General features: G+C 40.1%; 4 protein-coding genes and 1 long non-coding RNA gene across 12 annotated transcripts; 2 read left to right on the plus strand and 3 right to left on the minus strand.

Annotated features, from left to right (window-relative positions):
- The first annotated feature begins 116907 nt into the window (after positions 1 to 116907).
- ADCY2 (adenylate cyclase 2) lies at positions 116908 to 557946 on the plus strand. Of its 2 annotated transcripts, XM_081233724.1 has the most exons (25): positions 116908 to 117172; positions 136183 to 136380; positions 224874 to 225035; positions 331337 to 331486; positions 410381 to 410529; positions 418169 to 418280; positions 422730 to 422857; positions 428148 to 428306; positions 429110 to 429242; positions 430785 to 430961; positions 434407 to 434450; positions 438219 to 438299; positions 446847 to 446916; positions 449529 to 449626; positions 465440 to 465524; positions 485566 to 485703; positions 493601 to 493720; positions 502351 to 502520; positions 518984 to 519068; positions 523536 to 523694; positions 534516 to 534662; positions 536403 to 536510; positions 549255 to 549369; positions 552589 to 552713; positions 557122 to 557946. In XM_081233724.1, exons 1-25 carry the CDS (start codon positions 116951 to 116953, stop codon positions 557272 to 557274), a joined length of 3288 nt encoding a protein of 1095 aa, XP_081089850.1. In that variant the 5' UTR covers positions 116908 to 116950; the 3' UTR covers positions 557275 to 557946. The 2 variants fall into 2 exon arrangements, with proteins under 2 accessions (XP_081089850.1, XP_081089851.1); XM_081233725.1 differs by lacking the exons at positions 534516 to 534662; positions 536403 to 536510; positions 549255 to 549369; positions 552589 to 552713; positions 557122 to 557946 and adding an exon at positions 528702 to 529074.
- On the minus strand, positions 385467 to 391258 carry LOC308617063. Of its 3 annotated transcripts, none has more exons than XR_014015811.1 (5): positions 391170 to 391258; positions 389487 to 389584; positions 387465 to 387538; positions 386676 to 386823; positions 385467 to 385799 (listed from the first exon to the last, which is right to left on the minus strand). It is a non-coding gene; the product is annotated as an uncharacterized lncRNA (long non-coding RNA). The 3 variants fall into 3 exon arrangements; XR_014015812.1 differs by having other exon boundaries at positions 385467 to 385839; XR_014015810.1 differs by lacking the exon at positions 387465 to 387538.
- A 4314-nt stretch (positions 557947 to 562260) lies between the features above and the next one.
- On the minus strand, positions 562261 to 577722 carry CFAP90 (cilia and flagella associated protein 90). Of its 2 annotated transcripts, XM_081233132.1 has the most exons (4): positions 577674 to 577722; positions 577238 to 577472; positions 564902 to 565018; positions 562261 to 562459 (listed from the first exon to the last, which is right to left on the minus strand). In XM_081233132.1, exons 2-4 carry the CDS (start codon positions 577382 to 577384, stop codon positions 562280 to 562282), a joined length of 444 nt encoding a protein of 147 aa, XP_081089258.1. In that variant the 5' UTR covers positions 577385 to 577472; positions 577674 to 577722; the 3' UTR covers positions 562261 to 562279. The 2 variants fall into 2 exon arrangements, with proteins under 2 accessions (XP_081089258.1, XP_081089259.1); XM_081233133.1 differs by lacking the exon at positions 577674 to 577722 and having other exon boundaries at positions 577238 to 577480.
- Positions 577723 to 586860: 9138 nt separating this feature from the next.
- Positions 586861 to 596307, minus strand: FASTKD3 (FAST kinase domains 3). 3 transcript variants are annotated; one of them, XM_081231014.1, is made up of 7 exons: positions 596162 to 596307; positions 593002 to 594469; positions 592245 to 592330; positions 590076 to 590250; positions 588923 to 588992; positions 588472 to 588586; positions 586863 to 587348 (listed from the first exon to the last, which is right to left on the minus strand). In XM_081231014.1, the coding sequence occupies exons 2-7, from the start codon at positions 594434 to 594436 to the stop codon at positions 587250 to 587252; spliced, it is 1980 nt and encodes a 659-aa protein (XP_081087140.1). In that variant the 5' UTR covers positions 594437 to 594469; positions 596162 to 596307; the 3' UTR covers positions 586863 to 587249. The 3 variants fall into 3 exon arrangements, with proteins under 3 accessions (XP_081087141.1, XP_081087140.1, XP_081087139.1); XM_081231013.1 differs by lacking the exon at positions 596162 to 596307 and adding an exon at positions 595350 to 595436; XM_081231015.1 differs by lacking the exons at positions 588472 to 588586; positions 596162 to 596307 and adding an exon at positions 595350 to 595436 and having other exon boundaries at positions 586861 to 587348.
- Positions 595560 to 626443, plus strand: MTRR (5-methyltetrahydrofolate-homocysteine methyltransferase reductase). Of its 2 annotated transcripts, none has more exons than XM_081231011.1 (15): positions 595560 to 595609; positions 596628 to 596792; positions 598504 to 598702; positions 600396 to 600513; positions 603482 to 603860; positions 609284 to 609406; positions 610902 to 611055; positions 612128 to 612216; positions 615986 to 616166; positions 618134 to 618176; positions 618741 to 618927; positions 621662 to 621780; positions 623187 to 623279; positions 623394 to 623576; positions 625806 to 626443. In XM_081231011.1, the coding sequence occupies exons 2-15, from the start codon at positions 596664 to 596666 to the stop codon at positions 625945 to 625947; spliced, it is 2139 nt and encodes a 712-aa protein (XP_081087137.1). In that variant the 5' UTR covers positions 595560 to 595609; positions 596628 to 596663; the 3' UTR covers positions 625948 to 626443. The 2 variants fall into 2 exon arrangements, with proteins under 2 accessions (XP_081087137.1, XP_081087138.1); XM_081231012.1 differs by having other exon boundaries at positions 598504 to 598657.
- Positions 626444 to 1153433: the final 526990 nt, after the last annotated feature.

Here is a 1153433-nt window from a genome sequence, read left to right on the forward strand (position 1 = left end):
TCCACACAAAAACCAGAAAAATCATTGTCAAATGCAAATAAGAAGATGTTATCTCTCTGTTTGAAACAGACAGATATTCTACCCGTTTCTCCCGCAGAATAACCAAAACTCTCAGTGTGTGTCATATTTTAGATTCCACATGCAAGTGATATCATATGGAATTTGTCTTTCACTTTATGACTTACTTCACTTAGTATGATAATCTCTAGATCTATCCATGTTGCTGCAAATGGCATTATTTCAAACAGACACACAGACATAGAGAACAGACTTGTGGTTGCCAAGGGGGAGGGGGGTGGAGGAGGGGTGGACTGGGAGTTTGGGGTCAGCAGATGCAAACAATTATATATAGAATGGATGAACAACAAGGTCCTACTGTAGAGCACAGGGAACTATATTCAACATCCTTTGATAAACCTTAATGGAAAAGAATATTTAAAAGAATGTATATATATGTATAACTGAATCACTTTGCTGTACAGCAGAAATTAACACAAATTGTAAATCAACTACACTTCAATAACAAAAAAAATCTCAATGTGGCTTGCAAGTCCCTGCTGATCTGCTCTCTGCATGCTTCTACAGTATCATATCCTATTACCTTTCCTCTGGGCTTCTGCCAGACAGGTCCTCACCCAGCTCCTAACAAAAAATGTCACTCGTTTCTGCCACCAGACATTCACACACATTATTGGTCCCCATACGCTTAGTTTGTTACTCACTTAACTCCTATATTTCATTCTTCAGACAAACCATCCCTGACATGCTGTCCCACCCGGTTATGGTACTTAGTTATACACACTTATAAAACAGACTTCATTTCTGCACATCAGATAGCTATTTTGTAATATGCATTTATCAGAATGATGAGAAGTGTTTATGTAATTTATAAAGCTAATTCCTCTGACTGGTAACAGTTGACCATAAAGTTTCTAGAGAAAATTATCTCTCCATGCTGCAAAATCCTGGAATGTCTACCAAGAATTTATCTGCATTCTTAGTATGCTGAAGTGTTTCATTTTGAATGAGCATTTTGTAGCTTTTTTTAAAAAATACTTTTCACAAAAGTGCAACTAAGTAATTAGGGACTATCTAGGAGAATTCTGAAATATCCGTACCCTTTGACTGTTAGCCTTTATTCTATATTGGTTAAGAGAATCAGAAAATAATATACCTGGAATTCATTAAAATACCATCTTAGTAACAACATTTAATGAGTAATGCTTTAGTATTGTCCCTGTGACTTTTTGAGTTTAGCATCAAAGGGCTTTTGGGCTAAATGTCCCAGTCTGCTATGAAGACCTAAACCAAAATATAAAGGCCTTCTTTAGCTCATTTATTTAAAAGGAAGCTCTATAAATATGTCCTTTCCCTTTTTTCCCTCTACTTTAAAAGACAGAAAATTATATATTAGTAATTATAATAATGTACTGTCAAGTTTATAATACCTATAAAAGTAATATACATATACAATACTAATAGCACTTAAAATGAGGAAAGAACATCTATGTATATAGATATATATTTAATTCTTTAATGATTTTTTTTACTATATTGTTTGAGTTAGTTTAGTGATTGCTTGAGGGTTTACTTATCAGAATATACCTCAGATTTTTACAAACTTAATTCCAGAAATATCTATATAGAATTAAGTTTGTAAAAATCTGAATTACATTCTGATAAGTAAACCCTTGAGCAATCACTAAGATAACTCAAAGAATATAATTAAAAAATCATTAAAGGGGGCTTCCCTGGTGGTGCAGTGGTTGAGAGTCCGCCTGCCGATGCAGGGGACACAGGTTCGTGCCCTGGTCCGGGAAGATCCCACATGCTGTGGAGTGGCTGGGCCCATGAGCCATGGCCACTGAGCCTGCACGTCCGGAGCCTGTGCTCCACAGTAGGAGAGGCCACAACAGTGAGAGGCCCGTGTACCGCTAAAACAAAACAAAACAAAAAACCATTGAAGGAATTAAATTATTGCCTTAAAAATAATCCTCTTAATTTGAAAGAAAGCAGTAAATGAGGCATAGAGGAGAAGAAAAAGCACCTGACATATACAAAACAAAAAGTAAAATGGCAAACATAATTTGAACTATATCAATAATAACATTAAATGTGAATGAATGAAAAAATCAAATCAAAAAACAGGAATTTTACTCTCATACTGGATTAAAATATGAGGTCCAAGTATATGCTATCTATAGGAGGTACACTTTAATTCAAAGATACAAGTAAGCTGAAAGCAAAAGGATAGAAGAAGAATATTCCATGCAAACAGAAACCATAAGAAAGCTGAAGTGTCAGAGAAAATAGACATTAAAACAAACAAAAAATGTTGCTAGAGATAAAAGACTTTTTGTAGTGATAAAAGAGTCAAATTCATCAGGAAGCTATAACCTTGTTAATCATATGTGCACATAACAATGAACTGCCAAAACACATGAAGCAAAATCTGACACAAGTGAAGGGAGAAATAGGAAATCCCACAGTAGTAGCTGGAAACTTTACTATCTCACTTTTAATGATGGGTGGAAAAAAGCAGAAGGTCACAAGGAAATAGAAGAACCCTGTAAACCAAATAGATCCAACATACTTGCATAGAACATTCCACCTAAGCACTGCAAAATACACATTTTTTTCAAGATCGTATGGAAAATTCTCCAGGCTAGACCATTTTAAGCCATAAAACAAGCTAAATAAATGTATAAGATCAAAGTCAGACAAACTATAATATCCAACCACAATTAAATGATATTACAAATCAGTAACAGAAAAATATATTGAAAATTCAGTTATGTGAAAATTTAAACAACACACAACTAAATAACCAATGGATCAAAAAAGAAATCACAAGATAAGTTAGAAAATACTTTAACCTGAATGAAATTAAATAAAGACACAACATACCAAAATATATGAAGTGCCATGAGAGTGGTGCTTAGGGAGAAATTTCTTGCTAGAAACCTCTATATTTTTTTTAAAAAGTGAAAAATCTTAAATCAGTAACAAATATTCTACCCTATAACACTAGAAAAAGAGCAGAAACTGTACCTAGAGTCAAGGAGAGGAAGAAAATATTGAAGATTACAGTGGAGGGGCTTCCCTGGTGGCACAGTGGTTAAGAATCCACCTGCCAATGCAGGGGACACGGGTTCGAGCCCTGGTCCAGGAAGATCCCACATGCCATGGAGCAACTAAGCCCGTGTGCTACAACTACTGAGCCTGTGCTCTAGAGCCAACGAGACACAACTACTGAGCTCACGTGCTGCAACCACAGAAGCTCGCATGCCTAGAGCCCATGCTCCACAACAAGAGAAGCCACCACAATGAGAAGCCTGCACACCACAACGAAGAGTAGCCCCTGCTCATCACAACTAGAGAAAGCCTGTGCACAGCAACGAAGACCTAACACAGTCAAAATAAATAAATTAATTAAAAAAAGACTACAGTGGAAAGTAGTGAAATAGAGAGTATAAAAACAAAATTAATGAAAGAAAGATCTGGTTCCTTGAAAAACATCAGCAAATTGACAAGCCTTTAGTTAGATTGACCAGGAAAAAAAAGAGAGAAGATTCAAATACTAAAATTGGGGATGAAAGAGAAATCATTACCAACCTAACAGAAATAAAGATTTCTAAGGGAAAACTATGATGAACTGAAGGCTAGCAAATTAGATTAACTAGAAGAAATGGACCAATTACTAGAAAGACACAAACTACTGAAACTGACTTAAGAAAGATTTTTAAATGTGAATAGACCTACAAAAAGATTGAATTAATAATTGTCTCATACAGTGTTGTCCAAAGTTAGGTCACACTGGCTATGTCTCTTATTTACTTCACAGTCTTGTTTTTAAATCAACTTTCTTGCTTTAATAAATGTATGTTCCAATGAAATATTGTCACTACCCAAAACAGGAAGCCAATATTATCTGTTATATCAATACAGTAAATGTAAAACTAAGTAAAACAGTGTGATTAAATTCTCTCCACTCGTTCCATCACAACACAAAAGCAGCCAGACTAACCCAGTTCCCTGGACAATCCATTCCAGCCCATTTCTGGGGCCTGCATGCCAGGGTCTGCAAAGCTCATGTGGCTGCTCCCTTCTTGACCACATGGCTTGAAGAAAAAGAAGTCAGATCAGAAGGGGCTCTTCCCTGAGAAGTTAGGCATGATGAGAAGGCAAATCTGCTGACATCCACCGGGAAAACTAAATACTCTGCAGATAAAATCTGCAGCTGTGATAATTTCTCCTATGGCTGCCGCTCAGGTTCCCGGTGGTGCCTCCTCCCATAAACTCTGAACCCAGGGGTGGTTCGGTCCCCACAGCTGATGTTTGACTTGGCAGATTTAGAGACCAAGGCCGCCGTTGCTGGGGTAGCAGAGAAGAGAATTGAAAGGTCATGGCTGAATCAAAAGCTGAAGATCTTGTCTGTCTCCTAGTGATGTAGGAAGAGTAATGAAGGAAGAAGCAAGTTCCTAGGAGAAAAGAGATTGCGCTTTGTATGTTCTCCCCATAAAATCACACTTACTGATAATGCAGACTAGTAAGTTAGTGAGACCCTGAAAGAATACGAGGCCAATCTGATGGCAAACTTGGAGATAAAACCAAGACAGCCGGTCCTATCAGACTAATGGAAGCAGAGCTCCTCTGGTGCAGCTTTAGTTTCTGTTCAGGTAATGGATTCTAGGTCACTAGTTGGTACCCATGCAAGGTGAAAGGTTTCAGGTACATCCCCTGCAGTGTAGCACGGTGAAAGCAGAGTTCCCTTTGTTGGTGCTCTGACAGGGGTTAGACTGCATGTCCCCCAAGGATATGCTGAAGTCCTAATCTCCAGTACCTATGGAGATGACCTTATTTGGAAATAGGATCTTTGTAGATATAATCAAGTTAAGATGAGGCCATTAGAGTGGACTCCAAACCAGTATGATGGATGGCCTTATAAGAAGAGGGAAATTTGAACACACACATACACACACACACACACACACTCTCACAGGAGAACACCACGTGGAGACACAGACACATGGGATGACAACCATGTGAAGATGGCAGGAGAGGTCGTGTGATGTTGCCACAGGCCAAGGAATGCCTGGGCTTCCAGAACCAGAACAAGCAAGGAAGTATCCTCCCCTGGCGCCTCCAGAGCAAGTCTGCCCCTTGCTATACCTCGATTTTGGATTTCTTGCCTCCAGCACTGTAGGAGAATACTTTTTTTTTTTAGAGTAGATTTTTTAAATTGTATATTAGAGTATAGTTGATTTATAATGTTGTGTTAGTCTCAAGTGCACAGCAAAGCGATTCAGTTATACATATACATATATCTATTCTTTTTAAAATTCTTTTCTCATTTAGGTTTTTACAGAATATTGAGTAGAGTTCCCTGTGCTATACAGTAGGACTTTGTTGGTTATTAGAATAGATTTTTTAAAATGTTTAAGCTACCCAGTTTGTGGCACATTATTATGGCAACAATAGGAAACTAATACAGACTCCCATGTTCAGTTCCTCATTATCTTAGACTTGCCTGAGGTCCCAGTGGCTTCAAGGAGAGAATTTCTTTGGCAAAATTGGCATAGTCTTAAAGGTGAGAGCCAACTTTATTTCCTCCTAGGTCCAATCAATTTCTTCTGCATGACACTGTTGTCTAACAAAGTTCAGCTCATCCTTGAGGACAAACTTATTACATAGTTCAAAGAACCTGTGTTGTTCTCTTTTCTGGAGTTACATCTCCCAGCCTCCCTCACAGTTGGGTTTGGCCTGACAGCAGGGTTCTAGACAACTGAGCTGGAAGAGAAGTGATGTGTGCTACTTCCATCCTGGCCACTAGTGCTTCCCACATAATGCTGGTCATTCTCGTTACCTTTCTAGCTGATTGGGATGGAGACAATGACACCACACGTAGAAGCCATGTATGCAATACAGCAGGGCTCCGCCAACTGAGATCCTGATATGACCCCAGGGGAGAGCCAGCCTCGCTGACCAACAGTACCTGCTTTAGACCTCATGTGAGCAACAAATAAACTTATTGGGATTGAGCATTATACATGTTTGAGGCTATTTGTTAGAGCAACTGGCAGCACCCCAGCAAAGCAATAGTTGCTGTCTTGAAGTGGGGTCCTGAAACAATGAAAATTTGAACTGTATGGCATTGGTTTAATGACTTGGCTGATGGTGGCAAGGGAACAAATATAGGAGTGGGGGGTGCTAAAGGGCCCCACCATACAGCAAAAGATTTCTAGAAGAGTAGAGAATGATAACTTGATAGGCAGACAGAGTGGTCATTGGGCTTAATGCTCTGGGAGAAGAGGTTGGAAAAAGCCAGAACGTTAGTGTGTGTTGTTTGCTACTTGCTGTTTTAGCAAGTCATTTCAAGAAGAACAAAGAAACAATCAGCAAAGAATTGGTTGGTTTGGAAGAAGAAACAAAAAGTCTTGGAGTCTAGAAATTTGAACCTTTAGAGAGACTAAAGGGCCAACTGCTTCTCGACCCCAACTAGTAGAAAATAAGTCTGAAAAAGATTTTGAAAGACAGAGATGCAAATAATAAATTGAGTGTAATCTTTCCCCCAAGCTTAGTTGTTGTCAAAGGAACAGGCACTGAGTGCAGAGAGACAGAAATTAAACACAATTTAGATTTAAAAAAAAATACGTCTTGGAAGGATTTTGGGAGTGTGTTTACTGACATATGACATGAACTGTAAGTTCAAAATTTTATTCTTATTTAGAGAATTATGTTGGCTAAAACATCTCTAGCATGTCTTGAAAGAGCCAATGACTGACACACTGCTCAGGACCCCAAATTTGCACCAACAGGAGGCAGCCTGTGAAAGCTAGCATCTGCCAAGGAGGGATGCTCCCTTCACCCAGGTCAGAGTGTAATATAAAACAAAATCACATCCCAGCCTGGTGGAAAGGAATGAGTATAACCCAGAGTTCCCGTGGTTTGATATGAATTCAGTGACAACATGAAATTTGGGGTGTGTCTCACTAGGGAGTTCACAAAAGAAGAAGGTACGGACTGATGTTTGGTAGCCTTCAGAGTAAACTCTGGTACAGAAAGCCAGCTGCTCATCACCATCCAGTCCCCCCTTCATGTGAGCACACAGCTAGACACCGGCATCTCTCAGCATCCCTGGCATTCATTTAGATGTGACCATGTGATTGAGTTCTGGATGATGGAACCTGAGAGGTGCTGGGTAACCCATTCATCCCAGCCCATTAGGACCCCTCACTCATGCTCTTTCCACCTTCTGAAGGTCTGGGTGGAAATGACCATGACAGACTTAGAGGCCATGAATTGAAAACTGCAGTGTTTGTCAGCCTACATTCTTGGTTAACAACGTTTAGATAGGTGGTCTCTGTAGCCCAGAAATAAGAGCTTTGGGCTATTATATGTGAACAGAGAGAGGGGAAAAAATACCCTTCTCAAACATTTAAGCCATTACACAGCTCACTCCCTACTTGTTATAGCTGAGTCAGCGTGCTATGCACATTTGAATATTGGGTGAATGTGTGCTGATGGGTTGTCAGCTCAGATGGGGGAGATGGAGCTGGTTTCTCCCTGACCATGTCACTGGTTCTTCTCTGGCAGCTGAAATTGTACTGTCCCTGAATACTCTTCTTGTCCTAAATGTTCTAATTATTTGAGATATCAAACCTTTAATCTTCTTTGGCCAATCTTAGACTTCTCTTTTTACGTAAATAATATTTATGTCCCCAGAGTCAAAATATCTAAATATAAGTAAGGTCAAAGCATGCACTCCTCAAATTTCTCTTCTTTGTCACTTTGCTCTTTTACTTGTTAAAGTTCTTTCCCTTTAAAAGATGCAGAGACAGGGGATTCTCCACACCGAGGTGGAGCTTCTCAGACTCCAAAGTTCTAAAAATGGTTGCAAATTTTTAAAAATTCTGAAACAATGTTGGAAAACAAGAAAGCATATATTGTCTCTAAATGCTCTGATAAATCCTTGAAAGGCATAAAAGCAGATATGAATGTTTTTGAAATAGAAAACCTCAACCCCAAACTCATGAAACTGTGAAAAAAAAACACCAGATATACGCTGATAAGAGGAGATGGTTGTGAGGGTCCATGGAAGCAGGGAGGTGACTGAACACTGGGGGGGTGGGCAGGGCGATCCAGGTGGCCCTGCCCCTGCTTAAACAGCCTGACTCATATCTTGGCCAGACAGCTAAAGGGACCATCTGGATAGTGTTGAAGCTTGGGTCCAAAAACTGGAAAGTGTCTTGCATGGTTAGTGGGACCGAGGATGACGGGGTAAAAGGCAGGCTGCCAAGATGGCACAGCCGGCTGCATCAGAGCCCTCTGTACCCTTACAGAAAATCTGGGATGACAGGAACCAGCAGGATCCTTCTCGTCCCTTAAGGAGTCCACAACTAGGAACAACAGGGCTTTTCAAATACAGAGGTGAGAGTGAAATTCTGAATTGCTGGGCAAATGGGGAACTAACAAACCTAACTAAGGGAAAGATGTTTACCCAATGAAATGCTGTTAACTGAGTTTGCAGCTTGTAAGAAACTGGTATGTTGAATCTTTAAAGATAAGAGGCTGTTGCAAGAATTAAAAGAGCATGAAAACTAAAAACTTGTTCACACAAATAAAAATTTCAACAGATTAGCTGAGTAAAGTGATGCACACAATTAAAGAACACCAGAAGATTAGGACAAGGAATTCTTTCAGAAGGTAACACAATAGGATAAAGAAAATTAAAGTAAGAAAGAAAAGTTAAGAAATGTAGTGAATAGACACAGATATTCTAATAGATACAGAGATTCCAATCTATTATGACTTTCAGAAGGATAGGATAGAAGGAATATAAAGGAAGCAGAATCAGGAGAATCAGTAGGGAAGGATCTCCCAGCTGTGAAGATCAGAGAATTTTCAAAGGACTCCCAGAGTTTACTGAGAAGTACCTTAAAAGAAATTAACACCTAGACACATGTAATGAAATTTCAGAAAACAAAGTACAGAATCCAAATCCTTTCAACTACAAGACAAAAATGTTAAAATACAATAATATAAAAGGTATCAAATCAGCATTAAAGTTCTGATAGGATAAGAATTTTCCTACAATTAACAAATAACAGAAGACAATGAAAAATGTCCTGAAATCCCTGAGAGGAATAACTAGGATTAGAATTCTATGTCCAAAATGTAATTTAATGTCAGGGCAGAATATAGAATTTTTCAGATATCCGACCATTCAAAGCTTATAGTCACTGATATGATATGGGCATGTTTACTGACCATAATAACTTCCAGGGAAATGATATTGTAGGTGCTATATTAACTGACTAAAGTACAATGAAATTAGAAATTAAAAACAAATATATATGTATACACATATAAATCTCCCAGAAATTACCTAGGGAAAATAGACTTCTAAATACGTTTTGACTTAAAAAAGAAAATGAACAAAATGGATAAAGGTGGTCAAAGGTACAAATTTCCAGTTATAAAATAAATTTCATAGAGATATAATGGATAGTGTGGTGACTATAGTTAATAACACTGTGTTGTATGTTTGAAAGTTGCTAAGAGAGCAGATCTTAAAAGTTCTCGTCACAAGAAAAAAAATGTAATTATGTGAGTTGATGTAGGTTAACTAAACTTACTGTGGTGATCATTTCACTATGTATACATACAAAATAGTAAATCATTATGTTGTATACCTAAAACTAATACAGTATTACATGTCAATTATATCTCAAAAAAAAAAAACAGAATAAAGAAGTGCCCTGACCCAGATAAACCAAGACTCCTTTGCATTATTAATAACCATTCCTCACTCCCCCAGTATCTGGTCATAATATTTATATCACTAAAGTATCTAACTTTCCATGGGTCACAGGACTGTTATTATTTCAAACAGTTGCCAAAGTAATCTTCAAGATATTTTCTAGACTTTAAAGAACACTTCAAAATGTATGCAAGGCCCATTTTTTCACTACATTTTTTTTGTGTATAGAAGCACAAATCTGCTTAAAACATCAAACACACACATACACAGAAATAATAATGAAAACTGAAAACTATTTAGAACTGAGTGACAGTAACCTGCTGAAACAATGAGATGATATTAAAGTGTATTCAAAGGAAGATTCATAGCTGTGAACACATTTATAAAAAAATTAAGTATGAGAATATATGGAATGTTTTCAAACCAAGAAATTGAAAAAGAGCAATAAAATAATCACTAAGAAAGCTAACAGAAGGAATTACTGAAAACAAAAGCAGAAATTAATAAAATGAAAACCAATTAAAATAACAGTATATTTCATCAATAAAGGAAAGCTTTTGTTTGAGACTAATAAAATAGAAAACCTCTGTTACATATGATCAAGGGGAAAGATAAAAAAGTAGGAAGGTCAAGAAGTCTTAAATTTAATATGACTTTGACAGTTTTAATATTAGATCGGCTTTGTATTTTAAACACCATTATCAAAGAGGCCGTTTGTTAGTGCCTGAAATTTGTGACTCAGACTTGAAAGCTCTGTAAACCTGAAAGGAACCTTCCAGTATGAGAATGGAAAATAAGATGCTCTAGAGACAGGTAAGAAAAACACTATGGGGTTTTTGTTTATTTGTTTGTTTACACTGCACTGATTCCACTTCATTCAATGAACTAGTTCTGTAGTTTATGGAGCATTACACACCAGTTAAAATATAATCAGAGTCTCCAATGGTGGAAACAGCTCAATATCCATCAGAATCCCTCAGTCCCTTTTCAATAGTAAATAGAGTTGTAGATTGGCCATGCTGCCCCACATTCCCAAATTTCCCCTGCAGTGAGAAGTGACCATGGCCCTGAGCTGATTCAAGGGCAGGTGAGCATAAAGCACGCATGCCCCTCCTAGGACAGTCATGAAGCTCAGGCCATGACTCCTCCATTCGTACCAGATGGAGGGCTATAACTGCAAAGTTTGAGCAAATTTGGAAAAGTCATGTTGAAAGACAAGGTCTTCATCAGCATGGATCCCTGAAAGACTCTACAGAGCCAGGCCCCTGAAAACCTGGGGTTCCACCTTTGGATGGTCTGTGAGACTGAAATAAAGTTCTTTCTCTTCAAGACTCTAGGGGGCCTATTTATTATAGCAACTTATCATATCTTAATTAATTCAAGGGTCATAAAAATATGGCATATTTAGGAACAGAAAAAAGACTTGGTATTGGGATCATGGTGACCAAATATATTAGAAGGGGTCTTTTGGTGATGTATTTATAGGTGATTATTTATTTTTGTATGATTAATTCTTCTTTGTATTTTGGGGGGTTTTTTCCCCCATAATATCTAAAATTAACATGAGCTACTCTTAATCAGAAAAAAATTCCTTTTTTGAAGTATAGATATGCAGCATACATAACATTATGAGAAAACTGGACAGCTACATGTAAAAGAATGAAATTAGAACACTCCCTAACACCATACAAAAAATAAACTCAGAGTGGATTAAAGACCTAAATGTAAGGTCAGACATTATCAAACTCTTAGAGGAAAACATAGGCAGAACACTCTATGGCATACATCACAGCAAGATCCTTTTTGACCCACCTCTTAGAGAAATGGAAATAAAAACAAAAATAAACAAATAGGACCTAATGAAACTTCAACGCTTTTGCACAGCAAAGGAAACCATAAACAAGACCAAAAGACAACCCTCAGAATGGGAGAAAATATTTGCAAATGAAGCAACTGACAAAGGATTAACCTCCAAAATTTACAAGCAGCTCATGCAGCTCAATAACAAAAAAACAAACAAGCCAATCCATAAATGGGCAGAAGACCTAAATAGACATTTCTCCAAAGAAGATATACAGATTGCCAACAAATGCATGAAAGAATGCTCAACATCATTAATAATTAGAGAAATGCAAATCAAAACTACAATGAGGTATCACCTCACACCAGTCAGAATGGCCATGATCAAAAAATTTACAAACAATAAATGTTAGAGAGGGTGTGGAGAAAAGGGAACCCTCTTGCACTGTTGGTGGGAATGTAAATTGCTACAACCTCTATGGAGAACAGTATGGAGATTGCTTAAAAACCTAAAAATAGTACTACCATACAACACAGTAATCCCACTACTGGGCATATACCCTGAGAAAACCATAATTCAAAAAGAATCATGTACCACAATGTTCATTGCAGCTCTATTTCCAATAGCCAGGACATGGAAACAACCTAAGTGTCCATCAACAGATGAATGGATAACGAAGATGTGGCACATATATATACAATGGAATATTACTCAGCCATAAAAAGAACTGAAATTGAGTTATTTGTAGTGAGGTGGATGGACCTAGAATCTGTCATATGGAGTGGAGTCAGAAAGAGAAAAACAAATACCATGTACTATCACATATATATGGAATCTAGAAAAAAAAAAAAAAGGTCGTGAAGAACCTAGGGGCAGGACAGGAATAAAGATGCAGACCTAATAGAGAATGGACTTGAGTACACAGGGAGGAGGAAGGGTAAACTGGGATGAAGTGAGAGAATGGCATGGACATATATACACTACCAAATGTAAAATAGATAGCTAGTGGGAAGCAGCCACATAGCACAGGGAGATCAGCACGGTGCTTTTAGTCTACCTAGAGGGGTGGGATACGGAGGGTGGGAGGGAGATGCAAGAGAGAGGGGATATGGGAATATATGTACACATATAGCTGATTTACTTTGTTATACAGCAGAAACTACCATACCATTGTAAAGCAATTATACTCCAATAAAGATGTTAAAAAATCATAATAAAATAACATTAAGAATCTTAGCAAGGGAATTCCCTGGTGGTTCAACGCTTAGGACTCTGGACTTCCACTGCTGGGGATCCGGGTTCAATCCCTGGTCAGGGAACTAAGATCCCGTAAGCCGCATGGCGCAGCAAAAAATTAAAAGCTTTTTTTTTTTTTTTTAGAATCTTAGCAAGAAGAACTACAGAAGAAATGGACTGTCTGAATGAAGGAGTGTATACAAGATGACTCCTAAATGTTAGTACATAGAGATGATGATATGATAGAACTTCTTAAATAAAAGTACTTCTTGCAAAATGTCATTAATAAGTTTAATGACTAATATAAGGATATTTTATAATTTCCAAAGGATATATATATATATATATAGTATTATATTATAGAATATATGTTGTTGATACTTATGCAATTCCAATTTATAAACATATGAGATTCTTCATGTTACTAAAAATTTTGCCAACTATGAATTGAACCATTCACCTTGGTTCTTGCCCAATAAGCTCTAAATTATTAAAATTCTCCTAAGTTATTAAAAGTTCTACATTGCTGAAGTGGAATAAGGTTTTATGGTTTCTGGAGATTATACTGGAATTTCCATTTAAATAAATTAGAAATTACAAACCTTAATTTAATCTATTGCTGGAAAATACACACTCGAAGGGAAACACTGTGGTATATGGAAGAAAGTTCCCCAGGCTGAGAGTGTGAAAGGTCTGGGTCTAAATCCTGATTCTGCCTGTCCTGAGAGGTGACCTCAAGTATAAATCATGCTACATCTCAGATGTCTCATCTGTCAAGTGGGAGTAATAACACTCCCCTTCAGAAATGTCATGAGTATTACCCATAAATAAAGAATGAATGTAAATGGTCTTAGTAGTCATGGGAGAAGAGTTACTGAAACATGATAGATTTTAAGTTATTTTAATAACACTTTCTTCAAACAAAGTCTATCTCCTGGTTCTGTAGCCTCTGTTTTGCACTACCCCAGTGTTTTTCTCTTGAATAGAACTAGGATGGTTTGACTCTGCACTAACTGTAGATACTGGAGATTTTTCCTGCACCTTTGCATCTACTATCTCACCAACACTCTACAGAAAGAAGTACTCAGTGTAACCTTCAACTTTCTCCCCTAAGGTTGGTCAGATGTTTTAAACTCATCCTTCATTGATGTCAACTTTCCTTATCTAAGAAACCAAGTCATTCTCTACATGTTATTGGATCCTGAGGCTGGCCTTTCACCAAGTAGGACGTATGTGGACAGTACTGCTTTCTCTGTTGGGCACCAGACGCAATAGTCACATTATCTTGTCTCTCACCATCCACTGCTCGGAGATCCAGATGAAGGACAAACAACAGGCTTTAGCACGTTAGCAAACTCTAATGAGCATTCCCACCAGCTTCAGGGCAAAGTCGGCTCTTCCAGACTCAAATTTTTCAAAGCAATAAACAGGGTAGAGGAAATGTCTAAAGAGAAAAAATAAAACTCCAATCTTTAATGAAGAGAAAACAAAACTTATATTCATTGCTTTCTCTGGTATTAATGATTTTGGAAAAAATCCTGTTTTATAGATAAGAATTTTTCTTAATTGAACAAGAGTGTCTAATAGCTATTGATTTTGTGAAGAGCTAAAAAAAAAACAGTTCATCATCTAATGTAAGGGGAAACCACATAAAATAGAATCTTGGTAAGACCAAAATACGACAATTAAAAAGTTCTCAGAAAAAAAAATGAATTGTTTATATTCCTAATTTTATATTCCTGTAGTTAAGTTTATGGTATACCTATAATTCATTGTTACCTGAAAGATTTTTTCCCCCTAGTGATGTGCATTTTCACTTTTATCTCAAGTGTTGATATATATTCTTTTTTCTTGATTAGACAATTCTCAAAGAGGTGAAAATTGAAGCTTGAAATCTGTGCATCATTAGTAATTTCACATCCCATAGAATTGTTCTTTCAACCAATATACAGATAAGTGGTTCGACACATTTTAGTTGTAAGAAGGCTGCTAAAAGTGCCCAGTAAAATCAGGGAGTTTTCTGGACAAGATAGGAAAGTAGGTTATCTGCTGTGGATAAACAGTTACCTGGCAATAACTTGGTGGGTGTACCAGGCTATAATAATGTACTGCAAAGACTAAGGTGTCCTGCTTGTTATGGAAAAATGGCAAAACAGATGTCATAGGGCACCAGTGCTTTCCCCAGAGCATGATGTAATCACAAAGTAGTCACCAATCTGCCATATGTTTGTAGAACGCACGTGTAATTAATTGGCAGGGCAGATTTAGGCAGCAGTGGTATAAAGAGTGTAAATTTTAGAGGCAGAAACAGGTATGTCCCTATACACAGTATCATTCATTCTCTGTGCCTTAATCTCTCATGTTCTGATAAGAATACTCTCCTTGCACTGGCACAGGAAATAGACCTGTACATGCTTGATAAAGACAGGGAACTGACTCCACTAATGAGATTTTTATTTTCCTTCTCCCTCTGACCCTGGGAAAGTGATATCTGTGTGCCTCCATGTTGGGAGTAATGGGGAAAATGCAATCCTCTGTCACATACCAAACCATCAGGCCTTGAGGATGTTTCCAAATGCTTACATCAGAGAAGCTATTTTTCTCCTACAATTAGTTGAGGTGTTTTGCACTAGTCAAAAGACCATTCTTCTTGATATTGATTTTTTTTTTTAATTTTGAAAAAGGAACTAAGAAGTATGTTGGGTTTGCTGTTATATTTCCCAATTTAACCAAAGTAGGCAGGGGAAAGCTTGCTTTCGTTGATGGACAACTTTATTGACCTGTTTTTAAAAAAAGGAATATATAACCAAAGAAGTATAGGTTCAGAGAAAGAGAAAGAGTGTTAAAGGGTCATCCTTGCCATTCTGTAGTCTCAGAATACACAGGACAATAAATAAAAGTCTGTATCAGACAAATAGGAATTTGTCCTATTTTTAAAGACAGATGGAAAGGAAGAGATTCTACCATTTCTCACTTGAATGTATTAATATAATGTATTAATGTATAATATAATTTGGTCATTCTCAAACTAGGAATTTTTGCCCCCCTAACCTTGATATATGTAGATCTGTATATAATATAAATAAAATGAAAATATAAATATGTATAGTGTATGACAGACTAATATAGATAGATAATTGATAGATACAGACAGAGACATAATGTACGAAGTGTACCTTACTATTTCCTCAGCCTATTTTTCTTAAGGCTAAATTATCTATTTTCTCCTTCAGGAAATCTGCCCATTTTTCCCCTGAATACATGACTAATTTTTAGATCTCTCCATCAAAATCTTTGAAGTTCTTCTTGTCATTCTTAAGCTGCAGAACCCTGATTCCCTCCCATATCTCAAAAATCTAAGTACAGAGATCTGATCACATTACTGGACAATAGTAATGCAAGAATAACACCATCATTTGAAATACATTCTCTTATCACGAGGTTAGCTTCCTGTTACATGAGATACCAGTTTTCATATCCCAAGGCCCTATCTGTGGCTTGCCTGATCTTGACCTCTGTCTTTAAAAGCACTATCTCATTCCTAGGCACTTTTCTTTGCACAAAATCATTTCTTTCTGCGCTTAAGAGTCAATGCCTATGAAGTACTTGTGAGAGAGACAGGCTCATGAGAAGTGGATGTGAATTCTATCACAGTTGTCACTGTGCTTGTATACAGTGATCCTTCCAAATTTTGACTTGCGGTTTTCATTCCTGTTTTATCCTTCAATTATTTACTCCTTGATCATCAGCCCCCTCTATCTCCCCAACATACAAAGAAACTCACAAAATAGATAACTTATTTATATTATTTATATTCTATTTCGAGATGAATCCAAGTTAGAACACTTAAGAATTCATATTAAAGTACTTCCACACCTCATCAGCCAACTATACATTTATCCAATTTGCTGCTGTTGTATTAGATTTTAGAAGATTCTGTATGGTGAGAATAGAGGCATTGATTCCAAACTACAGATGATTATTTTTAGATAACAGCATATATTATTCAAAAATATTTTTCTTGAAATTATAGACACCTAAAAGCAGATAAAATTAGTATTGAATAATTTAGTTGATTTTCAAATAAACACTGTACATTTGTGACATTTTATTTGACAATTTTTCAAATTTTGAAAATTTGAGCTATCAATTGTAGGAGACTTAACTGCTAATGTTACTCTTGGTTACTCAATCACTTTTATTTTATAATTGAGTATTTTTAATATCATTTATGCAAGAATGAGCACTTAATATACCTTTACTCACCAGGCAGCCTTTGAATGTACTATTGATATTTTGGAAGACTTTTTTTTCTTAGGAATAAAATATCCTTTTATAAATACTCAATTTATAATGTTTTTAGAGTTCCAGACATGATTTTCTGAAGTATTTTTAGCTAATGAACACCAGTTGTTTTAAGAGTCATTAATACAATTTTGGTTGCTTCTGAAGACATTTGTCACTTCAATTTACATGTGGCTCATGCACTAACATGTTCAGTTCTACAGGTGGGGGAAACGTCTACCAAGATTAATATCATTCTGCAAGCCTTGTTTGGATTCACATCATAACACTGTACTGATTATAACAAGATCATTATGGCAAGTTGATGAAATTAAGGGTATTTTCCTAGCCACAGTAAGATCAAGGTAAGCCCTACTCTTCACTTATATTACAGCTCCCAAACGTGGGGTCTCCAAGGTCATGTAATTGCAGCTCCCATGTATATAGCCTGGGAGAATCTGACAGTGCAGCAGCGTTTCTTGTAAATGGCTCAGAACAGTGAGGGACGTTCTTGTTAAAGATACTCAGACTCAGAACTTTTTTCTCTACTAGATCAAAATTGGCTAATTACAAAGTGACAATTCGGAACAGAACTAGCTTGCACAGTTGGCATTAACTACTTATTTTAAGTCTGAAAAGAACATACATGTTAGACCTGACAGCTAAGAATGGGCTTCAGTTACTATATTAGTTTTATCACATGGGTATGGCCATCCTGGCACAATATAGTATGGAACACTTGTTGGCGGAGAAGCTCAGATGGAGAAATGGTTAACCAGGATCCTGGAACAAGAGGAACACTGAGAACTTCGGGGAAGTCTGCTCTGTGACGGGTGACATATGCTCAGTGTTGGCAGAGCATCTCAGCAGAGGCACAGGACCAAGGTCAAGCAAACTCAAAGTTTGGTCAGGGCTATCGGGTGGGAAGTAGCAGTCACAGTCCAAGGTCATCACAGTCCAAGGTATAGACAGTGGCATCATAGGTGATATTTATGAGTCACAAATCGTCAGACAGAAATTGGCTAACTGCCATTCATGGCACCAGGGCCAGCTTTGTGGAAGCTGAAACACTAGCAGGGACTCCTATGTGGACCATCTGAGAAGCCTCCAATTAGCAATTTTCCACCAACTGAAAGGCTGCTTCATGGTCCCAGAATGCTGCTGCCTTCTGAAAATCATGCTGAACAGGTTCTGTGGCCCCAACCATAACCCCGGATTAGCAAGAGTAAACATGGCCCTGAGTGGCCCCACGTACAATATAACACATCTCTTCCTCACAATATATATGTGAAACAGGAAACAGTATCACCCATAGTTCACAGGTGGGGAAACTGAGGCACCAGGTGCACAAAGAACTCACCTGAATTTACACACACAGCTGAACACAAGAGCCTATGAGTATTCAGAGGTCACCCTCATAACCAGTAAGAGCACTGGCTTTCCCAGCAAGTGAAGTGGGATTCAACCATTTGGCAATAGTTACTCAGCCCCTACTATCTGCCATGCAGAGACACAGTGATCAGCAAGACCATCTCGGTCCTGCCCTCACTAGGCTTTCATTCTGATAGAACAATCGGGTAAATGCCGCTCTGTTGTTATGGCTGGATATTTATATATGCCCTTAAGGATACAGTCATTCAATCACTATTAGCTATTCTATGTTATACATTCAGTGGCTCTAATGTAATTCTTTATGTTGTCATTCTTATGCATGCTCAAGAGCCGCTAAGGAGTTGTTAAGGAGAAGCTCCTGAACAAAAAAGCTCAATTAGTTGCAGTTAAGACTGTGGTACTGGGCTTCCCTGGTGGCGCAGTGGTTGAAAATCTGCCTGCCAATGCAGGGGACACGGGTTCGAGCCCTGGCCTGGGAGGATCCCACATGCCGCGGAGTAACTAGGCCCGTGAGCCACAACTACTGAGCCTGCGCGTCTGTAGCTTGTGCTCTGCAACAAGAGAGGCCGCGACAGTGAGAGGCCCGCGCACTGCGATGAAGAGTGGTCCCCACTTGCCACAACTAGAGAAAGCCCTCACACAGAAGCGAAGACTCAACACAGCAAAAATAAATAAATTAATTTAAAAAAGAAAGCTGTTGTATGTAGAAAACTTAAAAAAAAAAAAAAAAGACTGTGGTACTGAGACCTGGCAATGCAGGTAAGTAAGTAAGAGTCAGTCACTACCCAAATGCTGTACACTGTGGGGTAAAAATCAATCCACATGGCATGAGTTACATGTTACTGAAGCTTGCCCAAGGTGGGCGGATGAAAAGGAAGCCAAATATGGTAATACTGGAATCTATGCACGCTCAAGTGTTCAGATGCGAAAAAAATTAGACACTGTAGATATGATGCAAATTAGAATGGGCCTTGTCAGCATGATACATTATGTAAGCAAGGGAGGGTGAATGAGTGATGCGTTGCTAGCGAGACAGCAGCTAATGAGACAGAGAGGTCATCAGAATTTGAAAGGAGACGTTTCTGATGATGTTCACATTCAGCTCCAAAAAAGGTTGTGTCTCTGAGAAAATGCCATACATGTGCCTGGCACTGATCAAGCATCCTGCACATAAGAAAAGATCCCTTTGTCCTAGCAGGTGGAAGCTGAGAGTAAATAATGCACCTGATAAACAAATTAATATTGTGTTTAGATGATTAGTGCTCTGGGGGAAAAATAGCAAATTCAGAGCAGGAGACCTGGGAGTACACAGGATGGTTTCAGCTGCCCTTTCAAAGAGAGTGGGAGAGAGAGCGTTTTGAGAAGGCGACATTTGAGCAAAGCCCTGAAGGAGGTGAGGGAGGGAGCCAGGTGGATAACTGGGGAAGAGAATTCAGGGCGAGGGGACAATCTGTGCCCAGGGCTTAGACAGGATGTGTGCCTGGTATGTGAGAAGATCAGTAAGGAGGCCAAGGAGGCTGGTGCCAAGGGAGGGGAGGTATAGTGGATGAAATCTGAGAAGTACAGGGCGTTCCATCCTGCGAGGCCCAGGGGCCACTGTAAGGACTGTAGCTGTTGCTCCCTGGCATAGGAAAGCAAAGCCATTGGAGGATTTGAGGGGGGAGTGATGTCCGACTCATCTTTTACAAGGATCACAGGGCACTGTGTTGGAAGTTGAATGGGGCTAGGAAGGCTGGTTAGGAGATAGTTTCAACTGGAAATTTCCCCATCACTGTAAAACTTACCATTTTTATTAAATATTCTCATAGAATTTGGTGTTCCAAATGTATGTATTCAAATACGAAGCAAAACCTAATATTGCACTAATTAGAGTTACTTGGTGATGTCAGAACTGTGTGGACACAACCAGAGTCTACCCCCTACACAGAACCTCCCCTGACCTCCCTGGAATTGGTCCTTGAGTCCCAGCACAGGTGGGTTCCAATAGCATCTCTCACCCATGGTGACCTCCTGCTCTTGCTTTCCTCTTGGGGGTTTCCAGTCTCTCCCTCCCCACACCTTCTGGTCTGATACAAGTTCTTTCCCTTGTTTTGATCCCTGTCCCCCTGCCAACCTGTTGCTTTGATACTGACCAGGGTTCTTGGCCTTCCCTAATCAACAGAAATTGACTAGAGGCCAGACAAGAAATTCAGGCAAGGCTCTACTGGGGTCCCTGCTGCAGCAGTGGGGGAGTGAGAACAAGTGACAGGTTCCCTTGCTCGCTTGCTCCCTGGGGGGATGGGGGCGAGCTTGTTCCTTATATGGGGTGAGGGTAGGGGTGTGTTCAGGGGTCAGGCCGGAGGGGTGGCTTAGGTGTTTTGCCCACCCCTTTGGTGGTGTTGTGTGCAGGGGGCATGCGCGGTACCCTGCTTTTGCTCCCAGCACCCTGCTTTTGCTCCCAACACCCTGTTTTTACTCCCAGCTCTTCAGAAGTGTCAGTTCAGTGTTTTTTTGGTCTTTTTGTATCTTTTGGTCCAGAATTTGCCCCAACTGTGCATGCACGCAATTATTTTTAGTCCCATATAGTTTCTTTGTATTTTGTTGCTCATGGAGAGACGGAGAGACGTTTGTCCAGGTGCAAGAATTGCAGCATTGCAGCAAAGGGTCCCAAGTCCCAGGTTCAGGGCTGTCTCAGCTTGTGATTCCACTGAGAGCCCACCAAGAATTTGAAGAGCTTTTAGTAGAGGGAGGAAGGCTTCTCTCTAGTGTTTTGACTGTCATAGAATTTAACTCAGATGCTGTACAGGGGTGGATGGGGGCTGCAGTAATATTCCCTGAGAACTACGACCACCAGTGAACTAGGACTAGTGGAGGCCAATAAAACCCACACATCTCCACCCACTCATTTTGCAAAACACCAATTTTGAATGTGACTTTAGAAATCTAGTCCATCTCCAAGGACTAAAGACTTAAAAGTAGGTTCTCATTGAAAAATTAATAAGGTATTTAAAAACCTACTAGTCTTGTTCAATCCTGCATTCATCTTTCTTTTCCTTCAAAGGAATTTACACACTTGTGTTTCCTGTGCTCTACTGAATGTATACTACAGTGAGCTTAACCTCAAATCTCTTACAATCTGACTAAACTGTGACTTCTCCATTATGGATGACTATTCATAATGTTTACCTACTCTTCTGAGATTGTAAGCATGGCACTTGTACACAATTCTCCTTTTTGCCATTAAGAAACATTTCAAATGAGTTCAAATAATTCATCTGGTCAGAGGCTTGGAAAGTCAAAGTGATGAATAATTAAATCTCTCTAAGTCTTCCCTGGATATGAAAATACAGATTGTTTGGTATCAAACCTTCTCAGTGGCTGAGCTACTTCTGGAAAAAAAGGACATTAAACTGAATTCAAGTGTTGGTCTGCTAATCTGAGTGATTCTCCATTGGGGGTGGTTCCCTCGCCCTGCAGGACATTTGGAAGCGTGCCAGGGCAGCGACTGTGATGGGTTTGTTGCTGGCTTTTGATGTTCTGGATCATAAGATGCTAATCTCCTTGCACCCCAAACCCTCTCCCTCAGAATGCACTGAGTGCCTTTGTTATGTTGAGCCCTAGATTCTGCTGCAGGAGTCAGTCTGCTTTAGGGTGGGATATTGGATTTGTCCTATGATTACTAGGGGAAAAATGTCATTACTTGTCCAATTATGGAAAATTTTCATGTAAGTTTATCCTCATTATTGATTATGAGCAATAATTTAGGAACAAATTCCCAAACTCCAAAGAAAACGGCTATTATTCTATTTCAGTCTGATGTTCCTTCGTACTTTTATTGCTACAACATCTGTGTCCATTCTTACTCTCTCAATCCATCTGGTATACTTCCTAATGTTCTTTGAATTCTGTGATTTTTATAACACTCTCTAGTTCAAAGACCTTAATGTCTCCCTATGTCAGAGCCAAATTTCTCTGCCTGGCTTTCAAAATAATCAGTTCTCCCCACCAACCTCACATTCATACTTTTCCCAAAGATGGCTCAGACACTCAGCCAGGGTAGTCTCCTCACTAGCTCATAAATATCTCCTTCTTCCTGCTAACTTGCCTTGATGATGCCTCTTTCCCTAATATAGAAACATCCTGTCTTTCTCTCTGCTTTTTCAAATTCTACCAATCTTTCAAGAACTAATTTTATTCTTCCTCTTCTTTAACACAGTACGTGAAACGTTTAAGAGCCTGAGCTTTGAAAGCAGACAATCTAAAATCAAATCTAAGCCTTACCTCTCACTGAAAAGTACTTAATCTTTTTCAAGCTCAGTTTCCTCATCTATAAAATGGGGATAATAATTCTATCTCAGAGTATCATTAAATTTTTTAAATAAAATACATATAAATTATTTAGTGTAGTACCTGGTATAGAGTAAGTTCCGAAACAAGGAACTGAGATAGGTGAGCATCCATCAAGGATAATTAATATTTCACTGAATACATCTGCCCTCCCTGATTTTCTTGTCTGCTGGTCTCATTTAGAATTTAGAGTTTCAATCTAATACATTAGTACCTAGTGTTTACTACTGATAGCATTGTATAATCTACCAGTGGGGTATCCCAATTAGACTGAAAACCCTTTGAGGGTAAAGAAAGTGTTTATACCCCTTCTGCATCTCCACAGTACCTGGTACAATGGTGAGCACATTTACTGGATGCTAAACAGAGATTTGTCCATTCATCATTCAGCCAGCCCAATGTACCAACCACTTTGTTACTACTGGGAATAGACTGGGGAGTAAATGGATACACTACCTGCAAGAAGTTCAGAGATGAATAGAGGAGACAGACACATAAGTGCACAGGTGTGAGGAGAATGGGAGGGTTTAGTGATAGAGATAGCCACTTATTCAGTATTGCTCTACATAAGTTTGTCTTATAAGCATATTTTATTCATATTAGAACCAGAGGAATGATTCCTTATCTAAGCAATGTACTGGTAAATGATTAACAGTTGGCTTTTAGGGGAAACCAGAAGTCCCTGGTTTGTAGTGTTGGCCAATTTCCATGGTGTAAATATTCCCAACATGGCCAATTTCAAGCAACCAAAATGATATTGCTTAACATAGAGTTGCTTAACATGAAATGTACTACACTACACACCCTTATATAGCATTGCCACCACCCACACATACAATAGATGTAAATAACCATAGGGGCATAGAAAATGGAAAATACTGTCAAATAACTGAGTTAATGAGTTTTGAATATTTATTATATTTTAATATATGTAGAATTAAGTTGTAACTTTATATAATTTAATTTTAGTAATGGCTGTGTTTAACAACTAAAAAATGTAATAATTCTCGTAGCTTGTATGAGCTGGCTCCAAATAGCACTCTTTATATTCAATTTCCAACGCTTAAAGCTAGGTGGAAAGTTAGTATTTTATTATTGGTTATAAAGTTGAATTTTTATAAAGTTTTAGATTACACTTAGATGCCAAAAAACTTCAATTTTCAGTTGCTTTCATAAATACAGAACAGATTTGAGGATAGAACAATTTTTTCAATTACTGGTATTTACTTATTTTTAAACTATTTTTTGTGAAAAATTCCAAACATTTACACAAGAACAGTGTAATAAACCTCCCTGTTTCTGTTAACTATTATCAACTATTTCACCTTCTGGTCATTTTAGGTTAATTTATCCCCCCTCACACCACCAATTTTACTCCTCTGCCAACACATCAGACCATTTCTGCATCTACTTTTCCCCTGTATTACCCTCCACATTATTTTGAATAAAATGTTTCATTTCATCTATAAATACGTCAGTGTATCTAAAATATACAGGCTGCTTTTCCTTAACATAACTACAATATCATTACCACATTTAAAAAATATATAATTTCTTAACATCATCAAGTATCTCCAGTCAGTATTCAAAAGTCTAATTGTCTCATTAAAGCCACAAATGCTCTTCTTTGTATTTTTTATAGCTTGTTTGAATTTGGATGCAATCCACACATTTTGATGGATTGATCAATTTCTTCCGTCTCTTAATCAGTAGTGTTTTCTCTCTGTATCATTTTTTTCATTAGAATACATTTGCAGAATGAATACGATCAATTTTTCTGTAGAGTCATCCACAGATTGGATTTTGCTGTTTGCCTCCACACGTTGTTATATATGGGTTGCGTGTATAACAACTTATATCCTTTATATAGATAATTGGATCTAGATGAGCTCGATCAGTTTCAGGTTCAGTTTTCACGGCAAGACTCCTTCCCTGGTGGTGGTGTGGTTCTCTGTGGGAAGGCTGACAGGGTCTGACTGTCTCTCTTCTTATGATGTTGGCTTCTGTTAATCCTCAATGACTGTATCCACTAATCATTGGGGTCATACGATGGCCATATTCTAATTTCTATCATACTTTCTTCACATATTAGCTGGAACACATCTATAAATGAAATCTTCTCTTCAAAATAGAGCTAACATATGATAATCCCACTCTTGGGCATATATCTAGAGAAAAAACATACTTCAAAAACTTACAGGCACCCCAATGTTCATAGCAGCACTATTTACAATAGCCAAGACTTGGAAGCAACCTAAATGTCCATAAACAGAGGAATGGATAAAGAAAATGTGGTATATATATACAATGGAATATTAGCCATAAAAAGAATGAAGTAATGTCATTTGCAGCAACATAGATGGATCTAGAGATTATCATACTAAGTGAAGTAAGTCAGACAGAGAAAGACAAATATCATATGATATTACTTATATGTGGAATCTTAAAAAACTGATACAAATCAACTTATTTACAAAACAGAAACAGGCTCCCAGACTTATAAAACAAACTTATGGTTACCAAAGAGGAAACATGGCTGGGGGGAGGGATAAATTAGGAAACTGGGATTAACATGTACACACTACTATATATAAAATAAATAATCAACAAGGACCTACTATATAGCATATGGAACTCTACTCAATACTCTGTAATAACCTATATGGTGAAAGAATCTGAAAAAGAATAGATATATGTATATGTATAACTAAAAAAAATGAATGAGAAAAAAAACTTCTCTTCATTCACTGTTTGGTTAGCCAGTGGTACAATTCATTTAGGAAAAAGCAAATAAATGTTTGTTTCTTCTCCTTTACTTAGCTGTGTTCAAAGTAAGGTGGTCACTAGCATTGTTCCACAGTTACTGATTTCTACTAAAGAAGGACTTTCTACAACTTTTGATTTGGATTTTCAGGGAGTGTCAAAAATCATACCATTCAATACATTTTTATATACCTGCCTCAGCAAATAAACTAGCAATCCTTTCTAAATGAAATAAAAAGTTATGGGTGTGTTTTAGAAAATCTTTTTTTTTTTTTTTTTTTTTTTTTTTGCTTTCTTGGATGATTTTCCCCATGACATTAGTGTTTAAAACAAGATGAATAGTATAGAATTTTATCAGATGTGGCCTCGGAAATTACCTCATCCATATGCCTCATTCAATGTAAATTTAGGGAAATGAGGCTAGTCAAAATCAAGCCACCCATCCAGAATGGCCCCAACAATTGGTATGAGGCCTGATTCCAGAATTCTTGTTTCTTATTCCAGGAATCTTTTCTGCACTCTGACTAAGAGGGTGGTTCTACCAGGAATTCTAGTTAAAGTCATTAGTAAGTATAAGGAAGAAAATCTCACTCTCACAGACTATGCTCAAATTAAAATAAGCTATCAAGCAGAAATAGGGACACAGACGTAGAGAACCAATGTATGTACACCAATGGGGGAAGGGGAGATGGGATGAATTGGGAGATTGGGTTTGACATATATACACTACTACGTATAAAATAGATAGCTAAGAACCTACTGTATAGCACAAGGAACACTACTCAGTGCTCTGTGGTGACCTAAATGAGAAGGAAGTCCAAAGAGGAGGGGGTATATATATATATATATATATAACTGATTCAGTTTGCAGCACAGCAGAAACTAACACAACATTGTAAAGCGACTATACTCCATTAAAAAAAAAAAAAGTATCATTCAAAAGTTCATTCCAAGTCAGACATTTTGGAACTCAAAATATTTTCCTAAAGTGACTCAAATTTCACTGCTGGTTAAAACCCAGATGGCACTAATAAACTATTCTTAGTCATCATTTAACACAGATACAGAGCCCTACATGTGAAGCACTGTTAACAACTGCCCTCTTATAGAAGTTGATGAGCATATGAAAACTTTCATTGAAAATATTCTACCATGTCCAGGGAACTTTCTATGTGCTTCTTCATTTCATTTCCACAGCAATCCTGAGAGGTAGGTAGTACCAGGTCCACCCTACCAAGAGAAATTTGAGGTCAAAAGAAGGAGCTCAGAAAGGCACAGTACGAGGTGGAGCTTGGAGTGGAAACTAGAAGGCCAGTGGCAGGATGATTCAGGGGGTTCATTGGAAGAGTTGAGTGTGGGATGTTGGCCCTCAGAAGGAGTGCTGATTCAACTGAGAAAAGGGTCCCACGTTATGGAATTGTATCAGGAAAGCAAAAGAGGACTCTGATCCTCACTTCACAAGGAAGCTGTGCTTATATGAAGGAGACTGTGGTAGGCAACCTCTCTGATAGCTCCCAAGGGTCTCTACTCCTGATGATCCCATCCAGTAAGGGAACATCATACTAATCCACTGCAAATCAAGAGAATATGGCAGGAGTGATGGGATTTTACTCCTGAAATCAGATCACAAGTAGCACGTGGCTTCCTTTGGCTCTCAGATCACCCATGCTGAAGGAAGTCAGCTACCATGTTGATGGAGCAGCCTTGTGGAGAAGCCAACATGGTGAAGGGCTGAAGGCTTTGTCCATAGCCTTGAAGGAGTTTACCCACACCCACGGGACTGTTTTGGAAGAGAATCCTTGAGCCCCAGTTGACCCTTGAGCTGACTGGATCCCTGGCTGATATCTTGACCTACAATCTCATGACAGACTTAAGGGCCAGAACTACCCATCCAGCTTGAATTCCTGATTCACAGAAACTGGGATAATGTTTGTTGTTTAAGTTGCTAAAAGTTTTAGGGTAATTTGTTAAACAACAGACAGCTAACTCAGTGTCATTCCTAAATCAAGGAATGTCTGTTCTTTATTAATGTACTTTTACATGTAAGTAGTCATTTATTTAGGAATGCTATTTTTTATGTTAATTAAGATAACAGTCTTTTTTTTCCCAGTTACAATCTTTTATCTCTGAAGAATAACAAAAGTCAAATAAAGCATATATATATATAAAATATGTATGTATTATATATTAGTGGTTGTCAACTGGAGGAGATTCAATCCCCCAAGAAACATTTGACAATGGCAATATCTGAGGACATTTTTGGAGCTTGCTACTGGAACCTAGTGGGTGGAAGCAAGGATGCTGTAAAACATCCTACAGTGCACAGGGCAGCCTCCCACAGCAAAGAATTATCCAGTCTAAAATGTCAATAGTTGTTGAGAAATCTTAATACATAACCACTGAAATATATCTATCTGGAAAATAACTGTATTTACAAAGTTGAAGCTTTAAGATATTACACTGAAACCATAAGAGATAAATATGTATTTCTACACTATTTTTCATTTCTCTTCTTCCTAGTAACATTTTTTTTTGCCAAATTGAAATGAAAATCTTTTAATTATATAAAAGCAATTTTCTTTCCATTAATGCAAATAGCATTTATTTTAATGTGTGAAACAGTGGGTAATACAGTGGTGTATTCAAGTTGTTGATTGTTCTTGTTGTTATCAGGAACATGTAGATTGATAGTTTGGAAAAGTAACTGTTTGACGTTAAATGTGGTGCATCATGTTTCACAAAATTCAACACCGACTGATGAAAATAACAGTATCCCAGTGTGTGGGTGACTCTAAATAAGTAAATTGAGAACAGATATTTATAGAGCACCTACAAATGAGACACATTTATTATAGGCAAGTGACTCCCGTCATCCTTTTCTAAATGATGGATTGCCGTCGAGGTTCAGAACGTAATGAAGATGGAGAAATCAAACACTTTCTCACAACTCTTACAAATATGAAACAGATCAATCACAAATTTGGAATGAATGACGTTGTTCGGATGAGCCATGTAAAATCCACGATATAGAGTTTACCCCCTTAGAAAGGCTTTCAGAGATCTTAGCAAAGAGTATATAGAGAACAGATTATCTTAGAAAAATTAGTAAATATAGTAGAATTTACTTTATTTATTATCAGAATAAGTAGAGACATCTCAGATTCAGAAGGGGCTGCAAGTACAGTAATTAAAAACGATATTGCTCGCGGAGGTGTGATTACCTAGAAATCAGGCTGAATTTTTCCTTTGAAGTAATAGCAACATCACACAGTCTGTAAGGTTCCAAATTAGGACTTTGAAGAGAACTGTGGTGATTAACAGTCAAGAAATGGTAGCACAGTGCAGTGGTTAAAACCTTGAGTTGACAAATCACAGATCTGAGCTCAAGTCTTGGCTCTGACACATCTAGCTGGCAAAAATAGTTTTAAATGAAGATTAAGTTAGATACAGCATAAAAGGTTAGCACTCAAGCATAGAAAAAGGTTCAAAATCTTGTTAGCTATCATCATTGTGAATAAAAGTCTGATATGTGATGTCATTGCTGTTCCTTATATGATATCCTTTTTCACTGAAACAGACACTACCCACCATGTAGCCCATGGCAACTCCGTGGTTCCCTTTCTGTATGTGAACTGACGTCAGCCATGAGGCAGGTGGAAACCATGACAAGCTTCCACCCAGTGATGGAAGTTTTCTGAAAGCCCTGGGTCTATTCACTGAATGTAAAGTGATAACTCCATCAGAATCCTTACATGCCCACGCACAAAGTCATTCTCACTTCTTCCATAACAAGATCTTTACAAGATGAAGCTTTTTGAATTTATAAACTTGTACCTGTGACATCACACCTACACCTTTGGTACTTGTGATTGGATTTAAAAGGCATGTGTTTTACTCTAAGGGTCTGGTACAGATCATTTATTTTACATTTCGCCGGATTCCCCACACTTTAATTTCTTAATCTAGTTGCTTTCACACTTACTGTTTAGGCACCAGATGGTAACATCAATGAGCTTGGATTATTTTGCCAAACAATGATAGGACATTTTCTGTAACAAAAAGTGTCTTGAAAATCTGAATTCAAATCTAAATCATCTTCACATCAATGCTCTAGATTTTCTCCAGAAATAAGATGGATTTAGCAAAGAAAGAGGAGCTCTTAGATTTTAATTCTGCCCTCAGATATTTTACATGGTTTTTTGGCGCTCTTTTCTTTTGAGGCATAGTTCTTTCATTTTAAAAACTTGCACAGAAACCAGTATTCTTGTACATGGCTTATTTTGTGTCATAAAACAAATCCGTGTTCTAGATGAATGAGGGACAAAACATTAGGGATGTTTTCTCTGCTGCTATTTTCCTCTTCGAAGCTCTATCAGAATACTAGGAGAAATAATTGAATAATAAATCCTAAGGAAAGAGTAGAGATCTGTCCATGATAGGGCTCTAGCATTAGCAGGGTTGAGTGGAACATAACCTCCCACTACAGGAAGCAGTTACTTTTCTATACAAAGGAAGACTGTTAAAAAAAAAAAAAAAAAAGAAAAGGGTTATGTTGGAAGTTTTTACAATACATCAAGATGTCTTAGAAGAAATCTATCATTCTTTCATGGAGTAAGCATAAAATATTGTAGGCATTTAGTCAACCTTTATGGAGTAAATGCATTCTTCTTTTATGTCAAGATTGATAGGGCTGAACTTTGCAGCCTTTTAATTTCAGGGACAGATTTAACTTCAACATTCTCTTTACCACACTTGTTGCAGGTAACCCAATGAAAAAAATGTAGTTAGGGTTAATGCATATTTACACAAGGGTAGATCATGTATCTACACATAAATTAATCTGACATCATTCAGTTCTGGGATTGGAGAAACTGAGCTGGCTCTGTGGCGGGAACCATGGTGGCTGCATATCCGAAGCACAAGTCATCATATTATCTCTGTCACTGAGCTGAGCTTGGCTGAGGGTGGTCCTGGACCATGTCTCCCAAGTTTTCTGTTTTTTTCTCATTTTTTATTCTCTGTGGAACCCTTACTTTCTTGCCAACTCTGTGATTCACTCTAAAATACTTGTTGTAGACTGCCCAGACCAATTTGGGAACAGATTGGAGAAGACTCATGTCTCAGCTTCCAGAGCCCGAGGGAGGGAGGGACTTTTGGAGTCCCCTTGATACTCAAGATAATGTTCAAGCAAAAATCATGTGGGGCTAGTGCTGAGGAAGCCTCAAAATTTCTTGGGTGACCAAGGGCTGTGTAGGGATTGTTATATGCATTGGCCACATATGACCCCTCTATACGGGCTCTGCATTACTTCTTCACAGCAGGCTATGACCATTAGCTCAAAGCCTGCTGGCACCAAACTCAAATTTTTTGCACATGAATTTCTTTCAATAGAACCCAAAATATGTAGATTTTAGACTTTTAGAGCTTCCTTGCTTTGCATATCGATGAAATTGCACCCAACATCTACCAGCCATAGATAAGTCAAAAAACTGTGTGGCTATAAAAACCCAAACTTCTGCTGCTCTTCCGAGCAATCTGACCCAGAGACTTCCCACCTAGGTGCTGAACAGCATCATCTAGACACATAAATCCCCTCCATGTGCCGCTGTCCTCAGAACTCCTCTTGTCCTCTTTATTTTCTGGCCGGTGTCCCCGTGCAGCTGTCTCTGAAAAGTTCTCTTGCTGGAGGGACTTCTCGCATGCAATCCTGTCCAAGTGCCACTCAGTAGAACTTGTTGTGCTCACCGTCATCTCACGGCCCTGTCTTTTCCTTGGTCAGCTCTGAAATCCTCAAAGTTGCCACAGGGACCCATAAAACATGTAGCCAACAGAGGAGCAGAGATTAATCTGGGAAGGCAGCACATGCAGCAGTACCTTGCCACTGGACCAAGGACTGACAACCAGGGAACAGGCAAGGAAGCAGATCCTTCCAAGGGATGCTGGGGTGGAAGGAGGGCAGTCCTTGAAGTGCATCCAGGGAAAGCTGGTGCTGAGAGTTGATGACTCATGACCAAGGGTCAGCACCTCCACCCAACCTTGGCTCTTTATTAACAGCCCCCCAACCACGCTGGGACTTAGACAGGATCCTATGGAGGGCTGGGGAGGAAACTGTGCAATGCCAGCAACTGTGCACAATTAGCTAAGATTAAGTTGTGGTCATTGGTGGTAGAGGAGGCTGGAGATAAAAATAAAGTCAGCTATAATAAAATTAAAGTATAGAAAAGTGTTACATTGTTCACTCAGCTGAGTTGGTGACCTGGTAAAATTTTACCTACTAGATCTGTTTTGTATTCTGATCCAACTAAAATTAGAACATTTTTGGCCTTCCCACATGCTGCAGATCAATTCAATTTCCAACTGGCTTCAATCTGTTGGGTCTGATAGACCACTCCATACTGTTCACATTTTCTTGTTCAGAGAAAAGTGTTAAAAAAACATCAAAGCCATAATAAGAAAAAGTTGACTCTATTGAATTAATCTACTGAAGTTTTCTCAAAATGTTTACTGGTGTTGTTCAAAGAAAAATAAGTACAAACAGCACAAGAGATGAATTTATTGTGAAACTAATGAAACTTTAGTTACATAGCTGTCATTTACAAAGGCCTCTCCCAGGGGCCTTGAATGGGCCCTAGAAATTTCATATTAATAATTGCATGGTCTTCATCTCAAGGAAAAAAGCCTTTATCCCCCCAAACTTGAATATTCCCCCAAATAGCATATTCCAACCAATGTTAAGATGTTATCAGGCAGAGCTGTGATTCTGTGTCATGTGAACTTGACTACAGTGTAACCACTTCTGTGTCTGGAGTCCTGAAGGCTCAGAAGGGTTGGATCCTGAGACCACACTTGACTTTCAGGACCCAGAGACCAGATGTCGTCCAGGATTCTTTCAAGCTCAGATAAAACAATGACTGGAAATCCATACTCTTTTGGTAAGTTAGCATACCTACATGGGTTCATTTGAGGTAACATATTAGTTGTATATGCTGTAAGATGGTCTTCCAAATCTACTCAACATTTAGGTGAATGTGGACAATCACTTAACCTTCCAGCTTCAAGTTTTCATCTATGAAATGGAGGTGATAAGTGTCTACATCATAAGGAAAGAATGAGGACTAAAGGAGAGAACATGTGCATAGCCTATGTCTGTCTTGAAATAAATGTTTCCAATTCACATGCCCCTGACTCTTAACTGTTCATTGGATAAAGGTCTAGGTAGAAGACAAAAGGTGAGAGCTTATTCCCTGACATTATATGCAAGTCCCCAGCTGAAGGAATGATGGTAGTTAGCCTCTAACTGGCCAAAGGTCCGTTTCCAAATGCCCATCAAGTGGTGGATGGATAAGCAAACTGTGGTATTTCCATACAGTGAATGTAACTCAGCAATAAAAAGAAATAACCTACTAACACATGCAACCACATGGATGAATCTCAAATGCATTACCTTAGTTGAAAGAAGCCACATTTAAAAGACTATGTACTATATGATTCCACCTGTACAACGTGCTGGAAAAGGCAAATCTATAGAGGGAGAAAGTAGATCAGTTGCTGACCACAGAGGGGCACAAGGGACCTTTGGGGGGTGATACAACTCTTCTGTATCTTGACCATGGTGGTGGTTACATGATTGTAAGCTTTTATCAAAAATGTATAGAATTTCTTTCTTTCTTTTTTTTTTTTTTTTAGTTGTAGCATGAGGATCTTTTAGTTGTGGCATGGGGGATCTTTCTTTTAGTTGCAGCATGTCACAGCCAAATAAATAAATAAATATTTTTAAAATGTATAGAATTGTACACTTAAAAGAGTGAATTTTACTGTATGTTCACAATGGGTATAATGATGCAAACTATACCTCAGTGAACCTGACCCAAACAAAAAACACAGACAAAAAGAAACATTGTGATGAAGTGCAGAGAAACCCATGCTGGTTGCACAGGGCTCTGTTCCCGGTAGCACTCCTGGATCTTGCCACCTCCCTGCCTGGAAGACCTGCTTAGGGACCACAAACACTGCTTAACCTGCTTCTGTGGAATGGGGTCTAAGAGAAGTTCATCCATGTATCATCATCTTCCCAATGGAAACGTGGGGCTGGAGAGTATAAACTTGTCTCACGTCCAGTTCATGCTGCCCTCCCGACCAAGAGTTTCAAGACTGCTTCCTACAGTGTATACTCTCGAGGTGAGATCCCCTCACTCTACCATAAGCCACACTGGAAAGAGAGCATTTCTTGGGTCCTACTGTGCTATGTCTAGCTGGAGGCACAAAGTCTACATTCAAACAATTGTTAAAGTAAAGCATTATATGAGATCCATTGTCCTAAGGATCAACAGTGGTAAGGGGACCACAGGGGAGGGGCACCACTTAGTGCGAATGGGGTATCCCCGAACCAGCTGTTGATCTGGGATAAGTGCTAATGGGGTCTGACTCAAATAGTGCACGAATCTCCAAATCACATTGGAAGGAGAGGGCTTTTAATTCTAAGAGAGGTTAAAATGAGGTTGTGCACTTAGGTAAACTGTGAACTTGAGGGCATGATGATGTGTTAACATAGGTTCATCCTTGGTATAAAAAAAAAAAAAATGTGCCCATCTGGTGAGTGATGCTGATGCTGAGGGAGGGCACGTGGGGGGTAAGGGGTGTATGGGAAAAATCTCTGTATCTCCTTCTCAACCTTGTTGTAAACCTAAAACTGCTCTAAGCAATTCTTAAGAAAAAGTAAGGAAGTGGTGATCCAAGTCTCTGAAAGAAGTTCGTTCTCATCTACTTCCTGTCCACTCACAAGTCAGATTTTAAGAGAAGGTCCTTCCTCATCCAAAACTAGCTGCAGGAACCCCTGTCTGGTCTGTATTTGTGTCTAAAGCCTTGGAGTGTGTAGAACCTTATAAAGAGCCTCAGACCTTGGATACTTAGGCAGCAGTTCTCAAGGACTGATCTTACTGAAATGAAGTCATATGAATGGAGAGAAAATATACTTCAGCAAAAGAGAGAGGAAGCCATTGGCAAAACTGAACTTCCCCTGTTTGGCAGAATTGTGGATGTGTCTGAAGCTGTCATAGTTTCATGGTGGGTGGCAATCATAGTAACATCAAACACCTGATATGGGGCGGGTGATGTAAAGGCTACATGTGAATTTCCTTCTTTTGGACTCCAGGTGCAAGAATTGGATTAATCATAACTTTCGCCTCATGACACACTCTCATCATTGGCCCATACGTGGTTTGCTTTATTTTTTATTTACTTAGTTAGTTGTTTTAACAATGCTGTAAACATCTACAATCCCACCTCCCCCCAAAACCTCAGATCTTAACAATAAACTTTATCTAACATCCACGGGCCCCCAGTTCCCCCATCAAGAACAATCACACCCTGATTCCTATGTTTGATCTTCCCTTGATTATCTTTTAGTAGTTTTATTACAATTTTATGTATTCTTAATGTTTATATATATATATATATATATATTTTCATTTTAGCTGTTTTTGCCTTATAAGAAAAGTATGTTTTATGTAAATTTTGGGTACTTACTTTTTTAACTTAGCTAACATCCTTTGATATTGTTGTGTGCAATTGTAGCTCATTCATTGTGACCGCTGTTCCACTGTGGATAGTTGATTTGCCCATTCTTTTGTTGATGTCTCCAGTCTTTGGTGAATGAGGCAGCCGTGAACATTTCTGTACACGCCTCTCTCATCCATGTGCCAGGGGTCCCCGTGGACCTTACACTTTCAGTGGGTAAGAAGTCCTATATTTCTACATTCCCTTCAGCACTTGGTATTTTCAGATTTTTAAAAGTATTGCCATCCAAACAGATGCAAAATGATATCCCATCATGGTCTTGAATTGCATTTTCCTGGTCACTCATGTTTAATATCTCTCCATCTCTTTCTTCCTCAGTCAGTCTCTCTCTCTCTCTCTCTGTTTTATATATTTTGAGCATGATTGCTTTGTCAGTTGTACTGTGCACATTTTCTCCCCCAGTGTGTAATTTGTATTTCCCCTTTCTTTAATGTGTTTTCTCAACTTTATTAATGTCAACACTGTCAATTCATGGTATATTTACTCAGCACAATGACTGCAGGAAACAGATAAAATAATTATTACTTTTAAAAAGAGCCTTGAAGAATTCATTAAGCTGCCTAGGGGCACAAAATCAGGTCATTCAGGACCTAAGTTTTGCAGTCAAGTTTTACTCCAGTGCCAATTCTCTTTTCACTACAAGATTAACTTTTTCATACTCGATGGAGTTATGTTTTTTCCACCCAATGGATGAGAAAACTCTTAGAAGCATATTTAAAAAACAAAGACTTTTCAAATGGATACATGTAACAAATCTTAGAGCTTTTTTTTTTTTGAAAGGAGTCTTGTCACTTTAGTACATCACAAAGTTTACAAATAAAACGGCTGGGACTTATAGAGGTGAATGGCTCTCCCAAGACCATATAGCTAATTAGATTATTCAGAACCACAGCTAGAAGTCTGGCACCCTCACCCACAATGCAACTCCCCCTATTTCACAATACATGAGGTAATTGGTACAAGCCCTAGATACTCAACATTTCTGCATGCTTTGAAATTGATCTCCATGCAAGAAAATATATTAAACAATAATTTCTATAATACTGCTTCGTCTAGTTGCAATCACCATCATTAATGAGTCTCATGTGTGGAAAATTGGCCCCTACCATAAATACTCTGACTTTCTAAAAGTTAGAAAGTGCATTTTGTCAAAAGAGCTCTCATGATCCCTGATTTGGGCAGCCCTTGGAGTGAGAACAATTAAATTGACCATGACTTTAATTATGAAGCATATCCTACTAACTCCATATACAATTTCTAGCCAAAGACCCCAGCCTTGTTAAACCAGCCTCTTGTAATGTGCATGAGTCCCAAAGTCATGACATTGACAGGAATATTTCCTGTATGGAGTCCTGCTGGGTCTGCAGCAAACCTGAAGAAAGGTTGGCGGCTTCATCCCAACCAAGCTATTCATGGAGAAGCCTGGAGATCCCTATCCTCACTCAGGTGTGCCAATAACTACTTATGTCTCACCAGGGTTGTATGAGTCGAAGTGCCCTAGTCCCTTTAAACCAGGTCTGTGCTTCTCATGATCTGCCTTCTTTGCACAAAGGAATATGTGTATATACCTAGAAGGATGTAACTTTCAGTCTTTTGGAGTTCATTTCTGGCCAGCTCTTCACTTAGGCCCTGGTTAGAGTCTAGTTTCTGGCAACATCATCCACTCTCGTAGGTTTCAGTAAAAAGGAGCTTAATACCAGGAAGCATATGTTCACAAAATGTCAGGAAGGCTGGGGAAGCAGGCTCCAGTGACTTTTCCAGGAGCAATGCCCAGTTGACAAACTGTTCTCTTTCACAGTAAATCAAGGGATTGTTTGCACTGCTGCTGAGTTCAGAACTGCACCACTTCTGCCAAAATCAGAGAAGTCCCACCACTGCTGCTGAAGCATCAGGCAGCCTTCGGAAGCTACCTACTGAATTCAGAAGCTGCAGCCATGTTTTCAGGCTACAGATTTGTGCCATTTCTGTCAGCATCTGACACCAACAAAAGGCGACTTAGCACCTTGCCTTCCCTCATGTAACTCAGTTCCAATTCAGGAGGGCATCAAGTGGCAGAACTGGGAACCAAGAAGCCAAGGAAACAGAGTTCTTGGTTGAGAGTCCAACCTCTGGACTCTAGAAGTGGGTTGAAAACCCATCCTGAGGGTCCACCATAGCTGTGAACCACATGTTTTGAAAACACCCCCAGATGTATTGAGAGTTACTTTTCCTCTTCTCTCAGGGAAAGAGATCCAAGGGGTTAAAGGCATAATCATGTCTTCTGACCGGTTGGCAATTGCCTCTTCTGAAGCCATCCTGCTCATGCAAATTCAAATGAAGCCAAAATTCCACTAAATCACCACATGGCTGAAATTTAGAACCCACTGTAAAATGAATTGATAGAGGAAAATCTCTAACTTATTCACTCTTCACTGAATTTTCATAGCAGAAAGCACCCTAATTTTCTACATGTGTATTTTACTTGCATATTGTCCATAAAAGTGAAAACTATAAACATGTGACTTGTCTCTTTTCCAGTTTTCCAGAGTGGAAAATGTCTTCTACTCTTATGTTTCTTAAATGCTTTCTTTATTCTTTCTTCAACTGCCTTTCAAAAAACTTTAAAGATCCTTACCAGGCTAATTATTGTGATTCTAGGTCTTACCATACAAAAATTCTTGTTATTTTAATACAGAAAATATTTTTCAGACTTCCGTGCTCCTGAAAGTTTAGCATTTAGTTTGAATCTCAGAATTGATAACATTACATTTTGTCCCCTATAAAGCCAGAATACAGGCTCAGTGTTGACTTTTTTTTAGTGGGAGAAACAAGAGGCAATTTGTTAAATATCTGAAGTCATTTTTCTTCATTTCCACAGAAGTCACAGTGTATGTAGCGTGCCCTCTCTGTCTTTGTTGGGCTGAAGTGTTCCAAGAAGCTTTGCAGTGTTCTCTGTGGGCCCCCGCCTTGAACTCAGGCTGTCCTGGAATGAGTTACTGCTGGTGGAGAAAAAGCATCTTCAGATTACTGTTCTGATGAGTCTTGCTGGCCTTGTTAGGAAGCGTAATGTGGGCTCATCTTCAAAGTTATTATGCTTGGTTTCATGGGGTCTTTTTTTTTCTTTTTTGTGGTACGTGGGCCTCTCACTGTTGTGGCCTCTCGCACTGCGGAGCACAGGCTCCGGACGCGCAGGCTCAGTGGCCATGGCTCACGGGCCCAGCCACTCCGTGGCATGTGGGATCTTCCTGGACCCGGGCATGAACCCGTGTCCCCTGCATCGGCAGATGGACTCTCAACCACTGTGCCACTAAGGAAGCCCTCATGGGGGCTTTATCACAATGCTTCCTCCAAAGATGGAGAGAGAACAGAGCCGTGACACAAGTATTGTGGGTGCTTATTTCAGAAGATATTCCCCGCCTTAGGTGCGTAACCTAAAAGATTGGTTAAAGTAAGGCAGCCCAGTGCGAAACAGGCCTGAGAAACTAGAATGTGGAGTTGCATAATTCTTGCTACCACTGATTGTGTAGGACTCGGCGTGAATGGCTCTCAACTGAGGAAAAATAACAAACAAACTTCTGATGTGTGTTCACAATAAGGCTAAATTTATAAAATACAACATCCAAACAAAGTTTTGTGAACCAATTTATATTTTATTAACTCTATGTTATCTCAAGTCTGTTCCTTTCTTTCACCCCCGCCCCTTCTCTCTCCTCACCGTATTTTACTTTGTGAGTCACATCATTTTTTTTTTTTTTTTTAATTTTCTTGGCCGTGTCGTGCAGCATGTAGGATCTTAGTTCCCCCACCAGGGATCAAACCTGTGCCCCTTGCAGTGGAAGTGAGGAGTCTTAACCACTGGACTGCCAGGGAAGTCCCCATGTCATATTTAATCAGATACTGATTTCATTTCCCTACATACCTGGAAGAAGAAGGGGACTCATACAAGCATATTCCAAGTGGCCATAACCCTCTGGATTCAGCTGGATCAAATGCATTCTGCTGGATGAGCCATCCTATCTGGTACATCTGCCATTGAAAATCTTTCTTGGCAAAGTTGAGTTTGTGTGTTTCAACTTGTTTCTTTGGGTCAGTTTTTTTTCTTACCTTTCTCGACCTACCTGCAAACATCTTCAAGGAAGTGGCATGTTTCCTTCCTTAATGAGAACTTTAGCAGGACCCAGTGCTTCGTAGACATGAGGCACTTAATGGAACACTGGTGGGGTGAATCCTTGTGGAACTGGGAAAGGAGGAGTTCTAAGTGCCGACCCTGGAGTGTGGTGAGCAGCAGCAGGATGGGGCGGGACATCACTCGCCCTCATTGTTACATAAAAGGAAATCAGCTCTACCCCCAGCCTGGAGCTTTAGGGTCTCTCTAGAAAAATCATCGGATATGAGTTGCATCAGCTACAGATTCAGATTCCAGCTCCTGACTTAGCAAGCCCGTTGCCAAAAAAGTCACTTCTTGCCCCCAACATTGATAAAGTTACCCATGGAAGATTCTAACTGGCCCAGCTGGGGTCCTTTGCCCCTCTGGTTGATTCATTCTTGTCAAGGGGCTGTGTTGCAAAGACTGGCTTCCCTGCAGCCCCGGGATCAAAGCATGACAAACCGTTCTTCAACTGGCCCCCCAGCAGCTGGAAGACAGGAGGTCCTCCAAAGAAACAGAGTTGGGGGCAAACAAACCTCAGAGACAATCCCACTCCTCGTTCCAGAATTCCAGTCTCTGTGATCTGAAATCCCCTCTTCCCCAGAGCCCCTGACCTGAGCTGTCTGTTCCCATCAGAACAGCCTCTTCCCAGGACTCCTTCCTCATTATAGCCCCTTGCTCACTTCAGGACCCCCCAACCCCGTGCTTTTGCTTATTTGCCCCCCACTCGGCTCTGATGCCCTAGTATCCAACCCTTGCCTGGACCCAAGGCCCAAGTCAAAACTCATCCCTGTCAGGACACCTTGAGAAGAGTAAACTCTGCTTTAAATGATGGGTGTCACCAAATGACCTCTTATGTGACAACTTGCTTGGTCACAGTAGAACATGTGCTCCTGGAGCCTGTGCTATCCCAGTCAACTGAGCACCTGACTGTGTACTTTGAGTCCACTTCCCAGGCCCTAAGATAATATTTATAACCACTTGTGTTGTCAGAAGTATCCAAATTACTCATTTTAATTTTCCTTCTTTTTTTTTAAAGAATTTTTATTTGACAATTCATTCTTTTCTTCATTTACTTTTTTTCACTGCTTAGTAAGTGTCCACTGGGTAAGTAGCACTGAGACAGGGACTCTGGCTACAAATCAGAGAAGAGAAAGTCACTGCTTCAATCCTTGAAGCTTTAAATTAAGGAAGGGCTGATTAAAATAGCCTAAATAATTCTAAAATCATTTTTTTAAAGTTCTACTTTGTACTGAAGCTGAACAAAGCAAGAAACTAGTACTCTGGTATGTAAAATTATAAGTAGAACTAAGGAATGATGTAAGCAGAAATAAAGTCCTGCAAATCGACACTGGTTCAGTGGTCTGACACCATGCAAAAGAGCCCCCTGCTCACTGAAGGTGGAGTTGTCCCTGGCCATGAATTCAGTGCAGGGCACAGAAGGACCGCCAATGGCCCTGGGCAACTCTGCTGCATCTGCAAAAAGCGAAAACACCTTTTATCTTAGCCTCTCACCTACGGGGCCCTTGTCAGATTGATAGTTCCTCACGATGAATTACTGCTTTGGAGTAGGGATAATAAGCTTTGGATTCAACGATGTAAGTGTTTTTGGAACATCACTTGTGTGTGACATAAGCTTGTCCTGAATGTAAAATCCAGATGAGCTTCCCTGTCCTCCCGGAGCTCACAGGCCGGTACCGGCAGATGACCATAGGTCTTAAAAGACTGAAAGAGCTGGGGGTGTGTGGCAGAATGCATGATGGCCCCCAAAGAGATCCAACTGCTAATTTCTGGATCCAATGAATGTTACCTTACATGGCAAAGTGGACAGTGCAAGTGTGATTAAGGATGTTGACATAAGATTATCCCGGGCTCTCCAGGTGAGCCTGAAATGCCATCACAAGTGTCTTTGTAAAAGGAAGGCATAAGGAGAGTTGACTACAGAACAGAAGAAAGTGAGGTGGTGACGTGGGAAGCAGGGGAAGAAAGGCATGTGACGCAGGGCCATAAGCCAAGGAATGAGCATGACCATCTTTAATTAGAAAACACCAGGGATGAATTCTCCCTTAGAGCCTCCAGAAGGAATCAGCCAGCTGACATGCTCACTTTAGCCCCCATCAGACTCATTTTGGACTTCTGACCTCCAGAACTTTAAGAGGATAAATGTGTGTTGTTTTAAGTCACCAACTTTATGGTAATTTGTTACAGCAGCCATAGGAAGCTATTATAATACAAGGTAGTTCACCTAAAAGGCAGCCCCTGCCCCCAGGGAGGAGGGGTCAGAAAATATTATTGGGGAATGAATTTCAATTCATAACAAGGTTGTGGTGGGCAGAGAAGTAATTTACATTTAAGAATCTGCCATCAGAAGACCTAAATCAACATTTCTCCAAAGAAGATATACAGATTGTCATACACATGAAAGGATGCTCAACATCACTAATCATCAGAGAAATGCAAATCAAAACTACAATGAGGGACTTCCCTGGTGGCACAGTGGTTGACAGTCTGCCTGCCGATGCAGGGGACATGGGTTCTTGCTCCAGTCCGGGAAGATTCCACATGCAGTGGAGCGGCTAGGCCTGTGAGCCATGGCCGCTGAGCTTGAGTGTCTGGAGCCTGTGCTCCGCAATGGGACAGGCCACAACAGTGAGAGCCCCGCGTACTGCAAAAAAAAAAAGACAAAAAAACAAACAAAAGAACCAAACTACAATGAGGTATATCCTCACACCAGTGAGAATGCCCATGATCAAAAAATCTACAAACAATAAATGCTGGAGAGTGTGTGGAGAAAAGGGAACCCTCTCACGCTGTTGGGGGGAATGTAAATTGATACAGCCACTATGGAGAACGGTATGGAGGTTCCTTAAAAAACTAAAAATAGAACTACCATATGACCCAGTAATCCCACTACTGGGCGTATACCCTGAGAAAACCGTAATTCAAAAAGAGTCATGTACCACAATGTTCATTGCAGTACTGTTTATGATAGCCAGGACATGGAAGCAACCTAAGTGTCCTTTGATAGATGAATGGATAAAGAAGATGTGGCACATATATACAATGGAATATTACTCAGCCACTAAAAGAAATGAAATTGAGTTATTCGTAGTGAGGTGGATGGACCTAGAGTCTGTCATACAGAGTGAACTAAGTCAGAAAGAGAAAAACAAATACCATATGCTAACACATATATATGGAATCTAAATAAAAAGGTTCTGATGAACCTGGGCAGGACAGGAATAAAGATGCAGACGTAGAGAATGGACTTGAGGACACAGGGAGGGGGAAGGGTAAGCTGGGATGAAGTGAGAGAGTGGCATGGACATATATACACTACCAAATGTAAAATAGATAGTTAGTGGGAACCAGCTGCATAGCACAGGGAGATCAGCTTGGTGCTTTGTGACCACCTAGAGGGGTGGGATAGGGAGGGTGGGAGGGAGAGGCAAGAGGGAGGGGATATGGGGATATATGTATACGTATAACTGATTCACTTTGTTATACAGCAGAAAGTGACACAACATTGTAAAGCAATTATACTCCAATAAAGATGTTAAAAAAAAAAAAGAAGAATCTTCCCTCATAAGGAGAGAGTTTGTAGGATCTACGCCTGGTTGGAGCCTTCTTTAAACCATGATGTCTGCTCTTTCGTCTTTCAGAGTCAATATTGAGGAAGAATTCTGCACTTACTGAGCTAAACATTTCATGAGTATTCTGTCATTTAAGGTCCCCTTTTACCATTCTATGAGGTAGGTGTTTTATAATCATAAATTGTATGATTCTATAAAGACACCGAGACCATTAGTGGGCATGGAACTTCCCAATGCCACATGGTTTAGTGGATGCTGTCAAGTGCCATCCAGACTCTCTTTGGCAATGAGGAGTCCCCAGGTCCTGGGCTTAGTGCCCAACAGGCAGCTCTCCACTGTCAGTCTTTTTGGGTGACTGCCTGGGCCAAAAACTTGCCTCTTTCCAAATGCAGCCACATCCCATGAGTGATCAACATGGGGGAATAAAGCCACGGCCCCCTCTCCCCAACTTGGGACACCTTGAAGAACCACCCTGTCTTTAGAGCATCCTAGAAGGTCTGCCAAGGACCTTGTCAGGCCTGCGTCCCAGGTCAGCTTCTCTCTCTGTCCAGTCCTTCCTCCTTCCCCTCCCTCACGTAGGTGTCAATCCTCCAAACAGTCCCTAATAAAGGTCCCAATGCACGAATCTCCATCTCAGAGTCCACATCTGAGAACCAACCTGCAACACAGAGCCAAGAAATGTTCAGCACGTGAATAAGGCATTTGGGATTCTGCTCCAACACCTGTACACTTCCTGTTCCATCTAGTCCTCCCTGATGCCACATACACTTAGAAGATAGAATCTTTATCTTTTCCATGGATTGGGGAGAGAGGTGCTAGTGACAGAGCCCCTGCCCTAGAGGAGAAATCTGCAAATCAAAGCCTCTGTAGAAAATGGATAACACAGCTTCCAACTCCCTTCTCTGCTGATGAATATTTGTTGCTTGGAGCCTGGCTCTATGTCTATGTTGACATTATGCTGAATAGACAGCACATGGTGTCAGGAAAGGAACGCTCCTCTCTCCCAATAACTCCTCTCTTTGCTGGCTGGTGAAGGGAGGGGAGAGGCTGCCACAGCTCACTTACTGTGGCAGCAAATGACCCCAAGCATTATCCATCAGGAGAAAGTGGCTTCTTGGAGCTGACCGCACAGAGCCATTTGCATTTAAAGAAGTGTCATTTCTAATTCTGGGCTTCTTCATCAGGGTGACTCCAGTGCGGCGAAGGACTGGTTTCAAGGATATAAAACCTTACCCAGTACTTACTAGACCTGATCGATGATTAGCAATTCATTACAACATTATTCCCCCCAAAGCTGTGGCAGGTCTTTCTTTTATCCCACTAAGGATGATTAGCTCTCGAAGGACAAGAAGGACCTCATTACAAAACTGTCTCAACGTGGGTGACTGTCCCATTGTATACATGACAGCTGTATGATCAAGGCACCTCCCCTTGGCTTAGCCATAGGAAACAAAATACGTTATACATTTTTCAAAACACTAGAGGGCCTATATCTTATCTTACTAGAATGCCGAGACATGCTTTATATTTTGAAATGGAGTTTGATATGTTTCTGCCTAGCAATCCTCTCTAAACTTTTTTTTTTTCCCCAAACACCTTTAGAGACACCAGAAAACTAATAAGATGAAAAACCTCACAATACTGATAATGCAGATAGACAGGCTAATGGCTAAATCTTTGGGGATATCACATTAACTTGAAGGCCTCATGCCACTGCAGCCCCGGCTCCTGACCCCATGACACAGAGAATGTCTAGAAAAGCTTAGAGCCAATTCCTGCCACTGCCTCTGCACCCACCCACCTCACAGGACCCACTCTTTGCAAGGGACCAGAGTGGACAACCTGGCAGAGAGTGAGGAAGAATAGCCCAGAGTCAAGGGCAGTGGGCAGGTGTGGTGAAAAGAGTGGCACTGGTGAGGTGACCAGACACTCAGCCTAGGAGAGACACTGCCTTGGCCACAGAGATCAGGAGGCAGGTGACAGCCCTGAGTTGGGAACTGTAATGTCTCTCACGTAGACAAAAAGCAGGGCCCTGTGTTTCCTGTCTGTTAGCAAATAACTAAATCTTGCCTTCAGAATTAAGTGAGGCCCATGAAAAAGTGCCCCATGGAAAAACCTCCTCCTGCAAATGGTGCACTACAGTGTCCAGAAGAAGATCTCAAGTAATATCACCATCCTAAGTAGAAGATTGAGGTGCAGATAGCTAGTGATCCCAAAGACAACAACAGAACAAGTGAAATACAGGTAGTACTTTTAAAAAGATAATATGGATCACAAAAAAGATAAATAGCTCAATTTTTAAAAAAGGCAATGAACTTGAAGGGACATTTTATATACAAATGACCAATAAGCACATGAAAGGATTCTCAACATGTTTAGTCATTAGGGAAATGGAAATCAAAACCACTATGAGATACCACTACATACCCATTAGGATGGCTGTACTCAAAAAAAAAAAAAAGGTAATAACAAGTGTTGATGAGGATGTGGAAAAATCAGAACCCTCGTGTATTGCTGGTGGAAATTTTAAATGGTCCAGTTGCTGTAGAAAACAGTGTGGCAGTTCCTCAAAATGTTAAAAATAGAGTTAATACCTGACCCAGGATTTCACTCCTACCTATATATCCAGGAGAAATGAAAACATATGTCCACATGAAGACTGTACACAAATGTTCATAGCAGTATTATTCATAATAGCTAAAACACAGAAACTATCCAATGTCCCTCAACTGATGAATGGATAAACAAAACAGTATATCTGTAAATAAAATATTATTTGGCAATATAAAGGAATGAAGTGCTGATAAATGCTACAACATGGATGAACCTTGAAAACATTATGGTAATCAAAATGACCAGACATAGAAGTAAAAAAGAAAGACCATACATATTATACAATTCCATTTATATGAAATGCAAATCTACAGAGACAGAAAGTAGATGAGTGATTGTCTAGGGCTGGGGGAAAGGGTTAGGTGCAACTGAGGGAAAGAATAGGTGTGACTGCTAATGGGTACAAGGTTTCTTTTGTGGTGATAAAATGTGTTAAAATTAGCTTGTGGTGGTGGTTACACAACTCTCTGAATATAATAAACCATGGAATTGTACACTACAAATGGGTGAATTGTGTGGGATGTGACTTACATCTCAACAGTTTGTTAAATGCGAGTGTGTGTGTGTGTGTGTGTGTGTGTGTGTGAATAGAGAAGAGATCCTTGAATGAAGAAAGATCTATGTTTGTATAGTTAGAGGGGATCACAGCAGTCCAGCCAAAAAATAAAGATACATGTCTAGACAGATATTGTGTAATTTTTTTTAATTTTAAAGGTGAAGGAAATATCTTAAAAGGAATTTTTCAGGGAAATGAACACCAGAATGACTTAGAACTCAGGCCTTGCTTCTAAAAATTATAATATATAATAACTGTGTAATGTACAGTATGTAACTAGAGAAAGGGGATTATAAACATATATTTTTCAACCTCCCTTTTTTTTTACTAAAATTACATTTTTGAATGTTTTCAAGTCAAAAAGTATTTATCTATTAAGCATAAATCTTTGTAAATAAAAACAACTTCCTTTCGATTTAGGTTCATCAGAGATCAGAAAGCAAAGGTAAGACAACAGGAGTGAGGCCATCTCTCAAGGATGGAATCATATCTGACCCTGAGGGCCCCCCAAGGCCAGCAGAGTACCTGACACCTGTCCAGGACCTGTTTCATCATTTGCAAGGCCCAGTGCAGAATGAAAATGAAGGCCCCCTTATTCAAAATTACTAAGAATTTAAGACAGTGACAGTAGAGTATTAAATCAAGCATGGGCCCCTTCAAAGTACAGGGCCCTGTGGGCTGCACAGTTCACCAAGTAAGCACTTAATAAATATTTGCATAATGAATTAATGATGGCTAAGTTCTAAGAGAACTTAATTCACACATTCTTTTTTCCTACTGAAGTTGAAAGTTAACAATCACTAAAATAAAAATATGTTCTATTTCACCACTTCCTTCCAGTGTCCTCTGTTTAAAAACAAAACAAAACACTCATTTAATTAGAATGAATGATGTTCAAATTCATCTCCAGTCAAATGTCTTTCCTAAATACAGTAAGTCCCCTACATACGAACGAGTTCCATTCCGAGAGCACATTTGTAAGTCCAATTTGTTTGTAAGTCCAACAAAGTTAGCCTAGGAACTCAACTAACACAATCAGCTATATAGTACTGTACTGTAATAGGTTTATAATACTTTTCACACAAATAATACAGAAAAAACAAAAAAAATAAAGAAAACATTTTTAATATTATAGTATAGTACCTTGAAAAATACAGTAGTACAACAGCTGGCATCCAGGGACTGGCATTGAGTGAACAGGCAAGAAGAGTTACTGACTGGAGAAGGGAGAGGAGGTGGGAGATGGGAGAGCTGAAGGGTCGTCAGCAATAGGAGATGGAGGGCAAGCTGCAATCTCACTCACGCCTGACGTTGATGGCACAGGTTCTGGTTCCTTGCTGGATTCAATTCTATCTACCCTCTTGAAAATATGATCCAGTGATGTCTGGGTAGCAGCTCTTTTTTTCTCATCATAGATGACACAGTAGCGCTGGATTGCATTCTGAATGGCTGCTGCAACCTTCGTGTACTGTTCTACGTTCGGGTCCTGTGCCTCAAAAACTAACAGTGCCTCCACAAATAAAGAAGATTCCCTTGCTATTTCCTGCATCGTGAATCTCTTCAGTTCTTCAGTTACTTCTTCCTCTTGTCTCTCTTTGTCCTTTCTCTGGGCCTCCAGTTCCTTCAGGTCTTCATTAGTAAGCTCTTCGTGTTGCACAAAAAGGAGTTCAATGAAGTCATCCTCTTGCAGATGTAGCTGGAAATAAAGATACTGAGCTACTGTACTCTATACAGTCCTGTACAGTAAAGTACACAAAAGTGCAACCACTTGTAGAGGATGCATGCAAGTGACAATGTATGCCAGACACGTGAACTAACTTACGTGATCGGGCATGCAAACACACGTTTGCATGGTTGAAAGTTCGCAACTTGAAGGTTCGTATGTAGGGGACTTACTGTATTCCTTTATGAGGATTTTGACACACCCAGGATGGCCCAGCAGACCTGAGGTGGGGGAATCACTGGGCTATATTGAACATTATGTGCATTGCATCCTTCCTAGAACTTAGACTATTTTGGGGAACACCCGTCTCCATCTCCTACGTCAGGGTGTCTCAGGGACCAGTGGAGAGCCTGGCTTATGAAGAAGCTCAGTAAGACTTAGCCAATGAAACATAATTCATCAGGCAAAACATATAAATAGTAAAGGTAAACTGCAATGTTTTATATCACCACCTGCCACTTGGAAAACACTAGTTGGGAGATGAGAATACAACATGAATAGTGGGAATAACCCTGGTGGAAAAAGGTCTCAAATAATCATTCATTCATCATTTATGCCATGTATATGATATATCTATAATCACCAGATCTGTAGAGACAGAAAGCAATTGACTGCTTGCCTTGGGTTGAGGGAAAGTGAGGTTGATGAAGGGTCTGGGGTTTTCAGCTATCAGGACTTGACTTCAGACCTATCTTCACTCAAGCTCTCTGATTGGACTTTAGTTTTCCTATGAGTAAACTGAATATTTGGGGTGATCTTTGACCCACCTGTGTTTCCAGGGGGAAAGAATCCCACCCTGCCAGCAGCAGTGATCACTCTGATCTCACCCCTTCTTGTGGTTTTGCAGTAAAAGCTGGAGGAGATGGATGCCCACTCAAAACAGAATCGCTTGGAAGATGCAGCCCTGCCAAGAGGTTGCACTGGCCATCTGTCAAGTATACAGAACTTGGTCCCACTATTTGCCTCCTAGATGTGAACAACGATGTTCCACAATACTGTCAACATAAAAAAGTAAGGGAGGAAAGGCTTTCAGCACTGAATTTTTTAAGCAATTTCTTTGGACTAATTATACAAATTCCAGTAAGGATCAAAATGGTTCAATGACTTAATTTTTCTCTCCTCTGCGGATGTAGATAGATACTCATGTTAATTGCATCCAGGTGTTCTAAACACCACAGTGAAGTGCTGCCTTGTAGGTAGGCAAAGAACAAATAGGAACACATCAAAACGTGAAGGTTGGTTGGGGTAGAATCAATAGAACATTTGCCATTGTTATTGGCTGAGTGTTCTTTAATGTTCATAAATGAACAATGTTTTCTTTTCTCAATGTAATCTTGAGATTTCCAAAAATTACTTTGTGATTTTGCAGCTCTTGAGAAAGAACACATTTGAATCAGAAAAAAAAAATAAACTAAGCAAGAACTGGCAAACAGTCACCCCAAACTGGTGTTTTCTTTCTACAGAGTTAATAGGAAATGGTTTCCTTTGTAGATGTATATACCCATCCTCATCAGTGACAGGTCTGTTAGCCAAATCTTCAGGGAACCTGCTAGGAGTTGAACTGTGTCCCTCAAAAAGATAAGTTCAAGTCCCAATCCCGGTTCCTGTGAATATCATACTATTAGAAGTAAAGACTTTGCAGAGTAATCAAATTAAGAAGAGGTCATTAGAGTGGCTCAAATCCATTCATTTTAAGTGGTAGAGAAGAGCCACAGACACACACAGGAGGAGGCAGTGGTCCTCAACCTTTTTGGTGCCATGGACCAGGGTCGGGGGATGATTCAGGCAGTAATGCAAGGGATGGGGAGCGGCAGATGAAGCTTCACTCACTAGCCAGCCGCTCACCTCCTGCTGTGAGGCCTGGTCCCTAACAGGCCCAGGGGTTGGGGACTCCTGCTTTAGAGGGAGCGTGACCCTGCCAGCACCTTGATTTCAGACTTTCAGTCTCCAGAACTGTGAGAGGATAAATTCCTGTTGTTACAAGCCACCCAGTTTGTGGTACTTGTTGGGGAGGACCTAGGAGATTAATACAGTACCTGTCCCTGGTTTTATCATCAAAAGCTGCTCCGAGAAAAAAATAGGGTTTTAGGTAAAATTTAAATAACTCTCTTAGCTGGATCATTTTTTAGGACATTCCAGAAAATAACAATGCCTCTCATGTATTGGCCACCTTGTGCCAGGAACTGTGAGCACAATCCCTGCATTGTTTCGTGTAACCCATGCACAATCCCAGGGACTGTCAGCACTGCCCTTTGTCGGGGCAGGAGAGGAAGCTGAGCATCAGAGGCTTGAGCTGGTTTGCCCATGTTCATCCTACTAGTCAATGGTGACATTCAGACCTACACCAAAGCCAAATGGCCACGAAGTGTTCTGCTTTGGGTAAAACGGGGATAACTTAGAATTCTATAAGTTTACCAGATAATAATAAGATGGGGGTATGAAACAGACCTCCTTCCTAGGGCCACATTGAATGAGTTTCTGCACGTTAAGGGCAGACAACAGGCTCGATGCAATGAGCACCATGTGAGGAGTGACTATTGATGTTACTTGTGTTGCTTTATTTTTACTATAGTTGTCTTCGTGTCGCTTCCCTATGCTCCTGAAATTACAGTTAAGTGGCTCCCATAGGCTCTGCTTTAGCCCAAAGCCCACCCCTCTGGCTCTGCCTATGGGTGGTATCAGTGGAATGCTCTGTGGTTAGGCTTTTACAACCTAAGAAACAATTAATGAAAGTACTAGACTTTTCTTTGTGGCACAACATGATTAACTTCACTGGGATTTATCTGCCATTGAACAAATAGCTGAAAAATCATCACCACCAATAAAACTAACTGAAAGGTTATTTCACTTGAAATAAAATCAACAAGGCTTCCTACACCTGAATTTCAAATGAAGTCATAACTGCTTTTGGCTGAGGTTATTTAATACCCTTCACCAACACTGAACAAACAAACCTAAGGGTTTAAACTTGGGATTAGGAAAGGGCTTTTCTCTGAGCAAGAAAATTGTACAAATGATCCATGGGTTATCAATCAATGAAGCAAATTAACATTCAAGAGCCCAGACTCAGGAGCAGTTCTGCCTTCGATCCTGATCTTTGCCATTGGCTCTGGGATCTTGAATAATCCACTGACTCTCTCTTGGGTCCGAGTTTCCAAATCCTTAAAATGAGGATAATAACAGTACCTCCTTCGCTGGGTTGTTGGGCAGATGTTGTAAGTTAAAACATATAATGAGCCTAGAGAGAGTAGGGCCCGTCTCGTAAATGTTGATGTTATTATTATAATGCAGATATTTTTCAAATTGCTAATTTTGTTTTTCAAATGCCTATCCTTATAAACACATTTTTTCTGTATACTCTTTAAAGAATTTTTTTTATTGAAGTATAATCGATTTACAAAGTTGTGTCAATTTCTTTTGTACAGCAAAGTGATTCAGTTATATATATATACACATTCTTTTTTATACTCTTTTCCAATATGGTTTATCATAGGATATTGAATATAGTTCTCTGTGCTACACAGCAGGACCCTGTTGTGTATCCATTCTACATATAATAGCTTACATCCACTGACCCCAACCTCCCACTCCAACCCTCCCCCAACCCCCTCCCCCTTGGCAACCACCAGTCTGTGAGTCTGTTTCTGCTTTATAGATAGGTTCATCTGTGTCATATTTTAGATCCCACATATAAGGGATATCATATGGTATCTGTCTTTCTCTTTCTCAGTGGAATACTACTCAGTCATTAAAAAGAATGAAATAATGCTATTTGCAGCAACAAGGATGCAACTAGAGATTATTATACTAAGTGAAATAAGTCAGAAAGAGAAAGACAAATACCATATGTACACTCCTGAATAGAGAGAATCCAGGTGTGAACTGGGTAAGTCTCTACAGGAAGCCCAGTTACATCATCAAATTTGTTCATGCCTCCCTGCTCATGGCCCCATCTCCCAGCAGCTCTACTGTATTTGGGGCAGCTCCACGGATGTTAAAGCTAAGTTTCAACATCTTTCTCCTACTGTGCAATCAAAATTCTCTGCACACGTTGTAAGCATGTTAGTCTTCTCAGTGGAGCCTATAGAGATGGGAAACTAGTGGATAAAACCATATGTGAGTTGAGTTGGCTTTTTTCTAAAGCAGTAGGAGGATTAACTCAACTCTTCCATTTACCCCCCATTTAAATTTTGCTTTGCTTTTTAAAATTTTAGACGACAAGCAGCTAACACTACATGTTTTCTTTTTTGGACCAGGATGTTTTTAGATCCACTCCCTCCCCCACCAAAGTAGTCAGATTTCATTTCCCCCTGTGCTGTCTCCTTCTAAATCTTGGAGGGCAAGCAGGGCTGCTTTTTGTGGGATGCTGAAATCTGCTCAGCTGTATCGTGTTTGAAAGCTTCATTATTCCTTTTTGGCATAATAAGGGCCTTAGATTGAAACAGAATAGCTTATTACATTGGAAGGGGAAATATCACCATTCATTTATAAAATATCTTCCTGGTAGCTTCATATACACACATTCTGTCTGATGAACTCTTAGAGAGTGCACAGATTCAATCCCATCATTGCAGAAACTGTAAAGATAAGATATTGGGGCCAACAGAGTTGGGAAGCTGGGTTAGGCAGCCTTTTTGTTCTAGTTTCCTAACATTCTTGGGTTATGTTAGAATGAAAAAGTCTTTGAGGGCTCACCCTGGCTACGGCAGAGGCCAGCTCCAGTGAACGCACGCTGGAAGTTTCATTAGAGAGCCAGTGAGGGCCAGAGCAGAACTTCGCTAAGTAATTGCAAGGCTCTAAAGATATTTGCAATTTCTTTTCTTTTCCCAAGTTTCAGCATCGAAGCAGAGGCATCAGGACTTCAGGAGAAAAGTCAAAGCAGGGCCCAGTTGAGGGAGAAAGAAGATTCCAGATGATCATCAGAGGCAAGAAAGGTCTGAGCAGTGAATGGTGGGGTTGCCTTAACTCTCCCCACTGGAGTTTGTGGTAAATCAGGAGCTGTGGGCACCTCCTTTCATGTAATCTTCAGCCTGCCCTATTGAGGACAGTTCGCTCAACACTATGTAACAGCAACTCTCAAAGGAAAGCTTTGCCTTGCTGCTAACTTAATCAATAACCTTGAAGCCCTGGAGGGACCTCTGCTCCAAAGGGGAAGGCTAGAACATTACTTAGGGGACTATTATTTTTCATCTTTCTTCATGAGTTAAGAGAAAAGAGAGAAATGTTGAGGGCTGTGGAATGGAAGAAATATGTGTAACTAAGCCCTTTACAGAGTGCAGGCTTGACCTGCAGTTGTATTTATTACTGCATGAAATGTTTTTCTATACATTTCAGAGCCTATATTGATAGGCTCAAAGCGAAGGAATTTTTATTATTATAATCATGAGGTCTTGATCATATCCATGACCTTCTTGTGGTAGTAAAAGTACAAAAGTGGGAATTCCCTGGCAGTCCACTAGTTAGGACTCTGTGCTTCCACTGCAGGGGGCCTGGGTTCCATCCTTGGTCAGGATACTATGATCCCACAAGCCTCATGGTGTGCACAAAAGTACACTCTGATCTCTGATTCTGGGTGAAATTAATGGACCTGAGCACTCATTGTGGGCTCTTGAAAAGACACTCAAACTTCCACATACTTAAAAAAAAAAACTTGTTGATTCAGAGAATGCACTGCTAGAATGCACCACGAGGTAATCAAACCAAAAGCATGGGCTTAGTGAGACACCCAGAGCTTTGGGCATGGCCTCAGGTGAGAGAGAGAAGGTTCTTCATAGGATCTATCTTAAGAAAATGTAGCAGAAAAACAATTGTAAAAGCATCTGTTTACTTCACTTGAATGGTTAGCTTTGAGACTATGATGTCATCAAATCTGGGCTTTGTTAAGTGGACAGGTTACAGTTCACACAAGACCCACAGCCCATGTAAAAACTGACCAAAGAATTAGAATCAACCTTGACCAAGGGCAACCTTTGTCTTCTACAATGGTACATCTCCAATAAATCAATGAAAAAAAAAGCATTTTTTCCGCTTTAGTTGAAATATTTGTTAAGATAATTATGTATTCAGAGCATTTGTAAGTAATAAAACAGAGATCCTGTGTACCCTTTACCCAGTTTCCCCTAATGGTAACATCTTAGAAAACTATAGTGCAATATCACAATCAGGATACTGACACTGATACAATTCACCAGTCTTAGGGTGATTTCTCCAGTTTTACTCATTAGTCCTTGTGTGTGTTTAGTTCTACACAGGTTTATCACATGTGTATAGTTCTGTACCTCTCTTCTTTCTCTTTGGAAACCACTCCCACTTTTTTGCCAACCCCACCCAAACCTTCTCTCCTCCCACCCCCTCTAACTGCTAATATATTCTGCATTTCTAAATATTTGTTATTTCAAAAATGTGGTATAAACGGAATCATAAAGTATGTAACTTTTTTTGATTGGCTTTTTTCACTCAGTATAATTCCTTGAAGATTAATCCAAGTTGTTGGGTGAATAACAATAGTTTATTCCTTTCTGTTGCTGAGCAGCATTCCATGGCATGGCTATACCAAAGTTTGTTCAACATTCGTCTATGGAAGGATATCTGGGCTGTTTCCAGCTTGGGGCTATTATGAATGAAGCTATGATGAACATTTGTGTATAGTTTTGGCATAAACATAAGTTTTTATTGCTTTGGAATAAATGCCCACAGATACAATTGCTGGATTGTATTGTATGTGTATGTTTAGCTTTATAAGAAACTTCATAAGTGTTTTCCAGAATGGCTGTACCACTTACATCCCCACCAGCAACATGTGAGTGATCCAGTTTCTCCCCATCCTTGCCAGCATTTGATGTTGTCTCTATTTTTACTTTAGCCATTCTAATAGGTGTGCAGGGATAACTCATTGTGGTTTTAATTTGCATTTCTTCAATGGCTAATGATGGTGAGCATCTTTCCAGGTGTCCATTTGCCATCTGTATATCCTCTTTGCCAACATGCCTGTGAGTGTCTTACTCATTTTATTTGGATTTTTTTTCTTAATGTTGAGTTTGAGAGTTCTTCATTCTAGCTTTGAGTCTTTGTTGAATATGTGGTTTGTATTTTCCATGAGTCTGTTGCTTATCATTCACCATATTCATATGGTCCTTCCCAGAGAACAAGTTTTTAACTTTGATAAAGTCTAATTAAGCAATTTTTCTTTTTATGAATTGTGTTTTGGCAACAAGTCTATAAATTATTTACCTATATCCCAAAGTTTTTCCCCTAGGATGTTTTTAAAGTTTTATAGGTTTAGGGTTCACATTTAAATTTCATTTTGAGGTAATACTTGAAAGAGGCATAAGGGTTAGTTGTTTCCATTTTTGGCCCATGGATGTTCAATTTCTCTAGCAACATTTGCTGAAAAATCTTTCCCTCATCTCCACTCCATTGAATGGTTTTGCATTTTTTAACATCTTTATTGGAGTATAATTGCTCTAAATGTTGTGTTAGTTTCTGCTGTATAACAAAGTGAATCAGCTATACTATACTTATATCCCTATAACCACGCCCTCTTGCATCTCCCTTCCATCCTCTCTATCCCATGTCTCTAGGTGGTCAAAAAGCACTGAGCTGAACTCCCTGTGTTATGTGGCTGCTTCACACTAGCTATCTATTTTACATTTGATAGTGTATATATGTCCATGCCACTCTCTCACTTCGTCCCAGCTTACCCTTCCCCCTCCCAGTGTCCTCAAGTCCATTCTCTACCTCTGCATCTTTATTCTTGTCCTCCCCTTGGGTTCTTCAGAGCCATTTTTTTAATTCCATATATATGTGTTAGCATACGGTGTTTGTTTTTCTCTTTCTGACTCACTTCACTCTGTATGACAGACTCTAAGTCCATCCACCTCATTACAAATAACTCAGTTTCATTTCTTTTTATGGTTGAATAATATTCCATTGTATATATGTGCCACATCTTTATCCATTAATCTCTCAATGGCCACTTAGGTTGCTTCCATGTCCTGGCTATTGTAAAGAGTGTTGCAGTGAACATTGTGGTACATGTCTCTTTTTGAATTATGGTTTTCTCAGAGAATATGCCCAGTAGTGGGATTGCTGGGTCATATGGTAGTTCTATTTTAGTGTTTTAAGGAACCTCCATACTGTTCTCCATAGTAGCTGTATCAATTTACATTCCCACCAACAGTGCAAGAGAGATCCCTTTTCTCCACACCCTCTCCAGCATTTATTGTTTGTAGATTTTTTGATCATGGGCATTCTGACTGGTGTGAGGTGATACCTCATTGTGGTTTTGATTTGCATTTCTCTAATGATTGGTGATGTTGAGCATCCTTTCAGGCTTTTTTTGACAATCTGTATATCTTCTTTGGAGAAATGTCTATTTAGGTCTTCTGCTCATTTTTGGATTCATTGTTTATTTTTTTGATATTGAACTGCATGAGCTGCTTGTATATTTTGGAGCTGAATCCTTGGTCAGTTGCTTTGTTTGCAAATATTTTCTCCCATTCTGAGGGTTGTCTCTTCATCTTGTTGATGGTTTCCTTTGCTGTGTAAAATATTTTGTCTCATTAGGTCCCATTTGTTTATTTTTGTTTTTATTTCCATTCCTCTAGAAGGTGGGTCAAAAAGGATCTTGCCTTATTTATGTCATAGAGTGTTCTGCCTATGTTTTCCACTAAGAGTTTTATAGTGTCTGGCCTTAGTTTTAGGTCTGTAGTCCATTTGGAGTTTATTTTTGTGTATGGTGTTAGGGAGTGTTCTACTTTCATTCTTTTACATGTAGCTGTCCAGTTAACCCAGTACCACTTATTGAAGAGGCTGTCTTTTCTCCATTGTATATTCTTGCCTCCTTTATCAAAGATAAGGCGAGAACATGTGTGTGGATTTATCTCTGGGCTTTCTATCATGTTCCATTGATCTATATTTCTGTTTTTGTTCCAGTACCATACTCTGTTGCTTACTGTAGCTTTACAGTATAGGCTGAAGTCAGGGAGCATGATTCCACCAGCATTCTTTTTCTTTCTCAAGATTGCTTAGGTTATTTGGGGTCTTTTGTGTTTCCATAAAAATTGTGAATTTTTTTTCATATAGTTCTGTGAAAAATGCCATTAGTAATTTGATAAGGATTGCATTGAATCTGTAGATTGCTTTGGGTAGTAGAGTCATTTTCACAGTATTGATTCTTCCAATCCAAGAGCATGGTATATTTCTCCATCTGTTTATGTCATCTTTGATTTATTTCATCAGTGTTTTATGATTTTCTGAGTACAGGTTTTTTACCTCCTTAGTCAGGTTAATTCCTAGATATTTTATTCTTTGTGTTACAATGGTAAATGGGAGTGTTTCCTTAATTTCTCTTTCAGATTTTTCATCATTAGTGTATATGAATGCCAGAGATTTCTGTGCATTAATTTGTATCCTGCTACTTTACTAAGTTCATTGATTAGCTCCAGTAGTTTTCTGGTAGCATCTTTAGGATTCTCTGTGTAGAGTATCATGTCATCTGCAAACAGTGACAGCTTTGCTTCTTCTTTTACAATTTGGATTCCTTTATATCTTATTCTTCTCTGATTGCTGTGGCTACAACTTCCAATGCTATGTTTAATAATAGCAATGAGAGTGGGCAACCTTGTCTCCTTCCTGATATCAGGGAAATGGTTTCAATTTTTCATCACTGAGAGCGATCTTGGCTGTGGGTTTTTCATATATGGCCTTTATTATGTTGAGGAAAGTTCCCTCTATGCCTACTTTCTGGAGGGTTTTTATCATAAATGGGTGTTGAATTTTGTCAAAAGCTTTTTCTGCATCTATTGAGATGATCATATGCTTTTTCTCCTTCAATTTTTTAATATGGTTTATCATGTTGATTGATTTGCATATATTGAAGAATCCTTGCATTTCTGGGATAAACCCCAGTTGATCATGTTGTATGATCCTTTTAATGTGCCATTGGATTCTGTTTGCTAGTATTTTGTTGAGGATTTTTGCTCCTTTGTTCATCAGTGATATTGGCCTGTAGTTTTCTTTTTTTGTGACCTCTTTGTCTGGTTTTGGTATCAGGGTGATGGTGACCTCCTAGAATGAGTTTGAGAGCGTTCCTCCCTCTGCTATATTTTGGAAGAGTTTGAGAAGGATAGGTGTTAGTTCTTCTCTAAATGTTTGATAGAATTTGCCTGTGAAGCCATCTGGTCCTGGGCTTTTGTTTGTTGGAAGATTTTAAATCACAGTCTCCATTTCAGTGCTTGTGATTGGTCTGTTATATTTTCTATTTCTTTCTAGGTCTGTCTCAGAATGTTGTGCTTTTCTAAGAATGTAACCATTTATTCCACGTTGTCCATTTTATTGGTGTATAGTTGCTTGTAGTAATCTCTCATGATCCTTTGTATTTCTTCAGTGTCAGTTGTTACTTCTCCTTTTTCATTTCTAATTCTATTGATCTGAGTCTTCTCCCTTTTTTTCCTGATGAGTGTGGTTAATGGTTTATCAATTTTGTTTATCTTCTCAAGGAACCAGCTTTTAGTTTTACTAATCTTTGTTATTGTGTCCTTCATTTCTTTTTCATTTATTTTTGATCTGATTTTTATGGTTTATTTCCTTCTGACTTTGGCGTTTTTAGTTCTTCTTTCTCTAATAGCTTTAAGTGTAAGGTTAGGTTGTTTATTTGAGGTGTTTCTTGTTTCTTAAGGTAGGATTGTATTGCTCTAAACATCTCTCTTAAAACAGCTTTTGCTCCATCCCATAGGTTTTGGGTCATCATGTTTTCATTGTCATTTTCTTCTAGGTATTTTTTGATTTCCTCTTTGATTTCTTCAGTGACCTCTTGGTTATTTAGTAGTGTACTGTTCAGCTTCCATGTGTTTGTATTTTTTACCATTTTTTTTTCCTGTAAGTGATATCTAGTCTCATAGCATTGTGGTCGGAAAAGATACTTGATACAATTTCAATTTTCTTAAATTTACCAATGCTTCATTTGTGACCCAAGATGTGATCTATCCTGGAGAATATTCCATGAGCACTTGAGAGAAAAGTGTATTCTCTTGTTTTTGGATGGAATGTCCTATAAATATCAGTGAAGTCCATCTTGTTTAATGTGTCACTTAAAGCTTGTGTTTCCTTATCTATTTTCATTTTGGGTGATCTGTCCATTGGTGAAAGTGGGGTGTTAAAGTCCCCTACTATGAGTGTGTTACTGTCGATTTCCCCTTTTATGGCTCTTAGCATTTGCCTTATGTATTGAGGTGCTCCTATGTTGGGTGCATAAATATTTACAATTGTTATATCTTTTTCTTGGATTGATCCCTTGATCATTATGTAGTGTCCTTCATCTATTGTAATAGTCTTCATTTTAAAGTCTATTTTGTCTGATATGAGAATTGCTACTCCACCATTCTTTTGATTTCCATTTGCATGGAATATCTTTTTCCATCCCCCCACTTTCAGTCTTTGTGTGTCCCTAGGTCCGAAGTGGGTCTCTTATAGACAGCATATATACAGGTCTTCTTTACCTATTCATTCAGCCAGTCTATGTCTTTTGGTTGGAGCATTTAAACCACTTACATTTAAGGTAATTACCAATATGTACGTTCCTATTCCCATTTTCTTAATTGTTTTGGGTTTGTGATTGTAGGTCTTTTCCTTCTCCTGTGTTTCCTGCCTAAAGAAGTTCCTTTAGCATTTGTTGTAAAGCTAGTTTGGTGGTGCTGCATTCTCCTAGCTTTTGCTTATCTGTAAGGGTTTTAATTTCTCCATCAAATCTGAATGAGATCCTTGCTGGGTAGAGTAATCTTGATTGTAGGTTTTTCCTTTTCATCACTTTAAATATCTCTTTCAACTGCTTCTGGCTTGCAGAGTTTCTGCTGAAAGATCAGCTGTTAACTTTATGCAGATTCCCTTGTATGTTGTTTGTTGCTTTTTCCTTGCTGCTTTTAATATATTTTCTTTGTATTTAATTTTTGATAGTTTTACTAATATGTGTCTTGGTTTGCTTCTCCTTGGATTTATTCTGTTTGGGACTCTCTGCTCTTGCTGGATTTGACTGACTATTTCCTTTCCCATGTTAGGGAACTTTTCAACTATAATCTCTGCAAATATTTTCTCAGTCCCTTTCTTTTTCTCTTCTTCTTCTGGGACCCCTGTAATTCGAATGTTGGTGCATTTAATGTTGTCCCAGAAGTCTCTGAGACTGTCCTCAATTCTTTTCATTCTTTTTTCTTTATTCCACTCTGCAGTAGTTATTTCCACTATTTTACCTTCCAGGTCACTTTCCATTCTGCCTCAGTTATTCTATTGATTCCTTCTAGAGAATTTTTAATTTCATTTATTGTGCTGTTCATCATTGTTTGTTTGCTCATTAGTTCTCTAGGTCCTTGTTAATCGTTTCTTGTATTTTCTCCTTTCTATTTCCAAGATTTTGGATCATCTTTACTATCATTACTCTGAATTCTTTTTAAGGTAGACTGCCTATTTCCTCTTCATTTTTTTGGTCTTGTGGGTTTTTACTTTCCTCCTTGATCTGCTGTGTATTCCTCTGTCTTCTCATTTTACTTAACTTACTGTGTTTGGAGTTTCCTTTTCGCAGGCTGCATGTTTGTGGCTGCCGTTGCTTTGGGTGTCTGCCTCCAGTGGGTAAGGTTTTTTTAGTGGGTTGTGTAGGCTTTCTGGTGGAGGGGACTGATGCTTCTGTTCTGGTGGGTGGAGCTGGATCTTGTCTTTCTGGTAGGCAGGACCCTATCTGGTGATGTGTTTTGTGATGTCTGTGAAGTAACTATGATTTTAGGCAGCCTCTCTGCTAATGGGTGGAGTTGTGTTCCTGTCTTGCTAGTTGTGTGGCATAGGGTGTCCAGCACTGGAGCTTGCTGGTTGTTGAGTGGATCTGGGTCTTAGCACTGAGATAGAGATGTCTGGGAAAGTTCTCATCAACTGATACTTTGTGGGTCTGGGAGGTCTCTGGTGGTCCAATATCCTGATCTGGCTATCCCACCTCAGAGGCTCAGGTCTATCAGCCGGCTGGAGCACCAAGACCCTGTCCACCACACAGCTTTTGGGAAGTGTGAAGTCTTTTGCCAGCATTCAGTAGGTGTTCTGTAGGGGTTGTTCCACATGTAGATGTATTTTTGATGTATTTGTTGGGAAGAAGGTGATCTTCACATCTTGCTCCTCCACCATCTTGAAAGCCCTCTGGTTTTGCATCTTTATCAAAAGTCAGTTGAGAAGGGAACTCCACGGGGGTGATCTTAGCAACAAATGCAGTAACAGCATTGACTTCTGCTAAGTCGACACATTGCCCTGGCCTTGCACAGGTGACCTAAGTCTCAGATCTCATCCATGATGTGCAGAGATACTAATATGAGCTAATGGGGTTGGCCTTGAGAACTGGAATGGACAAGTGAAGAGCTTTGAACACTGTTAAGGGCCGATGTTAAGGAAAGGGCTGGGGGCCCTAATGCAGTTAACCTGTGAGCCTTGCCAGCCCCCAGAGAGGCCAGTGCCGTGGAAGTGCCTGCACAGGTCAGAAGGATGGCGAGACTTCAAGGTGCCAGTCCATACACTAAATTAAGAAGTCATCTCTGATTCTCTGCAGGACCAGTGAGTATAAGGAGGATGCTCACAATCCTCTGGTGGTGGTTTTCAGAGATAAAACTGTCCATGAATCATCTTTGGAGAGGATTTGCAGATGCCAGTGTCTATTGGTGCTGGTGACTACAGCAAGAAGAGTTCCAGAATCTCCCTCAGTTCCTGACTTAAAAGGGCTTAGAATCACAGAAGTGTTCCCGAGGAGACGGAGGAAGATGGCGGAAGAGTAAGACGTGGAGATCACCTTCCTCCCCACAGATACATCAGAAATTCATCTACATGTGGAACTGCTCCTATAGAACACCTACTGAATGCTGGCAGAAGACCTCAGACCCCCCCAAAAGGCAAGAAACTCCCCACATACCTGGGTAGGGCAAAAGAAAAAAGAATAAACAGAGACAAAAGGATAGGGACGGGACCTGCACCAGTGGGAGGGAGCCGTGAAGGAGGAAAGGTTTCCACACACTAGAAGCCCCTTCGCGGGCGGAGACTGCGGGTGGGGGAGGGGGAAAGCTTCGGAGTAGCCCAGGAGAGCACAGCAACAGGGGCGTGGAGGGCAAAGCGGAGAGATTCCGGCAGAGAGGATCGGTGCCCTCAGGCACACACCAGCCCGAGAGGCTTGTCTGAGAGGTTTGTCTGCTCGGCCGCCAGGGCGGGCGGGGCTGGGAGCTGAGGCTTGGGTATCGGCTTTCGGTCGGAGCGCAGGGAGAGGACTGGGGCTGGCGGCAGGAAGAGAGCCTGAAGGGGTTAGTGCACCACGGCTAGCCCGGAGGGAGTCTGGGGAAAAAGTCTGGAGCTGCCGAAGAGGCAAGAGACTTTTTCTTCCCTTTTGTTTCCTGGTGCGCGAGGAGAGGGCATTAAGAGCACTGCTTAAAGAAGCTCCAGAGATGGGGGCGAGCCACGACTAAAGGCGCAGACCCCGGAGACGGGTGCGGGACACTGGGGCTGCTGCCGCCCCCACCACAAGGCCTGTGTGCGAGCGCAGGTCACTGTCCACTCCCCCTTCCGGGAGCCTGTGCAGCCCGCCACTGCCGGGGTCCAGGGACACAGGGACGGCTTCCCCGGGAAAGTGCACGGAGCGCCTCGGGCTGGTGCAACGTCATGCCGGCCTCTGCCGCCGCAGGCCCGCCCCACACTGCGCGCCCCTCCCTTCCCTCTGCCTGAGTGAGCCAGAGCCCCCGAATCAGCGGCTCCTTTAAACCCGTCCTGTCTGAGCGAAGAACGGACGCCCTCCAGCGACCTACGCGCAGAGGCAGGGCCAGGCCCAAGGATGAGACCCGGGAGCTGTGAGAGCAGAGACAGGGAAATCTCTCTGTGCAGCCTCAGAGGCAGAGGATTAAAGCTCCACGGTCCGCTTGATGTGCCCTGCATCTGTGGAGTGCATGAATGGACAGCGAATCATCCCAAATTGAGGAGGTGGACTTTGAGGACAAGATTTAAGACTTTCCCCCCTTTTCCTCTTTTTACAACGAATTATGCCAAATTGAGGAGGTGGACTTTGAGAGCAAGAGTTTCGATTTTTTCCCCCCTGTTATCTTTTTGTGAATGTGTATGTGTATGCTTCTGTGTGAGATTTTATCTGTATAGCTTTGCTTAAACCATATGTCCCAGGGTTCTATATGTCCATTTTTTTCAATAATTACTTTTTAATTTTAATAATGCTACTATATTTTATAATTCATTCTATTTTACTTTATCTGCTCTCTTTCTTTTTTTCCTAACTTCCCTTCCTCCCTCCCTCCCTCCGCCCCTCCTTTCTTTCTTTCTTTCCTTCCTCCCTCTCTCCCTTCTTCCTTTCACTCTTTCTTTTTCTTTCCTTCCTCCCTCCCTCCCTCCTTTCTTCCTTTCACTCTTTCTTTTTCTTTCCTTCCTCCCTCCCTCCCTCCTTTCTTTCTTTCTTTTTCTTTCCGTCCTTCCACCCTCCCTCCCTCCTTTCTCCCTCCTTCCCTCCCTCCTTTCTTTCTTTCTTCCTTGCTTCCTTCCTTTCTTTCCTTCTTCCTTTCTTTCTCTCTCTCTTTCTTTCTTCTACTAATTCTTTCTTTCTATTTTTCTCCCTTTTATTCTGAGCCGGGTAGATTAAAGGCTCTTGGTGCTGCAGCCAGGAGTCAGTGCTGTGCCTCTGAAGTTGGAGAGCCAACTTCAGGACACGGGTCCACAAGAGACCTCCCAGCTCCACATAATATCAAGCGGTGAAAATTTCCCAGAGATCTCCATCTCAGCACCAGCACCCAGCTTCAGTCAACGACCAGCAAGCTACAGTGCTGGTCACCCTATGCCAAGCAACTAGCAAGGCAGGAACACAACCCCACCCATTAGCAGAGAGGCTGCCTAAAAACATATTAAGGCCAGAGGCACCCCAAAACACACCACCAGACGTAGACATGTCCACGAGAAAGACAAGATCGAGACTCAACCACCAGAACACAGGCACTAGTCCCCCCGAACAGGAAACCAACACAACCTACTGAAACAACCTTAGCCACTGGGGACAGACACCAAAAACAACGGGAACTACGAATCTGCAGCCTGCAAAAAGGAGACCCCAAACACAGAAAGATAAGCAAAATGAGAAGACAGAAAAACACACAGCAGGTGAAGGAGCAAGATAAAAAGCTACCAGACCTAACAAATGAAGAGGTAATAGGCAGTCTACCTGAAAAGAATTCAGAATAATGATAGTAAAGATGATCCAAGATTCTATTTCCAAGATCCAAAATCTTGGAAATAGAATAGACAAAATGTAAGAAACAGTTAACAAGGACCTAGAAGAACTAAAGATGAATCAAGGATCAATTAAAAACACAATAAATGAAATAAAAAATACTCTAGATGGGATCAATAGCAGAATAACTGAGGCAGAAGAACGGACAAGTGAGGTGGAAGATAAAATAGTGGAAATAAGTGATGCAGAGCAAAATAAAGAAAAAAGAATGAAAAGAACAGAGGACAGTCTCAGAGACATCTGGGACAACAATAAACACACCAACATTCGAATTATAGGGGTTCCAGAAGAAGAAGAGAAAAAGAAAGGGACTGAGAAAATATTTGAAGAGATTATAGTTGAAAACTTCCCTAATATGGGAAAGGAAATAGTTAATCAAGTCCAGGAGGCACAGAGAGTCCCATACAGAATAAATCCAAGGAGAAATACGCCAAAACACATATTAATCAAACTGTCAAAAATTAAACACAAAGAAATCATAATAAAAGCAGCAAGGGAGAAACAACAAATAACACACAAGGGAATCCCCATCAGGTTAAAAGCTGAGCTCTCAGCAGAATCTCTACAAGCCAGAAGGGAGTGGCAGGACATAATTAAAGTGATGAAGGAGAGAAACCTGCAACCAAGATTACTCTACCCAGCAAGGATCTCATTCAGATTTGATGGAGAAATTAAAACCTTTACAGACAAGCAAAAGCTGAGAGTTCAGCACGACCAAACCAGCTTTACAAAAAATGCTAAAGGAACATCTCTAGACAAGAAACACAACAGAAGGAAAAGACCTAAAATAACGAACCCAAAACAGTTAAGGAAATGGGAATAGGAACATACATATCAATAATTACCTTAAATGTAAATGGACTAAATGCTCCCACCAAAAGACACAGATTGGCTGAATGGATACAAAAACAAGACCCATATATATGCTGTCTACAAGAGACCCACTTCAGACCTAGAGACACATACAGATTGAAACTAAGGGGATGGAAAAAGATATTCCATGCAAATGGAAATCAAAAGAAAGCTGGTGTAGCAATTCTTATATCAGACAAAATAGACTTTAAAATAAAGACTATTAGAAGAGACAAAGAAGAACACTACATAATGATAAAGGGATCGATCCAAGAGGAAGATACAACAATTGTAAATATTTATGCACCCAACATAGGAGCACGTCAATACATAAGGCAAATACTAACAGCCATAAAAGGGGAAATCGACAGTAACACACTCATAGTAGGGGACTTTAACACCCCACTTTCACCAATGGACAGATCATCCAAAATGAAAATAAATAAGGAAACACAAGCTTTAAATGATACATTAAACAAGATGGGCTTAATTGATATTTATAGGACATTCCATCCAAAAACAACAGAATACACATTTTTCTCAAGTGCTCATGGAACATTCTCCAGGATAGATCATATCTTGGGTCACAAATCAAGCCTTGATAAATTTAAGAACATTGAAATTGTATCAAGTATCTTTTCCAACCACAGTGCTATGAGCCTACACATCAATTACAGGAAAAGATCTGTAAAAAATACAAACACATGGAGGCTAAACAGTACACTACTCAATAACGAAGTGATCACTGAAGAAATCAAAGAGGAAATAAAAAAATACCTAGAAACAAATGACAATGGAGACACGACGACTCAAAACCTAGGGGCACAGCAAAAGCAGTTCTAAGGGGGAAGTTTACAGCAATATGATCCCACCTTAAGAAACAGGAAACATCTCGAGTAAACAACCTGACCCTGCACCTAAAGCCATTAGAGAAAGAAGAACAAAAAAAACACAAAGTTTGCAGAAGGAAAGAAATGATAAAGATCAGATCAGAAATAAATGAAAAAGAAATGAAGGAGACAATAGCAAAGATCAATAAAACTAAAAGCTGGTTCTTTGAGAAGATAAACAAAATTGATAAACCATTAGCCAGACTCATGAAGAAAAAAAGGGAGAAGACTCAAATCAATAGAATTAGAAATGAAAAAGGAGAAGTAACAACTGACACTGCAGAAATACAAAAGATCATGAGAGATTACTACAAGAAACTCTATGCCAATAAAATGGACAACCTGGAAGAAATGGACAAATTCTTAGAAATGCACAACCTGCCATGACTGAATCAGGAAGAAATAGAAAATATGAATAGACCAATCACAAACACTGAAATTGAAACTGTGATTAAAAATCTTCCAACAAACAAAAGCCCAGGACCAGAAGGCTTCACAGGGGAATTCTATCAAACATTTGGAGAAGAGCTAACACCTATCCTTCTCAAACTCTTCCAAAATATAGCAGAGGGAGGAACACTTCCAAACTCATTCTACGAGGCCACCATCATCTTGATACCAAAACCAGGCAAGGATGTCCCAAAGAAAGAAAACTACAGGCCAATATCACTGATGAACATAGATGCAAAAATCCTCAACAAAATACTAGCAAACAGAATCCAACAGCACATTAAAAGGATCATACACCATGATCAAGTGGGGTTTATTCCAGGAATGCAAGGATTCTTCAATATATGCAAATCAATCAACGTGATACACCATATTAACAAATTGAAGAAGAAAAACCATATGATCATCTCTATAGATGCAGAGAAAGCTTTTGACAAAATTCAACACCCATTTATGATAAAAACCCTCCAGAAAGTAGGCACAGAGGGAACTTTCCTCAACATAATGAAGGCCATATATGACAAACCCACAGCCAGCATCGTCCTCAATGGTGAAAAATTGAAAGCATTTCCACTAAGATCAGGAACAAGGCAAGGCTGCCCACTCTCACCACTCTTATTCAACTTAGTTTTGGAAGTTTTAGCCACAGCAATCAGAGAAGAAAAGGAAATAAAAGGAATCCAAATTGGAAAAGAAGAAGTAAAGCTGTCACTGTTTGCAGATGACATGATACTATACATAGAGAATCCTAAAGATGCTACCAGAAAACTACTAGAGCTAATCAATGAATTTGGTAAAGTAGCAGGATACAAAATTAATGCACAGAAATCTCTGGCATTCCTGTACACTAATGATGAAAAATCTGAAAGTGAAATCAAAAAACACTCACATTTACCACTGCAACAAAAAGAATAAAATATCTAGGAATAAACCTACCTAAGGAGACAAAAGACCTGTATGCCGAAAATTATAAGACACTGATGAAAGAAATTAAAGATGATACAAATAGATGGAGAGATATACCATGCTCCTGGATTGGAAGAATCAATATTGTGAAAATGACTCTACTACCCAAAGCAATCTACAGATTCAATGCAATCCCTATCAAACTACCACTTGCATTTTTCACAGAACTAGAACAAAAAATTTCAAAATTTGTTTGGAAAAACAAAAGACCCAGAATAGCCAAAGCAATCTTGAGAACGAAAAATGGAGCTGGAGGAATCAGGCTCCCTGACTTCAGACTATACTACAAAGCTACAGTAATCAAGACAGTGTGGTACTGGCACAAAATCAGAAAGGTAGATCAATGGAACAGGATAGAAAGCCCAGAGATAAACCCACACACATATGGTCAACTTATCTTTGATAAAAGAGGCAGGAATGTACAGTGGAGAAAGGACAGCCTCTTCAATAAGTGGTGCTGGGAAAACTGGACAGGGACATGTAAAAGGATGAGATTAGATCATTCCCTAACACCATACACAAAAATAAGCTCAAAATGGATTAAAGACCTAAATGTAAGGCCAGAAACTATCAAACTCTTAGAGGAAAACATAGGCAGAACACTCTATGACATAAATCACAGCAAGGTCCTTTTGGGCCCACCTCCTAGAGAAATGGAAATAAAAACAAAAATAAACAAATGGGACCTAATGAAACTTCAAAGCTTTTGCACAGCAAAGGAAACCATAAACAAGACCAAAATCAACCCTCAGAATGGGAGAAAATATTTGCAAATGAAGCAACTGACAAAGGATTAATTTCCAAAATTTATAAGCAGCTCATGTAGCTGAATAGCAAAAAAACAAACAACCCAATCCAAAAATGGGCAGAAGACTTAAATAGGCATTTCTCCAAAGAAGATATACAGACTGCCAACAAACACATGAGAGAATGCTCAACATCATTAATCATTAGAGAAATGCAAATCAAAACTACAATGAGATATCATCTCACACCAGTCAGAATGGCCATCATCAAGAAATCTAGAAACAATAAATGCTGGAGAGGGTGTGGAGAAAAGGGTACACTCTTGCACTGCTGGTGGGAATGTGAATTGGTACAGCCACTATGGAGAACAGTATGGAGGCTCCTTAAAAAACTACAAATAGAACTACCATATGACCCAGCAATCCCACTACTAGGCATATACCCTGAGAAAACCATAATTCAAAAAGAGACATGTACCAAAATGTTCATTGCAGCTCTATTCACAATAGCCCGGAGCTGGAAACAACCTAAGTGTCCATCATCGGATGAATGGATAAAGAAGATGTGGCACATATATACAATGGAATATTACTCAGCCATAAAAAGAAACGAAACTGAGCTATTTGTAATGAGGTGGATAGACCTAGAGTCTGTCATACAGAGTGAAGTAAGTCAGAAAGAGAAAGACAAATACCGTATACTAACACTTATATATGGAATGTAAGAAAAAAAAGTGTCCTGAAGAACCTAGGGGTAAAACGGGAATAAAGACACAGACCTACTTGAGAATGGACTTGAGGATATGGCGAGGGGGAAGGGTAAGCTGTGACAAAGCGAAAGAGAGGCATGGACATATATACAGTACCAAACGTAAGGTAGATAGATAGTGGGAAGCAGCCGCATAGCACAGGGAGATCAGCCCTGTGCTTTGTGACAGCCTGGAGGGGTGGGATAGGTAGGGTGGGAGGGAGGGAGACGCAAGAGGGAAGGGATGTGGGAACAGATGTATATGTATGACTGATTCACTTTGTTATAAAGCAGAAACTAATAAAAAAAATAAAATAAATTTTAAAAAAGTCAGTTGAACATGTTTGTGAGTGTCTGTCTCTGGGTTCTGTTTTCTGTTCCCCTGATCTATGAAAGGAGAATTTCAAAAATTATTTTATGATTAAAAAAATCCTTTCAGTTTTGTTGTCTGTGTAGGGCCTTTGAATAAGCATACTCTGCATTTTTAGTTTCTCATATATATTAATTGTTGTATGAGTTTGGAAAATAAAGACACACATGCATACGTCTCTCTATATATAAACACATACATGTAAACACATATTCAGGCATGTGGTATATACATATAGACATACATTGTGTGTGTCTATATATATTATAATACAATAAAACTCTGTAGTATAGGTTAATTAGAGTAAAAACTTATTACATTATAAGTTATTAATTAAAGGTTTATGATTTGCTATAGTTAGAAATAAATTTTCCTACATTATACTAAGTGTAACAAAATCTAAGTTAGATGTAATTTACACTGTGTGTACACAACCTCAGTGTTATAAATTTACTCTGTTACTATTTCCTTATTTTTTATCATCCTAATATTAATGGTTAACCATTGGGATATAAGAGTTTTCTTAAATACATAATTATAATATATATAAGAAACTAAAGCTTAGCACCTATTAATCATATTTTATGTCACAGGAATGGAATTTCTCTTTCTATTTTCAAAAGCAATTTGAACTGTACAACTTGGAAGCAAGTTGACTAAGAGCAGTGAGAAAAAAATGCATATTTTTTGCTGAAAATGATATTAATGTCATAGGACATAAGGGACTAGATACACATAGAGATGAATGCATTCCTTTAAGGAAAAAAACTGGTGCATAATACCAACCCTTTTGAACCCTGCAAAGAACTTGAGAACAATATTATCTTCTGAGAGTTTAATTAGTGAAATCTGTACTTACAGAGATTGTCTCATTGCACAATTCCCTTAAATGACAGAATATCTTTCAAGTCAAAGTAGAATGCTTAGTAAATTTTTCACTAAATATGAAAATTGAGAGAGAGATTTAATTGCATCACATCCTTGATTACACTGGCCATTAATGTCATCCAAATAACATTCTGTTTCCTGATGTTCTAATATCACGCTCTTGAAATACCTTCCAATTTCTGTTAATTTCCCCTACAGCATCTCCATCAGGGAGAACATGCATTCCCCTGCCGACATAAATGTAACAGTTTATTGGCCATTTCTGTTCCGATGTTAGTTAAACACCTTGCCTTCTGGTCTACACATTAGTCCCTTCTGACTGCTGTCTAGGTGTTGGTTCCCTCCAACCCCAGCTACACTCACAAAAAAAGATTTTTGCACGAGCAAAGCTGAGGATCAGACCCTGGGCACTGACCACCCTCCAAGACGGCTACCCTGGGAGACCTGCCCTGACTTCAGCTCCTTCTGTCCGCTCGTTATCATCTTCTCTCCTGCCCCTCAGTCGCTGCCACAGCGTGTGTGCTAAGAAGTGGAGAAGAAAAGGAAGGGCTGTTGAAAGTCAGAGCCCATACCATCCACTAGCCATCAAGGGAGGTTTAGAGTTCTGCACTCGTACACCTGACTTCCTACCTCCCACTGACTGGTCAGTTACATCTGCTCTATGGATCTGTCCTCTGGCAAAACAACTTTTCCCCGGAAAAGTTGGCTGACTTTCCTGGACTTCCTGGCCTGTTTCCTTTTGCATGGGTAGCATTGATCAGAGTGAATTGAATCAGCTGCCTAGGACATTTTGCCTTGATTGTTGCTAAGTAACTGTCCTTTACAGTGTCCCAACCAGTCCACTTTCAGCTACAAATACTTATATTTTTATTCAAATATTCAAAAGTATTCCTTTTTTCAACTTGTCAGAAAATATAACAGGTCTCTTTCTGGTGTGATTCTTTTGTTCTAGCGAATCCATGCCTCTGCTATTCAAAGGGTGGTCCACCAGTTGCTGGCATCCATGAAGCATTTGTTACCCCCCACGAGATAAGTCCAGAAAGTGGAAGTAAGTATTTGTAAAGTTTTATAGCAATTTAACATGACTGTGGCATCCATGAACATGATTTTGTATTTTACAAAGACATCAGTCCATGATCAATGGGAAATAAAAATTTTGGTCTTTGCCCACAGTGAGTTGAGCCATGGCCATAAGATACTATCTTTAATTATTATGAGACTTTCTCAGGAGGTTTGTATTTCCTTTGTGCTAAGGCCTAAAAATACAAACTAAATGTTATTTTAACTTTTACAATTTTTTTATCCAGTAAAATCTCCTTTGATTTGAACTATCTACCAATATGTAGATGTTTGGATCAAAATAATAATTAAGATAACAGATGCTTAAAATAAAAAGTCCTCCTTGTCCCAGTCATAGTTAAACATTTCTATTCAACACATTCTTTTTTCTTCATCAGTACTGCTGAGTAATTGTATTTAGATAAGGATTTTGCTTTACCTTCTAGATATTGGTTCTCCCTACTGACTAACTGTAAGAGAGGGAAATGTATCTAGTATCTAATACTAAGTAGTTTCCTAGAAACTGTACGTTTTATGTCATCTTTATTATTTTGCTTATTTTCAGATTAGTATAAAAATTCAGTAGAAAGTGATGTTTGGGAGACTCTAAAGGGTTAATAAAACATCATTCACTGGACAATATTTTTTCATTGTATAATGAAAATCAATTCAATGAGCATGCAGTGAACTCCTAGTATACCAAAGATTCATACAAGGTGCTGTGAGAGATTCAGAAGAAATGGATGAGATTAACCTCCCTTGGAGAAACAAGTGCACATGTCAAAGGATCCAGATACAAATTAAGAAGCCAACTCAACAATGCAGAGGGAAGAAACAAGCTATGCAGTGTGTGTGTCAATGTTGAAAGAATTCAGAGTAAGGGAAAGGTGCTTCTGAAACAAGGTTAAGCAGTCTGCTTATATGGTCAGAGTGTTCAGCCTGGCTTTGGAACCACCTGCAGAATGTGAATCGGCAGAGGGAGAGCAGTTGATAGCCATCCAAAGTGAATTTCAGAAGCAGTAGATGAGCTGACACTGGGGTTTGGAGATGTGAAAGGCACCTAATGGAATGAGAGACTGGTTTGATTAGAACTAGAGGTGGGTTGAGGGACATCTACAGAGGAGATGGGATAGTTGTCAGATGTGTTTAATGATAACCTGGATGTCAGGACTGGAGGTTTTTAGCTTTGAGCCAAAAAAGCAAATGGGAAACCTTTTTTAGCAGGAGAGCTGCTTAATGCAGGTAGGAAGTAATACACACCCTGTGTGTGCTTCTCACTCAGATCTTCAGATGTAGATAGTAGTTACCGCAGACTTAAACTCTAAAGCTCTTGGGCATGAGTCAAGCATCACTGTCAAAGACCCATTTTTAAAGTTAAATTACCCTGGGGCAGAGTATGAGAAAGATCATCAGAACTCTTGAGAGGTATATTTGTTCGCTAGCAAAAGCAGTCAACTACATAATTATTGCCAAGTTGCTTAATTTAGAGTTAATGGTATGTATATTTGCCATTACTACTGAAAAAAAAACTTTAAAAAGATAAAAGAAAGAAAAAAAAGAAAAAAGAAAGAAAATTGTCCATAATTTGGAAGTGAAAAGATATTGCTAAAGATATCTAATGGAGATCTCCCTGCCCCGTTCCAAACCTGAATGGCTTGACAAAGAACATAAGCACAGGCTTATTGAAAACTACTCAGAATTCCACTGCTCAGGTAAGATACTGTCCAGTGCATGAATTACATCTTTTTTTTTAAATAAGAAAGGATGGAAAAGCCCTTGCATTGCTCTAGGAATGATATCTCAACAATCTCTGTGATATTTTGTTGCATATGTTGCTATCATTAATTTCATGTATGAAATTTTTCAGCATGCTGGCTTTTTCTATCATATAAATTTTATCATGAATAGAAGACTGGAATTAGTTCAACCTTATAGGAAATAGGAAATAAATTAACATGACAAATATGTGCAACTTTTAAAATAGACATTCTTAGACTCAGACATAAGTATTAAGGCATTCCGTCTTGGTTCTTAGCAGTATACTAAAATGTTGCCAGTATACACCCAATCCTCCAAAATTTTAGCAGATTTCCCAACACCCATGGAGAAACAGCAACTGTAGAATACTACATTAGTTTATAGATGTAGAAGTTATTCTCAAGAGTAAGAGGTTATCTGTGTCATCTATACTGAAGCCAAAAGTGTTCTGAGAACTGAGATTCTCTGCTCACAAATAACCAGTTCTTTGAAAGTTCAGGCTTAGGTATCTGGGGAAGAGTGGGATAATGGTGGCAGAATTACTAGCTGCTGAATGACACAAGAGGTCAAGGTCTATCCACGATGCCAGCCACCCGTGCAGGAAGGGAGGGCTGTGGGTAGAGGGTGGGGCAGTCACCATCATATCTGAAATATTAAGAACCCCTGTTCCAACTGCTGATCCATTACAATGTTGCATTAAATAAATATTTGAGCCACCCCAGGTCAATTATTGCTTCTTAAACCATTTTCATCAGTATCAGCATGTGTCTATATTTTATTGCATCCTAAAATGTATCCGCCCTTAGAGGCAGAATTTTATGTCTCTTGTGCAAACCTTGGTTCTCTGCAGATCTCCCTGAGTCTGACCACAAGCTTGCCCACATTAGAATACTGCTCTATAAATTCAGCTCCTCTGCAGAAACTCTCTTCTCTGTGCAACTAAAAAGGGGCTTTAATATCTCAAAGCATCTGTTGGGTGTTTTCTCTAAAAAAAAAGAAAAAAGAAAGAAAATCTTTACACTTCCTCCTTAAATCACAAAATTTGTCTGTAGAGTGCTACATAATCCTTGCTGACTCTTCTTATACCTGCTTTTAGCTGAAGCTATTTTTAACGCACCACTTTTGTGCTTGTAGATCACATTAACTAAGCAGTTTGGGAGGAATTTATAAGAAAAGAGGTGGCAATGGTTACATGTGTTTATTTCTCTTTTAATGTTTTTCCTTCTGGTGGCAAAGATGCTGTACGCTTCAGTTAAGGAAAATACTTTAAATAAGATAAATCACTGAAAGATGAACAAGTAGAAAGCTAACACCATAGAAAGTCTTGTAATTTCCAATCATGTTTTAAATATTGTTTACTATAGTTTAAAGCATGATAGGAGATTGCAAGACTTACCTAACTTGCTATACTATAGCGACTATATTTTCTATGTATTATCTATATTTTACTATATTTTCTCACCAGATAGAGGTTCAAATAAATTATCCATTGATTAATTAAGTCACTATTGGGCCAGTTCTGCTCTTCTGCCTCATGGCAATTGCCATGCAATTCAAGATGACCTAGTTTATCATCTAGGTGTGCAGTGGGCACAGTCTTTCTCATCTCTTCCTGAGCTCTTCTAACCTTGGAATCCATGGAAGCTTCAGCACTAGCATTTTCTAAGGCACTTGAAGATTTTCCTCATAAAATAAAGAGGAAACAGTCATGTGTGTCTTTCATCTCTATAGAGGTAGGTAGTTTGCTTGGTTTTATTTTATAACACAGACATGTCACTCTTATTTTATTTGTAAATGTTCAAAAGGCATTGTACTAAGTAAGAAATCAAGGATAAGCATCCAATCCAAATGAATTTCCTGAAAGAGATCCTAAAAAAGCTTCTAAAATCAAGAACAAAAAAAGCATGGAAAGAAACATCATTTGATAGATGTGACACATTAGTTATTGGGAAATAAACATGAGAAAACTTCAGCCTATCATTTCAAAGTCCAGGGTAAAGTCTGTGGCTAATAAATCATAAAAATCCATAACCAAGTTCTTTTTGGCAGCAAAAAGTATTGTCAAGTGAGAGGGATAGATTACAAGATGAAACAAGACAGAGGAAAGGCCATGGACCAAGGCACGCAGGTGCCTTCTAGAAGCTAGAATAGACAAGGGAATGGACTGTCCCCCAGAGACTCCAGGAGGAATGCAGGCTGCCAACACCTTGGTTTTAACCCAGTGAGACCCGCATTAGATTTCTAACCTCTGAACTGTGGGGTAATACATCTGTGTTGTTTAAAGCTACTAAGTTTGTGGTCATTTGTTACAGCAGCCATAGGAAACTAATACATCAATCAAGATCAAAACATGCAAAGTGTGAAAACCAAATTGCTGCTTGACTATGTTCATTGAAGAAATGTGCTTTCCATTGAACAACTAGAGGAAGGAACTCCTTGAGAAATTCCTACATGAGATTATCTCTTGATCACAAGTCCCAAGCTTCATTTCAGATGGAGGGGAGAATGATGGAGCATCGTGGGATGAGGGCAGGAAAGCCACCATGGTGCTGCTGATAGAGTACACACAGGGCCTCAGTGGTCGTCAACATCAGCCGGGTCATCAATGTGGAACAAGACAGCAGTGAACCTCAGGGAAATATGTTCTCAGAACTCTTCTGGTGATAGCACCCTGGCCTTCTTGAGACCTACTCAGGCTCCTCTTACTGTCCATGTGACTCAGATGTGAGACAAGTGGCATGGCCCTAATCAGAGTGCATGGTGGACCCAAGCCAGTAAGACATAATTGCCATGCTTTTATTTGTGCCATCAGGAAGGAGACCTTTTTTGTTGTTGTTGCATAGCTGATAAAATAATGCAATAGACTGAATGTTTGTGTCTCCCCAAAATTAAAATCTTTTTTTTAGTTTAATTCTTTAAGCAGTATAGTCGATTTACAATATTGTGTTAGTTTCAGGTATCCAGCACAGTGATTCAGTTATATATTCAGTCATATATATATATTCCTCTTCAGATTCTTTTCTTTTGAGTTTATTACAAACCAAAATTCAAATCTTGAAACCCTAATTCCAATGTAATGGTATTAGGAGGCAGGGCCTTTGGGAGGTGATTAGGTCATGAGGGTGGAGCCCTATGATTGGGATTTGGCCTGTGTCATAAAAGAGATCCAGAGAGCCAGCTAGCCCCGTCTGCCATGTGAGGACACAAGGAGACGTTTGTGACCAGGAAGAGGGCTCTCACCCAATCATGCTGGCACCTTGATCTTGGACTTCCAGCCTCCAGAACTATGAAAAATAAATTTCTGTTGTTTGTAAGTCACTCAGTCTGCGGTACTTTGTTATAGCAGCCTGAACTAAGATAGCTGGATGGTAAACCTGGAGCTGGGAGCAGCCATTCTGAGACCGTTAGGGAACAGTCTGAGTTCTTCTGAGAATGAAGACAATGCCAAAGAAAACAGCTGAAAAAGGTAGAGAGAGAGACTGAGATGAACCTGGTTACATCATTAGAGCCCCAGCGTCGGTCACACAGACCCTTAGACTCTCAGCTTCCTGGACTAAGGCCTCTCCTCTTCAGGTTCACTTGTGACTAAGTCCTTGGTGAGAAGGAAAAGATATGTGTTTTCTCTTTTCAGTTATACACATACAGATGCACATGCCATGCCTGCCATTCATACATACAAATGGGACATTCCAAAGGATGAAATAGAATAAAACTGCCTAAAAGAGCAAAGGTTCTTTCGCTCTGTAAACAAATTCAAAATGAGAAGGCTCTGGTTTTTAAGACGATGAAAAAAAGCCAAGTGATGAGCCCAAAAGAAGTTCAGACTTATGACCAACCTCAAAGGAAGGTTCAGAAACAGTGGCAAATAGCCATGGCAACCACAACGTTAGGTGGACATAACTCTTTAAGCTTCAAAAAGTGTTTTTTGCTTATTTTCCAAATCTCTGGAAGGTTCCCTGGATTATAGATAGGACAGGATATTATTGTCCACATTTTACAGATGAGGAAGCTGATGTTTAGAGCTATGGGTCTGGGGCTGCCCAAGATTTCATGACCCCTTACCATTTCCATGACTCAAATTTGTATTCTAAACTGATGACAGTTTTTAGCATCACATCTTGTACCATCTAAATGACTGCTTTTTTTCCTGTAATGTAGATGGGCACTACATTCCTCTGAAAATATTTGGATACTAAAGTTACTCTGCATAGGAGATCTCTTTGCAATCATCACTTAGAATGATGCAGTTCAGAATCAAATAAAATGTCTTCTGTACAGTGTTTCCTTAACCCAAGAAGTCCTGGATTGCAAATCAATGGAAGAGGTGGCCTTTCTTGAAATGGGAAGAAAGGACATTTGGTTTGCTTTATACCTACCTCACCCTGGCACAGCACGTGGACTAGGCTATAAGCAGGACCCAACACATCATATCCTGTATTCCCCCTGGGCTCTTCCACCTTGATCTCCCACCTGCCTCCTGCCCAGGATTCCTGTGATAGAAGGAGGATTTCAATTCAGAGAGTCCTCACTGCCTCAAATACTGAGAATGTGGACTGTGAACGTTTTGTGAGAAGTAAGGAAAGCTCAATTTAGAAAAAGCTTCAGAAGACAAATTTTAGTTGTGTCTACAACAGACCTAAAGAATGACCCACATTCATTAAAATGTAATTATGAATGAGCTTAAATGTCATACACTTCCATTTTTTTCCTCTATTGAATGGGGACAATGATGCCTTTCCTATTATATTCTTCCCAGATGTTCACTTTGAGTGCACAATATTTTATGAACTGATAAGAATTATATAAAGTTAGTAGCATCAATGGTGTTGATATTTTTATGAGAGGATCTATAGAAACATTGGAGAGAGCCAGATGAGTTTACACCATCTTCCTTGGCATAGCTGACCCTCTTTGAACAGGAATGTCATCTGTCCTCTGCACTGCGGACATGGTCCTATTGACGGGAGCACTTAATCAGGACTGCCTCTTCCAGGTAGAGGGCCTGTCAGTTAAGTATGAATGTAAAGAAAACTTCCTAACAAGAAGAATAAAATGTGCAGAAGTTGATTAAACTCTTGGATTCTTTTCCTGGCAGAAGTTAGAATAATTTATGCAGTTTCCATCTAAAGTTTCCCGTCTGATTACACTGAGGAGAACAAAGTCATTAAAGGCAATTACCATGTTAATTGACAAGAGATTGAAAAGTGAAAACACTGAAGGATGGGCAAGTCTATCTTCCTGTCACACATGGTAGTGTTCGCTTCTGCCTCTAGGTTTCCAAATGAATATGAATTGGTAATCAGCATGTTTCATATTCATAGTGCAATCAACATGCATCTTTGATTGAATACCTCATTTAATAAACCAAGAAAATATTCATAACAGTTGTGCTGATAATTAGCGTATGCATGTTTAACATTTCTATTGAGGTATAATGACATATAGTAAACTGTGCACATTTTTTTTTTTTTTTTTTTTGTGGTACGCTGGCCTCTCACTGCTGTGGCCTCTCCCGTTGCGGAGCACAAGCTCCGGACATGCAGGCTCAATGGCCATGGCTCACGGGCCCAGCTGCTCCGCGGCATCTGGGATCCTCCCGGACTGGGGCATGAACCCGTGTCCCCTGCATTGGCAGGCGGACTCTCAACTACTGCGCCACCAGGGAAGCCCAACTGTGCACATCTTAAGTGCACTTCCTGGCAAGTGTTGCAAATATATGTACCCTCGGAACCAACATCCAATCAAGATGCAGGGCTTTGCCTTCACCTTTCATCTCTCTTAAGAGTACGGTTCCCTCCCCATACCCAGAGCAACAACCATATACAGTTATAGTCCCACAAATTAGTTACTGAACTTCATACAAATGGGAACATATAGAACATACACATGTCTGGCTTTATTCACTCAACATAATACTTTTGATATTCATCCACATATGTGTGTCGGTAGTCATTTCTTTCTACTGCTGAGTAATATTGGATGAAGAGACTAGAATTTGTTTATTCATCTTCCTGTTGGTGGACATTTGAATGGTTTGAATTTGTTGCTGTCATGAATAAAGCTGCACTAAACATTATTGAACAAATATTTGTGTGGGCATTTATTTTCATTTCTGCTGGAATTAATACCTTATAGTAGAATTGCTGGATCATAGGTAGGTGCGAGTTTAATTTTATAAGAAAGTACCAGTTTTCCACACTGGTTGTACCACTTTACATCTTACCATCATGAGATACCAAGGCACTCTGCATCCTCTTAAGCACTTGGTATTGAAGTCATTTAAATTTAAACCACTCCTTTGGCTGCACAGGTGTATCTCATTCTGGATTTAATTTGCATTTCTCTGCAAATTAAAAGACCCTTTACCTGTATTTTATGAGCAATTCTTACATCTTCCTTTATGAAGTATCTATCCAAGTCTTTTGACAATTTTTAATTGGATTGCTTGTCTTTTGTTTTTGATATGTAGAAATTCTTTATAAAATTTGGATTCAAGTCTTTTTCATATATATAAATAGATAGATTGTGAATATTTCTCCTAGACTATGATTGGTCTTTTTATTTTTTTTCTTTAAGTTTTGAAGAATAGAAATTTTTTTTTTCTGATACAGTCTAATTTACATTTTTTTTCTTCTCCTGTTAAGGTTAAGTGCTTTTGCAATCTCTCTAAGAAATATTTGAGTACACAGGCCACAAAGATATTCCCTTATTTTATTTTATTTTTTTTAGAAACTTTATAATTTTAACTTTGAAATTTTGTCTGGAATCATCGGTGTTTGTCAATTTTCATGTTATGTATTTATCAAGTTTCATTTTTTTTTTTTGCATACAGATATCCAGTTGTTCTAGTATCATTTGTTAAAAAGACTTTCCTTTCCCCATTGTGTTGCACTGGCACATCTGTCTAAATTAATTTTGCTGCATGTATGCAGATCTATTTATGGTCTCTATTCAGTTTCCTAGATCTGTCTGTCCTTAGGCCTGAATCACACTGTCTGAATTATAGAGTAGCTTTATAGTAAGTCTTAAAATAAGGAGTGCATGTTTTCAAACTCTGTTCTTCTTTCTCAAGGCTGCCTTGGTGATTTTGAGTCCTTTACCTTTCCATGTCAATTCTGGTGTCAGTTTTGGCATTTGTTATGATCTTCAAAAAAAGTCTGCTGGAATTGTTGACCTATGTATGTTAAAAATTCCTCTTTTTTATACATACTTTTCAAGCAGCTACATCAAAATGGTAGGTTCAAACAACAGTTCTCAAAGGGTGGTATGGGGAAAACTGGTGTTCCCAAAAGCCTTCTGGGAGGTCTGCAAGGTCAAAACATTTCCTAATCCAAAATTGGAGGGTGATGTCATCAAGATGGCAACATAGGATGTTCACAGCCCCCTCACAAGAAGACCAACTGGCATCAATCTACAGATAAGACATCAGTGAGATAATTCCAGAACCCCGGGTGAGGCTGAAGCACCCCTGGGTCACAGAGATGAGGAGGACCACTTGGGAAGGGTAAGAGGAGCAGATGCACTGGGACCACATTGTTCCCCACCCCCAGGCCAGCACAGCAAGGCACTAGCAGGGCCCTTCTAGGCCTATGGTTTCTCCAGAAAAACAAATACTGTATGATCTCATTTATATCTGAAATCTAAAATAACCGAACTCAGGGTCCTTGCATGTGGCTCACTGTGGTCATCGACCCCGAATTGCAATTCTCTGCTGATCCCCAATAAAACCATCTTTGCTGGAGAAATACCTGGCAGTCTATTTGTTTCAGGCCTACACATTCTAATTCTTAAAAACAAACAAACAAACAAATAAATATAAACCTAACTCATAGCAACAGAGAGTAAATTGATGGTTTCCGGAGCAGGGGGGCAGGGGAACAGGACAGGTGAAGGTGGTCAAAAGTTACAAACTTCCAGTTATAAGATGAATAAGTTCTGGGATTGTAATGTACAGCATGGTTACTGTAGTTAACAATACTGTATTGTATATTTGAAAGTTGCACAGAAAGTTCATTGTTACGGTTTCAGATCACATTGTAATTAACCGTCAAGTAAATACTACTTTTTGAGTTTTATTGCAGTAACGAAGAAGACTATTATCACAATGATCAGAGAAGGCTATTAAAATTTTCCTCCTTTTTCAGGCTATACATCTGTATTAAGCCAGATTTTCTTTATATATTTCAATCAAAGTCACATATCATAACAGCTTGAACATAGAAGTAGATATGAGAATCCAGCTGTTGTTCATTAAACCAGACATTGAACAGATCTACAAAAATGTGAAACAAAGGCACTTATCTCACTAATTTTTGTTTGGTTTGGGAAAATATACTTTTTGGAAAATATGTTATTTTATACATATGCAATGAAATCACTGTTAAGTTTAAATAAATAAGTATGCATTTGAAAAATTCCTAAGTTTTCATTTCTTATGTGGTAAAATTGATATAATTCACATCAACCAACATGCTCATGTTGTTTTAAACATATTTTGACAATTTTCTAGAAAATTCTAAATTTAACTGGCCCAGAAACCAATTTTTATATCTTTTATTTTGAAGAGGAGTGCCACTTCAAGTTTGATGGCAACATTTTCTTCCCCTTTAGTTACCAGAATCATCCTCTATTCATTTATTTAACATATAGTTCACGTTCACATAATCTGCCTTCTAGAATGTGTGCCTTATTCCATGGAAAGTAAGCATAATTGAAAAATTTTTAATTCAGTTCAATATAACATAGTAACATAGATAAAACCAGACAAGTCTGAGTGTTTCTTCTTTTTAAAGTGATTGTACTCAGAAGATAACAGTTTTATCTTCCTTTCATTTTCTTCTCTAAAAATTCTTTTTGGGAAGAAAAGACTAAATGATATTTAATTTAATTCATAGATTCTAAAATAGTTTGAGTATTTTTAAAAATTTATTTATTTTATTTTATTTATTTTATTATTGGCTGGTTTGGGTCATCATTGCTGCCTGCGGGCTTTCTCTAGTTGCAGTGAAGGGGGGCTACTCTTCTTTGTGGTGCACGGGCTTCTCATTGCGGTGGCTTTTTTGTTGTGGAGCATGGGCTCTAGGCAAGTGGGCTTCAGTAGTTGTGGGTCGCAGGCTCTAGAGCACAGGCACAGTATTTGTGGTGCATGGGCTTAGTTGTTCCGCAGCACGTGGGATCTTCCCAGACCAGGGCTTGAACCTGTGTCCCCTACACTGGCAGGCAGATTCTTAACCACTGTGCCACCAGGGAAACCCGAGTTTGAGTATTTTAAGGAAAATTTGTGGACTCATACCAATCATCCATCCATCTTTCCCATTCTCCAAAAATTTAATAATTGACATAGATTTTCTTGTTGTGAATTCATTTATTTAACAAACATTTATTGAGTGATTATTATGGAATTTGCCTATAAAATGCATCTGTAGTCAATGAAATAACTATATTACAATTATTTCTAAAGAAACCTTTATTTTTTAATGCATAGAAAACTTGAAAACAGTAAACCAGCTAGCATACACGTGGGTTTCTGTGAAGTAATCTTCACTCCCACATAAAATAAGAACACTATCTTTTAGCCTGAAATTACCATCTGCATTAAATTATATGTTTCTTCCAGACTCACATGGTTAAAGTCATATTCTTCAAACATCAGAAAATCTTAAAAATGCTCTTAACATTTTGTGTAATCCGACTTCAACTTTATTCTGGAAAGAAAAATCTAAGATGTACTAATTATTTCTGTACAAAAATGGTAGTGATCCCTCTGGTATGTAAGTATATTGTAAGCTCTTGTTTTCATGGACCTTGAAGGGCTAATATTTTTCAAAATACATAGCCATTTTCTTCACCAGGACTAAGATGGACTGGTACATTCTCATATAATCTTGACAAAGAAAGTCTAGAACTATGAACCCAAGGTATCAATAAAAACCAATGACACATCTGATGCGTCAAATTAAAGATACAGTACTGAGAAGAGGGAGGACCACTTCATGAAGGTTCACCTTGGAGACCTACACCTGCCAGGTGATGGCCTCTATTAGGATGAAGACAATGAATGGCTTCAGAGCTTAGAACCCAGAAGGGGAGGGAGCTCAGAATCCCAGTCTCTGCTCTATGGAAACCCCTGACATGGCTCTTTCAGATGGAAATGGTGATCTGGTCCTCAGGTAGATACCTTTGGTGATGAATTTTCCCCTCTCTGGGAGGCAACCCCTTCCTTAGGTTACAGCTTTCATCGGCTAAATCAACTTCCTTTAACTAACTTTAAATCTGCCTTTGTGCAACTTACATTAGTCATTCCTTTATGTGAAAAGAAAGTAAAGCCAGTAGCATGTCCATGAATCTACTTCTCTAGGAGCTTGCCTGCCAGAAAAGCTGGCTTAGGAGGATGAATGATCAGCCTTGGATCAGAAGCACTCAAAACAGGAAATAAACCATTAACCTATTTTCCATGATAATGGACTCAGAATAGTCCTCTTTTCTTTGGAAGAGTAGAAATGTAATGTGTCCTTCTGAATTAGAGCCTCTGGTTTTCAACAGTGCTAATCGCTCACACCATCCTCACTTAGATCCCTCTTTAGTTTGGTTGAGGGAGATTTTGGAATAAAATCAACAATTTAGTCATGCCTAGATCAGGCATGTTGCCAGCTGCCAATAGTTTGGCCTCAAAAGAAGCATTCCTCTGAAAAAGGATGGAGAGGATGCTTGGGTGTCACTGGATTTCATTCTTGAGTAAAGATGTTCCCACTCATAGCCTTGCGTTCCCCTTACTTACTTATGTAATGTTTAGAGATTGCCAGACACATAAATAAATGTATATTGGCCCAGACAGCCTTTAGCAATGTGGAGAAGCAGTAAGAATGAAAGATTTACTGGTAGAAAAGCACCCCTAAAAATTCCTCTGGCACTTACCAAAAAAGAAGTTCCAAATCCCCACAAGCCATGTTCCCTCACTTAGAAGTATATGTAAGATGGCTTATATCACAAGGTCCTTGCTGTTTATTCAACTGATAATTGTTGAGATCTAGGGTGTGCTAGACACTATGATAGACATTGAAGGTACAGTAGTAAATAAAAATACATGACTATAGATAATTACAATGCTGCATAACACACATACATTGCTTCCAAGGACGCCAGGCATTCTTCCAAGAACTTACAAATATTAACTCATTTGATCCTCCAAGTTACTCTGTAAGGTAGGTAATGTGGCAGAGAGAGCCAAGGATTGTGCCCACCCAATGAAATATCAAAAATACCTCTTTTTTTTTTTACATCTTTATTGGAGTATAATTGCTTTACAATGGTGTGTTAGTTTAATCTGTATAACAAAGTGAATCACACACACACACATATATATATATATTATATATATATGATTACATGATTCATGAATCATATATATATGAATATATATGATTATATATATATATATATATATATATATATATATATATATATATCCATATCCCCTCCCTCTTATGTCTCCCTCCCACCCTCCCTATCCCACCCCTCTATGTGGTCACAAAGCACGAATCTGATCTCCCTGTGCTATGCAGCTCCTTCCCACTAGCTATCTATCTTACATTTGGTAGTGTATGTATGTCTATGCTACTCTCTCACTTCGCCCCAGCTTACCCTTCCCCCTCTCGTGTTCTCAATTCCATTCTCTACTTCTGTGTCTTTACTCATGTCCTGACCCTAGGTTCATCAGAACAATTAAAAAAATTTTTTAGATTACATACTATGTGTTAACATACGGTATTTGTTTTTCTTTTTCTGACTTACTTCACTGTGTATGACTGACTCTAGGTCCATCCACCTCACCACAAAAAGTTCAATTTCATTTCTTTTTTATGGCTGAGTAATATTCCATTGTATGTATGTGCCACACCTTCCTTATCCATTCATCTTTTGATGGCCGAGTAGGTTGCAACCATGTCCTAGCTATTGTAAATAGTGCTGCGATGAACACTGTGGTACATGTCTCTTTTTGAATTATGGTTTTCTCAGAGAATATGCTCAGCAGTTAGAGCATTGGGTCTTATGGTAGTTCTATTTTTACTTTTTTAAGGAATCTCCATACTGTTCTCCATAGTGGCTGTATTAATTTACATTCCAAGCAACAGTGCAAGAGGGTTCCCTTTTCTCCACACCCTCTCCAGCATTTATTGTTTCTAGGTTTTTGGATGATGGCCATTCTGACTGGTGTGAGGTGATACCTCATTGTGGTTTTGATTTGAATTTCTCTAATGATTAGTGATGTTGAGCATCCTTTCAGGTGTTTTTTGGCAATCTGTATATCTTCTTTGGAGAAATGTCTATTTAGGTCTTCTGATCATTTTTGGATTCATTGTTTGTTTTTTTTGATATTGAGCTGCATGAACTGCTTGTATATTTTGGAGATTAATCCTTTGTCAAGTTGCTTCAGTTGTAAATATTTTCTCCCATTTTGAGGGTTGTCTTTTCATCTTGTTTATGGTTTCCTTTGTTGTGCAAAAGATTTTAAGTCTCATTAGGTCCCATTTGCTTATTTTTGTTTTTATTTCCATATCTCTAGGAGGTGGGTCAAAAAAGATCTTGCTGTGATTCATGTCATAAAGTGTTCAGCCTATGTTTTCCACTAAGAGTTTTATAGTGTCTGGCCTTACATTTAGGTCTGTAGTCCACTTTGAGTTTATTTTTGTGTATGGTGTTAAGGAGTGTTCTAATTACATTCTTTAACATGTAGCTGTCCAGTTTTCCCAGCACCACTTATTGAAGAGACTTTTTCTACATTGTATATTCTTGCCTCCTTTACCAAAGATAAGGTGAGAACATGTGCGTGGGTTTACCTCTGGGCTTTCTATTCTGTTCCATTGATCTATATTTCTGTTTTTGTGCCAGTACCATACTGTTTTGCTTACTGTAGCTTTGCAGTATAGTCTGAAGTCAGGGAGCCTGATTCCTCCAGCTCTGTTTTTCTTTCTCAAGATTGCTTAGGCTATTCGGGGTTTTTTGTGTTTCCATACAAATTGTGAAATATTTTGTTCTTGTTCTGTGAAAAATGCCAGTGGTAGTTTGATGTGGATTGCACTGAATCTGTAGATTGCTTTTGGTAGTATAGTCATTTTCGTAATGTTGATTCTTCCAATAAAAGAACATGGTATATCTCTCCATCTATTTATATCATCTTTCATTTCTTTCATCAGTGTCTTATAATTTTCTGTATACAGGTCTTTTGTCTTCTTAGGTAGGTTTATTCCTAGATACTTTATTTTTTTTTGTTGCAATGGTAAATGGGAGTGATTTCTTAATTTCACTTTCAGATTTTTCATCATTAGTGTATAGGAATTAAAGAGATTTCTGTGCATTAATTTCATATCCTGCTACTCTACCAAATTCATTGATTAGCTCCAGTAGTTTTCCAGTAGCATCTTTAGGATTCTTTGTGTAGAGTATCATGTTATCTGCAAACAGTCACAGATTTACTTCTTCTTGTCCAGTTTGGATTCCTTTATATCTTTTTCTTCTCTGATTGCTGAGGCTAAAACTTCCAATACTATGTTTAATAATAGTGGTGAGAGTGGGAAACCTTGTCTTCTTCTTAATCTTCAGGGAAATGGTTTCAGTTTTTCATCATTGAGAGTGATCTTGGCTGTGGGTTTGTCATATATGGCCTTTATTGTGTTGAGGGAAATTCCCTCTATGCCTACTTTTTGAAGGGTTTTTATCATAAATGGGTGTTGAATTATGTCAAAAGCTATTTCTGCATCTATTGAGATGATTATATGCTTTTTCTCCTTCAATTTGTTAATATGGCATATCAAATTGATTGATTTGCATACCTTGAAGAATCCTTGCATTTCTGGGATAAACTCCACTTGATCATGTTCTATGATCCTTTTAATGTGCCATTGGATTCTGTTTGCTAGTATTTTGTTGAGGACTTTTGCATCTATGTTCATCAGTGATATTGGCCTGTAGCTTTCTTTCTTTGTGACATGTTTGTCTGGTTTTCGTATCAGGGTGATGGTGGCCTTGTAGAATAAGTTTGAGAGTGTTCCTCCCTCTGCTATAATTTGGAAGAGTTTGAGAAGGATAGGTGTTACCTCTTCTTTAAATGTTTGATAGAACTCGCCTGTGAAGCCATCTCGTCCTGCACTTTTGTTTGTTGAAAGATTTTTAATCACAGTCTCCATTGCAGTGCTTGTGATTGGTCTGCTTATATTTTCTCTTTCTTCCTGGTTCAGTCTTGGAATGCTATGCTTTTCTAAGAATTTGTCCATTTCTTCCAGATTGTCCATTTTATTGGCATATACTTGCTTGTAGTAATCTCTCATGATCCTTTGTATTTCTTCAGTGTCAGTTGTTACTTCTTCTTTTTCATTTCTAATTCTATTGATTTGAGTCTTCTCCCTTTTTTTCTTGATGAGTCTGGCTAATGGTTTATCAATTTTGTTTATCTTCTGAAAGAACCAGCTTTTAGTTTTATTGATCTTTGCTATTGTTTCCCTCATTTACCTTTCTTTATTTCTAATCTGATCTTTATGATTTCTTTCCTTCTGCTAACTTTGTGGGTTTTTTGTTCTTCTTTCTCTAATTACTTTAGGTGTAAGGCTAGGTTGTTTATTTGAGATGTTTCTTGTTTTTTGATGAAGGATTGTATTGCTATAAAATTCCCTCTTAAAACTGCTTTTTCTGCATCCTATACGTTTTCCATTGTCATGTTTTCATTGTCATTTTTTCTAGGTAGTTTCTGACTTCCTCTTTTATTTCTTCAGTGATCTCTTGGTTATTAAGTAGTGTACTGTTTAACCTTCATGTGTTTGTATTTTTTACAGTTATTTTTCCTGTAGTTGATATCTAGTCTCACAGCTTTGTAGTAGGAAAAGATACTTAATATGATTTCAATTTTCTTAAATTTACCAAGACTTGATTTGTGACCCAAGATATGATCTATCCTGGAGAGTTTTCCATGGGCACTTGAGAAGAAACTGTATTCTTTTGTTTTTGCATGGAATGTCCTATAAATATCAATTAAGTCCATCTTGTTTAATGTATCATTTAAAACTTGTGTTTACTTATTTATTTTCATTTTGGATGATCTGTCCATTGGTGAAAGTGGGGAGTTAAAGTCCCCTACTCTGATTGTGTTGCTGTTGATTTCCCCTTTTATGGCTGTTAGCATTAGCCTTATGTATTGAGGTGCTCCTATGTTGGGTGCATAAATATTTACAATTGTTTTATCTTCTTCTTGGACAGTTCCCTTGATCATTATATAGTGTCCTTCTTTGTCTCTTGTAATAGTCTTTATTTAAAGTCTATATTGTCTGACATGAGAATTGCTACTCCAGATTTCTTTTGATTTCCATTTGCATGGGATATCTTTTTCCATCCCCCCACTTTCAGTCTGTATGTGTCCTTAGGTCTGAAGTAGGTCTCTTGTAGACAGCATATGTGCAGGTCTTGCTTTTGTATTCATTCAGCCAGTCTATGTCTTTTGGTTGTAGCATTTAATCCATTTTAATTTAAGGTAATTATCAATATGTATTTTCCTATTACCATTTTCTTAATTATTATGCATTTGTTTTTGTAGGTCTTTTCCCTTTCTTGTGTTTCCTGACTAGAGAAGTTCCTTTAGCATTTGTTGTAGAGCTAGTTTGGTAGTGCTGGATTCTCTTACCTTTTGCTTGTCTGAAAAGGATTTAAAATCTCCTTCAAATCTGAATGAGATCCTTGCTGGATAGAGTAATCTTGGTTGTAGGTTTTTCCCTTTCATCACTTTAAATATGTCCTGCCACTCTCTTCTGGCTTGCACAGTTTCTGCTGAAAGATCACTGTTAATCTTATGGGGATTCCCTTGTATGTTAATTGTTGTTTTTCCCTTGCTGGTTTTAATATTTTTCTTCCCATTTAATTTTTGGTAGTTTGATTAGTATGTGTCTTGGGGTGTTTCTCCTTGGATTTATCCTGTATGGGACTCTCTGTGCTTCTTGGACTGATTGACTATATCCTTTCCCATATTAGGGAAATTTTCAACTATAATCTCTTTTTTTTTTTTTTTTTCTTTTTGCGGTATGCGGGCCTCTCACTGTTGTGGCCTCTCCCGTTGCGGAGCACAGGCTCCGGATGCGCAGGCCCAGCGGCCATGGCTCACGGGCCCAGCCGCTCCGCGGCATATGGGATCCTCCCAGACCGGGGCACGAACCCGTATCCCCTGCATCGGCAGGCGGACTCTCAACCACTGCGCCACCAGGGAGGCCCCAACTATAATCTCTTTAAATAATTTTTTAGTCCCCTTCTTTTTCTCTTCTTCTTTTGGGTCCCTGATAATTTGAATGTTGGTAAGTTTAATGTTTTCCCAGAGGTCTGAAACTCTCCTCAGTTATTTTCATTCTTTTTTCTTTATTCTGCTCTGCAGTATTTATTTCCACTATTTTATCTTCTTGGTCACTTTTCCGTTATTCTGCCTCAGTTATTCTGCTGTTGATTCCTTCTAGAGAATTTTTAATTGCATTTATTGTGTTGTTCATCATTGTTTATTTGCTCTATAGTGCTTCTAGGTCCTTGTTAAATGTTTCTTGTATTTTTTCCATTCTATTTCCAAGGTTTGGGGTCACCTTTACTATCATTACTCTGAATTCTTTTTCAGGTAGACTGCCTATTTCCTCTTCATTTGTTTGGTCTTGTGGGTGTTAACCTTGCTCCTTCATCTGCTGTGTTTCTGTGACTTCTCATTTTGCTTAATTTAGTGTGTTTGGGGTCTCCTTTTCGCAGGCTGCAGGTTCATGTTTCCTGTTGTTTTTGGTGTCTGCACGCAGTGACTAAGGTTGGTTCAGTGGGTTGTGTAGGCTTCCTGGTGGATGGGGCTGGTGTTTTTGTTCTGGTAGGTGGGGCTGGATCTTGCCTTTCTGCTGGGCAGAACCGAGTCCATTGGTGTGTTTTGGGGTGTCTGTGAACTTACTATGTTTTTAGTAGCCTCTCTGCTAATGGGTGGGGTTGTGTTCCTGTCTTGCTAGTTAATTGGCATAGGGCATCCAACACTGAAGTTTGCTGGTCTTTGACTAGAGCTGGGTTTTAACGTTGAGATGGAGATCTCTGGGAGACCTCTCACGTATATATGGGGCTGGGAGTTATCTGGTGGTCCAATGTCCTGAACTTGGCTGTCCCACCACAGAAGCTCAGGCCTGATAGCTGGCCAGAGTGCCAAGATCCTGTCAGCCACATGGCTCAAAAGAAAACAGAAAAAAAAAGAAAGAAAAAAATTTAATAAAAACATAATTCAAATTTTAAAATTAAAAAAAATAAATAATAAAGAGAGCAACCAAGCCAATATACAAATCCACCAATGATAAAAAGAACTAAAAACTATACTAAGATAAACATAAAAATCAGAAACAAATCCGTCACAGACAGCAAACTCCAAGTATCTGGTTGCTCCCATCGTCCACGGCCTCAGTTTTGGGATGATTCATCGTCTATTCAGGTATTCCACAGATGCAGGGTACATCAAGTTGACTGTGGGGATTTAATCTGCTGCTCCTGAGGCTGCTGGGAGAGACTTCCCTTTCTCTTGTTTGTTCGCACAACTCCTGGGGTTCAGCTTTGGATTTGGCCCCACCTCTGCGTGTAAGTCACCTTCGGGCACCTGTTCCCGCCCAGACAGGATGGGGCTAAAGCAGCGGCTGATTAAGGGGCTCTGGCTCACTCAGGCCGTGGGGGAGGAAGGGGTACCGTACTTATAATTGGAATGCCGGGCAAGCCTGTGGTGGCAGAGGCCAGCATGTAGTTGCAACAGCCTGAGGTGCACTGTGTGTTCTCCAGGGGAACTTGTCCCTGGATCACAGGACCCTGGCAGTGTCATATTGCACAGGCTCCCTGCGGGGTATGGATAGTGACTGGTGCTTGCACACAGGATTCTTGGTGGCTGCAGCAGCAGCATTAGCATTTCATTCCCATCTCTGGGATCCGAGCTGAAAGCCGTGGCTTGGCCCCGTCTCCAGAGCTCATTTAGGCGGTGTTCTGCCCTCTGTGGGCACGTGGGGTAGGAATCCCCTCTCCTCATAAACCCTGAAACAATGGTCTATTTCTTCTTCGGCATCTCCAGACTTTTTTCCAGACTCCCTCCTGCCTAGCTGTGGTGCACTAGCCCCCTTCAGGCTGTGTTCACACAGGCAACCCCAGTCCTCTCCCTGGGATCTGACCTCTGAAGCCCGAGCCTCAGCTCCCAGCCCCCACCCACCCTAGTGGGTGAACAGACAAGCCTCTCAAGCTGGTGAGTGCTGGTTGGCACCGATCCTCTGTGCAGGAATCTCTCCACTTTGCCCTCCGCACCCTTGTGGCTGCACTCTCCTCCGTGGCTCTGAAGCTTCCCCCCTCCACCACCCACAGAGTCCACCCTCAAAGGGGCTTCTAGTGTGTGGAAACCTTTCCTCCTTCACAGCTCTCTCCCAGAGGGGCAGGTCCCATCCCTATTCTTTTGTCTCTGTTTTCTCTTTTTTCTTTTGCCTTACCCAGGTAGGTGAGGAGTTTCTTGCCTTTTGGGAAGTCTGAGGTCTTCTGCCGGTGTTCAGTAGGTGTTCTGTAGAAGTTGCTCCACATGTAGATGTATTTTTGATGTATTTGTGGGGAGTAAGGTGTTCTCCACATCTTACTCCTCTGCCATCTTCAAGGTCCCCCTAATTGTGTAATTCTCAACAAGGCCGATTTGAATCCTTCTCTGGGATGGATAAGGTTGCTGAAGAAGAGATGTTTTTTGTCTCTTTCTGTGAGATCATATTATTTGAGGACCAGCTAATTCTGTAGCTTCCAGGAGCCACTGACACCACATGGAGACAGTCTTTTTTTTTTTCCCCCTTTGTGTTTAGTCTAGTTTCACTTGCTCACAGGATGCTGTGTGCAGAAGCCTCGAACCCGGCACTTCAGACCAGAGTTCCTCGTAGAAATCGGGACACCACAACACCTCAACTCAAGATGGTGGCAGTGGACTGTACACCCAGAAATACATTTTACATCACAACTTGGCACACGCTTATGCGTGCACACACACTTACATATATAGAACTGGAATTAAAGTTCTACCAAAAAATACCTGTTTTTACTAACTTTACTACACTCTTGTTCTTTCTATTCCCTTCCAGTATATTATAATTGTGTTAATAGTGTCCATCACCATTCACTAAACTGATTTAATGAGTCCCTCCTTAATGGGTCATATGCCTACAGTTTAAAAATCACTGGTTTTGTGGCAAGATATTAGAGGAGTTATTGCATAATAACTGTAAGATTTCCAGTGTGATATGAAAGATATAAGGATGAAGGTGGAAGTAGGCTCAGGAGAGACACCCTCAGTACTGAGGACTACTAGGCAGGAGGTACCAACTTTCTAGGTAGTGAGCATAGCTGGGTCGCAGGTTCTGGGGCAGGAAGGCTCAGCATAGTGAAGAAATAGAAGGCTTGTGTGACTGGGGAGCACAGAGAGTGGTGGTGGGTGTGGAATGAGGCAGGAGATGTTGGCATCCACTAGATTGCAGGAGGTTTTGAGGTTATGGTAAGGATGAGGTTGATATGGAGGACACAGAGAAATATGTTGCCATCAGTGCAGAGGTCACTGTAGCTCTGGTTCTGGTATGGCCTGCATGATGAACTGGTGAGATGTCATCTGGTTTGGTAAACACTTGAGAAGTGGGAAGGCAAGGGCTTGATGGGCTGATTGGCTGAGGGAGGTATGGAAGGAAGTGGTATCTCAGACACTCCAAGATGTGGCCTGAGTCAAATAGAAGGACCATTTCTGGAGAAGAGAAATCTGGAAGACAGCTACATTTGGAAGAAAGATGAAGAGTTAGGTAGTGTAGACATGTTAACTCTCTAAGATACATATAAGACACTCAAGTGAAAATGAAAATTATTCTCTGGATATACAGAGCTGGAGCCTGGAAGAGTGACCTAGCTTGAGATACACATCTGAGACCACATTTAGGGCCATGAACTTATTGAAATTTCTAGGTAGATGTACCCAAGTGGGAAGAGAAAGGAACTCTGACTTTTAGAGCTGGTTGTGAAAAATACATGATAAACATGTTAACAACACATCCTTGGAGCTCAGTGAATTTCAGTTTTAGCTTTTCCTTTTCTTTTGCCTTGGCTTTCTCCTCATCTGTCCTTCCTTCCATCAGAGAACACCACCACAAGGAAAAGCATAGATGGCCATCATTATTATTAAGCATGGGTTGGGTTATTGATTTTAGATAACCATAGTCTAAATATGTTTAGCACCAAGTCTCTTATATAGAAGCACCCATCAATTTTATAATTGCATGAATCAATACATGTAAGTAGCAGATTGATTTTTCCTAAAGTGATTGCACCAATATATATACAATCCTTCATGCTTTTCTTAAAATGCAGTGTCAACATGCTTCCATTGAGAATGGAACTCTGAATGCTCCCTTCTTTTGAACCCAGATGGCCCTTTGTAACAGTCACAACCAATAGAATGTGACAGAAGTAACACTGTGCATCTTTCAAATTCAGGTCATGAAAGGTAATATTGTGGACCAGAAAGAAGCCATCTTATTGTCCACTGTCTAAACTCCTGACCCACAGGGACAACGAGAGATTATAAGTGGTCATTGTTTTAAACCACTTATGTTGGGGTAATTTTACCCATTCACAGTAACTTGAACAACATATTCTCTGGGGATGTACCTCTAATCTTCACCCATGAACGTATTGGTTCATTGAATTATTAGATTGGTACAAAAATTGAGTCTGTGGCCAAAAATAAATGGATGAGGGGACCAAGCTGAGATCAGTCTTCAGGGGTGAGCTACAGAAGCCAATCACCAGAAAAGGATGTACAGGAAGGTGAGGATTAGGAAATTGAAATAATCTAACTTGACATTGACTTTCATTTTGCGTTGCCTTAACCAAGTTTGGAAACTCCTGCAGTCCCGAATGTTGGGGTGGATGCTGTTGGCACCCCTCCCCAGATGCTGAATTTGGCAGCCAACAGCACACAGTTACCCCCTTCACTGGTGTGTTGCCTCTGTAGGACAGGAGCTGCCTTGCCCTGAGGTCACATGTCCCCCTCCTCCTAGCAGGTAGGAGTTGTCAGCAGACAAGGGCAACTGCCAAGGTGTATCAAAGGCTCGCCTCCTTGCCTAATAGGGAATGACTCTGTGGTGAAACTGATGAACCCAGTTGAATTGACTCTCCAACCTGGATCACTTATTTGCTTACCTTTCTTTCCCTGTTTTATGCTGCTGTCCCTCACCCCGTCACGCCCTCACTCCCTCACCCAAGAGCTCTTTCATTAAATCACTCTTCCAAGAATCCTCCTCCCATACTCTGCTTCTAGAAAACCTGGCTTAAACATGCATAATACCTTAATATGCAGACATGACTAGTAAAGCCAGACAGGAACTTGGCCTAATGTTATGGATAGATACCATTTTGAATTTAATTAATATGCAATTTATTTACCTGAATATAACATTGTGGCCAGTACTGACTTTTGAATTATTACAGACATAGGAAATTATTACTGTTCTAGAGATACCAGAAATACCTTCCCTGCTTCCATATGCCTTCTTAATGAACTCATTCCACAGTCCCCACCCCCATCCCCAAATCAGCAATTCTCCACACCATAAGGTCTTCTCCAACACCAGCATCTACCTAGTTGGTCTCATTTCAACCTGAGTCATGCTGAATTTCTCTCAAAACCTCACATTAAGAGACTCAGGGCCTGAACCATGATATGATATCATTCCAGGGCTGGTTGTTTAAGTCTGAACTAACTGCAAGTGGGTCAGAGAAGGTCAAGTTCTCTGCAGAAAGAGAAGTGGTCACATAGACACAGGGAGAGAAGCAGAGACTTGTGATGGCAATGACCCCAGAAAGAAGAAGGATGCGGTGGTTCTTGGCTCCTGACATTCTGGGGCTTTACAGATATGTCTACATCAAATCTGCTTGTGCTATAACTGGCTGAAAGATGAGAGCCTTCTCTTTTCTTAACAAATTCTTAAATAAGAGTGACAATGGAGAATCAAAATAATCATAGCCCTTCATTACTAAAGGCATTATAAAAATATATAGTCAAATATCAAATTTATTTACTATCTCAGTTCATGTAGAAACATTTACATGGACGTCAACATTGCTTCCTGTATCCAAACTGGAACATTCATGGAGTTGACAATCAAAATATATCACTTAAATCTCCACATATTCTCTTTGGATGAGGAATTAAGAAAGAATAATCCTATTACTCCCTCTATTAACTCACTCAGAGTATATTGAATGCTCAACACATTTGATTCTTGGGTCAATAAAGAATGAATGAGATCCAGCCATTTTATTAGTTACCCTAATCCTAAAATGAATAGTGTATTTATCAAGATTCAGGTTGCTGATATAGCGCAAATATACTCAGTATGTCTTTACTGGGGCCACAGCTAAATTTATTGGGAAGAAATTGTCAGTGATCACAGGCAAAATATTTCTTCCTGCTTAAAAAGAACAGAGAAAGGAGGAAAACTGTGAAAGCAGCAAGATCATAATCATGCACTATCAAATCAAATTTCAAAGGCTCAGCCCCTGCTCCTGGGGAGCTCAGAATGAAGAAGTTATTTGCATCTTATTTCTCACTGGTTCTTTTTTCCGATATCAAGTGGAGATGTTTGCCCCAGGAGAGAGTCCAGTCATTCATCTTGATAGGTTTCAGATCACAGAGGGCTTCTCTGAATTTTTATTTAAAAGAAGTTTTTGAGAACTAAAAGAGCATTATTCCTCTTTCTTTTATTCCCTCCTCACTGATAGAGAACAAGTTTAATTTCTGTTAGACAGCTGGGTATGGATTACATTTGGATTTTAGTGAGTTAAGCAGTAAAATCCCTTATCTTTCAGACCTAGAGATTTCACCAACAGAATCTCAAAGCTCTGCTTACAAGGCAATGTATATTTTGCAGTTAATTACTGAACTATATCTTGCAAAAGTGCTTATTAGATGTTTTGTGAGCTATGTCAAAAATGACCTATTTCTCATTAATTCACATTGAACACTTGAAGCAATACCTTAATGTGTTTAAGTGGAATGGCTATCTTTTTGGAAGTAATGAGAATAATTCTTGTTACTGTTTCTAGTCCTTGGCTTAATTTCAGAATGTTGTCGTTATTTTTAGGATTTTAAAAAATATTATAAAAGGAAAACATAGTCTTTTTAGAAAATATGGAAAATCAAAAAAATGCAAGAATAAGAGAATAGAAAGTCTATAATTCCACCATCCAGAGTTTATCACTGATAATGTATTTGCTTGTGCTTTTATTTTAAATATTGAAATAATAATGAGTAATATTCTGATTATTTATTCAAATTAATTTCCCAATGTTACATTTTTATTAAAAACATGATCATTAAGAGTAGTATACCTTTTGAGTACTTAATCTCATGTTATCCTTATAGATATTGAGTAACCTCTAAATGTGTCTTGCCCTCTGTCATTCTACCTATCTATCTATGTATCTATCTATCTATCTATCATCTATCTAAAGTGTATTGTCTTAGTCTATTTGGGCTGCTATAATAAAATAGCACGGGCTCAGTGGCTTATAAACAGCAGAAACCTATTTTTTACAGTTCTGGATGCTGGGACTTCCAAGGTCAATGTGCCTGCAGATTCAGTGCCTGATGAGGGCCCAATTTCTAGTTCATAAACAGCTGTCTTTTTGTTGCATCCTCACATGGTGGAATGGGTGTGGGATCTCTGTGGGGCTTCTTTTATAAGGGCACTAATTCCATTCATGAGGGCTCCACCCTCATGATCTATTTCCCCTTGTATTCAACTGCCCCAAGCTTCCAATACCCATTCTGCAAAACTAACTCTACTCAACAGTTTTCTCTGTATCCTCCTAAGATTTTCTTTGAATGTACAAACTTTCTAAATCCAATTTTTCATCCACTTTGGTTCAGGATGAGTTCTTTTCAAGCTTGGGACTACAATGATTTGTGTGGCTTATGTATTGGGGCAGGCACATCCAATGCTGTGTCTATATCAGGAAATACACAAAACGTATATATTCCCCACCTTGTAGACATAGCTTGAATATTTTTCCTTATGATTTTGTTTTGTAGCATGTTACTATTACCTTTTAGCAGGAAAGGACCATATACTTTTAAAATGACTTTTATGTGTTAAGAGGATTTGGGTTGCCTTATATGGCTAAGAGCACTTAAAATTAGAAAGGAATCAATACACTTTGCAAACATTATGTGCTAAATTCTATCTTTAGATTCTAGCCTAAAAGACCCAAGTCCTTATCATGGGCATTCACTTTTTCAGTTCCAAGATGATGCCTTTCCATCTTGCTGGCTTTGGAATGCAGGTTCCATCAACTTTAGAGACAGGGTCCCATGTGGCAGTTGGTTCTAAATATTCATGCCAATGACCATTCAAGACCAGGAAGGACTGGCCTGGTTCCTCCTCACTCTGCAGAGCATGTGGCTGGGTGCATCAGAATGATGACTTCAAAGTTGTCTGCATGCCTCATTCATTCTCTATGTTCCTCTGATATAAAGGGCCAGGAGAGGAAGTCAAATAAACAAACAACCTACTGTTGCCATATTATCCGCTTCTGTTGGATGGTTCTGGTGCACATTCACCTATTTAATCATCGGGACCCTAAGAGGTGGTGCGATCAATTATACCATTTACAACAGAGGTCCACAGAGGTTAAGGCACTGCTCAAGGCTGAACAAAGAGTCAAGCAGTCACTATTGAGTCTATGTTTGCTTAACTCCAGAGCCCATGAGCTTCCATGACTCCATCCTTCCTCTCCAAGGTAACAGTACCCACCCTCTGCAGGCCCACCCTGCTCTGTCCAGAGCCTCCTTCAGATCTCCTGGGTTACGGCACATAAATTCTTCTTCCCTTGAGCTGTTCACTTCAGCTCTGCTGCTTGGACCACCTCTTCTTCACAGGAACACACATTCTCAAAACATCTTCACCTATACTTTTGTCACCTTGTCTTTCAGTCTTGCTCAGCCCTCTCAGAATATCTCATCTCCCTCTACCTCTCCCTTTCTATGTTCCATTCTTTCTTCACAGCACTACTTTTCTGAAAGAGCAAAATCAGCCCCAGCAGTGACAGAATGTAAGGACAGTGTTAATGAGAGCACTATTACGTTAAAAATAATTCCTAAAAGTCAGTTTGACATGTGACTCCCCCTCTAGCTGTCTCTGGAGGGCTCTTGACCAGGCTTTGGGGTAGGGCACATTACAAGAATTTTTTGGGGGGCAGAGAAACAAGGAAAGGAGGAAGGAGGGAAAATAAATGCAGCTGTGAACTTCATTTCCCTTGAGCACTTTCTCTGCCACACTTCTACTTTTTTCCTCACTATCTCCCCATCTTCTGCCATCTTCTGACTACGCTTATCCCCCACGGATACCAAAATCACGGATGCTCAAATCCTTTATGTAAAATGGCCTAATACAGTCAGCTTTCCATATCCACAGGTTCTGTGTGCACAGATTCAGGAGGTCGACTGTACAGTCATCACCCTGCATTCTTGCAAAATTTCCCTCTTTCCCTAGTTGTCAATGGTTTTATGGAAGCTCTTTTCAGGAAATAATGGTTATATAAACTTCAGACACAAAAATGCTGGTGCAGTCGTAGTCAGACAAGAAGCTCAGAGTTTAGCCCCGTTGGGAAGGGACGCTATTCAAATAGATTGCAGAAAGTTTGTGAGCAAACTTTCCTTGATGGTCATTTTTTTAAAACATCTTTATTAGAGTCTGATTGCTTTACAATACTGTGTTAGCTTCTTCTGTATAACAAAATGAATCAGCTATATGTATATACATATATCCCCATATCCCCTCCCTCTTGCACTTCCCTCCCACACTCCCTATCCCCCACCTCTAGGTGGTCACAAAACACTGAGCTGATCTCCCTGTGCTATGTGGCTGCTTCCCACTAGCTATCTATTTTACATTTGGTAGTGTATATATGTCCATGCCACTCTGTCACTTTGTCCCAGCTTACCCTTCCCCCCTACTCCCATGTCCTCAAGTCCATTCTGTAGTAGGTCTGAGTCTTTATTCCTGTCCTGCCACTAGGTTCATCAGAACCCTTTTTTTTTAGATTCCATATGTATGTGTTAGCATATGGTATTTGTTTTTCTCTTTCTGGCTTACTTCACTCTGTATGACAGACTCTAGGTCCATCCACCTCACTACAAATAGTTCAATTTCGTTTCTTTTTATGGCTAAGTAATATTCCATTGTATATATGTGCCACATCTTCTTTATCCATTCATCTGTCGATGGCCACTTCAGTTGCTTCCATGTCCTGGCTACTGTAAATAGAGCTGCAATGAACACTATGGTACATGACTCTTTTTGAATTATGGTTTTCTCAGGGTATATGTCCAGTAGTGAGAGTGCCGGGTCATATGGTAGTTCTATTTGTAGTTTTTTAAGGAACCTCCATATTGTTCTCCATAGTGGCTGTATCAATTTACCTTCCCACCAACAGTGCAAGAGTGTTCCCTTTCTCCACACCCTCTCCAGTATTTATTGTTTGTAGATTTTTTGATGATGACCATTCTGACTGGTGTAAGGTGATACCTCATTGTAGTTTTGATTTGCATTTCTTTAATGATTACTGATGTTGAGCATCCTTTCATGTGTTTTTTAGCAATCTGTATATCTTCTTTGGAGACATGTCTATTTAGGTCTTATGCCCATATTTGCATTGGGTTTTTTTGTTTTTTTGACATTGAGCTGCATGAGCTGCTTGTATATTTTGGAGATTAATCCTTTGTCAGTTGCTTCATTTGCGAACAGTTCCTCCCATTCTGAGGGTTGTCTTTTCATCTTGTTTATGGTTTCCTTTGTTGTGCAAAAGCTTTTAAGTTTCATTAGGTCCCATGTGTTTATTTTTGTTTCCATTTCTCTAGGAGGTGGGTCAAAAAGGATCTTGCTGTGATTTATGTCATAGAGTGTTCTGCCTATGTTTTCCTCTAAGAGTTTTATAGTGTCTGACCTTACATTTAGGTCTTTAATCCATTTTGAGTTTATTTTTGTGTATGGTGTTATGGACTGGAATGACTGGTGAGCCGAATGCCATATCTGCCTCATTCACCTTCGTGTCTCACTCAGTTACATAGTGTCTCCCTGTTCCTCATTGGCAACATTCAATAAGCATGTAATGAATCATTTTCTTTTCCATCATTCCAGGGCCGATGTTAGTCAACAAATAATTAAGCAAAAGCAGAGCTCTACCATTGCAGTACCAACTTCACTAAAGTGGGGAGAATTCATCATGACCCACAATTTGAATTATATCTGATGGGTGACCCCTTTATTTAGAGCAAAGTGCTAATAAGGCAAGTTTAGTTTTGATTCATTCCATTTTCATGTCTTCATAGCTTTATAGCAAACTAACTTCACACAACTTTCTCAAATATGTATTATTTTGTCATAACAGGGACATTGAAAAGTGTTATTGAATTTGATATACAAAGGATAAACTCATGGAATTGCACAATCAATGGTGATTTACATATAAAGAGAGAGACTGTAATTTTCCAATATGCAGTGATTTTTATTGTCTTATTTGGACACTACCTAAGTTCTTTGTATTTTTTTCCAAGTCCACCCATTCAGGATGATGAATTAGGATCATTTTTCTGGTAGGAGGGTATACACTGAACTTGGAGTTCTCTAAATAACTTGAGGTGAACTGAGTGATTATATACTCAGGTGAGTTTGAGTATGATGTTAAAGAACTCATACTAGAGCTGTTATAAGATCAATTGCTTGGTTCTTCAGATTTCAAACTTCTGTTAAATTAACAAATCATATTCTTTGAAGACAAAAGTCACGAATATTTTTCAGGTATGATTTCAGTTGGCATTATCAGATGCATGAGCACATAGGCCCAAGATATGTGGTGATGAGTACATGAACCCACAGAGTAATTAAACCTCTAGTTTCACACTTGCCTTTCTGGAGCAACCACTATTTTCATTTGTGTCATCAAGAGTTTACTTCAATTTTCATGCAGGGTGGACTATTTTTTTTGTGTCTGGTTTCTTTTTGCTTGTGGTTCTTGAGATTCATTCATGCTGTGGTTTGTATCAATAATTCATTTTTTTTAAATTGGTGAATACTATTCCATTCTCTAAATATACCATGACTTTTTAATTACTTCTTCAGTTGATGGACAGGTGGGTCTTTTCCAGCTTTTGCGAGTTATAAGGAAGCTTATTAAAACGAGACTTTGGGGGGGTATTACTTTTCTCATTGCTAAACACCTAAGAGTGGGATATCTGGGCCACAGAGTTGGTATAAGTTTAAATTTATCTGAAACTCCAAACTTTTCCAAAATAACATTTTACTCATATGAGAGTTTCAATTGCTTCATGACCACTCAATATTTCGTGTTAGACACTTTGATTTTAGCCACTGGAGAGATGTGAAATGCTATTTTATTGCAGATATAATTTTGATTTACCTCATGACTAATGATAATGAACATCTTTTCATGTGCTTATTGGCCATTCATATATCTTATTTGTGAAGCATGTGTTCAAGTCTTTTGCCCATTTTTCATTGTTTTATTTTCTTCTTTTTAATGAACTGTAAGAATTCTTTATACATTCTGGATATAAGACGTTTTTCAAATATGCATATTCTGTATATTTTCTCCCATCCTGTAGTTTGCTTTATTATTTTTTTTACTAGTGACTTTTGGAACAGAATTTGAAAAAATAACATCCAATTATCAATATTTTCCTTTTACACTGACTACTTTTGTGGCCTAAAAATTGTTGCCTACACCGAAGATATGCTCCGATATTTTCTTCTACCAGTTCTATAGTTTTAAGTTTTACATTTAGGGCTGTGATATCTTAAATGAATTTTAGTGTGACATTTATTATGTGTTCCTGTTTAATATTAAAAAGTATCCTTTACTATCTCTAGTAATTACTCTTAATCTTGAATTGTACTTTGTCTGATATTAATATAAAAACACCAGCTTCCTTTTTCTGATTATTGCATGGTATATATTTTTTCTATCTTTATATGTTTCTTCATTTGTGCCTATATTTAAAGTGATTTTTTGTTCAGTGTATATCGGCATCTTGCTTTTTTATCTGACCTTCAAATCTCTACCTTTTTTATCTGGTCTTCCAATCTCCACTTTTAGTCTATTTATATTTAAGACAATCATTGATATAGTTAGCTATAATTCTACCACTTTGTAATCTTCTTTCTTTTTATCTCATCTGGTTTTCATTCCTGTATTCCTCTCTTCCAGGCTTCTTTGGCTGTTAGAATTAGTCTATTGCTATAGGAATTTCCATTCAATACACCTATTGGCTTATTAGTTATACCTTGTAATTTTTTTTAGTGGCTACTTTAGAAATCAAAATATGCATTTTTTAATTTATCACTGTTTATTTAAACCTAATAGCATTTTTCCATAAAATTTAAAAGGTTGCAAAGTGTACTTTAACCTATCCAGCTATTTTTTGCTACAGTCATAATTTAATTTACCCACCTATTTTTTACTATTGTTAAACATTTTATAAAATATATGTTATAAACCACACATTGTAATATAATCACTTTTGCTTTAAATATTTAGTTTTCTTTTGGATAAATTAAGATCTGCATTTCCATCTGATATAATTTTTCTCCAGCTTGAAAAGCTTCCATTAACATTTCTCATGTTACAGGCCTGCTGGCATTTAATTTTTTCAGATTTTATCTATCTTAGAAGTCTTTATTTCAAATTAGTATTTTGCTTTATATAGAATTTTCAGTTCATGCGTGTGTGTGTGTGTTTTCCTTCTGTCTAAAGGTATCATCCTATTATCTTCTGATCTCCACTGTTTCTTATGAGAAATCAGCCATAATTCATGATTCCCTGGGTTTAGCATGTGTGTGAGTGTGTGTGTGCATGTGTGTATGCATATGTTCAGAGGTGTTCATTATTATCTGCAGAAGTTTGTCCAATATAGACTTTCTTCTTTTGCATAAATCAGAAATTTTAGATCATTATTTTAAAATGTAATTCAAGACAGTGTCAAAGAACATTTACCATTTCCCAAGTTCATGTACAATGTATACTAAGTACATAGTAAAAACAGATTTAAATATAATTTTAAAGTAAAAATACATTTAAAAAATCATTAAATAGATTCAATTATAATCACAATAATTTCCTAAAAGATTGTGTTAATTATCCCTTATGCTAAAATTGATATCCAAGTAATAATAATTTTTGTCAGTAATGATATTGGTTTAAATTATTTTTACCCTTGGAAAATAAAATTATAGTATTCTAAAAGCAATCCTTGCTTGGGTAGATTGGGAAGGCTGCCAATAGAGAAAATCTAATTCATAAATACAAACAAATTATTATTAAGCATCTCATAATATCATTGATTTGGTTAGAATTGAAACAAATGATTTACCCCAAGTCGTTTTGTGTAAAAGAAAAATTTTAAATTATGATAATACAAAATATATAAGATCATTAATATTTATTTATTTTCTTAGTACCATTTGTGTCTTGATTCTATTATCTAAACTCTAAGGTTAAAAGAGATGCTTCACACTCCTCCCCCCAAAAAAAGAAAAGAAAAAAATAATTAAGGTTGAAAAGTACTTACTTTTAAAACAGTTCCATGATGTTATATACATTATGTTTGTATAAGGGAATGATCCCATGAAAATATGTCAAGTTTTGCTGGTAGGCTAAAATATATGGTGAGGTTTAGATTTTTACCAGTTTCTAAGAATAAATGGTAACAAAACTAGATCTGTTGACAGTTGACTGTTCTAGATTCTAAATGATAAGAATGCGTTAAATTTTATACTATTATAATCATAATTTTAACACAAATAGCACTTCCATAGAATAGCATGAATACTAATTAGTGCCTATTTGTGGTATTCATGCTTACTAGGGTTTGGTCTAAGTTTATTGATATATTGGAATCAGAGAATTAGAAGTCATCTTGTTCAATTCATAACAATCCATCACAGATCGTGTGCTTCAAAATTACCAACTCACTAGATAATATGTTATATTTTAAGTAACTTTCATATGAGAAAAGTTCTGCTTTATACTGAGCCAAAATGTATCTTACATTAATCTAAATTTATTTTTTAAAAATTGTATCCCATCAAAGTTTATCAGACCAGTTGCTTTTACATATTAGTCCAGAGTTCAGGTTCAGTTCCTAATATATATCTGTTATTTGAATAAATCAGAAGCCTGAAAATATTTCAAAATAGCTCTTTAATGTTACAAATAATAAACCAAGAAGTTTTTATTTTCCCCTAAACCATGTGCCATAGCAGTCCTGGATGAATGAGGACATATACTGCTAAGAACAAGAGGGACATCAATTGTGTTTTACTCTTAAGGTTGACCTTCCGGACTTCTTTAGCAAGGCTTTGACTGTAAAAAGGCATTGTCAAGAGAGCAAAGAGCATTGTGAGTTTCACTACAGCCCCTGGCATGGGCACTGTAGCTTGCCAACACCAACAATACTTCCTCTTCTTCCTTGATAACTCAACCAACACTGATTTTGTTTGGGCATCTGATTGGCACACACTCTGGGAAGGTAGGCTCCTGGGTGAATCACCATGATCTCACTTCCCTTCCTGTGATTGGTTTTAAGATAAGCCTACAAGCCCGTTCTGGCTGATGGATGTAGGGAGAATTCTACTGTATATGCAGGGGATAGAGTTCCCAACTTAATGAAAGAGAAAGATGTTCCAGGAGAAAATCCACTTATGCCCATTCCCTTCCTACTCAGCACCCTGACCTGTGACAGTATGACATCTATAGCTGCAGTGGCTAACTTGTACCCAAGAGTTAACAAAGCAAGGAAAAATAGTCAGGATGCTGAGGATGGTACAGCAAAGAAATAGGTGGCTCTGGGAAGCCTGAGGACTTCATGGAGCCACTGTCTGTCTCCGACTTCTTGTTGGGTGAGGTACATACCTTGATTTTTGAGTCATGGATGGTCAGGAATCCTCTTTCTTGCATCCAAAAGCAATCCTAATTGCTAACTACTGCACTTTCGCACCAAAACATAGGCCTGGTGGTCCAGACCCGAGATTTCCATTTTATACCAAGGACAGAGAAAAGGAGCATATGAATCTAGGAAATAGAAAGACCCAAACTGAATAGTAAGAAGGAAGAAAGAGAGAAAACCAGAGAGGACCAAGGAGGAAGGTATGTATTCTGACAACCCCTCCACAACAGGAAGCAGATGTTGAAAATGATTAGAACATGTGTGATAGTCAACTGTTCAAGAATCAGTATGGCATGGGTACCACCCATCAGAGTGTGTACTCATTACCTTGTGCTCACCAAGGGTTGGCTGTATCAGGGTAATATCAATAGTTCCAGGCTGGTAGGAAAGGGGAGAGTAGATTCAGCTTGTAAACACCTCCCCATCCCCCAGGTGATGTGACATGGGAGTCATTTAGAATTCCCTGCATGCCTCTGAATTTCAGGGGACCCAAAGGCAGCTGAGGTGAGAGCTACCCATCATCAATTGGTCTACCAGAGTCCCAGGCACAGTTGCCTAGTCAGGGGACATAACAAAGACTCAGTGAGAGACGAGGAAAGTTCTGGTCAGTCTGGAGTACCACAGGACCCTGACCAGGCTGACCACAAGTTACGCTCTCCATCAGCAAATGCCAGTGGAGTTCCCAGGGTTGGTATACTTCAGAAGTTGCTGGTACAGCGATCAGGATAACATAAGCCTTGACATGGATCCACCAACTCGGAGCTCAGGTTACATAAAGGAGCTCTTCAGTTAAAAAATCTGACTAGTCTCTACGTCTGTGTCTATATTCCTGTCCTGCCCCTAGACGTAGAGAATGGACTTAAGGACACGGGGAGGGGGAAGTGTAAACTGGGATAAAGTGAGAGAGTGGCATGGACATATACACTACCAAATGTAAAATAGATAGCTAGTGGGAAGCAGCTGCATAGCACAGGGAGATCAGCTCAGTGCTTTTTGACCACCTAGAGAGGTGGGGTAGGGAGGGTGTGAGGGAAATGCAAGAGGGAGGGGATATGGAGATATAAGTATGCATATAGCTGATTCACTTTGTGATACAGCAGAAACTAACTCAACAATGTAAAGCAATTAAACTCCAATAAAGATGTCAAAAGAAAAAAAAAGTCCGACTAGTGACTGCATTGCACTTAGATGACTTTCTCTCCTCTCTGCCCAGTAGGGATGAGACTTGTGGAAAAGCTCAAGGCACTTAATAGGAAAACAACAAAGCGAGATTCTCTGCACATCTGAGTGTCACAGGAGAAACTGTTGATGATTCTGTGCCCTAGTGAAACATCTGTTCTCCAGGTTAAGCTCTCCCTAGAAGGCTTTACACACAAACTGTGTCATGGGGGTTCTGACTTCCAGGTTCTGCAGTGGGTACCGTCTTTGATATAATCTTAGTTTCTCAATGTTATTTCTAAAATTTAGTTCAAAAACTAAATGTAGACTTTCCATAATCGTCTAGATTTCCTGTATGCTCATAAATAATTTAAAGTTAGCTGTATTATTTTTTTTTATTTTATTTTTTATTTTTTTGCGGTACACGGGCCTCTCACTGTTGTGGCCTCTTTCGTTGCAGAGCACAGGCTCCGGACGCGCAGGCTCAGCCGCCATGGCTCACAGGCCCAGCCGCTCCGCGGCATGTGGGATCTTCCCAGACCGGGGCATGAACCCGTGTCCTCTTGCATCGGCAGGCAGACTCTCAACCACTGCGCCACCTGGGAAGCCCTAGCTGTATTATCTTGAGTTTCTGTCTCCTACTAACTAATATTAAATTGAAATTTATATCCCACCTATTTCCAGAATAGTTGGAATTAACTTTTAAATTAAGCATTACTTAAAATAGAACAATCAGAGGACTGCAACTAATCCAGTAATCCTTCTTGGGGAGGTGGGGCAGGGTTCAATCAATTATCAGTCATTTAAGAAACAGAAAAGCTTCCAACTGGTTAAGAGAAACAGGGCAACTCAAGGGATTATAGGATTACACATGTATTAGGGTAAAAATGATAATAATAAATAAAACAAGATTATGTGACTATGGATCATCCAGCTGTCCGAACAGCTTAAGCAGATGTGGTCCTTTCCCTAAAGGTCTTAGATTATAAAGTGTGATTGGATGAGAATTTATTTATGAATCCTGAGCCAATGATCTAAAGAAGATAAACAAGCACAAGTAATCATGCTTTAAATGCTTAATAAAAATCGTTAAACATCCCTACAGTTTATTCCCCCAACAATCAGTAGGTTAAAAGATTGGGTGGAGCCAGTACCCACTCCTGTTTTTGGTTGTATCAATGTTTGATAAGAAATACACCCACACAGAGTTTCAGCGTTTCTTCATGCAAATCATGCCTATGTTTATTTTCTTTTTAGTACCCAGAGCCCATTCTTAAACTCGGGGCTCTGAAAGGATTCTAAGTACCATCCTAAATACAAAACTCATTACATAAATTCCACGTTGCACTTTTGTTTAGATGTAATTCACTGAAATGCTGAATAGACTGCAAAGAAGAAAAGAGCTGAATATTGTTTGGGTCAAGAATACTTTACTCACAGGAAGGGAAAATCTTCTGGAAGAATCCATTGTCCAGTAGACAATGTGGGAATCATTGGAATAATCTGATTTTGTTACTTGCTCACATTTGTGATTCCTAATACCACGCTTCGTGACTCCGTTAGCTCTTAAATTTTCCTACAATATACCATTGAAAGAATGGGAACAAGGCTGGTGGATAGTTTTCTATACCACAAATATAGGGTTAGCAAAAAGGATCTATAGCTCAGACTTGTAAAATTCTGTCCAGAACAGACTTAATTGCATTCAGTGTTTGCAAATTTAAAAAGACTAAATATAATTACATATTTTGGTCTCCATATAAGAAAAGCATATGTATCACTGTAACTGGATACATAATTGCAAACTGTGTGTCTTAAGAAGAGTAGATTCTTTGTGCTCTAATGAAATGTGATATAAATTTGAATCAACATTGAGCAAACTCCAAGCTTAATATCTATTCTCTATATTTTAGTCCAGATAATTTAATATTAATTAACGCCTTTAAGATTTTTCGGCATTTTTTTAAGAGGAGCCCTCTACTTGTTGACTTTGGGGAAAAATATGTTTAGAAGTGAAGAGCAACTCTACCACAGCAGGAAAGACAGATTTCTTTTTCATATATTAGTTATTAGACTGTAATGCAATGATGAGAGTCTAGGTTTAAGATTACCTTTTTATTTCTGAGCCTACTGAGTGTAAAAAAGTCTTCAATATTTCCCAGTAACAATGTAAATGCAGCCTGCCTAGACAGAGTGACACATTCACCACATCTGGCCACTTAGCGGTTATTCAGTCTAAGGCAGTTGGCTCCATGAACCCAGTGACCTTCCCCCACCATTGCCCCAGACACCACCTGGTGCTGAAGTGGGAGCTGAGAAAAGTGCATCTCAGGGGCTCTTGCAAGAAAAAGCAGATTCTGACCACAAGGTCAATTGATTCTTCATTTGAAATATCATTTATTTTTTTATTTAACTGATGTTAAAATTTAGTCACTATTTATCTATGTATTTAAAGTTCTGTTTTTGTTTTTTTTAAGCCCATGTTTAGAAATCCTTGTCCATATTGTTATAAATTATCATGCTTTTATAATAATGAACTACAAAATAAGCCTGGATGCTAGTCATTCATTACAATGGATTACTAAAAAAAAAAAAAAAAAAAAAAGAAAAAAAATCCTTCAAAGTGTCTTTTATTTAACCTCCTAATACCAAAAGTATTGTTTGATAATAATGCCTTTCTATTTTAGGAAAGTAATCAGGGTTGATGTAACCTTATAGCCATCTCATGGAGAATGGTTGGCCCAGGCACATCGAGGAGATTCCCAGGTGAGATGATGAGTATCAGTTTTCCAGGTAAGGGAATTGGAGGGTGGGTGGATGGGTGCGTATGTACGTGCTGTAAAAAAGTAAGCTGAGGCTCATTAAATTTTTTTTAAACATTTAAACTTTTTATTTTATATTGGAGTATAGCCGATTAACAATGTTGTGATAGTTTCAGGTGCACAGCAAAGCGACTCAGCCTATATAAACATGTATCCATTCTCCCCCAAACTCCCCTCCCATTCAGGCGGCCACATAACACTGAGAAGAGTTCCCTGTGCTACATAGCAGGTCCCTGTTGGTTATCCATTTTAAACACAGCAGCGAGGCCCATTAAAAATTCTGAAGAGTTCTTTTGAGCACACACGGATTCTAATCAGGCAGCGCCAAACAGGAGCTAGGGGTGAGGATTTTACAGACAGGACACAGAAGCGAAGCAAAGCAATGATTTGATTGGCTAGAGCTTCAGCGGGTTTCTTATTTGGGAAAGTCTGATTGGCTGCGTGTGATTGGCTGTTCTCAAGTTTCACTCCCTCAGTTTCCAGTGCATTGGCTTAGGTTTGGATTTGCTTAGGTAGGCAACTCAGGCATTAGAGCCACCTCCGTCCAATGGTCTCCCTGTTTAAATAGTGCATAGAGGAGCGGTGCCCTTCAAGGAAGGAAGAAGCAGGCGGGTAAGTTCAGAAAAGAGGATGGGGGTGGGGACCTCTAGGCTTCGTGCAGCTCACTTTATCTAAAGCCTAAATCAGAAGGTGTGAAGGCATTACAGACTGAGCAGGGCTGCTTCAAGAGCCCTGGCCTTTCACAGCAGGATGTAGTTTTCTTGCGTAGGCAATGGGGCAGAGCTGGGCCAGATTTCTGTTCCAGGTAGAACACTGAGGGTTGGCTTTGAGCAGGCAGCAAGGCAGGTGAGCAATTCTGAAGACCTGACTAAGGCAAAAGAGTGGGGCTATGGAGAATGGGGAGGCTTGAGAAGAGACGGGTGATAAAGTTGGGGGAACGATGGTTATCTGGATGTGGGCAGGTGATGGCACAAAAGGAGTGGAAGAGAAGTCCTTGTCCCTGGCTCAGTCATGTTATAGACAGTCACGGAGGGACAGGAAGGCTTGGTAGGCATGGTTTTGAGTTCAGTTTTGGACTTGTCACCTGTGATTGGGGGACTATTTAAAAGGAAATTGCCGCATAACTTAGGCATGAAGATATTTATATCTATCACACACAGCAACACTCAACATGCTACTCAAATATTTCACTTGGGGTTCTTTTTGAAATCTTCCGTTTAAAAGCAAAGTTTCCTGAATTTGTACTAAGGAACTCAGTTCATGAGGATCATAATATTTGGAATTAAATTTAGAAGTGTATTACTTTTGTCAAAAGTGCCCGCAATAACAAACAAAATCCAAAAACCCAGACAAGCCTATTCCAAGCTGTTGTCTTCATCTTACATCCCTTAGTTTGGGTATTGATGCTTGGTCATTAGAATGACACCCATGCAGGTGACTCACTTCACTCCATCCTACCTCTGTTTCCTTGTTGTCAAGGTCTCAACCATGGTCAAGCTGCAGAAAGGGTGAGATTTTAAGTGTACACTTCATAAACCCTGAGAGCCTTCCTTGCCTGGAATTGTTTTGCCTCTGATATGTTACTGGGAGCTACAGCATCCTATTTCATTTTCTCTTGAGAAAACCAACCCCAGTGGTACTTTCTCCACACACTTTTTTCTCCTGGACATATTTATTTTATGGTTAGCTCTTTTGCTCTATTGGGTGAGTAGAACTAGTCCAATATTGTATGAAAATCTAGCCATTTTAGGATTTTAAAACATTGTGAGATTTTTAAAAAATATGAGGGTAGTTCCAATAGCAAACATTTATATATATATAACCTCTTCAGGACCTGGGCAACATTTCTATCAAATCAAGTTCTAAGTAAAGTAATCTAGTAACATTATTTGCCATTTTTTTAAGAATAAAATCACCTTATGTCTTCATTCTTTCATTCATTCACTGAGCACAAACTTATTAAGCACTTACTATGTGTTTTGCAAATGTAAAATAATAGAGATATAACAGTGAACAAAAGAAACAAAATATCCTGCCCTTAATTAATTGACCTTCTAGTGAGGGAAGAAAGGCCACATTAAGACAAAAATAAGATTTGCGTGTCTACTAACTGCCATGGCACACCACTGAAACATTCTCACTCTTGCATTTACACCTAAGGAAACAGTGCTTGTTATCAAATGCCTACATACAACCCAACAAACTTTTTTTGTGTACAGTTCCCTTATTTGTATTGAATGTGATTTCCCCCACCCCCGATCTAAAAAAGTTGATTAAAATCCATCCCTTTACCCAGCCCAGGGTAGTATAAACATGTTAGAAAAATCCTTAGAATATTTGGTTTATTCTTCTCACTTTACAGATAAACAGAAGCTCGGAGATGTTTATGACTTCTTTGAGGATCTACAGTTGGTATCAGAGTTGAGGCAAAAATCCAGCACTTTAAGAAGGTTATTATGATAATATTAACTATTATAGCAGTGTGAATACAAGCAGTGAGTTTATTTTCAAATTCAAATATAAAACCATGACTCAAACATGGGAGAGTGGCTTATAATTTTAAACTAAGTTACCTGAATTGAATGAATTCAGAATTGGGCAAAAATAGTCATGAACTATGTCACAGTATTGTTTACCATAGAGACCATTTCTTGTCCCTAAAGGTACATTATTGATCAATGTTAGAGTGTAATTAAATTATTCTCTTGTTGATTCTTTTAAGGAACACCTAAAAGGATATAAAAATAAAAGTCGAAGGGTAAGCTGTGACAAAGTGAGAGTGGCATGGACATATATACACTACCAAATGTAAAATAGCTAGTGAGAAGCAGCCGCATAGCACAGGGAGATCAGGTCGGTGCTTTGTGACCACCTAGAGGGGTGGGACAGGGAGGGTGGGAGGGAGACATAAGAGGGAGGGGATATGGGGATATATATATATATATATATATATATATATATATATATTATAGATATAATATATATATATGTGTATATACATATATATATATATATCTCATTCACTTTGTTGTACAGCTGAAACTAACACACCATTGTAAAACAATTATACTCCAATAAAAATGAAAAAAAAAAACCACTACAATAAAAATGAGAATAAGAGCCTGATTGAATATATGTATACTAATAAGAATATAACATTTAAAAGTAAAAAATAAAAAAAAATAAAAGCAAGGTATCTGAATCATCCAAGCTTGGTAAACAATCCCCCTCTTCCGGTACCTCCCTAGGAAGCAAACCCTGAGCACACAACTCCACTCTATGAGTCATTAGTTTTTAGATCACATTCTCTGGACAGGAGCTGAGAAATCGATACCTCCTTCAAGGTTGTAGACATGCTGGTGCTGGGACCGATTAGTCATTAACCTATTCTCACTCCTCCCAGCACTCACAGAAGGAATTCCAGTGTCTCGGTGGATCTTGAAACAAGTCCTAGTAACACACTTTGGAATGGCAGCGGGATTTTGTGAAAGGTCTGTTGCAAAATACTTGTACCATCTTCTCACATATTCAGGACCATAAATCCCAATAAGTCACCCGAACTCAGATTTTAAAGATGAGTCTCTGAACTATTTATTCCAATTTTGTCCCCTGAGAAATAATTTATCAAATAAACCAAGCAAGTAAGGTTTTTCAAAATATGTGTCAGGATCATCCCACAGGGAAGGGGAAAGAAAATGAATATATTAATGGTCCATTCAGCAACTTTTAATCTGATGCTCTAAAAACTGAACTGCAGAAGAGTTCCTTAGTGAGCTCAAAGGGTTAATGAGGCTTCCCGGAGCTAGAAGCTGGCTTTGGTTGTGTGGTTTCTGTATCCACAGACTCCGGTTCAATCAAAATGTAAATGTTACCTGGGTACACAAAACATATTTCATGGTGATAATGAATCTGTTGACATACTGTTCATACTTTATTGTATAAATTTTAGTGATGTATTTGCCAGAGAGAAAAACGAATATACAGGGAAACGCTCCACGCTCAGCTCTACAATATGCTCCGAGGTGACACGTGTCTGTGTCTGTCCTTGCCTTTAATCAATCAGAGCACTGTGACATTGGGAAGAGCCCAACAGCGTCCTTATTGAGTGAGCTAATCTAACTGGATTTGGAATAGGAACTAGAAGATGGGTTATTTTTAAAGGAAAAGCCACTGATTCCAAAACCTGTCCTGCAGCATAGTTACTTAACAGATGTATAAGCACTCAGGTGTGTGATCGTGTGTGTGAAAGATGATCAGATTAGGAGGGGAGAGGTGGCCTGCAGTCACTGGGTGGACGTGTCTGTCTGCTTGAACTCAAGCTTGCACCCCCTAGGCTCTGCACGCAGGCAGAGATGCCAGGACTGTTTGGTGTCTCTAGCTGGCAGGCCCAGGTCTCTAATTTGCAGGGCTCAGGGCAAAATAAAAATGGGTATCAAGAATTTCAACATGGCGACAGCAGGACCTTAAACCAAGCAAGGGGCCCTGTGCAACAGCACTAATCATGCTCCCAGGAGGCCTGCCCTGCCTTCTGGGTTCTGAGGATGGAGGGCTGCCCTCTAGCGTCGCAGGAAAAATGAATTCTCCTTTCTCATGCTTATTCTTCCTTCCCCCCCCCACCCCGCCCCGCAAGTCTCTCAGGCCTGTTAGAGCTTCCATAGTAAGTTTCTTTGTGCATTTTGTCGCAAGGACATTGATATGGAGTATATTTGTGGGAAAACCCCTTTGCTCTTCGTGGCTTACCCTCGGCATAGCAGCCTTGCTACCCAAAGGCATGGAAATGGACTCCTTGGGGTCCCTTTAATTGCATGAGTCTAGATTTCATGCTCCTGGCTTTGTACTAAAGGGCATTTTTCATTCCACTTCATGCTGCTTGGGGGTTATTATTTTGTTGTGGGTTTTTTTGCCTTCAAAATAGAAACTGTTGTGAACTTTTAAAAAGGTATATTGGTGCAATTGATTCTAAAATGCTGATAGAATAACTATAATGATTATATTGGTTCATATTTTGTATTAAACATAAAGAGGTCCTCATAAAAATAAGCCCCCAAACTGAAACAAATGAAAAACCCAATATAATCTCGGGAAGCCTGACATATCTTGATTATTCTGCTATATTCATTCCACGACCTTTGTCCACGATGGTGAAATTTAAATCATATGGGGGACTTAGGGATGGATGTTGATTTTTGCTCATGTTTTGCTTTTTGTAGCCCTACTTTTCAAAGTACATTGGAAATTCCTAGAAGCGTCCTAGGCTTGGTCCTTTTCTTCCCCCTTGAACATCTGGCATATGATAGGCACAAAATAAATATTTATTGAACGAATTAATGAAAGAATGATAAAAAATGTCATAAGGGTCAAGGACAAAAGTCCCTTCATGCAGAGTCTCTTTAAATTATATTCTGCCATTGTGTTTAACAAAATCTCCTAGAAATCTTACAGTCACACCCCTTTACCATGTGGAGGATATATATAGGGTATAGTTACTGGTTGTTACTTCCCCACTGGAGAGAAGGAGAAAATACTTAAACACGTACTGTTCTCTTACGAGTCTCTCAATACTTTTAACCATAAACCTGAATTACAGATTATTTACTTTTTCTTCCTTTTTGAGTGGGTAAAGGCAGCCGTTTATCAATACAAAGGGTGAAGAGGCACCAAGAATTGGAGAGGGGAAGTTGCTCCAAAAGGAAAAGACTGGAAATGCGCAGCTCTGCGCAACCTAGACAGACCATGGGCAGAGCGGGAGGAAGGGGAGAATCCTCACGACAGCAGCTGCGCAACTGCCCACTCACCCGGGCTTCCTTAGGAGACGCTGGTCTCGGGATATTCATAGAGCCGATTCATCAGCGCTGTCTTGCAGCTTGTTCTCAGAACCACCAAAACCCTAACATCCCCCAGTCCAAAAGAGAGAACTGAGCCCGATGGGTGAGCCTGGACCCGCGGGTAAAGCTGAGATTTGAATTACCCCGGGGGGGGGGGGCGGTTACGTCTACCGCCAGGGGTGGGCAGGCAAAGCGGGGTGAGGGCGCAGACCAGGAACTCGACAAAGAAGAGTTCCATCTCCTGCGAGGGCAGGAGGCCGTGGGACCCCCAGGACACGTTCGGGGTAGGGGGCTTATCCCATGCGTTGCCTCCTTCCATTTCTTCTCCACTGCAGGTCTAGGGCAGGAGGGAAGGCCCAGGACCAGGTGGAGTCTGGCCGGCAGGGTCCCTGGCCAAGGATCCAGTGTCCGGGACACGCTTCCTTTTTACTCCCCCATCCTTACCCACCGGCCAAGGTCTCGGGTAGCCGGTGGCAGAGCTGTGCCCTTTTCTGGTCTACACCCCCTGAGCAGAGCAGGCATTAACTGCGGCTAAAAATAAAGTCACTAGAAGGCTCCGGGCCCCTCTCCCCTCGTGGCCTGGGTCCTGCCGTCACTGGGCACGCAGCTACCCAGCTCACATGCCTCTGTCCCGCAGGGGGACAGGAGGGCCAAGAGCGGGCAGCGGGACAGTTCGGGAAGGTTTCCCAAGTGTTAGGCGGTGCCAGGGCTCAGAGACCCCTGCGCTGGTCTGGTACTGGAACAGACAAGTGCAGAGGAACAAGCCCCGGCCGTGTGCTGGTGCCCGAGAGGGGTGGATCGCGGTGCCTCGGACTCCTTAGGCTTCGGGTGGAGGTGGGATTTGCGGGGCTTGGGTACAGACAACTCTCGACTAGGAGGGACCCTCCAAAAGGGTGGAGCACCAAGGAGCTCCCCTACCGCCCAGGGAGAGGGCCAGCGGGCTCAACCCCCAGGCGTGTCGGGAGGGGACGCTGCCCCTGCAGACATCGGCCCCCGCGCCCAGTCCCCCGAGGTGGCGTGGAGAAAGCGAATCCCAGAGCCGACCCTGCCCGCACCAGCGCCCAGCCACTCTCCCCGGTCGCGCCCTCGCTGCCATCCCTGCCGGACAGCAGGGGCTCGGCGGGGGCCGTGGACCGACCAGAGGGTTCCCTCTAAACTCCGATACGGAAAACCTTGCCCTATCGGGTACCTCCAAAGTGTGACTTAAGCTGAAACTGCAGGGCGCAAGTAAGGCGGCCTACCCGAGGACGTGGCGGGGTGCAGCGTTCAATCACAAGGGCGGGTGTCCGCCTTGCCTCTCCATTGCGCATTTGGAGCTGTTCTCGGCCAAGGGGTCTCCCCGCGTCCCAGCGTCTTCCCGCCCCCCGCAGGGAAGCCCCCTGCCCTCTGAGAGAGTGGGGAGGTCCGTGAGATCCCCCAAGCCCGCTGTGCTGAGTTGAAGAAGAGGAGGATGGGAACCCCCTACCCATTAAGGGATGCGGAGCGGAGGGGAATCCCTCCTGCGAGCGCACAGAGGGTGAAGAAGAGGAAGTCCCCGCGGTCCTCCGAGCAGGGGATAGCAAAGGATGGGAGGTCTCCTCCCAGCTACGCTCTGAGAAAGTGGGGAGGAGCAAGGGAGCACCCCGTCCAACCCACCCCCCGCACACTACTCAGAGCCTGGGGGGACTGGAGGGTGGGACGGCCCCTCCCCGCCGCACTTGGAGCGGGTGGAGAGGAGTTAGGAGCGTCCGCAGTCTTCTGAGCTAGGTCGGAGGTGAGAGCGGCAGGAAGCGGGAACCCCCAGACCGCGCTCGGGGACCGCGCAGGGCACGGTGGGAGCCCCCGCCCGACCCCAGGCTGAGACCGCGGAGGGGAGGTGGACCTTGCCCGCGCTGATCGTGGGAGGGTCTAAGAGGGGGACCCCCGGGGCTGGGCCGCGGGCCCCGCCTCTCCCCGCCCAGCACGCGGCTGGGCGCGCCGGCCCCCCGCCGTGCCCGGCTCGCGACCTGGCCGTCGGGGGGCGGCGGTGGGTGGAGGCCCGGCTGCGGCGCGCAGGGTGCGGGCAGAGGCGGGTCGAGCGCCCCCTGTCGCACCCGCCCCCTCCCGCGCGGTGGCGGTAGCGGCGCCGCCGGGAGCTGCCCCCGAGGCCGCCGCCCGGCCCCCGCCCGCGCGTCAGCGCGCCCAGCCCGGGGCTCCGAGCTCCGCCCGCGCCGGAGGCCCCTGCGCGCAGCTCGGAGCGCCGGCAGCGCGGCCGGCCGAGGCAGCGCGGGGCTGGGACGCGGGCAGCGGCGGCCGAGCGGGCGGCGCGGCCCCGGCCGGGCGCGCTCGGCGGGCGCCCCGTGAACCTCCCCGATGTGGCAGGAGGCGATGCGGCGGCGCCGCTACCTGCGGGACCGCGCCGAGGCGGCGGCGGCGGGCGGCGGCGGCGACGGCGACGGGCTGCAGCGGTCCCGGGACTGGCTCTACGAGTCGTACTACCGCATGAGCCAGCAGCACCCGCTCATCGTCTTCCTGCTTCTCATCGTCATGGGCGCCTGCCTCGCCCTGCTCGCCGTCTTCTTCGCGCTCCGGCTGGTGAGTGGCCTCCCTGTGGGACCTGCCCGCGCGCCCCGGGGCCCCGAGAGGACAGGGAGGTACCCGCCGAGCCGCGTCCCGCCCGGGGCTACCCCTCGGCCCGCGGCGCCCTGCCCCTCCTGCCTGCCCGCGGCCGACCTGGGTTGGGCGAGAACTGGGGGCGAGAGAAAAGTTTCCTAGGAAGGTTCTGCCCAAAATAAAGTTGCCGGGTGTGCAGCGGGTGGACGGCCCGGGTGTGCGTTTCCCACCTCTGCGCACCCGCTGGCAAACTCGCCGTGCTTTTCACTCGGCGCCGCTGGCCGCAACAGCCGCTCCACTAGGTCTGTGTCCCTCGGAATCAGCCTCGCGCCTCTTCGCGAGGCCGCTGCCCAGCCCCTGAACTGGCGTTTTAGTTATTTAACTCTCTAAAAAGCCTGCCTCGGGAAAGTGGTGAATGGAGAGGAGAAATGAAAACAAGTATATTATTCTACGTATTTGCCTTTAAATCTGTATGGTTTAGTCCCATAGACAGGGCGAGATGGGGTGTTGACCTGTTGTGAGTCTTCAGCCTCCAAGTGTGTAAGTAACAAGCATCCGTGGACCGTTGCTTTCCTATTTCTAGAGAGGTAGTTAGTCGTGTTTACTGTTTTGCACAGGTTATTAAACTGGATTTCATCACTGGGAGCGTAATGCAACTCCACAGCTGATGTCAATTTTGCCAATTTATATTTTTCGAGTAGAAATCCATGGCTCACTCCCGTGAGCAGTGAGGGGAAATCTGTAGATGGCGGTAAGCTTCCTGTTACTGATCTTTCTGTTGGTGTGGTTCAAACTTTTGCACCGCCTATGATATGTGTGTGCAGATTGAGTGCCAGGCATTGATTAATCAGTGAGATATTTTTGGTCAGTGGTTGATCTGGGGATGTCTGCATCGAATGATGTCTTTTTAGCTTAGAATATAGGCATACACCTACATTCATGTCCTCGGAGCAAAGGCGTGGGTGTTTGCTTTATTTCAACACGTGTGCAAAATAGCTGTCCTTGGTTTTTGGCAATTTATTCTTCATATCCTGAGCCAGATGGTGCTCAAATATTATGCATGGGAAAACTTATCATCTGGGTTCTTTAAAAAATGAAGTTTTCTTTTTCCCCACACTAGTCAAGAGGTGTTGTCTTCTGCTGGAATTCAATGAGATAAGAATAAAAATTAGAAAGTAAATAGAACATCACGATGCCACCGATTACAACTGGGTCTTTTATTATACAACATAGAGCAGAGAGCACCTTAATTCTGTATTCTGGGTGTGAGTTCACGGCAGTCTTCACACCCTTGTTACCAGCCTGGAATGCTCCCTGGAATGGCATCTTTGTCTCTTCTCACCACTTCTTAGGGCCAAAGAGGACATGACGAGAGACTTCTGCTCAGTCTCATTGGCAAGCAGGGTCTCTAAAAGCATCTCCTTCTCATTTCCATCCTTGCAGGGAAGAAAACACATCCCTTTTCCTCTGGAAAAGCAGCTAGAACATTGCTACTTGTGATTCTGTTGAATCTGTAATTCAAACCCGTTCTGGCTGGTTCTCTTCCAAATGGAAAAGAAGGAGCAGGTGATGGCCTATTTATAGCACCATTAATATATTTAAAGACAAATGTGAAGTTCATGCTCCCCTACACACACCACTTTGTTTGCTATCATACAGATCTCTAACTTCTTAAACCTTGATCTACGTAGATGTTCTTGAATGGGCCATCAGGGATTCAGCACAGTCAGCTGAAAGCTCCCTTCTCTAATTTGTCTTTGATCATTGTGTTTCTTTACCCAGTTCCTTTATGTTCCATTTCACGTGGTGCAGATGCTGGAGTGGTATCTTTTTTAAAAGCTTATTCAGGCATCTTTACTTTTCTTGATAAATCAGTCATTCCCACACTCTCCTGGCATTCAGCTAAATCACTTTAAGTACAAAGCAGGCACTTCCCATGACATGGCTGTAGCCCAGGGTGAGGTCCAGAGATGGTGGAACGGATCCTGTCCTTGGCTCTCTACCTAAACCATGCTCTGACTACTTTCTAAATCCTTCTAGGTGATGAGCTGTGCAGGAATGTTCCAGAATCAGGAAGGGTGACGTCGTCTGGTGGAAAGGCTACCTTCAAGTGGGCACTGGGGCTACTGGGCATGGCATTGGGAAATGCATGGGAGGACTGGGCACTGTCCTCTGGTACTTGACCTTAGGAAGTACTGGCACAGTTCTGAGATCTGGACAGCTCATTTCTATTTTGCTTTTAGTAATAGCATAAACAGCAGTTCCACTTTACGAAAAATGTTCTCCATCCATGTAGTCAAAGTGGCTAGGTTAAGAGCATTGGAAGCTGGGACAGAGTTGACATGGAGTCACGTGCACACAGAGTGGGGTGAATTCATTTCTCAGACTGACCAGAGCTTGGCTTCCCAGAGATCTACACTGGGAGACAGAAATAGCTGCCTGGGCCCCACCCAGATTTCCACCTTCGAGCGCTTTACTAGAATCGCTAGGCTCTGATGTAGTTCGGGAGCTCGGAAGATCTGTTTTTGCTGCCTGAAATCTTGGACAGATTCTTCTTCCCATGAATCTGCCTGATTTTGATTTCCACTAGACTTCCATCAGTTCTTGTAGTAGAAAAGGTCTGGTAACTTTCTTAATGCATATCCATAGTTTTCTAGAACATTTGGATCACAAGAGGATTCTGATAGTATCCAAGTCCATAGTGATTTTTTTTGTATGTGTAATCGCCTTTGTGTGAAGTGACTTGAAATATCTCTTAAAAAGAAAAAAAGTAAGCTTCGTCTTGACCTACTATTTCCCTAATTGGCATTATTCACAATCTGCTTTCACTTAATTTCAATCTATGGTCAATCTATGCGTCTGCATCACTGATCATGAAGATAAGGTAATCTGCAAAGTATTTTTATTATATTTTAATAAGTAAATTCTGAATTGAAACTTTACTATCTTGCTTAACTATTTTCTACATAAAAAGTGATTAAATAGGTTTAATCCCATATTTGTTAAGAAATATCAAGACAAAACAAATAGCACATATGATGGCATGTCTTGAATTTTAATATCTTGTTTAATAATATGAAAAATATTTTCTGTTGCTTATGATGGAAGTTTTTGATGATAGTACTGGGCATGGTGAACAAAATTAAATTACCCTCTGGCATGAGAAAACTTGGAACTAATAAGACCAAACTTTAAGTTCTAAGTCTTATGAGGTAGCTTCATTTTCCAGGACTGGTTCTTATTACTAAATGCATGAAAACCTCTTCTTAGAATCAAATCCTCTCTCATTTATTATGTCCAAAATCAGCCAACTTTTCTCAAAATTTGCCCATCGTGGTTAGGAAAGGCTGACATAAATTTTTCAGTTTCTCAAATACCAGCTAGCTCCAGCCAGATTTGTTTTGGTTAAAATTTTTCATTAGGGATGGTCAATATTTCAACTGGAATGGAAAAGTTTCATTCTCATAAATTTTAAATAGTCAGATATTGCTATAAAATACTTTTTTTCTGTTTTTTTGCCTGTTTTTTTTAGTTTGCTAATAATATCCAAATGAGTATATACTTTTATCAATATTAAATATGTAATATGTATGATTTTGACAGAATATGATCTACCTTCTTGCTTTTACTGTGATTCGGTGTGCTAGATCTTTCAAACAATGACCGTAAGTACTTCATTACAAATCAGTTTTCCAGCATCAGGTGTTTTTTCTACGGGCATATATATGAGTGTTTCTTTTCTCTATACATGGAGAAAGAATCCTAATTTTTCCAAAATGAATAAGTGAATCCAGTCATTGTAGAGGCAAATTGGCTTTATTATTCCAGACATTATTTCAGCGCCCCTAGTGGGTGGAAGGATCAATGGGGAGAAGTCTTTTCTTGGGGAGTGGAAGGCTGGAGAAGGCAGATAAATATGTCTGACATCTCCTCTAAGGAGCAGGCAATTCTCTGCATACTTTCTCTAGTCTCTTAATTCTGGGGGTGGAGGGCTAGTGCATGCTTTTAGGAACTGGAGTGGAGGTAGCTAAAGATCCGTCTTTCTGTGAATTTCTCTATACATGCAGGAGAATCTTACTTGGCAGGTGTTTGTGATTTGCAACCAGTAATTCAATAAGTCACTTTAATTATGATTTAACTGTGGTATAAACAAACGACAACAAAAAACTGTAGTTTTCTGCAGGAAAGATGGTTGCAGTTTAGAGGCCTAGCAAGAAAGGATTTGGAAGCATCCTTTGGATATTAAAGTGCATAATTAAATATATGCATGGTACCTTGCCTTCTCCATTTGAAAAAGGCAGAGTGTAATGGTTAAGAGCATCTATGTGTGTTGGCATTTTGACTTTGTCCCTTTCCACCTCTGTGACCTTGGGCAAATTGTTCAAGTTCTCTATGCCCCAGTTTTCTTGTTTGTAAAATGAAATGGTACCTGCCTTCTAAGGTGATGGTCCCAGTCAGTACCCGTGAAGCACTTAGAAGAATGCCTGGCACAGAGTATGCCCTCAGGAACTGTTGTCATTACTGGGTCTTCTGTAGTTGCATTTTCATTGTTGCTGTGAAAAACACGTAGTCACATAGTATTAGAGCTGGAAGGGCGCTCATGCTACAGAGGAGGAAACCGAAACCCAAAGGCGGTGGCTTTTGTCTTTAAGGGTACAGTTGTGGTGCTGGATGTCTGACTCTGCCTGGGTGAACTAGGCTGGTGATCACTGCAGATCTAGAATCCCCAGCTCTGGTCCTAGCACAGCAGCAGTTTTCTTGTTGAAATTTCATGCTGATAGGAAAGTCCTCAAGCTTCATTCTGTGGATGGGGTTCCATTTCCATTTTTTTCTCTTTTAATGTTAAAGAATTGTAGGGATGCTTCCCCACGATTAACTCATTGGGGTAGACTTCATTTATTTCCTTTATGCTGAATATTCCCAGGGTTTCCCGTTAAGCAGCAGGTGCATTTGTAACTTTGCTTCCATTGGCCAAGTCCCCAGCATGAATACCGTGGCCTGTAAAATCCATTCCTGTTGAGCTCTGTGTGAAACTTACTGGTATTTTTTAACTTAAACATTCTATTTAAAAGATAATCGTGCCGTTAGAGCTGATCTGTTACTTTGGTAAAGGCGTCTTATGGTTCTATTAATTACTTCGATCTGTTTGTTCAGGAATTGCTAGTGATGGGACACTCAGGGCTAGGAGCTTGTGCAAAATCCACGGGTACCCTAGTTCCTTCTATAACTCGATGTCGACATCAGTACGATCCACTGGACTTCACTCAGTCTTCCCTCACTGATATTCACGGAGTGCCTACTGGGGCCCGCGCTGGGATGGGCATCCCTCTGGGTGACATTCCTTCCAGAAACAGCTCATCTTTGACACACTGCCATTTACCTGTCCATACTAGGGTGGTCTGTTAGCCTGGATGCCGTGAGATCAGAGTGTCTGCATCTGATCCCTTCTAGCTTTGCTGTTTCCTCCAGTGCTTCCCCTCTCCTCGAAGCCTGCCCCTCCCCACGCTGCTTATCCAAGTTCAAGCTCTCCTTCCTGAGCTTAAACAGGCCAGCCTGTGCTGTGCATTCCTATCTGTATTGGTTGCTGCCTCTGATGCCTACAAAGCTCATTTGTTACATGAAATAATTTACCCACTCCATGACTGTCATCTGACGTGCAGAATAGTTTTGTCAGTTCGTCTTGTCTCCTCAACTAATTGTTAGTTCTTTCAGGGAAGAAACTTAGCACCCCCATATTTAATACAGCGCTAACCAGATCACAGGTGCTTAACTAACATGGATAGTTTAGGGGGTAGATGCATTTTTCCTTAGCTGCTGTCATTCCCATTGTGTAGCCTCTTGTTAAGAGCATAAAACTGTCACTAGACCTGGATCTGGTCTCAATGTTGCCATTTAGTTTTCCTGACAAATTAGTTTATCTGCTGTGGACTAAAATGAATAACACAACTAGGCTCGGGGAGATCTTTTGGGAACTAAGTAAGATGGATCCTGTGGACATTTAGCACAGAGCTGGGCACATGTCATACCCAAAACAAATGTAGGTCATTTTTATTATTACACTTGCAGCACACAGGGTTTTCCTTGTCAAGGTCCCCTGTAGATGTATTTCAGGCTGACAACTAAATGAGTACTAGAACTTTTAAACCTGGGTATGAAAGAACAGGGGATGTTTTTCTATTTATGTGATAAGTATGAATATAGCTTTGGGTTACTTATAAAAAAGATGGAGAAGCATAGATAGTTTAATTAAAGTCATATTTTGACACAAGTTACCATTCTCTAGCACTAAAATTCTGCCAAATGGACAGTGCTATTGGCCTTCATATTTTTTTCAATTTTGTTAGCTTTAGATAATGTTATATAATGTAAAATGAACAAGAGTGATAAGATACTATTTACCAGGCAATTCCCTGGTGTCAAACTAGGAAATAGATACACATCTGGCAATGCTGGTTTGCAGCCACCCAGTGCGTTTGGGAGGAGAGAAAAGGATTGTTGAGTCAGCTTGTGTGTTTGATCCATTTGACCAAATTAAGACTTTGCTAATGTTGCTTCATTGCCCTATTTGTATAAAGATACAATAGAGATCACAAGGAAGGGAACCAGGAGAGGTTTGGAGGAAGACTTCATTAGTTCATCTGTTGCTGGCAACATTACAAATAATCATTTTCACTCCCTCTTTTCACTTAGGCTTATGCTTCCATCCCCAGGTGCCACCTTCAGGTGAGGGAGAGTGATGGGCAGAGTTATGAGATACTCAGCCTAAAAATCCCCATGAGCAGCTCTGCCAACTAGTTTTCTGACTCTGCCCAGGGCTGTAGAACGACAGTTCCCAGACAGAAAGAACGAGAATACAGACCTGGGTCACCACCATTAGGAACGCATAAGGCCAATTGTACCTGAGAGTCGAACCAAGTCACTTTTTGCCTGAAATGGAAAATTTCAATATTAGCACAATTAAAATCTATTGAATGAATAATTTATTGCATTCAAAACATACAAATATAAAGTACAATAGCTTCTTTTTAGAACGTTGAAGTTCTTGAGAAGACTTCTCAAGATGATGATTATTGTCTGAGAGAATCTTATGAATAAATCCAGTGTCTAGGGTAACCACCCTACAGAAGGTTCCTGGTGGAGATGATGGCAGACCAGCACCATGGTGATGGGAGCCCTGACTGCAGGGTTTTGGGATTAGAATTTCTACCCAATTTCCACCAGTGTCCTTTATCATCCCTCAGATGTAATGATGCTGGGATATTACAGCCAGGACATGCCAGAGCTCATAGGTGCTGGCTTCCATTCCATGCTTACCCCAAATGCTGAATTACTGCATGTGTTTTAAATGTACTGTATTATTTTTTAAGCTCTATAAAAAAAGGGAAAATAATTAAGATTTCTAGCTGCTAGTGAGCTGTGGATATGATGAAAGAAAGGAAGTTTTAGACTGGTGCATTAGTAGAACTAATAAAAGCTATGTGATGTTAAAAATTCAGAGGATAAGGAGATCAGATGAATAAAAATGAAAGAAATAATGAAGAAATGTTAACATAGTTCACACATATGGTTGATCTAACATCTAATCCCTTCCCATTATTGACTTGCAGTTAATTCAAACATATAACATCCATATTCTTCAGAATTGGACTTTAGGTGCACAGAATGGGATTTATCATTTGATTAATTTGATTAATCTTTGATTCTTGAGCTCAATACTCATTTATATCTATTTGGCTTGCTTGTTTATTTACACTAAAATTAAACATCCATGAACCCAGTCCAAACTAGAATATCCCCAATAATGTATTTCAGTCTACACTGCGCCTCTCCCATTCCCCTACCTACCCTCAGAAGTAAACTTAATTTGCACTTCTTGTTTGTCATTCTCTTGCTTTTCTTTTTGTTCATTTTATCATACATACCCTATATATATCATGTGATATATGTGTGGTATAAAGTGGTGATCGAGGTCCATTTACATATATTTTTTCTTGTGGAGAATCAATTTTTACTGGTTCATTTTAGTTACTTCTTTCCCCAAATCTGTTATAAATCAAAATTGCATATATGAGTCATTTGTTACGGGCTATCTTTTCTCTTCCATTGGTTAAGTTTTGTTCTTTTTTAATACACACACACAGAGTATAATTACTAAGCTTTATAATACGTATATATATTGGGCAAGGGAAGTAACATTCAACTCTTTGAAAAGTTTCTTGGTTATTATCGAATTTTTGTTCTTCCATATAAATTTTACAATCAACTTATTTTAACCTCAATATGAAAAAAAACTCAAGTGGGATTTTGTTAGTGTTATATTTAATCTATTGATTCATTGCTGATAATTGATATTTTATGATATTAAATTTTTCTATCCATGAACATGGGCCATCTCTCCATTTATGTGCTTCAGTAATGTTTTACAATTTTCTATAGGCTGTTCTTACTGTTCTCCTGAGTACCAAAAGATATTTTGTGTTTTATTGCTTACTGTAAATGATGTTTTAAAAATTATGAATTTTGGGCTTCCCTCGTGGTGCAGTGGTTGAGAATCTGCCTGCTAATGCAGGGGACATGGGTTCGAGCCCTGGTCTGGGAGGATCCCACATGCTGCGGAGCAACTGGGCCTGTGAGCCACAACTGCTGAGCCTGTGCGTCTGGAGCCTGTGCTCCGCAACAAGAGAGGCCGCAATAGTGGGAGGCCCACCCACTGCAATGAAGAGTGGCCCCCACTTGCCACAACTAGAGAAAGCCCTTGCACAGAAACGAAGACCCAACATAGCAAAAATAAATAAATTAATTAATAAAATCCTACCCCCCCCCCAAAATTATGAATTTTTACTCTTTTGTTGATGATGTAAAAGAATATAATTTTGGATATTATTTTATAGCTATACAACTTATCATATCCTTTTTATTACTGGTAACTGAAATGCAGATTCTTTCAGGTTCTCTACATAGACAGTTCATATCATCTGCAAATAATGAGAGTTTTATTTCCTTTTGTCCAATCCTAAGGCATTTCATTTCTTTTTCTTGTATTATTGTACTGGCTAGAAACTCTAATGTGTTATTGACAGAGCTCGTGATTGAGGGTATCCTTACACATTTTCCTAACTTTAAATAGAATTCCTTCATAGTTTATCCACTTAGGATGATGTTGGTTACAGATTTTTATAGATATCCTTTGAGATTCCCTTTTGTTCTAATTTATAAAAAAAGTTTAAACATGACTGGGTGTTGAGTTTTACCAAATTGAGATAATTATAGGATTTTTTTGTTGTTTTTTAATGTTAAAGTAATGGATAATAATTTTCTATTATTGAACAATTTTTATATTCCTGATACAAACACAGTTTTTATGATATCCCTTATAAAATATTGCATATGAAGTACTCACATTTTGTTTAAGATTTTTGCAAGCATATTCTTTGGTGAAATGAGTTTGGATTTTTTCTTTATCAAATTGTCATTTTTCTTTTATAAGTTTTTCTGGTCTTATAAAATAAATCATGGAATATGCCTTCATTTTTAGTTTTCTAAAAGTTTTCATTATGTTAGAGTTGATAGTATTTGCTTAGAAAACCACATGGGTTTGTTGCTTTCTTTGTAGAGAGATTTTTAAAATTTCTGCTTCAGTATCTTTGATAGTAATAGGATTATAGTATTTCTAACTTTACTTCTCAAGTCAGTTTCAATAAGACTTTTCTAGGAATCTTTGCATTTTGTCCCAATTCTCAAGTTTAATGGCATATATGTGATAATACTGTTCTCATTTTTACACTTTACATATACTATATCTTTGGGTTTTATTTATAGTGTTATTTTTAGGTGCTTTCTTTTTTTACTTAGTCTCATCAGATGTATGTTTTGTCTTAACATACATTAAGACAAAAATTTGCATTTTTGCTTTCTATCTTTATTTCCTCTTGTGTCAATCAGAACATACTAGAATATGCTATGAAAACAAACAACTCCAAAATCTTAATAGCTTAACACAGTAAAGGTTTATATTTTGTTCAGGCTGCACAGTAAATTTGAGTCAGCAGAGGAATTCTCTCACACAAGTCACTCAGAGATTTAGAATGAAGGAAGTTGCATCCCACAGTATCCTTCCTTCCTTGATTGCTATACTAGGGAGGAAAAGAGTGCTTCACTCTCTGGCAATTGACATCTTCCACATGGAAATGACACATCACTTTTATTCATTTTTCATTGACCAAAGTAAGTATCCTAGTTATCTTTTGCTGCATAAAAACCCCCAGAAAACTTAGCGGTTGAAAATATCAACATCATTTATTTACCTCCTGAATCAGCAACTTGGACAGGTTTGGCAATGGCAGCTCATCCCTGCTCCATATGTCAATTGGGATGGCTTAAAGGCTGAGAACTGGAGTCCTTGGAGGCTTGCTCACTTACATGTCTAGTCGTCATTGCTGGCTGGTAGCTGAAACTCAACTGGGACTGTTGGCTGGAACACCTTCACATGCCTCTCCACATGGTTACTTGACTTCTTCACAGTGTAGTTGCTGGGTTCCAAGAATGATCATCCTCTAAGACTCAAGTGGAAGTGCATGGCATCCTTATAATCCTGTCTCTGAAGTCAGATAACACCACTTCCATCATGGTCACAAAGAACTGCCCAGGTTCAATTGAGGAGGACATAGAACCTCACTCAATGAGAGGAGTGCCAGTCACATATGGGATGGGATGTATTATGGCCCCCATTCGTGGGAAATACAGTCTAACACAGTACCTTATATTGCACGTCAGATTCCCGTATGCCTACAAGGAGGATGCATCAGTTAGCTTGTTCTGTGTAACAAACCACCTCCAGAATTAACAGATTGGTATAACTATTTTGTTTAGCTCACAATTCTGTGGGTCATCTCTTGGTTCTAGCTATTCAATTGATCTCTGCTGGTCTATCTCTTGTTTGTGTGGTCAGCTGGCAGCTGGTGGGTCATTTGGTAGCTGGATCATCTAAGGAGTCCTTATTGACATATGAGGCCAGTTGGCAGGCTGTCAGCCAGGGCTGCTAGATAGGGTGAGAGAGTCACTGGGCTCATTTAGCAAGCTAGCCTGAGCTACTTTGCATGTAGGGTTCTAAAGATCAATGAGGAAGAGGGCAAGCCCCAATACCTAACTGTTTTCACGTCTTTGTTTCATGAAACTGTTGTCAAATTGTCCAAAGAGAGTCACATGGCCAGGGCCAGAGTCAGTGTAGGAGAGAATTACAGAAGGGCTTGGATATAGGTTAGGAAATTAGTGCAGCCAGTTTTGCTGACAAAACCATAACAGAGAGGTGAACTAGAATGTTTAACAGCGCTATTACTACCACAGTGCACATACCTGGTCACCAGACATTTAGTTTACTCCTTCCTTAAGAAAATACATACATCCCTTTCTCAAGGGAGACCACTCCAAAGTTCCATCCACCAATGGCAAGAAGCTCAGAGTCTAGGATCTGTGAATGAAAGGCACTAGTTTGTTCAAAGGGAATGCTGAGCAGTCATTTCACATGAAGCCTGAATGTGGCTTCTTTTTTTAAATTTTAATTTTGTTGGAGTATAGCTGATTTATAATATTGTGTTAGTTTCAGGTACACAACAAAGTAATTCAATCCCTGGGCAGACAGTTTGAGGGTCCCTGGCCCTGGGGATGGGGATTGCTTCTTCATTAGATCCAGACTCTTGTCCTGGAAATAGACCCTTGTCTATTACTTCCTGTGACATCTGAACCCTCCGCTGGGGAGGTTCTTCCTTATTGGCCATCGTTTTGACCACAGCTGGATTGATTTTTGGGGAATATTTCCTTCTTGGGGACTGAGCAATTTTCTCAACCTCTTTCTTGCCGTAGATAGAGAACTCCAAATTTCCTTTGTCTAGAACAGCAAAAGTTCACATTGTCATTTGTTTTGGAAATACAGATCTTTCAAAACTTCTTTGAATTCTTCTCTGTTTAATTTCACTCATTTCCCGTTGTCAAAGGTCATGTTCTTTTCAAGACATACTTCTGTGATTTGCTATATTTCTCTGCCTTTTCACTCCATCTAGCTCTCAGTCTTTCTCTCACTCCCTCTCTCTATCAGTCTGTGCATGCTTTGAGCCTGTTTGGGAAACACAATTTCTGGTTCTCTTTTCCCTGCGCCTCTTTGTTCAGTTGAAAGAATTTGCTGGCACCATACTTTTAGTTGGGCTTTAGTCTGAAGCACTTTAATCCATTCCGTCTTCAATAGTAGGTTTGATTTTTTTTTCTGCACATGGCTGGGTTTTAATCACTCTAGGACCCAAGTTCTATCATTTACTGGTTGAGACTGAGAAGCATTTTCCTCTTCCTCTGACAAATCCATAGAATTCTGCTTCCCTTTCATCCCTACTTACAACCAATCAGTTTTCTTAGCTTGTATTTTTCTTGTACCTTAACAAATGCAGTCAGCAGCAACACACCCACACTTGTAACATTGTGTTTGATGGCCCTTTCTAGAATAGGGGTCAAGCAAACTCTAGCCTGGGACCAAATCTGACCCACTGCCTATTTTTTTCAAATAAAGTTTTATTGGAATATAGCCTGACCATTCATTTGCCTATGATCTATGACTGTGTTTAAGGTACAGCAGGCTGTGTTTAGTGTGACAGAGACCTTATAGCCAGTGAAGCCTAAAACATTTATGATCTAGCTCTTACAAAAGAAACTTGCTGAGCCCTGCTGTAGACTTACAATTCTATTAGAGCACATTTTGCCTTCCAGGACAGGAATATATTTTGACCAAATGTTGGATCACTGCGTAGCTTGGGTTGCTACTTTTCAGTCTCTGATAATTGTTTCCTTGCTGCTCCTGCCACCTAGCAGCTATCAATGCTGTATATTTTAGGTTGTGGGCAGCACTCTATTTCAGGTGCCAATTTTTATATCAGCAAAGATGTTATAGGTTGTGATGGGTTAATAAACAAACCTCATATTTGGCCTCCCATATCAGAGGTTTACTTCTTGCATACACATCCTGGCCAGTGTGGGCCAGGAGGGAGCTTCTGCTCATCTGGGCTGGGCTGTAGGTGTCCTCCTCATGACAGATGCTTCTGTAATCATTGTACCATGGAGAGAAAGTGCTGTGAGACCTCTCACTGGCATTTACATGCCTCTGCCCAGGAGAGAAACACCTCACTTCTGCCTACATTTTTTTTTTGGCCAAAGCATGGCTACTTGGAACTTAAAAGGAGCTCAGAAAGTACACCCAGAAGGAACTCAGAAGAAGGAAATAGGGAATATTTTGGAAAGTCCCTGACCACCGCATCTTCTTTCTACTTTCTTTGGGTTTCGTTCTTTTCCACATTTCTGAAGTGGGATCTTTAATTCACCAGTTTTCAGCCTCCTTTCTTAGTATGGAGCTTGGCAGCAACAGGGAGCATTGAGATCAGCGGAGTGTCACTAGGCCAATCAGGACGTGCGGGGATGTGCACCCGCCGAAGGGAGCCCTTTCAGGAAGGAAGGTAGTGGGGAGCCTGGTCTGGCTGCTTTGGTCAGAGTGCTGCACGTGGAGCAGGGCAGAGCCGGGCAGGCTGGGCCCCTCCAGGCTTCTTCACACGTGTCTCATCCACATCTGACTCTGCACATCGCCCTTCCTGGGGCTGCTTGGCTTCCACCTCCCAAATCTTGTGCAGGCACCTGCGAGGGCCAGCTCTCACCTGGGAGCATTCCAGGAAGGGGATTCTGGTGAGGACTTGCTCCACTTTCCCCTCCCAATTCTGGCACAAATTCCTCTTCTGTTCAACTCTAACCAAGAGCCATGGAGGGAAAGGGGCTCTAAGAAATGTGACTCCCAGAAAAGCCAAATTGATAGTAGGACAAGTCAGCTCAACTTTTAAGATGAACAATTCCCCTCTGAGCACCACATTTACTGCACAATACACGTTTGCTCATGGGAAGACTTTCAAAATTTTTCACAATTATTTTGCATTTTACATTTAGATCTATGATCCATTTTGAGTTGATTTTTGTGAAAGGTGTAAAGTATGTATCTAGATTCATATTTTCATGTGGGTATCTATTTAGTTGTTCTATCCTTTCTCCATTTAATTGTCTTTGCGCCTTTGTCAACATCAGTTGACTACATTAATGTGGATCTTTCCAGTCCGTTGATCTATTTGTCTATTCTGCATTACCACTCTGTCTTGATTAAGGTTGCTTTGTACTAAGTCTTGAAATCAGGCAGTGTTGGTCCTCCAACTTTGTTCTTCTCCTTCAACATCGTGTTGGCTATTCTACGGCTTTTGCCTCTTCATTTAAACTTTAGAATCAGTGCGTTGATATCTACAAAATTAACTTGCTGTGATTTCGATTGTCATTGCATTGAATCTATAGATTAATTTGGAAAGAACTGACATCTTGACAATATTGTCTTCCTATTTATGTACATGGAATATCTTCCTGTTTATTTACATGGAATATTTATTGAGATCATCTTTGATTTATTTCATCATAGTTTTACAGAATATTTTAGTTAGAATTTTTATTTATTCCTTTCACACGTCATGGTAAAATAGAGTATGACTATGTATGTGGGAAAGAATGAAAAAATATATATTCTATTACGTATCACACACACACAACACACACATATATATTATATGACACATATACTTAAAGGCAAATGTGTATCATAGCTAAAGGCTGATTTCTTTTTGCCCAGTGACAACCCTTCAGATTAATTTGTGGTAATCAAATATATAATCATTTAGAATGGAAAATTGACATCATTTCAATAAGGAATAGTCAGACTAGCATTGGTGGAAAGTACTCAGATTTGCAGGCAAGAGGGAGTGATGGTCGCCATCATAATAATCTCATTTATGGTGCACCAGTGATGTATTCAACCCCGCCAGCCATGCAGTGTCTGTAGTTCTGTTCATGTGAAGAAACAGGGACTTAGGGAGGCCCAGTGCTCACTCCGAATTATAGTTAGTGATGGAAATTGGTTTCTACCTTCAGTCTGTTGGACTTCAAAGCACTTCACTAAAATATCCCTTTTATAGAAAAGTATTTTACATTAGTCTGTCCTTTACCATCTAAAAGAAGAACAGTACTGTTTAACAAAAAATGAAAAATACACGTGGAAAAAATGAACATACAGATAATCTGTTGCTCTGTGGAAAAGCCTCCACAAAACAAAGCAGTTGTCACATAATAAATAAAAACGATGTGTGTTTAATAGGCTTGGCAATTAGAAGCGATCCCAAATTACCCCAAAATGCATTGAACAGGAAAGGATGAAACGGTCCAGGAGAGATAGGAATCCATTATCATGATAGTAGGTCATGCCAGGCATTAAAGGCATTTTAGCACATTTTATTTAGTTTGCATTGTATGGTAAATTAAAAAAAAATCTTTTTAAAGACATGTCTTAAAGGCACTTTCACACATTTTAGTACTAATAAAGACATTTTAGTACATTTCATTTAGTTTACATAACATGGTAAATTTTTTTTTCCACGAAGGGAGGAGGGGTGAGGATATATAACCATATTTAATTTAGATTGACAATGTTTTCACTGTTTTTGTTCACTTTATTTTGAGCTACTCTATTTGTTTTATACTCTGAATTTTGAAAACTCAACTAGCTCCTAAGGAAACAGCCATGGGGGAGCTGTAGTGGCTTCATTCATCTTCCTGTCCACTGGGGCTGGAATAAAGGATGGGGGAGGCCCATGTAATTCAAGGCCTGAGGGCGTTTTACTGTTTCATTTACTTATTAGCCTTAAGAAAAACACATGATTCAGATGCGGGGCTAGGAAAGAATGTGGTTTATAAGCTTATACATTCTTAATGAATACTGTTCTGTTGTTTTTCCTTGACAACCTTATTTAGTGGAGAAGTCCATATTAAGATGTTTGGAGTTAGACTTCAAAAGGCAAATGCAGAATAAATTGGTGGCTGTTCTCTTTCTGGAAGAGCCCAGATTCTTCAGTGGGCTCAGGTTTTGCAATGGTCAGGGCCACTGTCCTCATGAGCAGTGGCTGACCATCTTAAGCCGTTGGCCATCTGGGAATCTGGTCCCCCCAACCGAGACTGGGGACACTGCTTGAAGCTGGGGGTCCTTCTCTGGTGTGTGGGATGGACCAGGGAATGCCGCGCATCTGGAGAGCAGGGGTGCCAGCCCTTCGGATCAGATTACAAGAGAGGAACTGAGGGCCTTTGTCCGTCCCCTCTTCCCTAAAAGTATATTCACAACCATAGTTTATGCTGGGTTAGCATGGAGATGTATGTAACCTTTGAGCTTAGAATCTTAGGTGTTTTGGTTGTTATTGTTCTGATTTTGAAAGAAATTAAAACATTTCTGTGGGCTCTGTGTCCTCTGTGCCCAGTGAAGAGGTCACCTGAGGCCCAGACTAGTCACTTCTCAGTGATCAAGACGCTGATAGTTAAAAAAAAAAAAGAAAAGAAAAAATGTGACATAGAGACTCCAATATTTAAAACCAAAACCCGTGTATCAAGTCTTATTACATAATGTACCCAGCTCAATAAGGCATTGGGTCTTCGACTGATTACAGCTGGATCTTTTAAAAAGAGAAGCACAGGAAAAGCTCCTACAGGTAGTGTATTTTGTCTCCCTCTTCCTGGAAGGACTCACAGTCACAGACTTTCTGTTCCTTTAGCTACTAATTTTCACTAGACAGTCACGCATATTTTCACACCATTTTCAGTCTTTCTGGAGAAATCCGAGCCAATAAAGTCAATGATTGTTTCTCCCCTACTGGGTTAATGAAGTAAGTGAAAAGCCACACCAGGAAAACAGCTGTCCTGGTTATTTACTGGTTAGCTTTCTGTCCGCAGCTCAGTTAACTTCATTTGGGAAGGTTTAAAGTAAAATCGGTTTTCACGGCTCCATGTGTGTAGCGATCGTGGTCTCAAATTTGATGTCTTCAGAAGACAGGCTGACGGGTCCCTGTGTACCTCGACCCGTGGTGCCTAAGTGCTGGGGAGCACTGGTGGATACCTGTCACCTTTTTGCAATGATTAGAACATGTGTCTGAGGGTAAGAGTACAATTAGGCACTTAATCGTGGCCAAAAATAACAATGGCGGGAGATTATAAGAACATCCCTTTGTATCCTTCTGTTTTCTGGCTGTTGTGGAAACAGATTCTTTTGGCCCCTCAAGGACTGGCCGCACCTGGTCTAGTGTATCATCTCTGCACAAGCAGGGTGCAGAGCTCTGCTGCAGGGGTCTGCAAGAACAGACCGCCCCCAGCTCCCTGGGCTGGAGCCCTGGCTCTCTCCCCATCAGCTCCACAACCCTGACACCTTCTTTCCGTTCAGGGCCATGCGTTTTCTCAGCTGTAGAACAGTGCAGACACCAGTGCCCACCACCCCCATAGGGCTGTTGTGTTAAAGGGCTTAATGTACCTGAGTGCTTAGCACAAAAATATAGACATGAGTATTTGCTATGATTGCCTTTTTTTCCAGGTATCACTTGACGCAAATAATTGGGGGAGAGAGGAAAGGGAAATGAAGACATTGAGGGTGAGCAGGGTCCCTTTTCTTTCTGCTGGGTGTCAGCCTGGGCCTTGTATGGTGGTTTGGCTGATCTGCTTTGCTTCCCCGCTCTCCCTGTGGTTATGGCCTGATATCTGAAGGGCGCACGGGGGGCATCTCCAGGGTGAAGTTAGAGATGCTCGTGGCACGGAGTGAACCCTGTACCAACCAGAAAAGATGAAGCCTTCCCCAGGCTCTGGTATTTGAAAGACCCGCCCCAAACATGCCAGATTGTACTGTAACTTTTGATATGCTAAAACCTCAGTGGAAGTTCTTAGGGCTGCGGCCATATGGGTTTGTTGTTGTTGTTGTTATTGTTGTTGTTTTGTGGTACGCGGGCCTCTCACCACTGTGGCCTCTCCCGTTGCGGAGCACAGGCTCCAGACGCGCAGGCTCAGTGGCCATGGCTCACGGGCCCAGCCACTCCGCGGCATGTGGGATCTTCCCAGACCGGGGTACGAACCCGTGTCCCCTGCATTGGCAGGTAGACTCTCAACCACTGCGCCACCAGGGAAGCCCAGCCATATGGGTTTTTGATTGAAACTCCTTTGAGTATTTCACCAACTAAATATATTGGGTGAGGATTAAAGATCTTAAGCTGTGTTCCATTTCGTAGTGTGTGCTGTTCAGAGCAAGGTTCCAGCATGTTTGGAGAAGTTAAAGCCTAAATCTAGGCTTGGATAATCAAAGGAAGTATGATGTCTATTACATTGTGTGAAATTGTATAGAATTGTAATGGTGTGCCTTTTAGGGGATGTCTGACTAGAAAGAGATAAATAGAAAATGAGTATTAGTGTGCAAATGTGGATTTTTAAAAAATACATTAATAAGAGGCCAATAATAAATGTCCATTTTCTTTTTGCTACTGGAGCCCAAGAGAGGTGGGCAAGGAAACTAGAAAACTGACACATTCTTCTAAGTATTTCCTGCTCTCTCATCTTCTAGACCCTTTTCTATTAACCTATGTTCCCATTAAAACATTAATTGCTGTGCATTAAAAGAAAAACTTCTCCCTTGAGAGCCTGAGATAGTTTTTAGGTTTTATTTAAATAAAACATTTCAAATCCATTTGGAGGACTTAATTTCCTACAGTTGGGGTATTTCTGATCCTCTGGTGCAGGCAGTGAAGTTGGTTGTCTTATTTTATCCGTACCTTCTGTGTTCTTGCATTCACTTTTGAATGAAATCCATTTCTCCATTTACCAGGGAAAATTTGAATTTGATGGCATGGCTGTTTTGCATTATTCAAATATCCAATACTGGGTTATTTATATAGAAAAAACATGGTTACTTAATAAGAAACTTAAATTTTCAAAAGTTCAAACTGTTTTCCCTCTGAAATCACTTTTAAAACCTGTTATATTTCAACACTGAATAACGTTGATAACATTTTGATAACAAGTCATGGGTACCACGGGTTTTCTAAATTGTACCTTTGCAATATTCTTTTTTCTCTCCTTAGGAAGTTGAAGACCACGTGGCATTTTTAATAACAGTTCCAACTGCCCTGGCGATTTTCTTTGCTATCTTCATCCTCGTCTGCATCGAGTCAGTGTTTAAGAAGCTGCTCCGCCTTTTCTCTTTGGTGATATGGATTTGTCTCGTGGCCATGGGCTACTTGTTCATGTGTTTTGGAGGCACCGTCTCTCCCTGGGACCAGGTAAGGTGTTGAAATGCTCTTTGTGTTTGTTTTTCTGTGCTTTGATCTGTAACATACCAAGTTCTGTCAACTTGGCCCTAAACTGTAAACAGGAGACCAATAGCTGAGAAGGAAGTCTTCTGAAACAGCTGTCTCAGGGATGTCCCCATGATGAAGTCACTCAGCACCCGTCTTAACTCCTCAGACCTGCTGGCCATTGGGGTGCTGCCTGGGCTCACCTGGTCACATGTTTCTTCTGATGGCTAAGTCTTTGTTTATACCTCTCACCACTTGGTCTTGGTAGCTCCATTCTCCTCTAACCCCTGAGTTTCCCATTATTCTGGAATCCCTCTGGGACTGGAGCCTCACTTTGTGCCTCTAAGTCTCAAAGACTGGTCATGGCCCTTGAACTCTTTCTCAGTGACTGGATCTCCCTTCTTACAGACAGATGGCTGTGCTACTGACTTTGTATCAACGTGATAACATCGTAGCAATAGGGAGACCCATAGTTCTTCGTGTTGAACCTGGGGAGGCTCTTGACTTAGAAAATGGCTCTGTCTGGAGGACGTTAGGTCTTTAGGAGAATGTGGTCTAATGGGCTCTTCCCTGCGTACTGCTGCTACAGGGCTGCAGCCTGCTGACTGCTTGGTCAAGTGCTGGGTTGTCCAGGGCGCAGGTGTGGGCTGCAGATGGGGATGTGCTGGTTACCAGCTTCAAGTTTGTGATGGAAGCAAGGGGTCCTGGCGCCTTCCAGGGAGAGATGAAACTGAGCACCCAGAGGGCTGTCCTGAGTTGGTGGGGACTCAAGAGCCTGGGGCAGGAGAGGAACAGGAAACACAGATGGATAGAGAAGTCATTAGGAGGTGAGGCCCAGGGAGGGTGCATTGCTGTGGAGGCCAACGGAGAAGAGAGATTCAAGATGGGAACGCACGAAAGGGTTGACGTGCCTGAACTGAGAGAGCGCTGGGTGAGCCCAAGGATGAGGTTTCCAGAGAATTCTGTCCCGTGACCTCAGCCAAACCATCATCCTCTTTGGGCCTCGGTTTCTTCTGCAAAGGAAGAGGCTGGACGAAGTGAACTCAGGTTGGTCCCTCTGGCTCTAAAGGATGCTGTGATGGTGAGCACAGGTGGAAACAGTGCCTTTCCTCTCCTGCAGCTCCCCGAAGAGGCCCCAGTGCTCAGGGAAGCTCCCCTGGCCGTCTCCTCCTCACGCCCCCGTTCAAGCCTCTTGCAGGGCTGGGCACCCCCCCACCCCTGCCTCCACGCTCCGGCCAGCTCCTTCCCCCCCCTCTGCTCCCCACTTGGTCCTTCACACTCCCTCACCCAGCTGCCATCGACGGCACGCGTGGCCCAAGGTCCCTCCGCCTTCACACCAGTGCACGTGGACAGAAACAGAAAACCGGTTAAAAGCGTCATTTGCTTTCTGTGGCGTGGACCCAGTGGCCTCTCCTAGCACCAGTGCCACCTTGTTTTAACAAAATAGTTTTAGAAGAAGCCTTACTATCTGGAACGGCAGTTTCCTTTTGTTCAGAATTCTCTGAGCTTACTTTTCCGTGTGAATTACGGAATCAGTTTGTCACGTTCAGTGAAAGCTCTAGTGTTACTTTCATTAACCTCATTGGGCCCCTTCCCAGAGCAGCCTCCCCAGATGTCCAGCTGCCACCCCACCGGGCCACCCCCCAACTTTCTTGTTTTTCTGTAGCGCTCATGATGATCTACAGCACCTCAGAGCACGTGACATACCCCTTTCTTTGTTAATCAACTGTCTCCCCTGCAAGAATATAAACTCCATCCGGGGTTGGGGGGTGGATTTGACCGTCATCGGCTGTTGTGTCTTCGCACCTCTGAGCATTCTCTGCCAGTAGGAGCACCCGGAGTTGCTTGTGCAGTGCTTTCCTTAGTGGATGACTGTAGTTTTTCACTTTCAGATTTGTTGTTGTTGGATTTGTGTGTGTGTGTGTGTACCACTTGTTTTGTTTTCACTTGTCTGCTGGTTTTATAACGTACACTTTGGTTTTATTGCTGCTATCTGCCCGCTTGTACAAGATCTCTCTAAGCATCTTAAACATATCTATCTCACAGTCATTTTACTTCCATGTTTCCCAGATTGATTCCCCAGGTGTTGAGTTGGTTGGCTCAGTTCCTTGGCATCAGCTTTGACGTTGTTGTTTCCGACTTTAAGTTGAACTGGGAGTCTTCACCCCCTGACCCGTGTCCCACCCTAACCCTCATGCCGCCAGGGCCCTGGGCAGAGAGAGCTCCTGCGTGGAGCCTCAGCCCCATCGATGTGGCAGGTGGCGTTGGCAGGCTCCTAGGAGCACAGCTGTGTGTGCCTGGTGCCCAGAAAAGGCCACAGCCGGGCTCGGCGGTGGTGGCTATTTCTGGCCACTGTTTCTAAGTGGGGGGCTTGGCCAGGGTGCATGCCTCATGCTGGAGGGCTGCTCACACCTCTTTTTGCTGGAAGAGGGGTGCTTTGGGCCCTGAGCCTCCACTGGAACTTGAAATCCTGCCCAGCACTCCCGGCTATGCCAGCCCCTTCAGCAGGGGACTTGAAATGTAGTTATTCTGCCAGATTGACCCCAGGTTTCCTCTCTGGCGTCTTTTGGTATCAGCACCACAGATGCAGGCCCCTCACTGAATGCTGACCTTCCAGAAGTGTTAGAATAGGCTCAGTGCACTTGAGGAAGTGAGCTCAAGGAATGGTTCCCACTAGAAGGTGTTTCCGTGAACAGTATTGCTGTGAGGGGATGCAGGAGACCACCTGCTGCACTGACGGGGATGGTCCACACAGGACCCCTCACCGCTGATGCCAAGGGCAAGTTCAGGGGTCCCAAGGCCATCCTGAGACTTAATCGCGTGCTAGCAGGACTCACAGAGCTCACTGAAAGCTGTAACACTCAAGGTTATGGTGTCTTACAAAGAAAGAATACAGATTAGCATCGGCCAAGGGAAGTGCTCAGGAGAGCTGCCAGGTCTAGAACCTGCATTGTTCCCTCTGTGGGGAGTCACGACAGCCCTGCCCTCCTGGCGACAGCATGTAGCGCTGTGCATGGGGAATACCGCCTGCCTGCGAGGCTCAGCAGAGCCTTGTGTGTCCGGGGTTTTGACTGGGACTCCTCACGTGCTGCCTGTATGGCTGACAGTCAGTCTCAGCCTCTCTGTAGACAGAGCTGACACTGCGTGGCCCTGAGCATCCTGCGTGAATCGCATTTGGACGGTCTGCTGGCCAAGGCCCCCAGGCAAACAGAGTCCTACCAGGCGGGGCATTCCCAGGGCCTGGAGCTCCCCTCCCAGGAGCCCAGGGCAAAGGCAGAGCTGACTCTGGGTGAGGCTGGTTCTTCCTTGCACAGGTGGGTCGAGTGTAGATCTCGGCCGTCCACAGCTCCAGTGTAGAACCCAGAATAGAAACAGCCGGCATGGGCGTCATCTGGACGTTGCCACCCCTGTTCTGGGTGCTTCCCTTACACAAACCCATCCAATCTTTGCGTAGCTCCATGGGGTGGGCGCCATTGTACCCAGGCTCCCCAAGGGCCCAAGCTTCCACACCACGGCCGGGCTGCAGGTGAGCAGGACGGGACACTTGAACTCATGGGTCTGATTCCAGAGGCCACTCTGATCCATGATACGATGGTTCTCAAGAGGGAGCGATTTCACCCCCAGGGGACATTCGTCCCTGTCTGGAAACGTCTTTGATTGTCACAGCCTGGTTGGGGGTCATCTAGTGAGTAGACACATAGATGCTGCTCAACATGCTACAAACACCCTACAAGGCACAGGTCTGCAGCATCACCAAGAATTACCCATCCCCAGATGTCTGGGGTGCTGAGTCTGAGAAACTCTGTGTTTTAAGATGTTACCCCTCAATGGTGTCTTTTAAATTTAGACCCAGTGCTCAAAGCCTCAATAAGTGGAACTGTAGAGTTGCCAGGGCACAACTTAAGAGTGATGGTTCCGTTTTGATCAGGCAAAGATGAGTGATGTCACAGCATGTATCCTGGAGAAAGTACCCTCAGGGGAAAGGGTGGCAGCTTTGAGATTGGTCACCAGCGTGGTTTGGAAGGGGTCCCTGGGGAAATAAGGAAAACACGGAAGACGAACCTTCAGTGCCTTTGCCCTCACAGCCCTGACTGCGTGTGGAGGGCTCTCATCTTAATTCAGCTCAAGACGCCCCCAGCTCGGAGTCCCTCCTACCCTGTGCTGCCAGCATCCCAACCCAGCTGACACTTGTTCCCCACAGCTGCCTCCTGGACAAAAAGTATTTAAAAATGATATTTTGTTGATGGTTCCAAACGTTGAGAGGGAAGCCGGGTGGTAAATTGTAGAGTTTGGGGCTCCAGCTGTTACAGTGGCAGCGTCTGCATTTTGCAGGGAAATTCTCTGCCTGCTTCTGGCTCAGACTGATTTGCTGAAACGCCCGCCATGTGCTGTGAAGAGCTCCCCATTGATCAAATGGAAGAGGGGCTGTTGACACACCTTCTCTTCTTTTTCTGAATGTTTGAAAATACTTGAACAATTTTGAACTCAGCAGAGGAGGATTCAAGGTGTCTGTTTCCTCTGTTCTGTTAGGTAAAGGAAATGGGGTAATTTTTATTTTGTTTTTTTAAAGACACCAGCGGCACTGTGTCCGGGGCCCACAGACCCCTCTTCTGCACGTGCCCGGGCCACCACGTGACATGACAGTGCTTCCTGTCTGAGGGCCTCTGGAACACAGGGCCTTCCTGATAGGTAAGTCCTGTTGAAGGAGGCTTAATGGAGGTTGACGAATAGTATCTCCCAGCTCTGGAGCCTGACGTCTGAAATCAAGATGTGGGCAGGGCCACTATCCCCCTGAAGGCTCCAGGGCAGGATCCTTCCCTGCGTCTTCCAGCCTCATGTGGCTGCTGGTAACCTTGTGTTCCATGGATTGTAGACACACCTCTGCAACGTCCGTCATCACGTGGCATTTTTCTCCCTGTCTCTTTGCTTCTTATAAGGACACCCATCAGACTGGGCTTAGGGAACCCCAATGATTTCTTCTTAACTTGACCATGTTTGCAAAGGCCCTGGTTTTAAATAAGGTCACATCGCACATACTGGGAGTTAGGATTTGAACCCGTCTTTGGGGCGGGACACCATTCAACTCATGACAGCTGTTATTTCATGGGAAGACACTGTCCCCTAGGAGGATGCTCTCCTGTTGCAGGAAGCCAGTCCCATCTCGGGTCCTCTGTGACTCTAATATTTACTTCCCCCTCTTAGATATCTGACAGCTGCTCTTGATGTCGGCCTTCACTTAAACCACAAACCCACCTTGGGATTAAATGTGTGCTGTGGAGATTTTTGACCCATTTTCAAACCAGTGTCTGGGAATTAGAAACATTCTTGTGTATGAATAGCCTGATGAAAGGAACAGAACAGAAAGAGAAAATAACCTGGTGATCGATCACATTGCCTTGTAAACAAGCAGAGCATCATAAACGAATGTTTGCGCATTTGGTTGGTTTACTCTGCCAGTCAGAATAATGAAGGTGCTTCTTTGGGGTTTCTACCTGAGTGGCATGATGACACTTTTCTTGCCTGATACATTTTTGTAATGTCTTTGGTTCACTTAGTGCAGCCTAAACATTTAGGTGATGTTTTAATTTATGACTTTCTATCAAGACAAATCCATTCCATCTCAGCTGAAAACCCCTGACTTAGGTCCTTCCCTCTGAGATGAGAAGACATTGAGAAAGTGGCAGGGCAGGAAGGCAGTCGCCTACGATGGCTGATGTTAGCCTATAGCCACTGGGTTGGCCAAGTGAGGACCTAGAGAGTGAGTTGTATTTGCATTTGATTCCAGAGTTCTGCTTCCCTTGTACTGAGAGCCCATTGACTAGAGTTAAATAAAAACTTCCATTTCTGACAACCCCATTTCCGCCTTGGCAGGGAGACCAGGCTGCAGTTGCTGTATAGATCTGTTAAATTACCAATGTGGAAGGCTAACGTTTTGCTCCAGGAAGAAGAAAGTTTCTTTGCCCTATTACCTGAAAGGATGCCAGACATTCACCATGTACCTATGTGTGTTTTCCTACAAAAATAGGACGTCAGTGTTCAAACATCTTTTTTTAATTTAAAATGGGTGAGAATGAAAGAAAAGCAAGGGCTCTCATAGGTTTTGAAATGGCACAGAGTCAGTTTTCAAGAGCAGTCACTTGGAGAGCTATTAAAGAATGTATTTACCCCTGGAAGAATCTAGTAGTATATGAATGAGAGGAGAAATCCAGCCTGTTCCTAAGTATCCAAGAAAGACATCTCTGTATGCTTTTGTGTACCAAGGTTGATCTCTTAGGGGACATTTTGGACTTAATATGAAGAAGAACATATCTGAGAAAAGTTAAAAGTAATATAAAAATTATTTCATTTAACAGCAAAGATGTAGGGATTTTCCAACCCCCCCCCTTTTTTTAATAATGGCAAGGAATGTACTGATGAAATGTGAATTTTAAGGAAGTGCAGTACAGCTGGACACAGCCCCAAGTGAAGTTATTTTGAGATCCCCACATATTTCTGGCTGTTGAGCATGGAGGTGGCATTGCTGTATTCTCTCTACTGTTCCTTCCCAGCTGGAGTGTTGTGAAAACCACACAGGCTGTGCAGTGAACTGGGGATTTATCACCACCCTCACGGGGGCTTCCCAGCCCTGACCTTGCTTGAAGAGACAAGTCTGCTGCTGTTTCTGGAACAATCTCCATGTTTCCTCTTCTTTTCTCTCCTCCCGTGCTTTTCTTTAGAGGAGCATAAGCCCTGGTACTTAAGATTGGCATCTTCATTAAACTGTTATCTGGCAATGGAAGGGATGCTGCTGTTCTCACCTCTGAGCTTCTGCGGTCCTCCCTCCACCCCACGCCCACATCAACATACGTTTTAAAGGTTGGGTGGCCTCGGAGGCATTTTTTTTTTTTTTTTTTTTTTTTGCGGTACGCGGGCCTCTCACTGTTGTGGCCTCTCCCGTTGTGGAGCACAGGCTCCGGACGTGCAGGCTCAGCGGCCATAGCTCACGGGCTACTATTATTACGTGCAATTTGAAGATGAGAAAACTGAAACCCAGAGAGGTTAAGCAACTTTTCCAAAGTCACACAGTTAGGAAGAGAGCCAGAATTTGAACATGACATTCTGGCACCATGCGTGATCATCACACATCATCTTCCTCTGCGCCTCGTCATTGGTGACTGTGGGGTGTTTCTTGTGGTGCCTCAGCAAATGACAGATTATTATGTGATGAGGAAGGGGGCACACTGGAGAATTCTGTATTGTTCTATCTGTTACATGTTATTTGGAAAAACTTCATGGGGTGGGAGCTGTTGCTTCAGAGATGCAAAAAAATTGATCACATCACTGTTCTGAATTGCTAGTGATATTCCCAGTTGGAGGTATTTTCATTCATCAGACGAGTCAGTAAGAGAAGCGGGACATTTCGGCCCAAGGAACAAATGTCTGTGTGTCCATATTAGTCAGCATAATTGTTTGGAAGTCAATGACTGCTTTCATACTGAAATGAACATAACTCCCTTATTAACAGATTCCCTGTAATTACATTTCTTTCTGCTGGTTTTCTCATCTGGGTCTGTCTTAGCATCTGTGTACTAGTAATCAGTTCCTTTCTTCCCTGTAAGAAAACCCCGTCAGGCTCAGAGGACCATTTGCTGGGATACTGGCTCTTCCAGTAAGGCACTCGTGTCCTAGGGGGTGGCCACCATCGTAAGGAAGCCGGTCCTGTGTGTGCAGCAATCAGGGCCTCTGGGGAAGTCAGTGTGCGGTCAGAAGAAGGAATCATGACAGTAGTTTGGAGTTTGTAGTGTTTTCCTGAAAGAGCTGGAACTTTACAAGGGAGGAAAAATGTTCTGTACACTTCCAAAACATCTGTTACTGACTCTGTTTAAATGGAGACATTTTTGATGGTGATTATCTTAGGGCTTCCTGCATCATGTCCCTTGTATTTGCTAAATGATTTTATAAAACACTGTGTTTGTCATAGAATTCCAGCTGCTTTGGCCTTGAATCTTGGATGCTGTTGTTATATCCAAAGAAACATACTTATGGGAACTGGTGAATAATATAACCTGTGATTGTCCTGTTTGGACTGTGTGTGTGAGTGCAGGGGAGCTGCTGACGTGAAGGGGAGTGAATTCTAGACTCCAGGCTGGAGCAGCAAGTTCTGGGGAAAGAAATACATCCCGAGTTTAAATTATTTCCTATTAAGAGTTGCTAAGCAACGCCTCACTTAGCTTCCCCAGTATTTGGTACTTCAGATTTCCTTTTCTCAGCAGCCACTAACATCACCCTCGCCCAGCAATTTCACAGAGTTGAAAACCCAGAAGCTAGAGTTTGGAAAGGCAAAGGTGCTGAAATTCTCAGGACAGAAAACCTAGGAAGAGAGAGGAGAGAACTAGAGAGAGAGAAGGAGTTCCGGAGGTTTGTAGAAAGTACCTTGAGTTTCCGCCTGAGCACCGATTCACACACACAGGGGAGAAACCTACCACAGGCCCGAGGAAGGACCTCTGGGAAAGAGCAGATGGATTAATTCCTGGCACAAGGTCTGGAGAGCAAGCACCAGTGACAAAGAGTTCCTAATGCAAAGGGAATCAGTTCATCAAGAAGCCCTAACAGTTCTAAATACTTATACGCCTAATAAGAGAGAGGCAAAATAGATGATGCGAAAACCCATATCTAACTCAGAGATTGAAACACCCTATCTCAAAAACAGGTGGGACAATCAGAAAGAAAATCAATAAGGATATAAGAGATTCACAAAGTATTACCAAACAAATTGATCTAATTGATGTTTATATAACTCTCCAGCCAACAATGCAGAATATGTGTTCTTTTAAATGCACGTGGAACATTTATCAAGAGGGACCATATTCTTTCATTGTTTTTTTTTCTTTTTAATATCTGTTTTGGAGTATAATTGCCCGACAAAGTTGTGTTAGTTTCTGTTGTACAACAAGTGAATCAGCCAAATGCATACATATATCCCTCTCCCCTCCCACCTATCCTATCCCACCCCTCTACGTGGGCACAAAGCATCGAGATGATCTCCCTTTGCTATGCAGCAGCTTCCCACTAGCCATCCATTTTACATTTGGTAGTGTATATATCAGTGCTACTCTCTCACCTCGCCCCAGCTTCCCATTCCCCCTCCCCATGTCCTCAAGTCCATTCTCTACGTCTGCATCTTTATTCCTGTCCTGCCCCTAGGTTCTTCAGAACCATTTTCTTTTTTTCTTTTTTTAGATTCCATATATATGTGTTAGCATACGGTATTTGTTTTTCTCTTTCTGACTTACTTCACTCTGCATGACAGACTCTAGGTCCACCCACTTCATTACAAATAACTCACTTTCATTCCTTTTTATGGCTGAGTAATATTCCATTATATATATGTGCCACATCTTCTTTATCCATTCATCTGTTGATGGACATTTAGGTTGGGTCCATGTCCTGGCTATTGTAAATAGAGCTGCAATGAACATTGTGGTACATGACTCTTTTTGAATTATGGTTTTCTCAAGGAGATTGCTGGGTCGTATGGTAGTTCTATTTTTAGTTTTTTAAGGAACCTTCATTCTGTGTTCCATAGTGGCTGTATAAATTTACATTTCCACCAACAGTGCAGGAGGGTAGGGGCCACATTCTTGATCCTAAAAGTCTCGCTAAGTTTAAAAAGATTACTTTCATACAAAATGTGCTCTCTGGCCATAATGGACTTCAACTTGAAATCAATAATGTAAAGAAGTTTGGAATATCAATCAATATTTGGAAACTAAACAACCCATTTCTAAATAACTCTAAAGGCCAAGAAGAAATTACAAGGGGAATTGGAAAGTATGTTGAACTGAATGAAATGAAAACATGATGGATCACAGTTTGCAGGGTGCACCTAAAATGGCACTTAGAAATTTGTAGCCTCAAATGCATATAGTACAAAAGAGGAAAGGGCTCAAATCAACAACGTAAGCTTCCAACTTAAGAAACTAGAAAAAGGAGTACAAATTAGAAAAAAAGAAATAAAAAGGAGCAAAAAACAATGAAATTGTAAACAGAAAAACAATAAAGATAATCAATGAACCCAAAACTGGTCCTTTGAGAAGATCCATAAAATTGGTAAATCTCTAGCCAGACTGATCAGAAATAAAGATAAAAGACAAAATTACCAGTATTAGAAATGTGAGAGGGGCTGTCCTTATAGATCCTACAGACTTTAAAAGGATAAGGAAATATTATGAACAGCTTTATGCCAATAAATTCCACAATCTAGATGAAATGGACAAATTCATTGGAAAGCAAACTAGCAAAGCTCATTCAAGAAGAAATAGATAACTTGAATTGCCCTATATGCATGAAATGATCTGAATATGTTGTTAAATATCTTCCTACAAAGAAAATTCCAGGCCCAAACGCCTTCTCTGGTGAGTTCTACCAAAATTTAAGGAGGAAATAATCCCAATACTATTCAAGTTCTGCAAAATAGAAGAAGGAACATATTTCCCAATTTATGTCATGAGGCCAGGATTACTCTGATACCAAAGCCAAAGACGTTACAAGGAAAGAAAACTACAGATCAATCTCTCTCGAACATAGATGCAAAAATTCTTTAAAAATTTTTAGTAAATTTAATCCAACAAAACAATGGAATTTATATCAAGAATGCAAAGTTGGTTTAACATTCAAAAATCAATTCATGTGATTTACCACATTAACAGATCATTTCAGTAATTGCAGTGCCTGCCATCATTTTGGTAGATAAAGGGGAGACATTTGACAAAATTCAACATCTACTCATGATAGCATCTGTCAGCAATCTGGGAATAGAAAGGAACTTCCTCAAACCAATAAAGGGCAATTGAATAAAAAGTATAGCATTGGGACTTCCCTGGTGATGCAGTGGTTAAGAATCCGCCTGCCAATGCAGGGGTCACGGGTTCAAGTCCCAGTCCGGGAAGATCCCAAATGCCATGGAGCAACTAAGCCCATGCGCCACAACTACTGAGCCTGCACTCTAGAGCCCACGAGCCACAGCTACTGAAGCCCGCGTGCCTAGACCCCATGCTCCGCAACAGGAGAAGCCACCACAATGGGAAACCCCTGCACCACAACGAAGAGTAGCCCCTGCTCACTGCAGCTAGAGAAAGCCCGCGTGCAGCAATGCAGCCCAAAATAAATAAATAAATTTATGAAAAAAAAGAAAAGAAACCAGTGTAACATCATACTTAATTGGGAAGGACTGAATGATGTTACCTGTGATCTGGGTAGGGTAAGGAGAAGAATCAAAAGACATAGAGACTAGAACATAAGAAGTTAGGCTGGCTTTATCTGTCTGTGTGTGCACTGTCCATTGTATTAAAAATCCTATGGAACCTAAAAAATGCTGCTAGGACTAGTAAGTGGGTTTAGTGATGATGCAGTTTACAAGGCTGAGATAAACTGTATTCCTATATATTAGAGTCTTCCAACCATAAATTGAAAAAAATATCACTTAATATAGCATCAAAATGTAAAATACTTAGGAGTATATTTGAATAAACATGTATAATTCTTCTACACAGAAAACTATAAGACACTGTTGACAGAAATTGATGAAATGAGTAACTGGAGAGATAGACTCTGTTCATGGATCCAAAGACTCAATGTTGTTAAGCTGTGAGTTCTCCCCCAGTTTGTTCTGTACAGGCAATGCACTCTCAACAAGCTGTTTATAGAGAGTAGCAAGCAGATTCTAAGATATGTATGGACATGCAAAATACTGAGAAGAGCTAAAACAAATTTGAAAAAGCAGAACATAGAGATTTTACTCTACTGGATTTCAGGATTTATTATAAAGCTCCATAATCAACCTAGTATATAGTATTGGTGTAAAAATAGACATTTAGGCTAATGGAATACAGTAGATTGTCCAGAAATAGTCCCACATATATATGGTCAATTTAGTTTTGACTATGTTCCAAGCTAATTTAATGGGCGAAAGTATAAGCTTTTCAACAATAGCTGCTGAAAAAATTAGTCTTGTTCAAAAAATATACTTCCATTCATATATATGTGTATATATATAATGTATATACAAAAATGAACTCAAAATGTATCATAGATTTAAAAGTTAGTCCTCAAACTATTAAACTTCCAGAAGAAAACATGAGAACCATGAGAAAAGATCTTGATACCCTTGGCTTAGAAAGCTGTTTCTTAAATAGAATATGCCACAAATTGTCAACTATTAAAGAAAAAGCCCTGATCCATAGGATTTGATCAAAATGTAAAAACTCTTCCTACTCAAAGGCACTTTTATGAAAGTGAAAATGCAAGCCACAGACTGGGAACAATAGTTAAAAAATATATATCTGGCAGGCACTTTTATGAAAGTGAAAATGCAAGCCACAGACTGGGAACAATAGTTAAAAAATATATATCTGGCAAAGCACTTGTACTTAGGATGTAGAACTGACTCTTACAACTGAATTATACCTCAGTACAGGTGTATAATTAGTGAATGAGGTTTTGTAGTGCACAAAGAATTTTCATACTCCATTCCAAATTATTGATACAATATCCTCAAATGGGAGGTAGGATTCCCATTTTAAACATGACCCCCCCCCAAAAAAAAAAAAAACCCTGAGATACAAAAAGAGGCTTTGTGACTCTCTAAAAACATGCAGCAGGTGGAAGCCTGGAACCCACTATGTCTTTCTTCTTTCCATTCAGGTGAGCTGACTCACCCACTCTTGGCTGTGTCCCCCTGATGCCTTTATAGTCAATGAAAGAAAAGAGGAGTCTTTAAGGAGAACAAAGATACCGAGATGTTCTAAGAGAATGGCAAGATTTCCATTTTTATCATGTCTAAAAAGGAGATGTTTCCTTGAGCAAAGATTTCTTACCTATTCAATTTTTTTAAAGATTGGGAAATCAGTTGCTGAATCGTGTGATATTCAATCTCTGCTCAGCCTGTTTTTTAAAAGAATTTTTTTTCATTGAACATGATACACACATAAAGTGTGTAAGTCACCAATCTGTATTCTCTTTAATGCTCTTAATATGAAAAAAATACTCGTATTACTGTATTACCTCCTGCTGGGGGATGTAACTGAAGAACCAAATATTCTAAGATGTGTAACACAGATGCGTTAGGCTAAAAATTGTGAAGCAAAGAAATAACTTTTTTTGGTAGACAGTTGAACCAAAGTTCTTAAAGAAGGAAATAAATAGGGAATTATTATAATAAAATAAAAAATTAACTTTATCATATTGGCCCAGATACAGATAAATACACCAAGGGAAAGGAAGGGAGAGCTTAGAAAGAGACCTGTCTTTTATGGCAGAGATGGAATTAAAACTAGCAGGGGTGGGATGGACTATTCAGTAAGTGAAAAAAGAAATACATGAAATAAATGAACAAAAGAAAGAAATAGATTTTTCTTATGGAAAGAATCAAATTTCTACTTTATTCCATATAAAAATATGAATTCTAGCTGGATTAAAATCTAAATGAGGAAAGCAAACCATTAAGGTTTTCACAGAAATGTAGCGGGAAATCTCTTTATAACATCAGTGTAGGGAAGGGATTCTTAAATAAGGCATGAAGAGAAAAAACTTTTTCTTAATTATGAAAGAAAATTGATGGAGAAATATAAAAGGAAAGACCCATCCCATTTATTTTTATTTCTTTGTAGATACTCAAGAAGCAGACTTACATGTATGACCAAGGAGGCATGTAGGTGAATTGGTTGGGAACTGGATAAATCAATTACAGTACTTTATTCAATAAAATACTAAATAAGACTCAAATGAATACATAGATCTACATGTATCAATACTGAGAAATCTTGGAAGCATAGTGCTCAGTAGAAAAGTTGCAGAATGATGCTAATTTTATATATAGTTATACTTCGAATACTTACATATGCAAGTATTCAGAAAATAAAAAAACATGAATGAGAAGAATAATGTACTGATTTCCCCCTCTTGGTTTTTTGTGGGGAAGGAGAGAAGATAATGTGAAGAGGAGACTTTAGCTGTAACTTCCTCTGTGTGTGTGTGTGTGTGTGTGTGTGTGTATGTGTGTGTTAAATATACATATACATATATATGAAAAAATAGGATTGAAGGCTACTATGGCATAATGTTCAGTGTATGAGGTGTGTTTACAGGAGGCTGTCATATGACTTGTATTTTTAAGAATTCTGGTTTTAGTGTTTCACATTTTAGAGTAAAATTAAAAAGATAAAAAAAAAATCCGTTGTACTGAATATGCCTTTGCCTTTGACATGCATTTGCCATTCTGGATCATGGGTCCCAGCCCAGCTTTTAGAACCTGACTCCGTTCGTTATCAGCCTGTGAGCCACTGCTGAGGGCGGCTGTCTCTTCTGCTGCTTCCTGTCCCTCAGCCTCTGGGGTGTGATTGTTGTTCACCATGGTGAACATAAAAACGCTCCTTTTTTACCTAAATGTGTGTTATTACTAGTTTTAATAAAGCACGTTCTATTTTTCAAACTTAAAAAATATTGTTTAGCACTGTACCAATGACAGGGAATGTAATACTGAATGATGGTAAGATATGGTCACTGGGATCCGTATTTAAAAATTAATGAAAATCCAATCAAAATGTTCAAAGAACATAACCACTTAAAAGAAATAGCTAAATGGTGATATCATCACATTTTCATGGAATAAATACTTGGGGGATTAATTAATGGCCATAATCCTTAAATCCTATAAAGTAATTGTTATTACAATTAAATGTTAATTGTTTTCTTTGGTGTCCAACTATTCCAAAAAGAAAAAAGAAAAGAAAAATCCCAAAACTGTTGACAAAATATTTGAGAATGAAGGATTGAAATTAAGACATCTTTGTCTTTGAACTTTACATATGTGTGCTGTTGAGTATGACATGGTTGTATTTTTGACACTTTTTTTCTGTTGACCCATGATGATAACAATTAACACATTAGCATGGAAGAATCATATGAAATAATTGTAGTAGATTGATTCAAATCCTGCCACTCTCTTCCTTCAGTTACCTTCTGCGTGTCTTCTTTTTTGTATGATTTGAAACTGTGTATTTAAGGAAAAACACTAATTTTCCAACAAAATGCTAATACTTTTAAACTATGGCACTTAACTTTATTCATAGTCATCAGAAAACTTTAGAATTTCTAGAGATATAAAACAAAAACCTGGGGCTTCCCTGGTGGGGCAGTGGTTGAGAGTCCGCCTGCCGATGCAGGGGACACGCATTCGTGCCCCTGTCCGGGAAGATCCCACATGCTGCGGAGCGGCTGGGCCCATGAGCCGTGGCCGCTGAGCCTGCGCGTCCGGAGCCTGTGCTCCGCAATGGGAGAGGCCACAACAGGGAGAGGCCACAACATTGAGAGGCCTGCGTACCGCAAAACAAGCAAACAAGCAAAACAAAACAAACAAACAAACAAAACCCTGACAGCTTCATTAAATATGCTAGGAAAAACATGTACCCAAGTCATCCAATGGACTCTTCTTTCTCAAGTTCTGGGGGTCAGTGCATATGGATTTTGGATTCATGTTTCCTACTACTTTGTAGATGGTACTAGCTTATTTTTAAGCATAAACACTGGACAGAACAGAGAAGAGGGGAACATGAAAGAGGTAAAGACCCAGCAGCATTAGCAATCCATAAAGAAAAAGGAACGGACAATTTTTGTAACACATACGGATTAAATGGGTAGTGGCAGGAGGTTAAGGAATGGTGCTGGGGATTGACAGAGGCTTACGATAAAGGGAAGAATACATTCTATAAATTATCAGCATAGTATGCAATATATTTTATCAAGCTCTGAATTTGAGATATTTTAAAGTTCTGATTTTTCTTTATCAAAGTTCCACTTAGCAGGATACGTTTTCCCCTCTCAAAAACTAGTTTTCTCATTTGCTAAATGCTATAGTCCTTTAGAACTCTGTACAGAGACTTGTTTCATGCAACAAGGGAGGGAGATGCCTTAATATTCTTTAGTGGTTGCTGCTGCTCCTAACACTACCTTTTTTTCTACCTTTGACTTTTTTTTTTTTTTTTTGCATGTCTTCTTTTAAGGTATGTGCTAGGGCTTAACTGCAGACACACTCAGTGTGCTGATCACAAAAACTCGATCGACATCTAATGCTTTGCATTCTAAGTCAACTTCTTGCTCCATACATCTTTGAAGAAGATGAAACTCAGCATCTAGATACTTCTTTTTTATTGGAAATGCAAAGACACCAAGGCTAAGTAGGCGACATATGGATGCTCCGTACTCTTAGCATGTGGGCACAAACCCCAAGAGCTGTCTTAGAAACTGAAAGCAGAAACAGGTCTTTACAGTTTGGAGGGAATCTTTCTGTTGGCCTCTGGTGTGGCCTCTATCTAAGCCATCGTCTGGGTATTTGTGAGTGTCACAGGGTGGAGAGCACAGAGACTCTAGACCTCACAGGATGGAGGTTAGGGGTCCTACAAAACTGTGTCCCACATACTGTAATTATAGGCAGCCATCTGTTTCAGCCAAGATTTCTTTGGTGTCTGTCCTGTTCAAGGACTGCTTGGGGCCAGGATCTCTTTTGTATATCCTTTATAGGGTGCTCCTATAAAGCATGCATCCTATAGCTTCACAGGATGATCTGATTGTGGGGAATTAATCCACATTCACCCAGAATGCCAACTTATAGTTTTATTGCTGTTTAGAGAGTGCTCCTGTCTGCTAACCAAAAAATACCTTCTTTCTGATGTTAGGTTACCTGGGAAACCTATTCAGTTGGGTGTGTGTTGAAGATCAGATCAGAACAAAGTGGGTCATGAGCTTTCCTTGGGTATTTTATTCAGACTGAGACAGTCTGAGTAGGAGCACGGTTGCACAATGAAGTCATTGCTTTTGGCAGGTGACATTGGGCAGAAGTCTTGGGCTGTGTTGCATGGAGCTCCTCCAGGATCAGTCTCAACGTCCTGCAAATACTCTCAAGTGAACCGACTTAAGGTCTCCTATAGATAGAAAGTGTGGCCCAGGGAAGATGATGAATATTTTTGGAATATGAGCATTATTTTCCTCCACTGGAGGTAAACCTAGGTTTGGTTTTGGCTTATGGCTCCTGTTCTGGATTCTGCTTCACTCATCATTTAACCAACATCCTAATGTGGGAACCTGTCCTTTTGCTGTCTGACATCATGGGAATCTCCAGGAGGACCTGGAGTCTGTGTTCATCAGGGCATAAGACCAACCATTTCTAAGCTCTGGAAACACTATTATTGCATATAAGCTGTTACTTAACTAAATAAATACACTTCTCCTTAAGAGTTCAGAAAGATTTCTAATTAATTCCAATTGAAAAAAAGTGGCCCTAGGAGTAGCTAGAGTCTGTGTTGACAGCTGAGAGAACAGCTAAGGTCTCTGTCTCACTTTGGGTATTGGCTGTTGTGCCTGTGTGGTCAGCAGTGGGGCCCCTGGTGGGCCCCAAAATGTGGCTCTGGCCTCACTGGTAACCCTGAGATGTTTCTACCTAACAGCACCCAACAGCAGAGACTCCAGTACTTACCACTGTTAGAAATGGATACTCTCCTCAGGTTGGCAGGTATTTTTTCCCCCAGCAATAATGAAGTGGCTTAGTAATGATGGATTTCTATAGATAAAGGCCAGTGTTAAAATTTTAGAAGCCCTTGGAAATCTCAACATTGTTACCTTGGTTTCTGAGCAGAGTCAGCATGGAATAGAAATGCAGATGATCCCCATTATTTGCAGCATCCAGTTTTGCAAATTTGCCTACTTGCTAAAATGTATTTATAACCCCAGAGTCGATAGTTGAGGCCATTTGTGGACATGTGCAGAGCAATAAACAATCTGAGTTGCCCCATGTGAATGTTCTCAGCTGAGCTGGAACAAGGCATCACTCTGCCTTGTGGTTTCAGCTCACACCGTAAGCAAGCGTCCGTTTTGTGATTTATTTAGTGCCATATATATATATATATATATATATATATATATATATATATGTATTTTTGTGCTTTGTGTTGATGATTTTGCTGCTTAAATGGCCTCCAAGCATCTTGCTGAAGTTTTCTCTGGTGTTCCTGAATGCAAGAAGGTTGTGATGTGCCTTCTGGAGAAAATATGTGTTAGATAAGCCAGAGATGCTAGCTGTGAGTTAAGTGTTAACAACTCAACAGTGTATAGAAAATAAGGTGCCTTTAACAAAAACACAATACAACAAGGTTATATATTGATTGGTTAAGGAAAATGCTGTGACCAGGGGCCCACAGGAGCCTCGCCCCATATTTAATGGTTCAGTACTCACTAATTCAGTGTTCATGGTGATGGTATAGCCATAACTATGGAGATTAAGGAGAATGGACCACCTTACCTTGGGAGGGCAAACCACAATACTGTCAGTGTAATAGCCCACGGAGATAGCAATGGAACTACTGGTTTCAAATTTCTGTACTTCCCATCACCTTTTCCATTTTCATACGTGATGTATTGAAATAATGTGCCTTGGCCTTGATATTTCTGTGAGTTGTATTTTGGCCTCACTCAGTTTCAGCTCATTGTTGAAATATTGTGAAGTGATGATAGCTTTAGAAAACCAGAAAAACATGTTCATGTGAAGGGTTGAGGGGTTCCTGGATTAACATTTGGGAACGAAGTTCCTTCAGTCAGAGTGTCCTTGATGAGTGATCCCTGCTGTCGGCGGTGACACCTTCAGCAGCTGGAGTGTTTGGCAACCGATTTGACTGCAGGTACTTGATGGGGTGAGGCTCCAGCCCAGAGCTCTCCTGGGCTCCTGAGAGACAGCCGTGTGATGAAGCATAAGGGCAGTGTGCTGGGCATGCTCCTGTGATGGGGAGGGCTCTGCATCCAGATCAAACATTGCCACTTCCTCAGCGAGTGTCCTGGGACATCCTTTGGCATCAAGCTATTTGTTATTTCACAGCCTGTCTGCCTTTGTGAGGGTCTGTTCCTGTCCCTTGAGTGTCATTTAGTCAGGAAAGAGACAAACTAAAGGCCATTAGGATCAGGCACAGCCCCACTTCGTAGGTACCAGCAGTGGGACTGGTGCTGACTTCCACCCCACAGACGGCTGCAAGGATTCAGGCCAAGAGCATCAGAACAATGTATTAGGACAGGATTTTTAAGAAATGCTGATGTTCCATAGCAGTCTGTGGCAGGTCCTGAGGGACTGGCTTAGGGGTGCTCAGACATCCCCAGAATCTCCATCAAGCCCCTCAAGCCACCATGGCACTTAGTAAAGGGATGCAGTTGCTGTGGAAACCCAGCTTCATGACTTGTCCTCCAGCCTTCCTTCTGCGGAGGACAGATGGGGTTCCATGGACCCAGGTGTTAATGCACGCTGCAGTGAGGGCTGTGGAGTGATGGGCAGGAGACTGAGCCTGCCAATCACATGATAGAGTTACTTTCAGTGTCATTTGGTACAAGTTATGAGCTCTTGATCAAGGGAATTAACTTGTCCAGGCCTCAGTTTCTCCATCTGTCAAATCACAATCGTATTAGCAGCAGCTCAGAGGGCCATGGGAAAGGGTAGCAAGGATAATTCTTAGCACGGTGCCTGACATATAGTAATAGGTGCTCAGTAAATGCTAGTTAATGTGATAAGCCTTCCCATACTCTGGGGTATCTTTTAATGACTCTGCATGTGACATAGCCCCTTTATTCACCTGGCAAGTAATAGAAATGCTGACACCATATGGGAATTTGGAGCCCAAGAGAAAGGTTAGTTTCAAAGTAGAGGTGAGAATTTAGTTTCTAAAAAAACTAAAATTAGAACTACCATATAATCCAGCAAATCCACTCCTGGGTATATATCTGAAAAAAACAAAAACACTAATTTAAAAAGATACTTGCACCCCAATGTTCATAGTAGCATTATTTACAGTTGCCAGTTATGGAAGCAACCTATGTGTCCACCAACAGTTGAATGGATAAAGAAGATATGGTACCTATATACAACGGAATATTACTAAACCATAAAAAAGAACAAAAGTTTGCCATTTGTACCAACATGGATGGACGTGGAGGGCATTATCCTAAGTGGAATAAGTCATACAGAGAAAGACAAATACTGTATGATATCACTTATATGTGGAATCTAAAACATACAATAAACTAGTGAATATAACAAAAAAGAAGCAGACTCACAGATGTAGAGAACAAACTAGTGGTTACCAGTGGGGAGGGGGGAGGGGCAATATAGGGGTTATATTTTATAGCTATAGAATTATAGTTAAATCTAGGGGTTGGGAGGCATAAACTATTAGGGGTAAGACAGGCTCAAGGATGTATTATACAATACAGGGAATATAGTCAATATTTTGTAGTAACTGTAAATGGACCTTTAAAAATTGTATAAAAGGAAAAAGTTAAAAACAAAGTAGAGATGAGAGCGTGACTGTGGCAGAACTCAGAGCTGTGTGACAGGACAGGTGAGAGATAAAAAGAGCATCACAGAAGGTGACCACATCACAGGAGTGGCCAGAGAAGTGAGAGAAGTCTCAGACGACCATGATGTTGTCGTGCCCTGCAGGTCACAGATGGAGAGGCTGTGGACAGATAGCAACAAATGTAGGGACTGAAACTTTGCTGAACAACCCCCCAGTAATGCAGGATGGTTAAGTTCCTGAGACCCTCTATACAATACGGTGCCTACAGATAACAACACTGTGCGATGCACTTCAAAGTGTATAAAGAGAGTGTTTCTGGGGTTAAGTGTTCTGACCACAAAAGAAGGGGTGCAGGAGGAAACGCTTAGAGGTGAGGAAGATGTGTATTACCTTGATCGTGGGGATGGTTTCATGGGTGTATGCATCTCCCCAAACTCACTAAATTGTATACCTTAAATATTCATATCCAGCAGTGTGCTGGCAAACCAGCTGTCAGGAACTGTTTTTTCATAGTTTCACCCATTTCGATATTAGAATGTTCTCTATCTTGAGGAGTCCTTTGCTTATTGGGGATATTAGTGATTTGCCTTTGATATAAGTTGCAAATGTTTTCCCCATTTTGTCCTTTGTCTTGAGTTTTCTTGTGATGTTTTGCATGCAAATGTTTTATTTCAAATTTTGTGTAGTTGGATTAGTCAATCTTTTAGTTTATTCTTCTCAATTTTGAGGCATGTTTAGGAAGTTCCCCCTCAAAACTCCTAGGTTATGAGGGAGTAAGCCTTTTTGAGCTAATCTCTACATTTAGATTACTGATCAATGAATGGGACATCTATCTCCATGAAGGTGAGACATGCTTTATCTTTTTCTGAGTGACTATGCAGTTGGCCCAATGCTATTTATTGAAAGGATGCTACTGTTTTCCTAGGCTAAATCTCCCTTCATGTGGGTCTAGTTTTCCACTCTCTTCTCTGCTATTAGGCTGTTTGTGTGCCAGGACCACTCTTTTAATTTTGGAGGTTTTATAGTAAGTTTTAGTATCTGGTGGATCTTTTATAATTCTCTGTACTTTATAATTCATTTTTCCAGCTCCAGGGAAAAAAACCCCAAACATGTAGATATGGTTATTGGGATTGCATTAAAATTGTGGCTAAACCTAGACATAATTGATGGCTTTGTGATTCAAGAACATGGCATGGTTTCCATTCATTGATGTCTACATTTCTGTTTTTTTTTTCTTCCAGGAGTATATAAAGTTTCTTATATAGGTTTGGCACCTATGTCATTTCCATACCTCGGTACTATATATATATATATATATATATATATATATATATATATATATATATATATATATATATATATATATATATATATATGTATATATATATATATATATATATATATATATATATGTATATATATGTATATATATATATATATATATATATATATATATATATATATATATATATATATATATATATATATATATATATATATATATATACATACATATATATATATATATATATATATATATATATATATATATATATATATATATATATATATATATATATATATATATATATATATATATATATATATGTATTTGTCATTCATTTAATTATTTTCCCTTATAAATTGGATATTTTTTCCATTGTGTGTTTTTTTTAGATATTTGTGTTATAAATGAGATTTATTGACTTTTCTCCATTTAATTTATATCTTAAAATTTGACTAAATTATTTTCTTTATAAAAGTCTTTAATGCACTTTTGAATTTTCAGATAGGCAGTTTTATCTACATAGAAAGATTGTTTTATGTCTTTCTCCCCTGGATTCTTATGCCTCTAATTGCTTTCTCTTTTCTCATTGTATTGTCTACATCCATTACCATATTTATTAGTGGTGGTGACAGTTGGCATGTGTCGTTTTTCTCACTTTAGTAGAAATATCTCCAATGTTTCCTCATTAAGTAGGATCCTGGCATTTGGACTAAGATTCTTATGTATATAATCACATTCAATGTTCAGTAAGCACCTAAGAGTTCCATTTTATTGGGTGCTTTGATAAAGAACTGTTGTTGAATTTTGTTAAGTGCCTTTTTGACATCTTTAGAAATGAATTCTATTGATCTTTAATATAATCACTTATATATAAGGATTTTGATTGTTCTTTGTAGTCTCTAGCATTATAAAGTGCCTGCTTTTAAGTATTTTTTGCCCTGAATTCCACCATGTCTGATACCAAATTGTAACCCCAGATTGCATTTTACTGCTTTGTCTGTCTTTCTGTATATTCTTTCATCCTTTTATTTTTAATATTTCTGGGCTAATTTAAGAGTCTCTTCTTGTTTATAGAAACAGTTATTGTTTTGTAGCATGAAAATATTTTTTGATAGATAGGTTAGGGCCATTTGCATTTATTGACATATTCTACGTTCTTGGTCTCAGCTCTGCCATATGTAATCACACATGTGGACACATCTCCCAGGGAGAGCCTGGAGAGGGAGACGTGTCAGGAGTAGGACCTCCTGGGGCTTCAGATGCTTTTCCAGGGGGGTCTGGGGCTTCCCACAGAAGGGAGGTGGGCTAGCTATACTGAGACTCTGCAGACGTGAAGATCAGAGGGGACCTCTCAGCCCCGCCGTGGGCACAGACACCCTCCAGAAGCCGCCTGCTCACACCGCCCTGTCTCCCGTAAACCCTGAGCCCTGCCTAGGAATATCTGGAACTGTGGTTTCCACTGAGGCCTCGTGACCCTGAGGTAGGGATGAGGGCTTTCTGATCATTGTTTCCAACAGCTGCAGATCTTACTTTCCATAAGATTTAAACTCTGTCCCACCTCCTCAAAGGCCTTGTCAGGAGAATAAACTAAAGATGCAGAAGAATGCCACCCACAAGGCCAGGATTAGGTGATGGTGTCTGCCTCTTCCTCCATCAGGGTTACTAGTGCAAGACGACCATCGGCCCAGTGGCTCCTGGGCTGGGCCTACTCCTGCTGTTACCAGATGTCTCTGCCTGAGTGTCGTCCCAGGCCTCTGACAGTCAAAGGTCTTGGTGTTGAGCAGATTCACTCATTGATTGTCAGCTTCTCAAGGTCAGAAACTCATGGAAACGAATCCACTAATTCACACTTTCTATCCCCAAACAGCTGAACCTGCTTTCATTTTAAAACGTTGACCCTCAAAATAGGCTGAAAACAAAACCATCTTTCTTTTCAAACAGAGTACTTCAAATGTGTTTTCAGTGTATTTGATACCTGTTTTAATACTTGGGTAACCAAAAGAGCCCTCTGTCCTAGCTTTCTACATGCGGGACTTGATCGGTATGATGTTAAAAAACTAAACAAAACAAGAACAATCAGCAGATGCCAACTCCACTCTCAGGCTGTGGTTGTGAACACAAATAGCAAAAAAAAGCAAATAAAAATGGGAAATCTTTACTCCCCTGTTGAGATACATAATAACTGACTACAGAAACTGGGAGGAATAGGTAATTGACTTTCCACTTTGAAAGTATCCAACTTGATGTAGAATATTTAGTTCTCAATTGCCGATAAAGAAAACAATTTTCAGATATTTCAGAACTGCAGTATAAATTTCCCCTTGAGCCCTACTTTGCTGCCTTGTCCCTGAAGGTTTTCATTTACCATTTCCGGACATTGGGCAATGTTTCTGTTCTTACACAATCCTGCAGAAGACTTAGAAAGGAGAGGGACTGGGTCATGCTACCTTGTAAAATAACGTTTTGTTACAAAAATGTTATAAAATAAAAAAAATATGTATAATAAAAGGTCATTCACATGCAAAGAACATGAAATCCACAGATAAATCCAAATTGCAGAGCTGACACTGCCCGTTTTAGAAGGTCTTATGGGTTGTTTTCCTCTGCATTGACATGTCCTTGATGTACATATTCTATCGTCAATTTACTAGCTTGCCTTTTCCACAGGTGTTTAAACTCCCTCATAGGCATTCATTTAATTTCCGGCACAATTTACCTAAACTCTTGTTGTCAGATATTTAGCTTATTCTAAATGTTCTCATCACTGTAATCGAGCTGTGACAAGCTCCCCTGACCCACAGAGCATTTTTTGTGCTTTTTATAGTCATTTCTTAGTATAGACTACAAAAAGTGAAATTCCTGGTCCCAAAGAGTATCTGTAAGGTTCCAGAGAATACTTCCAAACAGCTTTGCAAGGAAGTTTTAATATTTTATACCCCACCTGTGAAAGAGGGTTTCGTTCTTTTTTTTTAACCATGAGGAATTTCATCACATTTGCCATCTCTCCTAGGCTCTGCTTGTGCGATGATAATGTAATGAATATTCATTTGAGAGTAATTCAGAACATGATTGGTTGTTACAGGTATGTTTACATTGTTGTCAGGTTGATATTTTGCCCCTGAAGAGAGGCTAAACTTACTCTGCAGTGTGTAAGGGATGGATTCAGATCTAAATGTCTGTCTGAAATGAGAGAACCATGATTATATGTTGTCCCACTAAAGTTTGTATCACAGCTGATGAAAAGGTTCTTAAAACTATGGATATTTTAGTGAAAAGGCTCCAGTAAATGTGATGATAGCACTCATTACATAGGATTGAAATAATATAAATACCTATTTAATTAAAAATATGGTCACAAATTTATATAATACATATGTTTTATAAATTACTATATGTTATCTGTGATATTATATGCAATATATTATATATAGAACTTATAAAACATATTTATATAGTATATATTTTATATAACATATATTATATTTAAAACAATATTATTTATAATGCTTATAATAACATTGTAATTAATTATATACTAGTATATAATTATAGAATGTAATAATAATATGTAAAATCACACATATAATATATATTACATAAGTGATTAGGTAGTAGAAACAAAATTTAAGATATAACAATTCTATCTGCTGTTCCCATCTTGAACAAATGAGGTCTTGAGATCAATTACTTTATAGTCTCTCTGAGAGGGAGAGGAATCGCATTATACAAACATAGCATTTGCTCTGAACTTATTCTTTAGATACATTTATAGTGTGTACAATAATGAAGTTTATACTTGCCTTAAATAAAGCAGATGTAGTATAGATATACAATGGAATACTACTCAGCCATAAAAAGAATTAAATTTTGCCATTTACAGCAACATGGATGGATTTGGAAGGCATCATGCTAAGTGAAATAAGTCAGATAGAAGAAATAAATATTGTATGATATCACATATCTGAAATCTAAAAAAATACAACAACAAACTAATGAATATAACATAAGAGAAGCAGACACACAGATATAGGGAACAAACTAGAGGTTCCCAGTAGGGAGGGGGAGGGACAGCATAGGGGTTGGGGGGGTAAAAACTACTGGGTGTAAGACAGACTCAAGGATGTATTGTGCAACATGGAGAATCGAGCCAATATTTTGTAATAACTATAAGTGGAAAGTAACCTTTAAAAACTGTATAAAAAGAAAAACATTTTTAAAAATAGAAAAAAAGAGAAATGCAAAAAAAAAAAAAAAACCCTTCCCTTAAACTGGAGTATTAATCATTAGTTTGAAATGAAAACAGAATTCAAAAAATGTTTATTTTTAAGTCAGTCCGTTTTCTAAATTATAAATTGTGTTATTGATTGAACAAAATGTATTTTCCTTGAAGAGTTGTTATGTCTTTAGGAATTCAGTGTACACTAATGATCTTTAAACTGCAGAGATTAAAGGAGACTGGATGGAAATAGTTTTATGTGCCTGAAAAAAAAAGTCAGGAATTTCTGCGAATAAAGCTCAGAGCTTCAGAGAATGCAAACACATTCAACTTACTGAATGAAGTAAGACATCCGAAATGAAAGTGTGTACACTCCATAAACCATGCATGGCATCGGCAACATAAATAATATCTGAAATATTATTGTGATCACACTCAAAGAAATAAACCTTCTGCTTGCTGTGATTTTCAGATTTTAAGTATTAATAGTATATAGAAACACTTTCTTCCTGCTGTAATTTTAAATGTAACTCATAGTCTTTACACTATAAAAGGAAAAACTCTTAGTTTTAAGTATAGCCATAAATTGTTGCATTGGGTGTAATTCATGAAGTATTGGTGGTGACCCTAGGTGATTTTTGTCCAGCAGGTCTGAATAGTAAGTATAATTCCTTTTTCTTTATGTTGGAATCTGATTGGACTCCCTAGTTTAATTGGATTTTTAAAGAGATATTTTTATTCTGTTAATTTAGTAAGATGTGTACTCTGTAAGGGAACCTTTTAGTTGCAGTATACTTGGTCATGTTGAGGAAGGATCTCAGTGTGTGGTACCCATGACAATAATATTAGCGAAAGCTAGGAAACAGCTGGAAATGCAGATTCTCAGGCCCCAGCCCAGAACAACTGAATCAGGAATCCTAAGTGTGGCCCCAGCAATCTGTGTTTTAACAGTCTCTCCAGGTGATTCCATTGCTGCTATGGATGTTGACTTTTTTTTTTCAAAGAATATTCCCACTTGAATTTCACCTTCCTTATCTTCTGCACTGATGCTTCAGGATGTTAAGAAATAGACTGTGTTTGATGTTTTGGATGAAGACCTCACATATCAGTAAGCTTTGGTAGACAAACCACCCAGAATTGAGTGGTTTAAAACAACCCTATGGGCTCAACTGGTCAGTTCTTCTGGTCTTGGCTGGGCACCCTTGTGTGTCTATGGTCAGCTGCAGGTCCACTGGGGGCTGGATGGTTTGGGATGCCCTCAGCTGTTGGGCCTTTTCTGTCCCCTTCATGCTCATCCTTCCTCTACAGGCTGCTCCAGGTGCTTTCACAGGATTCCTAGAAAACAGGCAGGAGCAAGACCTCAGAATCAGCCCAGCTCCCCTTCTCCATTTTCTCTTGACCAACTCAAGACTCAAGGCTAGCCCAGCTTCATGGGCTGGGGGAAGGACTCCACTCCTTCATGGGAGGAGATGTAAAATCAAACCCTCAAGGAGAGATGGTATAGGGAGAAGATAACAATCTGCAAATGGTCTACCCCCAACCCCAGGGCACAAGATCCAGAAGGGCCACTTCTTGGCTTAGGAATTCTGTCGCTCCTTTCTGTAGTTCATTCATATGAAAAGCTTCCTAGTTTTTCTCTGAAGCTGGGAAGTACAGCACAACTGATAAAAGAGAACACCATTTGTTCATGGTCTCTGAGCCATCACTGTACCAGCGAGACCATGTTTGCAAAAGTCAAATGAACCTGAACATTTGACTAATAAAAACATATAAAACAAGCTAAGTAGAAACAGGTAAAAATATTTTATTCCAAAAGTTGCATCCTTACTTTCAGCCCTAGATTTCCTATGCAGTGTCTAGAATGTGCTCTTCTATGTGATGACCTGCATGAAGGCTCTGGTTTTCACACACAGCTGATTGTGTCCTCAGGGATGCTAGTGTGACGGTAATTGTAGTATGGATAGACTTCATTACCGTAGAGTACTCTGGTACTGTTTTGCTGCTGCTTACGTTATTAGAGTGTTTGTGATAAGTAGGAGTAGAAAAAGAGCAGGAAAAAAAGAGTATGTTCTTGATTAATGAGCTTTGGAACAAAAAATAATATGGTCCTTAATCTTATTTATAATAAGCATAGTGGTTTTGAATAGCTCATGTTAGACTTTAAATTATTAATGGTGGTAATAAACTGTTTTGCACAGTAATATTATATAAAGAGGAAGAAATACTTGCATTTTCAGATAATTTGCTAATGTGGAAGAGTTGGATCAGATGTATTCACCTAACACATCTCTATTTTTAGAGATACACTTTTGGTTTTTTTCCCACATGTTTAGAAAAAATAAGACATATATTCTGTGACATTCAATCTTCTTGGGACTTTCTCTCTCTGGATCACAAGGTCTTATTTTCCAGCCAGCATGTGTTAAAAGACTTTTCTGTCTCAAATTCTTGCTCTCTAAAGAAATACAGGGAAAATTCCTGATACTCCCTGAAGAGTATAAATAATTCCATTTTAAAGCAATCATAAAACAATCACAGAAGGCTAGATAATACAGCAGAAACTTTTACCTAAGACTTGCTGGTACACAAAGCAAAGAAATTATAGGTCACTTGGGAAAGTTTGGTGGAATTGACTTTGAGGTAGCCTGAAAGCAAATGTTCAGATTGAAGAAATTAGACTTAATGCCAGAACTGCTGACTGAAGGCAGGGCCACAGTGAAGCTGGTGTTGTTGGACATGGACAGTCACTCCAGAGGCTGACCAAAATGGCTTTGAGCCATGTGTCAGTCAGCCATGGCCACAATGATGCTGAAAAACAAATCACCCCAAACGCAATGGCTTAAATCATAAAGAATATGTTTCTGATGGAACTAGAGATGATTATACTAAGTGGATTAAGTCAGAAAGAGAAAAACAGATATTATGATATCACTTATATGTGGAATCTAAAATATGACACAGATGAACTTATCTATGAAACAGAAACAGACTCACAGACATAGAGAACAGACTTGTGGTTGTCAAGGTTGGGGGGAGGGGAGGGATGGAGTGGGAGTTTGGGGTTTAATAAAAAACAGAATGCTTCTCACTGAGCCCTGCGGTTTGGCTAGTGTTGACTTATCTCGGCTGTCCCTAACTCCAGGCTGCAAGGGGGTTGAGACCTGCCTCATATATGTCTGCATTCTTCATGGATCAGGAGCTGCTGGAGACATTTTCTTGTGATGGATGGTCAGAGCACAAGGACCAAGCCAAAGGAGCAAGCACACTTAATGCCACTACTCCCATCATGTTCTTTTACAGTTCATTGGCCAAAGCAAGTCATAGGGCCAAGTCCAACAACAATGAGGTGGGAAGTATTTTCTGCCCCCAGGGGTGATGGAGCACAATGAACATTTGCTGAGCCCTAGTCCAAGCTATTCCAAGTAAGACAGGAAAAGTGGGCTTGTATGAGGCTGATGTTTATTTTCGTAGATGTATATATGGTAAAGCAAAATGTTATTTCTCATTCCAGTTGTTCACTTTAATCCCCTAACTTATATTTTGGAGAGACCTTGAGATTTATCTTTTCTAATATAATTAACATCCAAGCAGGTGACCTTTTTATTGGCAGTAATTTTGAAATGGCTACATTTTTTTTCTAAGAATAGAATTGGAAATTCCTAGTTGAGATCAGCATATGTTCGTGATTTGACCTCAGAATAGGATGGGCTGTAGTTCTTATTGTGTTATTTTGAGAATATAAATGAAAAATAAATCTAAAACTGTAGACATGACATATAACAATAACAACATGTAACATTAACAAACTAAATAACTTGAATGCACTGTCCATAGCAATTTAAGAAGTAATTTTTCTTTGCAGAAATGAAGGTATAATTCCATTCCATCTAGAGGGCTATCTTTGAAAATTATAATTAACACAGTTGATAAGCAAGGACCCTTTACATACAGTATGAAGAACGCTGTAAACATTTACTTGGCTCTTTTGCTCTAAAATAAAAGTATATGAAACATAAAATTATAAATGTTTTGTTCTCCTTTTAGCTTAAAATATAAACACAAATATTCAGCATTTTCAAAATTAGAACTCTTGAGTTGTAATCTTACAAGCTTATACTTAATAATGTCCCAGGAACATGGTGTTTAATTAGTTATAGTGATTAGCCTGTTTCTTAAGAACATCTTCAAAATGAAGGTGTCAAGGACAGCAATCTAAATTCGGGTTCACTTGGGGATGGTTTTTTCCTTTATGTACATTAAATGTCTTACTCTTACTCGGGACATGCACACATACAGACGCGTATGTATTTCCTGTGGGATGACGTAGCACTTATTATAATAAGTGCTTTTTCTTTGGAAGAGGGCGGGGAGGAGGCACCAGCTTGATAGAAGGAGTGGGACCTGATGATGGGAGGGGTCTAGAAAGGCAATGGGCATTTTCAGTTCTTTCTTCATGTACTGCCTCAATCATTTAAAATTAGGTTCCACTGCATTTAAGAGAAGAAATGACCTCAAACCACAGTTGCTATACAGGAGGAAAGTTTGTCTCTATTACACTGCAGAGAAATCCAGAAACTCATACAACTCAGTAGCAAAAAACTCCAAAACAGTCCCATTAGAAAATGAGCAGATGATCTGAATAGACGTGTTACCAAAGAAGACATACAGATGGCCAACAGGTATGTGAAATGGTGCTCAGCATCACTAATTGTCAGAGAAATGCGCATCAAAACCACAATGAGATATCACTCCACACCTGTTAGAATGGTTATTATCAGAAAGACAAGAGATACCAAGTCTTGGCAAGGATGTGGACAAAAGGGAAAACTTGTGCACCGTTGGTAGGAATGTAAGTTAGTACAGACACTATGAAAAACAATATGGAGGTTCCTCAAAAATTTAAAAATAGGGCTTCCCTGGTGGCTCAGTGGTTGAGAGTCTGCCTGCCGATGCAGGGGACACGGGTTCGTGCCCTGGTCTGGGAAGATCCCACATGCCGCGGAGTGGCTGGGCCTGTGAGCCATGGCCACTGAACCTGTGCCTCCAGAGCCTGTGCTCCGCAACGGGAGAGGCCACAACAGTGAGAGGCCCGTGTACCCCAAAAAAAATAAAAAATAAAAAAAAATTAAAAATAGAACCACCAGACAATCCAGTAATTCCACTTCTGGGTGTTTACTTGAAGAAAACAGGAACACTAATTTGAAAAGATATATACACCCCTATGTTCATTGCAGCATTATTTGCAATAGCCAAGATAGAAGGCAACCTAAATGTCTACTGATAGATGAATGGATAAATAAGATATGAGTTTTCTATATATGTGTGTGCACGCACACACACACACACACGCACAATGGAATATTATCAGCCATGAGAAAGAAGGAAATCCTTCCATTTTCAACATGGATGGACCTTGAGGGTATTATGCTGAGTGAGATAAGCCAGACAGAGAAAGACAAATACTGCATGGTAACATATGCGGAGTCTAAAAAAAAAGTCAAACTCATAGAAACAGTAGAAAAGTGGTTGCCAGGGGCTGAGGGGGATACAAGAAATAGGGAGAGGTTTGTAAAAGAGTACAGACTTTCAGCTATAAAATAAATAAGGCCTGGGGATCTAATGTAAACGTGCTGATAACACTGTATTATATAATTGAAATTTGCTAAAAAATAGACCTTAATTGTTCTCCTAAAAAAGATAAATTTGTGAGGTGATGGAAGTGTTAATTACATGTGGGGAATCCTTTTACAATGTATACATATATCAAATCACCATGACGTACGCTTTAAATATCTTTCAATTTTATGTCCATTATACCTCAATAAACCTGGGGTGGAAAACAAATAAGTCAAAGATGCTTGTTGGGCGAAACCTTAACAGTACTTCCGCCTGCCTCTCATTGGCCAAATGACCACATTTACGTGGAAGGGAGGTGGACTATGTAGTTATTTTGGTGTAGCAAAGAATTGAGGTTCTTTTCCCTTTCCTAGAAATTGAAGGATTGATCCTGGGGGCAATCAGCAAGCTCTGCCTTAATGCACATCACCCAGTTTGTCTTTGGAGGACATTCTGAATGTTTTTAGGGAAATTCATTGTGGCATATCAAATACCAACCTTTTGGTTACATTCGTAGCATAATAATTCAGTATAATATTTTGCCTTCCATAGCTTTTATTTATTTTATCAGCTGCCTTGACACTATGATTATGTTTCCACATATGTGCCTTTGGCACATCTTAGAATTAGAGGTAGCTTCCAAGCTAATCAAACCATGTTTTCAAAAAGAGCTGGGAATTTAATTGAGCTATTCCTTTGTGTGTGGCTCTTTATGGAAAAAATTAAACTTGCATTTTTAGAAAAATATCCTCCCAGTTTTGGAGCGGGGATTTATTAGGTAAATCTTTGAGTGTATTTTTGTAATGAATTTATTTATATAATGAATGCTGGTCATCCTGCCCAGGCAATTTAAAGAATGTTTTAGTGTTATTTCTAAATTCACATTTGAAACGTTAGTTGATTGCTAATAAGAGAAATGATTTCTATTAAGGTCTCATACTTTAGTATCTGTTTCACGGAGATCATCATTCTTGATATTTGGAACGTTGTCAAAATCTCCCAGGTCGCTTTCTTGTGTATGATTTGAACTATTAATGAGAAGGAAGGATGGATAGTTTCGGTAAAGATGCTTTTCCCTCCCGTCAGTTGGTTTATGACATGCGCATATTTTGATGGCAGTTTGTTGACATTAGCTGTTTCTCCTTTAAGTAGAGCAAGTTGTCTAATAGATAGAGCAGCAGGATTGTCTATAAAATGGTGCCCGAGGATTCGATTAGGCCTAATGTGTTTTAATTAACAACAGCATAAGGACCCAAACGCTGCATCTTAGTCTGCCTAACCTTATTATTTTCAAGTAGCAGTTGAATAACACTTAGAAGAGTCATAAATCTCTCAGACTAATTAATGGAAATATTAAAAAAATACTGGCAGATGAAATTAACAAACATGTCAGCCCCCAAATTCGTTTTTCAGCTACTGATTGATAATACTAAGTCAGTTGCCAAATTTTAATTTCTTGATTAAATGGCTTTCCCAATATTGCTGTTTTATTCACACTTACTGAAGTTAATAACTAATGTATTTGACACTTCCTATCTCTCTTGGGAAATATTTTCCCTCATTATTAAGAAAAAATGCAGATTGTCAAACGTAGCTACAAAAAAATCAAATTATTTGATATTTTATTAGCGAGAGTTTAAAACTATGGTAGTAGATGGTGGCAGTTCTTACCGAAAATACCTAAACATTCTGAAGTGCCTTTTGAATCATTAAATTGGTGAAATTATATTCAGTATATTTTGAATATTTGCTTCGCTTCATTCTAATTCTTTTCAGCATCAGTTGGGCATTCGTGGTATAAATGGCAGTCCTCTATTAAGTGGGATTCTCTATGTGATCCTGTGTGAGGGTTGGATTAGAAGATAGACATTAAATATTTTCTTGTACCTGTAGCTCATTTCATTTGCAGAGTGGGTGTCAGCTGAGAGGCTGCTACAGGTGGTCCAGGTGATGGAGGGGATAGTGAACAGCAGTGTGCAGTGAATCTGGGAGAAGATGGGATGGATTCCAGAGATATGTCAGAGGGGAACAGAGCAGAATGCTTTGTGATATTGGATGCGGCTGGGATGTCCATGAATTTGAGATCTAACTCAATCTTCTTCTGAGTTGGCTTCTGTTTCCCTAAGAGTCAATAAAAAGAGGGTTTTTTTTAACCACAAATTATTTGAATAAACATACTTTTGAAACAAAGTACAGTACTAACATTTATACCTATTCTGTGACAGTTTTTCCTTCCCCCATTGTATGGACTGCCAAAATCCTTTTTCGTCTTGATGCTATATCATCACATCCTTTCCAGTACTGCCCCTCAGTCTTGTGAGGATTTGTTCAGTGTCCACAGCATTGTAATGAAGACAGTGAAGAGGGTGATCCTCCCGTGATGCATATGCTGGGGTGGGCACCATTCTGTGTGTCTTTGCCCTTTGAAGTGATTATTACCACAACACCCGTTTTACTGTTGAGGGGAGTATGGCTCAAAGAGGTGTGTAACGTTCCCAAGGACACAAAGCTCCTTGTTGGTGGGATCTGTGTATAGACCCGGACCTGTAACTGAGTCCAGTTCCAGGGCTCAGGCATTGCAACTTGGAGCCGTCCTGTCACACCCCATCCATCACGTGGGTGACCTTCTGCTGGGAGCACGAGCGGATAGGCACAAAAACGAGACGTGGCCTGTGAAAGGGATGAGCTGAGTGTGTATGTAGTTCTGTTTTAACACAATAGATGACATTCTTTACCCAACCCCCCCCCACCAAAAAAAAATCCAAAGGAGGAAGGAATTGTGTTAGGTTGAGAGACTAAGACTGTTTCATGAAGACAGTGCTTCAAAGGCAGGACAGGTTTACAAGAAAGAAGGGCCCATCGTGGAGGAAGGAACAGCAACAGCGGCAAAGCTACGCCTACAGGCAAACTTAGCGAACACGGGGGAGGAGTGAACATGAGGGAGGGGCCCTTAACTCTCCATTTTGGCTGCTATATTTTGGTGTGTCTTAGGTAACACCAAAATTAATTTGCGTTTCATTTAGTAGACACAGGAAAGCCACTGGAGATTTGGGGTAGAGAAATGACATGCTTAGTCATATAGGAAGTTTATTCTATAAACTGTCCCCTGATTTTGTTTTATTTTCCTACCTGCTACTGATTACTTCCTGGAAACACCCTATGTATTTTGTTGTCCTGTTCTGTCTTCCCTCCCATAATATAAGCTGTTTGAGGGCCGAGGCTGGGTTACATCAGACATGCAGCTTCCTTTGCTCTTCAGAACTATCTCTCTGGGAGCCGTGAGCTGCTGTCACTTGTCTGGCTACCCCGAGACCACACTGCTGAAGAGCCACTTGTAGGCGCTCTGGTCCAGGGTCCCAGCTGAGCCCATCCTTCCTGCCCTCCCTGTAAGGTGTCAAATGTGTGCAAATCTGTCTTGGACCCTCCAGACCAGTCCAACCTCCATCTGAGTGTTGTTGCCTGACCTCCAGCAATGCCACATGGAGCAGAAGAACCTCCCAGCTGGTCCCTGCCCAAATTTCTCACCCACAAACCTGATCTAAAATAAGCCATTGCTGTTTGGAATTCAGGGCTGGTTTGTTCAGCAGTGGTAGTAACTGGAACAGATCAGATCGGGTCAGCTCACTTCAGAGGGGTGGGGGGGTAGGGAGGTGGGGTGAGGTGCTCTCTGTCACACCTGATATGCTGTAATTGAAGTCACTGGTTTTACATCCCCCCCCATGACTGAGTCCCAGTGACCATATCAAATGACGAGAGTGCTTGGTGTGAGGTGCTGGGTGCAAGAAGTGGGTGGAATATTGAGTTGACAACACCAATTAGATCTAGCATCCTGGATCTCCCTTGGGACATCCAAGAAATATCCCCAAATTGAATCTCTACTTTTTCTTCCAAAAGGCACCTTCTTTTAGAGTTTTCATCTCATATAATGTTGCTCAGGTGAGGCACCTTGGAGTCCTATGTGGTCGGTCTTTGCTCTCATACCCCACATGGCTGCTTCTTCAAGTCCAGTGAGCTCCTCCTGAAAGCATATTTAGAACCCAACTACTTTCTTGTCCAAAGACAGTCACCTTCTTCCGGCCACCAGCTTCACTCTCTCTAGCCCTAGAGGCCCTCCCTGAGGTCATTCTCTAAGTGTCTATGCTTCCTTGTCTAACGGCCAGTGCACAGGCAGCCCAAGGTAGAGGCACTGCAGACACCACCAAAACTATATTGAGGACAAAGTCTATGAGACACCTATGGTTTTTCGTATGGAAGCTACACTGATCCTTTTTTTATTAACATATGTTTCTTTTTATTGAGGTGCATCTTACATGGGCAAAGTGCATGAATGTTAGGATAACAGCTTAATGAAATTTTACAGCTGTGTATATGTAGATAGATGTAGAATACACCAATTCTAAATTATTTTAGGAAAAATCCTCTTCCTCTTAGCTTGAAACATGTATGATAAGACTGGCTGACTTCTGGCCTTAACCGAGGAGTTTCCTTAAAGAGAGGATGTTATGTCTGCATGGTTTTTATCTCATGTTTATTGAAAGGACTGCCTGATTTTAAGTGAGAAAGTCCTGGGTACCTAGAGAGACCTTACTGTACCTCACTGGAGAAAATCCTAGCAAATAAAAATCTATTTTCTAGGCTTGCGAATCACTCCAAATATATGCGTCCCTGCCTTTTAAAAAATAACCTTTCCTCCCCTGAGAACTGAGAACCCCTAAGCCCCTATTATGTACAATGAATAAAAGTAAAACATTTTCAGATGAAATTCTTTATTATTAATAAATTATTAGAAATATTCAACAAGTGAATATCTGTGACTACTTTGAATGTTCACTTTAGCCTGATTTTATTTTTTCTGAGTAAAGTCATTAACCTATGCTTCCAAGTTTTCCTTCAGATGTAACCTCAGGCAGTGGCCAATGTGAGGTCATTTGAATATTTCTTAATATAGTCCTAGACTTGTTTGTACTTAGCAACTAATATCTATGGAGCATTTTCTACATGCCCCACTGCCTCCTGAATCCCTTATGTACATTAAGTATTCACTTGATTCCACAGACCTAAAAGAAAGGCTAGGTCATCATCCTCTTTTTACAGGTGAATCTGAGGCACAGAGCATTAAATTACTTGCCAAGGTCACAGGGCCAGCACGTGGCAGAGCCTGCATTTCAACCCTGTCTGGCAGGTGCCAGAGTCTATGTCCCTAACCACTGTAATCTACTACCTCTGGATGCCCAGGGAAAACACCAAAGTTGGGGAAAGTCACCGACTGGCTGCTAGAGCACATCAATTAAGGAGGCTGATGGAGTTTCTCTTAATTGTGTTTCCTTGGGAAAGATGTACATAATAGAGTTGACATCATTGGAGTTGAATCAGGGCCACCATGTTTAAGGAATGGAAAGTAATAATAACAGGCCCAGCCGAGCATCTTTATTCCCTCACTCCCTTTAACCACCCCATGGGGCAGGGACTGGTTTGGATGTGAGGACACTCAGGCAGAGAGAGATTAAGGGCAGGGACTGGTTTGGATGTGAGGACACTCAGACAGAGAGAGATTAAAAATTGATCAAAGGCAGCTAGTTAGTGGTAGAACCAGGTTGCTAACCCAAATAGTGGCTTCAAGCTTGTTCTCTTAACCACTGAGCTATATTACCTCTCAAAAAAGAACAAAACACAGCAACACACAGGTTTGTAAGTTTCAGGGAAACAGAATTCTTGGGTCCAAATAACCCTTGAAATGTCAGCCAACCTATATTTTGTCCTAGCCCCCTTTTCTTCTACATGTCCAGGCAATCACCCTCTCCCTACATCACAAATTTAACCTGAGAACTGTTGAGTGTCCAGGAAACCCTGATTGTTATACCCGCTATTGATTGCCATGGAGAAGGGTCATCACGTTGCCATGGCCTGGTGAGCCATTTTGTGTGTAAGTGAAACACATGCTAATTTGCCTTCAAAAGACTGGTTATGTGGGCTTTTTCAGCCTTGAATCCTCAGATTTGTGCCCTCAGGAAAGAATTCTATGATTTGAGAGCGTCTCCTGAAAAATGAGTTTTGTTTCCACTGGAGAAGAAAAAAAAATCATTTATGGGATCTTTCTAACAAAAATATGTTGAATTTCCAAAAGAACAGTTGTATTTTTATATCCCATTAAATTAAAAACTCCTCGAGACAACTGGTCTTATTCATCTTTCTCTATAATCACTCAGGGAACTTATGATTAAATAAATCATTACATTTCAGTTACTTATGCCTTCTTTATAATTTGACTCCATTATCATTATGTAATGTCCTTCTCTATTCTTGGTAATATTCCTTATTCTGAAGTATACTTTGCCTGATAAAATATAGCCACTCTAGTTTATTTTAGTTAGAGTCATATGGTATATCGTTTTCAATTTTTTTTCACTTTTATTCTATCTGTATCTTTATATTTAAATTGGGTTTCTTGTAGACAAAACAATGTTGGGTATTACCTTTTTATCCAAGATGACCGTCTCTGTGTTTTAATTGGTATGCTTATGTGTTTACCTTTGATATACTTATGGATAAGGTTGGATTGTCATTTAAAATCTTTATCTGCCTGCTTTTTGCCATGGTATTCTTTATGCTTCTGTTTTTATCTCTGACATTGGCTTATTATCTATACCTCTTAAAAATTTTTAGTGGATACCCTTAATCGCAGTCTACTTTCAAATAATATACTACTTCACAAGAATTGAAGGTGACTGTAACGGCATACCCTCCAAATCCCTCCCATTTTTTCCTCTCTATTGTTTTTGTTTATCTTATTTTTCCATATGCTACAAATACACAGTATATTGCTACTATTTTTCCTCGATTATAAATTGTATTTTAGAGTGATTTTTTTAACAAAGGAAAAATATGTTTTACATTTAGCTTTATTTTCATCATTCCTGGAGATTTTCATTTGTTTGTGTAGACCCAAGTTTCTATAGTATAGCCCTGCTGATAATAAATCCTCTAAGTTCTCATTTGTCTGAAGAAAAGATGTCTTTATTTTTTCTTCACTTTGAGAGACATTTTCTCTGGATATAGTTGCTGGTTTGACCGTTTTTCTTTCTTTCTTTCTTTCTTTTTTTTTCTTTGAACAGTTTGAATATGCCATCTCTTGCTTCCTATCTTGCATAGTTTCTAACGAGGAGTTGGCTGTAATTCTTCACTCTGCCCCTCATATGTGATGTGTTTTCACTTTCCCTGAAGAGCTTCATGATTATCTCTGTTTCTAGATTTCAGCGGTTTGAAAATGATGTGTCTAGATTTTGGTTTTTGCATTCATGTTGAAGTCCTTGGATCTATTGTTTGATATATTTCATTATTTGTGGAAAATTTCTCAGCTATGATTTCTTCTGTCTCAATCTCTCTTCTCTTTGTAGGATTCTGATCATACATATGTTATAGGTTGTTTGCTATTATTTCACAATGCTGAGATGCACTATTCTTTTTTTTCCTCTTCTCTTTTTGTTCACATTTGGTTAATTTCTGTCAAACCAGCTTCAATTTCACTGATTCCTGCCTAAGCTTTGTTGAGTCTGCTGATGAATTTGTCAAACGCTTCCTTCATTTCTGCTTCCATATTTTTATTTATCACATTTCCATTTTATGCCTCCTTATGAAATTCTATATATGATCATGCATGTTGCTTACCTTCTCCACTGGAGTATTTTAATATATTAATTACAGATATTTTCAGTTCCCTTTCTGGGTCATATATGTATCTGGATTTCTAGCTTGCTTTGTGTATTGTTGGTGCATTTTCCCTTGCATTTTTGTTGTATAACTATAATCTTTTATTAAATGTTGGACTTTATGAGTAGAACAGTAGAGACTGAGATAGATAGAATTTATGCTTAGAAAAGGGCATGCCTCTCCTTCAGCAAGACCAGTAGTGAGAAGGGTTGAGTTGGGCTTGTCAGAAGCTGTGCCAGGTTTGGGATTTGTCTTGTATTTAGTTTCATGGTACCACTAGTTTCTAGTTCTTTAGCTTGTCCTTAGGATGTGTTCTGATTTTTTGATGTTTTTTTCCCCAATGTTTTTGCTCCACCCTCAGCTTTGGGTCTTTCTTTTGTGCCCTGTCCACCAGAGAGGGTCACTCTTTTCACTCCCACCCCTCCCCCAGTAGTATACTTGTCTTACTTATTACTCATTCTCACAGGCCTGATAATGGGGATCAGAAGAGGGGGGTTCTCTGCTGCACCAGAGCTTCCTCATTATTAGGCAGGCTCTGCATCCACGGCTGTCAGGGATGGGGTTTCTCAGTGGTCCTTCACCTCCCCAGCATGAGGAGAGTTCTTATGATCTGGACCCAGTTGGTTTCCTGCCCACACTTCCCAGAGATAGAGGACCCTTTTTAAAAAAGTTATTTACCCTACTCCCAGGTGTAGCGGATCTTCACTTGTGCTCTGTGGATGGCCAGGTATGCTATCTTTTCTCAGAGTCTTGAGACTTTGGATCTCAGGGGGGAAAAGGTTGGGCTGGGCTTTTTGCCCTTTCTGCAGTAGTGGCCACTCTCTCCTTCTAAGCATGGACCATCGAAGAAGGATCCTCCCACTCCCAGTCTTCCACCTTGCTCCCAATCTTTTAAAAGAGCACTTGGTGGAGGTGTGTGGAGAAGAGCCTGGGGAGGTGTAGATAGTCTCCTTGTATCTCAGCCCCCAGTGTCTGTCTTCTCACACTAGCCCACACTCAGCCTTAGCAATTCATTCAAAGTTTTAGCTGACAGCTTCTTACCTGCCCAGGTAGGGGTCCTGTCTTCCATCTATTCTACCACAGGGGAGTTAGAGCTCACATCCATCCACCCCTCAGGGGCACCCATCTTTCCTGAGATTTCAGGCTAGTTCATTGTTCTGTGACATCAGCTCTCTAATGAGTTCAAGAAAAGTTATGTTTTAGGTTATCCTGCTTTTTTATAGTGATAGGCTGGAAACAATATCCTTTACAGGTTACTGCATTCTAGGCAGAAGCCAGAAGCTCTTATTTACTTGTGTTTACAGTCTGTGAATTCATTCATTCATTAACCAAAGCTTTATGGAGTGTGCACTGGGCCAGGCACAGAGCTATGTGGTGAAGATAATACAGACAACCAGGATAGACTCAGTTGTGCCACCGTTGTCCTCACAACCTTGTAAGAGGGCAGACCATACATATAAAAAATAGAGAAATAATTAAATGAAGGAAAACACTGGTAGCCCTTGCTGTGGAGGAGATTAACAGGGTGCTATAGTAGGGGCCACAGACAAGTGTCTGATATGGTGGGTGGGTAGGGGTTGGTGGCCTCCTTGAAAAGGTAAAATGGAAGCTGAAACCCAAAGGCTGAAAATAAGCCAGACTTATTAAGAGCTGTTGTGGCAGTTTTGGGCAGGGATTTGGGGAAAACTTTCTGGGCAGAGATAATGTCAAAGGAACCTGGGGTGAGGGCTGCCACAGAGACTGACAGAAGGGCGTTGAACCTAGAGAGGGAGACCTCCTGAGTCAGGCGGGAGGCGTGGGCAGTGCCAGATCCTGCAGGCTGCCAGGGAAAGAAGCTTGGCCTCTCTTCTAAGTGCATTGGGAGGTGGCTGGTGGTGAAAAGTATCAGCCAAGGTCCTAGCAGAAAACAGATGGCATGCTCAGAGGGGGTGACTGAGAGGCAATTAAGGAAGCTGGTGTTCACAAGGTCTAGACAAGTTTAAGAGAAACCAAGCTGGGATGGTGAAGGCCCAAGGCCAGACACAGCAGGGAGCTGTTACCACCTGAGCCTGAAGTGGGAAGGAGGGGCCAATGGTCCCGGACTCAGGAAAGATGGGTTCCAGGAGCCGTGGCTTTTGCTGGAAGGAGGCTGGCTTGTGGTGAGTCAGTAGGGGAAGCCCTCCCATCTCTTGCCTGAGCATCCAACTGGTACACCTCACTGGAAGCCCAAATGGAAAGGAGCCTGTTAACCCAGTTCTCGGACGTCAGCCTCTCAGGCACATGGCAGAGTGGAGGATAGACAGGACATGGAAGAGGAAACAAAGTCTGCAGCACTGAGAAGAAGAGGAACTGAATTCCCCTTTGGAGAGGTCACTCCACCTGTGGTACGGGCAGTGGATGGAAGGGATGAACGTGGCAATGAGCAATGGGTACAATGAGAGGCTCCTCCCAGCAGCTGGGAGGAGAAGAGAGATGTCGGGTGTCTGGGCAGTGACCGTGGGAAAAAGTGGTGGACATGGGATGCATTTTTAACCTAGAACAGGCAGGACTTGTTGGGTAAGATTGAGGGGGGGAGGCAAAGTCAAGGATAACTCTCAGGCTTTTGTAACTGGATGAAGCCAGCACTCTTTTCTGAAAGGGGAGGGTGCTTTGGCAGGACCAAGTTGGAGGGAGGAATCGGACTCAAGAGTGATGTTTGGAGATCTTAAGTCTGAGGCACCTTTGGGGCTGCCAAGAGGAGAGGTCAAGCAGGAAGTCATACATCTTCTTCTAATATATCCATCCTTCTCATTGAAAAAGTCTGCAGATATATAAATAATGTGTCTAATGAGAACATGTTTTTGAAGTTCACTGTCTTTAGTTTTTATAACCAAGTAGTAACATCAGAGAGGAATAGAAAGACTGTGGATCAGCATGCAAAGATTTGCAAATCATATATCTGATAAGGGGTTAATATTCAAGACATACAAGGAACTCATACAACTCAATAGTGAAAGAAAAATTCAATTTAAAAAATAAGGGAAAGAACTGAATATGCATTTTTCCAAAGACATACAAATAGCCAATAGGTACATTAAAAGATGTTCAACATTACTGATCAGGCAAATGCAAATCAAATGATCAGGCAAATGCAAATCAAAGCCACAGTGAGATATCTCCTCACACCTGTTAGAATGGCTATTATCAAAAAGACAAGAGATAAAAAGGCTTTTGAGAAGGATGTGGAGAGAAGAGAACCCTGGTGCACTGTTGGTGGGAATGTACAATAAGTTGGTATAGCCGCTATGGGAAACAGTATGGTGGTTTCTCAAAATATTAAAAGTAGAACTACCATATGATCCAGCAATCCTGCTTCTGGGTATTTATCCAAAGGAAATGAATTCAGGATCTCAAAGAGATATCTGCACTCTCATATTCATTGTAACATTATTCACTATTGCCAAGATGTGGAAATAACCTAAATGTCTGACTATACAGATGAATGGATAAAGAAGATATGGTTTATATAATGGAATATTATCAGCTATGAGAAAGAAGGAAATACCGTCATTTATGACAACATGAATGGGCCTTGAGGGCATTATGCTGAGTGAGATAAGTCAGAAAAAATATATATAAACACTGTGATATCACTGACATGTGGAATCTGAAAAAGCCAAACTCCTAGAAACAGATGGTAGAATGATGGTTGCCAGGGGTTGGGGGAGGAGGGGAAAATGGGGAGAAGTTAGTCAAAGTGTATTAACTCCCAGTTATAAGATGAGTGAGTTCTGGGGATCTAATGTACAGCCTGGTGACTATAGTTAACAATCCTGGAAAGTTGCTAAAAGAGTAGATCTTAAATATTCTTACCCCAAAAAAGAAATGGTAATTTTGTGAGTGATGGGGGTGTTAACTAACGCTATCATGGTCATCATTCTACAAATTTAAGTGATCAATACATTGTACACCTTACAATTATGCAATGTTATATGTCAGTTATATCTCAATAAAGCAAGAAAAAAAAACATGTCTTTCTTTTCTCCGATACTTATAGTCTCACTGTCAGACCAGGAAATTAAAAGAAAATACTTCTTGAAAACCATAAAATTTTAGCTCTGCTAATATTTCTCCAGATTCAGTTTATGTGGTAAACCTTGTTCCACATTTAACAGGAGAGATCTGGTTGGAGATAAAAATGTACAAATGTTTGGCCAGAAGAACTGGCCCACAGCCAAGCCATATGGATCCCTCACGTCTAGACGTTGGGAAAGGAGCAGGCAGTGACTGGGTGAGAAACGGGGGGACAGTGCAAGGGGAGAGCAGAGTGCCAGGATGCAGGATTCTCAACAGGATCAGAGGCTCCTCGGGTACCCAGGATAAACAGGATGAAAATGTCATCCTATTTTGTTCCCTAAAAGCCAGGGACTGGCTTCTTCTAGGCCCCCTTTCCTTTGGTGCCAGCAGGAACTTTCTCAGCCTGAAGTTACCAGTGTGCTGGTGGATGGAGTTACTCAGTGACCTACAGATCACGCAGACCCCTGCAGAAGATCCCAGACCCCCTGAAGCTCTTTCCCAGCGCCGGTTCTCTGGCTTGTCGAGTCCAGATAAGGAATGTACCAGATGGACATCCAATGAGCCAGCTCTAGAAGTCTCTCATTCCAAAATTTTATTCAAGTAAATCTCTTTATTCCAAAATTTTAGACATTCCCTTGGATCACGTTGATCCCCTATGTAAAAGTCAATGTCTTGTCTTCTAATATGTAAACTATGTGTCCAGTGAGAACCGTTTTTGAAGTTGGCTGTCTTTACTCTTCCCAAGTCAGTGGTAATATCACAGAGGAGGAGACAAACTGCAGAGTAGCATGAAAAGAAACACCACGTCTTTCTTTTTTTCAACACCTACAGTGTCACCTGAGTCCAGGAAATTGAAAAGTACTTCTTGAAAACCATAAAATTTCAGCTCTGCAAATCCTTCTGCTGACTTTATTTATCTGCCAAAGCTTGTTTCTCATTGAACATAACCTCTCCCATTCTTATATTTATCCTCCCCTCCTTCTCTGTCCCCTTTAGTAGGATAATGGGGAGTAAAAGCAATAGGGTCTTTCCCCATCAAGACTTGGTGTTTCCTCCACAGAAGACCCCGTGAAAAGACACGGGTCAAGTCAAGAGGCATTGGATGTTGAATTTTTTTTTTAATACAGAAAAGTGATTTAGTCTCTTTAATCCCAGCCTAATTTCTTGTATGACTTCACCATATGTGTCAGGGTATTTTCTGCATGATTCTGGAACTTTCAATTTTAACGACTATATAAATATATGTAATGGTGCATTTGTTTATATTCTACTTGCAGAATTTTTGAGATTGAATCAGGGTAATCTAGATTTAGAGGCTCTCTTGGGTGGTTCTCTGTCAGTTACCCTATGCGGATGGTGGAAAGCTCTGTACCTGATGGCAGATCTGTCACCTTTGCGTCACTCTTGTGTCAGAGACAGCGCAGGCTGCTTGTAAAGGCATTGGCATTTTTTTCTTTATAGAGAGCTTCTAAAGATCTATTCTTATCTGATCTTCATGTTTATATGAATTTCTGTATTTTAGATTGAATACCTTTGCCTAAACCATGGTTTGCAGCCTAATCAGAGCTATGGACACAGTCTGCAAACCTCAAACCTGTCTCTTTGTGAAATTCACTGACCTGTTCAGGGACTAAACTCTTCATCTTCACCATGTTATTGATCTACTCTGAACATCCAGGGATTTAAATAAAGCACCAAAAATATCTATATAGTTAAATCAATTACTTGCATCTACTCTAGCTGAGAGCAATTACTTTTTTGAATAGACACAGCTGTTAATTTTAAGGACATTTAGTTTGCTTTTTTCAGTCTTTTACTCTACATGGTGCCTGAGAGATTAGAGATGATGAGAAAGAATTTCGTGACTAACTGAACAAATGAATGAGAATATAAAGTGTTGGCTATTGTCAGTGATGGTGGCGTGGTGTTTCTGTAACTTTATGCGTTTGCTTTATCAGTATCACAAGCCCAGGACCTGTTCATCTTCTCCTGGTGCAGTGACAACCTACTAAGTAGTAACCTCTAAACCAGCAGTCCCCAACCTCGTTGGCACCAAGGACAGGTTTCGTGGAAGACAATTTTTCCACAGACCAGGGTGGAGGGAATGGCTTTGGGATGATTCAAGTGCATTACATTTATTGTGCACTTTGTTTCTATTATTATTACATTGTAATATATAATGAAATAATCATACAACTCACCATAATGCTGACGGGAGGCAGAGCTCAGGCAGTGATGTGAGCGATGGGGAGTGGCTGCAAATGCAGATGGAGCTTCGCTCCCTCGCCCGCCGCTCACCTCCTGCTGTGCAGCCCAGTTCCTAACAGGCCACAGACCGGTACCAGTCCCTGGCCTGGTGGTTGGGGACCCCTGCTCTAAACAGTTATAACTTCTCACTTCCAGGTGAGCAAGATTGTCTGGATGATGGATTCACCATCTGAGCAGTTGGGCTTGGTACAGGGTTAATTTACTGTCAATACATTGATTAACAAAATTCCTATTTCTACCAAAGTAGAAGGCTTTCAACAAACATATAAACTAATATTAGCATGGCCCTTAACCAGCATACACAATCTGAGTAGATCATGGAAGTATGAATCCACATAAAAATATTGCTATTCTTTCCATTAGTTTCTTACATATGTACTTATTTGCACATGTGTTTATGCATATATGAGTGTGTCTATATAATCTTTTTTTCTGGCCCATTTTCAAATTACTTATTATTAAATTTTGAGAGTTCTTTATATATTGATACAAGTACATAATCAAATATATGGCAAATACACACACACACACACACACACACATATAGTATTTTATCCCAGTCTGTCTCTCTTTTTGTTTTCTTAACTTTTTAAATTTATTTTTATTTATTTATTTTTTTTTTGCGGTACGCGGGCCTCTCCCTGTTGTGGCCTCTCCCGTTGCGGAGCACAGGCTCCGGATACACAGGCTCAGCAGCCATGGCTCACGGGCCTAGCCGCTCCATGGCATGTGGGATCTTCCCAGACCGGGGCACGAACCCGTGTCCCCTGCATCGGCAGGCGGACTCTCAACCACTGCGCCACCAGGGAAGCCCTGTCTTTTTTTAAATATGTATTTATTGGAGTATAATTGCTTCACAATACTGTGTTAGTTTCTGTTGTACAACAAAGTGAATCAGCCATATGCATACCCATGTCCCCATATCCCCTCCCTCTTGAGCCTCCCTCCCACCCTCCCTATCCCAGCCCTCTAGGTCATCGCAAAGCACCGAGCTGGTCTCCCTGTGCTATGCGGCTGCTTCCCACCAGCCGTCTATTTAACACTCGGTCGTGTATCTATGTCGATGCTACACTCACTTCGCCCCAGGTTCCCCCTCCCCACTCCGTGGCCTCAAGTCCATTCTCTATGTCTACGCCTTTATTCCTGATCTGCAACTAGGTTCATCAGTACCATTTTTTTTTTTAGATTCCATATATATGCGTTAGCATACGGAATTTGTTTTCCTCTTTCTGACTTCACTCTGTGTGACAGACTCTAGGTCCATTCACCTCGCTACAAATAACTCAATTTCATTTCTTTTATGGCTGACTAATATTCCATTGTATGTATGTGCCACATCTTCTTTATGCATTCATCTGTTAATGGACATTTAGGTGGCTTCCATATCCTGGCTATTGTAAATCGCGCTGCAATAATCATAGAATGTACTTGAACATATTAAGTGCTCAAATATATGTGGAATGAATGGTGTGTCTTTGCTGTTCTATGAATGTCGAACAGTTTGGAAGAAAATGGGAGCACATTTGATAGGGTACAATTATCCTGTCGTCTAATATTTCATGTAAGGCCAATCTTTGAGGCAAACAAAGGCACCTCTATTTGTACAGGATGATTAGACACCACACACTCTGATGTTTTTTTTAAAGCGAGAGTCCCTGGCCTGAAACAAATTTCACTGCAAATGTATGTTTATTTTTCACTGATGACACATTAAATGAAAGGGATGACAGATATTATATTATGTATTAGGAGTTGTAGGAAAACACTGAGCCTGCTATACGACCACAGCTGCATGCGAGGCATTCAGTAACAGTTTGCCATCTACCAAGAGTGCAGATGTTTTACATTGTAACTTGATATTTTAGGGTGTTATTTATACTAGTAAAATGCTTGCCCCAATTTATAATGAAAAAGGTCTTATGGAGTCCAATATTTATCTTTTATTTTGTAAATTCACTTTTTTGCATATTACATAATTTTCAGGGTTTGGATGGTTAAACTTCGCAGAAACCATGATTAAATTTATGAGGTATCATAGGTGACATCCTTGGAATCTCAAATAGGTTAATGTATTATACACTTGATTTATGAATGTGTTTTATGCATTGGTGCTTTTATTCAGCATGAGGGCATACAGAACAAAAGTATCACTTTTTAAAAAGGGACACATTTGAAAGGGTGATGAGATTTATCAATAAAGCCTGATGTCTCAGATATATTGTATTGGCCCATTCTTTTTAGTTTATGTGCTGGGGTCATGAGGTCATTTACTCATGCAATAAGAAAAGTCCAACTTCGACCACAAGAGGTGTCTGATTTTAGCTACAATCTCACAGCTTAAGAAACTGCCCAATCAGTAAGATTCAGCTTGTTTATTTCTCAGGTGTTCACTCACTCTAGGAAACTAGTTTTAAGTCACGTTTTTAAGAGTCATGATTTAAGGTGAATGATTATGCCTCTCAGCCTGCCGCTATGTGTATTTTCCCCCTTCTGATTCAGAAGTGGTCCAAGACTTGAACTTTCAAAAAGGACTAATGTATTGGAGGACTCTGATTGAAGAATGTACAGGTTTGTCTAGCTTCTCCGTGATTGAAAACTGCAATACATTTCAATACATCTTAGAAAGACAAGTTGCATTTTGTTTTAAGTTATTATTAACCAGAATGATGAAAGCATGCAAAATGTAATAGGGTCTCCCACTCCTTAAGGTAATAGGGTTGATTTGAAAGCTCCTTTACCTGAGTACATGGAGCCCAGAGAGGCGACACGGCATGAGGTGTCTCTGTTGGGTGCACCTGCTGCCTTCTGCACATCCGCCCAGGACCCACCCTCACCTGGTTCCTTCTCTCCCTCCTCCTGCTTCATCTCTTCCACTCCAAATCCTGATCCACATTCAAGGTGCACTTCCGTTGATTTTTTTCCTTTTTTTTTCTTTTTTTTTCTTTTTTTTTTTTTTTGTCGTACGCAGGCCTCTCACTGTTGTGGCCTCTCCCGTTGCGGAGCACAGGCTCCGGACGCGCAGGCTCAGTGGCCATGGCTCACGGGCCCAGCCGCTCAGAGGCACGTGGGATCTTCCCGGACCGGGGCACGAACCCATGTCCCCTGCATCGGCAGGTGGACTCTCAATCAGTGTGCCACCAGGGAAGCCCTCAGTTGATTTTTATTCTATGGAGCCTTGCTGATCTGCAGTGTTCTCTCTCTTTTTTGTAATAACACTTGCCATTTATATATAACTGGATAGTTTACAAATATTTTTACACAGACTCATATCGTTGACATCAAAACATTGATAGAAGATATTTTATCCTTTATAGGTGAGGAAACCCGGGTTCTAACAAGTTGAATGATATTCCTGTAGTGCACTGATGTCCACCTTTCACCCATCTGTTCATGAAATACTCTTCCTCTTGAAAAATTATCATTTTAAATCAATTACAATTTCCCCAATTTTTATTCCATGCTTATGCTACTGAACTGAAAACATGACAGTTAATGCTTTGAGAAGCCTTCTAAGTGACCAGTTAAAAAATAAATAAATAACAGCTTTCAAGGTTTCTTTCTAATCTAATAACACCCATTTAGAAAATATCCTGGGGAGAAATAATCCAGTTTATGAGATCTGCAAAATCACAGAGGTTTTACGAGTTAACTCTGTAACAGATGGGCACAGGATTTATGAAGAAAGTGGTGAAGTTGTTTTGGGGAATGGACCGAAGCTGGAATAAATGAGGCACTGCAGCATCCTGCTCAGGGAGACCCCAGCCCGGCCCACCTCCCTTCAACTTCCCAGAAAGTAACTGCTCTCAGATGCCTACTCCAAGCCTCTCTCCTCTCCCACCCACCCTCACTCTCAGATGATAACCTTGCATCCTCTCCCGTTTCACTGGAAAGTTTTGAGCAATCTGACCCCCCGTCCCACCATGTCACCCCTCTACACGTCTAACCTGAGCCTTCCTGCCTGTCATGGCCTTGGACTGCCTGTGGATCCCCTTATTTTGGGCTGACTCTTCCTCTTGGCCAGTTTTCAGGTATCTCCAGTTACCCAAGGGTATGATCTTCTCCTTTCTCTCTTCATCCTAAAATTCTCCCTCTCCACTAGATCTCCTTCAGTACACTAGCATGCTATTCTTTTTATTTTTTTGGCTTTAAAAAAATTATTGAAGTATGGTTGATTTACAATGTTGTGTTCATTTCTGCTGTACGGCAAATGACTCAGTTATACATATATATATATTCTTTTTCATATTCGTTTCCATTTTGGCTTATCACAGGATATTGAATATAGTGCCCTGTGCTATACAGTAGGACCTTGTTGTTTTTCCATCCTGTATATAATAGATTGCGCCTGCTAATCCCAACTCCCAATCTTTCCCTCCCCCACTCCCCTCCCCCTTGGCAACCACAGTCTCTTCTCTGTGTCTGTGAGTCTGTTTCTGTTTCATAGACATGTTCATTGTGTTGTATTTTAGATTCCACATATAAGTGATATCATATGATATTTGTCTTTCTCTGTCTGACTTACTTTGCTTTGTATGATAATCTCTAGGTCCATCCATGTTGCTGCAGACAGCATTATTTCACTCTTTTTAATGGCTGAGTAATATTCCATTGAATATATGTACCACAACTTCTTTATCCATTCATCTGTTGATGGACATTTAGGTTGTTTCTATGTTTTGGCTATTGTAAATAGTACTGCAGTGAACATTGGGGTACATAGCATGCTATTCTTACATCTTACAAAACAACACTCTTGACCCATTTCACATGAACTACCATCCCATTCTTCTCTTTCCATTTATAACAAAACTCCTTGAAAGAGTTCAGTCTGTTCAGTCTAATCACAATTGTCCCTGGATCCCACACAATTCTGGAGTGGATGAGATCAATAAAGATGGAAGGGATCAGTAAAGCCTATTTGGAGGAAACTGCTCTTATTAAGGTCACCTCATCAAGGTCTCCAGTAATTTCCATGTTGCTAAATCCAGTGGTCAGTTCTCAGCCTGACTTTTACCTGTTCCACACAATGCATTTCTTTCTCCCTCTGGAACTTGGACAGACATGGCTACACACAGATTTAAAACTTTTTTAAGTCTAAAAAGAGAGCACAGACACACAATAAACAATTCTAAAAATAAACTGTCAGTTGGGGAAAATACTCAAATGCTCAAAATATAGAGAGCTTTTCAGATTAATAAAAAATGATCAAACCCCTCAAAAGGAGTAGATAAAGACATTAGTGCAAAATTTACAGAATGAATATAAATGAAAAAAATTTAAGTTCAGTCTCACCAATAATAAATAAATTCAAACTAACGTGTCAAGGATATGACATTTTCGAAACAGAAAGAATAATAATGCAAAACAAAACAGGCATGTTTATATCCTGCCCTGGAGTGTAGATTGCTACACAGCCATGGAAGGGTTTTTGGCAGATTTTTCCTTAATTCTTAAAATGTGTCTCTCTTTCAACCTATTAGTTCCACATCTGGTAAGCTATCCTAAGAACATAATTACTCAGATATGCAAAAGATGTTATTGAATCTTCATAGGGGTGTAGAGAAATGGTATGTTACAAATTATCTATAGGTACGCTAGTAAAATTATAATATGAAGGTTTATTAGTATTCTAGTTGTGATATATCACTACAAAGTATGGTGTATCATACACTCCTAATTTTGTTTTTGAATTTATCTTAGAAAAAAAGATAAAAGGATAAATATCCAGATAATAAAATGATTGATCTGGGTATTAGAGATATTGATTTACCCTCTTATTTGAATCTTCTTTGTCTTCTTTAATGAATATCTATTGCAATGAATATAAAAGAATAACACTGAAGAAATACAGAATTTTATTTATTTATTTATTTATTTATTTATTTATTTATTTATTTTTTTGCGCTACGCAGGCCTCTCACTGTTGTGGCCTCTCCCATTGTGGAGCACAGGCTCTGGATGCGCAGGCTCAGCGACCATGGCTCACAGGACCAGCCGCTCCGTGCCCCGGACCGGGGCACGAACCCGTGTCCCCTGCATTGGCAGGCAGACTCTCAACCCCTGCGCCACAAGGGAAGCCCCAGAATTTTTATTTATGAAGGGAATTATATAATTAAAGTTCTAAATTCAAATCCAAGGAGATTTTATTTATTAAGAACACACAAGACTGAGAGAGACCTGATGAATTCCTAGGGACACGTTGTCTCTAGGGGCAGCTGAGAGCATTCAAAGTGTACATCACCAGTCTCTATTCCTTCATAAGGGTGCTTTTATAAATTTTAAAGGTTATTAAATTTAAAAAATGGCTATTACAGTATATATAGATACAAATACACACACGCCCACATATGGCCACGCACACCTTTGCATATGCCCTGGCTCCACAACCTCAACTTGGAGTGGGACATTTGGGTTTTAAATAACTCAGGATTCTCCCAGGATGGAAAACTTGGGGTATCTTAAATATGGTGCCCTCTTGACTTGCCTTTGCACTTTCTCTCTGCCCAAGTGTGTGTGGGGGGAATGTTCATTCTTTGAGACCCAGGTCAACAGGCATGCTCTGTTGCTGATGACTTAGGATGGGCAGGTGACCGATGTGGAGATGAGACACCTGTGGCTGGAGAGTGAGATTGCGCCTCTCTTAGTCTTGATTTCTGTGGTCTTCGATTGAATACTGGAGGCAAATTTAACATTTTACTTAATGCAGAAGTAAAGACTTTGAGGACTGGAGGGGTAAAATTTATCATTCTGAGTGGGAAAGGATATTACTTCCGAAAGAAGGAAATTTGATATGTGATTGGAGGTTCATTATTACTGTGAGAGTAAGTAGACATTTTCATAGACTAAAATATATATAATTGATGTTCACCTTTTTTCCTTACAACTGGTAGGAGTCGTATAATATAAATAGTTTCCATAAGAGTTTATTCTGTTAATATCATTGTTTAGGCCTTTCAGAAGTTCTTTTCTCCATTATTAAATGGCATTATTTTCAAATGGAAATATTAAACTGTCCACAGTTCACTTCAAGCTGACTTCAGTCTGCTCCATTCACACCCCACTTGCAGGGTGAATAGGAACAAGTGCATGTGCAGAACTCTGCCTCTTGCTCAGAGGTAAAGTGGCCTTGATTAGGGGAATTTAGGATTAGACTACAGAAGCAGTGGGGCATGTATATATATATATACACACACACACACACACACACACACAAACACACACACAATAAAATTATTCTCTGCTGACTTTATTGCCTTGATCTGAAAAAAAATGGAATAAATAGAAATGTACCTTGTAGGGAGTTATCACATACCATTCAAAGGCTCTAGCCAGCCTTTTAAAGTGATGCTTAAAACTAAACAGAAACAGATTCAAGGACTTAGAAAACAAACTTATGGATGCTAAAGGGGAAAGGTAGGAGGAGGGGGAGGGATAAATTAGGAGGTTGGGATTAACATATGTACACACTACTATATATAAAATAGATAATAAAAAGGGCCTACTGTATAGCACAGGGAACTCTTCTCAGTACTCTATAATAACCTATATGGGAAAAGAATCTGAAAAAGAACAGTTATACATATATGTAAAACTGAATCACTTTGCTGTATACCTGAAACTAACACAACATTGTAAATCAACTATATTCCAATGTAAAATAATTTATATATATGTATATATATATATATTTAAGCATTACTTTGAGGATGGAATTGCTTGATAAATGCCTAAGTATCTTAAATCTGTGTGGTCTAAGGTACGTCAAGTAACCTTTCTAAAGGCTGACCTGAACAGATATGCCACCTCAGCAGGAGTTTGAGAAGGCACATTAATAATGCTATAAATCATAATCACACCAAGTCAGATGTCTGTGAGATAACAGGACCATTAAATATGATGCAAGTAAGAAATAGAAACTTTTTAAATGAGATATGTGTGATTGAGGACATGGACTTGAAATGCTATTGCATTTAAAAAATAAATATGCCCTTTACATTTGAAAAGCTAGTAATAAAATCACAAAATGAGATTAATAATGTTAAGCAGAAGCCCAATTAAATAAAGAGAAATGCCTTACTGTGGCTTGACAAAGGGCCGCTGGAGGTTTTACTTGATTCATCAACAAATTATAATTCTATCTCTTTAATAACAAGAACTGTAAAATAGTCAAGATATAGTCTCACATATCTGTGCTTGGCTACAAAGAGAATTCAATTTGAAATGATTTTTGTATCACATTACTTACTTTCTTTCATTTACCATTCTGCTTGTAAGAGGCCCTAGAAACTAATAAAAGTGGTAATCACATAAAACTGGTTTTTGGTGACTCTCATAAGGCAGCAAGTTAACTCAATATTATTTTTACTTTATCATTGTGTTTCTTTTGCATTTTGTGCATTAAATGCAGAAGAATGTTTTCCAATAATTTTGGTGTGCATAGTTTAAAATAGGCCATTGATATCTAGATCTAAAATAGATGTGAAAAACAGTACTTTATATAACAAAGTAGCTGTAGCCCCTAACAGTGCTGTTGTCATCATACTTTTAACTAAAACTAACTTTCCATATTATTAATTTCTATCTGCCTTTAATGGTTACTAATTTCCACTTGGGGTAATTATAATGTGCTTTTTATAAGCACAAACATAGCTGAATAAGTCATTCTGTTTTCTTCGTCCATCCATTTAGCACATCCTGTTTCCATGTTCCACACCGCAGTCATTTATCAAATTTTAAAAAGGACTAATGGAGCTTCTTGAGTGCGCCAGGATTTCTGCTAGACGCAGGGTACACACGCTGAGGAGGAAGCGGGCTCTGCCTTGAAGGAGCATAGGTGTCACGGGGGAGGTGACACGTCACACAGAATGGCAGGTCCTGTGGAGGGGAAGGTGGAACGTGGGAAAGTCCCCAGTTCAAGGAGCTGCCTGCTCCTTGGCAGCCCTGTTCAAGTTCTGACGCTTGGACCTGGGTTTTGGGACTGGTAGGAAATCTTAGACCAGGGTGAAAAGGCATAAATAAGGGACATAGGGAGGGACAGTTCCAAGCCTGGGGATGAGAAAAACAGAGCAACATGTTGTGTTGTGGGAATTCTACCAAACATTTAATGAAGAAATAATGTTAAACTTCTTAAAACTTTGTTCAGAAAACAGATGAAGATGGAACAACAGCAGACATTTTTTGAGGCTAGCGTAACTGACACCAAAACCTGACAATACATTAAAAAAATAGAGAGGGACCGGTACCTCTTCAGGTATGTAGATGCAGATGTAGGGACACAGGTGCAGAAATCTTTAAGAAAAAAAAAAAAAAAAAAGGATGATATGCCAGAGGAGTTTAAAACTTCCTAGTGGTCGTTTGAGTGAGATGTCCCCTGCCAACCTGGCTGATTACGAAGGCAGACAAGCCTCTGCTCAGTTTCAGTACTGAGTGTGTTTCTCTAGGGAGGCCTGCCAGACAGAGACCCCATTTTTCTATCACACACAAGGCTGTTTTCCCCTGGTTCTCTGAGACATTCTCAGATCTCTGTGTGTGGAATTTTTTTCAAGGGCTCTGTCAGTTACAGTCTCCAAACCAATTCCTCTAATGTCAGGTTCCGCAAATTCCAGAGACAGAAGTTCAGTGCCATCTCCTGGTTCCCCGGTCTTATCCTGATGACAGTGACGACACGTTTCCTTTTTGCTGAGGGGTGGGCTTTGTGGGAGAGTCAGAGAAGCAGGTGGATTGCTCCTTAGCTCATTCTCCACACTAGCATACATTTTGTTGCTTGAAACGGAAGGCTGTGGAGGACAGTCCTAGAGGCCAGCACTGAGGAGGCAGAGAGAATGGGATGGTTTCACCATCTATTTCTCCCAGCATTGTTCAGACCCCAGTAAGACGTGTCTCAGCATCCTTCTAGAACATGAAGTATCCCATTCCTATTACTTGTTTAGATGCAGCCCATCCTATCAAATGGATGTATACATCTAATCACTCCTTCCTGAATGGCTAAACCTTTCCTTTTGTTTCTGTTTCTTTTTGTTTTTTTCCCATAAAATTCCTATTTTTCTAATATGCACTTTGTGCGTATCAGTGGAATTGTGGCTTCATTATTGAATGCCACCTTGTCTCTTGATAAATTTTTCCGATTTGTTTCTCATACTGTATTAATTATATTACCTATAATATATTTGACATCATATTAATATAACTCAAAAGAGATACTGATTTTTCAGAAGTAAATGTTTGTTTCTGGTTACCTGTCAAGAACTGTTACCACCCCCTGCACCTGGCTTCCAGGCCATACTGTGATTGTCTAGTGCTCAGAGGTGTCCTCGTACAAGCAGTGTCATCCGTTTTCACTGATGCTGTGCAGGTTGGCCTCTGGGGGTCAAGATGAACATGGGGGAAGTTTAGTGGGTGGGATCCTGAGATCGACACCAGTGGGGGAGGGGGGGAGCAGGCTGGGCTGAGGGAGAAGTGGGACTGGGCTGCGGTCCCAGCATGGACTCAGCACGCCCTGCAGGGAGCTCAGAAGCTTGGGAGTCGCCCTCCGGAGCTGGGGTGGGAGGGCTGGGCCTTCTACCCAGTGACCACCAGTCATTGAGCTGATCTGCTGCACCAGGGCAGGGCAAGCCCTGGGCAGGGGGGTCTGTTCGGGTGACGCAGGTACAGGAGGGGTGATGTTTCCTCAGTCCTTAAGGGGATTCGGTTTGCTGCACAGAAACCCCCAGGAATGGGAATCCGCCCTGTGCTCACAAATCACGGTGTTTTCTGCGATCCTGCCCGCCTGCCCAAGATGGATGCCAAGCGTCAAGTCTGTACTTTCGTCCCTCTCTGTTCTGTCACTGCCTTAGTGCGGGTCCTATTTATTTCTCACCCTGAAATATCAGTACTCTCAGACTCCCAGGTGCCTTCCTCTCAGGCGTCCACAGTTCAGTTTTTCCAGGGCAGGGTGACTTTTCTAAAGTCAACGTGTGATCAAGTCCCCCCACTGCTGGGAGCCATCTGCAACTCCCCGTCCCCCCCGATCACGTCTAGACCTCCTGCGCCTTGTGAATCTGTACGTGCTTTGACTTGTCCTTGTCTCTCTGCCTCACCTCCATGCTGTCCATCCTCCACACTCGTCTCTGTGGCTTGGCTCTTCTTGTCATGTTTTCCCGGCTGTTCAAAACAGAGAGCAGAGCCCCTCACCCGGGCTCAGACTGCACCATCATCACCCCGTCCTGCGGAGCACGGCTGGTCCCTTGTCCAAGGAACCCTCCAGGCCCCCCAGATGGCATGACTCGGAGGACAAAGGGGGTCGGACAGTTTTAATATCGGATCAGTAATTGCCTGAGCGCAGAGATGCTCTGAGCCTCTAAAGTAATAATAAGCACTTGGGAGCCTCTCCTATGTTTCCAGCAAATTGTGATTTACGTGGAGAGCTATCAAGGCGTCAGTAACAGGACTCCACGGTGTTAACAACAGCAACAAAGAAACACTTCATTTCGATTAGTTGTCCTGGTATCTTTGGCTAAATTTTAGATGGTGAGAAAAGGTAATGGGTGGAAATGTGGACTCTGTCCTTCTAAACCTGGGTGTTCTGAGAGAACACTGGCCCCAAGGCTGTACTGCTGTGCACAGGAGTCCGTGCTAAGAACCCACGGTGCCATCCTCGCCCCTGGGCCAGCGGTCCCACCTGCCACCCACCGGCACTCCCCTTGGGGAGATGTCCAGCTGTTTCTCATCCCTGCTGTCCCTTCTGCTCACTGTTTATCACTCAGCCCTTCCCTACCCCCGAGATAGAGCCAAACTCAGGCAAACCCCTGTTTTATTTCCTGGTGGCCATTTTTAGTTTGGTGTAGTCTGTGAGCCATATTTAGGCACATACACGTATAGGATGGTCCCACTTGCTCCTGGCATCTCGCCTGCATCGTGTGAGATGATTATGCTCTAAATACATTGACTTGGTGGGAACTTGTACCTCTCATTCATTATGTGCCAGGAAGCTCATATATCTGTGTGTCAAGAATCTCAAATTCATTTGTTTAGAAGAATCTAGTGTATTCCCATGAACTCTTAAGATAGGGTGCATTAATTATTTTTGGAAATTAATACTACAACAGCCTGAAATTCTTTCTTGTTCCCAGGAATTTAACTAAATACCGAAAGAGGATAGTTACTTTTAAGTGAAATGAGCTAAATTGAATATATGGATATTTATGAATTATTTTCATCTTGAGAGGGATATTGTACTTCATCTGTTGGGAATAAAAAGGTTCTTGAATAGTATTTTGTTTCCAGTGCAGTTAGTTCCATTTTATGTAAACCTGGAAAAGGTCATCCTGTACCCTTTCAGTTTCTCTGGAACTTTACGTGAGTGTTCTAAATCTGAAGATTTTGGCATCCTTTTCTAAAAATACTTCATGAAATAGTTATCATTTATTCAATTTAGGAATAGATTTGGAGGCTGTTTCAATGAATTATTTAGCCAATCAGTGGAAAGTTTTAATTCATTTCAGCAAGAGAAGTTAGAATGTAAAAGATGACTGAATTTATCAAAATGATTTTCTCTCATGACCACCAAAATATGTGTCCATTCTCTGTAGAGTAACCCGTGGTAAACGCTGGGTGCCCTGTGAAAACAGTACAGGATTGTTATTCTTGTTGCTTAAAGGCAGAGTCCAAAGTTAAAACAAGGATGAGATGTTTAAATGTTTTACACGAAACATTAGAACTACCAGTTTTGTCTCACTAGACGTTCCTGATTTTTCATTAAATTTATGATTTTGAGTGCAAAAAATGCAGAAATTCATGCTCTTAAGAGAGAAGAAACAAACTCACTAATATATAGATGATGACTTAACCTAAAAGTTATTTTCTCAGTGCATTCTCACATTGATGCACTGAAACATCAATGCATAGATGCGATAGATAGATGATAGATTATAGATAGATAGGTTATAGATAGATAGATAGATAGGTTAGTTAATCTGTTCAGTTGATTGCTATTACAACATTGCAGGCAGCACACAAATATAATTTCCACCCCAGATCATCAGAGCACATGAGGAGACCGAGGAGTGACTATAGAGACCATGTAGTCACACCCTTTTTACTTTATTGGTTTTCTTTCCATATTTGTGTTTCATCCATATAATTTGACTTAAATTGAGATAGTCTGCTTAAAATGGTGTGTGCTATCTGCATACTTCTGATGATTCACTTATATTTACTCGGTTTCAAAATTCGCCTTGGCGGAGATGGGGGAGGAGATAGAAAGGCTCTTTATTTTCCCTACTTGTCCTCTCTATGGTCCTTTTAAATATCTCCTTCACTGCTTAGCAATATGCAAATATTAGGAAATTGCAGAGTAGAACCATGTACCAGTCTATGCTGGTAAATACTAAAATCTAATGAAGTAGATGGATTTTAAATAAAACATATATTACCTAAAGAGAATTAAGGCAACTTCAGAAAGAACTTATTTTTTATAAAGGCTCTAGTATCAGAAAGGTTTAGTCTAGGACCTGATGGATCCTGTAAATGTTTAACCTATTGCAAAATAGGAAAAGGAAAGTTTTCCAATACATTTTTATGACTCTGGCATCATCCTAATATTCTAACCTGATAAAGATAACACTGTTGGAAAATTTTATGGCTGTAGATGCAAATTCTTAAGAAAAGTATTGGCAAATTTAGCCCAATAGTGTATTAAAACTATAATATTAATAGTGGCTAATACCTACACGTATGATGTTGATACTATGTTCCAGGAACTATTCTAAGTTCTTATTACTCACTTATTAACTAGAATGTAAGCTCAAAAAGTCATCTTCTGTTTTTCTCATAGGTATAATAACAGAACCCAGAATTGTGCAGGGCACAAAACAGAAAGTCAATAAATTTATTGAATAAATGAATTAATAATTTTCATAACAACATTAGATTGATACTATTAATATTGCCATTCTCTATAAAAATGGTATAACAGATCCATAGAGATGAAGGAGTTTGCCCAAGGGCACACATACCTTGTGCAACTATGTAGTTTTTTGGGAGGAGTGCAAGGAAGGTTTGACTTTAGAAAATGTAATAATATTGCTTAATATTTTAATCTATCAAAAGGACAAATTACAAGGTCATTTTGATATATACTCAAAAACAGTTAAGATAATTCAATTCCAATTCTCAGGTGGCGAAAATTCCCAGTAAAATAAAAATCAAAAGGAAATTTCCTTGATATTTTATAAAGGTAACTCAAGCTCAGCCTCCAAATTCTTACAGATATAACACCAGAGGAATTCCCATTAGATTGAAGACTAAAGAAGGATCTATGCTATCAATTCTGTTGGATAACATTGTACTGAAAATAATCTTTAGTTCAACAGGGGGAAAAAATTAGAGTATACATATAGGAAAGGATAAGGAAACTTATCATTAATGTGGCTATTATACATTGACCTCGATGTATAACAGCTGGGTGACTATGGCAAAGGTTATTTAACCTCTCTAAGCTTTAATATTGAATATCACCACTGAGACTATTAAGATGACATACTTCACAAATTTGTTGTTTAAAAAAATTGGATAATGCATGTAAGGTGTCCCTCTTATGGTAGTGGGAAGATAGTAAGTACACTCAGTAAATGTTATTTGTTTTTATTATTACCTCCTGAGAAGTCAGAGGTACACAATTGAAAACCATTAGCATTAATGGAAAGATTCCATAAGTCATTGTGTTATTAAGTTCATGTATAAAGCTTAAGTGCTTTTTAATATACGAGTTTAAAAAGTTAACAAATATGATGGGACAATAACCCGATTTACCTTAACACTAGTATATCTAGGAATATGTTATCATTTTAACATATTAATAATATGTCTAGAGATAAACAAAGAGTTAAAAGTCCTGGAATAAAACTATAAAACTTTAAGGAGTGCCATAAGAAAAGATATTAATTAATCCAGAGGTAGCATAGTCTTACATATGAAGATTCAGTGTTCTAAAACAACAACACCAAAGTTTTTAACCCAGTCTTTTATCTCAGCCAAAATGCACATATAACTATGGGGAAATTAATCACATGTCATTAATTTTAATATGGAAGAGTAATACACAAACAAAAATAACCAGGGAAGCTGTATAAAGAAGATCCAAGAGATGGTTACTTGTATTTTTGTGGTATTAGAACATGTGAAAGTTATAATAATTAAAAGACGGCTACTGAAATAAAAATAGACATATGGAACAGAAATAGTCACAAGTACATATGTGTCATTTCAAATCAGTGGGAAAGGAATTGAGCCTTCAAAAAAAAGTGTTAGCTAACCATTTGGGGATAAAAGCAGGAAATTACAATTTCTGGTGTCAGTATTCCTATTTAGATGGCCACATAATCTAAATTTCTCCTAAAACATTCACATCAATCAGGAGAGCAAATGAGGTCATTGATAACCCATCTCAAAAGCATAACTTGGAGACAAAAATTAACAAATACTTATGTGATTTGTCTAATGGGAAATACACTTTCATTTACCAGCTACCAGCAGAGCCAGATACGGAGACCGTGCCTGATCAGAGCCAGAAAGAAATTGCACTGAAAACAAGAGTGGAAGGTGGCAGCCCAGGGGTAGAAAAAATAAAAATTAAAATAAAATAAAATCATTTCCAGAGAGAAAAAGACCCTCATACCTGGTCTGAACCTTGGTGGATCAAAACACTGACTAATGCCGAAGGTAAAGAGACAAATTGAAAGTGCACCAGAGCAGGGGTGGCAGTCTTGGAAAGGAACTACTTTTGTGGGGAGAAGGAATTCCTGGGATGCATAGTGATGGAAAGAAAGAAAATTGAAAGTGGAAATTAAAGTCCAGATCTGCTCTCTTAGCAACTTTCAAGTATACAATACAGTGTTATTAGCCATAGTCATCATGCTGTGCATTAGATCCCTACAACTTATCTTCTGAATGGAAGTTTTTACCCTTTGGCCAACATCTCCCCATTTACCCTGTCCCCTTCCCTCCCCAGCCCTGGTAACCACCATTCTACTCTCTGTTTCTATGAATTCGGCTTTGGCTTTTTTAACTTCCACATATAAGTGATATCATACAGTGTTTGTCTTCTCTGTCTGACTTATTTCACTTAGCATAATACCCTTATGTCGAAAATTGCAGGATTTTCTTGTTTCTCCTGGCTGAATATATGCATGTCTTTCCATTGTGTGTGTGTGTGTGTGTGTGTGTGTGTGTGTACACACATATATATGACAACTTCTTTCTCCATTCATCTACTGACGGACACTTAGGTTGTTTCCATATTGTGGCTATAATGCTGAAATGAACTTGGGAATGCAGATATCTCTTTGAAATCCTGATTTCATTTCCTTTGGGTATATACTCAGAAGTAGAATTGCTGGATGACATGGTAGTTCTGTCCTTAATTTTCTTGATGAACCTTAATTCTGTTTTCCATAGTGGCTGAACCAATTTACATTTCTATTCACAGTGCACAAGGGTTGGAGGTGTCAGCTAAAACTATAGTGGTAACATTTTACAGTATATAAGTACATCAAATCAATTCCTTGTGCATTTTAACCTTATAAAATATTATATGTCAATTACATCTCAAAGAGGAAAGAAAAAATAAAATATTTTTGGAATTAACAAAAAATCAGAACATATTCTGATCCCTTCCAAGGAGCAATTGATTGAAGAAAACATATTTCATTATAACAAAATAAGATGGAACCCTTCAATCAAATATATGTATATGTGTGTGTGTGTGTATATATCAATATAAATTAAAAAAAAAAAAATATATATATATATATATATATATACATATGACATATAATATTGTTTGTTCAGGAAAATAACAGACATTTCTAATGAACAGAACATGGAAGACAACATCTATACTAAGTTTCTCTAAGAAAAAAATCAGCAAATGAGAATGGAAAACCCCAAGAAACAAACCACAAAACCAAAAAAGGAAAAACGTAACACACCACTCCAAGCTAATTTATATTCTTAAAGCATTTTCAAATAAGTTTTAAAACTGCACATTAGAAATTCAAAAATTCAGAGCAAAAATGGATAAAAAACGGGGGATACAGAAGAAGAATTGGCCAATCTCAGGGAAAAAAATAAAATAAAGAAAAAGACACATAGGACAGAATAGATTTAATGAAAGTATAATAAAGGATTTTGAGGAGTGACGTTAGCCAAGAGAACCAAGATGAAATAAAAAAGTAAAAAGGTTAGTGGGGAAGGGATAGGTATAAAAGATCGGCAAAAAAAAAAAAAAAAAGTTTTAACATTCATTTAACTGCAGTCGCTGGAGACAAAAGCAATGTAATGAAACAGACCTAATGTTTAAAAACTAAAATAGAAGAATTTGGGGGAAAATTAATGAAGACCTGAACTTATACGTTAGAGAGTCCACTATGTACCTAAGAAAACTGACCTAAAATGGTCAATGCTGCCATGTTTCTGAGAAGTCTGCTAGATTTTACAAAGAAGAACACATCTGCAGGGTGTCCTTAGAAAAAGATGCATCACTTAGAGAAAAGAAAATCAGAGGTACATCAGCATTCTCTATGTTGACAGAGCAAGCAAGACAGCAATGAAGCAATAATTTAAGAAACTCAAGGATATATTGTGTGTGAACTGGTAATTTTATATCCAGCCAAATTGCCTGTCAAGAATCAGAAACCCAAGTAATAATGTACTTATGAATCCTTCCTGAGCAATCTAGGAGAGCAATTCCCCTCAAACTGTTGTTTCATGAGGAAGAGAAAAGGAGCTTGTTCCAGAAAGTTACTCAATGTATCACTTGCTTTTGTGAATTAAACATGCAAAAAAAAAAAAAAAAAAGTCTGCTGAACTGAACAATGTCATTTAATTCCAGCATAAGTTTCTTAAATTCTATTGCCAGTTTGTAGACCATACTTTGAGTGATACCATAAAAAAGGACAAGATGTATCCAAGAAAAGATGACTGGAACACTTAGACAATAGGACTGATGATGTCTATTGAATATACTGAATTTTACAAGGTATTTAGGAAGCCTGGAAGCATAGGTGAAAATTCACAGTGTTTTCTAGGACATCTGCATTCTATAAAACAATAATAATAAAGATGACCATTAGGTGTTTCTAAACTTTATGGATACTATGTAGATCTAAGAGTAAAAGGAAAGTGGGGACAAATTGGAGATAGCAGTATATGTAAATATTATATGTTCTGAAAAGACAAAAGTGACACAATTTTAAAATGGGAGGAGTATTGACAGAAATTGAGCAGGTGAAATTCTTATATGCTGCTTTTGGTGGTGTAAATTAATTCAACTACTTAGAAAACTTTAAATTAGTGTCTACTACAGTTCAACACATGCATAGCCTACTACGGAGCAACTGCATTCAGTTTATCTTCAACCTCAGTGTATAAACATATTCATCAAAAGATATGTATAAGAACAGTCATAGCAACCCTTGGTAGTAATATCATAAATCTAGAAACTACCCACATGTCCATTAGCAGAAAAACAATTAAACAGATGGTGTTATATTCACACAATGGGATGGTAGACAACAAGGAGGAAGAAGGAACCACAATGATTATACTCAGTGACATGGATGAATCCCACAAATATAATGTTGATGAGAAAAATCCAAACATAACAGGATATATGTGGTAGGATTCCATTCATATAAAAAAAAGACAAAATTAATCTCCTGTATTTGACGTCAGGATAGTGGTTACTTTTTTGGTGCTGTTGCTGGTGGGTGGGGGCCACCCTAAGGACAGGTTTCTGGAATCCTTGAAATATTCTTTTTTTCTTTTTCTGGCTGCGCTATGCAGCTTGTGGGATCTTAGTTCCCCGACCAGGGATCGAACCCGGGCCCTTGACAGTGAAAGTGCGGAATTCTGTTTTCTTGTTCTGGGTTCTGATTATACCACATTGTTTGCTTTGTGAAATCCATTGTGCTGTGCAGTTAAAAATTTTGCACTTTTGTGTGGATGTCACACTTAAATGAAAGGTTCAGAATGGGGAGCAAAGAGAACAGAGGAAAAATAAAATGAGCTCCTTGATTGTTGCTTAGGTAGTAAATGAGAGTCAAAGGATAGAATTTAAAGCTGACAAAGCAAATAGCACACATCTGGTAGGGAAAAGAAGGACTAAGGGTACTAACATGTATTGTGTAGTAGTTATCACTAAAACAAAAATGCAAACCTTTCTAAATACTAATACAAAGATACATAATGGGGCTTCCCTGGTGGTGCAGTGGTTGAGAGTCCACCTGCCAATGCAGGGGACACGGGTTCGTGACCCAGCCTGGGAAGATCCCACATGCCGCAGAGTGGCTGGGCCCGTGAGCCATGGCCACTGAGCCTGCGTGTCCGGAGCCTGTGCTCCACAGCAGGAGAGGCCACAACAGTGAGAGGCCCATGTACCGCAAAAAAAAAAAAAAAAGATACAGAATGAAATAAACAAAGGAAAGTGTATATATAAAGAACCATAGTAAACATAACATAATATACACAGTAAAATTAATATAAACTGTTTGACGAAGTTATAATGTTGCAGTCATATCAATGAATACAAATGGACTTAACCTACTTAAAAGAAGAAAAAAAATACTCATATTGGCTCACAAAGTAAAACCTGACTCTGTGCTTTTTACAAGAGACTTACTTCCAGCAATTCAGAAAGGCTAAAAATGTGGGAGCCCTTTCACTGTCTCCTGTGCTGTGTCCCTTTACATACCCCATCACTGTGGCATTTTGTTGTTCATATGCATTTATTTGCACTACAAGAGGCTCAAAGCTGATTGTGTATGTTTCCTGCCCCAGTGCTAGAATCAGCCATTTCTCAAGGAACATCAAAGCCGGAAAAATTTGAACACCAAAGTAAATATGGTAGTATTGGATTATAATCCACAGTCTAAAATGAATATTCATAAATCCACACCAGTATAAATAAATGATTCAATGCATAATTAAATGGGTAGAATAATCAGATCTCCCAAGCAGGAGAATTCCACATGATTTATATAGATGTTCTGCCTTCAAGTAAAGAGAGTGTAGTTCCTCACCCTGCAAGTATGGGTGGCACATAGTAAATTCTTGACAGAGGGCATTATGGATGGGTCAGGGGGTGGTAACTTTAGAGTGGAGAAGCCTGATGAACGTGACCTTAGCCACGTGATCAAGATGAACATCAACAGTTATAAGTCGTGTGGATAGTACCTGCCCGTGATATGGTGTGATGAGAAAGGCACTTGATCTCTGTAGTCTTTCTCCCCCAAACACTTGTTTCCAGGAAAATCATGAGAAAAACATCAGAAATTCAGTCAAGGGACAGTCTATAAAATATCGTATTAGTACTCCTCAAAATTGTCAAGGTCATCAAAAGCAAGGAAAACTCAGAGAAATTGTCACTGTATGGGGGCATGAGAATGTAATGAGGTATTCTGGATGGTATCTCAGAACAAACAGAATAAGGACATTAGGTGAAAACTAAGGAAGTCTGAGTAAATGATGGCATACTAATGTAAGATGTTAATAATAATGTAATATGTTAATAAAGAGAAGTTGCATGCAAAGTATATGGAGATGCTGTATTATCTTTGCAGTTTTTCAGTAAATATAAAACTGTCCTAAGAAAATAGTTGATTAATAATTTTAACAAGGGGAGGATGCAAAGTTATACCAGTTAAATGCAAACAGTGAAAAAAGAGGAGATATAATGATATTGGACCAGGCAGAGTAATAGTATAACCACCTTCATGAGTCAGAAGCTAGAGGAAATGCAAGGAGACATAGACAGATAAAGACTTAGAATAAGATCTAAACCAATAACCAGTGAAGTAGCTCTTAGGGTTCTAAATTAAATGTGGGTGCCAAGAATAGAAAACTTATCTTCATCTGAAGTGGGTCAGCAATAGAAATTCCCTGGATATTTCTTTATCTGTTGTTTGATTGTTGTTCCTAAAAGTACATATTCAAAAATAAGACTAATTGGAACTATCAGAAAGAGAAATTAACAAAACAGTCCCATTTACAGTTGCATCATAAAGAATAAAATACCTAGGAATAAGTCTAAGGGGATATAAGGCCTGCATTTGGAGAACTATAAGACACTGATGAAAGAGATTGAAGACAACAAAAACAGAAAGATATATTGTGTTCATGAGGTGGAAGAATTAGTACTGCTAAAATGACCATACTACCCAAGGCAATCTACAGATTCAGTGCAATCTCTATGAAAATATCAATGCATTTTTCATGGAACTAGAACAAAAAATTCTAAAATTTGTATGGAAACACAGAAGACCCTGAATAGCAAAAACAATCTTGAGAAAGAACAAAGCTGGAAGTATTGTGTGCCCTGATTTCAAACTATACTACAAAGAGACAGTCATCAAAACAGTATAGTACTGGCACAAAAATAGACACATAGATCAGTGGAACAGAATAGAGAGCCAAGAAATGAACCCACACTTATATGGGCAATTAATCTATGACAAAGGAGTCAAGAATATACAATGGAGAAAAGACAGCCTCTTTAAAAATGGTGTTGGGAAAACTGGACAGCTACATGCAAAAGAATGAAACTAGACTACTCTCTCACACCATAAGCAAATACAAAATCAAAATGGATTAAAGACTTGAATTTAAGACCTGAAACCATAAAATTTCTAGAAGAAAACATAGGCTGTAAGCTCTTTGACATCAGTCTTAGTAGTATTATTTTGGATCTGTCTCCTAAGTCAAAGGAAACAAAAGCAAAAGTAAACAAATAGAACTACATTGAACCAAAAAGATTTGCATAGCAAAGGAAACTATTAACAAAAAATCCACCTACAGAATGGGAGAAGATATCTGCAAATGATATGTCTGATATTGGATTAATATGCAAAACATACAAATAATTCATACAACTCAACATCAAATCAAACAAACAACCTGATTAAAAAAAATGGGCAGAGGATCTGAATAGACACTTTTCCATAGAAGACATAGAGATGACTAAAAGACATATGAAAAGATGCTCAACATCACTAACCATCAGGGAAATGCAAATGAAAATTGCAATGAGATAACACCTCACACCTGTGAGAACGACAAGTATCAAAAAGACAGCAAATATCAAGTGTTGGCAAGGATGTGGAGAAAGGGGAACCTGCGTGCACTGTTGCTGGGAATGTAAATTCGTGCAGCCACTATGGCAAATAGTAGGGAGGTTCTTCAAAAATTTAAAAATAGAACTACCATATGATCCAGCAATTCCACTTCTGGGTATTTTTCTGAAGAAAACAAAAACACTAATTCAAAAAGACATATGCACCCCTGTGTTCATTGCAGCATTATATGCAATAGCCAAAACATGAAAGCAACTTAAGTGTCTATTGATAAATGAATGGACAAAGAAGATGTGTGTATATATGTATATATGTGTATATACATATATATATGAATGCTACTCGGCCATAAAAAAAATGAAATCTTGACATTTGTAACAACATGGATGGATCTAGAGGGTATTAACGCTAAGTGAAATAAGTCAGACAGAGAAACTCAAGTACTGTATTATTTCACTTATATATGGAATCTAAAAAAACAAAACAAACGAACAAACATAACAAAACATAAAGAGTCATAAATACAAAGAACAAACAGTTGGTGGCCAGAGAGGAGGAGTGTGGAGGGGATAAGTGAAATAGGTGAGGGAGATTAAAAGATACAAATTTAACAGTTTCAAAATAAATGAGTCATGGGTATGAAAGATACAGTGAGGAGAATATAGTCAATAACTCGGTCATATCTTTGTATAGTGACATATTGTAACTAGATTTATCCTGGTGATCATTTTGAAATGTATTAAAGTATCCAATCACAATGCTGTGTAACAGGAACTGTCATAGTGTGGTAGGTCAGTTATACTTCAAAAGGAAACAAACAATTTCACTCACAGAAAAAGAGATCAAATTTGTGGTTACCAGAAGTGAAGCAGTTGGGGTGGGGTGCTGAATGAAGGCAGTTTGATAGAATTCACCTGTGAAGCCATCAGGTCCTGGACCTCAGTTCACTGGGAGTTTTTAAATCATGGTTTCAATTTCATTACTTGTGATTAGTCTGTTCATGTTTTCTGTTTCTTCCTGGTTCAGTCTTGGAAAGTCATACCTTCTAAGAATTTGTCCATTTCTTCTAGGTTGTCCACTTTATTGGCATAGAGTTTCTTGTAGTAGTCTCTTAACGTTCCTTTGTATTTCTGTGGTGAAAGTTGTAACTTCTCCTTTTTCATTTCTAATTTTACTGAACTGAATCTTCTCCCTTTTTTTTTTTTTTTGGTGTGTCTGGCTAAAGGTTTATCAATTTTGTTTACCTTCTCAAAGAACCAGCGTTTAGATTCCTTAATCTTTGCTATCGTTTTCTTTGTCTCTATTTCATTTGTTTCTGCTTTTATCTTTATGATTGCTTTCCTTCTACCAACTTTGGGTTTTGTTTGTTCATGTTTCTCTAGTTGATTTAGATGTAAGGTTAGGTTGTTTATTTGAGATTTTTCTTGTTTCCTGAGGTAGGATTGTATTGCTATAAACTTCCCTCTTAGAACTGCTTTTGCTGCATCCCATAGGTTTTGGGTTATTGTGTTTTCATTGTCATTTGTCTCCAGGTATTTTATGATTTCCTCTTTGATTTCTTCAGTGATCCATTGGTTGTCTAGTAACATATTGTTTAGCCTCCATGTGTTTGTGTTTTTTACAGTTTTATTCCTGTAATTGATTTCTAATCTCATAGCATTGTGGTCGGAATGAAGGCAGTCAAAAGATACCAACTTCCAGTTATAAGATAAATAATTATTGGGGGTGTAATGTACAACATGATAAATATAATTAACACTGCTTTATGTTACATGTGAAAGTTGAGTAAATTCTAAGAGTTCTCATCACAAGAAAAGCATACTCTTTCTTTCTTTAATTTTGTATCTGTATGCAATGAGGGATGTTCATTAAACTTATTGTGATAATCATTTCATGATGTATGTAAGTCATATCATTATGCTGTACACCTTAAACTTATACAGTGCTTCATGTCAATTATGTCTCAATAAAACTGGAAGAAAAAAGATAGAAATAAATAGGTAAATAGATAACTAACTAAACAAATAAATAAATTGGAAAGGCAGAAAAAAAATCAAACCCTCAGATTAACCTAAACACATATCATACTGATAACTACACAGAAAGATAAATCGATACAGATAGCTTTTGAACACAGTAGCCTGGCTGTATAATCTTTGTGGAAAATTTATAAGAACAGAAGGATCTGAAACACATTTTGGACTTTACTTGGCTTTTTTTTTTTGGCCATTGTATTGATATAGTAATTCTAAAAATATCATTAAGAGTGGGTATTGAAAGATAGAATAAACTTATTGATGATGTCAGGAACCAGGGTTATCACTGGGGAAGAGAAATATACATATGATTTGAACAAGATGAAGAAGAATAATGTAGTATGTGTTAGGTTTAAATTAGAAGCACTATGTACTCATGACACATATTTATGTATGTATTTCTTAGCTGTGCCCACAGAAAGTGACCAGAAAAAAGTGGTCACAGCTAGTGCCCAATTCCTGGTTTCTAAATAGCCTTCCTCTTAAAGAGATCAGGATCCTTGGAGAAATTCTTGATTCTAGGTCTGAGGTGGAAAAGTATTGTTTGAAAATTATCGACGTGTGCTTAATTAATTAGTAGAGGTGTTTTTCTGAAGTGTATAGTCTAAGTCAAGAGATTTAACAGTTGAAATGATGGTGCCAGGTTTAAGAAATTTTATGTTTATGTATGTTCTTACAGAAAACTTTCAACATCTTTTTTATTTTTGATTCATGAGTAATAGTTACATTTTAACTAAAATCTTTTTTAAAATACGTGTTTCCATTTTCTTCCCTCCTTGGACATCCTGCTTGGGATCTTGACATGATGTTTCATTTAGTGCTGGTTCTAGTATCCATTTGCATATGAAGAAGGAGGAATGTACAAACTAATGTGAAACTTGGCTGGCTCCTTACAGGTCCTGTCTATCCTTATAGGAAGCAAACTCACCAGAAACACTTAAATGTGCCGAAGAATTTCAAGAAATCAATAGCCCTAGACCTAAACTGATGTTACTATTCAACAGAAATTATTTCATGAAGATATTGATTTTTTTTTTTTTTTTGCGGTACTTGGGTCTCTCACTGTTGTGGCCTCTCCCGTTTCAGAGCACAGGCTCCGGACGTGCAGGCTCAGCGGCCATGGCTCACGGGCCCAGCCGATCGGCAGCATGTGGGATCTTCCCGGACCGGGGCATGAACCCGCATCCCCTGCATCAGTAGGCAGACCCTCAACCACTGTGCCACCAGGGAAGCCTGATATTGATGGTTTTTGAACAGAATCATGGATCTTTTAAAATGTAAACTCAAGTTATATGCTTTTAAATAATATGATCTGGCTTGAGAAGAAATTCGGTAGTTTTGGGGTACAATAAAATTGAGAAATAATTTTTAGGAAATGCTGTAGCTGGTGAGAGACTTAGAGAAACCGTCATGATATAAGTGCAGATGTTTATACTCCTCGAACCCAAAGAGAATGTTTTTCTTCTTTCCAATAACAAAACGGCTTGAAATTCTCTTCCAAAGGAAAACCAGATGGTGCAGGGGAAGGCAGAGGTAGACTGTTGGAGAGACTGGACCCACTCTGCTTTGAGCCCACTGTCAACCTTGCTTGTCCTGGCAGTACAGAGCATGCGGGCCCCGTGGCCTCTGGAATTGTAGTCCCAGCTCTCAGGTTGGGTCTCCTGGTGGGAAGATTCATGGAGCAGGGGAGAGACACACGACCAGCCAGTCACAGCACTGAGACACTTGCCTAATGCCACGTGATATGAAGTCATTTAGACACACAGAGTCACCTCCTATGCTGTGGCTGATTCCGGTGGTGAAAAGAAGGACCTTGCTTCTTGTCTTCTTTGAAGAAAGAACTCAGCAATGAGACCAAGATCGTGAAAAAGATAAAAGTGTTTATTAGAAGCAAAGTGCATGTGAGAAAAACAAAAGACGTGTGAAAGAGCACACAGGTGAGCTCGGAGTGAGTCGCACACAATGGGGGCGACTTAAGTTGCTTATATAAGAGCCGTATTTTGTTTTATTTTCTGGCCAGTCAACTCCATATTTGGTCCTGGTATGGGTACTCATCTCTCAACCAAGATGGATTCTAGCTGGCATCTTCTCCCTCCTTTTGTCCTTCCCTTAGACTGAGGTCTTCTCTGTGCATGTGTAGGTCCAGGAAATCCACAAGAATGCACCCAGTCAGCGCCCTATGCTCCCACCGGTATCCCACCTCAAAGCAACAGCAGGAGACCACCTGTAGCTGCTCAGCCTGGGGCCTATTTATCTCCTACCTTAGGGGCACCCTCAAGAGATGGGGTATTGCTTCAATGTGGGGGGGTGCACCCAGGGGAGGAAGGCGGGGCCAGCCACACTGACTGTACCCTGGAGACGGGTCCAGGCTGGAGGATGAACAAAGAGCTCCCCCCAGCCCCCTGCCCGCCCAGTTCCTGGTTCTGATGCCTACGTGGCATTGCAGAATAGAGTTTAAATCCACATTTCTGGAAAGCCAGCAACAATAATTAGAAAAAAAAAAAATGTCAGAAACTGTCATCCAGAGACTTCCCTGGTGGCACAGTGGTTAAGAATACACCTGCCAATGCAGGGGACACGGGTTCGACCCCTGGTCTTGAAGATCCCACATGCCGCGGAGCAGCTAAGCCCGTGTGCCACCAACTACTGAGCCTGCGCTCTAGAGCTTGCGAGCCACAACTGCTGAGTCTGTGTGCCACAACTACTGAAGCCCGGGCACCTAGAGCCTGTGCTCCACAACAAGAGAAGCCACTGCAATGAGAAACCCACCCACAACAATGAAGAGTAGCCCCCACTCACCGCAACTAGAGAAAGCCTGCATGCAGCAATGAAGACCCAATGCAGCCAAAAATAAATAAATAAAATAAATTTTTAAAATTATGGGAAAAAAAGAAAAAGAAATTGTCATCCATGTTCAAGGTCACCCATAGCACCTCGGAGTCGAACCCCTGCCCCCCTCACAGGGCAGCGTTAGAGCCAGTCTCCTGCCAGTGCCCCAAGTGTGAGGCCAGGCAGAAGCCCCTGCTTTGGACATTCTCATCCGCTAGGAATGGTCAAGCTTCCCCCAGGACAGAGCGGAGGATGGACCTACTGTTTCAGGCTACCTTTCCCACCTAGAAGTCACCTCTGTTCCCACAGTTTCCCAGCCAGTGGGGCAGGCTGGGGGCTGCCTGCTTTCCTAGCATCGCTCGCCTTCTGATTCCAGCCTGGGAGTGTGGCCTCCTTGGCCGATGGGTCCAGGAGAAAGAGGTAGGACGTCTAGGGACAGAGGAAACTGCGTCTGAAGATGATTCAGATGCAGACTTGTTAGGGACCACTGAGCGGAATGCTCATGGTCTACGGAGCAGCCACGCTTCCTGTATGACCCACTCATTCACGTGCCTGGCAGCTTCGCAGAAGGCTTTTAGTACAAGAATAAATGACCCTGGTCTAAATAGGCTTTCACTGGTACCAATAATGTATTTTACACTTGGCACAATTAAAATGATCCAGTGCAGTGCTTGGAAGCCAGGAGAGCAAAATCATTTCCTATGACTAGAATGCGTCACCTCCATGCTTTGCCCACATGGTCCCCTCACCCTGGAATGTTATTCTCTGAGATAAAGCTGTCCCCTGTCTGGTTTTTTTGTGGCACTCCCTGAGTCTACAAGTGCCTGTCCCCCATGTCAGAGCTGCCTGTTTCTCTGGTCCCTGAGGAGCACCAGTTCCATAAGAGCCAAATTAAGTGTTGTTTGCCCCCTGATGTATCTGTGTGGATTGTGGAGCTGGGTACACAGTAGGTGCTTAATGAAGGAATCAAGGAAATGACATCTGACCTCATTGGACCCCATCTTTGCCCAGAGTAGTTGTTTCTTGATTTCCCCTGGATTCATGACATTGTCCTAGGTGCCTTTCCTTGCTCTTAAAAATCTCCTCCCGAGATATTAAAAGTGTCTGAGAAGTGTGCCATTAATTATGTAATATAATAAAATACTTAGTAACTAAAGTGCACACAAAAAAGTTGGTAAGTAGGGAGACGGTAAGAAACCAATCATATGTTTTCTTATACCTCTAGTACTCTAAGATGGGCTTAGTCCTCAAGTCACATCAGTCAGTAGCTGCGTGCTGGTTTGGGGCTGAGCTCGGAGGCAAGCGAGGGGGGTATTGGGGTGTAGACACTGGCACTAGACCCCCAGGGTTTCAACCCAAGTGCTGCCCCCTGCTGTTAGAGTGGCCCTGGGCACGGTGCTTCCTGTCTCTGAGTCAGTTGCCTTATCTCATCAGAGAACCCTTTCTCCTAGGCTTGTCACAAGGGTGTGTTGGCTGCATGATTGCTATGAACATCAGGAGGAAGGCAGCACTGTCCCATGATGAGTACCCATACCCAGGGAAGGCTCTTGGAATTGAAGAGAGGGCCAGTGTGCACATGGGCACCCTGATGGGACGCATCAGCCTAGCAGTGGAATAAAGACGGATCCTTAAGAACAAGATTTAACCCCCTTTTGTTTTTTAAAGACAGGGATGGTATTTCAAGAAGAGAGAACAGCATGATGAAGACATGAGTTTATTAAGAGCAGAATGACCTCATACTTGCTTTCCCCAGGTTTGCCCTTCGTGGGTGTTTACAAGCCATGAAACAAAAAATCAACAAGAGGCAAGTTTAGCAAAAGTCTTGGCTGTGCCCTTGATATAGATGTGCTTTCATGTGAAGCTCTGTCTCAGTTTCCTTGACTTCTGGGATTGAGAGAATCACCTAGTAGGCTTCTGGAAACAGTATCAGCCTACACCATTATGGTTCAGTGCCCTTTGAGTCCATCTAGCTGGTGTTCTCCCTCTTAGATCAAGGAACACACTTATTAAAGGACAGAGCCCAAGTCAGCTATGAACCAGGAAAAAAAAAAACTGAAATAGACCCAAACACAGATCCAAATATCAAATTTTACAGAATCTAGAATGGAATGTTCTTTTAAATAAAACCTATTGAGTCTATTTTAACATAAGCATTTTCAAAGTAATAGAATTATGAAAATATCCAGAGTGTAAAACTTTTCCAATTCTGATTAGTTAGCGTTGCTCTCAGGAACATAGTGCCTATGTAAACGGGGATTTACATACAGTAACTAATGTTTAGGTAGTAATAGGGGAATTATCACTTCAAAAAATAAATATTGTTCAGCCAGAAATATGTATGGTGCTTTTTTTGTTTTTGCTGTGACTTTAAAGTGAGGCCAAGGGGCTTCCCCGGCGGTCCAGTGGTTAAGATTCCTCACTGCCACTGCAGGCGGTGCAGGTTCGATCCCTGGTTGAGGAACTAAGATCCTACATCCCGCGAGGTGCAGCCAAAATTTTTTTTTAAAAGTGAGGCAAAGCCTGTTACAGCATGCAGTTTACTGCTGGTTTTCATGATACTGGTGATGGAATCACGTTTCTTTAAATACCATGAAGCATGTCATAAAAGTGTGACATAAGCCCAAAACTTAATAATCCTGAGACTTTAAAATAATACTTAGAAAGACCAGATCCTGTGCAAACCATGATGCCCCATGTAAACTTGAGAGGACTGCTGACAGGACAGGTGGTGACGGTTTGGACCCTTCTGTGAAAAAAATAGGTAAATAAAAAAGCCAAATAAAGCAGCTCTGGTGTTCCAGAATGAAATTATTGCTGTAGAACAGACCTGCTCTGAAGACCGTCCGATTTTCACTGACATATAGGAGGGAGCATAAGGAATTAATAACGGGCAGCCGCCGTGAGACGGTTGGAGTTGAGAGCTGTTTCAGGAAGTTGTGTAATTCAAGAATGGAAAGCCTCACAGAGCCAACACGGACACAGAAATAATTCATCTTTACAGCTCAGGCATATGCATTCTCCCTTTTGATATTTTCCTCTTTCAGAATGAGAGAAGAAGCAAACAAAGGCATTTAGAACTTGGTGGGTCTTTTTGTGGTAAGACCCCCATTGTACAAACACACTGCTTCACCCGGATGCTGATTTATGTAGATGTTGAACACACAAGTAGAAAATGGAGTATTTGTTTTTAGATGAATAATTCACTCATTTTCCCAGCATGAGTTTTTCTCATCTGAAGCACTGTCCTTTCAAATTAAATAAATATAATGTTTCAAAAGAATATGGGCATGAATATTCATAAAGACCAAAACAGTGAATATAAATAAAAGCCCTTTTACATAACATTTTTTTATGAGGACCTTACTGTTTTTTTTTTTTTTTTTTTTGCTGTTGTTCTTCTAAAATTATATTATTCAAAGTGATTTTCCAGGACACCATTTCTTCTACGAAAGCTACCTGTTATGGAAGTAGTGATACTGCTTTTCCAAACTGTTTCATGCAACACTATTTTCCTTTACCGAGTAGAATTGAGGTAGTAGTTGCTTATGGCACAACATTTTAGCCATAGAATCAGCCTAGCATGGTGCCACCTCCTCAGTAAAGTGCTTGTCTAAACAACTGGAGGAACGTAAAAAAAGAAAACAATTTTTAAAAAGATTATGTACCCTGAAAATGTGGCCAGTTCATACACATAAAGGATGGCAGATCAGTTTTTGGTGTTTCTATAGATAAGCAGATGATTTAAAGCTTCAAAATATACATACCTGCAAAATTTAGGTTATCATAAACTGTGAATACAAATAGTGAGGCTCTTATCCCAGTTCCTTAAAAGCTGGAGGTAAAGGTAGAATGAAACAGCTGACATTTGACTAGGAAGAGAAAGATAAACAAATTAAGACTGCGGTTATTTTTACCCAAACAACTCGTTTAAAAGGAGCCAGTATATCATGATATTTGATTGATTAATTCTGTTAATGGAATTGTCCGGATAGTCTTACTATAAGTAATCCCTGAGATTACTTAGAGTAGAAGTGCACTACTGTCTATTTTATAACATTAGCTACTCAAGGCTGTGACTGTCTTTGAACACATGACCTTATAATCAATGCTGATTTAATGGCAGCATACTGTATAAGTTAAATCTGGATGTTAATGAAAGTAAAGTTGATATAACTGCAGCAGGAAAGATGAATTTGAGATATGTTGTTCTTGACTGTCTGATATCCACTTGCCAGACTAGAAGGATGGGAAATTCTTCACTTGAAGGGTGGGCTCCTGGTCCATTCTGTTACACACAAAAAGGGGGCCATGGAGAGAGGAAAATATTCAGTCACTTTTGTAAAAATATAAGCTCAGAAAGTAGAAATCTATTTACTACCTTCTGAAAAAGAATGATTTAAAAAATCATCAAAGAGCACATTATTATTTTTTTTAACATCTTTATTAGAGTATAATTGCTTTACAATGGTATGTTAATTTCTGCTGTATAAGAAAGTGGATCAGCTATACATAAAAATAGATCCCCATATCTCCTCCCTCTTGCGTCTCCCTCCCTCCCACCCTCCCTATCCCACCCCTCTAGGTGGTCACAGAGCACCAAGCTAATCTCCCTGTGCTATGCAGCTGCTTCCCACTAGCTATCTATTTTACATTTGGTGGTATATATGTCCATGCCACTCTCTCACTTCGTCCCAGCTTACCCTTCACATTCCCCGTGTCCTCAAGTCCATCCTCTATGTCTGCATCTTTATTCCTGTCCTGTCCCTAGGTTCTTCAGAACCATTTTCTTATTCTTTTTTTTTTTTCGATTCCCTATGTATGTGTTAGCATACGGTATTTGTTTTTCTCTTTCTGACTTACTTCACTCTGTATGACAGACTCTAGGTCCATCCACCTCACTACAAATAACTCAATTTCGTTTCTTTTTAATATTCCATTGTATATATGTGCCACTTCTTCTTTATCCATTCATCTGTCGATGGACACTTAGGGTGCTTCCATGTCCTGGCTATTGTAAATAGAGCTGCAATGAACATTGTGGTACATGACTCTTTGAATTATGGTTTTCTCAGGGCATATGCCCAGTAGTGGGATTGCTGAGTCATATAGTGGTTCTATTTTAGTTTTTTAAGGAACCTCCATACTGTTCTCCATAGTGGCTGTATCAGTGTACATTCCCACCAACAGTGCAAGAGGGTTCCCTTTTCTCCACACCTTCTCCAGCATTTGTTGTTTGTAGATTTTTTGATGATGACCATTCTGACTAGTGTGAGGTGATACCTCATTGTAGTTTTGATTTGCATTTCTCTAATGATTAGTGATGTTGAGCGTCCTTTCATGTGTTTGTTGGCAATCTGTATATCTTCTTTGGAGAAATGTCTATTTAGGTCTTCTGCCCATTTTTGGATTGGGTTGTTTGTTTTTTGATATTGAGCTGCATGAGCTGCTTGTATGTTTTGGAGATTAATCCTTTGTCAGTTGCTTCATTTGCAAATATTTTCTCCCATTCTGAGGGTTGTCTTTTCGTCTTGTAGGCAAGAATATACAAGAAAAGACTGCCTCTTCAATAAGTGGTGCTGGGAAAACTGGACAGCTACATGTAAAAGAATGAAATTACAACACTCCCTAACACCATACACAAAAATAAACTCAAAATGGATTAAAGACCTAAATGTAAGGCCAGACACTATCAAACTCTTAGAGGAAAACATAGGCAGAACACTCTATGACATAAATCACAGCAAGATCCTTTTTGACCCACCTCCTAGAGAAATGGAAATAAAAAGGAAAACAAACAAATGGGACCTAATGAAACTTAAAATCTTTTGCACAAAAAAGGAAAACGTGAACAAGAGCACATTATTTTTTCCTAACCATGTACTAGAAAAAATATTATGTGGACAATTTCTAATAGACATCATTTTACCTGATTGCTTCCAAATGAACTTGCTATTTTCTTTCTTTGCATTTGATGAGGAAAATAATTTTTAAGGAGAAGGACTTCCTGGTGTTGGAGCAAGCTGTTTTGGTAGAGCAGATGGATTCTCAAGGTTCTTTTTATTTTGAATAACATGAATACTCTGGACAATGCTCACCTTATGTTGTCCTGTTAACCTTCAGAAATTATGGTGAAATAATGTTTTAGCTTCAGCAGAAGATCATGGCTTGTTTTTATGCTGCCTTATGACTCTGGACAAAATACTTAACCCTTCAGCACCTTGATCTTCCCAGTTGTAAAATAAGAAAATACTTGTCAATAGATCCTGTTTGTAATGTATTTTGAGATTGTCAAAAAATCAATTTTAGGTTGGATGATGTTCTTTCTACATACTAACAGCTATTTCTGGGAACTTTCTACCTTTTCTCAGTTCTTTTTTTTCTGTTGTTTCTAAAGACTTTTTCATGCAATTCCAAGACAGTATGAAGCCTGGACATTTTGGTAAATGGCTTTCTTAGAAGCCATGCTTACCAATTATTTTGCCAATGGGTTAACATAAAAAATTTTTGGAAGTCCTAAAGACAATGACCTATATTTTAAGTTTTCATTAAAGTAGAACATCACTTCTGATACCAACTGCTGTTTTAGTCAGGTTTCTTCTCTGATAATTCTGAATAATAAGCAACCCCCAAATCCAAGTGTCTCGTAGCAGTAATAACGTATTTTCTCTTTCATACTCACTAGTCTGCAGGTTGGCTAGATTTGTCTGATCTCTGTTGGCCCTACCCAGGCTAAGCAGGTAAGGTATATTCCAGACTTTGTTTTGGGTCCAGATCTACTCTACTGTTTTTAATCCAGACCCAGTTTTAAGAGATGTGTCTTTCTGGGCCATGTCCTTCTCATTGTGGAAGACCAGACATCCAAGAGGGCAGGCAGAAACATGAATTGAAACCCCTGAAAGCCTCAGTTCTGAACTGGTTGCTGTCAATTCAGCCCATATCCCATTACTGAAAGTAAGTTTCATGACCAAGTCCAAAGTCGATGCCATAGAGATGAATACTGCATCTCCTGATCTCCATGGCAAGGGCAAGGTGAGTAGAAAGAACTGTGACCACATCTTCTACATTAGGAAACTGTGCCTAACTGAGCAAAGTTCAAGAATGCCTTCTGTTCTCTTTTTTATCTTGACCAAGTGACCACCATCCAAAAAAAATCTTTAAAAAACTGGAGAGATACTCTGGGAAACAGGAGGATAATGTGGGAACACTATATTACTTTTCCAGACCCAAGGAACACAGGTTACATGCTTTAACAATGAGGATGGTAGTTCATATTCAGACAAAGTAGTTTGCTAATTACTGGTGGAAAGTTTACATATTTTTAACTCTAAGAAAGTCAGACTTGCAGACAGACCCTGCCATCTTTATGTGAGTATGAGGGGGGAAAGAAGGTACAGGAAACAAATGGACAAGTTTGGAAATTGGCCTTCACTCCAAGGAATTTCAAGTGTCTTACGACCAGGGACCCTGTATTATCCATGATAGGTAACAAAATGCTCCATATATTGTAGAGTTAAATACTGGTGAATAAATGAATGCATGAAAGATGAAGAAAGGAATATGAAACATATAAGTAGTTGGATACCCAGGCCCAAACAAGGAAACAGGAGGAAGAGAAGGGACCGTGGAAAAGAAATCAGGAAACTGAATTAGTCATCACCGTCTCAAAGTAGGGGCTGAGGGTTTGGACAGACAGAACTGTCCAAATTCACTGGCGAAGACAGCATGCTGCCTTTGTGCTAAGATATTAGTTTTTTTTTATTTTTTTTACCTCCTACTATTCTCTTTTTTTCAAGCTTTTTAAAATTTATGATATACCTCCCACCTATTTTAAATTAAAAAAAGGCACAGTGAAAGTTATTGTTTTACCTCTGATTCCAACATCAATCTCCCTTAACTCTGAAAAACATTTTCAGGAGAAGAATGAAAACTACCCAGTGATTCATGATTTCATCATTACTCTTTTGGAGCCCAGGCTTTCCATCAAAGAACATAATATGTATTCTTTCCCTTAATAATATAACATTTAAATATATGTTTTCATATTCTGTAAAAATAGAGTCGATATTCAGAAAATATTCTTGTCCAAAAATACCTGCAGAAGAAAAATAGAATCTTTTTTATCACTGAGTCTTCAAGGTGTCCCTGCATTTTATCCTGAATTACGGTCATTAAAGATGTTTTTGTATAATATAGAGTTAATTTCCAAGAATTTCTAAGTATATCTTTCATAGTAAGAAAGATGGAGTTCTACTTAACTATTCAGAGTCGAATGAGAGATACTATTTGATGACTCAAATGGACAATTCATTTCCTTCCTCTGAAACGAGTGCTCCCGTCAGGAAAATGGAAACAACAGGTTGGAGCAGTGACAACATGGAGGAAGGTGTGTCGAATGACCCAGACATCACATGTCATTAGTAACTGTTGGTCTGGTCCCTTTTGCTTATTTAGTAGAAATGGAGCTGGAAAGAAATAATTATTTAGATTGGTCTCTATTTTAAAATCAAATTGGCCTGGAGACTTCAAGAAATAAGATCTAATAACGATTTCTTTCATCAGTATCTTATAGTTTTCTAAGTACAATTCTTTTGCCTCCTTAGGTAGGTTTATTCCTAGGTATTTTATTCTTTTTGATGCGATCATAAATGAGATTGTTTCCTTAACTTCTCTTTCTGATCTTTCATTTTAAGTGTATAGGAATGCAAGATATTTCTGTGTATTAATTTCATATCCTGCAACTTTACCAAATTAACTGATAAGCTCTAGTAGTTTTCTGGTAGCATCTTTAGAATACTCTATGTGCAGTGTCATGTCATATTGCTTATGTGGAATCTAAAAAAATGGTACAGATGAACTTATTCACAAAACAGAAATAGAGTTACAGATGTAGAAAACAATCTTATGGTTAATGGCTGGGGGGAGAGGGATAAATGGCAATTGGGATTGACATATACACTCTATTATATATAGAATAGGTGACTAATAAGGACATGCTGCATAGCACAGGAAAATCTACTCAATACTCTGTAATAGGCTATATGGGAAAATACTCTAAAAAAGAGTGGATATATGTATAACTGATTCACTTTGTTGTACACCTGAAACTAACACAATATTTTAAATCAACTATACTCCAAAATTTTTTTAAAAAGAGAGGAAAAAAGATCTAATAAAGTCAAAGATGAATAATTACTCATAGTTCACTGATTCGTTGATTAACTCAGTGTCTGCTTTGGGCCAGACTTTGATTAGAGCAGTGTGGCAGAGGTGAACACATCTCCCTTGTCCTGTGCATCCATCTGGTTGGCATATTGGAAACTCTCTGCAGTCTTTGCCACACAAGCGAGACTAACACTGACCACTGAACCCACCCAGAGCCCATCAGATCCGTGTGGGTCCCGGGCAACCACCTGGGAACAGGGTAAGAATACAAAGTTGGATTCAGTAAACTTTGGGTGGAGCCCAAGAGCACACATATCTGACAAGCTCCCAGGTGAGGCTGAGATCGGGTGCAAGGCCCACAGTTGGTGTAACAAGGATCTGAGCTCCACAGAGCAAGAGACAATTCAGGGTTGTTACTGGTACGGAGCATAATGGATGTGCTGAGGAAGCTTGTACCTCCCATACCCTGAAGGACCATCAGCCAAGACCAGCCATGAACTGGGGAGAGGTGGGAAGACTGCACATACACCCAGGCAGAAGTCATCAGACACTCACAGGTTAGCAGAGGCACAGAACACACTGTGGACACTAGGACCTGGCTTAGTTTTCGTTACTAGGGTCTTTCAGTGAAGAACGTGTAGCTGTGATGCTCTATTGCTCTTAGTTATATCCTTGTTACTGATGAGAGGTTAAGATGAGCTGGGATAAAAATAAGTGTCATCCATCATGCTGCCTGGACTCATGGGAATGAATGCAGGTCTGCAGAGCCAGGCTCGCACCCCTGAGCTACACACCATGGAGCACAAGCCTCTAATCAATCAGCTCCCTCTGCTTCCCTGCTCGGAACTTGCGTGTGCAGTTACACCTGAAATGTTTCATCCCTTCTTTCCTTCAGCACGTATGTGTTGAGATCTTTATGTGTCAGGTACTATTCTCAGGTCCGTACAGGGTCCTTGTCCCCATGGAGCCTACATTTGTATGGCTAAAGACAGAAAATAAAAATGAGAAAAATATAAAAATAAGCATTCAGATTCCAATAATGATAGGAAGACATTCAGCAGGGTGATTAGCTAGAGGATGAATGGGGGTGATATTTTACATAGAGAGTTAGTGGGATTCTCTCTGGGAGGTGATATTTGAGCTTCTGTCCTGGATGACAGAAGCCAGTCAAGGGAAGATCCAAGGAAGAATATTTGAGGCAGAAGAACAGAAAGTTCAAAGGCCCTGAGGTTGTTGGAGGAACATGAATAAGGCCAGTATGGAGGGAGTATGAACGTGGGGTGATGAGAGTTGGTGAGACATGAGATTAGAGACATCAGACAGACCAGATCATGAGGAACCCATATTGGCATGCCGAGGACTTTGAACTTTTTTTTTTTTAATTTTTATTTATTTATTTATTTATTTTGCGACATGCGGGCCTCTCACTGTTGTGGCCTCTCCCGTTGCGGAGCACAGGCTCCGGACGCGCAGGCTCAGCGGCCATGGTTCACAGGCCCAGCCACTCCGCAGCACGTGGGATCTTCCCGGACCGGGGCACGAACCCATGTCCCCTGCATCGGCAGGCGGACTCTCAACCACTGCGCCACCAGGGAAGCCCCAAAGAGGAAATTTTTATTTTGAATTTAGAACTTACTTTCCAAAATGCTCAATTAGATCAATATATTCAAAAATTCTATCTTTTCCTTGGGCAGTTTATACTAAAACCTCACATTTCTATTTGTATGCTAAAACAATAAGATACGTATTTTTTCCTAGGGCTCAAGGACTCCTGGAGGGTAAACTAGGAGATGCCCTGAGAACAGGGGCCATTTCCTATTCGATGCAGTGTCTGTTGTTGCCTGTCATATACATCAGACAGATATCTATTCATTTAAGTTTTTTTGATCAGTAGAGAAATAATCATTCAGAATTTAATATGGCTGTAGTTAATGGTGAGGCCGATTGGATCAAGGGAGATGGTGAGATATTTTTAGAGATGCATTTAGTGAGAAGATGCTAATAACATGGATGTAGTTTAGGTCATATTGGGATGTATAATAGAGTTTTTCATGCAGACAGCAAATATTTGTGGAACACCTACCATGTGTTAATCATTGTGGGCCTTGGCGTTGGGGTCTTGGCTATGAGTGAAACAAGTTCCTGCCCTTACAATGTCATTTCAGCTCCACTGTACAGAGGGAGAAGATTAACAAACCCAGAACAATAAATAAATGCTATGAATAAGGTAAAGCAGGTGACGAGGACTCGGGTGTGGAAGGGAGGTTTGCTGTTTTGTGCAGGGCAGTCCATTAAGTCTGTTAGGTAAAGTAATACTTGATCAGAGACCTGAGTGGAAAGAGGGAGCCTGATAGGGGTGCCACATGGATGAGCACCTGGGCAGGAGCACCCCTGGCAGGCCCCAGAAACAGCCAGGAGGCCAAAGATACTTGATCACGGCAAGGGAAGGAGGGAGCTGGCAGAGTGGAGGGCAGTGTGGCCACAGGAGACCACGTCCTAGGACTGGTGGGATGTCGCCCGGTCTTGAGAGTTGACTCTGAGTGAGATGGGGAGCATCTGGAGAGTGCTGGAGAAATGATAAGAATGTGTATATGAACTGGGTCTAGAAAGAGGTAAGATTTCAACAGGCCAAGAAGAGAAGGGAGGACATTCTGAGAATGAGCAATGGCAGACCTAGAGGTGAGCACCCCGTGCCTACAACATGGGGATGACCAGGGTTGGCTGGAATACAGGCTGCTTCCAGAGCATAGTGGGGGTGAGGATGGAAAGGTCAGTTTGGGGACAGTCTGGACCTCCAGGCCATGTGGTTTCTGCTTTACTCTGTGATCACAAGAAGCCTTGGAGAGAAGTGTTCAGAGCACAGGGCTAAGCCAGAGGAAGTATTCATCTAAGGAAAAACTAACTAGATCTTTGCACTCAAGATCACAAATCCAGCAGTTGCATGTTGGCTGGATTAAAGAAAGGAGACTGCTGGAGAAAAGGAGATCAGTGAGAGTATTATTGTATCAGTTGGATACGGGGTTCCTATAATGCCACAGTGATCGTCAGTGAGGAAATTCTGGAGTCGTGTGGTGCACCCATTTCTATGGGATATTTTGCAGCTGGTAAAAAGTAAATAATACCTTCACATCTATAGACTTGGAAGATGGCTGTGATGTATATATAGTTCAGTGATAAAAGCACATTGCAGAGGAATGCATATAAAAGCATCCTCTTTAACCCATCAATTAAACCTCCCAGGTGTGTGCATGTGTGTGTGTTTGTATGAGCTTGGTATCAGCCAGGACCATCCAGGCTGTGCTTACGGACCCAGATTTTACCATCACAAAGGGTTAAGGCTCATTCATATGCTCACAGGTCCATGTGGGTCAGCCAAGGACCTCTGCCCCTCCCTTGAAACCAAGACTGGGAGAAGCTCCATCATCGATTCCATGATTGCCAGGGAGGGAGGGGACTTGGCAAGTTGTGCACTAGCTTTTAAAGTTTCCACCCAGAAAGGACACATATCACTTCTGCTTATGCTCCATTTGTCAGAGCGAGTCACAGGTCTCACCTAACTTAAAAGAAATGCTCAATGCATTTGTACCATGCACCCAGAAGGAGAAAAGCTAGAAATGTTTAGTAAAGTGTCCTGATGATTGCCAGGAGCATGGAGGATGGGGTGGAATGGGCCAAAGTGAGAAAGGATGCTCACTCCAGTGTCCTTGTTATGGGGGAGGAGGGAGAGAAAGGGTGGAAGCATATTTCTTACCAAATGGAAAGGTACTGAGCCCACCTAGTGGCTGTGAAAGCAGAAAGGAGCAGTCAGATGCCGGAGCCTGGAGTTCTGAAGGCAGAAGACTTCTTTTTTTTTTTGAGTGTGTATGTGAAGAATTGTCAGAAGAAGTGATTCTCAAATGTTTATGCCTGGGTTGTTTGGAGAAAGTGAGGCATCATGAGCGGAATTGAGTTATCGAGCAAGAGGAATAAGTTTAAGAACATAAAGGAGAATCTCTTAGTTGGTTTGAAACTTGTGGAGCTTGAAGGTCAAGTAGACTTTCAAAGAGAAGATATGCATGTCTTGAAAAAGGCCGATGCTGGGCCAGAATTAAGAGAAACATTTGAAACCGTCCTATTGGGATGAGGGCCGCCACTTCTGATCCCATGGTCATCTGGGTTTCCATGCAGCGTCCAGAACCAAATCAATCCTCCTGTCTCTTCAGGCTCTGGACAGAGACATATCCAAGGGGAATCCAGTGGCGAAACGTCCCCATGTTAACATGGAACCCAAGTGCCTGTGTTTAATGTTTTGGACCTTTTTACTCACACATTCTTTTAGATATGGCAAATCCATTTTGGTTTTACATATAGCCCTATTTGAAGTTGCTTTGGAAAGCAGGCTAAAAATAATAGAGCCCTCTGGGAGTAATAAAAAGTGCAGACTGTCCCCCCCTGGGCCTTGAAACTGCACTAGATTCTCTTTCCATCCAGCCTGTGGAATGCAGCCCAGGCACCACTCGCTGAGCTCCTGAAATGTTGCTTCTGTGACGCTACCACTAAAATCCAAAACTTGATTGAATATGACTTGCTTATCTGACCTTTAACAATTTCCTTTTGTCATCCAAAAGTGAATAACGGGAGCCACAGTATTCGGAAAACCTGCCGCCTCTGTTCTCCATTTGGTTACTGCAGATAAGCTTTCCACATGCTTCCATTTCAAAGCTCAGAATGTTTGCAGAGCGTGTATTAATTGAAATCATGTTAGCGTTTTAAAGCTGTCCAAAAGTTTTGTTAATTTCAAAGAAATACTAAAGGATTTTGCATTAGAAGAAAAACATGTAGTTGGCAAAGAGGTTTTCTTTTGTAATTGATTGTCAGTTCTGATACCTGAAAATATTCGTTTAATGCCTTTGCAGGATATAATGGTTTGGCATGAATTCTACATGTAGAAATAATAATTGAAAGTGTTTCCTGTAAATTTGCTGGATATCAGGGATTCCAAAGTAAATTTAATTTTCTCAGTGAGCTGTGACTACGTAACAATTGTTTTTCTCATTCTTAAAAGAGACTTTTCCCATAGCTTAGTGGTTCTCCACCAGAGGTGGTATTACTCCCTGGAAGACATTTGACAATGGCTGGAGACATTTTCAATTGTCACAGCTTTGAAGGGGGGATGCTGTTGGCATCCAGTGGGTGGAGGCCAGGAATGCTGCCACCCATCCTGCAGTGCACAGACAGCATCCACCACAAAGAATTATCCAGCCTCAGAGGTCAGTAGTGCTGAGGCTGAGACAACCTGATGAAGAGAATCTGCACCGTTACTTTTTGATGGTAATATGCGGTACAGATTCCTGTGACTATGCAGGAGGGGAAATGAGCCTGGCATCCACCCAAGCTTCCCTCTCTTTAAATCCCGAGCAGAGCCTTTTGTCCGCATCCTTCCGGTGAATTTACACCCGGACACGAGCAGAACAGCTGGTGCCCTGTCTCTTGTGTCCTTCCTGCTATTCTGGGCTTTAGGATTCCTTAAAGTAACATGGGTCACCCTGTAAACGTGGGGCAAGCTCTTTCCTTAGCCTCACTTATTTTTTGAGTGAAGAGCTGTGTGGTGAATGAAGCTACCAAATCCCCACGTTCCCTATTTTTCTGTCCTTGGTCTGGTCTTTTCTCCATTTGATTTATCACCTTATTATCCCTTTTGATGTTCTGCTTTTATAATGACAATGGCCTGTTTTATTACCTACTGAACCATTTTCTGTTCCATTCTGAACTTTTCTCTAACCTGTTTCAAAATGATTTCTTTTATTGAGGTGACATTCACATAACATAGATTAGCCACTTTAGAGGGAAGAATTCAGTGGTTTTTAGTATATTCACAGTGTGTGCCATATCCAGCTTCATCTAGTTCTGGAACATTCTCATCACCCCAAAGGAAACTCTTTCCCTATTGAGCAGTTACTTCCCATTCCTCCTTGCCCCAGGCCCTAAAAACCACCAGTCTGCTTTCTGTCTCCATAAATTTACTTATTATGGATATTTCATATTAATGGGATCATACAATATGGGGTCTTTTGCCATAGCTGTGTTCACTTAGCGTAATGTTTTTGAGGTTCACCCACATGGTAGCCTGGATCAGTATTCCCTTCCTTTTCAGGGTTGAATAGTATTCCATTGTATGGATGGACCACATGCTGTTTATCCATTCATCCATGGATGGACATTTGTGTTGATTCCACCTTTTGAATATTGTGAATAATGCTGTCATGAACATGTGTGTACATGTATTTGTTTGAGTACTTGTTTTCAATTATCTAGAGTATATATTTAGGATCACATAGTAATTGTATGTTTAACCTTTGGGGAACTGTCAAACTGTTTTCACTGCAGGGGAATCAACTCTAAGCTGCTTTATTTTGTTAATTCCATGCCCCTGCTCGTTGCATCTGCTTCTACCAACTCCCCGCAGGTGGCAGCCATCCATTCTCCCTGAGTTTCCCAAAACAGTTTGACAGAAAACTTAAAGAATCCAGATGTGCGTTCTAAAGCACAGATACAAAACTCTGAGAGTTTAAGACCAGCTTTGCATCCATACCCATGAAGTGCTCAGATTCACCTAATGTCTGCAATGGCTTGGATACCGAAACTGAAAATCCCCAAATTTTGAAAAAGAACCTTTTTTTCCCCTCCATCACAATAGTTAGTCCTTTTTTGTAACGCAGTGGATTTGTTTGAACGTGCCCTCTTTTTGTCATAATATTATTTCTTGAATGGCTGCGGTTCCTGGGGATCTGTGCGGCCTTTAATGGGAAGGAGAGGGGGAGCATTTGGGAGCAGGCATTCCCTGTGACTCTCCCTGTGCTTCTTCCCCACCTGTAGGTGTCATTCTTCCTCTTCATCATCTTCGTGGTGTACACCATGCTGCCCTTCAACATGAGAGACGCCATCATCGCCAGTGTCCTCACCTCCTCCTCCCACACCGTCGTGCTGAGCGTCTGCCTGTCTGCAATGCCGGGGGCCAAGGAGCACCTGGTCTGGCAGGTAGGTGCACCTCCACCTCTGCAGGGTGACCACACCTGCTCAAGGTGTGACTGTTGGCTGGTACCTGGCAGGTGCTCCAAGTCTGCTCTCTGATGTTGACCCTGAGTGTCGCTAATGGGTAGCCAGCCACTCCCCACTCTCTGCAGTGGAATCAGCAGCCACTTAGCCATTAGCAACAGTGAGAATTGGAAACGGCACTTCCATTTTGCTGATTGATGGTTAAAAGCTGTTATTATACATTGTAATTTAGTACTCTTATTTTTAAGAGTTAGAGTGAAACAACTTATATAATTAAATTCATAATTCTCCCCCATCTCTCCCTGAGAGATTTCCAAAACCCTGTCTTTACAGAGGACAGAAGAGCTCTCTATTTCTTAATCCTCTGGCAAGTCCAAGGACATAAAAAATAGTTCTTTAAAATGCTTCAACAGCAAATTTAGCTTTACTGCTAAGTGGCATTCCAACGAAGCCTTCCTATTTAATTAGTTAAAAACACTTAAAAAGCCATTTAATTTCCTGTTACTACATCCGTAGACGTGAGGGGCAGTGGTCTGCACTTATTCTTAACAGTCTCTTTTTCACCTGTAAAAAGTATGCTTTATTTTTCTGGGTTGGAATCAAATGTAACAAATGCAGCCAGTGTGCAGAATGCAGCAGGGCTGAGAGGAGTAGTTATGAACGCCACTGTCGTTGAAAAGGATTTTAGACGTGGGTCACTTGAGCCCTGTGGGTCTCAAAAACCAGTTTGTCCTTCACGTGAAAGAATGTTTTATTTGGAACCTTGAGATGGAAATGGAGGCTTACTCTTGGGTCTGTAGTAATTGCTCTTAGTTGGAAAGCATTCTAGGGACCCCTTTTCTCAATACTCGTCTCTGAGTGCTCATAACAAACATTCATTAAGCATAGCCTGAGCACTTGTGAAATGTCCTCTGTGGGCACTGAGTGAGGGTAAAGCTCCTGATCTGGCACAGTGGTGCCCATTTCCCGCTGACTTGTTTGGACGTTACTAAGAAGCATCCCCTCCAGGAAGTGGAGGGAACCATGTCTTTCCGTGACGGAGCAGAGTAGTCATCAGTAACCTGCATCGCCAGAGACACACATGGTGGCTGGTCAGTAACTAATCAAATGAAAGAGAGAAGGTGGGTGTTTTATTAAAAGATGAAACAATCCAGCTGTGCCCAGGATGAGGTGGAAGAAGTGTTCCTTTTTACACGAGTTCTGCCCCAGCTTTTACTTGCTTTTTCTACATTTCACAGCTTCCCATGAGGATATTCATGGGACATTTCTCCTTTCTCCCATAAGTTCCATTCTTCCACCCTCCCTTTAGTGGGGCCATTAAGCTCAACCTTAGGTAGTCACATTCAGGTCAGGGTGAAGGGTATGTTTTTCATAGGAATGAATACATAATAATTTATGTAAGAATATTATGTAACAATAATAACTTGCTCTGCCAATTTACACTATGGAAATCACTACAGGAAAGTCCTGGTCACACAGGCAACAGGGCACTCATACATATTTCACTGCCCATGGCATCTTGCTGGTTGTGGGTTACCGTGGAGCACATACCTTGAACATTTTGTACCTATCTTTTCTGCCCCTTCATGAATAAAGAAAGTGTCTGCTGGTGCAGATGCAATAGAAAAAACATCTGGGAAATGAGGATTATGATACCTGCCTGTAAAGATCAAATGGGGTTAAAAAAAAAGGAAAAAAATAAGTGATTTACAAAGAACAGGGCATATTTTAGATATCAAGTACTATACTGAGGTTTTTTTTTTTTAGCACTGTTATTTTCTTGTATTGGTTTTAAAAAAAAGTGGAAAGAATGTAATCTTAAATTTTTATTTGCTCAATTTCCAAAACCAACGAAGAAAAATACTTCTTATCAGTGGACAGGCAGAGATAGGGTAACGATAGGATAATTCTAGAATAGCAAAAGAATAAACATTCTTTATTCCATAAGAATAACGTTGAAAGGAACAGAAGAATATAAGGTCAAGTTTCCATCCCTTCAGAAGTAATTTCACAGGGATTTCAAGAACTGGGAAAGGCAAAATCTGCCAACAGCTTTAAAATGGAAGGTTCATAGGTAAACATCAAAGTAATGAACTAGAAGAGCTTTAAGTACCTTTGGCCAGTGCTGGAAATATAAACTCAAAATAATACTGGCTTGTGATGTGAGGAAAACATTTTATGGGATTCTTTTTATGAAAAGTGTATAAAAGACAGAATGCTACAGATTAGGTAGTTATATTGCTCTGGAGTAATTGTTTAAAGCAAAACTATTTGAAATAAAGAATATTGCTCTGATATAAAGAATGAGCTGCCCATCAATAATCAGTATCACCCCGCCTTCTAAACCCCCAAAGCAAGAGTGCATTTTATTTAACATGGGTCCATACTAATCATTTTTGTTTCCTTTTATTTTCTGATCATTGTCAATCCATTGATAGCATGTAGTAACTTATCTGTTTACCAAAATATTGACTTAATAGGAAACCTTATTCCCATCCCATCTTGTGCTCAGGAAATTAATTTCACCAGTATTTGTCTTGAGGTAGAATTCATTCTCAGTCTATGACCTATCATCTACTTGAGGAAATTTATTTAATACCTGAAAATTGTGGGTGATGTCTCCCAGCACATATAAACACAAAGTATAATTCCTAATACATTTTTTTTTTAGATGTTGGGGGTAGGAGTTTATTAATTAATTTATTTATTTTTGGCTGTGCCGGGTCTTCGTTTCTGTGCGAGGGCTTTCTCTAGTTGTGGCAAGCGGGGGCCACTCTTCATCGCGGTGCACGGGCCTCTCACTGTCGCGGCCTCTCCCGTTGCGGAGCACAGGCTCCAGACGTGCAGGCTCAGTAGTCGTGGCTCACGGGCCCAGTTGCTCCGCGGCATGTGGGATCCTCCCAGACCAGGGCTCGAACCTGTGTCCCCTGCATTAGCAGGCAGACTCTCAAACACTGTGCCACCAGGGAAGCCCCTAATACATTTTTTATAGACTTACCAGTACATTGCAAGTCCAGTATGGATAATATTTTCCCCTAAGCCTTTCAAAGATAGGTTGCCCCCAGATGTGATGCTCCGTTGCCTCCAGCTGCTTTGGTGTGGACTTCCTACAATACCATGCTCCTACATAACCATAATGCAGCTATCAAAACTGGAAATGTGCATTGTTTAACTCCTGACATTCCGGTTCCTCCAGCTTTCCCAGTAATGTCCGTTATAGAACAAGGGCCCATGCATTGCACTGTGTTCTTAAGTCTCTTTGGTCTCCTTCTGGATGGAACAGTTCCTTTGGCTTTTATTAACGCTTTTGAAGGTTGCAGGCCAGTTATTTTCTAAGATGCCCTTTAACGTGGGGGGTCCAGTGTTTCCTCATGAATAGATTGAAGTTATGCATTTTGGCAGGAATCTCAGAAGGGATGGTGTGTCCTCATCACGTTCTATCAGGGGCGTGTACGTCTACTTTGTCCCATTATTGTTAGTGGTCATTACTATCAGGGTGCTGTCCAACAGCCTTTTCCACCTTGAAATTACTATTTTCCTCTTTGTCATTAGTACATATTTTGTGGAGAGGTGCTTTGAAACTATGCAAATATTCTGTTTCTCATCAAACTTTTAATATATTTATTTGCTTGTTTGTATCTACATGGTCTGATGTTCAGTAGATTATAAACCACTGCTGTCACTGTTTATTTTGATGTCCATAGGGTCTCAGATTTGTCCAGCGGGTGCCTCTCCAAGCTTACCTTTGACTTGTCCCTGTGATTCTTTGAGCATTTCCTCAATTTCTGGCACAAGCTATTTTGGGTTCCTCTTGTGCCCTCGCTGACCTAACCCTAAAATCAGCCATCTCTCCAAGGAGCCCTAGTTCTTTTGGGTGAAGAATGACATTTAGTGGCAAGATCTGGGCTTCAGGCCTTTCCGTTGCCATTGGGATGTCAGTCCTCCATTTATTTTTATATCTGCCTACATCTTAAACAGCATGACTTCACACCGATATTTCCATTTCCATTCCAGCATAAGCTTCATGCCAGTTTTCTCTCTTTCCATTGTGGCTCCCTTGACCAACAGTGAAAAATATTTAGCTCTCATGGTCCTAAATATATTTATTTATTTGATGAAACCCTGCATGTAACCAGTCTCCTGTTGCAACTGTCAGCCCGTCCCCCTGCCCTCTCACTTGAGACAGTTTCCTTCCCTCCCCACCATGTCCCGTTCCCCCAGCTGGGTCTCTGACATCCAGTCCACGAGAGGGTGTCCCCTCCCCCAGCTGGGTCTCTGACACCCAGTCCACGAGAGGGTGTCCCTTCCCGCAGCTGGGGCTCTGACACCCAGTCCATGTAAGGGTGTCCCCTCCCACAGCTCAGGCTCTGTACTTGACTTTGCCCAGTGTAGGAACTCCACACACCCAGCCCAGCTTTGTCATCTTGGGTGAGTTTCGCTTCCCCTGTCCCCTGTTGGTTCAGACGCTTCTTCTCTGCCTCACCTGCGGGCTGGGCACTCAGTTATTCAGGAGGGAAGGAAAAGGACAAGAAGAGAAGGGGTAAAGGATGGGCCTGGAAGAGGAAGACAGCGAACACATTGTGAACGGACTTTATTTGTGGAAGAGGAAGAGATTCTTCTCAGTTACTTTGTGTGATTCCCTTTGTACCGGTCTTGGCACCTTTTCTTCTAACCCTTTTCTGTCTTTGTTTCCTAACTGGATTTCAAAGAAAAGTTTTTCTGGAATCTGAGATGATTCTGGGGAATCTGGAATCCTTAATAACCAAGGGAATAAATTATTTTGATATTAGGAAACTTAAAGAAGAGCAATTTTGCACTGTCTATGTAAGAAGGATACTTTGTTTGCCTATCATAAATTTATCAGAGGTAGCAAAGCCCTTAACAATTTATGGTTAACAAGAAAATAAGAATTTTGCCTGTATCAGTAGGATAGCATGCATTTGACGGAAAGTTCCACCAAAGCAGCAAGGAGTCTTTTTGCCTATGATTATATCACGGCAGAGGGAGACTGAGGCTAGGAAAGCATGATGAAACTTCCCACCTCATGCCATGGTGCCTGCCTCCTGCTTGGGCCCTGGGAGGAAGGGTGGCAGTTATGCAGCCATTAGACAAGGTTAGGGATCTGGGTAGGTGTCTTGCCTCCCAGACTGGGGCATCTGGTCCATCAGTCAGGAGCCCAGTCCATCCTGCAGCCTGTGTTTGTGTAGCACTTACTCCATTTTAAATATGCACCTTGTCTGTTCTTCATTTGCTAAACTTTGTAGGTCAGCTACACTGTCAGCAGGGTACTGAACCATCCTCAAGGAATTTCCAAATATTCCTATTCACATATTACATTTGCATTTTGTATTTGAAATTTACTTACTTTTTAAATGTGTTTATTTCCTTGGTATTCCTAGCAAGGAAGGTCTGAATTTTCATTTTCTGTATGTTTTATTTTCCCGTGAGAGAGAGAGGAATTTGAATATAGATTTCTTTCACAAGCAGGTTATATGAGAATCCATATTTATTAAAGAAGATAAGCCAAACAGTGCATATTGATTTTCTAACAGGATTACTCATATTTCAGAAAATTTTATAGGATTCCTTTATGCAGTGGATACTTTAATATATTTAAGTTGTGATACAATTTGAACAATTTTAATTTGGACTTAAAATAGAAAATATAGCCTGTCATCTATAGCAAGTGTGCAATCGTAGTAACGCAGATTTGTTACATAACTGATTCTTTTTCAGTATAATTCGGGAACTGTATATTGGAGTCTGGAATTAAATTGCATTTAGGATCTAATCTGAGAAGCTCAAAGGAGAAACAGCACGTTACCAGCTGCCCAGTTTCTGGCTGTGGAAGAGACGAATTGTTAGGAATTTGGATCTCTGTTCCTGCGGTTTTTTCTTTAGAGAAGCTCAGGATATTAATATTTTCCAAAGAGGGGAAAAGAGACTGTATCACTGTTCACTCTGTGTAGTATCCAGCTATTGATTATGATCTGTATCCTATTTGAACAAGGTATCATTTATCTGTTCTAAAGACATTATAATTTGGAAGGAGTGGGGTAAGCATAGAGAAGAGGTTAAAAACAGGAAGTACCTAATGTGACTGTGTCCTAAAGCAAATCGAAATGCACTTCACAGTTCTCCTTTTGCCTTCCTTACCCTTCCCCCAGCAGGACAGATAAACCTCATTCTCTTCTAAATGACAGGAACTTCGCACCATCATGGCATCAGAGAGAGTTTGGTAGGGCAAGTGAACAACAAAACGAAAATTAGCACTTCACTGCAGGATGCCAAATCATTTAAAAATGCTCTGGCAATTTTAAGAATATTTGAGGGAACCCTCCTACACTCTTAGTGGGAATGTAAATTGGTGCAGTCACTATGGAGAACAGTATGGAGGTTCCTTAAAAAACTAAAAATAAAACTACCATATGATCCTGCAGTCCCACTCCTGGGCATATATCCAGAGAAAACTATAATTCAAAAAGATACATGCACCCCAATGTTCATAGCAGCACTACTTACAATAGCCAGGACATGGAAGCAACCTAAATGTCCATCGACAGATGAATGGGTAAAGCAGATGTTGTGTATATATAATGGCATATTACTCAGCCATAAAAAAGAATGAAATAATACCATTTGCAGCAACATGGAAGGACCCAGAGATTATCATACTGAATGAAGTCAGAGAAAGACAAATATCATACGATGTCTCCATGTATGTGGAATCTGAAAAAACAATACAAGTGAACTTATTTACAAAACAGAAATAGACCCACAGACATGGAAAATAAACTTATGGTTATCAAAGGGGAAAGGAGGAGAGGGAGGGATACATTAGGAGTTTGGGATTAACAGAAACACACTCCTATATGTAAAATAGATAACTGATAACTGATAATATACCTACTGTATAGCATAGGGAACCATATTCAATATCTTGCAATAATCCTATAATGAAAAATAATCTGAAAAAGAATAGATATATGTATATTCATATACATAAAACTGAATCAATTTGCTGAATACCTGAAACTAACCCAACATTGTAAATCAACTATACTTCAATAAAAAAAAGTGTCTGAGACAGAGAAGCTTCATGTTGGTAGTTAACTATTTGACTCTGATGATGGAATGAGACCTAGGTTTATTTTCCAACATTTGTGAACCTGTTTTGGGTAGGAGATAGAAGGAACAGAGGAAAAGGGAAGCCCTATCAGACTATGAGTTTTGTCTTGGAGATTTGATCAAAGGAGCATGAAAAGAAGGATTTCTCTAAAAATGAAAAATGCCATCGATCACCCAACAGCTATCTCTGTCCTCTTCTTGAACCTGTCATCTGAATTCTGTACTTTCTGTTCATTCAAAGCAGTGGATTCATGTCAGATGACTTACATCATTACAGATTGATTAAATGTCAGCTGAATGGCATGTTCCACTGGCTGACATCTTGACAGGTGGTTTTCCTAGTACTTTCACCAATCCATGCATTTTTGTTACAGTATATACAAAGATCTGAGGCTCTGTCCTTTCCAAATGTTTATGAGGATAGTTTGTGAAAGATACTGATTTCTAGTCATTTATTAAGCCATCCATGATGCTTTTTATTTTTTAATTATGTTTTGAAGCAAACAGGCCACTTTATATTTTTTAACATCTTTATTGGAGTATAATTGCTTTACAGTGTTGTGCTAGTAATGATTCTTTTTAAAACCCTTAGTGGACAATAAGAAAGTCAGCAACCCCTATAGGGAGTCACATGAGACAGACTCCTTCTAGGTACTTGCAGGTCAAATGATGAATCTGCTAAGTTGTGTGAACTTGAGAGAGTAATATGTCTGCAGCTTGACTTTAGCGAGAACTTTGCTCTGGTTCTAAGGTATCTCTTTAAAGAGTAGAGAGAAACCCAATGAAACTCCATTGGTGCAATGGAGAGAGGATGTACAGATACTCACTAGGAGACATTCTAAGGACAGACAGAGCTGGGGATGCTCCTAGTTACCTGTAAAGTGGAAATAATAATAATAATGCCTCCTTCCTAGGACAGTAGAGATGATTAGATGAGATGATAAATGAAAAGGACTTAACTGGGCCAGGTGCACAGTTAATGCATCAGTTAGTAAACATCAAGTGTTGATAACAATAACTACATAGTGATAGAATTACAACATCCTTATTTTGTTTGTGGAATGCAATGGCCTGGACAGGCTAAGGGAGGGGACGTACTTTCTATCCATTTTTGCAGCAATAATCACAGTGCCCTCTCTGAGAATGATGTACATCAAATTTGCCTTCCCTGAGAGATGTGAGTTCCTGCTGGCAGACTCTGGGTTCATCATGTTTGCTGTCCTTCTCAGCAGCTCATGAGTGTCTTGGCATGTCAGAGAGTATGAGATGGTGGACACAGCAAGCACTTTGGTCTCAGATAGAATCTGGGCTTGGATTCAGTTTCTCCCACTTTATAGCTGTGCATCGTGAACATGAAGGTGGACCACCCGGAGCCCCCTCAAAGAAAGACTGATTGTCCAGCTGTTCAGGCTGTTGGTAACAGCTGGCTTTCCACCCTTAGTCCCTTCCAGGCTGCCTCAGCTGCACAGAGCTGCCAGCCCAAGGTCATACCTTTCCAAGGGCGGCCCACATCCATGACTGATCGAGGTGGGGGGCCCAATGCAAGACAATTCTGATTGGCCATTTCAGCGCCACAGCTTCTGTGAGTCTGTCTGAAGTTGTCAGGCCTGCATCCCAGCCCAACTTCTCCCTCTGCCAAGTCCCGAGTCCTTCCCTCTGCTTGGGCATTGATCCGAAGGGCACTCCCTACTAAACACCCAGCTCTGTTTCATATGTGCTTCCTGGAGAACCAGACTGCAGCATCGCGTAAACTTGGCCTAAGTCTTTAGTTTACTCAGTTTTCTCATCTCTAAAATGGCAGCAGTAACACCAACCTCCCTAGAACATTGCTGGCCTTGGTGCTGATTAGATGACCTGGTGTATAGGAAGAACCTGTTGTCAGGCTGGCCTCGTCCTTAGTCCTCAGTAAACAGTAGACAGAAGCAGCGGCGGTAACATATTTTGCTAAGTCTAAATGACTTTTATAGAAGCTGAGGTAAATGGAACATGAAAATGCTTTGAGGATATACGTTAATAATCAAAGTCCAAATGACCTATGGAACTGAGTAGGGCCAAAAGTTGCATCATACATACGTAAGACCCTCAGAGCCCAGGTCTGGACTGGTTGACCATCCTGTGGAATGTCCTCTGGGGACTCAAGGCAGTGAGATTCATCTTGGTGAGATGCTAGAAGCCCACACTACACTGATGAGTGAAGTTCGGAAGTCCAGCCAATACCTGGGGACCTGTGCTTCTGTAGGTTAGTAAGATACCAGCTTTTGGAGACCCAAGAGATGGCTCACCCCTTGTCACGAGTGAGAAGGAGGTGTTTCTAGGATCACTTGCCAGTTGGACATCTTGAGCTCTTTCCCTGGAGTGTTTGTTCCCTGGAGAAGCCCACTCCTGTTCCCCAGCCAACCTTGGGCATTGCTCATTTGGACCAGCCAATGGTACCGTGATACATTGGGTCAGACCATCCTGCACCTCAGCTTTGTGGTCCTGGCCACCTGCATGTATACATCTCCGTCTCTTTGCATCACTCCTTCCACCCCCTCAGCTGAGATACTGTATTGGTTTCCTAATGCTGCTGAGAAAATCACCACAAACTTGGGTGCTTTAAACAACAGCAATTGCTAAATTCTGGAGTTCATCATTTCACAAAAATCAAAACCAAGCTGTGGCAGAGTTGGGTCCCCTGGAGGCTCTGAGGGAGAAGGTTTTCATACCTCTTTCCTAGCTTCTGGTGGTTGCCAGAAATCCTCGGTGTACCTTGGCTTTTGGGGCTTCAAAACTCCCATCTCTTCCTCCATCTTTACGAGGCCTTCTCTTCGTGTCTGTGCATCTTGTCACCTTCTTATAGGGACACTGGCCATTGTCTTTAGGGCACACTCTGATGATCTTAAAGCAACATCCTTAATTTAATTACATCTGCAAAGACCCTTATGCCAAAAAAAAAAAAAGGTAGTATTCTGAGCTTCCTAGTGGACCTAACTTGGGGGATTGTATTCAACCCGCTACCAATACCAACCTCCACAGATGGACAGCAGTCCCACTCCTCTCCTGCATGGCTTGCTACAGACCCTCCATGTATTCTCCAAGACCAGAGAGTCCGTGGGGCTCCCCTTCACTTGACTACTCAGGTATTACTAAGCTCTATGGTGTGCAACATACGAAGATACCTCCTTGGAAGATATTTATGGTAACACATAGGAAAATAAAGCAAAACTAGAAGAATTTAGAGTGAGGAAACATATGGGAATTCCACTCTTGCTTAAACAAAACTCTCATCCATAAGGCAATCATCAAGGATTCCTGAGGAACGGTTGCAGACAGGAGAACTAAACATCTGCCATTGGCTTTTTGCTCCATTTTTAAAAATAGGTGATGGGGTCACTTTAAAAAAAAAAGTTGAGATAAAGGTTTCAAAAGGTTTTCAGTGAATATACTTCTTCCAACCACTCTAAATTTTCTCATTGTTCGTAGTAGTTTTGCATTTGACCCTTTTAGGATTTCGAGGTATATAATCATATCATTTTCAAGTAAATCTTTACTTTCTGATTTTTATAGCCCCCTTTTCTTTCCAATTGCTTTGCCTAGTACCTCTAGAAAAAAGTTGACAGTAACATGGTGATAGTGGACACACTTGTCTGTTTTTTTATTTAGTAGGGTTGACGTTTGTCCTTTAAACAACATGCTGGCTTTGGGGTTAAGTTAAATAAATGTTATAATTTGAAGGAAGTAACCATGTATTCCTACTTACAGACATTTTCTTTTTTCTTTTTCTTTTTCTTTTCTTTAAAGATTGATCTTGAACTTTATCAAAAGAGTTTCTAAAAAGAATCACCCGTGGGCAAGACTGTATGATTTATTCCCTTTTATAATATTGAACGATTCTTGAATCTGGAATTAGCTCAGTAGGTCATGTTGTGTTTTTATCTAATTTTCTGCTTGATTCTTTTGACTAATAAATTATGAGGGGGTTTGGATCTGTTTTGACAATAATAAGAGCAAACACAGGCAGCACTGGCCATGGGCCAGGGATGATTCTGAGTGCTTCACTCATGGGTGACCATCTTCCATCTCAAATGTTTATTTAGATTAAAGATCATCCCCTTTTTTTCTGTGCAGATTCTTCTGTTTAGATTTACTTTCTTTTCTGGGGTGTTTTTCTCAAAGATATACTCTTATAAATACAGTCTCTTTCATTGAAGGTTGCAACTGTATTTTATAGAGTAGAGTGATCTCTTTTCATGGTTTCAATTACTTCTGTTCTGATGTTTACTTTTCCCTCGTTGTCCTTTCTCTATTAACTCCTGAGTCATCTAGTACTTTTTAAAATTTATTTCTCCAAGGAATGAGTTTTGAATATATTTATTATTTTTATTGAATTTCTGTTTTTTTTTTAATTTCAGTTTTTTCTTTGTTAATTCCTTACATTAATTTTCTTTGGTTTTGTTTTGGTTTTGAACTTCTTGTGTTAGATGCTTAATCAATTTATTTTTCTCTCATATTTATGTAAGTACTGAAGGCTATGCATTTTCCTCTGGAGCCAGCTTTAGCTCTATGCTTTATATGTGCTCATCATCATTATTTTCTAGATATTTTGCTGATTTGGTTTGAATTTCTTTTGTTACACAAGAAAAACTTTTGCTGTTGTTTTGATGATTATGGATTTTTCTCTTCTGTTTTTGTTATTAATTTTAGCCTTTTTTGCATTAAGATTAGAGAACTGTCTATGTTATTTCTACTTTTTAGAATTTATTAAGGCCATTGTTTAGTAATCTAAGGCCAGCCTGAATTTCTTTTTTCTCTTACAACAAAATTGATCTTTCTGCCTGGTTGCCCAATGGACTTCTTTATTTTTGAAGTCCAGCAACTTTACTGAAATTTGATGTTTTATTATTACTTTGCATTTACTCTACTATTTTTCAGAGTGCCCTTTTAATATGAACTACATACTACTACTGCTACTGACAGTCATTCTCATCATTAGCACTAGAACTCTCTGAGCACTTGTGGGGGTGAATCACTGTGTTAATTGACATTCAAGTCATTGTGTTCTTATAGCCACTGGAGATGCTAACTGACAGAATTTCCTGCCTCAGAGTGGGACTGCTTCCGGCCATACACCTAGGGATGCCATTCCTTCTGGAGCCTAGCCTCCTGAACATCCTGAATCCAAGAGGGCTCCCCACAATATTCCTACAATTGCAAAACAGGGACCTGGCTTTTACAGGACCCTCACCTTGAGGTACATCTCTGCTTCCTTTCTGAATCTACAGACTCCTTTATGGGGGTTCTCTTAGAGTGTCTTTTCTTGGTTTCCCACCTCTGGGTCCTGCTTACATTTAGTAGCCCTCACACCCACTTTGGAGTCTGGAGTTTCTACTGATCTTCTAATTTTGTCAAAAATATAAATTATGTATGCATTTCCTGTGCTCTTTGGTGTTCTGGATAATTTTTAGGATAAGAAGAAGAATTGTAACCTTTGTGGGTCAAACAGGAAATATTTAGTTTTTAACCTTTTCTTTAGTTTCTTAAAAATTCACCTTCTATGTCATAACGAAATGGCATAGACTGGGTGGCTTAAACAACAGAAGTTTATTTTCTCACAGTTCTGGATGTTGGCAGTCTGAGATTAGGGTACCAGAATGGGTTCTAGTGATGGCTCTCTTCCTGACTGGCAGATAGCTACCTTCTCACTGTGCTCTCACATAGCAGGGAGAGAGGAAGAGGGAAAGAGAAAGAGGGAGAGGCAGACAGAGAGAGAAAGGGAGAGGAACAGGGAGGGAGCAAGCTCTGTTGTCTTTTCTTATAAGGACACTAAAATCAGACCAGATCAGGGCTCCACTCTTAGGTCTCCATTTAATCTGAATTCCCTCGGCACTCTCAGTGCAGTCACACTGGGAGTTAGAGCCTCGACCTGTGAATTCACGTGGGGTGGGGGGACATGGTTCCAATAATTGGTTTGTCTGGTTTACTAAAAGTTTAGCAGGTCTGAGTCTCAGTGTTGTTTAAAACACTCATGATGCTACCGAGCCTTCTATTCTAATCCTGCTCTCCTTTCGTCCTTTGACCTGTTCTGCCAGGAGAGAGACCCAAGTAGACCAGAAGTAGAGTTGAGGTGGTGAAGGGACCCGTGTCCTCAGCTTCTCACCGACCAGTGGGGAATCACTGATCTGGAGATGAAGGCTGAGGTGGTGGGAACTTTCCCCATGGTCCCATCCTCTCCTGCTCTGTGTTATTATTATGACTTTCTACAGGAATCCTCACATCGTATTTCATGATGCTTATTTGTCTGTATGTCCTTCTGTCACACGTTCCCTGGGCCTTGAGATGAGCTTTTGAGACTTGTGGCAGGAACCAGAGCTTTTAAATATTTTTATTTGTCCCAGCACCGGGGGTACATAATGTTAAATGGATGCCTGCATGAATAGACACATGAGGGATGGAATGAATAGGCACACACATGCATGACCGGGTGTAGCAGCATTGTAAGCATCCGTGTGCCTTGGACAGCACCCAGCGAGGGGGACAGTGAGTAGTCCTTTCTCTTTACACTGTCTCTGAGCATGACTGCTGGGTCAAGTAGTGGTGCCCTTTAAAGAGAATCGGGAAGAGTGAAAACAGCTCCGACGTCCTCAAACTTTTATTTTATCCTTTTGTTTTCTTCAAGATAAGTCAGATCCTCACATGAACTTTAAATAAGTTTTAAATCAAGCTTACCATATTATAGAGGAATCAGAGGAAAGATACAAAGATGATTGAAGAATTAGGAAACTGGATATACAAAGGGAAGTTCAAGATTGGGATTACTCATCACTGACAGAAAAATGAGATGAAACTGAACTGGCTCCAGGGATATTAACATGATCCATAGGAACAGTAGGCTGGATGGTTGAGTCCAGCAACCCCTGTGTGCTTGGTCACTGGACCCATAGAGATCATCATATTTTAGCTAGTTAATGAGGCAGAGAAGGTCACTGATTTGGGTTCCTATTAATGGAGAAATAAAGACATTTTCAAAATCCTGAAGACACTGAGGGCGTTAATCTGAAGTAAACTGCCTTACACATACCTCTGGAAGTTTGGTCAAGGAAGTACTTAGTGCTTTAAGCTACAGGTTATACTGTGATCTAGACTTCCTGTTTAAGGTTTCTTCTGAAGTGGTCTTTTAAAAAAATACTTAATTATTTATTATTTATTTTGGCTCCATCGTGTCTTCGTTGCAACACTCGGGATCTTCGTTGCAGCATGCAGACTCTTTAGTTGTGGCATGCCTGTGGGGATCCAATTCCCCGACCTGGGATCGAATCCAGGCCCCCTGCATTGAGAGCATGGAGTCTTACCCACTGAATTATCAGGGAAGTCCCTAAGGTTTCTTAACAGGTCGAAGACTGCTTCTCTTGACTGAGCACCAAGGAAGTTCTGTAGGCAGAGCTAGGCTTTCATTTGGAAGGTCTTCTAGTCTTTCCCTGCCAAAGAGTATCTGGAGTCTTAGCAAACTCTTCTTATTATGGGTTGGAAATCTTGTGTCCCAGACACAGTGGTTCTCGGGTGGACCAGTCACTGTGGACACATTTGGTGGTTGTGAGATTGGAGGTGACAGTTTTTGAGACAGAGGTGGGTGGATCCCAGCAGAGATTAGGAGGTGGTGAATTGAAGAACCTCACCTGTGCAGGTGGGATGCACTGTCATTCCTATCGTCTCCTGGCAAATCCTGAAGCGTTGGTTCATTAGTAGTTGGTTCACTTGATTATCATTTTAATTACCTCTCTTAGAGGACCTTCTCAGATGACTCTAGGAATTGGGATCTTCTGACTGTAAACATCAATATTTCATGGCAAATCAATTTCCCCACATTTTTAGTTCTTTTTGTTGCATGATCTTCTGTGTATCAAAACCCATTCTGGATATTTCCCTCTACTGTGGTTTACCTTTACTACTCATCTAACAGCTTTTTGGACTTTTGAGGAGTTTTGGTCTGTTTTTTTCTTATAAATAAGTCTTCACGACCTAGTTTTCAGAGTAAAAACTGTCATTTCTAAACAAAATGTAAAAGTCAGTGTACAAACTACACAGTTCTTTCCTTTCCTTTCCTTAACTCTATCTCATAAGGAATTTAAATAATTTTTTGGATTTGGATAAAAAGACGAGGAAGGTGTGTAGAAATTTTACCCTGGTGTTGCATTCTTATGGAAAATCTTAAGAACTGTTTTGAGCTTATCTTTTGGATGAGTTTAAGATTCTCATTTCTTATTTAACATGTTTTAAAATCTAATATTTATAACATCCACAAAGTAGAAACGTATTTCCGTTTCTTCCTGGCCTTTTGAGTTGCATATAATGTAAGAGTCATTTTGATGATCTCTGGCTCCAGGTCTCAGTAAATGTTTGTCTTCAGTAGTAGTCAAGAGTCCCTTTCCTAAGCTTTTCATCCTACTGTCCCTGCCCTGGATGCATCACTTACTCCTGGGGGTGCTGCAGGAGATGCTGGCTTGGCTCTGGGCCTGACCCACAGCTCTCCAAGGCATCATTCTAAAACTCAAGTCTGCCTTCATAATCCTTCAGTGGTTCTCGTTCCCTGCAGAACAAATAACCCAGATCTCTTGGGATAGTGCGCTAGGCCCTGTAGCACCCGCAGCCTCGCCCCACCCCTTCCCACCTGCCTCAGCTCTGCAGAGGCTGAGCCACTTGCGGGTACCTGATTGTGCTTTGCCTCCTCTCATGTCATTGCTGTTACATCTGTTTTATTCTCTGTCTAGAGTATCCTCCTGTTATCACCTGTCCAGTGCTTGAGAATGAGCCAGGTGTCCCCCACAGAAAGTCCTCCGTGGCCCATGAACTTGTCCCAGGAGCCCAAGTTTGGGGTCTTGGAGCCCAGCCATCATGCACCTCTCATCTCAAGTTCACTGGATCTCTTTTCTGACTCCTGTACTACCTGGATGCTCCTTGTAGAAGGGACTTTTTCGTTGATCTCTCCAGGCATGCAGATGTTTCCCAGATATATAGAATGCTTCTGTTCACCGTATCTGATCTTAAGAACCTCAAGCTTACTAGGAAAGCTTACTTGTATGCTGCACTAGCAAAAGCAGTTAAATTCTTTTGCTGAGTCCCCCAGAACGAAAAGATATGTTTCCCCTTTTCAAAGACAGCATGATGCATAACGGAAAGAGCTTTAATTTTGGAGCCAGAAAGACTTGAGCTCAAATCCCAGTTGTACATAAATTGGTTGTACAAATTTTAGCAAGTAACTTAGCTTCTCTGAGCATCTGTTTACTTATCTGTAAAGAGGGCCAAGGACAGAACTGGACCGAGGATTAGAAACCATGTGTCAATAATTCCTGGTGAGTGCTTGGCCTATGTTAAGTGTTCAATAAATGGCAGCCATTATGGCTATGATTATGGCTTTCTGCATTTTCTCTCTCTCTCTCTCTCTCTCTGGCTTACTTTTTTATTATTTTTCAGTAACACACACATAATCAACCTTTAAAGTTAGCAGAGAACTTCTTCCTGAAGTATTTAAATGGGTGAAAACATTCAACGTCCAGAAAGATATTACATGATGGTATTTTAGAACAGTTAATGGAAGAATCATATAAACCTTAAGGGGAACCCGTATAACCCTCTACCAATTAGATCAGCAGTGAAATGTCCAAAACTGTAGAAAACCATTATGCAGTAGGAGAAGTGATTTAAGAGGTAGCTTTCAAAACTAATTTCTTTAATAACAATAACTTTAATTAAATTGTAGTGTTACAATTGTAGTATTACAGGGCTTCCCTGGTGGCGCAGTGGTTGAGAGTCCACCTGCTGATGCAGGGGACACGGGTTCGTGCCCCGGTCCGAGAAGATCCCACATGCCATGGAGCGGCTGGGCCCGTGAGCCATGGCCGCTGAGCCTGCGCGTCCGGAGCCTGTGCCCCGCAACGGGAGAGGCCACAACAGTGAGAGGCCCGCGTACTGCAAAATAAATAAATAAATAAGTAAATAAATAGATAAATGTAGTATTACAAATTAATTAAATTGTAGTATTTTTACTAATCAGATTATAATTTTAGTAAATCTATTTCTTGTAAATTTAGAGAACTTATTAATGCCAATTGCAAGTTCATCAATCTATCCAGGAGATGTATTTTGTGTAACTGCTGCATTCCAGTCCTTTTCTAAGTGCTTCCAAGATGAGCATGATGTAAAACAACAAAATCTCAGGCACCTTAATATCTACTAGGAGACCTGTAAGTAACATTGAGAAACAGAAATGCAGGTTAATAGCAGTTTAAAAAGGGTGGTCGGGCTTCCCTGGTGGCGCAGTTGTTGAGAGTCCGCCTGCCGATGCAGGGGACACGGGTTCGTGCCCCGGTCTGGGAAGATCCCACATGCCATGCCGTGGAGCAGCTGGGCCCGTGAGCCATGGCCGCTGAGCCTGCGCATCTGGAGCCTGTGCTTCGCAACGGGAGAGGCCACAACAGTGAGAGGCCCGTGTACCGCACAAAAAAAAAAGAAAAGGGTGGTGATTGTGTCCTCTGTAATAGAATTCTTCACCAGCAATTTACCATAGTCAAGACATCTGCAGTCCTGGATTCTGCATTTAGAACTTAGAAGGTGATTTAAGGTGATACCAAGTGTCTCCTGTCACTCAACTGTGAGATGGTCAGTTGGATTTACGAGTACGACCATGAGCAACAAAGAAAGGCCTGTGTATGTTCTAGAACAGGAGTTCGCAGTCTTTCTATGGGAAGGACCACAGAGTAAATATTTTCGAATTTTCCAGCCATCTGGTCTCATTGGCAACTGCTCAACTTTGCTCGCTGTAGCCTGCAAACACCTATGAATAACATGCAAGCAAATAGACGTGGCAGTGAGCCAATACAACTTTATTTACAAAATCAGACTCGGCATATTGACTCATTGTAGAATAATAACTAGAAATCTTATTTTCACTCTAACTATAATAATTTATCACCCCACAAAATGCTGCTCCATTCACTTAAACATAGTTTGTTATTTTTCAGAAATTTGTAATATGCAACTTCCAAAGCCACCCTTTCTCAGAAATAGACCTCCATCTTGCTATTCTGTGAATCTTGTAAGAGGCCTCACTTGTGTCACATCTCTAGTGAACATGAGGTTAATTTTTATTTCATTGGTCTCAACAACTCCACTACTGATGTAAGACTCAGGATTTTTCTCCTTTTCCCATCACTTATTTCTGTGGTGCCCTGGATGTGTCTCAACATCCTCTGCTGGATTTTGAGCAGATGCTGCAGAGTTCATATAACACAGTTAATATTTTTCAACAATGTGTCACTGACTGGGAAATTCAGGCATACATGCCATTCATTTTTCAGCTTGCAGGGTCCTGCTAAAAATTTCCCCCAAAGAGTCTTCCAAAAGAGTAGAATAAAAATGTCCCAGGGTATACCGGTGAGCACTTCTTACATCTCGTATCCTGGCTGGGTCTCTGTTTTACAAAGACAGCTGCTGGTGAAACAAGACTGCGCATACTGCTGAAGGAATGTTGATTCTTAATGTTTCTGCACATTTCTACCTCTGCTTCTCTCTCTCTCTCTCTCTCTCTCTCTTTATTAACGCAAATTGACGGAAGGCTCAAGGGAAGATAAGAACCTTCTTAGGAGAAAAGACGCTTAAGGATTTTCATTCCGTCCTTTGGGGTCTTCCCAGCAATCTGCTTATTTAGCTGTCAGGTTTCACTCTCTGGGCTGAGAATTTCCCCTAGTGCTGTGTTTCACATATGATTGCCTGTTTATAGTCAAGTCTCCGGACTAGTGTGCAGGATTCAGTTACATAAGCATCAGTTATTTAATCCCTTTCCACTTGCAGCTGTTTGCATTTCTCTTTTCTTGAAAGAACCACAAGTGATTCTCAGTGATTTCGGCTTCTGACCCCATCCATTCTCACGGGGTCTTAAAAGATTGTTGAGACATTTTGTTTAGAACGTCTGAAAATTTAGCCTGCAGAATTTTCCTGGTCTGCCCAAAGCTGGCATCTAAAAATAAAATTTAAGCTGACTGGCAGCATGAGAAGTGCCCACATCAGCAGATGGTGTGAAATGCAAGGCTTGTAAAATGAAAATATATGCGGGAAAATACAAAACTCCTTCCCATTTATTAAAGGTCTGATGGGAACACAGGCTCTTCGTAGATGCAGTGGGCTGTTAGATTGGGGGGTATTGGAGACAGAAGAAGTCTGTATTTTAGCAAGACACTTAATGAGATCATGCCTGAGGTCTTTAGGATAAGACAGAGAAACAGGGTCGGGGAACGCAGTACCACCCAGAGGGTTCGTCTCTGACAGAGCAGGCAGACCCAGTGTGCCCAGCAGTGTGAAAGGAAGTATTCAGGTGTACTCTGCAGGGTCATCCCTGCCTCTGCCTGTCCCACATTTTAAATCAAAGGCTTGTTTGGTGATAGAGGTGATGCCGAGAGCAGCCCTAGAGCAATGTTGATGACATGAGTCTGGAGGAGATACTGGATAGAATGCAAGTAGAATAAAGAGCCAAAAGCAATTTTGTCTAATTAGAACATGTGACAGATCACTTAAGATTAGATTTATGAATGGATGAGGGTCAAAAGGTGATCTGCATAAACAAAAAAGGGAAGAAGCATAAAGTAATGGAATTTCTCATGACAAAGAATGTTAAGGATCTTAGCTGTCTGCAAGTTGTATGTGATTTGTTTAAGTTGAAGCAGAACAATAAATTCTCCCGAGCAAGAGCATGTGATGTGTGTCCACATCAAACAAAAGAAAATAATAATATCAACAGAAATAGCTCTGTCTTCATGTCTTTTACTGAGAAATGCATTTCCAGAAAATGGGTTGATAATCACTAATGGATGAACATTTACTATTTCATTGACTTGAGTTAACTAATATCTACTTTCCCAAGCGTCTTGACTCAGTCAACCTCTCCCTACTGCTGAGAGGAACCTGAGAATGGGAGTGGCAGCAGGGGACTCAGAGTTGCCCAGCTTGCAAATGGCAAGTGTGGATGGGATTCAGGCCCAGGCCTCTAACCACTGTGGAATTCTCTGAACATGTTCTCCCACCCCCGCGGTTATGAACCATGAAATAGAAGACTCAGCTTTCCCAGAGGTCACATAATGAAAGGAGAATTGTAGGCGATTTTCTTGACTTTCATGGCAGACTGAGGAGGAAATAAAATTTTGACACAGGGTCCATGATCATTTAAATGAAAGACGGTGAAAGCATCACCAAAAGAATGGGTCTTTTCAAAGCCTAAGACTGAACCATCCCCACTGTTGATGGTCGATTATATCTGGGAAGCAGGCATATGTGTACATAATCACCTTCTGTGACAGTGACATTGAGAAGACACAGACAGGGACGGAGGAGAGAACGCTGACCCAGGAACATGGGAACGTGGGCTCCAGGCCCAGCTCCACCACTAAGGAAGTAGTCTTGTGACTCAAGCCCTTGGACCCACCCAAGGGCCCTAATCTGTGAAATGAGCGGCTTGGAGAAAATGATCCGGATGGCTCTTCCAGCTCTATTCTTTCATGATTGTGGAAACAAAATGCAGAGCATCTGTGTAAAAACTGTTCTGTAAAATAATGAAAGGGAAAAGAGCTGGCCTACTGAGAAGTAAAAGGTTTCTGGTGATGGTGTGGTTGTGAATTGGCGCTCAGGTGTTTGTTATGAGGCAGTGAGGCGAAAATTCAGTTAGAAGAAGTACTGATTGTGGGGTTCCGACTGGAAAGACTTCAATACACATTCTTTTTCCAGATGCAGACACCAAGTTACTTGGAGCTCTCTTTCTTCTTGCTTTCTGTATTTGTTTTTTAATGAAAAAGAAACAAACAAACAAAAAACTCAAGAAGAACTACAATCAGTTTACCCTGAACGACCCTTGGAAAATCAGAAACCTGTATGTGAAACGAGTGTGGCTCGATAGATCAGAGAACAGATGTGCAGGCAGCAAAGTGATGCCACACAGGCTCCTAATCTTAAGGACCACTTCCTTGGTCCCTCCATGGAATTCTCCAGAGCTTTTCACCCAGTGGCAATTGCCAAAACTGTAGGCTTAGTGACCACCTGGCCTTTATCAATTTGTTTGTTATCACCGCACTGGTTTAGACTCTGATTCAATAATCCAACTGGGAAGTAGATACAGCATAATTCTTGTAAATGAAAAGATACTGCACCATATAAAACAAATACATTATAAATCCCTCCAGGTATTCTAAATTGTTGGTTAACCAGATAGAAGTCTATCAATTTTATTGGTCTTTTCAAACATCCATATTTGATTTTTATGGATTTTCTCTATCATTACCTGATTTTAATTCCATTAATTTCTGCTCTAATTTTATCTCCTTCCTTCTACTTGCTTTGTGTCTAATTTTCTCATCTTTCTCTAATTTCCCAGATGAAAGCTTATGTCATATATAATAAATCTTTTCTAACATTCGAATTTAATACTATAAATTTCCCTCTAAGTACTGCTCTTGCTGCATCCCACAAATTTTGACAGGTGGAATTTTTGTTTTCATTTTGTTCAGGTTGGTTTTATCACCGGGGATGTGGTCTATTGTGGTGAATTTTCCATGTGTTTCTGAGAAGAACTTGTTTCCTGCTGTTGTACGATGGTGTGTTCTATAAATGTCAACAAGGTCAAATCGATTGATCCTGTGGTTCAGGTCCTTTTTACTGTTACTGATTTTCTTGCTGGCTTGGTGTATCAATTACTGAGAGAGGGATATGAAGTCATCAGCTATATCAACTGCGCCACCAAGGAAGTCTGGTTTTACTCCTTAACAGGTATGAATGTTCTCTGTGTGTGTGTGTGTGTGTATATATATATATATATATATATGTGTGTGTGTGTGTGTGTGTGTGTATATGTATATATATATGTATATATGTATATATATATATGTATATATATATGTATATATATATGTATATATATATGTATATGTATATAGTGGAGTTGTCTCTTCTTTCAGTTCTATCAGTTTTTGCCTCATATGTTTTGACTCTCTGTTGTTTTTGGATATGCATTTAGGATTATTATTTATTCTTGGGGAATTCACTCTTTTCCATTATGTATGGTTCCTCTTTGTCTTTGATAATCTTCCTTGTCCTGAAGTCTGTTTTATCGAAGTTGCTATGACTATGGCAGCTTTCTTTTGGTTAGTGTCTGTGTTTCAGACAATGTTCTCCATGAAAACAGAACCATTAGAAGATACACACACACACACACACACACACACACACAGTTTATACCAAGAAAGTTACCGATTCCCCTCACGCACATGAAGCTGACTGGGGTTCAGGAACACATATCATATTAGATTCCCCTTCTTTCAAAACCAGCTGAGAGATACACTCAGGATGCAGAGACACAGGGGTAAACATAGCTCCATTAGGACCACAGAGCAAATGAGCTTGCTAGCACTTCACCTCATCCTTTTCCACTCCCCACCTGGGTTTGACCACTTCCCCTGGAGGAAGAGCCCACCCACCAGAACCTGTGCTCCCTTTCATAGGAAGGTCCCACAGAGCCAGGGAAGATTGCTGAGGTGAGCAGACAGTATTTGTTCCCTAGAGCTGCTGTAAAAAATTACCACAAATTTGGTGGCTTAAAGCACATAATTTTATTCTCCCCCAGTGCCGGAGGTCTTAAAAGGATGCAATCCATTCCACTGGGGATGAAGTCAAGGTTCAGCAGGTCGGCTCCTTCTCAAGGCTCTAGAGGAGAATCGTCCCCTTGCCTTTTCCAGCTTCTGGAAGCTTCCCACATTCCTGCATCATTTCGACTTCTTGCTTCCATCACCACATCTCCTGTTTCTTCTCTGATCTTTCTACCCCTCCTCTTATAAAAATCCCTGTTTTCTTGGACCATCCAGGATACTCTCCTCCTCTCAAGACCCTTACCTTAATCTCATCTGCAAAGTCCCTCTTTCCCCGTAAGGTTGCATCCACGGGTTCTGAGGATTGGGACGTAGATGTCTTGGGGGAAGGCATTGTTCAGCTCACCACACAAGCCGCTCCCCTCTCCAGTCTCACCCATCACATCGCTCTCATCTGCAAGGAGGGTGAGTAAAACAAGGAAGAGTGATGGGAAGCATTTCCAGGCAACTCCCCCCATATTGAACCACAAATAAACGAAAACCAGGTTAAACCTGGGAGTCCGACCTGAGACGGATTCCCAAGGAGAGAGCACGAGTAATCCAGGATGTTTGATGGGGGTGCTCCTGGTGCAGGGCCTGGTCCTGTTTGGCCCAGCCTACCCCTTGTACTTCTCCTCTCTGCTCTGCATCGCAGGGGCTGACCCGGCAGAGGGTGCTTCAGGCTCTGCACCAGCACCAGCAGGAGTCTGGGGGACACAGGAAGGGAAAACCAACAACACTTCTTTCTTTCTTTCCTCAGAGTTGCTTCTCCTCTGTGGTGCCAGCTCCTGATGGACTGGACCAGTTTGGTTCTGTCCAATAACTTCTAGGTTCTGCTAACATCATTTCCATCCCTTTCCCTCCAGCCTGGGGTCTGGGTTAGAGGCCTGTGGGCTTCCTCTGTCTCTATTCTTTGGGTTGCCTTACCCCTGCTCCTCTAACTTGGCCTCTCAGTTCCTTCATTTCTGGGTAACTGTACTCTGTGTGTGTGTAGTAGTCATCTCTAGCTGCATAACAAATCCCCCCCACCCCGGGTTTAGTGGCTCAAAACAACATTTATTATCTGTCTCACAGTTTCTGTGGGTCAGTGATCCAGTCACAGCCTTGCTGGACACTCTGACTCTGGGGTCTGTCTCAAGGCTGTTGGCTGGGACAGAGACATCCTAAGATCTGCTGGGGACGGACCCGAGCTCATTGACCTAGTTGTCGGCAGGATTCAGTTTCTCGTCGACTGTTGGTCTGATGGCCTCAGTTTCTCATGAGCTATTGGCTGGTGGCCTTAGCTTCTTGCTCCTGGGCCCTCTCCATAAGGCAGCTCACAACATGGCCGCTAGCTTCTTCAGAGCAAGCAAGGGATAGGGCAACAGCGCATCAGCAAGAGAGAAATTAAGAGCAAGACAGAGTCACAGTCTTTGTCACCTCATCTTGGAAGTGACATCTGACCCATCACCTTTGCATGGTCTGGTTATTGGAGCAGGTCACTGGGTCCAGCCCACACCCAAGGGGAGGGAGTAACACAGGTGTGAACAGCAGCAGGAGCAGAATATTGGGGGCTGTCTAGGCAGCTGGTGACCGCAGATGCACACCTCACCCTTAGGTATCCTTCCTTATCCCATTATACAGTGTTTCTGTGAGCCATCCTGATTTAGCTATCAAGTTCAGTGTCCATGAACAGATGCCTTTCTGCCTTTTTCGTCTTTACATGGAAAAGAAAAGTAGCTTATTAGAGAGCTGGCTCCCTCCTGGTGAATTGCGGTGCTGGCTACTTACAAATCAGGGGGAAGTTTCTCCTCCCTGTCAAAGAAAGAACCATCTGTGGGAGGATGAGTGTGCCTGTGAAGCAGAAAAATAAATGCCTGTTGCATCCCGGAGGCTCACAGAAGTTTCTAGGGTAAGGAATAGACACCTGTCCAGATCCACCCTACCTAACCCTAACGGTCACAGAAGTCCGAGCTTAGAAAAGTGATGCATTTCCACTGTATTTATTTTAAATGTGCCAAAGTTTTTGTACTTGGAGAACTTGGCCTGTCTGTTAGAAGGTGATTTTGAAGGTGACAGAGCATCATAATCCTTTAGGGAGCCATCAGTGGGTCCCACTCCTGCTGATAAGCAACCCTTTTGCACGTTTGTTCTTCTCTGCAATTGCAATTCCCCAGTAATCCCCACCTGACCTACAGCTCAGCCACAGTCCCTGAAGGCTTGGCAATTGGATGTGTTATCGGAGCCACCACAGCTGTTTCGAGTGAGGTCTGAGCACTCGGTCTTTGCAGATGGATCATTGCAGAAGCGGGAGGAAATTTCTACCTCCAAATGATCATTTCCAGAACCATTGGCAACAATTCATTTCTTCTGTCTTTGGAAGCTATTCAGCAAGGATAAGCTTCCTCCCTGCTCTCACCATTCCCTTTCATCTGTACAACAATGCACCATAAAGCCCCTCGCATCAGTACATGTGAAATGCCTTGGACATACACTAACGGAGCTTACATTTTCCTGTACTGATCCTCGTGGTCTCCCCCATACAAGACAGAAATCCAGTTCATGTAACATTTTCTCACAGTGCCCTGCCCAGAGCAGGCATTGAATGAATGATGATGCATAAGGAATACAATGACCATCATAGAATGATTGCCAACAGAATTTATTTGCGCTAACCGTGTTTAACATATTTCATTTTATTTAATCCCAAGCATTTAACATGTTTCCTCATACTTAACCCAGGTAATAAAATTCCTCCCACCCTTTTCTGGATGTGAAAACAGAGGCTTGGGGAGAATAAGGGACTTGCCCACGGCTACGCAGCATGTAGGTGACGGAGCTGGGATTCCAATCCAGGCGCCTGTGCCCGCAGCCAGTGCGGCCCTTCCCTCAGCCCCCTGCAATCAGGCTCCACCTCCAGGTTACTCCAGAAAGTTCTGCCCTTGCTTCCTTCCCTCCGTCCCTTCTCCTCCCTCAGGTCTCAGCTTCAGTTGTCACCTTCTTAGAGAAACTGACTCTTCCAGACCCAAGTAGGGCTCCATTCCTTCTCCTAAACCTTTATGCTTTCGCCATAAAGGACTTTGAATCCTTTCTAGTGCCTGTTTCCCTATGTATTTGTTCAGTGTCTATTACTACTCAACCTCAAGTTCCACGAGCTTGTGGGGCTGGGGTCTGTTTTGAGAACGTTCTATTTCTGCACACCCCCAAAGAGTCAACACCCCGCATTGCTGTTACCTGGCAAGAAGCTGCTCCTGTGTAGGATGTCTCCTCAAGGGGAGGGCTGTCTGTGTCACCGCTGGAAGTGGGCAAATTCAAGACCTAGAGCTGGGGCCCCTGGCATCCTCATCTTATTCATTCTCTCATCCAGTGGCCCTTTGGTAGAGACTCGGGTTAGGAACTGTTCTGTGCCCTCCCTGAACTCGTAATCTAGTGGACAAGACAGATACTCAGAGAGTTAGGGTAGTGAGATTTCTGTGCTGCTGGAGTTGAGTATGGGGGCTGGGTGGCATGAGCGGGGAACCCCTAACTCAGCCAGGGAGGTCCTGGAAGTTTTACTGGAGCAGATCCTGGTTCGGGTCTTGCGTGATGTCTCTTCTGGGTGAGGGCACACATGGGCAGGTGGACGTACCTGGGGAGCCAGAGCCAGCAGGTGCCCTGGTTCTACAGCATAAGTACAATGGGGCGCTTTTGGCATTTCTAACAAGCCTCCAAAACTAGACAGCTTCTGAGCTCGCCAGCCTTCTTGTTCCTCATTAGCAATGGCACACCTGGCGTCCTTCCTCCTGAGCAAGTGGATCTTAGGCTGCCCGCACTGAGAGCTGACACACGGCAGTTTGCACTGAGCAGGGCCTTCAAGTGGTGCTGACCTGCTTTCTACTTTCACTTGCTTTAGTTTTTTCAAGTACAGAGGCTCGGCCCCTTCCCTCACCACTTCCAACCTCCTGCTGGGCACCATGGCAGCTGTTCTTCTGTGAAGGGCTTTTCTCGGGGCTCACTGTTTCACTGGTGAAGCTCAAGGGCAATGTCACACAATCTCCTGCTCCCCACCAGCTGTTCCATCTTCCTAAATTCAATGGAAGGAAGTTTCTTTTTTTCTTCAATTTTTATTGGAGTATAGTTGCTTTACATTGCTGTGTTAGTTTCTGCTTTACAGCAAAGTGAATCAGTTATATACTTACATATATCCACTCTTTTTTTTTTGCATTTCCTTCCCACTTAGGTCACCACAGAGCATTGAGTAGAGTTCCCTGTGCTATACAGTAGGTTCTCATTAGTTATCTATTTTATACATAGTAGTGTATATATGTCAATCCCAACCTCCCAATTCATCCCACCCTCTTCCCACCTTGGTGTCCATAAGTTTGTTTTCTACATCTGTGACTCTATTTTTGTTTTGCCAACAAGTTCTTCTGTATCATTTTTCTAGATTCCACATATAAGCGATATTATATGACATTTGTTTTTCTCTTTCTGACATACTTTACTCTGTATGACGATCTCTAGGTCCGTCCACATCTCTGCAAATGGCACTATTTCGTTCCTTATTATGGTGCAGTAATATTCCTTTGTATATATGTACCACATCTTCTTTATCCATTCCTCTGTTGATGGACATTTAGGTTGCTTCCATGTCCTGGCTATTGCAAATAGTGCTGCTATGAACATAGGGGTGCATATGTCTTTTCGAATTATGGTTTTCTCTGTATATGTGCCCAGGAGTGGGATTGCTGGGTCATTTGGTAGTTCTATTTTTAGATTTTTAAGGACCTTCCATACTGTTCTGCATAGTGTCTGCACCAGTTTACATTCCCACCAGCAGTGTAGGAAGGCCCCTTTCATAGAAGGAAGTTTCTTAAAGTCTCGGATCCTCCTTCTGGGATCCATGCACAGCTGAAATGAAACCATCGCTGGTTAGATTGACACATGCCCATCTCAAGGCTGAACCTGGCAGCAAGAAATAGCATTTGTGAAACTGCTTTTATTTTTTCATAAGGCCAAATTAAACACATTAAACCAAATAATATTTCTAAATTAGATAATTTTGCCCAGAAAATTCAAATATTAGCAACTCAAGTGTGTCTAAATCCATGATTTCTTTATAAAAAAATTGATTTTTCTCTTCAGTATAAAAAGAGAAAAAAATGGCATTACCTACTTAAAGTAATCATAATGAATCTACTTCATAAAATATATTTATATAATATATATACACATATATATCTCAAAATATAAAAGTCAATAATTAAAAATGGGTGAGAAAATAAAATCCTGCAGAGAGAAAAAATTGTGCATAAGAATGAACAGCTGGGGCTTCCCTGGTGGTGCAGTGGTTGAGAGTCTGCCTGCTGATGCAGGGGACACGGGTTTGTGCCCCGATCAGGGAAGATCCCACATGCCGCGGAGCGGCTGGGCCCGTGAGCCATGGCCGCTGAGCCTGCGCATCTGGAGTCTGTGCTCCGAAACGGGAGAGGCCACAGCAGTGAGAGGCCCACGTACCGCAAAAAAAAAAAAAAAAAAAAAAAAGAATGAACAGCTTGTAGAGTTTCGACGTCAGGAACCTATATGCCACTTGTGCTCTATGTCTCTTTGCTTAAACTGTTTCTATTTCAGTCCTGCACAGTGGCTCCCAATTATTCTATCCCTTTAGAGCAAGCTATTAGAGCCTCTGCTTTTGCCCGGAGCTTGAATACCTCTTCTTAATAACAGTGGATCTGAAATCTGTCTTCAGGCTCAAGCACTTTAATCGTTGAAATATGCTGCAACTGCAGGCAAGTCAAGACTGTATGCCCAGACTTTAAGACCTAAAGAATCTTTCTGGCAACTTGCCTAGAACCCCAAAGCCATCTGTAATCTGCATACAAATGAACTTTTAAAAATTAAAGATAAACATGCAGCCATAATATTTACTTGTCCGCCTTCCTCGCTTGCCCTAGGAGGAGAGGGAGCAGGCTGAGTGCATTCATTTGAAGTCAGAGCCTATGGTTGAGCAGTTTCTGCTGCATCTGCAGTCAGCAGCACATAATTACAGGTGGTGTTCTGTAGGCGGGGACAACAATACTGAAAAAGAAAGTTAGAAAGGCATTTATAAAGTCAGCAGTGTTACATAACAGCTATGGGCTCTGTCCTGCTGGAATTATTTTATAATCACTACCAAGGACCGTGGATGCTATGAACGAGGCAGAGTAGTCAGGGTAGGTGATGTTATGCTGCCATAACAAATGATCCTGGGTCTCAGTGACTTCCCACAGAGTTCTGTTTCTTGCTCACATTATGTTCTCATCACAGATAATTACTGTAGTCCTCACTACATCCGTTTCCCCCCCAGATCCCAGGTAGAGGGACTGTTCCCATCTAGAACATTACTGGGCTCACAACAACAGGATATGAGAGGGCAGAGTCATGTTTTGGCACTTAAAGCTTCTGCTCAGAAGTGGTTCATGTCGCTTTCCCTGATAAGTCTTTGTTCAAACCTCATGTTAGTTGAAAAGAGAAATACAGTTCCCTTAACAGGAAGGGCATCACAAGTCATATGACGAAGTTTGAAAATGATGGAACTGAATGAAATGGAGTTTTCCCTCAGGATGGTGCAGAGACTGTCTAGAAACAACACTAGAGTTTACCAAACCGGGGTCTCTCATACCCATAGGTTTCTGCAATTTGCTTTCTAAAGACAAAGCATTTCATAAGCAAATACTCATTTGCTGCTGGATGTTTCCTCCATCACTTCTGAAATTTAAATGGCTCTTTCCGTGTGATTATGACTCTTTTGGCCAAATTGTGATGGTCTGATTTTTAAGTGACCAACATTCATTTTAGGGCCCTACAAAGTCACCTGGCTGTCTTACTTTCAAATTTCTCATTGTGCGTTAGCTGTAGTCCCTGCACAGGAGACTGGGGAGCATGTGAGCTGTGTGGGGAGCATGTAGGGTGCACATACACATCTCTCTCCAGCTAATATCTACAGCGTCCTGGACAGACCCAAACTTTCAGTCAGTTCCTGCTTCACAAAATCTACCTGGAGCACCTCTACATTCTCCTTTAATTCATGGCTTCCCTCTTGGGGAGTCAGAATCCCCTCATTGAGTGGTCAGACCATTGGCTGCTGTTCTTCTCTACTTTGTTTTCCTGGGATTCTAGAAATTCTTTGCAAATAAAACACTTGAAGTCCTGCGTTGACATTCCAGCATTCCGAAAGTGAGGACGTAGATTAAGCCCTACTCACAGTGGTAAATTCTAATTCTAAAATTCTCTCTATTGACCTAAGTGGATCACCTTTTCCTTAAATGACATTTAAGAACTTTCTGACAATTGACACTGTAACCCAAACCTTCTCAGTTTCTGTGAAGTTGACCAAGAAATGATTTTTCAAAGCTCAGAAGCAGTATGTCCCAATTTTATTATAACTTACACTTACCATAGAGAAAGTTAACCATTAACAGTGTACTGGATCCAAAAATCTCTGTCCCCAGGAGTATCGTTCAATAAGAAATGTGTTGCCAGTATGAGCATGGCTGGGAGAAATTAGACTTTGACCCTTGTTCTGCAGAGGATCTCGATGGCAGTGATCCAATCCATGTTTGTGACACTGAATTGAAAATTGCATTTATATGAACTACTTGGAATTAACATTATTTCTTCAGACATCCTCTGACAACTCATTGATGACTAAGCCAGTTGATAAGACCCTACCATATGTCTATTTCACTCTTAGCCGTGAACTCTGCTTCCTGATCCTCTACTATCCTGGAGGAATGCTCTCACCCCATACCTGGCATCCCTGTGTCTTGTCTCCCTGCACCCAGGCTCAATCCACTCCTCTACATAACACCTTCGTGGCCCCTTATCACCTACCTGAGACAGCACAGGCTCCTGGGTACCATCACAGGCCCACCATCTTCACCCAGAATTCCATTCACACCCAACATCTCAGCCATACTAATCCTCTTAAAAATTCCCCACATCTTGGGCTTCCCTGGTGGTGCAGTGGTTGAGAGTCCGCCTGCCGATGCAGGGGACACGGGTTCGTGCCCTGGTCTGGGAAGATCCCACATGCCGTGGAGCAGCTGGGCCCGTGAGCCATGGCCGCTGAGCCTGGGCGTCCTGAGCCTGTGCTCCGCAATGGGAAAAATTCCCCAGATCTGCTGCCCCCTGAGGTCCCTGGAACTTTACTGTTGATACTCCATGACATCCTCTCTTTTCTCTACCCCATCTTTTCTCTCTGACCACAGAATTCCTATTCATCTTCTTAAAATCAGGTCTAGAGACACCTACTTTAAGAAATATTTCCTGACCTCTCACAGACAGAATTAGGTGTTTCTTTATTCATTTCTTAACCTATACATACTATCATATTCAAAACCTTCTGCAAAGTTTGTCTTCAAGGATAAGTCCTCATTGTATGACATTTCACTCTATCAGTGGCTCTAAAAATATTGTTTGAGAAAGGAGGAAATGAAGGAAAATTAGTCTGAGTTCATGATGGCTACGATTCAGGGACTTAGTAATTTACATTCACAGTTATTTTAACCCTCCTGAAAGTCATAAAAATAATATTATTATCCCGATTTAAAAAATGGCAATTTGAGACTCAGAGTTAAATGACTTGACCGAGTTTCCACTGACAGGACGTGTCCATGTTTGAGTTCTTACTTTGCTTCATACTGTCTCTCAGTAAGTCCAGACTTCCATCTAGAGACCCACAAACCATGGGTTTAGAAATAATAATGTCTGTGGTTTTCTTTTAGGGATACATGGATACTAGAATAGATTATATGTATATGTATAACTGAATCACTTTGCTGTACACCTGAAACTAACACAACATCGTAAATCAACTATATTCCAATATAAAATAAAATTTTTTAAAAGACAACATGGATACTTATTCATCGTTATTCATGTATTCTTTTACTATTCAAAATATTTAAGAAAACTCACTGTGTGCCAAACACTAGTAAACCCCCAAAGGTTCAGTGATCGATCAGTCGCCAGCACTGATACCTGGACACGAGTAGTGTCAGTCTGCTGGTCAATTCTGGAAAATCCTATTTTTGGAGGGAGCTTATTTAAGAGTTGGTGACTATGTTTTCCATTGCATAATACTGTGTATCTACCTTTGAGTGTCCAGTATGTAATTATTAAGTAACTAGTTGAAAAAGAGTTGGAGAGTCCTACAGAGGTCTCAGATCCCTTTGAAAGATACTCCATGACTACACTTTGTCTAGAATTATGCCTGTTACCTTTTGTTATTTTTCTAGCTTATGTCTTTGAGAGCTTTGTTATATATGTTTCTGTATATACTTAATTTTATTACCTGAACAGTATGTTAGCAGAAATAATGAAATCAGTACAAAGTTGTACCATTTACTTAAAATGTTACTATCCATTGCTTAATAAGAATCTTGTAATATGTGGAGGTAGAGTTGAACAGAATTAATGATTGGAAGGAACAATACATTTGTCATAATTTCTCCCATGAATACAGACTCCTGATAAACTTAGAAGAGGCCCTTTCTCATGAAACCAGCTGTAGTACTGGTATAAATCTCTTCAGATAAACTGACTTGTTAAGAAAAGGAAAAAGCAATCTTTTCTTCTTGATCCACATTTTAACTGCATTGTTTTTAAGTAGCCCTCTGGAAATGAGAGTCTGTATTCCAAATCTTTCATCAGTGAAAAGCAGTATTTTGATGGTTGACAGACTCTCTTCCAAAGCTTTGGGTGCCAAGACTAATGAGTGTGAACCTTTATTGCAAAACCTTGCTTTTTTCTTTCTAAGAGAGTAAAGTCACCCAAATATCATTTTTAAGAATGTTAGCAGAAGTCGGACCTGCTGTGCCTCACATGCTTGGAAGCCTCAGAATATAATATAATTTATTCTCCTAAGAAATATTTCTTGAACATCACACATTTTATAAAAGTTCTGTGGTCTCTCCTTCCCACCCTTTTTGGTCTGGTCACTCAAAACAGATGGTAGAAAGATGTGCTCTTATATAAGTTCTTCTTTTTATAATATTTCATCATTTATCATTTTCAACCATAAATGTGCCAGAATAGATTGTCCTTCTTATTAATTTTCAGGAGATCTCAGAAGTTAAAAAATTTTTTAAAGAAAGTTATATATTTTTTTCCTTTTAGTAGTCTACTCATACTAAAGGTTTAGAACCATATAGTATTTTTAAATGCTTAAATTAAAATACATTCTTTATTGTTATTCTTTTTTGATGTGATGAAATTTTATGGCCCACCTTTCATCTTACTCCTGAAGGAAAGGTCCAGTGCTGTGCTGGTCAGTTGTCAAGGTCTTTAATTGGTCACTCCTGAGGGTGGTTGTTTCTTGGGACCCAGTTAGAAGGCCAAGGAAGAACATTCCAAATGGGGCTTTGGAACTGGAGGCCCAATTCCAAATCATCCCCCATAACCTGTGCTCCCGTAAAGACTTCAGGTGAACTTTATTGAGGTAAAACTTACATACAATAAGACTCAACATTTTAAGTATACATTTTCATGAGTTTGGACAAATCTCCGATCCTATGTAGATACTAGAACAGTCAAGACATAGGACATTATCCCTTAATGAGTTTCAGAGATCATAGATCATCACTGAAATGCATTAGGGTTCTCTCATCATTTCTTTTAATGGCATGTTCCTTGGGCTTAGGCATCTTGTGTTGAGAAAGCTCTATATCTTACTGTTACACTTTTCAGAAAAGAAAAAGAAAAGGAAGGAAAAAGTGGTCCAACTGTAAAACAGGAGCACATCTTATCTCCATCTGTTCTTAAAGTACAATTTAACTCAGTTGGGCCTGGAGGCATCATTTCAAGAAGCATTGTAAGGACAAGCAGTTCATCCCTTCACATAGTGGAGGGGAGTATGGTGAGCAAGACCCCAGCACCAGAGGGTGCACAGGGGCCACAGAATGTGCGTGGAGCAGGGCTTGTCAGGCAGGACCCTCTACTGCACAAGAATGCATCTGTTAGGAGGACTAACGGGTGCCCTTGGACTTCAGAGCACTGTTACCATAATATTCACCCTCGGTGCACAGACACAGGGGCACGAGTGTGACCCACCCCCTTTGCTTTCTCAAAATATAAGAGAAAATGTGGGGAAATAGTAAGCATGGCAAAGCATGACAAATGATGAGTCATCACTACTGTTACCGTGAAAATTCCACTATGGCATGAACTATTTAAGAAACATGGAGGGCTTAGAATTCAGCAAGTAAAAACAAGCCATTCAGGCTTCCCTGGTGGCGCAGTGGTTGAGAGTCTGCCTGTTGATGCAGGGGACACAGGTTCGTGCCCCGGTCCGGGAAGATCCCACATGCCGCGGAGTGGCTGGGCCCGTGAGCCATAACCACTGAGCCTGTGCGTCCGGAGCCTGTGCTCTGCAACGGGAGAGGCCACAGCAGTGAGAGGCCCGCGTACTGCAAAAACAAAAACAAACAACAACAACAACAACAAAAAGCCATTCAAGCATCCTTGTAACAGGGAAGAGCCAAATCTGAGTACATGTTGGAGCTGTTTCATTTACTTTAACCTTTGCTTCCGCTGCTTTTGTTCACTGAAAGGATAGTGTCTATACAGAATGGCCTGCCTCGGGGAACCCTGCCTCTCTGCCTGAATGTTAAACCAAAGTGCCTTTGTTCAGGGAAGCATCCGGACCCTGTCCGCCTGTGGACGGCTGCAAAAAAGAAGGAAGTAACGCATCCCCTCCGAGGCTGGCCGTTCCAGGGGACATTTGCAAAACTTACGGCCTTTTTACTTTACTTCCTCATCTCCTCCCCCTCTCTGTGCTATAAATGAAACTGGCATCCAAACCCCAATGAGACGGTGTTTCCGAGACACTCGTCTGCCATCTTCTCGGTCTGCCGGCTTTCCGAATAGTCGTACCCCTTGCCTCAACTCCTCGTCTCAGCTTCATTGGCCTGTCGTGCAGCGAGCAGAGCCAGCTTGGACTCGGTAACACCCTGAGTCTGTAAAAAGAGCATTACATTAAAAAGTCAGGTTTAAATAAAGAAACAAATAAATGTGAATTCATTAGTTTCTTCGGTGCTGAAGCTAGCTATGCCGAGGCTATCTATAGAAAAGAAAATGATTAGTCACATTTCGAATATGCTTAAACTTACATTTATCACCTTTTAAATTAAAAATAAACAAATAAATAAAGGGATTTGCCTTGATTTTTCAGCAAAAGCGTTAATTCATCTGAGCACTTTTGTCCTGCGTGAGAGAACTTGAGAGTTCTCATGGCACTGTGGAGACTGAACATATTTTTGTATTTTGACTGTGATGAAGACAATATGCTATTCTTAATAAAGAAGTGGTTATTTGGGGACAGGAAGTACACATTTGATTATAATTACAGTCACCAAATGTTTACTTTCTGTAAATAAGGATCTGGGTGGGGTTTGATGAACACATGTGCATTTCCATCGTGTGGTTCTTTTGAGACAATATATGTATAAAGCTCTTAGTAAGCCCGCAGAGACTTCCAATGGGATTCCTTAAGGCCTAAAAGTATGTCACTGGGTAGCCAGACCAACTTCTTTAATTACAGAGTTTCTACAAGTCCCAGCAAAGAGGGTCCTGGGTCAAACCCACCTTTGTTTTGTCATTCACAACTTTCATCAGGTATCAGACTCTGGCTGGACATTCGAGCCCAGAGCAGGGGTTTATGACAGATTTCCTGGGTTTTCAGGAATCATCTTGAATTCTATGAAATATTTTTGTATATACTGAGATGTTTCAGCAGTTTTCACTAGATATTCAAAGGGGTCAGTGACTGTCCCCAAAATGTGAAGAGACGGGGACTATGGCTGAAAACCATCCTGCTGTTTCTTCCCAGCCTGGTCCTCCCTCCGCTTCCCATGTGTCATCCCAGTTACATCCTCCTCCAAGATTTGGTGATGGAAAAAATTGGTGTTTTTATAATCAATTCAGCCTCAGATGGCAAGGCAGCCTTCTTCGTAGGTACGTGGGTGTGCATTGTATTCACCTGTGTGACTTTCTGTACTTGACTGTTTTACAAATACATCTTTGAATTCACGTGTCCAGATCATTGTTATGTGATGGCCCTGTTGAGGCCTCCTGTAGCCTGGGGGTGTTCTTCCTTGAACATTTGTTGTACAGACGAGGGACCAGGCGAGGGAGTTGCCCTCACTAACAGCCATTCATCAATCGACAAATATTTGTTGAATGCCTGCTACATATATTTTTGACATCTTTATTGGAGTATAATTGCTTTATAATGCTGTGTTAGTTTCTGCTGTATAACAAAGTGAATCAGGTATACATATACATGTATCCCCATATCCCCTCCCTCTTGCATCTCCCTCCCACCCTCCCTATCCCACCCCTCTAGGTGGTCACAAAGCACCTAGCTGATCTCCCTGTGCTATGCGGCTGCTTCCCACTAGCTATCTATTTCACATTTGGTAGTGTATATATGTCCATGCCACTCTCTCACTTCATCCCAGCTTACCCTTCCCCCTCCCCGTGTCCTCAAGTGCATTCTCTACGTCTGAGTCTTTATTCCTGTCCTGCCCCTAGGTTCATCAGAACCACTTTTTTTTTTTTTTAGATTCCATATATATGTGTTAGCATACGGTATTTGTTTTTCTCTTTCTGACTTACTTCACTCTGTACAACAGTCTCTAGGTCCATCCACCTCACTACAAATATCTCAATTTCATTTCCTTTTATGGCTGAGTAATATTCCATTGTATATATGTGTCACATCTTCTTTATCCATTCATCTGTCAATGGACACTTAGGTTGCTTCCATGTTCTGGTTATTGTAAATAGTGCTGCAATGAACACTGTGGTACATGACTCTTTTTGAATTATGGTTTTCTCAGGGTATATACCCAGTAGTGGGATTGCTGTGTCATATGGTAGCTCTATTTTTAGTTTTTTAAGGAACCTCCATACTATTCTCCATAGTGGCTGTATCAGTTTACATTCCCACCAAGAGTGCAAGAGGGTTCCCTTTTCTCCACATCCTCTCCAGCATTTATTGTTTGTCCTGCTACATATTTGAATGGTTGCCTTCAAGTACCAATTCTATTAAAAGTTATGAAAATTTAAGAAGCACTTGATACTCAGTTTGTTTGAGTTTTGGGGTAGGAGTGCATTTTGGGCAAATTGTTCAGACCTTTTTGATTTAAAATTGTTAATAGTTGGTCAGTTATGTAGTTTCAATTGCTTAAATTCAAATAGGAAACATGCACTTTATTGGGTACTTGGTTTGTTTGCTGTGGATATTTATTTAAATATAATTTTATATGCTCATGGACAAAAAGAATTACAAATTTAAATATATAGGAAGTTAATTTTTAAAATGTTCTTAAAATAAGAGTATTACACATACTTTTCAAGCATGTGTAATTTATTTCAGGAATATTGCATTCCTATCATTTTGGCCAGCATTTGCATCATATACATATATATATGAGTATGTGTGCACGCGTGTGTGGGTGTACAATTTTCATCTATCTTTTTATAGTGGGACTTGGTTTTAAATACTAATTCAATTTAGAATAATAAAAGATCTCCATACTTTTACACACACACACACACACACACACACACATTTTTCAGATAATAAAATTGGCAACAAATTTCAAGTGAATGCAACCAGCACTTTGGATTCTGTTAGTCTCATGGTTTAGATCTGCACTGTCCAATATTGTAGCCACAAACCACATGTGGCTATTCAAAATTAAATTTAAGTTAAATATGATAAAATTTTAGTTCTCTCCCTGCCACATTTCATGTGCTTACCTGTCATTTGTGGATAGTGGCTACCATCCTGGACATCTCAGATAAAGAACATCATTTACTTAACCAACTTCCTAAAGCTGTTCATTTAGATAACTTTCAATGTTCCAGTGGTATACATAATGCTGTAGTGAGCAACTTTATCTATAAATTTTGCACACATCTCCCGTATCTCCTTAAAGTAAAGTAATTCATTCATCATTCAGCTAAATACTGTTTAGTAGATTGTTTTTCTTGCCTTCTCAATGACTTGTAACAGGCATATTAAAATACAAGATAAAATGTGAAATTTTAAAATGTGAAGGCAAATACTCAATTCATAGACAAGTTATTATGTTCCTAAAACTGTTCTATAGAAATAAATAGAATATTTAAAAATTCCTAACATTGTGGAACTTATGTTCTAGAAAACGAACAATTAACAAAAATAAAAATGAATGAATGAATGATTGAATAATAATATGATAATGATTGAATAAATTATTGAAAAAGAACATTTTTTAAATTAACTTCCTATATATTTAAATTTGTAATTCCTTTTGTCCATGCACATATAAAATTATATTTAAATAAATATCCACAACAAACAAACCAATAATGATTGAATAAATAATAAATATGTGAATACATTTGCATCAAAATAGTCTTTAATGGGTGAACATTATCTGAGCCATTATTATGGTCATTACCATTTGTTCCAGGGTATCATAGACTTAATTTTAGCCTGTGATAACTTTTATGGTATAGAAAGTTTTAACATTCTGTGCTTCGGTTTTAAAGCCTTTCCTTTATGGCTCATCCTTTTTTGAGAACTTTAGACCCAAAAAGCACTAACTAAAAAAGGAAGATTGGTAATTTTAGAACATTAAAAATTTAAATTTCATTTGTGCAAAGACACCACTAAAAAAAGTGAAGAAACAGGACTGGGAGAAGATGTTTGCCACCAATACCTCTGATAAAAGTTTTCTCTCCTATAAATCGTGAAGCCAAAAATGCATATATATAGAAAGTATATGAAATACATTTTTCAGTGACAGTATCTAAATTACAAAAAAACAGAGGAATTGATACTCAACCTCCCTCATAGTCAGAGGAAAGCAAATTACTAACAGGGAGTTTCAGTTACACAACCATCAGACTGGTAACATTTGAAGAGCCTGAAAATCCCTTGGTAGGATTGCATATGAAGGATTGAGAGCTGGTACATGGCTGTTGATAGTGAAAATTAAAATAATTACTTTAGGGCTTCCCTGGTGGCGCAGTGGTTGAGAGTCTGCCTGCCGATGCAGGGGACATGGGTTCGTGCCCCAGTCTGGGAGGATCCCACATGCCACAGAGCAGCTGGGCCCATGAGCCATGGCCACTGAGCCTGCACATCCGGTGCCCGTGCTCCACAGTGGGAGAGGCCACAACACTGAGAGGCCCATGTACCGCAATAAATAAATAAATAAATAAATAAATAAATATAATATAATAATAATAATTACTTTAGAAGAATAAAATTAGGCATACCTTTGAACAGAAATGCTACTTGTTTGATATTCTTTGAGAGACTTCAGTGAGTATCCCCAAGAAGACAGTTCCCAAAATATCCATTTCAGTGTCATCTATCATAATACACAATGGAAAGCAAATGATGTGTACATCAGTAGGAAAATGAAAAAAATAGCTTATGGTATAGAGACAAGAATATTAATCAAATGTTAATAAAACAAACTAGGTTTATATGTTCTAGGAGAGATGGTCATCCAGAACGTCAAAATGAGTGAAAAATAGCAAATTGCTGAATACTGGGTATATATATAGAATGCCGTTTGGTATGATTAAAACATACAGAACAACACTGTGTTTTGTTTCTGGTACTATTCAGATATGATAAAAGTCTAGGAAAAGACAGGATGCCAGTGCTCCCTGTGAAAAGAAAAAGGAAAGGGTGTTTCTCAGTAATTATTTACATCGATTTTATAAATGTGGATGGTAGCTTCACCGGTGTTTGTTATATTATTTTTTTGTGTACTTTCCTGCCTTTTAAATGTTTTCATTTTTCGAAAGCAGTTACAAATGAAAAACAAAAATGTTCTAGTGTAAGTGGAAAAATGCCACTTTAAAAAATCTTCGGGCTTCCCTGGTGGTGCAGTGGTTGAGAGTCCGCCTGCCAATGCAGGGGACACGGGTTCATGCCCCAGTCCGGGAAGATCCCACATGCCGCAGAGCGGCTGAGCCTGTGAGCCATGGCCGCTGAGCCTGCGCGTCCGGAGCCTGTGCTCCACAACGAGAGAGACCACAACAGTGAGAGGCCCGCGTACCAAACAAACAAACAAACAAACAAAAATCTTCATGTCTCTTCCACCCCAAAGTCACTGCCTGAGTTTCTTTTTGTGGTGTTCATCCTCTTTGCACTAGTGGGACATCCAGATGTCATCTTGAGCATTATCTTTTGAAATTTATGGCCTTGAAACCTCTGAATGAGCCTGAATTGAAGGTATTCAAGCATGATTCTTATGGAGAACAATGATGGGAAAAAGTCTGCCTGAATTCCACTAACAATTTTCTAATATTTAACTTTTATCATTTGTTTCATTCTTTGTTTTCAAAAATATAGGAGCATTTTGTGCCATTATTGATTTTTTTTTGTTCCCATTGATTTTTAACAGTGCTTGGGGAAAGGTCAAGATTATGATTAAGTGTGGCCTAAAAACACATACTTGGCCTCCTTCTGCAGCTAGCCACTGTTTAATAAAAACATGTTTTTTGCCTTCTCAATGACTTGTAACAAGCAAATTAAAATATAAGATAAAATGTGAATTTTTTAAATGTGAAGGCCGATAATCTCTCTTTGAAGACCTATTAGAATGTACAGACAATTTAATGCCTAGATTTACATAGTCTTTAAACACGGTTATTGTAACATAATGGGGAATATCCATAGGTCAGAAAGTACATGTGCTCTGTACATTTGGCAGCCAGCAGAGCACCTGGTGCCCCTGGAGTGGGGTGCTTGCTCCTTTCTTGGGAGAAACTACATATTGTTGCCATGATCCCATAACAGCCACCTCTGTGTCTTGCTAGCTTCCCTTAACCCACTGAATTATTCAGTTTCTCCAAGGTACTAATTTTGGTTCTCTATAATACCAAGCCTTCACACCCAAGAATACTGTATTGCACATTTAGTAGTGTATTTGTGTGGTATTTTCCTTGAATATCAGCAAAATCCTATCCCTTTGATTATATAGCCCTTGTATATTTTTTATTAATTTAGAGTATTTTATATCTTCTTTAACTCTGTGAATGGGTTTTTATTTTTTTAATGATATCATAACTATTTGATACATAGGAAAAACTATCAATTTGAATATTTGTAGCTTCTAACAGGCCAGCTAATTGAACACTCTTAATAATCCTATTTTTTGTTCTATTTTCTTTGCCATATGAATGATTGTGAATAATAATTTATAATTATATTATAATTTATAATAATTTCAATATTTATATCTCTTATTTGTTTTCATTCGATCCTGGAAAGTCATTCAGTAAAGCGGGGGGGAAATAGACATTCTTGTGTCATCGGATTTTAGTGGAAAGGCTTGTCTGGCTTAACTTCAGTGTGATCCTTGCAGAGTTTCATTCGCTGAGGTAATTCACTGTGCTTGATGCTGAACAGGAAATATGTCAGTCTTTTATATTTTACTTAAATAGTTTATAAAAGTAATTCCTTTGGATCATCCCTGTCCAGAACACACACACACACCCACCCACCCCCCCACACACACAAAAGGAAGGAGAGAAGGAGGGGGCTTTAAATAGTAGATAAACAATCTGATGACACTGATGAAAACATGTTTCAAAAAGAAAAGCCTGTTAGTTAAAAATCTAAGAACTTCAAGGCTTTAAATTTTTTATAAAAGAGTTCCCTTTTCTTACATTTTCAGTGTATTTATGAACTATTTTCTGTACTCATCCTAGGAATTCACTCATAAGTCATTAGGTCTTCTTTTTTGTGTTTTCCAAAACTGCCCCTATAGACCAATATAAGATTTTCAGTCCATCTGAGAAAAATGTTGAAACATCCTCCTGCATGGCGGAGTGTACTTGTATTTTTATTTTTTCATTTTAAATTCTGGGTCTCAGATTTAATCAGCATATTTTGCTGTCCTGCAGACTGTTTTAAATGCATCGTATCGGTCTTGTTCTCTTTCCTGACATTTTGGGAGTCAGATTTAATCTTTGATCTCACCACATTTGGAATCTATTCACAAAATTTGCAATCTGTGACATTTGCTTTTTAAAAAGTAAAGTTAAAAGGAATTAGCCAATCACACCACTTAAACAGGAGCCAATATAATCTAGCTAAATATGTATGAATGTCCTTCCATAAATGTCATCTGCATTTATGACTGACGGAAATCCTCCACTCTCCATAGTTTTCCAGGGTCCAGTGACATAGACTCCATAAAAGGTAAATAAAAAATAAAACATGCAGGTGAGACATAGGATGAGTACACCCCAGGGAAGAGAGCCCAGCTTTTACCCCGAGCATCCCTGAGCCCAGAGGAAAGGCTGCCTGTGTGCCCCTTAGGCTTGGGACATTTTCCCACGTACACCTACTCCAAAGTTACAACCCACTTTTTTGAAATCTCCTGTTTGATTCTTAAAATCAAAATCTGCCGACTGCCCTCTTGATGGTTGCAGTCCTCTTGATGGTATATTCATAGCTGGCTTAATATATGGAGGCTTTGAAAAGCCATACATATAAAATAGAATGACTCATATAATTTTATATAACCTAGACAAAAATAGGATCTTCCAGAGTTGATAAGAAGACCACACTACTTGTGTCTGGTGAGGATGCATCTCAGGTCAGCATGAAAAGCACAAGGCAAGGATGCTGTAAATGAGAGCCAGGAGCTTTACAGCTTTACAACCCAGTGCTGTCTTGGGTAGTGCTTGGTTTTCAGTTTTACATTATATCTTAAAATTCATTGCACATGACCATTTCCATGTTCTAAGGTTTTGGGGAGTGAGGACCCTAGTGTTTTCAACTTTGTATCTCCACAGCACCCTCCCTGTTGTTTATGGTCAATGAATGTTGGTTGGTTGATAGGCTGGGTGTTACAATTGAGTTAAGCAAGGACTCCTCCTGCTTTTATCCCAAGTACCATCCCAAGCACAGCCCATAGAGAAAGAAGGGTTTTTTTTTAATTGCACATTCAGACGTATCTTGATTATGTGTGATGCTTATGGCCATATTCCTATTTGATTTTTAAATGAATTTATTTAAATAAATTATTTTTAAAAGGTTAATTCTATAGAAGACAGTTTTTGTGAGCATAGTTAAGATATTCTTTCTCTCCCTGAACATGGTAGCTTTAATTACTCAATGCATTTTTCCACAGTTTAGTAAGGTTATCTGTTGATCTGGTGCCATTGCTGAGTCAAGAACTATCCTAGCAATTCGGCATAAGGACACATTTACAGACTAGGTTCAGAGGATAAAAGATTTAAGATTCACTTCTTATTATAACAAGAGAGGTGTTGTAATATGAGTAACATACCTATAGAGAAAGTCAAGGAATTCATTGTAATTTAAGTGGAGTCAGACAGCACACCCACAGAGTTGCCAGCATGCTGTACATTAACCCATATGCTTCTCATAGCAGCCCTGGAGGCACAAAGAAGGTGACTAATTTGCCCCAGGCCACCCAGCTGGCTGGTGGTAGAGATGGGAGTCCACCCCGTGTGGGGTGTTCAGAACCTGTGGTCTTCATGGTGGCATCAGGGGAGCTGCCCTTTGATCTCGGTCACTGTTTCTCTGCAGTGATGGCCTGCTTTCCTGCACCTGAAATGGTCACCGAGTCTTGGTGCCTGCTAAGAGCCCTGGGCTTGGCAGGAAGGCACGTTATAAGTCATTTAGTTAGGCTGCCACCCAACAAAGCTCAAATAAACCACAGTGAAAATCACCCCAAAGAAAATGGAAGGTTTCATTCTGTTCTTGAAGATGCACAAAAACAAAACCTAAAGCCCGAAATGCAGGACTATTACCAAGAGACATTCAATAAGCATTAACTGATACAAATGATGGAGACTTCAAGAGAGTACAATATTGAATAAAGGTCTCTCTGTTTTCTACAGGGTGAATTTTCTAGTGGGAACATTTATGTGTGAAAATTTTCACTTCATTGATCTTCTTCCAAAGGGAAGTGCTGGAGCAGGTGGAGGTGAACTTGCTCTTAATAAGGCCAAACCCTCAGAGACCAGAATAGCACACACGTACATGTGCAAACATACACACACACACACACACACACACACACATGGCTGTATCAACCCACACGCCAGCAGGTGTGCTGACTCCTTGGCTCACTTGCTGGAGTAAGAGGAAAAGTTATGCCTTTCCTCTTGCCTCATTCCTTTAGGGCTGGTCTATTGACATTCACAAGTTAATTGTGAATTCACTTGGTATTATTCAAGAGTCTTTCAAAGCACACATAAATGAAATGCTGGGCAACTCATTAAGACATTCATCAAAAGTGCTTTCCGTTTCTTTTCAAAGCTAGAGAAATAAATGCAGAATTGAGGAGTTTTCATCAGGCTTATCTTTTTTATGTGCTGAAATAACTTATGGACTGCCTTCATTATGATCAATTCTTTATGGCACCCACTTTAGTTCATATCAATAGGAAGATGAATAATGCCTGTGTAAGATCTATTTTAAGCCACTTATTTTCTCCAACATCAGTTTGCTTCACAAGTTTTGAAAAAAGAAACATCTTCTCTTCCAAAAAATATGTCATGCTCATACAGTTGATCGAACTACAAAGTAAATTTGATTTACAGGGGCCACCTGGATACATAACACATAGGCTAGCATCTCCCAAATGTCTTCACACACCCAAGTCTCCATGATGCTCCCCATAGAAGAAGGGTCTTGTGTCCAAATGGATGGCCCTGTACTGTCTGCTCTCCTGTGAAATCCCATTACCAATTGAAGATTAACAGCTCTCTGAGCCGGTCTGTCCAGCTTTCCTGGATGTACTTAATCATGGAAACATGTTTCCATTTAACACTTAGTAACACCCCCAGTTCTCAGAAAAAAGAAAAAAAAGCTTTGAGAAACCCAACTTAGCTTTTCTTCTAGATAAAAAATAAATCTAGAATGTTCTTATGTTTCTAATAATGAGCAAAAAGTATTCTGCAAAGGGGATTTTCCTCCTGGAGTAAAGGAAGCACTGGTACAAGCGTACATGAGGGAAGGAGAATTTGGGTTCAGCGAGAATGTCAGCCGAGGTGGGTCAGAGCATCCTGAGGGCAGCTGTAAATAGTCATCTATAATGCAAGTCCCCAGCATCATAAGAGGCTATAAGAGGAGAGGATACTGTTCTTAGGAGACACAGAACACCTCCAAATCTATTTTCTTCCTACACTATGATTCTGCAGACATGAACTCCACTTTGCAAACCAATCTGTAGCACCCCGGAGCCTCCGTGAGGCCTGGGAAGGTGCTGGATGGAGGGACCGTTCTCCCTCCTCGGGGGCTAGAGTGTCACACTGTGGACCTCAGATTCCTCAATGGCAGAACGAGGGAATTGGTCACTGCATGACCTTGTCTGGTATTCTAGGATTTTGCCAGTGAAGTTACAAAGTAACACTATTTGGAAGTTTCCAAGTATATAATATTTTTGGCCTTGGAAATAATAAAGTGGCTAAGTCTACAATATTTTTTCATTAGAGTTTATGATTTCGATAATATGTTGATCAGTCTTACTAATTTTTGGTAAAATTTATTTTAAAATAATTTTAAATAGATTACAAGAACAACTCTATCACATAGCCAGTATTTAAATTTGGGAGATTCTTTTCAGTCTAGATCCATCTGTTGCCATAGTGCTTTTTTAGGGCTAATCATGGTATACAGATAATTTTTTCTCTACTTTTTAGATGATAATTTAGATAAAATTTTGCTCATGTGTAAAGGGTTTACACTCATCTTTTTTATTGCTGCAGCCTTTGATTCTTAAAAGTTTTGCTATGGTACCGTCTTTGGATGGTTAGTCTTTTAGCAGTTAGTTTTGTTATTTGTGTTCCTCTGAATTATTGCCTTAGAACAAATAGGATTGTCTCACAAAACTCTTCATAGTTTCTTCTGTTTCAAGTACAGCAAATTTGCTTGCAATCGATTTTGGCATTTCTTTAATTTTTTTCCTAAGATGATAAGTAATAACTTATATCTTAGGAATTTGTGTCCTTTTTACTTTAATTACTAATGAAACTGACTTTTTATTCAAGGATCATTTACTTCTTTATAGTTCATGTTGTGTAAACCTGGAACTTCTTGCCTTTTAGGGACGTGGTTTTGTTAATAAGTCCAGTTCTTTATGCAGTTTAGATATTCAATCTCACCTGTCATATTTATCTCTGCTGTTTCCTAATTCTTCCTTTAATCTTAGTTTTGTTGGGTTCCATTGTACTGAAGTACCTAATATTTATATAATTATTTCATCTCTGTATTCACTCAATCCACATTTCCTTCTTTGGTGAATACCTATCTATATAATTCACTATATCAAACCACAGAAACAAAAATAAAAATCTGACCTGGACCCACCTTTCAGAAAACCTCGGATGTGTAAATCTCTGTCACAGGCAGAACTGCCTTCTCTCCCTTTTCCCACATTTTCCATTTTAATTAATTCTGTTCCTTTAAGAGAACAACATTCTAGATTTTGTTTTTAATATTTTGTGGTCTGATTTTTACAAATATTTCACTTCTTGTCCATTTGGCACTTAATGTAGTCTGTGAAGAGAGCTCAAAATCCAAGTAAAGTTTTCCTTTTATTAATACGTGTTCTCCCAGCACCGTTGATTTCGTAACTGATTCATCTCCACATCATCACGGCAATCTTACTTTATAAAATATAGCTGTTTTCTATAACTCAGGCTCTGAACTTTGACTCTTCAGCCTCTCAGTTTAATCACAGTCATAACTCTTTATTAAGTCTCTAGTAAGATAATTTAGAAGAAAGTTAAATTACTGTAAGTGGTGTTATCCTTAGGGCTGTTACTGTAATTAGCATGTTGACAGCCCTTTGCTTTTTTTTTTTTTTTTTTTTTTTTTTTGCAGTAAGCGGGCCTCTCACTGCTGTGGCCTCTCACGTTGCGGAGCACAGGCTCCGGATGTGTAGGCTCAGCGGCCATGGCTCACAGGCCCAGTCGCTCCGCAGCATGTGGGATCTTCCCGGACCGGGGCACAAACCCGTGTCCCCTGCATCGGCAGGCAGACTCCCAACCACTGCACCACCAGGGAAGCCCAGCCCTTTGCTTTTTTAAGTCGTTTTTCCTAGGTTATGGAAATTATGTCACCTGAGTGCCTCGTCTCACTTCCAGAAGTGTACTATGGCTTTATGGTGAATTTCTCATTGGGAATGAAAACAGATTCCAAGGTCAGTGGTGGTGATGCATGACCTTGCTTTTTGCTCCTGCCACGGGTGAGAATTCCTCACCAGAAAGTCCTGTGTTTGATGCTGCTGCCAGAGCTGAAATGTCTTCCTCCTTGGAGATGAAATACGGGACTTTAGAGTTTTCTAATTACTTCAGAAACTATTCACCAGCTCTCTTCACGGCCCAGTTCATGAGCTAGGTGAAGTTTTACTTAATTCTATTCAACTGACAACTGTTCTAGCAAATGTCATATTTTTTGTAGCTGTGTAGCTTCCTTTTATGTGTGAGGGATATATTTTTTCTTATTTCTTCAGCCATGATTTAATAGACCAAGAGTGACACTAAGTTAACACCTGTAGACTTCTCAATCTTTCAAGTTAAATTGGGGTAATAAAACCTGTAATGTCTATTCATTGGCTGATTGTCAAATAAACAGATGGTTATGATAGAGCTTTGACTGTAATGTGCTACTAAAACATAAGTTATTTTTCATTAAGAGGCTGTCCCTCCTTAATAGTTATAGACCAAAGTGCATTACACTGGGGCCATATGCTCTAGTGGAGGCATAGACATGGGAACAGGCAATCCCAGTTCAATGTGGTGAGTGCCAGGTAGCACCAGAGAGAGAGCTCCTCAAAGCCTAGGGTGGGTGGGGAAAACTCCAGAGAAGAGAGCACCACAGAACTGAGTCTGGAAGGCCGAGGTTACTACACATACAAGCACTGAGATCTAAGAGTAAAGATATATTCCTTGAACCTACACCTGCTGTAAGTGGTTTGACCTGCCTTGGGGGTGTGGGTGAGATTTTACAGATAGATGATGCTTAAAAAAGTCTCAGGCCATATCATTAAAGACATACATAGTCTATGACAAATAATTTGGCCTTCAAAAGATAGGCACTAAAGACACAATTAATTGAAACAATGCAAGGACATGACCCAAGAGTCCTGGAAAACATACATAAATGTGTAACATCCAAACACTCCACAGCTCCCGCCCAGGTGTGTAGTGAAGTTTCTTCAGTTACCAGTTGAGTTTGCTTAGCTGACTCCCCAATATTCCTGCTTTACTTCATCACCAAGTTACATGGCATAAAAAATATTTGAAGCTTGGTTCTCATATCCCATTATTCTATGTGACTTCTGGCCCAGTCGTTACTGAACCACTCTCTCTAAGTTGGCTTTGGTTCCCCAGGTAACAAGCTCATAGTTGAAATGGTGAGCTGTTCGGGTTTAAGAAGAAAAGAAAGATTGGTTGTCTGCCTTTGGAGAAACAAAGAAGACTGATGCTAATGACCAAAACAAGGCTATTGAGAATTAAATCTCAATCTAATTTAGCCTTTCTGTTTTAGTCTTCCATTCACAGAAGTTCAGGAACGTTCATTCTGGTTTGAAGATGAAACATTTTCAGTAGGCGAAGATTAATAGTACCATTAATAATCTTGGAAATATAAGGAGCCCTGGATATCTTATGAAGCAATCTCATCGATTTTATAAAAGAGGAAACTAATTAAGTGACTTGCTTAAGGTCACACAACCTTTTCATTCCTGTAGATATAACCATCTGTCTTCTGCTTAAATATTTCATTTAAGCTTTTCCTTAAAGGTCAAATTCCAAACCAGAGTGAATTCGTGATTCATCGAGAATCTGTGACCACAATGTCTGGCAGTCATACACTTTTGGAGACAAAATGAAAGCACAGAGAAACATGGATCAAAACTGGTTGGTTCCTTGACTTTTTGACTAGAACCACTGAACTGTGGGTTACATATCATCATAAGAAACTTAAATGGACCAGCTAAAATATTTCAGTGTTCTGTAATATTGTTGTAATAAATATAGTTTAACACAACATGTCTTTGCTGTAACATTTGATGTAGCCATCGCAATTGAGACTTCTGTAAGACTAGAAAACATAGATTGGATATTCCCTCCTAATTCAGTATGTCATGAGTGGGGGAATCAGTGCTTTGAAACATGAGTAGAAGCCATTAAATGGGGGCCAAAAATGAGGATGAGATGAAAAAGAAATGCAGAAGAAAAAGACAATAGATAATTAATAGATATGTAAGATAAGGAGGACCCAAGGCATTAAAAAAAGAACAAAAAGAAAACCAAAAGCTTGTATTTAGCAGTAGAAAATAAAACCACACAGGAATAAATAAATATTTTAAGCCCCCATGCTACAGAATTTCACCCTTTCTCCTAGACTATGGCTTTTTGAAACTTTCTTTTAAATCTCAATATATCAGTAATAATTCAAATATTATATTATTTCAACTTAGTTTCATGGTAATAAGAGTGTGGTGTTATTTATTTTGTGTTAAAAAAAATGGTGACACAGGGCAGCAGACATCTGTCCTTGACTGTTGTAAATGTTCTTTCATTATTAGGCCCTGAGCCTTCAGTCTTACAGGGTCCCAGAAACACTCTTTTTGTTCATTCATTGATTGTTGATTCTACCAGAAATATTCTTAGCTGATATGTCACTAATTGCAAAACTCAGAAGCAATAACTTGTACTTTGGAACATATGTACTATGTGAATCATTTTCTTTTATGGAATCTAAAGCTTAGGTTCCATCTATGGAAAGTAATATTGCTCAGCATTTTCTTCACTACATTTAAAAGGATGACTCTTTCTTATTGTTGGCTTTTTAAGCAAAAGACAGCAAGACCCCATTTTTTATTGATTTCTAAATTTTCTGTGAAACACTGGTGCCACAGGAGCTGTGTGAAATGGCCATTTGACTTATGAACCATTGGTTCCCAGCTAACTCAACAGCACAAGATATGAAGTATTTTTCATAATTAGTAAACGTGAACATTACAACTTTTTTAGGTTTTTATCACTACCAGTCTTTCCCTTTAAAAGTCTGTCCACAGGGAGGGGATATGGGGATATATGTACACATATAGCTGATTCACTTTGCTATACAGCAGAAACTAACACAACATTGTAAGGCAATTATACTCCAATAAAGATGTAAAAAAAAAAAAAAAAGTCCATCCACAAAAGTTGTCCTGGAACTTCTCCTGGAAACTGTGGCTCAGTGCCAGTATCCATGACATCAGTGTCAGAGGTGAGCCCTGGGAGAAGATTCAAAGGAGATACCCCTTTCAGAGAAAAATTTAGGATGGCTCTCTTTTAAACAAGAAAACAAGCAAATTGAGATTATTAGATGAAAAACAAAGCAAGATTTGGAGCATTTTTGACAGTTAAAAAAATACAAGTATATTAGCAATTAGAAAAATACCATTAACCTGAAATCATAAATGTAATTCTCAAATGAGATATTAGTAGTAGTTTAAACTTCAAATTAAAAAGTTATTGTATTATTCAGTTATAAAACCTCCATTTCATTCTGCCATGTGTCATCTATTTCTTTCCTAAGACTGTCCATTATTGTATTGATTTCCAAAGTGTTTGCCCTTACTTCTTGGAGGTTGGTTATAATAGCTCTTTTAAAGTCTTTGATAATTTTAACATCTGTAATATATCAGGATTAGTATCTGTTGATTTTCCTTTTACTTGTGAGTTGAGATTTTCTTAGACCTTAGGAATTTGGCATTGATTCTTGGACATTTGGAGTATTATGTTACAGGATTGGGGGTCTGTTTAATTCCTAAGGAGAATGTTGTTTGTTTGTTTTAACAATTGACCAGGTTAGTTACAGGCTGCAGGGTTTTTTTTTTTTAATTTTATTTAACGTACTCTTTTGTATTAAGAATTGTATTAATTAGTGTTATGGGCTGAATTGTGTTGCTCCCTGCCACCAAATTCATATTTTGAAATCTTAACCCCCAGTGCCTCAGAAGGTGACTCTATCTGGAGATAGGGTATTTAAAGGAGTATTTAAGGTTAAGTGAGGTCATTAAGGTGGGCTCTAATCTAATATAACTGGTGTCCTTATAAGAGGCTATTAGGGCAGAGACACACAGAGGGGAAAAAAGAGCATGAAGACAGAAGAAGAAGTCCATGTACAAGCTAAGGAGAGAGGTCTCAAAAGAAACCAAACCTGCCCACACCTTGATCTCAGACTTCCAGCCTCAAGAGTTGTGAGAAAACAAATTTCTGTTGTGTAAATCACCTGGTATGTAGTCGTTATTATGGAAGCCTGAGCCGAGTAATGTATTTAGATTTGATATTATTTGGTCATTAGTTGAAGAAATTTGAGGCTTGGTTTCTTTAAAATCCACCTTATTAAGCTAGTGATGTGACATTATAATAAAGGCATATAAAAACATGAAAACTCGTGTTCACATAAGGTACAAGAAATTACCGAATGTATTTTCTGGAGAAGGTAACTGGGGGTGGTGGTGTCATGAGAGTCGTTCTTAGAATAGTGACAAATAATCACCCCTTTTCCATGTTGCTGGGGAAATGGATGTACGGTTCTAAAAAGAGTAACACGTGGGAAAATACTTTCTTATTTAACTACATGAGTTTTTAATTTCTTTGCATGGAAATTATTCTAAACAATAATATAATTATATAAAAAGCTGGGAAAACATTTGCAGCATCTGCAGTACAGAGTTGATTTCCTTAATGGATAAAGGAATGTTTTCAAATGAATTAAAAAAAAAAAACAGTTATAGGCCGGGGGTGAGAAGACACACAAGCTATGGATATGGAGAAATTCTCTCTCTCTCTCTCTCTCTCTCTCTCTCTCTCTCTCTCTCTCTCAGACACACACACACACCAACAAGTGTGAATATAATATTCACAATGTTTAAATTAAAGCATTTGCAAAGTGGCAAGGCTTTCAGATATATGTAAAACCCAGGGTTGGTGAGAATGTATGCAAATGGACCCGTGACCTTTAAATTGGATCCCATATTTGTAGGGCAATCTGTTACCATATAGCAATGACCTTCACAGTAGAATGCACTTTGACCCACCAGTGACGCTTGTCATCCTGTATCCGAAGGAAATACCAATGAATTTGTGTAAAAATTTAGCTTCCAAGAATGTTTATCACAGTATATTTTATAATGGCAAAAAGTGGAAAGAATGAAATATCTGACTGTAGGGGTTGGGTTAAATAAAGTTTGTTACATTTGCATATAATATAAAGTCTTTGCAGATTAATAATAGGGGGAATATTTATTTACATTATTATGTGAAAAAGCAAGATTCTGACTCATGGGACTATTACCATTCTTTTTTTTGAAAGAAAAATAGCTGGATATGAATACCAACTATTGGAAGGATATTCATGAAAATACTGAAATGGATTATGTTGAATTACAGGTATTTGGATCATAAGTAACTTTTAATATTTTCTTTTGGATTATCTGTTTTCTATGCTTTAAAATAAGCATATAAGATATATAGTGCTATTTTAGAAAGCTCATTATGGTTTATTTAATATAAAAATATGTTCCAGAAACAATTGTGCTACAGTTGATTTGATTTCATAAAGGTAATGTAGAATTTCTGAAATGCAAAGTGTCTTTACAGTCACTTTTTGTAGTTCCTGCTCTTATTTTGTTGATTTAACTGAAGCTTAGCTCTTATCTTAAATATTCCTAAACCTTAGGACTTCCAGAGTCAGAATAATAGATATTTTGTTCCTGTGCATACCTTTGATAAAGCCATTCGTTTTATATTGACTCTTTTAGAATGGGACTAAGTCTACATAGCCAATTATAGGTCAGTTAAGAAAATTAAATTTCAATCGTATTTTTACAATCAAATATGTATCATGGACTATCTTTACCAAAATGTTCTATTTTCAAATCAAGGCTTAAAAAACGTCTAATGTATTATAAATAATCAGATCTATTGAAAAACACAACTGATATTTTTAAAATGAATTACCTTTAACATGACATTGTTGTTTTTCAAGAATTAAGAAATAATGACCTGTTCCTGAGAGTGTGTGTGTGTGTCTGTCTGTTTTTGGCAAGTGGGTCTATTCTTTTTCTATTTACTCAAGCAACAAGGAAGTATTATGTCGTGTGGAATATGCTAGAATGGATCCTCTGGGTATGGTGTTCTGGGTTGAGATTTATCCACCGGAAGTCTGCGAGTCTGAGCACCCTCTGCTTCCCTCCTCCAGCCCCCATTGAAGTGGAGCCAAAAATGCTTCTTTTCTGGCTCATTCGCTGCACACAGGCCCTCCCAGGCGGGGGGTGGCAGTAACAGAGCTGCCACAGGGCTGCCACAGGTGGTTCTGTGCTAAATCTGTAGCTCAGAGTGTGCCTCCCTGGGGGAGGGGTAAGGCGGCTGGAAACTGTGCTCATGTCACTCCAGAGACACTCCCTGTGGGTCGGTGGGCAGAGGCCACTTGTTAATTACAGCTGGTGGAGGCTCCCCGCACCTCCTTCTTGCATCTGCATCTCCAGGTTTGCATTTGGAATCCACAGGACAGTTATGTGCTAGAGGGTTTGGGTGAAACAGGGTTACAAAACGTCAGGAATCCTCTCATGATAGCTGGCATAAGAGCTTGTAATACCATCCAAGAATTCCGAGGTTTCTTGGGTAAATAAAAATCATAGCTACTATTTTATAATGGTTGCTGTGTGTAGACACTGTACAAAGCCATAGTACGTAACACATAATTGTGTTTTAAATGCACAAAATGGCAGTATTCCTACTATACAGGATATGAAAGTGAGACAGGTAATTTAAGTAATTTGCTAGTTGTCACACAGCTTGTAAATGAAGATAGAAATTGAACCATTTTATTCACCATGCCCCCCCCCATAGACCTCATTGTTAAGGGCTCTCTTAACTAGGGGATTTATTCTAAGCACATTCCCAAATATTAAACATATTTTGTCTAACAAGTAGAGCCAGCAAACCTATCTAAAGTTGTCACACTATTTGGGGGAAAAGTTCTGTGTGAGTGTGGTTTACCTGCATAGATTTATCTTTACCGAAGATACAAATTTTTAACATCACGTCACCTTTCAGTGTGTATCTTCATTAAGAAGTTTCAATATTTCAGGATGCTCAATTCCTTTCTAGTTAATTTATATTGAAATTTATTCTTTTTTCCTTGAGTTAATGATAGAGATGCCGTTAATCTCTCAATTTTTTAGAGTATCTCATATTCCAAGCATTAGTTGGTCTCTGCTAGGCAGAGAAATGAGACCGTTGAAGTATGTCAGGGTGGCCAAGGAAAGCTAGTCGGAATAGGTCAAGTTTTAGGGCAGACCTGTGGGATGAGAATGATTATATTACATTAAAGTAAATAAGCATTTCAATTTTAATCGAATATCAGATATATGACTGAAGAAAGCAAGATAGTCTTTAAAGCATGTGTGTGAAGCTGCTTTGTGTTCTGTAGAAGACATTAAAATAGATTCATCCTATATTTCGAATATTTCAGAAAAATTTTACCTTCCATCAAATTGGCAGTTAACACACATATATGTGATTTTGACATCCAGGTAGCTGGCATAGAGGCTTTTTCTAAAAGAAAAAAGGTGTCTGTTATTTGCATTCCAGGAAAAAAGTAAGATGCTGATGAATTTATGAATCTGGCACAGTGGGGATGGAGTCAACAGCCGTGAAAAGTATTAATTCTGGCCTCAGTCCTGTCACAGAAGATAACTGGAGAAACTTCTCAGAAGACCATCTCCTTGTATTGTGAATTCCCTCTAGGCGTGCTGTTTGTCCCTTGATTTATACTTTCTTATAACTACCAGTATAAGATAATATTAAAGTGATAATAATAAATGAAAACCAAAGTTAGAAAATTTAAGGGACTTAGTTTGCCTCTGGAACAGGAGAAAAGGAGAAGCTTCTGACAATTTGCTACCGGACTCCAGTGGACCAGAGAAAAGAAAAGCTGCTTGGGTTAAAGCACTTTAGTGTTGATTGCTGACAAGTGTGAGAGGAAATTGAAATTCTGGGGCCCATGCATAGAGGAAAAGGGTAGGAGAGAAGTAGCTGTTTTGCCCAGGGCAGAGCGGCCAGCAGAACACACTTGAAAGAGTCCTAGTTCTCAGAAAAGACATCATGCTCTTAGCAGTGCTCACTCCAGCTTTCTCAAAAACAAACAAACAAACAGACAAACAAAAAACACTGGAATGAGCTGCAGGCCCCTGGCTGTGTTATCTCCTGGAAAGTTTGTATCAACATAATATGCATTGATCAAAGATCTGTGAAGTGAGAATGCATCAGCTGTGGATCATTGGTATTTTGCTTCTTGGCACTTAATTACCTGAGAGCACTTTGAGAATTTTCTGGAGAGGCGTCCTTCTGAAGCATTAACTTGTGCACTGAGATGGTGCCAGTGGTCAAATTGAAAGAGAAGTCTTGAAGGAGCTCCCAGTGCTTTTTTATTTAGAAAGTTATGTAAACACAGCACCGAGGTTTCCCCAGCATCAACACTTAGCTCTTTCTACTCGCCTTCCCATATGCTGAAATATCTTTCTCATGTTCCTACTTGCTGCCCACATATTTTTAAAAGAGAAATCATTTGCTTTAGCAAGTTTTTTTTTTTTTTTTGGTTTTGTTGTTGTTGTTTTGGGTATTTTTGCAATAAATCTTGTTGTGTGTTTATCTGATGTCTTTGTAGTAACTAAATGTTTTAGAATTGTGGTCATATTATTTTCAGAGCTTGCCTTTTACCTGACTCTACAGTGTGAGCTGTCGCAATGCCAGGGGACAGTGCTTCACTTACAGGTTTTATATTTGAATAGTCAATGTGCCAGCCCTCCCCACCCTTCCGCACGCCTTGTGCTCCTCTCAGGGTGCTGCCAACAGGGTGGACCTCCTTGGGAACTTATGGTGGGAGGTGGAGAGGTACAAAGACAATCTGAGCCCACGTATGATCTTTCCTAGTGGGCTGGTTGTGGTGGTGGGAATAAAGGCAGACAGTTGCAACTAAGGGCTCTTCATAGCGGCCCAGACGTATTTCCTGCCAACTGAGGAATTCATTGTCTTTTGCTATAATAATATCCTGCTGAAAGTAAGCCTTAGGAAAGTTACTTAAACTCTGTGCCTCAGTTTTTCCCATCTTTACAATAGGGTAATAGATTTTCACTTCCACTGATGGTAGAGTAGTGCCTATTAAACCAAACTCTAGATAAAATATAAAACAAAACTTCCTGCAGGTACTGGGGAGTGACTGAAAAGAAGCAGGATCAGATAGGATTCAACACTTGGGAGTAAAGGAACAGTCCCTGGAGGGATTTTCTGTTTTTATGGATTTGGGGGGTTAGAGAAGACTCCAGGCAGCCCCAGGAGGAATGGGTAAAATGCAGGAGGAATAGGTAAAATGCAGGAAGAATGCTGCAGTTTCCCTGGACTGTACCAGGAGTAAAGGAATTCATTGACAGGACAGTCACTAGAACAGGAGGAGGGGAAAAGCTAGGAAGGACTGAGCCACAGAAGGAGAGACCCTGGTCCTGAATATAAACTCCATGCAAACCTCAGGCTGACTCTCGAAATAACCATGAACAGGACAGAACCCTAGGATGCAGCTGAGGATACAGGAGCTGAACAGAGCCTGCACCTGCGGCCCACAGCAGGGGCACCGGGTTCTCATGTTACATTAGGTGGAAAAGTCAGGGCTGTATCTTGTCCTCACTACAGCAGTCTCCCAAATAGCAACACAAAGAGAGAGAGCTCAGAAGCCAATAGACTAATTGAAGTGGAATCTAAAAAATTCAATTGACCAAAAGGAAAGAGGAGAGGAGGAAAAGAACATGAAACATATAGGACAAACAAAACCACAAGTAAAATAGTAGACCTATACCCAACTCTCTTAATAATTATGTTAAAATGAATGGACTAAGTACACTTGTAAGAGGATGATATAATCAGAACAGGTAAAAAGCAAAACCCAGTTATATGCTGTTTATAAGAGAGGCACTTTAAATAGAAAGACATACAGGCTAAAGGATTTGACAGATACACCATAAAAGCAAGCACTGTAAGATTGGAGTAGTCATATTAGCATCACATGAAATACCCAGAGAATTACCAGACAATTCACAATAAGGTGATTTACTGCCTTTACTAGGAAAACATGACAGTCATGAATATGTACGTGATACAGATGGTTGAAATTAGAACTGATAGAATTTAAAAGAGCAATAAGCCCTTTTAGAATGATTTGGTGATAAGTAAGAGGGAAATAGCATCAATCTTACACAAACCATTACAAGGAATAGAAACATAAGGAACACCTCTCAACTCATTTTATGAGGCCAGCATAATCCAGATACCAAAATCTAATAAAAATATTCAAAATAAGGAAAATGACCCATATTCTTAATGAATTTATATGCAAAATCCTTACTAAAATCTCAGCAGATCAAATCTCTCAGTATATATAAAAGATACCTTGACCATGTTAGGTTTGTTCCAAGAATGTGGAGTAGGTTTAATGTGAAAATTTAATCAATTTATTCCACCACATTTACAGAATAAAAGAGAACAACTATATGAAGATTGCAATAAATGGAAATGGCATTTGGCAAAATTCAGTATCTTCTATGATATAAACTCTCAGCAATTTAGAAAAGAAGGGAACACTTTCAAACTGATAAAGGGCGTATGTGAAAAACACATACAGCTAACATCTTAATAGTCAAATATTAAACACTTTTCTTTTAAGATCTGGAACAAGGCACTTGTATTCAATGTTTTACTGCAGGTCATACAAGTGAAACAAGGCAAGAAAAAGAAGAGGAAACATGGAAGGTAACAAGTAAAGCAGTCTCTTTTCACAGGACAAATTAATTGCACAGAAAATCCTAAGGAATCTATTAAACAACCGTAGAACTAATATGTGAATATAGCAAAGTTGAGAGATACTGTACAAAGCCATTATACAAAAATCAATTGTATTTTTATATACTGGCAGGAAAAATTGAAAAAGAAACATAAAAATATAATTCCCTTTACAGTTATGTTAACAAGTATTTAATAAGAAATTTAAAAAAAAAGACAAGTGAGATCTCTACATGTAAAATTACACAGTTGCTGAAAGACATTTTTATTTATTTTTCTTTCTTTTCTTTAAATTGAAGTATAGTTGATTTACAGTGTTGTGTTTGTTAGTTTCTTGTGTACAGTGGCGTGATCCAGTTATACCTATTCTTTTTCATATTCTTTTCTGTTATGGTTCATTACAGGATATTATGACTATAGTTCCCTGTGCTATACAGTAGGACCTTGTTGTTTATCCATTCTATATATAATAGTTTGCATCTGCTAACACCAGACTCCCAATCCCTCCCTCTTCCACCCCTTGGCAACCACAAGTCTGTTCTCTATGTCTGTGACCCTGTTTCTGTTTCGTAGATAAGTTCATTAGTGTCATATTTTAGATTCCACATATAAGTGATATCATATGGTATTTGTCTTTTTCTGAAAGACAGTTTTAAAAGACCAAAGTAAGGGGAGAAATATGCTGTGTTTGTGGCTTGGAAGCCTCAAAATTATTAAAGTGTAAATTATCTGAAGATCATCGTATATAGTCAATCATTCCCAATTGTAAGTCCAACAAGGTTTTTATAGAAATTTATCAACTGATTATAAAATTTATGTTGAAATTTGGGACTTAGGAGAGTCAAAGTAATCTTGTAAAAGTGGAGCAGAGTTAAAGTACTTACCTTGGTTGACTTTAGCCATGGTGATGCCACCATGAAGGTCAACTGATAGGTCAGCATAAGGAGTTCATAAACAGACCAGCTTATACAATCATCAGATTTTGGGCAGAGGTGCAAAAGTCATCTCATGGGTAAATGAAAGTCTTTTCAAAATGGTGCTGAATTAACTGGATATACATGCAAAAAACAGAAACAAAAAACTCTCTATCTCTACCTCTCACCATAAAAAGAAATTAAATCAGATGAATCATCTAATTGTAGCTAAATGTAAAAATTAAAACTATAAAGCTTCTAAATGAAAACATTAAAGAACATCTTTGTTGGGGGTAAAATCGACACTGAGTTTCTTATGCAGGAAACAGAAAATAATAACCTTTAAAGAATAAAATTTTCTCATCAAAAACACCATTTAGAACATGACTAGGTAAGCCAAAGATAAGAAAACATAATGAAAAATATAGGTCTGACAAAAAACTTTTTATCCAGAATATATAAAGAACTTCTGCAATTCAATAATATGAAGACAAACAACCTAATTAAAAATCAGACAAAAGATCTGAACAGACATTGCACAAAGGATGACACATAAAAAGCCACATAAGCACAGGAACAAGGCCTCAAACAGGGCTTCAGATTTATTAGTCAATAGGGAAATGCAAATTAAAATCACAATGAAAATAACACTAGCCACAAGCCAAAATGACTTAATGTAAAAGAATGACAACACCAATTACTGGCAAGTTTGTCATAGGTGTCTGGCACCAACTTACTGCTTACTATCATGAGGTCTTCCAACTCTGGTTCTCGTGGAGTGAAAATATACTATCCATCTTATTGTTTTCTAAACACCCACCTTCTATTCTAGTAGCTATAGGACAGAGAAATAAATATAAAGCCAGTCCTCATATGTTAAGTGAGGAAATGCAGACCTCATTATCAAAGAAAAATACTGGACTTGCTTCTGTATTAGGCAAGATTGAGCTTGCCCCCAAATTCTACCACCTTAGTTTATTTTTTTCCCTGTCTCAACTCTGATAGGATTATGACTATATTTGGGAGGACAATAATGCACTGATTTTATTTACCTTATTTTCTTTTTTGTGCCAAAACAGCATTGTAAATTTGGACTAATCCATGACCAGTTGATGGAGGCAGCTTAGAGTTTGAGAAAATAATTCCACTTAATAATTGATGTGGAAATTCAAACTGGAAATGTACTTTTAAAAAGCAACCAGTTTAAGGTCTCCAAGGAGTTTACAGGCCTACCCGTTTTATCAGCTTCTGTAACACTCATCCCTACTCACCCTCCCCATCTTTCTTCCCAGGGTCTCCTCCACGCAGGCAAACGTCTGTACCAGGTGATTCTGAGTTAACTCATGAATTCTGACAAATGTGGCAGAAAGGAAATGTACAGTTAATTAAATTTCATTATGTCTGCTACCAGGCTTCATTTCGGCATAGGAGACAAGCTAATCTAATAAGCAGCTGACCAGGACCTTGATTGTTGTGCTTCCCAGGGGACGTGTTCAGATAGCTAACTGGCTGTCTCTGGTTTGCCCAGACATGTCCGTGATAATCTACAGACTGTTGGAGAGAGGCCTGCAGCCAGGTAGCCTTGTAAGTCTGCTGACACTACGGTAGGGGTAGGTGGTCTGTTATCACACCACACATGAGAATGAAGAGTAATCTTGAAATGATGACAGTAAGCAGGTGAAGACAAGATGAATTGAGCTTGTAATGTGGATGGATATGGAGAATCTACCTATGTCTGTGTCCATATCCATATCCATATCTACCTCTATCTATCTATAGAGATAGATAGATAGATAGATAGATAGATAGATATGTAGTTAGATAGAAATAAAAACAGAGATAGACAGAGATCACTTAATCCCCAGGTTTACAGGGGAAGAGTTGGAGGCCCAGATGTGAAGGAACTACCCAGAATTATATTATCAATGGCAGGTGGAGTCAGGATCCAAACCCTTGCCTGCCAAGGCCTAGAGCCTTTGCTTTCAGTCACAATATGACATCATTCACATGACTAACCATCTCATCCCTTGGGACTCAACTCACCTGATCCAGGAAGTCCCTGCTCACCCTCCTTCCTGCCCAAGCTTGGGGTGCCTGCTTCCCCGTGATTGTCTAGTAATTTGCTTGTAACTCATCTTTGAGCACTGGGCAGTATCGTGAATCTGATCTCTTCATTTGGCTTCCTATCTTCCTTGTTGGGAGGTACTTAAATGATGTATGATGTTTTCTTTTTTAATTTAAGAATTTTAGTCTCAATTTGATCCTTAACTTTCCTTTAAGTCAAAAGCATTGACATTTATTATAACTGTGAGGTACACAGTAAAAAAATAAAAGTCAAAGCACAGGAAAAAGAGAAGTCTCTCTCTCTGGAGCCCAGTGTCCTTCACCAGAGTTCCACCAAAAGTGGGTTCCCTGTACCTTCCAGGGAATGGGTGGAATTCAGCTTAGAATTCCCTGAGTCTCACCTGGGGCCCAGTGCAATATGGTAGCTGACAAAAAAACTGCCTAGATGACTTCATGGATTAGGCCTCTTCTTTTAAATTAAAAATAGAAATAGAATCAGTGTTTAGAATGACAATAATTTAAAAATATGATTCCATTATATGTTATAGACAAGTAAGGGAGAGATACAGAGAAGAAAAAGCAAATAAAAAGGAATATAAGTACAAGAATGTAGAGAAGGATATAAACACACTTAGAGGGAGGATCAGTCAGGGGTCGAGCTGCCAGGAATCTAGAACTACTCTTACTCCTTCCGTCCCTCCACTAAAGTGGCCATGAGAGCACAGCAGTTTTATTAAATTACCATGGCAATACTAGTCAATGCAATTAGTCAAGGAAAGAAAAAAAGCTATAAAAATTAGAGAAAAATTGGATATTTTTTATTATTATTATTGCAGATAATATATTGTTACAGAAAAACCCAAGAGAATCACGAAAAGTGATTAGATGCAAGGCAAGAAACACAGAGGGTTTTCCTTGTTTCAATAACACTCGGAAAATTGTAATAGAAGAAAGGACTCTATTAGAAATATGAAAAAAATGTACAATGTTCCAGAATAAATTAATAATAAAAATAAGAGACATGTAGAAGACAACTAAAATGCTTTTCTGAGAGATAAAAAAATTCCAAATACATGAGGAGTGGGGACATGGCATGATATTTGGTGAAAATAGTAAATATTATAACAAGGTCATTCCTTACCAAATTCATTTATAATGTTAACATGCAATTAACATCTCAATGAAAATTTTTTATAATTATGTTAGTCTGCTCAGCAACTTAAAATGCCATTAACTGTGTGGTTTAAATGGCAGAAATTTATTTTCTCTCTGTTCTAGAGTCTAGAAGTTTGAGATCGAGGTGCCAGCATGGTCCAAAGATGGTGTTTCTTACTATGTCATCACAAGGCCTTTTCTTGGGGGCTGGTAGAAAGTAAGATCAAGAGCTCTGGCCTCTCTTCTTACAAGGGCACTAATCCCATCAAACCAGGACTCAGCCTGCTTGACCTCATCCAATCCTAATTACCTGCCAAAGGTTTCATCTTCCAGTGCCATCCCATTGAGGGTAGGGCATTACCATAGAAATTAAGGGGGATGGGGACACAAACACTCAGTCCATAATAGTAATATGATTAGATATTTATGTATTGAATTTGGAAAAATAAACAAGAACTAATTTCTAATGAAATTTGTCTTCTCATTTATGGGTTTAGAGTCAGTACACAGATCAATGAAATGTTATCATGGTTGGCAAATGTTTTTTGTAAAGGACCAGGCAATTTTATTTTTGTCTTTGTCAGCCAAAACTATCCATCTCTGTTGTAGCACAAAAGTGACCATAGATAAAATACAAACAAATGAGCATGCTGTGCTCCAATAAAACTTTGGGTACACTGAAATTTGAAATTTATATAATTTTCATGTGTCATGAAATACTGGATTTCCCCCTTCCCCTACACACACACACACACACACAACACACACACACACAATCGTTTAAAACTCCACAAGTCATTCTTAGCTAAAGAGGTAGCTCTCCAAACTGCAGACCTGATTTGGCCTCGGGGCCATAGTTTCCAAACCCTGGAATAAAGAACAAAGAAACAGATACTGAGGCACATAGGAATTAAGATGTTATAAAGGAGGCATCACTACCCAGTGAGAAAGACAAAGATTATTCAGCAAATAGTGTGAGAAACTGGCTACATAACTGAGGGGAAAAAAGCTTGTTAAACCTTTACCATCCAGCAACAACCAAAATAAAGTCCAAGTGAAGAGATAGTGTAAACAAATAAATAATTAAGGAAAACATAGTGAATATCTAATTTTGTAGTGAAGGAGTCCTTTCTAAGTCTAAAAGGGACTCCCTCTGGGCCCTAAATTCTGCACTATTTTCTTTGGTGTTTCTTCTCATTTGTCCGCTGGAAGCTGGAGCACCTGAGAAAGGTTTCCATCTCATTTCTCCAGGGGGATTGTCATATGATACAGAACCACCTGATGCTACAGGCACTTATTCCTTGCACCTACAGGAAGCACCTTGGAAGTCTTTCTTCCCCCTAATATGTTAAAACCATCAAAGGAAGTAAAGCAGGAACCAAGCAAGGTTAAATGGGTCCTTTCACTACTGATTCCAATGGCCCCTTGGTCATAGAACTCTTCCCTCCTACCTGCATGTACGGGTGTCAGACACAGTTGGCTCATAGACTTTGTGGGTGACATTGATGGGCCTGGCTGCTTGGGATGCTAAAATCCCATGTCCAAGTGAATATTTAGACTCTAGTAAAACCAAAATCAAAGCTGACAAGAGCTGCTGGAAATGAGATGAAAGGAAATGAGTCATTTTGGGAGTCATTATACTTCAACTAAGTGCAAAGGACAAAAAAGCGTAATGATGTAAAAAGAGGTAGAAGAAAACTAAATAGGGGGCCCTTGCAAAAGGTGCTAGAATAGTAGAGATTATTAACCGATACTGGAAATCTTTTAGTTCTGCCCTTTACTTTCCTTGACTCAGAAAATGCCAGAAGCTGTTCTTGACAGATGTACCAGAGAACAGTGTAAACTGAAGACATTCTGCAGCAAAATTAGATTGTATTTAAACTTTGGCTATCCTTTAAAAACTCTATTTTTAAAAACAGTTGCATAGTCATTCTAGAATCCCTTATGTTCCATTTATTCAAAGGCATATTTTAAAATTTGGGGGTTTTGTGTTTGGTTGCGTTTGGGAAAAAATAAATTGTCCATTTGGGACCACAGAAAGGAAGCAAGATATTTCTCTCTGAAGGTAGTTTAATAGTTCAAGAAAGTGTTGCCGGCCTTTCATCATCAGAAAAGGTGAAATATTGGACAAAACATTTGACAGGGCCATGATATAGTTCAGTAATGATACCAAAAGTAATGAACATTATGGTGTGGATGAAATTGGCCCACAGAAACCTGCAGTATAAAGGTGGTTATGTTTAACACATATGAAAAATAGCTCAGTGTGTTTTTGCTTCAGGGCATTTAAAAGGTTGGTTATTAATTTATAGCAACAATTTATGTATTACATATGTATTTATATATTCAGTACTATTAACAGGTTTATTTATTACTATAAACTGTATTTCAGCTTTTTTCTATTTTAACATTGGTAGCACAAATAATATTCAAACTGAAGAAAAAAGTGGTTACAGTTTGAATCTGTGGTCCTTTTTTAAAGGGAATCCAGTTTTAATGTAGTTTCATTACCGTTTTCAAAATAAATGTAGGAGATAAATTTTGGAATGATCATCTTTTCAGCTTTTGAAGATGCTTGTGCTTCCCGGCCATTTGAATTTCTTCATCTTTGAAGTAGCTTTTAAAATCTTTTTCTCTACAGGGTTATTTTTTTTTTTCTTTTCAATTTGTAAAAGTTATATTTATAACAGTAATATTAATCCATTTGATTTTTAGTATGTGTTGCAAGTATATCCACCCAAGCCTATCATTTGTCTTTGTTTATAGTGGCTTTTACTATGCAATTTAAATTTTTAGGTCCTCCCTGGAGGATATTTTGCTTAGTGAAATAAGTAAGACAGAGAAAGACAGACACTGTATATTATCACTTATATGTAGAATCTAAAAAGTAAAACAAACAAATGAATATTAAAAAATAGAAACAGACTCACAGATACAGAGAACAAACTAGTGGTTACCACTGGGTTGAGGGAAGGGGGTCAGGGTGAGATAGGAGCAGGGGGTTAAGAGATACAAACAATTATTGTGTATAAAATAAACAAAAACAAGGACATATTGTACAACACAGGGAATATAGCCAATATTTTATAACTTTAAATGGAGTAAAATCTATAAAAATACTGAATCATCCTTTGTACACCTAAACTAATATAATATTGTAAATCAGCTATACTTCAATTTAATATTTTAGTTAAATCCTCAAAGATGACCCCTTTCCTTTATTGCCACTAGGTTTGTCCCCATTCCCAATATTAGGGCATCCTAAATATTTATTAATATATTTTTTTTGTTTTTTAATTCAAATATAATCCATCTGGAAATCATTTTTAAATATTATGAGAAAAGACCCTGGAAATGTTTTCTTCGAAATGGAAGTTGATATCCTTGAATCAATTAAAAATAATATTCTAAAGTAAAAACTATTTGTTTCTGATAATTGGTAAAGTCACTGAAGAGTAGGGTCAAATAGAATGTTTCAGCACCTGTATGAAAATAAAGTACAATTTTATTGCAAGACAGAAAATGGAACCTGAAGGAATGGCAGAGGATCCTGTGCTCCCAATGGGAACACTCTGAGATCCAGCTGCATCCATCCTTCCCGCACTGAACATGAAATTCCAGCCCCATATTCATCTTGTTCTGGAACTGGAAAAAATAATTTATATGTTAAATTTAAAGAAAATTTTAAAATCTTAAGAACCTGTATAAAATTTATAAAATAAGTAAAAGAGTAAAGGAGAATTTGCTTACCTGTTTGTATAACTTTCTGTAAATTCAGAGTTGGAATTGCACAGAGACCAACAGATCAGTAAACAGAATAGTGATACATACACACACACACACACACACACACACACAAAACAAAAAATAAAGGAACTGAGAGGAGCTCCAAGATGGTGGAAGAGTAAGACGTGGAGATCACCTTCCTCCCCACAAATACAGCAGAAATACATATACATGTGGAACAACTCCTACACAACACCTACTGAATGCTGGCAGAAGACTTCAGACTGCCCAAAACAGCTGTGTGGAGGACAGGCTCTTGGTGCTCCAGCCAGGCATCAGGGCTGTGCCACTGAGGTGGGAGAGCCAAGTTGAGGACACTGGTCCACAAGAGACCTCCCAGCTCCATGTAATATCAAACAGTGAAAAAATCCCAGAGATCTCCATCTCAATGCGAAAACCCAGCTCCACTCAAGGACCAGCAAGCTACAGTGCAGGATACCCTATTCCAAACAACTAGCAAGACAGGAACACAACCCCATCCATTAGCACAGAGACTGCCTAAAATCATAATAAGGCCACAGACACCCCAAAACACACCACCAGATGTGGACCTGCCCATCAGAAAGACAAGATCCAGCCTCATCCACCAGAACACAAGCACTAGTCCCCTCCACCCGGAAGCCTAAACAACCCACTGAACCAACCTTAGCCACTGGGGTCAGACCAAAAAAAACAACAGGAACTAAGAACCTGCAGCTTGTGAAAAGGAGACCCCAAACACAGTACGTTAAGCAAAATGAGAGGACAGAGAAACACACAGCAGATGAAGGAGCAAAGCAAAAACCCACCAGACCTAACAAATGAAGAAGAAACAGGCAGTCTACCTGAAAAAGAATTCAGAATAATGATAGTAAAGATGATCCAAAATCTTGGAAATAGGATGGAGAAAATACAAGAAATGTTTAACAAGGACCTAGAAGAACTAAAGAGCAAACAAACCATGAGGAACAACATAATAAATGAAATAAAAATTCTCTAGAAGGAATCAATAGCAGAATAACTGAGGCAGGAAAACAGATAAGTGACCTGGAAGATAAAATAGTGGAAATAAGTACTGCAGAGCAAAATAAAGGAAAAAAGAATGAAAAGAATTGAGGAAAGTCTCAGAGACCTCTGGGACAATGTTAAATGCACCAACATTCGAATTATAGGGGTCCCAGAAGAAGAAGAGAATAAGAAAGGGACTGAGAAAATATTTGAAGAGATTATAGTTGAAAACTTTGCTAATATGGGAAAGGAAATAGTTAATCAAGTCCAGGAAGCACAGAGAGTCCCATACAGGATAAATCCAAGCAGAAACATGCCAAGACACATAGTAATCAAACTAGCAAAAATTAAATACAAAGAACAAATATTAAAAGCAGCAAGGGAAAAACAACAAATAACACACAAGGGAATCCCCATAAGGTTAACAGCTGATCTTTCAGCAGAAACTCTGCAAGCCAGAAGGGAGTGGCAGGACATATTTAAAGTGATGAAGGAGAAACACCTACAACCAAGATTACTCTACCCAGCAAGGATCTCATTCAGATTTGATGGAGAAATTAAATGCTTTACAGACTAACAAAAGCTAAGAGAATTCAGCACCAACAAACCAGCTTTACAACAAATGCTAAAGGAACTACTCTAGGAAGGAAACACAAGAGAAGGAAAAGACCTACAATAATAAACCCAAAACAATTGAGAAAATGGTAATAGGAACATACATATCAATAATTACCTTAAATGTAACTGAATTAAATGCTCCCACCAGAAGACATAGACTGGCTGAATGGATACAAAAATAAGACCCATATATATGCTGTCTACAAGAGACTCACCTCAGACCTAGGGACACATACAGACTGAAAGTGAGGGGATGGAAAAAGATATTCCATTCAAATGGAATTCAAAAGAAGGCTGGAGGAACAATTTTCATATCAGACAAAATAGACTTTAAAACAAAGACTATTACAGAATACAAAGAAGGACACTACATAATGATCAAGGGATCAATCCAAGAAGAAGATATAACAATTGTAAATATTTATGCACCCAACATAGGAGCACCTCAATACATAACTCAAATACTAACAGTCATAAAAGGGGAAATTGACAGTAACACAATCATAGTAGGGGATTTTAACATCCCACTTTCACCAATGGACAGATCATCCAAAATGAAAATAAATAAGGAAACACAAGCTTTAAATGATACATTAAACAAGATGGAGTTAATTGATATTTATATGGCATTCCATCCATAAAAAACAGAATACACATTCTTGTCAAGTGCTCATGGAACATTCTCCAGGAGAGATCATATCTTGGGTCACAAATCAAGCCTCGGTAAATTTAAGAAAATTGAAATAGTATCAAGTATCTTTTCCGACCACAATGCTATGAGACTAGCTATCAATCACAGGAAAAATCTGTAAGAAATACAAACACATGGAGGCTAAACAACACAGCACGTAATAACCAAGAGATCACTGAAGAAATCAAAGAGGAAATCAAAAAATACCTAGAAACAAATGATAATGCAAACACAACGACCCAAAACCTATGAGATGCAGCAAAAGCAGTTGTAAGAGGGAATTTATAGCTATACAAGCCTACCTTAAGAAACAAGAAACAGCTCAAATAAACAACCTAACCTTACACCTAAAGCAGTTAGAGAAAGAACAAAAAAAGAAACAAACAAAAAAAATTAGCAGAAGGAAAGAAATCATAAAGATCAGATCAGAAATAAATGAAAAAGAAATGAAGGAAACGATAGCAAAGATCAATAAAACTAAAAGCTGGTTCTTTGAGAAGATAAACAAAATTGATAAACCATTAGCCAGACTTATCAAGAGAAAAAGGGAGAAGACTGAATAGAATTAGAAATGAAAAAGGAGAAGTAACAACTGACACTGCAGAAATGCAAAGGATCATGAGAGATTACTACAAGCAACTCTATGCCAATAAAATGGACAACCTGGAAGAAATGGACAAATTCTTAGAAATGCACTACTTTACGAGAGTGAACCAGGAAGAAATAGAAAATATGAACAGACCAATCACAAGCACTGAAATTGAAACTGTGATTAAAAATCTTCCAACAAACAAAAGCCCAGGACCAGATGGCTTCACAGGAGAATTCTATCAAACATTTAGAGAAGAGCTAACACCTATCATTCTCAAACTCTTCCAAAATATAGCAGAGGCGGGAACACTCCCAAGCTCATTCTACAAGGACACCATCAATCTGATACCAAAACCAGACAAAGATGTCACAAGGAAAGAAAACTACAGGCCAATATCAATGAGGAACATAGATGCAAAAATTCTCAACAAAACGCTAGCAAACAGAATCCAACAGCACATTAAAAGGATCATACATGGGCTTCCCTGGTGGTGCAGTGGTTGAGAGTCTGCCTGCCGATGCAGGGGACACGGGTTTGTGTCCCCGTCCGGGAAGATCCCACATGCCATGGAGTGGCTGGGCCCGTGAGCCATGGCTGTTGAGCCTGCGTGTCCAGAGCATGTGCTCCGCAATGGGAGAGGCCACAATGGTGGGAGGCCTGCGTACTGCAAAAAAAAAACAAAAACAAAAACAAAAGATCATACACTATGATCAACGGGTTTATCCCAGGAATGCAAGGAATCTTCAATATACACAAATCAATCGAGGTGATACACCATATTAACAAATTGAAGGAGAAAAACAATATGACCATCTCAATACATGCAGAGAAAGCTTTCAACAAAACTCAAAACCCATTTATGATAAAAACGTTCCAGAAAGTAGGCATAGAGGGAACTTTCCTCAACATAATAAAGGCCATATATGACAAACCCACAGCCAACATCATCCTCAATGCTGTAAAACTGAAACCATTTCTATTAATATCAGGAACAAGACAAGGCTGCCCACTCTCACCACTATTATTCAACATAGTTTTGGAAGTTGTAGCCACAGAAATCAGAGAAGAAAAGGAAATAAAAGGAATCCAAATCGGAAAAGAAGTAAAGCTGACATTGTTTGCAGGTGACATGATGCTATACATAGAGAATCCTAAAGATGCTACCAGAAAACTACTAGAGCTAATCAATGAGTTTGGTAAACTAGCAGGATACAAAATTAATGCACAGAAATCTCTTGCATTCCTACACACTAATGATGAAAAATCTGAAAGTGAAATAAAGAAAACACTCCCATTTACCACTGCAACAAAAATAATAAAATATCTAGGAGTAAACCTACCTAAGGAGACAAAAGACCTGTATTTGGAAAATTATAAGACACTGATGAAAGAAATTAAAGATGATACAAATAGATGGAGAGATATACCATGTTCTTGGATTGGTAGAATCAACATTGTGAAAATGACTCTACTACCCAAAGCAATCTACAGATTCAATGCAACCCCTATCAAACTACCAATGGCATTTGTCACAGAACTAAAACAAAAAATTTCACAATTTGTATGGAAACAAAAAAGACCCTGAATAGCCAAAGCAATCTTGAGAAAGAAAAATGGAGCTTGAGGAATCAGGCTTCCTGACTTCAGACTATACTACAAAGCTATAGTAATCAAGGCAGTATGGTACTGGCACAAAAACAGAAATATAGATCAATGGAACAGGATAGAAAGCCCAGAGATAAACCCATGGGCATATGGTCACCCTATGTCTGATAAAGGAGGCAAGAATATACAGTGGAGAAAAGACAGCCTCTTCAATAAATGGTGCTGGGAAAACTGGACAGCTACATTCAAAAGAATGAAATTAGAACACTCCCTAACACCATACACAAAAATAAACTAAAAATGGATTAAATACCTAAATGTAAGGCCAGACACCATCAAACTCTTAGAGGAATATCTAGCAGAACACTCTATGACATAAATTACAGCAAGACCCTTTTTGATCCACCTCCTAGAGAAATGGAAATAAAAACAAAAGTAAATAAATGGGATCTAATGAAACTTAAAAGCTTTTGCACAGCAAAGGAAACCATAAACAAGATGAAAAGACAACCCTCAGAATGGGAGAAAATATTTGCAAATGAAGCAACTGACAAAGGATTAATCTCCAAAACATACAAGCAACTCATGCAGCTCAATATCAAAAAAACAAACAACCCAATCCAAAAATGGGCAGAAGACCTAAATAAACATTTCTCCAAAGAAGATATACAGATTGCCAACAAACACATGAACGAATGCTCAACATCATTAATCATTATAGAAATGCAAATCAAAACTACAGTGAGGTATCATCTCACACCGGTCAGAGTGGCCATCATCAAAAAATCTACAAACAATAAATGCTGGAGAGGGTGTGGAGAAAAGGGAACCCTCTCACACTGTTAATGGGAATGTAAATTGATACAGACACTATGGAGAACAGTATGGAGGTTCCTTAAGACACTGAAAATAGAACTGTCATACGATGCAGCAATCCCACTACTGGGCATATACCCTGAGAAAACCATAATTGAAAGTGTCGTGTGCCAAAATTTTAATTGCAGCTCTATTTACAATAGCCAGGACATGGAAGCAACCTAAGTGTCCATCAACAGATGAATGGATAAAGAAGATGTGGCATATATGTACAATGGAATATTACTCAGCCATTAAAAGGAATGAAATGGAGTTATATGTAGTGAGGTGGATGGACTTAGAGACTGTCATACAGAGTGAAGCAAGTTAGAAAAACAAATACTGTACACTAACACATATATATATATATATATATGGTATCTAAACAAACAAAAAATATTGGTCAGAAGAACCTAGTGGCAAGATGGGAATAAAGATTCAGACCTACTAGACAATGGGCTTGAGGATACGTGGAAGGGGAAGGGTAAACTGGGATGAAGTGAGAGAGTGGCATGGACCTATATACACTACCAAACGTAAAATAGATAGCTAGTGGGAAGCAGCCACATAGCACAGGGAGATCAGCTTCATGCTTTGTGACCACCTAGAGGGGTGGGATAGGGAACGTGGGAGGGACCGAGATGCAAGAGGGAAGAGAAATGGGGACATATGTATATATATAACTGATTCACTTTGTTATGAAGCAGAAAGTAACAAACCATTGTAAAGCAATTATAGTCTAATAAAGATGTTAAAAAAGAAAAGAAAAGAAAAGTGAGACCTAGAAATACAGATTTAAATGTATTCGTTTTTAACTTAAGGAGAAAGTCAATGTTAAAAACTGTAGTCTGTACTGTGGCTATGTAAGAGAATATTCTTATCTTCAGGCATATACAACTTATTCTTAAAAATACAGAAAAATATGTATATACATATATATGTATCTCCTTATATACATATATGTATACATATATGAAAAGGGAGAGAAGGAGGGAAACAGAGAGAATCTGGGTAAAGAGTATACATGTGTTCCTTGTACTATTCATAGAGCATTTCTGTAATAAAATTATTTCCAAATAAAAAGTTCAAAAAATAAAAAAAAATAAAGGAACATCCTGAACGAGGGAAGTCTTGGAATGAAATAAATTGGAGCAAAAATTCTGGGCTTCATCTGGGAACAGGCAGTTGCAAGAATATCCTGTTGTAATTATGTAGAACACTAAACACACCTCCACTCAATAAAATAGTAGCAAAGTATAACTTATTTCCTTTAGAAAGTTGAACTTAATGGAAGAGAGAAGTCCTCTTGGTAAGTTTTGATTTATCATGTTATGTGAGGTAGAATACATAGCTTGAGGTTTTATCTTACTTATGTTTCATAGTTAGATATTACTAGCACTAAGCCTTTTTTCTATCTGTAAGATAAAGTGCAGGCTGATTAGAATTCGTGTGGGGTAGGTTTGGGGACCCGCAGCAGCTCCCCTTGGGGATAAGCATTCTTGCTCATTTATTACATTCGAGGGCAGCATTCATCTTGACCCTGACTGTTATTAATAAAATCAAAGAGTTGTTATTCATACACAAAAGAGGGTCGGTCTTATCAGCAATGTCTACCTACTGTTAAAGTAAAGCCTTTCTTTCCATAAAGTGTGGGAATCATCTGACTACATGCTGAGGGGTGTAGGGCTGGGATTGAATTGCATGGACCATGAACCTAATAATCCTGGAGCACCAAGACCAAGAGGTGGTACTGGGAACCTCAAGGCAGAGAGTTGCTCTAGGACAGAATGGTTAAAACCTCCTGGTGTCCAGAAGCCTGCCTGCTATCAGAGGAGGACTTCCTGATTTTTATTGCTCTGAAGAAGGTGCAAAATTTGCATAAAAAACCACGAGGTGCATCTGTGAAATATGTGCTTGAAGGTCCAAAAGCACTCATTGAGAGGTATTAGGTCCATCCATAAGTTGATGTTTTGGATATAAAAATTCCAGTGTAAGAGTTATTTTCTCCAGTGATATACTGTGACAAATATTCCACAGATAATGCTTTCCCATCAACCGTCTTTTCCAGGCACTTTTGGAATCTTACCAAAAGTTACTTTTCATGTGTAAAATTTTCCAATATTGAACAGTTAAGTATTCAGCCCAAAGAACTTCCTTGTCTCATGAGCTCAATGAAAATTATTTTATCATAACATGTGAAACTATCCAATGAATTGGGGCTGCTTCTCAAGAAAGTGAAATTGTCTTGCAGGGGGTTTAATAAAATAAGGTGTTTGGTTGACCTTGGCCAGGGTCACCTGCACATGGAGAAGGCAGAGTGTGGCGTTGTGTCTTTCTCCACTAACCCTGATGAGTAAAGTCACTCCTCTCTTCCTCCCCAGGACTATGTGTTGCCAAGGAGGAAGGAGTGGATGAGAAAGAAAGAAGAGATGGGATGAGTAAAGTGAAAAAAAAAAAAAAAGCTGTTAAAACTCACTTCAAAAGAGGAGAGTGGAATTGTTCTACTTATGGCAAACCGACCCAAACAGATGCACATCTATTCAAGACATCCATTCAACATGGATTAATTAGTCACAGGCACCTTTCCTAGAAGCTGGGGAAAGCAGTGAACACAAATAATAAAAACCCTGACTACATGACATTTGCATTCTAGTTAGGGGAAGATGAGACAATAAGCAAACCTGTAAAAATATATACATATAATACGGCAGAGTGTGATAATTGAATGGATAAAAATAAAGCAGAAAAAGGCTTTCCAGTGCTGGGGGAGGGAGGTATTGTTACTTGGAATAAGCTGGTCAGAGAAGGCTTCACTGATGAAATGTCATTTGAGAGAGATCAAAGGATGTAGACGTGTGGGTTAAGAGAGTTCTAGATTCAGAGAAGCCAGTGTGTGGAGCAAAGCACAAAAGCAGTGAGATTGGACAGGCGGTATGGGTGGACCACATAGGCTCGGGAGAAAATGTCAAGGGCACTGACTTTGCTCTCAGGTGATTTGAGAAGACACAAGAGCAACATGAGTAAATGAATGATTGATCTAACTTTCATTCAGAGTTAGTGGCTGCTGTGCTGAGAGGCGACAGATGGAGAGGAGGGCAGAGTCGTGAGACTGGTTTAGAGGCCCGTGCAGAGGTGAGAGGGGCGGAGGCGTGGGGACCTGGGCACTAGCCATGAAAGTGGTATGAGGTGGCCAGCGTGGGATACTTGCCAGTGGTTGACCAGTCCAGATAACCCATCAGTCAGATGTGGAGAATGAGACGATCTGCGGCAGCATGTTGGACTTCAAGGACTGGAGAATGTTGGGCCAGAGGAATGCCTGGCCCGCCTTTGGAAGTAAAGCAAAAGTAAAAACTCAAATAACATGAGAGTGAGCCTTGTGGGGGGAGGAGCCTCATGAGGGTGGAGCCTCCTGGGGAAGAGCCTCATGAGGGTGGAGCCTTCTGGGTAGGAGCCTCATGAGGGCAGAGCCTCCTGGGGAGGAGCCTCATGAGGGAGGAGCCTCCTGGGGGAGGAGTCTTGGGTGGAGCCTCGTGAGGGCAGAGCCTCCTGGGGGAGGAGCGCCAGACCCTTTCTAGTTTTTAGAATGATAATCATTATTTTCCTCCAATGTCCCTTACCTTTCTCTGTAAGCAGCCAGGAGCTCTTGTGTGGTCCTGTCACAGCACTTCCCTACTTTGCACTCTGCAACTTGTAATTAACTATTGACAATTAATGAGTTTACACAGTTGCTGTCCTTGTCCCCAGGCAGAATGTAAGTGTGTCGGAGGGCATTTGTCTGTCTTGTTTTCAGTAAAATGTTTGATGAATAAGTGACCCGGTGAACAAAACTGCACCAAGAGGATGGATTTTCTATATTTGTGAAACCTTCAGTTCAAAGAAACTACCTAAAGTTATTAAAGAAAACAATCCAAAACTCTTATAAAAAGAGAAGCCCCTTGACTCTCTGTGGTCAACGTCACGAGCCTGGTTTCACAGCAGGAAGGAAGACTGTCTGAGGAAGAGGGCGCCTCAAGGCCACTTTCTATGGACAGAATCCAGAGCCTGCTAAACGCTATCTGTTGGTGCCCTGACTGCTTCTCTTAACCAATTATTGGAGACTTTGGTAGATCATTCTAAATTGGTTTGCCTTTTTTCCCCTCCCTTTTAATCTATTTTCTTTGTCCTTCAAGGCAAAGTGGTTTACAAGGGATAGTGGTTTTGTTCATTATCTAATTATTATCGTCTCCTTATAATGAGCACATTGCAGGAAGCACCCGAACCCCTGCTCATACCCTAGTGCAAGCTCTCAAAAAGAAATTAGGAGTCAATTGAAAAACCACAGTGCTGTTCTTAAAGAGTGGAGAATATTACCTTGACTTTTTTAGTGAGCAGCACATTCCTTATTGACCATTGTCATTGCTAATTTTCAAGCATTTATTATTTTAATAATTGTACTTTATTATTTTAGAGAACCATTTCCCATAACTCTTTATTTAAGTTCTTTACGTCAATCTCCTAAACCTCAGAAATATTTAGGGGCATTTAAATTGGCTTTTTCCAAACATGCATGAAATGTTTTCAGTTCCTGGCTTTGTAAATAACAGCGTGAACCCCAAGGAAAGAGCAGTCTGTTACTGTCCTCCCACATATCCTCCTGTTGGAGGTGAAGGTACCTGTCTAATGTTCACAAACAAAAGTGTAAGTGTTTGGCCTCTCCTGAGCTCTGGGTGTCTCTAAGTTACAAATGACTTCATTTCTGTTTCAGAAGTATTCTTTCTTTTAAATTCCTAATGAAGGACATTTGCCATGAGCAGTATCTGTGAAGACTATGCATATCCAAACAGTTAGGTGGGTTTTGTTTTGCTTTTTATTTAAAAATGTGTTTTAATTGAAGTATAGTTGATTTACAGTATTGTGTTAGTTTCAGGTGTCCGGCATCATGATTGAGTATTTTTGCAGATTATATTCATTATAGGCTATGACAAGATAAAGGGCATAATTCCCTGTGCTATGCAGTCAATCCTGGTTGCTTATCTATTTTATATATAATAGTTTATATCTGTTAATCCTATACCCCTAATTTGTCCTCTACCCCTTCTCTTTTGTCTTTGGTAACCACAAGTTTATTTTCTATGTCTGTGAGTCTGGCGAGTGACTTAATTTTTAAATACTAGCAAATTATGTAGACATACCAGAAATTTTATATGGTGATGTTTTAGAAATAGTCCTTTCGTAGTGTTCTCAGAGTCTGGGGGCCACACTCTCTCCAGAGGCCTTCCCAGGAAGATGCCCCTGCGAGGGTCCCAGCCCTGCTTGGCGGTGGGGGGGTCCCCTCCTCTTCAGGCTAAGGGAGCGGGGGAGTGAAAGGGTGACCCTTATGTCTACCAGCACTGTCAGACTTGGTAGACCCCCTTTGCTTTCTCCACAGGGGGAAAAATTATATATATGATATATATCTGGAGATATGTATGTATCCAGAAAATTCTCAGTAGGTGTTATTCTGCAGCCATATATTCCTTTACTTGCTTCTCAATGTATTTATATGTAAAATATATTTATATTACATACGTTTGTATATTTTACATCCCTCGCATGCTTTCATGTTTGGTAACCTGTATCTCATAGTTCCTTTTGCAGGAAGCGGACTGTAAGTTTTTAAATGTCTCTTTCTCTGATAACCTGAGGCACACAACAGCAGCCTTGCCAGTGGATACATTTCCATGATAATCAAATGCCCTACCATTTGATTTAGCCCATGTGTGGGGCATAGGAACCCAAGTCAACACGGAGCTCCAAGTTCATGCTAATAAATAGCCCCTCGTTCCCTCACTAACAGCATGATTGGTAAGTGATCCACTTACCTGATGATTAGTTGACTGAAACTGACCAAAGGAACTGTCTTCTGGCTACTTGAGAGCATGTGAGCAACAACAACAAATCTAAAATGTTATCATAAAAATGAATTCTGTTAAATTGGTGCAGCTGCTATGGAGAACAATATGGAAGTTCCTCACAAAACTAAAAATAGAGTTGCCATATGATCCAGCAATCCCACTCCTGGGCATATATCTGGACAAAGCTATAATTCAAAAAGATACATGCACCCCAGTGTTCATAGCGGCACTATTCACAAGGGCCAAGACATGGAAACAACCCAAATGTCCATTGACAGATGAATGGGTAAAGAAGATGTGGTACATATACACAATGGAATATTGCTCAGCCATCAGAAAGAATGAAATAATGCCATTTGTAGCAACATGGATGCACCTAGAGATGCTCATACTAAGCAAAGTAAGCCAGAAAGAGAAAAACAAATACCATATGATATCACTTAAATGTGAAATCTAAAATATGACACACATGAATTTATGTATGAAACAGAAACAGACTCACAGAAATAGAGAACAGACTTGTGGTTGCCAAGGGGGAGGGGTGTGGGAGGGATGGACTGGGAGTTTGGGATTAGCAGATGTAAACTATTATATATAGAATGGATAAACAACAGGTCCTACTGTAGAGCACAGGGAACTACTTTCATTATCCTGTAATAAACCATAATGGAAAAGAATATGAAAAAGAATATATATGTATATATATGTATGTGTGTATGTGTGTGTGTATGAAAAAAACTGTGTGTGTGTGTGTGTATATATATATATATATAAAACTGAGTCACTCTGCTGTACACCAGAAACGAACACAAGTATAGTTGATTGCAAATCAACTATACTTCAACTAAAAATATAAATAAATTAAAAAAATAAATTCTGTGACTTGTGCATCTGAGGCAAATGAGTGCACTGGCTGGGCTGGCAGGCTCTGTGCTCAGGCCACTGGGTTTTCAGGGGATCGGGGTAAGTCTCCTCCCCTCTCTTATCACTGCATCTCCATCTATTAAATAGGGAGTTAAAGCCATTAAATGAATTCATAACTAGGTTCTGCTTGAAACAGTGCCCAGCCCACAGTAGGTGCTGGGTATACCTCAGCTCGTGTTGCAGCCACACTTGTTATTGTTATTATTATTATTATCATTAACTAGTACTCACAGAATTCAGTGTCAGAGACAATGTATCCCTGATGTTATGGCCTCTACCGAGTCAGTGAATTGGAGTCATGCTTTTTTTTTTTTTTAAACAGTCCTCATTGTGTTTCAAAGACGCATGAAGATGGGCTACATAGAAATAATACACCAAGTTACACAAATTTCACATAAGCAAGGAAAGTGAATTCAAGGAAAAACAAGTGAATGGAGCAAGCTGCTCTGGGAGCTAGTTTTTGAGCTCCTCCAAGAGCCAAGCCCAGAAGACTTGTCTCAGGCCAGAGCTGTACGGGGAGTGCAATCCAGAATCTCTATTTATCTTGATCTTTTATTTAACTGTCTGAAGGGCAAGGAAACAATATTAGGCTTTCTCTGGTTCCTCCCTTCCTCCGTCAGTTGCTATTTCTGGTGTCTGCCTGAAGGCAAGGAGAAGGAGGCAGGGGCTAGGGGGAGGCTAGGGCTGTGGCTTGGGCCGGATTCAAAGCAAACATTCGGGCAGCTTCTGCGGCTCCTGCACAGAGCCCCCTTTGTGAAGCCCATGCCCTCGGGCTGCGCACTGGGACCCCCTTAGCAATCCAGAGGTTTCAAAGCCATGGTGAGCAGCGCACGAACCACCAGGGGTCCCAGTCCTGGCCCTTCAGCCTCCTGCCCTCAACCTTCCCAAGTCAAAACTTGTTTTCCCTTGGGAGCAATGGAACAGGAATGAGATATGCAATAGAAACATGGCGCTGGAATAGACCGTCCATCCATCCATCCATCCATCTGTTCTTTATTCTCATTGACACATCCAACCATCATGAGTGGAACACCCTGTCTGCCTTGCATTCTACTGGGTGGTGGAATAGTCATTGCTCTTAGTTGCAAAGTCTAATGAAAGAATATCCTCAGAAGTAGGTAATCCTGCCCAAGTTGCTTCAGCACAAGATAAGCAACACACACGGGGTGGTCAAGTACAGGAGAGGCCGCCTGACCCGGCCAGGGCTGAGACGGGAGCTGAAAAGGCTTCCTCTTCCAGTGCCACCAGGGCTGGTTCCTGGGGTCACTGAGGAGTTGACCAGGCCAAACACTAGGAAGGAGAATGTGAGCATGGAGCAGAGACAGCGAGCAAAGACTAGTGGCCAGAATCTTGGGGTGAGGTGGCCTCACCTCGAGAAGCAAGGTGGCTCCAATGTGGGGCAGGAGCGTCAGTGGGCTTCCAGAGACAGCCTGAGTCCCAGCATCAAGGACATCTTATGCTATTTTAAGAAGCTTACACTTGATCTTGTAAGACAGTGTTTAAAGCATTGCACATGGACCACAGCAAAATAATCACCTTGGAAGTCTGTTAAAATGTAGATTCCTGGGCCACATTCCAAACTCATCAGAATTTTCTGGAGGTGGGTCCTGGAATTTCGTATTTTAAATGTGCATACTTGATCTTCTTTATGCATAGTGAAGTTTGCAGACAAAGCTCTAGGTCGTGGAGAGGTTTGGGCAGAGGCCTGCCCAGTGCTGGTGGTGGGGATTTGAGTTGTGCACTCCCAGAGGCACATGATAAGCTTGAACTTTCCTTCTCCTTGAGCTCAGGTGACTTGCTGAAGTGCGTAGCAGAGATTTATGACATCTCCCAGAGGAGCCTCTGTGCCATTGTCTTCTCTCTGCCACGGTAATTGTGGACGCCCACAGTGAGGTGAAGCCTGTGTTAGCCTGGGTCCTCATCCGTCTGCTGACCCCTGGTGGCCTTCAAGCTTGAGGCAGAAATGGACATTTAGGGTGTGAACTACTGAGACCTGGGAGGTGCCCATTGCCCCAGCATCACCCACCTGTGATGGCTGGAGCAGGCAACTAGACTTCATCTGTATCACTTTTAAGTGGTTTCTGCCAGCTACATTTGAATAGGGACAGCCCAACGGCAGAGAGGCCAACTGAAGTTTGTGGCAAGAGTCCAGACTTGATAGAGGAACAGAACACAAGGGAGAATGGAAATGGGGAAGGCACAGATTCAAGAGATATTTAACAAATAATATCATCAGAGATTAATGAACGTCAGATGTGTGGGGAAAGTACACAGCAAGGAATGGTGTCCTGTTGCTGGTCTGGGTGATCAGGTTGTGGGCAGTGACACCAAATGGATAGAGAAGGTGGAGGGTGGATGACTTTAGGGATGGAATATGGGGAATTCCTTTTGGCCAGATCTTGGAATGTGCTTGAGGGTCCATCAGGTGGAGGTGTGTGCCAGGCAGCTGGCTGTGACGGGCTGAATCCTGCAAGGGGAGTCGGGCTGGAGACCCAGGTCGATCAGAGAGATGCCGCACTGCAGGGGAGTGTGTCAACCCTGGGAGCCGACGTGGTCACTTAGTTTGAATCTTGTGAGTGTGAACTGAGACCATGGAGAGGGAGAGCACCAAGGTATAGAGAATTGGGGGAGCAGAGGCCAGAGAGGATCATCAAAAAAGGAGAGAATAGAAAGACGTTTGCAAATAGGTTCTTGCGGCATTCTCCTAAAGATGCTGATTCGCTGGTCTGTGTGGGATGCACCCAAGGGATCCATAAAAGCTTCTCGAGGAATCTTCAATGCCTACCCAAGTTGGGGACTCACTTATCTTCCAAGAAGCTTGGTAGAGCTAAAAAGAGAAAGGATGGGCAGGACCTAGAGAAATACAAGCATTCCCTTTAGTGACAGAGTCAGTGGGAGGAGATGGAAGGTCTGGTAGCTGCAGTGAGGCCCCAGAGGAGAGTTTGGGGTCGAGGTGGAGAGGTTGTCCTTGAACTGAAGGGACATCTCTGACTGGAGAAACCCATGTAAACATGGGTGTGGGTGTAAACTGGGGTCATACGATGGGGGAGTGAAGGAGGACCTCCGTTTTCTTTTGAAATAGAGAGCAGACTGGCTTTTGGAGCATGAAGGCAAGGGCTCAGTGGGAAGGAGATAAAGAGAGTGTCAAAGTTTGGAAATGGTCCTGGAGAAAGATGGAAGTGATAGCTAAGTTGTATTGAGGTGACCTTTTGGTAGTGCCCCAAGATTGGAGACCACAAGTGTATAGCTCTCTCAATCTTACATCTATGGGGAATTCTCTGGAATTGTGCACTTTGGCATCAGGGTGGGAAAGACAGACGGTGTCAATCCGTGCTTCATGACTGGCTAGGCACAGCAGATGTGGTTATAAGGAGGCCGGCAAGAGGAAAGCTCAGATCATCTGTGGTAAATTCCCAGCTCTCCAGAGAAGGAAGCAATGCCAGCAAGTAAACCAAGAGATGAGCAGAAAAGGCAGGGCCAGGACTGAGGGCCAAGTGATGGTCAAGGTGAGGCTGTAGGAAGCTGGCAGGGAAGAAGGGATGGGCAGTGAGTTTGATATTTCTGGGATGGAATGGTTCATGTGATCAGAAAGTTCAAGGTCATGGGCATGGTGATTGGAGTGAAGGCCGCTGGCCCAACATCAAATGTCCAAGTATTGTCGGATAGGTCCTGTCCATGAGTATTGAAATATCAGAGTCACAAATAAAGTTGGTGCCATGGAAGCCTCTAGACCAGGTTCCAAAGGCTTTAGTGAGTAATGAGGGAATTGAGATCCAGGACAGCTGGCACGACCCCACCTTTCCCAAGGTGAAGGACAGAGCCACGTGGTCAAAGCCTTTGCTCAGAACCTAACATCAGAAGCCCCTTCACTGTCCTCTCAGCTCCTGATCCAGTTTATTTTTCTTTTTGTTTTTTTTCTTTTAATTCTGCTATAGTGTCTTTTATATATATATACCTCTTATTGGAGTATAATTGCTTCACAATGCTATTAGTTTCTGTTGTACAACAAATTGAATCACCTGTACGTATACATATATCCCCATATTCCCTTCCTCTTGAGCCTCCCTACCACCCTCCCTGTCCCACCCCTTTAGGTTGTCGCAAAGCGCCAAGCTGGTCTCCCTGTGCTATGCAGCTGCTTCCCACTAGCTATCTGTAGTACATTTGGTAGTGTATATATGTCCATGCCACTCTCTCACTTTGTCCCAGCTTCCCCCTCCCCTCCCGGTGTCCTCAAGTCCATTCTCTATGTCTGCATATTTATTCCTGCCCTGCCACTAGGTTCATCAGTACCGTTTTTTTTTTAATTCCATATATATGCGTTAGCATATGGTACTTGTTTTACTCTTTCTGACTTACTTCACTTTGTATGACAGACTCTAGGTCCAAACACGTCACTACAAATAACTCAGTTTCATTTCTTTATATATCTGAGTAATATTCCATTGTATATATGTGCCACACCTTCTTTATCCATTCCTCAGTTGATGGACACTTAGGTTGCTTCCATGTCTTAGCTATTGTAAATAGTGTTTCAGTAAACATTGTGGTACATGTCTCTTTTTGAATTATGGTTTTCTCTGGGTATATGCCCAGTAGTGGGATTCCTGTGTCATATGGTAGTTCTATTTTTAGTTTTTTAAGGAACCTCCATACTGTTTTCTATAGTGGTTGTATGAATTTACATTCCCACCAACAGTGCAGGAGGGTTCCCTATTCACCACACCCTCTCCAGCATTTACTGTTTCTAGATTTTTTGACAATGGCCATTCTGACTGGTGTGAGGTGATACCTCAATGTAGTTTTGATTTGCATTTCTCTAATAACTAGTGATGTTGAGCAGCTTTTCATGTGCCTCTTGGCCATCTGTATGTCTTCTTTGGTGGAATGTCTATTTACATCTTCCACCCATTTTTTAATTGGATTGTTTGTTTTTTTGGTCTTGAGTTCCATGAGCTGTTTGTATATTTTAAAGATTAATCCTTTGTCCGTTGTTTCATTTGCAAATATTTTCTCCCATTCTGAGGGTTGTCTTTTCATCTTGTTTATGTTTCCTTTGCTGTGCAAAAGCTTTTTAAGTTTTATTAGGTCCCATTTGTATATTTTTGTTTTTATTTCATTACTCTAGGAGGTGGGTCAAAAAAGGTCTTTCTGTGGTTTATGTCAAAGAGTGTTTTTCCTATGTTTTCCTCTAAAAGTTTTATAGTGTCCAGTCTTACATTTATGCCTTTAATCCATTTGGAGTTTATTTTTAAGTATGGTGTTAGGGAGTGTTCTGATTTCATTCTTTTACATGCAGCTGCCCAGTTTTCCCAGCAAAACTTATTGAAGAGGCTGTCTTCTCCATTGTATGTTTTTCCCTCCTTTGTCATAAATTAGTTGACCATATGTGCATGGGTTTACCTCTGGACTTTCTATCCTGTACCAATGATCTATATTTCTGTTTTTGTGCCAGTACCATACTGTCTTGATTACTGTAGGTTTGTAGTATAGTTTGAAGTCAGGGAGCCTGATTCCTCCAGCTCCGTTTTTCTTTCTCGATTGCTTTGACTATTCAGGGTCTTTTGTGTTTCCATACGAATTGTAAAATTTTTTGTTCTAATTCTATGAAGAATGCCATTGGTAGTTTGATAGGGGTTGCATTGAATCTGTAGATTTCTTTGGGTAGTATAGTCATTTTCACAATACTGATTCTTCCAATCCAAGAACATGGTATATTTCTCCATCTGTTTATGTCATCTTTGATTTCTTTCATCAGTGTTTTATAGTTTTCTGAGTATAAGTCTTTCACCTCCTTAGGTAGGTTTATTCCTAAGTATTTTATTCTTTTTGTTGGGATGGTAAATGGGATTGTTTCCTTAATTTCTCTTTCAGATTTTCCATCATTAGTGTGTAGGAATGCAAGAGATTTCTGTGCATTAATTTTGTATCCTGCAACCTTACCAAATTCATTGATTAGTTCTAGTAGTTTTCTGGGGACATCTTTAGGATTTTCTATGTGTAGTATCATGTCATCTGCAAACAGTGACAGTTTTACTTCTTCTTTTCCAATTTGGATTCCTTTTATTTCTTTTTCTTCTCTGATTGCTGTGGCTAGGACTTCCAAAACTATGTTAAATAAAAATGGCAAGAGTGGACATCCTTATCTTTTTCCTGATCTTAGAGGAAATGCTTTCATTGTTTCACCATTGAGTATGATGTTTGCTGTGGGTTTGTCATATATGACCTTTATTATGTTTAGGTAGGTTCCCTCTATGCCCACTTTCTGAGGACTTTTTATCATAAATGGGATGAATTGAATTTTGTCAAAAGCTTTTCTGCATCTATTGAGATGATCATATAGTTTTTATTCCTTAATTTGTTAATATGGTGTATCACATTGATTGATTTGTGTATATTGAAGAATCCCTGCATTCCTGGGATAAACCCCACTTGATCATGGTGTATGGTCCTTTTAATATGTTGTTGGATTCTGTTTGCTAGTATTTTGTTCAGGATTTTTGCATCTATGTGCATCAGTGATGTTGGTATATAATTTTCTTTTTTTGTCATATCTTTTTCTGTTTTGGTATCATGGTGGTGGTGGCTTCATAGAATGAATTTAGGAGTGTTCCTCCCTCTGCAGTTTTTTGGAAGAGTTTGAGAAGGATTGGTGTTAGCTCTTCTCTAAATGTTTGATAGAATTTGCCTGTGAAGTGATCTGGCCCTGGACTTTATTTGTTGGAAAATTTTTAATTACAGTTTCAATTTCATTGCTTCTGCTAGGTCTGTTTATATTTTCTAATTCTTACGGGTTCAGTCATGAAAATTGTACCTTTCTAAGAATTTGTCCCTTTCTTCATGCTTGTCCATTTTATTGGCATATACTTGTTTTTAGTAGTCTCTTATAATCCTTTTTATTTCTGCAGTGTCAGTTGTGATTTCTCCTGTTTCAATTTTATTGATTTGCGTCCTCTCCCCTTTTTTTTTTTTTTTTTTGATGAGTCTGGCTAAGCGTTTATCAATTTTCTTTATCTTCTCAAAGAACGAACTTTTAGTTTTATTGATCTTTGCTATTGTTTTCTTCATTTCTATTTCATTTATTTCTGCTCTGATCTTTATGATCTCTTTCCTTCTACTGATTTTAGGTTTTCTTTGTTCTTCTTTCTCTAGTTGCTTTAGGTGTAGGGTTAGATTGTTTATTTGAGATTTTTCTTGTTCCTTGAGGTGAGATTGCTATAAATGCTATAAACTTCATTCTTAGAGCTGCTTTTGTTGTGTCCCATAGGTTTTGAGTCATTGTGTTTTCGTTGTCATTTGCTTCTATGTATTTTTAAAATTTCTTCTTTGCTTTCTTCAGTGATCTCTTGGTTATTTAGTAGCACACTGTTTAGCCTCCATGGATTTGTGTTTTTTACACTTTTTTTTTCCTGTAATTGATTTCTAGTCTCCTAGCATTGTGGTCAAAACTGATGCTTGATATGAATTCAGTTTTCTTAATTTTTCAGTGCTTGATTTGTGACCCAAGATGTGATCTATCCTGGAGAATGTTCTCTGTGCACTTGAGAAGAAAATGTATTCTCCCACTTCTGCATGGAATCTTCTACAAATATCAATTAAATCTATCTGGTCTATTGTGTCATTTAAAGCTTCTGTTTCATTATTTATTTTCTGTTTGGATGATCTGTCCATTGGTGTAAGTCGGGTGCTAAAGTCCCTCCTGTTATTGTGTTACTATCTATTTCCCCTTTCATGGTTCTTAGCATTTACCTTATGTATTGAGGTGCTCCTATGTTGGGTGCATAAACATTTATAATTGTTATATCTTCTTCTTAGATTGCTCCCTTGATCATTGTATAGTGTCCTTCCCTATATCTTCTAACGGTCTTTATTTTAAAGTCTATTTTATCTGATATTAGTATTGCTACTCCAGCGTTCTTTTGATTTCCATTTGCATGGAATATCTTTTTCCATCCCCTCACTTTCAGTCTGTATGTGTCCCTAGGTCTGAAGTGGGTCTCTTGTTGACAGCATATATATGGATCTTGTTATTTTATCCATTCAGCCAGTCTGTGTTTTTTGGTTGGGGCATTTAATCCATTTACATTCAAGGTTATTATCAATATGTATGTTCCTATTACCATTTTCTTAATTGTTTTGGGTTTGCTTTTGTCGGTCTTTTTCTTCTCTTGCATTTCCCACCTAGAGAAGTTTCTTTAGCATTTATTGTAAAGCTGGTTTAGTGATGCTGAATTCTCATAGCTTTTGCTTTTCTGAAAAGCTTTTGATTACTCCATCGAATCTGAATGAGATCCTTGCTGGGTAGAGTAATCTTGGTTAAAGGTTTTACTCTTTCATCACTTTAAGTATATCCTGACAATCCCTTCTGGCCTGCAGAGTTTCTGCTGCAAAATAAGCTGATAACCTTTGGGGATTCCTTTGTATGTTATTTTTTGCTTTTCTCTTGTTGCTTTAATATTTTTTTCTTTGAATTTAATTTTTGTTAGTTTGGTTAATATGTGTCTTGATGTGTTTCTCCTAGAGTTTATCCTGTATGGGACTCTCTACGCTTCCTGGACTTGAGTGACTATTTCCTTTCCCATGTTAGGGAAGTTTTCCACTATAATCTCTTCAAAGATTTTCTCAGACCCTTTCTTTTTCTCTTCTTCTTCTGGGACCCCTATAATTCAAATGGTGGTGCATTTAGTGTTGTCCCAGAGGTCTCTGAGATTGTCTTCAATTCTTTTCTTTCTTTTTTCTTTATTCTGCTCCTCGGCAGTTATTTCCACCATTTTGTCTTCCAGCTCACTTATTCGTTCTTCTGTCTCAGTTATTCCATTATTGATTTCTAGTGTATTTTTTACTTCAGTTATTGTGTTGTTCATCTCTGTTTGTTTGTTCTTTAGTTCTTCTAGATCTTTGTTAAACAATTCTTGTATTTTCTCCATCTGTGCCTCCATTCTATTTCAAGATTCTGGATCATCTTTACTATCATTACTCTGAATTCTTTTTCAGGTAGGTTACCTATTTCCTCTTCATTTATTTCATCTTGTAGGTTTTTACGTTGCTCCTTCAACTCTGACATGTTTTTGCTGTCTCATTTTTTAAATTTTTTGATGGGTGGGATTGTGTTCCTGTCTCACTGGTTGTTTTGCCTGAGGCTTCCAACACTGGAGTTTCTAGGCTGTTGGGTAGAGCTTGGTCTTAGTGCTGAGATGAGGACCTCCAGGAGACTTCACTCTGATGAATATTCCCTGGGGTCTGAGGTTCTCTGTGAGTCTAGTGGTTCGGACATGGAGCTCCCACTGCAGGAGCTTCAGCCCAACCCCCGGCTTGTGAATCAAAATCCTGCAAGCAGCGTGGGATGGCAAAAAAAAAAAAAAGAAAAGAAAAAGAAAAAAAGGAGAGCAATAACAAAGAGTAAAAAATAAAATTAGACTAGGAAACTAAAAGCCATGTTAGAAAGAATATAAACATAAAAATAGAGATGAAACAACAACTGGAAGGTAAAACAGTACCATGATAGTAATAAAGAGGAGAAGAAAGAAAGAAAAGGTAGAAAAGGCCTTGCCTCTGGAGGGTGGGGCTTAGGCAGGGGTGGGGTTTAGGCAGTGAGTGAGGCCTATGCTTAGGCCTCATAGGGCTGGAAAATGCCCTGTGGGAGTGGTGTGGGCTGGGACTTAGGCTCAATGGAATAGAAGGGGCCCAGGCATGCCTCTGCTCTTAGAGGGCAGGGGAACTGGCCTGGGAGCTCAGCAGCCTTCCCAGGCTCCAGTGGGTGGGCAGACGCCCTCTGCTCCTCTCCTGCTCCTCTGGTCCTGGAGAGCCCGTCCTGCCTATTTTTCTTTGGACAGTGTTTTTTAAGACCAGTATAATATTAAGTTATTAATAGTTTAATTTTAAACTATTACAATGGTGAATAAAGAAATGGAAAAAGAATTGTGGAGGCAATTCACAAAGGCCAAATCCATCACCCTTAACTATATCTTAGGCCTCTGTGCTGAGCAAAACTCAGTTAGAGGGTCAGTCAAAATGTCTGGGCTCTCAGCTTTATGTAGGAAGGTGACATGAGCACAGACTCTGAAGGCTCACCTGTCCCAGACCCTTAACTTCTGTCCCATAATGTTCAAAACAAAGTCCCATAAGATAGGCTCAGCTTTGGGTTTGAGAATAAAAATAACACAGCTTTCTGCTGAGGGAGAAAGATTCATCTAACAAGCGGACAATCAGCACCAGGACCTAAAGAGAAACCTCAGTTTTCATCGTTCCTCCCTTACCCTGTTCCAAGAATCCTGCTCTCTCTTTCTCTTCCTTCTTTAGGTTTTTTTTTTTTTTTTTTGCCTTAAGTGCATTTCCCTCATCTTTCCTCGACAGTAAAGTATATAGTGTGCTTCAGAGTATAAGTTTCCTAGGGCTGCTGTAACAAATTACTACAAACTCAGTGACTTAAAACAAATACGATTTATTCTCTCAAAGTCTGGGAGAACTGAAGTCCAAACTCAAGTTGTCAAAAGAGCCACACTCTCTCCGGAAGCTCTGGGGGGATCCTTCCTTTCCTCCTTCAGCTTCTGGTGGCCCATGTGTTCCTTGACCATGACTGCATCCCTCCAATCCCTGCCCCTGTCTTCACACGGCCATCTTCCCTCATCTTCCGTGTTTCTTCCTGTTCTTGTAGGATACATGTCAATGGATTTATGGCTCAGTCGAATCCAGGATGAACTTATCTCTGATCCTAAACTTAGTTACATCTGCAAAGATTTCATTTTTTCCAGGTAGTCATATTCACAGGTTCTATGTGAACATGCCTTTTTTTTTTTAAGTAGGGGGTTCCATTCAACCCACTGTAATCAAAAAATGGTAGCTTAAAAAAATCTGCTTTGATGTTTTCTTTTTGTGAGTTTATTCCACCATTATAACTCTATTCCTTGAGGGAAAGGATTTGTCTTCTGTTTCCACTGCTCTTTCTTAGTCCCTCCAGCTGGTACACACCAGGATGTCTTCCCAGTTTGGCCAGCCTTGCCTCCTCTCAACTTGCAGACCTTCAAAGTGGAGCAAACTCATCCCTAACTTTTAATAATTATCTTCAAGAAGTCTCCATTAGGTCATCCCATATGTCACCATGAAGAGGTTAATTTTCTCAGATCCATCTGAATTCCTTCTCTTACTGGTTTGTCATCCTGTTTACAGTACATTCCATACGTGGCTTTTATGTATGGTCTCAACTTACTCATTTGCTTTACACCAAACATACTCGGAAAACTACATGTGACAGAAGCTTATGCTACAACACAGGAAAGGCTGTGTTTGCTGACCCAGTTGGCTGTCCCAACCAAATGAGTCAGCCTTACATTTGGCTACAAGAAAGAGAAAATCAGACTATAAAGGCTTAAATAAATGGGAATTTATTTGCCTCAAAATAATAACACATCCAAAGGTAGTGGGCTACAGACCTTAGTCCAGCAGATTAAGGAAATCAGGACTGATGTTTTCAGGAGTGCATTGACTTTTCTCTCACAGTCATATGGAGGCTGCTGCAGATCCAGCCATTCCATCTACCTTCAAAGCAAGTAGATGGGATAGGAAAGTGGAAGTTTCTCATGAATGCATCTGCTCCTTTTTATTAAGAAATTGAAAGCTGACATGGAGGCCCTTTCTCTTCTGAAGGCTACTTCACTCACATCTGGTTCCTTGGCCTCTTCCAGTTACACGAGAACTGGGGAAAATAATTGTATAGATTTCTAGCTTCTGTATTGGGAGGTACCTGGAGAAAAGGTGGTGGGAAAGGTCTTGACTAGCTGATCAGTAGAGTTTGCTGCTCCCTCAAAGTGCTTGCATAACCCAGCCTGTCTGGGTTCCGATGCATCGTCACACAACATCTAATACTGTAATCTTGTCTGAGGCCAGGATTGATGAGAACAGCTGTTAAGTCAGTAGGCAATAATTAATTTCAATGTACATAAATTACCAGGCTGCAGGATTTTTTCTCTTTAAGTATACAGGTGAATGCTCTTTTGAACGTGGAGTTGTGGTCACCTCCGCTGACAGAAAGCTCCAACGCAGTCATTGTGGGGCTGCTTTGAAACCTGGGCGAGACTGCTGGCTAGGTGGAGAATATGCCGCGTTTATGAGTGAACCTGTGGATGTTTTATTACTGGTGTTAATAAAGTGTGTAAAAGAGAACTTCATAGGTTCTGATGCAGCCTCTGCTTTTATTGTGGAAAAATTCACTCAGAATCATATCCTCTTAGGCTACAGTGTTCTCCTGGGGGCCTGCATCTAGCCATGATGTGGGGTTAAAATGAGGGAGAAACCTGGAGAAAAAAAGGCTTATGCAGGTAATATGTATCTGTGTTAATTTATCATCCATTAATGCAAAATTTAGTAAGATTTATTACCATTATTTATGAAGGAGACAATTTTACATTTAAATCTAAATTTGATCAATGATCACTTAATACAACATTTTTTATTAGCAAAGACTCCACCTGGGAGCATTTTTATAGCTCTGAAGTTTGATCCCCTTGTTAAGCCAACTTTATCAGATTTGCTAATCTGAACACTATTGGACCTGGGATGCTGACTTGCTCTAAGAAAGGTACAAGAGAATGACATGTAACTTTCGAATGCTAATTTATTAACTAGTTCTAACTAGATGATTTCTGTTTTCCATTTCTCTTAGAAACTACTGAGTGTTTGCTATTTGCTTTCAGAACAAAACGTATATGCCCACGATAGTAGCAACTCTATAGTCTGGAAAGGGTGCATTTAAAAATATTTCTCCAGAAGTTACTGGGAAGCCTAACCTCCCTAAAATATTTCTTTGATGTCATGTTGTGTACATATTGTCTTCCATCCCTACCCCTGGTCCTCGTTCTGCTGTTACTGCAGGTCCTTTGAAATCCCACTGTCTGTTCAGATTTGAGTGTCTGAGGTTAGCCTGGGCCCATCTCTTATTCGGCTGTTTCCTCTTCCCCACACCCCATACCCCACCACTCAACCTCAGCTTTATCCAAGTTAATTTTCTAGTCCTCTTACTGCAGTGTTCACCTTCCTCCTCTAATCAGTACAGGAGCCCTCCTGAATGAGTGGAAGGGTGTCTTCGATTTGGTTTAAATAATTACACCACACTTCCCATCTTTAGTTTGAATAGCAAAGCCCTGCTTCCTCTGGAGAAGCTCATCCTCATTAGCATTAGCCATCATTCAATCCATTATTAAATTCTCAGCTCTTCTCTCCACTTGAATTGTTTCTTTGTTCTGGCAATATTCGGGTTTAGCTATCTACTTTTTTATTGATATTAGTTTCTCCAGTTGTGGTGTACAACATATGCACTTGGGGAGACTTAGGTTAAAAAAATAATAACCTACTGAGTCTCCAGGAGTGGGCTCTGGTCACTTAGGCATCTTTTTAAAGTGCCAGGTGATTCTAATGCACAGCCAGTTTCAGAAGTTTGGTGCAGTGAGCTCTGGTGAGGTAAGGACCTTACTGAAGTTTATCTTGCTTTTCTGATTACTAACAACAAAATCAGAAGACGTATTTGTATCGTACTTAGAATCGAAAGCACGCTTTAAAATATAAGTTTCTGGTTCTCTAAATAGAGCACAGTTTGTGCATGAAATTTGCATTTGTATGTTATGGTGATGTTTTAATTAGATTCACTGTAGTTGTAAGAGATGACAAAAGACTGGTACAGAATTGGGTGTGGTTTATGTACATTACCAAATGGGAAAGATACAAAGGTTAAGCAGGGTGGATTTTAATCTGTGGCTGATGGGGTCATAAATGAGCTGGTCTTGCTTCAAAGAATGATGTAATCAGACAGATGTGTCTCCTGGGGAAGGCTGTCTACACAGGTAGCATCTGGCTGCCTGGGGACATTGGCTCCTCTACAGGGAGTGGCCCGTGGTCTGGAGAGCTCTGAAGTGTTACCTTGTTAGTAATCCAAACTCTACCAAATGTGGCAGGCTGACTTGCTCTAACAAAAGTGGCAAATAATGATATTTAAACCCAGGATGCCAATGTATTAATTTATCATGTGGAATATGCCTATCGGGTAGACCAGTTAGCTGTTTATATAAAATCATCTCTTATCTTCTTTCTCTATAGCAAGAAGCCACCTTGTCCAAAGGTCACCCATGAGCCTGGTTATAACACAGGTGGAGTGGGGATTTGTATGTTTAAGGCAATGTTTCTCGACCTTTCTCCATTACTACTCTCTTAAGAAGCCTCTTTAAATGTTTTTTTTTCTAACCAACCCCCCATGAAATTTTAGTACCACAGGTATATTGCATATCTATTTATGTGATGTATGCATATCTGTGTATCATGCATTAAAAGATGAATTTTTTGGCTTTCCCCGAGAACCAGTGTTTGCCCTCTTGGGGCCCCTGCTGAGAATGTATGGCCTAAGAAATCCATTTCCTAAAGCCTAAACTATGAGCCTCCACTTAGAGGGATACACCAGCCAGGTGAGCCAGGTACTGGAATCCACTGACAAGACGACTTCTCTTCCAGACAGCGTTGTTTTCCTCAGAGACTAGCCTCTTTCTCTGCTTCCAAAATTAAAATCTTTACCACCCACTCACCTCCCTCCTTTTTTGCATATATCTTTCTTCAGATGTTTTTGTTCACCCAACAGATCAGAATCAAATCTGGCCAGAATTGCATTGTCTTTCAGGTGATGAAACATGTATCTGCATCCTTTTCAGGTTAAATCTGATGGGACAATTTTGGGTCCAAATTCTTCATGTCTGTCCCAGGTGTTATTTGCATGGATTTACTGAAGGGACATCAGGTATATGTCAAAGCATAACCCTGCTCTTAAGGATGACATCTGACAAAGCAATTACGAAGCTTTCTCCCCAAATATGAAAGGCAGAAAAATGGAGTGGATTGATCCAAAGCCAAAAATCATATTTAAATTTAAGCTCCACCAAGACAAGGATTTTTGTCTTTTTTGTTTACTTAAAATTATAGTCCCTGTACCATGAACAGCTTCTGTCACATAGTGGGCCCTCAATAATATTTGTTGAATGAAAAAAATATATTTTTATTCAGTCTATGAATTAGGATCTCTCCAATTCTTGTGTAGTGAGTCATGTGGATATGAGGGATTATATTCATTCATTCAAAGAATATTTACCAGGGACTTCCCTGGTGGTGCAGTGGTTAAGACTCCACCTTCCAACGCAGAGGACACGGGTTCAATCCCTGATCCAGGAAGATCCCACATGTCACGGAGCAATTAAGCCTGTGCGTCACAACTATTGAGCCTGCACTCTAGAGCCCATGAGCCACAACTACTGATCCCACGTGCTACAACTACTGAAGCCCATGTGCCTAGAGCCCCTGTTCCACAACAAGAGAAGCCACTGCTATGAGAAGCCCATGCACCGCAACGAAGAGTAGCTCCCACTTGCCACAGCTAGAGAAAGCCCGTGCACAGCAATGAAGACCCAATGGAGACAAAAAACAAAATAAAACAAACAAACAAAAACAAAAAAAGAAACAGAGTATTTACCACGAACACATTATGACAGACCCTATACAAATTACCCAATGTATCCGTAAGGGAATAAAACAGGTGGAATCCCTGCCCTCATGGACCATAGAGCAAAACAGGAGAGACAGGCATTAAGCTAACGGGTAAATACAAGCTATCACCTTTTGGGAAGCAAAGTGATATTGGAAGAAATAGCAGGGTGCAGCTGGTGGATTACCAGGTGGCCCTCATGGAACACGCTCAGGGCAGGCCTGTCATGGAAGCCAGGTGTGAGCAGGCCCCACACAGGAAGAGGGGCAGGAAGGAGCTTCTCAGGAAGAGAGAACTGTGTGTGCAAAGGCCTTGAGACTGGAGAGATGGACAAACTGGAAGACCCCCAAGGAGGGCACGGTACCCCGAGTGGAACTGAGGGTTAGGGCATGAATAGAAACCAAAGATGCAGACCGGGGCAGGATGTGTGAAGAGTTCAGTGTAGACATTAAAATGGGCAGACCAACTCTTCTGGGTCTAGACTTCAGAAGGAAGGTCTGGGCTGGAGATCCACCTTTGGGAGTTGGTGCTATTTAGATGGTGTTGAAGAAGGCGCCAGGTATATGGATGTCCCTGCAAGGGGAAAATGGGGGAATTTAAAGAGAAAGGGACCTAGACCGAGCCCCAGTGAGGGCAGTATTTGAGTCAGAGCATGTGGAGTCAGCGGAATGGCCAGACCCCAGGGAGCATGGGGCCAAGGAAGCTGAGAGAGACCAGGATTCTTGGCAGGACAAAGGGACCATCTCTGCTGAGGACGCTGCTCGGGAGTCACGGTAAGGGGAGCATGGAAAGGAGTGGATGGGATTGACGAAGTTGTAGGTAACCAGTGAGCTTGACAAGAGTAGTTTTTGAGGCTTCTTGGGATTGTTACATAGTTTGAAATGGGATATGGAGAATCAGAGGCCAAAGAAGTAGGAAGGGCTTCAGTAGACAAGCCTTTGAGGTTCAGCTGTAAAGGGAAATGAGAAATAAAGAAGAAGGCGGGGTTGTGTTGTGTTTAGGGAAGGCACTGCTCTGTTGGGAGCAGACTTGCTTAGTGCTGGGAATGGTTCAAAGAGGGAGAGATTGATGACAGAAGTAGTCGGGAATGAACTGGAGCCTGAAATCCCTGTTACCTGGAGACAATTGATAATCAAGGTGATGGTCCAGGCTGTGTGGTTTTCTTCTGCATCAAGGTTAAAAAGTATTTTTCTTGCAAGTGGTGGAATTTGGTTGCCAAATTTCATCCCAACAAAGAAATTTCTAAATGCATATTCTAAAATCAAACCGTTTCCTCCATTCCAATTCTACTCCCATGTAGTTTTTATGCCAGGCACGGTTTTTTCTCATCAGAGTCTTTCAGTGTGTGATTGCCTATAGAAATCCTTAAGGTGTGAAAACCATTTCCTGTAGCAAGCACAACATTTCAGTTTCTCTGATGGGGAAAGAACAACCTCCAGGACCACCTGATCATGGGAAGCTCTGCATCTCCTGCCTCTTCTTTCCAGTACAGAGATAATTTCTCAGTGTAGAGATAATTCCTCTTTGTCTTTTAAACCTATGGCAATAAACTTCTTTGTTGTTTCTATTTAATTTCACATTCCAAATATCCTTGCAAAATCATTCTAAAAAGGCATCAAACTGTTTCTCAAATAGTTAAATTGTGAGATAGTAAATATTACCCTAATTGGTTAATGACTGATTTACATATGATGCAAAATAAAGGGAACTTCATTAGCTGTGAACTAAGAATTCTACTCTTTCTTATTGTCCTTAAAAAATTAGTACCCCTGGACTGCTCATCTAATAATTTTACTCTGGAATTTTAGTGGACAGGTTTATTACATAATATGTCCACTGGAAAATAGAAATGAGTATTTTTAACTTTTTATACTCATTCTTTGGAATTCTAGTAGCCTTGGATAGATTTCTGTTTCATTCCTGGCTTGAAATGCTTCTTCACACCATCAGGAAGCACGTTAGTTCATCACAGAAATGTATTTAGACTTGGAAAACGCTGGAGATTTTAAAAATATGATCATTATGGTCCCAAATGAGGGTTGGGGCTTTAACTCATTTTATTGATAGGCTGAGACAGTGTATGTGAAGCCCACCATCTGGAAACCGTTGTAAATTGTCATTTCATGAGACTTTGCCTCTTTTGCATACGCCATCTTTTTTGGGTGAGCCCTTGACTGAAACTGAACTCATGGGGTATATTTAATTGCGGCTTCTTGTCCCCAAGGAAGACTAGTTGGCTTGGGGAGGAAGTAGTTGCTATCACTAATGACACAGAGAAGACCTGAACCCAGAAGCTTAAACCCATTGCTACTCCAGGCTGCAGCTTCCAACAATCTGCACAATAATACTTTCAGCTCGGGTTTACTTGGGATAAACAGACACCTCTGTGTAAGCTGCCAGCAAGTCATATATATATATATATATATATATATATATATATATATATATATATACACACACTCAATTTTATTGGAGTGTAGATGACTTACAATGCTGTGTTAGTTAGTTTCAGGTGTACGGCAAAGTGACTCAGTTATGCATATACATGTATTCATTATTTTTCAGATTCTTTTCTCATATAGGTTATCACAGATTATCAAGTGGAGTTTCCTGTGCTATACAGTAGGTCTTTGCTGATTATCTGTCTCATATATAATAGTGTGTGTATATTAATCCCAAGCTCCTGATTTATCCCTTCCCCCCATGTTTCCCCTTTGGTAACCATAGGTTTGTTTTCCATATCTGTTTTTGTAAATACGTTCATTAGTATCATTTTTTTTAAAAAAATTAGATTCCACATATGAAGTCTCATATAGTTTTTGTTGAATCAAGTGTGTCTTCTCAGAGTCGATTAAGGAGAAAATAGGTAGCAGACCCATCATGATTTTAATAACCCTTTTTATTCTACCTAATTAGTTAATATATTTTTGTTATTGATGTTGAAATTGTATGTCATTAGTGATGTGCTTTCCAAACCATGTGCTAAGGCACCCCCAGGGCATCCCAGGATATTTTAAAATTTCAAGGGGAACCTAGCAACACTGGACATCTGTCACTGTGGAAATCAACTCAAGGTAGTTGATGGTTTCAACATTAGGTGGCATTGCATTCCTTTTGTTGTCAAGCTGGGTTTTTGTCATATGTGACCGGGAAAAAGAACAGTGGCCTGGGGAAATCAAGGCAGAATAGGAAATTCTGCCTTCTGAGTGGTGGTGTTGAATCCAAGTCTAGTGTTTGTGCAGATGCAATGCTCAACAGACACACTGACTACTGAGGGGCCCATAGTAAGTCACATAGTAAGTGGCTACTTAAGAATGAAATAAAATTATAATATTTTATTTCAATATATATGTTGGATTTCTCTTCCAACAACTCCTAAGCTGTTAGGGCATAATACTTAAGCAGTTCAGACCTTACTATTTAATAAACAAGACTGTTAGATATCTCCTTTGGCCTAGGAATGCTATGAAAACATTAATAACACACTACAGATATTGTGAAACAAGAAAATTTGGGAACCTCTGCATTAGTGGTTTTACTTTTTGCAAGTAAAAGTTTATAATAATGTTGGAGGATGGATGCGATGGATGCTCAGTTTATCAGCAGTTTTCCTTCAAGCACAGGCATCCATAAGTCTCATATAGATGGCTAGCTAATGGGGAACCCTAATGGTAGGATGATCACGGTCATCACTCTGAAATCTCACCTGTGCAGCTCATAAAAGCCTGCTTTGCATCACCTACCTTTGTTTGCTTGCTTTGTTGACATTTATTATTGCTTTGTTTTATTACATTTTTGTCAGTGAGGTTGATTTCTTGGGTGGGGAGAATATAACATTTAGTTGATTATAAATAAATGCTCAATAAATGTTTTTGAACAAATGAAGTGATTTAATGAATGTCTTAGTTCGTATTAAGCCATCAGCAGTATGTGGCATTTCTGCAAAAGAGTTACCAGCCCCAAATGTCTAAGGAATGCAGGGTTAACCTTTAACTGAATTTTCTGGTAATTTATAAATAATCTGTCTTTAAAACTCAATAGTTTTAAAGACACAGGGAAGTATATCCAATCTCCTGGGATAAACCATAATGGAAAAGAATATAAAAAAAGGATGTATATATGTGTATAACTGAATCCTTTGTACAGCAGAAATTAGTACAACATCGTAACTCAAGAATACTTCAATTAAAAAAATAGAAAAAAACCCTCAGTAGTATGTTGGAGGTGGGGGAATTGAGTGAGGGGCAGTCAAAAGGTACAAACTTCCAGTTATAAAGTAAATAAGTATTGGGGATGCAGTGTATAACATGATAAATATAATTAACACTGCTCTGTGTTATATATGAAAGTTAAGAGAGTAAATCTTAAGAGTTCTCATTACAAGAAAAAAAATTCTGTTTCTTTTATTTTTTACCTATATGAGATGATGGATGGTCAATAAACTTATTGTGATAATCACTTCCTAATATGTGTAAATCAAATCATTATACTCCACACCTTAAATTTACACAGTGCTGTATGTCAGTTATATGTCAATAATACTGGAAGAAAAAAATAAATGAAATGATGTCTACAAAGTGCCAGAAAAACACGTCAATGGCATGTTATTACGGGCTGAGTTGTGACCCCCAAAATGCATATGTTGAAGCCAAACCTTGTGTACCACAGAATGTGACTGTATTTAGAGACAGGGCATTTGGAGAGGTGTCTGAGCTAAGATGAGGCCATTAGGGTGGTGTCCTTATAAGAAAAAGAGATTAGGATGCACAGAGAGACCCCAGGGACACACAGGCTTGCATAGAGAAAAGGCCATGTGAGGAAACAGCTGAAAGGTGGTCATCTACAAGCCAGGTGAGAAGTCGTAGGAGAAAATAACCCTGCTGACACCTTGATCTTGGACGTCCAGCTTCCACAACTGTAAACAAAGAAACAAACAAAAATTTCTATTGTTTAAACCACTGAGTCTGTGGTATTTTGTTCCTACCGTCCAAGGAGATTAGTGCACACACGGGTTTAACAAAACCCATCCCTTTGATTAGGGTCCTGGAATGGTGCTGACTGGGAAGAGCTGCTTGGTAGTGGCCCTATGAGAGAGCACCAGATGCCTCTTGGTGATTTGAGTGGAACTAATGTACTGCATTGGCCCGAAAGTTCGTTCGGGTTTTTCTGTAGCAGCGTACAAAAACCCGAACGAACTTTTTGGCCAGACCAATATATTCTCTGGTTGAAATTGCTCAGAAGTCAGAGTCTGGTGTCAACGGTATAAATCGTCTTTGCTTCCTCCAAGACCCACTCCTCAGGAAAACCCTCAGTAGGAGAGGAAAGAAGGTGGTGAGGAAACCCAGGAGCACCCTCCAGGGAGACACTACTTTTAAGTGCATGTCAGCATTTTATCCTGTTAAAAGGAAAGCTGCTGCCAGCCATCACCTCCCCTAATTAGTATCATTAATGAAACATCTAGTTTAGTTTGTAATAGGAAATTTCTTTGTTTTCCAGTTTGCAGAAGGTTTCAGTTATGCAGCCAAGCAGTTATTTATCTCTTTTAATCACAGCATGACTTTATGGAATATCTTTTGGTCTGATTAAAAAGGGCAATTCCAGGGTAGAGCTTGAGAATCACAGTATTCATTGTTTTTTCTCCAGTATTTAGAGCCTGTGACTGCACAGGACTTTGCAATCTATCACTTCCATGTGAATGCACTTAGTAATGTCATGTTCAAGTTCATACCCAGGATTGGCTGTGCTACCCCTGTGGTGTTATTGCCCTCAGCAAACTTGTCCCTCTGTTATCACATTACATTTGATACCTACATTTAGTTCCATTCAACTTCATAAGGTGTCCTCTTCTTCAGTCATAATTGGCAGGGTATATTGTGCTTGGTTTGCTTAATTCTAATTTATCTACTATTGTGTAGGTTATAAATGGGGTCACAAGTAGGTCATAATGCAAGTCGCCAATGGGGTAGCCATGTAAATGTACCCCGAGTACCCATAAAAGATGTGTGTCCCTTCTTGTGCACTGCTGGTTGAAGAGACATATTTATCTCACATGACGTGGTGTATCATTTCATCTTAAACTAAGCTGCACAGGTTGGAGTGTCTGATAGCCTTTGTCATGTTTGTTGACTGAATCTGAACACCTGTTGCCTCTTAACTTTTTAAATGTGGATCAAATATGTCACCTATATAGCGGTGATAAGTGAAGATAATTATGTATAGTGTTTAAACGAAGCTAAATTTCATTGATCCAGATTAGAGAGATTATCTGTCTAAATTAAAGTCTAAAGTGTGCTCAAATATATTTTTGTTCACTTGTACATCCACCGAAATCACCAGAATTAGGCAAATTTTGTATTGCTTAGTGCAGATCCTTAGGTGAGCTGATTCAAGGTGAATAAAATTTGAGTTTTAATTAGTATATAATTATATGTTTCTAAAGTTTTTGAAACGCACTGAGACAGCACTTAGAAGTGTTCTCCTATTGAGCATATGTCATTGTATATGGGAGAGAAGGTTCAGGAAGACCCAGACACCAGCATTTATTAAGCCCATTGGACAATACAGGACCACTTCATCCCCTGGGTTTCTGAAAGAGTGTAACCTCTTTGGAATAATTAACTTTCATTCAACTATGTGGACTCACAAAGACCAAGGAGACAGTGGCTTCTGTTGGGTATTAGTAACGATGTAAATTTCAGTTAATCATCGATTGGTTGACAGAATGTCAGATGTAATCATTCAGACGTCACTGTGCCAGCAGGAGGGCAGGAGACAGTTTGGACCAGACGGACACTAACTCTAATAAAAGTCCTTTGTAATCACAGGTAAACTCCCAATTGGGCTTGGAGCTCTGTGAAACAAAGAGAGTGGGGAGAAGAATGTCTGCAGGTGTTGTTTTACAGAAATGGCCTGCAGAGTAAGTTAACAACAAAAAAGGAAATGACTGGTCCCATTTTGGCTACAGGAGAAGTGGGCTATGAGTTCTGGAGTTAGCAGCTCTCTCCTTTCCGTACAGCGTATTTGTTTGCTCTTCTCTCTCCCGTGGTGGAGAGGAACTAAACCCTGAAAGCTAAGATTCTTTCATGTGCTTGAAATCAGAGAGAACCTGGATGAGAGAACAAACGTGTGACGGTGCACTCCTCTGTGGAAAGCAGGGTGACCTACGGATCTCGATGGAGGGAGGCTTGTGCCTTCTTCTTCCACTGAGTTCTGAATATTGGAAACTCCATGTTTTGTCTCCTTTTTGTTATTCTAAACTATTAATCAAGCTAGCTTTCTCCCCATCAGTTTCAAATTTGCAATCCCTGAGCTGAGAAGTACAAGTCTGGGTTTCTGCAGGGTGAAGCCAGCTTTCCCTTCTAGGGAAGGTGTGTTCTCAATGACTTAGTTTGTGAGAAGAACTTTCTATCAAGATCTTGAGTCTCTTCTAGGCCCATCTCTTCCCACTGGCCTGTAATGAGCTGGTGGAACACTCCTGAGAGAAGCAAATGACTCTCAAACTCCTCCCTGAAATTTTATCTAGCTGTGATACCAAACTTGAAGCCTAAGTGTAAGATTCTTTAGCCCTTTAGCCCAAATATAGCTGGAAAAATAGCATAATGTATGCTATTCAAAAAGACCTAATAATAACAGCTCTAAATTATATAAGAGAATAATGAAAATAACCATCACAACCAACAGTACTATTTCTAGTGGTCATTTCCATAGGAAATCAATTTGCATTTGACTCCCAATTTTCAATTCCAGTCTAACCAACCAAAACACTAATAACACCCATTGTTGAGGTGGTTGGTTTTTCAATTTTCTTCATAACTTTCTGTCTTAGCTCACGCTGCCATAAAAAAACAATGCAGGCTGGGTGGTGCAAACAGGAGATACTTATTTCTCGCATCCCTGGAGGCTGGGAAGGCTAAGATCAAGGTGCTGATGATTCTGTTCTGGTGAGGGCCCTCTTCCTGGTAGACACCCCTTCTCACATGGCAGAGAGAGGAAGAGAGACAGACAGACAGATACAGAGAGACAGAGAGACAGAGAGAGTCTCTTCCTTTCCTTATAAGGATGCTAATTTCATCACGGGGACCGGACCTTCATGACCTCATATAAACCTAATTACCCCCCAAGGGTCCCACCCCTAATACCATCATATTGGGAGTTAAGGCTTCAGTATATGCATCTGGGAAGGACATGACATTCAGCCCATAATATTTTCTGACTCCACTCCTCATCTGGAGGGATTTTAAATTAGAAGAAGATTCCAGCGAGTGACCTGAGGATCATTTGATGTTATAGCCAAAGCACAGTGTTTCTGGTCTATACTAAAAGGCTGATAAAAACCAGAAATCCTGAGGCCAGGGCATATAGCAAATTTAATTCTTTGGGGGTTGCAGGAAATGCTGAGGAGATGGAATTGGGATTCTCTGTAGCCATGTTTGAGAGCTCAGTTAAGGAAAATTCTACCTGATCATTTTCTCTCCCAAGCAAGAACATTGTTTTATTTAAGCCAAATTTGATGCTTATGAGATGCAGTGAGCTTGCTGAATATTCATTTGCAGCTCAGTTCATCAAGTTCTTATAATCCCTTTTATTTTCCTTTGACTTATAATTGGTGTTTTTGCATATTTATGATCTGCTTTGTTTTAAGCTGAGGACCTGTTTTAAAGGCTGTACTATCCTTTCTCCTGCAGCCCTGTGCAGTGAGCTCATAGGGAAACCATGGTATTGAGTGATGGGGTTTCATCTGGTACCAGGAACCTCACCCGACCCTCAGCTTGCATGTGTGCTGCCTGCTGACCTCTGTGGACACTGTAGTCAGCAGCCCCTAACTTAAGATTAAGAGTGGGAGTGTTGAACAATTTTAAAACTCTTTAAAAGAGTCACAGATGACTTGAGTGCTGACCTAATCCTCGTGATACTTTCTCAAATGTTTGAAGACAGTGAGCTCACATCCTTAAATGTCCTTTTCCCGGGTGAAATAACCCTGCTTGGGTCATTTGCCCTTGGTCACATGATCCACTTAGAAACAGCCTCACTTCCTGTTACTTTCCTCTGAATGTACGTTGATGTACCAGCATCATAGTTAAATGCTCCATGGACGTGTGGTCTCCAAACTGCAGCCACTTAAAAGAACTTTAAATGATGAAGGCACTTTATAGCATCAAATACAAATGCTTTGTAAAGGAAAATGATGTTAGCTGCTTCAAAACTTACACATGTCTCTTTAGAAATTCTTCAGAAATACTTTCCCCACACCCAAGTAGAGGGTTGGATTGTGCTAGACCAACCTGCCCTGGCCCATGTGAATCAGGGTCATGTGGGTTGGTATGGGGTAATCCTGAGAGCCTGGTGAAGCCCTGCCCTCCAGTCTCTTAATTTTGTAGACTTCTGTTTCTTTGCCTATAAAATGAAATAACAAAATTGTCCATCTTCCTGGCTGTTTTACTTTCTGGACTCTTGCAAGGATGAAACAAGGTGTGTTTGGAAAGGCAAGGTAATGGCTGTGAAAGAAGCAGAGTCAGAGTTTGCTGGTGGGTACCGGCCTTCCCACCAGCACAGGACTGATTATTTATGCATCTCCTGAGAATTACTGACAAGTGTTGACCAATCTTCCCACCCTCACATCAAGTGAAGATGGGGAAGTGGAAAGTGGTGGAGACAACCAGGCTTCTGTGACAACTGGGCAGAGTCCGGTTTGCACAGATTCTGGATCGTGGGTCAAGCTTGATCTCAAGGCCTAATTTGAAACTTCATGGTGAACCTTGGCTGCTATTATTACCTTAAACAATTTATTTTCTTCCAAGACATCTCTTGGGAAGCTAAGTTTCTCCTCCTATTTTCTGACAGATGTGAGAGTAGCTAAATGAAGCAACGAGATAAAAGAAAACATCAAGACACTATGATGTTATAAAATAAATCCAACATTGTGAAAATAGAATTTTTTATTGTGTGTTTTGTTAAACAGTCTTCTAGGAAGTAAAATGCTGTGATATTATTTTTGAAAAGAAAACCTTAACCGCATCACTTCCTTGTGCCCTACGTTTTATAGAGTCATTATATGAATGCAACCTTTGGATGGAAAAATGCTTTAGGACATCAATCACATATGTAAATGAGCGTAGTTATTAAAATACCAGGACTAATTCTATTAACCTTAGAATATGGTATTTTAGGATGAAAGCAGGGATCAGAAAAATGCTTGTAATTTGATTAAATTTTCCACTAGAAGAGAAAGGCCATAACTACTTGGCATTAAAACTCTTAGCTGTTTGTTTCTTAAGCATTTCCTTTACATATCCAAATAAAAATCCATAAATACATTCTTTCTAATTATCTATAGTCAGGGAGGGCTTGAATTACATGTTGTTTGAAGCAATGCAGCATCCATTGACCAAATGGATGAATGGATGAATGAGTAAGCGAAAGAAGGCTTTTCCTTCCATCCCATGACATTGCAAAGTTGCCAGGGCACTGGGTCAGGCAGACAGTGTTATAATCGAGGTGCCCCTTTTGTACTCCCTGATGAGGGAGGCCAGGGGACAGGGGATGGCTTCATTTAGTTCCCTTGCTTACATTTCGTTATTATTTTGGAGGAAGTGAGTTCCTAAAATGTTTGCGTCTTTGTTTGAAGGCATTTTTAAGGAGAAAAAGAAGAAGCTCTCTTAGATAATCACAGTTATTTTTAGTATTATTTCAGCTGCACCTAATAAGGAAAGAGTCGGTGCTTTCTAATTCCAGGCAGTCTGGTTTGTGTTGGCCCTTCTGGTTCCTACATCCTTTGGGTCACTGTTCTTCAAAGCAAACCCAGCAATGTCAAGGTCTGAAGAATCTTCAGTGAAGCAGATGGTCATTTTGCAGAAGCAAAGTTGACAGGACTAAATTAACAGTGCACACCTGGGCCCGGCTCTGAAATGACCTGTACTCAGGCAGGAAGCCAGGAAGTTCACGAGCTTTCCCACATCCTCGAAGGACTGACGTCCACGGGGGTGATGTGGGAAAGGATGGCAGTGGGAAGGAACGGAGCCTGTGCAGCTAGACATGCTTGGGAGCAACACCGAAGACGAGCACACTGCTCCCCTGTTCTGTGCTGAGGCACACACAGAGCACATGCACGTGTCACGTGTGCACATGACATACACACACCACACACACTACCCCAAACCACACGTTTATCCCATATATAAATTACATATGACATGCACACATCCATTACACATATCATTCACATAACACATACCAGGTATACATGTGTACCACATACATACATCATGCATGAATCACTCAGAGAGAGACACATGTCACATGGATATATCACATATACAAATCACACACACCATACACATCACAGAAATCTTACATGCATATTATGTACACATATATCATGCATGTATCATATGCAAATCACACACAGATGCATGTCACACACACACGCACGCACGCACGCACGCACTCAGCAATGCACAGAGCTAATATTTTAATCATCGGGGGTACTACACCGTGCAGAGGGAGGATGGCATGATTCTCTGCGAAGTCCTGTCATGGGAACCTTGAAGGCTTAGGAATAAAAATTCCCCCAAGAGTGTTTGAGTCCTGGCATGCATGCTCCCCGCGTCAGTTGACTGATGTGTTAAGCTGACCTGTGTCAGTGGGAGACCCTTAGCAAGGAGCACAGGGCTTTTGAACACAGATGCTCTGCCTTTGTTGTTGAAGGGATGAGTGCCCGTTTGGTGAGAGGAAAGGTCATGTGGAGGGGGGTGAGGACGGAGGGACATTTTCTGCAGGTGTGACCGTGCATGCCCTGCCAGACCTGCACAGGTCTAGCCCTGAACACATGATCGTCAGTTTTATTTATTATTACAACTTGCTCTGTGTTAATAGTGGGCCTTGAAAAGACCATGGTCATACACTGGTGGTGAGAATATCAATGGAACATTTTTTTCAGAGCAATTTTGCCATATGTATCAAGAACTTTAAAATATTCAGGGCTTTCAACTCAGTGTATTTTACTAATTGAGCCTGAGAAATGATTAAATATGAGGCCAAAGCTTTAGACACGAGGTTGACCACTGTAGCATGAAGCAAATGCAAAGAATATTAATAAAGAAAGTAATAAAGTATTCTTTATTAATAAATAAAGAATTTTAATAAAGATAGTATAGACATAACTAAGTTATGATATAGTCATAGAACTGAATATTATATAAGCATTCAAAATCCTGTTTCTACAGAATTTTCATGATCTGAAAAAAATCAGATTAAATGTTAAATTAAAAAAGCAAAGCAAAACACTGCATTCAGAATGAACTTGGTTCCTTTGGAACAAGGTAACGGTCTTGACAAAAGAAAATATGGCAACGAGTTCTTCGTGGGCAAGGCAGTTATGGGTTCTTTGTAGTTTTTCTTTATATATTTTTCTCTTCCCTTCCATCACAAATTTTTGTGAACATGAATGGTTTTTATCATGAATAGAGCAACAAGTTATATGGTTTGAAAGGTTCCTATATTCCTATATAAACATTAAGTAATGGGGAATATAACTTCTCAAGGCTCAGTGAATACAGGTTCGATGTGAGGGCAACCTGTATCATCTAGTATCACAGTAATGCTGTATGACAACCATGAAATCTCAGTGGCCTTGATAGTGGATTATGGGTTGGCTGAGTGTCTCTGTTCCATGAGTTTCTCATTTTCCCAGGACCAGTGGGCTAGTCTTTTCCTGATGAGACACAAGATTGTCACCCAAAACACACCAGGCCTTCTAAACCTGGGCTGGATCTGGCACTCGATTACTCCCACCCACATTGCATTAGCTGTAGCAAATCACATGGCTGAGCCCAGAGACAAGGGAGGGACAACAAAGTGACCTGTCAGAGGGCACGGATCCAAGAAGGGGATGGCATCCTTTTCTGTTAAGTAAATAAAAATGTTAGTTCGGGCACAGAAATAAATTTAACCTCAGGCAGAGTCATGTCCTTGAAGACTGCTGCTCATGTGCACTGTGTGGTTGTTCCGTTCTTGAATGATAAACGGGCGCTCTGTTGAGTGGCTCTTTGTGTCCTCAGATCCTGGCCAATGTGATCATCTTCATCTGCGGGAACCTGGCCGGGGCATACCATAAGCACCTCATGGAACTCGCGCTGCAGCAGACGTATCAGGACACTTGCAACTGCATCAAGTCCCGGATCAAGTTGGAATTTGAAAAGCGTCAGCAGGTAAAATGCATGTTCAATCCTGTGTCCACGTTATTTGAGACATTGTTGAAATGATGTTGTCACTGCTCATGTCGAGTGTGCAGTTCATCCGCTCACGGGCATCAGAAGGAAACCAGAGTAGCCATCTGATGGCCCTGCCCGCCCAGCCTCAGGCAGTGTGCTGGGAAGATTGAATCATGAACCAACAAGCAGAGATGACATCTTCAGATTGAGACCCAGCAACCCCCAGGATCACCCACGTGCTGACAGCCACATCAACCACCATTCAGATAATAATGATAATGATTATTATTACAGTGACACTTTATTAAGACACTCATTTGGGGTTCAAGCATATTTCTCTGTGGCAAGAGTGTGCCCCACCTGAAATCTGCCTGTGTTGTCAATAGCACTTCCTATAGGGCCTGCTTTCCACCTGTAGTGGGATGGGATGAAATGAAGTGGGATGGGGTGACTGAGCTCATCCTTGAGGGAGGTGATTGGAGTTGGGAGGGAAGGTCTGGTGGGGAACTAGTTGTTATAGTGTCGAGGGCTGTCCTACAGTGACTGATGTGGGTGATGCATGGAAACATACATGAGGGAAATACATAGGCTCTGACGAAGCACTGAAAAAAGAGGAAATGCAGATAGTAGGAGATGTGGGAAGCAAAGCCATCTAGGATCCATGTGGTCTCATCCAGGATGGTGGTGAGCAGGTGAAGCAGATATGCTTTGGAGGGGAAACCAGGAATGGGTCCTGAACTTGACATGCTTAACTTCAGGTCATGGTGGAATATCCATATGAATAGGGTTTTTTTTTGTTTTTTGTGTTTTTTTACTTGGGTTTGTGTATTTCCGCAGGAACCCAGTTTCCATCTATAAAGGTGATGGTTGGCATGACTCTCTGTGAACCCCTCTCTGAGCACATTCATCAGTATTTGGCACATAAAAGATGTGTTATTATTATCTGTTAAGTTGTATCGAGTTAGTCCATTTTATATAATTTCATCAAAATGTATTATAGTGGTGAGCAAAAAAAAATCCTTTAAATATTGACACTAGACTTTTATTTGTGTATGGACTGATGAATAGTAATTGGATTCCTTTTTGAAAACAGGGAGGTCTGTTTGTCATTCAACAAATATTGACTGAGCGTCTAGTTTGTGGCAGGCATGATTCTAGGTACTGGAATGTGGCTGTCAATATTGCTTTCCCACTGGTATGAGCAAATCTCCCAGTTTGATTTTAAAAAAGAATTTTGTGTTACAACATGTGTAGCAAAAGTATTCAGATATTAATGTTTAATTCTTTGGTCCCTATGTATATCAAACTCTGTATTCTACATTAAGAGAAATAGACAGTTGTTGACATGGGTCTGTTAACTGGTATATCTTCATATACTGGACATTTATCCATGTTCAGTAGCAGTTCAAATCTGTGTTCTAGAAAATCCCATAGATTCAACACCCAGCACTTAGTGTTCACGATTGTTCCCTCTACAGGGTTCAGATGTTTTGGGAGAGATGGTATCCTTTTTCAAACAGCAGTGACTAGATCAGGTTGGTCCTGTCAGTCATATTTAACTTTCTTTTCCATCACTTGCACCAAGGTTATAGAAAGAACTGAAATTCCAAGTCGAGGGTTTATATAACCTAATGTTTATAGTACGGACTTGACAGAGTGGTAAGTCAGACTGCTGATCTGGTCTGCACTGCTTCCTGCCCTGAAGAGACCTTGAACAACCAGGACCAGGTGTCATCCAAGTGGTCAAGAAGGGCCATGCTTTGACCCTACGTGGCTCCAGAACTAGACCAGTGAGGCATACCTCGAGCTACAGACTTTGTGGGACCATCGTGGGAGGTATTATAAGGGCGTCTACTTACAAGTTTATGAAAAGTATCCAATGATCCTTTTTAAAATAAGGAAAGAGAAGAGGGACACTTTGAAGACAAAGAACTTATACTAAAGATATTTAATAAAATATTATTGGACACCACACATGTATTTTGCTACCAAACTTGGTAGTCAGCTCTCAGGATCTTGGGCCCAGAATATAGTAGTTTTCTTGTTAGGGTTTTGGAAAATATGTTTCTAGAATAGAATAAATGTTTATATATATATATATTTTTTTTTCAGACCAGCATGTAATTGAATGGGAATGAAAAATTTCCATAGTTAATAAAATCAGTAAAGTGTGATCGTACAGATTTAAGGAAACAAATAAAAATTGGCCAGTGGCAATCTAGGTATCCTTCATACAGAGGAGCAGTCTCAGAGACCATAAGGCCTGGTGTGGCCACAAACCAAATTAAGGTGCAAGGATTCCACGTGCCACTTCCTCTCCACCCATTACCAAAAACCAGTTTTAACAAAAATTATTGAAGTATAAGTTGATTTACAATGTTGTGTTAGTTTCTGATGTACAGAAAAGTGGTTCAGATATTTATGGCTATATATATAGATACATAGACACCTATATATGTTTTATGTATGTTATATATATTCTATGCATGTTCTCTCTATATATCCATATCTATATATATCTATATAGATATAGATATAGGTGTTTCAGATGTACAGCAAAGTGATTCATATATATATATATATATAAAATACTTTTCCAGATTCTTTTCCATTGTAGGTTATTACAAGATATTGAATATACCACAAACCATTTTTGCTTTATCCACAGTCACTAGGACAAACAATAGTGTCCTTCAAAGGGCTTCATTCAGGGTAGGGGTGTGTGCTGAGCAGCTACAAGATGATTTGTTTTGGCCACCATTTGGTTAAAATCTATACCATCCGTTTTAGTGTTATATCTGCAGTTGCCGCAGAGTGAGTTGACACTCCCAGAGGCTGAGGGCTGCCGTCTTTCATAGTTACTGGGCCTCTTTCACTGCTTCAGCCCCCTGTCGTCCTTAATCCTTGGGGAGGAAGGCAAATGTCCTGTGAGCCCAGGAAGCTGTCCCTTCTGCAACCACCCTGGGGTCTACAAATTGTTGATATTACTGGGAAGTGGCTAGGGATTCTGAAATCTTTTCAAAATTGCTCAACTCTGTACTTTCTTTTCTTCAAATTTTGTGCTATTTTTCCTAGACGCAAATGAGATGAATTTCTTGAGATTAAAAATCATGTTTCAATAAAGTAGTATTTGTGCTATAAGATTTGGAGAGAGAAGGGAATGAAAAATGTTAGCAGAGATTTTCTCAGAGTTGTATTCTTGCCCTAAAAGTGCCTTCATGGATAAACACTAAAAACAATATTTAGTTTTTTACTAACTGGGAAAACTAATGCATCGCATTAGCCTTGAGGCCACCTTTGGGGCCTGAAAGTGGTGACTTTTGAATTTTGTCTTAAGTTTCACATCGTGCAGTAAAAGCCATTTCTTGTGCACCATGTCAGTGCCATAGAGCCTCTTTATCAAGCAGGTGTTTCTCCCTGGAGTGTGTAATAGACTCTCAAGAATTGATGAGAGCTGGATTCAGAGCAAAAGAGGAACCCTCTCTCTTAACTGCCTGGGCAGTTGAAATAAATATTGCCTCTGTAGGACTGCAAACTGAATTTGCTTTTTCTTATAGAAAGAAAATAAACACTCTTCAATTTATATGTTGTCTTTGTTTGAAAGTAATGTAATCCAAAGAATCTTTATATGGCCTACCTTCCTCTGGAGCCATCCTGTGGATTGAATATGACACAATATGTGTTTCAGTGGAGGGAGAATACTAGTCAAGTGAGGTGTGGACCCCATGTTATTCCTGGATCTGTAGTCCACCATGGGGGCCATTAGTGAACCAGTAGGCTTCTGGTCTCTCGGACAAAAGTGTTTCTTCTCTTCAGATTTCAATGGAGCAAGTAAGTGGTCCTTTTGTGTCCATGGTTGGGTAGATAATAAATGTACCCATCTTTATCCTAATATGATAGCAGGTAATATTAGGGCACTACCGAATGTATTGCATAAATCATTTATGATGCGAGGTAAAGTGTACATGGAGTTGCTGTAGATTTGGGATGCTAAAATTTGGCCCCTTTTCATGAGGGAAAAGGAGAAAGAAGGAACTGATATTTCTTTGAGTCCTCATAACGTGCCAGGTTGTCTATCCAGTTCTTTAACATATACTGTTGTATCAGTTTCCTGTTGCTGTTGTAGCAGATGACCACAAATGCAGTGGCTTAAAACAGAACAAATTCACTATTGTACAGTTCTAGAGACCAGAAGTCCAAAATCAGTCTTGTGAGTTTGGCCAGGGTATTGGCAGGGTGGGGTCCTTCTGGGAGCTTTGAGGGGAGAATCTGTTTAGTTCCCTTTTCAAGCTTCTAGAACCTGCCTGCATTCCTTGGGTCCTAGCCCCTTCTCTCATCCTCAAATTCAGCAGCATAGAATTTTTCTCTCTGTCTGTCTCTCCAACCCTCCTGTTTAATCGCTGATTCTGCCCTTGCATCTTCTTGCTTCTCTCTCACTAACCCTCCTGCCTCCCATAAGGATAATCCAGGAAAATTTGCCCATCTTGAGGTCCTTAATTTAATTACATCTGCAGAGTTCTGGGTTTGCCATGTAAGGTAACATACAGGTTCCAGGGATTAGAACAGGGTCATCTTTGCAGGTTCATTATTCAGCCTACTACCCTGTCTTCTTAACTTATTTATCAACTCTATGACTTAAGTCCTTTTTCTCACTTAAAACAAACAAAGTAATTGTCAAGTTACTTGTCCAAGATCACTCAGCTAGTAAGTGTTGTTATTTCTGCCTCTCATGTTTGTTCTGTCTAGGTTGTTTGGAGTGATCTCCAAGGATAGAGATTTTTCCCATCCATAAAGGACTTTTTTTTAGTTAACTGTGTTACTATTACTAGATGCATAAGAAAGCATAAGACAATAGCAAACATTTACCTGGCTTATCCTTAGGTAATGTGTTGCCCTGATAAGAACATATTGTCCATGAGAATGTTAGGAAGTTACATGAAAGATCATTTCCTCAAGAAGCTGCAGTGTTAAATCTGTCTGTGGCTTGATTTCCATTCTGTAGTGGACTCTGGAGGCCACCTGAGCTGAATCCTAGTTATGTACGTCATCTTTTAGTGTGACCTTGGTCAAATTTCCTAACTTCTCTACCTCTGATGGAAGTTCTTCTACTTGATCTTTTGCCACATTTAAGAAACAGTCTTTTCAGCGTCCAGAATGGTATCCTGTTAAGAAAGTAATCAGTAGCTGGTCTTGCATTGAACTCTCATGACTTAACGCACTAACTTAAGCGACAGAAATCAGCTGCCACCCTGGCCAAGCCGTTGACTGTGCTGAGGCAGAGCGGGGGGGGGGGGGGCAGGTAGTGATTGATGCCGGCTATGCCATCTCCTGAATGCCCTCCATAATAAGTTCCCTTCTTCCTTGAAGCAAACAGATTGAACCGAGAAATGTTCTGCTTTGTCTGATAGAACAGATGGGGAGTCTTGCTAACACTCTTAGCAGTTCCATCTCACCACGTTCAGAAGTCTACTTTTCACGAGCAGAATGGACATTGCTGCACACAGGGCACAACACTGCATTTCCCCCAGTTGTCTGTCTGCATCTGAGTTGGTACATGGAGTCCAGGGTGAAGCATCTCACAGCAATGCCTCTTTTTTTTTTAACATCTTTTTTGGAGTATAATTGCTTTACAATGGTGTGTTAGTTTCTGCTTTATAACAAAGTGAGTCAGTTATACATGTACATATGTCCCCATATCTCTTCCTTCTTGCATCTCCCTCCCTCCCACCCTCCCTATCTCAGCCCTCTAGGTGGTCACAAAGCCCTGAGCTGATCTCCCTGTGCTATGTGGCTGCTTCCCACTAGCTCTCTATTTTACATTTGGTAGTGTATATATGTCCATGCCACTCTCTCACTTTGTCCCAGCTTACCCTTCCCCCTCCCCGTATCCTCAATTCCATTCTCTACATCTGCATCTTTATTCCTGTCTTGCCCCTAGGTTCTTCTAACCAATTTTTTTTTAGATTCCATATATATGTGTTAGCATATAGTATTTGTTTTTCTCTTTCTGACTTACTTCACTCTGTATGACAGTCTCTAGGTCCATCCACCTCACTACAAATAACTCAGTTTCGTTCCTTTTTATGGCTGAGTAATATTCCATTGTATATACGTGCCACTTCTTCTTTATCCATTCATCTGTCAATGGACACTTAGGTTGCTCCCATGTCCTGGCTATTGTAAATAGATCTTCAACGAACATTTTGATACATGACTCTTTTTGAATTATGGTTTTCTCAGGGTACATGCCCAGCAGTGGGATTGCTTGGTGGTATGGTAGTTCTAGTTTTAGTTTTTTAAGGAAATTCCATACTGTTCTCCATAGTGGCTGTATCAATTTACATTCCTACCAACAGGCAAGAGGGTCCCCTTTTCTCCACAACCTCTCCAGAATTTATTGTTTGTAGATTTTTTTGATAATGGCCATTCTGACCAGTGTGAGATGATATCTCATTGTAGTTTTGATTTGCATTTCTCTAATGATCAACGCCCATTTATGATAAAAACCCTCCAGAAAGTAGGCATACAGGGAACTTTCCTCAACATAATAAAGGCCATATATGACAAACCCACAGCCAACATCGTCCTCAATGCTGACAAACTGAAACCATTTCCACTAATATCAAGAACAAGACAAGGTTGCCCACTCTCACCACTATTATTCAACATAGTTTTGTAACTATTGGCCACAGCAATCAGAGAAGAAAAAGAAATAAAAGGAAACCAAATCAAGACAGTATGGTACTGGCCCAAAAACAGAAATATAGATCAATGGAACAGGATAGAAAGCCCAGAGATTAACCCACACACATATGGTCACCTTATCTTTGATAAAGGAGGCAAGAATATACAGTGGAGGTAAGACAGCCTCTTCAATAAGTGGTGCTGGGAAAACTGGACAGGTACATGTAAAAGAATGAAATTAGAACACTCCCTAACACCATACACAAAAATAAACTCAGAACGGATTAAAGACCTAAATGTAAGGCCAGACACCATCAAACTCTTAGAGGAAAACATAGGCAGAACACTCTATGACATAAATCACAGCAAGATCCTTTTGGACCCACCTCCTAGAGAAATGGAAATAAAAACAAAGATAAACAAATGGGACCTAATGAAACTTCAAAGCTTTTGCACAACAAAGGAAACCATAAAGAAGACCAAAAGACGACCCTCAGAATGGGAGAAAATATTTGCAAATGAAGCAACCGACAAAGAATTAATCTCCAAAACATACAAGGAGCTCATGCAGCTCAATATTAAAAAAAACAAATAACCCAATCGAAAAGTGGGCAGAAGACCTAAATAGACATTTCTCCAAAGAAGATATACAGATTTCCAACAAACACATGAAAGAATGCTCAATATCATTAATCATTAGAGAAATGCAAATCAAGTAATGCCTCTTGATAAAAACCTAATTGGACATCGAGAGCCCAAGAAGAGTTCAAGCGAGCAAGACTTTCTCACTGCAGTTCCTGAAGAATGAAAGCAGCAAGTTTCAGTATAAATGTTATTCCATGATCTTTGGGTAGGATTGTGCACCCAGCGGAGACAGCAGAAGATGAGAAACACAAAACATCACACGGTACATACAGTTTAGTTCAGATAGGCTAACCCCAACTTGCATCCTCAAAGATTACGAGTTAAACTTTTTTCCACCCCATCCACTTTTTTTCTGTTTTATTTAATAGTCACTTGTGTCGTTTTTTTTCTTTGGTATCTCTTCCTTGATGGAGTCATAACTTGTATCATTCTTAGTGGCCACTTGTTTCCATTTCATTAAGTGATGAATTACAAATTTTTCTCTTGGTATCAGTCCCTCGATGGAAAGGACATAGTTTATGTGAGTCATCACTTTTTCTTACCACTCACTAGTGAAAGATCGAATGATGTAGAAGATGACACTTATGTTTTGCTTGGAAGTTGAAAAAATGAAGAGTTGAGATTTCATAAGAGTTCTCTTCCCAGTGTTTGCCATTCGAATGCATCAGAATGAAGTTAAAGAATTGCTTTAACAGTTTGCATGGCATTGTATCCTATTGATTGCTTAAATTCTCTCAAAAATCAGGTATTATGTTTCATTGAGAAATACCAGGGCAAGATATTTTGGGATGTTACAGGTTATGCCATGATGCTTATAGGAGCTTATAAATGGGAAATGGAAATCAATTCCAGAAAAAAAAAAAAAAGTAACCCTCAAATCATCAAGGCTGCAATATTTTCTGATGAGTTCTTTAGTTAGAATGGATGAGAACACTACATATTTTCAAAGACTACAAGGAAGGCCATTCTGTGAATGTGTACTCTGGCTCCTTTAAGGAGGAATCAACAGCTGTAGATCAAAGGTCAAGGGGAAATAGGAGGAAGACCATTGGAAACAATGTCAAATCTTGATGCCTAATGAAGAGCATCATTTCAGGAGGTTAGTAATAGGAGCTCAAAATAGCATCAGTGTTCATTCTTTAAAAAGTTAGACATCCTGTTCTAAAGGAAAAAAATAAAGTATGGTTACAATAATTAATCAAGCAATGTATGCAAATGCCTATTTATATCATGACAGTAGAAAAGCTAAATGGTAAAATAAAACCTCCAGAAGTTTCCTCCCTGTAAGATCCTTGAGCAAAACCCCAATCTAATGTCCATTGTGAGGAAGCCACTCACCTGTCTTATTGGAGAAACAGCTGGGGAACATTTATATTGCTCCAGATTATCACAAGCTAATGTTTGTTTTTAATACTAGAGAAGCACACACACACACACACACACACAGAAAAAAACAACAAAAACAAACAAACAAACAAAAAACCAGAAGGTGCACCCTCAGGAGAGCATCTGGTTTTGATATTTTTGGCTTCTGAAAGTTTTGAGTTTTTCTTGGAGACCACTTATTTTTTATAGCCTGTGACACAGTAGTTGGATGCTTGTAAGATTGTATAATAGGAAAAGGATAATGTAATGGAAAGACTCAAGTAAGTTCAACATCATTTGATATGAGTAAAACAAACCCAATAAAAAAGAGTCCCAGAATCAGTCCTTCTGGCTGCAGTAACCATTCTTCCGGTATTTGTCACACACAGGAGAAAATGTGTGTCCTACTCAAAACTCAAAGTCAAATGTCAGATCTTCTGTGATTGCAATCATAGTTTTCTTCCTGAAAACGGAGTCAAAGATAGTCCAGTATACCTGTTAATGGGGAAAAAAGGCATTTTGGGCTCACCAGCATGGGGCTGATTTCAAAATGTTAAAGTTATTGAATTTGTGTTTAAGAGTCTATCATCATAAGCATAGTCACAGATAAAACACCTCCCATTGCATTAGGGCTGTGCTTGCTGAATCAAGTCACTCCCCAATGTTTATAACACATTGAAAACTACGAGTTAGGAGCTTTAGAATTTTGTTAATGCATGTATGTTTTCAGAAGGTGTTATTCTTTGGAGTTTTCCCTTTTTAAGTTGTCTGCGTATCCTCAGAGTTTTAGGAAATTTTGTTCTTGTGCTTCTCAAGAAGAATCCTTTGGCCTATTATTGGCCATTTAATATATGTACGTTATTGGATGTGAACATTCTTCCCCCAAACCTATGTTTTCCATAAATGTGAAAGAATGTAGGACTATATGATACACTCAGGAATAAAATAGGAGGAATATTAAAGGTAATGGCATGCATATAAACCTGTGCATAAACTACTAAATTAAAATAGGGTTTTTACATATATTCTTCCATTAAATACAGGATTATGAAGGTTATGGAAGTCCCTCTTATGGAGCTAAACTTCTATTTCAGAGTTTTTTCTTCGATTATCTGTTATGTGCCAGGGGATTAACCCAAGGAATAGAGTAGTGTCTTAGTAGCAGGCTAAAGGCCCCTGTTGTCTTTGGGCTTACCTCTGAATGGCAGGAGACAGACCATAACTGTCGGAAGGCGGAATTTTCATGAGAAGATACAAAACGATAATGTGACTAAGCTTAGCGGGGTAGGTAGGGTGGTGCATTGGAGAGGCCAGTCAGGGGGGCCTCTCTGCAGATGTGACAGTTGTGTCGCAACATGAATCACAGGAATGTGCAGCCCTATGACGATGTGATGAGAAATGCTCTCATCAGAAGGCGTGGGCCTACAAAGGTCTAGACTTAGGGAACTGATGGGCCTGTTTGAGGAGCATAAAGGTCAGTGGGATCATTGGAAACGAGGAGAGAAGAGGGAAGGAGACAGCAACCAGATACCAGACCACACACTGGGCCTCACAAGGTGTGTGAAGGACTGGTGAGTTTCTTATACATGGAGTGGGAAGTCACCGAAGGTTTTTAAATAAGGCAGTGACGTGAACTGGCTAACATTCTTTTTACTTTTTAGTTTTGAAATATAGTTGACGTACAACATTGTGTTAATTTCTGCTGTACAGCAAAGGGATTCAGTTATACATATATATATATATATATATATACATATATATACATTCTTTTTCTATATTCGTTCCCACGATGGTTTATCACAGGATATTGAACATAGTTCCCTGTGCTCTACAGTAGGACCTTGTATATCCATTCTATATGTAATAGTTTGCATCTGCTAATCCCAAACTCCCAGTCCATCCCTCCCCCCCCACCCCCTCCCCCTTGGCAACCACAAGTCTGTTTTCTATCTGTGAGTCTGTTTCTGTTCTTTAAATAAGTTCATTTGGATCATTTTCTAGATTCCACATATAAGCGATAGCATATATTTGTCTTTCTCTGTCTGACTTATGTCACTTAGTTTGATAATTGCTAGGTCCATCCGTGTTGCTGCAAATGGCATTATTTCATTCTTTTTTATGGCTGAGTAGTATTCCACTGTATACATGTACCACATCTTCTTTATCTATTCATCTGTCCATGGGCATTTAGGTTGCTTCCATGTCTTAGCCATTGTGAATAGTGCTGCTGTGAACATAAGGGTGCATATATTTCTGATGGATTAGAGGAGGAAGGAGGGTTAGCAGGGTGACCCATTACAAGCTACGGCAGTAGTCCAGACCTGAGCTAAGAGCAGCTTGCATCAGAGTGGACAGATTCAGGACCTATTTTGAAATGAAACCAGTAGGGATTACTGTAGGATTAAATGTTGGGTGAGAAGAAAAGAAAATAATCAAAAGAGATCCCTAAGTTTGAATTCCAGCAACTGGATCATGGTTGGTGTGCCACTTCTTAGATATCAGAGTCTTTGGGAACAATACTTATCAGGGGGTGGAGTAGAAATCACGAGTTGTGTTTTGAACAGTTGAGTTTGAGATACCTATTTTATGTCCCAGAGGAGACGCCTAGCTGGCAGTTGTAAATGAAATCAGGAGCTGAAAATGTAAATTTGGAAGACATCAGCGTATAGTTGGTATTCAAAGGATGTAATGAGAACCCCTAGGGAGAGATTAGGTTTAGAAAAGACAAGAATGACCTAGGCCAAACCCCCAAAGCGTACTAATATTTGAAAAGAGATAGAGGGTAAGGAGTTAGCCATTCACTGAGAAAGGTCACCCATTACATGGGAGAAAAGCCAGAAAGTGTGGTTCAGTAGAAGCCAAAAAAGGAAGTTTAGGGGGATAGCAGTCAACTTAGTCAAATGGTGAGTCACAGAGGGCAGTGTGTGAAGAAGTGACCATTGGTCTTGGCAGCATGGTGGTCGCCGGGCAGAGGGGTTAAATTGAACGGGAGGTGAGGAAGGGCATGCTACGAGTTTTGATGGCTCCTTTGACGTGTGTAGCAGGAAAGGGAAGCTAAAAATGCGGAGCAGTTTGTTTGGTCAAGACTTTCTTTACACAAGATGGAAAACAATGTTGTCTTACATACTTACTGTGGCATCTCTGGCAGTACATTTTAAGCTATTAATAGTTTCTACTGTATTATATTACATAGTTTTCCCAACGTGTCTTTCTTTTATTCTGAATCATTGAATCATTCTCAGGAAGGGATGGGCAGAGGGATTGATTGATTTTTCTAGAAAGGCAACTCAGTTCCTGGATTACAGTTACTAAATAATCACAGCTGGCTCGTGTGTATGCTGGCTCATGTTCTGGTAATAGCTACTAGAAAGTTTTGAACCCAAATAGAAACAATGAAAAAGAGTTTTTTGTAAATAGGCAAATAGTAACAACGTGGAAACCATGAAAGGGAACAAAAAAGTTGGGAGGCCAATGGGTAAAGTAAAGAGAACGAATTAAGACAAAAACTCAAGCCTCAACTTGGGTTAACTATGTTTTAGAAACCCATTAAATTGAAACCATAAGCCTAAATGTTAAAGGAAAAATACTTCATCCTCTTCGCAAAAAAAAAAAAAAAGATTACATATTAATGAATGTGCCATTATAACCGTATTCCTGGGAGGATCACTACCCAGAGTGTAAAAGTTTCAAGGTTGCACAGTTTTACTAAAAGCGTAATTCTCATTATGGAAAAGCAAGGCTAGGCATTTCACCTGAAGATAAAAGTCCATCAGCAAGCCACAGAATTATTTGAATTGAAAAGCACAAACAAAGAACAGTAGATGGCAGCTTCAGCCACCTCCTTAAGATTCAGCATGAAAAGGCAGCAGCAGATACATTGAGACTTTCTTACTATTGTCCACGGACCCCTGCACATCTTGATTAGCCAGATTCCAAGTGACAATAGTCCAGGGAATAATGTTTGGCCTCAGAATGGAATTTTCTTTGTTGTTGTTTCCAGTCCTGTTGTAGGCTCCTTTCTGGTGCGTTGTGTGCCAGATGACTTCATTTTCTAGAGGAGTAGTGTAGAATAAGAACAGGAATATTTTTTTCATTGACTCAGACCAATCTGATGAAATCTAAGGCCCGCAGGCCATGCAACCCTCTCAGCCCTGAAAGAAATGGCCATTCCTTGGACAAGCTTTGTCGTGAGAAATCTTTGTCACTCAGGGACAAGATCCAAAGGTTGGAGGAAGAAAAGTGCATTAAAACAAAACACAAAACCCACTCACATAATGCAAAAGGTGCCACAAGTGAAGGTATCCTTGCCCAGGCTCCTACTAATGGCCTTTCCCATCCACAGGTCACTAGGTGTCAAAATGTGGCCGCCATCTTGGCAGCTGCCCCAGAGTTTACCACCAGACGAAGTGACTCTGGGGTTCATTTCCAGAGGCCTACCTGGGGCCCGCTCCTGCCATCCTGGAACCTGACTGTGGATCCTTTGGTGGCAGGGCTGTCTATTATTTCATTATTTTTCTTTGTATCCTTATACCCTGGTACAGTTGCCTACATGGAGTAGGCAAGGACACGTACTATGACACTCCAGATGTGTCAAGATACATCCGTGTATCCTGTGCTGTCTTTCTCCCCCCACCCTTCTCTTTCTACATTCAACCTTTATAATGCATTCAACCTTTATAATGCAATTAATTAATTAATTAATTAATTTTTGAGGTATGCGAGCCTCTCACTGTTGTGGCCTCTCCCGTTGTGGAGCACAGGCTCTGGACGCGCAGGCTCAGCGGCCATGGCTCACGGGCCCAGCTGCTCCGTGGCATGTGGGATCTTCCCAGACCGGGGCACAAACCCGTGTCCCCTGAATCGGCAGGCGGACTCTCAACCACTGCGCCACCAGGGAAGCCCTATAATGCCATTATTAATTATATAGCTATGTGGAAGTAATTAGCTTAACTTTTTTATTATCAATGGTCCCAAAACAGGATCTTCTGATACTTTGGACTCCGAATGATTTATAGCAACCCCTGGACTCCTCAGAGCTCCTATGCCATTTTGATCCACCATTCATAAATCTCTCCTTTTGTCTCTTCTGAATTCTCTGCAGGTTAAATGTCATCTCTGAACTGTTCTTACACGGCAGCTCTGAATGAACCCAGGTGTTATCAGCTACATCTTTCCATTAGGAGGCTCAGTTACGTGGTTATTCATGACTTCCATAAGTAATATTTGGTCATGTTAAATCCTCAAAAAGAATAAAGAAAAACAGCAAAACTTTGCAATCTCCTGTTCTCTCAGGCCCATATGCCTCTCCCCAGAAGTTTCTAGTGTAATTTTAGCTAAAATATTTCTATGAATGTGTGTTATTTAAGCCTCATTGTCATGGAAGTGAGCAATATCCTTACAGTAGGGAGCACACACACAGAATTGTGTGTGTGTGTGTGTTATGAATGATGCAATTTTTATGTCAAAGGTAAAATACAAGCATGAAATCACCCACCCTGTTAAGTTGCTCCAGATCTGCTGGAGGACGTGCATTTAAACTAGCCTGTATTGAAATACTGGGCTCATGGATACAGTTGTGAGACTAGCTTACACTAGTGGGAAGCATAGCACAGGGAGATCAGCTCGGTGTTTTGTGACCAACTAGAGGGGTGGGATAGGGAGGATGGGAGGGAGGGAGACGCAAGAGGGAAGGGATATGGGAAGAGATGTATATGTATAACTGATTCACTTTGTTATAAAGCAGAAACTAACACACTATTGTGAAGCAATTATACTCCAATAAAGTTGTAAAAAAAAAAACAGCGTTAGATTTTGATGTAGATGAATACAGAGCTTAATTACTATTTCAGCTCTTTCCTGGGGAATGTTATTATCAGGCTGAGAAAAAAATGTTTAGGGGGTATACTTAGGATTGGGTGTTCCAAAGGATGGGTCAGCACAGAGAGACAAATGTCAAGGACAGAGTCTACTCTTTAAAAGGGGCAGAGAGATGGAGCTCAAAACTTGGGCTCTGAAGGTGTAACCCTTTCAAATGAGTGAGATTCCTGAAAAGCTCTGAGTGGGATTTTGAATGCTTACTGAAAAACAGAGGGGAATCCTTCCATTAAAGAGCAATGTACTGATACTTCATCAGCTGATATACATGAATATAAAATGTAACAACTTCTATACCAGAGAGAATTGAAAGATCTCTCAGAGTTGCTGATGAATAATGGAAAAAAAAATTAAACTTGCTTTTAAATAAAGTTTGCTTTTTATATGCTTTCCGGAAAAATGTTCCCATAGTTTGCCATGTAGATTAGCATTTATAGCAACTGTCTTTTGCCTTTGCTGACATCATGGTTTGATTTTATTTCATTGGGAAATGAACAATATGAGATTGAAGGCTAGAGAGGACAAATCAAGAATACTATAATGCCAAAAAAGAGAAATACCAATTTTAAGATATTTTGCGGGTATTTTCTCTAGAGAATGATGAGTTTAATCATTTCATGTCTTACTATCTTTTCTGGTGAAATAGAGAGTCATGGGCTGAATTGTCTTCTATATCTAAAGAAGTAATGGCTAATACCATCCTCCAGCTGGGAGGGGGTTTGGAAAAGTTACTTTTCTGATGCTTCAGAGAAAGTTCTGTACCTGTTCAGCCTTTCTTCACCAGACACCCCTTGAGTAGAGAGACGAGAAATTTGAAAATCAAATGCTAGCATGTATGTCCCCAGTGTCACCTATGCCCTCCAGGGAGGACCCAGGTCTGATGTTCCCTTCACACCCCCTCTCCCTGGGCAGTGCTCCAGCTCCTGGGAAGCAGGGAACCTACATGCTCCTTCACAGGTGCTCAGGAGACGGGTTCATCACCTGTCAGGGATGTGCTTAAAGTGTTTGTGCATCGTGAGGGACCCGAACTGCCCATTCCATCTGCCCCAGGATTCTCAGACTCTGTGAAGCTCTGTGTACAGTGCTTTGTAATCAACTTGGAGTTGTAAAAAAAAAAAATGCAGATCAAAAGCACGGAGATTACCCAACACCCCAAACTTAAAGAATAACAATCACAGTGTAAGATGTGAATCTGTATTTTTCTCCTTCTGCTGAGTTATCCTTCTGTGTTCTACTATATGATGATGTTTATTTTATCATATATCAACTCTTTAAGTTTTTAGGCCAAATCTATTTTATTCAGGAGTTTGTTTCTGTGCCCATGTCTTAGTAATTTCACGTTGTAATTGTTGTATTTGAGGTATTTCCTGTAACTCGCAAGATTACCACCACCCTTCCTTTTTTTATATATTTTAATTAGAATTTTCTTTGATTTATTTTTCGTCTTTTATTTTTCTGCATAGACTGGGATGTATCATTTTTTCAGGTTCTTAAATATATTCCTATAACTTTCCCATTCGGAAATGTTGGATTTCTCTATTTACAAACTGTATCATTAACTCAATCGGCAAAGCTTTTAATATTTTCTCTGCAAAGATCCCACTCAGTCTTAATAAGTTCATTCTGAAATTTTTATAGGTTCCTGTGAAGAGGTTATTTTCTTTTCACCATGACTTTTGTCTGTCTATGAACAGTATGCTGTATATTGTAACAGTATATTGTTGGGATGTGTGTTTATCTTGTAACCAGACCCTCAGGAAATTCTCTGTTTACTCTAATAGTGCTTTCTTCCTGATATGATAATCACTTTCAAACTACACTTTATGTTTTTATATGTTTAATTTTTTTACATTTTCTGGTATCAAGAGCTTCCAATACTACACTGAATGACATTGTTCTATGGGGTAGTTTTCTAGGTGCCTGTGCTTACAGGAAATGTCCATCATTTTGTCTTTCACAGTTAAATACACAAACTTTTAAAAAGTATTTTTATTTTTTCTACTTCCTTAGACATTTCTTTTTTAAGCCATGGCATTTTGATTTTGCTTTTAAATCTAAACTTACCTTTGACTTTAGAGAGATAAATATAAACCATTTGCATTTGTCATCATAATGGTTACACCATATCTAGCTTCTCTCATTCTGTCTCCTGATACTGAATGCTGTTTCCTAATCTTTTTTTTATAGTAACGTCATCCTATTTTGTATGTCCTTTCCTTTTTATTACGATTTGTAAGGTGTCTGCTCTATTTCTAATGTATTTTGTGAACATTTTAGAATATACACCAACATTTTAACATTGTACTTACTTTTTATCTAAGTTGTCCCAATAACACATATCTATGTTCTTCTTTGCTAATAAACGTTCCAGTTTCTCTTATTTTGAAATTAATACATAAACTAAGAAAAAGTTATATTTGCTTAGATATCTCACGAGTGTCTTCATTCTTGTTCCATTTCACTCACCACTAAACTTCTTGAGAAAGTAGGGACCACTCTTTGTTTCTCTTTCCTTTTTACCCACTTCCTAAGTTCACTACCCAACTGCTATCAAAACTCACTGTTCAGCTGAAAACACTTGCTAAATGTAAAGATATTTGCATCCTAAGTTTCTGTAGTGTTGACTTTTGTTGCCAATATTTTTTTGGAAATAAATATTCTTGGAGGGAAAAACAAAAACCTTCTCTCTTGGTTCCCATTACCTGGTACCACTTGGGATCCCTAACTTTTTTCTCTCTCTCCATATTTTTGGTAGACACTCTTTCCCACCAAGCACACACACATGTTCGTAAGGACTCCGCACAGAGCCATCTTTTCTCCATATTTGTCTTGGTCAGTTTTCAGCTCATCACACATTTTCAGTCATTCTGTCTGGATTGATGGCTTCAATGCACTTATTCTGCCTCCATCTTTTCCTGGGTTCTAGATGCATTTTTCATTAATACCACATACTCAGAATGTCCAAACCCCATTTTAACCCAGACCATACACTTTGTCTGTGCTTTCTCCTTTGAATATCCCAAAAAACCAATTGCTCTGCTGTGTCATTTATATTTGACATCCCCACTGCCACCTCTTTCGGTTTTTCCTGCACCCTGTCCTCATCAGATTCATGTCATATTAATCCTTGAAAGGCACGGTTAGTATCAAGGCAAAGCTGAACATGTAAACACACTGATCTGGTTAATAATGCAGTGTCCTTAACAGCTGTTCTTTGAACTGTTTGCTGAGAGGCAGTATTGTGTAATTGTTGTAAGCGTGGTTCTGTTTCCTCATTGTTGATTTTGAATCCTTTGACACCCCTTGATACCTGCATACTCAGGGAAAGTTGTGTAACCTTTCTGGTGTTTGGTTTCCTCATCTGTAAAATGGGTGAGTTCGTTAGTCTAGTCAGGTTGCTGTAACGAAATACCATGAACTGAGTGGCTTGTAAACAGCAGAAATTTATTGCTCGTCGTTCTGGAGACTGGAAGTCCAAGGTCAGGGAGCCAGCATGATGGGGTTGTGGTGAAGACCCTCTTGAAGAAGTTGTAGACAGCAGACTTCTCCTTGTTTCCTCCCATGGAGGAAGGGAGCTTCCTGGAGTCTCTCCTATAAGGACACTCATCCCAACTGTGAGGGCTCTGCTTTCATGACCTGATCACCCCCAATGAACCATCACACTGGAGGCTAGGATTTCAACATATGAATACCAGGGGGACACAGACATTCAGACCAAAGCAATGGAGTAATGACATTACCTACCTCAGTAGAACTGTGGGTGTCTTATATATTTTTATTATCACTGAGCCAGGGGCATGTTCCCAATACATATGCGTGTATGCGCACACATGCTCCCCCCATGTGCACAAGTACACATATATAATATATATATTTACTATATATATAAATATATTCATATATGTGATCCCTAAGTTTATATATTTATTTATACATATTTATAAATACGTGTATTTTGAATGTATATATTTAGAGTATGTTTATATGCATTCTGAATTCCAGATGGCCTAAAGAGAGCCCACAGGAGGTAGCTGACACTTTATATCAGGACTGAAAGACAACTGAGGCTCATGTGATAGGGTACTGGCTTCACTGGGGAGTTTTGAAGAGTGATAATAAAAACACAACCAGCATATGCATCTTCAAAGTCCTGTGGGAAAAAAGAGCCAGTGCAACCCATAGAAGCCAGGAGATATTTTTTCAGCTGACAGACTATGAAGAAGGAAGTGTCGAAAACTGGGGAGATTAAAGGATGTCCCCACCTTGTCACCAGTGAGAGAGGGTCCAGTTTGTACAAGAGCTTTGGGAGGGGAGATGACTCATGTATCAAAAGGTCACCAGTGAACAAATTCCCAATCACATACACTATTTTCTTTCTAGTAATATCTTTATCCTCGTCTTCTTTTAAGCCATCATTTAAAGATATTTCTTTATACTGAAAAAATATATATGCAGAAACTATAAGATACTTGAGTTATGAGCCTGATTCTTTGTTTATTCAATGACAGGCCGTCCAGATATCCATGTTAGACTCATGTCTATGCTGCTAACATGTCAGTACTAAGCAGAAGGAGAGAAATTCTAAAAGCTTCTGGAAAGAAGGAAACAAGGATAATTGCTGTGGGACAAGAGTCAGATTTGCATTCCTCATAATCAATGCCAGTAGTAGAGCAAAATCTTAAAAATACTTAAGAAAAGTAGTTTGCACTTCAATTTGTTCACCAAGTCAAACTACCATTCATAAATGGGCAGTTTGATTTTCAGGCACACGTAGGCTCAGAAAACGCAACCCCCTACAGGTATAATGACATGGAAATTTGAGGTTTTCCTCCAGTGAAACAAATAAAAATAAGTTCAAACAAAAGAGGGGATAAGAGAAACTTCGTGAGCCAAGAAACTGGTAAAACTTGAGAATTCATACTAAGTAATAAAACTAAATAATTATAGCTGCCTAGTGTAAAAATAACACTATTAATTTGAACAGCAAGAGGAACACAATTCTAACACTTTAGAAATCAGATGATTTCAGCTTGGGAGTTATTGGGTTGAGGCTGTCTTATCTTGTCTAGAAAAAATGATTTCTTCTAGAGCATAACATTTAAAAATAAGAAGCGGTTTACCCCATTGCTTTCAGTCATAGTGAATTTTTTTTTTTTTTTTTTTTTTTTTTTGCGGTACGCAGGCCTCTCACTGTTGTGGCCTCTCCCGTTGCAGAGCACAGGCTCCGGACGCACAGGCTCAACGGCCATGTCTCACGGGCCCAGCCGCTCCGCGGCATGTGGGATCTTCCCAGACCGGGGCACGAACCCGTGTCCCCTACATCGGCAGGCGGACTCTCAACCACTGCACCACCAGGGAAGCCCCATAGTGAATATTTTTAATTTCAAACAGCATTAAAGGGGAGAATTAGATTTTTATATTCATCAAAGCAGGTCCTGTGTTAAATTTGAAAAACTCTTTAAGTGGTAATTCAAATTTCATTGCAAAGGAAAAAGACATTGCTTATGTAAGGAAAAGCCATCCTGAATGATGCAGTTTCATACACTGAGGCTTTAATATCTTTCTTCCATCCATGTGCCATAAAATCTCAGTTTAAGGACCAGGTAGAAAGAGCTTATTACATTTAAGCTGTGAAAGTCAGAATCCCCTGAAGCATGTTATTCATTTCAGCGTTATTGGTACCTGCATATACATAACATCTTTCATCTAAGGGAACCGAATTCTTTATAAATATCATAAATATCACATTACGTAGAGTCGATTTATGCTGTGGTGTTTTTGCCATACATACATATGGCAGGGAATTACTGAGGTTTTAGCAAAAGTTTGTGCAGATGGGCGATTTCACCCAAATTCCTGAAGACAAGACTCAGGAATAGGCTTCATTTGGGAGTAATTTGCTCTTGGGAGCATTTTTCTTTACTTCCACATGTCCCAGTGTCATCCTCCTGAGGCGTTCAGCCTGAAGCTTGCCTCCTGTAAAAAGCTACTGCAAGAAAGCTCGGTGCTCTCAGGAAAGGTTGAGGACCTCCATTCTAACCAGAACCCCCTCACTGAACAGACCCTTCTGTCCTTCCTTGGAGTGTACGTGTGCCTTTCAACTTCTAACGTGGAGCCCTGTCTGACTGTGTGACCGACCCTGGACATGTGTTTTTTGCTTGACTTGGTTGTTGATTTTTAACCTCCCTGCACCTGGATTTCCCAGTCTGTCGAATGCGAATAGTGGTAGTAATCTGCCCCACCCGATGGGGCTATTCTAGGTATGAAGCATGTATGTCAGGGTTCTGGAGTATCACTGAATGGCAGCCAGCATACAGTGCACCTGGGCCCTTAGTCACTAGGTGGAGGTTGTGTGGATCTTAAACCTCGCAGGCTTCTGGTCTCTGTGAGCTGTGAATTGATGGTTTTGCACAGGGATTCACCTACTGAATGAACACTGAGAAGTACCCCTGAATATTATGCAGAAAAGTAGCCTCAATCTAAACTTTTGAAAACCTGCAATGCTTTTGACACTTCTTAAAAATTAAGAAAGTAACAACCATAAGAAGATACAAAGGGACAAAGAATGAAAGCTGTAAACCAGCTAGTATGTTGCTGGACCTTTGGCCTCTTAATTGTGCCTTCTATTCTCTCTCCACCAGCATTTGGCAACATTTTAGAAGTACATAAAGTTCTACAAAGAATCATCACTTCTAATTGCTGCAGTTCAAAGTGTCCTTGACTTTTATTCACATTTTTATTGGAATGTAATTGCTTTGCAATGGTGTGTTAGTTTCTTCTGTATAACAAAGTGAATCAGCTATACATACACATGTATCCCCATATCCCCTCCCTCTTGTGTCTCCCTCCCACCCTCCCTATCCCACCCCTCTAGGTGGTCACAAAGCACCGAGCTGATCTCCCTGTGCTATGCAGCAGCATCCCACTAGCTATCTATCTTACATTTAGAATGGACTTGAGGACACAGTGGCGGGAAGAGGAAGCTGGGATGAAGTGAGAGAGTAGCATTGTCCTTGACTTTTGATGTTTCCTGATGTTGTTCTCTTTTTCTCTCTGCATCGAAATATTTCAAACTTAAAGTGCAAAGCAAAGGGACAAATAATCAGACCCTCTGCCTTACTCTTGCTTCCCCTTGGAGGGGCCCAGGGGAAAGGCACACCTCTGAGTGATTTCAGTGCTCACTGGGCTTCATTTTCCTCATGTGTAAAATGAGGGTTCTGAGCCTCAATAGACTTCCTACCTGCCTAGTGGCCCGTGATTTTACATTTTACCTATCTTATTTTAAATATCCCAGAAACCTTCAAAGAAAATTCTATGACTGGTTTCCTTTCTTTCATTTTCACTGCATCTCAAGTTCTGGTTATGATTTTTAGTTGTTGCCACTAAGCTTTTAACTCCTTCCTATCTGTGGACATTCATTTCTATCCTGTGGGCATGGCATTCATTTCTCATGGCACATTACTCCTATCTTATTAGCTAATTACTTTTGGGAATTTTAGAAATTCGCGTATGCTCCTTACGAGAAGCTCTTCAGAGCAAAGCATCCACTTAAAATAGTTTCTTAGGTTCACAGTTATCTTTGTATTTACAAGGGTGAGTACTACAATGACATAATGGAAAAAAAATACTATTTAGACTAGAAGTATATTCTACCACAAATATCATCAACTGGTGACCCAAGAATGTCAGTATTCTTCATTCTAGTCATTTCAGATAATGTACACCCTCACCAAAGCACATTTCCTGACAATAGAAAAAGACAGAGTTTCTTAATAATTGAAGAAAATCTTTGTCAAGTAAAATGCCTAGGGACAGAAAAACAGGCTTATTGTGAGAACTGAAATATATAAAATAAACTAATCTTGAGTCATAAAACGTAGACATTTTTAAATATAGATAAAATGAATTAAAATCATTTTATGTTATTTAGTAGAATTTTGATGAGCAAGAAGGTATTATTTTAGATTCGTGAAGCAAGCCATTTCCACCATTGCAGAATAAATATGCTGTCAAGTTCTGATAAACAATAGAATTGGATAAATTCTTTTGCTCTTAGCTATGGGTTACACAAACAATAATGGCTCAGAAGTTAAGCTGCTAATGCTACTGGACATAAAACCATCTAATAAATCACTCCTCTGGCTAAGAAAATGCCTATCATCTTTACATTCTCAGAGTCACACAAGTGTGATCTTCTTAAATTTAGAGATACACTCACTGAAGGAATTGCCTTGTTCTTTTCTCAAACAATATGATAACTTTGAAAGCAGAAGTAATATTATTTTCCTGTTCTGTTCCTCACTTAGAATAACAACTGAGTAAAATGTTATTGAACTACAAATATTGTGTTGATTTGGAATGGAGAATTGATATCAAAATTATTTTTGTTTACATTCTGATTTCATATAGGATTCAGCACAGAAATTTGAGTTCTCTGGATGCTATTTCTCTCCGGATGCATAGTCAGTTTATAAGAAACACAGCTGAAATCTCAGTGTTCTTCATCAAGCACCATAAATGTAACAGGTTCTGAGAGTCTGGAATATCTAAATGTAACCTTCCCTAATCTGCATACCATTATATGCATTTGTAGGCAGAGAGTGAGGGAAAGAGGAAGGAAACTACAGTTGACCATTAAACAACTTGGGTTTGAACTGTGTAGGTCCACTTATACATAGATTTTTTCAATAAACACTAAAGTACTACACAGTCTGCGGTTGGTTGAACCCATTGATGTGGAACCATGGATATAGAGGGCCAACTACGGGACTTGAGCATCTGTGGATTTTGGTAACTGCTTTCGGACTGTGCTTTTTTCCTCTTTGGCTGGGTGCATTTTGCAAAAGGACTCTTGACACTCGCTGTTCCCTTTGCTCTCTGCCTTCATACCATTAAGTCTCTGCTCCAGTGCCAGCCCCTAGTGGTGACCCTGAGACTATGCTGATAATAGTACCACCATGATCCTTTGCTGACCCAATAGTATTGTTTAGTAGCACTTACCAATGCATTACATAATTTCCCTTTTTTCCTTTTTTATTCTTTTATTTTTCACTTTTTTTTAATCTCTTGTCTGTATCAGAAGTTAGTAAACTTTTTCTGTAAAGGACCAGATAATAAACATTTTAAGTTTTGTGGGCCAAGAGGTAAAATCAAACCACTGGTCTCATCAAAGGCATATTGTTACATATACACACACACACTTTACATTTTAAAATGTAAAAGCCATTCTTAGCTTATAAGCCACCGAGAAATGGGTGGGAAACAAGATTTAGCCAGTGGGCCATAGATTGATGACACCTGATTTTATTACTCAGTTAAAAAGTAAACATCATTACAGAATGAACTTTGAAAATTTGGTTTATCACTATGTCCCTGGAACATAGAAATTCAAAGCAGCCACAATAAATATGCTCAAATTTTTCTAAAAAATTATGCTAAAAGAAGTAAAGGAAGGTGTGATGACAATGTCTCATCAAATAGAGAATATTAATAGAGTGATAGAAATTCTAAAAGAGCCAAGTGGTAATTATAGAATTAAAAGTACAATAACTGAAATGAAAAATTCACTAAAAGGGGTCAACAATAGTAGATTTGAATTGGCAAGAGAAAGAATTGGTAAACTTGAAGATAGATCAATAAATATTATGCAGACTGAACAACGGAGAGAAAAAGAATGGAGAGAGATGAACACAGTTTCAGAAAAATGCAGGAAACCATTAAGTGCACCAACATGAACATAGTGGGGGTCCAGAAGGAGAGAGCAGAGAGAAGGTAGAAAAAAGTATTCAAAGAAATAATTGTGAGCATTTCCCCAAAACTGATATAGCCAAGAATCTAAAAGTATGATAAATACAAAGAGATCCACACCCAGATGCATCATACTGAAAATGCTAAAAGTCAACCACAGGGAGAAAATCTTGAAAGCCGCAAGAGAAAAATGTCTCATCACTTACAAGGGAACTTTAATGAGGATAACAGCTAACTTATGAGAAACCATCGTGGCCAGAGGCAGTGGGATGGCATATTCAAAGCACTGAAAGGGAAAAAATTACCCTCCAACCAAAAAATTCATGTTAAAAAGATAAATATAACAAACTCTATGAATATATACTTGTTTTTCTTTCTTCTCTCCTTTAAAAAACATAAAATTGTGTACAATAATAATGATACCAAGGTGTTTTTTGAGGTTGTGACTATATAGATGTAATATGTATACTATACCACACTATAAAAGCAATGATTGTGTGCAATAATTATTGTTGTATGCAACAGTAATAGCACACAAATGGAGAAGAATAAATAGAAATTGAGAATGTGATCTTAAGTTTCATGTGGAAATGCAAGTGACCCAGAACAACCAAAATAATACTGAAAAAGAAAAACAAATGTGAAGGACTCATTCTTGATGATTTTGAAACTCCTACAAATCTATAGTAATCAACAAAGTATGATATTGGCATAAATACAGACCAGTGTAATGGAATGGAAAGTCCACAAATAAAGCATCACATTTGTAATCAATTATTTTTGACTAGGGTGCCAAGATAATTCAATAAAGAAGGAATAATGTTTTCAACAAATGATGCTGTGATAATTGGACACGCACATGCAAAAGAATGCAGTCGGACCCCTTCCTCACACCATCTACAAAAAGTTAACTCAAAATAGTTCAAAGACTTAAATGTAAGAATTGAAACTATAAAACGCTTAGAAGAAAATATAGCCATAAATTTTCATGATGTAAGATTAAGCAAAGTTTCTTAGATGCAATATTAAAAGTACAATAGAAAAAAATCAGTAAATTGGACTTCACCAAAATTTAAAACTTGCACTTCAAGGGACACCATCCAGAAAATGAAAAGACAGCTCACAGAATGGGAGAAAATATTTGCAAATCCTGTATCTGAGAAGGGACTTGTATTAAGAATATATATATAGAACTCTTACAATCCAGTGACAAAAAAATTCCAAAATACTCCAACTGAAAAGAGCTGAAGGATCTCAATATGCATTTCTCCAAAGAAGATACACAAATGGCCGATATGCACATAAAAAGATTCTCATCATTAGCAATCTGGAAAATGCAAATCAAAACCACTGAGATATCACTTTACACTCACTAAAATGACTACAATAAAAAAGACAGAAAGTAACAAGTTTGGGGGAGAATTTGGATAAGTTGGAATCCCTGTACGCTGGTGATCGAATTGTAAAATGATGTCACTGCTTTGGAAAACATCCTGGCAGTTCCTCAAAAAGTTAAACATAGAGTTACCATATGAACCAGCAATTATACTCCTAGGTACATACTCAAGAGAAATGAAAACATATGTCCACACAAAAACTTGTACATGAGTGTTTATTGGATCACTACATATTATTCATAATAGCCAAAAAGTGGTAACATCCCAAATTTCCAAATTCATCCCCAAGGAATCTCCTATCTGCTTATTTCATCTCATTGGCAGTGATTTTCCCATCTGTGACAGGGAAGTTGACAGCACATGGTATCAGAGAAGTGAAACCTTTCTGACCTCATGTAGGAACTCCTATTTATGGAGATTTATGCCTTATTATTTATTGAAAGATGTCAATAAATATTAACATCATCAATAACCATCATCATCATCACCATCATCATCAACATCATCATCATCATCATCATCATCATCATCATCATTATCAAACCACTGCCCTCAGAAACCACTCTTCCATTGCAGGACTCTCTGCAGTACTTGGGTACTGTATAATTGTCATTTTTCTTCTTTTGTCTCTACCTAAACAATGGCAGTTTCTGCTTTCTGAGAGTGTTGTTTCTGTGACTGAGCCCCTGCTATTTCACTGGAATTGTTTGCAAGCAGTGTTTTCACTACCCCATGGATGAGATGCAACCTTCCCTGGTCTGCGTGTGCACAGGCACACACACACTCCTCCTCACCACCCTTCACTTCTCTGTCCCTGAGTGAGCACACTCAGAAATGATAAATACATGGCCTCTAGAATACTGGCCACCACACAGAGAGCCCTGTATGACACATGCCTTTTTATTTTCTGTATTATCTCATGTTTTGATGTCTGGCCTGGCTCTTCCTGGAGACTGCCCCCTCGAGATAATCCATGGAGGGAGAAAAGGACTTGTCTGCTTGGACACCTTTCATATGTAAACCAACCAATCCAGGGCCAATACCCCAACCACCTTCTCTGTCAGGCTCTCACACTCCAGACCATGGTCCGCCTGCCCAATCACTTCAAGGCCAGGTACCAGACAACAAGCCACGGCCCCAGAGCCTACTGTGATTATGCAAACTAGCCAGTCTGCTTGCCCTCCCTTGCCTCCCCTTTCCCATGGAAACCACAGAAAAACTCACCCACGTTTTCTCCCTCACTCCCTCTCCTCCAGTTGGCCCCATGGCCCTTCATGGCATGCCATGCCTCCTGTTCCAAGGGATCTGTAAGTCTAGAAACTTCTTCCATTACCGTCATTCCTGTGTATCCATGTCTTACCATCCCCGATTAAGACAAATCACAGGTACATTACAAATGAGGCATCAAGTAAGAAAGAATGAAGTTACACAGAGCACCTCAAGATCAGGGATAGTAGTAATGCTGGAAAAAAATGTTTCACAACACTAACTATGTAAGTGAAAAAATAGATGAGAGGAGCACAAGTGCACCTCCAGAAATGCAAATCCTGAAGATTTTCCTCAATTGTGAGGCCACTGAGTGAGGGCATGTCCTGGCCTTCCTCCCTACCCTCTCGCACCTTGTACACATTCCGGTATTGCTGCTGTTGCTCTAAATGAAATGATGCTTAGAGACTGTGCAGAAGTTCTCTCTCAAAAAAATTCAGTGCTTTAGAGCCTTATGGAATAAGGAGCAATAAAAAAGAAAATAAGGCAGAAGGAAGAGCTGTTTTCCCACATTTTAATAAAAAGGAATTGAGTGAGGCATCTTGGTTCTGGGAAATCCTCCCCGGGAACAGAAATTATTCCTCTCTGTTTGTAGGACAGTTGCCCAGGGAGTACTGTCAGCATATAAAGATGCTGATGGGACAAATTGCTGACGAGACCTTGCTCAGTGGCTAGTGTTCCATTCCTTGGAGGTTTGGCAGAGAGGAGGCCTGTAAAGGTCTGCAGATGGTGCATGGGGCTCGTCCAGCAGTTTAGCAGCTTCCTCTTCTTTCTGGGTCATGTAACTGCCGGGGTGAACAGCAGCTGTCTTGAGCCTAGGGTCCGGGGGTCCTGATTTGAAACCCAGCATCAAAGGATTCTTCTTTAAAACCATTTGTTGGGCAAGACTACAGAGGGGCTGATGTAAAAAGTGCAATTTGCTTAATGATTGCCTCTTCTAGTAAATAAATTTCATGTCTATTAATAACAATATCCTCCCACCTCCACCTCTTCAAATTTATTTCACCCTGCTGAGGTTTCCAGCCCTAAGCAGATTTATAAACATTTATCACAGACATAAAAACGGATCAATAGAACTATAAAAGGTAAGAGTTTTAAATCATTCTCTGATTATAGCTATGGGCACTTCCATTACCTTTTCCATTAAGCAGTAACATGTATAAAAATATTGAGCCATTTACATTACAGGAGAGAAAGGGAGAGACTGATGGGAAAGACTGATTAAAATTGCTATTTCTCTCTTTTTCTTTTTTTAAAAATAAATGTATTTATTTTGGCTGTGTTGGGTCTTCGTTTTTCTGTGCGAGGGCCTTCGCTAGTTGCTGCGAGTGGGGGCCACTCTTCATCGCGGTGCATGGGCCTCTCACTATCGCGGTCTCTCTTGTTGTGGAGCACAGGCTCCAGACGCGCAGGCTCAGTAGTTGTGGCTCACGGGCCCAGTTGCTCTGCAGCATGTGGGATCTTCCCAGACCAGGCCTCGAACCCGTGTCCCCTACATTGGCAGGAGGATTCTCAACCACTGCACCACCAGGGAAGTCCATAAAATTGCTATTTCTCTTGCTGAAGGAAAACCCAGCTTTCAAGTTTTAACCATAAAAAATTTTTGCCCTTGATCTTTTTTAGTGTGGAAATATTGTAAACATAACAACAACAAAAACAAATATTTCTTTTATCTACCCCTGAAGGTAGGATACATTTTGGATATGCTATAAAAAAATTGTCATTACATTTTCTGTGTAATTGTTACCAGTGCTAATGATAAGAGGAAACATTTGTATACCACTCTGAAAATTTCATCCATCCTTTATAATTCCTTTTATCAGATGGAGCCCATGGTCCCTGTGAGGACCTCAAAGAGGTTGTGTGTCTGGGTCTCAGTGTCCGATGTGAAAGTGGCTCTTTTGACATTCATTTTATTTTGTTAAACATGCACATATTAAATCAAGAGGGCAAAGCTTGGGTTACTTATGAATATCTTGGAATTACTGCTTCACTTCATTTCTAGGAAAAGATCTTCTCTCCCCCTGGGACTTGCCCTAAGCATGACATGCTAACTTTCGTCATTACATAAGTTCTGCAGTGAAGTTTGTAGAAAAACCAATGAAATATTATCCAGAGGGAAACTATAGTGTAAAAAAAAAAAAAAAAAAAAGCGGGGAAAAGGGAATGAGATTTTGGAATAGACAGAAAATGTAACTTCCACAATTCTGGGTTTTATCCATGTTACACTATGTTGGAACTGATAATGTTTCAATTCGCTTGACTCTACTGGGATTGCAGGTGTAGACAGGGGAGGGCTTGGATTTAAATGCAATGTACTAGTAGGTCTGTTAACAGTTGGTTTTTTTTTTTTTTTTAGCACTAAGTACAATTACTAAGAAATTTGGATTTCAGAATATTTCCTCTGTTCCTTTCCTTTTCCCAGAACAACTCCCATAACCCTCCCCTGGAGTGTGGACAGTGGATTCAGCCAGCCTGGGTTTGGGTTTGGCTCACTTGTGAAATGTCATGCAAAACCCTCTCTTGAGATGTTCAAACTTCCAAGATGTAATAATGGGGATGGTAATCATCCCTATCCCATGTTGCAGCATTTAGTGAGGATTAAATGAATACAAGATGTAAGGAGTTTACTCTTTTCCTGGCACATATAGCTAAAGAGATAGTAGGTAGCTTATTATTCTTTAGATCATCTGTAATTACTTATTATTGAGAACACTGAAGGTGCCATAAGGATTATTTACTTATTGATTCAAGCTAAAATTACCTTAGATAATCTTCTGCAATTGAGACCATTTATTTTCATGTGTTTAATGAGGGTGAAAAATTACCACTTGCTTTTCCCTCTCACGAGAAACATGAGGTTTCAAAAATTATACACTTTTACCATCACTCGGAATGAGTAAATCTTGGCTCCTGGGACATGAGGCAGTTTGTGGGGCAAATTAGGAGTTCAGTTTAGAAATCCAAGGAGAAGTGTTGAGAAGACAATTAGAGCTGTAAGTCTGGAGTCCAGGGCCGTGGGCTGGGCTGTGGATGCACCCTGAGGGTAGCCAGTAGATTGATTCAAGGCTCTGAGACTGGACTCATACACCAAGGGGCCCTGACATCCAAAGCCCCAGGAGAAAAGGAGATGTCAGCAAAGGGCTGTAAGAAGAGGTGACTCCTGTAGCAGGTGGGGAGCTGGGCCAGGGTGGTGCTCAGAAAGCCAAGTAAATAAAGCGTTTCAGAAGGAAGGCAAACAATCAGCTGTGTCCTCAAGGAGAGCAGTTCCAGCAGGTTCTAACAGGGCAGCAGGGGAGAAAGCCTCCTGGCTGCAGGTCCAGCAGAGAGAAGAGAAGCATTAAAGAAAGGTGCAAAGTCTACTCTTTGTGGGAGTCTGGAAAACGTGATCACCCACATATTGACATCAGTAGTCTGGATAAATAACCTATGACGTCCTAAAATACTAAAAAGTGAGGCCGAACCTTGAGACAAGGAAACATTCATTTAGGAAAAGAAATACGTACATGAGTATTGCTTCCTAGCCATAGTACCTTTCTGAAATATGTGCTTCGGAGATATTAGTGGCCAGAACATAAATGTTTCCATCAAGTTTTAGAATCACTTCTAGATCCTTGTTAGGTTTTAGATACTAAGGTATCTAGAGACACGTGTCTGGGCTTGGGATTGACACATCCCACAGAAGGCCTCTTGGCTGTTGTGTCAGGAGGATTCAGGGTGCCTCTTTCCTCTGCCTCAAGGCTGGAGCCAAGTGATCCCACGGTAGCTGCAAATTGATGGCATCAGGGAGGAATTCTACTTTCTGGCTTTTTATTGGGTTGTGTTTCTTTGTTGCCTTTCTTGTTATTCTTGAATGTTTTCAGGACCCATTACTGGAACTGTGAGAAAACCCAAACTTTAGTTCTCTGAAGTCACTACATAATTTTTATAACTTTGTTTATGATGGCTTAGGAATTGTGGGAAAAGCAAGCAAAGCCCCCTCCCACTTGTGTCTGATCGCCACGTGGGAGACACCCCCAGAGCTGCATATGCTGGGTTCAGATGCTTCCTGGTTGCCCAGGAGCTGCATCTTATAAAAGAAGGATGGAAGGCACTTAGCACAGCTCTGACCCGTAGAATGCTCTCCACAGACGTAAGCTACTGTTTTCTGAAACACTTCCTTAAATGGTTTGCATTGATTATATACTGATGCTACGCTTTAAAATTTTTCAGGATTCTTTAAAACAAGATTAACCAACGGATTCAGAGTAATCAGCATGCTGAGAGAACTAATTGGGGAATATAGATTCATTCACTAGATAATATCGAGCAGAAGCACTGTATGTGCTTACCAATATTTTTAGTATCTCATGTCAAAGTGAACCTGGGGCCCTCACTGTCAAGGTAGCCCTGTGGCCAAACATCCTTTCCCACCTCACAGTGCTGGGAGGACTGGATGCTGACCTCCAGATAGCAGTGTTCTCTCACTTCAGGACAAAAGCAAGATGGCGAGACATGGGATTCAGCTCAGCCCACTCAGGTAGATGTGAGACAGGAATCCTTGGGAAGGAGGAACAACAGAGCTCACCGGGTTCAGATATAGTGGGGAGGAGGAACCCCTGGGCGTGCAGTCTTCTATGAGGGAGCCATCATATTCCGAACAGGTGATACTAACATACACTGCCCAGCGAAGTGGCATGGAAAGTGCTGGCTCACAGTGGGACTGGATGGGCGTGAGTAGTGGGTCGTTGAAAAATCAGTGAGACTAAGTGAGTATCTGCCCCCCTCATCATGGGTACTTTGCTGTAGATGTGTAGGTGAGGGTGAGGTCTTCTGGGAAGACGGGACGAGAGTCGCGTGCTGTGGGGCGGTCTGCCTCTGGCACAGGTAACCAGGAGGATTGAGCAGTGTTCCGTATGTCACAGGACGCTGCCCGTGGTTCTCCATCCCCAGGCCGTCTATGCCTTCCGTCTCTGTCTGTGCTCTGCTGCCACCCCTCACACACACGTACACACAAGCGTGCCTTTTTGAGTTTTAACCCATAAGCAAAGTGCTCACCAGAACTATTCTCTTTTATTCTTTCCTCCTAAGGGTTTAACTAGTGTAGAGGGTTAATGACCTATGTTTTTGAATCGAGGACCAACCAATGCCCACCCCATGCCTCTGAAATGACCCCTCACATCAAAGCCTCTGGCAGGGGACACAGTATCCCATCAGATGGACACAATCCAGACCTTTGCTTTTCTCTCTGCTGAAAATCAGATGTTGGAATTCCCAGCAAATAATTTTCCTGCAGAGTCATAAGACCCTGCAAGGGGACAGCTGTGACATCGTGACATGGTGTGATGCAGCTGTCCAGCTGTCCAGGCTGATAGAAGGAACCACATGATGGACATGAGTGTCCCTGGCCTCAGGGCTCTGACCTACAGGTGCAGGGACAACCCTACCTTCTTCAGACTTTTCTGAATATGGGGATTTCCGGTCAAATGCACTGAACCGGGGATTGCTTGGCAACCCGGAAGCTGGGCGGAGGGTACCACTGCCTCTCCTGGACACAAGTTTCCATTCCATATGGGCCCTCTCACTGTCCCCAGAGTTTTCTTGTGAACTGATGGATTACCATAACCCCGCTTCTTGAGATTTCTTTCACTCTTGGGCTATGCTGTTCTTTGATATGTTCACTGTATTTTTGCAGCAAGTTTCTGTTTTCCCTTCTCATTAGCGAGGAAATTTGTATTCACTGCAGCACTTCTGTTGAGAACATGAAGCTAAGGAAACAGAATCATTAGTTTTTATTAATCCTGAATCTATTAGTCAAGCTTCTCCAGAGAAACAGAACCAAAATGATGTGTGTTTACATAGAAAGAGATTTGTTTTAAGAGATTGGCTTACAGAGTTATGGAGGCTGGCAAGTCCAAAATCTTCAGGGTGGGTGGCAGCTCGAGATCAGAGAACAACCAGTGCAGCTCAAGTCCAAGGGCCATCTGTGGCAGAATTCCTTCTTGCTTTGGGAGGACAGTCTTTTGTTCTATTCAGGCCTTCAACTGATTGGATGAGACCCACCATGCTATGAAAGGTACTCTCCTTAACTCAAAGTCCACCAATTTGAATATAAATCTGATCCCAAAACACTCTCACAGAAGCACCTAGAATCATGTTTGACCACATATCTGAGCACCGTGGCTCAGCCAACTTGACCCATAAAATTAGCCACCATACTGAGTTTTCTCAGTGCTTGCATTTAAAGCACTAAGATGTATTTCATGCCAAGAATCTTTTGAAAACCAGATATTTCAACAGGCTCATCACTCAGATTCTGAGATGAAAGAAACAAGAAGTATCATCGGCTTTAACTTTGCAAGGGTTTGTTTTTCAGTATAGGTACAGTTTTTCTTATTCTGCAGCTGTTCCCTCTATTCAATGCAATACCACTTAAACAATGTGTAAGTATTTAGCTCTTTCCAACATGGTGTACTTTAAGATGAGGCTTGGCATAAACCAACGTGTCTCCTTTGTGTGCAGGAGTGTGTGTGTGTGTGTGTGTGTTTGTGTTCTATTCAAGAACTTCATAATACCCTGGTTACTGTACTGTGTAGGCTATGGCATTGCTTGCCACCAACTTTGGAAAGAAAATGAAAGCAGTCTGGTAAAACTGATACCAAAATCTTTGTTGTTTCTCTGCAAATGTGCTGAAAACCTCTAGCATTTGGTGTTGAAATCCACAACTCTGTGGTTTCTAAGAGTTACACTTGCCAGTTAGTCCTCAAATATCCATGGCTTGTAACAGGACACTTGTGGGACTGGGACATGCAGTTACTAGAGATAAATAATGCCTCTGCTATGAGCCATCTCTACCAGAGTGGTGCAACTTACAGGAAACAGTTTCATTTGTCTAATCAATTTGCACAGAAGTGGAACTTCCTAAGAGCACTTCAGAAGGTCTCCTTTATATTTAGACTTGTGGCCCAGCTACACACAACTGTTCAGGTACCCATGGAGAGCCTTCATTTACAAACTACCAGCTTTCCAAACTGATGTGTGAAATTAATTGCCTATGACGGGAGGATAAGCCAGGCCTGAGTAAACGCAGTGATTCAATATGGAACTAGGCATATAATTGTGGACATTTAACTTTCATGTCTCTTCACTATAATTCTTTGCTTTTGTGCTCCTAAATCTAGACTTTTCAACTGCGACTCAAGCAGCTATGGCAACACAGGAGCAGGTTACGGGGAGAATGGGGGTAGAATCAGGCCCTCTTCAGAAGGTTGACCTCAGCCGTTAGGATGCCACTATTGCCCACCGACCTGCAGCCCCCCAGACATGCAAAGCCCTCTCTCCCCTTCTGCCTGTCATCTCTTCCTCCTTCCCTCTACTCTCCCTGACTTCCCATCAGCCTGGCTGATGCCTCAGCTGAGCCCAGGGAGGCAACCCAAAGAGCGATAGCCATCAGCAGCTCTGCAGAGCTAGCTGCTTACACTCTGCACTCACAGCCTTGCCCATGTATCCCCACGCTGACCTGTAACACCCAACATCAACCGTTGGCTTGTAAGCTGTGCGCCGTGGCCCATGTGCTCTGTGGGCTATGAGGTGCCCAATACACTTTCCCCTCATTGCCCAGTGTGAGAGCAGAGTGAACTGAAGGATAAACAGAAGTCAGACAGATGGAGACCTTCATCTATTACTGATGAAGCTGTCTTGGAGAGCTTGGCTTGGATCTGGCCTCAAGTAGCATAGGTAGGTCACTTAGCCCCAGTCCCTGGTGGAGTTAAACAGCTGCAGGAGCCCCCACTGGACACTTAACCTGGAAAATGGAAGGCAACAAGGAGCAGATAAGAAAACCAGGGTGCTGCCAGAAAGGAAAAGAGGGCAGGAGCTGCCCTCAATCCTTGTCCTCCGAGGAGGAGCGAGAGGCACGGCCGGGACAAGCTGGTGGACTCTAGCTTGGCTCCCTTCCTTGTGGACCAGTCAGGGTTCCCATAGGAGATGTGCGGATACACACAGAGAAATCTGTTGTAAGGAATTATCTCATGCATTGGTGGCGGCTTGAAAATTCACGATTTGTAGGGCAGGCCCGCAGTCTGGAGGTTCAGTTAAGAGGTGATGTTTCGGTCTTGAAGCTGATGGCTGGAAACTCATCTACTTAAAATCAGAGGACTATGAATGTTAATAACGTCTAAAAAAAAAACCTTTCTAGCATCACATAGACTTGTTTGGCCAAACAGCTGGTCACCATAATGACACATAAAGCTAACCATCACGGCACGGAAACAGGAGAGAGCGGCAGTGAGGCAAGGTGGGCTACATCCTTCCACATGCTCTTAGAGGCAGTCTCCCCAACACCAAGCTCCATGGATCCTCAATACGTTTGCCCTGCATGGATGACTTTGCCCACATGTTTATTTCTTTCCACTACTTTGGAGCCAGTGAAAGGTGATTTGGGCAGGGAGGCATAGCTCTAAGGCAGAGGGCATGAAACTGGTTTTTATGGTGCAGACAGGGTTAAAAAATATTAACTATGCACCTTGGTATGCATATTTGTTTATTCATAAGATATATATGTTCATATTTTAAGTACATTTTAAAACAGGTTAGCATTAAGAGTAGACAAGAATGAAAATAAACTTTTAGTAATTTTTTATAGTTTGAAAATACACTAGATGCTTTTATTTAGTATTATTTTAATATTGAATACTTTTAGTAAGAGCATTATGATGGAATATGCTTCACTGATCAAGAATTATTTGGTTAACACTTTGCAGTAGAATGCTTTTCTGTACTTAAGTTCAGTTATTTCTGACACTTTGTTTAATGATCAAATGATCCAACCGAGGAAAGGCTTGGACACTGGGTCTTTAAATCATGATACTCATTTTCCAATCATGTCCGCACTTAGGCAGAGATTTTTTGATGAAATTCAGCTCTAAATGCTCCATTGTTTCCTGATGTCAGTCAGTCCTTGCAAATCAACCAGAAGGTATTGCATTTTTATTTTTTAGCAAATGTACTGAATTTGCTCAAGATGTCCTGAATCTTCATTTGGGAGATTTTTAACTGAATTTTAAAATTCTATTTGTAAGGAATACAAATGTACAATTATGAGAGTTTTTATACTGTTTTTGGCAAGAAAATCATATAAAGAAGTAGTATTTCTAAGTGCCTGCCTTTCATGTGATTTCTCCATAGCATGTGTTCTTATTGAAAGAGCAATTTGTCCCTCATGGTTAAAATGACGATCTTACTTTGAAAGAACAGGTTAATTGTACGTGTATGTATGTGTGTGTGTGTGTCTAAAACTACTTCCGAGATAGTATATTAGAAGTTTTGTCATGACAGGAGAGATCAACAAATTTGGACTGCTGTAATTTTGGCCAAAAAAAAAAAAACCCACACTAAAAAAATAAGAGAAATTAACACAACATTGTAAATCAACTATACATCAATAAAAAATAAATTAATTAAAAACACCACAAAATACCTATTTCAGTTTAATGTCTATGCACAAGGTAACCAGGAAAGTACTGTGTGGTATGAAAGTCCATCATATTAGGAGGTTTTATACAGATTTTACTGTCTATAGAATTAACCACGCAGAACACTCTAGAGCAGGTGCATCACCACACACTGTGAGCTAACACATCGGAGAGGCGCCAGCTCCAGCACTCTGCCCGGGAAGTACTGTCTTCCTGCTCGTGCCCCCTCTGTTGTAGGTGACACCTGTGTGTCTGGCCATCACCTAGAGAGGGTGCCACTGTCAATCAAGGTATTAAGTACCAGGATGTCTCTCACTTTTAATTTTAAAAGATATGCATATGTAGAAGTTCCAGTGTTTGCTTCACACACTCCATGAATCCCTGTTCTAGAGAAAGCCTTCTTTCCACGCCAACCCATAAATCACCAGAGTACCCTCATCATGGGGAGCATAGTATGTCCCTCTTTTATCTATTTTGGTCAATTTTATTAGTTGATCATATTAAATAAGTGTTAGCGAAGGCAACACGACTAGAAGATGTCAAGTGCAGAACATCCCTCGGAAACTTTCCCTGGGCCTCAAGTCCATGTTTGTAACACGAGTCATGTCTCAATGCTGCAGCCCCGTGACAAAGCACTGCAGGCTGGACAAACCCACCCACGTGCTCACAGCTGCACTGTAAGCTGTGACCCAACTCTGCCCTCCAACCCTGCCACCCAAACCCACCACAGTGCACAGTTCACATCTGCACCCACCCACCGGTTTCCTTTCCAGGACACCCTGGTCCACTGGTCTGGTAGCCTCATCCTTATACGTAGGTAGTACTTTTTCCTATTTCTGCTGTGACAAATCACTACAAATCATGGCTCAAAATAACACAACTGTATTCGCTTCCCCTTTTGAGGGTCAGAAGTCTAAGATGGGCTGGCAGGGCTTGTTCCTTCTGGAAACTCTAAGGAAGAATTTGTTTCCTTGCCTTTCCTAGCATTAAAAAACGATAAAAGAAGACAATTCAGGTGATACAAACAAACTTCATTTAATGCTTCCTGAAGCAGTCTCCATTCGGAGGACTGCAAAATGAGGCAGAAGGCAGGAGGCTTTTGCAGGATAAAGAATAAAGAAGGGGCTTCCCTGGAGGCGCACTGGTTGAGAGTCCGCCTGCCGATGCAGGGGACACGGGTCCATGCCCCGGTCCAGGAGGATCCTGCATGCCGTGGAGAGGCTGCACCCGTGAGCCATGGCCGCTGAGCCTGCGCGTCCAGAGCCTGTGTTCTGCAACAGGAGAGGCTGCAACAGTGAGAGGCCCGCATACCGCAAAAAAAAAAAAAAAAAAAAAAAGAATAAGAAAGAGAAAACCTAGAAAACATCTGATTGGCTGAGGTCACATAGTCAACCTTGTTTAGGGTGAGAAGGAACAGAGAAGTAAGTAGAGTAAGTCCCCTACCTCCGAACCTTCAAGTTGCTAACTTTCACAGCTGCGAATGTGCATTTGCATGTCCAATCATGTCCAATGCATGTCCAATGTGCATTTGCATGTCTAGTTCACGTGCCTGACGTACATTGTCAGGTGCGTGCATCCTCTACAAATTTTTGTGCTTTTGTATACTTCACTGTACAGTACTGTATAGAGTACAGTGGTACAGTATCTTTATTTCAAGCCCAAGATGTCTGGAAGCAAGCGTAAAAGCAGCGGATGGTGTTAGGTGGGTACCTAGACTAACTTTGTTGGACTTATGAACACATTGGACTTACGAACAAATTGGACTTTGAACACACTCTCAGAACAGAGCTCATTCATATGTAGGGGACACACTTCAAAACTAGCTTCTACAGGCTGCCCCCAACCTTGGCTCACGACCCCTCCTCCATCTTCAAAACCACAGGGAACCATGTGCCATCTTCTGGTCTCTCCCTCTGCTTCTGTTCATACGTCACCTTTTCTCTGTCTATGACCATCTGTCCCCCTCTTAAAAGAGTCCTTGTGACTATACCAGGCCCGACTGGATAATCAAGGATAATCTCCTCATCCCAAATCTTTATCTGAGTCACATCTGCAAAGTCTCTTTTGCCTTGTAAGGTAAACTGTCCGCAGCTTCTGGGATTAGGATGTGGATGTCTTAGGGAGACCATTATTCAGTCGAATACACGTAGCCTCATCACTTGTATGATAACCGTCACTCAAGTGGTAGTATAAAAGTTGCTGGTCCAGCACACACATACACCAAAAAGAAAAAAAACAAAGATTGCAGATTTTAGGGAGGCAATGATGGGGTCAAAAGAATAATAGAACTCCTTAGGTTGGCATATAATCATTTTGCAATCAAGCAAATGTTCAAAATTTGGCATCAATTAGTATTCTGGAAGAAAAAGGCAAAAATATGTTTCTCCCATTCCAAGGGCAGAGGCAGAAACACAGCTGAGACTCCTTCCTCCAGCTGCTGCAAGTGCAGAAACAGCTGCCGCCCTCCCCAGGGCTGAGCTGCTGCCAGAAGAAGCAGCCCGGTTTTCCCTCCCCAGCCATCCCAGTCAACAGACGCCCTCCTGCTTCTTGGTGCCCAGAGACCGGCTGGCAGCACCACACCGCAGCTATAGTGCTTTCTGTTCTATTTTTAATTTACAGTGCTGGGACCAGGGTTGTTTCACTAGCATTTCACATGGTCTGGAGCACATTTTGTGTTCAATCTAGAAGAGCTTTGCTCAGAAAGCTATCCCTTCTCTCCCAAAGCCACTCGGGTTGGAACTTCTTCCACGGCCCCCACTTGCCTGGATGGCATCATTCATGGATACCCTAATGGACGTTGTTCCCTGGGTGTCAGCTCTGAGTAAAGAGCCTCCAGGGAGAGAAGAGTTTTATTTAAGGGTTTCTTTGAAGACAACGAGAGCTCAGAAAAGTTCTGAGTACTCTTTCCATACTCAGAAACATGCACAGAAAGTCAGAAAGAGCCAGGTAATCGGGAGAGTGAACAGAGTTTGCCCAAACCTGCATCTGTTTGAAGAACAGTGTGAGGTCTTTATCTCTCTTGCTTCTTTAGGTCAGCAGTGGACTTCGGGGCAGCATCTTATCACATCCCCGCATTCAGTTTGAATGAGAAAAAGATAAGCAAATGTTCTCTAGTGTATTAATATATTAAACTGGGTTAGGTAGGTGTTAGAGCCCTAACCAGTGGTCCAGAAGAGTTAGAGTCTATGAATATGTCCATCGGTTAATCTCTTGTTTCTTCTTTTTTTTTACATCTTTATTGGAGTATAAATGCTTTACAATGGTGTGTTAGTTTCTGCTTTATAACAAAGTGAATCAGCTGTACATAAACATATATCCCCATATCTCCTCCCTCTTGCCTCTCCCTCCCACCCTCCCTATCCCACTAGGTGGTCACAAAGCACTGAGCTGATCTCCCTGTGCTATGCGGCTGCTTCCCACTAGCTATCTGCCTTACGTTTGGTAGCGTATATATGTCCATGCGACTCTCTCACTTTGTCACAGCTTACCCTTCCCCCTCCCCATGTCCTCAAGTCCATTCTCTGGTAGGTCTGTGTCTTTATTCCCATCTTACCCGTAGGTTCTTCATGACCATTTTTTTTCTTATATTCCATATATATGTATTAGCATATGGTATTTGTCTTTCTCTTTCTGACTTACTTCACTCTGTATGACAGACTCCAGATCCATCCACCTCACTACAAATAACTCAATTTCATTTCTTTTTATGGCTGAGTAATATTCCATTGTATATATGTACCACATCTTCTTTATCCATTCATCTGATGATGGACAATTAGGTTGTTTCCATCTCCTGGCTATTGTAAATAGCCCTGCAATGAACATTGTGGTACATGACTCTTTTTGAATTATGGTTTTCTCAGGGTGTATGCCCAGGAGTGGGATTGCTGGGTCATATGGTAGTTCTATTTTTAGTTTTTTAAGGAACCTCCATACTGTTCTCCATAGTGGCTGTACCAATTCACATTCCCACCAGCAGTGCAAGAGTGTTCCCTTTTCTCCACACCCTCTCCAGCATTTCTTTTTTTTTTTTAATGTTGTTTTTTATTGTGGTAAAAGTCACATAATATAAAACATACTATTGTAACCATATTTAACTGTACGGTTCAGTGGCACTAAGTACATTCACACTGTTGTGCAACTCTCACCGTCATCCATCTCCCCAGTGTTTCACCTTCCTAAACTGAAACTCTGTCCCCATTAACCACTAACTCCCCATTCCCCCCTCCTCCATCCCCCATACCCCAGCCCCTGGCATCGACCAATGTACTCTGTGATGCTATGAATTCGATTCTTCTGGGTACCTCATAAATGGAATCAAGCAGTATTTGCACCACATGTATATTGGAATGGATTTTTAAGGTTAACTTAATATATGTCCTACAAGCCTATTAAAAACAGAGGGAAGGTATAATCTCTTTTTTTTACATCACTGGCAGAATTATTAATCCTACTACTAATAGGCATGTATTAAATGGCTCCAGTGGACCGAGTATGTACATAACTTCTAGATTGATACATATTTAGACACACACAAAATAAGACAGTAAATCCTAGACCAGCATCAGCTCATTGTCTGGGCATTTCACATGGTGGAAAACATAACCGGGCCTATGAAAAATGCTTTCCTCAGAGGCCCCCGGCACTGTCACCATTCACTCTGATGTGAGAGTTAGCTCGTGTCCTTGGATGCTCTCCCTGTATTTGATATCCTGCCCTTGTAACACCTCGCTTTGGAGCCTCCGGCCTGGTACCCGGAACCCCAGAGCTCAGAACTGTAGCTTTTAACTGGGAGACCCTGAAGACATCATGGCTTCTTCATTGGTGGGCCAATGGAATCCCGTGTCAGGGGAACAAATTAAGGGTGTTTCTGCGGGATCCTTAAGAAAGGCCTGGGGCGGGGCTCATTGAGGTCTGGCCCCTTTAGGGATCCTGATCCTTGAACACTGCTTCATCTGGAAGACCGTTGGGAGCCCTCCACTACCTGAGGTTGGCAGAGAAACACATTTGGGGTAGGCCAAATGCTCTGGGTGAAAATTCTGGCACTAGGGACCCAGGAACACCCTCCATGGAGTTTTACATGTCCCAGAACTCTCTGGGAAGGAGGTAGGTGGTCTGTGCTATCCAGGAATTCTTTCTTGAACTAGGAATTGCAGGGGATCTGAAGGAACTCAGCAACTTGGGCTGGAAGGTGGTTTCCAAAGAATGACTCTTTGGAGAGGCATCTGTGTGGATCTCCAATGCCTAAAATAGCCCGTCCTTTCCATTGAGTGCAAGCTGGAAGCATCCAGGTTTAGTGCCCCAAAGCCTTGTCAAGTAGAAATGGTTTTTCAAGGTAACACTGACAGTTTCTGTTTATGGAAAACATCAAAACTGAGGTTATATGAACATTTCAAAAGAATCTCTTCATAAAGCATCTAATAAAGAACATTTAATGGCAAAAGATGGGGCAAAATGGCCTAAGGGACAGAACCACAAATTGTTCAATCTGAAAAACGTGAGTTTTTTTTTTCTCCCACTGCTGAATGGAAAACTCATTTTAAAAATTGGACTTCAATTGTGAAGAACTGTTTCTACTCTCCAATAAGATTTCCAGTTTAAAGAGGGATGATAAGAAAGGCTCTCTTTTTAGGCAATTGAAATGAGAAGCTGGTGCTCAGGCTACCACTTGGCCATCTGTCCTGCTCTCTTCTTTTGTTGCACTGAAAGGTACTGTGTGATCACAGGTGTCCCCTACCTGTCCTGGGTATCCACCTAGGGGCTGGTGTTTCACTTAGGAAGCTCAGCAGCTCAATTTGTCGGCATCCCAAGCATGTGTTGCACTCTGGGAGCAGCCTCATATACACCAGCATCACAAGGGGAACACAGACCATTCATGTATTTACACTGAGAAGTCCCACTGCTGCCTAAACAAGATGCTCATGTTTGCAGGTCAGTCTATGCTGTGTGTATTGAAGGTTCAGTTATATTTGTAATTATGTCCCAGGAGCAGGAATCAGAATGAGTGGGCCTAGAGGTACTGTTGTAATGGCTGGGCCACTGGTGTCCCCAAAGTACCTCCATCTCCCCATAGAGGCCCACAAAGGTCACACCCTGGACAATGTGGTCCTGAGCCTGTCTGGCCTCTCCCTGGACCACATCATCCTTTGCCTCTCTTACATCCTTTTTCTTGTGTGTCATCACTGCCCATTTGTATTGCTCTCTGTTGGGTTCTGACATGCCATTCTGCAGCGTATTCCTCTTTAAGATGTCTGTTCTGGGTTTATTTATGTTTGGTTTTTGGTGTAATTCTTTTTTTTTTCTTTTAATTAATTAATTAATTTATTTATTTATTTATGGTTGCATTGGGTCTTCGTTGCTGCTTGCGGGCTTTCTCTAGTTGAGGAGAGCGGGAGCTACTCTTCATTGCAGTGCGTGGGCTTCTCATTGCAGTGGCTTCTCTTGTTGCAGAGCACGGGCTCTAGGCGCACGGGCCTCAGTAGTTGTGGCTCGTGGGCTCTAGAGCACAGGCTCAGTAATTGTGGCACATGGGCTTAGTTGCTCCGCAGCTGTGGTATCTTCCTGGACCAGGGCTCAAACCCGTGTCCCCTGCACTGGCAGGCAGATTCTTAAGCACTGCGCCACCAGGGATGCCCTTGGTATAATTCTTAGAGGAAAATTTTGTATGACTCTTTCCAAGTTCCAGGAAGGAGAGGAACCACCTCCCCGTGTGCCCACGTTCCGCCCACATGTTAAAGATGTCTTTCGGCTTCCTGGGAGGTAGGAAACTAGCATTTACTAGGTGCCCACATCACGCCAGAAATGTTTCATGTTATTATTAGGAACTTCGATGAAAACATGCAGGGTAGGTGGAACTTTCTTATACTGTCGACGATAAAGCTAAGATTCCAATCTCCGAAGTCCAGAATCACACAGCAGTAGATAATGTCTGAATGGGGACCTTTGCCCTGGTGGTCTAGGTCTAAATGCCCTGCCGTTTGCCCCACACCACGGACCTGAGAGCTTGGGCTCAGCTGTGCCCTTCTGGCTTCCTGCTCCATCCACTCCCACTGTGGGTCCTGCTCGCTGATTCCTTTCCCTGGACTGGTCTTCCATCCTATCTCATCCATACCTCGAAATGTAGCTCTAGTAAAACAGCCAACAGAGTCCATTGCTGGGATCTGTTTCATACCCGAGGTCCTCTATGCAGACTAAGAACTCCTGAGGTCAGGGTTTGTGTCATGGGTGTTCTAGCACAGTCCTGGCATTTGCTGGGATAATCAGGTGTCTATCAGGAGACGTATGGAAGAAGGAGGTAAAGACTAAGGCTAGGATAAATAAAAGAACTCTTCAACACACATGGGCAACTAAACTGCCTTGTAAATTGTCAAAAGGGGAGGAGTTTACTTCTCTGACTCCTAGGCTTTTGTATTTCCCTACTGAGGAAAAGTGTAAATGTAAACAAAATACGGTATATTGGCAGGGATGATTGACATGGCTGGAAAGGAAGAACATTGTTCCTCTCCATTTGGTGTCCCACCTTCAGGTTCCTATATCTAGAAGATGTTTTGGCAAGGACTGTGTGATCCACTGTCACTGGGAAATATCAGTCCTAAGGAGATATTGGGGCAGGAGAACCAGTATTTTTGATAACTGTTCATCTGCTTCCAAATTCCAAAAGATACTTCTTTTTCTGAGTAACTATTTCTCAATATTCACTATGGCCTTCACTCATTTTTCTTAATACTGTCAACATAATATTATTTTCTTCTAAAATAATAAAACAACATACCAAACTCTTGTTCAGGAGGGGAGAAACCATTCCCTTGATTGGAAGGAATACATTCTGTACTGATGTGTGTAGAGCAATAAAATCACCATCTTAGATATAGAATAATTTTGTGTATTATTACTTTCACTAAAGTTAACTAAAATTTTATTGCCTTTAACTAACCAAACTAATTAAAACTAAAGCATTTCATGAATGTAAAGGACATTAAAAGTGAAACGATTGCTTACTTAACCTCCCGCCCTCTACTGAAAATAAGATGTTCTAAAGTGTTGAACAGGTAGATATGAGGTGAGTCAACTACAGATGGTACCAGGGATGCAGGATGACGTGCTGGTAATGGGTTTGAGCTCTCAAGATTGATGCTTACCTCTTCGCTTCTGCCCACTTGTGCCATTTCTCAGTGACTCTGCTACTCCTTTGGAGAAAAAGAGAGGAAAAATTAACATATAATCCTCCTAGATTTCTACACAAACAGCTCTAGTGAAAATCTCATGAGGATGAGATTAAATACTTTTCCTATCACATATGTATTTCATTACTGAAGCTATGGAAAACCACGGTGTGATAGTTAACTTTCTGTGTAAACTTGACTAGGCCATGGTACTCAGATGTTTGGTCAACCACCTGTCTAGATATTGCCATGAAGGTATTTTTTAGATGAGATCAACATCTAAATCAGTAGGCTCTGAGTAAAGCAGATGACCCTCCATAAAGTGGGTGAGTTTCATGCATCAGTTGAAGGTCTTAAGAAAAAAACTGAGGTTCCCTGAGAAAGAGGGACTTTTGTCAGCAGATTGCTTTTGGACTCAAGTCAGAAGAACATCAATTCCAGCCTGCTTGCCTGCCCTGCACAGTTCAGACTTATCAGCCCCCAGAATCACGTGATCCAATTCTTTAAATTAAATATGATAGATAGATACATACATACATACATAGATGATAGATAGATGACAGATAGATAGATGATAGGTAGATAGATGTACACACATTCTCTGGGTTCTGTTTTTTTCTGGACAAACTTGACTAAGACACGTGAATAGGTGAGAAATCACTAGAAATCAAGAGAACACCATGGATAAATCAAAAACAATAAGCACACATTGGAAAATGATGATCTAGAAAACAAAGGTATTTTTTAATTGTAGAAAGAAAAGAATATGACATTGTGTTATCAATGGGAATTTCATCAATCATAGCCTTTCTTGTCATTTTATTTCTTAGGCATCTGAGATCAGCTTGGCACTGGAAGAAGCCAAGCGCTCTGAGATTCTGACACAAAGATGTGAACTGTGATGAGAGATGTGATGTTTATTCATGGCTTGCTCAGTCTTTACTAATTTGGGAGTAGCCCAGAATCTATCACGGCTCTACTCATTTCCTAAAACATATGTTGAACTGTATCTGGATCTAACCGCAGCCTGGTTTAAGAGGTAGAGTAAGTAGATTTCGTGGGTCTGGTGGTAGGATTTAGTGTGACTCATGATTTTTTGTGAGAGTCACCCAAACTACTGGTATTTCTTAAAAGGAGGCAATGCAAAACAATTAGAGGGAATAAACACAGAAAGAGCCAAAGGAGTAAACGGTGTAGATGAGTGAACCCCGAGCAGGATGAAAGCACTGTCACCTCCAGGCAGTGTGAGCGTGGGTCATTTTCCTTAATAACATTCATAATGCACGGGCTTCCCGTCAGAGTTAATGGTTCGTGTATAGTGCCTGGCACATAGCAACCACCCAAGACAGATGAGTTGTTATTAATAATGTATTGTGTTTTTCATTAACTGAATGTTTGTTTTTTAATGTATTTATTTTCATTCAGAGTCTAGTATGTGAAAAACACTGCACAGGTAACCTAAAGATAGACGGTGTAAACTATGAGACGTGTAGTAAAGAAAGGTCCCACAGCACTGGGAGAGCTGTTGGCCTCCATCCCAGGGTTGCGAGCATCTGAGTGATGGAAGGTCTGCCGGTTGTGAAGGATGTGGTCCTCTATCCCACCCTCCCTGTGCACGCTGCTTCTTCCTAACTAATTTGTTCTATGTTTATCCAATTTAAGAGGCTGCTGTAACCCAATGGAACTTAGATGGTGTCTCAAAATAGTCGTCATTCAGCATTTACTGAGTGCATATTATATGCAAGACATTTGATAATATTTTAAAAGAATAATTTTTATATTCATTTCTGTGACAAAATATGCACAGACTGAAAGGCTTTATTGAAGACCTTAGGAGTTATTTAACTCCTAAATAGAAAATGCAAACCTGTTTTATATACCAAGAGTATATTTCTCTTCTAGGAGTTTTATGGTGTCAGGTCTTATGTTTAAGTCTTTAAGCCATTTTGAGTTTATTTTTGTGCATGGTGTGAGGGTGTGTTCTAACTTCATTGATATACTCTCCAACTTTCCCAGCACCACTTGCTGAAGAGACTGTCTTTTCTCAATTTTATATTCTTGCCTACTTTGTCGAAGATTAAGTGACCATAGGTGTGTGGGCTTATTTCTGGGCTCTCTATTCTGTTGCATTAATATGGCACAAATAAATCTATCTACAAAACAGAAACAGACTCATACACATAGAGAACAGACTTGCAGTTGCCAAGGGAGGTGGGGAGGGAGAAGGATGGACTTGGAGCTTGGGGTTGGTAGATGCAAACTATTACATTTAGAATAGATAAACAACAAGATCCTACTGTATAGCACAGGGGACTGTATTCAATATCCTGTGATAAACCATAATGGAAAAGACTATAGAAAAGGAATGTATACAGCACTATTTACAATAGCCAGGACATGGAACCAACCTAAATGTCCATCGACAGATGAATGGATAAAGAAGATGTGGCACATATATACAATGGAATATTACTCAGCCATAAAAAGAAATGAAATTGAGTCATTTGCAGTGAGGTGGATGGACCTAGATTCTGTCATACAGAGTGAAGTAAGTCAGAAAGAGAAAAACAAATACCGTATACTAACACACATATATGGAATCTAAAAATAAATAAATAAATAAAATGGTACTGATGAACTTAGTGGCAGGGCAGGAATAAAGACGTAGACATAGAGAATGGACTTAAGGCCACAGGGAAGGAGGGAGAAGCTGGGGCAAAGTGAGAGTAGCATCGACATATATACACTACCAAATGTAAAATAGATAGCTAGTGGGAAGCAGCTGCATTACACAGGGAGATCAGCTCTGTGCTTTGTGATGACCTAGGGGGTGGGAGGGATGCTCAAGAAGGAGGGAATATGGAGATATATGTACATATATGGCTGATTCACTTTGTTGTACAACAGAAACTAACACAGTATTGTGAAACAATTATACTCCAATAAGGATCTATTTTTTAAAAAAAGAATGTATATATATGTATAACTGAGTCACTTTGCTGTACAGCTGAGATTGACACAATTTTGTAAATCAACTATGCTTCAATATAAAAGAGTATATTTCTCAATGGTATGTGAAGTGTGTATACACACGAACATATTCTAAAAAACATAGCATTTATCCCATATCCACTATCCTATATCCCCTATAATAACTTCTCTAAGATTTAATTGGTGGGTAGTTCTTTATTTCTTCCTGATGAAATCAGTCCCTGTGTGATTTTATTTAACTTTCAAGTCAGACAGATAGAAGACATGGGAGGGAGGAATTTTGCAACTAGAAATGAAGTGATCATTAACACTTCGATTCTTCAATTATCAATGTCATACTCATTCCTTATTTTAAACCCAGTCTTATATCTCCTTGATTTCTAAATCAAACATGGGAAAACACTTTGATTCCTCTGGTTTTTGATAGAATGAGATTAATTGAAAATTTGCTACATGTTAAGATACAGGTGAAAATGGGAGAAAAGTTGAGACATTTTTTGTTGGTGCTGGTTATTTTGCAAGTTTCACTGCTATGTACTTATTCTGGCAATTTCCCAAAGGTTGAATGCTTGGAGCAAAACTCACTAAAAGTGAGCCTATCCTGTGGTTTTTCTCCTTAGTGTCCCACTCATAGGAGATGATGCTTTGGTGGGCACGGGATGTTCAAGAGGAAAATGGAGGAGGATTTATGTTTAGTATTAATTACACAACTGAGAAATAGTTCTCTCTATCAAAGAGCTGCCTGAAAAACGTTGTATTGTTCACTGTGCGTGTGGTGGAGACATCCATGACAGCATATGAATCAAACTAATTGTAACTCTCACTTGGTTATGAGAAAAAATGACATTTGCATTCTTCTGAATTAAGTCTTTCTCACACAAATCACTGGTTGCCACTGTAAATCAAGCAACATGTGTTCTGAATTCTGACTGCTGGAGAATTAGCTATTGAGTGGGGAAATGAGATACTTTTGTTTGCAGCTAAACTGAAGTTGACTTTTTTTTTTTTTTGCTTTATCTAAAAATAAGCGTTATAGAACTATTGCTTCACCAACTTCTATAGCGAGAAGGATTTGGGAATTGTTTCGTCCAAACTCTCCATTTTAGGGTGAGGAAAACGAGGCCCAGGGAGGTAAGAGGGTGGCCTGAAGTCTCACCCAAAGGAACGGTCAGCTCAGACACGAACTTCCCTCATCTGGTTTTATGCAATGAACGACTCGCTGCCCCACCATCATCCCAATGATGTGGTGAGATGGCCACCTGTAGGGCAACCAGCCACTTAAATCCAGGATGTGGATTTAAATCCAGATCCCTGCATAAGTCAATGCCATCAGAACACGAGGACATGGGGGAGCTGGGATTTGCTTCCAGACCTGAAAACACCCAAGCATGTGCTTGGAATCCCTGCCCTTTCCTTCTCAGCTGAGAGCTCAGTAAGAACTTGGGCATTAAGTTTCCAAGAAGATCTATTTTATGGATTTTACCACTAAGTTGAGCAACATATGGGAGAGAGATTATGGAAATAATAGTGATAATGCCCTTTGGTTGAAGGATATACCCTTTATTCTCACTCCTTCACTTGTCGGTGACAGTTCTGATGTGTCTGCCCTGTCATTAAGTGTGATTTTCAAGAGAACTTTCTCTACCTCAGGAGACATCAAGCCGCAGCTCAAGGGTCAGATCTGGCCACCACCTGCTTCTGTAATGGCCTCATGAGCTAAGAAAGTATTTTACATTGTTAGATGATTTTTTTAAAAATCAGAAAAAAAATCAGAAGAACAATAATGCTCCATGGCACATGAAAATGACATGCAATTAAGGTTTCCATTTCTATAAATAAAGTATTGGCTCACCACACATTCAGTCATTTTCTCCCTGTCTGTGGCTGCTTTCCTGCTACAATGGCAGAGCTGAGCAGTTGTGACAGAAGTGACTTGGCACATAAAGCCTGAACTATTCATTTCCTGGCCCTTTACAGAAAGTTCGCCAATCCCTGCTCTAGCCTGTATGGGTGGAATCTCTGTGCCAGGCGCCGTTTCCTCCCAGTGTTAGAATTCCGCTTCTCTCCCGAGAAGCTATGAGACTCTAGTATCCCACCCCTCCAGAGAGGAAATGGCTCCTTGCCAAATGGCGAGCCTTGGGAGCCACCCAGCGGCCCCTCCTGTTGCTTAGGAGTGTAGGTGCAGCTGGGTGACAGGGGTCAAGAGAAGGCGGCAGTGTGAGGGCCAGGACAGTTAGAGAAGAGATTGGAGAATGTTTAAGGACACTTGAGAATATTTACACAAGTAGCAGGTGAGGCACTGGAGATGAAAAGGCAGCAGGTAGCAAGACCGAGCAGGGAGTGTCTGTCCGCCCATGGATCCCAGCAGCCATTGAGAATCCTGTGTCCTGACAACCTCCTTCTCTGTCCTGCTGATGAAGGACTCTGTTAGGGGCTGAATTGTGTCCCCCTCAATATTCATACTTTGAATCCCTAAATCCTGGGGGCTCAGAATGTGACTGTATGTAGTTACAGGGTCTTTAAAGAGGGAATTACATTAAAATGAGGTCATTAGAGTAATCCTAATCCAATCTGACTGGTGTCTTTATAAGAAGAGGAGATCGGGACACAGACACACACAGAGAAAAGACCATGTGAACAAACAAGTGGAAGGCAGCCATCTGCAAGCCAAGGAGAAAGGCCTTGGGAGAAACCAGCAAAAGTGCCGACACTTTGATCCTGGACTTCCAGCCCCCAGAACTGTAAGGAAGTACATCTCTGTGGTTTAAGAACCCAGACTGTGACACCGTTTTACGACAGCCCTAGAAAACTAATACAGTGGCATGTAGCCACCTTGACACCCTCAACATGGAAGCAGGCTTGCTCAGCATAAAATAGCCCACATATATTTGTAACAATAACATGGGGTGATTCTCCAAGGTCCGTGAGTTCCACTGCTTCCCAGAGGACAAGAATTATGACATGATTTTACTGACCCAATTATTTCATCACATTCTTAAGCAAAGCCAAATTTTAAGCACATTCAATGAACCCGACAGGTGATGAAACGGATGCCTAGAGCAGATATTCTCAACCTCAGCACTGTTGACACATAGAGCTGGATCCTGCTCTGTTGTGAGGCTGCCCTGTGCATTGTAGGATGTTGAGCAACATCCCTTCCCTCTAGCCACTCTGTGCCAGTAGCATCCTCCAGGTGTGACAACCAACGTCTCCAGGAACTGCCTGATGCTCCCTAGGGAGGTACAGAATTGTCCCCAGTTGCAACCACTGGTGTAGACTGAGACCCGTACCACTCTTCTCTTCCTCCCCCCCTTGTCAGTTGTAGTAGTGATGGGTTTTTTTCTAATTTATTTGGGATCCAGCAGGAGCACTTTTAAAGTAGCTAGTGTTCCAGAGTGTTTCCGTCATGCAGTGATCTGCATTCTCCCTCAGTCAGAAATGGAGAATGCCTTTTGGTTTGCCTCTCTCTGGGTTTGTAGGGATTAGTAAGAATTATCTGGCCTTTGTTTACTCAGGGAGACAGCTTGAGAGGGTGGGCCATGCTAAGAGCCACGTATAGCCATAGCCCATCTCGTGCTCAGCGCTGGAATCTTCTCTTTCTCTTCTTGGCCCTTGGGTCCTGGAGTCTATGTTACTGGGTCATGCTCTTTTGTGTTCTGTTGCTGCAGTTGGTGAATTTTCCTTGTTGCTTTTTTTTTTTTTTTTTTTGCGGTACGCGAGCCTCTCACCGTGTGGCCTCTCCCGTTGTGGAGCACAGGCTCCGGACGCACAGGCTCAGCAGTCATGGCTCACGGGCCCAGCTGCTCCACAGCACGTGGGATCCTCCCAGACCGGGGCACGAACCCGCGCCCCCTGCATCGGCAGGTGGACTCCCAACCACCGCACCACCAGGGAAGCTCTCCTTGTTGCTTTTTATAAGTATTGGCCTGTTATCTTTGGTATCGTGAGCAGGAAACTCTGCCCTATAGTTTTAGTATGACACGTACATTTGGTTGTCAATTTTATTTATATACTTATAGTCATCAACAAACACAACCATAATTACTGATCACTTAATAAGTGTAAAAAACATCTAGAATTGCAAAGGATGTGTAAATAAAGTGCATTATCTCTGCACACTTCTCCCTCCCCCCAAAGTAATTTTGACTGCACCTGGGGAACCAATGTAAGTGAAAGAGTTAGAGAATAATTAAATGACAAGTGGGCATTCGGAGAACAGCACCATGCACGTGGGCTTGAACTAGTCTAAGGAGATGTCTGATCATCCAGGCTAACGTACAGGACTTCCTGTGTGCCAGGCATGTTCTAAGCCCTTTCTGAGCATTAATCCTTTTAACCCCACAGCAATCTCATTGCAGAGGGCTCTTCTCATCCCCTTTAAGATGAGGGGCAAGAGCAAATCTTAGAGGAAAAGGAAGAATGAAACAAAACGCAAAATACAACAGGAGAGAGCGTTCAAGGAGAAATTAGCAGATGCAGCTCTGGAATGTTATGAATGAAATGGTGGAAAGTTGCATAGGTGAGACTGGGTCAGATGGTGACCGCTGTGGAAACGTTTAGACCAGAAGTTTTTTTTTTCACTGTGGCGGAAGGGATTGGTGAGTTCACTAGACCAGTGATGTCACTGATATTGTTGTTGATAATGTATTGCTATTGTAAGCAGATTACAGTCAGCAAGTGCATCCTTGTACTGACAAAAGCATTCAGCTACGGTAGAAGATTTGTAAATATAAGTATCTACAGTCGTGATTGTTTTTGAAATAATTATTTTGGAAGTTAATAGATAATTCTATTTCACTTTTGAAATGTATGGTACTTTAAAACGTGATTTTTTATTCTGTAGCTTTGCAGTATTGACTAAAGGATGACTGTGAGCCAGACATCTCGTTTTATGTGAGTTTCATGATTTTGAATGCAAGTTGAGTAAGAAGTTTGAGGTCCATCAATTGAATTAAATATTTTAGGTGCTTCTGCTCTATTAAGTTGCCTATTCCATATGCAAGAGCATCTTGCTTTGGGTAGTATGGTATGGTATGCTTTTATCAGCTACCAGAAAAGCAGTTTAGTCAAACCACCAACAAATAACAGAACATTCCCAGATATTTCAATGGATCACTTAAGAGTGAATTATGAAACATATCTTAATCCCATTTCATTAATTTTCCCCTTCCCTTTCAAGATGGTTTATTTTAAGAAATCTCTTCAATCCTATCTAATTTTTATTACATTTATTTTCTTGACAAAAAAGTCAACATTAGTTTTTTAAAGAACCCATTTTTACTGAGCCAATTCATATGAATTTATGTCTAAAACAATCTTAAAATAAATTGAAAGTGACTCATAGCATTTGTAGACAGCTGCTAAATTTCCATTGTCTATCTTGTTTGCTTTAAGGCATTTCTAAGAATTATTTGCCAAGTTTTAAGTTGAGGTAGAAGCCAAAATGTGAACATCATAGAGAGAATAAAGTAGCATTCTCCTCAGTTCCTCACCAAGAGCCAGTCCTCCTGCATCTCATCCTATGTAGTGTCAGCCCAGCCTGGAGCAAGTGTTTGGATGAGAATGAGAAGAGAGAGAAGTTGTGTGCAGAGCTGGAGACAAGGTAGATTCACAGAAAGTCAAGGTGAGACTTGACTTGAACTGGGCTCCTGGGGTCCGCATGGAGAGGCCCTGGGCCTCTAGGGCCTGTAGAAATTATTTAACCCTTGGATCCACCATGCCTTTGGAACCAGGAATGCTGGAAACGTCTGTCATCCAGTCTGTATCTGATGGAAACACCGCCATTTTTCCCCATCCTTTGAATCTGGGTGTGCGTGATTCTCTGTTTGCCTAATAGAATATGGGAAACTAATGCCGTAGGAAGTCTGTGCCAAGGCCTTACAAGACCCCGAGATCCCTTCTTGCTTTCTGGAATCACCACCAGGAAACCAGTCCAGCCTGATGGAGGATGGGTGGCCACAGGGAGAAGAACCAAGGCCCAGCTCCTGGCCAGCAGCAACTGCCAAACCAACAAAAGGCCTGTGTTGGGCCTTCCAGCCAGGCCAGCCCTCCCCAGTTGAAAGCAGTCATGTGACTGGCCCGCAGCAAAACCAGCAAAGGAAGCACCCAGTTGATCCACAGAATCAGGAGGGGGGAAAAAAGAAACATCATTGTTCTAAGCCACTAGTCTTGGGGCAGTTTGTTTTGCAGCAGCAGATAACTGAAATACATGCCTAATCCAAAGCAGGCCTGAGCTCGGGTCAGCAGGGACCCAGGAGCTGCTTAGAATAAGATACTATTTTCCTTAGAAGTCATTGCATAGGCTTCAATATTGTATCAGACACCAGCCTTTCACACTTTCAACTTAGTGCTCCTAAAAATATGTTTACTGTTTGACAAATATTTTTATTGGCATGACAAAGTTGAGAATTCCCAAGTTTATATATGCTGATGTAGGTATTAATCGATAAGTGTATATATATATATATATATATATATATATATATATATATTAAGTTTAACATAACATCTTCTCATGAGCCATAGCTTTCATTCCCATGCTGATCTCGGTTTTTGTTTCCTGGCAGAAAACTTGCCCCCTTTGCACTGTGGCAGGACTGCAGTTCATCAGTTATTTGCTCCTCTTCACCTCCTCCACACTGTGCTCTGGGCTGTGCGTCTTTCATCACTGAGTCAGAGACAGGAGAAGCCTTCCCGATGTAATTTACATGAGCACTTGAATTTGTACCTGCAGAATAACAAAAAGGAGAGTGCCCACTTCCTCAGCTCTAGAAAGATGAAATATTAGAACAACTTTAAGAAAAATACATGAAAAAATGTAAATGCACACATGCCAACTAATATGTATGGTGACAAGATTAAAATACATCTATAAATCTATAGGTATATAGATATGGATATATAGGCACATGTATTACATACTTATATAATACATATACATATATTTGTTATGTACATGCTCCCATCATTTCTTCTAATGGAGAAAATCACAGGTTTTTCAAAATTACCCCCAAATTTTCAAAATATATTTCTTTTTTGCTGCTGCACTCAAGTATGTCTTCCCATTTCCCCCTGACACCTTACAGAGTGGGAAAAAGCTCAAAGTGGAAGAGACAGCAGAAACATACTCAAACAACTCTCAGGCTACTAGGAGGGCACTGGTAGCCAAAGAAGTTACACATCATCCAACTTTGTTACCCACCATCCACTTAATGAGAGCTGAGGCCAGAATGTTCTCCTGACTTCCATCATTGAAAAAACAGACTATTTAATGAGCTGCCCACTTATACAAAGTGTAGTGAGGCCTTAGTCACACATCCATGCCTTCCTTCCTGGGTCCATCTGACAAATGTTTATGGAGTGTCTACTGTGTTCCCAGCTCTGTGTTCCACGCCAAGGACACAATATTGAAGAAGGCACAGTTTGGGCACAGTGCCATCTACAGCATCGGGCAGGAAAGTAAACAGATGATTAGAGTTTGAGGGTACACATTGGATGCCAAAACAGCACACAACACCTAACCAGACAGCTCTCAGAGAGGAGGTGATGGAAGAGGTGGCGGGTGTGGGATTAGAAGCTTGACTGAAGAGTTAGCCGGGCTGACGTTAGTGAATGCCGGTGGTATGGGTGGGAACGGAGTGCTGGAGCCTGGGGTCCAAGTCCCAGGGGAGCATGCTGTCCAGGGAAGAGGTGAGTGCAGCGCCAGGCTGGGGCTGCACATGACTCAGAAGAGCTGGACCACAGGCTCGAGGCTGAGGAGGAAGAAATGAAGGAGGTGGGGTTCACCTCTGGTGAACACAAGATACAAGATACACTACACCAGAGGTGACATCCTGGAGGGCTTAGGATTTGTCAGTAGACATTCGGAGCTGGGACTGACCTGATTTGCCTGCTTCACATTTAAGAAAGACCTCTGCTGCAGGAGAGAAAGGGGGAGGGGAAGACAGGAGGTGGGAAGCCCAGTTAGGAGATGATACACTCATCAGATGGGTGGCAGGGGTGACGGTGAACTGGGGAGTTCAAGTAGGTCAAGGGGAAGGGGCAAGTTCCACAGTGTGAAGGACAGGAATCGCTGCTTCACTGGATGTGGGGTGGTAAGAGGGAAGAGTAATCGAGGATGAGAGGGGTTTCTGCTTGGGCAGCTGGGCAGATGGTCAACCTTTAACTTAACTAAAGTTACAAAGGAAGGAAGAGCTCTGGAAAGGAAAGTGATAGTTTCCATCTTGGAAGTGCAGCATTGGAGTTCCCTGCATGTGACAGAGACCACTGTATTTTTCTCTCAATATCCATTCTCTCCTTCTATTCTAAGAGGATCTTTTTACCTGGGCACATGTCATCCTGAACAAAGACATGTCCCATCATCCGTTAGACGTGATTATAACATTATGATTACCTCTGGCCAATGGCGTGTGTGCAGAAGTCATGATATCTTCCAAGGAATGCCCTAAGGAGGTGTCCTCTTCCATTCTGGAAGGATGGAGGCAAGAAAGCGATTGGATTGATGGACCTCGGAGTACAGGGAGGAAAGGAATGAAGTAGAGAAAGGGAAGGAGCAACAGGGGGACAAGTAGTCGGGCTAGAGGTCCAAAGGAGGAGCCTCATGTGTAGAGCAATGATTCTCAACCAGGGGAGACTTTGACTGTCACCACCCCACCAGGGGGCATTTGGCAATGCTTGGAGGTGATTCCAGATATCACGGCTGGGGACGGGATTTCTACTAGTATCCAGTGGGTAGGAACTCTTGAAGTCAAGTTTAGGTTTAGGTCTGTAGGATAGAAGCTGCTAAGCATCCTGCAATGCACAGGGCAGTCTCCCAAAACAAAGAACTATCCAGTCCCAAATGCCCGTAGTGCTGAAGGCGAGAAGTCAGATTCAGAGGACTGGCCGACAAGGTGAATGTGTACAATGAAATTACATGTCCTACGTAATAGCATTCAAATTCTTTCCACCTGCACACACACAAACATGCATGTGTGCTCCCTGCAAGCGAGTCAGAGCTCATCTGCCTGGCAAGGCTCAGCCCACGGGCTGCCAGTTTGCTTTCTCCCGGCTTAAAATTTTGATGAATTCTTAAGAATGTATATGTTTAGAAAAAATAAATGAGTTAGCAAACACACCAAATCAAGGTTTCCTGCTACATTACCTGCATGATTTAAACTTGAGTTATCATCATATGTAACTAACAATAAACTCTCTTACGAGATATTTTTCTTAAATTATAGAAGCTTCAAGCCACAGTTTATTTTTCTTTGTCAGGTAGCCGTGTGTTGGGGAGGAGGAAATTTCCCCCCTACCCTTCTTAGGTTCTTTTGGCTGGTCCAATAATGAAATTGACACAAGACAGATGAACAGGAGAAAAAATACAAATTTAGTTCATACCTTTGGAGATCTCATAGAAATAGAACATTAGAAGGGGCCAAAGCAGGCAGTTTTTATATTTTTAGACAAAGAAACAATACATTTGCGAGAAACTGACAAGACAAAGAAATTTAAGCTTGGGTGCTTAATTAGTGAAGAATCAAAACTGAGTTTGGGCTTGGGTGGTAAATTAAAGGAGTAACGAGGTTTGTTTATAGGAGCTTCTCGGCCCTGAATTCCCTCTCTCTGACCATAAGGGTGTGTCTACCTCCTGGCACTGGGAGTGTACCTTTCACTGGGGAGATTTATTTGTTGCTTTCAGGGGGGCAGAGAGGGCAGGTCAGAGTATCCCTTTTGCACTGGCTGTTTCTCAAGTAACTGTAATTCAGAATAACCAGGATGTCACTGTGGTTGGGAGTGTGGTAGGGGGCTGCCCTGAGCCCCAGCAGTTGCATCTGAGATCCTGAACCAGAGTCACTGTTTTTAGCTAATATTTGATGTCGTTCTCTCCAAAGACAGAACTCTTAGTGAAATCTAGGTGGGAGAATCCTTGAAAGAAAACCTGCAGTCTGATTACAGAGAACATATTTTTTAAAGACAAAGATAAAGCTTAAAAATCATGTGCCAACAGTATTCGTTCAGAGATCGGGTGCGTAACAAGTTAACAGTCCAGCAAACTGCAGCCAAAGAGCACCTTCATTCCTGCGTTCGAACCACAGTCCTTTCATCTGAGTTACTTTAGTACAGTTCTAGCAACAGGACTGCCCTTCTACTTTTGGCCATGGTGATTTTGCAGTCCAATTTGCTGACTGAATCTTTCATTTGTACCTGAGGAACATTAGGACATTGCTTAATGAGCAGAATGAGAATTAGTGCAATTCCGCTCTCTCTTTTTTCTCATTCATTGGTATCAGCAGTATCAGTGCCCAAGGGGACAATTAGTGTTTAAGGGTAGGCACCATGTTTAAAGGGTATTATCTGCAAGGTTTTGACTTTAGAGGCTTTCCTCTGGAGGCTTTAGTTTTCAGGACAAATAAGCAGAAATGTGAACAACTACCTCCGTGCTGGAGAGTCCTTGGATCACGCCTCCAAGCCAGCTCCTCAGCTTTGCATTCACAGCAGAGAAAAAGCAAATGCCCACTTCAGGATTCGGTCCTATGTTCGTGAGAGAAATGGCAAGCAGTTTCTTCCAGAAATCTCCTCGGTTCCCTCCCTGCTCAAAGAAAGCCTTCTGATATTTGCTGGCATTTGCTCTGTGCCCCAGTGTGACTGGGGGCACACCTCTGGCAGGGGTCTGGATTGAGGGGTGGGAAGAGGTTGAGGGCTTTTAACACCACAGGAGACTGAGAATTACCCCCAGACCAAGTTTGCATTGGGGTTCAGGTCTCCAAGTTCAGCACAATTAGGAAAAAGGATCATTCTCCCCACCAAAAAAAAAAAGGAGTGGGGAGGGGAATCAACCACACCCAGAGACACTAACATGTGGGACAATAGCTATCCCCATCACTGGCTGGAGCTGTCATTTCTTCTTGTGCCTCTTTGTATGTTGCCTCTTTTTCTGGATGGTAAGAAGAGCTCTACCCACTGACTGCCTCCATGGGCTCAAATACTGACTCCACCACCTGCTTGATGTGGGATACTTAGCAAGTCTCCAAACCTCTTTTCCTTCAGTTTCCTCTTCGTAACAATGAGGAAAGTAAAAATACCTACTTCATTGGATTGGGGAAGAATTAAGCAAGACAATGATTACAAATCACTTAGAACTGGAATTGGTACATGGAAAGTAGTCAACTAATATCTGTTGAATGGAAAAAAAAATATTGAATTAAGAGCATAGCAACTGCATGGAAACAACCTAAATGTCCATCGACAGATGAATGGATAAAGATAAAGTTGTACATATACACAGTAGAATATTACTCAGCCATAAAAAGAATGAAATAATGCCATTTACAGCAGCATGGATGGACCTAGAGATTATCATGCTAAGTGAAGTGAGCCAGACAGAGAAGACAAATATCATATATATGGAATCTAAAATATGACACAAATGAACTTATGTATGAAACAGAAATAGACTCACAGACATAGAGAACAGACTTGTGGTTGCCAAAGGGGAAGGAGTGAAGGAGGGAAGGATTGGGAGTTTGGGGTCAGCAAATGCAAACTATTATATTCAATATATAGAATGCATAAACAATAAGGTCCTACTGTAGAGCACAGGGAACTATTTTCAATATCCTGTGAGAAAGCATAATGGAAAAGAATATGAAAAAGCATGTACATACATGTATTGATATAACTGAGTCACTTTGCTGTACACCGAGAAACTAACACAACATTATAAAATCAACTATACTTCAATAAAATAATTTTTTAAAACAGAGCACAGCAACGGCATTCAAGTAGAGTAGTTCTATAATTTCCTGGGAAGAATAGGAGAAAGTTCATTTCCATGTAAGATAGAGGTCTGTTCTTTGAGCAACAATTCTGAATGTTCCAAACATGAATGTATAGACCTTTTTTGAGGCCAAACTTAGTAGCAGTATTAAAGGGACTGGTCTCCCCTCCAAAGCTGCATAGCCTCTGGCACCCACCCTCACCCCTCCCCACATCTCTTATACTCATCATGGTTTCATAACATGAAACACCCAAACATCCAGCCTTAGACTGAGCAGTCCAGTCCAGACTAGAATCCCAAGCTGCTGAGGGATTAAACAGAGTGAACCCACAGTCTCACCACCATAAAGGATCTGCCCGTGCAGACAAACTCCTGGGCTCTTTCTCAGTACTTTTCATGGTTGATGGTACAAACATCACTGTGTGACACGGCACTGCCAACATTCTTAAGTATGAGAGCACTTGGCTGGCTGATGAAAGCCCGTTGCTTGGCAACCAATGAGAACAAACACCTTCATTGGAGAACAGAGACAACAGGAATTTGTATATAGGATGACAGCTACAGTCAAGCAGAATGGGTAAATTCTCAAGACTTCAGCCTTTCCTTAGAACAAATCTTTTAGAGAAGTGATCCCTGTTTTTTATAGCTGAAGAGAAACGTTTGATCCTGGGTGGGGAAATTCCTGCCCTATATAATTCCTACACCCCTCAAAGCAACCCAAAGTGCCTGAATGAGTAAGTGAAATTTCACCAAGTCAGAACAGCTGTGAAGATCACATGCACACAAGGATTGAGCACATGGGGTGGTGTACACACCCTTCACAGTGTTGCATCTGTCCGAATAGCTAAGGTGTGCAGTGGCAAAAAGTGCCCCCAAACTGAAGGGGTTGCCAACGATAATGGAAGGGAGACCTTGTATTTGTCCAGTATAGATGGGCTGCCACGCTGCATCCTACACTGGTCTCAGGCTCAGAGTAGCTTCTACCTGGGACATTACTGGTCCCCAAAGCAGAGGGAAACGAAAGCTTGGTGAGCCTCACACTGCTCTTAAAACTTCTGCTCAGAAGAAGCACACATCATGCCTCTCACATTTCGTTGGTCAGACCAAACCACGAGACCAAGCTTATGATCAGTGGGGCAAGGAAAGGAAGGGCCAACACATATTTCAGAACAACTATTCAGTTACAGTGTTGTGTGTATATAACTACATTGTTATCCTCTCGTCTATGGCATACAGTTTCATTGAGGGATTGCGTTTGAATGTTAAAATATTCCATTTTACTCCTTGCAATATTTAGTACAATTGATCCCACATATTACGTCTATACCTTATCATTTCCTTCTGTCGACGGTACTGTCAGCATCTCCACCTTCTTCTCAGAAGAAATTACCTGGCCACCTGTACGTCATGAGTTTTTTCTTTTCTCTGAAATCCAGCAGTGTGGTCAGTTTTCACACATTCTCTCTGCCATCTTCTTCAACTGGCTTTACCTATTTCAGGCTGGAGGGTGTTCCTTATGACTTTTGAGAGGCAAATCGGACCAGAATCAGTGTTACTCTGGAGTATTTTACTTTTATACTTTATAGCATGTGAGTGAGAAGGTCTGTTTGCATGGTGAGATCCCCTTTGGGTGATATAACAGAACTGGTGTTGAGTTGTGTTGTCTCAGAACACGTGGGAGCAGTGGCCAGGGAGATGCGTGTGATGCCCATGGACCCTTCCACCATCTTGCTCTGGGCACCTGTACAGCCATGTGCCCTGCTGCCCAGTCCAGGGAACAGAGCTGTGCCTCTTATCCTAGGACATCCATAGTCTCCCACCCAAGGATTGAATGCTTTTTACCTTATGAGTGATGTTTTTTCCACTAGAGGCTCTATTATAAAGAAAGAGTTGGATTGATGGTAAACAGTTCAAGTTTAGAAGTATCAATTTTCTGTCACCTGTGACTAGAGACATAATTTGTAATTTGACTTGATTAGGTTTTTGTTCTCTAACTTCTCCGAACTGGAGAGTAATCACATGTAAAGGACTGTTTCTTTTTTCCCAGCTTCTATTAAAGATGTGCTCTCTAAAAGTGTCTCAGCCATCTCAATCCTCTCATTGACCTTGCAAATCAGAGCAAGTGAGACAAGCAGTCAGGGGCTATAAAGTTGGAAGACACAAAATTCCTCTGGTCTTGACTCCCTAGTGAATACCACCTCCCTATACCCTCTCTGAGCCACATCTATACCTATTTTTCCCCTTTTTTTTTGGTCAAAAATGCTTAAATTTAAATAAAATTGAATGTGACCCAGGTTTATAAGATGAGACAACGATACATGAATGCAACCAAAGGACTTACTGTTTTGTAAAAGGGAACAGTGATTTGTTGATGTGCATATTGATTTTAATTTGCACAAAACATTTCAGTTTTCCTAGAAAACTGACTTCCCCTCCACAAACAGTGGTCATTAACATGGCACACCTGAGCTGTTGGGTTTTTTTTTTTCCCTAATTTTATTATTTGAGTCCTCTCTGTCTTTTTCTTGATGAGTCTGGCTAAAGGTTTATCAATTTTGTTTATCTTCTCAAAGAACCAACTTTTAGTTTTATTGATCTTTGCTATTGTTTTCTTTGTTTCTATTTCATTTATTTCTGCTCTGATCTTTATGATTTCTTTCCTTCTACTAACTTTGGGTTCTGTTTGTTCTTCTTTCTCTAGTTCCTCTGGGTGTAAGGTTAGATTGTTTATTTGAGATTTTTCTTGTTTCTTGAGGTGCAATTGTATTGCTATAAACTTCCTTCGTAGAACTGCTTTTGCTGCATCCCATAGGTTTTGGATCATCGTGTTTTCATTATCATTTGTCTCTAGGTATTGTTTTCTATTTCCTCTTTGATTTCTTCAGTGATCTCTTGGTTATTTAGTAAGGTTTTGTTTATCCTCCATGTGTTTGTGTTTTTTACATTTTTTCCCTGTAATTTATTTCTAATCTTATAGCATTGTGGTCAGAAAAGATCTTGATATGATATCAACTTTCTTAAATTTACTGAGGCTTGATTTGTGACCCAAGATGTGATCTATCCTGGAGAATGTTCCATGTGTACTTGAGAAGAAAGTGTAATCTGCTGTTTTTGCATGGAATGTCCTATAAATATCAGTTAAATCTATCTGGTCTATTGTGTCATTTAAAGCTTGTGTTTCCTTATTAATTTTCTGCCTGGATGATCTGTCCATTGGAGTGAGACGTTGAAGTACCCCACTATTATTATATTACTGTCGATTTCCTCTTTTATAGCTGTTAGAATTTGTCTTATGCATTGAGGTGCTCCTATGTTGGATGCATATATATTTATAATTGTTATATCTTCTTCTTGGTTTGATCCCTTGATCATTGTGTAGTGTCCTTCCTTGTCTCTTGTAACATACTTTATTTTAAGGTCTATATTATCTGATATTAGTATTGCTACTCCAGCTTTCTTTTGATTTCCATTTGCATGGAATATCTTTTTCCATCCCCTCACTTTCAGTCTGTATGTGTCCCTAGATCTGAAGTGGGTCTCTTGTAGACAGCATATATATGGGTCTTGTTTTTGTATCCATTCAGTGAGCCTATCTGTGTCTTTTGGTTGGAGCATTTAATCCATTTACATTTAAGGTAATTATCGATATGTACATTCCTATTACCATTTTCTTAATTGTTTTGCGTTTGTTTTCTGTAGGTCTTTTTCTTCTCTTGTGTTTCCCACTTAGAGAAGTTCCTTTAGCGTTTGTTGTGGAGCTGGTTTGGTGGTGCTGAATTCTCTTAGTTTTTGCTTGTCTATAAAGCTTTTGATTTCTCTGTCAAATCTGAATGAGATCCTTGCCAGGTAGAGTAATCTTGGTGGTAGGTTCTTCCCTTTCATCACTTTAAATATTTTGCTCTCTTTTGGCTTGTAGAGTTTCTGCTGAGAAATCAGCTGTTAACCTTATGGGAGTTCCCTTGTATGTTATTTGTCATTTTTCCCTTGTTGCTTTTAATAATTTTCATTTGTCTTTAATTTTTGTCAGTCTGATTACTATGTGTCTTGGTGTGTTCCTTCTTGGGTTTATCCTGCCTGGGACTCTCTGTGCTTCCTAGACTTGGGTGGCTATTTCCTTTCCCATGTTAGGGAAGTTTTTGACTATAATATCTTCAAATATTTTGGGGGGCCCTTTCTCTCTCTCTTCCTTCTGGAAACCCTTTAAGGAGAATGTGGGTGCATTTACCATTGTCCCAGAGGTTTCTTAGGCTGTCTTCATTTCTTTTCATTCTTTTTTCTTTATTCTGCTTTGCCACAGTGAATTCCACCATTCTGTCTTCCAGGTCACTTATCCATTCTTCTGCCTCAGTTATTCTGCTATGCATTCCTTCTAGTGTATTTTTGATTTCAGTTACTGTATTGTTCATCTGTGTTTGTCCTTTAATTCTTCTAGATGTTTGTTCTTTAATTCTTGTAAGTCTTTGTTCAACATTTCTTGCATCTTCTCAATCTTTGTTTCCATTTTTTTTTTTCTGAGGTCCTGGATCATCTTCACTATCATTATTCTGAATTCTTTTTCTGGAAGGTTGCCTAACTCCACTTCATTTTAGTTGTTTTTTGGTGTTTTATCTTATTCCTTCATGTAGTACATAGTCCTCTGCCTTTTCATTTTGTCTGTCTTTCTGTGAATGTGGTTTTCCTTCCACAGGCTGCAGGATTGTAGTTCTTCTTGCTTCTGTTGTCTGCCCTCTGGTGGATGAGGCTATCCCACACCCACACTCTTGACCCTTCTTCATCCTCCTCCAATTCATTGAAGTCACTCTTCAAGAACCAGCACAGACCCAACTTCCTCCTTGTCTTCTTGGTCAAGATCTCAAGTGGTCTCTCCTTTCCCACAGTCCTTCTTATAGCCTTGGCCATGGTCTTCAGTTGTGAGCACTTGGGTCCTTTCCTCTGTGTCACTAATTGTTCGACATTGAAACAATGAGAGGTAAATTCCAGAAAGAACCTCTTGTAGTTCCATAAAATTCTAGGAACTTACAGGGGCATGGAGACCTTCAACTCACTGAATCCAACAGACATATTTCTTAGACAACGAAACTAGGTCTCAAAGGCTGGAGTGATTTAATTGAGGTCTTCTACGTAGTGACAGAGAAAGGGCAGGACTCACATATACTCTTACCTAGGTGCTGTTTCTACTCTAAAGTACTTCTGCTTTCTATCATACATAAATATGACTACTGACTTTTTTGTAAAAGTCAAAGAAAGATAAAGCAAGGCCTCTCAAATAGTAAGGGTATTAAATGTGTTCTGATTTGATTGATGTAAAGCAAGATTTCTAAGTATGGACCTAAGAGAAACAAACTAAATTTTATAACAAGAAACAGTGGCAACAGCAGTTGTTACTAGACCTTAACTTCAGAGATTTGCAAGTGATAGAGTTTGGTGCCAGTGGAGGATGCTTCTTCTCAGAGACCTGCAAGCATGAAGCTGGCTACAAGACAAGATACAGCTGAGGGAAGATACTGACATATATTCACATCCCTGGCAGGTATTTTCCAAGTACAGAGTTTTCAGCATTTGACTCTGAGTGGATACCTGGTCCTTTTATACTGCAGGAAAATATTGAATAACATCATCTGTCTCCTCAGCACCACATGTAACACAGTGGCTGCTTAGGGATCTGGTGTCTGTTTCTTCTGGTAGCTACTTTCTATTGGGAGAAGAAAAATATATAACAATATCCCTTCTATTTATTGAATTGGTTTAGCATCCTGATGTAATTGAATTGCACTTAAAATAAGAACTAAATAGAAGTAAGAATTTTGAAAGAGAAAAAATATTATTTCCTATAAAAAAGCATGGCCCTTTCATCCTCCCTTTTGAAAAATACAGCAGGTTTAAATATTTATTACATGCATGGTTTAATGCAGGAACATGATATAATGTACATCTCTATATCTTAGCTCAAAATTTAAGTACAAGTTATCTTTGCTTAAATTGGATTTTCCTGTCATCAACCAAAATAATGTCAAAAGTAGCATAAATATAAAGTTAAATATCTGCTTTGTTTCATTATATTAGAAATTCTTTGGAGTGCAGAGTGTCCTGAATTTTGAACAGTAGTACGTTGAAATTTACAAACTCTGTAGCTTTTCTCAGAGGCACAATTTAAAAGAACAAGTTCTGGTAAAAAAAAAAGGATGTGTTAAAATGGAACTCTCAAGCCAAGGTCAAGCTGTTCACTGGATAACCTTTGAATAGGCTGGAATTATCCAGATTCTCTGTAGGTAGACAATCTTTTCTAGCAAGAGAAAGAAATAACAGTGGTGTGTATCAATAAGTTTTGTGACAACTTGATTTTCCAAAAGTCCCCTTAAGAAATTTCTCCAATGCATTTTGAGGTAATGTAGGTAAGTCATATCCAGTATATTAAACACTGAAGTTTGTGTGTTGCTTTCAGATAACTTGGCAGGGCACACAGCTATATTAGCAAAAAGCTGAAATATTAATGGAAATATTAACCTTGTCAGATTATGAACTGAGTTGAAATTTATCATGTGTGCCATAATATTGGGCTTTTCTTTCAGAGCAAAGCATTTTATAATGGAAGAAAGACATTTAAAAGTGACTTGATTTACCACACTTGAGTACAGGCCTTTATTTAAGGCTTACCCCAATACCCAATGCTGTGAACACCAAGAAGAGATGTGCAGACCCCAGAGCACGGATCCTGTCCGTGGACTCTGATCACAGGTCTTGCTATCCACCAGTGGTACCAGAATCACATGATAGTGGAGAAGCCATGGGTCTTTTCCTTTGGCTGGTTGGCTGTTACCAAAATCTTTATTCCATTCTACCTTCACACAAATTCTTAACACACACACAAAAAGAAAAAATTTGGTTTACACAACATATGGAGTTGATTTCCTGTACTTTTCAAACTACCTATAAAAAGCCAGTCATCTGTCTACATGTGGTGCTAAAATGAAGATCATGGTTTACATTTGATCATTAAATGAAGTTATGGGCATGAAAGAGAATTGCTATATTTGATTCATCTTTTTTGTTCATAAAATCTGTTTTTCAGGAAAGGCTGGCTCTGTGTGCTTTGGGGTTTAGTGTATTCTTATTATAGAATGTAGGCAGAAGAGAGAAGATGTTTAGAAATGTCTCAGTTAGGTTTGCCCCAAGCAGCCCTAAGACAAGGATGTGGGTGTGGACATTTAGTTGGGAAGTGATTCCAGGTGGCAGAGTGAGTGGACAAGGGAGGGTCCCACTCCAGCTCCTGAAAGAGGCAACTGGCAACAGGGGCTCAGTCCATCTGGAGGCCCTCCAAGGGAAGTGTGGAAGATTCTCAGACCTGCCCACTGAGGGGTGTGGGTGCAGAAACTGGGGTACTTATCTATCATTTTATAAATGATTTTTTTAATATCCACCAATTACTTTCTCATTGGTTGAGGCACAGGAAACTGTAGATTTAGAAAGGAACAGGCTGCAGGTGACCTCCAAGGAAGGCAGAGGGAATATGGTTAGGACACCAACAACAGCAGCTCCAGAAAGCATAACTAGAAATGAATATAAACATTGGGAGAGTCGACTGACTGTACCAAATACACGTGGACCCTTAGGTTATCATCATATGGTAATAATGCAGAACGATGTCAACTACGCACTGTGACCTTGTGCGTTTTGTTTTTTCTTAGCCCTTGACTCTTCCATCACCCATCAGAAGGTACAAAAAATTGGTTTTAATCTACTTAAGCTATTCATCAGACATCTCTGTAGACACAGATTCCATTGAAATTTCTAAACAGATAGCCTAGGCCAGATTCATAATCTGTTATTCCTACATGCCAACACTTCTTGTCACTGTTTTCGAAGTTAACAAATTTGTATTCAGTATCTACTTGCTTTATGACAGAGATTTGATGGCACTCTCAGTGACATGCCTGCTTTTGCTCCCATCTGCGACTGCTTTGATCATGTCTGAGAGGGTGACCAGACAGGTCTTCTGATTTTGTTGACAGCAGTTTCATACTTTCCTCAATAGGTTTCCTCTATTTGTTTAAATAGATTTTGAACATTATGAGCCCTTTATAATATTTTGACCTCACATCCAGTGATGCAATACACTGATCAATAAACAGAAAGAGAAGCAGAGATCATTCCATACAGGATTACTCAATACATACAGTGTGTTCAATAGCTACCAGAATGGAATTAAGTGAATGCAACATTAGCATAACTCAGTTCCAAACTTTAAGGGACAAAGTCTGTTGTCTTGTTGTCTAAGTACTTCCTTGGATGTATCACATGTTTTATGACCTTCAGACTTCCCAAATGTCTAACCATCTGGTTGGTCATGGAAGCCAAAACACAGAAAAATGACAATAAGTGGCAAATAGATGTATTTGACAGGTGGGTAGCAAAAGATGAGTAGATGTTGGAACAGCTCTTTGTATTAAGATTACAAAAGGTAGAAAAGTGCCATTTATTTTAAAAAATAAATCCCACTGTCTTTCCATGTGGGTTCTGAGATAAGAGAGGGAGCAGAATTGTATAGACACTAGATCAACAATCAAATGTATTGAACTCTCAATTTGTGTGTAACAAGGACACAGCTTTTCTTCTAAGTTTTAAAATATGGACATCTATTTTTCACGTCATTAGTAATTTCTTGGTAATCTGAGTTCCAAGTGGCTCCATTTTTCTGGGGTCATCTGTTCTGTTGACAAACCAAAACATTACTTGATTTCTTACTCTATTTTTGACCTCAGTTATTTTCCATCCTTCTACTTTTGCTTATCTTGGCCCTGTCTGCATGCAGAGATGTCTAACACATTTTGCTCTAGTCCAAAATTTGAACTCGCTTTGTCACCTTTGAGCTAATATGATGCTGCTATATTGTTAGATCATTAATGAAATTTGGAGAATAACAGAAGGGAATTCGAGCTCAGAATACAAATCAAATCAAAATTCAATTTCAAGTGGTTGCTAATGTTTACCAACCCTTTTCCAACCAGGAGGCACTTTAAATGTTCTCTTTTTCCTTGGATGAAACCTGCTGATGTGAAGCTGGGTTCTCCCCTCCCCCTGAATGAGTCTTTCACTCCTCTCCCATACCCACAGCATCATTGTCTGCCAGAGAGAAAAACCCCACAGTAATCACTGCGTTATTTTGAAGAGTAGTAAAATTTCCCTTTGTATGAACATCACCAATCCAGATTTTGCCCAGGCCTGGTATTTATGACCAAGAAGGTAATTAGGGTTGAGCTTCAAGATGGCAGAAGAGTAAGACGTGGAGATCATGTTCCTCCCCACAAATACATCAGAAATACAACTACACGTAGAACAACACCTACAGAACACCTACTGAATGCTGGCAGAAGACCTCATACCCCCGAAAAGGCAAGAAACTCCCCACGTACCTGGGTAGGGAAAAAGAAAAAAAGAAAAAGCAGAGACAAAAGAATAGGGACGGGACCTGCACCAGTGGGAGAGAGCCATGAAGGAGGAAAGGTGTCCACACACTAGGAAGGCCCTTCGCAGGCAGAGACTGCAGGTGGCGGAGGGGGAAAGCTTTGGAGCCGCAGAGGAGAGCACAGCCACAGGGGTGCGGAGGGCAAAGCAGAGAGATTCCAGCACAGAGGATCGGTGCCAACTGTCACTCACCAGCCTGAGAGGCTTGTCTGCTCACCCACAAGGGCAGGTAGGGCTGGGAACCGAGGCTCGGGCTTTGGTCAGAGCACAGGGAGAGGACTGGGTTTGGCGGCGTGAACACAGCCTGCAGGGGGTTAGTGTGCCACGGCTGGCCGGGAGGGAGTCTGGGAAAAAGTCTGGACCTGGTGAAGAGGCAGGAGACTTTTTCTTCCCTCTTTGTTTCCTGGTGCGTGAGGAGAGAGGATTAAGAGCACCGCTTAAAGGAGCTCCAGAGACGGGAGCGAGCCACGGCTAACAGCACGAACCCCAGAGACGTGTGTGGGACGATGGGGCTGCTGCTGCCGCCACCAAGAAGCCTGTGTTCGAGCACAGGTCACTCTCCACACCTCCCTTCCAGGGAGCCTGTGCGGCCCGCCACTGCCAGGGTTCTGGGTTCCAGGGACAACTTCCCCGGGAGAACTCACGGTGCACCTCAGGCTGGTGTAACATCACGCTGGCCTCTGCCGCTGAAGGCTCACCCCACATTCGTACCCCTCCCTCCCCCCGGCCTGAGTGAGCCAGAGTCCCCGAATCAGCTGCTCCTTTAACCCCGTCCTGTCTGAGAGAAGAACAGATGCCCTCCAGCAACCTACACACAGAGGCGGGGCCAAATCCAAAGCTGAGACCCGGGAGCTGTGCGAACAAAGAAGAGAAAGGGAACTCTCTCCCAGCAGCCTCAGGAGCAGCGGATTAAATCTCCACAATCAACTTGATGTACCCTGCCTCTGTGGAATACCTGAATAGACAACGAATCATCCCAAACTGAGGAGATGGACATTGGGAGCAAAGATATATACCTATTTTTCATTTTTCTCTTTTTGTAAGTGTGTATGTGGATGCTTCTGTATGTGATTTTGTCTGTATGGCATTGCTTTTGTCATTTGTCCTAGGGTTCTGTCTGTCCGTTTTTTTGTTTTACTTTTTAGTACAGATTTAAACACTTGTTATCATTGGTGGATTTGTTTTTTGGTTTCGCAGCTTTCTTCTTTCTTTCTTTCCTTTTCAAAAATTTTTTTTGTTAAAAACATTTCTTAATAATTACTTTTTATTTTAATAACTTTATTTTATTTTACTTTATTATATTTTATTTTATCTTCTTCTTTCTTTCTTTCTTTCTTTCTTTCTTTTCTCCCTTTTATTCTGAGCCGTGTGGATGACAGGCTCTTGGTGCTCCAGCCAGGCATCAGGGCTGTGCCTCTGAGGTGGGAGAGCCAAGTTCAGGACACTGGTCCACAAGAGGCCTCCCAGCTCCATGTAACATCAAACAGTGAAAATCTCCCAGAGATCCCCATCTCAATGCCAAGACCCATATCCACCGAATGACCAGCAAGCTACAGTGCAGGACATCCTATACCAAACAACTAGCAAGACAGAAACACAATACCATCCATTAGAGCACAGACTGCCTTAACCCATGATAAGGCCACAAACATGCCAAAACACACCACCACACGTGGACCTACCCACCAAAAAGACAAGATCGAGCCTCATCCACCAGAACACAGGCACTAGTCCCCTCCACCCAGAAGCCTACACAACACACTGAACCAAACTTAGCCACTGGGGACAGACAGCAAAAACAACGGGAACTACGAACCTGCAGCCTGCAAAAAGGAGATCCCAAACACAGTAAGATAAGCAAAATGAGAAGACAGAGAAACACACAGCAGATGAAGAAGCAAGGCAAAAACCCACCAGAGCTAACAAATGAAGAACAAGTAGGCAGTCTACCTGAAAAAGAATTCAGAGCTATGATAGTAAAGATGATCCAAAATCTTGGAAATAGGATGGAGAAAATGCAAGAAATGTTTAACAAGGAACTAGAAGAACTAAAGAGCAAACAAACAGTGAGGAAAAACACAGCATATGAAATTCAAAATTCTCTAGAAGGGATCAATAGCAGAAAGACTGAGGGAGAAGGACGCATAAGTGACGTGGAAGGTAAAAGAGTGGAAATAACTACTGCAGAGCTGAATAAAGAAAAAAGAATGAAAATAATTAAGGACAGTATCAGAGACCTCAGGGACAACATTATACACACCAACATTCGAATTAGAGGGGTCCCAGGTAAAGAACAGAAAAAGAAAGGGACTGAGAAAATATTTGAAGACATTATAGTTGAAAACTTCCCTAATATGGGAAAGGAAATAGTTAATCAAGTCCAGGAAGCACAGAGAGTCCCATACAGGATGAATCCAAGGAGAAACACACCAAGACACATATTAATCAAACTTTCAAAAATTAAATGCAAAGAAAAAACATTAAAAGCAGCAAGGGAAAAACAACAAATAGCACACAAGGGACTCTCCATAAGTTTAACAGCTATCATTCAGCAGAAATTCTGCAAGCCAGAAGGGAGTGGCAGGACATATTTAAAGTGATGAAGGAGAAAAACCTACACCCAAGATTACTCTACCAGCAAGGATCTTATTCAGATGTGATGGAGAAGTTAAAACCTTTACAGACAAGCAAAAGATAAAAGAATTCAGCACCACGAAACCAGCTTTACAACACATGCTAAAGGAACTTCTCTAGTCAGGAAACACAAGAGAAGGAAAAGACCTACAATAAAAAACCCAAAACAATTAAGAAAATAGTAAGAGGAACATACATATCGATAATTACCTTAAATGTAAATGGATTAAATGCTCCCACCAAAAGACATAGACTGGCTGAATGGATACAAAAACAAGACCCATATATATGCTGTCTACAAGAGACCCACTTCCGACCTAGGGACACATACAGACTGAAAGTGAGGGTAGGGAAAAAGATATTCCATGCAAATGGAAATCAAAAGAAAGCTGGAGTAGCAATTCTCATATCAGACAAAATAGACTTTAAAACAAAGACTATTCAAGAGACAAAGAAGAACACTACATAATGATCAAGGGGTCAATCCTAGAAGAAAATATAACAATTGTAAACATCTATGCACCCAGCATAGGAGCAACTCAATAGATAAGGCAAATACTAACAGCCATAAAAGGGGAAATCGACAGTAACACAATCAAAGTAGGGGACTTTAACACCCCAGTTTCAACAATGGACAGATAATCCGAAATGAAAATAAATAAGGAAACACAAGCTTTAAATGATTCATTAAACAAGATGGACTTAATTGATATTTATAGAACATTCCATCCAAAAACAACAGAATACACATTCTTCTCAAGTGCTCATGGAATATTTTCCAGGGTAGACCATATCTTGGGTCACAAATCAAGCCTTGGTAAATTTAAGAAAATTGAGATCATATCAAATGTATTTTCCGACCACAATGCTGTGATACTAGATATCAATTATATGAATACATCTGTAAAAAATACAAACATATGGAGGCTAAACAATACACTACTTAATAACGAAGAGATCACGGAAGAAATCAAAGAGGAAATCAAAAAATACCAAGAAACAAATGACAATGAAAACACGATGACCCAAAACCTGTAGGATGCAGCAAAAGCATTTCTAACAGGGAAGTTTATAGCAATACAATCCTACCTCAAGAAACAAGAAAAATCTCAAATAGACAACCTAACCTTACACCTAAAGCAATCAGAGAAAGAAGAACAAAAAACCCCAAAGTTGACAGAAAGAAAGAAATCATAAAGATCAGATCAGAAATAAATGAAAAAGAAATGAAGGAAACAATAAAAAAAAGATCAATAAAACTAAAAGCTTGTTCTTTGAGGAAATAAACAAAATTGATAAACCACTAGCCAGACTCATCAAGAAAAAAAGGGAGAAGACTCAAATCAATAGAACTAGAAATGAAAAAGGAGAAGTAACAACTGACACTGCAGAAATACAAAGGACCATGAGAGATTACTACAAGCAACTATATGCCAATAAAATGGACAACCTGGAAGAAATGGACAAATTCTTAGAAATGCACAACCTTCTGGGGCTGAACCAGGAAGATATAGAAAATATGAATAGACCAATCACAAGCACTGAAATTGAAACTGTGATTCAAAATCTTCCAACAAACAAAAGCCCAGGACCATATGGCTTCACAGGCGAATTCTATCAAACATTTAGAGAAGAGCTAACACCTATATTTCTCAAACTCTTCTAAAATATAGCAGAGGGAGGAACACTCCCAAACCCATTCTACAAGGCCACCATAACCCTGATACCAAAACCAGACAAAGATGTCACAAAGAAAGAAAACTACAGGCCAATATCACTGATGAACATAGATGCAAAAATCTTCAACAAAATACTAGCAAACAGAATCCAACAGCACATTAAAAGGATCATACACCATGATCAACTGGGGTTTATCCCAGGAATGCAAGGATCCTTCAATATATGCAAATCAATCAATGTGATACACCATATTAACAAATTGAAGGAGAAAAAGCATATGATCAACTCAATAGATGCAGAGAAAGCTTTCGACAAAATTCAACACCCATTTATGATAAAAACCCTGTAGAAAGTAGGCATAGAGGGAACTTTCCTCAACATAATAAAGGCCACATATGACAAACCCACAGCCAACATCATCCTCAGTGGTGAAAAACTGAAACCATTTCCACTAAGATCAGGAAAAAGACAAGGTTGCCCACTCTCACCACTATTATTCAACATAGATTTGGACGTTGTAGCCCCAGCAATCAGAGAAGAAAAAGAAATAAAAGGAATCCAAATCGGAAAAGAAGAATTAAAGCTGTCACTTTTTACAGATGACATGATATTATACATAGAGAATCCTAAAGATGCTACTTGAAAACTACTAGATATAATCAATGAATTTGGTAAAGTAGCAAGATACAAAATTAATGCACAGAAATCTTTACTTTCCTATACACTGATGATGAAAAGTCTGAAAGTGAAATAAAGAAAACACTTCCATTTTCCACTGCAACAAAAAGAATAACATATCTAGGAATAAACCTACCTAAGGAGAAAAAAGACCTGTATGCAGAAAATTATAAGACATTGATGAAAGAAATTAAAGATGATACAAATAGATGGAGAGATATATCATGCTCCTGGATTGGAAGAATCAATATTGTGAAAATGACTCTACTACCCAAAGCAATCTACAGATTCAATGCAATCCCTATCAAACTATCACTGGTATTTTTCACAGAACTAGAACAAAAAAGTTCAAAATTTGTTTGGAGAAACAAAAGACCCCGAATAGCCAAAGCAATCTTGAGAACGAAAAATGGAGCTGGAGGAATCAGGCTCCCTGACTTCAGACTATACTACAAAGCTACAGTAATCAAGACAGTGTGGTACTGGCACAAAAACAGAAAGATAGATCAATGGAACAGGATAGAAAGCCCAGAGATAAACCCACACACATATGGTCACCTTACCTTTGATAAAGGAGGCAGGAATGTACAGTGGAGAAAGGACAGCTTCTTCAATAAGTGGTGCTGGGAAAACTGGACAGGGACATGTAAAAATATGAGATTAGATCATTCCCTAACACCATACACAAAAATAAGCTCAAAATGGATTAAAGACCTAATTGTAATGCCAGACACTATCAAACTCTTAGAGGAAAAACATAGGCAGAACACTCTATGACATAAATAAGGCAAGATCCTTTTGGACCCACCTCCTAGAGAAATGGAAATAAAAACAAAAATAAACAAATGGGACATAATGAAACTTAAAAGCTTTTACACAGCAAAGGAAACCATAAAAAAGATGAGAAGACAACCCTCAGAATGGGAGACAATATTTGCAAATGAAGCAACGGACAAAGATTAATCTCCAAAATTTGCAAGCAGCTCATGTAGCTCAATATCAAATAAACACACAACCCAATCCAAAAATGGGCAGAAGACCTAAATAGACATTTCTCCAAAGAAGATATGCAGATTGCCAACAAACACATGAAAGAATCATCAACATCATTAATTATTAGAGAAATGCAAATCAAAACTACAATGAGATATCACCTCAGACCAGTCAGAATGGCCATCATCAAAAAATCTACAAACGATAAATGCTGGAGAGGGTTTGGAGAAAAGGGAACCCTCTTGCACTGTTGGTGGGAATGTACAATGATACAGCCACTGTGGAGTACAGTATGGAGGTCCCTTAAAAAACTAAAATAGAACTATTGTATGACCCAGCAATCCCACTACTGGACATATACCCTGAGAAAACTGTAGTTCAAAAAGAGTCATGTACCACAATGTTCATTGCAGCACTATTTACAATAGCCAGGACATGGAAGCAACCTAAGTGTCCATCGACAGATGAATGGGTAAAGAAGTTGTGGCACATATATACAATGGAATATTACTCAGCCATAAAAAGAAACGAAATTTAGTTATTTGTAGTGAGGTGGATGGACGTAGAGTCTGTCATGCAGAGTGAAGTCAGAAAGAGAAAAACAAATACCATATGCTAACACATATATAAGAAATATAAAAAAAAGTGGTCATGAAGAACCTAGGAGCAAGATGGGAATAAAGACACAGACCTACTAGAGAATGGACTTGAGGATACAGGGAGTGGGAAGGGTAAGCTGGGACAAAGTAAGAGATTGGCATGGGCATATATACACTACCAAATGTAAAATAGATAGCTAATGGGAAGCAGCCGCATAGCACAGGGAGATCAGCTCGGTGCTTTGTGACCACGTCGAAGGGTGAGATAGGGAGGGTGGTAGGGAGGCAGACACAAGAGGAAAGACATATAGGGATATATGTATATGTATACCTGATTCACTTTGTTATAAAGCAGAAACCAACACTCCATTTTAAAGAAATTATATTCCAATAAAGATGTTTAAAAAAAAAAGGTCATTAATCTGATTTTAAATCAGGGCTTTCCTGGTGGCGCAGTGGCTGAGAGTCCACCTGCCAATGCAGGGGACACAGGTTCGTGTCCTGGTCCGGGAAGATCCCACATGCCATGGAGACGCTGGGCCCGTGAGCCATGGCTGCCGAGGCTGCGCGTCCGGAGCCTGTGCTCCATAATGGGAGAGGCCACAACAGTGAGAGGCCCGCATACCACACACACACACACACAAAATCATAAGCACTGTCTACCCGGGTCTCCACTTATGTAGTACCAACAAAGAACAGAGGCTTTGAAATTAGATTTTTCTTTATTGTGCCCCAGATAAAATGCACAGCAGATTATTCATTCCTTGAAAAAATAACTACAGCGAAAATGCTACTTTCCAGGAACTCCTGCAGTAATTGAGAAATAAAGCAATAGACAAGCTCCCCACTTCACTGCCCTTCATACCACCAGCCTCTTTGAGTGGAAGGAACCACATAAGGGGTTATATTGCCAATGTCCACAATAAAATCTAGTGGTATATCCCCCACAAAAAAAAAGTTCTAAAAAGTTTGTGGACTTGTCAATCTTTTCCCCTAAGACTGGAATATCTACAGTATTTTTCTGATATTGTTATAGGTATACTGCTTTTTTTTTATTAAGGTTTTTATAATTCATCTCTTTTTGGTGTATCTTTTTTTATTTCTGATAGTTCTGTATTCTTAATTTAAGATGTATTTATTGTTAGTGGTTTAGAGTTACATTTTGTCTTTTTTCAGTCCAATCTGACAGTATTAGTCAATTAATTGGAATATTTAGTCCATTTACATTTAATATAATTTCTGGCACAACAGGCTAATAACTGTCATTTTATGATTTATTTTCTATTTGCCCTACCTGTTTTTAGTTTTCTTTGACTTTTCCTTATTGACTTATTTTGGATTAATCAAGGATTTCTTTCCCATTTTCTCTGTTAGCCTGTTAGTCATACATTTTTTCAAGCTTTTTGTTGCTGATGTGGAAATTGCATCCATTCTTGACTTACTACAGTCTATTATAAATTGCTTTCTTTTGCCACTTCTCACACAATTCTAAGACCTCAGAACATTTTTATTCCATTGACTCCCATTTCATCTTCTGTGTTATTGTCATTGTGCATTTCATTCTGTTAAATTTTAGACCACACCAGACATTAACCTCATTATTTTGTACAGTTAATGTTAATTTATATTTCCCCAGATGTATATATGGACATTTACCTTATTAAAATGTTTTATTTCTGCATTTCATTTCTTAATTTAGATGGAAACATCAAGGGGAATTTAACAAAAAAGTGAAAAGATGATTATTAAATAAAAAGTGTTCTCTTACTTTCTTAAGTACGAATAAAATTACCTTTGGTGTGTGACAAGTGTTATGACAAGTGTCAGCTCCCTGCCCTTTACAAAACTGCTTCGTTTTGCCTCTGTTGCAAGGAGGTTGGTAACAATACCAGTCAGATGATGCTGTTGTTTTGATTCAATTGGTTCACATGAAGATGGCTCCTGGGAGCATGTGGTGCATAGCAGGTGCTCCTCGTCTATTAGCTCCCCCTGTTTTCCCAGATCCCAGGCACGTGGCTTCTTCCAAACACCAGCCTGTCTTTCTAACCTCATCTAACAGCTATGTACTGTGGGTGTGCCTCTTCCTGGATCATGAACAACATGATATTAGGGACACCATCCCTTTCATCTTTGCATTTACCATTAGTGCTTATCAAGGGCTCTGGCAATTAATGGGCAGTGATGGATGTTTTCTGATTGGGTTAATGAAGGACGGAAGGAATGAACAAACAATCAACACTCAGTTATGCCTGTTCATAGAGAAACGCTCCCTACCATGCACTGAGACCTTATACCAGCACACACTGAGTCTCCTCTTGACTTTGCACCTGTCTTTTCCTGGGTCAGGCTGGGGATGGGCTGTGGTGAGGGTCATTTCATCTTCATTAAGTTGCACTCCTGACCTACCCTCTGCTCCCTTGGTGAAAGTTCCCAACAGCCCCAAAGCGATATGCACTGTGGGTGGGCCCAGGGTACAGACACCAGGACCAGTGAATCTGTGAGCAAAGCCCAGCTTCCCCACCCCTGCTTCTACTCTCTCGCCACTTTGTCCACCAAAAAGAATTTTTTTAAAGAAAAAAAGAGACAATGTGGAAGAAGAAGAAAACTTGGCATTCAACAAATGTTTGTTTATACACACTGAATACCACTAGCTAAATCTACAATGCCTGAAGAATATGATGTTTTCTGTAATAGATTAATGTTTAAAACACTCAAGGATGAATATCAACTTGCAAAGATTGCCATCTATGATACTTTTTCTCAAAAAAATTACATAGTTTTCTTGAAGAGAATGGAAAAGTTGCCACTCTAATAAATACAGATTAAAGTATGTGTAATATTGCATGCTATTGTGTACCAGTTATACTGAATTTAAAGACTAAAAATACAAGAAAACCTCATATGTTATCATTTATTTGTGTCCCACCTATAGTTTCTCATAGGTGATGTCTTTTTCAGAAACTAATATTTCTGACTCTGTCTTTATAATAGTTTAGAAGCATTAAAGAAGATTGGATGGTCACCACAGAGGAAATGAAATATTTGAAAATATGTGACTCTTACTTAGGAAATGTGGAATATTGGCTGACTTTCAAAAGTGCGATAAAGCTTGTACTTTATCTCTCAAATGAACAAGCAGGTGAAAATGAGTGTTTTCTATCTTAGACTGACCACTGGTTTCTGGCATTTTAATATTATTTCTGCTTCACTACTCTAAGATCAAAATAGATAAATAATATCCTCAGGGAAATAACTATGCCTTCGTTTATTCTCCATACTGAAAAAGACATGCTTAGAAGTCAATAAATAATAAATAATATAACAACACACTCTGACCTTAGAAAATTTTATATTTTTTCAATATGTATTTATAGAATCTGTATTTTAACTTGAAAAGAGTTCTCAAATTAGCCCCACTACAAATCAGTATTGATTTCAGATGATACTTGGCTGTGACCTTGGTTGTGTGACATCTCTTGGTCTTCCTTCCACACCTGGTTTCAGGAGCGGCTTCTGCTGTCCCTGCTGCCAGCACACATAGCCATGGAGATGAAAGCTGAGATCATCCAGAGGCTGCAAGGCCCCAAAGCCGGCCAAATGGAAAACACCAACAACTTTCACAACCTGTACGTCAAGCGGCACACTAACGTCAGGTACGCTGCTGCTCTGTTCCCCTTCCGCAGCAAGTCTGGGGAGCCTGTCTGCCAGGTGGGGGACCTATTGAACGGGGAGCCCATAATCTGACAGTTTCATGTGTCCCTTGGAACTGTTTATCTGTGAGTGTAGAGTAATTATCACTCCACCTACCCATGTGCTGCCTCTCAGGCCTTCACATTAAGATAAGAAAATGGGTTCCTCTACTTACAGCATTTTGTGACCATCAATTACAAAGGGGAGAGAAGTGGACAATGGGGCCCTTATTCTGGGAACTCCTTGGTCAGATCTCACTTTGCCCCTGAAACCCAGGACTCAGTATCAGTAAGATTAAAGAGTCATGGGCTCTAGGCACAAGGACTGGTCCCTCAAGGTGGACTTGGCAAGGGCAGGGCCTTGGGAAGCCAGCACTTTCCAGGGAAGCTGGATGTTCTGCTGTCAATCAGGAATGATGGGTTTCTGGGTTATGGCTGGTACCCAGCATCATAGGGGACCAACATGCACCTTAATTAAGTTATAATGAAAGGTACTGCTTCTCCAAGAGTGGTACGGCCATGCATGCTTCCCAGGGAGCCATTCCTGGATTCCCAGTAACTGGAAAACTAACATGGGATTGTGGTCAGGAAGGAGGATGGTATAGGACCTCTTCTCCCCTGAGCTCTAGAGAGGAGCTGTGCATGTCCTCACTTCAGTCTGGAGAGGGTGCTCCCTCCTGTGCTCCCCTCCATCTCTGGCTACAGTGGTGTGGGACCTCTCCACATACGGGTGCCCTGGTCCTCACTGTTGTCCATGCCCACCCATTCCTGATACCACTTCTCTGGGGATTGTCCTTTCATCCATTCGATTACATTGCAGTGGTGCTTGCTATTCTGGCTGGCTTATCTCAATCAGTAACCTGTGCATGCCTCACTCATTATGTTACTCCTTTAGTTGTCAGGGTTACTCACCCTCCCCCATCTCATTCAAAATTTAATAACAACAACCACAAACACAAACTAAAGTGTGTTTAGAATCGTCTAGAATTGTAATAAGGCTGTTTGCCTTCAAGTCCAGACCTTTTCCATTGCATGATGCAGCCTTCTCTCTGGTTACTTCAGGTCAAGGATTTTTGAAATTTATTAAGAAACAATATTAACTGTAGCTTAATTTGTGCATTGCTAAGACAAATCACATTTTAACACATGATTTTAGAAAAAGGTATGGCCCAAGCACACAAAAAGCTAATATACAATGAGAAATGCACATTGAAAAGGAGACAACAGAGAAAAAAAGTTGCATATCAAGTAGGAACTAAGGAAAAAAACATTGAATAAATGAGGAATCAGGAGTAAATTTTTTTATAGTCCTCACCTTTTTTTTTCTTGGAATAATAGGAAAGAACTATGTGTGTATAGATACATATATATACGTATGTATGTATATGTGCATATATTTATGTGTTTGTGTGTGTGTATATATATATGTATATATATATATATATATATATATACATATACATATATATATGTATATGTATATATATACATACACAGAGACAGAGAACATTCATACATGTTAAGGAGTAAAACTGGACTTCCTTGGTGGCACAGTGGTTAAGAATCCTCCTGCCAATGCAGGGACACAAGTTCGAGTCCAAGTCCGGGAAGATCCCACTTGCTGGGGAGCAACTAAGCCCATGCACCACAACTACTGAGCCTGTGCTCTAGAGCACGTGAGCCACAACTACTGAGCCCATGCACAACTACTGAAGCCCATGCATCCTAGAGCCCGCATGCCACAATTACTGAGCCCACGTGCCACAACTACTGAAGCCCATGCACTCTAGGGCCCCCATGCGGCAACTACTGAGCCCACGTGCTGCAATTACCAAAGCCCGCGTGCCTAGAGCCCATGCTTTGCAACAAGAGAAGCCATCACAATGAGAAGCCTGCACATCACAGCAAAGAGTAGCCCCCACTCACTGCAACTAGAGAAAGCCTTCACACAGCAACAAAGACCCAGTGCAGCCAAAAAAAAAGGAATAAAATTATTTAAAACACTAGACTGCATTTAGGTTTTTAAGCATTTTACCTACATAATTAAAGAAAAAACATTTTTGGTGTCTGACAAGATATACTATAGTAGAAATTGCTCTTTCCAGCCTTAACTATATGAAAATCAGCAATGCCCCTTCCATCTCCAGAAATATTTTTATGTCACTTAATGGTATTCAAAATGTGTAAGGATAAATGTGTCTGTATCTAAATAGGATCACAGACTATATTTAAGTAGCTGTGATATAATCCAGGAACAATAGACCTGTAAAAATGACTGAAGACACAACCAATCTCAAGCAGTTGATAATGGTCTGCATAATATCTGTATTAGTTATCAGTTTCTGTGTAACAAATTACCCCAAAACTTAGTGGCTTTAAAGAACAATAAACACACCAATCAGAATGGTCATCATCAAAAAGTCTATAAATAACAAATGCTGGAGAGGATGTGGAGAAAAGGGAGCCCTCTTACATTGTTGGTAGGAATGTAAATTGTTGCAGCCACTATGGAAAACAGTATGGACGTTCCTCAAAAAACTAAAAATAAAGCTACCATATAATCCAGCAATCCAACTCCTGGGCATATATCTGGAAAAAAACACAATTCAAAAAGATACATGCAGGGCTTCCCTGGTGGCGTAGTGGTTGAGAGTCCGCCTGCTGATGCAGGGGACACAGGTTTGTGCCCCAGTCTGGGAAGATCCCACATGCTGCAGAGTGGCTGGGCCCATGAGCCATGGTCACTGAGCCTGTGCGTCTGGAGCCTGTGCTCTGCAAAGAGAGAGGACACAACAGTGAGAGAGTGAGAGGCCCACGTACTGCAAAAAATAAAAAATAAAAATAAATAAATAAACACTCTCTTTAAAAAAAAAAAAAAAAAGATACATGCACCCCAATGTTCACTGCAGCACCATTTACAACAGCCAAGGCATGGAAGCAATCTAAATGTCCATTGACAGATGAATGGATAAAGAAGATGTGGTACATATATACAATGGAATATTACTTAGCCATAAAAAATGTAATAATGCCATTTGCAGCAACATGGATGGACCTAGAGATTATCATTAAGTGAAGTAAGTCAGAGAAAGACAACTGTCATATAATGTCACTTCCATGTAGAATCTAAAATACAATACAAATCAACTTATCTATGAAACAAAAACAGACTCACAGACATAGAAAACAGACTTGTGATTGCTAAGGGGAAGGGGCTTGGCAGAGGGAAGGACTGAGAGTTTGGGATTAGTAGAGGCAAGCTATTATACATAGAATGGATAAACAACAAGGTCCTACTGTATAGCACAGGGAACTATATTCAATATCCTATGACAAACCATATGGAAAGAAATATGAAATATATATATATATATATATATATATATATATATATGTATAACTGAATCATTTTGCTGTATAGAAGAAACTAACACAACATTGTAAATCAGCTATACTTCAAAAAAAAAAGAATGATAAAAAAAACATAGAATGGGAGAAAATATTTGCAATAATATATCTGATAAGGGACTTGAATCCAGAATATATAAAGAACTTTTACAGCTCAACAATAAAAATACAAATAACCTAATTAAAAAAAAGAACAATAAACATCTCACAACATTTGTGGGTTTGAGTTTGGGAGCAGCTTACCCAGGTGGTTTTGGCATAGACTTTCCCATGAGGCTTCAGGCTGCTGGGCAATCTGTTCCCAATGTGACTTCCCACCTGGTGGACAGGTTAACTTCCTGTTGGCTGGAGGCCTCAGTTCCTCATCATTGGGCCTCTTCACAGGTTGCTTGAGTATCATCACAACATGGCTGCTTGCTTCCCCAGAGGGAGGGTTCCAGGTGGAAGCTGCAATAGCTTTTATGATCTAACCTTGGAAGGTCACTTCTGGTCATTTCTGCAGTATCCTATTGGTTACACAATTCAGCCCTACCCATTATGGGAAGAGACAATACAAGAGTGTGAGTACTGGGAGGTGAGGATCACTGGGGTCATCTTGGAAGCTGATTAACACACTTATCTAAGGCAAAGGATTGGTGAAGCAGCTTCAACTGTCTTCAGAGATTGTGTAGAATATGTTTGCAGCGTTAAATTAAATTTAAATTCATAAAACATATTTGGGATCCTAAAGTAACTTAAATTCTTAAAACTTAAAAATGCAAAAGCTTCAATGGCATGGAGTACCAATTAATTTTAAAGGAAATATGAAAACATATGGCCTTTTCCTCCTGAAACAGGACAGGTATAATAAACAAACAAGCAGATAAAATACCTGGTTAATGCAGGTAGTTCAGTCAACACCTGAGGGTGCTTTTTAATGAGAATTATTAGGTTTATAGACCAAAAAGATCTGTGGGTAACTTTTAGTTTTGCTTTGATGATTCAGTCAATGAAATATTTATTCTCCATTAATAACATTGATTAGCTCTTTACTAACTGATATAATAACAATAATAATAATAGGAATAAGTAGAATGAGGAGGAAGTGGAGAAGAAAAAGAATTTATAGATTTGAAGGTAGCAACTACCAGTTGCCATCTGAATCATTGTCTTCCTCTGAATCCCTCCCTCTAGCGCTGAAACATTCACAAACCCATCATGTCTTTGAAAACAAACATAAATCCCTGAATCGAGTGCCACCCTCCAACTCTGAAATTACCTCCATGAATTTCATAGCCCATATTCCAGAACAATTTTCACTCTCTAACTAGACTTCCTTATTTTCTCTCCCTCCTCAAATCACCACCCTCTGGCTTTAACCTCCCCAATGTCACAGAATTCATTCTTCCTACATTCACCACCAGATGTCTTGTTCCCAAATCTGAATATGACTTCCTCTGCATCCTATCTCATTGACCACATGGTTATGCTTGATCCCATTCACCTTGTCTTTGCACTTAAGTAATTCTACATCCTTGGGTTTCCATGCCATTGTTTCTCCTTTGTTTTCTCCCTGCAGTCTTCTTTATTGTTTTCTCATCCCTAAATCTAGGCTGTTCTTTAAATGAAAGCATTTCCAGGGCTCTCCTGACTCCTCTGTTCTCTCCAGCTCACGCCCAGGACTTAATGACCATGTATATGATGCTAAGACACAGAACTCAACCATAGTTTTCCATAAGCATCTACCTAATGGTTTTCTTCTTGGGTCTCCCACTGACACCACCCTCAGACTCAACCCAACCAAAGTGGAGCTAGTCAACTTCTCCTGCAAGCTTGATTTGATTTGTACACTAGGTACAGCCCCAGTACTCAGCCATAAACCAGTCTTTATCTCAGCACTTCCTTTTCCTAGACACTTCCCACAACATCTAATCCCTAACAAAACCTGATTCATTCTTCTTCCTACAAATCTCCCCTCTCTGTCCAGTTCTCCCCATTTCCCCCACTTATAGACCTTCCACAGGGCTCCCCAGGATGTACCAGAAATGATTCTAACTGATCTGCCCTGCTCCAGGTTGCTGCCGCCATAGTGGTCTTTCTCAAGTGGTGATGTGATCGGAGTCTAGGTCGGGTTTCCTTCCTGTAGGACCCCCGCAGTGCTCTGCGTCTCTTCTTCCATAACTCTTTGTACATTGTGTCCCAGTTACTCATATACAGTCTGCATCTTCCTGCCCAGTAACCACAGGGCCAGCTTCAGACCTGTACATTCAGCCCATCTTGGGCTCCTTCACCCACTACATGTCTTGACACAGGAAACACTGTGGAGGTTGTCAAGAAGAAGTAGAGTCAACTACTCATTCTCACGTTCTCCCTCCCATGCTGCCTGGATTGGGCATCTTCCTCTGAGTGACAGTAATGCCTCCTGTTGGACCATGGCTCAGCATCTGTGGGTCCCTGCCTCTGCAGGAGAGCACAGGAGAAGTAGGGATGATTTTATGGCACCATCTGAATGGAGAGCACAAAAGCCCCAACAGTCCTGATTTCCCTGGACCAGAGGTCTCCCCCTGCTTCTGTCCATCATCAGAGGAGCAAGTCTTTCCTCCAAGGTGAAGCCACAAGCCTTGTACTTTGCCTGAGGAGCAGAGTGTTGCCAGCAGCAGAGGTCAAGCCATGTTCTGCCTGGGACCAGGCTGACGGCTGCCACACTTTTTTTTTTTAATTGAGGAAAAATATACATAGCATTTACAATTTTATCTATTTTAAATTGTACAGTGCAGTGTCATTAAATACATCCATGTTGTTCTGCAACCATCACCAACATCCATGTCCAGAACATTTTTTCATCCCAAGCTGAAGCTCCATACCCACTGAACAACAATGCCCCATCCCCAGACTCTGGCAGCCACCATGCTACTCTCTGTCTCTATGGTTGGGCTAGTCTAAGTACTTCATATAAGTGAAATCATATAATATTTGTCCTTTTGAGTCTGGCTTATTTCACTCAATTTAATGTCTTCAAGGTTCATCCAAGTTGTGGTACGTGTCAGAATTTCATTTCTTTTAAAGACTGAATAATATTCCACTGTATTATACACCACAGTTTCATCCATCCATTTCTTTAAATGTCAATAAACATTTGCTTCATTTTATGAATAATACTGCTGTGAACATGGGTATACGATTATCTGTTTGAGTTCCTGCTTTCAGCTCTTTTGGGCATATACCTAAGAGTGGAATTGCTGGATCCTATATATGGTAATTTTATGTTTCATAAAATTTTGTGAATTGGCAGTTATTTTTGTTTCATGGCCCATCTTAAACCATACCGTATTCACTACCAGAACCCAGAATTTTAGGCTTAATTATTAGTCCTTTACACAAAACATAAACACGTTATTGTGTAGGTTAAGTTGTAATGTACACAGTGGTACTGTAGTTTCTCTATCCTGACCCATCAAGGTTAGTTAAACAGGTACACTACTCTAAGGAATCTCACATTTGCCCTCCCAGCCTGTACATCCCATAAAGGGAAGCTGTACTGTCATTTCCTAAGTGACTTTCCCTGACTCTTCGCTACCTCCACTGTTCTGTCTTACAGCACTCTTCTGTTTTCTTTTATAGCACTTATTATCACTGTAATTGGACGTTGGTTGGTGTCCTTATTTGTTTCATGCATCCTCCAAACCAAACTCTGAGCTTTAGAAAGATGCTCTGTATCTGCTCCCCTGGCAGGTAGTAAGGAAGCCAGAATTTTTTCTTTGAATCAATAAAAACAGGATTTGACTTTTATTATTTTGCTTCTTCTACATAGGAATCCTTACACTATAAAATCATGTAATGATTCAAATAGAAGCACACTCCTTTGATATCAGAATTATGACACTGTAATGTATTGTCAGGTTGAAGACCACATAAATGAGAGAGGCGGGGAGGGGCTGGCCCTGAGAGAAGAAAGGTGAACAGTAAAAACAGACTAGAATAGAGAAAGTGCATCACATGAATTTTTCTTCAACGATTTAATTATAAAAAATTAACATCAAAAAAAAATTTAATGGGAAAGTTTAGCAAAATGTTTACATATTCCATACCCAGGGAAATGACATTTTGTAAAAATACAAAATGTAAAAACTTATACTCTTTTAATGGGAAAAACTACCATTACTTTCTTAACGAATATCAACTTGCAAATATGGCACCCACTGGTTTGTTCCCACAGTATCCTCTATGCGGACATTGTTGGGTTCACCCGTCTGGCCAGTGACTGCTCCCCAGGAGAACTGGTCCACATGCTGAATGAACTCTTTGGAAAATTTGATCAAATTGCAAAGGTGAGTATTAGTGATTGCCTTCTATTTTGAGGATATATAAAATTTGGGCTTACTTTTTCTCTGGTCCTTATCAATTTTTTACCTCTTCATAAAAGCATCCTTTAGGAATGTTGTTTGTAGATTTGTTGGATTTATTTGTCATCAAGCCCTGATAAATCTCAAAGCTACACTGGGAATGAGAGATGTCATAGCATATAATTAGCATATGTTTTCATCTAATTTTAAAACTTCTGCTTAAATATAGCTCAGCACACATACAGTGAATACATTCAAGATGATGAGATTTGATTTGCACATCTCTCTCTACTGTGCTGCTCTAAGATTCTCTTTTTAGGCATTTCGATGTCAAGGAGTTGGAAACATGATTTCCTCTCCCGTTGTAACTATTACATATTCACAGTGTTAAGTGGCATCCTGGGAAAATCCCTAAAATAGGATGCATCCCTTCTTCCTAAGCCCTTTATTGACTGTTGTCCCCTTTTTATCTACTGACCCTTTTGCCACTTGCAGAGATGTAAGTTCAGTATTTGTCATTCATATGCTCATTTGTGGGAAGTTTCACAGAGAAGAAATGATGACAACTGATCTAAAACCATACTAGACTTTATTCTAGACTTATTTATTGGAACTATTAAGGTTTCTGGTAGGAATATTGATATTTTTTTTTCTTTCCTGCTAGCCCTCTACTTCTGTCTCATAAAATGTTTCTGGTCAGCTTAATTTTGTCTCTGAATTGTTCCCCCAAAAAACTACATTATTATGCTTATTAAAAGGCATTATTTACATAAGGAAGTTTAGTTCATGGTGAGATTTTGAAAACAATAGGTGAGATTTTGCTCACTTTTAAACAATAAAGAAAATTCCAGCCAGGCCTCCTAGGCATAAATCTGGCTTGCAGATGTTCACAGGGTCACTCTTGGGTCAAGCTTTCCATGAGGTGTCTTATGTTGCCCAACTGACCATGACAGATCTCATTGGGAATTCTAAAAAATCACTAAGATTATAGCTCTGTTTCCTTCCTTTACCAAACCAAAGGAAGAGGTTGAGTTTGGGGTAGAGGGGGCCTCATCTTTAGAAAACGTCTTGAAAGTTTGAGTCAGTAAAAGGTCATTTTTGTTGCACTACCTGGTCACAGTAGGAAGAAATATCCTAATCTTGGCTGATAAAAACAAAGCTCCAGTGTTTACATGGCATTTTCCCCGCACGCAAGGCTCTGTGTCCAACTTACTTCTCTCTATATGGACACCAGTCAAACTGATTAGGGGCCCACCCTACTCCTGTATGGCCTCATCTTAACTAATTACATCTACAATGACCCTATGGCCAAATAATGTCACGTTCACAGGTACCAGGGATTAGGATTTCAACATGTGAATCTGAGGAGGACACAATTTATAACTCATAAGGGAGGTACTTGGTGTGACTTCCTGCTCCTCTCCGATCACTGTAACAAAGGAATGTCCAGATAATATCAGAGACTGGCCTAGGATAGCTTGGTCCATCCATTGCTGGTCACAAGGGCAGCATGCTTTGGATATCAGTTCATGGCTCATAGTTCAAAACATGGAGTTGGTGAGCATTATAAGCAAATAGATAGTTCAGCCCATTGAGGGAATACTACATAAAGCACATTAAGTTAAGGAACTCAATGTCACTGCTCATTCACTCTTAGTTTTTATCCACTTTAATGAGGTATAATTGGCATACAGAAAGCTATACATATTTCACATGCATACAACTTACTGAGCTTAGGGGTACACCCTTGAAACCATCACTACAATCTATGCCATAAACATCTATCACCTACAAAAGTTTCCTCTCACCCTTTTAATTTATCATTATCATCATCATTATTATTTTGTGATTAAAACACTTAACATAAGATCTACCTTCTTAGCCAATGTTTAGGTATACAATATAATATTATTAACTATAGACACTATGCTGTACAGTAGGTCTCTAGGACTTATTCATCATGCACAACTGAAATTTTGTGCTCTTTGACCAACACCTCCCCATTTTCCCCTCTTCCAGGCCTGGAAACCACCATTCTATACTCTGCTTCTGTGTTTGACCAATTTAGATTCCTCATATAAGTGGTATCATGTAGTATTTGTCATTCTGTATCCGGTTTATTTCATTAACAAGTCAAATTCAACAGCACTTTAAAAAGATCATATACCATGACCAACTGGGAGTTATCCTCGGGATGCAAGTTGGATAGCATCATAGATCAATTGATGGGATATACCACATTAACAGAATGAAGGGTAAAAATCATATGATCATCTCAATCAATTGTTGCAGAAAAAAGCATTGGACAAAATTCAACACGCTTTTATGATTAAAAACTCTCAACTAATAAGAAGGAACTTACTCAACACAATAAAGCCGTATATGAAAAACCCACAGTGAATATCATACTCAACAGTGACAAACTGAAAGCTTTTCTTCTAAGATTGGGCATAAGACAAGGATACCTACTCTCACCAGTTCTGTTCAACATAGTGCTGGAAGTTCCTGACGCAGCAGTTAGGCAAGAAAAAGAAATAAAAGACATCCAACTCAAAAGAGAAGTAAAATTATCTCTGTTTGCAGACGATATGACCTTATATGTAGAAAACCCTAAAGAGTCCACAAAAATCTGTTAGAACTAATAAATAAACTCAGTAAAGTTGCAGGATAAAAAGTCAGTGTACAGTAATCAGCTGTATTTCTATACAATGAAGTATCTCAAAAGGATATCAAGAAAACACATTTACATTATCATTAAAAATAATAAAATACTTAGGAAATAGACTTAACTAAGTGAATGACTTATACACCAAAAACTATAAAATACTGATAAAAGAAATATAAAGGGAAACAAATAAGTAGAAAGACATTCCATGTTCATGGGTTGAAAGAATTAATATTGTTAAAATAGTACCCAAAACCATCTACAGATTCAATGCAATCTCTATCAAAATCCCAATGGTAGTTTTTACAGAAATAGAAAAAAAATCCTAAAATTCATATAGAACCACAAGAGACACCAAATATCCAAAGCAATTTTGAGCAAGAAAAACAAAGCTGGAGGCATCGTGCTTCCTGATTTCAAAATATATTGCAAAACTACAGCAATCAAAACAGTCTGATACTGGTATTAAAGATAGACATACAGACCAATGGAGCAGAATAGAGAGACTAGAAATAAACCCATGCATATACAGTCAGCTGATCATTGATAAGAGTGCCAAGAATTCACTATTCTTAATCTTACTGTTTTCTAGACTCAGGATACATATTTAGGAAGTATAGAAGAGAAACCTTATTAATAAGCAATGTTTTGCCTTTTTAGTATTTAAAATATTGTTATTAGGAATTACTAACACATCATCTATAATGTTATAGATAAGCATGAAAGTACACAGCTCTCTATGAGACAGGGAAAGAAATCTGCAAAATCTTCAGTAAACTTAACACATACTTAAGAACAAAAAGATCTTATGTTCATTTTATTATTTCAAATTTGTTCATTTTATACATAAACCTGTGCGAGTGTTAAGAAGAAAAAAAAATCTGGGATTCCCCTGGTGGTCCAGTGGTTAAGACTCCAGGCTCCCAATGCACAGGTTTGATCCCTGATTGGGGAGCTAGGATCCCACATGCCATGCAGCGTGGCCAAAAAAATAAAAATCTGTGTTTGGTACATCTTTGTTTATTTATGTATTTATTATAAATTTGAGTGAAGAGTCTATAAACTAGTTGAAAAGGTTAGAAATGGATGTAGGATTAATGCATATGAATGAAGTTAATCTCAATATTATGATATAAATACAACCCAGCCAAGAAAAATAATGAGTTTGTCTAACTTTATATTAAAACGGTTTAACCTCAGATCAGAATTAAGTTTTAAATTACTTGGCAATGTTGAATGGTGGCTTATTATGTTGTAGAGATGTTTATCGGAAGCTACATGTCTGCAGGTAAGAATCTGCTTCAGCTTTAAAAGAAATGAGGAAAATCATGAGCACAGTAGGAAATGACAAAAATTCTGATTCCAGTTGAGTTCTGCTTACCATTTTCTATCCTGAAAGATTCTGTTTTGCATAGAATGTTTCATTTCACTGTCAATGTTTGGATTTGTTCAGACTAAAGAGAATGGTCCTATCTTTACCCTCCTCTGCTGTGTTAAGTGTAAATCATTCCAGAACTTTCTCTCAGCTTTCCCTTCTACCCCTTACCCTGATTCTTCCTGCTTTGGTAAAGGGACACGCAGGTGAGGGTGGCTCAATCTTGATAGGTAATTAAGGGAAACTCAAACTCAAGAAGTTCTCATTTCTTTCTCCCCACAAAACCTATTCACTGTGAAAATGCCAGTAGAACTAGCACTTGGTGATATTTGGTAAATCAAAATCATTATATATGTGCTTAATGCAGCTGAACTTCTGTGATTTCTTCTTTCAGGAGAATGAATGCATGAGAATAAAAATTCTAGGAGACTGCTACTACTGTGTTTCCGGACTCCCTATCTCTCTCCCTAACCATGCCAAGAATTGTGTGAAAATGGGACTGGATATGTGTGAAGCCATAAAGTAAGTGTAATGCTTAGTAAGAGCTTTCTTAACTGTTTGATAAGTTTTAGTTGTAGTTCTTACAACTATTCCTATTTTTCTGTCTACTGAAACTAAATACATGATTGTACATTTAAATATAAATGGGCAGAGGCTCATTTATTGGCGTGTGAGAACTAAGTCCAAAGTAAGCCTTCTGTGTTTTGTATTGCTATTATTAGTCTTAGATTACAGCAACACTGAGTTAGAATCTATGAGAAGGGACCTTTGTGTTTGTTTCAAAAGTGCTTTTCTTAAAAAAATGTAAAGTTCTCCTCCAATCTTCAGGAAAAAGTCTGTACTCTTAGCATCTCTTGATTTCTGACACGTACATGTAAATTGTAAGAGAGAAAGTAGTTTTTACCACCAGACTGACATGAATATAAAACTCCAGCCCAGAATTACTCCATCTAAGTCACGCTCAGCTCTGTGAATGTAGTTTCAGTTTATATCCATAATAGTTTTCTGCCTTGTATCTATAGGTTCTTTCATGGTAATTCTAGAGAAGATTTGCTTACATGGAATAATGTTATCATTACAGTTGACAAGTACAGGGTAAAAATGTGAGGTTAAAAAGTGAATTTTCACTGCCCGTACCATAATGCATACTTCTTTATAAGTACCTTCATAGAAGCCAGGGTATTCTTATAAATGATAAAAGCTCTTGTTTTCTGATTGTGTGATTGAAGGATTTCGGTTTGGGTTTTTTTTTTTTGGGGGGGGGAGGAATTGCCTAGTTTTGGTCACGTGATTTTCCCCTATCCTCCACATATTTTTCGTCTAAACAGGATGGGAACCATGTGCTTGATGGTCCAATTCCTTGCCTCGGGGTCAGAGTAAATAGGACCTTAAGTGAGAAAGCAGCAAGTCAAGTTATCACTGTGTTTAGCCCACCGTGGTGTTAGTTGTGCGCCAAAGTGGACTGAGAGGTTCGTCGGTGGGTTTCCAGTGCTGGCCAGGGAAGAATAGTGAAGCCCTAGCCGCAGCAGAGTCCGCAGACCTAAGTGTCCAGATCCACTAGTTCAGCCTTCATCAGGGGTCACTGTGGGACAGTCAGGGATTGAGAGACAAAGGAATCGAGAGGAATTGAAGGAAGATTCAAGATGGGAGGGGTGGGCAGTGTCACCTCAGCTTCCCACCTGAAATACATTGTGTGGGAAAAAACTGTCCCTCTTCTTCTCCCCATAAGTAAATCATTTGTCTTCTTGGAGACATAGAAGAAAAAAAAGTTTTTCAGCTTTATTTCAAGAGTCATTAACTATTCACGCCACTGTGGGTCTAGAGGGAAGTAAATTTAATCAATGTAGACCTAACAGATTTTCTCAAATGTATAACCCACCCCTGGAGGTCACCTCAATGTTGGTTTCAAACATGAGGGGAAATGGATTCTATAAACGGGATTTGTGAAGGATGATATTATGTGAATCAATAGCACATTGGATTCAACAATCCACCCTTTTACTAAAGCTTACTTTCTGCTTTGGAATCAACTGTTTTCCAGTTCTGTTAAGTTTATGTAATTCCAGTATTTTGAAGAGCCTTTAGAAAAAAGATTCCCCCCCAAAAAAAATTTACAAAAAAGAAAAGAAAAAAGATTCCCTACATTCTGTCCACTGGCATGTCGTCAGGTCATCAGCAATACCTTCTTTTGTTGTTACATTTATTTATTGGGGTTAAATATACATACATAAATCTTGCCCTTTGAACCATTTTTACGTGTACAATTCAGCGGCATTAAATACATTCAAAATGTCATACAACCATCACCACTATCTACTTCCAGAACCTTTTCATTGTCCCAAACAGAAAGTCTGTACCCACTAAGCAATAACTCCCCATTCCCTTCCTCCCAGCCCCTGGTAACCTCTGTTCTACTTTCTGTCTCTATAAATTTGCCTGTTCTAGATATTTCATGCAACTGGAATTGTACAATACTTGTTCTTTTGCATGTGACTTATTTCACTTTATATAATGTTTTCAAGGTTTATTCATATTGTGGTATGTATCAGTACTTCATTCCTTTTAATGATGGAATAACATTCCATTGTATGTATGTATTGCATTTTATCCATTCATCATAGATGCCTCAGTGATATCTTATGCGTCCAGCATTTCAGTAATGTCAACAGATTTGAGTGAACTTCCAGAGCACTTCCTTATACTTAAACTTAAGTTTCATATCCTAATGGCCATGTGTCCCCATGATCTGCTACTCCTTGACCAAGGGCTTCTGAATTCTTCCCCTGCTATGTATCAACAGTTCGGCTCATGTACAGTTGACAAAGTGATCAGTTATAGGTTGTTTTAGCCCAATCGAAAAATGGGCAGAAGACCTAAACAGACATTTCTCCAAAGAAGACATACAGATGGCCAACAGGCACATGAAAAGATGCTCAACATCGCTAATTATTAGAGAAATGCAAATCAAAACTAACATGATGTATCACCTCACACCGGTCAGAATGGCCATCATTAAAAAGTCTACAAATAACAAATGCTGGATGGAGAGGGTGTGGAGAAAAGGGAACCCTCCTACATTGTTGGTGGGAATGTAAATTGGTGCAACCACTGTGTGAAACAGTATGGAAGTTCTTCAAAAAACTAAAAATAGAATTGCCAGAAGATACAGCAATCCCACTCCTGGGCATATATCCAGACAAAGCTACAATTCAAAAAGATACATACACCCGTGTGTTCGTAGCAGCACTATTCACAATAGCCAAGACATGGAAACAACCTAAATGTTCATTGACAGATGAATGGATAAAGAAGATATGGTACATACATACAATGGAATATTAGCAGTAAAAATGAATGAAATAATGCCATTTGCAACAACATAGATGGACTTAAGAGATTACCATACAAAGTGAAATAAGCCAGAAAGAGAAATACAAATATCACATGATATCACTTACATGTGGAATCTAAAATGTGGCACAAATGAACCTATCTATGAAACAGAAACAGACTCACAGACATAGAGAACAGATTTGTGGTTGCCAAGGGGGAGGGAGAGTGGGGGAGGGATGTATTGGGAGTTTGGGATTAGCAGATGCAAACCATTATATACAGGATTGATAAACAAGGTTCTACTGTATAGCACAGGGAACTACATTCAATATCCTGTGATAAACCATAAAGAAAAGAATATAAAAATGAATATATATATATGAATCATTTTGCTGTACAGCAGAAATTAACACAACATTGTAAATCAACCATACTTCAATAAAAAATTAATAATAGGTTGTCTTTCTACACCCCCAATATAAGCCAGGAAAAGAGCGAACACCTCAGCACATTTCCGAAATTCTTTGTTCTCTCTAACATACAAAGACAAGCATTTCCATTCCCATTTCTTAAGCCAAAAGATGAGAAGGAATTTTAGTTTTTTAAGGTGCTGAGGAGAAAGCACACACTTGGCACTTGGAATTTTGCCAGATTACCTCCAGTTTTGGTGGGAACCAGTAACATGGGTCCAGGAACGTTTGCCTGTGTTTTTCCTTCCAAGTTTGGACCTCCACATTTATCCCAAGCCTTGTTCCCCATTAGCTAAGTCACCACTGCAGAAGCACTTCAGCTGAAGTTTTGGAATATTCCCAACACTTAAAGAGACTTTTTTTTTCCCTGTCATGAAAATGTAACCTGTTCTTAATCAAGGCAGTGATATTCAAGACCCTGGTTGTGTAAGTGATTAAGGCTCCTCTTAAATTAGAAAGATTGTCTATTATTATTGCAAGCTCTAAGGGATTATTTCAACACTTTTCTATAGATCACACAGATTTCATCTACATGTATTAAAACATTTGGTCAGTCAGGCCATCTGAACCCTTGAACAACTCATTTCTCTAAAAAAGACATGAAGCATGTGGAGATTGTTAAAGAGTCGAATCATTAACCAGTCACTTCTATCACGGACTGGCCTTGTGACCCCCGGGCCCTGTCAGGAAGGGGACACTCAGGGGAGTGGGAAGCAGAGAGGAACCATAGTGAGCAAAGGCCCGGAGACGAGGACAAGGCAGGGCCCGGGCAGCTGTCCACACTCAGTGCTGATAGGGACAGAGTGGTAGGACAAGCCTCCCAAGTCATGTAGATGCTCCTCGTGGGAGCAGGAATGAAGGGTTTGGGTGACTTGCAGAGTACCCCAAATAGATTGTCTTTTTTATTAAAAAAAAAAAAAATGAGAGCAGGTAAGGAAGGTAGAGAGGAAGGGAGGGGAAAGAGACAGGCTTCTATATCCTTTTTTCAGGACGTCATTTATTTTTACATCATGGACCCATTTCTTTTTATCAATAGTATGCTCAGATGATGTCACTCCATCATTTAAGCATGCTTGTGTCATTTTGAGATGGTTCAGGTTTATTTTACTGCATCCCACACCTGGTAACCCTTCCGACTTGCTGTGTTGAAATCAGTGTCATTGCTTCCCTCCACGTTTCCTCTTGGGGTGATTCTTTCCATTAACTAGGGATATCTTCCTGCATTCTTCTTTTACAATAAAATTTTAATTGATAAATGTGTCTAACTGGCAGAAACAAATAAGCATCGCCAAGCATTGCTATTTTCCCTTAAAGGAAGTTCTTCATTTGTCTCTTTCAGTGAGTTGGCAACAGAGTCCTAAAGTATTTTTTAAATGATTTTTTAAATGAGTTTCTTTTTAATGATACCTTATGCATTATTAAAGCTTCTTAAAGAGTATTCTTTTCTCTCTTCTGTTAAAGAATGTGCACAATTGAAAAGCTTTCATCTCATGGTTAATTTTTTTAAAATTCCTATTCAGGCTAAAGTCATTATTAAGCTCACAAATAAGCCGTATTGTCTCATCAGCAGAAAATATTCCTTGGGGACATACATTATGCTAAGCACTAGAATTGCAAATGACATCTAAGATTGTTTCTGATGGTACAAGGCAATGTCACACGAGTCTAGTAGGAAAATTCTGAGGAGGTGTCAGCACATGTTATGTGCTTGATACATATTGGTTGAAAAAGTAGAAACTACAACCAAAATGCTGCATCACAACCCCTGCCATCCTGATGCTTTACCGGCCAGAGCATTGGCTTGGCACTGGTGGTTTAGTCTGGTAGTAACCGAAGAAAAATCCCTTTCTCTTGCCTCGGAGCAGCAATCTTCTGCCACAGGAAGAATTCATGACAGTATTTCCAACGATCTGAGACATTCTGAATGATAAAATGTCCAGAAAATTGGCCAGGAATTAAAGGAAGAACAGGCTGGTCCTGGAAGGTGATGTGACTTTCCTTCCCTTTAGGAAAGTGAGGGACGCCACTGGAGTGGACATCAACATGCGCGTGGGAGTGCATTCTGGGAACGTCCTCTGTGGCGTGATCGGGCTGCAGAAGTGGCAGTATGACGTATGGTCCCATGACGTTACCCTGGCCAACCACATGGAAGCTGGAGGGGTCCCCGGGTAAGGCGGCACATTGGCTTTCTCTCGTCCAGCAGGTTATAGGGCTAGGAATAATAGGTCGACAGGCTAATAACTGACTGCTCAGTGATTTCTGTTGCCTTGGTTAGTATCACGTTACTCACGCCCAGTGGCCTTTTCCATTAACCAGATGGACATGAACTCTCAAGCCCCAATTCAACCACCCCTGGGACCCGTGGACAAAGACTGTGGATGTCAGATCCTAAATTACAGACTTCTACTTATTTGCATATTTATGAATAGAGACCTAAGTTAAAGATGGTTTATAAGTCAGTGGAGATATATGACGTTTCTCTATTATTGGTAACTTCTGAAATTAGTACTTTTGAAATAAGCAAACGGTACCATCTGGATAGATGACATGAGAATCTCAATGCAAGTGCTGTAATTTGGAGAAGCATGAGAACAAGCATTGAGAAAGAAAGCCCATACTTTTATACAGATAAGCACACTTCCTAAAATGACTTTGGCATGCATTTCAAAAAAATAAACTTCATACCCCCAAATTCGATATGATTGAGTTTTAATTGCTGTAATTCACCATGCAGGTTTCTGTGAGTGCAGAGAAGCTCCAAATATTAGTAGCTCATGACATCTGGGAGCATCTTTCCAAAGCAGTGGTTAACAGACTACGAACCTTAATTACAGTCAATTTTACTAAGAACATATAGCCTTTCCTTCACTTGGGGCAGAAGAGATTCTCTCTGAAATCCCAAATAAATAGAAAGTCTTCTTGCACGTTCCTCCTTATATATCCTGATTGTGGTTTTAAAATGGAATTTCAGACGTGTTCACATTTCTTCCGTCACACTGGAACACTTGAATGGGGCTTATAAAGTGGAGGAAGGAGATGGTGACATCAGAGACCCATATTTAAAGCAGCACTTGGTGAAGACCTACTTTGTAATCAACCCCAAGGTCAGTATTGTAAAGAGTCTATAATTAGCCTATGACTTCTATGATTAAAAGTGTAAAGGGCAAAGTACTGATATGGAAAGTGTTTTTAGTCAAGAACTAGTGTAATTCTTCGCTAGTCTTTGACTCTAAAACTACTTTAAATGCGTATGTGTTTTGTAACAATGGATTCAAATATTTATTAAAGAAACAGTTGAAATGAATCGCTTGTTTATATGACAAGGGTATTGTCTGCATCACAAGGTTGTATAGGTTAGTCAATGTTGATCAATGTGTGTGTTAGTCCATGATGGACCCCGCCTGGCAGTTAGAAAATTAAATAAAGATAAGGATTTTGCTCAGGGCTTTGGATGATAAAAATCTAATGAGAGAAAGTAGGATGAAGATATAAGAAAAAGGGAAAGAAGAAGCTTCTGGAAGATTGGCAAGTAAATGTCATGTATACACTTGTGTGAGTACATTATGTGCAGACATAGTAACTTTGATACAGTAGTAAACACCATTCATCGCATGCAGACAGCTGCTGGCTCTAACTCTCTTCACACCACGTGTCAGGCCAGAGCAGGGGCTTAGAGTTCTCATCTCTTTTAACCATTCCCAAGTTCCTGCCAAATGGGTACTACTGCTATTTACAGATTAAGAAACTGAAGCTCTGAGGGTTTCTGTAAACTCCCTCCAAATTGCAGGCTGGTAAATAGCACAGAGAGCAGCAAGACACACCTCTGAATTGTCATAACCAATATCATAAAATCAAGGGGATCAAGTTTATTAACGTTTACTTACAATAACCCTAAAACCCCAGTTTCACCTTCAGAGACAAACTTCCATCTGACTAGAGGGTTGATCTGGAGACAGATGTATGATAAGCGGGACAAACTGTGCAGTGATGGGACAAGGACGGCACAGGGAAGAGGTTAAAAAAATGTGTAAAAAGAACACTGAGGTCAGCTCTGTGCTCTGTGGTGACCTAGATGGGCAGGATGGGGAGTGGGGTGGGAGGGAGCCCCGAGAGGGAGGGGATAGATGTATACTTATAGATGTTTCATTTCGTTGTACAGCAGAAACTAACACCACACTGTAAAGCAACTATACCCCCAATTAAAAAAGAAAAAAAAAAAGAAAAGAAAGAACATCGTGTTCAGGCAAAGAACACCAAAACACCAATATTAGGGGCCATTTAGCATCAGAAAACCCCCAATCGCTTTAGGAAATAAACACAACCATCAAGAACACATTGAAACAGATCAGCATATTCTGTCTAAGAATCAGCTTTATAAAAACATCCCTTAAAATAGCTATTATTTTTCCCTAAGTTTCAATTACAGTAAGTTTTGTTGTCTGAAAAAAAAGTCATTTGGCTCCAACAGCTCATGGCACTGAATACCAGTCACTGAAGATGAATGAGAGCAGGAACCAGGAAAGTGAAGGGCATGATGTTAGAGGAATCTGCTTACTCAAGGGAAGCTTCTTGGTGGGCAGAGCAGGAAGGCGGGAGGCTGTGCACCTGTGCCCCGCCAGGCGTCATGCTTTATTTCTCACCCCAAGGGAGAACGACGGAGTCCCCAGCACCTCTTCAGACCTCGATCCACCCTCGATGGAGCCAAGATGAGGGCTTCCGTCCGCATGACCCGGTACCTGGAGTCCTGGGGGGCGGCCAAGCCCTTTGCACACCTGCATCACAGAGACAGCATGACCACGGAGAACGGCAAGATCAGCACCACGGTATGCCCTCCCCGTGCCCTAGCGCTGGGCAAAAGCTAGTTCCCCCAAAGGCATCTCCTGCCAAAGTAACTTTTGTCTGTAATGAGGCAAGCTTACCATCTCCGACTTCTCAGATTGGCATTCTCAGATATTCCTTACAGATATCAGGTTATCGTGAGCACCAACCCCGCATTGCTAAGGGTTTTAACCTAGAGTGATTTTGCATTATAACTTTATTACCCAAGACTGTAATTTACAACTGACAGTAGCAACTGAATACAGCGGAACTCTTTTTAAATCCAGGTTTGTGTTTTGCTTCTGCTATCATGAAGTACAATAGAAAGCCCGAGCATCTTAATAAGAGAACAAATGAAGGCATGATGTCCTTGGAATTTGAGTGGCATCAATAAAACTGTCTCTTCATCACCCAGAGGTTCAGGCTGTGTCAGAAACAATGTACACTCTATTGTTGGATATCCTTATTTACATCATCTTTACTTCCAACAGAGAATAAAGTCCCAGTGCTCCTTGCAGCAGGGACATTCTCAATAAGATAGCTGAAGTGCAGATAGACAATAGAAAAACTCATGAGAGGAGAGAAAAGTAAACCAAGTTGAGCACTTAGAATAATCCCAATGGTATAGTTAGATTTTAAGAGTCTCTGAGTAAAATATCATGCAGAATAGCACTAATTGTATTAGGGATGCATTTGAGGTAAAGAAAGAAAATGGGATGTTACATAATTCTTATTAGCTGATGAGAAAAAGAAACACACCAGGCTGTCAGGTGAAAGTGGACATTTCACAATCACACACCCAAGCCCAAAAGGCAGGGGCTCAGCATTCCTGTGTTGTCTCAGTTATATCTCCTCTCAACTTCCTTTGTTCTCTTTCAACTGAAAAATAAATGATCTGACAGAAGGTCATGATCCATCAGGCAGTCAACAAGGGAGACCACCAAGGCAAGTCCTAGAGGAGTTTGCATTCTATTGGAAAGAGAGAGACCCTAAGTCGGCCTCAAATGAACAAAAAAGATCACTCCATGTGCCTGCTCAGGGTCGTGATGAAGAGAAAATGGAGTATCGTCTTTGGGAGTGAATGGTGTGGCCACTCTGGATGGGGCGGCTGGGGACATCTCGGAGAAGGGGAGAAGTCAGTGGCAAATCAAATTTTGTGGCCCTGAGATGGAAATGAATTGGCATCTTTGAGGGCAGAGAGGAGACTGGTGTGGCTGTAGCATCATCAGCAGTAAAGCAAAGGGAGGTCATCAGGGTGAGAGGCTCTAAGTAATCATGTATAATTTATTCTGATTGTGATGGGAAGTCGTTAGAGGGTTTTATGCAAGGGGAGGACATAGTATAATTAATGCTCTGGGTAATGGAGCAAGAATGCAGTGTCCCAAGGGAGGGGGATGGTGCCCTCTTATGCTAAGATTTTAGTAGGGGAAACAGTGAGAAGCAAACTCAGGTTATAATTTGAAAGTGGAACGTATAAGACTTGGTGATGGAGTGGATATGTGTGAAAAGGAGGATCAAGGATGAATCCACACTTTTTTGGCTGCACCCCTAGAAGAATGATGATGCTATGAACTGAGATGACAAATACTCGGGGAAAGTCAGGGGATTTCAGATGGAAACATCCAGGTTTTGCTAATGGACATCTTCAAATCAGTATGCCTTTTAGACACCGAAGTGCAGCTAGGAAGTTGGCAGTTGGGTGTGTGAGTCTGGAACTCAGGGAAGAGGCCCCAGATGGAGATGTGGATGTGAGAAGCATCAGGATTTAGATGATATTTGAAGCCATGGAGCTGGATGAGATCATAAGAAGAGAAAAGATCCAAGGAGGCAGGACTGGGGCAACTGGAACCTTCCAGCAACTAGACCCTGTTAGAGGAAAGGTATCCTAAGACCCTAGGCTCTAGTAGTCAGGGAAAGTCGATGCTTCTATCACTCTTATGAAAAAAGTTGGATAATTTCATCTCAACACTGCATTTATTATTAGTACTAATGGCTAATATCTCTCATCAACATTTGTTATAAACCAAGAGTTGATCGGTCGGTCGGTCAGTTGGTTGGTTGGTTTTCAAGAAATAAGAATCAGATCTAAATATTAAAACATGATTTTCTGTGCTGTTTCATATGTGTACCTGTGAAAATAAGGCCTTGCTTTTCTGGGTGTGTGATTGATGTTGTTGTGGTTGCTAATTTCTTATCAGTCTTTATTGTCTCAGGACTTAAGAGCAACTGTCTGCCTTACTATCTCAGCAAAACACTGAAGGAGAGATTTCAGGCTGACTTTAATCTGCTATTATGTGTTAGTGAAGATGCCTCTTTCAAGAGAGTTGTAACTGGCTAGAGATTGAACTTCAGGAAATTGTGTATAAAAATCAGAGGGCCTGTGGAACAAACTCAGTTTTCTTGACCAGCTGGCCTCCAGTCACAGACATGGAGCCTAGGGACTGCCTGAGTAGAGACAGAGGACATCTGAGGCTTTGGTTATTAGCACATGAAACCCATAGGACTGTGTCCCTTACTCAGTTCCAGAAAGATCCCATTGCCATTCTTATTAATACATCCCGGGTTTGAAAAATTGTCATTGCCAAAAGTTATTTCTTTTATCTAATCCCCTATGCAGAACTTCATTGACTCTTGATTTAACATTGATAGAGCTGGTAAATAATGCATTATTTTAGTTTATATAATAAAACTTGGAGTTCAGTTATTTTTTTAAGGCTCACCTTTCCCTACGCTAAATACATTTCCTGATCTAACCTTGGAGATCAAAGCAACAAAGAACAGTTTATTTGGAGCCACTTTGTTACAAGTTTTATTTTAATTATTTTATTTTATTTAAATGTATGAAAGTGAATCTTGTGGTTTTTTAAGTCTATTATTGAACATTTGGCAGTGGAGACCCCCACTGATTAAATCTGACCAATGTCTCTCTCTGTCATTGACCTTTTTCAGGAACTACCAGCACTCATATGTACATTTCTTCTTTTTGATCAATGATTCTCACTTTCACACACTTAACCAATAGTCCCATTTCTTAACAGCCCAGTCAGTGATAAGGATTGACTATAGATTTTATGATCATGTTTGAGTTTTAAAGCATTTTATAAATTTCAGTCTGATGCCAAACTACATTTTCACATCATTTGTCCACAGTAACTTTAATAACAGTCCTCTGCAGGCATTGTTTGAAATCATATCTGCAAATATCAGGATGGAAATTTTAAAAATTCAGACCACAATCCTGACACCAGAGTTTATAGATTACAAAAACATTCTAAATATAAACTGAATTTTTAATCATGTTTCACATTTATAATTAAGCTCTTTTTCTCCTCATGGGTAGTTATTTTTACCTAAATGATATTTTCCATGATGGAAGAAGAAATATACATCGTTATCACTGAAAGATTCTTAAAGTATGTTTTTGGCAACTAATACTCTTTTTTTTAATAGGATGTACCAATGGGTCAGCATAATTTTCAAAGTCGCACCTTAAGGTATAGTATATGTGTATACATTCTGCTTTCTAATTTTTAAAGGCTTAATTGCTTTTTATTTATTCCTAAAAGTAATTATCATCAATTATAGTATTTTGAAGTCTACTTCTTCCGAAAAAAGAGCAGCTACTTGTGAAAACCCCTACTAAATTGCTTTCAGCTTCTAAAACTAGGATTATTGGTGTCATTTTATTAGAGTTAAAAGAGGGAAAAGGTAAACACTGCCTAGTAAACACTTTAGAACTTTAAATTGTTTTCTTAAAATGATTCTTCTTCATATTAATCTGTAGTAAAAAATTGAACTTTCTTAAAATGAGTAACTTACTTAAAATGATGTTTGTGGGGTTGAATCCCAGAAAGAAAAGCAAGGTAGGTCCAGCCTTTCTATAGTGAAAAGAAATGCAGCCCACACTGCTCAAAAAAAGAAAAATCGGGGCTTCCCTGGTGGCACAGTGGTTGAGAGTCTGCCTGCTGATGCAGGGGACACGGGTTCGTGCCCCGGTCCAGGAAGATCCCACATGCCACGGAGCGGCTGGGCCCATGAGCCATGGCCACTGGGCCTGCGCGTCCGGAGCCTGTGCTCTGCAACGGGAGAGACCACAACAGTGAGAGGCCCACATATTGAAAAAAAAAAAAAAAAAAAAAAAAGAAAAATTGCTTCCACAAAGGCCTGCAGGTCCCTGTTGTCATCTTCACAAGATCACAGACAGACACAAACCCTTTTCCTTGTCTGTGTTCCTCTAGCTTTGGGGCTCAGAGTCTTACTTTTGCATTGGTTTGGGAGCTACGTACTTCTTATTGAAGATGTTAGGGTAATTAATGAAAGACCCAAAACTTGAGTCAACTTTTCTTTCCCCACAGAGACGTGAGTTTATCCCTGTAGAAAACGCATTGCCTGAAAGTAGTTAGATCATTCCCTGCCAGATCTTTAGGGCACACTGTTTCTGACCCCTCTATGTTACTTTATTTTTGTTGTAATGAGCTCTAATTTGTATTTTGTGTAAAATTTGAAATTTTAACATTGACATATAACACTTATAGCCCTATGTTATAAGGAAAATTGGGTTCTTGGGCTTTTGAAATGTTATTTTTTAAGTGGCAAATACCAAATTAAAGAGAGCTTAAGGTAATTTAAGAAATATTTTGGGCCTGTCACATATCTTGAGAAGGCTTGACTCTTCAGGCCAATAAGAGACTAACGCATCTGCAAACAACTGTCTACAGAATTTCATGGACATCCTTTCACCTTATATGTTCTATGTCCTCTCATCTGTCTAGTGGGAAATACCTCATGCAGTGCCAGTATGATGTGGGCAATGTATTTGGGGATGAGCACTGTCTGAAAGACAGTGATCAGAAGCTGTCACTTTTAGCTGTACCAGGCATATGGGAAGTCTAATTTCATCCCTACAGGGTTACTCCAAGGTAGATGAAATTGTCATTATCATTTTAAGAGGGAAGAAACCAAGGTGCTGGGTTAAGAGATGACCAGAGTCACGTGACTGTGGAGGCAAGGCCATGGTCATGCCCAGGGTCTGTGACACCAAAACCTGTCTTTGTACCTGCTCTCCTGTCCTGTCTGCCCTCCTAAGAGCTTCCTCCACATCTACTCTACTTTCCTCCGTGGTGGTTGATCTTTGGTGGCCCCAAGCCTCACAGAGAGAGCTTGTCTTTCAAATCAGCCTCACCTGGGACTTCCTTTGTACGTCCTCCCTATATAACATGGCCAAGGTCCTAAAACTTCTCTGAGCCCACAGCCTGGCACTGAGTGAGCATTACAGGACAGTGAAGCATCATCTGAGGTAAAGCAGGACCTCTTTCACACCTCTTTAGATATAGCAGCCCAGGCCTGGGGGTGGAACAGGTCCGGAAAGGAGCTCAGGAGAAAGAATGGAGAGGAATTGGAAAGAGGGTTTGGAGACACTGAGTACTGGGGAAGCCAATGGTAGGGCAAGAACAAGGACAGGAATGTCAAAAATGCTGAAACATTGAAAGTCTGAGGAACAATGCCCTGCTTGGTGAATTAAGAACTTCTCGTGGGGAGATGATCAGCCCCAAGTTTATCCTATCACTTCTGTAGCGGAGGTCACAAAACTATGGAGACAAGGAAACTGTCTACATGTTAAGAGCTGTTAGCCAGAAAATTACTGAATACAAAGGGTGCATAATATGCATTTATTGGTTACTTCATGTGCCACATTTACTGCGTTGAGCACCACACAGGCATTATCTAAGCTAATCCTAAAACAGACTCACAACGACAATGCCATTGTTAGCACCCTGGACATATGATTGAAGGGTTGAATTTTCTTGTGAGCTCAAGGCACCTACACTGTTCCTTTTCACACTTGGAGGCACTTTTTGAAAGAGAAAGCCACCAAACTGAAGTCAGGAATCTCAACATGTGGCATAGGGCTGATAAAAAGAAAAAGAAGAGTCTAAAATGAAGGTAACACCTTAGCCATAAATGAGAATGAACCATCTTAGATGATTGCTAAGATACCATGCTTTTTTTTAAAAGAAGGATCAAAATTAATTTGCCTTCCAATTTAGCTTGGAATTTGGCATGTTAAAACCTCTCAATTCCATTGGCTTGGTGTCTACAGGTGGATCACTTAATATCGTTCTGTTTTTGAACCAAAACTGCCCTTGGCCTGTTTAAAGAAAGCAGGACCTGAAAGTGTGAACCCACAAACAATGATATAATGTAGGTAGATTACCCATCCATCTCATTAATGATAATTCCATGAGATTTAATCACATCCATCTCATTAATGATAATTCCATGAGACTTAATTACAGATAAATATGACATTGCACACTTAATACTATTCTTATCTATATAGAGAGGCAGTTCTAAACTCAGAAAAGTATTATTTTTATTCCAGAGTAGGAGGTCTATTCAGTGAGTAATTTAACCAACCACAAGACAAAGAAGCCTCCTGCTCACTCCCATGGGCCTAGGTGACTCGGACACCCAGACTCAGGTGCAGGCTCTTTCAGGCCAGTTTGAGAAGGGCCAGATGTGCTTAGACTCTTTGCAGTAGATGTTTAACTTTTAAAAACAAGTATTATTTTGATTTTCTCCTTTACATCACTCTCATGCTAATTGTCAAATTAACCTTGGAGAACTCATTCTTATCTTGGCACAATTTATTTGCAAAACATTTTATATTATGATTGAAGATTATTTACTTCCAAGATCAAGTGAGCGGTCTGCACATATAAGTGGGGTTTTCTGTGAATAGCGCTTACCAAAACTGAGGAACATTTAAATACATGCAATGAAGCTTTGACGTGTCTCAAGTAAGATTTTAGTTCTGAAAATTCTTGAAAATTGACCAAGGAAAACACAAAACAGGAATGATTATTTTGTCAACCACACCAAATTTTTACAAGGGAATTTCCAAAGCCAGTATGTTCTGTCATAAAATAAAGTTTATAAAGGCAACAATTCAAGGGCTAGTGCATCTCTTGGGACAGAAAGTTCTTTTATCTCAGACACCAAGGACATATCTTTCAGTGTTGCTTTTTAATTTCACTCTGAGTAGTAAGGCAACATTTTACTGCACCAAAAGCTCTAGCCAATTCATTCAATCCACAAAGTGGCTATATGTTAATAGAGAAAAGGCTGCACATAGACTGTTTCCTTTTTTAAAAAAATTCAGTTAACAGAATCAGACAGAGGTTTTGGCATCACAGACACACAGGCTTACTGTTTAGTTTAGTAATCATATTCTTACCCAAAATATTTCCTCCTTCATATAGAACCAAGTCACAAAAGAAAAGATTTGAAGAGGAATTAAATGAAAGGATGATTCAAGCAATTGATGGAATCAATGCACAAAAGTGAGTACTTTTAAATTATCATTCCTCTCTTATTTCAATCCTATTATTTGAAAATAATGACATATTTTCCAAAAGAATTTCCCCCCAAACTCTGTCATACTTATCATGACAAAGCCAAGTTTTCTGAGACAGTTCATTCATTTCACCTCAAGCGTCCTTAATAATAGCTTTTGTTAGTAGTATTTCATCTTTAAAAGTTTTTTTAACTCCGCCTAATCCTCCCCAAGTAAATTACTGATAAACAACATGATACATAATTATAGAGAGAAAATTAGAGCATAGTGTGTTCAGTAGCATATTTTTTAAAGATCAGTAGATTCCACATGGGAAAATCATTAAGTTGTAATGTGTGACACTATTCAAAATGCATTCATCTCCCCACCCCGAAAAATCAGAGAATGTGGAGGCACCTGTGCTCTAAATCCTGGAAGAGGGTCTTGAGCATTAGAATCTGAATTCATGGGGGCAGCAGGAGGAAGACCAATTCTTTGGAGGCCAAAATATTCAGTCTATAAAGCCGATAATTGCTACTGTAGTTTTAAATGGTCCAAAAAGGCAGGAGACAAGATTTAAAGAAGGTGGTGGCTTTCATGGCTTGCACGGAATGGTTACATTCACCGGCCTTGGAATTCTCCTTAGGTGTGTGTGCCATGGCTCACCTCATGAAGGGCAGGAGGTAAACAACTCAGTGTGGTTCCTGGTACTCATTAGATGCTCCAAAAATGTTTATTGAATTAAACTGCGGTGAAAACCTTAGTAGATCCAAATGAAAAGGTTTTATGTGAAAGTTTTCATCTTTATGGAAACCTATTGAATTTTTATCATGAAAGTTGACTCATGGAAAGTGTAAATGATTTTCACCTGGACTGTGCCTCCAAAATTAAGTTACACAGCTTTGCAAAATGCATACCTCTTCTAGACTGTGCCTTGCAAGGGTGCATTTCAGAATATTTACAGTACTTATGGAGGAATCGCATGTGTATGTATGTATGTAGGTGGCGTGTGTGTGTGTGGAGTTCCATACATATACAATAATGTCTCTAGGGCTGGCTAGAGCTGTAATTCAGATATGCCAGCACATTGAATGCACACCTGCCTAATCCCCGCTGTATACTCCAAATAGATAAAGCCTTCCACCTGCCCTGGAGCACTCAGGGCACACCAGCAGTGCCGAGATAGGTGTTCTGCTTTGCCTGATACCAGGATCAAAGTAAAAAACAGTCTCAACTCTGCGCTGATTGAAACCTCAACACCTCACAACTGAGAAACAATGATTCCCTGTAATGTACTGGCACCTAAAACCCAGGGAGGTCTGATTTCACACAATGTAGATTCATTCGACCAGAGGAAATAGCAGTTACTACTTGTAACCCACTGGAATAAAATACAGCAGAAGAGAGAAGAAATATTGTTCCTTGACAAAGTTTAGCCAATTACAATGATAATAGTAATAATAAAAAACGAATGTATAAAATCAGCCTCAGCATGTCTTCATGCAGGACGCCTACCTTGTTAAACTACTTTTATGCCCACTTTTCAGAATGTTCTTACTAAAGGAATCATTAGAAAGTACAATCATTGGCTTTGCTTTATTTCTGTCAAGGTTGTTTGTGAATCGTCTGTCAGTATGGTATCATTTTGTACTCAAATACATGTTTGGTTACCACCTTTGTGTTTTAGCATAGTTTTATGCTAAAGTCGTGGTTAACGTTGGTGTAACTGCTTATGCTGTAATTTTCCCAACACATTCAGAAATCAAGTGGAGGAAAATGTCATGCTGTACTCAAAAATCAAAAGGGGAATTTTTAAAATGGAAGCTATCATGCACCTATTTTTTTAATTAGCTTCACTCCCATTCTGTTATGCCCTACTCATTAACCTCTCTTGTTCTTCGATAAGATGTTCTTCTGATCTTATTTGATTTTCCCACTGAGGATTCAGTAGGGACTCCAGGCTTGATGTACCATTCAGTCGTTTTCTGCTATTGCCATAAAACAGTGATTTATATGCAGATTTTCATGTATTCATTCATTTACTCATTTAGCAAGCATTTGTTAAAGGGTGAACAATGTCGTCATTTGCTCAGCATCAGACATGCATAGCAAGACCCCAGGCCTAGTGTTACCCCTCAAAGCCCTGAGTGAGGGGAAGAAAGATCACTGCACAGATGCCCTACAGTTGTGACAGGTAAAGAGGAGCAGGACAGCACAGATGAAAAGTCTCAAGTTTTCTGGAGGAGGTGACACCTGGGCCAAACCTTGAAGGAAACTAAGAGGGAGAAAGGGAAGCCTTCATGGTGTGATAACAGGACGCGCCAGGGTCAGAGATGTGCTTCCCAGTCTTTAGCACAATCAGGACACACCACGCCCCTGCAGGAGTCTCTCAGGGTAAAGAGGCTTGAGTGGGAAGTTGGATGCCCTGAGAAGCAACTTGGAGTCCGCCTGAGGGGGTGGGGCGTGAGCACTTTGAATGGTTCTAATCAATGACTGTGTGATCACCACCATCCTGCTGGTGGGCAGAGGATTCCTTAAGACAGGAAACCCCTAAAGTGAATGCTGCAGAGCCAAACCAGAGGTGGCCAGGCCCCCCTGAGGACGGAGCTCAGAACAGAGGTTTTGACTTAGTCTGGGTGGGTGATGTCAGCTGAAAAACAATGCACAACCTGAGAGTTGTGAATTAAGTTTTACTGGGGGCAAAATGAGGACTGTAGGCCAGGAGACAGCCTCTCAGGTAGCTCTAAGGAACTGTCCAAAGAGGTGGGGAGGAGGTCAGTATATACGTGATCTTGGTGAAGGGGGCACGTGCAACCCAGCACATGTTTAAGCAGAAGATGGCCCCTTCTCGAGGAGCAGATGTGTCCATTAATAATTTTAGTGCCTTTCTAGATGTGAGAAGAGGCAAGAAATTGGGCTCATAAAATCTCCTGAAAATATCTTAACTATCTGAAGGCCTTTTCTGCCAGTTTTCCCAGAGCACAGATGCCTCATTTATGATCTCCACCCTGAACCCCCTTGAAAGTGTGTTGAAGGTCAGTGACAGCAATGGCCAGTGACAAAATCCTTGTAGAGGCAGATGGCAAGTGGCAATTTTTAGTTGGCCGTGAGGCGAGAGGGAAGAAAGTGTGTACCAGAGGTCTGCCCCGAGGAGCATTACCAGAAGCTTCTCCTCTCTGGAGGTGCAGAGCGGGGAAGGGGATGCCCTGTGGGTGGACAGACCAGACCATCCCCTCCACGGCAGTATTTTTCTCTTGAGGAACTGGGCACTCCTGTAAGATTCATCTCAATAGAGGGGTGCACTGTACAGTTAATATTCAGAATGAGATTGCCATGTCAGGTTCTTCCAGATTGGTTAAAAAAAAAAAGAAAAACAATAGGAAAGAGGTAATGTGAAAAGTTCAAAAGGGGAGAAACAGGGGCTTCTGGGGTGCAGGAAAGGAGCTGGTGAGTTAATGAAGGACATGGGACCCAGGTTTAATTATGTCTGAGTGGAGTGGAGTGCATGTATGGGTGGATGACCGACCGACCCCAGGGCTGGGGAAGGATCAGGTTTCCACACTGAGAGACTACCTATCCAGCATCATTTATTTCAGCTGCAGGTCCATGGACCACCTTTCCCAAATGCCACAGGTCACCCATGGCCTTAGTGCACAACTGAGGCCACTTGGACCTTTGGATTCAAGGCTGCATAGATAGGTGGTGTGTTAGTCAGCTGGGACTGCCATACAAAATGCCATGGGCTGAGTGGCTTAAACAACAAAAATTTATTTTCTCACAACTCTGAAGGCTAGAAGTCCGAGTCAGGGTGCCAGCATGGTTGGTTTCTGGTGAGAACTCTCTCCTTGACTTGCAAAAGACAGTCCCCTTGCTGTGTGCTCCCGTGGCCTTTCCTCTGGGCTACGCAGAAAAAGAGAAAGAGCGAGCTCTCTGGTGCCACTTCTTATAAGTACACTCATTCTCTTGAGTCAGGTCCCCACCCTTGGGACTTCATTCAACTCTAATTATTTCCTTGGAGGCCCCATCTCCAGATACGCACACTGCAGGTTAGGCCTTCAACGTATGAAGTGGGAGATACGAACGGTCAGTCCATAATGAAAGGAAAATGGTCTTCTCTCTATTTTAGCATCCCCTTCTCAATAACATTCCAGAATAATTCTGCATGAGGATGTGGATCTCAGCTCAAGTCAAAATCTTGTTTAGAATTTCCTTTATTGGCCTCAGCCTAGCACAAAAGCAACTTAGTATAAATTAATAATCATTTGTGTGTGTGTGTGAAGTGCAGGGGCAGGGTTGACTTTCTTTGTGCCAGAGACCACTTGGGTCAGGAACAGTCAGGAGACCGGGAATATTACACACATTCTCCATTCTCTTCTCTGTTTGTAGTTCCAATTCCCCAAAATATTTGACCTTATTTTCCCACACAAATCTTTCTTACTCCAAATATCCATATGACATTTATAAATCTCTGAGTTTCCTATGAATCAGTAATGGGAACTGAGGCCACCTCAGAGAACCCACAGAGACGTGAGACCTGTGGGGAGGATGTGCTCTCCTTAACTCTGAGGACAAAAGAGGAAGAATTGGGCCCATCACTTATGGCTTCAAGGAAGAAGCCTTTGGCCAAACCTGACCTGCTGTGGGAAAAGGAAGGCACAGGGAAGGTGTGGGTCCGGTAGTCTCACCAAAAATATCTTTGCTGCAAGGGGATTCACCTCAGGAATAATTGGATAAGACAGTTTTACCATAAAAGATAAAATAAAGAAAATAAAAGAGGAACATTGAAATGGACATCATGAAACATTAACAACAAAATTTTGAAAGATTCGATTGCAAAAAATAAGAATGCAAAAAATACTTAGATGCACTTAAAATGTGTGTAGATACATGGTTATAGTTGTATTTGGGTGTATCTTAGAGAAAGCAATGATACTTTCTTTCTCAAGGTCGATCACTAAACGTTCAGTATCTAATGTCAGACATACATTCTTTACAATATAAAAAAAGTCTGCTCTAAGCCTCTGCAGATTCCCCTGGGAGTAAAATGAACAGAGGAGGGACTCTGCTATTTCTTATCAATATGTGTAATGTATATCACTGGTGATACATATCCAGACTATACTGAAATGTCCCATCAAATGCCCAGTCCTTATATTTCACCAAATCATCTAAGCCAAATTCTGTGCCAAATACACAATTCTGTCTATTTCATGATCTTCACTGTCAAATGGCAAAAAAAATCACCATGTCCATCGACAGATAAATGGATAAAGAAGATGTGGCACATATATACAATGGAATATTACTCAGCCATAAAAAGAAATGAAATTGAGTTATTTGTAGTGAGGTGGATGGACCTAGAGTCTGTCATACAAAGTGAAGTAAGTCAGAAAGAGAAAAACAAATACCGTACGCTAACACATATATATGGAATCTAAAAAAAAAAAAGGTTCTGAAGAACCTAGTGGCAGGACAGGAATAAAGATGCAGACATAGAGAATGGACTTGAGGACACGGGGAGGGCGAAGGTTAAGCTGGGACAAAGTGAGAGAGTGGCGTGGACTTATATGTACACTACCAAATCTAGAACAGATAGCTAGTGGGAAGTAGCTGCATAGCACAGGGAGATCAGCTCAGTGCTTTGTGACCACCTAGAGGGGTGGGATAGGGAGGGTGGGAGGGAGACACAAGAGGGAGGAGATATGGGGTATATGTATATGTATAGCTGATTCACTTTGTTATAAAGCAGAAACTAACACACCATTGTAAAGCAATTATACTCCAATAAAGATGTTAAGAAAAATAAAATAAAATAAATTTAAAACTTTTTAAAAAGAAATGTATACTCATCAAGAATTATACAACCATTTCTTTTTGGGGGGATAGGACCTGGATTCTTCTTTTGCCTCCAGCTTCTACTATTGCATGATAAATTTGGTAGAGACGGCAGGAGAGAACAAGCTGTTGTATCTAGATCAGCCAAAGAGCAAATGATTAATGCTCTCGAAGACTATTGTCAATTACTAGCTGCCTTTTATATATTTGTCATAGCTTGGTAAACTGTTGGTTTTGGTGGGTGGGAGAGATAACTGCTCACTGAAGGATGTGCAAAGATTGATATATTATCATTTTCTAGTGTAACGAATCCAAAACTGTGAATCAACAGTTATTTTACCTATTATGGCAAAACGGCCTTATGGCTAATTAGTTGTACAGCAACTCTGCTTGCAGCCAAGATTCTTATGAGCAAATACCTTGAACCAACAACTGGAATTCAATCATTTCCCCAAGCATCCATCCAGAGATCAAGTCTTATGAACCTGTGTTAGGTGTTGGGGACACAACAAAAGGCAGAGTTTGTCTTGAGTGCTTCCTGTCCACCTGCAGGACAGACAGGTAACTAAAACCTAGAAAGATGGGGGCCCCACTAACCAATGAGGAGCTGGTTTTATCTCCACTTTATAAATTTTGCTCGTATTTTATTTCCAAGCTTATATTATCCAGGAGCATTTTTTAAATAGAAATTTCATCTGTAATAAAGAAAAAAAACTTTTAAATAAGTTACTGGCATACATTATTCATAAGATATCCATAATGAATATAATGAATAAAAAATGAGTATAGTTAAAATTTATCTTAAATTTTATTTTCTGCTCTTTCTAATATTAACCAACCTTTGATTCCTCCAACTAGTGCCATAAAACAGAACAATAACCTATCTCTGCAGCTGGGGCAGTCACAATATAAAAAAAAAATTACTTTCCTGATACCTAAAGCTTATAACTTTGAATCCAAAAGTATTTTTAAAGTTCTCACTTTTAATGGCAGTCATTCTAGAATACATGACTGACTTCTGGACCACAGTTGAAATTGCACTGTCTGTGGTTTAGTCTCCTGGGAAACTCAAGTTCATCGTGGTACATGTGCTGTGAGCGTCTTCAGAACTGTCCAGATGTTCCAGGCACACGGCTGTCCAGGTAGCCCTGGAGATGTTCCTCCTCAAATGTGCCAGTCTCCTGGGTTAACTGGGTCAACCCTAATGTGAAACCTCAGTGTACATTTGACCTGAGTCTGAAATCAGGAGGTGACTGTCCCTGTTGATTATGGGATAACGTGTGACAGTTCACTTGGCCTTTATTCCTGGATCGTCAAAGGCCTTCCCCATTTGTCTTTATCTCCCAAATATGTTGCAGATAGTCAAAATCCATAGAGATATGACCAATAGGTTGGAAAAGTGCTATATTTAGGAATTCTTGGGAATTGATTGCTGTTTTCACAGGTATAATATTTTATCTCTAGAAGTATATATATATATATATATATACACTCTGCCTATATATAGATATATAAGTATAGATATAAATGTAGATATAGATATATAGTTATATACACTTGGAAATTTATACATAAATATGCAGGTATTCATGCATAAATACTACATGCATATACATATGCAATTTAGGTAATTATATATTTTAATTATAAAAGTCTTTATTTTAAAAAAATCAGAAAGTAGAAATAAAAATTCCTCAGTGTAGTGACTTAACCTAGATGGTAATTTATTTTGTTTGTATTTATTTCTAGGTATTTTTCTTGATGCATAGATTTCAATTTTTTCTTACATTTCTGTACTCATGACTATAAGAATGTGATATCTCTCTGTTTGCTTAGCTTTATTTCATAAACTGTGTGTTTATTTTACTGCAAAATGTGTGACTGTACCGGGCATCATATGCCCAGCTTGCTGGGTCATACACCCAGGGTGGCCGTTTAACCTGAGATTATACACAATGTTCTAGTGAAGAAGGGTTTTGTCTTTAAGGTCTTTCTCTAACTCAACTGATTTCCCAAAACAGATTTCTGAAAGTCAATCAATGTGTAAGAATGTTACTTCCATATGCCTTTTATTTTTCAACATCTGAGAGATATATATGTATTATGTATGTGTGTGTTTATGTTGGCATCAACGTACTATGTTAGTGGTCTGACCTGATTGCTTCTTATATTAGTATTTGTACCCATTTTTTGAAATCTGTATTCAAGCATGACTTTTTTTTTTACTTTATAGAAATGAAAAACGTGACAATGAAAGTATTTTTAGTAAGTGTGAAAGGAGTAAAATCTTCTTGCCTACATCTGGAAGCCACTCTAAATATTTCTGATGCTCTGTGATGTGTTGCTTGCTATAACCTAAGAAAAATGGTGCTTCTCTCTGAACCAGATCCTTTAGGAGATGAAAGTAACATGTGGTTTCAGTAAGACATCAGGGAATAAATTTATTGACGTACTTGAGTCCTTTTGATGACTTATCTCCCTAATTATTTAAGTTGGATAACTTGAGTTTCAATTTGGTTTGACAGTTGGTTTGTAATGTAGAATTTTCAAGACGAGCAGTGTGTGAATAAGCATGTTATATTTGCATAGCCTGTTAACAAACCTAGATTCCATATTTGGCATTATGAAGAAAGAAGAATGCAAGTCATTTTAAAAAAATAGTTCCAGATGTTTGGTTGGAGGCTTGGTTTTATAATGTGTCTGTCCTTTTTATTTCCAGGCAATGGCTCAAGTCTGAAGACATTCAGAGAATCTCATTGCTTTTCTACAATAAAATACTAGAAAAAGAAGTAAGCTATTTTTTTCTTCAAAATCAATCATTTTTCCAAAATATTAGTTTTTTAAAAATTCCATCATGATGAAATTGTATTCATATCATTTTACATGCAACATTTAAACTGCCTCTAACCATATCCAATTTCTTTCTAGCTTTTCCTGTGGTTCTTCCAGGCATATATTGTTTTACCACATTTCTGGTTACCAGGTTTCTGTCTTTGGCTAGTCACCTCTTTCAACACTCCTGTTAGTAAATGGTATCTGTGTGATGTGGAGCTAAGGGAAAGGAAAGAAGTTAATATCTTGCTTTCTCAGTGAGAAATTTTCTTAGAAAAGTTTTTAAAAGAAAGCAAAATCCTTTCTGACAAATTTACAGTGTCTTTACACAAATTATTTTAACTTTTTGATAAAAATATGAGATTTACATTCAACCCCTGTTTGGGAGAATTAGACACTTTTAAGTTTTGTTGCATCTAAGTACTTTCACATTTTAACTCCCAAAGTAGAGCTATTTCAGGCACGAATAAATAACCAGACATTTAATTTGTACATGTCAAGCTTAACCAGGATTTGCTAAGGTGAATTAAGTAATTATTGCAGAAAGGACAACTGTTCTAGGTTGGCCTTATTCATTTGCCTTTTTTTGTGTGTTGGTCTAGAAAAAGAGCAGGTTAGAGGTAATTTGCACCATCTAACCATATAATTATAGTCTTAGTTTGAACAGAAGCTACTATGTTAATGGCAACAGTCACAGCACTGGTATTAAAACTCTGTTGAGAAAATTCAGTTCATTGTTTTATGGATATTGAATGGACATAGAAAATATCAAAATTCTTTCCAAAGCTCATCAAGGTTGGATTTTACAATTACACCAAAGCTTTCTTTTGTACTAGTTGGTGATCAAGAAGGTCAACTTTCTGCTTCTGAGTCAGGGACTTTTACTGCAGAGAGTTTACCAAATCGATGTTTGATACAATTTATTATTATTATTATTATTGAACAATTTAGACACTAATGACTACTTACTGTTTAAATGTTAAATTATTTCCTTCCTGATAGAAGTCCTTTTCCTTGATTAATACCACAAGGAAATTCCAAGTCATGTCTCTGCAAAAAGCATAGAAAATAAGGACATAACTGAGTGCATAAAATATAATCACATTTCAGCAATTACGCTAGCAGGGCTTCTTCATCAGCATTGTAAATTATCCTGGCTATGAAGTCACAAAAGTCACCAAAGAAATATTCTAGTAAACAGAAAATGATCATTATTAAAACATGTAGCTTTTGCTGACATTCCCCATGTGTACATATCTACAGAGGCCGACTTTGAGGCAGACTTTAGACAGCATTGAGATTTAAGCTCACTTTTTGTCCTCCTATTCCCAACCTGCTCTTCAGGCCAGCAGGAGGGGTAAAAGGCAGCAAGACACAGAGGAAGAGAAGCCAGACCACCCAGAGGTCCGTCATCTGCACCAAAATCCCAGAGGCTAAACCCAAGAAATACATACCTAACTTCCCATAACTTGGGACACAGTTTGTGCAGATACACTAATGCAACCTGCCAGCACTGTCAGGAGGCTTCAATAGCATTGCCACAAAAACTTTATTTCCTTTAATTTTATCATGGAACCCTTGTCCGAGAGGCAATAGTGCCTCGTGGTTGGAAGCCTGGGTTCGGGAGCCAGTCCAGTGGGGTGAAGATTCTGGTTGCACTATGTGCTGTGTGTTTCTAAGAATGTTAATCAGTTGTTCTGGTCCAAAGTTTTTTCATACAAAACTAGAGACAGCCATAGCTCCTGCCTCATACAGTTGTTGTGAGGATTAAATGAGTTAGTCTGCAGAAAGCCTTGAGAGTGCCCGGCACACCATCACCAGAGTCAAGGGGACATGTGGCAGACCGTTATCATCATGAGTGCAGCGTTGACTGGCTTTTCGTGCGTAAGCCAAGGAGGGCAGCCCCAGGCGGGCAGCCACACTGGTCAGTTTATGATCCTGGATGTTATGGAAAGCCATATGAAACTGCTGATTATGCTGGGCAAGTAGAAAGAGTCCAACAGCCAGATCCAGACAGGCAAACAGATGCTCCAACAGAGCCTGCTCGTCTTCTGTCTTATAATTTCACTCACCACCTCTCAATGATAAAATAAAATGTTAAAACAAATAAATAAAATGAGACCATTGCATTTCCTCAGTACTCTTCAAAAGCAAAACATGGCTATGTGAAAAGTCAGCTGCTTTCCACAAGCAATCTCGGACCTCAGACCCACAAGGGAAGCAGGACACCTGCACACTGAATTGGTCCATTCAGTTCACTCCCTCGTCTTTCTGGCCAGGCGCTCTGTGTCTCCTTGCTGGAGGGATGCGATTGCCTCTACGTGGGTTTCTGAACAGGTCGACTCGCAAAAGTCATGGTCTTTGAAGTCACCCTTTCACAGCTCATTTGGAGGGAGGAAGCTTTCGTTGCCAGAGGTGAACAGCCATTGTCCTTAGGTTGTTTTTTTCCACAGTCCGCAGGTGACGAGTGTGATGTATGAACCAGGTGCAGTTAGATGTACCTGCTGGATGACTGTTTCAGCCCTTCTCTCAGACAGTTTGTCATTCCTGGTTTCTTTTCTCCCCTCAGTACCGAGCCACTGCTCTGCCAGCCTTCAAGTACTATGTGACCTGCGCCTGCCTCATATTCTTCTGCATCTTCATCGTGCAGATCCTGGTCTTGCCCAAGTAAGTACCTACGGTTCTACTTTGTGATTCTCACTGGCTGTGTATTTCTGCTGGACTCAGTCATACTAAGGGTTACGAGGGGATGCACAGTTTCCAACGGAGTGCTTATGTAACATGGGCGGACGGCAGGCAGGGTGGGGAGAGGACGGCGGGCAGGGGAGGTGATTTCAGGCTCTGTGAAGCTAAGTGGCCCCCGTGTCTTACTCAGTTTTAGTAATTTTGAATTTTCAAAGTGGACATGTTGATTGACCTTCTAGGGATTTTTAAAAAAATTAATTTAACCATTTTACTTTGATTTCCATATTATTCTGATGCTCATGTCTAGGAAATATAACCCAATAAGTTGACCCAGAAAGAGCAAAATCACCAGATGCTGTTTCAAATAAACAAACAACATTATTATGTATTGAAAAGACAAAACCTGCTCTGGGCTTACTTTGCCCACCCCTCCATTCTGATTTCATGTTCTTCTCCCTGAAGCCCACCCTCTCTGCCATCTCTGAGTGTTATGAGTCACTGTCCAGCTTGCCCCTCCCAGAGGAGACCTGGGTACAGAGAACTGGGTAACCAGATTTCACACTTTCACATTTTTCCTCCTACTGGTGAAAACCCAATCACTCCATGATTCCTAGGTAGATGTTCTCTTATACCTTATTAAGGAGTGGAATGTAAGTCAACTGTCTTTTTTTAAATAAACTGTTTTTTTTCTCATCATACAATCTAAAAGAAAATACTTGTCCTTCTTTTAATAATTGGGGATAAGAAAGAAATTTAAGAAAAATTTTCTTTCCACTCATCATCACCTCTTTTGTGAAGGCCACAGCGACCATTTTCAATCTAGTTGGAGTTAGTTGTATGATTGCATTTAACTTCAGCGGTGCAGCCAGCATTTGTGGGCAACCTGAATTGCTGAGGCTGGGTTACAATTTGTCTCATGAAGATGCTGAGCAAACTAGAAAGAAATGGTCTGCCTTTCCCTCCATACCCCAAAGGATGTTCTTCTGGACAACTAGCCAATACCAAGGCATTTAAAGATTAATAACAAGTGATCATCTTATTCGTACATGTACAATCCCAAAGCTATCTGCCCCCTTTTAGAAGACCTTCCCACTGGCCACCCCCTTCCTCCCCTTTCCCCTCATAAATGAGCATTGAAATACATTTGCCAGATGAGTTCTTCCTCTAGACTTACACAGTCTTCAGTGAAATTTGCCAAGGTCAACCTGTCAGTTTTCCAATGAAAAAAAAATGTTAACAATTAAGCTTCTTCTAAGTTCCAGGCCTCTGCCACATGGTGCAGGAGAGAAACAGCTGTTCCTGTACAGACAAGGCTTATTGAATAGTAAAGCCAAAGGGCATGTAAAAAGTGATGTAGTTGAAACAAGTGTTACCAAGGGGAATGAGCCCTTATTTATACTCTAAAGTAGAGACATTCATTCATTTTTCTACATCTTCCTATTGGATGAGTATTTTCATATTTTCTGCATCACAATTAAGACAGGGTTTATCACCTACTGTTTGGGAGGGGAGAAAGTGACCAGAGCATTATAAAAGACGATGCCAAAGAAGACAAAAGGACTTCTGGGGACCAGGAAAAACATTCCATGGAGTTATACTTTAAAAAGAAATCAAACTGGTGTCTTTTCTGTCTTCGTTTTTATTTTTTTGTCTCTTTTCTGTTGTGTTGTTTTATGAGAACCCATCGCAGTTCGTTCCCTCAGGCATCATTACCAATTATTGTGTTTCTCTTGAGCAACAAGTTGGATTTTGAGCATGAGGGTTGTGAAATAGGTACGGGTCACATTTCCCTCTCTGTGCTGGCAGTTAGAAGGCGCAGAGTAAGGTCTGCAGACGCCTTTCATGGAGACTTTAGACCTGCACTTTCTATACCGGCCTCACAGTATAGTATAGTATCGTATAGTATAGTATAGTATAGTACAGTATAGTATAGTCTTTTTCCTCCATTTTTCTTTCATGTTAATGTCCTAATTTTTCTTTTTTTCTTTTTAAAAATTCTTACTCTGAAATATTTCAAAGATACAGAAAAGTACAGAGCATAATATAATAAATATGCATTTGCACACAATCCAGATTTCACAAATGTTGAGCCTGTGTCATACTGACTATATATAAGTTTCTGTGCTCTTGGAGACATTATTGGTTGGTATGCCTCCTGTAAACAGTATCTATTATTATGGGGTTTTTTGTTTATTCAATCTGATATCTTTTTGTATATTAATGTGACTTTATTCCATTTGTATTTTGATTCTTTTATTGATGCGTGTGGGCCCACTTCTACTCTCTTATTTTATATTTCATTTACTTTGCTTTTCTTTGGTTTTCCCCATGCCCCAAATCTCCCATCTTCTTAACCTCTAAAGGATTGATCACGTTTTCTTTATTCTTATTCTTCCTTTACTACATAGGGAGAGCAGAGGGGAGAGAAGGGGGAACCTATATATTTTCTTTCAATGATTACCATTGAAATTTTAACACATATTCTTAATTTAATAAATTATAAGTTAATCATTATGTCTCTTCTATGTAATTATTTCTTAGGATTTTAGTTCCAGATGGTAATTACAGTCAATATTTATTTAGACTTACTCACATTCTTTATCATTTTATTTGTTCATCAGTGCTTTGTAAAAATTATTTCTTCCTACAAGTTTATTCTCCTTCTTGCTGATGTGTATCATTTATTAGTTCTTTTAGTTAGTACCTGTGAGTCGCAATAGCTCCTTTTTTTGTTTGTATTAAAATATCTTTAGCTGCTTTATTTCAGTTTACCCTTGAATAATAGTTTGGGTGTAAAATTCTTATTTTCCCTTAGTATTTTGATGATATTATTACAATGAATTTCAGCTTCTGTTGTTGCTAAGGAAATGTCTTCTTTCAATCCCATTATGTTCCTTTGTAAGTAATTGGTCTTTCCTATTTGTATGCTTTTCAGCTTTTTTTTGCAGGGGGCAGGATTTTTACTATATTGTTTCTAGATATGCACTTCTTCTTATTTCCCTGTGTGACTAGTTGTGATTTTTGTTCAGTCTGAGGATTCTTGTCTTTGCTTAGTTCTTAGCAATTGACTGCCTGTTTCACCTCACATATTGCTTCTCTCTTTTTCTCTGTCCTTTCCTCCTAGAACTCTTATCAATTGTACATTGTGCTGTTCATTCTGTGCTCCAGGTCCTGTAACTTTTCCTCAAGGTTTCCACCTCTTTAGTTCTTTGTGCTGCATTCTGGTGAATTCCTCATCCACAATGAGTTTATAATTTCAAAGATCACTTTTTCATATCTAAGAAGTCTACTTTTTATCTGAGCTTTTCTTATAATTCTCTATTTTGCCTATGCTTTTTATTTTTTTCCATTTATTTTCAGATTTTAAACAAGTTGTATGAAAATATCATTTGTTTCCTTCTGTTATTTATGGTTCATAAGTGCATGAATTCTGTTATTTACTCTCACTATTGTTTCTTCTGTGGTCATGTGTATCCTTGTGTTATCTGTAATTTCAACTGTGAGTTCATCAAAGCCAGGGTTTAGGTCCATGGTGATCTCATGTGTTCTGAGTTCTGAAGACATCACTATGATATAGTTTTCACTGTATCCCTGCCAGGACCTCTGGGGTTCACCAGTTCAAGCCACAGTATTTTAAAAAAATACTTAGGCCATGTGAGTTTGATTAGCCCCTTAACATGGATCAGGATTGGGGATCTCAGTTGTCAAAGATTATTCCTTTTCCACTTATGACCCTACATAGGTACTTGGCATCCCTGAAAATTACCAGGCTGTTGGGCATAGTTTTTATGTTTCCTGATAGGACAGGCCTTTATGCCTTCTGACTTTATTCAAGAGCTCAGTTCTAGTTTTCCATTGAAAAAGTCCTGTGAGCATCACCAACCTTGTAGTGACATTGAATCTCACATTCACTCCATGGCATGTATCAGCCCCTGGTCCCTCCTGGGCCATTTAGCATCAGTGCCTCTTGGCATTCTACTTTGAATACCCTCTGTGTGTCTAGTGTGTTCTCTTCCTTGCTCTGAGGGCATCCATTTAAAAATAATAATTGTTATATTTTATGAAGCATATTTATTGAGATAATGGTGCTTCTCACTTTTTCTAATATGCCCTAGCTTGTTTTTAAATATGCTGAATTACAGTTTTACTTTGTTTGTTCTTTTGGTAAACTGCTTCATGTTTTGAGGGGGTGGGGAAAGAGAGAAATGATTAAATGAGTGAGTAAATGAATAAATAGTGAGTGAATGAATAACTAAGTAGGAACTTAGAACCTTGAAAGGACCAGAAAGGGGAAGTGTTTCCCTGAAAGGGGGCCTTACATCATCCCTTTTGGGCCCATAATTTTCAAATCTGGTTCTAGTTTCAGGATTTGAGATGTAATTAAATTATTAGTTGGACCCTCTTTTTGGAGTTGTTCTCTCACTTCTGTCAGCTTTGTACTATAACTTTATCAGAAATGTGAGCTACCTTCAAAGACCAGAAATGAGCGAGCATGAATTTTTACATTTTTTAGTAGTTTCATTCATATTGTCTGCCAAACTAAATAGATTATGTTAAACCATTCATGGCAGTTATTAAAATAAGAATAATTTTTTCTAATAAAGTTCAGTGAGATATCATATGTTTCATTACCCAAGCAAAATTAAGAATAATAACATTTTCCTTAAGGAAAATTAATAGCAAATTACAATATTAAATGTCTTAGAACTATTATTTCCACTGAGATTCTTTAATATACATTCTATTACTCATGTTAATAATCAATGCTCATTAATGATTTAATAATAATTTCAAAAGAGTTGCTTTTATTTTGTTATCTTCAAAAAGGGAAAAAAAATAGGAGAAAGTTTAATGGTAGAATCGTTCATGTCCATAGAAAGAAGGCTTGGTTTTCTAAACAGAAATGATGGAGAACAACTTTTTGTGAAGGCAGTTTGCTTTGGTGGGCAACCAAATTGGTTGGACCCCATATTGGATACCATGAAGGTAATTTGCTCCCTGCATACCTGATGCAGTGGATGTGAATCTTTGGGCAAAGCAAAAAATAAAGAAGGAAGAGAAGAGAAGGGAAGTGAAGGGAAGCAAAATATGAAGCAAGATAATTCTCACTGTCCAAGATAAATGAACCAGGTACCTTTTACTGAGATGAACAATATTCAACTCTGGATTCAGGTCACCTGAAAGTAAGGAAATGCCTCACAATTAGTAACTTGAATATAAGTTAGAAGTTTTGTTCCTCCATAATCAAAAGCCCGAGGTCCCTCAGATTCCTTGGGAGTCCTGGGTCCCTCCAGAACACAGCTCTGCTTTCCCTAGAGTTTGGTCCTCCTCTTCATTTCTAAGATGGCAGCATTCACATTCTGAGCAACATGGAGGAACAGACCCAGAAGCAGAAGGCAAAAGCATTTATAACTGAGTCTCTGCGGACGCCTCCAAGAAACTACCTCAGGACACTTTGGTCTATAACTCAAGACTGAGATCTTAATCACATGTGCAAACCTAGCTGCAAGGGAGGCTGGAATGTGTAGCCTTTAGTCTGTGTAACAGGGTGCCCATCTGAAAATTCTATTATCAGGAAAAAATGGATTTCATGAAAACCAGTAATCTCTCCAGGAATGAAAGGTAATTTTAGTTGTGGTTACCTATATGTCACTGATACAGTAAGATTTGAAGGACAATAACAATAAAAAGGGATCTGAATGTGTTTTTACTCAATGAAACAGGCCATTATACTTTTACTTTGTATCTGGGCAATATTCTGAACATTTGTAATAAAAATAGAAATCCATAAGAGAAATTCATACATACATTCTGTCCATCATTTGTGGAATCACTCTACAGCTGTTTATCAAGCTACCATATACCAAGCGTAGTTCGAGATGCTGGGAAAGCAGCAGTAAGTAACCCCCCAAAAGTCCTTTCTCTCATACAGCTTACATTCTATTAGGAGGCACAACACTAATGTAATAAACAAATACATATTAATTCAGTTGTAATAAGCTTTAAGAAAAATGAAAAGAGTAGGCTACTATAGAGGAGGGAAGGTGGTAATTCAGATGAGGGCTGTCAGGGAAGACATCACTGATTGACTGATATTGAAGAGAAGTCTGAATGAACTGAAATGAGAATTACATGGATATCTGGCAGAAGAACATTCTAGATGATGGAAGTCACAGGTGTGTTCAAGGGCCAGCAAGGAGGCAGGATGGCAGGAGCAGAGTAAGCCCTGAGAGAGTATGGAGATGGGATCACAGGAGCAGTGAGATGGGCAGGTCATGGTGACCTTCACAGGCTACTGGAGAGCTTTGGATTGAATGCTGAGTGTGATGAGAAGCCCTGGAAAGTTCTCAGCTGAGGACATGCTGTTGCTGTGCTTGGGGTATTGTTCTTGCTGTTCCAGAAGAGGGAGAGGGTGGGAATAGGAAGACCAAGGAAGATGATGGTTTGCACTTGGGTGGCAGTGGAGGGGTAAAAAGTGATCAAATTCTGAGATGTGTTATGAAGAGCGATGAGGAAAGTCTTGCTATTAGACTGGAGATGAAGAATAAGAGAAAGCTACGTTCTGTGGAGTATTTTTTTGTTTGTTTTTCGTTTTTGGCCTGAGCAAATGGAAAAATTGGGCAGCCATTTACAGAGAGGGAGACTACAGGGGAAGGAACAATTCAGAGAGGAGCATGGAATGAAAGGCTCAGCTCTGAGCATCAAAGGCATGTGTGTGCATATTAAGTGTCCAGGTGGTGGGGCTTCACGGTGGGGAGGGGAGGGTGTATGTAAGCCAGCGGTTCATGGAAGGAGTCATGGCTGGAGTCATAATTTGGAAGAATCAGAGCATAGGTAGTACTTATATCCCTGGGAGGTGATGAGCTCACCTAAGGAGTAAGTGTAGAAAGAGAACACCGCGGACCTTTGGAAAATTCAGGTCTTCAGCCCTTATTGTTGGCATGAAGTGGAAGCTCTTAACTCTGCCAAATGTGACTCCTTTTCCCTTTCCAGCCTCACAGGACTTTCAAGTGGGTGGAACACCTCAAAGCTGCTAAGTCCTATTATCCGAGAAAGGCTGCAATAACTTGTAATGGTGATGAATATTTAAATGCCTTTTCTCCTTTTCATTCTTTGATTCTTTCTTTTAACAAAGAACCTTTCATTTTGAGGTTCTATCACCTATCACTTAAAGAGGGGGAGATTTTTATTATTTCATGCTAACGTATAGTTAAAGTTTTTTTTTTCCCCCCTTTGGTTCTTATTATCGTTGCTAAATACCATGTAACAGACGTGAACAGAGCTTTGATGAGAGAATCCAAATCATTCTCAGGGGGAGAAAGCTGAGGGCACAGAGGGAGAAGGGATATGAAAGTCATCACATTAAACAGAATTCCAGAGAAAGACACCATTATTTACCCATAGAAATGGTTTATAATTAATATAACTCTTACACTTTGGGGGAAGGATGTATCTCTCTGCTGCATTTTTCCTGTCAGCAAAAGTGCATCCGCATCTCCATCAGGACCACCTGTAAGCAATAAACTAACTGGCAAAAAACCAAAAGGAGCAAAGACCTTGTCTCAAATCAGCCTTTTCCATATACTGTGACAATACACTATATTAAAGTGTCCAAGTCAAAAATTATCACTAAGAAGTGTAATTTTTCTTGCCTCCTGACAGGGGAGAGTCAAGTTTGCTTTGCAGTGAGTATATAAATCAATTATGCCTGTTTGTTTTTTTTTTTTTTAAAAAAAGCTTTGCAACCAGAATGTTAATTAAAATTGATTGCATTACACAAACAACCAGATATTGTTCACTGTATCCATGCTTAATGAGCCTGAACACGCTTTTGATAGAACAAGCAAGATAAATGGTTATATTTAAGAGCTTTTGACCAACCATGAATTTGCCTTAGGGCAGTTCTTGTTCTCTGGGATGAAAGTTACATTCAGCCAGACAAGAGTGTCAATGTCTGGACTGGAACAGTGGATAGCCTACCCTGGTGGAGCAGGTCACCCAGAATGTGAGCTACTCTGGGTCTGGATCTCAGGTTGTGACATCACGTTCTGCATACAAGATCATATCAGCTACACAGAGAGATAGTTGTACTTCTTCCTCTCCAATCTAATGCCTTTTATTTCATTTTCCTGCCTAATTTCCCTGACTAGAACCTCCAGTATAACATTCCATAGAAGTAGCTGTGGCACACATATGATCTTGGGAGGAAAGCATCCAGTCTTTCATTGTTAAGTATGATGTTACCTGTGTGTTTTTCAAAGATGCCTTTTATCAAGATAAAGGAAATCCCTTTGATTATAGTCTGTTGAGTGTTTTTATAATAAAAGGGTGTTGGACTTTGTTATACTGAGCTATTGAGATGATCATGTAGGTTATCTTTCCTTTATTCTATTAATACTGTGTATCACATTAATTGATTTTCAAATATTAAACCAACCTTGCCTTTCTCAGATAAATCCCACCTGGTCATGGCATATAATCCTTTTTATATGTGACTAGATTCAGTTTGCTAATATTTTGACAAGGATTTTTGTATCTATATTCATAAGAGATATTGGTCTCTAGTTTCATTTTCTTGTGCTGTCCTCGTCTGGTATTAGTATCAAAGTGACACTGGCCTCATAGAACCACTTAGTAACTGTTCTGTCCCCTTTATTATCTGGAAGAGTTTGTGAAAAAGTGGTATTAATCCTTCCTTAAGTGTTTTGTTGAACTCACCAATGAAGCCATCTGTGCATGAGCTTTTCTTTGTGAGTAGTTTTTATTTTTGTTTTGTGTTTTAATTACTAATTCAGTTTCTTTAATTTTATAGGCCTATTCAGATTTTCTATTTCTTATTGATTCACGTTTGATAGTTTGTGTCATAACATACTTTTAAGAATACTCATTCCTGCTTTAATGAGCATTTGTCATCCATTCCACCAAAACACAGATAGTTCATCGTATCAGGACCACTGTTTTCCCTTATCTACCTCTCATCCCCCTTTAATGGATTCTGACATTTGAGAAGAAGCAAAGTAGGGGTCATCAGATACATTAAGGAAAATATATCACCAGATACTGTTCACTGTATCCAGTGGATTATTATAAACTGTGGGAGTCAAATTTTAACACCCTTATTGTTTTCTTGGGCTCTAATATAGCTGTTTGACCCAATTCCAGAATGTTCAGGATTTCTATCAAGCATCTTCATGGTGGAATAATTATTCCTAACAACAAACATTGAAATTCACTTTAGAAAACAAGAGCCTATGAAACTCACTATAGTACATGAATCTTTTATTTAAATTCTGATTCACAAAATAAGTCATGTGATTTGAACATAGATTAAACCATGATAATTGTCACTAAATCTGTTGAGATTTGAGTAATTAAAGGCCAGTATAATCCATTATCACATCCATTCATAAGGAAATTCAGCTATGGCATATCCTATGGAATATGTAGATATTGTCTCCATACTTCTAATTAAAACTGAATGGTTGGCTCTTTTTCAAAGGGAAAAGGAAGAAAGTTGAAGTAACTGATTTTAATTATTCCTAAGTTTCCATCTAACCACTAATGCTATCATAGTACCTAGAAAAAAACCTTGAGTTAATGGATTAGAGTCCTGTAAAGAGAATAGAAATGGCCTCAGGTATTTCACCATGGGAATTTAATAAAGTGAAGTGCTTACAGAATGAGGGGAAAGCTGAGAAACCAAACAGGAAGGCAACCAAGAGGTGAGCAAGGGAGGAATATGCTACCACCCTACGTTTGAAGGGACACAGGAGGGACATGGTATCACCAGAAATGCAGGATCCTGGACTTGCCTGCAGAGGCTAGAACCATGACCAGGCAGGATTTTTCCCCAACAGGGATCTGGAACCTCAGAGACAGCAGGAGTTGCAGCCCGTTCAGAGAATGACTGCTACATAGAGAGTGAGGAGAGATACCCATGCTTCCTCCTTCCCCCTTCCAGTCATTCCCCGCTACTTCCCATTGGCCAAACCTTGTTAGAACCAGTTGGCAAAGAGTCTGGAAAATGGAGTTTGTAGGAGATGGAATGGAAAAGTGTTTGAAAACAAACAGGAAATTACCAGCACACTTAGTGATGAATTTTCCCAAATTTGTTGAAATACATTAGCCTCCAAAGGCAAGAACCTCTGTGAACAGCAAGGGGAATAAATATAAATAACACTACATGTGGTGTATTATACTCAAACTGTTGAAGCCAAAGAAAAAAAGAAGGAAAAAAAAAACTGTAAATGAAGCCAGAGGAAAAAAGACATTTCATACAAGGCATCAGTGATGGAAATATTGGCTGACTTCTTATCAGAACCACTGATATAAGCATAGTCAATCCTGAATTAAATATTCAGTAAAAATATTCCTTTTTTTAAAAATGAGATGAAAGACATTTTGCAAATGAAAGAAAGCTAGAGGAATTCATCACCAGCAAACCTATAGTATAAGAAGTGCTAATGGAAGTTCTTCAAGCTGAACTGAGACGATACCAGAGGCAAACCTGAATCTACAGGAGGGCATGAAGAGCAGAACATGCTTAATATGTAAGAGTATAAAAGACTCTACCCTTATATTGTATTATTTTTTCTAAAAGACTGCTGATCATTTAATGCAAAAATAAGAACTACACTAAGAATTAAGATGCAGAGAAGAGCGGGATTATATTGTTGTCAGGACCTTATGTATTTTCAAAGTGATACAATATTAATGCTAAGTAACTTCTGATAAATTAATCATGTATATTTTATTTCTTGAACAATCACTACAAAGTACAAAAAGGTATAGATAAAAAATCAATAGAAGAAATTAAAAGTCCTATGAAAATATTAGATTAATGAAAAACAGCAATAAGGGAGAAACAGAACCAAAAAGACATGAGACAAATAGAAAACAAATAATAAAATGGCAGATTTAAAATAAAGAATATCGACAAATATAATGGACCACACCATACAAACCAAGCAGTAGGACAATAGACAAGAGATGGTAATATGGTAGGTTTATTATTAAATGTATAAGGACTAAACACTCCAAATAAAAGCATGACAAAGCCACATACTGTCTACAAGAGATGCTCGTTAAATACAGAAGGAAGTTAGGTTAGAGTTAAAAGAATGGAAAATAGAGATCATATAAACAGTAAGCATACGAAAGTTACTGTACATATGTTGATATCAGACAAAGTAGACATGAAGGCAAGAAGTGTTAACAGAGATAAAGAGCAACACTGAAAATTGATGAAAAGTTCAGTTTGTCAGAAAACGTAAACTCATTAAATGGCAAATACTTAAAACACAGCTATAAAATACTTGAAAGGAAAAAAAACTGAAAAAAAAGAGAGAGAATTAGACAAATCAATAATCAGATTTAGATATTTAGTATCCCTTTTATATCTTACTATATATAAGGATATTGAAAAGCTGAGCAAGATTGTCAACCTATGAATTGGCATTCATAGAACACTAAGTCCAACAGTAAAATACATGTTATTTTAAACTGTACATGGAACACTGACCAAGATATAAAATAAAATCATCTCAACAAATTTGAAAAGATTGAACTAAATATGAAAAGATGAAAAACTTACAGACATACCTAACTACACCAATGCCAACTTAGAAACTGAAAACAATAGAATATCTAAAAATAATCCCAACTATTTCAATGTTAAACTATATACTTCTGAATAACCTATGAGTCAAATAAAAAATTCAAGACAAAGTAGAAAATGTTTGGTATATCAAAGTAAAATGTGTGGAATGTATCTATAACACTAATTTAGAGAGGATTTAGAGAGCTTTAAAACACTTATATTTGAAAAAAAACAAAGTTAAAATCAGTTGTTTACATTTCCAACATAGGAAGCCAGAAAAAGATGAGCAAATCCAGTGAATAGAAGGGAATTTATACTAAAGAAGAAATCAGTAAAACAGAAAACAACCAACAGAAAAAACAACCAACTTTTGGCTAAAAGTTAGTTCTTTAAATTTTTTTAAATGCCTAACCACTAGCAAGACTGATCAAGAATAAAAGAGCAGTAATCACAAACCACCCAAACTAATAATATAAGGAATAAAGTGGGATTTACTACAGATCCTACAGGTTTTAACAGGATAAATATGGAATGTTATGAACTACTCAAGGCCAAAAATATCTACAATTTAGATAAAATGGGAAAATTCATTGAATATACAACTCATCAAAACTGATGTGTATGTAATCAAAATTTAAATGGGTATTTATCTACTAACTGTATTAAATGTTTTTTTTTTTTTTACTCAAGTGATTTCTGTATGAATTTTACCAAACATTTTAAGAAAATAAGATAGAAAGAACTGGTCAAATACTAACAAATTTCATAATTTTGGATGGATGAAAGTGTCCTATTCTTGGAAAGACACTCAAAGATTGAGGCTACAAACCAAAGGCCACTTCTGTGCCATCTTTAAAAGATGTAGCTAAAATTAAAAGATAGAGAAATGTTGGAAATAAAGGATGGAAAAGGATTATTTCAGGAAACAGCTTACAGAAATAGGAAAGCTGCAATAATATAAATTTCTTACAATGTAGAGTTCAAATGAAAGGCATTTAGCATGAAAAAAGAGACATATTACAGTACAACCACCAAGAAAAGTTAAGAATCATAAATCTTTATGCACTCCAGCATCTCTCTGAAATAAACAGACATTATTAAAATGTTCAGATGTATTTACAAACCCACAATCTTAGTTGGAAGTATTAATACATTCTAAAATTGACAAACCAAATTGAGACAATAAGTCAGCCCACTGGGGATCTAACTAACTCATCAGGCTCTGACAATAGATATATTGAAAGAACATGCTTTGTTTCCAGCAAAAAGAGAATATAAATATATATCATTTTTAGATATTCATAAGACATAATAGAAATAGAACGTATTTATCACATCACAGAAGAAAAAGAAATTGTCAAAGTAGAAATAACAGAGACCACAATCTCTGATCAAACCTAATGAAATTAGAAATAACAAGGACAGACCAAAAATAATCTCCTTGTGGAATTACTCTTGTATTAAAAGGAAATGGAAATTGAAATTATAGGCTTTTTAGAAAATAATGACAATGAGTAGCTATAAATCAAGAACAGTGGGATTTGGCTAAAGCAGTAATCACAGGAATATTTATGTCCTTAAATGCATTTATTAGAAAATACAAAATATTGGCAGTAAATGACAATCAAGAAAAAGAACAATGAAAGTTTAAATAAAGAAGGAGGAAGGGATTATTTTAAGTTAAATCAGAAACCAATAACATAGAAAATGATCAGAAAGCATAGATCTTAATTATAAACCAAAAGTTCATTCTTTGAGAAGTTCAACAAACATGCAAAGCTTCAAAAGTTTGATCTAGAGAGAATAAGAAAAATAACATTAAGGACAAGAAGAAATCGCTTCAAATATTGCTACTTCTAAAATTATAAGAGAATATTAAGGAGATTATTTCATATTCAAAAATCTAATGAAATGGATAATTTTCCAGGAAACTTGAACCAGTAAACATGACAGAAATGTGACATGTCTACTCCTAAAAACAGAGAGGGGGTCAGGAATACAACTGTGTGGATTAGAAAACTAATCAACTGTGTGCACCCTGACCGTACCACTTGGTAGGGGTGTATTTTAGGCAAGTTTCTCAACTTCTCTGGGTGTCAGTTTCTCTTTGATAAAATGAGGTAATAACAATAACTGCTGCCCAGGATTACACATATATATAAAGCCTTTAAAACAGTGCTTGACACATACATAGTCAATATTCTGTCATCATATTATCATGTCATCACCCCACCACCATCACCCTCACTATCACCAGGTGGTTTTATAGCTGAGACTTACCAAACCTTCAAGAAGAGATCAGTCGTATTTAAGCAGTTTCAGACCTGAATTCCCTGGCGGTCCAGTGGTTAGGACTCCACGCTTTCACTGCAGGGGGCACAGGTTTGAACTAAGATCCTGCAAGTCGCAAGGTGTGTCCAAAAAATAAAAAAAACAAACAGTTTCAGACCTAAGAGAAAGCTATAATGTTTCTGAAGTCAACCTTATGCAGCTGATATCACCTTGACACCAATAAGGAACCAAGAGAGCACAGAGTCAAAGAAAACCCATCAGAGCTCTCTTATAAAGATGCATGAGAAAGACGGCAAGTGGAAGTTTAGCAGATGAGTTCCTATGTCTCTCCTGGGTCACAGGAGTAACGAGAGCCCTCCATACACTCCCCTCCCTCCACACTGCCTGGCTAATAGGAAGCTCTGAGGGTCTGTGATGGGGAGATGCTGAGATTTTGGTTTCTGACCAAGGACTAAGGAGTGATGTCTGAAAAAAAGGGGTGTTTGGGATAGGAAAATAAGGGGGCATATGGTGCTTCCCTTTCCTAGGCTGTGAACCACTCAAAACAGGGATGACATTGTACTCATCTTTGCACCATTCCAGCCCAGCATGGGCCTGGCCATGAAACTAGTCAACAAACAGGTGTATCTGATATATATACACCTTCCTAGCAGACACTTATTGTTACTCATAAGATGTGAACAAATGTCATTATCAGGCCAGGTATTTGAAAGCATGGTGCACCACATCTAGGAGCTAACTCAGTACCCCATAAATATATCATTAGGTCAGGTTCAAGTGCGTAGTGGTTTGAAGTCCAGGTTTTGTAGATCTTGCTTGGTGTGTAATCATCTCTCAAGATAGAGTAGGTATCTGAGTGTGAGCCGAGTGGACCCTTCCCATCCTGATGGCATGAGAGGATTACTCAGTTCACTGATTACTTGCCTCTTTTCCCTCCCCGAGGGGCTCACAGCTGTGCACTCACTGGGCATTTCAGCTTGTTGCTGGTTTGCATCTGAGTCTTCCTTTGAGTGGACTGACTTTCAGGGTTCCCGTACCCTTCTCAGTGCCAGTTCTTCTGTCTCTTTGGTATCTCTAGCCGACCTCATTAGCAAGGGCTTCCATGTGGTTTCAGGTATCACTGACCTCCCTTTGGATGCTGCATCTGAATTTCATCCAATTATTCATTATGGCTCATCTTTTTTAATATGCCAAACACTGCTTCCTTTGGATTACATGACGTTTTAAGAGGCCTTGAATTTTTTTATTATTTAAAGGACCTCTCAGTAATGCATACAATTCTTATGACCACATTTATCTACCTGTAACCTGTCAGTGGCAGAACCTGTAACTCAGTGGGCACACTTTTCACATGATCACAGGAAGCTTGTGTGTTCATTGGCTCATGCAAGATTGTAAAGGCCACGGCCTGTGAAATCTTTGGGGAACCTCAGTAAACATTTAGCTGCATCAGTCTTGAAGGAAATTGTATCTGGTTAGATTGTCCTGGGGAGGGTGAGGACTCCGTGTTTCCAATCAAACCAGATGAGGCTGCCCTGGAGGTAGCAGCTGCCAGGACATCAACAGAAGGGAAAAGGGCACCGAGATGGACATGATCAGGTGTGGGCATGAGAGTGCTCTTTGCAGAGGCAAGTCATATAAAGATGTTTTTTCCTTAATGAAGAACTGATGATTGTAGGGCAGTTTTAATGGGTCATAGCAAGTTGATCAGACAAAGACATAGATATTTTTCTATGGACGTATCTTTGGTTTGTTTTTAGCTCCATTTTCATTTCTCAAGAAATTAGTGAGATTTGAAGTCCTCATTTAATGAAACCCTAATTAATCCAAAAGTATTCATGATGGCTTTCCAGAAAAGTCGAAGCTATCCCCACACTAACCTGTTCCTTTTTGTTTCCTGGTAGAACGTCCATTCTCGGAATTTCCTTTGGAGCTGCATTTCTCTCGCTTGCCTTTATCCTTTTCGTCTGCTTTGCTGGACAGCTTTTGGTAAGTACTTCAAATATGGAACTTCTTTGAAAAGTGTGCTTATTGAATGAAAACTGATTTCTTCCTCAAGACAGGGAGCTTGTTGATTTACTGTTTCAGGAGATACACATCCAAGTAGAGAAATATGAACTCTTCATGTCAACAGCCCAGAGTATAAACTGAGGCAGCCCATGCACAACCAGGACACTAATCTGAAGGTTACTTGAAATGTTGGATATCATGCTGTAAAATTGTATTTATGTTTATTTGTTTCTGTCAACATTTTTTATCTCCTTTAAGTTTTCAGAGTATTTATAGGAGCAAATACTAGCATAATAGGAGGCTTTTAATGACCGGGAGAATTAAAATGTAAACCAAATGTATCTTTAATGTCAACTTTTAAGGTATAAAGTTTTGGAAAATATGAAAATAGCAAATGTAAAAATATCTCTTATTGGTGTTTTAATTTAAAACTAATCATTGTCAGCACTTACGGTTTAAATGCTAGTTCAGGATATAAGAATTAAATCTCACTGTATTCTTGAGTCTAAAGCAAGTGTTGCTGGGAGGCCCTAGCTCCATGAGAGCATCCCGAGAAAGCCAACAATGAGATAGGAGTGCCAAAAGACAGTCAAGGTTTCATTTTGTTCATCCGAGGTGAGTTGAAACAGGAGAGGCCACTATGAACCAGATTCCAAGCATTAGGTGCATTCTAGTTGGATATGTGAAATCACTTGGCCAAAAAGGGTTAAGATTCCAAAACATGTCCCTACCTCTGGACAGTAGACACTGCCTCCTCTGCCTTGTACCTTTGCAAACATTTGTGGGCTTTGTTTGCTATATCATAGTTTAGATGTTTCCAATTGGATTGGAAACTCTTCCAAAAGTGAAACTGTTGTTTCTGATTTCCTTGAATGCACACATGGCATCTTGAGTCTCTTAAAAATCCCCTGAAGACCTTGTAGGTTGTAGTGAAGATTGAGTAACTGTTGACCACAGGAATCCTTGTCAAGTTCTAAGATACAAGGAATTCTTAACATACAAGGGAGCCTGACTTTCTATGTTCAGATTTTCCTTGGGTGGAAAAGCACACAGACTCCACCCTTTCTCTTCCTGGCTCCCAAAAGACTTCTGCAGCCATTTCTCAGGTTTTCAGAAGAGGAACGGTCATTTGTGGTCCCATTGGAAATACAAACCCTGTTCTAATTAAAGCAGATTCTACCACTGCATCTAAGTAGCCATCCTTCTCTTTTTCTATTCCAAGGAATCCAGTCTTGGGGGTGGTGGGAATAGAGTGTATATTTAGGGTTTCAAACTGACATTTCTTTCCACTATCTAAGTTGCTATAGGAAAGAAACAGAGAGCCAGAGGAGGGAGAAAGAATCTCCTGAGCAACTTTGTTGCTTTGGTGGGAATGCTTTGCTCTTATATAAAGTCTCCCCTCTCAGCCTTGGTATAATCTGACCTCACTGTTGAAACTTTCGTGGCTTTTGGTCCCTCCTGTACCTGCCAGTGGGGCCTCAGGGTGTTCAAGATCCAACATTCCTGGCTCCTGGTTCCTCCCACTCCCCGAGGGCTTCACAAGACTCTGACACCCACACACCAGATGCTAGGAAGTTCTTAACTCTGTGTTGTCTCAAAGAGAAAAGTTCAAGGCTGCAAATGAGCTAGTGTTTAACCTCCTCCTCACAGGAAGCCTGTACTTTGCCAAAGTGGTCACGAAGACCAAACTTGAAGACATCTGGTCTTTCTAAACTTGAATCAATAGGATCTGTGAATGAGTCTGCCCCCAGAGGCCAGCTGTGATGCTTGGTCCAGATGTAATCCTGGTAAAATTCAAAGAGGAATTCTTCTCATTCCAATAAGAGGTTCTTTTCACTCTTTAAAACATTCTGTAAGGATTTTTTTTTTTTTATCTTTCAACATCAACCATAGTCATGCAGAAGGTTTTAAGTGTGCTTTCTAGTCTACCCTCCAAATTCAGTCAAAAACTACATATATCACCTTTGAGACTTTGGTGAAGTCTTTTCCAAGCCACAGTGTCCTCACATGGAAATTGGACATCAACCATCCTCATAGCTTCTCGGGATGATTGGAGATATTAAATGTTAAGGACCTAGCAGGATACCAACAGATTTTCAACAAACAGCAGCTACCATTATTTTCCATTACTGCATATTTTAGAGTGCCTATTCTTAGAGCACTTTAGACAAACCGTTTTTTAGGCAACAAACAACAGCATTAACTTTTTAAAACTTAATATGAGTTCTCATAGTGTTTTGAACAAAGACCAAAATGATAAATGCTTGCTTCTGTCTCTTTAAAAAAAAATTACAGTTCTTACATGTGACATTTAATGTAATACTTGTGTCACTCTACAAACAACAAATTTAAATTGAAGAAGAAAAAAAAAAACCTATGTCTATCACAAATATTCCACAGTGGTCATAGAGAAGTATGGGGTTTTATTGTGATTTGCACTTATTTATGGATTAAATACTGAGTTTATGAAAGAATGCTGAATATCCCAGACTCATCTTCTATTAACTGATGTTCACCTTTTGAAAACTTAAATGCCAAAGGCAGTATCAATGCTAATATCGTATTAAATTCTCCGTATGAAGAAAGCAATTAAAATACATCTATGAAGGAGGTTGAGAAAAGGTAGGCCTGACAGATATTTTTCCTCCAAGACCTTTACCTTTATTATCCTCTGTTGCACAAAAAGTGCAACACAGTAAGTACAATCGATAGGTCATTGTTCAGCTGGGTGTGATAAAAAGGTAGAGAAACATCAAAGTGGGCAGAAAATAAGAGTGATAAGGAAATGCAATTTTTTTCCCATTGATTAAAAAGATATGTGTTCAGTGACACATTCAGAGAAAACTGCCAGGGAATCTGTTTGTTATAATCATGATTGCTGTGGGAAGCCCGGCCTCTCCTCTCCCTCCGGTCACCCTAGCCCACACCTTCCCCGAGGCTTTCCCAGCAATGCTGGCCCTCCCTTCCCCCCCATTTCCCACTTCTTAGTTCTTGCCCATGGGGGTGGGCTCCGCACCTACTCGCCTTCCTAGAAACTTTCTCAGGAGCATCAACAGCCCTTGTGATGGGTCCTTCTTTGAGCACCATGGGACTCAGGATCTGCACCATGTAATTTAACACTCAATTGTATAACATCTCTCTGACCCCCAATTTTTTTATTTTTTGGTTAGTGTGACTGCTGTTTCTCCTTGTATGTAGTAGGTTCCTTAAGGCCAGGGTTGTTTCCTACACTTGCTTTCTATCTCCCAGGGAATCCAGCAGAATGCTAACCTCATAAATGAGTTTGTAATGAGCATATGCTAAGTAAGCGCTACTGGACTTCTCTGATTTCCATGAGGTTCTTTTTCCTTTCTCCACTCATCGGGCTCCATGTAGCACCTCCCTTGTCTCACCAACCCTCCCCCATTCATCCTCAGGCAGAGTTATGTGCCCTGAGAGCCTGTGTTCATCCTTCTTTCTCCAGATGCTCTGGCGTGGGGATGGGCTCTGTGTGTAAATGAATGTACAAAGGACTGAATGGTGGTCCATGGCCCTCATCTCGCTGCACTGAAATTCCTTCTCACGCACCATGATTCCTTGACTCTGACGTGCTTCAGGCTGACTTCTCCTTTGGAAATAATCTCCTAACCTTCATAAACTAATTCTGAAGAGTCCTCCTTTTCCACCACTGGCTTCCCTAGTGCCTGCTGTTTGGGCTTCCTATTTTCTATTCTGATTTGTATTCTTTTAGGTGAAAAAAATCATCGGTGAGTTCACCTCAGCCCTGTTTTTTTCATTGAGTATTTCAGGCACCTGAAACACAAGATAAATATTTAATGTCGGTTACCTTAAAGGCAACGTCCTGGCACCACTGCTCAGAGAACATCCCACACCCACCCTTGCCCAGACTTGACTTCCCCCAAGCTCGCAGCTCTGAATTCAGCTCACAGTCACCACATCCCTGCTCCCAGTTCTGGCAAGCTCCTGGCTTGCCTGCATCCTGGACCATCATCCCGTGTTCTCAGTTGTCAGACATCCTTCCCTGCCTGTGCATCGTTCCCCTTATGAGGTGCTTAGTTTTCTACAACAGACACTGGTTAGCATTTCACAATTGTAAACTTGGGAGCTGAAAGGGACCTAAGAGATAACCTTGGTCAGCCCCGCATTTTGTGGATGAGGAACCCAGGACTCAAGATGCCATTCACTTCAATGAGTTCCCATTTCTACATACTTAAAAGAAAAGTTTTCCTCCATGAAAAATAATGCAGGAGTTGTAAGCAGATCTCTTGAGGTTGGAGACGGAGACTTTGGATCAGGATCAGGGATGTGATCTCTATAAGATCTGCAAAGATTTCCTGTCCTTGGATGAGAACCTTCAGAACCAACGTAAACTGCTTATGACGGGCAAGATCCCGTGAATAGTTCTGTATCTGACCTCATTGCAGTTTAGAAATAATAAATGTTATATTATATTAAAATTACTCTGCTAAGCTTGTTATATAGGCTGGCTCATTTAACCACACAAGAGTCCTTGGAGGGAATGCTTATACTCAATTAATGAAACAAACAGAAGCTCACAGAGGCCACATAATTTGCCCTGTAGTGTAGAGCAAGTAGGTTTTGGAGCCATTGGAAACAAGCCTTAGAACCCTTATAATTATTTGGAGGCAGGTTCCAGAGGGTGCTAGGCCGTGTGTGGAGAGTCACTGGCAGACAGGTGCTCAGAACGAAGCAGGGATGACCACATTCATGGTCATGGGCCATCATGGCACTGAGGTTGTCTCTGGTGACTGCTCAGCATCAGTTGGTCAGAATCACATAAGTCAGTCAAGATAACCTTAAATAGAACATAATTCATAGTCTAGTTTTCCAATATGTGCAGCTGTTGACCCAGTTTCCATAAAACTGGATTCTGGGCAAGGTATAACTCCATCTTAAGAGTCATTCAGTAAAATGGAGGAAAAATGTTAATTTATAAGTTGATTTAAACTCCAAAATATTCTAGTAGGAAAGCATCCTTAATAATAATACTTTGCAAAAATGTTTTTACATATGTGAGAGCCCTTTAAAGTGCATCCAATGTATATTATTTTATTTGATAATCCAAAGAATCCATTTTATCTAAGTAGAAACTAAGATGTAGAATGAGAGATTGTATTTTCATGACACTCAGAAATAAAAAGTAATAATAGCTGTCATCATCACAGTAGTAATAATAATAAGTGCGTATTTACTGCCAAATTTAACCTTCTAAACTCCCTGAAGTAGACTTACATCTCTGGAAGAAATACAAGAGATATAACTATAAATAACACACACACCACAAAGAAAAAAAAAAAAAAACCTCCTTGATGAAATGTATTTTAGAAGGAGTATGCCAGATTCAGCAAATGAAAATGTTAGAAAATGTCAGGAGAATTTTCTTCTCTCAATGTGGTTTTCTTGTGCTTTGTATAGCAGAGATACTATGACATCAGCCCACCAACGTTGTTCCAGGCAGAGATGCAAGCACAAACATAGAGATTGTCCTGGGGAAGGAAAGTAGGTCACACACCAGCTAATAAAACAGCTTTCTACCCACAGGAGTGTTTTTTTCTTGAAGTCTATTTTCTCTAATGTCAACATAATCAGCTTTCTCATGGTTAGTATTTTCCCAGTGTCCCTTTTCCCATCTTCTTATTCAGCTTTTCCTTGCTATATAGGTGTGTCTCTTGTAAACAACATCTAAGTGTATGTTACGTTCTCTGATCCAAGAGTCTCTTTCTTTTACCTGACAAGTGTAACACATTTATGTGTATTATAATTACTGCTAGTCTTATTTTGCTTTTTTTATACATCATGTATGTTCTTTGCTTCTGCTTATTTTTCCTCCTCTCCTGCCTTCTCTTGGATGAATGGAGTTTATTCCCCTTTATTCCCTCTAGTGACTTGGCAGTTGCTTTATCCAAGTCTTTTCTTTTAGCAATTAATGTAAAATATGTAACATGCACATGATTAACAGGGTCCATTATTATCTCCATCTTCTTGTGAAGAGTACAAGGACCATGCTCTAAATCTCTAAATCTGATCATCCTTTTCCATCTTCCATGCTAGTGCTGTTTAGATTTTTAAAATTTAAACTATTTTTATTGTTCATTTTTATCACTATTCTTGTTTAACAATCTCTTTGTTCACCATTCTTCTGAATGCCATTCCTTCCTCCAGATGCAGTGTCCTTATTTCCATAGGATTATTCCTTTTGTAATCCCTTCCATGACAGCCTGTGCATAATATACCCAATCAGCTTTTATATTAAAAAATAGCCTTTTTTCCTCACTGACTAATAATTTAGTCAATAATTTTTCTAACATTTTGAAGACATGAGTCCATATTTTCCTGGATTTTAATGTACTGAGGAGAAATCTACTCTAATTGTTCTTCCTTGGTAGATGTCTTTTCTGATTGTTTTTGTAGGATTTGTTCTTTGTCTGTCTTGGTCAACTGACTCCTTGTGTTAAGGAATAGGTTTACGTTCATTTTTCCTGGTTGTGACTCAGTGCACTGTCTCAGCCACAGCGTTCATATTGTGCTCCAGGTCCACAAAGTTGTCATCCCATATGTTCTTGTATTTTGCCTCTTTCCCTGTCTTTCTGTTCTATTTTTCTCAAACTTTCATTCCAAGTATGTTGAACCTTTTTATTGTACCTTCTGTGCCTCAACATCATACTTTTTATCGCTTTATATTTCTGTGCTGTTTTACAGGTTGTTTCCTTAGAGCTATCTTACCCTCTTCAGCCTAACTATTGAGTGTTTAATCTCAATATCTACATGTTTGTCTCTAGAGAGTCTATGGAGCTCATTTTTAAAATATGCCTGTTGCTTTCTCTTAACTGATTATTCATTATGAACTCTAATCCATCTTTTATTAATTTAATCTTGTTTTACAGACTATTTCAGATTGATATAATAATTGCAGATATCATGATACTAATTCTACTATCTGTTATTTCTGTTTATTCTTCCTTGTAAGGTCTTCTTATGTAGTTTATAATTTTTGTTTATTATGAGATCATTCAGTAGGGACTGCCCCCTTCCCAACTGGGATGTGCCCTGCACCCTGTGATGTGAACTATTTTTCATAAGCAGTGTTGTTCTTGCTGCAGCTGGAGCCCCAAGGTCTTTCTCTGGTTTTTGGTCTGATTGATAACCACTCACCTTGGAATTCTCATTATGAAGCAGATAATGTGATTTCAAAACCAACACCCATATTTAGAGTTTGAATTATCTTTGCAAGTTTATTGGTACTTCCTTGATCTAGTGTATGGAGTTCTTCTAGACTTCTCCACATGGAGACAATAGCCTTCTGAGGCTTCTGGTTTTATTCAGGGGTCTTGGTCCCAGCTGCCCACCTTTTGCAGACCCAAGGCAACATCTTTTCCCTGTGGGCATTAAAAGCTCAGCCCTAGGTAATGTCCAGTTTCAGGACACTCCTAGGCCAATCCCACAGCCTCAGTCCTGCTAGCAGTGATCTCCTTCTTTGTTCCCAGCCCATAGGAATTTCTCTTTGGGTCCATCGTTAAGACAGGGAGCTTATTGAGCAAGCATCTATTACGTTCTGACTGTTTGCCAAACACCATGCTGCCTCTGGGAATACAAAGATGGGTTATGGGAGTTCCCTGGAGGTCCAGTGGTAAGGACTCGGCACTTTCACTGCCATGGGCCCAGGTTTGATCCCTGGTCAGGGAACTAAGGTCCCGCAAACTGCACAGCGTGGCCAAAAACATAAAAAGAAAAGAAAACACAGATGGGCGTGAGGAGGCCAGTGTCCCTCACCAGGTCTCCACATGACCAGAGACAAGCGTGTTGGCAAAGATGACACAATGTGGGCGGTTATGAAGACCACACAGTGGATAAATGACAGAGGAATATTGCTTGGCCAAGGCGTACCAAACAAACAGGTTGATTTGGTAAAATATGATTGGTTGAAATAAAAGTCTGTGGGAAATCCAAGGACAATTAAATAATTAAAGTAGACACATCAGTCTCTGTGACATTAAATGTTTTAAGTAATTATTGCTGCAACTTGTTGCTGCCATTCAAAAAGATAGTCCCTGCCCAATTAAAATGACAAAGTAGGAAAGGCAAAGTGTTCCTTTAGACAACTACGCAAAAGTGTATGTTTATATGATAAACTTCACCATAGCTTTCAGGCAAGATTTTAGGATGAGTTCTAATAATAAAAATTTGTTACTCAGCCACTGTGATATAGTTATAACTTTCTGAAATGTTTCTCATTGTATTAAACTTCACCTATATAAGGATCTACTTCTTTTCAGGTATATCGGTTTATTTTAAAAAGGAACACTAATGAGACTGCAAACACAATCTGCTTTAATAATTATAATATTAAATTATGAGGAACTTTAGAAAGAGAGACTACCAGTCGTTTCCAGTGCAAAAGTTTCAAAAAGAAGAAAAGGAAGGGAGGAAGGAAGAAATGGAATATATTTTTAGTGGAGATAGTTTTTTCTTTTTTTAAATCCAAAACACAGATTAAGAGCATTTTATTTTTACATGGAGAATCTCTGCATCTTCTGGATGAAGAATATTAACATTCATCCACACCCTTTCTAGCAACTCACACTGCTCACTGTCCCAAGCACTAACTCCACCATAGGTTTTTTTGTTTTGCTTTTTTTTTCTGGCTGCGTTGAGTCTTCATTGCAGTGTGTGAGCTTCTCATTGCAGTGGCTTCTCTTTGTTGCGGAGCACAGGCTCTAGACGCTCAGGCTTCAGTAGTTGTGGCATATGGGCTCAGTAGTTGTGGCTCGTGGGCTCTAGAGCACAGGCTCAGTAGTTGTGACTCACGGGCTTAGGTGCTCCACAGCATGTGAGATCTTCCCGGACCAGGGATGGAACCCATGTCCCCTGCATTAGCAGGTGGATTATTAGCCACTGTGCAATCAGGGAAGTCCCCACCATAGGGTTTTCATATAAGTTTATATTCTTTCTCCTTTTACATCTCCCACTACAGTTAGTACCAATTCCATATTTATCAGTGGATGCATGTGGCATTACCAGCCAAGAGCATTTCTAGAAGGATTTCTAACATTTCTTACTTACAGTGAGCTCACTGTAAGTAAGAAGAGGCAATCATAGAACACAGTGAGCCTCACTGATGATCACGGCAGGGAGGAAACAGATTTGGCTGAGACGATGCCAGTGATTAAAGCAAAGATCAGATAGAATGACTACCCTGAGTACAGAGCAGGCATGCTTTCATTTTCATATGCATGGCATCTTCTGAATAAACACCACAATATTCTTTGAGATGTTATCATTTATAATGTCTCATTAGGATGGTGTAAATTTTGATAAACTTTATTTTTCCATCAGGGACTCTATTTGAATACTTAACCCAAAACAGAATAAACTGAACTAAATTATCATGTTAAGATCCAAGTTGTAATTTTTATTCAGAGCTACAAATGGAATCAATGTTCCCATTTTTCCTTAATCGGATTCCTTCTATCTTAAGTTCTTAGTCTTTTTTCTCCTTTCCTCCCATTATTGGTTTCTTCTCTTCCCCCTAAGGTCTGTATCTTCCTCCTTTTCTTCCTGCACTGTCTTTGTAGTTCAGGGTCCCCATCTCCATCATCATCTATTTCCTCATCCTTGCAACCAGCAGTGTTACCAGTTTTCATATTTCAGAACAGCTGTATTTACTTTGCCTCTACTTGGTGACAGGATGCAAAGACAGGGGAGGCTGCCTGTCTCCATGAGCTGGAGAACAATGAGTATTTGGCTTGATAGGTTTAAAAACAATTTCACGGGGGGGGACTTGGAGTCACATAGGAAGACTAAACGGAGAAGGAATTGAACCTACTGCATCCTGAATCTGGCGTCCTGAGCCCAACGCATGCCAACCCCATGCGTCTTTAGTGAGCAGTTCCAAGAAGAGTGCTCTTTGCAGGGCTGAGTAGGAACATGACAGATTTCCAGGACATTCTGCCACATATACAGTAGGCACACAGAGGCAGTAGTTTCTAGGGCCACCAGTTTGTAATTTTGCCCAGCGTGTCACGGTAGCAGAAAAAACTCACGTGTGTCTGCCCAAATCTGCTTCAGCAAATGACTAGTTTGTAAGCAGAATATAACATATTCCTATTAGATGGCATATCTGGCAATATTATCACCATGAATTATTCTAAAAATTCAAACAGTAATTTTTTAAATTTCATAATTTCAATAGTATGTCTGTGTAATAACCAGATAATATTTTACCTAATTGACTGTGACATGGAATCTGTAATGTAATATTTAGATTTAAATATTCTCCTAAAATAGCAGTTTTGTGTTTTCTGCTCTCAAAATGTTTATCATATCTATTGACAATGTCTGTGTACAGACACAAAAGCATCCATTTTAATAATTTTCTTTTCAATAAAAACACTAATCCTAGTCACTTAGGATGCAAATACATAAATATTGCCTTAATTTGCCAGAATCCAGCCAAATGTCATCATCTCCTACTGGAATAAGAGCTGGATGACTATGATATTCTATTTGAATCTCTGCTCTTTACTCTTATAGCTTCTCTTCCAGAATGCAGATCTGACTGTGGTATGTGGTATTAATATTATTCCAAGTAGCATGCATTGAACAATAGTGGTACACTTTCAGGTGGGTGTCCTCTAGCCGTGTGACCCTGAAAGATACTGCATGTTCACAGCATTACAAGGCATCTCATTGGAAAACAGACTTAACGCCACCACCAACCCCCATCCGCACGCTGCTTTGGGGAAGAAGCTTACGGCATAAATCTGGCTCCCCCTGAATTGCTGGTGGGAAGATGCTCTGCAGAGCCTGGTTGCCAGCCAGTGATTCAGCTCCTGGCAGTCCCCAGAATCCAGGGCAGCACTGCCCCATTCTCCCAGACAGGATGTAGGAGAAACCAGAGAAAGACCCAAGAGAATCTGCCCAAGGACTGAGCCCTAAACGCTGTCCTGGAATTCTACATCAGTGAGGGATGTATGCTGTAGACAAATGTTCTGCATCTCTTTATATCAGGAGCTGAAGGGGAAAAAAAAAGACTATAGTGGAATGGAAGGGAAAAAATGTTTTTTTGTTCATCTAGATGTAGAGTAAATAAATTTTTAGTCACTAAAATGTTTCTGAGAAATATTATGTTTTCTTCACAAATATAAGAAGAGTTAACATATGTCCTGTTCTGGGCACCTTACGTACCTCATTTAAACCTCGAGGCAGGCACTATTATTCTCATTTTAGAGATGAAGAAACTGAGGCCAAAGAGGGTAATTAACTTGCGGAAAGTTTAACAGCTATAGGGACTTGATGCGGAGCCACAGGGCCGGTTACCTTTCTCACTACCTCTCATCCAGTATCACACAGTCTCATTTAATTGTTGTATCAACAGTTAACAAATTGCAGTGCTTACGTCAACAATACTTTAAAGAATAAAGCAGAAAGAAAATGTGAAATAGGTTGAGAAATAAAAGCACTGTTTATTAGTGCTATTAAGGAATATTCTCTATTTGAATTTTATTGCTGCCGCAACAGTTTTCTCATTATATTAACTTATTAGTGCAAGTCAAAAGTGTATAGGTGTATATTTATTCCTCCTTCTGATTTTTTTCGAAATGATACCTTTTTTTTAATGGTTCCAGGACACATGGCCTCGGATCCACAGTCCCTTTTGCGTGAAGTTAAAATTGAGATCCCTAGAGAACTCTTAAGAATGCCTGTCAGATCAGATAACATATGTAAATACCCACTCCAGTGGGTACCGGGATACTTGGCACTGGCCAGGTTTGTGTTACCCACAGGTTAGGATTCTCCCTACTCTGCTCTCTCACCGCCAGGACAAAGGTGAACATCACGATTCTGCTTCCCCAGGAAGCCTTGAGGCCTCAGTGAGGTTAGCCCATCACTGAGTTCCCACAGAGCAGAGTCTGGCCCACAGAAGATGATGAGGGAAAGCTGGCTGTCATTCTATAAAGACCTCAGTTCCTTCCACATGAAAAGAGCTTCTTAGAAACTATAATGCTGATCAGTGCAGCATTATTCACTGTAGCCAATGCCAGTGTCCAACAAGAGATGAATGGATAAACAAAATGTGGCCTCTACATAGAAGGTTATTCAGCCTTATAAAAAGAAAGAAGTCCTGTCACAGGCTACAGCGTGGATGAACCCAGAGGACATTATGCCAACGGAAGTAAACCAGGCACAGAAAGACAAATACTGCATGATTCCACTTACATGAGTACTTAGACTGCACAGAAGCTTAGAGACAGAAAGTAGCATAGTGTTGCTGGGGGAAAGGGGAGTTGTTTCGTGGGTGTGGAGTCTCAGTTGTGCAAGATAACAGCTCTAGAGATCTGTAACACAGCAGTGTGGATGCAGTAACACTACTGAACTGTGCACTTAAAAATAGTTTAGAGACTTCCGGGTAAGATGGCGGAAGAGTAAGACGCGGAGATCACCTTCCTCCCCAAGGATACACCAGAAATACAGCTACACGTGGAACAACTCCTACAGAACACCTACTGAATGCTGGCAGAAGACCCCAGACCTCCCAAAAGGCAAGAAACTCCCCACATACCTGGGTAGGGCAAAGCGGAGAGATTCCCGCACAGAGGATCGGTGCCGAGCGGCACTCACCAGGCCGAGAGGCTTGTCTGCTCGCCCGCCAGGGCGGGCGGCGCTGGAAGCTCAGGCTCGGGCTTCGGTCAGAGCGCAGGGAAAGAACTGGGGCTGGCGGCGAGAACTCAGCCTGAAGGGGGCTAATGTGCCACAGCTAGCCGGCAGGGAGTCCGGGAAAACTCTGGAGCTGCCGAAGAGGCAAGAGACTTTTTCTTCCCTCTTGGTTTCCTGGTGCGCGAGGAGAGGGGATTAAGAGCGCTGCTTAAAGGGGCTCCACAGACGGGCGCGAGTCACGACTGAAAGCGCGGAGCCCAGTGACGGGCGTGGGACGCTGGGGCTGCTGCTGCCGCCGCCAAGAAGCCTGTGTGCGAGCGCAGGTCACTGTCCACACCGCCCTTCCGGGAGCCTGTGCAGCCCGCCACTGCCGGGGTCCCGGGATCCAGGGGCGGCTTCCCTGGGAGAACGCACGGCGCGCCTCGGGCTGGTGCAACGTCACGCTGAACTCTGCCGCTGCAGGCTCGCCCCGCACTCCGTGCCCCTCCCTCCCGCCCGGCCTGAGTGAACCAGAGTCCCCGAAGAGGCTGCTCCTTTAACCCTGTCCTGTCTGAGCGAAGAACAGACGCCCTCCGGCGACCTACACACAGAGGCGGGGCCAAATCCAAAGCTGAGACCCAGGAGCTGTGAGAACAAAGAAGAGAAAGGGAAACCTCTCCCAGCAGCCTCAGAAGCAGCGGATTAAAGCTCCACAATCAACTTGATGTACCCTGCATCTGTGGAATACATGAATAGACAACACATCATCCCAAATTGAGGAGCCAGGAGTCAGTGCTGTGCCTCTGAGGTGCGAGAGCCAACTTCAGGACACTGGTCCACAAGAGACCTCCCAGCTCCACATAATATCAAACGGCGAAAATCTTCCAGAGATCTCCATCTCAACACCAGCACCCAGCTTCACTCAACGACCAGCAAGCTACAGTGCTGGACACCCTATGCCAAACAACTAGCAAGACAGAAACACAACGCCACCCATTAGCAGAGAGGTGGCCTAAAATCATAAAAAGTCCGCAGACACCCCAAAACAAACCACCAGACGTGGACTTGCCCACCAGAAAGACAAGATCCAGCCTCATTCACCAGAACACAGGCACTAGTACCTTCCACCAGGAAGCCTACACAACCCACTAAACCAACCCTAGCCACTGGGGACAGACACCAAAAACAACGGGAACTACGAACCTGCAGCCTGCAAAAAGGAGACCCCAAACACAGTAACATAAGCAAAATGAGAAGACAGAAAAACACACAGCAGGAGAAGGAACAAGATAAAAACCCACCAGATCTAACAAATGAAGAGGTAATAGGCAGTCTACCTGAAAAAGAATTCAGAATAATGATGGTAAAGATGATCCAAGATTCTATTTCCCAGATCCAAAATCTTGGAAATAGAATAGACAAAATGCAAGAAACAGTTAACAAGGACCTAGAAGAACTAAAGATGAATCAAGCATCGATTAAAAACACAATACATGAAATAAAAAATACTCTAGATGGGATCAATAGCAGAATAACTGAGGCAGAAGAACGGATAAGTGAGGTGGAAGATAAAATAGTGGAAATAACTACTGCAGAGCAAAATAAAGAAAAAAGAATGAAAAGAACAGAGGACAGTCTCAGAGACCTCTGGGACAACATTAAACGCACCAACATTCGAATTATAGGGGTTCCAGAAGAAGAAGAGAAAAAGAAAGGGACTGAGAAAATATTTGAAGAGATTATAGTTGAAAACTTCCCTAATATGGGAAAGGAAATAGTTAATCAAGTCCAGGAAGCACAGAGAGTCCCATACAGAATAAATCCAAGGAGAAATACGCCAAGACACATATTAATCAAACTGTCAAAAATTAAACACAAAGAAATCATATTAAAAGCAGCAAGGCAAAAACAACAAATAACACACAAGGGAATCCCCATCAGGATAACAGCTGATCTATCAGCAGAAACTCTACAAGCCAGAAGGGAGTGGCAGGACATAATTAAAGTGATGAAGGAGAAAAACCTGCAACCAAGATTACTCTACCCAGCAAGGATCTCAATCAGATTTGATGGAGAAATTAAAACGTTTACAGACAAGCAAAAGCTGAGAGAGTTCAGCACCACCAAACCAGCTTTACAACAAATGCTAAAGGAACTTCTCTAGGCAAGAAACACAACAGAAGGAAAAGACCTACAATAACGAACCCAAAACAATTAAGAAAATGGGAATAGGAACATACATATCGATAATTACTTTAAATGTAAATGGACTAAATGCTCCCACCAAAAGACACAGATTGGCTGAATGGATACAAAAACAAGACCCATATATATGCTGTCTACAAGAGACCCACTTCAGACCTAGAGACACATACAGACTGAAAGTAAGGGGATGGAAAAAGATATTCCATGCAAGTGGAAACCAAAAGAAAGCTGGAGTAGCAATTCTCATATCAGACAAAATAGACTTTAAAATAAAGACTACTAGAAGAGACAAAGAAGGACACTACATAATGATCAAGGGATCGATCCAAGAAGAAGATATAACAATTGTAAATATTTATGCACCAAACATAGGAGCACCTCAATACATAAGGCAAATACTAACAGCCATAAAAGGAGAAATCGACAGTAACACAATCATAGTAGGGGACTTTAACACCCCACTTTCACCAATGGACAGCTCTTCCAAAATGAAAATAAATAAGGAAACACAAGCTTTAAATGATACATTAAACAAGATGGACTTAATTGATATTTATAGGACATTCCATCCAAAAACAACAGAATACACATTTTTCTCAAGTGCTCATGGAACATTCTCCAGGATAGATCATATCTTGGGTCACAAATCAAGCCTTGGTAAATTTAAGAAAATTGAAATTGTATCAAGTGTCTTTTCTGACCACAATGCTATGAGACTAGATATCAATTACAGGAAAAGATCTGTAAAAAATACAAACACAGGGAGGCTAAACAATACACTACTTAATAACGAAGTGATCACTGAAGAAATCAAAGAGGAAATTAAAAAATACCTAGAAACAAATGACAATGGAGACACGACGACCCAAAACCTATGGGACGCAGCAAAAGCAGTTCTAACGGGGAAGTTTATAGCAATACAATCCCACCTTAAGAAACAGGAAACATCTCGAATAAACAACCTAACCTTGCAACTAAAGCAAATAGAGAAAGAAGAACAAAAACACCCCAAAGTTAGCAGAAGGAAAGAAATCATAAAAATCAGATCAGAAATACATGAAAAAGAAATGAAGGAAACGATAGCAAAGATCAATAAAACTAAAAGCTGGTTCTTTGAGAAGATAAACAAAATTGATAAACCATTAGCCAGACTCATCAAGAAAAGAAGGGAGAAGACTCAAATCAATAGAATTAGAAATGAAAAAGGAGAAGTAACAACTGACACTGCAGAAATACAAAAGATCATGAGAGATTACTACAAGCAACTCTATGCCCATAAAATGGACAACCTGGGAGAGATGGACACATTCTTAGAAATGCACAACCTGCCAAGACTGACTCAGGAAGAAATAGAAAATATGAATAGACCAATCACAAGCACTGAAATTGAAACTGTGATTAAAAATCTTCCATCAGGGGCTTCCCTGGTGGCGCAGTGGTTGAGAGTCCGCCTGCCGATGCAGGGGACACGGGTTCGTGCCCCGGTCTGGGAAGATCCCACATGCCGCGGAGCGGCTGGGCCCGTGAGCCGTGGCCGCTGAGCCTGCGTGTCCGGAGCCTGTGCTCCGCAACGGGAGAGGCCACAACAGTGAGAGGCCCGCGTACAGCAAAAAAAAAAAAAAAAAAAAGAAAAAAAAAAAAGAAAAAAATCTTCCATCAAACAGAAGCCCAGGACCAGATGGCTTCACAGGCGAATTCTATCAAACATTTAGAGAAGAGCTAACACCCATCCTTCTCAAACTCTTCCAAACAATATCAGAGGAAGGAACACTCCCAAACTCATTCTACAAGGCCACCATCACCTTGATACCAAAACCAGGCAAGGATGTGACAAAGAAAGAAAACTACAGGCCAATATCACTGATGAACATAGATGCAAAAATCCTCAACAAAATATTAGCAAACAGAATCCAACAGCACATTAAAAGGATCATACACCATGATCAAGTGGGGTTTATTCCAGGAATGCAAGGATTCTTCAATATACGCAAATCAATCAATGTGATACACCATATTAACAAGTTGAAGGAGAAAAACCATATGATCATCTCAATAGATGCAGAGAAAGCTTTCGACAAAATTCAACACCCATTTATGATAAAAACCCTGCAGAAAGTAGGCATAGAGGGAACTTTCCTCAACATCATAAAGGCCATATATGACAAACCCACAGCCAACATTGTCCTCAATGGTGAAAAACTGAAACCATTTCCACTAAGATCAGGAACAAGACAAGGCTGCCCACTCTCACCACTCTTATTCAACATAGTTTTGGAAGTTTTAGCCACAGCAATCAGAGAAGAAAAGGAATCCAAATTGGAAAAGAAGAAGTAAAGCTGTCACTGTTTGCAGATGACATGATACTATACATAGAGAATCCTAAAGATGCTACCGAAAAACTACTAGAACTAATCAATGAATTTGGTAAAGTAGCAGGATACAAAATTAATGTACAGAAATCTCTGGCATTCCTGTACACTAATGATGAAAAATCTGAAAATGAAATCAAGAAAACACTCCCATTTACCATTGCAACAAAAAGAATAAAATATCTAGGAATAAACCTACCTAAGGAGACAAAAGACCTGTATGCAGAAAATTATAAGACACTGTTGAAAGAAATTAAAGATGATACAAATAGATGGAGAGATATACCATGCTCCTGGATTGGAAGAATCAATATTGTGAAAATGACTCTACTACCCAAAGCAATCTACAGATTCAATGCAATCCCTATCAAACTACCCCTGGCATTTTTCACAGAACTAGAACAAAAAATTTCAAAATTTGTTTGGAAAAACAAAAGACCCCGAATAGCCAAAGCAATCTTGAGAACGAAAAACGGAGCTGGAGGAATCAGGCTCCCTGACTTCAGACTATACTACAAAGCTACAGTAATCAAGACAGTGTGGTACTGGCATAAAAACAGAAAGATAGATCAGTGGATCAGGATAGAAAGCCCAGAGATAAACCCACGCACATATGGCCAACTTATCTTTGATAAAGGAGGCAGGAATGTACAGTGGAGAAAGGACAGCCTCTTCAATAAGTGGTGCTGGGAAAACTGGCCAGGGACATGTAAAAGTTTGAGATTAGATCATTCCCTAACACCATACACAAAAATAAGCTCAAAATGGATTAAAGACTTAAATGTAACGCCAGAAACTATCAAACTCTTAGAGGAAAACATAGGTAGAACACTCTATGACATAAATCACAGCAAGATCCTTTTGGACCCACCTCCTAGAGAAATGGAAATAAAAACAAAGATAAACAAATGGGACCTAATGAAACTTCAAAGCTTTTGCACAGCAAAGGAAACCATAAACAAGACCAAAAGACAACCCTCAGAATGGGAGAAAATATTTGCAAATGAAGCAACTGACAAAGGATTAATCTCCAAAATTTATAAACAGCTCATGCAGCTCAATAGCAAAAAAACAAACAACCCAATCCAAAAATGGGCAGAAGACTTAAATAGGCATTTCTCCAAAGAAGATATACAGACTCCCAACAAACACATGAAAGAATGCTCAACATCATTAATCATTAGAGAAATGCAAATCAAAACTACAATGAGATATCATCTCACACCAGTCAGAATGGCCATCATCAAGAAATCTAGAAACAATAAATGCTGGAGAGGGTGTGGAAAAAAGGGAACACTCTTGCACTGCTGGTGGGAATGTGAATTGGTACAGCCACTATGGAGAACAGTATGGAGGTTCCTTAAAAAACTAAAAATAGAACTACCATATGACCCAGCAATCCCACTACTAGGCATATACCCTGAGAAAACCATAATTCCAAAAGAGACATGTACCAAAATGTTCATTGCAGCTCTATTCACAATAGCCCGGAGCTGGAAACAACCTAAGTGTCCATCATCGGATGAATGGATAAAGAAGATGTGGCACATATATACAATGGAATATTACTCAGCCATAAAAAGAAACGAAACTGAGCTATTTGTAATGAGGTGGATAGACCTAGAGTCTGTCATACAGAGTGAAGTAAGTCAGAAAGAGAAAGACAAATACCGTATGCTAACACATATATACGGAATTTAAAAAAAAAAAAAAAGTCATGAAGGACCTAGGGGCAAAACGGGAATAAAGACACAGACCTACTTGAGAATGGACTTGAGGATATGGGGAGGGGGAAGGGTAAGCTGTGACAAAGCGAAAGAGAGGCATGGACATATATACACTACCAAACGTAAGGTAGATAGATAGTGGGAAGCAGCCACAGAGCACAGGGAGATCAGCTCGGTGCTTTGTGACCGCCTGGAGGGGAGGGATGGGGAGGGTGGGAGGGAGGGAGATGCATGAGGGAAGGGATGTGGGAACAGATGTATATGTATGACTGATTCACTTTGTTATAAAGCAGAAACTAATTAAAAAATTTTAAAAAAATAATAAAAAATAAAAAAAATTAAAAAAGAAAAAAAGAAAAAAAAAGAAAACATTCAAAAAAAAAAAAAAAAAGAAACCTGAAGGTAATATCAGAAGAAAGAGCTGGAAAAGTTAAAAGTAGTTGCCTGTATGGAGAGATAACCTTGGGTAGGGAGTAAAAAAAAAAAAAAAAAAAAAAAAATAGTTTAGAGGGTCCATTTTACATTTTTTAACACAATCAAAAATAAAAATGTTTATAACAAAAAGTAGAGCTTCTCCATTTGGATGAGGCCCTCGCAGGACAGGATGAGGTCAAGCCATCACCAGAAGCCTCAGCTGAGAAAGCTGGGTGTTGTCTTCACAGGTACAGGCACCAAACTATTTTATGGTCCGGTTGTATTCTTAGGATTAGCGGTATGTTGATCGCTTTCTACGTAAATCACCTGAATTTATGAAACCTGCCTCCTCACAGCTGTGATCTGAGACCCAACACATCACCCAGAGTGGTTTAATTACCTGGCGTATTTTTCCTTTACCAGAAGAATTTTTAAACATAATTTCAGGACTCTTTTAAAGGACATACAAGCACATCCTAATTTGTCATAGAAACGTAATTAATTTGTTCCTAATTTGTAACAATGATGCCAACATAGGCTACTTCTTCAATCTGTGAAGAGTATCGATGCATCCTGTGGTTTTAAACATCCTTGAGAAACTTGAGAAAATACGTAAAATAACAACGCATTTCTTTTCCTTTGTCCTCCCAGCAATGCAGCAAAAAAGCGTCTGCCTCTCTCCTGTGGCTTTTAAAGTCGTCGGGCATCATCGCCAACCGCCCCTGGCCTCGGATCTCCCTGACGGTCATCACCACGGCCATCATATTAACCATGGCCGTGTTCAACATGGTAAGTCAGGGCCTCGCCGGGCGATGCCTGTCTCATGGGATTTGGAAACCTTTCCCACAGCTCCTTCAGTGACACCAATTGCTGCCTGTTCAATTCAGCCCTCAACCGCTGCAGCAGCGGCTTCGCTAAGGGAAAAGGATGCAGACTGGGGAAACCACCGCGAGGGAGGGAGGCTCCTTCCAGCAGTTTTCTACCTCATAGCTTGTCTTGGCTCCGGCTAAAGAAATGCCACCAAATGTCAGCAGGGTGATCAGCCAGGGGTAACAGGACCAGCAAATTAAGGAGAGTGCAGTGGGAAAGGTGTCCTGCTCTGGGGTTTAAAGGGCCTGATTTCAAACATCAGCTCCCACCTTACCAGCTGTTCGATTTTGGAGAATTTTTATTACAAACTTCCACAGCCTCCACTTCACTTCTCATGAGAAAACTGAGAACTTCTTTTAGTTCTCAGTGAGAACTCACACTTCTCTTCCAAGGTGGATTTTTAAGGTATGGACCAATGCTCTGAGCACACTTAAGACAACATGAGGTATTTGGTAAATATTGAATCAGTGGTCACTCTTACTGTATCAATATTACTATTGGTATGGCCTTAAAAATAGACACTTAGGTAATCAGTGCACATTGAGACACAACTTTATGATTATCCTGACATCATCACCATCAACCATAGGTGTTAATTTCCTTCATATGTTGGGTGCTTTACTAGTGTTGGAACTGCAGTGTCATGAGTATACTCCTTGCCTTCCGGAAACACAAAACCAGGTTGTGGAGAAGAGGCGTGTGTGTTACATAATAAAGACATAGTTTTCATAGGTGAGACTAATGAGCATTCATTCAGCAAAAAATATATCTATTTATTGAGCATAAATATACACCTGGTACATCACTAGATCCTCAGAACCCAAAGACAGTTTGCCTCCCAGGGGTTCCCGGTGGAGTTTAGGAGACCGACAGCTGGGTAAACTTATAAAAGCATCTGCGAGCCAACCATGGAAGTGTGTAGGGGGCAAGGACAGGGGAGCCAGGCTGCGGGACAGGATTCTAAAGGATGGGCAGATGGACTTCCACCAGATGGTGGATGAAAGATGAGAAGGAAGGGGGGCATTTGGCATCTAGTACAAAGAAGAGAGAGAAATGTGTACCAAGTAGCAGCAAAAAAAAAAAAAAAATAAGGCTGAAAGAGTAAGTAAGGACCTTGAATATTTGCTTGGGATTTGTCCTCAGTGTTGTACTATGGGTCATATAGTTTCTCCAGACACACCTGGAGATTCAGGTGAGGGTGATGCCAGCTGGAAGGCAGATGGGCTGGGGTGCCAGCTGCAGAGGTGGGAGGGCCCCTTCCTCCACTTCACTTTGCCTTGAAGTCCATCTTAAGGGCACCTGGAAAGAAGGTGGCAGAGAAGCCTTAGCTTGCCCTCCTTCCTCCCACTTCCTGCCCATCAGGAGGTTGGGTATGGATTCCTGGGTGTCCTCCCGTGTGCTTAACTGGAGGACAAGTGAGCTGGCTTCTCCCACCTCACTTAACTACATGCCCCAGCTCGCTGTAGGAACTCCCCTGAAAAAGGACATGAGGTCGGGCCCCACTGTAGGTCCTCCCAGGCACAGACCAGTGAGAGGTGTCACCATGACTTCGCCTTCCTCTACCCACCTGCTCAGCCTCAGAGGTCAGCTCAGGAAAGGGCTGCTCCCACTTGCTCCTGTGCAGTTAGAACTAATGGTGTCTGTTGGGGGGAGAGGGCTCGGCTGTCAAGCCCATGCAGCCAGCAGGCTTCCCCAGGACCAGCCTGTGTTCCTATGTGGAGCTCTCTTGCTGTGTCAAGTTCACCATGACAACTCCACCATCCTGGCCCTCCTCCCGGACTTCTCCCCAGGCTCATCACCCTCCTCCTGGACATTCACAGCATCTGAGTCTGTCTTTCTGCTCCAGGGATGATAAGACCTTCCCTCCAGGGATGGAGGCCTCCTCTTCTAGGTCTCAGGCATACCTAGACCGTGACATCATTTATTTCCAACAAGGGCTTCGTCAGGACTGACTGGGGAAGAGCTGGGACATGGTGCCCTGTCTGGACAGGTAGTTCCCTCAAGAATACCCTGCTCAGGAGGGACTTCAGATTGCAAGGGCTCCAGGGGAGGTTGGTAGCAGTCAGCCTGAGGCACGTGCTCACCAGGGCCCCAGACGGTGGGCCAAGGGCTCTCTGCGTGATGACCCAAGGATATTGTGACTGTGGCCCCAGAGCTGTCACCAGAGCAGGGGAGCCCTCAGGGCGAGGAATGTGACATGAGGGACTGAAGACTAGACAAGAGGGCCTTTCCTGGAAGAGCCTTTCAGCAAGTACATCACTAGCCGTTAGGACCCCTAGGTTTCCTGCACAGGCAGTATCATGTCTATTGCATGAGCATATGAATCTATCACCACAGAGGAAGATGGACAGAGACACAAAGGACAGTGGTGAGAGACTGGAGAAACATGAGCATTTCCTGAAATGGTTTCCTCATGCTGGAATTTGTAACAGGCATGTGTGTGTTAGTCCTGTTGCTCTGAGATCCAGCTGTCCGGGAGAAAGTGCCAGCAAGCTCCAAGAAGAGATTGGTAAATCAAGCTGCAGGAGACAGCTGGGACAGAAGTGAGCTCCACCATGAAGGAGGAGAGGGTGGGGCTGGAAGAAACAGAACACACTTGAAGGACAACACTAGCTAGAGTTCTGAGCGGTTCTAACAGACACCGAGTGTGTTCCATTGCCCTGACGAGTGTTGGCCCCCTGTGCCCTTATAATCAAGTCTCCTCATCCCTCAAGAGTGTGTTCACTCACCTGTGTACTCATTTACCTGTGCACTCACCTGTGCACTCATTTACCTGTGCACTCACCTGTGTACCCATTTACCTGTGCACTCACATGTGCACTCATTTACCTGTGCACTCACCTGTGCACATGTCCTGAATGGTAACACATGTAACACAACATCCACACACCTAAGAGCGAGGGGTGTTTTACTTGTTTATTTTTTCATGTGTCCTAGGAAAGCACCCTCTATGTAAGGAGGGGCCGTTCCGTAATTACTAAATGAGAGAATGAATGAATGAATGTGTAAGCAGGCAACCCTTTAAGAAAGAAAGCATATTTCATGAAATCCAATTTGACCTTATAAAACCAGGATTTATTACCTAGTTTTTAAAAGATAGACTCGAAGTGCGAAACAAATCTTATTCGAAGCTGGTTGTGTTTCTCCTAGGATAATTAGTGATTGATGGGCAGTTCAATCACTGTCTATAAATGTTGCATGAGCTCAGCATTTAGGAGTAGATATTTTTACAGTAACTGCAATCCCTTTGGAAAGAAGAAATATATCTTCTGTACCAGAAACACATCTTCCAGTGTCATTTTCCTTCCTCAGAAAGAAGGAAGTGCATTGCCAAGTGAGGTCGAGAAGTCTATGGGACACACATTAAAAGTATGATGGATGAGTTTTGAGAAAGAATGAAATAAGGCTCCACTCACTGAGCTGCCCCTTGGTATCAGAGGCTGCAGGACAAGGAACAAGCTAAATTAATTTGTTTCTTTCCATTATTTTTCTTGATACCCGGTGAAATTAGTGGTTCCCTCCCATACAGATGTTCTCCTTGTATTTATTTCAAAGAAACATCACAAAACAGTATGAAATGCAACATTAGGTAGACAAAAGAAATCACTTTCCCTAGATCTTGAGCTTTCTTGTCATTTCTTATTCACCACAGAAGGGGAAGGACTGGTCCATCAGGGTGCCATCTTTGAACGCATCTGATGATTTACAGAGAAATGCTCTCCAGCTATTTGGATCCCCGACCTCTTGCATTTTGACTGCATAAGGTAGACACAAGGTCCTGCATCCCCAGCCACACTGCATGGTGCTGTGACATCCCTTAGGTCACACACATCACCAGGGGGTGCCAGAGCAGCACTGAGACCTGGGCTGGTAGAATTGACCATCTTTGGGGTGCCACGCCAGGGAAGTGGGCTCCAGGTCCCTCTCTCACATTCTGGGAAGATGGCCCCTCCTGCTGTGGAGGCGGGTAGTCTTTACCTGCACACAGTCAAATGCTCCTAGTGGTGTTTCTGTGCCTTTTCTCCTAGCCCCACTTCAAACCTCCATCCAGGAGAGGTTTCTATTTAATGTAGTAACTGTATAGCTTTTAAACTTATCTTGGTACTTCTTCTAAGAATACAGTTCCTAGACTGACTGAGCCCTATCCCCACGTTGTAGTTTTGCTCTTTCTTAGCAGTGATTAACCCATGAGGCTAATCCAAGTGCTGGATTCACATTCCAGGGAAGAGCAGCTCTTTTATGTGGGAGTTAGGCGAGGGGCTGCCTTCATGAGCAAGCTTTGCTTAAGTCACTGGGAGGATGATTCTCTGTCAGGAAACTTCATCTTTTTAAAGTCACAGCACATTCACATCCTCTTCTGTAGCTCCTGTGATTTTGAAGCATTCTTTTAGGGACAAGGAAAAAATGTTTTCTTCCTTTTTTTTTTTCTTTTTCTGTTTTCAATGTTTGTTATTTTTCCTTTGGGGAAAATATATATAACATAAAGTTTATCGTTTTAACCATTTTTAAGTGTACAATTCAGGGGCATTCAGTACCTTTGCAGTATTATGCAAACCATCACCACTATCTATTTCCAGAACTTGTTCATTATCTCAGAGTCTGTACCCATGAACAATAACTCCCCACTTCCCTGGCCTCTGGTAACCTCTACTCTGCCTTCTGTTATGATAAACTTACCTATTCTAGAATACCTCACATATATGAGATTACATGATATTTGTCTTTTTGTGTCTGGTTTATTTCACTTCCAATAATGTTTTTAAAGTTCTCATTTTCGCTTTGATGCCCAGTCTCTCCACAGCGGGGGGACGTCTCAGTTTGCCCTGGATTTTTCCAGCCAGTGGCAAACAGCCCTTATTAACTACTTTTCTATCATCACCACCATCACTCTCTTTACCTCAGAGAGGAGAGAAGCCTTAGGGATGATGTGAGGGCTGAGGCCACCCGCGAGCTCCCTCTGCCACTGACTGTGTGGATGGACCCTTCCACACTGAGCCTCCACATGGATTTTTAGTCCCTAATGTTTATCCTGAGGCTGAATTTTCACAGCCCTTACAAGAGCTGGGGTCAACAGGGATGGTGTTCCTTTAACTCTTGTTACACACTAATATAAATGATGAAATGTCCAGGTCAGGTTTATTTAAAATGAATTGTGAGATTTTACCAGGACATTTAAAATACCCGGTGTTCACTAAACTCCCCAATAAAAAGTGGAAAAAAACAACCAGTTATCCAGACTTTTTTTTCAAATAGAGGGTTTCGGGTAGCAAATTGCAAAAAGCCTGCGTGTTTTGTTCCATTTTAGTTTCCAACTGACTGTTTAGAACCATGTCTGAGAAACTCAAATCCTCTGCCTTTTTTTTCCTGACATTTTGACAATGTCGTCATGTGATGCCTCACACCATTTTGCAACTTTTCCGAGAAACTTCCCAGAGAATATTATAAATAGCCCAGCTTTGTGAGCCACATAGACAAGGAGTTAGCCGTGGTTAACTAGTAGTTAATTGGTAATCTAATTCTAATTAGTTAACTACTTCGATTTCCAACCAAATGACAAGCAATGATCTTATCAGTCTATTAACACGGTATTAAATCACATGTTCACAATTTAATATTATTTGAAAAACTTAATTCTGAGATGTTTCACATTGCCTGGGAAATGTAAAATTTGGAACTAGGGCTAAAAATAGGCACTTAGTTAGGATATCTTGTCCAGGATGAGGGTATCGTTTTCCCAATTATGACAAAGTTTGTAGAATATTAAAATAGATAGAGAGGCGTTCCCTCAAATAATTATGTTACTAGGAAATCATTCTGTGCAGAAGATTGTGGCACTTTAATATGGAAGGGACAGGGATGTGGATTGATAACCCTCGAGCTTGGACTGGCTGTAATTAGGAGTTTGTTATTTTAAAGTGACTAAGAGGACAGAAGAGGAAAATTGATTCCAAACTGCAGTGTGATGCCACACAGACAGAATGAAGAGGTTCTTGATTTTAGGGGTAGTTAATTAAACACTAGAAAAAAGTAGCAGAAGGGGGTTAATGAAGCATTCCTGATGTATTGCTTAAAGTTCTCCACTGTTTTTCAAGTTCAAACCATCTTATTATTGCAGCGCGGCCTTGCAAGGTAAAACTTTCAGAGGATATATTTCTACTCTTTGTACAGCAAGAATTTAGTTTCTTCTTTATATGCTGATATAATCAAGAAGGTTTTTAAAAATTATTTTAAGATCTCAGGTGCCTGAGACTAGTAACCTATCAAGCTAAACAGTCTCTTATTTGTCGTATCTTGATTCTTCAATATTTAAATAATTGTATGTTGGGTCTGTCAAATCTAAATTTTTAACATTTTGGAACCTTATGTTTGCCAAGCAATTACTTCATTTCTTTTCCTGATATATTTTTTTCCAAATAATTAGCACATTGATATTTCAGCCAGGGGTTGTGACATTTTTGATAAATTCTTTAGTAGTAAATAAAGAAATCTACTACATTTATTTGACTTTTCAATCAGCATTTTATCAAATGATATAATGGGCAAAAACACTGTACCTAGTATCATTCTTGGAATCTCAGAGGAAATGTTCTCAAGAATATATTATTTAGTATATTTAAATATATCTATATATTTATTTAAATGCCTTCTTATTTACCTAAGTAAATTACTGTAGGTATTTGACAAGAACTCTGCCATCAAAGGAAACAAACCAAAGAAAGGAAGGGAACAAAAGCAACCATTGAAACTCTACAGGGAAGTTTTACTTTTTAGACCTGGAATATGGACGGTTAGCCCTGTGCCGAAGACCTAGCCTAGTTTCATGGATGGGATGAATCTCTTTCTTAAGGGAACCTGGCCTGAGTGATTCTCTAGTTTATCTTCACTGAGCACTTCTCTGACCTGCAGCCGTGGTATGGAAAGTAACTGATCCTTGGTTACCTAAACAGTTTGTGCTGCAGCTCGTCTAGGAAAGAGACAGAAAGAGAGAGAAACAGAGACAGAGACAGAGAAGGAGAGCGAGCGAGCGAGCGAGCGAGAGAGAGAGAGGGAGAGAGGGAGAGAGAGGGAGAGAGAAACAGAGAGATTGAATTTTTCCTACCTTGGAACTGGCTGACACTTTCCTTCTGGGTGCTGGTATTGGTGACCATTACATAAGAGCTAATCATTTTTATTTTCTCAGGATTACTTCTTTTCTTTTTAAATCAGGATCCCCTTTCCAATAGTCCTAAGAGCATCCTTCCTTTCCAAATTCAGTCCCTCATGATTCTGAGATACCAAGCACTCACAAATAATAGAGACAACTGTTGATGCCAGTTACTGCATTTTTCCCATAAAATTATTTTCTTAATATAAAAAAAAAACTCATATAACTGCATTGACTCATTTAACGTTTGAGCCATGATGGTGAAGATCCTGCAAAAACACATTGTGAAGACTCCGATCTCCTGCTGCAGAATTGAAAGTGTGAGGGTTGTGATGTCAGGTCGTAATTCTAACCAAACCTTCTGCCGTGTCCTTGGTTCATTTTAAAATTTATATTTAACAAGGTGCTTCTGTTGTCTTTAACATCACCTCGGAAGTTCTGGAGTTCACTATGAAGTGCAGAGTACAGCAGGAGTTATTTACTTATTCAATAGAAATTCTGAAAGCCTCAAAGAGAAGATGAAGGGATTCGCACTGGAAGTAAAGATGCTGAGTTGCCCACACAATCCTGCTCACGGAGGTGACAAAACACATCATTAATAAACTTAGCACCCACCTGCTCACTCTTTACTCTCCTTTGCACTAATTCATTGTAAAAACGCTTTCTTTGCAGTTTTTCCTGAGCGAGTCAGAGGAGACAGTTCTTCCAACTGCCAATGCGTCGAACACAAGTCTTCCTGCCTTATATAGTCAGGTAGCAATGCTGCGTGCGCAAAATTTGTTTTTCCTGCCGGTAAGAACATCTCCCTCGTTATTATTGCTTTTGTTGTTTTCCTGTATGCTGTTATGTATTGAATGCCGTGGCCTGCACCTCATCTGTTGTAGACTTGACTTTTCTTCTTCAGATTCCATATCTGAGTATGTCCTGACTGGGTAAAAATTACCAGCCTTCAGCAGAAAGTCCCAGCCAACGGGCACCGATTAGACCACATGTGGAAACTTTCAATGGAATTTTGAGGCTCTCACAGATGACTCGTGCCTTAATTCTCTTAATGCGACATTTTAATTTATTTTTTATTGAAGTATAGCTGATTTACAATGTTGTGTTAATTTCTGCTTTATAGCAAAGTGATTCAGTTATACATATATATATATATATATATATATATATATATATATATATATATATATTCTTTTTCATATTCTTTTCCATCATGGTTTATCACAGGATATTGAATATAGTTCCCTATGCTATGCCATAGGACCTTGTTGTATAACCCTTCTGTATATACTCGTTTGCATCTGCTGACCCCAAACTCCCACTCCATCCCTCCTCCCACCTTGGCAACCACAAGTCTGTTCTCTATGTCTGTAAGTATGTTTCTTTTTCATAGATAATTTCATTTGTGTCATATTTTAGATTCCACATATAAGTGGTATCATATGATATTTGTCTTTCTCTGTCTGACTTACTTCACTTAGTATGATAATCTCTAGTTGCATCTATGTTGCTGCAAATGACATTATTTCGTTCTTCTTTATGGCTGAGTAATATTCCACTGTGTATATGTACCACATCTTCTTTATCTATTCATCTGTCAATGGACATTTAGGTTGCTTCCATGTCTTGGATATTGAGAATAGTGCTGTGATAGGGGTACATGTATCTTTTTGAATTATAGTTTTCTCTGGGTGTATGTCCAGGAGTGGGATTGCAGGATCATATAGTAACTCTATTTTTAGTTTTCTGAGGCGCCTCCATACTATTTTCCATAGTGGCTGCACCAATTTATCTTAATGCTACATTTTATAGGATGTATCCCAGCATGTAGCATTCGATTGTATGTCACTGAATTGTTGCTTACAGATTTTGCTAATTGTTCTGGTGAATTAACGTTAGCTTCCTGACTCTGTGATGACAGGGACCGCAGCTCAAATTTCTCCCTCTCCTTTGGCTGCAAATGCTGTCCAGTAATTGTATCTTCAAATGCTCCTTACTAACTAGCCCTTACTAAGGGCCTAGATTGAAATTTCAAAACTTACTAACACATCAGTCATTTAAGTGAAAGGAGTTAAATCAATTATTTACTGCTTAATAACTTCTTTCTTCCATGAATTGTTTGTGCAAAAAAACAATAATTTTGATACTCTCCTTTCCATTTTCTGAATAATCATCTAAAGGTAACATAGATTCTTCCCATTTCATTTGTCTCACATATTCCAGGCACTGAAATTGGTCATTTAATATGTATATTTTAAAATTTTTCTACCAATTTTTTAAAAACTCCATTAGCTCTGGTGATAAAGGAAACTTCCTTTCTTTCTCCCTTTGATATTAGGCTTTGATCCTTTCCCCCGTGTCATCATTTCAATTTCCTGGGATACTCACAGCTCTGTGTACAGAGAGCAGGGGCATGTGGTGTTCCTTTAAGCCATGACAGCTAACCGGAGTCCATAGCAATGTCCCCACAGACTCAGGAACAGAGGATGGCATAAGCTTCGTCCTGTATCCACAGGGTCCTGGCCTTCATGTTAGGCATTATTGTGAACCCCAGGGAGGACTGGACACCGTCTTTTCTATTTCAGTTATGTGAAAAGTGAGGGATGGGATTCATGATGAGGGTTTACTGGCTGTGACCTCACTGTGGGCAGTTTGGAACCCCATTCTTTAGAGAATGATTCAAACTACCTGTGTGGTCTGGCTTTTCCTCCTTGGATGGATGGTATTAGCACACACATGGTCCATCGGCCCCTGGAGGGAGGACGAGCCTCCAAACCATCCCCGTGCTGCATTCATAAGGCACTTGAACAACTTACAGTAAATATGCATCTTCACAGGAAAGGAAAGTATAGCTGGCAGATCATCTTTTTAAGAAAATCTCTCCGTCCAATATTTTTGGGTTGAACAACTCACCGTCCTTGGCCCCCCTAACAGGAATAAGGTCATCATCCTGAATTTCATTTAAGTACATCTATTCATGATATCTTATTTTCAGAAGAAGAAAATCATTAGAAACCCAAAAATGGCAAAAAAAGAACATTTCCTCAACCTTCAACGATTCTGAAAAAGCACACAGTAGACTTTTCAAAATCTAGGTCAGACTTAGTCAATAGGCTACTATTGTTCCAATAATAAGTCCTCAGAAAGAGGATTATGATGGGCTTTGCCAAGGAAGCCCCTCGTGCTCATGTACTATCTGTACATAAACGACATTATTAACTCATGAGTTTAGGGGTCCCAGAGGAGCCTGGAGACATCCTGGCTTCCCTCTTAATAGATTGGAAGGAACATTGGGAAAGCCGTTTGTGGATGTGCATGATGTCTGCATTATTACTCTCGAACCTCATTGTATATGATGCCTGAGGTTGACAGTGGATGCGAAGGAGCATCCACAGGCGCTGATGCAGGAGGTAAAAAGTGATACAGCGCTTCCTAATGGCTATTTATAACAGTCATCAAAAAGCATAGAAGCAGACATAGGTTGCACCCTGCAATACTGACTTTAATGGCCATTTATAACAGTCATCAAGAAGCATAGAAACAGACATAGTTTACACCCTGCAATACTGACTTTAATAGCTATTTATAATAGTCATCAAAAAACATAGAAACAGACATAGTTTGCACCCTGCAATACTGACTTTAATGGCCACTTATAACAGTCGTCAAGAAGCATAGAAACAGACAGTTTGCACCCTGCAATACTGACTTTAATGGCCATTTATAATAGTCATCAAAAAGAATAGAAACAGACATAGTTTGCACCCTGCAATACTAACTTTAATGGGCATTCATAATAGTCATCAAAAAGCATAGAGAGCTTCCCTGGTGGCGCAGTGGATAAGAATCTGCCTGCTAATGCAGGGGACATGGGTTCGAGCCCTGGTCTGGGAGGATCCCACATGCTGTGGAGCAACTAGGTCCGTGAGCCACAACTACTGAGCCTGGAGGTCTGGAGCCTGTGCTCCGCAACAAGAGAGACTGCGATAGTGAGAGGCCCGCACACGACGATGAAGAGTGGCCCCCGCTTGCCACAACTAGAGAAAGCCCTCGCACAGAAACGAAGATGCAACACAGCAAAAATTAATTAATTATTTAATTAACTCCTACCCCCAACATCTTAAAAAAAAAAAAAAACAAGCATAGAAACAGCCATAGTTTTCACTCTGCAATACTAACTTTAGAAAGTAATTTTAAAGGTGCAAAGATTTAGCTACCACGGTGTTTGTCGAAAGGTTTATGTAACAATAACAACAAAGAAAGGAAAAGAAAGCAAACAACCTAAAAGTTAGAATAAATTTAACTGTTTAAACAAATTTTGTTATGAACATGCAATAAGATTATATCCAGCCACTACAAAAGATGTTGTAGAAAACTATTTAATGACATAGAAATATATACTTATAAGCTATTAAGTGAGAAGTATCATTTAAAAACATTCCAAGAAATCCATTCCCAATTTTCTAAAATAATAATACCAATAACAAGTAGCACACATACCAAAAATAAAAGCTGGAAAGATATTCAAAACAATTAATTAATCATGGGTCAAGTTGGATGTTGGGAATTTTAAGAGATGCTTACTTTTTATATGTGTCCTTTGTATATTTCCTAATTTTTAACATCAGATGTATTATTTCTGTAGCAGGAGAAAAAGTCATTTAAAAATGTCCAACAGAATCAACCAGAAAGAATATTTTCCATGTAGGCAGTTTACACTATATCAGGCATTTATATCATTTCATCCACAAAACTACCCTGTGAGTTAGATATTGGAATAATTGTTTTCCAGGTGAGGAAACTGAAAACAAATGGTACTTAAGTAAATTGCCAAAGATGACAGTGGCTTCTCCCTTGGTGTCAAACTGCAAGTTCATTTCATCGATTAATATATGAAAATTATTATTAACTATATGAACCAATTTTAACTTAGTTACCTAATATTAAGTAATAGTAATATATGATATTTAAATAATATTAACAAATAATACTTAATAAAAATATTAACTAATAGGGCTCCCCTGGGGGCGCAGTGGTTGAGACTCTGCCTGCCGATGCAGGGGACACAAGTTCATGCCCTGGTCCGGGAAGAGCCCACATGCCGCAGAGCGGCTGGGCCCGTGAGCCATGGCCACTGAGCCTGCATGTCCGGAGCCTGTGCTCCGCAACGGGAGAGGACACAACAGTGAGAGGCCCGTGTACCGCAAAAAAAAAAAAAAAAAAAAAAAAATTAACTAGTAATTATATTAACTATTAAAACTATATAAAAATAAGGTTCTTAGTAATAGTGTCCTAATAGAACTCAGCTCAGGAGCCTACAGCCAGAGCTCTTGACATCCAGCGACCTCCCTGTAGGGCTACCTTATGTAGTAGAGGCAGCTGCTCTTCAGAGCTCCCAGCCTTGCCTTCTCCTGTTATTCTTCCTTATTCACACATTCCCTCTGTTGCTACCTTCAGGGTCCCAACCTACCTTTAATGAATTCCTACATCACCTTGCACATGGCCTCCAAGCCTTCTAGAAAGGCTTATTTAATAGAAATGGACTAAAAGGCTACTTACATAACATATGTATTTTAGTAACCCTAACCCTGAAATCTGTAACCCTAACCCTTTAAAAGCCTAAGAATGAATTTTAAAATGTGAAATCATAGACATATTTTATAGGTATTGGCACATATTTCAAACTAGGGGTGTTTCAGAAAACTTTTAGAATCCTACTGCCCCCAATCCCCGGAAATGCACGTGCACACATTGACACACACACACACACACACTCATGTAAAGGGCTCCTTATTCTGCTACTCATTCACTTAGGCTGAACTGTTGATAATGTACATTCCAATGATGATTTTCAGCAGAATTTTAGCAGCAGAATCCTTTTTAAAATCATGTTTTAGGGTGGAGTGGAGGGATAGATTGGGAGTTTGGGACTGACGTGTACACCTGCTGTATTTAAAATCGATAACCAACAAGGACCTACTGTATAGCACAGGGAACTCTGCTCAATACTCTGTAATAACCTAAATGGGAAAAGAATTTGAAAAAGAATAGATACATGTATATGTATAACTGAGTCACTTTGCTGCACACCTGAAACTAACACAACATTGTTAATCAACTATACTCCAATATAAAATAATTTAAAAAAAAAGAAGAAAAATAAAATAAAAAGTCTTACAAAGAGCTCCAGTTTATAACAATAATAGCAGAATTTATATGGCTTCCCATGGGCCAGGCACTGTTCTGTACGTTTTACTTTTATTATCTTCTTTAATCTTCACAAGAATTCGTCAAGGTGGGCTTTATCATCCTCCTTACCTTGGGTCACCTGTGCAGGGGACAGGCATGTCTTTATCTGTACCAGTGAGCTGCTTTGTGAGTAGAAGGGTGAGACGCTGAGCGGGAACCTTGCCTGCTGCGCGTTCCCAAGGTGATTTCGTGGCTTTTACGGAGCAGTTGTGTAAGACAGTGACTGCTGACTAAAGACCAGGTTAAAAACCAGGGATTCTCAGACTCTTGGTGGGGATGGATACTTGTGAAAAATCTAATAGTGAATGAGCCCCAAAATGAACTAAAGAAAGAAGACATACAAAGTGCAAGCCCGTGTTTTATTCGATCCACCAGAAAGAAGCCTGCCCTGTCAGGTTGCTGTGCACATGCCCACAGGAATGCAGAGACCCCCAGACAGTTTGCGGGGCTCCCTGGGCTGCTTTCAGAAGCTGTCCCAGCACCGATGTCCACTGAATCACTGAGCCTCACACCTGTCCTCTGAGGGCAATACTTAGTCATTAAGTATTTAAGTAATTAATTTAATTCATTAAGGTAATAATGCAAAGTCCCCTATACGTGAGGGCTGGTTTCAAAGCACAGGTTATCTCTCCCTCACCCTCCACTTTAGGGAGACTGAGTCGGTGGTGCCCATCCACTCTCTCCCAGACCTCTTGATTCTGTTCTTCCTCTCCGCCAGCCAGATGGTCCCATCAGGACACATTTCCTCTCATCCTTTCCTCTTCCTATTCTCTGTCATGGGATTATCAGTGGTCAGAATAGTAGAGAACTGACCTCAGGGAATTTTGGCCAAAGAAGTTGCACTTACAAACTCTCAGCATTCCCTAAGCCGCCACCACCCATCATGCTCCTTGCCTAGGGATGCTTTACTTCCCGAGGACTGACCCAATGCTTGTCGGACCCAAGGGAGTTAATTGCTGGTCTTCCTTCTGAAGCTGAGATGCCAGGTCGCAGTCCTCACTGGTGAGGATCTGCATTGATCCCTGCATGGGTGCCTCTCACAGGGAAGGAGGTGTCCGCTAGGACCACCGCGGCTCATCTTCCGACTTTCCTTTCTCCCCCAAGAACAGGACTGATGCACTAATATTAGTAGTCCTCCCCATGGCTGACTGTAGATGACCTTAGCTGGGGAAATAAAAGGAAGAGCTAGAATAACAAAAATAAGCAGTTTATACATGGCTTATCCCATATAATGTAACTAAAATGGAATAGCTTACACACTGAGCTTTTTTTTTTTTTTTTTTTGTGGTACGCGGGCCTCTCACTGTTGTGGCCTCTCCCGTTGCGGAGCACAGGCTCCGGACGCACAGGCTCAGCGGCCATGGCTCACGGGCCCAGCCGCTCCGCGGCATGTGGGATCTTCCCAGACCGGGGCACGAACCCGTGTCCCCTTCATCGGCAGGCGGACTCTCAACTGCTGCACCACCAGGGAAGCCCCACTGAGCTATTTTTTAAAGGCAGGATTTATCAAACATCAGTGGGATCTATGTTTTATTAAAGTGATTAAACTTTACCGACTGCTGTTTCTGCTGCAGACACGCCAAGATAGTAGTTAACCCTTGTTATTAAAACCCCATTATCCAGCAAACAAACACTGTGAGAATGACAACTGTTTCCACTTAGTGGGCACCTCCTGGTCTGCAGGGCCGTGGACTCCAAGCTCTTCTCAGTGACCTAGAAGGAGGACATTATTACCCTCATTTTACAGATGAGGCCACTGTGACACATGCAAGTTAGGGCACTGACCTAAAGTAAATCCGCTAACGAGTGATTGGAGCAGAACTGAATCCAGGGCTATCCTGTCTTGATGATGTCCATTGTGGTAAATGGAAAAGTGCTAACATAGGGCAGGCCTGCCAGCTGCTTCCCATGGACCACAAAGGATGGACCGTGCCAGCCTTCTTCCTCACACTGGGGTCTTTGATTTCTTTGGTGCCTGTCTACTTCCAGGGCAGTCATGACTCACCCAGGTCAAAGCTTTTAGTGTTTTTTGTTGTTTTTGTTTTGTTTTGTTTTGATTTTCAATTTCAAAATTTACTATCAAACGGCAGTATCCAAGACAATGTGGAACTAGCATAAGTAAAAACATATAGACCAATGGAACAGGATTAATAGTTCAGAAGTAAACCCTCACACTTATGGCCAATTGATTTTCAACCAGTGTTAAATCTTGCTGTTTTTCTTCTTCTTCTTTTTCTTTTTTTTTTTAACTTTGTACGGTGCTACAGTTTATTTTCAATCATATTCTTGTTGCTGATGTTGAAGACTCACCGCTGAATTCCTCTCATGTCCTCCAGTTTTCTTAATTGATTTTTTATCTGGGATAAAGACCCTTTAGTAGTCTGGTGAAGCCTGTGAACCCTTAGAATGTTGGGGTTTTTTTTTAAGTTTATTGGAGTATAGCTGATTTACAGTGTTGTGTTAGTTTCAGGAGTACAGCAAAGTGATTCAGTTATACATATACATATATTCATTCTTTTTTAGATTCTTTTCTTATATAGGTTATCACAGAATATTGGGTAGAGTTCCCTGTGCTATACAGTAGGTCCTTGTTGGTTATCTATCTTAAATATAGTTCAAAGCTTTTAGGGTTTTTTTTTTAAATCCTTTCTGTTCTAGATAATCCCTCTGACACACATCTGCTTTTTAAATAAAATGTCTAGGATTTCTTATACCTTTAATAGAACTACCTGTAATGATTTGTATCCTCTTAATGAATTAAATCATTGAAAGCCCATAAAAGATTCTGTGTACTGTCATTTTGTTTTAATCTGTAAATATGTAGGGAGCCATATTGTTTTCATTTTCAAGAAGCAAAGGACATTTACTAATAATGACATAGCTTCAATATAGATTTCTAAAAATTATTTCTGAAGAGTATTTGGCCATATGCACGATGATTTTTTTAAACATGCTACACTGGGTGAGCAAGCCATGTCAAGAGTAATTCTTTTCTAAATCCAGTGTGTTTAGTCATGTATCACTGGATCAAAGAGCAGACAAATGCATCTGCTTTCACAGTCAGTTTGGGAGTTGACCAAGTGAGCTTGATGGTGGTCCCCAATTTTAATTCTCATTTTGGCATTCCTCAGAAGAGATCCCAAGTATTCATCTGACGTATTTCCCCGTTCCAGTACTTTATATACAGCTGCATCCTGGGATTGATATCCTGTTCGGTTTTCCTGCGTGTGAATTATGAGCTAAAGATGCTGATCATGATGGTGGCATTGGTGGGCTACAACATCATCTTTCTCCACACTCATGCCCACATCCTGGATGACTACAGCCAGGTCTTATTTGAGAGGTAACCTGCTTCCTCTTCCTTCTATTTAGTTCTTTCATGGGATGTTGGTAACACAAGTATGCATGGAGTACATGCAAATTAGCAATAACACTGTCATTGGGAATCACTGTGTGAATGTTTCTTTGAAGTGATGATTGGGGAAGAGAATGTGTGTCTTTTATTACAGATTACACAGAATAGGTATTATCACACATGATCAGCAGATATGAAATGGTTTAGAGAGAGGATTTGTGTTATACTGTGTACTATATTGATAAGAATAATCTTTTCTTTCACATTCAGCTTTATTGATATTTTGGACTGAAGGATTTTCAGGGCGTTGTCCTGTGCATTAAAGATTATTGAGCAGCATCCCTGGCCTCTACCACTAGATGCCACAAAATCCGCCCCCCCCAAGTCATGACAATTGAAAATGCCTCCGGACATTGAGGAATGTGCCCTGCAGGGCACTGCGGCCCCCAGGTCAGAACAACTGAATCCATATACACAAAAGTACAGGGACAGTGAGTGGTTCCATTCACAAGTTATAGTGAATGGAACTATAACTTGTTGGAGATAAGATAAAATTTCTTATTGGAGATTTCCTAAAACATCCTGGTGTGGAGGGAATCCTATTGGTTGTGTTTACTCTGCCAGCCTTAGGACTAGATGCTTCAAGAATGATCCTCCCAGGTCCACTCCCTTGGACTTATGAAATGTTTCCTGTTATCAAATTACTTCTATAAGCTAAGCATAAATATTTATTCCCTGCTTGAAAAAAGAAGTTTTCATCATGATATTCTCCATCTCACATCTTAACAGCAAAAACACATTTTGTATCAAGTGTTAGGTTTATTTCTGGACACACCAGACTTCAAGTTTTTCTATGAGTGCTTTGCATAATCCCCCATAATATTTCTATATTTCTTTTAACATAAAATAAATGCCTTAAATACTTGCATAGATTTGTTGCTCCGGAAAGATGGTTTGTGTTGACAGCTTATGGCTGCTTGACCAATAGAAGCTCAGTGTCAGGAACGTGGGCACCTCACTGTGTAAACGATTCTTCCCAATAAGAATGCTTTTAGAAACACAACTGCACCACATTCTCTTCACCAAATTTAATTTTCGTCATCCTCCACGCCATGAAACCCTAACAATCTGTAGTCAGGCTGAGGATAGTGGAGTTGCAAAAGTACATAATTGTATTAAGGAAATTATATGATTCCTTAGCCAAGAGGAAAATGAAATCGAAGTTAATATTCCAATAAATTCTCAAAATTGCCAACCAAATACACTTTAACATTTCCCTACCATATCCAGAGAGCACGTATTGAATCCCTAAGTAAATGTAGCATCACCGATTTGGACACACAGCTGAGAACACTACTCAATTTCTCTTTATTAAATCTAAATCTCTTGCATACGGTACACATCCGAAGCAAAAGTAGAAATTAGATTAACAAGTTTCTGATGGGGAGGGAATTACTTTGTGGATCTGAGGGAGACACGCCACCTCTTCTTTGAACCCCAGCAGCAGGAAAGTAGCTATTTGGTTAAAGAAAAGGAGTTTTACTTTCAGAGCCCTTTTGTTTCATTCAGGGTCTTTTTTGTGTGTTCTCTTGGCTTTGTCTTTATAATCACCTTAAAGCTAGGTAAGGCTGACGTGACAAGCCTCAGGCACCTGCCTTCACTGCCAGTGGTAAGCCAGCATCCTCTCTAGGATGGTTGCAACTGCCGAACCATGTTTAAGTCCTGCAAACTTCCGCAGAAATATTAACAGGAATTAACTTCCTTATGTATTGAAATGTAAATTCAGTGAACTTTAATCTTAAGGGTGAAGTCTTAACTCTCCCCTAATTAAGAAACTTTTGCATATATTGACCTGCTATATATACTTCTAGTTTTTTGTTCTTAAAGAGATAGCATTATGTCCTTCAAATATTATTAATGACTCCTTGACTAATCACAGAAAGAATAAGCAACGCTTTTGGTTACCTTCCTTATCATTCTATCTATTTCCCATTTCATTATTAATAGAACAGTTCCCAGAATATGAGCAGAAAAAAAGGAAAGGAAATTAAACATAATTATAGGACTTTTACGAAGGAGTTTGACTAAGGTTTCTGCATGAGCTGCCACAATACTCCCGGAAGCATTCCTCTGCCAGAAGATGAATATTACTGACATAATAGCATAATAATAATAGCATAAAACATAATAATAGCATAAAACATTAACAAGTGTTCTCTAATAGCAGTTTAAAATGAACCCCAAATGAGAGACCTTTGAGTGGCAGCTTGGAATCCCCTCTGATTTCCCCAACCTCGGTGTGTGTATGATTTAACCATGTGACTCGTGCTAGTGCTAAAACCCATTGAGGTCAATGTTTCCTTTCCCTTTTCTGAGATTCAAGATATTCCACCATGAAGGAACTGATAAAGGTTTCTTCCTCCTCTATCTGGTTTGTTATTGCTGACACAACCCTTTCAGATATGATACTAGGATCCTTAAAAAAAAAAAAAAACTAGTCTGAGATGTTGCTTTGACAATGTACGTCCCTCCCTCCCAAAGCCATAGATGTCCTTCAAGAAAAATGCTGACTTAACACAAGGCCAGGCAGCACCTCCTTTCCTGATCGAGTTGGTCTGTGCCATCAAAGTCACATGCTTGGTGCCATCCCTTTTCTGACCTGTTTTTGGTCACTGTTGATGCCGAAAACTCGGCCTCTGTGCACCGATGTCAAATCAAATCTCGGGGACAGAGTTTTAAGTGAAGTAGAAAAGAATAGCTTTATTGCTTTGCCAGGCAGAGGGGGACACACCGGGCTCCTGTGAGTCCCAACCGGGGATGATTTGGGGAGGAGTCTTATAGCAATAGTTCAAGGGCTGGGTTACTAATAAGGATCAGGGGTGTGCAGGGTCTACAGTCCTTCTTTGATCTGCTCTCAGGTGGTCTCCTCCCTTGTCTCTGCATCCCCTCCCTTCCTGGATTAGCAACTGTTCGAATCTGCCCTTTGGAACCCAGGGAAGTTCATAGAGGCTGGAGTCTATTCCCTACAAACAAGAAATGGAGGACAAAGAAAAGCTCCCATGCCCAGGAGCCCCACAGGGTCCTGCTCGGTTTCAGTATCTCTCTTTACAGGGCACTGCTGGGGCATCTTCTGAATACACAGTTTGGACTGTGTTGTTGTCCTATATGTGAGTTCACCATGTTTCAGGGGGCTTTTCCAAGCCAAATTTGACATTGATCATGGACAAGCCAACAGGGAGTTTTTTGCCAGCAGGGTCAGCAAAGAAAACAAAAGTATGCACTAGAAAAACTCCAGATCAATGGATAATTCAGAAAAAGCTACCAAAGATAATCTGTAAGATTCATGAGTGCGGAAAGCCAACTTTACAGGAGAAAAAAAAAGTCTACTTGAGAGGGTGTGCCATTAAAAATCCATACGAATGGAGGACAGCAAGGTCCCAGTACTTCACCTGCCATCATGTGATTGTGATCTGTCACCTCTTGGTGAAGAAAGCTCAGAAGTGTCTGATATTTAGGAGGTCCAGGAAAATCCACGTCCTAATCCTTTGGCATTTACAACAGTCTTCCATATCATCTGTGAGTACAAGATGCTTTGCTGAATCAATCAATCAACAATCCTGATTCCGGTCCATGACACCATCTCCCAAAGCCCTCAGCCAGCACCACTGAGGATGTTTTATAGGTGATGGTGACGGTGACGGTGATCGTGATAAACCACTGATATTGCTGGAAGCTGTTTTTGTTTCAAGGACACGTTCCCTTCCCTTGGCAAAGGCTCATTACAGAGTCTGCAAGGTGTTGTTAGATCTTTCCTGTGTGTTTTATCCTTGCAGAACTGAAGAGTATCAAAGGATGAATATTATCATTTCATGCGGACCCAGCCATTATGTTAATTCACCTGAAAGCTAGAAATATGCTTTCTATTCTGAAGATGTGTGGAGGATGGAGAGCTTGAACAGAGGGGTTAACCAGGGGTCCAGCACATTAACCAGCTCTGTGTGGGCACTTAGCCTAATAAAATAAATACTTTGTGGGCAGCATATAAAGTGTATAAGTAAGCAGCAGTTATATCGAGTACCCAGCATCATTCAGAAGCTCTGAATTATTGCTGGTAGAAATGTCTGCATGATTTTAACTTCCTGACCTTAGCAACAGCTCCATACCAAGGACAGCCATGGAGATGCTCCATAGCGATGGAGCCATGAGTCAAGCACCTTCAACATGGTTCTGCATTCTGTGTTTTTCCTGTGTCTCATGGAAAACCCAGTGGCTAGAATTCGGCATATTGTAACATTTTGACAGTGTCCCAACTAGGGATCAGCTGATGAGGAGCTCACTGAAAGCCTGGAGGAAGGACTGCAGCATTAATCATGCTCAGGAAGAAGGCAGGAGCAGTGTGCATCCACCTCTGGGAGAGAAGGTCCAGAGGTATTCCAAACACCTGACATTTCTTTAAAGTCTCCTCTTTTAAATGAAAACCGTATTCCAAATCTGTACTCAAACCCATAATATATCCAAGTTCGTACTGAAAAGATTTTAAATTACTTTCAAATTTAATATCTCAGTTTCTCTTCCTCTTCCTAATTCCCCTCCTCTCCCGCCAGTGCCATCTCCAGAAAGTATGGAATACACACGTTTGTTTCTCTGTAGCTGACACCACTAGTAGCAGAGCTGGGAGGTACAGTAAGGAGGTCAGTAATCTGAATTGCTTAAGTTAACAAGACCAACAAAAAAAAGGTGTCCTAGCGCTGCTCGAATTCTACCAATCTTTCTTTTCTTCTATAAAAAGCAACCATTAGTGAGCTCCTTTGTTATCTAACCTAAAAAAGAAAATGCCCTGTGATTTGGATCCTCTTGTAGGAAGATACTCAATTTTTAGGCTGTTTTTTTTGTTTTGTTTGATTTTAGAAAGAGGGGAAGAAGGAGACTTCAGAGAGCCTGGGCCCCCAGACTAAATAGGATACGTACTTCTTATCATCAGCTCTCCAATGTATGAGGCTAAAGCCCAGTGCACAGACCCACGATATCAGATGCACCAACTGCTTCCCATTTAAAATCACTCTTCTCCAAAGGATGAAACCATGACTACATTAATCAGGGTGCATCTCTTCTCCATAGCAAAAGGCCAGCACTACCTCTCCAGCCCCACTTTTATCATTTCTCCCGACCTGCAGCTGCCTCCAGGGCTCTTTCTTAAGTATGAGCTTATCCCTTATTATGTTAGTCGTTTGCAGTCCCAGAATTTGTTTGCAGTCCTCAGCATTTGTGAATAACTCGGAAAAAGCGTGAGACTTTGATCCATCTGTCCTTGGATGACACTGGGTCACCTTCTTTGGAAGATTGCAGAGGATTTCAGTGCATCTGTGTCCAGCCAGAGGAGGAAACGTGTCTATAAATGAAATCCCTTAGATTTCAAACCAACACAGTTATTTGTCCACTTATTCCTTTGTCTTCACAGCACAGTTTTATTGAATACCCTGTATATTCCAGGCCTGATTGCTGGAGTCCAAGCACATAGAGGTGAATAAAATATAGTCTGTGCTCTCAAGAATTTACAAAATCTCTCTATTAGAAAATTGTTTCTCACCAGAAGCCCAAAAGGAGACTTGCAGGTTAAGTTCATATAGCGTACCTAGGGAGTGAGTGAACCTATTGGCTGGAAGCTGGTTAAGTGACCCAGAGTTGACTGTGATATTGGAAAGACCTTGAAGAACTGTAGAGATCCAAAAAGATAGGGGAGGAGTGTTGTCAACAACATGGCAGAATAAGACATCCCTTTTGTTTGTCCCCAACAATAATTTGTAATCTATCCTTGGAGAAAAGTGCCTTTGTAGGAGCTGTGGGACCCAGCACCATATGGGATCCAGGAGGAGTCTCGTCCACCTATGTGTTGGACAGTATGCATACAGACCTTGATCCTGGCTGTGGACCCTGCAGTGACATGTAATCCAGATTCAGCAGCTCTTGGCCATGGAGCCCCCTGGAAAACAGTCTTAGCCAGTGACCCATGGAAGAGAGAGACTTTGCAGAAGTCCAGGTTTTCAGAGGAGAAATTCTAGCACACCATTGGAGGAAAAAACATGAGTTTGGACACGCTGAAGTGGGTAAGAGAAACAGTCTGACTCTGTCCACACCACCCTTCCCCCAAGATGGCACAGCTTAAGTCCAGGAGAGATGTTCTCACTCTATGACTTCTCCTGTAAGCACCCAGCTTCCCAGTTGTGCAGTATGCTACCAAGCTGGGAGAGGAGCAGATAGGGTTCTCAGAGGGCTTTAAGAGAACACAGATATTACTAACTGCATTACTGCCTTTGTCAGGAAGCCCACCCACAAGCCGCTGAGAACAGTTCACCCACAGATCTCCCCAGCTGGCTCACGGGCACCCTCATTGTTCCACATGCCTCATGCACACCCCTACCCTGTGGCCAGCTCCTGTGCATATTCCCTCCCAATGGCAGCATCGAGAGGGAGCTTGGACCAACAGATAGTGGGCATGCACAGAAAGCTGACTGAAATCTGAGGGCCAGAGAGAGACCACAAACTTGAGCTTTAGCAAGTTTTGTTTGGGAAAACAAAAGGAAGACTGTCAGCAGTCGGTCTGGTGCATTGCAGGATGGAGAGGAGGCATATAAGCTTAGAATTCTGCCACAAGAGGGAGCAAGAAAGGTGGGGAGATGTATCCACAGAAGGTCCAGAAAGCCCCAGAAGCATTAGCAGGGCTGGAGGAAGATATTTATGCCCTGCAGACAGTTAGTAAAGGGTGCAGGAAGTGAGTGCTATTTCACACATGAAGACAGCAATGCAAAACTTTAAGGAACATGAAATCAAGGAAGAAAGGAACAAAGGAACTAAAAAAAACAGCTAGAAAACAATTCATTATTAAGCCCTTACCTATCAATTTTACTCTAAGTGTAACTTCATTGAATTGTCCATTTAAAAAGCATAGAGTGGCTATACAGATAAAAAAACAAGATCCAACTATATGCTGCCTACAAGGAACTCACCTCAGCTTTAAGGACACACATAGGATCGAAGTAAAGGAATGGAAAAAGATATTCCATGCCAGTGGAAACAAAAAGAGAGTAGGGGTAGCTATACTTATATCCGATAAATACACTTTCATCCAAAAACAGTAACAAAAACCAAAGAAAGTCATTATGTATTGACCAAGGGGTCAATTCATCTAGAAGATATAAAAATCATAAATATATATGCATCCAACATCAGATCACCTAAATAAATTAAGCAAATACTAGTAGATATGATAGGAAAAATAGATGACAATGGAATAATAGTAGAGAACATCAATACATCACATTCAACAATAGATCATCCAGACAGAAAGTCAAATAAGAAACATTGGACTTGAACTAAACTTTAGGTCAAATGGACCTAACAGACATATATGGAACACTCCATCTAACAGCAACAGAATACATTCTTCACAAGCACACATGGAACATTCCAGAATAGATCATATGTTAGGTCATAAAACATGTCTTAGCAAAATTAAGGTTGAAATTATACCATATATCTTTTCCAATCACAATGGTATGAAACTAGAAATCAGTAACAGTAGGAAAACTGGGAATTTCACAAATATATAGAAATTAAACCATGTACTCCTAAACAATCAATGGTCAAAGAAGAATACAAAAGGAAAAACAAAATATAACTTGAAACGAATGAAAATGGGAAAACAAGGTACCAGAACCTATAGTATGCTGCAAAAGCAGTTTTTAAAGGGAAGTTTATAATTACAAATGCCTATATTAAGAAAAAGAAAGGTCTCAAATAAAAACCCTAACATTACACCTCAAAGAAATAGAAGAAGAACAAACTAAGCCCAAAGTTAGCAGAAGGAAGGAAATAACAAAGATCAGAGCAGAAATTAATGAAATACAAACTAAGAAGACAATGGAAAAGATCAGTGAAGCTAAGAGCTGCTTTTTGAAAAGATAAGCAAAATAAACAAACCTTTAGGTAGACTAGCCATAGGCAAAAAAGAGAGATGAGTGGAATAAATAAAATTAGAAATGAAATAGAAGACATTACAGTTGATACTACCCAAATACAAAGGATCATAAGAGACTACTATGAAAATTATACACCAACAAATTGGACAGCAGAGAAGAAATGGATAAATTCTTGGAAACATACAACCTACCAACACTGAATGATGAAGAAATAGAAAGTCCTAACAGACCAATAATGAGGAAGGAGATTGAATTAGTAATCAAAATCTCCAACAAAGAGAAGCTCAGGACCAGATGATTTCACTAGTGAATTCTACCAAACATTTAAAGAAAAATTAATCCCAATATTTCTCAAACTTTTCCCAAAATTGAAAAGGAGGGAACACTTCCAAACTCACTTTATGAGGCCAGCATTACCCTGATATCAAAGCCTGATAGGGACACTAAAAGAAAAAAACAACAAACAACAACAACAAAAAAAACACAGACTAATATTTCTGATAAATATAGATGCAAAAATTCTGAACAAAATATTAGCAAGCCAAATTGAACAGCATATTAAAAGGATCATGCACCATGATCAAACGAGATCTATCCCTGAGATACAAGGATGTTTAACACATGCGAACTAATAAGTGTGATACACCACATTAATAGAATGAAAGATAAAAATCAGATGATCTCTTATCTCAATAAATGCAGGAAAAGCATTTGATGAAATACATCTTCTCATGATAAAAATTTTCAACAAATTGGGTATAGAAGGAACACACCTCAGCATGATAAAGTTGGCATATAACAAGTGCATAGCTAATATCATGCTCAATGATAAAAGGCTGAAACCTTTTCCTCTAAAATCAAGACAAGAAACGGGTGCCTCTCTTGCCACTTTTATTCAACATAGTACTGAAAATCTTACCCAGAGAAATCAGGCAAGAAAAAGAAATGAAAGGCATACAATTAGAAGGAAGATGAAAACTTGTCTTTGTTTGCAGATGATATGATCTTATACATAGAGAACCCTAAAGGCTCCACCAAAAAAAAAAAAAATTGCTAGAACTAATCAAAAAATTCAATTAAGTTACAGCATACAGAATCAACATACAGAAATCAGTTGTGTTTCTATACACTAACAATGAATTATCTGATAAAGAAATAAAGAAAAAAATCCCATTCACAGTGGCATCAAAAACAAGAAAATATTTAGGAATAAATTACACCAAGGAGGTGAAAGATCTGTACACTGAAAACCATAAGACTTTGATGAAAGTAACTGAAGAAGACACAAGCAAATGGAAAGAAATCCCATGTTCATGGATCAGAAGAATATTGTTAAAATGTTCATACTACCTAAAGCCATCTATAGATTCAATGCAATTCCCATCAAAATTCCATTAGCAGTTTTCACAGAAATAGAAGAAACAATTCTAAAATTTGTATAGAACCACAAAAGACCCTGAATAACCAAAGTAATCCTGAGAAAGAAGCATAAAGCTGGAGGCATCACACTCCTGATTTCAAACTGCACTGCAGAGCTACAGTAATTAAAACCATATGGTACTGGCAAAAAAAATCGACACATAGACCAGTGGAATGGGATACAGAGCCCAGGTAACCCCCTGCATATGTGGTAAACTAATATTTGACAAGGGAGCCAATAATACTCAATACGTAAAAGATAGTCTCTTCAATAAATGGTATTGGGAAAATTAAATACCACATGCAGAAGAATGAGATTGGACCCCTATGTTACACCACTAAAAAACATAGGGGAAAAAACTCCTTGACATTGACCTTAGCAATTATTTTTTTTTGGATATGTCACCAAAAGTACAAACAACAAAAGCAAAAATAAGTGAGTGGAACTACATCAAGCTAAAAAAACTTCTGAATGGCAAGAGAAACCATCAACGAAATGAAAAAGCAACCTACAGAATGGGAGAAACTACTTGCCAATAATATATCTGATAATGGGCTAATATCCAAAATACATAAAGAACTCATACAACTCAACATAAAAAAATCAATTTAAAAGTAGGCAGAGGAACTGAATAGACATTTTCCAAAGAAGACATGCAAATGGTCAACAGGACATGAAAAAATGTTCAATTTTATTAATAATTGGGGAAGTGTGTATCAAGACCACAATAAAATGTTGCACCCTCCTTAGAATGGCTATCATCAAAAAGACAAGAGATGACTAGTTTTGGCAAGGATGTGGAGAAAAAGGAATAACGGGATATTATTTTCTCAGCCATGAGAAAAAAGGAAATCCTGCCACTTGCAACAACATGAATGGACCCTGAGGGCATCATGCTGAGTGAAATAAGCCAGCCAGAGACAGACAAATACTGTATGATGTCACTTATATGTGAAATCTAAAAAAGCTGAACTCACAGAAACAGAGAGTAGAACGGTGGTTACCCAGGGCTGGGGAAAGGTGGGAGAAGTGGGGAGATGTTGGTCAAAAGGCACAAGCTTCCTGTTATAAGATGAAAATGTTTTGGGGATCTAAGGTACAACGTAGTGATTATAGCTAACAATACTGTATTACATACTTGAAAGTTGCTAAAAGAGTAGATCTTAAATGTTCTCACCACAAAAAGGAGATGGTAATTATGTGACGTGATGAGGATGTTAGCTAATGCTATAGTGATCATCATTTCCCAACATATAAGTGTATCAAATCAACACACTGTACACCTTAAACTTAAACAGTTTATAAGTCAATTATGTCTAAATAGAACTGGAAAGAAAATAACTGAAAAATATGTCAAAAGACACAAACACAAACTGTCTGCAGAGGTCATTCCCACCCTGACTCAGTTGGTCAAGAAAACTTATTAATGATGCATCTCCAATCAGCAGAAAGGAATGGTGTATTTTTTAAACGACTGAGCTGTTTTAGAACTCTCCTGTCTGACTACAGCTCTGGTGGTCATTGCAAACAACCAGATCAGCCATCAGAAAATAGGTGTTTTTGATGGCTGCTGAGTCTGAGCAGTGGAATACAGGAATTTTGGCTGAGCTGTTATCCTCACGCTTCATCACCAGCCAGCATCACCTGGCCAGGACCCAGCCACTGCACTGGTGACATGGAGGGGAGGAGAGCTTGGAAGCAGAGGTCAGCAGGATGCTGTATGCCACTCAACTGAAAGGCCAGGAGGGAATATCAGGAAAGTGGTACTAAGACATGCATCTCAGCAATTCCTTGCCCTTTCTCCAGCCAGACTTAAAGAAAGATTTCCCGACAGGGCAGTTGGCTGTCTTTATTTTGCCCTTTGCATTTTAACCCCAGCGTTTCCTTTCTGGGGTATTTTTGTTTCGTCTTCTGACATTGTAGTTGAGGTCTTGGTCCTGTGCTGAGCAAGGTACAGCAGATTCATCTAGCAGCAGCATCAAGTCGGCCAAAACTTGAGCTTTTTGCATCGCTTGACATTGAAGATGGCTGAGGATTCAGAGGTTCCTTGTCGGCAAAGCCAGGCGTTTCCTAACTTACTCACAGGGACAGCCAGAAGTAAACAGATTCCTCAGCGGCAGAGCAACAGGGTCTCACGTTAAGAGGGTGGGCAGTAGCCATTGTCTCTTTGTGGGACTTTTCTTTATGAAACGTGGGCCTCAGGGGGTCAGGGTCCCAGAGGTCCAACTACTTTTGATCCCAGTGAATGGCCTGGGAAGATCTGATTTTACTCAGTTCGTATATTGTTACCAACACAACAGAAACTATGTTTCTTTAGGTACTTTTCTTCTTAGTAAATGTAGGCTTATGTCACCTAGAAAATAGAACGTTTTGAAATGTAATTATGTTTGTGTATACATGCCTGGACTGCATCCTCTCCTGAAAGCAATGAAAATGTCATTTTTATGTCACGGAGCTGTTAGCCTTTAGGTTAGAGACTGGTTCACCAGGCAATTCCATATCCTTTGCCTAATTTGTTAGGTTTCTTTGTTCTCTTGGACTCTGGAAACTTGAGGGCCAGAATGATTGCTCCATTAACAGCCTCAGGGTGAGGGTCAGCTGTAAATTTTTAGTGTGTGGCTACAGGCACATTTGGGTGTCTGTGACTCCAGAACCCATTTTTTGTTTGGTTTTTTGTTTTGTTTTATCAGTACACGGGCCTCTCACTGTTGTGGCCTCTCCCGCTGCGGAGCACAGGCTCTGGATGCTCAGGCTCAGCGGCCATGGCTCACGGGCCCAGCTGCTCCACGGCCTGTGGGATCTTCCCGGACCGGGGTACGAACCCATGTCCCCTGCATCGGCAGGTGGACTCTCAACCAGTGCGCCACCAGGGAAGCCCGCAGAACCCATTTTTAAGTATGAAAAATAGCCTACCTGGTCACATTTTGGCTAAAACTGTCAAGTTAAAAATCATAGAGTTAGAAAGCTTCTCAGTGATATTAGTTCTGTCTTCTGTACTTCATAACAGAGTGAGAGCACAGCCCTAACATGTGAAAGTCCAAAGTGGATTTCATCCCTGAAACTTAACGGGAAGGGAGAGAGAGAGAGACCTCAGACTAAGTTGCTGTCATTTTTATATAAATGGCCGATACAATTGTTAATGTGTCAATTGTGTCACTTAAAAGAAGACATGCTTAGGTCCTAAGCCCCAGTAGCGGAGAATGTGACCTTATTTGGAAATAGGGTCATTGCACATGTAATTAGTTAAGATCAAGTCCTGCTGGAGTGGGGTGGGCCCTGATCCAACATGACTGGTGTCCTTGTAAGAAGATGGCCATGTGGAGACAGAGACACATGCGGGGAGGGGAGCAGGTACCACGTGATGATGAAGACAGACACTGGAGTGATACAGTGGCCAGCCGACCACCAAAGCCAGGACGGGGCAAGGAAAGATTTCTCTGCAGGTTTCAGAGGGAGCACAGCCCTGCCGGCACCTTGATTTCAGACTTCTGGCCTCCAGAACTATGAGATGATAAATTTCTGTTGTTTTAAGCTACCCAGTTTGTGGCACTTTGTTTCAGCAGTCCTGGGAGTTAGGAGTTTGGAATTAGCAGATACAAACTACTGTATATAAAATAAACAACAAGGTCCTACTATATAGCAAAGTATCTTGTATAACATATAATGGAAAAGATTGAGAAAGAATATATATATATGTATAATTGAATCATTTTACTGTGCACCTGAAACCAACACAGCATTGCAAATCAACTACACTTCAAAAAAAAAAAAAAAAAAAGAAAGAAAGAAAAGTCCTGGGAAACTGATATGATCAATAGAACTGACTAGACTCTGCCAGAAGACATCTTGGAATTTTATTCTCTCTGTCCCGATGTCCCCTCCATACTACCCACTCCTTTTCCTCCCAGCCTCTCTTGCATACACACAAAGAGTAAGGAACCCAGGAATGGATCTGTGGATGGAGAAATTCATCCTTCAAGCTTCACGAACCCATCAGCCGTGACCTTTGAGGGGCCCATGTGGGAGGGATGGACTCCAATTGGAATCAGCAGTTCTTTGGGGCTGGATGAATGAAAGAAGTTTTTGAGAAATCTAAATGAAAACGAAGACAGCATGTTACAGTCCTCCCTAGGTGACGGAGAACATCAGAAGGAAAAAAGGCATCTGTGGACGGGTACCCAAGTCTATCCTACAGGCTGTGTTGTGCGTCATTATTTCTGAGGTCCATTTAGTTCTGTACTTTGCAGTGCACTGCCCGGTCCAGCAATGAGAGCCGTTCCTAGTCTTGCTTCCCCCAAGTCCCCACCTCCACCCACCACTATTCCTCACTAAGGCTCAAGAACTAGGAGATAAGTAGAGGTCATTTCCACCCCTAAACCTATGTTTAAATGCGTTAGCGTGAGGAGTCCCAGAAAAGGATTTTTCCCTCTAGGTTGCTTGCATGTATTTTCTGTGTGATTATCTGAAAACCCAGCCAGCCCCTGAACTGCATAAAGAGGGTCTTACCTCCCACTCTCCATCAGTGAGAGGGATGGGAGACGGCTTTGTATATTGACGGCATCTGGTCCCTTACCTGGGGATGCACGTGGGACCTGAGTTCTGATTTGGTTGCATTGATGAAGCTACTGTAAGATCCTGACCTTGGAGTTAACATTTTACTCTCAGTTTAGGTTTATAGGGTGATGGGTAAAAGGGAGGGATGTCATAGCAGTTTTCTAGGATTCCTGGAATGGTAAAGTGATAGGATGTCCATGAAGCAACATGAAAATTAAAAACAGCCTGCACCAGCTTCTTACGCGCTGTTGTCTATGTTGTACCACTTTTTTTTTTTTTTTTTTTTTTTTTAGCCATGCCGTGCAGCTTGTGGGATCTTAGTTCCCCAACCAAGGATTGAACCCGGGCCCTGTCAGGGAAGGCTTGGAGTCTTAACCGCTGGACTGCCAGAGAATTCCCTGTACCAGTTTTATTAACTGGTCAATATCCTGTCAGTGTAGTCAATATGGGGGGAAATGAGTTTAAAAGTCACTGGGGACTTCCCCGGAGGTCCAGTGGTTAAGACTCCGTGCTTCCACTGCAGGGGGCATGGGTTTGATCCCTAGTCGGGGAACTAAGATCCTACATGCCGCACATGGTGTGGCCAAAAAATATCCCTAAAAGTCACTGGAGTTTGCACTGCTTATAAACATCTGCTCCCTGCAGTAACTTCAACTGTACTATTAGACACAGCTACCATGGGCTCAAAAAGGAACTTCATTTCTTAAAAACACTACTACTGAGACAGGAAAGTGACACTTGTCAGCTCACTTCATTCCCAGAGAGAAACTGATAACCTCCTTGTGGCTGTTGAGCTCAGATTTTTTCCAGCCACAGTTGGCTTGGTAGGAGGAAAGAGCCCTGAGCACAAGCATAGCCTTTCCGGAGAGTTCTCTGAGGTCCTAAGCCCTTCAGCCACTGGGACTGGAGATTCTGTCTCCTCATTTCTGCAGGAATCTGCCTTTCTTTTGCACGTGGATCTGTCATTCTGTTAATGAAATCCACCAACCTGCATTTTCTTATCTTTTTCTCTAGCTTCCTCCCTCCATCCTCTTGTTTATCACTGTGTAGTTAATACTAAAAAATATGAGTACCATTTATGAAGTGCTTCCTGTATGTCAGGCTCTATGCCAGGTACATAAATATTTGACCTAGTGACTGAGACAGCCAGTGAGATGGGCACTGGTACCCCCTTTGCCTGAAGGGGAGAGTGAGGTTTGGAGGGGTTTATCCCAGGTCCCAAGCTCATCAGAGCAGGGCAGTCATGATTCCAACTGGGTTTACTTACTTCAAAGCCCACCTGCACTCTTTAGTTCTTTTTTTTTTTTTTTTTTTTTTTTTTGCGGTATGCGGGCCTCTCACTGTTGTGGCCTCTCCCGTTGCGGAGCACAGGCTCCGGACGCGCAGGCTCAGCGGCCATGGCTCACGGGCCAGCCGCTCTGTGGCATGTGGGATCTTCCCGGACCAGGGCACGAACCCGTGTCCCCTGAATCGGCAGGCAGACTCTCAACCACTGCGCCACCAGGGAAGCCCGCTCTTTAGTTCTTTATCCATTTCTCTTATTATCTCATCAGTCCTCGAACCTTCTATGGAGAAACAGGAAAATCTCAAAGCATATTCAAGTCCCAAGCAGAAACTGATGACTTGATATTTATACTTGATTAAATACAAGCTATCCTGCTTATGTGACATGGCAACCATACATAATCAACTTCTCAAGTCTCATTTAGTTATATGTGTGGAATAATCATTTGTCAGCTATGCAGGATTACCCTGGAGAATCAAGTCGATTTCTCCTTGTATGCTGTACAAGAACCGAAAACAGAACCTTTAAGTTGACACATAAAATTGACCACCACACATGCCAACTAGGATGTGTGGGTGGTCATTGCCTAGAAGGTCATAGTGAGGATGGAGGGCCCAGCCAGCACAGTAAGAGCTTGGTGGGGCAGTGGGCCAAGGATTTCCATCTGTCTTATGCCTTTGTGATACAAAACCCCATGAAAGGAGGAATAAGAAGGAACGCCTGCCAGAAAGTTATATGAAAGTGTATTATTCATATGTCAGAGTAGCTTATAGAAATAAAGTTCCCTCCTTCATTTTTATATCTCCCACGATTATTAATTTCTAGCATACTGTCTCATTCTGCAAATAATTACTAAAAAATACATCATATATCCAATTATCCACATTGATCCCAGAAATATAAAGAAAATATTATTAATATTCTGCTATTCATTTTATATTTGCTAGAGTTTGGTATAAAGTAAGAAATCTATATTCATTTGGAATATTTTTTTTCTTTTACTGAGCTCTTGAAATAAGGATTATTTTGCTTTCTTTTGATGCAATCTGGGCTTGCAAATATATTTGAAGTGTGTGTGTGTGTGTGTGTGTGTTTGGTTGGTGTAGAATGTAGACAAGCACTAGAGATTCTGAAATTTGTTCATGCACGAATTCTACGTCCTGTGTGTATGTTGTTTTGTTGTATTGTTTTCATCTGTTTGTTTGTTTTTTAATAGACCAGGCATTTGGAAAGACCTAAAGACCATGGGCTCAGTGTCTCTCTTTATATTTTTCATCACACTGCTTGTTCTGGGCAGACAGGTAAGAAGTCTGTTACTTCTATAACTTCTCTAAAGTGCTGTATTAATAATACTTTGCTGACGTGCATTGCCATTGCTTTCATGCAAACAAATGTTGAAGCATCAGAATCATCTTATCACTTAAGAGAAAAGTAGGTAGCACAAGGTGTGTATGCTTGGGTATAGACACAAGAAAAAGGCTTCTCATTTTTTTTTTCCCTAAGAGGCAAATTTTTTGAACAGTAGAAGTGTGAATCAATGAATTTCCTGTTAAGTCTCAAAATAAATATGTAGGTTTCTCTAAGCCTACAATGTATTCCCTCAATAGCTGACACTAATTGGAAAAAAATGTCCCCTTGCCTGGGGTTTTCATCTGCATTTCAAAAGGTATGGCTTCTTTTTCTTTGAAGTGGGCATTAAATATCCCTGCTGTCACTTGCAATTATCCCTAGAACTATGGTTCCTTGTTCAAAAATTTTACTTTGTGATGCAAATGAAACGTCCTCCTTGGGCTCTGTGCCCACTTCTGGCCTCCCCGTGGAGCCTGTAGGTGCAGGACTTTTAAGAGCAGTATTCTTTCTCTCCCTGCAAACAAGGACAATCACCCAAAGACTAAAGACTCATCCCATACCAGGTAGCTCCGCCTCAACCAAAGTTCGTTTTAAGTTCTTTGATGGATAGCATGAAACAAAGAAGTGATTTATTTGGAGAGAAGCAGGGAAAAGGCAATGCCAATTAAATTATATACACATCTCTAAACAGTTATCTGAGAGGCAAACTATCAACTGGGGAGTTTGGGTCTGGCTTCCATTTCTCAGCAGGAGGAAGCTGCTAATAATCGCACAGTTGGAGCAGAGAGACCAGATCTGTGACAGTCAGTCCAGCACCCGGGAATGCCATCCATCCTCTTCCGTCTTCCCGGGGAAGTGCAAGGGGCATCCTTCCATGGAGCGCAGAGTGCAGCTCTCCCCAATCTCCCTAGAGCTACGCTGTGGTCCTGATGCAGAGCTTAGAAGACCCCGGTCCCCCCATCACCCTCCCCACCTCTGTCCCCGGCAGATGCTAGGTTCTGCATTCTTAGGCATTTCCTCCTACTAGAATGATCACTCAGATGGCTTCACAGCAATATATTTTAATTACCTAGAATCAAATTGAATTCTTCCAACTTTTTTTATTGATCACTGAGATAATATACAGGCAATACCACTACACAAATGTTGTCGAATCCCATGGCTGCCCACTGATCAGTTACTCCCTAAATGATTTAAATAAATAATCAAAAACCTGCAGTATTATGGCCAGGCATTCATTTAACATGATAGTGCTGATACCAGTTTCCTTTTTTGTCACTAGTGTAATGATAAGTGATATGTACACCTAGAGGCCTAAAGAATAGTAATCCCTGCAGGCTTAATTGTGTTCACAGTTACTCTTTAACTAGAACCAAGTATATACCAGGGTGAGCCAGAAGGCTGACCTTCAGTCCAAAATCATTAAGTGAATGATTTACTGAGGTCCCAAGTCTTCTGTGAAGTCTGTGATACAGCGCCTCTGCACAGCCTTCCAGAAACACAACTGTATTATAAACAAATGTCTGATATTTGAAATGAGGTTGTCAAGTGCTGTAAGGATCCATGGCCTCAGAGTTACCTCTTTTCTGAATATGTTTTAAATAATAGCACAGGCTTTTTGCAACTTATTTTTGTTATCATCTGTCCTAATGGCGTCCCTGACCCATGACCATCATTTTTGAAACGATGGCAATGTACTTGCTTTCTAAGAAAATGACTATAGTAAATATTGTTCTAAGCATCTCAGAAACCTTAGTGAAAACATAGCACATCCTAGACAAGAGCGGCAGTACAGTACCACTCTCTGTACTGAAATCTAGTTTGTGACAGAAATGCAAGCCAACTCAAGGGCCTCTTTTGAAAAAGAAAGATCCCCTGTATTTCACCCAGGTTTAAAGGGCAGCCTCCTGCCATCAAGGGTCTGCATTCTAGGTGGGCTCATTCAGAGTATGGAACCAGGCAGTGGCAACCTAGTGCCTGAGAGTGAGGCCGAGGTCCTTGCGCGCGAGAGTTGAGGATCCCAGAGAAAGTGGAATCACATGCTGCCTGCGTCCCTGCCCAGAGACCACTTCTATCCATGCAGAAAGGTGTAAGCCCAGTTCCTCAGGTACTTTTCAGAACTAGACAGAGCACGGGACGCCCTCGAGGCTGTGGTAGGACGTGAAACACAGCAGACAGGGTCACTGGGCTCCCAGACGCAGTCTGGACGCCCTCTCAAGACTCTTCCTGTTCTCTCCCCCATCACGCCAGAGCTCATGAAGACAAATTCCACGTCTGAGTGGGATCTGGGCCCCTAGGCATTTGGGGAGTAGCCCCAGATGGAATCTGAGAGATGGGAGGTGATGTGAGCACTGGAGGTCATGGAGCAGGGCTGCTGTTTTAGTTGAAGTGTCACAAAGTCCTTAGAGTGCTTTCCCGCCCTGAGTCAGGGTCACGGAGGAAGCAGCTCTCCCCGCCCCGGCTGGATCTCCTCACGCAGCCTCCCCGGGTCTCTGTGTCAAATCTCCCTCTCTTTTCTCCTGTAAGGACATCAGTCATTGGACTTACAGCCCACCCTAAATCCGGGATGATCTCATCCTGAGATCCTTAAGTTCGTTACATCTGCCGAGACCCTATTTCCAGAGAAGTCACAGGCACAGATACCGGGGTTCGGACTTGGAACGATCTTTTTGGTGACATGATTAAGTCCATTACAACTGGTTTGGGATAAAAACATTTGTCTTCCTTTGGGGGACTGCACATGAGTTTTTAAGGTCCTTGTGCTTCAAGGCAAGGGTTCTGCAGCAGACTGCACTGGTTGGGGAGGTGAGGGGGAAAGGTTTGTCAGCAGGTCACTCGCAGTCCAATGTAGCTGGTCCCAAAGTGCTCTGATTCCTTTAGTAGGAGACTTAAAGGATGCTTGCACGTGGTGCAGTAGCAGTCCCTCATAAACCTAAGCGACTCTTCACGAGCTTTACGAAAACCTTTCAAACTTACACGAATTGGGCTTGCTGCCTGCCTTAACTGGCTCCATGGCTTCACCTCATGTTTCATTTTTATCTGATCTTCAGTGTATACCTGTGTCTTCTCGATGCCACCACCGTAGATTGCTTCTGTTATTTTAGTTTAATACCAGCCACACCACTAGTTTAACCCCCCCGAAATATCTAAATAAATAAACTGTTCTCCGAGGGAGGGGCCTTTTCCAGTACATGCATAGCATGATTTCTATAAATACAGAATGTGGAAAATGTGTCAGTAATGTAAAAATTTAATATAAGCAAACTTTTAAAATATCTCTTTTGTAATCTTTTTAAAAAATGTCTTGTTATATGAGCTAAAAATAAGTGTCTCCCCAGAGGAGGAGGAGTAACTTTTGAACATATCATACATAGTTTGAAGCAAACCTAATTTCAGTGAATGATCATTGTTCTTTCAGGTGTCAAATTGTGAATTTTTTTTTGAAATTGCCATCTGTGCGTGAGAGGCCATTTATGTGTGTTTTATTTTGCTTTGTGCTGTCATTGGTAGAGCTAAGCAAACCAATAAAACTCCCTCCATTTAGTTCTTCTTTGCATTTATTTGTCAATAATTACTATCTGTGCTGAAATACACTCTCTCTATTAGGCCCTTCTGTTACAGGAAGATTCATTCAAGTCTATTTCATTATATTAAATTATATACATCAGAGCAGATACAAAATGATGACAAACCAAAGAGACCCTGTGACAGTAAACGGGCCTCTCTATTTCTACAATGTTAATAACAGCTGACTTTTAAAAACATTGAATTTTAATACATTATAAAGCATGAACACATATGTTTTTACTAGCAGGCACCATCTTAATTACATTATATCAAAATGAACTTTTGTCTAAATATAATGTCATTCTCTCAGTACAGTGCAATCCCAAATGACAAAACACATACTTTTGAATGTACACTTAATTACATAATTTGTGGTAGAGGAAAACTGATTTTCAGCTGTTAAAGGCAAACTGCTACAAGGGAACACTATTCTTTTTTAAATGCAAATCATGAAACAGGGCACTCTCTCTACTAATATATTTTCCATTTTTCTTTTATTCATTATTTATATTCTATCACAGCTCTTTTCAAAAAATAATTCAAGCCACCATTTATTAACATGACTATGTAAGAAGCTTTCATGTCATTTTTGTCTTTCAAGCCTTCAGTATAGCTATTCCTCTGTTTCTGAGGCTGGTTCTTTCCCAAATTTGCATTTTGGAAATCCATGTGAGAGGGTGAAATGAGAGACATTTCGGGGCAACTGAGGGCTTGGTAGGGAGGGTGACAATCCCGTTTGGGGGGGTCTTTTGTAGGTTTGTTTCATTCTTTTTATTTTCTCTTTAAAGCCTCCGCTCTCTGGCAGGACAAGATGCCTATTGTTTCTTTACCTCTGTGTCCTCTTGTAACAGAATGAATATTACTGTAGGTTAGACTTCTTATGGAAGAACAAGTTCAAAAAAGAGCGAGAGGAGATAGAAACCATGGAGAACTTGAACCGTGTGCTGCTGGAGAACGTGCTCCCTGCACACGTGGCTGAGCACTTCCTGGCCAGGAGCCTGAAGAATGAGGTCAGAGAGGCTGGGCTGATGGGGAGAGGCGGGGTGATGGGGAGAGGCGGGGTGATGGGGAGAGGCGGGGCTGATGGGGAGAGGTGCGGCTGGTGGGGAGAGGCGGGGCTGGTGGGGAGAGGCGGGGCTGATGGAGAGAGGTGGGGCCGATGGGGAGAGGCGGGGCCGATGGGGAGAGGCGGGACTTGTGGAGAGAGGCAGGGCTGATGGGGAGAGGCGGGGCTAGTGGAGAGGCGGGGCCGATGGGGAGAGGCGGGGCTGCTGGCCAGGAAAGGGCGTGCACTGGCGAGGGCCAAAAGCTTCTGGCAGTGATCTAGAGGCCTGTGGCACTTCAAACATGTCAGTGTTCAAAATACTCGACATTGGCCTGAACGTGTCCATTTTCAAGAGTATATTGACTGGCCATATAGAGATCAACTGAGAATAGTGAGTTAGACTCGCCTGTGAGCATTTTAGCATGGAGTTGATTCCTTCTTCCTAGTTTTTCTTCCCCAATCATGTAAAGTTTTGAACGTGCAATATGAGACACTGGGGTTCCAAATATGTCACGAAAGAGGTCATCACCCTCTGCCTAGTGTGGGAGGATGCTTCCTCACCAGCGTGTGATCAAGGCCAAATCAAGAAGCAAAATCACACCGTGCATCCCACACTCCACTGTTTCACGGCTCATGACTTCCCTGAGAGCCTTTTAAGGGTCTTAGAATTTCAAAGCTATGATAGAATTTAGGAGTTAGCCACACAAGGACAGATCAAAGACTTGAGACCATCCATTTGAATGGATAGAAATGGGAATTTCGTGGAGCGTCTAAAGGAATGGATATTTAACTAGAGTTGGAGAGATTGGCATGTTGTTTCAATGCTGAAATGGCTTATGAAATGAAATGTCATGAATTTTCTTTAATGTAATGAAATTACAAGAGTCAGCAGATGTATCTACAGTGGGACTCTGTTAATTTAAGAAGCATGCATTTGAGCACCCACTGAGTGAATGACCTGTGTTTGGTGCTGTGGAGTTTCAGAGATGTATGAGGTGCAATCCCCGTTCTTAGGAAATGTTCAGTGAGGATTGGGCATGGATGAGGGTTCTGGAAACCTGTAGACGGATGAACTCGTTAGTAGATAAGCTGAACTTAGATGATGCTGATGCACAGAGCAGCAGAGTGAGAAGGCTTGGAACCGTATGTATCTGTAACATATTTAAAGTTGACATTGAGAAGAAAGTGCCAGGTGGTGGGCAGGGACCGGACCTTCTCACTCTGGTCTTTCTGGAAGCATGCTAGGCATGGTGAGCCAGTCCAGGGGCCCCAGCAGGTCCCACCATTCACTTCTCTATTTCTTCTGGTGTTTTCTGCTTTCAGTAGGTTATTCAGCAACTTATTTACCTCTTGGTCATAGACAGTGAAATCATTGCATCTATTAAAAAGGAACCGTCTGTTTTCATTAGCAGTTTAAGAGCTTGTTTGTGTCTATATGTCTAGCTATCAATTCAGGTTATAAATTCATCTGTTGCCCCCTGCCCTGGGTCAGGCTGGTGCTGGGCCTGGTTACAGAGATGAACAGGACAAGGCTGCCTCATCTCCAAGAGGGGACATAATCCTATTGTCTCCAAAGGTGCTAACTGCGTAAATGCAGGAGTCCAGAGAGTCCACCACTGTGAGCAAGTGACTTCTGAACCAGAAAAGAAAGTGCTAGAAACTGGCAGAGAGATGCAGGCTGCAGAGGGGGAGAAAAAGACCATTCCAGGCTTCAAGGGGCTACTTCTGCCCAGAGGACAGGACAGTGCTTCATTCAAGACCTTAAAAGGCCCCGGGTTCGGCCCTACAGCACTTGGTGACCTCTTCTGCCCGCTCCTGACGTCTCCCTAGGCCAGACCAGGGGCATCGTGGGTTCTCTCTATTCGTTCCTGTTTGCTTGACTTATTCTAAGCAGGCCTCTGAACACAGTTGCCCCTTTGGAAATCATAAGGAAAAGCAGATGGGGATGGAGAGTGAAACCCACAGGTGGACAACATGGGCTCGAACCTTTGTCCCAACATTTTCTGTCATGGGAATGTGAGCTACTTCCCCGGCCTGAGCCCCGTCTCCCCATGAGTCATAGGGGAATTGTGCTTTACTTTACACAATTCTTAGGTACAGAGTGGGATGTTACATGTAGCGCTGAGCATCCGTCCCTCCAGCTGAGGTGGACATTTGATAGAGCAGGACCCGGAGTCCCACATCCATGCAGGTGGGACATGCCTGGTGGGCAGGCAGCATCAAAGCACCAATGGACTCATCCACTTACCGAGTGGCCCTACTGTGTGCCAGGCCAGTGACCCTTCTGTGACTACCACGTCATGGGTGCTCCCAAGATGGAGGTGACGTTTCCCTCCAAGTTTCCTCATCAGTGCTGCGAGTTTAATAATTAAGAACAGCATCTTCTACAGCCTTCACCGCCCACGTGGGGTCCGTGGGGAAGGCTGCAGCATCAGGGCAGCACCGCGCGGTGGGCTTGAACCCTGGAACAGGCACCACCTCACTGCGCTGGCAGTTTGGGAGCTTTTCCAAGACAAAGTAGGAATCAGCGCATTTCGATGAAACCAGCTCTGGACTCTGTTGCCTCATTTGTCAGAGCAAGAAGGTGAATTCCTTGGGGGCCTCGTCCATGGCCGCATCATGCCTGTGTGTGCACGTGAATCTGACTTAGGTGCTAAAATGATTTCCCCCGCAGACAGTCAGCACCCATTCACCAAGCTCCCAGCTTATTCTTTCATTCAGGAAACACACCCCTGACCCAGGCAGCCTCATTTTCCCATAGGAAAATGAACAGGAGCTCAGTTCCAAAGCTTTTCAAATGCTTATTGCCACAAACAGCTCCAAGTTCCCTTATTGCATATTAGGGGTCTCCGGTTTTTGCTTAGGAACACCGATACCCTGGACATCATTAGATTTGCACTTTCTAGCTGCTGACCTCACATTGCTCAGGAGGGTAGAGTGACACACACTGAATCTTAAATCGGGGGCACCAGACCGATGAGACTGTCCTTGAAATGATCTCTTCATTCTGCACAACTGTGGGCAAAAGTCTCTGTATTTCATCAGACAACACAGAACTCCCCTGTGACTTTCCAGATTTTACTGCCAGATTTTGCTGGTTGGGTTAAATATTTGGGGAGGGGAGGGAGCTACTCAAGCAGCCACTGTAACTGTTGGGGATTAAAAAATTAGAGCGGGGGCTTCCCTGGTGGCGCAGTGGTTGAGAGTCCGCCTGCCGATGCAGGGGACACGGGTTCGTGCCCCGGTCCGGGAAGATCCCACATGCTGCGGAGCGGCTGGGCGTGTGAGCCATGGCCGCTGAGCCTGCGCGTCCGGAGCCTGTGCTCCGCAACGGGAGAGGCCACAACAGTGAGAGGCCCGCGTACCGCAAAAAAAAAAAAAAAAAAAAAAAAAAAAAAAAAAAAAAATTAGAGCGGGCCCCATCGGGCAGCCTGCGGTCAGGGCAGCCTGACGTCTGCTCAGCGGGACAGAGATGCCCTCCAGTCGCTGCTCAAGATCAGACCGGTAGTGAAGGAGAGTCTGTTGCTCCAGTCCTCACAGGGAATCCCTAATGCAGAAGAGAAGCCCCATAAAGGGTCTGAAGGAGAAGGAGAGCCCCTAGACCCCTGCCTAAAGGCTCTGAGGGCTCCCACCATGAGCCTCAGAAAGGACGGTTTTGTTTTTTGGGTTTTTTTCCAAAATGTTTATAACCAGGTTATCACCAAGAGACTCCTCTGAGTGCATGGCAGACCTCCGCCCCATCCCTCTGACTTCCCGACAGGCCGGGTGCCTAACTTCAGTCACAGTCAGCCCTTCGTGTCCTCAATCGACTTCATCCCTGGGCAAAAGAACCCACTTCCCTGACCTGGGGATGTGTCATCCTAAGCTTGTGATCCCAGGCCAGGCAGCCTGAGGTGTTTGACCTCCTGCAGCCAAACGGTGATGGGGCCTGTGCTGTTTGATAGCGTGGACATGGTCCAGGCTGCTGACCCCCCTCACTGTCAGGGCCGTATAGATGCGCCCTGCATGCACGCCCTCTCTCTCTCTCTCTTTCTCTCTCTCTCTCTCTCCCTACCCCTGTCTCCTTCCCTAATGCTTCTGCGAGGAAAAGTTCTGCCCATTGTCGAACACGCAGATCCTAGAGGAGGATCATTTCTGGAGGATTCCAGACCCAAACTGGGCGTGACAGAGCATAGCCAATTCTGGGACAAGAGAGGTTCCTGGGCCCCGGCCAGCTTTCCTTACCTGCTGGGCCCTGCTTGGCCGTTGAGAGCAAAGCTCTTATCCCGGGCCTGGCACGTCTTTGTTGTGGGACCTCGGGCTCCATCCTCACAGAGGCTATAACTAATTTCAAAAGCAATAATTCATGCGAAACTTTTAGAGCAGTGCCTGGCATGCAGGAAACACTCAATTTTAGTCATCTTTGAAGCAAATATCCCAAACGTATGCAAAACTTGAGAACACTGCCTCCTGGAACTTATCAATATCTGTCAAGGGAGGCGCCTCCCCACAGCTTTTCAGCGCCCGACCAGCGTGGACAGCAAAACGCACCGAATCGCTTTGCGCCGCATCCTCATCTGATGGCATCGCCTCCTTGGCTCCTCCGTGGTGTGGGCTGAGCACTCACAGCTTCTGAAGGCAGAGGCTGGACCAGGGTTATTTTTAGAGCATGTGGTAGACAGGAGTGTGGCTTTCGGTCCCACAGTAACGGTTAATGTTCCATGGTTTTCTGGAACATTCCTTGGAAACATGACCTATGACCTTGGCCAGGACCCATATTCACAAAGAGCCTTTTGATTCTCCTACCCGCCGCATGCACATACAGAGGAAACTCGTTTTCCTTCAGAAATACAAAGTAAAGAACGATTTAATCACAATAATTCTAAAAAGATCTTTATTTTGATTTAAAATTGTTCACTGAACCTGTGTCCCGGGCCTGTGGGCAGAGAGCTGCTGTGTCCACCTTTGCAAGCTCCTCCTCTTCCTCCCCCAGGGCACTGGTTTTACTCAAAACATCCTCAAGCTTCTCCACCAGCTGCTGACTGTCCTGACCAGGTCCAGGCCCTCAAGCCATTCAGACCCTGGTACAGAGTTCTGTGGCCCAGACAGAGCCCGCTGGTTTACAAAGCCTGCTCTCCAGATGGCTGTGTTTTGGCAGGAACATGTCAGAAAGGTCCCTTGAGCAGATGTCCCAGCCAGCTTTGGTCACTTGTTGAAAAGACTGCATTTTTTCGACCCTTTGACGAGTCCCTGGTGGTCAGGGTTATGTGTGATTCTGAGCCACGCAGCCTCACTATGGGAGAGCTGAGACTTGATCAAAATAAGACACATATACAACTACCATATGACCCAGCAATCCCACTACTGGGCATATACCCTGCGAAAACCATAATTCAAAAAAAATCATGTACCAAAATGTTCATTGCAGCTCTATTTACAATAGCCAGGAGATGGAAACAACCTAAGTGTCCATCATCAGATGAATGGATAAAGAAGATGTGGCACATGTATACAATGGAATATTACTCAGCCATGAAAAAGAAACTAAATTGAGTTATTTGTAGTGAGGTGGATGGACCTAGAGTCTGTCATACGGAGTGAAGTAAGTCAGAAAGAGAAAGACAAATACTGTATGCTAACACATATATATGGAATTTAAGAAAAAAATATGTCATGAAGGACCTAGGGGTAAGACAGGAATAAAGACACAGACCTACTAGAGAATGGACTTGAGGATATGGGGAGGGGGAAGGGTAAGCTGGGACGAAGTGAGAGAGTGGCATGGACATATATACACTACCAAACGTAAAATAGATAGCTAGTGGGAAGCAGCCGCATAGCACAGGGAGATCAGCTCGGTGCTTTGTAACCACCTAGAGGAGTGGGATAGGGAGGGTGGGAGGGAGGGAGACGCAAGAGGGAGGGGATATGGCGATATATGTATATGCATAAATGATTCACTTTGTTATACAGCAGAAACTAACACACCATTGTAAAGCAATTATACTCCAATAAAGATGTAAAAAACAAAACAAAAACAAGACACAGATGTCAATGCGGGTACAGGGGAATTCGCCAGGCACACAGACGCTCCCCCTTCTCAGCTAACCTCCCAACACCCAGGCAGCTCCTTCAACACATTCCTTACAGAGTCAGGCTAGAAAGCCACAGGTTTTCAGAGATGCTTTTGTGCTTTCTTATGATCTGACTCCCCTGAATAAATTAGGTGTTAGCTGACAACTGCGGACTGAGGGGGGATGTGAAAGGTGGGCGCTTCTCCTCCTCACTATGGCCTGAGTCAGCAGGAGAAAGTGCTGGTTCCGGAGTTTGGAACCCCAAGATAGTGGCAAGTTCTGGCAACTTCCTAGGGCACACCAAGCAGACGTCTCCACACCTGGGTCCAAGCAGCACCAATCACACTTTGTTTTCCTGTCCTTGTATTTGCCCTCCCTCTCCAGCTAGACTCTAAGCTCCTTAGAGCAGGGCTTGTGTTGTCCGTCTCTGTGACCCCATTACCTGCTATGAAGCCTGGCACATGGCAGGCCCTCATGGGGGGCTGTGTGTGCCTGTGTGTCTATGTAACAGCACGCTACAGTGAATGTCTGCCCATGACACCAAGAGACAGTAGGTGTCATATTCCAAAGGGGTGCTAAACAGTGTGCAGAATTTACAAATGCAAGAGCTACACAACTCTCGACCCTTCACTCTCAGGGACACGAGGGCTGGGAGAGTAGAGGTCGGAAGAGGGATTTGGGACAGAAAATAGTGAGAAGCGAGCCCCCTCCTAAAGGGACTTGGGGAATCCTCCCTTTATGTCTTGCCTCATACATAGACCATAACCACTCAGCTTGGGATGTGTACCTACGACTTGGGCCCCTACGTGGTCCTGGGGCAGCAACTCCATCTGGGGGACACAGATGACATGTAGGTTCCTGAATGCAGAAGGCAGGGGCTTATTGGAGTGTCTGGTCCAGGAGAGCTGGGGGCTGCAGGTGGGGATGTAATGGGACTATGAGGCTTTGGGAGGGCAAAGCCTGCTGAATGTTTCCAGGGACCAAGCCAGAGAAGAACAGTTGGCATGGGGTCATTTTAGATCCTGTTTTGAAAAGCTGCCTGGAGGGGGAAATGGGCCCCAGCAAAGAAGCTAGAAGACTAACCAGAAAGCCCGGGGCAGAGAGAGTAGTCACAAGTAGGAGAGCAGTGTGTGGTCCACATCAAGAGAACCTTGGCCGGAAGTCCTGTGTTGGGGGGAAGTGAGGGAGAGTCTTCAAATAACCCATGAACATGTCCACCAGGTTTAAGTTCCTTGGGAGCGTGATGTAGTTAATGGAATGCATCCCTCTTCCAACAGACCCTTCTTTCTTCCCCTGTTCTCCACCCCTGGGTGCTTTGGAAAACCTGGCTAGGCAGCTGGGGAGGGTCAGACCAGAAACATGAGGAGGAGAGAGAGAGTAGAAGCCAACCGTGCCCCCTTCTCACCCTGCAGACGCTCCTCCACCGCCCAGCAGGCCCACACTGGGGAAGAAGAAAAGCCACACATTCCACTGGGGTCTGAGTTCTGACTTCTCGTTAGATTGGACACTTAAATTATTGATGAGAGGACTCCTGTTACCTGAGAATGACTAAAAGAGTCATGAGGTCATCCCAAGTTTTCATCCAGAGTTGGGAAAGAACTGAAGTCCCGCTCAGTAAACTGAAAAGGACGGTGCACAAAGAAATGCAGCTGCTTTGTGATGATTTTGCCATAACTTGAGCTTGTTTTGCAGAATGGCTACATGTGAGTGAATGTTGAAATGGCATCTAAGCTTCCACTTTTAAAGCTCAGCGAGATTCTTGTTGGCAGCTATGTTCTGGACAAGGGTCACCCGTGCTAGACCCTGAATTTCAAAATCTCCTCCAAGGCTTCCTACCTGCCCTACCCTCACCCCAGATCCTCTGGAAGTATAAGATAAGCTCGGGTCATCAGCCAATCACCTTGTGGTTCTCTCTGGCCCCAAGCGCAACCCAAAATCCTGAGGGAACCTCTCATGAGTTTAGGGTATGGCTCTAAGCCCTGCACGTTTCATTAGCTCTAGTGAATTTGTAAAGCTTCCCATTTGTCAAGTTTCCCTGATTCTCAAGCGTAGCCCTGTGGAATCCCTGAGCCAGGAACTAGGGGCTCAGAAATCCCCACTCACACTTGGTGTTTCCTCAAAGCTCCAAGTGACCCATTTGTCAAAGAGGGTGGGTGAGCAGTTTGCAGTCCAAGGCCCCAGTAGCACTCAAGGCCTGTGGAGTGCCAGACCAGGACTCTAGAGATTAGTCCTGGGCCCTAAGTCAGTGGGAGCTTTGGTGTGTCACCAAACCCCCCTGACTTAGCAATCCCTCATTTGTTCTGTGATTCTTAATCAAGGCTGCACAGCAGGAAAACCCATGGAGTTTTACAAAAAGATGCACATGCTTGGAGCCCACCCCAGGGGCAAGGTTCAGTGGGCCATTGGGCGGCCCAGGTGTTGCCTTCTTGAAAGCCCCATTGGTGACTCTCCCAGGCATTCCTATTTGAAGACCATGGAATTAAATGACCCATCAGACTTCTTCCAGCTCCAACAACCTAGATGTTCTGGGGCAAGAGTTCAAAGGGCAATTTTGAGAGTGTCAACCTGAAGATGTTTTATTAGACTCCAAACCAGTGTGGTTAAAATCAGCCCTCATATCCAAACTGTCAGTCAGTTCAGTCTTGCATTTCCTTATCTCCATCACCAGATACCCTTAAAGACCCTAGGGGAAGGGAGAAAGGCAAAGTGACGTGACCTACAAGTGAATCAAGACCCCATGCTGCCCCAAGTCCAGGCAGCACACTCTGTGGTCCTCCAGGAAATGCAGGGTAAAGTATAAAGTGCAGCATTTATAAGGGTGACCTATGCATCAGACTTGGTAACTGTGACCTTGGGAAAGTAATGTAACTGTTCTGTGCCTCAGTTTCCTCATCTGTAGATTGAGAATAAAAATACCAGCTTCCTAGGATTGTAGTCAGGGACAAGTTAATGCTGGTGGAGAGTTCAGAGGGGTGGGCATCCTGGCATGCAGTGGGCACTCAGTCAGTGCTGGTGATTATTGTGTGTATTCTTGTCATCATCATCATTCCCCAGATGGTCATTCTGGCTGATGTCAGCAGATAGTGGGGAAATGCAGGGTACAAAAAATATATCCTTGCCTTGCTAGATGTACCCCTTTTCCTGAAGAGTAGAGAAGTCAGTGGAGTTTATACTACTTTTATGAAACTGCCCTTTTTAAATAGAAGAGGCTTCTAGGGGCTTTTCTCTCCCCTGTTACCCTGACACCCTGGCTTGGTCAGCATTACTGGAACCTAAGCTTGGCAATCACACATGCCACGGGTCATCTTCCGAGCATATGAGTGTTCACAAAAACAACTTTTCAGAGAGAGGAAGTACAGGTCTGCACGAAGAGCCAAGTCAACCATATTGAGAGCAGAATAGAAAAGAAAAACCTTGATTCTATTGTAAATGTATTTTATAGAGATTGTAAGGCAGTAGCAGAAGGCATTACCAGGTGGTTGGCCCTGAGAACAGGAAGACGACACAAGTCTATCTTTCCCAAGAAGTGGTTGTGACCTGCCGTGGGTTGCCATTGCCCTGATGTGTGTGTCATGAGATGTTAGCGGAGGAAGAATGGTTTTTCTGAGAGGCCACCAAACCTTGGAGTTATGGTGCTGTTGAAGTGCTCACTCCCTGCTAAGGGATTCATCTGAGTGCCCCAGACAGCAGAGCACACTGGTAACATCCATGCAGGGTAGATTCTCTCCCTCTGCCAGGCACACAGGAAACATCAGCCGCTAGCTTTCTTTCCTCCACTCAGAGGTTGCCATCTTGTGTAACAGAACTCTCCTCACATTTTCTGGTGGAGGGAGTGCTTCCCATGATGCAGTGTGCCCACATTGGTGCCTGGCCGCTCTGCCCGGGACAAGCCATCCAAGGGCCCTGAAGCAACAGCACCAGTGAGAGAGCAGATCCTCCCACCCAGGACCAGCCCCCATGCCCACATAATAACGCTTCCTTTAAGAAATCTCCACTGAACTTGAAGGTTTCACTATATGCTGGGGAAAATTATGTGTGGAAACACCTTGAAATTGTATTTACAAGACATTGTAGTTTTCCTCATGTCTATGGGTGAAACAATGAGCTATAGTTTAGACTTTTAGTTTAGACTTTAGTCTATTTAAAAACAAAAGGAAATCCCGAACAAATGTTTCTGGTGTCTAATACAATAGAATAAGTAGTCTGAGGAATTTCATTCGTTCTCTCTGGTGTAATTAAGAAGTAACATGCTGAGTTTCATCAGCCCCTTTCAGGGTATGCTGAAGAGGAAAATTCATGAAGCCTCCAATCCAAAGAATGTAGCCGTAATGAGTCACTTTAGGACAATATAGTAGCTTGGGAAATCGTTTTGTTTCCCTTTAGTTGTTAAAAGAATGTTGTTGTTGTTTTTTCCTAAGTGAGAAGTCTATGGTCTCTTGTAATTGTCTAAGATAGAGACGGCAGAGAGGGGTAACTGGAAGGGCACCTCATACTAACTGGTAGTGACAGTGGGGGTGCGGTGTTGACGATTCTGAGCCTGCATCCAGCTCACGAGAAGCCTTCACCTGTGATCAATGGCCAGTGCCTAAAATGGGCCTGGGACCAGGGTGGAGCAGGTGGAGTGGACACTGGGCGATTTCTTTACCAGTCTTAACGTAAAGAAACGCTTCCATTAGGAGTATGTTTGCTTAAAAGGTTTCCTAGTGCTCAGCTCTTCCTTTTCTCCTGGGCAGGATTTATACCACCAGTCCTATGACTGTGTCTGTGTCATGTTTGCCTCCATTCCGGATTTCAAAGAATTCTATACAGAATCGGATGTGAACAAGGAGGGCTTGGAATGCCTTCGGCTCCTGAACGAGATCATTGCCGACTTTGATGACGTATGTACTTACCCTTGATGGGCAGGGGTGGCCCCAGTCCCATACTTTGGTGTTCCTCTGGACTGGCACATTTGAAGTTAGTCCAACATCATGGCATATCTTAAAACTTGTCCTTTGACAAAATTTCTGGTGGTTAGCATTAAGCTTTTTTGCTCTATTTAGGTCACTGACTAATTTTGGTGAGGCAAACACATATTATTTTTAAAGCTAATATGATTTCTATAAACAACTAGCAAAATCTGTTCAATAAAATATCTCTTCAGCATGCCCATGAATTTTCTTGAAAGGCTTGAACTCCAAGGAAAATACTTGCCCATCTCTTTATACATAAAAAAGATAATAGATTATTTGCATGTGTGTCTGTGCAAACTCCAAGGTCTATGTCAGATATCAATTTGTAGTGTACATGGATGGCATGCTTTATTATTGAAAAAGCAATATGAATGTGGTAGAATATATTTTAGAAGGGACAAATTATACATCTTAGATATTGGAATAGGTGTCATTTTTCAATTTTCAATTTTCTGCCTACAAAGGAAACAATGCACTTTGTTTTCTAGTAAGAACAAACAGACCTCTGGTTTGAAAGATATTGTTGTTACACCATTTTTAACAGTATTTTGCAAATATAGGAAAATTGACATCAGTGAACATAGGTTCATCATGACTGATGGAATTTTGAAATACAGTGATGAAAATATATAATATGTTGGTTTCAGGCCAACCTTCTAAATGTCTTGTGGGACCTGTGCATTTCTCTGCTATCACCACTGTCACCATGAGGTTGACTCAAGACTCATGGTGAAGTAATGACAAGTAGAGATTTTCTCTGTTATGCAGGGTTCATAGTGAAAAATGTTGGCACATTTCCTCCAGCTGCCCCTTGGTAAAATAAATGCTTTCTAGCACTAGTGACCATTCTTTCAGGTTGGATTGCTCATGGAGATGTGATCATGGGATTTGCTCACTTATCTTAGATTCTCTGACATGTGATCTTGAGCGAATCTCCTCTGAAAGCAGGAGTACCAAGGAAGGGTCTAGAAGATGTTCCCAGTCTTCTGTTCGTACCTTTGTCCTGCTGAGCAGATACAGAACCTTCCAGAGTTTCCTTCATTTGCTCTCTCCATCCAGTCTTTCTCTTTCCTACAGCTTCTTATCTTATTTTTACCTTTCCTCCATCCCACCCCAAGGTCTAATGTAGTAGATGAGGAGGACTCCAGTAGGAAACTGATTACTGGTGCCAGAAACTGGGACAAAAGATATTAGGGTCAGGGCTGATGAGAGGGGCCATTCTAGATCTTTATTCCCTCCACTCCAGGTTTTCAGAGGGCAAAAGTCAATCCTCAGCACTACAATTGGTCATAAATCACCCTCACCATGCAGGGAAGACCTCACTCTCTGAATCATGATTTTGTGTTTAGGCCTTTCTAACACAGAGTGGGGAAATTTATTTGAGGCCATTATCGCTCGCATCATAATTTATCCTGTTTCCTTCACTAGCAAATTCTGAAAGGTTATTCATGTTAACTGGAAGTAAATCATTATACTGCATATCTTTCCAAGGACACACCCTTTGTGAGATGCATGAAGTGTTCTTTCCCCACGATGCCCAAGGTCGAAGGGTGAATGAGCAGTATCATGTTCCTGTGACTGAACTAGGATTTGAGAATGTCTCTAGAAAATGCTTGGCCTTGGGTCAGCACCCGCCTGAGTAACTGTGTGGTTGTCATTGCTCCCCAGCTGCTGTCCAAGCCCAAGTTCAGTGGAGTTGAAAAGATCAAGACCATCGGCAGCACATACATGGCGGCGACAGGTCTGAGCGCCGTGCCCAGCCAGGAGCACGCCCAGGTACACACGTGCCAGCCGCACCCAGCACATGTGAGCCTTGGCTCTGCCCACAGGTCATCCTATGACCAAAACAGTCATGCAGTGACCCATACACTGAATTTCAGGCACAACCCAGACCTCAGTGATTAAGGTCTCATGAGAAAAGATGAGAATTCTGGAGGCTTCTGAGGGTCTGTTCACAGAACTTCTTTCTCTGGCAGACAAGGTAAAAGAAAACACAATCAGTCTGGTGGCTGCTTGATACCAGATAAATATACAAGAAAGTTGATGAAAGCTGTTTATTTAAAGGTGACTCATTATGGGAGGGCTCCTGGTCTTTTGATTTAAAACAACGTGGTCAAAAACATGCTGAGCACCCAGAAATTTGGTTGAAAAGGTGATTTGGTCAAAATTGAGTATCTTCAATCAACTAGGGTTTTTGAGGGGGTTTTTCTGTTAGGTTGTGTTTTGTTTCTCTGTGTGTGTGTGTGTGTGTGTATGTGTATGTGTAGATATGCTTTGTTTTTGTTTCTCTTTGGGCCATGCCATGTGGCACGTGGGATCTTAGTTCCCCGACCAGGGATCGAACCCGTGCCCCCTGAATTGGGAGCACAGAGTCTTAACCACTGGACCACCAGGGAAGTCCCTAGATATGGTTTGTTAACTTGTGGGTCAATAACAAGACCCCTTTCCCCTCGGGATAGTGGGCTCCCTGACAGGCACTGGCTTGTTTGCCGCAGGGCAGAGGTGGTGGGTGCAGCACAGAGGGATGAAACATACCAGAGCACAGCTTGCTGGAGGTGGTTGGATTCCCCCAAGGAGAGGAAGAGCTCAGCCATTCCCCGACCCCCGTGTGTCTAGCTTCCCCCCAACCCCACCACCTCCCACAGGCAACCAAGAGAGGGACAGAGGGGCAGCAGCTTGCTCAGACAGGGCCCCCCCACCCGGAGCATCAGGAGAGGGTCCTCTTCTCTCTTAACATTCGTGGGAAGAGACGAGAACATGAAACGTCGGACTCAAGATTAATCCAAGCATTTTTCTGAGTGAGTGGGGTAATGTATGTCCCTTCTACTCAGATGTTGCTTCCAGATTATTATTTTTTTCATGGGTATGAATTACTTTAGTAATAAGGAAAAGTAAAACAAACAAGCAATAAAAGAAAACTTAGAAGAATGGTAAGTTTTGAGCAGTACCATTCCAAGCAATCTTGACGCCTGACACAAAAGGAAAAATGGGCACCCCTGTTTACATGGTGTTGTGTATCTTTCGGGGTTGGGTTTTTATTGCCAGAACATTCAAGTGTTGAAAAACTATTGGAAAATTGGACAATAAAGCTATTAAAATGTACAACATTGTTTTAAATCTAAATATCTTATTTTTATGCAAGACAGAACTAATTAGATTTTTACTGTCCTGGCTTTAATGGAAGAAAACGTAATCCTTTGCAGCATTTTTAATGTTCTGAAAAAAAATAACCATTGAAAATAACATAAAATTATGTACACAGGGACAGACATTTTTCCTGTTGCCTCGGGCTCTAAGATGCCCAGCACAGCACTGTCAGAAACTGTCTGATTAGTGATCTCAGCTGCCATAATGAAGGCTGGGCAGCTTCAACAAGAGAGAATCATTTTCTCACAGCTCTGGAGGCTGGAAGTCCCAGATCAAGGTCCTGCAGGACGCGGTTCATGTGAGGGCTGTCTTCCTGGCTTGTTGCTGGCTGCCCTTTTGCTATGTCCTCACAAAGCAGAGAGAGAGAGATCTTGTGGGTATGGCTTCAACATGTGAATTTGAGGGGGATCTGTGCAGTCCACAGCCCCTATCTTTCTTTAAATTTCAATGTTTTATTTTTTCTGGATTTTTCTGCATTAATTTTGATTTTCTAAACATCGCACTAGGATATTATTTCTCATGATTGCTGAGTTTTTCAGTGCCCCCTTAAGTTTTGCAGCTGAGGTGAGTGCCTCACTCTTCTCACCCTAATCCCAGCCCCAATTCTGAGACCTCTCAGCTGACTTCCTCTTGTGACCCTTTTAGGGCACTTGACAAAATCACACCTGGTCCAGAACTTAGCTAGCAACAGCCACTTACGGAACCCTTGGCAGGGATGCTCAGAGGCACATGAAGACCCACTCAGCATTCAGCGTCTGTGCTGGGCCCATCCTCCATCACCCCTCCATCATCATTCCTCCATCATACCTTGACCATTCCTCCTTCATCCCTCCATCATCCCTCCATGACTCCTCCATCATCCTACCATCATCCCTCCATCACTGCTCCAATACTCTTCCATCATTCATCCATCATCCCTCCTTCATCCCTCCGTCACCCAACATCACTCCTCCATCATTCCTACATCATCCCTCCATCATCCCTCCTTCATCCTTCCATCATCCCTCCATCATCCCGTCTTCATCCCTCCTTCATCCCTCCATCACCCCTCCATCACTCCTCCATCATTCCTCCAATATCCCTTCTCATCCCTCCATCAGCCCTCCATCACTCCTCTATCATTCCCCCATCATCCTTCCTTCATCCCTCCATCCTCCCTCCTTCATCCTTCCATCATCCCTCCATCACTCCTCTATCATTCTTCCTTCATCCTTCCATCATCCCTCCATCATCCCTCCATCACCCCTCCATGATCCTTCCTCCATCCCAAAATCACCCTCCATCATCCCTCCATCATCCCTACAGCCGGGCTCCCTGGTCCCGACTCTGTCACCACCAGACCCTGGTCTCCTGGATCTTCACCAAATGTCTCCAGGCCTCTCCTCCCCCTTCCCATAGGCACAGTTTTTGGATGGCTTGTCCTTATCCACTGCCTTTATTTTACACCTTCTCCTTCTGTGCTAACCCTCACCAATGCGGATGTCAGAAATTCCACTCCTAGAGATCAGGAAGTACTTCCAAATTCCAAACTCCAAGTCGGATTTGCATTCCCCCAGCGGTCATCCTCTGTGTCCTGTCTGTGGCCTCTGATACAGCCACAGCCGTCACCTTCGCCCAGAAGTCCTCGTCTCCCTCTGCTTCTGGCTTTTTCTCTTTAGTGAATCCTGCCTGAGGTCTTCCTCTGTGGACATTTCCATGTTCTTTCCCAACCCCTCCCCTCCATCAGGGATCTCAGCTAAGACTTGCTCCACCAGCCTGTGTATCCGACTGCTGACAAAACCATCGTCCACCTTCCTGACCATTAGGCCAAGCTTGAGCTCACGTTTCCAGCTTTCCACAGTCACCCAGCTTGCTCACAGTGCCTTCACCTTCCTCTTGCCCTCCCTACTCCCAGAACAGGGCCTCCACCATCTGCCTCCACGCCCCTGCTCTGACCCATCCCCTACCTCTCCCTACAGCTCCCTCATCAGCCCTCAGACGTGCACTGTGCGTCTGTGCAGACAAGCACCAAGTGCTACTCATACACCCTCCAGGAGGGGTGCACCCACCAGCTGCATCAGAGGCCCTGTGGTGGGTGCTACACATGGTCTCCAGACACCCGAGGGAGGGGCTGGAAATCTCCATTTCCACAGGTAATTTTGATGCACAGGAAGACACCCTGTGTTCAGATCTCACCCATCAGCCGTGCCAAGGCTCCCACTTTCATAGGAGCCTCTCCTGCACGCTGACCTGAGGCTCTTTGGCCTCACCTGACCCCCTGTGTCTAGATCCTATTTCCTTTCCTCCCACGTGCTGCATATCATTTCCTGCTTTTGTTTAGACGTGTGTTTCTTACCCAGCATCCAAATTATAGCAGGCGCCGTGTCTTATGTGGTGTTCCCCAAAGTCCCAGCAGGGGGCGCTGAACAGAGCGATTGCCGATGTCTGTTCAATGAATGATAGAGCAGCGCGCGGCCACCCTGCTTCCCAGCCCAGCCTCTCGCTTCCTTCCCGCCTTTTTACAATCCTGCTCCTCCGCGTGCAAACGTTCTTTTTTTTCTGCTACCATTTTCGAAAACTTAATAAATGCCTCCTGAGTCTTTACTTTTAACAAGCCTAGGAGGCACCCCAACCCGAGCCCATTTTACAGATGGAGAAACTGAGGCACAGCAGTGCAGTAACTTGCCCAAGGTCATAGAACAAGGAGCCATAGAACAGGGCTATAGAGCAGGGCTGCAGACCCAGGCACTCTGGGTGCAGGGCTCACCTCCCTCCACCCGCAGCTCTCGTGCTGCTTCACCCCCTCCTCTTCTTCCCCAGCCCCCCACCATGTTGCCTTCTGCACCCACACGTTTGTACACACACTATTCACCCAAGCACTCCTTCCACGGGTGCCCCATCCCTCCTGCCCTCATCACTGGCAGCCACAAAATCTGCCTTCTCAGCTACCCTTGAGCTGCATCCTGACTCCTGACAGCCACCACTGTTAATACATGAGTATTTACCTTCATGGTAGAGTGGAAAGAGCATGGCTTTCACGTGAGACCGCTCATTCCTTACCATGGTAGCTAAGCTTTCTGCACATTAGTGTCCTTTTATATATAGTGGGGATCCCACTCATTTCCTGAGGCTGTGGGGAAGACATTAATATGCAAAATGCTCCATGGGCAGAGTGGGTAATAAAAATGCTAATAGTGGTAATAATACAGTTATGGTTTGTACACTGTTTCACGTATGGATACCATTGCTTCCTCCCGCAGAATAGGTAAAAGGGTTTGGGGACATAAATGAAATATGGCATCAGGTCCATGCAGGGAGTTTTTACTCAATACGAGCTATTTTTATTTAGACCATTTAATTAGAATCTTGGTAGGATCATCCTAGAAATATTTTGAAATTCAGTGAAAATCTGAAAGGAAAGTTCATTATGTTTGATTGGGGGTATAGCATGCTTGAGAAATAATAATATGGATATAGTCTTTATGAAAAAATGAACGTCCCTTTTGCCTTTTGTAGCCTACCTACTTATCTCTCTAGTTAAAACCAAAAAACTTTCCATTTGTTGTTTACAAAGAAAAAAATTTATATTTATTATTTAGCCAAATATTTAGTTTGGCAACAAACATACTCAACACAGCCAGATATTTAGTTTGGCAAAATATATTGGGTTTCTCAAGGATTCATGTGTTTTTCTTAAATCCAAAAAAAGGCAGAGGTGTCTGGATAGAAGCCTTTTGAAAGTCAGCTTTTATTTGTAATTACCTCCACATTTCCTACATGCCGGCACAGGCTACTTACCCACTGGGAAAACGAATGCACAGGGGTCTATCAGCACCTAGTCAGAGCAGGGCTTTCTATCTGCCTTTGTTTTGCTTCATTTGTGTTATCTTAAGTGAAACAACACATTCTGATTTTAAGTTTAAAGACAACATGACTAGATGGTTGGTTGTATTATGTGTAACAACTGATTGTTGTTGTTGAAAGAAGCAGGCATTTGTCAAAAAATGAAACATTACATGGAGAACAGGCTTGCATTCTGACCCCGCTCTCGTAATCCCCGGAGCATGCACCTGAAAAGTACATGTTCCGCGATGGAATTCAGGGTTGATAGAAATGGGGAGCTTACGCACCCCAGAGGCGCTTCATTTTAACGTCAGGACTTCAACAATTCCCAGAACCATAGCAGCCCCCTGCTCCTTCCCAGCCATGGCCTTTAGACCTCAAGCCACGATAGCACACTTGTGGTTACAGGTATGTTTTTCTTGAATTATGTAGACTTCTTGTAAAAGGACATCTCAGTAAAAAATAATCATCTCCAGTTTCTCCTGCAAATTGGTAGATCTCCTGATCTTCATTTCTGATGACAACAATCACCAGCTGAGAAGTAGCTGCCCCATCTTGGCACGTTCTCCCCAGTTTGCCACACTCCTCACCCCTCCCTATTGCCTCATTCCCTCTGCTGCACTCTGGAGCCTCCCCTACTCGACCTCTGAAGGGACTTTGCCTGCCCTATCATTAAGGAAGTCCATCCTTCATGCCAGAATCAATGACTAGAGTCATCTCTGGTCTTATTATGTAAATTGGTTTTGATCTTTTTAATACAAATTTTACTGAGAACTTAAATATGTCAAAGCCAAAGTACAGAGATGAAAACTTTCATGTAAACCCATACTTTGATTACACTATTGCTGTGATGAGCCATACCTTTAGCTTTTAGTCACAATTTCAAATACAGTGATGCCCGTTACCAGTGACACTTTGGAAGAAGTGACTTGTGGTGCCAGAAAAACAGGGGGAGGGGAGAGGCAGAGAAGCAAGAGGTAACAGGGAGCTTGTATACCTATCGAGGTATGAGAGTGCTGGTGCTTGTTAAAAATTTTTTAAGCTTTGTATCATTGCTCTCTTTTTAATTAGTTTTATTTAAAAATTTTAAATTATTTATTTTAAATGAGTTTTTTAATTTTATTTATTTATTCTATCAGAACAAATTTGACAGCAGGTCGTGGGCTGAGGGTAGTTACTAGTTTGTAAGCACTACCTCTCTGTTTCTTGCTGAGTTGGCCCCATAGACATACCGCTGTGGCTAGCACTTGGATTTCTCCATCATTCTTCTCCCTCCATCCCCCAAATAAGATCCCAGGCTCCAAGTGACGCATCTATGAGATTCCTACACTTACTCAGTTTATTAGCAAAACCGAGCTGACTGACAAAACAATGAGCAATAAACATTGCCCATCCACATTCACTGAGTCAGGCTAACGGTTCTGTCTCTGCCTGAGTTAGGAGCTGCCTGGTTTGACTGTTTAGAATTTTACTTAGCTAGTAGGTCACCCAGCATAGATTTTCTTTACCCATTGGGGCAAGTGCCAATTACTTGTTAATGACTACCCCTCTGTAATTGCCCTCCAGAGTTTATAGTCTGGAAATAGTCATGTGTGCAAACAGCAACTCCAATGCTAGGTAAGCCTGGGGATATTAGAGGTGTCTCAGCTGGGCTGCTATAAGAAATTACCATAGATTGGGTCACAAGCAACATTTATTTCTCACAGTTCTGGAAGCTGGGGAGTCTGAGATCAAGTCTGCAGATTTGGCATCTGGTGAGGGCCCTCTTTCTGATTTGCAGACGGCCATCTTCTCTCTGTGTCCTCATTCGGTGCAGATGGAGAGCAGAGAGAGAGGAAGCAGCTCTCTCCTGTCTCTTCTTATAAGGGCACAAATCCCATTCGTGAGGGCTCCACCCATGTGACCTAATTACTTCCCCAAAGCTCCACCTCCTAATACCACCACACTGGGGATTAGGCTTCCTCATATGAATTTTGGTGAAACTTTAGGACACTCCATCAAGTTGATCAGGGAAGAAGTAAGGAATCATTCTCAGATCTTCTGCTGCCAGTTTCTTAGTAACTAAAGCATATGTTGAAACTCATAACCATAGTTTCCTTTACTGGCAAAAGTAGAAAATAGTTTTGGTCTCTGCTGAAATGAAAAGCAATATCTCAGTGCTGTGTATTTTTTCACAAACACCAAAGCTATTGTGATGTAGGGTAAGTGGAGAGAGAAATGCCCTCCTACTTTAATGCAACTAATAGGAAAAAAACACTGAAGGAAGAGCCATCACTCTTCGCTATACACACTGAGAATCTCAAAGATACTTAACATTTCAAACACTTAGGTTGTTGTTGAAGCCATACATCAATGTAGGTTGCTCAGTGTGTGCAAAGGGGGGGAAGTACTAAACTAGGGCATAAAGCAATTCTTGCTGACATTTTCCTCCTAGAAGCTTTTCATGTCAAGCAGAATGATGTGCTTCTCTAACCTATCATGAAGGAAACTAAATAAATCCTGAGCCTCAGGGATGCAGGCTGAATGTGTTGCCCATATGAATTCATTTCATCTTAACCAAAACCCTATGAGACTGGTAGTTACTGTTTCAATTCACAGATGAGGAAATTGAGCCCCAGAGAAGTTAAGTGACTCAGCCAAGGCCATGCAGCTGATGATTGTGGAACCTGGAGCTGGACCCAACTTTGTCTGAGTCAAAAGTCCTGGCAATTATTTAGTGAACTTCCTACTTTCAGACAAGTAGTGGTCACTGTATAAACAATGAAAATAAAGAAACAAAGAAAATAAAGAAAGAGGTGAATGGGAGAAGCATGTCCATGGGAGATGGACTTGGGAGCTGAGGAAGCAGGATGGAGGGGGCTGTCTGAATCTCAGGTTTCCAGTTTAGGGATCTGAAATTGATGACACCATTAGCAAAAGTAGAAGAGTCAAGAATAAGGGCTGTTAATGGGAGATTAAATAGAAATAATAGTTTCAGACTTACAAGTTTGAGTTTTCAATAAGGCACCCAAGTAGAATTCCAGTCATCCACATGGGTGGTGGCCAGTTCCAGAGCCGTTAATGAGCAATGCTTGGATATAGTTTTCCATCAGCTGAATATCTCTTAGACACATCATCCAACACAGCTGTCACCATTTTAGCAGCAAGACTATCAAGGAAAAATGCTTACCTACTTGTCTACATGTATGTGCCTATTTTATTTAAATCTCTCCCTTAAGAAGCTTACAAAAATGGACGCAGTTCAAAAATATTTTTAACTTAATAAACTAACATGCAAGGAATGTGAAAGATAAGATAGAAACAAAAATGAGGATGATGCAATAAAATGAAAATCAAATAGCAAAAGTTCTGACCACATTCAAGATGCACACAGGAAAGGAGGCAAGATGGTGAAGTTTATTTGTCTGATGTTAACTATTGATACCTCAACTTTCTTTTTGTTTCCATTTGCATGGAATACCGTTTTCCATGAAGTGAGTCTCTTGTAGGCAGCATATAAATGGATTTTTTGGTAACCTCTCAGCTACTCTGTGTCTTTTGATTGGAGTATTTAATCCATTTACATTTAGAGTAAATGAAGATTGAGGACCCTTCAGTCAGATTGCCCACCTGCAAAGCCTGGTTATTCCACTTACACAAGTTATTAACCTCTCTGGGTTTCCCTTTCCCATCTGCATCATGGGGATAAAGACAGGCATTCTTTCATGGGAATCGTTGTGAGGATTAAGTACATGCATACATACACTATTGCTATTAATTGTTCCGAAATTTCCAGCAGCCAACACAAGTGCAGTGCTTTAGTGTTCATAAGGTGAGATCAAATCACTCATTCATTAATATATTTGAAACCAAGCCACATCAGGCTGCAGCTGGATGCTCCACTGGGTCCCTGACCCAAGCTCTAACAAACATGCCCTCATAACCATTAGGATGGGTCTGTAGTGAACAGTGTGCTCGGTAACTTCCTTATGGAAAACGTTTTAACACATTGAGGGGGGAGGTTGTTAGCTAGAACATCTCTTGATGCATATTTTAATCAAATACATTCTTTGGTAGAGTGAGATCAGGTGGCGAACATTGCATCCAGTTTAATCCAAGTTCACTGGATACAGAGGAAATCCACAGATGACCCAGGAATCAGGCCATTTTCCATAAATATTATTTCATGCCTCTGAGGTTTGATAAACACTGGGAAGCTGTGAGTTCCAGTCCTGCTCTCCAAAAGGTGCCTGAAACTCAGATGCCCTGAGCTCCCAGGTGAGGGCCGACCTCCATGCTGGGACACGCAGCTCACCTGGTTGGGGTGACTCTCCTTCAGAGAACTGTGAGGTCTGATCCGTTCTCCCAGGAGCCCCAGGCAGCAGAACTAAGTGCTTCTTAGACAGCAGTTCTGAATCTTCAGAATCAGATGAGCACCAACACAGCAGGAACGCAGAGGACGTTTGATGGATGGAGGAAGGCGAGGAGGAAAGAGAGGAGAAGCCGGGAGCAGAGGCTTGTATTAATTTCACCTCGGTCAATACCAGTCACTTGGGTTATAAAATAACCTCAATAAACATGCATTTACTTTATGCCACATTCCCTGCAGGTGAAACTTGCAAAACAAACAGCTTGCCAAGCCTGTTCCAGGAAACTGAATGAGTGGTCTCGCTGTGTAGCTAGAAGTCAGTTAAATATTTGGAGATGGGAGAAATTATTTGGATCATGGAAGAAAGAGCTGTTTCAGGCTGTCATCAAACATTTATCAAAAGTTCAGTTATAAGGACTTCTTGAAGTGAACTGAGCTCTTCTAGACACTGAGCATAATTTTCTCTAGGCTTTACTAAGCCCAAATGAGTCCTTGACGTTGGATTTAAACCCCACTCGCAGAGCTCAGTCTCTTCATTTATCACTGAGGTCACATCAAACCCGCAGCTGAAGCCTGCTGCCTGGAAACAGATTGGGCAGTCATCTATCAGGGAGAGAAGCTCGTTTGCTGCACCTTGGTTCCGTGAAAAGCAAACGATTTCTCCCACGGCCGGTCTGTTCTCCTTGCCAGGACAGTTGTAATTTTTACGGCACAGGATCCTGCCTGTTGATTTAACAGCTCATGCCTCCTGTCAAGGAGCAAGATGTTTTCCAGCTGACTGCCTCTACCTCCAAATCATGTCTTCCCCCTAAGTCATGAGACAAGAGATATTAGCAAGCTCTGATGGAAAAATGTAACTGTTCTTAAGAAATGACTCTGCATTTCCACCAAAGTTAGCTGACAGTCTGCTTCGTGGTTCTAATATTTTAAATTGTTTGGTTTTGCTCCCACACTTTTAAGTTGCAGATTTATGGCAACAGTAGTATTTCATCCATCTTTTTCTAGAATGATACAATTCACTCGAGGAAAGGAAGGAAGAAATCTTTCTCTCTGAGCCAGAACTTTAATTCCTCTTCCCCCTTCATATATATATATATATATATATATATATATATATATATATATATATATATATATATATATATATATGTATGTATGTATATATATGTATGTATATATGTATATATGTATATATACGTATATATATGTATATATATGTGTATGTATATATATGTGTGTGTGTGTATAAAGTTTAGTGCAGTGATCTCAGTCGGGAGCAGTTTTGTTCCCCAGGGGACATTTAGCAATGTCTTGAGACCTTTTTGGTTGTCACTGGAAGGAGAGATGCTCTTGGCAACTAGTGCGCAGAGGCAGAGATGCTGCTCAACGCCCCTGCTGTGTGCAGGACACCCCCCAACAAAGAATGATCCCACCCAAATGTCAGCAGTGCCCAGGTTGGGAGACCTGCTTTAGTGCTATCCCCTTTCACTGGCATTATTAGAAGGCCGTGGGGGTCACTGGACCGCCCTCTTGCCGTGGTCCTGTTTCCCTGAGCTGTTACCGTGGTTTCTCCGTCTTCCTGGCGTCTTGAATGGGCGGGTTCTGTCCGCTTTGCTTCTCAGTCATCCCCACCGAAACCCTCAGAGTTGGTTTTCATCTTCACCCTCCGTGGAGTACGCCCCCCACCGGTCACCGGGTGCCTGCTCTTCAAACGCCCCCGAGAGATTTCTCCACCTCTGATTGAACTCCCGTGGGACCCAGGGGGCTGAACACCCGTCCCAGAAATCCCAGCGCGAGACCCGCGATGGCCCCGTGTTCTGTCCTCTCAATTGTTTCCAGGGTCCTTTACTGACCCCCGCCCCGTCCCAGCTGAGGGCCTCCCCCAGGTCACCCCTCTGATATTTTGTTTCCGTTTCTTCCCTCGGAGCCCTCGCCCACTGCAGTGGACACGTGAGTGATCCCTCTGGGCGTGTGCTCCCCAGGGGAGCATCCCTCGGCTCTGACCTTCCACCACAGCTGAGGACTCTCCCTCTGCTCCTCGCAGACTTCATGCCCCGCCCGGCTACCCGACGGTCAACCGAAGTGTAGTCTCTCAATAGACATTTACTAAGTGCTTCTTCTGCACCAGGCACTTTGCTGTTGTGTGTGTCTACAGGTTAACAGGACATAGTCTCCGCCCTTGTGGAGCTCGCAGACCAGGCAGGGAGACCAAAGAAAGAAGGAGAGGACGTCCATACCAAGAGCCTGACGGCAGCTCTGGGGCTGCATTTCAGTTCAGCCTTCCGAAGCTGTGTTCCAAACTACCCCGTGCACCTAACCACTCCAATAAAAATTAATTTAAAAAAATAAATAAATAAGCAAGCAAGCCAATAAATAAATAATAAAATAAAACTATGCCCCCCCAAACTGGGGGACCTTCAGGACATGTAAATGAATACATTTTTATAGGTTATATACAAATACTAATAAAGAATCTATTTTAAAAATATAACCAAAAATAGAATTTTCCAAAGGATGAACTTCAAAAGTAAATACAAACAGAATAGGTGTTACAAATTAATGGTAAATGTGAATTAGTAACAGGAATCATAAATACAAATTAATAGTAAAAAGAAGTAGAAACTTCCACTTACCTTCATTGGAAATCTTGGACTTTTCCTTCAGCTCCATGTGGGTGATAACTCTATATTCCTCAAGGGATGATAAACCACCCGGGGACCAGTAAAGGCAGAAGATGGTTAGCCCCTGTGTAAGTCTGCTCAGGCTTCCATAACAAAGTAACACACACTGGGCAGCTAAAACAACAGACATTTATGTGCTCACAGTTCTGGAGGCCGGAAGTCTGAGATCAAGGTGCCGACAGGGAAGGCTTCTTCTGAGGCTTGTCTCCTGGGCCTGTAGAATGCCACCTTCTCACTGTGTCTTCACGTGGTCTCTCTGGGTGTGTCTGGGTCCTAATCTCCTCTTGCTATAAGGACACCAGTCGTACCAGATTGGTCATACTAATGACCTAATTTAACCTTAATTCCCTCTTTAAAGACCCTGTCTTCCAATACAGTCACATATATTCATTCAATATATGAATTTGGGGGTACACAATTCAGCCACAACGCCCCCTCCCCCAAGGAGGCCAGAGGGAAGAGTGTGCATCCTGTGACGGAAGGAGCCTTTCACCCCCGCCTGCTGGGTCCCTTTTCTTTCAGGAGCCCGAGAGGCAGTACATGCACATCGGCACCATGGTGGAGTTTGCATTCGCCCTGGTGGGGAAACTGGACGCCATCAACAAGCACTCCTTCAACGACTTCAAGTTACGAGTAGGTATGTCGTGCAGATTGGGGGTGGGCTGTGGAGAAGGCCTGCGTCAGGAACAGATTCAAGGAAAGGTCGCGATCCTTGCAATGTTGGAGCAGTACCATGACAAATGCGTCGTTAGAGCAGCATGACTGGACGGCAGGTGGAAGGGCCCAGGTCAGCTATGAGCTCCTGAGGCACTTTTGTGCAAATTAGAAAAATAAAAATAAAAATAAAATGCCTGCTTTGGTTGCACCCAGGCTGCAAACACTTGGTTTCAGAAGTGGACCCTGAGCTGGGTTTCAGTCCCTCCAGCCACGGTCATTTCTGCAGGTCCTGGTAGGCTCAGCCTTCAGCCATGCCAGGAGCTGATGCAAGCCTGACTGTCAAACCCTCCATCATTTTATGATAGTAGGACCCACTTTGGGCTATAAGATGCATCCAGACTTCAAAGATGTAAGACTGTGTTCTAAAAACGCATCTTGGAATTGTTGGAATAGTCCCGTACTCCTGGGGTCACAACCTATAAGAACCCCAACTGTGTCCTAAATTCTAACAGAGCTGGAGCTTTTCAGATTGAACGTTCCAATCCCAGAGAAAAAGCCAACTTTCTTCCAAAAAAAAAATTCATGTAAGTTCTTCCCTTGCTTTAAGTTGATTCTTGAGCATGTTTCATGCTCCCTTGCCTTTTACAAATGTCTATCCAAAGGAAGTGTGTTTTAAACCCTCATGTCTGCACACACTGCCTTGCGACGTTTGCATGGTCACTTGCAGCCATTTGTGATTTGTAAGAGCTTCTTTGACCATTTTATGCTGTTCTTGGCAACATATTTTGCTGCTTCGAAAGCAAGTCCATATAAGAGTAGTCCTTTTAACAAATTCCATCTGAGTGGCTTTTCACCTCTCTTGCATACAGATTTCAACTTAAAAAAAATCCCAATATTTGGGACTATTTTCTTCCTTTGGTGTTCACATGTTCTGAATTGTAAAACCCAGAAATATTACACATTTCTTGAGCAAATGGGATTCTCTTCACTGCATGTATGTCCTATTGTGAGCATCTGAACACATTTTTATTTAGACCTTCTCATCTGTGTACCCAGGGGACCTTTATCTGGCTCCGCCCATACAAAGATGAGAAGGGCCAGGTGGGCAGGAAGCTGCCCCCATGAAACGTGGAGGCGGCCCTTTCACCTGGAGCTTTTTATTGCTTTAACAGCTTGGAAAATGGGCTCCTCAAGCTTTCATAGTATGCTCCTTAAAAAAAGAAATCAATTGCATGGCAGAATGACCCCTGTCAAATAGTCTTTTTTTTTTAAATTGAAGTACAGTTGATTTACAATGTTGTGTTAATTTCTGCTGTACAGCAAAGTGATGCAGTTATACGCATATATACATTCTTTTTTTAATATTCTTTTCCATTAAGGTTTATCATAGGATATCGAATATAGTGCTCTGTGCTATACAGTAGGACCTTGTGGTGTATCCATTCTACATAGAAAAGCTGCTGACCCCAACCTCCCACTCCATCTGTTGTCAAATATGTATGGACCAAAACAATATTGCCCTTCACTGCGAGGGGGAATGGGACAATTCTTTGCTAGTCATATCTGCCACATCAAAAGCCCAGGGTTCTTGGTCTGGACCATAACAATATTTTCCAAATTATTGTGAACAAATCAATGGACTTCCTTCAGCAGGTACTTATTGAGTGCTTACTTTACACGGATTATTGAATAACTATTCGTACCTATACACTCACCCCACACACCAACTCTTTTAGATGTCTGCGGAAGCCCTGCTCCGTGTGTCCCTGGTCTCCGAGCTTGCCTTTTCCCAAACCCTCCGTGTCTCCCAAGGGCAGCTTCCCAGCCCCATCTTTGGACATAGTGCCATCCAGTGGCAGTTCACGGTAGGAACTCAGAAGGGTAACATTAGCCCCTACAAAATCATGATACATAGTAAGAGCTAAACTTGCTCCTAATGTCCTTTTCCGCGTGTCAAGCTGTAGAGTCAGTCAGTGAGTGGGAAGCACAAATCAAGCACGCTCCTGCGCTTCGGCAGAGATCGCTCCACTGCCAGCAATATCAGCCCAGGCTCTCTGCCCTGGCCCAGAGCCACTGACCAAGCAGGGCTCAGAGCAGCCAGAAGGACAGCTGAGGGCAGTGGCGTCTGAGATCACCGGCCAGCAGCAGGAATAAATTATTCAGGATGTCTGAAACAGAGATTTGAGTTTTACTGAATAGTCCACAAAAGCAAAGGAGAACTTCTTTCTCACTCTTGCGTACCTTCAGGGATTTTGTGGAACAATGTTTGTGCTGTGTTGCCTGCCCCCCTTTCCATTGCAAAGGGGAGGCTTTGCCTCTGATCTATAACTGGGCTTGTACACAAAGAAGTTCAGTAGTGGGAAATGAAATCTCTCAGAAACACCCTCATTAATCCATAGGATTTGATTACTGCAGTAAGCCTGGGGAGGAGGGGGTCTTAGATCCAGGAGAAAATATAGGGGAGGAAAAATCACCCAGTGTCAATACCTCTGTTTCTCTTTCTGTGGCCAACCTCCCTGCGACGCCCATAACAACTGTGGGTCCCTGTGTTTGAACTGAGTTCTTGGGACAAGGAATCGTCCTACTTGCTACACTGGGGGTGGGGGAAGACCCCAGGCAGGGGTCTGTGAGAATTAGAAGCTCGTACATGTCAAGCTCACAGAATAGTACACAGCAGGTAGAAAATGCAGCACACATGTCAAGGGGCTGGTGGTGGTTTAAGCAAAACATTAGATGGAACCCAGAAGTCCACCAGCAGCAGGACGGCCAATAAATAGAGTTCACAGACTCGCTGTGGCCAGTTAAAATTAAAATAGGTGCATTTCAGAAGTAAATAACCACAAAACTATCGGAAAACAAGATAATCATCTCTTGCCTAAGATTACGTGGCATCATAGAGAAACAGTTATAATGTTGAGTTTTATAAAGTATGCCAATTTTACGCTATTACGGAATAATGATAAATAGACATATGAGCGCGAATCAAGAAGAGGAAGAAAGACAAACATTTTACTGTTTTTGAGATGATGAAGTTAGACGAATTATGGTTCTTTGTTTTAGAGTTCCATGAGTTGGGCGAATGTTTGCTGCGTAATGATGGTTCAGGAATGGTCTTGTAAAACTTTCCTGTTTGAGACGGTTGCTTACACTCCCAAGTTCATGATTCGAATCGTGCTCAGCTGGTTCTGGTGTGTCACAGGTATTAACCATGGCCCTGTAATAGCTGGTGTGATTGGAGCTCAGAAGCCACAGTACGATATCTGGGGCAACACCGTAAATGTGGCCAGTAGGATGGACAGCACCGGCGTCCTGGACAAAATCCAGGTAATTTAGTCTGCTCTGTCGTTATCCACCATGTCTGTCCTCTTGGGAACCATGAATAAGTATATAATAAGGATAATATATTAAAACAGAGGGAAGAAAGTAAACTTTGTAATTTAGTTAAACTTTTTATTGGGGAAATACTAATTCATTTCTGCCTTAACTGTGAACCATAAAAATTGTGAAATAGTATGAAGGTTATTGCATTTGGGAAAATCGGTGATCACAGCGACCAACAGGGCAGTGTGGCCACCTGATGGGAGGGGCGGCAGGGGTGCCCTTCTCCTTGGTATAACCCAGACCAGACGTGACCAACTGCCTTCCTCTCCCCGGGGGCTGAACTTGGAGGATGAGTGAAGGGGCCAGCTGTGGAGAGAAAGAGGTGACATGGAGTGAGGTGAAATGACGGTACTAGCTCAGACTAGCATGGGTTTGGATATCTGGAAGTGACTGGAAGGCTCTGGAACCCACCCAAGGGGGAGAATTCCAAGATCTGACAAGTTAAAAGCAGTGGTGACTGCGCACACCTGCTTGGGTCACAGCACCAGCACCTAGAACGAGAGACTCACTCTCCGAACGAGAAGGATGTGTGTGTGCGTATGTGTGTGTGTGCGCGTGCCTGTGTGTCTATGTGGAACTTTCTGTTTTCCTCGCCCTCAGAAAGCAATGGTTCCACATTTCACCCCAGCTTTGTTGTCTTCTGGAAGATAAATTCCTGCCAAATGGCAAGTGTGTATGAAAATCCCTGGACACAACTAACAGGCTTTATCAGTTTTTTGTCCTCTTCAGAGAATTCCCTGAGCCCCTGTTCTGTGCCTCAGCTTCGCGGAAATCCTCAAATAACCCTGCCTCCCAAAAGTACGATGGACACTGGAGTCCATTTTTAACCTCTGCAGGAAGCTGTCAGCTCCAGCAGCACCTAGAAGGGGCTTTTTGTGAAACCCCTGCGTAGCTCGCTTGCTTTCAGTGCGACTCTACCACATTCCTCCGACAGGATCCTGTCTCTGTGGCCTTTATCAGGCAGAGCTTGACCTTTAGATGGAAGGTGACACACGTGACTTCTACGTGTTCGCCTTGCAGTCAGAATATGAGTCAGCGGTTGCTGAAAAGTTAGCAACCATCCAACAAAGAGAAGAGAGAGAGAAGAAAAGAGGAGTGTGGAGAAGCAGAGGAAGTATCCCAGGCTTTACCGGCCAAATTGGCCACTGCCAAGGAAAAAGAGAGCTGGCTGTTCTCACGGGATCCGCCCCAGACCAAGCTCTCAGCAAAAATGGGGCTCCTCTGACTACGGCTTTCTCTCTGTACATGGCTGGCCACTCCCCGTGCCCAGGGATGCTCCAGCGATCCTGGGCAGCCCATGTCTTCTGCCTGGTGGGGAGAAAGGCAGGCTCCTATCGGGAACACATTTGCCCACCCGTGGGCCAACCTAGGCCTCCACCACACACCAGGAACGTTCGGAAGATGGACGGTAGTTCCGCATGCTTCACGACTCTCCAAGCAGTTTTCAAGCACTTAGGATAAGTATCCAAAGCAATCTGACAGAGGCCAGTCAGGGAAACGTGCCCTTCCGGAGACCGTAAATCCCCTACAGGTCAATGTTGACAATGATCACGTGTGTCAATAAGAGGAAACTGGGCCTCATAAAAGTCCGTGTGACTTAGTGCCGTGCAGCCACCTGGACCGTCTCTGTACGCTTTCTCTGAGCCCGGGGAGGGAACAAGACAGGTTTCAACCCGTGCAGAGTGAGGGATGTCTTCCGCAGGCCTGCGTGTTCACTCAGCTCAGAGGCTGGAGGGTCCGCATCTGGGTAGGTTTTCTTCTCCGGAGGGCAAAGCTCACCCCAGCTCCGCTAGCCTCTCATTTCCATTTATGTGTGAAAAAAACAGTAGTGAGTTGCCAGGAAAAATTAAAAATGATGCTGAGAATATTTAAAGCTTCCCCTGGGCCTGAAGAACAAGTTCTTTTTATTAAAGCGGATTACACTCCCACAATGCTTCCTGTGCCCCAAGAACAGCAGAGGAAGCCCCTCGTCCCCCAGCCAGGCTTGCCCTGGACTTGGAGGAATCGTAGCTGGAGTTCATTAGGCTGATGGCTCCCTCTGAATGCCACGATAATTGTGTGGCTGGTGATACAGATTCCAATGGCCAACAGATCAAAAATGCCAAGGGCGTGCTGCTCAGCACCAGCCTCAACTGCAAAATTAACCTGCAAGGCTCCAAACGATGTGTTTGCTCACTGCGTATAGACCGGAAGCCAAATGTCTGTAGCAATCTCTAATTCGGATTGCCCCTAAGAACTCTAATCAGGAGAATAGATTTGTCATCTGATTTTCTTGACTATGTCCATATTTTTTCAGTTCTTACCTAATGTTCCCGAGCTACAACCTGTCCTCCTCCTCTGGGACCTGGGCCCAGCCAGGGGAGGGCAGGACATGAGCATCTGGGCTTGGCATCCCCCTTTTCCTTCCTGCTCTGCTCAGAAAGACCCACACTTTGGCCCCTTTGCTAGGGGCCAGCCACTGGGTCACACTGCAGAAGACAGATTGATTTTTCTAGCTCTTTCCCACAGCCTGCCCTTGAGATCGTCACAACACACACTTCAGCCTTACTTCTGGGGCCCCCTGGATGCTGTCCTGGGTTCTAGAAGCCCAGCCCTCCCGTGGTTTTGAGGTGCTGCCACCTCTGCACCATGGCCGTGTTCATCCTCCAGGCCTCTCTCAGCCACCAAGGGGCTGGCTCATTGCCACTGCTGCTGCTCCAACACCACACGGTCCCCCGACGGTGTCCACGCCAGAACCAAAATTGTGGTGTGGCATGCCCAGCACACGTGTGTCACCCACATACCCAAGGTGGCCGGGTCCTACAGGTGGCATGGCCGTTTCCTCTGATGAAATGGGATGAAATCCCTCCTCCTCGCCTGCTGTTTCACATGGTTCCAGAGCAGTGTTACCAGGCATTTCTGGGAAAATAGCTCCCTCCCTCTCTGCTCAGGTCCCAGATACCTCCTGGGGGGCCTGGCTGGGGGACCACATTCCTGATGGGTGGTCCCTCACCTCAGAAGCTGAGGTCTTATTTGTAGCCCAGTCTGTGCACCTCACACGTTCTCTGCTTGAGAGGATGCCTTTTGCAGGAGGTTCCTCTGACACGCAAGCATCAGACCCCTGCCCTTGGTCCTAGGTGTGGTCTCTCTCTCGAGAGCACGGCGCATGCTCAAGCTGAAGACAATACAACTCACCTCCCCTCCCCTCAGAGAGAGGATCCGTCCTACCCAGCAGGTTTCCCTGCCCACTGACCCAGCAGGACCAGGACGTAGTGCAGAGATGGGGTCCTCACCTCGTGGTGCAGTGGCAGGAAATCAGGAGTCCTGTCACATTGACAGACTTCCCCGGAGGGGTTACTCCTTTCAGCATCCAGAGTCAATCCAATGAGGTGGGGAAACTTTCCAGATCTGACTCAGAGCATCCTGTCCGTCCTTAGGCTGGTGCGAATTCCTAATGTTCTTTCAGTTTTAGGTCATTTTATTCATGTGTATTAAACCTGAAACACGTGGCCATTTGCAGAGTCGACTGTGCTTCTTCTCATGTGTTTTCTCTTATCTATGTTAAAATCTATCATTAATATTTATTATTTTATGAAATGACATTTATAATTTATAAACATCATCCAAAAGCCCACCACTTCAACATAGGTTTACTTCCTTTTTTCCAGGTCTCTTACATGTGAAAGCATAATATTCATGTGGTTAAAATCATGGCATGGATCCAGGCTTAATTCTTTTTGGGGGGATGAAATCGTTCGACATGATTTCATCGTCTGATCCGTGACATTGATCATGATAGCGTCGTAGTTTTTTTTTTTGTCTTTGTTTTCTTCAGGACACCGTAAATTTGAATTTTATTTTAAAATCATTGTAATTAAACATGTCATTATTTTTCAGTTCTATAAATTGTAACTGATGTCTGTAAATAATAACAGTAGTCAATAGTCATTTTTAAATAAATGCTTACTGCATGTCTGGCCCAAGTTTAACTCTCAAAAATATGGAACGTTTCACTAATTTGCGTGTCATCCTTGCACGGGGGCCATGCTAATCTTCTCTGTATCGTTCCAATTTTAGTAGTATATGTGCTGCCAAAGCAAGCACAATAGCATCGTAGTTTACTTAACCCTGGAGATTACTTGAATCTTAGCTTGTTTCCAGTTTTTCACTTTCACAGCACTGAATTAAACATTGTCCTTAGAAAACTCTTCCTCTCATGGATTATTCTCTCATCTGATTTCTCAGGAGTAGGATGAATGGGTCAAAGAGCATGAACATTTGGGGGCTCTTAATTCTTGTAGTCAAATGCCCTTTGAAAGGGTTGTGTCCGCATCGGCACTAAGCACTTCTTCATCTGTCACTGTGCTTCCAGGTTACTGAGGAGACGAGCCTCATTCTGCAGACCCTGGGATACACATGCACATGTCGAGGAATAATCAACGTGAAAGGAAAGGGGGACCTGAAGACGTACTTTGTGAACACAGAGATGTCACGGTCCCTTTCCCAGAGCAACCTGGCATCCTGAAGCGTCGCCTCGGTTTTGGCAAGAAGACTGTATTTTCAGGAAGATAACAATGCACTTTCTGACTGCCACTTTTGTCCCTCGTTTGTGATGTGTGTGCTCTGTTCTGTCCTCTGGAGCCTCTGTAGACTCATTCCTGTGACCCGGTGGCCTGCCGTTTGGTGTCTGATGTGTGCCAAGATCGCCCTGCCACTTGCACCGTGCTTACGCCTGAGCAGAAGGAAAAGGAGTGCTCATTACAGCGGAAAAGCCTTCAGAGAAGCTGACAGAGCTGAGAGAGGCGAAACAGACAAAAATTCTTAAGGCAATAAAACTAGGGGGTGTATATTATCTTCCGGTGCATGTTCTTTTCTGGAAAAATATGGTAGCTCGCCAACCGCATCCGCTAGTCTGATACTAAAACACACAGTATGTGTGACTAAGTTGATTTTGTCACCCCCCATGGAATCCGACTGTGTTCACCCACGTGTCTCATTGCAGTGACTGTCCACGGGCCCAGCTGGGATCCGTGGCTCCGTCACCTTGCTCTGTCGTGTCTCGTTCCAGCAGCACGTCACCATCCATCACCAGAATTAGTTCTTACAACCTAGGACTAGTTTTGTACCAAGCACGTCTGATGTTTTGATGCCATTGTCTTTTGTAAGGTTAATTCATTAAAAGTTTTATGTACTTTGATTGATAGTCTGTATCTTCCCTGCCCCACCCCTGCCCTCTTCTTTCTCCTGCGGTTTGCTCCAGAACTGAGTTGGTTTTCCACTGATTCTCCCATGGGCAGCTGTTTCAGAAGCAGAGATTGAACTCTCCTTGGGTAAATCAGATCGGGACAAAGTCTGTGATGTCAATCATTGATTACACAACTCCCTGGAAAGAGAGACAGTATGCTTCACTGTGTCACGTGGTCTGTTTTCATTTTGGCATCTCTAGGGAATATTTGCAGGGAAAAATATTTTACTAGTAAAAAGATTCTCTACTAGCAGCGGCACGCACTCCGTCCACATACTCTGATCTACTGTAATACGTCGGTAGAGCTATGAGGCACCGAATAATTTGGAACTAGGTACATCAGCTTCACAATAGTCTGAACTAAGGAGAGAAGCCACCAAAGCCCCACGAGCTGCCTGTTGTGTCTGAGGAGACTTAAGAAGGCACAGGGACTTCCCTGGTGGTCCAGGGATTAGAACTTCGCCTTCCAATGCAGGGGGTGCGGGTTCAACCCCTGGTCGGAGAACTAAGACCTCGTGGCCAAAAAACCAAAACATAAAACAGAAGCAATATTGTAACAAATTCAATAAAGACTTTAAAATTGGTCCACATCAAAAAAAAAAAAATCTTAAAAAAAAAAAAAAAAAAAGAGGGCCCAAAGCCAACCTCGATGCATTTTTGAAGAGAGAAGACCTGGAAAACTGTGTTCTTGCAAATCCAACTCGAGTTTTGGTTTCTTTCTTCCCCTAAAGAAATCATAGTTTGCCAAAGTGTGAAAAATAGGTCATGCATAATCAAATGTTTAAAAGCAAAGCCACAAATGCCAGCCTGGTTGGGCACACCATAGCTCAGGGCAGGCATCTGTAAGAAGTCGAGGACCCCAGTGATGCATTAGGAAGCGGCTGGGAACTCGGATTTGAAGCAGGAGCCCTCCGTTTAATCCCTGACTCTGTTATTTTTTACTAGCTGTGAGACTTTGAACACATTTTTCAGTTTCTCTTAGGACTCTTTTCCTAATTGGTAGCTCATGGGATCAGATCTGATTAAAAGAGCTAATGACCGTGAGAGAGGCTGGCAGGTACCCAGGCCTTGCTCCAGCTTATTGGACCCAGCGCACTGCAGGATCAACATGGCCACCCTGCCAGGGCTTTGGCTTATACTCGGTAAAAAGAGCTTATCGAAATTAATAACTGGCCTTTATCATCAAAGTGGGAACACAGCATGACTTGTCCAATTGTCTGCCCCAGTCAGAAAGTTTTCGATCCTATAATTGCCACTCAGCATTGACCTTTATACATCTAATTCTCCAAAAAGGTGACTGAGAGAAGAAAAATAGTATAAGAGCATTCCTCTTCACTGTAACCGAAATCCGGACTAGGGTGCCCTAGGTTTCAGGGACTTCGAACTGCTCCTGTGGGTTCTTCTTCCCTTGGAGCCTACAGCGTCCATCCTGGGGCTCTTTTTGTCACCTGCCCTTAAAGGTAGACACCTGCAGATGGGTGATTCACCCAGTGCCCTTAACTGTGCCCCTCAGCCCCTGCCCCAGATGCAGAAGGAGAACTGTTTTTCCTCAAAGTTGTGTCTCCAGCCTTATCAAACAATAGGTTTTTTAAAGCAAGCAGAGTCATTATCAGAGTCCACCTCGCAAAGGGCTGTGCATACATGGGTCTCTCAAAGTGAGGTTGCCATCCAGCAGTATCAGCATCACCTGGGAACCTGTTAGAAATGCACATTTTTCAGGTCCCAGTGCAGACATGCCAACTCAGAAATCCCGGTGGGGGGCCCAGCACGCTCCCTGTGCTTTGCAGAGCAAGTCCTCCATGTGATTCTGATTCCCAATCAAGCCTGAGACCCCCTGCACTTTACAACAGAGGAACCAGGTGCAGAGAGGTTCAGGGGCTTGTCCAAAGTTTCCCAGTCGATCAGTGACTAAGACGAGACTAGAAGGGAAAACTGCCTGTTTCCTGAATCTGAACGTGTGTGACTTGTGGTCAAGTCTCCTTAAGTTCAGGCAACTACGGACATGGCTGTGAGCAAATCATGCAAATGAGAGGACTCGCCAGCCATGTCCATCATGGCTGCAGCATTGATAACACGTAACAATCTCGCCTCAAAACCCTCCTTAACCTCTCAGTCTTGTAGGAAGCCTCCCTTTCATGAAAAACACTGTGAGTCCAGTCCCCTTAACACTGCAGTATTTTTACTACATCTGTTTAGAAAAGTCTCTGTTGTCATGACTCTTCCATGTTATTCTTTTTCCCAGCTCAGTGTGCTTTCCTAAAGACAGCAACGCTCTGCTTTTGAAAAAACACTGACAAATGGAAATTTAATATATCAAAACAAATTCTTTTAATGTATGTTTTTCTTTGATAAGATGACTAATGGGCATTCAATGATTGGCTTTAAGGTGTAAAAGTCAAGATGCTGAAAGAGATATAATTTTCCTTTGCTGCCTAATAAACATGAGTGCTTTTGAAAGCTTGCTCAATTAAAGCCCTGCTTTTTAAAAGTAGTAAGTAGAATCTGACTTAAAGTAACTGAAAATAATCTGACATTAATTTATCGCAACTACTTTCAGATGAAGGCATTTCTTATTTATTTATTTATTTATTTTTGTCTGTGTTGGGTCTTCATTGCTGCACACCGGCTTTCTCTAGTTGTGGTGAGCAGGGGCTTCTCACTGTGGTGGCTTCTCTTGTTGCAGAGCACAGGCCTAGACACATGGACTTCAGTAGTTGCAGCACACAGGCTCAGTAGTTGTGGCTTGCGGGCTCTAGAGTGCAGGCTCAGTAGTTGCGGTGCACGGGCTTAGTTGCTCCGTGGCATTTGGGATCTTCCCAGGCCAGGGTTCGAACCCGTATCCCCTGCACTGGCAGACAGATTCTTAACCCCTGGGCCACCAGGGAAGCCCCAAAGGCATTTCTTAGAGATGGCTTGTCTTTCTTGGTAATCAAGACTGAAGAAAGAATAATTTATAAAAATTTCCATCACCCAAACTTTATATATTTTCTATCATGTTACTATAAACATGCTTAATGCACCCAAAGTCATTCCAAATAAACTGCTATTTGTTTGAAAAAACATAAGAGACACCGACAGTGAAAATACATTTTCAAAAGTATAAGGAAATATTTAAGAATCATTCAGCCTTGAAATTGCCAGGAACGCAGTGTCATAAGTCCTTAGAGAATCAAGACAATAAAGCCAGCAATGGAGGAATCAGCATTGAAATTAATTAGATCACCTGCCCATTAACTGCTAAGCTGTGGAAAATTTAATCATGATAGGTGAGGGATGATTTCTTGCAAGAGATCCATTCATTAAAAACATAGCCAATATCTTAATGCTTGAATAAGTTTCAAATGACCTCCAAAGTAAACATTCCTAACTTTGGTTAAAGGCAGCAGCTGCTTCCTAAAAGAAAACCGTTCAAAGTGACAGTCACAGCCCCTATCGTGCAGGTGAAGACTACACTCCAGTGGCTTATGGATTGCCACACAAACTCAAGGTTTAGAACTCCCACGTTAAAGCTGAGGAAATGTGGGCTCAAGTAGGTGAGTCAATTTCCCCTACCCCATGCACCCAGAAGACGCAGGAGTCACAGTGTTCCCCAAGTCTGTCGAGCGCCAAAGCCCGCTCTCTTCCTGTGACCTCGGGCTGCTTCTCCACCGAGGGGTGACACCAGCATTGCTGGCCACCGAGGCCACCCAGCCTACTAGGGGCTTTTGTCCTCGGCTGTCCAAAATTCCGTTATTTGTGGCTCAGGCCTGTGGCGGGGTGGGGGGAGGAATGTCGTAGACGCTAGAGTTCAGCTGTGCCGAAAGGCAGTTTCATTATATCCCCATTAAGTATTGTACCGGCTTCCATAACCGGTAAGAAAAGTACCTGTGCACCATTGCCACGAGTGCCTCCGCCAGGAAGACTCGCAGACGTGGAGAGGAGCGAACAAAGATCAGCCCAACTGCTGTCAAGGGGCAGCAAGGTTTTCATTTTATTCAGATGCTCATATGGATCAGTCTCCAACATCATTTCATCTGAAATCGGTTCGCGTGAAAACCGTCATACCAGGTAGGTGCCCATCCTCAGGCTCGCAGGCCTTTGGCCAGGCTGGTCGCCAAAGAAACGTGCGGGAAGCAGGCCTGCGCGGTCCTTCCCGCGGCCCCAGCGCATCGGGGGCACATCAGGGGCGCCCGCTGGCCCGGGAGGTCCACACAGGGGCCCTGAGGCCGGCGCCACATCGCGTCCCCCCACCCCCACCCCCCAGTGCCATCCCTCTCGCCCGCGCCCTTCGGGCCATGCGAGGGCGTCAGGCCGGAGAAATGTGCCCGAAGCCGGGCGCCTTGATGCTGGGGATGTCGTTCTTCCGGTAGAAGTCAGCCTTCACGTGGCCGGCGCGTCTGTGATCCCGGTTCGGGGGCTCCACAGGCTGGTGGATGCGCCGCCCGTAGACGGAAGACGTCAGCACCCACGCTGGCCTCTCGCGCTCCTGTTGGGGGTGAGGGTCGGGGAGCAGGGCGCTCTTACCTGTCCAGCCCGCGTGCCGCGCGCCTGCGCCCCACCTCCACCTGGCTTCTTAGGACCCCTCCACGCTGACGCCAGGTGGGGGGGACCTCTTTAACCAATTCACACCCTGTCCCCTCTGCTCAGGCCCTGCCGCTGTCCTCAAGTCTTTTAGAGGAAAGACCAAGGTCTCACACGGGGCAACAGGTACCCACTGACTTCAGGGTCCTGTTCCTCCCCCTCTCCTCCCTTCTCCCCGAGCTCCTCCTGCCTGTCTTCTGTCCACCTTCTTCCTTCTCCCAGATACACATCTCCCCAGATCTCCCATCTCCCCAGACCTCTCATCTCCCCAGATCTCCCATCTCCCCAGACCTCCCATCTCCCCAGACCTCTCACCTCCCCAGATCTCCCATCTCCCCAGACCTCCCATCTCCCCAGACCTCCCATCTCCCCAGACCTCTCATCTCCCCAGACCTCTCACCTCCCCAGATCTCCCATCTCCCCAGACCTCTCACCTCCCCAGACCTCTCATCTCCCCAGACCTCCCATCGACCCAGACCTCTCACCTCCCCAGACCTCTCACCTCCCCAGATCTCCCATGTCTCCAGACCTCCCATCTCCCCAGACCTCTCACCTCCCCAGATCTCCCATCTCCCAAGACCTCCCATCTCCCCAGACCTCCCATCTCCCCAGATCTCCCATCTCCCCAGATCTCCCATCTCCCCAGACCTCTCACCTCCCCAGACCTCTCACCTCCCCAGACCTCTCACCTCCCCAGACCTCCCATCTCCCCAGACCTCCCATCTCCCCAGACCTCTCACCTCCCCAGACCTCTCATCTCCCCAGACCTCCCATCTCCCCAGACCTCTCATCTCCCCAGATCTCCCATCTCCCCAGACCTCTCACCTCCCCAGACCTCCCATCTCCCCAGACCTCTCACCTCCCCAGATCTCCCATCTCCCAAGACCTCCCATCTCCCCAGACCCCCCCATCTCCCCAGATCTCCCATCTCCCCAGATCTCCCATCTCCCCAGACCTCTCATCTCCCCAGACCTCTCATCTCCCCAGATCTCCCATCTCCCCAGACCTCCCATCTCCCCAGACCTCTCATCTCCCCTATCCCCCATCTCCCCATGCTCCATCCCCCAGATACCCTCATCTCCCCAGGCCCCCCATCATGCCCCCAGCCCCCTTCATCCCTTTCATTTTCTCCATCCCCTTAAAAGGCTGTATTTCTCTGCATACCACTTATCACTACCTGGCATCCAGGTCATTATTTATTTGGCTTTTATTTTTCTGTCTCCTCGTGGGAATGTCAGCTCTAGGAGGACAGACAGTTCTGTTTTCTTCCCTTTATACTCAGTGGCACATGGGAGGTGCTCAGAAACTCTGACTGGATCTAAGTCATGCCAGGCGTGTGCTTATGAGAGAAAAGCACTAACTTCACTACCAACTTGGAATGAATGAACACAAACCATAACAACAGAAAAACAAAGTTAGTGTCCGTGACTTAAGTGGTGCTACTTCATAGCACCTCCATCACTTAATTTCACAGCAGTTAAAAGTTTCTTTGAAAGTGACACGGTGGCATTCTTAAACATTAACTGCCACAGGCAAAAATCCTCTGATCCAAAAAGAAATCCCTCCAGAAGCTTTTTCATCCAGATTTCTGTGTATTGTATAAAGATTATGATATTAATACAGAATCCAGATTTTAATAAACATACTGTCCTCGGATCAGATTTACAGAGACAATGTCCTAGTGTGGAAGAGGGTCTAACCCAGCGGCAGGTGGGCTCGACCATGCCAAGGGGATGCACAACCTCCCTCCCCCACCCCCATCCCTATCAACCCCCCTCTCTACGCCCACACCTCCAACCCACCACCCAACCCCCTGTACCTGCTGTGAGCCTGACCTTCTCACCCTGTGAGTTTGGTTCCCTCTGTTGGTCACCACCCACCCTGTGCAGCTGACAAGAAGCAAAGCCCTTCCTCTCAGAAAACCACGCAGAGATAAAAGAAGAACGGAGCCGTATGTGGTACATACAGTGGCCTGGTAACTAGGGAGCAATACTCTTTCTTGCATGTGTGGTTTCATCCCTGGAAGGCCAGTGTTCTTAGAACTATGATAGCCAGGCCTGGGAGGTTAAGCAAAGACCTATTTATCTATTGAAAAGAACTCCTGAGTTTTGCTGTCATGGAACGGTAACATTCTAGAGGACTAAACAGCAGTCACAGAAATTAACACGCAGTTTAACAGGCAGAATGGAGTGAGCTGTGGCAGTAGCTTAGTCGTCACTTCCTGTCACAGTGAGACAGAGGAGAGCCTCACAAAGGTGGGTTACGTGCAGCCAACTGCACGCAGTGCTAAAGAAACACACACACAGTGAATCTGTTCACACCCAGAGATACCCTGCCTTACTATTACCTCCTCGTTAACGTGAAGTCCCAGGCTTTTGGCGTGTTCTCTGTCGTCTCGGTGCAATTTCTGATTATAACCTGGGTTCCTCTTAAAAACACAGTCATAGAGGGAAATGATTCCGGTCTGGGAATAAAAAGAGAAAGAAAGCCATGGTTTATTCAAGGGCTGAGCTGTGGAAGCTTCGTGTGGCTTGAGAGCCCAAACTCTCCCTGATGAAGAGTGGAGATGTATAGAGATTCCTGACTGCACCGAAAGTGTATGGGGAAGGTCACCACACCTCGGGCGGTGACCACAGCAGGGACGCCAGGCCCCAAGTTCCTGAGAGGCCCGACAGGGTGGAGATGTTTCCAGGGACACTTTTCCTAGACTGTTACAGACCCCTCCTTCCCAGAGGAGGCTCCTTGCTCTCCCTGACTCCACCCTAGGGCTCAAGTCTTAAAATTATGATAATCCACTCAATATATGTGTTTTCTCCTCCATTTTTTTTTTTTTTTTTTTGGCCGTGCCACACGGCACGTGGGGTCTTAGCTCCCTGACCAGGGATCGAACCCACGCCCCCTGCAGTGGAAGCTTGGAGTCTTAACCACTGGACCGCCAGGGAAGTCCCTCTCCTTCATTTCTACTTTTCTTGAATTTCTCAAATTTTCTATAATAGGCTTGTACTGCTTTGAAAAACTAACAATATCTGAATACTAGGACAATATACCCAAATAGAAGTTCTCCCTCTCTAGAGAGAAATATTTTCTTTAATCATATGCGGCAGCTATAAAAACTGTAATTCATATATATATGAACACATATATTTGGTATGTGTTATATATGTGCATATATACATATGTATAATATACACATATATAGCAAACATATGTATAAAATACTCACACACACAGCTCTAATGTGTTAAAAAATGATCCCATTAACAGAGCTGCCATCTGTAACATCTCCATTTTTTTATCCCCAATTTTTCTTATACAAAAATAAAACTGCCTCATTTGGTACCTAGTAAAAGGAAAAGAAACCCACGTGTTAGCTGATCTTTAATCTTCACCTTGTAAGTCAGGCCTGTCATTTCTGTTCCTCCAGCCAAGTGCCAGCTGCCTTGAATCCTCCAGCAGCAAAAGCAGATGCTCCATCTCGCTGGGATTTGGGATCATGGGGTCTCTAACCTCTGCTTGCTTGTCTTTTTTTTTTTTTTTTTTTGCAGTACGCAGGCCTTTCACTGCTGTGGCCTCTCCCGCTGCGGAGCACAGGCTCCGGACGCGCAGGCTCAGCAGCCTTGGCTCACAGGCCCAGCCGCTCCGTGGCACGTGGGATCCTCCCGGACCGGGGCACAAACCCGTGTCCCCTGCATCAGCAGGCGGACTCCCAACCACTGCGCCACCAGGGAAGCCCTGCTTGTTTGTTTTTATCCTGAATAGTAATGCTAGAAGAGTCCCCTCCGACTGAAGGACACAGAGGTAGAAGGTAATGGTGCAAAGGAGGCACGTTGTGTGCAGTCTGCTGGAAAACACATCCCGCCCATCCTCAGTGTGGGAACTCAAGAGCTGCTGACAGCAGCGGATATGGCTGGAGTGTGATGTAGCTTCAGCCCAGCCGTGAAAACTCCTTCACAGTTCATCTATCCTGTGCAAGACGTGCCACCCCTGCTCGGGAAGGTTTGGAGATAACTCAGACGTGGCTGCTGTCCTGGTGCCATGAACCATCTAGTCAGGAAAACAACGCCATCTTTTAGAAACATTATTTTCAAGTTCTTCAGAATTTCAGTGGCACCATGTTCAAGGCACTTATTCAGTGATGCTGGAATTCTGGTTTGCCTACGTTCCGAGTCACTCCAAGTGGCTAGAGACAGGAGTCATGGCTTCTGAATCCGTGCCCTGATGGTCATTGAATGAGGTCACCATGCAGGAGCTTCTTCTTGGCTTCGTCTTCCCTCTCCCACTCAGCTGCTGGGCCTGTGCGTGCATTGGTTTGGCCGGCCCTGACTTCCATGCCTCCTGAAGGCCACCTACACCCTACAACCTCCTGAAGGTAACCTTGTACTCGTGGGATTAAAAAGCAAAAGACCCAAATCAGTGGAGAGGTGATACATTATTCAGCTTTTGGTATTGTGAACATTGGCTAGCTTGTTTGGGAAAAAAAAGAAAAAGAAAGATGGGTCTTCACATCACACTATGGACAAAAGTAAACTCTGGATGGATTAGAAAAGTAACTGAAAGGAAAACCCACAAGGGACCTCCTAGGCAAGAAAGCAATGGGGAAATATCACAAAGAAAATATCCATCACTTTGACCATGTAAAAATCAGACATTTGCTTATCAAATAAAATTCAAACTTAAAAAATCTTTAGGAAATGAAGAAGAAATCTCAGTGTCTGTAACATCAGTGTGTAGGATGTCCACAGAAGCAGAAGCTGGTGGAGTTGGCTGGGTGCTCACTTCTAGCCTAGAGAGATTAAGCAAACCTCACAGCAAACCTTTTTTTGGGTAAGCTACCAGGCCAGTGGGTCCGGCAGAGACACAGCAGAAGCTCAAGGATGCCACCCACTCTGCTGGGATGGGGGGACGCAAATTCTCCAAAGGAGCATGTTCGCCTTCTGTAAAGGGGGTATTGCAATGCAGACCCTTCCCTTTGGGGTTCAGAGCTACTGGCCAGGCCCGGCAGAGGCAGACACGAACAGTAACTTGAAACCCCATCACCCTTACATCTCCTGCATTTACACGGTAATGTAGGCTGGGCTCTTGGTCATAATATAGATGTTCCACTGTCACTGGAATCCCTCCTGGCCCGACTGACCCGTGAAATGGGTGTGTTTCGGGAAAGAGTTGCCGTGGGCAACAGAATGACCTGGTTTCCTAGGACCGAGCACCTGTGTGGGAGCTGTACCTGCAGCCAGAGGTGCCCCCTTCTGCACCCTGAGAACCTTGGGCCAGAAAGGAGGAGGCCAGCGGCCAGTCTCTGTTCCCTGCAGTGACTGGCTGCTCCCGGGTGTGCGGCTCAGCCCCACCACAAGGGGGCAGCCCTGACAGCAGGGGAATAAGGGATCCCCCTTGTGCTGGCTACCTGTGCAGGTGGCCCATCCCTGCCTGCCCCTCCTGAACTGAGTAAGCCCCTGGGGTCCTTGGACTTGTCCTGGGAAAAAGACTAAAGAGGGAGGAACGAACTCAAGAACAGAATGAGAATGCCATTGCTGTTACCTGAACGAGGAAGGTATTCTTGCTTCATTCTGTCTCCTGTGATGGAGAAACCCACTGCAATATGCAGCTTTACAGAATAATGCCTATTTCTTCTCATTCTAATTGGGTCTCCTAAAATACTCTATAAAAGTAAGATCCATGAGCAGCAATGCCAGGCTCCCATCCCAGGATTAGGTACCAACAGCCTACTATATCTTAGAAGGGTCTTTATTAGAAATCTCACTGCTGATGGATGTGATCAGAATCTTTAAGTCTTCCGTGTGGGGATTTTGCCTACTCAGGACTTTCCAGAGTAAAAATGAGTTTTTTTTCTATCACTGAAAAATAAGAAAAAATTAATCCATCACCAGGCAGGCAGCCTTACTTAGTAATGTGACTGTCCATTTCCAATACCTAATCAAACCAAAAATCTGGGTTTTCCTGGATTTTAATTATTAATCTTTCTTCTTTCAGTCGTTTTTATTCCTTTATGATTTGAAGCAAAATGATATTAAGAAAAGCCAAACTGGATTTAGATGCTGCCACAAAACAGAGCTTCTGGGCTCCTGATATTTTGCTATTAAAATCTCTCAAGGGATTTCCTCTATTTCACAGATGACTTTTTTTTTAAAAAGGCAAAGCAGAGCCCCTTTATTTTTCTCTCATGATTTCCTTAGCTCCTTTGTGTTTTGAGTATCATTATAATGTATCCTGGTCTTATTCTGGTCGTGGTGTCTGATCACCCACCATCAGTTTCCCTATGGTGACCCCTACTGCTAACACTGAAAAATCACTCCAGTCTGTAGCCCTGGGCTGATGCCATAAGACAAGTGGGGGCCTTCAGTTTTCAGCCTCCAAAGCACGTTGGGTCTACTTTGTGCCAGGCACTCTCCTAGACTCTGGCACAGAAATAAGGAGACCCTACTTTAAAGCAGACCACCTAAAGGCTGAGAATGGAAATAAACCCACTAATTAAAATATCTCAACATAACACCCAGGGAGGAACAGAGGTATGTACAAAGTACAGTAGCACCAAAGAAGGAAGGATCAGCTTTTGTCTGGCCTGGGGGTAACAAGTGGATGCAAACGAAGTTGACAGAAGGGACCACACCACTGTAGCCAAGGCCACTGGGAAGTAAGCTCCCTGTGTTTAATCCATATGTTGAAGTCCTCACCCCTACTACCTCAGAACATGACCTTGTTTGGAAATAAGATTACTGAAGGTGTAATTAGTTGAGGTCAGACTGGGATAGGGTGGGTCCCTAATCCAATAAGACTGGTGCCCTCATGAAAAGAATTTGCACACAGACACAAATAGGCAGAAAGTGAAGATGATATGAAGAGACACAGGGAGAAGACGGCTAAGCTAAGGAGAGAGGCGGGGGACAGCTTCTCCCTCACAGCCTCAGAAGGGACCAACTCTGCCAGCACCTTGATTTCAGGTGTCTAGCTTCCAGAAACTGTGAGACAATACACTTCAGTTGTTTAAGCAGCCAGGTCTGTGGTACTTTGTTACAGCGGCTCTAACAATATACACGATAAGGAGAAGTAGCCATCTTTTGAATGATGGAAAGTAAGGATAGAGATAGTACAAAGGTTATTGCAGTGGAACCAGAGACCCAACCATGGAACACTCCGCTCAGGTAGACCTACTGGCTTGGTAGACATCACCAATGTTCAGTGCTCCTCTACTGCCTACACAGAGGATTAATCTTCCCTCTCCTTCATGTTAGTGAAGCCATGAGCCCAGTTCTAACCAATGAATGGTGCGTAGAGGTGACATGTGACTCTCCGATCAGAAGTATTTAAGAGCCGGTGCCAGGGACTCCTGAAGCTTCAGGCTGAGGTGTTAGCAGCTTCCACGGTGGCCACTGAGGGACGGTACTGGGCGGAGTCACCCTTCTGATCCCTGTTGGATGCTTAGCATGAGAAATAAGCTTTGTTTCAGGCCACTGAGACTTCGGGGGTTGTTCGTTACTGCAGCATAACCTAGCTTATCATGACTAATGCAAGTTCATAAACAAGGAAGAAGTCCTGGCCTACCACCTCCAGCCCACAGGGGGCCTGGGAGCTCTCTCTTCTGGGGTTGTGGGCTTTATTATATCCAGCCCCTCCTCCCAAACCTGGAAGCTCTCTTCCTTCCAGAAGTTACACAAACTCTCACACAAATAGTTGGGGGAAGATTTTGAGCAAACTGAGATTCAAGTCCTTTATTTTCTCCTCCCTTTCAGACCATTTTGAATATAAATGCACTCTTCATTGTAAGTTTCCATCACAATTAGGCCAGGGCCAAGTGACCAGCTCTGGCCAGGGAATGTGGGTGAAACCAGTGGATGCCATCTTCTAGGCCTGGTCCCTAAAAAACTCACAGCAGGCCTCCACACTCTCTCTCCTTGCTCACTGACCAGCAATTTAAAGGAACCATGGAAAGACCCAAAGTCCCAAAGATTCCCAGGCCCTGGCAATAATGGAGTCACTAAAACAGAGAAGCTCAGTTTCCCAAGTAACTGCATTAAGAAGACCTGCCCAGGAGAAACATACATATTGAGCTGTATTTCATTACGTTATGTTTATATGCTTAAGGCCACTGGCGCACTTATGTTAACAACCTGCTCTCTGGAGAAAAAAGACCTGATTTGTAGTGTTTGCTCATTTCTGTGGTGTAAATACTCCCATCATGGCCAAATTCAGGCTTCCAATTGAATGCAGAGTTCAGAAGAGGTGCTAAAAATCCCCTCTTTGTCAGTATGATCAGGCTCTGACACACCACTAGTTAAGACTCTCAGGGTTTGGGGTCCATTTGTTTGCATAGCACATCCTAGCCCACCTTTATTAATAAGGTTATGGCCGAGCCACTCTCATCTCCTCTCCTCAGGGGTCATAGTACTGCTACCTCTCACCTGGAGGCTTTCAGGTACTGTTTGCCTACCCAGAGCTTTGTGACCTACTTTTAAAACTGAAAATTCCCAAGGTGACTGAAAATGGTTTTCTTTGATTCATAAGGGCCTCATTTTACTTCTGATAAATTCAGTGCTTCTCCTTGGGAGTCAAGCAGTGTATGAAGCTTAAGGAGTATGTTTTCATTAATTTTAATATTGTTCAAAATTCTATCTCTCAGAAGAAATGTAGCTTGTCAAGGACGTAATGATAACTTTTTAAAAAGGACAATACTCAACTATTCTCTTTGGTTTGTGGCAAAGATTGTGTTTCCTCTCTGGTGTGTTAAGATCACAAGTTTGGGAAATTTTCATAACTTTCCAAATAATCTGAATAGTTTTATCAATTTAATAAGAATGAAGCCAGTTGCCCTCTCTCTTCCATTGACACCAGCTCCCCATTCGCCCCCTCTTCCGCCCCCTGCCCCCCAGCAATTCACATCAAGGAAGAAAGGGCCATCCACGGGGGCTGAAACCTAAATCTAGTCTTACATGTTGTCACTTGGTCAAATATATTGGAGAAAATGCTGTTTGTTTTCATGTATCATTTGCTTGTTGTACTTCTTAAAAGGGGATGATTTTGAAAAAAAGTCTGAGATACACTATTAAATGAAAAGAGCATGCTGCAAATATATACACGTAGATGTGTGATCGTGTGTGAACACGTTCTTATATTTAAAAATTCGACACACATGACCGCATGCATAAACGCACGTGGAAAGGCATGCACCATGTGCTCACATGGGTGGTCATGACTGGGAGGAACCAGCTGGTAGGAAATTCCCTATTCCTGGTGTTTCCTTCCAGAGGAATCACTTCCACTAGAAGGGCACCCATGACCTCTCCTCTCACTCCTTTCTCCCTCTTGGGTGACCTGCCCCCCTTCCACCTGCCCTGGAGGAAGACACTCAGACCCACCCTCCAGGCCTTAAGTTCCCAGGGGCAAGTCACTGAACAGTACAAGCGCAGCCAGCCCAGACAGAGAGAGGCAACCAGAGTCCACTCCCAAGTTTGGTCCCCCGAGGAGAAGAGCAGGTCAAGGATAACCCAAACAGCAGATAATCCAAAAGGAAACCTCTGTTTAGTCTAAGAAGCTAAGCTCATCCATCGGTGACTTGTCTCTTTGTTTAAAAAATCCGCATCCAGTTATTCATCCTCATTGGTTCATCAGCAGCTATTGATGATGCACCAACTATGAGACCGTGGGCACTCTTTCAATTGCTGAGGATAGAGGAGTCACACAAATAAATCCCTGCCCTCATGGAGCTCATATTTTCATAGGAGAGAAAAAAACAACAAGATAACCAAGTAAAGTATTTAGTAGGTTAGACACTAATACATGAAAAGAAGATCAGGCAGGATGGGGAGTGTGTCTTGGTGGGCAGGGGGCGGGGCAGGCATACTTGCATTCGGCTAGTACACATTGGGACTGGAGGGTATGTGGGTGCAAGATGGATAAAGAGAGAGAAACTTGCCTAGATTTTCACAGGTGGCCCAGCAACAGAACCGGAGCTCACGTGTCCTCCACAGCCCCTAGGAGTGGCCAAGCCTGTATGGCAGACGTACTTGATGCCTAAAGGAGAAGAGGGTCCAGGAAGGGCTCGGGGAGCTGGTATTGAACGCTTCCTGTATCCTGGACGTGGGCATAGGCCCTTCAGGGGCGCCCCTTTGCACCTCTGTGCAGTCAACACCCATCATTATGTTTACCAAGTGCTTGGCTGCACGAGGCAAAAGGAAATTCAGTATCAGGAGGGTAGAGAGTCAGCCCCTTGCCTCTTCCTCTCCACCACACACCATCATGGAGAGTCGGCTAATCCCACCAAAGCTAAAGTTGGATTTTCTGAGCAAAGCTTCACTCAAGACACAGCTACCCACAATTCACATTAGCACGAAGGAAAGCATATTGTAAAACTGCCTAAGATTTTTTTTGTTAATGTAGCTTTTAGACTTTGAGAAATAGAATCAAAATTGTCATAAAAGGGCATTCTCCTTTGACTTAGCCTTTCCATTTCAGTAGCAGAAATGGTGCACGAGGCAGAAGAAGAAAAAAGTAATTTTAAAACACCATTGAACTGAATCTATGGAACACTATTTTGTAGAAAAAGCCCACACTGCTAGAGGCTCCCTGGGGAGCAGGACAGGAGGTGATACCATTTTCGCTGGCAGCTTTAGAGGACAAATTTGTCTTAAGATCCAGGGTATTACTGGGGCTTTAAATAAGTGTGCTGCTGCAAGAGCTTTGACTTTGGGCTCCTGCGGGGGAGATGCCTTATAGAACATCAGGAACCACCAGATTGACACGCAGACTACCTGCCTCACCTGTGTTAATTTCCAACAGTGAACAAGATGGAGGAAAAAAGGCCCCAGACCGGACCCTCAATGAAAGGAAACTTTAATCATCACTAAGAAGAAAAAATAATAAGAAGAAGAGCTCTTCTTACATTGGGCTTACAATGTGCCACTTTCCACCCATTAATTAAATTAATTCTCATAAGAGTTCCATGCGTTTGGTGCTGTTCTATCCCTGATCCTGAGACAGGCAAGGTGAGACGGAGTGTTTGGTCTGTGACTTGAACTAATAACGCAGAGGACTAATAACGCAGGACTCCTGGGCCTGTGCTACTAACGAACTAACCGGTGAGTGTGACACACAGCAACTGGCTTAAGAGCTACTTTTGCAATGTTTCTTCCCAGCTTTGAGTGGGGCCTGGAATTATTTACAGAGAATTTAGGGGCAGCTGAGACCCCAGCAAACCTGTGATACAGAGTTCATCCTTTTTAGTCCAAATGATCTCAAGGTCAGAGAATCAGCTTCTGGAATCCTGTAGCTGATTGAATACCAGCACATACAAGGTCATTATTACCATTGGTAGCTGGCTTGCAAATGGACTTTGAAATGTCTTTTGTTGTTCTTGCTGCTTTGAAGGCTTTTTTATTTAGGTGTTAACCTTTCTCCTGCATCATTTTTTTCCCTGTGACGCGAAACGCCTCAGGATTTGAATTTGCCTGTGACCCCAGCTATCAACAGTACTGAATTTTTTTTCTTAAAATCTACTTTGCATTAATTTGTCTAAGGCCCATCCTTCCATTGGCAGTAAGACATCAGAGCAGATGTTGGCAAGCGTTTTCTGTAAAGGGACAGATAGTCACTGTTTTAGGCTTTGCAGTTGCCATGGTCACTGTGGCAACTATTCAACTCTGTGTGGTTGCCATTGACAATACTATACACGTGGACATGTGACTGTGTTTTAATAAAACTTTCTTAATACAGGTGGCAGGGCAGATTTGGCCCAGGTGGCTTCCTGTGCATGGCCCCTGCACCAGAGGGGCACACTTCTTGCCCACTTCTGATCTGCTTCCAAGTACGGAGCCCTGGTCACCTCATACCTTGGGCGTCTCTCTGCCCCTTGGTAGATTTGGCCCCAGAAAGGTGGAGCCGTGTGTCAGATTGGTGAATTTAGGAAGAATAAACTGAGTCTGCCAAACTCCACTGTGTCCCTTTTCCCTTGGTAGTGTCTGGCCCACAGCGGGTAGAGGGGTCTTCTCTGATTTTTCCAGGGCCCACAGCTCTAGTGGCTGGATGGGTAAATCCATCTGATTCAGAGCTTCAGTCTCCCCAAGCCCAAACCCATTTGCCCAGAGTCCTTAGCGGGATCCAGCACCCTGGCTTTTATCTCTGACAAATATGTATCTTGGCCCCCACCTGCTTAATCCTTTATCTTATTTCCCTATAGCCTCAAAGTGGTTATCAATAAGACCCCTCAAAGATACACATAAAATGGTGTACTGTGAATTTTTTCATTATGTCAAGAAGCTGGATAATATTTATATACTTTCAATAAAACAGCATGGACCAACTTAAAACATCAAGACTCCTTGACTTTGGGCTGGTTCTCTCATGCTGTGCATTAATGCTATGCGTGACTCATAAATTCACTGGCAATAAGTTCCTTCAAAATATATTGCTCATGGGAGGAAAAGATATGAGGTCCATGGTGGCTGTGAGGTTGGGAACCACTGATCTCAATCCCATTCCTGTCCTTATGGTCAGCAGAGATATTCAAGCCCGGGCCAGTCAGGAAACAGGGAGGCAAGGACAGATGAGCTACAGGCATCCCCTTTCTTCCTCCTGTCCTTTTGTCCTTCCATATCGTCAAAGCCAAGCAGAGAGGCGCTACCAGATACAAGAGATCCTCCTGGCTGAGGTTTATGTGTTGGTTTGCTGGGGCTGCCAAAACACGCAGTACCCAGAACCAGGGGCTAAGCAACAGACATATACTGTCTCACAGTTCTGGTGGCCAAAGTCGGAGATCAAGGTGTCAGCAGAGCTGGTTCCTTCTGAGGGCCCTGAGGGAAGGATCTGTTCCCAGCCTCTGTCCTTGGCTTACAGACAGCTGTCTTCTCCCTGTCCATTCACATCATTTCCCCTCTACGCAGGTCTTTCTCTGTAGCCAAACTGCCTCTTTTCCTAGACAGCAGTCATTTTGGATGAGGGCCCCCCACTAATGACCTCACTTTGATGACCTCTGTAAAGACCCTGTCACCAAATAAAGTCACATTCTGAGGTGCAGGGGATTAGGACTCTAACATAAGAATAATAGGGGGACACGGTTCAACCGCTTACAGTTGTCTAAACTAGAAACTACTGCTTCTGTTTGCACGGCTAAGCTCCATGGTATCCTTTCACATGTGGCAAGTACTCAAATGTGTGCTGACCTGATCTAAATGGGGATTCACTTGGGCTCTGTAGATTGTGGGGAGGGAGAAGAAAAGGATGTGTCTGGTGGGAACACCTCACACATCAGGAGGGAAAGATCTCCTTCATCCCAGGCACTTGGTTCATCTATAGATCCCTCTTCAAGCCACCCCTCATCCCTGCAGGCTGGGCATCTCCAATCAATGCGCCTTTTCATAATGATGCCCCTGCTTCCCCAGCTGCAAGACAGGCTGCAGCAATGTACAGTACAAGACACTGGATGGAGACTTTTAGGAAAAACATGGAGAAGAAAGGAATAAACGACCCCCGCAAATTCTGAATGTTTCTTTTCCTTTCGCTTTTCTTCCTGCTTTGGCTGCAGGGTGGCCTTCGCAGACTCTCAGACTTTTCCCACGACTCGTGTGTGCCTGGTGAGGCCCGGCCACAATCCTGGGACGCTCCCAGCCGCGCTCTCCCTGCCAGCGGCAGTTCAGCCCTGCCTCGAGGTTTCCTTGTTCGCAGGCGGGCTTCTAGGAGGGTTTCCGCGCCTTCGGCGGTCCGGGCGCAGTCACTGCGGCGAAAGCCTCCAGGTAGTGGCTGTTTTCGGGCCGGTCCAGGCCTGCGGCAGGCAGACCCCAGAAGCAGCGGTGCCCCTGCCGGCTGGGTGGCCCCGCGCTCTTGCGACCCTCCTCCAGATCCTGGGCACCAGGCTCACCTTGCTGCTCCCGGCAGAAGGAGCAGAAGCCCAGGGGCTCTCCCTCACTTCCCGGGGGAAAACTCGGCCCTAACCCACCCCTAAAAGGCTCCGAACACCCGCTGAGCAATCCCGGCCGCCCAGCCCGCACGCCCGACCTCGCAGCCCCCTTCCAGGTGAGCGTTTTTCCCCTACCCCCATCCCCACACTCGGCTCCGCGCCTGCCCATGCTCTCGTGGGGGGCGCGGGGGTCCACCTTACGCCGGTGGTCGCAGTCGCGGTACTCTGGGGTCTAGGAGCCCCAGAGGGAGGCCACTCCCCCACCCTCCCACCCCCCTTTGCCCCGGACGCCCCCTGACTCCCTGCGCCCCGCCCCGAACCCCGAACAGGCGGTGCCGCTCAAGCCCGTCCCAGCTATTCTGTGCAGCCCCGCCCCCGGAGTCCTAACCCGAATCTGCAGCCCCACCTCCCCGGCCTTCCACACTCCGCGGGGCGGCCCCGGCCTGCAGCCCCGCCCCCAGAAGCCCTTGCCGGCAGTGTAACCCCGCCCCCAGCATCATCCCGGGCAGTGTAGCCCCGCCCCATTCATTCTCCCTCTAACGCCCTCCCCGGCGGTGCCCCATTCCCCCTCCCTCAGGCCCCTCCGGGATAGTGCGGCCGCGCCCCCAGGACCCCTTCCTGGCAATGAAACCCCGTCCCCAGCACCCTCCCCGCGTCCCCTCCCAGGCAGTGTGACCCCGCCCGTATTCTCCCTCCTCCCCCGCAGTGTAGCGCTGCCCTCAAAGCCCCCACAGCTCCGGTCCCTGCTCTCCAGCCCCGCCCGCCCCGCCCCGGGCCGCTCACCCTGCCCTGGCGGTAGTAGTAGCTGTGCTCCTTGGGGTCCTGGCGCCGCGGCGGGACATAGCTGAAGGCGGACAGCGCGGAAATGGGCGGTGGCCGGGGCTTGCCCCGCAGTGTGGCGGCGGTGATCTCCTCCTCGTCGTCCTCCATCCGGCCGCCGTGCTCGGTCCCGCCCGCCGAGGGGCCCGGTCCCAGTCCGCCCGCCGCAGGCTGCCCGGCGCCCGCGTTCGGCCGTTGCCTGGAAACCAAGGGGGCGCAACGCTAGGTTGGACTGCGGGGCGGGGAGGGGGTGGGGCCGACCCTCCCCCGCCCCCCGGCACTTCTGTGCACACCCGGGTCTTTCCTTCTTGGGGCGTCGCGGGAGCCTCACCTGCTAAAGCCGCTGCGGGGTTCCCGGGTGGGAGGCACCTCTGGGATCCGCACTTTCCGCCCTGCTTACCCTTCTCCACGCAGTGTCGGTTCGTTCACTCAGAGACCATTGTTCGCTGGGCAGTTAATGACCTTGCACCTACTGACTGCCGGCGCTGGGGATGTAGCCTTGAAACAAGCAGCCCTTGTCCACCGGGATCTGTCAGTCTGGTGACGAAGAAGACAGGTGATAGGTGTGAAAACGCAAGTAACTTGAAGAGGGTCTGGGACAGTGCTGCCCAGTAAGAAGACAGAGAGGGCCGCGTGTGTAATGCAAAACTTTCTGGCAACCATGCTCTCATCCTCCCCTGGGCAGAGGTCCTCATAAAAGCACCAGCAAAGGAAAACAAAAACAAAAACAAAAACAAAAAAACTCTCATAGTCTACTACCTCTTTCAACCTCTCCAATCTCTTTTAAAGACCGGATATAGGTCTCAGCTAATGGTCAGGGGTCTTCACAAGCCTTGCACAGGTGATCTGATCTCACACTTTGCAAAATGGGAGCAGTCGACACCAATTATCTTGAGACCTCAGCTAAAAGTGAGACCGAAGTCGTTTCATTGAAAAATCCTTTTCCACAGCTGTGTGGACGTGCTTCTGTTCGCTTCGATTTCAATTTCAATTTGTTCTGCACCAGACTGACAGCTGTACAGGGCATGGTTGCACACATACACTCTGATGGCTCAAGTCTGGCACACAGTAGGTACTGGACAGATAGTTGGTGACTCAGTAAGAAATACAGTTGCCATAATGGCTTGGGTACCTTCTAAAGGTGAGCCTGAGACAAGGGCTTGGATGCTCTTGCTTTATTTGGGAGGTCATTCCAAGGAGCAGGCGGAAGGGACCAGAGGAGTGAGCGCAGCAGGGAAGTCTGTATAAGGCTGAATTCTCAAGGTCACCCCTGAGGCAGCTGGAGCTCGACCTTGCCCAAGACTTTCTGAGGAGCCTGGAGCAGCCTCTCAGAACCACCTGCAGTTCAACATGACGGCGCTTTTTATTTCTTGTTCCCAGTCCTCCTGGGGTGAGACTGCCTTCTGGATTGTTCACTCCTGACTTTGTAGGACCCCTGCGCAGTGCTGCCTAGGCCCCCAGTGGGTCTCCTCGCTGCCACAGAAGCCCTGGGACTGACAGTGACAGGTACGAGGAGGCATCAACTTGAGGCGGCATGCTGCTGTCCGGAGGGGGGCGCAGCCCCATGGAATGGCCACCACCCCGGGGGTGGATTCAGATGTGAGGCTGAGAAGCTGCAGGGCGGGAAGCAGAGGTGGAGGAAACAATAGGTAAGACCAACTTTGCCAGTTTCAATTATCAAGAGATTTTAGTTCCTTTTTAAAAAAACATTTCTCCTCTATGATCCTATTATGTATTCTGGGGACATGAGTGGAATACAAGGTCAAAGAGTTTAATGTGTTTAAGTCCCTTGTGTCAGTGACTTGTACTTGCAAAGTTCTGCGTGGGGGGAGGGAAGGATAAAAGAATGAAAACCCTGTTCTTAAAATAAGTGGGTTAATAGTACAAGAAGGCACGCTGAGTACAAGTTCACTCTGCAGGAGATCAGATCAGCTTTGTTTCACATGTGTCAGGTCTACAGTCCTCCGTTCTACCAGCTGAGCTATTGAAGGGTGCACAGATCAGCTTTGTTTCAAAGGCCAACCTCAGTAGTCTGGGACGTCTACCCCCCTAATCCCATGCCAGCCTCATGGATATACACCGGCGCCCGCAGCTGATGCTGGGTGATGACGTTGCACTGGTCTGGCTTAGGCTGACATGGGCGTGCTGACCGCTGACTGTTCATGCAGCCTGCTCTGCAGGTCCTCCGGGGCCTCGGCTGCGTGCAGCTCCCCGCTGGATGACACACTGGAGGGCGGCCTCCACTGCAGAAACTCAGGCAGTTCATGGGAGCATCGGAGGTGCCTAGTCCAAACTGCAGCTGGGACTTGTCCCATTTCTCTTGACACCTGGGCAGAATGTAAGCAGGGGGAGACCTGGTAGGAAGAATTTCTGTTAATCTGAGGCAGGGAAGGAGAAAGCTAATGTTGTGCACCATTAGCATGTCACATGTCACATTAGCGGTGGTTTCAGCACATCTTGGGCGGTGTGTGTGTTATATTTATCATGAGTCTTCATGAGCCCACAGACTTGTTAAGTTCAGAAGAACCCTCTGGTTGTTTATGCTGATGAGAAAACTGAGATGCAGGTAGGATAAGTGACTTGATGCAGGTGACAGGGCAGTGGGTGCCCCTCCTGAAAGGTGTATGGAATATCTGGAAAGCGGCAGGGGGGGTGCTGGTCTGAGGGAATGGTTTTCTCCTTTGGAGCCCTCAGACCACTCAGAGATGGGGCCACAGCCTGGACAAAGCACAAAGCTTTAGCCAGCGATTCTCAGCCAGCGCACTGACGCAGCCAAGGAACAAAGTGTCCAGATAGCCTCCTCTCCACCTTGTAAACCTTTGTTAACTGAGGTGGAGAGAGGGGGGAAAATCACCTATGAATACATGAAAATGCCATCATCTTTCTAAAAAATCTTCTGTTGAAAATGCAGAAATTTTAAAACAAAGTTGATATCTCCATTTTAAATTTGAAAGCTTTTACAATCATGTTATTTGTAAATGTCACTGTAAACTCATTTAAGTGGCCCAACATAATTGGACTTTAATTCACAGGCTTTAAAACAGCTTAAAGGGCTTCGCTGGTGGCGCAGTGGTTGAGAGTCCGCCTCCCGATGCAGGGAACTCGAGTTCGTGCCCCGGTCCGGGAAGATCCCACATGCCGCGGAGCGGCTGGGCCCGTGGGCCATGGCCGCTAAGCCTGCACGTTCGGAGCCTGTGCTCCGCAGTGGGAGAGGCCACAACAGTGAAAGGCCCGCGTACCGCAAAAACAAACAAACAAACAAAAAAAAACAGCTTAAAATCCCTTGGATTAAGTACTCCTTTGCTTTTATGATGGTTCAGAGTTAAGAGGGGTGGATGGACAAACACACATACCCATCACCAGCTGGGAGAACTGCCCGTCTGTGTACCCAGCAAACCTAAAGGTCATTATCAACTCCAGCGGTATGAAAGGGTGCTTCTGCTGCACCTTTTCCGGATCCCCCATCAGTGCTGTTTGACAGAGTTACTGCATGACCCTGGCTCCTGCAACAGGGGAGCCACTGCCCGTCCTGCAAAGCATCTCCACAGGCTCTGGGGCACGGGCAGTGGTCCGTGATGGGGTAACACGCCTTTACCTCACTTGACACCTCCTCCCTGGTAAAGAGGCGTGAGTACTGCTGGTAGTCTTAGAAAGCATGTTTGTCATCAGGTTTTTCCTGTAGGCTGGGTCACTCACTTGATGGAGTCCCTTGGAGTCATATTAAGCATCAAACTTACGAATCAAGACATATAAGTGCAAATTTAATTTTGGCTTGCTCACCTTGTCGATTTTGAAATCAAAATGAATGTGATTTTATAGATGCCCCAAATGAAAAACCCCCAATACCGATGGCTCTAGCAGTGAGCAAGACCACCTGCCAGAACCAGTGCTCCTTACAGAGGGTGGACCCCAGGGCTGAGACAGGAGATGGTAAGTGAGCCTGGGACGTCCTCTTCTGCCAAGAAATTTTCAAAATCGAATGTGTCAAAGTCAAAAGGACAAAGAGGCCATCCTAAAGGGTATCCCACCGGTCTAAAACAGGACAAGTTATGAATCCAAAAGATGACTGTAATGGACTGAAGCACATCAAGTATATAAAATGTCATGAATTCATAAATATCCTAAACAAACAAACAGACAAATAAAATATTGACCAGATAACCACCTCTGTATTCTAAACCTTGATACAAGGAAAGACACATTTATCTCGTTTTTTTTTTCTGTGTAAACCTTATTTTATTTTCATTGGAGTATAGTTAAGATGTGTTAGTTTCTGCTGTACAGCAAAGTGAATGTTATATATATACATATACCCACTCTTTTTAAGATTCTTTTCCCATGTAGGCCATTACAGAGTATTGAGTAGAGTTCCCTGTGCTATACAGTAGGTCCTTATTAGTTATCTATTCTACATATAGCAGTGTGCGTGTGTCAATCCCAATCTCCCAATTTATCCCTCCCCTGCCTTTTCCCCTGGGTAACCATAAGTTTGTGTATAAACCTTATTTTAGAGTTCAAAAATAGTTGATGGGAGAAATTTCTTCTTTATAGATGAATACAAGTAAAGGAATAAAATAAAAGGATAATAAAAATAATAAAAGTAAAGGAATGATAGCGTTAGGAAATCTTTTTTTTTTTTTAAACACCTGTTGGAATAATGAATCTAGGCAACCGTCATCAACAGACGCTGAAGCCGTTAGGTGACAGGCTGATGGGGACGATATGGTGGATGGATCAGGCTGGTGCTGATCCAGGAACCCACTATCAACCTTAATGAGTATCACTAAGAGGGTAACGAGACGTTACGGTATGATGTAAAACAAATACACAGAATCTCCTCTGAAGCATCCTTGCTGAAAACATTAAGCTGAATCTAAGCAAGCCTCTGGATGTAACTTTTAGTTTAACAGGAAATATAGCAAAGGAACCAGTTAGAAAATGTCAAATCAATACTGTGGGATATTTTACAAGGCAATTGATCTAACTTCTCCAATAAATTAATAACATGGAAACCAGGTGAGGGAAGGGGGCAGTTACAGACGTGAAACTTAAGACTTAGGGATATAACATCTAAAAGTAGTATGTGGCCTTTGTTCAGATCCTGCTTCAAACAAATCAACAGTTAAAAAATATTTCTGAGAGAAAGACAAATACCATATGATACCACATATGTGGAATCTAAAATATTGCACAAATGAATCCATCTACGAAACAGGAACAGACTCACAGACATAGAGAACAGACTTGTGGTTGCCAAGGGGGAGTCTGGGGTTAGTAGATGCAAACAATTACATATAGAATGGATAAACAACAAGGTCCTACTGTATAGCATAGGGAACTATATTCAATATCCTGGGATAAACCATAATGGAAAAGAATATAAAAAAAGAATGTATATATATGTATAACTGAGTCACTTGGCTGTACTGCAGAAATTAACACAACATTGTAAATCAACTATACTTCAATAAAAAAAAAAATTAAAAAAATATTCCTGAGACAGTATAGAAAACCTGGAATATAGACCAGGTATTAAATGATCACAGGTAATAATTATTAGTTTTGTTCATTGTAATAATGGCAGAATAGTTAAATAAAAAAGAAAAAAGTTTATTGGCTATGGATTCATACTGAAGTATTTAGGATAAAAGTATATGATAGCTTGGATTTTTAAAGAAACATTCCAATAAAAAAGGAAAAGAAAAAAAAAGAATATGGGAGTAAATAGATGAAACAGAATTGGAAAATTTGGGTATTTTGTCATGCTGAATAAAGGGACTCATGTGAATTCATTATACTATTCTTTCTCACTTATGTGTTCAGTGTTTTCCATAATAAAATTTACAGTAGAATTACTGAGATATTGTTTATTGCAAACATTAGAACCCAGAATATCAGTTCAAGACACAAATAGTGTGCCCTATATACCAGAGACTGTGGGAGGAGATGGGGACAGAGATGTTCAGTTTTTTTCTGAGATGGGATTTCAAGTATATTAAGGCAAAATTTCTTATGATGGAGCCAAAAGCCAAAGAACACCAACAAAAGGTAAGGCTTATTGACTACACAGGCAAGGGAGCCGGCACACCAGAGGAACCAGGCAGAGGGATGACAGGATGAGTAGAGGATGTGGGTGAAATTGAACAAAGCTGGGCTGAAGATGCAGAGAGCAAGCTTGTGTATAAGAGAACTAACATGAGGCCTGGCCTGAGAAGACGACCAGGATGCTCAGAGATAAGAAAAAGGTAAGGGGGTTTGTGTCCCAAACCCTCTATCTGAAGCTCCGCATCGTCTTGGAAATCAAGGCTGCTTCTCTGCACCAGAATGACCCACGAGGCTAAGATCCTGCAGGCAATAGAGGCATGTTCCATTCTTATTACAGCAAAGGTTTTACAGAATGAGGTTTCTCAGCAGGGTGTCTGTGATGCTAATTAGCAAAAGGAGTGGCCACGGGTTCAAGCTGCTGCCCCAGGAGTCTTAACCATCAAGGCAACGGTGCTCCTCCTTATAGAGCATCCCTGATGGGCTCCCTCTCCAGGAGCTGTAACAGTGAAGTTTGACTGCAACGTAACTCTTGTACCAATGACAACAAGAGCCCTCATGGCTCGCTGAGCACTTACTGTTTTCCAGGTACTGGCCATACAGCTGACAAGGAACGACTTATTTCATGATCCTGAAACAGAGCAGGACCCTAAGGGGCCTTTCAGGGACAGTCCCCTCTCCCATGTCCTCTGCTGTAGTTCCTCTCTGAAGTACCCAGATAATTGACAATGGTAGCTGATGCACATTTCCTGAGTTGTTTTACAGATGCTAAAACCACCACTAAATGGAAGAAATTAACTACCTGATGACCATAAGCACGTAGCCCCCAGAGCCTAAGGACTGACAACATTAACCCCTGCGACACCACCCTGTTACCTCACCATCAACCAATCAGAGAATTGTGCACTAGCTGATCACATACCCGGGGACGCCCCCTCCCTCACTTGGCCTTTAAAAATGCTTTGCTGACGCCCATCGGGGGGTTCAGGCTTTCTGAGCACCAGCTGCCTGGACTCCTTGCCTGGTGCCTGCCATACATGCTGCACTTTCCTTCACCACAGCCCCGTGTCAGGAGATTGGCTTTGCTGCACGTGGGTGGGCGGACCCGAGTTTGGTTTGGTAACAATCCTTCACTATGTATTTAGACTCCAGGTAGGTCTGGATATGCTTCCAGTTTGGGGAAATCTCAGCTTTTGGAGGCTTATTCACCACCATGGAGCCAAGACCCCCTCCCTGAATTTGTGTACAAATTCAGGGAAGGGTCCAGCTTTTTTAGAGGGAACTTTTTACCCCCCAGAATTCTATCAAATAGGCTCAGTTCTGCTCCTTCCTATTCTTTCTTCTACCTAATGAATATTTACCAAGTCTCCAAATGCACCCAGGTGTACAGAGTCGGCAGGTAGAATCCTGGTCAAAGAACCAACCAGCATCTCTTCATCCCAAGATACCATCTACCCTCCCTGTCTAGGCTTGGTTCAGCCAAACAGCATTCCTTCTTTAGGTCAAGGTATGGAAAATTGCCTGTTTTGTTCAGGCAGAACTGTCACCGCACCATTCCACAGCTCCAGCCTGCCGCCCCCCCACCTTGCCCCCCGCCAACACGCGCGCAGGATACACTCTCTCCTCCTGGGAGCAGGGATCATCTCGGTTCCACTGCTGAAGCCCAATAAATGTCCTAACCTTTGCTGCCCTCTCGCGGCCGGTCTGAAGATGATCCCTGTTGCTTCAGGGGTTATGCTCGCAAGTTAAACTTTTTTCACCTCTTTTTCTTTCTTTGCTTTTTTTCCCTTGCTTTGCTTTTACTTTTAAAAAACAACAGCAAGAGTATGTCTTATTTAAAAACATTATTAATATATGGTACCAGGAGTTATCATACTGTATATGTAATTTCAACAAGAAAATTCACATCATATTTACTTACATAGGAAGACATTAAAATATTAGTGGCCTGAGGATTCAGTTTATAAGGACATATGGCTTTATAATCTTACGGAACTTGCCAAATCTACTCCAACTGGTGAAATCAGCAGTCTCGTATCTGTTTATTAGCCTAAACTATTTTCATAGCATATCCATGCACATTTTCAGGATTAAAATTTGCTTTAAAACAAACAGTGCCAGTCAGTTCTGGCCTCACTCTCCATGGCGACCGTCTGCTTTGTGCTGGGTGCTCTGGCCATGGCGAAATGCTCTCCCACCAGAGACCTGCCTCCCTTTCTTTGAATTCAGCTCACAGATCACTCCAAGAAGCCTCCTCCCGCACCCCAGGCAGGCCTGACATCTTCTGCCTTCCAGGGTCCTGCTCACGCATCGGGACTGCCAGCTGGCTCATCACTATAATCACCCATAGCCCCTCCGGGCAGGAGCTCTTTTCTGCTTCCCTCTGCAGCTCTAACAGTCAGTGGGTGCCCAGCATGATCACAGCTCTTTAATAAATGTTTAATGAATGAATGAATGAAGAGGGTAAGGGAGAGCTAAATGAGACAAAGGCTCAGGAGAGGATGTAACTAAAGGTGCAGAAGAAGGAGCATCTCATTCCAGTTAGGGCAACCAGGAACAAAGGTCCCGATGGAGAAGGATTTAGATAAATGGAAAAGGCGGAGGAAGAAGGTTTTAGGCTATACTGTTTTTTTTCATAGCATTTATAACAGACTGCTCTTACCTCTTTGTGTGGCTATTTAAGTCTATGTAATCAAGTCTCCATAAAAACCCCAAAGGACCAGATTCAGAGCTTCCACGTTGGTGAACAGGTGGAGTTTAGGGGAGCGCGCTGCCTGGAGAGGGCACGGAAACCCCACACCCTTCCCCATACCTGCCCCTAAGAGTGTCTTTCATCTGGCTTTCCTGAGTTATATCCTTTTGTAATAAACTAGTAATCTGGTAAGTAAAATGTTTCTCTGAGTTCCATGAGCTGCTCTAACAATTAACGGAGCCCAAGGAGGGGGTCATTGGACCCCCCAGTCTATAGCCAGTTGGTCAGAAGCACAGGTCATGTGACAACCTGGACTTGTGACTGGCATCTGAAAGGGGCGTGGTGGGAAGCCGGCAGTCCTGTGGGACTGAGCCCTCAACCTGTGGGAGCTGGTGCTGCCTCCAGGTAGATGGTGTCAGAATGGAGTTGAATTGCGGGCCCCCAGCTGGTGTTGGAGCACTGCTGAGTGCTGTGTGGGACACCCACACCCCACCCCCTTGGCCAACACATACACTGTAGTTGGGTGCAGAACGCTTTTAGCCCGAAACTTTAACTTGACCGTAATGGGACAATGAAGCATCTGCAATGAACTAAAGAATTTTAATCCATGCTTAATTTAAAATTTAGAAGTTTCTCCCTCCAAACACCCCCGCAAAACCCTACTTAAGTTGCTTTTTTTACATCTCTATTCCTTTATGTAAAAAATTATAATATATATGTGTATGTGTATATATATATATAATAAAGCTCCGATACCGATACAAAATATTATTAACTAAAGAATTATTTTTGCATAAGTCTACAATATATATGTTTACATCCAAAGTACTCGTCTATTTTTCACTGCTCCTTTTCCTTACCATATATTACTTCCTCTAACAAAATACAAAAGAAAAAACCGGGAGATAAAATTTCTTCCTTACACTTGTTAGAAGAGGAAACAAAGGTCTCTCAAGAATACATTTTCAGTTAGCAGATAACTGTCACAAAACACAAGACTTAAAATTATGACACTTACTCATTACATTCCTTTATTGTACTTGATTGATTCTGTTTCATGTATAAAAGTATCTGATACCAGTATTAAATGAAGGTTAAAATTAATTTTAAATTTGCTACTGATAAGTGTATACATGGCATAAGGAAACTAGAGACCCCTTTCAGATCACCACAGTCCATAAATAAATGGCTAATTTGCAAGTTCTTTCACTATTTGAGTTCTGAAGTCAGTATTCATTCTTGTTACCAGTGACCACCAGAGTTTTGAGAAAATAGTTTTCTTTGTAAATATTCCACTAATTCAAGTCTTGATTTTAGCATCTCAATCTCGTAATAGGGAATCTGTAAAGAGAGGAAAATAAATTCGTCCTCATCCTTCATAATCTGAAATTACCTTGGGTTTGGTTAGCCTGTCCGCCTATCACACCCTCCCCACAGCAGCGAGGAGGCTCCCAGCAGGCAGAGGTCCCAGCGGTGCCTGTAACGGTGCTGCCAGGTAGCCGAGGCTCAACAATAGGTGAAACGTCTAAATAAGAATCAGACATGACCCCTGCCCTCAAGGAACTTACAAGTTAGGTGGTAACTTAAAATATACAAAAAGTAGGCAGTAATACTAAGCAGAACATGCAAAAAAAAAATTGGTGCTCTAGTGCTGAGAGGGAGTTGACACTTTAGATTAGGGTGAAAGGTCAACCTGAGCTGGGAGTTGATGAACAGCCAGAATTTAGACACTCAGAGAGTTGGGGGACCACCTGACTCGCACTGGCAAAGGAGAAAGCCCAGACAGAAGAGACCACTGAGCTGGGAGCAGAGGGCCTGGCTGCGGGCAGACCTCGAAGGGTCTAGAATGTTGAGATGTAGACGTAGTCTTTATTGCATAAGCAATAAAGAAACAATGAAGGTTTCTAGGCACACACTGGCACAATTCACTTTAGGAAAATTAATCTGGGTATGTACAAGACGGAAAGGAAAAAAGTAACCAGACAGGAAAGCAGAGAGCAGATTGGTAGACAGCTTAGAGAATGGAAAGCTCCATGGACATTCATCGCGACTTGTCACCTAAGACCTTGCTAAGTGATCTACGACGTAAATACAAATAAGAGTCTTAAACATTAAAAACTGAAGAAGATCCTGCTTTTAATGGGTCATCTTGTACATTCTAGGCATTAAATCAAAGGAAAATTAAAACAAAACGATATTCCAATAATTTAGTAATTCTAAAAGCAAAGTAAAGCACAGCTTATACAGAATTTAGGTATGTCTCACTTTTGGAAAAGAGAAAATTTGAAAATTGTGATTTCAAATTACAAATCAAGAGACTTAAGCCTAATGAACAAAGCTGGCATTTAAACCAGACTTAAGAGCCTTGGTCCACTGGGCTGGCATACTACTTAGTATCCTGCAGAAAGCAAATCTGAACTAGAAATGGCTTTTAGGAAAAAAAAAAAAAAAGGCAAAACCATACCTGGACAACTTGATAACCAAGTAAGTACAGATGTCTTTGTTTAGTAGCTTCCTTTCCCAGTAAGTGTTTGCTATTCAAACAAAATCTTTTTGGACCATCAATACACAGTGCTACCCTAAAAAACCAAAGAGGAGAGGGAAACTTAATTTTTAAAACAATCCGAAGTATTTATATGGTTTGAGCTGCCAGAGTTTATTTGGGATTTGGCTATTCCTTTGTGCCAATACTATTTTCAAATGAATCATGACTGTTATCCATTAATCTGTTGAAAAGCACTCAACTTAATTAAATTAAGGTTCACAAGATATTACATGGAATTTCCAAAACTGGTATGCCATAGTGTTTTAATTTTCAGAACCATGTCTACTTTTTTCACTTTCTTAAGAAAACAATCCCTGTGTATTAACCTCAACAAGTCTTATAACATATAAACCACAACAGTTTTCTTTACCTTTTATGTATATCTTCATCAACTGTAAATGGTAATACAAATCCGTCTTCATCTAATTTAATTTCAACATCTGGTAAGAGAAGAAAGGAAAAATTCTTCGTGTGATACCCTCACAAACACTAGCTTCCTTTTCTCCTTGTTGTTTTGATTTCTTCCATACTGCATTTATCAACTGGGCAGAAGGCTGCAAAGTAATGACCACACCACACAATGGTGAGAATTTTAATTTAATCAGAGCTTTGCCCAACCAAGTCAGCTTTAAACTAAGAGGGCCTCCACTGCACTAAAACAAGGAAGGGGCCCTGAAGGTATCTGGGGCACGATGTGAATCACACACACTTTTACTCTCCTTAGAACAACTGGTGGGAATAGTGAAGAAAATCCTTTGCGTAAAGTCAGACACCTGTGCAGCTGGCACCTTGCATCCCTGGAGCTCCAGTGCCCAGGAAAGGTGAAGCAGCCGGCAGCCCAGCACATGGGCCCTGGGCGCCGGCAGGCTCCCCCTTCCTTCCTTGTCAAAGGAGCCCATAAGGGGGGGAGTGAGATGTGACCACCTGAAGCCTAGAAGCACTGTCCTCCCTGAGCTCACTGTCCTTTACTCATTAATTTGAAAGGAGAAGGACTTTGTAGTCGGCACCGTCCGCGATAATGCAAACGCTTATACCTGCTACCGAGCACTTCAAGTGCAGCTAGTGCGACTGGGGACCTGAACTGTGAATTTTCAAAACTGGAATTAATTTAAATTTAAGTAGCTACTGGTATGTGTGGCTATTACATTGGACAGCACTGGCCAAGAGGATGAGAGCAGCTAACAATTACTGAGCACTTACTGTCTCCCAGGTGTTAGTCTGAGTTACCTCATTTTGTCCTTAAACAAATCTTTGAGGTCACTACCCCTCTTACTCTCATCTTGCAGATGAGAACAAGCAAATGAATGCCCCGAAAGGATGCCCAAAGCCATCCGGCTACTATGTGGCTAACGTGGAGTCCTGACTCTTCAGCCCTACCGCCCACCCCTGTTCCAATTTGCCTTCAGGGAAGGGCCAACTTCATTTTGTTTCCAGACCTTTGGTGGCTACTAAGCCCCACATGTTCCCTCAGAGGACAGCATGCTGAGGTCTAGTTAACAACAACAAAACTCCCTACTACTTACCTATCGTGTAACAATAGGGTGTTAACACTTTTGAAGCAAAGTACAGTCTTGCTCCTAAAAGGTCAATCAGTCCAATCATCACAGATTTATAAAGCTGAAAATCCATGGGGGTCTCCAGGGAAGAGCACGGAGTAAGAAATGATTTCACTTGATATTTAGGAAGAAGTTTTGGACCCTAAAAATGTATGTGCAAACACGAGAAAGAAAAATAAGATACAAAATCAGAGAATAAAATGAAGGTTGCCTGAGTATAAAAGTCTGATCCAATATTACTTTATAGGCATGATGCTTCTCCAGGACTCAGGACAAATACCTTTCTCAAAATGACAATGCCAAATATTCTTGTTATAGTTCAAGCCCAATAGTCCAAAATATCTTTTAAATGTGTTTTAAATGTAGCCAATGGTCACCGAAAGAAAGAAAGAAAGAAAGAAAGAAAGGAAGAAAGAAAGCTCAAGAAACACCTTTGGAACTCTCAGAATTGCTTTAAGGGCCCTGAGGAAACACAGCTGAAGTTTTTAATAGTGGAAATTGTGATAAAGCTGACATTTCAATTTAGAAAGAAAAGGACAGCTATGTAATAATGGTGCTAGCAATTGGTTATCCATCTGGAAAAGAACTAAGAGTTCTGTCACACATTACAGACTATAATCTATTTCAAGTAAATTAAAGATCTAAATATAGTATGGAAAATAATATTTTTAAATTTAGTAAAATATTTATATTACTTTAGGAGTCATAAAATATTCCTAAACAATATAGGAAACCCAGCAGCCATAAAAAATGAATAATTTGACTACAGAAAACTTAAAAATTTCTGTATAGCAAAAAGGTATCATAAACAATATTAAATTAAAACTAAAAACATTTAAAACCACAAACCAGGAAGAAATATGTACAACGTACTTAACAGTTAATATGTTTTACAATGTTTTCTAGGACAAAAAACAAATACAAAAGAGAAAGACAAACAACTCTATACAAATAGGAATTAAGGTGTAACAAGGCAATTCATAACAAATGTAAATGACCAGTAAACATTTGAAAATATGCTCAACTTCATTATCGCTCGTTAAAGTGTAACTGAAGCATGTGACATGACATTTCACTGAGTCAAATGACAAAATTAAAGGGACTAAGAACACACTGCAACACAAATGGGGAGACGTGGTCACCTTCATTCACTGCTGGTGAAATATGACATCTACAACTATACGGGAAAAAAAAAAATCTGTCAGTCTCTATTGAAAATTAATCCAGTAATCCCACATTCAGGAATCTAGTCTTTAGATTAAAACAACAAAAAGGTTCCAGTATGACAGGATATGTAAGTATGTTTATGACAGCATGGCTGATCAAGACAAACGTTGGAAAAAGCCTGAAAATCCATCAATGGTGGGACAGCAGAATAAATACCGTGAAATATCAGACCATTCTTTAAAAGTATACATTTGATCTTTACCTATTACCCCTGAAGAATGTCCATGATATACTGGGAATAAAAGCAAACTGTAGTGTGAATAGTCCCATTCCATGAAAAGAGAGAAACTAGATGGTGTTTATGAGCTACTCATAAACATGGTTCAGTCAAGCACGGAGAACCAGGCAGGAATGAGCAGGCCTGGAGGTACCATTTCTGATCCTAAACAACGTGCCTGATTAAGTTAGGAGAATGGATCCTTAGAAAGCTTTATACAAAGCTCGAACTCCATGTAAACTGAATTCTATCACGTAAGAGTGAAACCTCTGCTTGGTTTAAGAACATACTCAGGAATGGTTCAGGATTTGTTCAGTGCATAAATTCACACTTCTATATCCAACAGCCATGCGGAATGCTAAAACCCTTTAAAATCCCTAGAGTAAGTCTAGGAGCACTAAGACTCATAAGCCTGCCATACTTGATGAAACCTTCTAAGAATCTTACACTGTAGGAAGTGGTTCTTTCAAGGACAAGAGCACAGGAATAGGGTCAATTTATTAGAGAAAAGGCTATCTGGTGGCAACTACTCCAAGTGAATGAAAATTCTGCTTTCTAATGAGGTTACTGAGACAGCTCAAAAGAGAAGGAACTTAAAAGATTCGGGAGTAGGGGAGGTGTGGGAGAGGAAGACGGAGGCAAAAGAATACCATCCCCGTAGGGAAATAAAGCAATGCAGCTCATGCTTTTACCTTATAGAACGGGCATTCTAGAATCGCGGTTAAGAAAAGCTGGGTCAGTTGTGCTAGGCTCAGTCTGTCCAAATAGGACTCTTCACCTGAAATAAAAAGCACCCCAGTCATAGTTAAGCTTGAACTTTGGTGTGTGTAATAAGAGAAAAGAATATCCAGAATGCACATTAATTAATTCACTCCAGTAAGGTACTTTTAAATGACACTAGGAAAAGAACTTGTTAGAATTAATTATACCTTCTTGCCTCCCATCTCAATGAAATCTCATTTTGGCTTCCAAGAACGCATGCTCCTAACTAGAGAATATAATTAAAAGTGACAAATGTATGTTAGTAGAATTTGTGGGAATTTCCTTTACCTACGGAGATCTAGATTCCGGCATATTTGGGTGGCTTTGAATTAAGATGAACATCTTCTCAAAAAAAAGGAGTGATACAGTTGTTCTCATCAAAGACGCTAACATATAACTGTGACACTGCCACAGCCATCACCAGATCCCTGCAAGAAGACTCAGTTTCTCAGCTAGGGCAGCAGAGTCTGTTTACCCGAAACTGTTTTCTCTCTCCATGCCATGTTCTAGCATTGTTTAATTCTGTGTTTATATTAGCATCTGCAGCTTCAGATTTCTTCGTTAGATCGTTATGGAAGAAAAAATAAAGGCAAAGCACTGTTCAATAAAAAAGGTACATATGTGACTTGAGAACATCACAAGTTCAAACGCTAAGTTTTCTACTCTCAGAAGTAATAAGCAACTCACCTTGCAGCTGCTGAAGAAAATACGGGCTGAATATTTTGGCCATAAAGTTGACTGGATGGCATTCAATAAGTGAACATGAATGGAGAAGTTTCAATAGTGTTTTGGGTGGAAAATAATTGCAACGAGTTAACAGTATGTTTTCTAGCTTCCTAAATAAAGCAGAGGCATTTGGTGGTAAATAATTGAGTTTTCCAAATGGTTCAATTAACTCAGCAATTTGATTAGGTGAAAATTTTTCTGACTGACAAACAAAAGTTTCTGCCACTGCATTGAGGATGGGTTTTGAAAAAATCAGCTTTCTACTGCAATACTCCATGACTTTGCTGACAACCTCGGGATACAGAGTGAGAGAGAGTGAAGCGACATGTTGCTCCAGGGCTTCTGTAAAAAATCTGTCATTGTGCCCAAAGTAGATGAATGCTTCTAAGACTTCTTTGAGCTCTTCACTAGTGAAACGAGGGATATGCCTCACAACATATTTACCCAATTTTATAACCAGCGGAAGTGCCTGAGTTTGATCAAGGACCACCAGGGCAGTGAGCATTTGGCTCAGTAACTTAGGACTCAGGTTGGAAACTACTGACAGAGAAAAGTTATTTATCTTATTTAAAAACGTCTGTTGTTGGTCAACTTTTTCAGGACATGCCTGCAGTATTCTGTAAAGGGTCACAATATCCTCGGGGGTAAATTCTTCCAAATTTTCACCTTGCAGTTGATATATAATCAGGTCTAGTGTCGAACAACCTGGACCTTGCAGTTTAATCAGACATTCCCCCAGGATACAAAGACTGTGAATGTCCAGGCTACCCATTTCGAGACGATGCTGGCACTCTGCAAGGAGGCTCAGCAGCAAGCGACTTTGGGGATCCACATACAGGGTCAGGGCTTGCAAAGCAGTCACCAAACCCGTGTTTGACAGATTTGAGGGGTTCTGTGCAAACTGATTACACAAAGCTTGAAAGGCGCTATTCTCCAGTATTTCTTTTGGCAACCTTTGACCATCATCTTTTTTTTCCATTTCACAAATCCGATGTAAGGCTCCTGCTGCCATAGTATCAGGCAAAGTCTTCAGTGTGCTTATGTAATGTAAGAGTTCTTCCGATGAAGCGAAGCTCTTTAGTCTCCTGTAAAATATCTGTTCATCCACATTTTTAACACTGTGTTCAGACCTGTCCCAAGCGTGTACTTGAGAGAACACTGGCTCACCAACTGGATGAAGGCCATTTCCGTTTTCTGAATGGAACTTTTTAGAATGGGCATGATGGAACGTGACCCTAACAGGCTCAAGTTGCAGTGACCAGAACCATGGACACAGATGCTCCTTGACTGTCTTGTGATCACAAATGACACGTTGAGTTTTCAGACCAGCCACAGCTCCATGTATCCGAAAATCAGATAAATGACAAAGGTTCCTCCGCAAGGTAATTAAAGCCATGCCACCAGACTCTCAACTCCTCTTGATTTATAACTATGTTAAAAGAATTAAAAAAACACGGTCAAATATACTAGAACACAGTTTATTCAACATCAATGCTTATGGAAGTAAGGATGAGTACCCCAAAAGGAATGATTCCCACTAAACATTTCCCACTCAAACAGAAGTACCAGAAGAGCAGCGTCTGCACCCTAGCTTAGAACAGCGGCTGGATCTCGTAATAATCGCTCTCATTTGCCAGGCAATGCTGTACTTAATTCTCCCAACACAACGAACTAACTACTTCGATGTCATTTTAGAAACGAGGAAACTGAAGTACAAAAATGTCACGTGGTCCAGTTTACACAGCTATTAAGGGGCAGAGCTAGGCTTCAACTCAGGTAGTCTGGATCCTAAGTACGCCTCCTTTGTGTTGGTTGATGGAAGGAATTGCGTTTGGTGCAACTCCCCCAAAAGAGGCAACGGGTAAAGTGGCCATTAATTCGGATGGGTCAAAGCAAGGGTGAAAAAAGCGCTTAAAGGGCCTTGAGGTGTTGGGTTTCCCCTCATTTAGGATCTTGTTCCAGGACCGAGGAACAAGAAGGTCTAGCTTGGCAGATGGGAAGAAAGAAATGTCAGTAGAATAAAAAAAGACGCTGGTCAACGACGGGGTACGGTGGGTGGCGCGCCCACACCTGAACATCCCCGCTGTGGAACCTGGGAACACGAGTGCGCAGGACGGGGAGGACGGGGGGCCCCGGGGACCGCATCCTCCCTGCAGGGAAAGGACCCCACGGGCCGGGAGCCCCCCCAAACCGGCTGGAGCGGCGCCCGAAGAGAGGGGCGAGCCAGGGAGCGCGGGCGCCTTAGCGAAGCCGCGGGCCACGGCCACCGGGCCGGAACAACCGAGCCCAAACCCGGCGTGGACACCTACCGGACTCGGCGCGCCGGGGCACCCAGCAAACCCTGAAGGGACAGCAGCCTCGTGGGCCCCCGTACGCGCGCACCGCGCCGGGGCCCAGCGCTTCGGCGCCTGCGCCTGGAGGGGAGCCGCCCCACGTGCGGCGCGCCGTGATTGGCCCAGCTCCTTTCCCGAGCTTCCTATTGGTCTCGGGCGCCGACTGTGTGCGCAGGCGCGGGAGCAGGGGTCGCGGTACCTGCGCTTTCCCCGGCGTCCCCGCCGGACCCCCGCAGGTGAGCGCACAGGGGCCACAGCTTCCAGATCTGGGCGCCCGCCCAGCACGGGCCCGAGGGTGGGCGGCTCGGGGTCGGCGAGGACACCGGCTTCTGCGTCCCTCCCTCAGCCGGGCTGGGCGCGTGCGGGTCGGTCAGGACCCCGGCCCCTCGGGGCTGAGGGCGGCGCGCGCGGAGGGCGGCGCGCGCGGAGGGCGGGCTGCGCCAGGGACTCGGCCTTGAGGCCTCCCCGCTGCCTCTGGGAGCGGGTTCCCGGTGACGCCGCGGCGTTTGCACAGCGGAGCCGGTCCCGCAGGTCCCTGTGGGCCCTTCCTCCGTCGGCACTTTTCTAGACGGGGTCAAAGGGCACATCGGGGCGCAGGGTCAGGCGAGGGCGCCCGGACGGGGCGCCGGAGGGTCAGGAATGTTGGGAGCGCGGACCCGACCGGACGCAGGGTCATGCTCCGCTGTTTCTCCGCCCGACCTTGCCGTGCGGGTGCCGGCGAGCCGCCCCCGAGAAATGCGGGGTGCAATAGCGGCTCTACGAGGTCGTTACGGGGCTGAAGGGCTCACGCTCTGAAGCTCCTAGGACCGTGCGTGGCTCCTGGGAAGTGCTCCGGGTCCTTAGCTATGATAATAAGCGGTGCCATTTCCATCAACCGTTGTTTTCGTCGGGTGGCTGTGGTCATCGTCCTCGCTCTGAAGATGCGGGAGCTGAGTCACCGGTCAGTTGAGAAGCTGGCCTAAAGTTCTGCCCTTGGGAGTGATCCATCGTGGCTGGATTCAAGCCCCAGTAGTCTGGCCCCAGAATGTGATTTATGAGCCGCGCAATTCGAGCTTCATACCTTGTATCCTCCTTGGTTTACTGAGTTCTCTCTCTTCAACCTTTAGAATTAATGCTAACAAACAAACTTAGAAGTATATTTCGTATTATCTGTGGATATTGTTGCAGTTATTTTAAATTAAGAGAATTCATACCTCCAGGTTGATTACTACTTCATTAAAAAGGAAATCCCTTTTTCCCTTTTCTGTTTTTCAGTGTAACTGTTACAGCTGTAGCAGATGCTTTGAAGTGATGAGGAGGTTTTTGTTACTCTATGCTACGCAGCAAGGACAGGCAAAGGCTATAGCCGAAGAAATAAGTGAAAAAGCAGTTGCATATGGTTTTTCTGCAGATCTTCACTGTATTAGTGAGTCTCATAAGGTAAGTCATGGTTTTTACGGTGTTTCATACTTTGAAGTATTCTGGTTGGGAAGCGACGTTCAACAACAAAGTGGGACGCTGAATGCCACCATGATCCTTTTTTTTTTTTTTAACACTTAGAAATTTATTTTATCAACTGTGTTGCAAGATTGCTGCCAGTTTTTTTCCTACGTGTGTGTGTGTGTGTGTGTTTTGAATTAAACTACATAGTCTTAAAAACTAAGACGAGTAACTGCTCTCAACTGTAAATGGAAATAGTAGTATTCGCCTTGCTTTTCTCACGGGGTGCCTGGGAACAAATGAGGTGTGCGTGTTCACAGGAACATGGGAGCTTTCCACCTCATGAATCCCGCTGCCCCGTTTGTAACTTCCCTGAAATTCATGCCAGAGTTCCTCCAAGTGAAGAACCGTTGAGTTCTTTGGTGAAATAGAATTTAAAGTGGAGGTGCAAGGATCTGCAGTAGACTTGGCACTGCTTGTTTTTATCACGTTCAGTCTCTGCAGAAGTTCCCACCTTAGGATACATGAGATCGTAACAGATCTGTGCCCAGACTTACTGGTTTGATTGAGACCCGTCAGCTTATAGTTTCATACAGTTCAGGCCCTAGCAACGAGCAGGGGCGATTCCTAATACCACACAGTGATGTGCCAGCCACTGAGCCCTCAAAGTCAGCTCGGTACTTGAAAACCCACCCCTGCAGTGCACTCTCAAGTTCACAGCCTCCTCTGGTCTTTCCCGCATCTCTAGTTGTAAAGACTAGCCTGTCAGCAGCAGAGGTGAATTATGAACTCGGTGCATAGCAGGGAAACCATCAAGTTCCTTGATGCAGCAGGGCTAGGGTGGCCCCGATAGAGTCAGTCACCCAGCAGGGAGGGTCCTGGGGGACACCAGCAATCGCAGGCTCCGTGATTCTACAGCACCTTCAGAGTGAATTCAAATTGCTGCCGCCACAGGGTAGAGTACAGTCTGAATCTGTTACTACAAACAAAGTCATCAGCATCATATAGCCAGCCCTGGTTTGGCCCCCTCACCTGTGAGCCCAATGGGGTCAGCAGCTATTTGAAAGTTAGGTGAGTAGTGAATTTTTTTTGCTGCCACCGGAGTCATGTTGTTTGCTCTTCCCAGCTGAGTGATTTCTCCAGTTGTTCCTGATCCAAGTTTAAATTGATAGCTCTCTGCTTCCTAGATCATGGTAGTCTTTTTCAAAGTAAAGTGACTTTAAACTGCACAGAGCTGTGTTGTGTCCTATAAGCCCGGTAAAATGTTAGCTCAAATCTTTACCTGGTACATCAGCATGAAAAATAAAGTGATGTATTCCTTTGTGCCATGTTAGATGATATTCTTGAGCTCACGGAGTCGATACGAATAGAGACCGGGAAGTGCTTTATTGGAAACACCTCGCTTTAGTAGAGAATTAGAATAAGGAAACCTGGTTTGTAAGACTCAGAAACACTGATGATCTCAGTTTACCACTGACGATATTCTCGGCTCTCTGGAACCCTGAGGGAGTCGGGCCCTTCCTGACAGCCAGGTTTCCTGATTTCTGAGGAGTAACACTTTTCCTTGCCAACTTTTAAATGCTCTGTATACCTCTCTGCCATTACGCGATACAGACAACAAGACGGAAAATTAACCTGATTGCTTTGCTGATGTGTTACGTCAAAAATACATACAGCAATAGATCTCTGACATGACACCCTTATTTTATAGTACGATCTGAAAACTGAAACAGCGCCTCTTGTGGTGGTGGTTTCTACCACGGGCAACGGAGACCTGCCAGACACAGCCCGCAAGTTTGCTAAAGCCATACAGGACAAGACGCTGCCGGGTGACTTCTTTGCTCACCTGTGGTATGGGTTACTAGGTGTGGACTGTATTTTGTGCACTTACTGTACTGTTGCTGCTGGATGTAACTCTAGTATCTAAATGTATCTTTCAAAGCCATGGTGTGTAATTGCCTGGGTTTTGTCCTTTTGGGGTTCTTATATAAATACCTTATGTATGTATAGTATTTGAATGTAAATAAGGTGCTGTTTCCCCAGTCTTCACCCCACAGCAGCTCCTCTGCAGAGCCCCTGAGTAGCACCTTAACCCCGGGCACACAGCAGATTCAACCAGGAAATGTTTTCACGATGTTAGTGGCCAGGCCCCACCCTAAACCTGCCAGAACAGAATCCCTGAAGGAGCGACCTGGCATGCTGGTGCTCTTTGGCGTTGTTGTTGTTGTTTTAAAGCCCTCAGGTAGGTGTGATAGTTTCCCTAGGGGGAGACCCATTCCCCTAGGGTGTGGTTCTCAAGCCTGGCCCTGCACTGGGATCCGCTGGGGAGTTTTCCTTCCAATCCCATTATTTTGAGCCCCCCTCCAGTGATTCTGACTTAATTGTTCTGAGGTAGGGTCCTGGTATTAGTATTTTTTAAAGCTCCCAGGTGACTCTAATACGTATCCCAGCTTAAGAAGCACTGGCCTAGGGCTCTGTGAAGTATAGGTTTAAAATATTAAAGGATCAGAAGGACCAGCTCAGCAAGATAGGACACCAGAGAGGGAATTCAGGGTCCACTCGCCTGGCTTGTGATCTGTATTCACCTTTGAGAACTGTTTTGGGGAAGGTATCTAGGAAGAATGGAATGTGCTATGATAAATAATTGGTTAGAGATTTGAGGTTGTGACCCTGGCCGAGATCTGTCGTGTAATGTATTCAAGAGAGCATTTTAGAGTGTTCACATCTTTTGAATTTGTTTTTTTCCAGTTTCTTTATTTTCAAGAGCGGACATGTACATATTGCTTTAAAAATTCCTCAAAAAATTATTTAAAAGGAAACACTGAAGCTTATCCAACCATTTTAGTCAGTCTTAGGCCCATATATGGACGCACCAATTGCTCACCTCATTCTTGTAGGAAAAATCCAGGAAGACAATTAAACAACCAAGAAATTTAAGCTTTTAATTTTCAACTAAGTATGAAAATACTAGTCCATTACCAGGAAACATAAAAGCAATTCTTAATTTATCCAACACAGAAACAGCAAATAAATGGTTGTTTGTGTTTCAGATGTAACCTCTTCATGTTCTAGATTAGGAGTCAGTAAATGGTAAAGGACAAGATAGTAAATACTTTAGGCTTTGCAGGCCACTGGTCTCTATACCATCTACTTATCTCTGTTGCTGTCGCTTGTACCTGCCATAACAAGGTGTGAACCAGTGGACCTGGCTGTGTTCCAATAAAACTTTACTTACAAAGACAGTGGGTGGTAATTGGCTCACAGGCTATAGTTTGCAGACCCTGCAGTAGATTGGAAAAGTCTGCAAATACAGATATTACATGTTTTTAATCCTTGTTTACAGATTACCGTATTTTTACACAGATGCATGGAAACAAAAATGTGAGATCTGTTTCTGTTAATAGTGGTCCAAAGTATTTATTTGTTTCTATTTGTATACTTAGTATTTCTCAGGGAAAAAATACGAAAATGTGAAGGTATACATTATTTCTTGTTCCATCAACAGCAGCATGGAATGGTATTGTTTTAAGTGTTTTGTTTCTCTTCTGTATGTGGTTAAATTTAAACCTTATTTCATACTAATAACCTATTTGGGCTCTTTAGGTCTGGGTGATTCAGAATACACGTACTTCTGTAATGGGGGGAAGATAATTGATAAACGGTTTCAAGAGCTTGGTGCCCAGCGTTTCTATGACACTGGCCACGCGGATGACTGTGTAGGGTAAGAGCAACGTATTTTCTGTCATTTCCAGTAAACCTTGTTTGTACGTGATGAAAGTTAGTGTGTTTATAAAAGGGGTTCACTTTTGATCTAGCACTAAACTTCGATCTTGAAAGTCTTATTTGAGTTTTGATAGCTGTTTTTAATTCTAGCACCAAAGAAGACCATCCAGAGTTTCACTTATCTGTTTTGCTGATTTTTTTTATGTGCCTTATCCATCTCAGTATCTGTTAATGGAAGAAGCTAGGAAAGGTGCCCCAGTACAGTTACCTTAGTCTTAACAGTGTGTAGGTGTTTGCAAAAAGTCAGCATTTTCTTTAGGCACTTGGGTAGCGCGTGCCCACAGGAGCGACTGGACTCGGGACCTCCCACGTGGAGGGTGCCCAGCAGGCCACGAGTTACGGTTGGAGGACGCGCGTCAGAGGCCTTCCCGGCACACTGGCTCCTTGGTGTTCTCCCTCCTGTTGGCCATTTGCCACCATGCCAACCGGAAATATAATTTCTATTTCATTAATTTTTTCTTGTTTTTACAATTCAGCATCTCACTCTATGTGCCACCTTTCAAATGTTCTTAATGTCTTAATTCAGAAACCTTACAGGTACTGTGCTACAACTTATGCTGTCGTTTATCTTTGAACTGCTTTAGCCAGATAACAGCACACACACGCATTTGATTTTTTTTCTACTAGGCGTATGTACTAAGTAAATCTCACCCACTAGATCTGTGTTTATGCATCATGACAAGTTCAGCAAAGGTGGTGCTTTTCTACGTATATCACCTTGCCCAGGCGTGTTGGAGACACTTCTGTTTCCCCATAACTCAGCCTTTGAGTCCACTACATCCGTCGTTTTCTGCAGCTGTGATACTGTGGGTTTGTTCCATCTCCCCAGGGCATATGTCCTTTCTGGTGACAAAGCTCTACTACATTTTCTTGCACGTTATCTTTTAGTTTTGTCCCTTTGTATTGGGCTTCCCCCCAACCCCGAACCTTGTTGGCATTAAATGTTTATTGTCCTGTATGAGCTATTTAATTGCTAAACCCTTATAAATCCATTAGTCCTATTGCTCAGTTCATATTTTACTTCAAAGGCTTTCAGTTTCCCTGCTCATTTACTGGATCGAGCATTAAAATTCTTGAATGTATATTTCAGCAGCCTGCATCTCTTAAGTTGTCAACCTAAGTACTCTTTTCTAAAATTAAAATATTTTCAAGGAGACATCTTGGCTTAAAGTACCACCACATTGAAGGGGTTAAGAATGTAGACTGGAGTCCATACATCTGGGTTCAAATTCTTGATTTTCCCCACTTACTGACTGAAACCTTGGTCAGATTACTTAAACTTTTTGTGCCTTGGTTTCTCCCTTGTAAAATAGATAATAATAGTACATATTGTGTAAGGTTCTTTGGAGCATCAAATGAATTAATACAAGTTGTTATTTTAGAACAGTGCCTGCCTTGCAGTAAGCACGCAGCAAGCATGAGCTTTCTGATTTATGGGTGTTATCATCTTACTATTTCTGAGTTGTGAGGATGGGGTTTTAAATATAGCTGTCATTATTGAACTGCGGATTTTATATGCTTGCTCTTCCAAAGGCTCCTGAGGGATAGATGTACTGTGTGACCAAATTTGGAACTATGTACTGTGTGAGCACCAAATGAATATGATGAAATTATCGTCAAAGTTGCAATGACATGGACATCTAAAATGTGTCTCCTCTTAACTGTCATTTAGCTTTATGAATTGGAATTTAATTGAGAACTTGTTTGAGTGTGATTGAAAATGACAAAGATGTTATTCCCAAGGTCCTGATGCAGTCTTTCTTAGCAATTCTGTACACTCTGTGTACAGTTTCTGTCCAGGGAGTGTAGGGACTGTGATTGTTGAGCCCTCCCTCATACTTTGCTAGTAGTAAGTAGACTAATGTATTTTAAAATGTACTTATGATTTTTTAAAATTTAATTATTTCTTTTTGGCTGCGTTGGGTCTTCATTGCTGTGCACGGGCTTTCTCTAGTTGCGGCGAGTGGAGGCTACTCTTCGTTGTGGTGCGCGGGCTTCTCACTGCGGTGGCTTCTCTTGTTGCGGAGCAGGGGCTCTAGGCGCGCGGGCTTCAGTAGCTGTGGCTCGCGGGCTCTAGAGTGTAGGCTCAGTTGTTGTGGCACGTGGGCTCAGTAGTTGTGGCTCACGGGCTCTAGAGTGCAGACTCAGTAGTGGTGGCGCACGGGCTTAGTTGCTTCACATCATGTGGGATCTTCCCGGACCAGGGCTTGAACCCATGTCCCCTGCATTGGCAGGTGGATTCTTAACCACTGCGCCACCAGGGAAGTCCCCTGTATTTATGATTAATTCAGCTCTCCTAAAGGATGATTGCTTTTTTCCCCGGTGGTCAGCCTGCCTGGAAATTTTAGCAGAATAATTGCTCAGAACTGATCGAAGGTTTGAACTATTAGTCAAAAGAGCGTTAATCTGGAGTGGTTTCTTGCTGATATTTTAATCTGTGGGAAATAAAGATCAGTAAATTGTCTAGGCAAAAAAAAAAAAAGGTGGTGCAATCGATTGATGTAATTATCATTTGTGATATTAGAGTAGACTTGGATTTTGGGTAAGTACTGTTAGCCTCATCAGAATTTAGCATGCCTGTTTAAAATAACAGCTTCTTAAATTACCAACTCTATTTTAAGAAGTTAAGAGGAACCACACTCCTATTACCTTTTACTAAATTATCTTCATGTTTGCTCTCTGAATTGTTTACAGTGCAGTGCTAATGAGCACAATAATGTTCTGCTTTTTAGCTTAATCATTCATAAGTATTTTTTGTGTTCTGAATAGCCTCCATATTTAGTGTTTTTGGCAGTTGCACAGCATTCTGTCAAATGGACAGATTATGCCATTATCCAATTGTTATGTATTTAAATGGAGAACTTAGGCATTTGTTTCTTTTTTCCTTTTTTATTACAACAATCCAGTTTAGAACTTGTGGTTGAGCCATGGATTAACGGACTCTGGGCCGCCCTGGCGAAGCATTTTCTGTTGTGTAGAAGAAAAGAGGAGATGAGTGGAACTCTCACAATGGCATCTAATGCCTCCCAGAGGACAGACCCCGTGACACCGGAATTATTACACATTGAATCACAGGTTGGACTTCTGAGATTAGATGATTCCAGACAAAAGGATGCTGAAGTTTTAGAGCAAAATGCAGTGAACAGAGGTCAATCGAATACATCGATTGCAGACTTTGAGCCCTCGCTTACCCGTTCAATACCCCCGCTTTCACAGGCCTCTCTGAATATTCCCGCTTTACCACCAGAATATTTACAGGTGCATCTGGAGGAGTCCTTTGGCCAGGTAAGCAGTTTTACTTTATGCGCCGTGGGTGGTGGTGGTGGTGGTGTTTTTTAAATGACATTATGATGGAGGCCAGCAGACTGATGCATGCAGGGAGAATGTGGTCTCCCACCTGTCTTTTGTAAATAAAGTTTTATTGGAACCCAGGCGAGCCTGTCCATTCACGCGGTGCCTGTGGCTGCTTCTGCACTGCAGTGGCGGAGCTGAGCAGTCACTGGGGAGGCGCTGCCTCCACACATTGCACGCCTGCTTGTGTTGTTACGTTCCCTTTCTTTGAAGAAGGAAATGGTCAACGCTCAGTTTCTCCATTATTTTGGAGAATTAACTTCTTGGTTTCTCACTTTATGTGTCGGCCAGATGAGGGCAGTCAGGAAATTATCTCAGCAGCTAAACTCAGAGGACTTATTGATAGGAAAATCGTTTTCCAGTGTGGATTTTTGGTATTCTGGGTTACTCCACTTTGTGGGTTTTTCTTTTTCTTGATAATATCTTACACGTATATTTTTGTCTATATTAAGTATTTTTCTCTTTGCCTAGAGTATTTTTCCTATCAATAAATAAATGACTTTAAAGTGGTCTGTCAATTTTGGAGCATCAAGTTGAATAATAGCTAATATTACCCCATGATTGCCAGTATATGGTACCCTGAACTTTCTTCTGGCATGCTTAGAATACATTTCCAGTGCAGCCAGTCTTGTAACGCAGAGCCAAGCCCTCTCTTTTAGAGTGGCTGATGGGAGTCCCACGGGGGCTTTCTCACATAAACCACACCTTTAGTGCAGCCATCATGTTTTCTTGTTTCTTTGTTTCTTTTTATTAAATGATGAACCATTTAGACATTTTAGAAACAATATAAGTACAGCTTTCTAGTTTACTAGAACTGTTTGCATGTATCTGAGATGATTCCAGTGTTTTTAGCATCATATTTTTATAGTGTTTTTCTAATGCATTCAGATAAACAGGTATGGTTTTATATGAACAGCCATGGGTTATTGCTTTTGCATTTATACTTCATTATTTATTAAGTGGGGTAAATCACAATAAGTACATTGTAGTCAGGGCTGGGAACAGGCATGGGTGGCTCTAGTAAACATGCCGGGCTGGTGGGAGCAGGGTGCATGGACTTGTGGAGAGCCAGCCCCCGTGTGCTCGCTGCAAGGACGGGTGCATGTAGCAGAGGCGGTGAGCGCTGACTGATCTGACAAGGTGCTTCACTGAGCATCTGTTGAGAGTTTCTTTTATGGTAGGTATCATTACATAGGCTTGAGTTGTTGGTAATGTGGTTAAAAGATTTTTTAAAATCTCAACTATTTAAGGGAAACTTGTGTAAAGCTGTTCGAAGGATATACCTAGAGGGTAAGGGGTTGGGGGAAAAGTTTCCTTTTTTAGGGCATCCTCTTGGGATAATCCCCTTGTGGGCAGGGTGGGTGTGAGAGGGGAGGGTGGAAGCAGGATTGGCTGAGTGGGAAGCTGAGCTTGAGTGCAGCCATAAGAAAGCCTTCAGCTGGACCCACTCACGCCACACAGCGTCGTCTCCCCATCCCTTCTGCCTCTAATGCCGTGGGATCTCCTGGACTGTGTAGTACAAGCAGCACGGCCTCCGGTGAGCGTGTCACGGGGTCCTGCTGCAGGGCTCCTTCCTGCTCTGGGCCCCCCTCAAAGCTGGCCACTTTTGTGTCACCTGGTGTTTGGGTTGGAGCAGTATCTCAGTATCCCAGAGCCTGAAGAGAGGCCTACCAGGTGCAATGCATCTCTCTAGGTGAAGTAAAGTGCAAGATGAGATAGTGTATCCTTTACTTGGGAGGGGATGTCCTGAGACGCACCAAACATTGGAATCCTAAAAATTGTACTTACGCCACAGGCCCTCAATATACATAAGGCACAGAAGACTCCAGCATCATCTGATTAGCATAATGGTGTTGATACTGTGGACTAGTGTGATGTTTTGCTGAGCGTCCAGACGTTCCACATTTATTCGCACTGTCTTGTACCAGCAAGCAGGAACTACTATGTCATGGTCTTGGGGCAAAATTGTAAATGTTCAAGTGAAAGTGAACATGTCTGGTCCTCTTTATGGATGGAAATGGAAAAGAGCACCTTGGCTAAACCTTTGCCCACATGCCATGTGCCTGAGGCCATGTTAACTGCTCTGTCAAAGAAAACCAACCATCCGCAGTTGGAGCTACTGCTTGTTTGAGTTTCTGGCATTCATTATCATCCCCCAGGATCCGTCTGGTTTTTGCAGGGGCCAGGCTGGTGAATTACATGGAGCTGTGATGGAGACCCTCCTGTATCCTTTAGGTTTTTAAGGATTATATTGCTATCTGCCTTTCCTCCTAGGATGCTATATTATTTTTAGTTCTATACCTTGATGAGGAGAGAGGCTGGTGTCAAATTCAGAGGCCTCCTCTTGGCCTTCCCCACTATGACAACTCTCAGACCACGGGCTGGGAATCCAGTGTGGGGTTATGCTCACTGCCAAGTGATCCAGTGGACCCACTGAGCCAGACTTGGGCCAGGACTCCATTTACTGCCTGGCCTCATAGACCTCACTCTGTTACTGGGCCGTGATGACACTTGGGGTAACAGCATCAACTTGGACCCTCGTCCATCAGTCCCTGAAGCAATGGGACATTCCCCTTGGCCCAGTGCCTGTTTACTCCTTGGGGGAGGCGTTACCGAGTGCAGTTTCTGTGCCCTGCAGAGTCCCACCTGGAAGCCTGCCGGCTTCTGCAGTCAGAGGGCTCCAGGTCTCACAGCTGGCTCAGGTCCACAAACTGGACGAGGGGTCTTGAACTGGGAGCAGCTTCCTGCTCGTGACTTCTTCTTTGCCTTGTAAGGGTTGATCCAGTGCCCTTGTGGGCTGCCTGTTCATTTGGGCCCTCCGGGAGCCATGTTTTCAGTCATTTCCACTGATTCTGAGAGGCCCCCTGGCAACCCCCAGCTTTCCTATCCACTGTGATAATTGTGCCCCCTGGCTTTCCTGGCTCAGTGCTCCCCCCTCCCTCTGTTCTCTGTGGGTTGGTGGGCGGAGTCCTGGTTTTCCTGTTGCTGTGCACCCAGTCTGTGAGCTCTGGCCAGCAGGGGGGGCAGCCTTGAAGTCATTGGTGCTGGTGCCCCTCTCACCAGCACAGTCCTGTTGGCCTCGGCAGCGCTGTATTCTCTGGGTGCTTCAGGGAACATCGTCGTCTGGTGGGGTTTGGCTTTACCTGGTTTTATCCACTCTAGAAGGCCCTCTTCTCTGAGCTTTTAATCCTGTCTTCAAATGCTGGCCCTGGTCTTGGCATTTCTGCCCCACGTAGTGCAGGCCCTTGCTTTTTCTTTGCTCTCGTAACCCTGCTGTCAGCATGTTCGCATCATCTCTGGGGCTCGTGCCAAGGTGTGTAAAGCCCGTATCCTAGGAGAGTGTCCCAGCTAGAAAAACTCCTTTCTCCAAATGTATGTTCTGCCCTGCCTGACCCAGGACCTCAGTGTTCTATCTTGTGTGCACGTATTCTCTCGGTGTATATTGCTGTCCTGCATTTTCTTTGGAGGTGGCCCAACACACAAGCAGCCAGGTTTGTTGCCACCTAGTTACTGGTCCAGCAGCCAGAAGGAGAGATGGGGTGCCCGGGTAGAGTCCCCGCATTGTCTTAATTCAAGAAGGGAGTTCTTGCTCTTAATGGGAACGAGTGGCCACTTCTGCAGGCTCCAAGGGCTCGAGGGACCTAGGGGTTCAGGCTATTCACCCGGATGTCCCTCTCCCATTCTTTCCCTACCTGAGTCAGTCCTTGGCTTTCTCCGCCCTCAGGCTGCAGGAGATGAGCGCTTCTTTGTAAACTACAGAGAATGCCCTCTGGCTTTCACACTTAGAATTTAGCTGTTGGTTTTCTCGGCTTTCTGCACTGCTTCCGGTTTAATTCCACCGGCTGAATCAGTACTGCTTCCTCCTAGTTCCCTAGCCCTTGGACCCACAGCAGCTAGTGCCTTCCCTTCCGGGGTAACACAGCTGGTGCACTGCTGCCTTCTGCTGTCCTGTCACCAATGTGGGGTCCTTACTGCCAGCCAGCAGTCCAACTCCACACTCCCATTTTAGCAACTTTGTTGGTGACTGTCCCGGGCTGGGTTCCTGGGGATCGCTGTGAGACGGTTTTTTAGGGTGTCCTCGTCACCCTGGGATATGAGGGACAGAAGCAGGGTTGGGCACCAGGAGAAGCCGAGCTGTGGTGCGGTCTCAGCAAAGGGCCCAGCGGCGCTCACGGGGTGCTCTGAAGCTGGGATGGCTCTTCGGAGTTGTCCTCAGTAGTGCAAAGGGGCTGGGCCTTTAGAGTCACTGATCAGTCGTTGGATATGGTCTGCCTCTGAAAGGAGGTGGGACCTGAGAGTGCTCAGGTGACCCTCAAAGGTGACTGCGAGCTGGCCGAGGGCCACCTGTGAGCACTCCCAGCAGCCTTGCTGGAGGCCGTGCCCCGCTTCCTTCGACTCCCAGGCTCTCAGCCCTGACCCTCTTTCTAGCTTTCCCATGCAGCCACTTATCCAAAATTAACTGACTAGCACTAAGATGTAAGTTTTTATTTTTAATAGGACTTGGGAACATCAAGTTATGAAAGGAGGGGGTTGTACAAAGATTTGCGTTTCTTAATATTTTCCCACGTGTGGCTGCTTAAATTTAAATTAATGAAAGTTAAATAAAATTAAGAATTCAGTTCCTTAGTCACACAAGCATATTTCCAAGTGCTCAGTGGGCACATGTGGCTAGTGACTTCTGTATCAGCCAGTGAAATGGAACATTCCCATCGTCGAGAAAGCTCTGTTAGACAGCACCGACCCACCACTCGGAGGGTTCCTGTGACCATCTGTGCAGACAACTTCCATCTGTCATTTCCTTTAGAATCTCTTTCTGAAGTATGCATGCATGCTATTTCTTTTTGCATAGTTCATTAGGAAGACTATTAGACCTTTACATGAAAAATGGTAGTATCGGGGCTTCCCTGGTGGCGCAGTGGTTGAGAGTCCACCTGCCGATGCAGGGGACACGGGTTTGTGCCCCGGTCCGGGAAGATCCCACATGCCGCGGAGCGGCTGGGCCCGTGAGCCATGGCCTCTGAGCCTGCACGTCCGGAGCCTGTGCTCCGCAATGGGAGAGGCCACAACAGTGAGAGGCCCGCGTATCGCAAAAAAAAAAAAAAAAAAAAAGGTAGTATCTGGTATTTTCCGTATATCTCAGAAATTCTGAAGCCTAATAGGCAAGTTTAAGGTGTTGATGAGCTTCTCTTCTGGAAGACTGAGAGGCGCACGTCTGTAGCCATTTACCTTAGAGAAGAACACTTAAATAGCAGGGCATTTAAAAGATCCTGTAGCTCTCACCTTGCCACTAAGTGAAGCGGTGGTAAGTGTAATTGAAAACTGCATTTAGTAATATTTTATCACGTTTGTTTCCCAAGGAGGAAAGCCGAGCACCTGTGACCTCAGTGGATCCAGTTTTTCACGTTCCAGTTTCAAAGGCAGTTCAGCTGACTATGAATGATGCCATAAAAACCACTCTTCTGATAGAATTGGACATTTCAGTAAGTTACAGAACGTGTTTCCGAGCCCAGGGATGTTGTCAGCAGGTGCAGAGACTTGTGCTGTGTCCTCACCTACACACTCAGGAAGAGGGAGGTCTGCGGCTGGACAGCGGCCTTCTTATTCTTGACCCGTCATTTTTTCTCTCCGCCTCATACCTTTCCTTTTCACTTCAAGGAGGGGCTAAAATGAGTGACTGGGGGTGATCCTACTTGAGAGCATAGTGTTGCTGCCTAACTCATTAAGCCGTGAAAGAATAATGGAATCAGAGCAGTATTTCCGTATAAGAGCCCCCTGGAAAGGAAGCTGTTTCCTGAGGCCAGCGGCTAGTTGGAAGTAGAGCCAGACTAGACAGTCGTGTGACATTCACTTCTCAGAGTGGTGGTCCTTGTTCCTTTGAGGATCTGGAAGAAATCACGGACCCCCTCTCCAGAAGAATGATTATATATAAACACTTTGCACACAGTTTTCGGGCATTTATGTGCTCCCTCTCTGAACCCCATCCACGAGGCTTCCCCAGCCGCTGCCTCATTGGCCTCAGGTTAAGAAACTGTGGTTGTACGTCCTCACAGCCATGTAGCTCAGCCCTTGACGAGGGCCCTGCGCGGTTCTGTGGGCTGGGCTCTCAGAAGAGGGTGCACCAGGGCCGTCGATGTGGGTTTAATTGAGTTTCTCGTAGAAAGAAAGAAATGTGACGGGCGTCAGAACTAGACGGTTTTGCTTACGTAGTATTGAGTGCTTCCATTTTCCTCTTGAACATTTTAATCCATATGGCTAGATATCATATGTACACCAAACCATTTCACTCTTGTTGTGTACTTTGGTCATAAAGAGGCGAGGTTTGGCCGCCTGGTAGGGACAGCCTGTGTCCCTCCCAGGCTAGAGGTGTGAGCATGTGTGGCCAGCGGCCCCTCTCCAGAGCGTTCCACACTCCACACCGCTCTTAGGAGACCTGCTGTGGGAGGTGGCTCCACCTGGAGCCCGGGCTTGTGCACGATCAGTACCGAGCCAGGTGGTTGGACGTCGTGTGTCATTAAGGAAAAAGAAATTGCTCTCCCCGACCCCTATTCCTCCCCAGAGAGAAGGAGTAAAGAAAGGAAATTGAAAACCAGTGCAGACGGCCTGAAGTAGTTTCTTTTGCTCCTAATGTGTGGGTGTGTATGTTTTCATGAGAGGATTTTCACATGGATTATTAGAACACTACTTACCAGAGCACCTTAATTTTTAGAAGAGGCAGAGTGTCTTGATTTCTAGTCTGTGAACGCTCGGTACAAAGCAGAACATTGGAGAACTACAGAGTTTCTTTCAAAAAAGAACTCCTAAGAAAAGCATGTTTGTTTGGTTACTTGGGCTTATTTGTTAGAAACAAAATAATTCTAATTGCAGTAAACTAATTCATTTATTCAAATGGTCATATATTTAAAACTCTGTTACCCCACAGCTAAAACTCTTTAACTCACGTGGAATTTTTTGTATTTCATGTTGCTTCTTCTCTAGAAAACAGACTTTTCCTACCAGCCCGGAGATGCCTTTAACGTGATCTGTCCCAACAGTGACTCTGAGGTACAGCACCTACTCCAAAGACTGCAGCTCACAGACAGGAGAGAACATTGTGTCATCGTGAACATTAAGGCAGACACGAAGAAGAAAGGTACAGCCCTGGTCTCTTATTTCCCAGGATGTCATTGGGCCAAGGGATTGGAGGTGACCAGGGCGAGTCTGCACAGATGCCCGGGGGTCGGCTGTGGATCAGCAGGCAGAACACTTGCTGGTCTTGGAGGTTTTTAGTACCCTGAATGAGTCAGTTACACTGAATGAGATGGTAATAGAGTTTATGCTTATTGGACACTTACAGACATTCAAAGTGAAGTTGAAGAATCAGCTTTTTCAAAAGTCTGGAAATCAGCAAGCTTGCAGCAAACTGGGGAACGCTTAAAAAAATGAACATAACTGGTGTTGGAGAAGCAGGTTGGTTAGTTGGGCTGATTTGTTAGGCTGTTTTTTGCAATCAGCATTATTTTGTTCCTAGGTTAGCATATTGTCATGCAAAAAAAACTGTATTATATGAATCTTTTTTAAAAGTCTTTTGTTCGGAGTTCCCTGGTGGCCTAGTTGTTAGGACTCCAGGCTTTCACTGCCCGGGCTGAAGTTTAATCCCTGGTTGGGGGAACATCCTGCAAGCCACATGGCGCGGCCAAAAAAAAAAAAAAAAATTTTTTTTCATGTTTGTTTCTCATAGCATATTTGTTTTTGCTTATTTAATATATGAAAATAATTGCTTGCTCCATAATTATAGGAAATTATTTTTTAGTTATTTACTTAGAATCTTGAACTGGAATTCAGTCAGTTCTGAAATTCTTTTTGAGGATGATAGGCAGTGTTATTGGACCACTGCCATCTTTTGGCTTTTTGTTCCTTTCTTTTGTTCAGTGGTTTTGGATAATTTCCCTTTCTTTTATTTGGTGTACCTAGATTTGGTAGGTATGGCTGGTACAGTAATGCTGTTGAATTTATAACCATTGTTTCTGTAAAGTAGGTTTTTTCTTCTGTATTCCTTTTGAGGAAATTTTTTGACTGAATAAACATTGCCACAAGTCATATTGCCACAAGTACTTTGATAGCACTATAATGTAAAATATTACAGCTATTAGTGTTTTTAGGGATGGAAAACATTGTCTTCTCTCTTTTCCGTGTCATTGACTCTTTCCCGTCTGCCTGAAAAGGAGCAGCCTTGCCCCAGCATATACCTGAGAAGTGTTCTCTCCAGTTCCTTCTTACCTGGTGCCTTGAAATACGAGCGGTTCCTAAGAAGGTATTTTTCTTTCTTCTTTGGGTGACTATTTAAAAATATGTTCACCTCTTTGAAGAGTTTATTAAATCTGCTATTTGCCCTTTGAAGGCTTAGAAAATATGGTCTTCACAGCATGTGTTCAAAATAGTTCCCAAGGTGTACAGTGTCTTTGTAATTGTCATGGACAAATATTTTTATGTTGTGCTTATACTGAAATTTTTTGTTTTCTACTGAAATGAGATTTTTAAAGTAGGGCTTTTTCTTAATCTTATTTTTCTAGACATTAACTTGATGTAGCACGGTAACTAGTGATGAACGTGGCCCTAGGTAGCATGTGTTTTCCAGCTGTACGTGGACACTTTTTCTCTCTAATTGGTGGCGGGAAGCTTGGCGTGTAGGGCCTTTCCATTGCTTGCCACCTGTTTAATATTGTGAAGACCCCCTTTTGTGTAAAAACCTGTACTTATTTATTATGTCAGAATTCTGCAGGGAACATTGAAGGGTTTTGGTAGGTTATATTGATGTTTAGATGAATTTGGAGACAGAAAGATCCACTAGATGTCAGTGTTATGCCGGGAACTACTGATTTTGTTATAACCATGTTACTCAAGTGGATATTCATGGGTAAACTTTCTAAGCTGTGCTTTACCAAACTTGTATTGCCAATGAGCATAAATAGTACCATTACTCGGCTACCCTGTCCACAGTGCAGTGTTTATTCTCTATTTTATTATTGTGTTTACTGCATTTGTAGTCTTTGGGAAGTGAACTACTTTGTGGAGAGGCTTAGTCCTAGATACAGTTTGAGTAAATCTACAGTTCACTGTGATGAGAACTTCTTGATTAATTAAATAGTTTCACAATTTTAGTTTAACTCTACCGTTTCTGAAAATTTCATGAAGTACATATTTAAAAATATATCTTTCCTTACTGCAAAAGTATATGCTTATAAAAAGTCTGGGCACAGAAGTAAGTAACTCAGGAAGCGAAAGTGTTTCATAATCAAACCCCTGCAATTAACACTTGGATTTTGTTTTGCTAAGGAAAAATGAGGTCATGTAGTATATGTGCTGGTCTGCAACATGCCTTTTTTTACTTAAAAGGAAATGAGTTTGGATATGCCAGCATGGAAAGGTACTGAAGATACTTTTAAAAGATGCTATGGGTGCAACACAGTTGTTGATTTGAGGACTTCCCTGGTGGCGCAGTGGTTAAGAATCCGCCTGCCAATGCAGGGGACACGGGTTCGATCCCTGGTCCAGGAAAATCCCACATGCCACAGAGCAACAAAGCCCGTGCGCCACAACTACTGAGCCTGTGCTCTAGAGCCCGAGAGCCACAACTACTGAGCCCATGCGCCACAACTGCTGAAGCCCTCGCACCTATAGCCCATGCTCTGCAACAAGAGAAGCCACTGCAATGACAAGCCCGCGCACCACAACGAAGAGTAGCCCCTGCTCGCTGCAACTAGAGAAAGCCTGCACACAGCAACGAAGACCCAGTGCAGCCAAAAATAAATAAATAAAATAAATAAATTTTTAAAAATGTTTTTTTAAGAAAAAAACAATTGTTGATTTGATTATGGACAGTTGGTTATTTCCACTTTTCCACTATTTAAAAAACCTACATAGGTGAACGTTCTGATTCATCTTTGCACACTTGTTTGAAGTCTTTTTTATGTTTTTATTTATTTTTATTTATTTATTATTTGGTTGCACTGGGCGACGTGTGGGATCTTAGTTCCCTGACCAGGGAATGAACCCATGCCCCCAGCTTTGGAGGCATGGAGTCTTAACCACTGGACCACCAGGGAAGTACCTGAAGTCATTTTTATTTTTATTAAAAAAAATTTTTTAAACTTTTTTTTTTTTAGATTTATTTAGGCTCTGCCAGGTCTTAGTTGCAGCATGTGAATTCTTAGTTGCGGCATGCATGCAGACTTCTTAGTTCCCCAACCAGGGTTCGAACCCTGGGCCCCCTGCATTGGGAGGGTAGACTCTTTCTTACCCACTGGACCACCAGGGAAGCCCCCTGAAGTCTTTTTTAAAAAATAAATTCCTTGGAGTAAAACTACTGTGTTAAAAATATTTCTAGGGCTTCCCTGGTGGCGCAGTGGTTGAGAGTCCGCCTGCCGATGCAGGGGACACGGGTTCGTGCCCCGGTCCGGGAAGATCCCACATGCCGCAGAGCGGCTAGGCCCGTGAGCCATGGCCGCTGAGCCTGTGCGTCCGGAGCCTGCGCTCCGCAAGGGGAGAGGCCACAACAGTGAGAGGCCCGCATAACGCAAAAAAAAAAAAAAAAAAAAAAAAAAAAAAAAAAAAAAATATTTCTAACTTAACGTTTTAGTAACGTTTGTCAGTTTGTTCTCTTCACAGTGCTGTATTTCCTATTTTAGTACCATGAAGTTTCTGTAAATGTAAAGTGAAAATACTGTAAAGGATTTACAATTGCTACTGTTTTAGCCTGTAATTTAGGGAATTTTATTGACTTGAGAAAGCGTGGTGTGAAGTGTTCTTGGTAAACTCCTGTCTTACCAGAGATCCATTCAGAGACCTGGGGCTTTACACCACGACGTTTCCCAGGTGCTTGTTCTGTGTCCGGCACTTTGGAGAAGCCATGTAATTTGTTGGTATCTGGATAGTTTAAGCAGGGATTCTTGGCTGGGCCAGTGGAAACCCGTGACCCTCACAGGAACATGGATCTCATTTTCCCTGTTAATGGCATCCAGCCCTCTGGGATGTGGGAGCCATGGAATAAAAGTCGTGGTGCCCACTCGCGTTTCAGGTAGCTTTGATGCAGGTGACTTGCCGAAGTTCTTTGCTTCCCGTGAGTAATGAGAGCTTTATGTGTCCCATGATGGATGTGCTTGGAATTGCATTAGAACCAGAAGTTGTCATTAGCAAGTTTGGTCTTTTGCCCAAGAGTTTGGACTTGGTTCAGTCTCTGAGACTAGGGATCTGGGACTTCCTTGTTTTGCTTTATTTATATTCTTCTCCTCCTCTTTCCACGACGGGTCTGAGGTGACTCAGAGGCCCTGTGCAGGGGTCTGGATGCTGTGGCCCTCACTGTTTGTCAGCCTCTGCCCACGTCCGCGTTTCCTTGCATTTGTGTTGAAGCGCACGTGCTCCCCAGGAGCCGCACTTTTGCCTGCCTCCCGGGCCCTCCTGTGGCTCTGCCATCTCTTTGGCTGCCCGTCACTTCCGTTCTTCCGTGCAGCCCGCCTTCAGCTCAAGCCTGCCTTCTGGGGAGCCTCTGGCCTCAGAAGTCCTGAACGTCCGTGTGCCCTGGTGGACAGGCAGCCTGTCGCACACTGGTTGCTTCTTGACTTCTGTTGCTCTCACTCGCCTGTGAAGCCTTTTGGGCAAGTGAGGTGTCCTCTTTGCCCAGTGCTTTACCTGCCCAGTGCCTGTCATAACAGTGGTCAAATAAATGTAGAAATCTGGGTTGCAATCATCAGCTAAGGCGAGAAAAGGTACTGTGTCCCGAGATAAAAACGTTAAGTTGTGAGACTTTCTGATTACTCACATATACCTGCCATGTAATTTGAGATTGGGTTGGTTTAAGGTATAGGGAAGGTGACCAAAAATGGAACATACCAGTGGGGTTTGCCTAACAGGCTGCCATTAAAACTCATAACAAATGAAATGCTCTTGTCCTGACCACACTCCTCGTGACCACACTCACTTTTTCTTGGATAACTGGGCACATCCCCAGGTGGGTACTCACCCAGCGTTCTAACGGCTGTAACCACAGAGCGCGTGGTGACTTAAGTCGGCTTCCTCGGCCACAGGCGTTCTTGCGAGCCCTCGTGGACCACACTGACGATGGCGTGGAGAAGCGACGTCTGCAGGAGCTGTGCAGCAGGCAGGGGGTGGCCGACTACAACCGCTTCGTCAGAGACTCCCGTGCCTGCCTTTTAGACCTCCTGCTGGCCTTTCCGTCCTGCCAGCCTCCGCTCGGCCTCCTGCTTGGTGAGTGGTCGCTGTCACAGTCACCCCGGCCCCGAGGGGCAGCCTCTCCGTGGTAAGAACACCTCTGAGTTCTCTGCAGGCCTGTGGGAGTGCACCTCGATCACTGTGATCCGTAAGTAAGCGTCTTACAGCTGCTCTTCACGCTGCCTTGACAGCTGAACTGCCTTCTTGAAGTCAAAGAATCTCTCTTCCAAGCTTAACTTTTTATTTTTTAATTTTTCTTTCCTACCGTTGTCACTGTCACTTGCTCTCTTAATACAGCCAGCCTTAATTCTCTTTTTTTGCTCAGCCTTCAGCCTCTACTCTGTTTTTCAGAAAGCTCTTAGCCAAATTTTATCTAAAAATGAGGTTTCCAAGAGAAGGATCTTTTTCAAAGATAGTGATAATTGATGGAGTCTGATGAAGCGTGCGCTCTGTGTGCAGGGTACAGAAATGTCCCCACCTGGGCAAGTCCACCAGTACAAACAAGTGGCCTTACTCACGGTGCCCCGGGGCATTAGCCTTGGGAGAGACAAAATATCCAGATGTAAAAAGATCACATGCTGTTTTTTTGCCCAGATTGTGTCTTCTGGTCCTCATACTCCAACAGAAGAGAGTTTAAGATCTTCCCTGGGGAACTGGCTTCAGGAATTGGAGACGTTTACTAGGGACAGTGACTATAAAAATCTTATAGGATTTTAAAACCTTTGTTACTTTCCTATGCTTGTAATTTTGTCATCTCCTCTCTGTTTTCCTTGGTGATAAATAGTAAAATGTTTAAAATTTGCATTTGTGTTTGGTGACAGGAAAACGTGTACTTTTTACCCAAGGTCCCTTTTGATGCTGAGTACGGTTAAGGACACTCTGCCTTACAAGCCAGGCCCTGCCCTCTTTCCCTTTTTATTTCTTAGTATTCTCTTTCCTCCTCCTCAGAGTGGTGAGGTGGCCCTTCCTGCTTTCCTGTTTGAAGGAACACTCTTACCCTCCTCAGTTGAGTCTTTTGAGCTAATAGAGGTGTTGGGATAACATCCAGAACACCCATTAGGGAAGTTATAAGAAGTCTTGTAAAGCTGTTGATCATGGAAAAATTGTTCCAATTCTTTTTATAGATTTTCTGTTACCTTTTTAAGCTTATATGTATCACTTATTATATAGTTATGTAAAAAAATTAAAGGCATTGAGACATAAAAGTTTTAATTATTTTCTAATTTCTGTAAGAAAACAATATAACTAAAGTATTAAGGTGAGCCCTCTATTAAACCTTATCCTGATATTACAACTGTAAGACATTTTAGAAAGATCTTGTTAAATTTTTGCTAAATAACCACCAGAAATATAACATACGGAACACAAAAAATTATCAGGGTTTGATAGTGGACAATCAGATATTCAAATACTGACTTCTTAATCTCCTTTTAAAAGAGTACCTGTGTTTCTTAAAACCACTAGGTTTCTGGATAACTTGATTGAAAAATGTCCACCATTACACTCCTATTTGTTTGTTATTATCATATAAATATTATGATGGAAAAATATTTCAAGCCTAAGTATTTTCCATAGTCCATAATCTTTTTTGGGTCATGATCTTTTTTCAAATCTGGAAACTCTGGACACACTCCAGAAAACAGTGTAATTGGTTCCTTGACTGAGGCCGATTCATGGACCCTACTCTTACTACCCTTTGATGTTTAAAAAAAAAAACAAAACAGCTTTTAGGTAGAAATACTGAGTTCAGATTGAGGAAATGTGATATGTCTGGTCTTTAAGAATTGGAAAAAAGTATTTAGTGATATTTTACTTAGATACAGTGAATTTATGTGTGCTCTAAAATATGATTTAAAATTAAAACAAGTTATTTAGAAATTCTAAATAAGAAAATAGGAAAAATAGGAATCAAATTCAGATCTTTACATACAATTTACATATATATATATAATTTATTTTCAGTAGGAATGAATTAATAATTGCTTATTTTAATTTTTTTCTAGAACATCTTCCTAAGCTCCAACCCAGACCATATTCATGTGCAAGGTACTGATGTTTATTAACGTAATACTTAGCCTCTTTCTCCTAAAATGTAATGAAACTCTGACTTCCAAATGCTTAGTAGTTACAAATCCATTTACTGAAAACTTACCAGATTTGTGCAAGACAGTAGCAGACGTGATGAGGAGTGAAGAAGACCAGGCTTGGACTGTGTCCTCCCGGAGTTCATAGGGTGTGGCTCTTCAGTGTCTCCCGTGGTCCAGAGCCGTGTCCCCACTTAACGAGTCTGCAGGTCCTCCACCTGCGGCCTTTACTGGTGTGCCCGGCCGCCTTCCCTGGGTGGACGTAGGGAAGAGGGAGGAAAGCTGGTATAAATCTCATTCAGTCTTGGCGGCAAACAGGTAACCAGAAACTCTCCTGAATGACATCACGAAACTAGGTCGGGGCGGGGGGGGCCTTGAAGTAAACAACAGAGCTGTTTTCTGAAGAGGAAGAAGGTAGGTTTAGAGCCCATTAGGAAATACCCTCATGCAGTAAAAAAGGCCTAGCTTGGCCTGTATGTGTTAGTCCTGGGGCGGAGTTTACAAACTTATCTCTGTGTCTTTGCAGCTCGAGTCTGTTTCACCCAGGGAAGCTTCATTTCATTTTTAACATCGTGGAGTTTTGGTCTGACACCACGGCGGTGGCTGTGCGGAAGGGCGTGTGCACAGGCTGGCTGGCCACGTTGGTTGAATCGATTCTTCAGCCGAACACACATGCCTCCCGGGCAGACGATGAGAAGGTCCTGGCGCCCGAGGTACTAGGGGTGGGCAGTTTGGGCATCCTTAGAAGTGTGCTCTTTGCCCGATTAGAAAAAACAATGTAGGGTCCCCTGCATTGTCCATTCCCATCACATTATTCAAAGGAAAGTTTATGCCCTCCTTGAATTTTAATGTCTCTTTTGGAAAGTCAGGAGAACCTTACTTTCACTCATTGTAGTCCATGTGTTTCCTAAATGTGTAAAGCATGAGTTTTATATAATACACACACTCTTTGCTTCTCGCTTGTCACATTTCATCAAGGAGAAGACCTTTGCGTTAATGTTCGTGGTAGCTTTTGGCACAGGGGGAGTCCGGTGCACAGTGAAGCCTGGCGGTGAGGAACAGCCTCGTTTTATGCTCAGTCGGTGTCCTGTGCTCCAAAGAAGTCATCTTAAAATGGCAGTTGACAACCAGAGATTAATTTTATGTCCTTCAGTTTGGGATAGTAGGATTTTCCCCTGCCCCTGTTTCTTCCCCTTTTGTTGGAGCCATGGTGTTATTTTATATTTTGATCCACACTTGGCAAAGTCTCACTCGAGGCCGTGTGCATAGGGAGCAATTACGTTCTCCCTCCTCAGCCACAAGGATGGTTGAAATTTAAAAGAAATTTCAGTCTTTGTCATGAAGTCTTCTCCGTGGTATTGAAGAATGAACATGTCAGTTGTAATGTTATCTTATTACTGGTTTGGTTGCTCTAAGTTAATGAAGTTAAAAAGTTGACAGCACTTAGGGGGAATTAAGACTTCTGATATACACTTGAGTGAGCTTAAGGGAAGAGTAGGGCTTAAAATTGCCCTTTAACTTGGTATTTTCCCAATCTGCTGCCTGGAACAGGTGCTTTACCGTGTGTGTCCCTCATGTCAACAAAATATTGAGGACATGAGAAACTTCTTTTTTGTAAAGAAATATTGTAGTACTGACAAGAAAGTATTGTGTCACTTCATGATCTCATAAAAATAGCAGATGGTCTCCAGAAAGCTAAAAAAAAAAAACGTATATTGATGCTGTATTACAAACACCGAGCATGGGTCCCTTTCACGTATTCTTTCTTTCCTCCCTCCTGCCCTTTTCTTCTTCTTTCCACATTTTAACAGATTTTTGTTGACTACCCAGTGTTGAGGCACCAGAGGTACAGATGGAAAGGATATAATTTAAAGCTACTTAAATTTCGCTGTACCATGTAGTCCCATATTTTATTCAGGATCCATCCACCGCATGCCCTCCCCCGACTGGTAGATAGTACTGTTGTTCACAGATGCCCCTGCCCCCTGAGGAGGAGTAGACTTGCCCTCCCATTCATGTGTAGCCTGGCCATGTGACCAGCCTTGGCCAGTGAAAGGTGAGCAGACAGGATTATGCCACATCTCAGCAGGCGCTCTGGACCTGATAGGACGCTGTGGCTTGCCTCTCTTGCTCTTTTGCTCTGACATCAGGTGGAATGATTCAGGTCAGGGATGCTCCTTGGGTTTGGATCCAAGTGAAGGAGATCGTGGTGCAGAGCTGCAGCCATTGAGCAGAGCCAGAAGTAAGCGTTTGCTCTTGTAAGCCATCGGAGCTGACTAGTATTCTGGTCTCTTTGCCGTCCCTGGAACATAGGAAGTGTGGTCTCTTTAGCAGTTTCCTGCCATACCCATCCTATCCTGTTTTATTTTGCTCCCTGGGGCTCATCATTACCTGTCATTCTATAAATATATGTTTGTTTATTGTCTTTTCCACCCACTAGAATATAAGTCCCATGAAGACAGATTTGGTTTTGCTCATTTCTCTGTCCTAGTGTTTGTCATATTGCGTACCTTCAGTAACATTGTTAAGTGGATGAATCAAGTGAATAAGGCTAATGTAATATTAATTACAGGTTCACTCCAAAATGAGAACAATCATTTGATACAGCTCTGCCAGTTCTCCATTTAAAAAGTACTGTGTTCATCCTGTTGATGAACTTCAGACAATTTTCCTTGAACTAGAGGTTAAAATATATACAATTATACCAGCAGGGAATGGAGGGAAGATTCCTGTCATTCTTAACTATTAGTATCACTCTGTGTAACTAAAGCATATGGCAAAGTGAAACTGAAAGATGAGTATATTTACAAATTGATTCCCTTAAGTATCCCTGGCACATGATTTAGAAGAAAACCCTTTTGAAATTATAGCAAAAAGATTTTGTTTATCTATATATCACTTATTCTAGTTTTGCAACAAACACAGGTAACATGGGACCTAGAGTAGCAAATGTAGCGCAGTGCTCTAGTATCTTTGGGGCAGCCCCTTAATTTCTCTTTCGCTTGCCCAATTTTCACTTAAAACCTTCACCCCATCTTGATGTTAATCTTCATTGCCCCTTTATGTCCTGACATGAAGAAGAATGTCTTCATTTTTCTGTGAATTTCTCCATGACACCTATAATGGGTTGCCTACTAGGAAGCAGATCTTTTTCCTGGGCCTAGAAAAAGAACTCAATTATTATTTATTCAGTGTTCTATCTCAGAAATATCATGCCTGTCATTTTTAAAATATCTTTGATTTGGATAGAAAAGAAAAATTGACAAGACTTGTTTATTTCTCTGCACTGACAAATGTGTTTGTGGTTTCAGTAAGATTTAATGCTGCTATTTAATTTTATGATGCTTCTTTGAGGGGAAGCTGCACTTTCTTTAGCAGGCATCACCTTGGTTATATGCTTTTGTCTGTTTTTTTCCCGAACTTATGAGCATTGGTTTAATATTCCAGATATCCATATCTCCTCGGGCAACAAATTTTTTCCATTTACCAAATGACCCCTCAGTCCCCATCATAATGGTGGGTCCAGGAACCGGCATAGCACCTTTCATTGGCTTCCTGCAACATAGGTATGTGTTTTCTTTGGCTGGTGAGAAAATGTGTCCCTTGCGGTCCTGGGTGGAAGTATGTCATAGAGAGCTTTTTTGTTTCTTCAGTGGTTTTTAGGATACTGGACTTTGGTTGTAAAATTTTTATTTTAAAAACTTATTATCAAATGTGTGGTAGCATAGCATAATTTGTCACCATGGGAAAAGTAAATATATCTTCTAGAAATTGTGCTTTGTACTGGAACTTCCACTTTTACTCTAGTACATTCTTTTTCTTTTTCCCCTGCTGAACCATAGTTTATGGTGCATGTATTAGGGGACAAATTTCAAGCACACCTTTATGCTGTGGTGATGTGCAGCTGTCCATCTATTCCTTAGCTAGATAAAATTGGTAGTCACAAAGACCCAAGTACGTCAACAGTTTCAAAGTTAAACCCTTAACATCAGTAATTTTCAACAGAATGATATTAATACATGTATATTTGTATCAGAGCACAACTATTTTTTATAAAATAAATAAATAAAATTGTGCTTCTCTCCCTGTTGGTGAAATAACAATTCTTAGGTAATATTCCCCAGATAGTGGAATAATATCCTTTGGACAAAGTCTTTTTGTTCTTTTCTTTTCTTTTCTTTTTTCTTAAGAAATCAAAAAAGTAGGGCGTGTCCATCATTTCTGAAACATTTCACAGCAGACCATTCTACCTTTTAAAACCCGGTGCCAGGACCTGGTGGCGCAGTGGTTGAGGGACCACCTGCCAATGCAGGGGACACGGGTTCGATCCCTGGTCTGGGAGGATCCCACATGCTTTAGAGCAACTGGACCCGTGCGCTGAGGCTGCTGAGCCTGTGCTCTAGAGCCTGCAAGCCACAACTACTAGGCCCATGCACCACAACTGCTGAGGCCCGTGCACCTAGAGCCCATGCATGCTCTGCAACAGGAGAGGCCGCAGCAATGAGAGGCCCGTGCACTGTGGCGAAGAGTGGCCCCCGCTCGCTGCAACTGGAGAGGGCCCGCATGCAGCGAAGACTCAACATAGCCAAAAATAAAGAAAATGAATGAATTTATTTTAAAAAAAAATCTCTGTGCCACTTTTCTATTATGTTGAGAGTTAATTTTTATTCATAAAATTGTTATGAATATTTAATGTAGAAATTAGTCTGGGTTTCACAATGTGATAATTTGAATTATCCTCACTACAGAGATGTCATATAAAGCTCATAGATGTCTGCAGCTCATAGGTAAACTTACTTTTTGTAGTGTCTGCTGGAGTGGCCCAAGTACCCTGCGGGTAGTGAAATGTTAATTCAGTACATGGACTTTGAGTGACTGGGAAGGTGGATTTTACAGACCTAGCTGTAGAGGTAAAAGGAAAATGATTGCTTTTACCTATTCTTTATATCAAACATCTTTCTTTTTCACTTAGAGAGAAACTCCAAGAACATCACCCAGATGGACACTTTGGAGCGATGTGGTTGTTTTTTGGCTGCAGACATAAGGATAGGGATTATTTATTCAGGTACTTCACAATTCTAGCATTGTAAGACTCAGCCATGCCATACAATGCTAATTTCAGACTTTTTCAACTTTAAATTACAAACCTTCCAGTGACCTATTAGATATTTTATTTCAGAGAGGAGCTCAGACATTTCCTTAAGTGTGGAATTCTCACTCACTTGAAAGTTTCCTTCTCAAGAGATGCTCCTGTGGGAGAGGAGGAAGCCCCAGCAAAGTATGTGCAAGACAATATCCAGCGTCACAGCAAGCAGGTGGCAAGGGTCCTTCTTCAGGAGAACGGTCATGTTTACGTGTGTGGGTAAGTGGCCGTCATGCTCAAGTGCCGGGGAGAGGGCAGGGCAGTCAGTAATGTTTATTAAAGAGACCAGGGACCGATTGGTTAATGATCTGGATGTGTATGGATGAGAGATTTGATTTTTAAATACAGGAATAGAAATACAAGCTCTAAAATGATTTTTAACATACACTTAATGGCCAAGAAGTTGGCCAGCGTGCCCCCCCCCCAAAAAAAAGAAAATTAACTCATGCATTGGGGATTGCTTTGTGCTGTTTTAAATACATGTTTTTAGCCTCTGAACGTTACATTCTGTCTCAGGATTGATTTTGTTGTATCAGTAAATAGTGAATATGTGATTTGTGCAGTCGACCTAGCCAAGGAAAACAGTTTTGGTTTTGACTCTGAGAATGTGGGTCTAGGATCCTTTTTCTTTAAGGCATAATTAATGACGTCAAAGTTGACATAAGCCAGGAGTCATTCTTACGTTTCATCTACTTTTTGACATAAGATCCATTATAGAAACCCAAGATTGCCATAGAAAATAAAAATTTTAGGAACTTAGCTACTTGTTTTAATGGAACTCAAACATGTTTGCCAGTTAAAAAGGAGTTCTGAAATAAGAAATTACTCTTTTTTTTAATCCTAACACATCCCTGGCATTTAAAACATTCCATAAGTCATCAGGTCAGTTTTTTTTGTTTGTTTAATTTTTTTAAACTATGATACAGAAAAATAAATACTGGCATAGTGACCTAGAATACATATAATTGAAAAGGTTCATAAAACAAAACTTCCTTTTTCTACTTACTTTTTATGACACATTCTGATAACTTTTATTTCGTTTGTTCTGTCATTTTACAAAAAGCTGACTTTGGCTACGAAGTTGATTTCATGACCCATTAACGACTCCTCAGCTAGAAAACGCTGCTCTAGGTCAGAAAGGGCAGAGCTTCTGGACGCTGTGTTGGTTTACATTTTCATTTACTTTTAGTGAAGCATTTGATCTTTTGTTTGCAGAGGACAGTGCTGTCAGTGTCAGATACAGGCTGAAGGCTTAGATGCAGCTCTGAGTAATGGAGGTGAAGTCCGTTGCGCAAACATACGTACAAATATATGAGTAACTGGTAATTGAGAACTTGGAGGGGTTCTTAAACATCTTAAAAAACTCCTAAAACATTAACCCAGAAATAACTCTGACCCGTCCCTGGTGCTTCATTTTTCCCATCCGTGGAGTGAAGCTGATGGCGTTCATGGCCGGTCAGAGGTGAGGGCTCAGGGTGCCCCCCAACGGCGCGCTGACATGGACCGGACCCAGGAGACGGAGGAGGGAGCGAACTTGTCCCTCAGCCCAGGGGACGCCGACTCAAAGGGGAGCCTTTGCTGCTGATAGTCAAGTGGGAAGCAGACAGAGGGGCACCTGCAGCCGCGGGACATGGGGAAGGGCCGTGGGGATAGAAGTGATCTCAGAGTGCTTGAGGGGAGAGCGTGACAGCCGATAAAACTTTCTCAGGAAATCTTACTGTGGGGGCAGGGCACGTTCAATTCCTGAGATGTTGGAATCCCGTCAGACACTTGCATTCAATAAACATTCGAGTGCCTACTAAGTACTTGGCACTGTGCAGATGTCGAGAGATAAATGGCAAATGAGATGCACTCCTGTCCCAAGCCACCTGCTCCCTGTGGGAAGGCCAGGTCTGCAGATGCTCACGGTATTCCGGGTGCTGTGCGGGGGCCACAGGAGCGCACAGGAGGAGCCCCTTGCCCAACCTGCAAACGAAAGCGCTGGGACGTGGAAACACACTTAATAGAGGGCCAGCCCTTGGCGCGTTCTCAGTGAACGTGTCTGTTAATAACTCAGCGTGTGCACGCGTGCCTGTGAAGGCTTAGACGTGTCCGGGAGCTTGTTGCCCTCAGGAATGCCTTGAGAATAGAGGGAAGACAGGTGAGGAGGGGCCCGCTTGTGAGGTCCTCAGACATGTAAAGATTTCGGCTGCTCCCAGAGCTCGGACGCCTTTGAAGGGTTCAAAGCTGTGAATGGGGTGGTCAGCATTGCATGTGACAGTGGTCCTGGGCGAAGGCCTGTCCCTGGGGGAGTGGTAGGTGCCTGGACACCTGAGGGACACTTTCCAGAGAAGTGGAGGGAGGACTAAGGTGTAGCGACAGAGTCTCGGTGGTGAGGTTCGTGAATTAAGGAGGATTTGGTAAAAATCCCTGTTTCTTACACAGTAATGCCGTTATTCTTTTTTTTAGAGATGCTAAGAATATGGCCAAGGATGTAAATGATGTCCTTGTGGAGATAATAAGCAAAGAGGTTGGAGTTGAAAAACTAGAAGCAATGAAAACATTGGCTACTTTAAAAGAAGAAAAACGGTATCTTCAGGATATTTGGTGATAAAATTGGAAAATAAAGGAAGAGAATTAAGCTTTTTGGCTGAAAGTACTAAAAGACAACTTTACTGAAGCTTGAGACTTCCGATTTTTAAAATTAAAAAATTTTTTCAACATTTCTTGGAGGAGGTCGGGGGCTGGCATGGGGAGTGAACCATTTAACAGTGTAATAAGCTTTCAATTCAGGTTCCAATATCTGCCCCCCCCACCCTCCCTAAACCGCCCTGAGCTGAAAAAGGCAGCCCGCGCTCCTCCGCCAGCACCTCCCGGGGCGCCTCTCCCTCCTGGAGAGCTTCTCCAGGGACCGCGACCAGATCACAGGGCATCTCTAGCAGTACCTGTGAAGGCTTCTCAGTACGGGATACGGGCACGAGCGTCACCTGGGTAGATAGTTAAATCTTGTGAGCTAGTCACCGTTTCTTTTTTAAATAATCTAAAAATAATTTATATTCTTATGTAAAATATACAATAAAAATATTCATATTAGTGCATTAAAATTACATATGTATAGCATATCTGATTACATGTTTATATAATTTTATCAAATGGTTTATTACCAAAACTGTATTTCTGATAAAAAAATATTTTAAGGTAATGCTTATAGGGGTTTTTTTATGCTACAAATCTGAAATATATTTTGAAATTCCACTCTGGCATGTGATTTATTTACCACAGTTACTTCTTTTTAATATCACAGTGTCAGAATTTAGGGAATTTGCATTCACTTTACAGATGCAAGCAAGTGCATATTTAAATAAAGGTACCACCCTTTTCTCCTCCTCTGTCCAGCCCCCAGCCCACCCCCATTCCCCACCTTTTCATTTCTGCTCCTTTCGACATATTTTTTAGTTTTTCCACGTAATTTATTTTACCTCCATGATATCACACAAGTTGTAACCTGGGCTTAAAATACCTACTTAATATCCTTGTATTTTTAAAATTGCTACTATTGTCTGACTATTTTGTGTCTTCCAAATTCATATATTCAAATCCTGACTCCAGCATGATGGTGGTAGGAGCTGGGGCCTTTGCGGAATGGTTAGGTCATGACGCTGGAGCCCTCAGGAATGGGGTCAGCGCCCTTGTTACAAGAGGCGCCGCAGAGCTCCCCGCTCCTTCCCCCTGTGAGGACATCGTGGAAGTCGGCTGTCTGCAACCCTGAGGCCTTCACCAGAACCCGACAACACTGGCACCCGGTCTTTCCAGCTTCCAGAACTGTGAGAAATTCTATTGTCTGTTAGCCACCCAGTGGTATTTTGTTACAGCAGCTCGAATGGACTAAGACAATTCCCGGTGACACGTTCTCTTTTTTTTGTCAAAACGGAAATCAAAATGTAAAAAGGGTATGAAAACTTTTCTCCTACTCTCAGGTATATATTGTTTTTTTATGAAAGAGATTGGCATTTAAAAAACAAATCCTCACCTGTCAGAGGTTTCTGGTCATTTTGAAAAATGAAGATCTGAAGGAAATATTATATAATCTTAAGATTTGTTAAGGCTTCGTGCCTGTTTAATATAATCTCTAATCTCAAATATTTTACAATAGAAATATTTCCAAAAAAACAAAAGGCATAAGAAAACATAGCAAGCAAAATTGTATGCATGTGTTATATATATCAGCCAAAATAGACTCAAAGTGAAAACATGAAAAGGGACAAAAAACAATATTCCTTATTGATAACTCTAACAAGAATATATGACAATTAAGAACTTGTGTCCATCTTTTTGAATTATGGTTTTCTCAAGGTATATGCCCAGTAGTGGGATTGCTGGGTCGTATGGTAGTTCTGTTTTTAGTTTTTTAAGGAACCTCCATACCGTTCTCCATAGTTGGCTGTATCAATTTACATTGCCACCAATGGTGCAAGAGTGTTCCCTTTTCTCCACACCCTGTCCAGCGTTTGTTTTTTGTAGATTTTCTGATGATGCTTATTCTAACTGGTGTGAGGTGATACCGCACTATAGTTCTGATTTGCATTTCTCTAATAATTAGTGATGTTGAGCATCTTTTCATGTGCCTCTCGGCCATCTGTATGTCTTCTTTGGAGAAACGTCTATTTAGGTCTTCCACCCATTTTTGGATTGGGTTGTTTTGTTTTTTTGATATTGAGCTGCATGAGCTGTTTGTATATTTTGGAGATTAATTCTTTGTCAGTTGCTTCATTTGCAAATATTTTCTCCCATTCTGAAGGTTGTCTTCCCGTCTTGTTTATGGTTTCCTTTGCTATGCAAAAGCTTTTAAGTTTGATTAAGTCCCATTTGTTTATTTTTGTTTATATTTTCATTACTCGAGAAGGTGGGTCAACAAAAGATCCCCCCGACCAGTGTTCATTGCAGCACTGTTTACAGTAGCCAGGTCATGGAAGTGACCGAAATGTCCATCAACAGATGAATGGATAAAGAAGATGTGGTACATATATACAGTGGAATATTACTCAGCTATAAAAAGGAATGAAATTGGGTCATTTGTAGAGATATGGATGGACCTAGAGTCTGTCAGACAAAGTGAAACAAGTCAGAAAGAAAAACAAATATTGTATATTAACACATGTATGTGGAATCTAGAAAAATAGTACAGACGAACCTATTTCCAGGGCAGGAATAGTGATGCAGACGTAGAGAACGGAAGTGTGGACACCGGGGAAAGGGGAGGGTGGGATGAATTGGGAGATTAGATTTGACATAAATACACTACCATGTGTAAAACAGATAGCTAGTGGGAACATGCAGTGTAGAACAGAGAGCTCAGCTTGGTGGTCTGTGATGACCTAGATGGGCAGGATGGGAGGGAGGTCCAAGAGGGAGGGGATATATGTATACATACAGCTGATTCGCTTCCTTGTACAGCAGAAACTAATACAACATTGTAAAGCAGCTATACTCCAATAAAAAAGTTTTGTTCATTTTGTTGTCTGTCCATGCGTGACCCCAAAACTGATAGGTCCCTAAAGACAGACTGAGGAGTGTCTGTAGTGGCCCCAGAACCTGACCCGGGCCATCTGAGTTATGCACAACATCCGGGTTATTTCTGTTAGTTTGTTGGATACCAAGTTTAGGTGAGTATTGGTCAGCTGTTCCCTCTCAGTGTGCCAGCAGATGATGGTGAAACTAGATCCCAGGCCAGATTCTGCAGCACATGCAGATATTTAATAGTTCACTAGCAGTCAGGCATAAAACATCTTACAGCCTGTCCTGTAAGCGTAACGAAGTTCCAGCCCTGTCTCTCTAGCTGGGCCAGCTCCATCTTGCATAAAAAGTTTCACATCTTGTGTCAGTTTATTCAAGGTGGTTGTGAGTACTCCAGGAGCAGGGTTTTGTTTCTCCTAGCAGCATTGTGAGCTGCCCTCCAACCCGTTGGCTGGACACAGTGCTATTTTATGCCTCAGGCGCTACCCCAAGGGTCTTGCTAGAGAAAGTCTTTGACCTTGTTTATGCTGCGGTGAAGAGTACCTCTGAGTTAATGTGTTCAAACTTCATCATATCTTAATAGTGCTACGTATTCAGTAAGAGCCCCTTCTTTCTAACCTCAGTTTTTCTAAGAATCTACTATTGGACACATTATTTTCAGTAACAATGTTGATCAGTGATGAAATCTATTAATAGAAGAGCTTGGGGTAGCTGTCTGCATTAAAGTTTTCTTCATTATGATGCTAACTGCACCCTGAGGGTTCCTTACTCTCTAACACACCTATGTATCTGAAGTATTCTAGACTGAATTCCAGACACCGTAACACTGGGACACTAATCTATTTAGTCATAAACTATCAGATAAAAAACTCGGAGAATTTGGCCTTTGCAGTTAGCAAACTAGATGATGTACATGCTGCATCCAACAAACTAGGTATCCATATTGGTTTCAGATATACTTGAAACATTTTAAAAATTGACCATGAACTAGGCCATAAAGGAAGACTCAACAGATGCATGAAATCATGGTTTGCTGATCCTAATAGAATTAAAAACCATAAAAAGCAGCCCACAAAGGCCACATTGAAGAATATTTAAACACATGCAAATGATTCATGATGGCATAGGAAATAAAACTAGATGACACAAGATTTAGGACTGGTTTCTTCTAAAGTGCTCACTGGACACACAGTTGCAGCCAAAGCAACACCCGGAGGGAAATTTCACTCATCCACTTCACAGATATTTTGAGGGCCTACTTTGCCAGGTACTGAAGTGCTGCTGATACAGTAGTGAACAAAGTAGGTAAAATGCCTCTGTTCTCAGAGCTTACATTTCTATTTGAGGAGAGCCATAAATTAATGAATAAATACCAATTACGGTGTCTGAGAAGGTGATAAGCATGGAGAAGGGCAAACCAGGCAAAAGGGGCTTTGGTATGCAGTGTTGGAAGGGCCGTGCAACCAGACAGAGCAGTCAGGGAAGGGCTCACTGAGAAAGGAAAGATCTGGAAGAGAGCAGGCAGCCAGCTGCTGTGGCCAGGGGCAGTCCGTGCAAAGGTCTGGAGGTAGGACGGTGTCTGGTAAGTTGGAGGGAGAGAAAAGGAATGGGGAAATCCGATGATGTGTTGCCTTGAGGTCATTGTAGATTTTGGTTTTTACTCCGAGTGACTAGAAAGCCATTGGATCGGAGGAATTACATGATCTAATGATAGTTTACATTCTGCAGGACTTAACTCTGGCTATTGTGGTTGAGACTGAACTGAAAGAGCCAGGGATTGAACCACTGAAATCACTTAGAGAGCTGACATAATACAAAGGGTCAGGTCATCGAATCAGACTCACGAGAGTCAGAAATCTTAACCTTCTCCAGCTTTACTAATGTCAAGTCAGGTAAATGTAGGACACGTGGAGAAGAGAGAAACCTAGCACTGCCTCTACCACTCCCTAGGATCTTCCTGCTGCATTAGGCCCTTGCAGACCGAAATTATTATAAAACGCATACATTGCAAATAGGGCATCACGTACACAAAAGGGACTATTTAGGTCATGGAGTATCTCTTTTATATGCCCAAAATTACATAGCTAATGCAACACTTTCTGGGGCGCCAAGCCCTATAAATCTGTGCATCCTAGGTTTATCTAGGTGAGCACTGTAGACAAACCAAGGACGTCCTGCCAAAAGTATTCAGTAATTATATTAACTGTAATTGAACTAACAATCCAAATAGAGGCAAGATTATTAAGCAAACCAACCCATATGTTATTTAGAAGAGGTAGACTTTAAGTTGGAAAGTTCGGAAAAGAATATACCATGCAAACAAAAGAAAAGCAAGTGTAGTTAAATTCATATAAAAAGGAGGCTTAAAGCAAGAAATATCACAAGAGATATTTTCATGGTGATGAGAGTCAATTGATGAGAAAGACATGAAAATCCTAAATATGCATGCACTCAATAAAAAAGCTGCAAAATATATAAAGCAAAAATTGTCAGAACTAAAAGGAGGAAAAGCCAAATCCAAAATCACATTTGGAAAGTTATACCATAGAAAGAACAAGCAAATGAGAGTAAGCATTTAAAAGATTTTTAACAACACAATAGGATCTAATTGACATATATAAAACACTAACACCAACAACTTCAGAATAGAACTTGTCTTCTAGTTTACATTGTATATTTACCAGAATAGACCAACTTTTAAAGAGATAGAAACTGTACAATAGGTTTTCTGAGAATTAAACTAAAAGTCAATAACTAAATGAAACCAGAATAACCTCCAAATATTTTGAAAAGAAGCAACACGAAGTAACCTATGAGTCAAGAAAAATCACAAGGAAATTAGAAAATATTTTGAGGAAGACGAAAAAAGACTCCAAAATTTGTAGTATGCAGCTAAATCAGTGCTCTGGGGGAAGTTTGTGCATCTAAATTCTTTTTTTTTTTTTTTTTTTTTTTTTTGTGGTACGCAGCCTCTCACTGTTGTGGCCTTTCCCGCTGCGGAGCACAGGCTCTGGACACGCAGGCCCAGCGGTCATGGTTCACGGGCCCAGCTGCTCTGCGGCACATGGGATCTTCGCAGACTGGGGCATGAACCCGTGTCCCCTGCATTGACAGGTGGACTCTCAACCACTGCACCACCAGGGAAGCCCAAAATTCTTATAAAATTTAAAAAGCTCAGAAGTCAATGATCTACGCTTTAATACTAGGAAGTTAGAAAAGGATCAGTACGTTAACTACCAAGAATATGAAAGAAGGTAGTAAAGATAAAAGAAAATGAAATAGAAAAAACAATGTATAATAGAGAAAACCAGCAAAGCAAAAATTAATTGTTTAAGATTTTTTCCATCTTTATTGAGGTATAATTAACAAATACAATTGTATAGAATTATAATGTACAATGTGATGATTTGATCTATTCATACTTTGTGAAATGATGACATCAGGTTAATTACCACATTCATTGCCTCACATAGTTATGGTATTTGAGTGTGTGTGATGAGAATGCTTAAGATCTACTCTCTTAGCACATTTCAAGTATACGATACTGTATTATTAACTATGGTGACTATGCTGTACATTAGATTCCCAGATCTTACTCATCTTATAACCAAAGGCTTATACCCTTTGACTGGCATCTCCCCGTTTCCCCAGCCTCCAGCCTGGGGTAACCAGCATTCTACTATTTCTGTGACTTTGACTTTGTTCTTTTTAGATTCCACATATAAGTGAGACCGTACAATATTTGCCGTTCTCTGGCTTATTTCACTTAGCATAAATGTCCTCTGTGTTCATTCATGTTGCACATGGCAGGATTGCTTTCTCGGCTGAGTAATATTCCGTTGTGTATATTGTTACAGATAAACTGAGGCACATTAAACATTTTAAGATTTTATTTGAGCAAAAATCAGTTCAAACCAGGCAGCACCAAACAGGAAGTTTTCAGGAGTGCTCCACCTGTGGAAACTAGGGAAAAGACTAATGAGGAAGATGAGGAAGCAAAACAAGGGAATTGTTTGCTTGGCTATGGCTTAAGCAGATACGTTATTTGGGAAATCCTATTTGGCTGTTTGTGATTGTCTGTCCTTAGGTTTTGATTTCTTAACCTTGAGGCACTACAGGCTTAGGTTTTGGTGGCTTACGTAGGCTGCCAAGGCATTGAAGCCACTTCAGGGCTTCCCTGGTGGCGCAGTGGTTGCGAACCTGCCTGCCAATGCAGGGGACACGTGTTCGAGCCCTGGTGCAGGAAGATCCCACATGCCGCAGAGCAACGAAGCCTGTGAGCCACAACTACTGAGCCTGCGTGTCTGGAGCCTGTGCTCCACAACAAGAGAGGCCGCGATAGTGAGGGGCCTGTGCACCGCAATGAAGCGTGGACCCCACTTGCCGCAACTAGAGAAAGCCCTCGCACCGAAACGAAGACCCAACACAGCCAAAAATAAATAAACAAAAATATTGTTAAGTATTTAAGAAAAAAAAAAAGCCACCTCAGCCTACCGACCTCCTTATTTAGTTAATGTAACGATATATACCACATCGTCTTTATGCATTCATCTGTTGACAGACACTGAGGTTGTTTCCATACCTTGGCTCTTGTGAATAAAGCTGTAACAAATATGGGAGTGCAGGTATCTCTTCGAGATACTGATTTCATTTCCTTTGGATGTATATCAAGCAGTGGAATTACTGACTCATATGGTAGTTCTATTTTTAAGTTTTTGAGGAACCTCCATAGTGGCCATGCCAATTTACATATCCACCAAAAGTGCGCAAGTGTCCCCTTTTCTCCACATTCTCACCAGTACTTATTATCTCGTCTTTCTGATAAAAGCCATCCTAGCAGGTGTGAGATGACAGCTCATTGTGGGTTTGATTTGCATTTCCCGATGGTTAGTGATATTGAACACCTTTCCATGTACCTGTTGACTATTTGTGTCTTCTTTGGAAAAATGTCTGTTGTCTTTTGCAATTTTTTTTCCCACTGAGTTGTATGTTATATTTATATATATATATATATATATATATATGATATTATTAAGCCCTTATCAGATATATTATTTATAAATATTTTCTCCCATTCCATAGGCTGCTTTTTCATTTTGTTGATGGTTCCCTTTGCTGTGCAGAAGCTTTTTAGTTTGATGTAGTACCATTTATTTATTTTTGCTTATGTTGCTTGTGCTTTTGGTTTCACAACAAAAAATCATTGCCAACCAATGTCAAGGATCTTTTATCCTATGTTTTATTCTAGGAGTTTTATGATTTCAGGTCTTACATTTAAGTTTTTAATTCATTTTGAGTTAATTTTTGTGAGTGGTATAAGATAGGGAACCCGTTTCTTTCTTTTGCATGTGAATATCCAGTTTTCCCAACACCATTTATTGAAGAGACTGTCCTTTTGCCATTGTGTGTTCTTTGTGACTTTGTCAAAGATTAGTTGACTGGCTATGTGTGGGTTTATTTCTGGGATCTAGATTCTGTTCCATTGATCTGTGTGCCTGTTTTTATGCCAGTAACATACTATTTCGATTACTGTAGCTTTGTGATATAGCTTGAAATCAGGGTGTGTGATGTCTCCAGTTTTGTTCCTCTTTCTCAAGATTGCTTTGGCTATTTGGGATATCTTGTGGTTTCATACAAATTTTAGGATTGTTTTTTCAATTTCTGTGAAAAGTGCCAATGGAATTTTGGTAGCAATTTCACTGAATTTATAGATCACTAAAGATAGTAGGACATTTAATAGTGTTATTTTTTTCCAATCCATGAACATGGACTATCTTTTCATTTATTTGTGTCTTCCTCAATTTCTTTCATCTATGTCTTATAGTTTTTCAAAATTCAACATCTTTTTATGATAAAAACTCTCAACAAATTGGGTACAGAAGGAACGTACCTCAACATAATAAGAAAAAATGTGCACATTTGATGTCAGAAGTATTGTGAGTGAAAACAGTTTGGTTACCAAGCCTGAATTAAGAGATTTATGAACAAGCTATGATCACTTAGGAAAAATTAAGGATATTGTATTTCTGTACATCCAGATTGCTACTATAAATTTAAAACTTGCTACATGAAAAATAAACAGTTACCTTAAGTAAGTTTAAGTAAGTCTTAAACCTGGACTTTCTGATTAAACTTTAGTGCATTCTTCTGATCTCCCACTGCTCCCAAGTACCTAAACTATTATACCTTGGCTTTAAAATCCCCATGGCAATAAGACGATTTCCAATAACCTGGGGCTTCTAAGATGTGTTGTTTTCTTGCCTATTCAGGAGTATTTCTTCACTCCGTGGATTTTTTTTCACTGGACATGACTTGGCTTTATTTGAATTTTCCTAAAATGTTATCACCGAGTGGATTGTACTTCAATTTCATCTTTAATCAGTCAGATTAATAAAATACTGGAAAGAATAGCCACATTAATAAATTTAAGCTTTAAGTTCTTTAATCACAGCACTAATTATATTTTAAAATTATCTCAACTGGATTTGTATTTTGCCATGATTGGGGACTTAAATTTTTATCAATTTATTTATTTTCTTTTAATTGAAGTGCTTAGCTTATCTGGTTTACACAGAGATTTCCATGATTTTCTTTTTTCATGTTTGGTGATGGAAAGTTTCATTCAGCTTCAGTATGTGCTTGAGGGGCACTGTGGTGGGGATGGGGGGAAAGTTCATAGTCTGGAATCAGAAACTTAAGAGCTGCAGCTCCTTGGAGAGACAGAGAGCACAGTAGTTAATAACATAAATACCTGTTTGAAACTCAGCTCTCATGCATGGTTGATGTCTTTGAACAGGTTATTTAACCTCTCTTTGCCTCAGTCTGTTAAATGAGGATTATGAGTTAATTTATATAAAGAACTTAGAATAGCTCCTGGCATTCAGTGAGTCCTTTATAAGTGGAACTGCTATTAATGATAACAACTTCAGATACAGTTTTTGTTTTCTCTGTGATATATATTTCCATTTTTTTCTATAAAATGCTGAGGTATAAACCACGATCATTTCTGGTCCTGTAAGATTCTCAATTTATTTTGCTTCTGAGGTATTAATGATAAATATTTAAAGGTTCAAACATGAAAGTAAGCATTCATGAATATGGAGAATTTCAAATAGCTCTACACAGACCCAGAGCTGCCTGAATTACAATTTTTGGTGAGATGAATGAATACCCTGCATCACATGCTGACTGCCGTGAGGAATGTCCCATGTGACAAGATCTGGTCAGTTCTGGTTTCCCTCCTGCTCTGTGAGCCACAAGATTAGTCCTTTTAGTCACTCAGGTGATGCAGTTTACCTAATGTGTGTGGACATACACGTCAAGGTGGCTTATTTTCATCAAAGTTGAAAAATGAGATAATTTAAATATTTTTGCAATATTTGAATGGATATGATAAGTTTTCCCACTCAGGAAGGAACTTTTTTTTTTAACATCTTTATTGGAGTATAATTGTTTTACAATGATGTGTTAGTTTCTTCTTTATAACAAAGTGAATCAGTTATACATATACATATGTCCTCACATCTCTTCCCTCTTGCATCTCCCTCCCTTCCACCCTCCCTATCCCACCCCTCTAGGTGGTCACAAAGCACCGAGCTGATCTTCCTGTGCTATGCGGCTGCTTCCCACTAGCTATCTATTTTACGTTTGGTAGTGTGTATATAAGTCCATGCCACTCTCTCACTTCATCCCAGCTTACCTTTCCCCCTCCCTGTGTCCTCAAGTTAAACACTGTTAAAAGCAGTGTTACTCACAGTGTTGTTAAATCAATTCTTCCAGGCTTTCATCTATGCTTTGTTTAATGCTAACATTTTTCTTTTTAAATGGGGTTGATTGACATTTCATGGAGATCCAAATAGCACTTTTGACATCCATTAAATTTTCATGACTTGAGGTTCACTGTGTTTTTTTAAGTTAGGACAACTTTTGCTTTTAGAAGTATTCTTTTAGGGTAAGAATATTAAACTAGAGTTGGCTGAAGTATGTTGAATGCATTTTATTATCTGATCAGTCTCTCTTCAGCATTTATTATGTTCAGTGTACATGTGTGCACAACCCACCATTGTAAGCAGTGGGTGGCATGATATGAGAAGAAACCCAGTTCAGAACCTAGGGTTCCCTGGTCTGCCCACTTCTGCCATGTGTCTCATGCCAGGGTTAACAGAGTTTATCCATCCCTGTGTGTCAACCCTGTGGGCCTCAGGGAGTCATCACTGAGATTCTGTGAGATATGCGTTATTATTCTTAGTCTGCAAATGAGGTTTGGCTAAGAAGATTTAACTGCTCCATAAACTCACACAACCTTATTTTTCTTCTAAATGAGCGTCTTGGTTATTCTCAGGTCTTTGTTATTCTTCGTAAGTTTTAGAATCAGCTTTTCAAGTTCATCAAAACATCCTGATGAGATTTTTTTTTTTCTTTTTTGCGGTACGCGGGCCTCTCACTGCTGTGGCCTCTCCTGTTGCGGAGCACAGGCTCCGGACGTGCAGGCTCAGCAGCCATGGCTCACAGGCCCAGCCGCTCCGCGGCATGTGGGATCTTCCCGGACCGGGGCACAAACCCGTGTCACCTGCATCGGCAGGTGGACTCTCAACCACCGTGCCACCATGGAAGCCCCTGATTAGATTTTTAAATTGGAATTGCCTTGAGTACATGTTGGAAGGACTGAAATCTCTGCCATATTGTTGCTTGCTATCATGAAAATGGTTCTGCTCTCCATTTGATTAAATCTTTTGTAATGTCCTTCAGTAAAGTTTTGTAATTTTTTTCACACAGCGTTTATACATCTTTTGTTCATTTTATTCTTAGGAACACTGGATATTCTGTGATTCTTATTTTTTAAAAACTTTAAATGACTTTCTAGAATTTGAAAAAAACTAGTTTGAAAATAGGATATAGATAATATTAATCATAGGAATTTAGTAGATTTATCAAATAATATTAAATAGCTTTACTAAACCACACAATAATAATATTATTGTAGAATTAATTCTGATCGGCTTAGAAAAATTAAACTCCAGGCTTTATTATGATTTTGTCGCTTTTCTCACTAACATCTTTCTGTTCCAGAGCCCCACGCAGGACACCACATTACATTTAATGTTCTTACCTCCTCAGTCTCCTCCAGCTGTGACAGTTTTTCAGTTTTTCATTGTTTTTCATGACACTGAAGTTTTGAAAAGCACTTGTCAAGTATTTTGTAGGAGGTTCCTTGTTTGGGGTTTGTCTGATAGTTACTCATGGTTACACTGGGATCGTGGTTTTTAGAGAATACACCAGAGGTGAGATGTCACCTTATTTCTGGGAGCACGTGGCATAACATGATTAACAACTGGTGAGGTTAACCCTGTCACTTGGTTAAGGTGGAACCTGCTAGCTTTCTCCACTGGGAAGTTCCTATTTTTCCTTTTCAGTCTATTTGGAAATGAGTCACTAAGTCCAGCCCATATTAAAAGGGAGGGAAATTAAGCTTGACCTCCTGGAGGAGTATCTATCTATATATATTATTTTTATGCTTTGTAAGGAAATTTGTCCCTTCTCCAAGTTATGTATTTTATTTTATCATCTGTTTCTATCAGATCGACTCATGGGTATTTATTTAAATACTATGGGTTATAATATTATGGATTTTTTTGCTCAAATTTTTCATCTTTGACTACTACAAGGTCTTTCAGGTTGACTCTTGTGTTCCTGCAATACGCCCCTTTGTTTTATTTTCTAAGTATTTCCTTATTTTCTGGCACTCTGAGATGTTCCAGGATCATCTTGTATTCTCTCTGACCCAGTGTTACAATCAAACATTTTCCCAAAGAGCCCTGATTCCTTCTATTAGAGAATCCCTGACGACCACTGATCTCTTTTCTATCTCTCTAATTTTGCCTTTTCCAGACTGTGACTTGATTAGAATTATACAACAGGCTGCTTTTTGGGTGGGTCTTCCTTCATTTAGCAAAATATCTCTAAGATTCATCCATGTGATTGTGTGAATTGACATCTAGCTCCTTTTTATTGCTAAGTAATATTTCGTTGCATGGATATACAAAAGCTTATTCATTCACCAATGGAAAGAAATCTTCTGCCCGAACATAAGTTTTCAATTCACTTGGATAAGTATGTGGGAGTGGGATTTCTGGGTCAGATGTTAAGCTTTTCTTTTATTTTCCTTTTAAAAAATAAAATTTCTAAGAAATTGCCAAACTGTCTTCCAAAGCAGCTGTCTTGTTTTGCATTCCCACCAGTGATGGCTGAGAGCTCATGCACTTACTTTGAGAGTAAATTAGTAGGAGCTCAGCCTTGTTAGAGCTTCAGAACTGTCCCGTCTGCGGTCTCCATGCCATCATGTGTTACCGCATTCAAACAGGAGGGTCAAAATTTCAAAAGATGGCATGGAGATGATAGAAACAAAGAGACAGAACTTGAGTTACTTGAATTTTGTTATTCTGTATGACCGCTTGAAGCTTTTTCATGGTGACTTATTTTAACATTGGAAAACAATCACTTACTTGCTTCAGTCTTACTTTATAGGTGAAAAATGCTTTGAAATATAGGTGTAGCCATGATCATATGATGTGCTCATTAAGAAGCTCTACGTGGACTACAGACCAATGCTGGGATATCCACCTCAACCTGTGAAGTGTGTTGCCATCTGAAAATTAACGTGGACATGACAGGTGCTTCTCAGGTTTTGTTCTCTACTGTATGTGATTTTTTTTCCCTGAGCCATCTTCTTTTCTGGTGTAAACTTTTAAATCAAGTAAATCAGATATAAAAATGTTTATAAACAGCCAGAATCAACCCTAAAAATGATATAGTGAAACCCACACTTTAAAACTGTTCCTTGAAGATCAGCACCAGAAACTGTGGAGAAAACCATTAACCAAGCAACAATAAAACTTAAGTAAATGGACATTTGTACAGAAAAAAAAATCCAATTTAAGGCAGAACGTCAGGAGAAAGGACAAAAGGGGCTGGCCTTGTGTTGCCAGAAGGAACTGCAGGGCACATTTGAGTATTTTATTAATTTCACCAAGAACTGGACAGTTTTTCTGAAGCAATGGGTTAAATATTCTCAATGTTTCTTAACATCCAGCCCTTTTCTCAGACCCTTTTGGACATTTTCACTTAATAGAAATTTATGGTGAAGGTATGTTAGAGGAAATTCTTCCACGCAGAGACATTTGAAAGCCATTAGAATCAGTCCTGAAGGAACAAAGACAATAACAGTATTTCAATTTCTGGAATTTATTGTGAAATGTGATTTTTTTTTCTTTATGGATCTCTGACAAACTTACATTTAAGACTTCCTAACAATTCATATATCTGTTTCTTTACATGAAAAAACTTTCCAAACTTAACATTTTTAAGGTTTTTAAAATAACATTTATTTCTTAAAAGTTAACATGTGCATAATAGGAAACCAAAGAACACAAGAAGCAAAAAGAAAGTCATCCATCATCACAAGCAGTTTACCATTTGATATGTCCTTCTAGGTCTCGTTTGTGTATTTAAACACAACTAAGCATCCATTTTTATGTAATTAAGATCATACAGTTATGTATCATGCTTTTTCACACATCATGAATATTTACCATTTCAAAGTCCCAAAGCTATGAGTAGTTTGATTACCAAAAATACACTACAGCAACTCAATCTGGAAGGAAAAAAAATGTAATCCTTTCTTGGTGACAAAAACTTCAGAAAAGACAAAAATGGCAACAGGCCTCTAGATAAAGATATTGGCAAAGTTATGATTAAAATACTACATTCCCTTAACGTTCAATTAAAAATGAGACATAAAGTAACAGAGTACCCAAAGTATAATGCTTTTAAGAGGATTCATTATCTGATCTGAACTATTAAAGTATTAGCAAGGAGGTATGTTTCCACTGAATTACTTAACAATGTATTCCTATAGTACAGCTAAGAGATGCACACACATCAATGGTTATCATCAAAATATAAAAAGGAACACATCCACATACTTCCCTCCCTTTTATACTTCCTTCTGCGCCTCTGCTGCCAACCTAATGAACAAGTCCTGGTGTACATTTCTCAGATGATTTAACAATTCCATGTCCAAGATGCTACTTTTTTATCAATTATAACAAAGATATTTACAAGTTGGTTAATTCACTAGCTTTACTTTTTATCCTACAATGTCACCTCAGGACTCCTAAAAAGCCTAGATGTTGCAAAATAATGAATGAACCTTGTCCATAATAAGCATTGGTACTTTACAAAAATGCACATTTAGACCTATGTTTATAACCTAAAACTGTCTTCTAGATATGGAGATATTAGCCAAGAGCCCTTCCCTTCACCCTTCCTCTTACCCCTCCTCCAGCATATCAGTGACTAAGTACAGGACTATATCTAGCTCCAAGAGGTGGATTAACATAGACGCTCCCAGAAGACACAGCCCGTCCTAAAAACCAACAAAAGGGCATTTATTAAGGGGTTATTTTACTACCTCTACTTTTAATATACTTTGGGCATTAGGACCTGCTTATTCTTTAATACACAGCAATATTAACTAAAACACACAAATAGAACAATGGTTAGACAATCTGAACTTGTCTAAAGACTCATGGGCACAGATCCCTTCTCTGTACTTCCTTCCCTGTCCGCTCCCCGCCTCCCCACCACCCCGTGAATGACTACTAGTTTACTCTCCGAGACTCAAGTTTAACAATTTCCACTCCCCCAATACAACCATTCCTATGAATTAACAGAAAAAAAATACTTAAAAGGTGTTACTTTTAACTCTACTTTCAACATGTGTTGTGCACTTTTACACATCTAGAAAGATTAGATGTTTCAAATATGGATTTAAGTTTGTCCACTATATATATATGAAGTAGCACTGAAGAAACTGCACACAAAGGCTATAGTCACAAAGTGTCTCCTAAACAGGAACACTCTGGCCTAGAACGATTCTCCTTCTCATCTCTATCAACCCAGTGGACAAGAATAATGTAATGCTTAGAGGGGATTTTAACAATTTCACTTCCTCCAGTTGTTTTCAGAAGTCTTTCCTATGAATTTTAACACAAAGTGTACACAATGTAGTTATCGGCTACTTTTGTCATACGCTGGCAACCGCTTTAACACCTGGGAAGACTAGATGTTGTAAATTTGGACCCACTGTCCTTTGTGTACACTATGTACACAGCCAAGTAAAACAAAACGCAGAGACACACTGGACAATGGTTAGTCTTGGTATAAAGCCCTTTACACTTTCTTCTTTCTCCCTGAACCAGCACAAATAAAATAATGTGTACTGCTCAGAGAGGTGGTTTGATCATTTCGATCACTCCATTTCCAAAAGACAGCATTTCACATGAATTTTAACAAAAGGATATATCTACAAAAGATGTTACTTCACTACCTCTACTTTTAACATACTTTGTGCACTTCTAAACATCGAGAAAGACGAGATTTCAAATAAGGACTTAAGTTTCTCCACTATGTACAAAGTAGTGTTGAATAAACTACACACATGTAACAATGGTTAGATCTGAAAGTGTCTTCTACATAGGAACATTCTAATCTAGAACAACACTTCATTTCTCCCAGTACCTCCTTTCTGCCATCCATGCAACATTGGGCAAGTACAGGCACAGGTGTCACTTAGATGTGATTTACAATTTCACTTCCAAAGGTCCTTTTCAGAAGATGGCCTTTCAATTAATTTTAACACAAAGTGTACAAAATGTGTTAGTTTACTAACTCTACTTTTGTCATACATTGGCAACCTCTTTAATATCTACAGACAAGATATTATAAAATTGGGACCCATTGGTCCAGTATATACAAAACATATACAGTAAAGTTAAACAAAATGCACGTAACATAGAGCAATGGATAAGTTGAAATGTTCTAGTACCTGCTAGCAAAACATCTTCTGCTATCTTCCCTCCCACCTCCCTAAACCCAATGAACAAGCACAGAGTATACTCTTCAGAGAGGAGGTTTAACAATTCCATTTCCAAAGATAGTATTTCCCATCAGTTTTTAAAAGCTATTTACAAGAAGCATTATTCTACTGCTTCTACTTTTAAATACATCAAGCACTTCTAAACATCTAGAAAGAATAGATATTTCATGTAAGCACTTACTTGTCCACTATGTACACAGCACTGTTAAATAAAATTGCACACATGTAACAATGGTTATAATCTGAGGTATCTTCTAAATATGACCATTTTGGCCTGAACCATTTCCTCCCTCACTTCCTTCTCTCCACCGCCAATCCAGTGGACAAGTACATGCATGTGTAATGCTTAGAGGTGGTTGAACAAATTCATATCCAAAAGTCATTTACAGAAGTCAAGCTTTCCTATGAATTTCAATAAAGTGTACAAAATGTGCTAATTTTTCTAACTACTTTGTCATACACTGGCAACCCCTTTAACATCTAGAGACTAGATGTTGCAAAATCAAGACTCAATTTGTCCATTATATACACTATATACACAGCAAAACAAAATGAGCATACAAAAAAAGGTTTTGTCTGAAAATGCCAGGTTTGAACACACTAGCATATTACCTTTTGCAATTCTTTCCCTCCCTCCTCCAAACCACTGAACAAGTATAGACAATAGTATACTGCTCAGAGAGGTGGTTTAACATATAACATTCCCAAAGACAGTACTTCCTGTGAATTTTAGCAAAAAGGTATTTACAAAGTGATAGTTTACTACCTCTACATTTAACATACGTTGGGCACTTCTAAACATCTAGATGGACTAGATGTTTCAAATAAGGACTTAATTTGTCCACTATATACAGAGCAGTATTGAACGAACTGCATATATGTAGCAGTTATAATCTGAAAGTGTCTTCAAAATACCAGTATTCTAGCCATTCTAAGACCAACCCCCTTCTATCTCTACCCCCTCCACCAACCCAGAGGGCTATAATGCTCAAATTTTCAGAAGACAATCTTTCCTAGAAATTTTAACACAAAATGTACAAAATGTATTATTTACTAACTCTATTTTTGTCATACACTGGTAACCTCTTTAACATCTAGAAAGACTAGGTGTTGTAAACTAGGACTCATTTGTCCATTATATACACTATATACACAGCAATGTGAAACAAAATGCAGGAACATAAAAAAGACAATGGTTAATCTTGCCTCACTATAAACACACTGGCACAGAGCTCTCTGCACTTCCTTCTCCTCCCCCCGACCTTGAACCAGTGCACAAACAAACACAGTGCATACTGTGTACTGTTCAAAAAGGTGGTTTGGCCACCCCTCCCCCCCAAAACAACATTTCATACAAATTTTAACAAAAAGATATTTACAAAATGTCTTTTTACTACCTCTACTTTGAACATATATCAGGCACTTTAGAACATCTAGAAAGACCAGATATTTCAAAAAAGTACTTATTGTCAACTACATATACGGTAGTAAGGAGTAAAACGCACACACAAAACAATGGTTCTAATACGCACATGTCTTCTAACTGTGACCAGTCTGGCACAGAACCTTCTTTTCTTCCTCCTCAACGTCTTCCATCCTATGTCCTCTAACCCACTGAACAAACGTGCACCTCTGTGGCTCCTGATGTCGCCTCTAGAGGTGGTCAAACAACTCCATTTGGAAAAGTCATTTCCAGAAGACATTATTTTCTACGGTCTTTTTAAAGAAACAAATGGCATTTACAAGACATGTGACTTTCTAACTCTGTCATACGTCGTTTTCTTTCGAAAGGTTGGGGGGAAAGTTGAGAGCAGCTTTTTCCTATTATATACACAGGCCTTCTATAAACGGCCAGTAAATCTTCCCAAAGGGTGGCGGGTACTTCCTATTGGCTGCACGTGGTACGTGATTCTACCATTTCTATCTTCCGACATCGAGGTCTTGGTAGAACGACGACCAACTGCCCGATGACCTGCTAACGTTCCACCTGTCGTCGACCGGGGCTCCGCTCACCTTCCGGGCCCGTTAAGGCCTTTGTCCGTCGTTGTCTGGACGAGGTGAGGTCTCGTCCCACTGGGACAGAGAGGTCCCCTCAGGTCCCAGATCCCATGGGCTCCAAGGCCTAAGGGTGGCTGAGCTGGCGTCCACGTAGACACCCCTTCCCAGGCCCTCGAGGCTCTCCAATGGCCGCCATGCTTCTCGCCCTGCCACTCCTGACGCCGAAAGAGGCCACGTCCTCGGTGGCCTGCTGGAGGCTTTGCCTAACCCCTGCAGCGTGGAGTCAAGAGACCTGGTGGTGGGCAGGATCTGGGTTCTGAGGGGCCGCCGCCGTTAGGTCGTGGAGGTGGGGTGGGGGAGCAGTTCATTGCTGCTTCCAGGCTCGGGCCTTGCCAGTGGGTGGCTGCGGCGAGGGCTCTGGGGCTTGGCAAGACACAGCCTGAGCCTGTCCCAGGGGCCTCTCAGTTCACCTGCCGACCAGAGGCCGGAGGGGGAGGGCCTGGAGGGCCCCGCGCTAGAAAGCTGCGATCCGCTTCTCACCGCACTCTCTGCCAGAACTCCAAACTTAACATTTAAGAAGTGTTTTTCGATTAACTATGGGGAAAGGGACATGACAAATCTTGCTATTTGTCCATTGAACATGAATATGCAAAGAATATTAATTTTGACAAATATACAGTAGTTACAGATTGAAGCAGATGCTGTACTGTAATTTATTAAGGCATTAGGCTCATATGTAGGTATAAATTTTCCCCTTTTTTAAAAAGTGCATTAGTGCAATTAAAAGAAGCAATTCATTGCTATTTGTCTTTTTATTGTATTTCATTTTAATTTTTATAATTAAAAATGGTTATACGTATATCAAGTTCAATAAGAGGAAATTCTTACTGTGTTTCTTTCTTGCCATTATTATTATGTGTTTCACTACATAACTACTACTGAAAATAATTGTCACAAAGAGGAGGTGATGGTAAACCATGACCTACCAGGTGTCTGATATGTTAATTAGGCCACTGCTGACCTGAAGTTTGGCTTCAGAAAAGAGGAGCATTGTGGGGTCATAATAATAAAGAACACAGCTTCGTGGGGGAGGTGCTTTCTGTTGGGAAGGAAGAAGTCTTTCATTAAAAAAAAAAGAAAAAAAACTAATGAAAGAAAAAGAAAAAGATTTAAAATTTTTACCATTTTCTTGTTTTTATTTTATTTATTTATTTTTGCAATACACGGGCCTCTCACCATTGTGGCCTCTCCCGTTGCAGAGCACAGGCTCCGGACGCGCAGGCTCAGCAGCCATGGCTCACGGGCCCAGCCGCTCCACGGCATGTGGGATCCTCCCGGACCGGGGCACAAACCCGTGTCCCCTGCATGGGCAGGCGGACTCTCAACCACTGTGCCACCAGGGAAGCCCCTACCATTTTCTTAACATGCGATAAATTGTTTTACTATGTTAGGATAAAGAAATTGGAATATAGAACGTCTAGCACATGACCATCATTCCTTTGCTTTCATTATTTCTGTCATTTAAAAAAAAATCACTTTCTTCATCGTTTAGCATCTTACACGGCCTCTGAATGACCCCTGGTGGGTGTGAGGTTGCTGAAGTGGAATTTCATGTCTGCTGTAATATATTAGCAGAATACGAAGCGGAATTTGGTCAGGATTGTTTTGTTCCCTTGGGCTTGTAATTCAGCCATAATGGTCGCACAGGCTCTGATGGAGCAACATGGCAGCCATGAAGGTCGAGGGGAAAATGGACGGTCACAGTCACACACGCATCCTTTTGAAGGCCTGTGTGGCTGGTGTGAGCTTGGATGGGCTTTGGCAACGGTAAGACACTCAGCTCCACAGTGACCAGTGACCACCACCCCAGCCCTTTATCCAAAGCTTGCAAAGCAGTCTGCCCGGATCTTTTTGTTTTTTTAATTGCATCAAATTGAGAAAATGTATGACAGTGTTTCTGTATGTACTGATTACATTCTAGTTTCGGAATATTCACTTTTTTTTTTTTTTTTTTTTTTTGCAGTATGCGGACCTCTCACTGTTGTGGCCTCTCCCGTTGCGGAGCACAGGCTCCGGACTCGCAGGCTCAGTGGCCATGGCTCACGGGCCCAGCCGCTCCATGGCATGTGGGATCTTCTGGGACCGGGGCACGAACCCGTGTCCCCTGCATCGACAGGCAGACTCCCAACCACTGTGCCACCAGGGAGGCCCACATTCACCTTTTTTTAACTTTAGTTTTCAAATACATATAAGAAAAGCTGATTTTTTAAATAAGTATTAGACTATAAGCCAAGGACAAGTGCAATATTAATTATAAAAGACAACTTTCATTTCCTCTAATAGCGTAAGACAAATATGGCTTAAAATGGCCTGAAACTTAGCTGGTCTTTATGGCTTCAAGTTCTCCTCACAACTTCATTCTCACTTTTTTTTTTTTCCTTTTTTGCAGTACGTGGGCCTCTCACTGTTGTGGCCTCTCCCGTTGCAGAGCACAGGCTCTGGACGCGCAGGCTCAGCGGCCATGGCTCACGGGCCCAGCCGCTCCGCGGCAAGTGGGATCCTCCCGGACCGGGGCATGAACCCATGACCCCTGCATTGGCAGGCGGACTCTCAACCACTGCACCACCAGGGAAGCCCCATCCACACTTTTGATACAGGTTTTCTGAAAAGGCAACAGGACACTCTTACTCTGTGCAGGATGAGACTTAATTGCGTAGTATTTCTTTAGTGGTTAATCATAAATTCAGTGATGTGCACGGAGTGATACCTCACATCTTTTTCTCTGCAAAGAATGCTGACGGTATTTTGAGCTGGCAGCTCTGGGTAAAGGGCAGCGGGGTGCAGCTTAATGGCACATACATCTCTCGGTCTGTTTGCCTTCACGTGATCTAGAATTCTGCCTGGCAGACTTGGTGTGAAAGCCTGTGTCACACTACCTTCTGCGAAAATTATTAAATCGTTATCAATATTGGTGACTGGGTAGAAAGTTTAACCTAAGTGAACAGGAGTCTTGATGATGGTCCATGAGATGAGTTAACAGATTTCAAGTCCTTAGAGCTATGCCAGATACAAAGTAAGGATTTACAGTGTGCTGCTATTTATTGCTGATACTAGTCCTGTTGCTACTATGCTCCCGCCCCTAGAACTTCTACATTTATTCTTGCAACACCCCTTTGTGGCTGGCCGTGCTCTGAATTCCAGAAGTGTGTTTGATGTATGGCAAGGTCACTTTGATATGTTTCTCATTTCCCTGGCAAGCGCCCACCCCATTGCCTGGTTCCAGAGCACACATCTGTCTCCCTGGCCCTCGATTCAATAGCACCTCTCACCAGCTTTAATTCATGGTCCAAAGGTTAACGGGTAAAGGAACAGGTTTGGAAAAGGTCTAAATCATGTTTCCGTTTTTCCAGATGGATGACTTTAACAAAAAAGCATGACTCCATTGTGTCTAAGAGCAGTTAAATTCTGCCTTTATTTCAGAATGTATCTGTAGGTTATTAAGATTTTTTTCCTTCAGTATTTTCAAGGGGAAGTGAGAAAGCTGTGTTTTCTTTGTAAGAAGTTTCTCAGGAAGATATGTGAACTACTGTCACGAGACCTACTGCAGCGAGGAGACTTAGCCACATGCACAGATTATTTTCCCATTTGAACACGATTTAATGGCCATTACGGATGAATAAGCTAGGCTTGTAGCAGGTTATCGCTCACCTGCATTTTTGCTTAATTATTAGTCAAGAGGGATAAACTGGGGAGGGTTTCATTTGGAGTTGGACTAGAAAAACCCAGAGGATGAGTGTGATTTGCTCCAATAAGATTTGGGACCATACTGGCTAACCAGGCAGCTGTGTGGGGATGCACTTAGGGATGCACTGATGCACTTTAATAATTTCAGACCCAGTGCCCAGCACGTGTCGCAATTCTGGGAGATGACATAGTTGACTGTGAAATCTAAAGGTCAAGAGAAAAGTGAAGGGAGATACTTCTTGCCCATCTTCTCCCTAGAATATCAGATCTGCTGTTCCTCTTGCTGGATAAATGAAGTAATAGTAGCCAAAATTCAAAATAGTTCCCCATCGAGCAGTAAATGCCCTGGTTTTCTTAGAGGGACTCAAACATGCCTAAGTGGGGCTCAATTCCTCCTTCCAACCTGCCGAAGCTGACCTGAGCCGAGTCCCCAAGTCGACAGGTATTAGAACTCCGTGTCTCTCAGTTTTCCTTCTATGATGAAGCAAGTGCGTCAGCCTATGTTTAGTTAGTTTCTGGAATAGGTGGTCGAAGATGGTTCTCAGAAGAAAGGAATTTTTCTGGAGTTTATCAGCCTTTGAGGCTTAGCTATTCAGGTTTAGCAAGAGGGGGTGGGAAGGAACAGCTGTGGGACCCAGATATTAAGGCTAAAACAGTAAAAACAGCCAGCAGATCATGTTAACAGGGTGTCTCTGAGGTGAGTGCTGTCCCTGGCAGCACCCAAGCATCTGCTGATGACAGCGAGGAATCGTGTCTGGAGCCTGAGGTGGCGAGGGTGAGATTCTGACAAGTTTACAGCATGGACCCTAATCGAGTGATGTCACTTCACAGGCTCCCTCCCAGCTGCAGGGGAGGAATCCTCCCACTCTCCATGCTGGGGCTGTGGGAAAGAATGGGCTCTGTGACCTTTTCAGCCCCTCAGAATCACTTGGCTGGGAAAGCTGGGTGGTCAGACGGAGAGTCTCCTGAGGCTGGAGAAACTCAGGCAGAGACAGCAGAGGAGGACTGGAGCAGCTAGAGGAGCAGGAACATTACTGAGTGACCCAGCTACAAAGCTGGGAACTGTATTTTCAGTTTAATGTACATGTTGATTCGTCCATCCATCCCTCCATCATCCACTTATCTATCCATTACCCATCCACCCATCCACTCCTCCGTCCATCCATCATCCATCCACCTATCCATCCCTCCATCATCCACACATCCATCCATCATCCACTCATCCATCCATCATCCACTCATCCATCCATTATCCATCCACCCATCCACTCATCCATCCATCTATCCATCCATCCATCTACTCATTCCACTCATCCAACAAATGCTCATTGATCAACTGCTACAACCCTGCTTTTTTCTACCATTATTTAATTTTTAAAATTTTAAAAATTTGTATTGGAGTATAGTTGCTTTACAATACTGTGTTAGTTTATACTGTGCAGCAAAATGAATCAGCTATATGTATACATATATCCCTTCTTTTTTGGATTTCCTTCTCACTTAGGTCACCACAGAGCACTGAGTAGAATTCCTTGTGCTATACAGTAGGTTCTCATTAGTTATCTGTTTTATACAAAGTATCAATAGTGTATATATGTCAATCCCGATCCCCCAATTCACTCCCCCCTCCCTCTCCCCCTTGGTATCCATACGTTTGTTCTCTATGTCTGTATCTCTATTTCTGCTTTGTAAAGAAGATCATCTATACCAATTTTTTCAGATTCCACATATATACATTAATATATGATATTTGTTTTTCTCTTTCTGAATTACTTCACTCTGTGTGACAGTCTCTAGGTCCATCCATGTCTCTACAAATGACCCAATTTCATTCCTTTTATGGCTGAGTAATATTCCATTGTATATATGTACCACCTCTTTTTATCCATTCCTCTGTTTTTTTTTTAACATCTTTATTGGAGTATAATTGCTTTACAATGGTGTGTTAGTTTCTGCTTTAGAACAAAGTGAATCAGCTATACATAAACACATACTCCCATTTCTCCTCCCTCTTGCCTCTCCCTCCCGTCCTCCCTATCCCACCCCTCTAGGTGGTCACAGAGCACCATGCTGATCTCCCTGTGCTATGCGGCTGCTTCCAACTAGCTATCTATGTTATGTTTGGTAGTGTATACATGTCCATGCCAGTCTCTCACTTCATCCCAGTTTACACTTCCCCCTTCCTGTGTCCTCAAGTCCATTATCTACATCTGCGACTTTATTCCTGTCCTGCCCCTGTGTTCTTCAGAATCTTTTTTTTTTTTAGATTCCATATATGTGTGTTAGAATAGGGTATTTGTTTTCCTCTTTCTGACTTACTTCACTCTGTATGACAGTCTCTAGGTCCATCCACCTCACTACAAATAACTCAATTTCGTTTCTTTTTATGGCTGAGTAATATTCCATTGTATATATATGACACATCTTCTTTATCCATTCATCTGTTTATGGACACTTAGGTTGCTTCCATGTCCTGGCTATTGTAAATAGAGCTGCAATGAACGTTGTGGTACATGACTCTTTGAATTAAGGTTTTCTCAGGGTATATGCCCAGTAGTGGGATTGCTGGGTTGTATGGTAGTTCTATTTTTAGTTTTTTAAGGAAGCTCCATACTGTTCTCCATAGTGGTTGTATCAATTTACATTCCCACATTCTCTTACAGTGCAAGAGAGTTCCCTTTTCTCCACACCCTCTCCAGCATTTATTATTTGTAGATTTTTTGATGATGGCCATTCTGACCAGGGTGAGTTGATATCTCATTGTAGTTTTGATTTGCATTTCTCTAATGATTAGTGATGTTGAGCATCCTTTCATGAGTTTGTTGGCAATCTGTATATCTTCTTTGGAGAAATGTCTATTTAGGTCTTCTGCCCATTTTTAGATTGGCGTGTTTGCTTTTTTAATATTGAGCTGCTTGTATATTTTGGAGATTAATTCTTTGTCAGCTGCTTCATTTGCGAATATTTTCTCCCATTCTGAGGATTGTCTTTTTGTCCTGTTTATGGTTTCTTTTGCTGTGCAAAAGCTTTTAAGTTTCATTCGGTCCCATTTGTTTATTTCTTGTTTTTATTTCCATTTCTCTAGGAGATGGGTCAAAAAGGATCTTGCTGTGATTTATGTCATAGAGTGATCTGCCTATGTTTTCCTGTAAGAGTTTAATAGTGTCTGATCTTACATTTAGGTCTTTAATCCATTTTGAGTTTATTTTTGTATATGGTGTTAAGGAGTGCTCTAATTTCATTCTTTTACATGTAGCTGTCCAGTTTTCCCATCACCACTTATTGAAGAGGCTGTCTTTTCTCTACTGTATATTCTTGCCTCCTTTATCAAAAATAAGGTGACCATATGTGCATGGGTTTATCTCTGGGCTTTCTATCCTGTTCCATTGATCTATATTTCTGTTTTTGTTCCAGTACCATACTGTCTTGATTACTGTAGCTTTGTAGTATAGTCTGAAGTCAGGGAGCCTGATTCCTCCAGCTCTGTTTTTCTTTCTCAGGATTGCTTTGGTAATTCAGGGTCTTTTGTGTTTCCATACAAATTGTGGAATTCTTTGTTCTAGTTCTGTAAAAAATGCCATTGGTAGTTTGATAGGAATTACATTGAATCTGTAGATTGCTTTGGGTAGTATAGTCATTTTCACAATGTTGATTCTTCCAATCCAAGAACATGGTATATCTCTTTATCTGTTTGGATCATCTTTAATTTCTTTCATCAGTGTCTTATAGTTTCCTGCATACAGGTCTTTTGTCTCCTTAGGTAGGTTTATTCCTAGGTATTTTATTCTTTGTTTACAATTGTAAATGGGAGTGTTTCCTTAATTTCTTTTTCAGATTTTTCCTCATTAGTGTATAGGAATGCAAGAGATTTCTGTGCATTAATTTTGTATCCTGCTACTTTACCAAATTCATTTATTAGCTCTAGTAGTTTTCTGGTAGAGTCTTTGGGATACTCTATTTATAGTATCATGTTATCTGCAAACAGTGACAGCTTTCCTTCTTCTTTTCTGATTTGGATTCCTTGTATATCTTTTTCTTCTCTGATTGTTGTGGCTAAAACTTCCATAACTATGTTGAATATTAGTGGTGGCAGTGGGAAACCTTGTCTTGTTCCTGATCTTAGTGGAAATGGTTTCAGTTTTTCACCATTAAGAGCTATGTTGGCTGTGGGTTTGTCAAATATGGCCTTTACTATGTTGAGGTAAGTTCCCTCTATGCCTACTTTCTGGAAGTTTTTTTTTATCATAAATGGGTGTTGAGTTTTGTCAAAAGCCTTTTCTGCTTCTCTTGAGATGATCATTTGGTTTTTCTGCTTCAATTTGTTAATATGGTGTATCACATTGATTGATTTGTGTATATTGAAGAATCCTCTCATTCCTGGGATAAACCCCATTTGATCATAGTGTATGATCCTTTTAATGTGCTGTTGGATTCTGTTTGCTAGTATTTTGTTGAGGATTTTTTCAGCAACGTTCATCAGTGATATTGGCCTGTAGATTTCTTTGTTTTTGACATCTTTGTCCGGTTTTGGTATCAGGGTGATGGTGGTCTCGTAGAATGAGTTTGGGTGTGTTCTTACCTCTGCTATATTTTGGAAGAGTTTGAGAAGGATAGGTGTTAGCTCTTCTCTAAATGTGTGGTAGAATTTGCCTGTGAAGCCATCTGGTCCTGGGCTATTTTTGTTGGAAGATTTTTAATCACAGTCTCAATATCAATGCTTGTGATTTGTCTGTTTATATTTTCTATTTCTTCCTGGTTCAGTCTTGCAAGGTTGTGCTTTCTAAGAATGTGTCCATTTCTTCCAGGTTGTCCATTTTATTGGCATAGAGTTTCTTGTAGTAATCTCTCATGATCCTTTGTATTTCTGCAGTGTCAGTTGTTACTTCTCCTTTTTCATTTCTAATTCTATTGATTTGAGTCTTCTCCCTTTTTTTCTTGATGGTCTGGCTAATGGTTTATCAATTTTGTTTACCTTCTCAAAGAACCAGCTTTTAGTTTTATTGATCTTTGCTATTGTTTCCTTCATTTCTTTTTCATTTATTTCTGGTCTGATCTTTATGATTTCTTTCTTTCTGTCAACTTTGGGGTTTTTTGTTCTTCTTTTCTCTGATTGCTTTAGGTGTAAGGTTATGTTGTCTATTTGAGATTTTTCTTGTTTCTTGAGGTAGGACTGTATTGCTATAAACTTCCCTGTTAGAACTGCTTTTGCTGCATCCCACAGGTTTTGGGTCATCGTGTTTTCACTGTCAGTTGTTTCTAGGTATTTTTTGATTTCCTCAGTGACCTCTTGGATATTAAGTAGTGTATTGTTTAGCCTCCATGTGTCTGGATTTTTTACAGATTTTTTCCTTTAATTTATATCTAGTCTCATAGTGCTCTGGTTGGAAAAGATACTTGATATGATTTCAATTTTCCTAAATTTACCAGGGCTTGATTTGTGACCCAAGATATGATCTATCTTGGATAATGTTCCATGAGCACTTGAGAAGAAAGTGTATTCTGTTGTTTTTGGATGGAATGCCCTATAAATATCAATTAAGTCCATCTTGTTTAATGTATCATTTAAAGCTTGTGTTTCTATACTTATTTTTGCTTTGGATGATCTGTCCATTGATGAAAGTGGGTTGTTAAAGTCCGCTACTATTATTGTGTTACTGTCAATTTTCCCTTTTATGGCTGTTAGTATTTGCCTTATGTATTGAGGTGCTCCAATGTTGGTTGCATAAATATTTACAGTTGTTATATCTGCTGCTTGGATTGATCCTTTCATCATTATGTAATGTCCTTCTTTGTCTGTTGTAATAGTCTTTATTTGAAAGTCTATTTTTTCTGATATGAGAATTGCTACTCCAGCTTTCTTTTGATTTCCATTTGCATAGAATATCTTTTTCCATCCCCTCACTTTCAATCTGTATGTGTCCCTAGGTCTGAAGTGGGTCTCTTGTAGACAGCATATATATGGGTCTTGTTTTTGTATCCATTCAGCCAGTCTATGTCTTTTGGTTGGAGCATTTAATCTATTTACATTTAAGGTAATTATCGATATGTATGTTCCTATTACCATTTCCTTAATTGTTTTGGGTTTGTTATTGTAGGTCTTTTCTTTCTCTTGTGCTTCCTGCCTAGAGAAGTTCCTTTAGCATTTGTTGTAAAGCTGGTTTGGTGGTGTTGAATTCTCTTAGCTTTTGCTTGTCTGTAAAGGTTTTAATTTCTCCATTGAATCTGAATGAGATCCTTCCTGGGTAGAGTAATCTTGGTTGTAGGTTTTCCCCTTTCAGCACCTTAAATATGTCCTGCCAGTCCCTTTTGGCTTGCAGAGTTTCTGCTGAAAGATCAGCTGTTATCCTTATGCAGATTCCCTTGTATGTTAATTGTTGTTTTTCCCTTGCTGTTTTTAATATTTTTTCTTTGTATTTAATTTTTGATAGTTTGATTAATATGTGTCTTGGCATGTTTCTCCTTGGACTTATCCTATATGGGACTCTCTGCACTTCCTGGACTTGATTAACTATTTCCTTTCTCATATTAGGGAAGTTTTCAACTATAACCTCTTCAAATATTTTCTCAATCACTTCCTGTTTCTCTTCTTCTTCTGGGAGTTCTATCATTCAAATGTTGGTGCATTTAATGTTGTGCCAGAGGTCTCTGAGACTGTCCTCAATCCTTTTCATTCTTTTTTCTTTATTCCACTCTGCAATAGTTATCTTCCAGGTCACTTATCCGTTCTTCTGCCTCAGTTATTCTGCTATTGATTCCTTCTAGAGAATTTTAAACTTCATTTATTGTGTTGTTCATCATTGTTTGTTTGCTCTTTAATTCTTCTAAGTATTTGTTAAATGTTTCTTGTATTTTCTCCATTTTATTTCCAAGATTTTGGATCATCTTTACTATCATTACTCTGAATTCTTTTTCAGGTAGACTGCCTATTTCTTCTTTAATTGTTTGGTCTGGTGGTTTTTACCTTGCTCCTTCATCTGCTGTGTGTTTTTCTGTCTTCTCATTTTGCTTAACTTACTGTGTTTGGGGTGTCCTTTTCACAGGAGGCAGGTTCATAGTTCCCCTTGTTTTTGGTGTCTACCCCCAGTGGGTAAAGTTGGTTCAGTGGGTTGTATAGGCTTCCTGGTGGAGGGGACTGGTGCCTGTGTTCTGGTGGGTGAGGCTGGATCTTGTCTTTCTGGTGGGCAGGACCATGTACGTTTGTGTGTTTTGGGGTATCTGTGACCTTATTATGATTTTAGGCAGCCTCTCTGCTAATGGGTGGTGTTGTGTTCCTGTCTTGCTAGTTGTTTGGCATAGGGTGCCCCGCATTGTAGCTTGCTGGTCATTGAATGGAACTGGATCTTAGCGTTGAGAAGGAGATCTCTGGGAGAGCTTTCACTGTTTGATATTACATGGAGCTGGGAGGTCTCTGCTGGACTAATGTCCTGAGCTCAGCTCTCCCACCTCAGAGGCTTAGGCCTGACACCCGGCCGGAGCACTAAGACCTTGTCATCTACACAGCTCAGAAGAAAAGTGAGAAAGAAAGAAAGGAAGGAGGGAAGGAAGGAAGGAAGGAAGGAAGAAAGAAAGAAATAAAGAAAGAGAGAAAATAAGGTAAAATAAAGTTATTAAAATAAAAAAATAATTATTAGGGGGCTTCCCTGGTCGCACAGTGGTTGAGAGTCTGCCTGCCGATGCAGGGGACACGGGTTCGTGCCCCGGTCCGGGAGGATCCCACATGCCAACATGCCACGGAGCAGCTGGGCCTGTGAGCCATGGCCGCTGACCCTGCAGTCCAGAGCCTGTGCTCCACAATGGGAGAGGTCACAACAGTGAGAGGCCCGCGTACTGAAAAAAGAAAAAAAAAGATTATTAAAAATAAAAAAGTTAAAGTAATTTAAAAAATAAAAAGAAAGAAAGAAGAGAACAACTAAACCAAAAAACAAATCTACCAATGATAACAAGAGCTAAAAACTATACAACCCCCCCCCCAAAAAAAAAACGAAAAAAAGCAAACAACAAAAACGGACAGACAGAGCCCTAGGACAAATGGTAAAAGCAAAGCTATACAGACCAAATCACACAAAGAAGCATACACATACACACTCACAAAAAGAGAAAAAGGAAATATATATCATTGCTCCCAAATTCCACCTCCTCAGTTTGGGATGGTTCGTTGTCTATTCAGGTATTCCACAGATGCAGGGTACATCACGTTGACTGTGGAGATTTAATACGCTGCTTCTGAGGCTGCTAGGAGAGATTTCCCTTTCTCTTCTTTGTTCGCATAGCTCCCTTAGTTCAGCTTTGGATTTGGACCCGCCTCTGTGTGTAGGTCGCCTGAGGGCGTCTGTTCTCGCCCAGACAGGACGGGGTTAAAGGAGCAGCTGATTTGTGGGCTCTGGCTCCCTCAGGCCGCGGGGGAGGGAGGGGCACGGAGGCGGGGCGAGCCTGCGGCGGCAGAGGGCAGTGTGACATTGCACCGGCCTGAGGCACGCCGTGTGTTCTCCTGGGGAAGTTGTCCCTGGACCACGGGACCCTGGCAGTGGCGGGCTGCACAGTCTCCCGGGAGGGGAGGTGTGGGTAGTGACCTGGGCTTGTACATAGGTTTCTTGGTGGCGGCAGCATCAGCCTTAGCATTTCATGCCTGTCTCTGGGGTCCGCACTGATAGCTGCAGCTCATGCCCAACTCTGGAGCTCATTTAGGCAGTGCTCTGAATCCCTTCTCCTTGAGCAACCCCAAACAGTGGTCTCTTGCCTCTTAGGTCCAGACTTTTCCCAGACTCCCTCTTGGCTAGCTGTGGTGCAGTCTTCCCCTTCCAGCTGTGTTCACGCTGCCAACCCCAGTCCTCTCCCTGGGGTCGGACTTCTGAAGCCCGAGCCTCAGCTCCCAGCCCCCGCCTGCCCTGGTGGGTGAGCAGACAAGCCTCTTGGGCTGGTGACTGCCAGTCAGCACCGATGCTCTGTGCGGGAATCTCTCTGCTTTGCCCTCCGCACCCCTGTGACTGCGCTCTCCTCCGCGGCTCCGAAGCTTCCCCCCTCCTCCACCCGCAGTCTCCACCCGCAAAGGGGCTTCCTAGTGTGTGGAAACCTTTCCTCCTTCAGAGCTCCCTCCCAGAGGTGCAGGTCCCATCCTTATTCTTTTTTCTCTGTGTTTCCTTTTTTCTTTTGCCCTGCCCAGGTACGTGGGGAGTGTCTTGCCTTTTGAGAAGTCTGAGGTCTTCTGCCAGCGTTCAGTAGGTGTTCTGTAGGGGTTGTTCCACATGTAGATGTATTTCTGATGTATTTGTGGGGAGGAAGGTGATCTCCATGTCTTACTCTTCTGCCCTCTTGAAGGTTCAACCTCATTTCTTTTTAACACTGAATAATATTCCATTGTCCAGATGTACCACAGTTTATTTATTTCTTCACCCACTGAAAGACATCTTGGTTGCTTCCACGTTTTGGCAATTGTGAAGAAAGCTGTTATAAAGATCCATGTGCAAATTTTTTGTGGATATAAGTTTTAAAATCCTTTGGGTAAATACCAACAAGCAGGATTTCTGGATCATATATATGGTCAGAGTATGTTTAGTTTTGTAAGACACTGCCAGACAGTCTTCCAAGGTGGCTGTACCATTCTGCATTCCCACCAGCCATAAATGAGATTTCCTGTTGCTCCACATCCTTGTCAACATTTGCTGTTGTCAGTGTTCTGGATTTTGGCCACTATAATGGGTGTGTAGGGGTATCTCATTGTTGTTTTAATTTGCATTTCTCTGATGGTACGTGATGTGGAGCATAATTTCATATACTTATTTGCCATCTGCATCTTCTCTGGTGGGGTATCTGTTAAGGTCTTTGGACCATTTTTTAATCAACTTGGATTTTTTTATTGTTGAGTTTTAAAAGTTCTTTGTATATTTTGGATAACAGTTCTTTATCAGATGTATCTTTTGCAAATATCTTCTTCTAGCCTGTGGCTTGTCTTTTAATTCACTTGATACTGTTTTTTTTGTAGAGCAGAAGTTTTCAATTTCCATGAAGTCCCAGATATCAATGATTTCTTTCATGGATCATGTCTTTGGTGTTGCATCTAAAGAGTCATTGCCGTACCCAAGGTCATTTAAGTTTCTCCTATGTTTTCTTCTAGGAGTTTTATAGTTTTATGTTTTACATTTAAGTCTATGATCCATTTTGAGTTAATTTCTGTGAAGGGTGTAAGGTCTCTGACTAGATTCATTTTCTCATTGTGCTTTTAATTTGTATTTGTCTAATGACTAGTGGTGGTCTGCTGATTTCCAGGTGCATGTGGACAAGCTCATGGATTGATACCCCTCTCCAGGGAATGGGACAGCACTGGCTTTGATGAAACAAAAGAGCTGAGGCAGGAACACTATGGACCACAAGCAAGCCCTGTCCAGGGTTCCATAGCTGGAAGCACGCATTTTACCAGAAATTGAGTACAAGATTTGGGGGTTTGGCTGAGACTGGTGCCATGGCTTCAGCACAAGGTGCAGCACTAGGCAACTTCCTCCCCCTCCTCCAAAAACAACTGTGTAGACAAACAAATATAAAACCGTATGTAGAAAACATCAGCACCTACAGATTGCAACTTTATCATAAAACAAGCTTCTAGAACCGCCAGTCATGTAAAAATAAAAATAGGTCTGTTTACAGAGAAGCTTTAAAATCATCATTGTTCTATAAACTTTGTTCTTCCAGGGGTATCTGTAGCAAGATCCAGTATGTAGAAAAGGTAGGTCAGTTTTTTCTTCAACTGTCTACTTACTTTCTGTTTTGTCTGATCATTTCTCCTCCCCTCTTTTTATAAACTATTTCTTCTTCCGGTGGTCGAGATTAACAGACTGAAGACTGCATGGATCGCCCAACACCTTGAACATTAATTATACATATTCCAGTATTAAATAATTGATACCTAGATAGCACCTAGATTTAAATTTCCCAAGAGTAAAATGGGGTTGAAGCATTTATGTACATTTGCTTTGCAGATCCATGGCAATCAATATAAGCCTCCAGCCTTTGGGGTGACTCAATTATAATGAGGTATAAGGTTTCACTTGCATCCTTTAAACGTTCTACAATACTGGATGATAAAAAAAAAACACACATTCTCAGGTTCGCATCAACTACAAATTTGAACTTTTCTGTCTGTGCCATCCATAAGCCTCTAAAGTACTTGTCTGCGTCACAAACACACCTGGATAGGAGGGCAGCAGATATTCCCCCAGCTGGCCCTCTTGGGTTAGGATACAGGAGTCCTTTAAGGGCACTGAGCACCCAGGACAACATGGGGCAAAGCTCATGCCTGTACTGAAATGCTGCTTCCTCGTGTCTGAGCCAAACTTACCAACTGGCGATAGAGCCCAGAAGCATGCCTCGTGGGGATATGGATTGGACGTACAGAAACTTTAATTACTCTATAATCCTCAGAAATGATGTTTTAACTCTTTAGGCTGCTTATGTTAACACATCAGCAAGGAGACAGGTACGAGTTTGGATGGATCTCATTTTAGGACTGGCAGGTAAACACAAGCAGTTATCCAACAGCAATGCTATAGGATGCTTAGGGAGACAATATAGACTTCTTTCTTTTGTTTGCTGAGAAATCAGTTAGACTTTGCACAGAAAATCAGCCACTTAACTAACCGGGGGGTTTCCAGGCCAGCTTACTGACCAATAACAGCATAAAGCATATTTAAAGCAAAGAGCCACACTAAGCAGGTTCGAAAGACTTAATAGGCACATTTTTCACTTATGCAGAAAAAATGTAGGCCTATGGAAATGTTCCAACTTAGCTATTTTTAGTTGCATGAGGCACAAAGATTATATAATCATCATAAAGATGTCAGCTGGCCCCAGACTTCCCCAAGCACCTGCAGGAATGATTCATTTGACTAATGACAAAATATCTGCATATGGAGAGAGTCATACATCTTCCACGTGTTATAATATGTTATCAGTGCAGCAGAAGCACTTTTATCTGTACGTGGCATTAACCCTGGGGAGTCCAAACGGCTAAAGTACCGAGAAATGACAACAGGTGTGAAATCACTCTTGCTTAACTTGAGGGCAACTTCAGGGTTAGAGTAGAAGCTTCTAGCGGTTGCTGGTGGAATGACCCCTGGATACTTTATCCAACCGTCCCAGGTTAGGAGCTGTCCAGCCCTGGAGGCTTCAGACAAAATCAGGAAAGGCCAAAGATTCATGGATTCCTTTCACTTTCTTACGCCAGTGACCAAATAATAGAGAGGTGAAAAGTTGAGGTGGATGTCAGGAAGTGGGCGATATTGGTGGAACGTTCTAGTAACGTCCTCCTGGATTATCCAGCTGCCGGTGCTGAAGAGGAGCCTGTCTGTTTGGAGTCTCCGTGCAGGTTACAGATGCAGAGAACCAAAGGGTGTCCGTCCACCTCGGGGAGCGAATCCACCTCTCAGACAGGACCTCGGGTTCCAGGAGCATCGAAGAGGCTCAGCTTAGAGGGAGAAGCCCCGGGTTTAGGGCCAGATGAGAAATATTTCTCCTGTGCTGCAGATAACAGGTGAGGCGAAGGTGGCTCAGAGAGTGCTTGGGAGGAACCCGGGTGATGAGGGTGCAAACACCCTGGGGCCTGAGCGCAGGGGACAAACCTGCAGGCTCTCCCCGGGGGCCTCGCTCTGCGCCCGGCGACGCCGCCCCGAGTCCACGGTGTGCGCAGCAGGGCCCACCTCCCGAGCGGGGCCGCCCCCCCTGTGGATGGCATCCTCCCTCCCCCCCGCCCAGGCCGGGATGCCGGCCACCTGCTGGGTCCCACCGCGCCTTGATACCATCTCACGCGCCTACCTGGCTCTGCACTGAGGACTGCATTGTTCAGGAAAGGAAGGGAGGGCGCAGGGGAAAAGGAAAACGTCGGGAAGAGGAAGATGAGAAGGAAGAGGAACGGACGTTGCTTTGAACCTGTGGTCCACGTGATGGCCGCCCATTCTCGGGCCAAGCCTACTGCCAGAGAAACCGCCGGCGCCCCAACTGCTAGGCCAGCCCGTCGCAACCTCCATTTGCAGCGCCACAAAACTAACCACGTCAGCAAGCTGGACACGTGTGACTCGGTGGACGCCATCAAGGCAAGGGATCAAGCAGCCCCCGCTGCAGCCAGGTGAGCAGAGAAGCCAGGTGGACCCTGGGGGCTGTCGGCAAAGCTCAGTGGTGGTGACGCAGGTGACAGGGTGAGGGGCAAGGTAAAGGACCCCCCTGATGATGAACTGCCTTGTTAACTTTGCTTGTGAAACCATGGCACGTCGCCTTGGGTACACAGATTCCAAAGGAACACGGGAAAAGCAAGAACTGAAGACCTGCCGTCTTCATCTGAGGAAAAGGGTGTCACTTCACTAATTGTCCCCTAGATGGCGCCCCGAGACAAAGTTTGCATTGTTTACAGATCCGCCTTCGAATCCTTTTCAAGTGCAGCGAAGGTCCTCTGCACCCTGTAAGGCAATTGAGGTGGCGCATTTTGTTATTTTTTCTTCTGCAGTAGACTATGAAGCCACTAGTGTTGAAACCAGACATTCTGTGTAGTAGGCTAGTCTCCTTCTAGCCCCCAGGAATAAGGGGGCAAGGGACATTAACGCTGGGCCCAAGTGACCCGTGTAACCTTGAGAAAGTTGCTCATACCCTCTGAGTCTCCATTTCTCCATCTATAAATAGGAGACAATAACGTCTTAGGAAATGATTTGCTCTCTCCCTCCCCCATTCTACCTAGTCATTTCCCTTTGTAATTAAAGTTCCTTCCGACCAGTTTGCTTTTTACCCCGTTGGTCCTCTCTGATTAAACCAGGATCCGGTAGGTTTGTAAAATCTGCTAAACTGTCTTCTGAAGTGGCTGGATGGCTGCACCCGCTAGCAAAGAGTGAGAGTTCCTCTTGCTCTACATTCTCGCTGGTAGTTGGTATTGCCGAGTTTCTGGAGTTTAGCCGTCCCTGTGGGTGCGTGGTGGTCTGTGGTTGTTATCATTTTGAATTATTACACAACAGAAGAACTATTGGTTTAGAATAGTGTTAGCTGTAGTCCAAGCATTTGAGCCTCCCGTGGACTCTCTCTGCTTTCCCATCACTGTTCGGCTGTTGCTCACATGTCTATGCCTCCCCTCCACAACCCCCTATGAAACCCCCATGTGGTGGGCTTTCATGGTGGTGTCTACGGTTCTTCTGGGACCTCCTCCACACAGCAGCTCTTCCTTAGGCTGCGATGGTAGGGACTCCTGCCAACACTGGTCACATCTTCAATTTCTGTGTGACCTTTTCACTCTTTTTTCTTTTTCCACCATAAGAAGCACAATTAGAGCTGAATACTTTAAGCTGCACCAAGCAACTTAGTCATGCTAAAGGAACTAGACGGATACATTAATCACAGTTTAATTTCTAGGGTTATTTCTGGATACAGTTGAAGTTTGGCTTGTTTTCATTAGGAAACTGGCGTAAGTCTCACACTGAAATTCTTCGGAAGTGATTCTCAGTGTTCGGTGCTTTCTCTAATATCCAAAATCAACCCTGCAGTGCCACAGAGTCCCTGCTCGCTGCACAGCAGGTGGCCTTCCCCAAATAGCTCTGTAGATGATGGCTTTGATGACACTGAGGGCTTTGTCACCCTGAATGAGATGGACTCCTGTGAATTCTGAGGTGCTCTGAGGGTTGCAGGATTAGCCTCTGTTGCGTGAAGACCCAGCATCCCCAGACTTGGGTGTTTCCTTACCCCGTTGTCTGACTCGCTTTAGGCATGTTTCTGTGCTGCTGCCCCGGAAGCTTATGGGAGGTTCTGAACTCCCCCGCTTCTTCAGAGACATTTCACTAAGCCTATAGATTCTGACTAGAATCGGCATTAATGCTGGGAAAAAAGAGGGTTCCCTGTGTGCGTCAAGGGTGGGCAGAGATTTTAAAGGAACTGAGGGGAGTAGAGGGCGAGCGGACGTGAGGGCTCCCTGCCGTGGAGAACCCTCTGTCCCCAGGAGGGTTCAGCCCATGGGAACGGCGTGAGCCACGGGTCTGGCCCCATTGACTCACCAGTGATGCAAAGAGAAAGGAAGCGAATGTGGGAGAAGGTGACCTTGAAAAGAAGGGACCCTGGCCCCTCCCAGACAGATGTCATGGACGGTCCCAGGTGGGGACCCACGATCCGCTGGCACAGTCCTGTGGGTTGATCCCTGGATCTTCCGGGATCAACTGCCCAGAGTGCAGGCGACGGCACCTCTATTGCCTTATTTATTTGCAAAAGGGTGAAATTAATGGGAATCAAAGCCTGTGTGGTGAGAGTTCCCACTGGAGACTTTGGTAGAGTTCAAGTTATGGACAAAGTCTCAGCAGGGGAATCCCAGGGGCTACCTGAAGGGATGCTGTTTGTGTAACCACAGATCAAGGGAGATTTTATTAAAAAATATATCAGGTCTGCGTTCAGCTAGTCATTTTGTGTAAACATGTCCTTAATGCACATTGGAGGTGCAGCCTCCTTAGTGTCTGAATTTACAAATATCCCAGGGCCCATTTATGAGATTTCCCTCACTTTTAGAATCAGTCATGTCCATTACCCCAACACTGTCAAACCACTTTCAGCATTGACTTTGCTCTGTGGGCATTAACTTTCTTTATGCCTAGGGTGTCTTCGCTGTTTTTTTTTTTTTGTTGTTTTTTTTTTTCTCATGTGTGCGGTATTTGAAGTACCTCCATTGCTTATATCCGAATTCAGCCTTTGTCTATCAAAAGATGGCTACATAACAGGAGACAACAGCTATCATGAGCAGATACAATGAACTCAACTATGTTGGCCTCAGAAATAACCATTCTGCACGTGGGGGGCTCCTGCTCAAGTACCACTGCCCCAATAGTAAATTTCCACAGAAATAGAGTATTCAAATGATGCTCTTAAATCAACTCATATGCAGATTCTTATCTTTTTAAGGTGATTGCATCAATCATGTCCAGGGCATCCATTCATCCATGGTGTATGTGGAGATTCTGTTGACACAGCGTAGCTAATATTGATTAATATTTGTTTACCCACCTGTGAATTATCTATAGCAGACGCCAGAAAGCCATTCTGACTCCCTGGCTTCTCTGGTCAGTGATTGTGAAATGAGAGAACATACAGTAATATTTACTTTGACCTGAGAAATGCACAAAAGGGAATACCAAATATTGCACAGTGCATTACCATGTAGGATAAAATATTTGCAGCCTGGGCACTAGTTTGGAATTTATTTCTGCTGTTCTCCCCTATTGAGATCACTCATAATAATTGATTGATAATTGACTTAAGGATGTTTTGTAACTCAATAAAGACAGAACCAAGGCATTCATTATTTGTTTTGAAATTACAAATCCAAAGAAAATATATTGCTCTAATCTTTGCTTCTTTTCTCTTTTGGATATTGAAAAACAATGAATGAGATATATTATCCCTGCCTGATTGTCTCTCTGCAATGCTGAAGTGTCGGCAGTGATTTTTTTTTAATGACTGTATTCCATGCTATTTTAAATTTTTTTCACTAGTTCCCTGACCAGGGATTGATTGAACCCAGACCCTCGGCAGTGAAAGTGCAAAGTCCTAATCACTGGACCACCAGGGAATTCCCTCCATGCTCCTTTTATTTTTTATTTATTTATTTTTATTTTTTAATTTTTTTTTTGCGGTACGCGGGCCTCTCACTGTTGTGGCCTCTCCCCTTGCGGAGCACAGGCTCCGGACACGCAGGCTCAGTGGCCAAGGCTCACGGGCCCAGCCACTCCGCGGCACGTGGGATCCTCCCGGACCAGGGCACGAACCCGTGTCCCCTGCATCGGCAGGCGGACTCTCAACCACTGTGCCACCAGGGAAGCCCCCTCCATGCTCTTTTTAAAATGGACTTACATTAAAGGTGAATTATACATTTTTTTAGCAGATGGAACAAGGTTTGATTCAACTTTAATATAGTTTATTATCAAATATTTGGTATCAGAATCAACTGGAATAGAGACCTGTTCTCTTCTTGAAAATAGTTCCCATAACAAAGTGACTTAGAGCCCCATTAAACCTAATTCAGAACCTGACACCAATTGTACAGTTCCTAGCAAAAATCACCTCATATACAGCCTTTTCTAAAGATCATATTAGCTCTGCCATTGAAAAAAATCAAGCTTATTACCCATGAAAAAAGTTGATATCAGATCTAATTCAGATAAGCCTATTTTACTGCACAGACAAGATGAAGTTAGCCAGTCAAGAGCACTCTCAGACCAGAAAGGAGAAAAGCAGTGTCAAATTTACTGCACAGTCCTGGTGGTAGAAAATCAGTCTATAGTATTTCTTAAACTGAAGTGTAAGTCAGGTAAGAGGCTGTATGCCAGGGGTCCCCAACCCCCGGGCCGAGGACTAGTACCAGTCTGCGGCCTGTTAGGAACCGGGCCACACAGCAGGAGGTGAGTCATGGGCGAGCGAGTAAAGCTTCATCTGCAGCTCCCCATCGCTCCCTATTGCTCTCTATGGCCCCCCATGGCCCCGCATGGCTACCCATCACTCACATTACCTCCTGAACCATCCCCCCTATCCCGCCGCTGGTCCGTGGAAAAATTGTCTTCCACGAAACTGGTCCCTGGTGCCAAAAAGGTGGACTGCTGCTGTATGCCACTTCTCCTAATTTTTTTTTTTTTTTTTTTGCAGTACACGGGCCTCTCACTGTTGTGGCCTCTCCCGTTGTGGAGCACAAGCTCCGGATGCGCAGGCTCAGCGGCCATGGCTCACGGGCCCAGCTGCTCCGCGACATGTGGGATCTTCCCGGACAAGGACACGAACCCGTGTCCCCTGCATCGGCAAGCAGACTCTCAACCACTGCGGCACCAGGGAAGCCCCACTTCTCCTAATTTAATCAACAATCAGAGGCCATTTGATCCTCACTTACATGAACAATTTTAATGGCTCAGTGTTAAAGACTCACAAGCTCGGAGGGACATCTGGATTCCGAAAAATCCAAACTATCCTTCTACCTGGTAGCTTCCCTCTCTTAAGTGTAAATAATATATAACATGTAAGTATATATTATTTTTCTTTTGGCCGAGCTGTGCATCTTGTTGGCTCGGTTTTCAGGATCTTAGTTCCCGGACCAGGGATTGAACCCAGGCCCTCGGCAGTGAAAGGGCAGATTCCTAACAACTGGACCTCCAGGGAATTCCCTAAATAGTTTAATTTCTTATAATAAGTTGGCAGTGCCTTGTTTAAGATGATGATTAATCATTTCACTTGGATATTACTGGTTCCAGTTAGAAACAAAGGACTGGTTGGATATACTTTAAGTAAATTTGTTCTTATAACTCTCTTTGAACTCAGGAACAGAAAAGAACAAACACAGCCCATCCCCACGAGGGATGTGGTGCCAGAAAAGGCATGTTCAGAATTTAGGGTAACCCAGACTCAGTCTTCCAGAATCTGAAATCCCTCTAACTTTTATATATTCCAAAACAAACAAACAAACCCCTCACACCACTGTAGTGTCTGTTCTGTAGTAGGGATGTCAGTGTGATGCATATAGAAATTAGAAGTTTTATTACTATTCCTCTTCAGGCAAATCCATAGATAGAGGAAAGTCAGAGACAGGCTGGTGAAAACAGCTACAGATATGATGATTGGACAAATGAGAACCACCTAGAACATTACCTGACTTTTTATTTCTTTGAAGTCGATTTCAAATTGCTTCACAAGTTTCCAAAAGGTGTCATCCTTAGCTTTGACTAAAAAAATTCTTGTTTTGATTTTTTTGCTAAATTGATTGCTTTTCCCCTATACAATGATTGTTGACCAACATTGGAGTTGAACTTCTGCACTTTGAAGAAAAATGCAGTATAACCCTTCAGTTGGAGCATCTAGATTCACTACTGAAATTCTACATCATCCTCAGAGAAAATGCATGAATTTGGTCCAATACAGAATTCTTATAAAGTAAGTGACGATAACTGCATGTTTTACCATTTGATGTGACTTCTGAAGACATGAATTGTTAAATGCCTCATTCTGTGTTAAATACTGTTGCCTGTTTTGTGATACACAGTAAACCTATTTGGATTTGTTTTACTTTGTCATTGGACATTTTCTAAAGCCAACTTCAGGCCTTGGTGAAAAGTGCAGGAAGTTACTGACCTCCCTATTCTCAAAACTTACATTTTAAAAAAAGCAGTCTATATTAATTACAGTGGAGCTTTTGTAGAATGAAATAGCATTGGCTTTCCCTTCATCTGAAGGAGAAAATGGAATTTTGGTTGTCCTGTTGGAATGCTCCTGTTTTGCCCGGTATTTCCTCACTGGGTCATTGGACGCACCGTTCAGTTTCTCAGTTCTTACGATCTTAATTATTACAGTCATTGGAAACTTGGTGGTTAGAAATGTGTAATACAGATTTCCAGTGTTCTTCACTTTTATCTTTTCTGCTCATCAACCTACTGGTCTTAAATGCTCGCTTGAGAGCTGTCCAGGTCTATATCTAAGAAAGTTGTCTAATGACACCAGACAGATACGTTGTTTTCAAAATCAATTTAAGACACCAGTTGTAGCAGTGCAGGCAGGGAGCCCATTGCCTGCTGCCCTGGATCAATGCCAGAAGTTCAGGGAAAGGGCTGGCGGGTGTCTCCCAAACAGTCAGCGGAAACCAACTCTCACCGGCCCCCAGCCTCAACTCAGAAGAAAACAAACACATTTATAAGGTAAAATGAGGTGGTATCCCAGAAATGAAAGTGTCCTGCTCACTCACTGCTCTTGGCGAATTGCCAGATTCTATAACCCAAACCTCTGCATCTTTTATAAACAATAAATTCATGAAGGATGATCCCGAGGATTGCCGACAGTCCCCCAAGCTTCCTTCCATACCACCCCCCCCTTCATCTCTATCTGCCAACCTTTTGGGGACAAAATAAGAAAATCCTGATTATGTACAGTAAAAATTGTATTATACTTTTTGTACTTAAGCTTTATGTAAATGGTTTGTCTCATTCCATTGTAAGTTAGCATTGAAATAAATCCTACCATTTAGGAAACAATTTAGCGGCATTTTTCTTTGGGTAGCCTCAGTGGCCTCTGTCTCCCCAGATGTGTTTGCTACTTAAAGATCCTTGTAAACCTTTAAGAAGCACATTCATCAGAGCGAAGCTGCAGACGACCTCGTGGGTAAACCCCATAACACGCTCCTGTGTGAACAGATCCTAAGGACTCTTGGGTGAGGCCTGGATGGGACCAACAAGCTTTGTGATGATTCTGTGATGTCACAAACAACTTTCACAAATATTTCCAGAGGAGATGTGAGGTAAGGAAAGTCAACCAGGTTTTTAATTTACAAGGGGTTAGTACCTGGTCATGTTGATGATTGATTTATTAAGTCCTATTATACTGACCCTCTGCCCAGCACACCGTATTTTCTTCTTCCTTGCATAAAAAAGGTTTTTCTCTTTGTTTTTTAACAGCTTTAATTGAGGCATAATGTATATACCAAAAAACTGTACATATTTAATGTATACAGTTTGATGAGTTTGGACATATGTACACACTGTGAAATCATCACCACAATGAAGGTAGTAAATACATCCATTGAAACAAACCTTGTGTGGAAATCTTCAGTTGATCAAAAAGACAAAATAAGTCTCAATATAAAGGCCCCACAAAACACCCAAAACTCCAAGTAATGAAACGTTGAACTTTTGAAGAATTCCAGTAATTGTTTACATCTTTTTCTCAGTTCAGAAGATGAGTGGGATGAAGAAATTTGCTTTCTTGCTTCTTGTTTTTCTGAAACTTCCTTTGCAGTTATAGAGGTCTATATTCTGGAACCTGGATGGTTTCACATGATGCTCGTGTATCTAAATCCTCTACTTAGAATCTGCTTCATTTGTTCTAAATAAAATAAAATTTGAAATGTAACTTAAAATTTCTATCTGGACCTATTTGAAATATATAGTGTAATTTTCCACTTAAAGTATTTCCTTGAGCCCAGAGTGTGTGAAGAATAACAGAAATGATTGCTTGCACCCACTGCCTCTCCATAAATGTTTAATACAAGCAGAAATTGTTCTTAAAATAATATCTGAACCAGTTTCGTTTAGGGAGGATATACTTGATTTATTTTTTCATAGTAGATATGAAAATAAAATCTGAAATTGCTTTTCTCTCAATGTGTTTTACATAAATTTCATCGTGGAAAGATTTGAAGTTCTCACCTCACCTTTGCAAATCACAGTGAGAACGAGAACACGATAAACACCATTTTGGGAATTCAAAGCTCTTAAGATTGCAGTTATTGAAAGAATCACAAAGGAAATAAAATTCAAAGATAATCCTCTGTAAAATTGTTCTATGTACAATATACAGGAACAGTAAGTGCTCACCTCTATTACAGTTTTTAGCTAGGGGTGATTTTGTCTCCCAGGGTACATTTTGCAATGTCTCCAGGCATTTTTGGTTGTCACACCTGGAGGGTGGGTTGTTACTGGGATCTACTAGGCAAAACATCTTCCAGTTCACAGGAGAGTGCCCAGTGCACAATATAGAACTATCTAGCCCCAAATATCAGTAGAGCTGCTATTGATAAATCCTAATTTATATTTTGAAAAACTGCTGCTGGTATTATGAAAATAAGTCTTGTTAGAGAACAGAGAGAAAACTTTGCTGTAATATGATTTAAAAAATCTTAGTGGGTGTGGGCTTGATTATATTCATCAGTAATTTGTGATGGGACAAATGATTCTGACCGTGTCACAAAGTTATTTATAAGCAGACATGTGTTCTTTCCTTTTATGGTAATTCAGCCATACAAGCATTGCAGGAGCAGGAAAAGACAGCCCTGATGTGGTGACTCTTCATCTAAGATTTTATAAAGAGATGAGTGGAGAGTAGATACCTCAAGATGGCAGGGGGAAGGTGGGAACAAACTGGTAAATGGGTGCATAAGAAGAAACAGGTGGCACAGCATCTAGTCAAATATGTTTTAATTTAAATCAGATTGGTTAGCAGCAAGTTGCTCTATGTGGCAATTTGGTCAAAGCAATGATAGGACCAGAAATAAATCCTCCCAGTCATAGTTTATTCTTTGTCTTAGTACTAATAATTATAATTGCAACAGAAAATAATCTTCAAAAATTATATGCATCTTTAATAATTTTTCATGAAATTAACTTAAATGTACAATGAGAGGTATGATAACGTAAGACTCCACAACACTCACAACTGAGTCCGCAAACTCAGATGTACAAGAAATAGCTCACTTTTATATATTTGAATTAGTTAACTAATCTTCAACCTCAGTTAATCTGGGGACCTTTCCCACCCAATCTCTCTCCTCCAAATGGTGCAAATCTTCCATGATCCAAAGAAGAAAATTCCATAGAACCAGAAAACTGGAGGATGGAGGATACCACTCATGCTTTAGCACCTAATAATGTTGACTAAAACCAAGACACCCATAGGCTACGTGGTCCACTCAATGTCACAAATTGTGACTAGAGAGTGGGGGGGGGGTCTCTAGTGAGACTAGGGTCCATTGAAGTGGGTCACTTCTCCCAAGGTGCATATGCAACCACAACTTGAAGCTGGCTCCCTCCCCAGGAAACCAACACAAAATGATGTACAGCTCTCTGCTGCTCATGAGGATCCAGGCACACATCCCTGATCTCTACCTGAATGTCATTTAATAAGTACAAGAGAAGGAAATGTGATTGTTGAAGAATTTTAAATTACTGAAGGTGATCTATGTCTTTTATTCCTTGTACTTCCCAATCAAACATAAAAATATTACTATATAGGCAGAGGGGTCATCATTGGCTTTAAATATTTTATTTAATAAGTTAGAGAGAAAAATACAAACTTTTGAAAAGTGACAGATTTTATCTCTGTTATATTTTTATATTTACCTTTTTTTGTTACAAATGCATCATCATAGAATACCCAAAATATATAGAGCTAAAAATATATATCCATAATTCTATCTATCCAAGGACAATTAATGTTAACACTGTTATATATGTCCCTCCACATTTGATTCTGTTCATAATTGTAACAGCTTATATTGAGTGAATACTTATATGTTCCTGGAATACTCTGCATGCTTTTATATTTTTCACATACTTATAATCTTATGAAGTAAGCATTGTTATTATCCCCATACATCAACAATAAAACCAGCATCACAACAACAAACAGTGACTATAATAATCCTTGGGGGAGTGTGTGTCTGATTTCCAGAGTTGCCGCATTATATAATTAAAAATGTCTAGTTTTCAACAAAACAATTCCGATACATTCAAGGAAACATGAAAGCATAACTTTAATGCTCTATATACGAAAAAAATAATTGACAGAAATTGTCTTTGAGCAAGCCCAGGCATTGGATTTACTAGACAAAGACTTTAAATCACCTGTTGCAAATATGTTTAGAAAACTAAAAAAAGAAATAAAAAAGCCATCTAAACAATTAAAGGAAAGTATGAGAAGGGTGTCTCACCACATAGAGAATATAAATAAAGAGACAGAAATTATAAAAAGGAGCAAAATGGAAACTTGCTCATTGGCACCACTCAGGCAATGCTGAACTGGGATAGAAGCACAACTATTGGTTACTGGAGCCCACGATTTTTAGCCACTGTCTGTATATTCACCCACACTATGCACACATACATACCCACACATATATACATAGAAATATAATTTGTTTATTTCTAAGAAATCTTATAAAAGTTTGGAAACCTGATTTGATTTATTAGTTAAATCTGGTAATTGCTAGATATTCCTTTTATTGCATCTTTTTCCTATATAGGTGTATATATCCTTACATTTGCTCTAACACAATATAGAACAGGAATAATTGACTAAAACTGATTTGAAAAGTAAAGGTGAAAACTTACATTAAAATGTTACCACTTTAAGTTCAGGAAAAGGTGACAAAACCACAATATGGTTTCCTCTGTGTATGAAAGCCAATGAATATGTAGTTTAACCTTTCTATCAAATTGTTTTGATAGCCAACATATATTTGAAAGAAATTTTATTTCCATAAATAGTTTTTGACCAAATTTTCTAGGATCCAGATCACTTATAAACAAACATATTAGATAACTGAAGGAAACACTGAAGAAAGTCCATTCTTTGTGCTTTTTCTTTTCTTTATGGAAATTACTGATTCAGAAGTTGTAAGGGATCTAGAGGCTGGGCAAAAAGCAGCAGCTCAAAGCTTTTATCAGTTTCATAGGACTTAGAGAAACAGGTTTGGAGTTAAGGACAACCAAAACCAAACCAAACCAAACCAAAAACAAACAAAATGCAGGACTTCACCTCACACAATTCTGCAGAAAACAAAATTGCAAAGAAGTGAGCAAAACTTCTTGCACTATTTTTCACCTTGAAACTTTCATGATTCTGAAACCACATGGAATGCTTTGTCTTTGCCTTTTAGCTGTTTAATTAGGATGTGCCTAAGTGTGGCTGTTTTTGTATTTATGCTGCATAGTAGTCACAAGTTTTCCTGATTTCAATGGGGTAAGCCCTGGAAACAAGAGTCCTTCCTCTAACTTAGGAAGGATAAGGAAAAAGGAAAATAAAGTCAGAATTTGATGAAAAGCCTATCAACACTAAAGCAGTTCATAGCTAATGACGTCTTATTTTCAATGAGGTGCTCAGGAAGAACATCTACAGTGAAAAGGTGTTAGTGGAGGTATAAGTCCTTGGAGAAAAGTATAACATCGTGAGGAATTAAAAATGCACTGACCAGGGATGAGTGAGAGGACCCCACAGCTGCGCTGAAGGTTCAGATGATGGGAGAACCTGAGTCTGGAATGGCTCTGACAGCAGCTCTTCACTTCTCTCCAGCGTGACTCAGCATCCCAGGAATGGGTACCGCAGTGGGGAAAGTGCAAGGCAGGGAGGGAGATTCTACAGGGAGGTGGATTATAAAGCCTTCATGAGAATGAAGTTGAAGAGGTGAGGCGAGAGGCAGGTGGTTAATGGGAGAAGTACAGCCCAGAGAGGATGAAGGCCTAGAGAATGTAATGAATCAATTTCAGCAGCTTAAGAGTGGGTTATGGTACATAGTGCAAGGACAAAGAAAGGGGGTTGTTATCATGGCAGGTTTTATGCGTTTTATTTATTTTTATGAGTTTTAAAAGGGGGTTTTATCATGATAAAATAGAGGCATCCAAAGAATTCCCATGGTTGTTATCATCTGTTTCTTTCAAGGTGGAGCCATTCTGGGTAATGGCATCATCTGCGGTGTGGCCATGCCATTTGAAGACAATAGACATCAGGGAGAACTTATCACTGGAGCTGATATCATGTCATTAATGAGGCATGAATGTGGAGGCCCTAGTAACTCGGGTGCTGGCAAGGGATGAGGTGGAGGCAAGAAAGCTGAAGCAGGGTGGCATCCCCAAACAAGAGAGGAGGAGTGAATTGAGGAGTAAGCCATGGCACCGCTGGAGAATAAAGAGGGTATCATCACGTGATATGGGATTCTCAAGAGAGAAGTGGGAAAGACGATGATGCAATATGCTGACTCTCTTCGCTGGCAGCCAGGAGGAAGAAACTTTCCCTCCTTCCTCCAAAGTGGGGGAAGAAGCCAGGTGTAGAAGCAGCCTCCAGCAAACCTTGGGGTTTCTGTAAAAGTGTGATGGCTGAGGGAGCAGCTTAGAGAGGGTTAGGGGTTTCAGGAGATTTCCGTAAAATAGAGTGCTGGGCTTGAGGAGATGGTGGGGTCTGAGAAACAGGTGACCTGGATAGGGGAGAGGACTGGAAAAGGTGGATGTCAGGATTCCAACTGAGGTGGGCATCTTTTGTTCCTGATCCTAAGGGAGACAAGTGGGAAACAAACACGAAGGATTGAAATCAACCCCCGGATCATTATTTTATCTCATTAACCGCACACAGATTTTTAGTTCTGTTTTTCATTCTGAAAAAATGTAGTATCTACTTCTGGACTCCTTTCAAGAAACTAATAAATTGTTCTGTTTTTCTAATTTACGGTGATGGTCCAAAATCTTCTCCAGATATAAGACAACACATGGAAATGTCCTCCTGAGCACTGGAGATTGTACCTGTGTTTCCAAAGAAAGATTCGGGCTTTCTGTATAATTTTCTTCTAAAGAGTTAAAAGTATTAAATTGATCTATCAAAGTGCTAAAAAATAAGTTGAGAGATTTAGAGCTGTTTTACACAACAAGACACATAAAAAGTGGGAAACGTTTCCATATTTAACTCAAGGTAAAATAGTATGCAGGTCTAGGTTGCCATTATGAGACATTTGTGAGAGATTATCATTACTTTTGCCTTTAAGTGAAGTAGTTGGTCTTTAAGACTATATCATAAATGTTGTAAACCCTAATGGTTGATATAAGTAAAAATCTCAATTCAGAAATTATAAGATACTGTGTACTTGGCACTGTCGATTCAATAAATCAAAACAACCAAGCCCATACATTGGAATTTAAATATCTTACCTTTTTCCATCTTAATGATTGAGTCAAGCTATGGAAAACACAGTCTCATTGTTTTCATTTAACATTTGAAATATCACGAACCCCTGGTAGAAATCTGCTAAGCAAATTAGTCTGCCAGTTCTAGAGATATGCTAAAACAGATGTTGGCATTTTCTTGTTATATAAACAGTAATTCTACTGTGTTTATATCAATAGATTTTCTCTTTCCTTTTTTTCTTTCTTTCTTTTCTTTCTAACTTGCAGATTGTCTTTTATGGAATTTAAGAGTGCTTGATGTTAAATTATCCATCTCTGGGGCTTTGACCAGATGGAAGGGAAGGACAGTAAGGCAAGATGGTGCTGATCTTGGTAGCTAGCGGGAGGGATGGTCAGGGACTCTGAGATTAAAACAGGTGGACACTGATGGGGATAAAATAGAGGCATCCAAAGAATTCCCAGGACCCAGGGCGTCTAGACACCAAGTACGTTTGGCTCTACAGTGCTCCCCACCCGGCATTTAAGAATCGTCTATTCCTTAAACCTCACGGTTCATGGTCTTTCCCAAGCTACTCACCCCCAGCCCCAGCATCCTTGCCTTCTCTCTCTTTCCTCTTCTCTTTGCTGTGCCTCTTGACACTTGCATTCTGTGTTTAAGTGAACAAATGAATTCGTAGTAGGTCAGTTCAGTCTAAGAGTTATCTTATGGTCATCAGATATGGGACAAAACATGAGGTTGCCCCACCCACTTTGGAAGGCTCTCCTGATCTTTCGGAGTCATGAGATCCAGTCTAAGTTAGACCTGGTCCTCTCTGGGTGCCCCTCCCAGAAACCTCTCAGGCAGAACAGCTTCCTTCTGTCTTTTCTTGATTTGCTCTCCTGGTCATCCTTAAGCTGAGACCGGCACTATGGACCCTCATAATGCTGATGCACTAGAAATCTGACCTGGGAGGAGGGGAGAAGGATGCCTGATGGAGGATTTGCCTCTGCCATTCAGGACTTGTGAGACCTGTGGGCCTTCAGGGTGGGGGCAGCCACCCCTTCCGGGACACTAAAAATCCACTCTGATGAGAACATCAACCTGAGCCTCCCCCTCCCGAAGCTTCAGTCATGGTCCCTGGCTCTTTCTAGGGCAATCCAGTATATGCATATATGTCTCTCCTTTCCTGGGTCTTCTCCAGCTGTCATAGCACAGTGTAGAATCCCTTACACTAACCCTGTCGTGGTCCGATGGTCTTCCTTGATCTGCATCCCACATCTGTCCTCAGAGCAGCTCCACAAGGGACTCACTGGTTGTTGGACACGTCTGCATGACACATAAGCCATAAGAGAGGTAATCGGAACATTTCTTGATAGACATTTCCTAATTGAATAGCTCCCAGGACTTAAGTTTCTAGAGTGAAATGTGAACGTCATGTCTTTGGATAAGAAATTGAATGGGGTTTGAATTTCACCCCAGGATGGATCCTCATTACTGCAGATGTAATCAGGCTTAAGGGCAGAGGTCTGAAATGTCAGATCTTATGCTGGGGTGACCAGATGGCCAACTAGAGTACAGACGTTCTTTTATGAACAAACTCTAAAGACCAACACAGATGTCCTGGTAATTACTCTACAGACACTGACAAAAGGCATCCAAAGATGTCACTGACTGGTTGTGTATGAGAATGCAAATTCAATGAGGAATGAAATCCTTAAAAGAAAAGAGAAAAAGAATGTGAAGTGAGCATGAGTCCAGTGGATATGGTTAGAATTGGCCTCTAAATGTCAGGAGAAACAAGAGAAAAGGAACAAAGAAAACAAAGTAAATCCTTAGGCAATAGAGATTTAATAAAAATAGGAAAAGTAGAGAATGCCAATTTTTACAAAATTAATATATCACACAACTTTTGAGGTTGACATAGTCGTGGGTAAAGGATGCTCAGGAGACATAATTTATTTAGACGTGCAACATTTCCTAGATCTGAAGGCCTTTTGCTAACTCGCTCACAAGAGACTAAGGAAGATGCAGTTCATAGAGATCTAGGCAGGAGCAGCTGCCTGTGAGGGGGAGAAGAGTCTGATTGAACAGCCAGTTCCTAGAGTACGAAGGTGAGGAGTGAGAAGTCACTGGGGTTGTCATGATGGATGGTGTCAATGCACTTTCTAACGACCTGGGGGAGGGGACAGGCTTCAGGGTGGCCAAGCCTGCTAGGTGCAGAGCTGTGTTTCAGAGAGAAGGGACCACGGGGAAGAACAGAGGGGATGCCTAGATTCCAGTACATCGTAAGGGAACGCATAGGTGATTGCAAAATAACCAAGCATGTATTGACGCACGTGGGAAGGCACCCTCTAAGCTGTGGTCCAGGCTGGGGCATCTCCATCAGTTCAACCTGCCAGGAGAAACTCCTGGCCTCAGTGAGATCAGCATTTGGCACCACCTGGGAAAAGTGTGTCCGTGGTTAGAAACAGCAAGAGGACTGTGGTTCTATTAAGAAAAGAAGAATCTAGAAAAAAAGCCAAATGCTCAGAGCAAGACCAGCCTCCATAAGTTAATGAGGTCCATGTCTGGCTTTGCTTCTGAGTGGCTTTTTGACCTGAATAAATCTGAGGGAATCTGAAAACCAACTTGTGCCAGCAAAGTGCCTGGAGCAGTAGAAATGAAGACATCCCTGCAAGTCTCAGCTTGAAGTGAAAATACACTTTGTGCCTGAATCTGCCAACCTCACTATGCTAATAGACATCAGAAAGCTCTGTGCTCCTAGCTTGGGAAGTGCCAATGAGAGAACACGGAGTCAGTTCAAATCCACAAACTTTTATTACTTCTGGAGACACAGCACTGATACAAAGAAGTAAAGGATTCAATTTCCTGCTCTCAAGAGGGTCACAGAGCAGCTAGGAAAAATAGACCCTAGGAATGAACTATCCCTCCGTGGTCAGAGTTACGCCCTGTTAGCGTGAGCCATGCAAGATAGGAAGCCTGGGGAGTGGGTAACTGGGAGCTTCAGTGTAATTTCCTACACTATTTGGTCTTTGGGGTGAATTCAGGTCTAGGGGAAATTTCACATTTTCATAGTTTGAGAGATTATGATCACATAGTCTGAAACAATTTTTCCAAACTTTTGTTACATTATATTCAGTATTTTTTCAAAATTATTTAACTTATCATTTACCATACAAACATTAGAGAAGAAAAAATGTAAAAGCCCTCAACTGTACAAAATATCAGAGTACTATACTGCATATGTATATTGGCTTTTAAATCTTCCAAAGTGTACTTTGGCCCCTTAAAAAATAATACCCTCAAAATAATCTGGCAAGTTGTGAAAGGGAACTATGATTGTCAACTCGTGGGAATGAAGATTGTTCAGCTGAGTGGGTGGGCACAAGCGGGACTGCCTGGGCTCAACCTCTCCCTCTGCCACTTACTGGGACCTTAGGATGTTAATTGACCTCTCCATGCCTTAGTTTTCCCTCTGCAAAATGGGGATAATTATAACACCTATAGGGACATGCTAATGATTCATTGAGTTGAGGTATATATATCTATATATCTATATATCTATATCTATATCTATAGCACTTAGAAAAATTCCTGGCCAGATAGGAATGTAATTTCAACAAAAGTAAGTTATTATTACTATCATTAGATTGAGCATAAATGTAAATAATATTTCAAGGAGTAATATTTTATCAATATGTCCTTGTGGCAGCTGGGAGCTTGTACAATTAAAAAGAAAAAAAAATACACAGCTTTGAAGAGTGGAAGGATACTAGAAAAGCAGGAACAAACACATGTCAATAAAATTTGGGCAATGATATAACCTTGGGAGTCTTTAAGGACTCTACAAAATCATAAACAAGTTACAATTCTCTATGGCAGAGTTGTCAATATCAAGGAAACCATTTAGATTCTTCATTGTTCTGTGAAATACAGATGTCAGAGCAAAGCCATTTCCTGCCCTCCAGTGATGGAAGGACTTGTTCAAACACATAATATTCATATAGCTCTTAGGAAGGAAGGCTTTCTCTACAACTAAGAGAACACTGTCGTAATTAGTGGGTATTCCTCAAAAGAACAGTGTGAAATACTTTAATTCATTGAGAAATTATGGATAAGATAGCTGTGATCAATGAGTCAAGATTGCTAATTATCTTAGACTCTGCCCTTGAGATCATCAGAAATACATGAGTGCTTAAGGCCAGGTAGATTTGATTTGATTTGATTTGATTTGATTTTAGTTTAGTTTGGCTTTTCTTTTGTCTTTTTTTTTTTTTTTTTTGACAAAAGAGATGATGGAAGTTGAGAGTTTAGCAGCTATTGGGTAAATAAATGACCTTTATATAGATCTATTTTACATGTTTATGTGCTTTTTCTGGTTTTGAGGAGGAAGGCAGGTACTGTGGGGGAATCTGGGCAGCCCTCGGGTGCTGAGGATGGGAATTCCGGCAAGGAGCTCTGACGCAGTGATGGGTCTGTTTCCCGCTCAACCCTGGAAGCGAGAGCCCAGCTGATGTGACGCTTTGGGGCCGGCTCTGGAATGAACTCTCTCCCATGAGAGACCTGTGACTCTTTGGGGAAATTAAAACCAGTTTAGCTATCGCAGTGAAGAGCGGTGGGGAGAATACTGTCTCCCCCGCTGTGTGCGGGCCCAGAGCTCTCCGTCCCCTGAGCCCTGGGTCTTGGGAACGAGAGCAGTGCCCTGGGCGAGACCCCCGGCTTTCCCCCGGGGGGGTGTCGAACGGCGGCAACCGCAAGCAGAGGCAGCAGCGGAGGTGCTGGTCTCAGGGAGGGCAGTGGGCCCAGGGGAGGAGAACGGGGCTCCTTCCCGCGGTGTGGCCACGGGGGCGCGTCCTGCCCTTGGACACGGCCCGGGGCTCCCGAGGTCCTGGGGTGCAGGTGACCGCGGACCGAGCACCTGCGGAGCACCTGAGGGGCAGGCGAGGCCGAAGCGCGGAGCCCGCGGGTGTCCCTCAGCTGCGGGAGCACATCTGCTGCAGCCCACCTGCCGCGCGTCACCTCCCAAAGGCACCCGGGCCGGAGCGCGCTCACGGCTAAACCAGACGTGAGCATGCGCGGGAGAACGGCCTCGCGTCGCCGTGCGCAGCTGGCGGCAGGAGTGTGGGACGCTGTGTGCGTGATCACGACGGCACGGCCGCCGCGCGTGCAGTGCGAGGGCCTGGAGACCCCTTCAGAAACGCCCGCGCCACGTGGGAAAGGCCTGGCTCGAGGACGGCCCGCAGGACGGCGGCGTCAGGCATCTCAGTAAGTCCCACAGCTGCCCGCACCCAGATGTGATCGGCCTTCATCGGGAGAGGCCCAGATCCGGTGCCTTTCTCTTTCCTTCTTCCTCCTCCCATTCATCCGTAGGTCCCTGTGCTCACAAGAGGGAGACCGCGTGCCGAATCAGGTCGACCGACTGCATCCAAACGCCTCATCCCTGGGGAGGGACCGGCACCTGCTCGGCGGATAACCGTCATTCAGCAAAATCATCCCTTTGACGGCCGCCGAGTTTAAATACAAACCTTCTCCTTCACAGGAGCAATCTCATGGGAAGACGCCTTCCTGAAAACGCAAACCTTGGTCTAAAGTTATGCAAAACTGGAATTCCTGAAGCTGGGGTGACTGCTGGCTCCCGGCCTGCAGGCCACTCTGCGGGTGCCGTGGGCACAGGAGCGGTGAGGGGCTGTCAGGTGCGGAGCAGCCGGGCCTCTGCTCGCAGCCCCGGGCGCCTGGAAGGAGGAGGGGCGTCAGGCTCCGGTGTGAGGTCGCCGGGACCCGGGAGGAGGAGCCTCCTGAGAGATGGGGCCCTGCGGCCGCTTTCCCGGGAGGCGGGGACGGAGCAGAGGAAGGGCAGGTGTCACCATCAGCAGCCGTTCGTCCAGGCAAAGCAGAGAGTATTCGCTGGTGAAAGCAGGAGAGGCTGCTCGGGGCACTTTGCGGCGAGGCCGGGAGGAAGCAGAGTTGGAGGGGCCAGAGCGTTTCTGTGGAGCCAGGTGAGAGGAGAGAGAAGCTAGAAAGGTCAGGAGGGGCCACCTCAGACGGCGCTGGGAGCCTTTGTCAAAAACACAAACAACGCAAAATGAGTGGGCTTATTGTTTTGTTTGTTTTAAACTGTGCAGCTCCTTTCTTTTTAAAATAAAATTTATGTGAAGCACAATTAGAACAGTTAAGAGTGGAACTGGTACGGTGAGGCATAGAGAGACCTTCTGAGCTCTCACCCATGGCCAGGGCCCCAGGTACCGTCCAAATCCCCAACCACACGGCTGCCCTGGGAAGAATCGGCGCCCGGAAGACATCACCGGGAAGGGATGGTCCTTTCATAGACCCGGAGGCAACAAACACAGCACAGCTAGGGGAAAACGGCTTTGTGATCTAGAGGGAGAGAAAGAAGGAGGGAAGATAGGTGTGCTGAGAACACGGAAGGCCCCTTGGGCAGAGGCTGAGCTTGTGTTGGGCCCTCGGTCCTTGGCCATCAGCAAATGTCAGGTTGCCAGGCCTGGAGGCCAGGACGCTCACCAGGGTGAGCTCTCAGTGCTTAGAGAATAGCCAGCCGTCCTGTTTATCTTAAAGGCCATCACTGTGAGCTTTGCAATGTGGTCAGGTTATTTTCTGGAAGCTTTTCAGGAAACAAGTTTCAGCAGTGTAATAAAATGAAAATGGGTCCTGGGTAACAGCAGGTCCTCTTGTGGGACTGCATGAGATGCTGCAGCCTGTGGAAGTGGTCCTTTGTGAGGGAAGGCCACATCATTTGGAGCCAATAATGAGTTGTTATCCAACCAAGGAGGACACAGAGTTTTACCCACTTGGCCCAAGTTTAATCCCACTAATATATATATATATATATATATATATATATATATATATATATATATATATAAGATTAGATGTTGGGAAACAAAGGAGAGGAACGGATTAAGGGCAAAAATCCAGAGCCCGTCTCAATCCTACATTCATCCTTCCAGAATTGGACACTGATGTTTACAAAACTTTGACAGCCTGAAGCAGCAAACCAAGTTAATGTGTCTGTCTCAAATGCATACATTAGAAAGAAGGTTGCGATTTTTGTCTCTTTTGAGAAGTTTATTGTGTCTTCTAAATGACATTGGATTTTCTTCTTTGTGATAGGTTGGGTTGTGAGGAGAGAAACTATTTGCTGTGGGAAAGCTGCCTACATTGCTTTTGTATCACCCCCAAAGTACTCTGACCAGTGTGTCCTAGACCTAAGCCTCCCATTTTCCCGCAGCTCACTCTACTAAGACTCAAAGAATAGCTTTAAGAAAATAAAAATAAAAACAAATTCAGAAAAAGTTTGGCTACCTAACACTTTACACCCAAAATGTTTGTGAAAAAATGTCTAACGCCCCTTCAACTAAGTTGTATTAAAACGGAAGATTTTGCTAATTAGCATTAAGGCAGACAGTACTGAGCTTATATTGATGAAAGCTTCTTGCTTTCCATGTATAAATTACTGGTGTTTCATTGACTCACATAGTTGAAGTGAAGAGTTAGCAAAGTCTCAGGAGAGTGACCTCAGGTAGATTACTAATTCACATTTAGGTATATGAAACTTTTGAATTTCCTATGTATTCTTTCTGTAACACAGCAGATACCAACTTTTGCTGTAAAGAGTTGTTCCATTTATTTTGGACACTCGGAAAAACCAAGACATTTTTCAATAGATTCACATGAAAGCTCATTTAGACCCAAATTCTGTTGTCAATAGCTCTTCCAGCACCCATGGTAGCCGTGAGTCTCTGGGACAATCTCCCTAAGACAGACAGCACCGTGAGAATTCTAGTCCAGGGGAGACTGTGCTGACCTGGAATATATTTCTCTTCAACCTTCCACCAATAAACACATGTCAAAAACTGGCCCATGCTGAATAAATATAGTCAATGTAAAATTAAAATGCAGAGTTGAGATTGCAAGGGAAAAAATACCACCACAGGTGCCTAAAATGAGGGGGGATTTAAATGCAGAGCCTGACTTGGCATTGAGTATATTGTACATGGGATATCAGAAACAGATATTGTCTCAATACTAGGTGTTCAGTGTCCCTGCAGGGACAATATTCTCTTGATCTGGGTGGAACTGGAAATAAACTTTTTATAAAAGGCCAGAATATAAGGAGAAAAACCTCTGCTCACTCTTTAGGGATCCAGTGCCCATGTGGAGCTCTAGTTGTAAGCTATGTTTAGAAAATAGAAACCCATGAGAAAACAGAAAATCCAGCCTGTAATATGCATTGGTTTGGGGTTCTTAATTCATACTACATGTAATCAAAGAGATTAGTACAGAAATTATTGTTAAAAACTAGTCTATATAAAGTCTGCCATGGACCTACCAAAACATGGCTTAAAAGCAAGCCTCAAAATAATCAGATTGATCTAAAGTAACTTAACTGAATGCCAGAATGGAAGTCCAACACTCTATAAAGGAATATTAAAAGATAAAAAACCGAATCAGCATCATAAAATAACAAAATAAAATAAAACTCATAATTTCTAAGACTCATTCAAAACTACTAAGCCTGCAAATCAGCCAGAAAATATGACCTCAAACCAGGAAAAAGAGCAATAATTTGAAATGAGAGAGATGCTGGAATTAATTACCAGACAATGTTAAAGCCCTATTATAAATATTCTTCATAGGCTCTAGAACATAAAGGAGAACATGAATACAATGAAGAAAGAAATGTAAAAAAATTAAAAAGACCTACATGGAATTTTCAGATTTGAAAAATGCAATACCTGTGGGGACTTCCCTGGTGGCACAGTGGTTGCGAATCCGCCTGCCAATGCAGGAGACACAGGTTTGAGCCCTGGTCCGGGAAGATCTCACATGCCATGGAGCAACTAAGCCCGTACGTACCACAACTACGGAGCCTGTGCTCTAGAGCCTGTGAACCACAACTACTGAGCCCGTGTGCTGCAACTACTGAAACCCGCACGCCTAGAGTCCACGCTCCGCAACAAGAGAAGCCCGCACACCACAACGAAGACCCAACACAGCCAAGAATAAATAAATAAAATGAATAAATTAAAAAAGAAAAATGCAATACCTGAAATTCAAAATTTATAAGCCAATTACCTACTGCAGAAGAAAAAAACATACTAATAAAAATTATCCCAAATGAAACAGAGAGAAGAGGCTGTAAAAGAAATAACAGAACCCTGGTGGCTGGTACGAAGTGGTTGTTTATAATTGCAGTCTCAGAGGAGAGGAAAGGAAGGGGAGAAAAAAGTATTTGAAGAAATAAGTGGCCAAAATGTTTCCAAATTTAGTATAAATGATAAACCTACAGATTCAAGAAGGTTAGCAGAACCCAAGCAGAGGAAAAATGAAGACAATCACACCAAGGGACATCATAATCAAATTTTTAAGAGACTATCTTAAAGCAGCTAGAGAAACAGACACATTACATACAGAGAAACAAAGGTAAGATAGCAGAATTCTTCCCAGAAACTATGTAAAGCAGAAGAATATGGAACACCATTTTTAAAGTACTGGAGGAAAAAAGCTATCAAGATAGAATTCTAACTTTAGCAAAGATATCTTTTATAAATAAAGGATTAAAAAATTTTATTGGCGTATTTTTGATTTGGAATGTGTTAGTTTCAGGTGCACAGCAAAGTGATTCAGTTATACATATACATATATTCATTCTTTTTCAGATTCTTTTCCTGTATAGGTTATTACAGAATACTGTATTGAGTAGAGTTCCCTGTGCTACACAGTAGGTCCTTGTTGGTTATCTGTTTTATATATAGTAGTGTATGTATGATATCACTCATATGTCAGAATCTAATTTTAAAAATGATATAAATGAACTTATTTACAAAACAGAAACAGACTCACAGATTTCAAAAACAAACTTATGGTTACCAAAGGGGAAACATGGAGGTGGGGAGGAGGAATAAATTAGGAGCTTGGGATTAACATACACACACTACTATATATAAAGGAATTTTTTTCAGACAAAAGCTGAGAGAATTAATTACCAGTAGACTTGCATTAAAAGAAATGTTGAAGTCTTCAGGAAGAAAAAAATAACACTAGATGGAAATACGGATCTACATAAAATGAGGAGGCATGCTGGAAATAGTATGTGGGTAAAAAATAAAAGACATTCTCATTTTTTAAACTCATCAAAAGAAACTGAGTGTTTAAGTCATAACATACTGAAGGGTTTTAACATGGGTAGAATAAAGAGGGATGACAATGGCACATAGGAAATGAAGGTAGGAAATTCAAGTTACTGTTGTAGGTCTAGAAATAGGTCCACACATATGTGCTCACACATGACACAAAATTGTTGGTGATAAAACAAAATGGTATATAACCACTTTAAGAACAAATGGATAGTTTTTTATAAATCTAAACATACACTCATCATGCAACCCAGTCATCCCTCTTAGCTACTCAGTCAAAGAGAAATGAAAACATATGTCCAACCAAAGACTTTACATGAATGTTGATAGCAGATTTGTTAATAATCGCCCCAAACTGGAAATAACCCAAATGTCGGTCCACTAGTGGGTGGATTTACAAATTGTTGTACATTCATACAATTGAACACTACTCAGTATGAAAAAGAAATAAACTACATGTACACACAACAACATGAGTGAATTTCAACAGCATTACATGACATGAAAGAAACCACACACACACAAATTACATGATGTATAATTCCATTTTTACAAAGTTCTAGAAAGGGCAAAACTATGGTGACAGAAAGCAGAATAGTGTTTGCTGGAGGGTAGAAGGGGTGGTAAAGAAGATACTGATTGTAAGAAGCTCAAGGAAAATTTTTTGGATGACGTAAATATTCTATATCTTGTGATGGTAGCTACATAAATACAGATAAACATATTGAATTGTATGCTTAAAGCTGTTGAATTTTATTTTATGTAATTTATAGCTCAAAAATTGATTAAAATATCTAGTCTAGAATTAATATTAGGTGTCAAGGCAGAGGCAAATATCTCACAGTGAAGCCAGGGAGCAAAAGTGTCTCTAACTGAAAATGGGCAGAGCTGGAGTGTGGACAAGGGCAGAAACCCTCCAATCTAGGTTTTCAAATGACTGCAGAGCAGAGAACTCTGTGTCCTCCCCTCCTGACTTGGAAGGATTTATCTGAGCAAAAATACAAAAAAACAGAAACAAACATAAATAAGAAAATATAACTTCAGTGGTGCTTGAACCATGGATTTATACAGATAGACAGATATAAACAGCTTTATGGACATGTAATTTATATAAAAATACCTGTACGTATTTAATGTGTATTTAATGTACTATTTGATGACTTCTGACATATACAAGTACCTGAGACACCATCATCATAACCATGGTAATAGACATAACCAACACCTTCCAGAGTTTCCTTGTGTCTCATTTTTTTTAAATTATTTATTTATTTCTTTATGTAATAATGCGTAACATGCGATTTAGTCTCTTAAATTTTGCAGTGCACAGTACTGTACTGTTATTTGTAGGCACTGTGGTGTACAGCAGATCTCTAAAACTTATTCATTTAGCCAAACAGAAACTTTATAACAATTAAACATCTTCCCATTCACCCCCAGACCCAGCCCCTGGCAATGACTATTGTATTCTCTGCTCTGTAAGACTGACTATTATTGATACCTCATAGAAGTGGAATCATGCAGTATTTTTTCCCCTGTGATTGCCTTATTTCACTTAGTGTAATGTCCTCCAGGTTTACCCATGCTGTTACAAATGGCAGGATTTCTATATCTTGAGGCTTCTTTTTTGAGGCTGAATAATATTCCATTGTATGAATATACCACAGTTTCTTTATCCATTCATCTGTCTATGGATGCTTTAGCTGTCTCTGTATCTGGGCTAATGTGAATAGTACTGTGATGAACACAGAAGTGCAGATACCTCATTGAGATCACTATTTCAATTTTCTTGGATATATACACCTAGAAGTGGTGTTGCTGGAGCATATAGTAGTTCTATTTTTAATTGTTTGAAGAACCTCCATACTATTTTCTATAGCTGCTACACCATTTTAAATACTCACAAACAGTTGGTGTATTAGAACCCACAACGATTCCAATTTCTCCACATCCTTGACAACTCTTGTTACCCTTTTCTCTCTCTTTTTTTTTTAAACCTTGTAACCATCCTAATAGGAATGAAGTGGTATCTCACTTTAGTTTTAATTTACATTTTCCTGACAATGAGGTTGAGCATCTTTTTGTATACCTATTGGCCATTTGTGTGCTTTCTTTGGAGAAAAGTCTGAGTCCTTTGTTTATTTTTAATTTGGTTATTATTACTATTATTTTTTGCTGTGGAGTCATAGTAGTTTGTCCCTTGTCATAAACCTATGCATGTATGGTCAACTGATCTTTGACAAGGGTGCTAAGAATACGCAATGGGGAAGGGATACTCTCTTCAACAAATGGTGTTGGAGAAACTGGATATCCACATGCCAAAAAATGAATCTGGACTCCTACCTTACACCATACAAAATGGACTAGAAACTTAAACATAAAACCTGAAACTGTAAAACACCTAGAAGAAAACATAGGGGAAAAAGTTCTTCACATTCATCTAAATAATGATTTCATGGATATGACACCAAAAGCACAGGCAGCAGAAGCAAAAATAGACAAGTGGGACTACATCAAACTAAAAATCTTCTGCACAGCAAAGGAAATGATCAACAACATGAAAAGGCAACCTACAGAACAGGAGAGAATATTTGAAAAACATATATTGGAACCATTTCTTAAAGCAGATAGTTTATCTTAACTCTCACTGAAACATCATTTAAAAATTTTCTGTAGTTCTACACAACATGCATACTAAGAATTTGGATACTGATTTCTTTTAAAAGAAAACTAGTGTTTTTCAATATTATTGTTTATTCAGTAAGTGCCATTTTTTAATCTATAGTGACAAATAATGTTAAAAATAGCTGACCTTTATAAGAGGAGTTTGGCCTTACAGAACATATATATTTCTAAATGCTTGCCAATAAGAATGAAAGTTATTTACAAAAAATGCATATTATTATTATTATTTTTTTTGTGTGTGTGGTATGCAGGCCTCTCACTGCTGCAGCCTCTCCCGTCATGGAGCACAGGCTCTGGATGAGCAGGCCCAGCAGCCACAGCCCACGGGCCTAGCCGCTCTGCGGCATGCGGGATCTTCCCAGACCGGGGCACAAACCCATGTCCCCTGCATCGGCAAGCGGACTCCCAACAACTGCGCCACCAGTGAAGCCCTGAAAAATGCATATTATTTTTTTATAGAGAGACATTCTATGTCATTGTTTCAAACTCTTCAAGGTTACAGAGTCTATCAAGAATTACAGTACTTTTAATGTCAAGCCCTTGTGAAAATCACTCTTGGCTTCATAGGAATTATGATTTGATGGGTTCATAGAAATTATACATTGATGAGAAATGAAATATGTAAGTCCGCAGAATTCTCTGAGAATGACATTTCTTAAATACCACTAAGGAAAAAATCTTTTGAATATTTAAGCCGTGATTTGAAGATTTAGAAATACCAATTAGTAAACCGTTCAGAGGCAAATATATCACACCAGGTTTGCACTCACCAGTGGCTCTGGTGACTTCACAGCATCCAGCTTAGATAAAACAGAACTGAAGTTAAGTCACAACTTCAGGGGGGAAGCACTGGTACCCACATGTGGAAATTTACTAAAATCATACCAAATGTTAGAATCATTCTGACATTCATTTAGTAAAGTTATATTAAAACATCAAAATTTAAAAAGTGGAAATAATGGTAGGTAAAGTTGGGAAAGCAATTTTGAATAAAGATCTCTGGACCAGAAATTAGTAGATCCAGCTCTATCCCTAGAGCAACCATCGTGAGATCCTGGACAAATACCTTAGTGTCAGTTTTTAATTTTTGCAAGTTCTTTGTATTTTTCTTTCAGAATATTCCTTCTCTTTTTGTTTTATGGTGTGCTTTCTTTATTTCTCAGATGCAGTTATTTATTTTTTACATAATTCCATTTTGCTCCCTGAATTGTCTCTGTAGTTCTTATTTTCTATTTGTTGCTTTCCATACCACCTTTCCTGCTAGAGGTTTTCTTCAAATCTTGGGTCTTTATTGATTGTCTACTCATAGTCACTAGTGAGTCATAAATAGCTACTGGGAAGTTCTTTGGGTAGGGACAGGGCTTATTGAGTGGTGGGCTTCACCACAGGATAATCATGCAAGAGCCCAACTCTTTCGCTGTGCACACAGCAGCAGACCTAATATTTACATGGCGGATTTTCAGTTGGGCAGGTGTTCTCCAAAAGAAGAACTCTCCCAGCTCCTGCTTAGGCCATAAGGTCTTTCCCCTGTGCTTTCAGAGTTAAACCATAAAGGGACAGGGATGACTCAGCATTATATAGGAGACTTTCATTCAATTCTCCTGTTTTCATAATGACACTCATTCCTGCAGCCACCTCTTGTCAGGAATTCAACACCTCTCCTGTTCAACTACTTAGGGAATTGAAATGTCAATATTCTGCTGGTTTGGGATCTTGGTGTTTGTTTGACTGTGTACTATGAGAAAGGCAATCTGGGGTTTAACTATTTCTTGTACAGACTTCTAACCAGTCCCTCTGTTTCAGCCCCACTCATACCTATTCTTGATTCCTGGACCTTCCTGGGGCTCTGTGGTGTGAATTCATTTGTTCTTTGCATCCTTCACCGCAGGTACCTGGCTATCAGCATCTTGAGTCTTTTAGGTCAGTTATGATTTAATCCATCTGCCTTCCACCTTCCAACTTTTGTTGATGCCTTCCAGGTATATCCTCTCTGGCTTTTGTTTTTACAGCTTAACTGTCATCTTAAGGGCATTTGGAAGGCAGTGGAGACAAATGCATGTGATCAATCTCAATATCTAACTGGCATCTTGAAACTCAATATGATAACTCAAAGATCCATATAACAATTTTAGAGAATAATAGTCTGTATCCCTGTTTGTTGGAATGGGATGGTGAATTTATTTGAAAAACATTTATGACATTTGAATCTCTTTGAAGACATGTCCTTAATTTCCCCTTATGTCCTGCGAGTTCTATTCAAGTTGTGGGATGGAACCATATATTGCTGTCTGTAGTAGGCTGAATGGAGTCATCCACAAATTATGTCCATCCAGAATCTTAGAATTGATCCTATTCATAAATAAAGTCTTTCAGATGTAATTAGATCAGGATCTAGTGGTCAGTTCATCCTGGATTAGGGTGCACTTTAAACCTAATCACTGGTGTCTGTATAAAAAGAGAAGACACAGAGAAACGGAGGGAAGGAGACCTTGTGAAGATGAAGGGGGAGACTGGAGTGATGCTGCCAAAGAACACGTGGAGCCACCAAAACCTGGAAGAGGCAAGGAAGGATTCAGTCCTAGAACTTTCAGAGGGAGCATGGCCCTGCTGACACTGTGGTTTCAGATTTTTGGCCTCCAGAACTGGGGTGAGAATAAATGTCTGTTGTTTTAAATGATTAAGTTTGTGGTAATCTATTACAAAAGCCTTAGGAAATGAAATACGTTCCTTCAGATGTTGTTGTTTCCAACTCATTTTTAATTATTCAATTAAAATACTTGACTTAGTTGTCAGAAATGTAAACACTATAAGATTTGAGACAATATGCAAAGGTGAGAGTTCCTGTTCCTGGAATAGATTCTGGAAGCTCCTAATCAAGGCAAAGTCAGAGATCCAGGATCAAGTGACCAAATCAGACTGTGTTGAAACTGTGGCACATCCTATTTTAGGCTGTGAATCTGAGCCATGTGTGTAAGCTGGGTTCCATCAAGGATCCAAGAGAACAGGAAATCAAAGTCCTAAAAGACAGGAGCAACAGGACTCCAAGAAGGCAGAATGAAAAATCTCAGGGGGCTCAGAAATCAGGTCTTCAAGAATTGATGGGTGAGGGCCACTGAGAGCCAGAAAAGTGATGCAAAACAACCACCCTGAAATTCCTTGCTTACCTGAGAGCTAGACCATCGTTTTGACCATGGGTAGAACAGGTCTGAGGAAGAGGTAGCTGAGAGAATCTTACTAGAGTATCTAGCACAAGCTAAGGAAAGCAGGAGGCTTTGGCAAACAGATGCTGTCAACTAGTTCAAGGATCTAAAACTAGTAAGGTAATTTAATAATATCGTATTATAATCTGTTGTATAATTACATGTATATGAGTGTACATGTGCTTGAAAAAGCTTTGGAAAGGTAGGTTAAATATTTAACATTTTTCTATGTAACTTATTTCTGTGACTGCCCATTAATTTTATAATAAGAAAAATAATGCCATTTCCATTTTGAAAGAAAAGCAACAAATGAGAAAAAAAATCAACCTAATTACAGAAAATAAATGCATGATCTGCAGAAAGGTACTAAACAAACATTAAAAAGAGGAAAATAGAAGTTTTAATGAGCTGTGTAGGATATGAAAACATAATAACTCTCTGTGGGAAGGTTTAATAGACTACTTTAGGGATTTATAATACTTGGATTTTTTAGTCTTACTGAGCAAACCACAGCCATTCAAGTGAAATTTCATAAGATGTTTGAAATGTCTTAGAGGTATAACTGCAGAACCTGGTGAAATGCATGGCTTAGATGTTTATGAACCATTGGTTCACAATACATATTGGTCCACAATATGCACACAAATCTCATCAGTCATGGTCAATTACCAAATCCAAAATAACTAGTATCAAATTTACATTCTGTCATTACAGCCTCCTTCTTAATGGCCCAGGACCAGTAGCCAACTGGAGCAGTAGACAGACTGCCAAGTGAAAAGGTGGGATTCCTGGGCAAACTGTGTCCTAAGTACATAGACATCCATATGTAAGACCTGGAAAAAATTCTATGGAATTTCTTTTGTTTGTTTCTCTTGCCCACAAAGCAGGAACAGGTTTGGTGCCCTTTCTTCCATATCTTGGATTTGTGGCTGGGAGCTAAAAGTCATCAGGGAATACAAATGGAGCCACATTACTGCCCTTGGAATCTGGGAGGACCTCTCTGGGCACATTCTCCATTTATTGGTTGACACACACTTGGCAGTAGTAGCTGGGAAGCCAAGGCAAAGCAATTTCACTACAAATTTCCTCTCTAGGGCCATTTAGATGGTCCTGATTTTTATGACTCTGAACTTCATCATTTTCCCAACCACATTTTTAAATGGTCTTGAATGCAGCATTCTATTTGGCATTTGGGGAATTTTTCATACATATTTTTAGAATGAATTTAGGAAGTAACCTATTAAATTTTGGTGGCTTAAGTATTATAACCTATCATTTTACTAATAACAACCTCTAAAAAGAATACATTTATTTTAAAAATTGGTGGTGTCTTAAAATGCATGTTAGATAGAGATCTTTTGTTGCAAGTTCAAGGGCCCCCATCTCAGACCTGTGAGAGCAGAAATTTGTCAGTTCCAAATTTCTAGAGCCTGGTGTTGCTGCCCCAATACACACATGCCTACATGACACTCTTGTCATCTTTCTTGTAGTGTCCCTGGCAGCTATACCATCTGCAGGGCCACACCCTCCTCTTCCTTATCAACTGGAGAAAGCCTTGCCTATTTCACCATGGAGTTCTGGAGTTGAACCCCATTGATTCTAAGTTTTCTGCCCCTGGACCAGTCCATGGATATCTTGACAGCACCAACCAAAAGAAATGGGGAAAGCCTGATTGGCTAGTCGGCAAAGGCAAATGCCCAGGTAAAGGCAATGGAAGGTTTGACTTTCATAAATACTTTCTAATTCATGAAAATGTAACACCAGTACCTTTAATTTAAAAATTCTCTCTGTGTTTTCTTATCCCCAAACATACCTGTGAATCTACATTTGTATGTCAGACATAAAGTGCAAACATTTGACAACTAAGTGCAAAGGGGATGATAATAGCCATATCTCACATGCACTTAATGCTTTACATTTTGTAATATTCCTTCTTCACCATTTCCTGTTAGCTTCAAAATAACCTCCTGATCAGATATGATAGTAGATAATATTTTCCTCTTCCCTATTTTACAAAGAAAAAAAAATCACACTGATTTCTTCCTATCCCAGACCCTCAGTTACAAAGTGACCAGAACTAAAATCATCTGGCACTTAATACAGAGATATTTCCATCAGCTGAACTCAAATTGCTAATAGACTTTGGAATTTTCACAATCCTTGAAATGTCCTTACAATTTTGGTGATTTCTTTGGTCTACATGACTTCAAACTGAAAACATTTCACTTAGCTATATTGGAAAGTTCATAGAAATAATTTATATTTAAACAATTGAGTCTGATTACTAATTTCAGATTGTTTATATACATAAATACTTGCCTCTCACTTGTTCATAAGTGTTTGAGGAATATATATGCAGCAGGGTATGCAGAATGCCAGAAGTGAAGGAAGGAAAGGGTTAATTAATACTAGTCCTAAATGTTGAGAAATGGGTGAGGTCACCCATTTAATTGTGACAATTAATCATGCCTAGAGGTATATTACTGAATTTTCAAGAATATTAATAGAGCAACAGTCCCTCCCATCAGGAAACTTGCACAAGCTTCTTAGATAGCCTCATCCACCAGAAAGCAGACAGCAGAAGAAAGAAGAACTACAATCCTGCAGCCTGTGGAACAAAAACCACATTCACAGAAACATAGACAAGATGAAAAGACAGAGGGCTATGTACCAGATGAAGGAACAAGATAAAACCCCAGAAAAACAACTAAATGAAGTGGAGATAGGCAACCTTCCAGAAAAAGAATTCAGAATAATCATAGTGAAGATGATCCAGGACCTCGGAGGAAGCATGGAGGCAAAGATCGAGAAGATGCAAGAAACATTTAACAAAGACCTAGAAGAATGAAAGAACAAACAAACAGAGATAAACAATACAATAACTGAAATGGAAACTACACTAGAAGGAATCAATAGCAGAATAACTGAGGCAGAAGAACGGATAAGTGAACTGGAAGACAGAATGATGGAACTCACTGCTGCAGAACAGAATAAAGAAAAAAGAATGAAAAGAAATGAAGACAGCCTAAGAGACCTCTGGGACAACATTAAATGCACCAACATTCACATTTAAGGCTCTCAGAAGGAGAAGAGAGAAAGGACCTGAGAAAATATTTGAAGAGATTATAGTTGAAAACCTCCCTATGGGAAAGGAAATAGCCACCCAAGTCCAGGAAGCGCAGAGAGTCCCATACAGGATAAACCTAAGGAGAAACACGCTGAGATACATAGTAATCAAACTGGCAAAAATTAAAGATGAAGAAAAATTATTGAAAGCAGCAAGGGAAAAATGACAAATAATATACAAGGGAACACCCATACGGTTAACAGCTGATTTCTCAGCAGAAACTCTACAAGCCAGAAGGGAGTGGCACGATATACTTAAAGTGAAAGGGAAGAACCTACAACAAAGATTACTCTACCCGGCAAGGATCTCATTCAGATTCAATGGAGAAATCAAAAGCTTTACAGACAAGCAAAATCTAAGAGAATTCAGCACCACCTAACCAGCTCTACAACAAATGCTAAAGGAACTTCTCTAAGTGGGAAACACAAGAAAAGAAAAGGACCTACAAAAACAAACCCAAAACAATTAAGAAAATGGTCATATGAACATACATATTGATAATTACCTTAAATGTGAATGGATTAAATGCTCCAACCAAAAGGCACAGTCTTGCTGAATGGATACAAAAACAAGACTCACATAGATGCTGTCTACAAGTGACCCACTTCAGACCTAGGGACACATACAGACTGAAAGTGAGGGGATGGAAAGATATTCCATGCTAATGGAAATCAAAAGAAAGCTGGAGTAGCAATACTCATATCAGATAAAATAGACTTTAAAATAAAGAATGTTACAAGAGACAAGGAAGGACACTACATAATGATCAAGGGATCAATCCAAGAAGAAGATATAACAATTATAAATATATATGCACCCAACATAGGAGCACCTCAATACATAAGGCAACTGCTAACAGCTATAAAAGAGGAAATCGACAGTAACACAATAATAGTGGGAGACTTTAATACCTTACTTACACCAATGGACAGATCATCCAAAATGAAAATAAATAAGGAAACACAGGCTTTAAATGACACAGTAGACCAGATAGATTTAATTGATATTTATAGGACATTCCATCCAAAAACAACAGATTACACTTTCTTCTCAAGTGCCCACAGAACATTCTCCAGGATAGATCACATCTTGGGTCACAAATCAAGCCTCAGTAAATTTACACTCCCTAACACCATACACAAAAATAAACTTAAAATGGATTAGAGACCTAAATGTAAGGCCAGACACTGTAAAACTCTTAGAGGAAAACATAGGAAGAACACTCTTTGACATAAATCACAGCAAAACCTTTTTGGATCCACCTCCTAGAGTGGATCCATTCCTAGAGTAATGGAAATAAAAACAAAAATAAACAAATGGGACCTAATGAAACTTCAAAGCTTTTGCACAGCAAAGGAAACCATAAATAAGACGAAAAGTCAACCCTCAGAATGGGAGAAAATATTTTCAAACAAAGCAATGGACAAAGGATTAATCTCCAAAATATATAAATAGCTCACGCAGCTCAATATTAAAAAAACAAACAACCTAATCCAAAAATGGGCAGAAGACCTAAATAGACATTTCTCCAAAGAAGACATACAGATGGCCAACAAACACATGAAAGGATGCTCAACATCACTAATTATTAGAGAAATTCAACTCAAAACTACAATGAGGTATCACCTTACACCAGTTAGAATGGGCATCATCAGAAAATCTACAAACAACAAATGCTGGAGAGGGTGTGAAGAAAAGGGAACCCTCTTGCACTGTTGGTGGGAACGTAATTTGATACACTATGGAGAACAGTATGGAGGTTTCTTAAAAAACTAAAAATAGAATTACCATATGATCCAGCAATCTCACTACTGGGCATATACCCAGAGAAAACCATAATTCAAAAAGACACATGCACCCCAATGTTCATTGCAGCACTGTTTACAATAGCCAGGTCATGGAAGCCACCTAAATGCCCATCGACAGATGAATGGATAAAGAAGATGTGGTGCATATATACAGTGGAATATTTTTCAGCCATAAAAAGGAACGAAACTGGGTCATTTGTTGAGATGTGGATGGATCTAGAGACTGTCATATAGAGCGAAGTAAGTCAGAAAGAGAAAAACAAGTATTGTATATTAACGCATATATGTGGAACCTAGAAAATTGGCACAGACGAACCGGTTTTCAGGGCAGAAATTGAGAAGCAGATGTAGAGAACAATCGTACGGGGGAACCAGGGGGTGAAAAGCAGCGGGGGGTGGGGTGGGGATGGTGGTGTGATGAATTGGCTATTAGGATTGACATGTATACAGTGATGTGTATAAAATGGATGACTAATAAAAACCTGCTGTATAAAAAAATAAAATAAAATTCAAAAATTTAAAAAAATATTTGCTTTTCAAAGAAAAAAAAAAGCAAAATTGATGGATTCATGTGTTAAAATTATGAACTATTTTGTTGAGGTAATGTTTCTAAGGGAAATTATTTGGAATCTATATATTTAAATTTTCTTGAGTAATCAATTTCCTATGGGTCTTTGGGAAATGTGGAAAAAAATTCCCTAAGCATACTTATAAATGTTTATAAAACATTCTTGGGCTCCAGGTTTAAGGAACACACATGTGACTGTTTCTTGTTGAGCTGCTAACCCCCTTCCAATATTCCCAGGGGCCAGCTCCTCTCTTGTTTCACTTCCTTTATCTTAAAGAGACTAAAGCCCCTGAGAACCCACCTTAAACCGTGCAAAGGCTGTGATCTGAGGATTGGGAGTGGACGCTCACAAGCCCCACCCTACTTTCTCAGCATGTGGTGCTAAAGCCCTAAGCAGTGTGCTGGGATTACCCTGCTTTGCTGGGTGGGAATGTGACTGGTGGTTATACAAGGTAGATTTGTCTACTTACAGAAAAGTGTCCTGGATAGAAACTGTACATCTGTACATTTTTGCCTTTTGATATGACAACTGCTCAGACTTTTTCATTTTTAATTTGCAGTGACATTTAATAGACAGTTTTTATCAGAAGGAATATATTTAGGTCACAGTTACGTGGAAAAACACAGACTATGTGAAATCCCAGGCTTTCTCCTAGAATATTCAAAATGCTCATCAAAAGTTAGTTAGTACAGGGACTTCCGTGGCGGTCCAGTAGTTAAGACTCCGCGCTTCCAATGCAGGGGGCGAGGGTTTGATCCCTAGTCAGGGAACTAACATACCACTTGCTGGGTGGCATGGCCAAAAAAAAAAAAGAAAAAAGTTAATTAGTACAATAAAGATGGCCAGCAGCTGACTGAATAAACAGAATGTCATTTAGTAGTTTAAGAACACAGATTCTGGGAGTAGAAGCTACCAACAAAATATCCAGAAATCTGAGTAAACAGATCTACTTTGCATACTTGATACTAATACATATTTACCCATTCCTCCTTCTTCCCGGACAGAGGGAAGTGGCTGCTGATTGTTAAGGGGACAAAGGGAGATGGACGAGGGAAAGTGAAAGGTACGGTGGGGGGGCTGGGAGACATCGCTGTGAGGGCCGCAGTACTTTCAGTTCTTAAACCCTCTTCCGGTTTTGGATTTAAGGAGCCCAGAAGTTTGGAGATGTGCTGACATCAAAGATAAATGACCGGGGCTTCCCTGGTGGCGCAGTGGTTGGGAGTCCGCCTGCCGATGCAGGGGACGCGGGTTCGTGCCCCAGTCTGGGAAGATCCCACGTGCCGCGGAGCGGCTGGGCCCGTGAGCCATGGCCGCTGAGCCTGCGCGTCCGGAGCCTGTGCTCCGCAACGGGAGAGGCCACAACAGTGAGAGGCCCGTGTACCCCAAATAAAAAAAAAAAAAAAAAAAAAGATAGATGACCTGCTTTCAGCCTGAAGGCAGTCCCGTGGGGCTTTGTCCTAGTTGCGTGGTTTGCAGCTCCGTAGACAGAATAAACGCTGAAGAAACCAACACTTAAAAGTGTTTGTGACAGGGCGCTAAAGGCATAGATACATTTTATTTGTTTTGAACCCAGACAAAGTGTTTTCTAGCTTTTTATAGGGAATTCTGTAGCATTGTTGACGTGGTGCTTGTACATTTCAGCAGCTCCAAAGCCTTGTGCTAAAATAGCTCTATCTTCCCAGGACAAGTAATTAAGCTGTACAGAGAGGGTTGTCATTGCTTTCCAACTACTGGACAGCTAAAATGCCTGGAAACGGCAAATATCACAATTCATGTGCTAACAGAAAAGCCTGTTTTTATTTCCAAACATCACACGCTGTTAATATGAGGTGCTTACACATCGGTGAAATTTGTTGAGAAGTATATTTAGGAAAATAATATATTTTAACGTTATTATAAAAATATTTTCAGTAAACTATTTGGAAGGCCTTTCCATATATATTCTCTCTCTATATATGAAATATTCTCTTATTGCTTCTGTAATTTTATACCATTTAAATACATTTTAATGCATACACTTTATTAAAAACCTTTTAAACTGACTCGGTATTTAACATTTTATCAATTTTTATGAGCTCAAAATGTGAGTCAGTAACAGAAACCTAAGAAATGGTGGCTTAATGTCCTGCGGGGTTTTAGTTCTCATATAATTAGTCCAGGGCTGGTGCAGTAGCTTAGCGATGCCTTCAAGAACCAGGGCTCCTTTAGCCTCCTGCCCCTGGAGGTTTTCTCTCCTGTAGACAAAAGACAGCTGCTCCAACTCCAAGTATTATATTGGTATTTTAGAAAGGAAGAGAATGAGGGATGGGAATGAAAAGAAATCAAGGAGAAAAGGGGGCCCTTCACCAAAGCAGGACTTTCTCAAAAATCTGCAACAGGGCTTCCCTGGTGGTGCAGTGGTTGAGAGTCTGCCTGCCGATGCAGGGGACACGGGTTCGTGCCCCGGTCCGGGAAGATCCCACATGCCGCAGAGCGGCTGGGCCCGTGAGCCATGGCCGCTGAGCTTGCACGTCCGGAGCCTGTGCTCCGCAACGGGAGAGGCCACAACAGTGAGAGGCCCATGTACCGCAAAAAAAAAAAAAAAAAAAATCTGCAACAGCCTTCTGCTTCATCTAATTGACTAGCATCAGGGAGGTTTGGGAAATGCAGCTTTGTACAGCTGCACGCTGTGATGCAAACACACTGTTAGTGAGGAAGAAGGTGGGAAAGGAGAGCCAAGCTTACCAAGCGGTGCTGCCCCCTGGAGGTGGATGATGGTCAGCCTTCTGACTGGATTTCTTAGGATAAGGAGGCCATGTTACTGAAAATGGTGTCTCACAGCTTTAAAACCAATACTCAAGAGGCAAGGTTGGTGGAAAGGAAAGTTTGCTTTATTTCAGAGGCTGGCAACCGGGGCAGAGGGGAGAGGGGGAAGGGCAGACTTTTGTCCAAAGGCCGCCTCCCTCCCCCCACTGCCAATCAGTGGGCAAGAGCCTTGAAAGGGGAGTTTCAGGGGTTTATGGGTAGAGGGAGGGGGCTACATGCAGAAACAGCACAGTCAGCTCTGAGGGTCGTCTTGAAATTGGTCCTGTGGTGATCTGATCAGTGTCCTCTTGATTGTTTTAAGTACAGTTCATCTTCAGTTCCAGGGTCAGTTTATTCCCATTTCTTTGAGGCCGGTTCTCGGAATTGTGGCAGCTTATGTCGTGGCTACAGCCTGATTGTCATGTAGTTAAATTCTTCCACCTGGTGAGGGTCTCAGTATCTATAAGACAGCTCACAGGATGGGGCTCAGAATGTTATCTATAGCCCTTGAGGAGGAACTAAAGGTCCCTGGCTTTGCTTAATGACTAAATTATTATTATTTAGTCTTGACCGTTTTCCTTTGTTTCTGCATTTTCTCACTTCTCTGATGAAACTTGTTCTTTGGCTAAAGTTTTTATACAGACAAAAGTCAGGCTGAGGACATGCGGGGAAGGACCATAGGGTCCTGTTCTGTTCCGGCTCTCCATATGGGGTCAAAGTGCTGCCTGACAGGTACTTTCCTTCCTGACGTTAGAGCAGGCATATTTTCCCATTTAAGTGCCTATAGATATTCTTCGAATCACTTTCAGTGTCTATATTAATTTCCATTACACCAATACCCGATCCCCGTTTTGGAAATTTGGGTGGTTTCCAACAGTCACTTTTTTTTTTTTTTTTTTTAGGTTGCCATATTGGGTTTTTTTTTTTAACATCCTTATTGGAGTATAATTGCTTTACAGTGGTGTGTTAGTTTCTGCTGTATAACAAAGTGAATCAGCTATACATATACATATATCCCCATATCCCCTCCCTCTTGCATCTCCCTCCCACCCTCCCTATCCCACCCCCTAGGTGGTCACAAAGCACTGAGCTGATCTCCCTGTGCTAGGCGGCTGCTTCTCACTAGCTATCTATTTTACATTTGGTAGTGTATATATGTCCATGCCTCTCTCTCACTTCATCCCAACTTACCCTTTCCCCTCCCCGTGTCCTCAAGTCCATTCTCTACGTCTGTGTCTTTATACCTGTCCTGCCCCTAGGTTCTTCAACAGTCACTTTTTTTTTTTTTTTTTTTGTAGTACACGGGCCTCTCACTGTTGTGGCCTCTCCCGTTGCGGAGCACAGGCTCCAGACGCACAGGCTCAGTGGCCATGGCTCACGGGCCCAGCCTCTCCGTGGCATGTGGGATCTTCCCGGACCGGGGCACGAACCCGTGTCCCCTGCATCGGCAGGCAGACTCTCAATCACTGTGCCACCAGGGAAGCCCCGGGGATTATGATTTTAATGTTTGCCAGTTTCACTGGTGAAAACCACCTAGAATTCTGAATGACTCTAAGAAGATGACTGTATACAGTGTGCACAAGGTGAGGCCCATGTAGATGGGCGGTGTAAACCTCTCAACTGAAGGATCATAGGAGCCAGTGGGGGCAGTGGCATGATTGTGCCAGAGCAAGTAGTGGGTCCTTCCCCGGTGCAAGTCCCCACTGTGTTAGTGGTGGAGCATCAGTCCTTTCCCCCCAAGGACACCCCAGTGATTTTTGGAAGTCCTTAGAGTGCTCCATGTGTCCCCACAAATAAGCCTGCCTCCTGGTGGGCCAATCATCACTGGCCCACGAGCTCTTCCTGCAAAGCCCCTGGAGGACCCTCCTGCTTCCCCAGACTCACAAGGACACTGTAGACCCCTGGGAGTTCTCAGAGCTACCGGACCTCCAGGCTGCAGGCTGGCACTGGGCAGAGGCCAAGAGAGAAGGCACTTTTCCTCTCACTCAGAGGTGGCCTTAAAGTATAGAATTTTTAAGGAAAATTCTCTACATGAGCCTGTGCAGCTCAAAGTGGAGAGGCAGGGGTGTTGGGGCTGGAAGCTTTATTCTTGCACATGTGTGACTGTCACATGGAACCTGGGCTGTCGCCTTAAACGTCTACATGTGACCTTTCCATGTGACCTGAGCTTCTTCACAATGTTCTAAGGGTGAGCATCCTGATGGAGAGAGAGCCAGGCCCAGAAGTGCCACTTCCACCACACCCTGTTCATAGGGATGGTTACTACAGCAGCCCAAGTTCAAGGGAAGGAGAACTATGCTCCAGCTGTGTGTGGGGTGCAGCAAAGTCCTGGAAAAGACATGTGAGACCAGAAGCATGACCGCAGCCTCATCTGGAAAAGAGCATCGACAACACTGAGGAGTCATCAGTATTACCTGCGGGTTGTCACCAAGCTGCCCCATTTCAGGGGACTCTTTTCCTGCTCTTCTGATCAGCAATTTTCCTCTAAATATAGCATCTAGAATTTGAGTCACTTATGGGGTAATTGAGGGCAAATAATGGCAGCACAATGAGTTCCAGCGAAGCATGAATAAAGCTTTCACATGAACACATTTTCAGAATCTCTCACACAGCTTCTGCGGGAATGTTGAGATCTTACAAATGTAAAATCACAAGCTTCTTATTTCAAAGTCCAACGTGATTCCTGGGAAATTCTTTCTGATGTTGCCATATAAGTCTACTCCGGCTGCCATAGCAAGAAACTACAGACCCGGCAGTTGACAGAACAGACATTTATTTTCTCACTCTTCTGGAAGCTGGACATCTGAGATCAAGGTGTCACAAGGTTGGTTTCTTCTGAGGGCTTCTTTCCTTGGCACAGAGATGATCGTCTTCTGGTGTCTTCACGTGATCTTCCCTCTGTGTGTGTCTGTGTCCTAACTTCCTCTTCTTATAAGGACACCAGTCGTATTGAATCAGGGCTCACCTTGGTGACTTCGTTTTACCTTAATCACCTCTTTAATGACTCCACCTCCAAATACAGTCACATTCTGAGGTCCTGGGGCGAGGATTTCAGTGTATGAATTTTTTTTTTAAGCTGTTCATTTTATTTTTGAAATATTTTCTTGGCCACGCCGTGAAGCATGTGGGATCGAACTCATGCCCCTTTCATTGGAAGCACAGTGTGTTAACCACTGGACCACCAAGCATGTCCCTCAGTGTATGAATTTTGAGGGGACACAATTCAGCTCATAAGAGTCTCCACTGTAGAAAGTCTTATGACAGTGACCTCGTAGGATACTCTGGGGTCACGTTTCCATCTGCCTTCTGGACATTTTGAGTTTGATAATCTTCCTTTACTGACTCTCTCCTTATCCTGATTTTTTCTGTTTCTATTTATATTACTTTGGTCTCTCCAGGCACCAGGACAAAAATGAATAAATAAAAAGCAAACAATAACAACAAAAGCCTAGACCCTCAGTGTTAAGTGTGCTTTCTTTTTCTACCCCGTCTCTCACTAAGTCCTAATATTATTCCTCTGAAGTCATTCTCACCTTGCCCCTTCCACTTCCTCACCCCACTTCAGGCCTTTCTCTGTCTCACCCTCTGGCAGGATTACTTCTTTCCTCCTAACTGTAATTCAGTGATGTTCCCAGTGCAGAGCTTGACTTAATACTGCCCCATTCTTTCCTTTCCGAAGTGTGCTCTGAGCATCCTGTGATTCTGGGGCACCATGTGGGGTCACTGTTGCTTTTCACAGACCATTTCCTGGCTCCTTCTGGAAACATGATAAGATGGCAATTTCTGCCTCTTTGAACATGAATGTCATAATTGGCTTTGACCAATGGAATGTGAGAGGAAGTAACCAAAGTTACTTCCCAGTGGAAGTCTTAAGACCCAGTGTGTCACTTGCCATGCTTCTCTCTTCCTCTGCCCCAGTGTCTGGTAACAATCCCGAGGATGTCTGCTGCATTGGCTTGGGTCCAGGGCAGAGCCCCTCCATGAATGGCGGGTGTAGCCTGGGCCATGAATAAGCCTTTACTGTTTTAAGTCACCATCATTAGGGGATGGTTTGTTAGGTCTGCATATCCCAGCCCCACCCACTAGCAACAGGCTGTCCGTCATCGGTCCTCACCTCTCCACCACAGGGGTGCATCTATGGCCCAGGCTGACTAATCAATTACCCTTCTCCTCCAGGGCTCAGTAAGACCTGGCACCCTAAAGGGACCAATCTGAGATGGATGGGAAGTGATACTGGAGAGAGAATATATCTTCCCTTCTGAGCTCCTAGGTGGTAAATATCACATAAGCTTAGAGTGACAGCACCTCCTTGCCTGCCACGTGCAGAGAATGTGCCTGAGAGAAAAACCAACACAGAGGAAAGCAGAACCAAGAGATGCGGGGCAAAATCTCTCACGGATTCCTGGTGATGTGGCTTTAGTCTTTGGACTCAGAAATGAGCACAACCTCTGGACTTTGTGTGGTAGGGACAGACCTTGCTTTGTGTTTAGAAGTGAGAGCTGAGTTTCTTATTCTCAGACCCCCATGAATTCTCATTTCCCTCCATCCCCCACCAATAAGATAAGTCTGTAAGATTACGTGTAAGTCTACAGATCAGGTGTATGACTCTTCTAGATTACTCTTTCTAAACTATCCGTTTCATCTATGACTGTCTTTTACTTAAGTATTTCCAATGTTTCTAGCTTTTTGCAGAGTGAACTGCTTAGTCCAAGCTCCACCTTGGACACTGCAGACCCTGACCTGCTGCCGTCCTCTCCGTGCTCATAGTCCCTGTTGTTCTGCAGGAACCTCATCCTTTGGTCAGAGCACTTTGCTCGTAGGTCACTTGAGCATCCCTTACACTGCATTGTGTCCATCCTTCTGCCCATCTTTTTCCTTCTCTGAAACATCCTCAACTCCATTCAGAGAACTTACACCTCTTCTTCCTGACTCAGATCAAAAGCCTAACTTTCAATGAGGCTTCTTTGGTTTCTAATCTTGACCTTGGGAAATAACGTGTATCTCCCATCGGTTGTAAGAACAGCTTGATGTATTAGGAGGAAGCAAAAACCTGCATTTCTCAATTGCTGGCCATGGTCTTGGTGACTTGAGTTTGTGCCTTTGTTGGTTAATTTGGAGCAATATTACCCATCTTCTTCTATTCTGCAGACTTGCTGAGAAAACCAGTAAGAGTTTATGTTTAAGAACAGACTGTGTAGACTGAGAATTTTCAGCAGTGCTTCTCTGTCACTGTGTGGTTTGGTGGTTATTTGTGTGTGTATCATCTCTCACTGACTGTAACTTTTCCAAGGAAAGATCAAGGTGGCCGCGTCCTTAAAGTACTCCATAGATCAGTGTCTTGAGCACAAAAGGGCCTTAATATACTCCACTCCTTCAAAAAAGAAATCATAGAAGAATATGGTTGAAAGACAGCTGTATCTAACTGCACTTATACACTCTAGATTTTAGAAATTTGTACCATTAAAGAAAAATTAATTCCAATGAAAGGCTTACAAAAGTTTTATAATCTTTAGGAAAATGATATCTTTGGCAAAATCAACGTAGAATATCCCTGTGCTTTACAGTGACCGCTTTGAAATATGTTTCGGTAATGTCACTTTGATTTCTGTCATCTTATAATTTTCTCCTGGATTTGAGATAATACAATTGATATGAACTAAAAAATATGTATCTTCCTAAAATAAAAAACAGACAAAAGTTGCATTCACAACTTAATTCCAATAGCTAGTTGGAATCTCAGATTGTACTGCACTGGGGAACACCCCTCCCCTTTGTCACTGTCAGGAATAAAATCTATGGGTCTTGGCTTCTGTGCTCTGGAGACCAATAGAAATCTTGGGATGGCTTGTGCTTTGTGCTTCCTCAGTCATACAGTCATTTATGATCGTCTATGAGCTCTTCAATCATAACAAACTTCTGACTGCAGCTGCAAACTTCTCATTTTAATTGTTTTTCCAGACTGAGACACAACCTTTACAATATTATGAAACTCTTGGAAGCTGTGTTTACAGTGTTATGAATCTCATCTTGACCTGTGTTGGTCCCTAATGTTTTTAAAGAACAAAGTACCACAGCTTGCATTGCCTTTGGAGCTAATCTGGTTACAGCCCCATCATTCCACCCCCGAGGAAACTGAGGCATGAGTGTCAAAGTGACCTTCCAGGTCCCAGGTCTCACTCAGGCAGAGTCAGGGCTGGGACCCACTCTTCTTAAATTCAGTGTCCTGGGATGGGGTCACCTGAGTGGGCATCTGGCCTAACACACATTGTAGCAGCTTGTGTGGGAGGGTCTATGCCGGCTGTCTCCCTCCTGTCAGTATCACTCAGGTCTCTAAGGTCCCCCCTCTCGATTCAGCCAGGCAAAGGTCATGAAGTGCTATGGGTTGCGTGAAGCCACAGACACCCATGCCCCATGCTTGGGGCTGTCATCATACTTATCCTAGTTGCCTACAGAAAAGACTGATCTTCTATCTAGATTAAAGAGATGTATCAATGCACTTGTCCTTTGGGTTGTGCACAAGTCTGTGAAGCTCTGTTGCACTTGATGTGGGTTTGGAGGATTTTAGGGAACCAGGAGTGTTGAAGTAAAGAGATGCCTGTAGACTGAGCCAAGTGTATTTTATCAAAAAAGCAGAGAGCAGATATGTGGAGCACAATTGTGCATTGCGACAAGTAAAAATATCAGCTTTTTTTTTTAAGTTCTGGAAGAATTTTATCTCTTAAATAAAAAGGATCTGTTCACTGACAACTGTGGCCCTGTTGAGGATAGGATGGGATTAAAGCATCCGTGAGGATCCTGGAAGTAGTCCTTTCACATTCAAGAAGCCATGGTGGAGAGTCAACCTCAGAGAGTCAATCCCTGTCATGCGAGCTGTTTGGGATCCGAGATGATCACAGACTCTGTCCTGCGGAAGCCCAAACTTTACTATGTGTTTATGTAAGAACCCCAGGGAGACATTGATAAGTTCCAGAAGAGTGGTAAAAAGTGATGGCTTAATTCAGAGGAGGGCCAGCCAGCTTCCCACTGGGTCCTGAAGAAGGAAAGAAAGATCATTTCTTCACGTCTTTTGACTCAGGAAACTGGCATAAGTAGCTTATTAGAAGGGGCTAACTTCACACCATGTGCTGTCCTGAGACTCAAGTGGGGAAGAAAGTTTTACCTGCATTCTAATTTCAAACATGGATGCTCATTCCAGTTCTACAAAGTCATGGCTTCGCTTAAATATAGACTCTTCTTATACGGAAGGTCATGTGTGAGCCTGTTCATTAAAATATTTTGTGGTAAATCAAAATTAATTCTTAAAATTAGGGAGTCCCTCATGCCTTAATTGATTTAAGAGACTTTTAAACATTATGAAAGTTGATAACAGTGATGTTATCTGAAGTTGGATTTTAAGAAAACACCTTAGATCTTTGCCTCCTTACCGTGAACCATAAGTTAACATTTCCTAAGCTCTTATGATGATTTTTATCTCATTTCCATTGGGAATGTCCATTGTGTTAGATCCAAGGACCAACATTACTGCAGAACTAAGAATAATGGGAGAGCCAACTGAAAAAACGAAATGACACAAGGCAGCTTTAGCCTGTAGACTATTTTTCTCTCTATTAAATATCTATTTTCCTTCTTTTAGACTCTGTTCTTTATGGAAGAAAAGATTTTATCTCACTCATTCTTACATCCATTATATCTAACATGGTCTGTGGCGTGCACAGCAGGTCTTTCCTGACAATTGGATTCAAAACGAGTAGGGGAATTTCCTGGCGGTCCAGTGTTTAGGACTCAAAACAAGTAAATGAATGAACAGGGACTTCCTTGGCCGTCCAGTGGTTAAGAATTTGCCTTCCGATGCAGGGGGTGTGGATTCGATCCCTGGTTGGGGAGCTAAGATCTCACATGCCTCGCAGCCAAAAAAACCAAAAAATAAAACAGAAGCAATATTGTAACAAATTCAATAAAGACTTTAAAAATGGTCCACAAGATATAATGAAAATCAAAATATATATTAAAAAAGTGAATGAATGAATGAATCAACAGGAGAATGTTCATCCTTTCTACTTTTAATAATGAACCATTCCATGTGTTGAAATCATATCCTAGGAATGCCTATCCCCACATCACTTGAATGTGCACAAAATGTAGGCTGATGTTTTGTGACGACCACTCTAACTCAGCACACTGCAGACACACAGGGTGGAATTCACCATCATGGCACAGGTAGTGGGCAATGTCCAGCCTTTTGTAGATAAGGTAGGGTATCGTTATGATACTCTAAGTCTAGTGATTTTTGTTTAACTGAAGGAAAAGAGAATGAATAGCAGACAGCAGATGTGAAAATTGAGGGGCTGGAAGACCTGTGAACTCAGGTGTCATGGAGGTAAGAACTAGATAACAATGAAGAAGATAACACGGATGGGATTGCTCAGGAAGTAAGCATGTTCCTCTCACACAAAAGTAACACAATTATTCACAATAGGAAGGACACCATTATGTGTTAGAGAAAACTCATCATCACACATTTTGGGAAATTAAATGTCCAGGCTTGGCTAACACCAAGGGCATCTTGACTCTCACTCCATCTTCATCTCCCTGATTCGACACCCTAGGTGTTCAACCAGATCTTATTTTGTATCACTGTTTCTAGTAAATTAAGATACAGTGAAATTAAATTGTCTTCAGCAGAACCTATAAGAATCATAATTTCAGCACAGCACTGAATTCTGAAAGAGTCTGTGTCTCATGTTTTTGTCTATGAAAATGGATATGGTAGTACAAGTGAGGACATCAAATCTACATGTTATGTGAAGCTAGGGGATTAGAGAGAAATCTAAGTCTAATGAAAACAATAAAAATAAGTAGTCATTAAAAGCAGTTTACAAATAACAATGGTCATAGCAACTTGTGATAACTGCATCAAATAGAAACATTTATTTGGTAACCTTGGTTGCAGCAAAAGGGCATAAAGACAAAATTGTGCAGTGACTCCAATACCATTAATTTGTGCACAGAAATAAGATGAACCAAAGGACAGCCACTAAGTCTGTGTTGGGCAAAACAATGTCCCCCTCTCCCAAAGGGTCCACATCGTAGTCCCTGGAACCCAGGAATATGTATGTTACATGACAAAGGGGAATTAAAGTTGCAGATAGAATTAAAGTAGTTAAGTAGATGCCCTTAAAATAAGGAGATTATCCTGGATGATTTGGGTGGGTCCAATCACAAGGTCCTTAAATGTGGAAGAGGAAGACAGAAGATGTCAGGGTCGGAGAAATTTGAAGATGCTACTCTGCTGATTTTAAAGGTGAAAGAAGGGGCCATGAACCAAGGAACAGGCAGCTTCTGGAAGCTGGAAAAGGCACGTAACAGTTTCTTTCCTAGAAGGAAGGCAGTTCTGTTGACACCTCGATTTTAGTACAGTGAGACCCATTTTGGACTTCTGATCTCCAGAACTTTAAGATAATAAGTGGACACTGTTTTAAGCCACTAAGGCTGTAGAATTTGTTATGGCAGCAATAGGACATTAATATAAAGATGTTTTCATACAATTCATACAATTGTAGAATGTATATAGAACAAATAAATTACTTCCAAATAAATTAAATAAGAAGGAACAAACTAGAGTTAACTTTTAAACATAACTTCTAATATCTGGTCAACACTGAAATGACTGAGGATTGTGTCTGGAGGGCACATATTTACTCACTTCTGAAGTAAAGACTTTGCGTGGATGTGGAGGCTGCTGCAGTGAATGTACCACAGCTGGGCTTTGACAGAAAACATACAAAAGTGAAGGCTAATTAAGCCTTAGGCTTGGGGGAATGTGTATATGAGAAAACACTTTTCCCTCTTCTGCAACCCTAAAAAATAAAGCAAAAGTTGATGGAAAATTATGTTGAAAACTCCAAGTATGGGAACTATTTACACTTTATTGATATAGTATTGAATAGTAAAAACACATTCACAGAAGTTCTAAAGGAAAAAATCAGGCATAATGTAAGTTTACTTGCATAATTATCTAGTGAAAATGAAAGACAAGGCAAGGGTGGGTCATGTGTTAAGATTCTTGTTCTGCCCCCCAGAGACAGGCTCTCTCAGCTCTAATTTAGAGCCAACACTTGGGGGGTACCCACTTCCTGTCATGCACGGGTCTTTGCCTCTCCCAGGATAGATGAGCAGCTTGTTTCTAGAGGAAACCCCAAGTATGGAGGAGACCATTTTCAGCTTCTACTCAAAAAAACAACACAGAGTAAGGTCTGCACTCTATATAGGGAAGTGTGCTGTGTTATCTGCCATGACTGGATTGTGTTCAATTCCTGTTTCTACTGGGTATTTTAAATCTTGACACTCTCTATATGTGGATATGTGTCAATATCTCCATCTTTCTATGTATATGGAGTGAGGGGCAGGGCCTTTGACCAGAAGTTTGATCTTATCAGAAATGATGACTAGCCTGTGGGATGTCTGGCTTTTTGGAGAGAACTTGGAGAATGTTTTTCTATGGTTCATTAAGTTGGGAAAGAGATTTCTTGATCTTTTTATTGTATGAATACATGCAGAAATGAAAAGACTTGAAGAGTCAGCAACGGAGTTTCAGCAAGACTCTTCTTCAGCTAAATTGGATAGTGAAGAAAGTAGAGCCTTGAATGGTGGCCATCCAGCTTCACATTTTGGAAAGAAGGAGACAATGCCCTCTTCTCTATGAAAATGGAGGCACAAGAATGCAAATCAGTGTACAGCTTTGTTGTTGCATGTTGTACCATGAATTAATATGAATACATTAATAAGGATTCTTTTTGTTGGTTTGGGAAATTTTTTTTCTTAAAAGAAAGATCAAACAGTTTTCAAGTTTGAGAAGCATGGCATAACCTAAAAGAGTACAGCTTTCAACCAGGAAGCCTAGGTGATCTTTTTTATTTTTTTTTTCTATTTTTACCTAGCTGTGTGATCTGAAATGACACAACTAATCCTTTGTTATTTAAATGTTTTTATGCTAATGGAACTAATAGTCTCTTATTTAAGCCACAGGGAACTAGTCAGCCTGTATGCATATGTTTGTGCAGATTATACATCCTGATACTATGCAGTGGGAGTCATCAAACCTCATGAATTTCTTCATTCACAGACACTGCTTTTCCAAATATTGGGCTGGCCAAAAAGTTCGTTCGGGTTTTTCTGTAAGATGTAACAGAAAACTTCAACGAAGTTTTGTCCAACCCAATACTTTCTTCTCCATCTATCCTATTGTGTTCAACATTGAAAAAACAATTTAATTTTTACTTATCAAAATGTCCTTTTCAACTTGAAAACCCAAATTAACATGCCCCTGATTTTATGCTATTTTTCCCCGTTAGCCAGTGAAAGTTCCTTGAGCTTATGATCTAAGCCTACAATTTTGTACTGTGGGAGTATTTACAATAATACTAAGCACATAGTAGGTGACCAATGAATTGTCTTATCTAGTTAGCTGTAGCTTCAGCAGCAGTAGTAATTGTAGTCACTGCATAGATATTTTCAGCAATTTCACTGTTTTAAAGTTTGCTACTTAACTCTTCCTAAGTTTTATTTTAACTAGAGAATTAGTGAGGGGATTTATAAAATATTCAACATTTGTGTTGTGTTTTGCCAAGAGAGAAGTGATCATTTTTATACAGTAGAATTGCAAAGAAGACTTTCTCCCTTTACACTCACTAAGTTGCAAAGGTAAGAAAATAACCTATATCAAATTTATTCACTCAGTTTAACTCAAATTTACATATTTATAGGTGATATTAACATTGGATTTAAGTAATAATATTTAAGTGAAGAAACAGGAGTTTATGGATGACTAAGAATTTTTCAGTTTTAAGAAACAGAAATAAACTCTGGTTAAATCAAGGATACAGGAAGTTTTTATAAGGCTATGATTTAAATAATAAGATGAAAGAGGAAACTGAATCAGCAGGTTCAGCATCTCCAGAGACCTCTCTGGGATGCTCTGATCCTGAGTGTCCCTCTGCTCCAGGGTATAATTACAGGGTAAGTGGGGTGATGGATCTGGTTTGGTCCACATGCATCCAATAAAGGGAGAGTTCCTAAAAGAGCTGTTACTAAAAGAAGTGGTGATTGCAAAAATGACATATGTCCTTTACAGTAAATAGAAGAGAAATTATCATGAAAGCATTTACAATCATATGTTTTTAATTTTGGAAAGCAAATTTCCATTAAACCACAATGGATTTTAACATTAAAAGGAAGTTTGAAAAGAAATTACATTCTGTACAACAACTTAGTTTCTTATGCTGCCCCCAAAGCAACAAGAAGATAGTAGGTAAGAAATGTTGCATATTTTTGTGATTTTGACATAAAGAACTTTTAAACTGCTGTATCTGATAATATTTATTCAAATTGCCTTCAGTGAAACAGACAGTACATAGACCAGCAATTGCTGAAGCATCATAAAAGAAAGGGAATGATACCTGGCCACTAAGTCATAGGAAAGGACCAAATGGCAGCTCTTTTGCCTAATGAAATGTCTAGCTTTATTTAGATTCTTATGGATTAATCTGGGGGAGGTAATACCATGTAAGGGAAATTAACAAATAGAAAGCTTTCATGAGAAGTGAAAATTGTACTGAAAGAATCTTAAGAGATAAGGGTCTAACAGCCTAAACCAGGAAAGGGCAGCTTTGGAGGCAGAATGTCAAGAGTAGATTTAATGCAGGGACCTCATCTTCCTTTTTCATTTTAACACCCAGATCCCAGAATAGTTGTTACATTGAAGGCATACAATAAAAAATGCAATGAAATGAATGAAATAATAAATGGAAGGTTGATGAAGCACAAAGTGCTAGGGATCCAAGTGTGATCTTCTAGCCCTATCACTGAAACTAACTAGCTGTATGGCCATGTTCAACCTTGACCTTTTCTAAGACTAATTTTTAGATGATGAGGTTGAATTAGATCACCTCCAAAGTCTTCCTCAAAGAAGTTAGTGAGCAGCACAATCATCATAACTCAGGAGTTCTCTTCCAACAGCTCTTTTAAATGCCACATGTCACCAGGCACAGACAAGTTCAAAGCAAGCTTACATAACTAAGGAAACATAAAATCTTCTCTCCCTTTTTCCATCCAGGTGTGGTCCCACTGTCCTTGCCTTCTGCTGCTGATAGTAAAGAGTAATGTATTAATCGATGAGGGCTTGAATTGAGTACCCTTCAATGGTGGACTTTTAAAAATTAGAAGTGTGATGTGGATATCTGAGTAGAGGGTTCTGTTCACCTCTCTGTGTCAGAGAATCCCATGGTTCTAGCTAAGCGTGTTTGCTTTTTCCACTTCTTCTTCCTAACTCTGCAGGGCATGAAGTCTCCATTGGTCACATTTTCCCTTGAAAAGGGGTCACATTCTCCCTTGAAAAGGGGTCACATTCTCCTATTTCTTTGTAAGTCTGGTAATTTTGGATTGTGTCTTGGTCATTGTGAATAATATGGCATAGAAACTCTTCTGTTATGTTCCTCTGGCAGGTCTTGATTTTTTTTATTTTCACAGGCAGTTAACTTGATTGGACTCAAACTCCAAGCACTGTCTTCCTCCTGGTGGGTAGCAGACAAAACCTCTGTTCAGTTCTTGCAACATTAGCTATGCTGCTTGTGATCTGTGTGCACAGGAGGGGTTCGGGACCAGTAAGAGCTCAGTGTGGAGTTGATATCCCAAATCTGCAGCTCCCCATCTGAGTCTCTCCTTTCAGGGATTTCCCCCCATCACTTTCTAGCTGCTGTAGTTTCCCCAAACTCTGTCCTCTGATTACTGAATCCTGTAATACAGCAGGTTTCTATGTGAGTTTTAGACACCTTATAGGCAGGTGACTAAATCCTGCTCTCAGGTAAAAAGCTTTAAAAAAAAGAAGAGGAAAGAAAAAAGAAACTTGAACTTCACACTATACTATTTGCTTCCTTTTGGTCACCCTCCAGTTCCTCTAAGGTGTTGTTTTGTGTATTTTGTTCAGATTTTATGTAGAAATATTCAAGAGGGTTGGTCAGTGTGAGGTATTTGGCCATAACCAGAAGGGGAACTGCTAAGGCATATCAAGGTTAATTATTTCAGAGTCTAAATAAAGTAATGGATTTGAAAGGAGTAGAGAGGAAAGTTTTTCTCCCTTTCTGGAGATGTGCCTTTATTTTGTATATTAGTACTGTTTCAGATTGAGCCTCCAGTTTTGGGGCTTTTGTTTTGTTATAAACAGAAAGTAAGACAAAGAAGAAACCGCTGGGAGGACCAGGTTTACCAGGTCTCTGGAGCAGAAATTCACAGGGAGTTCCATCCAGGTCTGTAATGTTTATGAATCAGATAATGGAAGTGGTGTAAATATACCCAAACAAAAAAGGTAGATGAATTGTCTCTTGAGTGCACCTGGCATTTTGTTCCCTTTATATCTGTCAGATGCACTCATGAACAAGGGTCATTTGAAAAGTCAGACCTTCACAGGCTGTGCTGAGAATGGAAGAAATCAGGTATCTGGACTTGGGACACTGGGGATCACAGATGAATTCAGGCTGGTCAGACACGAAGGGTAGAGTGAGACCCTAGTCATTAGCCATACGACCTTTAGGCTAAACTAGGACACTTTTGGCACTAATAATAATTACTCCAGGATGATTGGTTATAAACTGGGAATGTCTTGGATGGTGTGACATGTGATCATCCACTCCTAGGTTCATTTCTATTTCTTGTCTCCAACCCTCCACCGAAGCAGCAGGGGCCCTCAACTCAGAATGTGTAGCTCTTCTCTGGAACAGCCCTGGTTGGTTGACCCTACCTCTGTGCAGATGCTGACGGCTTCATTTCTTACCTTTGCCATGTCATAGCCTTCTGTGGACCTGGGATCCGTACAGACCTCTTGTCTTTCTTCCTATGATTTTCTCTCTACAGGCTGACAAGAATTTTCCCCAGCAACGACACTCTTACTCATTTCTTGGACCAAGGAAGCTGAAAGCTTGAGTTAAATGCAATCCTACCTTTTCAAAATTTCTCTGCTAACCATTTACTGGGGACAATAGGTGCACATTTGTGTCTTTACCATAATGTGAAAAAACATGAACCTAAGGCACAGATAACAGAAGTGAAATTGACTCTCTTATCCCTGATGATTCCCAAGGGTGGTTGCTGTGTGAGCAGCTTAGGGACCACTATTCTATTTCCAAATTGTGGATCTCCATTTACATTACACCCTAATATTCTCCAATACTGGTAAATATAATCCTTAGTTGTCTTTGACTCAGCCTAGAATATTTTACAATTTAAACAAAGAAAATTATTTGAAATTTTTTTTCTGTTAACAGGTTGTAAAATGCAATGCAGTGTTTACGTAGTTTGCATATGTTCACAATTCTTTGGCGTCCCTAACTTTCATTCTGTGGTGGCTGCAGACCTACCACAGCAGAAGAGAACAAAGCGCTTTAACCTTTGAAAACGTAGAGTCTTATGATAACAACAAAATTCAAAGAGGCATCTAATTAGAATATTCATACCAGCCAATTTTTATTCCACTTCTCTTCTGTATAATTTCTCAATTATGCTATTTCATTCAAATTATTTTATTTTTGAATTTTTAAAGGATATCAGTTTAAAATCTATTTATTCAGAAGGGGCATTAAAAGGTCTTCAAATTCTTCTTAAGCAACAATACTTTTGACCAAACTTTTAATTGAGCTCTTTTCCCACTTGATTTTACTGCAGATTTTAGTACTAGGGTTGTGAGCTCCTGCCTGGAAGATATTGTTCGTTCAGTGCACTGTTGATAAAATAAATGAGGAAGCCTCAGTGGGGCATGAGGCCCTCTTTTTCTGGGCAGGTATGGGTGCTTCCCTACCATGGCCTTATATTCAGGAGACTCATGCATTCAGGTTATTTGCTTGGCTGTAGACCTTTTGGTTAACCTTCTGCTGTAGACGTTGATTTAATATTCTGAAAAGAAAGACACAATGAGAGAGAGGACTGGAGTAAAATCTTCAATAGAACAGGAAACAAAAACCAGACTGACAAGCTGGTCTCAGTTACTTCTCAATTCCAAATTGTACAATTACCACCAATCTTCAGAGCTCAGGTTTTGGGGTCAGATGACCTGAATCTTATCACTGACTCCATCACTTACCCTGTGGTCAGACACATTATCTGAACTGGTGAAGCCTCGGTTTCTTACTCTGTAAAATAGAAATTTTCACAGCAACATATTGGGATTAAATTAGATTAAATAACGTAATGAATGTTGCATGTCTGTGCCTGCCATGGAGTAATGAGAGACAATATATATTAATAACTGGGCAAGGGCCAGACCACATGTAAAGATAGAACTCTGACCCACCATCTGTCACAGCCAGCCCAGGAGGCCTTCCTGTAGGAAGTCAGACCACTATCTCTAGTGACTGATCCCGGAAACCAAACGATAACTCCTGGAACCATCTGCCCTAAATAAGCAGCTGCCCCAATTTTTGTCCTGTTGCCAGTTTAGGATGAGTGAGAGAAAGCAAAATGTGCACCCCTAACCAATCATATAGGATGCCCTGCTTAGCCCACCTCCTGCCCCCCAGGCCAACAGCCTCCCATCAGGGCACACCTGCCCTGTCCCATTTTTTTTTCCTGTAAACCTTTCCCACTCCTCTACCTGGCTTTGAGTCTCTGCTAAAATACAAGTGATGGTGAATGACTCCCTTGCTATGGCAAGCTCTGTATAAATAGCTTGTGTCTTTCTCATGTGGATCGTCTTTGTGTGTTTCCATAGTATTATTCAATAAATATTATGAATAACAATAAAATGATTGTTGAATTAAATAGGAAATCAATGAATACATCTCCAGATGACTCAGACTTATATTAATTTAGCTCATTTTATGTTCCTATTTTTCTTGATTTTACTAGAATTATAATCTTAAATTCATTTCACTTTGCTTAATCTTGATTTTCTAGGTAAATTATTGATGGGAATTTTGTCTGGTTTACATGCCCTGTTATTGGCTTGCTGTGCTGGGTAACTTTACAGTAAATCTGCCTTTCTCTTCTAAGATCCCAGCCCCCTTACTCACTGTCTGAGATTGGACCACATGCAGGGGGGGACAGTGGCTTTCACAGCTTCTCCTGTTCTTTTAGGCTTGTCACAATGCTCAGGGGGAAATTGGTTTGGGCCCTTGAATATATTCTTCACAAAGCCCTGTGGATTTCTTGGCTTAGTCCCTTATAGTTGTAGAGTTGTGTACAAATTGATTCTTTCACGATTCATTCCAGTATTTCTAATGGGTATTGAATTTGAGTTAGTCATGTCTAGATTTCTGAAGCTTTGCCTTTTAGAGATTTTTTCCTCTTATGTGAAGAAAATGCATCACTTTTCTACCCTTTATCAATCTCTTGGATCCTATCTGTTTTTGCAATAACTGCTGAAAACCCAGTAATTAACCTCCATGATCACAATTCTTAGTGGCCCCATGGTTACCTTAGCTATAAATGTTCTCGGTGACACTATGGAGATGAATCACATATACGCACGTTGCAGAAGACACACCATGTCTGACCCTTTCTATTCTGTGACCTTCCAGCTTAGAAACATCCAGAATCTGTAGGCCTAGACCTCTGACCAACTGCAATGCACAACCTCCTATGAACAAGATCAAAAAACAATTTAGTTATCATGTAATCTGTTACACAAACTTCTTCAGTCCCTAAACACACAGGAAAGAAAGACAAAACAAAACAAATCACTGAATGTGGTTTCAATAGTGTCAATTAAATGGGGATAAAATGAGGATAATTTACAGCAGTAATTTAGTTAAATTGTTGTGCTTAACAATGGGTGGTCTGACACAGAGCTAGTTAGAAGTGGAAACAACACAGCCTGTAATTTTACTGTTAATTTCAGCCTTGACAGATGCTAAGTTTAAGCAGAGGAAGTCCTGGTCAGTGGGGAGAGAAATGACATATTTCTAGCTACCATGAAAAGCAGTAATGAGAGGATATAGTTACATATTCATTTTTTGAATAGTTACATACTCATTCAAATGAAACATAAAGAACCCAACACTGGATGGGATCTGATGCAGGATCAATAAAGAATCTTAGTACCAGCACATGGTGGAGGTATTTTTGTGTTTATAATAATCATCACTAGCCTCCCTGGGGTCATCAATATCCTGTGGAGAAAGTAGACACTGTTCTGATTTCCTGTGATGAACACAGTATCAACGGAAATAGGGATGCAGGATCTGAAGCTCCGTTCAGGAGTGAGCCTTCATCATGGTTTCTGTAAGTCATTACCCATCCACATTGCACCTCTGGAGCCCCTTCTCTCCTGGTTCACCCTCTGCCATTCTCCCACCCACTCTTCTACCAGGACACCCGGGGAACACACACTAACAGCACCGGCAGTTGTACTAGAGCCATCCTCCAGGGGCTCATCTGACAATCCCGTGAGCACTGTCACACACTAGTCAGACAGTGTTTGAGGACTTCCCTCCAGATTGCTCCACCCTCTTGACATCATAAACATTACAATTTTACATACATTTAACCCATATCCAGTGTCAATTATTAAATAAAAAATGAATCTCTTAAAATAGATAAACAGCAAGGACCTACAATATTCAATATCTTGTAATAGCCTATAATGGAAAAAAAAATCTATCTACCTATCTAACTGAATCACTTTGTTGTACACCTGAAACACTGTAAATCAACTATACTTCAATTAAAAAAAGCCAAAAAATGAATATGTAACTATGTCCTAACCACTAATTGAAAGAATTACAGAAGACTCTGAAATTGGTCTACCCAATATTTATCACCACTCTTCCATTTCTAAGGAAACCCTGATTTTGTTTGGAGTTCAGCTAAACATCTCAATTTCCTAGGCTTCCTTCCAGCTAGCAGTGACCATGTGACAGTTCTGTCTAGTAAGTTATAATCAGAATCTTCTTGGGTGAGACTTTTCTCTGAGAAAAAGGGAAAGACTTAGCTGGCATACTGTTTGGCCCTTTCACTCTCATTTTTGCTGCCTGGAATGTAAGATCTGGTGCCTAGAGGTACAGCAGCCATCTTGTGAGCATGAAGATGAAAGTCACATGCTAAGGATGGCAGAGCAGGAAAGTAGAAGCCTGGTTCCCTGGGGACAGTTTGTAGACACTCTTCCCATTCAGGACTGCATGCCTCTAGTCTTCACATATCTGAGAGGAAAGAGATTCAGATAATTAACTTCTTTAAGTTTTTTATTTGCAGCTAAAGGAAACCCTAACCGATACTGAATTTTCAAAATATTCCAAGGGAAAATTGAATGTCAGGAACCTTAGTAAATACCATGAAAGATACCAACAAAGTTGGGCCATAGGCACTTTTGAGAGACAAAACAGAGAAAGTAACCCATACACACACACACATGCACACACACACACGCATGTGCACACGCACACAGAAGCACGTGCTTTTCTTGTTTTCTTTTGATATTCAATCACTGTGCACTAAGACTTCACACTGGAAAATACTTCAAAAATGTTAAAACAGTACATTTTTCTCTTTATTCCACTTTTCAGTAAAAACAGAGGAAGGATGGTGTTAAAGTTTCCCTAGAAATTTTGTATCAATGTCCAAATTAGAAAGAACTAGCACCCTGGTGGTTTTCTTTATTGTCTTATGGCTGGACCAAGTGACTTTCTATTTTGCTCTGTTATTGTAAAATGGCAAAGATCAGTGAACATTGATAATTGAAGCATGAAATGGAGGCCAATTTTATAAATTTGGGCAATTGCCAGTGGGGGCAATAATTGCATAACTGCCAGGCTTCCTCTAAAGTTGGAACCAGACTATCAGGTTTCATGAGAAATAAATGAGTTGCTCTACACGAATATAGTGCTTTATATATGTTTAATCTTGTTAAGTCATCAGCAAAGTATACTGATCATGGCTGACTGTGACACAATCACATAAGACTCATGGATTCGTTTCACTACCAGAATAGATGAATTTTGATCAGACTGGAAAAAACGTGAAACCTACCTGAATGAGATTTTGCTTCTTCTTTTCATTCACGCTCACTGCCTCTTCTCTAGGCATGTTTTATGAGAGTTACCAAGGCAGAACACACAACATCTACGTGACGGATTCTGTGTCTCTCCTTTTTCCTTAGTGTCACAGCCCAATCACTATTTATGGAAAAGAAAGATCTGCAAAATAAAAAGCTGAAGGACTGAAGCTAGGCAGAGTGTTAATAAACAAACAAACAAAAATTTAAACCACAGAAAAGACGTAAGAGGAAACTTTCAATAAGGATGACTTTTGATTTCTCTTAATCATAGATTTATTCAAAGTAGCAGTTCAAGATACAAAATAACCCTTCAGAGAGCTTAAGCCTTTCAGTAAAGCTACAAGGAGCTGATATTTAAACAATTGCATCTGCCTGATGTCAACTCACAAGGAAAAGTAAATGGGACCCTAAGGTCACCTTTATTCATTCACCTGAAAACAAGGGTGAAAGAACTAAAACAGAAATACAGTTACTACTTTGGAATTGTTTCTGGCACAAGGTTTCTAAAAAATGGATTCTAGGCTTCTGAATTATTACCATTGTTTAGATGGACTTTTATCAAACTATCTGCAAAATTTTAAGTTACAAATAATACAACAGGAAGCATCTTTTAAAATAATGATTATCTTCGATAATAATGTCTCAGGTTGAGTTTCCCAGAAGTAGACACTAAGATTTTAGGATGCAAGATGTTCATTTGTGTTACCACCTGTGAAAGAAAACGGGAGAGGCAGGACTGGGGAGAGGAGAGGTTGTAGGGTAATGCCACCTGAACTAGCCTCCCGCCCTGGTAGGAGCTCAGGAGAGGAATTGCTGGCTGAATGGGTCAGGTGTTTATCTGCCTCCTGCTCAGCCTCTAGATGTGGGAGCCCAGAGAAGGGCAGGGCTGTGGACGAGGCAGCTCCCTGCAGCAGAAGCAGGCCCTCTGGACTGAGATCTGTAACCGTTGTCTGTGTGCCAACACACTACCCACCTCTGGGTAGCAAGTCCTTCCTTTTTTTTTTTTTTATTAAAAAAATGTTTTAAAACATCTTTATTGGACTACAACTGCTTTACACTGGTGTGTTAGTTTCTGCTTTGTAACAAAGTGAATCAGCTATACATATACATATATCCCCATATCTCCTCCCTCTGTGTCTCCCTCCCACCCTCCCTATCCCACCTCTCTAGGGGCTCACAAAGCAAAGCTGATCTCTCTGTGCTATGCGGCTGCTTCCCACTACCTATCTATTTTACATTTGGTAGTGTATATATGTCCATGCCATTCTCTCACTTCGTCCCAGCTTACCCTTCCCCCTCCCAGAGCCTCAAGTCCATCCTCTATGTCTGCGTCTTTATTCGCAAGTCCTTCCTTGAAGAGGAACCTGGGTGGTGCATCTTTGTGCTTACTGAAATGAAAGATTCAATGTTAAAATTCAACAGTGTGAATTTCCCATGCCTTATATTAACCAACAGTTTAAAAGAAAGTGTCCCCTAAAGATTTCACACACACACACACACACACACACACACACACGGTACAAAAACTGTTAGAATTAATAAACAAATTCAAGAAAGTTTCAGGATACAAAATCAACACATAAAAATCAGTTACATTTCTATACACGAACATAAACAATCCGTAAAAGAAATTAAGAAAACAATTTCATTCATAATAACATCTAAAATTTCCTGTACCCAACAATTCCAATGCGTGTTCAATTCTTTGACACTAGCTGGGTGTATTGCAATTCAACTCAATTCCGACACTATTTACTTGGACATAGCATCAGACCCCACAGGTTAAGGACTCAGTTCTACAAGACTGCCCTTCCCCCACTTCAGGCACCAGTCACTTAGTCCAGGTTGTTACCTGTGTTCCTGACCAACCAGCTATAGATTGGAGGCTCCCACGACCATCTCCTTGGGTTTGATTAATTTGCTAGAGTGACTCACAGAACTCAGAGAAACATTTTATTTACTAGATCACTGGTTTATTGTAAAAGGGTATAATTCACAAACAGCCAGATGGAAGAGATGAATAGGGCAAAGTATGGGGAAAGGGCACAGAGATTCCTTGTCTCTACCATGGGAGCTACTTTCCCTCAGTCTCCATGTGCTCACCAACCCAGAAGCTCTCCAAACCCTGTCCTTTTGGTCTTTTATGGAGCCATCATTACTTAGTTATTATTGATTAGATCATTGGCCATCAGTGACTGATTCAACCTCCAACCCCTCTCCCTTCCCTGGAGGTCAAGGGGTGGGGCTGAGGGTTCCAATCCTCTAATCATATGGTTGCTTCCCCTGGCAGCTAGCCCTCATCCTTGTGTGAGGTCCAAAAGTCACCTCATTAGCATAACAACAGACACCTTTTATTGCTCTCCTCACTTAGGAAATTTCAAGAGTTTTAGAAGCTCTGTGCTAGAAATGGCACAGAATAAAGAAGATCAAATACATATTTCTTTTTATAAATCACAATATCACAGCATCAAAAAGAATACAATAGTTAGAGATAAACTTAACCAAGAAGGCTAAACAATTGTACAGTTCGATCCTTGAACAACTAGAGGGATTGGTTCCAGGACCCACCTCAGATAACAAATTCTGAACATGCTCAAGTTCCACAATTTGCCCTCCATATCTGAGGTTCCACATTCATTCATTCAACCAATGACAGATTTGTAGTACTATATTGAAAAAAATCTACATGTAAATGGTAAGTATACAGTTAACTTCTTCCACCTGATGGGGACTTCAGTATCTGCAAAACAGCTCAAGGATATGGCTTGGAATATCATCTATAGCCCTTGAAGAGGAACTAAGAGTCCTTGACTTTGTTTTATGGCTAAACTATTATTATTTTGTTTCGCTTGACTGTTTTCCTTTGTTTCTGCATTTTCTCACTCCTCTGATTAAATTTGCTCTTTGGAACTCGGAGAAGGCCCAGGAGGCTAAAGCTTTTCTACAAACAAGGGAAGGGGGACATGGGAGTGGGGTTTGCCCCTGAGAAGTTTCCACAGTCGTTTGGTTTCAGTAGAATTTTAAGGAAGGTTATGGTGGGGAAAAAGATCTATATGAGTAATGAGAGGGATGGGGTAATGAGAGGAATATATAGTGTCAAGGGCTTTATTTTTTGAAGAGAAGATTCTTGAGTAATTTTTAATGCTGATGAATAGACAGAGAAGGTGAGGTTGCATATACAGCAGAAAGAAGATAATTGATAGATCAGTGTACCTAGGAAGTGAGATGTGGTGTGGATGAGCCCCTGGGCACTGGGGGAGAAGTTGAAGGTAACAAGACAGGGTTATTTGTTCCTGGTTAACAAGGGGCAAGAAAAAAAAAAAAGAATGGAAATGTAGTTGAGTTTGTAGAAATGATGTTAGAAATCTGAGGTAGATCAATGGCTAATATCACAGAGAGTTTAGAAACAAGAGCTTCTACTGAGAAGTACATGGAACTTTTAGAAGGGGAAATATTTGAAAGAATTATCAGAGAATGGGAAAATGATTTGGTTAGAGCTTAGAGACGTCAATGAAGTATAAGATAATGAAGTCTCCTTTCCATTCTGGTTTGTTTTACTCTAGAGAGAATTTTCTACTGCAGATTTCTATGTTCACCATAAAAACATACCATCTTGTTTATTCACAAAGTTTTGTAATGATTGTGAATGAAAACATTAGGAAACTCCCCTCTGAATATGTTGTGGCTTATCTCTCTACTGATTATTGCTTTTCCCATTTACTGTTTCTTTAAGAACCTGGTAAAGTTAGATGGATAGCCCAGAGATTTTATAAACACATATATAACAGACACAAAACCTGAACACATGGGGAAACTAATAATAATACATTTCAATCCCCCTACTTTTGCCTGGGAATAAAAATGACAAGAAAATTCATGTCGGATCTGCATAATTCAATGTATAATAAAAAAAACAATGAGTGGCAAGGCAGTTCAAAATAGTAAGAATAAGCTGCATTGCTGAACAACTTTATAAAAATATGACTGCTTACATTCCAGTCAGTAGTATTCTAACTTCCATGTGGCCCCTACTTTTTATAATTGTTAATTTATGATTCTTTGGTTCATGTACCAAGGAGACTTACATAAACTCATGTAATCACGTCTTTGGCTGTGGGGCATCTGTTCTTCACTTACTACATTGTCAGACTTTAAAGGAATTCTGGACACAAAATTTTCGTCAGGTATATATATTCAGAGCATGTTTTCCGCTGTGGCTTTTCACTTTCTAGTATTCAACAGAAGTTCATAATTTTAACGTAATCTAATATAGCAATATCTTCCTTCAGAGTTAACATTTATTGTGTTCTGTTTAGGGATGTTTAGCCTATTCCCAAGGTCAAAAATTATCCTCACATATTACTCTGTAGAAGTTTTATTGTTCTTTTATCACTTATAACTAGAATCTACTTGGAACTGACTTTTGTCTATGGTGTAAAGTTGAAGCCAACCTATTTTTTTCCATGAGAATGTCCATTTCACCCATCATGAATTATTCAAAAGACTGTTCTTACCCCCACTGTGGGTAAATCTTCTTTCATACTTTGCGTTTTTGTTGCCCTGTATTTTCATTCCCTAGCTGTATCAAAGTCAATAGAATATTATTATTGTCATACAAAGTCCATATTCTTTTAGATTTACCCACATATTTATCATTTTTCTTGCTTTTCATTACTTCTGTTGTCTTTATTCTTCCTTCTGGGATCATTTTTTAAAGGGGGTATCGTAATACAAACTCTACCAGATTTTATTTGTCTAAAAATGTCTTTATTTTGCCTTTATTTACAAATGATATTTTTAATGGGTATATATCTAAAGTGACATTTATTTTCTTTCAATACTTGGAATATTGCATTCTCAGATCTCCTGGCCAACCTGTCTCTGTTGAGAAGTCTTTTTCTCTTAGAAAATACAGGAATGAGTGTAAGGGATATATGGGGTGTCGTGAAAAGATTTAACATATATTGAATTGGAGCTCCAACACAGGAGAAGAGGAGAAATGAGGATAAGCAATATTTCAGTAATTAAGACCTAAAACTTTAAAAAACTGATAAGAGATATCAAGCTATAGATTAAGATATACAATAACTCCTACACAAACTTTAAATGAAGAGAAACAACCAAGGGCTAGCATGGTAAAATTGACAAAAACTAAACAGAAAAATCTCAAAAGAAGTCTTTGATTTGAACACACATGCACACATATGCATGCACACACATACAGATAGTTATTTTTGTTTTTCCTCAGCCTTTCTACTTGTTCTTAATGAGGGAATTGTCTGCAGCAAGCAAATGCACAATTACCAAAAATAAGAAAACATACTGATAGCTTTTTAAAAAATACAGCCAGGTCAATATGAAGTCAAATAATAGAGAGGTACCAAGATCATTTAATACACACACTACTTTAATGCATCATTTATCCCTTCATCCACAGAACTTACACTAGCTCCTGGAGTGGAAGGATGGCAGGTCCACAGTGAGTGAGGAGCAGTCAGGAGGCTCATGCTATAGCAGAAGAGACCAGGACTGGGAATCAGAAAGTCTGGCTAGAAGTTGCCAAGTGTGAGCTTGGGAACCGTGGTGGAATCCCCATTTTTTCCCCTCACATATGAAACAGAGTCAATAACTACTCTTCCTTTTCCATGGTATTGATGTGCTCATCAAAATTAAAATGAGGGACTGATATGAGCTTTATATAAACTTTGAAGAAAAAGGGAATTTATAACTATGATTTTTCTCCTTATAATTTTGTTACTCAGCATAGAAAACAGACATATCTATATGAGTAAACAAAACTAAATTTATTATTTGAATAATTTTATATTATTTATAGAACTAAAGCTACTTAAAATGCCCATTTCCCCCCCCCCCATTCCTCAAATGTACATGAATTGTAGGGGTCCAGAGAGAAGATAAACTATTTTGACATCATTCACTCTAAGCTGGGTGGCTTAAGTTACAGTTGACGCTGACCAGTCAGAAAATATGAGAGACGCTAAGATTATCTATATTCCAGGTCTGTTTTCCCTTTCCCGAGAGAGGGAACTTAGGGAGGGCGTGGTGTCCCAACAAAGTCAGTGCTGAAGCTCTTGGGAAGTCTGAACCACCTCCATCTGTACCTTGGGAGGATTCAGTAGATTACTGGATGATAGAAAATCACTCATATCCTTGGAACGAGTTGATTCTTAATTATTTATCAGGTTAGCCACATTTCATGTTCCAGAGAAGAGACATAATGCAAATACATAAAATTATCAGTGTTGTCACTCTCAGTCTATTTCAAATAGATTTGATATAAATAAGATCTTTAGCATTAGCAAAATATAGCAGTACTACTGGTTGGATGTAATGGTGTAAACTATAATTTATTTTTATATGCACATGGGTGAATGAAAGATGTATTACAAAATGAATCCATCACTTCACAAGTTGAAAAGAAAGGAATTTATGGAAACATTTGCTGTGACAAAATCACTTAAGAAGGTGAGGAATTACAGAAGGCTTACATGGTCCTTGTGAGAGAGAAGGCATCCTCCTTTCCTGTCAACTCTTGAGAACAGAGTATTATGAGAGCAGATAAAAACTGAAAGAGAGATACTTTAAGGGATATTAAAAATAAAGAAGAGACGACAAGTTGAAATGTGGTGGTGATTGAAACCTGAGAGTATTGTAATTCCAAATTCTGTTGGTTGACATTTTATTGGAAAACTCTATCTGGATTTACTGATGTTTCTACAGTGTAAAGTTTCTTTCATAACTGCTGTCCTTGGAAAAATGGTCAAAGTGCTATTTTTATTGTGTTGAAGTTAAAGTTGTGAAAACCTGCCATTTCTTATAAACTAATAACACACTTCTTATTAAGGCAAATGAAAGAAAAAGAAAATAGAATATAAAATCGATGTAGAGATATAATTAAAATAATTACGGTAACTTAAAGGAAGAAAATATAAATATTTCTATGAAAGGCATATAGAAAGTAGGGAAACTTTAGAAAAGTTCCAGAGACAAATAACAACTTATGATATTGAGGTTGAAGTGTAATCACAAAATGTTATTAGATTCAATTAATATGTGAGAAATACAGTGGTTAGGGAAACTGTTTACTATTGAGTAAAATAGTAACCATTTTTCTCTTCTATCCCTAAGCAATGGGTTGCCTTCATTTCTTGCTGTGAAATTGGTAGAATTACATTACTCTTCCTGTGAGAAAAATAAAGAATTATCAAAACACTTCAAATCGACTTGCTAATGATTTTCAAAAATTATCAGCTTATAATGCATATACATGGAATCTAAAAAAAAAAAATATGGTTCTGACGAACCTAGGGGCAGAACAGGAATAAAGGCATAGACATAGAGAATGGACTTGAGGACATGGGGAGGGGGAAGGGTAAGCTGGGACGAAGTGAGAGAGTAGCACTGACATATATGCACTACCAAATGTAAAATAGATAGCTAGTGGGAAGCTGCTGCATAGCACAGGGAGATCAGCTCGGTGCTTTGTGACCACCTAGAGGGGTGGGATAGGGTGGGTGGGAGGGAGACACAAGAGGGAGGGGATATGGGGATATATGTATATGTATAGCTGACTCACTTTGCTATACAGCAGAAGCTAACACACCATTATAAAGCAGTTATACTCCAATAAAGATGTTAAAAAAAATATCAGCTTAGCCAAAGTTTTTATTTAAAGGGATTCACGCTATTTCATACTTCTCATCACACCATTTCCTTCTTCACACAGGTAGGTGACAATGCAGCTTGGCTGTTATAATAAAATAGGTAAGCAAAACTACCTGGCCATTCTACCTGCAAAATATATCCCAACTACAACTGCCTCCTTCCCTCCCTCTGGGTCCAGTCTTCCCTCCTCTCATCTCAGTACCCAGGATGCTCTCCTCCTCCCTCCCCTCCCAGTAATGAGATGCTCTCCTCTCCCCTCCCCTCCCAATAGTGAGAGGCCCTTCTCCCCCTCCCTTCCCAGTAGTGAGAGGCCCTCCTCCCCCCACACACCTGGTGGCAGGGCTGCTGTCCTTGCTGATCCACCTTCACCCACCTGCTCTCCTCCTGTGTACTCTGTGCAGAGCAGCTGGAGTGACCTTTGCAGTCCTTGACTGGATCCTGCCGTTCCCCTGTGACAGCCCTCCATGGATTCCCATTGCACGTGGGTTAAATTAAACAATCTCTCATATGCCCTCTCTCCACCCCAACTCCCTACACCCCCCCCCCCCGCCTTGCTCTCTAACATTCAGCCACAGTGGCCCATTGTCTTAGCTGAGGATGTTGGGAGAACATATCCCTCCCCTTCCCCAGACCACCTCAGCCTCACCTGCCTCCCTTCCACCCACCCTGCCCATTGCATCACCTGCCCTTGACCCTCAGTCTAAATCAGTCCCTCCCTACCCCTGAGATATTCTTTTTCACAGCTGCCTATTCTTTTTATTTACAGGATTTACCACAGTTTAAAATAATATATTTATTAGTTTTCTTTGTGTTAATACCTGTCTCCCTGCTTGTTGGTGAGCTCTTTGAAGGCAGGAACCAAATCCCTTTGGTCCATAAAGGTGTACTTTGTGCCTAGCATAGGGCCCAGCACCATTTCTCTAAATATTGGTTGAATGAATACGTGACCCAGAATCCTCAGTCAATATAGCCTGAATTATCCATGAGAATCCAATGATCCTTTTGTTAGAATCTAATTTCTCTTCAGACATATTTTAAAATGCTTTTGCTTGTTGCCTTAGAATCCCCCAAACGTCTGTGATGTTAAAAGGATAGTTATTCCCATTTTACAGATGAGGAACTTGAGGTCAGAGATAATAAAACTTGTTACCTAGAAAGTGGCAGACTCTGGACTTGAGCCCAGTTCTGTTGTGTTCAAGTCCAGTAATATATTCTTCACAGAAATGACCTGTTGTTCAGTAAATACTGATCACAGTTTAACTCCTCTTCTGGCCCTACCGTTAAAGCAACACTGTGAGCACCTTGATACATGGATAAGTCAGAGTTCCCACAGTAATGTTTACTTCCTAAGCAGCTTCTACAAATTCTGGTGTCCTGGAAGCGTATAAAATGCTAAAGGAAACCAAAGAATAGTAATGATTCTCTGCCAGACACTTTGAATACAATATCACGTTTCTTTCAGCAATGAAGAGAGAGGTAGAATTCTCTCCTTGCAGAAATGGGAAAAACTGATGCTAGAGAAATTACAGAAGTTGTCTCTGATCACACAACTAATAAATATAAGTGCTGGGATTTGAATTCATGTATCTGTAACTTACTCCAAAGCCATGCTTTCCCCACCAAACAGCATAATATTAAACCTCAGAGAGTAACCCTTTGTGTCCCCACATCCCTCCAAGGAAACAAACTACATCAACAACTTAACAAGAATTTTTTATATCACATAAATATTTATATGCACATGGCCCCCTAGATTCCTCAACAATACTTACTAATTTTTATGCATTTAGGTGCTGATAATTCATATTTTCCCCAGAAAGATGATCATTAATTTTGATGACATGTGAAATAAACTTGAATTAAGGCAAACAAACAGGTTACATTAGTCTGCTCAGGTTGCCATATCAAAACACCACAGATTAGGTGGTTTAAACAACAGAAATTAATTTTCTAGCCATTCTGGAGGCCAGAAGTCCAAGGTCAAGGTACATGTAGGGTTGGTTTCTGGTGAAGCCTCTCTCTTTGGCTTGCAGATGGCACCTTGTCTCTGTGTTCTCACAGTCTTTTGTGTGTGTGTGTGTGTGTGTGTGTGTGTGTGTGTATGGGTGTAGTGGGAGAGAGATAGAGGGAAAGAGATATCTCTGGTGTCTCTTCCTTTTCTTATAAGGACACCTACCACATTGGATTAGAGCCCTGCCCTTGTGACCTCATTTAACCTAGTTACCTCCTTAAAGGCCCTATCTAACATTGGGGGTTAGAATTCAACATATACATTTTGTAGGAACACAAGTCAGTTCATAACATATGCCCAATTTGCTTGTATTTTTCTTGTTTGGGACTTTCTATGGGTATAACAATTGCCTTCTGAACTGATTGCCTGCATTACTAGGACCTGTTTTCATGATAACAGAGGTTAAAGAGATGCTTCCTGAAATGTTACATAAAAGTAACCTAGCTTTGTGGAGTTTAAGTGGACCATGCTTATCGTGCTCATATTTAAACCCTGAAAATTCTTTCTATGTCATTATTTTGTGGAGAGGTCAGCATTGGGGTATTCAATATTTGTTTCATCACATTCTCATTTGTAAATTTGATTAAATGGCATCTTCAAGGTTGATTTCATTTTGGAAACATTCTAGGATTTTCGAGAAATTTTTCAATATTCAACATCAGTAACCAATCATTAAAATTAAATTTATTTAAAATGTTTAGATTCCTGAAATTTGGGCATTGACCTTTTAATAACAGTTTATTACTTCAAACTAATTTGTCACTGATGCCTTCTGGCATTATTTTGAGCTTGCACTCAAAGAGCAAGCTGATTATTCAAATATTTTTCCCCATAGCAATTTAGAAAGACATAGTTTGTAGTGATAACTAAATTATTTTTGATGTGGTGTTTTTAAATACAGAGGACACTGAGGTTAGGAAGATCATTCTTGTTTCTATATTATCAGTCTATATACCACCTCACTGAGGAAATTGTCTCAATTCAAGAAATAGTTCTAGAATGTCACTTAACATGCTGGTACTGCCAAGGACATATGACCCCTGTCCTTAAGTAGCCTACAATTGAGCCTGAAGGAAAAGGCATGGTCATATATAACCATGAGGCTCATCCTTTTAGTAACAACACATGTCCTGTTTCTAAAAGCCTTTAGTAAGGTTTGTCTTTCAATGGAACATTTTCAGTCATATTAATAACTCATTGTTTAAACACTGGATAAAATGAGATATTCAAACAAATAAAATATTCAAATTTACTTAAAAAAAATTGTGACCAATTCATGGTATGATATTTGGTTTGCTAACTATTGAGTAATTAGTTCACTGTTTTAGAAATCTGGGAGCTAAACTGAAATGCTAACACTGTGTATTCCCTCCCAGCAATTAGCATGCCTTGTAAGATTCTGAACTGGTTTCATATCATTCCATGAGTAGGATTTAAACCAGCACGTCTGATCTAGCAGGCCTCAATATGCTGAGAATAAAGTGTCTGTGTCACAAAGAAAAGGAAACCCACCCTTTTGTCATAAATACTCGTCAATCTGTTTCGCTTAATATATATTACAAATTTCAATCATTTATTCATCATTAAAATTTTGCTGTATTTGAGGGCAAATGTTAGGTAGTGAGAATAGTACAAAATGATAGGAGATAAGGACACTTTCCTCAGGAGCCTACAGTCTATTCAAGGATATTGGATATATACACAGATGTCTATGGTATGAGGAAAAGAGGGCAAGTTCCATCAGAGAGTCTATACTACAGGGAAGTCCGAGGGAAGAAAGACTGACTCTGCCTGGAGTGTCAATTTCCTTTTGGAAGGAGGAGCAATGGGTTTGTCCTTGAAGGATCATGTTAGAGTGGGACAGTTCTTTCACACTCTTAATGTTTCCTTCTACGTGGAGACAGCCCGGTTCCTGTAGCACCCTGACCTCTGTTTCCCTTTCCTCTCTCTGCCCTAGGATTTACCACATTACTGAAATGGTAATTGGGAACGAACGTCCTGCTGGCTAAACTCTTCCCCGTTCTTCTCTTGGGAGTGAGCTTACCTGTAGGCAATGCAGTTCTCCTCTGTTCCTTCAAGGGATCTTACCTGGGCAGGTGGCTCAGAGTCCAGAGACCTGCCCAGTTTATCATCACCCATGATTGCGTGGATTAATTGGCAGTCCCATTTGGCCTTTACTTTAATACTTTTCTTCTACCTTAATCTGTAGTAAAACCTGACAGATGTCCACCGAAATTCATCCTCTCCTTCCGTGAAAACGGGACAGTAGCCAGGCGCCAGGCTGAACTACATTTCCCAGCCTCCTTTGCTGTTGGATGTTTGCTGCTCTGATGATGGCGTCTCAACATTGGGTGCAAGAGGTAACAACACCAAGGCTTTTGAGGGTTGCCCGTGCTTCCTCTCCACCCTTTCCCCTTCTGCTGGCTGGGTGCAGATGCAGACGATGCATTTGGGAATGAAGTGCTTGCTACAAGCTGGAAAGATCTTGGGTCCTGAATCACTGTGGGGAGAGACACTGCACATGAACAAAAACATGTGCCTGGAACTGTGATTTTTACTAAGTACTATGTAATTTTTCTATGTGTGTGTGTATGTATATTTATTTATATGTGTGTGTGTGTGTGTGAGTGTGTATATAGATACATTTTAGAAGTTCAGAAGTGATTATGGTTCCATCCCAGTTTAGTCCTGTGTTTGCAGGTCCTGTTGGTTTGAGATACTAGTGCATGGAATAACACAAAGATCACCATGGGTTTCAATACAAAGACCCCTAATTTGAACAATTTTATCGATTAAAGTAAATGACAAAAATGCAGCAGTTAGGTTATTTCGGCCCTCTCAAAATCACTTCAGTTGCTCTGAATCATTCTGTTTCTGAGATATCATGAACATTTTGGTGAATTGCCACACAGTTGATGCTCACAGCAGCAGGGAATGGGCTGGCTGAGGTGTATTTGTGTGTTCTGCACAGCCATGCCTTCTGTGGCTCTGAGATAGAGGGCTGTGTAGTGTTGCTGTTGTGTGGTCAGAACTGGACAACTGAAGTCTGCAAAGAGTAGGTGCGGGACCTGGTCCTGCATCTTACTAACTGCACCACTGTGGGTGAGCTGCTCTGGAGGCTAGAAGTCCAAGATCAAGGTGTCAGCAGGGCTGATTTCTTCTGAGGCCTCTCTCCTCAGCCTGTGGATGGCCATCTTCTCCCTGTGTTTGCACAGGGCCTTCCCTCTGTGCATGTCTGTGTCCTAATCTCTTCTTCTTGTTGGGACAGCAGTTTGCATTGGGGCCCACCCTGTGGACTTCATTTTTACTTTTTATCTTTTTAAAGACCTCTCTCCAAACACAGTCACATTCTGAGAAACTGGGGCTTGAGACTTCAGCATATGAATTCTGATGGGGTAGGGGGTCACAGAATTCAGCCAAAAATAGGCACTAAGGCTGGAAACTGCCTGGTGGGTTCTAGAACCAAATGGGACCAGTGCCCTGGGACAGAGGAAAGGATGGAGAGCTTAGAGGAGAGAGGGGTGGATAGGCAAAGGCAGGTCAAATCAGTTGGGAATGGGATGGGATGGAGGACTCTGGTTTATCTTTGAACGGGAGGACAGTGGCTGGAGTAGTGAGAGGGTCTGACTTGGGTTTCAAAGTAGCCCCTCTATTCTGTAGATAAAAGACTGCAGGGGGTCTGAGAGAGAGCAGGGAGGCCAGCCAGGGGGTGATCACTGTTTGATTCCATCCTAGACACAATAACACAGTAGAGCTTGGACCACTGGCCTGAAGTGGGTGCAGTGGACGCTGGTGAACTGGATGTGGGAGGTATGAGAAAAAAGGAGTAAAGAATGAGGTTCAAATGAGATGGAAAAGACAGTAGAGGGATTGGTATGAGCCTCATGTGGGTGTCCTGAAGATGACGAGATAACACAAGCTGTATTAGTTTCCTATTGCTGCCATAACAAATTACCACAAGCTTAGTGGCTTCAAACCACACAATTTATCTTACAGTTCTGGAGGCCAAAAGTCCAAAATCAGTTTCACTGGGGCTGTCTGCATTCCTTGGCTTGTGGCCCCTTGCTCCATCTTCAAAGTGCATCACTCCAATCTCTGCTTTTGTGATCAGATCTCCTTCTCTGATTCCGACTCTCCTGCCTCCCTTCTGATTACACTGGGACCATACATATAATCCAGAATAACCTCTCCACATCAAGATCCTTATCTTAATCACATCTGCAAAGTCCTTTCTGCCAAATAAGTTTACCTATTGACAGGTTTTAGGCAATGGGATGTAGACATCTTGTAGGGGACATCATTCAACCTACCATACATATAAAATCCTTAGAAAATCCTGCCATGTGCTAAATACCCACGTGTCATATCCTGTTAACTTCCTACTTTTTGTTAAAATGCAAAGGTTCCTATTCTCTTCTCTCCAACAGAGTCAGCAAGATTTCTGCAAGCCTGCCAAGGAAGGGGTGTCACATTCTCTGTGACATACTTCTATCTGCTCTTCCTGTAGCCTATCACACAGCTTAGATTAACATTTAAGTATGTAATCTCAGTGTCACATGTCTGACTGTACTGCATTCAGAATTTATATTAAGCTATAAATACCACCTCTACAACACCACAGTATTCCAAAAACCTATTAAAACTTTTATGCCATTATATCTAATTGTGTAGTTTTTACTTTTCTTCAGGGGTGAGAAGTATTCTTTGATGTCTGAATTGAAATGCATTTAAATCAAGAATGCAATTATAAATGTTTGATAATAACAATATATGGATGAAACAGTTGCTTGTCTATTTTGATTTATAAACCTTTTTAAGGCATCATAGCTAACCACAGTCCAGACTTTGATTGCATTTTGCTAAACCAGGACTTTTCGATTTGGTTCTTACAGATCATTGTATTCTTGGTTTTACATACTTCTTGTCAACAAATGCATGTTATATGAATGATAATTTTAACTAAACAATGAATTTTCCCATAATTATCTTCTCTTGAATCATTCGGAATACATTTAGTTGCTCTGTGATAAATGTTGAAGTAAATATCTTCAAATTGGGCCGTTCTGCTTCCCATTTCCTAAGGTTTTAAATTCATTAAATGACTGTTTCTTTTGTTCCTTTCCAACAATAAAAATGAATCTCTGCAATAAAGACACACGCTTGTTCTAGCCAATACATTTTGGCAAAGGATATGTTATGACAGCATTTTACCAGGGGGATAGAGTCGGAGGGAGTCCACCATGGGCCTCTTTCACTCCTACTCGTCTTGCTGAGCAGGTCAACCTCTGGATGCCCTGACTGTTCCTTCACCTGGCCACTTCTCAGGATTGCTGTGTCTATTCAGCTTGCAATTCTGAAAAATGAGATAACACAGCAAAGGATATACCACCTGACGGTCCTTGCTGCACCCAATCTCTCTCTGATTTGGTGGTGCCAGAGGACTAGCTTGCTTTCTATTTACACTAGAAGTGACAGATTCCCTAAGCTCAGGGTTCTTCTCGGTTATGCGCCATTGTACACACAGTCTTTCCCTGGACTTTGGCATCACTCAGTGGGATTTGGGACTCAAGGAAGCAGCAGGGCTATGGGCATAACCCTGCTGCTGCTTTTACTGTGAGTAGTAAAGTTCTTTGTCTCTGACCTTGGGATTTTTTGTCTTCCGTCAGCATCCACAGAACATGGTGGGCTAACTTATTAGTGTGTCTTCATTTTGGTGGGAGTTCTCCTCCACCCTGCCAAACTGTCAAGGTAGGGTAATGTCCTACCTTGTCCTACCTTACAAGAGGACTTGTCCTGAGAGGCCATTTCATCAAAACCTTCCCCTCCAATGGGCCACTTGTCAAGTTGGCATGGGCTGCAGGTGCTGGGCATCACCCAGCTGGTTCAGATGCATCTAGTGGCTGGAAGTGACTTAAGAGAAGAACTATAGAGTCCTTAACAGGACTTCAGAGAAACCCCCTTACCCAGTCTCCCTCACTTAAAAAAGGAAGAAGGGTCTTGGCCTTCTTTGTGATTGGGAGGGTAAGTACCCTCAGAGCCACATTCATCTTATATCCCACACAGGGTTAACCAGGTGCCTGCCCAGCAGCAGGAGGGTAGTCCTTCTTTGCCAGGCCCACATGACTGGCAAGTGGCAGGGCTGGTATTGGCCACACTCTCAGCCACGATGCCAACAGTCTCTCTCATCACAATGAAGTGATGAATGATGCATAAAAACACAAGAAGAAGCCCGAAACCCAGCTCCTCTGGTTCATTTACAAAATAATGTACGTTTTAACAAAAATAACAAAAGGGATGAGGATTAATAATTTTGATTGGGGAATTTTATTTTGTGGTTCATAAATATACACTTCTAAATTCCAAAAGGTATGTCTTCTTCAATTCTGTATTGTCTAATAAATATTGTCCTGTTCAACTGTCAAAGTAAAGAGAGAAAATGAATTCATTAGTCCAATCCTTTACTGGGGGATAGATGAGGGATGAAAATATCAAGGAGTCGAGAGAGAGGCCCTATGTTTCTGTGGCCACTGAGAGAGAGAGTGTTGAATTATACCTCGCTGTCCTCAGAAAACCTAGTGTCTAGTTAGTGAGAAGACAGACACCTGTGTTTAAGTGACACCGTGGGTGCAGGTGTGGACCAGGACAGCAAGGAGAGATAGCGGGACACACACAAATGCTCAGCTGTGAGGAAACCCAAAGTGGCTGCAGCAGAGGGGAAGCCAAGATGCAGGCAAAAAAGCCAAGATGCAGGGAGAAAGAGTAGTGAGGACAGAGGCACAGATGGGGACAGTAGCGCCAGCAATTGGGAGATGCTACCGAGGAGGGACTGGAGAGGGTGGAGGACTGATTAGGAGAGACTTTGAGGATGAGACCTAAAGACTGAACAGAAGCCAATGTGAGTGGGAGCTTGAGTATTAGACTGAGCAGACAGTTGTTTTCTAAGTGTTGTGAGGAGAAAAAAAGGAAGAAGAAAAGGTGGAGAAAACAGTAAGAAACTAAAGGAAATTGTATACTTACTATCAGCCACTACAGTTCTGGGTGTTAAAAATACCATCTGATTTAACTCCCACAAGTCTCAGGAGGGGTAACGTTATCTCCCTTTCACAGAGAAAGAAACTGAGGCTCAGATACTCAAATATGATTAAGTGCTTGCTAATTGGTAGTAGCCAACTTTTTGAACGCCATTTACACTTGAATTCTCACACTACTGGAAGTTGGCAGGTCCAGATTTCAAGCAGACCCATCCAACTCTAAAATGTGAGCTTCTGCCATTGTACTGTTCAGTGAAAAAGTGGTCTGATTTCAGTCCCTCTGGCATTAAAGTGCAGGCAGGTTTGAGTGGGAGAGATTGGAACAATGATGATATTAATAATAATAATAGTAACAATAATAACTAACATCTATGGTGCACACAGGTGTGCCAGCTACTACCTCTAGCATCTCTCATACTTTCAGTAGTAACATTATATTCATTTTAAAGAAATAAGAGTCAAAGAGGTTAAGAAACTTGCCATGAATGCTAAAATAATCAAGGCAAAGCTGAACATTTGAACTTGGATCTGAGTGGCTCCAAAGCCATTGCATTAAATTCTCTTCACTGCATTCTAGGGCACTATTGACATATCCAGGTGAGATGTCACAAGTGCAGATACACAGTGGAAGTGGTGGGGATCAAAGCAATCACCTTACTCGGTTGGATGTACCAAAATCAGCCTCACCATGCCGTGATTCTCCTTGGACACAGCAATAAAACTTCGTTTTCTCTCTCTTCACTTCCTTTACAGTATGGGGAAACGTACTGGAATCCCAGTAATATGATAATGAGTCTCTCAGAGTAGGGGAAAGGTGGTAGTCCTGAGTGTCTGTTGAAATCACAGTTCTGTTTACTAGCAGGGGAGAACCATTCTGGTCATGTTAATCAAAGATGAAATTTACGGGAACCCTCTGAGGAGCTCAGAGAAAAAGCTTGACAGGGCTTGAGAACTAGACAGGCATCAAGGTGAATTGGGTACCAGAGGTCATGCCATGGGGAGAGTTTGGTCTGCACAGCATCAACCCTGCCTCCTGGAGCAATACGATTGTCAACTGACCCGCCACTTGAAGTCACTTGCTCAGGATATAAAGCCCAGGGAGAGGACAATTGAATGGCTTTACCTGAGTCAATTTCTTCCAACAGGTGCATAAAAACACTTCTATAACATGGTGCTCCTTCCATAGAGGCAGACATTTCACCGGTGGCTTTGGGAAGATGTGTACCAGTAGGATAAGTTCCTTGGAGCCATGATCAGACCAGAATCATCATATCGTGAAGTCTGATGACAAGAATATTCATCCAGAATTTTTGCTGCTGTGTAGTTTGCAAGAGGGCCATGCACATATGTCATTTCCTCTCACTTCTGTGATGGAGGGCCTATGGCTGGCTTCCAAATGGAAAACACTGTAAATCACAGCCGCTGGCTGACTGTGAACAGTGACTTCAGGACGTTACTGGAGAATGAGACACACTATTCTACTATCAGTTGAAAGCCGTCCAGAAACTTACTTCCTCATAATGAATCAGATCAGGATGGAAGCACGCTAAATTTAATTATAGTTGAATTTGTGTGGGTGTTGCCATTCATTTACACATTCACTGAGTCTTATGGAGTAATTTTTCTTACCTGCTTGAGCATTAAAACTGAGGAAGGGCCAAAACACAGACAGGGGAAATAACAAATTTGCCTATAATTAAGGCAACCTTGTCTCTGGGCCAGGTCTCCTATTCAGAGTAAATTTCCCAGGCATAGTTCACTGGGCCCTTCTCTTTATCAATGTCCAAGTAATTAGAAACAACCTGATTCTCTTAGCTTTGAGGGTCTATGAACGTGTGAGGGTGTTTCCAGCAGTTGGAAGGACAAACCCTCCTCTCACTTCTTAGTAAGGAATGGGGGAAGCCCTGACACACTCCCTGGAGGGCCAAGGAGCCACTGGCCTTGGTACTGATGGGTTCCATTGCTCAGTAAAATTACAGGGGACCCAGGATTTCTGTCTCTGCAGTCCCTGCTCCACAGTCCAGCTCCTGCCAGGGCTAGATCTCTGAAGGTGGAGTGGCCAGGACCTAAGCGTCCAGTGTTCCTAATTCATACTTGAGATGGACAGGGCTGCTCCTGGGCACTCCCCAGGAGAGCAACAAGAAATTCCTCTAAAGCTAGCCACAAACTTCTTATATATTGTTGGTTCAGATGGTGCCATATCTCCACTCCATATCCAAACAGCAACAATGGAAACTGGTTGAATTTGACTGACTTAAATTATTCAAGGGGCACGCGTGCAATTAAGAGTGAGTCTGAATTAATATTTAAAATAATATTCTGAATATTGTATTGGTGCCTGGATTAACTAAAAACTTACTTCCTTATAATAAATCAGACCAAGTTGGAAACAAAATAAATTTAATTATAATTAACTTTGTGTGGGTGTTGCCATTCATTTACACATTTACTGAGTCCCATGGAATAATTTTTCTAATCTGCATGAATGTTAAGAAAGAGGAAGCACAGAAAACACAGCCCAGAAAAGGGAAATAACAAATTTTTCTATCATTAAAGGCAAGCTGGTCTCTGGGACAAGGTCTTCTATTTAGATAAACTTCCCAGATTTTGTCTACTGGGTGTTTTCTTTGTCAATGTACATTGTCCACTTAATTCGAAACAACCAGATTCTTTCTTCTGCAAATCATTTGGGGTGTTTTCAATCACATGAAACTACCCATATCTGCCTTGAACAGTAAGAAAGAGTCCAGGGCTCATGCGTTGGAGATCCAAGGTACCATCGTTTCAGTCTTGAAGGGACCCACTGCTCAACCGAGTCATGTTGCACCCAGGTTTTCTGTCCCTTTTCCATGCTTTCTGACCTACAGCCCAAATCTTCCCAGGTCTGGTTCCCTGAGCAAGGATCCTCCTAGGACCTGGGACTCCAGGATTCCTCATTCACACTTGGGAATGGGGAGGACAGCTCTGTACACTCTCCTGGGAGTTTCCTCTGAAGCCAGTGACAAATCTCTCCTTATACTCCACTGGCCAGAACTGTGCCATCTCTATTCTGGAACCAATCACAGGAAACAGAAATAACTTCAATAGAAGAAGAGAAAAGAAATGGTCTGAATCTGATCTGCTTAGACAGCTAGGAGTAACACTTGCAATTAGAGATGTTATTGAGTTAATATTTAAAATAATATTTTGAAGCATACTGCTATCTGGAATATACTAAATTAGTAGAGGAAGGAAGGAAGGGGGAAGGAAGGAAAGAGGGAAAGAGAGGAGGAAGGAAGGAAGGAAGGAAGGAAGTCAGCTTCTTATAAATCACCTATGCTTCCTAAGGAGGATATGCCCAATACAATTAGGATACGTCAAGTAGTAAAAATAGACACTGGTAGATAAAAATGAAGATAGGTAAATGTATATATCTACCTAAATATTTATTTCTCTCTCTCTGTGTATGATAGGGTGTGTTAATTAAAATAAAAATATCAAGTACTCTTTACTTAGTTATTTTTTGGCGGTGTGGGAGCTTTACAAGGAAAGAATAGAGCATCACCACCCCCAACTCCTATATGATAACTAAAGGTCTTCTTTCTATTTCTAAAAGTCTGAAATATTTGTACTGCCTTTCAGGAGGGTGAGGAAGAGATGGCAGTTTTTTCTTCAAGCTCATTAAGGAACACAATTATGCATTGTTCCAAACGGACATTAGTGAGTTGAGGCAGCAGAACTAGAGTGCAGAGAGTGGGGTGGAGGGTGGCGATGGATCTGGGAAGGATGGAACATGCATCCTTTAGTAGATAAGAGTTACTCAGATTTTCTATTTTCTCTTCTGTCAGCTTTGTATCAGGGAATTTGTTCATTTTACCTAGATTGCCAAATTTATTGACATAAAAATTTTCACATTATTTCCTTATTATTCTTTTAATATTTGTAGAATATGTAGTGATGGTCGATCTCTTATCCTTGATATTGATAATTAGTGTATTTTCCTTTTATTTTGTTGATCATTATAGAGATATATCAATTTTACTGACATTTTTAAATAACCAGCTCTGGCTTCCTTAATTTTCTCTTATTTGTCCATTTTATATTTCATTTGTTTAAAAGCTTCTTTTTATTTTTCCTAGCTTCTAAATTCTTTGCAGTTAATTTGCTCTTTATTGCCCTAGATTCTTATGATAGATAATTAATTTTACTTCTTTTTCCATTTCTAATTTAAGCTTTTAATGCTATAAAAATTCCTGCAACCATTGCTTTAGCTATATCCCACAAATATTGGTATGCTATATTTTCATTTTCATTCAATTCAATAGATTCTAATTTATTTTGTGATTTCTCTTTGATCCATGGATTCTTTCAAAGTGTGTTGTTGAATTTCCAAAATATTTGGGATTTTTTCAGACATTGTTATTTCTATTTAGTTTTGTTTTTGTTATATAACGTTCTCTACAATTAATCACTTTTAAAGTTATTGCAGCTTGCTTATAGAATTCTGTGACCTGCATAGCAAGGATAGGTCAACAACAGACCAAAAATGAAATGATATCTGTAGAATGGGGCTGTGTAATAAATGATCGTGTGTCTTATTGGATGGCATTTGGGATTTATCTCCTGTCAGGAGGAGATTTTGAAAAATTTTAAATGGACAATAACATGATCAAACCTATAAAATTTTTAAATTAAATTAAAAATTAAGATAGGAATAAAAAGCACATTTGTAGTTAGTGATAAAATTTGAGAACAAGATTGTTCTGAAAATTTGTAACAGCAATCATTTTATTAAATGATTAATTTAAATTAAATTAAATTAAATTAATTAAGTGATTAATTCAATTTTATTAAATTATTAGTAAAAAGATATACAATAATCATTAGATTTAAAAAGAGAAAGAAAACAAAACAAAATTTCTAGATTCCTTAAACAATGAGTTAAAGGCATCCACACAAAACAAGTTCTTCTCTTTGAAAATTAATATGTAAAATAAGCCCAGTATTTAAAATTTCAAATCTTATGGCAAAATGAATTAAAAATGAAACAATATATATCTAATAGCCTCATCTTACAAGCAGAATATCCAACCTTCCCCCCTTGCAAGATTCCAGGTGCTAATCACTGGAGATATGGTGCTTATAAATATGTTACCTGACAAAGGGATTTTGAAGGCATAAATGAGATTTCTAATCAGTTGACCTTAATATAGAGAAATTACCCTGAACTAGCTGGGTGAGTTAGAAGGTCATGACACATGTCTTAAAAAGAGAAAGGCAGAAGGGGAAGTCAGATATTCCAAGCACTGGGAGAATTTGACAGCTGTCACAGGCTTGGAACATGGATGGGTCCAGGGAGAGTGGACGATCCCTAGAAGCAAAAATAACAACCCCTCGGAAAACAGCAGTGAGGAATTGGGGATCTCAGTCTTACAACCACACAGAACTGAATGTGGCAAACAACCTTATGAGCATGGAAATGGATTCTCTCCCAGAGAGCCAGGTAAGAACCCAACTGGCTTGCACCTGGATTTTTGCCTGGTGACTCTGGTGACCATGTTGAGCCAACTGGACTTCTGACCTGTGGAAAAGAGATAATATATAGGTGTGGTTTAAGTCATTATTTTTGTGGTAAATTCTTATGTAACCATAGAAAATGGTGGCTAACCAAATAATGAAATTGAGAAAGAACTCCAAGGGAAGAAAAAACAAATACACCTTCTCTAATGTATAAAACAGATTTTTCCTTCTCTGGTGTTCTGCTGGTATTGAGCCCACTGGTTGTGAAAGCTTCATAGGTAAGGAGCTTGGGTACACCTGGGTGGAGATAATTCTGTCCTAGACATGGTGGAGGGACCAAAGGGCTGTTTGTAGAGCAATTGAAGATAGCACACTAATCTTTTTCCTGATTTCCAGGGTAATGTGACACTTCAACTCTGGGGTACCAAAAGGAGAAGAAACCATCTTCTCCTCCCAGCCATCCTGGATGCTCCCCAAAGGTAGTAAATGAACAGGAAAAAAATCAGACTGGAAAATGGAAATCTCAGCTCAGGATTAGGAAGCAAATGGTATTCCAGTTTAAATGGGAATAATAGGTATAGAGGAAAGAAAGAAGAAATAGAGATATGCTATCAAGGAGAATTTTTCTTTTTCTCTTGGGATTATAATTTTACTGGAGATATAAGATGATGGAATCAACAACTGTCTTTTCTAACACAGACTACCTAAAGATGGGATATATTTGACATCTCTGGTTTGTGAAGTGTGCGGCTATCCTATGCAGAATTCCAGTTTTATGTGGATACAAAACCGAGCTAAATGTTAAAGAAACAGATAAGGGAAGTTAAAGTACTGTAAGGAACACTTTACAAGGATTAGTTAGGGCTTCTGGTTTCATTCTGGTTTCATTGGGTATCCAGAGAGGTTTTTCTCTTCATGTCTCTCACAGGAGGTAGTAGGAAGGCTGGTTCTAAATGCTCCTGAGATTCCGGGTTTCTGCTTTTATGGGGGTTTTTGGGTGGTCTAGCATGTATTAAGCTTCTGATTTTTACTGAAATTCATTTCATGATCTCAGGATTTCTCTTTCAGCCTTTGTAAGAATATCCAGCTGGTTTTCTTATGAATTTGATTTAACTGGCCATCAGTTTTTTTGTTCTTTTTCCCCCCCTTATGTTTAATCTTTACTACCATTGTATTTATCACATATTTTCCCAATCTTGGGTCAAGCTCATGTCTATAGCTATACAGTACGCACAGCTCTACTTAAGATCGCAATGACCAGTGCCATTGTTTTTCTGTAGGTTAAGTTACTAACTGTTTAAAGCAGTTCACTTGTTTGGAGTCCTCACTTCAAATACATGTGCTATTAGCCTGTCCATCATCTTGTCGTGTGGAAAGTCCTTTAAGTACTAAAGCCTCATTCAGAATCCGTTAACTAAGAGTTCACAACAGGCAGAGCTTTAAATGCACAAACTCCATGGAAAAGGCAGGCCCTGAAAAATAACGGTAATGCATATAAAGGGCATGTTCCTCCCAGGAAGAATGACATTCATTAAATTTTCACATCTATGTTTTTGTTTGTTTGTTTGTTTAAACAGCTTTATTGAGATAAAACTTACATATCATAAAAGTCACTCAAAGTGTACAATTTAATGCTTTTAAAATATACGTAGAATTATTCAACCATCATCAACCACAATCAATTTTAGAACATTTTCCAAAGTGGCTGAATTATTTTATATTCCCATCGGCAGTATATGATGCTTGTTATTTTTTTTTTAACAATTTAACAAATTCCTCTCTAGGAATCTTTTTGAATTCTTTTTAAATTCTTTTTATCTTTTATTTTTATACAATTTTAACAATTATACTCCATTTACAGTTATTACAAACTATTGGCTATGTTCCCCACGTTGTACAATACATCCTTGTAACCTGTCTTATAACCAACAGTTTGTATCTCCCACTTATTGTCTGTCTTTTTAATTATAACTATCCTAGTGGGTATGAAGTATCTCATTGTGGTTTTGATTTGCATTTCCCTGAAGGGTAGTAATATTGAATGACTTTTCATATGCTTATCAGCAACTTCTGTATCTTATTTGGATAAATGTCAATTCAAATCCTTTGCCCACTTAAAAAATTGGGCTTGTCTTTTTATTATTAAATTGTAAATGATCTTTATATATTCTAGATATATTATATCCCTTGTCACCAGATAAGATATATACCTTATCAGATATATAGTTTGCCAATACTTTTTAACCAAGGGTTGTCTTTTTGCCTTTTTTTTTTACAGTGTCCTTTGAAACACAAAAGTTTAAAATTTCATTGATGTCCAGTTTATTTTTTCTTTCATTGTTTGTGCTCTTAGTGTCATATTTAAGAAATTATTACCTAATCCAAGATCATGAAGATTTATGCCTATGTTTTCTTTTAAGAGTTTTATACTTTTAGTTCTGAAATTTAGGTCTTTGAACCATTTTGAGTTAACTTTTGTATATGGTGTGAAATTGGGGTCCACCTTCATTCCTTTGCATGTGGAGTCCAGTTATTATTGTGATATAATTCACATATTATACAATTTACCCATTTAAAGTGTAAAATTTAATGGCTTTTGGTATATTACATTATTAATCTTTAAAAATTGTAGTAAAATATATATAACATACACTTGCCATTTTAAACATTTTTAAGTGTTTAATTCAGTGGCATTAGTCATACTCACAATATTGTGTAACCATTACCACTATCTATTTCCAAAACTTTTTCATCATCCCAAATAGAAGGTCACAACATAGGCAATAACTCCCCATTCCTCTCTCCTCAGTCCCTCGTAAGCTCTAATCTACTTTCTGTCTCTATAAATTTGCCTGCTCTAGATAACGAATGAAATGGATTCATACAAAATTTGTCTGTTTGTATCCATTTTATTTCACTTAGTATAATGTTTATCCATGTTGTAACATGTATCAGTACTTCATTCCTTTTTGTGGTTGGATAATATTCCAATGTATGTACCACATTTTATTTGTCAATGGACGAATATTTGGGTTGTTTCCACTTTTAGGCTATTATGAATAATGCTGCTATCCACATCAGCAAGCAAGTATCTGTTTGAATGCTTGCTTTCAATTCCTTTAGCTATATACCTAAGAGTGGAATTGCTGGATCATATGGTAATTTTATATTTAGCTTTTTTTTTTTTTAAATAGATCTTTATAGGAATATAACTACTTCACAATACTGGGTTAGTTTCTGTTGCACAACAAAGCAAATCAGCCATATGCATACATACGTCCCCGTACCCGCTCCTTCTTGAGCCTCTCTCCCATCCTCCTCATCCCACCTCTCTAGGTCATCGCAAAGCACCGAGCTACCTCTCTGTCCTATGCTACTGCTTCTCACCAGCCAACTATTTTACATTCGGTAGTGTATGTTTGTCGATGCTACTCTCACTTTGCCCCAGCTTCACCCTCCCACTCTATGTCCTCAAGTCCATTTTCTATGTCTGTCTCTTTATTCCTGCCCTTCAACTAGGTACCTTTTTTTTTTTTTTTTTTAGATTCCATATATATGTGTTAGCATACAGTATTTGTTTTTCTCTTTCTGACTTACTTCACTCTATATGACAGACTCTAGGCTCATCCACCTCACTACAAATAACTCAATTTTGTTTCTTTTTATGGATAACATTCCATTCTATATGTGTGGCACATCTTCTTTATCCATTCATCTGTCAATGGACATTTAGGTTGGTTCCATGTCCTGGCTACTGTAAATAGAGCTGCAATGAACATTTTGGTACATGACTCTTTTAGAATTAGGGTTTTCTCAGGGTATATGCCCAGTAGTGGGATTGCTGGGTCATATGGTAGTTCTAGTGTTAGTTTTCTAAGGAACCTCCATACTGTTTTCCATAGTGGTTGTATCAATTTACATTCCCACCAACAGGGCAGGAGGGTTCCCTTTTCACCACACTCTTTCCAGCATTTATTGTTTGTAGATTTTTTGATAGTGGCCATTCTGACTGATGTGAGGTGATACCTCATTGTGGTTTTGATTTGCATTTCTCTAATAGTTAGTGATGTTGAGCATCTTTTCATGTGCCTCTTGACCATCTGTATGTCTTCCTTGGTGAAATGTCTATTTAGGTCTTCTGTCCATTTTATAACTGGATTGTTTGTTTGTTTGTTTGTTTTTGATATCAAGCTGCATGAGCTGCTTGTGTATTTTGGAGATTAATCCTTTATTGTTTCATTTGCAGATATTTTCTCCCATTCTGAGGGTTGTCTTTTGGTCTTGTTTATGGTTTCCTTTGCTGTGCAAAAGCTTTGAAGTTTTATTAGGTCCAATTTGTTTATTTTTGTTTTTATTTCCATTACTGTAGGAGGTGGGTCCAAAAGGATCTTGCTATGATTTATGTCATAGAGTGTTCTGCCTATGTTTTCAACTAAGAGTTTGATAGTGTCTCATCTTACTTTTAGGTGTTTAATCCATTTTGAGATTATTTTTGTGTATGGTGTTAGGGAGTGTTCTAATTTCATTCTTTTACTTGTATCTGTCCAGTTTTCCCTGCACCACTTATTGAAGAGGCTGTCTTTTCTCCATTGTATGTTCTTACCTCTTTTATTGTAAATTAGGTGACCATATGTGCATGGGTTTATCCCTGGGCTTTCTATCCTGTTCCATTGATCTATATTTCTGTTTTTGGGCCAGTACCATACTGTCTTGATTACTGTAGCTTTGTAGTATAGTCTGGAGTCCAGGAGCCTGATTCCTCCAACTCTGTTTTTCTTTCTCAAGATTGCTTTGGCTATTTGGGGTCTTTTGTGTTTCCATACGAATTGTAAATTTTTTTGTTCTAATTCTGTGAAGAATGCCATTGTTAGTTTGATAGGGATTGCATTGAATCTGTAGATTGCTTTAAGTAATATAGTCATTTTTGCACTGTTGATTCTTCCAATCCAAGAACATGGTATATCTCTCTATCTGTAAGGATCATCTTTAATTTTTTTCATCAGTGTCTCATAGTTTTCTGCATACAATCTTTTGTCTCCTTAGGTAGGTTTATTCCTAAGTATTTTATTCTTTTTGTTGCAATGGTATATGGGAGTGTTTCCTTAATTTCTCTTTCAGATTTTTCATCATTAGTGTAAAAGAATGCAAGAGATTTCTCTGCATTAATTTTGTAGCCTGCTACTTTACCAAAGTCATTGATTAGCCCTGGTAGTTTTCTGGTAGCACCTTTAGGATTCTCTATGTATAGTATCATGTCATCTGCAAACAGTGACAGCTTTACTTCTTCTTTTCCGATTTGGATTCCTTATATTTCTTTTCCTTCTCTAATGGCTGTGGCTAAAACTTCCAAAACTATGCTGAATAATAGTGGTGAGAGTGGGCAACCTTTCTTGTTCCTGGTCTTAGAGGAAATGCTTTCAGTTTTTCATCATTGAGAATGATATTGGATGTGGGTTTGTCATATATGGCCTTTATTATGTTGAGGTAAGTTCCCTCTATGCCTACTTTCTGGAGGGTTTTTATCATAAATGGGTGTTGAATTTTGTTAAAAGCTTTTTCTGCATCTATTGAGATTATCATATGGTTTTTCTCCTTCAATTTGTTAGTATGGTGTATCACATTGATTGATTTGTGTATATTGAAGAATCCTTGCATTCCTGGGATAAACCCCATTTGATCATGGTGTATAATCCTTTTAATGTGCTGTTGTATTCTATTTGCTAGTATTTTGCTGAGGATTTTTGCATCAATGTTCATCAGTGCTATTGGCCTGTAGTTTTCTTTCTTTGTGACATCTTTGTCTGGTTTTGGTATCAGGGTGGTGGTGGCCTCATAGAATTAGTTTGGGAGTGTTCCGAACTCTACTATATTTTGGAGGAGTTTGAGAAGGATGGGTGTTAGCTCTTCTCTAAATGTTTGATAGAATTTGCCTGTGAAGCCATCTGGTCCTTCGCTTTTGTTTGTTGGAAGATTTTTAATCACAGTCTCAATTTCAGTGATTTTGATTGGTGTGCTTACATTTTCTATTTCTTCCTGGTTCAGTCTTGGGAGGTTGTGCTTTTTTAAGAATGTGTTCACTTCTTCCAGGTTGTCCATTTAATGAGCAAATAGTTGTTTGTAGTAGTCTCTTATATTCCTTTGTATTTCTGTAGTGTCAGTTGTGATTTCTCCTTTTACATTTCTAATTTTATTGATTTGCATCCTCTCCATTTTTTTTTCTTGATGAGTCTGGCTACGGTTTTATCAATTTTCTTTATCTTCTCAAAGAACCAGCTTTTAGTTTTACTGATATTTGCTATTGTTTTCTTTATTTCTATTTTATTTATTTCTGCTCTGATCTTTATGATTTCTTTCCTTCTACTGACGCTGGGTTTTCTTTGTTCTTCTTTCTCTAGTTGTTTTAAATGTAGGGGTTAGATTGTTTATTTGAGATTTTTCTTGTTTCTTGAGGTGCGATTGTATTGCTATAAACTTCCTTGTTAGAACTACTCTTGCTGCATCCCATATGTTTTGGGTCTTCATGTTTTCATTGTCATTTGTTTCTAGGTACTTTTTATTTCTTCTTTGATTTCTTCAGTGATCTCTTGGTTATTTAGTAGTGCACTGTTCAGCCTCCATATGTTTGTGTTTCTTACAGATTTTTTCCTGTGATTGATTTCCAATCTCATAGCATTGTTGTCAGAAAAGATGCCTGATACGATTTCAATTTGCTTAAATTTTCCGAGGCTTGATTTGTGACCCTAGGTGTGATCTATCCTGGAGAATGTTCCCTGTGCACTTGAGAAGAAAGTGTATTCTACCTCTTTTGGGTGGAATGTTCTACAAATATCAATTAGATCTTTCTGGTCTATTGTGTCATTTAAAGCTTGTGTTTCCTTATTTATATTCATTTTGGATGATCTGTCCATTGGTGTAAGTGGGGTGTTAAAGTCCCCTACTATTATTGTGTTACTGTCGATTTCTCTTTTCATGGTTGTTAGCATTTGCCTTATGTATTGAGGTGCTCCTATGTTGGGTGCATAAGCATTTATAATTGTTATGTCTTCTTCTTGGTTTAATCCTTTGGTCATTATGTAGTGTCCCACCTTATTTCTTTTAACAGTCTTTATTTTAAAGTCTATTTTATCTGATACGAGAATTGCTACTCCAGCTTTCTTTTGATTTCCATTTGCATGGAATATAGTTTTCTATCCCTTCACTTTCAGTCTGTATGTGTCCCTAGGTGTGAAATGCATCTCTTGTAGACAGCCTATATCTGGGTCTTGTTTTCGCATCCATTCAGCCAGTCTGGGTCTTTTGATTGGGACATTTAATCCATTTACATTCAATGTTATTATCGATATGTATGTTCCTGTGACCATTTTCTTAATTGTTTTGAGTTTGTTTTTGTGACTCTTTCCCTTCTCTTGTGTTTCCTGCATAGAGAAGTTTCTTTAGCATTTGTTGTAAGGCTGATTTGGTGGTACTGAATTCTCTTTACTTTTTTTTGTGTGTGTAAAGCTTTTGATTTCTCTGTCAAATATAAATGAGATCCTTGCTGGGTAGAGTAATCTTGCTTATAGGTTTTTCTCTTTCATCACTTTAAGTATATTCTGCCACTCCCTTCTGGCCTGCAGTTTCCACTGAAAAATCAGCTGATAACTTTATGGGGATTGTTTTGTATATTATTTTTTGTTTTTCCCTTGCTGTTTTAATATTTTTTCTTTGAATTTAATTTTTGTTAGTTTAATTAATATGTGTCTTGGTGTGTTTTCCTTAGGGTTTATCCTGTATGGGACTCTCTGTGCTTCCTGGACTTGGGTGACTACTTCCTTTCCCACGTTAGGTAAGTTTTCATCTATAATCTCTTCAGATATTTTCTCAGACACTTTCTTTTTCTCTTCTTCTTCTGGGACCCCTATAATTCCAATGTTGGCTTGTTTAGTGTTGTCCCAAATGTCTCAGAGATTGTCTTCAATTCTTTTCATTTTTTTTCTTTATTCTGATCCTCGGATGTTATTTCCACCATTTTGTCTTCCATCTCACTTATTCATTCTTCTGCCCCAGTTATTCTATTATTGATTCCTTCTAGTGTATTTTTCATTTCAGTTATTATGTTGTTCATCTCTGTTTGTTTGTTCTTTAGTTCTTCTAGATCCTTCTTAAACATTTCTTGTATTTACTCAATCTTTGCCTCCATTCTATTTCTGAGATTCTGGATCATCTTTACTATCATTTCTCTGACTTGCTTTTCAGGCAGATTTCCTATTTGCTCTTCATCTATTTGATCTTATAGGTTTTTACCTTGCTCCTTCATCTGTGATATATTTTTTGCTATCTCATTTTTTTTTTTTTTATGAGTGGGATTGTTTTCCTGTCTTACTGGTTGTTTGACCTGAGGCTTCCTACACTGGCATTTGTAGGCTAGTGTGTAGAGCTGGGTCTTGGTGCTGAGATGAAGAGCTCCATGAGACCTCACTCTGATGAATATTCCCTGTGGCCTGAGGTTCTCTGTTAGTCCAGTGGTTCAGACTAGGAGCTCCCACTGCAGGAGCTTCAGCTGGACCCTGGTCTTGAGAACAAAGATCCTGCAAGACGTCTGGGGGGGCAAAACAAAAACAAAAAATGGGGGTGGGCAAGGCCTTGGCTGTAGAGGGCATGGCCTAAGCAAGGGTGAGTTTTGGCCAGTGGGTGTGGCCAATGCTCAGGGCCCACAGGGCTGGGAAAGGCCCTTGAGGCTGTGGGGGGAGGGGCTTATGTTCATGGAACAGAAGGGGCCCTGGAGTGACCCCCATCCCTGGTCTCAGTGGGCAGGGGACCTCGCCTGGAGCCCAGCAGGCTTCCTGGGCTTGAGTGGCCAGGGAAAATGCCCTCCTCTCCTCTCCTGCTCTCTGGTCTGAGAGGGCCCCTCCCGCCTGCCTCTCCTGTTCTCTTCTCAGCCTCCTTCCTATGCCCCCAAGGATACACATGGCCTGGAGGGTGCTTTGGAGGGCAGGGAACCGGCCTTGGTGCTCAGCAGGCTCCCTGGGCCCTAGTGGGTGGGGCAATCACCCTCCGCTCCTCTCCCGCTCATCCTGGATGGCTCCTCCTGCCTGCCTCTCCTGATTTCCCCGGCCTCCCTCCTATGCCCTCAAGACCCACTCCACCTGGATGGGGTTTTGGGTATGGGATACCGGCCTGAGAGCTCAGCAGGCTCCCTGACCCTAGTGGGCCAGGTGATTGTCCTCTGCTCCTCTCCTGCTTTCCCTGGAGAGTCCCTCCCATCTGCCTCTCCTGACCTCCCCTGCCTCAGGGATGCCAATCCTGTCTGACCTCCACTTCTTCTCCCCCCTCAGTCCCCCTACATCCTACCAGTTCACTTTGGGATTCCTCCCATCTGCTTGGGCGTCAGAGTCCCCCACCAGCAGCCGCTGTCACCCTAGTTGTGGGGAGACACTAACTTCCCATCTTTCCACACTGCTATCTTGACTCTGCCTCACATCTATGTTTATATATATATCAAATACTTACTGCTCCAAGAAGCCTCATCTGATACTTCAGTCTCTCTGAGCAGTCTGGAGCATTTGGAGTTTTAACCCTCTTGGACACTTATGTTCTATTTTGTGTTAAAGTTTTCCATAATTTCCTGATAACCCCCTGACTCACAGTTTTCTCAAACATAGAGAAGGGATAATTTATTTTTATAACCTGTCTATCAACTAGTGAAGAACCTCAAATATTGATTTTGGACAACTCTTTTGGCTTAGAACTCTCACCATCTATTCATTTAAATATGCATAAATAATTTATCACATTCTAGGCATAAGCTAGCTCTGGAGAAATAGTAGTAATGCTTTAGAATTATCAATCTATTTTTTAATCAAATCCTGCATTCTGGACTCATGAGTGAAAAGGTTGATTTGCACAGTCCTGTGGCTTGAATAAAGCTCTATCTAACCCATCCCTGCTCTCTATTTCATGACATCTTATTATAATGAAGTCTCTTCTCTTGTTTGATGTGCAGACTGTTTGTGACTACATTGCTTTGTACAAGGCAGACAGATATGTATAATTTTATCAGTTGCTAATAGGCAAGTCACCTCATTATGTATTTAACTTTCTCTGATCTATTAGAATTAACACACTATGACATACAGGTGACCAAAAAACACATGAAAAGATGCTCAACATCATTAATTATTAGAGAAAGGCAAATCAAAACTACAGTAAGGTATCACCTCACACCAGTCAGAATGGCCATCATCAAAAAATCTATAAAAATAAATGCTGGAGAGGGTGTGGAGAAAAGGGAACCCTCTTGCACTGTTGGTGGGAATGTAAATTGATACAGTCACTATGGAGAACAGTATGGAGGTTCCTTTAAAAACTAAAAATAAAGCTGCCATATGATCCAGCAAGTCCACTCTTGGGCATATATCTGGACAAAACCATAATTCGAAAAGACACATGAACCCCAGTGTTCATTGAAGCTCTGTTTATAATAGCCAGGACATGGAATCAACCTAAATGTCCTCAACAGGGGAGTGGATAAAGAAGATATGGTATATATATATATATATATATATATATATATATATATATATATATATATATATATATATATATATATATATATATATATATATATATATATATATATATATAATGGAATACTACTAAGCCATAAAAAAGAGCAAAATAATGCCATTTGCAGCAACATGGATGGACCTAGAGATTGTCATATTGAGTGAAGTAAGTCAGACAGAGAAAGACAAATATCATATGATATCACTTATATGTGGAATCTGAAAAAAGGTGCAAATGAACTTATTTACAAAACAGAAATAGAGTCACAGATGTAGAAAACAAACTTATGGTGACTGGAGGGAAAGGGGGGGATAAAGTGGGAGATTTGGATTGACATATACACACTACTACATATAAAAAAGATAACTAATAAGGACCTACTGTAGAGCACAGGGAACTCTACTCAATATTCTGTAATGACCTATATGGGAAAAGAATCTACAAAAAAGTGGATATATGTATATGTGTAACTGATTCTCTTTGCTTTACAGCAGAAACTAACACAGCATTGTAAATCAACTATACTCCAATAAAAATTTAAAGAAAAGAAAAAACAATAAAACACACTATATTAAAAGACAGTGTAGTCTGACTTAAATGTATGGTCTCTGGAACAATTTATCTCTGGCTTTCTAAACAGCTCCAGTACAGTTTCCCAAATCCATAATTGCTTAATCACATTAGAAGATTATTTTACATTTATGTAACAGTTTCACTTTGAGTTGATTTCTGGTAATGTTGTGAGACAGGAGTCAAAGTTTATTTTCTCCATATGGATAACTTATGGTTCCAGGGCCATTTGCTGAGAAGACTGTCCTTTCCCCAATAAAGTACCTTGCTACCAATGTTGAAACCTCTTGAAGGTGTGTATGTTATAGTATTTCTGAACTCTGTAACTTGCTCTATTAATCCATATAGCTATCTTTATGCCAGTATTACACAGTCATGACTCTAGCTTTACCATAAGTTTTGAAAACAGGTAATTTAAATCTTCCAATTTGTTACTCTTTTTCTAAGTTGCTTTGGCAAATCTAAGTCTTTTCCATATAAATTGTGTCTTGGGTGGTTTGTTTTCTTGTAAGTTGTGTTTCCATGTAAATTTCAGATCTAGATTGTCTACCTGCTGTCATTTTGATTGGAATTGCATTGAATGTATATTTTGATTCAAGGAGAAATGACAACCTTATGGTATGCAATCTTCCAACCCATTAACATAATATACCTATGTATTTTCATTGGTCTTTGTAAGCCTCTCTCAGTATTTTTTAGCTTTTATGTACAGGTCTTGATGATTTTTGTTAATTTTATTCTTAAGTATGCCATGACTTTTTTTCTGCCATTGTAAATGGCCCTGCTTTAATTTCATTTTCCACTTGTTAGGTGATTACATACAGAAATATAATAAAAACCCTCAGCATTTTAATCATAGTTTAAAATTCCTTGCTGATAATCCCAACATCCTTGCCTTATCATGGTCTGGTTGGGATACTTGCTTTCTGTCTTCAGACTGTATTTTATGCCTTTTAGTATGCTTTGTAATGTTTTGAGTCAGGGCAGGCAGCATGTGCTAGGCATAAACAGAGCTTTAGTAACAAAGTGTTAAGTTATGGGGAAGGAGAAACGTTCCACAGTCCTATTATTAGTCCTCAGTTTTTTACGGAGGCTGTGCCTAGCACTCTGAACTTTAAAGTGCCTCTCAGTTTTGTTTTTTCTTTCTTTCGTGCCTGTAGGTGGTACACAACAGCTAGATCAGGTAGGAGTTGTGCATTTCCCTCAACCCAGGTTGATTAGGTTCTGTAAAAATTCCAAGAGCTTACACTTTGCAAAAATAGTTTGTCTTGTGGGCAGGCTTTGTCCAGTAGAACAGAATGCTCTGGTCTAATTTCAAAATGGTTCCTTTTCCCCTCCCCCCACCAGAAGCACAGGAGAGTTTTCTCTCATTTTCACTGTGAAAATCTGCTTGAGCTCCCACAGGTAAAACTCTTGAATGTGTGTCCCAGGTTTCTGCTTGTGGATATCTGCGACTCTGCCTGTGGGTCTCCAGTTTTGGGGGCAGTGGTTTGTCCTGTGACCTCACTTCTCTGATGGATCTAAGGAGAGTTGTTGATTTCTCAGTTTGTTGAGCTTTTTACTTCTTAGTGTGGAGTGCTGACTTCCAAGCTTCTGGTATGCTAGACTGGACTTCTCTTCACTATTTGCTTTCTCTTTTGGTTGTTTCTGCTTTCATATTTATTGTTTCCTTCCTCCTACTTACTTTGCATATTTTTCTAGGTTCTTAAGGTAGAAGCTTTGGTCATTGACTTGAACCTTGTATCTTTCATAATATAAGCATGTGAAGCTATACTTTTCTTATAAATGCTGTTTTAGCTGCACCTCATACATTTAATATGTACTTTAAAATTTTATCATTTAATGTTTCTTGTGGTTTCTTCTTTGATCCATGCATTATTTGGAACTGTGTTGTTTAACTTCCAAATATTTGGGGGGGATTTTCAAATAGTTTTATTGATTTCTAATTTAATTCTGTTGTGGTCAGAGATCATACACTACATAATTTCAATCTTTTAAATTTCTTGAAAGGTGTATTATGGTCACATATATGTATTTTTATCTTGATGAATGTTAATTGTTCACTTGAAAAGAATGTATATTCTGCTCTTTTGGGGTGAAGTGTTTTATAAATGTAAATTAGGCCAAGTTGTTTGATAGTGGTATTCTATTATTCAAATGTTTTCTATACTTAGTGATTTTTTTCTTTTCTTTTTTTTTTAATGGTCTAATGCACCATGGCAGTTGAGATATGACCGGTAAAATCTCCCACTATGACTGTAGATTTGTCTTTTTTAATACCTGTATTTATGTAGTTTTTCATTCATGGATGTGAAAGGTCTATAATAGATATATTCACATATAGAAGTTTTAAGTCTTCTTGATTTATTCACTCACTATTGTTTAATGCTCCTGTTTTTCCATTGTCTTGAAAACTACCTTATCTAATCTTAATGTGTCTTTTGAAGCTGGTTATAATTAGCTATAACTATAGTTATGATTATAATTCAAAATGGTGTATCTTTTATCCATGCTTTCACTGTTTTTATATTTAATGTATATAGTGTTATTGTCCTGCTTTAAAAAAAATCCTGACTTATCTGTTTTGAATTACACTATTTAAATACATTAAAATTTTTTTAACATAGACTGTTTAATTTTAATTTAATGTAATTTCTGCTATTTTGGGGTTTAATCATACCTCTTGCCATTTATTTACTATTTACGCCACTTGTTTATTGTTCTTTTTTCCTTCTTTTTTTGTCTTTTTGGGGATAAAGTGATTAACATTTTTTAAACATCTTTATTGGAGTATAATTGCTTTACAATGTTGTGTTAGTTTCTGCTTTATAACAAAGAGAATCAGCTATATGTATACATATATCCCCATATCCCCTCCCTCTTGTGTCTCCCTCCCACCCTCCCTATCCCACCCCTCTAGGTGGACACAAAGCACCTGTGCTATGCGGCTGCTTTCCACTAGCTATCTCTTTTACATTTGGTAGTGTATATATGTCCATGCCACTCTCTCACTTTGTCCCATCTTACACTTCCCCTTCCCCATGTTCTCAAGTCCATTCTCTACGTCTGCATCTTTATTCCTGTCCTGCCCCTATGTTCATCAGAACCTTTTTTTTTTTTTTTTTAGATTCCATATATATGTGTTAGCATATGATATTTGTTTTTCTCTTTCTGACTTACTTCACTCTGTATGACAGACTCTAGGTCCATCCACCTCACTACAAATAACTCAATTTCATTTCTTTTTATGGCTGAGTAATATTCCATTGTATATATGTGCCACATCAAGTGAGTAACTTTTGATGTTCTACTTTATCTCCACTTTTGCCTTATTAGCTTTAATTCTGTTATTTTTGCTGTCTCTCCTTTTTTCCCCCAGTGGCTGTTCTTGGGTTTTAGTATATAATTTTGACTTTTCATTGTTTATCTTTAAATTGCATAACAATGCTTTGGTAGAGTTTGAATACCTTGCAAAAGTGTGCTTCTATCTCCTCTTTTCCATTGTATGTGCTATTTTATCCTTTTACATATATTATCAACTCTGTAGTACATTGTTATTATTTTTTTCCAAAATCAAGTTTTCTCAAATTTTGACCCAGGAACTCTTTAAGTCCCTAAAATTCTTTTGGGTTGTTCTTGAGATTGAAACTACTTTCAGAATACTTCTAAAACCGTATTTATCATTTTAATCTCATTCTCTCATGAGAGTATATTTGCATTTTCAGAGGCTACATAGCATATGTTACTGTAACAGACTGAATACAAAACGGATATGAGAATCGAGTTGTCTTCTCTTAATTCAGACATTAAAGAAATTTGCAAAAATGTAAAACAGTTCCATTCTTCTTTTTAATGTTTTTGTTTTAAAATATAGTTATATATCTTTAAAAGGATCTTGTTTTGTTAACATGTATGAGATTCTTGTTATTTTCAAGTATATTATATATGTAATATAATATAATGTATAATTTCTCAGTTTTTGTTTCTAATATATTAAATATATTAATGGCCATAATTTACAAAAATAAAACCTCTTTGGTATCCTCAATTTTTAAAAAATGTAAAGGGGTCTTCAGACCACAAAGTTTGGGAATTGATTCTTTAAACCTTAAAATAAGTTTTTAAATGTCTGTCATGTTTAATTACATGACTATTATTTCTGCTGCTTTACCTTCCTTCATGAAGATACAAGTTTCTATGAACTGTCATTTTCCTTCAGCCTGAAGAGATTTATTTAACTTTTTTCATTCAGTTTGCTGCAATGGATTGACTTTGCTTGTGTTTGCCTAAGAATGTCTTTATTTCATTTTTATGTTAAAAAAGAAAAAAGCTGTGTATAGAATTCTAAGTTGACAATTGTTCTTTTACAGAAATTGGTGGTGAACATGGTAATGCCTCCCTATTCTTTGTTCAGAAAGACTAGTTACCCCAACTTTCTGGGAATAGATATTGAGAAGGTCAAAGTCAGCAGCAAATTAAGAAAATAAAACAGTTGGCATGAGAAATGAGAAAGAGCATTATATCCATCTTTAATTTAATGTGATAAATCTGCCCTTTTTACCAATTCATGCTCCATCTGCAAAAACTGATTATTTCAAGTTGAGTTCTCCTATAAAGTTTTTATTTTTGCCCTGACCTCAAACCTTTAAAGCCTTTGTTCTCAGGAAACCTAAGCTGTCAGCACCTGACTAATGGAATTTTTCGTTAAATTTTAAATCCTAACTTATGTTAACGGTATTGTACATTTTGGAGACAAGATATAAAGAAGCAATTGGGTGACCTTTTACAATTTTCCCCCTGGTTTTTATGTTGCTGACAGTGACATCAATAAGCCTTACTAGAAAATTACAATTCTTTATAGAATGTCATAGAGTGATGATATATTTTACCTGGTGCTCCAACACAGGAGTTTTATGGAAATTTTAAAGGGGAGTCTTTTCACCTTTGAAACCAACAACCTTAGACCTATCTCAGCAACAGATGCAAAGCCCAGAACTTGCTGAAGAAAAAACACAAATCCAATTATTTGAAGAGAACACACGAGACCCCTCCAATGCCATCAAACATCAAACAAAATTGTGACATATGTTTAGAAAATGTTTCACTTAAAAATAAAGGTATGACCTAGAGGGGTGGGATAGGGAGGTTGGGAGGGACACACAAGAGGGAGGAGATATGGGGATATATGTATATGTATATGTATAGCTGATTCACTTTGTTATACACCAGAAACTAACACACCATTGTAAAGCAATTATACCCCAAAAAGATGTTTAAAATAAATAAATAAATAAATAAAAATAAAGGTATTTTTCACAGAATGTGTGCTCTGCTCAAGACTCTCTCCTTCAGAAAAAGCAGTGCCTTGAAGGAGAGGTGGAAAAATACTGTGAAGAGAAAAAAATATTTCCATGGATTTCCATTCCCTTTCAGCCCTATGTTCCATGAGCTGATAACTATTCTCCTGACATAGTTTTCTTAGGAGGAATGCAACATAAACTGATGCAGGTTTTACTCTCTGTGCACTTTGCTGTCTGGGCAGATGTGACCTGCTGAGAGTTTATAAACAGGAGACCTGCAGGGCTTCTCACCACCCTGAATAAAGAATGGGGAGGCATTACCACGTTCACCACCAATTTCTATAAAAGAACAATTGTCAACTTAGAGTTCTATACACAGCTTTTTTTTTTAACATGAAAATGAAATAAAGACATTCTTAGGCAAACACAAGCAAAGTCAATCCATTGCAGCAAACTGAATGAAAAAAGTTAAATAAATCTCTTCAGACTGAAGGAAAATGACAGGAAAAAGCCCCTGCTCCTTGCCACCCCCCTACCTAAGCCCCGAGGTTTGCTCTCTGCCTTTACTCAAATCCTACTCTGTTTTCAGGACCCAACTTAATGCCCTCATCCTCCATGAAACCATCCCATACACTCAGATGGAATTAGTGCTCTTTTCTTCAGGGGGCAACACAAGGTCACTTTAAAAAAATTTATATTGGAGTATAGTTGATTAACAATTTCAGGTGTAGAGCAAGACGATTCAGTTATACACAGATAAGTACCTATTCTTTTTCAACTTCTTTTCCCTTTCAGGCTATTACAGAACTTTACATCAGTTTAACCTGGGGTGCTGTTGACTTGTCTGTGCTCCTCCTGAGCTGTGCAAAGGGGTGACTTTCAGACACCACCAGCACATGTTGCAGGGAGGAAGAGGAGAAGGGGCACTTAGGAGCCAAAAAATAGCAGAATAGGGCTTCCCTGGTGGCACAGTGGTTGAGAGTCCGCCTGCCGATGTAGGGGACACGGGTTCGTGCCCCGGTCCGGGAAGATCCCACATGCCGTGGAGCGGCTGGGCCCGTGAGCCATGGCCGCTGAGCCTGCGCGTCTGGAGCCTGTGTTCCGCAACAGTGAGAGGCCCGTGTACCGCAAAAAAAAAAAAAAAAAAAAAAAAAGCAGAATACACAAATACCTTTCTTAGTCTGTTGGGCCGCTATAGAAAAAATACCATAGACTGGGTGACTTATAAACAACAGACATTCATTTCTCAGAATTCTGGAGCCTAGGAAGTCCAAGATCAAGGCACTGGCAGATTCAATGCCTGGTGACAGCCCATTTCCTGGTTCATAAGCGTCAGACTTCTTGCTCTTTCTGCACATAGCAAGAAGGGGCAAGGGACCTCTCTGGGATCTCTTTTCTCAGGCACTAATCTCATTCGTGGGGGCTCCACCCTCAGGACCTAAGCACCTCCCAGAGGCTCCAACTCCAAACAGTATCAATTTAGGGGGTAGCATTTCTACATATGAATTTTGGAGACACAAACACTCAGTCTATAGCAAACCCTGAACTCTCACTATTCCACACCTCAGTCTCCACACTCCACAGCCAACCTACCAGTGTGCAGCATCGCTGTTCCTCTGATGCTGTACATATTTATGGGGTCAGGGAGCAGGGAACACCCGTGTGACTACCACCAATGGATACTCCCTGGTTTGACAAGTGGTCTTATTGGGAAAGGTGAGCAGTGGTTGGCGTCAGCCTTTTCTTCTGAGCCACCCCTCTGCTAATCTGTCAAAAGATTATCATTCCAGCTATCAGACAAGGTATAGGCCCTGCTTTGACTCTGGCAGGAAACAATATGTTAGTATCTTCAGAGTGAGAAAAGGAACACAAACAGGATGTGTTGGCTGTTGTCACTGCTGTTACTCTAAAGTTCAGCTGAGGAATGACTGGTATTTCAAAGCCTTATTTTATAATATATGAACTAGATGGCAAATATATGACACATTGTATCAGGAAAGGAAGGGGTATCAGTTAGAGCTTTGTTTGAAAGGTTTGTCTAGATAGAGGCACGACGATTGCCAGTTCACTTCAGTGCAGGATAACGGCAGCTGGAAGACACTTTTAGGAGAACTTTCTTTTCCCATTCCCAGAGGGTGGAAGTTTCTTCTCAGTTCCTGATGCTTAGATCTGTACCATTTCAGGAACTGATTGGGAATAATTCCTCAGTTTTTCTGTCTTTGTTTACCTATTTCTTTGGTGGCTATATTACACCTCTGGACTTTAGAAACTTAAGTGGCTCTCACTGATAATCATCTGTATTAGAAATGTATCTTCATTAGCAAACAGCTGTGTTAAACAATCTTGCTATTTTATTTATTTTTTGTATTTTTAACATCTTTATTGAAGTATATTTGCTTTACAATGGTGTGTTTGTTTCTGCTGTATAACAAAGTGAATCAGCTATATGCATACATATATCCCCATATCTCCTCCCTCTTACGTCTCCCTCCCACCCTCCCTATCCCACCCCTCTAGGTGGTCACAAAGCATCGAGCTGATCTCCCTGTGCTATGTGGCTGCTTCCCACTAGCTATCTATTTTACATTTGGTAGTGTATATATGTCCATGCCACTCTCTCACTTCGTCCCAGCTTACCCTTAACCTTGCTACTTTAATTTTTCATGTAAGGTTATGCATATGAGCTCAGTTGAGTGCCATTCACCTAGTTCATTGCCATAAGCATTAAATAATAACACTTCTCAAATCTATAATGTTAAACCTAATAAAATTTAATCCCAAAGGGGAAAATTGACTCTATTATATTTCTATAAATTCTCTCCTTGAAGTCTAACTCACTGATCACTAAATTGTAAAATTAGCTCTCACTACACCTTTGTCTGCTGTCAATTTAAAGCCATCCTCCCCCCCACAAAGAACCCAGTATTGTCAGCTCTCGGCCTCAGAATCAGAAGACTTGGGAACAAATTGAAATCTACAAGTCACTTTGTCCATGTCCCCGAAATTGCCAAGCGAAGTCATAAAGGTGTTTTATAGTTGTCACACATTAAAAAAGAACATATATCTTTTTCATAAGTAAAACACATTGATTCTATCAGAATTATTGTCATCACATGTTGTCCTAAATCACTCTCAGTGGGGCACAACATATTTTAAGTTTTCGGATGTTGGGTTATAGAGTATAAGTCAGAATATACTAGGTTTTGCTGCAGTAACAGGTAATCCCCAAATCTCAGTAGCTAAAGATGGCTAAGTTTTATTTTGCACCACTTGTCCAATGTGGATTGACAGGGATGCCCTGCCCTTCGTAGTTATTCAAGGTTCAAACGGACAAAAGCTTCACCTCAGTGCATGTTTTGCAGTTACCACATAGATAGAAGGAAACGTAGCAAATCACGTATTAGTCCTCAAAACTTCTAACCTGCAGTAATCTATTTCACTTCCATTTACTTATCAATGGCCAAAGCAAGTCACTACCTTTACTTTTAAAAGAGGAGGAAAGTCCAGCCTTTTCATGTGTTGGGAAGAAGAAGTCATTATGCATACTTGTATGTTTACTCCATCCTCTCAGAAGTGAAATTACCCTGCCTTATTTTTATAATCAGTTTTGGGACTAATTTAAAAGGAAAAGAAAAACTTTTGGAACAATTGCTTGCCATTCAGTAATTATCTCACATTAAATCAGGGATTCATAATCTTGGCTGGGCTTTGTGGTAACCTGAGAAACTTTAAAAAATATTCCAGTGTCGGGCTTCCCTGGTGGCACAGTGGTTGAGAGTCTGCCTGCCGATGCAGGGGACACGGGTTCCTGCCCTGGTCGAGGAAGATCCCACATGCCGCGGAGCAGCTGGGCCCGTGAGCCATGGCCGCTGAGCCTGCGCATCCGGAGCCTGATCTCCGCAACGAGAGAGGCCATAACAGTGAGAGGCCCGCGTACTGCAAAAAAAAAAAAAAAAATTCCAGTGTACAGGGCCAAACAAGGAAATTGAAATCTCCAGGGGTGAAACCCAGGCATTGGAATACTTTATGCCACTATGGATTTTCTGTTTAAGTTCATGAACACAGGTTCTCTGTGGTATCTGCATAGGGATCAAAGTACAAATGCAACAGTTCATTTTCATTGTCATAGGTGCACCAGGCAAGAGGAAGGGTGATCCCCATGGTAACCAAGCCACAAGCTCTGTGACTTCAAGGGCAGTTCAAATTAGTTCCTCTTGCTCATATGCATTTCTGCCCCAAATAAAATGCTATCTTCCTCAATTGACTAACGAGAAAGCTGTGTTTCTGTAAAGACTTATTCCTAGAATGTTATTTAGACATTTGCAAAAAAAAAAAAAAAAACACTACAATCAATCACACAGAGGAGGCTCCTCTCACAGAAGGACCTGAGTGTGTCTTTGGCTCCCACATTTGAAACAGATGTTCAAAAATGAAATTGGAGAATTTCAAGATTTTTCAAACTGATCAAATGCTACAGTTGTGTCCTCTTTTTCTAAGCAAACATTTGTAAAAATGCAGGGCAGAGCCGCTGTCTAGGCAGGACAGAAGAAGCCAGGCTTGCTGACCTCAATTACCACCCGGCCACATCATTACCTTAACAGGTGAGTGGGTGCCCAGGTCCAGCCAGAGCAGGCATGTTGGCATCTGTTTTCACATAGATCCAGAGGGAGCTCAATTAGAGGAGCAGCTGTCACTAGAAATTCCAGGAATTGATGAAGTCACTGGAATAGGGGTCCATGGCAGGAGCAGAAAACAGGAGTGGGATCCAAGTCTGCTGGTGAGCTGGGGTCCGCAGCCCATGTCTATGCAGAGGTGAATCTCCATATGCGGGTGAGTGGTTCCTGTGACTGAGAGCGAGATGGGGAGGCCTCATAACCCCTCACCCCAACCTGACACCTGTCACTCTGACAAGCCTTCCCCCGAGTCCTCATCCTCATTATGCTCCACTGTTAAGTCTCCTAAACCTCTTCCTTCTAAACTTCCCTCTTTGGACTTCCCTGGTGGCACAGTGGTTAGGAATCTGCCTGCCAATGCAGGGGACAAGGGTTTGAGCCCTGGTCCAGGAAAATCCCACATGCCACGGAACAACTAAGGCCGTGTGCCACAACTCCTGAGCCTGCGAGCCACAACTACTGAGCCTGCATGCCTAGAGCCCGTGCTCCGCAACAGGAGAGGCCACCACAGTGAAGAGTAGCCCCCGCTTGCCACAACTAGAGAAAGCCCATGCACCACAATGAAGATCCAATGCAGCCAAAAACAAACAAACAAACAAACTAATTAATTAATTAATTAATTAATTCAACCTCCCTCCCAACAACCTGTAATGCACATTGCTGTGGGACTGTTCTATTTGATACCAATCAGTAATGCTGCTTCTCTGATGAGAAACCTGCACTGGCTCCCTTCTGCCTGTTACAGGAAAAAGCACAGCTTCCTTCTCCCAGACCGAGCCTGAGGATAGGCTGGCTCCTTAGGAAGATGTCAATTAGCACTGCATGTGGGAAACTTCATGCAGGTTTCCTGCAGGTAGTGGGTGCGGGACATGGATCCTAAATGGCTCTGCTGTTAACCTGCTCCTTATTCCTGCCCAGACTGAAAGGGACAGTGTGATGGCATGGGAGAAAGAAAAAACATAATTTACTCAATAATTTGAAAAGATGATCCACTATTAATAAACATAGCCATGAAGACATTAGGAGAAGTCAGAAAATGATTTGTTTAAATTGAAGTGTAGTTGATGTACAATATTATATAAGGTATAGGTGATTCACAATTTTTAAAGGATATACTCCATTTATAGCTATTATAAAGTATTGGCTATATTCCCCATGTTGTACAATATATTCTTGTAGCTTATTTTATACCTAATAGTTTGTACCTCTTAATCCCCTACCAGTATGCTGCACCCCCCTTCCCTCTCCCCACTGGTGACCACTAGTTTGTTCTCTGTACCTGTAAGTCTGCTTCTTTTTTGTTATATTCACTGGTGTGCTGTGTTTTTAGATTCCACATATAAGTGATATCATATAGTATTTGTCTTTCTCTGTCTGACTTATTTCACTTAGCATAATGCCCTCCAAGTCCACCCATGTTGTTGCAAATGACAAAATTTTGTTCTTTTATATGGTTGAGCAGTATTTCATTATATATATATATATATATATATATATAATGCCGCATCTTCTTTATCCACTCATCTATTGATGGACACTTAGGTCACTTCCATATCTCACTAATTGTGAAAAATGTTGTTATGATCATTGGGGTGCATTTATCTTTTTGAATGAGTGTTTTTATTTTTTCAGATATATACTCAGGAGTGAAATTGTTGGATCATATGGTAGTTCTATTTTTAGATTTTTGAGAAATCTCCATACTGTTTTCCACAGTGACTGCAACAGTTTACATTCCCACAAAGAGTGTAAGAGTGTTCCCTTTTCTTCACATTCTGGCCAACATTTTTTTTTTTATTTTTTTTTTTTTTATTTTTATTTTTGGTGTGTGGTATGCGGGCCTCTCACTGTTGTGGCCTCTCCCGTTGCGGAGCACAGGCTCCGGATGCGCAGGCCCAGCGGCCATGGCTCACGGGCCCAGCCGCTCCGCGGCATATGGGATCCTCCCAGACCGGGGCACGAACCCGTATCCCCTGCATCGGCAGGCGGACTCTCAACCACTGCGCCACCAGGGAGGCCCTAGCCAACATTTTTATTTGTATTCTTTTTGATGGTAGCCATTCTGACAGATGTGAAGTGATATCTCACTGTGAATTTGCATTCCTCTGATGATTAGTGACATTGAGCATCTTTTCATATGTCTGTTGGCCATCTGCATTTCCTCTTTGGAGAAATGTCTATGCAGGTCTTCTGCCTACTTTTTAGTTTTTTTTTTTTTTAACATCTTTATTGGAGTATAATTGCTTTACAATGATGTGTTAGTTTCTGCTTTATAACAAAGAGAATCAGCTATACATATACATATATCTCCATATATCTTACCTCTTGCATCTCCCTCCCTCCCACCTTCCCTATCCCACTCCTGTAGCTGGTCACAAAGCACCGAGCTGATCTCCCTGTGCTATGCAGCTGCTTCCCACTAGCTACCTATTTTACATTTGGTAGTGTATATATGTCCATGCCACTCTCTCACTTCGTTCCAGCTTACCCTTCCCACTTCCCATATCCTAAAGTCCGTTCTCTACATCTGCTTCTTTATTCTTATCCTGGCCCTAGGTTCTTCAGAATGATTTTAGTTTTTTAGGTTCCATATATATGTGTTAGCATAAGGTATTTTTTTTTGTTTTTCTAATTTACTTCACTCTGTATGACAGACTTTAGGTCCATCCACTTCATTACAAATAACTCAAGTTTGTTTCCTTTTATGGCTGAGTAATATTCCATTGTATATATGTGCCACATCTTCTTTATCCATTCATCTGTTGATGGACACTTAGGTTGTTTCACTGTCCTGGCTATTGTAAATAGAGCTGCAATGAACACTGTGGTGCATGACTCTTTTTAAATTATGGTTTTCTCAGAGTATATGCCCAGTAGTGGGATTGCTGTGTCATATGGTAGTTCTATTTTTAGTTTTTTAAGGAACCTCCATACTGTTCTCCATAGTGGCTTTTTTTTTTTTTTTTTAATGATGAGTTGTATGAACTGTTTATATATTTTGGATATTAACTCCTTATCGGTAATATCATTTGCAAATATTTTCTCCCATTCAGTAGGTTGTCTTTTCATTTTGTTGATCATTTCCTTTGCTGTGCAAAAGCTTTTACATTTAATTAGGTCTCGTTTGCTTATTTTTGCTTTTGTTTCCTTTGTTTTAGGAGACAGATTCAAAAAATATTGCAGTGATTTATGTCAAAGACTGTTCTGCCTATGCTTTCTTCTAGGAGTTTTATGGTTTCCAGTCTTACATTTATGTCTTTAATCCATTTTGAGTTTACTTTTGGGTATGGTGTTAGAGAATGATCTAATTTCGTTCTTTTACATGTAGCTGCCCAGTAGAAAATGACTTCATTTTAGGCTCTACTGCCTTTGAAGATTGTTTGGACAGGTGTGTGTGTATGTGTGCATGTGTGTGTGAATCTAATTCATCACTCACCCTCTGTGCACTCAGGAGTAATCAAGGACACACTGGGGTGAGGGCAGACATGAAGGGCCATGATCCCTGAAGGGGATGGACAGGGTTGTCCTTGGCTGCCCTGGGCTCTGTCCCTGCAATTGGAGCAAGAAATTCCTTCCTGGAACATTCTTGGCACTTGGGATGCAAAAGGTCATCCTAGAGTCAGACTTGAATATGCCCTTCTGGGAGTGGGGGTAGATTATGAGGCAAATCCACCCAAATCAAGACAAATGTCTGCAACATGACAGAAAGAACTCTTCCAAATTAAATGAAAAGACAAAAACATTGTTAGAATACAAGGGCAAACCATACAAATAGGAAATAGTTAAAAAAGGAAATTATAAATGATGACATTCTAAATTTATCAGATTAGAGAAATTTATAAAAAATGGGAACAGCATTGGCAAGAGGTGGTGGAATAGGCACCTTCATTTTGCTGAGGGGAGTTTTAAGTGATGGGACTTTATGGGAGCTTTTACCTCTTTCATCAAAACACTTTGCATGTGCCCATCATCTCACCTAGAAAAACTCACCAAGTGCTCTGAGGTGTATAATAAAAGTGGCCATCATGGAGCTGTTTATTTTGTAGGGAATTATCCTACCTGTCCACAATAAAAAATTGGTCGAGTGAATTACTGAAGTGGATGTTCCCCACCTTGATGTGTGGTAAATCCACCCATCTATCCATCCATCCATCCATCTATCCATCCATCCATCCATCCATCCATCCATCTATCCATCCACCCATCCTAACATATTGGGGATGCAGTTAGCTCTCTGCCCCACACCTGTAGCTCCTGGTGCTATGGGTGTGCTGTTCTGTGGACTAATGAGGAAGCATCTTGTTGCCTCCTCCCCACCCAGTGCCTTGGCATGAAAAAGGCCCAGAATTGTGGGACCAGAGCTTTGGGAGCTGTACTAAGTGCCCCCCAAAACTAGCATTATGTTTTCCACCTGCCTGGCTGATTGGTAATTCAGAGTCTATGTTAAGTGGAATTACAGAAAATAAAGGGATGTGAATCTGTGGATTGAGATTCATAAGAGGTATCACAGTGCAGGGGCATCACCTGGATCTAAGGAGTGGGTAATGTCAAAACTCCCAGGCAAGAAAGAGGCCCTGTTAATTTTATTCTCTGACGGAATTTCATTAACATTGTTGTTATGTTTACATTGCATACAAACAGTAAGAAATCAAGACATTCACATTCTGATAATTAGCGTGGATGGTTATGGATTGTTAGCTTTTGGAATCCTTCTCCTCTCCCCACAAATACAAATGTATTTAGGAGAAATTTTGATGGTGTTTGGAAAGAATGATGTTTATTAAGCAAATAAGCTATAGATTCTAGCTGGTCAAAATGTGGTCCCTGGAACATCAGCCTTGACAGCCTCAGCATGCCCTGGAAGCTTGCTGAACTGTGGATCCCACCCCAGACCTATTTCCTGATACAGAATCTGCATTTTAACAACATCCCCAGGTGATTCTTATACTTACAGAAGTGTAAGAAATGCTGGTCTAGGGAAATTCACTCAGCCAAGTGAGAAGAGTGGAAGAGGGTCACAAAAGACCCCTGCCACAATGCAAGTCTCAAATATCAGTTCCATTTGACCCTTGGATTTAGAACAAGAAAATATGTAGACCAGGGAAAGTGACTCCTTAGTGTTAGTGTCAGACTTGAACCAAATATAAACCTCACATTAAAATCACCTGGGGAGATTATTAAGATTCTGCTCCCCCCACCAGCCATCCCCAGAGCTACTGTGTCAACGTCTGTGGCACAGGTTCATCTGTCTTCTTTCAAACTTCTCCAGGTGGTTCTAACAGGCGGTCAATATTAGGAACCCCTGAATTTGGACTCCACTACATTGTTTCTGCTTCTCCTGACCCACTCTTGAAATCACTGGGAAACATGAGTGCCTTCAAATAATTATTCATCTGAACTCTTGTAATGAAAGTGGCCATTTGGAATATGCTGCATCTGTAACCACAGAAGCAGTCCAAACTGGCCTTAACCTGTTTCTAATCAGATTGTTAGAATTGTTTTTCAGAGACAACAGAGCAAAACTGAAAATCATACAGCTGAAGCTTGCTCAGAGGAGAAAATTTTGACTTCAAATAACACTTGGAACCAAAGTTTCTCCTAAACAGAATCAAAGGACTTGGCTTTGACCAGAACTTGAATGCTGGAATCCTTTCGGGAGTGAGGGGCCCTCTGTGCAGGAAGATCTGGTGCTGAAGCCCCTTTAGTATACCTTACCCAAAATGTCCAGGTTTAAAGACCTCTGAGGGAAACCTGCCTGCCAAGGCTTCTGCTCACCAGCCTGTCCTCTCCGAACTCCCAAAATTTTAACCCAACCTCAGATTGGGCAGACAGATCTGAGCCCTGCATCCTGTCTCCTTGCTGGTTGACCTTGCAGTAAAGCATTTTCTTTTCTCGAAGCCCATGCCATAGTACTGGCTTCTATGTGCGTGTGGCAGTGAGCCCTTTGCTCGGTAACACAGCTATAAGTAAACAAACTTCTACATTTCACTCTGGTTATACCAGCCATTTCTTGATGTTGCTGTAGAAGAGCACCTTATATTTTCCTCACACAATTCTGAAATATCGTACATCTCAATTTACAAACCATTTCATTAAGGTAGTTGCTGTTCAAGGTTTTAAACATGAATGATATGTTGAGCCCGATTTTTACTGTTTCAAGTGATTCCTAAACTTATTATCAGAGCCTATGCCTTTTGGGGAAAATAGGAGCTCTTTCAATGGATAGATTATTGTCAACTGTGTACTTGGTAATGGCCAAACCACTTTGCTAATAAGAATTCAGAGTAGATGGAGAAGGGGGTGTTGATTTGAGTAAAGGCAGCAGGACTAATCTAAAATTATCCATTTAATGGAGTTGCATTAAGTAAATGAACCAACAACAAAAACACATTTTAACTATGAAAAGTTACTTTAGTTTGGTTTCAGTGTGTTAATGTCTGATTCTGTTGGCAAGATTCTATGACCCCAATTTATGCCAAATTCTTTTGTATAAGTGAAAAGCCATGAAATGAACAAATTATGTAAAATGCTTTCTCAGCTGAGATGTATTATAATTGGGTTGAAAACGTATAAAAAATGGCCAATTACATAACCGGAAAAATTCAGATATGAAAGAGGCAAGAGAAAAAATCATTTGTACAAAAAGATTCAGGGAATATTATGTAAGGGAAATTATATAATGGACATCACATTATAATGCAGAGGGCTTGAATGCATGACCTCAGGTTAACTGTGGCATTGGGTTTTCAACCTTAATATAGAATCACGTGAGAACTATCAATTTTCAGATATGAAAATATGTTTATTTAATGCTCAGCAGGATTTCTAGATTTTCTAGCATTGGTGATGAACTTAAATAATGCTTACTTCCAAGATACCAGAGGAGAACAGTTACAAAGTTAGGTATGAAAATCTGAAGAAATGCTTCTTCTCCAACATGAAGGTTATTCAGAGTCACAGGATATTAAAAGTTAGGACCTTCTGCTCAAATGAGCTGCAAAACTTTCTGTTCTTTCAAGGGAAAAACACTTTATTTCAGCATATATTACCTCTCAGGATACAAGGGGGTTAGTCTTGTATTTTGATACCATCTTTTTCCAAGGAGCACAAAGCCAGATAACATACTTTCATTAATCCTCACAACTTCTGTGAGAGACTTTTGAAAAACATTATTACCCTTGGTTGGCAGAGGGTACATGAGGAACCAAAGTCACATAACACCTCTGCCTCAAACACTGAAATTGTGGGAAAGTGGAGGAAAAAACCAAAACAAAACAGCAAGCCCATTTCATTGCCACCCACTGTCCATCAAGTACACATTTTCAACTTTATATTTTTTCATGAGCACATCTCCTTATATCTGAACAGATTAGGGTTTGTTCTTACCTAAATTTTGTCCATTTTTCTTGCCTTATGTGTTATCTAGTTTTTTATTTAAATTTTTACATTAAGAGCATGCTTCAGTGCAAGTTTAATAAATATTAAATAAATGAAAGACTTCCTGTGGCTGCAGCTCCCGGGCTATGAAGCAAAATTTCTTGCCACCCCTGTTTCTTTTCCCCAGGGATTTTTCCCAATCCAATAGAGTGACAGGTGACAAAGGTAATAATCACCTGTTTGGTTCAGCTCTTTTCTCTTATGAGTCTATTTAGTGTGAAAATACAGTTACTAATATGAAAATGAAGATATATATGCATATTTTATACCATATATTTATGCATATTTATAAAATATGCATATATATCTTCACTATATATAGTTATCTTACACCCCACCTCACTCAGGATAAATTCCTTAGAGAATTTAGATATTCTCAGAGATAGAACAGGAGTGGGAAACTGATTCGTAGTGGAAATGCAATGGTGGAGAGACAAGGCAGGATTAACTAGTGTCTGCACAGCACCCGGATGGGCATGTTTAAAATATACTTAAACATAAAATATCTCAGTTTGGTTTGGAGCCTCATCATCATCCTGTGATTTGAGGTGTGAGCAGTTACTTGGCTTCTAGACAGGTAGACACAGGGTGGAGGGGATAGAGAGGCCCGAATGCAGCTAAGATGTGCAGGTCCGGGAGCCAAACACCCTTCCCATGGATTCAGAACCGTCCTCTCTGCCCTCTGACGAGGAGGGGGTGCTGGGACTCATATCCCGGAAGAAAGGTTTCATAGTGGCCTTGAATGTCCCCAAGTGCAGTGAGTAAGATGCTGAATAAATCCAACGATTCTTCTGTGTCAGGTCTGTCTATTATTATAATCAGTAATATTTTATGGTTGGGAAGACTGCATCTTTCTGTTTAAGTGCTTCTGACAGTAGATTTAAGTGCTTCTTAAGCATAAATTGTTCCTGCCATATTCTTTGCCAAAAATTTTCACTATGAAATAATGTGAAGTAGATTAAAAGATACATCTATATAGTATTTTGAATGAAAAGGAATTCTATCATTGAAATACAAAGGTTCCATATACTTCTTCTTTTTTAAAAAACTACTCCACCAATTTTAGGTCATTGAATTTTCATGTAAATTTTAGAATCAGCTTGTCAATTTTTACAGAAAAGCCTGCTCAGATCTTGACAGAAAGTTTATTGACTTTATAGATAATTCGGAGAGAATTGATATTATAATACTATTGATTCTTTTGATCCATGAATATGGTATATTTCCCAGTTTATTTAAATATTCTTTAACTTCTCTCATAATGTTTTGTAGTTCTCAGCTTATAGATTCTGTGCATTCATCAATTTATTCTTAGGTATTTTGTGTTTTTTGGTGCTATTTAAAATGTTTATTCTTTTTTAACTTCAGTTCTTTTGTTGTCTATATATAAAATAGATTTGATGCTGCATCCTGTGACCTTTCAGAACTAGGAGACCTTTCATAGATTCCTTAGTTTCTTGTAACAGAGATTATATCTTCTGCAAATAAAGATAATTTTATTTCTTCCTATGTGTTTGATTTATCTATTGTTGCCTAACAGATTACCTCAAAATTTATTGGCATAACAAGGCAAACATTTACTATCTCATGGTTTCTGTGGGTCAGGGGTCTGAATGTGGCTTAGCTGGGTCCCTCTGGTTTAAAGTCTCTCATGAGCAGCAGTTCAGCTGTTGGCTGGGGCTCTGGTTTCACATGAAGGCTCCACTGAGGTGGGGAGGATCTGGTTCCAATCTTACAAGGCTGCTGGTAGGCCTTGGTTCTCTGCCATATGGACTTCTCTGTAGACTTCCAGGGTGACCTCATGATGTGGAAGCTGGTGATCCAACAGAGAGAGAGCCAGGGCTGCCCAGCAGAGGCCACAGAACTTTAGAACTTTATGTTTAGAATATCATCCTATGTTTCTGCCATATTCTATCAGAAGCAGACCAGCAAGTCCAGTCCACACTCAAGGGGTGGGGAATATACAATGGCATGAATACTAGGAATCAGAGGGTCATCTTAGAGGCTCCTTCCCATACTTTCCAATATGCATTGCATTTATTTGATTTTCTTGACATTGAAATGACTAAGACTTCCAATATAATATTTAATAAATGTGGTGAAAGCAGATATCCTTATTTTTGATCGTGTCTTTAGAAGGAAAGCAGTGTTTCACCATAAAGCATAAAGTTAACTATAGATTTGTTGTAGAAGCACTTCATCAGGGTGAGGAAGTTCACTTATATTCTTATTTTACTGAGGTTTCTTTTCACCATGAATAGATGTTGAACGTTGCCAAATATTTATTCTTAAACTATTGAGATGATAATATTGTTTATCTATCTATCTATCTATTGATGGTTAAAATGAATTAATATGTGCACAAGATTTTTTCCTAAGTTTGGAGTGTTACACTTCTGTAAGAAGAGGATTTTGTGAAAGGAATAAGCATGGTGGTGTGATATGTAATGACCTTGGCAAAGCAACAACTCTTTGAAGATTCTAGGGAGGATCTTTTCTTGTATCTTCCTAGCTTCTGCTGGTTGCTGGAAACCCTTGGGATTCTTTGCCTTTTAGGCTCATCACTACAGTCTCTGTCTCTGTTGTCATGTGGCGATATCTTCTCTGTGTCTGTGTCTTCACGTGGCATTCTCCTTTCTGTACATGTCTGTGTCCAAATTTCCTTATCTTAGAAGGACTCCAGTCACTGGGTTAGGACCAACTTAATCCAGTATCACCTCATCTTAACTTGATTATATCTGCAAGACTCTATTGCCAAATAAGGCCACAATACAGGTACTAGGGGCTAAGATGTCAATATAGCTTTTTTGGGGGGTGGGGGGGACACAATTCAGCCCACAACAGTGCCTCATTCTCAAACCCTTAGTACCAGAAAAGAAAATAAGCTCAGGTGTGATTTTTAAGATACCTGTATTTTCCTTAAATGTTTTTCTGAAGAGCTGATATCATAATGAAAATATGACATCAAAACAAAAAAGCAAACAAAGAAACAAACAACAACAACAACAAAAATGACATCATTCCTCTCATCAATACTCTGAAAGGATGATTTTCCTGACAAATGGAAGTGCCCGTGTAAAGAGACTTGTGTTTGATGAATGGGAACAAGGTCAACAACAGAATTACAGCCTCCTCGTGGTCTGCAGATCCGCACCTTAGCAGGGCTCCCTGTGGCCCATGAGTGATTTGTGAGGCTGTGTTCCTGCTCAGTTTGACATAAAACGTAATGAGCACAGGCAGTTCCTAACGAGTCTGATCGCTTAAGGAGACCCATATTGATTCTCAGTTGCACATTCTGTTCAGAACCAGTTGTTGGCAGCTCTCCATCCATTAGAGCTGAGAAACTGTGAGCTCCTAATCCACGGTGCTGTACAGTCTGCATTTAGTTAGGATCTTATAGCAACTGAAAGCAGTCAGCAGGTATGACAGGAGTGCACTGGAGTTTGAGGACTATGAGCCCTAATGCTGTGACTTTAGTGCATTGAGAGCACCTGTCTTTCCCAGAGGGTCAAAGACATTTTGGTTTAGCGAGGTCTTTGAAACTATCTGAACATGTATCTATTCTTTTTCTGATGGACTAATCACAAATGCCAAGGAACACATATGATGAAAACGTTCTTGGAGCCCCAGGGAGTAGCCTTGCATTGTCCAGCCTAATTTTGTGCCAGGGAAGCATGGGAATGAGCTGCCCTGTGCAAAAGTAAAAGCTCTATCTTGCTAATAACAATCTTTAGAGATGAATTGACTGTCATGCTCCAGGGATGATGTTATGGGTTGAATTGTGTTCCCACAAAAATGATATATGTTGGAATCCTAACCCCCAGCACCTCAGAATGGGACCTTATTTGGAGATGGGGACTTTACAGCGGAAACCAAGCTGAAATGAGGTCATTAGTGTGGGCCCCAATCCAATATGACTGATGTTCTCATAAAAAGGGGAAGTTTGGACACAGAGAGAGAAAGACGCTGAGGGAAGGCTACGAGAAGAGACACAGGAAGAAGACAGTCTTTTATAAACTAAGGAGAGAGTCCTGGAACAGATCCTTCCTCACAGCCCTCAGAAGGCACCAACTCTGGCGACACCTTGATCTCAAGACTTCCAGCCTGCAGAGCTGTGATACAGTAAATGTCTGTTGTTTAAGCCCCAGGTCTGGGGTACTTTGTTACCGCAGACCTAGAAGACTGATGCAGAAGGGGGACAATTTATCCACAACTTGGAGAACTTAGGCCTGAAAGGAACCAGCTCATCTCTAGCAGATGGGATTTTAGCATTAGTTTCCCAGATAATATTATTTTTTCTTAGTTTTTTTTAGTATAGAAACTGTCCTTTCTTTGCTTTCCAAGGCTATATCTATTTTGCCTGTAGTTTTAACTTCTTAAAAAGTAGGCTAAGCTCTAGGATGTACAGATATCCCAAAACAGAAAGGTAGGTTGTCTGTATTCAGAAATATCTTTTATGCATTAACTTTTGGCACCAAAATATCTCAAATGATGAATGCCTAGTGAAAGTATCGTTTGGAGAATCAAAGAACACTTGAGTTGTTTACAACATTTATTTTTGTTAGCTTTCCTCTCTCCTCTTTCTCTCTCATGTTTACCCTTTAACTAGGCTTCCCTAATGATGAGTGACTAATTGTTCAACATAGTGTCCTGTGGAGAAGAGCATGGTGCTTATTCTGATGGAGTCTGCAGATGTGGCACAAAATAATTGAACATTGTTAGTGGTTAATTATTAAAAAGCATGCCTTTAATTTAAAGGTTTTTGATTACAACAGCTCACTTAGCACAGTGCCACAGAGCTTAAATTATCCACCTTATTTAGAAAGAATATCCAAAATGTCTAAATATGGTGTCTTGATTTCAAAGTCTAGACAAAACCTCAGTAGGAGAAAACAAAGCACAAATCTGTCCAGTTAGCTTAATTTACAAAGGCTAATTTTGTCTTTACTCAACACCCAGAGTTTAAGGGAAACTACCAAAGGTAGCCAATGCATTATTAGGAAGCTCTAACTTTTATGTTGTTCTTTCTTATATTGACAGAAAACTTGCCACCCTGAAATTTCATGTAGCTGTGGTGTTTTGCACCTTCTCACTTCATATATATAATAAAGAGGCTCTCATTTTATGCCATAATTTGCCAGAAACTTGGATTCAGTGAAAGGTCTCCATGGCGTCTGGTCCTCGGGCTAAGCATGCTGACCCCCTTTGGCCATTCCTCACGTTTCAATGCTCTCCATGGCCGTGCAGGTCAGCCTGCTGTGAATACCACCCAGGGCGGCCTTGTCCCTCTGCAGGGAGGGTCCAGGAACCGGCTATGTGGTTCTGACCACATTCTCCATGGCGCTAAGCAGAGTGGAAGGTGACTGTCACCCATCAGAGGTGGACCCTCAGCTGGCACTGAGGACACCTCCACATGGGGAGGTGGGTCCATGTCCTCAGACAGTTGTAGGCTTTGGATTCTGCTTATAGGCACACACAGTGTATTTTTATTTTTATCTTTTTATTGTACAATGTTGTGTTAATTTCTGCTGTACAGCAAAGTGATTCTGTTCTACATATATACATTTTTTATATTCTTTTCTATTATGATTTATCATAGGATATGGAATATAACTCTCTGTGCTATACATTCAGCCTTGCTGTTTATCCATCCTCTATATGATAGTTTGCATCTGCTAATCCCGAACTCCCAATCCATCCCTCTCCCAAATGCTACCCACCCCCTTGGCAACCACCAGTATGTCCTCTATGCCCATGATTCTGTTTTTGTTTCGTAGACAGGTTCATTTGTGTCATATTTTAGATTCCACATATAAGTGATATCATATGGTATTTGTTTTTCTCTTTCTGGCTTACTTAGTATGATCATCTCTAGGTCCACACATGTTGCTGCAAATGGCATTATTTCATTCTTTTTTTTTAATGGCTGAGTAGTATTCCATTGTATATGTGAACCACATCTTCTTTTTTTTTTAACATCTTTATTGGAGTATAGTTGCTTTACAATGGTGTGTTAGTTTCTACTGTATAACAAAGTGAATCAGCTATATGTATATATATATATATATATATATATATATATATATATATATATCCCCATATCCACTCCCTCTTGCATCTCCCTTCCACCCTCCTTATCCCACTCTCCCTATCCCACCCCTCTAGGTGGTCACAAAACACTGAGCTGATCTCCCTGTGCTATGCAACTGCTTCCCACTAGCTATCTATTTTACATTTGGTAGTGTATATATGTCCATGCCACTCTCTCACTTTGTCCCAGTTTACCCTTCCCCCTCCCTGTGTCCTCAAGTCCATTCTCTACATCTGCATCTTTATTCCTGTCCTGCCCTTAAGTTCATCAGAACCTTTTTTTTTTTTTTTTTAGATTCCATATATATGTGCTAGCATGCACTATTTGTCTTTCTCTTTCTGACTTACTTCACTCTATATGACAGACTCTAGGTCTATCCACCTCACTACAAATAACTCAATTTTGTTTCTTTTTATGGCTGAGTAATATTCCATTGTATATATGTGCCACATCTTCTTTATCCATTCATCTGTCGATGGACATTTAGGTTGCTTCCATGTCCTGACTATTGTAAACAGAGCTGCAATGAACATTGTGGTGCATGCCTCTTTTTGAATTATGGTTTTCTCAGTGTATATGCCCAGTAGTGGGATTGCTGGGTCGTATGGTAGTTCTATTTTTAGTTTTTTAAGGAACCTCCATACTGTTCTCCATAGTGGTTGTATCAATTTACATTCCAACCAACAGGGCAGGAGGGTTCCCTTTGCACCACACTCTTTCCAGCATTTATTGTTTGTAGATTTTTTGATGATGGCCATTCTGACTGGTGTCAAGTGATACCTCATTGTAGTTTTGATTTGCATTTCTCTAATGATTAGTGACGTTGAGCATCCTTTCACATGTTTGTTGGCAATCTGTACATCTTCTTTGGAGAAATGTCTATTTAGGTCTTCTGTCCATTTTTGGATTGGGTTGTTTGTGTTTTTTTGATATTGAGCTGCATGAGCCACTTGTAAATTTTGGAGATTAATCCTTTGTCAGTTGCTTCATTTGCAAATATTTTCTCCCTTTCTGAGGGTTGTGTTTTCGTGTTGTTTATGGTTTCCTTTGCTGTGCAAAAGCTTTGAAGTTTCATTAGGTCCCATTTGTTTATTTTTGTTTTTATTTCCATTTCTCTAGGAGGTGAAACACATCTTCTTTATCCATTCATCTGTAGATGGACATTTAGGTTGTTTCCACATCTTGGCTATTGTGAATAATCTTGGTATGAACATAGGGTTACATGTATCTTTTTGAGTTATAGTTTTGTCTGGATATATGCCCAGGAATGGGATTGCTGGATCATATGATAGCTCTAGTTTTAGTTTTCTGAGGAACTTCCATACTGTTTTTCACAGTGGCTGCACCAACTTACATTCTCACCAACAGTGTAGGAGGGTTCACTTTTCTCCCCACCCTCTCCAACATTTGTTATTTATAGACTTTTTAATGATGGCCATTTTGATGCGTGAGACACACATGGTTTAGAACATAGTTTTATACTGTAAAACAATATAGGCCAACTATAACCCAAAGGCCAAATCTGGCCCACCATCTGTTTTTGTAAATAAAGATTTATTGGAATTCACCCACATTTATTTATTTATGTATTGTCTATGGCTGCATTCTCGCTATAACAATAGGGTTGAAATGTTGCAACAGAGACTGTATGGCCTGCAAATCCTAAACTATTTACTAACTGGCCCTTTATTAAAAAGTTTTGCCAACCCCTTGTTATGGAATATCAGTTTTATATTCTTTTTTCCCCCCACATATCTGGTTGTTTTATTATCTCCCTCCAAAATGATAGTTATTCAAATCATAACATCTTAGAGACCTAGGGGACCTAGAAATAATATATTCTAATGCCCATGCAAACACATGACTTTGAAATATTTTTTAAAATGTGCATTTATTTAAATTAATTCTTACTTTATACAAGTGAGATGTGTCTTGTACTTTGGAGCAAGCCAAAATAAATCCCCTTATCTTTCAGTGGAGCCTTTGACTCTGTGATGTAGGGGAGGTGTGCTTCTAGTGTCTTCCATGGAGGACTGTGTCCAGTTGTAAAGTGGTCTTCTGTGAGGGGTTCCAGTCCTCTCCTGGTCTTCCCGCTGCCCTCTTTCTCTTGTGTTATTCTATCCTTGGCTCTCAGCTGTATGGCAGAGCTGTTCTCTGGGAACTCTCTAATTTCTGTCTCTTAGTTTTTGTCTCACAGGCACAGACCTCAGGAGGGTTCTCATTGCGTACTTCATTTAGAGCTTATTAGGAGCATGGAGTTTAATGTTAAGGTGCTTGACAAGCAGTTTCAGAAGCTCTCTTGGGAGCAGCTTATTGAAACTCTAATCATTAGTCTGATTTTATAAATCTGAGTGTGTCTTCTTCCTCAATATTTTTATTCCTATAATTAAGTTGTGTCCTATGAATGCTTTATATAACAGATTACATGCATGCGAGAAGAGAAAGCAGAGAAATAAAAATTGATATTTAAAATGTATGTCTTGTGTTTTTTTTAAAACTAATATTGGTTTCTATGTTCAGAGCTGCAGATAGAGATTATGAGGATTTGTCTGGCTCTCCATTGTCAGCCTAGATGCTGAGGTGATTTATATGACATCACTTACAGTCTGTGATTCTTTAAGGTTTGCCTTGTGCCATAGCATTTCATAAAAGATGTGCATTATGGCTTAAATTGCAGTCAATTTTATGTTAAATGAAATAGGGTGTTTTGGTGGTGTACAGATAATTCTAAGAAATATTACATTTAAATTTATTTCTGCTCTGGGATATATTCAGTGAGCTAGGAAAAACAAAAAGCATGGTGCAATGAATTTTAAAATAGGTCTTGCTATAGGGATATTCTGATACTTGTGGCACTGTACACATTTCTCTCCTGTATGATAATTGCAAACTAATATAAACACATGGATTCACAGTCCTTGACAGCTGTGGGAACATGGGGCTTGGTGATTAGCTGCTTGATTATCAAACTGGTTTTGGAAAGCTAAACACAGAATGCAGAAAAATGAATTGCAGTCAAAATACACACAGGAAGATAATAAATATTTTTTGAAATCACTATGCCTTAGTGATGGGAGTTTGTGAGGGTATTAAGTTGGTGTCACCAGCTGCCTGCCCCTCTCTGTCTGGCATTGCTCTGGGGTACGAAGCCTGCATAGGAGTTACAGCAATTATTTGTTTACCCTTTGGCTCTGCAATTGACTGTTTGCTTCTCAGAAGCATAAACCAGGTCATTTCAGTACTATGTTTTTTCCATCCACAATATCTACTCAACCCTCCTCTGGAGAAATGAAGGAGAGTTATTGACCCAGGGTAGGTTTTAATAAGTGACTGTTAAATGAATGGGTGAGTGAAAGAGTGAATAGATGAATTGATGGTTTTATTAATGTTCTCATGAATACTTTTTACATTCCATGGTTTTTTCTATTCCTGCTATCTTTAGATTATTTTTTGTGTCTTGATCTTCAAATGTGTTTATTAATAACATTAAATTCTAGGAATGTTTTTGATTTAAGTAGTGTCTGGGTAATATTCAGGGGAAAAGGAAAGAGAGTTAAAGGAAGAATAAGAAGAAGGAGAAGGAAGAAGAGAGGGGTGGGGGAAGGGAAAAGGAAAGGAGGAAGAGGAGAAGAAGTAGGAGGAGGAGAAGAAGATGACAGAGGCATATGGAAGATGAGAGAAGATGCTCACTGGGGCTTTGTTTAGAACCCAAAGGAAACAGAAACCCCTCTAAGAATTTCAAACAAAGGAAATCGAATACAAGGAGATGTTTCCAAAAATGTTGGAAAGTTGAGAATTTCAATATGAGTCCATAGAGATAAATCAGAGATGGGTCACAGCAGGTAGCTACTCCCCACTCAGGATGGAGGGTCAAAGAAAGGAGACACTGCCCAGCCCCCACTGTTGAGGGGGACAAGAGTGGCAGGGCAAGCAGAAAATTTTGCCTGGATCTGCAGAGGAGACTCAGTCACTGTCAAAGACCCAACCAATGATAGAGGGAGGGAAGAAATGCCCTAGTTTCTGCCTTCCCATCATCCTCCCATTTCCTGCTGGAGCCTCCCATTGGCAGGATCCCACCAGAACAAAGCTTTCATGAAAGAATGGGAGATGTAGTTTTCAGAGCTGGACTGGGTGCTAGAGAACAGGGAAGAGAAGGGTGAGAATTAGATAAAGACCAGGAGAAGCCCAAGGTGAGGGGACAGGAGAAGGTAGCAGTGAGTATCTGTGACTCTAACTTGATTCAGTGAGTGGATTTTGACAATGGTATTACCTGAGTGGGGAAACATTTGTTAGCAGAGATTTTCTCTTTTCTTCTTTTAGGTGGTTGTTTGATTTGTTTTATTGAAAATAGGGCATAAACTTATGGACATTCTTCATTCACTTGTCAAACTTTTTTTTAATATTTATTTTTTATTTATTTATTTTTCATATTAGTCATCCATTTTATACACATCAGTGTATACATGTTAATCCCAATCTCCCAGTTCATCACAACCCCACCCCCACCCCTCTGCTACTTTCCCCCCTTGGTGTCCATACGCTTGTTCTCTACATCTGTGTCTCAATTTCTGCTCTGCAAAACCAGTTCATCTGTACCATTTTTTAAGTTCCACATATATGCGTTAATATATGATATTTGTTTTTCTCTTTCTGACTTACTTCACTCTGTATGACAGTCTCTAGATGCATCCACATCTCTACAAATGACCCAGTTTCATTCCTTTTTATGGCTGAGTAATATTCCATTGTATATATGTACCACATCTTCTTTATCCATTCATCTGTCGATGGGCATTTAGGTGGCTTCCATGACCTGGCTATTGTAAACAATGCTGCAATGAACATTGGGGTGCATGTGTCTTTTTGAATTATGGTTTTCTCTGGGTATATGCCCAGTAATTGGATTGCTGAGTTTCATGGTAATTCTATTTTTAGTTCTTTAAGGAACCTCCATACTGTTCTCCATAGTGGCTGTATCAATTTACATTCCCACCAACAGTGCAAGAGGGTTCCCTTTTCTCCACACCCTCTCCAGCATTTGTTGTTTGTAGATTTTTTGATGATGGCCATTCTGACTGGTGTCAAGTGATACCTCATTGTAGTTTTGATTTGCATTTCTCTAATAATTAGTGATGTTGAGCAGCTTTTCATGTGCTTCTTGGCCATCTGTATGTCTTCTTTGGAGAAATGTCTGTTTAGGTCTTCTGCCCATTTTTGGATTGCATTATTTGTTTTTTAAATATTGAGCTGCATGAGCTGTTTATATATTTTGGAGATTAATCTTTTGTCCAATGATTCATTTGCAAATATGTTCTCCCATTCTGAGGGTTATCTTTTCATCTCATTTATAGTTTCCTTTGCTCTGCAAAAGCTTTGAAGTTTCATTAGGCCTCATTTGTTTATTTTTGTTTTTATTTCCATTACTCTAGGAGGTGGATCAAAAAATATCTTGCTGTGATTTATGTCAAAGAATGTTCTTCCTATGTTTTCCTCTAAGAGTTTTATAGTGTCCAGTCTTACATTTAGGGCTCTAATCCATTTTGACTTTATTTTTGTATATGGTGTGAGGGAGTGTTCTAATTTCATTCTTTTACGTGTAGCTGTCCAGTTTTCCCAACACCACTTACTGAAGAGACTGTCTTTTCTCCATTGTATATCCTTGCCTCCTTTGTCATAGATTAGTTGACTATAGGTGTGTGGGTTTATCTCTGGGCTTTCTATCCTGTTCCATTGATCTATATTTCTGTTTTTATGCCAGTACCATATTGTCTTGATTACTGTAGTTTTGTAGTATATTCTGAAGTCAGGGAGTCTGATTCCTCCAGCTCCATTTTTTTCCCTCAAGACTGCTTTGGCTATTCGAGGTCTTTTTTTGTCTCAGAGTCTGATTACTCCAGCTCCGTTTTTTTCCCTCAAGACTGCTTTGGCTATTTGGGGTCTTTTTGTCTCCATACAAATTTTAAGATTTTTTGTTCTAGTTCTGTAAAAAATGCCATTGGTAATTTGATAGGGATTGCATTGAATCTGTAGATTGCTTTCGGTAGTAGAGTCATTTTCACAATATTGATTCTTCCAATACAAGAACATGGTATATCTCTCTATCTCTTGGTACCATCTTTAATTTCTTTCAACAGTGTCTTATAGTTTTCTGTATACAGGTCTTTTCTCCCTAGGTAGGTTTATTCCTAGGTATTTTATTCTTTCTCTTACAATGATAAATGGAAGTGTTTCCTTAATTTCACTTTCAGATTTTTCATCATTAGTGTATAGGAGTGCAAGAGATTTCTGTGCATTAATTTTGTATCCTACAACTTTACCAAATTCATTGATTAACTCTAGTAGTTTTCTGGTGGCGTCTTTAGGATTCTCTATGTATAGTATCATGTCTTCTGCAAACAGTGACAGTTGTACTTCTCCTTTTCCAATTTGTATTCCTTTTGTTTCTTTTTCTTCTCTGATTGCCATGGCTAGGACTTCCAAAACTATGTTAGGACTCTAACTTTACTCAGTGAGTGGATAATGACAATGGTATTAACTGAGTGGGGAAATACTTGTTAGCAAAGATTTTCTAATGGACTAAGCTGTGGAAAAGATTGACTTAAACTTTCATTCTAATAATGGTGGAGGTTTGAAACATCCCCCAGGCTTCTATAATCTTTCAGCATGATCTACATTTCCCTGTTTCCTCTGTCATCAGTGTGCTACCCTTAGGAATGTGATCCTTACATTTTTTCCCTGGTGTCAAACCAGACCTGAGAAACAGTTTCTTCTTCATTTCCTCCACCTAAGGTAATTAGTAAATTAGAGTAGGAAATTTTCTACCTGAGAGCTGGAGGTCCCTGGGGGGTTCACCTTGCCCATGCATGAGATGGAACTGACACTGACGTCTTTTTTCCTCCAGCTACCCTGACCCTCATAGTTTCTAGCTCCTCCATCTCTGTTTGTACCTCAGTTTCTCACTCTCTTGCCTGATATCCTCTCTTCTGCTCTCCTCCTGTGTCTCCTCATCACTCTTTCTCTTGCATAGAACCCAAGCATTCAAAATTTTCATTTGATTATGTGAAAGGATCAAGTCATCACAGCTTCTATTGCCAGACTCATCTCCAACCCCATCTTCACAAAGCAATGTGCTTATCAGATTAACGACAACCTCTGTATTCCAGGAGACTTTCTGTAGAGAAGCTGACAACTAATTATTTAATCAAACTATTATTTGTAATAGAAAGAATATAGGAGAAGGAAAGAAGGTTAAGGTCCCAATAATGAGATGAAGTTTTATAATTTTTTAATTGAAATTTTAAAAGTTGACTTTCTTTTAGGGTATTCTGATAAAGCAGTTCTATACCAAAGCCTCAGGAAAGAGGTCATGTATTCAAAGGAGTTTGATTATTGGTCATTGGTACTGGAGGACATGAGAATGAATGATTTTACCTGGGAACTACATGGATGCTGGATCCATCAATAACTTCAACCTATGTAAGATCACAGAAGAGAAAGGGTAAGTATAAGAGACAGATTGGTGAAACAGGAGAAAAGTTATGTTAGTTGAATCAAAGATTTGGAAGAGGATCATAAGGGATCATTGTCAATGTCAAAGAGGTCCCCAACTCCATCATTTATCTAATAACTAAATTAGTAAATGTCTCCTGGATGAAAACAAATCCAAAGGGGGTAGTAATGAGTAGGTCACTGATAACTTTAATCTGAAGATTTCAGCAGATGTTCATTAAACCAAAAAGAGAGGGATGGTAAAGAAGAAAGAAATACAAAAACAGGATCTTAAAAAGAGGAAATTGGAGAGGAAGAAATTCTAGAAGAAAAGATTCTCAAAGGTACTCCCTAAGTGGACTCTACAACCTTTAATCTTTACACTGAGAATCTTCTGACTGCACCATCATGTCACAACAGTGACCTTGACTTTGAGTCTTAACCTGGTTATTCCAGCTAGAAAAGTGAATGTGGCACTGATTACACCAGCAGTCATGGAGTGTAAAGGACTGATGGATAATCCGTGGGGTGAAAAGGCAGTGACTGGGACAATAGGAATATTGAATGGGAACAGAGGAGAGTCACTGGAGTGATGTCATATATTTGCATCTCATCCAACCATTCATTCATTCATTCATTCATTCTTTTATTCTTTACTGAGGGAATTGGAGAAATGGTTATTTAACACACAGTATGTGCCTTCTTGTGCCCAGCAGTGAGAACACTCATGAAATGATTTGCACTGTGTTCTTGAGAAGCATCCAGTCTGGTCAAAGGGGCAGCTAATAATTCAGTTATCCATAGTGTGAAATGTGAGATTATGGCTTGAATATAAGTGTTTAGTCCAGGCTCAGGAGGTCAAGGAAAACTTTCCTAAAAAGGTTATGTCTAATCTGTTATGAAGATACCAATTTAGGTGAAAAAACTAGTAACGGTCTCCAGCACAGGAGAGAAGAAGATATACATCAGAGAATGCTGAGGTCCAGGGAAGGATGCTCTTGAGAAACTGACCCAGCCTGAAGACAAGGATGATTTGAACCCAGCGTTCTAGGAAATGACTGTCTGATGAAGGTGCCGAATGACACAGAGTCTAGATCTGATCTTGAGCCAAAGGAAGTCCTTGAATTGATCTACATTTTTAGAAGACTCCCTCTGGATTAGCTGAGGTAGAGATTGAAGGAAGCAGACCTGTGACCAGAAGATTTAGGAGGACAGGTGAGAGGTGCCTTCACCAAGGCTGTATCTGGGAAAGTGGAAGAAAGTAAATAAATTTGAGCCATCCTAAGAAGGCAGAATTGACAGAGGGACTTTCAGAACAATCTGGCCATAAACTGGTTTCACTTGCACACATTTGATTGAAGATAAGTCATTATCTAGGATGTTTTGATTTCTATCAGCATAAGTACAGATGGAGTGGCACTGTGGTGTAACTAACCAGTCAGATGTTAATGTATGAATAAATATCAAGAAAACCATGTTTGACTGAATATAAATTTGGCTCAAAGTGACAATTTTTATATTAACTTACATTTATGAAGCAGCTGCTAAGTGTTTCACGTAGTTGATCTCCCATTCCTTAATCTGCATAATGAACTGTGCCTGCATTTACATATGAGGAAAGGAAACCTCATGAGAATCAGGAAGCTTGCCTACCTTGGGTGGCTGGTCCAGAGTCAAGGTCAGGGGTGTCCTACCCCAAAGCCCGTGTGTTGGGGGCAAGTCCCATCCCTGATTCTTCATCCTGGGAAGGGAGCTCCTTAGGGTGATTCCTGGCTTCTCCCCACTCTCCCTGCTGCACCCAGGGAAGAGCCGTGTCCAGCCGGGACCCTGGGAAGAGCAAGCTGAGCTGTCCGGCGCCATCCTGTCCTGTCCTCTCTGGGGGCACCTGCCCGACCCAGTGCGTCTGCCCTGCAGACCCTGCCCTTGGCCTGGGTGGAGGAGGGAGAGTGGCTGATTCCCGGGTTCAAGGGGCATACTTTCCTCTACAAGAGCCTGTGTCCTCCAAACAGCCTTTACCAGGTACGGGGGTGATGTTCCAATGAGGCATCTGCTCACTGACTCCCCAACTGATGCAGAGGGCAGGTGGGGAAATGGGGTGGGGCATTGCACCATACTCCTTTGTCTCCCCATCACCCCCTGCCTTTCGCGGGGAGACTGAACTCTTTGTGCCATGACCACATCCTTGTTCATGTGTTCTCATTCCTGTGAGTGAGGCTAGAGCGACTGACCTGCCCTCACCCTTCCTGTGGTGACGTCACTCATTGCTGCAACTCATTGATGTCAAGCACTTGGGTGACGTCAGAGGAGGACTCACAGGCTGGCAGAGACTCGGGGTCCGAGGACATGAGGCCAACTCTGGTGCCAAAGCCAGGCACCCTAGCTTCACTGGTGGATATTGTTCCTCAACTTTGCCTGAATTATCGAATTCCTTTCAAAATATTAAAGGCAATTTGTAGAATATTTTTACAAATGATGTTGAAAATGCTATGAAATGAAGACATCAATGCACAATATTTGCTCAGGGCAAATTTTCTTACATTTAATATTACCTCTCTGTCATTTTCTTTTCAGGGTTCCTTTTAATGTATACTTTAGTTCTGTAATTATCTTTTTGCAGAACTTTTTGCCTTCACTAAACAATCTGTTAGAAGAAATATAATTCGATGTATTTTACTCTGAACTTATTTTACATTCGAAATTTTCTGTAGCAAAAAATTACAAATTAGCATTTTATCTGAACAAAAATTACAGTTGTGAAAAAATAATTTGCTATGGAAAATAAAAGAAAAGATGAACACAACATAACCAGTATTATAACCAGAGAATGTTGTGACCTGAATTTCACTGCTTGTCTAGAAACTAGGAACATAAAGAGAGCTTTCTCCTCTCTGGAGTGAGCTACAACAGATAATCTAACAAACTAAAATTGTTTAGGCTTTTAGGTGTTTTCATTTTTATATTTTATTTCTCTGTGGTCTGACACCTTCCTATGCAGGTGTTTTGGGTGTTTTCTCATTGATTTGGAATGAAGATTTATGAAGCATCAAGGATTAGCATCTAGCCCTGTTATTGAACCATGGATCTTGTATGGGACCATATCAGAATGTTTCTTAGAAATCAACCTGGTTTTCAAGAATGATCCATAGTGCATGATAAATATTTGATTCTAGCCAAATATGAATACAAATGGTTTGCGTTCTTGGAAAATAAAGCAACTCACTATAAGGATACATAAAATGCAGATTACAATACTTTCAGTTTTCCCTTATTAATTAAAATGGAGGTGGTGTCTTGAGATGAGAGAAAAAGCACCCATTTTTTAAAAGCCCTGGTATAGTCCCTCATATTATAGGAGAGGGTATGCAGGAGATAACAACCAGATCTATTTCATACATATTGAGCAGTTACATTTTTTTCCCAATGAAAATGTCTAAAAGTTTTCCTAGTGACAAGATAATACCTGTACATTGTACAAAGACATAAATATCTGAAATCAGAATAAAGAAGAAAGAAACAAATCACCAGAAATTTTAATGTTCAATACACAGAAACGTTTAGTGGCCATCTTTCCAAACATTTACACATATGCACACATACACCAGATGTACATATACTATCTATAAATATACATAAAATGTTCATTTAATATTATATATAAAAGTACACATATAACAACATGCATGTGCATGGGTTAAGGAACAGAGCAAATCTAAGTAAATGGATTCAAAGTGGGATATGTATACTGTCCAATGTATTAAAAAAAGAAATTTAGCATTACCTCACTCCCAACAATCTAACTCAAAGTTTGAATTTATTCCAAACTGGAAGACACTTTCACTGGGAAACAATGGTTAAATCCTCTGTTATTTGAAATTACTAACTACAATTATTTTTTAAACATCTTTATTGGAGTATAATTGCTTTACAATGCCGTGTTAGTTTCTACTTTATAAAAAAGTGAATCAGCTATACATATACATATGTTTCCATATCTCCTCCCTCTTGTGTATCCCTCCCACCCTCCCTATCCCACCCCTATAGGTGGTCACAAAGCACCAAGCTGATCTCCCTGTGCTATGCAGCTGCTTCCCACTAGCTGTCTATTTTACATTTAGTAGTGTATATATGTCCATGCCTCTCTCTCACTTTGTCCCAGCTTACCCTTCCCCCTCCCCATGTCCTTAAGTCCATTCTCTACTTCTGTGTCTTTATTCCTGTCCTGCCCCTAGGTTCTTCAGAACCTTTTTTTTTTTTTTTAGATTCCATATATACATGTTAGCATATGACATTTATTTTTCTTTCTGGCTTACTTCATTCTGTATGACAGACTCTAGGTCCATCCACCTCAACCAAATAACTCAATTTTGTTTCTTTTTATGGCTGAGTAACATTCCATTGTATATATGTGCCACATCTTTTTTATCCATTCATCTGTCAATGGGCATTTAGGTTGCTTCCATGACCTGGCTATTGTAAATAGAGCTGCAATGAACATTGTGGTACATGTCTCTTTTTGAATTATGGTTTTCTCAGGTTATATGCCCAGTAGTGGGAGTGCTGGGTCGTATGGTAGTTCTATTTTTAGTTTTCTAAGGAACCTCCATACTGTTCGGCATAGTGGGTGTATCAATTTACATTCCAACCAACAGTGCAAGGGGGTTCCCTTTTCTCCACACTCTCTCCAGCATTTATTGTTTGTGGATCTTTTGATGATGGCCATTCTGACTGGTGTCAGGTGATACCTCATTGTAGTTTTGATTTCCATGTCTCTAATGATTAGTGATGTTGAGCATCCTTTCATGTGTTTGTTGGCAATCTGTATATCTTCTTTGGAGGAATGTCTATTTAGGTCTTCTGCCCATTTTTGAATTGGGTTTTTTGTTTTTTTGATATTGAGCTGCATGAGCTGCTTGTAAATTTTGGAGATTAATCCTTTCTCAGTTGCTTCATTTGCAAATATTTTCTCTCATTCTGAGGGTTGTCGTTTGGTCTTGTTTATGGTTTCCTTTGCTGTGCAAAAGCTTTGAAGTTTCATTAGGTCCCATTTGTTTATTTCTGTATTTATTTCCATTTCTGTAGGAGGTGGATCTAAAAGGATCTTGCTGTGATTTATGTCATAGAATGTTCTGCCTATGTTTTCCTCTAAGAGTTTGATTGTGTCTGGCTTTACATTTAGGTGTTTAATCCATTTTGAGTTTATTTTTGTGTATGGTGTTAGGGAGTGATCTAATTTCATTATTTTACATGTAGCTGTCCAGTTTTCCCAGCACCACTTATTGAAGGTCTGCCTTTTCTCCATTGTATATTCTTGCCTCGTGTATCAAAAATGTGACCATATGTGTGTGGGTTTATCTCTGGGCTTTCTATCCTGTTCCATTGATATGTATTCCAGTTTTTGTGCCAATACCATACTGTCTTGATTACTGTAGCTTTGTTAACTACAGTTATTTTATTCTATATTACTTCTTTTTTATTTTTATTTTTTTATTAGTTTCTGCTTTATAACAAAGTGAATCAGTCATACATATACATCTGTTCCCACATCCCTTCCCTCCTGTGTCTCCCTCCTTCCCACCCCCCCGATCCCACCCCTCCAGGCGGTCACAAAGCACCGAGCCGATCTCCCTGTGCTATGTGGCTACTTCCCACTATCTATCTACCTTACGTTTGGTACTGTATATATGTCCATGTCTCTCTTTCGCTTTGTCACAGCTTACCCTTCCCCCTCCCCATATCTTCAAGTCCATTCTGAAGTAGGTCTGTGTCTTTATTCCTGTTTTACCCCTAGGTTCTTCATGACATTTTTTTCTTAAATTCCATATATATGTTAGCATATGGTATTTGTCTTTCTCTTTCTCACTTACTTCACTCTGTATGACAGACTCTAGGTCTATCCACCTCATTACAAATAGCTCAGTTTCGTTTCTTTTTATAGCTGAGTAATATTCCATTGTATATATGTGCCACATCTTCTTTATCCATTCATCCGATGATGGACACTTAGGTTGTTTCCATCTCCGGGCTATTGTGAATAGAGCTGCTATGAACATTTTGGTACATGTCTCTTTTTGAGTTATGGTTTTCTCAGGGTATATGCTTAGTAGTGGGATTGCTGGGTCATATGGTAGTTCTATTTTTAGTTTTTTAAGGAACCTCCATACTGTTCTCCATAGTGGCTGTACCAATTCACATTCCCAGCAGCAGTGCAAGAGTGTTCCCTTTTCTCCACACCCTCTCCAGCATTTATTGTTTCTAGATTTCTTGATGATGGCTATATTACTTCTAGACCAGTTGGAAGATCTATGTCATGAGATTCAGTTCACCTGCCACTAAGCAATCTAAACTTCTTAGCTAAAAACTGCAGCAGCAAGAAGGCATTTTTTTTTAGGAGTAGCAAATTTTCCTAAGGGTCAATGTTTTTTCTCAGTATAGGCAAGGATGCGAGGTTCAAGATTCAAATGCTCCTTCTTGTTTCAGAATATAGAAAGCCAACATAATATGGAGGCAGTGAATATGAAAAGAAACTAAAATGGTTGTAGTGCATTTAGAAATGCTTTTCTTTTTATTTCTAGTTAAATAAATGCGTCTGTGTTTAATGGAGTTCTAATTTATTATTTACTGATGGGAAATCAGGTTGCTTGCTTTCCATCTTTATGTCTCCTTGCTTAATGTTCAAGTTGATATATCTGAATTTGATTTTTCTTTCTTTTCTTTTCTTTCCCTTGTAGTAAAAATCTTCATACTTTACAAAAACAAAATCTTTGTGACCTTGTCAAATGTTTCACTAAAAGCACTTCACTTCATCTATATTCTGTGAGTCCAGAATGAACCACTTTGGTAGTTTCACTTATCTTTTTTCTTACAGGTAGCATTTATTGATTGGTCTTAACTTTATTAAAGATGAACCTGGCTTCTTTTCAATGAATAATGAATCAAAATCAGCTTAAGTTGAGACACTTATTCTCAGCTTTACTGAAGGAGATGTATTTCTCAATGGATACAAAGCATGGTAATCATAAGGCAATGTAGAAATTTGATCATCTGAATATACTTCAGCTAATAATTAAAAATACTCTAGTGCTCAATATGGAATCTTGGTTTTGTCTTCCTTCTTTTTTTCTCAATTATTTGTAGCACATGCCAGACAGATTAGAACATTAGTTTGCCTTCCAGAGGCTGGAGAAAAACCAATGCTTGTCCACAGGTGTTGGTGTAGAAAGATTAAGATAGGCCTTGTACAGGTGACCCAGATAATTTTCCAGAATGTTATGAGTATGCGGTACTGCAGTCTTCCACCATATTCTTTAACCAAGAGGTTTCACAAATCTTTCTGAGTCTCTATTTTAAGTCAGTAATGAAAGCTCAGAGCATAGTCCCTGCCATAGGTGCTATTCTTCTGGGAAATGAAAATATCTTGGCATCTTAAAATGTTAGAAATGACAGTAATATGCCTTTCTCAGTAACACCAGGAATTTTCTCTTTGGCTCTGGGTTTAATCTTTAAACTGGAAGATCACAAAAATGAAAATCCTTAAAGAAACAAATTATGGGAAATATTTCAGTTTGGTCAATCATTTTGATGTCTTATCCCATGTATATCAGTACTGATAAGTGAAGGACAGGTATTATTTGTATTTGTCGTAAGATAAAAAGCAGTTATTACCATGTAATGGAGTGAGGTCACAGTTCAAGATCCCATGACTTTGCTCTGACTGCCCCTTCTGCAAGGAGGTCATTTCCCAAAAGAAGGACCCCAGTGGTCTCTATATGGAGCTGCAGAATGGACAGAAGAAAAAGGCCAGGGGCAAAGGATAACATGGCCTCCATCCTTGTTTTCCTGGGGCAGTAAGTAGCTCAACATCATTGTTACAGGAACTCACCCATGTTGAAGTTCCACCACTGACAGCTCGTAGTTTAGGTCTGAAAAATCTATGGCAAACAAGCTTTCTATTGTGAGCTTACACACTCAGTGTTCAGGGGTTAAGCCAAGTTTTCTCAAAAAATTATTATAATAAATATTTTCATATGCAGATGTCAATGTTCTAGAACTGTAACCGAACAAGTTTCATTTGCCCAACATGCAGTAAGCCAAAACACTGACATGCAGAGGTTTGAAACAAAGAGTTTAGTTACAAGACAACCAAGCAAGGAGATGGGAGAAGAAGTCTCTGGTTCACCTCCCCAAAGGCGAGGGGCTTGGGATTTTTATGGGTTAAAGAAGCAGGATGGTCTCAGGCATGGGGAATGGTGATTGGAGGTTGGGAAAAGGTGAGGCAGTTGGTGTTCTGTGCAGGTGTATCTGAGTTACATGCTTCTTCATGAGATGCATGCTAAACAGTGAAGTTGTTTAGCATGATCTGAGGGTGACATGTTTGGCCCTCTGATGTCAAAATGCCATTCACTGGACACCCACAAAGGCCCAGTTTTAGGGTCTGCGGTCCCAAGCAGTCTTAGCTGACTTGAGCTCAAACTAGACACAGCTGACTCCAAGTTCCTGGAATACAACTCAGGCAAACATCTTATTGTTTAGGTTACGTGAAGCTTGGACAGTATGCAATTTGGAACAAAAGAATTAAAGCGAGCTTGCCCAGCGAAGGCAGGCTAGAAGGGGTGGGGTTTTTAGCAACTTGTAATACAAGCTCAAAAATTTCCGTTACTCACCAGCTTCTGTTAACCCTATGGGGCGTGGTTTCAAAACTGGAATCACATGTCAAGATGCAGAACTGAAGACAAAGACGCGGGTCTTAACTCTGGGCCACAGGTTCTCACCCATGGGGCGTTCCAAGAGTCTGTCTTCTTTCCTTGTTCCTGCATCTTTGCCGTCTCCCTAAGTGAATGCGTTTCCTTCTTCTAGAGAAGTCCTGGATTGGAAGAAGCTGTCTGGGCGGTGTGAGCTGACTACACTCATTTTCTCAGGGAGATTAGGCAGAAGGGATGGCCGTGGTGAGGGTTTTCCTTTGCTCCACGGCAGCCCTTCAATGCCCGTGAGAGAAAGACCTTCCCCAGCAGGGGAGGGGCGCTCTGTCTACAAGGGAAAATAGTGCAGCCACGCTCCCCGGTTAACAATTTCAAATGAGCTGCCAGTGCCCAATTATGGGGACTCCTTCAGGGCATAACAGAAAGAGCAATTTCATAAATTCTTCTAGTTTCTGCTGATTTTGTTATGTAAGTTGCTTTAACAGGTGTATGGAAGCAGAATCTAAAATGAGCAAACAGACCTTTTCCAAATCATTTCTTTTTGAAAGCTATTGCCCAGAAGTGATCAGCATCATATGTTCTGAAAGTACGAAGGGACCAAAGGACAGGCTGAAAAAACAAGAGAGCAGGACACCAGATCTGCGCAGGTGGTTCTAGCGGACTTTCTTTCCAGCCACACCGCAAGCCCACACGTGGATTGAGAGCTGCCCGCAAGGTAAAGGTGCTGCAGGGCCAGGACAAGAATGCACACTGGGATGCTGTATTTACAAGGGATCCTATTTTTCATTTTGCAAGGTTGCCACATCCTTTTTACAGGCTTTCGGGGCCTGTGGTTCAGCAAGACCTGCGAGCATGAGTTAGGGGAAATGCCAGGGTCTGTATTTTCCTAGGAAAATGCCTGAGTCTATGTCCCTTCTCATCACATTTCCCCAATCCTACAGAACACGCAAACACACACCCCCTTACACACACACGCTCTCTCACATCCACATACTCATACTCACTCACAGACACACAAATATACTCTCACGCTCTCCTACACACTCACACCCATCCGTCTAGTCACAACTACAATCTCGCATTTTCATATATGGTTCACTCGCATCCACACAAACTCACAAGGTGCTCACACTCACAGACACACTTGCACACTCTCATACACACCCACCCACACTCTCTTACACTCATCATCCACTCAGCAAACACATTTTCAAACCTATGTTACAAACACACATACTCTCAGAGGCATTTCCCACCCCACCTCTCTCTGCCCCCTCCCCTTCACACACACACACACACACACGTGCACTCACACACTTGCCCTGCTCTGCTGATTCACCAGCCCCGGGTCTCAGCCCCAGCCTGTGTGGGACACGCCCCGTCAGAGGCTGTTGGACGTGGAGGAAAGCTGAGACTCCCCAGTGCACTTCTCATCCCCGGAATGACTGCATTCAGCCTCCTGCAGCTCAGGAGAAGTAAGGGCTGCAGAGAACGTGCACCAGCTCCACCTGCAAGGCTCCCACAACAAGCACTGATGTACGTATCTGTTGGGAACAAGTGGCTTGTGTGATTTAGTCTCACGTCAATCTTCAGCTTTAAGTGTCAAGAAACCTGACCTCGCAAGAAATACCCTTTCCCCAAGGTCCTCTGAAAAACCCCATGGGCACCATTCTTGGATAAATATGGTCATTGTAACTGACAAAGGGAAAAGCCAGGCACAGGGTCCCAGGGAGGTCAAAGGGCTCTGGGCTGGGAATTAGGAGGGGCGCCTGCAGGACCATGCGCTGCCCACATGCTCTGGGTGGTCGAGGGCCTGTCCCAAGCCTTTCCCACAGCCTTGCCTTTCCTCTCCTGTGCTGACGTGAGAGTGGGATGGTGACAAAGCCAAGCCCAGCCAACCCCCTCTCCTCCCAGTGTACTGAAGTCTGTGGTTCTCAGCTCTGACCTTATAGGAGCACTTCTGATCGCCCTTGACATCTGAGTCCTCTCCTTGATGACCTGTGAACAGCTTAGTGTGTTGAGCTTCTCCGTGAAGCGTGGTCTCTCTCTAGACCTTTGTTCATGGATTCGAATGACAGTCACCCTGAGCTCACTCTGTGCAGAGAGCTGATACCTCACAGAGCAGGACTAGTGGAAAAGAAAACAAAAACAAAAACAAAAAATAGCGGGCTTCCCTGGTGGCTCAATGGTTGGGAGTCAGCCTGCCGATGCAGGGGACACAGGTTCATGACCTGGTCCGGGAAGATCCCACATGCCGCGGAGAGGCTGGGCCCGTGGGCCATGGCCGCTTAGCCTGCGCATCCGGAGCCTGTGCTCCACAACGGGAGAGGCCACAACAGTGAGAGGCCTGCGTACCACAAAAAAAAAACAAAACCAAAAATAAAAAACCAAAAAAAACCCCACAAAAAACAAACAAAAAAGCAAAACCCAGCATAGAACAGCTTGAACTCTAGAGGTCAAGCAAAAGCAACACAGGGCAAAAGCCATGAGGATTAAGAAGTGGCTATAAATGCTCAAGTGGCTGCCTTGAGAGAGCAGACTAAAGTTCATCCCGAGAAGCTGTTCTGTTGTGCCCGTGAGTGGGATTTCTGATAACACACCCCATGTAGTGAGCCCCGTGTAAAAGCATTAACTGAATGGAAGCCAGATTGGGGTTGGCATCCTTTGTTTCAACAAACAGGATGGCATTTCCAACTGAAAGAAATTCACGGAGACCATTTACCAGCTGGGAAAATTTGGGAAAACTAAACTGCCAGAACCTAGGTTCTTCTCATTTGTGTACCTCACACGATTCTGAGATAATCAAATGCAATATCGCATGTGACCGTGGCTGGGGCAATGTCACGTGTCATGTAGAGGGTTTGTCATACTTTTATTGAAGTCTCACTTTGGGGGTATCCTTTAGATGTCTTAATTTCTGAGTTGGATCCTAGAATTGTCTCAGGGTTTAGTGACCTGTCAAAAGTGTGACAGAGAAGGTATTAGGACTTTAATCTGTCCTGCTCACCTGATGAGTTATTATTTCATTAAACCCCTACAAGCTGTATTAAGAGATGCCTGGTTACACTCCTCCCGTTATCACAGGAGCTTTGTGGGTGTGGGCTCTTTGACAGCCGTGGAATCAAATGGTGTCAAATTGTGAAGAGTCAGGTCAGAGGTCATTCTTTCTTCTAGCAAATATTAAACATTAATTACTTTTAATATATCAGTTAACATAATCAAAGACATTGTGCCTCTGTTTCTTCATTATGGTGGTGGCTGCTTGAGAACCAGGGCTACATTGTGTCATCTCTGTTATCATAACTTTCTGGCATATATCAGGCTTTAAAGACATACATATAATAAGTGAATGATGAATGAATGAAATCAACAATATCCTGATTATGCTTTATGATCATTCATGGCTTCCTCTAAATGCCACAGAAGGTCAGAGGTCTGCTGGTCCAAACCCTGTGTTTTGGTTTAAGGAGGAGGAAATCCAAATGGATGGAGTTGACAAGCGAGGCTGTGAAACTACAAAGTTCTAGAAACAAGTGCTAAGGCCCAGCACAGGGCTCTGTGTCTACCCCTCCCCACACTGCATTCTTCTCTTGATCCTGGGAATCTGGGGAGACTTAGCAAAGTGAAATAGGAGAAAAAGCACCTTGATTCTAAACCAACCAAGAATAGTGCTGACTGTGCTCACTAATAGCCTTGCACGGCTGCTGGGAACAGTCCTCGTGTTGACAGAGTCAGTTCAGATCCAAACTTACTTTTGTTTCCTGAGGTCAGGTTGGGCCTGATGTGCCATTTCGCTAGCATGCTTGGTGTCCCTGGTTGAGGAGTGAGGGTGACCGGGCCCTGCAGGCACCAGCACCCCAGCACATCCTTCCCTGGGAGGTGACACAAAGCATCCCCTCCACCCAACACAAAGAGGACTTTGGTGAGAAGAGAAATGAGCCTGGTTGCCTGCCCCACCTTTGTCAGCTCTCCTGGTCCTCCAGGTGGAGATGGGCTGCTTGCCTTGCATATCTAGTCCTGTTTTTTAAACTGCTCCAAGACAGAGTCAATTTATAAACTGACTCACTTCAGACTTCTAGAACTAGCAAAAAAGGAAAAGCTTAAATATGTGGCACGTGAGTAATCTGATGACTTTCCTTTTACGTATTTGCAAATCCACGTTGAGTCTCATCCCCTGAGAACATGTCCATAAACTAGCTCGTCCTCAGATGCTTCTACCTTCTGTGTATGTGTGCAGCATCCCTCTTGTCTTAGTGCTTATTGCTGCACCTTCCTGGGTCCTCAGTGGCCCAGCAGGTGGCAAAGGAGCTCCGCTCCACAGCCCCAGAACCCCACTGGCGGGGCCTGGTGGTGGGCAGGCCTTCCCATGGCTGAGGTTCCCCCTGAGCATCTAAGCCCAGCTCTTGCTGGGGCCTCGTGCCTCACTGGCTCTTCTCCAGAGTTTGGAATCTTTCCTGGTGCCCACAGAGAGTCTCCTTCTTGGGATTCCAATCGCATATGCATTTTTCTTTCCTGACTTAAATTCTCATGTCGAGTTGCTTTGTATTAGTCATCAGTTTCCACACTTCCTGCAAAGGTGGATTCTGCCCTCCTGGAGACTAGCCAATTTGTCTGGCAGCCAAGTTAAACAAGGAGGTACTTTTAGATCAGTTTTAAAGAATTATTCTTTTTACCTTGGCATTCACTTGTAACTGTGATAATTCAGATACCTATGGGGTTTGACACAAGCCATGGAAGTTTTGAGGTTTCTGGAGTGATTCTTGTGTCCAATAAACACCAAAGGATGAAGAAAATGAGGAGAAAGAGATCCATTCATTGTGGGTAAGTTATACCTTGCAGCACGTTTTAGAACCTATCAGGAGGACACCTTCCTGATCGGTGATAGAGGCAAATGATATTCCTGGTTTCCAGATAAATCAGCCGTTAGCTTCCTTGATTGCTGGGACTATTCAAGGGTCTCATTGACTCTGAGCATGGATCTGGCCCATCATTTCCTGCTGATAACACAGCTGTCCCTGATATTTCTACCTAGTATGAACTTCAGTACGCAGAGCCAGAGAAATATTTTGTCCTTTACTGGGGAGGAGTTTATAACCAAGTTTTCTTTAAGAGAGACAGAAATGCCCCCTGCTGACCTTCCTCTCTTCTTTTCTGATTCAATATGAACAAACATTACAAAATAGACGAATTCCCTCTTTAAATTAAACTGGCTTCCTATGTAGCATCCACACAATTAGGGTCAGCCAGCTTATCTCGTCATGAGTAACAAATATCCCTCCTTTTCAGAGGACCTCAGACCCCACGCTTCTGTACAACATTAATTATGACGTCCTTTTGTGGGGGGCCCACCACCCTTTACAATATGAATACTAACCTCTTCATGGCTAGTCTCCCGGGTGGCCCCAATGAACCATGTTGCCTGATAGTCACGACCTGGGGAAGCCCCCTCCCACATTGAGGGGGGCTACTGGTGTAACCAGCAGAATGCAGTGGAAATGATGCAGCTCCTAGTGGAGCTGATGGAAACCTAACTCCCATCCCATTCCTGTGCCAGGCTCCTTGGGAACCCCAGGGTGTACGTGCTGCCCTGAGGAGGAGACCCCCAGAGAGAGTTGAAAGGGAATAATCTTGTTTAATCTGGAGCTGACTATATTAACTTTTCTGCCATGAGGAAGGAGCTGGGCCTGAGAAAATTTGATTAAAGAAATGTAATGATGTACATTATTACTATTATTTTTTTTTGCATGCCTGAGTTTGTGGCCACTACAAATAAACAAATACAATTTCTTATGTGCAATTTTAGATTTTTCAGCTTAAGTGGTTTTCTTTGATTCTGCAGAAACCCACTTATATAATTAAAGCTTAATATCAGGTTTCCTGAGTCAAAGTCAAACATATATTTTTCTTTCCTTTGTTAGTTTGTAGAAGCAACAACTCCCAACAGGCCTCATGGGAGGGACTTATCTCTGTGGGCTCCCAAATTATGTTTGGATAGCTTGCCTCTAGAATGCTAAGGAAGGCCTTGACATTTAGTGTTACATATTAGGCCATTGTTTGCTTTGGACACTTTTTTACTAGTGGTAGTTGAGGAATCAGCACTCTGGTTTCTGTTATGAACTCTTAAATTTTGGCATCTCCTTCGAACCGAAAGAAATAAATATTTGTGCTTTGTTTTACATTTCATTGGCTCTCATTCAAGGTAATCCAAGAAGATATAGTTCTTTCTGCTATGTGAGTATGTGCCAGAAAAGACAGTCCTGGATGGAAACAGGGTGTTGCAGGAGGCAAGCTGATGCTGAACAGAGCAAAGGAAACCACCAACAAAAAGAAAAGACAACCTATGAATTGGAGAAAATATCTGCAAATGATATGATTGATAAGGAGTTAATATCCAAAATATGTAAACACTTCATACAAGTCAATATAAAAAAAAACAGCCCAATTAAAAATGGGCAAAAGATCTAAATAGACATTTTTCCAAAGAACATATAAGATTGCTAACAGGCACATTAAAAGATGCTCAACATCATTAACTATTAGAAAAATGCAAATCAAAACAACAATGAAATATCACTTCATACTGGCCTATCATTAAAAAGACAACAAATAACAAGAGAATGTGGAGAAAAGAAAACCCTTGTGCACTGTTGGTGGGAATGTAAATTGGTGCAGCCACTATGGAAAACAGTATGGTAGTTCTGCAAAAAACTAAAAATATATCTACCATATGATCCTGAAATTCCACTTCTGGGTATATATCTGAATAAAATGAAAACACTCATTCTAAAAGAGGCATGCAACCCAATGTTCATGGCAGCATTGTTCACAATAGCCAAGATATGGAAGCAGCCCAAGTGTCCATCAGCTGATGAATGGATAAAGAAGATGCGGTGTATATATACAATGGAATCCTACTCAGCCATTAAATAAAATGAAATTCTGCCATTTGATGGACTCATAATTCTCTCTACTAAGAGAGAATTATGCTGAGTAAAATAAGTCAGACAGAGAAAAACAAATACTCTTTGTTATCACTTATATATGGAATCTGAAAAATAAAGCAAATGAATATATATAAGAAAACAGAAAATAGACTCACAGATATAGAGGACAAACTAGTGCTTCCCAGTGGGGAGAGAGAAGGAGGGAGGGGCAAGATAGGGGTATGGGCTTAAGAAATACAAACTATTATGTATAAAATAGATAAGCAACAAGGATATATTGTACGGCACAGGGAAACATAGCCATTATTTTGTAATAACTTTAAATGTAGTATAATCTATGAAAATATTGAATCACTATGTTGTACACCTGAAACTAATATAATATCGTAAATCACCTATACTTCAATTAAAAAATAAAATAAATCTCGGTAAAAAAAAAAAGAAAATTTTAATGGACTAAAAATTTTAACCCATATTTAGGGCTGTTTAATGTCTGTCAGATAAGTACCTGAGAAGATGTATAATATATAAATTAGATTTTCTTCACTTCTTTGCCCTGAGCTTATAATGGTACACAGGATCTGATCCTATGAATCCATTTCAGTATGGATGAGGCTCTTCAGGGATGGTTCTTGGAGTACTGTATGAGAGTCAGTACCTTTTATCTACAGACCTGTAAATTAACTGGAGAGTTACTTTCTCCCTCTCTCCCCCTACCACCCAACTAACATACAAAGGTAGAACAAGTATAGGATAGCTGCTATAGACTCTCCCATTCAAAAAGAGGTAAAATGGGAGAAGGCACAACTCGTTGGTCCACAATAATTCTGAACTCTATGAGGATCATTGCAGGACAGAGCCAGAATTTAAATATTGAGAACTAGTTCTAGAATCTATGTTTTTAATTACTACCCCAGGCTGCCTCTTAAGACTTTAGATGGCCTTGTAAATTCTTCTGGTGGCCTGAATCTTGAAAATCCTGTATCACTATTTGCTACTATCACCCCCCCCCCATTTTACTGCTACTGGCATATTTTATAGAAGCTTCATTTTCAGGGCCTGGCTTCAGAGTTACCTCCATTGCAGTTTAATTGACTAAGAAGATTGTTTCAGACAATATCCAGCAGAATCCTTCAATGAACCAAGAGAATGACTGTGAACTAACTCATTATGTATTTTGAGAACATTAATGTGCCCTCCTGATCATCAAGGGACAATGGCTATGGATCAAGAAGATGAGATGCTGAGTAAGAGAAACCATGCTACCTCCCATGTGTTATGTTGCTCAAACTGCTTCTTTGTATGTGTTTTCTCTTCAGAATTCCTTATGCAACCTTAATGCAGAAAGTATCCAGAGCTGTTTCCAAAGATGAGAAGGAAGAGGGATTAGACTTATTCCACATGACTGTATTAGATGGACATATACACAATTGTCAGAAGTAAACATGATGGGTTTTATGCAGTGATTTTGCAAAGTAATTTTCTAAGGGTGGAATGGATTGTCTAAGGAGGTAGTGAGCATCTATTCACAGAGGGATTAAGTATAAACTGGATGACAATGTGATATGAATTAACTAACTAATTAAAGAAGTACAGTATTTACTAAGTGCTTTCTGTGTGCCAGACATTGTAGTTGGCAATGGGGATTTAGCAGTAAAGAAAACAGACTAAAATCCATAGTGGAGACTAAATTCTAGTGGAGAAAGATTCTAGTTGGTAGTGACTAATATATTTTAAAAAGCAATATTATATTTTATTAAATTTAATATTATACGGTATTAGTTAGTGATATATAGCATCACCAATATTAATATTAGTGATAAGTGTAATGGAAAGAAACAAACACTATAAGGGTGACAGGGAGCAGGAAAAAAGCAGGAGTATCTAACTATTTCCTGGTAGTGGACATAGAGGAGGCAAAATCCCTGGGTTTGGAGCATGCTTGTCAGTTTCAACAAGAGCAAGGAGCCCAGAGTGTACAGGGCAGGACACACTTCGGAGAGGAGGACAGTAAATAAGAACAGTGAGGTCCCAGGGAGCCAGATTGTGCAGAACCATGAAAGTCATTCTGATGACTTTGGTTTTCAATCTGAGTGAGATGTGGAGCCTTAGGGGCCTCTATTTTAGCAAGAAGGGTGTCATGATCCGATTTGCTCCATAAGAGGATCACTCCAGCTGCTGGCTGAGAATAGCCCCTAAGGGGCAAATGTAGTAGAAGACCAGTTTTGAGGCTACTGCCATGATCCAGAGGAGAGATGGTGGGGTCTTGGAGAAGGTGGAGGTGGTGGGGATCTTGGTTGAATTCATAGTTTAAAGCCAGAAGGATTTGCTGATGGGTTGCACATGGGTGCAAAAGAGAAGAATGAAGAATTATTTTGATATACACAACTGGGAGAATGGAGCCGTCTTTTACTGATATAGGGAAGAATTCTGGAGAAACCATTTTTTATGTGTGGGAAGTTGGGGGCTCTGTTTAGAGCATGTAATGTTTGAGGTGCTTATCAGACCTCTAGGTGAAGATGTTCAGAAGACAGTGAGTGTTCCATGGAGAGATCCAGGCTTGATATAAACTTATTAGTTTACATTAGTGGATAAAACGCATGGGTGTGAATGAGATCCTCAAGTGAGACAGTGTAGACAGAAGAAAATACGAGTATGGAGGACTGAGCCTTTGGGGATCCCAAGAGTTAAGAGGCTGAGATAAGAAGAAACCAGCCAAGAAGAGTTTTCCAATTAAGATACAACAGAAAGGATGCAGGTGAGTGAGTATTCTGGAAGACACACGAAGATGTGTTTTTGAGAAAGAAGGAGTCATAAACTGGATCAAATATAATTAAAGAGAGGCTTGGTATTAGACTACTGGGCTCAGCAAAGGAAATTCACTGGAGACCTTGGAAAGAACATGTATGATGGAGCAACAGTGGCATCAAAAACTTGACTTAAGGGAAAGATGCTTTGGAGGCAGAGAGGAGGAGCTTGGTTTGAGGCATGGAGGCATGATATGGTACCAGGAGAGGGATGTGGAGTGAAGAGACAGTTACAAATATTTAAAAGATGACCCAGTAGAGGAAAATTGGTGAAGTGGGAGAGAGGTGAAGAATTGCTGCAGTGACGTCCTAGGTTAGGAAAGAGAAGATGGTTTCCAGCTCCCATGTGGAAGGACCTGCTTTAGGACAATTCATCTGTGGTACCTGGAGGGGGTCAGAACATACAGGCAGAGTTGCATTTGGTTTCTTAGTGAAATGGAATACAGTTCTTCAGCTGAGAGGTAGGATGGGGGAGGAAGTCTGAGAAAGAGAAAAGAGAGTAAGTAAGTGAATAGAAGACAAATTAGGACTGCCAGGCAGCATTACCAGCCATCTGATATTAGACGTCATGAATTTAAAGTGTTTTTCTCCAGCCACATTCAGCTACACTGGTACAGAGTTGGATCAGGCAGGGACTTGTGCTTTTCAGTTTGTGTTGTGGTTGTTTTCTTTTTGAGGAAACAAGATTAGAGAAAGGTGGGCAGGGTATGCAGGCTGCAGAATTCAGGATGAATAACAAAGGCTGTGGAGCATAAGACTGCTGTCAGACAGTGAAAATACAGAGCAAATAAATGTTAGGTCCTGTTAAGTCAAAGGATTTTTAGAGAGGGGTTATAGAGACAGTGACCTAGAATCTAAGAAGGTGGTTTCTGGAGATCAGGATTCTTTGAATTGAGACTTTAAAGGTATTGTCATAGCTGGGAATAACAAGATCAAGGGTTTGACCATTCAAATGAAGCACTGAGCATGGAACAGAAATTATTGGAGGAGAAGAGATCAAGGAACTGCAAAACCAGTTTATGTGGAAAATCATCTTCATAGGTATTGAAGAGTGATGGCAGTGTTGGGAAGAGCAATGGTGAGTGGTGGTGAGCCAGGAGATAAAATATTCATGGAATTAGGGTTAGTCCAGGGGGTGGTAGAAGATAGTAATGGGGTGGGGCTCAGAGAGTGTATTCTATATATAAGATTTAAAGTTGGGGGAGCTAGGAAGAGGGAGGGACATGGTCTGGAAGCAGTAATGAGCAGTAAAGAACAAGTAGTTCTACCATCCTGGCCCAGGGTACAACGCTGTGATATAGAGGTGGGTAGGGAGAGCTTGTCTAGGGACTGTTTCTTCAAAGGAAATGGAGGTGTTTGAGGGGAGGGTTTGAGCATCCACTGCAGCATCATTCATTAGAATATATAACCTAAAATATATAATGCTATTCATTCAAGTGTGTGTGTGTGTGTGTGTGTGTGTGTGTGTGTAAATATATAAAGGGAAAGAGACAAAGTCTAGATATACTATGTAAGACAGAGACAGAGAGGTACTCCCACATATGAGATACAAAGAGAGAGAATAAATAGTATAAACTCATTTTTTTAGTGAGGTATTTTCATCTGTACACAGAATTCCTATTTAATCACAGTGTATAGGCTCCTTATATATTTACTCTGAAATCTCCACGGTAGGTGATGAATAAATATTTGCTGATTGGTTGATAGACAAAGAATCTAATATCAAGCAGACAATTTTTAACGCTGTACAGTATCGTGGAAAAAAGGCGTAGCTAAACATGATTTTGAGAAAATTATTGATTCATAGGGTTTTACTCCTGGAATGGAGCCAGAAATTTGTTGGCCTTTCTAACATTTAAAGCTTTTATAAAAATAATGGACTACCTTGTGTGATTGGGAGCTTTATAAAACTGCCATGGAATGACCACTTTATTAATGGCGTTGGAAAAGGAGTCCAGGCAAGGAATGAGCCTGAACACTTAGTGTTTGTGAAAGAGTGCATCAAGATTGATATTTCGAGGTCTTTGGCCTCTCTTCCTTCGGTCACATGGGTATTCTTGGAAATCCAGGTGACACCAGGGTCTTCTGTAGGCAAAACGTGTGGTGAGTTCTGTGTCTCTATGGCTTCTTTCTTGAGTGTTGACTTACATTGGACACTGGACACTGTCCATCACAGCACCTGCAGCCCACCTGTCAAGTCCCTAGTCTTGTATAGACCACCCCCCCCAGCTCAGCAGAAGCCCACTGTAAGGAGGGCTGCAGCCAGAATTCTGTGAATCTGAGATCCACCTGCAGATGGTGAGAGTCCTTTCCACATATCATGGAATCTCTAACTCAGGACTGCCCTAAATCTTTCAGATTATCACCCAGAATGAGGGACTTTCTCCTGATGGAGACTTTCTCCACTTTATCCCTCATCCGTGGCTTCTATCCCTGTGGCTGGAAGGACCTTTGTTTCAGACTCTTAGACACTGACCTGAAGCTCCCATTGTGATCTGGCCAGTGGGCTGTCCAGGTGGACTTAGCGCAGGATTCCTGACCCAAGACAGCCAGCCATAGACAATTTCCCTCCTTCCAGGCATCCTCTGCCTATAGGGACCTACCAAATATTGACAAAGTTGACTCCTTCGAAGTAGAGAAAGACTCTGACTTAAAGAGCCCAGGTCTTTCTGAATCACTGGGGTAATTTGGGGCACTTCTCACATCCCGTGGAGGTGATACTTGCATGATCTATTTAGTTCACCATTACTGTATGGCCAGACTGTGAACAAGGCCATTCAGACCTGAAATATTTCCTTGGAGTGATTGCCTTTGTGTGAGCCCAGGGGTTTGAGAGATGTTTACATTTCTTTATTATCTGAAAGGTTCAGGGCCTGTTGAACCCAACAGACAATAACAGGGGCCTCCTTTTTGTACTATTTGTTTATAGACTCATCACAACTGGGTGCTGCAGAGGGTTACAACTTTGATAATAAAAAGGTTAGAGAGGTTCTTTTTATTGAAGCTAAAGTTCGGAAGACATTTATAGAAAGTTCAGTATGTTTTCAAAATGTGGCATAATTGAGAAAGACTATTTCTTACTGCTTCCCAGTGTATGTAGAAAATTATAAATTAAAAAATGAGTTATAGGAAACAAAAGCAGCCAAGAATATCCAGTCAAACAAACAAACAAACAAATAAATAAATAAAACACAGTGAACCTGGTTTATTCTGCTGATTTTTTTCTTCTCAGTTAAAAAAAAAATTCTCCATTTGGATTCTCGAAGAAGGTCTCTGTAGAGTGAGGTCACAGTGTATCGGAAGTGTGTTGACTCAACACCCAGACATTACTGATTCCAGCCGGATCCTGCTATGAATTCACTGTGGGACTTCTGTCACAAAACATAATGTTTCTCTCCTTGTTTTCTATTCTGTGAAATGAGGATGTTGGTCTAGGTTAGTGTGGTCCCATAGAAGTATAATGTGAGCCACACTTAAAATATTCTAGTTGCCACATTAAAGAAGTAAAAACAAACAGGTAAAATTAAGTTTAATAATACATTTTGTTCAGTTCAATATATCCAAGATGTTGGGACTTCCCTGGTGGTGCAGTGGTAAAGAACCTGCCTGCACATTCACAAAAGAAGTTGAAATGCTAATACAACTATCTGATAACACATTATCTGGTAGTAATTGGAAGCAAATTATAAAATCAATTATACACGTACATATGATTTATATACAAAGTTATAGTTGCCTATCACATTGGTAAAATTAAACAGACTGATAATAGGAAAATAAAGCCATACAGAAAGGAGCACTTTAATTTTTTAATAGATAGCTTTTCACAGATCATTTAAAGAACAACTTGGTAGTGCCTGTCAGCTATTAAGGGCTCATGTCCTGTGACCAGCACCTCTACTTTTAGCATCCCTTACACTGAAGGAACGAACAATGTGCCCTAACGCACGTGGACAAAATGTCCTCTGCAGCCTGGTTTGTGCTAATGATAAATTGGAAACAACCTGAATGTTTGCCAGTAAGGGGATGCCTACAATTTCTAGTACATTTATATGTATTATGTTACACCATACAGATTTAAAGGGAATGAGGTATAGGTATATTTGAATGCACTACTATGAAAAGATGGCAAAGTCGTTTTGTTAATTTAGGTGTAAAAAAAAGAAATTTGTAAGAAAGGATATAGGAGAAATTTATCTCCCTATGTGTACATCCTATAGATTAGTATGGAAAGACAGACACCGTTAAGAGTGAGTCCTTGTGGGGGAGAGGTTGCAATTCCCGACTGAGTGAAGCAGGGAGAGTGAAGGAGAAAGATTCTGTTTTTACTTTAGTTCTGGATCGTTCTCTTGTTTTATAAAAAGCATGATGTCATATACAACTGTTGGCAAGTAAAATAAACATGAATATACTCCAAAGCCCATAAAGTATTTCTTGAGCAGGTTAAAATTGTTTTACGTTAATATTTGATTTTGCAGTTTTCAAGAAAATATATTCTCAGTATTAATTTGTTAAGGCTTTAACACTTGTAGAAATTTAAAAATCTACTTTACCACTCAATAACGTTTCCAATGGCATTTTAATTCTCTTGGCTTCTGGATTCATATTTACTTTGTACTTCTGAGGATTTATTTTCAATTTTTCTAGGTAAGGCACTCTCCTATTTTTTACCACATGTCTGGCAACAAATTTGTGGAGTGAGTTGTCATGGTAACAAGATAAAGATTCCAACAGGGAAAGGTGAAGATAAAATTGATCCTGCTTTGTTGTCGATATACCGAGAGCTGAATTAACCTCGGAAGATAAAGCAGAGCTTCAAGAGGAGATTCGTCCTGGATCTGTTTTACGTATTTACACAAGCGGGGTATAAAGAAGGATTGGCAACATCCTTCTCTGTGTTCTAAGACATAGCCCAGAATGGTGCTTCCCACACCCCAAAGCAGAGATCGTGGTCACTTAATAACCTCTTACCCTTCCTGAGGTCACCAGCCAGGCACCTGGCGTGGTTTCAGCATCCTTAGCTTCAAACACAGGCCCCCGCAGCATCCACATCCACGCCCCTGTGAACAGCACCGCGGGCTCTGACCACTCTGACGGCGTGATGAGCATCATTTGTTCCTCACCCTTCACTCATGTATTTGCTTATTCACAGCCCCTGCTGAGGACCACGCCGCCCCAGCACTGCGACAGGCCTGGAGACACACAAGTGGGTGGGTCAGCACCTCCATCCGGGTGGTCTCGCCCTCTGGACGGGACCTTACGCATCACACTGAGGCCGGTGGGAAGGAGAAAAACCCAGCGACCCTGCGGAGAACTGAACGCAGACACTGCAAATGCACCCGGTGAGGTTCCACGGACCCTGCCTGCGAGTCTCCCCAGAAAATAAATCGGGGGTGAAGGGTGCTCCCCTCCGGCATTGCCTCCACAGCCCCCGAACCTAACGCATGTCTCCACCTCTGCTTTCGTCTCCAGTCTGTGGGCTCCACCTCCCGGCTCTGTCCGCCCCCAGGAGCCGGGGCTCTGCTGTGGCAGCGTCACGTGCAGACCTGTCTCCTCTGGCTTCACGGTGGTGCCGTCATGCATCCGACTTACATCAGTCTAGGTGCCTGTGCTCCTGGGATTTTCTTCTACCTTTGCCCAGTGCTGTCAGAGACTCGCTGTATTTTTCATAATTAGTCCTCCAGAGGCATCTCTTTCTATGTTTTTCTCCCAACATATTTCCCTCCGTGGCTCATTATCATGCAGCCACGCTATTCAGGAGCGCAGGAAGGAGCCTCACTGCTGGGCCGGGACCAGGCAGGGACCCGCGGGAGGGGCCGGCTCTGTGGAGGAGAGGGTGCAGAATCCGAGGAGGGGTGGGAGGCTTCTGGGGGCGGTGGACGGGGCCAGAGGGTGCGCCAGGGTCAGATGACCAGGGTGCTGGGTGTCTCCTGAAAGAACCATCACTCTGCAGCGGCACGAAAGCTCTCTGACTTCCAAGACCGTGGCCATCAGAACACAAAGCGGGGATGATAGCTTAAGCTGAGATGAGTTGAAGCCACTTAAAGGGTGGATAAGGTTGACTTGGGGTGAGGAAGGCAGGGGTCAAAGGGAAGCGAGGTCAGGAAAGGAGCTCAGCAGTCACGTGGGAGGCTTGATCGTGGCTGGCAGCCCGGCCTCGGCCGCGTAGAGTGAGCGCAGGAGCCGCGCCCAGGCCAGCAGCATGAGGCCGTGCGCTCTGGTTCCAGAAAGCAGCTCGCTAACAGCCTCGGCTGCGGTGACGCCGGCCCTGTCCTCTTCTCTCTGCTTTCCCCTGTGAGTGAGATGGGAGAGGGACAGGTGACCAGACAACTGTGGTTCAGGACGCGTGTTTGCAGGGAAACACTCTTTTAATACGGCTTTTTTAAAAAATAAATTTATTTATTTATTATTTATTTATTTGGCTGCGTTGGACCTTTTTTTAAACATTTTTTTAACATCTTTATTGGAGTATAATTGCTTTACAATGGTGTGTTAGTTTCTGCTTTATAGAAAAGTGAATCAGTTATACATATGCCTATATCCCCATATCTCCTCCCTGATGCGTCTCCCTCCCACCCTCCCTATCCCAGCCCTCTAGGTGGGACGACCCATCTTATAATCACACTGGAAAAGCCAAGGGGATAGTGTTGTCGTTGGATTTATGCATGGTTTCAGGATTTTTTTTTTCAGCTTTGCCTTTGATAAGTTGTGATATTTTGTATTCTTCTGCACCTGCTCAAAGGTTTAAAGAAAATGATTTGAAAAGTCACTTATCTAAATATTATTTTGTAATTAATCAATATAAAAATAGCATAACTTTCCTTGCACTTCAGAAACCCCTTCTGTTAAAAAATTATGTCTTCTTAAAGCTTATTTTCAGCCCAATCTAGAAACAAGGATGATATTGACCAAAACTTCTGAAGGAAGTCTGGCTACCTGAAATCCTTCACTTATGTCTCAAAAACATTCTGGCTGTCACCTCTGACTGTAAAATAATGCTGCTCTATAACATGTACAGAAAAACCCATCCCTCCCGGGCCTTAGCAGGTGCTCACAGTTTCCCACTCTGAAACCCTAACAGTTTTGCTGAGTAACCTCATCCCCTCCCCCAGCTCCCAGACACACCAATGGGCTCTGCCCACTACATCCAATCCAACCACCCAGGTAATAGGTCCTTCCAGATATCCCGTGAGCGCTGGAAACATTATCATACCCAAACTCCAAGACTGACCCTCTTTTGATTGGGTCATCCTGTCTCCATCCACTTAAGTCAAAACCTGAAAACCTTCCTGGTAAACTCCCCCTCCTCTGTCTCCCCATCCATTTAGTCTTAAGTGGTTCTCTGCCACTTCCTGATTACTCTTCCAAGAGCTCCCTCTTCTCCACCCCTGTCTGCCCTGCTCAGCTCTTTTCTTGCATCTCCTCCTAAATGGTCTCATCCAGCCCCATATTGCTGCTAGCAACCTGTCTGATAAGGACACCTGAGCGTGGCTCTCTCCTGCCTTCATCTGGTCCACACTTGTGTGTGTTTCCCATTGAAGTGTGCACCTGCATTTCTTGTATATGTGTGTGCCATTTCTGCGGCAGGCATAGACCAGGAAAAAGTGTGGAGAAGACCTGTATTTCTGAGCAATAGATTTTCAAAGGCTAAAATATTATATCTTAAAATCCATCTGGGTCTACCCTCTCTGATCAAAGCATCTTAAATTGAGAAATCACGAAAATCAATTGGTAAGAACATTTAATCAACTATCTGCCTATCTGCTTGTCCCTAACTCGTAAGTCACAGGTTATGGAAACATTTCGTGAACAGTCTGAACTTGGTAGGGGACAACCATAGTGTGTCTTTTTTCCTTAGTTGCTGCCATTAATTTTGCTTTATCAAACCTTCCTTTACTATTTTGTAAAGCAGTTTCTTTAATATCCTCTTGACCATATCTGTTAGCTTTTAAAATCCATCCAGCTTAAAACCCCAATCTTAGTCCAGCCCAAAGTTTCTCTTTCCACCATGGATGGCGAGGCTGGTGGTTCCAGGGGCCTGAAGTGGGGAGGGGTCTAGTCTGCTCATTCCCTCCTCCCTCCCACTCCAACACTGGTGGGTGGAGGAGGGAGGCCTGGCCCAGTTCTGGGACGCGTTCCTTCCTGAATCTCTGCAGAGCCTGAGAGCTCTGTTAAGGGGAGCAATGCATAGGAGATGTCCAGTGCATCCTTATTTTATTGGAATGGTACAGTCCTGCCTCTGCTGGTCTCGGCCTCTGCTGTCTCCCTAAATGACCCCTACTGGCTTTCCATGTCCTCTGCCTGCTAGGGATACACGTACTGGCTCTCCTTTGGGAGTCCAGAAGGTAGATGCCCAGAATGAGGGTATGTGTAGATCTCAGGATGCCTGCTGGGCACAAGCAGAGAGGACAGCTCATCCAGATTTAACAAAGTGTAAAAATGTTAGGACAAGGTCCATGCAGGTCTCAACATCCACAGTTCCCTTTCTCTCCAGAGTAAACAGGTAGGTGTGATGAACTCCAGTGGAGGCATCCCTTTCATTGAGGAGACATGTGATGATGGTGTCTGGCTGAGGCTGACTGATGAGAGAATAAAAAAGTCTCTGGCAAGAATGGTTACACAGGCAGAGTTGCTGTCTTTTAACTGACATCTTGGCAAAAACCTCTGAGCCCTCAAGACTACAATGCAGAATATACACAAATTCACCTGAGTAAGAGGAAGCCTCCTGTATGTGCACACGCACATGCTTGTAAACGTGTAGAACACGTCTGGAAGGACACACAGAAGATTGTCCCAATCATGTGAGTCTTGGAAAGTTATCCCAGGAAATGAGTGGTGGAGACTTAATTTTCACTATTTGCCCTTTTATTTCATTGAAATACTGTGCCACTGAAATTTTATTTCATTGAGGTGCACGCATATGCATTACCTAGCAAAAAAATAAATAAATAAAATAAATAAATAAAATGGAAAACGTGAGAGAGAGAACATAATATAAAAATAGATACAAGGCCATATTGTCCAGCTGCTATAATTAAAAACAAACAAGCACTAGAGGGCTTCCCTGGTGGCACAGTGGTTGAGAATCCGCCTGCCGATGCAGGGGACGCGGGTTCGTGCCCTGGCCTGGGAAGATCCCGTATGCTGTGGAGTGGCTGGGCCCGTGAGCCATGGCCGCTGAGCCTGTGCGTCCAGAGCCTGTGCTCTGCAACGGAAGAGGCCACAACAGTGAGAGGCCCACGTATGGCAAAAACAAACAAACAAACAAAAAACCAAAAAAACATACAAGCACTAGAGAATGGCATTTGCATAAGAGAAGACCATGGTTACATACCTACAGAGAATCCACAAAGACAACAATGTTTCAGTTACCACTAATCTATTTTGCCTACCTGCAACCATGACAGATTAAAGGGTTTTTAGTGCAAATGCTTTCAGGTTATCCATTAAAAAAATGTAAATGATATTCTTTTTCTTTCAATGCATTTGAGAAACCCTTGAGTTATGCATAAATAACTAACAGAGCTAAGGGGAATTTTTTCCTCTAAGCTTTTCAAATAAAATTTATCTTTGGCTTGAAAACATCCTGAAAAATTTTAGGCTAATTATTTTTTTTTTCCAAGAAGTTAGAAGTGGCTAAGAACAAGACTTTAGCATGACAATAATTCCTCAACCATAGCTAATGGTATTCCACAAATCTTCCATGCAATTCTGAAATAAACTGCAGACAGAAAATTAGACTAGAGAACAGCCCAGGGGAGAAAATGGGCCATTTTTAGTACAGTATGGCTTTCTTATTTTAACCCAATATTTCAGATTTATTTACTGATGTGTATATATATATATATATACATACATATATGTATATATATATATATATAAGCTCACAGAAACGTCTTTTTCCCCCGAATTGAAATATACTTTAAAAAATTATGCATTCCTGGTGAAAAATTCTAAATAACCCAGAAAATGCTGCAGTCAGTAAGCAATATCCCAGATACTTAGCCTCTCCCATACTCTGAATAACATGCTTCTTCATTAAATGCTATCACAGGTAGATGGATCTACCAGCTGCTGTGTACTTGGTTTCATTGTATACCTGCATAAAACTTTTCTTAATCCATCTCTATGTAAGGCCATTTAAGATGTTTCCTATTTTTGCTGTGATGTGATACAGTGAAATAATTGTATATGCATCTCTGGGCACATTTCTATTAAGGTAAGTGCATTTTTAGGTTGGATTAGTATTTATCTCACCTGTTGTCCTGATGAAAGTTTTTCTACTTGTGGTTACCCATGAAAAGAATCAGATCATACTTCAAGCGTATTATTTAGACTACATATATGTAAGAGTATATAGAGCATACAGATCTGAGAATATTTTAGACTATACAAATTTAAGAGTACTTGATTTTTTATTATTGCTGAATACTCTTCACGTGTCATATGCGAATTGTAATTCCTTGTTAATTGATGAGTACTTCCAGAACCACAGATTTGGACTTAAAGACAAGAAAGTAAGTATATAATCCATATTTCTTGGGATGATACTCTATTGTATATCTTGTGTTTATGCTACATGAGAGCAAGGATTTAGCACATTCATTCATTCATCTATTCCTTTACCTACATGCTGCTACTGTTCAAGTTTACACCATACTCCAAAGATGAGTCAATTTCTAGCCCTGCCAGGTGCACAAACCACACAACTCCATGGAATTCAGGCAGAGGTCCCTCTGTCTCATGGAAATAAACAAGGTAAGTGGAGAAGTGTTTCCCTGGGGCCTGATGGGTGTTAGTTATAAAAACAGATGTTTAGAGTTTTATTCTTGCATAAACTAGGAAACTTAGTGAAAAAGGTATCTATATGTTCTTTATACATTTTTGTTTTTATAATGTAGTAGACTCTTTAAAATAGGACAGCAAACTCTTTCTGTAAAGGGCCAACTAGCAAATATTTTAGATTTTGTGGGCCAAGAGGCAAAATTGAGGATGTTATGTGGGTACTTAATTGTGTTCCAATAAAACTATATTTATGAGCTTTGGGATGCCTAAAATTTTCATGTGTACTAAAATATTTTTTCTTCAGATTTTTAAAAACAAGTTCAAACATGAAAAAAATTCTTAGTTTGCAGTTTACGTAAAAACAGATGGTAGGCTATATTGGATCCATGGACCACAGTTTCCTATCCTTTGCTCTGAATTCAGGGCCCAAGGCAAGTCTTCCTCTTGATATAACTATATTCCTGGATAAAAAAAAATCCAATGTGTGAGATTATAAATTATAATTAAATTTTTCCTACAACTACTGTTATAGTAGGATTTATTTCACTACCTTTTCTTCATATTTCATCTTTACGAAACTTTGTGACATTTAAAAAATTAATAGACTGTATATTTTAGGGGAGTTTTAGGTTTACAGAAAGCTTAGGTTTAGCAGAATGTACAGTGGACTCATATGCTTCTTCACACGTCCCCTCCTCCTCTCACATGTTTCCCTGTTATTAATATATTGCATGAGTGTGGTACTTTTGTTGCAGTTGATTAATGATTGTTGATACATTATTATTAACTGTCATTATTAACTGTAACATCTAAGTCCACCATTATATTAGGATCCACTTTTCGTCTTATGCAGTTCTGTGGGTTTTGACAAACGTTATGTATCCACCATTACAGTATCGTACAGAATATTTCTACCACTTAACAATCTCATCTGTTCTGCCTATTCATTCCCTCTTCTCTCCCTCCAACCCCTGGAAACCACTGATCTTTTTACTGTCTCCATGGTTTTGACTTTTCCAGAATGCCATATAGTAAGAATCATACAATCCATAGCTTCTTCAGACTAGCTTCTTTCACTTAGTAATATGAATTTGTTTCCTCCGTTTATTTTTTATTTTATTTTATTTATTTATTTATTTATTTTTGCAGTACGCGGGCCTCTCACTGTTGTGGCCTCTCCCGTTGCGGAGCACAGGCTCTGGACGCACAGGCTCAGCGGCCATGGCTCACGGGCCCAGCCGCTCCGCGGCAAGTGGGATCTTCCCGGACCGGGGCACGAACCCGTGTCCCCTGCATCGGCAGACGGACTCTCAACCACTGCGGCTCCAGGGAAGCCCCCTCCGTTTATTTTTAATTCATTTCTTTTTATCACTGAATTATACTTCATTGTATGGATATACTAGAGCTTATTTATCTATTCAAACCATTGAAGGACATCTTGGTTGCTTCCATGTTTTAACGGTTATGAATAAAGCTGCTGTAAACACCCGTGTGCAGTTTTTTGTGGACATGAGTTGACAGTCTGGGTAAATGCCAAGCAGTGCAATTGCTAGATCCTATGGTCAGAGTATGTTAACTTTGTAGGAAACCTCCGAACTGTCTTCTAGAGAGCCTGTATCGCTATATATTCCAACCAACAGTTAGTGAGAGTTCCTGCTAGTCTACATCTTCATCAGCATTTGGTAGAGTCAGTGTTGTGAGTTTTGGCCATTTTACTTTGGCCATTTTAATCGTTTTAATTTGCAATTCCCTAATGGCACAGGATGTTGAGCATCTTTTCATGTGCTTATTTATCATCTGTATATCTTCTTTGGTGAGGTGTCTGTCTAGATCTTTGCTCATGTTTTTAACTGATTGTTCATTTTCTTATTGAGCTCCAAGAGTTCTTTGGATATTTTGGATAACAGCCTTTACCAGACGTATCCTTTGCAAGTATTTTCTCTCAGGCCGTGCTTTGTCTTTCGCATATCTTAACAGTGTCTTTCACAGAGCAAAGGTTTTAATTTTAATGAAGTCTCAATTATCAATTATTTCTTTCATGGATCATGCTTTTGGTGTTGCATCTAAAATTCATCACCCAAGGTCACTTAGATTTTCTCCTATGTTATCTTCTAAAAGTTTTATAGTTTTTTGCTTATAGTTTTTATATTTAGGTCTATGATCTATTTTGAGCTAACTATTGTGAAAGGTGTAAGTTCTGTATCTAGATTCACTTTTTTACATGTGAATGTCCAGTTGTTCCAACAACATTTGTTGAAAATACTACCCTTTCTCCATTTAATTACCTTTGCTCTTTTTATCAGAGATTAGTTGGCTATATTTATTTGGGTCCATTTCTCTTTATTCTGTACCATCAATCTATTTTTCTTTTTTTGCCAATATTCTTTTGCTAATTTTTTTATTCATTTGGCAGTCTTGATTTATTATGACTTCACGGTAAGTAAGCTGACATCATCTCCTCACATCCTTTCTACAGTCCTTACAATCACAGCACAAAGGGTTGGGGTCTCCCTCTTTGGAAAGCAGGCCCCCGACACTCATCAGGAGCTCGGAGGTGGGTGCCAACACCGTGGCCCGGTCAGTTCTGACATTGCATCCTGGACCTTCTGCGAGCCTTGGGTGAATCCCAGTGGTACAGGCTCATCTTATATCAGGTGAGACTGGAGTCCATGCCTGGTTATTATGCAATGGCCTCTTTACCAGTCATTGCACAGATACAACTGCAAAGAGTGTAGTAATGTTTCTGCTACATTGTGTGTCAGGAGCTCTATGCTAGGTTATTAGTGTCCTTGCAATCTGTGTTATTTTCTGCAGTTGGCAGACATGAGGGCATTAAGGATGCCCCCAATGAGGGCATCCTTTCAGGCCCCTCTGAAAGGATGGGTGTGTTCCTGGCTGGTTTCTTTAGGAACAGCTGTTGGTGTTTCCCTCACCAGCAGTTGTTTCACTGGAGCTGGCAGCCACTCCATCCTCGCTCCCTTGGTGGTAGGGCTGGTCTCCTGACACCCCTTCCCTGTCAGCCTGATAAGACTAAGCCCAAGTTGACCATCATGTCATCTGTACCTAAGTTGAGTTTCTAAAGTTCCTGATTCCAATCAGGATGTGAATGTTGTCCTTCTTTTTAATGGTAGAAAGTGAGACTTGAGTTGAACTCCTGAAATTTTTCTTTTTGTTGTTATTTCTCCTGATGTTAATGACCAGGAGTGGCAGTTTAGAGACACTATTTGGATGTTTTTAATGTTTTTTGTCATGTGTGAATTATTTTTCACACCAGTGTGAAACCTCTCGTTGTTAAACCCTCTGTAAATTAGCCTAAAAACCATGGATTTCAGTATCAGTCACAACAATGACTAATTAACTCCCCATTCATGTTCTCAACAGAAGTTGTGAAATTATCAGTCTTAGGAGACTCAGCAAGCAGTTAGGTTTTGTGGCATTATCGCTTTGTATTTCTTCTCCCCTTCTCTAAGTTGTCAGGCTAATGGTAGCTCAGGCAGCACCTCCTAATAAAAGGAAACGCACAGTGCTTCGTTTTGGCTGGTCTGGAGGCTGGCCTGCTGCTCTCCCGCTGGGTAGGCTCTGGGGGGGCGTGTTGGGCCCAATAAGCTCCTGACCAGATGTTCAGTGTCAGAGAATGATTGAAGTGCAAATCAATGATAAATTAAAAAGAGGAACTCACGCTTCACAACCCTGTGATTTTAATGTTCTGTAGGAACCACTGTAGCATGCAGCATTTCCAAATTAAGCAAAAGGAAAACCTCCCTCACACACACAATGCAACATGTTTTCTGGAGTGGTACCTGTTCTCCAGACAGTTTCTGAGCTAGGTCCACAGATGTCAAGCATAGCTTTGTGGAAGAAGAGAAATATCTTAAGGCCATTTTCATAGACTTCTCCCTTCCACCTAAACCTTGACACTAACAAACTGAATGGATTGGCGTGACTATTATTCTTCATTCTCAAGTGAACATAAGTCCTCTGTGTTGCTTAACCAACCAGGCTATTGCAACAGAAAGAAAAGTTAGCAATGGGAAATAGGGAAGCTTTTACTTGTATTTAGTATTTCCCAAGCTCTAGCAACACGGTAATTTTAAAGAAAAATATGACATGATTGTGGGAAAGGGATCTATCAAAAAAAAAAAAACCAGGAAAAAGACTTTGGAACCTCCCTAAAGCAATAGAATGAAAGTGATTTAATATCAACACAGACTAAATTCCCAAGGTCAGTAATTTCATTTCCCATCATTGCATGGAACTGCCATCTGGAGGATTCACAGAAAAATGAAGAGCCCCCAATGGAATTACTAACAAACCTTTTTTTGCCTACAGACCAGAAAAACATGAAATTCCCAATCCCTTTACAACCACCTCTTCCAGTAATGATTTACTCGAATCTGTCCAAGACAGCTTAATATGATGACACGGAGGAGAGTGATTTCTGGTTCAATTTAATGTGCAGAAGCAAAAGTCGGGCTGAATATCTTACTGTGTCACCTCCTGCTGTCCCCCAATCCACATATTGCCCCTCCAGGAAACACAGGGGACAGCCACTGTCTGGATGATGACATCAGGAATGTGTGAACTTGGCGGGGGTGAGAACGAAGCTCTTTGTTGCCTTCTTCCTTCTAGAACTGTTTTAGCCCCAGGACCTGCTTATGACACGTCTCCTTTGAGGAGAATCACAGAGAGACTGGACCTCATACAGTAAATACACAGGGTGAAACATTCACAGTCTCCAATAGTGTTTTGCTTTCTCACTTCAAACGGGCAGCTACAATGGTGAATTTAAAATTTAAGTCCTAGAATGTGGTATTTTCACACCCGATTTGTGGAAACCTGTGAGAAACGGTGGGGATAGCTTTAATGACTTCCATGAAAGTTCTAAGGATTACCCAACATGGAGGCAGCTTCAGAATCAATTTAAATAGAGCTTAGAAAGACTGAGACTCATGTTACAAACTGCACATTCTTAAGTAGGTGGGTTGTGAGATGCTCAGACCTGTGCTCAAATCCCAGCCCTGCCTGGTTAGTTAAATGATGTTGCATGAACTACCACAGCTTATTCTTCTGTCAAAAACCGGAAGTAGGCCAAGGTTCATAGTTGTCTGAGAACTAAATATGATAACACATGTGAAGGCTTCCATACAATGCCTGGTAAATATGAAACTCAATAAATGCTATTAACTTTCTAATCCCTTTCACAATAACAGTTCTGGGAGAAAAGGACAACAATAGGCATTACTATAGAATTAGATAAACACTGTTACAGTTCTACAGACTTCCTGGAATCATTTCAGGTGAGATATTTTAACTATAGTAAGAGATTCAATTCCTTCAAAAACCAAACTCTAGTTAATGAGAATTTGAAACTATTTCCAACCCAAGGTGAATATAATATATTTCGGGGGAGCTTAGAATCCTTCCATAGCAAGCCCCCATGGTCTTCCTCTGTAACAAAGTTAGAAATAATTCACAGGATGTAAAAATTTTCCTTGAAACACAGAAATATTAAAATTGGGGGCAATTTTAGTGATTAGTACTTTCAATATACGACTTCTCACATGAAGAAGTTCTCCATGAACTCAGCGTGCTTAGCTTGAAGGAAAACATGGTTAATAGGCTTCAGTTACAGAAGAGCTGCCCTGTCACATGACAGAATGACACCAGGAAGGTAAAGGAAACAAGAGGGAGAATGGAGCAGTCCCAGATGTCATGACTAGCAGAAGTGGTGGAAACTTCACTGGGGTAGCTTTTAGAACAAAGTGGGGCTCTTTGACATCCAGAAGGTTCTCTTCTAACTATCTTCAAATTAGACTCTTTCCTCTTTAAACTGTTATATCACATGTAGTTATCAGTGTAAAATGATCCCCATTTTATTTCTTTTCCTGCATGTGAAATCAGCCTGTTTAATCCTCACATTTATAGTGAAGGTCAAATGTGATATCACATACCCCACATCTAGCAGGTATCCAATTAACATTGCCTTTAAAGAAGTTTAAAATCATAGTTTGGAAATCTTAATTCAAATTGCTACCCCTCTTTTAAAAAATATTTCTTTCATTATTCTGCAACTTGGAGGAACATAAGTAGTTTTTCTCAAGTGTTTGAAAATTGTTCACACTGTGAAGCACTCAGACAAACAATCATTTTGGAGGACGTGACCAAGTCAAAGGAAAAACTTAGGGGATCTTAATGTTGAAAATGAAAATATGGATCTTAGAACATTTCTTTGGACTTTATACAATATACGTGTTATGAAGAGCTAGCAGGTAATATGAAAATAATAAAATTTATTTTTAATTTTTATTGTATGGATATGAGTTGGAATATTACTTTTAATTTACGTCTACCTACCTTGAAATCTGAAAATTTCTTCAACTTTCCTTCCCACTCAAATCTATCTCAATACAGATGCCCCAGAAGTCACCCTCATCATGACTATTGTAGTAATGATTTCCTTATGAGTTACTTTTCATCATTTATCACTGGAGACTCTGCAGCCGACTCCTGTGCATTTCTTCTCTCTCTTCTTTACAAGGTACCTGCTGCAGATCCCATTCCTTTGACCTGCAGCATGTTCCCTGGGCTGAGGGATGCTGCCTGCTTGCTCTGGTGCCGTTCAACATGCTCTTCTGTCTATTTTATTTCATATATTTTGGCAGCTGGATGCAGAGATGGAGTCATTTCTGGATCCATTCCTTTGGCAAGACTGTTGGTGCAATTGTGTTCTTTCATCAGGAAGCAGTTGTCTCTTTTCTTGTGATGCTAGTGCCATTGCTGATAGATGCCTATATCTATTAATGCATTGGGCTTGCAAAATGGTGACACTCCAATTCTGTCATTTCTTTTTTATTTATTAGTTGGAATACTCTTTTCATATATGTAATGAGATGATTACTGTCATCAAGCTAATTAACACACCCACTTGCTCATCCATTTACCTTTTGTGTGTGTGTGTGTGTGATGAGAGATTTACCTGAAATCTACTCTCTTAGCAAATTTTCTGTAAGTAACAGAGAATTTTTTTTACTGAAGTATAGTTGATTTACAGTGTTCTGTTAGTTTCAGGTGTGCAGCCAAGTGATTCAGTTATACATATATATGTATATATATATATATATATATATATATATATATATATATATATTCTTTTCCATTATAGATTATTACAAGAAATTGAACATAACAGTAGAGTATTATTAACTAGTCACCATGCTGCACATTAGATCTCAAGACTTATGTATCTTACCTAAATGTCCCCATTTTCCCCACCTCCCTGCCCCTGATTACCACTGTTCTTCTCTCTGCTTTTATGTAGTTGACTTTTTAAAATTCCACATATAATTGAGATGATGCAGAATTTTTCTTTCTGTTTCTGGCTTACTTCACTTAACATAATGTCCTCCAGTTTCATCCATGTTGTTGGAAATGACAAGATTTCCTTCTTTTTACAGGATGAATAATATACCATTGTGTGTGTGTGTGGGTGTGTATGTGTCTCATATTTTCTTTATCCACTCATCAGGTGATGGACACTTGGGTTGTTTCCATATTTTATCTATTGTAAATAAAGCTGCAATGCATCTGCTGCACAGATCTCTTCAAGGTGCTGATTTCCTTTCCTTTCTATGTAGACCCAGAAGTGGGGTTGCTGGATCATGTGGTAGTTCTAGTTTTAACTTTTTGAGGAACCTCCATACTGTTTTCCACAATGGCTGTACCAAATTATCAATACATTCCTACCAACAGTGCCCAAATGTTTCCTTTTCTCTACATCCTCACCAACAGTTGTTACTTATTTTTTTTTGATAATAGACATCTTAACAGAAGTGAAATGATATCCCATTGTAGGTTGATTTGCATTTCAAGATTCTTTATCACAGCTTTTGCCATATAAGGTAATAGTCACACTTTGGGGATTAAGAAATGGATAGATCTTTGAGGGGTGAATTTTCAGCCTACAACATCACCCTACAAAGGGACCTTTTACCCAATTATAATCATTCCGTATTCCCATTCTCAGCCCTAGGCAGCCACTAAACTATTTTCTGTCTCTATACAAATTTTTATTTTTTTAATGATCTAATGCAGAAGAGACATTTTATTGGTAGTGACTCTGATATATTATTTAAACACTGAGTTGTACCATATTTATATTTCTGACTGTGGTCTTTCATCCATTTACATTTATTGGTTTGAAGTTAGCAACATTACTATATTGTGAAATTACTATATGAAATACAAAATTGTACATGTTAAGCTATAATGTCCTTAATCCTAAGGAATAAAAACTTCACACACTGCCTCAAAACATCATAACCAAATGAAGAAGTTTCCCAGCTATTTTAAATATATTCAAATATAGGTAAAAGATAGGCCAATACTTTGGGGTATAAATGTCAACCTCCACTTAATCTTTAGGACAATATCATTGTCTTCTATGTGATTCTATGTATTTTCTTTTACATTTTCACTTGAAATGTCAATCATAATCAAGAAGATTTTAGTCACAATGGCAATTTACTGTCTTTAATTACACAGGCAAAAACTTCTAAATTTTGGCCAAAAAGCCACAAAAAGATTAAAGAAAACTTTCAGAAGGGTTTAAGAAAAACACACATTCTATTTATTTTTATTTTTTTTAAACATATTTTAGATACAGTGTTTCTTCATGGTTTCTCCAGATTTATTCCATTTTCCAGTGGAATACTGCATGTGTGACTGACATTTTTTAGTGTTAATTAATGGGTACAAAGATCTTATATAATACTCCTTACAATGATATTTTGTTTCCTTTCATGTTACATAATTTAGTCTTCCAAGAGCTTTGTTATCTAGGAATTAAAAGGGCAGGGTTTAACTATTATACTGCATCCCCATAGTTATTTGTCCATAGATAACCAAGAAAAAGCAGCGATACCTCAGATATTTATGGAATTTCACCTACTCTATATTCATGAAGGCCTAGAGCCTAATTAAAATACATGGACCACGGACAGAGTGCCTTATCAGGTTGATTTTAGATTACAAACATACAACAAGTACATTACAACAATTCTACTCAAGTACATTTTTGTTTACTTAGTAAGTCACGCTCATTTTAAAGTGCAGTCGTTTACTTAAATGTGAATATCTCCAGTTGCAGTAATGTTAGTGTATTAGCTTTCTATAGCTGCTGTAACAAAGTATCCCAGACTGAATAGCTTAAACAATAGAAATTATTGTCTCAGCATTCTGGAGACCAGAAGTATGAGATCAGGATGTTGACAAGACTGGCTCCTTTTGAGGTCTGTGAGAGAAAGCTCTTCAAGGCCTTTTTCCTGCCTTCTGGGGGTTTGCTGGAAATCCTTAGTGTCCCTTGGTTTGTAGAAGCATCATCCCATCTCTGCCTTCATGTTCACATGGTATTCTTCCTGTATGTGTCTGTCTCCAAATTTCCCCATTTTAAAAGGACACCAGCCATATTGGATTAGGGCCCACCAGTATGACCTTATCATAACTTAACTAATTATATCTGCAAAGACCCTATTTCCTGATAAGGTAATATTCTGAGGTACTAGGGAGAAGGGATCCAACAAGGATTGGGGACACATAATTCAACCCATTATAGCTATTAACAATACAGCATAGCCTGAGACCTTGTCTCTGCGACTGTCAGTAGCAATTGATAATAACTGGAAAATCTGCTCTACCTAGCAGGACACCCCTGTGTGCTGTCGACTGAAAAAAAATGTACAGCCTAAAAGTTGAGAGTTATGCTTTATTCAGTGGACAGATCTGAGGACTTAAGCCTGGGACACAGCATCTCGGGTAATTCTAAGAGACTGCTCTGAAGACGCAAGGTGGGGAACCAGTATACATAGGAGTTTTTGCAATAAAAGACCAGGTAGTCAGAACATTAAAAAATTACAGTTAATAAAAGAAAAAAACAGGCATCTCAAGGTAATGAAATTAGTACTTTTCTATGTATGGGAAGATGCAAAGTCTGGGCTCACTGAAATTGTTCCTTTGATATGCACCTCAGCTCTCTGGGGCCAGTATCCTTTGTGTTCTCATCGTGTGCTCCTCAGGGTGGCTGCAGCAGTTGACTTTAGATGGGGGACATTCTTTGTTTCCATTCTGAGTTCGCTCAGGGCTCACCATCCTGGTAGCTGTAATGTGGTGGCTCGATGGCTGCAACATCTTTTGTTTACCAATATGGCAGGAGACATTCTTAGTTCACGGTGCCAGGGCAGCACACACCACAGGACAACACTACTACCATGGTCTGTACGTGCACAGAAAGAAATCTCAACATCATTTCCTGTTCCCACTTTAAGGAATTCACTTACATTCTATTTGGGTTGGCCAAAAATTTCCTTTGGTGTTTAAGTAAAAATAAAAGACACATTTTTCAGTTACACCAAGAACTTTATTGAACAACATATCCACTGGTTTGTTCCACTACCTTCTGCCATTTTTCAGGCAACTTCATAATTCCATCTTCCCAAAACTTTGTATCTTTTTGAGCAAAGAACTGTTCCAGATGCCTTTTAGAGTCTTTCAGGGAATTGAATTTTTTTCCATTAAGAGAATTTTGTAAAGACCAAAATAAATGGAAATCCGAAGGTGCAATGTCTGGTGAATATGGCAGATGAATCAGAACTTCTCAGCCATGTTGTAACAGTTTTTGCCTGGTTATGAAAGGAACATGCGGTCTTGCATTATCCTGATGGAAGATTATGCATTTTCTGTTGATCAATTCCAGATACTTTTCAACAAGTTCTGCTTTCGGTGGGTCTACCTTGTTGGATTAATTGTTTGGTTTTCATAATAGAGCTCCTTCCAATCCCATCATATACACAACATCACCTTCTTTGGATGAAGACCGGCCTTTGCTGTGGTTGGTGGTGGTTCATTTTGCTTGTCCCACAATCTCTTTCATCCCATATTGTTGTACAGTATCCACCTTTCATCGACCATCACAAGTTGTTTTAAAAACGGAACATTTTCACTACGTTTCAGTAGAGAATTGCATGTGGAAATATGGTCAAGAAGATTTTTTTTTACTTAACTTATGCGGAAGCCAAACATCAAAGCGATGAACATAACCAAGCTGGTGCAAATGATTTTCAACACTTGATTTGGATATTTTGAGTATGTCAGCTATCTCCCACGTGGTATAACATTTTTTGTTCTCAATGAATGTCTCGATTTGATTGCTATCAACTTCAAATGGTCTACCTGAAAGTGGAGTATCGTCCAGTGAGAAATCTCCAGCATGAAACTTCGTGAACCACATTTGACACATTTGATCAGTCACAGCACCTTCTCCATACACTGCAGAAATTTTTTTCTGTGTGTTTCAGTTGTGTTTTTACCTTTCTTGAAATAATAAAGCATAATATGCTGAAAATGTTGCTTTTTTTCTTCCATCTTCAATATTAAATTGGTTACACAAAAATTCACCAATTTGATAAGTTTTTTTTTAATGTATGCTGATATGACAGCTGTCACAATATCATCCAACAAAATTATTTTGAATGAAGGTAAAGACAACTAAGCACTACTAGAGCCATCTTATGGAAGAAACTGAACTAACCTTTTGGCCAACCCAAATATTACTTCTTTTGTCACTCCAGGCTTCCTTTATAGAAACACAAAATGCCAAGTGCCATAGTTCTTCCTAATTTTCCCTATTTCCTGTAAGCTCATATTGTGCCTGATGTGACTCTTCAGGAATTCTATATACAGGCTTCCATTTGGCGTTTCCAATTGCATTTCACAATTACATGCTTGAAACATCCATGTATGAAAGTTTGCTTTGTGGAAATTAAATTATAATGCTGCTGTAAATCTCTAATTATATGAAAATGTGTTGTTTTTATCAACATCCAGTTTTATGAGCTTTTAAATACACTGTGTGTAAAATTTTATGGTAATGCTATCTCCATCATGAGCCCTTTTGCACCACGCTAATTTTAGAACAGAAAAATTGTGTGAAAATATATGATCTATAAAATATCTTTGTCGGGCCTCCCTGGTGGCGCAGTGGTTGAGAGTCCGCCTGCCGATGCAGGGGATACGGGTTCGTGCCCCGGTCTGGGAGGATCCCATATGCCGCGGAGCGGCTGGGCCCGTGAGCCGTGGCCGCTGGGCCTGCGCGTCCGGAGCCTGTGCTCCGCAACGGGAGAGGCCACAACAGTGAGAGGCCCGCATACCACAAAAAGAAGAAAAAAAAAAAAAAAAAAAATATCTTTGTCATGGATATAACTACTGCCTCACACCACTGCTGCAATTTTGGTTAAAGATCTCAGACCTTGGGCTTCCCTGGTGGTGCAGTGGTTGAGAGTCCGCCTGCCGATGCAGGGGACACGGGTTCATGCTCCAGTCTGGGAAGATCCCACATGCCGTGCAGCGGCTGGGCCCATGAGCCATGGCCACTGAGCCTGAGCATCCGGAGCCTGTGCTCTGCAACGGGAGAGGCCACAACAGTGAGAGGCCCGCGGATCGCGAAAAAAAAAAAAAAAAAAAAGATCTCAGACATCAGACACATTGAAGATAGTAACTAGAGTACAGATAATTCAGGAAGTACCCAGGGTTAAGTTTCTTTGGGTAGTAGCTCAGTGAGAACAGAGATACCTAAGAAAACTAATTAACCTTTAACTAGTAAGGACACTTAGGGGAAATGCAGTCTATGAATCTCTGCAACAATTTGTTTCTGCTATAAAAACCCATGTGCTTGCTTTCTTTCTTCCTTTCTTTCTCTCTCTCTCTCTCTCTTTCTATCTTTCTTTCTTTCTTTCTGCCATGGCTCCCAGCTTGCGGGATCTTAGTTCCTTAACCAGGGATTGAACCCGGGTCTTCAGCAGGGAAAGCTTGGAGTCCTAACCACTGGATCACTAGGGAATTCCCCTGTGTGATTTTCAAACTTTTTACATTAGAACTCATTTTGTAAGTGTCTGGATAGTTAGTGGTGTGAATTTCAGGGAGTATAAAGGGAAAAGAATTACCTGAATTATTATGACGTGAATGTATGTTTAGGATTCCTTTATCAGGTGCATAGGCCAACAATTCTCACTATACATACACTCTGCTTTTTAAAAATTCATTCACTGAAATAAATGTAGCACACAATGTTAAGTGCAAGGGATACAATTACCTGGCTTTGGAAAACCTAGCCCAAAGGCAGGGACATAAAAATTAATTCAAAAAAATAAAATTAATTCATTTAATACTCCAATTGCTTTTGGTGATAAAAGTTACATCACTTTCTTAGCTTAACTCCTCTAAATCTCCTGGCTAGCTGAGTGAAATTGAAGTTGGTTCAGAAAACTTGTTTTCATTTTCTCCTTGATGACAAACAGTTTCAAATGGTGCAAGCCAAGACTCTTTTTAGCCAAAACAGGGACAGAAGGTACACATATTTGTAAAAATGTAAATAAATATTAATTTGTTAGTAATTTATTAAATTGAATTTTTAAATACATATCACTGTGTGATGTGATGAAATGTAAAATTGTCTACTCTATCTTCATAAAATACAAATGTCTCATCAAGGACTTCAAAACTTTCTTTATCAATTTTTATGAGGACAGACTCTCCCCAAATTCCAGAACAATAAAGCCATTTCTTGCAGGCTAATAAAAGACAAATGATGATATACTGGTTCAATATAAAAAATAAATGAAACTTGGAGTTTTTTTAGATAACATTTTTTGTCCTGTGCAAAACTCTTATATTCAAAGTCAGAGAATACAATGTTTTAAAGATGAAAGAAAAATCTAAAGTGGCAAGCATATGAATGTGTTGAGAAACTATTAGTTCATGTTGCATATTGATCCCAGGATTGATTGTTTTTTATTAAATATCAAAGTGGATTTGAACTTTTATTTTTCAATTATTCATTTTCTAAACATTATATGCCAATACCACTGACCCCTTTTCCATTATAAGGAATAATACCTGGGAAGTAGCTTCCCACTGGGTACTATACCTCCAAGCCCACCTTGTGGCTGGTGAGGGTGTGGATTGTGACTGGTGTGGTTGTGGACCTGTTCCTGCCTGTTGGGGGTGCATGGAAGTGATGCAGATCACCCCCAGTCCAAGGCAGCACTCTTCTCTTTCAACCATCTGCTGAGGGGATGCAGAGGACTCAGGGTCCAAAGAAACAGCAGAGGCACAAGGTAGAAGAACTGTGGGTCCCCAGCCTCCACGTGTAGTGAGTGGCACAGCAACCAGGAGCCCTCAGTCGCACAGTTCTTTGCATTTGCATCCTTGTTTATTGTCACCTCCGCATCACCACTGACCTTTCTAAGAACACCTCTGTGATGCCTGTGTCAACTGAAAAAAAAAAGTGCACAACCTAAAAGTTGAGAATTATGTGTTTTTTTAAATAAATTTATTTATTTATTTATTTTTGGCTGCATTGGGTCTTTGCTTATGCACGCGGGCTTTCTCTAGTTGTGGCGAGTGGGGGCTACTCTTCTTTGCAGTGTACGGGCTTCTCATTGCGGTGGCTTCTCCTGTTGTGGAGCATGAGCTCTAGGTGTGTGGGCTTCAGTATTTGTGGCACGTGAGTTCAGTAGTTGTAGCTCGTGGGCTCAGTAGTTGTGGCTCGTGGGCTCTAGAGCGCAGGCTCAGTAGTTGTGGCCTGCTGAGCCCGAGAATTATGTTTTATTAGTGGCCTTCCTGATGACTATAGCCTGTGAAGGAAGCCTCTCAGATAACTCTGAGGGATTGTTCCCAAGAGGTAAGAGAGGAGCTGGGGTATACAGGAATTTTTGTTGCAAAAAACAAAAAAACGAAAATCCCAACAATATGTAGCTAACATCAAAAGATTATTGCTAATCAAAAAACAGACATCTCAAGTTAATGACTTTAGTGCTTTTCTATGTATGGGATGATGCAAGAGTCTGGGCTTATTGAAATCATTCCTTCTATATGCATCTTAACTGTCTAGGGCCAGTATCCTGTTTTTCTCCATCCTGAATTCCCCTCAGGGTGTACCATCAGGACAGCTGCAGTAGCTGATGGCTTATGGTAGCAACATCCTTTGTTTACTGAAATGCCAGGTGACATTCTTTGTCCACACCAGCAAGGCCAGGAAATACAGTTCCCAGAGTCCTTTTCCTGTATGGCTCCAGACTCAAATTTGCTAGAAAGACAAATTCAGTTGCCATTGGACTCCTGGGCTGACACAGGTTTCCTGAGGAGTCCTGGCGGGCGATTGGGAACCATCCACTCCACTGCCACTGACTGTGGCTGGCGGAGGGCGATCCCTAAATGATCCTCGGTATTGATGCAGCTTCCCAGTAAGATTTTGACAAACACCCACTTCCGAGTGTGCACTAGGAATGTCACCTGCCATATTAGGAAACAAAGGATGTTGAGCCATCAAGCCCGCAGCCACTGCAGCTGCCTGGCTGTGCACCCTGAGGAGATTCAGAAGGAGTAAAGCAGGATGCTGGCCCTACAGAGTTAAGGTGCATATCAGAGGAATGATTTCAGTGAGTCAAGACTCTTGCATCTTCCCATATCCAGAAAAGCACTAAATTGTTTAACTTGATGTCTGTTTTTCTTTAATTAACAGTGATTTTTCAATGTTCCAACTATCTGTTTTTCTCTTTTTGTTTGTTTTCTGTTTTTCAAAAACACCTGGCTCCTCCCTTACCTCTAGGGGGCAGTGTCCCAGAGCTATCTGAGAGCCTGCTCTGGGCTTAAGTCCTCAGAAAGTCTGCGGAATAAAACCTAATTTAAATTGTGCTTTTTTTTTTTTTTTTTTCAGTTGACAAGAGCCTCCAGCTGAGATGCCAGGGGCAGCTTCCTTGACATTGTGGAGACTTTTAGAACTTCAACCATTACATAGGATTTAATCCTTACTCTAATACTTTATACTTGAAATGCTTAGAGTGCATTCTGCAAGCTTTACTGAATGCTGGAAACCACGAATAAATTTCTATGTATCAAGCTGTTGAAATTTTAGATTTCTTGGTAAATGTTCATTCTCACAATGCTCAACGTATCTTTTGGTCGTGCTCTTTTTCAAAATACAGCCTTCATTTATATGAATGCTTATTATTTCAATTTTTCTCTAGGCCATATCCATACATTTGCTCTACCAATCTACATCATTTATGGAAAACATTTTGTGCTGGTCTCAGCCTATCAGTAACCAATGTTGTAGTTGGATCAGCCCTTGTGGTCCTTATTATGATTGTAAGATGCCTTTCAGCAGAAAGAAACAGAGGAAACAGAGGTTTATTACTTCTAAGACCTGGGAATTAAAAAGCACATCTGGGTCACACAGAGAGGTTGCAGGTAGAGAGAGAGGAAGAACTTGTGGGCTTGGGGTCCTGATTTTTTATTGGGGTTAAGGCTGGGACGCCTATGGTTTCATGGCTTCATTCTTTATTAGTGAATGTAAAACATGGAGCAGGCATTTAAAGCTTGGGAAGAGAAAAATAAAGAAAAGCCAAGCATCCCAAATGGCCAGTTATCTAAATCAACCAGGATCTCTAAAACAAAGGAGCCTCAGTGGGAGGAAGTGGCCTAGCTCTATATCTAGCCCAGGGGGTGATAATGTGTTTATTCAAGATAACCTTCCTTGGAGGAGATGGCTCTTTTTTTTCTTTTTAATTAGTTTGTTTGGAGTATAGGTGATTTACAATATTGTGTTAGTTTCTGCTGTACAGTAAAGTGAATCAGTTATACATATACATATATCCACTCTTTTTAAGATTCTTTTCCCATATACGTTATTACAGAGTATTGAGTAGAGTTCCCCGTGCTATACAGTGGACCCTTATTAGTTATCTTTTTTATATACAGTAGTGTGTATATGTCAATCCCAATCTCTCAATTTATCCCTCCCCCACCTCTTTATATATAGTATGCCTATTTAAAGTAGATGTATCTGCGATCAAAGCTTAACTCAGGCACTTACATTACAAAAGGAAAAGCCAACCTTCAGGGCTTACACTTCACTACATCTCCATTCCTTAGATAAGGTGTCAGTTCTTGAAACACTCAGGCCCACTTACCATTCTTAGTTTACAATCTCTTTTCATTTCTGAATATTAATGAGATAAAGTATTATCCTAATCCTTAGTACTTATGTGGAATCACTCTCCGTTACAGTCAAAACTAATTTGAGGGAATTATCTGTTTAATTCTTACAATCTCCTTTGAAGTGGGAAAGAGCAAGAGAAGATAAAGAGTTTGTCCATGAGTTTCTCTGCAATTTCAATTTTCTAATTTTCATACCAGAAAATAAGTGATAGCACCACAAACCAATATATCTATAAAATGTTGGTTTACAGAAAACAAAAAATTTATGTTGCATACATATTGGGAAACACACAACAGCTGATGAGTTTCAGGTTTGAGTATCTGGGAGAGGCAGGGCTGTGTGGAGAGTCAACAGAAGAGAATCAAATAAGGATAATTTTAAAATCAATTACAGAATTCAGTAAGTCACTGAATACAAAATTAATATAAAAATCAATAGCTTGGGGCTTCCCTGGTGATGCAGTGGTTTAGAATCCGCCTGCCAATGCAGGGGATGCGGGTTCATTCTCTGGTCCGGGGAGATCCCACATGCCATGGAGAAGCTAAGCCCGTGTGCCACAACTACTGAGCCTGAGTTCTAGAGCCCGTGTGCTGCAACTACTGAGCCTGCGTGCTGTAACTACTGAAGCCCACACGCCTAAAGCCCGTGCTCCACAACAAGAGAAGTCACTGCAATGAGTAGCCCACACACCACACTGAAGAGTAATCCCACTCGCCACAACTAGAGAAAGCCTGTGCACAGCAACGAAGACCCAACACAGCCAAACATAAAAAATAAATAAATAAATTTATTAAAAAAACAATAGCCTAACTAAATGTAAACAACAGTTAATAAATGCATTGAATGAACTATCACATTTATTAGAATGATACAAATAAATTAAATAACTCAATATAAATTTTACAAAGCATGCACATAAAATAGAAAAATAAATCTTTAAAGTGTTACTGAGAGATACAACAGAACATAAATGGAAATGTCTATTCTACTCCTGGATTGAAAAAGACAAAAATGTTGTCAAGAAGCAAATTTTTGTAAATAGCCTATTCGTAGTATTCAGTGGACACCAGTCAATGTATAAGCAATATGGTTTTTTCACATACGTAAGCTAATTCTAAAGTTCTTTGGGACAACAAGTGTGGAAGAATATATAGGACACTTCCAAAAAAGAAGACAAGTAAAGTTGAACTAGGGAATTCCCTGGCAGTCCAGTGGTTAGAACTTGGCGATTTCACTGCTGAGGGCCCTGGTTCAATCCCAGGTTGGAGAACTAAGCCCCATGGCATGGCAAAAAAAAATTAAAAAGTTGAACGAATTCTACCAGATACTAAAAACATAATAGCTATTATAGTCAACAGTGCTATATTAAGTACTTCAAAGTTGCTAAGAAACTAGATATTAAATGTTCCTACCACACACAAAATAGAATAATTATGTGACATGACAGAGGTGTTAATTAATGCTACAGTGGTAATCATATTGAAATATATAAGTGTACTAAATCAACAACTGTACATCTTAAACTTACACAATATTATATGCCTACTCCCTTCTCTTTAGCTCAGGTGATGTATCAACCTCAGTTGCCTGATTGCCTCTGGTTCTCATAGTCTCATGGGACTCCAGTATATAAATAATTAAATTTGTTTTTCTCCTGTTAATTTATCTTATGACAATCTAATTACTAGTTAATTTATCTTATGACAATTTAATTACTAGACAGCCAATTTAATTACTAGATACCCTGCATTACTAGACAGCCAAAAGAACCTAGAAAGGTAGAGGAAAAAATTTTCCTCCTCAACAACCCACATTATAAAAAAACAAAAAAACAAAAGTAAAAGAAAACAAAACCTACAGAATAAACAAAAACCTACAGAACAAACAAACAAACAAAAATTCAATTCACATATGAATGACGAACAAAGAGAAGAAAATGCTGCCTCCATTTATTCATTGGAATAAATAAATAAAAATGAATAAAAGTGTTACAAGGACAAAGGATCCAGGGTAAAGAATGTGCATTTTCAGACCTCAGTTTTGCATCATCAGGATCCAACAGGACTACAACTGCGAGAAGAGGACTTGTCTGATACAGATAAGACCAAAGGGAGGTGTCAAGCACCCAGGAAATGGGGTTGCAACTGAACAAAGTTGAGGATTCCCAACAACAACGTTAAAGAATCTTTGTAAGTGAAGACTTTTCCACACAGGAGAGAACCAAGGAGCATTGGAACTTGTTCATTTCAGAGGACACATTTGCAAACTGTGGAAAGGACCACTGGAGATCTCTGTCTGTTGGTTAGCATGTCCTGGGCTTGGATGCTTGTGTGGCACTTTATTCCAGGGCTACAGAATTTCCAGATTTCTTCTTTTTGCTTTGCTGTAAACTTCCATTCTGAGGTCTTAGTATCTATTATTCTTGTCTGTAACAAGTAAAGTGGAAGGTTTCTTTCAGTCTGGCAATCACTTTGAAGCAATATCGCCAGTCTGTGATAAGACCAGCAAAAGCACTGTATTAGGTTGTTCCATAAAGTCTGATAAAGTTGGATTAAGCTGCATTCATGAATGAAATTAAACTATGTATTTCTAAAACATGATTGTGCATGAAAAAACAATTGTTCATCATCAGAGAAAGAAGCTAAGTGAAACACCTCAAGCCAAATATTTGTCCCCAAATAAAGGTACATCTCTAAGTTCAGCTGCAGGAATGTCTAGTCCAATCAGTCCATGTGAGCAAACCAATGGAATGCCAGGGTTTCAGTGCTGCAAGAAGCCTAGCAATTTCTGGAGCTCGATTCCAAGGGATAATGGCATAATTTTGGAATTATCATTACTAGTTATTAAAAATATTGCCCCACCAGGATTTACCTCTATAATGTATAATAACTATTAAAGCAGCTGTATACCTACCATTCCTTCATTAGACTATAATAAATAAAGTGCTCTCACTATACTGAATGCCAACATTCTGGGTTAATAATGAATGAATATTAATGTGAGACAAGCACTGTGGAACAGAGCCGTCCAACTGACCAGAACTGTAGAAAGACATAGCTTCCTAATGAGTCAGAGATGGTATCTGAATAGCAATTCTTTTTGTATCATGCAGATCTTCCCTATGCTCTGCTTGCCCTGCATTACAAAACTCAGAGCCCCTGTAGGGGAAAGGAGTATGTCCACTGAAAAAAAATGCACCTCCTAAAAGTTGAGAATTACATTTTATTTTGTGGACAAAACTGAGGACTTAAGCCCTGGATGCAGCTTCTCAGAAAGATCTGAGGGACTCCCCCAAAGAGGAGTTGGGATATACACGAGATTTTGCAAAAAAGACCAGGTAGTCAGCACTTCAAAAGATGACTGTAAATTAAAGAAAACCAGGTATCTGGACTTCCCTGGTGGTGCAGTGGTTAAGAATCTGCCTGCCAATGTGGGGGACACAGGTTCAAGCCCTGGCCTGGGAAGATCCCACATGCCATGGAGCAAGTAAGCCCGTGCACCACAACTACTGAACCTGCGCTCTAGAGCCCCCGAGCCACAACTACTGAGCCCGCATGCCACAACTACTGAAGCCTGTGCGCCTAGAGACCATGCTCCACAACAAAGACAAGCCACCTCAACAAGAAGCCTGTGCACCACAACGAAGAGTAGCCCCCACTTACTGCAACTAGAGAAAGCCTGCATGCAGCAAAGAAGACCCAATGCAGACAAAAATAAATAAATAAATTTATTAAAAAAAAAAAAAGAAAGAAAACCAGATATCTTAAGTTAATGAATACGTATGGGAAGTCTCGAGATTCTGGGGTCATGGAAATCAATCCTTTGATATGCACCTTAACTATCTAGGACGAGTATCCTGCTTTTCTCCATCCTGAATCCCCTCAGGATGTACAGTTGGGTGTGGCTGCAGTGGCTGAGGGCTTTGTCTCCACCCTGAGTCCTCTCAGGGCTCACCATGGGGACAGCTGTAATGTGATGGCTTGATGGCTGCAACATCCTTTGTTTACTGATATGGCAGGCAACATTTTTTCACTCACAAGTAGAATTAAAGACCACTAGCTCCAAGTAATACAAGAAATACCACCAGCTGAAATTTAGAGATAAATCCTATCCTGATATATTTTGATATGTTAGAGTGGCAGGGATGATGGCTCTAACATGCATATGGAAATAATCAAATGTTGTGTCAGTTCTGACTAGAGTTATGGACACATATGGACACGTGGAAAATTTCTCTGTCTCTAACCAGAATTTTAATCTAACAGACGGGAAATGGTTAAGACCTAATGGATCATTAGGTAGTGTACACATGATAATTGAGAAGATAATGCAAGAATTGAGAAGAAAGCCTATAATTTAATAATTATTGAAAACAGAAGGTAACTTTTTTTTTTTTTTTTTGTGGTACGCGGGCCTCTCACTGTTGTGGCCTCTCCCATTGCAGAGCACAGGCTCCAGATGCGCAGGCTCAGCGGCCATGGCTCACGGGCCCAGCCGCTCCGCGGCATGTGGGATCTTCCCAGACCGGGGCACGAACCCATGTCTCCTGCATCGGCAGGTGGACTCTCAACCACTGCGCCACTAGGGAAGCCCCAGAAGGTAACATTTTTGACTTACTTTATTACAACGACATAAAGTATGTGCACATGTGTACACATGTAGAAAAATATGCAAAAGTGAAATTTACTTTGCAAAGAGTTTAGGATTTGAGGTATACATTTTTTTGAGTGTTGTGTGTTTTATTTATTCTATTTATTGTTTTAACATCTTTATTGGAGTATAATTGCTTTACAATGATGTGTTAGTTTCTGCTTTATAACAAAGTGAATCAGCTATACATATATCCCCATATCTCTTCCCTCTTGCATCTCCCTCTCTCTAACCCTCCCTATCCCACCCCTCTAGGTGGTCACAAACCACCGAGCTGATCTCCCTGTGCTATGTGGGAGGGTTGAAGAGAGGGAGTTATCTATTTTACATTTGATAGTGTGTATATGTCCACGTCACTCTCTCACTTCAACCCAGCTTACCCTTTCCCCTCCTCATGTCCTTAAGTCCATTCTTTACGTCTGCATCTTTATTCCTGTCCTGCCCCTAGATTCTTCAGGACCATTTTTTTTTTTTAGATCCCATATATGTGTTAGCATATGGAGGTATACATTTTAAAAGATCTTTTAACTGTTACTTTCAAGATATCTAATGAAAGATAATACTAAAATCAGACTTCCCTATTTTCCAAAATATGGTATGGTTTTTATAGGATTTTATTTTATTATTACATTTAGAAAATAGAAAAAAAAAACTGATTTTAATACATATGGAACAAGCAAGCAGAAATGGAAATAAGACTTTAGAGATCTGAAGATGCTTCAGTGACTCCTAGTGAGAAATATCACCAACCTTCAGCCAGGCAGCCACTAGCCTCAGGCTATGCACTGCCATCTCCTCCACCAGGGTGTGGTGCAAATATTCCTAATTGCTGGGGTGTTGTGGACATTGAACAGGATAACTTAGGTGAAGTCCTCTGTGGGATAGCAGGAAATACTATCAAATAACTTTTGGACAAATACAATTATTTGGCTTTTAGAAACTGCTAATATATGGCTAGACTATCTAACAATACCAAAAATAATTAAAAATACAAATTTAGCTAGGTTTGACTTAATTTAGCAACTGTCAAACAACGTTCTTGGCATCTGGGTTTAATTATCTTTTTGTTTTGTTTTGTTTTTTTTGTTTTTGCGGTATGTGGGCCTCTCCCTGTTGTGACCTCTCCCGTTGCGGAGCACAGACTCCGGATGCGCAGGCTCAGCAGTCATGGCTCACGGGCCCAGCCACTCCGCGGCATGTGGGATCCTCCCAGACGGGGGCATGAACCCGTGTCCCCTGCATCGGCAGGCGGACTCTCAACCACTGCGTCACCAGGGAAGCCCTGGGTTTAATTACCTTGCTCAAAGACTGACAGTGATTGGGCCAGACCCTGCATCTGTAAGAAAATGTAGCCTATGATGGTACCAACAGTCTCCACTGTTTTCCAGGTTGGGCAAATGTGGGGGAGTGGCTATAATGAGGATGATGAGGAAGTCACAGCTGGAAGAACCTGGAGTGATGGCAATGGAGGTTCTCATCAACCCTGATGGGACCAGAGGACAGAAATTTGAAAAAGGAATTGACCAAAACTGGATGATAAATTCAAAAATCTCCTCACAATTTAATGAGCTGCCCATTTTTATGCCATCCTACTCTATTATGCATTGCATTCTGCATAAGGTGAGATTCAGTAGCACACATAACAAGGTTAGTCCAAGAAAATATTTAGAGCCACAGGATGAGTGAAGGGAATGCAGGTGCTGGGACAGGCAATTATGTGCCAGTGATGCGTTAACTGGGTGGGCGCATATGTCCTGCTGCCTCCGCTGTCCCTCAAAGAGCATTCAAGAGAATTAATATTATCAAGATGAGCTGAGTATCCCAGCTAAACATTCTACTATTAACTCAGTTTAGGATTAGAAAACTCTATTCCCAGCCGTGAAGGACCATCACCAGAAAGAAGCATTTCTGGCTTTATTCTGCTTACATAGCTTATTTATTTACCCTGGAGGACTCTATCTTGGGATAAAACTCCAAATTAATTGGACATTTTAAGCATCATTCTTCTAGCAAAGTCAAAAGTGCAAAGGAGATTTTACACATTTGGCCTCATTCTGTGTTTGATTAAGGGATTGGTGCTCTCAGTTGCTTATATATAAACGTTCCCTAGGTCAAGATGATCACGCTAAAGGTAAATCAAATAATTGAATTCCACTCAGTGGAGATGAATCTGTCAACTGTTACATGGATTGGAATTTGGTTTTACAACGTAAAAAAGGTGACATTTAAAGTTCCACTTTCCTTCTTGCTTTTCATTGCATTCCTTATTTGTTTATTTGCTTGTTAAGATTGTTCCCAATAGGAATGTGGCCTTCCTGAGCCTATAGAGAGATAAAATGCAACGTTACCATTCACAAAGTCTTGAGTGAATACAATCAGAAAAGCTAATTTCAGGGGAATCAAAGCTCAGAAATCCTGGGCCTCAGTTCCCTGTGTGGTGGTCAGATCCTAGGGTGATGGTAACTGAATGCATAGGAGGCTGGTGGATAAAGGACCTGCTGGTGAAGGGGATGCAGGCTCTTCCCCACTTTCCCTCTGCCCTTCTCTCCCTCTTCCAAGGCTGGGGCAGGTCTCAGGACCAGAACTTTGTACTGGGTCATGGGTCTATGGGCATGGTCTGATTCTGTCTTGAAATTCAGTCTCATGGGATGGGAATTATAGCAGCAGATGATGGATGGAGGCCAGTTTAAAGGGGAAAGACAGAGAAAGCATCTCAACCTGCCCTGGACCTGCTTCCACCTGGGCACATGGTCCAGTCCAGTTTCCAGGGGATGTTATTGGAGCTTGGTGGATGGTTTTATGCTATAACACATGTCCCTTTACCAGATCTGTCCTCTGTCCAGAGGAAAGAGGTCCACAGCTCTCTGGTTCTTCTCCCAGTTGCCTTGGAGAGAAGATGATAGGATTCAGGAACTGAAAATCTCCCTGACCATCAACATCATTGGCTTCTTTTCTCCACCCACAGAGCGTTCACCCACTACAGGAGACACACCTGGACAAAAATGACCTCTGGTGTCCCCCACCTGGATACCCACGCTGGGGTCAAGGAGGCTAAAAATCCTACAGTATAATCACAAGATTAAAACAAAACGCTAAAAATATTCTTAGCAATTATGTCTTCATTTAAGCCATCATCCACTTTGAACAAAGGAAGTATTCTTGCCCATTAATTTTCAAGAGGTCTAAGAGATCAAGTTTATGTTCTATTTTCTTTTTATTTTTTAATGTTTTCTGTACTATCTCAAGCTTCATCAGGTAGGATTCAAAAGGGAAAAATGAACAGATAAGAAGGTAAACAATGTTCCTTAGACTCTTGCAGAGACTTTAGGTTGGATTACTGTATTCTATTAATTTTGTTTGAATGGATTTTGGATTCATTGTTTTTCATAGAAAAGAAATAAAAGTAAAAGTTGACATTATATCAAAAATACATTGCTCTCTCAGACCTCTCTGTGGTAATCAGATTTTTTTCTGATCTTTTCAGCAGTGGTCTTAATATATTATAGAATAAATCCAGAAATGGAAAGTTTAAATTTAATAGGTGACACCAGGAAAGCTAGGCAGTCATAAGACAGGTCTCAGTGAAACTGACTTGCTTCAAACCTTGACTAGAGCGACCAGTATTCATTCATCAGCTATAATTCACTAGTTCAGATATTGCTCTGCTTGTATTACTTTTCTTTCTATTTGTTACACCAGCTCTAATCTAGCAAGCTATGAAAAATGATGTTGGATCTTAACACTTCTAATATCTCTAGGACACTTCTCTAAAATGCATCTGAATTCAGATTTAATTAATTTTGTGAATGACCTAAATGTGAAAATAATTTCCTGCTCTTGATATATTACAGATATTAGAAATATCTCAAAAAGAGAAATAGAGTGAAATTAGGTCCACATTATTATTTTTGAAAGGCTGACTTACTTTGACCCTTTTTAGCTCAATCACTGAAACTGAACTGTGATATTCACTGAATTGATATGGCTTTATTCAAAACAGTACCATGCACACAGGAAATGCCTCATTGGGTAAATTTTCTCTAAATAAGAAAAAAAAAAACTTTGTAATGGCTATACTGCTGACTAATTTAAATTTTACTCATAATTATAAGTAGAATATATACATGTAACATATAATGTTTATACATATATTATACTTATTATAATATATGCTTGTAATTTTAAGAAATTGTACATGTAAGTATATTATATAGTATATATATAACTATATTTAATATATGTTTATATATGATCTCACTAGCCAAATTATTAGTAAATGTAAATCACTAGTAATTTGATGCTTTTAAAGATAAAATTATCTTTGGCTAAAAATAATTTAAATACACAAATAATTTTATATCATTAGGCGATTATAACAGATTTAAGTAAAATTTGCTTTTATAAAACTTAACAGTTGTTACCATTCCTGGGCATATATCCAGAGAAAACCATAATTCAAAAAGATACATGCACCCCAATGTTCATTGCAGCACTATTTACAATAGCCAGGACATGGATTCACCTAAATGTCCATCAACAGAGGAATGGATGAAGGAGATGTGGTACATATATACAATGGAATATTACTCAGCCATAAAAAAGAGCAAAATAATGCCATTTGCAGCAGCATGGATGGACCTAGAGATCATCATACTGAGTGAAGTAGGTCAGACACAGAAAGACAAATATCATATGACGCCACTTATATGTGGAATCTAAAAAAACAGTACAAATGAACTTATTTACAAAACACAAAAAGAGTCACAGATGTAGAAAACAAACTTATGGTTACCAGGGGGTAAGGGCGGGAAGGGATAAACTGGGAGATTGGGACTGACATATACACACTACTATATATAAAATAGATAACTAATAAGGACCTACTGTATAGCACAGGAAACTCTACTCATTACTCTGTAATGGCCTATATGGGAAAATAATCTAAAAAAAAAAGAGTGTATATATGTATATGTACAACTGATTCACTTTGCTGTACAGCAGAAAATAACACAACATTGTAAATCAACTATACGCTGATAAAAATTAAAAGAAAAAAGAAAAAGGAAAAGAAGACAAATCAACAGAACCCAATGAAAAAACAAAATAAAACAAAAACTTAACAATTGTAAGATATATTAAAAATATAAATGTAAAATAGGTAAACTATGTATTATGAATGGATAAAATAAAAATATACATTAAATAAATTATGATAATCCATATTTTCATACTGCCATAGAAAGATCTTTAAAAATATATAATGTAAAAAAGTTGCACAATAAAGTAATGAATGCAGTTTGATGGCATTTATGATAAACAACAAAATTAATGGTATATATATTTTATATTTAGAGGTGTGAATATGGGTGATTGTGACTCACTTTATGTCCTAGTGTAAGGTCTAAATGTGTTGTTTAGTTTGGCCTGGACTTTTGTCCTTGTCCTCTGCTGCCAGAAATCAGCATGTACCAAACAGAGGTATAAATTTTATATAAGTTTTGGTGACATCACCTGTGATGATGGAGAAGGTATGCATCTACCTACTGAACTGGAGGCTCTTGTAAGGTTGCCAGATTTAGCAAATAAAATACAGGACACTCAATTAAATCTGAATTTCAGATAAACAATGAATAACTTTTTAGTATACATATGTTTCATACAGTATTTGGGACACACTAATACTAAAAAAAATTGTTGTTTATGTGAAATTTAACTAGACATCCTCCATCTTCTCTGGTAATCCTAGGGTCTGGACGATTTGCTTTCAAAACTGATATTACTTGTATGAGTTGGTTGTTTTCAGCTCATTACTGAAGGACTACAAGAAAGAGGTGAACTCATGAAAGGACTGGCTGGTCTACAAGTAGAACTGAGAGGGAATATGAAGAGAATACTATTTGTTAGTTTGGAACATGAAACTGGTCATTGAAGCAGTTTTGGTGGTAAAAGAAAATTAAGCCTGTAGTTAGCGTACATTTTCTTAAAATGACTGATTAGATTCATACAGCTTCTAGTAAATCCTTTCATTTGTACAAAATGGTACAGGGAAAAGATAAAGGTGTGTAGTTATATGATGGTAACACATAAGGTAATATCCCTTAGTATTGTTAAGATACATTTAAAAGCAAAAATAAGAGTTTGTCAAATTCTTCTAAACTGAATATTCACATCTGACATTGCTTAAGGCCTAGAAATTGATAATTAATTTTATTTATTAATATCTAAGTATGGTATCAAAGTGTACCTTATACATGAGCATGATGTACAGTCAGCTCTTTTTTTTATTGAAATATAGTTAACTTACAATGTTATGAATACATAATACATGTATTCAGTTATATATATATATATATATATATATATATATATATATATATATATATATATATATAATTGAGTCACTTTGCTGTACACCAGCAACTAATACGACATACCTCAATAAACTGGTTTTAAGAATACCCTCATTCTCTTGTATCCTATGATGATGATATATAAAGGTTTATTACATATATTCATTCATTTTTTCATTAAAGAACTTTTGTCCCCCAAGATCTTGATAACGTAGAGACATAGACTGTAAGGGTTTTGAAATATGTCTTCATGCCATGGCAAATTGTTCTACACCTGGGAAATGGACCATAAAATTGAGATATAGTTTAATTTCACATTTTCAACTAATCTCTGTTTTCTAAAGACAATGTGGCAGGGCTTTTCTGGTGGTGCAGTGGTTAAGAATCCACCTGCCGACTTCCGGGTAAGATGGTGGAAGAGTAAGACGCGGAGATCACCGTCCTCCCCACGGATACACCAGAAATACAGCTACACGTGGAACAACTCCTACAGAACACCTACTGAATGCTGGCAGAAGACCCCAGACCTCCCAAAAGGCAAGAAACTCCCCACATACCTGGGTAGGGCAAACCGGAGAGATTCCCGCACAGAGGATCGGTGCCGAGCGGCACTCACCAGGCCGAGAGGCTTGTCTGCTCACCCCGGCGGCGCTGGAAGCTGAGGCTCAGGCTTCGGTCAGAGCGCAGGGAGAGGACTGGGGCTGGCAGCGAGAACTCAGCCGGTAGGGGGCTAAGGAGACATAGCTAGCCGAGAGGGAGTCCGGGAAAACTCTGGAGCTGCCGAAGACGCAAGAGACTTTTTCTTCCCTCTTGATTTCCTGGTGCGCGAGGAGAGGGGATTAAGAGCGCTGCTTAAAGGGGCTCCACAGACGGGCGCGAGTCACGACTGAAAGCGCGGAGCCCAGTGACGGGCGTGGGACGCTGGGGCTGCTGCTGCCGCCGCCAAGAAGCCTGTGTGCAAGCGCAGGTCACTGTCCACACTGCCCTTCTGGGAGCCTGTGCAGCCCGCCACTGCCGGGGTCCCGGGATCCAGGGGCAGCTTCCCTGGGAGAACGCACGGCGCGCTTCGGGCTGGTGCAACATCACGCCGGCCTCTGCCGCTGCAGGCTCGCCCTGCACTCCGTGCCCCTCCCTCCCGCCCGGCCTGAGTGAGCCAGAGTCCCCAAAGAGGCTGCTCCTTTAACCCTGTCCTGTCTGAGCGAAGAACAGACGCCCTCTGGCGACCTACATGCAGAGGCGGGGCCAAATCCAAAGCTGAGACCCAGGAGCTGTGAGAACAAAGAAGAGAAAGGGAAACCTCTCCCAGCAGCCTCAGAAGCGGCGGATTAAAGCTCCACAATCAACTTGATGTACCCTGCATCTGCGGAATACATGAATGGACAACAAATCATCCCAAATTGAGGAGCCAGGAGTCAGTGCTGTGCCTCTGAGGTGGGAGAGCCAACTTCAGGACACTGGTCCACAAGAGACCTCCCAGCTCCACATAATATCAAACGGCGAAAATCTTCCAGAGATCTCCATCTCAACACCAGCACCCAGCTTCACTCAACGACCAGCAAGCTACAGTGCTGGACACCCTATGCCAAACAACTAGCAAGACAGGAAAACAACGCCACCCATTAGCAGAGAGGTGGCCTAAAATCATAAAAAGTCCGCAGACACCCCAAAACACACCACCAGACGTGGACCTGCCCACCAGAAAGACAAGATCCAGCCTCACCCACCAGAACACAGGCACTAGTCCCCTCCAACAGGAAGCCTACACAACCCACTAAACCAACCTTAGCCACTGGGGACAGACACCAAAAACAATGAGAACTATGAACCTGCAGCCTGCAAAAAGGAGACCCCAATCACAGTAAGATAAGCAAAACGAGAAGACAGAAAAACACACAGCAGGAGAAGGAGCAAGATAAAAACCCACCAGATCTAACAAATGAAGAGGTAATAAGCAGTCTACCTGAAAAAGAATTCAGAATAATGATGGTAAAGATGATCCAAGATTCTATTTCCCAGATCCAAAATCTTGGAAATAGAATAGACAAAATGCAAGAAACAGTTAACAAGGACCTAGAAGAACTAAAGATGAATCAAGCATCGATTAAAAACACAATACATGAAATAAAAAATACTCTAGATGGGATCAATAGCAGAATAACTGAGGCAGAAGAACGGATAAGTGAGGTGGAAGATAAAATAGTGGAAATAACTGCTGCAGAGCAAAATAAAGAAAAAAGAATGAAAAGAACAGAGGACAGTCTCAGAGACCTCTGGGACAACATTAAACGCACCAACATTCGAATTATAGGTGTTCCAGAAGAAGAAGAGAAAAAGAAAGGGACTGAGAAAATATTTGAAGAGATTATAGTTGAAAACTTCCCTAATATGGGAAAGGAAATAGTTAATCAAGTCCAGGAGGCACAGAGAGTCCCATACAGAATAAATCCAAGGAGAAATACGCCAAGACACATATTAGTCAAACTGTGAAAAATTAAACACAAAGAAATCATATTAAAAGCAGCAAGGCAAAAACAACAAATAACACACAAGGGAATCCCCATCAGGATAACAGCTGATCTCTCAGCAGAAACTCTCCAAGCTAGAAGGGAGTGGCAGGACATAATTAAAGTGATGAAGGAGAAAAACCTGCAACCAAGATTACTCTACCCAGCAAGGATCTCATTCAGATTTGATGGAGAAATTAAAACGTTTACAGACAAGCAAAAGCTGAGAGAGTTCAGCACCACCAAACCAGCTTTACAACAAATGCTAAAGGAACTTCTCTAGGCAAGAAACACAACGAAGGAAAAGACCTACAATAACGAACCCAAAACAATTAAGAAAATGGGAATAGGAGCCTACATATCGATAATTACCTTAAATGTAAATGGACTATATGCTCCCACCAAAAGACACAGATTGGCTGAATGGATACAAAAAGAAGACCCATATATATGCTGTCTACAAGAGACCCACTTAAGACCTAGAGACACATACAGACTGAAAGTAAGGGGATGGAAAAAGATATTCCATGCAAATGGAAACCAAAAGAAAGCTGGAGTAGCAATTCTCATATCAGACAAAATAGACTTTAAAATAAAGACTACTAGAAGAGACAAAGAAGGACACTACATAATGATCAAGGGATCGATCCAAGAAGAAGATATAACAATTGTAAATATTTATGCACCCAACGTAGGAGCACCTCAATACATAAGGCAAATACTAACAGCCATAAAAGGGGAAATCGACAGTAACACAATCATAGTAGGGGACTTTAACACCCCACTTTCACCAATGGACAGATCTTCCAAAATGAAAATAAATAAGGAAAAACAAGCTTTAAATGATACATTAAACAAGATGGACTTAATTGATATTTATAGGACATTCCATCCAAAAACAACAGAATACACATTTTTCTCAAGTGCTCATGGAACATTCTCCAGGATAGATCATATCTTGGGTCGCAAATGAAGCCTTGGTAAATTTAAGAAAATTGAAATTGTATCAAGTATCTTTTCCGACCACAATGCTATGAGACTAGATATCAATTACAGGAAAAGAGCTGTAAGAAATGCAAACACATGGAGGCTAAACAATACACTACTTAATAACAAAGTGATCACTGAAGAAATCAAAGGGGAAATTATAAAATACCTAGAAACAAACGACAATGGAGACGCGATGACCCAAAACCTATGGGATGCAGCAAAAGCATTTTAAGAGGGAAGTTTATAGCAATACAATCCCACCTTAAGAAACAGGAAACATCTCGAATAAACAACCTAACCTTGCACCTAAAGCAATTAGAGAATGAAGAACAAAAACATCCCAAAGTTAGCAGAAGGAAAGAAATCATAAAAATCAGATCAGAAATAAATGAAAAAGAAATGAAGGAAACGATAGCAAAGATCAATAAAACTAAAAGCTGGTTCTTTGAGAAGATAAACAAAATTGACAAACCATTAGCCAGACTCATCAAGAAAAAAAGGGAGAAGACTCAAATCAATAGAATTAGAAATGAAAAAGGAGAAGTAACAACTGACACTGCAGAAATACAAAAGATCATGAGAGATTACTACAAGCAACTCTATGCCAATAAAATGGACAACCTGGAAGAAATGGACAAATTCTTAGAAATGCACAACCTGCCAAGACTGAATCAGGAAGAAATAGAAAATATGAACAGACCAATCACAAGCACTGAAATTGAACCTGTGATTAAAAATCTTCCAACAAACAAAAGCCCAGGACCAGATGGCTTCACAGGTGAATTCTATCAAGCATTTAGGGAAGAGCTAACACCTATCCTTCTCAAACTCTTCCAAAATATAGCAGAGGGAGGAACACTCCCAAACTCATTCTACGAGGCCACCATCACCTTGATACCAAAACCAGACAAGGATGTCACAAAGAAAGAAAACTACAGGCCAATATCACTGATGAACATAGATGCAAAAATCCTCAACAAAATACTAGCAAACAGAATCCAACGGCACATTAAAAGGATCATACAACATGATCGAGTGGGGTTTATTCCAGGAATGCAAGGATTCTTCAATATACGCTAATCAATCTACGTGATACACCATATTAACAAATTGAAGGAGAAAAACCATATGATCATCTCAATAGATGCAGAGAAAGCTTTCGACAAAACTCAACACCCATTTATGATAAAAACCCTGCAGAAAGTAGGCATAGAGGGAACTTTCCTCAACATAATAAAGGCCATATATGACAAACCCACAGCCAGCATCGTCCTCAATGGTGAAAAACTGAAACCATTTCCACTAAGATCAGGAAGAAGAAAAGGTTGCCCACTCACCACTCTTATTCAACCTAGTTTTGGAAGTTTTAGACACAGCAATCAGAGAAGAAAAGGAAATAAAAGGAATCCAAATCGGAAAAGAAGAAGTAAAGCTGTCACTGTTTGCAGATGACATGATACTATACATAGAGAATCCTAAAGATGCTACCAGAAAACTACTAGATGTAATCAATGAATTTGGTAAAGTTGCAGGATACAAAATTAATGCACAGAAATCCCTGGCATTCCTATATACTAATGATGAAAAATCTGAAAGTGAAATCAAGAAAACACTCCCATTTACCATTGCAACAAAAAGAATAAAATATCTAGGAATAAACCTACCTAAGGAGACAAAAGACCTGTATGCAGAAAATTATAAGACACTGATGAAAGAAATTAAAGATGATACAAATAGATGGAGAGATGTACCATGTTCTTGGATTGGAAGAATCAACATTGTGAAAATGACTCTACTACCCAAAGCAATCTACAGATTCAATGCAATCCCTACCAAACTACCACTGGCATTTTTCACAGAACTAGAGCAAAAAATTTCACAATTTGTATGGAAACACAAAAGACCCCGAATAGCCAAAGCAATCTTGAGAACGAAAAATGGAGATGGAGGAATCAGGCTCCCTGACTTCAGACTATACTACAAAGCTACAGTAATCAAGACAGTATGGTACTGGCACAAAAACAGAAAGATAGATCAATGGAACAGGATAGAAAGCCCAGAGATAAACCCAGGCACATATGGTCACCTTATCTTTGATAAAGGAGGCAGGAATGTACAGTGGAGAAAGGACAGTCTCTTCAATAAGTGGTGCTGGGAAAACTGGATAGGGACATGTAAAAGTATGAGATTAGATCATTCCCTAACACCATACACAAAAATAAGCTCAAAATGGATTAAAGACCTAAATGTAGGGCCAGACACTATCAAACTCTTAGAGGAAAACATAGGCAGAACACTCTATGACATAAATCACAGCAAGATCCTTTTGGACCCACCTCCTAGAGATATGGAAATAAAGACAAAAATAAACACATGGGACCTATGAAACTTAAAAGCTTTTGCACAGCAAAGGAAACCATAAACAAGACCAAAAGACAACCCTCAGAATGGGAGAAAATATTTGTAAATGAAACAACTGACAAAGGATTAATCTCCAAAATTTATAAGCAGCTCATGCAGCTCAATAACAAAAAAACAAACAACCCAATCCAAAAATGGGCAGAAGACCTAAATAGACATTTCTCCACAGAAGATATACAGACTGCCAACAAACACATGAAAGGATGCTCAACATCTTTGCTCATTAGAGAAATGCAAATCAAAACTACAATGAGATATCATCTCACACCAGTCAGAATGGCCATCATCAAAAAATCTAGAAACAATAAATGCTGGAGAGGGTGTGGGAAAAAAGGAACACTCTTGCACTGCTGGTGGGAATGTGAATTGGTACAGCCACTATGGAGAACGGTATGGAGGTTCCTTAAAAAACTAAAAATAGAACTACCATATGACCCAGCAATCCCACTACTAGGCATATACCCTGAGAAAACCATAATTCCAAAAGAGACATGTACCAAAATGTTCATCGCAGCTGTATTCACAATAGCCCGGAGCTGGAAACAACCTAAGTGTCCATCATCGGATGAATGGATCAAGAAGATGTGGCACATATATACAATGGAATATTACTCAGCCATAAAAAGAAACGAAACTGAGCTATTTGTAATGAGATGGATAGACCTAGAGTCTGTCATACAGAGTGAAGTAAGTCAGAAAGAGAAAGACAAATACCATATGCTAACACATATATACGGAATTTAAAAAAAAATGTCATGAAGAACCTAGGGGTAAAACGGGAATAAAGACACAGACCTACTTGAGAATGGACTTGTGGATATGGGGAGGGGGAAGGGTAAGCTGTGACAAAGCGAAAGAGAGGCATGGACTTATATACACTACCAAACGTAAGGTAGATAGATAGTGGGAAGCAGCCGCTGAGCACAGGGAGATCAGCTCGGTGCTTTGTGACCGCCTGGAGGGGTGGCATGGGGAGGGTGGGAGGGAGGGAGATGCATGAGGGAAGGGATGTGGGAACAGATTTATATGTATGACTGATTCACTTTGTTATAAAGCAGAAACTAAAAAAAAAAAAAAAAAAAAAAAAAACAACTAAAAATAGAGCTACCATATGACCCAGCAATCCCACTACTGGGCATATACCCTGAGAAAACCATAATTCAAAAAGAGACATGTACCAAAATGTTCATAGCAGCCCTATTTACAATAGCCCGGAGATGGAAACAACCTAAGTGTCCATCATCAGATGAATGGGTAAAGAAGATTGTGGCACATATATACAATGGAATATTACTCAGCCATAACAAGAAATGAAATTGAGCTATTTGTAATGAGGTGGATGGACCTAGAGTCTGTCATACAGAGTGAATTAAGTCAGAAAGAGAAAGACAAATACTCTATGCTGACACATATATATGGAATTTAAGAAAAAAAAATGTCATGAAGAACATAGGCATAAGGTAGGAATAAAGACACAGACCTACTAGAGAATGGACTTGAGGATATGGGGAGGGGGAAGGGTAAGCTGTGACAAAGTGAAAGAGCAGCATGGACATATATACACTACCAAACGTAAGGTAGATAGCTAGTGGGAAGCAGCCGCATAGCACAGGGAGATCAGCTGGGTGCTTTGTGACCGCCTGGAGGGGTGGGATAGGGAGGGTGGGAGGGAGACACAAAAGGGAGGGGATATGGGAACATATGTATATGTATAACTGATTAAATTTGTTATAAAGCAAAAAAAAAAAAAAAAAAGAATCCGCCTGCCCATGCAGGGGGCATGGGTTTGAGCCCTGGTCCAGGAAGATCCCATATGCCATGGAGCAACTACGCCCGTGAGCCACAACTAGTGTGCTCACGTGCCACAACTACTGAAGTCAGCGCACCTAGAGCCCGTGCTCTGCAACAAGAGAAGCCACCGAAATGAGAAGCCTGCGCACCACAACGAAGAGTAGCTCCCGCTTGCCACAACTAGAGAAAACTGCACGCAGCAACGAAGACCCAACACAGCCAAAAATAAATTAATTAATTAAAAAAAAACTTAAAAAAAATAAAGACAACGTGGCAGTGAAAATTCAATAATACAAAACTCAGATTAAAGAAAAATTGTAGGACTTTGCATGGCTAATTTCCAGGGTGAATATATAGGAATTAATTTAAAATAAAGTGCTCTAGGACTTTATCACTTTTTAGTAATCTATTAATATCAATATTTCAACTCAATCATTGTGGTCCTTATTTATGAAATCTGCCTTATTCTCTGAGGTGTGTGGCTCCGTGAACTGCAGTGAAGATTGGACATGAAGACGTTGTCTATTTACTACATGACCATGTTACTAGAAAATTCATTTCACAGCATTCAGAACAGTTAGGACCTTCTCAACAATTTGAAGATATGTCAAAACAAAAATAAATGTAAAAAGTGATAGTATGGTGTATCATAAGACAGTCTGGACTTGGAATTTTTTTCAAGTGGTATTTACTTATGCTGTGACTTCTGTGAGTTACCAGAGTTCTTTGAATTTCACTCATGCCCTAAACTCCTTTTATGAGTCAGACAAACCTGTGGAAATGGAGTTTAGGCACACATTAAATTCTCAAGTGTGAATCCAAAGTGCCATTTGTCATTTTATTACTAGTTACTTTTAAAAGTTGTCATGAGATTCTCCAATGGTTTTCTTTTCTAAAAATTAATATTTTAACAATATGTTAAAAACTATACCCAAAATATAATATAAAATGATTTTTTGTGTGTTTTGTTGCTCCAACAAGGCCATCTTAATCATAAATAAAAATCCAGTATTCCTTCCTTCCCTCCCTCCCTCCCCTCCCTCCTTTTCTTCCTATATGTTTCTGAAATATTTCCTTCTTCCTACATTTCTGAAACCCTGTATTTTCCTGAGGCTCTGTCACTGACACTAATGAATATTTTTCTTTACTTTGCATGGGGATTTCATTTTTGTGATAGCTGGAGAAGTTGATATTTTTTTCTTTCAATTGTGAACAGGTTGCTGAGCTATTCTGTGATAAATGGCTTTAAGTGCAGCAATTAAACCTTGAAATCGCCTGCTGCATTTTGCCCTTTCTGACCCGGCAACCCCCGTTGGGTGCAGAATGTCCTGTGCCAGCGGGGTGAGTACCTATTTCAATCTGTCAATTATTTATTATTCTTCAGTTTGCCTGTGCAGTAATTGCCCTAATGTAGCTGGTTTTAATGGCAGCACATTTAAATTTTATGAAACACACTAAAAAGGATAACAATGGATATGAAGAAAATTATTATATAAAGTTGAACACAGCGAAAGGAACATTAGTGGGAAATTTGAATAAAATTTTAAATTTCTTTCAACTTCCTTGAAAAGGTAATCTTTTATATAAAATTAGTTTACATAAGGGGAAAAGCTTATATTTAAATTCAAACAAATGTTAATTTAAGAACTTCATACCCTCATTAGAGATACTATATAGATGTAGAGCTGCTCTATTAAACACAATATTATATGAAACACTCAAAAAATAACCAAAATGTAAACAAAAGAAATCAAGGGAATTAAAAACAAATAGTGTTTGTGATCATGTTATAATCAGGAGACAAAATGGAATATTATTCTGAAGCTAGAAAAAATAAAACTTTTAAGAGTTTTACCAAGAAATATAAAAAAATGTTAGAAATCACTCTTCCCAAACATCTTAATGTTAGAGCTGAATGCTACTTATTTAAGTTGAATAGTACTGAAATCTCTCTATTAAGTATTTAAATACTAATTGTGATTTTAAAGAAATATTGACTAATTTAATAAAGGTTAATGACATCTATCAGGATGGGAAGTAAGACCCATAAGTCAAAGGATGTGGGCAGCAAATCGATTTTCTCAACGTATTTTGAGAATTTTCATTTTTTACTCTTGCACTTTACTGGCATTCATTCATTGTATTTGTAGACCATCCTGGCAACTAACAAGTATTTTCTTGTTTATTTACAGACAAGTTTGGATTCAGTCATGTTTATTTTATTAACTTAATGAACCACAAGTTCCATTTATCTAATGAATCCTTTGTCCTTTTTTTCCTATTTTGTCTATCATTTTCCAATGGTATTGTCAGGGGAAATAATAAATATTCATCATTCTCAGATTTTAGGAACATCAGAGAAGTGTTAACATAAAGGTTACTGAATTCATAAGTTTACCATGACACAGATGTTTTGTGCATTATAAACCTTTATTTAAGAAAAAAATTTAACACAGTTTTAATTATAAGCATAATTTGAAAAGTCTGTCAATTTTCAGTAACTATTAAGTTTTAGGAACCTGGCTTGAGAAATAAGAAGTAGCTAAATCCATGAAAGTCTGCTGTGGGCTGGAAATCATTTCAGGATCTATGTGCCATTCTTTCATTCTGCTCTGCTTCCTAAAATTAATATTGAAATATGATGCTCAGTAGTAGATTTATTTTAATTGCATATGTCATGATTTTAGTGAAAATAACTAAAATATATTGGATTGAGCCAAGGAAAATCTCAGAAAATGAGATATTCCTTAGTATAACAGTGTAGTAATATTCAATTTAAATTATAATAACTGAGAGGGATTCATATAGTTTTCTAATTTAAAATTAGAAAATTCTGACCCAAATATAATGGGAAAACTGTGTGAACTCTTACCCTAGCTTCTCCAAAAGACTTATTCTCACCAGTTATTTTTTAAACCACAACTTTCAAAGACTAGAGTGTGATAGTTTTCTAAGCTTTTCAAGTAAATTCTCATGTGTCTATAGGTAATGATGAAAGTAAATATTTCTAATCAATTTTGTTGAACTTGTTCTACATAAATAAATGTTTTTCAAAATAATGTAGATTTCCTATAATACCTAATTTGAAGAAATTCTTCAAAACCCAATATACACATTAAGTAAAATGAATGCTGTTGGTTCATTGGGTAATTCCAAGGCTTAGATATACAGACAGGATCATCATATGTGAAGATTTCAATCTGGCTCTTTTGACACTGCTTTGATAATTATCCTAAGATTCTTTAAGTTCTTCAGATGTTTCTGAATGGTTATATGAATGAAAGTGTGCAAAACACTAATGGCTATAGTTTGCCCAAGGAATTGAAGTCAGCTAAAGAAATCAGGCCAAAGGATTCAATTTAAAGCATGCATTCAGGCTTTGAAAACAATGGTTAAAATATAAGGTTACAAAAAGAATTCATGGGAGTGACCTGAGAACAGTATTTTGTCAATGTTGACGATGATCATAATAATAGTTTGGCACTTACTGGGCACCTATTCTACTCCAAGCACTATGACTCATGATATATAAACATTATCTCATTGAATCCTTACTAACTTTTTACGAGTGAAGTTGATTTCCACACTGAAGCCTAGAGGGCATGCATCACTTGCTGGAAAATTGCCAAGTCAGTTGCCAACCGCAGGATTCTCTGACTTTACAGCCCTTGGTTTCCACACTGGGATTTAATTGCATTTGCCATTTACATTCAAACAGGTCAGCTGGGCTGAATGATTTCACAAATGACTAATGTGAAAGTCAAAGTTAGTGGACCCACAGATTTGGCACTGGACTGATACAAAATTATGTTTCTCATTATTGTCAATGGAAAAATAAATTCTTGTTTTCACTCCTCCCTTTATCACTAGATCAGATTAAGAGAACACACGTTTTTTTCTTCCCCCAAAGTAAATCCACTCCAAATTTAACTGTAGTGATTTCTATTAAAAACATACAAAACTAATAATAAAGTCTTTAACCCCACTCAAACTTCCAGTAAGAGAAAACTGGTTAAATAAAAATATGGTTCAGCCACAAAATAAAGTGCCATGCTATCATAAAATATATATAAGGAATAACATTTATGTAATACTGGGGAATGATTTCCAAGTTGAATGATAAAAATATGGATCGTCTGCTACTGTTTGCTTAAGAAAAGGGACACATACATGTATATACAGACATACACATGTGCACACATATACATATATACATAAATACACATACAGTACACACACAGCACATACACACCCACATGCACAAATATCTATGTATATTTTATATATATACATATATAGAGAGATAAACATATTTCTTTATGTTAGAAAAAATAAAGGGTGTATAAATTGTAAAATTTAAGTGAATGATCACGAGTAGGAAGGATATAGGATAGAAGAGACAGGGATAAAACTGCACCTTCTTTTGTAGAAGGAATTTTGAGAACAAGTGAATATTTAAACAATTATGAAACACAATTTAAAGAAAGGAATCCACAATTGAGAGCAAAATGAAAGTGAAATGAGGGACCTGTGTATTGAGTTTGTGGCATAATCACACAGAGAGAAACTCTTCTAAATGACTTTAAAACAGTAATTTGCCATGATTTGGAGGGGTGATATTGTGAGAAGAAAAATTAGACACCTAGCATAGACAACCCTTTTGAGGTATTTTGGTAAATAGATAAATGGGAGAGTGGCTAACGCAAGCTGTGAAGTCAAGGGAGAATATATACTGATGTATATACACACACACAACCAGAGAGGCACATATGTCCATGTACATACTGGAGTATAAGTGGAACGTGCTGTTCAAACCCATGTTATTCAAGGGTCATCTGTATTTCATTTGGATGATACTAAAATAAGTGTATGAATTTGTGCTGATTATCAGCTCATGAACAGTAATTTAATTTCTTGCTTTTTTTTTTCTTTCAGCTGTAAAGTGGGATAAAGTCTTGCTCACAAATTTGTAAGCCTGATTAAATTCCATCAGGTAACATCTACTGGGTGCCCAGGAGGGTGTCTTGCTCACAGCAGTCCTCTGTAAATAGAAGTCCTCATTCCATCGCTTGCTTCTTCGATCAGTAAGCCAGTGCACAATGGCTGCCTATCTATCCGGAGTGTAAGTCAATGTGTGAGAAGCACTGGCATATGCCAACACAAATCACCTTGGATCTGCTAAGTCCTGAGGAAGGTCATGGTCTTCTTGGGAGCACATGGCTGTTAAAGTTAATTGATTATGTGATCCATATGGTGACTCTTCTAGGATTTCCATTCCAGGAAAAGATCATCTTTCCATGTCAACCCATGGGCCTTAGGTTTTATTTATACTGCTACCTTACAGAGATATTTGATTACTGTGTGTCATTTAATTCTACAAAAACTATACAAGGAATAACTGTATCCATTATGGAGTTGGGCAAATAACTTTTAGCTGATAAATGTTTCAATTAAAATCCAGTCTTATGATTCTGTTCACGTCCCCTGGGTCTGTGTTTCTCCCCACGGGGCTGACTTGTCCAGGAATGTGAAGTTAGTTGGGCTGAGTGGACGCTGGGGCTTATTTCTCTTCCCCAGTGGTCCAGGGGCTGTGTCTGTACTGTGCAAGGCTGGACGTTTGCCAGCTGTGAGAATAACATGATCTAATATATTTCCCAGGACACTAAACCCAAAATTCAGTGTTCAACTACATAATTCAATGTATTAGGTGTCTTATATTGTTCTTCTCTTATTTCTTTTACATTGATATTTATTATTTTAAACCATTTTTGCTGTTTTCTACTGCATTTAATTTCACAAAAATATCAAATAAATAAGAATTGAGAGGGTATACATCTCAAAAATAAACCCAAGATATTTCTTTTCATGTCTTTTATGTGTCTTTTAGAAATGGGAAGAAATTATAAGATAGAAATGCTTATATCTGAGGAACTATAGCAATATAAAATCTTTGTATATATTATATATATATATATATATATATATACATGTATGCATACATATTGTTTAGTGATGCCCTTTTCCATCTTTTCTATGGATGAGTGTTTATACTGCCAAGTTCGTTAATGAGAATTTAAATTTAAACTCATTTTAACTACTGAAGTAGGGAATATTGGTTAACAACATAGTACTAATAAAAATATTGTTACCGTGAATTTATGCTACTTAATTGTAATGCATTCTTGTTTTATAATTCTCTAGGTGTAATAAAGCAAATGCATTAGTATATAGTGCCCAGGCCAGGCTGTAACCCTGGGAACACCTGGAGTGCACAGGATGGAACATCTGAGGGGTCATCTGGGCTGGCACGGGGGGAGAGTTGCCATGGAACTCAGCCCTGGCACAGCCCTGGGTGGGACTCAGCCACACCAAGGCCAAAGACAGATGCTCCCTGCAGATGGACCAGCCGGCTGAGGGGCTGGGAGACTTCAGAGTGCAAATGTCAATCCAGATCTGAGTTAAACACATTTTAGACGTAACTGAATATTTATCCCCACACAAGAGTGTTTAAGTCAGAGTGCCTGGAAAACTTAGTGGATCAGTCTTAGTTTATTATTCAATAAAATTTTGTTTTCCCACTGTGGGGTGGAACTAGGACCTTGGCAGAGGACAGCATGTGCTGTTATAACAATAGAGTGAACTTCATGCTTAACATATATGACTTGGGTCTCTTAAATCATGGCTGGGACACGTGTAACACAGTAAGAAAGCATGCATGTAAACACACATATTGCTCTTCTTGTTTTGTTTCTAATCTTTTATCCAGATGTTATGTACTTTTCATATGGGAGCATCCCATTCTTTGCAAAATTCTCATTCCCATTTCCACCACCTCACACTCCCTTACTATGCTGAGTGTCACAGATGACCCTGGGGCCACACCACTGACATTTCCTAGTGTGTTGGTCTCAGCAACTCCTCAGAAATCAAATTTAAAAGCAGAGAGCATAGTTTAATTCACACCCAATACCCCCTCTTATTGTTTGTTTTCATGTTGATTAGTTGTCCTTCAACATTTTAGGGTCCTTGTGTTCTGTATGTTTTAGGAAATTTGGCTGATTGCAAATAAATTTTTCTAGGTGTGTGACAGATGTCAAAATCTCAGCACATGACATAATGTAATAGCACACAAATGTGCCATTTTTGAGATGCCCCAGAGTCTCCTCAGCTCAATCCATTTCCATTCAAGCCATTCCATGCCTGAGTACAAAGAAAATACTAGAATCTCTGATTTCAACAAACATAACTTGGATCTGATGGCTCTTAAAAGCTTACCAGTAGGGGCTTTCCTGGTGGCGCAGTGGTTGAGAGTCCGCCTGCCGATGCAGGGGAGGCGGGTTCATTCCCCGGGCTGGGAAGATCCCACATGCCGCGGAGCGGCTGGGCCCGTAAGCCATGGCCACTGAGCCTGCGCGTCCAGAGACTGTGCTCCGCAACGGGAGAGGTCACAACAGTGAGAGGCCCGCGTACCGCAAAAAAAAGCTTACCAGTAGAAATATCATCTTTGCAGTAGGAGACAATGGAATTGCCATGGTCTTTATTTTGGGATTTCTTTGCATCTCTTATTTCTAGAAAGGTAAGGTCAGTGGTATTCATTTTTTAAAGAGGACATACTGAAGTGGTGCCCGAATTTTGATGCTGACATTTTGTGATCCTTCCAAGAGATAAAAGAACACCTCCAACCTCAAATTCCACAGCTTGGAGAAGCCTAAAGCCTTCACAGTTTCCCTCCTAGGCATCTCCTGGGAGTCATGACCCCATGGTTTGGGGTTCTGCTCTTGCACCTTTGTGGTCTCTAGGCTGCTCCACAGTGATTCAGACATGAGCCTCTATGCTTCTCCAGATGGACCACCAAGAGCTCCCTCAGCCAGGTGGAGCACAACTATGGCTTTCTGGGGAGTCTGGAGGGGAGAAGTTACAACAAACTCCACAGCAGACCCACCTGACATTTCTGTGCTGTCTGCTCTCATTCTGACCACCAGCAGGTGGGGCTGATTTTTATCCTTCCTCTCCCATGACGATTGTTAAATAAATGCAAGAATGGATATGTCTATTATGGGTATTCATGAGGAAGCATGCATGTTGAAACATTATCCTAACCTGTATACATTTAAAACATGAGATATTGTCAGCCCTATTTGGGCAAAAGTGGAAAAAATAGGCTTTATGGAAAAATTCATTCAACACTTAGTGTTACTTGCTATGATTGCATTATCTAAGGCTGACTTCACTGTTGAACCTACAAACTCTTATGCTGATACAAAGTCAAGAGGTCTTCTCTTCAGGCCCTTGCCATGCCTTCCATATTCACTTAGGCCTTTTTATACAACAAACAAAATGTCATGCATTTGAAAAATCTGTCACTAAAACAGACTGTCCAACTGTGACTTTACTGCTTTTTATATCACTCCAGAGAAGTTTAAAGAAAGACATAGAGAGAAAGAAAAAAGAGCTCACATATATAGTTGTCTCAACAAAACAGTATTTTTCTAAATATAGACCTTTTTGGGAATATAAAATTCATATAAAATGTTTACTAAAATATGTATAATCTACCATAAATACTATATGCTGTACATATTTTTTGGCTCTTACATGTTCCTCTAGATATATTTTCTCTTCTAGCAAATGTAATAAAGTGGAAGATTCTTTGTGATTCCTGTATGTGAGAAACATATTACTGTTGACCCAATTTCCCAATTTAGAAAACTTCTTTGGATTCTGTATTTTTTTCATCCTAGAAATCTGAGGGGAAGTACAAGTTTGAATATGAATTAACAGAAAGAAAAGCATATATCTACACTTGATTTACTTGTTGGTTTTTCTTTAACCTGCTTGTTCATACCAATGTCTAAGAAACTGTAAAGCTAGCACAAAGCAAAATTCTCTTAAGGAATAGGGAGTTGCAAATGGGTATAAAAATCATATGTCTCATATATTATGAAAAGTTATTTTTTTCTGTGGGCCCAGGCTAGAGAATGACACTCTGATTTCAGTAGAGATGTGTAGAAGCCAGGAATGGAGAATGGATGCCCCTGCCCAGCCTCGGACATGCGGGCATGTGGAGGTGTGCACAGGGTGGTCTGTGCTGACTATTGCCCAGTGAGGGGGGGATAAGGAGGGGATGAAGTTGAAGGTGAGTCCCATTTTGGAATTCATTGAATTCTGAGTTTAGGAATTTGAAATTCACCTGCTGATCTGTGGGAAAATAATTAAATATTTGGAGTGGGAAAGTGATATCATCAAAGGAATGCCCCAGAAAAGCTAGGTGGAGTCTGTGGTGTATGTTAAAGCAGGAGAGGAAGTGCAGCAGAGGGAAGGCATGGGGAGGTATTGCAGTAGTTAGTCTAAGCAATGGTCTCCAAATTGGGGTGCATGCGCCAATCCATCCAGATGGGGTACATTTTTCCAATGTATGTGCACATTTATTTCCAAATCATCCTTTGTACTTGTTTCATAATGTACATAACAGAATAGCAGTTGTGTATAATTTTTCGGTAAATCAATGTAGATGCCTTGTGAGGGGTTGCCAATAACTCTTTACTGGTGGAGATTATAGTCTGAAGGTGCGGATAGTCTAGTGGGAGGGACAATGGAGAGGGAGGGGTAGATGCCAGAAACCTTCTCCAGGTGGAGTGAGCAACTCGTCTAATGAGAATTTTGACAGCTGAGGCGTGGAATGAGATGAATGTAATGAAGTTGAGAATTAATAGCTTCTTAATGGCAGGTGGTCAAGGTGCCTTGATCAAGAGATCAGATTGTTCTTCTACTTTCCTCTTTTACAAAGTGTAACAAAGAGCCCAGAGGATGAGTTTACAAATGGACCCACCTTTATTTGCACAAGGTAATCAAGGACACATTAATTAGCTTCATCTAACATCTGAAGCTGAACTTAAGTTTTTGTTTTCACATCCCCAACGTAAGTCAGATGTATTAAACTCTAGGAAAATTCAATTAGGCTGAACTTGGTCTTTACAGGACAACAAATACCAGAGGTAGTAAAAAGACAGCCAATTCTTCACTTTCTTAAAATATTTTGACTTTTCTTTTAAGCAGTGAACTTCCCTACTGCATTAAAAGATGATTCAATTCGAAATATTGTAATTTGCATAAAATTCTTCACTTAAAAATTCTTCCAAGAGATGCTTCACTATTGAGTCTCAAGGTGTGAATAAATTTAATATTCTACTTTAAATACCAGAGGATACTAAAAATTATGCTCACTATAGAGATCAATCGAATCTACATTTTTCTCTTCTAAGGTATGACAGACATATATTACAAAAGATGGCGTAAAAAAGAAAAGCTAACATAGCTAGAATATTTAAATTGTCTGTTGAAAGAGCCAAGTGAGCACCAATGGTATCAGAAAATAAAGTGCATGAATGCTAGAAACAACAGAGAATGTTTTTGACAATAGGAGAAAAAGTCTATGCATACACAAAGCCTGCTACACTGTTTTTTTCACTGGACATCAGAACAAGACTTAAGAAATCTGCCTTGCTTCCTAATTCCTCCACATCTGAGTATGGTTCCATCTAAAATGTGAAATGTTACAACAAAATTAACACAATGGCCTTAAATATTTACTTATCAGCAACCTCATACTTCTCAGCTCATACAATTAAGAGCTTTCTTCATCTGCACCTGGGAATACTAAGTTGGGCTCAGTTGCACGGTTTTAGCACCAAGAACAGCTCAGTTATTGGAAGCCTTCACATGACCTCTTTGCATGGAGACATCAGTTCCCTACACCTAACACTCAAAGTCCATCTATAAAATGCTTCATAAGAATACTCATCCAGAGCTAGTCAGAGGATTTTCCAATTAGGTGTGTGTGTGTTTTTTTTTAAATATTTATTTATTTTTATTGGAGTAAAATTGCTTTACAATGTTGTGTTAGTTTCTGCTGTACAATGAAATGAATCAGCTATATGTATATCTATATCCCCTCCCTCTTGGACCTCCCTTCCCACCCACCCCCCATCCCACCCATCTAGGTTGTCACAGAGCACTGAGCTGAGCTCTCTGTGCTATATGTCAGGTTCCCACTAGCTATCTGTTTTACACATGGTAGCATATTTATGTCAAACCTAATCTCCTAATTCATCCCACCCTCCCTTTCCCCCACTGTGTCCACATGTCTGTTCTCTATGTCTACGTTTCTATTCCTGCCCTACAAATAGGTTCATCTGTACCATTTTTCTAGATTTTACATATATGCTTTAATATACAATATTTGTTTCTCTCTTTCTGGCCTACTTCACTCTGTATGATAGACTCTACGTCCATCTACATCTCTACAAATGGCCCAATTTCATTCCTTTTTAAGGCTGAGTAATATTGCAATGTATATTTGTACCACGTCTTCTTTATCCATTCATCTATCATTGGACATTTAAGTAGTTTCCATGTCCTGGCTATTGTAAATAGTGTTGCAATGAACACTGGGGTACATGTGTCCTTTTGAATTATGGTTTTCTCAGGGTATATGCCCAGAAGTGGGATTGCTGGGTCATATGGTAGTTCTATTTTTAGTTTTTTAAGGAACCTCCATACTGTTCTCCATAGTGGCTGTATCAATTTACATTCCCACCAACAGTACAGGAGGATTCCCTTTTCTCCACACCCTCTCCAGCATTTATTGTTTGTAAATTTTTTGATGGTGGCCATTTTGACCAGTGTGAGGTGATACCTCATTGTAGTTTTGATTTGCATTTCTCTAATAATTAGTGACGTTGAGCAGCTTTTCATGTGCCTCTTGGCCATCTGTATGTCTTCTTTAGTGAAATGTCTATTTATGTTTTCTGCTCATTTTTTAAATGGGTTGTTTGTTTTTTTTTGTTATTGAACTCCATAATGAAACTTAAAAGCTTTTGCACAGCAAAGGAAGCCATAAACAAGATGCAAAGACACCTCTCAGAATGGGAGAATCTGGGACAAAGGATTAATCTTCAAAATATACAAGCATCTCCTATGAGGTTTTAAAAGTCACTGTTACTCAAAAGACCCTGGAGTCCACCTCCTCTATTTTTCTCATCACAGTGTCAAAGAAGAGTTACAATGTCATAAAATTGTAGAATGACCCTTTCTCCAGGATTTTAAACATCTTTTACAAAGGCCCTAATGAAGTGTCATAGCAAAGGAAAAGGAAAAAAACAGAACATGTTCATCCTTAATTTTGTCCAAGAATTATGCCTTTAACAACAATATTTATACCTGTTTTCTACCTGATGTCTTTGACCTTCTTTGAGAAAACTGGGGTCAGAGCTGGAGTTAGTCTACTTTTAAGGCTCAGTGGAAAGGAAAGAGTAAAAACAGAGAAGGAGAACCTCAACATAACAAAAATTTCCTCCCCGTTGGAGTCTCCTTACTAAGTTCTCATATGGACATGTCCTGACTCCCAGGAAATGCAGCTAGGAAGGGAAATAGATGACATTTCTATTCCCCCAGACTTTCTTATCCTTAGAACAGGCAGCAAGAGACATTTTCTTCTTTTTTGCTTTGAGACACAATATCCTCACCACTGGTAAACAAACACAATCTTATTAACAGTCCCTTTTTATTCCAGGACACAAATAATACAGTGTGTAAAGGAAGACTAGCTGCATCCATTCCAATGTTGCCATTCCTGGGGAGTTGAGTGGAAGGCAGTCTCCTGTGTAGAAACATGAGAAAAGGGGAATACACTTCCCCCTCATTAATTACATTGCAAAGTTGTATTAAATGGTGCATTGAAGAAAATAATATATCATGATTAACTGGGATACATTTCAGGAATAGGTCAACATGATGAAATCTATTGATATAGTCCATCATATTCATAGAGCTAAAGTAAAACAATCCTATGATCATCTCCATAGTTGCAGAAAATGTATGTTTGATGATTTTTGAATTTTAATACACATTTATTTATATATTTTTATATTTTATTGATGTATAGTTTATTTACGACATTGAATACATATTCACATTGAAACACTCAACAAAATGGTGATAAACTTACACAGATTTAGAACAAAACAGGTAAAACCATATATATTTGTAGGTAATCTGATTTTACACTTTAAAAATTCACAAGAATCAATGGAAGTTACTACACATAATAAGAGAATTTAGTAAAATAGCAGGCTATAAAATCAGTAATCAATAACTACCTATGAAGCAAATAGAAAATAAAACAGACCCATTTATAGTATCACAAATTAATATAATACATAAGAAGGTAAAATAGCTAGGCATAAAATTAAACTTTTTTAACATCTTTATTGGAGTATAATTGCTTTATAATGGTGTGTTAGTTTCTGCTTTATAAAAAAGTGAATCAGCTATACATATACATATGTCCCAATATCCCTTCCCTTTTGCATCTCCCTCCCTCCCACCCTCCCTATCCCACCCCTCTAGGTGGTCACAAAGCACTGAGCTGATCTCCCTGTGCTATGCTGCTGCTTCCCACTAGCTATCGGTTTTACATTTGGTAGTGTAAAATCTCTTGAAGGACATGAAGGAGACTTAAACACAAGTGAAGACATTCCATGTCTAGTTTCCCACTGGCCCACTTCTCATATACCTCTGTCCACTAGGTCTTGGCACAGCTCCCTTGAGAACACAGTAAGCGCCCTATAAATCTTGTTGAATTAACAGATGACTGGACATTCATGTGTAAATATTTCAGCACTGAATTATTTGGAAAATGTCAAATGATTAATGTTTCATACACCATAAAAATGCCTGTGTCACAGTGTTTTCCTTGAGACACAGAATTTTTCTTTCAAATCCATACATATATATTCTCACTGGAAAAAAAGATGATGGAATTTTACAAACTATATATATTTTTCATAAGTAGGTCTTTATTATGCCTATTGCACATAACTTCTCCCCTTATCTAATGATTTTACTTCAAATTTCCTTTAAATAGTGATTAACTCTAGTAAGTTAAAATATTTATCAGCTGAATAATAAAATTAAACATGGTTTATACTCAACTTTCTGGTTCTGTGATAGAGTGAAGTGCACTCTCTGAGATATATGGAATTCTAAGACACTGAGATCAAATTTTTCAAGTTGCCCTGATGAAAACTTTTTAGAGGAATTATGATCTGACCATGATTCATTGTCCTGGAAAGCCAAGCTTCTTTAATGGTTATTTTAAAAGGTAATTAAGTTAAAATGAGGTCATAAGGATGGGGCCCTAATTTGATAGGACTGGTGCTCTTAAAAGAGTAGTCACCAGTGATCTCTTTCTTCGCGCATGCACAGTGAGAAAGCTCGTGAGAACACGAGAAGTCAGTTGTCTGCAAACCAAGCCAACTGACTTCTTAAACCCATCCTGTTGACACCCTTATTTTGGATTTCCAGCCGCCAGAGATGTGAGACAATAAATGTGTGCTAGTTAAGCTACCCAGCCTGTGGTATCTTGTTATGGCAGCCTAAGCAGAATAATGCAGATTTTGTCTTCCATATTACCAGAAATTTCTTCTTATTAAAAATTAATTTTGTCATTTTTTTTTACCATTTCACAAACATTTGTTGTTCAAAGTGTTAGAGATACAAAGCAGAATGGGCTCTCTGACTTGAAGAGTGTATAACCTAGACAAGATGACAAATACAGGGCTCTTAAGCTTCCAGCCCTTCCCTTATCCTAACTACCAATTGATAACAGAAGTATCTCCCAATTGAACATCAGAATCCTACTGAACACAGAATAAGTAACAAATGGTCAAATTAAGAATACCCCAGGAGAAATGTTTTGGTTAGCCTTGGTCCAGTGTTATTGATCTAGCCTCAGCTTGCAGCAGCTTGAAGCAGGATTTCGGTTCCCGGTCTGATATTGAAGTCAGGCCACTAGACCAGTGGCCAGTGACAAGGTCCTGGCCCATCAGCTTTGCAGAAAAGAATTCCCACAAAGATGGAAAGTAGCAAAACAAGTAAAGTGTTTATTAGAAGGAAAAAGAGTACCTGTGGATAAATACACAGGCGGGCTCAGAGAGAGAGTCATACACTTGCGATAGTTTGAATCATTTATATGGGACATTTCTTCCAGGTTTCCTTGGGCCAATCATCTTGCTTTGCCTGGTTCTGGGTCTGTATTTGGTGTAACTCAGGGCTTTGCATGTGTTCATGTGCATCTCTTAGCCAAGGTGGATTCCAGTGAATAGGCATATAGGTAGGTTGACATCACCTACTATGGGGTGGTACCCCCTCCCTTTTGACATTCAAGGAGGCTTTTCTGCACATATATAGTCGAGAAGGTCTCCTGGACTTTGAGAATGATGAATATGTGGTCTCTATCTTTTATCTGGGCAGGATTCAGCCTCTCCTATTTTCATCTTGGAGTAACTGTCCATAGGGAACAACTCCAGCTGTTCAGCCTGGGACCCATCTGTCTCTTGCCTCACTATAAGGATAGAGACCTGGAAAGTAACGAGGCTTGCTAGCACTAACCACACACCTAAACCTAAACAAAAAACTCTAAAGAAAAAAAATTGCAAAAATCTTGCAAAAAAGTCTGCATGTGCACTTGTGTGCACAGAATAATAAAGAAGTTAGGTAGGTTTTAAGAATAGTATTCTAGCTTTTGTATATTTATGGTGACCACATCAAATCTAAAACATCGACAGCCATCAGATTTGACTCTGTTTTCAAATAGTGGAATTCTTTCAGACGCTTACTTTATGAACTCATTGATTTCACAATTATTCAATATTTACCTACATTTAACTCAATGGGGAAAATTCATTTGTGGCCAGATAACATGCATTAAATTTAGTTTTCACCACTTACTCACCCCCTATACTCTCTTCCCAGAAAGTTGCTGAAAATCCAAGGGAACATAAAACTTTGAGTTATGTGCTTATTTAACCAAATTCAGAATGTTTATATTTCCTTCACTAAGTACTCTATTTCTAGGCGACTAAAGATGGCCTTTTTATCCTTTCTGTTATGTTTTTCAAAAATGGTAATTTCTGATATTTTTCAATGAAAAAATATATTTTACCTTATGAAATATGAATAGGATCAATTAAACACAATGAAAACTGCCAAGACTATTTACACCTTTTTAAAAAAATTACTATCAATGCTAACATATTGTAGATCTAACTGAATCCAACAATGGATCAAAATTACCATATATTTCTTGGCTCTTAATTTAAACAATGAAAAGTAGTATAGAAACATTATCCTAAATACTTTGTTTGGACAACTATGAGTTATTTTCCTTTTTTAATTTGTCTGTTAAATATGTATTTAGTTTGTTCTACTTAAAGTAGTCAATAAAAAGGCTATATTCCTTTCTGGAAAAAAACAAAAAGCTATTGTAAACAACTCCACAGGATTGGCTAGGATAGTTTCATATCAAAAAATAAATTTAAAAACCTTGTCTACTTGTATTGTTTGACTATTTCTATTGTATCTCACAGCTTTATTTTTTTAAATTTTCGATTCATGTGGGCAATTACTGACTTATGTTTACTTCTTTATTATTAATGAAGAAAATAGAATAAAAAATTCTACCTCTGCTACATAAACAAAGGATGACAATCTAAAAAAAAGCATAATATTTTATATTAATTAAAATAAGATTCCAAGAAGTTATGTCATTACCTTTATTTAGGTAATAACATAAATTTAAAATATTTTTTAAAATATTGAGAGAAATACAAGGAGAATTTGACAAAAGCACAACATATCTATCTTGGAAACCCAGGCAATAAATTAAGCAAACATATTGAGGGTTTGTAAAACACTTTTATATGGACAAGCAAATATCACATATATCATTTTATATTTACTTCAGAAGAAAGTGTACTCACATACACATGGATTTGAGGCAAGAGATAGATGGGCCCCCGGGGCAAGCAGCTGAAGTTAGTTCCCTCTGGACCAATACTTCAAAACAAGAATAACAGGACAATTGAGAGAGAAAGCTAGGTCATGCTCAGATAGAAGATAAGAGACCACATATTCCTCATTCTTGAAGTCAGGAGACTTCCCTGACAGGCACAGAAAGTCTCCTTGGAGGTCAAAAGGGGAGTAACGCTAAGTGATGTCAAGTCTACCCATAGGCCTCTTTGGTAGAATCCATCTTGGCTAAGAGATGCTTGTGCACACATGGGGAGATGCTGAGATATACCAAATATGGACTTTGAACCAGGCAAATAACAATGATTGGCCAAAGGAAACCTGGAAGTAATGCGCCATAAAAGTGATTCAAACTGCCACGAGGGCATGACTCTCTCTCTGAGTCCACCCATGTGTCTAACCATGTGTACTGTACTTCTTTTTCATAATAAATAATTTACTTATTTCACTACTTTCTGTCTTTGTGGGAATTCTTTTTCTGCAAAGACGTAGGACCAGGACCTTGTCACTGACCACTGGTCAAGTGACTAGGATTCAGTGCTCTCACCACCATGACCTGACCTCCATCACTGACTGGGAACAGAAACCCTGCTTCAAGCCACTACAGGCAGAGGCCACCCGAGATCAGATTGTTGAAAAATGATCACTTATCTTTCCTAAAATCCAAAAAAGCAGAAATTTCCATAGTCTGCCATCACTGTGTCATATGCAATAAAGCTTGAATAAAATAAAAGGGTAGGGAAATAATATCTTAAAATTTATAAACACACATTTCTAAGTAGTTCTTTTTTACAAGAGACATTCAAATGAGAAGTTATAAAATTACTTATAAGTGATCAAAAATTAGAACACTACTTCTCAAAACCTATAAAATGTTGTCACGCAGAACTCAGTGGAACATTAATGATTACAAACACACTTATAACAAAAAAAAGAAGAAAATAAACTAATACAACAACATAAAAACTAGAAATAACATTAAATAAAACAAAAGAAAATATGCATTTTTTTGTAGAAATTGATTTTAATTTTATGTGGATATACAATGGGCCTAGGAGAGCTAAGATGTATTTGGACAAATAAAAATAAAATTGCAATACTTAAACAAATATCAAGACATTAAAAGATAGTAAGACAATATGGCATCAATGCAAGCATGGACAAATAGGCCAACAGAAGAAAATAGAAACCAAGATATCGCACATACGTACACATGCATCACACACACACACGCATAAACATACACACACATAATTTATGACAAAGATGACACTTGAGAGCAATTGGTGAAGGATGACCTTTTTAATACATGAGTTCTTTCAATTTTCTCTCCATGTAGGTTAAATATAAACCACCTTGGCCTCTATATTATAATGTAGAGAAAATCAATTCTAAGTAAATTGTAGGTCTAAAAGTGAAAAGTAAAATAATGAATCTTCTAGAAGATAATGTCAGGGAGGAAGAAATTTTCCTCTGCCCTTCTAGGTTTTTCTGGCTGGTCTAAGAGTTAGGTTGATATGAGAGAGATTAACAGGAGAAAATCAAACAAAACTTTAATAACACATATACATAGGTGAGACCCAGGAAAATTGAGTAACTTGTCAAGATGGCTGAAAACCTCAACTTAAATAGCAGCTTCAGCTAAAGACTAAAGAGGATGTTGGGGGTAGCAGTTTGGGACTTCAAAGGGGAGGAAGGCAATTCACATGGAGTTGGAAGAGCAAATGTTTGGTAAACAAATGTTTGCTGGGCCAGGAAGAGACAGTGGGACACTGAGTGGACTCTGATCTCTCAGTCCTGCTGAGTTTTACCCAGCACACTTAGCCCATATTTTTGCAGATATCTCTGGTAATACACCTATTCCAGAAACAAATTCTCTATCTCCTGAGTCTTTTGGTGCTTAATTGTTTTCAGCTCAAAATAATCCACATGCCAAAGAGACATTTTGGAGTGGAAAGTTTTGCTCTCTTACAATAACATACGAGAATATCCTCATGATTTGGGGCAGCTAAAAGTTCTTTAAACAGGTCACAAGAATGAGTAGCCATAAAATATAAAGATAGATAACATTCAAATTAAGAAGGTGTGTTATTAAAAGACACTATTAGGAGTGTAAAACAGCAAGTTCAGTCTAGAGAAGATATGTCTTTACATACTGACAAAGAACTAATACCCCAAATGTATATTGATCTCCTATACACCAATTAGAAAACATATTGCAATGCATTTATAATGTTTGAAACAAAAAGCTCTTTTGTTTCAGTTTGCATATTATGGTCATAAAAGCAAATCAAAACTCACAACCAGGAAGTGTGTACTTGGGTCATCATTGACTAAAAAGACCATGACTTGCCAGATGCTTTTTCTAAAAATTGCATGTGAGAGCTGTAAGTCATCAGTTGACTTAAAGTTGAGATTGTTTGCAACTTTGCAGATGAAATTCTGATTTATGTTCTTTAAAGATCACTCTAGCTGCTCTATAGGGAGAGGATCTAGGAGGTCAAGGGCATAGCAGGGAAACTGGCTGGGGGTCATCCAGTGAGACACGATGTAGCCGGAGGTAGGGTCAGGAAGGGGGAGATCAGAAGTGGTCAGATTTGGTCAGTGTGATACAGGAAGAGTGGACAGAATGGATGAAGCACTGGATGTGGGGATGAATCAGGGAAAACAAAGATTTTTAACACAACACAGGCATTAGAGATAGGTTGGTTTTCTTCCCCTTGCATTTTATTTTGAAAAATGTGTTCAACAAAGTTGAAATAATGTTCCAATGAACCCCCTTAAAGCCTACACTTAATTTCTGCCATTAATACTTTACTGTACTTATTAATCACATACCTGTACAGGTATCCACCCTCTATCCTTCCATCAAACCATTTTTATACATTTCAAAGTAAATTGCAGATAGCAGCACACATTCTCCTAGATACTTCTGCTTGCATATCATTAGCTAAATTTCAATATTTGTTTATATTTTTATGTAAAATATGTATGCAATGAAATGCATAAATCATAAGGGTATGCTTGCTGAATTTTGACAAATGCTTACATCTGAGAAAACATTAATTTCATCCAATAGGATATTGAGATGCTGCAATTCATTATGAGTGCAACAGCGTACATTAAGTCACAGGTAATTGCTCAGAGAGGTAAAGAAAAGCCAGCAGAGAAAGCTAGAATCAATGTGTGAGAAAAATGCTTCCACAATTTAATCATTTAAATAGCAATCTAACAGTGATTTTTTTTTCATCTGTTTCCCTATTAGAATAATAAATGTAATGGCTTTTTTTAAAAGTAGAATTCCATATGAAAAAGATAAGGTTGTTAATTTATATATCAATTACTCAATATGTTTACCCTGTACAAGTACAATTAAAACTCAGATTAATAAGACTTGCTTTAAGACTTTAAAGAAAGTCAACAGTTTTAGCTAAACTTAAGTCCATAAATCATAATTATAATGATAAATCATAATTATAATATTAGCACCATAAAACCACTGTCTGCATATAGGCAAAATATAATTACATTATTCCTAAAGATATAAACAGTTCTCAGTTAAAGAGTTCAGTTAATTGTATTATACAATATAGGTTTATTTTGGGGGGTGCCCTATTTAATTTTGAAAGTAACCTTATTTAAAGTAGCCCTAGAAAAAACACTCAATACAATTTCTCCTCAATAAGCAAGCACCTTAAACATTATTTACGTGACTTAAATACAATCGCTGGTAATTTAATAGCTGGCAGCAATAAGCATTTTATCATTGTTCATACATGCTAATAAATCAATATCAAAGAAAATAAGTCTTTTTTTTAAAGAGTCAAAATTAATTTGGTGTCCATTTGTCATCAAATCCTAGAGAAAAAATGACCTCATGTTACTTCTTGAAAAAAATATTTTATTGGCCTTGGCTCTATTAAAAGCAGTTAGTTATAAACGGGGTAATTGATTCCAAGTTCAGTGGCTCATCTGAGAAATTTGTCATCAGTAAGTATTGAAAAACAGAGAAGCAAAGAAACAAACAAAAAAACAACTTTCACTTTTCCTCCTGTAGCAGATAATTGTTTAATTTTGACCCAACTAAACCTATAGTTCTTTCTTCATTTCTTCAGCACAAATGGTCTGAGTTCACCCAGCTGCAATTGGAAAAAGATGATCTAGAGATAATCAGACTGCAATTCATGTGTGCATTACTACTGCTAAATCTTTATGATTCTGCTTCCTGTTTCTTTTATGTATATTTTAAATCTATTTTACCATCCAGACTTGAGATTTATTTTTAAAATAGCTTTAAATTTTGCAGGACTGCCATGGTGTTGTGACCCTGTAATAGAAAGTGATAACAATTCCATCAGCGGCCACTAGAGGTATTTTTTTGGAATGCAAGGCTATTTTTAAGTCTATACTTTAGACACCCAAAATGATATTTAATATTGTGGTACGAAGAGCAATATCACCTTATTAGGAAAAATGATGTTGGCAATGTTTAACAGAGAGAGAGCTTTCCCTTCTTCCTGAAACTGAGAAGCAGAGATTATACAACTTTCTCACGGTTTTACTCAAAACTTATAAACACACAACTTGGGTAAAGAACAAGCCCAAGAGACTTGTGAAAAGGAGGCCAAAGTTAAGTTCTTCATATTTCAACAGTCTGGAACAAACAAAATTTCTCACATTTTCATTTTTATCCTAATTGCCAAAATTCAGAGCCATTAATCATGGTTGGGATTTGGAGAGCAGTCCTGGGGGTTTTGTCATGACGTCATTTTAAATGTCATCCTGGGAGAATTAAGAGTCTGTCTTATCACCATCTCTGAGCATGAGATAATCAGGAAATGTTGAAAAAAAGTCAAAGAAAAGCCAAGAATTGAAAACATAAAGAAGAAGCTTGGGAACATCCTCTGAAAGAGGAAATGATGTGAAAAAGTATGAGCAAGATTCCCACAGACCATTCAGCTACTGTATCATTTAGTTTCCAAGATCATAATTTATTTTCCTGCCTTTTTTGTTCCCTCATTTTTTTCTGTACATTCTTTTCACAGCTTAGAGTAGTTACATTTTTTTCAGCTTTCTTGAAGTATAACTGACAAAACTATAAGAAATTTGAAGTGTACATCATGATGATTTGATATACGCATACATTGTGAAAGATTCCTCACATATAGTTAATTAACACATCTGTTACCTCACATACTTATCTCTTTTTGTTGTTGTTGAGAACATTTAAGTTCTACTCTCTTAGCAACTTTCAATTATATAATACAATGTTATTAACCATAGTCACTATATTACACATTAGATCCTCAGACTTTATTCTTTTTCATCTTATAGCTGAAAATGTGTACCCTTTTACCAACTTCTCCATATTTCCCCAACTTCCCAGCCCCTGGTGACCACTTTTCTATTCTGTTTCTATGAGATTGGTTTCACTTAGCATAATGCCTTTTAGGTCCATCCATGTTGTTTCAAATGGAAGGATCTCCTTCTTTCTCATGGCTGAATAATATTCCATTGTGCATGTGTGTGCATGTGTGTGTGTGTATTGCATATGTTCTTTTCTTCTTTATCTGTTCCTCCACAGATGGACACTTAAGTTGTCTCCACATCTTGCTGTGGTATGGTTATTCTGAATAATGCTGAGATGAACATAGGTGTGCAGATATCTCTTTGAACTCCTGTTTTCATTTCCTTTAGATATATACCCAGAAGTAGGATTCTGTATCATATGGTAGTTCTATTTTTAATTTTATGAGGAACCTCCATACTGTTTTCCATAGTGGCTGCACCAATTTACATTCCCACCTAGAGGAGTTATTTTTTGACATTTCAACTTAAAAAAATGGGTCAGCCAAAAACAAAACAAACAACAAAGTTTCCGCCATGGCTTACTTTATTTCTCTGGCTGTGGGGTGTCATTTTTTGGGTTTCCTTTATCTTTCCCTTTGAAACCCCTGTGGGGGTCTCACATGGGTCCAATAAATTGTGCATCTCAAGAGAAATCAGTGAGCCCACACTAAAGGAAAGTAGAGCTTTGCAACTTGGTCTCAGGGTGGGAGAATTGCCAATATGCTGGTGAGAGAGCTAACAAAGAGGCCAAAAGATGCAGACAGGCTGGATGCTGCCCAGCTAACAGATCGTTAGGTAGACGTGCCAACACACAGACACTGATGGAAAATGAACCACACAGAAGACCCCAGATGCCTTGATTTAATGCTTCTGCTTTGTTGTAAATAACAAAGGCACCATTTAAGAGACAGAACTACTGCCAAATCTTCAAAAAGGAAGGAAATGGCTTGAAAAGCCAAGCCTGTATTAGAGTAACATTTAGTTATGTGGACTCTTGCTTTAGAACCTGTGGCAGTTGATAAGATGGATAATGAGTCTTGTATTATAATACAAAAAATGATTGTAATATTTCAACACAAACTATAATTGGTTATTTAAAATAACTGTTTTTCAAAGTTTTTCAGTGTATTCATAAAAGAGTCAGTAAAGCTTCCTAAACTAACTTTCCCCAGAAACTATTGTTCCTTGAAGTATTTATTGAGAAGATAAACACACAATGTTTACAATGTCCTTAAACACTAAACTTTTCATTTCAATGAAAAAAAAAGAACTTTTTGACTGTTAAGTAATATGTACTCATAGCTACCCTTTCACATAATATCATAAGGAAAATGATTTTGCTATTATAACACTGACATCAATAGGTACTTGTAAAGTCTCAATGAAATTACCATGCTTTGGAGATTTTCTTCTTGAAGGTAAAGTAACTTCAAATATTACAAATGTCTATCACCTTCCAGAAAAATCCTCCCAGGCCCAACAATAACAAACACCCATGCATACTAGAGCTTACCTGTAACTGTCTAGCAAAACCACATGTAATATACTTTTTTTAAAAAATTGAAGTATAGTTGATTTACAATGTTTCAGGTATACAGCAAAGTGATTCAGTTATACATACATTTCTCTATTCTTTTTCAGATTCTTTTCCATTACAGGTTATTACAAGATATATTTTTTTAAGGAATAATAGAACATGTTTATATTTATAGAAGGAAATAAATTAGGCCTTTTGCTATTGAGTCAGGTTGGATGACAGCATCTCTAGGCTATCAGCATCTCTCGAACGGACTTTTGGGTCCACTTATTTATCTATCTAATTAATTTTTTCATTCAGTTTATTGAGGTATAACTGACATACAGCACTGTATAAGTTTTAAGGTATACAGCATAATGATTTGATTTACATATATCATGAAATGATTACCACAGTGGGCTTAGTGAACATTTATCATCTCATATAAATGCAACATTAAAGAAGTGGAAAAAATTTTTTTCTTCCGTATGATGAGAATTCTTAAGATTTACTTTCTTAACAAGATTTACTTAAAACATACAGCAGTGTTAATTATCTTTATCCTGTTTTTTTATTAGTTTCTGCTTTATAACAAAGTGAATCAGTCATACATATACATCTGTTCCCAAATCCCTTCCCTCATGCATCTCCCACCCTCTCACCATCCCCATCCCACCTCTCCAGGCGGTCACAAAGCACCGAGCTGATCTCCCTGTGCTCTGCGGCTGCTTCCAACTATCTATCTACCTTACGTTTGGTAGTGTATATATGTCCATGCCTCTCTTCTGCTTTGTCACAGCTTACCCTTCCCCCTCCCCATATACTCAAGTCCATTCTCAAGTAGGTCTGTGTCTTTGTTCCTGTTTTACCCCTAGGTTCTCCATGACATTTTTTTTTAAATTCCATATATATGTGTCAGCATACAGTATTTGTCTTTCTCTTTCTGACTTACTTCGCTCTGTATGAGAGACTCTAGGTCTATCCACCTAATTACAAATAGCTCAGTTTAATTTCTTTTTATGGCTGAGTAATATTCCATTGTACATATGTGCCACATCTTCTTTATCAATTCATCCGATGATGGACACTTAGGTTGTTTCCAACTCCAGGCTGTTTTGAATAGAGCTGCAATGAACATTTTGGTACATGTCTCTTTTTGAATTATGGTTTTCTCAGGGTATATGCCTAGTAGTGGGGTTGCTGGGTCATATGGTAGTTCTATTTTTAGTTTTTTAAGGAACCTCCATACTGTTCTCCATAGTGGCTGTACCAATTCACATTCCCACCAGCAGTGCAAGAGTGTTCCATTTTCTCCACACCCCCTCCAGCATTTATTGTTTCTAGATTTCTTGATGATGGCCATTCTGACTGGTGTGAGATGATATCTCATTGTAGTTTTGATTTGTATTTCTCTAATGATTAATGATGTTGAGTGTTCTTTCATGTGTCTGTTGGCAGTCTGTATATCTTCCTTGGAGAAATGCCTATTTAAGTCTTCTGCCCATTTTTGGATTGGGTTGTTTGTTTTTTTGCTCTTGAGCTGCATGAGCTGCTTATAAATTTTGGAGATTAATCCTTTGTCAGTTGCTTCATTTGCAAATATTTTCTCCCATTCTGAGGGTTGTCTTTTGGTCTTGTTTATGGTTTCCTTTGCTGTGCAAAAGCTTTGAAGTTTCATTAGGTCCCATGTGTTTATTTTTGTCTTTATTTCCATTTCTCTAGGAGGTGGGTCCAAAAGGATCTTGCTGTGATTTATGTCATAGAGTGTTCTGCCTATGTTTTCCTCTAAGAGTTTGATAGTTTCTGGCCTTACATTTAGGTCTTTAATCCATTTTGAGCTTATTTTTGTGTATGGTGTTAGTGAATGATCTAATCTCATACTTTTACATGTCCCTGTCCAGTATTCCCAGCACCACTTATTGAAGAGGCTGTCCTTTCTCCACTGTACATTCCCGCCTCCTTTATCAAAGATAAGGTGACCATATGTCCGTGGGTTTATCTCTGGGCTTTCTATCCTGTTCCATTGATCTATCTTTCTGTTTTTGTGCCAGTACCATACTGTCTTGATTACTGTAGCTTTGTAGTATAGTCTGAAGTCAGGGAGCCTGATTCCTCCATCTCCATTTTTCGTTCTCAAGATTGCTTTGGCTATTCGGGGTCTTTTGTGTTTCCATACAAATTGTGAAATTTTTTGCTCTAGTTCTGTGAAAAATGCCAGTGGTAGTTTGATAGGGATTGCATTGAATCTGTAGATTGCTTTGGGTAGTAGAGTCATTTTCACAATGTTGATCCTTCCAATCCAAGAACATGGTACATCTCTCCATCTATATGTATCATCTTTAATTTCTTTCATCAGTGTCTTATAATTTTCTGCATACAGGTCTTTTGTCTCCTTAGGTAGGTTTATTCCTAGATATTTTATTCTTTTTGTTGCAATGGTAAATGGGAGTGTTTCCTTGATTTCACTTTCAGATTTTTCATCATTAGTATATAGGAATGCCAGAGATTTCTGTGCATTAATTTTGTATCCAGCAACTTTACCCAATTCATTGATTAGCTCTAGTAGTTTTCTGGTAGCATCTTTAGGATTCTCTATGTATAGTATCATGTCATCTGCAAACAGTGACAGCTTTACTTCTTCTTTTCCGATTTGGATTCCTTTTATTTCCTTTTCTTCTCTGATTGCTGTTGCTAAAACTTCCAAAACTAGGTTGAATAAGAGTGGTGAGAGTGGGCAACCTTGTCTTCTTCCTGATCTTAGTGGAAATGGTTTCAGTTTTTCACCATTGAGGACAATGCTGGCTGTGGGTTTGTCATATATGGCCTTTATTATGTTGAGGAAAGTTCCCTCTATGCCTACTTTCTGCAGGGTTTTTATCATAAATGGGTGTTGAGTTTTGTCGAAAGCTTTCTCTGCATCTATTGAGATGATCATATGGTTTTTCTCCTTCAGTTTGTTAATATGGTGTATCACATTGATTGATTTGCATATATTGAAGAATCCTTGCATTCCTGGAATAAACCCCACTCGATCATGGTGTATGATCCTTTTAATGTGCTGTTGGATTCTGTTTGCTAGTATTTTGTTGAGGATTTTTGCATCTATGTTCATCAGTGATATTGGCCTGTAGTTTTCTTTCTTTGTGACATCCTTGTCTGGTTTTGGTATCAAGGTCATGGTGGCCTCGTAGAATGAGTTTGGGAGTGTTCCTCCCTCTGCTATATTTTGGAAGAGTTTGAGAAGGATAGGTGTTAGCTCTTCCCTAAATGCTTGATAGAATTCACCTGTGAAGCCATCTGGTCCTGGGCTCTTGTTTGTTGGAAGATTTTTAATCACAGGTTCAATTTCAGTGCTTGTGATTGGTCTGTTCATATTTTCTATTTCTTCCTGATTCAGTCTTGGCAGGTTGTGCATTTCTAAGAATTTGTCCATTTCTTCCAGGTTGTCCATTTTATTGGCATAGAGTTGCTTGTAGTAATCTCTCATGATCTTTTGTATTTCTGCAGTGTCAGTTGTTACTTCTCCTTTTTCATTTCTAATTCTATTGATTTGAGTCTTCTCCCTTTTTTTCTTGATGAGTCTGGCTAATGGTTTGTCAATTTTGTTTATCTTCTCAAAGAAGCAGCTTTTAGTTTTATTGATCTTTGCTATCATTTCCTTCATTACTTTTTCATTCATTTCTGATCTGATCTTTATGATTTCTATCCTTCTGCTAACTTTGGGGGTTTTTTGTTCTTCTTTCTCTAATTGCTTTAGTGCAGGGTCAGGATGTTTATTTGAGATGTTTCCTGTTTTTTAAGGTGGGATTGTATTGCTATAAACTTCCCCCTTAGAACTGCTTTTGCTGCGTCCCATAGGTTTTGGGTTTTCGTGTCTCCATTGTCATTTGTTTCTAGGTATTTTTCATTTCCTCTTTGATTTCTTCAGTGATCACTTCGTTATTGAGCAGTGTATTGTTTAGCCTCCATGTGTTTGTATTTTTTACAGATCTTTTCCTGTAATTGATGTCTAGTCTCCTAGCATTGTGGTCGGAAAAGATACTTGATACAATTTCAATTTTCTTAAATTTACCATGGCTTGATCTGTGGCCCAAGATATGATCTATCCTGGAGAATGTTCCATGAGCACTTGAGAAAAATGTATATTCTGTTGTTTTTGGATGGAATGTCCTATAAATATCAATTAAGCCCATCTTGTTTAATGTATCATTTTAAGCTTGTTTTTCCTTATTTATTTTCATTTTGGATGATCTGTCCATTGGTGAAAGTGGGGTGTTAAAGTCCCCTACTATGAGTGTGCTACTGTCGATTTCCCCTTTTATGGCTGTTAGTATTTGCCTTATGTATTGAGGTACTCCTATGTTGGGTGCATAAATATTTACAATTGTTATATCTTCTTGGATCGATCCCTTTATCATGAGGTAGTGTCCTTCTTTGTCTCTTCTAATAGTCTTTATTTTAAAGTTTATTTTGTCTGATATCAGAATTGTTACTCCAGCTTTCTTTTGATTTCCATTTGCATGGAATATCTTTTTCATCCCCTTACTTTCAATCTGTATGTGTCTCTAGGTCTGAAGTGGGTCTCTTGTAGACAGCATATATATGGGTCTTGTTTTTGTATCCATTCAGCCAGTCTATGTCTTTTGGTGGGAGCACTTAGTCCATTTACATTTAAGGTAATTATTGATATGTATGTTCCTATTCCCATTTCCTTAATTGCTTTGGGTTCGTTATTGTAGGTATATTCCTTCTGTTGTGTTTCTTGCCTAGAGAAGTTCCTTTAGCATTTGTTGTAAAGCTGGTTTGGTGGTGCTGAGCTCTCTCAGCCTTTTCTTGTCCGTAAACGTTTTAATTTCTCCATCAAATCTGAATGAGATCCTTGCTGGTTAGAGTAATCTTGGTTGCAGGTTTCTCTCCTTCATCACTTTAATTATGTCCTCCCACTCCCTTCTGGCTTGTAGAGTTTCTGCTGAGAGATCAGCTGTTAACCTGATGGGGATTCCCTTGTGTGTTATTTGTTGTTTTTCCCTTGCTGCTTTTAATATGATTTCTTTGTGTTTAATTTTTGACAGTTTGATTAATATGTGTCTTGGCGTATTTCTCCTTGGATTTATTCTGTATGGGACTCTCTGTGCCTCCTCGATTTGATTAACTATTTCCTTTCCCATATTAGGGAAGTTTTCAACTATAATCTCTTCAAATATTTTCTCAATCCCTTTCTTTTTCTCTTCTTCTTCTGGAACCCCTATAATTTGAATGTTAGTGCATTTAATGTTGTACCAGAGGTCTCTGAGAATATCCTTGTTCTTTTCATTCTTTTTCCTTTATTTTGCTCTGCATCAGTTATTTCCACTATTTTATCTTCCACCTCACTTATCCGTTCTTCCGCCTCAGTTATTCTGCTATTGATCCCATGTAGAGTATTTTTCCTTTCATTTATTCTGTTTTTAATTGGTGCTTGATTCATCTTTAGTTCTTCTAGGTCCTTGTTAACTGTTTCTTGCATTTTGTCTATTCTATTTCCAAGATTTTGGATCTTGGAAATAGAATCTTGGATCATCTTTACTATCATTATTCTGAATTCTTTTTCAGGTAGACTGCCTATTACCTCTTCATTTGTTAGGTCTGGTAGGTTTTTATCTTGCTCCTTCACCTGCTGTGTGTTTTTCTGTCTTCTCATTTTGCTTATCTTATTGTGTTTGAGGTCTCCTTTTTGCAGGCTGCAGATTCGTAGTTCCCGTTGTTTTTGGTGTCTGTCCTCAGTGGCTAAGGTTGTTTCAGTAGGTTGTGTAGTCTTCTTGGTGGGGGGGTTACCAGTGCCTTTGTTCTGCTGGTTGATCTTCGATCTTGTCTTTCTGGTGGACAGGTCCACGTCTGGTGGTGTGTTTTGGGGTGCCTGTAGCCTTATTATGTTTTTAGGCAGCCTCTCTGCTGATGGGTGGCGTTGTGTTCCTGTCTTGCTAGTTGCTTGGCATAGGGTGACCAGCACTGTAGCTTGCTGGTCGTTGACTGAAGCTGGGTGCTGGTGTTGAGATGGAGATCTCTGGGAGATTTTCGCCGCTTCATATTATGAGGAGCTGGGAGGTCTCTTGTGGACTCGTGTCCTGAAGTTGGCTCTCCCACTTCAGAGGCACAGCACTGACTCCTGGCTGCAGCACCAAGAGCCTTTCATCTACCCGGCTCAGAATAAAAGGGAAAAATGTAGAAAGAAAGAATTAGTAGAAGAACGAAAGAGAGAGAGAAAGAAAGGAAGAAGGAAAGAATGCAAGGAAGGAAGGAAGGAAGAAAGAAATGAGAGAGGGAGAGAGGAAGGATGGAAAGAAAGAGAGAAAGAAAGGAGGGAGGGAGGGAGGAAGGAAAGAAAAAGGAAGAGTGAAAGGAAGAAGTGTGGAGGGAGGTAGGATGGAAAGAAAAAGAAAGAGTGAAAGGAAGAAGGGAGGGAGGGCGGGAGGAAAGAAAGAGAGAAAGAAGGAAAGGAGGGGCGGAGTGAGGGAGGGAGGAAGGGAACGTAGGAAAAAAAAGAAAGAGTAGGTAAAGTAAAATCGAATAAAGTATAAAATATAATAGCATTATTAAAATTAAAAAGTAATAATTGAAAAAAAAAACAGACAGATAGAACCCTGGGACATATGGTGGAAGCAAAGCTATACAGAGAAAATCTCACACAGAAGCATACACATACACATTCACCAAAAGAGAGCAGGGGGGAAAATCGAAAATCTTGCTCTCAAAGTCCACCTCCTCAATTTGGAATAATTCGTTGTAAAAAGAGGAAAAGGAGGGAAAGTCTTAAATCTTGTCCTCAAAGTCCACTTCCTCAATTTGGGATGATTTGCTGTCCATTCATGCACTCCGGAGACTCAGGGCACATCAAGTGGACCGTGGAGCTTTAATCCGCTGCCTCCGAGGCTGCACAGAGAGATTTCCCTGTCTCTTCTCTGCTCTCACAGCTCCCGGGTCTCAGCCTTGGACCTGGCCCCGCCTCTGCGCATAGGTCGCCGGAGGGCGTCTGTTCTTCGCTCAGACAGGACAGGGTTAAAGGAGCCGCTGATTTGGGGGCTCTGGCTCACTCAGGCAGAGGGGAGGGAGGGGCGCGCAGTGCAGGGCGGGCCTGCGGCGGCAGAGGCCAGCATTACGTCGCACCAGCCCGAGGCGCTCCGTGCGCTTTCCCGGGGAAGCCTCCCTGGGTCCTGGGACCCCGGCAGTGGCGGGGTGCACAGGCTCCCCGGGAGGGGGGGTGGACCGTGACCTGTTCTCGCACACAGGCCTCTTGGCGGCGGCAGCCGCAGCCCCAGCAGCCCACGCCCATCTCCGGGGTCCACGCCTTTAGGTGTGGCTCGCGCCCATCCTGGAGCTCCTTTAAGCAGCGCTCTTAATGCCCTCTCCTCGCGCCCCTTCAGGCTCTCTTCCTGCTCCAGCCCCAGTCCTCTCCCTACGCTCTGACTGAAACCCGATACCCGAGCCTCAGCTCCCAGCCCCGCCCGCCACGGCGGCCAAGCAGACAAGCCTCTCGGGCTGGTGTGTGCCTGAGGGCACCGATCCTCTGTGCGGGAATCTCTCCGCTTTGCCCTCCTCACCCCTGTTGCTCCGCTCTCCTCCGCTACTCCGAAGCTTTCCCCCTCCGCCACCTGCAGTCTCCGCCCGCGAAGGGGCTTCTAGTGTGTGGAAACCTTTCCTCCTTTACGGCTCCCTCCCACTGGTGCAGGTCCCGTCCCTATCCTTTTGTCTCTGTTTATTCTTTTTTCTTTTGCCCTACCCAGGTATGTGGGGAGTTTCTTGCCTTTTGGGGGGTCTGAGGTCTTCTGTCAGCGTTCAGTAGGTGTTCTGTAGGTGTTCCACGTGTAGATGAATTTCTGATGTATCTGTGGGGAGGAAGGTGATCTCTGCGTCTTACTCTTCCGCCATCTTCCTCCGCTCCAATCTATTACAAGATATTGAATACAGGTCCCTGTGCTATACTGTAGGTCCTTGTTGTTTATCTATTTTATACGCCGTAGTGTGTATCTGCTACACTCAATATACTCTTAACTTCACCAGTAAGTATTTTCTCACATCTCCAGAAAGAAAGAGTTAGAGTCTAATTGGTCATTTTTAAATGTAATTAATCAAGGGAGAAGCTCTACAAGATGTATTGCTTTGTCTCCGGGTTTCTATTACCTCAACTTGGTTTAAAAATCCAGGCTCCACAAGATTAAATATATAGACCTGAGACTGCAGAGGTATATTTGTATATTCACTTAATCTTAAATTAAGATGACATCTTACTTTAGCTGAAACCCCATTCCAATAAAAATGAGAGCAATATTTTTCTAGGTTAGGATACAAAACTCTATGTTGAATGCAGTCATGGATAGATTGTATCAGTCTCAGAATATTAATATTATGAGGATTTCCCAGAGTATTGACGGATGTAATGTGAGATACAGTAAATCTGAGCAGGAAGAGTCAGAAGTAGTTATTAATAGTGGTTTAATGCTTTTTAGAGTTTTTCCCCACAAAATAATCTTTAAACTAAACATTACACTGTTTGATGGGTACATGGAGGTGGTACAGAAACTTAGGCATCTTTTAATGAATAATTTTTACATAGAGTGTTATGAGATAATTTCATTCAAAGCTCATGGTGTCTGGAGACTATGGTGCAAAACTAGGAAGTAGAGAGAAGATGAGCTGAACTTCAATTCATTGTGGTCAGTTATGATGTACTTTTTATGCTAAAGAAGTAAAACTTTTGATATCTAGAATTTACTGGAAAATAAAGGAGTGCTACCTGACAGGGTATATTCATGCTGTCCACCGGTGACCCTAGAAGACCTTCACACTTATTTTGTTTTCTGTTGAACCAGAATGTCATTCAGGAATCAAAAGCTGAAATTCCCTTGAAGACCAGAGAGAAACTGGTCCTTGAGGCTCTGAGGTGCAGGGAGGGAGAATGATGATGGAGTCCACCTACTCTAATTGGAAGACTCATCTTTGAAGAGTAATTTCTGAAGCTCAAACATCACTGGCAAACTCCCTAATACTGTCTAATATACTAATATGCTGAAATCCACTCTACCCTCTTGAGCACAGAGGTGGACTGCATTTCGTACACCCCCTGCCGTTACGTGTCCTGTGACTGGGTACTCCCAAAGGAATGTTGACAGAAATGATATGGGTCCACCATCTTTAAGGAAATCACCCATGCCAGGCTCTCTATTCTCTTTCTCCTTCCAGCTGACTGGCATAGTGAACCCATACACCCTTGGAAACCACACATTTAAAGTGGCAGAGCAGTTGGAACAGCCTTAGACTGTTATGCAAGCAAGAAATTAAATCTCCATTGTTCTAGCCTTTGCATTTTGGTTCTCTTATTTTAACAACAGTTTAGAATGTCCTAATGAATACAGCAGATAGTAAAAATTCACTGAAATTGTAACAAGTCACACTTGGTTTTGTTTAAAATTGTCTGTTTGTGCAGGAAGGAAGTGAGCTATCACTCCTGAAAGGGTACGTCTGTATTTGGCAAAGTGAGTATGATAGCTTGCAATGGACCTCTTCTAGGCCACTGCTGGCCCCCAAAAATGCCCCTCCAAACAGCAACCTGAGTGAGACTTCCAAATTGATTCCCCATTTACATTAAAATAAAGTTCCAAAGTCCTTAGCACAACAACTTTGTCCAGGTTTCTGGCTTTTCCCCATGTCCTCTTCTAACTGTCACACAGATGCTATTTGACTTTGGCAAACTGGCTGAAACATTTCCTGTTCCAAGACCACCTTGGATTGTTTTTTCCTGCTTTTCTCTTTGCCTAGCTGACTCTCTCTGACTCCTCACTGTCACCAGGAAATTTCAGTTTCTCCAGGACCCTTTCTCAACCCCCAGAATAGCTGATACCACCCAGATCTCATTGTACCATCATGTGGTAACTGGTTATGTATTTGTGCAATGATTTAATGTCAACATTTCCCATGGGCTTGAAGTTCTGTGTTTACCTGGTAATACCCTGCACCTCAAATGCTAATGACAGACCCTGTAGGTCTCCCAAAAGTCCCTATTAAAACAAGTGTCAGAGTTAGATCCATGGTCTTGCAAGGACCATCCTTTGCTCTCTGGTAAGCCACAGGCATCAACACCCCTCAGGAAGGTGGAGACAGAGGTTTTAAAGACTGTCCTCTTGGCAGTTTCCCCAGCCCAAGAGTGTGCACATTTCAACACGACCTGTAAAGCTTGCAGGTCACACCGGTTCCTTTCAGGGAAACTCTTACTGTAGAGGATCTTCATGAGTATGCAAGCTCTAGGGCAAAGAGGAAACATGGTTTCCAAGCTCACATCCTCCCGACTGATCTGAGCATTCTAAGATCTTTTCATTGGGATGAAACATTTGGCTTTATTATGCTTTATTCTTTCTCAATATTCCATTTCTTCCTTGCCCTAATTCTAAACTTGCTGTTTCCAGGAAGGGCATGACAACAGAAAATGAAGGCAAAAATAATATTTTCTGGAATTTTGGTTTTCAATACCTTACCCTCTGAAGAACATGGAAAAGACTCCTGAAATAGACCCAAATAATGGGAGAAAACACCAGACTGGTTTGGAAAACTATCTTCCATCCTGGGGACAGAGAAGAATGAGATGGAAGATATGATAAGAGAATGACCATTGAGTTTCTGGGACCATAGATAGAGTTAGGAAAGGACAACACAAAAGGGAATACTTTCAACAAAGGTGATCTCCCTGTCCCCAGATTAACTGGAGTAAGTGCCAGCTCTTGAGCACAGAGGCTATACTAGCCATCCTTTCATGGTATCTGAAGAGCTCCTCTTTGACAAAAGTCAGTGTGATGCCAGTTCACGAACCATGAGGAATAAAATCTGAGACTTTGCTCAAATTCACCCCAGGGGTTGGGCATTGTCTCAAGACACCTGTAACCTTCCAGAGAAGTAGGGTGGAACTCAACACAGCTGGCAGAGTGATAGTCATGCCAGAGGTAAAATGTGAACAAATCCAGCACCAGCATGAGTCAGGATTCCCTATGTACTGTACCTATAAACATTCCCAACTGGACTACAGGCAGCCTGGAAGGAGAGCTTTAGCAGGAAGTTCTTCTTTCAAGAATCCAGTTATCGCTTCCAACTTCAGCTTCACACATTCCCATAACTTATTTAGGTGAGAATTGATGGTCTTTTTCTTCTACATCTATGTCACTATCTGAATTTCCTCAGATTTCCATAGCTTATTTGGGTGAAAATTGATGATCTTTTTCTTCTAAAGCTATGTCTGAATTTCCTCTATTAGCATGAAAATTTTATAAGCCACTGAACAGGTAAATTGAAAAGGGAAAGAGAACTTCTCCAAAAAGTGATGAAGTAGTCATTGTGTTAGGGAACATATGAATTTTCAAGGTGGTTCCCAAAAAACTTCTTCTCTGAACATCAGATTGTTTTTTTGTTTGTTTGTTTGTTTGTTTTCTTAAGTCCTTTTAGAGTTCTGAGCTAACTCAAGTGAAAAAATACTGGAAATTTGTGGAAGAACATATCCTCTTGTTATAATGAAAGAGGTGTGTCTTCTCCTGCAGGAAGCCAATTGCCTGGTGTGTGTTCTAGAGCCCATTGCCTGGTGTGTGTTCTAGAGCCCATTGTTATTCCTCTAAACAACAACAACAACAACACTCTATTCTCTTTTACGTCTTCACTACTTCCCATTACTTCTCCTCTGCTAGCTGGTCCTAATATTCACAGCTAAACTGCAGGAATGAACTGTTGACACTTTCTGCTTCCATTGCTGCACGTTCTATTCCGTCCCAATTCATCGCAGTCTGGCTTCTGCCTCCTCCTCCCCCACAGTGGAACTGTCCTAGTCAGTCCACCTCTGACCCACATGTCATTAAACTTCAGATATTTCCCCTTTTGCAACTTCAGCTACTTGGCCACTTCCTCACTCTCTTCCTTGGATCTTGTGCCACCATCCTTTCCTGGTCTCACACCTACCTTCCCTGTCTCTTCGTTAGTCTCCTTTGCATCTCCCTCTCATCAGATGTTTTCATTCCAAAGGTTCTGATACTGGCCTTTATTCTCCTGTCTCTACTTGCTTTCTTGGTCTTAAGCAACTTTCTAGCTTTACCAGATGACTATCAAGGTTTCTCAAGTATCCACTGTTATGCAGACCAATACCCTGGGGGCCAGAGACATTCATTTTTCTATTGCACATCTCCGTTCAAATTCAAATTGTTTGGCACACTACTGACTTATCATTTCCTCTCCGTACTGCTACCAACTCCCACCCCCTCCATCATGGGTCCTAATTCTCCTCCTACCTTACAGTCACAATTTCCCATTTGCCCAGGGTCAAGGCTGGAACACAGTCTTTCATCATTGGGCTATTGAGTTCTGCCATATTGCACAACTTCCTTGAGAGATTCTCACATAAATGTAACAGAAATGACACCCTTGGATTGGTTAGTGCACAACCTGCACAGCTGTATGGGGTGTGCTGATATTTTCCTTCTCCCTCATCATCAACATTCAAACAATCACCAAATGTGTTCAGCTCCACTTCTAAAATACCTCTTGCCTCTATTTCTTTTTTCCCATTCCACTCCTGGTAGAGTCTATAATCATCTTTATCCTTGTCTATGAATCTAGCTCTCTGGCTTCTCTCCTGTACCCATGATACCCCTCCAGTCTCTGCAGTCAGAGGGACATTTAAAAACACAAGTATGGAACTTAAACTCTTTAATGGCCTCCCCTGGCCCTGTAGATAACAAACCACTGGCTCTCAAGTCCTCCAAGTTCGGACCCTCCTCTCTCATTCTCACTGCTCTTCCTCCAGGGTCCAGTCTTGGTGACCTCCTTCATTTGTCCCAAAGGTGCTGAGCTCTCTCACCCACAGGCCTTTGCCGTGTCCTCTACTCTTTTCCCCACCCTCATCCTTCACCCATTGTTCAGATCCTACCTTAAATATCCCTTTATAAGGGATCCCTCCTGGGACCTCAGACCAGGCTGAATGGGACAGCTACATTACTCAATGACCTGGGCTGCCCTCATTTTACCATGACTGAGCATCATGGTGATTAGTTTCCATTGTCTGTCTCCCAGGAAGATAGGATATCTTCTTCACTAGTGTATCTCTGGCATCTGGTAGGTACTTGAAAAATTGTTAATTGGATCCGTTCTATTATTCCCTTAGAATGTCAAATATATATGATAAAAAACACAAAAACATAAAACTCTATCTTTTACAATACTATGATTTCTGAGACAAGTTAGAAGTTTCAATTTTCTTCTCTCAACTTGATCCTGAAAAGACCAAGTTTCTGAAGAGTAAATAAAGCCTCAGAGCCTTAAAAGTTAAATTTAATGACCTCCAAACTGAAATCTGCACTAAAAATAAGTGTTTTTACTCATGCAGTGAATGGTGTGACAGCTTTCCTGAGGAAGATAAACTGGTTTCATTTTTTAAAATTTAAATTGTGCTCCTCATTGAAATCCTTAAGATTTAATTTCCATGTGGGGAAAGGGGAACTAAACTAATAAGCGAGAAGACTAATCATTTACCAAGTTTGTGAATTTAGCAGAAATAGTTCAGAGACTTAACATTATGGGAAGACATATGGCATATTATCCTGTGGCTGTATCGTTTTGTTTTGTTCTGCTCTGTTTTTCTGTCCCAAGGGAATAGTTTATATTTTCCTATTATTTCTTTTTCTCACTTCCCTTCATAAATTATGCCCGGGATCCATAAATGACCAAATATAAAAGTGTGTCCTTGCTGAATACAGGCCATAAAAGAAAAAATATATTCCTACCTTAAAATATAATGAAATACTTCTTGAATGAGAATGCATTATTAGAACTTCTTGGATATTTATTTTGACATGTAATTGTTTGACCCAACATTGGAACCTATAAATTTTTACTTGAAAAAAAAAAAAAAAAGCTAAAAATGTTTGCATGCTTTTTTTTTTTTTTTCTTTTTGCCTTCTGACGTTATTTTGTCTTCTAGATTTTGATGAGAGATTTTCAGATTCTCAGGTTATAGAAAATTTTGTATTAAAATCCTCCTGGTCGTGGATTCTCCAGTGAAAGCTACAAGTCCTTGGAAAGTCAGGACTATCCCCAGCTGTGTGCTGAGGGGTCAGATAATCCCAAGAGGCATCTCAGAGACTGGATTCCCTCTTCCAGAAATGGTCTATCAATTCTATCAGGAAAGACATAGATGGCACAACTAGAAAGCACAATGAATCCTGACAAATATTGCATAAGCTGTATTGCATTGGGTTGAATGTATGCTCTAGAACACTGTACAAAAGAGATATGATGCAACCCACATATACAATTTAAAAATTCCTAGAATAGGGGCTTCCCTGGTGGTGCAGTGGTTGGGAATCTGCCTGCCAATGCAGGGGACGTGGGTTCGAGCTCTGGTCCGGGAGGATCCCACGTGCCATGAAGCAACTGAGCCAGCGAGCCACAACTACTGAGCTCATGTGCCACAACTACTGAAGCCCACGTGCCTAGAGACCGTACTCTGCAACAAGAGAAGCCACTGCAATGAGAAGCCCGTGCACCGCAGCAAAGAGTAGCCCCCGCTCTCCACAGAGAAAAGCCCATGTGCAGCAACAAAGACCCAATGCAGCCAAAAACAATAAATAAATAAAATAAATTTTAAAAAATTCCTAGAATAAGTAAAACAAAACAGGTGGAATTAGTTTTAATAACATGATTTATTTATTCTTGTATATCCAGAATATTATCACTTCAACATGTAATAATTTTAAAAATTATAAAATTATTATATATTTTACATTTTTTCCTAACAAAATCTTCACAATCCAGTGTATATTTTACACTTACAGCTCATCTCAGTTTAGACCAGTCACACTTGAAATGCTCAATAGCCACATGTGAATAGTGGATGCTGTGTTGGACTAAAAAGATCTAGACATTCAAAAAGGGGGGCATGGTTGGGTCTGGAACAATCAGAAAAGGCTCTTGGAAGGAGGAGAGTCCTCCTCCTTATCTTATCTTTACTGTTGCTTTCAATCAGCAAGAAGAATGAGCAGTTCAATTTCAGGGAACTGGTTTCGGGTATGATAGTGGTCAAGCAAAGACCACTGTTTTTCACTGCCAAAGAGAGCATCTGAGATGTGATCCCAACGTAGGTATGGAGAATGGAAACAGAATCACTGGAGGGACTTGGAAAGAAGATAGAGGGACTCGAAATTAAAGCTACCTGAGATTGTTGCCTAATGGAGTTGCTCAAAATTTATTCTTCATTTATATCTACCAGACTCTTTATTATAAGAGTATGTTTTTAAAAAACAAAAAACAAAACCTTTTATTTTAGAATAGTTTATATTGAAACAAAAGTTGCAAAGATATTACCCACATACCCCTCCCCTCACAGAGTTCCTATTATTAACTTCTTATATTGACTATTTGTTAAAAATTATGGACCAACAAAGATAAAATATTAACTAAAGTCTACATTTTATTCAGATTTCCTTAGTTTTTACTTCATGTCCTTTTCTGTTCCAGGATTCCACCAGGACACCACATTACATTTACTTGTCATGTCTCCTTAAATTTCTCTTGGCTGTGACGGTTTCTCAGACTTTCCTTGTTTTTGATTACCTTTACTGTTTTGAGGACTGGGCAAGTACTTGGTAGAAAGTCCTTTGATAGGGACTTCTCTGATGTTTTTCTCATTAGACTGGGGCTATGGGTGTTTTGAAGGAAGACCACAGTGGCAAAGTGCTTTTCTCATTATATCATCAGGGCACCTACCATCAACACGAGTTATCACTGCTGGTGTTAACTTTGATCACTGACTGGGCTGAGCTTGTTTTGGCAGATTTCTCTACCGTATAGCTACTTTGTTTCCTGCTCTTTCCATTTTGCACATTTTGGAAATCTCTGTGTGCAGCCAACACTTATGAAGTGGAGAGTTATGCTTCACCTCTTTGAGGGTGAAGTATCCATAGAAATTATTTGGAATTATTCTTTATGGGAGGTTATCTATTCTCCCCCATTTACTCACTGATTCAATCAGACATTTATTTCTGATTATTTTAATATCTGAGTATAGACTCATGGATATTAGTTTTATACTTTTGGTTAAGTCCACTGCTACTTTATTTTTTTGCTCAAATCAGTTCATCTTTGGCCATTGGGAACTCTTTCAGTTGACCCCTGTCTTTTCGACATACCCCATCACTGTGGGGTCATTGAGGACTTTCATACTTTTTGGAACTACAAGATGCTTGAGGCTCATCTTGTATATATCCTGCCCCAGCCCCCAAATCAGCCATTTCTCCAAAGAGACCTAGTTCCTTTTATTGGAGGATGATATTAGAAACTAAAATCTGGGAGCTAGCTGTGCTCATTGGTTTGAGGTGTCATTGCTTCTAGACTCCCTCAGCTTACAGAGCAAGGAAATAAATGTACGTACGTATACTGACACATGAATATACACACAGCTATGAATGTTTCTTTGTGTATCTATCTTTATTTATATTAAGTTAAACATTAGTTCACATTGATGTCCAACTCTAATCAATTTCCATATGGATTATTCTAGCCTCCCCAATTCCTTATCTGTAATCTTCCACTTAAACCATGAGAAACCAGGCTCCCACCATCTGCCATGTATTTACTTAATTCTTCAATGCCAATATACATGTACAGTGGTTTTAGAATTTTGTACCTCTGTAGGAATACCTTTATCAGATTTAGTGTGGTGCTATGTATATTTCCTTGTGCTTTTCATCTTCAAGAATTCACTCATTTTCACAGTTATATAGGTCAACACCTCTTCCCTTTCCCTCCCTTCAAGGAGATTCTTCTATATTTGTAATGTAGCTAGATTCTTTTGTCATATTCTGCCTTTCATTCTGGGATTTTCTGACCTCTTAAATGATTTCTTAATATTTTTCTTAATATTTTCATGCCTTAAGTTTCATTCTTTGTGTGGTAAAATTCTGTAAGTTTTGGCAAAGGCACTGTGTTGATTGTCCACCATTACAGTATCATGTAGAATAGTTATTGCATTAAAAAATGCCCTATGCTTCACATGTTCAATCTACCTTGATCTCAAGCTCTAGAAAACCACTTATCTGCTTGCCATCTTTATATTTTTACTTTTTCCAGAATGTAATATAAATGGAACCATACAGTAGGTCACCTTTCATACTGTCTTCTTTTACTTAGCAATATGCATTTATGATAAATCCATGTTTTTACATGGTTTCATAGCTCTTTCCTATTTATTCCTGAATATTATTCCATTGTGTGGATATATTACTGTTTGTTTATCCATTTACCTATGGAAGAATCTTGGTTGCTTCAGGTTTTGGGTGATTACAGATAACATTGCTATAAACATTCACATGGAGATTTTGTGTGGACATAAGTTTTCAAATCAGTCCAATTGCTGGATTGGTTGACTATGGTAAGACCATATTTAACTTTGTCAGAAGCTAGCAAACTCGCCCAAACTGACCGTATCATTTTGCATTACTACGAGCTATATCTGCATTAGTAGTTGTTATTGTCATTTTTGTGGATTTTAGCCATTCTAATAGGTGAGCAGTGACACTTCATTGTTTTAAATTTTATTTTAATGTTGAGAAATAATTTTGAGCATCTTTTCATAGGCTTATTTGCCATCTATACATCTTCATTGATGAGGTGTCTGTTGAGGTCTTTTGCTTATTTTTTGATCGAGTTGTTTGTTTTCCTATTTTTAAGTTTTAAGAGTACTTTGAATATTTTGGATATCAGTCATTATCAGATATGTTTTGCAGATATTTTATCCTAGTCTGTGGCTTGTCTTTTCATTTTTTTTAACCAGTATATTTGCAGAGCAGAAGTTTAAAACAATTTTTTTATAAATGTATTTATTTTATTTTTGGCTGCGTTGGGTCTTCGTTGCTGCACACGGGCTTTCTCTAGTTGCGGCGAGTGGGAGCTACTCTTTGTTGCAGTGCAAAAGCTTCTAATTGTGGTGGCTTCTCTTGCTGCAGAGCACAGGCCCTAGGCACGTGGGCTTCAGTAGTTGTGGCACATGAGCTCAGTACTTGTGCCTTGTGGGCTCAAGAGTGCAGGCTCAGTAGTTGTGGCACACGGGGCTTAGTTGCTCTGCAGCATGTGGGATCTTCCCAGACCAGGGTTTGAACCCGTGTCCCCTGCATTTGCAGATGGATTCTTAACCACTGTGCCACCAGGGAAGCCCAGACATTTTAAATTTTATTAAAGTCCAAAATTATTTTTGTTGTTGTTTCATGAATTTTGCTTTGGTGTTGTATTTAAGAACTGCTCAAAAAAAATCTAAGGTCATGTAGATTTTCCTCCTATGTTTTCTTGTAGAAATCGTATAGTATTGCATTTTATGTTTAGATCTATGTTCCATTTTTAGTTAATTTGTGTGAAAGGTGTAAGGTCCTTGTCTAGATCCTTTGCCCTCTTCTTCTTCTTCTTTTTTTAATCTCCTTTTCCTCCCCCTCCTCCTCCTCCTCCTCCTTCTCCTCTCCTTCTTCTTCTCCTTCCTTTTTTTTTTTTTTTTTTGCATAGAGACAACCAATTGTCCCAGCACCACTTATTGAAAAGACTATTGTTTCTCAGTTAATTTGCCTTTGCATATTTTTCAAAAATCAGTTGACTGTATGGTTCCATATTTCATCTTCACTGTGTTTCATTGAGGTGTCTTGTGTTTCTTACACAGCACTCTACCTTAATTGCTGTAGCTTTAGAATAAGTCTCACATGTGATTTCTCCAACACTGGACTTGTAATGATGTTTTAAGATAGGAAGTTTAAGGCAAGTTTCTTTTAAATTAGGAGGATGTAGGAAACAAACTCTAAAGTTCCTAATTCCACAAAGTTCCTAGTTCCATAATTGTCCACAGTGAATTACAGAAAGAAAACCAGAGCACACATTTATATAGCTGAGAGCAAACTAGTGGGGTTTGTTTTGTTCATTTTTTGCAAGTCTCAAGTGTAAATATCTCCTAAAAAATTTAAACTAATTTGTGGAATGTGGATTTGTTAACATATACAAAGGGAAGCAGCAGCATTTGGTCTAAAAGTGAGTGAAAGTGGCTGTAAAGGTCAATACATAAATTCATAATACTCCAGAAGAAGTAATGAAAAATGTAATAGAAACTGTAATACTATTTGCATTGACATTAGTCTATAACCTACCTAGGATTAGTTGGAAGTATTACTTATGTATAAATTGAAAAATTCAATTAAATTAGACTAAAGAGTGAATCAATGAGAAACATAACATTGTAAATATGTCCACATTTCCCAAATTGGTTAAAAAAATACAACCCAGTGATATTTGGGGGTATTGGACAAAATATTTCTAAAATATATATGAAAATAAAAACGTCCCAAACTTATAAGACAATTCTGGAAAAGAGAGTAAGAGACTCATCCAGCCTTGTAGAAAGGAATAGTCTGTAGTCGTAGCAATGGAGCCAGAGCAATAATCTTAGTTAGAGCAGTTGTTCTCAACCAGAGGCAGTTTTGTCCTTCAGTTTGAAGACATTTTTAGTGTCAAAACTGGGGAGAGGGATGTGCTATTGGCACATAGAGGGTAAAGATTCTATAGCGATGCTGCTAAATATTCTACAACACACAGGGCAGTCCCCACAACAAAGAATTACCCAGACCAAAATGTTACTCATGTTGAGGTTGAGGAATCCTTCCATAAAGGAATGGAGAAATGGACCCATATCACAAACAGATAATGGAAAATTTGGCTCATTCTATAGAGAAAATAAAGTTATATCACCGCTCAGATTAAGTAAAATATGACTCCCAATGGATTAAAGATCTGAACATAAATGGCAGAAGTATGACCCTACTGTAGAAGAACAGCAAATATATTTCAGAAATTTGTCCTTAATATGAAGTCAGAACAATTTCTCATAGTAATCATTTGATAGTAAAAATATTAGTATTTATATGGTTGCTTCTTTTATTAAAACCCATCAGAGCTATCTCAAAGACTACGAGATAAAGTTTAAAATTTTAGCCTATTTCTCCCCAATGAAATATAGTCACACTTTCTAAATGTCTCCATTTTCCCTGCCTCTCTTGGTCCCTAGGGGTAGAGTCAGTTGCTCTGATCCAGGCATATTTAATACATGGTGAGCTATTATTTCACTTCTAAATCCCTGATTAACTTTCTTTTAAAGTCCTTCTTTGTTACCTGACCAAGAGATTCTCCTGGGGCAAACTATGCCCTCCACATTTTTACCCTTGCACAGAGTAAAACGCCCAGAGCAGCCAGACACATGTTTTTGATTATGTGAATTGATTAACCTCTACTACTGGCATGTAATCATTTTTTTCTCACCCACTTGCAGTCTGCCTTGGATGAACTATGACAATCAATTATATAATTACAAACTCAGATACATTAAATAAAAGTCCATTTCTGCTTCTCAATTATCAGGGGTTATTAAGAACCTCACTAAGAAATGACAAGCAAAACATTCTGAAATAAATGCAGTTTAATAATGCAACTTAAAGACCAATACTCTTATAATCAAATAGACCTCATAATGTAATACTAATATATCATTAAAAATTTTACAAAATAATTAAAATATGACATATGCCCAAGCAGAAAGCATTTTGATTTCTTTTGTTCTCATATGGATTGACCCATAGATTTTTTTTTTACCATGAACATTGTACATTACATTCCCACATTTATTTTTATTTTAGTCAGAGATGATTTTTTAGAATCTTGCCTATCTTTGAAACAAAGACATGCAAAAGTAAATATTAGTGATCCTGTTTGCATGCTAAATAATGTACATAGCAAATAATAATGCATTGAAATACAAAATGGAAGATGTAAGTTAGCTTTACATTTAGAATCCACAGCAGTTCTTGCAAACAAAAACTTAATTTCTAGCACAAGGAAGCTTAAATAGCTTTACCATGGTCATGAGATAAGACTCCTGTGTTGGTCTAAAGGTAATCTTTGTGACTCTGTTACACAATGATTGGTTTCATTGGTTAATGAGAAAAACTCAAAGGGCTAAATGTTATACACCAAGTCTTATTTTCAGAATACTAAATTTCTTTTGCAAAAAAACCCCCAAAATTCAACCAATAAATTTGAAGATCTAATTGGCTTTATTCAACAATTAATGAATTGCATAGCATCACATCTAGCGAGTAGAAAGCAGCTCCTCCAAGGAGCTGTACAAAGTGGAAGTCTTTTACAGAAATGGAGCAGGATAAGAAGGTTATTAGCAAAAGAAAAGAGAGGATTGTTTCAGGCAAGATTAGTCGCTAGGGCAGACCAGGAAATTCCAGACTGATTGGTATAAAATTCCACTTCTGGGAGAGGCTAAAACTGCCATTAGGTGAGGTATTACGTTTTGATGAGGTTTTGTAGAAGTGACTCCATTTTGGGCTTGTTTTCTTTTTAGCACTTTCTGGCAGTAGGTAATTTAGACATGGTGGGTAAGGGAAGTCCACTTGTTCAGGGAGCTTCAGAAGACACTTCGTTGCACTGTTGCAAGATCTACATTGGCTACTGGGAAAGCGATGTAATAAGTCACAGGAGACAGATAAGGTGAGGGCGGAATGAAAAGTACAACTAAGCATCTAATTCCCTTTTCATGCCAATTTCCTGTAAAGGTTTTCTTTCCTACTGAGATGCCCTGGAAGTTAACCTTTAGGATTGCATTAGGATTTTCAAGGAAGCTTGTTTTGGCCCTTTAATTGGGATGGGCTAAATGGCCACGCTGATGGGTTAAAAGGTCATTTTAGCCAATATGAGTTGTGGGGTCTTTTCTCAGCAAACTGTGATCAGTAATTCAGCTGGGCCACAAAGGGGAGCTTGTGAAAACTTGCAGCAGGCAAGACAGAGTAAATTAAGAGGACTCAAAAAGAATGAGATTACCACAGTCGTGAAACTGTGAGCCTAGAAGCTTCATTTCCACACCCAAACCAGCTCATTTCTTTATTCCTTGTAGCATATGCTCATTTCTTAGCTGAAATATCCTGTGAGTGGTTGTCAAGAACTAAGATTTGCTAAATTTGTTTATTTTTGCTTTTCTCTTAGCTCAAATTAGAAGCATATGTTCATCACCTCTGCCTGTGAATAGTTCAGCATGAACTGTTTTCCTCATTTTATTCAGAGCAAATCAGTCAAAATAGTTATCATTTCAAAGCTGACTTGCAAAAAGAATATGGCATGCATAACTTCTTTTATTAATTGTGTTTCTTGGCAAACTAGCAGGTAAACTCAGTTAACTGAAATATGGCCATGCATCTTATTGCCGTAATTAGTGCAGCCCTCATCCAGGTAGGAGATACTGATGTTGTCATTAAGCTGCGGAAGCCACATGGAGAGCTGTCACGTCCCAGCCTTTCTGTTTGAAGTAGGGACTGATCACGGGATCCAGGACGTTTTATCTCTAGAGTTATGTCTTTAATGGGGTCACAGCTGCAGCTGAGAAAAATTACCATCTGAAGATAGCTCCCTGAGTGGTCCATATAGGTCTGGAGGAGCTGGGACAAAAATCGCTCCTGGGTCAGTCCAGCATTACCAGGGTCTTTCCTGCAAGAAGCGAATCTCAGGAGCAGTGAAGGTTATCACAAAGGTCAGAAGTCATTTAGGGACATTTAAGAAGGTGCAGGCCACATCCTGGCCCAAAATGGGTGCTGTAGGTTGAGAGGATCCATAAAGAAAACTGGGACTCAGATGACAAAGTACATAGACAGTTGTATCACTGTGTTATAGTACAGAAGCTGAGAAGAAAGGGAAGACAAATGTATTACGTCATGTACCAAGCTCATTCCTTTCTCTCTCTCTCTCTCTTTCTCTCTAGGGATAGAGATATATCTGTGTATACATACACTCACATATTATATCTATAAATAGGTATAGATATATTTGAGAATACATATGCATATATTATATATGTATATATACAATTACTTATTTAGTTCTCACAGAAACCCTATAATTTTATCTAAACTGAGGCTTAGATTGTTGCTATAACTTATGTAAGATTCCACCGATATTAAGTAGCAGAATGAGAATTAAATCTATCATCTATCTATCTGTCTATCCTCACCTACTATTCCATTGGTGTTATCTGTCTTGTTTCCACAGTCCAGAGTAATGCCTGGCACAGACTGGTTATGCAATGAATGGTGTCGCCAAACCGCACTTTGACAACCCCATGCCCATATTCTTTCTACAACATCCATAGGCCTCACCAGAAGGGACTGCTCTCAATGTTTCTGCTCATGTTTCTCATTCTAATGAGAGAATTTTCATCTAAAGATGGGAGGTATCAGGGCTGCCATACACCTGCCCCAGAAAAGACAAGGACCTGCACAAATAAATTCTTATTTATGACCACTGCTGATCTTGACCTTGAAGGAGCAGAATTAGTGAGAAAGATGGGCAGCAGAAGAATATAATAGAGAAGTACATGATATATAGGTGCTGAAGATATATGGTTCCCAAAGTATGTGTGAAACAGAACTCAAGGATTAGTGTAAATTAATTCCTTTGTATGACTAGTATTCCACCTGACCCTGAAGATGCAGGGGCTAGTTAGAGTGATGTACAGAAGAGGCAATTAATAGTGCCTGCTTTCAAAAAATATATTGTGGTTTAGTTATTCGTTCACTCCACACAGTTACTCACCACACCACGTGGCAGCCATCTTACTGGATGCTAGTGCCAGGAGAGTGAGGAATAGCCTCACTTAGTTCCAGAAGCTTCCATATTATTGGCCCCTGTTTCTAACTATTTCAGCACAGCCAGCTCTCCCATGTCACACTTGGGTGATGCCAGTAAAAGTCAGACATTTTTGGAATTTTTCAGGACTTGCCCTAGCTGACACTTGATCTAAGGCTCTTCACTCTGTTATTAATGTCAGAAGTTAAACTGTAGCAGCTTTCCAAATGCCTCTGTCTTTACATGTATTATCCTGTTACTAATAATGTCTCCATTTTATAGATGAAGAAACAGAGCCTCAGAAATAGCTAGTATTTGCTAAAGCATAGTGGTTAAATATGTAAACTGTGGCTTTTGCCCACCTGGATTTAAGTGTAGCTTACCACTTACTGATGTCGGATTTCTGGAAAATTATTTAACATTTCCACACCTCAGATTCTTTGTTTGTAAAATAGTTCTAATATTGGCACATATGTCAAAGTCCTGTATAAGAAGTAAATAAGTTAATACATGTAAAGTGTTTAGAGTAGTGCCTTGAATACAGTAGTTCTATTGGGTTGAATGCTGCCCCCCACCAAAAAAAGATAGGTTCAAGCTCTGATCCCCAGAATTTATGATGGTGAATTTATTTGGAAGAAGGTTTCTTTCTTTGTTTGTTTGTTTTCAGATGTAATTTTGCTAGGGTTCTCAAGGTAAGGTCATACTGAGTTTAAGGTGGTCCTTAAATCCCATGATAGGTGTCCTTATAAGAAGCTAGAACACAGACTTACCAAGAAGAGGGACATGTAAGGATGGAGGCAGAGATTGGAGTGATGCAGCTATAAGACAAGGAATGCCAAGGATTGCCAATGATGCTGAAAACTCGGCCTCTGTGCACTGGTGCTGAATCGAATTTCAGAGACAAAGTTTTGGGTGAAGCAGAAAAGAATAGCTTTATTGCTTTGCCAGGCAAAGGCAGACATGGTAGGCTCATGCCCTGAAAAACTGTGTGTTCCAACCCGGGAGGATTTGATGAGGAGTTTTATAGCAGGTTCAAGGGCCGGGTTGCTGGTAAGGATCAGGGTGTGTGCAGGGCCTGCACTCCTTTAATCTGGCCTCAGGTGGTCTTCTGATGAGCTTCTCAAGGTTATCAAACTGTGATCTTCTCTGGAATGAAGAATGCTAACATCCTCCATTTGTTGGAGCTTTTAGTTCTGTAAAGAGCTCAAAGATATTGTTATATGTATCCCTTGAGGGGGAACCAGGACCCTGTCCCAAGGCTGCACTCTTGTTTCTTGGCTGCTCCTCCCTTGTCTCTGCATCCCCTCCCTTCCCTGATTAACAACTGCTTGAAAGGCTTCCATGCCCAGGAGCCCCACTGGGTCCTGCTTGGTTTCACCAGGAGGCATGGGACAGATTCTCCCTCAGAGCCTCTAGGAGAAATGAACCCTGCTGACACACTGACTGCAGACTTCTGCCTCCAGAACTGTGAGAAGATAAATTGCTGTTGTTTGAAGTTACCAAGTTTGCGGTTGTTTATTGTGGCAGCCATGAGAACCTAATACAGCAGTTAACACTCTCTCTCTCTCTCTCTCACTTGTTTTTGTTAAGTATTTATACAGCAGGTGAGGCCCACAGAAGTCTCAACCTCAGCCTTCTGACTGCAAATCTTTAATCGCATGGCTCTTCCTCACTCACCCCTCGGTTCCTGGTTTTGCATCCAGCTTTTATCCCTCTGTTTGAATGGTCATACTCCTTTCTGTGTCTTACTGAGGTTGGCTGCCCACTTGGGGCTCCATTTCCCATGCACCCCTGCTTTGGACTTTCCCCACGAACACCAGGTGCCAGACCCCCGCTTGCAGACCCTCCCCACTGAATGGGCTCCTCAACAGAGTAAGACGCTCAGCCATTTAGAGCGGGAGCTGCAAGACCTGCACTTAGTACACACGGGTTGAGTAGCTCAAACAGTTTATAAATAGAAGCTACAGTGAGTATAATGCAAAGTAGGCGCAGCATATACACTATTTCCTGCAGCGATCGGATAACGAGCACGATGGAGGAAGAGAACAGGAAGATGTGCAGTGAAGAGCAGGAGCTGAATGAGTTCAGGAAGCACCCCACAGCCCCAGGCAAGAACAGGTGACACTGAAGGAACGAGTCATCTAAGACAGGTGGAATTGTGAAGGGCTTTCAAGGTAGATTTTCTCAAAATATGGAGTCAAATGGGGGAAAAGTCCAACTTCCTGTACTGTTAAAGTTTATGAAATATGTACATCTGGCAGCCTTCTTTTGATCTCGTGTTTTAAACCACTACATAGAATCACGAGGAATAATTTTAAAGTCCCACATGTATTTATATAGAAATTAATGCTTTAAAGTTTAAATATTTTAGGAAAACATTTTCTTCTAATTTATCAACATGTAAATCACACAAAGCCTTAAAGAGAATTAGTCCCCCAATTCCCTTTTGTGATAAAGAAGGCGGGCACAAACAATCCTGATGTGACAACTGGTCCCTGACTCTCTGGCTTAGTTATTCGACTTACAGAGCAGTAGAGGAGGTGAGTGGGTAGAGAGAGTCCCATCTCATTCCTCCAAGTGGGACAGATAGGGCAACTGGACCCTGACTCAGTTCACTGTAAGAAATCTCACAAGAAGTGCTTCTGGAAAAAAGAAAATGATATTAGGTAAATGGGTCTACAAAAGGAATGAAGAACACTGGAAATGGTGCCCACAGGCGTAAATGTATAAAAGTGTTTTAAAATGTTATTTATATTTCTTTAAAATATAATGAGTTGTTTAAGCAACAAGTAACAAAATATAGCATAGAGTTTATAATATAGGTAAAATTTTAAAATATAATGACAAAGGGATAACAGCTGGGAGGAGAGAAATAGAAATATACTATTGTGAGCTTTTTACACATAAAATATAACCTGAAGGGTTCCTGTGATATCTACCAAATACCCATTAAGATAACAAAACAAAGAAAATAATAAGGAAGGGGAAAAAATAAAAAAAAATAATAGATGGGGCAAATAGAAAACAAATAGCAAGATGATGGACATAAACTTAACTATATCATTAATCTCATTAAATATAAATTATCTAAACATCCAAATTAAAAGTGAAAGATTTCCAGATTACATAAAAAAGTAAGAGCCAACTAAGTGCTGCTAGTGACAGATGTAAATAAAATGATCCAAGTAAATGAAAAGGAAAAGGAAAAATACATGCCATGCTAAGCTGAATCCAAGGATACCCAGAATGGCTATATTGATTTTAGACAGAGTAGGTTTCAGAGAAAAGAATGCTACCAGGTGTAAAGGAAGTCAATTATCAAAGATAGTGGGGGCAATGCATCAGGCAGACATAATGGTATTCAGCATTTATGATCATTTTATGCTTCAGACAGTGACACCTCCTCCCCTGCCCCCTTGTATACATTTGGTCAGATTTCACAGAGCACATTCCTCCAGTCTCCTTCTATAGGATGCATTTTGTGTGACTGCAGACTTTGGGGGCTGAGTAGAAAAAGGAGTCTGGTGGAGTCAGAATTCAGCTCACATGTTTTTAAATTATTCCCCTGTTTCTAGAGACATATCCTGCCTTCAAATATACCTGAGATTCCTCAGTCCATAGTCCCTCTGTTTTGTCTTTTGAAGAGCACAAACTCCCATTATTTTGCCATGATTGAGAAGGGTAGCTTCTCACTGCATGGATTCGGAAAGGGGTATCCAGGGATCTATATGCTGTCAAACAGCTTTCAGTTAATCCTCCTTATTTAATTCCCAGTATCACAGTCAGTGTTTAATTAGAGGAGCAGAAACACTATGAGTTATGGGATAAGGTATTTATTATAGAAATCAGCTTTGACACAATTATGAGATAAGCCGGATAAATGAAGGTCTACAAAAGGGAGCTAGGGCATAAGAGGAGACACCCTTCCAACAGTTAGAGAAGTCAAGCTCATCCAGCTGCTGAAGTCAGGCTGCTAAGAAATCCAAGCCAGAGGTCTGTGCACCCTCAGAAAGTTCTATGCAGCCCCCGATATCCAGGGGTTATCCCGGCATTATCAGCTGGGTCTTGATGTTATCACAAGTTGGTCTAACATCCAGAGCTAGGCTTTGGTGTTCTCTTGTTGGATGTAAACAATTTCACAGAACATCAGTATGAGACAAGGTCACTCTGTGACTGATAGATCAAGACAAGAAAATTTTTAAAAGACCATTTTGTAATCTCGCTGAAACACAGGATGTCATCCAAGCCACAGACTATAAACATCTCCCTCTCTCAGCTGATGTGAGTGACTGACTGTTCTTTATCAATTATAGCTTTAGTTTCCCTTTCAGTCTGCCCTCCTCACAGATAGGATTTATTAACATACCAATCATAACATTATTCTCAGTTCATGACTGCTTCCAACAGAGTGCAAAGCTCCACTTCCCTAAAATCTCCCCCAAATCACCAGCCACAGTCCAAATCCTATAATAGGTTTTCTAATACCGCCTGCTGGGACACCTGCAATTCCCCCTGGTGTGGATGTGCTCCGTCATTGCAACAAGTAACAAACTCAACCTGTTCAAATACAGATGAGCTCTTGGTGGCCTCTGGCTGAAGGACATTGACAACACACAGCCAAGTATGTGGTCATGAGCCTGGGGTCACTGTGTTCAGTGGGATCAAAAGTCAGGAAGATCTAGATGGAAACAGAAGAGTGTGAAGTACAAGCCAGAACCTTCCCTTCTGAGAACCCTGATGTCTATCTCTCAACCATCTCAATCTTCAGAGATCAGTGGTTGCTGCTTAACTGTTGCATCCCTAAATCTCAAGAAAACACCTCTTTTGACCACTTAATTACCTACTCACTCAGAACCATATGTGGGAGTCCCAGCTTGACCAAGCCTAAGGAGCACTCCCATGCACAGCATGTATCCTCTTTCCAGAGGAAACTTATTCCTGCTTTGTTCCAGAAATCCTCTGTATTCCCACTGTAGGGTTAAGATTTGATTTCCACGTTTTAAAGCCAGCTATCATTTAATAAGTTTATTCTGTAAGCTTCTCATTTTTGTTGTTCTTTGTCTCTCATTTTCACTGGTTTTGTGTGCTGTTCATTATTATTATTTTTAATCTCTTAACGGGAAGCTGCAGTGGGTACTGGAATAGGGTGACATCACAAGTATTTTCAATCCAATATCTTCACTAAAAAATCAGGCCCTTTGTCACCTATGCAGATGGTGGAGACAACTACATGGCCAACCACGTGTTCATGCCCCATCCCACTGTAGTGAGGAGCTCCCCTAGTGGTCCAACCAGGGACTCCCTTTACTATCACGGCAAGTGTGGTCACATGACTAATTCTTGCCAATATTATGGGGGAGGAAGTGACGTGTGTTACTTTTGGGCAGGCGTGTTTAAAAATGACTTTGGCTTCTCTACTCTTTCTTCCTCTCTCCCTTTTTTTTTTCAGCTGGAAGTTGAGGACGCAGAGACTCAATGGATGGCTACTTCAAAGATGGTGAGCCAGATCTCTGAGTCCCAAATGGTTGGCCAGAAACACATCCATGTAAGGATGTATGGGACAGCTATGTAAGGGAGAAAATACACTCTATTGTGTCAGTCCACCAAAAATGGAGGTTTACTCCAATTGAGTTATTCCAAGTATGATACTGGTGTTCCTCTAACGAACAACATGAGTATGTCATTCTTTTTTTTTTTTTTTTTTTTTAAATTTTTTTAATTAGTTTCTGCTTTATAACAAAGTGAATCAGTCATACATATACATCTGTTCCCACATCCCTTCCATGTCATTCTTGTTGAAAGAATAGTTCCATCAACATTCAGTCTTTGCTTTAACTGGCAAAGTTAGGATTGTTGGTTTTGTTTTATAATTACCTCAAAGACAAAGTTAACAGCACATGATCTGTGGGAATGGGGCAAGGTCAGAACGTGTGATAAACCATTTCTATGTCTAGTTATCCTCTAAGCATCCTCTAAGTCAAAAGTAAGGAAACTTTTCCTGTAAAGGGTAAAAGAGTAAATATTTTCAGCTTTGTGGGTCACATAGATCTCTGTTGCATATCCTTTTGTTTTTTAACAGCCCTTTAAAAATGTAAAAACTATTCTTAGCTTATAAGTGGAACAATAACAGACCTTGGGCAGGATCTGGCCCATGAGTCCAAGCTTATGAATGTCTGCTCTAAGTGACTGGAAGATGTAGGACTTGAAGGAGGATGTACTGATCAGTAAGACCCTTCTAGGGACCATAGGTGGATGCATTCCACTTTAAGGCTATGAACTCCTTGAAGACTGTTGGAGAAGGTCATTGAGAGGACGTGACCACTGGTTGACACACAAGCTGGACCTCAGCAATTAGAAGCCCTTCACTCTCTCCCCTGTCTTTGGGATGTGCTTTCTGCCCACTGTTCCTACAGTCGAGCCATTTTCAAGGATGTAGCATTGAGAGGGCCATGTGTTGGTGAGACCATATGGGTGCTACACATGACTGAACTCACTGAAGGTCTCTATACAAGCTCTTAAGATTCTGGTGGGAAGCAGAGGCAGAGATCTACTCATATTGTGGTTGTCTGAGACAAGCCTCCTTTGTAGTCTCTTGCTTATTATAAGTGCCTCTTTCTTTGCTCTCTCTTTGCCCTTCGTGGTGAGGGGGGCAGTTTCAGATTTTACCCGGGAAAGCTCCTGAGTCTGCAAACCAACAAAGGCAAGAATCATGTTCTATGCTTTCATCTTAACCATTATTTCACTTAATATAGGGCTTTAAATTTTATTCAGTTTTAACTCTTTTTTTGCTATGTGCAAAGCTCTGTTAGGACTCTAGACTTACACATAAAATATATGCCCCTCTCCAAAATAGAAACTGTTGAACTGAATAAAATTTAGCTATTTAATTTGAATTATACTGGAAAATTGCGATCATAATTCCAGAACAGAATACTAAGCATTTTATAACATACAGCTCTGTCATGGTACTCTTTCTAGTAGCCATAGCCTTTTCCATCACTGAATGCCTACATCACTTTCAATTGTTAGTATCTAAATGTGGGAGCTTCAGGGAGAGAAAGTAGTGTTTGCTTTTTACTTTGACTTGATACACTTGGAAACAGTAAGAATATTTGTAAATTTTATGTGAGGCCTCTATCTCAATAGAAATAGAAAGTAATATAAATTCTATCTGATAAAATTATGGTGATCTCACCTAGGGATTTGTTATCATAGGTTATTTTTACTTTCTCCAACTCACTCTAAGGCATATTTGGATATGTAATTATTCTGCACATAAAAATCCCTTCACAAAGGTCAGAGGTTGGGAAAGTCTGGACTCCCAGAGAAAGTTGGGGGCTAAGTAAAAGAAGGAGCCATAGTTTCCTTGTTTGCTTGAGTTGATTAAGTTCTTTGCACCTGATGGATGAATATCCCTGGCAGGATGAACATATTGGAATTCCATTCTATGAGCAAAACCAAAGACATCTGGTTTGTGCCCTGCTGAAACTCACTACTCATGCCAACATCCTTTAGTGGGTTTAACAGTTGGGAACTCAAAGAACTCATGTGGATTTGTGACACCATAATGGGTTTTGAGCCTGTATAATTAATGAATGAATCCCTAGCAGATGTGTTTGCTGAACTAAGATGTGTATGTTATTTTTCTATTTTAATCTCTGCATCATGTATCAGGTTTTTTAGCTCTGGCTCTGGAAGTAGCTGCCTTTGAATTGCTACAACTTCCCCTAAGGAGCTTATCTCCCTGTAGTAATACCTCCACTAAATTGAATCCAAATTTTTACTTGAATAAATACAACTGGAGAGACCCATAGTGAAAAAAAATATGATTATTGCAAAGAAATACAGTGTAATGAAATCAACAACAACGCTGTAACTTACCTGTTTTTCAGAACTCTTCATGATAACAGAATAGGTCCAGAGCACACATTACAAAGCTCTGTGCTAATGACGACTGTTTCTAGAACTGGACTTCTTATGTGTCTACTGTGTCCCTGATGCTCATCTTTTGATATGGAATTTTCCTTTCTAACTTCTATACCTGATTCTCACAGGATGTACTTTTCATGGAATGCACAGTGGTGAGTGGATAGAGTTTTCTTCATCCTGCTGGGATACCTGAGATTATTATCAGTATGTGGAAGAAAACATCCTGTGTTCAGGAACAGACTCTTAACAGTCCTGACAGCTTCTGCCCAGAGACATTCTCACTATAGACAAATGATCTTTTTTAGAGAGAAATCTTGCTTGCTAAGAGCTCCAATCTCATAGTAATAATCACAAGTCTGATTAACATTAGTTATTAGGATAATTCTACAAATACAACTCTACCAACATTTGAAGGTGCCTTCTGTTATGAAAATGTATGCTAAATTATCACATTTCAAATGACAATTTTGTTTTGTTTTGTTTCTCTGGTTATTTTTGGCTGCATTGTGTCTTTGTTGTTGTGCACGGGCTTTCTCTAGTTGCAGCGAGTGGGGGCTACTCTTCACTGCAGTGCACGGGCTTCTCATTGCAGTGTCTTCTCTTGTTGAGGAGCACGGGTTCTAGACTCGCGAGCTTCAGTAGTTGTGGCACATAGGCTCAGTAGTTGTGGCTCGTGGGCTGTAGAGCACAGGCTCAGTAGTTGTGGTGCATGGGTTTAGTTGCTCCGTGGCATGTGGGATCTTGCCGGGCCAGGGTTTGAACCCGTGTCCCCTGCATTGGCAGGCGGATTCTTAACCACTGCCCTCAAATGACAATTGAATACTTATTTTTATAAGATAACTTATTTTAGACAAATAGCTAATGCAAGTGTTAATCTTTTAATTCTCATGGGTTAAAACATAATTTAAATGTATTTATTTTGAGTGAAAAATATGGCCTTCATAGAAAATAAGCATTTGCAAATACCTTTAAATATATGGAGTGGCTGAGTTCAATGAATAAATCTATCAGTAGATAATAGCTAAAATTTATCACTTTCTTTCTTAAACCAGATATTCTTTCTGATTTTCCTTAGTATGTAAATGACATACATTTTTCTTAGGTATCTATATCCAGGTTCTAATCACTGAATCATCTTTTGGCCCATCTCCAGCCTACTTTATGCAATTTTTAATAATTATCTCTTTTCCTGCATTTCATTGCCACAGCTCTTGTTAGATTATTATGCTCTTTCACACATATGTTATTACCAGAGCCCCTTCAGGAATGTTTACTCTCCAGGTCTACCCAGCTTAATTCGACACAGCAGGCTGCCACAGATGACCTTCCTCCATTCAGATAATGTCAATATCCTACTCCAAAACCTTAACATTGGTCCTTAAACAGTTTTGGAAAGTTGCATGGTTACAAGGCACCATCCTTCCCAGGCACAATAGATGGGCCACACAAGGTGCCTGTTGTCTACATCTCCCCCTTCTGCCAAGCCCGGGAGCCCCCAACTTCTCCCTAAACCCTCCAGGTGTTCCTTACATAGAGATCTCTGCACTCACTGTGGTCCACTTCTCCCTCCAGCCACAGGTCAGTAAAACAAAGATGCTCTGTGTTGGAGAGAGGCTGACTGTGCCAATGAGGGTGATATCACCCCCCAAGGGGATGGAAATTGGTGAAGAACAAAACCCATTCTTTTCATGTGATATAGACAGAGACACATGGAATGTATCTGTGTATGTTTGGGGGTGGGAGATGATTAGAGGAAAAATGTGTCTGAAATATCCTTTTTAGGGAGATTATAGGAAAACAAAGATGAAGCTCCAGTGTTTTCTGATTCCAATGAGGCTGACAAGCAGGGGCTTCTGGAATTGGTTGCTGTGACATCGTGGCATTGTGGACAGCAAGACCTCCTCAGAACTGCTGAGACACTCATTCCCAGCTGCTGCGTGTTGGCTGCTGACAGGAGAAAATGTATCATCCTATATCACTGCATTATGCAGCAGAATGTCCAAGAGTTTCTTTAAAAATTTCTATTGGTAAATACCGAGAAAGAGTAAAATGCAATGCTGTCATCAAAATGAGCAATAATTTCCAAGTGTCCTAAGTTCTTCCTTCACTATATTTTTAATATTAGACAGGAATATTAATTAATGAATAGCTCATGGAGTAATTAGTAAATAAAGGAATAATTAGTAGTAATGATAGTTACTGTTTGAACATGAATTATGTCTCTGTCATCAGGCTGAAATTCTCAATTCTATTTTTCCTTTTGACCCACAAAACAACCTTATAGGTGTGTAGTCTTGTCAACACTTTGCAGCTGAAGAAACTAAAACCTGGAAAACCCAAGTGATTTATCAATGGTCAAAAGTTAGTGTCTGAAAGTTAAGATTCAAACCTTGATCTCTTTCATTTGAAATCCTGTAATCTTATCCACGAATGTACCAGAAAGATAACTTATTAAAACCCACTATAATCAAGGTCCAGCAAGTGGTGCTCTATGGTAAGGTAAATGCATTCCTGGGAAAATGGAATTGGGACTGAAAAGTAAGGGGCAGGGAGAAGAAACTTCCAAGCAAGGTTATCCCCCATAATGATAGGTCTATGCTGAATGTCAGAATCATGGGTAAGACAGTGCTTTTACACAGTCTACAGTTGAATTCTAAGAATAGGCAGAAATGTATTTTCAGGGACTAAAACGTATACAGACTACCCAAGGATACACACTCATAATGTCAAACATTTGTGTTTGAATCAACAATGTTTAATGTAACAGATAAGAATTCACCAAGTAAATGCTGTTTGTTAGCTCCAGTGAGCTCAGCAGACACTAAAAGGCCATCTCACTTCTGTGCTGGTCCTACACAGGCTAGACTGTGCTAGGGTGAGTCACCCTCAGAAACACATTCAAAGTGGCCCAGAGGGCATGACCCAGTGCATCCCAAATAGGAGTCAGTATGATACCTGAGTCTCCCGTGATGTGGCTTCTCTGCATTTATACCATCACAACTGCCCATCACACAGCTCACAGCACGCTGTGGGCATGTCTACTGCAAATTTCTAAGCCACATATGTGCATGTCGTGCCAGCATGTTCTTTTTTTTAAGAACTTTTATTTATTTATTTTTAAACTTTATTTATTTATTTTTGGCTGTGTTGGGTCTTTGTTGCTATGCGCGGGCTTTATCTAGTTGCGGCGAGCGGGGGCTACTCTTTCATCGAGGTGCATAGGCTTCTCATTGTGGTGGCTTCTTGGGCTTCAGTAGTTGTGGCATGTGGGCTCAGAAGTTGTGGCTCGTGGGCTCTACAGCGCAGACTCAGTAGCTGTGACGCACGGGCTTAGTTGCTCTGTTGCATGTGGAATCTTCCCGGACCAGGGCTCGAACCTGTGTCACCTGCATTGGCAGGCGGATTCTTAACCACTGCACCACCAGGGAAGCCCTCACCAGCATGTTCTTAATAAAGATGTCTACACACAAGGAGGGGCTGTGATGACGTTTTCACGGCCAGGAATTGTGATGAAAAGAGATCTTGAAGAGTTTTTTGATTTCATAGGGCCTCTGCCACTAAGATATCATGATCAATGACTGTACCTCTTCACTTTGGTAGTGATTTGAGTTGAGACCTATTCACAGGGTTATTACTCAGAAAAATCTGCAAATACAACCGTGAATCTCTATGCAATACTCATATACTGTTTAAATTATTTTGTTTCTCCTCTTTGGAGTCAATAGAGCATCACTTATACTTCCCCTGATTGCTCAAGGATATTTGAAATATACTCAGGGCATTGAATCTTGACTATTGATCTGTGGTCCTAATTATATATTATTACTTTAAGGAGTCACACAAATGGCTACTTAAAAAATACGCTTGTCTGAAAGTCACATCTGGGACTTCTTGGCAAAGTAAGGAGGAAGCTGATGTTATTGATGCAAGGATGTTTATTCACAAGTTGTTCTCCTCCATTTAATTGTATTTCCATGTTTTAGCATCAACATTTAGTATTAGTGAATGAATGAATTCATTAAATATGAGTAAATAATTGCATACCTTTTGTGGGGCTTTGAGTCTACAGTATCTCCATCAAAATTAACTAACTTGGTTTTCTAAAGGGTTAAGACAAAACTTCTGATAAAATAAGCTTAGTGATTAAAATATATACACACGACTGTGGAGTGTGAACATGTTCTTTTATTCTTGTGTCCATTTTTACACTCTTTTCAGATAAGGTTGGGGTAAATTAATTAAGTCTGCATCCTGCTGGGCAAAGTCCTTTCCTCATTACTGTATTTCTGCTCCTCTCTCTTTCCTATTGACATTGATAGACCTCGAGACTGAAAATAGATACTAATTATTTTCCACCTTTACCCCTCACTGTTCAAAGCAGTGAGTGATGTTTTGACTGTGACATTAACACAGAGCTCATGAAAGCCACACAGAGTGAATTAACTCACGAAGAAAGAGTTTGTTGAGTTAAAGGTACAAACAACACAAGGCACAAACAAGAAAACAAATGGTATATAGAAAAAGTTCCCCACTCTATTTTTAATGCCGATGGGTACCATACAAAGGGTAATGCTTGTCCCGGTGGTCACAGGGTATCTCTCCATTGCTGCCTTTTCACATGGATCAGCACCAGTACTGCCCAGCTCTTGTCCCTCATGCACACTGTCCTGCTTCCAAGGAAACAAAACTAACTTATTGGAGAAATTACGTGAAAAATAGATTCTGGATTCAGGGGGCACCTATGTTGATGGAACTTTGTGAAGATTTGAGACTCCAGAATCATCTGTTACCTGAACTGAACCCAAGAACAACCTCTTGCCTCCACACTGAGATATTTAGGAATCTCGTCCTGCAGCCACTGAGTGGAAAATTTGTTCCAAGGAAATTAACACTCTTCACCTCGGAAAAAAAAGAGAAAATAAGAAAATTCAAAGCAAACGAATTACCAGCTATATGTAAAAAAATGACAATCGGTTGACTAGCTCCTTACAAGGAATATTTTGTGACCTGAAAACACGACAGAACTGTCTTGTCTGTAGGGTATTAACATGCAGATAGTGAACTCATTAGCACAGATCCTGAATGATCAACCTCTCACTGTTTCCATAATAGAATTTACAAAGCAATTTTGGATTTACACCCAACCTCTACATAACACCCCCATGGGGTAGAAAAGACATCTATTTTATTCCTTTTAGAGAGGAAGAAACCCAGGCTCAGAAACCTTCAGTAATTACATAAAGTCACCAGTTCAAAAATGAAGAAGCTGGAACCAGACCTCAGGTATCCTGATGTTTACCCAGGGCTTTTCCTGATGCCCAGTGATAAAAATGTGTCAATGTATAATATAGTTAGTATGATGGTTAGTTGTACGTGTTAACTTGACTGGGCCATGAGGTGCCCAGATATTTGGTCAAACATCATTGTAGATGTTTCTGTGAGGGTGTTTTTGGTGTGTTTTGTTTGAGATAAACATTTAAATTGGTAGACTGAGTAAAGCAGTCTCAATCTCTCTTTCTTTGTCTCCCTCTGTCTCTGTTTATCTCTGTCTCTCTACACACACACGCGCGCACACACACACACACACACACACATACACCCTATTGGTTCTGTTTCCTCTCTGGAGAACGCTAATACAGTTAGCCTCTCTGACTGAGCAAAATTCTGATTCATAGTTGGCACTAAAGTTTCATCATTTGGGGTTCTACAAAGTTAAAACCTAGGTGAACAAATTTAAATACACAAATGTCTGGCATTAAAACACAGAAAAGAATTAAATGTATAATTTTTGTATGGCCTCTGTCATTTGTAAAGAAATTGTATTATATTTTAGTCCAGAGCACTTCAACATTTTTGTTTGCATAACCTCTAAACAAATTTTTAAAAACTACTGACCACTCAAACATTTTTATATAAACATCTAAGATTTGTTACCATACTTTCAAATATCTCTAAAGAATATGTTTTTATTGTATTATGCACTGCGTATGAGGATTAAATCTATTTTCACCAAACTGTGAAACTGGAGCTGCAAGTTTACCTCATTCCTTAAAGCTGTACAGAAAGATTGACATGAAGTCTTCTTTCTCACGTTCACCAAATCAAACTTATATCCTTCCAGAAAATAGTCTGAATTTATGTTTTAATTCAAATAAACATGATAATAGATGTCTATACAACAGCTTTATCAGTTCTGAGTTCTATTTTCAATATAGAGGATACATAGATAGATCATAGACAGATAAATAGGTAGATAGATAGATAGATACATAGATGCATAGACACATAGATCGATCAATCATAGATAGATAGATAGACTAACAGGGCCTTGTGGTACCTGGCCAAATACGGTTTGACACTTCAGTATTTCTTCCTGAAGTTTCTCTTTTTCGCTTTCATGGGACTCTTCCTCAGACGTGGAAATTATAAATCACACCTGGGTTTGGTGCCTTCAGGTTTGCACACCTCAAAGCCAGGCATCATAGGAAGATGGGATGAGTGAGAAGTTTGCCTTCCTTCTGTAGGGTGAGGGAAACACCATTGTGAAAGGGGAGGAGAGAAAAAAGAAAGAGCCAACCACAGGGCACCAGGCACATCAAGCTTAGGAAAGAGCTCATGGGGTTGGAGGATCTGGAAACTGACTCCCTTAAAGCTCAGTCATCCCTCTGCATGCCCAAGAAATTGTACCACTGCAGCGGTTTGGATACCGCACTGGGACAACAGCTCTTCTTACCATTGTCAGCAAAGTGTGTGCTCCATAAATCTGTGAGGTGCTCCACAAAATAAGGGTCCCAAGGCCAATATCAGTCGTATTTTGCAAATAAGCAATTGAAAGTTTCTGTTACATCATTAAGAAGATACAAATAAAGATTTTTAAGATATTGATACTAAACCAAAAAAGACAGTGCTGGAAGCAAAACCATGGACCAACATCTGCTATGTATGTCAGTAACAAAATCCTAAAGAAAATATTAGCAAAGTGAAGTCAGCAGGTTAAAAGAAAAAGTATAAAGACGTACAACTAAATTAAGTTTATGGTAGGAATTCAAGTTTGGTTTAACAATCAAGAATCAAAAAATATAATTAGTAAATAACAAATTAAAGGAAAAATATGAGCATCTCAATAGATAAAGAATTTGCATCTTGTACAATTCTTTAACCCATCTTGATAAATGCCTTTGATACTGGCAAATTTCATAGGAATGTTTATACAATTTAAGAACATATAATTCTTATATAAACAATGTGAAAAAATAGAAAAAGTTACCAAACTCATCTTATGGGGTGTTGCTATAATCTTGATAGCAAGAATAAAGTAAAACAATGGGCCACTTTTATGTATAAACATAAGCAAAAATCCTAAATAACATTAGAAAAACAAATCTAAAAACTCATGTAAAATAAAACATTGTAATTAGTTAGGGTTTTCTTTAGAAATTATAAAATGTTTTAACATTAAAAAAGTTTATGTTATTTTTCACATTAACAAATGAGAAAACATACAAGATTATCTGAAAATATGTAGAATAATAAGATTCAGCAACCATTCAAGATTGCTACATTTCTTAACAAACTAAGAATAGTAAAAAAAAACTTCTTAAGTTGTAACACTACCAAAAACTAAAATGAATATTCATAGCATTAAAACATTAAAATTATTCTCATTAAATTTAACATCAGAACCATGTCTATTATTCAATGATGTACCTGAAGTTCTTAGCCTGGTTAATAAGACTAGAAAAATATATTGATATAAATATATTCATTAGTTACAGAAAATATAATTGGCTACATAGAAAATTAAAAAGATTATTAAGATAAATAGATTTAAGTGGTAATTTCTAGCTGCATGATTAATATAGAAAAATAAATAGCATTTCTAATCATCAGAAATTACCAAATTAAAAATAAATTAAAAAGTAAAACATTTAGAATAGTTACCAAATTCTTTAGTGAAAAGCGGAATACAAGCATGTATAAGATTTTTATGGATAAAAATTATAAAGTTTATAAAGTATTAGAAGTCTTGAAGAAAATCAAGAGAGCCATAGACCATTTCCATGGATGAAAGATTCAGTATTTTAACATTATTAATTGTCTCCATATAAAATTGAATGAAACATATTGAATACACAAGACTATGTATAAAATTCATTATATAAAGTATAATGAATATGCAAATTAAATGAAAACCAATGAAATCTTAAAAGAATTTCTTACAGACCTTAACATGCTGTTTCTAAGATTCATGAGATGAAGGAAAGCTTCTAGTTATCAAGTATATTATAAAGCTATATTATTAGAGGGAGAAAAGTTTGGAAATATTCTATGATGAAAAGTTGGTATATGAGAGAAATTGCATCTTGAATCTGTGGATAAATGAAGAAATATTGATACTTCATAGATGGTATTAGGTGAATCCACTATGTACATAGGACACAGTACAAACACAGGAAAAGTTAAATTGGGTCTATATACCTCATACTATTCTTAAAATTAGCTTTAGCTATATCAAAGTCCTAAATATGAAATAAGTGTAACTTTTTACTAGAAAACTAAGAAGATTATCTTTATAACCACAAAAGAATTCTATCTTAAATCATGACACAAAAGGTACCCATACTAAGGGTAAATTTTAATAGTGTGACTTAAAATTAAATCTAGCAACCATGAAAAAAATACAATAGACAGAATTAAAGAGAAAATCACAGACTGAGAGAAGATACTTACAACATAAACAATAGTGTATAAGATTAGTATCAAGTACTTATACAAACTTTAACAATGGAAAAGAAGTCCACGATACAAGCAATTAATTTGCAAAAGGCCATCATTAATTTCTATTAACATGAAAATATACTCATCCTCACTAGAAATCAGAAAAAAAAAAAAGTTCAACACACTGATGAGCTAGCTCAGATCCATCATATTAGCAAAGTTTAAAAGTCTGATGATACAAATTTTGGCAAAGATATACAGAAAAAATAAATCTTATATGTTATTTGTGAAAGGATCAGTAGGTAGAAACAAGTGTAGGAGCAATTTAGCAAATAATTCCTAAAGACAATGCTATGGTAAGTATCATCCAAAAATTTCATTTCTAGAAATGAAGTGAAGTGGGGGGAGTAGATGAAGCAAACACAACAATAGTCACTGTTAGGCTGGTTGTTCAATACATGGGGGTTAGTAATACATTCTCTCTGCTCTTGATTATGGTTATATTTTTCATAATAAAAACCATTTTAAAAATGAAAAAGGCATTACATTTTACAGTGTTCAGGAAAATCCATCCCCACCCACCCACCTTTCTGGTAAATCCAAAAGAAAAAGCACAAAGTTATGCAAAACACAAATTCACAACAATGAGTTAATATGCTATTTCCCCCCTCAACTGCCCTATCAGTGCTTCAAGACCTTTGAAAGTTGTGTGCCGTACACATCACAGAAACATGTTCCCTTGGAACTGACTTGTTATTTTGCATTGGAATTTGAAAGCTGCAAAGTGTGAGATGGGCCACCCCTTTCCCTAATTAATGTAACTAATGTACCCTAGATTGATGAAAAGACATTTTCTGAGTGAAGGGCTTAAGCTCAATTTCTAAACATTGCATATCGTCCTTTGTTAACTGGATGCAGGGGTTTTGTTTGTTTTGTTTATTGTTGTATCTCTTGTGCCAGGATGGGTGCCTTGAGCACAGTAAGTCCTCAAAAAAGACTCGATACACAAGAAAAATCACAATATGTGTGATTCGTCTAGCATTCGGAGTGATCCATTCCCCTGTGTATTATGTTTCTTCTGTAAAGAACATGCACCACAGGTGCATGAAAAATGGACCTTTTGAGAACACGGTAGTCTTCTTTTTCCTCTCTGCTTCCCGTAGGAATTCATTTCTACTGGAATCTCTTGAGAAGTAGAGATGCCCCCATAAGTGCCTGTCTGAAGGCCAGGGGCTGAAGTGACTTTCTTTTGACTCCATGGATCATTAGCTAAAGTTTGCTCCCAGGGGATTTCAGTCCCGGAACTTCTGAACTGCGTTTGCACGTGGGCCAACCAGAAAATGTGCCATCAGAGAAGGACGTGGTGTGGAGGTGGAGAGTGTGTGCACAGTTGAGGGGAGGGGCTGTAGGCACAAGCTGAGCCTGAACTTTCATCACACCGCCTGTTCTGGCCTTCATCAAAATCAAAGGTGGGCTGAGGGATGGTGATGCTTGGTGGCGAGGGGACTTGCTACAGGTCAACACTCACACCATTCAGAGCTATGTGCACCAGCATTAAGTCACTTTGTCACCGAGTCTTTAAGGCCATAACTGGCTGCAATGTTCATAAAAGAAGAGTTGATGAATATGTGGTATCTGCTGCCTCTAAAGCCTCTGTAAACCTGCAGTGTCAAGTCTTAGCTTGTTACAAGTTGCAATAACTAGCTGTTTTGATTAGAGAGGTTTTCCCGAGCCATCACACACAATTGGCCCCTGAATGTATCACCATGCAGCCCTGTTACTGTCTGGTGTTTTTCTCCCACTGTTTGGCATGTGACTTAGTACGGCACACAGGGCATCCTGTCCCCCTGTCTGGCCAGCATGATGTGCTCAATCTAGTGACTCAGCCTGGCTCTCCATACAAGGTCAAAGCAATCAAGGTCATTGCATTTTTACTGAGAAGGTGGTTGAAAAAATGGTAGCATTAACCCAGCCTGGGAGAAGTCAGTGATTATATTTGGCTGGAGTTGCCCAATTTAAATGAGAATGAATTTTGATCCCTTTTATTGATGGGAATTGAAAAGAATACATTTGTGTATCAGATATTTTTTCCTGCATAACAAGAAAACCCAAAATGTAGTGGCTTAAAAGACCTCTTTATTCAACTTATAGGTTCTGTGGGTGAGTGATTTAGCTGAGGTTCTTTGAGGAGTTATTTGATTTATCCAGGGCACACTCAGGTATCTGGGGTCGGCTGCTGGGACTGATGGCCCAGGCTAAGTGGCTCATCTCTGCTCACCTTGCATGCGAGCTCATCTAGTGCTGGAGATCCCAGGGCAGGAGGCAAGAGGTACACGAGGCAACTGGGCCAGGAGCTGCCAGACCACCAGGTGAAGCAACGGCCAGAGAGAGAAGGTGGGACTAAAAGATAACCTGCCCAGTGACTGGAGAGCCATTGGTGCTCCTATAGCTTGAAATAATGCTTCATTTTGAGCTATAAGAATAGTCACATTTTCTCTTTTAAATTTTTTCAGGCCTTAATTGATTTCCAGTTTTCAGAATCTCCTCATTTGAAAATAAAAACTGATGAAAGTTAAATGAGGAATACGGAAAATGTATAATACTTTCATTAATAAAATTATCAGAAAGTAATACAAATTACAAATATAAGCCCCCCGACAATATAATATGATTGTAAGACGTCATGTTAATGTTACCAGGAGAGGCTCAGCACTGTGCAAACAGCTCCCAGCTCCCGGGTTTAACAATAGAATTCACTTCTCAACCACGAAGCCATCCAATGTGGTTATGGGGCTGGTGATCCTCCCCGCTGGGACTTAGGGTCCCAGGCCTTCCCCCAAGGCCTCCAGATCCTCTGTTGGGTCCTCTGCAACTTGGGTGCAGAAGAGGGAGGAAAATGCCTGGAGGAGCACAAGGGGACTTGTCCTGAGCCAAATCTGGAACTGGCTTCCATCCTTTCTGTAAACAAACCAGTTGCCAGGTCTCAGACAAAAGACTAACACAAAACATGTGTCAAAGTTCAAAAGGAGGCAACATTAGAGGGTGATCTCAGCAGGCAGGATGGTGGTTGCCTATGGAAGGAGAGAGAAGATGCTGACCAGGAAGAGCGTGCAGGAGACACGGTGCCAGAACAGCTCTGCTCTTAACCTGAGGATGTGGGAGAGATCACTTTGCCATACAGTAAGTCCCCACATATGAACGAGTTCTGTTCTGAGAGTGTGTTCATAAGTCCAAGTTGTTTGTAAGTCTAACACAGTTAGCCTAGGTACCCAGCTAACACAGACTGCTACATAGTACTGTACTGTAATAGATTTATAATACTTTTCACACAAATAATACATAAAAAACAAACAAAAAATAAAGAAAGCATTTTAATCTTATAGTACAATACCTTGAAAAGTACAGTAATACAGGACAACAGCTGGCATCCAGGGGCTGGCATTGGGTGAACAGGCAAGAAGAGTTACTGACTGGAGGAGGGAGAGGAGGTGGGAGACGGTAGAGCTGAAGGGTCATCAGCAACAGGAGATGGAGGGCAAGCTGCAATGTCACTCACGCCTGACATTGAGGGCACAGGTTCTGGTTCCTTGCTGGATTCAATTCTATCTACCCTCTTGAAAATATGATCCAGTGATGTATGGGTAGCCTCTCGTTTTTTGTCATCATAGATGACAAGGTAGCACTGGACTGCATTCTGAACGGCTGCTGAAACCTTTGTGTACCATTCTTGTTTGGGTCCTGTGCCTCAAAAACTAACAGTGCTTCCTCAAATAAAGAACTCCCTTTGCCATTTCCTGCTTCGTGAATCTCTTCGGTTCTTCAGCAGTACCAACTTCATCACCACTGCTTTTATGCTTGCTTCAGGACATCCTGGGCTTGAAATAAAGATACTGTACTACTCTACCCTATACAGTACTGTAAAGTACACAAAAGCACAACCACTTGTAGAGGATGCACGCACGTGAAAATGTACACCAGACAGGTGAACTAACTTACGAGATTGGACTTGTGAACACGCGTTTGCATCTTTGAAATTTCACAACTTGAAGATTCATATGTAGGGGACTTACTGTAATTCACTGAGCTGTGTAATTGTGAGTGATGTAAGTTTCTGTATATGTGTGACACTTCAATTTTAAAAGTTTAAAGTAATTTAAAGTGTTAAAGAGAATGAAAAGGCAAGCCATGGACCAGGAATAATATTTGGAGATCACGTATCTGACAAAGGACTTATACCCAGAATATAAAGGAACTCTCAAAAATCTACAACACGAAAGCAAACAACCCAATGAGACAATGGGAAAAGCATTTGAACAGATCTTTCACCAAAGGAAATATAAGGATGACAAAGAAAAGATGCTCAACATCATTAGTCACAAGGGAAATGCAAATTAAAACCACAATGCGATACCACAATGCACCTATTAGAAGGGCTAAAAACAAACAAACCAGCCTGACCTATTCTTGTTTTTTAACTTTGAATTTGATGATCACACTTTGCTCTTGGAAATAAAGAGACTGTGACAGATTTCCAGTGCTCTTGTATTTATCTTTGCTACCATTCTACCATTGTGGAGCAACATATTGATATTTATATGGGATTATTTTACTTGCTTGCAGATTGGCTTCTAAAAAACTATATTGTGGCATACGATACAGACTGTATTAAGAAAAACCCAGTGCAACTCATAATTTTATTTGCCAGAGGGATGCTACTGGGAACTTTGTCCACTTCACTTCTAAGGGAAAAATTCTCATGGATCTAAGTAGGGGGACCCTCTGTGTGTGTCCTGGGCAGCACCTCCTTTGCTTGGGAGCAGAGTGGCAGGGTTGGCTTGAAGACAGAGCTGGACCAGTGTGGGAGCAGAGTCAAGGGGCATCCCCATGAAAACCCGACATGCTGTGTGCCCATGGCTAATGCCCAGAGTCCACAACATCTCTGAGAAGACACTCTTTCTATGTGCTGGCATAGCTCCTTCCACTAGCTGCTAACTCACTTTAATCTCCCTCGCATTTTGACATGCAGGCATCTGAGGGATAAGAGATCACTGCCTCTATGGTCTTTATGTTTCTCCTCTCTCTCCTATAATTCCTGCACAACAAAATCAAGACCAAATAAAATAAAGTAAATACAAAAGGCATTTCCCTCTTCCTTCCTCATTCCACTAACAGCAAAACATCCCCTTCTGTGTAAACCACGAGGTAAACCAAGCAGAGAAATGAAAGAGAAATGAATTCGTGAGAAAAATGGTCCTCAGTCTCACCCAGAGCATCCAGGACCATCCAGACAAGATTCCGATTCCTCTCTCTCTCTCTCTCTCTCTCTCTCTCTCTCTCTCTCTCTCTCTCTCTATATATATATATATATATATATATATATATATATATATATATATATATATATATATTAATTTCCTCATCTTTCAACCTCTCTCTTTCACATGCACACACATAAACATGCTTTCCGTGAATATTAAAAGTATATAGGAGACAAAATAACATAATGTCAAATGGCTAATTCTACCAGGATAGAGTCCAGAAAACATTTGGGTCACCTAATGGCTTATTTATGACAAAGATTTAGATACAGTCTAAGGGTAGCTTACACTTTAAATAAAGTTGGTATACCTACGTGCTAAATCGTTGTGGAGAGCTGTGTGCCCATATAATGACGCCTGGAGAGAGATGAGTATCAGGTATCTTAGTTACTAAACCTCTGTCTTGTCTCCATATAATAACTGAAGATAATAAAGGCTAGAAAGTTCTCTGTGTTAATTAATGTTCTAGAGAAAATGTTTTTATTCATCAGAAAAATAAGCATCAAAAATGTTCTTGGCTACAGTGAGCAACTCACAAAAAATGCAGATTCTTTGATAGTTACCTGCCTTAATGTACCTTCCCCTAAGGAATAAAAAAACTTTGTCTTTTTATACTGGAGAGCCAGGAAAGGGCAGAGGTTAGATCAGTGAAATGAGAGGTAGGAAGGGCTCCATATGTATATATATCTGAGTATCACTATCTATCACCTATCTAGCTAGCTCTATCTATCTATCTATCATCTATCTATCTATCTTTCTCTGTCTCTCTGTCTCTGTGTCTGTCTCTGTCTCTCCAAATAGGGAGGAATAACTCTGCTCTTTGAGAATTACTGACTTTGTAAGAGCTTCACAGGCTCTGTATGAACAAAATATCTCAGGGACCCCTGGACCTAGAAAAGGTAGTCCCTGTAGTTGCACAAGGCCATCGCCACTAAGGGACATCGAGCCATATCTTGAGAGCCCAGGACTTGGGGTCAGTCAGCCAAAGCTCCTCCTTCTTCTTGGCTCCACCTCCACCTGGGAAGGTGCAACCCACAGACCCGCTCCAGCTTCTCAGCGCTCCTCGGCCACCCCTGAAAAGACAAACCACCTGTGGGAACAAACTCTTACTGGAGCGGCTATGCCCAGGAGTCGGGTCCTGATCAAGGACTTACAGAGACAGGTGGAGGGGTCAGAGGTCATACTGGTTCAGGGATCGATGCGATAAAAGCTGGGGCTGAAAGTGGCAGGGTCAGGTTGGTCTTCAAGGGAGGGGTCCAAATGCAGAAAAATATTGTTACATATACAGTCCATGTTAGAAGTTCCCTGCATGCAGCTCTTCCTCTCCTGGTCCTCAGAGATGAAGCACAGGTGTCCTGGGACTCTGGTCCCTGACCTACTCGTTTCCCTTGCCTCATCAGGTGTCATCAGGTGAGGGCTGTGGGTGGATGTGGCCTGTGGCTTGTGTGTCTGTGTCCCTGGGCTGCGAGCATGGGCTCTGCAGGAGCGGCGCTGGGATGCGGACCATCTCTCCAGGTGCATGACCCCCAGGGAAGGTCAGTTCAGAGAAGAGGAGCCCGAGCCTGCTTCCTGTGGTCTGCACACCTCTGAGCAACCATCCGAGAAGCCAAGACAACCCCACAGCTTTTTTTTTCTGCTCCGAGACCCTGGGCTGCTCCTCAGGAAACTCTCAAGCATCCTTTGCCGTGGTCCTCCCTGAGAACACAGCTGATCCCAAGACTGAGATCACAGGCTCCTGCTGGCACAGGGGGGTGGGGGAGTGAGGGGGGGGCTTCCAGCTGGCCCATCCCCCTGAGACTCACGCAGCTGGAATTGTGCACCAGTTCACTGGTGGTCCCTTCCCTGTAGGGGATGCAGCTCCAGCGCTGCGCAGGGATTCACTCCCAGGGCCCTCTGCTGATGGAGGTGAGGGTGGAAGCGGGTCACTCTTCCCACTTGGAGGGCAACCATCCTTGTGAACCCCTCCCTTTATTCTACAACTTCCAAAGTTGTCCTTGAAAAACACCCCCAGTGTGGGTTTAAGTGTCTTCTAAGTAGTGTTCAGTTATTCACTTTGAAAATGAGCATTTGGGTTAGGTATCTACCATCTGATAAATTACAGTCTTTAATTCCATTCAAAACATCCATCTTTACTTGCTAGGATTCTACAATCTTATGAAATAGCCAATGCAGAAATTAATTTGTGTCAACCTAATTTCCCCAATATTTTATCCTTCCACTGAGGGAAACGATATCTCTTTTGAGACAAGATTTCTCATTTTATTAAGCTTATTTTTAATTCTATACACATGGTAGAGAAATAATGAAAATAAAATTCACAAGAGAGCCAGGAGTGTTGGTAAGATGGAGCCCCATGGAATGTTCTAGAAGTGGAGAAGGGAAGTCTGAATAAAGGAATTGAGGTCATGGTCTGTTCTCATTGTCTGGAATGCTAATAGTCACAAAAGAAAGATAGTCCCAAATACAGAGACAGTGGAACCAGTAATTATTCCGAGTAATAAGATAAGGACATTTCTTTGGTACCCGGAGCAGGTGTCCCAGCCAGGAGAAGGGAGTCGGAGAGCATGAGACAAGACAGGTGAGTCTCTTGCTTGGGTTTCTGCTCCTGTCTTGGACATGAAGCAGAGCCTCTGATGAGGGTATCCATCTCCAGCAAGGGACCCACAAGGGAAACTGAGTGTATCTGAAAATAATTATTTTGCTGTTTGTCATATGCACAAGCAAATTGGACATATCTGCTTGTCTCCACACTGAACTGAAACAGAAAATGAGGTGGCGGCCAGGTAGGAGGGCTGGCAGATCCAGCTGTAGGCAACCCATCCATGAAACCAACTCCAGAAACTGGGGCAGCTCTCGGACAATTGGCATGTGTCTGCGCTTCAGATTCCTTTCAAAAGCTGGAGATGTGGTGGGAAGCAGTAGTGCTGGGGAAACATGCAAGTAGAGGGGAGGAGCTGAGTGGTCTGGTGGCAGGGAACGGGGGACCATGTCGCTGGTTCCTTTTGATGCCTGGCCAGGTCTCAGCAGGCCCTCCGCCCAACGGTAAACCTGGCTTTCTAGGGGCAAAAAGATAACAAAGAAGAAAAAATCCTGAGTCCTCCTTCCTCAAACCAGATGCAGCACGATGCCCCCTGTCAAGTCATCTTGGGGCTTCTCATAATATTTCGGGTCTCCATCTCCAAAAACACACACAAACTTGTGAGAATTCTCAGGGGTAGGCTAGAGTTTCTACGTACGTTGGAGAGCTTTGTCAATATAGTTTGTGACAATTTCTGATTGATAGATGGACTGATTCAGAAGGATTTTAACAAACGTCAGCAGCAGGAAACATCGTTTCAGCCTCGCACACCTTCATCTGCCATTCCCAATGCACCTGCTGTATATACCGCAACCATAGACCTGGGGACAGTGCAAACCCACCTCATGCCCTTTCTGTGAATGAGAACATCTAATGATTCAAAATCTCTTCTGCTCTAGACTCCCAGGAGGAGAAAGAGTCCCTGGCTTTGAATGAGCTGTAGAATAATTTTCTTTTTTCCCCAGAGCTGAAAGAGGCTACCTTGTCACCCACCCAGCAGCTGGTTTTGAGTCACGGGATGCATGATATTGTTTTAATGCTGCCTTCTGTGTGGTCCTTTGGCCCAAGATGACAATGACGCTCACATCGGGTGAAGTATAAATGTTAGGGGAACCACTGACTTGAAACCACCAGCCCTGGCCAGGCACTATAGTAAACACTTGCATGAGTTATCTTACAACAGAGGTCCTCGTAAGGAACTCTGAACTAACCGGCTACCTACCACAAAACAGAATTCGGGAAAGGTCAAAAGGAGAGAGGAAACGCCAGTCCATATGTGCTAGCAACCTCCCAGAATCCTTCTCGCTGGAATCCATCTTGGCTGAGCGATGTGCATGCCACCAGGAAGGACCCTGAGTCAGAATGACTGGCCAGAGACAACCCGGAAACTCAACCCATCACCATAAAACCTGAGACTGCGAGCCACGTGGAGAGCGGTTCTCCTGGGCTCCCTGACCCTGCTGCTCTCCACCCGGCCGCCCCTTCCCAGTAAGGTGTCTTGCTTTGTCAGCATGTGTGTCTCCTCGGACAATTCATTTCCGAGTGTTAGACGAGAGCTTGTTCTCGGGCCCTGGAAACGGTCCCCCTACCTGCAACTTAAAGACGGACAACTCCCCTTTTCTGTATGATTGTTTCAAATGTTCACCTGGTCACCTTCTAAACGATGGCAGGTGACAGGTCTGTGGCCTGTGTTTGCAGAGTTGCTGCTACTTTTGAAAAACTTTGAACATTTGAACATAGAGCTCAATAATCTTCAGTTCTCCCTGTCAGGATAAATGTCTCCGAAATTGCTTCTCCAAAGCCTGCTCTCTTTTATCCCTACCTGGGGAAAGCATGAAGATGTCTGATTTCCAGGGGAAAGGAGAGTGCCTTGTAATGTTTTTATAGAACTTAGAGAAAGCAGAAGCAGCATTTATATGCCCTGAGACACATAACAATCTCAAAGGGGAAAATTTACCATCACAAAAGCCACTTGTCTTTTTAAGTCAGCGGAGGGAAAAAAACCTGAATAGATTTCAGTATTTTTTGTTATTACAAAATAGATGCTTTGTTTAGAAAGGATGAAATGTCTGGTTTTGATCAAAATTAATTTTTTTTTCTTCTGTGTAATTTGTGAGTAACACTCTCTCTAAAATAAATTACTATAGGGCTGTGGAGTAGGTCAATGGTAAAAAAGTCAACTTGGTCTTTTCTCACTCCTTTCACTGCATCCTTCCATAGAACGTGTGTGGTGTGTGGTGTGTGTTTGGTGTGTGGTGTGGGGTGTGTGTAAGCACTTTGCCCTCTCGTGTAGATGAGCACCCCCAGGGACAGTCCTCCTGCGGGAATTTGCAAGTCAGGCTGCAGAGTCTGCGTTCGGTGCAGCGCAGTGGGAGCCCTGGGAGCCCTGGAGACCCCACATGCCTTCGCCAGGAGCGTTAATGATTCAAAGACCTGCCCAGAGCGAGACCTGCATGGCGGCGCCCAGACGGGGCTGCGTGAAGCAGGGTGTGTGGGGGCTGTGGCGACCCCAGGGTGCACCCTGGTCCCTGCGAGCTCCTGCTCTTGAGCATCCGGGCTGTGAAGGACCCGTGGAGATGTCCTGGGCGCAGGGAAGGGGGCTGATTTCGCAGCCACTTACGGTGTGACGGGAACGAGGTGTTTTGTCTGTTTTTGTTTGTTTGCCTCTGCGTGTTTAAACTTATTTTGAGAGAAAAGATGAAGTGGTGAGGAGGAGAGGCCCGGGGCTGAAGGCAGGTGTGGGTGAGGAGGGAAGGGGCTTTGTCCCTGAAAGCAAGTTTCCCAAACCGTCCACGCGCCCGCGTCTCCTGCCTCCGGCTGACCTTTGAGCTGCACTGTCTGTACTTTCACCAAGTCATAAATAACGCTAGTTAAGAGGCCTCCGGACACACCATTCTCCATCCAGCACAGGAGGTCCAGGGGCCCAGGGTGCAGAGAACAGCAGGAGGGCTTTGAAGGTCGGTGCAGGTCACCCTTTCCTCATGTGACACCTTTATTTTGTCAGCAAACAGCAGGATCTGTGCATTTTCCATCAGCGAAATAATGCTGGTAACATCTCTCATCTTGAGAATGTAAAGTCATGTTGTATCAGTAGTTCTTTGCTGTCCTGCTTGTCATAGAAGATGCCCCCAAACCGCTACATTTGGACACTTCATGCATAACAAAATGCCAGTGTGGGGTCTATGTTACTTGCATTGCAAGAAACAAATTCTAATTCACGTGGCATTTTGAGCTGTTTTTGCCACCATCTTCTCAACTTGGAACCACCTTCTTCTCTACATGATTCATAAGTGCTCACCCAGCTCTATGTTTGCAAACATTTCCGTCTTTGACTGCACTTTGAGAGCTCAGAGAAGTTAGTAATTGACAAAGTAGGAGAGACTGGTCCAGAACAAAGGCTTCTATTGCCAGGATGGTGGGAAAAAATCTGATGATGCTGCCCAACATAGGGTCTGATGGAGAGAAAGAAAATTGTACTCAGTGTCATCACATAAGCTTCTGCCCATTTAAGGGTGTTACCAAATGCAAGTTCATGTGCCGGACACACAGTGAGGCCAAACAATACTGAAATGTCAGAGAAAGGATTATTGCAGGGCTCCCCAAGGAAACCAGTGACTCATGCCCCCAAAGCCCCAAAGTCTCCAAAGGGTTTCAGCAAAGCACTTTTAAAGGCCAGGTGAGGGAGGGGCGTGGTTAGTTGCTGCAAACTTCTCGGTGTCAAGAAGTTTGGAATCCTTTGTTCCTGCAGCAGTCCACATAGGTCAGGTCATGATGTTCCTGTAAGCCTCCAACAAGACAAATGTTATTCTCTGTTCTGCAACTTTTTATCTCTATAAGAATGGACTCTTAGAAGTCAGAGCCCTGAGAATAGGCTATTCTGTATATTGCAGGCTACTGGCAACATTCTTTTACAAAAGATGCAGAACCAGCTTGACTAAGCACAGGCAACAGAGCACAAAGGTTAAAGTAAAAGGGAGGGATCTCATATGAAGTCAGATTTGTCCTTCTCTATTGCAAGGGGGCTCCTGTTCTTTTTCTGGGTCTCCGCCTAGTCGTGGGGCCCTGCCCCGTATACCTGCTGACTATGCTAGGAGAACAATGGCCCCCAAAGATGCCCAAATCCTAATCCCTGGAACCTGCGACTATGTCACATTTCAGAAAGGGGATTAAGGTCACAGATGTGACTATGGTTGCTAGTTATCTAAGTAAGACAGAGAGGTTATCCTGGATTATCTGGATGGGCTTAGTGTCAACATGAGGGTCAATAACTGTGGGAGAAGGAGACAGGAGGGAGGTGTGGAGACCGTGAGCACAAAAGGTGATCACAGTGAGAAGGTATCGAAAGGACTTGACAAGCCATCGCTGGCCTCGAGGAAGGTGGAGGAGGGAGCCACGAGCCAAGGAGAGTGGTAGCCTCTGGAAGCTGAACAGCACCATGAAACAGAATTTCACAGTTCCACAGGGTGGAACGCAGCCCGGAGAACCTTGATTTCAGTCCCATGAGACCTGTGTGAAGTTCCCGAACTCCTGAACTGTAAGATAATGTTTGTGTTGTTTAAGCCACTAAGTCCGTAGTAATTTGTCACAGCACTTTTGGGAAACTAGTGCACTAGTCTCACTGTCCTGAGAGAATATGCGTTTTTCTTCTGTTTTTGTTTTTTACAAGAAGGAGCCTCCCTGGCCCTGGCGCCCTGCTCTGCTGCTCTCCTGGCCTGGCCGCCACTCCTGCACCTGTCCTAGGTCCGAGCTCCCCACACTCCCAGCTGCTCCTCTCTAAACCAGGGGTTTGCATTTATGGGAGTGGTGACTGGAGCTCTCTCTGAGACAGGCTGGGACCTGGGACCCTTTGCTGCCCTGCTACAGTGCTGCAGAGCTTGCACCTGGACAAACTTCTCCTAGAGCTGCAAAATACGAAGAAACTATAAGGGACTAAAAATAACTGCGTACATGCACAGTTGGGGCAAATTCTGGATAAAAGATACAAAAAGACCAAAAAAACCCCAACTACCACTTCTGAAGAACAGGGAGCAAAAGCAGAGTGGTGGGAGCAAAGGCAGGGCACTGTGCATGCCCCCAGCACTCAGCACCAACAAAGGGGTGGGCAAACACCTAAGCCACCCATCCAGATCGACCCCTGGACACACCCCTGCCCTCACCCCATATAAGGAACAAATTCGCACTCCCCCGCCGCCCCCCAGGAAGCGAGCAAGGGAAACTGTTACTTGTTTTTACTCCTTCCTGCAGCTGTAGGAGCCCCAGTAAAGCCTTGCCTGAATTTCTTGTCTGGCCTCTAGTCATTTTCTATGGATTGGGGAAGGCCAAGAACGCTGGTCAGTATCTCGACACTCCGAGTAACAGCTACTGTTTGCAATGGCTGCACATCCTGGGCTGAGAACCCCCTTTGTCTCGTGCACCTGCAGATGGCATGGGTCAGCATGTCCCCATACCTGTCACTCCACTTGTCCTGCACCTGGTCTGGGGGGAGGAGGTTTCACTCACCTTCCACCAGGATGGAAGGGGTGTACACTCACACAAACACATAAAACTTGTGTTTTATAAAATATGCCTTTGGTGCGTTTCTTTATTCATTCATCCAGAAGTAGCTGTTGCCCCTCTGGTCTATTCCGGGCATGTGGGGATAAATAAGTGAGAAGATACAAGTCTAGTCTCAGGAGGCAGTGTCCCTACAGGATTTATAAGGTGCTTCGGCATTAATAAATGTGCGTGTTTTCAGTTGTTGAGGGTAACCATTCCTTTAATGTGACCCTGAACTCTGTGAATAGAGAACAATTTTCAAATAATTTCAAAGGAGGGCATTTGTTCAGTGGATCTCAACAGAGATTCTGATTTATTTGTCCTGGAGTGGGGTCTGAGAATCAGCATTTTCTTTCTTTTTTTTAAAAAAGTTCTCCAAGGGATTCTAATGAGTAGCCTGAATTGGGAACTATTTGGGCTGATTTAGCAATTTCACACAGAAAACAATAGCGAGGTACTGAACCAGTTAAGGAAGGGCTGCCGGGATGCTGAATCTCTGGGAGTGAGAAGGAGAAGCGTGGGGATCTGCTTGGCTCTGCCAAGCTCTTTGCACCTGGAAACAGAGGCCAGCCCAGCGTGTGGACCAGGGTACCCTAAGCCAGGAGACATCAGGGCCCAGGGCTCTCTGCTCACCGGCTCAGCCTCGGCGGTCTTGCTGTAGGTCCTGATTACCACGTATGCCCTGGCCTCTGGGGCTGGTCTCTCTTGTCTGATCACTAGGCCATTGTCTAATTTATTTCTCCAGCTATGCCACAGAATATCACAGCCCTCCCTGTCCCCTCCAAAGCCCCCCCCATCACCACCCCCCTTACACTCTGCCTTCTACCTTAAATTCAGTTGCTCTCTGCAGAAGCCCTGCTTGACCCATGCTGTTCTCTTCCTAGAGGTCGGAGTTATGACCTGGAGACTTAGCTCATTTTGGTAGATGTTTCTCCACCTTTCTGCTGGACTGCTGCCAAAGGACCCTGGACACCGGCCACACTCTCCTCGTCCATGCTGTCAGACGGACACATTCTCCCCTTTGTCTGGGGCATCTCTCTGGCTCCTGGGCCGTCTTTCCAAGCTGCCCGCTCCTAGGACCACCCTGGCTGCCCATCCAGGCCCTGACCAGCCGGGTCTTTGTGCTATGTCCCAGCCATGTCTGATGTGGCCTGCCCCACCAAGGCCCCCAAGGGGTGACAAGTCTACGTCTTCACTAAGCATAGACTTTACTAAGGCAAAGGGGCAGCTCTGTGAACAGGTCCTGAGTGGGGAAGTATGGCTGAAAATGAAATGGGAAATACTGATTCTCAAGATAGAAAATGTTCTGGTATACATGTGGCTTTCCATTCATTGGAAGAACAGAAATTCAGCTCTCTAAAGGAAACCTTCAGGAAGACCAATTTAAACACAAGGAAAATCACCAGTACTTATGACAGAAGCTTTATAAGCCTGGGATGAAACTTCTAGAAGGAAAGAGGATGCAGTAGCAGTTGAAATCCTCCAGTGCCAACTATGTGAATCCTGTGACCCCAGAGGAGCAGACAGAGGCAGAACTGGTCCTTCTCCATATCCCAGCACATATCCCACTGTTCTCAGGGGTCATGCAGGCCTGGTTCAAACTAGTCCAAGCACAATTCAGTTCTTAGTTCCCTGAAAGATGCCAGAGGCTCCTGCTTTGTATACAGTTAGGCCACTTTGAGAAGAAAATGTAATCTGCTGTTTTTTGACAGAATGTCCTATAAATGTCAGTTAAATCTCTGTGGTCTATTGTGTCATTTAAAGCTTGTGTTTCCTTATTTATTTTCATTTTGGATGATCTGTCCATTGGTGTAAGTGAGATGTTAAAGTCCCCTACTATTATTGTGTCACTGTTGATTTCGTCTTTTATAGCTGTTAATAGTTGCCTTATGTATTGAGGTGCTCCTATGTTGGGTGCATATATATTTATAAATGTTATATCTTCTTGGATTGATCCCTTAATCATTAGGTAGTGTCCTTCCTTGTCTCTTGTAACATTCTTTTTTTTAAAGTCTATCTGATAAAGTTATCTGATATGAGTATTGCTACTCCAGCTTTCTTTTGATTTCGATTTTCATGGAATATCTTTTTCCATCCCCTCACTTTCATCTGTATGTGTCCCTAGGTCTGAAGTGGGTCTCTTGTAGACAGCATATAAATGGGTCTTGTTTTTGTATCCATACAGCAAGCCTGTGTCTTTCGGTTGGAGCATTTAATGCATTCACATTTAAGGTAATTATCAATACGTATGTTCCTATGATCATTTTCTTAATTGCTCTGGGTTTCTTTTTTGTAGGTCCTTTTCTTCTCTTGTGTTTCCCACTTAGAGCTAAGTTCCTTTAGCATTTGTTGTAGGGCTGGTTTGATGGTGCTGAATTCTCTTAGCTTTTGCTTGTCTGTAAAGCTCTTGATTTCTCCATCGAATCTGAATGAGATCCTTGCCAGGTAGAGTAATCTTGGTTGTAGGTTCTTCCCTTTCATCACTTTAAATATATCATGCCACTCCACTTCCCTTCTGGCTTGTAGAGTTTCTGCTGAGAAATCAGCTGTTAACCTTATGGAAGTTCCCTTGTATGTTATTCATCATTTTTCCCTTGCTGCTTTCAATAAGTTTTCTTTGTCTTTAATTTTTGTCAATTTGATTACTATGTGTCTTGGCATATTTCTCCTTGGGTTTATCCTGCTTGGGATTCTCTGCACTTCCTGGACTTGGGTTGCTATTTCCTTTCCCATGTTAGGGAAGTTTTCAACTATAATCTCTTCAAATATTTTCTCAGGGCCTTTCTCTCTCTCTTCTCCTTCTGGGACCCTTATAATGTGAATGTTGGTGTGTTTAATGTTGTCCCAGAGGTCTCTTAGGCTGTCTTCATTTCTTTTCATTCTCTTTTCCTTATTCTGTTCCACGGTAGTGAATTCCACCATTCTGTTTTCCAGTTCATTTATCCGTTCTTCTGCCTCAGTTATTCTGCTATTGATTCCTTCTAGTGTATTTTTCATTTCAGTTACTGTATTATTCATCTCTGCTTGTTTGTTCTTTAATTCTTCTAGGTGTTTGTTCTTTAATTCTTCTAGGTCTTTGTTAAACATTTCTCACATCTTCTCGATCTTTGCCTCCATTCATTTTCCAAGGTCTGGGATCATCTTCACTATCATTATTCTGAATTCTTTTTCTGGAAAGTTGCCTATCTCCACTTCATTTAGTTGTTTTTCTGGGGTTTTGTCTTGTTCCTTCACCTGGTACATAGCCCTTTGCCTCTTCATCTTGTCTATCTTTCTGTGAATGTAGGTTTTGTTCCATTGGCTACAGGATTGTAGTTATTCTTGCTTCTGCTGTCTGCTCTCTGTTGGATGAGGCTATCTACGAGGCTTCTGCAAGTTTCCTGATGGGAAGGACTGGTGGTGGGTAGAGCTGGGTGTTGCTCTGGTGGGCAGAGCTCAGTAAAACTTTAATCCACTTGTCTACTGATGGGTGGGGCTGTGTTCCTTCCCTGTTGGTTGTTTGGCCTGAGGCGACACAACACTGGAGCCTACCTGGCTCTTTGTTGGGCTAATGGCAGACTCTGTGAGGGCTCACACCAAGAATTACTTCCCAGAACTTCTGCTGCCAGTGTCCTTTCCCTCACAGTGAGACACAGCCAACCCCTGCCTATGCAGGAGACCCTCCAACAGTAGCAGGTAGGTCTGGTTCAGTATCCTATGGGGTCACTGCTCCTTCCCCTGGGTCCTGCTGCCCACACTACTTTGTGTGTGCCCTCCGAGAGTAGAGTCTCTGTTTCCCTCAGTCCTGTCAAAGTCCTGCAATCAAATCCCACTATCCTTCAAAGTCTGATTCTCTAAGAATTCTTCCTCCCGTTGCCGGACCCCCAGGTTTGGAAGCCTGACATGGGGCTCAGAACCTTCACTCCAGTGAGTGGACTTCTGTGGTATAATTGTTCTCCAGTTTGTGACTCACCCACCCAGCAGTTATGGGGTTTGACTTTATTGTGATTGTGCCCCTCCTACCATCTCATTGTGGCTTCTCCTTTGTCTTTGGATGTGGAGTATCTTTTTTGGTGAGTTCTAATTTCTTCCTGCCGATGATTGTTCAGCAGTTAGTTGTGATTCTGGTGCTCTCACAAGAGGGAGTGAACACACGTTCTTCTATGCCATAATCTTGAACCAATCTCCAATTTAGCATAATTCTTAAAAGTCCCTGGATTTTCAGAATGATAAATGAGCAATGGCTTCAAGTTTAAGTCACCTAACAAGAGAGTCAGTCTGTCCTTTGGAGCTTTGAATCCAGGCATTGACTTCTCCTCTCTATCTATGAAAATCCTAGATTGCAACTTCTTATTCAAAAAAAGACTTTTTTGTCTCCATTGAAAATAGGTTGTTTAGTGTAGCCATCTTTGTTATTATCTTGGTGAGATTTTCTGGGTAACTTGCTGCTAATTTTCTGGGTAACTTCTACATCAGCACTTGCTGCTTCATCTTACACTTTTATGTTGTTATGGAGATGGTGTGTTTCTTTAAACCTCATGAACCAAACTCTGTTAGCTTCAAAGTTTTCTTCTGCAGCTTCCTCACTTTTCTCAGCCTTGATAGAATTGAAGAGAATTATGGTCTTTTTCTGGACTAGGCTTTGGCTTAAGGAAATGTTGTGGCTTGTTTGGTCTTCTATCCAGACCACTCAAACTTTTTCCATGTCAGCAATAGGGCTGTTTTGCTTTCTTATTATTCATGTGTTCACTGAGTAGCACTTCTAATTTTCTTCAAGAACTTTTCCTTTGCATTCACAACTTGGCTAACTCTTTACATAAGAGGCCTAGCTTTAGGCCTGTCTCAGATTTCAACATGTCTTCCTCACTAAGCTTCATCATTTCTAGCTTTTGATTAAAAGTGAAAGACATGCGACTCTTCTTTCACTTGAACACTTAGAGGCCATTGTAAGGTTACTAATTTGCCTAATTTCAATGTTTCTGTAGCTCAGGGCATAGGGAGGACCAAGGAGAGGGAGAGAGATGGGGAAATGACCTGTTGGTGGAACAGTGAGAACGCACAACGTTTATTAAGGTCACTGTCTTATATGGATGTGGTTTGTGGTGCCCCCAGACAATTACAGTAGTAACATTAAAGATCACTGATCACCATAACAAGTATAATAATAATTTAAAATTTGAAATATCAGGAGAAGTACCAAAATATGACACAAAGATAAGAAGTGAGCAAAAGATGTTGGAAAAATAACACCAATAGACTTGCTGGACACCGAGCTACCACAAACCTTCATTTAAAAAAGTGCAATATCTGTGAAGGACAATGAAATAAAGCAAGACAAAATGAAGTATGCCTGTATGATTTTAATCCTATAATTGAATTTTTGAATATATCAACTCATGTAAAGAAGATTTGGATAGAAATTTTTAGGTAAATTTATATTTTGTACTAGAATATAGTAAAATTTACATGTTTGAGGCTTTCAAGTCATTAAAAATGAATACTTTTCCAAATAACTTTACAAGAATAGTATAATTCAAGCTTACACAGTCAGACACACATATAGAATCTCTCTCTCCATGTATATATATGTATATATAAATATATGTATACTATTTTCAGATAAGAGAAAAAGCTTCATTTTAAAGCCTTTGCACAGGTGTGACTCATGTCAAGGGTCCTCCTTCCTGTCCCGACCCCTCATTTTCCACACACTCAGGCTCTTGTCATCCCCCAGTGATAAACGTGATGGCAACTGATTGTGAATAGAAACAATGGATTAATCCTGACTCTCATGTCTTCCAGGGGTCTTTAGTTTCCTCATTTTCCCATGAAAATTGTACTGGCCAATGGCTACCATAAGTATTTATACATATGAGGTATGTACACAGCACCACAAAAAGTCAGGAAAGAAATAGATTAGGGAAGTAATTGAACTTTGGTGAACTGTCTGGAGTGGCACCCAACCCAGAAAATCGGAAATAAGTGAAGGAAGGAAGCAGGATCTTGAGAATCGAAAAAGTAGAGCCCATGCTACCAGGGTGTTGTTCAGGTCTCTCTCTCTCTCTCTCTCTCTGGCATTCAATTTTTTCCTTCAAGCACAGAATAAAATTTGCTAGGGTCAAATGATAAATAACATGTTGTAGGAAAAGTAAAATATGTATAGATGATGACTAATGGCAGGGCAGGCACCAATAAGGGAGAAAAAATGTTGGAGATAAAGAATTTCAAAAATTAGATTTATTTTGATTAAAAAAAAAAAAAACCTCGGTTGCCTTAAATAGAAAAATAGGAGTACCAAACAATAGCAAAAACCAAAGCTCATTTATTATATTTATTGGCAAAATAAAATATAGCTGATGTCTCCTTGAGAGCAATTTTTTCCACTGAAGAGAAAGAAATAAGCAGCCGCTAGTGGTCTTTTATGTACCATCCTCCTCTTACCTCCCTTTTACTTTATTCTTCCAAACTAAATCATAAATGTTAAGGAAAAGAAGCAAAAGGAAAATTTCTCAATGAAAAACAAGGGTGTGAATTCATTGTGAGTGAATGCAGCATTTTACTTAAAACAAAATCTTTTAGAATTACCATCTCTTTTCCCTGGTCCCAGGAGGCCTGATGTGGGAACTCCTTGCCTGTGGAAAGACCATTGGGTTCCAGCCCTGCTGGTCTCACCATGTTCTCCTGAGGAAGTCAGACAATGGCTTACTACATTGTGGGTTTGTTCCAGCAGCAGGAGAACAAAACTCTTCCAAGTATGGTGAGTGGTCTTGTGAGTGGAAGTCAGAGGTCCTGAGTTCCCTCAGGCAAATTCCTAAATCCTCTCATATGTCTCATCATCTGAAAACTGAGAGAATAATGAGATCTGCTCTGCATGTGTCCCTGGTGTCAAATAAAACAAGATAAATGGGAAAAAAAAATTTGAGATGTGTTATGGACAAAATTGTGTCCCCTAAATTTCATATATTAATGCCGTAAACCCCAGTACTGTATTTGTAGACAGGAACTCACAGAAGGAATTAAGTTAAAATGAGGCTGTTACAGTGGGTCCTGATTCAGTCTCACTGAGCTCTTTAGAAGAAGAGGAAATCTAAACAAAGAGGCACCAGGGATGCATGCACAGAGGAAACACCACGTGCAGACACAGCAAAGAAGCAGCATCTGCAAACCAAGGAGAAAAGCCAGAGGAGAAACCAACCTGCCAACACCATGATCTTGGACTTCCAGCCTCTAGAACTGTGAGAAATAAACTTCTGTTGTTTAAGCCCCCAGGCTGTGGTATTTTGTCATGGCAGCCCTAGCAACTGAATATAAGATGCAAGGCATCATACAAATATTAGTGATAATCTGAAAAATATACTTACTGGATGTGTAGTACAACTGTGTAGGGGCTCCAGTGCAGTCTTTCACCTTCTCATCAGCATCCTTTCCCCCTCCCCAGGCATCCCCACTCCAGATCAGTGACATTTCCTTTGAAGAGAAACGGCATCCTCTACCTTCCATTCCCTATCCTCCCCACACCCACCCACTAGTAGCATTATGTGGACCCTAATTACCAAAAACCAATTTTACATCCTCTAGCCCTGTGATAGCAAATGTGAAGATGCAAAGGAAATTAATATTTATAAATGAAAAGGACAGGAGTTAACTATGCAGTAGAATCTAATTAAATATCCTTTTCCTTAAAGCATTAAATATTTTGTGGGGATTTTATACTTTGTGAAAGTGTTACAAATGTCAATATTTATGTTATGCAATGCTAACAAAGAATGCAAAATATGATGATTTTTCACAGCCCAATACTAATTTAGAAAACAATGTCAAAATGAATTCATAATTATATGGTTATGGAAATGTCTTTGCCCCTTGAACTCCATAAACCACCAGAATGTGATTTATTTTTCAATTTCCTTGCTGCCTAAAACCTTTAAAAATTTAATCTTTGTTGTTTTACACAAGATAGATTACTTGGGCAGTGGATTTGGGCCAGGAAAATGAGCCCCTCATAACTCCTATCTATATATCCTTTCCACCTGGATTGCCACTGATACCTGCCCCTTTCAATAACCACTGAAAATTAATTATTGGTCCCCCAAAATTACAAGTTTAAGTTTAAATTCAGAGCTGAGAGCAAAAACTCACCAAAGATTCCCTTCATCCTGAGAACTCCCACTGTGCACAAAGGCAAGTGATTTATTTTTATCCTCTTTCCATATCATCCTTCAAGTGATGTCTTCAGAAATTAAACTCTATTTCAAAGCCCAATGTCAAAATGCCAAAAGTTGCAGGTGTCCAGGGATCCTGGTTTGGCAATTAAAATAAAACAAAGCAAGACAAAAACCTAGATTGGTGCAAAGAGCTAGTGGTGACTGTAGCTGTCTAGTTGGGTTTCTTTTTCTTCTTTCAAGTCTCCACATCAAGAGGTTTATGTCTCAGTGTCTCAGTGCTGCCTTAACTCAGGGCACTTGTTAAGATTTTTGCTCTGCCTTTGGATGCCAAGATCCTGAAGGGCGTGGACTATCACACGTATCCCAGGAGTTCCTATCACCACTCCCCAGAGCAGCTCACGGAAGGACAGTGGGTCAGACGGACAGATGGAGATGGAGGTGTCAGAATATGGGGAGATACCTCCCTCACAAGGAGACTGGAATTTTGGGTCCATCTTCACAAGATGAAACAGGCCTTACTCATGGTTTTTATTCCCTGTCCTCTAGGGGACACATCTAAGCTGACACAAAGGAGGTATTACAACTAAGGTAGCTGCCCACCAGCCATCACCCAAGAGACATTTTGTCCCAAGGGACTTAATCATTGGCAGGGAAACTGGTGCTTTGTTTTTGCAGAAACTTTTGGTAATCTTATAGAAATCAAAAAGTCTACAAACAATAAATGCTGGAGAGGGTGTGGGGAAGAGAACCCTTTTACACTGTTGGTGGGAATGTAAATTGCTGCAGCCATTATGGAGGACAGTATGGAGGTTCCTTAAAAAGCTAAAAAGAGAGCTACCATATGATCCGGCAATCACACTTCTGGGTATATACTCAGATGAACCCATAATTTGAAAATATATGTGTACCCCAATGCTCATTGCAGCACTATTTACAATAGCAAAGAATGAATAATGAGGATGTGGTATATTTATTCAGTGGAATATTACTCGGCCGTAATAAAGAATGAAATTATGCCATTTGTAGCCACATGGATGGACTTAGAGCAGAGGCAGCACTTTGCTTTGGGAGCCTGTGGAGATCTGTTCCCCATGAAGTTCACATCCCCTGCCCTCAGCAAGTGCTCATGTCTCCTCCTTTGCTCTGTGGCTTCAAGTATGTGAGGAAGCTGTGCATTCAGAAGCTACAGGAGAGGCTCCTTTGGCTGACTATGCCTGGCTTGTTGTGACAACATATTGTGACAGACAGCACCAGGTATGGGAACTCTCTCCACTTGTGCCCACCCAGCATTGGAGAGGCCATTACTCCAGCTCAGCCCAGATTCCCAGCAAATGACAGACAAAGACAAAGCTCACTGTTGAGGAACCCCCTTGCTGGGGGTCAGACAAACCTGGAGGACTCTCACCATCAGAGATGACATTTCACAAGTGGGGTGAATAATAATAGAATTATTATTCACAATAAAATACAGTAATGGAAATGTGTGTTTTACTTATTTTTTTATTTTTTTAAATTTATTTATTTTTCTTATTAGTCATCCATTTTATACACATCAGTGTATACATGTCAATCCCAATCTCCCAATTCATCACACCACAAACCTCACCACTTGCTGCTTTCCCCGCTTGGTGTCTCTACATTTTTCTCTACTTCTGTGTCTCAATTTCTGCTCTGCAAACCGGGTTCATCTGTACAATTTTTCTAGGTTGCACATAAATGCATTAATATACGATATTTGTTTTTCTCTTTCTGACTTACTTCACTCTGTATGACAGTCTCTAGAGGCATCCACATCTCTACAAATGACACAATTTTGTTCCTTTTTATGGCTGAGTAATGTTGCATTGTATATATGTACCACATCATCTTTATCCATTCGTCTGTCGATGGGCATTTAGGTTGCTTCCATGACCTGGCTATTGTAAATAGTACTGCAATGTACATTGGGGTGCATGTGTCTTTTTTTTTTTTTTTTTTTTTTTTTTTTGGTACGTGGGCCTCTCACTGTTGTGGTCTCTCCCATTGCAAAGCACAGGCTCCGGACGCGCAGGCTCGGCGGCCATGGCTCACGGGCCCAGCCGCTCCGCGGCATGTGGAATCTTCCTGGACCGGGGCATGAACCCATGTCCCCTGCATCGGTAGGCGGACTCTCAACCACTGCGCCACCAGGGAAGCCCACATGTGTCTTTTTGAATTACGGTTTTCTCTGGGTATATGCCCAGGAGTGGGATTGCTGGGTCATATGGTAATTCTATTTTTAGTTTTTTAAGGATACTGTTCTCCATAGAGGCTGTATCAATTTTCATTCCCACCAACAGTGCAAGAGGGTTTTCTTTTCTCCACGCCTGCTCCAGGATTTGTTGTTTGTAGATTTTCTGATGATGCCCATTCTAACTAGTGTGAGGTGATACCTCATTGTAGCTTTGATTTGTATTTCTCTAATAATTAGCGATGTTGAGCAGTTTTTCATTTGCTTCTTGGCCATCTGTATGTCTTCTTTGGAGAAATGTCTATTTAGGTCTTCTGCCCATTTTTGGATTGGGTTCTTTGCCTTTTTAATATTGAGCTGCCTGAGCTGTTTATATATTTTGGAGATTAATCCTTTGTCTGATGATTCATTTGCAAATATTTTCTCCCATTCTGAGGGTTGTCTTTTCATCTTGTTTGTAGTTTCCTTTGCTTTGTAAAGGCTTTTAAGTTTCATTAGGCCACATTTGCTTATTTTTGGTTTTATTTCCATTACTGTAGGAGGTGGATCAAAAAAGATCTTGCTATGATTTTTGTCAAAGAGTGTTCTTCCTATGTTTTCCTCAAGAGTTTTATAGTGTCCGGTCTTACATTTAGGTCTCTAATCAATTTTGAGGGTTTTTTTTTGTGTGTATGGTGTTAGGGAGTGTTCTAATTTCATTCTTTTACGTGTATCTGTCCAGTCTTCACAGTACCACTTATTAAAGAGACCGTCTTTTTTCCATTGTATATCCTTGCCTCCTTTGTCATAAATTGGTTGACCATAGGTGCATGGGTTTATCTCTGGGCTTTCTATCTTGTTGCATTGATCTATGTTTCTGTTTTTGTGCCAGTACCATATTGTCTTGATTACTGTAGCTTTGTAGTATAGTCTGAAGTCAGGGAGTCTGATTCCTCCAGCTCCATTTTTTTTCCCTCAAGAGTGCTTTGGCTATTCAGGGTCTTTTGTGTTTCCATACAAGTTTTAAGATTTTTTGTTCTAGTTCCGTAAAAAATGCCACTGGTAATTTGATAGGGATTGCATTGGATCTGTAGATTTGCTTTGAGTAGTATAGTCATTTTCACAGTATTGATTCTTCAAATCCAAGAACATGGTATATTTGTCCATCTCTTGGTATCATCTTTAATTTCTTTCATCAGTGTCTTATAGTTTTCTGCATACAGGTCTTTGTCTACCTAGGTAGGTTTATTCCTAGGTATTTTATTCCCTTTGTTGCAATGGTAAATGGGAGTGTTTCCATAACTTCTCTTTCAGATTTTTCATCATTAGTGTATAGGAATGCAAGAGATTTCTATGCATTAATTTTGTATCCTTCAACTTTACCAAATTCATTGATTAGCTCTAGTAGTTTTCTGGTGGCATCTTTAGGATTCTCTATGTATAGTATCATGTCATCTGCAAGCTGTGTCAGTTTTACTTCTTCTTTTCCAATTTGCATTCTTTTTATTTCTTTTTCTTCTCTGATTGTCATGGCTACTACTTCCAAAACTATGTTGAATAATAGTGGTGAGAGTCGACATCCATGTGCTGTTCCTGATCTCGGAGGAAATGTTTTCAGTTTTTCATCATTGAGAATGATGTTTGCTGTGGATTTGTCATATATGGCCTTTCTTATGTTGAGGTAGGTTCCCTCTATGCCAACTTTCTGGAGAGTTTTTATCATAAATGGGTGTTGAATTTTGTCAAAAGCTTTTTCTGTACCTGTGGAGAAGATCATATGTTTTTTTTTTATTCTTCAATTTGTTAATATGGTGTATCACATTGATAGATTTGCATATATTGAAGAATCCTTGCATCCCTGCAATAAACCCCATTTGATCATGGTGTATGATCTTTTAATGTGTTGCTGGATTTTGTTTGCTAGTATTTTGTTGAGGATTTTTGCATCTATATTCATCAGTGATATTGGTCTGTCATTTTCTTTAATTGTATTATCTTTCTCTGGTTTTGGTATCAGGGTGATGGTGGCCTCATAGAATGAGTTTGGGAGTGTTCCTTCCTCCGAAATTTTTTAGAAGAGTTTGAGAAGAATGGGTGTTAGCTCATCAATAAATGTTTGATAGAATTCACCTATGAAGCCATCTGGTCCTGGACTTTTGTTTGTTGGAAGATTTTTAATCACAGTTTCTATTTCATTACTTGTGATTTGTCTGTTCAGATTTTCTATTTCTTCCTGGTTCTGTCATGGAAAGTTATACATTTCTAAGAATTTGTTCATTTCTTCCAGGTTGTCCATTTTATTGGCATAGAGTTCCTTGTAGTAGTCTGTTAGGATGCTTTTTATTTCTGTGGTGCCTGTTGTAACTTCTCCTTTTTCATTTCTAATTTATTGATTTGAGTCCTCTCTCTCTTTTTCTTGATGAGTCTGACTAATGGTTTATCAATTTTGTTTAACTTCTGAAAGAACCAGCTTTTAGTTTTATTGATCTTTGCTTTGTTTTCTTTGTTTCTATTTCATATATTTCTGCTCTGATCTTTATTATTTCTTTCCTTCTGTTAACTTTGGGTTTTCTTTGTTCTTCTTTCTCTATTTCCTTTTGGTGTAAGGTTATATTGTTTATTTGAAATTTTTCTTGTATGTTGAGGTAGGCTTGTATAGCTATAAACTTCCCTCTTAGAACTGCTTTTGCTGCATCCCATAGGTTTTGGATCAGCATGTTTTCATTGTCATTTGTCTCTGGGCATTTTTTGATTTCCTCTTTGATTTCCTCAGTGATCTCTTGGTTTTTTAGTAAGGTACTGTTTAGCCTCCATGTGTTTGTGTTTTTTGCATTTTTTTCCCATAATTGATTTCTAATCTCATAGTGTTGTGGTCAGAAAAGATACCTGATATGATTTCAATCTTCTTAAATTTACTGACCCTTGATTTTTGACTCAAGATATGATCTATCCTGGAGAATGCTGCATGCGCGCTTGAGAAGAAAGTGTAATCTGCTGTTTTTGGATGGAATGTCCTATAAATATCAATTAAATCTCTCTGGTCTATTGTGTCATTTAAAGTTTCTGTTTCCTTACTTATTTCATTTTGGATGATCTGTCCATTGGTATAAGTGAGGTGTTAAAGTCCCCCACTATTGTTGTGTTACTGTCAATTTCCTCTTTTATAGCTGTTAGCCGTTACCTTATGTATTGAGGTGCTCCTATGTTGGGTGCATATATGTTTATAATTGTTATATCTTCTTCTAGGTTTGATTGCTTGATCATTATGTAGTGTCCCGCCTTGTCTCTTGTAACATTCTTTATTTTAAAGTCTATTTTATCTGATATGAGTATTGCTACTACAGCTTTCTTTTGATTTCGATTTTCATGGAATATCTTTTTCTATTGCTTCACTTTCAGTCTGTATGTGCCCCTAGGTGTGAAGCGGGTCTCTTGTAGACAGCATATATATGGGTCTTCTGTTTGTATCCATTCAGCAAGCCTGAATCTTTTGGTTGGAGCATTTAATCCATTCATGTTTAAGGTAATTATCGATATGTATGTTCCTATGACCATTTTCTTAATTGTTTTGGGTTTGTTTTTGTCGGTCCTTTTCTTCTCTTGTGTTTCCCACTTAGAGAAGTTACTTTAGCATTTGTTGTAGAGCTTGTTAGGTGGTGCTGCATTCTCTTAACTTTTGCTTGTCTATAAAGCTTTTGATTTCTCCATCAAATCTGAATGACATCCTTGCCAGGTAGAGTAATCTTTGTTGTAGGTTCTTCACTTTCATCACTTTAAATATATCATGCCATCCCTTCTGGCTTGTAGAGTCTCTGCTGAGAAATCAGCAGTTAACCTTATGGAATTTCCCTTGTGTGTTATTTGTCATTTTTCCCTTGCTGCTTTCAATAAGTTTTCTTTGTCTTTAATTTTTGTCAATTTGATTACTATGTGTCTTGGCATGTTTCTCCTTGGATTTATCCTGCCTGGGACTCTCTGCGCTTCCTGGACTTAGGTTGCTATTTCCTTTCCCATGTTAGGGAAGTTTTCAGCTATAATCTCTTCAAATATTTTCTCAGGGCCTTTCTCTCTCTCTTCTCCTTCTGGGACCTCTATAATGTGAATGTTGTTGTGTTTAATGTTGTCCCAGAGGTCTCTTAGGCTGTCTTCATTTCTTTTCATTCTCTTTTCTTTATTCTGCTCTGCAGCAGTGAATTCCACCATTCTCTTTTCCAGGTCACTTATCTGTTCTTTTGCCCCAGTTATTCTGTTATTGATTCCTTCTAGTGTATTCTTCATTTCAGTTATTATATTGTTCATCTCTGTCTGTTTGTTCTGTAATTCTTCTAGGTGTTTGTTCTTTAATTCTTCTAGGTCTTTGTTAAACATTTCTTGCATCTTCTCGACTTTGCCTCCATTCATTTTCCGAGGTCTGGGATCATCTTCACTATCATTATTCTGAATTCCTTTTCTGGAAAGTTCCCTATCTCCACTTCATTTAGTTGTTTTTCTGGGGTTTTATCTTGTTCCTTCACCTGGTATATAGACTTTTGCCTCTTCATCTTGTCTGTCTTTCTGTGAATGTAGGTTTTGTTCCATTGGCTGCAGGATTGTACTTCTTCTTGCTTCTGCTGTCTGCCCTCTGGTGGATGAGGCTATCTAAGAGTCTTCTGCAAGTTTCCTGATGGGAAGGACTGGTGGTGGGTAGAGCTGGATGTTTCTGTGGTGGGCAGAGCTCAGTAAAACTTTAATCCGCTTGTCTGCTGATGGATGGGGCTTGGTTCCCTCCCTGTTGGTTGTTTGGCCTGAGGCGACCCAACACTGGAGCCTACCTGGCCTCTTTGGTGTGACTAATGGTGGATTCTGGGAGGGCTCACACGAGGAGTACCTCCCAGAGCTTCTGCTGCTAGGGTCCTTATCCCTTGGTGAACCACAGCTGCACCCCACCTCTGCAGGTGACCTCCAACACTAGCAGGTAGGTCTGGTTCAATCTCATATGTGGTTACTGCTCCTTCCCCTGGTTTCCAATGTGCACACTACTTTGTGTGTGCCCTCCAAGATTGGAGTCTCTGTTTCCTGCAGTCCTTCTGAAGTCCTGCAGTCAAACCTTACCAGCCTTCAAAATCTGATTATCTAGGAATTCCTCCTCCCGTTGCCAGATCCCCTGGTTGGGAAGCCTGGCGTGGGGCTCAGAATCTTCACTCCAGTGAGTGGACTTCTGTGGTATAAGTGTTGTCCAGTTTGTAAGTCACCCACCCAGCAGTTATGGGATTAGATTTTATTGTGATAGTGCCCCTCCTACCATCTCATTGTGGCTTCTCTTTTGTCTTTGGATGTGGGGTATCTTTTTTGGTGAGTTCCAGTGTCTTCCTGTTGATGATTGTTCAGCAGTTAGTTGTGATTCTGGTGCTCTTGAAAGAGAGAGTGAGAGTACTTCCTTCTACTCTGCCATCTTGAACCAGTCTCAGAAATGTGTGTGTTTTAAAGAATTTAAGTATGTCTACTTAATCAAACTGTCTTCACGTACACTCAAATCACACTCAAGCACATCTCAACTAAGATTAAACCAAAACTTCTGTTTGTCTGGAAACAGAGCCAATTTTTTCTAGATTCCCAATGTGCTACAGAGTCCCAGCCTCTAGTTTTGCACCTGGATGAACCATGCCCATTCTGTGCATTTCCTTGGACTAGCATTTCAACTTTTTAATGAGTGTTGGGGCTTTTCAAACTTGCAGTCAACCATGGGTGATTAGAATTGACATATATACACTACCATGTGTAAAATAGATAGCTAGTGGGAAGCTGCTGTATATCACAGGGAGCTCAGCTCGGTGCTCTGTGGTGACCTAGATGGGTGGGATGGGGGATGGGAGTGGGAGGGAGGTCCACGTGGGAGGGGATATATGTATACATACAGATGATTCACTTGGTTGTACATCAGAAACTTTACACAACATTGTAAAGCAGCTATACTCTAATTAAAAACAAAACAAAACAATGTGTGATGGTAAGAAACACAAGTGACAGCACTGGTCAGTGGGGACTGGGCTGTCGGCCTCCTGAGCAATGCTCTACACAACATCAAATATTTATTCCCATTTTCTCTAACCATCCTCTAGTACTTGAAGTTAGGTGTGCAAAATAATTTTTATTTAGTTTCTCAACCATCAGAGTGTTTAATTCCCACAAAACAAGCAAAATAATGGGCAAACAGTCCACCTCTGTCACCCATTCATATTTTCTATACTGGGGATGAAGATAGAGTGAGGTGCAGCCATAGCGGAGGATAGAATGAGGAAAGAGCAGATGCTTACTGAGCAGAGATGCAAAGAAACTTCAAATTCAATGTGAGGCCTTTCCTTTTCCTAAGTGTCCTCATAGCAGAATTGATTCCCTCTCATCTTCACCCACATAACAATCTAATTTCCCCTCAACCAGAGGGAATTCTCCTTCCCTTTCATGTTGTTGGGGAACCTCTCACTCATCCCTCTTTTATCAACAAGATTCGCTGAACAGTTAATCTTGCTTCATCTTTTCTTCACAACCATGCTGGTTTCAACACACCAAGATGTTCTGCAGAACAAAGGGAGGTTCCCTTACTGAGATACCTTCCTTCTCTTGGTCATGGAATATACTTGCCTTTGTTATCCATACAAGGTGGTATGCAACCTAAGAGACAGGTGTCTTTAACTTCTGAACCCCACCAGACACATTTCTGCAGAAATGGAGCCACACTCTGTCTACTGAGTATGAGACATCTGATGAAGACATTCAGTGGCCCTTCCAAGGAGCAGTGCTGGCCTCCAGGGCAACCTTCTCCAAGGTCACAGTTTGCCCAGCAGCTGAAAGACGAGGCTGGAGCTTGAACTCACTTCCCAGTGGGGAGGAATAGGCAGGATTCCTGGAGCATAGCTCTGCCCTGCGACCACTCTGCTAGAAACCTTATCTCAAAGGGATCCCAGGGATTTGGAGGAGAAAGGTGCTTTCAAGTGCAGTCGTTATGATCCGTGCTTAATCAAAGAACAGTTGTATCTAACAAAATGGTTGTGACATACTGGCTTCCAAATATACACGAGTGTTTTTGTCACAGTCCTTATTGAGGAAATAGTTTTCTCATAGTTCTCTGTAATTAATTACAAACCTTGCATTTCAAATTTTAAAAGACACACTGATCTACTAGGAAAGAAATTCAGCCAGTAGAATTTTAATTTTATATGAAATCAAATTTCTAGCACAATCTGTATGTTGACTTTTGCCTTATACTGAAAGAAAATAAAGGAAGAATAACTTTACTGCTCACTGTTAAAGCAATTACCCCCAGTGGCAGCTGGTCACTCATAGTGTTGGAGTGGTGGTTACAGTTAGATGTTGTTCTGTTAACTCTTTTACCCTAAGGAGTTCCATTTGTTTGAGATGGATTCTAGTTTAGTGGGGCTCATCTCCTTTGTCTTAAACAACTTTTGTCTTTCATCTCTTTGTGCCCAGCAAATGTTCGTGAGGGAAGTTTGTGAATCTATCACTTAGCATAAGACTCCATGTAGTGAATTAATATGTAGTATTTGCCAAGAACCTAGAGGTTATACTCAGTGGAAGAGGACTGAGTTCTGTACACCATGGTCTGAGAACTCCATAAACAAAAATCAACATGAAACACACCTGGCATTTTCTTGATAACTTGACTGGCTATGCATTCTGCTCAGTGATTTTTAAACCAGACAACCAATATGTATTGAGTAACATTTGTGTGTAAGTTTCTGTGCTTTAAAAAGACTTCTGCCTAACAAAGGAACTTGGAGAAATGGGATAGCAATCACTCAAATCAGAACAATTGTTTTGTAGTTAGAAAATATTTCATAGGATTATACATTGGATGGTAGGACACAACACAAAGATACTCAGACAGATGAAAGGTAGAGCTCTCATTACTTCTGGCTCCAAAGGAGAGAAGGCTGGCACCAGGGCCACACTTGGGGATGGGGTACCAGAAAGCTGAAGCTAGAACCACAGCTTGGTATGGCAAGCAGGGTGGGCTTAGCCAGGCTTTATAGCTCTCTGTGAACTGGCTAACTTGAATAAATCCTTGGGCCCTGGGACACAGAGCTGACCATAATTGATTGATACCTGTCCCAGGGCAGTTCGGGTGGCTTCATAGTACCCTGGAGTGTCAGAGTCCCACAAGGGAAGTAGCTAGGGCATGGACTTTATCAATTGCTTGAGAAGAAGAGCTGATAGGCTTTTTGCCAGTGCCTCAAAACTGGCTCAAGACAACGTTTCAAAAATCCCTGCAACACCCTATGTTATAACAATGTAATAATGTGTCTTCAGGTGAACGTCAGATGGCACCAATGCCATTCCTTTCCCACCCAGAACTTTAATAAATGTCTAATACCACTGTCTTTATGTCTTTTTGTGTCACATGGAAATGCATGAATTACAATATTTTTGTGACTGGGTTGAGAGAGAACATAATCACAGGTGCTCTTTAAAGACATTTTAAACTGTTACTGGCATAAAAACTAAAGTCATGTTCAGAGATGGCACCAGGCAAACAAAATATGTTGAGTTCTGCATATTCCAAAGGCGTCTGTTGACAAATTGCTACTGTGATCTAGTCAGGGTTTAAAGAAGTGAGAATTTAAATGCCTCCTCGCATGTCACTGGCTCTGAGTGACACTGTCACCAAATGCCAAAGGGCACAAGCCAGAATTTGACAGTCCATGTGCTTGGGGCAGATGGTGCTTTGCAATGGAATCATAGGGGTGGGGTTATCACCTTGATTGGCAAGTGCAGCTTGACACCTGCCCTAACTCCCATGTCAGAAGTTTGGATTGATCAGCTGTTTATAAACTCATTAAGATTTTGTGTAAAACTTGATTGGTTATTAAGAGTACTGGCACCACAAATTTGATATTTTTTATTTATTGTTAATTGTTATTCACTTTTTAAAGTGTGCATTTAATTAGAGGCATGAAAATATTATTTTTTGGTCATAGAAATCTTATGACTTTTCCCCTCTTAGTCTTTAGGAAACTGTACATCATCTTCCAGATTTCATTATACTTTTTATCTTGTGTCACACCAAATAAATATAGGATTATTTAGGAAGGAATGATATTCTCAGTTTACACACACACGTATGTATATGTTTTATATATATACATGTGTACTCACATATATGTATGCCTATATGTATGTATATATGGTATATTTACAGCCTTGGTTATGTTAAAAGGAAGAAAAAAGTAAAAGAAGAAAGGGGCTTAATACCTGATGGTTACAGAATATCTGTACTTACTACATTTTAATTTGCTCAAAGGAAGACATGGCAGTTGATTTCATGTCCTTGCTAATTTCTTCAGAGCTCATAATTTAATATATTAGCATAAAATGAGGTGGGAAAGCTGGTTAATTTCCCTTTACTTGTAACATACCTTAAGGGAATTTTTTTATTAATCTACAAGCTCCCAGGCAGATGATAATAATAAATAATGAGAGTATATGAGAGAATGACAGATTCATTGGTTGTCTACCAGTCCCAACCCCCAGTGGAAAAATAAATAAATAAAAGAATCCATGCAAAACTTTTAAAACAATCCTTACAGTTTTCAGAATCTCTTAATTCTTACACTATTTGATTTATCTTTAAAATCTCTTTCCAATTAAACATAATGACACTTGGAATTAATAAAAAGCCTTGGAGGGTAGGCGATACATTTGCTTTTAACATAATTGAAAATGCAGACATCGCAGATTTACCAGTGGCAACTGAAGATTTTCTAAGATCAAATACTCATTTATTTGAAAGAAAGAGATGTAATTCCACAAAGGTCTTGTATAAGACTCACCATCAATATATTATCAAAGCGAAAAGAGATAAAATATTTTGGAAAGGGTGTAGAGAAAAGGGAATCCTTATAACCTGTTGATGGGAATGTAATTTGGTGTAGCCACTATGGAGAACAGTATGAAGTTTTCTCAAATAATTAAAAATAGACTACCATATGATCCAGCAATTCCACATCTGGGTACATATCCAAAATAGTCAAAATCAGTATCTTGAAGAAATATCTATACTCCTATGTTCAGTGCAGCATTATTCACAGTACCCAAGTCATGGAAACAACTTAAATGTCCTTCAATGGATGAAAGCATAAAGACAATACACATGATGGAATATTATTCAAGCCAGAAAAAGGAGGAAAATCTGCTGTTTGTGATGACATGGATGAACCTGGATGGCGTTATGCTAAGTGAAATAAACCAGACAGAAAAAGAAAAATATTATATGGTATCATTTATATATGAAATATTTAAAAAAGCTGATTACAGAAACAGAGAAAAGAATAATAGAATGGTGGATACTAGGGGCTGGAAGGAGGGAAAATTAAGTGATGTAGGTCAAAGCTTACACATTTTAAGTTATAAGAATAAGTTCTGTGGATCTAATGTACAGCATTGTGCCTTGGTTAAGAACACAATATCTATATTATGTATGTACTTTAAAGTTGCTGAGACTGGATCTTAAGCATTCTCATCAAAAGAAGAAGAAGAAGAAGAAGAAGAAGAAGAAGAAGAAGAAGAAGAAGAAGAAGAAGAAGAAGAAGAAGAAGAAGAAGAAGAAGAAGAAGAAGAGGAAGATGAAGAGGAAGAAGAAGAAGAAGAAGAAGAAAAAGAAGAAGAAGAAGAGGAGGAGGAGGAAGAGGAAGAAGAAGAAGAGGAGGAGGAGGAAGAAGAAGGAGAAGAAGAAGAAGAAGAAGAAGAAGAAGAAGAAGAAGAAGAAGAAGGAGAAGGAGACGGAGAAGGGGAATAATAATAATTAATAATAATAATAATAAGAAGAAGAAGAAGAAGAAAAAGAAGAAGAAGGAGAAGAAGAAGAGGAGGAAGAGGAAGAAGAAGAAGAAGAAGAAGAGGAAGAGGAAGAGGAAGAGGAAGAAGAAGAAGAAGAAGAAGAAAAAGAAGAAGAGGAGGAGGAGGAAGAGGAAGAAGAAGAAGAGGAGGAGGAGGAAGAGGAAGAAGAAGAAGAGGAGGAGGAAGAAGAAGAAGAAGAAGAAGAAGAAGAAGAAGAAGAAGAAGAAGAAGAAGAAGAAGGAGAAGGAGAAGGAGAAGGAGAAGGAGAAGAAGAAGAAGGAGAAGGAGATGGAGAAGGGGAATAATAATAATTAATAATAATAATAATAATTAAGAAGAAGAAAAAGAAGAAGAAGGAGAAGAAGAAGAGGAGAAAGAGGAAGAGGAAGAAGAAGAAGAAGAAGAAGAAGAGGAGGAGGAGGAAGAGGAAGAAGAAGAAGAGGAGGAAGAAGAAGAAGAAGAAGAAGAAGAAGAAGAAGAAGAAGAAGAAGAAGAAGAAGAAGAAGAAGAGGAAGAAGAAGGAGAAGGAGAAGAGGAATAATAATAATTAATAATAATAATAATAATTAAGAAGAAGAAGAAGGAGAAGAAGAAGAAGGAGGAGGAGGATGGGGGGGAGAAGAACTGATTTCAAGAAATACAGACTTCAGACCAGACAGACAGAAATAAAGCACACAGAAGATTTCTGGCTTTGGGGACTACAGGAGATTTCAAAGTAACATATACAGAAACAATGAATTAGGATTTCCATCCTTAATCTGTTAGCCTATAGAAATGGTTCTTGCATGAATATAAGAGCTGAAATTTTAAATTTGCATAACAATCTTCTCCTAGCTCTTATCATTATAAACCTACATCTTTATGAAATACTCCTTGGCCCTCAGAAGAGATTTACAATTCAAACATTATTTTGAAGCACACCATTCTGGAAGGCAAGCAAGACATTGCCTTTTAGAGGCTCTATCTACTATCAAGTCTAGCTCTGCCAAAACATCCAAATAGTGTATATGTTTCTCCGGAAAAGCAGCCGCATTTACTTAACTTTTGCATCCCTAGAAATAACCCAGTACCTCATACAGAGCTGGGTGTATGATCCACAAATCTCTGTGTGATGGTGGTCCTTGAAGATAAAGCATGTGTTTCATACTTTTGTTGTATTGTCTTTGCATCCAGCAATGTACCAAACACTTATGTGGTTCACAGGAAATGTAATGGCCAATTTCTGGATTTGTACACTTTTCTTAAATTATGATTTTTGTTCATTGAAACACAAAGGAAACAGCATAGTCATCCACATTCCAGCTGTTCATCAAACTCTCTTTCTATTTGTGCGTTCAGGTAGAGAGAAGCTTGCCACTCCTGTCTTCGTTTATTAGGAGTGACATATGTAAAGTATCATAACATTTCCCAAAACAAAAGTGGGACTGGGGCTTCCCTGGTGGCGCAGTGGTTGGGAGTCCGCCTGCCGATGCAGGGGACACGGGTTCGTGCCCCGGTCCGGGAAGATCCCACATGCTGAGGAGCGGCTGGGCCTGTGGGCCATGGCCGCTGAGGCTGTGCATCCGGAGCCTGTGCTCTGCAACGGGAGAGGCCACAACAGTGAGAGGCCCACGTACCGCAAAAAAAAAATAAAAATAAAAAAAAATAAAATAAAAGTGGGACTGTTATACAACAAATCAGCATTGTGCCATTTCCAGATACAAGAGGATGCCCATGAGATGTGTTTATAATGCTGATCATTGTAATATCTCTTTCATTTTGTTGACTCAGAAAATGAAAGAATAAGTTGGAACATCTGAAAATTTGAGATGGGTATGGCTTTTGAATTCAGAATATAATGTTATCATAAAATATAAAGATCTATTCCTCAGCAATTTTGAAGCATCAGGGTTAAGCTAACCAAAAACAGAACAAAACAAACCAACCAACCAGCCAAACAAACAAACAAAACCCAGGCCCTACTTAAAGAAAAAGTGAGTAAATTCTCTTAAGCCTAAAATGGAAAGTTCTAGCTCATCTATTCCCAAACCACCTCCTCAGAGTAGAAGAAGTATAAGTTAATTTTCAAGGGACGCTTTTTTTTTTTCTGTCCTCAGAGAACAACAGACAAAGGAGGGGATTCCAGTGGACAAAGTGGCCACCTTGGAGGCCACTCCTCTGCCAGGGCGTGGACATCGCTCAGGACCCATCACTGTCACCTTGCTCTTCAGGCTGCACCTCTTTCTTCCTTTCCCAGGGACACTACACACCAGGTCAGTGATACCTACTGCCTCTCAGGGGAGGACGAGGCAGGGAGGAACCTGGGAGAGGGTTCCAAGACTTTTTGACAAAATGTCATCATTTGTTCACTATTTGTGGCTGATTCATGGTGGGGTTATCAATATCACTTGCGAATGTAGATTCCCAATTCATAAATAAAATCCTGGCAGATCTAATTTGAGAGGATAATAAAATGAATGAGAATAATATTTTTATGATGCAGAGATATTTCACAATTGGAAAAACTCATGAATATAATTCATCTAGTTAGTAGTTTTTACAAAAGTGGTTCCTTAAAAAAACAATTGATCTGTACAAGGCTGTTTTAATATCCAATTTATAGATGGTTTGTATCCTTATTTTTTTACTAACAGCATTTGTTTAGATTTGTGTGTTTATGTCTGTTCTCTACGATGGAAATTGCTCATGGATTCTTCTTTTCCAGGGCTACACTTCAGTGTACTTTACATTTAGAACTTCTGATGGTTAAGTTCCTCATATGGTAGATTTGGCATACTTTCTTCATTTCAGAGTGTCATAAATAGAAAAGTAAAATTACCCCAATAACACCTCCTAGAGACAATACTTTTTCTATGTAGTTACACTCGCATTATTTCAAATGAGATTTTCACTCGGATTTGCATTTTTCATCTAATAATCAACACCTACCCATGCCAATTATTAGAGAAATGCATCTACATTAGTAAGCTCAATGTATAGAGGCCCCTCCCAAATGGTGAACTAAATAAGGAATTTGCAGAATGTGCCTTTAAATAAATGAACTCCCTCAGGAAATCTATGTTTTGGCTGAAAAATTATTGATTATCTGATACAGTGTCAAAGAGGAGAACCCCAGAGTTTTGGAAGCACTGGCAAATGCAAATTAGCCTGGTAGATGGCATATTCTGAAACACATCTATCACATTAAGGAAGAGAAGCAACACAAAATTGGAATTCACATACAGGCACAGAGTAGGTGCTTTAAACACATTATCTAGTTTAATGCAATGAGACAATGTTTATCCAGCATGAATACTGAATAATGCTATAAAATGAAGCCTCTGTGGACTGTGGTCAGGAAGGACCAGCATGGGAGTCTGGTCCAGTTCTAAACTAAGACCTTGAGAGATACTGGAGCTCCAGCTGCCTTTCCCAGACACTGAAATGGAGAGGGTAAAACATAATTTAGTAAAGGAGATAGACTATATAAAGAACTTGGCACAAACAAGACACTAAGTGGTAGATACAACCAAAATTATTAGTAGAGGTTGGAGTGACATTTCTACCAGACAACATTCGAAAGATGCCGACTATAAAATAAGGAATTTTTATTAGAAATTCCATTTGATGCTGTGACCACTAATAACTAATCTCAGAACTGATAATGATATTGCACCTAAAGAGGAGAAAATATGAAATATGTTATCTACATTTTCAAATAGTGTAAAGTAAAGCCTGAAAGCCTTACTTGAAAATACCTGTGATTCTATTTAGGCTTTTACTTTTTTGGACAGAGAATTCTGCAAGCATCTTAGTGCATTTTTAATCTCATAGAAAAGTTATGCAAAGAATACAGAGCACAGTTTCTACAGAAATAATTTTCTTTCAAGTAGTCATAGGAATAGAACAATAAAACGTAATTATGTGAAATGGATTATGTGTAACTTTGAAGAAGGACTGTGGAAGACATCTTGTGTTATGATTTTTCTATAGTTCACAGATATTACTTTGCCCAATTTATTCAGCCCTCCTACTCCCTCTAAGTTTGGAACAAATGATGAAGCAGCATAAGTCACTGGCATTAAAACCAAGCAATTTCAAAGACAAAAGGCAAGCCCATTCAGTCTGCACAGAAATACTTAAGGAGGTATTATATGGATACAATACAACAATCCAGCTGTTCTGATATGCCAAATTTCAATTTTCACTCTTCTTAACCACCCTATATATTTTCAAAGAGTGATTAGAGTGAGGTCCTGCTCTTTTCTATGAACTTAGTGAAAAATCTAAAACACATACAGCCTAGCATCAAAATATTGGTTACTAAAAAATAATTTCTGTTGAAAGGAGCCAGGAATCCTTGGAAAGATGGCTGATTCCAGAGTTGGGCCAGGAAAAGCACAAGATGAGTCTGTAACATCTTATTGTAACAGAAAATAAATGTCTTTAAAGAGTCATAGGAACATATCAAAGGCAGCCCGGAACCAGCTGGAAGAGCTGTCTTGGGTCCAATCTGAAAATTTGAGCATCAAAATAGACGTCTATTGTAATAGGCAATGCATATTGAATATCATATTGCATTGCAGCCAATCCTATCCCAAGGGATTAAAACAATGGTAACACATTCCTAAGAGCCAAACTCATTCCAAAACATGACCTTTGAAAGTTTGGAAAGGCCCTCCAAGGCCTTGGGCTCATGCAGTGATAACTCCAGGGTGATTATCAATGTACAATGAATACAGTGTAACTCATTGTATAAAATTAAAATACATAAGTCTACCATGATAAAAACAAACACATAAAGAGGAGGATGGAAAGCTCTCTCTTACAGTATGATGACAATTAATAAAATACAGAATGACAGAGTTAGAAAATCATCAATGGATGCTAAAATTGTTAAGTAGATGAAAGCCTGATAAAAAACAGGGCAGTTTTATACCCTCAAATCATCTACCCATGAATTATCTACAAAGGGAAAATTATGATTCTACAGGGGAGAATTTTGGCTGACAAAACAAAGTTATTAAAATTTAACCTTTGGAAGCAACCAATATGTCCTTCAGTAGATATAGGGTTAAATAAACTCTGGTACATCCAGACAGTAGAAATGAGCTGTTAAGTCATGAAAAGACATGGGGAAATTTTAAATGCTTATTACTTAGTGAAAAAACCAATCTGAAAAGGCTAAATATTTTATGATTCCACCCATATGACATTCTGGAAAAGGAAAAATCATGGACAGAGTAAAAAGATCAATGGTTGGCAGAGTTTTGGAAAAGGGGGAGGGATGAACAGGCAGAGCACAAAGAGTTCTTAGGGCAGTGAAAATACTCCGTGTGATATGATAATTATAGATACAAGACACTATGCATTTGTCCAAACCCAGAGATGGTACAACAGCAAGAGTGAACCATAATGTAAACTATGAACTTTGGGTAATCATGATGTGTCCTTGTAGGTTCATCAGTTACAACAAAGGTACCAGTCTGGTGGGGGACGATAAAGAGGGAGGGCATGCATGTGTGGAGACAGAGAGTGTATGTGAAATCCCTGTACTTCCCTTCGATTTTGCTGCAAACCTAAAACTGCTCTAAAAAAATAAGTCTAAAGGAAAAAATAAAAACCTTACCCCCCCCACTTTGGGGACAAATGGATATTAAGTGCCTCCTTAAATGATATTGTACTAAGAAGTCAGCAGTTCCAGAACATATCAAATCAGATATATCAAATATATAAAAATTAAATTGGAAAAACACCTTCATCACCTGGTTGTTACGGAGCTGTTTTGTCAGTTGTGTATACCCAATCATACTGAGCATGGTGGCCTAAAAGGCTTATTAGCATTTCTAATGTGGCTTCTCAGAGATGAACTGTTTTTTAAGTCTGGTGTTATTGACATCAAAAAAAGTCTTTATGTAGAGAAGTAGCTATAAGGTACTGAGACTAGTTTCCGTGAGTAGTTGTGGGAGTGGAGGAGGGGTTATAACAAGGATAGTTTGCAAAAATATAAGCCATCACCTTGAATATCAAGACTAGTCTGGCTTATGATAACAGCCACAAAGACCACAAATGAGCAGTGCTTCACGTTGTCACAAAATGTATTTGTTTAGAGCAAAGGGTATTATAAGATTTCACATGAGGTCAAACCATTTTGCAGTTGAGCCACATGGTGGAGAAGTGGTATCAACAGGGCAAGTACTTCGTGGTGACCAGGGAGCCAGGTAGTCTAATGGCGCGTGTGCACGCTCAGCCAGGCTTCCTGGCTGTGGGTTTCTAGGCACAGGGAAAAGGAGGAACAGAGTTTAATTCCCTGGGGTGGAAACATATCACGCCTGTCTGGATTGGCTTCATGGGACCAGCTCTTCCAGCCTATAGGGTGGTTAGTCCTCGTCACTGAGCTCATATAGCAGAGTCTCTGGATGCTTGAGAATCACAGTGTTAGCTCAAGAGTAGACCTTGGTGATCAGAGGTGCAAACCCTCTGTTTATCCATCAAGGACAAGGACCTTCCTCTGTGTTCTCAGTGTCACCAAGTTTCCTAGTGCCAGAGCCCAGCGGAGAACACACTTTATAACTCCAAGTCCAGGGATCTTTTTACACTTCTTGATTATTACTTTGCTGCACTGGTATTTTCAAAGGTTCAAAGCTTTCTATCTGATTAAAACGTCAAGTAAACCACGTTTTCTTTGCTGTTGGCATCAAAGTATTTCAAGTGCTGATAATCACCCTGGAATTATCATTGAATGTATCCAGGGCCGTGGAAACCCTTTCTAAACCCTTGAAGGTCATGTTTTGGAGTGAGTTGGACTCTTAGAAATGTGTTGCCATTGTTTTTTGTTTGTTTGTTTGTTTTTGCGGTATTCGGGCCTCTCACTGTTGTGGTCTCTCCCGTTGTGGCGCACAGGCTCTGGACGTGCAGGCTCAGCGGCCATGGCTCACGGGCCCAGCCTCTCCGCGGCATATGGGATCTTCCCAGACCGGGGCACGAACCCGCATCCCCTGCATCGGCAGGCGGACTCTCAACCACTGCACCACCAGGGAAGCCCCATTGTTTTAATCCCTTGGGGTAGGACTGGCTACAGTGAGACATGATATTCAACATTTGCATTTTCTGTTCCTGAACTAGAAGACTTTTCCCTCAACTTTTCATATTGCTGACTTCACCTTTCAGACCAGCTTTAATGCCCCCTCCTGAGAGCCAAGATCCATGTAATTAGGACTTCCTCAGTCACTCTTTCTCTTTGTCTATTTCCTTCAGAAAACTTGCCACATTTGCAAATACACTGTTTGCTATTTGTTTTCTTGTTTGTGACTTGCTCCCTCCCCTCACCGCTGTGTTGCTCTGTAAACGTTTCCAGAAAGAAGAAAGGTGGTGATGAGTGCCTGTTGTGCCACTCTTTCTCTTTCTCTCTCATGTGTTCAGTTTAGGAGAGTTTTGAATAAGGTCCTTCAAGGAGACTTGGTTTTCAGAAGATGGATGTGATTCTGCACTTGTCAGTATAGGGCTCAGCAAGATGCTGAGCTTCCTATTGGAAACGTCACTAGGATTGGTGATGAGTCAGCTGTGGGTGAGGCATGGGGAGTGCTCCCAATGGGGACACGATGAAATGATCTGAGTCTGCAGCATCATGGAGAAGGTCAGCCCCAAGCCCAGCTGCTGCCGAGAACCACCCTGGGGTCATTGGCCTCAGCTCTCTGAGGTTCCAGAGGTCTCCCACAGGATGGACTGCCCTCAGGGGAAAGAGGTCTGAGCTGGTTATCTACTTAACAGAGAGAATGGCCATAAAGAAGAAGTTCAGGGAAAGAATTCATACTAAAAATTTAAGGCTACTGTATTTCTGCATGGGAGAAACTCATTGGCTATCTTTAGTTTCAGCTTTCTTGTCTGATAAATATAGGAGTAGATGGATTTCACAGGTCTCTTTCTACTGTAGAATTATAGAATCTAAGGCCTAGGTCATAAATGGAACTCTGGGCACCTAGAAAATCAACTATATTAAAGTCAGAGTATAAAGTCATCTCTGGTATGTTGGTGCCCATACAACAGGGTGAGAAGGGGGAGAGGCTGACTGGTTGGTCCCATGAAGTGTAAAGAGGAAAACATAGGTACTGAATTACTGGTTTAAAAGTTATTTAGACAAAAACAGGATTAGTATTACAATCTAATAAATACAACAGTGCACTTTGGTAGAAATACTAACGTTCATCTATGTCCCATGGTAAAGAAACACTTACATGGTAGGGATTTGACATAATTTAACAGTGAAAATTCAGCTGCTCCTAAACAGGAAGATTATTTTTACATATATTTAATGTGATCTTACATTCCTTGTTAATGAATTTAAATTACAAAATGTCCTGTGCTGAGAAAGGAAGTGTATTTGTTCTCTGGCAATTTATACTCAGCATTTGCCAGATAGCCTCTTGGGGGCAAAGAAAAATAGATCCAGGCAATCCAAATCACATCATATAATTCCATTATATAATTTCAATGGGTATGTAGTAGATTAGAATTAAGCAGCATATGAGCAGATGCTGATTCAATTTTATCTAATATTCACTTTTTTTTTAATGTGCTGTAGAAGCAATCTCAAAATAAATGAGCTTGGCTGGAATACAATTCCAGTGATATACAGAAATAAAAATTTCTATTCTTATTATTTCCATTTAAATATATATTAATTTCCAGTTGACCTGCTCTATCAGTAAATGCATGTATCTGGAGAGATATTTCCCATGGGCAGCCATTAGGTTAGATTCTTTTCTAATGTAAAGCATATTAAGAAGTGAGGTAAAGAGGGCAAGAAGGGAAGGAGAGAATAATTATGATTATTCCTCAAAGGGAACACAAAGGGACACAGCAGAGTAAAAGATCCCAGATGAAGGCAGCCAAGGCCATGTTGCCATGTTATGTAATGTTAAGGCACGAGCACACAAGTCTTGCCTTGTGTATTAGGTAAATTTTAAGTTTTATTCCCTGATTCTTTGGTCTTTGCAGTGAATACAATCTTGTTCCATATCCTCAGACACACAGAGCTCAAACTACCTGGCTGCTTAAATCTGGCCCTGGTCAAAATTTTATAGCAAATTGGTTACTGAATGAATAAAATACTTGCCAAGGAAGTAACTGAATTTGGCCGAACAACATATTAAGGAATACAATGCAAACCAAACTAAGCATTCAATTCAATAGACTTTAAAGACAGAAAAAAAGCTGGAGAAGAGACAGGGAGATCCTTTCTGTGTTAGACACTTGCTGTGAAGGCATTTGTTGCTGTTTAACATTCCCTTGTAATCCTTTGTTAGTTGTTCTTCATATTATACCAGAAGATGAATATTATTTTATATAGAGAGCTGGTTCTGGATATTACAAGGCAGTGAATTGTGCTTCCTTGATTTTGAAGAGTTGGTGATTCTCTATCAACTATTCTACGTTCAAACGGGGGCTCCATTCTGGGAAGCTTTGCATTCATGGACTTGGTGGAGAGACTCTGGTTGATATGGAGGCAGACTATACCAAGGGGTCAGGAGATAAAAATAAAGTTTCCAGGTCTGTCACTAAGTAGTCATGCGATCTTAGGAAAGCCACTTCCAATGTCTCATGTTTAATGCTGAAGAGACAAAATAAGAGCTGAGACGTTGAAAATAGACAGGAAGCAGGCAGAAGCCAAGAGAAGATTTGTAAGTGTAAGTTACCTGCCCACCTCCTCCCTGGACACCAGACAGCCAGAAACCAGTATGAAATGGAGCAGGAGGGAGTGATGAGGAGTAATTGCTCCATGAATGGGTGGAAATGACTTGCTCAGCTGGTTAGAGGGGCCAGTCTATTTGAGGCCAGCTATGTGCAACCAATTCTATTATAGTCAAATGGACTACTTAACTACAATTTAGGGCACAGATAATAAGAACGTTTATAAATGTCTTCATTTAAACCAAACACATGTGACTACCTGTAAGAGAATTGGTTAAAACCAAATAAAGGTAGACTTCACTTAGACCACAAAATTCTTGTCATATAAAGAGCCAGCAAGGGTTTTCTAACCCAGAGTAGCCTGTGAAATTGGCCACTCCCTGGTCCAAAAAATGGCTTGGGTTCTTCTGCTCCATCTGGTGTTTTCCATGTTATTTTTTCCTAACTGAAGGGGCTATTATTGCTGCCAGAGAAGAAGGGACTTGAAGATTCCCACTGGAGTGTTCTGAGGCATCAACCCTCAATGATTCCTAATCTGGAAGCTCATTTTGTTACCACGCATTTTCTTTATTTCCTTATTTCTGTCTTTTTTCTGTATTTTATCCTCACTGATTCACTGATCAAACACTGAATGAGGGTCTGTGATAGAGTGAGTCTATGCAATTTCAAAGGTAAATAAAACAAGGTCTCCTTGGTGGAGGTGACCACCATCAACTGCTGGGGACAGACTGGTAAATAGATTTTCACGTCACTGGGACCGTGTGATGATAGTCATACATAGACTGTGCTGTGGTGAAACATGAGCGACCCCATCTAAGTCTGCCATGGTCAGGGACAGCTCTCTGAGTTCTGTCCTGATGTACCTTAAGGGTGAGGAGAGGCTGTCCAGGTGATGAGAGGGGGATCACCAGGTAAAGGGAGCAGCCACCCTTTACACAAGGGAAGAAGGAGATCATCTTATGTCATAGAAACTGGAAATCCTTCCTTCTTCTTTCTAAAGCTCTCTTTATCTTTGTCTCTCAATCTCTTTCTTCCTGCCTTTTTAAAAAAAGTACTTTAGATTTATATTAATTAATTATTGCTTTCATCAAAAACATTATTATATGATTACTGTATAAGTGATTACAAGTATACTGATATTTTTATTACTAGTAATATGATTGAAATGCTTCCTTATTTTTAAAGTCTTGGTTCTGGTTCAGCTTATTTTGATCCTTGGTTTAAATGGTGCCTTAGCTTAAAAAGTGCCTAACAAAGAAGTGTACATCCAAATGGAAGAAGTGCAACACTGGCTATACTTCCTAAATCATGTTTCCATCTTATTCATCAATTAGGCAAAGACCTCTGTTGAAATATGACTGGTAAATGTCCATGTTCCATTATGTTCATCACTTATTTTGCAAACTGCCTTTTGCTTTTAACACATAGTGAACTTGGAAAACCCTTGACTTTTGTGGAAAGAATTAGCATCCTGTCAGAGCTCTCAGAGCTCAGGAAGCAACTTCCCACACAAGCCTCCCCTCTCAAGCATTTCTCAGATTCTTCTACTCAAAACATGCTCCTGCTGGCTCAAATGGTGGCAGGTCTGGTCCTCTGAGTCCCCAGTGGACTGGCTGGTAGGGGGCTGGTGGGTGAGCGGGCAGGTGGCCTCTAGATGTTCATCCTGCTGTGCTCAGAGACAGCAGCTGCAGGAGTTAAACTCGAATCACACACACACTGCAAAACCTGTTCCCCTGCTTTGACCAGAGGAATGCAGAAGCCAAAAAGCAAAGGCAAAGTAGCTGTGAGATGGTAAAAAGAGCAGAGGTAGGACAATGGAGCAGAAAGCAGATGCCGCTGTTCTGTGTTTATTTAGAAAACATCATGCTGTGTGCACTATGCTCTATTTCGTATCTACCATTTTACAGAAGAGGAAGGAAGGAAAGAAAAAAGAAAAAGGAAAGAAAAAAATGTAGCAGGAGGAAACAAAGGGCTGGTCAGTACTCAGCACAGCACTGGGTGCTTTTGTATATGTTATGTTTTTGATGAATCACAACCTTGGGAGGAAAGTATTACAACCCGCAGCTTATAGCTGAGCAAATAGACTCAGCAGTAGAGAACAAAGAATCACTACCTTGTGAAATTCTGGTTTCTCATCTCTAAAATGGTTTAGACAGTTACCATTAACTTTAAAAAAATGTATGAGGGGGCTTCTCTGGTGGCGCAGTGGTTGAGAGTCCGCCTGCAGATACAGGGGACACGGGTTCGTGCCCCGGTCCGGGAAGATCCCACATGCCGTGGAGCGGCTGGGCCCGTGAGCCATGGCTGCTGAGCCTGCGTGTCTGGAGCACAGGCTCCGCAACGGGAGAGGCCACAACAGTGAGAGGTCCATGTACCGCTCCTAATTCATTGATAATGAATGTTAGGCTTTTCATGAGTAAATAAAGAGTCCTTAGTGTTTTGTGAACTTGGGGGGACATGTGGTGATCCCAGTGGAATTCTGAACTGGATGCAGCAGGTTGGATAGATGTGTATTAGGAAAAGGGAGGAGGAGGCTGGGAGGGAAGCTGGAGGAACAATAATGAAGTCGGGGTTAGTCAAGGAACACTTGCAATGATCCAGGTAGGCGTGTCAGGTGAGTGTCAGGTGGTGGTGGAAGGAGCAGAAATTACAGAAGGAAAAGAGAACATGAAGAATTCTCTGGACGTGTGGATAGGGCATGCAAGGAAATGCTGAATCCAAAGTGACCCCGGTGAAGGCAAACCCTGGTAACGCGCAAACTCCTGGCCTGAGGAAATGAAAATGTGATTGACAGACCAGACGAAGCTGGTGGGAGGAGCTGGGCTCAGCCTCAGTCACGTGATGTGAGGAGGGGGAGAGGGTGTACCTGCCTGTCAGACCCCCAGGACTGAGCTGGCCCCTGCTAGGGTCGGGAACCTGCTGAACCTGTGAAGCTGTGGACATGGAAAAATACAGAAACAAGAGAAAGAAGAGGAGGTCTTGTTTCTACCCAGAAGATGTGTAACTGCACATCACAAGTGTTCAATAAACATTTAGGGAATGATTTCATAAATGCCATTATTTCTAAATTCAAAGTCTTTCAGTATATTAGGTTTGAATAAGCCTATGTTGGTTGGAACCGTTGGGTTTCCCACTTTGTACAGTTATGGTAACAAACACCACTAGGAAGCGTCACATCACCTGTAATTTCTAATAGACGATTTACAGGTGCCGGTGATCTGTGCTGTCAAGTAGCACATCCCGCTCGTGTGTCATTCAACCCAGCAGCCCGGGGATTGGGACCCGCCCTGTTCAACCATGTCACACAGCAGATCTGGCTATGATCAGGGTCATTTCCCTGGGATTTTTCAGTTCCATGCAGGACAAGTTTCCAAAAGATAGGGGGAAAAAACAACTTCGAGGCCATCCAAAAAAAAAAAAAAAGTGTACTTTGATAACTAGAAGCTGCAATGGAATTTGACAACTGAACTTTATAGAAAAAGAATAAGTCAACTTTATCTGGCGAAGTTATGACTTGTAAAGGGTGATTCGGCTAAAATCCTGTATCAAAATGGCAGTCCGTAAGGTTGTAACATTGAAAATAAATTGGGTGACGTGGGGGCTTTTTGACTGAAGCGACTCAGCAGACACGGCCCCCGAGGGACCGAGGATCGGCTGGTCTGGCCAAGCTCCTGACCTTCCCAGACCATGTCCGGAGGGGCCCGGGCTCCGTGGAGGGAACCCGGCCGCGGGTGCCTGGGCCCCGGGGAGGCTCCGCCCCGCGGGAGTCAAGAGACGCCTCGGACCCTCGGGCACAGCTTTCTCGGTGGGAAATGCAGGAACTGGCCCAGGACCGTCCTTCTGGCACCTGAGAGCCTCACAGATTTACTTTCCACCCTCCAGCTCGGGGGCCACGTCGGCGAGGTGGGGGCCTGCAGCCCAGCCAAGTCGGAGAGAGACCGGCCGTCCGCAAAGGGCACACCTGGCGCAGGTAAAGAAGCCAAAGAAGCTGAGATCCGTAACGTCGGACTCTCCAAACGCGCGCGCATCACGCTATTTAGGAAAACTTAACACAGCCTTGTAGGTATCCGCTCTCTTATCTGCCCAGTTAGGGCCCAGTGTGTTTCAAACCAATAAGGAAACTTGAGGCTTACGCTCAGAGCTGGAGGCCTGTGTCTAAACCTGCCGGGGCGCTGCCGGTAGCGGAGCCTCTGCTGGTTTCAGCGAACGTGAGATGCCCAATGTTGCCGAAAGGGGGCGCCGTCCTCAGGGAGCGGTGCTGAGAGTTCACAACAGGGCATCCTGGTCTTTTATTATCAGTATCTGCTTGCTACTTTTAGACACCGATTTGCTTCTCTTTTCCTAAAGAGAAGACGTTTGTTGAGTGACCACACCATTCACAAAAATCTAACTGTGAATTATAATTCAACCCATAGGGCATGTCCTATGAATGCTGACAGCAAAACAAAGGTGTAAACTAACAACTACTTTCAAAAATCAGTGCTACTATTAAGTTTGCTGTATTTATTTGTGAAACAAATAGATTCTTAATTAACTCATAATAACAAGTTATAGAAAATACGGAGACATTTTACCCATCTGTGTCTATGTACCCCCTACCTGTGGAGGTTCAAGCCTCTAATCTGCCACTTATTGGCTGCATAATCTTGGACTTAGAGCTCCTCCTCTGTAAAATGAAGACAAAAATATAGCTTTGATATATGTTAGATAAAATAAGGAAAAGCATTAGGACAGAATCTGAAGTGTAGTCAACACAAAATAATTGTTATTATTTTAAGGTAAAGGGCCAAAGGACCTAAGATCCTAATGCAGGAGAAACATGAGTGTGTGGGTAATAATGGACCGAGCGAGCTGTCAGGAGAGGGTCTGTGCTCAGATTCTGTCCATCCCTCAGGAGCAGAGGAAGCATCCCTTTCACCCTGGTCACTAGATCCTACAGGACAGAATCCAGCCACGGGAGTAAGGGAGGGAAGTGAAGTCCCAGCAATACTCAGAGATGACAAGGCTGTGGAACTGAGGTCTGGGCCTTCGATGGACTTTTTCACCCTGTGACATTCCTTATTTTCAGGAGGGCACCTTCAGATCACAGAGAAGATGACATCTTTGACATACTCATATTTGTTCCATTCTACAAGGATAAGGCCATGCTTTGTGTGCCACTTATATATATAAAAAAAAAGCCTTTTCCCCAAATAGTCAGAATTCCTATATCTAGCTTAGAAGAAAACCCTGAGAGATCCCAGGTGGAATACAGCCTTTTCCCAGAATCTTACTGGAACCCAGAATTAGAGCGAATGAGAACGTTGGTTTTTATGCTCACGCATCTCATGGACATGTTTCCATTGTGAAAGAGCCAAGTAAATTTCAACAGAAGAAAATTATGATGCTACTAACAAATTGAGTCACAAGATTATGTCTTGGCTTCTTATTAAGGAGATGGTGGTGGATTAGTTTTCTCCAACTCAGCAGCTCTGCAGAGGCATTTCTGGGAAGGACTCCCTGGCCCTTCTGGGACATGCAACAGCATTTGCATCTCTGAGAAATTGTGACCCAGGTGGGATCCAAACTTCAGAGGCTTCTTACTCTGGACTCTGACTTCCTGAGCTAACTGGCCATACTCAGATAGCATAAAAATAAACTGAAACCTGCTGAGGAAAGTGCTTGCAGTTTTCTTTTTACCCATTTTGTAATATCAGTCCTTACACAATTCAGAGTTGATCTGAAACTAGTAGATGTATACAAGTTTCTTTAGGCATATTTCTATATGAACATGAATGAGACTGAACCTACAACATGATTGACCCTTAGCCTGAGCACAAGCTGAGCACAGCATATGGCACCTGATGGTGGGGGGAGACCTTGGCATGAGGGGCCACCACTAAACCGGATGTACATTAAAAATGGTCTATTTTGTTTTGTTAATTTGCAAAACCTAATAAAAATCCTCTGAAATTCTCTTATTTCAAACTAAATGTTATTTTTAAATTAAAGGAAATAAAATCTGTGCAGTTTTTTTTCTTTTTTTTTTCTCCTATGAGAGTGCACATCAGAAACCTGCAATTCTGCTTAACAACTTCCTTCTTTGGAAATGTTTTTCATAAGCAGAAGCCATAAACCTGTAACCTGAGGGATGTCAAATCCATCCTCAGTCATACAAAGTGTGTGGCTCTTGAAGAAAGAGATGACCTATTTTAGTTTATGCTAAAGCATTGGTTAAAGGATGCATCATCTGAAGAATGATGGGAGAGGTAGTCTTCATTTAAAGAAAATCTCTCGTGATCTAGAAATGTCACTGGAATTAAACTCCTAAGAGTCCTGAGCCATCCCTGGAGCACAGATGTCTTCATGCAGCTTCATGCACAGATGTCTTCATGGAGCACAGATGTCTTCATGACCCCATGCACATGGGCTCAATCTCTCTGTGCCCGGAGACATGGTGCCTCTGAGATCCAGGGTGGCTTCCATTAACATGAGGTTTAAGGCTTTTCCAAACACCCCTGAGTTGTCCTGTGTAGTGCTTGCTAAAGAAAGGATTCCCATCACCGGTGGGGTTCTGGAGGGTCAGTTTAGGAGAGAAGCTGGGAGGTTTTACATTGGCTTTTTTTGGAATTATTTAAATTTCAATCCTGGAGATTAGAAAACAAATTGGTGACATTATGGGTGGTGTATCATGCTTGCAACTCTGGAATTATAACCATGAATACCAACAGGTGGAGTAGTCGCTACATACTCGTTGATTTTTAAAGCCAAGAGAGTAAGAATATTATATTGCTATTGTTAATACAGCCAAGAGAACCTGTGCAAGGGGGCAGTTGGTGACAGTTTATTGAAGTGATCGTGTCTCTGCATTCTGAGGCAAATTTAACCACACTAATCTATATCCTTACGGCCCCTTAAACCAAAGCAATTGTGCAGAGATGTGACTAGCTTTCAGGCGGTACCATGACTTGCCATCAGACAGAGCTCTAGAACTTTCATCTTCTTAGTCAAATTGCAGGTGACTTCTGATACTACTACAGCAAAAATTATCTCAAAATAGCTTCCAGCAGTTCAGTGAAGCTATTTTTTTTACCTTTTTATTACCAAATTCCACAGTAATTCTCCCAAAACATGACTTGATCCTCTCTTGTACGTTAAGGAAATAAAACAACCTAAAACATGAAGTCTTGTTCTGAACAACCACCATAAATCCCTTTCGTTTCTCCTGTCAGGTGCTATCTGAGGTCCTGAAGATCACTGTTCGTTAGATAAAATGTATCAAGGAGGCATGGCCATATTTGTCAGAACTCTCCTGTTTTCCTACATAATGGCATTAGTTTCAATTCCCTCCTACATGAAGCCATAAATCTCCTTTGAATAATTCACTCAGTACTTTTAGTAAGCTTATCAGCTCTCAAAGCCCAGATACATGCAGGGCTCATTTTAGTTTAATTGTCCTTCATAATATGTGCAACATGCTTAGGAGTTAGACAGTTTGAACCTCTACTGAGCAAACAAAGTTCTGTGACTTCATGATTACACCCCCGATTCTGCAGCCCTTCCCACCAGAGAGGGCAGGAAGTGTGCCCTGTTACCACACGAAGGAAGAGAATTGTGAGCTCACACTTCCCAGAGGCAGCTCACTGTGGGAAGCATGGAGTGGGGGCTGGAGAATGACCCCAGATATGGTAGCACAATGTGATGGCTGAGAGTGGAAGTCTGGCTTAGGGAGAGCTGCCCCGACGTGGACAAAGCTGTGAGGGTGAGGGAGATTTGGGTAAGGGGCAGCAGAGAAAAGATGCTCTCTGTAGGTGGGCAGTTCCCGGAGAGAGGGAGGAAGGCGGGTCTGACTGGGTTTTCTACTCACTTATCGCAAAGCTTACTTCTACTCGCTGTGGAGAGCAGCTGATGAAGGTGGTGGAGAGAAGCCAGGAGTCTTACACCAAAATCTACCTTCACATGAAAGCAAACACAAAGGGTGGATAATAAATGTCCACGCCTCCCATGCATAACCCCCCTTAACCTTCTCCAGCCTCCTCTTCTCTCAACTTATTGAGGTTAATATAAAAGCCTTTGGTGACTCACCAAATGTTCTCTATCTTGGGTGAGGGGATGAACAGTCCACCAAGGAAATCCTACTTCTACCTTCATAAGCCCATTTCCTTCATATCAACTCTGCTTCTTAAAGTAACTCCTTTAGGCATTCCGCTGGAAACACTGAGGGACAACACAGATTTGTCCTCCAGAAGGCCCTGAAATGCGAGTGAAGAGTACACTAATTAGGGGCTTCCCTGGTGGCACAGTGGTTAAGAATCTACCTGCCAATGCAGGGGACACAGGTTCAAGCCCTGGTCCCGGAAGATCCCACATGCCAAGGAGCAACTAAGCCCATGCACCACAACTACTGAGCCTGCGCTCTAGAGCCCATGAGCCACAACTGCTGAGCCCATGTGCTGCAACTATTGAAGCCCACGCACCTAGAGCCCGTGCTATGTAGTCAAACAGTGGCATGCTCAGCAGCTTTTAAAAGGTAAAAGATAATTAAAAAAAAAAAAGAGTACACTAATTAGAATAACTTCCATGGCTATTCTGATCCAAAACAAAAATCACTTCTTATTTGACTTCCCATTCCAAATGTCATGATGTTCAAAATAGTCCATTAGTGATTCTGCAAAGAGATCCAAATACAACATTAAGAAACTACAATACTAAAATGTATAAAGACAGTTTCAAGATCAATTCCAATTCCAACTGTGAATATTAAGCCCTCCCATTATGATAATTCTCACAGAGACATTAGAGTTCAAGAATTAAATCCCCTTGAAAGTTAATTTCTTTAGATTAAGTGTCAAGTATTTATCTCTTACTTGTTACAAGTCAAAAGGAATTAAATTCTCATTTCTTATTCCACTCAGTCTGATATCCAGGGATTTTGCTGCCTTTGTGAAAGTTTAGGAATTTGCTATGGTGGCAGCCTGAATTGCTAGGTCTTAGTTGACGTATGCCTTTCCCATTAAGAATATTTTTTTCCATTTCCCACTGCCACTGGCTATCCAAGTTTGGCATTGACATTTTAACCCTAGAGCCTCACTGACTGCCTGTGCTCCCTTTTGCACACAGAATCCAGCTGCTTTGCACTTTTAAAGGCACATATATTCTTCCCACCAATGCCTTAAAACATGTAAGCATTATTTCTTCCCTCTAATTGCACTCTTAACTTGATTACAACTGTGTAATCACTAAAGTCTGTGTGGTCCATCAAGTCTGTTGTGGTCCCTGTGTGCATGAGTTGTGAATGTCATGGGAATAACATTGCCCCCATCATTTCAGTCAAGCGATAGCAGCCTGCTTGCCCCCCGCAACTCCCACCAAATGGAATGCTCACTCTTCCACTTAAAATTCATTCTGTTGCTAAGATTCCAGTGGTATTTTCTTGAGACTTGAGTAGGCTTATCTTTGTTGATATCAAATAAATAGCTTCACATCTCCAAGAAGCAGTCTTCAAGATGGAATTAGACATGCAAAAGATTTATTGGGAAAAACTTCAGTCAGAATCATATAGATATGATTTAAAACCTCATAAATGGAGGCTCTCTTCTAGCAATAGAATTTCAAGGGAGAAGAGTAGACATTCCAGGACTTGGTCTTTCAAATTCACCATCATAGGTAGAGTAGATGAAGAGAAGCCTGGAGGGTAGGTAGAGAAGCCAAAAAAAAAAAAAAAAAAAAAAAAAAAGAACCAAGGGGAGTTGATGTCACAAAGACCAAGAGAAAAGGATGTTGTTTGCAAGGTCAATTGCAGTGAGATTAAAACCAAAAATTGATCACTGTGCAGCATCACGAAGACAGCTGGTGATCTTGATCACTGTAAGCTGTCAGGCATAATCAAGGAAAATGTGGAGATTGATGTTACAGGAATGAGAGCACAGCAGAGGGAGCCCTGTAATGTCAAGAAGAGATGGGACCTACAGCACCTTTAGAGGGACTGGGTGTGATGAAAAGAAGCATTGAATCAGTTATAACAGGAGGAAAGGAGAAGAGGAATCCAGATGTGAGTAGATTTATGGATTGGGAGGAAGTAATAAGAGGTTTCCTATCTGGTGCCTTCTATTCATTCTATGAATTATGAGACAAGGTTATCCACTAAGTGTATGAGGAAGGGAAATTTATGAGATTGCCATCTGGGAGAAGAGAAAACCAAGGAGAATAGATGAAAAAAGATTTATAGGATAATCATGCCCATGTGAAATTTGAGATAAAGATATCAAAGGAATGCCTAACTGACAGGACATGTGATTTTTTCCTAGCAATGTCCAGCTGCTTCAGTGAAGGCTAGAGACAGCAGTTGGAAAAGTGCATTCAGGCTGGAGGGTTGCCATCCAAGTAACAAGCAGAAAAAGAGAGGGAAGGAAATTGATTGAAAATGAAGAATTTTAATGATGACTCTAAACTGTACCACAAAGGAAAGGAAGGTCAAAGGGATTGTTAGGAAATGAAAAAAACCAATGAGCTAAAAATTACATTGTGAATCAGAATTTTTGCAAGTGTGTTGACCAAATGTCTTGGTGGATAGAAACTTGTGGTTGGAGAGTGGAATGTCAGAATTTGACATCTGAGAGATGGCATGTTTCTGAGGTAGGACCCTGGGAGAAAGTGGCCACGGAAAGGAAGGTCACCGAATGGGAGGATGCATGGAGCTTCAAGGTCAAGATGTGGATGGTACATCCACAATGATCATGGATGGTACATCTGTGTGGGTGTTGGAAACCAATAATTGGCAGGAATGTAGGTATAATGTCGATGAAGAAGTATGGAAGAAACCAGTGATCCAGAGGTTAAAATTTTCAGTGAAAGAAAGAAGTGACCAGGAGGACGTCCTGGCAGCAATGAAGAGGAAGTAGGATAGATTTTGATATTGCTAGTCTCATGCGAGCAAGGTTTTGAGAGTTGGAGATGAAGTGATGACCTGAAGGCATCACAGGGATACAAGGAGGACCTAATCCCTTATCCTGACTCTCAGGTATAATGGGTGTGAGGGAAAAATAATCCTCTGTCTTAGTCTGTTTAGGTTGTTAATAATAAAATACCACAGACTGGGTAGCTTATACACAACATAAGTGCATTTCTCACAGTTCTGGGTGCTGGAGGTCTAAGATCAGGGTACCAGCATGGTTGGGCGAGGGCCCCATTTCTTATTGTGTCCTCACATCATAGAGGGGGTAGCTAGCTCTCTGGGCCTCTTTTATAAGGACACTGATCCCGCTCAAGAGAGCTCCACCTTCATGACCTAATCACCTCTTGAAAGCCCCACCCTCCTAATCCTATCACCTTGAGCATTAAGTTTACAATACATGAATTTGGGGCGGACACAAACATTCAGACCATAGGATCTTCCATTTGAGAAGTAGGTTCTCAGTGAACAATAAGATTTCAGGGTTAGGAACCCAGAGGTTGACATATTACTTTAAGAAGAAACACCGGGGCTTCCCTGGTGGTGCAGTGGTTGGGGGTCTCCCTGCCGATGCAGGGGATGCGGGTTCGTGCCCCGGTCCAGGAAGATCCATATGCTGTGGAGCGGCTAGGCCCATGAGCCACGACAGCTGAGCCTGCATGTCCGGAGCCTGTGCTCCCCAACGGGAGAGGCCACAACAGTGAGAGGCCCGCATAACGCAAAAAAAAAAAAAAAAAAAAAAAAGAAGAAGAAGAAGAAGAAATACCAAGGTGGAGAGGAATATGGAATATAGTATCTTGGATAGAGACCCTGGAACAGAAAGAAGGATGAAAGGTAAAAATTAAAGAAATCTTTAGAATGTAGTCTTGAGTTAACAATAATGTAAGAGTATTGGTTCATAGAATTTTAACAAATTTAAATTTTAACAAGTGTACATATTAACGTAAGATGTTAATAATAGGGGAACTGGATGTAGAACATATGGGAGGTCTCTGTACCATCTGTGCAATTTTTGAGACACTGAAATTTTTCTGTAAACCTAAAACTACTTTAAAATAAAATGCTTAATTGAAATATAAATCCCATGGAAAAATGCTCAGTATTACTTTAGTGCATGCAACTTATACAGACCAAACTCAACACATCAAGTTAAACGTAGTCAGGAGCACTGCTATGCAATGAAAAATATATCAAACTTTGTAACTCTGTTTTGCACATGGGACCTCACTCTCTTCTCCTCTTACTGACTTTTCTTTGAAGACCATAGAGTCCAGGGCTTCCCTGGTGGCGCAGTGGTTGAGAGTCCGCCTGCTGATGCAGGGGACACTGGTTCGTGCCCTGGTCCGGGAGGATCCCACATGCCTCGGAGCGGCTGGCCCGTGAGCCATGGCCGCTGAGCCTGTGCGTCCGGAGCCTGTGCTCTGCAGTGGGAGAGGCCACAATAGTGAGAGGCCCACGTACCGCAAAAAAAAAAAAAGACCATAGAGTCCGGAGGTGGCCCCTGGAAGGGAGGAATGATGGAAACTCTTGGCATGGAAGATCAAATAGAGATATAGGATGTATATACCTCTCTATATCTCTCTATCTGTATCTATCTATCATCTATCTATCTATATTCTACTTCTATGGAGAGTGTTTGGAAGTATATATAGAAAAATTACAAATGCATATAGCTTTTGATCATGTAACTTCTGTTCTGAGAACATTTTGCAGAGATTCTTACACACATGAGAAAAGACATATGTGCAGTGTTACCCCTGCAGCATTGTTTTCAATGGCAAAATAGTTGAAAGACCCTAAGAGTTTATCAACAAAGAATTAGTTAAGGAAACTTAACATGTGATAGAATACCATGAACTATAAAAAGGGAGTTTTCACTGTATGTGTACATCTGCGTATGTATGTATGTATGTGAATGCATCACCCTGAGTTAAAATAAACAATAAATGAGCCAATACCCTTTAAGAGTAAGGAGAGACAAATATAGAATTTGGTGGGAAAAAAGCCATTAAAGTTCTCACATTTTAAAATAAAATGCATGTATTTCATGTCAAGATATATGAGGTAGTGTGAAAAATTCTTCTTTGCACAATATTTCCACTTGGATTAATTGAAATAAACATGATAAAAATACTTGGACTTCCTGTGGTGCCATCCCAATACATACTTAACGTTTCACTTTCTCTTCTTACTGTTATGAAGACTGACTCTTGTCCTTTTTTCCCTACCTTGATCGTTAAGAAATGTAATGTCTTTGTCAGCTATTTGTTAGGATAACCTTAACAAAACTCTGAGTGAAAAAGCAGTATGATGAGTAATTAGCTTTAAATTCTTTATATGGATTAATAAAAGATTGAGAAAATAGTGAAAAAATTTAGTTCTAAGAATGCTAAAGTCCGTGAAATAAATAATTACATAAAAAAATAGAAGGTTCAAAGTAGCTTTAATGATACTGTCAAAATTTGCAATAACCCTGGAGAGAACATGATGAGAAATAAATATCTCCAAATTCTATAAAGAGATAGTAAAAAGGGGAAAAACATGAAAACTATTAAAATATGAGCTCTTATGTATCTTTAGGAGATATCTCCTGAGAAATGAAACTGCCATTAGACAATTCTGATGGTGTGTAGGTGGGACATGAAGGTTTATCTTTATAATATTTTACACTGCTTTCATACTTGTTTTCTCAGGAGGAGTAACTATTTAAGACTAATTATTCTAAAATCTGACTATCAGAGCTATAAAAATAAACTAGAATGAAGAAAGTAAGCTGATAAATTATACTTGGGAATAATAAAAAGCAACCTGTCAACTAGAAGAAGTCATGTCATAAGAAATACTTTGTGAAAGGAAACAGAGGAGTTTACCAGGGTTAAAATGGAAAACAAATTATGAAACATCAGTATGACTTTGACTCCAGTCTTTTGCTACATATGGACGGAAGGGAAACAGACCTCTCACTGTCACCACACCACCTCACCACATCATGCCCCACATGCTCTATTCTTGGTTCAGTAGATCAGAACATCAAAAATCCCAAAAGGTGTATGTCTCCAAATATATCAAGTTAAAGAAAATCTTGATTAAGCTCATCCTGCAGCCATTTTTAAAACAAATTGTGTATGAATCTGTGGCCCAGGACATCAATAAAATATCAGATTAAAAAAATGGCCATTTCTGTGGGAGTATTATGTATATCATTTGCAGATTAACCAACACACACACACACACACACACACACACACACTAAAACTTTCGGAGTTCATGTAGTCAATCAATTTGGCCTGTTAGCAGCAAAAGTCTATTTACGGACTCTCTGGTCAACCTCCCCTTTTACTGATATTGCACATATAGCCTTTATTTTTTTGTTTTCATTGTTTTCTTGCACAAATGGCCACAAGTAAAAATGTGTTTGCAAACATATTTGGAGATTGTTGGCACAATGGACCCATGTCAATATGATGATATATTATTGGTGAACATTCCAATAATTCATTCATTCATTCGTTCATTCAACATCTATTGAGTGTCTAGTCTGTGCTGAGAATTTAGCTACATACTGTGTATATATCACTGGGTATATGCTGCAGGGTGGCATCATCCCTGCCTGACCACATAAACTAGCAACTATAATACACAGACAGGTTCTGGCAGGGTTAGGAAGTGATATCAGATGCATTAGAAAAGGAGAACATAGGGATTAAGGTGAAAAGCAGAACCACAGTGTGTGCCAAGGCCACAGAAAGAGAAAGTCTGGACTCCTGGAGAAGCTTTCAGCTTTGCTATAACTGGAAATGAGGGTTTAAAGAAGCAGAATGGAGAGAGAAGAGGGTTGTGTTATGTTAATATTCATAATTTTTTTTAAAGCAGGATTTTACATACACTGTCAAAGAGCCAATAGAGATGGATAACAAGGCCACAAAAGAAGGCAGTGAGACCAGTAAAAGAGCTACTATTGTAAATACAAGATATGGTAAGGGACAGAAGCAAGGCTGTGATGGTGATAATAGGGAGGAAGAGGGAGCTTTGGGCAACATAGAGGAAGTATAATCATCAGGAATTAGAGACCAATCTGATTTGGGATGTGAAGGAAGTGGAGGTGACTGCCATGATGGGCAGGTCCCTAAGCTGGTGACTGGATGGCTCCATATACTTAGATGGGCAGGGCAGATAAGGGGTCACCACGTGTGGGTCATGAAGAATGGAAGGGGTCATTATATGGGTGTAGGACAGGGGTTGGGGGTGAAGGATGTACAAAAGAGGATGTGAGCATAGTTTCAGACATGTCCAGTGTCGGCCTCCTGTAGGATATCAATGTAGAAACTATGACATAATGGGGAAGATGTTTCAATCTGAAGCCAGGAGGGTGGTAGTTTTAAGGAGGGGTTGTGAGATGATTTATTAAAAGTATGAGAGTGAGAAGACAAAGGAATCTAGGATGAAACTGTCAGGAACTGCAATATTAAAGGTGAAGGAATAGGAGCTCTCAAAGGGGACTGGGAAGAGAAGTCAGAAAAAAAAGGAAGACCAAGAAAGGGGGGTGGCAAAGGACAAAAGTATTTGAGAAGGAGGGGAGGTCATTATGGTCAAATCCTGCTGTGGGTTCATGTGGAGCAAGGAATGAAACCCAGGGGGGTTTGACAACACAGGGGTCACTGGTGATCTGGGAACAGATTCATGGAGATCCTGCTAAGCATGAGGGTGGGGACGCTGAGACACGTTTAGGTCACAGCATCTGAAAAATGAAGCAAATGCTTTGGGCCACGGGCGGGAAAGACAAGTAGGACTGAAGGGAAATGTCCATGACATAGGGGCTCACAAGGACCTATGGATGGGCTGAAGCAGATCAGTAAGTAGAGAGGAGAGGCTGGAGATGCATGCAGAGTGAAAGGTCAGTCCCTGCGCTGGAGGAGAGACTGCTCCCATGAGCAAGAGGAAAGGAATAAAGAGAGCAGGTGCCAGTAAGTGTGGAATTGATGGGGAGAGGGCTGGAGGAAGGGAGAGCCAGGAATTGGAAGCTCTTACTAATTCTTTTATTTTCGTTGTGAAATTGTAGGTGAGGAAACTTTCTGAACCGGATGTCAGTAGAGATTAGAGGGAGGAATAGATAAAGAAGGTGTGGTATATTTATACAATGCAATATTATAGCCATAAAAAGAATGAAATTCTGCCATTTGTAGCAATGTGAATGGACCTAGAGAATATTAGGCTTAGTGAACTAAGTCAGACAAAGCCAAGTACTCTATGATATCACTTATATGTGGAATCTAAAAAATAATACAAATGAATGTATATTCAAAACAGAAACAGACTCAGATACAGAAAACAAACTATTGGTTACCAAAGGGGAGAGAGAAGGGGGGGAGCTAATTAGGGGTATGGGATTAAGAGATACAAACTATCAATACTATTATAAAACAGATAAGCAAAAGGGATATATTATATAATGCAAGAAATTATATCTATTATCTTGTAATAACTTTTAATTGAGTACAATCTGTAAAAATACTGAATCACAATGCTAAACACCTGAAACTAATACAATATTGTAAGTCAAGTACACTTCAATAAAAAAAAGAGTGACGAATCACAGGGTAGGGATACAATTTTGGAACCAACTTAATGGGGAATCATAGCGATTTGCCAGCATAATGGCAAATCATAATGGGAGATCCCCCAGGACACACAGTGGGATTGCTAAGTGCAATGAGGAAACTGGTTGGAGACCATGAATTTTTAGGGACCCTAATCTGCAGGTGTATATGATACTCTCCAGTGATACTCCCAGACCTTAGACTACAGGGGGAAAATCTGAGAGTTGGGGTTTCTTGCTGGGGAGGAGTTGAAAACCCATGGAGGTCAGAGAGTTGATATAACGACAGTAGTAGTCAGTAGGGTGAAATGTGTTGGGGGACAAGTAGAGACAGGAGGAAATAAGAGAGAAAGTAAAGAGACAAGGGCTTGGGTATTTCAATGAGTTTAGAAATAAACTGGTGAGAGAAGGGGAGTGGGAGAACTGGACATATAGGCAAGTGTGGCTAAACAATAACAGAGTTTAAAAGCCCACTGGATACATTTTAGTAACTTCAAATGCAGCTGTAAGAATTTGGATCTGTCCACAATCCCTGCAGGATGGGCATCAGGTGACATGACCATAACCTCCCCAGGCACAGGCCAGCCCATTGACGATTAGCTGGACCTTAATTATATTCCCTTCCCAAGATTGACCAAGAGTCACAGATCATAGTTAGTCGGTGACAGGTGGAGCTGAAAGGTTATATAATGTTGTCTTAGGGCTACAGTCACCAAGGGGTGATCAAGGAAAAGTGATGGGGAGCAAAAGCTATGGATAAGCAGAGGCAAAAGACCAGGTGGCCCCAGAGAGAAAAAGATGAATGACTTCCACACACCACTCCAGTCTCCAGGAGACCTGACAGAGTTCAATTTATCAAGAAGCTTTAGCTTAAGCCTCCCTCACATGCACTGCTACTTCCAAGCAATATGTTCATGCACTAACTTGTTTAAGTAAAATTCATAGCTAAAGATATTACTACTCCAATTGATTAAAAGAGCAGACACTTTTTACTGTCTTCCTATCACACTTCTCCACCTGCCTATTTGTCATAGACATTTATGGAATCAGCTTCAGGGAAGTTGAGTGTTGAATAGGGGTTACATTTAGTCCGGTTGTGTGGAGGTACGCTTGTGTGATTCTCGGTCATGTCTGTGTACAGTTATTGGTACCCATGACTGTGTAGAAAGAGCACCGAGGAATACGTTTACCCGGAGTCATGACACGAAAATGCAGGGCCAGAGGCCATATGATGACAAGAACCTGCCCAATGGATCCAAGATCCAAATGTATGTGAGTGTTGCGAAGGAAAGAAGGTTTGAGTTATCCAGAGCCAGAAGCCAGGCTGAGGGACAGTCTTGCAACTACCAGATGTAAAATATTTTAAGCAGATGATGTGGGTCTTACTCATGTCTATTCAAAGGGGAAGTTCTTTCTTCTCAGGAATGAATTCCAATTACACAATATATAGAATAGTTAATACACTATAAATATTTCCCTTTATAATAGGAATTTCATAAAATAGAGTTTATCAAAATCTCTGTGTTTGTATATAGCACAAAAGTATATAGTTTTTTGCAAACAGTTAATATGTCTTTAACAGCTACTATATGAAAAAAAGCTTGGTAGAGATTTTTCCAAATTTGACAAAACCACAAAATTGACCTAACATTACCAATAATAAGATGCAAAGATAAAATAAAATTTTAAGCTATCAATAACATGAAACCAAATTTGAATATCCACACTAGAGAAAAGACTGAATTATTTTTCCAAACTCTCTAGAGAAAATGTTACAAAATTGTCATGTGAAGAGGTGATTAAAGAGCATACAGCCAAAGGTCACAATAAAAATTTTGTGAAGGTATGCTAGGTGAGTATAAATAAAACGTTAGGTTATTGATATTGTTGTAGATCTTATGGTGGCTTTGGTATTCATTAGTATTTTAATATTTGTAATTTGTTATTTCTTTTATCGTTCCATGTAAATATTTATTTTTGTTTCTAATTTTGAATTCTTCATTGTGTAGTATTTTTTTAAGAGGGCTCCAAAAATCAGTAAGCTCTGGACCTACCCTGACATCTGACTTATATCTGACAATCATCCTACCCCTTTGCACCTGGTTCTCCAAGGAAGGGATCCTGGGTAATATGGTGGCTCCAGGAGACCACTGAAATAAGAAGCCAGGCTGCAGTGGGACAGAGGTGAAAGTCCACAAAGAGAACAAGGACTGAAGACACACATGCAGAATGGATCACTTAAACGTCCATAGGTGATTACTGATGAAGCAAGACTATGGGATGCCCCCAATCAAAAATCAGTATTTGGGTTATAATCATTTAATTACATTGTTTGGTCATTCATTCAACAATAGATAGGTGCCTACTATATACCTTGTACTATATATACGTGTGGTTTTGTATTTGTATGTGTGTGGGGATAGGTGTGTTTATGTATGCTTAGTGTTTATTTAATTATCACAGTTGATCTGTTATAACTTTGTTAATCCTGGGGCTTAAGGGTTTGAAGAAAGATTGATTATGACAAGGAAACACTAATATGAATTGAGACTTGAGTAAATTTAAACATTAAAGAGAAAATTAAGTAAAGCCAACAGGAAAATAGTTTCCTGTTGCCAAGACACTGTCAAGGATTTAATCTAGAAAAAATTAAATTTCTGCACATCTGAGTATAGACATTTCACTTTCCCTCTTCTGGCTTTCAATTTTTTTTTTTTTTTTGGGGGCCATGCTGTGCAGCTCATGGGATCTTAGTTCCCCAACCAGGGATCGAACTCATGCCCTCTGCACTGGGAGCCTGGAGTCTTAACCACTAGACCACCAGGGCAGTTCCTCTCTTCTGGATTTATAGATAATTACTTAGGATATGCCTTCAAACTCTCTTTTCCCTTAAATATTTGTTTTGCCTGACATGACCTGAAAGGAAGCAACCTCCCTATATCACACACACTCACACAAATGCCTACACATACCCACATACATTTAGCCACACATATCCCTACACACAAATTCACCTATTAAATAACTTGGGATATGCCAAGCAAGATGCCAACCTTGACTCTGGAAAGGCTGGGATACAGATGTGGGAATCCTCTAATGGATGGTGCTGCTCTGGTGTCCAAAAGGATATAGGGTCCTGAAAAAGTGTATATCTTAATGTGCTTCATGGATATAGGCATTTTGTTATTTGTATAAAATACAGTCAGAACATTCTCTTCAGTGGCTTTGTGTAGACTTCATACTCTTCTGTGGTGACCCTTGATTTCATAAGGACATGATGAGAATCTCATTTGGGCACCTTCCTTCAAGTTTACCCTGGATCCCCAGTTCACCAGAGGAAGCCATGCTCCTGGGAGAAACATTCGTTATGATTCAAAGCATCAGTTGAACACACCATTGATCCTAGGGATCTAAGAAGTGGGAAGCTTGCAGGAGGGTTGGGTAAGGTCTCTCGCTCCAAGACCTGGTGGACCAAACACGAGTCCTCTGATGAGGTACTGGTTTGGAGTCTATAAGAAGGGACAACTCATTATAAGGTATTTCTGCACTTGTGACCCACGTGGAATCCTGGTCCATCACCCCCAAATCAGGAATCCATTTGGAGAAGCAGTATCTGTCCAATAGGGTGAGAATTTTTCTTAATGATCACTTCTGCCAATGATTTATCTTTCTTCATTAGCTTAAATCCACTGGCCGGTCACCTTAAAAACTTCCATGAAGAGAGTGTAGTGTCTCACTGGGTGGATGTGCCTTATACATACATAGGCACAGACAGTTTTATTCTGTATGGAATGGAGCATGGGAGAAGTTCATCGACACAAGTATATTTCTTTACATAGAAATCTAAGTGTGCTCTCAGAAATCACTGGGCTTTCTTTATTATAACAATTGTTTTCTGACACTTGTTTCTGTTACCAATGTTGGACACAAATAGAATCAGGTGATCCAGATCATGTAGTCTGAAAATGCAGTTCAGTGTGTTAAATGGCACTAGTCTTTCAGGCAGAAGCAATATCTGCCTGAAAATAGACCTATGTTCACTGAGGTTTTTTCTTGGGAATAGTCACTTTAATACATAGACCATTTAGCTATGTCCCAATCTAAGATCTGGAACTTTGATTCAAAAGGACAAAACTAATGAAACATTATAGAGGCATGATTCAATTCCTAATAAACATCACGTACATCATTCTCTGGCTTGTTTTTAAGCTACAAAGCAACCCACTCACAGAGCAACACTGGGTGAGACATTCAAACTGTCTAGCAGTAAACAGCCCTGATGTGCTTTACCGTGAGGGTGATGACAACAGTGTTTAACTAAATTAGAATATCAGGCAGAAAATTTTCATCAATAATTAATATGTGTTGAGTCAATAAGATAGTTGGATTGTGATCGATATTACATCATAAGGCAGTAATTTCTGAGCACCTCAATGAAATTTTGAAGGTCCAAAATGGATTGTAATATTTGATAGCCCAAAACAGGTCAGCATTTTGCTCAAAGATGAAGTTGTGTATATAAATACTTAGTGATTTGCACAGGACACAGAGAAAATCAATGACAAAACTGTGAATACAGTTTCTGGTTCCTGGAATGTAGTTCTGTGCTTGGTCCACAGGGAACTCATGACTAGTGACTGTATAAGCTTCGGTCAGTCAGTGGGGATGCAAAGTTACCTTATTGTAATCATTCTCAAATGGGGTACCAGGAGCAGCATCACCAATGTCACCTAAGAACTAGTCAGAAATGCTAATTCAGGGGTGTCTGCCCTACACCTAGTAAATAGGAAACTCTGGAGGCTTGGTCCCCAAAGCCTGTGTCTTAACAAGCTTTCCTGGTGTTTGGGATACATACTAATATTTGAGAACAAATGACATCAGAAATGACGAAAACAGCAGACAAGAAGGAAGCTACATGTGATCATGTCTGGCTGGTTCTCCTGTCCTAACTCTGGAACTTACTTTCTAGAAGGGAAGATAGACAAACACATAATCACACAGATTTTACAAAGGAGAAATATGAGGTGTTATGGGACTTCATGAGATCATGGGAGAATTAAATTGTGGGTAACTCAAGGGATTGACATTTGGTTGAGACAGGAAGGATGAGTAGGTGTTAGCCAGGTGAAGTATAACAGAGGAATGATACAGGTAGAGGCCAGTTGTCAAGGAGCTCCTACTTGATGGGAACAAGTGCTGGGAATTTTAAAGAATAGAATAAAAAGGTAAATGGGGATTCATGAGCCCAGATGTGAGCAGTGAAAAATGAAGCTGAAGTATGGATACCAGGTTAACAGGGTGGATCAGACTCTACTGTGTCTGTCACCAAGAATGTGAGACTAATAATAATTGGTTAGATGATTGGTTAGATTTTTTTTTTCCTTTATGATGCTATTTTGGTTGCTTGCAAAGAATATGTGCAGAGGAAAAAGGAGGAAGGTGGGGAGACAGTTAGGAGACAATGACATTAACCTAGGTGAGAGCTGATAGTGAGTTGAATCAGCTGATGGAGGTTTGAAATGAATTAACACATCCACAAAATATACAGGAAGTAAAATCAATAGGACTAGATTCTGTATTGGATTTGTGAGATGAAGGAATTGTATAGGGCAAGTCTGAATGTTCTGGCCCTAGACATCAGGTAGATGGTGGTGCCATTTACTTTTGTGAAAACAGGATTGTGGAGACTTTGTTCAGTGAGGTACAAACACAGAACAGGATTTATTCAAATAATTGTTACCAACTTTTCCCTTTTGAAATCAGCCTCATCTTATCTCCATTCTCTGCTTGTTTTAGACATCAGAGAGAATAAAGTTGTTAATCAACAGCATATTAGTACCCTCTCATAAACATTAGCTTTATCCTATATCTGTTCCAGTTATTACATTTTATATTTATTTTGGTTAAATATTTCATTACATTTTAGGACAATTACCCTCTCTTACTGCCTTTTACACAGAGAGACTTGGAACAGAATCATGTGGCTATTGCATCTACGTGGGAACAGGAGTACCAGTGGGGTTGTCCTCTCTACTGATAATTGCAGATTCTGATTCTGGAACTAGTGAAATGAATAAAGCTACTGACGTCTTCATAGTCACATGGGACTGTACAGTAGAGATATCTGACCTTGCCTCCCTCTTGGTTTAAGTGGTCCCTTCTTAATCTCTGTCCTCTCCTTGCTTATTTCAAAGTATGGTGGAAGTTATAGCTTCCTGTCTCCCACCCTACCATCAACAGTACAAAACCCTTACCCAGTTTTTTGTTACGAGCCCCAGCATTCACCTAGAACACGTATTCTGAAGAAGCCTGCCTCTCCTTCATCTAAAGTTTATATTCACATGAATGCAAATTTTTTTTCAGAATTAGATTTTCAGTTATAGTATACCAATTATAAGAGAGAGATTTGCTCTTGGGAAAATTTTGCAAAACCATCATCCAAATTATTGTGTACTATTTATGAATATTTAGCATTCTGAGGTCATGGACTAAATATTTCCTTTCTTTCCCAACAACTCTCAGTCTTTATATGTGCAGGGACAAAAGGCATGAGAATTAAACAACCTCCATAATTAAAGAAAACAGAGATATTTTAGATGAAATGTGGGCAGGAAAAAATGCTTGGTACTTGCCAAGGTTTTTGTTTTTGTTTTTGTTTTTTTTGAAAGAAAACAAAGAGAGACTATATCCTATAAAATACCAAAACACACTCTAAAATGACAATAACTGTAATTGCATTAACTCAGAAAAAAGGAGTGAAGCAATGAAACAGAAGAGACTTCAGCATTAGAGCCACAAAAAACGTTCAAAATTAGGATAACATTTCTAATCAGTAATGAAAGCATGAATGTTGTTATGAAAAAACTTCCAAGTTGATGCTCTGGCCAGGTGTCAGGCTTGTGCCTCTGAGGTGGGAGAGCTGGGTTCAGGACACTGGTCCACCACAGACATCCCAGCTCCATATAATAACAAATGGCAAAAGCTCTCCCAGATAACTCCATCTCAACATTAAGACCCAGCTCCACTCAAACCAGCAATATACGGTGCTAGACACACTATGCCAAACAACTAGACAGAGAGGAACACAACACAACTATTAGCAGAGAGGCTGCCTAAAATCATAATAAGATCACAGACACCCCAAAACACACCACCGGACATGGTCCTGCCCACCAGAAAGACAAGATTAAGCCTTATCCACCAGAACACAGGCACTAGTCCCCTCCACCAGGAAGCCTACACAACCCACTGAACCAAATTTACCCACTGGGGGCAGACACCAAAAACAACAGGAACTATGAATCTGCAGCCTGCAAAAAGGACACCACAAACAGAATAAGTTAAGCAAAATGAGAAGACAGAGAAACACACAGCAGATGAAGGAGCAAGGTAAACACCCACCAGACCAAACAAATGAAGAGGAAATAGGGAGTCTACCTGAAAAAGAATTCAGAGCAATAATAGTAAAGATGATCCAAAATACTGGAAATAGAATGGAGAAAATACAAGAAATGTTTAACAAGGACCTAGAAGAACTAAAGAGCAAACAAACGATGATGAACAACAAAATAAATGAAATTAAAATTTTTCTAGAAGAAATTAATAGCAGAATAACTGAGGCAGAAGAACAGATAAGTGACCTCAAAGATAAATTAGTGGAAATAACTATAGCAGAGCAGAATAAAGAAAAGAGAATGAAAAGAATTGAGGACAGACTTAGAGACCTCGGGGACAACATTAAATGCAGCAGCATTCGAATTATAGGGGTCCCAAAAAAGGAAGAGAAAAAGAAAGGGACTGAGAAAATATTTGAAGAGACTATAGTTGAAAATTTCGCTAATATGGGAAAGGAAATAGTTAATCAAGTCCAGGAAGCTCAGAGAGTCCCATACAGGATAAGTCCAAGGAGAAACATGCCAAGATACATGATAATCAAACTATCAAAAATTAAATACAAAGAAAAATATTAAAAGCTGCAAGGGAAAAACAACAAATAACATAAAGGAATACACATAAAGTTAATAGCTGATCTTTCAGCAGAAACTCTGCAAGCCAGAAGGGACTGGCAGGACATATTTAAAGTGATGAAAGGGAAAAACCTAAAACCAAGAATACTCTACCCAGCAAGGATCTCATTCAGATTCAATGGAGAAATTAAAACCTTTACAGATAAGCAAAAACTAAGAGAATTCAGAATCAACAAACTAGCTTTACAACAAATGCTAAAGGAACTTCTCTAGGCAGGAAACACAAGAGAAAGAAAAGACCTACAATAACAAACCCAAAACAATTAAGAAAATGGTAATAGGAACATACGTATTGATAACTACCTTTAATGTAAATGGATTAAATGTTCCAACCAAAAGACATAGACTGGCTGAATAGATACAAAACAAGACTTGTATATATGCTGTCTACAGGAGACCAACTGCAGACCTAAGGACACATACAGACTGAAAGTGAGGGGATGGAAAAATATATTCCATGCAAATGTAAACCAAAAGGGAGCTGGAGTAGCAATTCCCATATCAGACAAAATAGACTTTCAAATAAAGACTATTACAAGAAGGACACTACATAATGATCAAGGGATCAATCCAAGAAGAAGATATAACAATTGTAAATATTTATGTACCCAACATAGGAGCACCTCAATACATAAGGCAAATGCTAGCAGCCATAAAAGGGGAAATCAACAGTAACACAATAAGAGTATGGGACTTTAAAACCCCACTTTCACCAATGGACAGATCATCCAAAATGAAAATAAATAAGGAAACACAAGCTTTAAATGATACATTAAACAAGATTGACTTAACTGAAATTTATAGGACATTCCTTCCCAAAACAACAGAATACGCTTTTCTCAAGTGCTCAAGCAAAATTCTCCAGGATAGATCATATCATGGGTCACAAATCAAGCCTTGGTATATTTAAGAACATTGAAATCATATCAAGTGCCTCTTACGACCACAACGCTATGAGACCAGATACCAATTACAGGAAAAAATCTGTAAAAAATACAAATACATGGAGGCTAAACAATACACTACTTAATAACCAAGAGATCACTGAAGAAATCAAAGAAGAAATAAAAAACTACCTAGAAAAAAATTACAGTGAAAACACGATGACCCAAAACCTATGGGATGCAACAAAAGCAGTTCTAAAGGTAAGTTTATAGCAATACAATCCTACCTCAAGAAATAAGAAACATCTCAAATAAACAACCTAAACTTACACCTAACTAAATTAGAGAAAGAAGAACAAACCCCTCCAAAAGTTAGCAGAAGGGAGGAAATCATAAAGATCAGATCAGAAATAAATGAAAAAGTAATGAAGGAAACAATAGCAAAGATCAATAAAACTAAAAGTGGTTCTTTGAGAAGATAAACAAAATTGATAAACCATAAGCCAGACTCATCAAGAAAAAAAAAAAGGGAGAAGACTCAAATCAATAGAATTAGAAATGAAAAAGGAGAAGTAACAACTGACACTGCAGAAATACAAAGGATTGTGAGAGATTACTACAAGAAACTATATGCCAGTAAAATGGACAACCAGGAAAAAATGGACAAATTCTTAGAAAAGCACAACCTTCTGAGACGGAACCAGGAAGAAATAGAAAATATAAACTGACAAATCACAAGCACTGAAATTGAGACCGTGATTAAAAATCTTCCAATAAACAAAAACCCAGGACCAGATGGCTTCACAGGCGAATTCTATCAAACATTTAGAGAAACGCTAACACCAATCCTTCTCAAATTCTTCCAAAATATAGCAGAGGGAGGAACACTCCCAAATTCATTCTACGAGGCCACCATCACCCTGATACCAAAACCAGACACAGATGTTACAAAAAAAGAAAACTACAGGTCAATATCACTAATGAACATAGATGCAAAAATCCTCAACAAAATACTAGCAAACAGAATCCAACAACACATTAAAAGGATCATACACCATGATCAAGTGGGGTTTATCCAAGGAATGCAAGAATTCTTCAATATATGCAAATCAATCAATGTGATACACCATATTAACAAATTGAAGGAAAAAAACCATATGATCATCTCAATAGATGCAGAAAAAAACTTTCACCAAAATTTAACACCCATTTATGATAAAAACCCTCCAGAAAATAGGTACAGAGGGAACTTATCTCAGCATAATAAAGGCCATATATGAGAAACCCACAGCCAACATTGTTCTCAATGGTGAAAAACTGAAACCATTTCCTCTAAGATCAGGAACAAGACAAGGTTGTCCATTCTCACCACTACTATTCAACATAGTTTTGGAAGTTTTAGCTACAGCAATCAGAGAAGATAAAGAAATAAAAGGAAATCAAACTGGAAAAGAAGAAATAAAGCTGTCACTGTTTGCAGATGACATGATACTATACATACAGAATCCTAAAAATGCTATCAGAAAACTACGAGAACCAATCAAGAAATTTGTTAAAGTAGCAGGATAAAAAATTAATGCACAAAAATCTCTTACATTCCTAACACTAATGATGAAAAATCTGAAAGATAAATTAAGGAAACACTCCCATTTACCACTGCAATGAAAAGAATAAAATGCGTAGGAATAAACCTAATTAAGGAGACAAAAGACCTGTATGCAGAAAACTTTAAGACACTGATGAAAGAAATTAAAGATGATACAAACAGATGGAGAGCTATACCAATGGATTGGAAGTTCATGATTGGAAGAATCAACACTGTGAAAATGACTATACTACTGAAAGCAATCTACAGATTCAATTCAATCCCTATCAAACTACCAATGGCATTTTTCACAGAACTAGAAAAAAAATTTCATAATTTGTATGGAAACACAAAAGACCCCGAATAGCCAAAGCAATCTTGAGAAAGAAAAACAGAGCTGGAGGAATCAGGGTCCTGGACTTCAGACTATACTACAAAGCTACAGTAATCAAGATGGTATGGTAATGGCACAAAAACAGAAATATAGATCAATGGAACAGGATAGAAACCCCAGAGATAAACCCACACACATATGGCCACCTTATTTTTGATAAAGGAGGCAAGAATATACAATGGAGAAAAGATAGCCTCTTCAATAAGTGGTGCTTGGAAAACTGGACAGCTACATGTAAAAGGATGAAATTAGAGCACTCCATAACACCATATACAAAAATAAACTCAAAATGGATTAAATACCTAAATGTAAGTTCAGACACTGTAAAACTCTTAGAGGAAAACATAGGCAGAACACTCTATGACATAAATCACAGAAAGATCCTTTTTGACCCACCTCCTAGAGAAATGGAAATAAAAACAAAAATAAACAAATGGGACCTCACAAAACTTAAAAGCTTTTGCGCAGCACAAGGAAACATAAACAAAATGAAAACACAACCTTCAGAATGGGAGAAAGTATTTGCAAATGAAGCAACTGACAAAGGATTAATCTCCAAAATTTACATGCAGCTCATGCAGCTCAATACCAAAAATCAAACCCAATCCAAAAATGGGCAGAAGACCTAAATAGACGTTTCTCCAAAGAAGATATACAGATTGCCATCAAACACATGAAATGATGCTCAACATCACTAATCATTAGAGAAATGCAAATCAAAACTACAATGAGGTATCATCTCACACTGGTCAGAATGGCCATCATCAAAAAATCTAGAAACAATAAATGCTGGAGAGGGTGTGGAGAAAAGGGAACCCTCTTGCACTGTTGGTGGGAATGTAAATTGATACAGCCACTATGGATAACATTATGAGGTTTTTAAAAAAAACTAAAAATAGAACTATCATACAACCCAGCAATTCCACTACTGGGCATATACCTGAGAAAACCATAATTCAAAAAAGGTCACATGCCACAATGCTCATTGCAGCTCTATTCACAATAGCCAGGGCATGGAAGCAATCTAAGTGTCCATTGACAGATGAATGAATAAAGAAGATGTGACACATATATACAATGGAACGTTGCTCAACCATATAAAGAAACAAAATTGAGTTATATGTAGTGAGGTGGATGGACCTAGAGTCTATCATAGTGAGTGAAGTAAGTCAGAAAAAAAAAATATCTTATATTAACACATATATATGGAATCTAAAAAAAAAAAAAAAAGGGTCTGAAGAACCTAGGGGCAGGACAGAAATAAAGACGCAAATGTAGAGAATGGAGTTGAGGACACGGGGTCAGGGAAGGGTAAGCTGGTATGAAGTGAGAGAGTGGCATGGGCATATATACACTACCAAATATAAAATAGATAGCTAGTGGGAAGCAGTTGCATAGCACAGGGAGATCAGCTTGGTGCTTTGTGACCACCTAGAGGAATGGGTTAGGGAGGGTATGAGGGAGACGCAAGAGGGAGCAGATATGGGGATATATGTATATGTATAGCTGATTTACTTTGTTATAAAGCAGAAACTAACACACCACTGTAATGTAATTATACTCCAATAAAGATATTAAAAAAAACTACCAAATTGATAAACAACAAGGTACACATCAGCAACCATAATGAATTTATATGAATTAAAAATATAAATAAAAATAATAAATGTATTGGAAGATAATATAGAAGTTCATTTTCTAGTCAAAGTTAGAATTGTTTCTTTAAGACACAAAACCTAACAGTAAAAATAAATTCAAAGTGTATTGACATGTAAATAAAATAATACATATATATATAATATATACATATATATGTAAAATATATAATATATACATGTATATGTAAATACATATATAATGAATAGCAGGAAATAATGGACTGCCTAATTTAGTTTAGGAAGTTTCTGCTTACTACACAAAACTTAGAAGCCAATCAAAATTTATTGACCAGTGTGACCTCCCAGAAAATTCTCTATATGCCAAAATATACCACAAAAGAATCAAAAGACAAGTGATGAGCTCATATACAATAAGTTTTTACAAATAAATAAGAAAGGATAACAATAGAAAAGTATGCAAAACATATTCAATAGTTAATATTAAAAAATTAAGAAAATACAAATTAAACAAATAGCACACAGTTCCCTTTAGATTGGCAGAGATTGCTAAGATCCAAAGTGCCGCTAAGGGAGTGTTGCATGTAGTGGGTTTGTGTTTCACTTGTGCAAGTCCAAGTTGGTATAGATTTTTGAAATAGGTTATCTGTCTCTATCTGTTAAATCTAAAATGCACATCCCTCCTACAGAAATGGTCACTTGTATGCAAAAAGAACATGGTAAGAATGGGTGTGGAAGCTTCACTGGAAACAGAATAATTGGAAACAACCTAACTGCCCATCAACATATGACCTGCAGTGGTTAGAAAGAAAAAAAGAATAAATATATATGTTGTTATATAAAAATAATCCCAAGATATTTTCAGTAATAAATGCATGGCAAGAAAAAAATGTATACCGTGATTCGTAATGTTATGAACAAGCCAAGTATATATGTATATATGTGCATGCTTGCTTTATATGTATGTTAACTGCATAAACGTGCATCTGGACAGCACACATCAACCCTAAAATAATGGTTTGCTCAGAAGAAAATAATTCTAGGAAAATTAATGAAAGGGGAAATTTTGCATTTTAGTGTATGCTTAGTATGTTATCATGCTTAAAAATAAATAAGAAAATAGATAAACCTCAGTTATATCAGAAATGATTGCATTATATCTTCCCTTTGCACAAGAGTATCAATCCCTGTTTTCTGTGATTCTTATCTGTTCTGTAGCCTAAGGTTCTTTTTTTTTAATTTAATTTTATTTATGTAATTTTTATACAGCAGGTTCTATTTTATACATATTAGTGTATGTATGTCAATCTCAATCTCCCACTTCATACCCTCCCCCACCCCCCCTCCCCACTTTCCCCCCTTGATGTCCATACATTTGTTCTTGTAGCCTAAGGATCTTTATCAAATCTGGAAGAACTTTAGTAAGTAACTAAAAAAGAACTCCTTATGAGGTTTTCCTTTATTTACCTTTATGAGATTCCATTAATATTTCATTCTCTAAATAGAGAATATCAGAGTGTAACCATATCACTAAAATCTGTTTTTATTACATTGCCTAGATACATTAAGAAACTACAGGGAATTTGAAAGGGTGTTTACATTTCTGTAACTAATATTCTTAAAGAAACCCGCACCAAATCTAACCACTAACTGGTTAACTTGAGGAGGTGCAGTTGGGAAGGGTTGATTCATAGAGTCAGGAGTTATTTTGTGTTCAATCTAACAAATTTTACTCTGAATTTATGTATTAGATGAAAAAAGTTCTTCATTAATAGAAGTATCTGAAACCTCTGCTAACACTGATATTAAACTGACATCATCAATGCTTTGGAATGTTCTTCTACTATCAGAGCCAACATCAACTACTGTGTTTTACTTTTTGTTCATGTAAAAGGAAATTTGAGATCAAAATCAAAAGAACTAGTTTAAAGAATAACTCATGTGACCTAAAACAAATTTATAATCTGAAGACCCGTGTGTAAACCCAACCAATCCAGCTGTACCTGTCACACTCATGTTTCTTTGGACACAACTTTCTTAAAACACTTATGGACATTAGAGTAGATGCTGCTGCATCTTCAGCAGATTTGCATCTTCTGGGTTTCACATGGTCAGAAATATCACAAGCTCCCATGGTGGATGAGAAAATATTTTGTGCAAATTATGTTTATTATCAGTTGTCTTGAGATATCGATATTCAATATTGAATTTCTTATTGAGCATGTACTTTCAATTTTTAAGCGAGTTGATATCAGAAGAGTTTATCACAAAATAAAAAAAAAAGAGTGTTAGCAAAGAATATAAATAAATAAATGCTAAATCCATTACAGCAAGAATGTTCAGATTATTGTCCACCTGCTCTTGTGTATATTTAATGAGGTTGAGTTAGTTTCTCAGAGTTTGAGCTCCTTGAGCTCTGGAAAGGGAGAAGCCAAGGGCTCACAAAGGAGAGGGTCAGCTTGGGTAGCTTTCTTCTAAGTACCCAACCAAAACCGTCAGGCACACATTTCCATTATTAGAACCAGGATGGGACTGGAGAATAAGAAGATTTTCTCATCACTCCAGATGATGCTGATAGAGGTAGTTAGAGCCTCTGGAGGGCAAAGATTGAAGCGAGCAACTTTTATTTATTTATCAAGTTAATTATTTAGTTAACATTCTTTACTTCACATGACAAATAGCGAAAAGACATCCTATTGATATTCCCCATTCGGCATGGAATGGCACTGTCATTACCAGCAGCAAGAGGATTCCATTTCTGGGTGGAACAGGGGTACTGGGTGAAAGGGGATAACTCCTTGGCTTCACTGGGATAGGTACAGAATACTTCAAAGACTTTTAAAAACTTTTTCAACATAACAAATGAGTCACATAGCTCAAGCAGATTACTCTGGAGTGTATAGAAATTTTAGATAAAAGAGGTGTCATTGAAAAGTCATTTGTAAAATGGTTTGCATCTGTGTAATCATGGCACATTTGTACCATTGTACCATCAACTTGGATTTTATTCCCAAATAGCACTGAAAGTCCAGTTACTCTCTGAATCTAATTCTATTCAAGTGGGACTTTGTTCCTGATTAAACATATGAGAGAGAACTTTGACTGAAGGCTCTATTAGTGTCAGTATTCATAAATTCTATCCCCAAGCTATAGCCAAGATACAAAGTTTTGATTAGGGTTTTTGTCACTTTCATCCTCAAGGTAGTTATAGAAAGAGATGATGGAACTCAAAGACTTCATTTAATTTTTTTCCCTAAAGGGGTTGACAACTATTTCCAATATGAAAAAAACATGTTTGAAAGTCAAGTTTAGAGATGGTTTAAATTTTGTTTGGAGACTTAAACTTCATGAAAAATCTCATGTCATTTTCCATATTTTAGCTATGTGTGTGGCATATTTATTTACCAAGAACTCCTAAGAGTGAATAGCATTCTATTAGTTAGTCTCAAAAAAAAATCTTCAAAACCAGGAATAGTTTATAACTCAGGAACTTTCTAAATAGTTTAGGTTCACTAAAAGTAGATTAGGATTTTTTAAAAAAGTGACTACATAATATAGCTGGCCTGTTGAAATTGGTAGAATTAAGATAGACTCAATTCTCTGCAAGAGAAAGAATTCAGAAACTGTTTTGTACAGCAAAGGGTGCATTTGATGGCAATTAACTGAAAACTAATTTTCCCATCCAAAGCTAATATCTACTGATTATTGCATTGTCTATGTTCCGAAAATGGTACTTAATGATTTTCATATATTATCTCATTTATTTTCACAACAATGATATAAATTAGACATTATTTCCCCCTTTCTACAAGTGGGGAAATTGAGTTTAAGAGGATAAATATCTTGCCAGTGTTTATACTTCTGGTAAGTGTCGTAAAACAGAGTGCTGTCCAAAGTGTTTTTTTTTTTTTAAATCAATACCTCAGAAAAGTCGAGCTGTCATAATAACACAGGAAAAAAGGCAGAATTCCAGAGCTAAAAATTGGACATTTTTATTTAGTTTAGGAGAAAAACAGCCATCAGACTTTTGAGGATCTAATGTCACTAACAAGACCATTCCTCATGTAGATAAAAATTTCTAAATTTAGGTTCCAATGGTAAAACCATTCCATTCTGGCCTGGAAAATTGAACCACTCAAGACAATTAAGTCTCTTTATTCTAATTTCAACTCAATTAACACACTTATTCTCAAATAAGTCATAAAGTGTAATGAACTTTGAATATTTTGACCTTATACTGTATCAGTGAATAGCTTTTGAGTATGATATTGATTTTCATGCAGCCAGACAAGAGAGAAAACATGCTGAAAGACAAAGACAATACAATTTCCAATCTGCACAGGGCTTATGTGATACTGACAGGCATGAGTAGGCACTCCGCTGTCCACTGAGGATGTTTGTTTAATGGGCATGAGTTAGTCCTTCACAGCCCGATGTCCTTGGGCACCAGCAAGAGAGAGAGCTCAAAAACCAGAAGGTCAACCCAGTTGGCTTTCCTCTAAATGACACATTTGAACACCAGATGGTCCTAGAACTTCTGTCGACAGTGTACACAGCAGGTCTATCTTCTACAGACTTAGAATATATCCTATATCATTGAGTCTTTCAAATTTTGGAGGCAGGTAGGCCTGCACGTCTCCCATTTACAGGCAGGGAAACTGAGGCTCATAGAAATGAAAGTCCTTACCTAAGAACCCACATTCGATCCCATATTCAAGAACAGAGTCTGGAGCAGAAGGCTGTGTGCTTGGGCAAAGCTCTTTTAACAACTCCATGTGGTTCTCCACGTAGTTATCTTTTTAGGGTCATCCCTGTCTCCTTATATTCTCATGGGCCCCTCGAGTTGGGGCAAAGATTGGTGGTATCATTATTAAATTAAGGATGGGGCCTGAGAATATGCACATTTTGTAACCCCAACTGATGATGAGTTTGGTTCCCTGGAGGACAAAGATTGAATCTTACACTTTAATTTTTCTAAGCTCTTAATAGGATAAGGTCTGTCTTGCATACGAAAGGCCCTTACTACCTACCTGATGATAATTACAGTCAGCCCTCCATGTCCACATGTTCTGCATCTTCAGATTCAACCAATTGCAGATCGACAATTTTTTTAAATTCCAGAAATTTCCAAAAGGCAAAACTTGAATTTGCTACCCACTGGCAACTATTTACATAACATTTACACTGTATTTACAACTACAATTGACCCTTCAACAATGAGGAATTTAAGGGGTTTAGGGACCCCAACTGCTTCACAGTCAAAAATCCCAGTATAACTTTACAGTGAGCCCTCTGTATCCAGGGTTCCACATCCACAGAGTCAACTAACTGCAGATTGTATAGTACTGTAGTATGTATTCAGTGAAAAAAATTCACATGCAAGTGGATCCACACAGTTCAAATCTATGTTGTTCAAGGGTCAACTGTATTTACATAGCATTTATATTTTGTTAGGTATTATGAGTAACCTAGAGATAATTTAAAGTATACACGAGGATATGTGTAGGCTATATGCAAATACTACACCATTTTTACAGAAGGGACTTGAGCATCCTCGGATTTTGATATCCACAGGGGTCCTGGAACCAGTCTCCCATGGATGCAGAGGGATGACTATAACATCATTATCATAATTAATATCATAGTGATATTGTCTCATTCACTCACTATTTATTTAAAGGCTTCGGGTAAGTTTAACTACTTTGAGACTTGATTTCTTCATGTTTAAAATGGGGCTGGCATTACCACTGTGTAGGGTCTCCATGAGAACCACAAATGACATGTGTGAAGCACCAGAACCCTTCATAGCACATGGGAGGTAATTAATAAAAAGAGGCAGTGATTATTTTGTAATCATCATTATATCTTTCATCAATGTATCTTCTGTTCTCTATGGAACCTCACACACAGATAGAAATATAATAGATATTTAATAACAGGAACTTAATAAATGCATGTTAGTTGATTAATTAATTGTCAAGGAATGAAGGCTGAAAAGAAAAATCACCAGAGGAGCTTCTGGCAGAAGCTGCACTCTCTAATCCATCTACTAAACTTTGCTGTCTGTCCCAGGTTTACACTCCTACCTCCTTAGCACATGATTGATCGTGGACTCTCCTGCCCAAGGGCTGTCCAAAAGCAATCACAAAACCTTCCACTCCAAAGAATATTTAAACTATCAGGCCCCAAAGACATGAAAAAATCCCTCAATAGACACATTTCCATTCTCCTGCAAAGCAATCCGAGACTACATTAAAACTATACACTCACTCAACTTAATGGGGGTCTACAGACTCAGGATTAGTGTTTCATCAGACATCCAAAAACTGACAAGAGAATTCATGCATAGTAGGAGTAGAGAATAGAATTTTCCAGGAAGTTTCCTTCACTTGTGCCAACAGTTTGGGGGGCCAGTCCAGAGGTGAGTATTCTAGGGTAGCTGGTTCTTGAAGTTGGCTTTTCCAGTTTTGTTTCGTATAGTTTTCATTTAAATGAAAGTGAATGCAGGTTGAGAACTTTCCAAGTTTCTGTTGAGGCATAATGTAATGTGTTTGCCACATTATTTAATGAAATAAGAAAATAATCTTTTCTGGCTGTCACTCTTTAAAATATTGTCCTACCTGCTTTCCCCACTTGACCCTTAAGCAGTTATTTTCACTGAAATCTATAGTATCACATTATTAGAGTTAGATATTTTGTCCTATTAAGGTTTTTCATTTTGCCTTTATAGTCTTAGAAAATCCACGCATTATAGAAATTATTTCCTGGTGTTCTGACTTGGACAGTTTCCTTCACCTTGCAATAAGAAAAAAGTATTATTTATTTTAATTGTAAAAAGACACAAATATAAGCATCCATGTCTATTTAGAGAGGCGTTACGTCCCAAGTATGTTAAGTGGAAGAATATTTGAACTTTTAATTTCATATCTAGCGAACATACACAAAGTCCAAAACTCAATGAACACCTTTATGACAGTCCAAAGAGCTTTAATATCATAACATTCTCTGAAAAAAATAATACTTCAAGACTTTCCCTTCTGGCTGGACTCATGTTTCTTTTTATTGGAAAAAGGGGGCATACAGTTCAGTTAGCATGAAAATTAAAGAGAGCTCAGGGAGAAAACTAGGTGACAGCGAGTCAAGGAGTAGCCTGAAGAACTGGGGAAAGCAGAAAGACAGTCCACTAACCCACGTGGCTAGTCTCAAAGAGCTTGTCCCACCCTGAGCACTTGCCTGGGAGAGGGACTCACAGGAATGGAAAGAATGTGAAGTTTCACAGCCTATGAAGTGGCTACCTGAAAGCAGGCTAAGCTAAAATGCAGTTGGTAAATTTGCATCAAAATGATTTACTTTTGTGACTTGGAAATCTAAGAACAAAAAGAGCTGGAGGTGGAGAAGTGTGGGGCAGAACTCAGAACTTCTGATCAAAAAGGCTGGAACGAAGTCCTGGCCAGTGAGTCGGGACCAGCCTTAGAGGATCACAGAGGCCATGACTCTGTGCACTGGAAGCTGGCTGTAGGTGAGCCCCAGACATGGACCAGCCACCAGGTACCATAGCCAACAAGGCAGAAGAGGAAAACTGGCTGCTTCATCAAATCTGACCTGTCACGTGTCTCCCGTGTGGGTGCAGAGTGTTCCTAAAGGGCCTGGACTGCAGGGCAGGAGAAACACTCTTAACGATAGGGCTGTGAGTGCTGGTTTTCCCTTAATTCCCAAAGCAGACCCAAGGCTTTCTTCTTCCCAGGTGGCTGCTTCTAGACAAACTGTTCTGCTGAGACAGGCTTCCATCACCAAAAGAGTGTTGAAAACTGTTACCATGAAAAAGGCATATGATGTTGATAGGAAAACCCGAGAAGACCATGTTAAGGCACAAAGGAAGGTCTGCAGGTCGAGAGATGCCAAAGAAGGAAGCCCACCGGCCAAATCAGGCAAAGCTGTCCAATGCCAAGGACTCGTGGGGTCTCTGGAAAACTGCAGTTCTGCTAGAAAGTATCTCAACCTAATACATTTTCAAGGTGTAGAGAGAAACTAGAGTGACAATTGAGTCACTTGTAATGGGGTTAACAGTGGTGCTATTACCGGTATCATGAATTTTCTTAGAGCACCCACTTCAGTTAAGTAAGTTCACACAAGGGACCACAATGCAACCTAGAAGGTTGCTGAGTGAGCAGAACTAGTTACAATGGTGGGATCTGAACGTTTTATAAGGGAGATTTCCCTCAATCTGTAAAAACACTACAGATGGTTATCTGTCCAGAAAATGGGTAGGAATGCTCTAGATTTAAAGCACACTTTCACTGGAGAGGACTGGGTAAACTGACAAATTCTTCAACACTGTCTTTCTTATGTCCTAGAATCTATTCAAACTTTTCCCATTCTCACTTTTGGACAACAAAATAATTATTGCAATATATCATGTCATTAAGAATATTATAGATTTTTTAAAAAAATCATCTTGTCTTTCTCATTACAAACACTCTAGCCTGGTTGGGAGCACAATGAAAACAAATTCTCAGGGCAAATCCTTTCTACCATCGGTTGGCAGCCCTTATTGAGTGTAGATTTCTACTTATTTCAGTTTCCAAGGTGAACTTTGTCTCACCTAGAAGCTTCCAAATTCTGGGAGCACCTTTGAAAGCCCCATCTATGTGAAGTTATTCGTTAGTCTATATTCTTGGAGTTAAAATGGTGTTGACAACACATCAACAAGTAAATCATCGTCATGCCATCATGGCTAACACTGACTTTTTCTTCATCAAATGATGTGACCAACAAGGGATTAATCTCCAAAATATACAAACAGCTCATGCAGCTGAATATCAAAAAACAAACAATCCAATCCAAAATATGGGTGGAAGATCTCAAAAGACATTTCTCCAAAGAAGACATACAGATAACCAAAAAGCACATGAAAAGATGCTCAACATCACTAATTATTAGAGAAATGCAAATCAAAACTACAATGAGGTACCACCTCACACTGGTCAGAATGGCCATCATCCAAAAAATCTACAAACAATAAATGCAGGAGAGGGTGTGGAGAAAAGGGGACTCTCCTACACTGTTGGTGGGAATGTAAATTGGTACAACCACTATGGATAACAGTATGGAGGTTCTTTAAAAAACTAAAAATAGAGCTACCATATGGTCTAGCAACCCCACTCCTGGGTATATATCCAGAGAAAACCATAATTCGAAAAGATACATGCACCCCAATGTTCATGACAGCACTATTTACAATAGCCAGGTCATGGAAGCAACCTAAATGTCCATCAGCAGAAGAATGGATAAAAAAGATGTGACACATATATGCGATGGAATATTACTTGGCCGTAAAAAATACAAAATAATGCCCTTTGCAGCTACATGAATGGACCCAGAGATTCTTTTTTTTTTTTCTTTTTTTTTTTGAGGTACGTGGGCCTCTCACTGTTGTGGCCTCTCCCATTGCAGAGCACAGGCTCCAGACGCACAGGCTCAACGGCCATGGCTCACAGGCCTAGCCACTCCACAGCATGTGGGATCTTTCCGGACTGGGGCAGGAACCCATGACCCCTGCATCAGCAGGCGGACTCTCAACCACTGTGCCACCAGGGAAGCCCCCCCCAGAGATTCTTATACTAAGTGAAGTAAGTCAGACAAAGACAAATATCATATGATATCCTTATATGTGGAATCTAATAAAAAATGATACAAATGAACTTATTTACAAAACAGAAACAGACTCATAGATCTTGAAATTAAACTTATGGTTACCAAAGAGGAAATGTTGGGGAGGAAGTGATAAATTAGGAGATTGGGATTAACATACACACTATGAAATATAAAATAGATAATTAATAAGGACCTAGTATATAGCACATGGAATTCTACTCAATACTCTGTAATGGTGTATATGGGAAAATAATCTGAAAAAGAATGGATATATATATATATATATATATATATATATATATATATATATATATATATATATATATATATGATTCACTTTGCTGTACACCTGAAACTAACACAACATTGTAAATCAAGTGTACTCCAAAAATTTTTTTAAAAAAGGTTATGCTGTGACCTCCCTTTCTTAGGATCATTAATATTTCTCCCTTCTGCCCACATGTGTTGTTATCACCAGTTTTGCATTTCGATGAGGCAGGGATTAATTCTGAAATACTGGAATGAACAGAATGCACTGTTTACAATCACACAGTGAGGGATCTTGTTGGGGATGACATATGGGACCTCACACACACCTGAACCCAACGATGACCAATCCATTTAGCTGGTCCTTGGGGGGTACATCTGTGAGAAATCCTGAAAGCAGGAATGACCCAGAGACATCATGACAGAGTTGCACATATCTTTCAGAATTGATTCTTCCAGAAAGAATTGCTACCTTATGGTTCACTCTAAATGTGAATTAGCCTTAAAAGCAGCCCAGAGAGTTTTCTGATATATGTAAATTATAATTCCCACACCCTTGATCCTCAAAAAATCTAAGCACTTGGAGGCCAAAATAACCTTGCTCTAAAAGAGACATTAAAAATGCTCAGTGATAGATGGATCAGATGATTCAATCTTACATTATCCAAAACCCCTAAGTCGGGATATCCAATGGGTACCTAAAATAGCACTCAATAACCCCACTGAGGTTCTCAATAAATTGAAAAATAAAACAAACTGCATGATCTTTATTACAAATAAATGTGAAATTGGAAGTGTCAGTTAGAGAGTCAAAGGAGAATATTCACTGAATTCCAGAATTAAGCCAACTAGTCTCAGTTAGCACTGGACTGGAGCAGCCCAACTGGAGGCCTTCACAGCTGCCCAACCACCGGCACAGTCCTTCATCTGTGAAAAGCCAATGGTACCAAGTTCTAAGAATCACAGGTGCCTGGGTTCATGTTAGTAAGTTCCTGTAGGCAGGAGGGAATTAGGGACAAAGTGGTGTTTAAGAAAGTTTTCCTCAGTATTTTTTCCCATAGACAGAGGAGGGAATACTCATCAATTTCAGGTGCTTGACTTTCAGTGTTTGTTTTTTATTTTTTACCATGCCACACGGATTGTGGGATTTTAGTTCCCCAACCAGGGATTGAACCCGGGCCCTCGACCATGAGAATATGGAGTCCTAACCAGTACACCACCAGGGAATTCCCATTTCAGGTGCTTGAGAACCAACCCCAGCAGTGGCACCTGGAGAACAACTGCCATCTTTCTGCCAAGTTCGTATTTACATTAGAAATTAGGCTCCATTCAGCCCAGAATCGTGAACTGATAGCTTCATTCTTTGGGAGGGAATGTACTCACCAGCCCAAGTAAATAAAATTGTTACAGTTTCAAGGAGAAGCAGTACAGTGCCCAGCAGCCTGGAGGAAGTTTACAAATCATTAGATTTGTTTCCCTACAAAAATATGCAACTCATTCAGAGCAATCAACCTGAAAAGGAACATTGGTTGGAATTTATTTATGATGTTCAGGTACCTGAGCAGTTTAAAATAATTCCTCAAAAGGGAAAAATTACTTTTGAGATGAGTAAATATATTCCATGGATTAGGCACACCTATAGTTGTTCTGTACCTTGAAAGCACAAGCACAAGCATACTTTGCCTCTTACTTGGTTTGTTTTTCCCTCTGTTTTCCCTGCCCCATCTCTCTCCAGGCATTAGGGGTTTGAGGGGATTGTCTCCACATGATTTTTGTGTCAGTATCAAGTGCCCCTAAAGTGTCCAGTTATCTCTGAGTGAAGCATCTGAGGAGTCAGGCCTGGAACATCTCTCATCATCGTGTTGCTGCACTCATTGGAACCTGGGGGCATGTCATTTCAACTCAGTCCGTCACCTCATTTCCCTCCAATCTCAGTCCAAACTGGACTGTTGGTGACTGATCCCTGGCTTAAACTGTTGCTCTCATATTTTTCTTTACCAGGGTGCCCGGGGGGGATACTTCTCATTCAAGATCATCAGATGTGCAAGCCCCAATCTCTGTTCCCACCTCTCCAGTCTATCCACCCCACACTCCCAGCACACACAATTTCCACCACTTCTTAACCAAGCGATGCTCTTGCCACCCCTTGCTTTGCACATGCTGTTGCAATTGTCCAGATGACCATTTTCCCTTACATCACCCTAAGAACTCCTAAAGATCCAGAATGAATTTCATCTCCTCTGTGAAATCTCTCCCAAGGCTCCTAGTCTCTTCATCTTTTGCATCTCATAATGGTACCAGTGAAGGTCTCTCTGAGGCCATGGACCACATATACTGTGGTTATTTACTCATACATCTGTCTCTGCCACATCACATACAAACTCTATGTGGTGCCTATGAGACGTGATGCAAGTATTCCACATCTTACCTGACATATGCTCTCCTTAGGGCCAAGCACAGATTTGTCTGGGTACTTTTCTTCCTCCTTTCCTTGCCATAATTTGTTAAGCATAGCCTGATCTGCCACTCCAAAATTTTAACAGATCTAGTTTATTCTCTTCCATTTTGTTTTCTTAACATTTGGTCATTCCTTCTCAGGTTTCGAAGAAGCCTTTATATATATATATTTTTTTCTCAATACAAAGTAATGAAGTTGTTTGGATTTAACTACAGAATTAACTGAACTGTAGGCATTTATTTTGGTCTAGGAGTCGCATGAACAAATAACTGAGGTACTACAGTGTACTATGAACCAAAGGAATTTGGAACCTCTGTCTGAGTGCCAACAGACAAAGCCATTCCTAACACAGAGTAAGGAATCACTGTGTGTATATATTTTCTTTCCAATTATGGTTGTTATACAATAATGAACATATTTTTTGTGGGAAATATTTGAGGGAGCTTGGATATAAGTAGATATCATGATTCTCTTTATCAAGATGAGTTGATGAAGCTGGTTGAAGTCTTAGGATTATGATTCAGCCTGAGGACATTTTGATGGTGTTTGCAAAACATTCTAATTGATGACTTATTTTAGCTTCATTAAATAATGCTATAATATGATATAACAGAAACCTTGGCTCATAACTTCCCCTACAGCCAAAACAACACAATATTTGACTTTGGATTCAATAAGGTATTTATATAGTATAAAGAAAGAATCTTCCTTTAAAGGGGATATAATTGAGGCATGAATCAGGAAGGGAGAAGTTTTGTTAACCTCAGGAAAAAGGTATGGGAAGAAAGAATCAAGAAGGATGAGGAAAGAGAAGTCTCTACAACTGAGAGGGGACACAATATTATAGATGCATGTTAAGTTAGAAAAGAAGACATTTCAATGTATGGATAGAAAAGGCAATTATTACTAAACACAAGTGGTGGCTGGAAAGAGAAAAGGATATAAGAAAGGCATGTTAGAAAAATGTTCACATGCATTAAGGAAGAAAGAATTAGAAGGAATCTGGACACAGTTGGAGAATAAGTTTCTGTATCCTGGCTGAGCTGAATTTGATGCTGTGTTGCCCTATAGTAAGGAAACTAGGACAAATAAATGCATGAAATCCAAATAACCAGGTGTAGTAGATCATGTTTCCAAAGATAATAAAAGGGGATATATGTATACGTATAACTGATTCATTTTGCCATACAGCAGGAACTAACCAAACATTGTAAAGCAACTATACTCCAATAAAAATTAATTTAAAAAACAAAGATGGCAGAAAAATATCTCCAATCCCACATGCTCATTTGTAATATTATCTTGCCACCTCTCATGTAGAGATGAAGCCAAATTCCCCTCCCCTCAAACTGGTTACTCTGTGAGTACTTTGAATAATAGACAATAGACAGTGGCGTAAATCATATTCTGAGACTTCTGAGCTCAGGCATTAAATGGCCCTGGAACCTTCTGCTTTTGTACTCTAGGGGAAGTTAGCCATTATGTAAGAATTTGACTAAACAAAGATGGTCTTACTAGGAGAAGACCAACATAGCCATATGAGGACACCATGTGGGGCAGAATCAAGGGCCTGACCCACAACCTCAGTTAGACTCCTAGCCAACAGCTAGGAGTGAGTCATCAGAGTGAGGCCATTTTGGAAATGGAACTTCTCACCCTGGTTGGGCCACCCAGCTGTTGCTATGTGGAGCAGAGTTTAGTTATCCCCACTGAGCCCTAGCCAAATTGCAGAATTTTGAGCACATCAATGTTTTCAGTCACTAAGTTTTTCAATTTGTAATTTGAGGTTTTCTAGCCTCAACGTTATTCAGAGTGATTGGCCCAATTCTTTTGTCATTTAATTTACCTAAGTGAGTCCCAGTAGACTTTCTCTGTGCCTGTCAGGGTCCAGACAAGAAAATAGAAACCACTCCAGAAATTTCAAACAAGGAAATTCAATGCAGGGATTTGTTATACATCAGATGGGAGAATGAGAAGCCAAATGAAAGGCACCCCAGGTGTTGATAAACACTCGAGAGCTGCTATCATTCCCAGAACTGATAGACTAACAGGAAGAAGGATAGTATCCAGAACCCAAAAGCTAGAACCATCTTACAGAGACCATCTTGTGGAAGTTGGGGCCATGGAGGGAGGGGCTGACCAGCAGGCAGTAGAGCCACAGAAAAGATGGTTCTTTACATGACTGTCCTTCTTTTTTTGAGTCTCCCTCATCCTTCACTGGACTGACGTATGACTTCAGTGATGGCTGAGTTGAAAGCCAGATCTGAGTGGTACACGTCATGATGTATGCACAATTACCCATCCCTGAGACAAGGAAGGTCCTGATACAGTTTCATAATCATGCTTCAGACCTTCTCTTCCCCTGAAGCTTCAGTCCACGTACAGACTCACTTCTGATGGAGCTAACTGCTGGGCACACCGCTCAGGCACGTTCGAAATGCATCTGAAATGTGCTGACCTCAACAAGCTAGAGTGACAGTTGTGAGTTTTGGAGAGAGGATAGGTGCTTTCACAAGTGGGAGCCCCATAATGTATGATCACAGTTGAGGAAATGTAAAGTATAGGGAGCCCTAAAGCCAATCATTTTATTCTCTATTTTCCAAAACTTTTCTCACTAATTCATCCTCTTGACATCTTCCCAGAAACTTCATATGCCCTCGTTGACTAAGTGCCAAGGTGTACATGTTTTGTTAACTCTGATTCCTAGCGTGTTCACTTAAGTGCAGGTCAGGGGAAGAGATGATGTAGCAACATTACATAAATAACATCACAATATCTTGTGAGGATTAGCCTCTTTATTTTTTCAAAACTGCGTGGGTGACAGCAGGTAGACAACCAGAAACAAGAGATTTACAATCTTAGCCAAGAACCCACAGTGTATTACGAATGTGCTGGGAGCAACATTGTAAACCCCTTACTTCTTAACTGCAGTCATTAAAATGCACCTCATGGTTGGGTTATTGATATTTTTACATGTCATCCTTAATACGTAGTAATCACCTTACACAAAAATATAGGTCAGTCAATATGAAGAGCCTTTTCAAACAATTAAATGTGTTAGTCTGATGTTTATCAGGATATCAGAATCTTTCAGAACGCCTGAGCAACTTCATCACTGGATCACAGTGGTAAAAGGAAATAGAAAAATTATGAATCAAAAAAAAAAGAAAGAAAGAAAGAAAGAAAGAAAATGCAAATGTCAAACAATGGAACGAATTGCCTTATTAAGACATATTTGGTTGATTTAAAGCAACTTCTGCATTACCCTAGTTTTATATTTTGGTGATTTTAAGAGCAAACCTTCTTTGGATCCAGAAATGTTGTAGAAAATTTATGTTGAAAAATTATTCTCTCATTTAAAAAAAATGAAACCACTACTAACATATTTATTTCAAAATTAAAATTTGCCTTGGTCTCTGGAAGCACCCACCACTGACTGTTCTACAGAGTTCAGGACAGTCAAGAGGAGGAAAGGGAGAAGAAACCCAGGAATGGAAAGGCACTTGACAGAGGTCAGAAGTAGAAGATGTATCGGGGCCAAAATATTGGGCTATGACCTCTAGGAACCCTCTGATTGTGTCAGATCCCATGTTGAATAAAAAGCACCCACCATTTCCTCACTCCTGCTCTGTTAGTTTCCTTTCCATTCCATTTCAGACGTCTTTATTTCTGAACATGTAGAGACTGTCATCCTTGCTACAGGTCAATCTTCACAACTAAGTACAGCTATTAAAGCCCTGTTTGGGACACAAACAAGATCAGTCTCTTCTCTTGTTCTCCCTCCTTCCTTAGTGTGTTGTTACATCACAGTGACTGAGGAAGGAATGACAAAAGCAGGGTTGGTCTTGTGAAAAAATGAGGACTTGCTCACTAAAGAAATCCTTCAGAGAACTCATGGGGTGTAAAACTAAGAGCACCCCTCCTGACATCTTTCTTTCCATCGGGGCACACTATGACATCTTATCCCCATAGTAACCACCACTGCCCCTTCTCCCCCTTCTGAAATATCTGTACTCTCAAGTACAAATGACATGACTGCAAATCAGAAGAGTATCTAGGTCGAAGGATCCAGTAGTTTATCTCCCAAAGGGATATATCAACTTCTATTGAAACATTTTTAATTTTATAAATTTTGAAGTGTCAAATAAATATCAACTTGAAATGGGTAGTTGATTTCACTTTTCTCAGCATTAGAATACACATATTGCTATATTTTATGACAAATGATCTTTTGTGTTTGTCTCATCTCCAATGTTGTGATTTCCTATACCAAATTGAAACTGTTTGACTGGATCTTAATGCATTTAAAATAATGTCAATGATAAACATTCTTGGGTCTAAAAGACATAGCATTTTCTTAGTGACCCACTAATTGCCAGAATGGACAACAGTATAAATTATGATGTAATCAATCAATTCAAAATCCATACGCTTTAAAATTGAGAACTGAGATTCTTTTCAACAGTGGGTTCCAAAAATAGCTTGTGACAATTCCAGTTTCAACTGAATTACAAAAAATCTAAAAGCAAAGCACTTTTGTCAAATATAAAAGAAGTGAAAAAGTTATTCATTTTAAGTTTCTCCATAATCATTGCCAAAAACACAAGTGAAAAAGTAATTCTCTCTAAAAATGACTGGGCCTTGGTTTTTCAGATATGTCTAAATATTCTAAAGTAATACTATTGAAACTAATTCAAAGTATTTAAGAGCAATAGCCTGACTCTGTAAAGAAGCATTTCTGAGCTACTCTTTGCCTTCCAATCATTTGGGCTTCAGATTAAAAAGGATTAACATTATCACTGGAAAACTAATTTCAAGGTCTGCACTGTTTTTTGTTTTTTTTTTCAGGTATGATGGTTTATTTTTAATGTGCTATTTCTCTGAAAGGAAAAAAAATCTATATTTTACTGAAATATGATAAGTTTCATAAAAAGGCATACATATGCCGGTAGGAAAATAAATTTAGGGGCTTTTTTCAAATGAGTAAAGTTCTTGAATATATTTTAAAATATATCTTTCTTACACATGTGTCTTCACTGCCATGTGCACTGCTCTTTGCATCTACTGGAGCTGTCTGTGGGGACTGGAATATCTGATGGTCATCCTCAAACCTTAATGATGTGTGAGTATCACCACCCTGGAGTTTACATTGCACTCCAGTTATATCCCTATATATCTGCTGATTTGGTCAAAAACTGTGTTAGAAATGAAAAGTCAGAGTTTAATAGCTCCATAACTTTACACTTAAACTCCTAACTTTGCTAAGGTTGGGTTTTATATGTGATAATTTAAGAGCACAGCTTTGTTTTGTCCCAGAAGTAAGTAAACATGCAATAAAAGAGACACAAATTCTATGACTCCTGTGCCAAATCGTAACTGGAAGAGGAAGGAGATTGGAAATAAAAGCTCATCCACTTACACACCACTGAATAAAATATCGTCCACTTGTATGCCACTGAATAAAAGATCGTCCACTTGTATGTTACTGAAAGATTCATGCCCTGACCTTCCCAGTGGCCCAGGAGGTGGAATTTAATCATATCCCTGAAAGAGTGATATACTTCATGTGTGGAGTGCATATGTCATCAGTTTTGATAAGTTCACTCACATATTACTGCAAGAGACTTGAAAAATGTTTTTCTCCACCAGCTCATAGTATAGGGTACAATACAATATTTGCTTCCATTTATAAAGCTTAGTTTATCTATTTACACTGTTTTCTATGAAAATAAGATATTTAACTAGACTCTATGATTTGGCCAGTTTTAAAAGCATAATGTACTTGAAACTTTTAAGCCTGATAGAAAAGTGTACTAGTTATATAATATTTCCTTTATTTCAATAAAAATCTTTAAAACAACATACCCCAAACCAATAAAGTATACATACATAATAGCTAAGAAAGTGGACTTCATGGGTGGCATAGTGGTTAAGAATCCTCCTGCCAATGCAGGCAACACAGGTTCCAGCCCTTGTCCAGGAAGATGTCACATGCCACAGAGCCACAACTACTGAGCCTGTGCTCTAGAGCCCGTGGGCCACAACTACTGAGCCTGCGTGCCACAACTACTGAATCCTGCATGCCTAGAGCCCATGCTCTGTAACAACAGAAACCACCGCCATGAGAAGCCTGAGCCTATACACTGCAACAAAGACACAACACAGCCAAAAAATAAATTAATTAATTAATTAACTAAAAAAAATTATCAAGACACACATTTATTAAAAAAAATAGCCAAGAAAGTGGAAGTGATTTTCTTTGAAGACTCTCCAATGTGTCACAAATGTCTATACATATATTTTCTGGACCCATTTCTTTACCATGAGGATTTTGAAAATTTATCTAATGGGCAGATTGTAAGAACTGCAAAGTGTAGTAAGGCATTCAGCAAACTCATGGCGTGTCAAATCTGGGAAAATTTCCCACAGTGATTCCATCTACTGAAAAGTAACAAATATAAAAGTGTAATAAAATCAACTCACACAAGTACTATGATGACAAATACATCACTTATGGTACTGAAAATTATGGAAAATAATCCAGGTTTCTTTTCTTTGGCAGTACTTTAAGAAGGATTAACTTCTGAATGCTCAACATCATTAATCATTAGAGAAATGCAAATCAAAACTACAATGAGATATCATCTCACACCAGTCAGAATGGCCATCATCAAAAAATCTAAAAACAATAAATGCTGGAGAGAGTGTGGAGAAAAGGGAACCCTCTTGCACTGTTGGTGGGAATGTAAATTGATACAGCCACTATGGAGAACTGTATGGAGATTCCTTAAAAAACTAAAAATAGAATTACCATATGACCCAGCAATCCCACTACTGGGCATATACACTGAGAAAACCATAATTCAAAAAGAATCATGTACCAAAATGTTCATTGCAGCTCTATTTACAACAACCAGGACATGGAAGCAACCTAAGTGTCCATCAACAGATGAATGGATAAAGAAGATGTGGCACATATATACAATGGAATATTACTCAGCCATAAAAAGGAACGAAACTGAGTTATTTGTAATAAGATGGATGGACCTAGAGACTATCATACAGAGTGAAGTAAGTCAGAAAGAGAAAGATAAATACCGTATGTTAACACATATATATGGTATCTTAAAAAAGAAAAGAAAAGAAAAGAAAAAAATGGTCAGAAGAACCTAGGGGCAAGATGGGAATAAAGATGAAGACCTACTAGGGAATGGACTTGAGGATATGGGGAGGGGGAAGGGTAAGCCGGGACAAAGTGAGAGAGTGGCATGGACATATATACACTACCAAAGGTAAAACAGATAGCTAGTGGGAAGCAGCTGCATAGCACAGGGAGATCAGCTCAGTGCTTTATGACCACCTAGAGGGGTGGGATAGGGATGGTGTGAGGGAGGGATATGCAAGAGGGAAGAGATATGGGAACATATGTATATGTAAAGCTGATTCACTTTGTGATAAAGCAGAAACTAACACACCATTGTAAAACAATTATACTCCAATAAAGATGTTTTAAAAAAAGGTATTACTTTCTTCACTATTCTATAAATGTGTGTCACAAAATAGTTTGGTGAAAACAATAACTAGAGAAAACAAACAAGGTGAAAAGTAACAAGAAAAAATATCACCGTTCAGTAATCCTGTTACCTTGGAACCCTCCCTATTCTTTACCTTAAACAATGTGTTTTGTAATGTGAGTAAATGTCACATAATGGTTATAGCTCTGAAATGAGTAGGATCCATTTTTCAAAGCCTGATGTAGTGATTTGGATACAAATGGAATAGATTTAAATATAGAAGTTACATTGAATTGCAATGGAGCAATTCAGAAATCAGATCTCTCCATTCTGTTAACCTGGGGTAATTTACTACATGAGGAAGGTTAATCCTGGGAAGAAATTCTAAACCTTCAGGAACAAATAATAGCTGCTGTGAGCTGCCTACAATGTGCACATCTTCTGTGATTTGTGAATTTACCCTGTATTCACTACATCACATGGTTTCCAGATCATAGTTAAGATCTATCAGTGATTGTTTTCCTGATCTCCCTTCAAATATCTAAAACCTTATTCATAATTTGCTCTGCAGACACTCCCTTTAATCCTCTCTGTTGTTTTATAAAGTATTTCACTCAGAATGTGAACTACAAAGTGTTTACTTGACAAGAATCACAAAAACAATATTAATTTATGGATGATATGACATTTTACGGGCTCTGTCCATCTCTGAATATTGTCTATTTAAGGAACACTTATGCCTACACATAAATTAATCGCATACGGCACTGCCCTTTTTAGATTGTTAAAACAGAAAATGAGTATTTCTTGTCTATGACAAACTTGATCTGTGTGCTATCAAACACATGCCAAAACTTGGCTGAATTAAGTAATTTTAATGAAAATAGGATAAGCAGTCTATCTGATTACATTGGCTCTCTACAAGTCAGTCAAGACAAGTAGCAAAATCATATGTACTTGAATAGAATTACCTTATTTTCTTAAAAAGCCTCTTTTCCTAAGTAACATAGCAAAGCTATTCTCTCAGTTATCAAACTATGCTATTAAAAAGCAGCATATAAAATTTAGGAAATCTGCAAGAAAGAATCCAGTTCAGAAAGAGTCATTTTGGGCCAATATCAGTGCAGACAGGATTGTTTAAGACAAATGTTAGTGCAGGTAAGATTGTTCCGACAGTATCCTGCACCCCCGTGTCAGTCAGGAGAAGTCTGATGAGACAGCACTAGTCAACAAAGTCCAAACTTAAGTGCCCTAAACGACAGTTTACTTTCCGTTTGGGGTAGACCGTTGTGCACCAGGCGAATACCCTGAACTGTGCTGTCCTGACACTGAAGCTGACAAAACCTCCGCCGTGTGGAATGAGCCCTGACAGTTGAAGGCTCTCACATAGATGTGGAGTTGTGGCATGCCAAGTCTGTTCAGGTTTTACTGACCAAGGCAACTCACATGCAGTTCCTAATCCCCAAAAGGAGGGAAACTGTTTTTAGAAGGAAGAATATTAGCATATTCTTTGAATATTGCTAACAGTGATGATAACTACCACACCCCAGAATGAAATATCATGGGTGAAAATTTATGATTAACTCAGGTCTAGGAAAAGATTTGATTTCCACCTCACCCTCATAGAACTAGGATGCATCTTTTTTTTTTTCTAATAATGAGAATAATTTAACTTATCCCTCCCTTTAAAAAGAAAAAATCCTCTTCCAGTAAACTCAGTCTTGAAGCTCTACTATACCTTCACCCATGTGGCCCTGCAATTTGAGATTTCATAAATATATATCTATATCTATATCTATCTATCTATCTATATCTATATCTATCTATCTATCTATCTATCTATCTATCTATATATATATATATATCGTACCACAATAGAAAAATTGGAAAAAAAGAGATTACCTATGACAGAACTGCATCAGGCAGCAGTGGCCCTGTTCCAGTGAGCCCACCATGCTTACTAGCTCGGAGCAGCCTGAGGTCTCACTGTGAACTCTGGTGAATCTCAAGATTTAGAAGCTAGAGGTGGTAGCCTTTTGTGCTATACTATGCTCCTCATAGCTTGGTAGCTTGTTTTCTAAGAGTAATATCTGATCAAGGCACCTCTTTGGTCACCACCAAGAATTAATGTGGGATTGAAATAATATATAATGGTATTATAAATTATATAAATGTGTCTACATGTCAGATTTTAAGTAATATAAATTTCAGGCCAATATACACCCCAAGTTAACCTAACAACTAACAACTAAGTGACAGACATTTACTACTAAGTGTTAATCATCCAAGGTAAAATGAATTAGATACTAATTACTCACTTTACTGCATTTACAAACACTTGTCTTAAAGTAGAATTTAAATTTTTTTAATTTTTAAATTTTTTTCCATGAATCTCTTTTTCAAGCATAAAGTGATTTTAAAATGGACATCTTTATTTTTCTCTCAACAATTAATCTTGAACACCTTTGGGGATCATTTGTTGGTGAAAGTCATTAGCCTATCACCAAAATGTTTGACATCTCATACAGAATCTACACTGTTTTTGCTTTAAGGATTTGCAATTCAAATGTTCACCCTTTGAGGTCTATCTTTATGATAACATATTCTCTTGGCAAGTGCAATAACCGTATGTGGATGGAGAAAAACGTAATTTTTAATAAAAAGGCTGATCCTTCCTCTCTGGGCAATATCTTCAAGCTGTATGACTGCATAACAGTAAGGGACACGGAGAGATCTTTACAGATGGTTCCTCAAACCCTAATAAGCCTGAAATGTCATGGAATGTGGCTTGTGCCTGCTGCTTTAATGTCACTAAATATTTTGTTTTCCACACCATGTTATTTCTAGTAAAGTAATCTTTCCTGACTTCACCTTAAATCATATCATAAGGAACAAATAATATTAGTTTAATTAAAACAAGGGAGTTCTTTTATTTAAAAGCTTTGGCTAATCACGCAGAGGGTAAGAAACGCTTACCCAGAAGGGACACAGAGGTCTGGCATCCAGGACACTCACTACCTTCACCCAGCCTTGGTCTGCAGAAGCTAAATGTGTTGAAATCCTGACAGCCTCTGCACCTGTCAGTTGAAGCCAGAAGACCCCCAAAGTGAGTAAGTCGCTTTAAAACAATGTTTTAAAAATCCTAATACATTTCAGCAACTAAAGTTTGGATACTGGTGTATAAAGTAATAAACAAACACTTGTGAAAACTCCCTTTGAATAATAAGTGTGTGTATGTATTAGACTAAGGAAATCTAGTTTTGTATTTTCATCCCAAAAAACACATACATTGGGGTTTGTACCACTTCACTTCAAGTGTCTCACACCTAGCTGATTCCTGGAAAATGATGGTCATTGGAGACAGCTAAACCTTCTTGAGACTCATAGCACTCTTGCACTATACCTGATTACCTAATTTTGAATTTTCTTATTTTACTCTTTTTCTTGAAGAAATGCTCTAAAATTTAATGAACTTCATGCCCCCAAATCTAGACCACTCTGATAGTCACCATTTCTTCCCTGATATGATTTGAAATCTTGTTGAACCAATGTGCGTTAAAACCTTCCCTTGTTTTGTGATAGGAGGGTCAGGTAACCCCCAGTGTTCATTAACTCATGCAGCAAACCCAAGACAATCAGATCTTAAGTCAACAGTGTGGCAAGCCAAAAAGTAACCCAGTTTACACCATGAAACTATTAACAGCTACTGCAATTTGTGATACCATTATCTCTGAAGTTAGTGGTGAAAACAGAGCTAAGATCAGAAAGTGGGTTAAAACTCTAATACCATACACAAAAGTAAACACAAAATGGATTAAAGACCTAAGTGTAAGACCAGACACTATAAAACTCTTAGAGGAAAACATAGGCAGAGGACTTCACGACATAAATCACAGCAAGATCCTTTTTGACCCACCTCCTAGAGAAATGGAAATAAAAACAAAAATAAACAAATGGGACCTCATGAAACTTAAAAGCTTTTGCACAACAAAGGAAAGCATAAACAAGACCAAAAGGCAACCCTCAGAATGGGAGAAAGTATTTGCAAATGAAGCTACTGACAAAGGATTAATCTCCAAAATTTACAAGCAGCTGATGCAGCTCAATATATAAAAAAAAAAAAAGCACCCAGTCCAAAAATGGGTAGAAGACCTAAATAGACATTTCTCCAAAGAAGATATACAGATTGCCAACAAACACATGAAAAGATGCTCAACATCATTAATCATTAGAGAAACGCAAATCAAAACTACAATGAGGTATCACCTCACACCGGTCAGAATCGCCATCATCAAAAATTCTACAAACAAATGCTGGAGAGGGTGTGAAGAAAGGGGAACCCTCTTGCACTGTTGGTGGGAATGTACATTGATACAGCCACTATGGAGAACAGTACAGAGGTTCCTTAAAAAACTAAAACTAGAACTACCATATGACGGAGCAATCCCACTACTGGGCATATACCCTGAGAAAACCATAATTCAAGAAGAGTCATGTACCATAATGTTCATTGCAGCTCTATTTACAATAGCCAGGACATGGAGGCAACCTAAGTCCATTGACAGATGAGTGGATAAAGAAGTTGTGGCACATATGTACAATGGAATATTACTCAGCCATACAAAGAAACTAAATTGAGTTATTTGTAGTGAGGTGGATGGACCTAGAGACTGTCATACAGAGTGAAGTAAGTCAGAAAGAGAAAACCAAATACCGTATGCTAACACATATATATGGAATCTAAAAAAAAAAAATGGTTCTGAAGCACCTAGGGGCAGGACAGGAATAAGGACACAGATGTAGAGAATGGACTTGAGGACACAGGGAGGGGGAAGGGTAAGCTGTGACAAAGCGAGAGAGTAGCATGGACATATATACACTACCAAACATAAAATAGATAGCTAGTGGGAAGCAGCTGCATAGCACAGGGAGATCAGCTCGGTGCTTTTTGACCACCCAGAGGGGTAGGATAAGGAGGGTGGGAGGGACACACAGGAGGGAGGAGATATAGGGATATATGTATATGTATATCTGATTCTGTTATAAAGCAGAAACTAATACACCATTGTAAATCAATTATACTCCAATACAGATGTTTAAAAAAAAAAAAGAATCTACCTCCTTGATAATTCCACCCCAGAACATCAAATACCTCTTTCCTACCCTTTCTGGGAATTTTATTACATGCGTGCCTGTCACAGAAGCTACATCATTTTCTTCAGTGGACTTTGGGTCCTTTCCATGAGAAACTCAGGCAAATTTAGAATTTAGCCGTAATTGCCTGATTTGGATTTTAGCTGTCATCTTCCTAGATTTGCCTGAGCACAGTCATGACTCATAGATGTTTTTTTTTTTTCCATAGGTTGCTGCCATACTGATTTACAAAAAGAACTTCTGAAGGATCACTTTTCTGCCAAAGAATTACTCTCAAATGAACTGGATCTGGGAAAATATCCATGTAATGCTGCAAATTGCTATGAACCACCCCTTAAATACTTTTATCATGAGCAATACAATATATGTAGCCAAAAAATAAAAATAAAATCAGTATTAGTGTTAAGTATATTTGGTTAAATATCATAAGTATCCAAAACCATAATCTTTTCCCAGTGATGTTTTACAGATGATCAGTAAGCTACCCACTCCTGTATTATGGGATAAGAATATAGTTTTCACAAATTGACAATTGTAGAATTTATCACATTAGCATTCCTATGTGAACTGGTATTTCTAAAGCTAAACCCCCAAATTTATTTTCATTCTTTTGTATTCAAACCTCCTAGACTCTGAGTAACTCTGGCTAAATGATTTGCCTTTTCTATATTTTACTCATACAAATCATGGTAAGAAAACCTGCCTTTCATTTTAAAAAATGACCGCTTAGACTAGTGCATTTTAACATCTGTCTGCAACTGAGCTTCTGGGAAGAAAATCCCCCCTAAATCTCCTTCATGGCATGATATTGGCATTAAGGAGAAAGCATTTCCTTGGAAGAAGAGAACATAGGAAAATACTCATGTGTGCTTGGATTGATAGAGCTGTATGCATAAAAACAAATAATTATTTCCCAGACCCCCTACTCACTCTGCAGCCATGCAGGTAGCTACCTAGGTGAATGGTGCTTTCCACCTCCTCAGAGCCAGCACAAGGGCTGGGTAGGCATGAGTTACAGCTCCACCTGGTCAAGTGGGTAGGCACTAGGATGGCATGTCTACCACTTGACAAGCCATTCCTGGGAGAAAGGGTTCCTGACTTTTGTGAAAAAGGAACATATAGGCACTTTGGAACATTTTAAATGAGGGATCTCTACTCAGCTAAGAACACCTGGATTCCCTCAGTTACTGACCACAAAAGAACAATTAGACAGCAGATGTCTTGAGAAACTGCCACCTCAGACTGAATCAAACTGATGACTTGCAGAAGTGGAAGTAAAAACATTTTATTAAACTCCTGGGTCAAGTGGGTGTCCTTAGCACTCTTGTTTTCTTCATCTTAAAGCACAAATTCAGCTTAGAATTGGCATATTGCTGTTTTACTGAAATCCAAGCAAGGGAAATTCACTTTGGAGACACTAGTTGCCTTGGCATTTTTATAAGGTTTTTAAATTTCCAGTTCAGGTTAAGGATAATGGTGTTTACAACAAGCAACTTACCTCAACTTATGTAGTTTCTAAATACAAAGAAAGGTAAATATATGTATATGTATATAAGAAAGTACATTCACTAAATGAAAAGGTTTTCATCTTTACATACACACACACACACACACACACATCACACGACGTAAAGAAAAAGGAAATTCTTGATTAAGGCTTAGAGTGCTGGTAAGTAGCAAAGGCAGGAGTTGAACACAAGCAGTTTGCCTCCAGAAAACAAGTTTTTCAGCTTCACCACAGATCTATTCATCTCTATAAAATTCAAAGAAACTAAGACCATGTCATTAAAAATATCCACATGAGGAGAGTTCCCAATATAGCAAGTAGGAAGACCCTGAGCTCACCTTATCCCATGGAGACACCAAAATTCCAACAATTTACAAAGCAGCTATCCATAAGAGCGACCTGAAGACTAGCAGGAAAGATCTTCTACAACTAAAGATATAAAGAAGGAACCACAGTGAGATGGGTAGGAGGGCCAGTATAGTCAAGATTCACACCCCTGAGGCAGGTGACCCACAAGTGGGAGGATAATCACAATTGAAGAGGTTCTCCCCAAGGAGCAATGGATGTAAGCCACATATGTGGCTTCCCAGCCCAGTGGTCCTTCATTAAGAGGATGAACCACAAGGACATCTGCCTTTGAAGGTCAGCAGGGCTTGTGTACCTGAGAGCCAGAGGGCTGTAAGAAACAGAGACTCGGCTCTTAAAGGGCGCACACAAAATCTCATACACTCTGAGACCTAGCACAGAGGCAGAAATCTGAAAGGAGTATGAGTCAGAACCACTTGCTGATCTTGGAGAGCCTCCGAGAGAAATAGATCACCGAGACACCCCTGGGGACTTAGATGCTGGTGTCAACCATTTTGGGGATCCTGTTCTACCATGAATACAAGGTGCTGACAAGTGCTATTTTGGATCCTCCCTCTAGACTATTAGCACCAAGACCTAGCCCTGCTCACCAGGTGGTCAGCAGCAGCCCTGGGATCCCCCAGACCCCTGAGCAAGCTGCCAGGGACCTGTCACTGCCCAGGAGTGGAGAGTGACAAGCCCCAGGATCCCTGAAACTCACAGCCAACCCAGCTGGGAAAGAGCATCACCCACCAGCAATGTGCAAACAGCCCTGGGATCCCCAGGCCATGCAGCCACCTGGGACTCAGTCCCACCTACCAGCAGGTCAGCACCAGCCTGGGATTTTCAAAGCCTCAGCCTTACCCACCAGTGGGCTATCACCAGCCTCTGGACCCTGGAACCCTGAAGTTAGCTGCATCAGGATCTAGCCCCACCCTCCCAGTGAGCCAAGACCAGGCCGAAGGCCCTCTGGGCTCCATAGCCAGCTGTCCTGACCCATCCTTGCCCATCAGCAGCTGACAGCAGTCATAATAACCAGGGCTGGACAGCCAACCAGGATAGGGACCAACCCATCTATCAGCACACCCACAGTAGTCAGCCTTGCCACAACAGAAGGACCCATTCAGCCCACATAGGGGGTACCTCTAGATCATATAGCTCTGGTGATCAAAAGGGAATGTGATGCTGGGCCCCATAGGACATCTTCTACACAAGGCCACTTCTCCAAGATTGCAAAATGTAACTGATATAAATAATACATGTGAACGAACAAAATAAAACCCCAGAAGAAGAATTAGATAGAATGAGATAAGCATTCTACCCATAAAGTGTTCAAGGTAAAGATCATAACAATGGTCAACAAACTTGGGAGAAGATGGATGAACACAGTGAGAAGTTTAATGAAGAGTTAGAAAATATAAAGAAGAACCAAATAGAGTTGAAGAATATAATTACTGAAATACAAAATACACTAGAAGGAAACAACAGTAGATTAGATGATACAGAGAAACGGATGAGCAATCTTGAAGACAGAGTAGTGGAAATCACACAAACTGAAAAGAAAAAAAAAAATTTAAGAATTAAAAACATTAAGACGGTTTAAGACCTTAAGAAAGAGGGGCCAATTAAATATAATCAGAAATGAAAGAGAAGTTACAACTGACACCAATGAAATACAAAGGATCATAGGATATTACTATGAACAATTATAAAATGGACAACATAGAAGGAATGGATAAATTACTAGAAATGTATAATCTCTCAAAACTTAACCAGGAATAAATATAAAGTGTGAAGAGACCAATGAAACAGATCAGTAATGACACTATATCAGTAGTTTAAAAAAAATCTCCCAACAAATAAAAGTCTAGGAGCAGAGAGCTTAACAAGTGATGTCTACCAAACATTTACAGAAGAGTTATCACCTATCTTTCTCAAACTATTCCAAAATATTGCAGAGGAAGGAACATTTTCAAACTCATTCCATGGGTGTAACATCACCCTGATACAAAACCCAGGAAAAGATATCACAAAACCCAAAAATTACAGGTCAATATTAAATGCAAAAATCCTACACAAAACATTAGCAAACTGAATTCAACAGTACATTAAAAGGAACACAATGATCAAGTGAGATTTAGCCCAAGGATGTAAAGGTGGTTCAATGTCCTGGTATCAATCTATGTGATATACCACATTAACAAACTGAATAAAAAACAACATGATCACCTCAAACATATGATCATTTCAAAAGCTTTTGTCAAAAGGAGAAAAAGCCTTTGATAAAACTCAACATAAATTTATGATTAAAAAAAAACCTCTCAACAAAGTGGGTATAGAGGGAACATTCCTCAAAATAATAAAGAGCATATATGACAAACATACAGCCAACATCATATCCAATGGTGAAAAGTGGAAAGCATTTTCTCGAAGATCAGAAACAAAGGCAAGGATGCTCACTCTTGCCCATTTTGTTAAGCATAATATCGGAAGTCCTAGCCACAGCAATCAGACAAAAAGAATGAATGAATAAATAAATAAATAAATAAATAAAACAAATCCAAGTTGAAAAAGAATTAGTAATATTGTCACTGTTTTCAAATGACATGATACTCTATATAGAAAATCCTAAAGATACCCTCAAAAGCTATTAGAACTAATAAATGAATTCAGTAAAGTTTCAGGATAGAAAATTAACATACAGAAATCTGTTGCATTTTCATACACTAACAGCAAACTATCAGAAAGTTAAATTAAGAAAACAATCTCATTTACAACTGCAATAAAATACTCAGGAATAAATATAACTAAGGAGGTAAAAAACCAGTACTCAGAAAACTGTAAGACACTGATGAAAGAAATTGAAGATGTCACAAACAAATGGAAAGATATACTGTGTTTGTGGATTGGAAAAATTAATATTGTTAAAATAACCATACTCTCATGGACTTCCCTGGTGGTGCAGTGGTTGAGAATCTGCCTGCCAATGCAGGAGATACGGGTTCGAGCCCTGGTCTGGGACGATTCCACATGCCACAGAGCAACTAGGCCCGTGAGCCACAACTACTGAGCCTGCGCACCTGGAGCTTGTGCTTCACAACAAGAGAGTCCGCAACAGTTAGAGGCCCATGCACCACTATGAAGAATGGCCACCACTCACCACAACTAGAGAAAGCTCTCACACAGAAACGAATACCCAACACAGCCAAAAATAAATATATATAAATAAATAAAAATTAAAAAAAAATAGCCATACTCTCCAAGGCAACCTATAGTTTAAATGAAATCCCTATCAAAACACCAATGACAGTTTTCAGAGGACTAGAACAAATAATTCTAATATTTGTATGGAAACAAAAAAGACCCTGAATAGCCAAAGCAGTCTGGAGAAAAAAGAGCAAAGTGGAAGGTTTCATGTTCTCTGATTTCAAACTACATTACAAAGCTACAGTAATCAAAATGATATGGTACTGCCACAAAAACAGATACATAGGTCAATGGAACAGAATACAGAGCCTGAAATGAACCCACACTCATACAAGCAATTAACCAATGACAAAGGAGGCAAGAATATATAATGAGGAAAATACAGCCTCTTCAATAAATGGTGTTGGGAAAACTGGACAGCTACACTCAGAAGAATCTAGCTGGGCTAATTTTTCACAAAATGTACAAAAATAAACTCAAACTGAATTAAAGACTTAAATGTAAGATCTGAAACCATAAAACTCCTAGAAGAAAATATGAGCAGTATGCTCTTTGATCTTAGTAATATTTTTTTTGAATATGTCTCCTCAGGCCAGGGAAGCAAAAGCAAAAAGAAATAAATGGGAGCACATCAAAATAAAAATCTTCACAGCAAAAGAAGCCATCAACAAAATGAAAAGTTCACCTACTGAATGGGAGAAGATATTTGCAAATGCTATGTCTGATAAGGGATTAATACTGAAAATATACAAAAAAGCTCATACTACTCAACTTAAACAAACAAACAACCTGATTTAAAAAAAATGAGCAGAGGACCTGTATACACATTTTTTCCAAAGAAGACATACAATGGCCAACAGACACATGAAAAGATGGTCAACAACACTAATCATGAGGGAAATGCAAATCAAAACCACAATAATTTATTACATCATATGTGTCTGAATGGCTATCATCAAAAAGACATCAAATAACAAGTATTGGCAAGGATGTGGAGAAAAGGGAACCCTCATGAACTGTTGGTGGGAAAGTAAATTGGTACAGCCACTATGGAAAACATTATGAAGCTTCATCAAAAAACTAAACACAGAGCTACCATAAGATCTAGCAATTCAATGTCTGGGTATTTTTCCAAATAAAAGAAGAACACAAATTCAAATAGATAGATGCACACCTATGTTCATTGCAGCATCATTCACAATAGCCAAGATATGAAAGCAACCTAAGTGCCCATCAATAGATGAATGGATAAAGAAGATGTGAGATTATATATATATATGATGGAATATTACTCAGCCATGAAAAAGAATGAAACCTTGCCATTTGCTACAACTTGGATGGACTTAGAGGATATTATGCTAGGTGAAATACGCCAGACAGAGAAAGATAAATAATGTATGATTTCACTTACATGTTGAATCTAAAACACAAGATGAATGGACAAACATAACGAAACAGAAACAGACTCACAGATACAGAGAATAAACAGGTGGTTGCCAGAGGGGAGAGTGTGGAGTGGAGAAGAGAAATAGATGAGGGAATTTAAGAGGTACACACTTCCAGTTACAAAATAAATGAGTCACAGGAATGAAACATACAGAGTGAGGAATATAGTAATAATAATGTAATATTGTTATATGGTGACAAAGGGTAACTAGATTATTTTGTAATGCATAGAAATACCAAATCACTATGCTGTGTACCCACTATGAACTAACATAGTGCTGTATGTCAACTATACTTCATAAAACATGCAAACTTATAGATAAAGAGATCAAATTTGTCGTTACCAGAGGTGAGGGTGGGATGAAGGGGAAGTGAATGAAAGTGGTAAAAAAGTACAAACTTCCAATTATAAGATAAATATGTTAAAAAATTAAAATTTAGGAATAAACATAGAGGTGTGTTGCTTCTTAGGTGGGTTCCTCCCATTTAGAATTGTTCCTCCCCTCTCTTCACTTTTGCCATATTCTGTTATCTAGGAGCAGATTCAGGTTCCATCCACACTCAAGGGGGGGGCTTATAGTGTTGAAACACCAGGGGCTGGGAATCATGAGGACCATCTTTTCCTCAGCTTGAGTGCAATCTGCCCTCTGGCCCCAGTGATTCATGTCCCTCCCATATGAAGGTATACGCATCAACTAAAGTCCAAAATCTTATCATTTTAATCAAGTCAAAGTGTGAATGAGGATCCTGGACCCTCTGCTGATTAACATACATTAACATATAATCTGTTAAATATAGCTCCTGTGGAAAAACTCCTCCCCTTCTGTGGACCTGTGAACTAGGGAGACAATGGATCATGGGGAGAATTTAGGGTAACAGTTCTATAAGACCTTTCACAAAGGGGAAATGGAAGGTTAAGGGAACCACTAGGCTACAGCAGTTCTAAAATCCAGCCAGGCAAATATCAGGAGTTTCTTGATTAGGTTTCAAGGCCTGGGCATAATGCTCTGTGATCCTCATCTCCACCTTTTGTGTTCTTGGTTCTGCTTCCTGAATAATCCTTCCTTTTTAATAAAAGGTAGTGTGTGATTGCAGTGATTTGTACTGAGCAGTTTTATCAGCTTGTTCATGGCATTGCCTATATGAGTGAAATTTATAGAGATTCTTAAAGTGCATTTTCTATCCACCCTTCTTAGGTTTTCACCTATAAGGAGATATCTGGCATTATAACACAAGAGATAATATTAGTTAACTCTTTTAACTACAATAAATGCAATAAAAATTTTGAAAGGATAGCATAAAAATAAGAAAAACAATTTCAATCTCATTTATTTATTTATTTATTTATTTATTTATTTTTGCAGTACACAGGCCTCTCACTGCTGTGGCCTCTCTTGTTGCGGAGCACAGGCTCCAGACACGCAGCCTTAGCGGCCATGGCTCACGGGCCCAGCCGCTCTGTGGCATGTGGGATCTTCCCGGACCGGGGCACGAACCTGTGTTCCCTGCATCGGCAGGCGGACTCTCAACCACTGCGCCACCAGGGAAGCCCTCAATCTCATTTATTAATAGAGGTAAAAATGTTAAATAAAGTTTTTGCAAATGAACTTATACATACAGTGAACGATAATAACACCTAACTAGTGTTTATTCCAAGAACATGATAGTATAACATCGTATTATCAGAGAAAGGGAGCAAATCTAAGAGATCACCTACAAAGTACACTTGAAACAATTTGGTAACCATTTTTGGTTTTTGTTTCTAAGTAAAATAGGAGTAGAATGAGATCTTACTATGATTTTTTTTTTTTTTTGCGGTACGCGGGCCTCTCACTGTTGTGGCCTCTCCCGTTACGGAGCACAGGCTCCGGACGCGCAGGCTCAGCGGCCATGGCTCACGGGCCCAGCCGCTCTGTGGCATGTGGGATCTTCCCAGACCGGGGCACGAACCCGTGTCCCCTGCATCGGCAGGCGGACTCTCAACCACTGCACCACCAGGGAAGCCCTTTACTATGATTTTAAATTTCTCAAATCAACATCACTAATATGCTACTCTGGAAATGTTAGCCAATATGATTAGAAATAAAACAAGTTATGAAGTATCATTTTGGAAGAAATATAGTGAAGTTATTAGTGTGTGCAGATGATATTTTGATAATCTGGAATAAGCAAGATACTTTAGTGTAAAACTATTGCATACAAGTGGATTGAGTGAGATAGATGACTTCAAAACACACATGGCAAAATCAATAAGTTTCTTCTCTTCAAGTTCATAATTAGAAAACATGGACCTTCCACTTCCAAAACAAAATCCCACTGAGATGACAAGGTGTGTGTGTGTGTGTGTGTGTGTGTGTAAAATTCACATCAACACTGGGAAAAATAAGAAATGAGGCTGTGAGGTATAGAGAATTTTTGAGCTTTTTTCTCTTTTTTTTTTTTGGTAACGTTTAAAAGGAAATGGGATCAGACTTATTGGGGAACCAGGACTAAGAACAGAAGCCAGACCACCCCCTACCTCCTGCTGCTTCAAGTAGCTCCCTTTTACCTCTAGGCTCTGGGGAAGTGCCCTGCTGCCCATCATTCAAATCACAGCACAGGTGTGGGCCAGGTGCAATCAGGGTAATTAGTGGAATGACTGTAAATCACCTGATCCATTGAATTTGCAACATGAGGGCTGGGGTCATTGCACAAAGACTCTGTTTCCCCAACTCAAGCACAACATTTAGGACAGAGCAGCCAAGTAACTAATGTGCTTGACTGAATAAATCAATAATGAAAGAATGTTTGATGGATGCCATTCTCTCCTCCTTCTGAAACATTTCCTACGTCTAGCTCTACACGGGAAAACACTAACACTATTCCCTGACAGGGCTCAGCTCTGATGCTGCCTCAGCCATAAAAGTCTCTATTTACCCCTCCTTCCTGTGATTGAAACCAAGTCCCCACAAAACCGAATTCCCATGCTGCGTTCATGATTAACCTCACATCCCAAACTTTATTCCCTTTCTTGTCCTTCCCCTCAGGATTGAGGAATATCAAAGAAAAGGGGGGATTGAAACCAAGCAGGACCCATTGGGTCCTCCTGGATACAAAAGCCCCTCCATGACTCCCTTTTCTTGTTTGTCTCCTAGGCATTCCCTGAGTTCCAAAGAGCAGACACAAGCAATTACTAATTAGGGGTGAGGGAATGCAGAAACAAAGGAAAGCAGTTAAACAAGGAAAGTAATAACAATAGTTCAGAGATAAAACAGAGTCCTAATTCCTCCTCAAGGGATATAGATAACAAAGTGACACACACCTTTGAGTTTTTCTACAGGAACTAAGACCTCCCACCCAGAGGGAGGATGGTGACTACATGCTGAGCACAAGCACAAACACCCTAGACTGGTTGGAACTAGAAGTTTGATGATTAAGATTCCTGAAGCATCACCCTGTTACCTCACCACCAACCAATCAGAAGAAAGTCATGTACCCTGCAGCCCTCACCCCAAATGTTGCTTTAACTATCCTTCCCTGAAAGCCATCAGGGAATTTGAATTTTTTTAGCACAAGCTGCCCATACTCTTGCTTGGCACTGTACAACCCAGTACTAGTAGATTGGCTTTGTTGCATGGTGGGTGAGCAGACCCAAGTTTGGTTCAGTAACATGAGAACTTTAGCTCTCTGCCATTCCAATGTTTATTAAATATTCATTTATCAAATAGTTAATGAGTTTCTGCCAAGTGTGCAACACTGTGTGTATGCAATAGAGCCATATATTGTAGTTATGTTCTGTAAAGATTTGCTTAAATGAGATTTTAAAAAATAAAAGTAGATTTTCTATTACCTAGAGTACTTATTGATGTAATTGAAATGACAAATTTGCCAGACTCAAAGTTTTGGTTCTTTTTCAGGTCAAGCAGACTCTTTGCCCTTGACTGAAGCAGTTTGTGACTTTGCCAGGATTATAGAACATGCTGTTATATAAAAATAACAACAAAGAAAGTCAAAGACAGTTGTCTCTAGAGTAAAATCTATGACTATCTACACTGACTTCTTAATTTTAACAGAATCCCATAGGGTGACTCAAAGGAAAGTCTTGAAGCAAACAGAGGACATTTGATACTTAAAATACTGGGAGATTATCATAAGGATAGTTTTATAAATAAGCCAAGGGACAAAAATGTTTATTTTTTTGTTTGTTTGCCATTAGAAAAATACTAGGACAGGCAAGAAAGGTCAGTGAGACTACCATGCATTTGTTGAATGAAGAAAAACACACAACTTAAAGTTGCAAGTTAAGTTTAATTCAAGTATCTTATTGAAGACTCCAGTCTGAGGGGCAGCCTCTCAGATAGCTCTAAGGAATTGCTCCAAAAGAGGAAAAGGAGGAGCCAAAATATATAGGAGTTTTTCCCTGGGAAAAAAAAAATGTAGTTGAACATTAAAAAATTACTGCTAATCACAAAGAACAGATAACTCAAGTCAATGATTTTAGTGCTTTTCTAAGTACAGGAAGATCAACTATACATCAATAAAAAAAAAAATTTGCATTCATTTGAACATTCAAAACTGGCCCAAAGTGAACCCTAGTAATTCTATGTTTGTTCTTCGAAGAACCAAATCAAGATAAACTTTTTAAAAATGTGTAATTTTCAGGTTAAGTTATCCTCATACCATTTATTCAATATGTATGGATTATCCTTCTTACAACACCACTGTTAAGTGGATATAATCATCCTCATTTTACCAATAAGAAATCCAGAGCTTGTACTATAAAAAAGTACAGGAAACTTGCAATATGAAAGGAGAGCAGTTGACCTAGAAAGCAATCGATCTAGAGTCTATAATTTACTTGTCAGGAGACTGAAGGGAATAAGAAGGGGAAGGGGGCACTTAGTAGAACAGACAGTACCATTGAAAGTTTGGGAGACAGGAGACAAATATTACAAGAGTAAAAAAAAAACAATTATAACTGAATGAAAAACATAAAACATAAAGGTTTCCAAGAAACCTGTGTTTCCAATATGAATAAACTAGTCCATTTACAATAGAAACTTTAAAAAAGTTAGTATGATTCCAAACAAAAAGTACATATAAGTTAAACAATATAAGGAATTAGCTGAAAATAACGTTTTTTCTTTCCTGTCAAAAGAAAAAAAATGTTGGCAAATGGTCACTTCACTAAAAACAAAAATGTGTCAAACTCAAAGCAAAAACTGTATGAAATATAGCATAATTTCTAAGCAACTGCTGAAGTATAAGGAAGTCTTGAATTAATTGCATACTTGTTCCTCAGCTGGAGGAGAGCAAGGACTGCCTCTCTGCAGCTATTGATACAAACCAGTTTGCTCTGTGTTTATCACATCCTCTCTGCTGAAATCACATCCAGGGACTTAGGCAATGGTATCTGGCAACATGGCCTTCAGAATAATGGGGAAAGTACCAGAAGACGTGAGCATGTGTAATGGTTAATTTTATGTGTCAGCTTTGGCTAGGCCGTGGCGCCTAGTTTTTTGGTCAAATGTCAGTCTAGATGTTGCTCTGAAGGTGTTCTGTAGATGTGATTAACATTAAAATCAATTGATTTAAGTAAAGGAGATTACCCTCAACAATGTGATGGGCCTCTCCAATCAGTTGCAGGTCTTTGTAGCAAAACCTGAGGTTCCCTCTAAAAGAATGGTTCTGACTCAAGGCTGTTACACAGATATCTTTCCTGAGTTTCTAATATTCTGGCCTGTCCTATGGATTTCAGACTTAAGACTAACATCAACTTCTGCTGGAATTTCCAGTTTATCAGCCTGCCCCACAGCTATGGACTAGCCATCCTCCATAATCACATGAGCCAATTCCTTAAAATCAATCTCTATCTATCTATCTATCATCTATCTATCTATCTATCCATCTGTCTATATCTCCTCTTGGTTCTGTTTCTCTGGAGAATTTAAACTGATACACTGTGTTTCTAGGATTCTTCCCGGGGATTTACCTTATTTGGATTCAGAGAAGTGTTTTTTCCTTAGGTCCCAGGTTACCTGTGTGCAAGTCATACCTTCCAGCAATTTGGTTACATGAGCCTTGAGGAGATCACAGATCTGAATCCAAAGAAATGGAAGTCTGTATTCACAGAACTGCTTTCCAGAAGGATGTGAGGTACGTAGGAAGCAGGAAGAAGAAAAAGATAAGTGGTTTCCTTCCTCATCCTGCAGACTCAACTCTTGTGGCCCAAGGTAGCCCCCTCCCCAAAGTACCTTTGCTTCTCCATGGCCTTCTCACCTGGTAGCCAGTGGTTCTTATTTTAACATTTGCTCTGGTAGCTCCTCCAGTCCACTCTCCACCCTTACCCTTCTTACTGCCAGTAACAATGAGTAATGAGTGCTGACATATATTTACTTTCAGGGTTTTGTTTGTTTGTTTGTTTTAATTTTTTCTATAAACTTGGTTAGCCTGACTCATAATCCATTAATTTTCCCTGGAGAATTCAGACAACTAGCATCTGAAAGACGAAGGAAAATTTAGGTGTCTTTTTACTTATTCTCTCTTAGCTCTGTCCAGGTTATGATGTCAATAATTTTTCCCATTTTTTTCTAAATTTTTGAGAATCTATACCAAAAGAGACAAAGTATTCAACTTTTTTCATGCAAGTGAACTGGAATTCATACCTTCATGTTTCATTAGAAATCAGGAGGCAAATTATAACTCATTTTTTCCTTGGGGCTGTTGAAATTTTTCTTTCTAGATCAACTCCCTCCTTCCTGTGAGTCTCCACCCAAGGTCACATCAAGATAAACCTGAACTTGCTCTATTGTCTGCAGCTCCTTCATAGGGACACAAAGGAAAAGCAACACGTTTCCCAGGAATGAAGGAGAGAGAAGCTACAAAGGACAAAACTCTGAACAGACAGGAGAATAGGGAGAAAATCACTACAAATCCTGAATAGGAAATCAATGACTAAAACTGTACAACATCAGCAAGACAAACATTAGTGCATGAGCTACACCTCTTGTTGAACAAATCTCAGGCCTGTTACCAATAGGGCTACAATTAGTTTTGAATTCAAGTCACTTTAGTCTGTGTTGGATTAAAATGATCCACCCCATGTACCACTTGTGAGTGGGGAGTATGACACTCACAGAAAAGCCTTGGAAAACCCTCTTGATTCTAGACGTGGGACAGTTTCTAATGGCATGAGGCCTCTAGCGTTCTGCTCCCATTTTCTTTATGCTCTGGAAGCTCTCTCAGGGCATCACTGTAGAAATGCCAATGTTCCCATGTGAGGAAGGTATTAGCAGGACTTTCTGCTTAATAGCTCTACACAAATTAGAAAAGCAGGAAGTCATTAGCATCATGGATTCTAAAGGCATGAAATCCAGCTGCATGATATTATTTTCATCTTGCACAGCTTTCAGAAAAGCTTAAGTGGATACATTTGCATGATTTAGGGCAGTAGTTCTCAAACTTTATTGAGCACAAGGCGCCTGGAGGGTTTGTTGGAAATATGATTTCAGGAATTGTCCTCTGAATGTCTGATTCCGTAGGCCTGGGCGGAGTCAGAATTCTAGCAAGTTCCAAGGTGGTGCTAATGCTGCAGGTCTAGGGACCACACATTGGAACGACTGGTTTAGGGAAAAGCAGGCATTAAACTACATGCCATTCTTTTCATGGGACACAGAAGAAGATAATATTCTATTTATAATATAATGAACAGTATTATGCTTCTCTCTTCAGAACTTTTTCATTTGTTTCAGGATTATTTAAGAGCTTACAGAAAATATAAAACCAGCCTTAATGAGAGGTTATCATTCTCTTGTTAATAACTATTTGTTCCTTATTCTGGATTCCATCTGGGGAGGCGATAGTGTTTAGGTATCTTCTCAATTTTCTGTTAGAATTACCTGAGTTGACCTTTGCCATAATATGACTAAATCACCGCTTGGAGGCTGCATTACTCTATTCCATATATTCCCAGAAAGAGGAAGAAAATCATTCTTTCTTTCATTTAGTTTTTCTGCAATCAACTTATTTGTTGTATTTTTTTTTTTTTTCAGAGAATAGTTTGGGTCATCTAGAATACTTTTCATCATTTCCATTAGGGCAACTTTCAGTTTTCTCTAAAAGTGATCAACTTATTCACACATTCTGGCTATTGTGTTTGAGATAATAAGAAAGAAAAATACCCACCAGTCCATTCCCTTAAAGAAGGCAGCATGGAACAGAAGAACAAGTATGATGGGAACATTAGAATAATTGAGGTGTGGAGCCGATTTTGCCACAGTGAAAAGCCCTGTGATGTTCAGCATATCACTGCATCTCTCCAGACCTTAGATATTCCCTTGAAAGACATGGGTGTGGTGGGATGATTATATAAGCACTCAAAATCCCTTTAAAAGTCCATTGGTAAGATTTCAAATGGTTACCAATAAATATAATGAATTATATAAATAAAGACTGTAATTCACAATTAACTCTAGGTTACATAATGATACATTATAACCTCAAGAACCATTTAACATAAAATAAATTATATTGAAGTTATACTTATTTCCAGAACTTGTGTATTAAAGATTACTAATTTAAGTTTTAATATATTTCCTTCTAAGGCCCTGAAAAATCTACTGAAGGAAAGATATTTCAACCTGGATTTTAAATTAATTTTAAGTGCTTCAAGCCTACTATTCATGGACTCTAACGGAAGCTTTCTACACTGTAACAAAGACGACAGTTTAATAGATATTTTGAATTTGAGTGGGTGTATTTCAGGCTGAATACATCAGTAATAGTCATCATGATTTTTCTATTGTGGTTATACAATTTATTAAAAACATGGAAATTTTGTTATCTGGGAAGTAGAGCTCATACAGAAAAAAAGTAATTTTTAAGATAAAATGTACTTTAATGTATCTTAAAAATACATTTTAAAAGTAGAATTTTATTACTAATTTTCAAAACCATGTTCTTAAGAGCTCATTAAGTGTAGAAATCCACTCAGAGCAGTAGAAAGCAGTGATATTTCCAAAACCTATCATTTCAATGCATCTTTAGTTGCGTGTAGCTCACCATAGGCTGGTTACATAAACATGTAGACAAAATTCAGAAAAATATATAATTCACCATTTTTCCCCCCAAAACTCTCCAGCACTAGATAATCAAGGTGGATTACCTATCACGCTTTGAGTTGGTATTTTAGAAAGTTATTAAATGGCTGCATTTGGTTATCACTTTCTCTTTCCCTGAGCACATGTGGTCACTCTACCCAATACTCATGTATTATTTGCATGTCTGATAAAGAACAGGCCACTATTTTATAAACATTATTACATTTTCATTATAAAAAGTGATTGAAGTATTTCAGTTTGGATAATAGATTAAATCTTTTCATGGGAGGAAAAAAATAATAAAAAAATTTCCTTGGTGGTAGAAAGTTTGAAAACCTTTCATATTGCCAACTCCATCATTTCATAAATGATGTAAGCTTGGGTCCCTATAGAGGAAATGCCTTCTAGGATATCCTACACAGTGAGAGAGCTGGGACAAGAACCCCAGATTTCCTGATGTGACAGACCTGAGCACTTAAACCCTGTATCTCCTAAAAAACAAAATCAAATTTTTCTTAAATGTGCCCAGGGACTGAGGATCTATCTCAGATTGCAAGAGAAGGCTAAAACAACCCGACCACAGAATGTGATGTGGCTCCTAGACAGGACCCTGGACCCAGAAAATGGGCATTAGTTGTCATATTTTGAATAAAATCTGGAGATGAATTCACAGTATTATATCAATTATCCCTATTTTTTAATGAAGCAACTCATTTAAAATAGTTAGATTAAAATATTTAATTCTTCCTCAGCTAGTGTTTCATATAGCTTCAGCCAGTAACACAAAATATGCAATGGTATTGGGTTAAATCTTTATAATATAAAATTTACCGAAATTTATTACAAAGGTAGAGTGACTTATGGGGTGCTGTTACTTCCCTCACATGAGAAATGTCATCTCTCCTCCCAATAAAGATTTTCCATGAATCCATTATCCTAAAATCATGGTAGAATTCTTTGAAGAGAATCACTGCTCTGAGATAAAGCACAAGCACTCCTGGTAGGCCTGACCCCGGCTGGTCTTTATAATGTCCAAATTTGCTGGGAAACACTTTAGTCTACTCCCAATTCTCTGCTCATTTTATCCTGTACTTTTTTCAGGATTCATCTCCATTAATTGTTAATTTGGCATTACCTAAGCGATGTTATCTTACTAGTTCTGCTGATTGTTTATGTGCTTTAAAAACAGGAATCAACATTTCCCTTTTAAATATTTAAATAACTTCTTTAGCCAATTTCCTGGCACAATCAAATTACTTTGTTGGCAAAAACAAATATATTGTGCTAAAGGAAATATTATAGAAGGTGTCAAACCTGCAAGAACCTTTTTCTATTGACTTCACATTTCAATAAAGCAGTGGACTGAACGCCCAAAGGTCATGATGTATTTATTTCACCTGGGAGACCACCTTCTAGTAGTCATTGGCTGGGGACATAGGCTTACATGGACACTCATATGGTTGTATCCCTCCTAGACAGCTGGTTTCAGGTACTGATTTGTGTCAGAGACTATTTCATGAGTTCCTAGGTCCATCTGGGAAATTTTACATTTATGAAACAGGTTGTTAGATCTGTCCAGAAGAAATGTCTGCTTCTGTATGAGACACTGTTAAAGACATTTCTCCTTATATCCAGAAGTCTAACTTGTGTCTATATATATTTTTTCTCTTTGAGACTAATTTTGTAAGAATTTTGTTTAAAAACATCAGTGGTATTTTTAAAATGTAGAGTTGCTGTACAGCAGTTATGGATTTTGGTTCCATATGTAATGTATTGTTGTATAGTTCTAGAGTCCAGCACAACCTAAAATTAGCCAGAAATTCCTCTTCACTTTGTTGTAAAACTGTTCAAATTTTTATTGCTAACAAATGACAATGTTGTTGGGATGTAGCTTGGCAGAGTGAGCCTTGGAACCAGGCCCACCTAACTTTTAATCACATATTTGCTGCTTATACCTTGGCAAGTCACTTATACCACTAGTTCTCAATTTTACCACCTTCAAAACCAAGGTGAATCTTACCTCACAAGACTGTTGTGAAGAAAGTGTGAGATAAGGAGGATTTGCAACTTCACGCCTATGTTCAACACATGTAAGTTTCCACGCCCTGCAACTACATTTACCAGAATTCAACTTGGAGACTTCTCCGTCTTAAATTCACTTACTAAATATTTATTCAATCTTCAATTCTGTAAAACCTTGTCAGTTGCATGATTTCTCAAACATGCTCTAGTTATTCTCAAATCTTATGACCTTTATATCATTCCTATTTTTAAAGATCAACAGATTGTGGCAGGTCCTGTGGGTTGCCTGTCCAACAGCCATTTCCACCTCAGAGTCACCAAAGAGGTCCTGAATTAAGCAGTAAGAGGTCCACAGGAGCATGAGGAAAGGTATACTAAGGTCTCGCTTCTATTAAGGCAATGAGAGCCCATGCACGGGAGGTCTCTAGAGGGGCACTAGAGTGCAATAAAAATAGTCAAAACTCCTGAGACAAGAGAGGTCAAGAAGACTGTAATGGCACACCAGAAGGAACTGATAAATATCCATTATCTCATTTAATCCTTATAAAAATCCTGAAAAGGGAGGTGTTACTGTAACAGAGAAGAGTCAAATCGGACTACATGTTGGATCTGTTTCTTTTACTTTAACCTTTGCCTCCCGTTCTTTTGTTCACTAAAATGATACTGTCTATACACAATGGTCTGCCTCGGGGAACCCTGCCCCTTTGCCTAAACGTTAAACCGAAGTGTCTTTGTTCAGGGAAGCATCCTGACCCTTCCCACCTGTGGGTGGCTGCAACAAAGAAGAAATTAACACATCCTCTCCCCAACACTGGCCATTCCAGGGGACATTGGCAAATCTTATGACTTTTTTACTTTACTTCCTCATCTCCTCTGCCTCTCTGCTCTAAAAAAGAAACTGACATCCAAACCCCAATAAGATGTTTTTCGGAGACTTTAGTCTGCCATCTTCTCGGTCTGCTGGCTTTCTGAATAAAGTCGTACTCCTTGCCTCAACTCCTCGTCTCCAGATTTATTGACCTATCATGTGGCAAGCAGAGAGGGCTTGGACTCAGTAACATTACTTTGATGCTAATTATTAATTCCTTTAAATTGAAACTTTGAAACAAAGTTCTAGCCCATATGGCCAAATGTCTTCTTCCAAACAACAAATAATAATAATATAGCAAGCTGTTTCCTTTGTTTGCCATATAAAAGAATGTTATTTTTGCTTTAAACAGTATTAATAGTGGTTGGATTTATTATTCAGTCCAGAAATGTTACTTTCCCCAAGAATTTAGGCTCCCTGTAAATAGGGTCTCAGTTACTACACTTAAAGAATTTAGCCAGTAGAGGAAGAACCAAAATGGTGGAGTAAGACGTGCTCTAACTCCCTCATGCGAGAGCATGGGAATCACAACTAGCTGCTGGACAATCACCAAGAGAAAGACACTGGAACTCACCAAAGAAGATACCCCACATCCAAAGACAAAGGAGAAGCCACAATGAGACGGTAGGAGGAACACAATCACAGTAACATCAAATCCCATAACTGGTGGGTGGGTGACTCACAGACTGGTGAGCACTTATACCACAGAAGTCCACCCACTGGAGTGAAGGTTCTGAGTCCCACATCAGGCTTCCCAACCTGGGGGTTTGACAATGCAAGGAGGAATTCCTAGAGAATCAGACTTTGAAGCCTAGTGGGAATTGATTACAGGACTTTGACAGGACTGGGGGAAACAGAGACCCCCCCTCTTGCAGGGCACGCACAAAGTAGTGTGCGCATCAGGACCCAGGGGAAGGAGCAGTGACCCCAGGGGAGACAGAACCAGACCTATCTGCTAGTGTTGGAGGGTCTCCTACAGAGGCAGGGGGTGGCTCTGTTTCACTATGGGGACAAGGACACTAGCAGCAGAAGTTCTGGGAAGTACTCCTTAGCATGAGCCCTCCCAGAGTCTGTCATTAGCCCCAACAAACAGCCCAGGTAGGCTCCAGTGTTGGATTGTCTCAGGCCAAACCACCAACAGGGAAGGAACCCAGCCCCACCCATCAACAGTCAAGTGGGTTAAAGTTTTACTGAGCTCTGTCCACCAGAGCAACAGTCACCTCTACCCACCACCAGTCCCTCCCATCAAGCCTCTTAGACAGCCTCATCCACCAAGGGCAAAAAGCAGAAGCAAGAAGAACTACAATCCTGCAGCCTGTAGAACAAAAAACACATTCACAGAAAGATAGACAAGATGAAAAGGCAGAGGGCTATATACCAGATGAAGGAACAAGACAACAGCCAAGAAAAATAACTAAATGAAGAGGAGATAGGCAACCTTCCAGAAAAAGAATTCAGAATAATGATAGTGAAGACGATCCAAGACCTAGGAAAAAGAATGGAGGCAAAGATCGAGAAGATGCAAGAAATGTTTAACAAAGACCTAGAAGAATTAAAGAACAAACAAACAGAGATGAACAATATAAAAACTGAAATGAAAACTACACTAGAAGGAATCAATAGCAGAATAACTGAGGCAGAAGAATGCATAAGTGACGTGGAGGACAGAATGGTGGAATTCACTGCTGCGAAACAAAATAAAGAAAAAAGAAAGAAAAGAAATGAAGACAGCCTAAGAGACCTCTGGGACAACATTAAATGCAACAATATTCACATTATAGGGGTCCCAGAAGGAGAAGAGAGAGAGAAAAGACCAGAGAAAATATTTGAAGAGATTATGGTTGAAAACCTCCCTAACATGGGAAAGGAAATAGCCACCTAAGTGCAGGAAACACAGGATAAATCCAAGGAGAAATATGCCAAGACACATAACAATCAAATTGGTAAAAATTAAAGACAAAGAAAACTTATTGAAAGCAGCAAGGGAAAATGACAAATAACATACAAGGGAATTCCCATAAGATTAACCATTGATTTCACAGCAGAAACTCTACAAGCCAAAAGGGAGTGGCATGATATACTTAAAGTGATGAAAGGCAATAACCTACAACCGAGATTACTCTACCCAGCAAGGATCTCATTCAGATTCAATGGACAAATCAAAAGCTTTACAGACAAGCAAAACCTAAGAGAATTCAGCACCACCAAACCAGCCCTACACCAAATGCTAGAGGAACTTCTCTAAGTGGGAAACACAAGAGAAGAAAAGGACCTACAAAAACAAACCCAAAACAATTAAGAAAATGGTCATAGGAACATACATATCAATAATTACCTTAAACGTGAATGGATTAAATGCTCCAAACAAAAGACACAGGCTTGCTGAATGGATATAAAAACAAGCCCCATATGTATGCTGTCTAAAGAGACCCTCTTGAGACCTAGGGACACATACAGACTGATAGTGAGGGGATGGAAAAAGATATTCCATGCAAATGGCAATCAAAAGAAATCTGGATTAGCTATGCTCATAACCGATAAAATAGACTTTAAAATGAAGAACGTTACAAGAGACAAGGAAGGACACTACGTAATGATCAAGGGATCAATCCAAGAAGCAGATATAACAATTAGAAATATACAGGCACCCAACATAGGAGCACCTGAATACATAAGGCAACTGCTAACAGCTATAAAAGAGGAAATCAACAGTAACACAATAATAGAGGGGGACTTTAACACCTCACTTATACCAATGGACAGATCATCCAATACAAAAATAAATAAGTAAACAGAAACTTTAAGTGACACAATAGACCAGATAGATTTAATTGATATTTATATGACATTCCATCCAAAAACAGCAGATTACACTTTCTTCTCAAGTGTGCAGGGAACATTCTCCAGGATAGATCACATCTTGTGTCACAAATCAAGCCTCAGGAAATTTAAGAAAATTTAAAACATATGAAGCATCTTTTCTGACCACAATGCTATGAGATTAGAAATGAATTACAGGGAAAAAAACGTAAAACACACAAACACATTCAGGCTAAACAACACGTCACTAAATAACCAGGAGATCACTGAAGAAATCAGAGGAAATCAAAAAATACCAAGACAAATGACAATGAAAACACAAAGATCCAAAAACTATGGGATACAGCAAAAGCAATTCTAAGAGGGAAGTTTATAGCTACACAAGCCTACCTCAAGAAACAAGAAAAATCTCAAGTAAACAATCTAAAGCTACACCTAAAGGAACTAGAGAAAGAAGAAGAAAGAAAACCCAAAGTTAGCAGAAGGAAAGAAATCATAAAGATCAGAGCAGAAATAAATGAAATAGAAACAAAGAAAACAATAGCAAAGATCAATAAAACTAAATGTTGGTTCTTTGAGAAGATAAACAAAATTGATAAACCATTAGCCACACTCATCAAGAAAAAGAGGGAGAGGACTCAAATCAATAAAATTAGAAATGAAAAAGGAGAAGTTACAACAGGCACAACAGAAATACAAAGCATCATAAGAGCCTACTACAAGGAACTCTATGCCAATAAAATGGACAACCTGGAAGAAATGGACAAATTCTTAGAAAGGTATATGCTTCCAAGACTGAACCAGGAAGAAACAGAAGATATGAACAGACCAATCACAAGTAATGAAATTGAAACTGTGATTATAAATCTTCCAACAAACAAAAGTCCAAGACCAGATGGCTTCACAGGTGAATTCTATGAAACATTTAGAGAAGAGTTAACACCCTTCCTTCTCAAACTCTTCCAATAAATTGCAGAGGAAGGAACACTCCCAAACTCATTCTATGAGGTCACCATCACCCTGATACCAAAACCAGACAAAGATACTACAAAAAAAAGAAAATTACAGACCAATATCACTGATGAATATAGATGCAAAATTCCTCAACAAAATACTAGCAACAGAATTCAACAACACATTAAAAGGATCACACACCACGATCAAGTTGGATTTATCCCAGGAATGCAAGGATTCTTCAGTATATGCAAATCAATCAATGTGATACACCATACTAACAAATTGAAGAAGAAAAACCATACGATCATCTCAATAGATGCAGCAAAAGCTTTTGACAAAATTCAACACCCATTTATGATAAAACTCTCCAGAAAGTAGGCAAAGAGGGAACCTACCTCAACATAATAAAGACCATATACGACAAACCCACAGCAAACATCATTCTCAATGGTGAAAAACTAAAAGCATTTCTTCTAAGATCAGGAACAAGACAAGGATGTCCACTCTCACCACTATTATTCAACATAGTTTTGGAAGTGCTAGCCATGGCAATCAGGGAAGAAAAAGAAATAAAAGGAATACAAATTGGAAAAGAAGAAATAAAACTGTCACTGTTTGCAGATGACATGATACTATACATAGAGAATCCTAAAAATGTCACCAGAAAGATACTAGAGCTAATCAATGAATTTGGTAAAGTTGCAGGATACAAAATTAATGCACAGAAATCTCTTGCATTCATATACACTAATGATGAAAAATTTGAAAGAGAAATTATGGAAACAATCCCATTTACCATTGCAACAATAAGAATAAAATACCTAGGAAAAACCTACCTAAGGAGACAAAAGACCTGTAAGCAGAAAACTATAAGACACTGATGAAAGAAATTAAAGATGATACCAACAGTTGGACAGATGTACCATGTTCTTGGATTGGAAGAATCAATATTGTGAAAATGACTATACTACCCAAAGCAATCTACAGATTCAATGCAATCCCTATCAAATTACCAATGGCATTTTTTACAGAACTAGAACAAATCACCTTAAAATTTGTTTGGAGACACAAAAGACCCCAAATGGCCAAAGGAGGCTTGAGGGAAAAAAATGGAGCTGGAGGAATCAAACTCCCTGACTTCAGACTGTACTACAAAGCTACAGTAATCAAGATAATATGGTACTGGCACAAAAACAGAAACATAGATCAATGGAACACGATAGAAAGCCCAGAGTTTAACCCAGGCACCTATCGTCAACCAATCTGTGACAAAGGAGGCAAAGATATACAATGGAGAAAAGACAGTCTCTTCAGTAAGTGGTGTTGGGAAAACTGGACAGCTACATGTAAAAGAATGAAATTAGAACACTCCCTAACACCATCCACAAAAAGAAACTCAAACTGGATTTGAGACCTAAATGTGAGACCGGATACTGTAAAACTCATAGATGAAAACATAGGAAGAACACTCTGACATAAATCACAGCAAGATCTTTTTTGATCCACCTCCTAGAGTAATGGAAATAAAAACAAAAATAAACAAATGGGACCTAATGAAACTTTAAAGCCTTTGCACAGCAAAGGAAACCATAAACAAGGCGAAAGGACAACCCTCAGAATGGGAGAAAATATTTGCAAATGAATCAACGGACAAAGGGTTAATCTCCAAAATATATAAACAGCTCATGCAGCTCAATATTTAAAAAACAAACAACCCAATCCAAAAATGGGCAGAAGACCTAAATAGACATTTCTCCAAAGAAGACATACAGATGGCCAAGAAGCAAATGAAAAGCTGCTCAACATCACTAATTATTAGAGAAATGCAAATCAAAACTACAATGAGATATCACCTCACACCAGTTAGAATGGGCATCATCAGAAAATCTACAAACAACAACTGCTGGAGAGGGTGTGGAGAAAAGGGAACCCTCTTGCACTGTTGGTGGGAATGTAAATTGATACAGCCACTATGGAGAACAGTATGGAGGTTCCTTAAAAAATTAAAAATAGATTTGCCATATGATCCAGTGATCCCACTACTGGGCATATACCCAGAGAAAAACATAATTCTAAAAGACACATGCATCCCAATATTCATTGCAGTACTGTTTACAGTAGCCTGGTCATGGAAGCAACCTAAATGCCCATTGACATATGAATAGATAAAGATGTGGTACATATATACAATGGAATATTACTCAGCCATAAAAAGGAACAGAATTGGGTCATTTATTGAGACGTGGACAGATCTAGAGAATGTCATACAGAATGAAGTAAGTCAGAAAGAGAAAAACAAATATTGTATATTAACGCATGTATGTGGAACCTAGGAGAATGTTACAGAATATACCAAATGGTTTGCAGGTCAGAAGTTGAGACACAGATGTAGACAACAGATGTACTGTCACCAAGAGGGGAATATCGCTGTGGGGTGGGGATGGTGGTGTGCTGAATTGGGCGATTGGTATTGACATGTATACACTGATGTGTATAAAATTGATGACCAATAAGAACCTGCAGTATAAACAAACAAACAAACAAAACAACTAATACTAAACTCTCATTGGGTTATTGGTATGGAAATATGTTAATATAAATGCTTCAGACATTACATGAAATGTCTAAAAAATTTATGTGTTCTGGAATAATGTTATAAGTCATAACTCTAGTTATTAAAATGTATATCTCAGAAATAACTAAATTTCCTTGTCAATTGCATTATTATGAACTTTCATCAAATCTTTAACTGTGGTCATTTTTAAGTGTTTTGTCAATTACAGACAGTTCTGTGTGTACTCTGTTGGTTTTGCAAATATGTCCCTATAAAAGGGTTTCGTCTTCAAGGAATTCATGGAAAAGACTCTGACAAGTACAGGTTTCTGGTAACTGAGTATACTGCTGAACTGAATGAATAACCATTTTCTGAACTCTAATGGAAAACTGATGAGCTCATAAAAGTGCTAACAGAAGATCAAGATGAAAAAAAATTAATTACATGGGACTGAGTGAACTGTTGAGGATGATTATAATTTTTGTGACTTTCTGTTTGAATAAAAAGAAAAAAACCCACAAGGACTCAGAGGCAAAAAATATACCAATCAATTTTCACTGCAAAGTAAAGGCGCTGTTACAGTGGAGGATTCCTGGACTGAATGTCAATATTATGACACAGTGTGAGTGTGTTTCGTGTTTGGTAATTGCAATCATTGTTGCTTTTGTTGTGGTCATCCATTTACAATGCTTGGTGTCAGTTTATTTATCTCTTGTAAAAATAAAATACAGTGTGTGTGTGTAAAAAAAAGAAAAGAATTTAGCCATTAAATAAATTAGTCATATATCACACCTTATGGTAAAACTGTACATCCCTGGAACTCGAAAAAGAGAGAAGAGCAAAACATTCCTCTGAATTGTCAATCAGAAGTCGTTAAAAATATTCCCTAAAGCCCAAGAATGTTGTTCATTAACCGTGGGCTTCAATTCTGCTCTGACCCTAATCCTCCAGATTCTGTGATGTGAAAGGTCATGGTGGCTAGAAGGAAAAAAAAGAGATGGTAAGAGAGAGGCTGTTTAAGGAAATTAACTGCTGCTCACAGCTCAACAGCAACAGCAAAGTAAGAAACCTGTAAAAAGCTAAAACAAGAGCTCAAAAAGCATAACATTTTGGATCAGTTGATACAGGGACAAAGACACATATTTTAATAAGACTTGATGGTTTTGCGTGTGATGAGTCACAGGGCTAACCTCGAAACATTCTATACAGACTGATTTTGAAAGCAGTGAATTGATAATGTATTTTGAATTATTTTCATTTTAAATGACTTATGCTGAAAAATGGTGACATGGAGTTAAAAGTAAACTTCCAAGTTTAACTGGTTATGTAGTGTACAAAATAATTCATCATCCACACATTAAAAAAAAGTTTTACAGTGACTCCACCTGGGTTTTTTGAATATGTGTGAAGGGATTTCTCTACCTCATGAAAATTCTTACAATTTATTTGTCTTTCTCTACCCAAAACTCTCAACAAACCTGGAGAGAGATAAGAAGTAAAGATGTTGCTGTGGGTAGCTGGATGGCATTTGACGTCTTGGGCTTACAATGCCTGTACCAGGTGTAGAATATAAACAAATGATGCACTAAGACTTGCGGGCTACGGGGCATAATGCAGGGCCTGAAACCCCAGCAATGAGAGGTCACAGGTGCCTCATTCTCTGTCTAGAACTTTACAAAGACAACTGTAGCCCTTAACATACCTGGCTGGCCTAGTACACAGAGGATCCATTCTGATCATTCATGATGGATCAGTCTGTGGCTGTGATAAAAGGGCTATAAAGACAGGAGAGAGAAAAGCTATGAAGAACATACCATATATCCTTGAATACAGTAGTGGAAGTTCTTGTGGGCCCACATTGCTACCAGCTAAGTAGGTACTGAAGGAAGAGTCAGTAAAAAAAGGAGGGAAAGTTCCATTAGCTGAGAATGAATTTTAAAAACCCTGAAGTGGCTTTACTTAATGAGAAACCTCCTCAAATTCACCTTCTGATTGCTATTTTTACAAATTTTTTCCAGGTTCAATGTCGTTCTTAACAAATATTTGCTTTTTTCTTTTCCTTAACCTGCACTTACTTAAGGAATGGTGTCAAGAGTGATAAAAAAAAATTGTACTTATACCAATGGATGTAGACTTAAGAATACATTCTTTCCTGAATGGACGTTTACACTCAGAACACAGATTCAACAATTTCAAGGAAAACCAGACCAAGCTTTAGAGCTATCCCCCTAGCCACCCTTAGACCTTACAGTTACTATTTCATTATATCATGACATTGGTTTCTTTTTTTCTCCCCAGCCCTAAAATATAGGTAACACAGGCTTCTCACCTGTGAATAATTCAGAGTGACGGAATGAATGAAAATTGATTAAGGGTAAAGAAAATGAGAGTAAATAAGTTCTCAGGCAAAACGGTAAATACAAGGTTCTCCTCCTGCCCACCTGCATTATCTTACTGATACGAAAGGTGCCCCTTGCTCTTCTCCTCCATGTTTCCCAGCATCCCCCCCAGCCCTATCTTTGTATTTCCTTTGCTTTAGGAAACTGTGTTAAGTGGTTTTCACCCAGGAGATATATCCCTTCCAACAGACCTGTTTTCTCCACACTCCACACTTAGGAAACATATATTAATGATATGCATGAGCCTGGGATCTTCAACCCATTTCCTTCTTGTCCCACCAGCCATCAGTGAAGCCCTGTGGGCTAAAATACACTTTAAAAAATATCTTGGTATAGTTAATGTCTGTAGGATATAGAGTGATGCCTTCTTCTCTCCTGGTATGAGTCATTTCTGCCTTCTCGCTCCCTCTTTGTTTTCCTTGATTGGTTTTACCAGGAATTGATCAGTATTATTAGTCTTTTCAAAGAATCAATTTGTGTGATTTGTTGATTCTAGTTGGTTATTTGGGTTTTTTTAAAAAAAAAATTATTGGAGTCTAGTTGATTTACAATGTTGTGTTAGTTTCTGCTGTGCATCAAAGTGAATCAGTTGTGCATATACATATATCCACTCTTTTTAAAATTATTTTCCCATATTGGTCATTACAGAGTATTGTATTTTATTAATTTATATGTATTTTTCCTTTCATTCAATTTCACATTTTCTATTTCTTTTTTTAAATTGAGATATAATTGATATAACATTTCATTAGTTTCAGATGCATGATCCTTTGATATTTGTTTATATTGCAAAATGGTCACCACAATAAGTTCAGTTAACATCGTCACCATACATAATTATAAAAAGATTTTGTGTGTGTGTGATGAGAACTTTCAAGATCCGCTCCCCTGGCTACTTGCAAATATGTAATAGAGCGTTATTAACTATAGTCATCACACTGTGCACAACATCCTCATGATTTATTCATTTTGTAGCTGGACACTGTTCCCTTTGATGCCCTTCACCCATTTTACCCCACCCCTGCCTCAGGCAACACCAATCTGTTTTCTATATCCATGAACTCAGACTTGTTTTTTTGTTTTGTTTTGTTTTGTTTTGCTTTTATAGATTCCACATATAAGTGAGATAATACAGTATGTGTCTTTTTCTTATTTCACTTAGCCTAATGCCCTCAAGGTCCATTCACATTGTCACAAATGGCAAGATTTCATTCTTTTTAATGGCAGATAGTCCATTTTATATATACTACATCTTCTTTGTCCATTCACCCATCAATGGGCATTTAGTTTGATTCAATGTCTTGGCCATTATAAATAAGGCTACAGTGAACATGAGAGTGCATATATCTTTCTGAGTTCCTGTTTTAGTTTTCTTTGGATAAATACCCAGAAGTAGAATTGCTGGATCACATGGTAATTCTGTTTTTAATGTTTTTAAGGAGCTTCCACAGCATTTTCCATAGTATCTACACTAAATTACTGTCCCATCAATGGCTGCCTTTTCTCCACATCCTCACCAACACTGTTATTTCTTGTCTTTTTGATAGTAGTCATTCTAACAGGAATGAGAGGATATCTTATTGTGGTTTTGATGTGCATTTTGCTGATGATTAGTGATGTTGAGCAACCTTTGATGTACCTATTGTCCAACTGTATGTCTTATTTGGAAAAATGTCTCTTCAGATCCTTTGTCAATTTTTAAATCATACTGTTAGTTTCTTTACTATTAAGTTGTATGTGTTCTTTATATACTTTGAATATTAACCCATTACCAGAGATATGATTTACAAATATTGTATCCCACTTAATAGGTTGTCTTTCCATTTTGTTTATGGTTTCCTTGGCTCCACAGAAGTTTTGTTTTTAGTTTGATGCAGTCCCATTTGTTTATTTTTGCTTCTGTTGCCTTTGCTTTTGGTGTCAAATCCAAAAAGTCATTGCCAAGATTGATGTCAAGGAGCTTACCACCTATGTTTTCTTCTATGCTTTTTATGGTTTCATGTCTTACATTCAAGTCTTTAATATATATATTTTAAACATCTTTGTTGGAGTATAATTGCTTTACAATGGTGTGTTAGTTTCTGCTGTATAGCAAAGTGAATCAGCTATATGTATACATATATCCCCATATCCCCTCCCTCTTGAGCCTCCCTCCCACCGTCCCTATCCCACCCCTCTAGGTGGTCACAAAGCACCGAGCTGATCTCCCTGTGCTATGCAGCTGGTTCCCACTAACTATCTATTTTACATTTGGTAGTGTATATATGTCCACGCCACTCTCTCACTTCATCACAGCTTACCCTTCCCCCTCCCCGTGTCCTCAAGTCCATTCTGTACTTCTGCATCTTTATTCCTGTCCTGTCCCTAGGTTCATCAGAACCATTTATTTTTTAGATTCCATATATATGTGGTAGCATATGGTATTTGTTTTTCTCTTTCTGACTTACTTCACTCTGTATGACAGTCTTTATGTCCATCCACCTCACTACAAATAACTCAATTTCATTTCTTTTTATGGCTGAGTAATATTCCATTGTATACATGTGCCACATCTTCTTTATCCATTCATCTGTCGATGGACACTTAGGTTGCTTCCATGTCCTGGCTATTGTAAATAAAGCTGCAATGAACATTGTGGTACATGACTCTTTTTGAATTAAGGTTTTCTCAGGTATATGCCCAGTAGTGGGATTGCTGGGTCATATGATAGTTCTATTTTTAGTTTTTTAAGGAACCTCCATACTGTTCTCCATAGTGGCTGTAACAATTTACATTCCCACCAACAGTGCTAGAGGGTTCCCTTTTCTCCACACCCTCTCCAGCATCCATTTTGAATTAAATTTTGTGTATGGTATAAGACAGTGGTTCAGTTTCATTCTTTTGTATGTGGAAATCCTGTTTTCCCAACACTATTGCAGAGACTATCCTTTCCCCATTGTATATTCTTGGCTCCTTTTTTTTTTTTTTCATGAATTAATTGTCCATATATGTGTGGGTTTACTACTAGGAACTCTATTCTGTTCCATTGATCTATGTGTTTGTTTTTATGCCAACACAATACTGTTTTGATTACTATAATTTTGTAATATAATTTGAAATCAGGGAGTGTGATGCTTCCAGCTTAGTTCTCCTTTCTCAAGGTTGTTTAGTTTATTTGGGGTCTTTTGTAATTCCATACAAATTTTAGGATTTTTTTTCTATTGCTGTGAAAAGTGCCATTGGGAATTTGATAGAGATTTCACTTAATCTGTATATTGATTTGGGTGCTATGGACATTTCAACACTATTAATTTTTCCAATCCATGAGCATGAAATATCTTTTCATTTATTTATGTCTTCTTCAGTTTCCTTCATTAATGTCTTATAGTTTTCAGTGTCCAGATATTGGGGTGGCCAAAAAGTTCATTCGGGGTTTTCCATAACATCTTATGGAAAAACCCAAGTGAACATTTTGGCCAACCCAATATTTTATTTCCCTGGTTTGATTTACTCCTAGGATCTTTTTTTTTGATACCATTGTAAATGGGATTGTTTTCTTAATTTCTCTTTCTGATAGTTCATTATTAGTGTCTAGAACTGCAACAGATTTTTGTATAATGATTTTGTACCTTGCAACTTTCCTGAATTTATTAGTCTAATTTTTTTGGCATCTTTAGTGTTTTCTATATATAGTACCATGCCATCTGAAAATAGTGGCAGTTTTACATCTTCCTTTCCAATTTGGATGCCTTTTATATCTTTTCCCTACCTAATTGCTCTGGCTAATACTTCCAAAACTACACTGAATAAGCATTGTGAGAATGGGCATCCTTGTCTTGTTCCTGATCTTTACCATTGAGTGTGATGTTACATTTGAGCTTGTCATATATGGCCTTTATTATTTTGGAGTATGTTTCTTCTATATCCACTGTGTTAAGAATTTTTATTATAATGGATGTTGAATTTTGTCAAATGCTCTTTCTGCATCTATTGAGAAGATTTTATAATTTTTAATCCTTTATTTTGTTAATGTTGTACATCACATTGATTTGTGTATATTGAACTATCCTTTCATCCCTGGAATAAATGCCAATTGATCATGGTGTATGATCTTTTGAATGTTTTGTTGAATTTGGTTTATTAATATTTGTTCATCAGGGATTTTTTTTTTTCTTGTGGTGTCCTAGGCTGGTTTTGGTCTTAGAGTAATGCTGGCCTCATAAAATGAGCTTGGAAGCATTTCTTTCTCTTCTATTTATTTTGTAAGAGTTTGAGAAGGATTGATAGTTAATTCTTCTTTGAATGTTTGGTATAATTTACCAGTGAAGCTGTCTGGTCCTGCACTTTCCTTTGTTGGGAGGTTTTTGATTACTGATTAAATCCCCTTACTAGCAATTGGTCTGATCAGATTTTCTATTTCTTCATGATTTAGTCTTTGTAGGTTTATGTCTCTGGGAACTTATCCATTTCTTCTAGGTTGTCCAATTTGTTGACATATAATTGTTAATAGTAGTCTCATATGATCCTTTGCATTTCTGTGCTGTCAGTTATAAATTTTCTCTTTCATTTCTGATTTTATTTATTTGTGCGCTCACTATTTTTTCTTGCTGAGTGTAGCTAAATAGTTGGCAATTTTGTTTTTTCTTTTCAAAGAACCAGCTCTTAGTTTCATTGATATTTTCTATTATCTTTTTATTCTTTAATTTATTTAGTTTTATGCTGATCTTTATTATTTCTTTCCTCTACTAACTCTGGGCTTCGTTTGTCCTTCTTCTAGTTCCTTGAGATGTAAAGTTAGGTTGTTTAAAATGAGATTTTTCTTTTTTTTTAATCAATGTAGGCATTTATCACTATAAACTTCTCTCTTAGAACTGCTTTTGCTGCATCGCATAGGTTTTGGAATGTGGTATTTCCATTTTCATTTGTCTGAAGGTAGTTTTTTATTTCTCTTTAGATTTATTATTTGTCCCATTTGTTGTTCAGTAGCATACTTTTAATATCCACATATTTGTAAATTTTCCAGTTTCCTTATTGCAATTTTTCTAGTTGCATACTATTGTGGTAGGAGAAGAAACCATTGTGGTCGTGATATGATTTCAATCTTCTTACATTTATTAAGACTTGTTTTGTGGCCTAACATATGATCTGTCCTGGAGAGTGTTCCATTTACACTTGAGAAGAATGCATATTCTGTTGCTTTTGGATGAAATGTTCTGTATGTATCTGTTAAGTCCACCTGTCCTAATGTGTTGTTTAAAGGTAATGTTTCTTTATTGATTTTCTGTCTTGAAGATTTATCTATTGATGTAACTTGGCTATTAAAGTCCTCTAATATTATTGCATTGTTGTCTATTTCTCTCTTTAGGTTTGTTAATATTTACTTTAAATCTTTAGGTGATCCTATATTGGTTACAAAAATATTTATAAATATTATATTTTCTTTTTGGACATAATGATATACTTTTGTAAATTTATATAAATAAATATATAAAATATAATTTTATTATATTAAATTTCTGAAATTTAGGAGTTATCTACTATAACACTACCATCACCTTATGTGACAGAGATTTGCCCTCAAATCCTAACTCTGATTGTGTTGTATATTGTTTGATACTCTATTAAGTTGACTTTAAGCCTTAGACTTCATTTGAGAAGAATTGTAAGGAGAAGGTGGGAATCCAAACAGGAGTTCATCTCAACTTTCTAGAATTACAACTAGTCCCACAGTTACTTTAGGCTCAATATGTGTGTTTTTCAATTTCATTTTTGGCCTTCATCAAGATGCAATAGGCAATTCATGTAATTGTATCTCTATCTTCTCCTATCCAGTTGCATTTGAGGAATAGAAGGGGATCTGAGGGAGAGATTTGGAAGTAGGAAGCTGGGATTCATAAATTCACCTTTAAAAAGAGATTTATTGTTGGCAAATGAAACAGAGACATACAGTTTCCATTTCATAAGAGTATATCTGTGCCAAAGAAATATATTTCCATTTCTGGATGCACCTAAAGTAAATTGTGTGACTGTAACATGGTACAGTTTCTGAAGATACAATCCTTTTTAATATTTCTAAAGCATTCCTATTTTTGTAAAGTTCTCCCAGGAATAAATCAAAATGTTAAGTTTTATGATTTCAGTTCTCATTATGATTCATTTATACAGGTTATTCTCCTTAATGAGATGATATCCATTGGACAGGCCACATTCGTTAGAGAAGCATCAGTGCTTGACATCTCTGCATCTCCTGAAAGTACCAAGGTCAGCTCTTTGTGCAGGGACAGGGAGAAACTTCCTGTTTAGGTACAGGTGTGGGGTTGAGCCAGCCTGGGGAGGAGGTCAGCTAAGTGCAGGTTCCTGGCAGCTCTAGAACTTGATGGTGGGCCAGGGGATACTGCCTTCTGTGCACTTCACACTTGCCTCAGAGGGTCAGGGACTAAAAGCCAATCAGAGAAGGCCCAAGGGTTGTGGTAGAAGAAATAAACAGACAACAATCGGTTCATTTAGATGGAATTCAAAGTTAATATTAAATGGCTAACTCTCATGCCCCATCAAGACAGGTTTATTTCTGTGTTGGTCCCATTCCAGCTTCTGAAATAGGGATGTTGGGACCTGTCCTTAAGTGTGATGCCTTATATTGGCCTAAATCTCAGAGAAGATTGGAAGACAATATTTTGCAAATAGCCAGCTATTCTGGGTCCTTCAGTTAAATGTCTGTGTGCCCCCCATCTGTAAAAATGACAAGTCTATCTTCCGGTTGCTTAAGCTGAAAACCTTGGAGTCATTCTTTACACCATTATTCTTGGACCCTGTTTCCAATCCTGTCTACACTGCCTTCCAAATATATCCAGAACTGACCTCCTCTCATCATCTCCACAGCAACTACTCTGGTCTAAGTCATCAACATGCCTTCCTGTATTATTGCAATAGCCTTCTAGGGATTGCTGGTGTCTCTGCTTTAGGTCTGCTTTCCCACAGTCTATTATTAACAAAACTGAAATCTATTAAATTTAAGAAAATACCTCTCCTTTGATCAATCCTCTTCATTGGTTTCTAATTCATTCAGGGTAAAAACAAATTCCTCATAATGACCTCTAAGGCTCTAGCCTAGGGGTATTCCCTAATCTTGGGGATCACTCCTTCTGCTGCTCTCTCTCCTCATCATTCCACTCACCTCTTGCAGTTCCCAGCACTCTCCAGGCTCACTCCCAACTTGGGGTCCTAGCCTGGCTACTCTCTGTGACCAGACTGGTCTTCTTCCAGTCAGCCACACACCCTCTTCTATCAGAATATTAACTCTCTACCTGCACTCTCTTATTTTTCCCTTAGGACTTACCAATATTTTACATACTACATTTTTCATATTCATCTCTTTGTAGGCATGTAAGGATGTAGAATTCTGTCTGCTTCACTGCTATATTCCAATGCCTAGAATAGTGCCTGGTGCACAGTAGGTGCTGAGTAAGCATATATTCAGTGGACATGTTTTACCCACAAAAGGATTGCTATTGCTGCTATATGTGGTCAATATCATAGTAGCAATTTCAGAGTAGATATTTATATTTTACACAAACAAATATTTGTATAATTCTCTTAGGTTCAATTCTGTGATGGTTTTGTTTTACAGTGAAGTGAGGAGAGGGAACAGGAGTGAAACTGTTATCTCTCGGTTTCCTGTGAAAATTGTCATATTTCTGTACAGTAACTCAAACTAGGCTTCTGGAAAATTTTATGAAGTTTGAAATATTAGGTGTGATACATGTGGGCTGTTTATCTTTTCAGTCATTGTTTGCTGGTTGTTGTTGTGGTGGTGGTGGTTTTGTTTTGTTTTGAGTCTAGTCAGTCAGTGGATAATATTTACCATCCATCCACTATGTACCAGGCACTCTGTGGAATCCAGGCAGAGAGAAGACATGGGAGGTGCCAGGTCGATGAACATTCTAAAAGGGTAAATTTCTGCCATGCTTCACACACAAAGGCTGTGTTGTGCTGTCTATGATCAATAAAATTCTGATTAGGGGAGAAGTTTTGGCAGCAAGTCTTCCTGGGAAGGAGGAGGTAGACATGGAGCAAATGATTCCTTTTCCTAATAGAATTATCTACAAGCAAACCAACCTGTGACTGGTTGGTCGTGAGGTAGAGGATAGATGTATGATTGAATTCTGTTCTCTTAGCAGCATCGTCATTAAATTGTCAGATTATTAAAGCAGTACTTGTCCCTGGAGGCCTCTCCTTTAAATATATATACTGTTAATACTTTAGTGTGAATTAATTATCAGGCCCTTTGAAATACTTTGAGTCCAATAAAATTGAAAGGGAAGATAAGTGATGAGAGAGACAGAAACAGAGAGAAAGACAGAGAGAGAAGAGCAAGACTGAGAGCCAATGGGTAGAGGTTTCCCAAACCCACATGAGCAAAGCAGAAGAGACTGTCCCATCTTGAAACTGCAGGAAGGAAAGAACTTGGGCCAAAAAAAGTTTGCTTTATCCAAGAGCAGTGGCCCAGAACATTTTCACCACTACCTCTGAAATGTAATTTTTGAAAGTAGAATGCTTCATCCCTCCATTGTCACAGAAACTGATTTATGAGTGTTCTCAAGAGTCAATCTACTCCTGTTTGTATGAGATGGAAAATGTCACTTGTGGGACAGGAGTGAAAATCAAACTAACCTTACTAACTGGTCCTGTGTGGAAATCCAGGTTGACAACAGAGTTCCCACCCTGATTCCTTCTCCAGGGGAAGCACACACAGGGCTCCTGCTCACAGTGGCATCAGAGGTTGCTGCCAGTCTACTGTTTTTATGTCAGACCAACACTGAGCAAGATGCAGGTGATATTCCCAAAATGCCCCCAGCACATGGTCATGTTCTGTTCAGCCACTGAGAGAAGTGAAAGGAAAATGAAACAGTGTTGGTGTTCTATGAATACAAGAAGTATAGGTCTTCATCTCAAGTTCACCATTTCTAGACAGCCTGAAAGGGAAATAGTTGAGAAGTGGTTTTATTATGTTTAATCCCATGAATATTCACCTGAAAAATAAAGAAGTGTTCCTATTATGTTGCTCTCCAAAAATATATGGATCACTTTTGATTTTTTGAGATTGAAATGAAACACTTCACCTACTAAAATAAAAATAGAACTTTAAACTAAAAAAATTTAAAAAAAAAAGTTTTTAACGTGTAATACCTGAGGACTTCTGGGTGCTTTTTACTAAAACGTATGATTTGTTGCCTCTCTCTTAGGCCTCCAAGAATGTGCTAACATACTCCCTTATACCTCATTTTTGCTTCTTTTTCATAAGAGCAAAAAAAAAATCTTTCCTTGTTATATGTTATGATTTTTTTCCCAGAAAATAATGCTGTTACAGTATTGTTCAAAAAGCTTTTGGTTACTGTGATAGAAATATACAGATTTCTGTTACAAATGAAAGTGAATGGAAATATTAAATATTACAAACAAAAACTATATTCAAATCTAAATATTTTCTGCCCCCAACTCTTATTCAGTGGTTCCCAGACTGATTTCCAGTTCTACCAACATCTCTTGACCATAAACCTCTAAAGGAATCCAGTAGACCCCATGCAATTACAGCTCACACACTCTTCTGTGAGGACTTCCATTGTAGTGTTTTGAATCATCTGCTTCTTCCCCAGAAGGAAAGTGTCACTGTCATTAGTACTGATTTCTCTCTCTGCAAATGGCAGCCACTAATACTAATCATGGTTGACAGGTGGCTTTTTGTAATTCAGATCTGCCTGTCTCTGGGTTCCCTGTTCTGAGAACTCCATCATCTTCATACTTCAGCACATCCTGCCTTGCATAGTATTTTACCTTTCATAGAAAGAAATGCTTCTTCAACACAGGTTTATTTGCTTGGATTATCTACCCGGATTCTCTTCAAGATGCTTTTAGCTCTAGCAATTTTCTAGTCTTAAAACACACCAAACTTCATCCTCTTGATCTAAAACATAGACTGCCAGGTATTTCTCGAGCAAAATGGGTTTATTTGGGATCTGCAGAGAACTGCAATTCAGGGTCTGCAACAATGGCGAGCCATGTGCAAATCCCTGCACAGCAAGGGAAGGAGAATACTTTTATAGAGGGGAAAAGGAAGCTAGTAGGGCTACAGTAACAAAGAGTCCATGGTTTTTCATTGGCTGAGTCCTTGCCAGGAAAAAGAAGAATCTTTTTTCCTGTTGGGATCTACTATAGTAGCTTGAGAGCTCCCCCTTCTTGTCTCCTGAATGTATTTAATTGATGTTTCTGTTTATTAATTTTTTACAGTCCATAGAAATGAAGATCCAAAGGACTTGGTCTGCCCCAGAAGAGAGCAGCCTAGGGCAGCACAAAGAGATGGGAAATCTCAGCTTTCTGGGGTGCAGGTCAGACTTAGGTAGTTCCAAATTAGTAATTATTTGTGGACAGAATAAAGAAGGATATTCAACCCCCAAAGTGGTCACAAAGACAAGCAGACTTCCCTAGTCACCCTAGAAGTTGACTACCGTATACAAGTGGATCTTCCTCCAGCATAATGTCCGTCTGACCCAAGAGAAGCCATCATACAAGATGTAGAGGAACACTTAAAAGGACAGAGAGCTGAGGGTTACTGAGCTTACAGAACAGAATTTATGGCTATTCTGGACCTGCTTACTAAGAATAAGCATTCATCCTGTACCTGTTTCTACATGTAGCACAACTTAGTCTGTAACCAGCTTTCACACCCAACATCAAGGTTGTGGGGAAGAGACTTATAGACCTTGTCAATTTCTAACTATGGGTGCATACATTTTTACCAAAAAGATTCAAAGAGTTGTGCACGAGTTATCTTCTCAGGTCAGCTTACAAGAGGCAGAGAGGACAGATAGCACCACCAACAACGTTTTGTTTAGAGCTACCTCTACTCCTACATTACACCACCTGGGACTGAATCAGATTCTTCTCCTTTGGAAGGAAGACAAACCATGTTATTTAAAGTGTTACCCCACCAGGAACCCACACAATAACACATTTTACTATTAATGTTAACTGTTTCACGGTATGACAAATTTGTATGTGGTGCTAAACTTCTACCTAAATCAAAGCCCGTTATTTTACTTCTCTTGTCCCACTATATCATACCGTGGAACGTAATCAAAGAAGTCACTTTTATTTCTGTTTCTATTTTTAATGAGTCAATCTATTTTAACCAATCAATTATTATGTCACCTGACATTATTGGGCACAACATGGTTAAACAACCATTCTTGGGAGCTTGAGATGAAGCCCAAGAAGGAAGCTGGTTTCTGGGATTTGTCATAAATAGGAAACTCTTTTCAGTCTGGGCTTCATGAGGAAGAGATTCTTCCCTAAATGCTGGTCTCAGACAGCTCTAACCTGAGCTGAATTAAGTAGAGAGAATTCAGACACCACCACCCTCAGCTGGTCAGACAAGGACATGTGTAATGCTGGGTTTTCATTCACTTTAATCATGTTCAACCCCTGTTATCCTAGCTCTCACTAGCCATTTTACACAGTGGGTTTTTGTCTTCTTCTCCCATCTGTTAAGTCAAAGCTTCCAGCCTCTTGCACTAGTTTATTCACATTATTTGAAGACAATTGACAAAGGGTTAAAGAATGAATATCATTCTACTAGATGGCACCAACATTTTACCTGCACCATGGTCTCTCTGGCCCTTCAGGCAGGGATGCAGAGTGTATCTGAGTTCTAGAACCTTCTCAGCATCAGGGCTGTATCATGGACTACGACAAAGAGAGAGATAAAAATGTCTCTCTCCCTTTTGTGTAAGAGTCTGTTGTGTTCTCCAAAAGATGCATTCCTTTTATACTAATAATTTTGGAGATTCTGGGCAATGGCTCTTTGGGTTTTTCTTACATTACTATGTGAAGCACATCTGTATGTCAAATCCAAACACTACTCTCCAGAGGAAAAGAATTTCCCAGAGCTGTATTCCAACTGGGGGAAGGACATTTGTTCCCTTCCAACTGCCTACAGTCTTCTTGCCTTTCCTAAAGGGTGGGAAAAAATAGTCAACTAGGATCAGAGCTTCAAGAAAATAGATGGGGGGGGGACATGGCAGTCAGAGAAGGGAGTAGAAGGAAGGGGAGGGAAAAGCTAAGCTGATAGAGAAACACTTGTGAAGGTCACAGCCTGAGACAGAGCTCACTACAAGTGACATTTTATCACACAGTTATAGAGCACTCCTCCACCCCACACCCTATCACCACACCAACAGGGCAGAAGAATCATAATATTTATAGAATATTCCATCTAGCAGCAGCATAAAACACATTCATTCATGCTCACATGGAATATTCAACAAGATAGACCACATTCTGGACCACACAACATACAAAATTAAAAGAAAAGACAGCATACACACATAGTATGTTCTAGACCACAGTAGAATTAAACAAATAAAAAGTCAATAACAAAAAGATAGCTGGATAATCCATCAAATATTTGGAAATGAAACAGCACATTTTGAAGTAACCCAAATCAAAGGAGAAGTTGCAAGAGAAATTTTTAAATATTTTGAATTGAATGAAAAGGAAAATATAACAGTGCAATTTATGGGATACAGTGGAAGCAGTACATAAAGGGAAATCTATAGCATTACTTGTATATACTACAAAAGAAGAAAGATCTAAAATAAATAACCTAAGCTTTCCTTTCAGGAAACCAGAGATAAAAGGGCAATTTAAGGCAAAAAGGAAATAATTTAAAAGAGAGCAGAAATCCATGGATTGAAAACAGGAAAACAATGAAGAACATCAAAGAAATCAAAAAGTTGTTTTTTGAAATGTCAATTAAATTAATAAACCTCTAGCCAGTCAAATGGTAAAATAAAGAAAGACACAAATGACCAATTCCAGAAATAAAAGAGAGCATTAATACTGATCCCATGGATTAAAAGAATAATAAAAGAATACTGTGATCAACTTGGCCAACAAATTTGATATTTTAGATGAAATGAACCAATTTATTGAAAGGCATGAACTACCAAAATGCAAACAAGAATAGATAACTTGGATAGCCTACATCTATTAAAGAAATTGAATCAATAATCAATAACTTTCCAAAATAGGAAACAGCAGGCTCAGATGACCTAACTGGTGGACTTTACCAAACATTTAAGAAAGAAATAATGAAAAATTTCCACAGTTTCTTACAGATTACACTAATACCCAAACCAGATAAAGACATTACAGAGAGAAATCTAGAATCCAACATCTTTCATTAACATAGATATAAAAATCCTCAACACAATGTTAGCAAATTGAAGATAATAATATTAAATTATACAGTATGACCAAGTGGGATTTACTCCAACTATGAAAGACTGGCTCAACATTCAAAAATCAGACAAACTGTTTCTAAAGTTTATATGAAGAAAACAAAAGACCTGGAAGACCTGGAATAGCCAACAGAATACTGAAAACCAGCAAAGTTGGTGGACCCAAAATACCTGATTTCAAGCTTTACTAAAAGGTACAGTAATCAAGTTATTGTGGTTATTGGTTGAGGAATAGACAAACAGATCAATGGAAAAAAATAGTGAGTCCAGATAAATATAGTCAACTGATCTTTGACAAGGGTGCAAAGACCAATTCATGGAGAAAGAATAGTCTTTTTAATGAATAGTGTTGGAACAACTGCATGCCCATATTGAAACAAACAAACAAAAAAGCTACATGGAGACCTTACATTTTCCACAAAAATTAGTCCAAAATAGAACATATATCTAAATGTAAAACATCAACTATAAAATTTCTAAAAGAAAACATAAGAGAAAATCTGTGTGTCCCTGGGTTTGGTGATAAGGTTTTGGGAAAGGGTGCTGACCTAAGAAACTTTGCAAATGGGTGGAGTCTGCAATATTAAAGGCAAAGGAATTATACAGAAACACCATACTCTAGGTGAAACGTCTTTTCTCTCCCAGGGGTATGGGTTAACACTTCTGAAGCCACTGTATGCATAAAGCCAAAATTAAACAATTAAGTAAAGAGACGATATATAGTGAGAGCCAGGAGTTTCACGGCTAGGAGTGAGAAGTTACAGATAAGAAAAGAAAGAAGGTAGAATAATCCATAAGGTAAGGACTAGAGGAGACATCAGTATGAACACATGTTTAGCTTTTTACTTATGTGTGTATATAGACCAGTTAGTACACACACATATGTTTCTGTGCTCTGTCTACTGAGAGGACATAAAACAATAATATGCCAGTAGCAACGAGCACACCCAAGTCTTTGTTTTGAACACCATTCTCCAGTAAAAGGAAGCAGAGGTCCTTGGAGAAATGGATGATTCCAGAACTGGGGCAGGAAATATACAAAATGAGGCTGGAGCTTCAAGATTGTAGGACCAGAAAGTATAAACGTGGTCAAATATATATAAATAAACCCTCACCCACAATGATGAAGGTATGTCAAAGGAATACAGGAGCCAACTGAAAGAACTCCTCATGGCCAAAGCTGGAACAATTTGAGCAAAAATAAATAAGTAAATAAATTAGTACTTGATTTTAACTCTAAAAATAAGATGTTGCATCATGAATTATTTTACCTTGGATGGGAATGTTCAAGGACATCCTGCAGTGATGTATTCTCCACACAATCCTGATGAGAATTAATTCAGAAGTGATTTGAATGAAGCTATATGGGGCCTGCTAATGAGCTTTGTTGATGGCGGGAAGCAGAAAGGAATTAAGGATATCTTGAACAGTATAATACCAATGCAAACAAGATTTTCCCTCTATGGCGGTATGTTGGGTCCCCAATGAACTTCCAGTTCATTTACTCAGAAAGCATTAGGGAAACACCTACTATGCCTCGGGCACTGGAAACAGAAGTGAACAGGGCCACCGGGGGTATTTGCTTTCCAAAATACTACATTCAGTGGGTAACAAGACCGTGAGAGACTTTGGGGCAGGGGACTCTGACTACAGTGGTCAGCAAAGGCCTCTTTGTGCAGATGCTCTATAAATAACACCTTGATATGAGGTCAGATAGAGATAATCTGGAATAAGCATGTTCCAGGCAGGTGGAACAGTAAATAAGATTGACAAACAGACAGAAAAGTAGTATGACTGGAGCAGAATGAGAAAGGGCTAATGGAATAAATTGAGGACTGAATTGCTAAGATTGACCAGAGGTGGCAGATTATGTAGGTCCTTGAATGCTGTGTAAGGAAATGGATTTTATTTTAACTGGAATCAGGAGTCTTTAGTAGATTTAGGAAGGGGTAGGTGGGCTCTGACTTTTGAACCATAGTTTCCACCACAGTAAGCCTGGGATCCATGACTGTCCTTATGTTTTAGAAAGGCTACTTGGTTTCCACGGATCCAAACTATGAAGTCAAGATTCCTTGACTGCCCATGATTTCTTGGATGTTTCACCATTTGCCTTCTCTAACTCCCATCCTCCTTCATTTAAGATTATCTGAGGGAGTCCTTGCAACCATAAGTACCTACAACCATAGGAAGGAAATGGCTGGAGAAAGTCTCCCATTGCTACTACTTCCAATGATCATAAGGATCTCTCAGTTCAAAGGAAACTTAGCACAAATGCCTTCATCTAGCATCACACTGGCAAAGATGTTTCATCTATTCAGGACTTGCTGTATTTGTTTGTTTACTTGCTTTATATTGATTTTTACTATTCATAAGAAGTAACTTTTTTCAGGGATTGTGTTTTTATCTGTGTTAATCTTCCAAAAAATCAAAATTATTTCTAATAAAAATATAAAATTTAAGTGGGTAAATTAAGTAATTATTGACAGGTCAGGCATTCTAGCACACAGCTCTTAATTTAAGTTGGACTTTGTACATTGCCCCTATCTCTTTAACGTGTTTCCCAGGGGGATTCTTCTCTGATGATGAAATAAATCAAGTCCATGTAACTATGGAGAGGTTATATAGTTTTAAAATTATTTCATTCTGTTCTGCTCAAATGTTTGCAGTCTTGTCAATGGAAGACAAGATGGCAACCCCCAAGAATGATTCCGGCAAAGATGCTGAATCATGCGATGCTCTATCAGTGCTTGTCTGTTCAAGCTCTGCTGAGGAAAGAAAATTTAGAGACCCATTTGGTGACTGTTAATCCCTGAGTAATTGAATGAGATAACCTCAGGTTAGGTTATTTTTCAAAAGGCGGGTTCCTATACCTTAAATTCAGTCTGAGAGCCTTAGAAAGGGAAAGAAGAGATTTTCAGAGCTCTGACCTTAAAGGGAGTCCTTGAACAGCTTAACACAACAGGAATGGCCATGGGCAATAAGGCAGATAAAAGGCTTATTAAAGTCTCTTAAAGTGGAAATGAGGCTGACAGGTGTCTGAGCTGGGAGGGTCAGAGGAATTTGAGTAGTTTGAGTCCCTGGGAATCACAAATTGCTAGAAGGTGGCTGCTTTGAAGACACCTTTGTCTTAAAAAATAGAGATTTCATATCTATAGAGCAAGGCAGACACAGTTTTAGTTAAGAGGGTCAAAGCTTAGAAGAGCAGTGTACATAATCATAAAAAAACAAAACACTAAAGCAAGTAACCTACTGCTACCAGATTTCAGGTGCGGTTTGCCAGAATTCAGGCCACATGTGTTCCATCTATTGTAGTTTCAGGACTGTTGGCCAGCATGGGATCCCCCTACTTGGCAAATGTCTGCACACACCATGAACACTGTATTCAGTGTGTGCACACTGACTTTAGGGAAGTGTCATATTTGGTGTGCATGACAAAGATTAATTATTAACTTCACACATATTAAATAAGGCTAAACCTCATAGAAGGTGTTGGTTCTAAAAGAAGGAGGAAGAGTACCTGCACCCAATGACTTGTGGTTCTAGATTAGCTGTTCTCAAACCTGAATGAGCAAGTGAATTACCTGGAGGGCTGGTCGAACCGTGGTTTGTTGGTTTCCTCCCCATGATTCCTGTATCAGCAGATGAAACATTGCTAACAAGTTCTCCAGGAGACTGGGTGGCTGGTCCCAAGACCACACCCTAATTACCACTGCTTTAGGCTTAGAGGGAGGGGGCTTGGAACACAGCACCAGGCTAACACCAGAGATTGTACACCAGGATGAAAGAGAGGTAAACCAAAGTCACTTCCTGACGTCAAGAATGTTTCCTATTTGATGCATTTCAAATCAATTTTTATCTACCTCACTGGATTCTAAATACCTTAGGCAACTGGTATTAGTCTCATTTGCTTGATAAGTAAATGATTCGGAGTCCAACGGTGTGAAGCCAGTTTGGTATTAAAAATAATAACAACAACAATGGCAATGGGGACCTCTGATTGCAGTGATTCTTTTGTTCCTAAAATGTCTGAAGTTTAGGATCATTTTGAAATGAGAGAATAAAATTCCTCAATAAAACTATAGTTTCTGTTATTCATTTTCATTACCCTCAACATGGGACCTCCAATCTAGAGAACAGTGAGCTAGTACATGGGTGTTATATTAAGTCACTAAGTTTATGTTAATTAGTTAAGCAACAACAGAAAAATAATACAGAAAAGCTAAAGGACTCATCCTAAAGCTGAGGTTGACCCTCTTATTAGAAAGAAGAAATCTTTGGATGGCTTTACATAGTTTGCAAATTTCAAGAAAAGATCCCAAAGTTTCTTTTGGAGATACAACTTTTTCCTGCTTTACTTTGTGAGGATATAGGGGAATCACACTTCAACTGTGAGCATTTTAGTTGGAAACAAAAAATGTAGATTATTTGCTTAATTAAAAGATCTCTTAATGAACTACCAGCATAGTCTGGATGAACGGTTTCTTCCTTCACTGTTATTGTAAACATGTGGTAAACACAACAATCCAGGCTAGAGTGTAAGAAATATGTCAAGGCTTGTGCAAAAATGGAATCATTTCTTGCCCAAGATGCCACAGTCACATACATATTTTATAAGAGGCACATGTAAAATAACATCCCGAAGGCATAACACAGATGGTCCAAGGCAAGGGGTTCTGAGATTTTGCAAACAAATGAAGATGAAGATGAGGTTTCTTCCTGCTCCCACGAAATATGAAAAATATAACTTCTTGCCCAATTGGTTCCATATAGGAGGAACCTCGAGAAAGAAGCTCAGAGAAGTGCGGAAGGAAAGAAGGAAACCAGGGAGAGGTAGGGAATAGAATAGGAATACTCCTGAGTGGGAAAGAAACTTGATGAGCAAGCTTTCAAGTCAGAGCTGCTTTCAGCTTACTGTCCACACTGTTGACTGGGCTGAACACAAAGTTCTGTTATTTTATTTTTCCTCCTATGACCCAGTGACTCAGTAAATATGTGCTGGGTTGGGAGTAAGAACTGGGAGTGAAGGGGTGTGGGGAGAAAGAGAGATTTCAAGAATGAACGAGAGACAGATGAGAGAGAGCCTTAATGAGTTGAGTTGAATTTACACTTCATGTTGGCAGCCACCATTGTTGTTGCTATATATTTTCTTTGAAAAAAAAATCTCTCAATTCACCTGATACCTGAAATCCTACAGTTTATCACTACTTACAGCCTGCTTTGTACAGTAGGAAGGAATAACACATTAGACAATGGATTCATTCTCTGAGATGATTTTATTTATTTTAAGCCCTCTTGGCTCAGTGGGGCTGAAGGAATGACACCACTTTTAGTGAGGGGTTCTTCTGGGACCTCAGGGAGAGCTGCAGAAATCAGAGGTGAAGGAGCGACCAGGACCAACTCTAAGCCTGTTCGTAATGCTCCCTTACTCCGGACTTTAAGGAGAACTGGGAGGCTTACTCAGAATATAAGGCAAGAGACCAGCTCTGAGGGAAAACAAACTAGGCTCACACATGTTGCTTTAACACCCTAAATAAATCTAGCTGAGGACTTTACAGAGCCTCCCACCAGGAGGACTCCATTTCCTACCCAAATGCGAAATTTGACACATATAAAGGTGAGAGAATTATTCATTACAATAACTGTCAAAGTGCTTCATTAACCTGGCTGCTTAAGGAGAGTAAACCACAGAGCATTTAAGAAAAGAGGCTGTGCAAAACCTTTTAAGTTTCATTAGGTCCCATTTATTTATTTAGTTAGTTTTATTTTTTATTAGTTTCTGCTTTATAACCAAGTGAATCAGCTACACATACACATCTGTTCCCATATCCCTTCCCTCTTGCATCTCCCTCCCTCCCACCCTCCCCATCCCACCCCTCCAGGTGCTCACAAAAGACCAAGCTGATCTCCCTGTGCTATGCGGCCGCTTCCCACTATCTATCTACCTTACGTTTGGTAGTGTATATATGTCCATGCCTCTCTCTCGCTTTGTCACAGCTTACCTTTCCACCTCCCCATATCCTCAAGTCCATTCTCAAGTAAGCATGTGTCCTTATTCCTGTTTTACCCCTAGGTTCTTCATGACATTTTTTTTTCTTAAATTCCATATGTATGTGTTAGCATACAGTATTTGTCTTTCTCTTTCTGACTTACTTCACTCTGTATGACAGACTCTAGGTCTATCCTCCTCATTAAAAATAGCTCAATTTCGTTTCTTTTTATGGCTGAGTTATATTCCATTGTAAATATGTGCCACATCTTCTTGATCCATTCATCCGATGAGGGACACTTAGGTTGTTTCCAGCTCTGGGCTATTGTGAATAGAGCTGCAATGAACATTTTGGTACATGTCTCTTTTTGAATTATGGTTTTCTCAGGGTATATGCTTAGTAGTGGGATTGCTGGGTTATATGGTAGTTCCATTTGTAGTTTTTTAAGGAACCTCCATACTGTTATCCATAGTGGCTGTACCAATTCACATTCCCACCAGCAGTGCAAGAGTGTTCCCTTTTCTCCACACCCTCTCCAGCATTTATTGTTTCTAGATTTTTTGATGATGGCCATTCTGACTGGTGTGAGATGATGTCTCATTGTAGATTTGATTTGCATTTCTCTAATGATTAATGATGTTGAGCATTCTTTCATGTGTTTGTTGGCAGTCTGTATATCTTCTTTGGAGAAATGTCTATTTAGGTCTTCTGCCCACTTTTGGATTGGGTTGTTTGTTTTTTTGCTCTTGAGCTGCATGAGCTGCTTATAAATTTTGGAGATTAATCCTTTGTCAGTTGCTTCATTTGCAAATATTTTCTCCCATTCTGAGGGTTGTCTTTTGGTCTTGTTTATGGTTTCCTTTGCTGTGCAAAAGCTTTGAAGTTTCATTAGGTCCCATTTGTTTATCTTTGTTTTTATTTCCATTTCTCTAGGAGGTGGGTCCAAAAGGATCTTGTTGTGATTTATGTCATAGACTGTTCTGCCTAGTTTTCCTCTAAGAGTTTGATAGTGTCTGGCCTTACATTTAGGGCTTGAATCCATTTTGAGTTTATTTTTGTGTGTGGTGTTAGGGAGTGCTCTAATTTCATACTTTTACATGTACCTGTCCAGTTTTCCCAGCACCACTTTTGAAGAGGCTGTCTTTTCTCCACTGTATATTCTTGCCTCCTTTATCAAAGATAAGGTGACCATATGTGTGTGGGTTTATCTCTGGACTTTCTATCCTGTTCCATTGTTCTGTATTTCTGTTTTTGTGCCAGTACCATACTGTCTTGTTTACTGTAGCATTGTAGTATAGTCTGAAGTCAGGGAGCCTGATTCCTCCAGCTCCATTTTTCGTTCTCAAGATTGCTTTGGCTATTCGGGATCTTTTTTGTTTCCATACAAATCTAGAAACAATAAATGCTGGAGAGTGTGTGGAGAAAAGGGAACACTCTTGCACTGTTGGTGGGAATGTAAATTGATACAGCCACTATGGAGAACATTATGGATGTTCCTTAAAAAACTAAAAATACAATTACCATATGACCCTGCAATCCCACTGCTGGGCATATACCCTGAGAAAACCATAATTCAAAAAGAGTCATGTACCAAAATGTTCATTGCAGCTCTATTTAAAATAGCCAGGACATGGAAGCAACCTAAGTATCCATCAACAGATGAATGGATAAAGAAGATGTGGCACATATACACAATGGAATATTACTCAGCCATAAAGAGAAATGAAGTTGAGTTATTTGTATTGAGTTGGATGGATCTAGAGTGTGTCGTACAGAGTGAAGTAAGTCAGAATGAGAAAAACATATACTGTATGCTGACACATATATATGGAATCGAAGGAAAAAAAAAAAAGGTCACAAAGAACCTAGGAGTAAGACGGGAATAAAGACACAGACCTACTAGATAACGGACTTGAGGATATGGGGAAGGGGAAGGGTAAGCTGTGACAAAGCGAGAGAGAGGCATGAACATATATACACTACCAAACGTAAGGTAGATAGATAGTGGGAAGCGGCCGCATAGCACAGGGAGATCAGCTTGGTCTTTTGTGAGCGCCTGGAGGGGTGGGATGGGGAGGGTGGGAGGGAGGGAGATGCAAGAGGGAAGGGATATGGGAACAGATGTATATGTGTAGCTGATTCACTTTGTTATAAAGCAGAAACTAACACACCATTTTAAAGCAATTATACTCCAAAAAAATGTTGAAAAAAAAAGAAGAGATACATAATTAAGAAATGAAATGACAATAATCACTAGCACTTGTAACCTAAAGAAGACACAAGGGATGCATAATCTCCTTTGCAGGGTACAACTTATGGAAAGTGAGAAATTCTAAGGAAACCCAAATTCTAAAGAACAAAATTCATATCCTAATAAACACATTTAAGGAAAAGATGTAAAATTGAACCGTATCATTTCCTATGAAAACAGAGTCAAATGACCACTGAAATTGTTATGTTTATGTAATTTAACCATTTAGGACTTCTCCCAGTGTAACTGCATAACCAACTCTCCAAAACATCCTGTTTGAAATGTCTTCTGCAGACAAATCGTTTAAAAGGGATATAACTCATCTACCTACAAATGGCAATAATCTTCAGACAAATGAATCCATGGTTAGCAACTGAGTTATTGTTACAAGTTGCTTTAGGAAATTAAACTAAAATTTTCATCAGCTTTTTGCATGATTTACTCTCCTTTTCCTTACAGAATAGTGCCATATTTCTCAGTAATATTGACAAATTTTTTTAAAATAACATATTTTTTGAAAAACTAATACAATGGTAGTAAGCAAGCTTAAATCTGAATCCTGAATTAACATTCCTCAATTTTACATTCTAAAGTTGTAACAGACAGATGAAGAGAATGGTTTTCAGAGGATGGTGGTGACAGACAGATGAAGAGAATGGTTTGCTGAGGGTGGTGGTGATGGTGTTTTCCCAGGAGGTCCAGGTAGTAGGAGGTGAGAGAGGAGGAGGAATAATAAGACCATCTGCTCTTCTGATGAATCTTAGCCTTGAGAGACAGGGCCACCCAGCCCATCTGGAGACCTCTAGGGGAGATGTTTCTTTTCTTCACCATGGTCTGCTTTCTCACTAGGCATCAGAGTCCATCCACAGATAACATATATGTCCTATCCAACAGTTACTCTCTGGACACAGAGCAAAACATGAAGGCATATCTGCCACTCTGTGGGTGGGAGAGCTCATCAGGACCTGGTGTGCACACTCCTGGGATTGTGAGAGTGGCTTGAATGGTCTGGCTGTACCTGTGGGCTGCTATTCTAGATGAGGGAATCCCTCTGATGAGGGGCTGGGGGCGGCAGTGAGTAGGGAGTTACAGGGGAGAGGATCATGTGGTGGGTGCCGTTTCCTGGAAGTTGTGGAAGTTTCCTGTGAGGAGGCTTAAATAAAAACCATTCAGAGAGGGCAACCCTGAAGAGAAAGGAGTCGAGGTGAACTGTTAGGAGTCACACAGCATAAATGAGGAGGCCCCTGCAAAAGGTTAGAGGGAAAGTCATTTTTAGCAATAGACTGTAAATTTTTTTCATCTGTGGCAATTTAACTCTCCCTTCCCAGTGAGATGAAATCGACACTCCCTGTATGGTGTGGCTGCATTGTTGGCAACCTCCTCAAAGGATGATTCTTTGGAAATTTCAGGATCATAATGAGGGAGACTGTGATCACAGGGTCGCATCAGTAGCGTGATGAGGATGTCCTACCTGGCAGCCCAAGAGCCAACCGCATGCATTTCTTTGTGTGCAAAATGGGATCAGTGATGTCATGTTGGTGGCCTGAGGCTGAGTATAATGGGAATATTTACACAACAGAAACAGGAAAACAGTAAAAATCAACTCTTTCTATCTCTTGCTTTTTCTTTTTCTTTTTTTTTTCCAGAGAGCGCAGTTTACAAGCACATCACTTGTCGCATGTCCTTAGCTTCTCATTCATTGTAAAGAAGCTGGTGGCCTTCAGGTAAATACGGTTGGACATGGAACACAGAATAGACAACCAAAGAGCAGCAGCAATGTGAATAGTTTGGGAGTAGCTGTGAGACAAACCATGGATGGAGGAGGTCCTCCAGGGGACAAGAAAATGCCTCACAGTGAGATGCACAGGACTGAAGCAGAGATGGGAGGGAAGGGCTCTGGGGTGGAGAAGACATCAGGACCATTTGCTGGTGAATTATGGGAAGTGAATGTAAGCCAATGCAAGACAGAAAAGCCAGCCAACTTGGTGTCTTTTATGATAGAGGTTCCACTCAAAAGTACTCTTCCTGAAAGAGATATCCACATTTACTGAGCACCTGTTAAGGGTCAGGTATTCCGCTATGTGTTGGGAATACAATGGTAGAAAGACACACACAATCTTCTGCCATCATGGAACCAAACATCAAACGGAGAGGGAATACTTAATAAAATATTTAGTTATATATGATTAAAAAATCACAAGGACAGAGCAGAATCTCATGAAACACTCCCCGCCTTCCTGCCCCCCACCAACTCCTCATCGTTTACCCCCAGAGCACACAGGGGTTCAAGGTAGGATCATATAGTGGGGACCCAAGAGAAGATGCTGAGAGAAGCTGGTGTGCAGCCTGGCTCAGCCGGCCCTGGCTGCGTATCTTTGGCAAGTCTACGTTCTCCATACCCAATTCTTATTCTTAAAAATGGCTCTAACAATATCTACTTTGCAGAATTGTTGTGAAAATAAAAGAAAATTAATGGGAAGTCCCCTATTGGGCACCTGAGATTTGTTAGTGACTCAATAAATTACAGCTCTATTGTTACCTTAGAACAATTTTTCCCCATCCCTCTAGTGTCTTATGAGCTGTCGCCTTTAGTGACACAGACAAAGGGCAGGGAAATGTTGAAAATGGGATCAGATCTAGGGACTATCTGTTCAAGTGATTTAAGCTGACACTGAGGTCTGGTCCGGGTAAGAGGACCTGAGCTTTAATCAAAGTGTTATTTCAGGAAGAACTTCCTGAGTATCAGGATAGAAAGCTTATTTTCTGTTGGGCAATATTGGCAAGAAAAAAATAGGTATTTATTTTCCTGCATGATTTTAGAATTGAGCTTGATAAGTCTTTAAAGACTTTTCCAGAATTTCAACACAAATGTAAGTCCTTCCTTAAGGTCTTTAACATCCGTTCCCAGACCTGCTGACTGCACCAGGAGCAGCTCACTGACCTGAATGAATGTTTTATTAAAACTGTCCCCAACCACCTTGTTGGAAGAAATTGTGCCTAAGGAAGCATGGCTTTATATGCTTTCTTATGAACTCATGAAAAGAACAAAGGATGATATATGGGACACAAATCAAAAATTGATGAGAAAAAGTCCAGGAGTCTGGTCTCACCTTATAGACGCTGTGAAGAGGTAGGAATCGGTAAAACATAGACATTTATATTTCTTCCCCACTGATGTGGCATTTCTGTTCCTACACAATGCTTCTTTCTTAACAAGTTCACAATTATGTATGCTAATTTTTTTAGGTATGATTTATAAAAATCTTTTTGTAAACCTCAGACCCCCAATGGTTACTGCAGAGGACTTGTTTGAAAATGCAAGTGAGACCTCCCTGACGACCCCCAGATATACTTGGATTCCAAACCTGTGCTGCAGTTGAACACCAATCCACAAGAAGCTTGGACCGCCTACCCCTCGGCCCTTCCTGGAGCAGTCAGCTGCTGCACCTCCTCTGAGTGCCCTTTGGGTGTCCTGCAGCCGTCCACTTTCATTCCTGCCTTTCCTAACTCTGGGTCCAGCACTGCCTCCTTCCAGATCCCCCCTCTCTACCGGCTCATGCTGCTGGGGACTGGGCATCCTTAGCATGAAGCTCACACTGGTCAGGGCACAGGATTTGGTCCCTGAAAGCAGATTCAGGGCAGCTGTGCAATCACCCAGGGAGGACAGTGAGAGCTTTAGATGGGCTACACATTTGCCTAGGCAGACGGAGGGTGCTAGAGAGAGGCATCGCAGGAAGCCCTGTGTCCCACACCTGTCTTCCCTGTGTGCGCTTTTCCTGGACTCTCCCACAGTCAGTAACTGCATCACCAGGGGCCTCAACAGGGATGCTGCCTTTGTATTCCACCCCTTATCTCTTTACTTCTAAGGAACCAACCCCCCGAGTCCACTCAGGGACCACTCTGGAATGTGGCCTGCCTGCAGGCCTCGCTCCTCTCACTGTGCTACCACCTTAGTCTATTGCCATCAGTGTCTCCCTGTCTGGGCCCTCCTCCTACATGTGGCAAAGCCACCTTCAGTCAAAATCAAACTGTGCTCCACCTTTGCTGGAAAACTTCAGTTGCTGATCCATTGAGATCTAAAATCTTTTGTTGGCCCACAAATACCTTGACCCTCACAGTTTGCTTCCAATCTGCATCATGCCCTACCATCCTATCCCATCACCTCCATGATTAGATTTCTCACAAGAATAGTGACTAAAATGAGGAAGCTGATTCTTGCTTATAAGAAAATCCACAGGCAGGCAGTGCAGGGATGGAAGTGTGACGCTGTTTCATGAAATGCTTGGAGAGCCATGCTCCTTCTCACTCACTGCTCTGCTACACCTCATGGTCCAAGATGATGGCTATGGCTCCAGCCTTCACATCTGCATTCCAGGCAGAAGGCTGGAGGAAGGGACAAAGAAAGGGTAACAGACTCAGGTCAGCTGTCTTTTAAGGAAACTTCAAAAAACCGATATACAACACCCCAATATTCAGAGCTCAGTAAAAGCCTCATCAGAAAGGGATGCTGGTTGTTATTCTGGGACTTCTGTTACTATGGAATAAGTGAGACAGCAAGCAATTTCAGCAACACCCACAAACCTTCAACCACAGTGAACTTGTCACTATTCACCCCCAAATACCACAGCCTTTGTGCATCCCATTTTTGTCAGACCATTATTTCTTTCTGGAGTTTTCTAGTCTTCCTAGCTAATTCATTCTTCACGACTCAGCTCCTATTTCCTTTCTCTAGTTAGCACTTACTACATGCCAGATGCATTTCTAAGAAAGATGCATACGTTAATTCTCTTCTCACGGCTTCCTCATAAGATAGGTCTGTCATCAACCCCATTGCCAGCAGATGCAACGGAGTCATGAAGAGGTCGCAAATGTCGTGCATTGTCACAAAGCCAGTGCCTTGCCCACCACACCTCACCACTTCTCTTTCAGTCACACACTCCTCTGTGGTCCTTCAGCACTGGGCTCATGTGTCTGTAATAGTATTTGTCTTTCGAGCTATACTTCACTTGGGTGCCACTAACCTGCAAGCTTACTGAGTGAAGGGATATATATGTATACATCCCCTGTTCAAGCACTTGTATCCTGTGGAAATTATTTCCTTTATTTCCTGAGGGGACTGTAAACAACCTGGTTTGCCTAGAGACTCACCGAAAGAATAAGAGCACCACCATGGAGAAGTATAGACAAGACTAATTATGCCTGACCTGAACACTGGACAGTGTGTGTCCAGTGTGTGTGTGTGTGTGTGTGTGTGTGTAGGGGAGTGGGACAGCCCAGGGAGATGCAGGAGGAACCTCCTAACACAGCGTGGAGCCCTGAGTCAGAGCTACTTGCAGGAAGAGAGAAGGATTTGTAAAAGCAGGGGAAGAACCAGAGTAGGAAACGGCCATTGCTACTTGGTGGGTCTACTGTGACAGGCGCTGGGTCCCAGAAGAGAGTAGGGTTGCAGTCAAGACAGGAGAGGTCAATGAGTACAGTAAAAACAACAGGTCACACACTGAGGGGGAAGCTTGGGAGGGAGGCGCCGTCTCTGAGATGACACCCAGCAGAGGCTTCAGATGGGGTATCACTGAGGATTCAGATTGTAAGCGACACAATCCCACTCTGACCAAGAAACTAAACAAAACAAGAAGTAGTGTCCAGGAAGGATTTGAGCAATAGAGAAGGTGCAAGTGAGGCAGCCCTGTTCCTGAAAGACCTGGGGGCCTCTGGGCAGGCTGAGTGCTCAGCCAGGCATGGAGAACACAGCAATATTTCCTCAGGGCACCACCACCAGGCATGTTAGCTCTACGGGTTACTAGGTCTGTGCCTCAAGGACATTGATTGGTGGACTCGCCGTGGGTCCCACCTTTGGCAAGGGGCATCTCACCTTGACTGATAGTCACTCAAACTGCACACAACTGTAGCTGTCAAATTTCCAAAGAAAAATTGGAGTGCTGCTCCCTAAAGAATCGAGGGTACATGCCAGCCAAGAGGACATGACTTCTCTTCACCAGAGATGGGAAAGATTTCTGCTGACCAGTGAGCAGGACATTATTCCAGTAATAGGAGTGAGATAAGTAAAGAAAGAGAGATGAGAAATTGCAAGTGACAGGAAGGGAATGGTAAGAAGACCAGCTTGCCCAGAACCAGATGGCTATGGGGCTGAAGCACTGATTGGGCCAGAATCAGAAAAACAACCTGAAGGTCACACAAATAAATTTAGATACAATTTTTAACAATGGGCAGCCACTAAAGGGATATGATGAGCAGTGGTTCAAGGTTATTTTTAAAGGTCTTTGAAGGGTGGAACAAAGAGGGCAGGATTTGTGGCAGGGAGACCTGTTAGGAGAGCACTGCATTGTTCGAGGGAGCTGTAATAAGGACTTCAGGCAAGTCCTTACCGTGGCAAAGGGGGATGCCGCTGAAAATAGCTGTCTTTTTGAGAGAGGAATTTAAAATTGTATCTTCTCAAATGAAGCCACTCCTGTGTTGCCCAAATTCAGTGCCGCCATGTCCAGCCACAGACTGTGTGTAGCCCAGGAAATGAATGGCTCTCCCAAAGCCGTGGGACAGGGCAGCCTTGCCCACAGGGTCTGAAATATGCATGTGAATAAATATCCACTGCTTTCTCATAGAGACCTCCAGCGATAGGATAAATCAAAAAGTCCCAGCCAAGCAAGGAATGGAGACAAAAAATATTGGAGACAGGCAAGGAGAGACCAGTAAACAGGGACAAAAAAAATAAGAAGAAGGATTTTATACTCTGAGGTTGACGGATCTTGAGTTACAGATAAGAGGAGAGATGAATTATCGGAGGCAAAGCAGCTGCAGAAAGAGGAAATCAGTTATGCATGTTTAATTTAACAGTTCAGGAATTCCAGTTACCATTTTCATCCAAGCAGAGTGGTGTGCCTTGCTATTCTCAAGAAATTATTTCATTTTAAGAGTCCCCCTGGCATGACTGCATCACTGTGGGAACGGCTCCCCACCAGCCATTCCCTGTGCCTTCCTTCCATCCCCTCTCCAACCACAGCAGCCGAGAGCCAGGCATCCTCGTCCTCATCACCCTGCTGCCAGGAGACCCTGAGGCCCAGCCACACGGAATGTGAGGGGCAGTCCACTAGGGGCGTGAGGGAAAGACGTTTCTTTCTCTATACAATAGAGGAGATTTCTCATTGCCCTGGCACAACTGCTTTCTTACCTGGCATGTTCTTATGTAAGGACATGACACCTGGAATTGTAAAAGCCACTTCACAACCATGAGAGAGAAGCAGGTGAATTACAGGGGTTCTGACTCAGGTCCTGCCATCTTGGGGCTGCTGAGCCAACTTGGAGCCCCTAGGCTTCTCATGAAATAAACAGTGTATGTTCTTATGATTTAAGCCACTGCCAGTTGGGCCTTCTGTTACCTGCAGATGAATGTACCCTGAACTAATACAGTCCCAATTGAAGGATGTAAAACATGCACTGCTTATATCCCAAGTACTTGAGTCAGAATTCATCTTATCTACCCCCTGATGAGTATATTGTACTCAGGTAGTAAGGGAATATTATTGACTGAGTCTTTCTGCACCATTACCTCCTGGAAAAACATATTTATAGAATTGATAAATAATTATGATAATAAATAATTATTTTCAATAGATGAATCAAAATCATTCATCCTCTCTAATTTCCAAACAGTACACAACATCTCTATTTTAACAAAACAAATGTGAACTTTTTGATGATATAAGTTTCAATGGTGTGTTACTTATAAGTTGATAAGTTTTTCATTCCCTAATGTATGACAACTAATCTATTTCAGGAATCTCTATATTCCTCTCATTTTTTGGTCTTTATTCCTGAAATGAGGTTACTTGGAGCTGGCATGACAAAGATGTTCTGATTTTAAACAATTAGATATACTGATTACAAGTACATTCTGAAAGGAGCAGTTTTTAATTTCCTCAAATCTCTATGTTGCTATATACTTATGAGTTGTTTCAGGCCACGTCTTTAGCAGGCAGTTTATGCAACAAACTTAAGCACTAAAAGATGTTGAACAGGGCATTGGGATGGTGAACCTTGATCAGTGAGATGTAGGCGTGCAGCTCAAGAGTGAACTTACTTTGAATTCCATTGATCCATTGTCTTACACATCAATATGTAAGATTTTAGCTCCTGGGGATTTAAAAGTTTCTCTTGGGTCTTGGCATATGCAGATCGTAAATCAAAAAAATCCATCTGTCAGTTTTTTGGAAATGAAGTTAATTCTACCAGCCAGAAGTAATCAATAATGAGTTTGAAGTTACATTTGTTAAACAGTCTCTTGAATTTGCTATTACACGTCTGTTCTCAGAAAGTTATGCTCAAAAAAAAAAAAAAAAAAAACCTTACAGAACAAATTTACTTCAGCTCTCTCTTTACACGCCAGCCTTTGAGACCAACAGTATGCATCTCTGTCTCCCATCAGAGGTAACGGAAGAAGGTTGATGCTAGTGAAGGATGAACACGGCAGCAGCTCAGGAAGAAAGAAAAGACATCGCTGTGTGGAAGTGACCAACTACCACAGTAGACAAGAAATGTGGGAGACCTGGAATTCTGTAAACTGCAGGCCTATTTAAGATTTCTCTGTTTTCAAAGCTAGATAAGTTAGTCATAAACATTTCCTGAGTGTTGATGCTGCTTGAATTATACAATGGCCAACCTGGACTACAGATTAGAATGACTGGGGGCGTCTAAAGAAGCACACCTTGGCTGCATGTGAGAAGCCCTTTGATACCTCCACTGTGCAGCCATGACTGAGCATCCATGGCTGGTCTAGCACTCCTGCTTCAGTGTTGTTGTGCCCGTCACCAAGTAGTAATAGAAAGAGCTCAGTTGTTGCAGAAGAACACATGTCGGGCTTGTGAGAGCTACTCTCTCTCATTTCACATAAGCCTGATTTGTCTGATGCATTATTATTATCCAGGAGCAGTAATTGTGACAAAGCGACGTCTTCAAAAAGAGGAAGATTCTCAGAGGAAATGAGAGCCCACTTAAGACTCAGACTTGAATTACTGCTTTTGAAAAGGGGAAACAAATCTCTTTTGGAATATGAAGAGTATGTTTCTCACCTCTGGTTTACACCAGACAAACAACCCATCATCCCGTCTCTTCAGTATTTGTGACGTTCTTGTCTATATCCAAGACCTTGTGGGTGTTGACTCCGCACTAAAGACCAGTGTTGCCACACCATCTTTCAGGAATGACAAAAGGAAGTAGCGTTCAACCATCAAGCTTACTAAGCATCAGAGGGCAGGAACCTGGCAGGCCTTACTTCTGTGTACTTCCCATTCCTAGTTTTTGAAAGCCTCAAGTGCACATACTTCATGTAGCCTGAGCTGGGGAGGTGAGCAAGTGAGAAGGCCATAGAAGACAATCCCCCCACTTCTCCCTACCAACTGTGTGCTACGGGCTGAATGTTTGTGTCCCCCATGCCCCAAGTTCATATGTTGAAATTCTATTCCCCAATGTAGTAATATTAGAAGGTGGGGCCTTTGGGAGGTAATTATGATTGTCTGAGGTCATGAAGTTGGAACCCCATGATGGGGTTAATGCCCTCATAAGAGTCACAAGAGAGCTTGTGTCTTCTTTTTGCTCTCCACCATGTGAGCACACAGCAAGAAGTCTGCAGTTTGCAACCTGGAAGAGGGCTCTCAGACTTCCAGCCTCCAGAACTGTGAGAAACTTCTGTTGTTTATAAGCCACCCAGTCTGTGGTATTCTGTTATAGTGGCCCAAACTGACTAAGACACTGTGTGATGAGAAGTTCCTTGCTTGCTGACTTGTTTCCTAGTCTGCCAAAATGGGGTCACATGTTTCTATGAGGACTGTCTTAGTCTGCTCTGGCCATGATAGCAAAAATACCATTGGCTGGGTGGCTTAAACAACAAACATTACTTCATACAGCTCTGGAGGCTGTAAAGTCCAAGAGCAGGTCACCAGCAGACTCAGGTTCTGGTAAGAACCTGCTTTCTGGCTTGTAGGTATCTGTCTTCTCTTGTGCCCTCAAATGGTAGAGAGCAGAGAGCTCTCAGGTCTCTTTTATAAGAACACTAATCCCACTCATGAGGGCAGAGCTTATCCCCTATCACCTCCTAAATGCCCCACCTCCACATACTATCGTCTTGGAGCTTAGGATTTCAACAAATGAATTTTCAGGAGACATAAACATTCAGTCCATAATAAGGATTAACTATCAAAAACAAACAAACAAAATCCAAATATAGTACCTAGCACATGGTGGAAATAAAATGTATTATATTACTACTATTTACTAGTATTATATCTGCACTGTATTATCAACTGTAAAAGGCATGTTACTTAAGCTAATAAACAACTGTTCTCTAGGGAACTGTACACTGGTTTCACATCATCTTCAGAATAAAACTCAGTACTGTTTAATATAACAAAAAATCGTCTAGTACACATAAAAGGTAAAATTCACAATGGCAGGCATCCAATAAAAGTGTACTTGTAGGTAAAGAAGGAGGAAATATGACCAATAATCAGGAAAAAGCAATAGGGAAGAAAAACACAGAAGTGATGGAGAAGATGGAGGCTATTACAAGAGCTATTATAAATGTACTTCATATATTTAAGAGGAAGAAATGAGGACAAAAAGGACACGATTTAAAACTATACAAAATATTCAAAAGAAACTTTTAACTTGAAAAATACAATATCTAAAATTAAAAACAAACTGGATAGAATTAACAACAAGTTAGATAGTATAGGAAAAAGATTAATGAATTTAAACACATTACTATAGAAATCAATCAAAATGAAGCACAGAGAGAAAATAATTGAAGAAAATTAACAGAGCATTAATGAGTTATGAGACAATGTGGGACAATCTACAGGTTCGTGGAACTGCAATAGCAGAAATAGAGAGCGGAGGACAGGAAAGGAAAACATTTGAATAAATAATAGCTAAATCTTTCAGAAAATGAAAATTATAAATCCAAAGATCTAAGAAGCTCAAGAATTATCAAGAAGAAAAACCACATCAAGCAAATCGTTACCAAATTGCTAAAAACTAAATATAAAAAGACAATCTTAAAAGCAACCAAAGGGAAAAAAATCATTAAAAAGATAAGAACTAAAGAAGATTTTTTTTGTCATAAGATATGTAAACAGAGTCATTTGTAAAGAATTGAAAGAAGTACTGTCCACCTAGAATTGTTTACTGACAAAAATACCTTTCAAAATTGAAGGCAAAAAGACCCAAAAAAGATGACCAAAAAGCACATGAAAAGATGCTCAACATCACTAACTATTAGAGAAATGCATACCAAATTACGAGGTATCAACTCACACCAGTCAGAATGGCCATCATCAAAAAATCTACAAACAATAAATGCTGGAGAGGGTGTGGAGAAAACTTCCTACTCTGTTGGTGGAAATATAAATTGGTACAGCCACTATGGAAAACAGTATGAGGTTCCTTAAAAAACTAAAAATAGAGCTACCATATGATCCTGCAATCCCACTCCTGCGCATACTGGAGAAGGCCATCATTTAAAAAGACACATGCACCCCAATGTTCATTGCACAACTATTTACAGTAGCCAGGACATGGAAGCAACCTAAATGTCCATCAACAGAGGAATGGATAAAGAAGATGTGGTACATATATACAATGGAATATTACTCCGCCATAAAATAAGAATGAAATAATGCCATTTGCAGCAACATGGATGGACCTAGAGATTCTCATACTGAATGAAGTAAGTCAGACAGAGAAAGATAAATATCGTATGATATCATTTATATGTGGAATCAAAAAAAAATGATACAAATGACTTATTTACAAAACAGAAATAGAGTCAGAGATGTAGAAAACAAACTTATGGTTACTGGGGGAAAAGCGGGGCGGGGAGGGGAGGGATAAACTGGAAGACTGGGATTGACATATACACACTACTGTAATATTTTAAAATGTGATTTATAACACATGCATAAGTAAACTACATGGACATAATTACACAAAGAATGGAAGGGGAAAAATGGAGACATTCTGTTGTAAAGTTTTAAAACCATTGGTGAAATAGTGTAGCGCTATTTGAAAGTAGATTGTAATCAGTTAAAAAATGTACACTGTAAAACCTGAAGAAATCATTAAAAAATAAAATTAAGAGTTAGCTAAAATACCTGTAATGATGATAAAATGGAATTATAAATGATAATGCAGGCATTATAAAAGAATCCAGAGTCAGGAAAAGAGAAAAATAGGGGGGAAAAGGGACATACAAATAAAATAGAAAACAAATATCAGTAAGGTAGATTTAAACCCAACTATATCAAAGTTACAGCAAATGTTAGTGACCTAACATGTTAAGACAGATATTTTCCTATTAGATGAAGCTCAAGACACAACTATACACTTTCTATAGGAGATGCACTGTAAATATGACAAAAATAGGTTACAAGTACATGAATGAGAAATATATACCAAGCAAACACTAATCAAAAGACAGATGGCTATATTAATACCAGTGTAGCTTTTAGAACAAGAATTCTGAGAATTGAAAGCCACATTATCTAGACTAGAGGGGGTCACTTCAATAAGAAGATATAACAATGATAAATGTGTATATGCCTCATAGCAGAGCTTTGAGTTACAAGAAGCAAGCACAGATTGAACTGAAAAGAGAAATGGACAAACTCACAATCACAGAAGTGTTCAACATTCCTTTCTCAGTAATTGATAGAACAAGTAAAAAATCAGTAAAGATGTAAGGACATGAACAATGCTATCAACCAACTTGATCTCAATGACATTTGTAGAAAATTCCTACCAAGAACAGCAGAATATACATTCTTTTCAAATGCCATGGACCTTATGGACCATATTCTGGACTACAAAGCAGGTCTAAATAATTTTACAAGAGTAAAAATAATACAAAGTTGTATAACTGATTAATTAATAATTTTAATTTATTGGACTATTAATTAGTAAAAGAGTTCAATAACTGAAAGAGATCTGGAAAAAATATTTGTACATTAATCAGCATGCTTATCAATAATGCTTGGGATAAAGAAAAAGTCACAACACATTAAAATTTGTGTAATGTAGCTAAAGCAGTGTTTAGAGTGAAATTTATTGCCAAAAATTCTGATATTAGAAAAGAAGAAAAAAGTGGATGATTTATTTTTCTCCTTTAAAAAGTTAGAAAGAAAAGATTAAATTAAAAGAAAACTAAGCAGATAAAAGCAATAATAACAAAAGAATAAATCAGTTAATACTTTAAAAGAATATATGAATTAGAAACACTGCTCCAGGAGAACTTGCTTTTCTAATCATGGTGGCAAGTACCTGACTCATTCAGAAGTGAACAAGGTAAGCATCAGAAATTGTCCAAAAAGTAGTGCCTAATTTGGAGGGGACATGAAATCAACAAAAGGGCTCATCAAATGTTTTCTGGGTAATACATAATTAGTTCAAACTCTCAGAAGTGTCACAATAACGTTCTGACATTGACAGGTAAGTGTGTTTGGGAAAGAGCATTCTCTGATTCATTTAATTTCAATCAAGGTTTTAATTTTAGGAGAGTGAATTTAATTACTCATTTTATAATGGTTAAAAATCTGGCATCTTTAAAAACAGGGACTGTTTGCTATGCATGTTGCTTAATCTCACTTCATCCTATAAAACAAAATGTCAAACTCATGGTTATTTAGCTGAAACTCATGACTGAGAATACTGCTTCTGTTGTTTCCTTAAGTAAATTTAGGGGATTTTGGTTGTTGTCATCAGGGAATATTTTATCATAGTTATTTATTGCATAGACATATACACCCACTTCATTTTTACAACAGAAAACCTCTGTTATATTTGAAAGTCTCTGCAGTTAACTTAGCAAAGATTATTCTAGGAAGACATAAAAATAAAATATATCCTTTTTTTTAAGCCAGTGAAACATACTACAGCTCCCCAATACTATAAACAAAGATTTTTGTAAAATTCTCCATTTCTTAGTTTTGGATTATAATTTCTAGAGATTGTAGATGATTATTCACATGTCCTAGAAGCAGAATTTTGAAGGATTAATTCCTATGATGTATCGTTTTCTTTTTTCCCTTCTGTGTCATGCATCATTTTTATACTTGATTGCACAACTGCTGATGCTAAATTTTAGAAAATGTATAGTTTTGTGGCCATCTGCTATACTACATGATCAAGTGTACTGATATTATCTCTTTCTCAAGACACTCAAACTCCCTTTAACAAAATTTGACATTTTCACTATGACAATCTTTCATATTTACAAGCTGTTCACCACGATGTTTCAAAAACCTGAAAGTAGGTTTCGCATTTCCATTCTTATGAAGATGCATTATCATGTTTAATCTAGAATAATCATAGATCCTTTCCATTGCAGAGAAATATTTGGAAACATAAGTGAACACATTTAGAAACGACTGTGCAATTACAGGGTTTTGTTTTGTGACCTTTTTGATGAAGGCCAGTATCATTTGTTGCTTTGGTGGTAACCTGTCTCATAAAAACCCTTAGATCATCTCCACTAGATACCATATAAGAGTATAAAGCAATCAATAAGGAAGAATATTTCTGCTAATCAGCATGTGAGTGAGTTTCCCCAAACTATGTATCTCATAATAGAAGGGAAGGAAAGGGAAGAACAAAGCTGGGGAGGGTTTCCCACCTGTTTCCTCTAGCGTTGGAGATCTGGGGTTTCAGGGGCTTCTGAGGAGCAAGGTGATGAGGGGAGGGAAGGTGCATAGCAGATAGGATGATATGGTCTCAAAATGGCTTAAACCCCAGTGGACTTTTCATGTCACGTGTCAAATGCCTTGGTGGCTCCCGGGCAGAAGGGCTCAGCTCTGCTTTCTGTTTTGCACCTGCGCCCCCTCCTCCCAGAGCCTGTGTCCCTACCCTGATAGCAGTACATGGGCTGTAGTGCTTGTAGCATCACATCCCCTACACGCCAGCATCCAGAAGAAGAAAGGAGCCCTCACTTGCATCTTCTAGGAGCAAGGGCACATGCTAGGAGTGCCTCAGGTCTCACTGCAGGACGACCTGTAGGTTGGATAATGGCTGTACAAATAAAAATGCCTAATGCAGGATACCATATCCCCTCCATCATCTGGAATTTCAGCTGCAGCCAAGGAGGACAATCCCTGCAGATTCAGATGTGGGCTGCATTGTCCATCTCAAGCACATGCCTTACCTCTGGTTGTTTTCCTCCCCAGAACCTCTCTGCAGTGTCAGGAATTCATCCCAGGACACATCTCAACCAGCAGGGATCCCATGAAGGGACACTTCTAGGAAACTTCTGCATTCCTGTCAGCAGTCCTGGAGGATGGAGTTTCACAGCCACAGCAGACATCTCCTGAGAGGATATCTCCTTCTTCCCCGCTTCATCCCCTCATCCTTCCCACCTGATGCTGTGCAATCATCTCCCAAATAAAGTATGTGATCTAAGCCCTTGTCTCAGGCTCTCTAAGGGAAGCTCAAGCTAAAACGCCAGCTTGCCCTTCTCAACAAGGCCAGAACACTCATGGTGCAGAATGCAGTTCACAATGAAGGCTGGCACTCTGCATGCTTCTGAGGCTTTGGAGAACTCACTGAATTTTCTTGTGCAGCCACCAAAGGGGTGCTACCAACATCTACACGATTATGGACAGCCCCTTAAAATTATGCAGTGCACAACCTGCACATTGGATGCAGAGAGGAACCAGAGAGGGAATGGAGTAGGCATCCCTTCTCAGGTGCATCTGGGTACCAGGGGCATCTCCAAGAATCCTCTCTCCTGGATTCTCAGTTACATGAAGACACCAACAGTTGTCTGTCATTCTCAGTAAGGCTCTAAAAGGCTTTTTTTCAGCTTTTGATTTGGATGATTCATTTTATCACACTTGCTCTTGATCATAGTTGACCAGAGTAAAACAAGTTGATGTTTCTCTTAACATTAGAAAAATTGTACTTTTTTGCCTATATTTTATTTTATTTTATTTTTTTATTTTTATTGGAGTATACTTGATTCACAATGTTGTGTTACTTTCAGGTATGCAGAAAAGTGAATCAGTTACACATATACATATATCCATTCTTATTTATTTATTTATTTTTTAAAAGCTTTATCATTTGTTTGTTTATTTATTTATTTACTTATTTATTTATGGCTGCATTGGGTCTTAGTTGCAGCATGCGGGATCTTCGTTGAGGCATGTAGGATCTTTCGTTGCAGTGTGCGGGCTTCTTGTTGTGTGTGCAGGCTTTGCTCTAGTTGTGTTGTGTGGGTTTTCTCTTCTCTATTTGTAGTCTGCAGGCTCCAGGGCACATGGGCTCTCTAGTTGTGGCATGCAGGTTCCAAAGCTCGTGGGCTCTGTAGTTTGTGGCACGTAGCCTCTAGTTGAGGTGCTCAAGCTCAGTAGTTGTGGCATGCAGGCTTAGTTGCCCCACGGCATGTGGAATCTTAGTTCCCTGACCAAGGCTCAAACCCGCGTCCCCTGCATTGTAAGGTGGATTCTTTATCATTGGACCACCAGGGAAGTCCCTCCATTCTTTTTTAGGTTCTTTTCCCATATAGGCCATTGCAGAGTATTGAGTAGCGTTCCCTTTGCTATACAGTAGGTTCTTATTAGTTATCTATTTTATATATAGTAGTGTGTATATGTCAATCCCATTCTTCCAATTTATTACTCCCCCCTTACCCACTGGTAACCATAAGTTTGTTTTCTACGCCTGTAACTCTATTTCTGTTTTGTATATAAGTTCATTTGTACCCTTTTTTTAGATTCCACATATAAATGGTATCATATGATATTTATCTGTCTGACTTACTTAACTCAGTATGAGAATCTCTAGGTCCATCCAGATGGCTGCAAATGTCATTATATCATTCTTTTTTAATGGCTAATGTTCCATTGTACATATGTACCACACCTTCTTTATCCATTCCTCTGTTGACGGACATTTAGGTTGCCACTATGGAGAACAGTATGGAGGTTTCTTTAAAAATTAGAAATAGAGCTACTATATGATCCAGCAATCTCACTCCCGGGCATATTTCTGGAGAAAACCATAATTCAAAAAGACACATGCACCTCAGTGTTCACTGTAGCACTATTTACAATAGCCAGGATGAGAAAAATTGTACTTTTAATTATTTTTCTAATATTAGATGGGGTCAGAGTGCTGTGGAGACACCTGTGGCCTACTGCGTCCACAGTTGAATAACTGAATAAAATTAATTAAATTAGTTACAGCATTTAGTGAGCTGCTGTTCTATATGAGACCCAGGAGCGGGGTGGATGCATGTGGGGCACTGGGAGTGCTGGTGTGGAAAACACCTGAAGCAACACCTACCACCTTGGCTATCAGCTCCTTGAACGACAGAGAGAATAACAGAGATCATTCAGCAACCCAGTGATCCCAATGTATGCCAAACTTCTGTCTTCCCACCTGCAAGTAAATATAGCACAGAAAATGAGATGTGGTTTAATGAATAACAGTAATAAAATAGTTAACTCTGAGCATTTATTATGCTTTGTAAACCATGGTGCTAAGTTCTTTACATGGATAAATTTATACAATATTAACAAAAACTCAACAAGGTAAGTTCAGTTTCCAGATGAAAAATTAAAATCACAGAGAGGTCAAGGAATATACCCAAAGTCACACAGTGAGGCAACCCTCTAAGCCTAAGTTTGGTAGTACCTTCAGAGAAGAAACATTAAAATATCATGGGAATTTTGAGTTAATAAGTATATATTAATATAATGGCATAAAATGTGAGATTCAAATAATGGATTGCTAAATTTTCAAAATGAAAGTAATAAATGTAAAGGTATGTAAGTATTAGCTAGGTATATGGTGTTTCTAATATATGATACTACTTGTAACATGTTTCTCATGGAGTATTCAATATAGTATTCCATTTGTTATTGCTTATGTAATGCTGGAGTATATTTGAGATATACAAATATATGATATTGAGTTGCTGTTTTGCACAATTGAAATAATCAATTAAAACTGATTATAAAACAACTTGGAAAAAGTCCATTAACCCTCGAAAGCATTTTAATATGAGTTTGAAAGGCTCCAGTCTCTTCCCACCTTCCTTCTCAAGGCTTCCCCCTTTCCCCTTGGGATGCCATTAAAGACTATGTGGGCCATGATGAATGTTCTCCAGTTGCTATGTGTCAGCTCTGGACAGTATTACTGCAACTCAGCAGACATTCAATGCATTTCCAGTAAAATACTGTATATGCAAGAATGTTTTAGAGAAAGGCTTTTTAAAAATAATTCTGCTAAAAAATCTTAAAATGTTGATACGTTTATTTCTTCCCATGGCATCAATTAATCATAACTATTGAAAAATTATCAGTGTCAGAAGTTGGATTCCAATGTTTGAAATAAAACTTCAACATAATATTTAAAATAGCTTCATCTTATGGAAGATATCTTTGTTTTTTATTTGTTCAGGCATATTTTAAAAATCATAAATGATTGTTGGGAAGGCCAGAAGTTAATTTGAGAATCCAAATCTCCAAAAAGAACATGGTAAGGCTTTTTGCAGATAATGATTTTAAAAAGACACATGAATCTCAGAACGTTTTTTTCTACTAGCTATGCTTTTTAAAATTTCGCCAGGTCAGGTCTTGTTGGTCTGAGGCAAATTCACCTAAAGCTTTTCAGAAAAAAAAAGATTGAAGGTAAAGCAAATCAAAAATTACCTTTTGGGGCTTTTTAACAGGCCTGTTTTGGTGTGATATTTGCTCTGACAAACTAATTTCTCAGTGCTTGTTCCTGTATTTTCCCAAATCAGCCACAGCATCCAGGGGAGAAGAGCCCTTGGTATGAGAACTGGAATGTAGGCTTTGTTTTGCAAGCTGTGGAGTTTCAGATAAGTGACTAGGTTTCTCTGGGCCTCAATTTCCTCATCTGGAAAATTAGGACCATATAAGATGAGAGAACTTTTTCCAAAGCATTTAGTAAGACCCTAATGTGCTAAACAAGAATAAGGTACTTTGTAATATTGCCATTATTACTCATATCACAAATTTATTTAAGCTTACAATTACCTTTACATTTAGGTTTACATTTATCCTTGATGGCATTATTTGACACAGTTTATAGTGCAGCTTATCGCTTTTGATTAGCCTTCCAAGAATCCCTGGGCCAGCATGCTTTGGTTTTAAGGTCTTTCTTTATGACTTTTAAAAAGGGTCTTCTGAGGTCATTTTCCTAGATCAGGAAGATTCATATTAATTCTATGTCCCATGTTGATATCTTTGATCATAGCCTTTGGCGAACCATTTTACTTTTTGTGTGAAATTTCAATAAGGGTATAATTTTGAAATACCAACACTATTTTGGTGTTTGTAATGCCCTTGATGTATCTAGCCCAGCACTTATTTCTAATTCTTTAAACCTTTGAGGGAGACTTTGACTTATACCATATTGGGAAACTATTCTATTTACCTAGCATAAATATTCGGGATTCTCCTTCATATCATGTGTTGTAATTTTCAAAGATAAAACTTCATGGATTTTGTAATAATTAACTTACAATGTTTATTAATTATTAAATATTATTTAATAATTAGTGACGATAATATAAAAATTCATGTTCTTTATGAGTTTCTCTTCAATTAAATTTCCTTGCTATTGATAATTCCCTAATGTTCCTATCACTATTAGTTGAATAGATCTTATCATAATATTATGAAGATCTGAGGATTTAAAGTGAATGAGTTTTTATAATTCAAAAAGAGACATGTACCAAAATGTTCATTGCAGCTCTATTCACAATAGCCCGGAGATGGAAACAACCTAAGTGTCCATCATCGGATGAATGGATAAAGAAGATGTGGCACATATATACAATGGAATATTACTCAGCCATAAAAAGAAACAAAACTGAGCTATTTGTAATGAGGTGGATAGACCTAGAGTCTGTCATACAGAGTGAAGTAAGTCTGAAAGAGAAAGACAAATACCGTATGCTAACACATATATGTGGAATTTAAAAAAATGTCATGAAGAACCTAGGGGTAAAACAGGAATAAAGACACAGACCTACTTGAGAATGGACTTGAGGATATGGGGAGGGGGAAGGGTAAGCTGTGACAAAGCAAAAGAGAGGTATGGACATATATACACTACCAAACGTAAGGTAGATAGATAGTGGGAAGCAGCCGCATAGCACAGGGAGATCAGCTCGGTGTTTTGTGACCGCCTGGAGGGGTGGGATAGGGAGGGTGGGAGGGAGCGAGACGCAAGAGGGAAGGGATGTGGGAACAGATGTATATGTATGACTGATTCACTTTGTTATAAATCAGAAACTAATAAAAAAAATTTAAAAAAATAAAGTGAATGAGTTTTTAAAAAGTAACAACAAGTAATGAGAGTAGGAAGAAAAACTCACACTAAATTGCTCTGAATGTGAGACCTTCTACGAGAACCTCACAGATGACACTGTCTTTGACAAAGTGGCCCCGGGACGGATGACCGTTGTTGCCTCCTTCTCAGAGAAGGAGGCTGAATCTCAGAAATATCACCTGACTTGTTATCCACCTTGATATTGATAAAGGATCAAATTTACAACTTGAAATTAAGAAATTACAATACCTATACTTAGAGCTAGTTTCTATAAAAGACCACTTCAAATCAAACACACTTTGTGTCTGAAGATTTGCCAACTGCATCTAGAATGTACAAATCAATCATGTTACAAAATCTGTGTGACTTTTTGTATGCATGTATGTAAGTATAGTTGATTTACAATATTAGTTTTAGGTGTACAACATAATGATTCAATATTTTTATAGGTTATACACTATTTATAGTTATTATAAAATATTGGCTATATTTCCTGTGCTGTACAGTATGTCACTGCAGCTTATTTATTTTAAACATTTGTATCTCTTAATCCCCTACTGGTGTTTCTCCCCTACCCACTTCCCTCTCCCACTGGTAAACAGTAGTTTGTTCTCTATGTTTGTAAGGCTGTTTCTGTTTTGTTATATTCAATCACTTGTTTCATTTTTCAGATTCCATGTAAGTGATAACATACAATATTTGTTATTCTCTGTCTGACATATTTCACTAAGCATGACACCCTCTGGGTCCATTCATGTGGTTGCAAATGGCAAAACTTCATACATTTTTATGGCTGAGTAATATTCCATTGAATGCATATCCCACATCTTCTTTATCCATTCATCCATTGATGGATACTGAGGATGCTTTCATATCTTGGCTATTGTAAGTAGACCTACTATGAACACTGAAGGCATGTATCTTTTCAAATTAATATTTATATTTTCTTAACATATATACATGGGAGTGGAATTGCTGGATCATATGGTAGTTCTATTTTTAGGTATTTTTTTTTTTTGAGGAACCTCCATACGGTTTTCCACAGTGGCTACATGAATTTGCATTCATACCAAAAGTTTCCTATTCTTCATATCCTTTCCAGTATTTGTTATTTGTGCTCTTTTTGATGGTAGACATTCTGACAGGTGTGAGGTGAGATCTCATTGTGGTTTTGATTTGCATTTCTCTGATGATTAGTGATGTCGAGCATCTTTTAATGTGCCTTTTGGCCATCTATATGTCTTCTTTGGAAAAATGTCTATTCAAGTCTTCAGCCCATTCTTTAATAGGGTTGTTTTTATTTTTTTTGATATTGAGTTTTATGAGCTGTTTATGTATTTTGGATATTAACCCCTTTTTGGTCATATCATTTGCAAATGTTTTCTCCCATTCAGTAGGTTGTTTTTTGCTTTTGTCAATGGTTTCCTTTGCTGTGCAAAAGCTTTTTAAATTTAATTAGGTCCCACTTGTTTATTTTTGCTTTTGTTTCCTTTGCCATAGGAGACAGATCCAAAAAAATATTGCTAAGACGTATGTCAAAGAGTGTTCTGCCTATGCTTTTTTCTAGGAGTTTTATGGTTTCTGGTTTTACACTTAGGTTTTTATTCCATTTTGAGTTTATGTTTGTATATGACGTGAGAAAATGTTCTAATTTCATTTGTCTGCATGCAGCTGCTCCATTTGCCCAGCACCACATATTGAAGAGACTGCTATTTCCCATTGTATAATCTTGCTTCCTTTGTCATAGATGCATTGACAATAGTGTATGGGTTTTTTTTTCTGGGCTCTCTATTCTGTTCCATTGATCTATGTGTCTGTTTTTGTGCCAGTATGATACTGTTTTGATTACAGTAGCTTTGTAGTATATTCTGAAGTCAGGGGGCATGATACCTCCAACTTTATTCTTTTCTCTCAAGATTGCTTTAGCTATTTGGGGTCTTTTATGTTTCCATATAAATTTTAGGATTATTTGTTCTAATTCTGTGAAAATGTCATGGGCATTTTGATAGAAATTGCATTAACTTTGTTGATTGCTTTGGGTAGTATGGACCTTTTAACAATATTATTTCAATCTATGAACACAGGATATTTTTCCATCTCTTTGAATCATTTTGAATTTCCTTCATCAATATTTTATAGTTTTCATAGTGTAGACCTTTCTCCTCCTTACATAAGTTTATTCCTAGGTATCTTATAATTTTTGATGCAATTTGAAATGATATTGTTTTCTTGTTTTCCCTTTCTGATAGTTCACTATTAGTGTACAGAAAAGTAACAGGTTTTTGTATTTAATCTCATATCCTGCAACTTTATTGAATTCATTTATTAACTCTAATAGTTTCTTGGTGGAGTTTTTAGGGTTTTCTGTACATAATATCATGTCATCTGCAAACAGTGACAGTTTTACCTCTCCCCTTCTAATTTGGATGTCTTATCTTTCTTTTTTTTTTCTTTTTTTCTCTTTTGTCTAATTGCTGTGCTTAGGACTTCCAATCCTATATTGAATAGAAGTGGTGAGAGTGGGCATCCTTGCCTTGTTCCTGATTTTGGAGGAAACATTTTCAGTTTTCACCACTGAGCATGATGTTAGCTGTGGGTCTGTCATAAATGGTCTTTCTTGTCTTGAGTTATGTTCCCTCTATACGAGCTTTGATGAGAGTTTTTACCGTAAATGGATGTTGAATTTTGTCACTTTATCTACATCTATTGAGATGATCATATGATTTTTATCCTTCCTTTTGTTAATGTGGTATATCACATTGATTAATTTGCAGATATTGAACCATCCTTCCAACCGTGGAGTAAGTCCCACTTGATAATGGTTTATGATCTCTTTTATATATTGTTGAATTCCGTTTGATAACATTTTGTTGAGGATTTTTGCATCTATTTTCATCAGAGATATTGGACTGTAATTTTCCTTTTTTGTAGTGCCTTTTTCTGGTTTTGGTATCAGAAAAATGGTGGTCTCATAGAATAAATTTAGCAGTGTTCCCTCCTCAATTGTTTGGAATAATTTTAGAAGGATAGGTATGAGCTCCTCTTTAATGTTTGGGAGAATTCCTCTGAGAAGCTGTCTGGTCCTGGACTTTGGCTTGCTGAGAGTTTTTTGATCACTAATTGAATTTCACTACTAGTGATCAGTCTTATTCAGATTGTTTATTTTTTCCTGATTCAGTCTCTGAAGATTGTATGTTTCCAGAAATTTATCCATTTCTTATGGGGTACTCAATTTGTTGGCATATAACTGTTCATAGAATTTTCTTATATTTTTGTTTCTCTATGATATAAATTGTAATTTCTCTTCTTTCACTTCTTGTTTTGTTTATTTCTGATCTCTCTTGTTTTTCTTAATGACCCCAGCTACAGGCTAATCAATTTTGTTTATCTTTTAAAAAAATAACTGTTGATTTCATTGATCTTTTCTGTTTTTTATTTATTTCCCCTTCTGATCTTTATTACTTCCTTCCTTCTGCTGGCTTTGGGTATTGTTTCTTCTGGTTTTCTAATTCTTTTAAATGGTAGGTTAAGTTGTTTATTTGAATTTTTTCTAGTTTTCTGAGGTAGGTCTGTACCACTATAAATTTCCCTCTTAGAACTGCTTTTGCTGCATCCCATAGATTGTGAAAAGTTGTGTTTTATTTTTGTCTCAAAGTATTTTCTGTTACACTTTGATTTCTTCATTGACCCATTGTTTTTTTTAGTAGTACGTTGCTTAGTCTCCATAAGTTTTTCTACTCCCATTTTTCTTCCTGTAATTAATTTCTAGTTTCATACCACTGAGGTCAGAAAAAATGCTTGATATAATTTCTATCCTCTTAAATTTGTTGCTGCTTATCTTGTGGCCTAGCATGTGATCTATCCTGGAAAACATTCCATGTGCACTTGAGAAGAATGTGTATTCTACTATTTTTGGATGGAATGTCCTGTAGATATCTATTATTTCAAACTAGTGTAATGTGTCATTTAAGACTAGTGCTTTCTTATTGATTCTAGAGGATCCGTCCATTGATGTAAGTGAGGTTTTAAATTCCCCTACTTTTATTGTATTATTGTCAATTTCTCACTTTACGTCTGTTAATATTTGCTTTATATGTTTAGGTGCTCCTATATTAGGTGCATGTATGTTAAAAAATGTTATATTAATCATCTTCTTGTATGGATTCCTTTGTCATTTTACAATGCCCTTCTTTGTCTTTTGTTATGGACTTTGTTTTAAAGTCTCATTTTTCTCATATGGGTATTGCTACTCCTGCTTTCTTTTCATTTTCATTTACATAAAATATGTTTCCATCCCCTCACTTTCAACCCATGTCTGTCTTTAGCTCTGTATTATCTTGTAGGTAACATATAGATGGGTCTTGTTTTTTATCCTATCAGCCCCCTCCCATGTCTTTTGATTGGAGCATTTAATCAATTGACATTTAAAGTGATTTTTGATAAGTATGTACTTATTGCCATTTTGTTATTTGTTTTCTGATTGTTTTTGTAGTTCTTCTCTCTTCTATTCTTCTTTCATTTCTTTCCTCTGGTTTGATGATTTTCTTTAGTGGTATGATTGTGTTCCTTTCTTTCTAGTTTTTGTGTACCTCATTGAGGTTTATGATATGTCATTACCATGGGATTCATATATGTTGCTCTATAAATATATCTACTTATTTTAAACTGATAGTCATTTAAGTTCAAACACATTCTAAAAGAACTACATTTTTTTTTTTTTTTTTTTTTTTTTTTTTTTTTTTTGCGGTAGGCGGGCCTCTCACTGTTGTGGCCTCTCCCCTTGCAGAGCACAGGCTCCGGATGCGCAGGCTCAGCAGCCATGGCTCACGGGCCCAGCCGCTCTGCGGCATGTGGGATCTTCCCAGACCGGGGCACGAACCCGTGTCCCCTGCATTGGCAGGCGGACTCTCAACCACTGCGCCACCAGGGAAGCCCAAGAACTACATTTTTTACTCCTCTCCCCCATGTTTTGTGTTTTTGATGTCATATTTTACATCTTCATGTTTATCCTTTAATTATTTATTTTAGTTTTGGCTGATTTTACAATTTTTGTATTTTAATCTTCCTACTAACTTATTTAATTTTTTGATTCCCAGGCTTTACTATATATTTGCCTTTACCAGTGGGGTTTTTCTTTCCCTATAAATTCTTACTTCTTGTTGTACCCTTTTCTTTTACACTTAGAGAAGACCTTTTAACACTTCTTTTAGAGTAAGTTTAGTGTTAATGAATTCTCTTAGTTTCTGCTTTTCTGAGAAGTTCTTTAACTCTCATTCAATTCTGAATGATGACCTTGCTGGGTAGAATATCCTAGGTTGTAAGTTTTTCTCTTTCTGCACTTAAATATATCATGCCAGTCCTTTCTGTCCTGCAAAGTTTCTGCAGATAAATCTACTGAGAGCCTTATGGGACTTCCCTTGTATGTGACTCTTTGTTTTTCTCTTGTTGCTTTGAGAATTCCCTCTTTAATTTTTGCCATTTTAATTATAATATGTCTTTGTGTGTGTCTCTTTAGGTTCATCTTGTTTGGGACTCTGTGATTCCTTCTCCTGGATATATGTTTCCTTCTTCAGGTTTGGGAAGTTTTCAGCTATGATTTCATCTAATACATTTTTGACCCCTTTCTCTCTCCTCTCTTCTAGGACCCCTACAATGAGAATGTTATAATGGTTGATGTTGTCTCAGAGGTTCCTTAAACTATCCTCATTTTTTAATTTGTTTTTCTTTTTGTTGTTCTTTTTGGGTGATTTTCATTATCTTATCTTCCAGATCACTTATGTGTTTTTCTGTATCATCTAGTCTGCTGTTAATTCCTTCTATTGTATTTATCATTTCAGTTATCATATTCTTCAGCTCTGACTGGTTCTTTTTATCAAAATTTCCAGTTCATTGTTAAAATTCTCACTGTGTTCATCTATTCTTTTTCAGTTAGCATTCTTATTACTAATGCTTTGAATTCTTTATCTGCTAAATTATTTACTTCTCTTTCATTAGTTGCTTTTTCAGGATTTTTTCCTTGTTCTTACATTTGAAACAAACTCCTCTGGCTTCTAATTTTGTTTAACTTTTCCTGTATCCTACGAAATTAGCTAAAACATTTACTTAACCCACTCTTGAAAGGGTGTCCTTGTTTGCTATTGTCCCATGCAATCTGCAGGTGTCCAGTGTCTTTGGTGGGAGAGCTGGATTTGATGTGAACACAAACCACATCTTTCCTCAGGGTATGCTAGTAACTATCACTGTGGTGGGAGGTGGGGCTGGAGACAGAGGAGCTAGAGCCAGAGTCAGGTGTGGGCCAGGGATTCTTGGTGGCCTTCATCATCCAGTCAGGGGCAGGGTTGGGGCCCAAGGTACTGGAGCAGAAGCTTCGAGGGTTGGGTCCAAGCTGGTTCCATTCCCTCTAAGTCTCAACTCTCTTCTTTCCCAACAACAGCACCTTCACCCCAGAGGGAGCAGCTCTAAAGCAACAGAGGCCGCAGTGGGTACTCAGTGCAGACTGTGGTGCATGCTGAATGATCCCAGCACACCAGTCAGAGCTCAAGACAGCTTCCAATCCACCACTTCCATAAGCTTCAACAATGGCTGCCCTCACTTTGTTCTAATGCAGTTTAGCTCCAAGCCTGTTCTGTCCACACAAGTGTGTACTCTTCTCAGCAACTGCAATCTTTGCCTTAGTGGGGAACTGCTTGGGAGCTAGAGGGGCCAGGTAGTGTGCTCAGCATGGGCTGGGACACATACCGGGGTGGCTACAGGGTAGACTAGAGCCCTGGGTAGTTTCAGTCTGCTTCTTCTGCCTTGTTCCTAAGAGTAAGCAAGTGTGTGTGTGTTCTTCATGAACAGTCTAGGTTTCTTACAGCTCTCCTATAAGCCCCACTGGTTTTCAACCCAGTCAAAGGGACTTGCCTTCCAGTGTTAGACCCTAGGGCTGGGATGCCCAATATGTGGCTTGAACCCCTAACTCCCTAGGGAGTTATAAGTCCATCCTATATATAACTTGGGTTCTTATATTTTTATATTTAAAAAAAATTTTAAATGTCTCAGAATGTTATCAGACAACTTTTGAAAAAAGTCCAACAAATACTCAGTAAAGAACTAACTCTCCAAGCCTGTGATATCCCTCTCTTCTTCTGTGTCCCCTGCTAGTGGCATGAGTCCCAACCTGATCACTTCTTCCCCCTTCCTACCTAACTCTGTGTGGGTCTTTCTTTACAGTCTTGGTTGTAGAGGAGCCTTTCTGTTAGTCTCCACTTTGTTTTCAGTGAGCGTTGTTCCACATGTAGATGTATTTTTGATGTGTTCATGCGAGGAGGTGAGCTCAACATCCTCCTACTCTGTCATCTTCCTCTCCTCCTTGTGACTCTTCTTTTTAAATAAATTTCTTGGACATTTAATGGAGATAATACATTTTCCAAGTAATTTGAAGAAACTTAACTCATGCTTCAACTGTTCTACATTTATTAATTTACCTGAGAGAGCATTCCTGCCTGAGGCAAGACAGAAGCTGAAACAAATAAGGAAAACATTTTTTTGTACTTCTACATAAGGAAATAGATTGATTGATTATGCTAATTACATCTGCTAGGAAGTAAACTCCAGTAGGGAGAAAAAGAACACAACCTAAAACCCCAACTAGAGTTATTAGAGACCTATGTAAAGTTCTTCTGGATTTAGAAACTGGTATTGCATTTATTTCATAAGCTATTTATTATTAAATATAAATTCAAACAATATATTATTTAAATATAAATATAAACAACAAATTCAGCACCATCTTGAGGAAGTAATCATTCACATTTATAATCAGAAGAAAACATATGTATGTATATGAGATATGTTAGATTTTCCATAATATATTTTTTGTTTTAGTAAAATATCATATGGGTGATACTGTTGAAGGCAATAAGCAATTATAAATGAATGATGTAAAATGCATTCAGATTTCTTAGTACCTCAAATTTCTTAGAAACTAAAGGCAAGAAGATTTAAGATCAACTCTGTTGGGTTCCATCCCTGTTGTTCCCCAGCAGATGAGGCAAATGTACATGTGGGACTGTAGACCCTAGTCTCCAGACACTTGTTCAGGAAGTTACATGCTTCAGCAACGAGTAGAGCTACCACATTGGGTTTATTTTCCTAAAGCATGTGGGTGTTCATTATAATTACCATGAATTAGCTTCACATTTATAAAAATCATTTTAAATTTGAGCATCTGAAAAGTCAATAAATATTTCATCTTATATATAGACTAAGATTTTTCTTAATCCAAAGTTAGTTCATGTTGACCTAGAAACAAGTGCCTCTATAATCAGTAATAGATTCTATTACGGCTACTACAATCTCTTTGCCAGTTTGGAAGGAAAGAAACATAACTACAAATCCTGGTAACCGAAATCTCCTTGGATCAGGCATAGTATCTGTTGAAGCACCTCTAACCTCCTCCTCTCTCTGAATTTCCCAAGGCTATCTGGGCTGTTTGATTCTTGCATCCCACAAAAAAGCTTTACAGCAGCACAAAAACATTGTTCAACTTCATGAACCAAGGGTCTAAAGTACTGCAAAGACATACTGGAAAGATCAGGGAGGAAGCGTGACAAACCAGAGCTGCTCAGGTTGAATCTCTTCACCAAAACCACCCTACTGTCTCTGCATCCACTCTGCAGTGCCAGCACCAGGGCAGGTGAAAGCCCAGCAGCTTTCCATGCTTAGTCATTCTGGCAGCTGGCACAGGAAGAGCAACAACGGGCCTTTGGGAAGGTGCTTGCCTAAATGAAACTTTATTTGAGCAGTTCAGTGTTAAAGGAAATATGATCTGTGAAGGCAAAGAAAAATGAAGCCATAGATTGTAATTTATTTCCTCTGAATTAGTACCAACTTGCTCTGACTTCAGAGTTTTCTTACCCTCATAGTGTGTCAGGTTCATCCTGCATTCTATACCTTAGCATGGGCTTAGAATGGAAAGCTCCTTTCATTTTCCCAGACCAAATATTTTGTCCAGAATTAAGCACTCTAACATTTTTGTCATAGCACAGAAATCAGAACTGAGAAATTTCTAGGCTAGGCCTACTTAGCTCAGGAAGCCTATAGGCTATGCTGACCTTTCAATATTTCCTCTGGACATTCTTATTAACCAGAGGAATTTGTGTGATTCACAGTATCTAGTGTTTGCAGAACATCTTGTGTTTGCAGAGCATTCAGAGTTTGTAGAACACCTTGTGTTTGCAGAGCATCTAGTGTGTGCTGACTCTGGACTCCCAGCTCTAGACTGTGGGCTGGGGATGAGGAAGACTACTCACCACACTACAGCCCGCACAGTCAGGACCATTCTAGCAGGTTCTGCAGTGAGCTTGAATGCCACCTCCACACTGTGCTGGGCACTGTTCCCAGGGACCCCAGCCTGTCCAGAACATGTGTGGGGGGCACAGCAGATGCTCATTGCAGTATCTTTAATGAGGAAACCAAGAGGAAAAAAGCAAGGGTTTAGTGGAACGTGAGGCCACAGGCTTTCCACTCTCTGGCCCTGCACGGGATGTTGAACCCATGGGCATGCTCCGCGTGAGGGGCATTTTGTGTTCTGGGTGGTCACCCAGGGAAGGAGGCGGATATGGCGCTGGCCATGCTGTGTGTGCACAGACAATGGGATGCGTGGGAGACAACGAGGAAAATGCTGGACTCACAATGCAGGATGGATCTTCCCGTGCAACCAATTAAAGGAGAAACAAACAAAAACCCCTTCAAACAGACACCCAAATGGGGGAACATATAGAAAAACATTTCATATAGAACATGGATATTCTAAACATGCAACTTAAAAACTAAATTAGGATTAAAATATTAAACCAAGGGAAAAAGTGCTCCCTCTGTATATGTATAGGCATGCACACACACATATATTTTATACAATATTTTACTATATATATATATAATTTTAAAAAATGTAAACAGTGATTTTTTTGAAGGAAGTCCCTCCTATATATTATTTGGGTTCTTATGTTTTATATTTTAAAAAAATTTAAATAAATGTCTCAGAATACTGTCAGACAACTTTTGAAAAAAGTCCAATATCCAAAAGAACTGAATTCCTACCTTTGAATAATGGTCCTACTTTTAAATTTTTGAACATTCTTCTATGTATACTCCTGTATTTCCAGTTTTTAGTTATATATCTAAAGTCTTGTTTATCCTTATAATTAGGCATTCTCTACACTCTTTGGTATAACAAATCTAAAATTCATTTCAAACTAAAATTTCTATGTGAAGTATTGTGAAAGAAAAAAGAAAAAACTTTGTTCTCCAGTTCACTGCCTCTAGAGTTGAATAGGTTTGTCTGAATATAGTAAAATTCCGCGAAACACATTCAGTGATCTAAAGGTCTATTTAAATTTAATAGTTTGTGCACTAAGTCTACTAGGAATAGACTTCTAGGGCACAGTAAGACACCCTGTTCTCCCTTGTCCTTCCCAGATTATCCTCCTTTAGAAATAAGAGGCAAAAGTTCCCGTCTTCTAAGCTAAGTCAGTCACCTTCAATGTCATTATTGCCAATTATGGCTTAATACTGCAGGACACTATGCAAAGGGAATTGCAAAGATCTCTTCCTGACCACAGATGTACATAACCCAAGATTAACACAAGGAAAAGGACAAAATCCCAGGATGTGCAGGACAGAAAACATTATGTTAACACAGTAATACCATTTCATTGTGTACATACAAAGGAAATGCATCTTCAGAGTAGAATAGGGAAAATGATAGCTAGTAACTACAAAAAGTAATTTAGGGTGTATAGTTTCTTGACAGTCAATCCAGGGAAGTGACAACTTATTTTCCTTCAAATCAGAAGGTACCACTCAGGTCCAGGAATGCTGTCTCCTTAGGTTTGAATAAAAGGATGGCAGAAAGAGAAGAGGGGGATTCAGCTCAACAGAAAAGGATGCTGTAGGTAAGTGAAGCTAGATCCACACCTCAAACTACAGGTAAATCAGTCCATGCTGGGAATGTGAGGATGGTGACGCTAGGAGCAGAGCGAGTGCCTACCTTTCCTCATGGTTCTGTCCCGTACACACCTGGCACATCTGGCAGCTGAACCCACAGGTGGCACCACAAGAAGACCATGAAATCCAAGGGTGCATCATCAATTCCTGGGGGAGGGGGAAGCAATGAGATCACTCTATCAAAACTGGCTCAGAATCAAACCTGTCTCTCTACTTGCTCCCAAATTCACATGTTTCTGTATGTCTGAGAGTGATGCTGTGTGAGAAACAAAGGAAGAAGAGACATGGGACTGAATAGACCGTGTCATCTCAGTTGCTGCGCAGTTATTTGAAGTAGCTGGTTTTAAACTCAAAAGGAAAATTGAAAAAGATATTTTAAAATGCATTGTAAATAATTCAAAAGAGTTACACTAGATACAATTAAAAAGTTTAATCATGAAAAAAGTTAGAGAAGGCAAACCACATTGTTTTAATTGAAATATATTTAGAGATAATCCCCCTAAACACCAGATATTTTATTAATTCTGCTGCAATTACTACACTTTTTATATAATGTAAGACAAAGTCACATTTGAACAAAAAATCACCCACACATACATACAATCATTGTCCTAAAACCTTTTAACATTAGTGCAAATCAGCAGATCTTTTGACAGCAGTCACAGAAGTAAGCAGTGTTGTCATAGTCAAGACCAGACAAAACTTTACGTAAAATGAAGGGACTATTTAAATTCAGACTTCTAATTATTGCTTTTCAAACTGACAATGATTCAAAGAACAGAATTAAGGAGTTCAAATTACATATATAGTATATTGATATCATAATACAAATGAACTTTAAGATATATTGATATAATAAAATAAACCATTAGTGATAGATATAGAAATTTGGCTAATATTGCATTTCTTCCTTTAATATTTACATTTAGAATACATTAGAACTTAAAAAAATATCCTCTTAGTTGAAAGACTTTATTGAAATCTGTTTTATCCTTTTTTGTTTTGAATTTTATTTTATTTTTTTATACAGCAGGTCCCTATTAGGTATCTATATTATACATATTAGTATAAAAATGTCAATCCCAGTCTCCCAATTCATCCAACCACCACCAAGCTCCTCCCCGCTTCCTCCCTTGGTGTCCATATGTTTGCTTTCTACATCTGTGTCTTTATTTCTGTCTTGCAAACTGCTTCATCTGTATCCTTTTACTAGATTCCATATGTATGCATTACTATACAATATTTGTTTTATTCTTCCTGACTTACTTCATTCTGTATGACATTCTCTAGGTCCATCCATGTCTCTACAAATGACCCAATTTTGTTCCTTTTTATGGCTGAGTAATATTCTATTGTATATATGTGCCACATCTTTATCCATTCATCTGTCAATGGACACTTAAGTTGCTTCCATGTCCTGGCTATTTTAAATAGTGCTGCAATGAACATTGTGGTACATGTCTCTTTTTGAATTATGGTTTTCTCAGGGTATATGCCCAGTAGTGGGATTGCTGGGTCATATGGTAGCTCTATTTTTAGTTTTTTAAGGAAGATGCATACTGTCCTCCATAGTGGCTGTATCAATTTACATTCCCACAAAGAGTGCAAGAGTGTTCCCTTTTCTCCACACCCTCTCCAGCATTTGCTGTTTGTAGATTTTGTGATGATGCCCATTCTAACTGGTGTAAGGTGATACCTGATTGTAGTTTTGATTTGTATTTCTCTAACAATTAGTGAGGTTGAGCAGCTTTTACATGTGCCTCTTGGCCATCTTTATGTCTTCCTTTGAGAAATCTCTAATTAGGTCTTCTGCCCATTTTTTGATTGGGTTGTTTGTTTTTTCAATACTGAGCTGCATGAGCTCTTTATATATTTTGGAGATTAATCCTTTGTCCGTAGATTCATTTGCAAATATTTTCTCCTATTTTAAGGGCTGTCTTTTTGTCTTTATAGTTTCCTTTGCTGTGCAAGAACTTTTAAGTTTCATTAGGTCCCATTTGTTTACTTTTTGTTTTATTTCCATTATTCTAGGAGGTGGGTCAAAAAAGACCTTGCTGTGATTTACATCAAACAGTGTTTTTCCTATGTTTTCCTCTAAGAGATTTATAGTATCTGGTCTTACATTTAGGTCTCTAATCCATTTTGAGTTTTTTTTTGTGTATGGTGTTAGGGAGTGTTCTAATTTTATTCTTTTACATGTAGCTGTCCAGCTATCCCAGCACCACTTATTGAAGAGACTGTCTTTTCTCCATTGTATATTCTTGCCTCCTTTGTCATAGATTAGTTGACCATAGGTGCGTGTGTTTATCTCTGGGCTTTGTAACCTGTTCTATTGATCTATATTTCAGTTTTTGTGCCAGCACCATATTGTTTTGATTACTGTAGCTTTGTAGTATCGTCTGAAGTCAGGGAGTCTGATTCCTCCAGCTCCTTTTTTTCCCCTCATGATTACTTTTGCTATTCGGGGTCTTCTGTGTCTCCACACAAATTTTAAGATTTTTTTCTTCTAGTTCTGTAAAAAGTGCCATTGGTAATTTGATAGGGGTTGCATTGAATCTGTAGATTGCTTTGGGTAGAATAGTCATTTTCACAATATTGATACTTCCAATCCAAGAACATGGTATATCTCTCCATCTGTTTGTGTCATTTTGATTTCTTTCATCAGTGTCTTATAGTTTTCTGAGTACAGGTCTTTTACCTCCTTAGATAGGTTTATTCCTAGGTATTTTATTCTTGTTGTTGCAATGGTAAATGGGATTGTTTCCTTAATTTCTCCTTCTGATCTGTCATTGTTAGTGTATAGGAATGCAAGAGATTTCTGTGCATTAATTTTGTATCTTGCAAGTTTACCAAATTCATTGATTAACTCTAGTAGTTTTCTGGTGGCATCTTTAGGATTATCTATGTATAGTATCATGTCCTCTGCAAACAGTGAAGTTTTACTTCTTCTTTTCCAGTTTGTATTCTTTTTATTTCTTTTTCTTCTCTGATTGTCATGGCTAAGACTTCCAAAACTATGTTGAATAACAGTGGCAAGTGTGGACATCCTGTCTTGTTCTTTTTTTTTTTTTTTTTTGCGGTATGCGGGCCTGTCACTGTTGTGGCCTCTCCCATTGCGGAGCACAGGCTCCAGACATGCAGGCTCAGCGGCCATGGCTCACGGGCCAAGCTGCTCCGCATCATGTGGGATCTTCCCAGACTGGAGCACGAACCCGTGTCCCCTGCATCGGCAGGCAGACCCTCAAACACTGCACCACCAGGGAAGCCCCCTTGTCTTGTTCTTGATCTTAGAGGAAATGCTTTCCGTTTTTCACCACTGAGAATGATGTTTGCTGTGGGTTTGTCATATATGCCCTTTATTATGTTGAGGTAGGTTCCCTCTATGTGTACTTTCTGGGAAGTTTTTATCATAAATAGGTGTTGAATTTTGTCAAAAGCTTTTTCTGCATCTATTGAGATGCTCATATGTTTTTTTATCCTTCAATTTCTTGATATGGTGTATCACATTTTTGTTTTGTGTATATTGAAGAATCCCTGCATCCCTGGGATAAATCCCACTTGATCATGGTGGATGATCCTTTTAATGTGTTGTTGGATTCTGTTTGCTAGTATTTTCTTGAAGATTTTTACATCTATATTCGTCAGTGATAGTTGTCTGTAACTTTCTTTTTTTGTAGTATCTTTGGTTTTGGTATCAGGGTGATGGTGGCCTCATAGAATGAGTTTGGGAGTGTTCCTTCCTCTGCAAATTTTTGGAAGAGTTTGAGAAGGATGGGTGTTAGCTTTTCTCTAAATGTTTGATAGAATTCACCTGTGAAGCCATCTGGTCTTGGACTATTGTTTGTTGAAAGATTTTTAATCGCACTTTCAATTTCATTATTTGTGTTTGTCTGTTCATATTTTCTATTTCTTCCTGGTTCAGTCTTGGAAGGTTATACCTTTCTAAGAATTTGTTCATTTGTTCCATGTTGTCCATTTTATTGGCATAGAGTTGCTTGTAGTAGTCTCTTATGATGCTTTGTATTTCTGCAGTGTCCATTGTAACTTCTCCTTTTTCATTTCTAATTTTACTGATATGAGTCCTCCCCCTCTTTTTCTTGATGAGTCTGGCTAAAGGTTTATCAATTTTATTTATCTTCTCAAAGACCCAGCTTTTAGTTTTATTGATCTTTGCTATTGTTTTCTTTGTTTCTATTTCATTTATTCCTGCTCTGATCTTTATGATTTCTTTCCTTCTGCTAACTTTGGGTTTTGTTTGTTCTTCTTTCTTTAGTTCTTTTAGGGATAAATTTAGGTTGTCTATTTGAGATTTTTCTTGAGGTAGGATTGTATTGTTGTAAACTTCCCTCTGAGAACTGCTTTTGCTGCATCCCATAGATTTTGGATTGTTGTGTTTTTGTTGTCATTTGTCTCCAGGTATTTTTTGATTTTCTCTTTGATTTCTTCAGTGATATCTTGGTTATTTAGTAGCATATTGTTTAGCCTCCATGTGTTTGTGTTTTTTACATTTTTTCCCTGTAATTGATTTCTAATCTCATAGTGATGTGGTCAGAAAATATGCTTGATAAGGTTTGAATTTCCTTAAAGTTACTGATGCTTGATTTGTGAACCAAGATGTGATCTATCCTGCAGAATATTCCATGTGCACTTGAGAAGAAAGTGTAGTCTGCTGTTTTTGGATGGAATGTCCTATAAATATCAGTTAAATCTATCTGGCCTTTTGTGTCATTTAAAGCCTGTGTTTCCTTATTAATTTTCTGCCTGGATGATCTGTCCATTGGTGTAAGTGAGGTGTTAAAGTCCCCCACTATCATTGTGTTACTGGCGATTTCCTCTTTTATAGCTGTTAGCAGTTGCCCTATGTATTGATGTGCTCCTATGTTGGGTGCATATATATGTTATATCTTCTTATATATATTGTTATATATATTTATAATTGTAATAATTGTTATATCTTCTTGGATTGATCCCTTGATCATTATGTACTGTCCTTCCTTGTCTTTTGTAACATTCTTTATTTTAAAGTCTATTTTATCTGGTATGTGTATTGCTATTCTAGCTTTGTTTTTATTTCCATTTGCATGGAGTATCTTTTTCCATCCCCTCACCGTCAGTCTGTATGTGTCCCTACATATGAAGTGGGTCTCTTGTAGACAGCATATATTTGAATCTTGTTTTTACATCCATTCAGCAAGCCTATGTCTTTTGGTTGGAGCATTTAATCCATTCACATTTAAGGTAATTATCTATATGTATGTTCCTATTACCATTTTCTTAATTGTTTTGGGTTTGTTTTTATAGGTCTTTTCCTCCTCTTGTGTTTCCTGCCTAGAGAAGTTCCTTTACCATTTTTTGTAAAGCTGGTTTGGTGGTGCTGAATTCTCTTAGCTTTTGCTTGTCTGTAAAGCTTTTGATTTCTCCATCGAATCTAAATGAGATCCTTGCCAGGTAGAGTAATCTTGTTTGTAGGTTCTTCCCTTTCATCACTTTAAATATATCATGCCACTCCCTTCTGGCTTATAGAGTTTCTGCTGAGAAATCATCTGTTAATGTTATGGGAGTTTCCTTGTGTGTTATTTGTCATTTTTCCTTTGTTGCTTTTAAAAATTTTGCTTTGTCTTTAATTTTTGTCAATTTGCTTACTATGTGTCTCAGCATGTTTCTCCTTGGGTTTATCCTGACTGGGACTCTCTGTGCTTCCTGGACTTGGGTGGCTATTTCCTTTCCAATGTTAGGGAAGTGTTCAACTATAAGCTCTTCAAATATTATCTCGGGTCCTTTCTTTCTCTCTTCTCCTTCTGGGACCTGGTAATGTGAATATTGGTGCATTTAATGTTGTTCCAGAGGTCTCTTAGGCTGTTTTCATTTCTTTTCATTCTTTTCTCTTTATTCTGTTCCATAGCAGTGAATTCCACTATTCTGTCTTCCAGGTCACTTATGTGTTCTTCTGCCTCAGTTATTCTGCTATTGATTCTTTCTAGTGTATTTCTCATTTCAGTTATTATACTGTTCACCTCTGTTTGTTTCTTCTTCAATTCTTCTAGGTGTTTGTTAAACCTTTCTTGCATCTTCTCAATCTTTGCCTCCATTCTTTTTTGAAAGTCTGGGATCATCTTCACTATCATTATTCTGATTTTTTTTTTCTGGAAAGTTGCTTATCTCCACTTCATATAATTGTTTTTCTGGTTTTTTTTTTCTTGTTTCTTCATCTGGTACATAGCCCTCTGCATTTTCATTGTGTCTATATTTCTGTGAATGTGGTTTTCTTTTCACAGGCTGCAGGATTGTAGTTATTCTTGCTTCTGCTGTCTGCCCTCTGGTGGATTTGGCTATCTAAGAGGCTTGTGCAAGCTTCCTAGTGGGAGGGACTGGTGGTGGGTAGAGCTGGGCATTGCTCTGGTGCGCAGAGCTCAGTAAAACTTTAATCCACTTGTCTGCTGATGGATGGGGCTCAGTTCCCTCCCTGTTGGTTGGTTGGTCATAGGTGACCCAGCACTGGAGGCTACAGGATGTTTGGTGGAGCTAATGGTGGACTCCAGGAGGGCTCATGCCAAGGAATACTTCCCAGAACTTCTGCTGCCAGTGTCCTTGTCCCTGCAGTGAGCCACAGCCAGCCCCTGCCTCTGCAACAGACCCTCCAACACTAGTTGGTAGGTCTGGTTCAGTCTCCTATGGGGTCACTGCTCCTTCTCCTGTGTCCTGATGCACACACTACTTTGTGTGTGCCCTCTAAGAGTGGAGTCTATGTTTCCCCCAGTCCTGTCAAAGTCCTGCAATCAAATCCTGCTAGACTTCAAAGTCTGATTCTCTAGGATTTCCTCCTCTGGTTGCTGCCCCCAGGTTGGGAAGCCTGATGTGGGGCTCTGAACCTTCACTCCAGTGGGTGGACTCCTGTGGTATAATTGTTCTCCAGTTTGTGAGTCACCCACCCAGTGGTTATGGTATATGATTTTATTGTGATTGTGTCCCTCATTGTGGCTTCTCCTTTGTATTTGGATGTGGAGTATCATTTTTGGTGAGGTCCAGTGTCTTCCTGTCGATGATTGTTCAGCAGTTAGTTGTGATTTCGGTGCTTTCACAAGAGGGAGTGAGCACATGTCCTTCTACTCCACCATGTTGGACCAATCTCTGTCTTATCCTTATATTAAAAAACATATGGGTGATTTTAAGAATTTTAAATATTGAGATGTCTATTAAATATAGAGTTTAAACCTTCATTCTGCCTATTTCATGCATGTAGAAATTATTTTTCTACCTGTGAATCACACATGTATTTCTATTATTACCTGTTGCTTTTATTTGTAGGATTTAGTGCTTTATTAATATAATAAAGCAACTGACATTAAATTCTATTTTTACTTTATATATTACTTCAGAAATATGCAAGTCTATACCTGTACAGTTAAAGCCCCCAGTATAAACAATAATTTAAAGTTACAATTACTAAAAGAATTTCAAATAAAAAATTATTCTGAGATATTTCTAAGTATATACAGTACATCACATTTATTCACTTCCTTTCCTGAAATTTAGCAATAACACAATTTTGTAATTACATTGTATATGATAATATGATAAAATGAACCTGTCATAATTTAAACTAAGTAATCACAAAATGTATCTGGATAGTTCCAAATTTCCCACAAGGTTAATTAATTACCTTATTCTTCTCTGTTAACTATTATTATTTAAAAGTTATCCAAGTCATCCATTAAAAGATGTGGGGGAAAAAAAGAACCATTTTCAATAAAAATGAAGTAGTGCTTTCATTTTTTTTAAGTCTTTAAATATGACCAATATCCTAAAGGATGCTGAAACTCCTTCCAAGTGATTCCAAATGAGCTTGGAGTATTTAAGTTACCTAACATCTTTAACAACATGTAATTATATGAAATATTCTGTTTATTATATATGGGACATGTATATAAAGAAGTAGATTTACAAAATATATATGCATATGTGATGTATATTATATATGTCATAAATATGCAAAAGAAGTAGGAATACAATAAGCAAGCAAGTTTATATGCACACAATTTTAAATGGAAGTGTTTGTTATATGTCCCTAGGTTTATATACCGTTAAATACTGCTTTAGAGGCAGAAACAGTTGAAGACAACAAAGAAGTAACATATTTAAACATACATCAGCAGATGGATAATTTTTATAATAAATACAGTCCAGAATAATTCACTGATGTATCTTGAGTATTATTACAACTAGTTTGCCAAGTTGATTTTTCATCTTATAATACCAACTTGTATCACACTCCTTTTTAGAGATAGAAATTTCAACTAAAACAGAGACAAAAACATATAAATAAACATGTTCCCCAGGTTATACTTGGTGGCTCTTTCCTCCATCAAATGATACACAAGAGTGTACTATTTACTGTTGTGATCCTGAATTAATAATATTCAGCAGCATATAAAGTCTCTAGGAGGTATCAGTAGAAAACCTCTGATTTATAAAAATAATACAAGACAGCTTAGACTCTTGGTATTTTCAACTGTGTATTAGGTGATAACACAAAATAATCTCATCTCTTAGCCCTGGTTTGCTCTGTGAATATCATTTCAGTGTTGCAGTGGTATCCAAGTGGCCTATGGAAAACATAGAGTGAATATGTCTTTTGCCCCTTCACTTACTTTGTTGACAAAGACGTGATTTAAAGTAAGTTGCCTTCTTTCTCTCTACTCTCTGATACCTGCTCCACCCCATCTTCTGGACCTTAGATTCCTGCCCTGAACTCTTCATTACATTTGAAGAGATTCATCATTCGAGGAGAGACAACTCCATGGTGAGACAAGTTTGCTCTTTCTGGGCTACAAATGAGTCCTGTACTCCATCATTTCATAATAATGCCGACACCCTATTTTGTTCATGAAAATACAGGCAAACTTTGATTTTGCTACATTTCACCAAAAACAAGAGGAAACAGTTAAATGTGTACTTTTTTTCTGATATGGCAAGTTGGTCATATCCCTGGTTCAACTGCTACATTTATGATTCTCTCCTTCCTCCTTTCTTATCAATACTCTAATATTTTATATCCACAACAGCTGATTAAATTGTAAATTCTCTATCATGGCTGGCTCTTTCTATAAGAAGCTGTGATATAAGAGAGAGAGTGGAACTGCCTCTTCTGCTGAGGTGCCTCAAAGTGACATACTGGAGTGTGTACGAACTTACAAAATCACCCTTCTCCTGAGAAAAATCAGTTTTCATAACCTCTGTAACCTCCCTGTCCGGTGGGAAGAAAGTCCAGCTCCTACTCTCTCCAAAAAGTTCTCTGGAGATCTCAGTTTTTTGTTAAAGAATCAAGTCCAGAATGGTAGAATGATTCAAACAACTAATTATTTATCTAAATTTCTTAAAGCATTAAAATCCCTGCCATTGGGGTTTGCAACTTCCACCTCCACCTGTTTAACAGCCTCCCTCTTGCCTCTTCTCCAAAGAGCTCTTGTGTAAGATAAGGGGTCAAGAGATAACAGATATCTGTATTTACCATATTTATACCAGGCTTCCTGGGATCTAACATGGGATGAAACAGGATTTGGACAGGCCTGTTCCATGTTAATAATTAGTTGTGCAGTACAGTATTCATGGTAAAGTGTAAATATACGGCAGTATGCATATTTGACTTATTATTCTGAAATAATGTTGGATTTACTGAAGATTCCTAATGAGAGTACAGGATTCCTGTACATGCTTCACACAGCTTCTCCTAATGTTAACATCCAACATAGTACATTCTTCACAACTAAGAAATTAGCATTGCTGCAGTACATGGAGTTGTACACACTGTTTCATTTCTGCTTTTACATAATATTACATCATGAGACATTTTCATGTCAGTAAGAATAGAATCTACCTCGCTCTTTTTAAAAGCTGCAGAATATGCCATTACAAGAATGAGCCTAAGTTTATTTAGACAATCTCCTATTAAAGGAAATTTAGGTTATTTTCAAATTATCATTACTATGGGTTGCAATGAACGTCTTTGTATAAGTTACTGAAGGACAAGTAAAATTCTGAGTTAAAAGTTAGGGTTATGTGATAGCTAATTTTATGTGTCAACTTGACAGGATCTCAGGGTACCCAGATATTTGGCTAAAAATTATATTTGGGTGTGTCTGTGAGGGTGTTTCCAGATTAAATTAGCGTTTGAATTGGTAGAAGCAGTAAATCTGTTTGCACCTTACCCGCCCCCTATGTGGGTGAGTACCATTCAATCTACTGAGGACCTAAATAAACAAAAAGATGAAGGAAGGAAGGATTTGGCACTTCCTGCCTGTCTCTGTGAGCTGGGACATTGATCTTATTCTGCCCTCAGATCTCTTGATTCTCCAGCCTTCAGATCTGGATTGGAATGTATATCATTGATGCCCAGATTTCTCAGGCCTTTGGACTCAGACTGAACTACATCACTGGCTTTCCTGAGTCTCCAACTTACAGATGGCAGGGCATGGGACTTCCTGGCTTCCATAAGCACATGAACCAATTCTTTATAATAAATTTCTCTCTCTCTCTCTCTCTCTCTCTCTCTCTCTATATATATATATATATATATATATATATATAAATATATATATATATATAATCTCCTGTTCTTTTTCTCTTGAGAACCCTTAATAATTAATATAATAATAATATAATAATATAATAATAATATAATATAATTAAATAATTATATTATAATTATTATATTATTATATTAATTAAATAATTAATATAAGGTATTAATTTTGTACCGATCTACAACAGGGCAGTGTCTATTCACACCCTCTCTAATGCTGAATGTTGTCATATTTTTTTAACTTATCCTTCTCTGATGGATACATAAAACAGAATTCCCTGTAGTTTTTGCCAGGCATCCTCCTGCAAAGCTGTTTATATAACTGATAAATCAGCAGTGTTCAGTAGCAACAACTTAAGCTGTTTCAAATGAAAAGCTACCTGCAAAAATATTTCCCTTTTCTGAATATGTCAGTAGTTGTTCATGTTCTTAAAATACCACTCCAAGCTTAAAATCAGTGCGTTTTTTCTACCCAAACACAAAAGCCTACCCTATAAAAGAATACAATATATATTTTTCCTTGCACAGACTATTTTATACTGTGGGAAAACTTTTGATCACTTTAACATGTATTCTAAATTAAAAATTAATTTTAAAATGGTTAATTATTTCCATGCTCCAAAAAATTAGTATTTTTGGAAGATAGATTTCTTAAGAGTAAGCATATGAAAATTCACAGACATCTTGTTACAACAGGTACCATGAAATCAAGCGTCATTTCAAGGGTCATACATAGCCTTCTTTATTCCACTTTGTATTCCTCTCTGTGACGAAAATATTTCATGAAGTTCTTGTCTTATTATTTCAAGTTGGAGAACTCAGACTATTCTCATTTTTATATTCTCCTGGCTTTTAAAAGTATCAGAATTCAGAGACTGCTGTTGGTTGGAATATTAAGATTTAAAACTTAAAACAATTACTGAGATTATGTTTTTGAATTAAATATATATTTAGAGGCAGACCTTTGTACTAGAAGAAGGAAATATTTCTATTTTTCTGTCTTTTTAACCTAACAAGGATACTCATTTTTATTTTCGCTTTACATTTAAAATATCTAGTTATGTTTTATCAACTTGAATGTATTAAGAAGATGATAAGATCAGTTTATAAAAAAGTAACAACTTTTCACTCTATCCTTGGGAATTGTATGATCTCCTTAAATATTACATTAGCTAAGTATCAATTGACTTTATTGGGCTTGTTGTACATTGCTGGTAATTGGTAGATAGAGGGTCAGGGTTTCTGGTAAACATCTTACAATGAACAAGACAAGTACCAGAACAAAGAACTGTCTGACTCAAATGTCAATAGTGCTCTGGTTGAAAAAACAGGGTTTTTATAAAATAATGCTGAAGATGCTCCCTGTACCTTTCATTTACAAATCCACAGACATGCTTGGAGATATGGCTTTTTGGCTGTGGACAAAATTAATATGTATCAAATCCCCATTGGGCATTCTAAGAAGAAATGTGATACAGAAAGAAAGAGAGAAGCAAACAAAAAAAATGCATTAGCTAAATCTGTATAAGGAAAACAGTAAGTAAAGTTAAAAAAGCATGATTCAGCATAGATATGAATATTGCATACCCAGAAAACACCACAGGTAATATTACAAATATACAGCAATTTTAAAGGTAGATTATGGATCATTATAGGAATTAATGTAGTTGTGGTATTAAAAATAAGCCCACTTTTCAACCAAGTTGTGTGTTTTCTTACTGTTTGAGTTTTAAGAGTTCTTTGTATATTCTGGACATCAGTCTTTTATTAGACAAGGCTTTTGCAAATATATTTTCTCTATGGCTTGTCTCTTCATTCTTTTGACAGTGTCTCTCACTGAGCAGGAACTTTTAATTTTAATGAAGTCCAGTTTATCAATTCTTTCTTTCATGGATCATGCCTTTCTTTATTTTTTTAAGATATTTTTTTTTTTTTCAGTACACGGGCCTCTCACTGTTGTGGCCTCCCCCGTTGCGGAGCACAGGCTCCAGATGCGCAGGCTCAGCAGCCATGGCTCACGGGCCCAGCCGCTCTGTGGCATGTGGGATCCTCCCGGACCGGGGCATGAACCCGTGTCCCCTGCATTGGCAGGCGGACTCTCAACCACTGGGCCACCAGGGAAGCCCCATGCCTTTCTTTTTGTATCTAAAAATTCATCATCAAACCCAAGGTCACTTAGATTTTCTCCCTCCCCGGAGAGGCTGCCTCCAACCTGGAATGATTTTCAGATCACAGTAGGCTGCACTTCCATCAGTGCCCACCTTAATGGCAGCCCTGTTTGCTCAGATCTCTGCTTCCAACTGTGCAGTCTCAGTGCCTACAGGTCAGCATTCCTGCTGTACTTTTTTTTTTTTTATTATTATTAGTTTCTGCTTTATAACAAAGTGAATCAGTCATACATATACATCAGTTCCCACATCCCTTCTCTCATGCATCTCGCTCCCTCCCACCCTCCCCATCCGACACCTCCAGGCAGTCACAAAGCACCAAGACGATCTCCCTGTGCTCTGCGGCTGCTTCCAACTATCTATCTACCTTACGCTTGGTAGTGTATATATGTCCAAGCCTCTCTTTCGCTTTGTCACAGCTTACCCTTCCCCCTCCCCATATCCTCAAGTCCATTCTCAAGTAGGTCTGTGTCTTTATTCCCGTTTTACCCCTAGGTTCTTCATGACATTTTTTTAAAAATTCCGTATATATGTGTTAGCATACGGTATTTGTCTTTCTCCTTCTGACTTACTTCACTCTGTATGACAGACTCTAGGTCTATCCACCTCATTACAAATAGCTCAGTTTCGTTTCCTTTTATGGCTGAGTAATATTCCATTGTATATATGTGCCACATCTTCTTTATCCATTCATCCGATGATGGACACTTAGGTTGTTTCCAGCTCTGGGCTATTGTGAATAGAGCTGCAATGAACAGTTTGGTACATGTCTCTTTTTGAATTATGGTCTTCTCAGGGTATATGCCTAGTAGTGGGATTGCTGGGTCATATGGTAGTTCTATTTTTAGTTTTTTAAGGAACCTCCATACTGTTCTCCATAGTGGCTGTACCAATTCACATTCCCACCAGCAGTGCAAGAGGGTTCCCTTTTCTCCACACCCTGTCCAGCATTTCTTGTTTCTAGATTTCTTGATGATGGCCATTCTGACTGGTGTGAGATGATATCTCATTGTACTTTTGATTTGCATTTCTCTAAAGATTAATGATGTTGAGCATTCTTTCATGTGTTTGTTTGCATTCTGTATATCTTCTTTGGAGAAATGCCTATTTAAGTCTTCTGTCCACTTTTGGATAGGGTTGTTTGTTTTTTTGCTATTGAGCTGCATGAGCTGTTTATAAATTTTGGAGATTAATCCTTTGTCAGTTGCTTGATTTGCAAATATTTTCTCCCATTCTGAGGGTTGTCTTTTGGTCTTGTTTATGGTTTCCTTTGCTGTGCAAAAGCTTTGAAGTTTCATTAGGTCCCATTTGTTTATCTTTGTTTTTATTTCCATTGCTCTAGGAGGTGGGTCCAAAAGGGTCTTGCTGTGATTTATGTGATAGAGTGTTCTGCCTATGTTTTCCTCTAAGAGTTTGACAGTTTCTGGCCTTACATTTAGGTCTTTAATCCATTTTGAGCTTATTTTTGTGTATGGTGTTAGGGAATGATCTAATCTCATACTTTTACATGTCCCTGGCCAGTTTTCCCAGCACCACTTATTGAAGAGGCTGTCCTTTCTCCACTGTACATTCCTGCCTCCTTTATCAAAGATAAGTTGACCATATGTGCGTGGGTTTATCTCTGGGTTTTCTATCCTTTTCCATTGATTTATCTTTCTGTTTCAGTGCCAGTACCACACTGTCTTGATTACTGTAGCTTTGTAGAATAGTCTGAAGTCAGGGAGCCTGATTCCTCCAGCTCCGTTTTTCGTTCTCAAGATTGCTTTGGCTATTCGGGGTCTTTTGTTTTTCCAAACAAATTTTGTAATTTTTTGTTCTAGTTCTGTGAAAAATTCCAGGGGTAGTTTGATAGGGATTGCATTGAATCTGTAGATTGCTTTGGGTATTAGAGTCATTTTCACAATATTGATTCTTCCAATCCAAGAGCATGGTATATCTCTCCATCTATTTGTGTCATCTTTAATTTCTTTCATCAGTGTCTTATATTTTCTGCATACAGGTCTTTTGTCTCCTTAGGTAGGTTTATTCCTAGATATTTTATTCTTTTTGTTGCAATGGTAAATGGGAGTGTTTTCTTGATTTCATTTTCAGATTTTTCATCATTAGTGTACAGGAATGCCAGAGATTTCTGTGCATTAATTTTGTATCCTGCTACTTTACCAAATTCATTGATTAGCTCTAGTAGTTGTCTGGTAGCATCTTTAGGATTCTCTATGTATAGTATCATGTCATCTGCAAACAGTTACAGCTTTACTTATTGTTTTCCAATTTGGATTCCTTTTATTTCCTTTTCTTCTCTGATTGCTGTGGCTAAAACTTCCAAAACTAGGTTGAATAAGAATGGTGAGAGTGGGCAGCCTTGTCTTGTTCCTGATCTTAGTGGAAATGGTTTCAGTTTTTCACCATTGAGGACAATGTTGGCTGTGGGTTTGTCATATATGGCCTTTATTTTGTTGAGGAAAGTTCCCTCTATGCCTACTTTCTGCAGGGTTTTTATCATAAATGGGTGTTGAATTTTGTCAAAAGCTTTCTCTGCATCTATTGAGATGATCATATGTGTTTTCTTCTTCAACTTGTTAATATGGTGTATCACATTGATTGATTTGTGTATATTGAAGAATCCTTGCATTCCTGGAATAAACCCCACTTGATCATGGTGTACGATCCTTTTAATGTGCTGTTGGATTCTGTTTGCTAGTATTTTGTTGAGGATTTTTGCATCTATGTTCATCAGTGATATTGGCCTGTAGTTTTCTTTCTTTGTGACATCCTTGCCTGGTTTTGGTATCAAGGTCATGGTGGCCTTGTAGAATGAGTTTGGGAGTGTTCCTTCCTCTGAAGTTGTTTGGAAGAGTTTGAGAAGGATGGGTGTTAGCTCTTCTCTAAATGTTTGATAGCATTCGCCTGTGAAGCCATCTGGTCCTGGGCTTTTGTTTGTTGGAAGATTTTTAATCAAAGTTTCAATTTCAGTGCTTGTGCTCCATCTATTCATATTTTCTATTTCTTCCTGATTCAGTCTTGGCAGGTTGTGCCTTTCTAAGAATTTGTCCATTTCTTCCAGGTTGTCCATTTTATTGGCATAGAGTTGCTTGTAGTAATCTCTCATGATCTTTTGTATTTCTGCAGTGTCAGTTGTTACTTCTCCTTTTTCATTTCTAATTCTATTGATTTGAGTCTTCTCCCTTCTTTTCTTGATGAGTCTGGCTAATGGTTTATCAATTTTGTTTATCTTCTCAAAGAACCAGCTTTTAGTTTGGTTGATCTTTGCTATCGTTTCCTTCATTTCTTTTTCATTTATTTCTGATCTGATCTTTATGATTTATTTCCTTCTGCTAACTTTGGGGGTATTTTGTTCTTCTTTCTCTAATTGCTTTAGGTGCAGGGTCACGTTGTTTACTTGAGATGTTTCCTGTTTCTTAAGGTGGGATTGCATTGTTATAATCTTCCCCCTTAGAACTGCTTTTGCTGCGTCCCATAGGATTTGGGTCGTCGTGTCTCCATTGTCATTTGTTTTTAGGTATTTTTAAATTTCCTCTTTGATTTCTTCAGTGATCACTTCGTTATTGAGTAGTGTATTGTTTAGCCTCCATGTGTTTGTATTTTTTACAGATCTTTTCCTGTAATTGATGTCTAGTCTCATAGCATTGTGGTCGAAAAGAAACTTGATACAATTTCAATGTTCTTAAATTTACCAAGGCTTGATTTGTGACCCAAGATATGATCTATCCTGGAGAATGTTCCATGAGCACTTGAGAAAAATGTGTATTCTGTTGTTTTTGGATGGAATGTCCTATAAATATCAATTAAGTCCATCTTGTTTAATGTATCATTTAAGGCTTGTGTTTCCTTATTTATTTTCATTTTGGATGATCTGTCCATTGGGGAAAGTGGGGTGTTAAAGTCCCCTACTATGAGTGTGTTACTGTCAATTTCCCCTTTTATGGCTGTCAGTATTTCCCTTATGTATTGACGTGCTCCTATGTTGGGTGCATTAATATTTGCAATTATTATATCTTCTTCTTGGATCGATCCCTTGATCATTATGTAGTGTCCTTCTTTGTCTCTTCTAATAGTCTTTATTATAAAGTCTATTTTGTCTGATATAAGAATTGCTACTCCAGCTTTCTTTTGATTTCCATTTGCATGGAATATCTTTTTCCATCCCCTTACTTTCAATCTGTATGTGTCTCTAGGTCTGAAGTGGGTCTCTTGTAGACAGCATATGTATGGGTCTTGTTTTTGTATCCATTCAGCCAATCTGTGTCTTTTGGTGGGAGAATTTAGTCCATTTACATTTAAGGTAATTATCGATATGTATGTTCCTATTCCCATTTCCTTAATTGTTTTGGGTTCATTATTGTAGGGCTTTTCCTTCTGTTGTGTTTCTTGCCTAGAGAAGTTCCTTTAGCATTTGTTGTAAAGCTGGTTTGGTGGTGCTGAACTCTCTCAGCTTTTGCTTGTCTGTAAACGTTTTAATTTCTCCATCAAATCTGAATGAGATCCTTGCTGGGTAGAGTAATCTTGGTTGCAGGTTTCTCTCCTTCATCACTTTCATTATGTCCTGCCATTCCCTTCTGGCTTGTAGAGTTTCTGCTGAGAGATCAGCTGTTAACCTGATGGGGATTCCCTTGTGTGTTATTTGTTGTTTTTCCCTTGCTGCTTTTAATATGATTTCTTTGTGTTTAATTTTTGGCAGTTTGATTAATATGTCTTGGCGTCCTGCTGTACTGTTTATATGTGCTTTTAATGTGTCCAAAGTAAACTTCTAGCTGCACTGAACTGCCATGTCCTCTCTCCAGGTACTAGTAATTGTTTTTCTGGGTAAGCTAGTTTCAGGGTGGCAACGGTTTTGAGTTGCTTATTGGTCCTATGAGTCATGCTGATTTTAGTGTGAGGTATTACAGAATGTAAAAATTTTTCCACAATCATGTATGGTGTTATAGCAGAAACACCTGTACATGATTTTGTGTGTGTGTATGTGTGTATGTGCATGCATACAAACAAACACAAAGACGTATTTACATACCTGCAGACAGAAGAAAAATAGCAATTAAAAAACTTTTTAAATGTTTAAACATAGTCTCCATACTTGTTTTCATGTTTCCAATCTATTAAATTTGATAACATAGTTTACTAAACATTTCCATCCTTTTGGATAGTGTAATTACCTTTATTTATTTCCTATCTTAAATAAAGAAATATGTACCTTCATACAAATGGTCACTTAATTCAACTGAGTCATTTTCTTAAGAAATATTCCAAATGTAAGCTTGTATGTTAAAAGCATGAACTTCTTTATGGCTATGACTATCTATGGCCATATATTTTTATAAAAGTTCTGTGTCCACACCCTCCTTCATGGGCTTGTGCCATCTTCCATACCTTGTCTAAATGAAAGACCAACTTCTGGACCCAAGGGAAAAAGTAAAGTAGCCAGTCCTTATAGAAAGAAACTTAGGCAACAATTGACTCAAACAGTCTAAACACAATAAAAAATTATTTTAAAGAAATCTTAGGTGGTCAAAGACTTACACGTTTAAACCTTTAAAAAAATCTTTCATTTCATTTTATTGTGATTACACATTTTATCACTGTAAACCTATTGACTAAATTTAATTATCATTACCATGGAATTTTGCTGTTACCTCTATGGTAGTTGCAATGGGAAGAAGAAATGCAGCAAGACACTTGGAAGTTGCAGACATGGCTAAAGTGATGCTTGTAAACTTCGCAGCGCTTCCCAAATAATGTGGAAAGGCCACATGTAAAATGTCAGTAATTTTTTACATTGATACTATAATTTTAGTAGTAGTTGTATCTATTAATTTATATATGTATGAATTATACTTCTAATTCCAAATAAGATCTGAGGTGGCTTATTCCCCAACCCCATGTAAGCATGCACTTTGGAATCCATTCCTTTCATTAAGTGCTACATTATTGACATCATTTTACTAGAAATAAGTTACAAAATCCCAAGACAGTAAATCAACAATATGACTGAGAAACATATCCCAAGTTAGTCTTCAGTTTCCTCTTCTGTAAAACTGGAATGGTAATACCCAACTCACAGGGTTATTTTGAGAAATAAATAATAGTATGAATTAAATCAGAACAATACATTTCTTTGAGATGAAATGCATATAATTATTCTAATTTATGTCTCAACATAATTACAAATTACTGCATATTATGTACCTTCAGGGGTGTTTGTAAACATTTTATTCGGAAAACGCTAAATATGTAAATACCTAGGGCTCATTATTTAATAAAGCACTGAGAGATGTCACAATGTTTTCCATTAAGTAATACAAAGCAATTCAGCTACATGTCTGAATCAATCAATGACTACTTGTATGTTCAAAACATAGTGGTGGGCTTCCCTGGTGGCGCAGCGGTTGAGAGTCTGCCTGCCGATGCAGGGGACACGGGTTTGTGCCACAGTCTGGGAAGATCCCATGTGCCACAGAGCGGCTGGGCCCGTGAGCCATGGCCACTGGGCCTGCACATCCGGAGCCTGTGTTCCGCAACGGGAGAGGCCACAACATTGAGAGGCCCGCGTACCATAAAAAAAAAAAAAAAAAACAACAAAAAAAACATAGTGGTACCTGTTCCACTGTGACACAAAGAAGATTACAGATGAACTTGCTGTCTTGCAATGGAGGAAGCACACATTCACGAAGGTTTCCAAACAATGCAGGATAGCAGGAGATAAATATTAAATGAGAAGACCAAGCAGTAGTTGCAACAGGAGTTCTGGGGAGTTCAGAGGAAAAAGAGCATAGGAAGGAGTTCCAGGGAAATGGGAAGTTTCAGCTGGCTTTTGAATGAAGGTTAAAGTTTAGCTGAGTGTAGAGAACGTCTCCAGCATTGGGAACACAGGTCATACATACACAGCATGGTTAGGGGAAGACGAGCAGAGCAGCCTAGGTAACTTGTGCATTCATCCATGATGTGAAAAAGTTGTTGAGGAGACAACATCATAAGAAGAAAAAACTTGGCTATGGTGTTTAGGATGTGTTGGACATGCCACAGTTAAAGGCAGTGAAGTCTATTAGAAGATTAATGCACAACTCCCATAAATATAAATGGTTTAACTATAATTGTAATTATGTTATTTTAAATAAAGGCACATAGCCAATAAACAAATATATATTAACTCCAAAATACCTATTTATACACATTATGTGTATGTTGCTAAAGATGCTCTAATTCATATCACATGCTATGAGTTGAAGATGATGTTAATAAATAGTATTTTAATGAATTACTTGTTTCTAATTCATTAAAAATATTCATTATTGATCTATCATACTCTAAGTTTAAAATGCAAAGATATTTTTTCACGTTTTAATTTGCTTTTAAAATACACCTCATTAACTGTTATGTACTGTCAGTATTATCAACCAAATGATTTTTAAGTTGAAATATTAATAGTTGGTTATTACACTGATATTCCTGCAAAATGTGTCTTAAAACTGATTGAACCTGATGTAAAGTTTACAATGATGTCTTTTGGGAAAAATGAGTAGTAAGATAAAGGCAGCAAAAGGAATAGAGGGCATTTGTACTCCATTCCAAATATACTTTCTGTAATCTAGTATTTGGAATTAATTGATATTAGTTTTAGTTTCTGATATGATACAAACAACCCAGTTCATTCTCTCATCATGCACAGAATCCTCAGCTATTTACCTTGCCCTCCGCAAGGTCTTTAATCATCTCAGTCATAATCACAATCTTAAAACAAGCATAAAATCTTTCTAGAAAGTCCAAGCTACCCCCAGGATGAAGCTTTCCAAGGAAGGCAGTGTCAGCTATGACCATTTTTGTACTCAGGGACAAAAACCAGGACAAAGAGGGCACAGGGAATAAGAGTGGCACAACCCGAGCCCTTCACAGCTCAGGGATGTTGAACTAATTGCTGGGAGTGCTGGTCAGAAAGCTCTGTGTCCATGTACCCAGGAGGGAAAGAAAAGAATCACTGGTCTCTTCATTCAGGGAAAAGCCTATGAGTTTGGTATTCTATGTTCTCTATTATGTAAAATAAAGATAATTATAGGTTCCTCCAAGTCCACTATCTCACAGTCTCTTCTCCTTCCCGGTTGAACAAAGATAAAAATTAAGATGTAAATATTCTTTTTCCATTTCATGTTTTGTCAAGAGAAATCCTATGAACAAGCATTTAATGGGCAGGATCAGAAGACACAGGGGAGTCAACAATTATGTCTGAAGAATTCACAAAATGTCAAGTAATAGATCTTAATTTTTACACAAAATTTTATGTGCCTCCAAAACAAATATATCAACAGGATTCTATTGAATTCTGAAGGTTAAAAGAAGGCAACAAATACACAAATACCCCCCAAACTGATACATCTCTGTATGTATTCAAATACTCAAAAATAAAAAGCTTTTATATTTATTCTGGAGTGAATGTTTATTACTCAGAATAACAGCTCTCAGTCTTTTTTTTGATCACTATACTCAATAAAAATTGCACTTCACATAACAACCAGTACACACACATTCACAAAGAGAGACTGAAGTTTCAAGGACAACTGTTACCATATATATATATATATATATATATATATATGTTTATATGTAAAATTTATCATAGTATATTTTATTCTATTCCTTGTAGTATTCATATCATATTTTAAAACATTTTCCAACTCATTAATTATTGATCATGAACCTCAACTTCCTGTTTGAAAATTACTGAGTTAAAGTATCTCTTAAGTATATAAATCATTTAATGGATTCTGTTATGTAGAGATAAGAATTTATGAATAATCTGCCCTATTGGTTCACCAGTCAAAATCTGACCCTGCGTCCACAGCACTCAGAAAGAAAGCACGCAGACTCCCATGGAGTATAACCAGTATGGCAAGAATTCAAGACTAGTTCGAGAGTCTGCTTTCACTTTATTTAATTTGTTAGTACTAGTTGCTTCAATTATTCAATAGCTTATTAGGGGCAAATAAAAGAGCGTGTGTGTGTGTGTGTGTGTGTGTGTGTGTGTGTGTGTGTAGTGGAGTGGGTAGGGAAAGAAGTACATTTGAAAGTGACAGAACAGTCTTCCAACAAGATGTTGCACATATTTTTTTTGTTTGTTTTTACTGTCTATCATGATAACAACACTTGCTGGAGGCCTATTTCCTATGGAGCAAATGAAGCTTTGACACCAGGGCCCCTGACTTCATGAGCCCTGTAAGGCCGTGGGAGCAGATCTAGCAATGTTTTTTGTTTTTGTTTTTTTTTTTTTTTGAATTTTCTTTTATTTATTTTTTTATACAGCAGGTTCTTATTAGTCTTCCATTTTATACACATCAGTGTATATATGTCAATCCCAATACCCCAATTCATCACCCCCCCCACCCTCCCACAGCTTTCCCCCCTTGGTGTCCATACATTTGCTCTCTACATCTGTCTCAATTTCTGCCCTGAAAACTGGTTCATCTGTACCATTTTTCTAGGTTCCACATATATGCATTAATATGAAATATTTGTTTTTCTCTTTCTGACTTACTTCACTCTGTATGACAGTCTCTAGGTTCATCCACGTCTCTACAAATGACCCAGTTTCGTTCCTTTTTATGGCTGAGTAATATTCCATGGTATATATGTACCACGTCTTCTTTATCCATTCGTCTGTTAATGGACATTTATTTTGATTCCATGACCTGGCTATTGTAAATAGTGACACATTGGGGTGCTTGTGCCCTTTTGAATTACAGGTTTCTCTGGGTATGTGCCCAGTAGTGGGATTGCTGGGTCATATGGTAATTCTATTTTTTGTTCTTTAAGGAACCTGCATACTGTTCTCTATAGTGGCTGTATCAATTTCCATTCCCACCAAGAGTGCAAGAGGGTTCCCTTTTCTCCACCCCCTCTCCAGCATTTGTTGTTTGTAGATTTTCTGATGATGCCCATTCTAACTGGTGTGAGGTGATACCTCATTGTAGTTTTTTTTTCTTTCATTGTAGTTTTGATTTGCATTTCTCTAATAATTAGTGATGTTGAGCAGCTTTTCATATGCTTCTTGGCCATCTGTATGTCTTCTTTGAAGAAATGTCTTTATAGATCTTCTGCCCATTTTTGGATTGGGTTGTTTCTTTTTTAATATTGAGCTGCATAAGCTGTTTATATATTCTGAAGATTAATCCTCTGTCCATTGATTCATTTGCAGCTATTTTTTCCCATTCTGAGGGTTGGCTTTTCATCTTGTTTGTAGTTTTCTTTGCTTTGCAAAACTTTTAAGTTTCATTAGGTCCCATTTGTTTATTTTTGTTTTTATTTCCATTACTCTAGGAAGTGGATCCAAAAAAGTCTCGCTGTGGTTTATGTCAGAGTGTTCTTCCTATGCTTTCCTCTAAGAGATTTACAGTGTCTGGCTTTACATTAAATCACTAATCCATTTTTAGTTTATTTTTGTGTATGGTGTTAGGGAGTGTTCTAATTTCATTCTTTTACATGTAGCTGTCCAGTTTTCCCAGCACCACTTATTGAAGAGACTGTCTTTTCTCCATTGTGCATCCTTGCCCCCTTTGTCATAGATTAGTTGACCATAGGTGCATGGGTTTGTCTCTGGGCTTTCTATCTTGTTCCATTGATCTATATTTCAGTTTTTATGCCTGTACCATATTGTCTTGACTACTGTACCATTGTAGTATAGTCCAAAACAGGGAGTCTGATTCCTCCAGCTCCATTTTTTCCCCTCAAGACTGCTTTGGATATTCGGGGTCTTTTGTGTCTCCATAGAAATTTTAAGATTTTTTGCTCTAGTTCCGTAAAAAGATGCCATTCGTAATTTGATAGGGATTGCATTGAAACTGTAGATTGCTTTGGGTAGTAGAGTCATTTTCACAATACTGATTCTTCCAATACAAGAACATGGTATATCTCACTATCTGTTCGTATCATCTTTAATTTCTTTCAACAGTGTCTTATAGTTTTCTGCATACAGGTCTTTTCTCTCCCTAGGTAGGTTTATTCCTAGGTATTTTATTCTTTTCATTGCAATGGTAAATGGGAGTGTTTCCTTAATTTCTCTTTCAGCTTTTTCATCATTAGTGTATAGGAATGCAAGAGATTTCTGTGCATTAATTTTGTATCCTGCAACTTTACCAGATTCATTGATTACCTGTACTAGTTTTCTGGTGGCACCTTTAGGATTCTCTATGTATAGTATCATGTCATCTGCAAATGGTGACACTTTTACTTCTTCTTTTCCAATTTATATTCCTTTTATTTCTTTTTCTTCTCTGATTGTCATGGCTAGGACTTCCAAAACTATGTTGAATAATAGTGGTGAGTGTGGACATCCTTTTCTTTTTCCTGATTTTAGAGGAAATACTTTCAGTTTTTCAACATTGAGAATGATGTTTGCTGTGGGTTTATAGTATATGGCCTTTATTATGTTGAGGTAGGTTCCCTCTATGCCCACTTTCTGGAGAGTTTTTATCATAAATCGGTGTTGAATTTTGTCAAAAGCTTTTTATTCATCTATTGAGATGATCATACGGTTTTTCTCCTTCAATTTGTTAATATGGTGTATCACATTGATTGATTTGCATATATTGAAGAAGCCCTGCACTCCTGGGATAAATCCCACTTGATCATGGTGTAGGATCCTTTTAATATGTTGTTGGATTCTGTTTGCTAGTATTTTGTTGAGGATTTTTGCATCTATATTCATCAGTGATAGGTGTCTGTAATTTTCTTTTTTTGTAGTATCTTTGTCTGGTTTTGGTGTCAGGGTGATGGTGGCCTCATAGAATGAGTTTGGGAATGTTCCTTCCTCTGCAATTTTTTGGAAGAGTTTGAGAAGGATGGGTGTTATCTCTTCTCTAAATGTTTGATAGAATTCACCTGTGAAGCCATCTGGTCCTGGACTTTTGTTTGTTAGAAGATTTTCAATCACACTTTCAATTTCATTACTTGTGATTGGTCTGTTCATATTTTCCATTTCTTCCTGGTTCAGTCTTGGAAGGTTATACCTTTCTAAGAATTTGTCCATTTCTTCCAGGTTGTCCATTTTATTGGCATAGAGTTGCCTGTAGCAGTCTCTTAGCCTGCTTTGTATTTCTGTGGTGTTTGTTGTAACTTCTCCCTTTTCATTTCTAATTTTATTGATTTGAGTCCTCTCCCTCTTTTTCTTGATGAGTCTGGCTAAAGGTTTATCAATTTTGTTTATCTTCTCAAAGAACCAGCTTTTAGTTTTATGGATCTGTGCTATTGTTTTCTTTGTTTCTATTTCATTTATTTCTGCTCTGATCTTTATGATTTCTTTCCTTCTTCTAACTTTGGGTTTTCTTTGTTCTTCTTTCTCTAATTCTTTTAGGTGTAAGGTTAGATTGTTTTTTTGAGATTTTTCTTGTTTTTTGAGGTAGGCTTGTATAGCTATAAACTTCCCTCTTAGAACTACTTTTGCTGCATCCCATTGGTTTTGGATGATCGTGTTTTCATTATCATTAGTCTCTATGTATTTTTTTATTTCCTATTTGATTTCTTCAGTGATCTGTTGGTTATTTAATAACATATTGTTTAGCTTCCATGTATTTGTGTTTTTTATGTTTTTTTCCCTGTAATTGATTTCTAATCTCATAGCATTGTGGTCAGATAAGATGCTTGATATGATTTCAATTTTCTTAAATTTACTGAGGCTTGATTTGTATCCAAGATGTGATCTATCCTAGAGAATATTCTGTGTGCATTTGAGAAGAAAGTGTAATCTGCTGTTCTGGGACGGAATGTCCTATAAATATTGATTAAAACTGTCTGGTCTATTGTGTCATTTAAATTTTGTGTTTCCTTATTAATTTTCTGTTTGGATGATCTGTCCATTGGTGTAAGTGAGGTGTTGAAGTCCCCCACTATTATTGTGTTACTGTCGATTTCCTCTTTTATCGCTGTTAGCCATTGCCTTATGTATTGAGGCCCTCCTATGTTGGGTGCATATATATTTATAATTGTTATATCTTCTTCTTGGATTGATCCCTTGATCATTATGTAGTGTTCTTCTTTGTCTCTTGTAACATTCTCTATTTTAAAGTCTATTTTATCTGATATGAGTATTGTTACTCCAGCTTTCTTTTGATTTTCATTTGCATGGAATATCTTTTTTCTATCCCCTCACAGGTCTAGCAGTTTTTACTCATAATTTGGTATGAATGAAAATATTTGAAAAGGTAAATTGTACGATACTGAAGTCACAATCTGTCAAAGAAATTACTGATAAGCTGGATTTCATGAAAATTAAAAAAAAAAAACTTTTACTCTGCAAAGATAGCATCAAGAGAATGGGAAGACAAGATAGATTGGGAGAAAATATTAGCAAAAGACACATTTGATATATGACTGCTAATCAAAATATACAAGGGATTCTTAAAATTCAACAATAAGTAAACAATCTGATTTAAAAATTTGGAAAAAAAAAAAAAAGACCTGAACAGACACCTCACCAAAGAACATACCCAGATGGCAAAATGATACACAGATGTATATAGATACGTCATGAGGGAATTGCAAATTTAAACAATGAGTTAACACTACACATCTATTACAGTGGCCAAAATTCAAAGCACCAACAAAACCAAATGCTGAGAATGTGAAGCAATAGGAAGTCTCATATGTTGCTGGTGGAAATGCACTTCAGTAGAGAGTTTTGTCACTAAATATCTTTTTACCATATGATCCAGCAGTTGCATTCCCTGTTATTTACTCAAATGAGTTGAAAACTTATGTACACATAAAAACCTGCATACATATGCTTATAGCAACTTTATTCATAATTTCCCGAACTCGAAAGCAACCAAGATTTGCTTCAGTCTGTGAATGGATAAATACACTGTGGTCTCTACAGACAATGGAATATTATTCAATGCTAAAAAGAAAAGTGCTATCAAGCTATTAAAATACATGGAGGAACTTTAAATGAATATCATTAAGTGAAAGAAGCCCATCTGAAAAGGCTACATCCTCTGTGATTCTAACTCTATGACATTCTCAAAAATGCTACAAAGATTAGTGGTTGTGGGAGATGTGGAAGGGAAAGATAAATAGGCAGAGCACAGAGGATTTTTAGGACAGTGAAAATACTGTGTATGATACTGTAAAGAATGTATGTCATTATCTATTTGTCCAAACCCACAGAACGTACAACACTAAGAGTGAACCTTAATTTAAACTATGGACTCAGGGTGATGTGTCAATGTAAGTTCATGGGTTGTAACAAATGTACCACTCTGGGGGGGGATGTTGATGGGGGGTGAGCTGTGCATTTGTGTAGGGAGGGGCCATATGGGACTGTCTGTACTTAACTTTGCTGTGAATTTAGAACTTCTCTAAAAAATAAAATCTACTTTAAAAAAAAGCAAATTTCATAAACTCATAAATTATAAACTTCGATCCTCATAAAACCTAGATCAGTCCCAAATTATTATGGGACAAACACTAATATAACATGTTTCAAAATTTATCGAGTTAAAATATTTCAATGTTCAACCTTCTATTGCATTTCAAATGGTTCCTTAGCCACTCAACACAACCCCTAAGACTTTGGTAGCTACTGTGTGTCCCTGGTGGTACAAACTCTTTTCACTCAGTATCCCTATAATAATGTGCTAATAACATCATAATTAGTATTTTGATGTATTTAATTTCAATTTTTTGCTTCCAATTTTTAGTAACTGTAATGATGGCATACCTATAATTCTTTCTTGCTTTCCTCAATCAACATTATATCATGAGTATTCCTTCATAATCATCATAATGGCTTCAAAATAATACATTGTGTGAATGTGCTGTTATTTGACTAATAATCCCTTACTATTGAAAACTCAAGTTGATAACACTAGTTATTACTCAGTTATAGCTTTATTAAAATTTTGACAGACATACAAGGACAGTAGGTTAATTTGAGCCTACTCCAGAATCTGACTTTAACAATAAATGTACTTTAAGGTGAAGTCAACTCTAAGTTAATGTCAAGGCCCTTTAGGTATTAAGCAACTTTTATATATGTCATAATTTCACATTAAACTTTCAGCCCCACTGGAGCAGGGTCAGAGCTGTCTTCTCCATCCCCAAACACCCAGGGCCTGGCTTGGTACTGGGCACATATTAAGTTCAATAAATATGTGATGGATGAATTAACTAAAGAAAGGTCACTATCCATAGAGACTCAACCAAAGCCAATGCAAACAAAAATTCAAGATATTGAGATTTGAAAATCATTCAATTCATTTTTAAGGGAGAAGTTATATTTTGCAAAGTGAGTGCATGTCAAAACACCCTTCTGAATGTTCATGCAATTCATGCTGAATGACTAATGATGTGTTGCTTGGGCAATGAAAGACCTTGTGGAGGAGGTCATGCAGTTTCTCTCTGTACATGTATGTTTCTCCCATCAGGCAGATGCTGTCTTCAGAGAATATTTAATTTATAAAAGTGCCAACCTGTTAACTCCACCTTTTAAAACTTTGCCCTTTCAGACAATAATTGCTCTGCAGTTACCTAATTTTCATACTAATTTTCTTAATGAGGTGTTACTTTTGTGTTCTAAATTAGACTATTAGAGACTAACTGAATTAATGGTGTCCAGATACACGCTCACACAAATGCAGGAAAAGTAAATTTTTAATGGTATCTTTTTTTTCCTACGGGATTTATAAAGGAAGATTTCAATTTATAAAGGAAAAACCAGGTAGGCAAGGTTCTTCCCATTCCCTGCTTTTCTTCTCTCCCTAACTAGTCAATAAAACAAAAACAAGGGTTTTCAAACTCATTTTCTACTGTTGTATATCACTACCCTTTTCTGTAAAGGGAGAGTTTCTCCATCTCATAAGGATTTAGATGTTTTTTCCAAGTTATGAAGTAAAATAGCAGTGAGGACAGGGGCCAAGGGCTCATTTGTTTATTGGACAAGGATTTACTGAGACTATCTTGGATGGAACACCATCTGGAGGCTGCAGAGAACCTGGGAATAAACAAGCCATGAGCCGAATGAAGCCTAAACTGACAGAAAATACTCAGAATTCTAGTTACTGTTTACAACCAAGCAAGAAGGCTTAAAATTCCCCTCAACTTGACTAAACTGTCTTCTTCCTGACTCTAGGTCCCTGAGGTCCATGTTCTCAGAAAATTTACCTTAGAAAACTTTAAATTACAAATTATTTCTCTGCCGCTTTTAGATGTAAATCTTCTTAAAGCTTTTGCCAATTTTATGACAGAGAAATTTGTTTCTCAAGGACTTGGGAGCCATCCCTTTGAAATGTAATCATCAAGGAAGATAGAGTCCCACCACACACCTTAATCTTGGTGGATGGAATTGTGTACAGGTTTGGTCATCCCGTCATGGGGCTGCAGAATCATGTCTAAAATATTTGGAAAATGCAGACCTGTCTAGAATGATCAAGTGGGTACAAAATCTCCTTCTGCTCTGATGGAGACACAGAACAAAATGAAAATGATCTACTCCTTATGGCAAAGCAAAATAAAGAAGTTAATGAGAGGGAAATTTGACTAATTGCCAGTAGACCTGAGTTCTGTTTTCTCCGGAAACAAGTAATTCTTTCTCAGGAATCAACCACCTGGAAAGTGAGAACATACAGCTCTTCTCTGCTGAAATCAAGCCACCACACCCCCTTTGATAGAATACTTGAAAAGCTTCCCATTGTTCTCAGGATAAGATCAAAGCTCCTTTAACATCCTCTAGGGACCAGACTCCAGGCCTCTGTTTCACTCTCTTCCCTCTCATCTTCCTTTTTCCCCATCATTCCCTAATCTTCACCCACACCCATCATCTTCAAGGTCCTCAGAAGATGCAAGTTTCTTCCTTCTTCCCAAGTGCTGTTTCCTCTTTCTGCAACAATCCCCAACCTTCACTACCTACCAACTCTTACTCAGCAAACTCCTCTTTGTCTCTACTGGGGATAATTGCCACCCTCATAAAATGAGTAATTTTCCCAAACATCTCTTCTGAAACACTTACAGGTACAATTTTACATTTATTTGTATGATTATTGGGTTAACCTCTCCTGAACTAGACCATATCTTCTCCCAAGCTAGAGCCAAAGCTCCCTAAGGGTAAAAACCATTTGCATTTTTTATCCACTGTCATATTACCAATGCCCATCAGAGGACCAGGCTCAATGAACATACTCTCTGTGGGTGTTGTGAAGAATAACTGCATTTGAGGTGCCCCAAACAATGTGTAGGGATTAAAAAGGTGGTGTGCACATCATAGTGACTGCAGTTGTTATTCCTGTGTGTATGGCAGGAACTAAGGTAGATGCTCACTTTCTCATCAAAGAAGGAACTGACATTTATTAATGATAGTCAAGAGTCATGGACCAATTCCAGTGAGCCAGGTGATGATTCAAGAGTTATGCTTACATAGATTATTTAATCTTTACACAGCTTTGTGTGGTAAGTATTCATCCTAATTTTATGTGTGACAAAACTGAAGCATCAAGAAGTTGTCATTGTCCACAGAGCTTGCACAGCCCCATGCACCATTTTATTCAGTATTTAGAGTGTGAGGTAGGAAATAATTTAAATAGAGGCTTGAGGAGTGCAGTAACTTATCCAAACTTACACAGCCAGTAAATGATAGAGTTAGAAATTATACAGGCTCACCTGACCATGTAGCCCATACCTATGAAAATCATTTAAAAATATACTCAATCCAAAATAAGGTAGACAATGAAAAAACAAGGAGCAAAGAGCAGATATAACAAATAGAACACAAAATGTAATATGGTAGATTAAACACAATCAGCTCAATAATCACCTTAAAAAATGGTAAAGGAATAAATTGCTAGGGTTGAATTAATAAGCAATACCCAAATATAAGCTGTTTACAAAAAAAAAAAAAACACAACCCACTTTAAATATAAAGGCACCAATGGAATAAAATAAAGTTATGGATAAAAGGTATACAAGCTAACACTAATGAAAAGATTATTAGAGTGGCTTAATTAATACCAAAGTGCATTTCAAGGCAAAGAATATTACCAGGGATTGAGAGAATCATTTCATTACTCAGACATGGTATTCCTAAACATGTGCACAACTAATAACAGAACTTCAAAATTTATGAGTCCAAACTTACAGAGATGCAAAGAGACAAATTCACAATTGTAGTTGAACATTTTCATACTGCTCTCGCAATAATTAATAGAACAATGTTATAAAAATATATTTTACAAAATATCAATAAGGATATTGATAGACTTGAAAAGTAGTATCAACCAAATTTATCTAGTTGGGATTTATAAAATCCTCAGTCCTACAACTGCAGAATACACATTCTTTTCAAGTGCATACGAAATCTTTACCAAGATAGACCATATTCTGTGTCCAAAAACCCCTCAATAAAGTTTAAAAATTTCAAAACACACAAAGTATGTTCTCTGGACACAAGTGAATTAAATAAGTAATCAATATCAAAAATGTGGGGAATCCCCTAATATATGGAAACTAACACACTTCTCAATAAACCACTTATCATACCAAGGATGATTGGCAAGGATGAGAAGTAATTGGGCCTCTCATACCTTTGTGGTGGGAATTGAAAAAAATGGTACAATCACTGTGGAAAACAGTGTGGCAGTTTCTGAACATTTAAGGATATTTTTGCTGTATGATGCAGACACAGCACATCTATGTATTTCCCAAGATAAATGAAAACACATGTTCATAGAAAAACTTGTATTTCATAAATGTTCACAGCAGTTTTATTTGTTAAAGGGCAAAAATGGAAACAACCCAAATGTCTATCAGCAGGTGAATGGGTAAATAAACTGCGGTATATTCATGCAATCAAATATTATTCAGGAATAAAAATAATGAACTATTAATAATGCAAAAACATAGATGAATATCAAAATAATTTTTGAGTGAAAGAAGACAGAAAAAGAGAGTATGTACTGTTTGATTCCATTTATATGAAATACAAACTCATCTAAAGTGTCAGAAAGCTGATCAGTAGCTGTCTAGGCACTAAGATGGATGGATGGGTGATGGATGTAGAAGGGGAAGGAGGAAAGGGTTGCAGCTGAGGATTTCTAACAAAGAAATAGTCATTGTCATGCCAGTGTTGATGGTTTCCCAGTGAATACCTGTGTCAAAACGTATCAAATTGTCCATTTTAAATATATGCAGTCCTTAGTATGGCGGTTATACCTTAATAAAACTATTTCTAAAAAATATACATATAAAAAATCTATCAAGTTAGGGATATACAGTTATATAACAAACAGAGGAAGAAGTGAGGATGTTTGATTCATAATAATTCATTGTTACATGTCTTTTTAATGCACTTTTCTGTATCTCTGTTTTTTAAAATGTTTAAAAAGAAAAAAATAAACATGTTACTCCCAATCTTGCAATTCCCTGTTTCCACACAGGAACTGGTGTGGCAAAAACTTGATTTAAAATTTTTTTTTACAACTTTTATGATTATTACACATAAAACGCAATATGTCATGGATCTATGTCTCTTAATAAGATTGATAGAGCTCCCCCATTTATGTATGTAGGAATACTAGTCTACTTTTTGTGTATCAAATATTCTTTTTCATTTTAAGGACTTTTAATTTACTTTTCTTGGAGCAGTGTTAGGTTTACAGCAAGATTGAAAGGAGGGTACAAAAATTTCCTGTATACCCACTACCTCCACACAGGAATAACCTTCCCATCACCAACATCCCCCCATCAGAGTGGTTCATTTGTTACAGTTCATGAACCTACAATGATACATCATAATCACCCAAAGTCTACAGTACACCTTAAGATTCACTCTTGGTGTTATACATTCTGTGGGTTTAGACAAATGTATAATGACATGTAGTCATCATTATGGTATCATACAGATACCCTAAAAATCCTCTGTGTTCCACCTATTTATCCCTTCCCACTCCCAATCCCTGATATTTTTACTTTTTCCATAACTTTGCCTTTTCCAGGATGTCATGTGCTTGGAATCATACCGTAGTTAGCCTTTTCACATTGGCTTCCTTCATTTAGCACTATGCCTTTAAGATTCCTCCATGCTTTTTCATGGCTTAATAGATCATTTCCTTTTGGCACTGAATGATATTCCATTGCCTGGATATCCACACAGTTGATTTATCCATTCACTGACTGAAGTCTGTCTCAGTTGCTTCCAGGTTTTGCAATTATGAATAAAGCTTTTATAAACATCACTGTTCAGGTTTTTATGTGGACATAAGTTTTCAACCCAGGGTAAATACCAAGGAACACAACTGCTGAATCATATGGTAAAAGAATGTTTAGCTTTCTAAGAAACCACCAAATAATCTTGAAAGATTGGTTTTAAAAAAAGTCATATCCAGCCCAATTATCTGTACTTTTATGTTTATCATCATTCAGAGAATTTAAACAATCTAAAATGTTTTGACAAAGTATAATACCTATTGTTTCAAATGAAGTAATAAGGAAACGTGCTCAGAGGTAAACACAGAAAAATCACAAATAAAATAATAGTTCTAGAAATAAGAGAAATAGACACTACTTTAAAAAACAAGGTCACTGGGCTTCCCTGGTGGCGCAGTGGTTGAGAGTCCGCCTGACGATGCAGGGGACGTGGGTTCGTGCCCCAGTCCGGGAAGATTCCACGTGCCTCAGAGCGGTTGGGCCTGTGAGCCATGGCCTCTGAGCCTGCGCGTCCGGAGCCTGTGCTCCGCAACAGGAGAGGCCGCAGTGGTGGAGGCCCGCGGTAAGGTCACTGCCACCAGACTAATGCCGAAACCATTAAAAGGTTTCACTGTGTGTTTGCCTGTGATAAGAGAACTCTCCTGGGCACAAATCATCAGATTGTGGGTCTAAACATTCATAATATTGATTTTTTCTGGTGAATAATGACGTCATGGAAGATGAGGAGCAAGTCTGATGGTGTGTAGAAAATGCAGAGGTGGAATTGGATTACTGTAATAACAGAGACAGGCATTTCAACTCAATAATCTCAGCCATTAGGAAAATGGTCAAAGGAAAAAACAAAGGTCATCAATAAAAATGGCTTCCAGGGGTATAGTTTTCACATTATCTCACGAAATAGTAGTAAATTCAACTTTAAAAATGACTGCTGGGGAAGAAATATTTGCACAAGACTTATCAAAAAGTGGAGTGTAACCTGAAAAGGACATGAAGAAATTCCCTCAAAGAATTCCAGCCACAAGCAATGAAACACTGAAGCTTCTAAAACCTTCACCCCACAGGAAAATATGTGCATGACCTTCAGCAACTGAGTTACTAAGCACCCTATGGGAAGAGTAAATGGAAAAAAAACTATGTTTTTCAGCAGGAAATTTTAAAAAGTATTTGAGTTTAAATGAAATGATATTCTTAGATCAGAGTGTGGTAGTAAATAAAGCTGCCAGGAAAATTGCTAACGCATTTCACGAGAACAGCGTGACATGCACATGGGACCTGAGGAACCATCAACAAAGATTAAAATCTCTACAAAACCTTCAAGCACTGATGTCTGGAGGTGGGAGCTGACAGTTTCTCTAGACCAGCACTGTCCAATGGAAATATATTACACAGTCCACATAAGTAGTTTTTAATTTTCTAGCAGCCACATTTAGAAAAGTAAAAAAGAAACAGGTAAAATTAATTTTGATTATAAATTTTATTTAAACCAATGTATAATAAAACATTAGCATTGAACACATAAAAGTTGTCAAAAATGAGTAATGAGTTGGTTTACATTCATTGCTTTCCTACTGTCTTTGAAATCTGATGCACTTTGTACTTACAGAGCATCCCAATTAAAACTAGCCACATTTCCAGCGCTCAATAGCCTTGTGGCCAGTGGCTATGGTTTTGGTCATTGGAGACCTAGACCTTGAGGATGTACAGAGGTGTCCCAATGCTGCCCTGAGAACCAAGCACTCACTTCCCAACCACACAGTTGAGATATACACAGTCTACAACAAGACAAACTTCATTTGATTGCATTTCACATATTGAAACTTGTCATAAGACTGTCTTTGAATAAAGTGTTCCATCTCCATAAATGTTTGATAATCCCTGCATCAGAGCTCCTACTGCAGGTAAGGTGATGCAGTCCTCAAAGGTTAACTAATGGATCATGTTTATCCAGCCAGTGAGTGCAGCCCTGGAACTGGAACCTGGTCCCTAACTCCTCACCTGGCTATCTGGCATCACCTGATGGCAATTTGCTCACAGACAAGTGACAAATGTCCTGTGAGAGTGAATGCAATTATTGCATAGGCTTATGGGTTGCTACAAAGCAATCATAACCATTAGGGAAGGTTCTTGCTTTCTGCCTTTGGTTCATTGTAGAGTGGTTCTTAACTAGAGGTCAAGGTAGTCCCTATTTTCTTTTGAAGTGTAGCTTCTGTTGTCTCACATTTTCGAAATACAAAAATAAATAAATAAGATCTGACCAACCTTCCAAACCTGCTTGCTTTTTTTGCTTATTTTTAGAACTTTCATATTTCAAAACAATATACATTTACAAAATGTTACAAAGATAATATAGAGAGGTCTAGAGTACCCTTCACCTAGTTCCCCTCCAATGGTTACTTGTTACATAATTATAGTACAAAATAAAAACCAAGATGTTGATATTGGTACAATGTGTGTGTATAGCTCTATATAATTATTGTCATTTGTGTAGTTTTGTGTAATTGATACCACAGTGGTGATACAGAATCATTCTGTCACCACATATATCTCCTCTGTGTCACCTTCCTCTCTTCCACCATCCCTAATTGATGGTAACCAGTAATCTATTTTCCATCTTTATAATTTTGTCATTCTGAGAATGCTTTTTAAATGCACTCATACAGTATGGAACCTTTTGAGCTTGGCTCTTCCACTCAGTGCAATGCCCTGGTCATCCATGCAAGTTGCTGCTTGTATCAATAGTTCATTCCTTTATATTGCTGAGTAGTATTCCTTGGTACAGAGTTACCATGGTTTGCTCAGTCATTCACTTATGGAGGGGCATTTATTGTATTTTTCAGATTTTGGCTAATACAAATTAAACTGCTAAGAACAATCATGTACATGTTTTATGTGGATATGTCTTCATTTCTCTGGGATACAGGCCCAGGAGTGAAACAGCTGGGTCGTATGGTAAATCTATGTTCAGTTTACTTAGAAACTGCCAAATTATTATCCAGAGTGGTTATACCATTTTATATTCTCACCACCAATGTATGAGAGATCAAATTTTTTTGACTTTTTTCTCTTTTAATTTCTCCTTTTACTTTTGTTGTAGTTTAAGGGAACATTTATGCTTTCTGTGCACTAAATACTACGCAGAAATTATAGCTGATTATGGATAAGCAGCCCCACTAACAATGGATATCTTTAACAAGGCATAGAGATTTGTAGTGGACACTGAGACTACTAACTCAGAAAGCTAAATTACTTTATTTCAAATTGTGTAGGGCCTGATCCCTGTTGCTGTATCCGAGAGAGACATTTTTAGCATTTGTCTCGTGGACCCAGAGTTACTGCAGAGTAAAAGGAAACCTTTTGTATTTGCATCTGTTATCTTTCCAAGCATTATCAGTGAGATAATTGTGAAATATCCTCTTCCAGTCCCTAGGCAGCACATTACCATAGCAACAGATCATTCTACAAAGTTCATCAATTCAACTGGTCCTTACTCCAAAGTAGCAGACAGCTAATATGTTTCGAAAGTTCTTTCTTTTAAGTTGTAATTGAACAAATGAATTAAATTTGTTTTGGCACTGGGAGCTCAGTATCACATTTATATAGTAAAGGGGAATTAAAAGAAGAAAACAGGCGTTCTTGGCAAGCGTATGCACAAAAGGGAGATTTTAATTAACTCAGTTTATCAGATTCAACTAGTGGTTTATTTTTTTCTCAAAAAGGATATGTTAGCCAGCTTAAACATCCTAGTCATAAATTTATGCAACATTATTTTATCCCAAAGTATTTTAAACCATATTCCTGCATCCTAACCTTCAGCATATAAATTCCAGGTAGTCAGGTGCTGGGGGACCTAGCCTGTCTTATTCACTGTGATCTCACTGGTGTCTGTGCCTGACACACAGTAGGTGCTCAAGCAGAGCACATGGTTCCATGTGAGGACCCTGGAGCCCGATGATCCAGGTTAGACTCCTGTCTCCAGGTCACTCACATCTATGTCTCCTTCACCCTGGGGCCCAGCTCACAGGCCAGGGGCCATGCAGTAAGCTTATCTACGCAGAAGGCTTGGACGGTTCCTGGCAGGCAGGGTGCATTATGTAAGAATCACTGTTATTATTTGATTGCTATGTTTAGCTTACAGATTATAAGCCCTACTCAAGTTTTGTCTAAAATGAGCAAGCTCCCTGCCTCTGTCAGTACTGGCCGCACATAAAGCAGAGGGGTGGATGATAGCTCTACTGCCTTACTGAAAAACAAAATGAAACACTCCTTTAAGTACTTTAAATTGTAAGCTGATAGCTTAAAAGTAGTTTGCCAGTAACTTTCCTGTGAATGAAAACCAAATTGTATTTAAAACAAGCGTGCAATCAATGGAGTCCTCTGGACATCCTTTCTAAGCTCTCAAGCAGCCCTGTGGCTTAAATGTTACTCCAACCAGACTGAAAATCATTCTGCTAAGGAGGCAATTCAAGGTTCTGAAGGGAAATTACTTGCCTTAGATTTATTGTATCTAAATTACAAAACAGCCACCAATTATCAAAGCCAGCAGCCCTTCTCTGACAGTCACCAGGCAGGAACACAGAGTCTAAATTACCTTCTCACCCCAGTGGTGAAATTTATACTGTGTCTGGTCCCATTAGTGTGAGTTGGAGTGGTTGAGAAAAATCTATGCAAAACACTTCTCCACTGCATTAATTTAAAAGGAATAAAAGGGAGCTGTCTAAGTGGAATAAAAAAATTAATTTGTAATTTTTCTGAATCGTCACATCATACTAATTACGAACTAGTGGCTGAGATTCCAAGCTGTTTGGTAGCTTGATTTATCACATTTTCTTTAGGCATGATCTTATCCATTCCAATGGCATCAAAGCTGATCTGAGGTCTCCATTACTGTCTCAAACCTTTCTCTTTAGCTTCAAAGAAGGTTTTCCAACCAACTATTAGATCTACCTCATGCTGCTGGATCTCACCATATCCAAAACTGATCTCAGTATCTCTCCGAGGCCTAAATCTATCCATGCACCAGAAATTCTGAATTCATTTGTTAGGATAAATTTTTTCATTCTGACGCATCCTACCTTTCAGCTTCATCTCTTTTCAGCTCCTATCTCTCTACCCACAATGCTAGTTAACTTAAATTTCTCAACCTTTCCAGAACATCTCATGATTTTCTAGAGCTAGATGTTTTGCATAATCTGTACCTTCTCCCAGGAAGGTCCTTCCAAAAATTCTTCACCAGGCAACCATCTTCTAGTCTTCCAAGAGCCAGCTTCCGTGCCTCTCCACTGTGGGTTGTTTCTGACCCTCACCAGCCATTTCAGTGTTCCCAAATCTCTGTGCTCTTTGGAGGCTATCCTTACTTCAACTAAAATAATGCATCAGGTCAAACTGTAGGAAAAGTGTCTGTCTTTTGTACGATGTGAGCTTTCCTGGAGGTCAGGCACTGAGTCTTATTCTTATCCATGATACTTTTATTTTTTCGGCACATGGTAGACCATCAATGAAGGTTTAGTGAAATAATACATGAAGATTTTAAAATTCTAGAAGTATGCCTCAGAAATCACACATTAAGCTCAAGGTGGAGCTTTTATCTTTCAATCTTTCTGGTTATTACTAAAGAATAGGAGAAGAATGATTACATTAAAAATTCCATCACTTATTTTGACAACGTGAGGCATCCAGAGTACACAAGTTGCTCATAAACTTATACGCACCTCTCTTCATGCCCATTCCACTGAAAACTACCTGAGTGGTGAGAACTTGAAGTGAGGTGAGGTAGCAGCAGAAATTTGAAAATGTGGACATAACAAGAGATATATAAGTACAACATAATCTTTCTCAAACTTTAATGCCTATAAAGGTTACTTGGGGAGGTTGCTGAAATATAAATTCCAGGTCCAACCCCTGAGATTGGGATTCAGGAAGTTTGCCCTGGGCCTTGGGAACCACCAACATCATTATTAAGAATTCTAGGTGAATCTAACACAAATGGTCTAGGATAGTACTTTGACAAACAACTGGAGGCTACTGATTTTAGTCCATATTATCAAAGGTGCTAACAATAAGGTCAGTGATGGAGAAGCTCTGAGACATGTTGACTACCTGTTACTTTCTTAAGCCCCATGATCTACTTTATGGAAAGTGCTTATCACTTATCACAATGCCTGGACTACAGGAAGCACTTACTGTGCTTGAGCCATTGCCATGATGCTGGTGAAGAGGAGGAGGAGAAGGATGCCATGGCCAGAAACCCTCCTTTTACTCTAGGAGTCCTTTTTTCTATACATTGAAAAGTAGCTCCCAATAGGTCATAACCTTAAGTTGATACTGTGAACCTACTGCCACGCTGCACATTAGACTAACTTTGGGGCTGTAAAACATTACAAATGCCTGGGTCCTGCTTTCATTTGCAGAGACCTGATTTAATTGGTCAGGGTAGAATGTGGGCATTGGTATTTTCCAAAAGCTGTGAGTGTAATGTGGAGCCATAGTTGAGAAAATCTGATGTCTAGAGCATGAGAGAACATTAAGAGATCTACAGGATATGTACAATTAATGATTAGATAATTAGTCTAATTCTCCATTTTCTAATTCAGTCTCAGGTAGTAAGCCTGATATGTTAGAAGACCAAAAGCCCAATGCAGTATGTTTGGGAGATTCTACAAACTGCACAATTCTAGAGGCAGGCATGGAGATGTATCAGTCAGGACCCCAACTCTTTGTTCAGCTGCTAAGACTGTGGTTAGCTGAGAGCCTCCAGCTATTAAATCCTTTAGGGTCTGCCTCAGTTTTCTAAGGAAGGTCAAAATAATCTTGGGGAGACCCTCAGCCTGGGGAACATGGTGGTAGCCAAGAGCATGTTCTTCTCAGGGGTGCCCATATTCAATGGCTGGGCAAGGCAGTTGTCAAGGTCCTCTCCATTTCTGCTTAGTTCCTTCAATAGAAAAATTCTGCTTGAAGATCCACATTGTGCTGGTAGAGCCTTTTGATGGGTCTAATGTCTCCCCTTGTCCAGCCCTGCTTCCTTCCTCTTTCCTTCCACAGGTGTTAGTCCCCCCCCCCAAACCTCTTGTGCTCCTAGCTCCATCTCTGTGTTTACATCCTGGAGAATATAACCTGCAGTAGGACACAGGTGAGCAGAGACAGTGCTGCCGGTAGAACTCAACACACACTTACAAATCCAGTAAAAGCCAATGGGTAAGAGATGGAAGGTGTCTGGACTTAAACATGTGGGTGACAGACACTGGATATATATTTCCTCTTTTTATTCTCATTTAAAATATTGCAGAATAGATATTGTGATTCTTATTTGACAGAAATTGAAACTGAGACTTACAAAATTACTAGTGTCAAATGGCTTATAATAGGTGAAAGAAAGATATGATCTTAGTCTTGTCTTGAACTAAAGCTTATACTTTTCCCAGCACATCACACTGCTTCCAGTTCCTCCAACTCATAGCAATTTCATCCTTGTCTGAGCTCCTGGTATATTAACCATCATCTAAACAGCTATTTTTAACACAAATTTGCACCATTCCCTAATGAATTTCTATGGCCAGATATAATCACCCCTCAATACCATAATTGCAAACAACTTAAAGTTAGGAACCACCTCTTATGTTTCTTGTCTACCTTGAACTTAACCTACTAAATAATGTGTCCTCTACCCATGCTTGTTTATTAACCACATGAGTAACACATGTGTAATAGGTTGGCCATGTTTAGAGAATTAGATGATATCCAAGACAAGTAAACATGTTGAATGCACTGGGTGGCATCCTGTAGCTTAGAATGTGTTAACTGGATTTCCTCTCCAGAAGCAAGGCTGTGTAAATTGCATGTGATGGCAACTTAGCACAGGACTGATTGGGCTTGCTCACTTGTTATCATACTTCTACCATTTCCCAGCTGTTCCTGCACAAATGAAACCCTCATGTGTCAGATGCTCTCCCACTGCCCCCCTCCACCTGGCAGCAAGAGTCCCCACAACACAACTGAGCAGCATTGGCATGACCTCTGATCAGGACTAGTTTCCTTATGCACAAAATACATGGTTATGTTATGACCATGAGGGGCCACATGCTGCCCAGGTCTGCAGGTGGAACACTCTGGAGATGCTGTCCTTCCTTTACCTCCTGAACTGCCAACCATTTGCCTTCAGACACAAATACTAATTAGCTCACGTATTCATTTAGTGAGTATTTGTTGAGAGTGTACTTTGGGTCATGTTCTGGTTTAGCTGCTCTTGCTACTAAAATATCAAACTTAGAAGCTTTTCAGATATTTGGAATTGGCCTTAGTGTCCACCAATTTCCTCTGGTTGGAAGGAATGACTTACCTGCCAAAATTTCTTCTCAGCTGCACGTGTGAGCTGTGGTGAAGGAAATGTATTCATCTACAAGTCTGGAGTTAGAGTGGCTATGTTCTTCTAGCCTAAGGACAGGGTCTGGCCATTGTGAGGGGTTCTAACTGCTTTAATGTCTTGCCCTTCTCCTCCCACCCCCACTGAGCCCCTAGCCTAGTAGGAAGGAGGGGAGGGTCACACCAGACACTGTGCATGATTAACAAGGTGGAGTGGAAACAGTGCTTCCAAGGTTTAGAAATATATAACTGTCTTTGGGGAGAAGATGGGGAAGGGAAAATCTATACTTTTCAACTTCACCTTGAAGGACGAGGAGTCATTTTCCAGTCAGAGGAAAGGAGGGATGTGAGACAGGGAGGGAGGCCCAACCAAATTATAGAAGATTAGAGCTTTGTCTTGTGGACACGTAGGGTTCCGTGTTACTTAGGAGGGTGGTACACTGGGTTGGAGCCAGGGAATCATCAGATCTGTCCCCTTCTGCCTCTTTAAATTTCATACATGATTCTAACCTTCAGATTTGATACAAACCATATCATACTGTGATGGGCAACTGCAAAAAATTTTATTTTGAATAAACAGAAACATCCCACCTTATAAGTGTTTTTATAATATAACTAACTGGGTCAAGTGTAATTAAAGTACTGAGATTTGCTAAAAGACTCCCAACAATAATTTAGAATACTGTAGCAGAGTCTAAGTTTCATGTAGCCAATGAACCAGCAGCTCCACTGCAAGATCACAGCTTCACACTCTTGGGCCATGAATAGGCTTCAAGTCCACCAAGATGTTGACCCCTTCCACCCTTGGGGTCATCACAAATGGCTTTATTTATTTCCCAATGCCATATAAATGGTGCCATTTTCTGCAGTTGCCATGATTGGGAAGCCCTGATATGGAGATACTTTTGCCCCAGGAGATGTGAACAGATATGGTCATAGCAGCACTGTCTTTAACAGCAAAACAATGGAAACAACCCAAATGTCAGTCAATGATATAACATGAAATTCAGGAATACAAAGGATCACTATATAGCAGTGAAGATGAAGAAACCCTAGTTACATACATGAACGTGGGTAAATCTCTTAGAAATAATGGGAATGAACAAAAGCAAGTCACAGAAAATATATCTTTCCATTTATCTCTAGGCCAAACCACACAGAACTAATAGATACTGTAACCATATGTTTAGGTGGTAAAGTGATAAAAGAAAGTGAGGGAATAATAAAAATTACAAAGAGTAGCTGAGGCAGAAAACAATGGGTCGGAAGAGTGTTCAAAGCAGACATCAAAGTTCCAACAAGGTCTTAGTGTTTAAGCTGGGTGGTGGGTAATGTATTGTTTTCATTTTATTGTTACTACTTGAAAATACATATATTTATTATAATAGTATTATGTATCCAATATTTAATACAAATAACCTTCTTAAAATGGAAAGATTCAAATAAGATGAAAGTCTTGTCCTTTGCCAAATTACATTTTGTTGTAGCTGGGACCCATATCATTTGGACCATGCTCTATGCATATGCACACACCCACATACACACATACATAGTCACAAGATGGATTCTGTTAGGAGTAAATATATCACATAGGAGTGTGTGGCACTAACAAAAGGCGGGGAGGAGATATATGATGGGAGGACAAGCTATGTCACAGCAGGGCTTTTTGGAGGTGCACTGGCTTTCTTGAGTTACACCTTGAACTGTAATGACATGAGACCCCTCCAACCAGGATTTGAGTGTTGGTTGGATCAAGGAGTCAGACAAGAGAAGAAGAGACTCTCTTTGTGGGGGGGGGGTAGTTTCAGTGCCTTCCTGGCAGAAGGAAAAAGAAGAGGGAAAAAAGAGTGGTTGGGAGAGAGGGGAAGCCAGGGAGATGACAGAAAGCCACCTACTTCTCAATAAACTCCTTCCCTGCGACCCTGTGACCACAGAACCTTCAACAATAGCTTCCAAACTCATGTGATACTTGCTGTAGTTTAGTTTTTAAATACAGAAATGAGTAAAGGGACTGAATTTGTGTTTGTTTGACAATGAGGCGACACGTTCTACCTAAGTATAGATAGGACTTCATGAGCATAAGCCGAGACATTAAATAACAGAAATTGTGGGGAGAGCTGAGTACTTCCATGACCTTAGGAGTCTGAAATAAGGAACCAAATATTCAAGGGGCAGGAAAGCCCCAGCTGGCATCCACTGTGGAGGCATGTGCCCTACACTGATGATGCAGGTTCCAGGGCCCTCGGCCTGCTGGCTTCAGTGCTGACTTTCTGGTGTGGCTCCCGAACCTTCCATGGGTGCCAATTTGTTTGTGATCTACATGGCATCCCTGCCCAGTTTGTACTCAGGCAGAAGACAAATTATGAGTCATAACAAAATTCACTGTTTTCCCCTAACTAGGATTCAAGTGGCTGAAGGCCAGGCTGGTCCCAACACCAGTTGTACATCCTCCAGCCATGAAGGCCATGGTGAGGGTCCCAATCATACTCCAAGAGAGAGAGGACCGGTCGTGGGGTGGGGAGATGCAGCAGGTCAGTGTCTGGATATAGAGCAGGAGGGAGTGGGCACCAACCACAGGGCACAGGAATGGCCCTCTGATTTCTGGGATAAGAACATATCAGAGAAGACTGGATACAACTCAGACATTGAAGAGAAGATTGGATCACAGGTCACAAGGGAAGATGTCAAAGGCCCAGTCACTAAAACTGGGTGAGGGTTCAGAGCCTAGCTAGGGCAAGATGAGCTGGAACTGGACCCGGGCCCTCATGTTCCTGGCACACCTGGTGCTCAAGACAGGAAGGCCCCAGGATCTGAGGAACCCAGAGATGCAGGATAAGGAACCCCAGCTTTGAAAGTTAGAGGGTCCTGAAAACAAGCTGCAGGTAAATCATCACAGGTCAGCAATTCAATAAAGACCAGGACCACTGGCTCTTATCCATTCCAGGCAGAGAGAAGTTAATGCTACCCACAACTATTTTTCAAAAACCAACATGTGTAATCAATACAAATTTTAACAGAAAGAAAAAAAACATATAGTTTTTAAAGAGCAACAGCTCATTATGAAGATTGCCTTTAAAGACCTAGTTTACTGAGGACAATTTAAGGCCTCTGCAGTTGACACTTCTTTTTTTTTTTTTTTTCACTTTGAGCCAGTGTTCTTTTGCTATGGTCAAGGTCAGACTTTAAAATTAATTAATTGTTCATATCAATAAGTCTCAAAATGAAGCTCTAAATCCCACTAATTAAGCTTAGAGAACACTCCTAATACTCAGGGTCATAGATTTTTCCAAAGCTCTAGAAAGATACTTAAGCATTCACATAATTAACTATTGGAGGTCTTTTCCTTTGAATTTAATTTAATTTTTTATACAGTAGGTTCTTATTAGTTATCTATTTTATACATATTAGTGTATATATGTGTCAATTCCAATATCCCAATTCATCCCTCCCCCTCCCGCTTTCCCCCCTTGGTGACCATATGTTAGTTCTCTATATCTGTGTCTCTATTTCAGCCTTGCAAACAAGATTCATCTGTACTATTTTTCTAGATTCCACATGTATGCATTAATATACGATATTTGTTTTCTCTTTCTGATTTACTTCACTCTGTATTATAGTCTCTAGGTTCACCCACATCTCTACAAGTGACCCAATTTCGTTCCTTCTTATAGCTGAGTAATATTCTATTGTATATATGTGCCACATCTGCTTTAAACATTTATCTGTCTATGGACACTTAGGTTGCTTCCATGTCCTGGCTATTGTAAATAGTGCCACAATGAACAGTGGGGTGCATGTGTCTTTTTAAATTATGGTTTTCTCTGGGTATATGCCCAGTAGTGGGACTGCTGGGTCATATGGTAATTCTATTTTCAGTTTTTTAAGGAACCTCCATACTGTTCTCCATAGTGGCTGTATCAGTTTACATTCACACGAACAGTGCAAGAGGGTTCCCTTTTCTACTATTGGAGGTTTTAACATTGACAAAATTACATGAAAAATGTTGTACATAAAAGCCTTTAAACTTATTTGTGATAATTTAAAGTAACTTCTACTGGGCCCAAACCAGTATTACTTTAAGTGCTTCTTATTAATTATAGGCAATGATCAGTATTTTATCCTCAAAATATAGCAATGTTTACACATATTTTCTAGTTCAAGAAAGAAATCTTTTTTCTTACCCCTCTTTTTTTTTTCTTCTCTCTCAACTCAATTTTAACTCTGAAAGGGTTGCATATTTAATTGGTTTTATTATATTTTTCTGGGGCTCAGGATTTGGATTCAAAGCAGGTAATTAGGACTATAATATCATATTATATTGTTTTAATCTCAAACTTGTAGCCAAATGTTAAACATATTTTAGGTTTTGCAGGCCTCTGAAATCAAGTGTGTGTTGAATGCACTTAAATATCAAGTTTTTTTTATCGTTTGATTTAGCTAAAATAATGCCAGTGATGATGATAATGACAGATGGTAGATAGATGAACAACTAGCTGCTTTCTATCCATCCCAACTATCCAACAATTATTTAGTACTTACTAGGGTCATCCAACATGGAAAGTGAAAAATACTTCTTCTTCATATTGATCTTTATTTGGTTTCCAAGGATCAGTTTCTCCATAATTATAATTTCAGGTATTCTTGTTTTCAGGTAGTTCATTAAGTAAAGGCTACACTGATTTCTCAGAAATGACTCATTAGCAAAGTTCATACCCTCAGCTTCTCTGAGGAGGTACTTATTTAATCTAAAGGGTAAATCTGAGAGAATCATATAAGAACAGTGTTTTTCATTAGAGCTGCTATCAGAGACATTAGCTCTACTGATCCTAAGAATTATGCTAATCTATTGTTAATGTTTGTGACAATTATGGGATTATCTAATAGAATCCTCAGGAAAGCCCTTAAGTAACGAAAAATTCACATAAAAATAATGTGTGAAATATATTTCGGCTAATAATTACATGTTTCAAGAAAAGGATGACAGTATTTTAAACCAACATTAAAAATGATCAGTTTATTAAATCACTATGGAGTATTCTGCTTCTATTTTTTGAAGTAACCAAGAAGAAGAAAGAAAGCAAGAAAGCAAGCAAGCAAGCAAGCAAGAAAGAAAGAAAGAAAGAAAGAAAGAAAAAAGAAAAGAAAAGAAAAATGAAAGGATAATGGTAGGGAGAGAGGTAAGAGGAAGAGAAAGAAGGAAAAAAGAAAAGAAAACATACGAGTTCTTATAATGATATATATCTAAGAAGAAAATATTGTTTTCCATATGCCCAGGAAAGGTTTATTTTTAGATTTGGCCACTGATAATCACTACACTGCTATAAAGCTGTTATTCCAAGTCATGGCTTACTGCAGGTATTCTGGTGGAAAGGAGACTGGAAATGTACAAATTAACCCATGACGATTCGAAGAAGGCCTGTTTACTCTAATGAATTTCACGTGAGAACAATAACATTAAGAGTTACTCATCACTCTCTCATTCCCAGGTCTGTGAAATCTCTTTTATCATTTAAGGGAATCCTCAACTCCCATCACCTCTGTGTAAGTTTATTTCAAAAGAAATGATAGCTGACATCAAAACCACACAAAAATATCTGAAAAAAAGAAAACTAAAGACAAATATCTCATATGAACAGAGACACAAAAATCCTCAGGAAACACTAGCAAACCAAATACAGTGAAATATAAAACGCATTATAAACCAGTGTTTTTCTAGTTGCAATGAACAATATGAAAATGAAATTGAGAAAAAATCCATTTATAATAGAATAAAAAATAAAATTCTTAGAAAAATATTTAATAAAAGGAATACAAAACTTATACTCTGAAAACCAGAAAATACTGTTGAAACAAAGAAGACTTAAACAAAAGGTAAGATATCCCATGTTCATGGATCAGAAGACTTAATACTTCTCAGATTGATGTACAGATTCAATACAATCCCTACCCAATTCCAGCTGGCATTTTTGCAGAAATTGACAAGCATATCATAAAATTCATTTGGAAATGCAAAAGAGCCTGAAGAGCCAAACAATCTAGAAAAAGAACAAAGTTTTCCTCGGTTCTCCACCACTTTTGGAGAACAGCCTCCAATCATGATGTATTAACCTTGTTAAGCAGAGCCACAGGCATAGGAGTTACTTCCAGCACTTCTCCTGTCCAGCTTTGTGAATTTGGCCATGTGGCTGACAGGATCTTGGTGCTCCAGCCGAGTGTCAGGCCTGTGCCTCTGAGGTGGGAGAGCCGAGTTCAGGACATTGCTCCACCAGAGGCCTCCCAGCTCCACATAATATCAAATGACAAAAGCTCTCCCAGAGAGCTCCATGTCAACACTAAGACCCAGCTCCACTCAATGACCAGCAAGCAACAATGCTGGACACCCTATGCCAAACAACTAGCAACACAGGAACACAACCCCACCCACTAGCAGAGAGGCTGCCTAAAATCATAATAAGATCACAGACACCCCAAAACACACCACAAGATGTAGTCCTACCCACAAGAAAGACAAGATACAGCCTCATCCACCAGAAAATAGGCAACAGTCTCCTCCACCAGGAAGCCTACACAGCCCACTGAACAAACCTTACCCATTGGGGCAGACACCAAAAACAACGGGAACTACAAACCTGCAGCCTGAAAAAAGGAGACCCCAAACAGTAAGTTAAGCAAAATGAAAAGACAGAGAAACACACAGCAGAAGAGAAGCAAGGCAAAAACCCACCAGACCAAACAAATGAAGAGGAAATAGGCAGTCTACCGGAAAAAGAACTCAGAGTTATGAGAGTAAAGATGATCAAAAATCTTGGAAATAGAATGGAGAAAATACAAGAAATGTTTAACAAGGACCTAGAAGAACTAAAGAGCAAACAAACAATGATGAACAACACAATAAATGAAATTAAAAATTCTCTAGAAGGAATCAATAGCAGAATAACTGAGGCAGAAGAATGGAAAAGTGACCTGGAAGATAAAATTGTAGAAATGACTGCCACAGAGCACAACAAAGAAAAAAGAATGAAAAGAATTGAGGACAGTCTCAGAGACCTCTGGGACAATGTTAAATGCACAAACATTTGAATTATAGGGGTCCCAAAAGAAGAACAGAAAAAGAAAGGGACAGAGAAAATATTTCAAGAGATTATAGTTGAAATCTTCCCTAACATGGGAAAGGAAATAGTCAATCAAGTCCAGGAAGTACAGAGAGTCTCATACAGGATAAATCCAAGGAGAAACACCACAAGACACATATTAATCAAATTATCAAAAATTAAATACAAAGAAAAAATATTAAAAGTAGTAAGGGAAAAACAACAAATAACATACAAGGAGCTCCCCATAAAGTTAACAGCTGATCTTACAGCAGAAACTCTGCAAGCCAGAAGGAAGTGGCAGGACATATTTAAAGTGATGAAAGAGAAAGACCTACAACCAAGATTCTCTACCCAGCAAGGATCTCATTCAGATTTGATGAAGAAATTAAAACCTTTACAGACAAGCAAAGCTAGAGAATCCAGCACCCCTGAACCAGATTTACTACAAATGCTAAAGGAACTTCTTTGGCAGAAACACAAGAGAAGGAAATGACCTACAATAACAAACCCAAAACAATTGAGAAAATGGTAATAGGAACATACATATTGATAATTACCTTAAATGTAAATGGATTACATGATCCAACCGAAAGACACAGACTGGCTGAATGGATACAAAAACAAGACCCATATATATGTTGTCTACAAGAGACCCACTTTAGACCTAGGGAAACATACAGACTGAAAGTGAGGGGATGGAAAAAATATTCCATGCAAATGGAAATCAAAGAAAGCTGGAGTGGCAATTCTCATATCAGACAAAATAGACTTTAAAATAGACTATTACAAGTGACAAAGAAGCACACTACATAATGATCAAGGGATCAATCCAAGAAGAAGATATAACAATTGTAAATATTTATGCACTCAACATAGGAGCACCTCGATAGATAAGGCAAATGCTAACAGACATAAAAGGGGAAATTGACACTAACACAATCATACTAGGGGACTTTAACACCCAACTTTCACAAATGAACAGATCATCCAAAATGAAAATAAATAACGAGACACAAGCTTTAACTGATACATTAAGCAAGATGGACTCAATTGTTATTTATAGGACATTCCATCCAAAAACAACAGAATACACTTTCTTCTCAAGTGCTCATGGAATATTCTCCAGGATAGATCATATCTTGGGTCACAAATCAAGCCTTGGTAAATTTAAGAAAATTGAAATTCTATGAAATATCTTTTCCAACCAGAACACTATGAGACTACATATCAACTACAGGAAAAAATCTGTTAAAAAAATACAGAAACATAGAGGCTAAACAATACACTACTAAATATACAAGAGATGGCTGAAGAAATCAAAGAGGAAATCAAAAACTACCTGGAGACAAATGACAATGAAAACACAATGACCCAAAACCTATGGGTTGCAGCAAAAGCAGTTCTAAGAGGGAAGTTTATAGCAATACAATACTACCTCAAGAAACAAGAAACATGAAACATCTCAAATAAAAAACCTAAACTTACACCTACAGCAATTAGAGAAAGCAGAACAAAAATACCCCAAAGTTAGCAGAAGGAAAGAAATCACAAAGATCAGATCAGAAATAAATGAAAAAGAAATGAAGGAAACAATAGCAAAGATCAATAAAACAAAAAGCTGGTTCTTTGAGAAGATAAACAAAATTGATAAACCATTAGCCAGACTCATCAAGGAAACAAAAAAAGGAAAAGACTCAAATTAACAAAATTAGAAATGAAAAAGGAGAAGTAACAACTGACACTGCAGAAATAAAAAGGATCATGAGAGATTACTAAAAGCAGCTACATGCCAATAAAATGGACAACCTGAAAGAAATGGACAAATATTTAGAAAAGCAAAACCTTCTGAGACTGAACCAGGAAGAAATAGAAAATATAAACAGACCAATCACAAGCACTGAAATTGAAACTGTGATTATAAATCTTCACCAAAAAAAAGCCTAGGACCAGATGGCTTCACAGGTGAATTCTATCAAGCATTTAGAGAAGAGCTAACACCTATCCTTCTCAAACTCTTCCAAAATATAGCAGAGGGAGGAACACTCCCAAACTCATTCTACAAGTCCACCATCACCCTGATACCAAAACCAGGCAAGGATGTCACAAAGAAAGAAAACTACAGGCCAATATCACTGATGAACATAGATGCAAAAATCCTCAACATAATACTAGCAAACAGAATCCAACAGCACATTAAAAGGATCACATACCATGATCAAGTGAGGTTTATCCCAGGAATGCAAGGATTCTTCAGTATACACAAATCAATCAATGTGATACACCATATTAACAAATTGAAGGATAAAATACATATAATCATCTCAATAGATGCAGAAAAAGCTTCTGATAAAATTCAACATCCATTTATGACAAAAACTCTCCAGAAAGCAGGCATACAGGGAACCTACCTCAACATAGTAAAGGCCATATATGAAAAAACCCACAGCCAACATCATTCTCAATGCTGAAAAATTGAAACCATTTCCTCTAAGATCACGAACAAGGTAAGGTTGCCCACTCTCACCATTATTATTCAACACAGTTTTGGAAATTTAGCCAAAGCAATCAGAGAAGAAAAAGAAATAAAAGGAATCAAAATCAGAAAAGAAGTAAAGCTGTCACTGTTTGCAGATGACGTGATACTACACATAGAGAATCCTAAAGATGCTACCAGAAAACTACTAGAGTTAATCAAGGAATTTAGTATAGTAGCAGGATACAAAATTAATGCACAGAAATCTCTTGCATTCCTATATACTAATGATGAATCATCTTTAAGAGAAATTAAGGAAACACTCCCATTTACCCTTGCAACAAAAAGAATAAAATACCTAGGAATTAACCTACAAAAGAACTTTATGCAGAAAACTACAAGACACTGAGGAAAGAAATTAAAGATGATACAAACAGATGGAGAGATTTACTGTCTTCTTAGATTGGAAGAATCAACCATGTGAAAATGACTATACTACCCAAAGCAATCTACAGATTCCATGAAATCCCTATTAAACTTCCAATGGCATTTTTCACAGAACTGGAATAAAAAAAATTCACAATTTGTATGGAAACACCAAAGATCCCAAATAGCTAAAGCAATCTTGAGAAAGAAAAACAGAGCTGGAAGAATCAGGCTCCAAGTCTTCAGACTATACTACAAAGCTACAGTAATCAAGACAGTATGGTACTAGCACAAACACAGACATATAGATCAACGGAACAGGATAGAAAGCCCAGAGATAAACACATGCACATATGGTCACCTTATTTTTGATAAAGGAGGTAAGAATATACAATGGAGAAAAGACAGCCTCTTCAATAAGTGGTGCTGGGAAAACTGAACAGTTACATGTAAAACAATGAAATTAGAACACTCCTTAACACCATACACAAAAATAAACTCAAAATGGATTAAAGATAAATGTAAGGCCAGACACTATCAAACTCTTAGAGGTAAACATAGGCAGAACACTCTATGACATAAATCACAGCAAGATCCTTTTTGACCCACCTCCTAGAGAAATGGAAATAAAAACAAAAATATATAAATGGGACCTAATGAAACTTAAAAGCTTTTGCACAGCAAAGGAAAACATAATCAAGACCAAAAGACAACCCTCAGAATGGGAGAAAATATTTGCAAATGAAGCAACTGACAAAGGATTAATCTCCAAAATATGCAAGCAGCTCATGCAGCTCAATATCAAAAAACAAACAACCCAATCCAGAAATAGGCAGAAGATCTAAATAGACATATCTCCATAGAAGATATACAGATTGCCAACAAACACATGAAAGGATTCTCAATGTCACTAATAATTAGAGAAGTGCAAATCAAAACTACAATGAGGTATCACCTGACACCAGTCAGAATGGCCATCATCAAAAAATCTACAAACAATAAATGCTGGAGAGGGTGTGGAGAAAAGGGAACCTTCTTGCACTGTAGGTGGGAATGTAAATTGATACAGCCACTATGGAGAACAGTATGGAGGTTCCTTACAAAACTAAAAATAGAACTACCATACAACACAGAAATCCCATTACTAGGCATATACCCTGAGAAAACCATAATTCAAAAAGAGTCATGTACCACAATGTTCATTGCAGCTCTATTTACAATAGCCAGGACATGGAAGCAACCTAAGTGTCCATTGACAGATGAATGGATAAAGAAGATGTGGCACATATATACAGTGGAATATTATTCAGCCATAAAAGAAAAAAAAATTGAGTTATTTGTAATGAGGTGGATGGTCCTAGAGACTGTCATGCAGAGTGAAGTAAGTCAGAAACAGAAAAACAAATACCATATGCTAACACATATATATGGAATCTAAAAAAAAAAAAAGTTTCTGAAGAACTTTGGGTCAGGACAGGAATAAAGACGCAGACGTAGAGAATGGACTTGAGGATACAGGGAGGGGGAAGGGTAAGCTGGGACGAAGTGAGAGTGTGACATGGATATATATACACTACCAAATGCAAAATAGATAGCTAGTTGGAAGCAGCCACATAGCACAGGGAGATCAACTCGGTGGTTTGTGATCACCTAGAAGGGTAGGTTAGGGATGTTGGGAGGGAGATGCAAGAGGGAGGAGATATGGGGATATATGTATATGCATAGCTTATTCACTTTGCTATACAACAGAAACTAACACACCACTGTAAAGCAATTATACTCCAATAAAGATGTTAAAAAAAAAAGAAGAACCAGAACAGAGTTGGAGGACTCACACTTTTAATTTAAAAACTTACTCTAAAGCTACAGTACTCAATAAAATGTGGTATTAGCATAAGAATAGACATATAGATCAATGGATATAATTGAGAGTCTAGAAATAAACCCTCACGTTTATAGTCAATTGATTTTTGATAAAACACCAAGAAAATTCAAAAGGAAAAGAATAATCTTGTGGACCCAGTGATGTTGGCTATAGAAATGCTCTGGGAGAGGCTGAATGATTTCTAGGGAAGAAAACATTGATGGGAAGCAGACATGGTAACCTAGCATAACACTGAGACTCAAAGTTCCAAGTGTTTTATTTCTCAACCTGCTTTAATCTTATTTCCCTTCATAGAGAATTCTTGTTAGAGCCCCCAAACTCAGAGCCAGTAGATTAGTCATTAGAAGTGTGAGGAGAAAGAATAATTTTCCCTCTATCCTACAAGGTTCTTGGCTGAGACACCCACTATAATAAAGAATAGATTAACAGTACAAAAACAAACAGAGGTTTAATAACATGTATACCTTCTGTATACATGGAAGATACCCAGGAAAACTGAATAACTCCTTGAAATGATCCAAGTCACCATCTTAAGTAACATTTCCAGCTAAAGACAAAAGAAGTTGTTGGATAGGATTGGGGGGTAACTTCTACTCAGGAATAGAAATGTGTCTTACAAAACGGTAACATACTCATTTTTCAGACCATCTTTAAAATAATCATTATGCCAAAGAGGCATATTTTGAGGTGGTAAATTCTGCTCCCCTTCAAAAATATATCAAATCATCACATAGTACAATTTAAATGTAAACAATCATATTTGTTAATTATTCATTAATAAAGTTTGGGGGAAATCTACTCAAACATCTGAAAGGAAATCAAATGTGAAGAGAAATATTACCTAAAGAGAACACATACAGTGGTCAGGCAAAATTACACATCTCATTTTTAAGGTTTTTTTAAATGCCTTTCATGAGTAATTTTTGCATCCTCAGAAGCACCTCGATGGTGTCCTCTAAATCATCTAAACGATGCTGGAGATGACTTTTTCCCATATCAAATAAAAAACACTTGGAGAAAATACATTAAGTCCCCTACATACGAACCTTCAGGTTGCAAACTTTCAAAGATGCAAACGTGCATTCTAACGTCCAATCACATAAGTTAGTTCATGTTTCTGGTGTACATTCCCACATGCGTGCATCCTCTACAAGTGGTTGTGCTTTTGTGTACTTTACTGTGCAGCACTCTATAGAGTAGAGTAGTACAGTATCTTTATTTCAAGCCAAGGATGTATGGAAGCAAGCATAAAAGCAGCGGTATATAGCCAATTGTGTTAGTTGGGTAACTAGGGTAACTTTGTTGGACTTAGGAACAAATCGGACTTACGAACGCACTCTCGGAACAGATCTCGTTTGTATGTAGGGGATTTAATGTAAAATTTAAGAGCAGTTTAATAAAAGAGAAGTCACTTTTATTTCTTAGAAGTCACAGATGCTTTGTAAGGACAATAACAGAAAGTGACCTTAAATAATTCAGGAGTTGATGTGGAGATAAAATTAAGAAGCAATTCTCCTCCCTGCCAAATTCCCCCTCATCAGCCACTTTTGAGGTTGGGAGAGATGAGAACAAGAACTGAAAAGAAGAGGTCATGGTAACTTGGTATTTTACACATTCCTGAGTTGGAGGTAGTGAAATTTAAGGTGGCAAGAGTCTCCGCACAATTCCACCTTTCCCTACTCTTCCAAACTACAGTTCAGATAACCTCACCCCATTTACTTTCCCAAACAGCACAGACTCAAAGTAGGAGTTGTAGCCCTTCTACCTTGAACAGTGAGAGGTGCGCTCTTCTATGTACTGAAGATAGACATCTGTAACCCAAGCCTGTCTGCATTAACAGCATCTCCAATGGCTGCCATGACCAGTTTATACTTCGGGGAAATTAATCACAGTGGTTAGGCACTGGAGCTGTGCAGTCTGACAGCCTGATGTGGAGACATGGTTCAGCCACTGATCAGCTGACCAATATTTGCAGGTCATTTAACCCCTTTTCATCTCAATATTGTCACTTGTACCTCGGAGGTTATAAGACTGCATAACTTGGAAGTTGCTGAAAAGATTACATGAGGCAGTGCATGTACAGCTCTCAGTACAGTTAACATTACAGATCACTCAAAATGTCAACCGTCATTTAACTGTCCTTTTTGTCATGCTTATCAACTAACTCTGCATCCTTGAGTAGTTTTTAAATACCAGCTGCAACCACAATTTAAAAACTATTATACAAAATAAAACCTATACTGCCTACCTTGACCAATGGATTTCTTCCTCAGTAGCAGATGATCTCAAGTTAGCCTGTTTTCTTCAGTGCCCAGTGATATGTTAATACTTTCCTTGATGTGATAAATAATACATGTGAACAATATTTAAAAAAAAATAATAACGTGGGAATTTGCAAAGATATTGATCAGATATGTGTAAGTTAGTATTTTTACTTGAAGAAAAAACACAACTACTTTACATTCCTGTGTCTGTATCTGGGGTCTCCAAGATCATCCCTAGGTTCAGTGATTTGTTAAAAGAACTCACATTACTCAGCATATAGTTGTACTCATAACTAAGATTTATTACACTGACAGCTACAAAGGACAAAGGGAAAGGACACATGGGAATGATATCTGGAGGAAACCAGGCACGAAATTCCAAGTCCTCTCCCAGTGAGTCACACAGGACAAGGTTAATTACCCCAGCAGTGAGCTGTGACAATATGGGTAAAGTGTCCTCTACCAGGGAAGCTCATTAGAGATTCAGTGACCATGTTTTTTTGGCGAACTCATAGACACCCTCTACTACCATGAAACAGAACTTTTAGTCTCCCAGGAAGAAAGCAGGTGTTCCACATAAACTACATTGTTTGTACAGTCTAGGCACAGTGAGCCCCTCTTATCATTTAGGGAAAGTTCTATATCAGTGCAGGGCATGGTTACCAGCCAAGTTCCCAGAATCTGCAAAGGATGAACTTTGCAAACAGGTCTTCCTAAGGATGGCAGTCTCAGGTCTGCTATGTCAACTCTCTGCACCATGACTTTAAGCGTTTGTAGACACAATTATTTAGGCTTTTAGTTATATTTACTTTTTAAAAATCTGTATATAGCTTTTTTTAAGCATACTGAATAAAACTGGTATTTGATATTATTTAAATATAAACTTACTTTCAGTTTTTTAAATGGCTTAGCTTAGAAAACAAAGGGAAGGTTGATTCAGGAAAATATATCCAAACAGTTAAGAGGAAAATAATTCTTATTTCCATTTGGGCAGCAATTGTACTTTTTTGACAGACATTTCCTTTCTTATCCCCAATTCAATGCACTATCATTTTAAGTTAGAGTGCTGAAAAACTCAAAAGTTTTATGTAGTGGAGAATAGATCACCAAATACTTTATATCATTCTTGAGGGCTATTTACTATGCTCATAACCATCTTCATCACAGAGTTTCATTCTAAATATGTTTTTCCTGTTATTGACTTATTTTAAAAAGTAATCCTTAAACAATAGTTAATAATACTGTATTGTATATTTGAAAGTTACTAAGAAAGTAGATCTTGAAAAAAAAGAAGTAATCCTTTCTAGATTCTAGATTCCAAGTGATATTTCTAAAACACTACTCAGTGTAAGTTAAAGCATAAAGTAAAAATGCCCTATGGCATTAGAACTTTTATCATTTAAGATCTCATCTCTAATTTTAGGAAATAGAGCTCCATTTTATTTATTGAGTTATTTTTAATTATTACTATTTTAACTTGTACTTAGATTGGTTTTAATATTCATGAAGAAGACTGAGGTGTGAGAAGCAAAGAGCTTAATAAAATTGTAAGATAACTTATATAATTAATGCTAATATTAATCCCACCAGGGCCCAGTATTATTTAGTCTAAATTCATCAAGAGTGAGCATCAACAGGCCTGAATTCACCTCCACTGCACACTTGTCTGTGTTATATGCTACAGGTATCTTGATGTCTGTGTTAGTTAAATTCAGTTCTGTGGAACTAAAAAGATATTGCCAAAATCAGACGAATTTGTATTTTGAAAACTGTGAAGGTCAGTATAAGTATATTATCATTTTATTATCTCAGCAGTCAAAAGTTATTACTTTTGTACTTAATATTAATTCCTGACCATTTTTCTGTATGCAATTTTTAAGTTTTAAGCTATATAACTTGTAAGTTATTTTCTATTTCAAGTTGTCAGCTATTTGCATGAATTTAGAAAACAGAAGTGGCTGTCTATAATTTTAAATCTATAAAAGAATTAATGTGGATATATTGTTACCAATATATCCAACTTTGTTCAATACTTCAACATGCTAAATTTAGTAATAAACCAGCCAAAATCATAGTGGGAAGATTGGTAGGGGTAGCAAATAATGGAACATTCTACAGTATAAAAGAACTAATTTGATCTTCATTTAGCAGTCAGTATACACATTTTTCCCATGTTCTTTCCATAGATTTCCCCAATTCTTCAGCATCTGAGAAGTCCTAAAGCCTATTTTGTTTTTTTTTTTGGTGGTACGCGGGCCTTTCACTGTTGTGGCCTCTCCCGTTGCGGAGCACAGGCTCTGGACGCGCAGGCTCAGTGGCCATGGCTCACGGGCCCAGCGGCTCCGCGGCATGTGGGATCTTCCTGAACCGGGGCACGAACCTGTGTCCCCTGCATCAGCAGGCGGACTCTCAACCACTGCGCCACCAGGGAAGCCCCTAAAGCCTATTTAATCTTAGCACCACAGAGTTCTAAATAGAAAAGAGAGTGATGAAATGGTAAGGAAAGACTTTTATTTCCAAGAACTTTTAAGAGTCAAGGCTTCATGGGTACTGATCAATATATAAGCCCACCAAGGCATTTTATTGAAGCCATGAATTGACACCACCCCGACTCCCCACTTCATGATCTTGTTTTATTTGTTTTGTTTTGTCTTCCATATCCTGAAATTAGTCCTCTGTATCATATTATTTTAAGTGAACACAGTGGAGTCCATCTCCTGATAGTCAACAAAACCTCTAAGTTTAAAGGAGAGCCAGAGCTTCCAAGTACAAAACAATTTTATTTTTAATATTTATTGAGTGTATAACATATGGTGTAACAACACAGAGGTATGTATTCAGAGTCACTGCATAACTGTGACCGTTTTAATTTTATTAATTAAAGTCTTTGTGTGGAGTTCCAGGCAATTACGTCTTAGGCTAAACTCTACTGCAAAGTAAATACTATTAGAGTGAAGTGGCTACTATTAGACTCAGTAGCCAAAGTATGGAATGATAGAATTGAGGAGCTTTATTCTATTATATTTTGAGATGTAGAAGTTTATATGTTAAAGTAAAATACTACTGGATTATTATTTATTACAACTCTTCACACAAGGCAAAGTCTACCATAATTCATATCCTTTTTGATTGGGTGGAATGGAGTTCAAAAAAAGAAAAAGAAAAAGACTGTCTCTGTTCTTGAAACTACCTATTCCAACACAGTCACGTAATTATACATTTATCTTAATAAGTATTAACATGGACAAGATAGCAACAAATAATGAGTGGGGACAAAAGGCAACTTTGAATCGCTATCACTCAATGCTGTCTGGTTGACCAACAAAAGCGAGGTGACTGTCCTGGATTCCAGACTTTATCCTTCTTCATGGACCCAACATGCTGCCCACAACTCATGAAAGCCCATCCAACCATGGCCATGAGCAGAGCTCAAGAAACAGACAAATGGAGGGACAGGCGGGCAGATGAAGTGGAACTAAAAAAGAATAGTCATAGAGGGAGGGGAAGGGTCAGAAGAGACAGTGTTCTGGAAGTCAAGAAAGGAAACAGTTCTCAGATTATTCAAATGGTGAACAATACTTTCGTGTTTGCTGAGAGGAACTGAGCAGCTATTGGATACAAGACTCAGTTATTTATAGAACTCCAGTCACCAGCATTCTACAGGAGTCACCATTTACTACTTTGCCTCCTGACCTGAGAAGACCTTCAAAGAAGTTGCAAATATGTCTACCCAGGCAGTGCCCAGATAATGTGCTTAACGCTAGCTGGATTTCTAACAGCAAAGAGACAAGGGTGCCACAAGAAAATGGGCCTGGAATGTGTCTGGGAAAGGCTGTTTGATTTAGCTTTATGGTAGGCAGCAAGGAAATGCCACATGAACTGTGAGATGCATCGTGAACTGCATTGCAATCACGTTAATAGTTGGGTAATACTGACAAATAAAATAAACCAACTTTTTAAATGGCCATTGGCAAGTTTTCTCCAATTTGTGTTTGTTCAAGTAAACTGAAGTGTGAGAAAATAAACTTATCTCCAAACTTAGATTCCTTTTCTAAAGTCCTAACCCAAGATATTAAACTGATTCTTTCAGCACACCTCCTTCAAAATATATTTAAAAACCTCCAGAAGTTAGTTAAGACATAAAACTTGTAATTTGTAGAGGTGATGAAGATAGAATTGTCAAGCTAGTCTGAACAATCTTAAAAGCTGTCTGGGAATCCAGCTTCCAGAACTTTTTATGTGGCTGCCCTGAGTCACTGCATATGGTTTGGAGCAGGGGTGTAACTTTAGGACCCCGTGCATCCAGTTTTGTTCTGCTGGAAGGTACCTTCACCCATTGTAAACACCTCTTCCCCCTGAGTTTAACAAACCACCTTACTAGTGAAAAATGGTAACTAGTAATGGTAACCAGAAGAGCTCTTGGTATGTATGGGTATTTTACCAAAATTTCTAACTCTGATTTGACTTAGAAACATCTTGATTATGTATGCCATATAATTTCAATTTGTAAATAGCTGAGAATTAAAAACAAATAAACAGAAAACAAGCCCGTGGAGGAGTCCATTGCAGGCCCTGCCATGATCAGACACCCTGGAATCCTTGCTGCTGCTGAGGTCTGAGCTAATCCCCTCCCAGCAGTGTCCAGGAAGAGCACTGGTCTCGTCGTGAGATCGTTCAAAACAGACTCAGAGTTCAAGTTTCCAGGTGGCTGTACTGTTTAAAAAGCAACTGATGTTGATGATCATTTCATTTCGGAGTCTGTAATTTAGGTAATAGAACCAGATTTAGGTTCCATTCAAACACAGTATATGGAATATATATATATATATATATATATATATATATATATATATATATATATATATATATATATATATGTATATATAAACACCTTTATACCTTTATATGCAGGTTTTGAATAGTGATTAAACAAGTTGACTCTTCCAGAATTAAACTACAAACCCAATTTCATTAAAAGTCATCAGAAGCTTCCAAAACCATGTAATTATAAACTAATGGAAATACACATCACCTTCACATGGCCACTGTCACAGAAAGAGTTATTGGTTGGTTAATTTTCTGCTGTCCCCACTGGAATGTAAGTTCCAAGGGAGCAGGACGCTGCCAGTCTGTTCACCGTCTTACTTATCAGTGCTCAGATAAACCACAAAATAGTAAAAATTCCATAAATTTTACTGACTCATTGAATAAAATAAACAAACTGATAAATGTATAATTATAAAATGAGAATTTTTACTAAGAAATGTGAATTATTATTAAGATAAAATAGTGGATATTTTGTTTCCCGAGAAAGTACTAATTATACTGGACCTGAAGGGTGAATACATTGTTTGCTAGACAAAGAATTGGTGGGAATGGAGAGGAAGTGAGTACATTCCAGGCCAAGGGCATCCAATATAGAGGATGAGCATGCAGAACGGCAAGAAACCCCCAGAAGCTGGTCTGCATTACCTTGAGTTGTACATGTAATTAACAAAGAGATGGAACATTCCTGCATTACTTAATGTACTACTACTATAAGTTACTTTGGAAATTGGTCAGGCTTAGTTGTAATACCTAATGAGTATTTTCCCCTAGATTTTAAATAAAATGCTCTGTTATTTGTCCCTAAGGGAATAAATACAAAGAAAATAGTTCCAGGAATGCTTCGATGTATATTCTACGACAAAAATATTTTGCTATATTATATTTGAAAAGACAAGAAATTATCATGACAAACACAAGATTATATTTCACTTAAAATGTCATCTAACAAAAAGTGCTATTATCTTAAATTACACAAAATTACATTTAAAAGATCTTATCAAAAAAGCCTTATGTTATCAAAAGCGAAGAAGCAGTAGCAAAGGTATAAGTATTATCTTTCCAATCAAAGTAAACAAAGCATGGAAAAAGAAAAGTTAAGATTTCCTGCAAGTACCAGAGAAGACAAAGATGAGGGAACATTGTGAAATTGCTGCCTGTGAGGAAAAAAGAGATGGAAAGCTTAACATTGAAATTGCATGTTTAGAATTTTTTTTTTTTTTTTTTTTGGCCATGCCACAAGGCTTGTGTTCCCAACCTAGTTCCCAACGAGGGATCAAACCCATTTCCCCTGCAGTGGAAGCATCGAATCCTAACCACTGGACCACCAGGGAATTCCCATGTTTAGAACTTTAAACACAAAATCAGAGAAGGGAGAGCTCCTACCTGTGGCCAAATATATGATGTGGTGAGCAGGTTCTTGCTCTGTACCAAACCCATGGTCACATGGTGAAAATGGCTGTTAACCTCCATGTGGGATGCACTGTGGTTACTGGCTGTACCACCTCATATATCTGAATGAACTTCTGAGACTCCTGCAGGCTTCCTTCCATCTGGCTCTTGTTTAGGTCCTGGTTCATGGTGCTGTGCTGCTCGAGGAGATAGGCCATTACTGGAACCAGTCGTCTTGAGACCTCCTGCCAATCCTGACCACCCCACATGGAGTCTGACTTGGAAGCAAAATAAGCTGAAATGCATAACTGAAGTGTGCAAATATGCTTGCTTCTTCATTTCCCCAAAAGTCCTCATCTGTGGCGTCTCTCTCATTTTAGATTTGAACTCATCATATTTGGGGAGTCTCTCCACTTCATCATAAAAGGAAATGATCAGAAGTGAAAAATATAGAGCAGAAGTTATGGCTGACTTTAATTTGTATAGCATATGCATAAAACTCCTCAGCCTATTTTAAGTCACTTGGGAACTGCCTAAATGCATATTATTATATCTGTCTGGTAAATCAGGTATCCAAATGGAAAATTCAGCAATCAAGAACATCATATAGATTTATTACTTTCCCTATTAGAGTAATGGGCCTATGAGGCCATGAAGAGAGAATTATGCTAGTTTTATTGGGAGAGCTTATAATTTTGTT

This window comes from Mesoplodon bidens (assembly GCF_964165515.1).
Source record: "Mesoplodon bidens genome assembly, chromosome: 4".
Lineage (NCBI taxonomy): Eukaryota > Metazoa > Chordata > Mammalia > Artiodactyla > Ziphiidae > Mesoplodon > Mesoplodon bidens.

Bases quoted from the DNA above. Each gene is read 5' to 3' on its own strand.
- ADCY2 (XM_081233724.1), top strand. From the start codon at position 116,951: ATGTGGCAGGAGGCGATGCGGCGGCGCCGCTACCTGCGGGACCGCGCC. The intron at 117,173-136,182 runs GTGAGTGGCCTC...TTCTCTCCTTAG, and splicing joins TCTTCTTCGCGCTCCGGCTG to GAAGTTGAAGACCACGTGGC. The intron at 552,714-557,121 runs GTAATTTAGTCT...CTGTGCTTCCAG, and splicing joins GCGTCCTGGACAAAATCCAG to GTTACTGAGGAGACGAGCCT.
- CFAP90 (XM_081233132.1), bottom strand. From the start codon at position 577,384: ATGGAGGACGACGAGGAGGAGATCACCGCCGCCACACTGCGGGGCAAG. The intron at 565,019-577,237 runs GTGAGCGGCCCG...TTTTATTCCCAG, and splicing joins ACTACTACCGCCAGGGCAGG to ACCGGAATCATTTCCCTCTA. The intron at 562,460-564,901 runs GTAATAGTAAGG...CACCCCCAACAG, and splicing joins GACTTCACGTTAACGAGGAG to GAGCGCGAGAGGCCAGCGTG.
- FASTKD3 (XM_081231014.1), bottom strand. From the start codon at position 594,436: ATGGCTTTAATTACCTTGCGGAGGAACCTTTGTCATTTATCTGATTTT. The intron at 592,331-593,001 runs GTGAGTTGCTTA...TTTTTATTTCAG, and splicing joins TTTTCTTCAGCAGCTGCAAG to GTGAAGAGTCCTATTTGGAC. The intron at 588,993-590,075 runs GTAAGTAGTAGG...TTCTCTTACCAG, and splicing joins ACCCTATTGTTACACGATAG to ATGTTGAAATTAAATTAGAT.
- MTRR (XM_081231011.1), top strand. From the start codon at position 596,664: ATGAGGAGGTTTTTGTTACTCTATGCTACGCAGCAAGGACAGGCAAAG. The intron at 596,793-598,503 runs GTAAGTCATGGT...CTTATTTTATAG, and splicing joins GTATTAGTGAGTCTCATAAG to TACGATCTGAAAACTGAAAC. The intron at 609,407-610,901 runs GTAAGTTACAGA...CTTCTTCTCTAG, and splicing joins TGATAGAATTGGACATTTCA to AAAACAGACTTTTCCTACCA.